Source organism: Maniola hyperantus, chromosome 2 (assembly GCF_902806685.2).
Source record: "Maniola hyperantus chromosome 2, iAphHyp1.2, whole genome shotgun sequence".
Lineage (NCBI taxonomy): Eukaryota > Metazoa > Arthropoda > Insecta > Lepidoptera > Nymphalidae > Maniola > Maniola hyperantus.
Genome location: NC_048537.1, coordinates 3,816,402 through 4,969,834, shown reverse-complemented (window position 1 = coordinate 4,969,834; position 1,153,433 = coordinate 3,816,402). Strand labels below are relative to the sequence as shown.

The 1,153,433-nt window shown below is 36.5% G+C and overlaps 54 protein-coding genes, 4 long non-coding RNA genes and 2 pseudogenes across 108 annotated transcripts; 38 read left to right on the top strand and 22 right to left on the bottom strand.

Moving 5' to 3' along the window:
* Positions 1 to 840: 840 nt before the first annotated feature.
* On the bottom strand, positions 841 to 3,449 carry pr (6-pyruvoyl tetrahydrobiopterin synthase purple). Its single transcript, XM_034979296.2, has 4 exons — positions 3,270 to 3,449; positions 2,978 to 3,057; positions 1,984 to 2,129; positions 841 to 1,630 (listed from the first exon to the last, which is right to left on the bottom strand). The coding sequence occupies exons 1-4, from the start codon at positions 3,335 to 3,337 to the stop codon at positions 1,424 to 1,426; spliced, it is 501 nt and encodes a 166-aa protein (XP_034835187.1). The 5' UTR covers positions 3,338 to 3,449; the 3' UTR covers positions 841 to 1,423.
* Positions 3,450 to 11,315: 7,866 nt separating this feature from the next.
* On the top strand, positions 11,316 to 16,236 carry wal (electron transfer flavoprotein subunit alpha wal). Its single transcript, XM_034979264.2, has 7 exons — positions 11,316 to 11,444; positions 11,515 to 11,655; positions 11,922 to 12,186; positions 14,401 to 14,616; positions 14,951 to 15,102; positions 15,561 to 15,671; positions 16,011 to 16,236. Exons 1-7 carry the CDS (start codon positions 11,403 to 11,405, stop codon positions 16,074 to 16,076), a joined length of 993 nt encoding a protein of 330 aa, XP_034835155.1. The 5' UTR covers positions 11,316 to 11,402; the 3' UTR covers positions 16,077 to 16,236.
* A 22,489-nt stretch (positions 16,237 to 38,725) lies between these two features.
* Positions 38,726 to 40,210, top strand: LOC117991683 (fork head domain-containing protein FD4-like). The gene has a single exon (XM_034979285.2). The coding sequence runs from the start codon at positions 38,790 to 38,792 to the stop codon at positions 39,561 to 39,563; it is 774 nt and encodes a 257-aa protein (XP_034835176.1). The 5' UTR covers positions 38,726 to 38,789; the 3' UTR covers positions 39,564 to 40,210.
* A 38,764-nt stretch (positions 40,211 to 78,974) lies between these two features.
* On the bottom strand, positions 78,975 to 89,347 carry LOC117989800 (fork head domain-containing protein FD4-like). The gene is made up of 3 exons (XM_034977215.2): positions 88,520 to 89,347; positions 80,986 to 81,179; positions 78,975 to 79,780 (listed from the first exon to the last, which is right to left on the bottom strand). The coding sequence occupies exon 1, from the start codon at positions 89,285 to 89,287 to the stop codon at positions 88,523 to 88,525; it is 765 nt and encodes a 254-aa protein (XP_034833106.1). The 5' UTR covers positions 89,288 to 89,347; the 3' UTR covers positions 78,975 to 79,780; positions 80,986 to 81,179; positions 88,520 to 88,522.
* Positions 89,348 to 131,210: 41,863 nt separating this feature from the next.
* On the bottom strand, positions 131,211 to 139,645 carry LOC138403631 (uncharacterized protein PF3D7_1120000-like). Its single transcript, XM_069504936.1, has 2 exons — positions 139,196 to 139,645; positions 131,211 to 131,303 (listed from the first exon to the last, which is right to left on the bottom strand). Exons 1-2 carry the CDS (start codon positions 139,643 to 139,645, stop codon positions 131,211 to 131,213), a joined length of 543 nt encoding a protein of 180 aa, XP_069361037.1.
* Positions 139,646 to 156,096: 16,451 nt separating this feature from the next.
* On the top strand, positions 156,097 to 159,468 carry mRF1 (mitochondrial translation release factor 1). The gene is made up of 4 exons (XM_034982846.2): positions 156,097 to 156,824; positions 157,135 to 157,377; positions 158,145 to 158,281; positions 158,843 to 159,468. Exons 1-4 carry the CDS (start codon positions 156,242 to 156,244, stop codon positions 159,077 to 159,079), a joined length of 1,200 nt encoding a protein of 399 aa, XP_034838737.1. The 5' UTR covers positions 156,097 to 156,241; the 3' UTR covers positions 159,080 to 159,468.
* Positions 159,434 to 175,217, bottom strand: stj (voltage-dependent calcium channel subunit straightjacket). Of its 18 annotated transcripts, none has more exons than XM_069502523.1 (29): positions 174,806 to 175,217; positions 174,228 to 174,309; positions 173,777 to 174,152; positions 173,324 to 173,455; positions 172,461 to 172,720; positions 172,219 to 172,365; positions 172,016 to 172,135; positions 171,141 to 171,323; positions 170,755 to 170,889; positions 170,520 to 170,612; positions 170,071 to 170,126; positions 169,375 to 169,429; positions 168,552 to 168,632; positions 168,176 to 168,250; positions 167,981 to 168,085; positions 167,816 to 167,887; positions 167,352 to 167,557; positions 166,556 to 166,710; positions 166,346 to 166,405; positions 165,817 to 165,910; positions 165,437 to 165,469; positions 164,500 to 164,601; positions 163,914 to 164,181; positions 163,472 to 163,597; positions 163,277 to 163,402; positions 163,080 to 163,191; positions 162,467 to 162,484; positions 161,365 to 161,765; positions 159,434 to 160,716 (listed from the first exon to the last, which is right to left on the bottom strand). In XM_069502523.1, the coding sequence occupies exons 1-29, from the start codon at positions 174,916 to 174,918 to the stop codon at positions 160,624 to 160,626; spliced, it is 3,879 nt and encodes a 1,292-aa protein (XP_069358624.1). In that variant the 5' UTR covers positions 174,919 to 175,217; the 3' UTR covers positions 159,434 to 160,623. The 18 variants fall into 18 exon arrangements, with proteins under 18 accessions (XP_069358624.1, XP_069358631.1, XP_069358642.1 ...); XM_069502530.1 differs by having other exon boundaries at positions 172,022 to 172,135; XM_069502541.1 differs by having other exon boundaries at positions 169,375 to 169,401; positions 170,070 to 170,126; positions 174,806 to 175,216.
* A 541-nt stretch (positions 175,218 to 175,758) lies between these two features.
* On the bottom strand, positions 175,759 to 192,985 carry Ca-Ma2d (Ca[2+] channel Muscle-specific alpha2/delta subunit). Its single transcript, XM_034974694.2, has 19 exons — positions 192,327 to 192,985; positions 191,318 to 191,399; positions 189,683 to 189,793; positions 189,039 to 189,303; positions 188,262 to 188,785; positions 186,243 to 186,468; positions 185,423 to 185,559; positions 183,980 to 184,018; positions 181,975 to 182,121; positions 181,553 to 181,627; positions 181,175 to 181,356; positions 180,468 to 180,671; positions 180,185 to 180,339; positions 179,816 to 180,086; positions 179,436 to 179,730; positions 178,805 to 179,059; positions 177,971 to 178,094; positions 177,378 to 177,805; positions 175,759 to 175,976 (listed from the first exon to the last, which is right to left on the bottom strand). Exons 1-19 carry the CDS (start codon positions 192,404 to 192,406, stop codon positions 175,869 to 175,871), a joined length of 3,708 nt encoding a protein of 1,235 aa, XP_034830585.1. The 5' UTR covers positions 192,407 to 192,985; the 3' UTR covers positions 175,759 to 175,868.
* A 13,481-nt stretch (positions 192,986 to 206,466) lies between these two features.
* On the top strand, positions 206,467 to 228,975 carry LOC117987669 (protein rolling stone-like). Of its 2 annotated transcripts, none has more exons than XM_034974708.2 (6): positions 206,467 to 206,639; positions 216,020 to 216,170; positions 216,484 to 216,695; positions 219,593 to 219,733; positions 220,890 to 221,117; positions 224,343 to 228,975. In XM_034974708.2, the coding sequence occupies exons 1-6, from the start codon at positions 206,594 to 206,596 to the stop codon at positions 224,492 to 224,494; spliced, it is 930 nt and encodes a 309-aa protein (XP_034830599.1). In that variant the 5' UTR covers positions 206,467 to 206,593; the 3' UTR covers positions 224,495 to 228,975. The 2 variants fall into 2 exon arrangements, with proteins under 2 accessions (XP_034830599.1, XP_034830591.1); XM_034974700.2 differs by lacking the exon at positions 206,467 to 206,639 and adding an exon at positions 209,746 to 209,888.
* A 6,893-nt stretch (positions 228,976 to 235,868) lies between these two features.
* On the top strand, positions 235,869 to 252,455 carry LOC117991282 (protein rolling stone-like). 2 transcript variants are annotated; one of them, XM_034978860.2, is made up of 5 exons: positions 235,869 to 236,149; positions 241,063 to 241,472; positions 246,676 to 246,783; positions 247,330 to 247,525; positions 251,351 to 252,455. In XM_034978860.2, exons 2-5 carry the CDS (start codon positions 241,148 to 241,150, stop codon positions 251,544 to 251,546), a joined length of 825 nt encoding a protein of 274 aa, XP_034834751.1. In that variant the 5' UTR covers positions 235,869 to 236,149; positions 241,063 to 241,147; the 3' UTR covers positions 251,547 to 252,455. The 2 variants fall into 2 exon arrangements, with proteins under 2 accessions (XP_034834751.1, XP_034834754.1); XM_034978863.2 differs by lacking the exon at positions 235,869 to 236,149 and adding an exon at positions 240,821 to 240,892.
* Positions 252,456 to 255,778: 3,323 nt separating this feature from the next.
* LOC117991311 (protein rolling stone-like) lies at positions 255,779 to 263,091 on the top strand. Its single transcript, XM_034978876.2, has 4 exons — positions 255,779 to 256,210; positions 257,024 to 257,137; positions 260,492 to 260,678; positions 261,018 to 263,091. The coding sequence occupies exons 1-4, from the start codon at positions 255,898 to 255,900 to the stop codon at positions 261,199 to 261,201; spliced, it is 798 nt and encodes a 265-aa protein (XP_034834767.1). The 5' UTR covers positions 255,779 to 255,897; the 3' UTR covers positions 261,202 to 263,091.
* A 1,313-nt stretch (positions 263,092 to 264,404) lies between these two features.
* Positions 264,405 to 269,150, top strand: LOC117987543 (protein rolling stone-like). Its single transcript, XM_034974571.2, has 4 exons — positions 264,405 to 264,842; positions 265,952 to 266,062; positions 266,644 to 266,833; positions 268,919 to 269,150. The coding sequence occupies exons 1-4, from the start codon at positions 264,527 to 264,529 to the stop codon at positions 269,148 to 269,150; spliced, it is 849 nt and encodes a 282-aa protein (XP_034830462.1). The 5' UTR covers positions 264,405 to 264,526.
* Positions 268,049 to 271,762, bottom strand: LOC138403213 (uncharacterized). The gene is made up of 2 exons (XR_011237490.1): positions 271,710 to 271,762; positions 268,049 to 270,030 (listed from the first exon to the last, which is right to left on the bottom strand). It is a non-coding gene; the product is annotated as an uncharacterized lncRNA (long non-coding RNA).
* A 63-nt stretch (positions 271,763 to 271,825) lies between these two features.
* LOC117987514 (protein rolling stone-like) lies at positions 271,826 to 287,643 on the top strand. Of its 2 annotated transcripts, XR_011237485.1 has the most exons (5): positions 271,826 to 272,296; positions 275,946 to 276,056; positions 280,597 to 280,792; positions 282,550 to 287,013; positions 287,159 to 287,643. XR_011237485.1 is itself a non-coding variant. In XM_034974539.2 (4 exons), exons 1-4 carry the CDS (start codon positions 272,002 to 272,004, stop codon positions 282,767 to 282,769), a joined length of 822 nt encoding a protein of 273 aa, XP_034830430.1. In that variant the 5' UTR covers positions 271,826 to 272,001; the 3' UTR covers positions 282,770 to 287,643. The 2 variants fall into 2 exon arrangements, 1 of the variants encoding a protein (XP_034830430.1); XM_034974539.2 differs by having other exon boundaries at positions 282,550 to 287,643.
* LOC117987484 (uncharacterized) lies at positions 284,779 to 301,081 on the bottom strand. 2 transcript variants are annotated; one of them, XM_034974507.2, is made up of 13 exons: positions 299,854 to 301,081; positions 299,346 to 299,759; positions 298,051 to 298,118; positions 297,857 to 297,971; positions 297,574 to 297,758; positions 296,602 to 296,840; positions 295,880 to 296,075; positions 295,554 to 295,737; positions 294,417 to 294,547; positions 292,083 to 292,370; positions 291,540 to 291,631; positions 290,666 to 290,786; positions 284,779 to 290,001 (listed from the first exon to the last, which is right to left on the bottom strand). In XM_034974507.2, the coding sequence occupies exons 2-13, from the start codon at positions 299,704 to 299,706 to the stop codon at positions 289,930 to 289,932; spliced, it is 2,052 nt and encodes a 683-aa protein (XP_034830398.1). In that variant the 5' UTR covers positions 299,707 to 299,759; positions 299,854 to 301,081; the 3' UTR covers positions 284,779 to 289,929. The 2 variants fall into 2 exon arrangements, with proteins under 2 accessions (XP_034830398.1, XP_069358740.1); XM_069502639.1 differs by having other exon boundaries at positions 299,346 to 299,749.
* A 145-nt stretch (positions 301,082 to 301,226) lies between these two features.
* On the bottom strand, positions 301,227 to 306,640 carry LOC117987523 (THAP domain-containing protein 1-like). Of its 3 annotated transcripts, none has more exons than XM_034974551.2 (4): positions 306,490 to 306,640; positions 303,438 to 303,607; positions 301,894 to 302,019; positions 301,227 to 301,793 (listed from the first exon to the last, which is right to left on the bottom strand). In XM_034974551.2, exons 1-4 carry the CDS (start codon positions 306,549 to 306,551, stop codon positions 301,483 to 301,485), a joined length of 669 nt encoding a protein of 222 aa, XP_034830442.1. In that variant the 5' UTR covers positions 306,552 to 306,640; the 3' UTR covers positions 301,227 to 301,482. The 3 variants fall into 3 exon arrangements, with proteins under 3 accessions (XP_034830442.1, XP_069358846.1, XP_069358849.1); XM_069502745.1 differs by having other exon boundaries at positions 301,894 to 302,004; XM_069502748.1 differs by lacking the exon at positions 301,894 to 302,019.
* Positions 306,641 to 306,976: 336 nt separating this feature from the next.
* LOC117987532 (uncharacterized) lies at positions 306,977 to 310,786 on the top strand. 3 transcript variants are annotated; one of them, XM_034974560.2, is made up of 5 exons: positions 306,982 to 307,209; positions 308,249 to 308,434; positions 308,517 to 308,841; positions 309,193 to 309,457; positions 310,496 to 310,786. In XM_034974560.2, exons 1-5 carry the CDS (start codon positions 307,096 to 307,098, stop codon positions 310,776 to 310,778), a joined length of 1,173 nt encoding a protein of 390 aa, XP_034830451.2. In that variant the 5' UTR covers positions 306,982 to 307,095; the 3' UTR covers positions 310,779 to 310,786. The 3 variants fall into 3 exon arrangements, with proteins under 3 accessions (XP_069358800.1, XP_069358803.1, XP_034830451.2); XM_069502699.1 differs by lacking the exon at positions 310,496 to 310,786 and having other exon boundaries at positions 306,977 to 307,209; positions 308,517 to 308,738; XM_069502702.1 differs by lacking the exon at positions 310,496 to 310,786 and having other exon boundaries at positions 306,978 to 307,209; positions 308,517 to 308,603.
* A 3,610-nt stretch (positions 310,787 to 314,396) lies between these two features.
* Positions 314,397 to 319,896, top strand: LOC117987491 (uncharacterized). Of its 2 annotated transcripts, XM_069502687.1 has the most exons (6): positions 314,459 to 314,597; positions 315,292 to 315,488; positions 315,848 to 316,033; positions 316,111 to 316,435; positions 318,054 to 318,321; positions 319,581 to 319,896. In XM_069502687.1, the coding sequence occupies exons 3-6, from the start codon at positions 315,872 to 315,874 to the stop codon at positions 319,861 to 319,863; spliced, it is 1,038 nt and encodes a 345-aa protein (XP_069358788.1). In that variant the 5' UTR covers positions 314,459 to 314,597; positions 315,292 to 315,488; positions 315,848 to 315,871; the 3' UTR covers positions 319,864 to 319,896. The 2 variants fall into 2 exon arrangements, with proteins under 2 accessions (XP_034830411.2, XP_069358788.1); XM_034974520.2 differs by lacking the exon at positions 315,292 to 315,488 and having other exon boundaries at positions 314,397 to 314,597; positions 319,581 to 319,892.
* Positions 319,897 to 321,137: 1,241 nt separating this feature from the next.
* Positions 321,138 to 322,190, bottom strand: LOC138403211 (uncharacterized). Its single transcript, XR_011237488.1, has 2 exons — positions 321,914 to 322,190; positions 321,138 to 321,244 (listed from the first exon to the last, which is right to left on the bottom strand). It is a non-coding gene; the product is annotated as an uncharacterized lncRNA (long non-coding RNA).
* A 579-nt stretch (positions 322,191 to 322,769) lies between these two features.
* On the top strand, positions 322,770 to 325,533 carry sturkopf (lipid droplet associated hydrolase sturkopf). 2 transcript variants are annotated; one of them, XM_069502717.1, is made up of 3 exons: positions 322,770 to 322,848; positions 323,121 to 323,309; positions 323,972 to 325,533. In XM_069502717.1, exons 2-3 carry the CDS (start codon positions 323,129 to 323,131, stop codon positions 324,664 to 324,666), a joined length of 876 nt encoding a protein of 291 aa, XP_069358818.1. In that variant the 5' UTR covers positions 322,770 to 322,848; positions 323,121 to 323,128; the 3' UTR covers positions 324,667 to 325,533. The 2 variants fall into 2 exon arrangements, with proteins under 2 accessions (XP_069358818.1, XP_034830421.1); XM_034974530.2 differs by lacking the exon at positions 322,770 to 322,848 and having other exon boundaries at positions 322,904 to 323,309.
* Positions 324,909 to 330,761, bottom strand: LOC138403630 (uncharacterized). Its single transcript, XM_069504929.1, has 2 exons — positions 330,729 to 330,761; positions 324,909 to 330,573 (listed from the first exon to the last, which is right to left on the bottom strand). The coding sequence occupies exons 1-2, from the start codon at positions 330,759 to 330,761 to the stop codon at positions 329,737 to 329,739; spliced, it is 870 nt and encodes a 289-aa protein (XP_069361030.1). The 3' UTR covers positions 324,909 to 329,736.
* On the bottom strand, positions 330,451 to 335,848 carry LOC117991566 (alpha/beta hydrolase domain-containing protein 17B). The gene is made up of 5 exons (XM_034979165.2): positions 335,743 to 335,848; positions 335,025 to 335,657; positions 332,466 to 332,598; positions 330,776 to 330,893; positions 330,451 to 330,644 (listed from the first exon to the last, which is right to left on the bottom strand). The coding sequence occupies exons 1-4, from the start codon at positions 335,754 to 335,756 to the stop codon at positions 330,810 to 330,812; spliced, it is 864 nt and encodes a 287-aa protein (XP_034835056.1). The 5' UTR covers positions 335,757 to 335,848; the 3' UTR covers positions 330,451 to 330,644; positions 330,776 to 330,809.
* An 827-nt stretch (positions 335,849 to 336,675) lies between these two features.
* LOC117988293 (F-box/WD repeat-containing protein 9-like) lies at positions 336,676 to 344,284 on the bottom strand. Of its 2 annotated transcripts, XR_011237433.1 has the most exons (7): positions 344,114 to 344,284; positions 343,523 to 343,673; positions 342,309 to 342,620; positions 341,409 to 341,674; positions 340,286 to 340,829; positions 339,266 to 339,441; positions 336,676 to 338,774 (listed from the first exon to the last, which is right to left on the bottom strand). XR_011237433.1 is itself a non-coding variant. In XM_069502444.1 (6 exons), the coding sequence occupies exons 2-6, from the start codon at positions 343,649 to 343,651 to the stop codon at positions 339,346 to 339,348; spliced, it is 1,347 nt and encodes a 448-aa protein (XP_069358545.1). In that variant the 5' UTR covers positions 343,652 to 343,673; positions 344,114 to 344,284; the 3' UTR covers positions 336,676 to 339,345. The 2 variants fall into 2 exon arrangements, 1 of the variants encoding a protein (XP_069358545.1); XM_069502444.1 differs by having other exon boundaries at positions 336,676 to 339,441.
* A 215-nt stretch (positions 344,285 to 344,499) lies between these two features.
* DNAlig4 (DNA ligase 4) lies at positions 344,500 to 357,017 on the top strand. Its single transcript, XM_069502428.1, has 14 exons — positions 344,500 to 344,656; positions 347,405 to 347,590; positions 348,969 to 349,281; positions 350,136 to 350,311; positions 350,773 to 350,940; positions 351,452 to 351,647; positions 351,822 to 352,035; positions 352,630 to 352,756; positions 353,771 to 353,888; positions 354,060 to 354,253; positions 354,628 to 354,765; positions 354,915 to 355,179; positions 355,657 to 355,925; positions 356,522 to 357,017. The coding sequence occupies exons 2-14, from the start codon at positions 347,432 to 347,434 to the stop codon at positions 356,843 to 356,845; spliced, it is 2,661 nt and encodes an 886-aa protein (XP_069358529.1). The 5' UTR covers positions 344,500 to 344,656; positions 347,405 to 347,431; the 3' UTR covers positions 356,846 to 357,017.
* Positions 344,623 to 347,289, top strand: LOC138403144 (general transcription factor 3C polypeptide 3). The gene has a single exon (XM_069502435.1). The coding sequence runs from the start codon at positions 344,830 to 344,832 to the stop codon at positions 347,242 to 347,244; it is 2,415 nt and encodes an 804-aa protein (XP_069358536.1). The 5' UTR covers positions 344,623 to 344,829; the 3' UTR covers positions 347,245 to 347,289.
* Positions 357,018 to 357,193: 176 nt separating the features above from the next.
* On the top strand, positions 357,194 to 364,992 carry dmrt11E (doublesex-Mab related 11E). The gene is made up of 3 exons (XM_034981853.2): positions 357,194 to 359,144; positions 361,111 to 361,258; positions 363,810 to 364,992. Exons 1-3 carry the CDS (start codon positions 358,947 to 358,949, stop codon positions 364,019 to 364,021), a joined length of 558 nt encoding a protein of 185 aa, XP_034837744.1. The 5' UTR covers positions 357,194 to 358,946; the 3' UTR covers positions 364,022 to 364,992.
* Positions 364,993 to 365,867: 875 nt separating this feature from the next.
* On the bottom strand, positions 365,868 to 384,529 carry Tnpo (transportin 1). 2 transcript variants are annotated; one of them, XM_034981823.2, is made up of 15 exons: positions 384,341 to 384,529; positions 383,778 to 384,110; positions 383,446 to 383,661; positions 382,673 to 382,795; positions 382,247 to 382,342; positions 381,435 to 381,618; positions 379,306 to 379,727; positions 378,451 to 378,762; positions 377,760 to 377,867; positions 376,717 to 376,890; positions 375,672 to 375,843; positions 375,367 to 375,462; positions 374,038 to 374,113; positions 371,507 to 371,809; positions 365,868 to 370,876 (listed from the first exon to the last, which is right to left on the bottom strand). In XM_034981823.2, the coding sequence occupies exons 1-14, from the start codon at positions 384,443 to 384,445 to the stop codon at positions 371,527 to 371,529; spliced, it is 2,700 nt and encodes an 899-aa protein (XP_034837714.1). In that variant the 5' UTR covers positions 384,446 to 384,529; the 3' UTR covers positions 365,868 to 370,876; positions 371,507 to 371,526. The 2 variants fall into 2 exon arrangements, with proteins under 2 accessions (XP_034837714.1, XP_069358522.1); XM_069502421.1 differs by lacking the exons at positions 365,868 to 370,876; positions 374,038 to 374,113 and having other exon boundaries at positions 371,604 to 371,809.
* Positions 384,530 to 388,494: 3,965 nt separating this feature from the next.
* LOC117993965 (probable dimethyladenosine transferase) lies at positions 388,495 to 390,369 on the top strand. The gene is made up of 5 exons (XM_034981845.2): positions 388,495 to 388,659; positions 388,736 to 388,922; positions 389,064 to 389,367; positions 389,633 to 389,854; positions 390,220 to 390,369. Exons 1-5 carry the CDS (start codon positions 388,602 to 388,604, stop codon positions 390,367 to 390,369), a joined length of 921 nt encoding a protein of 306 aa, XP_034837736.1. The 5' UTR covers positions 388,495 to 388,601.
* On the bottom strand, positions 390,367 to 392,037 carry ND-B17 (NADH dehydrogenase (ubiquinone) B17 subunit). Its single transcript, XM_034981863.2, has 3 exons — positions 391,641 to 392,037; positions 390,873 to 390,974; positions 390,367 to 390,598 (listed from the first exon to the last, which is right to left on the bottom strand). The coding sequence occupies exons 1-3, from the start codon at positions 391,881 to 391,883 to the stop codon at positions 390,452 to 390,454; spliced, it is 492 nt and encodes a 163-aa protein (XP_034837754.1). The 5' UTR covers positions 391,884 to 392,037; the 3' UTR covers positions 390,367 to 390,451.
* A 535-nt stretch (positions 392,038 to 392,572) lies between these two features.
* On the top strand, positions 392,573 to 405,802 carry LOC117993951 (mitogen-activated protein kinase p38b-like). 2 transcript variants are annotated; one of them, XM_034981837.2, is made up of 9 exons: positions 392,573 to 392,798; positions 393,920 to 394,056; positions 395,257 to 395,450; positions 396,192 to 396,301; positions 397,320 to 397,444; positions 401,591 to 401,670; positions 402,975 to 403,096; positions 403,586 to 403,716; positions 404,153 to 405,802. In XM_034981837.2, the coding sequence occupies exons 1-9, from the start codon at positions 392,695 to 392,697 to the stop codon at positions 404,230 to 404,232; spliced, it is 1,083 nt and encodes a 360-aa protein (XP_034837728.1). In that variant the 5' UTR covers positions 392,573 to 392,694; the 3' UTR covers positions 404,233 to 405,802. The 2 variants fall into 2 exon arrangements, with proteins under 2 accessions (XP_034837728.1, XP_034837723.1); XM_034981832.2 differs by lacking the exon at positions 401,591 to 401,670 and adding an exon at positions 400,332 to 400,411.
* Positions 405,803 to 407,855: 2,053 nt separating this feature from the next.
* Topors (Topoisomerase I-interacting protein) lies at positions 407,856 to 416,490 on the bottom strand. Its single transcript, XM_069502402.1, has 5 exons — positions 416,302 to 416,490; positions 414,170 to 414,398; positions 413,213 to 413,379; positions 410,797 to 411,012; positions 407,856 to 410,726 (listed from the first exon to the last, which is right to left on the bottom strand). Exons 2-5 carry the CDS (start codon positions 414,377 to 414,379, stop codon positions 408,719 to 408,721), a joined length of 2,601 nt encoding a protein of 866 aa, XP_069358503.1. The 5' UTR covers positions 414,380 to 414,398; positions 416,302 to 416,490; the 3' UTR covers positions 407,856 to 408,718.
* An 8,575-nt stretch (positions 416,491 to 425,065) lies between these two features.
* Positions 425,066 to 426,113, top strand: ND-13B (NADH dehydrogenase (ubiquinone) subunit ND-13B). The gene is made up of 3 exons (XM_034983415.2): positions 425,066 to 425,223; positions 425,313 to 425,474; positions 425,670 to 426,113. Exons 1-3 carry the CDS (start codon positions 425,206 to 425,208, stop codon positions 425,844 to 425,846), a joined length of 357 nt encoding a protein of 118 aa, XP_034839306.1. The 5' UTR covers positions 425,066 to 425,205; the 3' UTR covers positions 425,847 to 426,113.
* A 616-nt stretch (positions 426,114 to 426,729) lies between these two features.
* LOC117989300 (tax1-binding protein 3 homolog) lies at positions 426,730 to 428,732 on the bottom strand. The gene is given in 5 exon segments (XM_069504915.1): positions 426,730 to 427,420; positions 427,588 to 427,593; positions 427,595 to 427,716; positions 428,354 to 428,370; positions 428,647 to 428,732. Coding segments are annotated over 5 exon segments (420 nt in total). The 3' UTR covers positions 426,730 to 427,231.
* Positions 428,733 to 429,462: 730 nt separating this feature from the next.
* On the top strand, positions 429,463 to 432,575 carry LOC117995372 (NADH dehydrogenase [ubiquinone] 1 alpha subcomplex assembly factor 2). 2 transcript variants are annotated; one of them, XM_034983390.2, is made up of 4 exons: positions 429,463 to 429,613; positions 429,846 to 429,939; positions 430,072 to 430,222; positions 432,269 to 432,575. In XM_034983390.2, the coding sequence occupies exons 2-4, from the start codon at positions 429,846 to 429,848 to the stop codon at positions 432,468 to 432,470; spliced, it is 447 nt and encodes a 148-aa protein (XP_034839281.1). In that variant the 5' UTR covers positions 429,463 to 429,613; the 3' UTR covers positions 432,471 to 432,575. The 2 variants fall into 2 exon arrangements, with proteins under 2 accessions (XP_034839281.1, XP_069358496.1); XM_069502395.1 differs by lacking the exon at positions 429,463 to 429,613 and adding an exon at positions 429,730 to 429,750.
* Positions 432,576 to 437,330: 4,755 nt separating this feature from the next.
* Oat (Ornithine aminotransferase precursor) lies at positions 437,331 to 449,021 on the top strand. Of its 3 annotated transcripts, none has more exons than XM_069502366.1 (10): positions 437,331 to 437,494; positions 439,297 to 439,407; positions 441,507 to 441,645; positions 442,298 to 442,466; positions 443,025 to 443,165; positions 444,433 to 444,592; positions 445,294 to 445,421; positions 446,176 to 446,253; positions 446,720 to 446,858; positions 447,365 to 449,021. In XM_069502366.1, the coding sequence occupies exons 2-10, from the start codon at positions 439,302 to 439,304 to the stop codon at positions 447,532 to 447,534; spliced, it is 1,230 nt and encodes a 409-aa protein (XP_069358467.1). In that variant the 5' UTR covers positions 437,331 to 437,494; positions 439,297 to 439,301; the 3' UTR covers positions 447,535 to 449,021. The 3 variants fall into 3 exon arrangements, with proteins under 3 accessions (XP_069358467.1, XP_034839177.1, XP_034839185.1); XM_034983286.2 differs by having other exon boundaries at positions 437,427 to 437,443; positions 439,301 to 439,407; XM_034983294.2 differs by having other exon boundaries at positions 437,427 to 437,443.
* A 551-nt stretch (positions 449,022 to 449,572) lies between these two features.
* On the bottom strand, positions 449,573 to 457,737 carry LOC117995321 (trans-1,2-dihydrobenzene-1,2-diol dehydrogenase-like). 5 transcript variants are annotated; one of them, XM_069502383.1, is made up of 7 exons: positions 457,305 to 457,737; positions 457,087 to 457,161; positions 454,695 to 454,902; positions 453,312 to 453,603; positions 452,574 to 452,820; positions 451,202 to 451,352; positions 449,573 to 449,920 (listed from the first exon to the last, which is right to left on the bottom strand). In XM_069502383.1, exons 3-7 carry the CDS (start codon positions 454,900 to 454,902, stop codon positions 449,817 to 449,819), a joined length of 1,002 nt encoding a protein of 333 aa, XP_069358484.1. In that variant the 5' UTR covers positions 457,087 to 457,161; positions 457,305 to 457,737; the 3' UTR covers positions 449,573 to 449,816. The 5 variants fall into 5 exon arrangements, with proteins under 5 accessions (XP_069358484.1, XP_034839217.1, XP_069358482.1 ...); XM_034983326.2 differs by lacking the exon at positions 457,087 to 457,161 and having other exon boundaries at positions 457,305 to 457,400; positions 457,504 to 457,737; XM_069502381.1 differs by lacking the exon at positions 457,087 to 457,161 and having other exon boundaries at positions 457,305 to 457,400; positions 457,562 to 457,737.
* A 385-nt stretch (positions 457,738 to 458,122) lies between these two features.
* LOC138404320 (uncharacterized) lies at positions 458,123 to 460,107 on the bottom strand. The gene is made up of 2 exons (XR_011238325.1): positions 459,200 to 460,107; positions 458,123 to 458,254 (listed from the first exon to the last, which is right to left on the bottom strand). It is a non-coding gene; the product is annotated as an uncharacterized lncRNA (long non-coding RNA).
* A 1,109-nt stretch (positions 460,108 to 461,216) lies between these two features.
* LOC117995225 (FAST kinase domain-containing protein 3, mitochondrial-like) lies at positions 461,217 to 464,207 on the top strand. The gene has a single exon (XM_034983230.2). The coding sequence runs from the start codon at positions 461,408 to 461,410 to the stop codon at positions 463,349 to 463,351; it is 1,944 nt and encodes a 647-aa protein (XP_034839121.1). The 5' UTR covers positions 461,217 to 461,407; the 3' UTR covers positions 463,352 to 464,207.
* Positions 464,208 to 468,103: 3,896 nt separating this feature from the next.
* Positions 468,104 to 802,706, bottom strand: kcc (solute carrier family 12 member kcc). 6 transcript variants are annotated; one of them, XM_069505276.1, is made up of 22 exons: positions 802,350 to 802,706; positions 792,911 to 793,241; positions 503,964 to 504,034; positions 482,256 to 482,516; positions 481,957 to 482,142; positions 481,423 to 481,658; positions 481,046 to 481,199; positions 480,421 to 480,607; positions 480,181 to 480,337; positions 479,306 to 479,518; positions 478,992 to 479,171; positions 478,792 to 478,911; positions 478,511 to 478,704; positions 477,986 to 478,154; positions 477,705 to 477,894; positions 477,377 to 477,592; positions 477,186 to 477,293; positions 476,918 to 476,971; positions 475,997 to 476,140; positions 474,895 to 475,067; positions 474,015 to 474,154; positions 468,104 to 473,375 (listed from the first exon to the last, which is right to left on the bottom strand). In XM_069505276.1, the coding sequence occupies exons 2-22, from the start codon at positions 793,029 to 793,031 to the stop codon at positions 473,284 to 473,286; spliced, it is 3,366 nt and encodes a 1,121-aa protein (XP_069361377.1). In that variant the 5' UTR covers positions 793,032 to 793,241; positions 802,350 to 802,706; the 3' UTR covers positions 468,104 to 473,283. The 6 variants fall into 6 exon arrangements, with proteins under 6 accessions (XP_069361377.1, XP_069361371.1, XP_069361398.1 ...); XM_069505270.1 differs by having other exon boundaries at positions 792,911 to 793,204; XM_069505297.1 differs by having other exon boundaries at positions 474,895 to 474,998; positions 792,911 to 793,204; positions 802,350 to 802,705.
* LOC138403837 (uncharacterized) lies at positions 475,489 to 477,790 on the top strand. Its single transcript, XR_011237996.1, has 2 exons — positions 475,489 to 475,747; positions 476,029 to 477,790. It is a non-coding gene; the product is annotated as an uncharacterized lncRNA (long non-coding RNA).
* On the top strand, positions 494,691 to 501,596 carry LOC138403123 (uncharacterized). The gene is made up of 3 exons (XM_069502358.1): positions 494,691 to 494,705; positions 495,734 to 501,099; positions 501,133 to 501,596. The coding sequence occupies exons 2-3, from the start codon at positions 495,750 to 495,752 to the stop codon at positions 501,351 to 501,353; spliced, it is 5,571 nt and encodes a 1,856-aa protein (XP_069358459.1). The 5' UTR covers positions 494,691 to 494,705; positions 495,734 to 495,749; the 3' UTR covers positions 501,354 to 501,596.
* LOC138403791 (trypsin CFT-1-like) lies at positions 524,115 to 579,039 on the top strand. Of its 3 annotated transcripts, none has more exons than XM_069505649.1 (4): positions 524,115 to 524,203; positions 575,112 to 575,283; positions 575,614 to 575,869; positions 578,676 to 579,039. In XM_069505649.1, the coding sequence occupies exons 1-4, from the start codon at positions 524,185 to 524,187 to the stop codon at positions 578,970 to 578,972; spliced, it is 744 nt and encodes a 247-aa protein (XP_069361750.1). In that variant the 5' UTR covers positions 524,115 to 524,184; the 3' UTR covers positions 578,973 to 579,039. The 3 variants fall into 3 exon arrangements, with proteins under 3 accessions (XP_069361750.1, XP_069361755.1, XP_069361759.1); XM_069505654.1 differs by lacking the exon at positions 524,115 to 524,203 and adding an exon at positions 560,482 to 560,765; XM_069505658.1 differs by lacking the exon at positions 524,115 to 524,203 and adding an exon at positions 562,722 to 562,746 and having other exon boundaries at positions 575,117 to 575,283.
* LOC117995353 (trypsin CFT-1-like) lies at positions 583,868 to 587,807 on the top strand. 2 transcript variants are annotated; one of them, XM_069505639.1, is made up of 4 exons: positions 583,868 to 583,951; positions 585,660 to 585,828; positions 586,494 to 586,749; positions 587,298 to 587,807. In XM_069505639.1, the coding sequence occupies exons 2-4, from the start codon at positions 585,719 to 585,721 to the stop codon at positions 587,592 to 587,594; spliced, it is 663 nt and encodes a 220-aa protein (XP_069361740.1). In that variant the 5' UTR covers positions 583,868 to 583,951; positions 585,660 to 585,718; the 3' UTR covers positions 587,595 to 587,807. The 2 variants fall into 2 exon arrangements, with proteins under 2 accessions (XP_069361740.1, XP_034839259.1); XM_034983368.2 differs by lacking the exon at positions 583,868 to 583,951 and adding an exon at positions 584,078 to 584,141.
* LOC138403118 (trypsin, alkaline A-like) lies at positions 592,372 to 595,329 on the top strand. Its single transcript, XM_069502352.1, has 4 exons — positions 592,372 to 592,426; positions 593,267 to 593,432; positions 594,374 to 594,629; positions 595,016 to 595,329. The coding sequence occupies exons 1-4, from the start codon at positions 592,378 to 592,380 to the stop codon at positions 595,310 to 595,312; spliced, it is 768 nt and encodes a 255-aa protein (XP_069358453.1). The 5' UTR covers positions 592,372 to 592,377; the 3' UTR covers positions 595,313 to 595,329.
* LOC117995404 (trypsin, alkaline A-like) lies at positions 598,825 to 601,468 on the top strand. Its single transcript, XM_034983426.2, has 4 exons — positions 598,825 to 598,933; positions 599,429 to 599,591; positions 600,101 to 600,356; positions 601,109 to 601,468. The coding sequence occupies exons 1-4, from the start codon at positions 598,888 to 598,890 to the stop codon at positions 601,400 to 601,402; spliced, it is 759 nt and encodes a 252-aa protein (XP_034839317.1). The 5' UTR covers positions 598,825 to 598,887; the 3' UTR covers positions 601,403 to 601,468.
* LOC117995346 (trypsin CFT-1-like) lies at positions 603,564 to 607,056 on the top strand. The gene is made up of 4 exons (XM_034983356.2): positions 603,564 to 603,725; positions 604,580 to 604,748; positions 605,243 to 605,498; positions 606,697 to 607,056. Exons 1-4 carry the CDS (start codon positions 603,674 to 603,676, stop codon positions 606,994 to 606,996), a joined length of 777 nt encoding a protein of 258 aa, XP_034839247.1. The 5' UTR covers positions 603,564 to 603,673; the 3' UTR covers positions 606,997 to 607,056.
* On the top strand, positions 646,248 to 654,724 carry LOC117995249 (monocarboxylate transporter 13-like). Its single transcript, XM_034983244.2, has 10 exons — positions 646,248 to 646,390; positions 646,708 to 646,834; positions 647,712 to 647,854; positions 648,375 to 648,477; positions 650,173 to 650,349; positions 650,644 to 650,758; positions 651,533 to 651,680; positions 652,578 to 652,725; positions 653,731 to 653,922; positions 654,515 to 654,724. Exons 1-10 carry the CDS (start codon positions 646,295 to 646,297, stop codon positions 654,667 to 654,669), a joined length of 1,404 nt encoding a protein of 467 aa, XP_034839135.1. The 5' UTR covers positions 646,248 to 646,294; the 3' UTR covers positions 654,670 to 654,724.
* On the top strand, positions 656,210 to 665,868 carry LOC117995312 (monocarboxylate transporter 6-like). Its single transcript, XM_069502338.1, has 10 exons — positions 656,210 to 656,366; positions 657,066 to 657,192; positions 657,841 to 657,975; positions 660,226 to 660,336; positions 661,005 to 661,181; positions 661,450 to 661,612; positions 662,221 to 662,368; positions 662,933 to 663,080; positions 663,944 to 664,135; positions 664,972 to 665,868. The coding sequence occupies exons 1-10, from the start codon at positions 656,271 to 656,273 to the stop codon at positions 665,124 to 665,126; spliced, it is 1,452 nt and encodes a 483-aa protein (XP_069358439.1). The 5' UTR covers positions 656,210 to 656,270; the 3' UTR covers positions 665,127 to 665,868.
* On the top strand, positions 676,445 to 703,314 carry LOC117995239 (monocarboxylate transporter 9-like). The gene is made up of 8 exons (XM_034983232.2): positions 676,445 to 676,614; positions 689,911 to 690,037; positions 691,387 to 691,809; positions 691,992 to 692,337; positions 692,547 to 692,694; positions 698,355 to 698,499; positions 699,620 to 699,811; positions 701,248 to 703,314. The coding sequence occupies exons 1-8, from the start codon at positions 676,495 to 676,497 to the stop codon at positions 701,385 to 701,387; spliced, it is 1,641 nt and encodes a 546-aa protein (XP_034839123.1). The 5' UTR covers positions 676,445 to 676,494; the 3' UTR covers positions 701,388 to 703,314.
* Positions 705,140 to 714,501, top strand: LOC117995260 (monocarboxylate transporter 9-like). Of its 2 annotated transcripts, none has more exons than XM_069502334.1 (8): positions 705,140 to 705,272; positions 707,720 to 707,846; positions 708,287 to 708,691; positions 708,780 to 708,897; positions 709,076 to 709,223; positions 709,771 to 709,915; positions 711,718 to 711,909; positions 714,288 to 714,501. In XM_069502334.1, exons 1-8 carry the CDS (start codon positions 705,183 to 705,185, stop codon positions 714,398 to 714,400), a joined length of 1,338 nt encoding a protein of 445 aa, XP_069358435.1. In that variant the 5' UTR covers positions 705,140 to 705,182; the 3' UTR covers positions 714,401 to 714,501. The 2 variants fall into 2 exon arrangements, with proteins under 2 accessions (XP_069358435.1, XP_034839143.1); XM_034983252.2 differs by having other exon boundaries at positions 708,765 to 708,897.
* A 4,557-nt stretch (positions 802,707 to 807,263) lies between the features above and the next one.
* LOC117995215 (uncharacterized) lies at positions 807,264 to 828,303 on the top strand. Its single transcript, XM_034983220.2, has 13 exons — positions 807,264 to 807,512; positions 812,936 to 813,208; positions 813,773 to 813,924; positions 817,667 to 817,919; positions 818,926 to 819,041; positions 819,690 to 819,822; positions 820,774 to 820,947; positions 821,551 to 821,681; positions 822,409 to 822,583; positions 823,294 to 823,401; positions 823,995 to 824,103; positions 824,709 to 824,863; positions 827,946 to 828,303. The coding sequence occupies exons 1-13, from the start codon at positions 807,264 to 807,266 to the stop codon at positions 828,009 to 828,011; spliced, it is 2,094 nt and encodes a 697-aa protein (XP_034839111.1). The 3' UTR covers positions 828,012 to 828,303.
* A 978-nt stretch (positions 828,304 to 829,281) lies between these two features.
* Positions 829,282 to 834,849, top strand: LOC117995334 (uncharacterized). The gene is made up of 6 exons (XM_069505604.1): positions 829,282 to 829,542; positions 831,308 to 831,430; positions 831,966 to 832,098; positions 832,959 to 833,062; positions 833,707 to 833,837; positions 834,623 to 834,849. The coding sequence occupies exons 1-6, from the start codon at positions 829,282 to 829,284 to the stop codon at positions 834,780 to 834,782; spliced, it is 912 nt and encodes a 303-aa protein (XP_069361705.1). The 3' UTR covers positions 834,783 to 834,849.
* A 1,347-nt stretch (positions 834,850 to 836,196) lies between these two features.
* On the bottom strand, positions 836,197 to 879,116 carry Arf6 (ADP-ribosylation factor 6). The gene is made up of 7 exons (XM_034983378.2): positions 878,960 to 879,116; positions 870,045 to 870,149; positions 845,034 to 845,142; positions 844,169 to 844,324; positions 843,477 to 843,623; positions 842,740 to 842,922; positions 836,197 to 842,130 (listed from the first exon to the last, which is right to left on the bottom strand). Exons 3-6 carry the CDS (start codon positions 845,113 to 845,115, stop codon positions 842,780 to 842,782), a joined length of 528 nt encoding a protein of 175 aa, XP_034839269.1. The 5' UTR covers positions 845,116 to 845,142; positions 870,045 to 870,149; positions 878,960 to 879,116; the 3' UTR covers positions 836,197 to 842,130; positions 842,740 to 842,779.
* A 3,581-nt stretch (positions 879,117 to 882,697) lies between these two features.
* Positions 882,698 to 895,940, top strand: LOC117995203 (leucine-rich PPR motif-containing protein, mitochondrial-like). Its single transcript, XM_034983212.2, has 16 exons — positions 882,698 to 882,942; positions 883,018 to 883,392; positions 883,567 to 883,723; positions 884,425 to 884,534; positions 884,984 to 885,215; positions 885,761 to 885,967; positions 886,964 to 887,177; positions 888,035 to 888,247; positions 889,128 to 889,348; positions 891,626 to 891,802; positions 892,367 to 892,525; positions 892,705 to 892,919; positions 893,383 to 893,556; positions 894,211 to 894,433; positions 894,842 to 895,064; positions 895,451 to 895,940. Exons 1-16 carry the CDS (start codon positions 882,824 to 882,826, stop codon positions 895,636 to 895,638), a joined length of 3,207 nt encoding a protein of 1,068 aa, XP_034839103.1. The 5' UTR covers positions 882,698 to 882,823; the 3' UTR covers positions 895,639 to 895,940.
* Positions 895,941 to 896,488: 548 nt separating this feature from the next.
* LOC117991266 (intraflagellar transport protein 74 homolog) lies at positions 896,489 to 902,950 on the bottom strand. Its single transcript, XM_034978844.2, has 10 exons — positions 902,769 to 902,950; positions 900,928 to 901,054; positions 900,435 to 900,672; positions 899,929 to 900,125; positions 899,262 to 899,438; positions 898,550 to 898,675; positions 898,170 to 898,271; positions 897,289 to 897,709; positions 897,101 to 897,210; positions 896,489 to 896,701 (listed from the first exon to the last, which is right to left on the bottom strand). The coding sequence occupies exons 1-10, from the start codon at positions 902,885 to 902,887 to the stop codon at positions 896,489 to 896,491; spliced, it is 1,830 nt and encodes a 609-aa protein (XP_034834735.1). The 5' UTR covers positions 902,888 to 902,950.
* A 995-nt stretch (positions 902,951 to 903,945) lies between these two features.
* On the top strand, positions 903,946 to 905,303 carry LOC117989279 (putative serine protease K12H4.7; annotated as a pseudogene).
* Positions 905,304 to 905,990: 687 nt separating this feature from the next.
* On the top strand, positions 905,991 to 907,434 carry LOC117989265 (putative serine protease K12H4.7). Its single transcript, XM_034976615.2, has one exon. It carries the CDS (start codon positions 906,013 to 906,015, stop codon positions 907,432 to 907,434), a length of 1,422 nt encoding a protein of 473 aa, XP_034832506.1. The 5' UTR covers positions 905,991 to 906,012.
* Positions 907,435 to 907,754: 320 nt separating this feature from the next.
* On the top strand, positions 907,755 to 909,195 carry LOC117989254 (putative serine protease K12H4.7). Its single transcript, XM_034976606.2, has one exon. The coding sequence runs from the start codon at positions 907,771 to 907,773 to the stop codon at positions 909,193 to 909,195; it is 1,425 nt and encodes a 474-aa protein (XP_034832497.1). The 5' UTR covers positions 907,755 to 907,770.
* Positions 909,196 to 909,573: 378 nt separating this feature from the next.
* On the bottom strand, positions 909,574 to 1,136,192 carry exp (expansion). Of its 5 annotated transcripts, none has more exons than XM_069505431.1 (10): positions 1,136,049 to 1,136,192; positions 1,026,369 to 1,026,516; positions 996,106 to 996,263; positions 960,323 to 960,395; positions 954,399 to 954,566; positions 940,472 to 940,670; positions 922,156 to 922,433; positions 918,604 to 918,691; positions 913,676 to 913,915; positions 909,574 to 911,768 (listed from the first exon to the last, which is right to left on the bottom strand). In XM_069505431.1, the coding sequence occupies exons 1-10, from the start codon at positions 1,136,111 to 1,136,113 to the stop codon at positions 911,653 to 911,655; spliced, it is 1,533 nt and encodes a 510-aa protein (XP_069361532.1). In that variant the 5' UTR covers positions 1,136,114 to 1,136,192; the 3' UTR covers positions 909,574 to 911,652. The 5 variants fall into 5 exon arrangements, with proteins under 5 accessions (XP_069361532.1, XP_034835565.1, XP_069361523.1 ...); XM_034979674.2 differs by lacking the exon at positions 1,136,049 to 1,136,192 and adding an exon at positions 1,083,507 to 1,083,734; XM_069505422.1 differs by lacking the exon at positions 1,136,049 to 1,136,192 and adding an exon at positions 1,053,813 to 1,053,984 and having other exon boundaries at positions 913,517 to 913,915.
* Positions 1,129,142 to 1,131,057, top strand: LOC117989246 (protein wntless-like; annotated as a pseudogene).
* Positions 1,136,193 to 1,153,433: the final 17,241 nt, after the last annotated feature.

Genomic DNA, 1,153,433 nt, shown 5'->3' with positions numbered 1-1,153,433 from the left:
TTTGATTTATTGTACAAAATGTCTAAAAAATAGGACTGTAGCACGGAAACCTCGGTGCTCGGGTCTGACTCGCACTTGGCCGGTTTTTCCTTTTGAGGTACGGAATCTAAAAACGAAATAAACACGTACTTACATGATGTAAGATATAAATTTTGTCTGTGGTATATTCATTCTTAAAATTATTTGTGACAATTATTTCTTAATAAAAATGATACAAACAATAACTATGTGTGGTAGCGAAAACAATTTTTTTTTTGTATTCTAATATGTAACGTAGCTCAGACGACGTACGTAATAAATTAAAATTAAATAATTCCGTGAATAAAGGCTTGAGTAAGAATTTGAAATTTTATTTTTAAAATCCCGCGATATACACGTAACTTGATTTAATATTTTTATTAAAATTACCTACTTCGTGGATATCCTAACGAGCTTCCTGAGGCTCCCTAGTGGCGCAGTGGCTGGTCCAGGTGTTACATGTTAGTGTATTTTTTATGGCTAGTTCCCACCCAACCTGGAGACGTCGCCAAGCGACTTTGCGTCCCGTTACGATGTTATGTAGAAACCGATTAAAATTTAATACGTTTAATAAAACTGCCATACTTACTGCCTTCCAGGTTAGCCCGTATCGATCTTATTCCTATACTTAACAAGTGAGATCAGTAGTCAAGTAATCAAGGGCTAACTTGTCATAGAAAAAAATCTATAGAGTAGATTAGTAACAACTACGAAGTCGTGGTAGAAGGCACTTTCATTCACAAATCATTAAGCCATACACTTGAACACAGCAAATAAAGCTCTATTATTGCAATATTTTTTAATTCGATATTAAAAATCAGATTATGGAAATATTTTTTATTTAGCATGTAACTTACCACAAGCAAAACGTTCACATTTTATGGCAGATACATTCAAGTCTTATCAATAAAAAAAATAGCAGCAGTCTAAAATGGCCTTAAGTTATCTTAAGTACAATCATCAATGTAATCAATACCAGATAGATTTCAGTGGATAAATGGTAAAATTACTCGATAAATCTTAATACATAAAAGGAAAAGGTGACTGACTGACTAATCTATCAACGCACGTCGCACAGCTCAAACTACTGAACGAATCGTGTTGAAATTTGGCATGCAGATAGCTATTATGACGTAGACGTCCGCTAAGAAAGGATTTTTGAAAATTAAACAGGGGTTTGAAATTGCATAGTCAACGCGGACGAAGTCGCGAGCATAAGCTAGATTTGCATTTTTTCTATTTAACTTATTAGTAATCATCATGGGTAAATACCATTTAAAACATATTAATAAACATTAAATATAAAAATGGAATGATGTAGATACAAAAGTAGCAATATGTCATGTAAAAAAATATTTGAATATGTTATTTATCTTAAATTCAAGAAAGATTTATTTGCTATAATTTAATCAGAATCTGAAGAAACATCGTGGTGGTTTGAATGTAGAGCTGCTGAATTAAATTTCTTCCTAGGGTATGTAGAACCACCTCGATACACTACATGGTTCTTTTCAGTTTCTAATATTTTAACTTCATGAAGCAACTGTGGTTTGTCCATGATTTTTTGAAGTTGGTCCCAAATAAATATTGCCAAGTTCTCTGTTGTACTTACCTGAGGACAGTGAAAAAAATCTAAATTTTTTTTCAATACAATAATCAATATAAATATTATAAATGCAAAAGTGTGTCTGTCTGTCTGCTAGCCTTTCATAGTCTGTCAGCTCAACCGACAGAGATAGCTTGCATCTAGGGAAAGGACATAGACTAATTTTTATCCCGGAAAATCCAAGAGTTCCCACAAGATTTTTTAAAACCCTAAATCCACACAACCGAAGTTGCAAGCAACATCTAGTAATAAATTATTTCAATCATTCGAAATTAATTAAAACAATTAATATTTTTCTTAAGTCACTCAAAGATATCGTGGTAAAATAAGTAGGTATATCAAATCTTTTATCAACTTACCACAGTTCTAAAGTATGGCACATCTAGGTCCAAGTTTTTGTGATCAAGGGGGTCCATAATAGCTTGCTGCATGTACTGTTTGAGATCATGTACATTCATCACCATCCCAGTTTGAGGATCTATAGGCCCTTTTACTGTTACCAGAACTAAAAACAATGACATTATTAAACTATTTTTCAAATCCTCATGATGACCATGTCCTTTCATATGATATCCATATTGTTGATATAATAACATCTTGAATCATTAACAATCTTTATATATATGTATTTCTTTATGATGCTTTTCTAGGATGGTGTATAATATGGGCATTGGGCATTTGCTGCCTTTTTACCTAGACTTATCCTATGTATGATGATTGCTTTAGAAAGTCTTTTTCATTTAATATTATACAGAACCATTTTTTAAAATATGAAACAAATTGTAATATCAGATACAATTATGAAATTGTGCCATTTTAAATTAACACTGCTAATAATTTGCCCTTTTCGCTTTGGCAAGAACGGAAGTTTGTGAGTAAATAAAAAAAAAACACCTAGGTGCACCTTTTTTCCTGATTCTGAAAATGGCTAAAAACCTAATCCATACTAATATTATAAATGCGAAAGTGTGTGTGTCTGTCTGTCTGCTAGCTTTTCACAGCTCAACCGTTCAACCGATTTTGACGAAATTTGGTACAGAGGTAGCTTGCAACCCGAGAAAGGACATAGGCTATTTTTTATCCCGGGAAATCAAAAAGTTCCCATTTTTGAAAACCTAGATCCACGCGGACGAAGTCGCGGGCATCATCTAGTATTGCATAAATCAGTATGTATTCTTTCTTTAGTCATCTGTTCTATGGCAGTATTTTACATGAAGAATGAAAGAATTATTGTCATCTGTCCAATCTCCATAGTCAGTCAAAATGTTTAAGTGATTATTTCACCAATGATTGTGAGTATTGAGTGAATAAATATAACCAAAATACATTTAATTAAAAATATTATTTACTTACCAACATAGTTGTGCCCATGCCCATTTGGATTATTGCATTTACCAAATAATTTTTTATTGTCTTCGTCACTAAGAAATGGACTAAATGGGCAAGAAAAAATTATATTAATAATTAGGGACTATTTAACAAAATTGATAACTTTATCATAACATACATTTATCTATTCTAAACAAAAGGTTAGGATCAAGCGAATACATTTTAACACGTTTTATTTTAGTGATAAAATCTTAATGTATTACTGTCCCACATAACCAAATATTAACTGTAAATGTGTACGATTAAAATAATTTACCTATGTAGCCTGTGGCAGGAGCTAAAAGTTTCTCGCCGTGTAATAGACACGATTGGTAACGATGCCATAGTAAAATTTAATAAAAGCTTTTTAAACAGGACTTAAATATTAGTAAAACTTAATTCAAACTACGTAAAATAAAATTAAAGCAAAAATAGTCAGAAAATAACAATTCATTAAAATGACCACAAAATGACAATGACACTGAAAGAAAAGAAAATTATAAACCTGACGTCTGAATTCTGATTTTTCTTTCAGCTGGTTTTTACGGCTCTGGATTCTTGCCTTTTTGAGCCTTCTGAAGACTATGTCTAACCCACTGTCTTACTGTGTTCGTTTGCTTTTTTTGTGCGCATGTGCGTTATTCGTGCATGTGCAGTTGTTTAAACTTGAAGCAAGATACTCTGAAAAGTGACATTTGCTTCAAGAAGTTTATACAACTGCACATGTAGGTATGAATCACGCACATGCGCAAAATGAGAAGCAAACGAACACGCACGACTACTTAAACTCTATGGTCTGACAGCTGTATCACACCATAGACCAATCCGGTCATTACGCTAAATATTCTGCGTTCATTATGGTACTTTACTCTGTGGCTTTTGTGATAACTTTCCGTGGACCATAGGGGTGCAACTCCAGAACATTAAAAAATCGCAAATTGAAATTCGCTTGTGGTGCCATCTAAGCGCGAGTACGGCTAAACAAATAGATAACAGTTAATAAAAGACGTAAATAGATGGCGGGCACATTGTTGTAATTTTAAATTACAAACATTTGGACAGCCACAGTCACCGTCAGTGGTGCCAGATTAGGCGAATTACCGCCATTTAGGCTACCTCGGCGGGCCAATCGGCGCCCAAAAATCCCGATTGGCTACCAGTAACCATTTAGGCTACCAGTAGGGCGATTGTCTAAAACCGGTATCAATCATTATTACAATCTCAATTGTTCTGATTGGCTGAATTTGTGCAATCCTTGTTGCAACAATGCATTGTAGCCAATAGTGAGCGAGCATTAACCAATCAGAGATGATTGTGATCGTAACATTGTAGCTGTCAAACAACCGCGGTAGGGCCCCTGGAAGATAGAAACGGGCGATTTTAGGCTACTCAGCAGGCAAAATCCTAAAACAAATTCCTAAAGGCCGGCAACGCATCGGCGGCTCCTCTGGTGCTGCAAATGTTCATGGGCGGCGGTAATCACTTAACATCAGGTGACCCGCCTGCTCGCTTGCTCGCTATATCTATTAAAAAAAAAAAAAAAAACGGGCGAATTCAATTGGTAAATATCTGGCAACCCTGGTCACCGTTGAAGTTCAAAACTTTTCATGTTTTCGTGTATTGTTGTTTGTGCGGTTCTAAATATTTCTATTTCTGATAAATTTATCTGACCCTGCTTTGTTTACTGGACTCTGTGTTTCCTTTAACCACCTCGATAACTACCTAAGGATTGATTTACGGACTCGATTCATGCCTGAACGATTGACCACGGCTACGGATTACGGACTTGTTTTTGCTTTGTGAAAAGATTTTCTGTCGATAGATTTGTGCAGGGAAAATGCCACGGAGATCTCGATGTGTGTTCGGATGTGAGCAATTCGGTAAGTTTAAAATCAGCTCACTTGTAATCTAACACAAATCTCTTAAACGAGTCAAACTCTATGCTCCATTAGTACATTAGGTATTTTATCATGATACTAAATAATTCCTGCGATTTCGTCCACGTGGATATCATCCAAAAAACCATTTTAGAAATCCCGTGAGAAGTCCAATTTTCCGTGATAAAAGTAGCCTACAACCGTCTCCGATGCAAGCTATCTCTTCACCAAATAGATGATGCCCGCCACTTTGTCTACGTTGGTTTAGCGTTTTAAAGAATCCCATGGGAACTGTTTGATTTTCCGAGGCAAAAGTAGCCTATGTCCTTACCTGGATGCAAGCTTCTCTGTACCTTCTAACTTTTATCATAAACGGTTACACAAATTGACTGTGAAAAGCTAGCAGACAGACAGCCTGACATACTTTTGCATTTATAATATTGGTAAGGATTATTGACTACTAATTCTGTACATTTTTTGTTTTGTAATTAAGTGTAGGTACGTAGGTACAACATTAGATATTATTTTGAACTTTAATGACTATGGTTTTTTTATATTTTACTAGCTGCCCCAGCGAACGTCTTACCGCCTAGTCGATTTCGGGCAATTCCATAAAAACCATCCTCGTACTTCAAGGAATATTATAAAAGAATTAGCGAAATCGGTTCAGCTGTTCTCGAAATTTGCGCTTAGCAACACATTCAGTGATTCATTTTTATATATATATTATAGAGATTAAGTAAATAAGTACAATAAGTATAGATAATACAATAATATATTGCATATTTTATGTTACTACTTTTTCAGATGTTTTGCATCACTTTCCAAAACCTGGCCACTCCTCTTTGAAACGATTTCAACAATGGAAAGAGATAGTAGGACAAGATTTAGAAAGCAAGACTGATGATGAAATATATACGAATTATCGAATTTGCAATCACCACTTTGAAGATCGTTTTTTATACCATCACAGTAAAAGACTAGCAAAGACAGCATTTCCTTCTCTTAACCTTGGTGAGTTTTATTTATTAGTTATTACAGTAGAGAGGATTTTGAGAAATTACATTGATTGACATGTCAATAATAGGTCAAAGCACAGATTGTAGAAGCTTGAAAACACTGGCCAAGTGTGGGTCAGACTTGTGCACAGAGGGTCCCATACTTCAGTCGTATTTTTCGACGTTTTGCACGATAAATCAAGAACTGCTATGTAGAAAATAACTGGCCAAGTGCGAGTTGGACACAGCACATAGGGTTCTGTAATACACAAGAGTAAAACAGATCACTTTTCTTAACAAGCCGCAAAACTGTAGAGGTTTATTGTTAATATCAAAAAAATCGACTTGGCAGCGCTACGGGATACCCCACTTGGTATCAAATGTAATAAGTACAAATGTTTCTATGGAATCTTCAAAACTGAAATCTCCTAATGAAGTTGCAGACAGAAACTAACTATGTATAACTAATAATTATAACATAAACACTTCTTCTAAAACTCTATTTTGCATATTTCAGGTGCCATTGATTCAAGTCTAGATGCTAATACAATAAATCAACCAGAAAGTTCTACACATAATCAATCGGTCGCTCAAAGTACCCCATCTGTGGTTCACAACATCCAAGCAGGATATTCTCAAACTCAGATTCAGAAAAAAATAATTACTAGTAAGTTGTGGCCATAAACAACAAATAATACACATACACACATACACACTGGGAGGTTACCTGGCTGGCACCCCACTAGACCTAGGTCTACTTAATTGTTATTACTTGTTTTTATCTGTATTATAAGTATTTTTTGTGTTCCTTATATGTAATTTAATATGTAATAATATCCAATAAATTTAATTTATTTTAATTAAATAAGAGATAAAAAATCTTTACTGTTTAACAAGATTTTAACAAGAATAGAGTATTGAAAATTGTCTAATAGTTAATGTATACTTAATAAAAACACCTTTTTTTTTTCAGGAAAAGCTGGTCAAAGACATGTGAATCTCAAAGTTCAGAAATTGTTAAGGAAAATAGTTAATTTGAAAAATAAATTATTCGAACAAAGAAACCAAGTAAAGATAGCAAAAAAAATGTCAAAAACAAAATTATTTAACAAGGTTCTAAAATACTTACCTATGCCTGCTCAAACACTTGTAAAAATGCAATTAACACAGCATAACAAAAAAAGCCGTGGAAGAAGATTTAATCATGCAGAAAAATTAATGTCACTCTCGATATATAAGAAAAGTCCAAAAGGCTATAACTTTTTGAGAAAAATGTTAACTTTGCCATCAAAACGAACATTACTGGATGTCCTTAAACAAATAACAATTAAACCAGGCTTAAACCCTGCGATAATTAAACTTTTGAAAAATGCGGCAGACAAATTGGGGATGGAGCAACGATTATGTGTATTAATCTTTGATGAAATGTCTTTGTCTCCATCCCTACATTTCAATACAGCATTCGATCAAGTAATCGGATTTGAAGATTTTGGGGGAAATGAAATTACAGAGAATATTGCTGACCATGTTTTGGTATTCATGATAAAGGGGCTAAAAGCTAAGTTCAAACAGCCAATTTGCTATTTGTTTTGCAAAAGTGCCACAAAGGCAGTAATATTAAAAAGGTGTATTAAAAACATAATTACACAAATTAATCAAACAGGATTGGCTGTCGTCTCAACTGTCTGTGATCAATCTACAATTAACAACAAAGTTATAAATGAGCTGATAAAAGAGACTAAAGTAGATTGTCTTAGATTAGGCAACGAGCCTAGGGATAGTAGTTTTGCTGTAGAAAATAATAATATATTCCCCTTATTTGATCCCCCACATTTGTTAAAAGGAATACGAAACAATTTACTGACAAAAGAATTAAGATTCACACAGGAGGACGAAGTAAAGACTGCTAAATGGATACATTTAAAGCTTCTGTTAGATATTGATGCAGGAGAAGATGACTTACGAATGTGCAACAAGTTAACAGAAGCTCATGTACTCATAGAGAAAATTCCGAAGATGAAAGTAAAACATGCTGCACAAGTTTTTAGTCAGCGTGTATCAGGAGCGCTACGATTTTGTGCAAGTAAGTACTGTTAATGTTCTGAAACTTTTAAAGACCTGATATTTGAAGACCTTCTTCACTTTAGAATTAATTCATCAGACTTTGGTACTACTTGACTAGCAAGGACTAATCTTATTCTCAATAATTATTTATTAGCAACATATATGGCGCTATTTTACATCTGTAATGTGATGATAGTGCAACTTTAAAACATCCACAACTCCATACTAATATTATAAATGGTTGACGCCAGCTCACTATTGGCTACAATGCATTGTTGCAACAAGAATCGCACAAATTCAGCCAATCACAACAACTGAGATTGTAATAATGATTGATGCCGGTTTTATGAAATCGACCCACAGCCCACCCAATTTTGACGTTTGGTATACAAATAACTTCTTAGGGAAGGACACTACTTTTTTCTCTGAAAATCATAGAGTTCATAGATTTTAAGAAACCTAAATCCACGCGGGTGAAGTCGCGAGCATCAGCTACAAATCCATGTAAATGTGGCCTGACATTTATGTATAAAAAAATATATTTAAGTATTTATTTAAGTATTTAATTTTTAATCTTTTTTCTTTTTCAGAAAATAATTTACTACCACAAGAGTGTGCTGACACAGCCGACTTGCTGCTATTATTTGATCGTCTTTTTGACTCCTTTAATGGAGGGTCTTATAAAAAGACCCATAAAATATATAAAAATTGTTTGAAAATGAACTCTGACCATTTTAAATTATGGGATGAAAGTGTGCCAATATTAAAATCAATGCGATTTAAGATGGAAACAAAAAAAAAAGATGGAACAGTAAGTATTCGTTATGAACAGGTTCCATCAATTAAAAATTGGATCCACAATATTAAAGTTATGAAAGAATTGTGGCTATATCTAAATGAAAAACATAATGTAACTAGTTTGTTAACGCGCTGTTTTAACCAAGATCCTGTGGAAAACTTTTTCTCCTCTGTGAGGAGCCACGGGGCTAGAAACACAAACCCTACCTGCCAGCAGTTTGAAAGTATTTACAAAACATTACTTGTAAATAATTTAAATTCAAGTCACTCATTAGGGGCTAACTGTGAGGAAGATCCTAACAAAATGTTACAAAATTTAGATTGTCTTTTGATAGAAAATGACATCAAAGAGCCCCCGATGAGCAATGAGCCAATGGATACAGATCTAAGTATAGAAAATTTGGCAGATAGTAGTTCAGAAATTGGAGACAAATTAATAATCTCTGAAACTAAAAAGTATGTGACAGGGTTTGTCATAAAAAAGCTAAAAAGGAATGTGTGTAAATCTTGTATAAAATGCAATAATGAATTGTGTGACACCACCCCACCTCAAGCAGATGAATACATACATTCTATCGATATCACAAGGAGATCTCTTTACCGACCCTCGCGTAACTTTTCAAATTGTGTGAGAAATATAATAAAAATAGTAAAAAGCATGTTAAAAAATGATCCTGGGAAAAGTGGCAAAAGTCAAATGATAAAATTATTAGTTGATCAGAGTACAAGTTTTGATTTTTTAACATGTGATACACACAAAGTCAATTTGAAAAATTATATAATAAATTTTGTGATCAAATTGATTATTCACAGCTGGTGCAATAATGTAAATAAAATTTTAAAAGGTAAAAATTCAGATACTGAAAATGATAGCATAAAAATTCAGGCGTTGAGATATTATCAAACACATAAAGGTAAATAATCTATTTTATGCAATCTAATGAAATCAGTAGTTGAATTACAGACTTCGTTTGATAAAACTAGCTTATGCTCGCGACTTTGTCCGCGTGGACTTCACAAGTTTCAACCCCCTATTTCACCCCCTTAGGGGTTGAATTTTCAAAAACCCTTTCTTAGCGGATGCCTACTTCAAAATAGCTATCTGCATGCCAAATTTCAGCCCGATCCGTCCAGTAATTTGAGCTGTGCGTTGATGGGTCAGTCAGTCAGTCAGTCACCCTTTCCTTTTATATATTTAGATAAGGGGAATCATTCAAGCTTCTGTCAACTATTGCACATTCGTAAGTCATCTTCTGCATCAATATCTAACAGAAGCTATATCCGTTTGGCAGTCTTTACTAAATTGTTTTCTTTAGTAAATTGTTTTGTATTCCTTTTAACAAATATGGGGGATTAAATTGTTAATTGTAGATTGATCACAGACTCTTGCCAATCCTGTGTGATTAATTTGTGTAATTATGTTTTTAATATTACTGCCTTTGTGGCACTAGTCAAATATAATATAATCTATATATAAAAGGAAAAGGTGACTGACTGACTGACTGACTGACTGATCTATCAACGCACAGCTCAAACTACTGGACGGATCACGCTGAAATTCGGCATGCAGATAGCTATTATAACGTAGGCGTCCGCTAAGAAAGGATTTTTCAAAATTCAACCCCTGAAGGGATAAAATAGGGGTTTGAAGTTTGTATGAAACTCTGTCAGTTTTGAAGTGTCTATAAAGTTTTGTAGTTAATATTTTTGCAATTTGCAGTATGACATATTTTATTAAGCTCATATGTTAAAATCTCATTGTTAAAGATCAACTCTAAGTGTGTGAAACAGGGGTTCAAAATTTGTGTAGTCCACGCGAACGAAATCGCGGGCATAAGCTAGTAAACATAAATTCCCATCAATAAAATCAATCTAGTAGATTGGTTTTATTGATTACTTGATTTAGTATAATTTATGTTTATTATTTTACAGTTTATTTACAGGGAATTTTATTTAATATAATTTATGTTAATTTTTTTTATTTTTAATATTACAATAAAACTTAAAGCTAGCTTTATGTTAATTATCTTTAGCTCATATAACAATTATTTTATTGTTTTCTGACTACACAAATACACCAATTGTGGTAATAATTTGAAAATTATTAAAAGTAAATAACCGAAAATGTTAAATTTGAATAGTAATTATTTCACAATCTTGCGGGTCTTGAATTTGGGTATGTATTTTATAGTGTTTACATACACTTCGTATTGTTTTCTATTCTATTGTATTTTATGTATCTACCTAGTTACGAATTTATGATAATAAATATTTACAAAACCTTAAAACCTTTTTCTTTCTATAATATAGTTATAATTAAGTAGCTCAAAGAGTCATAGTCTTGTAATATATATTTTTAAACATGTTTTAAACAAACGTTAATGGAATTATTAATGTTTATTTAAAACGTGTTCCAAAAATATAAAATATTCTAGTAAAGTACATTTAAATAGCATTTAAATTTTCGCGCTCTCGCACGCCTAGCGCGCTTTTAGTGCCCTCTTGATGTGAGTACACGCGTAACTTTGAAAAAGAAATCTAGAGTCGCACATCTATTTCTAGTATATAGTAGATAATCTATGCCGTGGACTTTGGATGATTTTTAACCTTTTTGAAAAATTATACTGTAAATACATAACTCAAATTGAATTAGTTTTAAGCTAAATTAACACAATGTTTTCGCCTTGTACGAGGAATTTATTATTATCTTCGCAGGTTTGTAAAGCGCTGAAACTGTTATAATTGCCTATCTATTGTGAGATTTAAAACTCTGTCTCCATTCTAGTTACGGCGATTGCAAAGTACATTGGTTATAGCAGAGCACAATAATGCAGCCTTGACGCCAGTAACGCAAAATACTCTCAGTGCGGCGAAGAAAATCGGCGGAGAAGTTTCGGTTCTTGTTGCTGGTACAAAATGTGGGGCAGTGAGTAACTGAACATTCATATTATATTTTTGTAACAACTATTATAACTTGTCTGTCTATGTTGTATATTTTCACGTTTCAACCTCTGAACCCAGCTTGACAAAATTTGATCCAGAGATAGCTAAAGCTAGAAAAACGAAAAGTAAGAAAAAAAAACTAAATTCATGCAAACAACTTCATGGGCATCAGCTAGTTTCAAATAGTTATTAAGCTTTGTAGATCATAGTTCTCCAAATTGTTCCTATAATCTCCTGTTTACTTTTTAGGCTGCAGAAGCTATTTCAAAAGCAGGTGGAGTGTCAAAGGTGCTAGTAGCTGAGAGTGATGCTTTCAAAGGATTCACAGCGGAAGCTCTGACACCTCTAGTGCTAGCGACCCAGAAACAATTCAATTTTACACATATTTTGGCACCTGCAACTGCATTTGGCAAGGCTTTACTTCCTAGAGTGGCGGCCAAGCTTGATGTATCACCAATAACTGACATCATTGGAGTGAAAGATGCTAACACTTTTATCAGAACGATCTACGCAGGTAATGTTATTGATTTGTGGCACGCTTTAAATTAAACTGGCTGACTAAGAGTATGGATCGAGTTAAGATCTTAGGGAGGGAATCTTTTAGTGATAATATTAATAATCCGTTAGCAATAAATTTGATAATCCAAATTTTTCGAACTATATGCTGAGTATGAGCATATTTAAAATATATTTTGTACTCAAATGACTAGAGTAGTTAAGTCACAATCATTTAAGTATTTTTGCAACCAAACTTATATTTTTGGGTTAAGCCAGTATATCATTAAGTATGCATTGTGTTCATCTCTAAATAGTGTAAAGCAAGTCCAATTTCTGTAAAAATGTGTAGTTTCAAAGTTACTCTAGCTTTAAAGATTAATCTTAAAGTGAATCTGTGTCTGTGGTTTCTTTAAAGCCACAGAATATGCATATATTTGTTTCTAGGTCATGTCTACAAAATTCATTGAGATTGATTAGTTAATAGGAAGTTAATATTCAAATGAGAACCAAACAATGTTTGTATAGTACGCAGCAGAAAGTAATGTACATCAGCGTTTAGAATGACATTTCGGCTTTGTAGAGCGTTGTCTCTGTCACTCATACCCGTATGACGTTTTGTCGGTCTCAACGACACAGACTCTACAAATCTGCTATCTCCTTGTAAAGGTTAATATACATTACTTTCTGCCGCGTACTGTATGTAAAGCGCTAGGTAGGGTATTAGGGTTACTTCTCTTAAGGTGATTAAACATCACATTAGGCAGGCTATATCACCACGTTGGCATACAGATCTATAATTCATTACTCGAACTTGAGGTCATAATTTTAGGCTTATCTATTGTTTACAATATAATAATAATAATTATTGTTGGAATTCTTCTTATTGCTTTTATTAGTTAAAAGTTTCATCATTGATTAAACAAATTAAGATGCATACCACAAGATTTTATTTTAATACATATGCCTTTTTTTAGTAGATAATGCAAATGAAATTACAGTGTAATTGGGGTGGTGCCTGTGTTAAAAAAATATTATTTCTTAGTATTTACTAGCTTATGCTCGCGACTTCGTCCGCGTGGACTACACAAATTTGAAACCCCTATTTCAACCACTTAGGGGTTAAATTTTTAAAAATCCCCTCTTAGAGCCCTCGCCCATGGCGACTTTTTGTAGCGATGCTGTCGCGCGTTTACTAAACACACGCCAGCATCACTACTAACGCGTGTTAGAGAACCAAGCATCAGTGCAACATTTTTTTCTCGTTTGCATCGAGACAGAAGCGCGACAGTATCGCGTTTGCATCGCGACTGAATCTAAGACCGTGGGCGAGGGCACACAGCTAGCGACCGCTTCGCGACTGTATCGATGCGGAAGCGCGACAGCATCGCTACTGTATCGCTACAAAAAGTCGCCGTGGGCGAGGGCTCTTAGCGGTTGCATACGTCATAATAGCTATCTGCATGCCAAATTTCAGCCCGATCCATCCAGTAGTTTGAGCTGTGCGTTGATAGATCAGTCAGTCAGTCAGTCAGTCAGTCACCTTTTTCTTTTATATAATTAGATTAAATAGAAAGTCTTCCGAAATTCATGAAATTTATGTTCACTGCTAGTTTTAAGTTTGCTAACCATTTTAAATTATCAATTTACAGTAGAAACTCGATTATCCGGCCCTCGGTTATACGGATTTGCGATTATCCGGACTACCAACCGAAAATTGTTCGGCCAAGTGCGAGTCAGACTCGCACACCGAGGGTTCCATACTCTGGTATTTTTTCCGCCATTTTGTACGATAAATCAAAAATTATTATTCATAAAAATAAATAAAAATCTGTTTTAGAATGTACAGGCGATGCCCTTTCATATGATAACCCACTTGGTATAGTTATCTTACTTTGAAAATTGAAAATACTATTATAGTGAACTACATAAAATGCACAAAACCCGCTTTTCTTCATACATTAGATTATCCGGATTTTCGATTATCCGGATCCCTAACGACAACAATTAGTCCAGTTAATCGAGTTTCCACTGTAACTAAAAATGACTTGTCTACTTTCATCAAATATTTCTGGTGACGTCATTTAGGTATTTCATACAAGCTCCCTTCCTAAGCAAGCGTTTTGATGTTTGATAAAAAGTTGCTGATTTGACTAGTGGGCACCATCCCTATTATAATTATGTAAATTGTATAATCTTAAGTTTGAGTTTATAATATAGCAAAATCTTGCAGGTAATGCAATTCTCACTTTGGAGGCCAAGGATGGTGTTAAAGTAATCACAGTGAGAGGCACTGCATTTGCTCCTGAGCCCCTAGAAGGGGGGTCAGGTGCTGTGGAGAAGGCCCCAGATGGCAACTATAAGACTGACTTAGTGGAGTGGCTATCACAGGAACTCACAAAGTCCGACCGACCAGAGCTTACTAGTGCTAAGAATATTGTCTCTGGAGGTAAGTTTATTTTCATCAAAAATTGTGTTGTGACGAAAGACGAAATTTGTGATACGTATGTTCTCTCAGTCACTGGCAGCAAGCGAAACCGTGGCCGAGTTGGTCAAGGCATCGGGCGCGAACCCAGAAGATGCAGGTTTGATTCCTGCCAGTTACGCAATTTTTGATATGTATTTTAAATTATTTAGTTTCCTCACAATGTTTTCCTTCACTGTATGCTTATTGGCAAAGGCCTCCTCCAAACTCCAGACTCTTTTCTCTTTGTTGCTTGTCTTGCCCAAGGTCTCCCTGTTACTGTCATAGTCTGTTTCATTTAACCTTATTTATTTTGTAGGTCGCGGCCTTAAGTCTGGCGACAACTTCAAACTGTTGTACGATCTAGCGGACAAGCTGAACGCGGCCGTGGGTGCCTCTCGCGCCGCCGTCGATGCGGGCTTCGTGCCCAACGACCTGCAGATCGGCCAGACCGGCAAGATTGTTGCTCCTGTGAGTATCAGCTCCTTAAGTCGGGCGATAACTTCAAGCTGCTGACAAGCTGTGCCTCTTGTGCGTTTGTGGTACTGTTCCTTAGGTATATGCGCAGTGCGAGTGTTCAGTGTATGGTGACTTAACTGGTACGTCAATCCTACTGTGCTGCGCAGTTGCCTCAGGAACTGTCTCAGTTGAGCAGTAGGTCCTACAGTTATGGATTTGTCCGGCGTCCTTAAAGATTCCTCCTGAATACATGATTGTACAATTTCATCCTTAAATTAGTAGCTACATGTTTTGGATTATATAACAAAATTTTATTTTATAATCATAACAGGTCAAATATAGGTAAGAATTCAAGCAAATAAATTATTAGTATTCTTTATCGCTTATATGTTTTTTCTCTTAGGAGTGTGCAATAAAAAGTTAATCTATCTATCTAAACTAGTCAATTTAAACGACTTCTGTTGTTTCAGGACCTATACATTGCCGTGGGCATCAGTGGCGCCATTCAGCATCTGGCGGGCATGAAAGACTCGAAGACGATCGTCGCCATCAACAAGGATCCTGAAGCGCCCATCTTCCAGGTAATCTTCTTAATCCATACTATATAATATTATAAATGCGAAGGTGTGTCTGTCTGTCTGTATGTATGCTAGCTTTTCACGGCCCATCCGTTCAACCGATATTGACGAAATTTGGTACAGAGGTAGCTTGCATTCCGGGGAAGGACATAGGCTTTTTATTCCGGAAAATCAAAGAGTTCCCACGGAATTTTTGAAAACCTAAATCCACCCGGACGAAGTCGTGGGCATCATCTAGTATAATATATCCTGGTAGATATGACGGACATGATAAATCCCGATTCTTTAGCAAATATCACAAAAATACAGAATAGACAAGCCTCTAAAAATGTGTTTTTTCAGGTATCTGATTGGGGTCTGGTCGCGGATCTATTCAAAGCAGTGCCAGAACTTACTTCTAAGCTGTAATTGTTGTAAATATATTTTAGTTGCACAATTTTAGAAACCTTTTGTATCCCATTTTTATGTCTGTGAATGTGAATGTTACATACATTTGTTTTCTTAACAATGGTATCTATGATAATTATGTGTAAGGTTTTAAAAGTTGTAAATAAATTAATATTTTATCTATCATGTCTTTTATTCTGTAGCTTCTAAACCAGCGTTTATGTAAGTTTATAATAATAATAATAATTTAAAATGGTGAGGTAATTCGACTACTTATAAACTAAGATGTAGTAAACTCTTCTTTAAAAGTACAAATTATCCAATTCGATCCATGGATCCAACCGCCAAGATTATCTACTATCTCTATCATCTTGACAATTTATTTACCAAAATTAGTTTTTGGTAACTTGGAAAATAAACATAAAAACAAAAGAAAAACTATTGTTTTAGAGCCTCAATAGCTCAATCGGTAAAGGAGTGGACTGAAAACCGAAAGGTCGACGGTTCAAAACCCGCCCGTTGCACTATTGTGGTACCTACTCAGCACAAGCCTGACGCTTGGTTGGAGAGGAAAGGGGAATATTAGTCATTTAATATGGCTAATATTATTTTTTAAAAACAAAAATCTTAAAACTTATAATGCTACTCGGCACTAGATGGCGTTCTATGTTTTAAAAATACGTTTTTGCATTTGTAGCTCTTCTATTTCTATTTCTGCTCTATTAAATTCGTGTTCACAGTCAAGAAATATAAAATTCAGTATCCAATTTAGAAACTGTAAAATTCGTTTAGACTACTTATTTAAAAGTTTGCCTACGGTACGTGTACCTATGTACCTTTGTAGGTAGGTACCTACCTTCTTATATTATTTTATGAAAGCTGACAGGTCGGTACTTAGGTATAAAACTAACAAGAGGCAAGAGGCGCAAGACCGTAGTCAATCATACCGGTAATGATATGTACTGGAGCAGAGATGCGGTTTGCGCCCAGAGTCGAGCCTCGTTATCATATTAAGTACTTGCCGCAACGAGCGTGGGTGCTGCGGGGCGGAGTCTCCGCGTTTCCCACCCATTCACCACGCCTGCCGACTCGATCGCGATCGCCGATCGTTCAAACTCATTTCGAATCGGTTTTACTCGTAATAGGTAGGTTTCGGCAAGAAAATAATACCTATCTGTTACAGACAGGGTTCCGAACCCTAATAGGATTACCTAATCCGTTTTTGGCCAGTCTAATTGTCTGTCCTTTAAAAGATTACGGCCAGTCGCACGTTTTGACACTCGCAAATAAATCCAAACGCGACAGGTCGAGATGGCAATCGGGGAGGGAACGCCCCATACACCCTCACAGCCCCCGCGCTAATCCAGTGTGGGCGAACGTGGGTGCGTGGACGGTTTCACGGAAAATTCCGAAAACGTGGGTAAATCCTTCAGCTTCCGCTTCTCCAAATATCTCATATGTACCTAACCTATCTACCTACGGACTAAGAGCCCATGAGGGCCAGACCTTGTTAGGCTTTTTATAAAAGAATAAAGTTTCTATGCGCATTGTCCCCAGGGAGGAACGATCAGCTAAGTGTTAATCTATATTTAAAAGGAAAAGCTGACTGACTGACTGACTGTCTGAAAGACTGACTGACTGATCTATCAACGCACTGCTCAAACTACTGGATGGATCGGGCTGTGGCGTGCATACCTAGGTATAGTTATCATGACGTAGACATCCGCTAAGAAAGGATTTTTGAAAATTCAACCCCTAAAGGGGTAAAATAGGAGTTTGAAATTTGTGTAGTCCACGTGCATAAAGTCGCGGGAATAAGCTCGCTAAGATTTTAAAAGCATTCATAAATTACCTACGTAGGTAGGTAGGTACGTATTAGGAGGTACGTTTTATGTAAGTAAGTAGGTACCTACTAACCTTATGTTTAGTCTATAAACAAACCCTCCGTAAAAATCTAGAATTTAAAAAAAAGTAAGTACCTAATGTCTACTAAATCGCCTACAAATCTACATTCTTACTTAGATCCAAAACTTATAATAATAATAATAATACCTAATAGTTTTTATTTTCAGGCATTACCTACACAAAACTTAGGTGAATTTATTTTAATTATTTATCTATATTAGGTGATTTTTTTATTTTAATTTTATTCATACTTACCTACTACTTAGGTACCTATGTAAGTAGACTAGGTATAGGTACCTACTGTTCACTGTACCTACCTATATAGAATTGTCTTATCTACCTATCCTAGTGAGTATTGTAGTTTTATAAGTTTCAAGCACACAACACAATAACACATTGATAACTCACCCCCTCTTAAGAATCAGAAATTGGCACCAGTTTGGGAGCCACTGGCATTTAGAGGGGATGATAACGCAGCAGTGCACCGTAACGTAACGATCGCTCCCCGTTTAGGGGCATTTTTTGTTATTAATGCTCCACGGTTTAAGGTTTTTTGAGCAATTAATATTACTTATTATGGTTGAATTAAGAACGCTTATACCCCCGCCCCGGGCGTAAACACCTTTCAAGAAAAAAATGACTCCTGATGTCAACATTTTATGGTTGATGAGTGATCTCATTGGTGGTAATTGTAGATAGAGCTTTTTGCCACGCGTAATAATTTTAGGTGCATATAGGTATACCTAGTACCTAACCTGAGTGTCTATAAAGTCTAGTTTTTACTAGTACCTACTTAGGTAATTATTTATTGCTATTTCACCTCTACACTAGAGGTAGGTAAAGTTTTACATAACGAAGGTGATGATTTGTTAGGGACATTTCATGCTTTACCTCGCACTGCAATAATTATTATTAGATAGGCTCAATATAGTAATTTACCTACCTAGTATTTTTATGAATGGAAGAAAGTAGGTAGATACCTATTTAAATAAAAATTGACTCCTGGTCAGGAAAATCGCATAATATAGGTAGGTAGGTAGGCTCTGCCCGAGTTTGATCCCGAGCACAATGGGTAGTTGCGGCTGATGACTCAATAACAAATATTGAACACCACCGGCGATCGTTTAGATGGTTTCCAAGAGAACTTAAAATCCTTGAGGCTTAAAAAACCTTATGCAGTGATGACTGTTGCGTCAATATACCTAAGTAATATAGGTATATACCTACCTACCTCCTAAGTACAATTTTTCAAAAAAATCTTAAATGTACCTACTTAGTATCTTTTTAAAAATACAAGCAGGTAAAACAAGTAGTCCAATCTGAAGTTGTAACATTGTGGTCTGCGTAGGTGAATTTTGAAAAAACGGAACGAAGTTCACCAGGGCAGCTAGTATTTAATATAAATATCTATCTATAATATCTCAAAGGTGTGTGAAGTCTCCCAATCCGCACATGGCCAGCGTGGTAGACTATGGCCAAAACCCTTCTCACTCTGAGAGGAGACCCGTGCTCTGTAGTGAGCCGGCGATGGGTAGATCATGATGATGATCTATAATATTAATAAAATTATCATTGAAATAAAAGAGGTACCAATGTACCTCTACCTATAGTCCGCGACAGGTAGAGACTCGAGATGGCCATCGGGGTATAAGGCGGGAGACGCACTATCCCGCACCGGGTTAGCACAGGGGCTGTGCGGGGCGTTACCTCCCAAATTGCCGTCGCTACAGACACACGACAGAAGTAAAACGAACAAGGAAAGCTTTTCAGAACATTTTTTCTACCTACCTACCTACTTACAGCCAAGAACACAAATCCTGCTGGTATTTGTTTTTGTGCACTGCGCAGTCATACCACGCCTCGTCACTATTATAATGTACTAGCTTATGCCCGCGACTTCCTACGCGTGGATTTAGGTTTTTAAAAATCCCGTGAGAACTCTTTGATTTTCCGGGATCCTTCCCTTTCCAGGTCCTAAACTAAGTATACCCATGCAAAAAATCACGTCGATCCGTTGCTCCGTTGCGACGTGATCGAAGGAAAAACCAACAAACCAACAAACAAACACACTTTCACATTTATAACAGGGGTAGTGATAATATGTTGACCTCGTGCCCGATTTAATTAGGTAGCTGTACCTACCTACTTATTTTGTGATCACGTTATCCTGGTCCTGTGGTCCGCTCTATCTTAAATCACAACGGCTTACCAAAACATCTCTTTATTCTGCTGGTGTTTCCTTTATTAGGTAGGTAAGTAGCTACCTATATGAAAAGTTAACGCTCGTCTGCGGTCTGCAGTCTCACCTGATGGTAATTTATTATTAATTTCAGTAAAAATTGAATTTGTGTAATCAGTAAAAAGTGATGAGTCCAATTTTATGATACGCTTTGATGGCAACTTCGTGAAATTAAAAAAAATCGTTCGAGATTATTTACTGTCACCGAACTAACTGTGCTAGGCCGGTTATTTTCTTTTTAGTTTTTATGTTTTCTATTTACCTGAATTCTCCGAAGTGTAAAAGTTGACAACTCAACAGGTAAAAGCTTTGACCAGAAAAAATGTTCTGAAAAGCTTTCCTTGTTCGTTTTACTTCTGTCGTGTGTCTGTAGCGACGGCAATTTGGGAGGTAACGCCCCGCACAGCCCCTGTGCTAACCCGGTGCGGGATAGTGCGTCTCCCGCCTTATACCCCGATGGCCATCTCGAGTCTCTACCTGTCGCGGACTATAGGTAGAGGTACATTGGTACCTCTTTTATTTCAATGATAATTTTATTAATATTATAGATCATCATCATGATCTACCCATCGCCGGCTCACTACAGAGCACGGGTCTCCTCTCAGAGTGAGAAGGGTTTTGGCCATAGTCTACCACGCTGGCCATGTGCGGATTGGGAGACTTCACACACCTTTGAGATATTATAGATAGATATTTATATTAAATACTAGCTGCCCTGGTGAACTTCGTTCCGTTTTTTCAAAATTCATTTTTTTTTAAATTTTTCTCTCACTAAGAACCATCCTCGTACTTCAAGGAATATTAAAAAAAGAATTAGCGAAATCGGTTCAGCTGTTCTCGAGATTTGCGATCACCAACACATTCAGCGATTCATTTGAATATAAGTATAGAGATTTGTATGTAGACCTTACACCTAAAGGCAAGTAGGTTATAGGTACCTACCTACTTTAAGTCAATTGAAAAACTTTATTCCCGCTATTCCCTAAATCCTTTTCATTCTGAGAGCAGACGCATACCAACTCAGTAGTGGGCTGGCGATGGGTAAATGATGTTGATGATGATCTGTGGGAATCCAGCGAAAAGTATCACGAATTAAAATTAAAAAATTGACAAGAAATAAGTTATAGAGATTATTTTATTGTTCGATATAAAAGAAACACGTAGAACACGTTTTATATAGGTAGGTACTAGGCAGGTATATATTTTCTAGTATTGTATTGTAAGTGAGTAAATCGGTTCTCACGGACACGCGCGACGCGCGACGTTGCCCGCGAGGTAAAAAGTAAGAACCTCAAGACGGTAGCGCGTATTAATCAGCTTTGAATGCTGATCTAGGCGTACAGGTGGTCACAGAGGTGTTTGGATTATAAAACTTCCGAAGCACCATCTACTTTCCCATTCAGAACTTATGCTGTAGTTTCAGAACGGTGAAATACTTACCTACTTACCTACTGGTTACCGGTCTAACCACCAAACAAGATTGTGAAGTTTCTGATCAGCCTTCCTGTGAATTTTTGAAGGTTCAAAAGTGTAATTTACTACCTACTTATTTTGCATAATCCATTTGATTTGATTTGATTTCACCTTGTGTGGTGTGATGGCTAGTGGCACGCACCCGGAAAGGCCTCTGATAGCAAATGCAGACGAGCTGATTGGTTGAGGTACTGATGTAGGTACCACTTATACATACATAATATTATAGTGAGGTTCTTGAAGTTAGTAAGTATGTGAGTGTGTTGTGCAGACGACTGTACATCCAGTAGTACCGCTCGGCTCAACGTCCGTGCGTGACGGATCCACTCAGCATCGAATTCACGGCAAGTCAAATGTTTAATTTGCTCTATAAATCACGCTATTAAAAACATTTCAAGGGTGTCATCGCGATCCGATCTCATTGGAAACGTGACCAACGGCGATCTGTGTGGTCGCGGCAAAGGCCGCTCATTGTACAAAGGCTCACAATAAACTTGTACTTACCTAAGTTTTTGGTTTTTCACTCTGGTACAGTTATAGGAAAGAGTACCTACTTACCTAGTCCGATCTGAATTCTGAACACAAAGCGTATGACTGCGCATTGTACAAAACAAGTGTTTCAGCCGGGCTTGTGTAAAGTCTACGACCTGCGCAAACCGACCTGCGAAAAATAAATAAGTATTTAGCGTTATTTAAAATCCTCGTCTACGGCTCTGGTATTAAAATTTGCGCCTCGACCACAGAATGGGTAGATACATAATATTATACTGCATTAATTGTAATTTTAATAGATTATTGCGGTAAAAAAAAGGTTTCACTACTGACTTCATGCAACAACTGCATTCAGCTACAGAACTTAAGGTTTACAATGCTCTGGAATATCTCATCTCTCTGTTGTTTATATGTCCGTAGTTAGATTGTAGAACAAATTCGTTTTAATGCGGAGAAATTGAATTAGTTGTTTTTATGTTTGAAAAAAGAGCTGGTATAAACAGAGTATTATATAGATCTATTTTGATGATGTCGATTAGATACGCTGTTTTTGGTTCGATGAGTTGTGCGTATTTAAGTAGGTAAGGTATACCTACATATATTTATACCTACCATAAACCTACATACTGTGCCATCTCGATGGTCTGAACAGAGTTCGAAGTCAGAATAGGCATTATTTAGGCTGTTAGTTTATGTAAGAATCTACTTACTCGGTGACGCAGTACGCTTGACCGAAATTGGCAGCGCACGTGCATGGTAACCTGTGTGCTTTTCACTAATTGACATTGTATGCGAAAGGTGGTGGCACGATGATTTGCACCTAAATCAAGCACATGAAAAGGGTTTAGGAAAAGTATTTTTGAGAAAAAAATACTAAGTAGGTAAGTAAATGTGTGTTTGCAAAAATAAATTTAGTGTTAAAATAATTATTACCCACCTAGCCTAAGTACCTATTAGGATAAAAATAAAATTAGGTACTTAGTTATTAATTTTCTAGTTACAGTAGATGCAGCTAATGTTGAGTAATTGAAGTAAGTACTTATTAGACATGAATGAAGGCATTCTCTTTACATTTCCCTACAGACCGGCGATAGACGAAAGGCTCTATAATAATCTCTAGCTACATTATCCATTGCGTACCTAAGTACCTTGCGTGACGCGCGTGTCCGGGAGGAACTCCACTCACATCTAATTGATTTCTAAGGACCATTTATGGGCCAAGAGGTAGATAAGTTAACAATTACCTAGTATCTAGGTATAAGGGATGATTTATGCTAGACCGTGCCGGGCCCGAGCCGTGCCACGTTCGACGTACTATATTAGGAATTTGTATGAGGTCACCTCAGACTACAAAATTGCAATCAGTGTATCGTCTGCGCATCAGACGTGCCTTGGTCGAGGCACGGCTCGGGCCCGGCACGGTCTAGACTCTAGCATAAGTCATCCCTAAGTCTTGATTCTTATATAGGTAGGTATCTATCATACAAAAGTCTTTAGCGTGAGAAAGTTTCCACATATTATTTTAATTAATTGATTGATTTATTGAGAACATTCATATAATTTTTAATGCCTGGAACGAATTTGTTGATATGGAAGTATGGGCACGTACCTACCTACCTATGGGTACTCGACTCTACCAATCGACGTTTTTCTCTTTATATTGTTGTAGATAGGCAGCATATACTTAGTTGTAGGCCTTCTAGGTACCTTTTTTACAGATATAACTAACAAACCCATACCTACTAATATGTGAAAGTGTGTCTGTCTGCTTGCTAACTTTTCATAGACCATCCTTTTAACCGACTTTGACGTCAGATAATTGATTGGATTAGGATAGATAGATAGTTATATAGATACAGGGATAGATTGTATCCCAGGAATGGAGTATGGGATGGCTACTTTTTATCCCGGAAAATCAAGAAGTTCCCGCGGGATTTAAAAAAAACGGGCGTCCTGAGTCAGCTAGTATTAAAGTTGAAAGTGTGTGTGTGTGTGTGTGCGCGTGTGTGTGTGCGTGTGCGTTTGTGTGTATATTTGTTACTCTTTCACACAAAAACTACTGGTGGATTTGGCTGAAATTTGGAATGAAAATACATATTGGATTAGCACATAGAACGCGGACGAAGTTGCGGGAATCATCTAGATATAAAATAATACCTATTGTAATGAATGTCTATGGACGAAATCCCTAATACTGCGTAGCTTGCATGTCGTCCGGCCCGGCCGGGAGGAACTCGGCTCAAATTGAATTAAATTAAATTGATTTATCGAGGACCGTCCTCCGCCCTCCGACACCACGCTTCGTTCCGTCTTACTAATTAGTAATTAATGCTATTACACTCTGAAACTAAGTGGAAAAATTCGATTAGGTACTTATCTTTTTTTTTTTAAAGAATATTAGCCATGTTAAATGGCTAATATTCCCCTTTCCTCTCCAACTAAGCGTCAAGCTTGTGCTAGGAGTAGGTACGACACTAGTGCAACGAGCGGGGTTTACCCGTTGAGCTATTGAGGCTCTACAGCACAATTTTGTATCACTAATTCACTATACCATGCGACCCTTTTAGAGTCGTATTTTTGAAAAATTTACTATAGGCAAACGCTTGACCACAATCACACCTAAAGGAAAGTGATGCTGAGGCCTAAGATGGGACGCGTTTACCTACCTAGAAGAGTTTGACTGTAACAAACAGTGGTTTTAAATAGGTAGATAAACTAGGCTCAAGGGTTTAAACGCTGAGATAAACTAGGCTTTGATCAAGCCTAATTTACATGAGCTTAGCACTTGTAGATTAGAAATTGAGACTTTATAAAATAAATCGAATAGTGAGAAACTTTCCTGCGAACGTTCCATAAAATTTTCATAGATGTCTCTGCATATACCTAGGAAAGATAAAAATACCTACTATCTATACTTAGGCAGTTATTAAAATGACATGAAGAGTGAGGGTTGACTGACGCGCACTGCAGTTTTCCGTTCATGTTTTCCCCCCAAAATCCGTTAACTACTTATAATAATATAGAACTACGTAGAAGTGGTGCACTGCGGAATTAATACCTACCGTGCCATACTTATACCTACTTACGCTTATTACTTTTTATCTCGGAATATCAAAAACCTACAGGATTTTTAAAAATCCAAATTAACACAGACGAGCAGACGAGCGAGCGACGCAGAAGTCACCAGCTAGTAAATAATATACCTACCTATACCTAAAACCAATTTTCATTATCATCATCATCACCATTGTCAATCTTATAGACCACCAGGTGAGATCACGGGTTCACTTGTATTAAAAATACATACCTACCTACTTATAGTACAGTATACAGACTAGTTTGTGTATCAAATCTCAATGATGGATGCTTAACAAGCGGCTTCAACTAAAAGGTAAATTAACCTAAATTTAATGTGGCTACTATACGAGCATACAAAAAATCCTATTATTAGGCGGTTGAATGCACCCAAACATTAAACAAAGACGGGCCGGTGTCCATATAAACGCAAGCGCCCGAGCTGGGCTAGCAATAATTACCGTATATTATAAAGGGTGAAATAAAGAGCATTCCAAACAAGCGGATCTGAGCTATGTATCTACGAGGCATTCGGTAGTTCATGTCACAGGTCATGTCTGAACTCATCAATCGTGACTACATTTAATTTTGGAATAGAACACACGCGGCAATTCGAAGGCGGCCCGGGCGGCGCTGCGGCCGGGACTGCGCGTGAATAGACCCCATGCGTAGGGTTGCCCTCTGTAAAATCTATAAAATAGGACAATGAGCTCGAAAACCCCAGATTTTAAGCGTAGCACCCGAACATAATATTATATCAGCTATCTATTATTTTTCACCTCACAAATTAAATTAAATAACTAGGTATAAATAATTGTTATTAGTTAATTATGATAAAGAAAAATAGGTACCTTAAACTTTGATAACAATATCATTTAGAAATTCAACAGTCGTTTTCTCTTACCTATGATTGAATAACTAATAATTGAAACAATTTTCTCAGATAGATGCAAAAAAGCTCTACAATGTTGGATAGGTACTGCAACATGAAAATATCAATCTACCAATAGTCTCAGAACAGTTCTATGTGAATTTTCATCGTTACAGATTTTTATAGGTAAGTATATATACATAAAGTAAGTATGTAAGTAAAAAAATTGACTGAAGAATCTTCGGAAATTAATTTTTAATTTTAAAATGTTTGAAAGTTAAAACTGTAAAGCTATACAAACCGCAGATTTGTCACTTTTTTACCATCATGGCATTGAAACCTGAACAAAACCCCACAAAGCCCTGTCCGTACGCTCTCTGGACGCCCTCTAACCTAGGAACAATCCAGGGAAACCGGACGGATGGCAACCCTACAGGCTACACGTACGAAACAAATGCGCTAGCGTGCACAATGAGCGCCGCGCGAATGGAAAACGAAGCGGATACTCCATTGTGGATCCACAAAAGAAAGGCAATCATTCGACATGAATAAATATCTTTGAATAATGGTGCCCCGCTTCCTATAATAAAATGTTTTATGTATTGGAATTATTCGTGTATAAATCGCTTTACACATTCGTGTGGCCGCCTAAATGTTTTGTACTTCTTCCGCAATTTGTTAACATTAAGTGCGATTGATTTATGGCGTGCCTGTACTTATGTAGGTATTTTTTTTGTGAATTCTTTACCCATAGGTATTATCATACTTTAGAAAGTGTTTATAAATTATTATCGAATAATTTAGAACTATCGATGATGGCGTTTTGTTAGTTAATTAATTTAATAAGCTAATAAGGTGGTACCTTTAGTATTAGGTAGGTTATTCTTAGGTTCAAATTCTGTTCTATTATAAGTACCTAGTGACAGAATATAAATGAACTCTGCACATTTTGTTTTCTAGATGCTGTCCGCAACTTTGTCCGCTTGTAGTGTAGGTACAGTACGCGCCAGAAAGTAATGTACATCGGCCTTTAGAACATTCCGGCTGTTTCTGTCACTCATATCCTATTTGACGTTTTGTCGGTCTCAACGACAGGGACAACGCTTTACTTTGCCATCTCCTAAAGGTCGATATACATTATTTTCGGCCGCGTACTTTACCTCCTGTATAGGTGCTTAGGTTTCTTATCTTGTTGGAATTCTTTGATTTTTCGGGATAAAAATATCGCCCATGTCCGAGGACTCCAGGGTGCAAGCCTATCTCTACTTTACCAAAATTAGTACTTTTCGCCAAAATCGTAAAATGTAACAGTTAGACGACACACTTTCGCAGTTATAATAAAATTAGTTAGTCATCACAAATCAATATCCTGCTGTAAAACTTATTTAAAGTTCGAAATAAGTTAACTTTGTTTTTGTTATTGTCACTACATAATTTCGAGGAACCAAAAGTTACTGTTACAAACAAAACTAGTAATACGACTCAATTGGGGTTATTACAGGCTAATTCGAATGTTTGGTTCCTCGCGTGAAATTGGAGCAAGCTAGTAGTTAGAGGCGCCTTGTAATTTGTGAACCGCCGAACCGCGTGCTTCTTAGAACTAACTATTCGTTCTGAACGCATTTGTTTATACACAAAATAACAGATTATAAGATGCTGCGGATAGACCATAGACTTAAGAATACACGTCTGTTAGTCATAGCAAAATATACCTAGTCAATTTATTTCAACGATATAATAATATAAAGAATAAGATTGACTATTTTTGCAGCAGATGCGTATCGATATCACTATCCCGACAGGTAGGTACTTCGTCTGCGTGGATTTCGGTCTTTTTAAAAATCCCGTGGAAGTTGAAACGGGACAAAAGTAGCATAATATTATGTCCGTCGCATACAAGCTGTCTCTGTGCAAAAGAGCCGTGCAAAGGTAGCATATCTCAAAGGCTTTTGATTGGGTCTGGTTCGACAGTCTTCTCAGTAAAGCTAGCCCGTTCGCGTACCTCGGAATAGCTAAAACCTACCCGCTGGTTTTTGCAACTGGATATCTGATTTCCAGAGTGAGAGATCATTTCGGGTAGTAGTTGACGCCTGCTCATGTGATCTAATGGCTGTCAATGCCGGTGTTCCTCAGGGGGCTGTTACGCCTATGACAGGAGAGCTAACTTCTGCAAAGTTTTATTGCTAGTGCTGGACTTATCACTATGTATAGTCCGCGACAGATCGAGATGGCAATCGGGGTATGAGGGGGGGGGGACGTCCCGCACACCCGCACGTTACCCGCGCTCTCCCGCACCGGTATAGCGGGGGGGGGGGGGGTGTGCGGATGTGTGGGGCGTTCCCTCCCCGATTGAAATTTCGAACTGTTGCGTACTATAAAGATTAAGCTTTCTGAGAATAAAACGTCAAACGCAACTTTCAAATGTTAAAGTGCACGTATAAGATCTGTTTTGTTAGTTTTCGTAGGTCGATAGTAGGTAATCCTCTAATCTGGATTTTTATCTCCGACAGCAAGCCGCCGTTTCCATCGCGGTAATTACAGAGTTTAGAGGCTACAGTGAATTATTACACCCGCCGCGGTATAATCAACGCAATAATTGTTGTTCTACGTCTTGTGTTTGTGGTCACTCGGTCTGACCTGGATAAATTGAATTTCGAACGGTTAGGGAATAACGGTTTGTTTTTGCTGCTTTTTTTAACCGATTACTTACTTATCTATTTGAACTGTAACGGGTCTGTAATAAAATTATTACTTTTTATTACATTATGGCCTACCATTTTAAAAATTGGTAGGTACGTAGGCATTTATTATGTGACATGTACCTAATTTGTTCGAAAATAAAATATCGTGGCAACAGTCAACACGATTTTTAGCTATTTGGTTTACAGTGTCTGAGTCGAAAGGCCGCGACCCACCGAGGAGGCATAAACCTTGATAAGCCTCTTAGTGAAATCCTAAATATGAGTAAATAACCTAGTACTTAAATGACAGCAGGTTTGGAGTTGGAGGCCACCATAACAAATGATGAGTGAAAAGTCTTCACACTCGTTTCTTTTATCAATCTTTGTTAACAAAACTACAATTAATAAAATCAAATTTTTATAATAGTAAATATTGTAACTAACTTAAGAATCTAAATAGTGGTTGGTACTGGTTCTGATCAAAACTAAATTTTAAAGTATTCGGCATCCTTTTCTTACTAATGTTATATGAAAAGGACAGACACAGTTTGACAGTTTTAAATTTAATTTAGAGCTGTCAAAACTCGTGACGAGCGAGTCTATTGTTTAAAGTATGGTGCTGGTGCACTAAAATTTAGAGTCTGTAAATGTACCTAATGTTCCGTCCTTTTTAGCAATATTAAAAAGAAAAAGATGTAGACACTCTAAAAGTCTAGAGAAAGACTACAGAATCGGCACCAGAACTGTCAAAGTGTCTGTCCTTTTCATATTATAGTATTAGTTAGCAAAGGATGTGAATAGTCTAAAATTTAGTTGTACTCAGAATCAGTACCTACTTACCGTTAGTTGCTTACTCAAATATTTTATTATTTAGCGGCTTGTTTGATGTTTAAAATTGCTTTGTTTTGCGCATCTAGACGGGGATTCCCATTAATTAGAGTAATGTGTTGTTTTAAGTTTATTGACTATTCTTTAATGAAATTAGAATTATCTTGTTGGATCTCTCAATCCGCGTGCACAGAAGCAGAACAAGGTTGATTTAATGCGAAAATTTCCAATGCATAGCTCAGATAATTACATAGATACCTACTACACATTTGTTTAATCATACTTTGCATAATTTTAAACTAGATCCTGTTTAGTACAATTTTGAGAGCGTTCTTACAAGTTGTTATGCGATTAGGTAGGTTTAGTTAGGTACAGGCGACTGGCGAGGCTTTACTTTGCGCGACCGTTGAATGAACCTAGCTTATAGCTAAATGTAGCAAGACTACGATTTTGGGCCAGGAAAAAAGGTGGTGCGACGGCGGGGCGTCTATTCCAAAGCGCAATTAGTGCGTTAATCAACCTTTCATCAGGACAATGATATACCTAGTAGTTGTTCTATACTCTTATTTGTATAGCACTGTCAGGAGTCGATTTGCTTACCTACCTTAGGTATACTATAATGATAATATATTCAACTGAGTAAAAATAATATCTATTATGAAGTTTTATTTACATTGCTTGCTACGTTTGAGAATCATTTAAAAAGGAACCTTTTAAGTATTTTTGACACCGTTTTCCTTTTTCCCACTAACCCATTACTAAAGCAAACTAAACCTTTAAAATCAAAACAACAGAACTACAGTACCCGTAGTATAAGATTTTACGTCTCACCAAACGTTGCTAGAATTCGAGAGTCGAAACACAACTACATCAAAGTAAAATGGACCTAAAGAGCCTTGAATTGAAGTCAAATATTCAATGCCACTGATTTTAATTTCGCAATGTTTCCGCTTGGAGCGCTGGCTGTAGAAGTGTAGACAAACTTGTGCTTTAAAACAAGGCCTTTAAGATCCAGTTTACTGTAACGCGGAAGTATTTCGACTCTCGAATTTGGTTTGGTTTGGTGAGACGTAAAATCTTGTACTACGGGTACTGGGCAATTTATTTTCATAGGGCGGCCGCCCTCGCAAATTCATTACTAGCTCAAGCTGGCGCTTCCGTTTCCGACAACCCTCACTCGACCCATGTTTATATTACAGCATGAAGAAATTTTTTCTATAACATACATACATTGCTAGTTATTCCTCTGAAAATGTGTTCAATATAGGACTTAATTACGCAATGTATACTGATCCCGGAAAATTCATCGGGTTTCTAGGCAGCTGCCACCCTGGTGATTGCCACGACCTGACGTGACTTCGTTTGCATAGCGCCTAAAGGAAAACTAACATAAACTTGATGCACTTTGCTCACGATTTTGCGAGCGTTCTTTTGTATTATGGTTTTCTTGGGTTTGATTTGAATCAACTTTGTTAGCACCCGTCGACAATGACTTTCTACGTTGTCGTATGATAGGCATGAAAATAAGACCTATTTATGCGTATTTTTACCAATGGTAGGTAGTAGGTAGGTATATTACAGACTAAGGTTTGGTACCTTCTTATTATAAACACGGGTAGCTGTACTCGAAGTGACTGTCTACAGTATGTAATTTAGAAACCTATAAGTAGGTATTACGTAAAACGGTACTTAATTATTTATTATCTATCTAATGTTGTATTAATAATTATGCGGGTTCCATACAGGTTGCAACTTTTATTGTTGAAATCAGTGAAAATCTCGACTGGTTCCGTCATATTTGGGACCATTTTTGGGAGTGAAATTAGCTCTTAATTCGAACATTTCAAAACTAACGAGATAAAAATACTTCTTACTGTTTCCATAATTCGATGATACGTAATTTAATATCGAAATCTGAAGCTATTTAACGCCGCCGCGCCGCAATCTCTATATTATAATGTAACAAAAGGTCTCACAAAAACCTAAGAATAATTCTTAAGAAAATAATAATAAGGTCTATTTTTGTGTATTTTGTTCTGCAGAGAATGAGATGAAACCTGTAAGATAATAGGGCGGCTAGTTGAGCTTACAAATAACAAGCTGTTATGTGATTCGTCACGTATGAGATCAATGTTTTGTACTTCTTGCGTCTTGTTATCTTGTGCACTTGCATGTGTAGGATTATAGGTAAGTACCTACTTAAAGACAGTATTAGGTATCTACTAGGTATTTGTACCGACTAGAGCTAAGTATATCTTTCATAATAATATGTCCAGACTAGGGAAATTTTCATATAATACGCCTTAGTCCCTTACACATTCTGCCCATTTTCTGACTCTAAAAACGGGTCCGTTTAGGGTACAGTGCTATCATTGTAATCTTTCTTAATTAATTAATTTAATTTAATCGTTTTTGTGATAGGGAATATCACAAAAACAATGATGGCACTGTACCTATAACGGACCCGTTTTTAAAGTCACAAAACAGGCAGAATGTGTAAAAGACCAAGAAAAGAGCTTTAAATTTGGAAATAATATATTATCGATACGATATCGCGGCTATTTCCACGACGAAAATTATAAAAGAGCCTAATAGATTGATTGGAATCTGTATTAAATTCCTTAGAGCGTTTATGTAAGCGTCTGAATTTGTTGGGCATACGTCTGAGACTAAACGTGATCGTCGACCGACGCACACACAGGGTTGTTCCAAATATAAGAAACGAGGAACGCTAAAAGATTTTGTCGCCTCAGAGCAATCTCTTGAGAGACGAGTTAGTAGTTGAGTAGACACGCATACGAACTATAAGAAATATCATTTGCTTGTAGATAATCATTAGGTATACTTACAACTTAAACAGAACTTAAGTAGGTATTTTAGGTAGGTACATATTTTTCATTTTTTTTTCATCTATTAATAAATGTGATTCGTTTTAACTTGACTAGATGTTTAAGTGTGCTATGCCAGAAGATTAGGTTAACCCTTCATTCAGCTTCAACTACTGGACCTTCGTTTCGCTACGTAGGTAGGTACCTAGGTTGCCAGCTTGCTTCGCTCGCCACCTCCCCCTTCGCTCCACTTAACTTCGTGACTCACTTCATTCAGGTTCTCTTTTACAAGCTTCTAATTTTGCGCTTTAGAAAAAGGTAGGTAGGTAGGTACCATTATTATTTCACATATTTTAAGAGTAACTAGTAGTAAATTCTCTTGACATATCGAAAGCAGTTTGTAAAAGTTAGATTAAAAAGTTTCCAATTCTATAACTAGATCGATATTCGCCCGCTGTGCAAGTTTTTTTTACAAGAAACGGACTATACACAATCTACGATCTTGCACCGTTTTTGCTCAGCAGCGCCCTGCAACTTGATTGATGTCTATCTATAGTACTCGACAGGTTGAGATAGCAACCGGGATGGTGACGCCCCGCACGCCCGCACAGGCACCGCGCTAACCCGGTGTGGGATAGCGCGGGTGACGTGCAGGTGTGCGTGGCGTCCTCCCGCCTCATATCCCGATTGTCAGCTCGACCTGTCGCACACTATAGATATGTGGCAACCCTATTTGTATGCGGTGCGAATTCGTCACGGGTGCTTATCAAGCGGGCACTCGATAAAGGCGTGTCGATGTTTCATTATGTTACGGAGAAGCTCACAGTAATCATAGCTGTGTGATATCCGAGCACAGTGCTTGGACTCGTTACTTCACGATATTTATCTTCTAAAAAGAAATTTCAATACAATTTTCTATGTACTTAGCTTTAATGTAGCTTTATCGTTTATAGCTATTTAGGCAGCTTCTAAGGCGTACCTATACCTACGTCCTCAAGAAAAAAATTGTTCACAAAACGAATCTTCAAAATCAAAAAGGACTGAAAATAATTCGAATGAAGGAAGACGACCTACACCTAAGCCAAGTTTTACATGAAAATATTATGTAGGTATGTGATGCAATTTTTAAAATTTAAATGGCATAAAAAGCTAGGTAGGTACTTACGGCCGATTACATTGATACCTACTTACTTACCTTAAAAAAATTACTACCATTGTTACATGTAGGTATTCTAATAAAATAATGGTTTTATGATTTATGCCATCTGGAGTGGGTAGATAATGGGTGGGTACAAATAGGTGATTTAAATGTAAGCTTGGTAAATGTGACTATAAAAAAGTTATACCTTGTAAGTAATTAAATTATCTACCTGAGTATCTCCCTTGTTTTTCCTTCAATTGTAAAAAAAAAACATTATGCAAAAATGTGAGCTATTTTATTGTCAGACGAGCTGACATTGGTTCGCTTTTACCAAAATAAGTAATTAATTCTAAGCACCGCGCCGTCCCAGGCAACTTAAAAAAGCTCTCAAGGCGTCCGTCGTTACTTGCATATTTTTTGTTCAAAGTAGAGCGCATTTTCGCGCCCTAAAGTGCCCTAAGGGTGATTTATGATAAAAGTTATAAGCATTTTTAATATCAACGAGCCTTAAGGCCCTTTGCAGATGCCGCCGGAATGATAACCTAATTAACAAACGTTATATATCATTGGGCGAGCGCAAATACGAGATAATATTTATTAACGGTGGAAAAGGCAGAAAAGGTATAGATACTACGTCGAGGGTTCGCCATATATTCGAGCGGGCTTAATTGCTTCTTTCTTGATCTGCAAATCAGTGGAGTTAAATTTCCGTGGTGTAGGGAACAATGATAGGGGTGCCTAGGTATTTATAGCAACGTGGTTTAGTGAAACTGCTCTCTACGTCGATAGATAAGTAATTTTTTTATCTCCAGAGGAACTACCACGATGCCGGCTTTTGAGGTAGGTAAGTAAGTATAGGTATGTTTATTTACTCTTTGAATGGCCCATATCGTCATTTTGAATGACCAACATCACTTTTGTCAGTTTATCTGTGTAATTCAATGTAGGTACCTACCTACCTAAACATAGCGACTGCTAGTGCTTGCAAGTTGCAAGATGAGTATATCTGTTTATTCTGTATTCTGAGATCTAGGAGTGCATTAGGAAAAGTAAAAATAACATTAATTAAAAAATCTAGAAACTCCCGGAAAGGAAATAATGCTATAAGTAGGTAGGTATATCGACTTTTTCTGGAAAGCTTTAGGTACCTAATTAATATTAATTAACAGCAATCAAATCCTTTTTTCAGTTTATCTGTGTAACTCTCAATGTACCTAACGACTGCTAGTGGAATGAACCATTTGCTATTTTAATTATTGAATGAACAAATCTTAATAACTTCCCACATTCATTTAGGTTAATAATGATTACATTCGTTAATTAATGAAAAGACAATAATTGCACACATACATAACTAGGAACTTAATCTTGGATGATATAAGTTAAATTTTGCCGGAAACATTTGTTGTTCTATTCTAGAGAATAGCTTTCTCACGCATGATGATATAAACTTTCAACATAATAAGTATGTTGATACAATAATGAGCACTGAAGAGTTATCTACCTACTTACAATACCTCTCTACAATCATTTATTTCGGTGATTTAAAAATAATATCTTGTCGATTGTACCTATTATTGCTAATAATACCTAATAGGTAGGTATCCTAGGTCCTTAATATTGAAATGTCTAAATAAATCTTGTTGAGTAGATATTATGGTAGTAAGTATTAGGTACAGGGGTAGGTACTTGTGAGTAGGAATAATAATATAAGGTAAGAGGTTTAAAAAACCCTGAACCTGAAGTAGTTATATACCTAGTATGTATATACACCATAGTTTAGGTCGATTAAGTAAGTATACCTAGGTATAACAACCCGTTAAGTATTGTAATTGAACGGTATTTCAGGTAGGTAGGTAAGTATGTACCTATATTAAAAATTGTGATAGGAACTAACGACTAGATAGGCACCTATCTATTTATCTAACGAAAACATGGCATGCCGCATGGCCATGGCTCATGAAACTGTGTGGGTGGATAAGTCAGTTGGTAACATAGATTTGTCGTTTTTTTTGAGAAATAGGAAAAGATCTGCACCTTCCTTACAATCCAGTTGAGATAAATGACATCGAAGCAATTGTTGAGAAATAAATTAAATTCGACATTTTCCAAGAAATCCGTGAAATAGGTAAGTATACCTAGCAAAGAAAAATGAATTACGAAAACGATGTAGTTTTTATTAAAGTTAAACACCATTGTGTAGTTTACGATTTCTTCCAACCAACGGTTTAGATAAAAAGTCTATTTCGTCGCTTGCTGTATTTTTTTAAAATGTTTTGTACAATTATTGATGGTTTTGTTGTAGAATGGTGCCAATTTAGTATTTGCTTCGATTTTAAATTGAGTTTCGGTAAGTTTTTACGAAATAAAATACATATTACCGTAGGCTATACCTAAATAAGGTACCTATAGGTACTTGCACCCAGTAATGACCACCTTTATCCTAATTAGTAGGTAAATTTATCGACCTATAAAATTGAAGCCAGGGTACTTAAGAGTAAAATTTTGTGATGATCCTATAGGTAGGTAGATAGGTACTTACATGGTGGAAAAAGTAATCCGCTTTCTTTATTAACTGTTTAATAATAGTGTTGCAATTTAAAAAAAGGGTTGTGTTTGCCAAATTAGGCACCCAGGTTCCTAATAAGGACCACAATAAAATTCCTTGAATTTTTAATTATTACTTTTCATGTAAAGTAGTTACTTATTATATAATGACTAAGTAATATCACATTGTATGCAAATATTTACGAATAGTGCAGAAACTTAGATGTGTGCCTTATTAAGTGTACCTACCAGGCTGAAAATTAGGCATAAAACTAATTTTGTTTCAGTGATTGACATTTTTTTATTTTTTTAGTAAATAATAACTCTTACTTTACTATTGTTATATCTTATTTTATTTTATCGTTATATTTATCTACGTACAGTATTTTAGGGTAAATGAATCTTATTTTACTATTCAATACAACGGTGGATCTTATTAGCAATATTTAAATTACTAGGTAATAGTTACGTAGATTTTTATTACTAAATTAGATACTCAGACCTAAACCACACACGGCAAACTGTAACATCAGTACCCTTATTGTTATTATAAATGCGAAAGTGTGTTTGTTTGTTGGTTTGTTGGTTTGTCCTTCAATCACGTCGCAACGGGGCAACGGATTGACGTGATTTTGCATGGGTATAGATAAAGACCTGGAGGCCATAGGCTACTTTTTATCCCGGAAAATCAAAGAATTCCCACTGGATTTTTAAAAAACCTAATTCCACGAGAACGAAGTCGCGGACGTCAGCTAGTATTATAATATTTTAAGAATATAACGTTGTGGAGAAATCGTGTATTATTAAAATCCTTGTCGGACTTGTGTTTTAGGCCAGTGCCCTGTTTATCAAACGTTACAAGTCTTGTATTACAAGCGTTTCTCTTGTAAATTTGTGCATTTTTACAAGAATGCGTTTATCAAAACTACACTTGTAAACTACAAGCTACAAGTAATATCACATGTAATACAAGTGTTTTTCACACTTGTATTTGTGGTTTTGTTCATCAAAAATGCCTTTGTAGCTTGTAGCTTGTAACTTGTAACGAAAAAGTTGGAGAGCCTCCGTTGACTCTTAATTTATTTTACAAGTTGTATGCAAGTATGATAGAATAATTAAATTATCTAGTACCTAGTAGAAATAGGTAAAATAACTATAAAATAATTCAAAGGTGTAATTTTATTAAACTTATCTGTTGCTTTTTTTAAATTTGACCAAAACGTGTCTCATATACATACGAGTATGCTGGCATAATCTTTTTCGGCAGATACAAGTCCAAGCGATTGACATAGCAATAGTATCTCTTTCCACTCTGCTATTTTTTGGTCTTTAGATAATTTATCAGTAAATGGGCCAAATAAAATATCTTTTTTGTCACGAATTATTTAATTGAAGAATAATTGTTACTTTCGCATCAGATTTCGCCATTTTTTGCGGTGTAATTCGAATAGCGAAATTTTTTAAAGTCTAGGTATCTATTTTTCAAACAAAAAGTTTAAATTAAAAATAATGTATTATTTTAAATTTAAACTTTTTGTTTGTTTAGGTACTTCCTGTTGGTGTACCGACATAGAATAAATCAAAGTAGGTAGGTTAATAAAATAAGAAGCAATAGGTTTTACAAATAGGTTTTTTAACACAAAATTAAATTATATGAAAAAAAGTTTTATTTTTAACAATAACTTGACTAGTTATGGTACCGTAATTGCTGTTTTATCGACATTTATTACGGTTAAAAAATTATTTTGCAATTTAGCAAAAATAAAGTGTGTATAAATTAAAAATATACAGTATAAGTTCTACAAGTCTTGTAAAATCCTACAAGTCTTGTGAAATTATTTGATAAACATAATTTACAAGAGTTTGTAAAAAGTTCTTGTAACTTGTAACTTGTGAGCTTGTAGACTTGTAATGTTTGATAAACAGGGCACAGGTCTCCAAATAAGGACCGGCTCTTATTACGAACCCATATCGTGGTCCTTATTACGATAACGACATCGTGGCAAAGAATCACGTTTTGTAGCAAAAATCGTAAGTAAAACAATAATATAGTTCCCTCTGCGTTCTATTTTTTTGCGTTAAGACTGCATGGCCCCATTATGATCTACTTAGAAGGGAAAATTCTGGTCGAATTTAGTTGAATATTAAAATTAACTGAACCGAAGTTCTCATTGGTTGGTATTTAAGCAGGTAGGTAGGTAGATACCTATAGCAAGCATTGCATTTAATTAATAACGGCGAGACTTAATATTATTCATTCGTCGTTGAATTGGTGTATAATTCAAATCTCTTTTTCTGTATCATCGTAATTTACATACGCTAAATAAAAAGCGGTGTCATCACAAAAGATGTTTGGAGGCAATATAAACATAATATCAATTTAAATTCCTTGTTAGTGAAGCGAAAGCCGACATCATACCTGAAATTGGGCTCCCGTCATTGGCCGGAGGGTGTACCAATCGCAGGCTAGAAGAGCGGAGCCCCGCTCGAAGCCCCCGGCCGGGCGGGTGGGCCGACCGGCCAGACAGGCTGGCTGCCGACCTCTCCGCGCCTCAGTTCTTTTTCACACCTCGTATTGAAGTGACGTGATCAGGCTCTGTGTAGTTCCTCAACTTTAAGTCTTGTCTGTTGTTCGGTCGTTGGTGCGAGTGACGATGCCGCGACCGTCGCGCGAGTCTTACGGCGACCAGAAGCCGCCATACTCGTACATATCGCTAACTGCCATGGCGATCTGGAGTTCGCCGGAGCGGATGCTGCCCCTGTCGGAAATATACCGGTTTATAATGGACCGGTTCCCGTATTACCGCCGCAACACTCAACGCTGGCAGAACTCCCTGAGACACAACCTTTCTTTTAACGATTGCTTCGTGAAAGTGCCCCGACGGCCGGACCGGCCCGGAAAAGGCGCCTACTGGACTCTACATCCGCAAGCTTTCGACATGTTCGAAAACGGTTCCCTGCTTCGCCGCCGCAAGAGATTCAAATTGCAGAAAGGAGAAAAAGATAATTTGAATGCGGAACTAGCAGCTCTCGCGAGCTTTAACAGAGCTTTCTTAGCGCGGCAGGCGGGAGCACCTCCGCCGCCGCCTTTGCCCACCGCGAGCTTGTACACGCCGCCCATGTGCCCTCAGTTGAGTCCAGAACCGGCTGAATTACCTGAAGTTGCGTCGATCACTATGCTGCCGCGGGAAAGACCGAGACGAGCGTTTACGATCGATGCACTACTAGAGCCGGAGCCGCCTCGGATGTCGCCTTCGCCGCCGCATTCCTTGCTAAGCATGCAAGCAGTGCAAGCTATGCCGCGGATAGAGTTCTCAATGCCGTCGCCGTACGTGTTGGCTGCGCAGCGGTACCAGGCCGAGCTGCTGCAGGCGGTGCACGCGCTGCGCCCCTGCTACCTGCCGCCGCCGCCGCTGCCGGTCGCGTGACATCATCCCTCTCTCGCAAACTGCTCCAATATTTCGTGCAATGCTAGGTTGTAAGTACAGAATACATTTTATACGACTTAATTCAGCCTCAAGTCTCATAACATCTCGTTTAATAACATTCATTATACCTACTGATTGAAATGAAACAGTCATTAGTTTTATTTAAGGAGTGTTGTATTATTAATAAATATAAGTATAGAAAGGTACATAATATATAAAATGTGGACGGTTGGCAAAGAATTCGCAAAAAAAAGCTTTTGCGATGTAAATAAATAAAAGCGCAGACGCGGCGGGAGGCCTAAATCGCTCGCACCGAGCAAGATCATTGTTACTGCCAGGACATTGTTAATATAAATTTTATTAGGTAGTGATCTCACTTGTAGATATTTATAAATACTTAGGTAGTGAATATTTAATAACATTATTTATTAAATCCAAAATATAAACTTTAAATAGCTACTCACGGTTAATAATGTCATTTTAAGATACGGCATGTAAATAATGTTTTTCATTTAAGTACTTAAATGTTTGTTGTAAATGTTGCATGAAAATCCTCTGAAATAAGAATTGTTATTTATTTTCCCTTTATTGTTATTGGAATAGATCATAATAGCTATCCATTATTGTAAATATTGTTTTCATTGTTATAATTATTCTAGTAGGTAAGTAGGTAGGTAGATAGTTATCTATCTACTTATTAAATGAAATACATACCTAATTCTAATTAAGATTTTTGTTTTATTGTGTAATTGTTGTTCCAAAATACAAATGTAGGTATACCATAACACCATCACACATATAATACATGTACTTAGGTCAAATTATTTACACACTTCTAAAGTTCGTTCAAGTCCTACATATAATTATATCTACCTAAGTACAATAGAAATAATGCTTAAAAGGTACAGAGAAAAACCTCTTACACACTTACCTATCCTATAAAGATGAGAAATTAGGTACATAGGGATGTAGGTAACTAAAACAAAAATACTTAATAAAAATACATTTAAGCTTTTAAATAGCCGTAAGCATAAGCTAGAATAAGTAATTATTAAGAAGCTTTCAAAATATAACATAAGCTGGTATCTTCATCATTATCAGGTATCTACTTAAAGGACAAAGTAAGATTGCATATGATCAGTTTTTACCAAAATGATCTTTTTAGGAGAAGAAAGAAAAAGGTTTTTCTTTATTTATAAAAACACCTAACCTGCCATACCATCTTTTGATCTTTGCATACCAACTATGAGTGTATATCCTATGTTAAAAAATTAGGTAATTATTTTAACCCGATAGGTAGATAGGTAACTACCTATACCTATTATTAGCCTGTATGTTTGACACAGATTTTAGTAGGTATTACACATATATACCTAACAACAGTCGTGTAAGACACTGTTTTATAGTTTTATGGAAACACTTTATCATATCAATTTTGATCGCAACTTTTGGTTCAAAGCTTTACGTAATACCGGATGGTATAAGTCAACCTAATCGAGTTACCACGCTTTTTTATTTAAATTGTCGGACATTTCCAATATGGCCGGTCCATCGTGGGGGGCGTCGGATAAAGGGCACATTTTGTATAGTAAAAAAGTCGTCGCGGAGGTGGTCTTTTTCACGGTCTAACGTACTGTAACGACCGCATTTGTAGACTAATAGATCGTGATATTGCATCCACTTGAACAGTTGCTGAGTCATTGATCCTTTGGCTAAATACGAGTACGTAAAAAGACGCTGTTTCTTTTAATTTTACAAAACTTTTTGTATTTATTTTTACTACACTTACTACTCTCTTGAGTAAACGTTCATGCTTGTCTCTTAGCCCAATAGTTACAAGTGCTTTCTTTTTCTCGGTACCTAAGTAGAAAACTTTATAAAATTGGAGATCTGCTATTTTCCATTTTTGTGTTCCACAGTCTCCACTTCTTATACACACACACCTATTTCGATATATATATATTACTTAACTAGATGATCTCCGTGGCTTCGTTTGCACGAAAAATCTCGTTGAAGCTTTTTGATTTTCCGGTATAAAAAGTAACCAACGCCTGTTTTTCGAATGCAAGCTATCGCTGTACCAAATTTCATCCAAGTCGGTTAAACGGATGATCCGTGAAAAAGTAACAAACAGAAAGACAGATGGACACACAGCAGACAGACAGACACAGTTTCGTATTTATAAAATTTGTATCAAGTAGATACATACAACTCATGCACAACGGGTTGCAAAGCTGAAGTTGCAATGGGCAAGGCACATAGTTCGAACAACCGATAGACGTTAGGACCCCAAGGTTCTAGAATAGCGGCCTCGCACCGGAAAGCGCAGCGTTGGAAGACCCCCTACTAGGTGGACAGACAACATCAAACGAGTTACAGGGAGCCTCTGGATTCATGGGGCCCAAGACCGTGGTATGTGCCTATGTGTGAGTCCCTACAAGGGACCTATGTCCGTAGTGGACGTCTAACGGTTGATAATGATGATGATGATATCATGTACCTACCCAAAAGTTGGTAGACCTAAGACTTCCAACTCCTTTGAGTAATACGATTTAGGTATAAAATAGTTTTATTCAATTCGTCAAATTTCGTAATATCGTCGTATTACTTTTCATATTTTCGGACTATCCTGCGTGCAAAGTGTGGACTCTACATTGGAGAATTAATTTTGATATAGGTAAACGTTTTAATTAAATATAACAGATTTTATTACTAAATTATAAAAGACAGAAATACCTATTGCAGTAATAAAAACTATACCCAAGGTTCAACCTTACATAATAACTATTATCTTTATGCTAATAAAAACTATTAATGTTTGTAAAAAGCAATTTAGTTATCTTTTATTATTAGGTATTCGGCATTAATAAATATGAAGCTTAAGCTGGTCTTTGGTTGTAAACCTTAAGTACTTAGTTAAAATTAGTTACGGAATTTCATTTGAGACCAAATATTAAAAAAAGAAAATGAAGGTAGGTAAATCAGGCATCAGCCTGCAAGTTTGATTAGCATGTCCTACATAAAGATTTAATTAAAAATCGGTCAAGCGCGAGTGAGACTCACACACCCAGGGTTCCGTACCATCGTACAAGATTTTTTTTTCATGTCGGCCATTTTGAAATTTTCATTATTTTGTTGTTATAGCAGCTATAGAAATACACATTCTATAAAAAATTTAACTCTATATATTACGGTTCGCAAGGTAACTACAACCCGTTGACAGACAGACGGACTGACGGACGGACAGCGAAGGCTTAGTACGTAATAGGTTCCCGTTGGCACTTCGGGCACAGAACCCTAAAGATGGTCTTATCTGTATTTTATTATACTTACATTTAATTTAAATTTCATTTTATTACTCGTGCTTTGGTATGATTACCTATACCAATTTTAACTGTAAGAATAATTAAGTAAATAAAGCTGAGGTTGAGATATTACCGGACGGATGGACAGCGGAGGTTTAGTAAAATAATAGGGCACCCACTCCAGGGTATGAAACGCTAAAAACCAGCCAAGTGCAAGTCAGACTCGCGTACCGAGGGTTCCGTACTACAGTGTTATTTTTTCAACATTTTGCACGATAAATCAAAAACTATTGTGCATAAAATATATAAAAATCTGTTTTAGAATGTATGTGCTGGTAAAAAGTCCTTTCACATGATTCACTTGGTAAAGTAATCTTACCTTAAAATTGAAAATGCTTATTATTTTTCATTAACACATTTAATTTTTTTTTTGTAATGTAACCATACAATTGGTTGGATGGTTTTCGGATTTTTCCCCTTACTGCTACAGTGACAGACAGACAACGAAGTGATCCTATAAGGGTTCTTTTTTTCCTTTAGAGGTACGGAACCCTTAAAAGATAAAATAAGGGTAAAAAAATCATTAAAAACAGTAACGCTACATGAATATTTTTATTTCGGTCCCTGCTGACAGGCGTTTTATTAAAAAATGAAATCTATAAATCTGCAACATAGAGCATTAAAAAAATATTAATATTAATAATCACTATTTTAAAACTATGAAGTATTTAATCAGCTTTAAGTAACTATTAAAGTGAGTATCGGGACAATCCCAGAAAAATCAGAATTTATGGTAGGCCTGCATAATTTTATAATGCTCTTGTTTGTACGTTATTTCGCTGGGCTTGTTTAGGCTGTCGGAAATTACTAAACCAGAGCAAATTGAGGATATGTGTAATTATTGTCAGGTAATTTTACCCGCGTAAATTAGAAAATGTGCGGGTACGGCATAACGCGGTAACTATTATCCGGAGATAAACTTATAGGCTTATTTGCTAACTGTAAGTAACTCCGTGGGTTAGTGGTCAAGTGCCTACGCATGTAATTTGATTAATTCTCGGACGTCGTTACTAGAAGGTCTAAAGGGAGTGAGCCAAGTCATTGCCGGCTACTACCACCTATACTATAGCTACTGTGGTACTGTAGGTACCTCTTCCTCTTGTCCTCTATCCCACGCTATGCTGGGTCGGCACAACATGTCCTTCCAGATATGTTGACAACGGCCGCCTGCCTGACGCCAACCCTCCTTGGGAAAGCTTTTGTTTGGTGAATGCATCAGAACCGCCACCATTTGGTTTATCCCTTTAGTCGCCTTTTACGACATCCACGGGAAGATATGGATTCATAAAAACCGGGACCGCACGGTAAATACAAACACCATTAATTATTTTTGATAATCTCACTCCCTTTTTGAGTCGATTTGGTAGTGATAGGCATCTTCACGTTATTAGTGCCGTTTCTCAGGGTCGCCAGTCCAAGCCATTTCCTTATGGCTATAAGTATGGTCAACAGTAGATCGTTAACGTCGTCTTAAGTGTGAGGAATCTACTATCGACGAAACAATTGCAGTATAAATAACACATGTTTACTTGTTGCTAACAAGGGTGTAACAAAGGGTCATAAATGTCGCATTACTAGGCCAAAATAGCGGAATTATTTTAAAGGTTCCACGGATAGTAAATATTGACATTTTATGTGAGGTTATATCGATATTTATTACGAACTGTTGCCATTACAAAAGATTATTTTATATGTGTTGTTGTTACCGCCTTCTTGCATAATATGGTACTTGTCCGAACGCCGACGATTAGCGACAAACGAGTTGAGCTAAAACTAGAATCGAGTTGGTGAGAAATGAGAAATACGAATGTATTGGGACAGTTTTGTGGCTGAGCTACGAGCGAGTGTGAGGGGGCGACGGGCGATTACTCGCGCCGGTCGCTCGGATAGGCGGCCGAGACAAATTATTGTACATTTTAATCCATGCGCAAACTGCGCGAATGTTTTACCGCCAAGAGAGCGTCGCTGAGCGAGTTTTTTCTTTGATAGCTCTTGTCGCTGCGACAAATAGTGGAGGGAGAATCGCGCCGACAACAGTGTGACACGGAATCTTACGTTTACAATTTGACGTTTCTTGGGCGAGAAAATAGTCGACAGCTAGTCGCTTCCTCGACAGCGGTGGGACATGTGCTTAAATATTAGCGGAAAAATCTCGAGAATAACGCCATAACCCTGACACTACATGCTGTCGGATGTTTGTGGGTAGTTTTATGTTATTTTATTCGATGCCATTTATAAATTATCCCTTGACCATAGTTCACGACAGTTAGGGAACTTCTAACAAAACGTCGAGGCATTGACGTCACTGGCAGGCGTCAAATGTTAGTACATTTGACGCACTATAGAGTAGCCCTATCTTTCTTTGATTTCACGTAAGTCGTCACCATAGCTTAATAATTGACATATCGTCGATTCAGGATCAAACCGCGAATTCCCTTACTCTAGTTCACTCTGCCTTGACAGCAGCTGGTCTGGCAGCTTTCCATTAAACCCGTATCCCTATCCTTGTTTTAAGCTGTATCGTACCAGAATGCTAAAATCCTTGGTCTTTCTATCTACTTAGGTACCTACTTATAGTTATCTACTTTCTGGCTAACTATGTAGGTACTATTATTTTTGGTTGGATGACTTACCTAAATACTAAAAGTGTAACAAGCTCCTCTAAATTGAGGGTGAAGGCCTTCTCCAGAGAAGACCATATTACCTATTTTCTTTGCTATTTGAATCCAGTTTATGCCAGAGAACTTTGCCTCTAACCATCTTGGGAATAGCCTACCACTTTTATGTGGCCTACATGATCAGGCCAGGGACGTCAATGTGGAAAAATGTAGTACCTATCATATTTATCTTTAAAATCTATAATCTACACTAATATTATAAAGAGGAAAACTTTGTTTGTTTGTTTGTTTGTTTGTTTGTTTGTTTGTTTGTTTGTTTGTTTGTTTGTACTGAATAGGCTCAAAAACTACTGGACCGATTTTAAAAATTCTTTCACCATTCGAAAGCTACATTATCCACGAGTAACATAGGCTATATTTTATTTTGGAAAAAAATAGGGTTCCGTAAGATATTTGGGTTTTTCGGACACAAGGTGTAAAAAATCAACCAGAAAAGTTACTTATTTTGCGTACGCTGCCTAAACTATAAAAGATAGAACCATAAAATGTTCTAATTAATTGTAGATCTTATAAATATCTACAAAAAAGTCCGCGACACACTATACCCATCTATGTCGAGTGAGGCACAGCAACCATTTTTTTATTTAAAAATCTTGAATTTTTTTTGGACTACATTTAAACGCGTTTATTTTACTCATGCTATTAATCCTTATCAAAATAAATGATTTCATCACTAAGAACAGTTTATGGAGATAATATTTGGTCTTTGAATGATTAAAATTGGACGTTTGGTTTTGAAGTTATGGCGAAATTAAAATATTACGATTTCTGCTGCACGGCCCGTTGTATTATATAAAGAGGTAATGTCGTTAAGTTTGTTTGTAGGGGGTAATCTTTAGAACTACTGAACCGATTTTAAAAATTCTTTCACCAGTAGAAAGCTACATTATTCCTGAGTGACATAGGCTATACGGGATCTTTAAAAACCTAAATCTACGCGGGCGAAGCCGCGGGGATCAGCTAGTGTCAGTATAATACAGTAATACACTTCTGTCTCAATACACAGCATACAAACCAAACAATAAATATTTGTAGAGGCAGATGTTTGTAGAGGATTATTATGGAACCTTAAATAATAATCGGTCTCTTAGCACTTCTGTTGATGTTTTTGCCCGAACACCTTTGAAGGACTATGCAACCTCTAATTTGGAAATTAATATCTAACACATTGTGTATAGGATCAGTCTGTTTTTCTGTGTTTAAAAAAAAAAGCGAAACGTGGTATTATATCGCATTGATATTATAATAAGATGCGGGTAAGAATTATTGTCAATTTTGTTAAACTACAACCCGGCTACGGCTAAGTCATATGAATGTTATGACGTAGGTAGGTACCTACTTTAGGTCTGTAATAAGGCATTGTCGAGCGAGTGGTGTGAAAAAGTATCATTTTAATAAAGTTTTGACAGTAGACAATCTAATCTAATCTAATATAAATCAGCCTGTGCTGTCCCACGTCTGGGCAAAGGCCTCCCTCCGATCCTTCCACCATTTCCTATTTCGTGCCTCTTCAGGCCACGTACCTGTAAAGTTATCTAATTCATCACGCCAACGTCGCCTCGGCCGACCACGCACACAACAGTAGACAAATAACTTAAAAATGTTTAGGTACATGATTATTTGTAATAAAGTATTTCAGTCCTTGTCTTTTTTCATGAGCATAAATCCTATCGTAGACGATCGCATAGGAAACAAAACAGTAGGCCTACAAAAATCGAACCAGGCTCTCGCCGACATCATATTTTAGATAAAGAATAATAAGCTCATTCTTTGTTCTATGAGAAGGATAGACGAAACTAAAGACGAAAAATAATACCCATATCTATATCATATATGCTTTAAATTTAATTCGGATGCGAAATTAATTAATTACTTCTATTATAGTGTAGGCAACACAGAAAACCTGCCATCTGTCACCCGTGAGTGGAGGTGTGACAGTGGTAGCGGCGTCGGACGGACGCAGCGAGAGAAAAAAGATGGACGATATAAAAGTAATTAAGCGAGATATAAGTACTAGGTGATTAATTAAGCTAGATATAAACTAAGTGGATGTTACAAGTGTACCTGAATATAAGACTGTGGACATCGGAACTGCGTTTGATTCATATTAGGGTCATCCCAAGACTAATAAACCCGGATTGGAGGTTAAGTTGTTTATATCAGAAGATTGGATGTGATTCATGCCCAAAAATGCGGGTCTATCCTGGAAGATGTTAAAAGTGCCTGTACAAGACGCATAGCAACATATTTATTAGGTACTTATATCGGAAATTATATGAAGAAACCTACCTGAACGAATAACAAAGTGAATATGAAATATATACAAACTGCAATGGTGCTACACTATTACTTTGGGAGTACTTGAGTAGACCTGTATCGAGTTGGAGGGCTTGTCTCCAACGCAACTACTCAAGAGATTGGTTTGAGGAAAGCACCTTGCACTGTCTGGAACAAGCAGAAGTACGTAGGTCGATGGGTCCAATGCATCCATAGGTTGTATTGAAACGGTGAATCTGTGTACTTACCTTCTTACAGTGGATGTTCATTAAAGCATGGGTGAATATTAAGAGTGCCTAATGTTAGATTACTGCATCAAAATACCTAAGTAGGTATTTGATAAGTTACAATATTACCAATTGATACTTTTAGAACAGAGTAAGTGAAGGCTATAATTATTAATAGTAAGTAGATATCAGCATTATGACTTATTTGAGAGTTCAAAGTAAGGGATTATAGTTTTGTTCTGACCGCTTTAATGGATTAGTATGTAGGGACATACCTAGCCCAAGATTTGATCTATGAAGTTATAAGTAGTATTAGTATTAATTTCAAGACTGGATGCAACGCACCGTAGTACTAACACCTTGTATTTTAAAATCGAAGTAAGGTAATAAGTGATATGAAATACTTTAAACCAAATAGGCACCTACCTATATTAAAGTAGAATCAAGAAAACAATTAGATTATTATGTAGGTAAGTACTTGATACATGAGCTAGTGTAGAAATATAAAAAATAGAGTTTATTTGCTAGAATGTGGTACAATTTGGTCTTAAATCTGTTTTGATCTAACACATTCAACCAATAACTGAGTGTGCAAATTATTACCTATAGTACATTATCATAGCATAATAAAATGTGAAAATTTAGAATGAATATCTACTTAACTTTATCTATCTAGGAAGTAATGTTAACAATATAATTTTATTCAAGTCTTAATTTAAATCATTCAACAATCATTTTAAAAAAAGAAATATGTACATGTGCTTTAGTTAAAAATAGAAATAATAATCTTACAATAACAACGGTCATATCTACATCAATGGGTCAATCAATGGTTTTAGTGCAAAATTTGGGTTATATACAGGGGTCTGATATAATCAAGTAGGTATGTACTTGATACTGGTGTCACTTAAATGAAATATTTCCGAGATTATTCAACTGTTACCATTTTTTTCATGTTTTGACAACTTTTCTGATGATGTCCACGACCCTGTGACCCCGACTTGACGATGAGGTCGACGAATGTGAGATGAACAAGTGGTTTTGGCCTGCATCTGTGGTGGAGAAGTGCAAATAACCTTCAAGTTGTGATTGGAAGCAGTCATGTACCTGCATGGATCGGATAAGAACACAGTAACTCTTGGTGTGAGGCCTGTTGTAATGATACAAAAGAAAAAAAAGCCATCCCGGCCTGCCTCATTATGATGGAGGCTGTAACCTCAAGGTATTGTTATGTAATACAGTAATAAGAAGGTAAGAAACATCTGAATACTACTATGGTTAATTGAGGCAAATCTAGTTTACCTAGTAACTAAAATAAAGTCTTAAAACTTTGAATTGAATAGTCTCAATATGAGTAGTTATTCTTCTTTAATTAAATAATTACATACTTAACTATACACATAGTAATATTTTAGTACAATTTAAGGATAGAATGCCTGAAATATGTGTCAGGTGCATGTGTTTTCATTACCTACCATTTAATGTAAGATTTTTGGATTTGGGTCTATGGTAGGCATGGTATGGTTGTGAGAATGATAGACAGTGATAGGGAGACTAATAGAGTCGATTGCCAGATGCATCCATTGAATACCTATCTACCGACTGAATAGTCTGTATTATGTACTGACAGACATAGATCAACCCGCAGGCCCTGCATAATCAAATATGATTTGAGTTCTCTACTAAGCTACTACTGGACATAAAGAAAAGATTTTGGAAAATTAGACCTGGGGTGGATCAGCTAATAAATAATTAATTGGTCCACTAGATAAAGTAGGTAACATTGAACCTATTTTGAATCTGTAGGTTTACTTATTCGACCAAATTAGAGTTATTAGATTACTTTGAATACCTAGTAAGTATAGGGTATGAAATATCAGGTTTGAATTAATCTAACTATGTACATACCAGAAACAGAAAGACATACAACACTCATGCTCACGAAAGTAGCCATGTGGATGTTGGAATTTTATTTGATTCTTATACCAATAAAATTTATATTAAGTGCTAGTATGTACTTTTGTTCCGTTTGCTCACCCTTGTGGAAATTATAAATTACATTTGCTGCAACCACCATTTAAGGAGAGGTGAGGTTATGAAAGGAAAATGAATTGAATCATTATTATATTAACCTAAAGTGAATTTAACTGATCAGATCAGATGAAAATAAATAAATGGACTTGAATTAAAATATTTATTTATCAGCATAACAGTGGTTCTTTCAAATGTTCTTAGAGTTTTATAATTAAAAAAGGTAAAATTATGTGAGCTATCACATTCATATAAAGTCACTAGTAGCTGACATCCTCTTATACTAATAGATGACATGCATTCGTGATTTTTAGAATTTGGAAAATAAAAATAATAATAAAATAAAAACACGTTTCCACTTCTCATGCTCGTAAGGTTCTATTTTACGCAGGCTATAAGAGGACTAAAGTGCGTTTCATGCTGTTATACACAAGGTATTTAGAGGTAAACAACAGTCTCTCTGAATGACATATGGATGAGAAAGAATTTATGTAATTTCTATGGTGCCAGTGAACTTTTGCACTTGTATTGAGGTTGCGACCTATACCTACCTACAAACTCATTACAGCACCCTCATTTAATCCCTACTCTTTTCGGTCAATCTATAGATATGTACTTATAGTAATATTATATTGTTACATTTCCTCGCAATCGAAGTGAAAATCAGTGTTTATAACTCGGCTCAAGTGGCTTGTTTGGTGCCCTTGTTGTACAATCTGCTTTCATAAATCAAAGCCTTTAGGTACTTACTACCTCGGAAAAACACACACTGAACAACAGGTTAACTACCAAGTACATCATATTTACTGTTGTTATTATTGGATTGGCTTACCAACTTAATAGATGATACTATCTGCTGTAATAATAGAAATTAGAAAGAAATACTAAGTTACGAAGTTCAATTTTTATGTACGAGTAAAGGAAACTTTAAAACATGTGTCTCTAATAACAAAAGAGAGTTACGAAGGTGTTATTAAATGAAGCGGCAATGACTGTGGCAATGTTATGTATAACAGGGTCTGGATTGTTGTATTTCTTTATATAGCCTACTAACACATAATTTTATCATATCGTTGTTTCTCGGGTATAAATAATGCACGAATAATTCGATCTCTGACTTAGGTTTAGATCTGAAATAAGAAATGAAATTGTCAGTATACAGAGAAGTGTAAATCTTAACCTTGCAAGCCCCATCGGATAAATAGTGGAGAAACGGATTCCCTACCTTTACTGCCCAAATTTTGACTAGCTATTTGACTTTGGAAAAAGGAGCTTATGAGATGCATATTTTTACTAAATAAATAAATTATTAATATAATTATTATAAACAAAAGACGGATTTGTCTCTTGTGTGTGTGCCCTTAAATTATATTAAAATTTCAAACGAGTTGCACAATTATTATCACCTGCAGACATTACACGTAGGGCGATTGTCTAAAACCTGCATCAATCATTATTGTTCTGATTGGCTGAATTTGTGCGATTCTTGTTGCAACAATGCATTGTGGCCAATAGTGAGCGAGCATTAACCAATCAGAGATGATTGCGATCGTGACATTGTAGCTGACAAACAACCGCGGTAGAGCCCACGGTGAACTAAAGATGTTTACTACTGTAGATACTCCACAAATAGTTGAGAATATCGATTTGAGTGTTGAGTTCAATAGTCTCGATAACTAGTCTTTCAAATCATTAATCAAATTACTGAAAGCCATAAAGCAAATTAAGAAGAAGATTAATCAAATGAGATATTAAGGGAGCAAACACTTAGCGGGTTTGCCATAAACGTTGACACTATAATATTCATTCTATTGACTGTACACAAATAATCGCTTCTGGTGGCTGTCTTGGGGAAGCTAATAAAAAAAAATGGTGTTTAATATTGTTATGATATAACGTGTCATTGTTATGAATGTGATTATTATTTTTAGACTCTAAACGAACTGACAACCAGTGAATAAGAGAAAAGGATACCGACTTATGTATGGACTTAGTCCTGGTGCGATAAGCGGTGATCCCTGAGAATATTAGAAACGAATACCGACTTATGTATGGACTTACTCCTGGTGCGATAAGCGGTGATTCCTGAGAATATCTGAAAAGAATACCGACTTATGTATGGACTTATTCCTAGTGTGATAAGCGGTGATTCTTGAGAGTATTTTATGATAACCTAACGAGCAAATAAGAGAGAAGAATACCGACTTATGTATGGACTTATTCCTGGTGTGATAAGCGGTGATTCTTGAGAGTATTTTATGATAACCTAACAAGCAAATAAGGGAAACGAATACCGACTTATGTATGGACTTATTCCTGGTGCGATAAGCGGTGATTCCTGAGAATAGTTGAAAAGAATACCGACTTATGTATGGATTTATTCCTGGTGTGATAAGCGGTGATTCTTGAGAGTATTTTATGATAACCTAACGAGCAAATAAGAGAGAAGAATACCGACTTATGTATGGACTTATTCCTGGTGTGATAAGCGGCGATTCTTGAGAGTATTTTATGATAACCTAACAAGCAAATAAGGGAAACGAATACCGACTTATGTATGGACTTATTCCTGGTGCGATAAGCGGTGATTCCTGAGAATAGTTGAAAAGAATACCGACTTATGTATGGATTTATTCCTGGTGTGATAAGCGGTGATTCCTGAGAATATTTTATGATGAACCAACCGGCAAATGAGAGAAAAGAATACCGACTTATGTATGGACTTATTCCTGGTGAGATAAGCGGTGATTCTTGAGAATAGTTTATGATAAGCCAACAAGCAAATAGGGGAAACGAATACCGACTTATGTATGGACTTATTCCTCGTGTGATAAGCGGTGATTCCTGAGAATATTTATGATGAACCAAGTGGCAAATGGGAGAAAAGAATACCGACTTATGTATGGACTTATTCCTGGTGTGATAAGCGGTAATTACTGAGAATAGTTTATGTAATATAACTTGTCCCAATTGTGTCAAAGGTTGTCTATTTTATATGTTCCAAATGAGACATATTGTTATTGGAAAATTTAATTCATGTCCCAATTGTGACATACAGCAAGTGGAAATTTTTGATTTTGTAGCAATCGTGCCAAAGGAGGGCAGCATTGACTATAATATAGACCTAAGAATAAGGAATCAAGAATGACAAATGGAAGGTGGCAATACTGACGTAAACAATGGATCGTATTCCGGTGACAAAAGCTGGTCCTAGTAAGAACCAACAAACGAATTGGAAAACGGCTGACGAAGCGTCTGAAAAATGACGAACAATAATAGTCTGGTAAAACCTGATTCGATAATCCCGATGCGAGTGGACGGTGATCTTCAGTATGAACTTCAGCAACTGATCGGGTCGCGATGGTGACAAGAGGGAGTCTAGTTAATTTGATGGAAAACAAGCAGACTAATTCGGGGTCGGCAAGTGGAAAGGGTGTATCCTTTTTATTAATAATAATAGATTTATCTACAGAATAGAGGTACAGAAGTAGATATCATGGTTGGAAATCACTTTACCTGTTCTAGCAGATACTCACTAATGTTCAAGGGTTACTTAAATTCAAATTAAAGTTCTTATAATTGACGTATTCCGTAATGATATATTAATTATGTCTTGCTGAATTCGGTACGTAGTAGCTAGAAGTTGTATAGACCCTTTAAAGTAGATCTAAAATGACATGCTGATTGTAAATGCTAAATATCGGTTCATGTTAATGTACATTTTCGCAGTCACTCATTGTATTACGTTGATGTTTGGTGGAAACAGCACAGTAAAGAGCAAATTCTTAAATACTATTTCAAGTAACATCTATTCCAATAGACTATATAAGCAGTTCGCGCACGAAGGCTTGCTTACTTCACTCGCTAGGTATTAATGTATGGATCGCTGATATGTTATTAAAGCGTATAAGTACACCAATGTATCACGAAATAATTTCCTACATCTTTGTCATTCATTTGTTACACACTGACACGAGACAAGCAACGGTGACCGATGCGGCAATTCACGGCTCAGCATGACGCTGGGTTGGTGCAGCGTTTGGTGCTGTTTGTCCTCAATCACCGTGTTCAAGTTAACCATATTATCATAAGAGGACGAGGGTCTCTGGCATCGTTCGTCCTTACGCGCTCAAGAATGTACAAGAATGGAAGTTTCCAGAAATCAGATTTTATTGTATGTTACATCAATTAAGTCTATAGTGCCATGAAGGACTCGTTGCTTGCGAGACAATAAAATGGGGCAACAAAACGCCGTCTGTTGCGCTCTCTATCGCACTTACGGGGCTTATGGTAGACACAGTTATGCATGCATCTGCCCCTAGTGCAAGGATGATATGGGGCATCACAGGTAACGAGTTTATAATAATACAATAATACCTTGGCTAACATCATTGTGACTTATTTTGTTATATTAATAATAGTATTTGTTGTGCTACAATCGAGATACAGTCAGAGGCAGTCGTCTCAGTTATTTGAAAATATAGGATTACATTTTACACATTGTAGATCTCATAGTGATCTGTACTGTGTGTATCATTATCAATTAGTGGATTCATGTTTCTTTAAATTTCTGGAATAATATGATTATTGGGGTCTCCTTAGAATACATTGTGGTTTGTTTCGATCTTAGTACTTATTAATAATAACAACTACATTTAACCATATTATTTATCTTGACTTCGTAGACATAGGTTCAATATTCAATAACTCAATTTGATAGGTAATTATCTTTTATTGTTATTCAAGTAGAGTACAAAATATGGTCACATAATATCTGTGCCGACATCTCTGCCTTTCTGGTCTGCAAAATTATTTTACAATCATTATTCATATACTTACCGATATTGCTTAGTATAATACTACATATATGCAATTAAAGATTGGCATATTGTTTTCTTATTATTTGTTTTACGTTACATACTTATATTGTAATATATATATATATTTTTTTTATTTTTTTTTTCAACGGTGTCAATCAGTAGGTACCACTTGAGAATAATTAAATGTCAATTCACGATAATCAAATTGGTAATGCATGAAACACTACAAAGACATTATAATCAAGGTCAACTCATATCAAATATTCATCAATTGTATGAGAACATTGGATTATAAGATATTCTTTTAATTTATTTTTAAGTTTAAAGAAATTATGAAGTCTACAGAAGTAGTTAGGTTCATTAGTATATTGTAAAACTTTGTGATTAATTTTGTATAAAGTGTTAGTAATGGTCAATGGGATCCAACAACTCTTACCATATCTCTTAAAATGTATATACTAGTGAAAATATTGTAATTTGTGTTGCATTAGAGCATTATGTAGGATTAGAATTCATGTCATTACAGTGGTAAGAAGGAAAGGGCAAACAAACTTACTTTAATTGAAAACTGATAGTGACATTGTTTAAAATCATAGAGTACTTAGCACTCAGAATTCAAGTTGGTGATAATTCACTATCCTTCTTTTCTTTCCTCGTTGTTGTTTTGTTTAAGGTTGATTATATTTTATTCGCTTTAAATGCAAATTACCAAAGATGTTTTATAATTCTCATAATTAGTATTGCCACATTTGCCATGCAAATATTTATTCACGTATTACTAAATACAAATACAAACTTGAAGAATATGTAGTTCATAATAATATTTAAAAATAAAATTATTGATTTCACTATAATTTCCTTGTATTAAGTATTAACATAAATTGTGTTGATTTCATTATTTGATTATACTATTGTGAATTGGTTGTATACGTATATCACTAACAATAACTAGATCATACAATTTTCTTAATATCAAGCTTAAATCAGAATGACTTATAGTATTTACTATTTACTTATCTCAGTGTGATTTGTTGTGTATTTATAAGAATTAGACTTAAAGATGTTGATTGCAATGTACATAATGATTATTGATACCAGTATTTTGTAGGTCTCATTGGCACTTGTTTTGTGCACTTGTTAAATCTAACAATGTTAGCTTTGATCTGTTAGAGGAATTATTATACTAATCATATTAATTATAATATAGGACTGTTAAGGTATTCTATGTTGCTCCTATTGAGTTATGGGTATGAGGGCATTACCCTCGGTTGGAAGGCCGAGTGGTCAGATATGAGGACATATCTGGAGCAGGATGGACGACTGTAGGCAACACAGAAAACCTGCCATCTGTCACCCGTGAGTGGAGGTGTGACAGTGGTAGCGGCGTCGGACGGACGCAGCGAGAGAAAAAAGATGGACGATATAAAAGTAATTAAGCGAGATATAAGTACTAGGTGATTAATTAAGCTAGATATAAACTAAGTGGATGTTACAAGTGTACCTGAATATAAGACTGTGGACATCGGAACTGCGTTTGATTCATATTAGGGTCATCCCAAGACTAATAAACCCGGATTGGAGGTTAAGTTGTTTATAATAGTTCACAGATTTTGTGGGGAAGAAACGTAAGGAAAATTGCAGTGCACGCTAGCTCTTACTCTTCATCTACTTATGTCATTGATTGACACGACCTATCATTCATCCAAGACCTAAACATTAAAGCATAGATCATATAGATATAATATAGGTATTATTTTTCCTCTTTCGTGGCGACCTATGTGAAATATTCAAGACACATCTATGAAAGTTTTATTGAACACACACCAATCAAAAGCGGTCGTCCGCGTGAACGCCTGTAAACTCATTGTTCACTAAACAACAACAAATATTTGTTAAAATGATTGCCTTGCTAACAAGTATCAAGGTTGCGACCTATGAAGCAAAAAATGCCGTTCTCATCTCAGTCGTAATAATATAAGTAGTTATAAGGATAATGAACTTGAGTCTCGATTTGCAGCTAAACATCCGGATCGAATTTTATGTACAAAGTAAATAATACCTCTACATATTGAATCAAAAACACATTTAACAAAACATTAGAAACCTCTCGTGTTCACGTGACTTTAGCTAGCTTAACAAAGAAGTAGGTAAGTAGGTATAGTACGCGACAGGTCGAGATGGCAATCAGGGTATGAGGCGGACGGACATCCCGCACTGCACCTGCACGTCACCCGCGCTATCCCGCACCGCGGATGTGCGGACCTGTCGCGTACTATAATAGGGTATAGCCTAGGTTATTTCATATAGGTAGGTAGATACTTTACATAGGTACCTAAGCGGTGGTAGGTAATATAGATGAAATGTTACTATAAAGACGAACAGAAGGTTTATTAATTAACTTGTAGCAAACATGAATAATAAATTATGAACATCGCAATTAGGTAGCGTTTTTCATGAATGTAAATTGATGATTATTTTTTCTAATCTAAAATTGATATTTATTTCGATGGGTTTCGTCTGCGCTGTCATGTCCACTCTTTACACAGCGACAGCTAATACGCTACGTAGCGAGCTCCATACAAACCTAAACCTAGTTTGGCTGTCATTTGAATATAACCAATCAAACTCAATGTGCAGACTTGTTTGTTTCCACAAATATGGGTGCCAGATTTCCGTAAAGATTTACTTATCTCCAAGCTTTTTGTGTAAATTTTTGTACCTATGTGACATTAAAACTTATAGGTATTAACTATACTAACACATTTTATCAGAAATTTGGTAGCAATAAAGGTTTGCATACCTAGAGATCGCTGGAGAGCGTGCTAGCACAGAGGGATGTCTAGATATAGTACGCGACAGAACGAGATGGCAATCGGGGTATGAGGCGAGCCGTTCCAGTGATGTGGTTATCTCCATAACTCTATGAGGCGTTCCCACCCCGATTGCCATCTCAACTTGTCGCGTACCTACTCTTGTGGTGCTAGGGAAACTTCTCTTTAATGCTGTTTGGTTGAATACCTATTTAATAATTTTTATTATGTAATTAGTTTATTATACCTACCAATTTTGATGTGGGACTTGAAACTCAATTGAATGTATCAGCTTTGAGTATACCTAATTTGAATAAGGATGTGCGGTGTGCCGCATTAATATAAGAGTTTAATTCAATGATTTGACCTTTCCCTAAAACATTAACATCGTCTTCAAAGATCCCCGCTCAAGCCTCGATAGAAAAGACCAGGGTATTTACGACATCCCGCGGTGTAGTTCCGGCGATTGTTCTAATCTCATAACCATACACACACATTATCACGATTGAACCTTAAAACGTATAGCATAGAGTTCCCAATGCAACTAAAAATAATTCAAATTATGAAACACTGTACCGCCCCTTGGCCAGATACATTGAAAGGTGACTTACAAATAGATAAAGCATATTGAATAATTAAATGAAATGAATTAATGTTTGGAATAGCCCTTCGTAAGTAATTCGTGTAGACGGGCTGTGGAGACAAAAAGTCTCCTTATGCCTTTTGATAGACAAGCATTTATTATTTACTGAGGTACTTGATTGTGATCGTGGAGATGCACTTCGTCTAGCTCCTACTTATGCTAGGATTTTCGAGCAAGTGAATAAAATTAACATTAGCATTAATCGTGACTCGTGAGGAAAGCTGCATGCCTGAGCATTCTCCATATACCTAATAGTCTCAAAAGTGTGTGAAGTCTGCTACACGTATTTGACCACTGTGGTGGACAGTGGCGTGCACAGGTGGTTAAAGTCAGGGTAGGCATTAGTTAGATAATTAAATATTTACCGTCAGTTCATAATAAATTAGCATTGAGATATTTTAATTAGGGTAAGCAGCGCTTTTACGCTTCCATGAGCTGCACGCCACTGGTGGTGGACTACGGCCAAACCCTTTTCATGAGATGAGATCCGTGCTCAGTAGGTACCTAGTGAGCCGGAGACGGGTTAATGATGATGAATAAAATTAATATATTCCACATAACTTTTTACAATCTTTTCCGTCATCTTTGTGCACTTTTTTTTTATATTTTCGCTGTGTTCCAGTAGCCATCACTGTAGGGGCTGCCGCCGCAGTCAAGCCTTTTTTTTTTCCTCTGACATGGCGGTCGGAGACTGTTCTAGGTCGGTACTAAGATTGGTTTTTTTTTCCATTTGCCTTTCTTATTGCTCTGTTGAAATTGGTGCTACTACACACTAAGTGCAGTGCGTTAGGGATACTACGTTACACTCAGTGGCGTGCACAGGAGTTCAAACCAGGGTATGCATTTAGGTATAAACTTATTTTACGGCAGGTTATAATGAAAAATAAGCATTGATTTACTACAATGAGGGTAAGCAGTGCGTTTATGCCTCTATAAGCTGCACGCCACTGGTTACACTAGGCTTATACTTACACTATGCTAGTTTTTTTTTTTTTTTTAATAATAATATTCTTATTTTTTTGCATCTTTCATAACATGACTCTTTGCCTGACACTGCTCTAAGGGATTAGAAAACGCTACAATAAAAATACTTTTAACTACATTCGGAAATTGGCATATTGGGTACTTATCCATTGTTGATCTAAAATTGCACATAAAAGAGATAAAATCGTTTCATGATAGCCATTAAGCGTTTTTATAAACAACGCGGAAAAATAAAACAAATTGATATTGTTTGTAGTTGTAGGTACAGTAGGTTCATAACTGCTAATTACACCAAACAAAGTTTAAGGAAAATTGTTTCTTCAAACTATCAATAATTGAACTTAGGTACAATGTACGAAAACCAGGTGGAAGAGAAGGTAGTTGAGAACTGGGTAGGTACCTACTCTATACCTAACTCTACAGCTACTACGTAGGCACCGGGGGTGGAGGACTACTTCTGAAATGAAATGATTTTATTTATTTCATGTAGGACAAACTTGTGCCACTTTATGATATTATGTCATGATTCATGATGACTCATGACCACGGAGGAGAAAAATAAGCTCATGACTCTACCAAAATTCGAAAAGCCGGCAATAAACTCAGCAGTTGCTCTTCGTCTTTGAACAACACGTTTTTAGGTAAGTATACTTATAAAACACATATTAGTTCACACAACACATAAGTACCTACTATAGGAATATAAAGGAACTTCAGTGAAGTCTACTGCATTATAATAAGGTACTTAATTATGTGTTGCTAAATGATGTGATGAAAATGATCAATAAATAGATAAGTACCTACAAGCATATTTTGATTGAGCTAATAATATTTTTTGCACAAATAGCACCACATTCCGAAATGTCTATTACGAAATTTTTTCTCATCAGCAACGTCATAAGTCACGATAGCCAAACAGCTATTTTAAACTGAACGCAAAAGACAATAAGGTTCAATGTAGAATTGTAGGTGTAAGTTGTAGTGTGGTAGAGTTTGTGATAGTTGTCATTAGGTCACGTATGGTAGGCCGAGGCTTCATCGTCGGATGATGGTGTGAAATGAGTGTTGCCGGCGCCTTTGTGCTCGCCGCCTGATACCGTTTTGTATGAGGCACTTTTTGTGGACTTCGTTTAGGATGCGTCCTATTTTTTGTAGTTTGTTTGTAATGCCGAGTGTGTGGGACTTGACACGAAGGTAACTATTGTTAATACCTGTTCAATAGTGCATTTGTGACGTAAGCCTAATTCTGTTTGTTAACGCGTCTTGATCTTATTTATAGGAATAAAAAGAGATTATAGGTATTCGACCAATAAAAAAATTAATAAAGCGTCAGGCTTACATTCTATATTTTAATCTATCTAAGTAGGTAGGTACATCTTATATTTGGTAGGTAGATATAGTTTTATAAAATGTAAATATTTAATACCGACAACTCATTTGACTTTTAAATTTAAATTTTTATACGGATTATTAAAAACAATCTGATCCCACGAATTTGTCCGCATAAAAGGTTTTCAAAAATCATGTGGAAACTCTTGGTGAAGTCCCGAGATTGTACACTTAGTACTTACTTGAGAAGCATCAAAATAAGCAAGTACTTAATTACTTATACCTACCTAAGTATTAGTTTGTAAAGTAGTTTTGACGACCTCCCTGGCGCAGTGGTGAGCGCTGTGGTCTTAATAGTGGGAGGTCCCGGGTTCGATTCCTGGCAGAAATTTAGAATTTTATAATTTCTAAATTTCTGGTCTGGTCTGGTGGGAGGCTTCGGCTGTGGCTAGTTACCACCCTACCGGCAAAGCCGTGCCGCCAAGCGATTTAGCGTTCCAGTACGATGCCGTGTAGAAACCAAAGGGGTATGGGTTTAACAAAAACTGCCATACCCCTTCCAGGTTAGCCCGCTATCATCTTAGACTGCATCATCACTTACCACCAGGTGAGATTGCAGTCAAGGGCTAACTTGTATCTGAATAAAAAAAAAAAAAAAAAAGTTAAAACTTGCTCATCGGAAAATGTCATAACGTCCAAGTCTTACTTACCTACCTATATAACGAGAGAAGTAGGTAGGTACCTACGTATGAAATAAAAAATATTTTATAAGTACATTGCATTAATGTTTTAGGTTTTCTATGGAATGCTTAGGTAGGTATTCTATACAAGAACAGAGTATACAGATTACCGGTAACCTATATTTATAGATTTGCGTAAGTCGTAGGTAAGTAGGTACATCCGGTTTTTTACTACTCAGTAAGCCGCTAAGCTACAGTTTACGTAATTTACGCAGATATAGATGAAAATTGTAATTAACTAAACATATTTTAAATCTTCCAGATGGCCGCAATTCTACTAAAGTGTTATGGAATTAAACGGTAGGTATCCATTAAACAAATCGTTACCGCGCGGGTTAGTGACTCATAAAAGATTTATCTAATGTTTGCATGCGAAAAGTTAATAGGTAGTTAGGTAGTTATTGTCTGTTGTCGATACATTTGCACAAAATTGACTACCATTATTTAATTGGTCGGTTATTATGCAAGTTTCTCAAAAATGATAAAAGATAGATTAAGTATCGGGAATTGATCTTTATAACAGTAAATCCTAATATTACGATAATATTTTTAGAAAGTTAAATAGTGGCCTTTATTTATTTTCAACCTAAATTTAATAAAATGTTAACCGAAGCCAATTTAATGGCGATACTTTTGAGAGAATTGCCAAGTAGATTCCTAACTATTTATTTTGATTGAGTTTCATTTTTGTATTTGCGAATTAGTTTTTATTAGTTCAATAGATACATTTATTAACTCGACTGTGATTGGATTTTTTACGTTTTCACGCAGGTTTTGAAAAAAATAAATAACAGACCGTATGCTTTCTGACTAACCCCCCATTCCCACTTGTCGTGAGGAGAATCTATATTATTTGTCCTGGATGGGAAATTAATACATCACATTTATAAAAACTGTTAACTTTGTAAAACTTAATTCTACATAGGTACCTACAAATAAAAGAAATCTCTCCTGAATCTTATTTACCTAGTAAGTACAAATTATTGTTTTACAAACAATAATTTTAGTAACGTTTCCTAGCTATACTTAGTATGCAGCGATAGTTTAACTTGAAACATGTGATGAATGATGATAATCCGAAGATAATTTGCGGCTAATCGGGCGGCGACAGAGCACAGACCTCTCCCTATCTAAGCACACACCTACGTGATTATAGTACCATTTTGTGTAATCAGAACATTTGTCACAAAGAGGGTTAGTCTACAAAACCTTTTGAATTCCTCTATACAATAAATTTAAAAAATTAAAAACATTTTTCTAAGAGTGGACGAATATTATCCAACCTCTGATCGTCCACTGCTTCTCTCGGCGAAAACATAAATCTTCTTTATTTCCCATCCCATCGAAATTGTGAAAAATTCCGTCATTGTCCACATTTAAAAAAAACCTCTGTGCAAAATTTCAGCTTTCTAGGTGCATGGATTTAGGCTGGGTGATGGTGAGTCAGTTCGTAAGTCAGCAATTTTCTTTAGGTATAAATTATTTTTACTGTGGGGTATTAGGCTTTTACTTTAAATGTATTTTCACCGAATTTCAACAAATTTGAGTTATTGATAAATCCATTATATTTTGTTGAAAAAAGTATTGAACAAATAGAATTCTCCTTTGTGTTTTCAATAGATGCGAGAGAATTTGTGTAAAATCTTCTTCTATTAGGTATGGAAAAGAGAAAACACATTAGACAAACTGTTCTACATTTTGTTGCGTAGGTAATCATGGTGTAGCATATATAAATAACCAAGCTATCGTGGAATAACCCTGCCAGGCAATTGGCTGGATCTGCTTACAGGGCCGGTGTTTATTTATACATTTGTAGGCGCCGCATTTATTTGCTCAGTTACTCCTACTGCCTTCATTAAACCATAGTTTATACTTACCAGACTTACCTACCTATAATTTTCCTCAGCGAAACACCTGTCAAAATGTTAAACTTTTTCTTTAAGTATGCTTGACTTAGTTATTATAAGCCACCTGACTGACACTTCTAGTCTTTGCAATAATTTATGCCTATAGGTACCTACCTAATAATACACTTATGATGTAAACATAGTAGGTAAGTATAAGTAAATAGTGTTTTATTTGTACTCAGTTGCAGCAATGAATAACTCAACAAATTACAGTCAATAAATAGGTACTTACTTTGGTACGAAATGACCTCAAAATTATGGACTTCCACATCCATGACTAACATTCAATGAAAATGACAGTAATTCGTAAAGATGAGTGCCATCCATAGGTCGGTGTGCGCTAGCTAGATTTTAAAAATTTTACATTACAATAATATTAAGTAGCTAATTATTTATTTCATACTGAGAAAAAACATTAGGTACTGTGTGTAACTTTTAGAGCGGTTGAAGAAAACTTCTTTGATATTTAAAATAAATAGGTAGGTAGGTAGTAGGTCTTTAAGTCCTGTTAGATAAACCTAGTGGTTTTGAAAATTAGTGATAGTTGAGGTAAAACAATAAAAAAACCGATAAAAGACGGTGGCCTAAAAATAGCTTTTCGTTTTGGAGAGCTTGTTTGGCGACCATTTTAAATACGGAATAAATTTTTTCGGAAAGAAGCAACGTTCGCGTTTCTCATTCGAAAAATTTGTACCTACCTACCTACTCTCGGGGTCACGTCTGAAGAAGTTTGACTTCAAAGAACCGAGAACGGTTTGGCAATACATTATTCTGTTGTTAACTCTTAGCTAGAATAATAGAATAACATGGACATGATATATCTATTAGGTACCTACCTACTGTCATGGGGACCTTCTTCATCAAGCTATTATTAGGCTTAGTTCTAAATAAGTCTATGAATATGGAACCCCCGTGTCAGTACATACCAATGCCTATTAGGTAGATTAAAAAAACATACTAGGTCAAATACCGGGAAAATGTTGGTCGAAAAAGAAGCAAAGAATGTCGGACATTAAGAATTAATTTTTATAAACTTTGCCTCGCCGGCGCGTCTGTCCGAAAACATTTGAATGCTATACGAATAATGCCCGACATTAATAACAGGCTGCGAAACTTTTATATCAAAAGGCATAAAACCCCAAAAGAGCACATTAATATTTCAACCATATTTTAATTCACAACAAAAGAAAAAATAAAGGAGCAACATTAGCTTTGTCGTGTACAGTCGAGAATAGGTTTAGGTGACTCAAATTCTATTTTCCAATTTAAAATTATACTTAACTAGATGATACCCGCGACTACATCCGCGTGGATTTAGGTTTTCAAAAATCCCGTGGGAACTTTTTGATTTTCCGGGATCAAAAGTAACCAATGTGCTTCCCCGGGATGTACCTAAGCTATCTCTGTACCAAGTCTCATCAAAATCGGTTAAACGGATGAGCCGTGATAAGCTAGCAGACAGACAGACATACTCAATCTTAAGTAACGATTAGCGACTCTGAGTACGGCGGTTAGAGTCATTACTGTCAGACATACAGACAGAGGATAGACAGACACACTTTCGCATTTATAATATTAGTACCTACTTAGTAGGTATGGGTTTGGATAGTACCTAAGGATAATTTACTGAGAGCCAGATGTTGATGTAAAGTTTGACTATTCTGTACTATTAATTAACAAACTAGGTATATGATGCGGCCTACAACTACATCCGCGTGGATTTAGGTTTTTAAAAATCCAGCGGGAATGATTTGATTTTTTACAAAGCTCCAAAATAAATTAGCAGGCTTATCATTTTCGGCATTATAATCTGCAGGCAACATACTAAGTATTATACTTACCTACCTAAATGATAGGAAACTCTTAGAAGATCTGTCAATTTACTTAGTTAAGATGTTTGTGTACAACCGAATAAGAACTTCTATCGAAATATATGAACTCGACTGTACACTGGAACCGATTTTACATCATTATGAATACGCAAGATTGATTCCCATACAAAAGCTGTCAACCTCGGCGGATGAATAAAACGCAAAAGCGGGCTTTGTTGTTGTTATAACAAAATGAAGTCGTAATGAGTAGGAGTCGGCGAAATGCCGTGATTGAATAAAAATTGCGGTTGAATGTTAATGTTTGACAAGCGTTGCGGGCGGTTGACGCCTGTCACCGACGACTTGACACAGGAGCTGCAAGCGCAAGGAGTGTAGGTAGGTACATCCGAGGGCGTTTCAAAACTGTAATTTAATAAAAAATTAAAGCTATTCAACTTACCGCCGTACTCAGAGCCGCTTAATCGTTACTTAAGTTTAGTTAAAACGAGACAGAGCTATATCTCTCACATAAATCTGTCTCGAGCGACTCTGAGTGCGGCTGTTAATCACTAAGTATAAATCACTTGTTATTAATCACATTAGTATTAAATCTCGCCAAACGCACGGCCCGTCATGTTTTCAGAATGATTGGGAAGTTAGTAAGAAGGTAAACGCGAGATATGGGGACGTGTAGTTAGCGGCGGATCTTTTGTCTTGTTTGTTAATAATGCACTGGAGGAAATTGTAGCAAGGCTAACAAGAAACTTTTGACCAAGCAATACGTTTTAACACTAATATTATATAAATGCGAAAGTTTGTCTGTTTGTTTGTCTGCTTCCTTTTCACGGCCCACCAGTTTAACCGATTTTTACGAAATTTGGTACAGAGTTAGCTGATGTTCCAGGGAAGGACATAGTCAACAAACAAACACACTTTCGAATTTATAATAAGGGTACTGATGAGCAGACATCATCGATGCTAGACGAAAGTTTTTTTCAAGGATCTCCACAGAACACGGTATTTGCATAACCTACAGACTAACACATCACAAATGTATTCAGACACGCATAATGTAAGCAGCTACGATCTCCCTGGCGCAGTGCTAAGCGCTGTGGTCTTATTAGTAAGAGTCCCGAGTTCGATTCCTGGCAGGGATTTGGAATTTTACAATTTCTAAATTTCTGGTCTGGTCTGGTGGGAGGCTTCGGCCGTGGATAGTTACCACCCTACTGGCAAAGCCGTGCCGCCAAGCTTTAGTGTTCCGGTACGATTCCGTGTAAAAACCAAAGAGGGTTTATTAAAAACTGCCATACCTCTTCCAGGTTAGCCCGCTTCCATCTTAGACTGCATCGTCACTTACCACCAGGTGAGATTACAGTCAAGGGCAAACTTGTATCTGAATTAAAAAAAAAACCTATTAATGGGGCCGATTCTCTTGTACACAATCTCTAAACTAAACTAAATTAACAGGTCTAAATCGGGTGCTATCCTTTCCCGCAAGCAACGTTATGAAAGGGATAGCAATAGATTTAGACGTGCCATTTTAGTTTAGTTTAGAGATTGTGTACAACGGAATTAGCCACATTATTTATTACAGCTACTCAAAATTGTTCAGGCAAATCTTTCTCGTAGCTCCGCCGCGCCGTGTAGCGCATCGAGCCAGGCAGTGTAGCGAGTGATTAGGCGCGTGCAGCCCTGTAATCACCCTGCTGCCCGTGCGTCTGCGATGCGTCCACTCTCGCCTCGCCCCCTGCCCCCCTCACTCCGTCAGCCCTCGGGCGAAACATCACTAGAGGAAAAAACACTCATACAACCAAACGCAACCTTTGCCTTGCTACTATGGTTTCAAATAAAGAAGAAACAACGGTAATATCACTCCGTAAGGGACGGATTCTGCCAATATTATAGATGATCATCTGCATAAATCAATTCCGCTAATCATGAGTGACAAATGATGTTTTTTTTTAAAGAATATTAGCCATTTTAATCATGACTAACATTCCCTTTTTCCCCTTCAAGTGCGTAAAGCTTGTGCTAGGAGTAGGTACGACAATAGTGCATAGGTGGGGTTTGAACCGGTAACCTTTCGGATTTCAGTCCGCTCCTATAACCGTTGAGCTATTGAGGCTTTATGACTGATGGAATAGGGAATGATCCAGATACTTATTTGTCATTTTGTCCTGCAAACATCAAGCATATAGTAGTAGACCGTATATCCGTCACTCGTCGTCGTCAGTTACCTACATCACAACTCAGCAGTGCCTTGGACCTCTTCTGGCTAAGCGTGTTCTGAATTTCTTGTCAGACCTGGCGCATTCAGATCCCTCGTATCTTTAAGTTGACAGTGATAGTAGACTTACGTACCTATACCTACGAATGTCAAACACACTCCACTCCAATTCTAGACTAATTAAGAATTACCTACGTCAAATAAGTAGAACAAAAATAATTATTTTTGTTTTACTTACTTTTCCTAATATTTCCAAAGTAGTTATTCATAACGGACCGAAAGAAATAAAATGAAACGAAAATAGAAGAGTTCTAAGTGCATGCATTCTAACTACGGGACCTCGTGTAAACTTGGGTCTATTTTATCAGTTTAGTAATTTGATTCAGCATTATTTAACAGTGTTGAGTCGCATACTTCCCTGCAATCAGGCTTTGCTGCCCGGACGTCTGCGCCGTCGCATCGCCCCTCTCCTCTCTGCACACGCCCTCAGGGAATATCTCGAGAGTAAAAAACACACACAACCTTCGCTTTGCCGGTATGCCTAACTATTTGGCGCGATTGTAAACCGAAAATCGTTATCGATTACGATAATTTCATTTTCCAAAACATCTTAAAAATTTGTAGGTACCTACTAGATACTTACTTGAATATTTACAGAAATGTAGGATTTTTGTTTTGATGAAATTTGGTACAAGGATAGCTTGGATTGTGGAGAAAAGAATCGGCTACTTTATATCCTGGAAAATCAAAGAGTTCCCTGCACTAACCGGGATGACGACTTTGCAGGTATCATCATAGAGTAAGATGTTTGAGATGTTTATAGAGTAAGGTATTATGAAGCATTGTAGGTAGGTACATAGATATTATTATTTTTCTGGTTAAACTTTCCAAGACATCATACCATTTTATTTTTTTATGAAAATATATTACAATAAAAACAAAACTTAATGCTAGCCTTATCTAATTACTATGCAAATCATGCCCACGCCGAATGGTGCTAAGAATACTGGCTGCATTTCCGCGCTGGACAGACAGGCTGATCCGAAAATGAGCCAGCCCTTCTGTCATTCAGATGAGGTTATATAATAATCGCGGTGAAATGTCCAGTAATTTTTTTAGGGTTTGAATTGGTTTACGTTATTTTGATGTGATAAAGCGAAAAAACGCCGTCGATCGCGATCTGTAAATCACAATTTCTGTCTTCTCGACGCGGTGTGGGAAGATTTAGCGAATTTGAATTTCGATTGCGCCAATGGCCCATCCATCACCTAAATTGATGGATTTGGGACCAAAAGGAGGACTTTCCGAGATGAAAGCGAACCATTTTCGAGCGGTATTAATAAGTGATGCTATTATGAGGTTGTTTTGCGGTTAAAAAGCTAATTAGATGACTGTATGTTGCTAAGGTAGGTAGATATAGTAGAGTTATTTTCATTTTCCGGAATAAAAAGTAGGCTAAAGTAGGGGAAGTCCTTCCCCGGTATTCAAGCTATTTCTGTACCAAATTTCGTCAAAATGGGTTGAACGGATGGGTAGTGAAAGGCTAGCAGACAAACAGACACACTTTCCCATTTATAATATTAGTACGGATTACCTACATTGATTTTAAAAAAAAGTAGAGAGTGAAATTCGAATGATCTAATTCTATCTAGGCAGGGTTGAATTAACCTATTTATGTGACATGGTGCTGTAAATTATAATATCTAGGTTGGTATAATAGAACCAGTAAGTGCAACGAAATAATATCTCACAAAACAAATAATTTTATCAAATGTCATTAGGGTCACGTGCCCACTATTTGCACATTATAATGGCTGATAGGTATAATTCAGTGTGGACAGAATTTTTTACTCACAAAATATTGGCTTTATCCTGATATGATATCGTACTTACCACTTTTGGCATTTAAATGTTTATCCTGATACCAAACCGAATGGATAATTAGGTAGATAGGTAAGTAGGTACCTATTTAGTTACCTAACAAGACATGTTTAACATTCTATAGTTTTTACTTTTGCATCTATATATTCCTGATTGAGATATAGTCCGCGACAGGGTGAAATGACAATCGGGGTATGAGGCGGGGGACGCCCCGCACAGCCGCACGTCACACCCGTGCTCGCCCGCACCGGGTTAGCGCGGGGGCTGTGCGGGTGTGCAGGGCGTTCCCTCCCCGACTGTTATTTCAACCTGTTGCGTACATGGTACAGGTACTCTTGAGCACTGAAATTCAGGCTTCTGCGCAGTCAGGTTTCTTTTTAGGGTTCCGTACCTCAAAAGTAGAAACGGAACCCTTATAGGATCACTTTGTTGTCTTGACAGTCAGACAGACAATAAAGTGATCCCTTATAGGGTTCCTTTTTTCCTTTTGAGGTACGGAACCCTAAAAAAAACATGTTCACGGCTGGTAATACCATCTTCTTCCTACCGTGTCCTCTGTATTAAACAAGAGTCTGCTATTTTATTCTGCATTTATTTGACATTGATTTTTAACCGACTTCAAAAAAAGGAGGAGGTTTGTTGATTGTTTGCCAATGAGGTGCCATTGTGGAGTCTCATAAAAATATGAAGTCTAGACGATTCGCGCAGCTAAAGCTAATTGGCACCGGCACCAAAAAGTATTATTATAGAACTATATTAACTCTTGTATACATAATATATTCGGTAATAAATTAATTATTTTTCAATTTTTAGTGTTTGTGTATCGAAGTCGGTTTTTATTTTTTTTGTAATTTTTTTTAAAACAGAAGCACTACTTTTGACTCCCGGATGTGATTGTTTAATTTCGACAAACAACACTGTAACATGTATGAAATATTGCTTTAGTGACTAATTAATCTGTCTCAATAATGTAGTAAATCATGATATTTAATCATTTACATAATTATTCAAATTTCATCCGATTTAAAATATTAATTATGTATACCTACTAGCTACTCATAAATTTGTCAAAGTCAAATTATGGTAGGACGTATAGTTTATAATTGATATTTTTTTAATTTTAAGAAATCTACCTAAGCTTTGCACATGGCTCCATCCGCCTTTTAGTTTCAGGTAGGTAGATACTAAAGTTCTTCGGTCATGTCTCCTGGCATGAGAGTGACTCCATTGAGTGTCTTGTAGTGCAGGGCAAGGTGGAGGGTACCAGAGGGAGAGGAAGGTCACCTACGCGATGGATCGACCATATAATTCCGCTCTGGATGGCGGCGGTCCCGTGCACGAATGTACCAGACTATCGGCCAGCAGGCTTATAACATTCGCCCCTAAAAAAGTCACTTCGTGATGACCACGGCCCCTCTGCCAAGAGTGTTACGATGCAAAAGAAGAAGAATTAGTTACCTACCTAAATCTTACTTAGGTAATCCTTTAATTTATTGAAGAACTTACTGTAATTTATACCAATTATAAGAGCGTAAAACTGCTAGGCTAAAAATAATTTGGCCAAATGTAATGGACATTTAATTTTCTACTCTCTTAAGGTGCGAAAATATCTATTCGATTGAAAATTAGATTACCCACACTGACTTTAAAAAACCGCCCAAGTGGGAGTCAGGCTCGCGCACCGAGGGTTTCGTATTACAGTTGTATTTTTTCCACATTTTGCACGATAATTCAAAACTATGATACCTACATGAAAATAAATAAAAATCTGTTTTAGAATGCACAGCTTATATAATAACCTACTTACTTGATATAGTTATCTTACTTCGAAAATTGAAAATACTAATTTTTATACTCTCATTTATTTATTCTTCTCATTTTTATCATATTTTAAAAAAAAAACAACAAACAATAAAATAACAGAATCAACAACAAAATATTAAAGTAAAGTAACAGTAAATCATATAACAGGAACAACAAAAAATAAAATAAAATAAAATGAACAACAGAATATAAAGTAACAGAAACAACAAACGATAGAATAACAGAAACAACAGAAATTAAAATAACAAGAACAATAAAAATTAAAGTAACAAGAAAAAAAGAAAAAAAAAAAAGTTATTAAAAATATGATAAAATGGATCCCACTAGCAGCGGGCTATGATCCAAGCTGCCAATAGTCAGGGCCCCAGAGTGAGGAACCTCCTCACAATGCGTGCCGTCTCAAGAACCACTGCCTTCTGTATCTTACCCTTGATCCAACAATTAAGCGATAGTTTCTTAAGATGTTGGTCGAAACTATTCGCAATAAGACCATGGACTGATACAACTATCGGTACAATAATCGTTGAGTCAACACTCCACATGGCGGTAATCTCGTGAGCCAGGTCCAAGTAAAAAATCGGTAAATATTATAAATATATCGGTAAATATCGGTAAATCGGTCGGTTATCACTGACAGGTATATTGTAGCCAATAGACCTGATATAGTGCTAGTTGAATTCCTCATGATGATAACCTAGTGAAAGCAGAAAAGGAAACAATACTAATTATTATTTCATGACCACAATTTTATTTTGTGTGATGTTACCCTAAATTCACGGTTTTCAGATTTTTCTCTGTATGCATGTATGTATGTCTGCTATAAGACCTACCTACTTGCCAAATGTTATGATTCTAAGTCAACGGGAAGTACCCTGTAGGTTTCTTGACAGACTGACAGACAGACAGACAACAAAGTGATACTACAAGGGTTCCGTTTTTCCTTTTGAGGTACGGAACCCTAAAAATTCGAATGAAAATATCTATCCAGTCACACACACACACATTTTACTCATGACACACACATTTTACTCATACAGAAGTCGATAAGTAGCGATTAGTGTACGAGTGTTTTACTAAATGCCAAGTATTTCTTATGCGCATACCTAATAGCTTATACAATTATTTTGTTTGCATAAGTTGATATTTACGACTAATTGCCCAGTTGCATAATGCATTAGCAAATATCATTTTCCCGTATTTTAGGTACCTATGTATAATTGTATATGTATTAATTAATTAGATGCTGGAATGCCGACCTCGCACCTGAAGACGCAGCGTTGGAAGTCGCAGGGAGCCGCTGGATTCAGGCCGAGCAAGACCGTGCCGTGTGGAAGTCCCTTCAAGAGACCTATGTCCAGCAGTGGAGTCTGTTGGTTGATAATGATGATGATGCTATAAGTATTAACGTTGTAGCACGTTTTACAGGTGATCGTACACAACGAGACCTAATCTACAATCCTAATACACAAGCAGTGCTGTACAATACGATGTGTGTCTAAAAAAATGGTTTTTAGAAATCCCGTGGGAACTCTTTGCTTTTCCGGGATCAAAAGTAGCCTATGTCTTTTCCCGGGATGCAAGCTATCTCTATAACAATTTTTTTCAAAATCGGATTCACAGATGGGCCGTGAAAAGCTAGCAGACAGACAGACAGACGGACAGGCAGACAGACGGATAGACATACCTACACACTTTCGCATTTATAATATCAAGTAGGTATGGATGGTTTACCAATACTTAGGTAATGTTTTTTTTCCTCACCTCATGGTAATTTTGATGATGCAGTCTAAGATGGAAGCGAACTAACCTGGGTCCTGGAAGGGGCATGGCAGTTTTTATTAAACACGTCATGCCCCATTTGGTTTCTACACGGCATCATACCGGAACACAAAATCGCTCGGCAGCACAGCTTTGTCGGTAGGATGGCAACTAGCCACGGTCTTAGCCTCCCACCAGACCAGATCAGAAATTTAGAAATTATAAAATTCCAAACCCCTGTCAGGAATCGAACTCTAATAAGACCACAGCGCTAACCACTGCGCCAGGGAGGTCTTGTTTCTAGTACTTGTCTACTTGTACTTCTTTTACTTTGTAACTACATTGAGCTTTTACGGAAGCTTGTCGCTGTTTTGTAGAGGCCCTAAGTCATAAATTTTGGGTTTATTTTTGACGACCGACCGCCTATCATTCCGGATTCGAGACGGAAAGCGAAGTTATAAAATCGTATTAATGCTAAGCTAGCTGACACTGATTTTAATTTGAGTGAATGTATCTTTTTAATTAGTGATTCTAATTAAAATTATTCATATGAAATTGATGTTTAAATATGGTAAGTATGTAATAATTAAGTAAAAAAACATATAAAATACGAAAACTACAGTTATACATTATGTATAACTGTAGTTTTCGTAATTTAACCTGGTATACCAAATCTGGTATACCAGATAACAGGATACATTATATGATGTCTGTGACTTTGTCTAGTCGTTTCAATTGAATAATTATTATCTAGTAGGTACTTAGTAAATATTTATTAAGATAAATATTGACCCAAGATCTAAAAAGTAATCAGTTTTAAGAAGTACATAGATACATATAGGTACTTATATTTTATTTTGTTTTAGATTTAATAATTAATTTTAATTAAATGTTTTTTTAACTTTTAATATAGATTTAAGTTTATTTAATAGAATAGTCTGTTATTATTATACCTTCCAAACTATATAGAATTAAATATACCTACTCTATTATAATTATTTGAGAGTAAGTATTCAATTACTCAATTACTCGCAAGTTATAGTTTTTCTGCGAAGCTTTTCAAAACGCACATACATTATTTTTCATCTTTAAATCCAGCTAGTTGTCCTAGTTTTAGACTTATAGCTACCTAGATATAAATTACGCGACGGAGTGTGATAAACTGTCATTATTTATTTACCTTGAATTATGTGCCGGACGCAACTGCTCGTTTTACGATACATCTGCCGCATTCACGCTTGCCTTTTCCAATTTCCTTTCGCCTCTTTCTTGGTTTGTCATAAAAGTGGTTCTGTAAAAGATTCGCCGGCGTTGTCTATACACTGTCATTGGTCATGCGTCCCGTCTGAGACATAAATGCTTCACTGAGATGCTTCATACATTTCAAAAGATATTGTGTTTTGTTCCTTTTAAAATAAGGTCCATTATGTGATGGTAATAGGGTAATACTTTTTGTCTTATGCAGGTGTCTTGTACGGCAAACCTCGACCCAGTGCGTCACGCGTATTATGCTGTGCACAGTTCTTTAGAGGTGCTTATTAAAATATTTGTTGTTCTGGCGTTATTTATTTGTATATGCCGAGACTCTTTGTGATGCCGGCTGACATTGTCTATGGTGTAGGTTGGTGCCAGTACGCGAGCCCATTGTGTTCGGCTGTGACCAATTTTCGTATGTGAAATAATAACGTTGCAAAATTTACTTTACGTTCTACCCAACAATGAAATACTTACCTAGTGTTTTACTAATAATCTTTTTTCTATTTTTATACGTATCCTCGAATTTAACACTGCGAACCTCGAATTAAACTGATATTTATGATAATCGAGATAGCAATAAATCAGAAAAGTTTGTAAATAAACTATATAGCTTCATTGACTTTTCATCTTTCATCGAGGCATGAAAACCGGATAGGAAAAGCAAGTTAATGATAAAGCACACCCGCCCCGCACGTCACCCGCGCTATCCCGCGGGTCAGTGCGGGTGTGCAGGGCGTCCCACCCCGATTGCCGTCTCGACCTGTTGCAGGGTAGGTACTATCTATAGGTTCACCAGATGCATAGTATCGATAATAAATAAATCAATTAAATAAAATCGATTAAGAAAGCACCCACAACAGACGACTTCTACATCACCGCTTGCATAGAACGAATCGAGGCAATTACTGACGCGGGGAGAAAAATTAAATTGGGCATCTCGGCTCGATGCGCTCAAATGGTGAGACTGTTAAAACATTATGAGCCATACATTTTTATCTCCCCATCTCTAAGGTGCAGTTTACACTTGCTGAACGCTGAATGTAAAAAATCGCGATAGTCTAGTGGTTACGACATCCGGCTCCTATTCTGGAGGTCGGGGGTTCGATAACGGGCACGCACCTCTAACTTTTAGGAAATATATGCGTTTTAAGAAATTAAATATTTCTCGCTGTAATGGTGAAGGAAAATATTGTCGGGAAATGCCCGTTAGTAGATAATTAAGTATAAGGCCCAAATCGTACTTTTCACATGACAATTGACACAGAGCAAATATGGCAAGTTCTTTCCCAAAATTTATGCAATAAAATTACGATGATTTGATGCAATATGTTGAATTGTACCTACTTACTTAACATTTACCTTTTTTGAAAAGAGTACTAAAGCTTGCCTTCTGGACTAGCAATTGTCTTGACATCACATCAGAAGTGTCATAAGTAGATCTACGTAACACATATTATTACCTAGGCCTTGTAGGTAATAAATATATATATTAGGTAATAAATACATGTAATAAATATTTCTGAATTTTGATTTTTTTCTTGGCCCAGCAACTCGCTCAGTGTATACTAAGCCTAAGCCTGCAGTCCGGTCGACGCAGACGGGTCGGCGCGGACGAAGTGGGAATGGGACGAAACACACGAGTCGAAAAAGGAAGACGCATTCGACCGTCAGAGGTCGAATATAAATGTGGAATGTTTATGGTTCTACCGTTTTATTTTATTTCCAGCCGGCAAAGCATTAAATATTGTTTCAATTGAAAGCGGACACATCAGACGGGAGTGTCTAATGAACAATAATAAAAGCTGAAGTTTGATTAAGTTCCATTTGCGAACGTATCACGGCTGTAGAGTAGATGCTCGACGTTGATAACACCCGTGTTACGGCATCAGATATCGATCTATGTATTAGAATCGATTAACTAAAGTGTGCATAAATAAAAATCTAATCGCTTGATGCATCTATACTCGGCTACTATATGCAGTAACATTTTGATGTGTACTGAAAACAAATTGATACAGGTAATCTAAAATAATTTAATGTTTTTTATATACCTGAATAGCGAACAAACGAGTAGGCGGGGTCACCTGATGTTAACTGATTATCACCGCCTATGAACTTTTGCAGCACCAATGCGTTGCCGGCTTTTCAGGAATGTGTTGATCCGTCTCTTGCGAAACAGTATGTTGAAATCTAGCAGGAACACCTCCGAAGAGAACTTTAGAAACAGAATTTATATAAGGTACAATACTTGACAGAGGCATTCGCGGCAATGCCGGCGCGGCGATGGGTTGATCATGATGATGATAATATGATGATATGGGTAGTGATTATGGGTTGAGTTCCACCTCGACGTTATTAGTAGGTATTATTAGTTCCATTGGAACTCTTTGATTTTGCGGGACAAATAGCCCTGAGAAGGACATTCTCAGGGATGCAAGATTTTCCCAACTTTCATTTGCTGTATAATATACTTACCAAGAGCATGCAGGTATGCCCTGTAGCATAACGTACACACAGAGCATTGCTGCAGTACCGGTCCAGCCGCGCCGCCCGCGCACAATGCCATTGTCGCCACCGCTTTCAACTTCATCTGCTTTGTGTCGCGATTCGTCGCGGCGCCGGACGAATGTGTCGCGTGTTGTGAGTGTTGTGACAGCACAACACTAGCGCCGACAGAGACGCCGCTGTTTGCATTGTGCTACGTGCCGTGACATATCGTTTGTGGACGCCGCCTTTTATGGACCTGAGCTTTGTACAGCTACATAAGACATGCCTAATATGCTGTTCTTGTGTGGTGCAGGGATGTGCCTTGAATTAGGTAAGCTGCGTGATGTTGCAAATGTTTGGGTACTATTTGCATTTCGAACGTGTTGTTCCAGACATCTCAAAGTAGGTATACAGAGGTATAGTCCGCGACAGTTTAAGATGGCAATCGGGGTACGAGGCGGGGGGATTCCCCGAACACCCGTGACCGGTATGTCTCCCGCGCTCGCTCGCACCGGTTTAGCGTGGGGGCTGTGCGGGTGTGCGGGGCGTTCCCTCCTCGATTGCCATGTCGATCTGTCGCGTACCATACTGGCCCATGATAAATAGAAACACCGTACCTAGTCATTGCAATGGAACATTTGTAGATATAGCTAGCTATGTACGAGTACGTATATACCTAATGAGATAATGAAAAGGTCATCATCTTTATTAATCCATGTATTCCGAATTCTGATAGAACAAATTTTTCTAATACCTACTTGATAATTAAGTAAGTACCTATGCTATGATTCTTAAGACTTTTGATTGCTTACCTCCTTTGATTCAGCCATCTCATTTTAGTACCTATAAGCTTATCTCTGTAATTAACCTATTAGCCAAGCCATATCCCAGTGTAAGAAGATTTTCACAGATCGATTGGCATCTGACCCCCGTGACCGGCATCGTCTAATTAACCGCCTAGTGTTAATGATCGTTATCACCAGTTGCCAGTGATACCTAATGGGGGCTAATGATAAAGGTTTTTTGTTTTATTACAATAAGACTCTAGAATTGTGACATGAATATAAATTTTCGCCCTGCAGGCACAATGTAGATGCCTATTATTATCAAATTATCAACAGGACATACCTAAACATAATTTATGAACATAGATAAACAAAGTTAAATATAGAATTAAATTACTCTACAAAGGACAATACCGAATTTCGTATGAAAGTTGGGCTAGTCTTGCATCTTGCCTGAATCAGCGGTAAAACGTTGGAAATATTCTCTGGGTTGTGTAAAAAAAAACCGGCCAAGTGCGAGTCAGGCTCGCGCAATGAGGGTTCCGTACTACAGTTGTATTTTTCAACATTTTGCACGATAATTCAAAAACTATGATGCTTAAAAATAAATAAAAAATCTGTTTTAGAATGTACAGGTGAAGACCATTCATATGATACCCCACTTGATATAGTCACTCACTTCGAAAGTTGAAAATACTAATTATTAGTTCATGACCACAATTTAATTTGTTTTGTGTGATCTAACCCTAAATTCACGGTTTTCAGATTTTTTCCCAAATGTCAGCTATAAGATCTACCTACCTGCCAAATTTCATGATTCTAGGTCAACGGGAAGTACCCTGTAGGTTTCTTGACAGACAGACAGACAGACAGACAACAAAGTGATCCTATAAGGGTTCCGTTTTTCCTTTTGAGGTACGGAACCCTAAAAACCATTGAAATATTAACTGGGGGCTTCTATTACCTAATCTGAATCGAAATATTTAAAAGATATTCTGGGTATTTCTGGTTTCGAATACCAAATAGGTAATATGGTGGTTCAGCTTATTTCGCAACAATGTACAGTATCTACTTTTTTGCCATGGGAACCTTTAAGTACATGTTTGCTTCTGTCTACAATAAATTCGCGTGTATTGGATAATTAATATGAGTGAATGACCCAACATAGCCCGGTTTTCGGCATTTCTACAATTTTTTCCTAGAACCAATATTTAGGATCCAATTTATATATTATAAAGATTATTTTATTATAAGGTAAGTACATCAATAAGGAAAATAAATTAAAAGACATGATTGTTTAACATAAATATAATGTATTTCTTTTTGATAAAACTACAATAAATTAGATATTTATTTCCATACTTAGTTTAAAAATTATATCAACTAATTACGTCGCTGTACATATTTACAATCGAATCTAACATAAGTATCACAGTTTCATAAAATAAAATAAGTAATTGTTATTAATTATACCTTAGCTTCTATGGGCCCGAGAGCCCGTAAAAATATTTTAGAGGAGGTATTTTTTTCCTCGGTTTTTTTTTAGGTATCAGATAAGAAAGGATCTAACTCAATTCCCCCCTAAGGGGATGAAAGCGGGGGAGTAAGTGTGAGAAAGCAGTGGGAAAATTTTAGATCTGATGCAACTGCGGCAACTGCAAGTATTTTATAATCGTACAAAAACCTTGAAATTTTGACAACCTCGGATCTAAGAGGCGGGGTAAGCCGGAGCCCGTGGCCCGGGCGGCAAATTCAAGCTTGGTAGATGCAGTGGCGTAACAATGGGTGGCAAGCCGGGCAAAATACCACGGGGCCCACGGACTAAGGAGCCCCGTAGGGACCCTCGAGGGCCGGGAGTCGAAAGGAAAGTTCGTGCTCGTATTATCAAATTGCGAATAAGTAGGTACCTAGATTTGATTTCGTGGGGGTGCCGAAAATAATCCAAATGTGCATCTCCCTCGGGCGATATTGTAAAAAACCTTTGCGCTTTATAGATTGTTGAGTACTTATATTTAACTTCATTTTCTAACAACTTTTTCTAATAAATAATAAAAAATTCGCGCTCGCTTCGCTCGCGCTTCTATTTGCGTGCGTATACATAAGTATATGCTGGTGATTATATATAATTCAGGACAGGTTGAGATGGCAATCGTGGTATTAAGCGGAGGGACGCCCCTCACACTCGCAGCTTTTGGAAATCACCTCCTAAAAATATCCTGTCGGCTCTGGGGCCGTGTCTACTATTAAAATACCTTCGATACAGTTCAAAAAATATACAAATTTTTAAATAATTACAATGATAATAATTTATTAGTTACCTACCTACTTAATCTTCAAAACTTCTGAAATTGGCTTCGTAGAAATTCTCTTTTCCTGGAAAGAAAATATTTTCATTTTTGTTTTATACAATAACTTATTTCGTAGGTTTTTACCTATCGTTTTAGTAGGCATACATACTACTTATAAAACTATAGCCTGCATTTAGCAAACTTTCTCCAAACCAAACCGGACTCCAGACGAAAAACAAGGAGATGATCAAAAATTATATGGACATGCGCCCAAGCATGTGCAGAGATGAAAGAGATTCATTAATACTGAACTTCTATTTTTTCATAGAAATAAGAAAGTTACAGTAGGTAGTAGGTATAGCTTTTAAGAGGTGGATTAAAATTTTGTAAATTATAGATTGTAACTCAACATAATAGGTATGACTATAAAATGTCCATTTTTAGGGTTCCATAGTTAACAAGGAACCCTTATAGTTTCACCATGTCCGTCCGTCTGTCCGTCCGTCCGTCCTCGGTTAATCTCAGAGATTATTAAAAATTGTGATAAATGTTTTTTTATAGGGTTGCTCCCCTACATGTAAAGTGGGGATGATTTTTTTTTTCTCGTCTAATCCAGTGTGGATCGTCGTTCAATAGGTCTTTTAAAAATACTGTGGGTGTGGGAACATCATTTTTCGATTTTTAGATCCGTTTGTAAAATATGATGTTTTAAAGTGCTAATTTTTATTAGAGTCAAGTGCCATTTCAAGAGTCATTTCTAAAACGTGTAGTACAAAATTTCATTAAATTTGATTCAAATGCAAACCAAACTCCCTAGCACAAGTTTTACACTTAGTTGGAGAGGAAAGGGGAATAATTACTCGTAGTCATCATTGGCTACTATTCTTTAAAAAAAACTATGCTTGCATGTAAAGCGCTTGGAAGGGTTACTTCTCTTGAGAAAATATGATGACCACCAAGTTTTAACAAGTAAGTAGCATGGCTACGAAACTATGCCGTATGCATGATATGCTTACGACACGAATTTCAACAGTTTTTTTTAACCTCCGACGCAAACAAAGGGGTGTTAAAAATTTTACGTGTATATTTTTGTGTCTGTCTGTGTGTCTGACGCTCAAACGGATAGCCTGATTTGTATGCGGTTTGTTTTATACTAAAGCCTGTTTAATCGAGATGGTTCTTAGGTAGGTATGTTTGATGAAAATGTATTTAACCGTTTGAAGATTAGGTAACAACTGTTTTCTCAGTATGTAAGTAATGATGTATACTAAAAAGATGAGAAGTGCTTACCTAATCAATTGTAGAAGTTTCTGCAGATAATTTCAACATTTCCCACAAACTTCAAATTGTCATCCGCGCAACTAACATTTACTAATTCACTAAACACAGTCTAATTGAGGCGTAATACATTTTGCCTTTAAAGTTTCTTATAACTAGATTATTCATCATCACGTCTTTTCTTCTTAATCCATGCAAGTAGGTACCTGCAAAGAATGAAAATGGTTTAAAAAATGTATTAAGCCAGTGCACACCTATAGGTACTTACCTATAGACGGAGTTGAGATAGAACCTAGTCTTATCAAATATATAAAACGAAAAGTTGACTGACTGACTGATCTATTAACGCACAGTTCAAAGTACTGGATGGATTAGTCTGAAATTTGGCATGCTGCTATTATGATGTAGACATCCGCTAAGAAAGGATTTTTGAAAATTCAACCCCTTTCGAGATTTTAGTATTTGTAGCAATGATTGATTCAGGTTTTCCGCAGTCAAACAGCTGGCCAGTGAAATTTTACCGTTTAATTTGACAATCTGAGGCCACACGCTGCGTTTCCGGTGCGTTGCGGCGCCGCAATGTTGCGAATTTGAGTATTGGTTGCCACACGGGCACTGCGTTGCCGCTCTGACAAAAAGTATGGTATTGCAACGCACAACCCCGCCCCGTCTCATCTCTCTGGTCCTAGGTCCGTAGCGCCTGCGGTGCGGCGCTGCACGAGACGTCGCTAACGCATCGTGTGGCATGGCACAACCATTTCTATGTAGGATGACGCACCGGCACCGCTCAGTGGCTCAGGCGCCGCACCGCTAACGCAACGCATCGTCTGGTTTTACTTTAAAAAGTTACCTAATGGTGCGTTTACATGGGCAATTTTTAAGCAATTGTCGCTTGGCAACACGTATGGATCAATCTGGAGCAATTAAGTATTTCGCTTAACATTGCTGAAATTTTCAGGTATTGTTGGATATTGCAGTAAATGGCTTCATGTGGTCGTGACGTGCCTGGAATTGCGGAATTTAAATTGCCCGTGTAAGTGTACCTTTACAGAAGAAACAATTTTTTAAATTTTAATACAGAGAAAAGCGAAACGGAAACGAGCTCAGCCATAAAAAATCTGTCTACTTTTAAAGAATAAAATCCATTTTATCCATACCAACATTATAATTTTGCGAAAGTGTGTCCTGTCTTTCGTAGGTAATAGTTTATTGTTAAAAAACCGGCCAAGTGCGAGTCAGGCTCGCGCAATGAGGGTTCCGTACTACAGTCTTATTTTTCGACATTTGACACGATAATTCAAAAACTATGATGCATAAAAATACATAAAAATCTGTTTAAGAATGTACAGGTGAAGACCTTTCATATGATACCCCACTTGATATAGTCACTCACTTCGAAAGTTGAAAATACTAATTATTAGTTCATGACCACAATTTAATTTGTTTTGTGTGATCTAACCCTAAATTCACGGTTTTCAGATTTTTCCCCAAATGTCAGCTATAAGATGTACCTACCTGCCAAATTTCATGATTCTAGGTCCACGGGAAGTACCCTGTAGGTTTCTTGACAGACAGACGGACAGACAGACAGACAGACAGACAGACAGACAGACAGACAGGCAGACAGACAGATAGACAGACAGACAGACAGACAGACAAAAAAGACAGACAGACAGACAGATAGACAGACAGACAGACAGACAACAAAGTGATCCTATAAGGGTTCCGTTTTTCCTTTTGAGGTACGGAACCCTAAAAATAAAAAAAAATAAACTACTATAGACAAGAAATTAAATCTATATCGAAATATCAATTCCGAAATAATAAAATAATCTCACTTAAGTAGGTATAGGTAGGTACAAGTATTACAGAAATAGGGTATAAAGTACGGGTAGATGCCCCACTTTTTGAAAAAGCGTTCTAATTTAAAAAATAATAATACAATTTGAATTCCTGTTAGTAAGTACCTATAGCTAATTTAGTCTTTCATGTAACGTTACGACTATAGTTTTTGTTGACCTAACAATAACTGTTTTTAGAGAAAGTGAGTTTTTGCAGACCCATTTTTTTGGGGATACATGCCTTTTGAAGGGATAGAAATAATTTTATCGTTACAATAATTTTATCGTTAAAAAATGAAAAAAAATAAACCACTAGACAAGAAATTAAATCTAAGTATAAATCTAAATATCAATTCTGAAATAATAAAATAATCTCACTTAGTAGGTACAAGTATTACAAGTATACATAGGTTACTTTATGACAGAAAACAACTTCGCAGCTTGCGATTCAGCATTAAAAATGTATTGTGTTTTCAGGTGCTGTTGTTCAAATTGTTTTCCCTTCAATAGTTTTCAGACAGTTTCGAACCAATAATAAAAATTAATAGATCCTATTCCTATTATGGTAAATTGATAGGTAGGTAGATACCTACCGATTAGAATGAGTAGATAGAATAGAATAGAATATATTTTTATTAAAGTAAACTTTTACAAGCGCTTTTGAATCGTCAAATAAATAATTTAATTTAACAGTGGTTTGGAATGCCGTTCCTACCCAGAAGAAACAGCAAGAAAATCGGCAGTTGCTCTTTTCAAGTGTTCAATCTATATCTTTTCTTATTCTATACTAATAAATAAAATTGAAGTGTATGTCTGTAATTTCGAAATAAATATTCTTATTACTATTGACTTTGAAAAGACTTAGGTATCATCTGCAAATAGTAGGTACAATATCGCAAGTATTTTGGTCGAAATATAGTGAATTGATATTATACCTGGTGGTAAATGGTATTGATACTTATTGATGATTTGGAAATATATACCAAGAACATAAACGGACCTAGGATAGAGCCTTGAAGAACACCCATTGATGAGGCTGTCCGGATGACTTCTATTTTTTTATTTAGGTACACATACGGTTTGTATATACTCATATAAGACGCAGTGAGGCTAAGCGCCGTGTTTTTCACTTAGGATTTAGGTAAACACGAGTAAGCCGTAAGTGCAAAGTTTTAGATAGGTGCAAACCTAAACATAAATCATCTAGGCGTAAAGTTAACCTAAGATAGGTACTGGACTAAGAGCTCATGAGGAAAGGAACCCTTATCGGATCACTTTGTTGTCTGTCTGTCTGTCAAGAAACCTACAGGGTACTTTCCGTTGTACTAGAATCATGAAATTTGGCAGGTAGATAGGTCTTATAGCACACATTAGGGGAAAAAATCTGAAAACCGTGGTCATCCATACTAATACTTACTTATTGTAAATGCGAAAGTGTGTCTGTCTGTCTGTCTACTAGCTTTTCACGGCTCAACCGTTCAACCGATTTTGACGAAATTTGGTACAGAGGTAGCTTGCAACCCGGGAAAGGACATAGGCTACTTTTTATCCCGGAAAATTTTCCCACAGGATTTTTAAAAACCTAAATCCACGCGTACGAAGTCGCAGGCACCTGCCTAATAAGTTCAATTTTCTAAGTAAGATAACTTTATCAAGTAGGGTATCATATTATGAAGGGCTTTAAGTACTTGTGCATTCTAAAACATAAATTTTATGCATCATAGTTTTTGATATACTTATCGTGCAAAATAACGAAAAAATAGGACTGTAGTAGGTACCTACGGAGCCCTCGGTGCGCGAGCTGACTTGCACTTAGCCGGTTTTTTTAGTTTAAGCTTTTTAGTATAAGTAGTTATTGCTCGGTAAGTACCTACAATTCACCAGCAAAACTTTCCAAATCCACACGACTACTATAATACTCAAAGTGCATTTTATCCAATGACAAATGGTAAATAATGCAATGGTTGTATTTTAACGGTTTTAAAAAAGGTACGCCGGTAGAGCTGGTAGAGTAGAAAAACTAATTTTTTGAAACCTTATAGCTGTTATAGACATAATGTTGGGCAAGTGACGTGTAGTGAAAAATTAAATATGGCGGACTCTCCAAGATGGCGCATTACTTTATTTTTATTATCACTTAAATCAATGTGTACGCGACAGGTCGAGATGGCAATCGGGGAGGGAACGCCCCTATCTGCTGCTTACGCTTGCTGTTAGAAAGATTCGGCAGTTAACTGACGTGGAATCCGTAAAGATAGTAGGTAAGGTACCTAGGTATATTTTGCTTATTTTCATAGTAGCTAGGTACTACTTATTATGTCTTATGGAATCTTAACCCTCTTTCTACCCAGATATTAGGTGAATTATTGTATTAAAAAAACTGGCCAAGTGCCGGTTTTAGTCAGGCTCGCGCAATAAGGGTTCCGTACTACAGTCGTATTTTTTCGACATTTTCCAGGATAATTCAAAAACTATGATGCAAAAAAATAAATAAAAATCTGTTTTAGAATGCACAGGTGAAGCCCTTTCATATGATACCCCTCTTGATAGGTATAGTTATCTTACTTCGAAAATTGAAAATACTAATTATTAGTTTATGATAACAATTTTTTTTTGTGTGATGTAACCACAAATTCACGGTTTTCAGATTTTTCCCTTAATGCAAGCTAAGAGGCCCACCTAACTGCCAAATTTCATGATTCTAAGTAGGTCAACGGGAAGTACCCTGTAGGTTTCTTGACAGATCGACAGACAGACAGACAGACAGACAGACAGACAGACAGACAGACAGACAAACAGACAGACAGACAAACAACAAAGTGATCCTATAGGTAAGGGTTCCGTTTATCCTTTTGAGGTACGGAACCCTAAAAATGGCAATACGCGCAATTTACCAATATTATAATACTTATAACTTAAAACAACACGATTTCCTTCGAGAGAAATTTAAGGAAATAGGTATCCTTACAGTATAGCCTCGCAATATACTTACCTATTTACAATAACTTATTTTTTGTAAGACAAAATATTCTTAGTTACAAGAAAATTGGTGATCTACAGTCTACAGTCTACACAATTGGCTAACTAGAAATCGTATTAAACTTGCGACTCCACGCTCCGCCTCAGGAAAGTCCAAAAGTCATTTGTGGGAATAGGTTTAACCTCTTACAACAAAATTTCGGAATCTACTTATTTTGGACTTGCCTTTACACAAGTTTAAAAAATCTATTAAAAGTATGCTCTTGAAAAAAGCATATTACACAATTGAGGATTATCTAAATGATACAAGAGCGTGGATTAGACCTGCAGTTCGTTCCAGCAACGCGCGGGACTGCAAATACTTTTTTATATAGGAATGGCATAATATTGTATATAAGTAGGTATCAAATCTTTGAAAAGAGCAACCGCCGAGTTTTTTTCTACTTCTTCTCGGTAGGAAAGGCATTCCAAACCAGTGGTAAGTACCATTTGATGATTCAAATTACCTACTTGTAAAAGTTTAATTGAATAAAAAAAATATTACTAAGTCTCCACTGTCTGTCTGTCCGTCAGTCAGTCAGGTACCTATCTCGGGAACCGTAATAGGTAAAGTTTTAAAATTTTTAGAGAGTGTGTATTTCTATTGCCGCTACAACAACAAATAGGTACTTAATGAAAATTTCAATATGGCCGCCATGAAAATTTAAATAATTAAAAAGTGTTATTTCCTGTATGAAGAACCCTTTTTGTGCGGATGCGACTCGCACTTGACGGGTTTTTAGGGTTCCGTACCCAAAGGGTACCACGGGAAGGGAAAGCGGAACCATATAGTCTGTCTGCGTGTCACAGGTCTCTAGCTCCTAGACTGAATGAGTTACAAACCTAAAATTTTGGTGGCTGGTGTAGGTAGGTAGCTACCTAGTGTAGAGCGTTGACCCAAAATCAAATATTGAATGAGAAATTCAATTAAATTATTTTTCAGGGGACCTCCTGTAGGTATACATAAAAAAAAAAAATTATTCATGTAAACTTTTTACAAGTGTTTATGAATAGTCAGGTAGTTTTAATTTACCACTGGTTCGGAACGCCGTTCCCACCGAGAAGAACCAGCAAGAAACTCGGCGGTTGCTCTTTTTAATTTTTCAATTTACAATGTTATTATACCGTACTATACTTACAAGCCATTGCAGCCCCGTGCATTGCTGGAGCGAGTCAAATCCAAGCTTTTTTATCGTTTACATAGTCTGCGACTGTATAATATGCTTTTTTTAGGAGCATACTTTTAACACATTTTTTAAACTTGTGTAAAGGCAAGTCTAAAATTGCTTGTGGCATTTTATTATAAAATATTACACTCATTCCCACAAATGACTTTCCCTTCCCACCTTCCAGAGGCGGAGCGCAGGAGTAGCTAGCTTATTTTTGTTTCTAGTTTGCCTATCATGGATATCACTGTTTTTTTGTAACTGTGAATGTTTTGTCGTACAAAAATTATATTATTGTAAATATATTGGGAAGCTACTGTAAGAATACCTATTTCCTTAAATATCTCTCGTAGGGAATCGCGCGGTTTTAAATTATAAATTGCACGTATTGCCCTTTTTTGTAATACGAATATTTTCCCAATATCTGCCGCTTTACCCCATAGCAAGACTCCGTAAGACATAATACTGTGGAAATAGGCAAAATACACAATTTTTGCAGTTTCCACGTCAGTTACCTGTCGAAACCTTCTAACAGCATAAGCAGCAGAGCTGAGTTTACCAGCAAGTGTTGATATATGGGCGTTCCATTGAAGCTTTGCATCTAACGTGATCCCCAGGAACACGGTGGTCTCCTCCACTTTTAACATATCATTTAACATATAAATAAAGGAGCCGAAAGAAAAATTCTTTCTTACCCTAGCATGTGAGTTTTCGTTGTTTAGAACTCATTCAGTACAGTACGAATAGGTAGGTATATACTTATTTTTTTATAAAAATAAGGAAATGAGGGGCGTCAAACTTATTTTTATTTTATTTAGAAATTATTATTGCACATACTACCGAGGTACCGAGGTATATACAGAAAACAAAAGAAAATATAAGTAGGTACAAGAGGTTAAAATTGTCAGTTTTAGAACGTTTTTGTGCCGGGGCGTATGACATAGGTAGTATAAAACATTCATCCAAGTGACGGGGGCTATCTCAAAAATTAAACTAGTTAGGAATATGAAATTTTGGTAGATATATTAGGTATGTACTATATTTAAACAATAAAAACTGAAAACAACGATTTATATAAAATAGTTTGTAAGCTGTGTCAAAAACAAACGTAACGTAGATTTTTGTGCTTTCTTTCACGGTTTATTGCGATGTTCTAGCTCGGAAAAGAAATACCTACTCGTATTTCATACACCAAAAATATGATGTTCATAATTATGTACGGAACCCTAAAAGAGCGAGGCCGACTCGCACTTAACCGGTTTTTTAATTCTCTTTCTCGTCTCGTAGGTTAGACTGTTTTTATGAATTATGTTTGCTGATACCTAATAAGTATGTACTTAAGTAGGTAAGTAGGTACTTACTTACCTACATGTTGAAAAGAAAAACTAAAACCTAATTTATTTATCAAGGAGTTTCTTTCTAGGTGGGTATAGGTTACCTACCTAGAAAATTACCTACCTGCCTACCTACTTTCAAACTTATTATTTTTAGTATGATAGGTTAGGTATAAAAAGCACTTACCATTCATGAATTAAGTGTGTAATGTGAAAATTGGCTTGTATCTCTCCACGTCCAGAGCGGTGGTAAGCATGACTGCTGCAAACCAGCTAGCAACTCGGCATGGTACCGTTGTGCAGCTAAGATATACGGCGGTGGTAGCGGCATAGGACAGTGAGGCTGCTGGTGCGCCGCTTGGGGAGATGGCGTTCTTCGCGGTTCAGGTTCTAATAATGCGTCTATGGTAAAAGCTCGACGTGGTCTGGGACCTGCGGGCAGCAGTGCCGCCGTGTCTGGCGCTTCTGGTTCTGGACTTAACCTCGGACACAACGTGACCGCCGGCGCATATATTCCACCAGACATACTAGGCGTGGTAGTCGCCTGCCGCGCTAAGAAAGCTCTGTTAAAGCTCGCCAGTGCCGCCAACTCCGCGTTTAGACTATCTTTTTCTCCTTTATGCAGCTTAAAGCGCTTTCTACGCCGTAGCAGTGATCCATTTTCAAACATGTCGAAGGCTTGCGGGTGCAACGTCCAGTAGGCTCCTTTGCCAGGCCTGTCAGGGCGACGGGGCACTTTCACGAAGCAATCGTTGAAAGAGAGATTGTGACGTAGCGAGTTCTGCCACCTTTGTGTGTTTCTTCGATAATATGGAAACCGATCCGTGATGAACCTGTAGATCTCCGACAGCGGGAGCATCCGTTCCGGCGAGCTCCAAATCGCCATGGCGGTTAAGGCTATGTAGGAGAAAGGCGGTTTTTGGTCACCGTAGGATTCGCGCGTCGGCCGTGGCATCGCTCGGCACTTTCCCGGTTATAAATGTTCTTTATGTCACTCGGGTAATGATATTTCAGGCAACACGTCTCACACTGGGTAAAATGAGATAAGGACTGGGCGAGCGAGCAAGCCTGCGTCGCAGCCGGGCGGAGCGCCGGCCCGGGCCCGCCCTTCGCCGCCTGCACCAATCGCTCGGCGTTCATTTTGTTTGTTGTTTTTGTCGGCTCTGGACCCGTTACTGAAGAATTCAAATTGTTATCACGTTTACATTATACGAAATTTATTCGACATCGACACTTGAGCTTGTTTCGAAATTGCAATGATTAAAGAAGTGGGTACTTATTGATGTTGTGAGAGGTTGAAATGATTGGATGATCATTATTAATAGGCGTGGGTAGAGAACTTTTATTTGAACCAAATCGGCGGTGATGTTTAGGATGGAGCACCTATGATAATAGCGTCGGAGTGACAGAAATAACCATATGTTAGTTTAACAATAAATAAATAAATTAGTTGTTGTGCTTAGCTTTTACATACAAGGTAGCTTTTTATGAAAAGCTCAAAATTTGAATAAGTAGGTTGAGTGATTTTATTTAAGTAGGTAGGTAGGTACATATAAGTTTAAGCTTCTAAAAAATTGCTTGCTTGCCTTACCAATGTCTGCAAATCCGCACTTGGCCTGCGTGCTGGACTATGATCAGACCCTTCTCATTCTGGGGGAGCCCTATGCTCAGTAAGTAGGTACTTAGTAAGTGGGACAATGATGGGACTCATGTGATGTAGCTACCCAGCGATGTACTTACCTATCTACTTAGCTACAACCAGGGTTGTACCTACCCTTTTCAAGGTAGACTGATGCATCGTCACTGAGGCAGGCAGGAAACTTATACCACTAGATGCGAAAGCACTAGCAGTCAAAAGCTAACATGTCATCCAATAAAAAAATCAATACATATCTAAGTAGGTACAATATATTTTGAATCAGGTCTCGGAGCCTAGTAGGTAAACACAGAGGCGTTGTGACTTATGACACACGTGCGCCATTTGACGCAAACAAGTGAGCTTCATCAGAACACCCCACGCATTCGACATGGCTGATTTGTGCACTGAATGCATCGGAAAATACATACTTACGAATAGGTAGGTAACTATAGTTACAGCCATACCATTGGACAGCACAAAATATCGAAGCTCAGCTAGGGGCTTGGCTCTAAGAGATCTATAATATTTGTTTAACAGTAAAAGCAGTATGACCTTGTGAGTCTTGGCAACCTTTATCCACATGAAATATTTTTGGTGGGATTAGGTTTTCTTTATAACATCTCTCTCTAGAAAAAAAAACCGGCCAAGTGCGAGTCAGGCTCGCGCAATGAGGGTTCCGTACTACAGTCGTATTTTTTCGTCATTCTTCACGATAATTCAATAACTATGATGCATAAAAATAAATAAAAATCTGTTTTAGAATGTAGGTACAGGTGAAGACCCCACTTGATATAGTCACTCACTTCGAAAGTTGAAAATACTAATTATTAGTTCATGACCACAATTTAATTTGTTTTGTGTTAGCGCACTTATAATAATTAATTATCTCTGACAGAAGTCACGTGATGTGTTGCATCACCATCTTGAATCGATTGGTATATTACAAAAAAAATAAAAACCGACTTCGATACACAAACACTAAAAATTGAAAAATAATTTAATTTATTACCGAATATCTTATGTATAGGTACAAGAGTTAATATAGTTCCATAATAATACTTTTTGGTGCCGGTGCCAATTAGCTTTAGCTGCGCGAATCGTCTAGACTTCATATTTTTATGAGACTCCACAATGGCACCTCATTGGCACCGACCCCAAAAAATATTATTATGGAACTATATTAACTCTTGTATACATAAGATATTCGGTAATAAATTAAATTATTTTTCAATTTTTAGTGTTTGTGTATCGAAGTCGGTTTTTATTTTTTTTGTAAAAAAAATTTATTTCACAATTTTTAGTGGCCCCATGGAATTATGCTATGACTGGTTAAAAATCTACTGTTTACTAAGCTTATACACTGATCGCGAGCAATTTACTCTTATCCGTTGAGGAGTTCCAGTATCTATCTTCGAAGATGTTCATCAGATCTTCACCAAATTTAAATGGGACCAACTTTGAAGTATACCCTTTCAAACAAAAAAAAAATTTTCAAAATCGGTCCAGGCGTCTACGAGTAATCGGGGAACATACATAAAAAAAAAAAAAAAAAGATTCCGACGAATTGAGAACCTCCTCCTTTTTTTGAAGTCGGTTAAAAAGCGAGTATTAGATGATTTGTAAGGCAGTCTGTGTTCAACCTCAGACTCATTCGACTATTAAATGCTTTTGTGTTTAGGTCGCATTTCTGATTGAGTGGTTACAATAGCAATTGTGCCCTAATCAAGTTAATATTGCAGTAAGGTTATTATGAAAGGCAAAACTCTCGATAAACCGCTGTGTGTCGTGGTTAATATTTAACTTCACTTCTGGTATGTTTATATTTGTGTGATCTAACCCTAAATTCACGGTTTTCAGATTTTTCCCCAAATGTCAGCTATAAGATCTACCTACCTGCCAAATTTCATGATTCTAGGTCAACGGGAAGTACCCTGTAGGTTTCTTGACAGACAGACGGACAGACAGACAGACAACAAAGTGATCCTATAATGGTTCCGTTTTTCCTTTTGAGGTACGGAACCCTAAAAACTATAATTAACGTTTTCAAACGAGATAATATAAATTCAGTCAATTCCGTCAATAGATAGGTACCTTCCTAGTTACTCCAAGAAGAATGTGTATCTGATAGAATAGAATAGAATAGAATAGAATAATGTTTATTCGAGGTATATAGGTGGTACATGGTGTAGGCAATATCGTCCTGTACAGCAGTGCAACACCTCGAACAGGTAGGCCACTCAGCTTGTGTTGAGACGTACGTGTGATAAGCCATACTTAAAAGTTATCACAACCACAAAACAGATATATATAGGCAATTTCCTCAAAAGACGCCGTTCGACGCAATCATAGCACCTCACATAATGACCCCTTTGAAGACGCCGCCATTACAGATCCACCTCCACCTTGTTATTAAGTGTGAATTCTACAAATTGTTCACAAATATTTGCGTCTACCTGTGTTTTTGTACCACTTGTGATATTTGCCGTGACTGTATCAAGGACTGACGTCGTAAAAGCTACCCGATTAGCCGCGGTGGATTACAAGCATCTACTAGATATCTCCGGCTAATAGATTTACAATGGGAACGAAATAAAAATTAAATTTTGGTGGTTTAATTTCAAATTTTTTCTTTCTTAACGGCTTTGCATGTCTAATCTGATTCAATGCATTTTTCTTTATTTAGAGGTTGATAGGTTACCTACCAGCGCTAGTACCTTTCTATCATAAATAATAATAGGTTAGTATATAATATCTAGGTACTTACTCGTAGATAAATTATTTGTGTTTAGTTCATAACGACTAACGAGTAAGTATGAGTACCAAGTTTTAGGGGTTTGACATGCCTGCAAAATATTGTTATTATTTATTATAGTACTTGACTTGCGTGTCCTGACCTGTTCAAGTCACGCAAGTACAATCCCGTTGTTCACACGTACCGCCTGTACCTATCTTGTCATAGTAATTACCTAACCATAATATTGACCAATGAATAAACTAAAAACCGGCCAAGTGCGGGTCAGACTCGTGCACCGAGGGTTCCGCACTACAGAAGAAAAACGGTAAATTTGTTTTTCTGTAATATACATATAAATATACATAAACATCTGTTGACCAAAATTATTTCAGTTTTTCCGATTGGTAAACTTCTTCGGAGATAAGGGGGTCAAAAGGTTTTTTTTTCGACAGTTTACACGATAAATGAAAAACCATTTTACATTAAAATAAATAAAAATCTGTTTTAACCCGGTGCGGGCGAGCGCGGGTGACGAGTGGATGTGCTGGGCGTTCCCCCGCTTCATAGCCCGATTGCCATATCGACCTGTCGCGGACTATACGTGTTTTGTGTTTCTCGCTCCTTACAGTTATAGCTATCCTGATAGCCCAAGATACGATTTACGGGTTCTTTCTAAAACTCATATACTTAATGTCCTTTTTATTGAGTGTAAATAATTGAGTTTGTATCGAGCCGCCATCTGCTTTCTTAAGTTTTAAAACTCCTTTCGGATTTCCCACTTAACTTTAATACTCCCATAAAATTTTACGTTTTAGTTATCGACAAGCGAAATTGACGCTTACAAATAGCTAGTAAAATTGAAAATTGGTTGACTGCATATAGATATTGTATATTACTATCAAAGGATTTAAGAGATTGTCAGTTTGAGTTTTGGAAGTTGTGAAAGCAATTGCATTCTTATTCAATGAATATTTGAATTCAGTTTGGCTCGTTTTCGTTTAGGCCATATAATTTTAACATGTGTCTCAAGTTGGTTATTACAATATTTGTTGATAGAAGTTATTTATTTGACCATTTGACAGTAAATACAACAGTACCGCCTTGGTCGGCATCGTGTGATCCGTGTGATCGTTAGTGGCACAGATTTCATCATGCCTAGCCTTTTGACGTATTTAGGTATAATCATTTTCATCAGGTAGATAGGTCACGTAAATCCCTAAGTGTATTTATAGTTATTAATCGACTAGTATTAATATTTGGCTATAGTCCTTTGGATTCCTTATATTTAAGTTTCATTTTTCTTCTTAAATCTATGGGGTACAGGCTATTAGGTAGGCTATTATTGAGTCGTAGGTAGCCGCTGAATTCACTGTTAGGCGGTGCAAGACCGTGGCGTGTGAAAGTCCTCCCAAGAGACCTATGTCTAACTGTGGACGTCTATAGGTGGATAATGATGATTGATTCGAGAATCAAACGATGAGACTAATGATATAAATAAACATTGTAGATATACCTATCTATGTATTATTTTTATAGTTGCTGTTTTTTTCATGAACAATTAAATTTGTAGCGTTAACTTCCCCTAAGGGTTTAGTACAAATTAAACATGTTATGTAAGTATATAAATTCGATACAATGTGTAGATCTGATCGCCCCGCAGCAACGGTGGTTATTTTTCATATTAATGTACAATTTGTTCGTCCTGACGGCTAACACATGGCACGGCCCGGGGCGATGTGCTTTTAAGGGAACACCAGTAAATTAAATTAACTCTAAAGCTCAAACCGATAAGGTATATAGGTTATTACTTAGATCAAAAAGAAGACGATTTTTGTAATATTAAACCAAAAAGCCTGGATAGTCCAGAAACTTAGGTAGGTGGTATGTTCTAGGATTAAGAGTAAAGATCGGAATCATGTGCCCGAATCATCAAACTTATAAAGTCTTCTTTCTTAAATATATAAAAGGAAAAGGTGACTGACTGACTGACTGATCTATCAACGCACAGCCCAAACTACTGGACGGATCGGGCTTAAATTTGGCATGCAGATAGCTATTATGACGTAGGCATCCGCTACGAAAGGATTTTTGAAAATTCAACTCCTAAGATGGTGAGATAGCGGTTTGAAATTTGTGTAGTCCACGCGGACGAAGGTGCGAGCATAAGCTATAATTATTTTTCAGTAAATGATGTTAAAGGATATCATATTTATAGAAAACATACATAATCCTCAAATAAATCAAAATAAATAACGGTAGTGAAGTACGGTCTCGGGCACTGGGAACCGGGCAGTAGTAATAATGGCCGGATCCGGTTATTACAATCGTATAAACTGTTCACTATCTTGATCTCGAGATGGTTGCATTATGCCTTACAAAAGTGCGATAATCTCCTAAAAGGTGTTCGTTGTGTTATAGATAATTAATATTTGGAGCCGGCGCGGCGCCCTGCGGCGATGAGGCTCGGCCCGCGCTTTGTGGCGGCCGACGAACACAGCATTTGTCATGTTAGCGCTCACCAAAGGTGTGAATGACTTTTTTCTAACCATTATTAATGACAATGATAGAAAATATTGTTTTTTGTTACAACACTGTTGATTGTTGTCAATTAGTTTTTTGTTGGGTCGAGATTTGAGCGTGGCCGATCGATTTTGATTTGAATTCAATGTTTGGATTAAAATATGGCGGGGTTAATTAAAGCCTTTGATGTGATTGAGTAGGTATATGGCTTTTGTATTTGTCGGCAGCGCCGTCTTTAGTTGTCAACAGATTGCTCATTGACCATCACGTCATCGTCCTCACCGTCGTTGTGAGACTATATAATCGCGTAACAAACATACAAAAAAAAAAATTAAAAAAAAACATACAGTCGAATTGATAACCTCCTCCATTTTTTAAAGTCGGTTAAAAATGGGACGCGCTGTGCGTAGTGATTCATTATTCGTCTAACTCTGGGCAGGGGCACTTCTCAGTAGACACGGGGTGTTATATTGTAGGTTTTATAATTGTTGTTGTAACCTAATGTGGTTTCAGTTGGTCGAGGTTATAGTACTAGTTGTGGTGTGCTAGGTTTGCTGGTTGGTCTGGGGATGAAGGAGCCGGTGTAGATAGGGACCTAGGTAGGGTTGTCTAGTCATAGGAGACGTTGTTGTCATGATTCGTAAATGAGGGTAGTTTGTGTTGTCTCTCGTATAGTGCGAGAATATTGTTAGTGCGCCCATGAAGGCTCGGTTAATCTAATATGTTTTAATCCTGACTTGTCCGGTTAATCATCAATCATCATCATCGTGTTCTAAAGGCAGTTCATGCCGACATAGGTATTGATTTATCAGCGCACCTGAAAAAAACTTCTAAATAACATTTGTAATAATTATTAGAAAATAGTGTACATCTACCATCTGCAGCACCCCGAGTAGGTACAATTAGTGCGACAAGACTTTCTCGTGTAGTATCTACAATTGAGCTTTCTTTGTTACAAACTATCGGTCAAGTGCGAGTCGGATTCGCACACGAAGGGCTCTGTACCATGCCACAAGATATTTTAACATTTTTACGTGTAACACTGCAAGTTAATGACAACAGCACCATCTATATATGATTTAGTTTTATTTCCTGAAGACATTTTTTTTGTGATGTAACCACAAATTCACGGCTTTCGGATTTTTCTCCTTTGGGTACCTACTTGTGCTATAACACATACCTACCTACAAAATTTCATAATTCTAGGCTAACGGGAAGTATCTTAATAGTTTTTCTTGACAGACACGACGGATAGACGGACAGACATACTTACAGACACAGACAACGAAGTGATCCATAAGGATTCCATTTTCCTTTTGAGGTACGGAACCCTAAAAATCCACAATATACAAATTAAAAACTATTTTAATATTTTAAATATTGTTTAATTCTACATTTCTTATGTAGTGATTACATTACAATGTAGACATAATTAATTATATTGAACATACATTATTACGGACTTAGGTACCTAATCATGAACAAAGGTATGCAGAGAGGATATAGGCAATGCAAAGTCATACTTTCAAAGGTAATTATAGATAGAGTAGGTAGGATAGATTTGCCAAGGAAATTATATAAAATTTATTGATACTTTAACAAAAGTTCATTATAAAGAGGTTGCGTGTACGTTGCCATTAAGAGGCACGTGCGGAGAATTTTAAGATTAATTTTCCTCCATTTATTGTTCATTTCAGAATTCTTGTTCCAATGTTATTCTTAAGAGAGCTACTTGTTTTGTTACTTAAAAAATGAGCCGAATCACGGAGCCGGGAAAAGCTCTCAATCCCGCCTCGAGAACAATGAATAATAAGTAGCTACAAACAACGTCTATTTTTCGCCCGCAATAAAAGGAACGGGAAAGAATGCTTTCAATTGAAAATAAAATTTAAATACTTCAAAAAATAAAGAGCTTTTAGAATCCGTCTTTGAACAAATGGTGATACCTACCTATCAGACGATTCATTTTTTGTTCCTTGCTGTCTTTCATTCGCCATCTTTCACTCGAAATGAAACGTCTGAACAAAGAATCAAAATTGATAAACAAAATATTCAGACAAACACTCTAGTAAACATCCACTCCAAAAATAATAGAAGCGTAGTTTTTTTTTCTTTATTTTATTTAGGGGCTTTTGTATTTATATAAGTACCTGCATGTCAGCCACATTATAATCTAAGTACACGGAAGTAGACCGGGAAGCTCCTTTTTGCATAACACCGTTGTAACAATAGAGTAAAAAGTAGGTATGAAAAGTGCCTATAGAATTTTTAGTATAAAAGAAGATTATATCAATCAAATTGTATAGTCGGCGACATGAGGTCGAGATGGCAATCGGGGAGGAAAAGCCCCACCAACCCGGTGCGGGCGAGCGCGGGTGACGTGCCGGTATAAGGGGCTTCCCCCAGCCTCACACTACGATTGCGATCGAAGCCTATTGCGTACTTATACACACACGGACATAAGTACCAAATTGTGTTGTGTTGTGTTCGATCTAATAAATGTTTATAGATATTACGTAAACTACATAGGTAGGTAGTAGATTGTTGTAATACAATAAATCAAGGTAGCATCCTGCGATTATTTTTCGTTTACATTAAAACAATGGCCATTATGTTGTAATGGATTGTTTGTACCATCGCAGTAAACTATAGCTTCCGGCCAATGTGGGTCAATTTCTGTTATTCAGCCCCAACTAATAGAGTAAGATTGATTATTTGTATAATATTTATGACCTGTGTGTGATTCAATGGTAGTATTTACCCATTCATGTTTTATAATAAGGATTTTTAAAATTTTACCGACTGTACAGCGGCGATAGCCTAGTAAAGGAGTTTTCCTAGCGCGCTCCAAATAGTAAATTAACGTAGGTACCTATAGTTCGCAACAGGTCGACATGACTATTGGGGTAGGAGGCGGGGGCCCCGCACACCCGCACGTCACCGCGCTAACGCGGGGGCAGTGCAGGTATGCGATAGGTCCCCAACCCGATTGCCATCTTGACCTGTCGCGAACTATAGTTTGGTACTTATTCATTTAAGTAGGATTAGCCATTCAAATTTTGGAAATTCATTTTAGAAACAAATAGGTAGGTACCCTATTTGTTTCTAGAATGAATTTCCAAAATTGGTATGATTAGGTAGGTGTTTCCAGATTTTTGTAAAAATATGAAGATGTACGCGGATTCAAAGATTTAGGAGGTACCTACACAAATATTTCAACGTTTCCAGTTTTTGTAAAAATGTGAAGTTTTAAAGTTACGCGGATTCAAAGATTTAGAAGAAAGAAGGTAGGTACCTACACAAATATTTCAGCCCGTTCAACGAAAAAGAACTCTATGTTTTTCCTGAAAGTAGCTTAGGTATGTCCATCAATAAGTCCTACCTTAAGTACAACCTACCATCAGAATCGACTAAAAAAGTAAGTAGGTGTACAGACTAACTAAAAATATGGGCCGTGAAAAGGTAACAGACAAACAGACACAGTTTCGGATTAATGATATGTAATTGGATAAGTAATACAGAGAGCAAAGTACGTAGTGGCACGTGAACAATGGAATCCGCTGCGCCCTGCCACGGTAATGTTATCTATAATATTACCGTGGCCTTGCGGTCACCCGGGCGCGTGATGCGGGCGCTTGTCACTTTACAGCCAATTAGGCAGAGGCCGCACCGCACCAGCGATGCGACAGTGACGCGAAAAAACAGGTGGCTGTACTGCAGAGGTTACGCCGCGTAATGACCGGTCGCACTGTTTAGGTTCAGGCGATTGAGTTTCCGTTATTGGTGGCCGCACTATTTGATTTCAAACCCTGTTATAAATTTTTGTTTGTCTGTTAAAAAAGTAGCCTATGTTACTCCTTGGTTAATTCTTTACTTGTCTGTGAAAGTCCCATCAAAATAGGCTCAGCCGTTCTGTAGATTAGCCTCTTCAAACAGACAGACAGATAGACAAAAACGTTTGATTAAGTTATGGTAGGTAGGTATACTTAGTTTTACTTCACTTTTATATACACAGTATACATTTATTATGCAAAATAATTATGTGCGAGCATCAATGTGTATGAGCCTTCCTAATGTTAATTGGCAGTACCATAATGCACGATTTAAAAAAAAACAACGACGAACAACAGTGTAAACATTTTTTCCTAATTTCATCTGCCAGAAATTTTAAATAACGTACTATATCAAAGGATTCATATTAATTTGGTACAATATTACTCCCTATAATTAGGCCCGGCCCGCTGCCGCGCCGAGCCGCCAAATGGTCTACCGGCAATCAATTAAAACAATATTTGAAATAGTGCTTTCAAAAAAATTAAAAGGAAGTGCTTCAGCTATAAACATTTCGTATTATGGCCGAAGGGATGCGCCCGCAGAAATCAGAATATTAATAGAAGTGTGTAATCGATAAAGAATCGAGTGATAAAGAATCGCTGATGCGCGCGCGCCGCTGGCTGTCATTTTCGGTTGTGACGCATCATTGCGCGTTATAGAAAACATTCGTATAACGTTATAGTTTAATCTGCGTTGCCTTCGATGCAGTTTTATATTTTTGTGCGAGTTGCTTACATCGGCGATATGCTGTCCTATTGCCATTAAAGGTATAAAGATATTTACTTACGACTACTAAAGGAAACCGATACCAGTTCTATTGCCTTGTTTAGAATTCTGTGGATGCGCCCTTTTCTTTCTTTTACCTATCGCCATCTCTGTTCCTGCGCCGGCGCGTCTACGCGTACCGTTTTTTGGAGGAAGTTACTCTCTCATGAATTATTAGTGAGGCAACTTACCGACAAAGCCTTGTTTGGAGGCCAAAACTAATTAACCTGGGCTCACTTAAGAGTTTGAGTATAAATGTTCCTAAAGTTTTCGTCATATCATTGAATATTTTATTTTAATAGCTATAGCATATACTAGTAGATAGGTAATCAGCGGCTAGCCCCAACTTTACCTGGGTTGAAAAACATTAAGTATAAGTTATGGTACCTACTTACCTAAACCTACAGCCTACCTATGCCCATCTGGAAAAATGTACCCTTAAACGGTGAAAGTCAAATACTATGCAGGTGCATAAATATATTATACTAATGTAGGTAAATAAATAATGTCTGATAAAAAAATAACCCAATGTTAAATTCTAAACAGACAAACACTTCGCTTTATGACGAGTAGTGAAAAGTTTCATGCGAAAAATGTTTTCAAAAAATATGGTCGAATTAGGTACAAAAGTACCAATAGCTCGTGACAGGTCGAGATGGCAATCGGGGTATGAGGAGGGGGAACGCCCCGCTCACCCGCACTAGGTTAACGCAGGGGTTGTGCGGGTGTGCAAGTGTGCGGGGCGCCCCACCCGATTGCCGATCGAGGATGGAACGCCCTGCACACCCACACAGCCCTAGCGCTAACCCGGTGCGGGGGAGTATGGGTGACGTCCCCCCACCTTATACCCCGATTGCCATCTCAACCTGTCGCGGACTGTACTTACCTATTTTTAATATTTTCTATTAAATAATGTATTTGTATGCAAATAATGCAAAGCTTGTCGTGGAACAGGTCGTGTTTAGATGAACAACTTCTAATAATAACATACCTACTGATAATAGTCGGTTACAACAAAGATTAAGGTCCAAGTTATAAGATAGGTACCTACATAAAATATGTAATTTTTATTTAACCAAATTGTCAAGGAACAGAATGTAGGATATTGCAATAAATATTACTAAAGTATGCAACTTTATATAGGTACGATGTTACAATCAGAGTTACAGAATCGATTGCAATGATTTTTCATCGTGTTATATTTTGACCAAAAAATACTGTAAAGTCTTCCAAGTTTGCGTTCATTCAACACCTAGTCGAATGAACGCAAGCACCAGCAGATTCCAGCAGCGCAGCGCAAGCGGTAGCGCGCACGATCGACGCCAGCCGTCCCGTTCGCTCACGGCCGCTCGCTTGGGGCCACTATGTTTTAGCAAGAACAACGACTCAACACAACAAACTTATAGCTTCGTAATCTATATATATAAAAGGAAAAGGTGACTGACTGACTGACTGACTGACTGATCTATCAACGCACAGCTCAAACTACTGGACGGATCGGGCTAAAATTTGGCATGCAGATAGCTATTATGACGTAGGCATCCGCTAAGAAAGGATTTTTGAAAATTCAACTCCTAAGGGGGTGAAATAGGGTTTTGAAATTTTGTAGTCCACGCGGACGAAGTCGCGAGCATAAGCTAGTTTTTCATAAAATGTTTTTGAAAATTTGTTTATGTTTTTTATGTAAAAATATTCGCAGGCAGAAGGGTTATAAAGATGACTGAAGAGTATAATTGGCCACTTTGCTTGGCGTTTGTGGGTAATGAGAAAGCCTTCGATTCGGTGGAGACTTGGGCTGTGTTGAGGTCTTTACAGAGATGAGTATATCAAAGCGCTGAAGTGTTTGTACGAAAACGCCACCATGTCAGTCCGTATACAGGACCAGACTACGAGACAAATCCAATTGCAGCGGGGAGTTCGACAGGGAGACGTAATGTCCCCGAAGCTCTTTACCGCAGTTTTGGAAGACATCTTTAAGCTGATGCAAAGATTCTGTCATCTAGATTTTAGAGTATAAAGTAAAAATTCGAGACCGTACTTAGGTTGTTTTAGTGCATTAAATAAATTAAACACGTCTCATCCGAAAAACGCTTTTACGCGTTACTTGTACCACACACGATAAAAGCACTCGGGCCACTAATCGAGTTTGTCGGCCGATGTTATCTCTAAGCGCGTTAATAGTACCGACGCCTCCGCCCGCGCGTGTACCTCACCCCACACCCCGCGCCCCACGTCTCAGCGACCCATCGTCCCATAATCCCATCAACTAGAGAGGGACGATTTCATAGGTAGCATGTGAAAAATCAAGTGAAAAGCATTTCCATATCTTACTCAAAGTAGCCTGTGAAAAATCAGCGCTATTATTCATGAAACATATTATAATTCCTACCTCAATTAATGTAGTAAACGACTGTACGTGCCTTTCCGTGAAAATCACCGTGATAAAAAATCACCAAAAGAAAAAGATTTAAAAGTTACAATAATGGATGATTTATGCTACCTTGTCTCTCTCTACCATCAACCCATCACCCTTCACAATGAAAACATGTTTAATTTATCGGAAAATTGGTGTTAGCCTTTTCACGTCTTTATCGGATAGTCTGTTTTTGTTCCGGACTGGCTCTCAATATACATATAATCTCTAGTTTATATATAAACTAGGAACTCAGCCAGAAATAGCATTTACTGACGTTCTCCTATTTATGGCGTATGTGCTACGGCCTACGAGTACTACGAGTGCTACGACGGTAATTAAAAAAATTAAAATTACAAGTAATAAGTACCTAAACATTCAAATTCTGCTATGTTTTTATCAATAGTGTTAACATCTCTAGCTCCATATCCCGTCGTCCTTGAATTAAAGTAGGCACTGATCCATTTCGTGCCAGAATTTTAAAGTTGCTGTTGTATCATTTTGTTCTAACTTCTACGGGTTACGGGTGGACATTGTAGCATACGTGGAAAGCTCGCTTAAAAGATCCATTGAATCCTTAAAAGATCCACGAAAAAAATCATTTTTAAATCTACTATGGATAAATAAGTGGGAATAAAATGTACAGAAATCACTTATTTTGTTTCTACGCTTAGATAAACTATGCCAAAAGTTCTACGAAAAATTATTGTAGTAGCTACGAGTGCTACGAATGTTTGGAACATTAGATTTTCACACGTCTTTTTACCATTGCTTTATTATTTCTTACATTTTTCCGGGTTTTAGCAGTTTTGTGAATTGACTTTGATCGTTAGATTTATCAGGTAACTTTGACACAAACTCAGGAATATTTGATAGTATGTGTAGACTCAGACAGAGTAGCCATCTTGGAGTCAATCTAAGCTTGCTTGGACTGCTTTGACAAAAACTAAAAAATATGGCTCATTAAAATGGCATGTAATTTCCTCAGGCTGTGGCAGCGTCTTCACTTAAGCCTCTAGAAGATAAGAACCTTTACCGGCCAGTCAGCTATATTACCTATTGTTTTCATATTTTATTAACAATAATTTTATTCCTCTCAACCAGTAGGTGTGACATGTTACAGTGCTTTTGAATCGGAGTTTATTGAAACAAACTGCACACAAGGTGGTCTGGCCGTCAATCTTTTATCTAACGTCTTTGTGGTAATGTCACGGGCCGGAACGAGCGTGGAGAATCCATCTCCTCCCCTCTACCATTGTGCTTTACTTGCATTGATCTATGAACATTAGCATTCTAGATAATGTTAAGCGCTATTACATTTTGTAAATCGGCTGAGATGACAACGGTTTGGGCATTTTAATGTCGTATGGTAATTGCTGGGAGCTCTTTTGCGTTTGAATGATTGGCTTAATCTTCATGTAACTTAATGGAGATTTCTTCTGAATGTTTTGTGCAATATAGCTGATAATAACTTTTTGATCGACTGCATATTTTCAATATAGAAACCAGACTATTACCTATCGACATAATATTGTGGCAACTAAAGTAGCATTTGGGCTAACTTACTGTTAGCAGTGGCGTGCTGGTCATAGAGGCATAAATGCACTGCTTACCCCAGTTGTAATAGCTCAATGCATATTTTTCATTATGACCTGCCAGTAAACAGGTTCTCACCTAACTAATGCCTACCCTGGCTTCAAGCCCTGTGCACGCCACTGACTGTTAGGTACTATCAAAAGGACTTTTTTCGACTCTCATCTTTCATAATTCAGGAGCTCCTTGAGTTTTTTTTATTTTTTTAATATGCCTTCGATAATTCGCGAAATTTCAACTCTCAGTTTATTTTTTAAATGCCTTTGACACAAATATAGATAGTTGGCCTGAACGACACTACTAAGGGTTCTTGGTTTTACTACGGATCTCTAAAAACGCACATATTATTACAGCGACGGGATATCTGGAAGGTGCTTGGGTTCACCCAGTTTTATTGCGATAAGAATTAATAAGAAGCACATCACTGCTTCACACACAGCGTGGCCACCCTAGGTGGCCACAGTGGCTTCACACGTCAAATACCTATTTAAAAATCAAACAGACGCACCTTATTACAACTGTTTTCACTTCAAAAGAGACGCATCATTAGAAATTGGACTCAATAATGGACAATCATTATTGCATTATTAATGAATATCCAAGTATAAGCTTAAGTAAGTACCTACCTAGAGACCACACAGAAATACTCATTAGGGTCAAGAGTAAATACCGACGAAATTAGTTAACGATAAAACTGTGAATTCACTACTTAGGAAGAAGATTATCTGCTTTTACTAACTAGCAGCTAGCTAGGTACCTACTTACCTACAATTACCTACCTACTATACTACAGTTCTTGTAATTCACAAAGGCGAGCGACTCATTCTTGTGTTCAGTCTTATCGGTATAAGTGAGGTACACTGATTGTGTGCGTTTGCGAGCGCTTGCTCGCTACTCATTGGTCTGACATGCACGCACACTTACGCAATGCCCGCGTATCCGACGTAACCACAAGTAAAGTCCACTCGCCTTCGTCAATTGAAAGAACTGTATCTATTTAATACTTACCTACGGGACCAGCTATTACTAAGAAGATTCCGCTGTCGACGCTTCCGTCGCTTGATGGTGGCAACTACTTAGCTTTTTTTTTTTTTTTTATTCACATACAAGTTAGCCCTTGACTGCAATCTCACCTGGTGGTAAGTGATGATGCAGTCTAAGATGATAGCGGGCTAACCTGAAAGGGGTATGGCAGTTTTTAGTAAACCCATACCCCTTTGGTTTCTACACGGCATCGTACCGGAACGCTAAATCGCTTGGCGGCACGGCTTTGCCGGTAGGGTGGTAACTAGCCACGGCCGAAGCCTCCCACCAGACCAGACCAGAAATTTAGAAATTATAAAATTCCAAACCCCTGCCAGGAATCGAACCCGGGACCTCCCACTAATAAGACCACAGCGCTCACCACTGCGCCAGGGAGGTCGTCAAAAAGCTACCTATAGTAAAGCGGCAATTTTTGTAGAGTGGCAAGCATAGTCACTTCAATAAAGATCCCATTAGAATATCTTAGATTGTATCAACCGATTTCTGTCAGAGATAGGTGCAGGTACCTAGTGAGATTGCTTATAGCCACGTAAAAGAGACTAATTTGATGTAGCGTTTTCCTTATCTCAAACAAGAAATAAAATAATAATGTATTTATTTAACAGCAAAAAAAAAGGTTTTATCGTAATAAGTACAAAGTTAGGTACTTAGTACCTATGCTAATCTAAAAAAAGCTAGGAATGATCGGATACTACAAGAAGTTGACGAAAAATTCCCACATTCACGCAAGAATCGCTTTCAAAACTAATATAATATAAATACTACTACTATACTATACTACTACTAATATAACTTAGATAATGTTCAGTAAGAAACAAACATCATTCCTCGTTCTTCCATTCCATTCCATCTCATTTCATGCACTATTTGCTTACCATGATTCATTCTATTAAGTGCTGAATAAACTCATTATACTTACGTGAATACGACTACCCGCCGAAAGGCTCCTTTCAAACGATATTATTAAACCGCATTATCCGCGTTTATTCCCTACCTTGATTAGTACCGTATCATTTAGTCCTGTGTTGTAATTATAATACCACAGACAAAAATGAGGGTAGACATGTCCGTGGTAGAGTTCATATTTGCTTGATAAATTTTACCCGCGGCGCCTTTGACCGTGGGAGATGAAAAGCACCGCGCGCGACCATTTATCATTGACAAACACAATTGTATTGGGACACGGCTCGAGAAATTCGACAAACAAACTGGAAATCTGACTTTTGTGGCTATGCAATCAAACTACCTGTCGCTCTATAGGATTAATCGATGTCCCGCAACTTTTTACCAGAAACCATATTCATCCGGACATCAAATCGTGATCGAATCATGTAGGATTTAGTTAAAGTACTTAGTAGATATCTATTTGTTATTTTCTGCAGTAAGCCATTTTTGTGACCACAGGATTAAAATACCTCTGTATTTCACCTTTTGTAGATCAGCCCAATTAGCTGATTTGGGATTTAGGAACGGCTAAAGGCACAAGCACATCTACTGTTCCTATAAGTACGTATTCCGAGCGGAATAATGTTGAGTTTCTTGATCTGAGCTTGGTAGCTATGAATGCATGATGTCGTGTAGGTATAGGTATATAATAGGGTATTTTACCCTTTTTTGAACAGTGTTTTAATTTGATCCCAAAGTGATAAATAATAAGCCACCACAAAATTTACAAAAATTTTATTCGATCGATAAGTGCAATAAAAACGCATCTTGTTTATACATTTTTGGATTTTTTCTTGCTTGGTGTAAAATACCCTATTGGGTGAAAATTTTAAAGTGTGTCAACTTATTAATCAGATATTCGTAAAAAACACTTCCCGCCAGAACTACGTCTTCCTAGCGGCACATTTTCTCCCTAATACCTAGACGTACTTACGAGAAACAAAAAAAAACTGACTTTAATAACCACCAACACTAAAAAGTAAAAAATAATTTAATTTATTACCCAATATATTATGTATACGAGAGTTATTGTAGTTCTATAGTAATATTTTTTGGAGCCGGTGCCAATTAGCCGCACGAACCGTCTATCTACTCTTCATACTTAGTGTTTTGCGACTCCACATTTGCACCGACTCCAAAAAATATTACTATAGAACTACAATAACTCTTGTAAACATAATATATTGGGTAATAAATTAAATTATTTTTTACTTTTTAGTGTTGGTGGTTATTGAAGTCGGTTTTTTTTGAAATTTTTTTATTTTACAATTTTTTGTGGCCCCATCGTACTAAAATATGATATGCCTGGTTAAAAACCTACTGTTTCAAAGAATCATTATAAATCGATTCATATTTGGTTCATTTCGGTCTTTACTCTTATTAATTGAGGAGTTCCGTTCTCCATCTTCGAAGATATTCATCAGATCTTTACTAAATTAAAATGGAACCACCTCGGAAGTATGTCCTACAAAACAAAAAAGAATCATCAAAATCGGTTCATAATTGACGCAGTAATCGCGTAACAAACACAAAAAAAATACAGTCGAATTGGTAACTTCCTCCTTTTTCAAAAGTAAATGTGTGCTAAAAATTGTGTGTCTCACTCTTATGGCATGGATATTCAAGATTCTGCTGTGCTGGCGTTTAGCTATTTTCTAGATCTCTTGAAAGTTCTGGACCGTTGATCTGGGTTAGACGTTTACCTAGTTGTAATTTTTTTACACAGGTTATGAATTTGTGTGTAGGAAATGTTTGTGAAAACAGAATTCGAAACAAAATTACCTTTCTTTGCTACTTTTTCTTAATTTACCAATTCTTTTCTTACTCTTTTTCAGCGTTAACAGTAATTTGCAATATTTGCGAGACAATGACAATATTGAAATATTGAGACTATACAATCTCTATATGCTCTCAGATGCATCGACATAGGAATAGGTACACCACGTAGTACATGGAAGTTCTTTGCTCAGATGTCATCTCGTTTCTAGGAGAGACTAGGAGGAGTGAGCATTGCCCCGCCCTCCGCGACCGGCCAATGGCGGGGTCGAAGCGCTCCCCTGACACTGGGGTTACCATGCCACAATTAGTTTTTATCATTTAAATTTTTATTTGTCACAAAAGAGAAGCGGAGAATTAACTCATGCAGAACGAAATAAATTAAATTAAATGTCTGTGTTCATTTGGCTGACTTGGTAAGTAGATGGACTTTTTTTCTCTCGGATTATATATTAGGTATAGAAAAACCTAATAGAAATCCCGAAACCTCTTAATATGCGCTGCGGGTGGCCACCGAGGGGGCTTTAGTAGATAAAATCCTACATCAATATCTTTGCCAGAATATCAGGTTTCCTATGTTAAGAAGATTTCCTCTCCGTTAGCAATAAAATGTAGATAGGTATTTTTTTAGCTCAGATGTTGGATATACCTAAGCAAGCGTTACTTTGTCTATACTTAATACCTAAGAAATAACAAACTTAATTCGCAATAATTCGCCAAATAGACAAATCTGTGTGGTATCGTGCAGCTGCGACATGCACTGCCTATTTGCGCCTACCCTCCTATTATATTAGACATGCAGCTAAAGCTAGCAACCAAGCAAACAATAGGTAGGTACGCACCACTTTCACACAGAAATCTTCTTAAAACATAGGATAGCTTGCATTAATGCATGGGGAAGGGAATATAAGTAAGTACCTATATAGGCTACTTTTGACATTTTGGTGAAATCCACACTGAAGAAGTTGGGGCATCATTCATTTGGTACAGCGATTGCATCTCAGAGAGGATACCTAGTGCATATAGGCTACTTACTTTTTATGCCGGAAAATCAAAGAATTCCCAAGCGTTTTTGAAAAAACCGGTTTATTAGATATGGGTACGCGGATGAAATCGCGGGCATCATGTAGTAGGTAAGCACCTACCTACATAAGTTTTCCTACTAACTAAAAGTAGACTACTGATACCTACCTACTATAATAAGGACATTGACTTAAAGATGCCTTATGGTAACCCTACATCAACCAGATGCATTTCAAAGATAGTTTGTCTTAAGTTGTCTATAAATTGAAATTCAATTAACAAGTGCATTGTTAGAGACAGGCACGTTCATTTCCTTTCACAATAATATGACATTAATCTCAATACAATGGCATAATAAGTGGGACTTTCATGATAATATAATAGGGACAAGTATACCTACCCTTTGTATAAAGGAACATAATAATATTATATTAGTTATACTTAGGTAATACGAAATTATGCCGAAAAATAAAGTTAATATCTTCTAGAGCGGGCAATCATTATCATCATCATCATAGGTAGATCTCTTGTAGCGACTGCTACACGCCACGGTCTTGCACCGCCTAAATCCAACGGCTTGCTGTGACTTGTTTGATATCGTATGTCCACCTGGCGGTTCTTCGAGCGCTGAGCTTCCCGGTGTGAGGAGATCTGTAGGAGAACCAAAGTAACCGACATAGCTCAACGGGTTGTGGAGCAGAAGTGATAATGATTAGGGCATGTACTTAGTTCGAAAACTGATAAGAAGACGCTAGTGTATCAAGGTGCTAGAATGGCGAGTGGACAATATAGGTAGGTAGGTACTCGTCGTAGGGCAAACCTTAGATATGGTATTAATAACTACATACATCTGACTTAGGTATCCAGAGTCCTTGTCTTCTTCTAAATATATAAAACTAGTAGGGCGCGTGGGTGCGCGGACCACTGAAGTGGTCCGCGAGCATGCAGCGTTGGTTTTTCAAAATGTGGACTTTATTTGCCATACATTTTCTATGGAAAAATAAATTCCGCCATCTTGAATTTTTTTCTATTCATAGAGTAGACCTTTAGATCCTGATCATCTTTTGCGAAAAAAGTGCTCTTCTATCTTTTATACTCTCCGAGATAGACACCGACGAAGTTTGTATGGCGGCTATCTTTTTTTCGCCATTTTGAATTTTTTTCAGCTCATTGGCAATTAGATGACGTTTCGAATGACATTTGCTCGAGCACCTCCCACCTATCTTCAATACCTTAAGCGTGCTCTTCACCCGTGTCCGAAATCCTCAATCATCCGCTCTCTCCTTATTTTTGTTCGGAATGAATTTTTGTCTTCTATACGAAACCATCAGTCTAAAAATTTTTTTTCATACAAAAATGTTCAGGAGAGGTGATCAATGAGTGAGTCAGTCAGTGCGAGCATAAGTACGCGAGAAACCATATTTTATAAGTGTCCCTACCTAGTCAACATCAGTCTCGCATTTCATTTTGTCTGACTGTTCTGTTTCGACTGTAAAAAAATTACCTTCGTAGGTACGTGTTCGGTCAGCCCTATACCTACTCGTATTCTTGAGAAGTTGAAATCTGTTAATTAAAAAAAAAGAAAATATGGCACAATCAAGACGGTGATCCTTAAATGCAGTTTGTTCCATCAAATAATGAGACGGAGGCATATTAGGCAGATCGTTATACCACTGATGAAACTTTATAGCCACTTTAATTGGATTCCTCCAAAATTGGCGTTTGAACTTTTAATAATAAATATTTATACAGGTAGCAGCTGCATTAAAAACCTCGCTCGATACCCAAATAATAATTAGCCTGCCCTTAGCACCTCGGTCGGCGTCCGAGAAAAAAGAACGCGTCCATCCTCGCTCGCGAACCAACACAACCTGTAATTTGGAAATTATTATCTAACACATTGTGCCTTTCTGGTTATCCCGCCGGTCAATTTGCCGTTTTTATGGCTCCCACAGTGCCGCGGCCTCTAATTATCTCCGCCACGATCGCGGCCCGAGGCGATACCGCGTCTCCCTGCGCCGCGCCGAACCGACCCTAACCCGACCGAGTGAAGTTCAAACTCCTCCAAACTTATCTCTAACCTCTCTAAACTCGAGTTAGGAACATGAGAAAATATGTTTAAACTAACGCGTCTGCGCGAAATCTATTTGTTTTACGGCGAACTCTCGTAATGGCTTCACCATAATTATTATCATGAGATAGAAATTCAGCGTTCAAATCACAGCGATTTAATCAGAAATACGGTAGTAGGTAGCATTACTTACTATTATTTATATTAATAAAATAATTATGCCTAATGAATTAGTATTTCATTAGTATCAAAATGAAATACTGTAAGCCGCCAACATGAAAGCGGATGGCCCCCACCTTGTTAGTGGAACTCTTCTATAAACGGTCACCGTTTCCTCTTTCTATGCTTGATGTCGTAAATTTAAATTATAATCGGTAAGTTTTAACGCCCAATTTTTTAAATTAGAGAAACGAATGATCCGAGAAAATAACATAGCGTTTGGAAGCATTTTCGGCACTCGTCGGTCGTATTCTATTAGAAAGGACTACTAACAAAATTAATTTATTTCTCGATTACAACAGTAAAGCGTCTTCAAAAACGAGCCGCGGCTTCGCGTCATTAATCATATTAATTAAGACGAGGCATGAGCGCTTTTGTTCGTGGTACTTTCGTTAAACGAGCGTTCTTTACGCTGTTCCGAATCGCTTTGGAGTCGATGTCGTGCCACAGGCTAATAATATTTTAGGGTTACCTCCGCAAATGATCTAGACTCGGGAAAAGACTTGAAGAATGGTATTTAAAAGCACAAGCGACCAGATAGCCAAAAAAAAGAGCGTCGTAGAGTTCAGCTGATTTCGGTTTGTTGGTTAGTTACAAGCTTTTATTAACTGACCGTATTAGGTAGTACCTATGTCCTATATGGTCAAAACTTTTAACTGAATTTTAGACCAGTTCCAGCCAACCAATTGAGCTATGAACTCATTCATGTGTAACTTTAATGACAAATGACAATGCGATAATATGGTGCAATGGAGGGGGTCTTATGATGAAAGCGGGAATTGACCATAGGCCCATAGGAACTTTTCAACATAAGTAACTCCGTCGTGTTTGGGCTCGTAATATTAGTCTACTATATAAGTACTTATAGGTACGTATAGACTTTACAGTAATTCACTCTTCTTTTATGCTCTGCTGGCATTTTTTGAGAGGTCTGGACTAGTTTGCAGGTTTATTTAATAGCTTGTTTAATAAGCTAGGATAAATTGAGGAGTTCTCGCCTCTCAGATCAGAGTTCTATAGCTGCTGGAATTTTTTTAATAACTTTTGATATTAAATTTGAAAATTTAAAGTAATTGGCTCTTCTTGTATGCTCTGCTGGCAGATTTATTTAATACCTTGTTTAATAATATTAAATACAAAATAAAACCTGTTTTAAAAAAAGTGTTTTTAATTAAGGATATACTTTATTTATACCTATGTTTAATTAATATTCATTTCTTACGTCTTAAATCTTTAATGTACTGAACCCATAGAATAAATAATGTTCTGACTTCAATATCAATGTTTTTTGTTATAATATCTGCGAGGCGACAGAACACGAACGATTCCGTGATTTCGCGGCGTTCGGCGCAAGTTTTCGAGCAATATTGATTGGTCAGAGACAATATTGTTTAATGGTAGATATATATTATGTAGGTACGTGAGCTCGTCTTGCGATTTGCTTGTTATTACAGTGTTATGTGTGTAATCGAATAATTGCATGTAGAAGTTCTTGTATCCACGAGACCGTAGGCTAATTCGAGGAGGTGCTTGATAAAGGTGAAAGTATAAAAGCGTGTGCAAAAGTGTAAGGTATGGAGTTCTTCTTCGTTGTCTGACTATAGCAAACTAGACAAGCCAGCTGGCTTATATTGGGTTCACAACATTTTAATTTTAGGTTGAACTGCTATGTATTTTGGGCCCCCCTATAGTCATCAGCCATTGTAACAAGTATCTAACAATACCATCAGGTTTACCGATTATATAGCCTACAACAGGTGCTATAAAAAGTTGATTTTCTGGCATAATATATACCATCTACCTAAGTGCCTACGTTCCCTGCGGATTATGGAATCATATTCTCCCACTTTGTTTTCTAGTTTTTATATTTACTTTTGTTAAACTGAAATATTTTTAGCAATCATTCTTTTTTTACAATTAAATAAATTGACAGATTGAATTGCGGACTCCGAGTCTTGGGTGAATCTGTCTGTCTGCCTGTCAATCCATCAGGCCGTTTAGCAAAGCCGTCTAACTTCTGAATTAGTGAACATAAACTTTTGAAATAATAAGTGAATTAATAGTCTACCTGAAGCTTAAAATTACATAATAAGTTACGTAAACCTGTACATTATTGAGGGGGGCTCTCAACTTTATCAAGCACCTCATCAAATTTTCCTATGGACTCTTGGCAAAGTGTATCTGCGGCACGCGGTCACGATTTGTTGCGCTCGTGGTTCCGATGCTATTGTTTTAACTAGATTGATGGCTCGAAAGTGCGGTCAAAACACAACGTGACTAACAATAACGGGCCGATATTAATATTTTAATTGAATCCAAATTAAAAACAATTAATAAAATAATTGATTTGACGTGTTGGATACGTAGCAAGGTTTCACGAACAGACACTTTCAATATTTCGAAGGTAGTCCACAGTCTTTTGCTTATTGCTACAGTAAGTTATAACATAGGTAAGTACGTACTACCTACCTACTCACTAATTAATACTTCTCTTTCATAAGTAGTTAATATTCATAAGTGGTAAATAATTTTGACGATCCAAAAGCAATTAAGTACCTAAAAGTTTACTTGAATAAAAATAAGTTTTTACAAAGTGTTTATGAATCGTCAAAAGAATCCACTACTGATCGGATTGGCTTTCCTACCGAGAAGCACCAGTAAAAAACTCCTAGGTTTACAATATATTAAACAATAATATAGAGAGGTATTTATTATATGTATTTAGGTATATGTTTTTAAATATAAATAGATCATAGGACTCATAGGTATACATTGATAATGAAATACACATCAGGAACAAGCCGTTTCGTAACAAATCTATTGAAATGTATCTGGTAAAGTTATTTACTTGAAACTAGGTAACTAATTTGTCAGGTGTATAGGTATACCTATACAATATAATGTAGGTAATTTATACATAGATTAAGTTAGTTCAAAAAAGACGCTAACGTCATGAATCACCTCTATACAAGCTCAACGGTTTATATATAAAAGTTGGGTATGATAAAACCTTTTCTGAAGCATCATTTAATTGAGCCTTTATAAAGTTTTTCTTAGTACCTACCGTGTAATAAATTCACGGGAACTCATTACTTTGCTGCTGCAATTACGTTTTCTTGTTTTTCTTTTATAATAAAACGCTAAAAATAAAGATTTTAATAAAAATATATATAGCAAAATTGCAATTAAGTTACCTGATGAAGTAAATGTTAAAAAATATAAACGTATAGCTTCAAGCTACTTATATTATTATTAATTCAAAAGAACTTGTAGTTCATGACTGGAAATTGTATTTTCATGATAATTGCGCACTGTATAATCCTATAGCTAGCTAAGTATGCCCATTGCCCATACGTCTTGGCTTCGCAGTTCGCACATTTCGGTGAAAAGCCCCTTTTTTAGCGAGCTTTATTCGTAGTGCGCTTTAAACAAATTTAGTTTTGCTCTCATTTGAATACTAACCAATCAAACTCAATGAAAGTAGATATTTACATTGTAGGAACTAATATCTGTGGTTTTCCAGATTTCCATTAAAATTATTAAGACCCCATGTAATAACTATAACTTTAAACTACTTAGTAATTTTTATGGAAATCTGGCAAACCACAGACGTAGATATTAAGTAGTTTCTAGAACATGACTTTTCTACAAAATTACATCGAGTTTGATTAAGTAGTTATTATTCAGATAGGAACAAAATTAAGTATGTTTGTATGGAGCAAGTGATGCATATAAACTTTGAAGAAAACTGTCATACTTAAGTACCTAAGTACTTACATTATACTTAAGTATTTTGGCGGCACTGTAAAATCTCTTCACTAGGTTCTTACCTATTTAGAAATGAGTAGGTAGGTAGGTACCTACCGATCAGAAGTTTCAAAGATAAGTACCAGCTTTAAGCAAATAGGTACGCAAACAAATAACATAAGATTTTTGCTGGTTCATCTCTGTAGGAAAAGGAATCCGAACCAGTGGTAGATGCAGATGAGGATTCAAAAATACTTTACTAAATTTTATTATACGTAACCTACATCATCTATTGATGAGTAGGTTATCAAAAAAATTGTCGTATGAATTGATCGCTGTGGCAAAGAATTATGTCTTCATCGGCTACCAGTTCCCCTTTACCCTGTAATTATAGCGTATTACCAAGTATTACCGATTACACTGAGAAATTACTTTAATATGACATTTGTAACGGTAATTGTCTTGAACAATGGCGATCAAATTAGATGATAAGCGTTTGATTGATTATAATTGCAATTTTTATACAGTTGCACAGAGTTTTTAATAAGCCCCTGATTTTCATGTTTTTAGGTTTCCGTACCTCAAAAGGAAAAAAGGGTTCCTTATAGGATCATTTCGTTGTCTGTCTGTCTTTCCGTCTGTCGTGTATGTCAAGAAAATCTATAGAGTACTTCCCGTTGACCTCGAATCATGAAATTTGGCGGGTAGGTAGGTCTTATAGCATAAGAAAAATCCGAAAACCTGGAATTTGTGGTTACATCACAAGAAAAAAATTTAAATGTGTTCATGAACAAAATAATTAATACTTTCATTTTCAAAGTAAGATAACTATAGGTACCAAGTGGGGTATCTGTTTACCTTTATAAAATTCAAAAACCTGACTGACTACCGATAGGGTGCGCAGTGAGCGATTAACTGTTTATATACCTTTTATTTATCTCTGTTATTGATATCAAATCAAATCAAAATATATTTTATTCAATCAAACTTTTACGAGTACTTTTGAAATATCAAATGCATCGAGAAGAACCAGCAAGAAACTCGGCGGGTGCTCTTTTCAAATATTGATCTGATATGATAGGTAGATATACAATATTATGCCATGTATAAAAGTAATTGAAGTCCCGCGCATTGCTGGAGCGAGCTGCAGGTCAATATATCGATTGCACATTCCTTGAGAGAGAAAATAGTCAATGGCAAGTCACTTCTTCGTCGGCGGTGGGAGAAGTGCCTCAAGCGGCTGGCGACAGACAGATAGACGGGCGGACGCCGCCGGACAGTCGAATAGAGGTGATTCCTTGGAACACTAAAAAGATTGGCTTTTAGCAATAAGTACTTAGGTATATTTTGAGTGTTTTATCTTCCTATAATTTGCCCTAAATGCACGCTTAGAAAACTTTCGATGGAGACAAGAGGAATTAAATGCTATTAACCAACATTGTTTAATACAAATATGTACTCAGATTCGACGCCATTATGAAAAAAGTAGGTACCTGATAAGCATAATTTATCTTTACGAACAAATTTGCAGGTGTTCATTTAAACATCCCCTTTAATAAACATACTTGACGAAGGTTCATTTGTAATTGGCCTTTTCAATTCAGGTAGATGTATGGTAAAGGCTTTTCGAAAGTTATTTGCGATTATTTCCAAATTTCATTATTGCGTTATCATTAGGTTAATCACCGCGCTCTGTCAGTTAAATATAAATCATGTAGCTGCTTGTTTTAGGGTTTATTTTTGAATGATGATTGTTAAGAGTTAAGGAGATGAAAGATGCCGCTACCATTTGTCACTACTTTGGGAACGAGGTGGCGGAGTGGAGTACCGGCCCGCCCTATTTGCACCTCGGCCCCGGGCCGGCTCGGCCGGTCCAGTTTTCTTCGCGACACGATGGAATGCGAATTTAATGGTCTCGCTTTTGGAACCATGGCCAATCTTTTCCGTCATCAAAATTAAGCAAGACCAATGTAGGGGCGCCAGATACGAATGACTTTTTCCAGGAAGCTTTCACAACTGTGATCGTTGTCGTAGTTTTGTCGATGTCGGCGTCGCCATCTTAACCGATAGTCATCCACTGATGGCGAAGGTCTCTTGAAATTTGCTCAAGGTCGTAGCCAGGAATTAATTTCATAGGGGGTTTTATCAAGGTCCCAAATCCTTTCATGAAAAAGGCGACAATTTTAAAATTAATACATAAAAAATGGTTTTAAATATAAAACTAAAACGTAAACAGGCAACTCCATCGCAATTTTACGATTGTAAAGTACCTATAGTACGCGACACGTTGAAGTGACAATCGGGGAGGGAACGCCCCGTACACCCACAAAGCCCCTGCGGTAACCCAGTGCGGGCGAGCGCGGGTGATGTACGGTGTGCGGGGCGTCCCTCCGCCTCATACCCCGATTGCCATCTCAACCAATCACTAAACTACTCTTTCTACACTCACTAAATAAAAGCGCAAGCGCAGCCAGCGCGATATTATTTGATATTTTTACAACAATACAAATTCAACGAATATACTTTATTACCTACTGTATACATTTTGCAAATGATTTCATTTCGTAGCGGGGTTTGAGGTTTCAAACCCCCTTCCAACCCAGCAGCTTCCAAGCTACTGGCTTAAGGTCGTCCGTTCACCTACTACCATGGTTTTCCAACACTTCGCTTTCTGGTCTGAGGCAATTCTAGTACAATAAAATTGACGACCTCTTTGGCGTAGTGGTGAGTGCTGTGGTTTTATAAGTGGGAGGTACCAGGTTCTATTCCCGGCAGGGACAATTTGTGGCTAGTTACCACTCTACCGGCAAAGCCGTGCCGCCAAGTGATTTAGCATTTCGGTACGATGCCGCGTAGAAACCGATCAGGGCCCAGGGGTGTGGGTTCAATGATACTGCTATACCCCTTCCGGAAGGGGTATGGCAGTATCATTGAAGCTTCCAAGTTAGCCCGCTTCAATCTTAGTCTGAATCATCACTTACTTATACCACCAGGCGAGATCGCAGTCAAGGTTTAACTTGTATCGGAATTTTTAAAAAAGCAATTTCGAAAATCCTGGTTCGTGGTGCGTGGACCATGGTCACCTCAGAAGAACCGCGCGGGTGATTTGTACAAAAACGCTAATGTACGCCGTAAAGTGGCAATTGAAATGGGACGTCTTGACTTTAGCGTGCTTGAGGTTTTACCCTTTTTGTTGCAGGCGCGGGTTGGTTCAAGGGACGATTCGTAAAGGTGTCTTTCAGTTTGCTTTGCAATTATTTTTTTAGTTTTTAATTTGTTATTGGATTCCAAATTGGTCTTGTTTATTTGCCTATTCCGATACATACATGGTTTTATTTATCACAAGAACAAACTAGGTCATATTCAATGCAAGTACCTACCTACCTTGGCTTATTAATTATTAAGTAGGTACCTAAAGAAAAAGAATGAGTGCATTTTATAATTTGAAAAATATCAGTGTTACTGTTTTGGTGCCAAATCCTAATCTTTGGTGAAAATATTCAGTTGTGCGGGCTGTCTCCACACCTCATACCTCGATTGCCATTTCGACTTGTCGTGTACTACAGGTACATACCTACTTAGTTAAATAATTCGAACAACGTACGAGCAGATTCGGACATAAATCGAGCCATCTATTAGATGCTTTGTAGGTACATGACTTACTGGAGCTAAAATTCAGTAGGTAGTCTATAAAAACGTTGGAACTTCTAAGAAAATATAGTTCACGAATCACGTGTCATTGTGCTCTGAGCTGAGCAAAGTGCTCTGAGCCTGACAGTCAAGAGAAACCTACAAAACTAGGTACTATTAATGTTTCAGTGCTATTCCAAAAATAGTCTCATGAAAACGAAATCAACTCTTAGTATGTCAATTGAAAGAAATAAAGCTCGACACACAGCAGCTCGCGTGCAAACACGCCACGACCTATAAGGCTATAAATAGTAATTAAATAATTCGAGCACTAATACGCAGATCCGTGCGTGGATCGAGCCGGCCATTACACGCAAAACGCCAAATCATTTACAAGAAAGCGAGAACCCGCCTCGTACTATTTACATAATTTATTCAACTCACTACCCTGCGGTTGTAGCTCGAATCAATTCCGCAGAGTAAGATTTACTTTACTCCATGAGTAAGTACTTAATACAGACAGACGAGTTCAAAATCAATGTAGTTTCAACAGGGATTTATTTTGTAGTTGCTTATTTTAACTCTTAAGTTATTTAAGTGAATCTTTTCCTGAATATAACGAAGAAGTTTTATCCACCTATAGATGTCAATTTGAATTTTAAATGATATCTATGTATCGAATTTAGACATTTCCTAGTTTTTATTAACAGTGTGTCAGTGATACTAATTTCGTTTGTAATTAGGCTTACGAAGGTAGTTGAAGGTATTTAAGTGAATCTTGTCCAGTATAAATCAAATCAATTTTTTATCTAGACACTAATTTGAATTTATTATTTAAAATTTATAATTCTAAATATTTTCGTAATTTACTTGGGTCAATTAAAATAATAATCTACTAGTACAAAAAATCAATATATACAAAATGACGTATCACACATGACGTGATCGTTTAGTTCATACTTTGATTTTAAAGTAGTTTTATTTGTTAATACGAGTTGCAACGTTATGAAAGTCAAGCACCGATACAATCTCCCAAATATTAAACTAATATTTAGGCAACGCTTTGCCCCAAGCCGCCTCATTTGAATAAGGTGCAGTTCCACTCTATACGGTTCTATGCCATGGATTTATTATTCTTCTTCTTCTCTTGTGGTTCTTCACACAACCTTGGACTGTTATTCGCGTGGATTTTCCATAAAACATAGCAGTGCTAATATTTAAGCATTTATGTTGCTGATGTGATACTAAAACCATGTGTTTGATGTAGAACCACAGAATACATACCTTGACTTTATATAAAAACCCTTTCTTACTGGGGTCTACACTTTATAATCAGAGAAAACATAATATTAGGTGCAAAATATAGTTTCTAACACGGATAGGATTACTTACCTAAGTAAAGCTCAGTAAGTTATTGAAGAATGTTTGGTTTATTTACTTAACATGTTAAAAAACTTTTGTTACGTAACACGTCCGCTTTGATAAATTTAAATAAAGTTATTTGTTCAATGTTCAATACAACTGAAATATTTTAAAACATTTTTTAATATTATAAACCCTGAATGCACTTTAGGCACAGAATAGGTAAGTTACGTACTTACTTACTAAGTATTACATAATGCTATTCGATTCCATCTAACCTTAAGTCCGTAACAATGTAAAAATACCTAATAATAAGCCTATAGTCAATATAATCTAGGATCTAATACATTTAGGTACAGAAATAAATTGAATCACAGCAAAGGAACCGGGGCTTAAGTCCGTCGGGTGTAGCTGTAAATATCATAATCATAACCCATTAGTCGGTTAATGCTATGTCTCTGCGGCAACCTTTGAGCACGGTTTATTACGTCGCTATTAATTGAGAACGGCCCAGGAATTAATACCGAAATGATATCGAAATAAAATTTTTCTATCGAGGGCCCACGAGGGCCCTAGGAAAGTTTCAGCTTACTTGTAATAATTATGAGTCAAATGTTTTTCCTAGGTTGTCGACTGTCGTATCTTTCTCAAGACTAGAAACTACTGGGCCAACTTTTTTGGGCTGCTCTACTAGGTACCTACTGCTAAACTTGTACATACATGTCTAAAGTTCCACTCGACGATGTTTTTATGTGCTGCTGAAGTGCATTAAACCGCAACTATCCTCATCTCCTCATCTTCCTCATCTTTAACTTCAACTTATCGTGGGCCCACTAGTTAGAAAGGGTCTAAGTACTTTTAGAATGAGAAAGGCTTAGTCCTATAGGATCTATGCGCGACTTTCTCGCGATAGGTAGGTACGCGAGAGTAGCGATGCATGACTCACGAGTCACGAATTTAAAGAACATAGTTAGTAGCATAGTATTAATTAGACATAGATTTTTTGAAAAAAATCATTGCTCTAGAGAGGCATTATCCACGAAGAAAACAGCAAAATACGTTTGTATGGAAAAAGGTCCACTAGCGTCCATACGCGACTGCAGCAGATTACGGAATATCCAACTCGGTTCACTAAGATAGTTAACGCGACAGAGCTGTGTGAGTGTTTTATGAAATGGCTCAGACATTCACTTGTGGCGTTCTACCGTGCTGCGCGTTGTGCGTCACGCTTGATGCTGTGATGTCTTAAACTCTTAACAAACGTCAATGCCCTTAAAAGTTAAACGAACACGGCTAAGGATAACTACTTAATAACTACTAATTAACGAATATTGGAAAGTAATTAAGTGCATGTCACACTCGCTAAAGAGGTTTTAGTTGATGAGTTTCAGTGCTACGAGAGGCGTCGCGGATGAGTCCGCCCCATTCCACTGAGCCAATCAGCTGGCTCAGAGCTGTCTCCGTAGATCAGCACGAGACCCGCGGCGATGCGAAACGGGGCGATGTAGGGGACAAGCGACGAGGGATAAGCGATGAAGTTGTATGCTCGCCTTGGCGCGGGCACTCCCGTGCTCCCAGGTTGAGGTGTAGGACTCACGGCCGCAATCTGTGATATCTTTTAGTACCTACTTATACTAATGGCCCCGATTCTCTTGTCTCTTTCTCTAAACTAAATTTAGACTATCTGCATCCTTTTCTTTGTACTAATGCTAAAAAAGGAACGGAACATGACTTTCACATTTAAAGACTCTAAATTTTAGTGCACAATACAAAATTAAACAGTAGGTTCGCGAGTGCGTGCTAAAATCACGGGTTTAACCATCTAAAAATTAAATTTAGAAATGTCAAACTGCTTCTGTCCTTTTCATATTACAATAGTAAGAAGAGGGTGCGAATACTCTAAAATTAGGTGATTGACTGACGTTTGGCATTTTTTCATACAGCAGATAAAAATAATCAGTAGACCTACACCTACGCACAAAGTAGTAGAAGAAAGCAGAGGAGCTGTCAGCCTGTTATATATTTACTACTACCTATACTATATATACTAGGCTGCCTGGGCTGTTGGTTTTCCAATCACACAGCGCCCATTTCAATATAGTACCTACTTACCTATCAACATCTTAATTCTTGACATCAAAAACAGTTTTTACCATAGATTCATCAAAATTTATGGTACAAGATGTGAGCTCATCGCGGTATATTATACGGTAAAGGAAAACATCGTGAGAAAACCTGCATGCCTGAAAGTTATGAAGTTCTGCATAATGTTCTCAAAGGTGTGTGAAGTCTACCAAATCCGCACATGGCCAGCGTGGTAAACTATGGCCAAAACTCTACTCTCACTACAGAGCACGGGTCTACTCTCTTCTGAGAGGAGACCCATGCTCTGTAGTGAGACGGCGATGGGTTGATCATGATGATGATGAGTTTAAAGTAACAGATCTGAGATTTGAGACTACGTGCTAGTTTTACCGCCTATCGCTACCACCACAGCCGCAGGAGAGCGTAGGTACCGCTTTCATAATCCAATTAAGAATAATTGTCGATAAACTGACAGCTCGGATATCGATTTATGTGGTGATATTTTAGGATCGTTAATAAATTTATGCTTGTTCTTGCCTTTGCTGTTTGATTGCACGCCATGTTTCCATTAGGTTTATTCGATTCGCATTTCAAATGAATTGACGAATTGACTGCTTATATCACGATAGTAGAGTAATTATTGTTCGATAGCAACATTTATTTTTCATGTTTATTATTGAAAAATTCGATTATTAAAAGTGTGAGTCGACAAGTTTCAATTTGATGATTGTTTATAAATCTAAAACCTACAAAGTTAGTAAAAGGGAAGAGACTGTTTAGTTTAGTCATCGATGGATTAGGTAGTAGGTATATTTCTTTATTCAGATACAAGTTAGCCGTTGACTGCAATCTCACCTGGTGGTGGTATTCCTAGGTCACTTCGCTTTGGTCAGCCTGGTAGTACCTAAATCTTTCTCATTTTGAGAGTAGATCCGTGCTCAGTAGTGATTCAGCGATGGATTGATGATGATAATGATGATGCTAGATTATCTCCATATTAAATGGTATGGTCTCTATGGTACCTAAATGATGTCCACAACTATGTCCACGTGGATTTTGGTTTTCAAAAAACCCGTAGGAACTTCTTAATGTTCCGGGACAAAAAGGAAGGGTATGTTTGTCCCCGAGATGTATCTAAGCTAACTCTCTGCAATTTAGTAAAAATTGGTTAAACGTATGACCCGTGAAAAGCTAGCAGACAGATAGACGCTTTCGCTTTTTGCCCACGACTTCGCGACTCCGCGTGCACTTAGGTTTTTAAAAATGCGAAGGGAATTAAATTCTCGATTTTCCGGGATCAAAAGGGATGTAAGCTATCTCTGCACAAATTTCGTCAAAATCGGTTTGTAAGTATCTACCATCTATGTAAATGGATGAGCCGTAAAAAGCTAGCAGACAGTCTGAAACACTTTAGCATTTAGGAACTATGCTTTTGGAGTTTATTTTACTCAACATCTAGTTATGTTTATAGTGAATGATTAAAATGTCAATAGGCCCTATCTAAAAAGTTGTCCAGTACATATTTCGCAAAGAAATATGTTCCGCCCAGCTCTATTGATTTCGCGGCACACTGAGCTTGAGTTACGAGGCGCGACGTTGCGGTGAGCCCGATTTATTAGTTCCCGCGTCGCATCGGGGCGATCCAATTCCATTACATTTTTATCCCCGTATTTCATTGTGACAAATTCCGGACTTGCAGATGCGGGTATTCTGTATTGCGACATGAAATATTTGTTTTGATTTTTTTCTCGTTTAACCACAATCCATTGTTTACGGCGTCACTTTATTATGCCGGTGCGATAATTTATTGTGTTGTTTGACCAATCCACCGACATACACAGTTGGTTTACGTGGTTTACATTTAGCGGTACTTAGGTAAGTCGTAAAAGTAATGGGTAAATATTTTCTAACATATGTATACTTGCATGCGTGTTACATTTTTTACCGAAAGTCCAAATACCAACTTTCATGGGTATAGTTAAAAAATTATATACGTGGGCACTTTCATACAGACTTTAACCCCCTATTTAACCCATTTAGGAGTGGAATTTCCAAAAATATTTTCTTAGTGAGTGCAGGCTACGCTACCTAATAAAAGGAGCGTAGGTACTGACGAAATTTCAAGTTTTTAGTAGTCCGTCAACCTAGTGTAGCCCGTCCATCTAAGGGTGCTACTGCTACGGCACGAGGTCGCTATTCTGGTACCTTGAGAACTTGAGACCCAATGTTGCGATTAAATTATGGCAAAATACGAGTAGTAGCATCCAGGGTAAATAAGCGATTGTGTATCACCCGGCACAAACACATTTAAGAAGTAATTTCAGTTGTATGACACGGATATTAAACCTATATTTACAACATTGTTGTCTGTAATAAATGTACGTATTTTGTCATGCGGGAAGAGCTGTCACAATAAACGTAATTTCATTTTATTTTATGATTCTATAACGCGCCGTGAAGCGAGTCTGTCGTTTCGGAAAAAGCTTTTGTACAATGACAAAGATTCACAAAGTTTTACCGCTTTAATAAAAGGGTAAATGTCCCTGTATGATCCGCCTAATGTTTCGTTACTAATTGTTTTGGGTTTTTTCTCTTCATTGTACCTATTCGGTACAAAAAGTAGAAAGTATAAATGGTTATTTTCAGGGCATTATGCACCATTGATACGCAAAACGTCACAAATGGTAAGTAAAATGAAATATAGTTTAGATTTTTTTAAAACTAAATAATGCCTCGCGACTTCATCCATGTTGATTTTTGTTTTTTATTTTATTTTTGATAAAAAGTAGCCAATATCAATAAAAAGTAGCTTGAAATCTCGATGATCCGTTGCTCCGCTGCGGTGATGTTTTAGGTTAAACCAAGAAACAAACACACTTTCGCATTTTTAATATTATTATAGCTAACACGTCGCACAGGTGGGCTAATCTATAAATTAAATATCCATAAGTAGGTATCTACCTAAATCTTAGTGAAATGTTCTAAAAGTAGGTACGTGTTAGATAGGATAATGAAAACTGTTTTGATTTTCACTGATATAAGTCTGGAAGTTATAAGGACCCAAACAAAGGTCGATTTCAATTGTTTTTGATACTAAGATAGGTATTCTATAAGATTGATGAAATTCCTATCAACGTATGCATATGTATTAGGTACGTTTCAAACTCGTCTGAATACCTAAATAGGAAGCTGGGTATCGTTTATTCAATAAATAATAATTCAGCCTCTCTTTCTTCTTTTACTAAAACAAATCGTAAATAATAATTCGTGTCTATTACTTTCATATTTTCTGATATTTTAATGTTGTGTGTATAATTTTCCAACGAAAATATACTGTAATAAAAACTCTAAAAAACGTTTTTGGTGAGACTGTAAAATCGATCTAGGAATTTGGAAGACGAACCGTGAACGCATAAACACATTCCGTATCTACCTACTCCCGTCGCATGATAGAAACTAATAAAAACCGTAAATATAAGATGATCCGGAATAACAACAGTATTTAAATTTCCGATTCGACGCGGATTTAAACAAAAACGTTCTATTTAATAGTAGATGTTCGAGGTAGGTACATTTAAGTAGGGTCACCAAGAGTCAAGCCTTTGGAGAATTATAGAATCTCACGGCCGAATACAGAAACGTCTCTTTATGAAAAGCGACTTTAATATTATTAACAAATTGTATTGATTATTATATTTCAACAGGGCTAGCTAACCGCGTTTTTTAGACCTAAGTTAACTTAATGAGGAATGTATGGGTACCTGGTGCTAGATAAGCCATCACGTCATCAAGCCGTTACAAGTATGAAGATTTTTTTCCTATGTAAGTTTTTGGTTAAAAAAATTATATATCTTACTAGCTTATGCTCGCGACTTCGTCCGCGTTGACTACGCAGATTTCAAACCCCTGATTTAGCCCCATAGGGGTTGAATTAGGGGGAGGAAGGGGAATTTTAGTCGTTTAACATTATTACACAAAATTACACTTAACTGAACAATTTGAGGTAAGTAAATAACACAAGCAACTGAAGTACCTATACCTACGTAAGTTTTACATTTGAGTTGATGTAGTTGCTTACTGGGATGGTCCCAATTTCTATGCATTATGTAAAATTGTTTTACTGAAATAAATATTTTTGATTTTTTTAATTTGATTTTGAGTTAATAACACTACCATTCGCGTATGTACCGTACCTACTACTACATCTTTTATCTTAACTAGTATTTATTTATTGCAGAGGCACAGATACCTACTATAGTGTATTCTAATAGAAATGTAGTATTTTAGGAGTGTCCCGTTAAACTGATTAAAATATGGAGTCTCTACATAGTTTGGGGTAAGCTTTTCGAATCGAGACGCGTGCTTGGTCGTACTCGGCGGAACGAGTTCCGGTTAGTTTAGATCGTGTTAGTAATTTCGATCGTTCGATCTAACTCGAACAATCACTCGCGTGCCCAGCGTCCACTTCAGTAATCAACGATTAGGACGGGTATATTCGTGCAAAATTTGAATAGGTAATGTAAGTGACGAGCATTTTCTCCCGAGACGATAACAGTTATTTTCAATTTTCATTTTTCATCGAAGATTTTAAAGAATAAAAATAATTGTTATACTAGTAGATAGATTACTTAGTTTGAAATTGAAATAAAGATTTTAAATTCTAAAAAGTTCGTTCGTTTTTTTATCTTTTTTTTAGTGATAAGTTTGTTTTTTCAGTTCGATCTTATAGAACTGATATAGGTAGATTCCGTTATTATTATATAGTCTGTGGTGAAATATCTTTGCAAATTGCAAGTTACAATTTGTCTTTGTCTTAACTGCAGGCTTCTATCTTGGGATTCTTCAATCCGTTTTTGATTAGGTACTTACTTATAAGTATTTGGCGTAGAATAGCTAAGTACTTAAGTACAATGTACCGGAGAGGTAAGACGTTACGTCGTAGTTTCTAAGTCAACGATTTATTTTTATTATCACCAAAATTGTTATATTTCCTAACAATACATAAAAACTCCAAACCCCCAACAGCACCGGATGTACCTTCTAAGGGGGCGAGCCAAAATAGTACAAAACGTATGGGTGGAGACGTTGGTAATATGATGTTATTATTAATGTTCAACTTATTAATGCTGCTTTTAGGGTCGGTGTGTATGTGTAATATGTGTACCTATAATAATTGATCCTTTACTGTTAGTAGGTACTTATAGGGGTCGATCTTAAAAGAGTGAAACCTTCGTTGAACCATCTCAAGCCAAAGCCTAGAAATCAGAATTATGATAATGCATACCTACCTAAGTCAAAGACAGGCTAAGCATGGAAAACTACTGCTGCAACATAAGTATGCTCCATGGAGAATAAAGAAGGAAACCATGATACGAAGTAATAATGTGAATAAAGTGATGATGATGATGATGAAGTCCAGTGGATAACTTGGAATACCTACGAAATGAATATTCCTAATATTTTGTAGTGAAAAGGTTTTATAATTTGAATTGCCGATTTGTTAGTTACAAATTATAATCGTATTTAGTTTTCGGTTTCCACATAGAAATTCTGCACGGATAAAAAATTGAAAAGCAAAATTGATCGGTTAAACTTATTACGGAGTCCATACAAATACTGAAAATCAATTTTATATAGGTAGGTACTTACCTACCTATTTACACCGCGGCCGTATGTGTTAGGTACAATTATAAATATTTAAAGAGGCTAGCAGGTGTTGTGTTTGGTAGGCACATACTCACCGTTAACATTAAACCAACTAGAATTACGAGCACTTTATTTTACAAAATTGGTCAAGACTTCTTAATTTTTTTGGAATTTGTTCAACGTGTAACAGGAATTTTGATATAAACAAATCCCAAGGGTGCTCTTTGGTTTTCCGGGATTACAAGTAGATATCCTATGTTCGTCTCCTAAATGCTAGCTATCGCTAGAGATGCATCGCGTTTATAATAATACTAGCGACCCGCCCCGGCTTCGCATGGGTGCAATGTAGATACTAATGTGGTGTCATTGAGGTGTCATTTCCTCGGAAACTCAAATGAGAGGATTTTTTCCGACCTAAGTAATTCACATTATTTCAATTTCTCTAGGGATCTCTAATTTTTTGAGAATTAAATTATAGCTATAAACCTTTCCCTTGAATCACTCTATCTATTGGTGCAAACCGCATTAAAATCCGTTGCGTAGTTTAAAAGATCTACGCGTTCATACATACATACATACATACATACATACAGACAGCGGGAATCGACTTTATTTTATACTATGTACAGATTAGCTTATTAGTAATCTATAAAAATAAGTACCTAATTTATAATTTTATTACCTAACTAGCTTATGCTTGCGACTTCGTCCGCGTGGACTACACAAATTTCAAACCCCTATTAGGGATTGAATTTTCAAAAATCTTTACTTAGCCTAGGTCATAAGAGCTATCTGCAATCTGCATGCCACATTTCAGCCCGGTCCGTCCAGTAGTTTGAGCTGTGCGTTGATAATTTCAGTCAGTCAGTTTATAGTCAGTCAGTTAGTCACCTTTTCCTTTTATATATTTAGATTAACAATACCTAAGTTAAGCTTGTAAAAACAACGTTTACATGACTGTAATAATGCTAGGTCGAGACATATGAAATCTTAAGATTAGGTAATCGTAAATTTCAACAACAGATATCAACAAACAAGTCCGAGGCGCGGAACTCTAAAAGTCAATCTCCGCGTTTGGTACAGCAACCCGGCAATTTAAAAATTAATTCCATCACATTTCATCCGACACAGGTTTGTATTTCCACGACACCGCAACAGCTGATTAAGTGTAAAACAATCCTGTGGCTGAGTAAAGCAAATCTTCTACCACTCTATCAAAAACAAATTCAACACCATGGATTCAGCATATCATATTTTCAAAATTGATGACAATCTGCTATTTGAGTATTTGAGAGTGATATCACTACCCATAATATCATACTACGAAAGTGTATTTGTTTGTTAGTTTGTGGCATCGGCGTAACTTTTGCATGGCTAAAGTTAAAGACCTGGCGAGTGACAACTGGTCTTTTTATCCCGGAAAATTTATTCTTGGAATTTGCACAGGACTTTTATAAACCTATTTCCACGCATCATCTAGTTATTCTAGTAGATAGGTATGGAAGTCCCAAACTGCCGAGTGATCCAGCTCTACAAGACAATTTGTGTATTTATACCTTTAGGTCTGGACACAATGAAATATGTGCATATGGAAATATAAGCACTTTAGTAAAAAATACAAAATTGAATTCATGGCCCAAACACTTCGTCTTTTAATTCGGAATGATGCTTAACATTCCCAACCCCGATACCCACTAGCCTCATGCCATTCGCTCTGGTTCCCATTAGGTAACCAATCAGTACAGCGTGCCTAAGAAACTGTTCACGTCGCATTAACACCAGTCGACGTGGTCCGAGGGTCAAGGACATCGCAAAGCACCACTGATGGACTATAAATTACATAATTTTATTGGTTCCAATCAAGTATGGTCTCGATTAAAAAATGTATCGACGCCGAATTCAGATTTTTATTGATTGCTACGCTCGATTTTGTTTTGAGTTGATTTTTTTGGGTTTTGATGCTGTAAATGTGGGTTTTTGTTATGAACAGGTTTGTGATCAAAATATTTAAGACAGAAAAAAACTGTATTCGATATTTTTGCTAATAAGCCTTCAAAATGTTATCCCTGGGGTTTTACAAGGAATACGTCAGTATCTACCCAAGTGAAGACTTAATAGTGCCTTGCATGATGGTACAGCTAATGGATGTCGGAGCTTCTAAATTTGAACTGCATTGCATTTCATGATACCTGCTCAATTGCCTAGATTATAACTAATTAAGTAGGTAAGTATGACAAGATGTAGGTATACCTATGAACGCCACAAAGTATATCCACAATTCCAAGGTTCATCACCCCCACACGCCTAGCATATACCTAAGCTAAATTCAGGATATATATATTAGTCATTGTCTAAAAATGTCCAGTGTATATGTTATTATCTTACAAAAATAAATAAACATTGGCCAAATCAAACATTTAAGCAATAGGTATATTTATCTAAACAAATTACTTTAAATATAAATTAAATTTGACGAAACAAATTGGAAACATCTTAATAAATCAGGTTTTCGAAATTAGCATACAAATTACTTTAATTCGTGTTAGGTTTTTATATTAGTTTCAACCGGAGATGAAATCGTTGTGTTTCACGCCATCTTTACGAGCTAAATTGGGTCATATTTATAAATGAGAAATGAAAATATAAATCATAATAAAAATCGTCGCTACCTACTCATTTCCAAAACCTACTGCTTAATAACTTATACCTACGTTATTATAATTCTTAGTTAAAAAAGTAGTGACAGCCTAGTGGTAATGACGTCCCGGGTTCGATCCCAGGTACGCATATCTAATTTTCGGAATTATGTGCGTTTTGAGCACAGTCTATTTAGGGAGCTTTATGCAATTGAATAGGTATCTCTAGCTTTAACGGTGAAGGAATACATCGTGCGGAAACCTGTATGCCTGAGAGTTCTCGATGTTCTCAAAGATGTGCGAAGTCTGCCAATCCGCACTGGGCCAGCGTGGCAGGCCTTGAACCTTAAAGCTTTCTCAATCTGAGTGGAGACTCATGCCCAGTAAAGGGCCGACGATGGATTGATCATGAATTCTTAATTATTCCACTGCAAATTACTAAGTACTCTTTACTCGTTTTAAAACTAGCAATTCATTAATTTTCAATGTTACGTACGTAAGTAGGTAGCTGCTTACCTACTTACGTTATAATGAAGGTAAAAACAACCTTTTCTAAAGTGATAATTAAAAACAGCTGTTACATTTCAATTACAACCGCAATTATCATGTGCTTTCAATGGCGAAGGTTAGCATCGGATCTAGCAACACATGCAACCGACAATCAACCGTAACAATAGGCCACAACGGAAGCGTTTGAAGTGCTAATTCGAAAAACACAAACCACATAGTAATCAGCAAAAAGACGCTCCTCAGAGCTGGCGATGAAATGACTACGAACCTGCAATTAGTGGCTAAGGCAAAATGGCTGCTTGTAATATCCGCTTGACCACTTTGATGGAACCCCCTAAAACGCGTCCGTCAGCTGAGGAGGCACGTGCAAATAAGGACAATTTGAATATATTAAGGGGTCTTTCGTACTAGTCGTGTACCCACCCCCTCAAGTTACGACGTGCGTGTGTGTTAATTTAATTTTCTACTTGCAGTAATTGCACGGCCGGGACAGGCGGGCTGCTTAAGGTAAGCGCCCACTGTTCCGCATAACACGCATCGGACGCAACAGATTTTAGTATTATTTGTAGAGCAACTGCGTCCATTGATTTACATTGCACGGACCGCACGCATCGGCTTGCCAGTATCTACTTAACACCGACGCAGTTGCACGAAGGGGCAACTAGATGCATGCCGATTACGTCTTATTACGTATTGTCGATCAGTGGGCGCACCCCGCGCACTCGCTTCGCCACGTCAGCTGCCATGTTTTCTTTCTTCTCTTCTTCTTTCGTCGTCTTCTGTCAAAAACAAGCAACTATAACGAATTGTTCTTTGACACTTTCCAAATCCTTTATCATACACACAATTGCACTCGTCCACTCGCTAGTCAAAAAATTGTGTCGACTATCCGATAGCTGATAGTTGCGTCGGCATTTCGATTACTGCGGATACTGGATGTACGTACTACAGACGCATCTGTTCGTGCGATGCCGAACTGTGGACACCTACCTTTACACGGCAATGTAACGAGCTATTTGTACATTAAAAGTACATATTTGCATGAGCTCACTGCTCTGTAAATGTTACCTCGCTATGTGTTCTACTTGCTTAATGCACTCTACAAATTGCAAACTGCGAGTAAACATGAAAGCTTAGCCTTAAATCTTTTTCCGGGAAAGTTTTTAAGGTGGAATATATGCCTACTTCAGTTTTTTCGTTTATTTAAGAAAAACGATGAACGAACGAATTTGACGAAACTCTTTAGTCAACAACTTTAACGTTTTAACTAAGTAACTTTGCATTTTTCATACCTGTAATGTACCTCTATTAGAATCCTTGTTAAATATGAATTACTAGATGATGTCCCTAACGTTGTCCGTGTGGATTTATTTTTTGAAAATTACATGGGAACCGTTTGATTTTCCGAAACAAAAAGCATCTACTTATCTACCAAATACCGATACCTAAGCTATCTCTGTACTTGTCAAAATTGGTGTAACGGATGGGCAGACAGACACATTTTTGCATTTATAATATGAGTATGGATTATATTAATAAATAATTAAAAATGTATTTCTTTTAATTAGGCAAATCAGACCTCTGCTCTGATAGCTAGTAAGTATTAAGTAATAACGGTAAACCATCCGAGGTCGTAAAATGTGGGTACAGGTAATCCATTACCAATCAATAATAAATTAGGAATCGGATTTCAATACAAAACCTTACAATCTTGCTGTTTACCATTGACGCATGTACATAAATCACTTCAAACCTATTCAAAGGTTCAATAACATGAAAGGACGTAAAGCATATTGGTTTTGAAAGCAAATAAAGTAAAACAGCGCATCGAGCGCGGTCCGACAATGGACACAATCGGCCCGAGCCGACATAATCTTTTCCTCATTAATAACCTCTCTTCACACGTTTAGTGTTAACATGACAAATGCGGTCGGTACAAAAGCCGCCGACCGCTGCGGGGCGTCTGAATGAGCACCCGATTTTCATTTTCGTTTTGCCACACAGATAGGCGAATAGCGGCGAATAGTATTGTTGCTCCACCGTTCGTCTAGTTCATAGGAGCAGATGACATAGGATAGGTATCTAACTGCCGTACTCAGAGTCGCTTAATCGTTATTTAAGTTTAGTTAAAACGAGACAGAGCTATATCTCTCACATAAATATGTCTCGTTTTAACTCAATCTTAAGTAACGGTTAGCGACTCTGAGTACGGCTGTAAGTCTACTGACACAGAATATATAATAATACCTACTGACTTTGAAAAAACGGGCTGAATTGAGAACCACCTCCTTTTTGGAAGTCACTTTAAAAGTAAACAAGTAAAGAAGCTTCTCGCTGAAATGCACAAGAGGCGTTACCGGAAACTGACAATGAAATTGTGCCTTTGTTTGCTCGACTTGGCGGGGGCACTACCGTGTCCCCAGATCATGATAGATAGAGTAGGTACAGCACGCGACAAAAAGGAATGTACATCGCGGCCTTTCGAATGACATTTCCGTTTTGTAGAGCGTTGTCTTTGTGACTCATACCTATAATATGACGTTTTGTCGGTCTCAATGACAGGGACAATGCTCTACAAATCTGCTATCTCCTTCTAAATGTCGATGTATACTTTACTTTCGGCCGCGTACTGTACCACAGTTTTACGATATAAGTAAAGTGCCGGGCAAACCGCGTTGTATTGCGTTTCTCCGAGAAGGCTCCTGCGATCTTTTGAGTTTATCTTTTGAGTCAGATGCGGAAAATCAAACTTTAGTAAAGTCTGCTCACTAACGTAGTGTCGCTACCGAACTTGTGTTTATTATTTACCAGCTGATGCCCGCGACTTCGTTCGCACGGATTTAAGTTTTTAAAAATCCCGTGGGAACTCTTTGATTTTCCGGAATGGAAGTAGCTTATGTCACTCTCCAGGCCTTAAACTATACCCATGCAAAAAATCACATGCTCTGTTGCGACGTGATTGAAAGACAAACCAATAAATCAACAAACCAACAAACAAACACACTTTCGCATTTATAATGTTGGTAGTGATTGTTGGTATTTTATTAAAATAACCCTAAGAATAATATATATTGTATAGAACTAGCTATGCTTGCGACTTCGTCCGCGTGGACTACACAAATTTCAAACTCCTATTCCCCCCCTATATATATAGGGGTTAAAATTTCAAAAGGATTTTTGAAATTTTAACCCCTCTTAGGGGTTGAAATTTCAAAAATCCTTTTTTAGCGGATGCCTACGTCATAATAGCGTTCTGCATGCCAAACAGCCCGATCCGTCCAGTAGTTTGAACTGTGCGTTGATAGATCAGTCAGTCAGTCAGTCAGACAGTAAAAATTATAAAATAAGTAAAAGCAAAATGCATGCTGTAGCCGCCTATAATTTGAATTACATAATAGCTTAGCACCTAGGAATAGGATTTGAATAATTTTTTATATGATTCTGTTGGTGGTTCAGTAAATAAATAAAAAAAGTATGCCCGCGGGGGTAGCGACACTATGTTAGTAAACAGACTTTACCTAACTCTCAGAAATTATCTGCCAAAATAATCAGCGACTGTGTGTCTGAGTGAGAATAAATTCTTATTTAAGAATCAAAAATTGAAATCCGGATATTCTAATCTACTTATTACCATTTGAATATGCATAAACTGTAAAACAAATTGTATAATCAATTAAAAAAAAGTGTCACTTAAAATTTGTAGCTAAAATAAAAAATGTAGTTATAACGTTATGAAATACTTACTACGAGTGTGACTTCGAAAGCGGGATGCTCGGAAAAACAGTAGGTAGATAATTATTATGTGGATTCATTTAATTTTTTATGAGAGTTTTTTGACCAATAAACCGCTCGGTTTACGAGGCTTTCATGAAGCAATTACCAGCAGGGGTCTATCTCAGAGCGAGGTGTAATGCTATAAAATCATAAACTGACCCTCGAAGCACAGGTGTGCCGCTAACTTTATCTAAACTGACCGTTAAACGACTAACTTGACCATAATTCAATCCATTGCCGATGTAATGGGAAATCTCTGCTTTGTTTCCCGTTACAAACCAGTCATGTATAATATCTACACTGTTTTTTTATTAGCTCCATTTAGATACCCAGTTAGTTTCTTATACAGTAGTTATGCGGTATCGTTTACAAATTTATTGAACTAAATTCTGGGAACATTGTCTTCACTCATTGAGGTTTGTTGTAAAAGCTTCCAATTATGCAATAAAGTTTTTTTTTTAATTTTGAATGACTCATAAAAGTATATGCGTTCAATAAATAGGTAGGTAGGTATATTCAAAAATCTTAAGATAATTAAATTACTGCATAATATTATAGTATCAACATACCTAATTAAGTAATTATTAATTTTAAAAAATCACATTTATCAATCTAAAAACTTACCTATATTATATTAAACTAGCTTATTCCCGTGACTTCGTCCGCATGGACTTCACAAATTTTAAACCCCTAAGTATTTTACCCTCTTAGGTATTGAATTTTCAAAAATCCTTTCTTGGCGGATGCCTACGTTACAATAGCTAAGTATCTGAATTCTGAATACCAAATATCAGCTTGATCCGTCCACTGGTTTGAGCTGTGCGTTGATAGATCAGTCAGCCAGTCAGGTCAGTCAGCTTTTCCTTAGATTTGTTCGGCTTAATTTTTACTCTTACTCGTCATCCAAGTTTGTATGAGGAGACTAGTAGGTACAAGTTGTCGTTTGCATAGGTTTATTTATTTATTTTATTCTTCGAAACCAGATACTTATACCTACTTCCTTAGGGAGGTAGGATTCAACGCCTACTTACTAGAAATAGAAAGATTTTTATTCAAATAAACTTTTAGAAGTAGGTAGGCCTACTTTTGAATCTGCAAATGCATCTACCATTTTAAAATTAACCTGCTACTTAACAGATCCTGCTCGTTATAAACTACTTAGGTACCTATATCAAAATTCAGAATTACGCCCGCCCTACGACCGTTATTGCCTATTCACGAAGTGGACCGTCGAGCGAAGCCGCGAAGCGTCAAGCTGGGCGCATGGAAAGAAAGTGTAAAGGCGCATTATTGACATTGTACAGCGATGCGAGCAACGGCAGGTTTGTAAAGTCATTTTTTTTTTATTTTTTTTTCATTTATTTGGATCACTAACAGCTAATCATATACATCAAATACAAATTTAACAATACAAAAGTTTTAAGATAATATGACGAGCTAATTAAAAGTAATCACGGCATGCGAATGTGTCAGGTAATTTTACTACTAAAAAAAGTTACTTAATTAAAAAATAATAATAATATAAATAAATAAACTCTAAACTAATAAACAAATGTAGGTAAGCAGTTCACATGGCATCAAGTAAATTACTATGGCAATTCACTTAATGCCATATGAACTGAATTCCGGAATTTAACCAGTGAGTCCGCGTGTATGTCTAGCACATTGAGCTTATTATAAAGTTGACTTATTCTAGGGATTGGCGAGTTAGCACCCATAACTGTTGAGCGTCGAGGAAAAGATAAAGAAGAATTTAAAGGTTTTCTAGGATATTTCGAAGGAACCCTTAATTTAAAGCTATTTGAAAGAGAAGAACAATCTATTTTGTTGTTGAAAATCTTAAATAAAAATATGAGATCGAGTTTTGTTCTACGAGTTTCTAAGGATTCCATATTAAAGAAATTTAGTCTGCTATTATAACTTCTTAGGTTTTTTACTTTTCCAGCCGCAAACGTAAGATGCCAAAAAAAGCGCTTTTGCACTCGCTCAATCCTAAGCATATTATGTGTAGCATAGTGAGGCCGCCAAACAACACTGCAATATTCTAAAGTGCTAAGTACTAACGCCTTATATAGTAATATTTTTGTGCTAATCTTAGTAAATTCTTTCCCATTTCGTATAATGAATCCCAACATTTTAGATGCCCGTTTAATTGTTATATCTATATGAGGTATAAAAGTTAAATTACGATCTATAGTTACTCCCAGATCCCTAACAAGATTAACTTCACAAAGAAAATTATTACCAAACGAATATGTGGACGGTATGACATTAAATTTCCGTGTAAACTTTATATGCATACATTTTTTAATATTCATCTCTAAGTTATTGTCCGTGCACCACTGCACCAGTCTATTAACATCACTTTGCAAAAGCTTCGTATCATCGGGGCTATTTACTATTCTGATAATCTTTAAGTCATCCGCATACAAAAAAGGTGTGGAGTTCAAAAAACAATTAGTGATATCATTAATAAATATGTTAAAAAGAATGGGGCCTAAATGGGAGCCCTGAGGAACCCCTGATTTTATTGATTTATGACCAGATTTATACCCACCCACAACCACAAAAAAAGAACGGTTGACTAAGTAAGATTGAAACCACCGCAGTAGTGAACCACATATGCCATACATTGCTAATTTATGTAACAATATACTGTGAGAAACTGAATCAAATGCCTTACTGAAATCAGTATAAACAGCATCAACCTGTTTATTTTTGTTAATTGCCTCTGATAGTTTTTCTACAAATGTAACTAAATTAGTGGTTGTTGATCTGAATTTAGCAAAGCCGTGTTGGCAATCACTAAGGTATTTCCAAAAATAGCTCTGAAGGTAGGGACACAATAATGCTTCAAACACTTTTGCGAAAGTCGAAAGCAATGATATAGGTCTGTAGTTGGAGATCATTGTGTCGCTTTCATTTTTGAAAATCGGAACCACCTTAGCAACTTTCCATGAAGTAGGAAAGACACCAGTGTCAAGTGATCTATTATATATTACTGTTAGAGGCTTTGCTAAACTACGAGCACACTTAAATATGAACAACGGGGAAACAATATCAGGTCCAGTGCCCTTTGAGGGATTTATATTTTGTAGCATCTTTAGGACATCTTTTTCCCCGACGTTTAAAGTCGAAAAGGAGTCACCATTTATGCTAATTGAGTTAAAATAGTCTTTATTTATAGCACATTGACTTGAGGAATCATAGTTAACTTCATCTTTATACACAGAGAAGAAATAATTGGCAAACATATTACATATCTCTATCCCGTCCGATGTTGTAACGGCTCCGTTAGACATTGTAGCAGGATATGAACTACCTACGCCTCTTTTTCGCTTTATATAGGAAAAGAAGTGAGACGAATTCTTCGCGATTAGATCCTCCATATTAGTTAGATACAATTGGTAACATGTTTTAGTCAAAATTATACTACGTTCCTTTAAAATAAGTAATTCTATTTCATCTCTGGGGTTTTTATACTTCTTAAATTTAATTCTAATTTTATTTTTTTCCTTAAGCATTTTTATAAGACTACGACTATACCAAAACGGAAAACGCCTATTTTTAGGTTTATATAGTGGAACAAATTTTTGTAAAGCATTTTTAAGTATATCATTAAATTCCTTTACCATATCATTTACATCTTCGCACCTGATAAAAGCCTCTCCCCAGTCGACATTGTTAAAGAAATCATTAATTATTTGGTAATTCGCTCTTCGAAAGTCATATTTCTTTAAATTAGGATTATATGGTAACGTTTTAAGATCGCTAATAATAATAGAGATTTCTAGGGGAGGGTGATAATTGTCAATATTGCATAATGGAGTATCTGATTCTAATACTAAGCATTCCGGTATATCAGATAGGACAAGGTCAAGAAACTTTCCTTTGTGATTAGGGATGATATTGCACTGTCGGAGGTGATTTACACATAGAAAGTCACTAAATGCTTGCGCAGGCAAAGAATTACTGTTTCTTACCAATTTGTTCTGAGAATCCCAATCAAGAAAGTTCATATTAAAATCACCGACAATGCAAGTGTATCCGTCTAACCTATCTTTAAAATTGTTATACCTGTCCATAAAAGCCTCCAAACATTTCTTATCAAAAGGTGGAGGTAGATAAATTGCACATAAATTAATATGGATTACAGATTTTTTATTCCTGAATTCTAAAGATACCCAAAGATCTTCCTTATCACTTTCAAATTGCTTGAGCCGCTTAGATTTAATAGATTTTTTAACCGCTACAAGCACACCACCTCCATCTTTTTTAAGACTTCCTGTATCACTTCTATCTCGTCTATAAACTGAATATCTATCATCAAAAAGCTCCGTACTTAAAATGTAGTCCTTAAGCCAAGTTTCAGAAAGTACAATTATATCAAAACTTGAACAACATAAGGCCTTATAAAAATCCAGCGTTTTGGTACGTAATCCTCGGACATTTTGATAATAAATACCTAATGAATCGTATGTTAATGATTTTATGACCAATACATGCTAAAAAATCTTAAAATAACTAAACAATATTATTAAGAGAATCGAAATCCCGTATTAGTCGGTACTCTGAATTGGCATTTTTTCTAACAAATATTCTCCCATTTCGGATCCACGTAAATGTATAACCCTTCTCTTTAGCCTTTATGCGAGCAGCTGCGTGTAGTTCTTTATGAAAGGCTGATAAATGTTCCATTATATATATGGGCTTTTGCTCGCCAGAATAACCGACATGAGAGGAGTTAAGTTTTTCAGACGGTTTCTTAGACTTATTAAATTTTGTCACAGCAGCTAAAACTTTATGACGTGTCAACGGGGAATTGAATTGCACAATAGCAGATCTAGGTCTTGGGTTTTCCCGATTTTTTTTTTGCAATTCGAGTGCAGTGCAATACATGTTCTTCCTTAACATCAATACCAACTACCTTAATTAATTTTTGGACCACTTCTAAGAGATTTTCACTTCTGTTCTCTGGCAAACATTGTATTTCAATGTTGCTAGCTCTCGCATTTTGTTCAAGAATATTTATTTTTTGTGAAATTTCTTTTATAGTTGATTGAGATTTTTCATTTTGCTGCTTCAGTTCCGCAATAGTCTCTGTAGCCAACTTAAATTCTTTAGTGACATCCTCATATTGGCCACTTAAAAATTCTATCGAATCCTTCAGGCATTGCATTTCGCTCTTAATATCTTTCAGCTCACTGTTTATTATATTGTGCATAGTTTTATTCATACGCGACAAACCTTCTTCCATCATAGATTTTAATTCCTCCCGTATTATATCTCGTATTTCATCACCCGTAATCCCTGATTCTACAGGCTGAGGAGGAGAAGATACAGCCATGCGTTTCTTGGATCGACTAGTGAGATTTTTACTTGTATCCGAACGAACAGGAGTGTCATCATTGTATAGCTCATTTGCACACCGTCACTTTTCGTTGAACTTGTAGGTTATGGCAAGTAACTATTTTAGGCCAAAAACCAAGTCTATATTCAAAGTCTTTAGTGTTTAACATAAATATCACAACTTAATCATTTTGAATAGACAATTTAAGCACGTATTTAATCGATTTTGTTTGCAGTCAATCGTGTAATTTGGAAAAATTGTCACCATGGGAGCAACAATGAAAAATGTCATATGCATTATTGTTCCTACCCTCACCTCACCGCTCAGCACTCTTACCGCTCAAAGCAAAAAATTCGTGAACAGGGCATCGCACAATCACAAGTAGGTACTTATAGGTATAGGTAATAATGGACGAGAGACATCGTACCTACTTATGCTTAAAAAATAAACTCTATTATTTAAATTAGTTTAATTAAGTAATTGAGTCAGTCAATGGGCTACTTGACACTTTTTTAAAGTTGGTCTTAAATGGTTAATATTTGTCCTATTATATCAAAAAAATTAACACTATATTTTTTTGCGCCCTAAAAACCATAAAACTTTAATTTAAAAATATATTTTTCTTAGACAGGTGAAAACACTGTCGGCCATGTTTGGCCGATAGATTATCTGTGCTCTGACGTCATGCATTTGTAAACAACAGCATAACCTCCCAAAGTTAATAAACATGACTTCTATTATACTAGTTTACATGAAAAATATAGTAATTATCGTTATTGTATCATCCGAGAATGTAAAAAACGCATCGATAAAGACCACAGGAAAGTTGTGGATTAGAGTGCCCAGTGAAATAAATATACGTAACACGCGAAGACTTGCTTAAAGGGATCCTATATGACTATCGACTTCAACCCAAATTTATTTTTGCAAAGATCACTTTGTTGTAAGTCTTACTTAATAACTTATTCAATTTATAAAGAGAAAACGATATTTTTTTACGTTTACTATGAGTTTTTAGAAATATATAAAAACTAGCTTATGCTCGTGACTTCGCCCGCGTGGACTTCATAAATTTCAAACCTCCATTTAACCCACTCAGAGGTGGAATTTCAAAAAATCCTTTCCTAGTGGATACCTTCTCTTTACCTACAAAGAACACACCCACCAAATTTCATGTATCTAGGATCAGCTGTTTAGATGTTTAGGCTGTGCGTTGATATATAAGTTAGTCACGACTCTAAATTTTATATATATGGATACTACGTTAGTCCCTGCGTCACATCGGGATGACATTTCTTTGTTTACATATTTAATGACGTCACATCATGGCTGACAGCGTTTTCTGCGTTTCAAATAAAAATAAAAACTGTATTTTTTTAAATTGGATTTATATATCCATCCTGCGTTTTTAATAATTGTTATTGATATATTTCGTTGTCTTAAGCAAAATACTATAATAAATAATCATTTATTGGACGAAATTAGATATGAGTCAAGTAGCCTATTAAAGATATAAGAGAATTTGTCCAATGCACATAATAAGTACGCTGTTTTTAATAACTTATACTCGTATCTAAATATTACCTACTACGTACTCATTTATTAAAAACTGAATCATGAAATGCGGACAATTGAAACGTATTAATGCATCGTATAAATACAGAACAGGGTTTGGTGTAAGGGGGCATACAAACGGATCTAGTATTTCGTGATGGGGGCGTGGTTATTGCGTATTAATGCGCCTTGTTTGTAGGGTCCATATGTGTTACGATATTGCTGGACTGATCCTAAATATACCAACTTCTTATGATCGTTACTGACCGTAAATAACTTACAAGTGATTAATCGTCGATTGGATAGTTTAATTTTGCTAGGGACATATCTAAGTATTAACCCTTAACTAAAAATTAAAACAAAACTGTAACCAGAGCGGCTGACGGCGTTGAAATAATGTATTAACATATTCTGAAGTTGCTTTTGAAAACTTGTCTCTCCTCTTTTCCCACATTCACACTAAATATAATTTTTATGATCAGAATATTATTATGTTATGTATTATAACATTAGTTATATCACCATTCAAAAGAGTCTCTTAAATAATTAAAACTAATCAATTTGTATTAAGTCAATTAAACAACGATAATATAATAATTAATAAGGATAAAGAACGAACTTATTTAGGTATGTAAAAACAAAAAAAATGCTTTTATGAAAGGTGTCAGATATATAATTATGGCAATACGCAAAATATGGAGCTTTTAGAAAAATAAAATGATCTCGAGTCGTGGGACTAGGTAGGTGTACAATGATTAGTGGTTACCCTAAATTATGATAAGTATCTACGCTTTGAGTTGTGCCGATGCATTGTGCGCCGCAGCGAGAAAAGTAATTCTTAATAGACAATGAACCGTGCTTAGGCTTTATTTATGTAATGAAGCCTTGCCAAACAGCCATTTTCTGTTGTGGAACTAATAGTTATCCTCCCAAGTTAGAAGTAATTTTTAACCGACTTACAAAAAGGAGGTGTTTCTCAATTCAGACCGTTTTTATATTAATTTGAAATTGCCACGTGTGCACTTTCAATCTCTCAGACTAGCAGAGTACCTATTGAGTCAGTAGATTTCATACTCATAAAACATTAATACCTAAGTAGCTAAAATACTTACATATTATACAAAATGAAACAAAATAATGCCGTAGCTTTAGATGTTTTTTATCCCGTGCGAACTCTTTGATTTCTGGGTTAAAAATATATCCTAAGTATCCATCCCCAGGATTCAAGCTATCTTTGTACCTATCAAAATTATTGATGTAGCAGATGTACCGTGAAAATGTAACAAACAGAGAGACTACTTTCGATTTATATCATAAGTATGGATTATTACGATTTATATAACTCTATAGATCCTGTAATGTAGATGAGTACCTACAGCAAAAAAGCGTTAATTTTATTTATTAAAGTTGTGACCCTTCGCTACTAAAGAAATTGATGGGTGTTGGGTTCACTTTTAAGAGTGCAGTAAGAGGTTTTTAACGTCATCCCAACAATAGCCGGGGTAACAATGACCAACAAAGCTTTATGCGAATCACGATGACTGTGAGCGGCTAACGTTTGCCAAAAGAGACTTTTAAATCGATAACTCGGAATCGATTGTTTAGATCGGCTAATAGTCATTCGTTTCGTAGCACCGCCGAATCGATGTCGATAAATTAGCCGGTGAGTTGCGTTAATCGCACTACAACACAAATATTTAATAACAATCCAAGTTCCTCCGACTCCACTTATCTGGATAGCGGGCACAGCGAAAAATGTAGAGTCGCTTACTTGTTCTTTCCCTTCTTTACTGTATAATTTTATAATGAATGCGTTGATTTTTGGAATTATCTACATAAGCAAGCTGCACTTCTCCGACTTCGCTTCGTATTTCTGAATATTTTTTTCTGTTGATGTAGCTGCAATCAATCGACAGACTATAAGCAGGTTTGTTGTGTTTCTGTGACTTTGCCAGACTGGAGGGCCACTTTCCTCAAGTCTGTATCGAGCACATTTGCCCGCTTCAGTCGCTTTAGTTTTTGTGCAGTTAATAAAGGCTGTATGTCAGTGAATTAGGATGTCTTTGCAGCCGTTCCCGATGTTTGTCTTTGTATTTATTGATTTCTTCAGTCACTGTTGGCATTTTTAGGTATCTCCGCGTTGCCAGCAAACCACGGAGCGTTGACAATGGTCCTGAGCATACTGTTCTGGGCTAGTTGTATGGCCTGTACATTTAATTTCTGAAAATTGTTTCTTATTATTTAACATAGGAATCACAAGTCTAATACTTACTAGAGAAAGTCTATACATACAATAGACCTTGGTTTAAGTTGTACCTATACTTGATATGTCAGTCATTTAGTTTATACTCATACTTATAGGTATACCTAAGTATATTATAGACATTAAAATTTCATAGGCCACAGTATGAAACCAAACCCGTGTATGTACATGAAAATTACATTTTCCCATACGTACTTATTTTAATCTAAAGATAGCACATTTAAATCTACTACTGATTTATTAGTTTGTTTTAATTGACTTTTTAGAGTTTAATAACATTAAAGTTTACCTACTTACCTACTTTATTCTCAGAAATAGGGTCCTTAATAAGTTAATAGTTGTGGCTACAAAATATGTTCAAAAACCAAAGGGTTTAATGATTGCTCATAATTAATTTCTTGATAACATAAATCGTAAAACTTTTAAAAAACCTCCAAACCGACCATCTACCTATCCATAATTTCCCAATTAATTCTTAATTACAATATAAACAAGAACACTCATTAAAAACTTTAACAACAAATGTCTCTATACATTTCTCTATCCAAATTATCGCTGCACGATTGTTAAACATTATTACGTCGGATGTTGTTTAATAGAAACAAAAATATCTGTCGGCGCGCCTCGTGTTTGATCTCGAGGTGTTCGTCCGTCGAACGCGATCAGCCTTCTCTCAACGTATAATCAAAAGAGCCTCGGGCTACCTCTACTATGGAGTCTACAAATTCGACTCACTATGCATCCATTGCTTCTTTAGTTGCGAGTAGCCGTGAGAGCGTTGCAGTCTTCGAAATGCGAATTTGCAAGGAATTTTTTTCAAATAGCAATATGAAATTTTATGCAAGAGTTTGCATTTATTTGTTAGGATTCCGTTCCATACCTCCAAAGGAAAAAAGAAACCCTTATAGGATCACCTCGTTGTCTGTCTGTCTATCAAGACCCTTTTTCTGCGACTCTAGCCTAAATAGTCAGTAGCTAAATGAAACTGACTAATTCTGTTGTAACTGACAATAAAATTATGAAACGAGATACGAGTGAAAAACCTAACTCCAGGAAGGTCTAAAGCGCCGATAAAATCGCGTCGTTTGCGCTGTTCTGCAAGAAGGTTTTTGTTTATTTTGTAAGCAAACTAAGGAAAACTAAAGTAAGTATAACTAGTAGTAAGTATAGTTAGTAACAGAATTAGCCCCGATGTGAGCAATGTACACCGCGCGGAGGGAGCGAACGTCCTTTATCGATCAAAAGGCGGTCAGTTGAATAAAGCGGCCGACACCGGCTGACGAAGCCTCTCATTTGGCCCCCATTTGTCGGCCATTTCGGTACACCGATCATAAATGGATCCCGCTCCAGGTCAGGTTAGCATCTCTGGAAATTTGAAAAATCACACTCAGACGCGTGAAATTGTAAATGTTCCTTTACATATTTTTATGTGTTTGCGAATATAATCTGAATAAGTTCACAGAAAACCGCCTTGTTAACTTGTAGGTGGTAGTTGCGGGTAGGTAGTATATAAAATGCACCAAATCAGGTAGGTAGCAATGGGTTCGTGTACCTGATACCTACTCATAGCCCTTGGGTTGGTATTAGTTGGTCTAGGCACATAGGTACATACATAAGAGGACTCCATCTAATCATCTGCATTACAAATGACAATATAATACATATGTACTATTAAGTAGGTAGTTTAATTAGAAATGTAACACACTTAAATTGTTTATCCATACTAATATTATAAATGCGAAAGTGTGTCTGTCTGTCTGTCTGTCTTTTAGCTTTTCAAGGCCCATAACCGTTCAACCGATTTTGATGAAATTTGGTACAGAGTTAGGTTATATCCCGGGGAAGGACATCCCGGAAAATTGATAAGTTCCCACGGGATTTTTAAAAACCTAAATCCACGCGTACGAAGTCGCGGGCATCAGCTAGTACTTAGATAAAGGTTTCAAATTTCAGTAAAATCTTTAAAAAAATCTCGGTTGATTTTATTCCCACTTTAAAATTATGAGAAAAACTCGATAAAGATCACTTAAAAAGAACGTTAAACGCTAAATAGGTACGCTAAGCTTATTTTATTATTGTTCTTAACACGGGCCGATCAACGTCGCACCGACAACGGGGCATGAAAACCGCCTTTTGTTTCGCCCGCGGCCGGCTGTATATCAAATCTTCTGAAGGGGAATCCTTCAAAAATTACACACTTTGCACTCAAGTTGCGAGCGCGCTCTAGTGGTAATGATTTATATATTTCACTTACAAGGCATCGTAAATACAAGCTAAGCCTTCGTTGTAAGCCGACCGACGCAGGCGAAGATCAATTTATGCGACTAATTATCTTAAACGCCGACTAAAATTCAGTTAGTCCTTTCTAATACATCCGTTGCGCTAAAGCTCGTTCATTCTGCAAAAGCTAATTGTTTTGTGGCTCAGGTAAATCATCGACACCGATTGACATCGATTGAATGGCCATGGTCTACTTGGGACAGTATGCGATTGGATTTAATTCAATGCATTGTAAGAAAAATACATATCTACCTAATCACCTTTTTCTGACGTACTTACCTACCTAAAAAATCATTTCTTGGACAGTAGGTATGCGATTGTTGGTTTACTTACCTTTTTCTGACGTACCGACGTAGATTTCGACGTAGATAGAAATCTAGCGTGTTCTTTGTCGCGGTATGGTTTTCTCTGAATATAACTTTTTGATGATTAGGCGGGCGTTATAACGCTGTCTCAGACTTGTCGGCGCGGACCTAAAACGTAGAGAGGGACAACGCTCTTATGGAGAGAGATAGAGCATCGGATCCAGGGATGGCCGAAATTGGTTTGGTATTGGAGGTGTACCTACCTACCTATCAATACAAAAAAATTGCATAGCTCCTAATAATATTTTCAGACGAAAATGGACAGTTTGAATAAACTACTGGACGGATCGGGCCTATAGTTATTATGACGTAGACATTCACTAAGAAAGGATTTTTGAAAACTCAACCCCTAAGGGCGTAAAATATGAAATTGAAATTTGTGTAGTCCACGCGGACGAAGTCGCGGGCATAAGCTAGAATAAAATATATTATAGAGTCCTGACTCCTGCCTCGAGCCCGAGCTATTAACTCTACGTCGTCGGTCTAATGAAGAACGGATTAACGCGGCTTATGTTAACCTAAACGATGCTTTAGATGGTTATTCCCTCCAAATGAGCTTCTTGTGAATTAACGCTTGCGCTTGACATGATGGATGAGATTTGAAAATTTGTTTGATTAGTTGCGGCAAGGATGGCTGTTATTATTTTTTGAGACGGTAATAGCCTTTTTGCTTTAACTTAAGAGGCTAATACACTATTATAAAACCATAAGACAAGTTTTTATGTCTGTTGAAGGCTTAAAGATCTTCGGAATATTTAAGTAATAGCAGATTTAATAAAAATTCTAATAAAATCTAGCAATTACTGATATAGGTACCTATGTATTTATTTGTGAATCCTATAGATCAGTTATTTGTAAACCTTTTTACAAAAATCCCCTGTAACACTTTTATTTAAGTACAAATCGTTTTCGTTTCGTTACAATTATTGAACAAAACTACTTACTTACCTACCTACTTATAACACTTACAAAATATCAGTCTATGCTAAGAATACAAAACGGTTTTGTAATTTCAGGTGGTGTCTTTTTTCACAGAGTAACTTTACATAGGTAGTCGTAGAAGGTACCTAAAACATAGCTTATAAATCTGTCATTCTTAAAAAATAGTTACAACTTACAGTTAATTTCTTATTTGAAAGACTGTGTCACTTGCTATGTCAATAAACACTGGAATCATCTACTTGATATCTACGAACAAAGTTCTTGACGACCTGCAGATCGCAGATTGTAGAGAGAGAGAGAGCACTTACCTTGTCTTTAAATAAAATAACACTCATGACAAGTACCAATTTACTTCTCCATCTACGAGCAGTTGCATGAGTACCTTGAAATCATATAGGTACACATTACTTAGTAGGATTGATATTTAACTGTCTCTATTATTTCTACATAAATAGATATGCATGCATGATGCATCTGCATACTAATAAATGATAGTCTTTTGGTTTTTGGTTTAAATTCTTTGAAAGATTTCAAGATTTTTTAATATCAAACTAGGTAAGTACTTACCTCCTCTTCAACAAATTAAACGACAATGTAAACGGAGATATACAGAAAACAGAGTTTTCAGCATGTTCTATATAGGTAAATACTTCGTAAGTGCAAACTCAGGGTTACATATAGCTTAGTTAATTTTATGACGATATGCCTATGTTTCGTAACATGGTTGAAAAAGTTAAAAAGCAGGTGATGCATGGTATTGATTGTTCAGAACATTGTAGTACCTAGTATAGGTAGTTAGTAGAATTCAGAATATTTCTTACCGATTATATTTATTAAAAGCAAGCAAACTTCAAAAACAACTTCTATCTACCAATATTATTTTTATACATTATCCATTCACAAAAGAATACAACAATCAACAACGTATAATAATCGTAATTAAAGATGGTAAAAAGTCGCTTTGAAACCATTCACACGGCGAATAAAGAGAAAATTTAATCAAAATCAATTTGCCACGTAGCTATTCACCGGAACCCCTTGTAGCCCCCAAATTGACAATATGCTGAGTCGCGTTACGGAGACTTCTCGCCTCTTTGCGACACCGTAATCGAAGGGGACGTTCTGCGTTTGTCATTCTACCATATATAACAAAATATATCAAGCTTAAACCGACCTTACTTGGCTGAAATAAAGTTTAAATTAATTCGTAGAAGAATTTGCAAGCATCATAAATTTTATGGCACTTTAATACAGCCGTAACAACATAATAATAATAGGGTAAATGTTTTGGTAAGCCATAAATAAATGGAATTGCGTTTCGCTGCGGGAAGACAAATTCGGCGACATGATAGCGTCGCAAAACTTTCGAAGTGATTAAAGTCCTACTTAGGCTATGATTTATCTTTTGGTAAGTAGATAATTCATGATTTCCTATTATAAGCAAGTAAGTATAACGTAGCCTGCGGTTCTGTCGGTTGCTTAGTATACCTATTGTATTTACCTGCTACACTTAATCAAATATCTAAAATTGAATAAGTACCTACATAAAGATTAGGTACCTACTTATGATAAAACACGTTAGTTTTGAAAATAATTATTACATTGATACAGCAAAACTAGCTAATACCCGCGACTTTGTCCGCGTGATTTATGTTTGTTAAAGTTCTCGCGAGATTTTTGATTTTTAGGGTTTGTATCTCCAGAGAAAAAACCGGCCAAGTGCGAGTCAAGCTCGCACACCGAAGGTTCCGTACTACAGTCGTATTTTTTCGACATTTTGCACGATAATTCAAAAACTATGATGCATAAAAATAAATAAAAATCTGTTTTAGAATGCTCAGGTAAAGCCCATTCATATGATACCCCACTTGATATAATTATCTTACTTCGAAAATTCAAAATACTACTTAATTAAGTATTTGTATTGAACACATTTTAATATTATTTTTTGTGATGTAACCACAAATTCACGGTTTTCAGATTTCCCCCCCTACGTCTGCTATAAAACCTACCCACCTGCCAAATTTCATGATTCTAGGTCAACGGGAAGTAGGTACCCTGCAAGTTTCTTGACAGACACGACAGACAGACAACGAAGTGATCCTATAAGGGTTCCTTTTTTCCTTTTAAGGTACGGAACCCTAAAAATTAAGACCAATCGCAGTGGACATAAAATATGTCGGTAGGTTGTTGTTATTATGTCATTTACCTCAGTAATTTGTCTAGTCAAGTTAATGCAGTTTTCTTAAGCACATACATAAATCCAGCGAGACCCTAACAAGCAATAAATTCCTACACAAAGTGTAAAGTAGTGTAAGAGGTAATATTGCGCAAACGTGCGATATTTATTTAAGTGGCAAAGTAAAGCGGAATGGGCTGAGTGCGAACGAGCACTCTGCGGCAATGGTCCACGACTAATGTGCTCCATGGGCCACAACTACATACCACTGAAAATCTGCCTGCGGAATCAACCTGGATTTGTCCTTAGTTTTTAAACTGTAAAGTCGATATTTTACTAATAAAGAACGCAGCTCAATTCGGCTCGCAACTCTAGAATCCATGAGCTGCTCTATGGACGGATGGTTTGACAGTTCGGTTTTGCCGTGCGAGTAAGTAGTTGTAGGTACAATGTCAAAAACGAAATAAAAGGATAGTTCTCCTGAAGTGTTTTATTGTATCTAATAAAACCTATTTAAGTTCCTTGGTTCCTCTATATTTTTGCGTTGGTAGTAAAACGTTGTGACCTAGTTCTATTTGGTAGGTAGATATTAGGTTGGGATCTCTACCTATACCTTAGACCTAAAAGACCTAGTTCCTATTGATAGACATCGAAATAAAGACACCGTAGATTAAAATAATGTATTGATGCTGGTCAACCTCCTGCCAATCCGTACTGAGCCAGTGCTCAGCGTGGCAGACTATGGCCTAAACCCTTGTCATTCTGAGAGGAGATTCGTGCTTAGTAGTGATGATGACGATTCATCAGAGCTGATCACAAAGTCAGAGCTAACTGTTCAAGTTTGGCTTTCTTGGTTCTTGGTTGTGAGTTATGACATACCACCTACTATTAATCATGTGATAGGTAAGTATTCACTGAAACACCTGACGTTTCTTCTGATTTTCATCTTCCAAAAGCGTTTCCTTTCCATATTTCAATGGAAATTTAGCAGATATCCAATTTGGTAACTAATCAATTAAGAAAAAGGTCTGGCTTTTTGAAAGAATGGAGGAAGAAGATGGAGAAAAACAAAATAAATTTTCTCTCAGTGTTAGGTATACTTAATATTATAATCAATCGTTACCAGTAAGTACCCAGCCTTAAGGTACCATCCTGGGTTGGGCTTGGTTCGCAGATCTCTCTTTAATCACTTTTGTCAATAAGTACCTAGTTATTTCTAGAGTTCAGTTTCTCAGCAGGTAACACAAGGTCCTACATAAAATAAATTTTATACGTAAACCCACTTACGCTGTTCGGCCGGTACGAGGAGGAGAGTAAACTAAGCGAGCCAATATTTGCGGGATACGGACGGGTGTTTCCCATTTCTCTCGGGAAATGGTCCGGAACCCTCTACAAGATTAAGGACTCCGGGCACGAATTATTGCATGTGGTCCATTTTTCGCTTTACCAACACTTATTCAATTTGTTTATTAATAGGTCATATTAAGGTCCTATCGTAAAAGTTTTGCTTTTGTCCTATTTTATATTTACTAAGCCTATGAAACATGTTACCTAATCTTATCATCCTTGTCAACAGTCAACACCTATGTAGGTAGGTATATCCACTGTTGGACATACCTAGGCTTCTTTTAAGTAGCGCCAACATTGCCTATCCTTGGCCTTTCGCACTCAATCGATGCCAGCCACTTTTGCCACTCTCTACCTAAATCGAAATTATATTCATCATGATCAACTCATCGCCGGTCCAGAGCTGAGCACGGGTTTCCTCTCAGATTCCTCTGAGAGTTTCCTATCACAAAAGACCTGAGCTAATTTATTTGGAAAACATAATTTCCCAACCAGAAAAGTTTTTGTCTTTAGAAAAATAAATCACTACCCATGATTGCCTACTTGTCAAACGATAACACGGTTCGCTTTCATGTATAAAGACATTTTTAATCGACTCGTAAGCTCTTCCAGACTGACAAGACAAATTTACTCATTAATGTGACGCATGACTGTAACATGCTCGTAAGGTGGATACTAAAGGCACGTCTACACGAGAGACGACGTCTAAGACAATCCCGTCGTACCATTGCTTTGTTGATAAAACTTAAGATTAAAATCATGTTTTGATGCTAGGTATACCTAAAATAAAACTTGCCCTTAGAAATTAGGTTTCTAACTAGGTAGGTATAATACCTACGCACTTAAGAAGAGACATATACACTTGATGGTTAGTTACTTACTTAGAAATGTTTATTTTACCACACGAATTCCTAAATCATAAAAAAATCACTTATGATAATGTAAGTAGGGGTGTCAAATTTGAAAGAAAATTAGCCTTTATTACATTTAAAACTAGATGATGTTAGTAACTTCACCCGCGCAGATTTAGATTGTTTTAATCCTGCGGAAACTCTTTGATTTCGTAAGATAAAAAGTAATAGTATAGGTAGAGTATGGTTTTAAAAAGTTTTTTATCTGTAGTGACATAATTCTATGAAAACTACATTAGTACCTAACTAATAATAGATCGCATACTTTATCTGTCTTCTGAGCTCACCCTTAGCATCCATTCGCTTGTAATTATACTGCATTAGCCGCTATTATAGTGTACAGAGGCTATCAATTTAATTCAATGCCGTTTGAGCAAACGAGCGGACAGACAGCGAAGCTACCGTGTCATTTGCTACTGCATATCATGTAACTAGCTGTGCCCGCTACTTTGGATTTTAAATAAACATTAGGAAGTTATTCAATACCTAGGTAGGTACCGCAAAAGCAATGAAATAATGATAAAAAGAATACCCGGTTGAGTTTGTTGTCGACTTTTCTCAGACCTGGGCGCATTTGGAACCCTCTAAGCTTTAGTTTTAAGTTCGCGTAAAGTTATCACCAACTATATAAGTATCTCATAGGTCTTCTCTCAGAATGAAAGGACACCTGTAAGTACTCAGTAGTGAGAAAGGATTTAAGCCGTAGACAACCATACTGGCCAAGTATGGATTATTAGCAGACTTCCTACACTTTTGAGAACATTATAGAGAACTCTCAGGCATTCATTCAGCTTTCCTCACGATGCTTTCCTTTACCGTAAACAATGCAATATTTTCATTGTTCAAGTTGGAGATGCGTACCCGAGATCAAGCCCTGAAGTTACTTTTTCTCTAACGGAGTCAATAGTCATTTCAAATACTTAGAACACTGTCATGTTTCAGCATCAGCACCCTTAAAATTGTGAGCAAAAATCCACGTCACATTGAGAACACCGTGAATCAGCAAACAGCAGTGTGAAGCAGTGCCAACCAAGTGCAGGCTAATATACTGTATTACTGTAGTATCTGAATTTACCAATTTATATATCAAAACTTTCGCGCCTTCGCGATGCCCGCCCACAACTTTGTCCCTATAGATTTATGTTATCAAAAGTGCCACTAGGAACTCTGTGATTTTACGGAATATAAATCTATGTATGTTTCCGGGATGTAAGCTTTCTAAGATAGGTGGTGGAAATGAACAGATAGGTAGATAGAGACACGCTTTCGCATTTATAATCGAAATCAATTCCTGGCTACGGCCATGCATTAGGTAGGTAATAAGGAATATTGGCAAAACAAACAATGATTTTAGGTATCTTGCTCCATCCAATAAAGGAAAACAGATTAGGACTGTGCTGTCTAATTATTCCTAAGTGTAAGATGCACAAACACATTATTTGATAAGTTTTATTGTAACAGTTACTTACACAGTAATTGAAGTGATGTATCGATTTTGTTACGGTCTCTAAATAGCCCCGGGTTGCGAGCTCGATAACGTCTATCGTCTATGATAAACGACAGCTCTATGTGAAAATCTTTTATGAGAGTTCTTCGCTAAAAATAGATTAAGTAATAATAGATCTACTTTTAATTCATTTATTTAGCTGATATTCACGATTGGTGTGTTTCTATTAGTTACACGTCCCTATAGGTACTTACCTACCTACCTACGTAATAGTTCGCAATAGTTTCGAGACGGCAATCGGGGTATGAGGCGGGGAGACGCCCGCACCGGGTTAGCGCGGGGGGTGTGCGGGGCGTTGATGCCTTATTTTATAGCTTAGTCCCTCAACTTTAGCTTCCTGTCGTTTTATGAGCTTTCCGAGTTCTTGATGAGCTTATAGGACCTTTTTAGGACTCAGTGAGACGGTAGGATTGTCTTTTGAAAAGAGTGTCTATAACTAGCTATCTACTTAGTTTCTTGCCGGCTCTCCGTATCTACCCAAGGGTTCCGACGGACCCTATATTACCTACCTATAACCTTCGCTGTCCCGTGTCCGTCCATCTGTCTGTCAGCGGGCTGTATCGCATGAACCATAGATACTTAGAGCTATTAAGTATATCTTTTGTGCGTAGAGGTAGGGAGAGAGTTGAAATTTTCACAGAGTAGTAGGTAGGTAGTAGGTAGTAGGTACCTATTCCTATTTCTATTGCCGCTATAGCAACAAATAATAAACAAACAAGATGACGAATTTCAAAATGGCTGCCATGCATTTAAAAAAAAGCTGGAAACAACGGGCTCCTTTTAGTTTTTAAATAATTCGATAAATTAATAATCTGCAAATCCGTATTGGGCCAGCGTGGCAGACTATGACCTAAAGGCTAAAACCATTCTCTGAGAGGAGACTCGTGCTCAGTGGTGGGCAGGCAATGGGTTGATCATGATGATGATGATAAATTTTATAATAACCTTAGAATGATAATAACAGTAGGAGACTATGCACAAAACGAAAGGAAGCGATGTGGTCTGAACGATAACAATGGCTATCCGTCTGTCCGTTCGTCATTAGCACTAATAGCACGCGAGAATGTGGCAAACGCACAAATTACGTTCTTGCGGTTTGCCAAGGAACTTTTGTATACTACTTTTATTCCTCCTAATAATTTCATTAACGCAAAACTTTGAAATCTGCTCCATATTGTGTGTATATTGTTATGGGTTGTAACTTGTATTTTCATTGCCTGAAATAAAATTATTTTATTATTTTTTATTATTTGTAGTCGGAGAGCTAGTAGGTACACTAGTCACACACTGATTTGGTTTGGTCACTTCTTCGTCGTAAAACTCTTGGCAGAGTGGCCGTGGTCATCACGAAATGACGTTTTCGAGGGCAGATGTTATATGCCTCACGAGCATTCGCCACTTCTCCCTGCTGGCCGATAGTCTGGTAGGTACATTCGTGCACGGGACGGGACCGCCCACAATTAATTTGGTCAGTCCATCGCGTAGGTGGCAATCCTAGCCCTGTGGGTACCCGAGGACCTTGCCCTGCAAGACGCTCAATGGAGCACGCCGGGAAACATGAGCGAAGAACTTTAGCATGCGACTCTGTTCTGTAGTCGGTACCTACCTATTACCTAACGCCGACACGGGACTTCTGTAGTCGGTACCTACCTATTACCTAACGCCGACGCGGGACATCACACTTTAATATCATAAAGGCGAAAGATTGTGTGTCAGTGTGTATGTACTTATGTATGTTTGTTACTCTTTCACGCAAAAACTACTGGACTCATTTTACGAAAATTTGGAGTGGAGATAGATTAACTTAGGATTAACTTATTATACATAGGCTATCATAAAGGGTTTATTATAATTAATTTAATAAAAATTATAAAATTAATTAATTAAATAATTATTAGCAAGTGAAGTTGCAGTCAAGATTTAACTTGTATTTTCATTTTTTACAGTTACCAGCTAGGTAGGTACTAAGTAGATCTTCTACCAACCTACTCTTGGAAACTTAAAAAATATTTAGGACTTAAAGAAATTATTAGAAGACAAGCAGTTGCCCGCGACTTCGTCCGCGTAAAATTTCTGGTTTCTCATAAGATCAGAAATTTTCCCGCTGCAAAATGCCTCACTTACCAATTCACTCAGTCTCACCTTACAACCTTCGACCCCCCCTTTCACCCCCATTAGGGAGCGAATTTAGTTAGATCCTTTCTTATCTGATACCTACCCCCTAGAAAGAACCTACGTTTCAAATTTCAAGTTAAAATATCAATATTTAAAACTTTTCTATAGAAACTTTTCCCCCTATTTTACCACTCTTAAGGGGGGAATTTCCCAAACTGACATACAGATTTTTATTCCTATTAACCTAAATGTCGATTTTCACGTCTCTAACTTCAAAACCATAGAACTTTCATATAACCTTCCATCCCCCATTTCACCCCCTAAGGGGGGGATGTTCTCAAAACCATTTCTTAGCTGACACCTAAGTACGTTCTAGGAGGAACCTAGGTACCTTCCAAATTCCAAGTTCGAAGGCTTTATACCTAAGTAGTTCCTGAGATTTCGTGATTAGTCAGTGAGTGAGTGGTATTTTGCTTTTATGTAAGTAATTTAGATAAGTATAATAGAATATAATATGAACACTGACAAAGTTCTACGGCCTAGTCGTCACGTGGAAAATTATATTAGATCTTGTTGGGGGAATCTCATAGGCTTAATAAACAAATAGAATCTTAACCAATTGCGCCATCTATTTATCGTAAGATGTACTAAAAAGTAACTCGTTTCACTATTCTATACTAGATGACACTTAAAAAGGAAGACAATACTACTCACTACTAGATGGCGCTGTTACTAAACAAGTCTAAAATTAAATCAGTAGGTAATTTAAACTAGAAAAGAAAGGAAAAACACCATCACAGAAAAAGCGTGAGGCGTACAAAAAAACTTGAAAATTGTTAGACTAAGAAACCAAAGACTATTTATTTTGTGATCACTCTATGGAATTATATATAGTCTGTACCGTGTCAAAGTTATTGTCAGTGTCAACTGTCAATTACGTAATTGACGTTTGTGTTTTGATTGATTTGATGTATTAGTATATTATCTATGGATTTGATTTTGAGTTTTCATAAACAGATTTTCCCGGATTTTCCATTCTGAGGATTTTCCTAAGTTTTCCTAAAGAGAAAAAAAAAACTACAATTCTTGAAATCTCACTATAACCTAAGTATAACTTTAAAATTTCAAATATGTCTTTACCAAGATTTACATTTTTCCGATCGTTGTACAAGTTAGAAAATTTGGCTCTCCGTCGATATTCGGCGCAAAATTCAATCAATTTATCAGATCCGGCTGTGCAAACTTATCTTAATCGTTTGATGCTAGAACATGCCAATTTAGAAACTAAACCACGCCGGAATTTTGAAGAAGCGAGGCGACTTCAGGAAATAAAACCTATAGTACTTGCCCTGGAGCAACGTATAGCTCTTTTCGACAGCATAGACTCTCTGAAAGAGTTGAATAAGCGCGACGGACAAGATGAAGAAATAAAGCAAATGATCAAGGAGGAGGCACATATTTATTTAAAACGAATGAAAGAAGTGGATAGTGAACTGCAGTCAATACTCCTTGAGCCAGTTTTGACCAAAGGTGGTGTACTAGTTGAGGTAACAACTGGAGCGGGCGGACAGGAGGCTATGCTCTTTGCAAGGGAGCTTTTTGAAATGTACCAGTCATATTGTGGATATAAAGATTGGGAGGTTGATATTGCATCTGTAGAGAAATCTGATCTTGGAGGAATAAGGAAGGCTTCTTTTCTGGTGAATGGACTAGGTAAGAGGTTGAATCTATTTCAAACAGAGTATTTTGGCACAGTTGAAGCAAAGAAACTTGCCCAAAATATCATAAGTAAACTGATAAAGCCTACTTACATAACAAACTAAGAAATAATATTACAACTTACATAACAAACCTAGAAATAATATTAATTAATTATATATAAAATATTAAGCCCATAGTATTTGTTTTAAATGGGTTGAGTCAGCCTAGTTGCAATAAATTGTTGTTTCTGTATGTATGTTTCTCTCTAAACTTTATTAACCACTAAATTCACATACATTAATTAATATTATGTATCATACAGGTGCCCCTGAACTAATGAGAATGGAAGCTGGAGTTCACCGTGTTCAAAGAATCCCTGTCACAGAGAAGGGTGGCCGCATTCACACCAGCACAGTCTCTGTGGCCGTCCTACCCCAGCCCTCCGATGTAGAGCTGAATATACCAGAGCGAGAACTGAGCATTGAAACTAAGAGAGCCAGTGGTGCTGGGGGCCAGCATGTGAACACTACGGACAGTGCTGTGCGCATCACCCATATTCCTACAGGTACACTTTATAAAAACATACCAGCATGCCACCAACTTCAGTGGGGTGGGGCAATGCACGCACAACAGACGGAAACGTTTAAGTGCGGAAACCAGCCCAGAGAGAGAAGAAGAAGAAGCCACCAAATGACCAAACATGATCCTCCTCCTTCCTCTTCCATCTTCCTGTAACCGTCTTCTGGTCAATAGCTCAAACAAATGAATTCAGGACAGTTGAGACTATGCACAAAAATTGTGTTAGGGACTTGATGTGTGGGTCTTCTCCGTTTGGTCGGAATGGCCAGACAGGGGTACGGGCCTCGAGGCTTGGCCTCCTTACTCAGGTGTGGCGCAGAGCAACTTTGTGTCCTGGTGTTGCTGTTGTTCTTTAAGCCAGGATTTCACCAGCTAGGGCTCGCTATCTTGGCTAGTGAAAGTTTCTGACATTCCATCAACATACACTAGGTGGCGTGCAAGATGCATTACTATTAGGCATTAGCTATGATATATACCAATGGATATACTGATCAACTGACTTCAACAATTATAGCTCAAGTGGTTGAGGCCAGAAACACAAGATTTTGCAAGTAGGGTTCTCCCTATAATATAGACCTCCCTTAAAAATGGATTTTGTAAATTTCTAAAAGGTTTCTAAATTCTAAAAGGTAAAGAAAAATGTAATATCCTAATTAACTTAGTGGGATTAAAATTCAGATACTCTTACTTAACAGGCTTCATTGGTATTCAATCAAATAATTTATCTATAAAAGTATTTCTATCGTTTTACAGGTACAGCGGTAGAATGTCAGGAGGGTAGATCACAAATTAAAAACAAACAGATTGCTCTGCAGAAGTTACGCACACTCTTGCTACAGAAACAAGAGGAGGAGCAGTCATCTAAAATTAACAGTGAAAGGAAATCACAGGTAATTATAACTCAACTAGGTTATTCGACCGTGTGGACTATACGAATTTCAAACCCCTATTTTACCCCCTTAGCGGTTGAATCTTCAAAAATTCTTTCTTAGCAGATGCCTACGTCATAATAGCAATCTGTATGCCAATTTTGATTCCGATCCTTCCAGTAGTTTGAGATGATAGATCAGTCAGTCAGTCAATCAGCTTTACCTTTTATATGTACATTAAATGTATAAAAGGAAAAGCTGACTGACTTTAGATTTATTAATAACTTCACTTTCAACCTTGATAACACTCAAAACCCTTTAGGCTCCAAAGGGTAGAGCTGTAAAGTCAATAATTAAAATAACTTTTTTGACCTCAATCTAATCCTGTTAAGAGCGCAAAGCCTCGGATAATTTAAGTGTCCTCTACGTGAAAAGTGAAATATTCTATAAGTGACAAGACAAACAAACATATTATCGCATTTAGAATATTATTAGTACGGATTAAAACTATAAACTTACCCTAACATGGGTAAGAATGAAATCCTTCAAGTCATCCTTCTGATTAAACATTATTCCTTTCAGATCGGTCAGGGTAATAGAAATGAAAAGATAAGAACATACAACTACCCGCAGGACAGAGTAACTGAACACAGAGAAGGAGGTGGTACTACACACAGTTTAAAGACCTTCATGCAAGGAAGTGAACCGCTTGAGCAACTGCAAGAGTCTCTACTGAGGCAGCAGAGATACCAGGCTATTATGACCGAGGTTAATGATTTTATTGCCAGGTACAAAGCTGAGACTAGTGGAAAAAGTTAATACTCTAGTAAAAATAGGAATTACTATAAGTACCTACCACTGAAATAAACAAAATTTTAAATATTGGTGAGTTTTAACTTTTAATATAGTTATTTTATGTTTCAATTATTTGTAAAACTCAATACCTAATGTAAAAAAGTTTGCTGATAAATTTTGGATTGTCTTCAAAATGTTCTTAGTAATATGTTTGGCAAAGATATTCTTAATGTAAAAATAATGATTTTGCTTTTTGATTCAAGTTGTTTAAATTAATTCGGAAGTAATGACGTCGAAAATAGAAACACTGATTACCTAGACTGTATATAATTTAGTTGATAAATAATTGTTTTAGTTACTACAAAATAAAACACTATGAAAATACAATAAATATTTATTTTGTACCAAATGAATCACAATTTTTATAAAGGAAAGGGAAACCACTTTCAAAACTTTAAATATTTGCAATTGGTATATTTTAAAAACATTTATATTTTCACTTAACTTATGAGATTCAAAACACTAAACATTGAGAATTGTTTCATCCTTAAACTTTACATTGGTACTGATTCTGAGCACAACTAAATTTTAGAGCATTCGCATCCTCTTCTTACTAATATATTATGAAAAGGACAGACATAGTTTGACAGTTTAAAGTTTAATTTAGAGCCATCAAACCTCGTGACTTTAGCTACCAGTCACGAGCGTATCGTTTAAATTTGTAGCGTGCACTAAAATTTAGAGTCTTTAAATGTAAAATTCATGTTCCGTCCTTTTTTAGCAATATTTAAAAGAAAAGGATGCAGGTACTCTAAATTTAGTTTAGCGAAAAACATCAGAATCAGCGGCATTATACAACCTAAGTAAAGTACAATTTACTACATTACAAATTCTTTTTTAAAACATAACAGAATATGACGGAATCACAAAACACTTCCGATCCCAGTTTAAAAAAATCCAGGATGGAGTGAATCAACAACCAAATCATTTTGTTGAAAAACAGTACCTTCTATAAAATTTAAATAAAAACATTGTAAATATGCAATTTGAAATTTAATATACCTGTATAGATAGATAGATAACATTATGATTGATATGATTTAGGTACGGCGTAACCATGACCATCTTCTAATTAGAATACTATGAAACTACGGATTTTAGCAAACCCTCAACCCACTCAGATAGAATATACACAGCATACACAGAATTTTTTCATCCCGTAGGTATAAAGTTAACCCACAGAACAAGGAATAAGTTATAAGCTTAACATAGCTTGTTAATTCTGTTGGCAAACTTACGTGGTACACTCATCCTTGGGTATGGCTTACTTAACATGGAAGGTTGTAGTAAGTAGGTTTACAACAATATTGATTCTTATAACGTAACTGATATGTGATATGACATGTATATTTTTTCTCTAAAATTATAAACTATGACTACCAAGAAACGAAATTAAATATTTCACCATAAAATTAACTCGTTTCAACTATTGGAATAGCAATAACATTTACTAATTGGAAATAATTTTTTTGGGCACAATAGATGGATTTTTTGGCTAAGTTATTACTTTAAAAGTATCGAATCAGAAAAACTACACTCAGTGGTATCCATGGGAAGTTAGAGCGTAGACTACCGCGACCACACATGTCGATGTTGCTCTCCTGAAAATTTTCCAAATGAGTAGTTATAGTTAAGTATTTTCTTGTCATAAAGTAAACTTGTATGTTTATTTGGAAAAGCTTTACGTCTTACCTTGGTTATCGATACTACATACCATATAAAAGCGAAAGTGTGTCTGTATGCCTGCTAGCTTTTCACAGCTCATGCGTTTAACCATTTTGACGAAATTTGGTACAGGCCGGCATTGACCTTTAGAAAGAGTTTTCGGCTTTGTAGAACGTTGTCTCTGTCAGTCATACCTATGTGACGTTTTGTCGGTCTCAACGATTGAGATAACGCCCTACGAAATCGCTACCTCTTTCTAAAGTTCTACGTACAATATTTCCTGTCGAGTACTGTACTGAGATAGCTTGCATCCCGGGGTACGACATAGGTTACTTTCGGTCCCGGAGTATCAAAGAGTTCCCACGGGTATTTTAAAAATCCTAAATCCACATGGTCAAAGTTGCGGGCGTCATTCTAATCGGCAGGTAAAGGTAGATAGCTTGCATCCTGATGACGGATATAGACTACTTTTATCCCGGAAAATCGAAGAGTTCACACGAGATTTTTAAAAACCTAAATCCATGCGGATGAAGTCGCGGGTATCATCTAGTTTTCAATATAAAAAAAGAGATGTACTCAATTACCTCCGTATGGTTTCGAATGCAAGAATTCGGTTGCTTCCTGTACAATGGATGCATGTGCTTCAAGCATGGCAGGGACTCATTGTACTGAACTTCTGTCGCGTCTATCGGGTATATCGGCACGTCCTGCTTAGCGCACATCGCATCGACCACCACCAGCAACATGTTTGTGTAATTCACCAGCTGCGCGTAGAACGGTCTGTCGCACTCTTTCACCGGCTTGTTCAATTTCTCGTCAAGATTCTTGTATTCCAATTGGTAAAGATACATTTCTCTATCGCACGGTGTTGGTCTTGTTCTATTTATCAGAACAAGTTTCTCGAAGTCCCTTTCGAGCATTCTTGTCGTCGCCGGTTTGATCATCGTCGGGTCGTCGGTTTCGTCGTTTTCGTATTGGTAAGACCCTGCGTATGAAGCATATGTTACTAACATGATATATTAGCACAGTGACCTACATGCAGATGAATAATTGTTTCGTAATAATTTTTTTTTTTTTTTTTCTAATGGACTTTACTGATTCCTAAACAAGGTAAATATGAAAAAAATAGGTGTGAAAAGGGTTGAATAAAATTTTATCGTACCAACTATAAGTAAAAAAATATACATGATAAACAGACAAATATCTTGGAATGACGTAAAGCTTATAGGAGAATATAATTTAGCAGAATTCAAACATTACATGCCATCGTAAATTAAATTAACGATGATAATATGGCAGTTTGAACTGAACATAATGAAAATAATTTTATTATATTTAAGAATCATTACAAAAAACCATTAAGTAATTCTATTTGCGCCTAAGGTGTAGCACATAAATTCGGCAGAAAGCATACCAGATGTTCTTTATCATCATGCATAATAACCACACAAATCACACACCCGCAACTATGAAAATCAATCAATCAATTCTAAAATGTTTTTGTAGATCCACAAATGGCTTCAAATTTGTTTTTGGCAAAATGGGGCAGGTTAATGTATGAAACATGCACATTCCAAATTAGTATCTACGGGTCAACATTGAAATAAAATATAACAAAGAATGTTATTGGAAAAATCCATCTGTGCCAGAGAGCAACACTCTACTGTGTTCGATCTATAAACTCACCAGTGGTTGAAACAAACTCTGAAAATAAGATGGAGTCGTTACTACTGTCATTAAACATTTGGCTACATCCAATTGATGACTCCATGAGAGAATTTTGATGTTGCTATGAACTAAAAGAACCCCGAGTTAAGTATAGACCACTCGCATGCATATTTAATCCTAGTTGTGCGTCAGTGATTTGAAATTATTGTGAGAAGTCAGAAGTTAGCAAAGAAAAAGATTTTAACTATTTTTAAAGCTTCACATTGTTAACTTTGTTTTTTCCTATTTTTTAAATCAAAGATGTAAAAAGAATTGATTTCATGTTACATTTTTGTTTGTGAATCGTTTTAAACAACGCCGCAAATGCAACATTAACCAACAGCGTAATCAACATATTATATTTTTTTACAACAATCACTTAAATAAATACACTGTCTGTTGCAGCGCCCGTTGTCATGCTATTTGTACGTTCATGCTGACAACGCCCAAGAGCAACATCGATTTGCAAATAATTTATTTACTAACTCAAGTCGTCTTTATTTCTATGTAACATATTGGTTATGCAACGAGAATGCAACATACATAATGGAACATTGAGTATGGATAGTGATAAAAGATTTTGGAAACATACCGTAGTCAAACGTATAGCTCGACGCTTGAGCTAAACTGAGTGCAATCGAGTTGTAAAACCAAATCGTCGTGGTGATAAAAAAAGTCATTATCAGACGCAAATTTTCAAGAGGCTGAAATTAATAAATATTTGTGGTAATTAGTAGGGTTTTCAAAAAATCTTATTTACATCATCATTATGGACAACATCAATTTTACCGTCAGGATCACAGATGCAGGATTCGAAATCTTCTTCTCTCTAAAGCAGACAGCTTGATAATCTATAATGTGGACTGTTTTAAAAACTTCTTCTTCCACCAGTTTCATCATTATATCTGGTCGTATCTGCAAGATAAGCAGATAATTAAAATCGTGACCATCTTTATTTAAGACAGGTTTATTGTTTCATCGTACCTTTCCAAAAAATTGCCCCGTCTGAGTGCTATCCTCACTTACGATTATCCAACCATTACTATCCACTAAATAACAGTCCCAGTTGTCTGTGACGTTACACGTTACACATTCCTTGCTGTGTTCGCACTAAAGAGAGAAAAAGGATAAAATATCAATTTTTTTATTGAAAAGACATATCCATAAGCATGCATGCATATAATAAAAATAGGTACAGTACCCGGCAGGAAATATTGTACATCGACCTTTAGAAAGAGATTTCGGCTTCGCAGAGCGTTGTCTCTGTCACTCATACCTATGTGACGTTTTCTCAACGACAGAGACAACGCTCTTCGAAACCGCTATCTCTTTCTAAAGGTCGATGTACAATATTTCCTGCCGGGTACTGTATCGTCATTAACTGCTTTTTTATGGAGCATCATAACTAGTAGACAATTACACGTACGGATGACGTTATATTCTGGAACCACTCGGAAAGACGTTCGTGTTTGAACTGAAACCCGACCACTGCGGCTGGTGTCTTTCGATGGCCATCTCCGTGGAATACTGCGTGAGCAGCAGTCACCATAGCGTTGCTTACGTTGAGAGGGAACTTCTCTGTGCTTAAATCCACGCTGTATACAAAACTGAGGGGATCCACATAGTGCTGCTCGACAGCACGACGGTACCAGACTTCATCTATTGCACGAGGAAATTGCTTGCCGAACTCATTCCTGGAAAAACGAAGTAATAAGATTATACCTACCTACCTACCTCTACCTACCTACCTACCTACCTACTCACTAAATTGATGTACAAGTAGTTATAACTTATAACTTAGGAAACAATATAAACAAGAAAAGAAACAAAATAGGCTAGGTATATAGAAACGGTCTTATTACCAAAACAATCTCTTAAAACAACCTGACGAAGACAACCTGGAGAAAGGAGTTAGTTAACCAGATCGTGGGATTGTGCATAAAAGTACCTAGTTATGTAAAATATGCTGGATGGTTTTTCAATGTAAAATGTTATTGTTTCAAAGGCCTTACCTGTCATCGTGATCCTTAGGAGGATGCGTTTGCCATCTCGTGAGGCCACTGTGAGTTGCGAGGAATGCGGTGATATAGCCAAAACGTTGGATGAACTCCGTCCTACGACCAAACGAGTATATTGAGGAACAGTCAAATTTTTAACTGATGCATTTTATAGACAGGTTCAAATCAACCAGTCATTTGAGGACATTTTTGTTAGAGCTGAACTCAAGGTATCGTATCTTTAATCTATGACTGGGCAAAGGCCTCCTTCCAATTTTTCTGCACCTCCAGATTCTGTGCCTCTTCGGGCCACCTAGCTGTAGAATCTAATTCATCACGCCATCGTCGTTTCGTCCTGCCACGCTGGCGTTGATGATTCTGGCGACTCCAGAAAGAAACAGATTTTGCCCACAAGTCAACTGGCATTCGGCACACATGACCTTATCTTTAACTAAAACAGTTATTTATTTGATTACGATACGAAGTGAAGCTGCCACCGTGGATTATTCAAAAAGTTTTTTCGGCCTTTTTGACATGATGACGATTTCTGTTATCAGTGCGCCCTTGACATTTCCTGGAATGCGTTGTATTAACACGACAGTATACAGACACCTTACGAAATCCAATGGCTGCATTACAAAATAATAGTAACCACCTCAAAACTTACAGTCCTTGTGAGCATGTAAAATGATTAGGATAATACGAAAAACATTTAAATATTTTTATTTGAAAAACAATACCACACCAAAACCTTGTTTTGGTACGTTTCGCACGCTATAATTTTGTTAAACGAAAACATTGTCCTGGCAAGACATTTTTGTAAATGCTAGAAGTCGATTGGGGAGCATCAATTTCGTCTGCATATTATATTTTACTAGCTTATTGCTTTATAAAACTTAAAAAACTATGTTTACATGTATTTGTCCATTATACGAGTATGTATATACTTTACCTCGGCAGCAATCCAATCACTTTTGTCAATGGGCTATCCAGGCAGATAGGTAATAACATAAAATATTTTGCAATATGAGTTTATGATATCATTCAACACATATTTGATGATGAGAATTTAAGAAAACACCTATGTAGGTATACTATTGTAGTTAAGATTTCATATGTGAACTTGAATAAGTACCTAAGTTGTAAAAATATTGTTTGTTTCGATGTACCTAGAGGTAGATTGCAGAATGTGGCACCACATTTTCAAATCTTTGTCCATAATCTCCTCTTGATGACGGTAGATAAGGCATCATTTTGAACTATAAATTGCCGAACTTTCTTTTTCTCTACTTTCAAACTATACAATGCTAGTAATAACTAATGTTCACTTACGCTTTGTCATCCGACGCTGATTCTGATATGCTTTTGTTAAACCACGCCGTGTTCCTGGCGTCGTACACCATTGCCTGCATTAATCCATGATCGCCTACCAAAAATATTTAAATATACCTATCTTATCTGCATCAAAATCTTTAAATTTATAAAAGATGAAACTAGTTGACTGTTAAATATCAAATTAAAACGCTATTTTTAAACATACAAAAATTAAAAAGTCGCGAGCATCACCTTCAAGTGTATCATTAGCAATAACTTATTTTGTTGCCCGATATCAAACTAGTTCATCAATTTTAGCGTTTAAACTACCGTGAGTGATTTCCATTATAAATACTAGTCCCGCGGCGCCCGCGCCGCCGCGGGACGGACTCCCTTGAAAAAGGACCCCGTATGGGTTCGAAACTAGTCGGGCTAACGTCGACTACACACGGGAGTAAGCCGGGACAGATAGTATTTATAATAGTTCATCAATATTAAATAAACTTTTTTAAAGTTGACCTTTTTAATGTTGTACGAAGTAACTTACAATAATATTCATTTCGTGGTGTTACATTAGGCGCCTTGTTTCTTTCCCTCACTTCTGAACCTAAAAGCGAGAATTTTAATTTTAACTCCAAAATATAATCTCCACATTTTAAAGTCAGAACCAATATAGTTCATCTATTATACCTTTAGGTTTAGCAGTTCAACCTAATCATGAGGTAGGTACACTATTATTTGCTGAAAAAAAAATTACCTTCATTGTGTCTCTCGTGACCTTTATTTTTGTGGTGTTCAGGCGGCCTCGGTTTCGCCGGCCAACGCCAACCGGGTTTCGCAACCCTTTCTAGGAAATACGATAGCTCTTCCTCAGGAGATGAGAATGTTCGCTCATAGTGGCGGCAGTATAGCCTAGAAAGGTTATCCAAATATATAAATATTACTAAAAACAGGAACTGCAAATGGTATTTTACCCTTTTTTGAAAAGTGTCTTAATTTGATCCTAAAGTGATTATAAACTACCGAAAAGTTACTAAATTTTTATTCAATCTATAAGTGCAATAAAAATTCATTTAAATTTTGCATTTCAAACGCCGCGAAAACGCTACCCGTTATCTTTTTAGGTTCATGAGCTGTGATGACGTCACACGGATTGATAAGCAACGGTGTTTTCTTAGTGAAATACATCACGATTTCATTCTATGTGACGTCACAGTCGGAATTAACATGGCGCCTACGGTATCATGCGATTTGGATATTTTGTAGAACAGATAGAAAAGTGAAATCATTAGAATTAAAAAATTCATTTTATAATTTTATAAACTGAAATCAACATTTTTTTCGATTGCTCATTGCTAATACTATCTTGCTTATACATTTTTAGATTGTTTCTCGCGTGGTGTATAATACCGTATTATAAGAAGAGTTTCGACTAATTAGGTAAAATGAGAAGCCTTAATTTGGATATATTATAAAATCGATAGCTGTCGTCCTTGGTGATTCGATATTGTGGGTATATGAGGGTATATGGTCAAATAGGTTACTTAAATTACCAATCCGGATGGACGCTCCATTTTTCGTACAAATACTGCCTAGCGGAGATATTTTTCGACGTCAAAGACAGTCGGTGAATATCATCTGTAGGAGGCGGTGTGATCCGATGGCGGCCGTAATTCTCCGGAATGGAAACCACTAGAGTAAACTGTGAATCGCTAATGCCGGTCCAGTAGTAGTGTCTCTTGCCTCGGGACACCCGTTTCTAAAAATTAGTGTATTGAGGTAATTTCATACATATAAGGAATTTTTAATGTTTGGTTAATTTTTCGTTCATTCATTCATCTTGGCATCTCTTTGCGTCATGTTCCTCATTGCTGAGGATCATGACCCCTATCCATTAATCACGTAATAGTAGGAGTTTTCTTGGGTTAATGATTCGTTAGGCTTCCAAATACTTCGGCAAGTTTTCTTACAAAAGTTTTGCTGAATTCGAATAAGTTAAGAAATATTATTGTCTTACCATATCCTCCATATGGTATTTCACATTCATCATTTTGTTCCCAGTTTTCTGATCGATGATCTCTTTTCTGAGCTGAAAAAAAGATTCAGAAAAAGAAAGTACAATAGAAGTTAACTTAGCAGTGTTTTAAGGAGACAGTTGCTTAAATCTGTGGATAGGACTTACCGCTGTCAATTCTTTGCTGAAGTTCCGTGGACTTCGGTCATCATCAAAAAGTTCAACTTCAATCATATCTACGCTGTTGTAACTCGGTTTTAATATCTGCTGAAACTGCGAATATACGACACGGGATCAAAGAAGTGCTCAGTACATATTAAAAAAATCGATACCTTTAGATAACGTATAGAAATAGGTACTTACAACAGGCCTCAGATCTGGGTGTATTAAAATATATCCGTTATTTGTTACCATGAACGCGTAGCCATTTACCCCGACCTGTATCATAGAAAATATCCCATTAAAGACTTTCCTTGTAATCTCAGCAGACAGCATCCTTGAAGACAAGTCGAATATAATCCTTCTATAATTGAGTGTGTTTATTAATTTACTAGCTTATGCTCGCGACTTAGTCCGCGTGGACTACACAAATTTCAAATCCCTATTTTACACCTTTACAGGTTGAATTTTCAATAATCCTTTGTTAGCGGATGTCTATTCAGCCCGATTGGTCCAGTAGTTTTAAGCTGTATGTTGATAGTCAGTCAGTCAGCTTTTCCTTTTATATATATATATTTACCTTGTATGGTGTCATCAATGCTTGGATTTCTGACAGAGGAACATCTGTTCCTGCGACGCCTAATAATCTGGCGATACGCATCTGTAAGCATTTAACAACTGCTCTGTAAAATAATCGGTCAAGTTCATAGGAATTTCTATTAAAATGTGAATGTGTGAATATAGAAACAATCACGAAAAATCCAAGAAAAGTTGCTACACATCCAAAAATGGTATGTTATGGTTATTAGATATTATAAAATATACTTTAATGCATAAATAAAGTTATGACACTACTCAACCGATTTAGGTATTTTTATCATTAATTTCTACTAAATAATCGAAAATATTTAAAAGTTTGCTTATCTCTAGCAAATATTATTTTCGTCTAGCATCTACGCCCCGTTAGTATAAATATGCTTACGAACTACTTGATTTGAAGATGTCTAATAAAATTATTCTTCATTACAGGTTCTAGCATTCTACACAATCAAAAATTACGGTATATATTTCATCAAAAACACTACACTTTAAACTAAAACCCACTACGTTCTAGATGGGCTGGTAGTTGGTAACCTTTCCGGTCCATTGTAAGAATCTGTTGACATTGTAAATTATTAATCATATAATAAATATATGAACTAAGTTTATTATTACTCCTAATGAACTGCGTAACGATTCTCTCATCGATAGTCTTTCTGATATCTGTTGTTTTTGTATATTATATTATATCGCGTTGAAACAAGTGTTCGGTTTTGGTCACAATAAGTACTAATATCATAAGAAGTCTTACATCACCAATCATCCGTCATCAATCAAGCAAGTCTATGAGAGCGTGTGCCTACCTCCTTTTGGCCGTTCTCCTCTACGGACTGCGATTGGTTGTTGACGTACGAATGCAATAAAATTAACAACATATAGGTAAATGCATTGTAACAACCTGCTCTAATCAAATATCTCCTCTATTAATGAGAAAACTTATATTTACACTAAAATATATTTAGTATATCAAAAGTTTTGTCATTCTTAGAAACAGTACTTTTAACTTAATATATACTCAAGTAACAAAAGCCCCATTCGTCTCTCGTGGCGGGCTGCATAAAATTTTAATGAAAAATATTTACATTTACTCTCATAATACAAGTCAATCTTTAAAAATGTCTCTACGAAGACATACTAAAATCAGGCAAAAATACGTTTTATCGATTAGATAGTGTGCGTAATATAGATGATAATTTTTGCACAAAAGTAGTAACCTTAATAACTGATAGAAAAGTTAATTCATAACACCCTATTGGTCTACGCCTACTATCTAGTAGAACTACTATACTACGGTAAGCCAAAAGGGTTAAACAACACATCGTTCGGTCAGTAGCGACCGAGACCGCGGCGCGGTCACATCTATCGAGGACAGATGCATCGCTAACGGGGCCAAATAAGAATTTACCGTTACTGAAATCCAAAAACTAAATTATATAAAATGTCTTGTATCTTGCAAAAACTTTACATTAAAATCGTCAAAACTTTCTAAGTGTAGTACCTCTTTTGTAACTGATACCCAGTAAGCTTCATTTATCAGTACATTCTCTGTGATGTTCTGAGGGGAAACCATCAAACAAAACTGAATATTATTAAAAGGTAGTTGATTATGAAACATACAAATCATGAAGAAGAAATATAAAGATCATAGAAATAGTGTACAACAATAAAGGATAGCTTACGTCCAATTAGAAGAAAACTTATAATTAACCAATCTGTAAAAATCTTCATTATTAAGTCTTTCTCGGTCATGCATAAAAGAATTTGGAAAAATTGGTTTAAATTGTTATAAAGAGACTAACCATTTCTGTAGTCATTTGATTCATAAATTTAATTAATGTTGATCCACTGAAGTTCAATAAAATGAGTAGCCTCTTTTTCAGTATCCAAACCATTTAGAGGGGACAAGTAGAGTAAATAAAAGGCTTTAAAAATGTAAACGGGAACGTACCTCGTTATGTCGCAAATCGTAAACAGGCATCGAAACAGAAGTCATCAATTGATATTTCGAATTCCCAAGCTCACTATACTGACCCTGTTTCATCTGGAATCCAAAACATAATTTTTTGACTTATTATTATATCAACAAACAGTCCACAGGTGTTATAGAGGCATACTAACTTACTTCTAGTTTAAATTACTTCAAATTTATCAGATAGGAATATCTAAATTTAATTTAATTCTACCTGCGTTATTTTCCATCTTCTATTTTGCTCCTGTTCCGAATTGAAGAGTACTTTGTCTCGTCGTTGACTCATAAACCGTTCCTTTTGCTCTGCCCTTTCCCGTTGTTCCCACAAGTAATCTGCCACTTTTGGATCCTAAAAATTACGTAATAATATGAAACACCCTCGTCTTTTACCTAACAAAACTACATCTAGGGGATGATGCTGGACGGCTAAGGTGTCTAACGCTGAGGTTATTGCCCGAATGCAAAAAAAGACATATAACTATCAAGCAGCGTAAAATCTCGTTCCATGGACTATATTTAGCGGCAAGAAAGGTGCCGCCTGCTGCAGAGAAGTAAAGATGAAAATAAGGGGGATGATGATCTAAAATATCAAAATATTACCGTAACATTAGCGTAAACAGGAGTCCATACAACAGGATGCTTCTCTCGCTGCAGTACCAGGGGTCTCGCAAGCACGTTGACATGTTCCAGTACTCTCTCTCGAACTTCTGCCAATGTGCTCAGATGCACATAGAACCCTTTGTTCGCACACGCCATCCACTTCACTTCTCTCACATCCGCCACCTGGTACAACCTCATCAGATATTATGATACTCAAAACATTGTTGTCACAGTGCTCGTCCCCTATATACGAGTGATATGATGACTGATGCAGCCTCGTGAAAAAGCGACAAATAAAAGGCTACAATTTTTCTTTTTTACTAAACGAATATTTCTATTATCTATTTAAGCCATAAAATAAGACTAAACTATTTGAAATAAATCTCCATTATCTATTTGTAGGAAACTAAGGCGCTATCAAACTAAATCATAACATTTTTCTAACCATAAAAATACAATACGTTAATAACTAGTTTTACGGCATCAAAAATAATATAAAAAATAGGTATACTTAACTGCGTCATCAAAATTAGTTTTAAAAATATACACGAGTAATTTTATTATCAAACCACACGTACAAAAACTCAAACAGGATTTGGGAACAAGACAATTAAACATGCGAAGTACAAAAATAGAAAACTACAAAAACAACTACAACTTACAAAATTAAACTACAGTTATCCACTAAAAAAGCTTATAAGAAAAGCGGCACAAATGGAAGATGGTTGTTGGACATGTAACGTGACTTAGACATGGTAGAATAGAAGAAAGAAGAGTACCACATTCAAGGTGTACTGGTAGAAGGTACGATAAGGAAGGCATTATGCAGGTCGCACAATGACTACAACACACAGTAATACCTGGAGTGGTACTACCTTTACCTCGCGACCTATCAGGTACGTGAAAACTCGCACTGGGGTATCATATTTCCAGTTGTACCTCTCGAATAATTCCTTGTAATTGTATGGAACCCCATCAGTGACCAACATTATAGCCTGGCAATTAAAATGATATGATTGAGACAAGTTACAAATGATTTATTCATTATCTCAATTCTGATATTTGCAATATTAAGTACCTGATTACAATTAGCTCCACCGCTATTGTTTCTATAAATTTCAAGAAGTTCGAACGCTTTGGTCAGTGCCGCTGAAAAGTTTGCTATTTCCATGGTTTCAAAATTATCTAAAGACAGTTTTAATTCGCGAAGATTTGCAAGTGTTGCCTAGAAATAAACATGTATTAGTATATGATAGATGCATGTAACAAAATTTAAAGACGATGTATGACTTATCATACTTGAACTAATTAAGTACGTACTTGAACAAGAGAATCTTCAAAACAAGGAACAATTTCTTCTACAGTATCAGCAAATGTCATTACGCTAACAAAATCGTTATTTCCAAGAGTGTCTAAAATGTTCGTGACTACATGCTTTGCTATATCCCTTCTTTGACCAGTCATAGAACCACTCCGGTCGACCAAAATAACTACATCTTTCGGACTCGCCGCAGCTTCCATGTACCAGGCTCTTGTTCGACAGTCGTATATGTCTACAGGATCTGCTCGCCATTTCATTGCTGGACATAAACATTAGATGAGGTTACCAATAATGTATAGGTTTTGTGACTATTGTACTCTGAGCTTCTACTGCGTTACTTGTATTTCATCTATATATACAGGATGTAACCAGAACGCTAGTAAAAACTTAGCGTTATTGTTATACTGTCTAAACACAATCCAATACCAATAAACATTCGCCTCGTTTTGTAGTTTTAGTGATTTAGTATTTTTCAAACCCGCAATGTATAACGTGCAAAACTCAACGCCCTGCCTACGTCGCGGCATTAACCCCGAGTGGCCTACTTACGCAACGTTCGTTGACCTCTAGCGTCAGTCAGATATTTTATTTGCAATATATCATAAACTTTTACAAAATTATAGCATTTTTTTATATTTTTTTCGCTTTTTTTTCGTAGTGTCGTATCAGTAATCATCAGTACAGTACTATCACCTGTCTTCGTTTTTGCCAGCGTTCTGGTTACATACAGGATATATAGAAAGAAAAGCTGACTGACTGACTGACTGACTGGGGGTAAAATAGGGATTTGAAATTTGTGTAGTCCACGCGAACGAAGTCGTGGGAATAAGCTAATTGGATAAATAAAAGTAAGTAATCGCACCAGGATAGTGTCTCATGAATCCCGTCGAGCTTCCAAAATACTGCCACGATAGTGTCGGGTCGCTCTGGTAATTGTTGATGAAATGTGTATCTAAACCTTCTGACCAGTGAATCCCTTTGATGACATCAGGAGCTAAAATAATGTGAATTATATACATATTGTATACATATTGATTGAAAGAAAGAATGAAAAAAAAGTTTATTTACGAAATTGTGCCACACATTACATATTATACCTAAAAGTTGGTTATCCTGACGTTTCCTCCACTTGAGCACTAAACCCAGAATGTCTCAAACACAAAAAGCGCCGAAATAAACTGTCATGTCGCCGAACCCGACAAAAGTTCCAGCTCAGCACAATGCTGTATGCCTTGTACACAAGAGCATACAGCGCTGATTTGCAAAATATGACTCAAAATAATAAATTAATTGATCTCCTATTACTCGTACTAACCCCAGGCGTAAACATTTGTAGGAACGTGCACGCTACTAAAATTAGTGTTGACGGGTATATGAGAAAAGTGGTGGTTCTGATTCAAATGCATGTTCTTTGATGCCGGTCGATTTATCCAGTTCTCCATAGTGAAGTCAGGTTCGGGCGTTGTAGTCAATGACATGTCATCGTACAAGTCTTCCATTTCTTTGCTGTTAAAAAATTGAAAATCTTCTGGGACAGGCTCATTTTGTTTGTCAAAGGCCATGTTTTCAGCCGCTTCCACTATCCTTTTGACGGCACTAATTTTGAGTTCCATCATAGCTCGAATATCGTCTGCCATACTCTGGACCAACTTCTCACCGTCTCTTGACTCGATTTGCGCGGACTTGAAGCTCTAAAAACAAGTTTATGTATATCTTCCTTGACAATAGAAACATGACTAGAATACAATGGATAGAAACATTCTTACATCTTGCACTTCCTTCTTTCTCGTAATAAATTCTCCAAAGTGATAAAGTTCAGTTCCAAGTTTAACTGCCCATGCTTGTACGCTACGGAATGATTTAATATTAGCAGAATGTATTTGTACCATTTAAAACATACTCTCTTAAAGTTTTAATAATGTATCAGGTTAAAATATTTCAAAGAATATTAGCCATTTTAATCATGACTAACATTCCCCTTTGCCCCTCCAACTAAGCATAAAGCTTGTGCGAAGGAGTACATACGACAATAGTGCAACGGATGGGGTTTGAACCGTCGACCTTTCGGATTTCAGTCCGCTCCTATAACCGTTGAGTTATTGAGGCTTGATTGAATATTGAATATATTGATATAATTAAGTGTTAACTAACTTAATTAGCTGATACCTAATAGTAAAATAAAATCGTCTTGGTGTCCTGATACAATAATTTTAAATTAATTATTATAATTTTTTAAGATCTGTAATTTTACAGTAGGTAGATAAAAGTTCTATGAGATAAATTAATTAGTTGATGATAAAATGCATAATCGATCATTTTTCTCAATAAAAATAAAGGTACTTACGTATTAAAGGATATTTTAGTAGGCACGTCATACTGTATACTGGAAGAACAATCTCTGGAGTCCAGGGACAAAAGAAGCAGGATTAAAGTCGAAATCCAAACACGGTAGCACATTAGAAACACCCAATTTTATCACCTACTGTACTGTTTACGTTTAAACCACTTTCATGTTGGTATATCTTAATAGACACGAATTAATGAACTATTTTAGGGGATATTATCACGGATATGTGGAACCTTGTTCTCGTAAGCACTCGACATTGATAACGGCACTGGAGGTGAGTGCGCCGACGCGCAATCGCGTGATTTCGGGCATGCGCCATGTTCCTGTTGCGCGAACCAACTGGTCTATTCTGTATATGATTGCTTTCGATATAAATATGAACAATAGTTGTGTGAATAGGTGCGACCTGTAGTTTTGGTTCAACTGCAGAGCGCATCGATTTCGTACACTTATTTCTCTGGGTCAGTGTGTCAAACGGGCATCAATTAGTAAGTAGCTCAAGGATTAAAATATTTTTGGAGGATTCTTCACCATGAATTGTTATGTAGGGTATTTAGAAAATATGAATATCAAATATTCATATACCTAGATATTTTTCCACTTACAGAAAATATTTGTCTTAATTTAATTTGATAATCAAGGTGCTGGAATGGCGACCTCGCACCAGTAGGCGCAGCGTTGGAAGACCCCCGACTAGGTGGACGGACGACATCAGACGAGTCGCAGTGAGCTGCTGGATTCAGGCGGCGCAAGACCGTGGCGTGTGGAAGTCCCTACTAAACAAGAGACCTGTCTATCGGTTGATGATGATGATGAATTTGATCATAGGTATATTATACCTACGCTTTCATATTATGGTAGGTCGATTTTGAATATCTATACGGCCTTTGCCTATCGAATTGCATTCAAAGAGTAAGATGGATTAGGTAGGTAATAAAATAATGAAAAGCAAGGATAAATATTTTTATTGCGAAAGTAAGAAAGGTACAAATCTATGGGACGAAATATATCATTTGCAATTTTCAATAAATAACTTCTTTTATACCTACATAATAATTTATCATGAATATAATTTTGATACTAACAGCACTAATAGGATCATACATATTTGTGTTAAAATATTAGCTCTCGTAAGGCTTCCTAAACCGCAGTCCGTTATGTTTCTTTCCTGCAAGCAAAAAATAATATTAACAATATGATCTTTACGTAGGTAAACCCATACATATTTTGGAAACGTAACATTTAGTAAGAAGTATTACGTAATAGGGTCTGGGACTGTAGTAATAAAATGACGTGAATGGGTCTAGAATTCATTATTAAAGTGAATATATAAAAAATAGATTTCCCGTTATTTTTAACATAATCAATTATATTAATGTCACGCTGTACGGAAAGCGATTAATGACGTCACAAAGCGTAAACGACAAATATTTTCCCGCAGAAATTACTCCATTTTCATGTCAAAAAATTGAAAAAATGTCGTTTACGGATTGTGACTTCATTATTCACCTTCCGTTGCCTTCCGTACAGAGCGTGATGTTTATGTTAAAAATAAATAAAAATCATGTTTTTTTTAAATTGTTCTCTTTAATAATGAATTCTAACCCTATAAACTACCGCTATAAAAAATCACTTCATTTTATTACTTCAGTCCAAGACTCTATTGTATGACAATTGACAGGCGGTTAAAGTTATGTTATAACTATATTATTTCAAAGTTTGTCCGTTAATGAAAGAAAATGACTTTCACAAATCCGAATTTGGCAACGTTGGACCAAAATTGTAGCTCCAACATTAATCTTGGAAGAATGAATATTTTGCTATTTATTGTTAAAATCTAACGCTAACCATAAATCGTAACTTTACCGCCTGTCATCACTAACCGTAAATACAATGCGCGCTGGCAACGACGCGACGCGTGGCTGAAAAATGTACAACGCGCCCTAAAAGATGTATGAAGCCGTTCATAATGCGTCGCGCTCCACAATGTGACGTGCTTCATACAGCTCCTTTGTAATAAAAGTCGTATAGTCCGTACAAAATGAGAACTGGAGAACTCACTCGCACATTTTAAAGGTGAACTGTACTTTTGACATGCCAGTTGACACATGGAGTTAAAATGGCGAGCGAGATCTCAAAATGTACGTACGCATTAAAGACATTTTCAATATGTCGTTTTGTCGTGCTGCCGCCGTCAAGTTTTGTGTCTAAGCCTTAAAAGACGACGACCTTTTTTGACCACTTCGCTGGCGTAGTAGTGTTGGTGCTGGCGTAGGTTCGACTCCCGGCAGGGAAAATTTGGAAATTTATTGTTTCTAAATTTTCTCTGATCTACTCTGGTCTGGTGGAAGACTTCGGTCATGGCTAGTTACCACCCTACCGGCAAAGCCATGCCGCCAAGCGATTTAGCGTTCCAGTATGATGCCGTGTAGATACCAAAGGGGTATGGATTTAATAAAAACTGCCAAACCCCTTCCAAGTTAACCCGCTTCCATCTTAGACTGCATAATCACTTACCATCAGGTGAGATTGCAGTGAAGAGCTAACTTGTATCTGAATCAAAAAATACCTTGTCGTGATAAGTATAACATCCTTCCAAAGGTCTCCGGGGCAACCGTCCCAAGTCCAGTTTATGGCAAGGTTCGCGACTCTTCACAGATTCCGGGGTTGGTATTGGGTCAATTTTCGGCGGTTCCTTGCAACCTTCATAAGTCCCCGTCCCCTTTTCAACTACCACCAATAGTAAATTAGTTTTTGTAACCAGAGAAGCCCAATATGGTGGGAAGCAATTCCCTCCTTTTTCTTCACTTACTATGGGATACAGCCCCATCGAGTTTAGGAAGTATAACTGATTCAAAATATACAGTGTGATGCTATGATCGCAAGAAAACACTTTTTCCTTTTCGCTCTCTGGAAGCTTAGAATTGTTTTTGAGTGGTGGAACGTTGGTCGTAGTGCTATCGTATGAATCTGTCTCAGTTTCAGGGTCATCGGCCACTGAAACACAATAACGCACTATTATTTATTAAGAAATTATTACAATTAATGAATTATCGCTCTAGCCACATGGATGTATTAAACAACTACAAACAAGGAATGATTACTGAAATCACGAGGAATCGGTAGGTATCTCATATCTGCGGGTACTTCTCAAATACTCACCATAATCGTACATGTCTTGGAAACTCGCTGCGTAGGTATATTCATTCCAATTGAAAATGTTTAGTATTACTAAAAAGGCCTCAACTAACAACCATTTGAAGAAATTCGTTGCAATACGAAACGGCTGAAAGAATACATTCAAATATAGACTTAAAAAAATTGTTAGTACCAAAGAATATTTATTTCATTACTAGATGATGCCCATGACTTCGTCCGCGTGGATTAAGGTTCTTGAAAATCCCGTGGGAACTCTTTGATTTTCTGAAATTAAAAGTGGCCTATGTCCTTCCCCGGGATGCAAGCTATCGCTGTACCAAATTTCGTCAAAATCGGTTGAACGGATGGACCGTGAAAGGCTAGCAGACAGACAGACAGACAGATAGACGGACAGACAGACAGACACACTTTCGCATTTACAATATTAGTATGGATGTTGAGATTTTTAAACATTGTGCCTAGTTGTGAAGGAGTATTTGACTCAAACTCAAATTTGATCCCAGGAGCATAAGTTCAGACGCCTGTTCCATATTTTCCTATTAATTGTTTGTCTTCTTTTTCGTCTTGTCCTTTATCCCACGCTATGTGGGGTCGACACAAATTGTCTTTTTCTTCCAATACTTTCAAACATGTTGTAGGTGATTTGGCATGATGTTTTACAACTGGCGGCCTGCCTGACGCCTGCCCTCATTGGGAATCCAGATCCATCGTCATCTTATCCCTTAGTCGCCTTTTACGACATCCACGGGAAGATATGGAGTGATCACATTCTTAAACTGGGATCGCACGGCCATTTTCTATAACTGTTTGTATTACTATTAAATTAGCTTTACTTACTGTGTCTATAGAGAAAGCGCAATTAGGCTCTGGGAGCAAGCTATCAGGGCACAACGCCTGGTAGTTAAACACCTCCGTATATTCAAACACTTTCTTGTCCACGAAGGATTGCATGACTTGCTGGGTATGCTTCCCGGACCCCACGGATCCGAAGAACTTGCCCACATCCGTACTCTCCCTGCTCATTACTACATACCCTGAGCTATCTATGACGTAACAGTCGTAGTTACTGTACTCATCACATTTCAAATCACCCTGAAAATGTATGTTCATCAGCTTATTTATATGCCAATTCTGAGCAAATGCATGTTTTCTCAAAAAAGGAGAGCTTACGACTACCACTGAAGATAGTAAAAAAAAAATACCCACAAAACAGGTTACTCCACGACGTTTTCCTTCGCCGTAAAGCCTGTGATAAAATACAAATTCAAATTTTACCAGTAAATTTTTTTTAAATTAAGGTGCTTGAATTGTAGCCTGGTAAGGATCTACGTGTTTAAATCAATAGCTTATTTTTATGGAGTGCCATTAAAACCCTCACAAATTTTTATTACAGCTCAACCCTAACTACTAAATAAAAGTGTGAAACGCTTTCTCTAATAGCTGTTTTATTGTTTATGTGTTTTCTCACCTCGGTACTTTCAGTCATTTTAAAAAATATTTCTTGAAAATTAGAAAACATGTATTGGAATCCGACAACCGCCGCTGGAGTCTCCGAGTCACCATCCTTGTAGAAGATTGCATAACTGGCAGTAACAATAATATCACCGTCTGTATTAGTAATCGCTGGTCGTGATTTAATGCTCTTGTCCAGCACAGGCAGATTTGTGGCGATCACTAACGACTCTTTGTCTATCATGTGTTGTAAAACGGCAGCTTTATACCACGTTTCTTCAATCGCATTATAGTAAAAATCGCCGAACACGCTATAATTGTTAAAGTCAAACTTGTATAATAAAGTTTATAACATAGTTTATATCGGTAACAAAATAGACCAGCAATATTACTTACTCTCCAGGATATTCCTTTGTTCTATTGCCTTCTGTATCGACCTTTTCATTTTTCGAATCATCAAAGATATAATGCCACCTTGTCATACCACTAGATGTGGCGATGAAACGCACATTCACGTTGTATTTCTCAGCTAAACTCCGTTCCTCCTCGCTGGCTTCCCATGTTCTGAAGTATGGAGTTGAGAGCTTCGCGTCAAAAACTAATTGTTTTACTAAATCTTCGTTGCAATAGTACTCATCTTTCCCTAAAGGCGTTGTGCTGCAGTGCTCTGTCAACAATTGAATTCATTTGTATTTTTTAATTCGCATCACATAATCAAATGTAATTACTTAGTATTGATTTCTTGCGAGATCTTTTAGTACTTACGGCTTACATTAAATTCAACACTTTGCACTTCTTCTCCGTATTGTTTTTTAGTTATATCTATCTCGTTTCTAGATATATTAACTAAGAATTTGAAAATTTCAATCTCAGAGTTTTGGGACTCGTGTCCTTCTAAATAGTGGTATTTGCAGTATACCCTGTAATATGAACAGCTTGGATTATAATTATTACCCTAAGAAAAATGGATAATATATATAGATATCTATATATAAATAACTATGATATTCTACAATCAAAAGAGAAAAGTTATAAATTATCCGTTTACCAGTCAGGGTGAACTCTGTAAGCGAAATCGAAATATGTGGTGACATTAACACCGACAAGTTCTTGTCCTTGTTTCGCTTCGAGGGGATTATCTTTAAGCATGAGCTCCGTATCTCCGTATCCCATGGGTAACGATATACCCATTGAAAACGGAGTGCCTTCCAATCTGTTGAAGAAATAGTCGTGTTTTACGCGAGCGATCCTCCTGAAAACAGACAAAAGGCTGGTATTAAATCACACAGTACAAAATATGTTATCAACTAAATACTTTTTGGGAAAGGATTTAAGCTAAATTTGACTCGGGAAACAATTCAAGTGTTAGTTCAATATTGTTTGAACTTCGCTGAAAAGACTAATAAAGAATCTAAAATGATACTGCAGTTTAACGTAGAGTTATATTATACTAGCTTATTCCCGCGACTTCGTCCGCGTCGACTACAGTAATTTCAACCCCCTATTTCACCCCTTAGGGGTCTGAATTTTCAAAAATCCTTAGCGCATGCCTACGTCATAATAGCTATCTGCATGCCTTTCAACCCGATCCGGTTTGAGCTGTGCATTGATAGATCAGTCAGTCAGTCAGTCACCTATTCTTTTTATATGCATGGTCTCCTCTATTTGCTCCCTGATGCCGCCAAGGTAAAGAGAACTTCGAGAGAAGGAGGTCGGAGGAAGCAAATTTGACCACAGGTTTGCTTTTCAACTTACCTCATTTTATCATAATGAAAGAGAACCTCCACTTCGGTCATGCTGCCATCACTTGCATTGACCAAGTTTTCCCTTAGCCCTTTGATCTTGTCTCCCAACTCTCTGGGCCCTTTCCCATCGTCCACTTGCTCAACTTCGACGAAATCAACACTATTATAGTTCTTTTGTAGTTCGTCGTTGATCTATAAATAAAATAATTTGAAAGTTAAATAGTTAGTAGCGTGGTTATTGGTCTGAATTGTTTTCTTGTTGATAATTTGATAAGTTACGTTTTTCTTTATGGAAATTTGAAGATCTACTATCGTTTGCCATGTTACTTATATTAACCATAAGAAAGGCGAAATGTTGTTAATGTAATGTTTCCATAATAAAACTAACCGTAGTTATCAGCAATGGGTGTAGGAGCAAGTATCCATTATTGCTCACAATAAACGAGTATCCATTGACACCAAGCTGGAACAAATTATAAAATCAGGATACAGTTACATTCTTTGTCTGTTCTATTTAGAAATAATAGATACCGCTTTTATTTCCTTAAATGCTTGATCCAATCTCAATAATTGGATTCGCACTCACGTAGCGCTACTTTTTCAAATCGTCTTTGATTCCCAGCTATACCTGATTATTATTTTATCTTTTGTTTAAAGGCTTTTACGTTACGTTACTGTATGTCAGCCTGATCTAAATAGTAAATACTATCATAATCTGAACAAATTGCAAACTCCGTCCTCAGAGTTTGGGTTGACTAATAAACTGTGAACTTTCGCCTACATCTTGTTTCTAAAGGAACAAATTAATACCTGATGTGGCTGCGCGAGCTTCGCTATGCTGTCAATAGGAACATCGGTGCCCGCAACTCCCAATAGTAACGCGTTGTTGCGAAATTGGTCGGACTTGTAGTCAAATGCAGGTATCGCCACCGACGTCACCAACTTATCTTCATCCGGCTGAAAATGATTTATTCGATACATAATGTAATATTTTGTCATGCAAATTGTACAACCCTCTTCTCATCTTTGATATGAGATTGTTCAAGTGGTGGATAAATACATTTCTAAGACGGCGGCGGCGGCGCAGTGACTGTTTCTGTTGTAATGCGATTGTCATGCTCCGTTCCTAGCTTTTATTGTTGAATTTATGAAACTAGGAATCAGCTTAGCTTATTATAAGCAATGAGAAAATGACTTATTAACATATCAATGGCTAACAATTCAAATCGGGTCGGGAATTCAAGTCGGGAAATCTGAGATTTTGCATGAAGTTTCTCTATATGACGTAGATTATTATAACTATTATCCACTAAGAAAATAGGGTCTTGAGAAGTACCTCACGAGGGGACCCTGAGCGAATCAGTTAGTTTGAAATATTCAGATAGTAATCGTTGCAGATGGAATGATAACGTCCCTAACCTTCGAAATTATAGGTATCGATCGAGATTAATATAAAAAAAACCGGCCAAGTGCGAGTCAGGCTCGCACACTAAGGGTTCCTTACTACAGTCGTATTTTTTCGACATTTTGCACGATAATTCAAAAACTATGATGCATAAAAATAAATAAAAATCTATTTTCGAATGCACAGAAGAATACCTTTCATATGATACCCCACTTGATATAGTTATCTTACTTCGAATATTGGAAATACTAATTATTAGTTCATGACCACAATTTAATTTTTTTGTGTGATCTTACCCTAAATTCACGGTTTTCAGATTTTTCCCCTAAATCCAGCTATAAGACCCACCTACCTGCCAAACTTCATGATTCTAGGTCAACGGAAAGTACCCTGTAGGTTTCTTGATAGACAGACAGACAGACAGACAACAAAGTGATCCTATAAGGGTTCCGTTTTTCCTTTTGAGGTACGGAACCCTAAAAAGCACTGGCTGTACGAAAAAGTTCAATTCTCACGATCAAAAAGTAGTAGATAGATAAAAACGGAATAAGAATTATGTTAAATAGGCAAGCAGATTTCTTTACATACTTTTCATTTTTATAACGAGAATTGAAACAGAGAAACCTCAAGTCTTTTCAGCTGTCTCTTATTTCAACTGTAATTATGTAAAGCTCGTACCGCGATGGGAGGTTGAGAGCCACTCGGCGCATTTTGCCGTTTTCTTTTTATGAGAAGCACGTGTCTAGAAATAATTGGATTCGCACTCACGTAGCGCTTCTTTTATTGTCGCTCCAATTCATACTTCAAACAAACTACCTACTTTTTAAGAATTCTTTTCAGCTCTTTTCTATTCAAGGGCCAATCGAAATCCCAAAGGTCGTTGGTTATTGTTTTTACCAATAACTTATTCTCCACAATCTTTGAGCTCAGTACTACCCGTGCGCGATAAGTTGAGACTCGCCTGGAATGCAACCTTGCGCCCGCTTCCCCTGTAACTTCCCCTAAAGCTCCCGTGTTGTACTGTAGACAACGCCATTTTTTTAACATCTTAGTCTCGTACTTGCTTACGTCACGCAACGACGACACGCTCCGATTTTTGTCTACAGTACAACCACGCGTCTGTGGCGTCACTGCCCCCCAGGTCTCAACTTATTGCGCACGGGTAGTAGCTCTGAAATTAGTGCTATTGAGGGGGAGAAGAATATCGAATCGACTATCGAAGCGAGAAGAATATCGGCGTTACTAATATTTTAAATTCGAAAGAGTCTTGTTTGTTTGTATAGGATACCTATACTCAACCGATTTTAAGAATGGGATACATTTACCTCAAGAAAATAAAAGATTTCTACAGAAATAAAAAAAAAAATCCACGCTGACGAAGTCGTTGAAAAAGGCTTATCTAGGACATACCTTTTTGACGTCCTTGCTTACACCCCACGATGCAGTTCTCTGTTGAAAAGACATTAAAATATTAATAGGGAATAGGTAGGCATTAATATCTTCATTAGAATAATACCTACAATTTAACCGAGACAATACCATTACTGGGAAAACTATATGGAAGTAAGATAAGTGCATCATTAAGCACAATATACATGCACAGATAGTTTTAAAGTTTTTTTATTCCATTATAAGTTAGCCCTTGATTAATTTCGCCTGGTAAGTGATGATGCAGATGATGAAGATGGAAGCGGGCTAACTTGGATGGTACTTAGGTATATGGCAGTTTTATTAAACCGCCCTTCTCGCTTTCTACACGGCATCGTACCGAAACGCTAAATCGCTTGGCGCCTCGGCTTTGCTGGTAAAGTCGTAGGCTCCCACCAGACCAATTTAGACACATTAGAATTTATATATTTCCAAATTGTCCCTGACGGGAATCGAACCTCACCTCATAGACCTCATAAGACCATACCATAGCGTCAAGCACAATTAAATCACTATTAAGCTTTTCAAACAACTGAGTTCAACTTAAAATATTAAAAAAGCAAAAAATCTTATTTTAAGTTTAAAGTATTGATCCAGTAGGGTACCTACACTACCTACTACCGTCTACCAGGTAGGTAGACACCGTCTACGGCGTAGCATTGCTTATGTGTCACCTTTACAAACTTAATTGTATAGATATAGGTAGAACTAAAAGTTCTTTATTTGCCTTTAATATGTAGTATTTTTAAAATTAAATAAAAATGACCTTGTTAACCACACTAGTTCGGTATCCTTAAAGGCCTGATATAATCAAACTTCCGAACTTTTGGTTACCAAACTGCCAACATAACATACTCGAATACTAGTTACGAAATATAATATTTACCTCTCAAACAAACCTCGATTTGATATTATTACCTAATCATTAAAGCAATAACAATTTGCTATCAATTACGAACCTAAACTACATATTGATCCAGAGTAACCTTGTTTTGAACAAGTTACTAAACTTCGGGTAACGAGCACAAAAGCGTATAAGTAGTACCTACATTTATATATGAAGTAAACCGCAACTACTATTAGTTACGTACAATCAGAATACAATCACTACCCCCTATTATAAATACGAAAATGTGTTTGTTTGTTGGTTTGTTCTTCAATCACGTTGCAATGGAGCAACGGATCGACGTGATTGCATGGATATAGTTTAAGACCTGGAGAGCGACATAGGCTACTTTTTATCCCGGAAAATCAGAGTTCTCTGATTTTCCGGGATAAAAAGTATACCCAAAAGTATAAATGGGAACCCACGCGATTTTTAAATAACCTAATTCCACGCGGACGAAGTCGCGGGCATCAGCTAGTGTGGAATAAATACGACGCACACAGAGAGAAGATTAGAATAGAAGAAAGAAAGAATATTACCGTATGGTCGATGTTAGCGTGAGTCCAGGTGGGGGGCGGGTTATCGCCCTCTAAGATCATGGGGCGAGCGATCACGTTGATGTACTTCAGGACCTGCTGCTGCACCTCCTCCACTGAGTGAATGTGCACGAAGTAACCTACGAAAAATGGGCTGCATATGACCATATAGCTTACTAGCTTTTGGACCCAACTTCGTCCGTGGTACATGTATATTTATAGTCTGAATAATGTACAGCTTATTAATAGTGAACGAACTAATAAAATTGCTTGAGTATTTTCAGAGTTTATCGATTACAAACAAACAAGCAACTATACAAATCCTCTCTCAGATCAGCAGATTACGAAGTCCCGGATCGAGCTAAAAAAGAGAAAAGCCGGGAAAAGCTTTTAGTCAAGAAATTTTCATTCTCAGTAACCGAGATGAAGACATATTACTGTAGGAAAAAATATTAAAAACTAGCTGACCCGGCGAACTTCGTATCGCCTATTGTATGGGAATATAGAAAAGTGTTGTTTTTAGACGTTTTCAGGCAATTTTTAAAATTTTTCTTTCCGTAAGAACCATCTTCGTACTTCAAGGAATATTACAAAAAAAGAATTAGCGAAATCGGTTCAGCTGTTCTCGAGATTTGCGATCAGCAACACATTTAGCGATTCATTTTATATATAGAGATATATTTTCCCCCCTTTCATGTCCTTAAAAGAAAGCCAACTCTTTTTTCCAAAATACCGATCCATATGCCGTTGGTTTTTCCAGCCATAATCAGATTTTAAATGTTACTGCGTAGTTGTAATGTAAAGAATTTATGTAAGTACCCACCTCTATTGAGACAAGCCATCCACTGTATTTCACGTACATTAGTCACCTCTTTTCCTATGAGGTAAGTGAACACCCTCACAGGTATGTACGTCTTGTTATCAATGACCTCTCTGTTATGCTCCTCAAACACCTCTGTGAGGTTCCCTGGTACGTAGTCTGTAATCAGCATCACCAACTGATTACAGCCTAGAGGACTACTCACGTTACACTGCTTCCTTATTCTCTCCTAAGAAAAGACAAAACTTTATTTTTATTTAGATACAAGTTATCTGACTGCAATCTTACCTGGTGGTAAGTGATGATGTAATTTAAGATGGTAGCGGGCTAACTTGGAAAGGGTATGGATGTTTCATTAAACCCATACCCCTTTGGTAACTAGCCACGGCCGAAGCCTCCCACTAGACTAGACCAGAGAAAATTTAGAAATTATGGAATTCCAAATTTCCCCTGCCGGGAATCGAACCCAAAACCTCCTACGAATATATACCACTGCGCCATAGGGAGGTCGTCAAATAACAGCTTAACAGCACCAAGAAATATTTACTTACTATATTATTACAGTATTATTTTAAATTCTGCTTAGTTTTTACAAAGATTTCACTCTGTCAATCATGCATACTCAGAAAAAAGTACTGTAATATAAAATCTTAAATTAAGTGAACTTGCGATTGTACACGAGTAAAGATGTACTTCCTATATTATAATGGATGCTCATGATATTCAAGACAGCTAATTCAAGGAGAGCGTTTTTTTAAATTACATGAACGCATGAATAAACAAAGGAGACGTTCCTTGAGAATTTTGAAGGAAAACTTCTGTAAGCGCGACTTGAGAGAAACTCAAGCCTACTTTATATTTAGGTAGGTACGTTAAAATGGTTGCCAAACAGAATAGTTGTTTTGAGGCCGCTGATCTTTTATCGAAGTGTTTATAAGTACTAAGAAATTAGTTCCATAGATTAAAAGCTCTATTTTTTATTTATTGATATGGTCAAAAATCTTTTACCGCCTCATTTTAAAAAAATGAAATCTCGCGTACGTAGGTACGAGTTTTAACTTAAATAAATCTCGTGTGAAAGTTACATGCCCTAATTTTTTTTTATTGTTAGTCTTTTTACCACTCCTAGCATTCCTAGCAACAGGTACGTCGAAAACTATTTAAATAAAAGTGAAAAAGTGTCTTAATTATCTAGTGATTAGGTATCAACTACTTCCAGTTGGTAAGTAAATGCAATGTAGATACAACGCATATCACTAGGGCGACCTATGCTTGACAGTGGACGTCTGCAGGATGATGAAGTGAGTCCTTAGCTGTGATCTCATCTGATGGTGGGCGACGGTGATTTTTAACACCAGCTACGCATAAGCATAGTAAGTATAACAAGCACCTAATTGTAAAGCTATGTCAGAGGAGAATGTTTGTTTATTTACTTTACTATTCATATTCCTGTCTTGGAATACCACTAGACAGGGATAAAGTGCGAAATCTGATTGAAGAGCGGAATCGCACTTTGCAAGATAATTAAAGCAATTAAGTAAGATAAGCCCTCGATTGAGTACGGCAATTTATAGCCCGAGGAGGAAACTCTTTAGACGCTATCATCTTGTTATTGGCAGGGCCTTTGATTAAAATAAAGTTCGGACTATGTACTTGAAGTTTTGTAAAAAAAAAATATATTATGTGATTCCGTTCTATCTGTGAACTAATAATAATTATTAGTTCACAGATAGAACTAAATCACAGATTTGCAGAATTATACCTATTACATGAAATAACAAGCCTATTTTGAAAATAACCTTGGCCTAGGGGTCTAAAGCGCTCCGGGCACGATACACAGAGAGGTACAATGTCCAAATCCTGCCAGTTTCATAATTTTTGACATGTATTTAAAAAAAATGGTTTAGAAATTTTAAAAAGTGTAGGTAAAACAGTAGGTATAATAAAAAATTATAAAAAGTCTTCTATAGACACAAATTAAAACTTAGATTTAAGACTGATCTCCTAAGTCTCTCTACTCACCTCTTTAAGTGTCTTAAAGGCTTTGATATAGGCCGTCGTTAGGTTAGCATTACCCTCCAGCTTAACTTTTGGTTTTTTCCCATCTTCTAGCGGTTCTAGGGCATCTGTTATTGTCGCCACATTCTCTGGTGTCGCTTGAACGAGACCCTTGAAACAATTCACGACTTCCAAAGTCGTCGCATTGAACTTATATACGTTAACGTAATCGTTATTGGACAAAGTGGCTAAAAGAGCGTCTAATGTTCTCCTCGCCACGTAGTTTTTAAAACCCGTCATAGAGCCAGAGACGTCGAAAAGTACAATCACGTCTTTGGAACACGTAGCCGCTTCTATGTACCAAGATTTTACTCTACAATCATAAGTGTCGACCCCTTCCTTTTTCCATGGCATTCCTGGGTAGAAACGCAAAATACCGTGCGCACTTCCGAAATATTGCCAGACCAGTGATGGATCAGATTTGTAATTATTAATGAAAACTTGATTTAACTTTTTTGACCACAGTATTGCGTTTAGTGCTGCAGCCTCTGGAAATTGTATCATGAAATATATCTGGAAACATTATTAGCCTCACCATTTAGCTGATGAAACCGTGAGAAAAGTGGACATTAATAGCTATCTCTGCAAATAATTTTATTTTATTTTCTGCAATATACCTTAATATATTACTATTATGTATTTTTTTTTAACTTAGTGCAATTTATGTTTTGTACATTTGTGTTTTGCTACAAATAAAGATAATTCTACTCAGTTTTCAGAACACTAATGAAATGATAATACCTTGGTAAAAAATATTTGTAGGTACATGGATACAGCTGGTACTTGTATTTACATTGATATCATAAAAGTGGGAATCCCTTTCCAGCGACACCTCTTTATAGTGCGAATTGTTTGTTGCAAATTTAGGTATAGTATCTCCTCGGTCGATCTTTCCTCCCGTTTCATTATAAAATTGTGAGTATTTAGCGGAGCAATATGTGTAGTCTGTCTTGTTTTTATCGAACTCAAAATTTGCCGCAAGCCGCTCGGCTGTGGCATGAATACACTGCAAATAGGAAAAAGTTAAAAAACTTAAAAAATATTTAAGTTTCATTATTTACTAGATGACACTCGCGCCTTCGTCCGCGTAGATTTAGATTATAAACATCCCGTGGGAACTATTTGATTTTTGGGGTAAAAAGAAGTTTCTCTGATCCAAACACATAACGCCCGCAACCCGCCCGTAGATTTAAGTTTTCAAAAATCCCTTTGGGATTTTGATTTTCCAGAATAAAAAAAAGCTTATACTTATCCTTCCTGGGGATGCAAAATAATATTTCGCCAAAATTTGTTAAACAGATGGCTTCGAAAGCTAGCACACAGACAGACAGGCACATACTTTGGTATTTATAATATTATAGTATGGATTTATGCATTAAAATTACCTTAACGGCATTAATCTTTCTTGTGAGCATCGTACTGACGGAGCGTAATGACGAATCCAGTATTTGCTTACCATCTTTCTTTTTAACACTAGCGTTCATTTGTTTGTATTTCTGTAATTATTGGATATTAATTAAGTACCTGCATATTTATTAATATTATTTTACGTATTAAGTATATAGTATAAAATGTTAGTATTATGCTACCAATCAAATAATAAATCAAGCCTGAAGGCAAGCAGCGATAGGTGACAGGTTTATAATGTAAAAAAAAGTTAAAATTCTGACTAATTATTTTACTATACTAACAACTGTTAGCTTATTGAAGTTAGTTTAATGAATTGGACAATATTTGACTCATCCGATGTCACGCGATCTGTGGCGGGGAGCCATCTTGAATCGATTTGTATAAATACCAGTGTTTGAAGGTTTTTAAGCCAGTCTCGTTCCGACTCGAGACTCGACGACTATTAAATACTTTTGTGTTAAGGTCGATATTTTGATTAAGTGGTTACAATAGCAATTGTGCCCTAATCAAGTTAATATTGCAGTTAGGTTATTATAAAGATTAAATCTCTCAATAAGCCTCTACGCGTTGTGATCTATATTCACGTGCAAGCTTTATATGAGGGAACATTTTAATAACTTATAAAATTAGTTAAATTTAACCTGCTTTTCTGACTATTGCTTTTAGTTCAGAAGTGGGATCTAACTTACGTTGCCTTGATTTTGCTTTGCCATCTACACAGTTATATTTTTGAAAACGCGAGTAATTTAAAGTAACTAAAATTAAAAATATACCCGCAGATATTTTTTTATAAAGTACCCGCAATTTTCTTGTTAAATTTGAACAGTTAGACGCCACCGAGTTTCTTGCTGGTTCTTCTCGCTAGACCGTGGCAATCCGAACCAGTGGTAGAATCGCTTTAGAATCAAGTAATTTAGTACAGTAGATGATGCAGATTTTGTGTACATCGAATGAGAGGTCAAACGTTTAGATTTATTGTTGTGTGATTAAAACTGACAGCGGGCAGTTCAAGGAATGTTTTCATGTTTTGATTGATAATGGGCGAATACCCTCTGTTTTAGTTGTTGTGAACATTACGGGGTCACGCAACAAAACAGTTTAGTTGTTGTGAACATGAAGGGGTCACGCAACGGGTAGTCGGTTATTTCACGAGACGTGAAGAGGATCAGGAAAGGCCGACTGTTAGCTTATTGAAGTTAGTTTAATGAATTGGACAATATTTGACTCATCCGATGTCACGCGATCTGTGGCGGGGAGCCATCTTGAATCGATTTGTATAAATACCAGTGTTTGAAGGTTTTTAAGCCAGTCTCGTTCCAACTCGAGACTCAACGACTATTAAATACTTTTGTGTTTAGGTCGATATTTTGATTAAGTGGTTACAATAGCAATTGTGCCCTAATCAAGTTAATATTGCAGTTAGGTTATTATAAAGATTAAATCTCTCAATAAGCCTCTACGCGTTGTGATCTATATTCACGTGCAAGCTTTATATGAGGGAACATTTTAATAACTTATAAAATTAGTTAAATTTAACCTGCTTTTCTGACTATTGCTTTTACAATACAGCGAATTGTTTGTCCGTGAGTAAAAAATATATATCCACTTACAATCCTGATTTGGTCTGATTTCGTCAATGATTCGCTAAGCCGCCATAGCTCTTCTCCCAAAGTTCTTGCCCATTGTTTTACCCTATTAATAAAATTAAACAAAATATTAATAGGTAAGTACTTACTTCGTCAAAAAAAAAATTTCGACCAAGGTAATAGAAATCAATATAAAAAAACACGCAAGCCGAAAATATAAAACCTAATATTGTATTGGACATGCGCTTAATATTTATCGTAATCCGTAGCAATATTCTTCATATATCCATTATTTTGAGATAAGTATCGTTTTCAATTAATACCTGAAACTAAACACTAAATTAATCCCAATCCAGTATTTTAAACATCGTCGTGATAAATATTGAGCGTCTAGCATACTCTGTCTTAAATTATTATTATTGAAGGTAGGTCTGTACGTCTAATATAACTATACGTATGTGATATGTCTAATATACACTTGAAAGTCGCAGTTTTGCAACACCAAGTTCAAGTTTATTTCTGTGTTAACAACACTGCCCTTTGCCCAATTACTATAGGATTCGCTCTTTTTATGTCTAGTATAAAATTTTAGTAGGTACTAATAACGATTAAAGGAGTGTATTTTTTGGGGTTCATGTATAATATACGTATGTAGGGATGTGAGTTTCTTTATTCCACCATAAGTCATAACTTCTAAACAACAGATTTGCCGAGTGAGACACTGACTATAAATTATTTTGAAAAAAAACGATAAGTATGGCAGAGCAGTCGTGTTTTTTATTTTAATAATTACTATGTACTTAGATGTTTTCTATTTATTTTATGAACTGTAATATTTTACTATACGATGCAGTCTTTTTATCCGGTTTTTAATATTTTTTTACAAAGAAGGATTAAAACATAGGTAGGTAAATACTTAATAATTAAATAGCAGTCTTCGTTATTTGTTATATTTCTTCATTGTTTTTTGATATTATGTAGATAGATGTTTCAGTCTCATTTATTTTATGAACTAAGTGTGAATAAAGCTTACGTGTCAGATCTCCAAGCAGGCGCAGGCTCTGGTAAAAGAAGTAGAGTGAAGAAAATAACAATCTTGTAACACTGCGTCATGCTGGCGGTGACTCAGACGCACGTAAACTTCCGAGTTACAAGTTCGTGAGCGCAGGACGAATCAACAAACGACAATATTACTGAATAAGGCACATCGTTGCGTTTCTTCGTTTAAGCCTATATAATTAATCTATTCACATACTTCTAACCACATCATAACAATTCTATAAATGTAAACTCTACGGACCACAAAACTCGTACAGAAATAGAACAATCACAATTAACTATCGAAAGCGTGACAATAAGCTTCACCGGTGCGAGATAACAAGCAAGGCCACTACGATAGGGAAGCAGATACAAATGTTTACTTTCTAACTCGACGAGGTTATAAATAATGTATTTATTTTTGGAAGAAAACCCGACGTGAGATTTGAAGACTTTTAAATGTATTTTATTTGTGCAGTAAGTTTCACTAGTAAGTTTATCACAACGCGGTTTACGTGAAGTTTTGTCGGGTTGAGCGCGAAGTAGTACTACGATAGACTACGGGTTCTGGCAGCACGTAGCTCGGCTCGGAGCCGGCGGCGGAGTGGACGCGGCCGCGAGCGACGTCGGTCGCGGCGGACGCACGTGCTGCGTCTATTCTGGGCGGGCGGGCGGTCGCATCGAGCGGACTGAAGTAGGTCGCTTACCGTTACACACGGCTACAAAACCGATTAAACACACTGTACTTACAAACATTTCAGTTAACCAATCTTGGTAACTATCTCGACAGCTCTTCATGATATTCATAATATTTTTTTATTAATGGCAAAGCTATTTAAACTAAAACTTTTTTATTTATTTTTATTATTATTTAGTTTTAGCTATTCAAAGAACGGTTAAACTGTATATGAGAATATTAAAATTGTAATATATACATAATATGTTAGTACTACCCTATTATAATAAATTCATAATTAATTAACATTAGCACAAAATATACAAACTAAGTTCCAAAAAATTGCAAAGATTTCCTGTATTTGAAATGAAAATTAATGAAATTTCTATTTCAGTCTCAAAGCTATCTGAGATTAATCTCTTACTGTAAAAACATTTATCTTCCCTTCATTCAAGTTTCCCCAAAATTTATGTTTACCTTCCTCACGGGCGAGAATTCTCTCCATTTAAGTTTGCTAAAAATATTGAAATGAAGCCATAAAGTAAGCTTTTTTTTTCTTTGTTTCGTACAAGTCACGAAATAACAAAAGATTTTTAATTAAATAAAGGTAGCATATTGTATAGTAAAATAATAGCTGATGCCCGCGACTTAGTCGGTGTGTTTTTAGGTTTTTTTAATCTTGTGGAGAACTCTTTGATTTTTCGGGATGAAAAGTAGCCTATGTCACTCTCCGTCTTGCAAACCATCAGGTCAATCTATTGCTCCTTTGCGGTGCGATTGAGGGACAAACCAAGAAACAAATACATATCGCATTTATTATATAGGTAGTGATTATGGGTTAGCCGTAGGGGCTAGAATTGAAATAAATGTAAGTATGTAGAATGTAGATATATAGCGATCGTTGGGGGCGAGGCATAGCGCCCTAATGTGATTGACGTTCCGACATTTACGAACGAAGCTTTTTGCTCCGTTTACGTGTGAAAGTAACAACGTTACAGTGTTGGGTTCCCAAAAATATAAGAATTCTTTTATTTTTTCGTAATACCTCCTAGTATTACCTAAAGAAAGAAAATAATTCTTGATCTTCTGTCTATAATGCCCGCGACTTCGTTCGCGAGAGTTTATTTAAAAAATCTTAACTCTTTGATTCTTCAGGATGCAAGGCTATCTCTCAAAGACCTCTTCAAAATTAGTTTAGTGTTTAGTTATAGACAGCCTAAAAACAGGCAGACAGACAGATACTCTTTTGCATTTATAATAATAGTGTGGATATGGATTTAATTTTTAATACCTATAATATTGTCTAAAGTAGGTTAAGAAAAAAGGAATATCTAAACAAAGATGTCATCATCATCATCATCATCATCATCAACCAATAGACGTCCACAGCTGGACATAGGTCTCTTGTAGGGACTTCCACACGCCACGGTCTTGCGCCGCCTCAATCCAGCGGCTCCCTGCAACTCGTCTGATGTCGTCTGTCTACCTAGTGGAGGGTCTTCCAACACTGCGTCTTCCGGTGCGAGGTCGCCATTCCAGCACCTTGGGACCCCGACGTCTATCGGTTGTACGAACTATGTGCCCTGCCCATTGACACTTCAGCAAACAAAGATGTACCTACTTAATATGAATTTTGCCCCTTGGGAGCTAGGACCGAGCCACACGGCCTTCAGTTCCGTCACGCTTATAGTAATAAACATTTATTAAAAAGAAACTAAATACAGAGTCTAAAGCTACTACGTTATTTTACTATTTCACACTTAGGGATCTACTTAGTATGTCAACTTGCACGTCAATTATTGATCCACAAAACAGTATCTTTTGGTCTTCATTCGATCTATCTCTTACAGCGGCATTTCATTGCGGTAGAAAGTGGTTAGGATGATTTTCTTGCACTTGGCAGTGTATTGGTGATTGATGATCTGTTCTGCAATCATTATATTTGTCTATGATAACAATGATGAAATCAAGAAAGAAAGAAATAAGTTTTATGTATGATCGTAATGTAGGTGTCTAGGTACTTACAACTTGGATGTCAGATAAAGGGTAGGGATTTTTGAGAACTAGTTTAATCTAAGTTTAATTTACATAATATCTAAGCTAGATAATATCCAACTTTATGATTCCTTTTATTGACTTGATCTGTATTCACAAAAATACCAGTATTGAACTATTAGTTCAATTTTAAACGTTCATTCGTTGTTTTCATAAAAACGTGTATAAAATCAGAATCGGAAATTTCGTTGGTAAAAATCCACGTGCAATCGCAAGAACATAAATACAGCGATATTTATTTAAAGAGCTTTTCGTTATCTCTACTTCAATTTGTTTCTCGGAAATTGACTCGTAGCGCTTAACTCATCTTTATTGAAATCCACTTCCGGCTATTTCTCAAAATTTCCGTCAAACGAAGTCAATAAAATTTATTAGGTATGTAAGTGGAAGTATTTTACTGCGTTTACAGTTGTATGTTATTTGACTATCAAATTAGTGCCATAATAGACACGAATGCTTTTAGCATTAACGATCGGGATATTTTGCGATTGCATTGATGCTGCATAGCATTGTGACGACTTTTTGCGTTCGATAGCAGTATTGAAATATATAATCGAGTGGATCGCTACGACTGGAGATTGTATATGTGTGCAAAGTGGAGCGATCGAGCTTCCGAAAAACATCTAATCGTCGATCGCTGATGCTAAAAACATCGTGTCGGCTGTGGCCTTTTAGGAATGACTTACAGTTTGTCAAAAAATATAAATGCAAAAGGTCACTATTAATTTCCTTCTACGTTAGTTACATTGCAATAATTGTTTTCGACTAACTAATTTTATTTTATCGGATTAAGTGCGTACTTGATGGCAAAGCATAGATATCACATCAAACTAATATATTATAGTATAAAGGCGAAAGTTTGTATGTGTGTGTGTGTGTGTGTCTATGTTTGTTCCTCTTTTACGCAAAAACTGCTGGAGAGATTTGGCACAAATTCAGAATAGAGATAGAACATACCCTGGATAGAATATAGCCTATGTGTTAAGGCTACTTTTTATCCCGTAAAATCAAAGATTTCCCACGGGATTTTGAAAAACTTAAATCCACGCGGATGAAATCGCGGGCATCAGCTAGTATCTAAATGCAGATGGCAAGATTCAATATTAAGTTTTTAAAATAAGTCCCAAACATTCAACAACTTAGGAATATATTACATTCCGTTTTCTTTCAACAATTTCTTACTTTAGGAAAGTTTGATGAATACCCCTCGTTGAGAAGGGAGGTAAAAGTATTATAATCCAATAAATCTCGGCAAAACGACGCAGACTACATACGAAAGAAGCCAAGATTTCAAAGAAATTCTATTCACTGTGTGCACACAGTATATAAATAAAACCTACGATTCGTTTAAAATTTATGACCCAAAATTGGAGTTCCAATAAGCTACCCATCCCTTTGACCCTTTTTAAATATTAAGTTAGTTCTAAAACAACTCTGACCGTCGTTGATGAGTGTCATCATGTATTTTATTATTAATCCATAATCTTTAAAATATTGTCAGAAGAAATTCAAGAACTTTTTTCAAAGATTCACATTCAAGTGTAGCTATTTTATAGTGCTAATATATTTTGAGGCGAGGTTTATATAACAGATTTGCCCGCGACTTGGTGCGTGGTACATATATAATTTATAGCACATGTTGATAAAATGGCTTTCTAGTGGTGAAAGAGTTATTAAAATCGGTTTAGCAGTTTTAGAAATATCAATTACAAATAAATAAAAAAGCAAATCTTTATTTTTCTATAGATAGGTACCCATAGAAAAATTAACATAGTATTAATAAACGCTTTATTATGTACATATAAGATTTTTTAAAGTTTATTCTAGTATCTTTATTTACCTAGTAAGCAGTTTATCCGTGCTTACCCACTTATGGAAAAATCCATTTTTCCTAGACAATACCTGTGACCTCGCCTGGTTATCCACAGAGTACTTGAACCTTTCTTACGACCCATTTCTCTCTATAACTCTCTTCACTTAACAAAAGCTCTCACGACAAAATGTACAGCCAATTTTTTTCTTCATATAGGTAATACTTTTCACTTTTATCATATACCACACTTAGGTAGAAATGTACAATATATTTATATGTACGTATATAATAAAATATACCCTAGTTGTGAGTGCATGCAAAGTGCATGCAACTTTATTGAACACAACACAAGTAAACATAATAAAAAACATACAAGGATCTTAATCTAATAGCTGTAGCACAAATGTAGCTGTAAGTTCTAGAACTTCTAGACAAAAATAGTAAGTACTTTCCGTGTACAGACTACAGACATGATAATTATAACGTAATACTTAAATGTAAAAGTAATAGAGTTTTCTCGTCAACAAGAGATTCGAGCTTATAATATAAATTCAGGGACATTCCTATCTATTCCTATATTACATTCTCAGCATGGTGTGAAGGCGGTTAACCATGACAACGATATACGCACGACATAGCTTAGCGTAGATGGCAGTTTTTTCACAAACCAAATTATTGGGAGTACCTATGCACTTAAAGATTCACCCAAGAAATATCCAACTTTTCTGGTATAGCTAAAATGGATGAAAATGCCCGTTTTGAAGAACATTGTTTCCTAATTTGAAACAACTAGGTAGTTTCCTAATTAAAGCAGGCTCAAGACTTTTCGCTATTACGTATTTAGACCGTAGAAATGCAGACCTCTGGCGTCTTAAAAATAATTAAAATTTTACAAAAAACATTACGGATCCAATAAATATTTTTAAGTAAAAATAATAAAATTATATAATGTACAATATACATCTCTTGCTCTTCCTACAATACTTACCAGACGAAAAGTAGCGTCATCATTGACAGAGGCAGGTAGGTACAGCGCCAATTAAGTGAATGGGAAAAAGCACAACTGGTCCTCTCGTTTGCCAGTCTGGATGAGGCATTTTTGCGAAGCTTCATCGCATAGCTCACACACATCATAGCTCAAATTACTGGACGAATCGAACTGAAATTTTGCAAGCAGTAGACATCCGCTAAGAAAGAGTTTTAGGGTTTGAAACTTGGGCAGCCCACGCGGACGAAGTAGTGGGCATAAGCTAGTAAAAATATATTTTAAGGTCTTTACTCATCGCGTAGCTACTTGTGGTATTGCCCCTAAGCTCGTACAAGGACAAGACGGTGGTGGGTCACGGCATGGCGTGGGGGGCGGCGCCGCTTTGGCGGGTCACCCTCTTTATGGCTAGGAACATTCTTGATCGTGACGATATATTAAACCTCGCTCATAGAGCTATAGAACTGTTGTGCCTTGCCCATCGCAAACAGTACTTGAGGACTAGTTACTAGAGGAGGAGTTAGTGCCATACCTAAGTTTTATGTGAAAATAAATAATGTTTATTGTAGATGGTACCTATGAGTAGTTCTCAGAGTCGCGAGTAAAAAAGCTATTAAGAGGTATGATTTGTAGGTTTGCAAGTTGATCATTGTGCATGCAGGTATATTTTATTTTTATCTAAATATATAAAAGAAAAGGTGACTGACTGACTGACTGATCTATCAACGCACAGCTCAAACTACTGTACGGATCGAGCTGAAATTTGGCATGCAGATAGCTATTATGACGTAGACATCCGCTAAGAAAGCATTTTTGAAAATTCAACCTCTGAGGGGGTGAAATAGGGGATTGAAATTTATGTAGTCCACGCGGACGAAGTCGCGAGCATAAGCTAGTTAAATAAATTGTTAGTGATAGTAATTAATTACAAATTACTATCGCTAACAAAAGTTTTGTCCGAAAGATTTTTCTGCAATATGAATAGGCAAATAATCACTACCTATGGCCTTGGCTTTTGCAGGAAGCTATAATGTGCCGTATTTGTAACCGTAATTATAAGTAGATATCTGTTGACGACAAAATTAATATATTTTTTAAACTACATATTATTAATTTTGGGCATAAGACAACATGATTAAAAATTACATTTACATAAGAAGGTATGGCTTGGATAAACAGTTCGAACCTTAACATACAAAATAAATACTGGATCAAATAGATTTTTCTTTTTCAAAATTTTTTGTTGAATGCTAACACTTTCATCATTGCTAGCTAAGCAATCGGAAAACATCGTATTGACTTCGCAATTCAACATGTTTTATGTACGAGTAAGAGGGGAAACTGTTAACCGGGTCAAGTTCGAATACTGTGTTCATGTAAAGAAATAAAAAGAGCTATTGCTCTTTTTATTTCTTTTAATTAAATGTATATAGTTATGTTTCGAATTTTTCTACACTTACGAGAGAACGAACTAAATCATTGACTTTTTACAACCTACTTAGCGCAGTAGTCTTATATGAAAGATGTTACTTCAATGGAAATAAATTGTTAAATTCGCAAGCCTACTTTCACTAAATTAAGTGTCAAAGTTATCTGTAAGTACGTGACAGATCAAGATAGCAATCGGGGTATGAGGCGGGGGCACGTCCCGCACACCCGCACGTCACCCGCGCTCGTCCACAACGGGTTAGCGCGAGGGCTGTGCGGGTGTGCGGGGCGTTCCCTCTCGACTGCTATCTCGACCTGTCGCGTACTATATAATATATCTAAATTAAGTAGCAATCCTTCCTTTCGTAGAGTTAGGGAACTTTTCCTAATAAATAGTAATGGACTTTCAGTTTCAGACAGGCTATTTGTTATAATTTACACTGATTTATCCCGCCCTTGGTGACGCGTCGCATCTGTCTCTACTATTTACTCGACAATAAAGCATATATTCATGTATCGAAATACTTTTTCTTGAAAAGAAATGTTTTTCTTGAAAAGAAATTTTCCGGCAGATAATCTTGGAAGCTTTATAGAGCTAAGAGCTAAGTCAATGTTGCCAGGGCAGGGCGTCTTGCCGCAAAGTGCTGCGTTGCGGCCGAGCTACTTTGTAAGTCCATATAAATAATAATAAAACCGGTCGAGTGTCGAGTCAGGCTCGCGCACAGGGTTCAGTACTACAGTCGTATTTTTCCGACATTTTGCACGATAAATCAAAAACAATTATGCATAAAAATAAATAAGAATTAGAATGTACAGGTAAAGGCCTTTCATATGATACCCCACTTGGTATAGTTACGAGTATCTTACCTTGAAAAAACTAATTCTTTATTCATGAACACATTTTAATTTATTTTTGTGATGTAACCACAAATTCACGGTTTCCGGATTTATTCAAAGGAATATAAACTAAAGACAATAACAAATATCAAGTAAATACTTATGCTATAAGATCTACCTACCTATCAAATTTCATGATTCTCGGTTAACGGGAAGTACCCTATAGGTTTTCTTGACAGACACGACAGTCAGATTGACAGACAAACTGACCGACAACAAAGTGATCCTATAAGGGTTCTTTTTTTCTTTTGAGGTACGGAACCCTAAATACGCGCGATTGCAGTGATATACCCCGCGCTGCGGCACGCCGCAGTTCATCGATCTAAATTATATGGATTTACAAAGCAGCGTGGCCGCAGCGCTGCAGCCGCGCTGCCTCCGCGTGGCTTTGAAGGCGCCCTTAGTCTGCAATGAATATTTGATATTAGTATGCCTATTGACTGCGGCAGAAAATAAATAATACCTAGGTATTACATTTTATTTGATGTAAGGACTAGCTATGAAAAAGAAAGATATTTTGCTAAACAGAGCGCTGATGTTCTCTAGCAAATAATGCATTTTTTCTGGTAGAAGGCTTTGGCCGTGGCCAGTAGATGCAAAGCAGTTCTTTCAAGTGATTTAGCGTTAATATATTGATTTAGCATTAGACGATATCGGAACGAAACCAATTATTTAGGAGTATGATAAAACTACGTTACCCCTTAACCCACTTCCATCCTAAACTGTTCCCCCACCACCAATTGAGATCGCAGGACAAATATCTACTGCTCATCGAATCAAAATAAAAAGCAGCCCATTTAGATATTCATCATCATCATCAGCCTGTGGACGTCCACTGTTGGACATAGGCCTTCCCTAAAGAGCGATTTTGATATTAAGTATAATCAAATATTATATCTACAAGCAGTAAAGGAAATACGAATTGATTTTATTTTCAGCCTACTCATTTGCCTTTAATAACTGGCGCCCGACGTCCGGGCTTTGATACAAACCCATAAAATAGCTTTTGAGCCAGGAGTTTTCCTTTAGCTAGGCAAATACGTAAGTAAAAGTACGATTTTATAGCAATATTTGCCTAAGCAGAAATATTTTCCCAAACTCTCAAAATAAAAAGAGAGTATTTTTGGCAGGCTTGCATCATTATCCTAATCCTAATCCTAATTATAGTATAAATGTGAAAGTGTGGATGTTTGGATGTTTGTTACTCAATCACGCAAAAATGGCTGAACGGATTTGGATGAAATTTGGAATGGAGATAGATTATACCCTGTATTTAACACATAGGCTACTTTTTATTCCGGAAAATCAAAGAGTTGCCGCGGGATTTTGAAAAACGTAAATCCACGCGGACGAAGTCGCGGGCATCAGCTAGTACTTAAATAAAAATCTAAGTAGAACATAAAGGGAAAATGAGTCAAACTATGTAGGTGACTCCTGCCATCGCCTGTATAACCTAAATACCTTCAAAGCAAGAGTGGATAGGCATCTTCTAGGCAAGCGAGCTCAACCTAGACCTTATCATTGCTTTTTTAAGAATGACTGTCGCCAAGCGCAAGCCTATCACAAAATTAAAAAATGAAAATTTGCATGCGAAAATGGCTCAACGAATTTTAATGTAGTTCCCAGACAAACTATGTCCAGATTAACGTATTAGGCGTACGTCCTAATTTATCGAATAGTTAGGTACCTACCTAGTTATAGGTATGCCCCATTACATAGCAGCGGTCTGCTTACATAATTAATGAAATAGGGTAAATTCTGAAATCTCATCGCAACCATCGAAGCAATAAATTATAGTAAGACTCAGCGCTAATTTCCGTTACAGATTCGCCATTATTTCGTAAAAGCCACACAACACCACTCTCTTCTCTCTGCTCACCCGCCACCTTTTTAATTAGCGCGACGTTTCTACACCCTTAATTAAATAGGCACATGTGCATCCCCGTTGACTGATATTAATTTACATTTCAAAGTGATATTGCCCTCGTGGTAATAGAGAGAGAGCCAGCGCGTGCCAGACCTTCCTTATTTTATAAAAGCTGAAAGTTTATCTGCGTATTGTCCCAAACACTGGAAGGAACGTTTGTTTAGATCATGGAGGCTTTGGGAGATAACAGGTGTAAAAAATCTTACGTCCAAAGTATAAAGTCTAATTAGTCTAATCTTCTTCGGAGTAGTATTACAAATCATGTCATTCATTGCCAGACACTAAGTGTTGTGGGAATCCCCGCCAGACACCCTTAAACGTTAATAATTTATTAAACTTTAACCTCGACCTATTATTAATTAGGAACAGACGGTGGAAAAAACGATTATTTTTTTACTAGGCCATTGTGCCACACTATACCTAAGTACTTAATACTAACTACAGACAAAAGACTTCATGAAAGTTAGATAAGTAGCTAGATGTCAATAAGTAAATATTAAATTGTTACTAAATTATACCTACTGTTAAGAAAAGTAATGCGTTTGTTTTAATGAGAAAGATATATTATGTAGTACAAGTAGGTAGATAGGTTTAATTAGGTTCTCGCATCTACTAAATGCGTCTACATATTACATTTTCTTCTACCACACATTTATTGAAGCTAGTAAAGTATATGTTCAAAACGCACATATCACATATCAGATATTCCGAATTCTGTAGGTATCTACTCAGCAAGGCCCTATCTTTCTTTATAGACCAATTTGCGATACGCAACTGCCGTACCTTTTTTTGATTACATTACGGGAGAGGTAAATCTCCTAAAGAAATGTACCTAACCTGTTGCAAGGAGATCTGTTTACGAGCGATTCCAGCCGTGCACATAACTCCCTAATTGACCACCCTAGAAGTAGGGATAGGCATCGGGATTTTCAAGGGACGAAGGCCTTGCACGAATCTCAATTACCTCAATACTCGTAGGCTCCCGCCGCGCCGGGGAAAAATATAAATCATCTTTTTTTTTTTACAAAAGCAATAAACCTAAAATGGCAAGCGTTTATTTCGTTCTATATCAGACTGTTAGTTCGATTGATCTAACAACCCGGAAGAAACTCTGTTCTTTTCGGCTACTCAGAGTTAGACAAGATGTCTGCAAAACGTGTTACGTGCTGTGCGGTGTTGTTGAATGAGTAAACAATCCAAAGAAATAGGTATATGGCGCTCGAAATTGTCACCGTATTTTATAGTGACGTGCGGCGGTGGCTCGTGTAAAAAATCGGTCAAGTGCGAGTCGGACGAGTCTCGATGAAGGATTCCGTACCATCGTACAAGAAGTAACACTTTTCAATTTTTTTTTAAGTATACAGACAGAGAGATTTAATAAAAAACAGCGGCCTTCGGGTACGGACTGTGGAACCTTTGAAAACGCCGTAAGTGTGATTGTCACTTGTGAACTCAGTTTTAGTTCAAAGAAATTCTGAATTGCTAAATATAGGTACATATATTTAGAGAACCATGGGGCCATATAGTACTAAAAATACGAGACATTTCACCGTGGTTAATAGCCTCATCTGGTGACAGAAGGGCTGGCTCGTTTTATGCGCAAAGGATCAGCCTGGCTGTCCTACTCGGAAACGCAGCAAGTATTCTTGGCACCATTCCACGCCGGCATTTTATTTATATAGTAAAAAAATAAAGCTATATTTAGCTTTAAAACTAAAATTAAAATTTTCAAAAAAAAAATTGATGATTCAGTATAACCAGTGAATAAAAAACTCTTTTATATTCCATCGTCCAACGTAATACGAGTATACCGTCTCGTAAGCAAAATGGTCTCCCTCATGAACTATTTAAACCCAGTTACCACGAAGGATGAATTAAGCATCCCGGTAATATTATCACGTCGTTAGTGTTACCACTTTTGCGAGTGTGTCGGGATTTATTTTATTGTTTAAATAATTCGGACTCGCAGTTGCCACTACTGAGCACGGTAGGTTACTTTTGGTCGCAGCAAAACAAAGTTCCCACGGAATTTTCATCATTGGTCTATTTTTTTATTATTCAGATACAAGTTAGCCCTTGACTGCAATCTCACCTGGTAAGTGACGATGCAGTCTAAGATGGACGTGGGCTAAGCTGGAAGGGGTATGGCAGTTTTTATTAAACCCATGCACCTTTTCATTTCTACACGGCATCGTACCGGAAAGCTAAATCGCTTGGCGGCACGGCTTTGCCGGTTTCTCAGCATGATTGTCGTCATGCGCAAGCCTATCTCACTATTTTAAAAAAACTTGGTCACCCTACGGACAGGTAGCGGGTGGCGTGATCCAGGGGTGGGGAGTGGGGACGTGCACCTGGCTCCTCTTTACCTATACATGTCCAACTGTTTGCTAGTGCCTAGTAGTTTCCTCTAGCGATGCTTGTTTTTTAACAAAAATACCTATAATATATATAAAAGAAAAAGGTGACTGACTGACTCATCTAGTAATAGGCATGCAGATAATAATTAGGCACTTTCATGACGTAAACATCCGCGAAGAAAGAATTTTTGCAAATTCGACGCCTAAGGGGTAAAATAGGGGTTTAAAATTTGTGCAAAAAGTCGCGGGCATTAGCTAGTAATTCATAGTTTGTTTACAATATCATAAAAGTGTGTGTGTCTGTCTGTCGATCTACCTCTCTATGTCTGCTAGTTTTTCACGGCCTATCTGTTAAACCGCCGATTTTTATTTTACTTCGTCCGCGTGGATTTAGGTTTTTAAAAATCCCGTGGGAACTTTTTGATTGTCTGGTCTGCTAGGTGATTCTCTAACTCAGTGTGTACCACTAAATGATAGCCACCGAAGTTGCTTAATAGTTCTACATTACTGCTTCACTGGGTGATATTAAAATATTTTTCCGTAGAAAACCTTCAACGGATTAAAAAATTAGCTCCGTGCCTATCATTCAGTGTTAGAAACTGAGTTAGCGAATCAACCTGCTGGTCTGGTGGGAGGCTTCGGCCGTGGCTAGTTTTTCATTTCTGTCGGTAGTCCCCACTTACTGTCTTTTATCTAACAGCCTGTTTGTTCGAAACTGCACCGACTGCCTTATCTTGATCGATTATTATAGCTACAGTTAGTTTCGGTCTCACAATAGTCGTGATAATTTTGTTTATAACTTCATACTATATCACACACCGGCTTTACTCACGTGTTTAGTCGACGTTAGCCTGACTAGTGATTAGATGTATAATGGAAATCACTCACGATAGTTTAAACGCTAAAACTTCATACGACCTATTGAGAAAGAGCCTGTGAGGCCTTCGTTATTTTATAAAAGCTGAAATTTTATTAAAGCTTAAGGCTGCCTCCACCGGCTGGCACGATACTAAGTGTCTGGCAATGCACAACGTGATTTTTAATACTATTCCGAAAAATATAAAAAAAAAATTAGACTGTACAATTTGACGAAAAATTTTATACGTCTTTGTTACCAGTTATCTGCCAAAGCCACCAAGATCCACGACGACCACGACTTCCTAGTCGCTGATCGTTCCTCCCTATATTGGAGATAATGTGCAGAGAAACTTTCAGCTTTTATAAAATAACGAAGGTGTGGCCCTCATGGGCTCTTAGTCCATTATGTAATATCCTAAAATTTTCCAGATTTATCATTGCCATAAAAAGTCGTGATAGCCTAGTGTTTACGACGTCCGCCTCGTATTTGAGTGGTCGGGGGTTCGATCCCGGGCACGTAGGTACCCCTAATTTTTCAAAGTTATGTGCGTTTTAACCGCCTTTCAAAACAGGAGTAGTTGTGTTTCTCTACCTTTATACACCGAAATCTCAGAGATTTCTGAACCGATTTGAGTAATTATTTTTAATCGATAGACAAACTTTGCGATATTGTCCCATAAAAACTTTGGATTCCAACTCCTCAATCCTGATTCTGTAGGTATGTCCCATACCACAATAATTGGTGGGATTTAGAAACTGTCGTTTATAAAGTGACATTGGAGGTACCTACCAAGTAAAGACTTTTTGAACTCGAGCACCCCAGTCCTCCCCTGATGCTGTAAGAAATTGCATTCTTAAATCGTGGTGATGCCACGGGATTTTTAAGGAATCATGCGTTCAAATGTTTTTACGAAATTTGGTGCGGAGATATCCTGCATCACGGGGACGGGCTGCTACGGATAGGTTACTTTATGTCCTGGGAAATCAAACGTTCCCACGGGTTTCTTAAAACCTAAATCCACGCGGGCGAAGCCGCGGGGATCAACTAGTACTTAATATTTCAGCGCACAGGTTGGAAATCACTGGCCTATTATAATGTTCGCGACCGGTACTCGGTAGTCGATCGCAGTGCGGGACCGGCCGTTGCATATGCACGCACGCGCCCGACGCGACGCCCAGCGGGAGGAAACATGTGACATTCTGTAAACTACACGAACGGATATAATTGATTATAAATATCGAGAAAAAACGGATCAAACTTCAAAAATGTGTAAACACTTAGTGCTGGTGCCTTTGGAGACGTCTGATACGGGTAAGTGGTAGATCATAATAGGGGTAGTTTTTATAATAGGTACCTACTACCTACCAATGTTTGATTGCACGTGTGTTTACAGATAATTATTTTTCAATATTTTATCTAGATAATTATTGCCTTTACCTAGTTTAGTATTTTTCAGTATATTATTAATTAAGAAAAAAAACTATGTAGGTATATTTATTTACGTAATCGTGCCACACAATACAATACTTTTAAAGTATGGGTTACCCGTTGTCATAATGTCACACAACCTGAAACGAAAGGAAAGTATTTTTCATATTAATGCGTAGATAATATTTTGGCTAGACCATTTTTTTTAATTTGAAGGTAGATAGATCGGTTATGTAGTATCGCAGCCACAGGAATTAGGTACGAGTAAATATGAAACAGAAAAAACTAATACGTTAGCAAGGTTTAAATTAAAAATCATAATCAAATCGGTGAAGTTAAGCGGTGAGCGTAAGTGTAACTTCATGTTATGTTCACCTACCTACGGCTACAACCTCATTCAAACCTGAAATCTGTACTTTTTTGAAACTTTTCCCAGTCCTCCTACAACATATTTAGAGACATTTTTTAGTTTAACAGTCCTAGAATAATACATTTAGCCTTAAAGTTCATAATAATTAAGAAATAGATCACAAACTTTCGGCTATTGCTCTCCCGCGTAGTTTTGCTTTTCCTAGGAGAACCAAAATAAAAACTAATTTAAAAAAAAATTAAGAATCTTCCATTATCTAGAAAGAAGATGCCTTGACAAATTATTATGTTTTTGTACTTAGTTTCAATAAGTACATTCCAACTCGAGGTATCTACCTGCGAGTTGTCACTGTTCAAATTGGCAAGCTTCTTTGTCCACCTGTAAGACCGTTATATACTATTGTTCATGTCATATAGACCAGGGTCGATAATTTTTAAGGTTAAAAAACCCTAACAGTAGGTATACGAATGGTTTTTGGTAGTGGTTAGGACGTCCGCCTTCTAATCGGAGGTCGGGGGTTCGATCCCGGGCACGCACCTCTAACTTTTCGGAGTTAGGTGCTTTTTAATTAATTAAATATCACTTGCTTTAACGGTGAAGGAAAACATCGTGAGGAAACCTGCATGCCTGAGAGTTCTACATAATGTTCTTAAAGGTGTGTGAAGTCTACCAATCCGCACATGGCCAGCATGGTAGACTATGGCCAAAACTCCTCTCACTCTGAGAGGAGACCCGTACTCTGTAGTGAGCCGGTAATGGGTTGATCATGATGATGATGAAATAAGGAAAAATCGACCAAATTGAGCAAAAGTCCCGGAACGGGGGTGGGGGCGAGTTTAAGGGTGGATTTTCGTTTTTTTGCGATTTGCGGCTGCAAAAAAACAAATGTAAAAAATGTAGATAGTAAAAAAATCTAAAACTTTCTCATTGGAAATTATCGACCATAACTACAAAATTATCGAGAAAAATCCGTCTTTATCGTTTTTAATTTATAACTATCGCAAACAATTTTATATTTTCATGAAAATCGGTGGAAATGGTCTTCTTTGTGTTTAAAACAAGCCGGAATTTTTTCAAAGCAAAATATTTAATTTTCAATGTTTAATGAAGAAAATGTTAAAAAATTAGGTTATTTTCAATTGAAAAAAATTAGCAAATTTTCGATTTTCAAACTGAAGCAGTGCTCATTATTTTCGTTGAAACCACAACTTTAATATAGAGAATTAAAATAATATACTTAATATTATTTATTTGCAAAAATATCTTTAAAAAGGCGGATAACCGAAAACACTCCTTTTTTAATCGATTTTTAAATAAACGTTTACATTAATAAATATTTGTGATTCTCTTACTATGTTATACAAGTAATTGACCAAGCGAAGCGAGAGACTACTAAGCCCAAAACACTGGTGCCCGGCAATTGGCCTGGGCTCCTCAGAATGCCCATTGCCCAATGCCCATACCTTCGGCGTCTGCTTAGCGAATTCTTGGTCCATTCTAATTTCTGTAGTCCAAATTTTATCAATTTATCCAAATTATGCTCTCGAATTAGGCAGACCAGTAGTTATGTGAATAATGATGAAATGTAAATAGGTGGTGAGCTAACGGATTCCAATTCGCGGTGGCGACAATTGTCACAAATCAGAAGACCATTTGTTTTTATTAGAACAAATGCTTATTAATCGATTGTTTGAAAAAATATTCGTCGGAATTGACTGGAGTTGCCGTGCCATGAGACCACTTAGCCATGGAAGAATTAATACCAATCGAGCCGGCTAGGCCATAGAGGGTTATTGTACTCCGAGAGCTAGTGGTGATGTTTGTTTGTTTGTTTGTTTGATGACAAGTCAGCTTGCCTGTGACCTCACCTGGTAGTAAGAAAGGGATATGGCAGTTTTAATAAATCTGTGTCCCTTATCGGTTTCTAATTCAACGCGCCATCGTACTGGAACGCTAAACCGCTTGGCGACACGGCTTTGCCAACAAGATGGTTACTAACCATAGCCAAAATCTCCCAGACCAGACCTGAGACTATTTAGAAATTATGAATTTCCCAATTGCCCTTGCTGAGACTCGAATCTTGGACCATCCATAAATTAAGTTTATGATATTATAAGATAATAAAAAACAGGCATAAGAGAACTTAGGCTGCAAGAGCGAGCAACGCGAGGTCGGGACACGAGGCACTCCGACTTGGATGGGTCTTTAAAGATCTCTTCTAACCTAACCCATCCAACTTAAAATTTTGTAAAATCGTGAATGTGGAAAACGAATTATTTGGTGAAATAAATTTGTATAAACATTTGTTAACAGAATATATTTGTCAAATGTTGTTTTGTAAAACGGTTTGCGGCATACTACGTTCGTGGTTTGATTAGTTCTTGAAACGTTTTTTGTTAATCATTAGTGAACCATATTTTTATACCATGTAGATTTTTCTTTTGTACTTAATGTTTTTTAAAATGTGTAATATTAAATGAATTAAATAAAAAAAAGATTATAGTAACTGCTAGCTCATCGTCTATCTGTAATATTGACATCCCGACACGCGCAGTGAGCTGCGGGCTGCGCGCCTGCGCGCTATGACGATTGACGAATGTATTCCTTCATATAAAACCATTAGAAAAACATTACCCAAAAATACAAATAGGTACTTGTTATTTGCAACAACAGTTGTAAAGTTTTGTTTTGTTACGACGCATTTCCAATGAACTTGCTATTGAATACTGTAATTAGGATGAGGTTGCCGAAATTGGATCTGTGTAAGTTGATCGGTCTGTTGTATTGTGTTTCATGTAGTTTTGACGGGTAAGTGTTTTTGCAGCACATATACACAATAACATTCTTAAGGATATTTTTTAAATCTAAATTTAAGACACGAAGGTCAAAAGGAATGATAAGCGACTTGAAGCCAGCTTACTTGCCTAAGTCTTCATTTTCGGGGCTACATTTTTTAGCAACCGTAAAATTCAGAAAAGTATTAATTTACGAGTACCTATTAGATCATGTTCCAGCATTTTATAATTTTATAGATCTACTAGCTGATGCCTGCGACTTCTTTCACATTCTTGTGAATTTAGGTTTTTAAAAATCCCTTGGGAACTCTTTGGTTTTCCGGCATAAAAAGTAGCCTATGTCATTCTCCAGGTATACCAATGCAAAAAACCACGTCGATTTGTTGCTCCGTGATTGGAGGACATTTAAATTTTCCACGCATTACAATTGAATGAAATGAAATTTCCCTTGTCACAGTTGCACGTGTAAAAAGCCATGCTGATAAATAAAATTTGATAGGCACGTACGTACATTTTTATTTAATTAGGTTGTTGAATGTTTAGTAAAAAAACTAGGACTTGTAAATTAGCGCCAATTTAAAAACTAGATATAATGCGTCCGATCTAACAAAGGGAAAAAACTTGTGCCTTGTTGTGACGTCTAAGCTAGAAATACATTTTGACTAGCTTATGCTCGCGACTTCGTCCGCGTGGACTAAGATTTATTTCAAACCCCTATTTTACCCCCTTAGGGGTTGAATGTAAAAAAAATCCTTTTTAGCGGATGCCTACATCATAACAGCTATCTGCATGCCCAGCTCGATACGTCCAGTGGTTTGAGATGTGCGTTGATAAATCAGTCAGTCAGTCAGTTAATCAGTCAGCTTATACTTTTATATTTAGTCGGTGGCTAATCAACAGATTACTAGTAACCGTTTGACTCTCACCAGTTAATTTCAGCTATTTTCAAGTGACCCTTGATAGATAAAGGACAACATAGCTTATCCTTTGTTCATTTGGATGCATTATATATTTGGTTAATTTTGGATCCCAGACTATAATTTTGGTTGTATCAGAAGGACTATGTGAAAAATGTGCTGGATGATGTTTAAAATAAATTGCTTGAGTATTTTTTCACGCATCAACACATGACGAGGTCAACAATAACACAACAGCTGTCTGTGTTTATAAAAACAAACGTTTATGTCACCTAGAAAGATTCCAATTTTTGCATTTATCATGTATTACAATATCTTTGAAATATGTTTTCGTATAGGTCTACCTAGTCGAAACATTAGATACGATTTGAAAATATTTAAAAATATGTTTAAAAGAAAAAGACAACAATAATTACTTAATCGGAAATTAAAAAGTTGTTCTATGTTGTAAATAATAAACTGGGAATAGGAATTTCTTCTATCTTCATTTCATCTTCAAATGCCACACTTAAAACATTAGGGACTTAGGAAGTATTAATTACTGTGGTAGATATACTTAGCTCAGAACTTTAGTACAAGCTTTAGGTACTTATCAATGTTTAGAATATCTCTAAGTAAATTGCTCGAGACCTACTGATCTCAATCGAATAGGTATAATGATCGTTTTATAAATTACCCTTCATTGTCAATTCTATAACGGAATCCGGAGCAGCTGGCCTTTTACTTGTCTTGCCCTTCCTATCGAGAAGTACCATAAATATTGTTGCAACAAGAATATGTTATTAAATATTAAGAAAAAGAATTTAAATTATTGTAATTGACGTATAATGTGTATTTATAAATAAATGACTATGACTATGTCTATGACTATGTATATATATATCATAAAGAAGAAAGATTTATTTGTTTGTATTCGATAAACTCTAAAACTAATGAACAACTTTAATATTTCTATCACCAATAGAATGTGACTTTATCTAGAAATAACATATAGGCCATCATTATATTATCCAATTTCACCCAAGCGAAACAGGGCGGATCAGCTAGTCTAATATCTAATTCCATTGTTTCTAGGTATAGAAATACAGCCATAGACCAAAATAGATCAATGTTCTTGTAAGTTCTTAAATGTTTAGTTTTTTTTTCAATGTCACTATGATCGTGTTAATAGCCTTTCATTGATGATTCTATTAATGTATTCGCAGCCGGTGGCTAATCAACAGATTCTACTAGCAGAGGACTCTCACCAATTAAAATTGCAATTCCAACATTGTTACTCATTATACTGTCTGGAGTCTGGATTGAAGGGCTGACCGGCGAAGTTTCTTCTTTCTTGTTTTACATCAACGTGATAATATCGATGACAATCGAGTTGTAAGCATCGATAGATATGATCATCATGTAATTAATTTTATCCTTCATTGTCAATTAATCTTGAACCCAGTGGTCAATCGGTAGTAATTCAATCAGTACTAGGCATAATTTTGTTTACATTTTATCGCTCATCAGTTTATGTAGTCATTTCTGTTTGGCCTAGGCCTTAGTCCTGTCGATACCAAAAAATGTTCTAAGGAAAATATGACACAGAGTTCTCAGGATAAACAATCTTTACTTCTTCAAATTTTTGCCATCGAAGGTTTTTTGCCATAGGTTATACCTACCTCATTAACATTCAGATATGATGCATTAACCTTTATTTCCTCGTTTTTGATCTTGACACTAAGAAGTTACGAACGTCTTGACACGAAGAACGAATACACTCCTTGGTTTCCGTACGATTTTCCTACATGGTGCTATGCAGTTATATTCTTTCAAAGTGAGATAAGACATGCTTTCTTGACAAGCATATTCCTTAGATCTCATCATCTTCCCCTTTCATGTTGTATTCTTTACCGGTTCTCCATCGGGCTTGATTTTAGTGAAAAATGTTTCACGATTATCTGATCTGACCTATTGCTCTTTATAAATGACTTTATGAAGTACAGAGCAGGTGGCCAATTGATAGTATCTATCGGCAACCGCTCAACGACAACTATAAGCAATTGACTGCAATTCAAACATTGACATTCACTTGAACCGTCTCGACTAACAATCAGCATGTGATATGCTTTGGGCAACCGTCAAAAAGGATTTATCTACCTATTTAACTGGTTATATCAATTCCTCTGTAAAGTTTTTTCAACAATAATTCAAGAAAAGTTTTAAACACACCACCTACGGTATTTCTGAATGCTGTATTCTCGAAAACTACTAATACATGTATTAGTAGATGTAAATTATTGTCACTGAACTTCATGTTTTAGAAAATATCTTCTTCTTCTTCAAGTGCCATCTCCTACCGGAGGTTGGCAATCATCAAGGCTAACTGGATCTTGTTTACTGCTGCCCTAAACAATGATCTTGTACTCATATTTAACCACTGGCGAAGGTTCTTGCGCCAGGATATTCGTCTACGGCCAGGTCTACGTCTGCCTTTTATATTGCCCTGTATTATAAGCTGCAGTAGATCGTATTTTGGGTTGCGTATAACATGGCCCAGATATTCAAGCTTTCTCCTTTGCACACATTTGAGTAACTCAGTGGACTTCCCCATTCTTTGCAGCACGGTGGTATTGCGTACACAATCTCTCCATGAGATTCGCAACATTCGCCTATAATTTACATTTACATTAGAAAATATAGCTTTCACAAATACCGGTGATGTATTCAAAATGTCTGTGATTTTGTAATAACTACCCCTGTTATTTGCACATTATCCAAACTCGAATTATACATTTTATTTATATTTCAAATATGTCTATCTTTAGTAAATAGTCGCGCTAGCCTTTGAAATTCATAGACATTCATCACGACTCACTTCTTGCGATTTATAACAACTCCATCCATCCGCTCCCCAATGCTAAATCGATTGACGCTCGTATTGTGCACATTGTCATCCATTTACACTTTATTCTTCGACCTATACAACTACTCAATGGAAGAATTAGGTACTGTAGGTATGTTCACATAGATTGAAGCATTGTGTTCGCTTAGTATATCTTCATAACTTTATTATTCACTGTAGGTAATATTTCCGCTTTCTCTGAGTACTAGAAAGGTATTTCTAGTACTTATACTTAGTCATGTTTACAAAATGTTTCTTTATCGAGTATATAATACGAGTAGTCTGATGAATGTAACGCCGTTGTTTTTGTTATCACTGTGACCAAACTACGTTTCCAATAAATCTCTCAATAAAATATGTCTTTATTGGTATGCAAAACTTATCTTTCACCGGAATGCTGATTTATGTTATGAACACGGTTGTTTAATGTCAGCATAGATGTGGAACATCATGGAGAGTTTGCATGGATTTCTGACATAATTATGATTTTCTAATAAAAGGTTTGAAAAATAACCTGTATGTATTCAACAAATGGAACAAGGTCTTATTCATATTACTTTAAGCAATCTACCTATGCAAAATTTTTAACTTTTAAGTAAAAAAAATATTGATACCACGTTTTTAAAACGATCTAAACAGTATATAAAATAATTATTATACATAGCTATGAGAATACTTGTAAGATTTAAAAAGGAAAAAATGGGGCACACGCAATATATAGGTATTATGTCGCAGGGAAATAATAAAAACCGGGATTTTTGTTTTTATTTTATTTTTAAGAATTTTTGGGAATTCCACCCGCTGATTTTTAAAATTCTGCTCGAACTATGACGGGGCCGGTCAGCCAGTCTACATTGTTTTATTTTCAGCCTAACTCTTTATTCGTTTTAAAAATTAAACACTAGAAGCTGCGATGCTAGACAATACGCGTTCTAGTCAAAAAATAAAAACCAGGTCATGCACATTTAAGATTAGCCACAATATATTTTAGTTTCTTAGGCATTCATTGGATGTTTTTAAACAATGATTCTTATAATTATTGCTATCCATACAGTTATGTTATAATATTCTTACAGCTTGCGTGTATAGTCCGATCGGGTATGAGGCGGGGATGCCCCGCGCACCCGCATGTCACCCGCGCTCTCCCGCACCAGATTAGCGCGGGGGATGTGCGGGTGTGCGGGGCGTTCCCTCCCCGATTGTCATCTCGACCACTTCGGGCCATCTTGCGTACTATAGGTATTCTTTGACAGTAAAATTATTTTTCTTGGTAGGTATATTATACAAGTGTAAGTGTTAGTATCCATTGATATTTGATATATATCGCATTACGCCTGCCCCTCGTTTTCACCCACACGATCCCTTTCACATTGTTATAACAATATTGAATATTGCCAGTCTTCACAGTAAAGTAGTTCAGATATTATATCGAATTTATGATGACGTCAATGTTTTGCCCTTTGGTAGTAAATTAGAGATCAATTGATTTTCTTCGGAATGGCCGTTCTATAGATTTAATTTAATGTTGTCTTTTGTAGAACCAATACGTAGATTTATTTCTAAAATTGATTTAACTTAAATATTATAATTAATTTTTAAACACTTGAATGATAAGGGTTTACTTTCATGTCACGTTATCAAAACGATGTGATTTGTATGAAATTTGAAAAAAATAAAAACAAGATTTTTCATTTACATTACCTCGCTAATAATAATCACGGTATTAGTAAAATAATACTTATATTATTAGGTAAGTATGTTTTTAATAATATTGTTAAAATCCCTGAAAGAACAAATACATTATGAATAAAAAACTTTATCTTATCACACATAACATTTAAAAATTACAAAACTGTAAATATACATAAAACAGTAGGTAGGTACATAACACATTTTATAATAATACAAATAGCCATACTTAGTGATTTTTATACTTTTTGCAAACAAATCTGAATATTAGATAACAAATTTTTAAATAAAGTTTATCTTCAAGGAACCAAAAGCTTAATTTGCTATAATCCGCCGAAACAGACAAATCTGTATGGTATAATATACAACCTGTGATATGCACCGCCCACCCTCCTACTGCTTAACATACAGCAAACCAGCCATCAAGCAAGCAAGCAAGTAAGTAAGATCCTCAAAACACACTCGCTGCACGTTTCGCGGCGACACCAGAGCATCCTCAGGAAATGTAGACCTTATAATGCACAATAGCAAAGCCTTTGGTTCCTGGTTTAACATGGGCTTCCACAAAGTAACGCCTGCATCTATACAAAGTTTATCTTATTCCCCAGCAATGAAGAAAACGTGTAAGCCGGCAATGCTGGGCAGGATCTGGCAGGCCAGCAGACGAGCTCTCAACTTGGAGCACTCGCCTCCTCACGTATTCGCCTGTTGCCAGTGGCAAGACGGCACTCGACCGGCTACATTTTACCTCCTATATAGGTAAGTCAAGGATCAAGCCTCTTTAGACATTAACACGTCACACTTAATCGTTAATCCAAGAATCCAAATTACTATTCTAAGACTGAGCTACGCGTTCATCTTTAACAAGCTGTCGAGATCGTAATAAGTATATGGCACTTGCTCTGTATTTGTTACCTTGTTGATGTCTTGTTTTGCCTGTCATCAAGCAGAAAATGGCCAAAATGGCTACCAAAAACTGTGGCGAAGAATATTACGACTAAGCTCTTCACGTAGACAGTAATTTCCCTGTATTCGAAACTGCAAACAAAATCTTCTTTCTGATTGTCAACAGATGGCTACTATTTCTAACTGTACTTTCGATTGGCATCTCAAGTTTTGCCTGTCAACGTCTACCGCGTCTATATGAAGGGCCGAAAGTGCAGTTGAACTACTTCAAATGGTTCATCTATTTCACCAACTGGGGCTACCTGCTCATCGTGCTGCAAGCCGGTCTGGCACTGGCGGTTGTCCATCGTTACAAAAATCAGAAATCTTTCAATTTGCGTAAGTAACTAACTCAAGTAAATACCTACTTACTTTAATACCTACCTAGTCGTAATAATTTAGAATCACAATCAAAATCAATCTACCTACTCTATCTATCGGATGGAATTTCGTGAGCTTTTTAGTCGGTAGGCGAGTCTGACATAAACACTGTGCTCCCCCGTGGCCGGTGGTATCCATGATGGATTTTCCTCACGATAGATTAAAAAAACGTCAACGGAATTGACGTAAAAATCAAGAATTCAAAGTCGTTGCCGCTGTCCCGCAACCTGCATCTTACCCCACGAGCAAAACACGAGCCTCCTCAATCAAGTAGTAGGTACACCTATATAATTATAATGTTTGAGAATGGGATTATGATTTAATCAATGTCAAGGAGCTTTGCGTGATTTCGTCCCTTACCATTTCAAAGAATTTCCGACACTCATTCGGAACAATCAACTTGTATCATTGTGTCGCGTGTCAACACAATCATCAAATGCTTGTTTTGATATTATGGTCACGTGCATTGAGCTGACTATCATAGAGAAGCAATCCTCATACATCAAGTGAAAAGTAGCCCTGTATACTCGTAGAATAATATGTCTCTTTTTTATATTTTTTATTATTATTTAGTTCGCATGACGATGACGGTCAAAACTACTTTAAGCCATAAAAAACTGGCCAATTGCGAGTCAGAGTTGCGCACCGAAGGTTCCGTACTACAGTCGATAAATCAAAAACTAGTATGCCTAAAAATAAATAAAAATCTGTTTTAGAATGTCCAGGTAAAGTCCTTTCATATGATACCCCACTTGGTATACATATCTTACTTTGAAAATTGAAAATACTTATTATTTTGTTCATGAACACATTATAATTTTTTTTGTGAAACCGTGTTTTGTAACCACAAATTCACGGTTTCGGATTTATTCCTTACTTGTGCTATAAGACCTATCTACCTACCAAATTTCATGATTCTAGGTCAACGAGAAGTACCCTATAGGATTTCTTGACAGACACTACGGATAGACGGACAGACATACCGACAACAAAGTGATCATATAAGGGCTCCTTTTTCCTTTTTCGGTACGGAACCCTAAAAAGTAGTTTAAGTACAATAAAATATTTAATGATCTATCTAATAACACAAGTTTTTCAGTATTGCCATTATTATACGTATATTATGGTTGAGATCGAATCAGTTGTCCCAGTGTATTGTTGTATCCGCAGTATATGCAAGTGCGGGCGACAATGAGTTTTACCCAATGTCATGACTACAGACAGAGAGATTATATTATCATATTGCTAGAGAAACCAACCTCATACATCAGGCATATAAATAGCGCCCGCCTCTAGTAGGTATATGGCATGGCACCTCTCTGGCAACAACGTAACACATAAATTTTATTATACTAACCGTTGTCAGAGTAAACTAGAGTGAAGGAACTCTCGGTTTGATCCTGAATCGATGATATATCAAATATGCTATGGTGACATAAAATCATAGAAAAATACGGCTACATTAGGGCTACCTGCGTCAAATGTACTAACATTTGACGCCTGCCAGTGACGTCAAAGCCTCGACGTTTTGTTAGAAGTTCCCTAACTGTCGTGAACTGTGCCGTTGTTCTAAAGTGTTGCCCAGAAAATCACTCGTGATAATAATATGTATACCTATTTACCTAATTTGCCTATAATTATGTTATCACCATCAGTCATTTGTTCAGGAAAATTCTGGTTCCTTTTTACATCGAGCCAAATTATACCTGCTGTTAATTTTTACTTTGTAATTCAAGAGATAGTATTTTTATCTTCATGCATTCTATTAGCCGAGTAGGCTTATACATGGAATCGGCTAAATGGCTAATTGACTACCTATGTGTTTATTAATAGGTGATTAGAGACAGAATTGTCCGAATTTCCGATCTATTTGGTCTATTTTTCCAACCCAAAACAGACCTCATACATCAGGTGTACCTACCTTTACCTACTCGGAAATACCTACATATGTGTCTCTCTATTCATTCAAATTTCTTTATTGCGAATAGGTAAACAGATGGAGATTTCAAACGGGGTTGATTAACAGAATTTGGAAATTATTTGCCCGGTTGGATGGACACACGTTTCCAAGTATACGTACATCCTATATGATGGCTGTTTTAGGGTGGATAAACGAAATAAGCGTTATATTTGGCAGCCCTACTACAGTGCAGTTGATTGATACAATTTCGCGTCAATTAACTCGCAGTCAGCGGCCTCCCGTCACAATTATCCTTATTGGTTCCTCATTCCTGTACTGACGTCCGAACCGATGCCGTAACAAACGATAATTGATGTGGGTGACATTGTTATCCGGTTAGTTGTTACTACGGAAAGTACCTATTTATACAACGAGTAATGACCTTAAATGGCTCTTTACGCACTGCGTCCAATCCAAATCCGATCCGAGTCGGAAGCCGTAAAACAATATTCGGATCTAGTACGCAACCCTCATACAAGCGAAGCGTAGGTTACGGCGAACGGCTACTTGGGATCGAGAATTCTCTTGTCGGATCGATCATCGAGTGCAGTGCGAAAAGAGCCTACGGAAAAGGAACCATATTTTACTATAATCTGCAAGTAACAAAAAATGTCCTTGGGGCTAAAAAGGCCGTATACTGCACCATCCTTCCTTAGCAGTTAGTTTCCTGAACTGAAACAAACTGGTGTGCTCCAATTTTACGACGCCATACAAATGGCTAAAAACAGGATCCGATGGAAGGACATTATTTACTGCAAAAGGTTGACTCGGAAGTCGGAGTTGATCATGATACTCAGTCATGAGGAACCAACTAGAGGGCGAGAGAAATCAGTTAGTTTCACTGTCTTGTCAATTTTAAAAAGGGGTTTTCTATTAAGTTTTTCTGTTTGTTTAGCAAGCGAAGATGAAGGAATCCCAATGCCGCGAAGACAGCGGACGCCCGCGCTGTGCCGCGCCTATTGGCTGGCGCATACCATCGCCACCGACTTGGCTTTCGTCATCACGCTTATTTACTGGACTCTAGTGCATGATCCGAGTAAGTTTATACCTTCAATTCCTACGTGAGGTACCTTACTATGCGTTCCAACGGAGAAGTGCACCGCCATATTTGAAATGTTTTACTCTAAGTCTATATAGTATCAGTAGGACATTTCAAACATGTCCAACTTATTTTAAATTCGACAATTCTTGTTCTGCTTGTTTTTTACGTAAGTACATTGGTTTACTTTAAAAATAATAACACCACGTTTATAATTTTAATCAAGCTATTCTTTTGTTGCTGATGGTTTAAGTTTGATAGGTACGGGAGTTACGAAGTACAGTACTTACTACCGATGTTCTTCTTGATTGAAATGCATAGTAAGTACCTACCTGTTCTTGGAAGAGCTCTTGGAATTTTGAGCAATATCGATCAGATATAGGTAAATATCATATTAGCAATAAACGTGTAGTATGCAAGGAATCTATCAAAAGTATAAATAGGGTGGCATGTTCCATAGAACTCATAGATTCATAGTTAAGCAGTTATATTATTTATCAACATTTATCATGCAACCTTTTACAATCGCTGTCCCACTAATGACTGAGTTACTCAGCCCCCCGGTTGTGTAGGAATAACCATTTCATCGCTATCACAATCGTCAAGACATTCTGCCCTTGGATTAATTGATTCGCTGTTTACATTTTTTCACAGCCAATCAAAGGGCAGAATTTCTTGACGATTGCGATAGCCATGAAATGGTTACCTTCTTACATAATTGGGGGGCAGGTCTCCTCTCAGAATATGAAGGGTATAGGTATAGCGCATAGCTGACTAGGCTCTTGTGGTATTGGGGCCGTGCAGGAGGGCTGACAGTTGTCAGTATCACTAAGCTCTCGCGCAACGTCAGCACCTTCCCGCACCGCTCCACTACCGTAGGAACCTATTTTCCTACTCAGTACTCAGTTGTATGTAATGCCGGTACCAGTGGCGGATTTGCAGCCTAGGTCGCCCTAGGCCGCAGGCCATGTAGTAAGTAGGTACCAGCCGCCCCTTTCTCCATTGCCAAATTTTATCACATAACTTTTATCATAACAGTGAATTTTAATCACGATTGGCCGGCTCTAATATCTGGCCGCCCTAGGCCTGGGCCTACTGGCCCTTATCGTAAATCCGCTATGTATTTAATTGACGCATACTTTTAAACTTTCAGGAATCCATGAGATTAACACGTTAAACCTGCTGGTTCACGGTGGCAATTCGCTAGTAATGCTCCTAGAGCTGGCACTGACGGCGCACCCCGTGCGTGCGGCGCATGCACTGTTCGGCGCAGGCGCGGGCCTGGCGTACGGTGTCTTCAGCGCATTTTACTGGGCGGTTGGCGGTACCGACCGAATTGGTTTACCAGCCATATATCCTGCACTTGATTGGAATAAACCAGGCAAGTTATATACCACTAGCTGATACCCGCAACTTCGTCCGCGTGGTTTTAGCTGTTTTTATAAATACCATGGGAACTCTTCATCAGGTAACTAATACCTAGCCATGCAAAAAATCATGTCGATCCGTTGCGACGTAATTGAAAGACAAACCAGTAAACTAACAAACCAACAAACAAACACACTTTCGCATTTATAATATGTGTAGTGAAGGTAGCTAATGCCTGAAATGTGTTGCAATACGACGCGTGCCATCATCATTTACGTCAACCGCTAGACGTCCTCTGATGGACGTAGGTCTTTTGTAGGGACTTCCCACGCCACGGTCTTGTACTTTGTTTTGTTTTCAAAAAGCTTCACGCAAGTGCCAAAACAACTGTGCAAAGTTTTAAACCAATCGAACAAGCATTGTACGTTCATCTTAAGATTATTTTGACGCGTGTGTAATATTTTGCCACCATTACAAATCACACAACAATAAACTCTAAGATCTAAGGAATAAAGAAACAAAGCAATGGTGCCAATACATATTACTCACGCGTCAAGTCACGTAAAAAATATCTACTTCTGGACAACAATATGCATGCGTTTGACTGCGCATGCATTATGGTATGTACTTAGTATGGTTTTCCTTCAGTTTGATCGGGCAACCAATGTGCGGTAGCAAGACACCCTTCACGTTTTTTTTCCTCCTAACAAATCAGTACCCTTATTATAAATGCGAAAGTGTGTTTGTTTGTTGGTTCGTTGGTTTATTGGTTTGTTGGTTTATTGGTTTGTTGGTTTGTCCTTCAATCACGTCGCAACGGTGCAAGGGATTGACGTGATTTTTTGCATGGGTATAGATAAAGACCTGGAGAGTGAAATAGGCAGTAGGCTACATTTTATCCCGGAAAATCAAAGAGTTCCCACGGGATTTTTAAAAACCTTATTCCACGCGGACGAAGTCGCGGGCATCTGCTAGAAGATCGATAAAGCACACATTGCTCAGGTTTAATATCAGAGGTTTTTTGACGGTATGCTATTACATTTAGGTATGAAAATTCTGAGAAAATTATTCGGTTTTAATGACCACGACCAAGTAGTGATGTCATAAAAAAATCGCGAATTAAATTACAACTGATTAGGTGTTGACTCGTCGTCGTCTTGATCTTGAACTTTATGTTTTGCACCAATTAATTTAATGAACTTAATATGCCGCCGCAGACTAGGAGAATGGATACCTATGTAACCTACTTAGAACACAAAAATACTTGTACAAAAGTACTTGTCTAGTAGTAGTACCTAGTATTATGATAATTTTGCCATATCACGACTGTCTGAACTTTTCAGAAATACTGATAGGTAACTACGGATAGGTAGGTACATGATATTCTTATTTCATTATAAACACCTACCTTCATCCATACTAGGAAATCATAATATCGAGTTTATTTTTCACGATAGATAGCAAATAGTTTGATAATGACGAATGTGATTGTTGCCTACACCGGCGCGTGATGGTATATCAATTAATAAAATATGATGGTAGAATTTAGATCATAATTTCATAACACCAAACAAAATTTATCATCAAAGTATTAATCGATATCTATACTAATATTATAAATGTGAAAGTGTGTCTGTCTGTCTGCTTGTCTCGAAATTTGGTAAATACAGAGATAGCTTGCACCCCGGAGAAGGACATAGGCTACTTTTTATCCCGGAAAATCAAAGAGTTCCCACGGGATTTTAAAAAACCTAATAACACGCGGACGAAGTCGCGGGCAGCAGCTAGTAGGAAATAAAAATAAAATAATTTACAATAATAGTGTTTAGTCTTATATACTTATATCAATATCAATTACTTATAATAAAACTGTAACAGGTCAAATTCTGTACATTGAAGATATTTTGAAATTTTTTTTTCGAGGGCACTCTATAATCGATACTGAACCCAAAACTGTAATTTTTTTTATTTTTGTCTGTCTGTCTGTCTGTCTGTCTATCTGTCTGTCTGTCTGTCTGTCTGTCTGTCTGTCTGTCTGTCTGTCTGTCTGTCTGTCTGTCTGTCTGTCTGTCTGTCTGTCTGTCTGTCTGTATCACGGCCGCGCATCACGCTGAAACTACTGAATGGATTCCAATGAAACTTGGTACGATTTGAGGTCATACTATGAGAAAGAATATAGGATACTTTTTATCCCGAAATTCAGCATGGTTCCCGTAGGAGAGGGAATGAAAGTTAAAATGTATACTGAGTTGTAATTCATTAACGCGTAGTCCGATTTCATTCATTCTTTTTTTGTTAGAAAGGGGATATTTTAAAGATTGTTCCGTAAATATTTCAAGGTCATCGGTTTTTAATCGACTGTCAAAAAGGAGGTGGTTCTTTTTTCTACATCGATTTTTTCGAGGTTTCTGGACCGATTTGCAAATATTTTTTTTAAATCAACAAAAAAAGTTTACGTCGTGGTCACATAAAAAATTCTGGATTCAACTCCTTAATCCTGATGCTGCAGGGTTACTGCCCGCCTGAGTTATCAAGATTCAGGAAGTGTTCATAGTGAATTCATATTGTAGGTACCAAGCAACGACAACAATCCCGAAAAATCAAAGAGTTCCCGCGGGATTTTAAAAAACGTAAATCCACGCGGACGAAGTCGCAGGAATCAGCTAGTATAATAATATAAGTTTTGGATATAGATCCAGAATAACTTACAGACAAGAATTAGATGTATTGTAAAACTACAACTTCTCTTACTTACTTACTTAGGAATTTAGCATATTGGAGATGGTTAGGTGAGGTGTACTTTACATAGGTGTGCCGCGTTCGTAATCTTTATCCTTTATTTCGAGGTCCCTAAAGACGTAATAGTATTTGCAAGTCTGAGGAAACTCCAAGTAACAAGTAGGCTCTAGGAATAGATAATAATAGGTAGGTAAGTACCCCACAAAATCATTGCAAGGTACTAACTAAATACAGGCGTCAATTTAGTAGAGTGCTAAACAAGTAATCCAATCAGAACAAGAGGCTCACCTATAAACACATGAGTAAAGACTCCTTATACTATGTGGTATGACTGCGCATTGTACAGAAACAGATCTCAGCCTGTCCTGTGCACCTATTTAATCATTAGTCTATAAACCTGCGCAAACCCCATGTTGCAACTTCAGATTGGACTACTTCAACCTGTCCAATGCAAAAAACTATGCCATCAACATAAAGTAACAAATCCTTGTATTTCCAGGCTTGGCGTTCGGTTTTGTCGCCTTGTGCGCAGCCGTGATGATGTTCGCGCATGGCGTCGCGACATGCCTTGCCTTCGCACGTAGCAGAATCGCTTCAAGGGTGATGCCTGCTCGATCCTCCGCTGAACGCTTTACGCTGCCAACGCACTGAGCTAGGAGAAAACGGATCTAATTCACTGCCTTTAGAATCCCATTGGAAGCATTTGCACTTTCGTGCCGAACACTGAGCCCAGGCTCCAGCTGCAGTGGATCTACGTGTGTGTATTATGATCCGAGATTTTGAGTTGATACTTTTATGCATAGCTAACGCAATGTTAGCGTTTTGTCATTATTTAGTACCATAGAAGACACGATGCTTATAGCATCAGCGGTCAGCGATTTAGTTGCTTTTCGGAAGTTCGATGTTGCGATTGAATGCTCTATTCCGCACACATACCATCTGCAGTTCCAGCAATCAAATAGATTTTATATATTATTTAAATACAGCGATCTAACGCAGAAAAATGTGGAAACGCGATGTAGCATCGAATCAGTCACTAAAACACGCAGAACGTCGTCTAAGCGCGATGCAACATCAATGCAGTCGCAAAATCACCGATTGCTGATGCTAAAAGCATCGTATCTGCTATGGCTTTTATGGACATGGTTTTACATATCCATTCAACTGTTGCAGGCTAGCATTCAGGGCTGTTGTATATTGAGAAATGATTGAAAATAACAAAAGGATGACCAACACGCGACATAATAATGTTGGAATTTAAATAACTTTGTATTTGAGGTGCGAAGACGCTGGTTGCTCTTTAGTCAAAGAGGGTAAAAGAGCTGATGTTAGTTTTTAGATGGAAGAATGCGGCGTAGGTAATAGGTATTAAAAAACCATATCCCTTGTTATAGATAGAGATGCTTGATCAGAAACTGAGAATATGGCACCAAGCAAATTATTTGCTGAATTGAATTTTTATTAGATATGTGGTGCAAAATATAAGATTACATTCACATTCCTTTCAAGTAAGCTCAAAAAAAGGGATGATCTTTAATTATTATGAGTTAGATCGTATGAATAGAAAATTGGTGTTACGTAATGTTTGAATAATAATAGGTCACTTCTGATTATTCGTATTGAATAAATTGGGTAATGTTGGACTGAAATAGGTTTAAAACTTAAATGAATAGACCTGCAGTGAAAATAGGGTCTTGGACTGTAGTAATAAAATGACGTGATGTTTTGTATAGCGGTAGTTTATGGGACTAGAATTCATTATCAAAGAAAATATATTTTTTTAAATTCAGGTTTTTCGTTATTTTTAACATTAATAATAATTATTAACGTCACGCTGTATGGAGGGAGATTAATGACGTCACAAGGCATAAACGAAATATTTTTAAATTTTTAATATAAAAATATTTTCTCGCAGAAATTACTCTATTTTTATGTTAAAAATCGAAAAATATTTGGCGTTTATGGATTGTGACGTCACTAATCACTTTCAGCGTGACTTTCATGTTACAAATAAATAAAAATCTAAATAAAAATAATAAAAAAAAATTAATAAGTAATGAATTTTAGCCCCAATTAGCTACCGTTATACAAAACATCATATCATTTTATTACTACAGTCCCTGGACCCTATTAGGATAAGGAAGGGGGAGTTATCTAAATCAGTGTTGGTATGTTATGCATTTACATATTTGTAGTTAGGACTGTATACGTTTTTTAGCATAAGATTAAAATATATTTTACTGCAATATTAACGCCAAATGCTTTATGGCCAAAAACTATGCGTATTTTAAATGAAAAATATCGCTTAGCGCGATTTGTGATATTACTTTACTCTTTATAAATAGAGGAAGGGCACAAGAAGTCATCAAAATTGCTATTAAAACCTATTTTTAACCGACTTCAAAAAAGGAGGAGGTTCTCAATTCGTCGGAATATTTTTTTTTTTGTCCCTCTTAAAGCTATTAATGCACCGAAATCTAGGTACCAAAAATTACCGATCTTCTACCTACATCGAAATATTATGGTATTCACTATGGATTTGCCAACGTCTACTAAAATGTACTTGGTGGCTAATATTAGAATACTGAATACCTTTGTATTTGCACATTACCCGTATTTTAGTTTTAAATACAAATACAAGACTTATTGTCCCCTTCCGATAGGCCAGTATTGTTTAGTAAAATATAATGAAAAGGTATTATTTATTATTATTTAGGTAAGCGGTATAATACTCTTATTATGATAAAAAATATATCTACTGCTTGCATCGATATAAAGTAATATATAAGTCAATGACTGCTTGTTTTGTATAATTATAAATGTATAAAATACGCAATTCAAAACGTAACGTGGTAGTTTCTAATATTATCTCATATCTATATCTAATAAAAAATATATGTATAATTATACATAAGAATTGTTTATTGTATGGATGACGGCATATAATGGCGTGACGTAGTTAAGTAGGTATATCATATTCCCTATAATTGATGTGCGTAGTTTTCAAGCTAATCAACGACTTGATTCTACGTAATTATGGGAATAATCCCACTTCTGATTCTAAATTAATATGTCGTCAATTACTTGGACTTGGAGTAGCTAGATACCGCAAGCCGTCCGTCCAGGCTTACCTACCCGAGACCCGAGGGCTTACTTATTTTCATTCCTCTAACAATATCGTTTTCTTCTCTTGGAATACGAAAAATCGATCGTCTCTCCTGTCAAAGTCTGTTAGCTAACTGACACGTGGCGATTAAAACTTGTGATTGCGCTTTGTGATCATGATCTTCATCATGATCATCAACCGATAGACGTCCACTGCTGGACATAGATCTCTTTTAGGGACTTTCACACGCCACGGTCTTGCGCCGCCTGAATCCAGCGGCTCCCTGCGACAGCTCTTCTGATGTCATCCGTCCACTTAATGGGAGGTCTTCCAACGCTTGCCTTCCGGTGCAAGGTCAGAATTCCAGCACCTTAGGACCCCAACGTTTATCGGTTTTCCGAACTATGTGCCCTGCGCGCTGTTATCGTCATTACTAAATGACTCGCGTGACGTCATCGCGGATAAGAAAAAGAGGCACGGTTAAGTTTTCATACAACATATTAAATGAACATGCGACATCTAGCTATTCCAAGTTCGTGCTCGTAACTTATATCCATTTATACGGTAGGTAGGCTATTTTCCGTGTAGGTACCTTACACCTACATAAGGAAAATATTTGCTAATTACCACATAGATCAATTATAGCGATTGTTGTATTATAATAATACAAAAAGTGCTGCTACCAAATACTAAGTAAATTACAAGAATAAGTATTATTATGAATTTTGTATTTTCTCTAAATATTATAATGTACTTTTTATGTAGGTAATACCTAGTGTTTACTGTTTGAGATTTGTATGTAACTTGATTTTTTTTACTAACAAACACTGTATTTTTGAAAATCACATGAAAGAAAAAATGTTGAGAGAACCATACCTACTGCCATCAGCGCCAAAGTGATATATTCAATGTAGCTATACCAGGGCTCAGCAACCTTTTGAGACGGACGAGTCAAAAGTTACGATTTACTCAGCAGTTTTTAAAGAGCCACTATTTTCGTTATACTATAGTATTTGTTTTTAATTTAATAGTATTTGTTTATCCAACGTTTGTTTAAATATACGCAAAACCTGAAAGTAGTTTAAAAGAAACCAAAAGCTTAATTTGCTATAATCCGCTGAAACAGATCAAATCTGTATGGTGCAACATGCAGCATGCGATATGCACCGCCCGTCCTCCCAGTGCTAAACATGCAGGAAAAGCCAGCCAACAAGCAAGCTTAGCATGTTTAGCAGTGGGAGGGCAGGCGAACTAGTTAAGCTTTTGGTTCATTGTATATCAATGATTTCCGCAAAGTAACGTCTGCTTCTATACAATATAATGAAAGTAGTTTGTTCAGAACCAGTAACAATGGATTGCAATCATTTTTACTAGGGGTCATATTTTGACCAAAAATACTTTAAAATCCTGAATAAGAACTATCATGTAGACAACCCTACTAACGGACCGCCATTTTTTTAAGCACGCTTGTAGGCGTCATAAGGTGCGCTTCGCGCCAATATCTATGGTAGTCTATATAGCTACGGGTATGTATGTGTCACACACAATTTGTCTTCACTTTTTATAATACAATTGTATCATTGTATGAGCTTTGCTAAGGTATCTGGTCCTGGAGTTTTATAATATTTTTGCATGTAGACTAGACCTACATTTTTACTGTACCCAGCCAGCACAGTGATTGTTTGTACTCGTATGTGATCTGTATTCTGTAGGCATAATGTGATCGTTCCTAGCCTGAATATAAATATTCTGGCATAACTGTGATGCGGTTTTCACGCAAGTAGTATTTTAAATCGCATATGTTTAGTTTATAAGTTGTGCGAAAAGTAATAAATGAAGGTAAATATCTGTCCACTTGATGAAAAACAGTAGGGGAAAGCAGGTAGGATTCGTACACTTTTTACTCTAGGTCATGTAAAAACAAAACTAATAAATATTTCAAAATAATTTCAACGCTGCTGGATTACCTAGTTATCTGGCTTTAATTATAGTGTAGTTCAGTGTTGATGCAAAGTAAGATGTCAAAGCTATGATGAATTTCCCAAAAAATGGAAATCGTACGAAAGCACCCCACACGCGAGGTAGCTTCGTACATCGACTAGGGTACATTCGTACATACATAGTGGGGAGCCTTCGTACACAGGAATTAAAAAGGCTATTTTATATGAAATTAAACATTTATTGATATTAAAATTAACACAGAATCAACCTTACACATAGTAATAATAAACAATATGGTGTTTACAAACAATTTGTTACAATTTAAGTCATTCATTAATCAACATTCAAATTTACCGTTATAGTAACTCGCATTTCATCTCTTTAGCCTTCTGTTTACTCTCTTGTTCTTCTTTTTTCATCTTTTTTGCTCTTTCCTTTTCTATCAGTCTTTTTTTTTTCGGGATTATATGTTATATCCTTAATTTTTCGAATACTTTTCCTTTCTTTGTGTCTTTTTAGGTTCATTCTCATTCACTTTAGGCTAAGGTTCCATAATTTCTGGCGTCATCATCCCACAGTTGATGTAGATGGTGATGGAGGTGGCAATCTTGATGATAGATCTTGTTGAGTAAGAGTTATTTCTTTGGGAGTTGAATTGGGATAGCGCCTATGTCAAAAATAAACGATTTCTTAGTAATTATTATTAAACAGAGGGTCTTCCAAATTTCGTGAAATCCACGTCCATTGTAAGTTTTAACCATTCTAAACTGATTCTAAATTGTCAATTTAAATATAAAGAGTACGTCAAATGTTTATGACGTCATATCTTTATTACAAGCTGCCATACTAAGCCAGCGTTTTGACGTTTGATAAGAAGTTGCTAATTTGACTTATAGCGCAGCTCACGACAGGTATGAAACTTGTAAAAAAACATCGAGGTTTCACCCACACTGGCAGGCGTCAAATGTCGCCTATATTTGACGCTTGGTAGGCTATGAAACTACTAGGTATTTTTGATTTAACGACACCCCTGGCCTAATATTTAGCAGATGTCGATTTCAGGATCAAATCGAGAGTTTCTTCACTCTAGTTCTACTCTGCTAGTCAAGGCACCACCACTATTTGTTGCATGCTATCATCTGGGAGTGGTTTAGAATTGGAATCCCATAACCCAGTTAGTGCAAAAACGATCTGAACTCACGCGGGGTGCATTCGTAAAGTACGAATCCACCCCACTCCTAACTGCACGAAGGTACCCCAACCAAAAAAATCAAACAATAAATTCGAAATAAAAATAACAGTGAAGGTTATCCCAAAATTAATGTTTACACATGAATCTAAGGCACTTACCAAAGACTATTATATGTTACTTTAACAATTTGAGCCAAGCTTATTACGAATTAATGTAGTCAAAGATGAATCGAAAAATTATTTTCGCGGTGTGAAAACACGTTTTGACTTATTCTAAAAAAACTGACTGTTGTACAGCCACTGCACTTAGCTGTGAGCCTATGAATATGAGCGGGCCTCACATATACAAAAACACAAACGCGTCACCATGTAGCATAGTGTAGATATGACTGTTGTACGAATGCTCCCTCTGTACGAATCCTACCTGCTTTCCCCTAGTAGATGCCCAAAAGCTTAAACTAGACTTACATTATAAAGAACTTGATAATTATGATAATATTGATTAATAGGTATAAATAATGATTAAATAATGCGTTCAAACTAAGAATAGGAAAAATAATAACTTTTGTCAACTATCATTTGAAAATTATTTTTTCGCAATTCGAAAATTGCAAGTCAAATACCTGTGGAAAATACTTTATTATTGCCTCAATAGCTTTGCAAATGGAAAACATGGCGAATATTCTTTTATAAAAAAAAAAACAACTGCAATCTGAACAAGTACACCAATAAACTGTGTGTGTGTATACATTTTAGTAGATTATTAACCAAGGGGATAAAGCAGTGTCTTCTGTCGCGGGTCTTGTATCTGAATAAATAAAAAATAAATAAAAGTTCAGTATTTTCGGTACCTAAGTATTCCAAATTTAAATCACATTCTCTCCCTAGGGGATGAATGAAATTCAGTACAATTTTCTTTCCCTGTTTTTAACAGATTAAAAATGACTATTGTTATGTACGCTTTTTGTGGCATTGAATGTCACTTTTTTGAGCAAGTGGTACGAAAAAAATATTATTTATTTTTTATTTATTCAGAAACAAGATAGCCCTTGACTGCAATCTCACCTAATGGTTAGTGACGATGCAGTCTAAGGTGGGAGCGGGCTTACCTGGAAGGAGTATGTCAGTTTTTATTAAACCCATACACCTTTGGTTTCTACACGGCATCATACCGGAACGCTAAATTGCTTGGCGGCACGGCTTTGCCGGTAGGGTGGTAACTAGCCACGGCCGAGGCCTCCCACCAGACAGACAGACTACATCTGTGTTTACACCATTGAGTTTGTATATGAAGCATTATACACCTTTTTGAAAAAGGAATACGCATTTATTATACAGTTAAATTACGAAAACCGACGAGGCCGTATGAGCTTGATGCCTTTGCTTTTCTGACAAAAAAATATTAGTCTAGGAATTTGTCGCGTTTTTGTTTTCTTCAAATAGGTACATAAACGTTAAGTTTATTTTAATTTATTTTCATAAATAAGTTAATGTTCTAAAAATACGTTTAATAAATGCTTATCTCATATTATTATTGTGTTAATTTTTTCGCAAATGGTACGAAAAGTAGAGTATTTACCTCGGATATAAAGCTGTCTTAGTCTTGGGTGAACTTAAATCCCTCGCTACACTCAGGACTCGTCTTAAATCCCTCGCTTCGCTCGTGATTTAAGTTTTTAACACCCTCGCTACGCTCGGGAGTAAACCTCGAGTCCTTCGTTACGCTCGCGATTTAAATCGTCACCCGCGACAGAAGACACTGCTTTATCCCCTTGGTTAATAATCTACTAATAAACCACACGATGATCAAAGAAAGTGCTTAGTCCATAAAATGATAAAGATTATTATGGGCAATTGGGCATCGTGTCTACTACCTAACCATAAAATTTCCAGTGGTTTCGTAGTATGTTCGAATTTGATTTGAACTCTTAATTTAGACACCTTATAGTGAGGTTAAGTACCTACCTATAAGTATTAATATTATCATGAAAAGCTAAACTTTTGTACATGGTATGATTAGTGGATAGGTAATCAAATGTATACCTTCTATGGTTAGGTACCTACCTATATATCTAAAGTTCACGAATTATGAACTGATAGGTACAAATTACAAAACTGGAATATGATAATAATAATATTATGTAATATTCTGGTCGAATAATAATTACTAATTATTATAGTGATTATTTATCGTGATAATAAAAATAATTTACGTACAATGAAGCGTTTTATTTGTTTCATTTCATGGGTATTTAACAAACAATCAAGCAATCTGATACAAAAATGATTAGCAATAACTCTTATTTAGACCTGCTTGCCGTATAGTGAATTATTACCGAAAGGTATAACACACTTAATCTTAAAGCGATATATAATATGGGGGCTGGGGGGAGTGTTCATCATCATCATCATTATCAACCGATAGACTGCCACTACCGGACAAGTGTCTCTGTTGTTCACGCCTTACATGAAAACAAAGCATGTTTCGAAGAAACATGTTCACTAATCACATTCACAGGCGCTCAACACTAAGCCAATCTATCCTCAGAGTGCTTAGTATGAGATTTCGCATCTCACTAACGACTGCACTAACTCACTAATAACTTATAGTTCAGATGGGCAAAATTGGAACAATTCCGTCAGATGCTATTTCAAAATCCACGAAGTCGCGGAAATCCACTAGTATGTATTTCAATACAATTAATTAAGTTTACTTCAATACAATTAAGTTTGCGGAATCTTCGCTTTTATTCAATACAATTATTTTATTCAATACAATTAAGTTTGCGGAATCTTCGCTGTGTAAAAAGAATTTTAATCCCATTTTTTCTTCGTGAATTTCTTAATGGCGTCGTGTGTCGGTTGCTACCATCGACGCAATGGTAGCAGCCGAAAATGTTGGTAGGTATCGAAGACATCTTCGAGCATATCTCAAACTATATCGACCTGTTACTTTGGTTGTAGGTATATACTTACGAGTATGAACCAATTTAAACGCATTTTCTAAGACAACACTGACTTTATGCTATCTATATTGTTTAGTTCTTGACAGGTTGAGATGGAAATTGGGGTGGGGACACCTCGCACACCCGCACAGCTCCCGAGTCAACCCGGTGCGAGTTAGTGCGGGGCGTCCTCCCGCCTCATACCCCGTTTGCCATCTCGACCTGTTGCGATTCAACCTCAGCCGCTTTATAATCGCAAAACATCCGATCAAATGCTTCAATTCAAGTGATGGTATCCCAAAATAAAAACCTATTGCCAACAGACAGAACAATAAGCCTGTGTCAAAACAAGAGGTTGTGCAAGATTACCCAACAAGTGTGGGAGTAGCATTACCATTACCAACCTCGACAGTGAATGGAGATAATGTGAAGGCGAATTTTTCTTATCCCTAGCGCATACCGCAACGCATTCGCACGTGGTAACACCACTAACCACGTGCGAATAACCACGGACCCCCAAAGACTTCGGACTTTGGGGGTCCGTGGTTTAATCCCGGGTTCAACCCTTTAACTTTTCAAAGTTATGTGCGTTGTAAGTAATTAAATATCACTATTCTTTAGTTACGAGGGTCGTGAGGCCTAGCTGTGACAACGAATATTAATCGATTACGATTGTTAAGCAACGTTGACCCAAGTCGGCAACTGGATGGGTGACCGACTTTGGAGGTCCTTTGGCCTTTTCATTTCTCGGAAAGCACTTTAAGGCGTCGTCGGACCCAGTTATTATTACTAACATCTGATAATGTTCAACCTAAGAATCGAAATCTCGTTCTCTTAGTGAGTTGTATGTCCACCGTATTGTTATCCCAAGAGAACTCCTGCCATTATGTGATTAATGGAAAGGAGTCACGACTCACGACCCTGAATGAGGAATAACGACTATAAAGACAGTCTTGGAAAGATCGTAAGGAAACCTGCATAATTCAGAGTTCTCCACAATGTCCTCAAAAGTGTGGGAAGTCTGCCGATCCGCACTTGACCAGTGTGAAACAAATCTACCTACCTTACATTACCGTACCTATACTCACCTGAAAGGAGGTCCGTGCTCAAGGCCGGCGATAACGTGAGATGATGGTGATGACTGTGACTGTGTTTTCAGGTGAAATTCATTTTGACCGGATTAAAATTTTGACTGTAACATATCATCATCTTCATGATCAACCCATCGCCAGCTCACTACAGAGCACGGGTCTCCTCTCAGAATGAGAAGGGTTTTGGCCATAGTATACCACGCTGGCCATGTGCGGATTGGTAGACTTAACAAACCTTTGAGAACAGTATGGAGAACTCCCAGGCATGCTGGTTTCCTCACGATGTTTTCCTTCACCGTTAAAGCAAGTGATATTTAATTAATTTAAACGTACATAACTCCGAAAAGTTAAATAATGAGGAAGCGTGTGAACGACGAATGGTCCAGGCAAAGGGCAAACGAGGCCTGACCGGACAGCCCCTTTCCTGAAGATTTGCGTATTGCAGTACCGGGGAAGGACGGCCAGCGAAGGGAGGAGGTTTTAGTCCGTAGGTCGCTGAGGAAGCCTCAGCGAAGTCGGGCATGCCAATTGGTATCCATGAGGATTTCCTCCTACCCAATAAAAAAAAAAAAAAAAAAAAAAAAAAAAAAAAAAAAAAAAAAAAAAAAAAAAAAAACTCCGAAAAGTTAGAGGTGCGTGCCCGGTATCGAACCCCCGACCTCCGATTAGAAGGCGGACGTCCTAACCACTAGGCTATCACAGCTGCTGCTGCTGTAACATATACAATAGAGAAATTCAGATTTTTTTCTTATGGCAATAATTAAAGCAAACTAAAAAAAAATCTTTTATTTCAGACTAGTCCATATTTTTACTCGAAATATTATATATTATTTTCCAGAGTTAGTGTGTTAGCAACTATTTCCTTATAATTATGTTAGTACTAAGTGAATAAATAAAATGGCCCACTGCTGTTGTGACTGTAGGAGAGAGGCCATCTTGTAGATGAGCAAAATGAAACAACAGTGAATGAAATATTATAATACGAAAATGTGAGAACAATGAGCCCGTGTCACAACATGAGGTGCGACTTGCGAGATTACTCAACAAGTGTGGGAGTGGCTTTAGCCGGTGTCGGCTTCGGAATGAGTGACGATGCGTGAAGGCGAATTTTTCTCGCAGACCTTGAATCCCACGGTAGGCGCACACGCATGCACCATTTCGCAGGGTTGCTCCACATAATAATGAACCTTACCTTGAACTTGTAAAAATATGTAAAAAAAATCGGCCAAGTGCGAGGCAGACTCGCGCACCGAGGGTTCCGTACTACAGTCGTATTTTTTCGATATTTTGTACGATAAATCAAAAACTATGATGCATAAAAAATATCCAAAAAAATACTCGAGTGCGGAACCCTTGGTCTGACTCGCACTTGGCCGGTTTTTTTTTTTGTAATTCAACCACAGTTTTCAGAGTTTTTCCTTTACTTGTGCAACTTTTTACTTTTCCTTTACTATAAGACATTTACTGTCGGCCTTCATGATGCAGAAAGAAGAAATAAATAATCATTTGATACAAATTTTTTAAACACAAATCACAATAAATTTAATTTTGAATAAGATTTAGGTAGGGTAAGTGCGTCATTTATTCTTTTCACGCACAAGTCTCAAGTTCGCAGCGCTTAAAGTATCAGAGGTTGATCAGAATACATAGTTCTACATCCGGCCCTGATCGACAGCCCTGATCTCGCATCATCTGCTACGAGAAAATCATCGCTCGTACACGCTTTGGTACCTTTGACGTAGTAATGTGTAGTAATCGCAGTCGCACGTTGCATGTGCCGGGCGGCGCGGGCGCATGCTTAATTAATTATTAATTTATAAAAACCTAATTAGTTTTATTTCAACTTAAATTAATTCAATATTGAATATTTATCAAATTAATGTAATAGTTAATTTTTTTTATATAGTTACTGCCGCGCAATTATTTTTTCTAAATTTTTTAAAATACCTATCTATGTAGTTTATAATTGAAAATAAATTGGATTTAACAACAATAGTTCCATTTAGTTGCAGCTTCCGTGTTTAATAAAATGGTAAGAATAAATAAGATAATAATAATATAATTAGTTATTACTAATTAGGTAGGTAGGTATTAACCTAGAAAAACCAGAAAAATATAAAACCTTTGTGGTTTCATTTAATCAGTAGGTACCTTTATTATAAATGCGAAAGTGTGTTTGTTTGTTGGTTTGTCTTTCAATCACGTCGCAACGGATTGACATGATTTTTGCATGGGTATACATAAATACAGGGAGAGTGACATAGGTTACTTTTTATCCCGGAAAATCAAAGAGTTCCCACGGGATTTTTAAAAAACCTAATTCCACGCGGACGAAGTCGCTTGCATCAGCTAGTTTTCTAATAAATTAATACTGATATTTACTATTACTTCTTATTTACATAAATAAATAGAGATTTTTATCTCAGGCATTATTGATACAGGTATGGCCCATACAATCTATTATAGTAAAAATACAATCACTTAATCTATATCTATAGAGAGAGAGAGCCAGCATGTGCCAGACCTTCGTTATTTTATAAAAGCTTAAATTTCTTTGCGTATTGTCCCCAACACGAGGAGGATCAGTGACTATGAAGTTTAGATCATTGTGGCTTTGGGAGATAACAGGTAATAAATGTGTTAAAAATCTTACGTCAAATTTTAATTATTAATTCGGATTCACGCATTGCGCGTCTCATTCATTTGATATAGACAGTTATATATATATACAACATGTAGGTACATACAATTATGTTTATAGTACTAGATAAGGCCCGTAACTTCATCCGCGTGTGTTTAGGTTTTTTTAACTAAGTTCCCCTGGGAATTTTTTGATTGTCCGAGACAAAACGTAGCCTATGCTCATCCTAGGATCTCTACCAAACTTGGTCAAAATCGACAGACAGACAGACAGACACACTTTCGCATTAATAATAAGTATTACCTAGTATGAATGGTAAATATACTTAGGTATCTTTTATTTATTTTTAATCCAATAGGTATACTAATGTAGGTAGGTACGTAATAATACCTGCTAAGTGGCATTTATTTACGTTTTATTGCAATATTAAATATACTTAAATTATAAAAAATTACTTGTATTTTTTCTTGGCATCAAGGTTGGCTGATATTATAGGTACCTACCTAATCGTAAAATGCTCAAGGGCAAAAAGCCGTTTACTTAGTACCTACCCTATTGCGCAAAAATCAATAGGTACTTAATTTAATAAATACGACCTTTCTAGTTACAAGTTACAAAAAAATGCAGGTCTTCGCTCCTTTTTAACTGACTTCCAAAAAGAAAGTGGTTCTCAAATCGGCCCGTTTTTTTTAATGCACCTATGTACACCAAATTTTTCGAGGTTACTGGTCCGATTTGCAATTTTTTTTTAATCAACAAAGGATGTTTTAATCAACAGAAGATCTTCTACTACGTTAATGGAAAAATCACGCATAATTGGGCTTTCATAAACAAGCTTTTTGTTGTTTCACTATTAAAGACTGTTCAGACAACAAAAAGTCTGCCGGCGACTTTATTTAAAAATCCAATCTCGTGGAAATGGGAACTCTTTGATTTTCCGGCATAAACTGGGATGCAAGCTACGAGTATCTCTGTACCAAGTTTTTATGTAAAGAGAAAATAAACAAACAGATAGACTTCGTATCGATGAGGGAGGGATATTACGAAATGTCCAGAATTAAAAGAAACCCTAAATTACGCTCATGCTTAATTATTGACCATTTTAAAAATATTTTCAACCAACGCATGTTACTTAGATGCACTTAGTTTGCTACGAAAACTGTGACAGGATTTCACCAAGTTAGGCTAATGAGTAGGTAGGTACTTAATGATTAACGACCCAAGTATCTAGACAACCTGATGTTGTTTTTAAGTCTAGATAAAAAATAGGTTCTACCTATTATAAATAAGTAATAAAATGTGGAGTATATGTACTTTTCATTACAACTGACATTTCACCTGTATGTTATAAATAATTCCTGGCAAACAGCCGAATCAAACCTACTATCTATTTATGAATTACGTCCCAAAATAGCATTACAATAAATAGGTCCAAAACGATCACGCTTACGTAAGTAGATATGTAATGCAGCTGCTTTGTATACAATAAACAATTGAAAAGATTTGTCGATAACTTTAAAATTCCTACACATGAGATGGAATTTCGCTATTGTACCTACGTACCTAATAGCAGATTTTTAAAGTAATTCCTTCATTTACCTACTTTACTTTCTATGCCTTCCTGTCTTGTCCTTGAGCTAAGGTTTAAGCTTGGTTTAAGCAACTAAACAATGAAAACTTTTTTATAGATATCAAATGCAATATTCATTCCCAGGCTCCAAATAACATACCTACTTACTTAACTAACTTTTCTTAAAGTTTTCTCGAGTAGAATGGCTAACAATAAGATTCAATGATTAATCGGTATTGTACCTACCTATTGTTTTGGAAATTAATGTCAGCAAAGCAAACAAATGGTTCTAGAGCTCCTTTTCACTCCATGGCCGCAAGCAGACGTTCCAATATTATATCGGTTTTGTGTCGCGCTCAGAGAGCTGTTTTGTCCGAATTCCAGACCTATGCGTTTATAACTAGAGGAAACGAACGCTCCGAACGTCAATTCGAGCAGCCTCAGCTTGTCTGCAGTGGAGGCTGCTTGGTCCGTGGCTGCTCGTGCTCAAGATGCGAAGCTTAGAAATTGGTGACTGGTGCAGGTCATTACCAGCAGTCACTTTAACAGCAGTAGCAGCATTAAATAGGGTAGGGCTCGGTCGGCCGACCACAGACTAAAGATGAAAAGCTATGCGTACTTAAGGCTCTTTTCGTTTTTCATTTGTTTCCGAATCTTAAGTAAATATTTATACTAAGTACAAAATTCTCGCATGCTCGCTTCTTTAAGTGAACTTGTTTTCTATGATTACTTACCAACTTTATTATTTAGGTACTTACTTACTTTAGTTTCGAATCTATTTATTCTACAAAACTATGTCCTAAACTTATCAGAAGTCGTGCTCGCTAGTCGCTTCCAATATTTCTCAATATCTAATTTCGTCAATAAATCAATAAGTATCAATATATTTATTAATATCATACGAGTTAATATTTAATGCTACATTTCAGTTTTTTTTCTCAAATTATTCCCAATACATACACTTCAAACTACATAGTCTAAATAAACAAATTGCAGAACATCCTCACACCCTCAAGCCAGTTTTATAACGCATTTCCCTCGATTTCTACTAAGACCGTGAATCAATTACCTAAGTATAAGTAGGTACGGTACACGGTTTATATTTTGCTTCAGCACGCAACTAGTGTTAAATGGGGGAAACGAAATGGAAAACAATTTAAATAAATCTTATCAATGCAATTTTCTTAATCGCTCAACTGATGAACGGATATCCTAAACAACCAAGTAGGAGCCTACCTATAAAGCTTAAAACAATAGCTAAAGTAAGTATAGGTACTTTGCAAGATCGTTTAAATTTAAACCATAAGCGGATGTAAATTATTATACTTAGCACATTAACTAAAAAAATAACTTCAATTGACTATTTAGCTTAGAGTTAAATTATAATTGAAAGGTTTTCGGACATTATCTTTAATTTTATTTACCACTAGTCGTAACCTTTCTATCTTTTCTTATCTGACACTATAAAAGTTATCCAATAAAATACAACGTGTTATATACCGTGTTGATCAAATTGATTGGCGACACGAAGCCTAGCCATCGCATTTCAATGAAAAAATTGGTATGAATTTTACTGTAAAAAGGTAGGTTCGTAGTTAAACTTGAAACTAATGGATTTAATGTTTCCTCGCGTGTTTATATAAATAATTGATCTCTCAGAACAAAAAATTATGAAAATGATATTTTACTCTTGCAAGTTTCATCTGCGCTCTATAATAACATTTAATTAGGAAGCTGTTGATGGGCAGTTTTAAAGAGATGTTGCATCAATGCTACAACTGAGGTCCTCTGTAATCTGTTAAAATCGAACCCAAAACCACAGCGCTCACCACTGCGCCAGGGATATCGTCAAAATATGTGTAGGATAGTATGAATACAAGATTCAGAACCTAAACTCGATTAACCGGACTAATTGATTCGGATAATCGAAAATCCGGATAATCGAATGTACTTAGTTCACTATAAAAATATTATCAATTTTCAAAGTAAGATAACTATACCAAGTGGGATATCATATGAAAGGGCTTTCTTTGCCTGTACATTCTAAAATAGAATTTTATTTATTTTTATGTATAATAGTTTTTGATTTATCGTGCAAAATGGTGGAAAAAATACCTGAATATGGAACTCTCGGTGCGCGAGTCTGACTCGCACTTGGCCGAAGAATTTTCGGTTGGTAGTCCGGATAATCGCAAATCCGTATAACTGCGGGCCGTATAATCGAGTTTCTACGGTAGCTATTTAATATACTTATTAAGTACGATGCAGAATTATTAAACTTTCAAGGATTTAAAAAATATTCTCCCCTAATCCTTCTTATCTGATATGATCAGGTATATTACGGATTTTGGTCACATGTTTGCACTCCAGACAGGAAGAAAAGCTCGTTAAATTGCAGAAATATTTCCACATAAAAAAAAATTTTTGAAGTGCAGACGAAACTGTGGACAAATGCTAGTCTCGTTGCCGGGACTCAGCGAGTCTAGACGTCGCGCGTCGCGACTAGGCGACTTGCTGAGTGGTTAAAATCATTCCTCACGGTCGTTCACACAAAATACATGTAGGTAAATTTTAGCCAAACTAACACAAAAATTTTAGGTTAAGGCTAAATAACTGAATTATTTTGCCATTAAGGCTGCCGTTTGCCGTTAAAATAATTTAAATCGCACGGCTCGGCGCGAATAGTTGCGATTAGAAGATGAGATCTATCTAATGTTACGTAATTTGTTCACAGAGTCATTGTACGCAAGGAAATCTAATTCTACAAGCAAGAGCATAAAAGTGAACAAATCGCTCAAACAAAGTTGATCGATTATTGTATGAAAATGGCAAAACTGCGAGTAGAAAAATGGAAGGAAGAAGCGCCGGCAAATTGCTACGCGTGTTGTACGGCTGCGCTTAAGGAAGAAAACGAAACGCCAGAACTATTCGGAAGATCTTGGCGAGGAAGGTTGTCGCCATTGTTCTGGCGAGTGCCAATATTAGTATGGTCGGTGTTCATCATTTCCTGGTCGACGACGTACTTCTGGGGACCTCGAGAAATGTTCCTGCTGTACATGACTCACTGGGGCCTAGTTCTGATTTTCCTCGAGTCACTTTTCGGCATCATAGTAACTGTTAAGAAACATCGTGGCAGTTTACCTGGTAAGTCTGTTCCAGCAATTAACTTTTTATTTATTGTTCCTATCTAGGCATATATATAAGAGAAAAAATGAGGAGCAAGCTCCTAGTAACAACACTGACAACATACTTGCATCACGTAAATAGCCAATGCTCCCATTCTGCTAACAAAATTAATAGTATTTGGCACATGCTGTCATCAATCCCGGCAGCAACGCGTTGGTACACGAATTAACAGAGGACTCTCCGTCACTCACTTACAAACGTACTTTGGTAAATATAATAAACCTAAACCAGCTGTTTATTTAGTATGCAAAAAATAGTGAAAAAAGCTGTAAATAGGCACTTAAAAATGCTTTAGCGACCATGAAAACCGGTGTTCTTCGGACTCTTACATGTATACGCCGTCTTCATTCAGTCAGCGGCTTGCTTTCCTCACCACTCCACTTTAGATCCACTCGGCATCAATTCATTCAGTATCATCTCCTTCGCAAACTTTTGGTTTTGTGCCACATGTGTAGATATCTCTACACATACACTCTAGGAATAGGCCAAACAAGCACAAGACTGCGCAGAATGAGCAGACCTCCGAAACTATTCATCAATTTTTCACCAAAATCACACTAAACCAACCTTACAGTCTGCTGTACGGGAGCGGTGTGCAGGCTCGACCGTACCAAAGGGGAGATCTCCCACCGAGCGGTTGGTTGTGCTCGGTAGCGCCAGCTGGGCCGACGGTTGTATCTTGAAACTTCTATATATAGTCCAGATTGCAGAAAACTCCGTTAGTGCGATTACTATCGGCGGTACATTTGTTCGGGACTACGTCATCGATTGTACAGCGCCATCTAGTTTCTATTGTGGTAACCGCCACACTGCAAATGCGCACTTATCCAGCTTGATGGACTGTGGCAAAAAGCCTTCTTATTCTGAGAAGAGATCCGTGCTCGGTAGCGGGCCTGCGATGGGTTGATGATGATGATCACCATGAACTTGACAGTAGGTACGGTACAACCTTTGTAAAAAAAGGAATTGTAAAAATCAGTTCAAAGATGGAATTACATATTATCGTCAAAAAATTAATACCTATGGCTTTTAGAGATAAAAACTATCCTTTTTAGGGTTCCGTACCCGAAGGATGAGGTACGAGACCCAATTACTAAGACGCCGCTATCCGTCCGTCTGTTAGCGGCTGTACCTCGTGAACAGTAATAGGTAGAGAGATTAAAAAAAGTGTAGTTGTGTAAAAAAAGTTCTTGTACGGGAACCAGTCGTGTGCGAGTCCGACTCGGACCGATTATTAACCTATGTCCTAGGACCTAGAGTACCTATTACTCACATTATAAATGCAAAAGTGTGTTTATTTCTTGGTTTATTGGTTTGTCCTTCAATTACTTCGCAACGGAGCAACGGATTGATGTGATTTTTTCATAGGTGGGTAGGTAGTGTTTTAAGTTTATGACCTGGAGAGTGATATAGGCTACTTTTTATTCAGGAAAATCCAAGAGTTCCCACAGGATTCTAAAAACCTAAATCCACGCGGATGAAGCCGCGGACATCAGCTAGTTAGATACAAATAAGACAAATACCATTCAAATCCGTTTAGTAGATTTAACGTGATGCGCGAACATACAGACAGAAAAAAAGAAAAAAATACTGTCTGGGTTCTATATCCACAAACCTACCTATTAAAACTTTAAAAATATATAATACAGTTACACAATATTATATCTACTTTAAATGCATAGATAACATCAGGTTGCCCGCCTGCATTGTTTGCTATTTTTATTTAAAAAAATATTTAAAATAATTAATCAGTAAAAGTGCTATTTTCGCAATACTGTAATTAAGGTTGCAGTTATTATTAATACTAACCACATTTATAACTCTGACCGTGACATATTTGAGATTACTTATATAAAAATACTTAAACATGCAAGCAGGTATATTTTAGCTGTTGTCATTTGTAGCAACAGCTCCAACTTCATCTCTCGCAGCACTGTAGTCCCGTAGTGACCACGACCCGCGCATTAGGGTATTTTACCCTTTTTTGAAAAGTGTCTTAATTTGATCCTAAAGTGATAATAAACTACCATAAAATTCACAAAAATTTAATCAATCGATAAGTGCAATAAAAATGCACTTACATTTTGCATTTCAAATTACGCCGTGAAAACGCTACGGCGGCGCGGCGGGTAGAAGAACTGTTTTATGAACCTAAAAAGATGGCGGTCTTTTTAGGTTCATAAAACAATTCTTTAGCGAAATACATTACAACTTCAATCCATGTGACGTCACTGTCGGAATTAACATGACGGCTACGGTATCATGCATTTTGGATATTTGTAGAACAGATAAAAAAGTGAAAATTTTAAAATAAATTTTAAAATTCATTATGAAATTTTGTAAACTGAAAAAAACATTTTTCGATTACTTATTGCTAATACTATCTTGTTTATACATTTTTAGATTTTTGTCGCTACTAAAATACCTACGTATTAAATACGTATTGGGAGGTCTTATTTATACCTAAATAAAATTATGCTTATTATTAACTTATAATAAAATAGTAACAACTAACAATAAATAATAGGTATATGTAAAAGTGAAGTAAAATAAAATATTTTTCAAACACCAAAACCAAAACAATAGAAATATACCAAAGATGTTTTCAAGAACAATGTAATTTTCATTTTCAGAATAAAATACCGACACTGATTCAGTATACAAAGAATAAATATTAATTAAATATTTTACGTTTTTATTACTCGGTTAACCCATAGAAACAATAAAATATTAGGTAGGTATAACAGAAAGTCAGTTGTTTCTACTTATTAATCATCATTTATGGAAAAGGACAAATCAAGCAGGTTTATTTACTCTTTATGTATATTGGAGCACTTCCTAGTTTCTGTGACTGCGGAATGCATCAACACAAAGTCAGATACCTACAAGATACGTCAAAGAAGGTAGGTACGCTTCTTGAATGTTAAGATCGGCCTCGCAGTCGGTAATGTTGCAAGGTCTGTCGAGTCAACGGATCATAGAAACACGCGTTACCATAAAGATAATTAGAATAACGCGAAGGATTATCAAATTAGAGATGGACTATTTCATCTGAAAAATCACGTGAAAAGCCTTTTCGTACTCATCATGTACTCATTTAGGGTTTCGTACCTCAAAAGGATAAGAGAAACTCCTATAGGATCTCTTTGTTGTCTGTCTGTCTTTCGTGTCTATCAAGAAAACCTACAGGGTACTTCCCGTTGTCTTATATCACAAGTAAAGGACAAAATCCGAAAAACGTGAGTTTGTGGTTACATCACAAAAAAAATGTGTTCATGAACAAATAAGTAATTAGTATTTTCAACTTTCAAACTAGATACCAAGATATAAGATACCAAGTGGGGTATCATAATATGAAAAGGTTTTTATCTGTAGATTCTAAAACAGATTTTTATTTATTTTTATGCATTTGTTTTTGATTTATCGTGCAAAATGTCGAAAAAATATGACTACGTACGCTACGGAACCCTCAGTATGCGAGTCTGACTCCCATTTGGCCAGTTTTTTTGTAAAAAAAACAATAAATAAATGAAATGAAGTTCGAATTTGAAAAATTAACTTCCGTGAAAAATCGCTGTGAAGAAAAATAATGATTTCACCAAATGAAAATGATTTATAATTAGCAATCATGCCCATCACTCCCTTTCAGGTCACTTGACCATCATTGTCAGAGAATGTGCATGCACGAGTCTTTAGTGTTCGCAAATGAATTTAATAAAAGATGAAGGCTTAATCTATACTATAGGGGAAAGATTTGTTTGTTTATAATCGAAAAACTCTGACTACTGAACCGATTTTAATAATTATTTCACTATTAGAATGCAAATTGATCTAGTAACATACCTATTACATAATATGTACCGCGGACAAAGTCGCGGGTACAAGCTAGTTTCGTTCTCAAACCTCCTTCCAAATAATTCTTTCTAACAAAAGAATTCTCAACAAAAACTTAAGGGCAAAAGAAAACAATAAATTAAAGCTAACACCGATGGTTCTCAATGTCCCTGACTCTTGGGCTTCGCAACCGTGAAGGTCATCCAGTTCTTTACGATCTCTTATCAATAGTTATTCAAATTTAAATAAACTTTCGGTGCCAATGAATAAAATGATCAAGTGCGTATCACTCGGATCACGCACAAAGTGGGGTTCCGTAGCCATACTTCTAAAACCCGCCTTAGTGTAAATCAAAAAGATAAAACCCGTAGTATGCCTATTTTAATGAGAGTCAAATCTGAAACCATATTATGCGTGCAAAAATCGGAGATTTTATCGCAATATCAATTTTAATGTCATTAAGTTACATTGCAACATCAAAACCAGTAATTATGAGAGTCTAGGTAGGTATCATTTAATACTTAAAGAGACTGGCTGACCGTGAAAATTGTGCCTAAACGGGTCGGCACATTTTTCGGAATACATAATAATCTGATATGATCTGAGCTGATCTTGAATAAGAAATCAATAATTTTTAATTTAACTACGTCTAAAGGTGAATTTGGTATTTTTATCATTGGCTTAACAGGTTTGTGCTCGACAACAACCACGCAATGTACTGTACCTACCTACCTATGTACCTACTTTATACGCTTTTAGCAGAGTGTACTATCTTTTAATGTATGAAATTAAAAAGACAGAGCTAAGAAAATTATTAAAATCATAAAATAAAAGGGTATCAGTATGTTCTGCACTGAAGGTCTTTTTGTAGGGCGCAGGGATTTAGATAGAAAAACTCGTAGAGGACAATTTTAATTCTCAAGGCAATATGTGCACAGTGTTTTTTTAAAATAATAAGTACCTAGCCAATTAATCTTAGAGAGTGATTAAAAATATGTTGCGTAAGCTTCGTATTCCTAATGTATATGTCTACTAACCCCACTAAATACGCTAACACAATATTATAATAGCAACTACCTACCTATTAAAACAACAGTTAAATGCCTTTTTATTTTATTTCTTAATTTGTTTGCTCCAAGTTCACGCGAACAAGGTAAAGACCACCTTGTCCTTGCGCACGCGTAAACTTGAAATGTTTTGGCTCACAAAATGTCGAAACGCATAAATTATTATACGAGTAGCATAATGAAATCCTAGCTCTACTTTTCTCCCGTTTTAGTTAGGTACACTACGATTAAAATTAATATTAATTACCATTGTCTTTCAGATGACAAAGTGCTGCCTTGGTACGTCAGGACCTACTGGGTATTGTACAATATCACCGTGCCCATCGCTTTCCTCGTCACGCTCTTCTACTGGGCTGTCTTGAGAGCTCGTAAGTAAAGCTAGATCTGATTGTGATTTTTAAGACCGCGATCTCATTCTGGCAGTAGATCCATCTCTCCCGTAAAATCAATGTAGCGAAACTTAAGTACATGTTCTGCTTAGGGAAACAACACTGAATTACAAACCAGCAGCGAAACTACCAGTTATGCGGCAGAGATTTTAAGTTCACCTCTTTCTCACGCAATTGAGTTTCGCCAAGCAAAATTTTTATTTTGCGGCGGAGACTAGGACCAGCGTATTTCATCGAAAAGACGTAGGCAAAAAGATCGCGTGGAAAACAGTCAAATCTCTGTGTTAGAGCAGTTGTACTCCATCGTCAGCGGTGAGATGTAACTTTGTAAGGATTTAGGCGGTAGGAGTCCGATATAACCACCGTGCTTCCCGAGGAGCCGGTGGTATTCATGATGGATTTCCACGCGAAAAGAAGTTTCAATTTGAAAACGTAAGTCATCTGACAATGTCACACGAGTAGTGTGGTACTGCTGCCATAGTTTTGCACCGGAAATGTTTAACAAGCGTCTGATACTGTTTTCAGCGGGCAAGAAAATCAACTACGCACCGAATCCGATATTAGACATAATGCTTCACGGAGTAAACTCGGGGCTGATGTTTGTTGAGCTGGTGCTGTCTGCACATCCGAGCCGCCTTCTTCACGTCATGCAGCCACTTTACTTCTCGCTGGCATATCTCCTCTTTACCGTTGCCTATTACATTTCTGGAGGACTAGACCCGTAAGCATAAAAGTTTATAAAATAAGAACACTTGGTTTGTTTACTTGTTTGCGCACCACGCAGAAACTGCTGATATTTGAAACTTTTACGAAAACGACAAAGTTTTTATCATAATTTGGTCGACTAAAAACTAGAACCACGTACGCTAAGCTTTGGCTAAGCCTTTACCCTCTGCTAAAAAAACTTCAGTTGTACGCCAATAGGTCGATAATTTACTCGTATACAAACATTTTCACACTGAAACCTTTGACGACTGAAATAATTAATATCTAGGTATATTGTTGCAAATTAAGTCGCAAAATTTAATGCAACTGCCGCCTAACGAAGCCTAGCCCTGCTGAGCTCACACCATTAAAATTGAACTTATTTAAATATAAATTGTCCATGACTTGAATTTTTCGTATTAAGTAGGTACTTACTTAATTAAAAACAGGTTGCAACGGAGATTTAATCAATTTAAATGTAAGTAGATCGGAAACCGAAATTAGCATGCAAAATTGCATAAGGCTAGTTTCCGAAAGACCTACTACTTAGTTAGATATAGGTACGTCACGGCCTTTCCTAGGCTTATCCATTTTTCTGATTTTTGTTTTAATTTACAAACACTGTAAATCAATGTCAACTTATATAATATAGTCCGTACAAAATGACTCCTCGCACGCCATTTTAACTCTATGGGTTAGTTATCTTGTCAAAAGTACAGTTCGCCTTTACAATAAGGACTAAAATCGTACTTTTGACATAAATTATGACACAAAGAGTAAAAATGGCGCGCGAGGAGTTACATTTTAAGTGTTATATATACTTATTATATTAAAGGCATTCCAAAATATTAATTTGTCAGGGTATGGTGAGGTATAAAATTATTTACCTACAATCTGACACTATGCACATTACACTACATTTTTCTTACCGAAGATTTGGTCCGGTGTGATCCTGCCCCTGGTGCATAAAACTTAAAAACTTTAAAATGACAGGACAGCGGCCGCATGGTTAAAACTTAAATTATTGCAAATGTAACTACTGCTGTCAAGATTCTAAGCTTCTCATATTTCAATAGGTATCGTATACACACATCAAGAGTCTGACATCTACTTGCTAATTATTGTTCGGCAGATTGTGAAAACCATTAAACTACGTAGGTATTTCTAGGTCAAAACATTGTTACTGAGTGCGTTTGAAGACCATGAATTCAAGTTTTGGTAGAAGTTGAACTTATTCTTTAAAAAAATACGCACGTGGTACTTAGTTACGCAATTCAAGTTTGTTTGTGTGTTTATTGAAGACAATATTTCATTTGCGCAGTTTAAAAGTACTCAACTGATTTGTATGCACAATGAAAATCTCGAACCTATGTCTACCACCTGTCCCAATTATATTTTTATGTTCAGCATAAATCTAAGCCATGTCTAAACTAAGGGCCAGTTGCAGGAGTAAAGTTGAAGACCATCAAAACAAACCACTTTGCGTTGCAAGTCTGACTTTATTAACTCTTACGTCTTAACCAAAATTGGACCGTTAATCTAAATTAACGAGTAAGTAAGTGTGAATGACTAGTGCAATCCATTTTCCCTTTTTTGGTGAACTTTAACTTTTAAGGTAACGTTACTTTAATCACGTGATGTCAAACCCTTAAAAAATTGATTAATACCTATTCTATTAGACTTAGGAATTTTTTCTCATTTTATTACAAGACGTACCTAACAGTATGTACGAGAAAAATATTGATTTCGATCATACTGTTAAAAATAAAAATAAGTAGATAAACACCATTAAAATTAATGGATGATTCGTTGCTTATTTTTATGTAAGACTGCAAGTAGATAAGTGTTGTAATTATTTAGTTATAGGTACCAAAATACAAATTCGATAAGCCTTATAGGTGCCATCAGTTATCTTTTCATCCTTCCTTTCTTCAAGGGCACGCTAGCAAAAACGGACACAACGTTTAGTTACAAGCTGTTTACCTAAATAATGTAGTCGTTTTGACAGTGTAAACGAAAACCTTGTCCGTATTTGTACGAATCAAACAGGCAACCATTATATTTACTGATTTTATCGTCATGCCTAACTGTATGACAACTCTGCAATTCATAGTTTACCTATTTTGGATTTTAGTTATATTTTGTAGAGGGTACGTAACAACGTATAGAGGCGCGAGAATACGTAGCGGAATTCTTGAGTAGCCCACCAGTGGGGCATTTCATTTACTTAAATAGCTCATGTTGGCTGTGCGGGCGGGCGACCTAAGCGGGCGAGCGCGGCATCTGCGGTTGCGCACCGTGCGGGGCTTCGCCCGCCTCATATCCCGATTGCCATCTCAACCCGTTAGTACGTACTATAGGTACATATTAAAAGAATATAATTCGTTCCTAATACTGCCTAGGTAGGTATTTAATTAAAATCTATTAGCTTATTACCAAGGAGCTAATTTGCCATTTTTTCATTTCATTTAGTGATCATATTGTTTAGATTTTATGCCGACAATAGCTAACTCCTCCTATGCGTACTCTTGCGGTTGAATTCTCTGAGAAACGAATTAAGTACCTACCTACTTGAATTGGTTGTTCGTACTTCGTAGCAATGACCTTAACCCAAAGATTAAAGGTAGGTATCCGATTAGGTTGCACAACATCGTTGCAAAACCAACATACATTAGATGTACCTATTCATAATAAACATTAATAACTTCTACGTCCCGTTTTTGACCTTTACACAAATATTTTATTATAGGGTTACCGCAACACAATATATTTATCACGGTTATTAGGTATATTATAGGTACCTTTTTTTTAATACATTCGCATTGTGTATTTATTATGATAACCTTTGCTTACGAAATTTTCTAAGAGATTGAAAATTCCATTGATAGTTTACAAGTTATAATTTATAATACAAGCCAATACAAAGACTGACGCGGATTGCGGCTTTGATTTAGTATTAGTGGTATTCTATAGTTTTGAATATTTAGTAAGGTACTTATTGCATTTACTAATACTATTTTAAGTAAATGAGATTGTCTCTCTGTCAGTCTATTACTTTCAGACTCATCCGTTTTGACGAAATTAGGTACAAAGACGCATCCTGGCTACTTTTTATTCCCGAAATCAAAGACTCCATAGGATTTTTGTAAAAGGCGTATGAAATCGTGGGCTCGAGGCATCAGCTAGTCAACAATAAAACTTATTGCAGTATTTTTATCCAAGGGAAAATATAAATATTTTCCTACTTTTTAGAGTTCCGTACCTTAAAAGGAAAAAAAGAAACACTTATAGGATCTGTCACTCTGCCTGTCTGTCTGTCCGTCCGTCGATAGATAGGTAGACCTTAATTCGTGTTAGGAAAGTCATCCATAATAAGTCAAGGCAAAAAAAATAATTTAATTACTATCTACTTGTTGCATACTAATGTAACAAGTCATTGACTGTTCATCAAGGGCAAGATGATAGAGATAATTACAACGATTAACCTATTAACAAACATCTGCTCATCTAAATAAGACACGAGCTGAGAGAATGCTCATCAGAATAATCTGTATCAGGTCTGATGATTTATTTAAATGGGAGGCTTCGATTACGGCAAATGGGATTGAAGTTGTAGACGGGTGCTCTCTGACGCGTTGCGGGCGACCGGGTGCGGTAGTCCGGGCCTCCCGAGCGCAAATTTGTTGCACGTTGTTGTTGTTGATTTCCCACTAATCGGTACGGCACTACCAGCAAAGCTATATCTACTGCCGGTGTTATGTACTGGTGCAGTTCCTTCAGAAGTCGTAGTGAAGTGCAAATCTTTCAACGATAAAATAATAAAAATGTATTTTTATTTCAGATGGGGCAATGCATTTATTTACCCGGTCATCAACTGGGCGAAACCAATACAGACCCTCGTCGTGGTGACCCTGACTGCGCTGTTCCTGGCCTTGATGCATATTCTCACGGTGGGCATCGCCACAGCCCGCGACTTCATCGCCAGAAAATGTCTAATGGACCGAAGTGGAGAGTACAATGATGCTTTTGAAGCTTAGCCACGCTATTTTAATATTATTCCATAGGCCATTCTATGAAATGGTCCAGTACAACGAAGTACTAATTAAGTGCTTAATTTTTGAGATAAATATGGATGCGACGAATAAGAATATCAGAAATCAGAATGGACGTAAAGCTACATGACTGAAACTTTTATGGGTTCATGACATCGTGGGAAATGTAACGTGCTTCAGGATATTGTTCCGAAACTAGTCAACCGTCCTGATAATATTATTAGATATTATTTTCGACAAGAGAAATAGCTTATTGATATAATATTACTACAAGTGTCAGTTCAACCTGGCTGGAGGTGGCCTCGTACAAATTGTGACAAAAAATCTTCTGAAATAAGAGACTGCAGCCGGACCACACAGCACTGACAGAAAAAGCTATACGACGCAATTCATCGAAAAGTTGATAACAACACAAAATTTCACGCATTGATCGATATAGGTATACACTATTCTATAAATGCGTAAAATTTTGTATTGTAATAGTACCTATTCGAATAATGTAAAAATGTTCTCAAATGATTCATCAATTTGCCAAACAGAATCGGTTATTGCGGTAACGCTGGAGGAAAACCAAAACCTACCACATCTTTAAATAAAAACACGTCCTTATAAAATGTAAAAAAAAATTACGAAATGTGACCGACGCATAATCGACAATGAACTTTATATGCGAATAAACAAGTTGTAAAAGTACAACAAATGAACTCATACAGAAATGAGTAGAGTGGGTAGATTCTATCCACTCTTCTCATTTCTGTATCTCTACCCGGTAGAGTCAAAGTGAAACTGTGGTAATGTGCTTGATTTGTTGATAATCGAACACTTCATTTACCTAGTTTGAAAGTGTTTGCTTAAGGCCCAATTTTACCAAGCATTTGACCCCTGTTTAGTTAAACATTGGGGCCGATTCTCTAGTACACAATCTCTAAACTAAACTAAATTAACAGGTCTAAATCTAGTGCTTTCCTTTTCCGCAAGCAACATTATGAAAGGGATAGCAATAGATTTAGACGTGATATTTTAGTTTAGTTTAGAGATTGTGTACAAAGGAATTAGCCACATTGTAATGCTGTCTCTTTTTGGCAGATGAGATACCTACGCGATTTTCAAAACGGACAGATAAAAATTATTATCATTGATGATGATGATTGAACTAAACCATAGTTAATTGCTTGGTGAATTTAGGCATACCTAAGGCTTTTACATTATCGGACGTATAAAAGTACTGTGATCCTAGTGTAGATTTTTAATTTTTGTATCTAATGTGTGTAAGAATTATTTTTAAGATAACTATACTGCTTTCTTTATCAAATTGGGTAAGTATGGGAATTAGGAACTTAGGTAATTTGTATGGAATTTGTGTGGACTTTTTTGGATTATCAGGTAAAATAAACTGTACATAGGCATAATTTTAATTTGAACTGTTCTTAACAATTCAAGTTTTACGACTTTACCAAGGCTTGCCATTTGAGATATGCACTAGAGTCTAGACCTTAATAAAATCACACACTCTTATTTATTAATCAAGTCTAAGATATATATTATAATTATGTTATAGTCCCGCAAATTGCTATTGCGCTGGAACCATGTCTCATTCACATCTAAATGACGTCATTTTGACGTCATCCGAAATAAAAAATATACCATCAGCTCGAAACTTCAGTCTAGTGCTGACGTCACTAAAAAGGCGGCCACGCGCATTAGAAATTCGCGGGACTTATAAAATTTTGTATTGTGATAAAACCTCTTACGGATTAGGTATAGGCCGCGGATACATCTGTAAGTTTTACTCACGTAATTAGCTTACATGATTAACTTATGACAAAACTAATGTAAGTACTCTTATAAGTACATTTACCATAGTAACTTGTTGTCAATTCATTACGTAAGCTACTTACGAGAGTAAAACTTACAGGTATGATCGCCGCCATAAATACAATAAGTATGGATATATTAAATGACTCTTTGAGATGGTAGACCTTATTGCATTTTATTTATCACCCACTGAGCAAGTTGACACTTGACAATCAATCACCACTCAGTTAGCCCAAGGATAATCTCTTACGATGGACATCACAAATCGATTGTCGATTTCGAGTTTGTAGAACTAGACTTGAATTTGAAAACATGTAGTTACCTACACCTCCTCTTTATTGTTATTCTACAGTTGTTTAGTTTCTGTACGTAGTAGGTGCATTAAACAATCGTACCTATATCAAGTCTATATATATCAGCAGCCTTATAATGAGATATACCTACATTATGAGATCTCACTCGCCATTTTAGCTCTGTGTCAACTTTTATGTCAAAAGTATAAACCGTACTTTTGACATGACAGTTGAGACAGAGTTAAAATGGCGAGTGGGATCTCAAAAAATATTTTTTTTGTTTTCATGCTTTTAGACTATTCGCCCAATAAATATCATTTTAACATTATAAAAATTGATGACAAAAATTTAATCATCAAGGTAGAGTTCCAAAAAGGAACTCTACCTTGGAGGAAAGGAAAGGAGGAAGGAAGGAAAGGAAAAGGAAAGGAAGGAAGGAGATAGAAGGATGAATACTTATTCATTGATAATAATGAATAATGGTTAATGAATCACTTGATAAATTCAATACTCATTGGATTTTCATAGAATACGATGTGCCTAATTTTAATCGTACTTATTATTTATCATTAGCCTTCAAAAATTATGAAATTATGATAATTGGGAAAGAAAGCGGTCAAATATATCTGCCTAAATAAATGACTTATGATCTACCAGTGCAATACATAGAAGACTCGTATTCAAACCTTGTAAACAAAGTATCTTGTAACTTTGTATACCTACCTAGGAATTACGAAAAAAATTAAAATGTTGGATAATTATCCATCATCATAATTCATCACCATAATTTTACATAATCTAAAACCTTGCATTATCTACCTACTTACATAATTGCTTCCGAAAATCACAGAGGCTAATCGAATTTTAGAAATGTACATGATCACACTAAGGAAAAATGTTATCACAGCGTTATCAACTACATCTAATTATTATACAATCATGCAATTAAATAGTTTAAAGAATATATTTTTTCAGGAAGTCGTACCCTACCTATCCGATTATGTCACGTTCTTTTGCAATATAATAATGATACGAATATCTGATAATATAATTGATATCTATGTTCAAACAATGAAACATTAGGTTCAACGATAAATAATTGAAATTATTACTTAGAAAATCTTATAAAACAAAATGTTGTCTGGTATGTTTAGAGAAGAAACCATTTAAAGTTGACTTGTTGCGCATTACTGGCGCAATTAAAAGCCAAAATTATTATTAACTTTTTTTTAAAATATTAAGTAAATATCATTGTAATCTTAATATATAAAAGGAAAAGGTGACTGACTGACTGACTGACAGACTGATCTATCAGCGCACAGCTCAACCTACTCGACGGATCGGGCTGAAATTTGGCATGCAGATAGCTATTATGACATAGGCATCCGGCAAGAAAGGATTTTTGAAAATTCTACCCCTAAGGGGGTGAAATAGGGGTTTGAAATTTGTGTAGCCCACGCGGACGAAGTCGCGAGGTTAAGCTAGAAATGACTAACTTTAAAAAAAGCATTTGTAACATCGTTATTTACATGCGTTCAATGCAGAAAACATAGCAAGAAAATTCAAAACGTAATAATTCGTAATCAATGCTATGAAAGATATCTTGTTTGATGCAACCCATGACCTTCTGGGGATCCTTTCGTCTAGCCTTCCTGTAAGAATATAGGTAGATACAATAATTTAGAATGAGTTATTTTATAGTTTAGTTTTAATTTATTTCCATTTGCAGCTGTGGTTATACCTATAATTTAATTTAATATTTTATTTTTAATATTATATTTATAATTTTTATAATCGTCTTTTACATACAATATAGGGAAATAATATAATCTAGTCTTTATAATCTACTTAGTTTTATTTATTTTTATTTTTTGTGCATCATACTAAACATACACACATGATAAACATACATATAAAGTACTTGTTATAATTTAAAATTTCACTGAGATGTGAAAAAGATCTTAATAGATTAAAAATCACATAATTAGCAAAAACTAATCTTCTCGGAAAAGCAATGTTCACAATTTTCGTGCTCAGAGTAGGAAGCAATGAATAGTCAAAGTCCATCGCATCGATCGCAAATCTTATCAGTAGGTAGGTAATGGCAGCAGATATGTTTTGTACATTTTGTGTGTATCAAGTATTTACAAAGGACATGTCCATCCAACCTCAACACGAATAGTTTATAGTGAAGTGTATTGTAATTAAGTCTTGTAAAGATCTAGAAAATGGGTGCAATAAAGAACTACTTTAAACAACAGTTCCAAACTAGAATGTGGACGTTACAATATGAATCAGCATCAGATTTCTATTTAAGTTCTTTCCAAAGAGACTTTTCGCCCTTACCTTCAATTTTCATACGAGGACTTCTATTCTTGGGCGGCTGTGCCATTATAATAGCGTCGATTATACTTACATCAGAATTTGGTGTTGGAGCGTATTGGCCGATTTATTTGACCCATTGGGGTCTTGTGTTTATAACTGTTGCAAGTGGTTTTGGATTTGTTGTAGCTGTCATAGCGTACCTCCAAGGATCCATCGGTAAGTAAATGAGCAATACATATTTAAAAAAGGAATATCATATGAACTGGCTACATGTTTTTCATGCTTGGTTCAGCATATTTTAGTATGTACGATTTAAGTAAAATGGCTCAATTTCGCATTTGAGGTAGTTTTAAACATTTTGTACCTATTTAAGCAGATTTATTTACTTAATTAAATGATGATATAATTTGTTTCAATTATTATCATCATCATTTATCAACATCTTTGTCAAGCAATAGACGTCCACTGGTGAACATAGGTATCTTGTAGGAACTTCCACACGCCACGGTGTTGCACCACTCGAATTCAGGAGCTCCCTGCGATTAATGTCGTCAACCTTTGTTTCGCTGGGGCAAATTTAATTGTGCATCCCGCATAAAAGCAGGTAGGTATGTGGGACTCACTGGCACTGCCAGGATACCCACTAAAAAACCCAGTGGCACAGTCATCCATGAGGATGAGGCATCTCAGGATCCCAGGTATCGGATGCGATTGAGACGTCCCGACGTGGAACCGGCACAGGTTTACACCTAATTTCTAAGGCGGGAGAAGGTTCCTGCGGAGTGTCAGCACTTAAGATCCAGCCCCCGTTCGCTCCGCGATCTCCTTTAGTGTTAATTAGTCATCTGTCCACCTAGTTTAATTATAATAAAGTATTATATAAATCTGCTGCTTTACGTAATATGTATAAAGATATTATAAGAGGCAGGATATATATAAATATAAGAGGTACCGTACCTACTTGTTAAATAATACACTCGCTTTTTAATTGGGGTGTTCTTTATAGCGGTTAAATTATTTATTTTTCAGATGATACTTTTGGACTGCCATGGTATATCAAGGTTTATTGGGCGTCTTATAATATAGCGATCCCACTAGCGATTTTCATCACCATTTTCTACTGGATATTTTTAGCTAATGCCAGTAAGTAATCGGAGTATATTAAATTATTATCAAAGTATGTAGGTGCTAAATTTATATATGAGTACCATAAAAATATGTTAAAAGTTAGTGACAGCACATTGCGATAAAATTTATCCATATATACATTTATCTAAAGTGGATATAAACAGAGAAACTGACCAAGCAATCAATGCAAAGATGAAAAATACAAAGCAGCTCCATAAAAGTTAGTTGTTTTTTTGCCTATTCATGATAAGACCACATCTTTTATAATGTTGCTGAATTTCAAGTCAGTTAGCTACTATCTACCGTATCGATATCCAGAATATTATATTATTATACACCAAACTGGTCAAAGCCTCTAGAATACTTCTAATAATAATGGTTCTTCTAATGGTTCTTCAAATTACTTTTACTACTTAGGTAGGTATATAATTATATTAGAACGTTTAGCAAAAACTTAGCGCTAATGTGGCTAATTCCGTAGTATACAATCTCTAAACTGAACTAAAATGGCACGTCTAAATCTAATACTGTCCCTTTCATAATGTTGCTTGCGGAAAAGGATAGCACTAGATTTAGACCTGTTAATTTAGTTTGGTTTAGAGATTGTGAACAAGAGAATCGCCGCCATTGTCATTCTAGCTGAACGCAACTTACCTATACTAGCGGCACGCTATGATGGCCGGTTTGACGTTTGTCCGCTCATGAAGTTCCGTATTAATTGATAACGACTTTGAAGGAAATAATTGTATTACTTTATTGACGATAGTGATGTGCAGAGATTCATAAATTTTATCGAATGTAGTTTTAGGTTTAGGACTCAAAATTTATTTATTAAATTGATTTCTTAAATGTATACAAGTGTAGAAAAATCAGTTTGCACCATTTAAGGGGTGAATGTACTTGTGAATATGAACAATTTTCACTATGTGGACAAACCTCTGAAATCGCAAAAAAATATCAATAAATTTTTAAAAATGGAATCTAATACGATCGTCACATAGGATCGCTGGCTAGCACAACTACTACCTCCGGCAAACTCGCGTCAATGCTCAATGCAAAACAAAGCAGTTTCGAATTGACGTTGCTTCGAAAAGTATAAACTGTCAGTGCAATGCGATTGTGATATAGTTTTGACCTGGCTTTGGATTTCAAATATTGATACTGCATTACTGTTGACCCTTGCTCGTTAATTTGGACTCTGTTCAAGCCCTTTGTTGTGGATTTCGTCGATATGACCGAACGTACGCAGAGAACTGTTCTAAATAGTCAGACACGTGAGTTCCTAATACGCCTTCGTAACTATTTCGATCGTGAAGCTCAAAATGGAGGGCCAATTTTACCTATAACGTCAGTGGTTGAACGCGTAGCTGATGCGCTTAATATTGGACAACGAACTGTTAGACGGATAACTAAAAAAAAATATGGCGAGACTGGCACAGAAGAAAATAAACTTCACACACCAAAAAAGAGAAAACGAGCAAAACCAGTCGTAGGCATCGATAGCTTTGATGCCGATGCTATCCGAAGACATGTTTACGGCTACTATTTACAGAAGGAGTATCCAACAAGAAAAAAGTTGGTGCATTCACTGAAGGAAGCTGGATTATTCTTCGGTGGGGAAAGTTCTTTAACGAAGATTTTGAAGACCATTGGATTTCGATACAAAAAATGTAACAAACGCAAAATATTGATGGAAAGATTTGATATAGCGATGGCAAGGTATACTTTTTTACGGCAAGTGAAAGAAATCAAAAATTGGCAAAATGTTGTGTTCTTGGATGAAACATGGCTTAATGCTAACCATACTGTAGGCCGTTCTTGGAACGATGACACAGCAGCATCTACTTCCAAAGTTCCTGTAGGAAAAGGATCGCGACTTATAATTTGTCACGCCGGAACCATCAACGGGTTTGTCGAAGGTTCTCTCATGGCTTTTGCGTCAAAAACCACTGGAGACTATCATGAAGACATGAATGGAGAAAAGTTTACTGAATGGTTTACCTCAATGTTGTGTAGCCTCCCTGAACCATCTATTATAATTATGGACAACGCCCCATACCACTCGATGCAAATTGACAAGCCACCTGCCCAATCCCAAAAGAAAGCTGATATCGTCGCATGGCTTCGTAAAAATGGCGTAGATGCAAACATGAATATGTTAAAAGCGGAATTAGTACGTCTTTTAAAAGAAAACAAACCAACCAAGATCCGATACGTCATTGACGAAATAGCATTAGAACATGGGCACAGAGTTATACGGTTACCGCCTTACCATTGTGAGTATAATGCGATTGAGTTGGTGTGGGCTCAAATTAAGGGATATGCTGCAAGACACAATACAGAACCCCCATTTACCACAAAAAAAATGCTAAAATTATTAGAAGAAGCTTGTGAACATGTGACTAAAGGAGACTGGGAAAAGGTTGTGAATAGAACTGTTAAATTAATAAGGGAAGATTATGAAAGAGATGTGAAAATAGATAATATTATAGAAAACGAACATATAATTATTAATGTATGTGATGATAGCAGTGACGACAGTGAAAATAGTAGTATGGACGAATCTGATTAATTATGGCCTTTTGTGGCACCTTTTTCGGTATCTTTTGTATTCATATGTTTCTTGTGTGCATATAAAGTATGTATATTCATTTTCGTTCAAATATTCAGTTCGTTCAAATAAATTAAATAAACATATACATTTTTGTTTTATTAAACCTATTTAATCAGGTACAAAAACAAAACTTAATTGTTTTTTGTTCGAGAATAAATTGACATTCCACATCACTATTGTAATGTGTCAAACCGGCCATCATAGCGTGCCGCTAGTGTAATACCAATAACCATTTGCCTTTTTGGCCGCAATTACACCTGTAAGTTTTACTCAGGTAAGTAGCTTACATAATTATTTGACAGCAAATTGACATCAAATTTAGTTGTTATAAGAGTGTTTACATTAGTTAGTAGTAAGTAAGTTTGTCGTAAGTTAAAATAATGCAAGCTATTTACGTGAGTAAAACTTACAGGTGTAACTTGTAGTTTTAGTGATTTAGTATTTTTCAAACCCGCAATGTAGCGTGCAAAACTCGCGGTTATTGCCCCGTCTACCACGTGGCATTGACGCCATGACACTTATCTGCCCAATGTTCGTTGCCCTCTAGTGTCAGTGAGACGTTTCTTTTGTAATACATTGCGAGTTTTAAGAAAATACAGATTTTTTTTATTTTTTTCCTTTTTTATGGTATCTTATCCGTCAACAGTACTATCACCTTCCTTCGTATTTGCTAGCGTTCTACTTACACCCTATACAACTATATACACTTAAATAATTTAATAGTTCATATTATTAACAATCTTTTTGTACACCAGGTGAAGATTTCGCGGTTAACTTCGTCCTGGACATGTTCATACACGCAGTGAACAGCATCTTGATGCTGATCCTTCTGTTCAGCGCCCGGCAGCCTTCTAACGCGCTGCACTTTTACTTCCTCATCGTGCTTTCCATCATCTACATTATATTCACAGTGATATATTACGCCGCTGGAGGCACTGATCCGTAAGTTATTGTTTCCTCATTGTATGAAAACTACTTATTTTTCAATACATTAATATTAACTAGGTAGGTACATTCATACTAACATTATATAAATGCGAAAGTGTGTCTGTCTGTCTGTCTGCTACGTTTTCACGGTCCATCCAATTACCCAATTTTAACGAAATATAATACAGTGTTAGCTTTCTAAGCTGTATATTTTTTTAATATCATGAAAAAAAATTGTAATGAAAGTAGGTACTGAAAGTTGAAGCACTTTTCAGATTTCTGATGAATAAAATCCTATTCAGCATTTAATTAAAAAATTAAAGAGGAAAATGATGCACTTTTTCTTTTTTCCAGATTCGGAAACCCTTTTATTTACCCTGTATTAAATTGGTCCGATCCAGGAGCTGCAGTACTGATGATCATCATTTCTATTGTTTTGGTCACAATAATTCACTTCATCACGGTATTGCTCAGTCTGGCAAGGGATGCTTTGGGCCGTACCTGTCGAAACGAGAATACATTTGACTTAGTTTATTGAAATTTGAAATACTCTCATAATATTTGATGTGTTCTTGTAAAGTTGTTCTAGGTAATATTTTAAGTACCTACTTATTCAATATAATTTATAACTGTTATATTTGATGATTAGATATTAGGTAAGTAGATACTTATTAACACTAAATCCATACTAATATTATGAATGCAAAAGTGTCTGTCTGTCTGTCTGCCTGCTAGCTTTTCATGGCTCAACCGTTAAACCGATTTTGACGAAATTTGGTACAGAGGTAGCTTGCAACCTGGGGAAGGACATAGGCTACTTTTTGTCCCGGAAAGTTTAAGAGTTCCCACAGGATTTTTAAAAACCTAAATCCACGCGTACGAAGTCGCGGGCATCAGCTAGACTTATATATTATATACTTAATATATATCTAGGTATGTATCTATAAGGTTTGTATGTGGAGTAAACTAACTATAGGTATCTACTTATGATTGTTATATTTTTGTTTTCATAATTCAGGTGACCTTTATATTTTTCTATGTTATTTTATCTAAGACAGATAAATAAACTTATTAGGTATATAAATATGTTAAAACAGTAACTATAATGTATCTTAATCCTATACTATACCTAAGCATTATATCATTGATACATTTGTTAAAATAATAATTGTAATTCTACCTTAGGTGAGTTAGGTCATATCCGTAATATCCCGGCAAGCTGAGGTAAGGACCGATGTGCAAGTAGATGTACCAAAAAAACAATGAAACTCGTAGCGTGGTAGACGTGGGAGACAATATGAGGACTTAAAGATTTTTTTTAAACTAAATTTTACAACCCTGCAAATAGCTGAACACTAAAATGAACTCGTGAAAAACTCGAAGGCCCGTTTGGGTTTGAACGTTTGTCAAGTATCAGAGACAATAAAAGAATCTATATAGCACTAACTATTTGTTACCTACACTACGACATAGGCAGTGATTACTCCTGTAAGTTTTACTCACGTAAGTAGCTTAGATGATTGATTAACTTACGATAAATTTACTAATGTAGGTATACACTCTTATTAAATTTACCTTAGTAAATTTGTGGTCAGTTAACATAAGCTACGGTACGTGAGTAAAACTACATATTTTTTGTTAATGTATTTTTATGATGTCTCATGAGCATTGTGATTATAAAAATTATATTGTATCAGTAGGTATTTTATGTTAATATAAAAATATTTAACGAAAATGCAATAATATGGGAATATTTGTATTCAATGTTTTGAAGTTTGAAGGCTACTTAGAGCATACTAGTTCTGCTCTGAGGAATGCTCTGTACAGTTGTTGGTGGCACATGCGTCTGCAAGTGTCTGACAGTTCATCAATATGTACATACAATATCGCTATGCATGCCGGGCATCGGACTTAAAACTTAAAAAATATTTAGAAGACCTACTCTTTCTAACATTTAAGTACCTACCTACCTATTAAGTAGCTACATAACATCAATTATTGAAAATAATGAGTTTGAATGAAGGAAAGTATTTATAGATATCTCCAAGGTACACCTACTTTTTCCCCCATTCTCATCTCAATCTATTAAAACATCTATAAAGATAATCTCATATTTACAGTAGAGATCCTGTAATCACAGAATCTTGTAGTACCTATAATACCACTGCTCGAACTCTTACGATAACAGAAATCACATTGTAGTATTATGAAGATAAATTTAAATTTAAGATTGTTAGTAGATAGGTACTACCTATTTGGTGTTTTCTAAGGATCTTACATGTCTTGTACTTATATACACCTACCTAATGATTAGGCAGGTAGGTATATACCTAATCAACAACTTTACCTCAACTACCTACGTTCTTAGTGTGAAATGGTTGTAAATAGTATAAACATATGATTTTTTATTATTAAAGTAATACCTACTATATAAATTAAGTTTAATTCTTTGTTACAAAAACGTTTGTCATTGTACGTACCTTTTAAATTTTTAACCCAATTATTATAAAAGTACCTACCGTTGAAATTAGCGAAATAGTACTTATTTCGGTAATTTCAATATTCAAAACTTGATCTCATACCTAAATTGAAATGTAAAAGTAGATATCTAGATAAAAGTTAGATGTTTTGTAGCCTACTGGGAATATCAGTGCCTTCGAACTTTTCGTGTTAATTTAATATTATTATTGTGACAGCAGGAGGCAAAAACTAATTTAAATATAAGTACATATATATTTTTACAAAGCTTAATATGGGTCTGGGCGATGGCCATGGCCTAGTTGCATAGGGCTGCCATACGTCCCGGTACACCGGGACAAGTCTCGGTCAGTAAGTTAGTTGTCCCGGTTTGGCAGTTAGGGCGTTTGTCCACTGCACCGCCACCGTCTACGCGCCGTCAACTAAAAATTTTTGCGCTCGCTTCGCTCGCGCTTTTATTTTGCACTGGTTAATGCCTGTAACTACGTTCACATGGATTTAGTTTTTAAAAAATCACGTTTCCAAGTGAAGACAGACAGACTCACACTTTTGAATTTACAGTATCAGTATGCATATGGGTGGATGTCCCGGTCGTCCTTTCAGCAATTATGGCAGCCCTAATGTACGATTGTGACCAAAGTTAGTAAAGTATGCCACTTCATATGGTGCTTCAAAAATCTTGTTGGTAGAGCTAGCGACAAATGACAAATACTCAGATTACGTAACAATACTAAGATCATGCTAGATCCTAGATCGATAGATAACTAGTTATTTTATTAGATTTCCAGGTTCAATAATTATAGCATAATACACAATCTAAGATTATGTAAATGATATAAAAAGGGTGGATTTGACTTGCAGCTCGCTCCAGCAATGCTTGGGATTGCAATTAGGTACTTTATACTCGTACATCGAACCTTAGACAAGAGCAACAACCTAGTTTCTAACTGATTCTTCTCGGTGGGTAAGGCATTCCGAACCAGTGCAAAAGATACATTTGACAATTCAAAGTATGTAGGTACTTGTAAAAATTTTATTAAATAAAAATATTTCTTATAAATACATATTTCTATAGATACTATGCCTACCTAGGTATTTAGTAATATAGACCATACTAAAAAAACTGGAACCTGCATAAATCTATCTTTAAACTTTAAGACAATGTTGAAGGCAATGTGTGAATAATGCTGCTGTTCTACAAACTCCCCAAAAAAAATCAAAAATACACATAACAGATAAGATTCAGGACTCGAAACTAAGTAGATTAGAATTTGGCATCGATAGCCATATTGAGTCACACGATAATGTTATACGAGACGATACTATATCTGATAACGCCCTATTCAGGCGTTGGTGTTAGTGTGTCATTACATTAGGTAGTAACCATGAGTGCCATAAAAAAATATTTTCAGCAAGAATGCAAGTGGCATATGTTAGGTTTGGAACATTCAAAGCCTTCGCATTTTTATACCAGCGTCTGGCAAAGCACCCGTTCCTCGGTTCCACTTTTATTATGGAGAGCGTTGCTTTTACTAATATCGGTGGCAATAGTAATCACCTCGTTTACTTTTTACATAAAAAGTCAAGTTTCGGTTGGATATTGGTTTATTTTTTTGACACATTGGGGCCTGGTGTTGATGATTGCATCCACTGGATTTGGAGTAGCAACTTCCGCTCGTGTTTATTTCTATGGACCCATCAGTAAGTAATAAATTTAATAAATATTCTATATATTTTCTCTTTAATAACTAATACGAAGTTATGGGGAGTGTTAACGTTTTTACATTTAAACTTATTATTTTCTCCCTTTTCACTTTTTTGTTTGCTCTTTTCTTTACTCATCAAAAATTTTAATAATTCTTTTCTAGAGCAGTACGTATTCATCTGCTTACTTCATAGATCCTAGATATTAGCTTGTGTTTCGTATTTATCGGTGTTTCAGTATCGAAACGCCGATATACGAAAGTCGATATCATTCTTAATTAATTATACCTTACCACTTCCTGTTCTGAGACCGCACTGGATCGCATCTGCATATTCTATGGACTAGAATCTAGATAACTAGAATTAAGAATACATATTATCTAAAATCTTAAATATATGAAAGGAAAAGGTGACTGACTGACTGACTGATCTATCAACGCACAGCTTAAACTACTGTATGGATCGGGCTGAAATTTGGCGTGCAGATAGCTATTATAACGTAGGCATCCGCTAAGAAAGGATTTTTGAAAATTCAACCCCTAAGGGGGTGAAATAGGGTTTCAAATTTGTGTAGTCCACGTGGACGAAGTCGCGAGCATCAACTAATTATAATATATACGACCTATCATCTTTTTAGGGTTCCGTACCTCACTTTGTTGTCTGTCTGTCTGTATGTCTGTCAAGAAACCTATAGGGTAGTTCCCGTTGACCTAGAATCATGAACTTTGGCAGGTAGGTAGGTCTTATAGCTGACATTCGGAGAAAAATTTGAAAACCGTGAATTTGTGGTTAAAAATCGCCATAAAAAAAATTTAATTGTGGTCATGACCTAATAATTAGTATTTTCAATTTTCGAAGTAAGATAACTATATCAAGTGGGGTAAAATGAAAGGTCTTCACCTGTGCATTCTGAAATAGATTTTTGTTTATTTTTATGCATCATAGTTTTTGAATTATCGTGCAAAATTTCGAAAAATACGACTGTAGTGCGGAACCCTCGTAGCGCGAGCCTGACTCGCACTTGGCCGGTTTTTAATATAATTAACGCCTCCGATGTAAATGTACTTTATTTTCAACACAACATCTTAGTATATTTTTTGTAACAGGCGCTGATTTGAACTTGCCGTGGTACGTGAAGACGTTCTGGGTGCTTCATAACGTTGCCGTTCCAGTTGCTTTCCTCATCACTGTGTTCTACTGGACGCTGCTCTTTAGTGGTACAATATAATTTACCTATTAACAATTTAGTTACTCTTAAGTTAAAAGCTAGATCAAGAGACACGGCCAGTGTGTCTGCCAAGTTCTACTTTATTGTAGAGTGCAGATATAAAATCGCAAGCATGAGAAAATTATAAAACTTCTGTAAAATTAAAAACTATAATACTTACAAAAAATCTACTTACGAGATTATCTAAATTGCTACTTACACAGTATAAAACTTCATATTTTAACCAAAAGTAGCCCGACTGCAAAAAATTGGTTTTTGTGCGCAAATTTTGTTCTTTGGAATTTGCGCTGCTGATATTGTTCTAATGTTCTATTATATATTACTAGTTGATGCCCGCGACTTCGTCTGCGTGGATATTGGTTTTTAAAAATCCCGTGGGAACTCTTTGATTTTCTTTTCCGGGATAAAAAAATAGCCTATTGTCTTTCCCCGGGATGAAAGCTATCGCTGTACTAAATTTTGACAAAGTCTGTTGAATGGATGGGCCGTGAAAGGCTAGTAGACAGGCAGAGAGCCAGACAGACGGACAGACACACTGTCGCATTTATAATATTAGTATGGATGTTCCAGTTGATTTCCAAGAGGAGATGGACCGCGGTTTGGACATAGCAGTTCACGCGGTCAACACGGTCACGATGTTGCTACTGCTCATGAGCTCGTCCCATCCCACCCGCTTCCTGCACATGATTCATCCATTCCTCTTCGCCCTCACTTATGTCGTATTCAGCGTCATTTACTACCTCGCTGGTGGAATCAATCCGTAAGTATCTACAACTATATTGTTACAGGTTGTATTTTGTAACCAGAACGCTGGCAAAAACGAAGACAGGTGATAGTACTGAATGATTCCTGAAATGATACCACAAAAAAACGCAAAAAAACTATATTTTTTAAAAGTTTACGATATATAGCAAATAAAACATCCGACTGACGCTAGAGGATTTATTGTGTTTAGGTAGTATAAACACTAAGTTTTTGCTAGCGTTCTGGTTACACCCTGTATTATTAATACAGCGTGTATAGTCGTACATTACATTAGGTATTGTATATGTATATTCGTACTTTTTTCCGCAATTTCACCAGCGTGGATTTTGATTTATTAAAGATCAATTCTAATTCTACGTCTACGTTAAGTATAGAAAAAACGTCTTCGTACATTTTCTCTACGTGCTTATGTAAAAACTCATTTTTCTAAGCCTTTATGTTAATCAGTTTCTCCATTTATATTATAAGCATAGTTTATTTTAATTCTTTTTTTTTTTTTTTTTAAAGAATATTAGCCATGTTAAATGACTAATATTCCCCTTTCCTCTCCAACTAAGCGTAAAGCTTGTGCTAGGAGTAGGTACGACAATAGTGCAACGGGCGGGGTTTGAACCGTCAACCTTTCGGTTTTCAGTCCACTCCTTTACCAGTTGAGCTATTGAGGCTCTATTCTTTGTCCGTTCGTTTTCCCTGACTAATACTAGGTAGGTACTTTATTATAGTCCTTGTCAGTTAAATAAAGAAAGATTTTGAAAAATTAAACATGCCTTGCCTTGCCTATTTATTAATACTCCAAGAAACTTATAATATTATTATTATCTAGGTACTTAGTACCTAGGTATTTTACCCCCTTGAAATTTGATTTGGGACAACCAGTAGGGACGCCAAATTCGTCTTTAATTAGGGCTAAAAATTCATGTAGAAATATTATCATAAAATATCGATATTTTTGATATGCGAACAATAAGTTCCATGTTTAATAGAAAATGAAACAATGCCTTTGTGCTAATCACGACTATCCGCCTCGGTTAGCACGAAATGTTCACATGCAACTTTGCTACATTGCATGTCAATATTTCGCTCCTGTGAACATATTATGAAAATATGCCATAAGAACCTTTTGTAGCCCAGTTACCCTAAATTCAGTTCTTAGTCGAATAGCACAATCTTTTGTCAAGTTTTGTTTGGTCCGTCAAAATCAAAATCAAAATCAAAATCAAAATCTATTTATTTGTTGAAATAGATATATGTAAGGTGTTGGTACAATTTTTATGTCACTCTATTTCATGCCTATGTGAGGCGTACAAATTTTAGCCTTAAAACTATAAAACTATACAATTACGTCGACATAAGTTGCGCTAACAATCAACTACAAAACGCGAGCGAAGCGAGCGTTTTTTTTTTGTTAGGCATTCACAAACGCGAGCGAAGCGAGCGTTTTTTTTTTTAGGCATTTTCACAAAAGCGAGCGAAGCGAGCGTTTTTTTTAGGCATTTAAAAAATAAATATGACTAAATTTTAAAATAGTGCGAGTGTATATTATTATAATTATTATACATCTAATCTATAAGCTAACATTAGTTTTAAATTAATTTTAACTATTACTTTAATATTTACATACTTTAATCTTTACTTATACTAACTTTAACCATTTTGTTGTTTAAAATTTTTATCATTTATGTATTCTGTAACACAGTAGTAACTTTTTTGTTTCAGTATCTTTACAACTTTTTGTTTAAAGTTAGTGTAATTTAATAGTCTTATATTTTCCGGAAGCCTGTTGTATAGATAAATAGCCATATAACATACGTTATTTTTATTTAATGCACATCTTGGGGCAGGAAGGTCTAACTTACATTGTATATTTCTAAGGTTTTTTGTGACCACAGGATGTCTATTAAATATATTTTGATGTTTCTTGACAAATAAGACGCATTCTAATATATATAAACTCGGTAACTCGTCCCTTTTAAACTAATTTGTTTTCCTCAAAAACAATTTTTAATATTTTTTTTACTGCTTAAGTAGGTATCCGGAAATGGTGCCAGATGGTTTTAAAGTTTAAATCCTTCTGTTTCAGACTTGGAGAGCCTTGGATATATCCCGTTGTGAACTGGGCCAAGCCCGGTACTGCAATTTTAGTGGTATTTGTGACAGGCGTGTTGCTCATAGTCCTACACTTCGTCACAGTGGGCCTGGCTGCAGGCCGGGATGCTCTCGCCAACCGCATCATGCGGCCCTCGGTTACTGTCCACGTAGACGAGGATCTGGCCCTACGTACGCACACCGCACAGACAGAAACAAATACGTGATAATGATGAAATATAGAACTCGCCAATTCAACTACTTATAACACTTCAAAGCAAACTTCCACCATATAGTAGTAGTCGCTCTCGTCCGTCCTTAGCATCTTAGCCTATAGGTATATATTTGTATTTTGTACACAACGGTAGAGGAGTTATAGTGCTTAAATCAGTTTGTTCTATTCCGCAACACGCAATTGAAATTAGGGAAATAAATTATATTAAACATACCTAGGTATTTTTCAGAATAGTTTACTCATACGATAAGGGTTTAAATCATGGATTTAAACATGAATGTATAGAAAAGTTCAAACTCCGTACCTTTAGGCGTGAAATTTTCATACGTGAAGTTGCATACGTGGGTAAGATGTGGTTAAATACCTACGTACCCACTTTCCTTTTCATGACTGAAGCCAAAACTTGGTGTTGCCTGGGTGTTAAAAAATTGAAAGCACAGGCAATCAATACGCAATACCGATTTGTCGAGCAATTTACTAGACCATGTTCCTACCTACCTTCCTACCTTCCTCATACGAAAGCAGAAAGCTTTAGATGTTTTTTTCAAAGATCAGTATACTTATTACTTACTACCTAATATTTTAAGTGTAGATAAAATAGAAGTATGATGTAGATTTATTGTATTTTTAAACAAAATAAAACAAACGTTACGACAATTTCAGTCTATTCACTTGAATTTCATTCTCGTCTGCACAGTCTATTTTTTTCCACGTCCTCAGGTCCTCACGTTTCATCGTCACTGTCATATCCAATATCCAGGCCGGGAACATCCGAGAAGCGAAGAGAAATTCTTGCCTATTTTCGGTTCGGAGGCGATCAAAGGTCCTCTCGGTCGAGAAACGACAACGCTTTCCAGAGAAACAAGAACGCCCTGAGAATTTAATATTTCTTTAGCCTATATTATTATTTCTTATCTTTTCTTCTTATCTATTCTCTAAATTAGCTGCTGTCTATATACCGATTGGGAGTTATGGCCACATGGGTGATTTTTACGTCAGCCGAAATAAAAATATACCATCAGCAGTACAAGCAGTTAACAAAATAAATGTCTTGGAATTTAAAAACAGGTTTCTTTGACTTAAGCTAAGAACCATTACCCTAATGTACCTATATAGATTATAGGTAGGTAGGTACGTTATCAACGACGTCACTAAATGGATATCGAAAATGTGAAAAGGGAAGTCCAGGCTCTCAGAATGTACCTATCTAGAGCTTTTTGTGGTTTTACGCCTTTTAAGCGCAGTTAATAAAATACCTACTTGCAGAATTTACTTAATAACATGTTTTTATGTAGGCAAGTAGGTAAGTGAGTGAGTGTGAGTGTGAGTGAGTTTCCAGCAGACTGATTTTTACCTCCTCGACACCAAGTTGCTAAATCCAGGATTTCCTATCTGACAATAATATAAGTAGGTACATCATCATCATCATGATCAACCCATCGCCGGCTCACTACAGAGCACGGGTCTCCTCTCAGAGCGAGAAGGGTTTTGGCCATAGTCTACCACGCTGGCCAAGTGCGGATTGGCTGACTTCACACACCTTTGAGAACATTATGGAGAACTCTCAGGTTTCCTCACGATATTTTTCTTCACAGTTAAAGCAAGTGATATTTTAATTACTTAAAAATTCCGAAAAGTTACAGGTGCGTGCCCGGGATCGAACCCCCGACCTCCGATTGGAAGGCGGATGTCCTAACTCCTAACCACTAGGCTACCACAGTCTCTAATAAGTAGGTACATTGTACAAAAATAAATTAAAATAAACTTACCTACTTAGGTAGGTACAATTTTTTCTTACAGCGTCATAGGTACTTACTAGGTGCATTAGCGTGTATTACAATTATTTTATCATAATATTAACTTTGTACGGCCTTATCTTTAAAATCAACAAACACAAATAATTACTATGCAAATAAGTAGGTACCTACCTACCTACTTAGTTTGTAAAACAATACAATACTTATTGGAAATCATTTGTAGGCCAAATCAATGATTTCAAAGAATGTTTCTTAATATAGGTAGGTAAGCACCAAATTAGATAATTAAATAGACATTTGCGTTATGTTAGACTCCATTACAACATAACATAGGTATATATCGCAAAAATATGTAGGTACCTATATACAAGTTTCGAAAAGTAGTACCTACCTACCACTAAATTAGAAGGCGAACCTTCCTACTCATGAAATTGATAAAGGCAACAGGTAAAACCAACCTTATCACAACCAATCACAACTTTGGAATTCCGCACATAGGTATACTTACCCATTGAGCTTATTTGCTAACGTAATTGCTAAAGCAATATCTTGACATTGAGGCATAGAACCAGTTTGGATCTACAGAGCAGCTGATTACATAAAATAAAACAGCACAGTTTACGCAAGTGCACCGCCGAGTGCGGCTGCGGGCGCAGTCACCGGACTCCTTGTCTTACCGTAATAATTCGCGTTCGTGTTCGTCTTTTGTCTTCAATCATAAACTATATTCGCGACCGCGATATCTAACAAAAACAAAACTATAAAACTTATCAGATTATTCTCTAACTTCTTACCTCGTATTCCACCCTTCCATCGCTCACAATGCGGTCGACTGTGAACAGAAAAGTTTCTGGATTATAATAAGATACCTACATTGTTTATTTACTTAGATGGTTGATCATTGGTTAGAGATAATGATACTTCATCGATAACAAATCTGATTAACTCTCAACAAGATCTCACTTGGTGTGTGTTACGAAATTTTTATCAAAACATAGCCTATCTTACGTTTGTTCGGAATTTATTTAAACCGTTCGCGTTTGAGGAAAAATTCTCGTGTCTGCAAGTGTTTCTTAGTGATAGAAAATGGTGAAATGTTTTAGGAAGAGCATTTCGCTCTCCGATTTGTGGGTGACGTCTCATGAAAGGTTGTCGGACTTTTACCTCACGTCATGGCAGCGTGGAGATTCACCGGTGCCGATGCTGGTGATACGGCTGGTCCTGGCGGTAATCGCAGTGGGCATCTTCGTTTGGTCATTAGTGAACTCACCTACTCCCTATTGGCTCATATACCTGACGAACTGGGGTCTGCTGCTGATCACTCTGTTGACACTCTGTGGCACAACAGTATCCCTATTCGCTGTTTGCAAACGGATACCAGGTTAGTTGATTTTGATTACTTAAGGCCTGGACCTATTATAAGCTATTATAAGCTAAGGAAGAACCTATTATAGCCAAGTTTATTATTTACGAGCTTTTACCCGCGATCTCATCCACCAAACATTAGGTAGGTATCTATGTCTAGATATTACCTTACCACCTATAATTTAGATGAAGCCTGTACCTAACACTTGAAAATAATGTAGATACCTAGCAGCTATTTATAAGTAAAAGAATTTTTAAAATCAGATGAGTAGTTTCGGAGATTATCTCCTACATCAAAACTTAAAAAACTTTAACTACCTCTTTATAATAAGTAGGTGTTACTTAGTAGGTGTAAGTAGATTTGAATAGCTGTTAATGAAAAACAGCTTATTGCAAGAATAAGAAATCTGAAGTTTTTTTGTATTTTAAATCTTATACTTAATAGATAATATTATTAGGTAAGTATTAAAGTATGTTGTTTACCTGTTGCAAATTATATAACTAGGTAGGTATGTGTTGCAAAACATACCTGTACAAGTAAATTATATCGGTAATTTATACGTATTGAAATATACCTGCCTTATAAATTTTCCAAGATAATTGTTAGCATTTTTTATTAAGTATGTTTATTGTAAAAAATAGATACCTAATACCAGCATTTTTCTTCAATGACTAAGAAACTTATCATCGTACTAGATATTCATGTAAATACCAGCTTTGTACAAATTACATTAAACACGTGTACAAATAATACTTATAATTATTATTATAATGGGACCTATTATTTGCACGTTCAATTATCTATTCATCGGTATTTTTATCCGACTGCGGCCAAGCCCAAGGAGGGTTATTAGTAGTAGCACTTAGTATTATACTTAGTATCGAAAAATAAAAATATTCAAATAGGTAGACAACGTAGGTAAAACTAGTTGGAAATAAAACGTTACCAGGATAACGTAACACTTAGGTATTATTAATATGGAGGTGAAAACCATCGAAATTGAGTCGATGTTGAAAATATACAAGGCCTTCGACATCATCATAATCGTGTAAACCCATCGCCCAGCCACTACTCAGGACAGGACTCGTCTCAGAATGACAAGGATGTGGCCATAGTCTGCAACGCCAAGTGCAGATTGGAAGACTTCACATATCTTTGAGAACATTATGTAAAACTCTCAGGCATGCAGGTTTCTTTACGACGTTTTCAATCACCGTTAAAGCAAGTGATATTTTATTGCTTAAAACGCACATAACTCCGAAACATTAGAGGTTCGAACCATCGACCTCCCGAATACGAGGCGGACGTCTTAACCATTAGGCTATCATGGTTTATTAAGGCAGTGCAAGCATACTTTATTTATTTTTTACTAGCTGACGCCCGCGACTTCGTCCGCGTGGAATTAGATTTTTTAAAAATCCCGCGGGAACTCTTTGATTTTCCGGGATAAAAAGTAGCCTATGTCACTCTTCAGATCTTTATCTATACCCATGAAAAAAATCACGTCAATCCGGTGCAACGTTGCGACGGGATTGAAGGACAAACTAACAAACCAACAAACCAATAAACCAACAAACCAACAAACAAACACTTTCGCATTTATAATAAGGGTACTGATTAACACTAATTTTATGAGGTGTCTCACGAAAGCAGGGAATTTCCCATTCACGCAAATTGTAACTGTATCGCAGATTTCACATCGCAAAGCTTTTGGATTTCCCGGAAGCTGTAAATGCATAGTCACCCCACTCACAAAAGCCTGTCTAGACTATAATATAGGTAGTGTCGCCTATACTATAGGTAGTTGTGACAGCGCATATTATTATCAAAGAATTTTTTGGTAACTAAGAATAATATATTTATTTTGTCTTACAAAAATTATATTTTTGTAAATTTAGATTGAGAGGCTACTGAAAGAGCACCTATTTCCTTGAAGCAGAAGCTGGCAGTAGGTATGTTGGTACTACTTGAGGTCACAGCATCAGCACCATTCACGAATCACGTCGTATATACTTACACACGTGCAATATTTGCCATCAAATGTAAACGAAAACATCAATAGATGCAATGTTTACATTCCACTGAATGCTCGCAACGACCTCTGTCTGGAAAAGCTAGCTAATCGTCGTATTATGTACTGTCAACACCGTTTTGTTCTCGTTCTATTCACGCGCCTGTTCGCTCGATTACTATGCAAGCACCACGCGTCGCGTCGATTGCCGTCACACGTTGGCCCACATGCCTCGTATTATGACATAATATTACTATACCGCTTACATAGTAACCGTGTCATATTCGTATTAATGAACGTAGATTTGTCAATAATATGAATTGTAAATAAAAACCGGCCAAGTGCGAGTCAGACTCGCGCACCGAGGGTTCCACACTAGTCGTATTTTTTCGACATTTTGCACGATAGATAAAAAACGATTATGCTTCAAAATAAAAATAAATCTGTTTTAGAATGTACAGTTAAAGCCCTTCATATGACAATTGACACCCCACTTGGTATAGTTATCTTACTCTGAAAATTGAAAATACTAAATTATTTGTTCATGAACACATTTTAATTTTTTTTGTGATGTAACCACTAATTTACGGATTTCAGATTTTCTTGGTCCATGCCAAGTTTCATGATTCTAGGTCAACGGGAAATACCCTACCGTAACCGTGTTACCACCCTACCGGCAAAGCCGTGCCGCCAAGCGATTTAGCGTTCCGGTACGATGCCGTGTAGAAACCAAAGGGGTATGGGTTTAATAAAAACTGCCATAACCCCTTCCAGGTTAGCCCGCTATCATCTTAGACTGCATTATCACTTACCACCAGGTGAGATTGCAGTCAAGGGCTAACTTGTATCTGAATAAAAATAAAAATAAAACCCTATACGTTTTCACGACAGACGGATGGACAGAGATACAGACAGTGATCCTATAAGGGTTCCTTTTTCCTTTTGAGGTACGGAACCCTAAAAAGCGGTGATAGAATAGTGGATAAGAGTTAAGACACCCCCTATTCGTGGTTTTATGCTGGGCACAATGTTTCACTCTGACAGTAGAAAGGGAAACAGCGAGAAGAAATCTGCATGTCGACATGCCTCCATAATGTCCTCAACAGTGTGCGAAGTCTGCCAATCCACACTTGACCAGCGTGGTGAACTATGGCTTAGAGTTAGACCTTTCTCATTCTGAGACGAGACCCGTCCATAGTAGGTCCCATCATATAGTCGCATGAGTAGATATGGCCTACCTATAGTGGACCGACGAAGGATTGAGATGATGATGATGATGATGATGAATTGTTATAGTATTTGAGATATACCTACGATATGCCAAAAAAATAATGGACTAGTTACTCTCTCATTTATGTAATTTTGTAGGTATTCAATTTTAATATGTTTAAACTAGCTTATGCTCGCGACTTCGTCCGCTTGGACTACATTTTCATTAAATATTATAAATGCGAAAGTGTGTCTGTCTTTCTGCTAGCATTTTACAAGCCCAACAGTTTAACCGATTTAGATGAAATTGGTACAGAGTTAGTTTAGAAATAGGCTACTTTTTATCCCGGAAAATCTAAGAGTTCCCGCGGGATTTTGAAAACCTAAATCCACGCGGGCGAAGGCATAGGCATCAGCCAGTAATTAATAAGACTTTGTTTTTAGATGGAGATACTTTGCCATGGTACGTGAGCACGTACTGGCTGCTCTACAACATCGCCACCACCGTCGCCATCGTAATCACCGGCCTCTACTGGATCTTGCTCTACAATCCTGGTGTGTACTTACCTATTTAGTACCAGTCTAGCTTATGCTCGCGACCTCGTCCGCTTGGATTACACAAATTTCAAACCCCTATTTACCCCCCTTAGGGGTTGAATTTTTAAAAATCCTTTCTTAGCGGATGCCTACGTTATAATAGCTATGTGCATGCCAAATAGCCCGATCTGTCCAATAGTTTGAGCTGTGCGTTGATAGATCAGTCAATCACATTTTCCATTTATATATTTAGAAGACTATGCTCGCGACTTCGTCCGCTTGGATTACACAAATTTTAAACCCACAATTTTCACCCCCTTGGGGTTAAATTTTCAAAAATCCTTTCTTAGCGGATGCCTACATCATAATCGCTATCTGCATGCCAAATTTTAGCCCGATCTGTCCAGTAGTTTGAGCTGTGCGTTGATAGATCAGTCAATCACATTTTCCTTTTATATATTTAGAAGACTAATCTGATTTTTAGGGTTCTGTAATAGAACAAGGAACCATTATAGTTTTGTCCAATCCGTCTGTGTGTCAAGCGGTTTTAAAAAGAAAAGGAGCTCTAAAGTTGAATTTAGCAGTTATAGAAACCTATTACCACAACAAGGAATAGTTAAATTAATTTTAAAAAGAAAAAGGTTTTCAAGGTATAATATATCTAGGTTAGTTAGAGTGGCGTGCTTTTTTAAAACCTCAATCCACGCAGATATAGTCGCAGGCATCAGCTATTACATAAGTAGAGCGGAGCGAGACCAATAAAATTAATCTATGTACATAATATACTACCTAATACAACAGCACACATCACTGCACCAGGGACATCGTCAAAAATATCTTCTAAGTAATCTTAAAGAAAAGAAGTTTTATTAGAACCAATAACATGTCATCGTGTGGGGTGTTTTATACCCTCATGTCATTGATATACCTACGATATATTTTTATTTTTTCATATCCCTCCTATGCGGGAAGAATGAAACATTGTGGCTACCGTAAACCGCCTGCAGCTGTGCTATTGGCTAATCAGTAATCACTATAATTCACTAATCAGGCTTTGTCACAACTTAGCTAAAGTAAAGGCCCATACCTAGGTATACTATACCGGTCCGCACCGTTATCTACACTAATATTATAAAGAGGAAAACCTTGTTTGTTTGTTTGTTTGTACTGAATAGGCTCAAAAACTACTGGACCGATTTTAAAAATTCTTTCACCATTCGAAAGCTACATTATCCACGAGTAACATAGGCTATATTTTATTTTGGAAAAAAATAGGGTTCCGTAAGATATTTGGGTTTTTCGGACACAAGGTGTAAAAAATCAACCAGAAAAGTTACTTATTTTGCGTACGCTGCCTAAACTATAAAAGATAGAACCATAAAATGTTCCAATTAATTGTAGATCTTATAAATATCTACAAAAAAGTCCGCGACACACTATACCCATCTATGTCGAGTGAGGCACAGCAACCATTTTTTTATTTAAAAATCTTGAATTTTTTTGGACTACATTTAAACGCGTTTATTTTACTCGTGCTATTAATCCTTATCAAAATAAATGATTTCATCACTAAGAACAGTTTATGGAGATAATATTTGGTCTTTGAATGATTAAAATTTGACGTTTGGTTTTGAAGTTATGGCGAAATTAAAATATTACGATTTCTGCTGCACGGCCCGTTGTCTACATCTACACTAATATTATAAAGAGGAAAACTTTGTTTGTTTGTTTGTTTGTTTGTACTGAATAGGCTCAAAAACTACTGGACCGATTTTAAAAATTCTTTCACCATTCGAAAGCTACATTATCCACGAGTAACATAGGCTATATTTTATTTTCTACACTAATATTATATATTTTTAATTCTACACTAATATTATAAAGAGGAAAACTTTGTTTGTTTGTTTGTTTGTTTGTACTGAATAGGCTCAAAAACTACTGGACCGATTTTAAAAATTCTTTCACCATTCGAAAGCTACATTATCCACGAGTAACATAGGCTATATTTTATTTTGGAAAAAATAGGGTTCCGTAAGATATTTGGGTTTTTCGGACACAAGGTGTAAAAAATCAACCAGAAAAGTTACTTATTTTGCGTACGCTGCCTAAACTATAAAAGATAGAACCATAAAATGTTCCAATTAATTGTAGATCTTATAAATATCTACAAAAAAGTCCGCGACACACTATACCCATCTATGTCGAGTGAGGCACAGCAACCATTTTTTTATTTAAAAATCTTGAATTTTTTTTGGACTACATTTAAACGCGTTTATTTTACTCATGCTATTAATCCTTATCAAAATAAATGATATCATCACTAAGAACAGTTTATGGAGATAATATTTGGTCTTTGAATGATTAAAATTGGACGTTTGGTTTTGAAGTTATGGCGAAATTAAAATATTACGATTTCTGCTGCACGGCCCGTTGTATTATATAAAGAGGTAATGTCGTTAAGTTTGTTTGTAGGGGGTAATCTTTAGAACTACTGAACCGATTTTAAAAATTCTTTCACCAGTAGAAAGCTACATTATTCCTGAGTGACATAGGCTATACGGGATCTTTAAAAACCTAAATCTACGCGGGCGAAGCCGCGGGGATCAGCTAGTACATATTATATAAAACTGTTTCAACTCAAATTTAAAAAGCAAACTATTTTCAGAAACTAAGAAAAACTGATTTTTAATAATTTTCACAACACTCGCTCTAGGACCTGTTAGCTAAGGGTTAAAGTACCTACGTCATAACATTCCTATGACTAAGCCGGGTTGTAATGTTGTACTGAAATCCATTACGCCTTGAGGGATGTAATGTTGTACTGAAATCTAAATTTGAATTTAGAACACCACGCACCCGAAGCAAATTCTGTTCCTTACAAGTAGTTTTTATTCAAGCTGCTACTGCTGTCTCGCTTCAACGTATGATGGCGTCCCTCTCACTTACCATAGCCTCATAGATCTTAAGAAGGGTTTTTGTGTTAAAATAGTTTTGATCTAGGGGTGCGATAAGTACCTATTATACTTATGAATTTGAAGTTGAATCGATCTTCAGTTTTACGGTGGGGATAGCTTGCATCCTGCATCTAGGCTGCATTTATGACAGACAAACTGTACGTCGATGGTACTTAGACACCTACTGTGGAAGCAATAGATATTTTTAAAAAAAGGTTTCCAACGGTTATTGCTCATTAAGTACATTCATTTGCCCTAATTAAACGTAGGTACCTATTTACTTAGTCAACCCTTTCAAAATTCTTGAAAAGCTTAGACGCTATACATAAAACTAAATACCTACTAAGCATGGTCTGTTGTTTTTTTTAAAGAAAATATTACAATAAAGTTTAAAGCTAGCCTTATCTAATTACTACCTATACAAATCATGCTCGTGTGGAATGGTGCCAAGAATACTGGTTGCATTTCCGCGCTGGACAGCCAGACTGATCCGTTGCGCAAATAATAAGCCAGCCATCGAGCCAGCCCTTGAGCCAGCCCTTCTGTTACCAGATGAGGCTATTAATCGTTCAAATTCTGTTGTTGAATATACTGCTTTATAATACCTATCTACTTACCTACTTTTAAACTTAGGTAGGAAAGTAGGTAGGTATAGACTACAGAGTAGGTACATTGAATATAGTGGTATAGACTGTAAACTACACGAACGTGACTAAGACTATTTTCATACCAATCATTCCGTTTATACTGTTGACTAACAGTAGGTACCTACCTTAGATAATAAGTGCCTTTACTAAAATAGGTAAGTAGGTATTTAGTGAATGATTTTCTTTTTAAATCAAATGCTACCTGTTACTTTTCCACGCTATTTGTTGTTACGTTGTTTACGATTACGATTTTTACGATTTTTAGGGTTCCGTACCTCAAAAGGAAAAACGGAACCCTTATAGGATCACTTTGTTGTCTGTCTGTCAAGAAACCTACAGGGTACTTTCCGTTGACCTAGAATCATGAAATTTGGCAGGACGGTTGGTCTTAAAGCTGACATTTGGGGAAAATCTGAAAACCGTGAATTTAGGGTTAGATCACACAAAAAAAAATTAATTGTGGTCATGAACTAATAATTAGTATTTTCAACTTTCGAAGTGAGTGACTATATCAAGTGGGGTATCATATGAAAGGTCTTCACCTGTACATTCTAAAACAGATTTTTATTTATTTTTATGCATCATAGTTTTTGAATTATCGTGCAAAATGTCAAAAAAATACGACTGTAGTATGGAACCCTCATTGCGCGAGCCTGACTCGCACTTGGGCGGTTTTTTAAGTAAAATTAGCTGAAGATTTCAAACCATAGCAACTCTTAACATTTGAATGTCATCTATTTTATATTTCTGTGATAGGGTAGGTATACCACGGTATACCTATCTAATATCGACGGGTAGGAAATAGGTTTAATATACCTACTTATCTCTACTTTCCAGCATTTCCTTAAAGCAAACTGTCAACTGATAGATCGAGACAGCTGTTTTATCTGCCCCCACAATATCTACATCCTACCTGTTTTGAATGTCACTTACCTACCTATAAATGTTATTTTGCAGAACAAAAAGAGCAAGAAGAGGCTTCGCAATTCTGGCTAGACCTGTCGACGCACGGGTTCAACTCGTGCGTTGCGTTCATCGAGATTGTCATGTCGCGGACTCCACTGCGGTTGGTGCACATTTACCAGCCTTTGGGGGTCGCGCTGTGGTATGCAGCCTTCTCCGGAATTTATTACGCAGCCGGCGGCACAGATGCGTACGTTTTACATAGTTATTTATTTGAAAAGTAGCTGATGCCCGCGACTTCGCCTGCGTGGATTTAGTTTTTAAAAATCCCGTGGGAACTCTTTGATATTCCAGGATAAAAAGTAGTTTTTAACTATTCCAACAGGATTTTTAAAAACTAACATATATCCACGCGAAAAAATCACTTCGATCCGTTGCTCCGTTGCGGCGTGATTGAAGGACAAACGCTTTTGTCCTTCTGCGAATTTCCTCGTTCCGGATTTTATCCCTGATGAGAGGGATTTCGAACATAATATATAACTTTCTCAAAATATGTGGTGCAAGCAAAAACTGCGTCATGATGTTTAACAAAGGAAATCGCATTGAAAATCCGAATCGGTCTATCTGTAACAACGACAATATTTCATGCACTAACGTTTAACCAACGATGTAAGTAATACTTAACATAATTTCTAGCTCGACCTGGTGACATATAATTTCAATTTCCGCGTCACATTTTGTCAAGGTGATACAGCGAAAGGCGAGTTAGTATAAGGTACACGAACCACAACAGAATAGTCACAGAAAGCAAAAAACCGGCCAAGTGCGAGTCAGACTCGCGCACCGAGGGTTCCGTACTCCATCCAGCCCCAGCCATCTGGTTTGGAGGTCATCCAACGCATTTCTACTTTCTAGCACCCCCACCTAACCTTACCATACTACCTAAGTACATTTTTAGGGTTCCGTACCTCAAAAGGAAAAATGGAACCCTTATAGGATCACTTTGTTGTCTGTCTGTCCGTCTGTCTGTCAAGAAACCTACAGGGTACTTCCCGTTGACCTAGAATCATGAAATTTGGCAGGTAGGTAGATCTTATAGCTGATATTTGGGGGAAAATCTGAAAACCGTGAATTTAGGGTTAGATCACACAAAAAAAATTAAATTGTGGTCATGAACTAAGAATTAGTATTTTCAATTTTCTAAGTAAGATTATATCATATATATAACTATATCAAGTTGGGTATCATATGAAAGATCTTCACCTGTACATTCTAGAACAGATTTTTATTTATTACTAGCTGATTCCTGCGACTTCGTCCGCGTGGATTTACGTTTTTTAAAATCCCGTGGGAACTCTTTGATTTTTCGGGATTGTTGTCGTTGCTTGGTACCTACAATACCTAACAAAAAAAGAATGAATGAAATCGGACTACGCGTTAATGAACTACAACTCAGTATACATTTTAACTTTCGTCACCTCTCCTACGGGAACCATGCTGAATTTCGGGATAAAAAGTATCCTATATTCTTCCTCATAGTATGACCTCAAATCGTACCAAGTTTCATTGGAATCCATTCAGTAGTTTCAGCGTGATGCGCGGCCGTGATACAGACAGACAGACAGACAGATAGACAGACAGACAGACAAAAATGAAAAAAATTACAGTTTTGGGTTCAGTATCGATTATAGAGTGCCCTCGAAAAAAAAATTTCAAAATATCTTCAATGTACAGAATTTGACCTGTTACAGTTTTATTATAAGTATATTGATGATTATGTGTCATAGTTTTTGAATTATCCTGCAAAATGTCGAAAAAATACGACTGTAGTACGGAATCCTCATTGCGCGAGCCTGACTTTTGATACGCGACACTGTTTTTAATACAGATACAACTTAGTCCTTGACTGCAATCTCATCTGGTGGTAAGTGATGATACAGTCTAAGATGGAAGCGGCCTAATCTGGAAGGGTCGTCATTGTAATAACAAATATTGTAAATATTGCAGCATGGGAAATCGTTTCATCTACGAAATACTGGACTGGGGGCAAGGAGGGCGCGTCGCCATCGTAATCGCAGCGTCAGCCGCCGGTCTCATCCTCCTGTACGCGATACTGTGGAGCGTGGCGCTCGGCAGGGACAAGATATCAATTTCTCTCATTCGCACCACGAGCTTAGAACTTCCCCTCACACCTCCAGACCGACACTCGCCGAGTGGGATGGTGTGAACTGGGACCTCATGACACTGACAACGCGCGATGGCAACTACGCGAACCAGCCGCGCTCAGGTTGAGATGGCAATCGGGGTATGAGGCGGGGAGACGCCCCGCACACCCGCACGTCACCCGCGCTCGGCTGGACCGAGTTAGCACGACTCACGAGGGCTGTGCGGGTATTCCTTTCCCAATTGCCATTTGAACCTGTCGCATACTATAGCACATTCGGTACAAACTAGAAAGCTCGGAGCTCCTACGCACGCTCGGCAGTGTGAATGGTAAACTCACTCGTGTGTTCGCAGTTCCTTGTATTGCAACACTTAGGACACAGCTATAGGAGCCGCTGTACACTTAGTTAGGTACACCGTATAAAATTTGCCTAATGCATTTTTTATTGGTCTAAAACCATCTTCGCATTATTGCCTTTCTAATGAAACCGGTTTGGGGCACATCGGTTGGATGTTTTCAAAGTTTATAACGGACATAGGTATAGAAACATTTTTTGTGTTTTATATGTACATAGATATACTTATATTAGGATTATTATGAAGATAGTTGAATTTGTTATCGTATACCTAAGAGTTGTTTTTATTTTATTAAGTATATTTTATTAGAAAACCCGTAGATACTTGTAGGTACTACTGTTATTTACGAAATCACGAATTTATGTACTTAGTATACAGATACGTAAGCAATTAGGTATTGTATTATTTTTAAGATTTTTAATGGGCAACTGTCTTATCATAGTCACTTAGGTATTATGTATTTTACTGGATGATACTCGCGACTTCGACCACGTGGATTTAGGTTTTAAAAATCCATTGGGAAATCTTCGATTTTCCGGGATAAAAAGTAGTTTTTCTGTCACTCTCCTCTCCAGATCTTTAAGTATATCCATGCAAAATATCAAATCAATCCGTTGCTCTGTTGTGGCGTTATTGAAGTACAAACCAACAAAGAAATATTTTCGCATTTATATAATAATAAAGACAAAATTATAAATTAAGTAAATAACTAATGAATAAGGTACATAACTTCTATACTTCTTAAAAATACTCATAAAACAAAGTAAACTTTTTTCCTTTCAATACTACTCAAATTATTATTATTATACAAATGCTAGTAGATTTGTTACAGTTAAATAAAGCCCATTTTCAGTTCAAACCCCTTTTAACTAGTAATACCAGTTCGGGCTGAAATACTTTTACAAACAGTTTTAAGTATTAAAACTAGTTGGAAAGCCTTTGTTACAACTAATAAAAACTAGAACAAAATCTGGGCACCCAGAGTCCCGACTCCAACGCATGATGCAGTTACAACTAATAAAAACTAGAACAAAATCTGGGTACCCAGAGTCCCAACTCCACGCATGATGCAGTCTTGTATATAATACTACCCCTAGTGTTTTTATAACGCGCCTACTTAAGCCAGAAAATGAGTTCAGAAGGAGTTCTTTGCGCTTGTGTTCGCGCAAAATAGGGATGTGGCGAGCGAAGCGAGCCGGCGACCTCAGCCGCAGAACATAGGTAGAGTCATGCGGGTGCGCTATTTCATTTCTTTGATTTTTGTACATTAACGGCGAAATTAATATCAATCTATCTGTAATCTGCCGATAAGTAATTACTTATTATGAACCTTGTGAGTTTTGACAAATAACGTTGAAGAAACTTATCAAAAGGTTACGGATAGATTGATTTCATTAATTTCGGGCTTAAACCATCGTTCAATTTTCTATTCTATGGAAATTGATAACACGAATGGAAAAAAAATATTGAAACCCCTGTATATTGTACGTATACATTTTAAGTTTCCCCTTGTTATGTTGTTATTCTAAATAAAACCATTAGTGTTCCTTTTTGCTATAAAATATGCGTCAGGTAAATTATTTTTGTTTTATTACCCACAATACTAGAAAGATTTTAAATTCAAATCCTTATAGGTCCATGTTCAAATCTAGGTACCACAGCTAAGTACCCACATCATAAGTTAAAATTAAAAAAGTCAAAATAAAAGATAAATAATTATATTTCAAAACATTTATTCCTATAATAAGTAATATAGCAAAATCTGCATAAACACAAAGCAATCATTTGTAATATAATGATTAACAACTAAATAATGATATGTGACTAATTTAAGGTTGACTTAGCGCGACGTTACTGTGCGATGCAATTAAAACATTAATCCAAAATACATAAACAAAACAGATTATAGCAACAAAATATACGTTCTTTTATATAAATATAATTTAGAATTTCATTGGCAGCTCCCCATTCGCTGTGCCTTTTTCACACTTTAGAAATAACTTGAAAATTTTAATTTATAAATTAATAAAATAAGTAGGTATAATAATATAATGCTGCTGGTGCATGAAGCTTAGTAAATGTTTGTGCTCAAAATTAATTGTTCATATAAAGGCACTTTAGCATTTAGTCTAGACATTTTCATCAACTTTATTATAACAATAATATTTTCATACCAAATATGAAATTATAAAAATAGATTTTACAAGAGTTATTTTGAATTAATTGAGCAAATATATATAATAATATATAAATATGTCTACACACAACCCCCGTTGATTTTCACGTACCTATTTCTAAGATAAAATTTAATACTTAATAGATAATATTTTTTAAGGGACTAAATTAAGACAACCGCAAATAAGGAGCTTTACATAAATTAACTTTAAAAAATTATGATACCTAACAAAAAGTTCATTTTGGACAACAGTCTCAAAAAATAAGCATCTCACCATATTATGTATGTTTAAAATATCCAAAATATATTTTCTTATGTACAATTTATTAAGTAAACCTAACCTAGACGAATACGAAAAATTATAATTATCAAACTTAACCGAACAGAGTTGCTTGGAGCCTATACGTAGGGTGGATTGCCGACCGAGTTGCCCGGCAACTCAGTCGACGGCGAGTGGCGACCTTTTTGTGTTGTTTCGGATTGACTATGCTGCTTAGGTCCTACTGGCCGCTACAGCATCACCGGGGGGTGAGTGGCGACCTTGTGGCGACCGTTAAGAATCTGTAATTTATATGAAAAGTTGCCGTACTTATGCGCACGGAGTTGCGGCAACTCCGTGCGCATAGATAAGGCAACTTCCATATAAATTACAGATTCTGTGGACTGAGTTGCCGAGCAACTACCTACCGTGCGTAATGGTTCTTAAGGTTCTCAAACCTCAGATGTTTCGAATAAATCGTGACATGACAAACTCATGAAACTCATGAATGCCTAATTTTTCATTTATATACATAACTGATGTAGTATTCGAAAGTCTATTCGTTTTAATTAATAAGATAAACGTGTATAACGTAGCACGAACGTATATAAATACATATATAACGTATATAATACATTATAATGTAACATATATAATGCAATAGAAATCTTTGTTTAATTACATGTTTAGTAAAACGGTAGTCATGTCATTTAACCAACCATCATTTCTCTCTAACAACCGTTAGTTGCTTATATACTATACATAAAATTATCTTAGTTTAATTATAACAGTATTTTACACCATTAATAATAAAATCGTTATCACAAACATTAGAAGACAATTGGCACCGATTCTAAGCACAACCTAATTTTAGAGTATTCGCACCCTCTTCTTACTATTGTAATATGAAAAGGACAGAAGCAGTTTGACATTTCTAAATTTAATTTTTAGATGGTAAAACCCGTGATTTTAGCACGCACTCGCGAACCTACTGTTTAAATTTGTATTGTGCACTAAAATTTAGAGTCTTTAAATGTGAAAGTCATGTTCCGTTCCTTTTTTAGCATTAGTAAAAAGAAAAGGATGCAGATACTATAAATTTAGTTTAGAGAGAGACTAGAGAATCGGGGCCTGCTATTAAAACTAACAAAACGTAAAAAATATATTAGAACTTAGAAGGCATGTAGAGATCATAGTTTCTTGGCATCCTCAAGCAAGAAGTGTGATTTTTATAGTAATAAAATTTTAATAATAAATAGTGTTTTTATAAATTTAAAAACTTAAATACTTTTAAACTTATTCAATTTGAAATTGTTTACAGAGTATTGTAGTAAATTTGGAAAACGCTGTGAAAGTTTCAACAGAAAATAAAATCATTAACCACTAATTCTAAGTTTTGTAAACATATTATTTTCATTTTTCACATATCGGCTCTTTAAGTATTGGATATATTATCATTTTATTAATGAAGTCAATATACAGGGTGAGCGGTAAAACATGACGATCCATTTGAGGGGTTGTAAGGCTGAGATCTATAGAGCGTACTTTGACTTTTCTCAGAATTGATTGAGTTGAGTTAAAACGAGACAGATTTTAGCTCTATCTCGTTTTAACTCTATATTAAGTCTTAGCTAAGTCAGAGTGCGCTCTGTAGATCTCAGCCTAATAAGGGTCGTCAAATGCTATCAAATGCCATCAAACACTTTCGGGCGATAATAGCACTTTTTTGGAGTTATTAACCGTTTTATTTTTCAAAAATAACGCATTTGTTTCGTTGAAAATTAATAAAAACCCCAATTGAATCCTTGATCGTTTTTGTTTGAACAATGAGATCTTGACATTTATAGTATAGTAATACTTGCGTTGTTAATATTAAGATGTTAATTGATTGTAATTAGGTTTATACTACTGTAAGATTAATAAAAAGTAAGAGTTTCATAAAGTTATTTATTTGCAGTAGTTGTCGTTGAAACGGAAACAAAGGGTATTTCATTTATAATATTATAATTTATCATATTATGAAAAGTTGTCCTACCAACTAATATTCTAAGATAGTTTTACCTTACACTTGCAAAATTAAAATATTGTATTGCACCGTAAAATTCATAATTCATTATATTCGTAAGTATATTTTATATGCACAGTCCTTTGTACTTTTAATTCGTAATTTCGCTAACTCTACACGATACCCATTTGATTGGCTACTGTTATAGAAAATTATTGGACGCCAAAATCATATAAATTGCGCTGAAACCGAAACTTGAACCATTAGGCATGAGGGCTCAATATTACACGGTCACGTAATGTGAACATTTGGAACTGTAATCCCGGCATACGTGCATTCCGCCAGGGTGATGGAACAATGTCAGAAACCGTCACACAAGTGACAACAACAACTGGACAAAGTTTCAACTCTACAGAATGAACAATGCGTTAACGCACAGGTTACGCAACAGATTAACATTTACATTGTTTTTTTAATAAGTGTATTAAGATCTAAAATTGTTTTTATAAGTAAATCTATAAGGGGCCGGGTACACCTGGGTCACTTCATGTCACATCATTGCATTATTTTTTATGGCCAGTAGGTCGATTCCGAAAAACCTGCATCAATCAATATTACAATCGCAGTACGATATTTTACACCAAGCAAGAAATGTATAAACAAGATAGTATTAGCAATCGAAAAATGTTAATATACGTTTATAAAATTATATAATGAATTTTATAATTCATTTTAAAGATTTCATTTCTTTTTTATCTGTTCTACAAAATATCCAAAACGCATTATACCGTAGCCGCCATGTTAATTCTGACTGTGACGTCACGTGGATTGAAGTTGTAATGTATTTCACTAAGAAAATGTCGTTGTTTATCAATCCGTGTGACGTCATCACAGGTGATGAATCTAAAAAAATGGCGGGCATCGTTTTCGCGTCGAAATTTGAAATGCAAAATTTAAATGCATTTTTATTGCAGTTATCGATCGAATAATTTTTTTGGTAATTTATTATCACTTTAGAATCAAATTAAAACACTTTTCAAAAAGGGTAAAATACCCTATTGTTGCGATTGGCAGAATTTTATGGTATTCTTGTTGCAACAATGCATTGTAGCCAATAGTGAGCGAGCCTCAACCAATCAGAGGTGGTTGCAATCGTGACATTGTAACTGTCATTCTACCGCAATCGAGCCGCAGAAATTCACTACCAAGACCCGACAAGCGTCACGTCGAGTGTTGTGGTAGTCTTTTTCGGACACGAAACAATTTGATTAGGCACAATTAGTGTCGCGTGGTTGCTTGTCATGTGCTTTTACTATTATACTTTGTTTACTTTGGATTAGGATTGGTTAGTATACAAACACTTTGGTACGAGTAATTAGTAATCAATCCTATCTGTGATCTATCGATAAGTTAGCAACATTGTTATTTGTCACACATTGTATGGTATTTTTGACAAATAACAATTTTGCTAAGTAACTTATCGATAGACGGCATATAGATTGACTTTATAAATTTCAGACTGTAAAAATATTATTAATTTCAGCCGCAAGTGCGCAGGCAAATCGAATATTGTGAAGATTTCCTAGCTTTAAAATATTATAAAGCTGCGGTCAGATGGTCGAACAAAGGGAAAAGTATGCGCTTGTATGATGAGGCGACGATATCGGCCACAGAAGATAACCTGTCGCTGGTTTACGCACGATAAAAAACAATAATCGGAGATTTTGTTCACGATTTTATATCACTAAATCTAAACGACTCATATACTAAGCACATAGTCACGTGATTTGTGATACGTTAGACGTAACGCGAACATCTGAATCTTGTGTTAGGCGATCAATTTGGCTTCAAATCGATCTACAGTACGTGGCAGAAAATAATGTACATCGACCTTTAGAAAGGGATAGCGGTTTTGTAGAGCATTGTCTCAGTCGTTGAGACAAAACGTCACATAGGTATGAATGACAGAAACAACACTCTACAAAACCGAAATTTCATTCTAAAGGTCGATGTACATTATTATATTCTGTACGTATAACAGATTGAAAGAAAAATATATCCTTCGCGGTAATACCATCAATCCAAAGGTTGGACTGATGCCAAATCAAATAGTCGCTACTATGGATCAATATAAGAATAGGACACAAGTTCGCGCCGCGACAGATATCGGAGACAGAGATGCGCGACCGCAACCGTTACAGTACTACACTTTTATAAGTCGCAAAATCAAAGTATGTATGTTGTATAGATCTCAGGGTGAGATCTATAGAGCGCACTCTGACTTAGCTTAGACTTAAGACACAGTTAAAACGAGACAGAGCTATATCTCTCACATAAATCTGTCTCGTTTTAACTCAATCTTAAGTCTGAGCAAAGTCAAAGTGCGCTCTATAGATCTCAGCCTCAGAATCAGTGTTAGCGCCACGGCTAGGCGAGCTCCTCGCTCAGCAGCAGCACGCGGAAGGACGACTCGTCCACCGCGTCGGTGTACAGCTCCTCCTGCGAAACAACACGAGTTCAGCCCTAATAAATGATTTTAATAAATGATTCTCATGAAAAAATGTTCGCCTCTCATGAATGGAATAATCGTAACAAGACACACAACGCGCCGTGCATCGACTCGTGTCTCCTTTAACAAGGTCTAACGCTGCCTCCACACGTTGGTCCCAACGGCCAACACTTTTTGCCCAACGTGTGGACAAGTACAGTAAAAGTAAAGTAAAATATGCTTTATTGTACACCAAAACAAAAACAATTGACATATAACAAAGATAGCATGTACAATAGGCGGCCTTATCGCTAAAATAGCGATCTCTTCCAGGCAACCTTAGGGTAGAGGATATTATAAAAATTAAAGAAAGCGGAAGGGGTGTACTAATTAAATAAAGTAAATACACACAAGGTATCGGGAAATCAGCATTGACCCCCATACTCGTGCCAACGTTGGTACTTGGCCATTCTGTTTCGGTTTTCTCAAAGGAATCTGCGCCAACGTTCACGAGTGCGTTTCGATTACTGTGTCGTACATCTTCACGTTGGCTCTGTCGGGACAGAACTAGGATTAATAGCCAACATGTGGACGCCTCACCAAAATAACCAAGCAACGTTGGTACGAGCGTTGGCACCAACGTGGAAACGGCGTAATAATAGTATGTCCACGAACCTGGTCGAGATGCACGGAGGGCGCGTCGAGCAGCAGATCCGCGTCGAGCTCCGCGCTCGCCGCAGCCTCGCCCTCGCTCGCGCCGGCGCTCTCCGACACGCGCGTGCATTCTGCCATCTGCCTACATAATACACACCGATTATTTATTACTAGCTGATGCCCAAGACTTCGTCCGCGTGGATTTAGGCTTTAAAATCCCGTGGAAACTCTTTGATTTTTCGGCATAAAAAGTAGCATATGTCACTCTCCAGTTAAGCTAACATGCGCACCACGAGAAAATTTTGTCTACGCATTTACTCGTCTTTTGTATGAAGAAACACGACATATCCATGCAAAAAATCACGCCGATCCGTTGTTCCGTTGCGACGTGATTAAAGGACAAACCAACAAACTATTAAACCAACAAACAAACATACTTTCGCATTTATAATAAGGGTACTGATATCAATGAGCGACCGCGCGTTACTTGACATTGTGGTAGCTAACCTTGATGTTTGCGGATGAACTGTCTTTAAAGTCGTAATACCTATAGTCCGCGACAGGGTGAGATGACAATCGGGGTTTGAGGCGGGGGGACGCCCCGCACACACGTACGTCACCCGCGCTCGCCCGCACCGGGTTAGCGCGGGTATGCGGGGCGGGGGTCGCGTACTATACATATACCCGAACGTCTGATCAACTACTAAGCAAAATAATTATGTAGTTTGTTCTGTCGTCGATTTCAGCCCCACAGATTTGCGGTCTCCGTCGACTGACTGTATGAAGCATCTCTTTAGATGTTATTAATGGCATATTTTTTGCCATTCCTACAAAAAAATCCTGTTTGAAAATGCATATAAGCATGTCCAAATAAGAGCAACTTCGTGAAACTTACTCGCTATCTTCATTGTGCAACATGTTGCCGTGAAGGAAGAGATCGCTCCTCACGGTGTAAATATTGCTCTCAGACCCTTCAGACTGTTCCACCTGCACAAAATAATGCTCTCGTTTATTATTATACCCTCGGTTAAAGGAGCGGACCGAAAACCGAAAGGTCGCCGGTTCAAACCCCACCCGTTGCACTATTGTCATACCTACTCCTAGCACAAACTTTACACTTAATTGGAGGGGAAAGGGCAATATTAGTCAGCATGATAAACTTGGCTAATATTCTTTCTAAAACATAAAATAAAAATATTATTCAATATTTAGGAACTAAAATAATATACTTAAGTATGTGTAAGTAAATAAATTATGGGCTACAAAATGTATATGTTAGCTACGTACTACCTGCATTTCTTCCTCCAGCAAATACGCGCTCGGCTAGCAGCGCAACGCGCGCTGCGTGTGCTTCCTCCACCCCCTCCACTTTAGCCTCTAGCTTCCCTGCCTTCTCCGCTAGCTCCGCAAGCATGTCGAAGTAGTAGTGGATACGTACTTGGACGTCTTCTTCGAGAAAGTACGCGCTGGGCTGGCGCCAGCGTAGCGCACGAGAAAGCGGCCACGTGCAGTGCGTGCGCGCCGCGTGCGCCGCCGCCACTTCCTCCCCAGCCTCCAACTCCTCCGCCTCCTCTACTTCCTCTAGCTCCACTGCCTCCTCCGCTTCCTCTAACTCCTCTAGCTCCCCTGCTTCCTCTAGTTTCCCCGCTTCCTCTCGCACTACCCAGTCTCCCTCCACTGTAGCGTGCTCGATCTCAGCGCCCTCACTCGGTTCCAATAAACTCACCTACAAAATAAATATTTTATATATAATCACACTAATATTAGTAAGGTGAAAGTTTGCGTGTGCGTGCGTGCGGGCGTGAGTGCGTGCAACCTGCGTGCGTGCGTGTGTATGTGTATGTATTTACTCTTTCACGCAAAAACTACAGGACGGATTTGGCTAAAATTTGGAATGGAGATAGCTTATATCTTAGAATCTTAGATTAACACATGAGCTACTTTTTATTCCGCAAAAATCCATGGTTACCGCGGGATTTCGTAAACATCCACGCGGACGAAGTGGCGGGCATCATCTCCGCTCCGCTAGTAATAAAAACAATGTTAATAAAAACAAAAATATAAACAATTTTGCAAGTAGGTACGTATCAATCAATACTTATAATAAAACTGTAACAGGTCAAATTCTGTACATTGAAGATATTTTGAATTTTTTTTTCGAGGGCACTCTATAATCGATACTGAACATAAAACTGTAATTTTTTTCATTTTTGTCTGTCTGTCTGTCTATCTGTCTGTCTGTCTGTCTGTCTGTCTGTATCACGGCCGCGCATCACGCTGAAACTACTGAATGGATTCCAATGAAACTTGGTACGATTTGAGGTCATACTATGAGGAAGAATATAGGATACTTTTTATCCCGAAATTCAGCATGGTTCCCGTAGGAGAGGGGATGAAAGTTAAAATGTATACTGAGTTGTAATTCATTAACGCGTAGTCTGATTTCATTCATTCTTTTTTTGTTAGAAAGGTACTTATAATAAAACTGTAACAGGTCAAATTCTGTACATTGAAGATATTTTGAATTTTTTTTTTCGAGGGCACTCTATAATCGATACTGAACATAAAACTGTAATTTTTTTCATTTTTGTCTGTCTGTCTGTCTATCTGTCTGTCTGTCTGTCTGTCTGTCTGTATCACGGCCGCGCATCACGCTGAAACTACTGAATGGATTCCAATGAAACTTGGTACGATTTGAGGTCATACTATGAGGAAGAATATAGGATACTTTTTATCCCGAAATTCAGCATGGTTCCCGTAGGAGAGGGGATGAAAGTTAAAATGTATACTGAGTTGTAATTCATTAAAGCATTGTAATTAATTTTTTTTAAATCAACAAAAAAAGTTTTCGTGGTGGTCACATAAAAAATTCTGGATTCAACTCCTTAATCCTGATGCTGCAGGGTTACTGCCCGCCTGAGTTATCAAGATTCAGGAAGTGTTCATAGTGAATTCATATTGTAGGTACCAAGCAACGACTTTATTCTCAGACTTCAAGTCTCAACTCCTCAACCCTGATGATGTAGGGTACAGCACTCCTAAACTATAATGTTTCAGGAACTGCGGATGATGCAAAATTATTTTAGGTACCAAGCATAGGCTACATCATTGAACTTCGGATCCTAACTCCTCAATCCTTATGCTGCAAAGTACTGAAGTCGTAAATCGTGGGGATTTTAGAATTTCTGATAGTGAATTGATATTTAAAAAAAAATTAAAAAATTTGAATCGACTGTTAGGCGGAACGAAGTTCGCAGGGTCAGCTATTTTGTAATAAGTTCGCATTTATATGCGAAACTCGAAAGTGTGTTTGTTTGTTGGTTTGTTGGTTGGTTGTTAAATCCACGCGAACGAAGTCGCGGGCATCAGCTAGTATAAAATATTTGCGGAGTGTGCAAAATAGCTGTTGCCGCATCATCATATTACTACAAAAAAAATACAGTATTATCATCATCATCATGATCAACCCATCGCCGGCTCTCTACAGAGCACGGCTCTCCTCTCAAAGTGAGAAGGGTTTGGCCATAGTCTACCACGCTGGCCAAGTGCGGATTGGCAGACTTCACACACTTTTGAGAACGTTACGGAGAATACCCAGGCATGCAGGTTTCCTCCTTTACCGTAAAATCAAGTGACATTTTAATTACTTAAAAACGCACATAGCTCCGAAATGTTAGAGGTGCGTGCCCAGGAAAGAACCCCCGACCTCCGATTGGAAGGCAGACGTCCTAACCACTAGGCTACCACAGCTTTATAATAATGATATTATTACCACAAACATATTGTCTGCTCTAACTCTTCTCATCTCGCAATCGGCAGCGGGCGCGGCGCTCCGCTCCTCTTTGTGGACCTTCTTCATGTGCAAGTAAAGGGAACTCATGTTCGTGAAACTCTGCTGGCAATCTACCAAATATATTATATAGTTATACACACATTATACAAACATTTACAGTACCCCGCATGAAATATTCTACATCGACCTTAAGAAAGAAATAGCGGTTTCGTAGAGCGTTGTCTCTGTCATCGAGACCGACAAAACGTCAGATAGGTATGAGTGACAGAGGTAATGCTCTATAAATTTAGAGCCTCAATAGCTCAACCGGTAAAGGAGTGGACTGAAAACCGAAAGGTCGACGGTTCAAACCCCGCCCGTTGCACTATTGTCATACCTACTCTTAGCACAAGCTTGACACTTAGTTGGAGAGGTAAAGGGAATATTAGTCATTTAACATGGCTAATATTCTTTTTTTTTTAAAAAACCTGCCGACTAGTGTAAGTACATAAAATAAAGTTGGGCTTGCTTGATCACGTGACCCGAGAAATATAACTACAGCGGCGCACCCCTTCACAACACTTATCTAAATATATAAAAGGATTGACTGACTGACTGATCTATCAACACACAGCTCAAACTACTGGACGGATCGGGCTGAAATTTGGCATGCAGATAGCTATTATGACGTAGGCATCCGCTAAAGGAGTTTTGAAAATTCAACCCCTGAGGGGGTGAAATAGGGGTTTGAATTTTGTGTAGTCCACGCGGACGAAGTCGCGAGCATAAGCTAGTCTCTTATATTGGTTAAACTTGTGTTGCAGTACTATGCAAGCTATTGCACTATACTGTGTCCTTTACCTAAACTTACTTAGTGTGTAAACCTTTTGTACCAGTAAGAACCTATGAAGTATTCTGTGATAGGTAGACTATCTAGTAGGTACCTAGTAGAAGAAAAGATATTCAATCTATTACTACGTAAACAAGCGACAATGTAAGAGTACTTATATCTAGTAGTACTATGTAAAAAGTTGTCCTTTCCCCACGTATAACGCTGTCCTTTGTCAATAGTAAATGATTAAATCTGTTTCATTGTATGACACGGGGAGTGTTAGTAGTGAAGCTTGCAGACAGTACCTGCGTGGGGACAGGCGTGCTTGGCGCGGCGCTGCGGCGCGGCGTGGCGCTGCGCGTGGTCGCGCAGGTGCTCGCGGCGCAGGAAGGCGCGGCCGCACGCACCGCACGCGTGGCGCCGCTCGCCCGTGTGCCGCCGCGCGTGCCGCATTAGCTTGCTCGCCGTGCGGAACGACCAGCCGCAGTTCTACACGCCACATACCCAACTATTTAACTCTACTTCAAATCTATTTATTTACATTGCTGTGAATAAGTTTCTATTGCTCGACGGTTTGAGGGGTGGAGTGAACTCCGAAAGGCAAGAGTATAACATATAGCAGAGTTCTCACCGGGAACCTGCACGGGTAGGGGCGGTCGCCGGTGTGCGCGCGCGAGTGCTCGCGCAGGCGGCAGGGCTGGCGGAACACGCGGCCGCAGCCCGGCCACGGACACGCCAGATCAACGCGGCCCGCGCGCACCACGTGTGCACGGGCGTGCGCGCGCAGCCCCGACGCCCAGAAAAAGCGCCGGCCGCACTCCGTGCAGCTGCACACACAATGTTACCACTACTACATAGAATAATACTGCAAAGGATTGGTCTGAAGTCTGAACATACAAATATAACATAGTCTGTCGTGCAATTGATGTCATGTATACAGTGCGATAAGGCTATCTTGGCGCATGGCGAAAATCGGAACTAGCGTTCCCGTCAAGCGCCCCCCTGTCAATGTCATTCAAGTGCCAAGAGAGCCTTGTCGCACTGTAGGTAGGTTTGGTTAGTTTTGCAATAATTCGTAGAATCTCATAGAAACAATTCTGTATGAGTACAGGATTTCGTTATAAATGTTAGTTGTTCTGCATAATGGCCTAGAGATTTTAAATTTGTAGGTGGGGTTTACTAGTTTATTATGCAAACGTGTGCTTCTTTCGTGTTTCTTTGTGTTTTCGGTAGTTTTGTATAATTGACTTATCATCAAGTGAGATCGCAGTCAAGGGTTAACATGTACCTATAAGAACAAAAAATAAAATAAAAAATAATGCCAAACACTTGCTAATAAGACTATGTCCTTACCTGTACAGTGCTTCATCAATTGTATGCCCTTCATTCAAATGTTTCATAAGTTCATCCCTGGCATGGAATATTCTTCCACACAGCTCTTCCGCACCACTTTCGAGGACCCTCTTAACTGGACACTCCACAGTGATCTGCCTCTGGGGCTTTGCATTCTTATCCTTGTTATGTACACCGGTCATATGTTTGTTTAGTTTCTGTTTACTCGTGAATTCTTTATTACAGTCAGGTATTTCACACTGAAAATTTATTTAATTATTTTGATGATCTAAGTCTCCAGCGGAGTAGTGCAGTAGGAGGCTCCAGTGGCATAGTTAGTTACCACCTGCACCTACTGGGCATTTTAAGCGTTCTAGTATGATGTCGTCGAAATAAACCAATAAAGGCTATACTATTATACATATATCAGTATATCACACACCGGCTTTACCCACATGTTTATTCGACGTAAGCAGTAACGAAGTTCGTAACTAGTTACGAACCCATCCAATGTCCTTTTTCACAGGGACTCAGTTCGCGCACGCATCGCGCGGATGACGTCGACTAAACAAGTGATTAAAGCCGGTGTGTGATATATGTATAATCATATGAAAGGGCTTCACCTTTAGATTCTAAAAAAGATTTTTTTTTATGAATCATAGTTTTTGATTTATCGTACAAAATGTCGAAAAAATACGACTGTACTACAGACCCCTCGGTGCGCGAGCCTGACTCGCACTTGGCCGGTTTGTCAATATAATTATTTATTGATAAATTGATAATGAACTGAAGCACAGCTAAAATTGAGTTCAAAATAGCATGCAAGAGACAATCCACCGCAAATTGTCCTTGTGTTTGTGTATGTGTTTTGAATTCTATTTTAGCTGTGGCCTGTGATTTAGTTCTGTATCAATATATCAATGAATATTGCTCAAGCAGTTTGCCGCTCAATATGCGCTGACCGTTAAAGAATAATATTTCTATTTGATTTACCTTAAATCTGGTGGATATCTTAATTAACTGTTCAATAGATATAGTTTGTGTGCTATTTACTGGAGTGACAGTGTCCCCCTGCAATACTGTAGGCTCCTGCTGTACCGACTGTACAGGGTTTGATATCAAAGGTACATCTGATTTCTGCTCCACATATCCTATTAGCCCCGACTCAGTGTTATCAACTGGAAGACAAGCACATAATGGTATTTCAAATCATAAAACCATAAATATTGGTTAACTTTTTTAAACTAATTAGAGACCCAATAAAAATAACTCTTACTTTGTTTAATTATAATTGTTCCAGGATCTCGAATAAAGTTTATACACCATTTTTGTTTTGTGTGATTTTCTGTATCCGTAATATCCAAAGGATGCTTTTCAAAAAGTGGAACATTCTGCAAAAAATTGTACATTATATTGTTTTGAAACCATTTAATTTTTAAGAATTTTTACAAAACAAAGGTTAAAGAATACCTGATGAATCATGTCACCTATTAAAAATGGTTCAACATTCGCAGTTTCATTTTGACTAAATTGAATATCTGAAATAAAAAGAAACATAATAAATAAGTTTCAAATATTTTGGCGTTTTACACTGGAGCAACAATAGTGACTACAGCATAATACAAAATATGAAAACATGAATTCTGGAGCCTTATTTATCATGCAGCAGTTTATTTTATATTGACTAGGGTTCATTCCCGGCAATTCTCGAGCCGAGAATTCCCAGGAAATCGTTGGGCTTTGTTCCCGGGAAATCAAGCTCGAGAAAACTCGAGAACTCGAGAAATCATATTTGAGTCTATGAAATTATAAAATAAAACGATTTGCGTTTGCCGTTTGTTTTAAATGCAAAAATTTCATTTGATTTTTTTTTCTAATTAACATGCCAAAAATGGTGCTGTGATTGTAATTTAATTATAAGTTAGGATAAGGTTAACGTTTTCATGTTGAAATTTTTGTTTATTGTTTGTTTTGTTTAAAAGAAAGAAGCTAGAAGTTTTAAGTTGATTTTTTTTCTTTTTAATGCTGTGCTTGTGCTGTAATTGTATATATGTATAAGTCACAAATGTCAGAATAGCTTATTTTTTTAGTTTTCTTTAAGAAAAAGAAGCTAATTATGTTGAAGACTGTCAATAAAAGTCTTATAATTATTTTGGTACTTTTATTTGAGAGGAAACCACTGAATTTGTTGATTAATCGCATTATTGGAACCGAAGAATATGCAAATCCATACGTAAATGTAAATTTCTCGACAACCCGAGAAGACCCGAGAAATTAGCCTCGAGAATTCTCGAGACCCGAGAAATTGATAAGCTCGAGAAATCATGAACCCTAATATTGACCTACTGTCATCAATTCTTGCTACCTTTTAAAATATTGTAATATGCAGCCCTGTGACATGCCATAATGTGCTGTGGCATAAATGAAGCTTAAAAGTCCTCGAACTGATCCTGCAATCTTTTGCACACAGCTCTAGTAAAACCTTGTGCAGGGTTCCATTTGAAAATAAGCCAGCAAAAGGTTTTTATCTTATCATAAGTAAATAAAAAATAGAGCTAATTTACGGCTCTTAGCTAACTGGTACTTTAAAACACCTGCTAATAGCCCAGAACAAAAAGTAAACACCCAAGCAGTAGGTACACCAGGAGCAGTACTAGTGTTTTGGTAGCGAACTAGTGGTAAATTATTTTAACTATTCAAATGCACTTGTGAATGTTTATTTGAATAAAAACCTATTCTATTCTAATTAAAAGATAATAACTTACTGTTTTGGTGGATGGTATTAATATAAATTAAGCTATTATGCGCACTCATAATATTTTCTCCCACATCTTGAGTATTGTGTTGGCCTAGTGTCACATTATCTGCTTTCTGAGCTGATTTCTCAAAAGAATAGATATGGTTAGCGTTGTTTAGATTTATAGATTTGTGTCTCTCTAGTTCATTGCTTTCTGGGTCAAGTACAAAAGATGAAGTCGGAAGAGATTGCACATCTTGAGATTCACAAGTTTGGGATTTGCCCAGTTTATGTATTATCATAGATTTATTAAGTACTGGTTTTCTTCGGAGGATGTTGGGTTTTTGAAACTTTTTCTTGTTAGATTTCATATCATGAGAAACAAACATGATTGTTGTACTTCATTTATTCCTTGATGTTAGATTTCATAACCTGAAAATAACTATATAAATAATATTATATGCTTTTTTATTTACATTAATCTTTGCAAAAATAAAAATAAATTATGTTGTACTGTAATAATAATAGGTACCTACCTACTACTATAAAATAGATTTGAAAATCTTTGACCAAACTCCAAAACCATTCCAAAACACAGCAGACCACAACAAAGAAAAACAGAAAATCCGAGTTTTTTTTTAATTTATTTAACAGCCCTGGATATCAGTCCTTTAAGGGAAAAACAGAGTACGTTGAATATACCACAGACCAAAGTCAAAACCGTGGAAAGGCTCTGGCACGTAGACAGAGTAATAAAGGTAGATTGAAGTACTGTGTACCCGCGTATGAGATAGCGATAGCACGACGTAACGATGAATAACACTACAATTATTACCATTGTTCAATAGTCATTGTTTGTATTAACCGATCAACAATATTTGTATTAAACGTTTTTTATGTGAAAACAAGTAACTAATGAGAAATACAATTACGCCACGAATTCTCAGTTTGTTTTGCAACTAAAGTTGCATTCCTTGTATGTATTCTTGAAAAAAAACCAGTTACACCAGTGGTTCCCAACCAGTGGTCCGCAGGAGTCAAAATATGGTTCGCGGACTGCGTACCGATTTACTTATGGAGGATGAAAATTAAGTCGCATGAGAAAGCAAACGTTCCTGTATCTACCTTTATACAATTTTTTTTACTGGCTTTACGGTTCTGGATTCTAGTTTTTTCGAAGCTAAAGACCACAAACTACAAAGTATGAGAGCACCACACAGACCACTGACCTATGAATGCGGTGCAAGTGCAATACATAAATAAATAAAATAAAAATCTTTTTTATTGACAGGGGGTCGCTGTTGGAGTACAAATCCAAGAGTATTTAAATATGATTTAAACTGACAAATCCTTAGAATATTCAAACAAAAAGAAAGGGGACATTTTGTTATCTCATGGCGGCCTGTAAGTTGTATGTAATCGGGGTATGACGCGGGGGGACGCCCCACACTCGAACCGGATTAGCGCAGGGGCTGTGCTGGTGTGCGGGGCGTTTCCTCCTCGATTGACATTTCAACCTGTCGGATACTATATACCCACCTCTATTGTATAGTGTAGATTGGCTTGCCTGCCTGCCACGCGCCATGATAGAGCTTGTCGAACTGTACCTTTAAATCTCATTTAAATACATAAACAGCGCCATCTATGAGGCATTTAAAGAACACATCCTGGTAGTTGCTACAGAATATAAAAAAAATATTGGAAACATTTATTATCGTAGGTATATCGAACAGTCTCGTAGTTCAAACTAGAGCATACAACACCGCAAAGTCTTCAGACTTGCAGACTTCATACACCTTTGAGAACATTATAGAATATAGAGGACACTCAGGCATGCAGGTTTCATCACTGTTTTTCTTCACTGTTAAAGCAAGTGATATTTAATTGCTTAAAATGTGAACCACTAGGCTATAGAACAGAATAGATTTTTATTCAAGTAAACTTTTACAAGTGCTTTTGAATCGTCAACTAGTTTAATTTACCACTATCATGATTTCATCATTATTATTTATTACATTTTGATATTGACATAGTAGTACAGTATTGCATGCTACATAAATATGCTAAATAATAAATAATATCTTAAATCTAGTAAGCCTTGCTAAGGCTAATATTTTGATTATTTAAAATCATGATAATACAATATAATTATTAACTATGTATAGTCATCGACAGTTAATTTGTTTCTTTAAATGAGCATTTACAGTTTTTAAATAAGAAACACTGATCTTCAACCGTTTCACATGTTGTGATAGGACTTTTACACGGGTTTGTGATATTTTTAAAGCTTTTTTAACTCGTTGTAGATCTTTTTTTGAAGTTCTAGGTGAAATTGCATAGCCGTGTTCATACTTGATGTTCTCACAGATTTCAGACGTAGTCCTAGACGCGCGACGTGCTATTTGACCGCGCTCAATATTCTCATAGACAATAGGGACGATCCAAGATTTCTTTTGACTTCCATTCGTGCTTGGCTCTGTAAACATACATAAAACCTTTTAATCTACCTCCATGATCAGAGTATATTTGAAAATCTAACGGTGTTATTACTAGTAGCCATTTATGTGGATATTTACCATTAAGGTTCGGATTATTTTGATCATAATTGATGCTGGTCAGTTCACTTTTTACTTCAACTGTTGTCCCAGATACAGATGGTGTTGGAGTAACCACAATTTCACCTAGTGCTGAAGATATGCTCTCTATAAAAATCAGATTAAAGGGCTTTCTTATAATAAACTAGCTGATGCCCGCGACTTCGTCCGCGTGGAATTAGGTTTTTGAAAATCCCGTGGGAACTCTTTGATTTTCCGGTATAAAAAGTAGCCTATGTCACTCTCCAGGTCTTTATCTATACCCATGCAAAAAATCACGTCAATCCGTTGCACCGTTGCGACGTGATTGAAGGACAAACCAACAAACCAATAAACCAACAAACCAACAAACAAACACACTTTCGCATTTATAATAAGGGTACTGATTACTTGGCTTAGTAATCAGTATTGTTTTACAAAATCGTTTCCAGTTAATAGTGATATGGATGAATTACATAATATTCCGACAGACTCTTGCTTGTCACACGAAAGGTCACATACCATTGTACAAGATTTTTTGTTGTTGTTTCGGATTGACTATGCTGCGTAGGCCCTACTGGCCGCTACAGCGTCACCGGGGGGGTTGGCGAGCGCGAAGCTCCGCCTGGGGGTATTGTACAAGAGTCAAGAAATCTCAAACCAGTATGGTAAAAAATTGTTCCTTTACTGCAAGTTAATGATGGCCACCGCCATCTTGATGTGATTTAGTGAACTAACTATTTGGTCAAATTTTTTGTGATGTAACCACAAATTCACGATTATTTAGATTTCCTTTACTTGTGCTATAAGACATTGCTACCTGCCAAATTTCATGACTCAAGGTCAACGGAAAGTTCCATATACATATAAGTTTTACCAGACAACAAAGTGATCCTACAAGGGTACCTTTTGAGTTTGCACAAAAAAGAAGACCTTAACCCTAAGACAGTTTCTCTGTGCCATCTATGTTTTTGTATTTCCCCATACTGTTTCAGTCAAAAAGACACACTATAGGTGAAATTTTAGTCAGTGGTCAAACTCATCACAAAACACACTGTATAAACATTTAAAAAAAAACCGGCCAAGTGCGAGTCAGGCTCGCACAACGAGGGTTCCGTACAACAGTCGTATTTTTTCGACATTTTGCACGATAATTCAAAAACTATGATGCATAAAAAACTGTTTTAGAATGTACAAGTGAAGACCTTTCATACCCCACTTGATATAGTTATCTTACTTCGAAAATTGAAAATACCAATTATTAGTTTATGACCACAATTTAATTTTTTTTGTGTAATGTTCCACATATTCACGGTATTCAGATTTTTCCCCTAATTCCAGCTATAAGACCTACCTACCTGCCAAATTTCATGATTCTAGGTCTACGGGAAGTACCCTGTAGGTTTCTTGACAGACAGACAGACAGACAACAAAGTGATCCTATAAGGGTTCCGTTTTTGCTTTTAAGGTACGGAACCCTGAAAACACATAACTTTTATCTTCAAGAGATTATTTCCTACAACATGTCCTGAGATTTCAATACTCACCAGAAAAACAAGTAGGTACACTGCCACTTTTTAAAGTGGTACGTGCAGCGTGTTTAATAAAACAGTCATCTGTAAAATGTTTAGAACACAGAAGATCATTTGTTTTTGGACTCCAGTTATCAATTTTCATGTTTTTCAGCCATACATGCTTTGTTGAGTTGGTTGGGAATCTGAAATTTCAAAGTTTTTGTTTCTTCAAAAATATGTAAAAAGCAGGGTTGCAAAACACTTTTTTTAAAAGAACATTTTATTTAAATCTCTCTCTCTTTTTACTTTTAAACCTGACATTCACATTTGCACCATAGTGAAAGTGCTAAGTGTATGTTATGTAACCATAAATTTCTCGATCGCCATAGCCCTAGGGGACTCATTATAAGACATACTTACCTTAATTTTTTATAAATTAATCAAGATCAGTAGACCAACCATTATCTACTATTAAGAGACTTGTATTTCACTACCCATATTATAAATACGAAAGTGTGTTTGTTTGTTAGTTTATTGGTTTGTCCTTCTATCCGTCACAACGGAGCATCGCATCAACATGGTTTTTTGTATGGGTATAGTTTAAGACCTAGAGAGTGGCATAAATAAATAAATAAAATAAAATAAAATAGCCTTTATTCTCTGATACAATAATTATACATCTTATATTACTAACTAACCGTATTACTAATTTCTTATTTCCTATTATTTAATTATCCTATCCTATATAATTTATTCTAAAAATTGGTAACACCAGCAATTTACAGATCAGGTTGTCCTCTTTGGACATAGGCCTCCTCTAGACTTCTCCATTTTTTCCTATCTAACGCCAATCTGCGCCAACCCTTTGGCAGGTCATCCTCCCATCTCCTCTGTGGCCGTCCTCTCGCTCTCTTCCCATCTCTAGGGTACCAGTAAGTGACCTCTTTGGTCCATTTATCCCTTGGAGATCTGATCACATGGCCCGCCCAACGCCATTTAAGTTTCTTGATTCTTTTTGAGACATCTGTCACGCCTGTGATCTTTCTAATTTTAGTCAGTCTCCACTTGTCTTTCAGTTTGATGTGCAGCATGCTTCTCTCTATCCCTTGTTGGCATACCTTTATTTTCTGATTGTGAGCTTTTGTCAGACCCCATGTTTGACAGCCGTAAGTAAGTATTGGTAGGATGCACATGTTAAATACTTTACGTTTAGTTGGCATTGGAATATCTTTGTTTTTAAGTATTTCTTTCAGCGACCAGTAGCGAGCCCAGGTGTTATTAATTCGTCTTTGCAATTCTTTGTCCATCTGTAAGTTTGGTGCAATTACTTGACCTAGATAGACGTATTCATTCACATACTCTATGTCCTGATTATTTATGTTAACTTTTTGTTGATGCCTATTGGTCATAACCTTTGTTTTGGTGGTGCTCATTGTCAAACCTGCTTTTTGACTCTCTGTTGCTAGTTGTTCAAGCATTTCTTGTAGAGTGACTGGGTCCTCGGCAAATAGTACCAGGTCGTCTGCAAACCGCAGGTGTGACAGTTTACATCCATTAATATTTATTCCCCACCCTTCCCAATCTAGATTTCTAAAAATTTCCTCTAACACAGCCAAAAAAAGCTTTGGAGACAGGGGATCACCTTGTCTGACTCCTTTTTGGATCTTAAATTCCTCTCCAAGTTTTTCTAATTGTACTTTTGCAGTACTGCTGCTGTATATATTATTTATAAGTCTGATGTATTTCCTTTCTATTCCCTGGTTGACCAAGGCTTTATATATGTAGTTATGAGAGAGAGAATCAAATGCCTTATTATAGTCTACGAAAGAAATATAGTATGGTTTTCCATACATAGAGAGTGGCATAGGTTACTTTTATCCCAGAAAATCAAAGAGTTCCTCAAGATTTTTAAAAACCTAAATCCATGCGGTCGCAGGCATCAGCTAGTTACAATTAATGTGTTGATTTTACTAAAAACACTACTTATCATTTTTAAAACATATTGAAGGTAGAATCAATATTTATTAACAATAAATAACGTATCTACAAATTTTGATTTTATTTGATTAACTAATGGACTAAGGGTGAGATCTATAGAGCGCACTCTAACTTAGCTTAGACTTAAGACAGAGTTAAAATGAGATAGAGCTATATCTCTCACACTCAGAATAAGGACTGTTAGAAGTAGCCCTATTGTGACACTTACTGTTAGAGCGAGATAGCTAAATGCATTTAAGCACTTGTTAGAACGTGACAAAATGATAATGCTTTGTCCTTATCACCGTGGCCACTTTTTTTTGTTTGTCAAAATGTATTTGTACGTGAGTATTTGACAAACAACGTGAAGTGTAGAAGGAATGACATTTCACAAGTAAGAAAATCTGCTTGAGCGAGAGGGACTGAGGGGGCCACGCTAGTTGCAAATCTGGACATATCTGTGCTCTCACATAAATCTGTCTCGTTTTAACTCAATCTTAAGTCTGAGCAAAGTCAAAGTGCGCTCTATAGATCTCAGCCTAAGAGCCAGCGCATGCCAGACCTTCCTTATTTTATAAAAGCTGAATTCTGCATATTATCCCCAACGTTGGGAGGAACGTTTGTTTGGATCATGGTGGTTTTGAGAGATACCCAGTAATAAAGGTGTAAAAAACCTTAATATGTCAAAGTATAAAGTATACGTACAACAGACAGAAACGTTTAAGTGCGGAAACCAGACCAGAGTGAAGAAGTGAATAAGAAGTATATAAGTCAATTTTTTATATTTTCTTCAGAGTAGTATTAGAAATCACGTCATGCATTGCCAGACACTTAGTACCATGGCAATTGGCAACCTCCTGCCAGATACCCTTACAGTTTAAGGGTTTCTGTCAGCGAGTTGCCACAACACTACCGAAAGCAATAGGTTTTCTTGTTCTTGACAGACACGACAGAGTACAGACAGACAGACAACAAAGTGGTCCTCTTAGATGAATGATTACCTACAAGGGTTCTATTTTCTTTCGGAAAAAAAGTTCATTCCACTGTTCCGTGTTTCTAGTATATAGTAGATAATCTATGGTTCCGTGTATCACGATTCACGTCTTACTTGTGAAACGTTATTCCGCTGCCAGTTTGATAGCGGGTTTTGCAAAACACGCACGCCTTCATATTGCTTGAAGTAGATTAGCCATAACTCATAACCATAAGTTGACCATAGTCCATAAGGTTAAAAATTATATTAAAAGCACTAGGTAGGTACCTACCTATCCGACCAAACTATACACTGTAGTCTGTGCAAACTATGTTCAATTCAAGAATTCAAGGTACTCTGTGACAATTGTATATTTCTATGTCTGTGACTATCACAAACTCTATAGTAAAGTAAGTTCTTTGCACAATAATCACAGTAAAAAGTTGAAAACATGTTATTGGTCTGTGGTGATAATCACAGAGGACATACTACATTGGTTGGTTATAATGTTGGTATTGAAGCATGCATCCCATGCCATAGGTATGGTATACCGCATACCATAGAGTAGTATTATATTAGGGTACCGCATACATCACAGAGTACTTTTTAGTATTTACATAGATATATTTTCGGTTTTGTATGAAAGATAAATACATATTAATCTATGGATAAATGTTACAAAATGGTTACAAACAATAAACATAATGTTATGCTTAAAATATTATTTTGTGCTTTTGAATCATGGAACTAGAAGAACTATTTGAAAATGTTGAAGATATAACAGACCCCTCATTAATGGATAGTATTCTAGCGCGTTTGGAAGAAATTCAATCGGAAGATGAAGAATTTATGGAGGTTAATTTGATTGGTTTACTTATATATTTTATAAACTTGTCTAAGATCAAACACGTGGTAGATGTTGATCAAAGAGTATATAATCACTACGTTTATGTTGATTTTAAAAAAACAATACGTTAATATGCTGACTACAGTCCGCAATATTTATTGTTTTGACTAGGCACAATTCAATGGTATGAGATGCTGCTGAGGAAATTTGGAACTGTCTTATGTTGATTCTACTCATAATCCAAACCCCTAGACCTATTCTCTATCTAAGTGGCTATTAACTTAATTTTTCACGAGGAAAAATGCTCCACCCAGTCCCAACCACTCTCTTCAGGAGGTGGATGAGGAAGGCAGATGTCCAGCAGTAGACGCATGCAGGCTGATGGATTAGAATGGAATGGATAATGAACGCTGCTAGCCATCCGAGAGTTGGTGAAATAATTTATAATTATTCATCCTTAAAAGATTGGCGAGCGATACAACAGTTGGCTAATCTAAATATATAAAACGAAAAGGTGACTGACTGACTGACTGATCTATCAACGCACACCTCAAACTACAGGACGGATCGGGCTGAACTTTGGCATGCAGCCTAGCTATTATGACACAGGCATCCGCTAAGTAAGGATTTTAGGACATTCAACCCCTAAGGGGGTAAAATAGGGGTTCAAAATTTGTGTAGTCCATGCGGACGAAGTCGCGGGCAGAAGCTAGTTAAAAATAAATTCGCCTTCCGTCGGTCGGTCTGCTAGACACTTCCCTAAGATAATAGTAGAATTTAGTAACTCAATATGTTGCTAATTCTTTTGAACACAGTCTTTAAATTGACTGATTATCCAATTCTTTTTCGGATTTACAACAATCATTATAAAAGAGGTAGCAATACGTTTAGATTTATTGCTTTAGAGATTAATGTACAACAGAACTCTGCATTATAAATACATATTACCATATAATCATATGAAGGCAAGCCTACCATTCTTTTCTGACTCCTTAACATTTGTTTGTGATTAACACTTTTGGTTTAGTTTACCTAAATTATTTTTAGATACTATTAAAAAAACAGCATAGAATGGTCATAACATGGCATCAGCCATGGTATCAAAAGACTAACAGCCTCACTAAAGCTATGCCCAAAGAAATTAACCCTGATCAAAAAGACATGTTTCGAACTGATTCTATAACTTATGAAGAAAGTAAAAAAATACATAAAACTTGGAAGAAGTTTCGCAAGGTATTCTAACTATTGTAATGCTGTATTTACTTGATAATAATATTTTTGATTATTGGTTAAAATAATGTAATTTTTGATTTAGAGATTTGGTGTTCCAAATACACCAATATGTCTCGCCAGGTGGAAAAATAAAGACAGATGTCGCAGCCCTTCCACTGCTGAGGAATGTGTAAGAAGATTTGTTATATCCTTTCTAGCACAGGGCTTGGAGAGAAATCTTTATCAAGTGTATAAACATGTTTTGACCCGTTATGGTGGTCCAGTTAAGGGTAAATACAGTAAACATGAAGAAAATATGATGAAGGTGTGTTTTTATCACTATCCCAAGAAAGCAGCTCGATATTTGACAGCAGTTTTAAGTAGAGAGCCCCGAGGCATTTATAAAAGAGTTTCGCAGATGGCACATGGTAAAATTACAAACTTTTAATAATTACAAAACCAACAATTTATTCTTGAGAAAAGCAGGGCAATGTATGTTTTGTAACTCCTTTGGTTACTTTTGCTGGTTTTAAGTTATAATGTACCTACCAATTGTCTACACTTGTTTATATAACACACTAGCTGCCCCGGCGAACTTCGTACAGTCGATTCTCATTCAGAATTTTTTTTAAATTTTTCTTTCTGTAAGAACCATCCCCGTACTTCAAGGAATATTATGAAAAAAGAATTAGCGAAATCGGTTCTGCTGTTCTCGAGATTTGCGATCAGCAACACATTCAGGGATTCATTTTTATATAATAGAGATTATTTTGTTTTAGGAAACCCCGTCAAACAAGTGAAAAAAAAATGGACCTTACCATTGGCAAGCAAATTTTTGAAACTACTCATAGAATACACTGGTGAAACAGTGGTTGACAATTTAAAACAAAGGCGATTTGAGAAATCAATTTGGATAAAGCTGGAAAAGGATATGGAACAATATTACATTTATCTGCAAAGGTTTTGGCATGACAAACTTCATATTCAATTATTTGTTAAGGCAGATGTAAAAACAAAAAGACTAATAAGGAAAATATTTAAAGTGTAAGTATATCATTTATATGTATGCAACATCCATATTAATGTTACAAATCCAAAAGTGTGTCTGTCTGGTAGCTTTTTATGGGCCATCCGATTAACCAATTTGATAAAATTTTGTACAGAGATACATACAGTGCGACAAAGCTCTTTTGGCGCGTGGCCAAAATCGGAACTAACCCTACCATCTTGTGAATTGTCACGCTGTCACCATATATGCAGTGTTAGGGTCTTTTTAGGGTTCCGTACCTCAAAAGGAAAAACGGAACCCTTATAGGATCACTTTGTTGTCTATCTCTGTCTGTCTGTCTGTCGGTATGTCAAGAAACCTACAGGGTACTTCCCGTTGACCTAGAATCATGAAATTTGGCAGGTAGGTAGGTCTTATAGTAGACATTAGGGGGAAAATCTGAAAACCGTGAATTTGTGGTTATATCACACAAAAAAAAAAACTGTGGTCATGAACTAATAATTAGTATTTTCAATTTTCGAAGTAAGATAACTATATCGAGTGGGGCATCATATGAAAGGTCTTCACCTGTGCATTCTAAAACAGATTTTCAAAATGTCGAAAAAATACGACTGTAGTGCGGAACCCTCGTTGCGCGAGCCTGACTCGCACTTGGCCGGTTTTTTTTTTAATATCGGAGCCATTTCATGTACATAACATCAAAATATATTCTGATAATAAATACAGCATAACTTTGTCTGCATCTTATAGCTATATTTAGCACTACGTAAATATAGAATTTACGCAGATAAACATGATAAGTTCAATAACAATCGTTTATTGATCAAAAAACATAGCTACAAGTACATCTGCATTGCAAGTCCATGGCCTATAAATGTTTTTTTTGTCATTCTTTCTTGATTTGGAAACAGGGACTGCTTTTCCAATTTCTCATTCAGTTAAAATTAGATAAAAGTTACTCGATTTTCAACTACATTACTCGATTACATAATTATTATAGTGACCATTCATTATGTATAATAACTATTTAATCACTATGACTGTAACATATTATATTTAGTTTTTTGTTTTAGATTAAAACGATATCCTTACAAGGTGTGGACTGATATTCGATGGAAACAAGTAGCTAAGCATTTTCCAGATGGGTTTAGTCCTACTTTTTTAAATAAAATTTGTTATACTTTTGTCTACAAATCTTTCCCGGGGTTTTTGAAACGACCACTGGAAGATTTAATAAATCATGGAATGGAAAAGTCTAAATTTTTTCGCAACAGAAGATTAAAAACTTTGGTTTTAAATGAAAATCAGGAATTAGAACTTATAAAATACGACAATAAATTGAAATTGATATTTTGATTTGAAAACTGTTTTAACTACCTAACTATTCCCTAACTAATAAAATCATGTATTTTCTAACATTCGTAATATACAGCGTGCTATTTCATTTTGAGTGTTCAGTTAGGTAAACAAGAACCCTTTGTTGAATAAAATTAAAAGTACCTATTAGTTTATGCCACCTTTTTTTAGTTCTAATAAAACTTAATTTAATAAAAACAAAATATATAAGCCTATGTTAAAAGTTGATATAGGTACTATATATATTATATCTTCGAATGAAGTGACTCATATAATAACGATCGAACTTCAAGAAGTTTCATACTAGCTGATACCCGCGACTTTGTTCTCGTGGATTTGATTTTTTAAAAATCCCGTGTGTACTCTTTGATTTTCTGGGATAAAAGTAGCCTATGTCGCTCTCCAGTCTCCAGGGTCTTTAACTATATCCATGCAAAATAATCACGTTTAGCCGTTGCATTGCACATCGAATCCCGTCGACCCTACCCGTCTTCTGCACTCCGCTGGCAAGTATAGGTAAGTAACATACCGCTTTCAAAGCCCAATGCAAAGCAAGCGGCATCGCGTTGGTTTAGCCGTTTCTTTTTCTAACCGACTTTAGTAGGCCAGTTTTTAAATCACCACGATTTAGGAATGCAATTCCTTACAGCATCAAGGTTGAGGAGTTGGGTCTTTGAGTTCAAGGATAGTCTTAACTTGGTAGGTAGTTACCTTCAATATCAATTTATAACCGACAGTTTTGAAACCTAAACTGATGGGAACACCCCCCTGCAGCATCAGGATTGAGGAGTTGGAATCCAATTTTTTATGAAACAATGTCGGAAAGTTTCTCTATCAATTTAAAAAAAAACACGCAAATCGGTTCAGTAATCTCTGAGATTTCTAGGTAGAAAAACACAATTACTTTTCGAAAGTCAGTTTAAAAAGTAGCCTATGTTACCTTTTGGTTAATCCTCTACTTGTCTGTGAAAGTCCCGTCAAAATAGGTTTAGCCGTTCCGAAGATTAGCCCGTTTAAACAGACACACAGACAAAAATTTTAAAAACGTGTGATTTAGTTATGGTACCTACAGTTCAAATAACCATAATATGAGGTAGGTTGTTATTTCGTTAGTAATGATTATGAGTCCCCGTAGTCCGTACAAAAAGACTCCTCACGCGACATTTTAACTATGGGTCAACTGCACCGACATAATTATGTGCGTAGGTTCAATATATTATGTCGGTACTTGGTGTAGGCGGTTAACTATCATGTCAAAAGTAGGTATTTACCCATGATCGTAGATAGAGTAATAAAGGTAGATGCAGGAACGTTTGCTTTCTCATTCGCACTAAAAAGAGCACAGATAAAGTAATGTGATAAACAGAGACGCAGCTAACCTATTTTTTGTCCCTTATCGTGTAACTGGTTTTTTTCAAGAATTTACTTAGTTATTTAGTTTATTTATTTAGTTGCAAAACAAACTTTGTTCCAGCCTTACAAATAAACCCATTATAAAATGTTATACTAAGAATATACATAGAATAAGCGAAATGTCAACAAATAAACTCTGAATAGTCTAAACCTACCATAACGTCGGCGTATCTCTTCATACTAACACTATTCCATCGCTAAACTTAGTCGCACCCTAGTTTAAATTAGGAATAACCTCAAAATCGTGAATTTGCATTACATTCATAGGTGTGTTTTAAAATTTTGAAATCTAATATTTACGATGGCGTTAAGAGCAATAGAACAAGTAGAGCAAGTTAATACGGTTAAATTTTTCCAGGTCATAGAGCGCTCCTTTTTAGCCATTTTTGCGTGTTTTTCCTTACAATTAATTAATGTTTTCGCCAACGGACAACGGAGTCTTTGTAGTGGTTTTGGAAGTCGGTTTTTTTAATTTTTCATTTTTATTTTAAGCTTTTTAGTGGTCATTGCTTGGTACCTAAAATATCAATTCACCAGCAAAACTTTCCAAATCCACACGGCTTAGGAGTTCAGTACCTTGCAACATCAGGATTGAAGAGTTGGGACTTGGAATTCAATAACAAAGTCTATGCTTGGCATTCACAATATTATTTCACCAGGAACAGCTTCTGAATCTCTATAGTTTAAGAGTGCTGTACCATGCATCATCAGGTTTGAGGAATTCAAACTTGGAGTGTAATCATGAAGCCGTTGTACCTAAAATATCAATTCACCATCAAAAGTTCCCGAATCCCCACGGCTTAGGAGTTCAGTACCTTGCAGCATCAGGATTGAGGAGTTGGGATCCGAAGTTTAATGATGTAGTCTATGCTTGGCACTAAAAATAATATTGCATCATCCGCAGTTTCTGAATCATTATAGTTTAGGAGTGCTGTTCATCATCAGGGTTGAGGAGATGGGATTTGGAGTGCAAGCAATAAGTCGTTGCTTGGTACCTACAACATTAATTCACTATGAACACTTCCTGAATCTTGATAACTTAAGCAGGCAGTAACCCTGCAGCATCATGATTAAGGAGTTGGATCCAGAAATTTTTATGGGACCACTACGAAAATAACCCCTGTTGATTAAAAAACAAATTTTGCAAATCGGCCCAGAAACCTCGAAAAAATCGATTTACCTACATAGGTACATAAACAAAAACGGGCCGAGTTGAGATCCACCTCCTCAATTGGAAATCGGTTAAAAATTAAATTAAGTACGAATAATAAACGTCAAAGACGTCAGTCTACGCGTCAAAGTGACGGCTTGTTGACAGAAACACGAATTCCGTAGACAAAATTTTACTTTTTTATAGGCAAAATTTTACTTTTTTATACATCTTGTACAGCATAACCAGTGAATAGATAGTACGAAGCTATACCGAGTATATTTGTAAGAAAATATTACCTGCTTATTACTAGGATATTGGGGCCGATTCTCTTGTGCACAATCTCTAAAATAAACTAAATTAAGACGTCTAAATCTAGTGCTATCCTTTTCGGCAAGCAACATTATGACAGGGATAGCAATAGATTTAGACGTGTCATTTTAGTTTAGTTTAGAGATTGTGTACAAGAGAATCGGCCCCATTCTATGCATAACAATATCTAGTATATGCTCTGAATAAACGTGGTTTAAACATTTTTTATTTGTAAGGCTGTGAATTCGTGGCGTAATTGTATTTCTCATGAGTTTACTTGTTTTCACATAAAAAACGTTTAATACAAATATTGACTACTAAACAATAATAATTTGTAATAATTAAATTGGTAATAATAATTTGTCGTGTTATTCATCGTTACGTCGTGCTATCGCTATCTCATACGCGGTTACATAGTACTTACATCTACCTATTATTCTATCTACGCGTGCTATCGCTATCTCAGACGCGGTTACACAGAACTACAGTCTAGCTTTTTTACTCAGTCTACGGGAAGAACCCAGAGCGTAGACACTAGACAGAGCTACTTGTTTGGTTATGTTGGCAGTACCGTCTTTCTGACAGTGTAGTTTTATAGTGTTGGTATTAAAGCATGCATTCGACTCATACATTTTCGGTTTTGTACATAGAAATATTAAACTAATAGGTACCTACCCTTCTAATACCTATCTCTATGGTTTTGTATGAAAGTTCGGTCTCTTAAAACGTAGGTAGGTACCTACCTAGTGATTCATTATAATCGGTGATTATAATATTATACTCTTTGTTAAATCCGTAAAATATTATTTTGTGGTTTTAAAATTTAAATCATGGAACTAGAAGAACTATTTGAAAATGTTGAAGATATAACAGACCCCTCATTAATGGATAGTATTCTAGCGCGTTTGGAAGAAATTCAATCGGAAGATGAAGAATTTATGGAGGTTAATTTGATTGGTTTACTTATATATTTTATAAACTTGTCTAAGATCAAACACGTGGTAGATGTTGATTGAAAAAAAAAACCGGCCATGTGCGAGTCAGGCTCGCGCAATAAGGGTTCCGTACTATAGTCGTATTTTATCGACATTTCGCACGATAATTCAAAAACTATGATGCATAAAAATAAATAAAAATCTGTTTTAGAATTTAAAGAAAATTATTTACAGGTGAAGACCTTTCATATGATACCCCACTTGATATAGTCACTCACTTCGAAAGTTGAAAATACTAATTATTAGTTCATGACCACAATTTATTTATTTTTTGTGTGATCTAACCCTAAATTCACAGTTTTCAGATTTTTCCCCAAATGTCAGCTATAAGATCTACCTACCTGCCAAATTTCATGATTCTAGGTCAACGGGAAGTACCCTGTAGGTTTCTTGACAGACAGACAGACAGACAACAAAGTGATCCCATAAGGGTTCCGTTTTTCCTTTTGAGGAACGGAACCCTAAAAAAATACGTTAATATGCTGACTACAGTCCGCAATATTCATTGTTTTGACTAGGCACAATTCAATGGTATGAGATGCTGCTGAGGAAATTTGGAACTGTCTTATGTTGATTCTACTCATAATTCAAACCCCTAGACCTATTCCCTATCTAAGTGGCTATTAACTCAATTTTTCACTAGGAAAAGTGCTTTTCTCTTCCACCCGCTCCCCACCACTCTTCAGGAGGTGGATGAAGAAGGCAGATGTCCAGCAGTAGACACAAGCAGGCTGATGGATTGGAATGCAAAAGTGCCTAACGAATAACAAAACTTCTGATTTGGTAATCTAATCTGGGTCACTTTGGTAACCAACCGAGGTATCATCCTTCTAAAACTTGGTAATAAACACTAATAGGTATAGTATGGGCACCAACGAAATTTACGCACACATATCGTATTGTCACATAGCCACTTAGATAAAAAATAGGCTTGCAGAATTCAGTAACTCAATATGTTGCTAATTCTATTGAATACAATCTTAAAATTGAAAGATCTAAATCTAATATTATCCTTTTCTACAAGGATCATTATGAAAGAGATAACAATACATTTAGATTTATTGCTTTAGAGATTAATGTACAACAGAACTAGCTATTATAGATACATATAATAACATAAAGGCAAGCCTAGAAGCATTCTTTTCTGACTTCTTAACATTTGTTTGTGTGTGTGGTTTAGTTTACAAAGTTATTTTTAGATACTATTGAAAAAACAGCATCTAATGGTCATAACATGGCATCAGCCATGGTATCAAAAGTTTAACAGCCTTACTAGAGCTATGACCAAAGAAATGAACCCTGATGTTAAAGACATGTTTCGAACTGATTCTATAAGTTATGAAGAAAGTAAAAAAATACATAAAAATTGGAAGAAGTTTCACAAGGTATTCTAACTAATGTAATGCTGTATTGACTTGATAATATTTAATTATTGGTTAAAACATAAAATTTTTTGATTTAGATGTTTGGTGTTCCAAATAAACCAATATGTCTCGCCAGGTGGAGAAATAAAGACAGATGTCGCAGCCCTTCCACTGCAGAGGAATCTGTAAGAAGATTTGTTATATCCTTTCTAGCACAGGGCTTGGAGAGAAATCTGTGTCAAGTATATAAATATGTTGTGACCCATTATGGTGGTACAGTTAAGGGTAATTACAGTAAACATGAAGAAAATATAATGGAGGTGTGTGTTTATCACTATCCCAAGAATGCAGTTCGATATTTGGCAGCAGTTTTAAGTCGAGAGCCCCGAGGCATTTATAAAAGAGTTTCGCAGATGGCACATGGTAAAATTACAAACTTTTAAATTACAAAATCTACAATTTATTCTTCAGAAAAGCACGCAATGTATGTTGTGTAAGTCGTTTGGTTTCTTTTGCTGGTTTTAAGTCATAAGGTACAAAGAGCAACATAATTAGTTACAGTGCGACAAGGCTATCTTGGCACGTGGCGAAAATCAGAACTAACGTTGCCGTCAAGTGTCCCGTTTGGTCAACAGCGCCCCTCTTTCAATGTCATTCAAGTGCCAAGAGAGCCTTTGTGCACTGTTGATTACCGATACAGCTTAAACACAAGCATGAGTCAGTGGCCTTCGTGAAATGCAAGAACTATAATATGAATCAACATGTTAATCAGAGACTATAATAACATCTGAATTCTAAACCCCTTAGACAATAACATCATTCACACATTTATTGACCCTTCTTCTTAGCGTTCCTTAATATCTAATTGGTGCTCCCTTGCTATTTAATACTTGTAATCGTGAATTCATGCTTCCAATCAGACTCCAACATCTCCCAAGTGGGAGTCATTACATCTTCTAAATTAAACCTGTAGGTCGATTCTGTAAAACTTGCATCAATCATTATTACAATCGCAATTGTTGTGATTGGCTGAATTTATTCTATTCTTGTTGCAACAATGCTTTGTAGCCAACAGTGAGCGAGCGACAACCAATCAAAGGTGATTGCGATCGTGACATTGTAGCTGTCATTCTACCACAATCGGCCGTATTTCACGTATAATAGATCCCAAGTGACCCGATAAACTTTCTACAGGGCTTTTAGAAGGCCTGTAGAAAGTCAATAGCCAATTGATCTTAGAACATTTCTCCTCTGCGAACAAAAATAAAAATCTACATTATAGCAAAATATAACTTTCCTTCATAATTTTACCACCATATAGAATCTCTTTCATTTTCAATCGATATTTTAGCGTTTAAAATATTATCGTGAGTGATTTCCATTATAAGTTGGTACCTATATAATATCTCACACTCGGCGTGTTTAGTCGACGTTAGCCCGACTAGTTTCGAACCCGTCCGGGGTCCTTTTTCAATCGATATTTAATACTATAGGTATACTTTTAATATATGTATTGTTAAAAAAAACAACTAAATATTTCTGCACTCTGCAATATCACTTCTGTAACGTAGAAGAAACATGAAATCATAAAAACAAAATATATCGTAATTTCTCTAAATTGCGCCTTTTCTTTTAGGTGTAATATGCCAGTAGTTAAATAGTTTTTAATTATATTTTTAGACGGTATCATAGGTTATTATTTATTGTAATTGGGGATGGTAGTTAAGTGCTCATAATGAATGAGTCAATTGAATTTAATATCTATATCCAATTGAAATAAATCCATTGGATAAATAATAAATTCAATTGATAAATTTAAACTCCTCTGCCGCCCCCCTCCTCCAAAGTGCGCAGGCGAGACGGATATGAACAGAGACGGATAACTTGTTCCAGTTATATGCGCGTGTGTTTTTAGAATTACGTCATCGATAATATCACAGACTCACACTTTGATGTGTGTTAGTGTGGCCTGTAAATCTATTTCTGCTGCTGTTTCTGCCTATATCCAAACTTGTTTATGTAACGCAATATTTTGTTTAAGGAAACCCTGCTAAACAATTGCCGAAAAAGAAATGGACCTTGCCTTTGGCAAGTAAATTTTTGAAACTACTCATGGAATACACTGGTGAAACAGTGATTGACAATTTAAAACAAAGGCGATTTGAGAAATCAATTTGGTTAAAGCTGGAAAAGGATATGGATCAACATTACATTTATCTGCAAAGCTTTTGGCATGACAAACTTCATATTCAATTATTTGTTAAAGCAGATGTAAAAACAAGAGGACTTAAAAGGAAAATATTTAAAGTGTAAGTATATCCTTTATATGCAACACTGTATGACACTGGATGACAGACGACCCAGTAGATGGGATGTCTTACCACCAAATCCATGCTAATATTACAAATGCAAAAGTGTGTCTGTCTGTTAGCTTATTTTATTGCCCATCCGTTTAACCGATTTGATAAAATTTTATTGCCCCACAAGTCCCACAAGTTGCGGTCGCCATCTACTTACTTGGTAGTTACAGGACAGTCTTAGTAATAGGGTCCTGTTGGCACCCTTTGACTACGGAACCCTAAAAACGTAATTCAAAATGTTTTGTTCTCGTTGAAATGAAGGATACTTAATAATGGTTCAAAAGGTTAGACTTGTTCCTTTCCTTATTTAACTGGATAAAAGTAACTGGAAAAATATACTGTTACTACTTTATTCATTATCATTACCTCCATTACATACCAATATTCATTATCGTTAACATCCATCCATCTCTAAAATTTTGAACATTGGCGCCGATTCTCTTGTACAAAATCTCCAAACTAAACTAAATTAACAGGTCTAAACCTAGTGCTATCCTTTTCCTCAAGCAACATTATGAAAGGGATAGCAATATATTTAGACGTGCCATTTTAGTTTAGTTTAGAGATTGTACAACGGAATTAGCCTCTGTGTCTCCTAAAAAATTATAAATGCGAAAGTGTGTTTGTTTGTTGTGTTGTCCTTCAATTACGTCGAAACGGTGCAACGGGTTGACGTGAGTTAATTCAACGCGGACGAAGTCGCGGGCATTAGCTAGTTACCTACTAATAATAGCCGGTTAAACCTCCCCTCCATCTCCCCTAGCCATCCTAGGCTTTATTGCTCGCAATTAAGGAAGCTAAGCTTTAAGTTTACCTAATTTTATTACTTTGACTAACTTTGACCAGCTATCGGTACGCTTATTATAAATGCGAAAGTGTGTTTGTTTGTTGGTTTGTCCTTCAATGAAGTCGCAACAGACTGACGTGATTTTTTGCATGGGTATAGATAAAGACCTGGAGAGTGACATAGGCTACTTTTTATCCTGGAAAATCAAAGAGTTCGCACGGGATTTATAAAAAACTATATTCACGTGGACGACGTTGCGGGCATCAGCTAATTATAAATAATATCTGGATAAAGTGATTAATTAATCACATACTTTAAGACCATTATTAATAATTACGTAATAATTATATTGACAATTCATTTTATGTACCTATAAACAGCTATTTAATCACTATGACTGTAACATTTTGTTTTGTTTTAGATTAAAACGTTATCCTTACAAGGTGTGGACTGATATTCGATGGAAGCAAGTAGCTAAGCATTTTCCAGATGGGTTTAGTCCTATTTTTTTTAATAAAATTTGTTATGAAATGGTCTGCAAATCTTTCCCGGGGTTTTTGAAACGACCACTGGAAGATGTAATTAATCACGGAATAGAAAAGTCTAAATTTTCTCCCAACAGAAGGCTAAAAACTTTGGTTTTAAATGAAAATCAGGAATTACAACTTATAAAATACGACAATAAATTGAAATTGATATTTTGATTTGACAACTGTTTTATTCCCTAACTAATAAAATCAAGTATTTTCTAATATTTGTAATACGTGTTATTTCATTTTGAGTGTAGGTAAACAAGAACCCTTTGAATAAAATTATATTATAAGTAGGTATTAGTTTTTGCCAGCGTATTTAGTTCCAATAAAATTTAATTTAATAAAAATAAAATATATAAACCTATGATAAAACTTGATATATGTAATATTTCTTTGAATGAAGCGAACCGTATAATAACGATCGAACTTCAACTTCGATTCGTTTGATCATCTAATGTACATATTATAGTCCGTACAAAATACCTCCTCACGCGCCAATTTAACTATGCGTCAAGGCATGGTCAACTGTCATGTCAAAAGTTAGAGTTAGATATAGTATAGTATAGTATGAGTTAGATAACACATTAATTTATTGGTATAATACTTAAGACCTAAATAACAATAAGGTACTTATAAACTAACAAAATTGAACTAAATGTAGGTTATTTTAAACTAAATATACTTAGTAGGTAAAAACAATGATTAATTTTATAGATAAATGTAGGTAGGTAAGAAAATGTTCGTTATTTATATCACAGCGGAGTATTAACACGAGCGTAAGTAAGCGTTTTCACGCATCCAGGGAAGTAATTTAGTAAAGCTCTTAAGTTCATTCAGAGATGAACAGCGAAGTGCGTGAAATAAACTCTGTAATTCTTTGTGCTCAGCGAAGTCAAAGAAGAAAAACAATGAAATTTTTACCTATCTATCCTATCTATTTTAACTAGGTATATTTATCTATTGTAGGTACTTGTTTACTTGCACACTAAATTTTTACTTGCAACTTATTACTAAATTCACTGTTTACATGTATTAAGTGATAAGTCCCTTAAAATGAAGTTTATTACTTGACAACTTAATAGGTACATGTAAACTAGGCATTAACAACTAATGTTTGTAAATTAGGCTTAGGACTAAAATCATACTTTTGACATGGAAACAAAAAGTTGAAATGGCGCGGGAGGCGTTTTTTACGCGCTTAAAATTACCTATTTACAACTAACAAGACAACTTTTAAGAAACAAGTAATTGGTTTGTACATCTTTGTATAATAAAAAATTAATTAACCAAATGAAAGTTGAATCGCCAGTAAGGCCTTCAATAGATTTTATGCAAAATAAATCATGTTTATTTAATACACCCTTTTTCAGAATAGGTTCATGATGCAGCTGACTTAAAGTACTTGGACCTGAGGGCGTTTTGATTTCTTTTGAACTATTAGATACTGTTTTACAAGTCTGTAGATTAGTACTGTTAATCCATTTAAACTGTATTACATCAAAACGGCTCTCCATCTGGTATGCAGGTGTGGTAGGAACCTCGTAATAATCCACTGAAAACATAAAATGATTCTCATGGCAGATTAGGGCGGTTTCAGACTAGCGTATTATACGCGCGTATAAGCTCGTTTTTGGAAGCGCATAAAAGCGCGAGCCGCGAGTGGCCACCAGCACCACCCACCGGGCCACCGCCGCCGCGCCGCGTTCGAGCGAACACGCCGAAATATGCCCGTATACGCGCGTCCGATTTTTTGAAGCGCGTATGTAGCACGCGTGTAAGCGCGTATGCTGAAACGACCGTATACGCGCAAAAGAATACCTACGCTAGGCTGAAACCGCCCTTAGGTAGTTCTAAATCGGCCAAATGCGAGTCGAATTCGCAAACGAAGGGTTCCGTTCGTACAAGAAAATAACTGTTATTACACACATATAACATAATTTAATTTTCATGGCTACTATTTTGAAATTTCATTATTAGTTATAGCAGCATTAGAAATACACATTCTGTGAAAATTTCATCAAGTACAACCCATGACAGACGGACGGACAGCGGAGGCTAAAGTAATAAAGTCCTGATGGCACCCTGAAAATGTAACTGGCAAAGTCTAGTGGATAATGTAAACAAAATGTTAACTCACTGAAATTGACATATTTTAGAATACCTTTCACAAAATATAAAAAATATATTAATTAGGTAAAATACATTATATAGTGAAACTTACTTGGCAGTTCATCGTCACTCTCCAATAACTCTTCTATATTAACTTTGTTCATTATGAAATTTTTTTTAAGGGCCCTCGGATATCAAACTAAACTAATCTCAACAAGGTGGGTAGGAATCTGTAGGACTACAGAGCTAGGTGTAGACAAAGAGTTAAGGAGTATGTAATCATTACGTTTTAGTAGTCTACACTTATTACTTACACGTAGGCACAAAGTAGGTAGGGTATAATGCTCTAATACGGGAATCCCCAAGAGTACCTATGTAAATACATTTTAGACTATTCTCCATGCCACAGGCACGTAGTGATTATATAGGTAGGTACTCTTTGCCACAGGCAGCCAGGCGAATTTTCATATGAAATGGATGACTGAAATAGTCACAGCAGCAACCACAGAACAATAAGTCATAAATTAGGAGTCTATACCTATTGTAGGCACAAAGTAGGTAGGGAAATGCTTTATGAAGGGAATATTAATGTTCTACGGGAATCCCGAAGAGTAGGTATGTTTATTGTACATTTTAAGACAACAAGCAAAATTTTTGTATGAAATGGATGACTGCGACGGACACAGCAGCAACCACAGAACAATAACTCATAAATTAGGTTATTCTCTTTGACTATAGGACTACAGTCTAAATATATAAAAGGAAAAGGTGACTGACTGACTGATCTATCAACGCACAGCTCAAACTACTGGACGTATCGGGCTGAAATTTGGCATGCAGATAGCAACTATCACGTATCAAAGGATTTTTGAAAATTCAACCCCTGAGGGGGTGAAATAGAGGTTTGAAAGTGTGGTCCACGCGGACGAAGTCGCGAGCATAAGCTAGTGTAGTATAAAAATTTACTCTGTGGTTATAAAAGTCAGTCAGAAACAGATATGTCCAGATATGCAACTAGCGTGGCCCTCAGTCCTCGCTCAAGCAGAGGTACTTGTGAAATGTTATTCGTATTCCGTCTATTTTACGTTCGCTTCGACTATTGTAGCCTAGCCTAGTATACTGCAACCCACCATTGCGCAATAACTTCAAAAACAAAAAACAACAAAATAAATAATTTAAAAATACGTAATATTATGAATGTTAACTAGCAAAGTTTTTGTTTATGACCACTTGATCTAAGTATACATATACTCCAGTCGCCAACAGAGTAGGTGAAATCAGTGATATAATATTATTAATACTTACGTGTAAATTTTCAGACTGAAAAATGAACATAGTGTACAAAAATATTAATCATGTTCAAACACCATTGATAATGTGGGGCAATCCATTAACTAACAGTGAGAATGTTATAATGTGCATAACTGGAAATCCTGGGATATCTGAGTTTTATATAGATTTTGCTTCAGAACTATATAGATGTACATCTATACCTGTTTGTATCATTGGTAAGTTCTTAAAATTATTTAATAGAGACATAATTAAGTAAAAATTGGTACCTACACTATGCGACAGCCTCAGGCAACAGCAGAATTGCTTTTGATGTGGTTTGCGGTTCTAGTACATGCACAGTGTAAAATGTAGTCAAACTGTGCAATCGGTTGGTAGCAGCGTAAAGTCAATTGCAGACTGCAATTTTGTAGTTGGCTTGCAGTCTCTATAGATTCAATTGGAATTAGACACTAAGCCTACGGCCCATGTGGAAGTGGGTGTGTCCTATGTGGGGTGGCCAGTGTGTAGAACAAACTTTTGATATTTACAAGAAATTGTAAGAAAGATGAGCGGATGTGTCCTAATCTAGAGCGGTTGCCGAGCGGTATGGCATCACACCCACTGTCCGCACCCGCGCACTTCTGGGCCGCAGGCTAAGAGATGCTTATATCTCTAAATTGCCAAGCTAAGCTGCTGGGCTAATTAAGCACTAGCTCTTTGAGTCATTGGTAGCATGTTGTATCAGTTGGACTAGTAGCCTTTTTTAAACATATGAGGCACTGCTATAAAATAAAATAAATTATATATACGGCACTGCTATAAAATAAATAAATTATATATACTACCTAGGTATTTTGTTAACAAAATATTTTTATCATTAATATTAATAATGTTTCAGGTCATGCAGGTCATGAAGAAAGCCTAGACAAGAATAACAAACATTTATTTAATCTAAATGATCAACTGCTACATAAATTAGATTTAATTGAAAATCATATTGACAAAAATAGTAAAATACATCTTATTGGGCATTCTATTGGTGCCTGGATGATTCTAGAACTACTACAGAAGCACAGCCAGTTGGATGACAGAATATCCTCTGTAAATTTGTTGTTTCCTACCATACAAAAAATGGCAGAATCAAGAAACGGAATATTTGTGAACAATGTGCTAAGGAAAATATATAAGTTTATATTATTTTTAGCTACATTATTGTTTTTACTACCCAAGCATGTGTTGCATTGCCTTATAGGTATGTACTTATGGATAAAATCTTTACCTGCGAAATATAATTCTGCAATTCTAAAAATATTAAATCCTGATGTAGTAGCAAACATCTTCTACTTGGCATTTAATGAAATGGACACAGTTAAATCTTTGAATACTGACAGCATACAAAGAGTCAAGCATTTAACAAATGTAGTGTATGCTAGCAATGATGGCTGGACACCACTTGAATATATGGAACATTTAAAACAATTCACACCACAGCTAAAGATGATAGAACTTCACAATGTGGAACATGCTTTTGTTTTAAAATCCTCTGAGAAAGTAGCAGGTATAGTAGCAGAATTTATTAATACAAAAACATAAGTACCTACAGGTACTGTAGGACCTATGTCTGTAATCTCTAGATAATTATTTAGACCAATAACAGATATAAAGCAATATTAGATAAAATTGTAAGTGGTATTAGTTATTATTGGGCAAAAAGACTATGGATAAACCAACTTGGTAAGGGTAGGTTAAGGTTGAAAAGTTCAGCATTGGAAGTCTATGAAGACGAAATTCATAAAGAATTTAATAATAAGGACTCAAAATTAAAAAATGTTAGATATGTGCACTTAAATTTATTAAAACCATATAAGTAATTAAATTTACTATATTTTATACATTGTTGGAATTGTGTTTACATTGTCAATATAAAGGGGCCTACAAACAATTAAAGCCAAATCCAATCTGCATGAAGATGAGGCTAGGATAGGCTTGTAGATTAGTCTTATACAATGAACTTGTCATGCAGATCAGACAGTAGATTTGAAATTGGGGCCCCTAATACATGTCCATTTGCGAAAACAGCACCTTTACATAACTACACCACATCCATTTATATACAGCTGCAATTAACACAGATGGTATGAATGATTTTGGTATAATAATATTATCTATAACATTTGTATTCAAATTATAATGGATTAACATTTCAAAACATTTAACTAAGTCATTTATATTAATTCATAAAAATTATGATGACGACAAATAAGTACCAAATTATTATAAAGAACAAAATGAGTATCTCAAGCAAACAATGGCACTTATTTAGGAAGAGAAGCAACTGGAGGATATGAACAGCATTTTATTCTATTACCAAGGTGAATAAAAATTACAGTTACAATTAAAGAACAGTAGGTAGGTACATTTCAAAATCTTGTTGATGTTTATTTATATTTTAATGTATTGTAAGACCACATAATAGTGTATGTATATTAATAATAAATATGTCTAAAGCAGTTTAAAAACTAAATTGTAGTATTATGTACCTATTTGCTTTAAAGTTATACAGAGACTGGTAACACGTCGTGCTGCGTGGAGGGGTTGTAGGGGAAACAAATGCTACCAAACAACCCCTAAGTAGGTATCTTGGATTTACTATTTTAGTGCTTAAGTATAAAATATACTAATTTAAATTGGAATTAACTTGTAAGGTACTAGGTAGGTATAGGTACCTACCTACCTAGCCTACCTATTCTAGGGATTCAAAAAAAAGTTGACAATATTATGCATTGAGAGAGCCAATGCATGCCAGACCTTCCTTATTTTATAAATGCTGAAAGTTTCTCTGTCATATTGTCTCCAACACTGGGAGGAACGTTTGTTTGTACTATGGTGGCTTTGTGAGATAACAGGTAATGAAAGGTGTAAAAAATCTTAGGTGTCTGGCAATAAAATGTCTGGTTTTAATTTACAAATGTCTGGTTTTATAAAATATGGAAGGTCTGGCACGCGCGGGCTCTTAGGCCATTAGTTTTTACAGAAACATTGCATTTTTCTGAAAAACACTATAAACGATTAATAACAAAAAAAAAATTGTCCCAATGTATTAGGGGTCATTTGATAGCAATGACCTTCCCTACAACCCCTCAACGGAATCGTGACGTTTTCCTAGCCATCCTGTGTAATATAATATGTATCTATTTTTTTTTATTAAACAATAAATATTGTATTTTATCCCCTTAGTTAGCTAATGCCCGGCATACGTGGCAAAGCGACTGGCGCGCCATCTCTTATTGATGGTACTATGCCAGAAACATTCACGCAACCGTGAACATCAACAAAATAGCTCAATCAGATGAACGATACGCGAACGCATAGGTAACGAACGGAAACAAAAACATTATGAAATGCGTAAATAAAGCGTTTACCATAGACAAGTCACGTGAGGACCCCGTGGCTTTTCGAATATTACTAGTTATTGGAACTTTTGTATTTAGAAAACGATTATAAAATCATTTGCCAAGCGGTACGTTGAGCGCGCGGTCGAGCCCGCGACGTGTCCGTGAAAAAGTATGACGTTAACTACCGTCAATCCATTTACACTTCATACTTGTATATTATAAATGCGAAAGTGTGTTCGTTTGTTTGTTGGATTGATCTTCGATCACGTCGCAACAGATTGACGTGATTTTTTGCATGGATATAGATAAAGACCTGGAGAGTGACAGGTTACTTTTTATCCCGGAAAGTTAAAGAGTTCCCACGGGATTTTCAAAAACCTAAATCCACACGGACGAAGGCGCGGGTATCAGCTAGTAAGTAATAATAATAAAATCAATCTGCCGATTAGTCACTAAACAACTTTATTATTAGTTAAAAATTGTATGGTCTTTTTTGACAAAGCAATGTATAGGCATATTACAGATATATTTAGTATTAATTTCAGCCGTTAGTAGATAGGTAGGTCTACTTGAGATTGATTGTGATCATTTTCTTCTTGTAGGTACCTATTTAAAATTTAATTCATACTGTTTCCCGCATTCTTCTGCAATTTTAATGCAAAGTACAATCTCAATTAATTTCATCTGAATCCCACATTTTGGATTAAGTCTTAAATAAAGCATTCACTAAAATAATAATTAGAAAGTTAAGTAGCACAGATCTTACTATATGTACCTATTTAAATTTATGTAGTACTAAACATAACTCTAAAATTGGTCAGCTATTTACATATTAATATCGAAATAAGTATAGTTCTTTATGAAAATAGTATAACCCAAATTCATCTTGATCGAATATAATATTTTAAGCCCTTAAAACAGTAAAAAAATTAGAAATATTGGAAAACGTAGATAAATATATATCTCGGTTGCGTTAACTTGGCATCTGGCGCTGATGACGTCACATAACGCACTAGTTACAAGCTCACAAGGCGGGCGCGGAAACTGTTAACTCGACCAGTTAGACATCTATCTACCTATATTAAAAAGTACCCTTACGGGCAGTTAGGTCAATTCCCTGACTCTAGTACCAGAATGTGCAATCCAAGAATGACTATTTCCCTGAATGTCTGATTCCCCGAATACGTTTCCTAACTACCAAATTACACTAAAATAGAATGAATTGGACATTCGCGAAATTGAACCTAGCAGGCAGACTAGATATTCTGGGATTGGACGTAACAGACATATTGGAATTCAGGGAATTGGACAATAAGATATAGAGATTATTATAATTTTGAGTCCAATTAACGCTAAATCGAGACTTGAAATTAAATAATAAAATAAATTTAAAATGTTGCTTCATATAAAATAACAGGCTTATGTCCGCGACTTCGTCGGCGTGGACTACATAAATTTCGAAATTTTACCCCCTTAGTGGTTGAATTTTTAAAAATCCTTTCTTAGCGGGTGTTTACGTCATAATAGCTATCTGCATGCAATTTCAGCCCAATCCATCCAGTAGTTTCGAGCTTGTGCGTTAATAGATCGATCAGTCAGTCAGTTAGCTTTTCCATTTATATATTTAGATGCTATCTTTATTTAGCGGAAGAACACAACTGAATTTTATAGATACCAAAGCTAAATTATAATTATTATTTTTGATACACTGTTACTAATGCATCTTTTAACTGGTATTTTGGACAATATTATGGAAAAATTAGACAGGAAATGCTGTTCTCACTCAACTGGTAACACACAAATTCGGGTAGAATTAATCAACGTCTTACATGCAACGATCAGATTTACGAATAGTTCACAAATTCGTAAGTACCCTTCAAATACAATAATTTTCAAATTCCTATGTATCAAAATCTACTTCAACCTTACTTTGCATTACTTCAATAAATTATAAATCAGTCAATCAGTAATACAGGATTACGAAACTTTGCGATACAAGAGCTATCTTTTATTTATATTAGGTAGTAATTTAGTTGAATTCTTGATTTCTTTTCTAGGTATCGAATATATCCGTATATCCCTATTGCAGGACAGTTTTGTCCGAGCAATGAATTTGGCCGCATACTTTACGTAAGACGACAATAGCCTAAAAACTGTCTTTGAGATTAAAATACTGGAGTTTCAACCCGCCCGCATATTGTTAGCTAGTGATAGTTAATTTGTCTTAAAATAATATTAATTTAAATTTTAAACACATTTCAATAATTTACGAATCCATAATTATATTAAAACTGTTATGTACCATTAATGTATTATTATTATTAATCAATATACACTTTACGATTTTAGATTTGAGTGGATTTATTATAACAAGTGCATTTATTTCAATCACAACTTTTAAGGATTACTTTAAAGTAAGGGTTTAGGAATAATATATAATTTAAAAGGTTTCATGTAGTATGTATGTACCTTTTCAGGTACATGCAATATAGTTATCATAAATCTTTCAATGTACCACTGTTTAAGCAAGAATTATTTCATTTAATTGCTTTACCTGCTATATTGTCATGATATTATGTATCATAACATCGCTTTAAAAATAAAACATGGTGAAGTGTTGACCACAAGGGGTCAAAATTTCAATGAAATTAAACTAGCAGAAATTACTAGAAGTTAACTAAAATTTCTCAAATAATTAAGATTATGATTAATTCATATCTAAGTCCACATAAAACATTTATAGAAAATAACTTCATATGGTTCTGACATTTTTTACCAGAGCAAGTTGTATTAAATAAAAGCGATATTAAAAATAAAATATATTTCTCCAGTGCCATTGCCATATTAAAATTAAAAATTAATTTAATAAAACAAGATAGTATTGCAAAAGTTTATGAGTTTTATAGCAATCAGTGAAACTATGCTATTACTATTGGCCAGCGAAAGGGTGTAGTAGGAACTAGCGAGATATCGTTTTATGTTAATCCGTTGTAAGTATTTTTACAGCTACAAATTATGATCAAAATATTTATCATAACAATTAAAATGCAACCGTCGATACACATTCGGCACACTCATATATATGCGCACAACCGCTCATATTTAAAGAATTACAATATTATAAAAACCATACCACTATCATACCGTTACATACCGAAACACTCTATATCCATCGAATATGGTACAATCGTAATTTTGAAATCTTAAAATCTAGAAGGATATAAAAATTCGCACTAATAATACTCGCAAACGACACTGGTCGTCGCGCTCAGCACGTGGTCTCCAGCAGCGGGTCCGGCGCGTCGGGCGCGCGCGGCACCGCCAGCGCGCGCTGCGACGTCGACTTGTACAGGCGCCGCGGCCGGCCTTCGTCGTGCGAGTGCGCGCGCGGCGGACCGCGCGGCTGCAAGCGCGCCGGCGACGCGCGCGGCGAGCACGTGCACGCGCTGCGCCAGCACTCGCACGGCGCGGCGCCGCACGCGTCGCACACGCCGCCCACGCGCTCCAGCCGCCCGCGCCGCACGCGCGCTCCCTCGCCCACGGAGTCACGCGACGCCGCGCGCCGCGCTGGCTTGCGCACCCACGGGTCGAGCGCAGCGCGCGCCTGCCTCCCGGCGCGACCCAGGTCCAGCTCGCTCATCTTGCGCCACGGATCCAGCTCGGGCCGGCCGCGCGCCTCGTCCGTCAGCGCATGCAGCGACGCGTCGGGCGACGAACGCTCGCTGCGCACGACGCGCGGATGCGGCGCGGGTGTCAAGCCGGCGGGCGGGCGGCGCGGAGAGGGCGCGGGCGAAGCGGCGAGCGAGGGCGCAGGGGAGGCGCGCGGCCGCTCAGAGTGCGAGCGCGCGCGCGTGGCGGGCGAGCGCGCGGCGGGCGTCACGTCGCTAAGCGAGCGCAGGTGGATGCGGCGGCGCACGCCGACCGGCGAGTCGGCGTCCGTCACGTTGATGCTGATGTTGTGCGCGAGCGCGCGCGGGCTGCGGGCGTCGCCGGAGCCGCCGGCGTCGTTGGCCGCGCTCGCGTCCGCGTCGTGCTGGCCGGCGACGCCGTCGAGATTAACGCAGTTTTTTTCGGGGCCGGCCCTGCTGGGCCCGGCCCCCGCTAGCTAGAGGAGCCTCTCGGTCGCCGAACTCGAAGTTCCGGAGCTCAGCGTCGACGCGGGATTTTGTTCTTCGCCTAGAACGCCATAGTTTTCAGATGTCATTCTTTGAAGTTTCATATTGAAGATGTATTTTTGAACAGAATTATCGAATATAGTACCGCAATAAAGCAATTGTTTGCGTTAATAAACATAACTTATCAGTCACCTTGAGTCGTCTGGCCTGTGGCCGGCAGTCTTTGTCAGTTGAGCAATTCTACTGAAACAAAACGTTTCAGTCTTTCTAAATATTGATTAAAAAGCTCCACGTCATTATGTCCTGCCCCCTGAAACAAAACATTTAGGTAAATAAAACAGAGCTCCCATTGGCTATAAACAATAACAATTTGGAATAGCTACACCTACCTATGTTGTGGGTAGTGAAATGTAAAAAAGTTTTTTCTTAGATTATATTGTAACTAGCTGATACCCGCGACTTCGTCCGCGTGGGTTTAGGTTTTTAAAAATCCCGTGGGAACTCTTTGATTTTTCGGGATAAAAAGTAGCCTATGTCACTCTGCAGGTTTCAAACTATACCCATGCAAAAAATCACGTCGATCCTTTGCTCCGTTGCGACGTGATTGAAGGACAAACCAACAAACCAACACACTTTCGGATTTATAATAGGGGTAGTGATATACTCAATTATTATGTGGAAAGTATTAATGTTTTATACATAACAAAATGAACTCACGCAAGTGAAACTAGTTTATATGTTTATTTATACCTGATATATTAGATCAAATATATTAAGACAAAAAAATTATCATATCGATTCCTAGCTGATGCCCACTAATTCATCTGGATAGGTATAGATTTTAAAAATCACATAAGATCTCTTTGGTTTTCCATGATAAGTTTCCTCCACGATGCTAAGCATCTCTGTGACCTACAAATCACTTCAAAGATTGAACTATGAAAAGCTAACAGCCACCTTTTGCATTTATGACAAATTATAAAATTAAAACAATAACACCATACTCCCAATGATATCTGACATGACCAGAGAGAGGCCGGGCGTAGGACCCACTGCTTTCTGGGCTAGTATTAACTAATAGAATTTTTGGCCCAACCCAGGAAACAAGGACCACATCATCCTCAGTTGAACATGCTAACGATAAATTAACATTCATATCATCATCATTATCATTTGGTTCATTACTTCCTAACATTTATAGTCTGTAAAAATGACTTCTCACACGCCATTTTAACTTTAACGTCAAAAGTATGGTTTTACCTTTGAAATAAGGACTAAAATCGTACTTTTGCTATGAATTTTAACACAAAAAGTTAATGGCTCATAGAAGTCATTTCTAATATACACAATCTCTAAAATAAATTGTCAGGTCTAAATCTAGTGCTATCTCGAGATTGTGTACACACAATATTACAAAACGGTATTTTACACCAAGTGAAAAATCTAAAGATGTATAAACAAGACAGTATTAGCAATAAGCAATCGAAAAATGATAATTTCAGTTTAAGTATAAAATTATTTCAATGAATTTTATAATTCATTTTAAAGATTTCACTTTTTTATCTGTTCTATATATACCGTAGCCGCCATGTTAATTCCGACTGTGACGTCACATGGATTGAAATTGTAATGTCTAAGAAAACACTTGCTTACCAATCCGTGTGACAGCTGAACCTAAAACCATTGTGGGTAGCATTTCTGCGGCGCTTGAAATGCAACATTTAAATGGATTTTTATTGATCGATAAGTGATCGATCAAATAAAACTTTGGTGATTTTTTGGTAGTTTATTGTCACTTAAGAATCTAATTAAGACACTTTTCAAAAAAGGGTAAAATACCACGCATAGGTACACTATAAAATAAATAACGAAATATGTTTACCTCCACCCATAACGGTTCCACTGCACGTGGGCACCTCTCATATATGGCGAGGCCGTGGGAGAAGTCTATTACCTCATCTTCAGTTCCATGGATTACAAGAACTGGAGAGGTCACTTTGGGAATTTTATCAATGCTGCAAGAGAAAGATGGGTTTTTATAAGTTCGGCCTTATGGATGTAGTTGATCCAAGTAGTATTTTTATAGTATCGATCGATAGTTTGATTCCCGGCAGAGAAAATTTGGAATTTTATAATTTCTAAATTTCCTCTGGTCTGGTCTTAGACTTATTTTACTCAAGACTGTGATAACACTAAGCATCTGACTTGTTTCTTAATGTTTAGTTTATTTTATTTATACCTAGTCGGGTTATAGATTTTTTTTTTCTATTTTTACTTTATTTTATTCTTCTATAAGTATTAGTCTACTTTATTCTTCAATAAGTTTTTTAAATCACAGAAATGTCAAGTTTAGATAAACAGTGAGATGCAGTTTCCTGCAGAATTCAAATTATTATCACTATTTTACTTCACTGTCTATTGGTGATAAAATGATAAACAATAATAACAGAACAATGATTGGTACAGTTAAATCCTTTCTTAGTGGGAATTTTTTATTTTGATTTTAAAATAGCTTATGCTCGTGACTTCGTCCGCGTGGACTACACCAATTTCAAACCCCTATTTCACCCCCTCAGGGGTAAATTTTTTAAAAATCCTTTCTTAGCTTCCTACGTACGTTCCTTCCTACGTCATAATAGCTATCTGCATGCCAAAATTCTGCCTGATCCGTCCTGTAGTTCAAGCTGCGCGTTGATAGATCAGTCAGTCAGTCAGTAAGTCGGTCACCTTTTCCTTTTATATATTTAGATTAGTCAGGAAAAATATTGATTTTCACCATGTACAAATTTCGTGCAAAAGTTGCCAAAATATCTGGTAAAAAAACAAAAACACGCACACACAGGTACTATATTACTTTTCAATGTACTGAGCCCCAAGAAATTACAGCCTAAACTGTGCAGTCACATTCGTTGGTGTAAAAACTGCATTGGGTGATATCTTTCTCTCTCATTCCATCAATTCAAAATGGTTTTCAAAATGGTAATGTAGTTACAGATAGGATTTAAACTGCGTAAACTGAGAAATGAAATAAAAGGAATACTGAATTTTGAGCAATTTAAAAAAATCATATCAATAAAGATATACCTGACAGCCAAAAATAGAAAGCAGACATGAATTCAACACATTTTAATCTTTATATCCATGATACTTTTATTTAATGGAGGATTTTGTTGCAGACCAGAGTTATTGTGGTCCCTACGTTGATATACGCAACAGATTTTTACTTTCAGAAAGATGATTGTTAACAAAGAAAAGTAAAACATTATTGTTAAAATTAAAATTCATTAGGTATTTTCAATAACACTTGATTACTGTATCAATATTAACCTTCAAGTCACACAACTATTTATAAGGTTAGCGAAAGATGAACTTAATTATTGTTTTGTTTAGATTAAACAATCATACTTATATGTATATTATGTATAATATGTATAGCACAATATAATCTGAGTCACTTGTGGTCAAATAATTTATAACAATTTAAATTATCTGTGTTATCAGTTTCCTTTAGGTAGGTACTTATTTGATTTAAAATTTTGATGTTTTAACATATTTTAATAGTTGGCAAGCTATACAAACTCTTTATAATATGAAAGTATTTATTATGTTCAACCTCATAATAAATTTTAGGGAAAAGTGGCACACCACAAATGTACAAAATAATTTAAAGCTAGCTAAATTATTATTTTACTATCGAATCACACTGAACAGTATAAGTTCAGGCAAGAAATAGAGGGCATTAATTACATACTAGTATCCAAAATAATGAATGTTATTGAGATTAAATCAACACTAATCCTAATCTTAATGAATGTGATAAATGACTGTTTATTTTTAGTTGATAAAGCCCTCACAACACCAGTATTTAGTCTCACACAATTCCCCTTTATTATCTTTTTATTTAAAAAACTTATTTTTTTTTAATGTGATTCTATCAAAAATATATCAATATCAGTTCATGTTTTTGATAGAATCACATTAGAAAAAAAGTTTATATTGTGGTTACTGAGATTTATTCCTTACAATAGTTTCAAACCTGACCTTTTAATTCAACTTAATTCCCCAATCAACACTTTTATGCCAACTGGGCACAGAGACCTTTTAATATTGAAATGTGGGCCAAACATCTGTAGTCAATATTACATATTTCAAATGATTTCATCAAATGACTGAGACTGTGTACAAATTGTTAATTTAGGGCCCATTTATCTTATTAAATAACAATAATACAAATATACAATAACTACTGTGTATAATTGTAGCATTCTATTTTTTATTCTTCTCTTTATTCCTACAAGCTATATTTCATCCCATGTTTTCTGTAGTGATATTGCTGACTCAGTATCAATGTTGATACAGAATAATATGAACATACTACTGAATAACTCAATGACTCATCATATTATTGTTGTACTTAGTTCATTTAAGAAATCTGACTCACCTTGGAAAGGCATCAAAGAACCATGTCCTCTTAGTGTTGGGGAAAGCTACACGCATGCCAGACATTAGAGGAGAATGCAGCACTACTGCCCCAACCTCATACCGTGCTGCCAAGTCCACTGTAGGCACTGTGCCGATGCTTTGTCCATACAATATAATGTTCTCTGGGCTGATACCATATCGCGTTCGTAAAGCTTGCCAAGCAGCATCGATGTCTGCATATAGATTTTTCTCCGACGGCTTTCCACCACTTGCACCATAGCCAGAATAGTCATAGCTGAATATGTTACAATTTATCCTAGTCCCTAACCCTAAATAAAAACTACTCATCTGTCCCAGATCTACAGCGTTTCCGTGAGAGAATAATATCGTGAACCGAGCGTTGGGGCTGCAACGAACAAAGAGGCAAGCTATTCTGTTGCCTCTCGACGTTCTCGAATAGAAGCCCTCGATGCTTTCTTTTTCGCGTTCCGAATACTGCCATTCCGCTCTTTCTGTAAGGGCTAACGAGAATTTGGATCCAGTCTCATCAGGTGTGAATGAATACGTGGGTTCGGGGGGCAGGAATGCAAGCTTAGCTGCGATTTTCCCTGGGCATGGCGGACAACAAAACAGGCAACAGAGTTCACTGAAACTTAACCCGTTCATAGTGAAAATTTAATGTTATTCATCGAAATAATCATTCAAACATTATTTATTAATTACAAATCACAACTCACGAATTATAGGTCATTGCGAAAATAAAGAAATTTCACTGTTTCACACAAATCACAAATTTCACTGATTTTGACAGTTAGACAACATTTCAGCCATTTTTTATAAATTAACCACATATCACAGACTAGCAACGCCACAGAATATAGTCACCTCACAAGGAGAGCAACATTAGACTTATAGGACCCGCACACGGTCATGTTTATCAAATTTTACGTTTTTTAACGTTTTGTATGATGATGTCGTCAAACGCAAGAGCACGGTGCAAATACCATTCAAACAGGCTTGTCAGTCAAACACGTTTGTCAAACAAGGCGTCACTTGCGACGCAGAATCAAAGGGATACCATCAATCAAATTTGCCAAACACGTAGTTAATTTGACAAACACGTGAAAAACGACCGCAGACGGTTAAGCACGTTTGTCAAACACGTAAAATTTGACAATCATGCTTGACCGTCTGCGGGGCCTCTTACACTCCAGTAGAAACGGGTAACATCACAAAAAAATTTAAAACTAACAATTTAGCGTGACTTTGGCTAACTTTAAAGTGCCCTGTAAACGGTCAAACACGTTTGTCAAATTATTTGATAGTCTGCGACATGTTATCTGCTAAAGCCAGGTCATGATACCAGCGGCCCGCCCCGGCTTCGCACGGGGAGTTGGAGGGGAAATATTCCACTCTATTTATTTTGAAGACAAAATGCATATAACTAGCCTATGTCACTCAGAAGTAATGTACATATGTAACTTTCTAGTGCCAGTAGGGCCTACGCAGCATAGTCAATCCGAAACAACACAAGGCGACAGTATTTTCAAAAACGGTTCAGTAATTCCAGAGATTACTTCCTGCAAACAAACTTACAAACTTTACCTCTATATTATTAGTATAGATTTTTTATATGAGAATTATGGGAAGTAGAAATACACAAATTCATTTAGAAAGTTCATTATATTTTTTGTTATATACATAGCTATTAAATTAAAAATTCATTTTTTCTCTCATAACTCATACCTATTAAGTGCGCCAGAATTCAGAAATAACATTAACTTCATAGCTTGGTGTTTATAATAATCGACACCTCTAGGACCTAAATAATAATAATAAATTAAGGTATGATTATAATCTCCATAAATATTCCATGTCATGTACCTAAAGAGGTTCCGAGACGGTAACGGCTTGACGTCAAGCAGTAAGCACGTACGTCGTACAGTACGCGGCCGAAAGTGATGAACATCGGCCTTTAGAATGACATTTCATCTTTGTAGAGCGTTGTCTCTGTCACTCATACCCATGTGACGCTTTGTCGGTCTAAACGACAGAGACAGTGCTCTAGCCTCTATGGAGCTATGTTATATTATGTAGTATGCTTGAATTGCTTGATCAAGCCGACGCGAACGTCGCGTCAAGCAAAAAATATAAAATCGCATCAAGCACGATCAAGCATCAAGCAGACATTGTAAACAGTCAATCAAGCAAAAATCTACGTGCTTGACCGTTGACGTCAAGCTGCTTGACCGTCTCGGAAACTATTAAGTATAGAAGATAGACTAGCTTTTGCTAAAAATATTTATTTATATTCTTATAAGGTTTTCATGCCTGATAATAAAAACTATAAAAGTTTTCACATGAAGCACAAAATTATATGTTAAGAAACATTATAGTTAACATTTAAATATAGTCGAATCGGATTTGAGTAAGTCAATTATTTTATTCCTATTTTTACTATGTATAAAAATATAAAACTATTATTAGGTAGCTTAGGTATCATGTTTACTTCTTGTTAGTAATAAGTATCTAAACATAAATTTGCTTGGTCATGCATAGAAAATAGAGTAATCAATAATTGGAAGATTAAATTATTGTTATAAACACAGTGATTCCATTTTTATTCACTCCGCTAATGGTGAACCAATAAAGACAGACATAATATTTGCCAAGCACTGTATGTACGCCTTCCCATAATCGAGTAAGGCGCCATTCACATTGGCAGGGAATCAAAGCATCTTTAATTTTACAAAGCATATTTTAAACCTCTATCTCCTCCACGTAAAGCAGTTTCCACCAAGAAAAAAAATCGCGAGTTTTTTTGCGTGGTCAATAATAAAATCAATATGCTAGATTTGAAATTCTAGAAATTTGCCTTGATTCGCGCCAATATGAATCGATCCTAACAATAATAATTTAATATTCAAATTATTTTTTTCACACCACTCGCTCGACGAATTGCCTACAGACCTGTTATCTGATAGTAGTTTATGAAACGGTTGCATAATAGTAGGACTTTCGAATACCGGATTTTTTCAATAGGTACCAGGATACCGGTATTGGTTTGTGAGAAAATTGAAATTCGAAAAAAAAAGATTTTTGTAGAAGTGTTTCCGAATAAAGTAAGCTTTCCGAACTATTTTTTTTTAACTTTCCATTCCATTAGATCAGCCTGTATGCATCCACTGCTGGACGTAGGCCTTTCCAAGAGCGCGCCACCGAACACGGTCCTCCACCATTCTCATCCATCCGCTTCTTCAAGTAATTGGATCAGCGGGTCCTCCTACACTGCGCTTACTGGTACGTGGTTTCCACTCAAGAACACGTCATTGACAACATGACTTGCTCATTGCCACTTCAGCGCTAATTCTTTGAGCTATGTCGGTCGCTTTTGTTATTCTGCGAATTTCCTTGTTCCGGATTTTATCCCCCTGGAGGGAGATACACAACATAGCTGCTCGCTATGCAACTTTTAATTTGTGGACGAGAAATTTCAGGTAAGGCATACGTCATTACAAGTAGGAATATGGAACCTCATTGAAAAGTTTAGTTTCTAGTTTCTAATAGTTTATAGCTTCTGGCTTCTAGCTTCTAGTTTCTTAGTTCATCAACTATTGCTGTCTCGTTTCAACGTATGACGGCGTCACTCTCACTCACGTGATTTAAATTTTGCTACTTATCTCGCTTTGATGAGTGATGGCGTCCCAGTCACTCGCCAGAACCACAAACCATACAGTTAACATTATTGAAAACTCCTTCGAAAAGTTACCTGCGAAACGTTATATTGTGGTGTTATTGAAATTTATTTAACTTGAAATTAAAATATCGAGTAACGACGATGGTGGTAGTAACTTAGCTTTTTAAATAGATGCTCAAAATGGTATAAACGATTTGTTCCCAGAAACTTTTAAAGACAGATAGGTATTTAAGCATACGAAGATTTTGATCTTACATGTCTCGCGATGTGTGAATATTAGAATAGTATTGAACGTGGGGGGTAATGCTGTCTTCGTCTTAGGCGCCCCTAAACCTCCCGCTTCACTCAGGTTTCTAGGCGCAACACCCTCGCTACGCTCGAGAGTTAGTCTACAATTCCTCGTTGCGCTTGGGATTTATCCCGGCACCCGTGACGTAAGATATTGCATTACCCCTATGTTACCATGTTGAATAATCTACTATTATAGATAGATAAGCTACAAACGGCAAAAATATAGTGTTTGTACTGTAGCTACAACATAATACCTTATACTATTAATATACCTAATATTATGCTTCTTTGATCGTTTCGTTTATTATTTCATAAGCTTCTTTCAATACTCTCACAATGAATTGAGATTCATTCATAAGTTAGGTTTATCAAGTTCTTCATTCGGTATCCAGAATTCGAGAGCAGCATCACATGTACCAACGGCTAAAACTCCATTTAAATATCGCAACTGAAAAACAAAATAGAAAGCTCTCAGTATGCTTGATTTCTCCCGACACCTTGAACATTTATAGTCATATTTCAACAAATGAACACAAAATAATATTAAACTATACATATAATCGTTATAAAAATATTTTCATTTAATTAAACTTTTACAAGAACTTTTGAATCGTCAAAAGCATCTACCTACCACCTATCGTTCCTCTTGATCACTCTACTTATCTATTGATGAAAGCCGCATTAAAATCCGTTGCGTAGTTTAAAATATCTAAGCGATCATAGATACAGACAGCAGGAAGCAACTTTATTTTATAATAATATGTGGAGAAGTCTTCATTCACGTGCATTCTTTCAAATATGTTTGAGAGCGCTAAACACACGCGTTTAGGATCGAAGCCAATTCGACAAAGTGAACGGGACGATACGTGACGCCATTCACGGCAAGCGCCCATCCATACAATACCTACCACTTTTTATAAGACGCATCGGCAAAATTCGTTTGCTAGAACGCCGACCAAAAGCGAATGTACACCAATGAAGTACAGACCTTATTAAAGTACAAGCACAAAGAGTCTCGTACTGTTTCGCTCATAATTCACGCGTACAAAACATGGACTTAGGCGACAACCAATAGCGGACGGACGCGCGCTATGATTGGCGGAGATATTTTCGCGCCATTCTAAAAAAGATTTCTGCGCAGATACATCGGCGTAACTTATAAAAGTGGTAGTACTGTACGTCAATACTCTGATTGTCAATCAGTGGTCAAGCATTTGGATGCGCTCTATAGCTAACATTGACTATGTATTGTAAACTGGGTTGCTCGTTAACAGAAAAAAGAAAGAAAATACCTTTGTCACATCAACTGTATTTGTTTGAATACTATGATATTCTTTAGGCGGACTGCAATTGTATAAAAACTTGATCTCTCCTCTATCAGAGCAGCATATCATTGTCCCCTGGCCTTGGTGACAACCGACTATCTTATTTAATCGTTCAGTCTCTGACTCAGACTCTGGCCAGAGTTTATGTGACCTTACATGTTTATGATTACTAGGACTGAAGAGATGTAGGGATCCTTTTGAATCACTAATATATAAGGCGTAAGTATTCCAACTCAAACACACTGGGTATGCCTTATTGGATGGTATTTTTATGTCGCTCTTCATAATTTTTCCAGCTACTCTGTCAAATATAGCTAAGGTTTTGTCTTCACTAACAGATGCAACTAGATTGCCATAAGTGGTAAGTGCTAATACAGGTCCTCCGTGAGGTTTGTAGGTATTGACCGGCGTAGGCCCATTTCTTACGTCAAACGTCAATATCTTCTTGGAATATAGCCCTGCCATTACATTGTAGCCATAAGCTACCACGGACAGCGCAGACATACCGCACCTAGGGCAATCAAATTTCATTAATTAGAATTAGATATTAACAAAGACATTTAAGTATATTATACAGATTTAAATAAAAATCCATATCCATACTAATATTATAAATGTGAAAGTGTGTCTGTCTGCTACCTTTTCACAGCCTATTTATGTTTGAGTGATTTTTTATGAAATTTAAATAAAGCGTCATTAATAAGACACAGTTATCACTAAAGCTACTGCTAAGCATAGATGTTTCTACTTTCTTTATTCTTCCATAAGTAAGTTAATAGGCATTATCTAGGTAAGTAGATCTCGTCATTGCTATTTATATACGTACTAGCTGATGCCCGCGATCATACGCGTGGATTTAGGTTTTTAAAAATCCCATGGGAACTCTTTAATTTCCTGTGATAAAAAGTAGCCTATGTCACTCCTGCCTCCATGTCTTTAACTGTACCCATGCAAAAAATCACATCAATCCGTTGCGACATGATTGAAGGACAAACCAATAAACAAACACACTTTCTCACTTATAATATGGGTACTGAATACTGATATCTCATTTACTTGCTTTCTAAACTACAAATAAAAAAAAACGTACCGAAATGTCTCTACACATTCAAATTCACTGCTAATATCCCACGCTTTGACGGTATTATCCCATGATGCTGAATAAATATAGTAATCTTGGTCATCACGAGTAGCGAGGTCCCATATCCAACCAGAATGAGCATCGTGCCTTACTTTTGTTGGCTTTAAATCGTTTAGAACAGTGTTATCTTTGCTGCTCTCATCTGGCTTAAAGTCAAGCACATTCCATAATGCTAAGCACCTGTCTCGTCCACCTGATATACATGTCTTACCTTTCTAAAAAAAAAAATTGTATGTGATAAAAAAACCAGCCAAGTGCAAGTCAGGCTCGCGCAGCGAGGGTTCCGTACTCAATCGTATTTTTTCGACATTTTGCACGATAATTCAAAAACTATGATGCTTAAAAATAAATAAAAACCTGTTTTAGAATCAGCAGGTGAAGCACTTTCATAATATGATACCCCACTTGATACAGTTATCTTACTTTGATAATTGAAAATACTAATTATTAGTTCATGACCACAATTTAATTTTTTTTGTGTGATGTAACCACAAATTCACGGTTTTCAGATTTTCCCCTAATGTCAGCTATAAGACCTACCTACCTGCCAAATTTCATGATTCTAGGTCAACAGGAAGTACCCTGTAGGTTTCTTGACAGACAGAGGGACAGATAGACAGACAAAGTGATCCTATAAGGGTTCTGTTTTTCCTTTTGAGGTACGAAACCCTAAAAATGATTTATGGTACCAACTGATTGTCTACATACAGTTCAAATCAAATTGCTTGGTCTAGAAACTTGAAATTCTTAGATTTTTGTTATCAATAGACATCCAGTACGAAAGAATTTTCAGAAAATCTACCTTAGCGAAGCTGGGATGGATCAGCTAGTTATAAATAAAAAACTTACATTAACCAAGATCACTGCATCAACTGATGCATAATGGACATCTTTAATAACAAAGTGGCTCATTGCCTTGTCAACATTACACCATTTGTTCCTCTCACTCTCCATTTCAACACATATTTCAGTCCAGTCCACTTCATCCTCATATGAATGGTCCAAATTGGACAATGGTGGAAATTTCCCATTAACTTTACAGCTCACTCTGTACTTCCATAGACTGACATCAGATAAAATATCGTCAAATCTCCTACATACTTTGCCTAGAACAGTTTTAAGAAATTCTGCATCCAAATATGAGCATATTTTCAATATGATCTGGAAATAATTATAATTTAAATAAATATGCCAATGGTACTGATTCTGATGGCAACTAAATTTTAGCATATTCACACCATTTTCTTACAAGTGTAATAAGAAAAGGGCAAAAGAAACTCAATTTAATTTAAAACTGTCAGACCTTGTGCCTTTAGGTGCCAGCCTTGAGCATAGTGGTTTAAGTAGAGTAGCACTAAAATTTAGACTTTAATTTAAAATCCATTTTCTGTTCTGCTTAAAAAGAAAAAGATGCAGATACTCTTAATAGTTAGTTAATAGAAAAATATCAGAATCACCACTAATGTGGCTAATTCACAACCACTCAATCTCTAAACTAAATTGACACGTCCAATGCTATCTTTTCCTACAGAGAGAAATATGAAAAGGATTTCTAAGCTAGGTCTTATAATGTGTCTACACACATTTTTATTCCTTTCATGAAGCTCTTTGTGGAAAATTATGAGTTTGTACAACAGAATTACACACTAGAATTGTACACTAGGTGGACGGACGACATCAGACGAGTCGCAGGGAGCCGCTGGATCCAGGCGGCGCAAAACCATGGCGTGTGGAAGTCCCTACAAGAGACCTATATCCAGCAGTGGACGTCTATTGGTTGATGATGATGATGATGACAACAGAATTAGCCACAATCACAAACCTTAATAATTGAAATTCATACTTTGTATTCAATTGTTATACCTAAATTGAAGCTTTCTATTCTTAAAAATTTCAGAATTTTTAATAGTATGTAATAAAATCTGCATTATTATACTATCAAAGTAATTTACACATTGAGTATGCAATAAAACTCACAAAAGTTATGATAAAATTCTAAAAGAAAGATTCTCTCACTCGAGACTAATAGTTTTGTAATATATGCCAAAGAACAGTGACCAAACCTCAAGTGGCATGCTTTCTAATGAGGGCTCTGCAGCATTATAGACACCATCAAGCTCTGCATCTGGTTTTACACATTCATTCTCAATATCAGCAATTTCTTCCATAACAGATTGCAATATATCACACATTATGTATTTTTCACCACCTCACCTAAAAAGTAAAAAAAAAATTGGATGGCAGAATCTGTGCTTTGATGACTAATAGTAACACACCTACTGCAAGTAACTTTTTAAGGTAATCAGAATCTTGTTTCAAGGGTAGGTACCATACAAGTCCGCCAACTATTTCGAGCATATTAAATTGATACACAAGGTACCTAAAGTGATTTCACAGCTTTTATAAATTTTTATATGAAACAAGATAATGAAAATAATTACAATTTGGTAGATACTTAATAATAAATTATTGTCATGCTTGTTGAACTCCTTGGGCACTGCCTACGAATAACTATAGTATTATTGTTGTTCGTAGGGCACTGCATTAGGCTAGGCTGTAATTTTCGTCTCAAAGTAAGTTTCCGAAATATTATAAGTTATCTGGTATTTTCAATCACAAAACCAAAACCACAGTAAAAACAATACTGTACTAACTTATATTATAAATAACTTTAGAATGCGACTTTTATATAAAATATAATATTTATCATGCTTCTCTCTTCTTAAAAAAATTATGGATTATCGCTTTCGCGCTATGATTTTCACAAATCGCAATGTTTCGCAAATTCGCAAATCAACAATCGCATAAAACCACAATAAAATTAATCAAAGAGTACGGAGATGGTACGGAGTGTATAATCACCACAGAGTACATTGGGATAGGCGAAGTCAAAGAGTAAAGTAATATTTGGGCGTAGATAGAGTAATAAAAGTAGATACAGGAACGTTTGCTTTCTCATTCGCACTTAAAAGTGAAGCTTCGCCTGCCTCGGGTCACCGGGCACCGCACCGACCAGAAATAAAAGCCTCGGGCTGCTGGCCTGTCTTTGGTGGTCACAACGTCACAACGCACAACAAAAAAAAGGCCTTAATGGACTGATATCCAGGGCCGTATAATAATTTAAAAAAAAAAACAACAAAAGTGTACATCTAATTAGTAATTTCTAATAAAATGTGCTGTATTTTTGAAAAATCAAGGTACCTATATTGTTTATTTTTTTTCACTACAAATCGTACCTAGTGTATAAAATCCCTACTTATAAGTTATTATTACCTAGTTGATAATTTTAAATAATAACAGACCCGTTTTAAATGATTCGACGTTAAGTTTACCCAACATAAATACTTATTGTGAAAAGAAGAAAGGAATCATGGATTCAACAATAGAAAGTACATCACAACCACATCGTGATGAAGAGATGGATGTGGATGAAGAATTGACAAATAAATTTTTGAGTGGAGAAATGTCTTTCGCTGAATATTCTAGTGAATGGTATCGCCCTGAAGACGAAGAAGATTTAGAAGATATAGGACGAAATGGCGAGGAAACCATCAATTCAGTACAAGTAGTCGAGAAAAGCTTACAGAAAAGACGGAGGCGCACCCGCCTTTCTGCAGCATTAGTGGGATTAATGGGTGAGGCAAATATACGATTCGCCCGAGGGGACTTGGACATGGCAGAACGCATGTGCCATGAAATCATAAAGCAACTGCCTACAGCTGCAGAACCTTACCAAACATTAGCTCAAATTTATGAGCATGATGTAGATAAATCCTTACAGTTCTCATTACTAGCTGCACATCTGACTCGATCTGACGCAGAGGAGTGGTGGAGGCTCGCTGCTATATGTAAGCAGAGAGATGACAAGAAACAGGAAATGATTTGCTACACACAGGCCATCAAATCAGAACCACAGAACTTGGATGCCCACATGAAAAGACTCGAATTCATTACAACTTTGGAAGAAATGAAATATCCAGTAAATACTTTAAATGTTACGAGAGTAAAATGTTATCATAAGATTGTTACTTCTTTGCCATCAAGTGAAGGTGAAACAATAATGAAATATGCTAAACTAGCTGTAACCTTGTACCACAACAGTGAAGAAATAGAAAGAGCATGTGAAGTTATGTCTACAGCATATAAACAATGTTCATCAATATTTACTATTGAAGATATAAACATTTATTTAGAGTTGCTCATTTCTTTAAAACAGTATCATACATGTATAGATGTTTTTGTGTCTAGCATAGGTGTTGAAATTGAAGCAGAAATACAAACCATTAAGAATGCTAGTGGGGAAATAGAAGAACACACTAACTATTTGAGTTGCATTATACCCAGCAAAATGGCTATAGATTTAAAAAGCAAATTATTAGTGTGCTTCATTCATTTGGGTTCTTTAAGCCTTGTGGAGACGCTGTTAAATGACTTTTTGAGTAATGATGTAGATAAAGCTGGGGATCTGTATATGGATATAGAAGAAGCGTTCTCTTCAGTGGGTCACTATGAGATGGCTATTAAATTGCTTGAACCTTTAGTGAGAAATACTAACTTTGATTTGGGAGCTGTCTGGTTGAAACATGCAGAATGCCTGTACAAGCTAGGTAGGGTAGATGACGCCATTGACTCTTATTATAAAGTGTTGAGACATGTTCCACAGCATCCTAATGCTCGAAAAAAACTATTCTGCATATTAGAAAAAAAAGGATGCATAGAAGATGCATTAAATATTTTGCAACAAGATTATAAATATGTTGTTAGCGCTAACTTATTGTATGAACAATGTCAGGCCTTAAAAAAGTACAACAAACCATTGAAGTATTTGGAGGTCGGGGAAGCCTTGTTGTCAAGAAATTTGACTAAATACAGGCACAGAGAAGAGCTTAATCTCACTTGTAGAGCTAAGGGTGGAGTTGACCTTATTTTCAATTTCCGGAAGATGAGAGGGGAGAACACTTATCATGAAGATGATATACAATTTGATGATGAAAAAACTTTCAAATTTAATCCCAAGGAAGAATTCGCTCTTTTCAAGGAGTTGATTGAAATTGCCTGCCAACATAGATTGTATCCCACTATGCAAAGAATAACATTTTTAGGTCTGCTTTCAAAGGGACTATCCTCTCATCGCACCGATGTTGGATTTTACTGCCTTCAAGCTTGCCTATTGAATAATGACTTTCAGAATGCCCTTAGATTTGTCAAGGAATATGCTGTTAAGTATCCTAGTCTAAAGACGTACAACTTACTTAGCTATGTTATCAACTCTTTAGATGAAAACACACATGGGAAATTTTTATCAAGGCTCTTTCAAAAGGATTATAATATTGTAAAGCATCTTTTTCTGGGTAACAACTTCTTAATATCGGGCAGATATCTTGTAGCTTTGAAGTACTTCTTGGAATATCACAACCAGTGTAGAGAACCTTTGTCAGCCTTGTTGATAGCTGTCACGATACTGGCGATGGCAGCTCAGAGAACAGTAGATAAACACCACAATCTAATTTTACAAGGATTTGCTTATTTGCTTACATATAAACAGTTAAGAAAGTGTGAACAGGAAGTCAACTATAACATGGGCAGAGCATATCAGATGTTGAACATTAATAATTTAGCCATTGAGTATTATGAGAGAGCATTGGCTTGTGGCCCCATTGCAACTTGTAGTAAGCATGGAGTTATAGATTTAACACAAGAGATTGCTTACAATCTTTATGTAATGTATAAAGATCAGTCACCAGATATTGCTAGGAGATATATGGCAAAATATTTAGTTATATAGGAAAATATGTAAATAAACATTTAAAACTTTAAAATCGTGTTTCAATATGTAGGTACAGAGGCAGACCCAGCTTTTACCCATTTTTAAAAAATATAGCTAGGTACCCAGTATTCAATATTTTTCTGGATTTTAATTAAACTACATAATATATTCTTTCTAGGCTTACTCGGCAAATGATTTAAGCAACATGGTAACCATACCAGCAAATGAAATACTATTCGGAGATTTATGTAATATACTTGAACAAATACACAAAAAGAAGAAGCAAAGGCCAGAGCAAGATAAAATATTAGCGAAATTCGTAAATAATTTTAGTATGATAGTTGCTAATACTGTTGGCGAAAAGGTAAGATTATTATTTAAAAAAACAATTTTCTTTTGTCCAAAAAAAATCATAAACTGAACTGAATAAGTTTGTACCTCTTTAACTTTATAAGCTTAGACCTGTGCCCTGTTTATCAAACGTTACAAGTCTTGTATTACAAGCGTTTCTCTTGTAAATTTGTGCATTTTTACAAGAATGCGTTTATCAAAACTACACTTGTAAACTACAAGCTACGAGTAATATCACTTGTAATACAAGTGTTTTTTCACACTTGTATTTGTGGTTTTGTTCATCAAAAATGCCTTTGTAGTTTGTAGCTTGTAACTTGTAACGAAAAAGTTGGAGAGCCTCCGTTGACTCTTAATTTATTTTACAAGTTGTATGCAAGTATGATATTTGTATAAAAGAATAATTAAATTATCTAGTACCTAGTAGTAAATAGGTAAAATAACTATAAAATAATTCAAAGGTGTAATTTTATTAAACTTATCAATGTTGCTCTTCTTAAATTTGACCAAAACGTGTCTCATGTACATACGAGTATGCTGGCATAATCTTTTTCGGCAGATACAAGTCCAAGCGACTGACATAGCAATAGTATCTCTTTCCACTCTGCTATTTTTGGTCTTTAGATAATTTATCAGTAAATGCGCCAAATAAAATATCTTTTTTGTCACGAATTACTTAATTGAAGAATAATTGTAACTTTCGCATCAGATTTCGCCATTTTTTGCGGTGTAATTCGAATAGCGAAATTTTTTTAAAGTCTATCTATTTTTTCAAATTTTAAGTCTAACCCTAATTCATGAAAAATAATGTATAGTATAGGTACTTCCTGTTGGTGTAGGTATAAATTAAAAATACAAGTTCTACAAGTCTTGTAAAATCCTACAAGTCATGTGAATATTTGATAAACATAATTTACAAGAGTTTGTAAAAAAGTTCTTGTAACTTGTAACTTGTGAGCTTGTAGACTTGTAATGTTTGATAAACAGGGCATAGGTCATTAATTAATCGAAGGACTAGGTTTAGAGAATAAGTTCATAAGGCCACATTAAAATTAAAATAGGTACCTAGGTACTTACTACAACTTAACTTTTTCTAAACTAAATAGGCATTCGCTTGGTTGCTATCTCACCAAACAGGTGATTATGTAGCCTAAGATAGAGCGCGCCTGATTAGAAGGCGCTTTTGAATTATAAACAGCAAAAAACCAGTGAAACTAGATGTGACGTCACCAGTAAATCAATATGGCTGAAATACCAAAAATGCTGACTCAAATCCAGTTGTTATTGTAATAGGTGCCAAATGAAGGGAAATTAAATAGGTAAAATAGGTTCAAAAAGAATAGGTATCACTATTTATTTTGTTTTTCGCTCACCTACCTAAATTTTTTCAGAATTCCACATTTTTCCCTATTCTAAGATTACTGCTGCCCGATTGTGAACGGGAAAGAAGTGCATATAATTTGAAAGAAACAAAGCTCGGTGCTTTATTGGTAAAAGTATTGTCACTGAATAAACAAACACTAGATGCCCAAAAGTTGTTAAACTTTCGCTCCGTCCATTCCTCTTCACACGAAAGTGATTTCGCCAGCATAGCATTTTTCGTTTTGAATACCAGAGCCCAACAAACTACTCCACAGTTAACAGTGGGTGCTGTTAATGAAATTTTAGACAAAATTGCCAAGGATGAAGTTGGAAATAAAGGACGTAAGTATCAATTTACCTAATCAGTACCTAGCAATGGGCTGCAGTGTTAGGTATTTACCTATATACTTAGTATATAAACTTGCAAAAATTCGAATTTGTCAGGGTTCCACACCCGATGGGTGCCAACGGGACCCTATTACTAAGACTCCGCTGTCCGTCCGTCCGTCCATCTGTCAACGGGCTAGGTATCTCGTGGACCGTAATAGGTAGAGAGATGAAATTTTCACAGATTGTGTTTTTATTGCCGCTATAACAAAAAATAGTAAAAATCTCAAAATGGCCGCTACGAAAATCAAAAATAAATCAAACTTTAAAAGGAAACTGCATGCCTGAGAGTTTTCCATAATGTTTCCAAAGGTATGTGAAGACTGCCAATCCGCACTTGGCAGCGTGGTGGACTATGGTCAAACCATTTTCTTTCTGAAAGGAGACCCGTGCTCAGTAGTGGACCCCACTAGGGTCTAGTGGTTAAGACGTCCGCGTCGGAAGAGTCACTAGGTTACCACCGCTTTTTTCATCCACTTACGATAAGGCAAAATTTTATGCTTTTAGTCTAGACCCACCGATTTAAGCATTAAGTCTGTCAGTGCCAAGTTAGTGCCAATAGTTACTTATAGAACTCTAATATAACAATATTAGAGTTCTATAAGTAACTATTTAGATCTGTCGATAAGTTGGCTAGACCTATTTGGCTAGTTGTTTTTATAAAAAAAGATCATACCTACTTGCAATTAAAAAAATAACGACAGATTTAAGACCTACACTGATTGAAGATTACAAATTCCACCGTTAGTTAGGTTATGCCGGTACTTACCTACTGGACTATCTGGTATTAAAGGGAAAGTTTATTCCAGCGACTCTGGACGAGGCATTTAGCTACGCGATTACGAAGTTAACACCTCAAGAGTTTAAATGGTTTCTTCGCATGATTTTAAAGGATTTGAAGCTCGGCATGAGTTCACATCGCATACTGTCGTGCTTTCATCCCGACGCCCCGGAACTCTATCGAAACTGTAGCGATCTTCGTAAGGTAAAATCTAAGGAATACCGTCTACAAGCTTTTTAATTTATCGGTAGGTAAACGAAGCGAAGTGTCTACTTCGTTCTATCGTGTAGGTATCTATTTGACCAACATTTAGTACTTACTGTGATTTAAACGTAAACTAATTGAAAAATCCTATTACAATGTAAAGGATTATTTAAATGATAAGCAAGCTTGGGAATGAGTTGCTTAACGGATTGTGATAGTTCTAATAAGTTTCAATAATTTTGTAAAGTGGTGATAAAAAAAAGAATACCCGGCTGAGTTTGTTGTGGGCTCTTCTCAGACCTGGGTGCGTTTGGAACCCTCGTAGCTTTAGTTTTAAGTTTGCGTAATAATTATCACCACTATATCTTAGAAATCCAACATCTGACCATCAAAAAGAGTTATTAATTACCTATTTTGAATAAATCATTTGACTTTGACTTTGAAACTGTTTGTTCCTCTAGGTTTGCGAAGATCTGGAAGATGGTGATACTCGGCCGCTCGAGCTCGGCGTGCAACTGTTCTTTGCCGTGAGGCCGATGCTGTCCGAGCGAATGGATGTAACGCACATACATCTCTCTCCGAATAAAACCTACCTTGTTGAAGATAAGTTTGATGGGGAACGGTTCCAGGCAAGTTACATATTTTTTTAGTGCCATCCAGCTAACAACCAGCCAACCAACTGGAGGGTAGGTATGCGGGACTCGCCGGCCGAGAGGCGACCGGAATACCCCCTAAAACTCAGCGGCACTCCTGCGCGTCGCCTGGCGACTTAGGCCATCGCTCGGCTGCTTATGTAGGTGCCTGTCTACAAGACAAACTTTGTACAGTACCTACTACTTAGGTACCACTTTTATAAGTTACGCTGAAGTAGGTACCTATCTCCCTGCTCAGAAATCTTATTTTTGAATGCCGCGAAAATATCTCAGCCAATCATAGCGCGCGAGTCTCTGTTGTTCTTAAAATCCTAGTAACAATCAATAAGGTATGCATTTCATTGGTGTAGGTACTTTTCATCGTAAACTAATTTTGCCGATGCGACTTATAAAAGGTAGTAGGTGGTAGGTACACAACCACAAGAGTAGATATTCCTAACACAGCTATAAAATCACCATTTATAACTGTTATTATGTTTTGTAACAGATGCACATGGAAAATAACATTTTTGAATATTATTCGAGGAAGGGTTTCGCTTATTCTAAGAAGTATGGTAAAACATTTGAATCTGGCATACTGACGCCAGATTTGAAGACTTGCTTTTCATCGAATGCTCACAACTTTATACTTGATGGCGAAATGATGGGTTGGCATAAAGAAAACCAATGTTTTGGCTCTAAAGGTAGGTCTGTACCTAAGTACTTATTTTATTCTCATAAAATTTCATACGATTAGGTACATTTCTAATCTAAATATACAAAAAGAAAAGCTGACTGATTGACTGAATGAATGACTGACTTGACGTGACTGAATGATTTTCACCTTCCATGTCTCTCAAAAAGTATGCTTATTTTAGGTATGTCGTACGATATAAAGAAGATAACGGAACATTCGTCATACCGCGCGTGCTACTGCGTGTTCGACATTCTGTATTACAACGGACAGTCGCTGGTCGGGCCGCCGGACAAGGGAGGCCTACCTCTTCACGAGAGACTCAAGATACTGGACACTCTGTTCACGGACGTTCCCGGAGTCATACAGCATAGTAAACGAGAAACAGTCAAAGATGTGTAAGTATTTTTTATTTATTTACTAGCTGATGCCCGCGACTTCATCCGCGTGGAATTAGATTTTTAAAAATCCCGTGGAAACTCTTTGATTTCGGGATAAAAAGTAGCCTATGTCACTCTCCAGGTCTTTGTCTATACCTACTCATGCAAAAAATCACGTCAATCCGTTGCACTGTTGCGACGTGATTGAAGGACAAACTAACAATCAAACACACTTTCGCATTTATAATAAGGGTACTGATAACAAGTGCGTCTAGCAGGTGATGATGCAGCCTAAGATGGAGTGCGCTTGCCTGGATGATGCCTATTCACTCTTGACTTGAAGGTACCTACGTATAATAAAAGGTATACCTATATGTAAAGCGTATTGGAGCAGCCACGAAAGTTAAACCAATGATTAGGCAGGAATCAGGATGGTAGGCACGCATTGATGGCCGATGGAGGGGGCAAGGAATAAATTTTATACATACTTTTTTAGATAACATTTGATCCTCCTTTCCGTTCCCGTCAACTGTGGACCTGTCGAGTGCAGGTTGCGTGAGCGCAGATGATTATAGTCGCAGGCAAGAGTTAGCAGGCAATTTCATATTTTAGTTCGGACGTCGTGAATGCCCTCAACAAGGCTATTGACGACCAGGACGAGGGCATCGTGCTGAAAGACGTCCACTCCTACTACATCCCGGCCCAGCGCAACGCCGGCTGGTTCAAGATTAAACCTGAGGTAAACATAGGCATACCAAATAATCTGTTCCATTCTAGGTGTATGACTGGCTTTCTTTGCACACAGATGAATATGCAAATTCATTGGTGACGTCTTAAAATATAAGTAATTGCGATATGGTAGGCCTTCGAATACACGGACATACTTATAGATATTTTATAGTTGCTCGTAGTATAATTTACAGAAATATATATTAGTCAGAACTTCTGAAGTATACTTATTCAAGTTTCCAATTCTCTCTTTACCATAAAAGCACGTAGGGACTAGCCTAGTGCCCCCGTCCTGATGGGACCCCCGAAATGTCGAACCTCAGAGGCTATGTATTTATTTTTCATCCAGTAAATCAATTTCAAAGCCAGGAGCCAGTTTGAGTTGCAGGGGGCCGCTGGATTCAGGCGGCGCAAGACCGTGGCGTATGGAAGTCCCTACAAGATACCTATGTTCAGCAGTGGATGTCTATCGGTTGATGATGATGAAATCAATTAAAAAACCCATTGGTTTCTTAGTTCAACGTAGGTATCAAAAAAGCATCCAAAACAGTCAGAATTTTCCTTTAATTTGAGAAAAATTGCTGCCAACTTCAGACTTTTAAACTTTTTAATAAACGGACATACCTATAGATTCTAGTGTTTTCATTTTTTGGCTTTCTAAAAGAGCCCTAAAGTCTGTGTGCGCAAGGGCCACTGCTTAGCTTGACGGCCTTAATGTTTCACTTTTTTCACACCATATTTTCTTTCAACGAAAAGTGATGAATTGTTGAATAGTATCTAAGGTTACCTAAGTATTTTAGTATAATGATGGGGCCGATTCTCTTGTACACTATCTTTAAACTAAAATAACACGCCTAAATCTATTGCTATCCCTGTCATAATGTTGCTTGCGGAAAAGGATAGCACTAGATATAGACCTGTTAATTTAGTTTAGTTTAGAGATTGTGTACAAGAGAATCGGCCCCATTGGTAAGGTAGATATACCTACGTACATGAAGATACAGATTAGGTTCGTTCTTTCCAGTACACAGAGGGCACTATGACGGACTTGGATTTAGTGATCATCGGGGCCGAGGAAGCGGAGAACAAGAGACAGGGCCGCGCTAAGAGCTTCTATGTGGCCTGCGCTGATGTCGACTCGGGTATGAAATTAAAAAAAACAGGTGTCTTCTGACGTCCGACAGAAACGAAGCCTGTTCGCATTTTTCGGCGAAAGTATTTTGACTAAACCAGACGGGGTCCAGCCCGATCACCCTCTATTTTTCTTTTTGCGTGTGGTGATAATAAGATAATAAGAAACCACTGTTCAATAGGTGATACACCCCAGCGCTGGGTGTGCGTGGGCCACGTGTCCAGCGGGGTCAGCTACCAGGAGAAGGCGCACCTGTGTGCGCTGCTGGAGCAGCACTGGCGCGCCACGAGGAGCGCGCCGGCGCCGCCCTGCCTGCTCTTCAGCAAGAAGAAACCAGACTTCTGGATACTGCCCGAACATTCCATTGTTTTACAGGTACCTATCTAATCAAATTTCTTTTTAATGTATAAGGTATGCTGTGTACCATACCTTAATTATTACCTCTTAATTCTATTTTTAGGGTTCCGTTCCTCAAAAGGAAAAAAGGAACCCTTTTAGGGTCACTTGGTTGTCTGTTTGTCCGTCTGTCAACGGAACAATAACAAAAATTGCGGAACTGGCAGGATTAAAAGACTCGTCTCTCTTGTGTATCGCGCTCAAAACGACATTGACCACTAATACACTTTGACACTTTGCTTATTCCTTCATTATCTATGCCCGACAACAACAACATAATAAAATGTTTGTTTTTAAGGTTATGACGCTTGAGATATCTCTATTTTGTTGATAACTGGTGGTATGCATGACAGGTGCGCGCCACGGAGCTGGTGCGCAGCGCGGAGTACGGCGCCAGCTACGCGCTGCGCTTCCCGCGCGTCGAGCGCATCCGCGACGACAAGGCCGTCGCCGACGTCATGACGCTGCAGCACTTCAACCAGCTCGTCTCCGTAACTATACACCACTAATTTTTAATTAAGTATTATAAAAATTACTCAACACGTTTATGCAGTTTAAATTGAAATCCTAAACTATCCTCAGATTATTATACCTATAGGTAAATAAATTGTTTCAAACCGAAATCTTTTACATTCTTTAGACGAGAAGCCCAGTCGTTAAACTGAGCACAAAGCGCATTAATAGCGACTCTACAAACGAGCCAAAGGAAAGGAAAGTACAAAGAATATCGAAAGCGCCGCAAGTGTCGGATAAATTCCGCACCAAACTGACCGACGACGTGGAGGTGACTTCTAAAGCGCTTCTGGGGCGAAAACTGTGCATATTGTCTGATGATGATGACTGCAAGAAAGCAGACCTGGTGCGGATCATTCAGTCACACGGAGGGAAACATGTTGAGAATAGTGGTGAGTTTGTGTTTAAATTGCCCAGCCGTATCTAGAAAATCTGAAATCTCCCAATATTCGAAAAGTTGAAGACTTGACACCTAAGATGCCAACCGAATGGTACATTTCTGTAAGCAGAAAACAATATTCAATATAATCATTTTGCAGATATAAGATTATAAGATGCATGACAACTACTTTATAGAGGGCTGATGTTGTCTAGGTATTTATATACTATCACAAAATTGTAATAGTTTCTCTGTTTGTCCATTTAATTGTTCGCGCATGGCGCATCACGTAAAACGACTATAGACCTGCAGCACTGCGGCCTCAGATTAGTCCCTGCTGTTATAAATGAAACTTTTATAGTTTGAAAACATACAATCAAACTACTGTTCCAAGTTTCAATATCGATTAAATCGGTTCACTAAATACTTACCCAGCTACAATAGCTAAAGCTAGTTTTAGATAAAAATACAGGGTACAAGATTTTTTCAGGACCCGATACATGGTGCTGTGTGGCCGGTACTATCACAGTCAAAATCCGCAACCTGATAGCGATGCGAAGTGAAGACATCATCACTACAACTTGGCTTCGCTCTCTACCCGCTTCAGAGACTTTGTGTTCTCTGTCTCCCTTAGATATGCTGTCTATAAAGCACGAGACTAGACTGAACTTATGTATGGAATATGACACATTTGGAGACAGCTACAAGGAGGAAATAGACGAAAACACGCTAAATAAATGTTTCAAAAAAATGGATGCGGTAAGTGATTTTATAACGCCAGACGATATGATAACTAGCTGACCCGGCCGGCCCCCGATTGAATTTTTTGAAATTTGGAGAATGGGTGAAATTTCTAAAAATCCGGAAACACGTACCTAGGTACTTATTTACTTCTTCATTTATGCCCGAAAGTCCAAATACCAATTTTCTGATATAACTTGAAAAATTACGAATTTTCATTTCAACTTTTATCCCATTATACCTATAACTGAAATTTTCGAAAAAGTTTAGAAATTTTGACACAAAAGGATTAGCCACAATTTGGGTGTAAAATCCGACTCTGTTTCTCACCGTCAGATAAACTCGAACTCAAACGAAAAGTGTCATGTGATCATGTCACAAGATCACAATGTTAAAATAATTAATAAATATTTCCGATTATGCGATACCCGATTGATACCTAGTATCTTACCTACTCTTCCTTAGTATGCTACCATCCTAATAAGTTTTGCACGTGTTACGTGTATACCATAAAATTTAGCTACTTAATGATAACGATCGCAATCCCTCGTTGACTAATCGTTATTGCTGCAATAATTACGGATTGAAAAAACCGCAATTTAATTTTGTTCCAGGAACTACCGATATATTTGACGACAAGAGAAATGTTAAAACTAGACAGGCAGTTGTTCGGCGAAAATAACCCGTTCTCTTTCTTACGAGGTTGTTCCATACATGTGGTGGATAATGTCTTGTACGCAACTTTAGCACGAGTGTATGGCGCCAAAGGTGCGGATACACCCCAAGCGGCCACGCATGTGGTCGTCCCAAATAAAACCAAGACAGAAGATTTAGAAGCTTTAAATATAAATTCTAAAGCTAAAATTGTGACTGAAGACTGGTTGAAACAGTGCTTCAAAGATAAAGCAAGGATTTCAGAAACAGAGTATTTACTGTGATATTTAAGATATCTGTAATTTATTAAAGATAATGCTTATTCAGTTTATTACTCACAGACGTGACGTCACAGCGAAATATAAATATTTAGGTAATCAAGTTGGTAGGTATTTAAGTAATTTGATGTATGAAATGAGAACTTAATTAAGTACATATTTTATCAATAAATTGTAAAAATAACTAATTGACTTTGTTACTGCCAAACCAAAAAATTTAGTATTATGAAGTTAAAAGAGAATAAAAAAACTGGCGTTAAAAAAAGGGCGGATCAGACTCGCGCATTTACTTATTTTAATATTTTTTTGTAACGTAACCACAAATTCACGGTTATCGAATTTTTCCCTTGCGTGTGCTATATGACCTACCTATCTACCATTCATGATTGTAGGTCAACGGGAAGTACCTTCTAGGTTTCTTGACAGACACAGACAACGCAGTGATCCTATAATGGTTTCTTTTTCCTTTTGAGGTACGGAACCCTAAAAATAACACAGTGTTGCTCAAAGACGTACTGTTTTATTAAAATGTTAATCACGGTTAAAGTAAGTGGCACGTATATTTTAACCACATCGAGCTTAGTAATTGAGAACGGTTAAATGAAAACGAATAAGGTTGTGAGATCAAACGCGCTCGGCCGCGAAATGAACGAGAATCATGCGCATCAAGCCCAGAACAATGCACGCAGCTGTGGATGAAATTTATTTCAAGCAATATGCACTGCATTCAGTAGATGCGCCATGAACAAACAATTATGCACACAAATGGGATATTGTTCCTTGTGTTCGTCTAACTTTATTTTCTATCAAAGAAACTAATAATTATGTTATCTAAATAATATAAAAGGAAATGCTGACTTACTGACTGATTCGCACACAACCGGTTATCTTTTGTAACGTGAGGCGTGACGATGCGTCAATTTCGGGTTTTACCGTATAAAATAATAAAACAAGGCTTTCAATTTCATAGTTGATTTTCGTAATCTTAGTTACAGGGTAAATTGAAAATGAAATCAAACGCTGGACAGAGGTCAGTGTAACCGGAGATGTAATTGGCAATCGTCACTCGCCACTGGTGATTGGCTATCGCTTACATCGATCCTTGGGATGATACAAAATTATTACTTAGTAAGACGAATCTAACGTCTAGGTATATGGTTCTAGGTATAATAAAAAATAATAAATAATATAATAGAATAATAAAAAATCGGCCAAGTGCAAGTCAGGCTCGCGCACCGAGGGTTTCGCACTACAGTCGTATTTTTTTGACGTTTTGCACGATAAATCAAAAACTATTATGCATAAAAATAAATAAAAATCTGTTTTAAAATTGTACAGGTACAATCCTTTCATATGATACCCCACTTGGTATATTATTAATGTTACTTTGAAAGTTGAAAATACTAATTATTTGTTCATGAACACATTTTAATATTTTTTGTGATGTAACCACAAATTCATGATTTTCGGATTTTTCCCCTTATGTGTGCTATAAGACCTACCTACCAAATTTCATAATTCTAGGTCAACGGAAAGTAGGTACCTACCCTATAGGTTTCTTGACAGACAACAAAGTGATCCTATCAGCCTATAAAGGTTCCTTTTTTCTTTTTGACATACGGAACCCTAAAAATAGACGTAGATATATACCTATTGAAAAGATTGAAACCTACCTTCCATTTAATTGATAAGTAACACAATCGTAATTCTTAAAAGTATCAGTTTTCATAATAAAAACACGTGAGAATTCAGCCGACGCGTAGCGACAAAGCCGCCCGCCCCTTAGGAAACTGACCAATAGAGTAGCTTGTTGGGCGGAGCGCTTTACGGTACTTTAGTTCGAGAGGAAATACACTGAATCTAATCTCTGAAAAGATATTTCAGCGGAAGCACATCACTCGCGGCGCAGTCAATAAAACTTTATTCGAAATAAAAAAGAACTTAAGAACTTTCTCCTCTTAAATTGTATTGAAATATATTACTTAAAACCTTAAAAGTTTTGTGTGAAATGCATCCGCAGCTTTTATATTTTCTGGACACTCACGTTTTTGTTGATGAGTAATTTGCAGTGCAGTGAAACAATTACTGTCCGATAAGACTGGAAGACATGCAAAGTGAAGGCATCAGCAGTGAGGGTGAAAATGGGGGCAGCCGGAAAGCTCTCCGAACACCCAAGTGCGCCCGATGCCGCAACCACGGCGTGATCTCCTGCTTAAAGGGGCACAAGAGGCTGTGTCGGTGGCGCGATTGTCGATGTCCTGGATGTCTGCTGGTGCTTGAGAGACAACGCGTTATGGCCGCTCAGGTACGTCTGGTCAGGTACCTATACCCACACCTAGGTACCTTCTTACTTATCTAATGCAACCGAATTTCATAAAACACAAGATACTCAGTTATCCTCGTTAAGTTATTGGGTTTTGTGACGGTGGAAGACTCCGATCAGTAATTCGTCACCACTCTACCTACCAGGTATGTCCCTAGGTACTAGGTAAATAATTACTTCCATACCTATGAGTAGATCTATAAACCGTTAGTACATATCTAAGTTACTGCTAATTGCCATGAAATCTTTAATTTAATGAACTTCTTTTTCTTTTAATGATTATTCCTTGACAATTAGTTAAGTAGTTTTGGGTAATTAATTTTATAATATTAGACGTTTACCTATTGGTAGAGTTACCTCACAAATAATAATGGTAAGTAAGTATGCCTAAATGTACTTAGGTACCACCTATTATAATAATTAGGCTTAAGTATTATTAGTAAGTAATTACAATTAATTAATTTACCATCCCCTAAAACAAGATAAATAGAGCTATACAACGATAGCGACTTCAAATCTTTAGAGGCTTTTCGCGAGTAACGATCAAAATGAGTAAAAGTGACCAGTGCTTATTTGCTGATCTCAATTCTGCCTATGAAGAAGAAATTGTGAAAATATGTGAGTCAGTAGAAAGGGACTATTTGTGTGATGTAGTTTACGAAAAGGCACTTGAAAGTCGTCTTTTTGATGAAGTTAAAAACAATTCAAAATTGAATTCTAGTCATTTTCCAAATGATTCCTATGACGAAGAACTCTACAATATTTGTGGCAATTTTGAAAAGAACGAGATTCTGAATCGGGTGGAACATCCAAACAGGGGTACTTTATGTGAAACTGGTGGGTCAAATAACATCGGAAGTAGAAGAAAGAAAACAGTAAAAACTCAAAACCGCGGGAAAGACAAAACTTCTCGAAAGACTATCGAAAAAGAGTCACCACACCAAAATCGGTGTCGCTGCAAAGGTCAATGTTGCTTACTTACCTACCTATATCTACTTCTTAGCACACCAGACAAAAACTCAAGGAGTTTGGTGTCACCACCTACCAGTAGGTAGGTATAATATGTTAATATTGTGTTTTTTGTGATTTGGAAAGTCATAGGTAGAATTGGTCAGGTAGGTAGGTAGTAGGTAGTTAGGTAGGTACCTACTTTTAGAGCGACATGCGGAACCAAATCACATGTCTCAGATCAGATCGATAGAAGATTTCGAGATGGCCTCATAAAAAAACATTATTTTGCTTAGTTGAGGATCAGTGTTTCACGTAATAAAACCTGCTCATGCCTTCTTCTTCTCTCTTCTCAGTGTCGTATTCTTCATTGACGAGGCTCGTTACCTCTTTGTATTACTCACATAATGGTTATTACTTATTTGGGATGATAATGCGGTAGACTCTTAGGTTATTACTTACAGTTATTATTGATGTGATATAAGCTGTGATAGCCTAGTGGTTAGGACGTCCGCCTTTTAATCGGAGGTCGGGGGTTCGATCCCGGGCACGTACCTCTAACTTTTCGGTGTTAGGTGGTTTTAAGTAATTAAATGTCACTTGCTTTAACGGTGAAGGAAAACATCGTGAGGAAACCTGCTTGCCTGAAGAATTCTCCATAATGTTCTCAAAGGTGTGTGAAGTCTACCAATCCGCACATGGCCAGCGTGGTAGACTATGGCCAAAACCCTTCTCACTCTGAGAAGAGACCCGTGCTCTGTAGTGAGCCGGCGATAGGTTGATCATGATGATGATGATGATTATTGATGTTAGTGATAATCATTCTCTCCGGGAATGGAGAAACCAAAACGGCAATTCTGGACCTCCAAACTTCCAAAGTTCGACATCCACCCAGTTACCGACTTGGGTCAACGTTGCTTAACAACCGCAATCGATGGATGTGTTGTGACAACTAGGTCACACGCCCTTCTTATGTGCTATATGTGAAGTTTGCTTACAGGTTGCCCTGCGTCGGCAGCAAAGCGCGGGCGGGCGGGCGCGCGACGGCGAGGCGGCCGCGCTTGCTGCGCGCAAGCGTGCCTACCGCGCGCGCCTCCGCAGCGTGCAGAGCTCGCGCCACCATGCGCTCCCTTCTACTACCTCGTATGGTAAGATACCACTTTACCACAATACAAAGAAAGACAGCGGACCGACGCGTTTGATCTCGTCTGGTGAATAGAATAGAATAGAATGTTTTTTATTCATGTAAACTTTTTAAAAGTGCTTATGAATAGTCAGGTAGTTTTAATTTACCACTGGTTCGGAATGCCGTTCCTACCGAGAAGAACCAGCAAGAAACTCGGCGGTTGCTCTTTTTAATTTATGACGTGCTAAATGACGATCCTTCAACATAGGGCCCTAAGTACGTAGGCCAGTTCGGATCGCTCCATCGCCCCGTACTTACCGCACGATTGCTCTGGCTAGACGGCTTTATCGAACTCGTACCTCTGTATGAAACGAAATACCATATTCTTACTCTATGACTACACGATAGTAGACTATAGGCACCTACTTCTATATAATTAGTAAAAATATTAACCACCGGTTGTAATTTTACATACCTACTTCTTCTTCTTTGTCGTATCACTCTTGGCAGAGCGGTGCCCTCAAAGACGTTGCTTCGTGATGACCACGACCGCTCTGCCAAGAGTGATACGACCTACTTAAGTATAGGCATTACTTTCTACGACTAGCCGGGCCCTTCGATGTTGTTACTCGTTATGACCGAGTTTCCTATCTATCTATTACCTGATGATTAAATTCTTATACTTAACTTAATATCTAGATTCAATCTACAATCACTTTTTCCCGTAGAAATCCGTGGTGGTTAGTGCTAAAGTGCTACCTAGTATAAAGTTGTAACCTACCTTGAAAATTAAACTTCACATTTTTGGTTTATCGATAAGATGCAAAGTTAAAACTTAAAACAAGTATTTAGTTACCTTTGTGTTGAAAAAAAAAAAACAAATTTGTAACAGTGAAATCTGTGTACCTACATATTGCCTAAATAAACAAAATGGAAGGATGGCAAAAACCTCGCTACCAGCAAATACCTATTATTTAACAACATTTAGGTAAGAAGAATAGATTAACTGCAATAAATATTAGATAGGTGTGTAGATATTGTTGAAAAGTAGAGTTGGTAGGTCTGCACTGCACGTAAGGTAAAGGTAAAATTTTAATAATCGTTAATGTGATAGTCGGACTCGCACACGAAGTGTTCTATACCATCATATAAGAAATAAGTAACACTTTTTAATTTTGTTTAATTTTCATGGCGACCATTTTAGCATTTTTATTATTTGTTGTTATGACGACAAAACACATTCTATGAAAATTTCAACTCTACCTATTCACGAACCCCTTCCTATTCGGTTCACGAGATGCAGCCCGTTGATGGACTGACGGACAGTGGAGGCTCAGTATAATAGGGTATACCATTGGCAACCTTCGGGTGTGGAACCCTAAAAACTGTTTTAATTTAGTGCCTAAATATGTAGGTAGAGTAGACACCTATATCCTACCTATCAGAGTGTAGTTTAACCTTTTGGATTTCAGGCGTGATATAATTATCGGCTCTTATTTTGCATCTTGAAATAGTAATAAGAAGGTAGGCTTAATAAGCATGTAAACAAAGGTTTTCCTCAAGATGATATTCTAATGACGGATTAGTCGCGCTGCACTCAGCGTTTTGTTGTTGTTGTAAACGAGTAGACGCTGTCGTATGTTCCGTTTCTCTCTCAGAAATGCCTCGTGCGAATTAGCTGAACAAATATTTATTTTGGAACATTTGATATTGAAAAGATGCATTCGTTAGCCCTTAGACATTTAACTCGTTGAAATCTCAAAACAAAGACAATTTCGAAACGTTTTAAAAATAATGTTAGCCACTTTGCGTTTAATGTGCGACTTTAGCTTCAGTCGAAGGAATTGAATTTTATTGCGGCACCGAATTCCATCTACTGTAGGTTAGGTAGGTATATGTGTGATGTTAAAGTGGTAAGATTCTTTAATGTAAAGTGATACTCTTCAAATTGTCTTCAAACAATTAAAAATAGAGCACCACAGTAATAAAGCTCGAACGACGCTTCTAAATGTCCCCGCCTCATTATAGAACAAAAGCTGTCATTTATGACTCGGCAACATTTCACTGTCTATTAAAAAAAGCTGAATATCTTTTGACTATTTTTATGGGCTCTAAAAAATTGGAAGATTGTTTTACAAAAAAACGCCCAGGCGGCTCTTTGTCGGGGTGTCGCGTTACGCGGACTGTTGGCTGTAAACATGTCTTTCCGCCCGGTGAGTGATAGCTCAGCGGGTGCCAAAAGAGATCTTTTCAGCGGGTGTTATTAGACGGTTATATGTTTCAATACACTTGTTTCAATATTTTGTTGATGTTATTAGCGGCTTCTCGACTGAAAGAACTATTAAGTACCTACACATAAGTTTCAAACATAGCTGGAGCAGTCAGAAAAGCTAACCCACAGTTCAGTTAGCTCGCTTAGCTTAGGTCCGTAGTTCGCGGTGTGAAGTTGTGAATAGGTATGCAAACTGTGGAACCATCAACCAACTCCCTTCCCGCTAGATTAACAGGTGACCCACCTGCTCCGTATATTTTTTTTTAAGTTTGGGAAAATGCCGACACTATGTTTTTTTCAGGTAACGTCCGAGACAGCGACCCCGCATGGAGCGAGCGGATGAGGCGACGCAAGGTGTTCGCAGACGCCGCGCTGAGCACGCCCGCACTGCCCGCGCCCGCGCCGGCCGCGCTCTGCCGCCATCTGCTCGCCGCGCTGCTCGCCTATGCACCCGCGCCCGCGCCGCGCCCCAAGATATCATTCTCTATAGAATCAATTATTGGCGTACAATAATAAACGCAGATTTTACTGTACAGACTACAGATATCCATTTTAACACCAGAGTCAACATTGAATTTACATAACTTATAGTCCGCGACAGGTCAAGATGGCAATCGGGGTGAGGCGGGGGGACGCCCCGCACACACGCACCGGATTAACGCGGGGGCTGTGCGCCTGTGTGGGTGTGCTTGGCGTTCCCGCCCTGATTGCCGCCTGCCGTGCACGTACTATACAGCGCTTGCCATCCCTTACGGCAGCTCTGCATAAAGCCGCGATCACAAAACGCAAAAATTCAGGTATCTGCGGGACGTAGTAGCTCTCTATCTATGCGCAAATTGAACTCGTATATTGGTCTGTTGAAATTGCCGCTTGGATCAGAACGGACATAAAGGATAGCGGTTATACCATTGAATTATTATAATGTGCTCAAAGAGACTAATTTTATTTACAGAAACGTTAATAGGCGCAACGTACACTTACAGAGTGGAATGGAGCCGAGACGCAGCGACTTTTTTGTTAACAACTCAGCTTTGAACTACGACACAGTTGATATTGGTAGATATATAGGAACGTAATCAAAAACATCAAACACAAACACAGAACAATGAAAGAGCGCTTTTAGTTTCGGATTGAGTATGCTGCGTAGGCCCTACTGGCCGCTACGGCGTCACCGGTAGCAGACCGCTAGAAGGCTGAGATCTATAGAGCGCACTTTGACTTTGCTCAGACTTAAGATTGAGTTAAAACGAGACAGATTTATGTGAGAGATATAGCTGTCTCGTTTTAACTGTGTCTTAAGGTTAAGTCTTAGCAAAATCAGAGTGCGCTCTGTAGATCTCACCTTGCCGCTCGCTTCTATATTATGCTCCAGTCCAATGAATAAAGCAGAGTTTGAGTTTTTATCAAAAACCATGAGCTCTACTCTGTAGGTGTGGATTGCGCCGAATTCAAATAATTCTACACTTGTTTATAAGACTCTATAAAGCATAGGTATAAATGGAATTATTTAAGTATTTGATTAACTTCATTGTTAACTATTTTGTTTAATATACTATTTACCAAACTATGTTTAATGTTTTATTTGTATTTGCTAAAATATTGCTGGCATAGAATCTGTATCTGGATATAGATTATTGCGGCTCTCCATGCTAGATCAGCGATGTAAATGTTTCACTAGATGCGGCGCGTGTACGCACGCCTGTCAATCGTAATCGTTAAAATCCGTAAATTTGAATTTAAATGTATCAAAATGCGGTGCGGAATTAATTCCACAGTGCGCGCGCTTCAATAGTTCTAGAGCTAACAGATTTTGTGGGGAAAAAACGTACGGAAATTTACTGCGGTGCGCGCTAGCTCTAAGACGCATTCAGTTTTAATTTATCACGTTATCATAATATTAGAATAGGTACCTATAGTATAGATAGCTTTAGCTATAATCTGTTCTTAACTTATAAATGTTCGTAATAACGGACTGAAAACGGGTCGGATGACTGACAGGAGTCTGGAGTGCGGACACCGATGTCCGTCGGAACATGAAACACATTGTTACTATAAGATGCCGCATATAGTGGAACATTTATATAGTTGTCCTCGGTGCTTTAACGGATCTTGTTTATCTTCAATCTTCATTCACCATCGCAATCAAAATTTATCTGACTAGATATGCATAATATATTATTTTGATGAATTAAAGGTTTTTTAGCGTTTAAACTACCGTGAGCGATTTCCATTAAAAATAATATCTGTCCCGGCTGTACTCACGTGTATAGTCGACGTTAGCCCGACTAGTTTCGAACCCATCCGGGGTCGCCGGATTTATAATTATAAAGTGAAGGTTTGTCCAGTAAAATAAAATCCATTTATCGAACAATGAGTGCTTTATTAACGAAATGTATGGTAATGTCTGTGGTGAGGTTATTGTGTTACAACCAGAACTTATAAAATAAGTTACACTTAACAATTCCGCAGTTACTGCAAATTAATTGTAACAGTGACAAATCATGTACAATTTAGTTAAACAGTGAGTACAGATTTGGATGAAACAATATTTTTACAAAACACATTACTTACTTTTTTTGCGGATGCGTCTACGCCTATGATTAGGCCTTGCATAAGAGGTAGTGTTGACTTACCTATAGAGTAATAGATGAATTTATTTACGACATAGTTATCATTAAACTGTACTCACAGAACGAAATGGAAATGTTGGAGTCCAACAGTTTATAAACAAGCATATAATTCATTGAAATTAGGTAATAAAACTAGACTACCACTAGTAGTTATTTTATTTAAAAAAATATCCTGCCACTAGTGGAAGCACAAGAAATAATGAAACTTACGTAAGTTTAGGTTGTGTTTGTTCTCTAAAACTAATTAGGTTTTTTAATTTTCAATAGTTAATATATAGTGTCCAGTATGCCGCTATAGTACTTTAGCTGATTGTTATAAACGCTCGCTCCGTGGTCTCTTCATTCAGCTTCACATACTAGACCTACGTTCGTTTCGCTACAGATGTCGCCTGCTCGCTTCGGTGCAGTCGGCCTCATAGGCTCACTACATGCATAACCTCTTTTGCGAGCTTCTGGTTTTTGCAATTTACAAAAACTAGGGATAGAGAGAAAGACAAGAGGGTAGATCTTATTTCGTTCTGGGCTACTAGTTATTGAGATAATTACACCGGCTCCGAAAGACTGTTAGACACTTCAGTAAAATTAATCCTTATCAGTTAACGAATTTACAAGCTAATAACTTGCGGTAGAAAATAATTATTTCTCCAGCCAGCACTAATAGCAGGATATTGTTTTTAATAAATGACCACTTTTGGCTCTCTATGCACTTAGTTAATCTCACGTCCAATTTTGCCTTGTTAGCCCTTATTTTAATACAAAAATAATTTCATACTTTTAGAAGAAAAAACTATACCAACTGAACAGGTACGGCGTCAATTTGTTTGAAACAGGTAAAACAATAGTAATAAATAATAATAATCGGTACAGAAAATACTTATTTATAAGTTAGTATAATAAATATAACACGAATATCAAAATAGATACGTAAGTACGATCCATATAATTTAGTTTATAGATGGCAAATATATATCGTAAATGATGTAATTAAAGTACAAGGATTATACGTACAATAAATTATATAAAAACAATTTTAGGTAAACTGTGCAATTTTATCTATTTATTATTTTATTACATGGTTACTTTATTATATAACATTTGTACATTCCAATTACATGCACGATTACTACTACTTTTATGTATTGTGAACGGATAGTTTTATTGTGGCGAAACGATTAAATATAATATGTATTATTATATTTGGCGACTTTGTTCCGCGGTGAGCAGATTGAGATGATATTTAAATGAATTAATATTTTATTTTTAAAATATAATTTTCAGTCTTAATATTTATTGATTTTTAATCAGTTCATTATAATATTGTAGGAACATGGTGTTCTTAATCGCCAAATTTATAAAAAAAAATTAAAAGAATTTTGGTCTTAACGCCATTGATGTCTTAACCACAACAAAATTTGTTTACGATAATATTATGATTCACAACACAAAACTACGATATGAATGTATGTGCCGCATGATACGCATTCTACGCAACTCATGCTCGTAACCAAAACAACTAAAATACATAAAAACTATGCCTCGAGGATAGGAATCGTGCCTCACGAACGCCGTCTCGCTCACTCACACAATCACTTAATCAGCTATTATCACGGTTTTTAGGAAAACAATACTACGTTTAATAATGTTGACAAAAATTACTAGCCTTAAAAATAAATTACGAGGACACCCGTATAATATTTAAAACGTGTTTCACTTATACAATAACATTTTAAATTTTTATTAATAGTTTTGAGATAAGAGCTACCAAATATTTTACCCTTCGCGTTCCAAATAAGCACGCATGAATCATGATCAATTTATGATCGACCGATATACTAGTGTGACTGAGGGTTGTCTCTAAAGATTTTATTTGCACGATATCATATAGTTAATATTATATTCATATATCGTGAATTGATGGACGATGGTCGAAAGTGACACTAAATGGTCCACGCGCGCTTGTTGTCAGAATCACAAACCAATCGCTCATCCGCACTGGGCTTCGTTGGCACTTGACAAGGATTGGGACTAGACAGGATTCAGGATGTAGGAACTGACTAGGATTTCAGGATCCGAGGACGCACTTGTGGGGTAAATATATATAGAAACATTACACACAATTTAGTTGTATATAACAATTAATATATAATAGGCTCCCGAATTTTTCTTGAAAATACTATAAAAAAGTAACAAGGGCAAAAATGTACTCCCAAGGAATGTAAAATTTACTGTATCCCCGAAAACCTCTATTATATTCCACTGCACACTTAACCCTACGATTGCAAAATATACTAATGTTCATTCGAACTACTAATTTTCAGATCCCCACATTACACAGGCTCCGATCTAACGCTCTCAATCTGGGGCGGATAAAATCTTTCTCAGCATTTTTTAAAAATTTATAATATCAAAAGAGTAAGTCTTGAAAAATTTTGAATTTATTTTATTTCAATAAAATAAAATAAATCCAAAGTTCTTTATTTACGTAATATAATAATTATGTAATTATATTGTTTTTCAAATTGAGCAAACTTTAGAATGGAGCCTGTTCTGTATCTGAAAAAGAAAAATAAATGTCTCAATAACAAGTGGTTAAAAGTCAGACTTTTTAGCTTTTTTAAAACAAAAAAGTAACAATTTCATTAGCATACAATAATATAATAATATACAACTCAATATGTATTTACATATACATAATATTACTATTATTAAATATACACAAATAATACTTTATATCAATTGTGTAAGTTTCCCCTCGTGGAATAGATTGTTATAAAGTTGGTTGTGAAATTGTCGCTTGCCAATATTAGCTGTAACATTAAGTACATCTTTGTTAGAGGATACCGTTCATAAAAGTGAGTGAGGTTGATTTTAATCACACAATCTGGTCTACAATTCCACTAAGCGAGAGTAAATAATATATTACATTATGTGAAACATAAATCAATATTATATTTCATTGTTCCATGAGGGCAACTTAGACATATAAATCCATTAAAACAAAATACAACGTAAAAATACTATTTGGTATATAATATAGCAGAAATCTAGCTCACATAAAATCTATCAAACCAGTATATCTATTATCTACACCGACACAGACATATTATAATCGTACACATAATAATATATTAGTCAAAATAAACCAGTCGCAAATCACAGTTGATATAAATTCTCGATTTTCACTAAGTCTTGTAATTTATATTTTAAATAGTAGTTAACACATCAATTTTAACTATTTTTAAATATATTTTAATTTAAAAAAAAGTTCAGCAGAGGAGTTAATAAATGCTTTCTGACAAATATAATAACTCTAAGATATTTCATTTACAATCATTTATCGGTATACATTTTCCAAAACTATTACAAACTTTATATGTAACATATAAAAGGTTATAATCGATATAAATATTATTCATTATTGAAGTAAACACAAGCGCACGACGAAGGATAACTAAAATATAAAGGCAGAACATCGGCTCTACCGGAAGCTTTTGTAATAAAACAGGTAAATGACAATCAATAACTGCAGTGAAATAATCAATGTACTGAGACATCGCATCGCTCCGATGCCGTGTGCGACTGTAAACCTAACCCTCAATACAAACGTTAACATTTTAAAATGTTCCACTATGACAATATATTACTGCGACGAATGAGTTACGATTTTCTGGAACATAAGGTAGACATTCATGTCCATTTTAAAACCAATTCAAAAAATATTTAATCATACTCACAGTACGAACTACGGCTATTTTAAGGTTTACGTGAGAATAATGAGCGCACTCATACAGGTGGACCGCACGGCAATACAAACGAATAAAAATTTGTTTTAATCGGTTTTATACATTTATTTTTATTATGAAGTATAAAATACTAGCGAGACAAAATCTGGTACATCGTTGTGGCGATTGCAGCTGTGTTGCTAGTAAAGAAAAATGTATGAAATCAATTCAATCATTTTTTGCGTTGCATTGCGGTCTGCCTATATGGGCACAAAAATTAAGTGTGACCAAATTGTACACGGCAACCGCAAGTAATTTCCATACGAAAAAAAAACTACTTTCTAACATAATTTTAAAGCAATTGAGGCTTGAGACGTGCGACGGTAACGTCCAACGCTCCAAACAGTTGTCATAAAAGGAACTTGTACGAAAGCGTTGACACTGTAGAGCGTCGAGTGCGCGTGTGACGTTCTGGCGCATGGCGTGCAGTCCCGTCGTGTTTTACGTCCAGGCCTAACAGAAATTAACTTGCTGAACTTAAACCTAGGCATACAATTTTCGAATCATAAGCGTCACTAAAAATTGTACTGCCTACATTGTAGTGCCACGTTTGACTCGCGCGGCGCTTCTTGCATTACGACTATTGTCAGCTACATATATCAGTTGTCGCGCAATTTGGTCACACTCCTTATCGACCACGTCTCCGACAACACCGCTATGCGGCGGCGCGTGAACTACAACAGGCGACAACTGCACATGTCCTATAACGTATAAACGGCACGCAAGCACGCAACGCGCGACATTCACGGTTCACGAACACTAACAAGTAAGCCCAGCGCCCCGCGACGCTCTGCGCGCGCCGGCTGCCCTCCACAAGGGTTCCCCGAGCGTTGTCGATACGATACACTTAATGTAAGCGAGTCTGTCGAGTGAGCGGCTCAGGTACTGGAGCGGCGGGCGCGGCGCGAGAGCCGTCGCCGTCAATGTCTTCCCGACCCGTGCTGACATTGGTTCCCCTGCCACACAATAAATATATAAATAATGTGTTTTCTGTTCTTGTATTGTTATTTTCTTTCTTGTGGTGGTACAAATAAGGTGTATAATAATAATATATACAGCATGCGTAAGTTTTATACTGTGACTGTGTCACAATCGATAAAACGGGTATAATTGGTAGCGAGCTAAAAAGATGATTGACTGATTACTGTAAATTGCATTGCTTCTCGCGCAATTCACAGAACATTTAAATTCGGGAATAAAAGTACTTAAGTGCTTTGATATCGCGAATCGCAAAAACCACGGAATCTCAAATCGCAGCGGGTGACATTTCTATGAGGTTAACGGAATTTTGTTTAGGCATCTAAAAATCAAAAGAAATTTTAAAATAAACATTTTAAATTTTCTTTTGCCGAAATAGGCAAATCAGTTCAGAAGTTCAGGAGAGTAAGGAATTCAGTGTTTCGACATAATTGTACCTACATTTTATTGAATAAATTGATTGATTGATCGATCTAAGTGCCGCGCGAACTGCGGAGCGTGCAGCCGTACAACCAGCTCAGCAAAAGCGCGTAGCGTCTGGACGCTCTCGTGCGACGGCTGCACGCTTCGCCTCACTCGGGAGCACAGCGGCCGGCAGTGGCACTCACCATGGTTCCCCCGGAGGCGCCTATATGCCGCACATGGCGGCCAGGCGCGCGCTGAGCTGCACGGGGAACTGGTCGGCGAAGCGGCGCCAGTTCTCGTCGCCCACCTGCGCCTTGAAGCCGTGCAGGATCTTGGTGAACATCTCCTTCAGGTCGTCCTTGGGGTGCGACCACGAGGCCACGGCGTCGCAGAAGAACATGAAGTCGGGCACCACGCCGCCCGGGTTCACCTGGATCATCTGGCACATGCCGCGGAACGCCGAGTCCTTCTCGTCGTTGTCGCGGATGTTGCGCAGCGACGTGCACCTGCGCCCCACACACACTCATGCCTCACGAGTTACGCTCCTCCGATATCTACTCTCAAGTTCTCATCGCTAACATGATTGCTCAGTGTTTCAATTATTTACCTACACTCATACCTTAAAATCATGATTATAAAATCAAAAAGAGTGGCATATTTTATTAACATATACAGCATGAAATTAGCATGAAAAGAAAATGAAATTAAAATATACTATGGCTCACTCAAGGAGGTTTCACGGCTCTGGGTTCTAGCCCCTTTTCGCCGTACTGCATTTGTACATTGTCAGTCATTTTATGTCATACGTGGAGACTGGAGGAGCGATGCCTTCTTGGATTAAGACGCCTTACGTCTTAAATGTAAAATTTTATTTTGGGGAAAAATGTATGTACTGAAAAGAATTGGACTAGATCTGACATTCTGGGATCAAAAACAAAAAAGACGAACAATCTTTACCTTCAATATCAAGATAATATTGCGTAAAATATTACCAAGACGTTACCAAGGTTCTGTGGATTGGATTTTAAGATATGAGTTTAGATAAAGTAGTGTATGAAACTGCATATGTATAAACTAAGTATTAAAATTAAAAACACTTGAGTGATTCTATCAAAAAACTCACCTACAGCTCTATTTTGAAACTAACTCTTGTATTTTAATAACTTCTATTAAGTAACAGTTTCATAAACTATTATCAAAGGCTGTACAGGGAATTCTGAAGCCGAAGAAGATACAGAGAAACTGTTTGAACCTTGAAGTTAGCACACGGACGCATTCGCACGCGGTATGCCTTCATGCCATGGATGGTAGATATAGAGGCGTTAATTGGTACGCTAGGTACTTTGTTTGATGTCTTTGAACTAAATTGTCTTTCATAAGAAAGTGAACATTTTATAATTTTATTCTTTTTGAAAGAAAAATAAAAAACAGCACCACAAAACAGAGAAACATAAAATAGAACGATTTTCGTCCAAAACAATTTTCCTGTAACCCCTTTGGTTGAATTCCCTATACGGCTCCAGTTTAAAGATACACTGAATTTTCATGTTTAGCGTTCGTGCGTAAAAATATTATTATGAGTTTAATTATAATTGATGGACATTACAATCTGCCGACGCGATAACAGGTCTGTCACGACAATGAAGATGCGAGTGAAGGGCATCATCGTCACCAAAAATCCTTTTATTAAAACAGAAACTTTTTGTCGAATCGGCGTTTGTAATATTGGGTATATTATCTAGGGTTAAATTTATACAGCTTTGAGCCTTTTATTTAAACGCGCTTCTATTACATCAACTACAACAAGAATAACTTAAGAAAGAAAAGGAGTATACTAATATGCATCATATTTTGTTTAATCCATTTTAAGATTTTTACATTTTTTCTTTTCTTTTCTTTTAATAACACTAATTTTCTTCCAAAAGTCAAACTGTTGCTCATTGTGATAACTCGTAGAGATTTATGAAATGAAAAATGACGCTGTTAATAAAAAACTTGACCCATATAATAAATGCAGTCTATGAAAGAATAAAAAGAATAAAAGAGCAAATTAATAATTGATCGAATGCAAATCAAAAAATACTGCACACGGTAAATCTAGAAAATAATGGATACAGTTTAATTAACGGGTACTCAGGAAGTATTCTCAAAAAAAGATAAAAGAAATGGAGAGAATAGCCTTATTATTACACTAAATATTATATATCAAAAGATATGTATAATATGGTTAAAGTGTACATAATAGTAACTAAGTGTAAAAGCAAAATAATAATATTACTTATATAGACACCGAATATAAATTACAGTCCAAACTGGAAACAAATACGGATATAAAATATAATAGAAATAATAATAATAATTTGCAAACAAAATCAACGGCAACTTTGATAACATTAAGGACGTATTTGTCTCGCAGTTTGGACAAAATAATCGATATAAAATTAGCGTTATATATATTAAGAAAGCGGATGGTGTTCAACACACATATAGTACAGCACTGAAATTAAGATGATCGAACTGAAACCACCCCTATATCGTGCCCAGTGTGTGGCTCGGGGAGGCGTCACAGTTCATGCCAACTAAACGGTAACAACTAATCGGGTAAAACAATATAATAGCAACAAGCCACGAACGAACACCATCCACGATCGAAATAATACCAACGAACAACTTATTAGATATTAAAACGTAATCGTAAATATAAAGTAATAATAAAAAAAATTTGACTACAGACCACTGGCGTACAAATTGATGTAAAACGGGTGCGACGTCGTGGGGGCACACATAACCTAGCCGACCGATAGTAATCGCTACGCGCCACAACACGACAACCGAGAACAAAACCAAGAAAACAAATCAACAAACCATTCAAAACATATCCAATTACATAATGACAGCAACAAATTAGTGTTACAAAGATAAATAATGTGAAAACAGTTCAAACTAACAGCTAGTCAAATAAATATCGGACCGCGGGCGGCCGGCACCGCCAGCCAGTACTTCCACTTTTAGGCATTTCACCCCATTTTAGAGCTACACGACTGTTAACTCTAGCTACGAATAAGGGCGTTTTTTTTATGTAGACTGAGATTTAGAGCAATTTGGGGTGTAATCGACCTTCAGGTGGTATTTTTTATACCCACCCAATGTAAATTTCTACTTTTTTTTAGATTGATCTAAGAGGATAAGCGCAAAAGGGCTAGAAAGGGCAGAATTAAAAATTTTTCACTATATGCACTGCTGAATAATTGCAATTTTATAGGTACCTATAATAACTAATTAGCTAGGTATTCCTAATCGTAATGTAATTTTTAGATTACAATTATAATAGAAGAAAATTGTAACTAAACACCTTTGTCACAAGATTCAAGATTTAAGGTCCTTGAAATAATGTACAAAACGTGCAAAAATGTTGTTAAATTTAACGTGATATAATTGCTACTGCGCCCTAAATTAGGGTATTTAAAAAAAATTGAGGGTAACACCAAAATTAAGTGGAAACTAAGTGGAAAGACTGTAGTCAGCCGCGCAAGACGTTCCGGTGTCGACCGTCCGCGCTACGCCTCTACGTCGCACGCGATGCGACGTACTCCCCACTACTCAGATGATCATAAGATGCAATGATTCAATTAGTCGTCTGCTTCGCTAGCCGTGTTATTGTAAGTTTCAAGAGCTTGTTCGACTGTTAAGTCTACATACAAGTATATAAAGGATACACATCAAACAATATATTTTCACAAACAATACAACTCAATTATTATTATAATTTGTTATATGTAGTTCAGACAAAATTGTAATCATATAATGTAGGTAATATATATGTATTCGGTTAAAAATTCTGAATTATTTAAATTGTTAACGTATTATTACAAACATAGAGAACAAATATATAATGAAAACAGAAAACCAATGTAAAGCTGTGAAGGGAAAAATATATTAAGAAATATGACTGCCACCAAAAAATCTTTAAAATTTTCTAGCAATAAACATATCATAAGAACATAAGACTGATGTTTAATATGTACTAAACATAATTTTTACTGAACGCTTGTGGTTCACTCACCTGTGTTTTCTAATAATGTTTTAGGAGTGCTTGGCCTGTTGATAATTTCTACTAGATGATTCAGTACTAATGGTATATATTTTGATGTTTCAGGACCTGAAATTGAAGTTTTAGTTTAGTTTCAGTTTCACATAATTTCAAAAACAAAAACCGATCGATGACGAATCTATAAATATCGAGCAATCGAGCAGATTGATAACTGATCGTATCTTTTAGGCAAGCGCGCTCCATCGTAGACTGCATCACCACTTGCCAGCAGGTTTGATTGCAGCCAAGCGATACTTTATAAATTAAAAAAGTCCTACCCAGTTTGATGCTAATCTCGCCGATCGCCCAGGTGGCGTTGTTGCAGACGGAGATGAGCTCGGGGTTGAGGTTCATGCCCAGAATGGGCAGGAACTCGGGGATGTAGGGCAGCACGTGCTGGAAGCACGCCTTCGTCAGGTCGCCCAGAAGTGCGAACGACGACTGCCGCACCTGCCAACGACAAACAAGGGGCATTTAGGGGGTAGAGAATTTAATTTTTATATTTCGACACCTGCAAGGAAAAACATCGTATCTCATTTTTTGTAACTTTACAGGAGAGCGCATCAAAGATTTAAAAAGCTTATTAACTGCTATTAAGCCTAAACGCTATCCAACTTTGAAAATGTTTGTCAACAAGAGAAAATCTACACCTTTGTTTAGTTTATATGTTATTATTATAAGTATTTTACAGTTTTTTGTGAGTTACAATTATTTTCCACAATATATAAACAAAATTTATAAAATGACAATGGTACTGATTCTGAGGCCAACCTAATTTTAGAGTATTCACATGCTCTTCTTACTAATGTAATATAAAAAGGACAGACACAGTTTGACAGTTTTAAATTTAATTTTTAGATGTTAAAACCCGTGATTTTAGCGCGCAGTCGCAAACCTACTGTTTAAATTTGTATTGTGCACTAAAATTTAGAGTCTTTAAATGTGAAAGTCATGTTCCGTTCCTTTTTTAGCATTATTAAAAAGAAAAGGATGCCGATACTCTAAATTTTGTTTAGAGAAAGACAACGGAATCGGTGCCATTGTAAGTCAGACATACAATTCACTGTTGTGCAGGTGCTAATATGTAGTTACAAAAAAACCAATCTATAGGGTATGAAATGTGCACATTTCATATCATTTTTTGGAAAATATCTTTGTTAATATGCCCCCATCTATCGGCCCCACTTCCCCCTACATTATTTTCAGAAATTTGCATGATATTAGAGTTGAGCGCTAAGTGCCGTCCAAGCCCTCCGCCAGTACTCTGAGCAAGTGAAGTGTATATAAAGTTATAAACTAATCAGTCAACTGAGCATAATGTACCTCGGGCATAGGATCCTGCATGCACTGGTACAAGAGTTGCATGAGGTTAGAGTTGAGCACTAAGTGGTTGATGTGTCCATCCAAGCCTTCCGCCAGTCCACTGAGCAAGTCCAGCGCCACTATCATGAAGTCCTTATCCGGCGCCTCGAACTGCTCCGGACTTTGTGTGTTGGCCTGTAACGTAGGACTCATTTATGGTATTACATACAGTGAAACGACACCCTTGACGACTGCGGACGAGCCGGCTACCTGAACAAATAATCTACTACTTAGTAATGTTAATAATGTTCTGCCTATTTCTGCTAGTCGGTATAATTCCTACCCTTTGAGCCCACATAATTACCGTACGCGGCAGAAAGTAATGTACATCGGCCTTTAGAATGACATTTCGGCTTAGTAGAGCGTTGTCTCTGTCACTCATACCTATATGACGTTTTGTCGGTCTCAACGACACAGACAATGCTCTACAAATCTGCCTGCTTCTTCTACATCGAGTACATTACTTTCTGCCGCGTACTGTATTCTATATAGACGTCTCTGTTATCCGAGTGTATGAGTATCTCTTTAGGCGCTCCGCCCACATTATACTTTTTGTAGGCCCGATAATAATCGGGCCGCCGACTTTTAACATAGATTTACTCACAATCAACTAAGAATCGAGATATTATGATATTATTACCAGATCAGTTTTTTTAAATATTTCAATTTTTAACTTTTTTAATTCGAAACCTTTTTCAAAAGTACTTATACCCAGTTGTTACAGACTTTCGAAATATATATTTTTTTAATCTACTGTGTGCATAGCCACACGCAAAAGATAGTTTTAATAGACCTGATTTTTTTACAAACATATAGTATGTCCGTGTAAGTTTCCCATTGCGTTATTTAATCTAATCAGCTGTTAATATAGTCACTTTGATGGTATTGTCTTTTAAGCACCACTCAGAATATTTAATTTTAAGCTTTCTTGTATCTGAAATAGGGTGTGAAATTCGTTATGCTAGTTAATAAAGTGGTGAAACATAATAAGAGAAATGACTCACAATGTTTTGATTTAATGTCTGTTCTATTAGTGATACACATCTCTTGAACACCGGTTCGCAGTATGGCAGGAATCCCGATTGCAATGCTGTTGCCACTGATGATAAGCACTGGAAAAAATTACGAGAGTAGAATCGTGGACCACTCGTTGGCTGTCAAGTAGTGTCATAATTTACAGACTTTTGCATGTCGAAAAGAAAGGCCCTATTTGGCGAATGGTAAAACCTAATGATCCAAGTAACATATTTAACTTTTGAAGAAAATAAGGTATACTCATTAGGACTACCATGGACAATTCGACAGATAAATTATATTTGATCACTATGGTTCTTTCCGTCGTCCTTTTAAGACATTTTTCATGCGAAAAGAATGACACTATTTTAAGACCTTGAGGCTATTGATTTAATTTTCTCCAAAGTTTGTGTATAGGTCGTAAATAGGAAATGGGCAATGCACAATATATTTTATACTAGCTGATGCCCGCGACTTCGTACGCGTGGATTTAGGTTTATACCCATGCCTATTGCCATGCAAAAAATCACGTCAATCCGTTGCGCTGTTGTGACGTGATTGAAGGACAAACCAACAAACACACTTTTGCATTTATAATATGGGTAGTTTTGTCTATTTTGCGGCCATGTACAATCGTTGTAAGACATTAATAACAAACATATAATGTACTGAGAAACTTACCTCTAAAAGTGGGAAAAGGTCTTTGTCCTCGTCTTTCAAAACATTCCATTTGGTTATGAGGGGGGGCATCAGCAGGTTGATGTACTCCTGCTTGTTGAGATGGTGGCCCACGGAATCGGCCAGCGTGCCGATCGCGTCGTACAGTATGAGCAAGTTCTTGTGCTGGTAGCGGCTGAAGGCAGACACGAGTGTCTGCAGGATGTGGCCCAAGTACGGCACCAGCTCCGTGCAAGCCTCTTCCTCCAGCGTGGCAAACGCCGAGCACGCTGCCTCTTGCACGCGCTTGTTGTTGTCTAACACTCGTTTTAACAGCTGTAACAACAAATGGTCGCGTGTATTCTGTGTGATTTGTGAAAGGTGGTTTCGAGTTGTGCACCTAACCAAACAAGCCAATTTGATCCAGATGGACACAATAGCCAAAGAAATTTTAGATTTAAAAATGTATGCAGCTTAAAACGCTAGTTCATATCCACTGTCTTGTTAATTTATTTTGCAATCAGAGAAACATAAAATTCCACTCATGTTTTTTTTAAAAAAGGTCTGTAGGTTACACATTATCATGATTTGAAAATGGACAATAATTTTATTAGCCACCAGTCAGCACCATAAAAGTAGAAACATTCGGCAACAACGGCTTAACGTTTTTCTGGAGCGCCTTATTAGCTTCGTACAAATTCTTTTTACCTTTGCATTCTGCCCCTTCAAGGGCTAGTCATAATTCACGACTGAGATCTCGCTCTTCCTCCGTGGCTTCCTGCTTGGCACCTGTTTGGTTCGAGCCGCTACTTTCCGCCTCTTACGACAAGTGTGCGCGAATCTCCCTAGCCGGTTCACTATTACTACAATGGTACAAACCTCAGCCATGACAGGGCGCAGGTAGAGGTCGTGCGACTGCGACACAATCCAGTGCGAGTAGCGCGACAGAGTCCAGCAGGTGATGGCGCGCACCAGCGCCTTGCGCTCGCCCAGGCAGCACACGAGGTACGGCACCAGGTCTGGCAGCTGCGGCACCATGCCGCCCATGCAGCCGTCCGCCACCGCGCCCAGCGCCAAGATGCCCGACTCCTTGATGACCCAGTCGTCGTGAAACAGCGTCTCCTTGAGGATGGGGAAGAGCACGGGCAGCAGGTCGGCGCCGAACACGTTGGCCAGCACGTCGAGCGCGGCCGCGCTGCACTTGCGCAGGTTCCAGTCCGACAGCGAGCCGTCGTCATCCGCGCCCTCCTCCTCGTCGTCCGACTCGCCGCCGCCCGACATGTTGCTGTCGCCCGCGCCCGCTGCAACGACACCATCTCGTTCTAACACCACGGTGTCGTATGAAATTGCGAACAAGTGCGAACACGTACGAAAAGGTACGAATGATCCTAATCCTATAACTACTAACGCTCACACTGGATGCTGGATACTGGATAACGTGTTCGCACGATCAAATTTCGTACAAAAACGCATGCAAAGTGAGCGCGGCGCAATACACAAATGCATCTCATTTCATAACACAATAGTTATTATGTTACAATTACAAGTTGCAATAGACACACTTTAATACCCAAGCCATGTATTGAAAAGCGCATGTAACACGTCCTAAATAAAAATTAAAGTAATTGCGCCCATTTACTCCAGCCGCACGCCATAAAACAAAATTTAATTGAATTGAACATTAAACTCTCTACGCTTTCTACAATACTCACTGACAAGGAGTATTAAACATTTTTGGGGTGGAACCTGGCATACCTACAAGTTCGCCATTTTGAAAAACCTCATTTCGTCGGCCAGTGGTACAACATGTGCCAATCGACGGGTAAGTGATTAGAATCAGAAAGCATTCGGTGATGAAATGTCTTCTTCTTCTTCTTCGCTCTGGGCTGGTTTCCGCACTTAAACGTTTCCGTCTGTTGTGCGTGCATTGCCCCTCCCCGCTGAAGTTGATGAAATGTCGTAAGCATGTACTTTCTGAGATATTTGAGTTTAAAACTGTAGAAAACTAAGCCATTAAAAATATTTTTCTATGACTTTATATATCTCAAAAAGTATATCACTTACATTTCATTTCTGAACACTTTTTGATTGAAATCTCTTAGTCTATCGATTTACGCATTAATTATATCACTGGTCACTGAAACGAGGTTTTTTCAAAATGGTGGACTTGTGGGTATGATAAAAAGGTTCACTGCCCTTTGTACCTCAAATACAATACTAAACTTTGCGCACTCAGTACATAAATATCTGTTAACCTCAAGTGCAGTAATAATAAACACAACAAAATATGTGTTTACAAATGAGCAAAAGAAAGACACTTATTTAAACATTAAATTTTCCATAATATGTGACATTGTAATATACTTAATGATCTATTTTATAATCTTGCAATAACTTAGATTCCATGTCACGTTGCTATAAAGGTCAAGTACATAAAACAGCTAAAAGATAATGTAATTTAGTTTAATAATAATTGTAACATCTCTAAATAGATTTTATCTATGTACTATGTACCATGATTGATCTTTAAACTGAGACACGTTTTTTATTTTATATTTTAAAAGTACATATTAGGGATAGGGAAGTGAATTTTTGAAATCTTCACTCCTATTGGTCAATCAGCACGTTTCCACAGCATGCACCACTCGTCTACTACACTTATTTTTTCATTTCGCGACCTCGCTATATCTGTTTTGATCGCATGAACATCCGCACTGATTATTGCGGATGCGGATGCAGATGTTCAAATCGATGCGGAAGCTCCGCAATGGCCGATATAAATGCAAATAATAGCAACATCCCAACTCTGTATGTTCAAAGTTTATATGTTCTCGATTTTTTTAATTCTGATACAAGTGAACCCTCTTCCATGTTAGACTGCAACATCACTTACCACGAGGTGAGATAGCAGTCAAAGGCTAACTTGTATCAGAATACAAATAAAATGACAAACCTAAGTCAGTGGGAATGTGGCCCAATGAGTGCAAGGATTTCACAATAAACCTTACCATTATGTTTGATGGTGTGCGAACGTGGCTTATGGAAGCGCGGGCGGATGTCAGACTCGCGGTCGGGCTCCGCGTCGTCGGCGTCGTCGTCGCGGTCGCCGCGAAGCAGGATAACGTCCATCTCCGAGTAGCGCATGCCGCGCACCAGCACCGGCAGCAGCGCGGGCAGGCGCGGGCCCAGCACCTGCCACAACCAACACAGAATAGCCCTCTAGCAAGTAGATGCGCGAGGAATGAGACAAGGAGTCAACCCTCTAACCCCATAGTAATCATCAAGGGCCAATCATTAAAAAACACACAATATTTTGTAATTTTATTTTTTAGGAAACCTCACCTCAAACGGAAAAAGGAACCCTTATAGCAGTCTTTTTGGAGATGCCATCCCTTTACAAGTTAAATATTCTGGGGGGTTTTAACGAAATTTGGTACTATGAGATAGCTTGCATCCCTGATCCCATGAATTATGGCTACTTTTTGATCCTGAAAAACAAAGTGCTCCCACAGGATTTTCAAAAACCTACATCCACATGGATGAAGTTGCAGGCATCATCTAGTTTTTTATTATGAGACCAATATTGATCGAAATGTCAAGAAAATTAAACCCGCGAATAGGAAAGAAAATCATATGGAGTTTCATTCCCAAGATATTGATGTCTTTTGGAGAATAGAGAAGATTGGAGTATCCAGACCGACCAACAGACAGACACAGACAGACAGACAGACAGATGGACAGACAGCAGAGGCTTAGTAATAAGATCCCATTGACATCCATCACCCTCCCTTTATTGTAATTTAGAATTACACATGCTTACCTCTCTGCATACATTTTGTTCTGCAAGGGATAACCAAAATTCACACGCCTCTAATGCTACTCCTTCCTCAGGATCTTGTGTGCGCAGTAACATGTACTGAAAGAAATAATAAACTTGTTTCAAAATCTGTATAGTAAGTATAATCTATAATATTTATATCCCTTATATGATTTTTTAGTTTTTAAAAATTTCTGTCCATCTTTTGACCAGTTAAAAAATAGAGGCTTGTTAATTACTTTCAATGCAATCCACAGTACAGAAATCTTCTAATGTTCTTTGTAGCTTGACTAGTAAAATATAATGTAGCTTACTTCTCAAGATTTGAACATTATAGAGCCGGACTACCCAATAAATATTGGTTTTATTTTAAGGAGGGCAGTGAAGAAATTATAAAAATCAAATAAAATATTTTCAAAATTGAATTACCTCAATAATGCTTGGTAAATGTGGTATGAGTCTATCCAGACGAACTTCTAATAACAATACCAAGGCATGACACACATTTTTCCTGACATCTGGGTCCTCGTCTGCTGCTAAGTGAAATAAGTTCTACAAAAAACCAAAAAAAAACAGTATTATGAGAGTGAAGCTATTAGAACGTGATATACTCGTATGTAAACTCATTACATCTAAAGTGAAGAAAGAATAAAATAGCGTTCTATATTTGTAAGTCTGTCACTTATGAGTTGTCGTTATTGTTGGAAAAAGTGTCTTTCTGTTAAAATAATAAATTATATTTTATGTATTTATCAAGATTGAGTTTATTGGGCGATCCACCTCCTGATCATAAATAGAAGCTTGTTGATTGATAAACATACAAAAGACTTGGTTGAGAGAAATTTCAATTTAACAATTTATAATAGAACTAGCTTATGCTCGCGACATCGTTCGCGTAGACTACACAAATTTCAAACCCCTATTTCACCCCCTTACGGGTTGAATTTTCAAAAATCCTTTCTTAGCAGATGTCTACGTCATAATAGATATCTGCACGCCAAATTTCAGCCTGATCAGTCCAGTAGTTTAAGCTGTGAGTTGATAGATCAGTCAGTCAGTCACCTTTTCCTTTTACATATTTAGATAAAAGAAAAGTAGGATAGGTGTCAGAGTCCTATCCGCTTCAAATTATCCCAAGGTCTGCATTTTATAAAAGTCGTTGTTGTAACCTTAAAAATAAAAGAAGGGTGCCCACTACTTACCTCTATAAACGAATCAATATGTAACATCAGAGCCTGTGTTCGGCCCATAATGAAGTAGTTGACACAAGCAATTGCATGACATCTTATCTTAGGTGACGAGTGCCGAAAGAATTGTAAGAATTTTGGTATTAACACATTTAAAGGTCTATTAAGTGCATCACTGTCCAGTAGCTCAGCTGTATCTTCACAAATTTTCTGTAGTGCTCCAAATGCTCCCTAAAGATAAATTATATAAAACCATAGGTTATTGAGGATTAACACATTATAAATATTAAGTGAGAAGACACAAATAATACTGACTTGTGTACAGAAATTAAACATATATTTCTTACCTCGCACACATTGTAATCCTGAGAATCAAGCATTGAACATAATGCTGGTAGAAGTTCTGGCCAAGATGTTAGCTCTCCTTTACTAGCGATGGTTGTGATAATAATGCCTACTGTTGCCCTGATCAATGGTGAAGGGTCTCCTACGGCGGACAAGCACTCCCGCTTGATAAACTCCGCCACTTCTGGCAAAAAGCTATTGTAACGAGCTTTGACATTGTTCTTCAAAATCAAACCACTCAGTGACCTCGTTGGCTCCTCCTCAGACACCAATTTTGTCAAAACAAAAATTAGGTAATTATTAAAATCAGGATACTTGTTCAATTCTTCCAATTTCTGAGATAACATTGTTATGGAAATCGAAAGCTGTCAATGACTGTCATGTCGGAAAAATCGATTTTATTAGGAGCGTGGATATAACGAATTCCTACTTATCAGTGAAATATATAAATAAACAAAGCTAGTTATTGAAATAAAACAAAGCAATAACATACAAATTTAGCACCAAGCGGGTAAATTACACAAAAAACATCCACGCCGTTAAGTTGAAAATCGTAAAAGGATACTTGTTGAACTGCTCTTTGTGTAGCAGTGTTTGGTGATTGGGACTCCTTAAGAAGTGTAAGTATTTGTCTTAATCCTTCTTGTTCAGGTTTCCACTCCATTTTCATAATAATTCTACGAAAATGCCTATATTTTATTCGGTCTTGTACAGATCAACCATGCCAAAATTTGACGATTTTTGAGTTACCAGTTACACCACTTTACCAACAGTTACCAGTTTAAAAAAGGAAGCAAAATGCTGTAGAGTGCAACAAGGCTATCTTGACGCGTGGCGAAAATCGGAACTAACGTTGCCGTCAAGTGTCTCCTTATTTCTATGAAATATTCTTTCTCGCACTGCACCAAGCAGTATAGCAGCGCTCTCTTTGCTGTCGCACTGTACTGTCGTCACGGGTAACTTTGTAAGCGTGTCAATTTTCAACCCATAGAGATAGTTTCAACCGTATGCGTATTGTGACAATAGGTACCTACCATTTTGTATTCCGTCATCAGTATCGACCATAGGGGTGCAACTCCAGAACATTAAAAAATCTCAAATTGAAATTCGCTTGTGGTGCCATCTAAGCGCGAGCACGGCTAAACAAATAGATAACAGTTTACAAAAGACGTCAACAGATGGCGGGCACATTGCTGTAATTTTAATGACATTAATAAATTATAACCTCTGTGATTATAACCAACTTTTCATGTTTTCGTGTGCTGTAGTAAATATTTATATTTCTGTTAAATTTATCTGACCCTGCTTTAATAACAGGACTCTGTAGTCTGTATTTCCTTTCACCACCTCGATAACTATATTCTAAGGATTGATTTACGGACTCGATTCATGCCTGAACGACTGACCACGGCTACGGATTACGGACTTGTTTTTGCTTTGTGAAAATATGATTTTTCTGTGAATATATTTGTGCAGAAAAATGCCACGGAGATCTCGATGTGTGTCTGGATGTGACTAATTCGGTAAGTATAAAATCAGCTCACTCGTAATCTAACTCAAAATTACTTTAATGAGTCAAACTCTGTGCACCATTAAGGCACCATTAGGACATTAGGTATTTTATCATGATACTAGGTATATAATTCCTGCGATTTCGTCCGCTCGAAAAAACTATTTTAGAAATCCCGTGAGAAGTCCAATTTTCCGGGATAAAAGTGGCCTACAAGTTACAACCGTCTGATGCAAGCTATCTCTGTACCAAACAGATCATCTGTTTGGTACAGAGATAGCCTGACCACCACTTTGTCTACGTGGATTTAGGGTTTTTGAGAATCCCATGGGAACTGTTTGATTTTTCCAAGACAAAAGAAGCCCATGTCCTTACCTGGATGCAAGCTATCTCTGTACTAACTTTCATCATATACGGTTACACAAATTTACTGTAAAAAGCTGGCATACAGACAGGTTGACACACTTATGCATTTATAATATTTCTGTGGATTATTAACTACCTACTAATTCTGTAATTTTTTTGTTTTGTAATTAAGTGTACTTACAACATTTCTTTTGAACTTTATTGACTAAGTTATTTTTATATTATAGGTATCAACTATCAACTAATTAAGTACAATAAGTAAGTATAGACTAATGCATATTTTATGTTACTATTTTTTCAGATGTTTGCATGGCTTTCCAAAACCTGGCTACTCCTCTCTATGAAACCATTTAAACAATGAAAAGAGATAGTAGGACAACATTTAGAAAGCAAGACTGATGATGAAATACACTCGGCGTCAAAAAAATCGCACCTTTCAAAAAATCTACTTCAAACAATTTTAAACCTTATTTGACATCAATAATGAGGGTCATGTTGGGTATCATTTGAAAGGGGATGAAATGGAGAGCACAAAAACAATTCAATTGATTATTTTTCTTTTACTGGAAGAGCACAAAAAAAGAAGAAGAAAACACTTACAATTTTGCTTCTTAAGACAGCCGCTAGTTGCGCTACCTTTTGTAGGTATAAAATGGTCAATACAGGTACAATCGGGGTCATTCGCTATCTAACCGTTGAAGTGGACACACGAGAAGCTCATTCCCAAGAAAAATACCTTTGAAGATGGATACCACTATTGATGAGGCCGCCCAAGTGATTGCACTACTGCAATCAGGCATGCGGCAGTGTGATGTCGCTCGGCAACTCAACTTGAGCCGTTTTTCGGTTCGAAGAGTGTACCAGCGTTTCCTGGAGACCGGTGGCTTCGTCCGAAGACATGGGTCTGGTAGACGTCGCTGCACCTCGGAGAGAGACGACCGATTCATCGTAGTGACGTCTTTGAGAAATCGGTTCTTAAATGCTGTTGAGTTGCGACAGCAGCTCCAGACAACTAACAGAAGAACTGTGAGTGTGTCTACGGTTAGACGAAGACTGAGGGAGAAGAAAATAGCGCCGCGAAAAGCTGCTACGGGTCCCAAATTGACCGCAGAGCATCGGCGAGCCCGCTTGCAATTCGCTCGCGAACACGTCAATTGGACCCTCGAACAATGGAAAGCTGTTCTCTTCTCAGACGAGACGAGAGTGTGCCTTTTCTGCAACGACAGACGCAAAAGAGTGTACAGAAGACAGGGTGAACGATTCGCCCAAGCCTGCATCCAGGAGACGGTGGAATATGGAGGCGGTTCTTGTATGTTCTGGGGCGGCATGTCTGCCGACGGCAAAACCGACCTTGTTTGCGTCTCCCGGGCTCGAGGTGCTCGCGGGCAAGGGTCACTGACTGCTCACCGGTACATCACAGAGATCCTGGAAGAACATGTGGTCCCCTATGCCAGTTTTGTTGGCGAGGGGTTCATGTTGATGCACGACAACGCTCGCGCTCACACTGCAATTATTGTGCGCGAGTACCTTCAAGAGGTTGGGATCTCTGTCATGCACTGGCCAGCAAGAAGTCCAGACCTGAACCCGATTGAGCACCTATGGGACCATTTAAAACGCAAGGTTCGGTCTCGTGATCCCGCTCCTACGACTCTCCAGGAACTTAAAGATACTGTTATTGAGGAATGGAACACTATCCCTCAAGAAGACATTTTAAAATTGATAAGATCCATGAGGGATCGTATGGAAGCCGTCATCAGGGCAAGGGGGGGTAACACTAGATTTTAGATTATTTTTAAGATCATTTTTTGTATTCTTTTTTGTATAATTAATCTGTTTTAAATTAAGGCTTAATTAAGGATTTTTACTGTTTCATAAACTTCTTTTTTTGTGCTGTTCCAATAAAAGAAAAATAATTAATTGAATTGTTTTTGTGCTCTCCATTTCATCCCCTTTCAAATGATACCCAACATGACCCTCATTATTGATGTCAAATAAGGTTTAAAATTGTTTGAAGTAGATGTTTTGAAAGGTGCGATTTTTTTGACGCCGAGTGTATATACCTAGTTACGAATTGTCAAATTTGCAATCACCAGTTTGAAGATCGTTGAAATACACCAGTTGTGGTAGTAATATGAAAGTTACGAAAAGTAAATAACCAAAAATTTTGGATTTGAGCGATACCAATCTCGTGGGTCTTGAATTTGGGTATGTATTTTATGTACCTAGTTACGAATTTATGAAAATAAAATACTTTATAAAACCTTAAAACCTTTTTATTTCTAGGTATAGTGTTTTATAATTTAGTATCTTAAAGAGTCAGTCTTGTATTATATATTTTTAAACATGTTTTAAACAAACGTTAATGGAATTATTGATATTTTTTTAAAACATGTTCAAAAATATAAAATGTGCTAGTAAAGTACTTTTATAAATAGCATTTAAATTTTCGCGCTCTCGCACGCCTAGCGCGCTATTAGTGCCCTCTAGATGTGAGCACACGCGTAACTTTGAAAAATAAATCTTAAGTCGCACATCTATCTCTACTAGTAATATAGTAGATAATCTATGGTATCGACTAATATCTCGTCCACTCGTCGTCCTAACCCTAGATGATTGACATGCATTTGGTATCCATCCAGGAACAGGTACCTGGATTGTAGACTGAGTAACCCTAGAACTAGAACCTAGAGCCGTAAAATGAGTTTTAAAAAATGTACCTAGCCTGTGGTGTCAATTCAAAAAGACTAGAATCCAGAGCCGTAAAGCCAGCTCAAACAAAAATTTGGTGCACAGAGTAAAAGTTTTACATACTTTTTTTTATAATTGGTGTTAACTGTCAGTGTCAACGTCAAGCCAATTTCTTTTTGGTCAAGCGTCAAAAAATAGAAATATTTGTTTTGTTTACCTTGTTTTAAAAATTAATTAATTTGTATTGTAAATTATTACTAAAATGCCAAAAATTAAAGCTGAGAAGAAATCTAGGATTCATAATGAAGTTGCTAAGCAAGGTTTGTAATATCTTTATAGGTTATGAAGGTGGTTGTATTTCTCCAAATTTTATTTTCCCTAATGTATTTATTCTAGGAATCCAGTTTAATAAAGATTTCGGCCAACATATATTGAAGAACCCTCTCATTATAACATCAATGTTAGATAAAGCTGGGTTAAGGCCAACAGATGTTGCTCTTGAGATTGGACCTGGTACTGGTAACATGACAATAAAGATGCTAGACAGAGTTAAGAAAGTCATTGCATGTGAAATTGATACAAGGTAGTTATTTTTAAGCAACTTTTTTTTTGTTATAAGATTGGCTTTGAAATGTTAATTTCATGATATAGGTATACAATACTTTTCCTAGATTATCTCTAACTATAATAAATACCAAGTTTATTTTTCATTGTAATTTTTTAGGTTAGTTGCAGAACTTCAGAAGCGTGTTCAGGGCACACCATATCAAGCAAACCTTCAAATATTGGTTGGAGATGTTTTAAAAATGGAATTGCCATTTTTTGATATCTGTGTTGCCAATATACCATATCAGATCAGCTCTCCTTTAGTTTTCAAGTTGCTACTCCACAGACCATTCTTCCGATGTGCTGTTCTAATGTTTCAACAGGAGTTTGCCCAGAGACTGGTTGCCAAGCCAGGGGATAAGTTGTACTGTAGGTTGTCAATAAACACCCAGCTGCTGGCAAGAGTTGATATGCTAATGAAGGTATGAATGAGAGTTTTACTATGAGCCAATTAATTTTATTTTTTAAGAAAAGAAATGAACCTTGCTTTGCTTAAATCTGAATTGGTCACACAACAGTAGTACCAATGTTATTGTTTATAGCAGACAGTGACAACCATTTTAATTAAGGTTTCCCTACAATGCAGCAGTTTAATAAATAGTAAATACATACTACAGAAAAGTTTGATCAATTTATTAATTTAAAACTGTCTTGCATTTCATATCTTTTATTATATCTTTGGTGCAGGTTGGAAAGAATAATTTTAGACCTCCACCTAAAGTGGAGTCAAGTGTAGTGAGGATAGAGCCCCGGAATCCACCTCCACCAATTAACTTCGTAGAATGGGATGGACTCACAAGGATAGCATTTGTGCGCAAGAACAAAACTTTATCTGCTGCCTTCAAGCAAAACACAACAATGGCTGTCCTTGACAAAAATTATAGAGTTCATTGCTCATTGAATAACAAGGTAGAATCATTCACTTATATCTATGAGTTAATTATTATAAATGATTTAAACCTGGCTATGCTTTGTGAGTCACCACTAAACATAGTGAACACAACTTGTGACTCAGTCTGATATTAGTTATTAGGGAAGCAAATTATTCCTGTTCCTATAGGAACTTTAAGATAAAAAGTATGTATAAATGCTTACGCATACATATGTAGAAATGCAATGTGTGAAAATTCCAAATCAATTGACCGACTACCTACTTTTCGAGTTTTGCAGACAAACAAAAGCTGAATATTATTACAAAAGTATATAAGTATAGGGTTATAATAATTTATTAGTTCAATTACAACTTTATAAGGTCTGTGTAATCTCTTTTCTAGGAAATACCAGAAGATTTTGACATAAAAGAAAAATTACAACAGATTTTGTTGCAAGCTGAGGCTGATCAATTTAGAGCAAGAACAATGGATATTGATGACTTCATGAAATTGTTACATGCATTTAATTCGGAAGGAATACACTTTGCATAACAGAAAATGAGTTTATTTTCAATAAATTCAATTAAATATACAGTGCCAAATTATCTACTTTCTTTATACATAACATTATTATCTACTTTGTAAAGACAGATTTGCTGAAACCCCTGTCAGCATAGTCAGAATCGTTGCTACGCTCAGACTTGAATGGAAAACCAGGTTGTCCAGGTAGCACCATTGGTTTAGTTTTTGTGATTCTCCATCCTCCTTTTTTAGTCCAGTCCTATTAAAATTAATAAAAGTATGATTTATTTAGTCATCTAGACACTAATGTAGTTTCAAGTTAATATTAACTTTTCATAAATCTGTCAATTATAAATGGAAAAACATAGTTTTTATGATTGTTTTAACACCTTAATGTTATATTTTAATATGAAAGTCACTTTTTAACATGAACACTTACACTAAGGACTAAGATATAGTATAGATAGATTGGATTATTTTTCAGCAAAAAGTATAAAATATAATCATTATTCAGGCTAGTCTTTCATACTTACATTTCCTTGATATTTAAAATAGTAATGGATAAACAAAACACCAACACTAAACAAAGCTAGTTTTCCTGCGATGTATCTGTAATCTGCTGCACGCTGCTGTCCCTGTGGCAAAATATTTTTATCATGTAATGATAATACAAAGCAAAAGAGAATGTTTCCTCAGTTATCAATTTGAAAAAAGCTATCAAGAAGAAAGATTATAATATTATCTTGTACCAATGATAATATCATAATGGGGCCAATTCTTTTGTGCACAATCTCTAAACTAAACAAAATTAACAGGTTAAATTTAGTGCTATCCTTTTCCGCAAGCAACATTATGAAAGGAATAGCAATAGATTTAGACATGTCTCTTTAGTTTAGAGATTGTATACAACAGAATTAGCAACATTATTATACTATATAATAATATTCTGTAATAATATTATGTAAATTTGCAATCCAAAAGACTAAACTACTGTGTTTGGGTAACAATTCCTAGATAGCTATCTCTTCTGCTCTTCTGCATTAAGTGTCTTCAGTCTTATCAACATAAACAGATTTATAGTTTACCATAAAAGTACTGTTTTCATACCAGTAAGGTTATTATTGTGGCTAATTCCGTTGTACACAATCTCTAAACTAAACTAAAATGACACGCCTAAATCTATTGCTATCCCTTCATAATGTTGCTTGCGGAAAAGGATAGCACTAGATTTAGACCTGTTAATTTAGTTTAGTTTAGAGATTGTGTACTAGAGAATCGGCCTCATTGTTATGTAATCTTACCAATACAGGAGCAAGCTTGTTGTATAATACATCCAGGGGTTTACGATAGAAACGACGTATAGGATTAGTACGCTCCCTCCAGTATTCTTCAACATGTACAGGCTCATTTGAAGCTAATATTTGGTCTTTTAGCCATTGCTTTCGCCATGCCCTTTCGGCATCAGTCATACCTATACATCTCTCTCTTTCAGATGCCACACGACCAGCAATGGTCATGGGCTTGACCCCTGCTGTTTGAGCCATTTTATTGCCTTTAGCAGTAACTAATATTTATTTTGAAACCCACTTCGCTATTGGAAAAAATATCAATAAGACTTTAAAATAACATGACAAATTGACAATTTGCAGGAATTTGATGTTAAAAGTACTCTGTGAATTTGACCTTAGAATGTAGTTCTTTTAACTGGTTTTACGACTCTGGGTTCTAACTTCTAACCTTAAAAGAGGACAGATCGAGACGATAATCCGACCAAAGAGCATAATAAATTTCACATTAATTTGACAGTTTTTCCATCATTTTTTACTGTTTTTTTGCTTTTTAGCTCTGGACCCTAGTAATTTTAAGCCTTGATTTGACAGTTGAAACTTGAAGGATAAGTACTGTTGACATCACAAACCTCAGCAGAACTGAGTTGGGCATTTATAGAGATTAAAAGAAATAGTAAGAAACCTAGAAACCAGAGCCGTAAAGCCAGTTGGAAAAAAAAGTATATTTGGCGCGATATGGGTGTACTACGTACCTACCTAGTAGTACTTCATGAGTACTACTTCCAACTTCTTTGGATATTATGATATATAGGTACATTAGGCCTTAAAAGACCGGGCCGTTATCCAGGGCCGTAAAAAAAATTAAAATAAATAAATAGGTACATTACGATCTGACAACTTTTTTTAATAGAACCAAGAATAGAACACATTTGAGTATAATGTACTCTGTGATTTGAGTTTTGACAGCGACCTAGCAATATTGTGTTAAATATTTTCATGAAACTTCGTAAATACTAATAATTTGTAGTTTGTAGCATCTAATTGATCGTAAAAGAAAAAGATCGCAATGCCGCGATATCACACAGTAGAAATTAATAAAACAGAATGGATTGTACCTGAGAGATACCAAATGCTTACACCTGTAGGATCTGGGGCTTATGGTCAGGTTTGGTAAGTATTTATTAATTAGAATATATTATAGGCAAATTGCCAGTATTTATTTTTGAATACAATTTTTTATGCATTATAGATCACGTCCGTGTAGCTTATCGAGAAAGTATTGCATGTGAAAATTTAATTGCACAGTCTGTGTGGGTGGAACTGGTTCTCTGTCTTGCCTATCATTCTTAAAATAATTTCATGTATAGTACAATTTCTTGATTTGTAGATTAAAAGTTTAACATTCCTTTCTGAATTTAAAAGTAATTGTTATCTGATAGCCTAGTGGTTAGAACGTCCGCCTCCTATTCGGAAGTCGGGGGTTAGATCCCGGGCACGCACCTCTAACTTTTCGGAGTATTTACTTACTTTAACAGTGAGGGAAAACATCGTGAGGAAACCTGCATGCCTGAGAGTTTTCCATAATGTTCTCAAAGGTGTGTGAAGTCTGCCAATCCACACTTGGCCAGCGTGGCCAAACCCTCTCTCATTCTGAGGGCAGACCTGTGCTCTGTAGTGAGCTGGCGATGGGTTGCTCATGAATTGTCATGACCAAACTTAATAACTACAAAGTTACACACATATTTGTTCAATATACTAGATGATGCCCGCGCCTTCGTCCACATGGATTTAGGTTTTTTAAAATCCTGTGGGATCTCTTTAATTGTCAGGGATTAAAAGTAGCATATGTCCTTCCCTGGGTTGCAAGCTATCCGTGTACAAAATATCATTGAAATCGGTTAAACGGATGGGCCGCGAAAAGCTAGCAGACAGACAAACAGACAGACATACTTTCACATTTATAATATTAGTATGGGTTAAATTACCCTCATAGTAAGTAGTTGTTGGGGGGACTGTACAGGTCCTTGATATCCTGAACCACTGCGACTGTCTCCGATCTATTGTTTAAAGAAGAAGAAGAAGAAGATGAAGAAATAGTTATTACTGTTATCAATTGCTGATTGGTGCAGTTTTTCGCCTTCTGCTAACTTCACTTACAACTTTGTTATGTTACCAATATTATTCCTTTTGTGAGTGAATTTAGCGGGAAGTAGCGAGGTCCAAAACGGACCTTAGTTAGCGATTATGCATATTGTATAGCTTGATGTAGAGTATGTAAATGACTATTGCAGCTCATCAATAGACTCCTTGCATAACATGAAGGTAGCAATAAAGAAATTGGCAAGACCATTTCAGTCGGCCGTGCATGCTAAGCGTACATACAGGGAGTTGAGAATGTTGAAGCACATGAACCATGAAAATGTTATTGGTAAGTACAATAAGCAAAGACTTATTTAAAGTACTGTCTATATGGAAATGCGAGTGATAGAAACAATAGTTTGTATAATAACCATAGATTTAGGCTGTGGAGTTGCCTGAACTGGCTGTGTTTTTAATTGTTTTTGTGGTGGTCAATTAATGTACCCAGTACCACCTTCTAATAGATCCACAATAGTCTTACTCATTTTTTTAGATATTGTTAGATAAAATTGTTTGCTTTCTTTAACCATTCACCACTGCTACTTTGAATATCAATGTCAATACAAAAACAAAAATGTATGAGTAACTTGGGAATAGGTATGAGCACTTGTACAATTCTCAAGGCATTTACTGTATACAATACATGATACAAGTTTATAAAGGAGACATGTACATTGTACATAGTATATTATATAATATAGTATCATTTAGTCATCATGTGTCAATTTAAAAATATGCCTTCAACTTATAGTGGTTAGATAGGAATGCTTCATGGCAAAATTTTGAATTCAAGCTATCCATTCCTAAATATTTTTACTCAGTATCATTTATCTTGCTACAACATACTTCTGTCATACTATTTATGATCTTGGCACTAGCTAATATTGACCTTTCTGTTAAGTTTATAGCAATGTGCAACACTACAGAAGTTTTCAAGCATATTTTAACATAAATTAATACCTATTTATTTAAACTGCATTTGGGGATTCATGTTTTATAATATAGAAAAATAAATTTTTAACACTGTGATCTTGCTTGCTTTATTTGTTTTATTTAAAATAGTATTTATTAATTTTACATTCTAAAAAAATTATGAGATATTTGAACCCAATGAGCAATACCCATGTGGCTTGCAACGGGATTACAGTGCTGTGAGAGATGAAATCGAACTATCCTCGTTTTTTTCGCTGAACATCACAAGCTATCAAATTAATCAAAGTATATATATTACTATCTGATGCCCACGGCTTCGTCCGCGTGGAATTAGGTTTTTAAAAATCCCTTGGAAACTCTTTGATTTTCCGGGATAAAAAGTAGCCTATGTCACTCTACAGGTCTTTATCTATACACATGCAAAAATCACATCAATCTGTTGCACCGTTGCGCCATGATTGAAGGACAAAACAACAAACAAACACACTTTCGCATTTATAATAAGGGTACTGATTTTAGTTACCTAGTTCACCTTCATACAACTAAACAATTCCAGGCCTCCTGGATGTATTCACTCCTGAGAAGAATCTTGAAGAGTTCCAACAGGTTTACTTGGTGACACACCTGATGGGGGCAGACTTGAACAACATCATCCGCACTCAGAAGTTGTCCGACGATCATGTTCAGTTCCTAGTTTATCAGATCCTTAGAGGGCTCAAGTATATTCATTCAGCTGGAATTATTCACAGGGTATGTGCACACTATGTTATTTACTATGCAATTATATCAATTGTTGGCAGCATGCCTACAGGACATCCTTGGTAATAATGACCAAATGATTTGCATTACGCACTACTGACAAGTAGTGTTGTTCTCCAATCTCTACTTACAATACTTGCTTATTGTCTAGAGCTTACAGTACACGGCAGAAAGTAATGTGCATCGGCCTTTAAACTAACAGACGGTTTGTAGAGCGTTGTCTCTGTCACTCATACCTATATGATATTTTGTCGGTCTCAACAACAGGGCCAACGCTCTACAAATTCTAACTCTACATTACTATTGTCTGCATACTGTACTGAAAGTTATTTGCAAAAATATATTGTTAACACTAGATGTGCAGAAGTAAGGTGCCACAATTTACAGACAGACGGTTTGCAGAGCGTTGTCTCTGTCACTCATACCTATAAATGATATTTTGTCAGTCTCAACAACAGGGCCAATGCTCTACAAATACTAACTCTACATAACTATCGGCTGCATACTGTACTGAAAGTTATTTGCAAAACTATAGTGTTAACACTAGATGTGCAAAAGTAAGGTGCCATGATTTAAGTGATCTTGGAAAAATTAAAGAATTCCCATGGGATTTTTAAAATCTAAATCCACGTGCTTGAAGTCGCTGGCATCATCTAGTATGTAATAATTTTGTGGTGTTCAAAAAAAGTATGTTCATTCATTCATTCATTCATTTATTTATTTCATTTTTAGGACCTCAAACCTTCAAACATTGCTGTTAATGAGGATTGTGAACTGAAAATATTAGATTTTGGTTTAGCGAGACCAACTGAAATTGAAATGACAGGATATGTGGCCACGAGGTATGTTTCTTGTAGATAAAGTAAAATAATACATAGTAGAGTAAGTAATCAATTTCATTAATTGTATTTATGCCTTTAAATTTTTTTAAAGGGCCGATTTTTCATTTGCCAAAGAAAATTTAACTGAGGAATAAATTCCATGGTTATTATTATTATATACACTTTATTTGTTCCACCACAAGACGGATTACAGTAAAAGAACAAAAAACACACACAGAAGTAAGATACAAAGGGCAACCTTATCGCTAATTAGCAGTTTTTGTATTAAAAATTTCAAAATTTGAAATTTAAACTTCAGTTATAGTTTATTTGGCGATTGTGAAAAGAGATTGCCCATTTTCTTAGGAGCTTTGGGCCCCCCCTAATATAATTGTTATGTCACCATGGTTTTAATTTTATTTTGTAGACAAATAATTAACTCTTTATATTCTGCAAACGATTTCCATTTATTCACCCTGGTTATAAAGAAATCTTATTTTTTATATTGCTGATATTGAGGTTATATTTAATTAATACTGCTTCAAAATAAATGCATGTTTACGATTCTAACTGTAATTGTGGATATTTTCAATAATAGAGTGAAAAAAAGTCGTTATAAAACATAATCATAAAAAAATAACACATTTTTAAAAATTTAATTTAAGTTTTGACACGACGCCACAAAAGAGGGGGCCCGTTCACGGGCGATCTCCTTTGAACCCTAAAAAAATTTTTTATTAAAAAAAAGATAAAATTAATAAAAAATGCTATAGGTAAATATGATTCCAAGAATATTATATCTTCATATATAATAAGGCTATATTTTCATTAATAATAATACCTATAAATGCGAAAATGTGCCTGGTCTGTCTTTTATACAACATGGGATACAATGTTATCCCAGAAAAGCACATGGCTGCGATTGGATTTTTAAAAACGCGAACGAAGTCGCGGGCATCAGCTAGTCTTCTAAGAAACAGTATGGTTATAGATTATTATAGACTATTTTTTATTTTAAGATTAACAAAATTGATTATAGGTGGTACAGGGCACCAGAGATCATGCTTAATTGGATGCACTATAATCAAACCGTAGATATCTGGTCTGTCGGTTGCATTATGGCTGAACTTCTTACCGGTAGAACACTGTTCCCTGGTACAGACCGTATCCTTTTTAAAGTCATTTACAGTACCTACTACTACTTTTGTAAATCGCATCGGCAAAGTTCGTTTACGCAGAAAAGCGTTACCTAACTCCGACTAAAACTGTATGTACACCAATGAAATACAGACTTTATTGCTTGACGACTGACGTAACGATTGTAAACACAAGAACAACAGAGAACTTGTTATCTCGCTCATAATTTGCGCCTTAGATGAATGATTACCTGGATGGATACTAAGCTCTAAATGCGTGTCAATTCATTTATGTGTGCGTGCGTCATCTTGTCACTGTGTGCACCCATCTACGGTTGGGACGACGAATTTTTTAAGGATATCGATATTACAGCTTAATTAAGCTAGTACTTAGTATAAAAGGAAACACATTTTAATTAATTCAAATCAATTTATTGAGTAAAAAGAAGATAGGCAAACAGTTTGTTGGTTCTACTTCCCACCGCTTCAAATGTAGGTAGATAAGAAATGTGACTTGTTTTAGGATCGTCTTTATACGTGAAACAATCGCACTACAGACGGAAACGTTTAAGTGCGGAAACCAGCCCAGAATGAAGAAAGAAAGAATATACGTGAAACAAATCAGATCTAAGTTGAGATCAGCTGGCATATTATAGCTGCTCGATACTCTCTAGGATAGGATTTCCACACGCCACGGTCTTGCGCCTACATCATCCGACTCCCTGCGACTCTCTTTACAGTCTGTTAAAAAAAACAAGTAATAAAATTAAAAAGCTATAAGACTCACGATGAACTACAGTGGCCCTGGTAAGTTCTATTTTCCTTATTACTGACCAAAAATAGATGCATTTGACGATTCAAAAGTAAGAACTTCTAAAAGTTTATAATTGAATAAAAAATTATCCTCAATAACAGTCTTTACCTAACTACTTACCTACTCTTGCAACGTGACATTGAGGAGTTGGATTCGTGATTAGTTGTTACAAAGTTTATACCTACCTGGCAGCCAGCCTGGGTAGCCTAGTATCTATTCACAATCAGCAGACCCAAGGCTTCTAAGGTAGATAAAGTTCGACTCGTTTTGGTTTCACTATTAGCCAGCTCTTGACGTGGTTTTAGTTTCTTTATAACCTGAAATAAAATTTTATTTGTCATGCTTTTAAACATGCAAAAATCCTTATGATCGTCATAAGGATTTTAGCATTTTTAACAAAAATTAAAAAAAAACTGTAAAACATAAGAAATAATTTACTTCCTCAAACCTGCAAATTAATAGTTGGTCTCTTTTTGTTTAACTATGGTCAAATCAAGAAAATTGCAATGTGCTACTTATCTAGTAGTAGACACCTACCGGCTACCTACATACAGTTTGAAAGTGCTTAGTGTACTGGTTGATAGTACCTAACTATTTAGGATATCCTTCAAATGTACTGGTACTGCATCTAATTTCTTTATTTTAAACCAAAAATATAGTTAACAGGATTTTCGAAATGTTTTGAACATAGGCGAGAATATTTCTTTGGCTCCCAGTTTTTTCGTTTTATGGCCCTGATTATTTAGAAATGTGTGGCATTTCTAATTTCAGGACATTTTGGAAATCTACAAAGGTATGCAAATATTATTAAAACGATAAATTTGATTTTATCGATAAAGTATGTACACACATCACTACAAATGAGGCCTAAAAGAATGCATTAAATTAACATTAAATTACGCTGTGAAACGTGATTTTGTTACTTTGTCACGAGATAATTACACTTATAATATGCAAATCTTTAATTTTCAGCGATTTTCGGAGTAAAAATCGCGGTTGGTAGAGATGAAATAATTATTAAAGACTAACCCGTGAAAATACAATTCTGGAACTTTTACGCCTCCTTTCGTAGATCTGGATGCACAAAATACAGCTTCACACATTTTGTTTCCACTTTTTAGTGTAATTTTGACCCTGATTTATCTGATTTTTAAATATTTGGTAAAAATGTTGCATCAAACCCCAATGTTTTGTCTGCTTAAGGGGGCACCTGTCAACTATACTGGTCACTATTTTCACCGATAGAGCGACGTTGCCAGACTTATATGAGCTATCGCTTTTATACGAATGGAGGTTCCCTGAAAAAGACGGAGATAACAATACCTCTTTGACACATAGATGTACAAGAGCGGCAACATGTTATGGTTACCTCTATGTATACTATCTCTATGATTTGCGCGAACAAAACATGGCGCGTAGGCAACAACCAATAGCGGACGGGCGCGCGCGAGATAATTTCGCGCTATTTAAAAATAAGATTTCTGCATAATAATATGTAAATCGGCGTAACTTATAAAAGTGGTAGAGTACTGTATTTAATTTATTATTCTTATCATAATATATCATACATTTTCTAAATGATGAATTTATTTTAGTTTTTTGGCTTTTAGCGTTAGTCATTGCAAGTGCATTATACTTTTTTATTTTAAGAAAGTTTGAAAAAATCGAAAGGTAAGTTTGCAAATTGCATTTCAGTGTAACTTTTAGATTGCTTTGAATTTGAGTATATTCTTGTTTAGATATTGGAGCCCATTTTCATATAACATTTAATTCGAAAAGTGGAAAAATACCATAGATGAAAATGGGCTACTAAATCATGAGATAGCTTGACCACTAAAAAGCGTCTCTCGTTGTCTTAAATTGTTTCACAAAGTCGATAGAATTTCGGTCATAGAATTTATTATCCGTTCTCAAGGTGGTCATGCTAAGTGTGCTGTTTATCAGTTTGACCAGCAGGCTAGGGACAATATTATAGCTCTATATTTGCGCGAACAAGCTACATAAATGTTGTCCATAGCCTTAAATGCTTTTTGTGATAACATTTTCTGTTAGCTTATTTTGTTACATTCTCTATGCTTTTCAACCTTAATCGAGGAAACAGATATCCATCAGTTAAACTTGATAATGGAAGTACTCGGCACACCCGCTCAGGAATTTATGCAGAAGATATCATCAGAATCTGTGAGTATATTTGCATAAAAAATTTAAATCGTTAGATTTGCTCTCATCTTGCATGCCTATTGTGTCTACAATGATCTCAGGACGGTCGCTAACTTGAGTAACGTTATTCAATATTCCCGTTTCAATATTCAATCTATCCGTAATCTTCCACGCCCTTCTTCCACATTTCTTTTTTTGTCGCATATACAACCAAGTTGTGGTACCAACCTCTTTCGGCGGTATTCCCAATGGATTTCAATATGGGATTATTCATCGGGCGGAACAAATTTCTGAAAACCGGCAAGTGGCAAAGCATTGGCGGTTCCCCTGGTGTTGCAAATGTTTATGGGTGGCGGTAATCACATCAGGTGATCCGCCTGCTTGTTTGTTCAATATTTAAAAAACTTATCATAAGTACGTTGACACAGACACTGTTGTTTGTTAAAAATTGTATGGTCTATATGACAAATAACAATGTTGCTGAGTAATTTATCGACAAATCATAAATAGATTGAATATTGAAACCTGACATTAGCAATTAGGCAGGAGAGAAAGAGTACCTACAAGAGAAACAACACTTATATAATTATGTCAGGTTATGCTGTACGCGCAATATTTTCTCGGTGTCAAGGCATATCTAATGATTTTGATCTTTGATTTGTAAAACATAATGGATTAGAAATTATAAAAATTATTTGGTGGCAAAGTTTTATTTGTTTACTCTACATGTTAAATGTAAATACCCACTGATATTTTTAGTAGTCCTTAAGCAGATGTTATTTTTTTAACCCCATTTTCTGATTCATAGTCGTGTCTTGTTGTTTATAAACGATGTATCACAAATGTTCATAGAATATATTTGAAATATTATATGATAAATAATTAATAATAAAAAAAATATTTCTTATTTTTGTCTCAAAATGTCTGTCCAAATAGTAGTTGTCGCACTCTCTCTGTGAGCGAAATTCTGACAGTCTTTAGTACTTACCTACAAAATGTATGAGCAGTTTTTTCTGATAGGCATTTCAGATATGTTGCCGGCTTTCGGCTGATCTGCTTATGGGCTTTTAATTTATTATATAGGCTATTTATACATGGGCTTTATATTAATATTATTAAAATTCGGCTTTATTAAACTGTTTGTACTGTCACACTATGCTTGTGTAAGTTTGGTGCTTGCCTTAACCTTTACGCGTTCAGATATTGACCATCTCACAAGAATATTGTTTTTGTGCGGAAAACCTGATCAAGAAACTATTGACAAAAAATTAAGTGAAGAGGTAAGCTGACTATAAAGTAGTACTAGGTTACCTTACTACCTAGGTGTAAAGCTTCGGTCTAACTGGATGCAATTGCTTCGACGAACTTGTATATAGACGTGTTCAGATTAGCGCGGGTAGTCGGATCTAAACATTCGCGACGTGCATTCGGTTCAGTTTGACCGAAGCTTAATAGGAACGATATTTTTTCTTTATAAAAATACCGTAAAATATGAGATTTTATTTTTTATGAAAAGTGTATTATGAGCTGATTTTTCAATCGCTAGATAAACTTTAACTGGCGATTGACGTTTTAACATTTTCTGTACAAAATCTGTCAAAACATCAAATTCATTCCTAACAAAAGTTATTTGACGATTGAAATATTGGGGCTACTAAATACTAAAAACTGGACTAAAAAATATTTATAAAAACTAAGTACCTACCTAAGTGGGTAGGTATTGTTTAACATTTTAAGAGATTAGATTGGAGTTTTGGACTCCAAGGGATATCAAAACAAGTACATAATATAGGATGCTATTGCTTAATGCTTTATTACATAATTAATATCCTAACAATTCAGTATAATGTGAATTTTACTATGGAAATTGTACGATAAATTCACTGTTGAAATGACTCGGTTTGTTTAAATTAATACTTACATAATTTACAATTATCGCTTTGTTTTGTTTGTTTTTGTGTTCAGTATTTCTTATTTTGTGAGTTGTGTGACTCATTTTATTTTGTTAAGTGACGTTTTGATCTCAGCTTATTATAAAACGTACAAAATGAGATCTCACTCGCATTTTAACTTTGTGTCAAAAAAGTACGATATTAGTCGTTATTTTAAAGGTGAACCGTACTTTTGACTGACATTTCCTTTTTGCCAGAAATATAGCCTGTTCCTCAGGAATAATGTAGCTTTCTACTGGTGAAAGAATTTTCAAATTGGTTCAGTAGTTCCAGAGATCACCCCCTACAAACTAATTTAATAATTTTATATAGTATATAAAATACACCATCAGAATCGGTTTAGTAGTTTTCGAGGAAAATGTTAACATTACATTGGGGCTGATTCTCTTGTACACAATCTCTAAACTAAATTATCAGGTCTAAATCTAGTGCCATCCTTTTCCGCAAGCAACATTATGAAAGGGATAGCAATAGATTTAGACGTATCATTTTAGTTTAGTTTAGAGATTGTGTACAACGGAATTAGCCACAATAAACTGCGTATACCGTCTAGCGTCTCCGTTGCGTCGTGTGTACAAAGAAGTAGCCATATGGAAGAGAAGTGATGTTTATTCCATCTGCAACGTTTCCAGGCGCGCAACTACATCCAGTCGCTGCCCACGCTGAAGCGGCGCGACTTCCGCGAAGTGTTCCGCGGCGCCAACCCGCTCGCCATCAACCTGCTCGAGCTCATGCTGGAGCTCGATGCTGACAAGTGAGTGACGAGACTAATTAGAAGATCTTTCAACACGAAATCTAATAAAGAATGTTGAGATATGAACTCCCTCTTATGCTTAAAACCTGTGTGCATCTAACTGTTTGACAGGACACAAAGGGTACTAACAAATCAAGAGAGCTTAAAAAATGTTCGGGTATAGCCCATACAAAATGTCTACTCACGCGCCACTTTCACTCTATGGGTCAACTGTCATGTCAAAAACGTGTCAAAACTACTAAAGTTAAAATGGCGTGTGATGAGTTTTTTACGAGTTATGTGTTTTTTGAAGCAACTTTATTTTCGCTATTTTGGGGCTAATAGCAGTAGTGAGCGTCTTGTGAGCGTACTCGGAACTAAATTGTGTTAATGATAAGAATCAAAATAGCGCTAAGGAGAAGACCATTTGACGTAGGTCAGTTTTTTTTTCGGTACGCACGGTGGGGCGCTTCTAATCGGCACAAAAATAACTGTCATTGTTTGTTGCAGACGCGTCACGGCAGAGCAAGCGCTGGCGCACGAGTACCTGGCGCAGTACGCGGACCCCACGGACGAGCCCGTGTCCGCGCCCTACGACCAGAGCTTTGAAGACATGGAGCTGCCCGTCGACAAGTGGAAAGGTGAGCAAACAAAACTATAATACGAAACACAAGCCGTTTGAGCACTCCTTCGATTCGTATTTGGCCGCCAAATCGCGAATCGAATGTGTGCACACGCATACATACGTTTTTCACGGAAACCAACCGAATACGAATTAGTGTACAAATACCCTAAACATCAGAGCATACTTTGACTTTGACAAAACGAGACAAATTCCTCTCATATAGTCTCATTTTAATTAACTCTAAGTATAAAACTAAATAAAAAGGAGAAAAAACTAAGTAAAACTTTGTCCAAATATTTCATTAAACCAATATCAATCGTATGTCAAAGTAAATTAAGCTAAGTTGAAGTTACTGCCTTATATTTTGAGTTCAAGTGATATCCAAGTCTTGTTATTTTGCTTTGTTTTAATAAAAAGCAGTCACTTTATGTGCGTTATTTTGATTCTTGCAGAGCTCGTGTGGCAAGAAGTGGTAGAATTCAAGCCTCATCCTCAACACATGAATACCGTCATCGAAGTCAACCCCTCGTAATTAATTATCGCAAAACGTTATTGCTGTTAGAAAACAAACATTATATCAAAGGCAATATTTTTATATGATTATAACGCCATAGGTCGTTACAAATAAACGAGCTATAAGTTCTAAGAGTCAATTTTCATACGTATTTTACGTACGTGGTAAAAACATAAGTTTTATCGGTCAGTATGTTATGTTACAAAGTTATATAATTAGGGTAAAATTAGGTTTTATTTTCTGTAACAAGAAGCAGCAGTAGTTGTAAGGATAATTTTAGTTATGTTCAACATTTAGGCGCGCTACACATAGGGCGAAAAATGTGGACACATATTACATGTGCCACATGCTCAAGATCTTTTTATGTCTGAAACTCGTTATAGGGGATATTATTATATTAACCCTATCGCTAACTGGCTGGCCAGCGATAGCAGTAATCCCAAAAATACGCCATAAGTGGGCCACTGTCCTAATACACTGGCTCAACGTGTACTACGGTCTTTCAAATATTATGTATGGACATGTTTAGAGTTTATATGACCTCAAATAAAGGTTGTTTATTTTTAGCGCATCTATTATTTTAATATTTGCTTTTTTAATATTAATGTTATTAGAGTATCTAATATACTCTCCTTATGAAGTTATTACTTATGCGGATCAGTAATGAGCTTTATATAAATTAATCTATGTATATTTGTATTTGGATAGATAATCATGCAGGCATATTTTATTGTATACTTCGTTAAAGCAAATCAAAATCTCGTCCAACAGAGCAAGGCAAAAAAAAAAAGCAAGCCATGTCAGCTATAAAAGGTCTCCGATCATCATGTTGGAGGGCAAAAAAGCGGACACAAAAAAAAAGCAAATCAAATGAGATAAGTATGAAAAATATACTTTTCAATGTGATAAAATATGGCCTATTTTAAATAGCTTTAGGTAATAAATTATTTAAAAAACTACGATGCTTTATCTTGCTTTTACATGAAAATATTTGCGTTAGCAAAATGTAGTTTTATAAATAGTAGGTATTTAACATATTTTGAAGATTTAATTTGGCCTTTAACAGAAGAAGTTTACACAAAATATTGTATAGTCAAACCGGCCGGCTAAGGGCTAAAAACCATAAAAGTTTACTAATTAGGTAAAATATTCTAAAAGATCACAAGTTAGTACTGTACAAGTTACACATTCAAAAAGCTAATGTAAGAGTTTGCGGTAAGGTTCAATGTCAAATAATGTCTTGATAATAATTGTAGGAGAGTCGTGACGTCAGCACTAGATTGAAGCACAGAACTGAAGTTTCGAGCTGATGGTATATTTTTATTTCGGCTGACCTCAAAATGACGTCATTTAGATTTTTAATAAGACATGGTTCCAGCGCAATAGCAATTAGCGGGACTATTTATTTTAATTTTCAGTGTTCGGTGGTTACCTACCTAGTTCAAAACCGCGCCATATCCGTATCATTAAGTTAAATCCTTGTCTTATTTTATTACAATATTATTCTATCGTGTTTATACTGGATATATCTATGTATTGTTGTTGCGAGAGTTTTATTCAGTGAATATATTGAGTTTAGGTCATGAAACTTTGTTTTATTTTCATCCGACTACGGCGAGGAGGATTTTAGCAGTCTATGTATGTATGTATTTGTGTGTTCCACCGTAATGAGGTGTCAATCGAACAGTTATTATGGCTGTTTGTGTGGTGTCACTTCTACACTTTATATACTGACTAACCTGTGGTCCTACCTAAGAAAGCCCTGCCCTACCTCACATACAGAACTACCTAAAAATGTTACTCCTAATTTATTTTTAAAGTGGCACGTGCATCATCTAGCAGAAGGATCTTTTGTAATGCTGTACGGGATACCATCAGTTTAGGTAGTCAGGTGACCACCAAAACTGATGGGATTTAGAAATTCTCGGTTATAATATTGAAGATACCTACAAAGTAAAGACTTTTTGAACTCGATGACCCAACTCCTCAGCCCTGATGCTGTAAGAAATTGCATTCTTAATTCGTGGTGATCTCACGGGATTTTAGAAAATCATGCGTTTATATGTTTTACGAAATTTGGTACTGAGTCACCTTGCATCCTGGGGACGGGCTACTACAGATAGGCTACATTTTGTCCTGGAAAATCAAAAGTTCCCACGGGATTTTTAAAAACCTAAATCCACGCGGGCATCAGCTAGTTTATAATAATACTAGATGATGCTCGCGTGGATTTAGGTTTTGTAAAAGTCCCGTGGGAACTGTTTAATTTTCCCGGATAAAAAGTAGCCTATGTCCTTCCCTGGGATGTAGGTAAACTAACTCTGTACCAAATTTCATCAAAATCGGTTAAACTGTTGGGCCGTGAAAAGCTGGCAGACAGACACTTTCGCATTTATAATATTAGTACCTAGGTATAGATTTATAGGATTCAACAGTTGTATCTCCATTATGTAACGTACCTACAGTGTTAAACCATTAAAAACAAGCACTGCGACGCGAGTACGCGTGCATAGGCGAACAGCCGGAGTTCTCCAAGAATTTGATGCCTCGCGCAATTCGCGTCGTTTCGACTCGCCTAGCTGGGAGTCGCCCGCGCCAATGTGATCTTAGCCTAAGTCTGGTTTCAATAAAATTCAGTACTATATGTGATTAGGTAATTGGTAGCAGATAATAAAACTTCCGGCTGATTGTTTGTTTAATTTTATTTCAGCACACTTTGCATACCACTTCTGGAATGGATTTCTGTATTTTCGCACGATAAGTATTAACATCTTTAGGGTAAACGAGGTCCTTCAGATGTGCTAGGGGCATGGTAGCAACTTGGAACTTCAATTTGTAATATGCTATGCGCGAAACGAATTAAGTATCTCTGAACGCTCTGACGATATTGTTATTTGTGGCATTTGGTACAGTAGTCACAAATGTATCCTATTGGAATATTCAATTGTAAATTGAAAACCCCTCTATTTCAAATAAAATTAACACTATCTGTTAAAAACTGTTTAAAAATATAAGTACTATTTTCAAAATGTTTGTAATATTGACAATAATAGGAATTAACAGAATTATACAGAAAATGAAAATACAATTATTGATAGAAGATAATAACGCCGAATAGAGCTATTCTGCAGTGACCAGCTGCCGGGCTCACTTCGTCACGTGACCCGAGACACGGTGATGACTACTAGTCAAATCAGCAACTTTTTATCAAACGTCAAAACGCTCGCTTGACGCTTAGGTACTTATCACGGCCCAACAGTTTAACCGATTTAGATGAAATTTGGTACAGAGTCAGCTTACATCCCGGAGAAGGACATAGGCTACTTTTTTATCCCGGAAAATTAAGGAGTTCCAACGGGATTTAAAAATCTAAATCCACGCGGACGAAGTCGCGGGCATCATCTAGTGACGCAATGAAGTATTATTATTCAGCTCGAACAGCGGTATGGCCTAAATTTAATAAGTGCCTCTCTTTCTATCGCGTAACTCTTATCTCTCTGTCTCTTTCAGAAGGGATAAGATTTACCTGACCGCCGCCGTCAGGAGGCGCGCCGCTGTATTTATATTTCATCGGGTCGTGTATCAAGTGAGCACGGCCTGGTATAACACGTAGATTTTGAACGAAATAAATCAAATAAGAGTTCATCCAAAAAATCTCATTTATTGATATTATAAATTGATAAAACTAATATTTATATGTACAACATGGCATGCTAAACATTAGTGCTTGTATTAATCAATTTAATAACGCGATATTAATGTTATACATGCGAAAGTGCGTCTGTCTGTCTGTTACCTTTTCAGGGCACATCTGTTTAACAGATTTTGACGAAAATTTGTACCTACACAGTTAGCTGGGATCTCGAAGGTGGACATAGACTACTTTTTATTCTAGAAAATCAAAGAGTCCCACAGGATTTTTAAAACCTACATCCACACATGCAAAGTTGCGGGCATCTTCTAATACATAAATCAACCTTCAAGTAATATTTACATTGGAGAACTAGGTATAGTGCATACATATTAAGAACTTATTCACCATTTTTGCTTTGTATCCACTGTTATGTCAAAAGTATGATTTGTTTTTATGGTCCAAACGCATTTGCGTTGCGCTGCGCGAAAACTCATATAAACAATATTTGCTGCGCCGCGCCGCGTCGTGCAGCGCAGCGTAGCGCAAGTGCGTTTGGACGTTTAATCTGAGGATGAACATGGAGTAAACTGTACTTTGGACATGACAGTTGACACATATAATAAAAGTGGCGAGTGAATTCTCAATGCATTATATTAGGTATGACTGATGGCTATTATATAAAATTAAATCATACAGTACAATAATTACAATAAACTACTTTGGATGACCGAATGTATTATACACTCTCAATAGCGCTTTTCAAATTGCTGTGAGATCCGGCTCAATTTTAATTGATAATATTAAGAATTCATAAATAATAATATATAAAATTATCACAACATTCCATTTTATTCCAGGCATATCTAATTACTAACGCGCCCCTCTCACGATGCTGAGGTTGAGCGGCAGATCATCGTCCGAGTCACTCGGCTCGGTGTCGGTGGGCCGGTACTCTGACTCGCTGTCCGTCGTCCGCTCCGCACCCACTGGACTCGATAACTCGGATTTTTTTTGGCTATTTATTACATTTACAACACTTTTAAGTCTTTTACTCTCGCGACGCCGCGTGTTTCTCTCTAGCTTGCGCTTTGAACCGCGTCGTGTGTCGCGCGATACCTCGCTCGTGCCGCGTGATATTCCGCTCGTGTCGCGCGACATCCCGCTCGTGCCCCGCGATATGCCGCTAGAGCCGTGCGACACCTCGCTCGAGCCGCGCGATACCTCGCTCGAGCCGCGCGATACCTCGCTCGTGCCGCGAGATATTCCACTCGTGTCGCGCGACAAACCGCTCGTACCACGTGATATACCGCTAGAGCCGTGCAACACCTCGCACGAGCCGCGCGATACCTCGCTCGTGCTTCGCGACACTTCGCTCGTGTCGCGCGACATGCCGCTCGTGCCACGCGATATGCTGCTAGAGCCGTGTGAAACGTCGCTCGTACGGTGCGATATCTCGCTCGTGGCACGCGATATATCGCTCGTGCCACGCGATGCCTCACTCGTGCCACGCGATATGTCATTTGTACTACTCAACATCTCACTCGTGCCACGCAATATCTGGTTCGTATTGCGCGATATGTCACTCGTGTTGCTCGACATCTCGCTCGTGCCGCGCGACGTACCACTCGTGCCGCGCGACATCTCGCTCGTGCCACGCGACATCTCGCTCGTGCCGCGCGACATCTCATTCGTGCCACGCGACGTATCGCTCGTGCCACGCAACATCTCGCTCGTGTTGCGCGAAATGTCTCTCGTTCCGCCGCGCGATATTCCACTCGTGCCGGGCTGATCTATTGACTGCGCGTGATCTGTGTTTTCAGATTTGATGATGGCGCTTCTGTTCGACGATTTTACACCTTTACCAGAATGAGATTTATGTTTATTTTGCTTCTCTTTGCAGAGTGCTGTATTTGAATCTTTTTTACTTCTACGATGCTTACGTTCAAGCATCTTCGCTCTTCTGTTCCTTTCCCGACTGGCTTGTTGTCGCACGTTCGTCCACTTAGCCTTCGGCCACCGGCCGGTGTCGGGGAGGCTGACCGAAGACATGGAGTTAGTCTCGCCGCTGGAGGAGGAGGAAATGTTGAGCGAGTCGGTGGAGAGGCGTGCGCGCTGGTGGCGGTGGTGGTGACGGTGGCGGTGGCGGCGGCGCGGCGGCGGCGACGCGCTCGGCGTGCGCGCGCTGTCGCTGTCGGAGACGTGCGCGCGCTTGAGCTCGAGCTTCACGAGCGACGCGGGGCGCGCGTCCGCCTCGCGCGGCGTGGGCTCCGCGGGCACGACATCCTGCACGATCACGTCGCTGTCAGAGCCCAGCAAGTCGACGACTTCCGGCGTGCGGTCTTGCGGCGGCTTGATGTAGCCCACGACCATGACCTCCGAGGAGTCGTCGTCCGTGTCGGACTGTGAGATGGTCTCGATGGGCACGACGCCGTCGCCGGCGGTGATGTAGTTCTGCGGGTAGACGGGCGCGGGCGCGGGCGCGGGGCGCGAGGGCCCAGGCGGCGCATCTGTAGGCGCTGAGCTGGAGATCACGACGATGTCGGAGTCCACGCTAGCGTCGGACTCGGAGCTCGACAGCACGTCGTTGACTATCGTCGAGATCGTGTGGTCGGTGGTGTACTGCACGTGACGATCGTACCCGTTCATATCGTACGGCGTTGATGCGAAACAGTATAGTTCGTGCAGGAAATGATCAGTGTTGTCCCCGAAGTAGCGTCGCATCGTATCTCGGAATTCCGTCGAATTGATACTGTATTGTGGCAGTAATTCTAAGATTCTCGCTACGACGTACGCTATGTGGCCGACATTTTCGTTCAGCAAGTAGTGGAGTTCCCTGTTCAGCCAGGGCACCAGGCGATGCATTTGTGAAGGGTTGTGCCTGCAACACGACGGAAGGTTAGAGATCACACGCATTCACGGCTGCCGACGCGCGCAGGAGTGGCGGGTACCTGTAAAAGTCGGGCGAGCAGTCGCGGAAGCGGCGCGTGAAGTCGGGCAGCGGGCGCGCCCACAGGTTGTAGCGGTACACGGTGCGGCGGAACGAGGCGGGCGAGCGGCGGCGCGGCGCTGGCGGGCCGGGGAACAGCTCCGCCACCATGGGGTAGTGGTGCAGCAGCAGCTGCTGGATGGCGATCGTGTTCTGCCGCGGCAGCGTCAGCGTTGTCCTGCAATAGAGCATTCGCTGACTTGCGGCTACTACGAGGCGATGCTGCTGAGGCGAACGCATGAGTATAGCGAGCCGCCATTCGCATTTCGACAAACTTTGTTAAGAAGCTGTCTCTATGACATCATAGTAAACAGAACTTCATTAACTTTCAACTAAAAATACCGGACAGTGCTGATACAAGCTGTTAGCCTGACTACAATCTCACCTGGTGGATACTGTTGAATTTTTATATTTTAGATAATGATTGTCCAAAATACACTTATTTTTACTTCAATCGATCTGTCTCAAAAACTCTAAACATAAACACACAAAATACTCCACTATTACGCCAAATTGTGAGTTATGCTGAATTGAAAAGAGCGCGGCCAGTTTCGCCCATCTGCACTTTATCTCCTCCCTGCTAACCAACCTGCTTGCCAGTGATAGTTGTTTTGGTGAGCTGACTATACAGGGTTACAGGAAAATAGGGCACGATCCCGTTAAAGGGTTATACTTATAGTACAGGACATTAGCTATCAAACAACCCCTAAAGTGCTTATGCGAAAGTGTATCGTTTTCGAGTTATTCATTTTTTAATTTTTTTTCTTGATAAAGGGGTGTTTGCCACTTTGAAAATTAATAAAAAAAAGGAACAATGTATTTCATCAGATTTTTTTTATTTCTTGCTAGTACATATCCTTGTTGATAATAAACAGTTACAAAACAAGAGAAATCTTCAAGGATTTTAAAATTACAGCCCAAAAACTGTACAAGTTTTCGATTTTTAAATTTAATTCTTTGAATAACTTGCATATTTTCTGTAAAAATTACTATGGCACTTATCCTGCGGATTATTTTCGTTTCGTTAGCTGTCCATTGATACAAAAAAAGTTACAAAAAAATCATAAAATCAAGAAAAAAAATTACACAACAAAGAGACCAGGTAGAAAATTCTAACAAATGCTATTGCCAAAGAATTAAATCAGAATCAATGTAAAAACGAGTTTAAAGCCAAATCGTTAAAGATTATTTTTTAATGAGGTCAAAAGGTAATATAAAATCAGTCAAGTGCGAGTCGGGCTCGCACACGAAGGGTTCCGTACCATCGTACAAGAAATAAAACTTTTTTTTTTTTTTATGGCGGCCATTTTGTAATTTTTAGTATTTGTTGTTATAGCGGCCATAAAAAAATACACATTTTGTGAATTGTGTCTTCATTTCATCTTCTTAAGACTCCTTAAAATTGTGGCCCGAACATTTTTTTTACGAAATAACAGTATCTAACCCGGTACGTAGGATATCCGATGCCCTGTAGCTTTCGATAAGTAATCATCCAAAATTATCGGACGTTCGGATAATCTTATTCGATTAAGTTGTTGTGAATAGCGTTTGATAGTCGTAATCGTACGATATCTACGTAAGTTCGATTCGGTTTCGGTTTCGACAACTTTACTGTCGATACGGTTATTCTGAATTGAAAATACATCTTATCGTACGACAACTTACCGAATCGATCGATAATTATGTTATCGAAGTGTTCTGAATCGGCCTGCTGGTCTCTTTGTTTTGTAATTTTTTCTTGATTTTATGATTTTTTTTGTAATTTTTTTGTACCAATGGATAGCTAACGAAACGAAAATGTTTTTAAAAAAATCCGCAGGATAAGTGCCATAGTAATTTTTACAGAAAATTTGCAAGTTATTCAAAGTATTAAATTTAAAAATCGAAAACTTGTACAATTTTTGGGCTGTAATTTTAAAATGCTTGAAGATTTCTCTTGTTTTGTAACTGTTTATTATTAACAAGGATATGTACTAACAAGAAATAAAAAAAATCTGATGAAATACATTGTTCCTTTCTTTAATTAATTTTCAAAGTGGCAAACACCCCTTTATCAAGAAAAAAATAAAAAAATGAATAACTCGAAAACGATACACTTTCGCATAAGCACTTTAGGGGTCGTTTGATAGCTAATGTCCTGTACTATAACCCCCTAACGGGATCGTGTCCTCTTTTCCTGTAACCCTGTATATTATGAGCTATAACACCTTATTTTTATCTCTGAGAGTAATAGTTGGGGAGTAGTTAGGCCTGAACAACCTTTTCATTATGCTTAAAAGATCTGTCATGGTATCTGTATTTCAATGTGACTTTAACAAGATGTTTTAGGTCAAAAACCAGGGACCAAACAGTTACAACATCTTTAAGAGATTGCCTACCTGTATCTGAATCTTCTAGTGGCAGTGAGGTTATCAATATCAATTCTTTCAGACAGTTCCTCAGTGTGGCGCTGTTCCACCATATACTCTTCATACTGATGGTTTGAGCGAACATTGTGAATGATTGACCTAAAATTCTGTTTACACAGTGGACACTCTGCTTTGACCTAAAATTAAAAACAACCATAATCATTTCTTTTATACATATTATTATTCATTCAAAAGACAAATATATCATTTGTATCAAATTGCATTACTTTACTTCTCATTGATTTGATTTAGCAACAGAGTGGACATTTATAAGCTTCACATATTGAAGTGCAGCACCCTCTTGCTTTAATGGTGAAAAAAAATATCGTGAGAAAACCTGGTATAAGAATTTTCCATAATGATCTCAAAGGTGTGTGAAGTCTGTCAATCTGCACTTGGCAAGCGTGGAAAACTATGGCTATAGCCTTTCTCACTCTGAGAGGAGACCCGTGTGATGGGTTGCTCATGATGAAGTAAAGAATATTTATATCAAATCACCTAGGTTTTTTATCTGAAGCTAAAGGAGGATGAGCAGAAATGTATGGACTCCAGCCTACGAAGCAATAACAATAAGCAATATGACATGGGAAAGGTTTTTTTAAATACTACAGAGATTTCGGATTTTCCGCCACACTAAAAGTTGTACTCCACAAAAAAAACTGTTCTGATGACATATTGTTTGTCATTATTGGTCACAAGGCGCCGAGCACCAGCCGAGGCCCTTAATTTAGGCCTCTATCAATGAAAATGATTTATGAAAATCTTGATTATTAGGTAAAAAAATGCAAAGGATTTCTTTTTAGAAAAGCCCATATTTTAGGGACCAATGCCTTCTCAAACAAAGTTGTGTTACATCATTTGATTGCAAATCAATAGCTACAATAATACAATAATTTACATTTGTTTACCTTAGTGACATAAACTTACCTTGCTCCAAGTTAATAGGCATTTGAAACAAAACTGATGAAGGCAAGAGTCAGTGAAGGATTTGTTTCTACATGTGCCAAGGCATATTGCGCAGTTTGGAGGTGGGGATCCTCTGCCGGGGTCATGACGGGGACTGCTGTCATCACTCTTGACGCTATTGGCGGTGGTTCCCGGACTGCCATCTGGTGCTCTTGTTGGCAATGAGTCCATAATGGACAACTTTAGTTACCTGAGCAAGAAATGCAAAATGAATGTACAAGTTCTATTAATGAAGCCTGAGTTGTACACTCACTGTAAACAAACAAGCAGGTGTCTGAAATATTGCACACTAGTTGATGCCCGCAACTTCGTCCGCGTGGATTTACGTTTTTCAAAATCCCGCGGGAACTATTTTATTTTCCGGGATAAAAAGTAGCCTATGTGTTAATCCAGGGTATAATCTATCTCCATTACAAATTTTAACCAAATCTGTCCAGTAGTTTTTGCGTGAAGGAGTAACAAACATATATACACACACACACACATACAAACTTTCGCCTTTATAATATTAGTCGGGACTATACTATAGATTTCTAGATAATCCTGTGGCCCTACCGCGGTTGTTTGACAGCTACAATGTCACGATCGCAATCATCTCTGATTGGTTAATGCCCGCTCACTATTGGCCACAATGCATTGTTGCAAGAAGAAACGCACAAATTCAGCCAATCAGAACAATTGAGATTGTAATAATGATTGATGCAGGTTTTGGACAATCACTCTACTGGTTTTTTATTACCTTAATATAATATCTAATGTTCTAATCTAAATATATAAAGTAAAAAGGTGACTGACTGACTGATCTATTGATACACAGCTGAAAGTACTGGATGGATTGAGCTGAAATTTGGCATGCAGATAGCTATTATGACGTAGGCATCCACTAAGGGATTTTTGAAAATTTAACTCCTAAGGGAGTAAATTAGGGGGTTAAAATTTATGTACTCCACGCGGACGAAGTCACGAGCATAAGCTAGTCCAAATATATAAAAGGAAAGATGACTGACTGACTGACTGACTTACTGATCTATCAGCACACAGCTCTAACTACTGGACTGATCAGGCTGTTTGGCATGCATTTTTGAATAATAAGTTGAAATAAAAATTACTAATACGTTCTGCTTGGTGAAAATTGATATTATATAATATATTATACATACATAAGTAATATAGAGAGTAATATAGAGATGTTACTTCTGGATAAAGTTTTCTAATAGTGAAAGAATTATTTAAATTGCTTCAGTTGTTTCAGAGTTTATCAAGTACAAACAACCAAATCTTTTCCCTTTATAATATTGATATAAATATACATCATAGGCTAAGCAACTTTTGCTGATGGACCTATGTCACTAGTGCTTTGAGTTCTTTATGTAATTGTCTAATCTATTCTTAAATTAAGTAATTTAGTTTGACACCACTACAATATTTTAACATTAATCTGATATAACATATCAAAAAACAACTCTTTGTCTGCAACTAGTTACAGACTGCTCTTCATGTAATGCTGCATGTGGAAATCAGACTCAATCACGTAATATAGAATCAATATGGAGGTACATACCTACCTACTTGTACTATAGTAATTTATAATCAATAAACAAACTTTGTATAATGCTTATGTAGTTGGTTTTATATACAAATTCACACCTTTTTAAGATGTACTACTATTCTAAAAGACCACAGATTAACAGTGTTAATATAATTTATGACTATTCCTAGTTCAAGAACTTGAATGCCAGACTAATAATAATTTTTTTTACTTAGCAGTAAGTGAATCATACATTCAAAATTTATTCAAAATCTTATCCGATTTTCTAGAACGTCTCCTTATATACTCAAATCTCCAACGAATTAAAATTCTGGTAATGTATGCAGTCCATTCTTATTTTGACAAGAGTGCACGTTTGTAGTCGTAACGTTAGCAAAATGAACAACATTAATGAAATACATGCCCGCACGCCTCACGAGTAATCTGCAATTTCAAACGGCTGCATCAAATCTCGTCCTGCTTGTCCTCTCGATTTGTCACCTACCGTGTCATGAACATGAAATCCTGACCAACAAGTATAGATACGCACAAAATCAATGATTACCTTATCATGAGGCCAATAAATTGCAAACTGCGATACTAACAGTTAAAATAGTTTAATGTTTTATCATTTACACGATCTAAAGCAAATGTATTTATATGCAAATCCTATTATTTCTCGTTTCTTTGCGTAAATGTACTTTATAAAGTGTAATGCGTGATATTTTTTGACAACTTTGGTAGTTTGATGGTTTGACAATTACACAAGCAGTGCTGCCAGCATAGAGTAGGCTGTAGGATGTATATAGGGCTGCCAGTGCCAGGGCCCGCGAGCATTGAGCGCACCACGGAAAAGAACAAAGGCGAGCTTCAAACAAAAATTTATCTTGAATGCGTCTATGTAGGAAAAAATATTAATACCACAGGGGGTCCATTACTTAAACATAATCACAAAGATTTTTTCATTTCAGGATTCATCCAAAAAAATATATTAATATTTTTATATTTTGAGATTATGAAAGTAACGTAGTGGTTACATACTCTTATATAAGATGGGGCAGAGTATCAGCAGTGGATTACGAGTACATCAGTGCATTCCATATTATTAAATACAAGAAACCAATTTTATAAATTAATTACGACTTTTTATTTTCGTGACAACCTAATAACATTAGTCAGTAGTCATAGTAACCAAAAGTCTAAATCTACTCATAAATCTATGACCTCTATGACACTCCCCCTCACGATGACCTTGGGGTCTGAGTGACTCCTATCATCTTGAGAAGCTCTAACAACTTTGGTTGTGGTAATGCCTTTGTAAAAAGGTCTGCCTCCATATTTTCTGTGTCCTTGTAACGGATGGTTACTAATTTCTTTTGAACACAATCCCGTATAAAATGTTCCTTTATACTGATATGTTTCGATCTCTTACCAGTCATTAGATTGTTGGCTAACATCTGTGCAGCCAAATTATCATTGTAGATCGGAACAGTTTGTTGAAAAACTCCAATATCTTCCAATAGATATTTCAAGTGTAAAGCTTCCTTAGTTGCTTCTGTCATCGCCATATATTCGGCTTCTGCTGTTGACAAAGCCACTACTCTTTGTTTCTTTGTTGCATAACTGATTAGGCCACCGCCATACTTAAAAATATAACCAGTATATGAACGACGGTCAACGGTACATGCCGCCCAGTCAGCGTCAGCCATGCCTGTTAATGCCATTCCTGATTTTTTATATTTGATGCTTACACTCTTCGTTCCTTTTAAATAACGAATCACCCTTTTTGCAGCTTGCCAATGTGTATTATCAAAACATGTATTGTATTGGCTCAAATAACTAACAGCAAACATTATATCTGGTCTTGTGGCTACAGCGAGGTACATTAGAGATCCAATTAACATTTGGTATGGTATATTCTCCATCTCTGTTTCTCCTTTACCCTTTTCTAATTTCAGACCAGCCTCCATGGGCGTTGACACTGGCTTACATTCAGCCATGTTAAATTTATTTATTAAATTATCAATATAATTCTCCTGTGACAATGTCATTTCTCCCCCTACATGGGTGAATTGTATGCCCAGGCAATGATGGAGTGAACCCATATCTCTTAATTCAAAAGCTTTTTGCAGTTTTGTTTTGACTTCTCGTAACAACATTTCTGATTTATATGCTAGTATTAAGTCATCCACATAAATGTTTGCAAATAGCTTTTCTCCTCCTTTTTCTAATATATACAAGCAAGGATCCGCTGAAGAATTCTTAAATCCAATTTCCAACAATTTCTCATGTAACTTTAAGAACCATTGTCTTCCTGCCTGTTTCAAACCATATATGGCTTTGTTAAGTTGACATATCCCATTATTTTTATATCTATCTATATCTAGCAGCATTTCTTGTGCTTTTCTAATCAACTCTTTGTCTTTTCCGTGTGTAACTATATTTTTTAAATATTTATCCAGATTTTTCGGCTTCTTCATATAAATTTGTTCATCTATATCGCCGTTTAAAAATGCAGTGCACACGTCTAGCTGGGATAATTTCATTTTATTTTCAATTGCATGTGCAATAAGTAGTCTAACAGTACTCATTTTCGCAACAGGTGCAAATGTTTCAGTGTAATCAATTCCTTCTTTCTGATTAAACCCACGCGCCACAAGTCGTGCTTTTCGTCTATTTATTTCTCCCATTGCATTGTACTTATATTTTAAAATCATTTTACTATCTATTAAGTTCTTGCTTTCGTTCCTGTGTACAACTTTCCAAGTATTATTTTTAAGATGAGATTCAATCTCGCTTATTATTGCATCTTCCCATTCATCAATGTTCTCGTCTATTTCACAGAGGAATGATTGTTCAGCATCCATGTCATAATCTTGATGCCATGCTGGTGGGTTTCTCTGTCTTTTATCAGTAGAACTAGTCAGTTCGACTTCATTATCTGTACACATTTCACGATCTATTTCATCTATTTCTGTAGTTGCATCAACAAATATTTCATCATTGTTCAATTCCGGTTCTGATTCATCAATTTCATGTTCTTTCAAACCTTCATTGTTTTGTACATTTTCTTTTTCAGGAAAGAATATAATTTCTATTTCATTTTTATCAACTACATCTTGTTTTCGTTCTTCTTTGTTCTCGTTTTCATAATACATTTTGTCTAGTACTTTGACATCTCTGCTAATCATTACATTGTCTGTTTTTGGGTTGAAAATCCGGTATGCCTTATGATTTTCCGAATATCCTACAAAAATTCCAGGTGTCGCTCTGGCTTCAAATTTTCCGTTTTTCTTTCCTTTTTTAAGTACAAACGCCTTAGTTCCGAATATGTGAAAATGTCTTACAGACGGAACTCTCTTCACCCATTTTTCAAATGGAGTCGCGTTATCAATACTTGTGCAAGGACTACGGTTTGCCAAGTAGTTAGCTGTATTAATAGCTTCAGCCCAAAAAACTTCATTCATATTAGCGTCTATCAACATACATCTAGCTTTATCAAGCAATGTCCTATTTTTTCTTTCTGCTAAGCCATTCTGTTCTGGCGTGTATGGTGCAGAAAGTCTCCTTTTGATGCCATTATCTTTTAAATATTTGTCAAAATTATTGTTAATGTATTCTGTCCCATTGTCACTTTGTAAACATACTATCTTATTTTTTGTAAATCTTTCAGCCTCATTTTTGAATTCCTTAAATTTTGTTAGAGCTTCATCCTTAGTTTTCATTGTATATACTCTTGTATACCTTGAATAATCATCTGTAAATGTGATGAAGTATTTGGAACCCCCCTTCGATAGCTGTCTCATGGGACCACATACATCAGTATGCACAATTTGTAATCTTTCATTTGTTCGTTGCTCATTTTTAGATACATTAAACGGCAGTTTTGTTGCTTTGCCTTTAGCACAGACTTCACAGTCTTTAACTGTGTCACTTATATTGAATTTTAAGCCTTCCATAATTTTCTTATCAAGTGCTATTCGCATTTGTCCTTCACTAAGATGTGCTAACTTTCTATGCCATTGCTGCATATTACTTGCTTCACAGTAATTAGCTTTCTCTTCTAAGTTTTCTTTAACGTAGTATAAACCGTCTGTGTGCCTCTCTGCCTTTAACAGAATTTTATTATTTCGCATCACAGTAGCATTTTTTTGTTTAAATAAGACTGTTCCACCTTTATCAGTTATCTTTCCAACTGACATTAGGTTTGTGGTCAGCGACGGTACGTACAAGGCTTCAGTTAGTTTTAGATCTGGTATTTTATTAATGTAAAGTTTTGCTGGACCACGTCCTTCGATTTTTGCAAGACAGTTTTCTGATGCTAACCTTAACGTTTTGCTATCAGCTTTATCCATATTAATGAATCTTTCTGATTCATGACTCATATGTGACGTACAGCCGCTGTCAAGACACCACTTCTTCATTTTTTCTTTATTATCATACGTATTTAGGCATGTTTCTTCTGAGCAACATAGATTTGCATTATTTTTATTACCTTGGTCCACTTTTGACCAGCATTCATTAGCTTTATGCCCTTTCTTTTTGCATTTGAAACATTTAACAATATGTTTCTTATTTTTGCCACGTTGTCTACTATATAGCGCCTCTTGTTCAGAGTTTTGTTCACTCGTACTAGCTATATTTTTTCTTGCTTCAGCTTCTTCAATTATCTTTATTTTCAAGTTGTCTGGATCTGGTAGATCATCCCTAGATTCTATTGCAATTCTAAAATTTTCAAAAGATTGAGGTAAGCTGTACAGCATCATTATGCTAAGTAGATCTTTGTTAATTGGTATGTCCATATCTGCTAGCTTATCGACGATATCCATAAATTTATTCAAGTGATCGACAATATTATCATCATCTTTCATCTTCCTCAATATTAATTCTTTTAATAGACTTGCTTTTCTTGCAGGACCTTTGCTGTAATATATGCTTTGAAGCGTATTCCAAACATCTTTGCTTGTTTGACAATTTTTTACTTGCTTTAATTCGCTAGGTGATATTATTAGTAGTAGCTCGGCTAAAGCTAATCCTTCTTTTTCTAAATATTTATTTAACTCATCACCGTCTTGGGATGGTTTTACAATTTTATTGGAAACATATCTCCAAAGGCCAAGTTTCGACAATAGCGCTTTTGCATGGATCCTCCATGTATCGTAATTTTCACGTTTCAATGGCTCTATGTGCACGTGATGACTCATTTTTTCTCTTTTTAATCACGTTTATAGGTCCATAACCTCTTATATAAGATGGGGCAGAGTATCAGCAGTGGATTACGAGTACATCAGTGCATTCCATATTATTAAATACAAGAAACCAATTTTATAAATTAATTACGACTTTTTATTTTCGTGACAACCTAATAACATTAGTCAGTAGTCATAGTAACCAAAAGTCTAAATCTACTCATAAATCTATGACCTCTATGACACATACTCTTTGGTTGGTAGTATATGCAAGATTGATGCATTAATATTATCAAGTAAAAACACTTAAGAGTTGTGTGCCCAATTCGTGAGTCAGAGACTCTGACAAGTGACATTTGCAACTGCAAATGCACGAATCACGCGCATGCGCACAAAGAGTAGCAAACGAGCACAGCTAAGATACTTACCTACTAAACAATGGTCCTTTACATGCCATTGGCATTAGCATTGTCTATAAAAGATCTTTTTCAGTATTTAGCATGATGTACTAGTCTGTGATTATAGTTTAGTTGTTATGCACGTAAACAGTTCCGATTTGACAATGGAACCAAGATCCCTATTAATTACGGATAGTTGGTAACTACCTCTTTCTTCTAGAAAGGCAATATGCAACCAATCCGGAGCAAGGCTCTCATATTTTGATAGAGCCAAAACACACGAGATAATCAGAGAGGAAGCTTGTGATTAACTAACGATAAACTAGAAACTGGAAAAAAACTGCGAATACAACTGAAATACAAGTCTTGAAGTTGTTATTTAATTTGTAGGTATTTAAATTCCTTTTAACCCAATTTTTACCATGTTTTATCCTTTAAGGTTTTATCTTATTCAGATGCATATGCTATCTCTATGTTCAGATGACATTCCAATCAATATATATATATATATTATATATTATATACTTATAATAAAACTGTAACAGGTCAAATTCTTTACATTGAAGATATTTTGAATTTTTTTTTTCGAGGGCACTCTATAATTGATACTGAACCCAAAACTGTAATTTTTTCATTTTTGTCTGTCTATCTGTCTGTCTGTCTGTCTGTCTGTCTGTCTGTCTGTATCACGGCCGCGCATCACGCTGAAACTACTGAATGGATTCCAATGAAACTTGGTACGATTTGAGGTCATACTATGAGGAAGAATATAGGATACTTTTTATCCCGAAATTCAGCATGGTTCCCGTAGGAGAGGGGATGAAAGTTAAAATGTATACTGAGTTGTAATTCATTAACGCGTAGTCCGATTTCATTCATTCTTTTTTTGTTAGAAATGGGATGTTTAAAAATTGTTCCGTAAATATTTCAAGGTCATCGGTTTTTAACCGACTGTCAAAAAGGAGGTGGTTCTTTTTTCTACATCGATTTTTTCGAGGTTTCTGGACCGATTTGCAATTTTTTTTTAAATCAACAAAAAAAGTTTTCGTGGTGGTCACATAAAAAAATCTGGATTCAACTCCTTAATCCTGATGCTGCAGGGTTACTGCCCGCCTGAGTTATCAAGATTCAGGAAGTGTTCATAGTGAATTCATATTGTAGGTACCAAGCAACGACTTTATTCTCAGACTTCAAGTCCCAACTCCTCAACCCTGATGATGTAGGGTACAGCACTCCTAAACTATAATGTTTCAGTAACTGCGGATGATGCAAAATTAATTTAGGTACCAAGCATAGGCTACATCATTGAACTTCGGATCCTAACTCCCTAATCCTGATGCTGCAAAGTACTAAAGTCCTAAATCGTGGGGATTTTAGAATTTCTGATAGTGAATTGATATTTTAGGTATCAAGCAACGGCTTCACGATGACACTCCCAGTCCGAAATACTCCACCCGAGCGAAGCCGGGGCGGGTCAGCTAGTAATCTATTAAAAATCAAAAGTTTTTATTCTTCTATTAAAAATCAGATATAAAACCTTTTTCATTTATTCTGTTTTTAATATAAACCCTCATTTAAAACAACAGCGATTATAAATACTTGTCAAGACTTTGTCAAGATGGCAATGGCAATAAGTGTTGCCATTAATTTTATTTTAATTACGACTTACAATATATAAGTTGTTTAATAGCTATTGGATAATGCTCTATAAGTATAAAGAAAAAAAAAATATTCAACTTTTTAGACGTCCAGTAAACTCAACACTAATATACAGTACCTACGCGGCAGAAAATAATGTACATCGACCTTTAGAAAGAGGTAGCGGTTTTGTAGAGCATCGCCTCTGTCGTTAAGACTGACAAAACATCACATAGGTATGAGTGATAGAAACAACGCTCTACAAAACCGAAATCTCATTCTAAAGGTTGATGTACATTATTTTCTGCAGCGTACCTACTGTAAATAAGCGCGGATGTAAGTGCGATGGTTTGGTATCTAACAAGTCTAGGTATGCACTATAGTTTTGTATCGGACATTGTGTAGAGATGTTCTGGTAAAATTAAGTATTATAATGCATTTACGGAATATACCTAACCATAATATTATAAATGCGAAACGGAACTACGGATTGATGTAATTTTTTGCATGAGTATATACATATGTAATACACTGGAGCCTAGAGCCGTAAAGCAAGTTTAAGCGCAGACAAATAAACTGTTCCCATTAACCAACCATTACAAACCAACTATTACATTAAAAATTGTTGTAACAAACCCTCAATAATTATTCTTTCCTTGAGCCACGTGGGGGCGAAGCTGCGGGGTAATAGTTAGCACAATAATAATTAATATAGTTTGTAAGCATTGATTTATAAACAGTTTTATTTATTACATAATAACTACGAAATACCTATTTTAAAGGTAACTTTTTCTAGAGTGGCAACTCTGGTAATGTTTTGTCATTATAACCAACACCGGATATGAATTTAATCAAATAATAATTTATTAATTTAATCTACGATAAAGTCTTACAAAACTAATCTATATATATAAAAGGAAAAGGTGACTGACTGACTGACTGACTGATCTATCAACGCACAGCTCAAACTACTGGACGGATCGGGCTGAAATTTGGCATGCAGATAGCTATTATGACGTAGGCATCCGCTAAGAAAGGATTTTTGAAAATTCAACTCCTAAGGGGGTGAAATAGGGTTTTGAAATTTTGTAGTCTACGCGGACGAAGTCGCGAGCATAAGCTAGTTTTGTATAAAAACTAACAAATTAAATTACTAAGTTTTGCATAGGTCACATTTCTAGACGCTTCCTAAAACATTCAGGTAATCCCACGCCGATGTTCTTTCCGTAACTACGTTTTTTTCTGCAAAATCTGAGAACTATAGAAAAGTGTACGCACTGCGGAATTAATTCCGCACCGTAGTGGATTTTAAAACTCAACGCACCGTGGTGCGCGCAAGCTCTTAGATAATAATTATTATACGCCCAATACACGATATTCGGATCCAACCACCAACGTGATGTAAGCCACCTTGGTTGAAAATCAACCGTGTAGCATTTTTCCAAAATTAATACAAATACCTACTGGCCACGGTGATAAGGACAAAATATACAACACATTCCAAAAGGGGCTTAAATGCATAAAGCTATCTCGTTGTCTAGGGCTAGGGCTCCTTCTGCAGAATTATATTGTTATAGAAGTGAGTTGAAGTGTTTTGATTGTAACTTCTGTTTATAACTACTTCCAGCTTCCAATACTTAGGTACCATGTGCAACAAGGCTATGTTGGCGCGTGGCGAAAATTGGAACTAACGTTGCCGTCAAGTGTTTCTCTTTGTTCTTGTTTGAATATTTGTGGAATATAAGGTCAGACTAAGGAGACTTGTCAAACGCGTATACCCGAAAGGGACAAAACAACAAACACACCTTCAATACTAATTTTAAAACAGAAAACCAAATAAAAACTCGTAATATTCGCAATAAATTACTATCACAGGGGTTTGTTGGGCACAAACTACAACGAGCCCAACAAAAAAAAGCTAAACTATGACAAAGACAAAAAACTGTGTTTACGTCTCTATCACTCTTCAAATCTTTTCTATATTCTCTAGCTTGCTCTAACAAGGTATTATTATTTTAATGCCAAGTCTCCTTAATACTTAGTCTGAGATAATAAGCTATGATCTCTGGCTATGATGAAGTGTCAAACACAGATCAATAACATAAAAACTCAAAAGCTTTTATGCTCAAAAGTCTAATGTCATTAAAAAATCGCTTTATTTTTCTTTTTGCATTTTCGTATGAAATAAATATTCAATCAAATAATAATTAACAAATTGACTGAGAAACCTCTGTTTAATTAAAAATGGGATTAGTCAAAAAGGTTATTCAAGTGTAATAATATATGTCTTGCAATGTACATTTATATTAGTTGAGTTTCGTGATTATATAACTTAATTTTTTTTATTTAAGACTACGGGACTTGTTGGCGTAGCAGTGGCTGCTAATCCGCATTATACTTTAGGAACGCTGTATGGAAAAATTCTGAGAACTCTACAAAAGATGCCTGAAGCTTCCGTGTACAGGCGTTACACTGAACAAATTGTGAAAGAAAGAGCTGCTGTGTTGAAACAGGTATTAATGTACTTACTCTAATAATTTCTGCTAGTGTGACTTATTTATTCTATCGATGCATTGCCATTAATCTTTTTGCTTTGCATTCAGCTGCCTACAAGATAGAAACAATATTGTCTTTCCTTTATAGGATCCAAGGTAAAAGGCATGGATAATATCATTTTGTTTAAATGTAGAGCAATCAATTTTTTACAGACAAAGGATACTTATGAAATTGAATCTACAATCAACTGTGGTCAAGCAGAAGAGCTTATAATTCAAGCTGAAAATGAATTGAACCTAGCACGTAAAATGCTTAATTGGAAACCATGGGAGCCTCTTGCTTCTAAGCCACCAAAGGGCCAATGGGACTGGCCTCCAACTAAAGCTTAGTCTCATCATTTTATGATTTTTATTAATAGCTTTTAATTTAGTTATAATTTCAAAATTGGGTTAATTATTATAAAAACTTTTATTTATTGCCTGTTAAACTATTATACTTCTTAATAATTACATTTGTAACAAGTTTAAGTGTTCCACATAGGTGATGTAAATCATTAGATACCTACACAATTATTATTTTAATATTATTTAAACAGCAGATTACTGCTGTTAGGAAGAATAGTTTTAATCTCTTGCAAATAAATAGCCAATTTTAAACAACATTTATTTTATTTTTGTGAACAAACTCTTACAGAACTAAAGGTTCCCCTTACCCCAATATTTTATAAGCAATAAAAAATGAGTATTAATGTGGTTTTGGAAATGTTCAATAAACTTAAATAAAATTATAGTCAAAATGTTTTTTTTATATTTTTGTGTTTAATTTAAACACAAGTAGCCGATAGATAATATAAAGTTTAGTTAATATCTTGAAGAGTATGAACCTAGAATCTAAATGTTGAATATTTGGAACCTTTTATACATAAAAAATACAAATAATGCTAGGCCTTACTTTTACTAACAAATAAATAAGGTAATAGAGAATGAGCCTGTGAGGGCCAGACCTTTGTTATTTTACAAAAGCTGAAACTTTAATAGAATAGCGAAGGTCTGGCTCTCGGCCGGGCTTTTAGTCCATAACAGTGTGGAGAGATGTAAAACTACAGTTAAAAAAAAACTAAAATTGTAATAATAGATTTTCCATAAATTTTTGTCAATACTTCTGCGATATTAACAGTGGTTTGTCAAAAATGGTGTTTTCATAATAGAAACCTCCTATACCTCTTTATTAAGCAGTAATATTATGCAAAAGAAGTGAATATTTGGCACAGTGCATGTTTCAAGGAATGTATTCAATATTTATTATGAATAATTCAAAATCAATAACAACATTATAGTAATTGACAAAAATATCATAAAACTTATCTTTACATATTAAATTCATCACACTTTTAACATTTATAAATATGTCAAATAATTTTAAATATTCTGAAAAAGTTTAGCCCATTACAATATCAGGGTACTTGCAAGGCAAATCTTACCCTTAAAGTCAAGAAGCTAAACAGCCATCTTTTAATATATTCTGTACTTTAACTATCAATGGTAACTAAGAATAATGTATCTTTTCAGCATAAGTTGGTGCTGTTACCAAGTCAATAATGATTAGCTATTAGTAAAAAATATTTTACCAAATTCTTCATTTCATTAATATATGATACAAACTAAAATCACTTATCATTACTAAAGAATAAATAACTGTATAAAAATCACTTGTTTTACAATACTCCATTTGAACTTTAACTTAAAAAAACTTAAAAATTAAATGTGTCTTTGCATTATGTGGATGTCACACCTTTTCTAGCTACCAGAAGATTTAGTACAGGATGCTTCTTGATATAGCTTACTGCCTTTTTATGTGTGACCATAGTGAAGTCATAACCATTGCATTGCAGGATCTTGTCATGCATTCTCAAACCTGATTTTGCAGCAGGACTGCCTTCATGAACTTCCGTTACATAAATTCCCTAAAAATAAACAAGTACCTATGTATTGTATCATTTATAATAGGTATTTAATAAGTACATCACCAGAACAGGCTTTACAGTTTACACTCTGGATGGCTAGGCCAATATTCTAGCAAGATTTCTATCTTTTTTTGACTAATTTTAAAAGAATTATCTGTTCTACGTACGTTGTCTGGTAGAGCCCTGGGGGCTTTTACGGAAGTCTTGGTCAATTCCACCACCTATTTTGAAGCCACATTTCATAACTTATCTACCCTCTGCATCTACACCTGCTTCTTTTTGAAGCGTATTGGAATCTGAAAGCAAACGAGTTTATTTATTGAAGAAATGAGTGTTATTAGGAGAGCCAAAACAAAAAAATTGGGAGTGGTCTCCGAACTTTACACTTAGACATTCCATAGCCGTGCCGGCTTGATGCTGAATGCATCTTCGCCATGATTGCTAATAATGTTGTTTTATGCCTGTTTAATAGAATATTACTAAATATTCAATTAAGAAATAACAATTTCTGTGAAAACAACAATCAAACAATGAACTCCACAAACTGTCCACAACTTTCAGATATATGGTGGTTTATATACTTTACTCTATGTCCACAACAATTGATCAAAGAGTATATAATTAACCACCACCGACCATCCGGAGCTCAGAATACGGACTATTAGAAGTAGCCCTATTGTGACACTTACTGTTAGAGCGAGTAGCTAAATGCATTTAAGCTCTTATTAGAACGTGACAAATGATTATGTTTTGTCCTTATCACCGTGGCCACATTTTTTTGTTTGCCAAAATATATTTTGTACGTGAGATTTTGGCACACAACGTGAAGTGAGGTTATGTTGACTCAAGTATCAGTACCCTTATTATAAATGCGAAGAAGTGTGTTGTTTGTTGGTTTGTTGGTTTATGGTTTGTGGTTTGTCCGTCACTCACGTCGCCACGGCTGCAACCTGATAAACGTGATTTTTTCTGTATTCGTATAGATAAAGACTGGCAGAGTGGCATAGGCTACTTTTTATCCGGAAAATAAAGGAGTTCCCACGGGATTTTTAAAAAACCTAATTCCACGCAGACGAAGTGGCGGGCATCAGCTAGTTGTAAATAAATTATTGATTCGTTTTGTTGTTTTTTGTTTTTGAAGTTATTGTGCAATGGTGGGTTGCAGTGTACTAGGCTACAATAGCCAAAGCGAACGTAAAATAGACGTAATAACATTTCACAAGTACCTCTGCTTGAGCGAGAGGAACTGAGGGGGCCACGCTAGTTGCATATCTGGACATATCTGTGATCCGGAGCTCAGACCTATATCCATAGTCAAAATATATACATTATACACGTAATCCGGAGAATGCGCAAATGCGCAACACATGTAGTAGGTACCAAAAAACTTGCTTAAAAAATTCTTTGCGCTGAACACAACAAGGAGCATTTTTTTCAACTGGCTTTACAAATCTGGGTTCTAGCCCTTTTGAGACTGATCACAATAAGAGCACACTTGACACAACCATAGGCCGGTTCACGGCTCGGACTCAACAACCAGAAAATTAAGCAAAATTAACATTTATTGATGTGATTGGCTGGCAAATGGCGGGTGCACGCGATTCGTTGATCAGTCGGTGCGAGTGCACGCGATTGGTTGATACGTCGACTTTCACTTCCCGGTCCCGGATTTGCCAACTTTCTCCCACTACGCTGCAGCATGCTCAAGTTGTTTGCCGGGACTTATAGTGTTGCAGACGCTCGTTAGCGAAACATGCTACTGAATAGCTGCAAATAAAAAAACATATGTCGATTTCATTCGTTCATTTTCTAGGTTATGTATCTGTGGTATGTTCAAAAAGCTAGAATCCAGGACCGTAAAATAATTTTAGAAAACTACTTGTCAAAATCTCTGGTCTGTGGTTAATGAACTAGATGAATGTTATTGGTCTGTGGATGTCACTATATGTTATTGGTCTGTGGATGTCACTATATGTTATTGGTCTGTGGATGTCACTATATGTTATTGATCTGTGGTCACTGTCATTTGCAGTCACTTTGAGGCCTTAAAGGACTGTTATCCAGGGCCGTAAAATAAATTAAAAAAAAAGCAGTCACCAAGTCACGTGCAAGTCACTTTGGATTTGGCTCTATGCTCGGCGTGTCAAAATATTTTGATTTGCAATATTTTTAATTTTTTGAATTAAATGTAAGGTAAATATAAATAATTAACTTGAGTGAGACATGGGTCCAAGGTTCTTAACCCTTTCGGTTCCTTATATATTTTTAAGGGCTTTTGGCCTTGAGAATTTTCCTGTTCCATGTTCGAATATATTTTTGTAGTTTAGAGGGTAGAAATTTTAGAATATAATTATTATGAGTCCTACTCAAATCTTTTAAATGAATCATGCGGATACCTTTTTTAAATCTAAATTTTTTATTTCAGATGGCCAATGGTGAATATAGACATGTTTGGAGGATAGTATTCAGGAATTTTATTAATTCCTTTAAGCCGAGGCAAATTCGAGGGAATCACATAGGTGAAATTTAGGATGGATAATTTGAATGGTGAAATCATTATAGTTTTGTCTGTACAGCAACAACGACACACCTTAAATCAAATAATGAGTGTGATACACTTTAGTTTTTATTCAACTGATTTTTGTTTACAGGGAAAGATTACATAGGAAATATGTACTATGAAATACCGGCAAATTCTAGTATGGGTAAGAGAAAGGCATCACGTTGGTATGATCCACCAAAGGGTCTAGATTTTCAGGATCCCATACCAGCTGAGTGGGAATCTTGGCTAAGAATGCGAAGGTATTGAATACATTAAATATTGACTAACTTAAGAATGCCCTTGATAATATTATGAAGTATTAAATTAGTGCCTACTAGCTTATGCTCGCGACTTCGTCCACGTGGACTACAGAAAATTCAAACCTCTGTTTCACCCCCTTAGGGGTTGAATTTTCAAAAATCCTTTCTTAGTGGATGCCTATGTCATAATAGCTATCTGCATGCCAAATTTCAGCCCGATCCGTCCAGTAGTTTGAGCTGTGCGTTGATAGATCAGTCAGTCAGTCACCTTTTCCTTTTATATATTTAGACTAGCTTATGCTCGCGACTTCGTCCGCGTGGACTACAGAAAATTCAAACCTCTGTTTCACCCCCTTAGGGGTTGAATTTTCAAAAATCCTTTCTTAGTGGATGCCTACGTCATAATAGCTATCTGCATGCCAAATTTCAGCCCGATCCGTCCAGTAGTTTGAGCTGTGCGTTGATAGATCAGTCAGTCAGTCACCTTTTCCTTTTATATATTTAGATTCTGTTGTACACAATCTCCGAACTAAGTTGACATCTAAAATCTATTCAATTCAATTCTATTCCCAATTATTGGCTTTTAGGTGTGCCAGCTGGGCACAAAGTGTTTCGCCAGTGTCACGTTTATGGAGAAGGCTCTAAAATCTATAGAAGAATTTTTTAAACAAAGTGTTTTGACAGGAGCTAATGTCAAATTGTAAAATAATAATGATGCCATAATATTGGTGTGATCTTGGGTTCAGTTCTGTCATTATAAAGGGTCTATGAACCAGTTCTGATTTCTCTATTGTAGGCTGACATGTACCATCCATACTTTTTAAATAATTGTATTTAAAAATAAATTTACATTGAAAAGTAACACCCAGACTCTATAGACTGTATTCATCACAAAGAATTGTACAGGGTGGGAGTTGAACCCATGGGCTTGAAGTTAGGTTTTAACCATTAGATTAACAAGCCATTCTATGATTTTTAGGGTTCTGTACCTCAAAAAGAAAAACGGAACCCTTATAGGATCACTTTGTTGTCTGTCTGTCAAGAAATCTACAAGGTACTTCCCGTTGACCTAGAATATAGACCTGGGTCTTATAGCTGGCTTTAGGGGAAAAATCTGAAAACCGTGAATTTAGGGTTAGATCACACAATTAAATTATGGTCATGAACTAATAATTGGTATTTTCAATATTCGAAGTAAGATAACTATGTCAAGTGGGGTATCATATGAAAGGGCTTTACCTGTGCATTCTAAAACAGGTTTTGATTTATTTTTATGCTTAATAGTATTTGATTTACCGTGCAAACTGTCGAAAAAATATGGCTGTAGTACGGAACCCTCGGTGCGCGAGTCTGACTCGCACTTGGCCGGTTTTTATATTACCTTATCTGTAGAGCCTCATTGCACCGGGGTCAGTCATTCATATCAGTCCTCTTTTTGTTCCAACACTATTTTTCAGAAATACTGGTAGGCCAGGAAACATCAATTTGCTTTGTTTAATAAAATTAATATTGCTAAGCTTTCCCACAAGGAGCATTGTGAAAAGGATATAAATTAGAAGTACCTATATTAAGTTAAGGCTGTTTGTCATTTGAATTTAGATATTGTGTAACAATTAGCACCATATTGTGGCTAATTCCGTTGTACACAATCTCTAAAACTAAACCTAAATGGCACGGTCTCTAAATCTATTGCTCTCCCTTTTATAATGTTACTTGCGGAAAAGTCAATAATAGCACTAAATTTAGACCTTTTAATTTAGTTTAGTTTAGAAATTATGTACAAGAGAATCGGCTTGTTGGTTTATCATGTCTCACTCAAAATATTTTTTTATTGGCAATCAAATATAGTAATTTTTAGAATTAATTAAAGTAAAAATTATTAATAAATTATTACTTACATTATTTATTAAATAGTTTAATAATTCAGGGGCTGCTGAACAAAATGGTGTGATTTCACTTTTAACCAAAATACCTTTTTTTACCTTTAATCAAAATCTTTTTGGCCATCTGAATAGAACACTCTTCAATTATACTATTTTCTTTCAGAGTAGAGCCTCCAACGCAGGAAGAAATTGAGAAAAACCTGGCTGTAGCAGAGTTAAAGAAGATAAATGCAGCTAAACTTGAACAGCAGAGACTGGCAGAGGGCGGATCCCTTCCTGCAGCAGTGGAAAGGGGTGCTCAGTCGTTCCCAAAATACCCAGAATATCATGGAGGCGATCCCGAAAATAAATATAAAAATACATAATTTAATTAGACTTTATTAGGTACTTAAAATGTTAGTAGGTAGGTACCATAAGTACCGATTTAGTTGTGCTACTTATCAATATTATAATATATTCTTAGTTACAAAAAAGTTTTCTTTATTGCTTGGTGTCCTTTTCTCAGGCTGTAACAATTGCAGTAAGCTGTTATCTTGTTAGTCACGTTAACGAAGTATTTTACTTCGTTCTGGTTGATGGGGTTTTTTAGATTTCTTTAAATGTTCTATAGTATCTAGTTTGAGTAACTACCTGCGTAATATAATCTCTAAAACAACGTATGTAAAATGCACGCAAAACATATTGTCCAATTTGAACACGAGGTGATATGACTGGGCGCAAACCGCCAGTTACAACTTCGATTGGAACTAGGTACTTTTGCGATCACTGTACCATGGGCATTTTTCAAAAAAGTTGTCGGTGCGTAATAGGAATTCCACATAAATTTAAATTTGTTTTGCCTTAAGTGTAATTATATTGTAAATATATATTAAACTATATAAATAGTAAATTTTATTAAAAAATAATGTAATAATTGGAAATATTTTCATTTTTAACTTGATACCACCCAATTGAAGTTCCATTACGTCACTGACTTGTTATTAGATTTCCAGGGAAATAAAACAAGTTATACATTAATTATCTTTAATGTCGAAAAATTAACCAATCAGCCTTCTAAAAATAATTACAACTAAACATATAACATTCAAATTGACTGAAGTTTTAACAAAAATGTTCCTTTAACGCTACTTTTGGATGTTTTGTACTAAAGAATTTTGATAAAGAACTGACTATTTTCTTATAAATCTTTTAATATTAAATTGTGACAAATACTAATATTTAATAACATTTTAAACATTAAAATATTTATATATCTCTGACTTTATAGCCATTTCTCTAAAATAAACCTTTATCAAAAATGGAACATAGTTGACGTATAGTGGAATACAAAATCGCGTTTAGGAAACTAAGCATCGTGCATAATTGGTCAAAAAAGACAAAAAAATAGCATTACAAATCAATATTATTATGTAGCTAATCATCACAGTAATATTATAAACGAGAAGTTTCGTTTGTTACAACCTGCAGTCAAAACTGCTGACCGATTGACATCTCTTGATCCCGAATATCCCGCAGGAAAGAAATCTTTGCAAGTGAAATAGTGTAAGCTGGCTATCTAAGACTTAAATTAAATAATTATTATAACATATATTTATAAAGTTTTTAAATTATAAAATTTAAAGAATATAATATACTGGCTGGTTCATATGAGTGGGTCAGTAAGGAGAGGTCCTGGAACGGCTGTAGCTAGAGAAAACGTTTTTAGGAGACCATTCCGTTATTTTTGAAATATTAACATCCGCAATATTTTTACAGCGTTTATATCGCCAAACACCAGAATACATCATAGGTTAAAAACTTACCTCTATCTGTTTTATGTTTGGTTTAAATGATGATGATGAGACAATCCAACTTACTATGAAAAGCACCTTTATTGTTCCATACGTTACTTTTTCAATTCCATTCACGCGACTGTGGTTCACGGTAGCGTAATGGCGGTGACGTATACAACCCCTTAAAAATTCAAAATCAATATACATATTAATAATCAAAGGTTAGACTGATTTAATTTTACTTTCCAATAAAGAATAACAAATCTCTTAATAACATACAAACACAAATGCGCAATCAAACCTTACCTATTAAAATCAGTTCGTTGGTGGAACAAATTTTTTGAACCAAGTCGAGGCAACCACTTCTGTTGCGTTTTTCTGGCGACTGCTTTTGTAAAAATACAACATGGCGATTACCATTAGACTAATATGGTTGCCAGTATTCCGAAAATATTTGCAATGGTGCAATTTTCATTCGAAGACCTCGAAAGGCCGGTTAGCGTAAGCGGAAATTCCACTAACACCAATTTCACGGGACAGCAAATAAATTGTATGTTTTAAATAAAATCTATCGTAATGTCTTTTGTTTTAGGGCTTTAATTTGAAATTAGTATCATACTTAACTACCCCAGTGTTCAAATATTCATGAAATATTTTTGGACGGTATAATTTTTGACTCTAAACTTGACAAGGTGTTAGTGGGACATATGTCAAGGTACTATTCCTCTCTTTTATTTTTGGTATTTTATGTTTTAAAACTCTTAAAAATGAATTAACATATTAAATTATAAAGATTAAATATTAAACAATATTGGTAAGCATAGACAATGACTTGTTTTTTTCATAAAGTTTGATCAATTACCATCAAAGTGGCCGGACAACGACTTTTATAATGGACAGACTTGTTTGAAAAACGCCCACCTTACCTATATATAGGTACTAGAAGCTTCAGTGGTATACCGTATACAAGGCGACAGATAGATGATAGCTTTAAAGAGTTAGGTTTTTTTAATTATTCATTTAAAAGTTAGGCCTTGACTGCAATCTCACCTAGAGGTAAGTGATGATGCAGTCTAAGATGGAAGCGGGCTAACCTGGAAGGGGTATGGCGTTAAACCCACACCCCTTTGGTTTCTACACGGCATCGTACCGGAACGTTAAATCGTTTGGCGGCACGGCTATGCTGGTAGGGTTGGTACTAGCCAGGGCTGAATCCTCCCACCAGACCAGACCAGAAATTTGAAAATTAAAAATTCTAAACCTCTGCCGGAATCGAACTCCGGGACCCTCCCACTAACAAGACCACAGAGGTAGGTAAGTAATTGTAGGTACTTTTCCCCACAGACTACCTAATGGAATATTATTAGCGGGTCGACTCCTCGTTCTCTTGTAGTTTTCCACGCACTACATTGATAGAATCTGATTGTCGCTTAAACTTCTTTCTGTAATACTTACGTTACGTACTGATATGGTAGGTAGTGACTGTTGGTGTGAGGAAACTATTCTATAAAATCTTAGTGATCTGTTTGTTATTATTTCAAATACATACCTTTAAGAAAATTAAATATTGTTGGAATCTACTTATACAGGTAACTATAACAATTATATTAACTAAGCGTTACCACCCACAAAGAAATATTTTTAGTGTTCCGTACGTAGCGAAAACCAATATTATCTATACAATATTATAAAGAGGTAATGTCGTTAAGTTGTTTGTAGGGGGTAATCTTTGGAACTACTGAACCGATTTTAAAAATTCTTTCACCAGTAGAAAGCTACATAATTCCTGAGTGACATAGGCTATACGGGATCTTTAAAAACCTAAATCCACGCGGGCGAAACCGCGGGGATCAGCTAGTAGACTATAAAAGGAAGGATATACTTGCCAAGGAAAAATTTTCAATACCTACTTGGGCTGACTCCTCCAATTTTCCGGAGTTATGTGCGTTTTAATTTAAGTAAATAAATTAGGCAAAGGCCTAACTTGCCTTAACGGTAAATTAAAAACATCGTAAAGAATCCTGCATGCCCAATAATAATAAATAATCTATTCAAGTCTGCCAATCCGCACTTGGCTAGCGTGGTTTACCTACTAGTACTAGCCTACTATGTGGTTTACGAACCCCACTCATTCTAAGAGGAGATCCGGGTCCTGTGGTGGGCTGGCGATTTGAGGCGGTGATGATGATGATTTTTCAATTAGGTACCTACCTACGTAACACTGATTATTTAAGAATATATTTTACGCTTGACCGATTTTTTATCAGTTGACCCGTGGTGTAGTAGGTAAGTAACATAATGCCCTTCTTTCGTTCGTAGCACTCAGAGCCTCATTGATAACGAAGAGTAACTAAATAACATACCTACTTGCTGTAATCTTTATTATATGTTGGGACAGTCTAGTAATAACTAGCTATTTTTATAATTGTTTTTAAATTAAAATTTTATATGTTTTGTTACTGGGTTGAACTTGATAAAAGTTACACGGGCCTACTTAAAGTAAGGTAGATATATACGGTTCGGTGCGGTTTGTACCATTTCTGCATAGCCTGTCTGGAGATTTATAATATCTTTAGTATCAGTTAAGATTATTATACTTACTTACGCATAAGGGATGTAATATTTAAATCGAAAGTACCGGGTATTTATCGAAATCTTTCTACCGATTAGCTATTGCATAATGTTACAGGACAGGTACCTACATATCTACCGAATCTAAAAAAATTAAGAACATTTTTCTACCCGTACCCATTCAACTACTAAAGAACAATGATTAAGTACCTACCCTCTAAACTAAGTACAGGTAGGTACCTCTAATACCTACTTAGGTAAGTCTACCCTACAAGGTAGGACGAGCGGAAACCTATCCTAGGCCTAACCGCTGACTCTGTTACTTAATGTAGGTATTTTTCTAAATAAATAAATATTATTAAACTCCTTGGTACCTTTTTTCATACAATTTTATGATTCTAGGTTCAACGTATACCCTTGAGGTGAGGTTTTGATTCCCCTTGCGAGTGCGGGTAGATACAGGTAAACAGCCGTGTCTTATTGATTGAGATAGCTCCAACTTCCAAGGGAGTGTAGACCTGAGTAGGTATTCATAATACACGCGTTCATGAGAAAAAGAGTCTTGACTCTTGACAGACAGACAACGAAGTGATCCTATTAGAGTTATTTAATGTTACAAATATCTTTCATTTTCAGAAATAAGTTCGGATTTTCAAGATCAGACGATCCTGAAAAGAGATTTGATTTTGGAAAGAGCCTTTTATTATAGCTAAGTCTGCAGAGCTACCTATATTATGTTTCGTATCTACTTTCTGGTAGAGATCGATGATTTATTATTTAGATAAGTAGGGACTTGTACCACAGCTATAGTAATACGGAAAAATACGGAGTGAAAAATTGAACTCAGGCCTCAGTAAATTAAACTCCCTCTAAACCTGCAATAACTCTTATCAATGAAAGTATGCAAGCAGTCACTATATAAGAGACTTTACAAGGCTCTACCGTGCACTGATAAGCGTAACTTTTGTGACTTACAGAAGTGAATACTTTCCTACGTCGTTTAAAAAAGTTATTAAATAATAATTTAAAAAAATAAATTAAAAAAGGTAAATTAATTTTACAAAAGTGTTTTTTTGTAGATAATAATTTTCAATTACGTGAACGTATTTTTGTCATTATTGGATTTATCATTAAAATTGGTAGGTACTAGCTGATGTCCGCGACTTCGTCCGCGTAGATTTAGGTTTATAAAAATCCCGTGGGCACTCTTTTTAACCGACTTCAAAAAAAGGAGGAGGTTCTCAATTCGTCGGAATCTTTTTTTTTTTTTATGTATGTTCCCCGATTACTCGAAAACGCCTGGACCGATTTTGAAAATTCTTTTTTTGTTTGAAAGGGTATACTTCAAAGTTGGTCCCATTTCAATTTGGTGAAGATCTGATGAACATCTTCGAAGATAGATACTGGAACTCCTCAACGAATAAGAATAAATTGCTCGCGATCAGTGTAATAGCTTAGTAAACAGTAGATTTTAACCAGTCATAGCATAATTCCATGGGGCCACTAAAAATTGTGAAATAAAATTTTTTTACAAAAAAAATAAAAACCGACTTCGTTACACAAACACTAAAAATGAAAAATAATTTAATTTATTACCGAATATATTATGTATACAAGAGTTAATATAGTTCCATAATAATATTTTTTGGGGTCGGTGCCAATGAGGTGCCATTGTGGAGTCCCATAAAAATATGAAGTCTAGACGATTCGCGCAGCTAAAGCTAATTGGCACCGGCACCAAAAAGTATTATTATGGAACTATATTAACTCTTGTATACATAATATATTCGGTAATAAATTAAATTATTTTTAAATTTTTTAGTGTTTGTGTAACGAAGTCGGTTTTTATTTTTTTTGTAAAAAAAATTTTACAGGGATAAAATTAGCCTATGTCACCCTCCAGGTCTTTAATTAGGTACTAAATCAATTCAAAAAATCACGTCGAACCGTTGCATCCCCGCGCCTCTCCACTCCTGTCCCACTGTAACATACCGATTTCAAAGCCCAATGCAAATAAGAAATGTTAGCAGGATTTGGAAGCAAGAGGCAGCATCGCGTCATTTTAGCCGTTCCTTTTTTATAATCGACTTTAGTAGGCCAGTTTCTAAATCACCACGATTTAGGAATGCATTTCCTTACAGCATCAGGGTTTAGGAGTTAGGTCCTCGAGTTTAACGATAAAGCCTTTACTTGGTAGGTAGTAGGGTAGCTCTAATATCAATTTATGACCGACAGTTTCTTGATCCTATCAGTTTTGGTGGTCCGGTCCCCTGCAGCATTAGGATTGAGGAATTGGGATCAAATTAAAAAAGAGATAATTTTTTTTTTACGCAAATCGGTTCTAAAATTTCAGTGTACCTATTTAGGTAGAAAAACACAAAAGTTTTTTTTGAAAGTCGGTTAAAAAGTAGCCTATGTTACTCCTTAGATAATCTTCTACTTGTCTGCGAAAGTCCCGTAAAAATAGATTCAGCCGTTCCGAAGATTATAGTCCGTTCAAACAGACAGACGGACAAAAATTTTATAAACGTTTGATTCTGTTATGGTACAGTTAAAATAACCATAATATGAGCTTAATATAAGGGGTAGTTATTTCGAAATTACATACATACACTTCAATTTTATTTATTAGTATAGATTAACACGCTAGTGACGTATAGATTGGATTATAAACAATTATTCTTCGGCAAAATATAATGCGAAAGACGAGTTCAATTCCGTTCATTGTCTAGTAAGTAAATCTATTTTGATCTTGCATCACGCGTGTTTGAAATATTGTAAGTATTTAGGAGATACGCGAACTTTTTCAACGCAACAGAGTTTTTAGTGAATTTCATTCTAAATGTAGGTAGCATGGCCGAGCAAAAGCAGCTTTCATCGAAAGAGATCTTTGCCCTAGAAGACCAGTACGGGTGCCGCAACTATGCACCACTGCCTGTCGCCTTGAGTCGGGGTGAAGGTAAGCGATTTAATATAAATTACCCTCATTTTTAGGGTTCCGTACTTCAAAAGGAAAAACGGAACCCTTATAGGATCACTTTGTTGTCTGTCTGTCTGTCTGTCAAGAAACCTACAGGGTACTTCCCGTTGACCTAGAATCATGAAATTTGGCAGTTAGGTAGATCTTATAGCTGACATTTGGGGAAAAATCTGAAAACCGTGAATTTAGGGTTAGATCACACAAAAAAAATTAAATTGTGGTCATGAACTAATAATTAGTATTTTCAACTTTCTAAGTGAGTGACTATATCAAGTGGGGTATCATATGAAAGGTCTTCACCTGTACATTCTAAAACAGATTTTTATTTATTTTTATGCATCATAGTTTTTGAATTATCGTGCAAAATGTCGAAAAAATACGACTGTAGTACGGAACCCTCATTGCGCGAGCCTGACTCGCACTTGGCCGGTTTTTTATATAATTTTATATAAATTCCAATTAAGTAATACTTAGCTACCTAGTTTTGCAGTAAACATGAAAGAGATAGGTATTTATTTTGACAAACGATAGAAAAGATGTTGCTAAGTAAAATATTTTATTGATTTAGTACTAGTTGGATCCAGTTGTAATTGTTGGAAAATATTAAGTACCTACCTTTTTTTAATCGCTGGGTAACGCGTTTACGCATCCCCTACCTAGGTACCTACATAAGTCCTAAGACGTGTGATGACAACAAAATCTAACTTTATGATTCTCTGATAACAAAGTGAATTGCTCTAGCTAGTAGGCAATTTTATTATTTCTTATCTAGGTACATAGTTAAGAAATAATAGAATTGCTTACTAAAGCAATCATAGGAATAAGTATATAATATACTTATTACAATAATATAACCGTAGGTACGTTAGTACTATTATATTATTCTGTGCTGTAGGTATCTACCTATTTTAGCCTCGTAAAGAACAAGTCCTATCTAGCTAAGTAATCTCCAAGTCTCATTAATTAGGTACAAAAATGGGGCTAATTCTAGGGTTGCCATCTGTAAAATCTATAAACTAGTACAAGGAGTTCGAAAACCGCGGATTTTTGAGTAAAACCCGAACATATTCAAATTGCAACTAAAATAAGTGTAAGTATACAATTATTGTTATATAATTCATATATTTACTTTAGTTATAAAGCAAAATATTTTATTTTTTTGTAAAAATATCATCATAAAGTTAAACAGTCTATTATCAATATCATCCATCATTATTCAAGAACCAGGTCATCATCATCATCGTCGACCAAGAGACATCCACAGCTGGACATAGGTCTCTTGTAGGAATTTCCACATGCACCGTCTTGCGCCGCCCGAATCCAGCGCAGATTTGTATACCTACTAAAATAGATAAAGACCTCAAATTATTTATATTATGTTTTACCAGTATTTCCAATAACTTTCAGAATGTATTTTTTACCTAAAATTAGAAACCCTGATAATATTAAAAACCCCGCTCAGACAGCCCCCAACTAAACAAATCCGGGAAACCCCAACGGATGGCAACCCTAGCTAAATGTTACGTCGTCGGCGTGGCGCCGCCGCGCCGGCCGGCGTGTACCCAGTTTTATTCCATGAGTTTCAGTGTAGTCTGTAGATATGTACCTACTTGTACTGAGTATATTATAAAAAAATAACTATATATATTTTTGATGGCGCAATGTAAGTGACGCTTATAAGTGGAAGATCCTGGGTTGCCTTCTGGGCAGCGGCAGTTTAGGAATTGAGTTTCATTTCTAAATAATTGTACCTACCTAGTCTGGTGAGAGGCTTAGGCCGTGGCTAGTTTCCACGACAAGCAAAGACGTGGCTAGTTTCCACGACAAGCAAAGACGTGCCGATTTAAAGGTTATCTGGTCATCGAATAGACAAAAGTACAGCTGTATTAGGTATCTAAAGAACTCAAGCCGCTCAAGATACTTATAGGTACCCAGTACCCACAGTGAACAAATCTACATCAGTTATTTATACGACTTTTAAAGACTAGTTGAACTACCACTAGATCAACAAAGGTTCTAAGACCCTTAGGGAGCACTGAGGAGTGGTTAAATAGTGTCTTTTAATAATAATTTTTCAGGAATATTCGTTTGGGATGTAGAAGGCAAGAAGTATTTCGATTTCTTGAGTGCTTACTCAGCTGTGAACCAGGGTCACTGCCATCCGAGGATTGTGAAGGCTCTCAAGGAACAGGCTGACAAATTAACACTAGTCTCAAGGTATAAGATTCTGTCCTTGTATAGTCCGCGCCAATCAAACAGTCGTTCTTGAAGTTAACCGCAAGACGCGTTGCAATAGTATTTCTAGGCGTCAGTGGGGCGACCGACGCAAGGGAGCGGAATCGAAAAGTTCGCCATCTGCTTTAGTGTGAGTGCTACATTCGTACACAGTAGGTAGGTACACGAGCGCGTCGGACAACTGCATGAGGTCGCACTTGCATCGAAGTAGGTCAGACGCGACTCTTTCATTGTCGAGAACTATACCTACCTATCTATTTGTTTTGGTTCGGTACTGAGCTGTTGTGACACTTTAAGATTTGAACAAATATCATAAAGTTAAGTAAGGTATTAAGGATGCTATTATCTTTTAATTATTCTTGACCTTGAAATGAAGGCAAATATTATACAGGAGTGGTTTTTAAATGTAACTAAGAATGTTTTAATTTAAGGGTCGAAACGCACTCATGGTAACCGGCGCGAGTCAAATATCGAGTGTGAACACAATCTACAATTTGTCGTATAAGTGGTTACCCCCATGAGTTTCAACCTTAGATAGCTCCTAACCCGCTACAACGTAGTATTGTATAATGCAGCATGAAAACTTCCACAAACTACAAACAGATTTTGACGAGATTTATTTTATATTATTCAGAGCATTTTACTCGGATCAGCTTGGCAGATACGAAAAATTCATGACAGAACTGTTCGGCTACGACCGGCTGTTACCCATGAACACAGGAGTAGAGGGCGGGGAGAGCGCTTGCAAGATAGCGCGCAAGTGGGGCTACGATGTTAAGAAGATACCGAAGGATCAGGCTAAGGTGAGGAGGAAATTAGGAGTTTTTGAAGGTTCGAGATCTCTCTGTGCATCGTATTTCCTCATTACTTTTCTATTAATACATAATGGTAGGATTTTTTTGAGATAATAATGCGGTGGATTGCCAGATTTTTTCACATACTACTTGACTTACGAGATTTTGACTGATAGGTTTTTACAGCTGCTATTGTCAGATGTTAGTGATAATTACCGAGACCTACGGCCTAACGTGCTCTACGAGGCACAGAGGACATGAAAAGGCCATGTTTGGACCTCCAAAGTGGGTCACCCATCCAGTCCCTCTCAACGATACTATCACACAGTTCTTTTCTTACACAAACTTACGCTTTTTTTACCAATGTATTAAGGTTCCCACCCCAAGTGCAAAAAGAAGACGTTTTGGTGAAGAAACATTGAGTTTGATTGGACGCACTTTTGCCTTGATCAGGGTTAAAAAAACATTTTTTGTTTGAAACGCCTGTTTTAGGTAGGACACAGGTAGGTTTTACCCATTGATGCAGGGTTTTACCTAACCTGTCCTGATTCTCTATTTTTTTTGCAGATAATCTTTGCAGAAGGCAACTTCTGGGGTCGAACGCTGTCCGCGGTGTCGTCATCATCAGACCCTACGTGCTACAACGGCTTTGGACCCTATATGCCTTGTTTCGAGCTCATTCCATATAATGACATTCCAGCTTTGGAGGTAAATTCTTTTTTTAATACTTTTGAGGATTCGCAGGAAGCAGAGTTTTTATTGCCTATTCCAAGTTTTCGGGTATAAGTTTAAGATAGAACATCACCTGGGATTGGTTAATATCAAAATTCAAAGGGTCTTCTGGCTCGCTTCTTGTTACATATATCTAACTTTTCTCGTAATGTTTTCATTTAGTTTTTGTTGAATTTTTTGCTAAAGCGGTTCAGCCACCGAACCGATTTTGACGATAGACATAAAGGCAGCATCCTGGAGACACAGGATACTTTTCAGGCAGGGGGAAAAGGCTAACGAACGTTTTAACGAACGATAAGGACTCATGCTCTGACTAGTGACCACTAGTCTATCACGGCTCGAAAACCTTAATTCTCAATCGTGCGTTCTTAACAGAGTGGTTGTGGCTGCTGGGATGAGTAAGAAGGTACCCTTCAGTCGTCATTATAGGCCTCCTTGTTTTTGCGTCGCAGCACTTCCCGTGCGATAGTAGTCCGGGGTTTCGGGAACACTCCATAATGACAGTTTTCTGGGTCACTGTTTCATCGATTAGATGAACGTCTTCTGGCTCGTTTATATAACGTTCGGAATACATTATTGACAAATTGACTGCCTTGTTGGTCTAGGCGTCTAGCATGCTCGATTACGGATGTCGTAGGAGGCAGCACCGCGTTTCACTGGTTTAGTTTGATTTCCGGGTCGGGCTAAACATTTTCTGTCATGAAATTCTAAGTAGGTAGTAGTTAGGTATTATAATCTAACCACGGAAAGAAGTTAGTATAGCGCTCTCTCTGTGACGTCATCCCATACAAAAGACAGACAAAAATCTGTGGGCGTTACCCATTTTGATACACCAACCACTCACATTACCTACCTACATGTTTTCAAAAACATTTCGAATTCAATTCGAAAATGTTTTAAATAAAAATTCGAAATTTAACTCTACAACATAGTTTCGTTTGTGACTCAAAACGTCCACTGAGATTATTACCTCTGTCATTTGTATAGGATTACGTAACAAAGAGACCACTATACTAACTTCTTTCCGTGGATAAAGTATGCCCGGAGATGGGCAGTTGGTTTTATTTCACCCCATACTTCAGAAAGCAGGTACAGCTATCGGCCCTGCGCCTGGTCTCTCTCCAGTCATATATCATATTATTTATCGTCCCATCGGATTATGAGAGTAAGGTTATGTAGGTAGAGACTTAGAGAGGGAGGTACATTATTATCATTAACATTAATAATCTTTAAAACATTCCAGAAAGCCCTCCAAGACCCCAACGTAGCTGCATTCATGGTGGAGCCTATCCAGGGAGAGGCTGGTGTGATCATCCCCGACGACGGTTACTTGGTGAAAGTGCGGGAGCTGTGCACAAAGTACAACGTTCTATGGATAGCGGACGAAGTGCAAACGGGATTAGGTAACCACTAGCTGATGCCCGCGGCTTCGCCCACGTGGATTTAGATTTATGAAAATCCTGTGGACCTGTTTTTAACTGTACAATTCTTTACGTACCGCCGGATCTAGCAAGCACTAAAACGTGCTGGATCCAGCTGGATTGCAGAATCCAGCATTGCAATCTCTCCAAGATTCAAATAAAACCTCCAAATAAAACAGATAATATATAGTACGCGTCAGGTCAAAATGGCAATCGGGGAGGGAACGCCCCGCACACCATCATAAATCAAAAAAATCAAAAACCTATCAGGCATATGAAACAGTGGGAATCAGGCATCAGTCAGTACCTATTGGATAAAACTAGGAGACTTATCAAAAGAAATCGCATAATTAGTTACCTACCAATTTATTCATTCAAATTGGGCACCATTGTAGGTACACTTTTTGATTGTCAATTGTGGAATTAGTAAGTATTAACCATATTAAATGACTAATATTCCCCTTTCCTCTCTAAGCGTCAGGCTTGTGCTAGGAGTAGGTACGACAATAGTGCAACGGGCGGGGTTTGAACCGTCGACCTTTCGGTTTTCAGTCCACTCCTTTACCGGTTGATATGATGTATCTAATGGTGATAATTAATTACGTAAACTTAAAACGGAAGCTACGAGGGTTCCACAATCCACATGCGTCCTGGTTTGAGAAATGCTTTTATGTCGCTTGCAGGTCGCACGGGTAAGCTTCTGGCGGTGCAGCACTCGGGCGTGAAGCCAGACCTGGTCATACTGGGCAAGGCGCTCAGCGGCGGCGTCGTGCCCGTCTCCGCCGTATTAGCTAATAACGACGTCATGGGCGTGAGTATTACCAGGCCAGGCTCATGTGACCAGAAAAATATGTACCTACTTACCTACATTACAGTCCAGGTCCGAAATATTGGATGGCCGAGGCGAAGCCGAGGACTTCTAAAGTGATTTAATTTAACGAAGTCAGTAGTGGCTATTTCGGCCGAGACCTGTATAGTGCTACTCGCATTTGCGAGGAAACAATAACATGCAAAGTTCGCAAAACATACAGCCTGAAACACGCCAATTAGAACATGGCGGTCTGTACTCTGTACACACACCACAGCTCTTCTCAGCTCGGCTTAGTTGAAGACCGGCCTATTAAAACCATACGTCCAATACTCGGCGCCGTCGGACGAATATTTCAGGCGCCTACACATAGACGTGTTACATTACAACGCTTGTGCCGTGTGCGCACGTTCATTTTATATCGCGCCACTCTGCCATCAAGCACTGTGTATGTTAAGAGCTTCCGAGACGGTCAAGTGGCTTGACGTCAAGCGCGGAGATTATTGCTTGAGGCAAGCATTTTGAACGTTTACATACTTACTTATTTTGCTTGATGCTTGAGTCAAGCATTCACGTGGTTGACGGTATGCGATTTTATATTTTTGCTTGACGCGATGTTCGGACAGTGTTCGAGATATGAGAAAAGTGCCGTTGATCGAGCTGCTTGATGCGACCGTCAAGCATAACGAAACTCCGTGCTTGTTGACGTCAAGCGCTTTTGGTATTTATTTTGACTCTATTGTGATGTCCTCTGTAGGTCATAACGCCGGGCACTCACGGTTCGACGTACGGCGGCAACCCGCTCGCGTGCGCGGTCGCTACCGAGGCCATAAAGGTAAATATTTTTGTTTGACCGAGTATTTTCAGCTGCGATAAACATTCAAAATTAGCAACAAATATTTATGCGGCGCAGTGCGCATAGCACATTAAAGCCTGAACAGACAGACGTGGTAGAATGATTTTACATTAAACTTTACCTAAAAGTTTCCCGGGTTCGATTCTCGGCAAAGACAATTTGAAAATTTATAATTTCTTAATTGGCTCTGATTCAGTCTAGTGGAAGACTTCGGCCGTGGTTACCGCTGCCGGCAAATACGAAGCACCAAGCGGTTTAGCTAGTTTAGCGGTTTTGGTACATATGTCGTGTAAAAAGGGGATGTCGATTAAGGGTAGGTACCTATGGCTCTTAATAAAACTGCCATGCCCCTTTCAGGTTAGAAGTACCTAGAGAAGATATATCTTCTTATCTATTTAAAAGGAGTACTTACGTTTGTATAATTTCTTTTATATTTTTCCTACAGGTATTATTGGAGGAGAAATTGGCCGAGAATGCGGATAAGCTATGCTCGGTATTTCGCCAGGAGTTGGAGAAGATTCCCAAGTCTAAGATAGTGACTATTCGCGGCCGAGGACTCATGTTCGCCATTGATGTTCACGACAGTAAGTTTGTTTATACCTTCCAAACAGCTTTGCCAGATGATAATTATTATGTTGCCAGTGCCACATAAAAAATTATGTGGCACTGGCAAATCCTACGAACAAACACCACAAAGTACGAAGGCTTTGAAAAAGTACGACGCTAATAATGCGTCAAATGCGAGTCGGACTCGCACAAAAAGGGTTCCGTACCATCGTACAAGACATACCTAACTCTTTTAGGTAGAACACTGCAAGTTAATAACAGACTGCGCCATATGTGATTTAGTAAATTAATTTGTTGTGCTTTACTTGTGCTATAAGACCCACCTACTTACCCAATTTCATGATTCTAGGTCAATGGAAAGAATCCTATAGGGTTTCTTGACACACGACAGACAGCGGGACAGACATACATACAGACAACAACGTGATCCTATAAGGGTTCCGTTTTCCCATTTTCAGGTACGGTACCCTAAAAACTGGTCAAGTGTGGGTATAGCTTTAAACTTTATTTTGTTATTATACAGGTATTAATGCATACGATGTATGCCATCGGCTGAAGGCAGCCGGCCTTCTCGCCAAAACGACACACGGTCAAACCATCCGCCTGGCTCCACCGCTGGTCATAACCGAAGCTCAGCTGAGGGAGGGCGCTCGGATCATACAGAACGTATTCCAGAGTTACGACAATAATTAAGTCATCTAAAAAAAACCAGCCAAGTGCGAGTCAGGCTCGCACACTGAGGGTTCCGTACTATAGTCGTATTTTTTCGACATTTTGCACGATAATTCAAAAACTATGATGCATAAAAATAAATTAAAACCTGTTTTAGAATGCACAGGTAAAGCCCTTTCATATGATACCCCACTTGACATAGTTATCTTACTTCGACTATTGAAAATACCAATTATTAGTTCATGACCATAATTTAATTTTTATTGTGTGATCTAACCCTAAATTCACGGTTTTCAGATTTTTCCCCTTAAGCCAGCTATAAGACCCAGGTCTATATTCTAGGTCAACGGGAAGTACCTTGTAGGTTTCTTGACAGACAGACAGACAGACAACAAAGTGATCCTATAAGGGTTCCGTTTTTCCTTTTGAGGTACGGAACCCTAAAAATACTATAGGTAAAGCGTATAAGTGAGTAGGTTTCTGCGGTAGTGGAGCGGTGCGGGAGGGTGACAGAGTCACAAGTTGACGAATGACTGGGCTCTCGCGTCACATTACACCCCTCCCGTACCGCAGGAACTATGGAGTGTAGAGGTAAGGAGCACGATTATGGGGGAAAAGTTGAAAGTGTCCAGCTATAAACTATAAATAATAGTTCAAAAATCCTCCGCGTCGGCAAAGGTAGCGGTATAAATGTAGCAGTATGCCGAGTTAGAAAAACGGATTTAGAAAATTTAATACCTATGTATTTTTAGTGGCTATCGAGTAGTTCGTGACAGTTATTATACCATACCTCAACAAATTACGTATGTATAGTTTCTTTCTCAATTTTAAATTTACCGCCCTTTTTAAAATTTACTCTTTGGCTACTGCAGCGCAACTTTATTTGGCAAAGAGAAACGCCCATTCGTCATAGGGTTTTTGGCCAAAGTGCATCCATCAATGAAATTAACTAAATGCATTAGGACTGAGATCACAGATCAAGAAAGAAGAACTATTTTGGACATAGAACTCGGTCCTCCGAGTTTATAAACCTGATTGTTTATTTGTTTTCTCAGTAAGAATTATTGCAATACCTACATTATCACTATTTGATTATCATTACGAGCGGAATTAGTTGAGTGTCTTTTAATTACGCCGGAGTGTTACCCATGACAAACCGTTACGAGCATTCAGTCATTAAATAAGTGTTTACAGCCGGGACAGATATTATTTAAATAAGTTTTTTTAGAATTCATAACATTAATGGATGTATTTTGGTCATAAATGGTCGTTTCCCTTTTAACGGACAGTTTTTGTACACGGAGTTTGCGCTCCTTACCTGTACACTCCATAGCACGACCCTACACAGTCATGCGTTATGCTTGTAGTTCAAGTTATTTTGTTTTTGAATTCGAATAATATTTATTATTTAAAGAAAAATATATGTACTATTATTTAGAACATTAAAATTAAGTGCCTAGGTAGTCATAAAGTTGTAATTAAAGACCTTGCATAAAAGTTAATGTATTTCATTGAAAATCTAAATGCAATACAATCTGAATCAAAATTGCCTATTAGATATGTTACATTGTTTGATAATTTATTGTTTCCGTCATATAATTCACCTATTTATTTTCTGTCAGTGAGGGATTTGTTTCACCGCCGACAAGGAAGCGACTGGCTATTGGTACAGACTACAGAGGTAGCTTGCATCCCGGAGATAGACAAGTGACCACTTTTATCCCGGAAAAATAAAGTTCTTACGGGATTTTTAAAAACCTAATTCCACGAGGACGAATTCGCGGGCATCGTCTAGCAATACTACCTATTTGTATACTTTAGCAAGTAGAACAGTTTATTTTACGTGTATAAAGTACGCGATAGGTGATGGCAATCGGGGAGGGCACACCCGCACATCTCCGCGCTAACCCGGTGCGGGGCGCCCCCCAGCCTCAAACCCCGATTGATATTTTAACCTGTCGCGAAATATAGGTACCTAATTCCAAACACGCACCTCCACTAATCAGCAAGAGTTATAAATAGCACAAGCCAATGAGTAAAGTTAATAAAACAACGTTCGTGGGTACAATAAATTAGCGTATATATATTTTTAAAATGTATAATAATTTACAATACGTGTCACAACATACTTTCATCACAGTTGGTTGAGGTAAATACTATAAGTTTTGTACGGAAAAAATATTGTTGGATCCAAAAATATTATGCAGACATTTTGTTCGTGTATTGTAATTTGTATCTACTTAGCCTAGACTAATACTATACTGGCTTATTAAATTTTGAACTCTATATCCGGTGGGTAAAACTTAAATTACATTATCGAGTACACCTAGTTGCGCTCTCATGGTATCACTGAGCTTCGACAGGAGAACGCTTTCGTCTAAGCTCATTTTCGGACTTTCCAATAATCCTGAAAGAAGAAAATTTTATTTAAATGGAGGTAATTTTCAAGTGAATAAAGTATTTCCTGATTTATTAATACTTTACAATCCTTTGTTACGCTGCTGCTGCGATGTCGTGAGCATAGTATCTGCTAATTATATTAGACCCCGTTTACGGGTTTACAAGCTACCTACTACCTAGTAATATGAACTGCTTTACATTATTATTATTATTAACTAGCTGCCTCGGCGAACTTCGTACCGCCTAACAGTCGATTCAAATTTTTCTCTCCGTAAGAACCATCCTCGTACTTCAAGGAATATTATAAAAAAGAATTAGCGAAATCGGTTCAGCTGTTTTCGAGATTTGTGATCAGCAACATATTTAGCGATTCATTTTTATATATAGAGATACGATATGCTTAGCTTCTTCGTCAGCGTAAGCAAAAGCAATAAAACAACATATTCAAAATCTATCCTACCTACCTACCTAAAGCTACTATCTACTATTTACAGCATCACCTACCCAAGGAACCTAACATGTACCAACTACTTTATAACGGGAACACCTACCAAGTAAATTGCATGCGACAAAACTTCCAACCCGCGTCTTCAGTCTTCACCCATTGCATCCGATCCGAAACCGAGAATTGTCGGTAGGAAGTCGTAACTAGTCTTCGCTTAAGTCATTGGACCTAATAGTTCGTAACCGGAAACGCTTTGTAGACTTAAGTAATTTAGAAATTAAAATAGAGGAAAATGAGTCAAATTAGATAGTATTGTTAAGGAACTTCTAACAAAACGTCGAGGCTTGAAAGTCATTGGTAGGCGTCAAAGGACATTTGACGCTAGGTAGCCCTATTTTTGTTTGATTTTAATAATTATTTGACATATTATCGTCGATTAAGGATATTTTCCTCACTCTAGTTCACTATGACTAAACTCCAAAAGGTCGAATGGCTAGGTAATACGAGTAGACTTAAAAAAGTCAAGGAACTCTAAAGTCGAAGGCTAGGTGATACGAATTTTTCCGAATCATTTTGCAACAGGTAAATGTGTATTAAAGTAAAATTAGTTACAAGGCGGATCGGCTTTAAGCCCGATTGGGCCAACGACCTGAAGAAGGTTACGGGAAGTTGATGCATGATTACGGACCCGGTATGGTGGTGCGCTTTCGATAGAGATGTCCAGCAGACTGATAATGATAAAGTCTCTCACACTGAAGACATTCAAGAATTCTAGATTGCCCCTTCCGCCGTGCGACTTAGATTGCCCCTGCGGCAGATGTGTGAGTAGCCTGCTTTACTTACCCTGATTAATACAGTCCCAGCACTCCTGTATCTCATAGCTCAGTCCTGCGCTGTTGTGGAAATGGAACTTATATTTGCCATTCGGGAGCGTCCACTCCGTGCTGTTGGCAGCCGATATGTGTAACACTGTTGGACACCAAAAATAGTCCATCTACAAACAAAAAATAATAATTAAAATCTACCCACATAAGTTATTTCTTCAATTAAAGTAACACTCCTTCGATTTGTAAATTCTACAAATCCTTTTAAGTTTTTATTACAAGACCAACCTTAACGATGACTCAGTTGAAATTTACGGAGATTATATTATTTATTTCTTTTTACCAGACTACGTTATAATAACGCTATTGTTGTAAAATATCTGGATAGGTAGTAATGACTCAATTAAACAGCTTACGAGCGTGCTAAACGTGTTTTAGTTTAAATGAGGTACTTATAATATGTAATTTGATTGCTCTACAGTAAATTTATTTCATTAAAAATAGATCCCTGTATTATTTAGTCATGTTTTTAAATAAAAGTATACATGCTTATAATAATAAGTAAATATGACGAGTAATATGTAAAATAATAATAGGAATCGAGGATACAGTTTGAGCTTTAAAACGAACATGTACAATTTATAGACTGGTTTTCCTTAAGATAAATTAGGCGATAAATTACGTTGATGTGAACTGCTTATTGCATAAATGGTAACAATCAGTAAATGCGTTTATCCTACAATAGGTAATTTTAGCTGTTTATGGTGTAAATGTTCTTAGCGTCGCGTCGTTCGATTTCGCTGTATTTTTTCTCTCTCTTTATTACGAAGTTTTACAGCGTTATAGTTTTTATGACTGATCCAATGTGATCCCCTGATGGTTTCTAATTAGTCCGTAATTTTCAGTGCACTCCATGCAACAGGTCAGTGCATAAAAATAGTTATTGACATCATTGGGAATGAAGAGGACTATGGGAATTTGCCAAGAACCCTTGAATTTTGGCTCCAAAATAAGGCATTGGATATTAGAACCACATAATAATTTACAGATAGGTATAGCTAAAGTTCACTCCGCAATGCCGTTTAAATATAACGACTTTTATTACGTCGCAATGAAGTGCAATTCAGCTTGCATAGCGTTGCAGCTTAAAATTTAATAAACTTTCTTTCTATCGCGTAAACTATTATGTCTCTCGTAAGATATAGATAAGTGTCGTGAAGGGGTGCGCCGCCGTATAGGTTTCTCGTATATTTCTCGGATATCGTGACCAACTGGGTCCGGCCGATGACAAGTTACAACTGCAATGTAATTCTTGGACTAAACAAAGTAATAGCCCAAGATTCTTACGATAAAATGTCAATAAAGGTTTGAAGTTCGAATGCATAACTTACCAAAACTGTGCCTTTGGTCCCAGTTATTTCTGCCTTATTAGGCATAGTTGCTCGCGTGTGCGCAGCGATGGTGGCCGTCCTGCCGTCTTTATACTTCAGCGCACACGACACTGACTCGTCCACGCCAGTCTTGCTCAAGTGCCCCGTGCACATGATGTCAGTCGGCGGCTCCTTGTATACAAATTGGAGGAGTTGCAACATATAAATGCCTAAGTCTAGTACTGCGCCGCCGCCCAAATCTTTCATTCTGCAATTTTAGTTTATGAAAACACCATCTTATACAAATATCTACCTTGCTTGAGAACAATGTAACACAAACAATATTATGATCATTATAAATATTTCGATCGATATATTCAAGTCAGTAGGTAATTAAGTAGAACGTACGTACAGTCCCTTTTCTAAAAAGCGGCTAACTGCAAAAAGTAGTTTTTGAGTTATCGCCAAAAACACGGGAATAGAAAAGTTTGCTACGTAGTATCAGACTAAAAACTTTGGTACTACTTTCTGCTTTAGAAACATCAGTTTTTGAAAATTCTTATTTTTTGGAGATATCTCAAAATATTTTTTTTGCAGTTAGTCGCTTTTAGAAATAGAACGTCAGGCACGAACAGAGAACTTATGTACAATATCTTAGATAGATATATAATTATAATGAAATTAAGCATGAGAAAAGGAAAGAAAAGCCCAAAAGAATGTTAAAATGAATCAGTAAGAAAGAAAATAAAAATATCTTACAAGTTTCTCTCTATGTCATTAATTTCCACCCCGAATTGTATGTTTATATGATAAATGTCGCCAAGCCCACCACTCGCAATATGCTTGTCTAAAGCGTCGTAAGCGGGAAAGAATCTCGACCACATCCCCTCAAGGAGAAAGAGCCTCTTTTCGCGAGCCAAATCCACGAGAGATTTTGTCTGTTTATACGTCATGCCCATTGGCTTTTCACATAGCACGTGTTTACCATTTTCTAACATTATTTTAGTTATTTCGAAATGCTGTAAGTTAAGTACGCTGACGAAAACAATGTCTGAAAAAAATCAATGTGTGAAAATTAACCCAAAAAAAATATGACGAAAGAAGAAGATAGAGACAGGCAAAAGCAAAGGCATTTTTAAATTATATATTGGGGCGGATCTGTGTGTACTTCGACCATCCGTTGTGCCAGATCATTTTTTCCACGCAACTCTCTTCGGCGGTGTTCCCACTGGATTTCGACATGGGGTTATTCAAGGGGCGTATCAACGATTTCCTGAAAAGCCGGCAACGATTGGCGGTTCCTCTGGTGTTGCGAATGTTCATGGGCTGCGATAAGCATTTAACATCAGGGGATGTTCAGCCTGTTCATTTGCTCGCAATTTATATACATACAAAAAAGCAAAAAGGCAAAACTGAGACCACTAATGTTAATACCACAATTAGTTTAATAATAGACAATTCAGAATTAGTGGGTAATACGGCAAATATGTAGTCCATCCATATCTACATAGTTAGTAACGATCGATAAAACATTGTCTTTTATTTAATTTGCTTTTGTAATAAAATTGAGAAGTCATTTATATTCAAGTGCAAAACTTTTTAAGACGGAAAATTCGTCAGTTTTCGTGGTCATGGGCTCATGGCCTTATGATCAAGGTAAGGCGAATGTTGTTAGAATTTGATGACTAAGGCGCAACGCACACCTGAAGAGTGAAGTGAAGCTGAGGCACAGCGTTTCTTATAATAGCTCAAACTAAGCTTTATCTATTTTGGAACTGGAAGCGCGCTCGGCCGCAACAAGCATCTTTTGAGTTTTGAGCCTGCTCCTTGTTTTGTTTTATGTTACCAATTTCGACCGTATTTAAATTACATTGTACAAAAATTGGCTGTGACAGATGGACATTGGAGAACCCTCCACCTCCCATGGCCCCACCAACCTCTCGGTCATAGACCCCGAATAACAGAAGAAACCCCGGTACTTGCTCTTGGCGTGTTTCCTGTGGGCGCCTTCTTGACTCCCTACTCTTGTTAGTTTTTCATCTGGACGTACGGAACCAAAAAAAAGGACGCTGCGCCTCGGTTTAAGCCAATATACAGACTATAATTTTATCGTGTAGGTGAATTACCTACTCGAGAACTTACCTACGTTGGCATCGTTAGCGATCGAATCATAGCCTTCATAGGCTGTGCTTACGTTGTGGAGCGTGGCTAATCTGTGAACACGATCTAGGTCTTTGCCAGCGATGGCGACGACCTTGTGCTGCTCCGCCGGCAGAGAAGCCATCGCCGTCAAGAAATCATGTGCGATCATACCGACTCCGGCTATTCCCCATTTCAGTTGTTTACCCATCTAAAAGTACAAATAATAATATCACCACTGACTTTCGAGTTTTATATGACTTTTTAGATGTCGCATATTCATTAAATAGTGGTGGCGCAGTGGCGAGTGTTGAGGTCTTAAAAGTAGGAAATCTCTGATTCGATACAAGCAGCGGCAATTTGGGAATTTATAATTTATTCGGCTTCGATTGTTTCGGTACGATGCCGCGTAGAAACCGGAAAATTTTCAACCGTTTAATGAAACTGCCTTACTTTTCCAAGTTAACCCACTTGATGCTTCCATCTAGACTGCATCGTCACTTTATAACCAGACAGTAGTCAAGGTTTAACCTGTATTGAAATAAAAAAAATAAATGAAACCAACTATGCCTATTTTTTTACTTACAATCACGTCACGCGGGACCACAACGCGTGCAATCACAAGTTTTAATCACTACACTTAAGGAAGCCAACAGACTTCGACAGGAGAGAGGATCGATTTTTCGTATTTGGAAAGAGGAATGATAGTATTGACAGGGCGAATGAAAATTAAATAGACACTAAATTTCGGGCATGCCGACTGACCGATGCAGTATCTAGCTACTCCAAGTTTGTGGATGTCACAGGCTATACTACTTGGTCAAACACAAAAAGGTGTGCATACTTTTTTATCAAAGTTAGATAAGTGTTGTTAAATGATAACACAAGCTATTGTAAATCTGAATACCACTTTATACATAATACATAGATACCTCAGATTATTGTAAGCAAATAGGACATGTAAGCACTGTTTGAGCTGATAATGCATTATGGGTCCAATGCACAGCATTTGTGCTACATTGTGAAATTTGATGTCCACTTTACATTACCTTTAATAATAAACACTGCTTCATATTATTTGCAGAATTATAAACCTTTTTTTAGATAATAATAGATAAACGTGTGTTATCAAGTCTATAAAAGATAATGAAACAAAAATCTTAGCAGATAAGCCCCTGAAATGTTTGTTGTATAGTGTGTCAGTGATTACTGATTTGCACTATAGCTATGGAATGAGTATTATATTTGAGGCCTTGCATTTAATTGCCGTTTGACTGTAATTGCTGTTAATAAAAGACAGCATTTCTATTGGTCAACTAGTTGTTTCGTGTTTGTTTACTTTGTATGTATACATGTTATACATAACATTGTTGTACAAGTGCTGTAACAATGTTTATAAATTATAACATTTATGAGCTCACATGATGTTAATAGATCTGTAATGAATGACTGAGCAGTGACAGGCCATAGAGGCATAAAAACACTCGGTACTCTTGTTGAAATACCTCAATGCTTATTTTTCATTATTACTAACTAAATGCTGTAATGAGTGACTTTATATAAATTGTTGTAAAGTTACAGAGCTACATTTTATATTTATGATGTGAATTAATACCTTATTTTACATTATTTTAACAAAATTCTTTGATAAAGATATTTATTTAATATAATACACCTTTATTAAAAAACTCATACCACAACAAACTAAAGTAAGTAGTCCTACTTATTATAATTATTCTAAAAAAGTTTTCTTTATTTATAAATCTATTAGGTATGTGACTTTATCACAAATATCTTTCAAATATCTCTACAGAATACTTGTGATGAATGATAGTCTTATTTTCTGGCATTTTTAAAAAAATTATTTATTATAATGCACACGTAATATAACAATTTAGAGCAAATTAGAGCCTCAATAGCTCAATCGGTAAAGAAGTGGACTGAAAACCGAAAGGTTGACGGTTCAAACCTCGCCCGTTGCACTATTGTCGTACCTACTCTTGCACAAGCACAAGCTTGACGCTTAGTTGGAGAGGAAAGGGGAATATTAGTCTTTTAACATGGCTAATATTCTTTAAAAAAAAAAAAAAAACTATCTCGCCAAACTGCACATCAGTTTATCGGCGAGTTTGTGCTCATAATGGATTAACTATTAGTTTTTATAAGTACAGTGAAGTTAATATACCTAGTATATTAACTTCGCTGTATTCAGTTGGCGAAGGAGTCCTTAATAAAAACTTCTTTAAAAGTTTCTTCTTAAGGACTCCTTCGCTAACCTTTTGCTCTATTCTTAACCATTTTACACTATTGAATATCTTAGGCATAGAGGCATAGGTACTTAGTGGCTATAGCTATCTTATTTAAAACCTGCTACTAGACACTACAGTCTACACACCTGTATTTAGCACTAGTGGCTTTATTTTATATTTTACTACGAGATGAGTATTGGAAATTAAGTTCAAGATCTGCCCTGGGAAAACAAAAAGCTTGGTTAGTCTAGTTTTACACCTGTTGTAGATTACTTCAAATCACTATTCGATAAGCACCTACACAATATGAATACCTTGATAATGAACTTTTAATTGTGAAAATGTATGAAATATGAATACTCACTGTTACTGTGTGTTCAGGCATACTTGTAATTCGGGTTTACCGGAAACTATGAAAGGGTTTATGTTTACTCAATTTTTTTTGCCCGGCGTAATTTCCCTGTGAGAAAGATAGTTATCAAGTCTACACAATGGCCTTTTTTTATAAGAAAATGATGATTTAAGTACATATGGGTAAATTAATTACGCTCAAAGGTAAATACCCTTTCAAACTTAAAAGTATTCGATCCAATCTAGTAAACTTTTTTGTTTTTAACTTACAATAAGTTAAGTATTTAGGTAATTGTAATATTTAAAAAAAAATACGTGGTTAGTAATAGAAAGTTATGTTATTTTTTCGCTGAGCACTTCACTGGCGTAATTTATAAATTTATTTTAAAAGAATCGAAATTCAAAACTATAACCACACAAGAGATCACGAGCACGAACTAGAACTAGACCACCACAGACCAATAACATATAGGATACAGACCACCAACTCCATAGACGATGTTTGTTTCAGTAGTAAGGGGAAGTGGGAGGCAAGGAATTTATATAACAAATTGTCATTGTTGTAGTGATCGTCTGTCTCACATTTTATTGGTTTTTACTATGAGAATCCACAGGACCATCTCTTTCTAACTTTATATAATATATAGCAATTATATGCCCGGATTGTCGTAAATTAGGGATGGCGTGACAGCAGGAAAACCGTAACTTTTTAGTGATGTCCTTTTTACAGATTTTAACGGTTTTGCTATAAATTACCGATTTTCAGTATTTATCGGTAATCCTACTAATAATTTATTAAGAAATTTAGTTTTTCAAAAAAAAACAATCAAATTTATCAAAATATAAAAACTTTATTTAGAATAGACAATAACCATGTTCCAGTTGTAATTGACGATAAGTGTTCATCTGTATTCTTAAGCTGTGGGCCACATCTCTGCTGAAGACTTGCGCAGCAAGTTTCACCTGTAATGCATGGTTATTTTTTTATAGATAATTATGTTAATAAACTAAATTTGATAATGCAATTTAGATTTAAAGTAGACATTGGGTTTAAAATATAATTAAAGAATTTAAATGAGTAGTTTGGAAATTCATTAGGATTCAAATTTTTATTCAAAAAATTATCTTTTATGCTCATAATTATACTATCCTAAACCTAATTATCCTAATCCTAATGTTAATATTATAAACTAGCCGATGCCCGCGACTTCGTACGCGTGGATTTAGGTGTTTAAGAATCCTGTGGAAACTCTTCAATTTTCCGGGATAAAAAGTAGCCTATGTCCTTCCCCGGGATGCAAGCTATCTCTGTACCAAATTTCGTCAAATCGGTTGAACGGTTGAGCCGTGAAAAGCTAGCAGACAGACAGACAAACACACTTTCACATTTATAATATTAGTATGGATGTGAAAGTGTGGATGTTTGGATGTTTGTTACTCAATCACACAAAAACAGCTGAACGGATTTGGATGAAATTTGGAATGGAGATAGATTATACCCTGAATAAACATATAGGCTGCTTTTTATCCCGGAAAATCAAAGAGTTCCCGCGGGATTTTGAAAAATGAAAATCCACGCAGTCGCTGGCATCACCTAGTATGCTCATAATTATCTTCGTCACTATTGGGCGCCGACCCTGGTTATTGGTACTTCTTGTTTTTATGGTGTCTATGTGATCACGTGATGAGATTTTTGTACGCTGAAACTTAAAATTGACCAACAACAAGGTCTACAACCCATAGTTTCAGAGACAGTGCTTTCAAAAACGTGATAACATAGACACCACGAAAACAAGAAGTTTTAGTACCAATAACTAAGGTCTGCGCACCATAGTTTTATTGGATTTTTTCCAAGGCAAGGACATTATCACAAAGCTATTGTTACAAAACAAATGTTCAGTTACTTGCCTTCAACTTGTCATATCAATTTGGTTTCACATGCTTGTCTGTTAATTTGGTAGACCATCCAACACCTGCCACACCATCAACAGCAAACAGCTTCTCGATGTAGTCCCACTGAGCACGCTGACTCCCGATGAGCAAGTCCTTCTTCTGAAAATTATTGTGGAAACATTTGAGTAAATGTGGGACATCATATATATGATATATTTATGACTCAGTGGTTGAGAGTAATGAGTAATAGAAGTTGTTGGCTCTAAAATAGAGTGCTGAATTAAATCTGGTGACTTCTGTTTGTCAGGAATCGGGATATTTGGCAAGGGATTTACTAAATCTATAGGACTTGAAATAACAGAAGCTTGCTCATTCCTACTTTGTTTGTCTGTTTGTGAAGTCGATGGGATATCGACTATGTTAACATCGAGGGGTTTACCAGTCTGTAAAGGGGATATCTCTAGAAATTTGTCAATTTTAAAATGTACTATACCAGGGTTTTTAGAAGACTGTGTAATATGCAAATTCAGCGTGGGAATTGAATCTTTTGTCAATCTATTATTTACGATATACCGAGGTAAGAAATGGGATTCGCAAATCCTGACCATTTTTTAATTGCCTAAGGGAGTACTTACGCAAATACATATGTACAGTTAATCAACCATGCTTTCCATCTAGTTGTGTCGGTAAAAAGTACGGCGTGTAAATGTAGGGTGCTTTTACACTTAGGTACACTACACTGCCTCATATCAGATAAAAAGGATACTAGGTATTTAGAAACACTAACAATTATTACTAAGCCTAAATTAGGCAGGCAAGTTTAAAGAGCACATCCACTATATCTCTCAATTAAAACAAAAACATAAAAAACTGAAAATAGAAATATAAAACGAATATCCTGTTATAACTGCAGCACACTTCAAGGTTTAAACTCACAGACTACAGTGTATATAGGGAGATTTAAACTCTCGCAATGGAAGAAAAATTGAGTTTTTTAGGTTAGGTTATAAAATCTCTCAAAACCGATGTTTTTATTTCGAAATTCTATGTAATGAAAGCCGATTGGATCTAATCACCGACCAATAAGATTTGAGCAAAAAATATCATAGTGTGCTGTATGTACATGTGCCTTTAATACTGTGTGAGTGGAGCGAGATAGTCCTGTGGATTTCGAAAGAGGAATAGAAAGTGCGAAAGAAATGGACTGATGCATCTTTTATGGCCCTCAGTTGACAGGGCCTGTAGACCACGAACTAGACCAAACTAGACTATAAGTAAAACCTTACCAACTAAAACAACTGACGCAACCATAGACGAAGAGTCGCAACTGACATTATTGATAACTTGACGAATGAACGTAGATAGAGTAATAAACGTAGATACAGGAACGTTTGCTTTCTCATTCACACTAAAAAGAGAGCACAGATAAAGTTACTAATGTGATAAACAGAGACGCAGCTAACCTATTTTTTGTCCCTTATCGTGTAACTGGTTTTTTTCAAGAATACATACAACTTACATACAAAGTATGCAACTTTTGTTGCGAAACAAACTTTGAGAATTCATGGCGTAATTGTATTTCTCACGAGTTATTTACTTGTTTTCACATAAGAAACATTTAATACAAATATTGTTGATCAGTTAATACAAATATTGACTACTAAACAATGGTAATAATTGTCGTGTTATTCATCGTTACGTCGTGTCATCGCTATCTCATACCTACGCGGTTACACAGTACTTAAATTTACCTATTATTCTATCTACGCGAATGAATGAATAACATATGAATAATGAACGAGTTAATATGGCTACCAACATTGGAAAAACCGAGGTTTGTCGTTTGTCGGGATCATTGATCCTATTCTCCATAGTCTAAGGAGTTTTCCCAGAGTTTTCAGACTTTACTCTATGTTTTCAGACCTCGGACCATAGTTTGATGCTCAGTTTTTGTCACCGGTTTTTTGATGCATGATGTGCGCAGTGCGCATGAGGCGCATATAGTGATCAGTGGTGCGCACTGCGGACTTTGAAGTTTGACAAATTGACATTGACTTTGACGTGCTAAACACCAAAATAAATATTAAACATCTTAAACAAAATAATTGAAAAAGAAAATGATAGAAAATTCAATTCAAGTCTGAACAGCCTAAAATTTTTTTGAAATCTTTTCCTTTTCTCATATTTTATTGTGTAAATATTTTGCTCTGTATTGAATAAGTCATGACGTTAATTTTGTGGAGGTCGTATACAAAAGCTCGTAATAATGTACTGTGTGCGAATAACAGCTGCAGCTCAGTATCTTCGTTGTACAATTTTATCACTCGTTCGCTTAGTGACGACAAGTTTTCTTCACCAGAATTTAGCAATAGTACGATCTTAATCGAAAACGGATTCAATGTGCACGAACTGCCAGTTGTGGTGAGAAAACTGAAGGATATAAAGGCATTGGACGACCCTTCTTCAGTAGAAGTTCCGCGAACAGCAAATGACTCTTTTAATTATCATCTCATACAAGAGGAGTTTAAACAATGTATGGATTTACGTGACGTATTTTCGTTGATAACAAAATGTACTAAGATAACACCAAATATTGCATTAGGTGCAATCGAAAGAATTTACGATTTAGAAAAAGATCCACATTTAGATAATAATATGTCCAACGATCAAACAGTTCACGTTAATTTCGCAAAAGGCGCTATCTTAGAGAAACTGCTAAAAGTTGTTATGAAGACTGAAGATACCCAGACAATATTAAATGTTATTAAGACATCGTCTACAGTTATGGAACCACACAAGTACAAGTTTTGTGATGAGCTACTGATCAGAGTTATTGACAATAAACTGACTGTGGATCAATTGTGTGATTTTGCAATGTTTCTGAATAGACATAGCAGTGATCAAAAATATGCTGATACTATTGATAGACTATGGGTTGGCTTTATTGACAAAGAGAAAGATATAAATGAAATTAATATTGTTCAAATCTTTTCAATTTTGCCTGGCTTGAGAGTGAGTAAAAAAACTGTAACATCTCTGTTAGAGCAGAAACTATTTGAGTTATGGTCTAAAATAAAAGTTACAACTATGCAAGATATCCTTGATATTTTCTTAGTAGAGAAATATTTTTCTATGCAGTCTTACGCCATTTTAGGACACTGGTTTTACACTAATATTCATGCTTTGGATGATGATGAATTGCTGGGTGTAATTACAAAATTTACGCGCCTCAAGTTCACCGATAAGCAAATTGATGCTGCTATTGAAAAGTTTTTAAAGTATAAATCTTCCAAGATTAAGTCACAGGTTTTAGTTATAGGTATTTTGAATTACTGCATGCAGTTCAAATTGCGTAATAAACAGATACTAGAAATATGCAGTCAATATTTTATTGCCAAACGAAAAAATGTGCCATCCAGTTTTTTAAAGTCCTTTATATATCCATATGGATATATGTATACGGAGCCGTCTAATATAGAGTTTTGGATGTTAGTTGAAGATGTTCTACTTGAGAATTATTTAAGAATGAGTATTGATGATCTTTGCTCGATAATGTCATCGTACATCTACTGTGGCCACTATCCTTTGAAATTAGTATCTAAAATATTTAGTGCAGAGTATATGGCTAAAATAAATAACTGTGACATCTTGAAGAAGTTACATTTGATAGATACAGCATTATCTCTGGAGTGTGAGGGGTATAGTGGCCCTTTGTTACCTAAAGACCAATGGTTTAAACCTGTCATACAAGACAGTAGAATTAAAAATGTTATAGAGAAAACTAAGGATAGCTTTGTGTCAGTGATTGGAGGTGCAAACAAAATGTCAACTGCTGTTGTTTTACCAAACTTTTGTTCGGATGAGACATATCTGATTGATGTGTTGCTACATCCATCCGATATAAGCAGTAGCACATTTAATTGGAAATGTAACACTCTCAAAAATGAGAGTATAGCAATACTTATCCATTTGCCAGACCACTATTGTTCTGATAACAAGCAGCTTATAGGCCCACAGGTTATGAAAAAGAGGCATTTGAATATCCTCGGTTTTAAAGTTGTGAGTCTGAGGTATGCTTTACTCAGTCAATTCTACATATCTTATAATACTGTTGCTCTCAAGAAATATTTGTCTGATAGTATTGACAATGCTGAGCCCAGTTTATAATGCCACTATAATTTAAAATGTGACCTTTAAACTTAAAATAACTGTTTTTAGGGTTCAAAAAATGAAACACGTGTAGGATCACTTTGTTGTCCGTCAAGGTAATCAAAACTTATAGGGGTACTTCCCAATGATCGTGCCAATGACCTAGAATCCATAGAATCATGAAATTTGGCAGGTAGCTACTAGCTATCAATGGGGTCGATTCTCTTGTACACAATCTCTCAACTAAACTAAAATGACACATCTAAATCTATTGCTATCCCTTTCATAATGTTGCTTGCGGAAAAGGATAGCAATAGATTTAGACCTGTTAATTTAGTTTAGTTTAGAGATTGTGTACAAGAGAATCAGCCCCATTGTCTTATACTACAGATTACAGATAAAGGAAAAAATCTTCTTTGTGGTTACATCACAATAAATTAAAAAGTGTTATTTCTTGTATGATGGTATGGAATCCTTCGACTTATACTTGACCAGTTTTTTTTGGATTTCCTTTCCTGTGGTTCCAAATTTGTACAGATTTTTTTAAACTAGGTACTTAAATTAAAAAAGGAAATAATGCCAAGGTAGGTACAATAGGCTACTTGACTCATATCTAATTTCGTCCAATAAATGATTATTTATTATAGTATTTTGCTTAAGACAACGAAATATATCAATAACAATTATTAAAAACGCAGGATGGATATATAAATCCAATTTAAAAAAATACAGTTTTTATTTTTATTTGAAACGCAGAAAACGCTGTCAGCCATGATGTGACGTCATTAAATATGTAAACAAAGAAATGTCATCCCTATGTCACGCGGGGACTAACGCAGTATCCATATATATAAAATTTTAAGTCCTGACTAACTTATATATCAACGCACAGCCTAAACATCTAAACAGCTGGTCCTAGATAGGTACTTGAAATTTGGTGGGTGTGTTCTTTGTAGGTAAAGAGAAGGTATCCACTAGGAAAGGATTTTATGAAATTCCACCCCTGAGTGGGTTGAATGGGGGTTTGAAATTTATGAAGTCCACGCGTGCGAAGTCACGAGCATAAGCTAGTTTTTATATATTTCTAAAAACTCATAGTAAACGTAAAAAAATATCGTTTTCTCTTTATAAATTGAATAAGTTATTAAGTAAGACTTACAACAAAGTGATCTTTGCAAAAATAAATTTGGGTTGAAGTCGTTAGTCATATAGGATCCCTTTAAGCAAGTCTTCGCGTGTTACGTATATTTATTTCACTGGGCACTCTAATCCACAACTTTCCTGTGGTCTTTATCGATGCGTTTTTTACATTTTCGGATGATACAATAACGATAATTACTATATTTTTCATGTAAACTAGGTAGTATAGAAGTCATGTTTATTAAACTTTGGGAGGTTTTGCTGTTGTTTACAAATGCATGACGTCAGAGCACAGATAATCTATCGGCCAAACATGGCCGACAGTGTTTTCACCTGTCTAAGAAAAATATATTTTTAAATTAAAGTTTTACGGTTTTTAGGGCGCAAAAAAATATAGTGTTAATTTTTTTGATCTAATAGGACAAATAGTAACCATTTAAGACCTACTTAAAAAAAGTGTCAACTAGCCTATTATGTTTAAGTTAATGTGGCTAATTTCATTGTACACAATTTCTAAACTAAACTAAAATGTCACGCCTAAATCTATTGCTATCCCTTTCATAATGTTGCTTGCGGAAAAGGATGGCACTAGATTTAGACCTGTTAATTTAGTTTAGTTTAGAGATTGTGTACAAGAGAATCGGCCCCATTGTTTAGTTATATTAATATCATTATTTAAAAAGTTGAAAAAATAAAAGAATAATGGAAATTAGTGGTCATAGTATCAAACTTATCAACATTATGATAGTCTTCAGCATTATTATTAATTGTAAATAGAAATTTTCATAATAAACAATTTTATTATTGTGCCTAATATCATCCGTACACGTAAGTTAAACAAAATAATTATTTAGTTATAGTGAGGAGGTACAATCAGATAGCTGTTTTATTATGTAGGTAGGTACTAGGTGCCTATGTACCAAATTATCAAAATTATTTTATTGTTCTTACCTAAATTGTATTTTTTCGAGCATATTATACCTATTATACTATGTAAAATAAGCGGAATTTCGGGAACACTCTAAACTCCGACAAACGTACTACGTTCATTGAGATTATTCAAAGTACAGGTGTATCCCTGTCTTAGGGCGCCTGTCCACTAAAGCGGAGCGGTGCGGAGATGTCTATAGTTGACCAATCATAGTTTTGTCAGATGACGGAATATAATTATCACGTTATTTACCGACAATCTGATTGGTGTGCTCAACACATCTCCGCTCCGCTCCGCTTCAGTGGACAGGAACATATTTTATTGTTCATGATTAGTATTATGCAAAGACGTTTAAGTATAATAGTAGTGTTAGTATTAGAATGTATTTTGCATGATCTATGAAACATATAGGCTAATTTTGTGATATTTGTAAAATTAAGCAAACTACCATCTAATGGGTAAAATATATAGAATCTATTTTTCTAGTCTGATTTTAAGTCGCAAATACATTTATTTACCAAGTTTATCAATAAATACATCTTTTATTACTAGACCTTACACCTATTAAGTTTAGGAATTAAAAAACATATATATGTACATTTTCCATCACTGCTCATTATTATAATAGCGAAAGTGTGTTTGTTTGTTTGTTCTTCAATCACGTTGCAATGGAGCAACGGATCGACGCGATGTTTTGCATCGGTATAGTTAATTAAAGACCGTCGCGTTCGGGCATAACGCTGGACAAGCAGGCAGTGCCAGTGTGTGGAGCGTTCGCCAGGTCAAAGGGTGACTAGGAATATGAGCACAATGTCGTAGACCGAAGCTGTGGACAGAAACAAGATTTTTTCAGGAGAGGTGACATAGGCTACTTTTTAAACCTCAAAATCAAAGGTACGGGCTTTTTAAAAACTGAAATCGACGCGGATGTAGTCATGGGCGTCATCATTATCATCATGATCAACCCATCACCGGGTCACTACAGAGTACGGGTCTCCTCTCAGAGTGAGAAGGGTTTTGGCCATAGTCTACCACGCTGCCCATGTGCGGATTGGTAGACTTCACACGCCTTTGAGAACATTATGGAGAAGTCGCAGGCATGCAGGTTTCCTCACGATGTTTTCCTTACCGTTAAAGCAAGTGATATTTAATTAATTAAAACGCACATAACTCCGAAAAGTTAGAGGTGCGTGCCCGGGATCGAACCCCCTACCTCCGATTAGTAGGCGGACGTCCTAACCACTAGGCTATCACAGTCATGGGCATCAGTTAGTACGATTCAAAAATAAGAGTAAGAGTAATATGATTCAAAAAGCGGTGATAACGGTGTGGCTATAGACTTCGGCCTCTGATTCGGATCCGGGTTCGATCCCGGGCAAGAACCGTCGCACGTCTAACTTTTTGGAGTTAGGTATTGCCTTAACGATGAAGAATAACATCGCGAGGGAACCTGCATGTCTTGTCTTTTTGTCTTTTGTCGACCTCCCTGGCGCAGTGGTAAGCGCTGTTGTCTTATTAGTGGGAGGTCCTGGGCTCGATTCTCGGCAGGGGTTTGGAATTTTATAATTTCTAAATTTCTGGTCTGGTCTGGTGGAAGGCTTCAGCCGTGGCTAGTTACCACCCTACCGGCAAAGCCGTGCCGCTAAGCGATTAGTATGGGGTATGGGTTAAATAAAAACTGCCATACTCCTTCCAGGTTATGCCGCTTCCATCTTAGACTGCATCATCACTTACCAACAGGTGAAATTGCAGTCAAGGGCTAACTTGTATCTGAATAAAAATTAAAATAAATACTTAATTTCTTACGTCGAAGTACAAAGTGTGATTTTTTATATTTTTTCGGCATAGTATTGAAATCACGTCATGGATTATGCAAAGCTCGACACTAGTATTGTAGCAACCCCCTGCCAGACACCAAGAGTTTATTAATTGTTAAATTATAAACGTCGAGGCGAAGTTTTAATTTGTACGGAATTCAAAAAATTTAAAATACTAACCGTCAACCTTGTGATGATTGGATATAGAATATCTACTTAGTCATTGGAATAACTGGACTGGATGTGATTAGGCCTCGCGGTCCTTTTCTCGTATATTCAGCTGCCTAGATTCTATTGCCGGGCTATTTCGATTTATCGCGAACAACATATTATTTGGGCTGTACACAATCAATATTATCACGCGATATCGCGATCCTGTATCGGGGAAAAATATTGATGGTAGGTATTAACAGTAGGTACCTACCTATGGTAACTTTACTCATCATGTGGCATAGGTACCAATGTATTCGGACGTTCTTGAAGTTTTGCGAATACCAGAATCGCGATACATATTATAGTGTGTGTGGATAGTTATCACCCAACATCCATACTAGGTACTTAATGCTAATATTATAAATGCGAAAGTGTGTCTGTCTGGCTGTCTGTCTTTCCGTCTGTCTGTCTGCCTGTCTGTCTGTCTGTTTGCTGTCTGCTAGCCTTTCACGGCTCATCCGTTCAACCGATTTTGACGAAATTTTGTATAGTGATAGCTTGCATCCCGGGAAAAGACACAGGTTTTTATCCTGGAAAATCAAAGAATTCCCACGGGATTTTTGGGAACCTAAATCCACGCGACCGAAGCCGCGGGCATCATCTATTTAAACATAAATTGGGGGTAGGTTGCAATTGTTCTTGCCCGGAGCGTAAAATAAAAGTCATTGATGAATTATTATAATTTAGTTTTATTATTTTACTCATAACATCTTTTCACTTAAAATACTCAGTTTGCTAATTCGCTAAAATTGTTATTTGAATAATTAGTTATTAATTTATAGTGATTTATCTGTAACTTTCACAATTATTAAAACTCTTATTTAGGTGTAGGTATTAAATGATAAAAATAAAACGTTGTCTAAATCATCAAAACACTGGTAAATAAATATTATTTTACTTTTGTCGATTTGATTTGTGTATTGTTCCTATTTGTAACGAAACAAAAAGTGGAATCGATTTATGTAATTAAAAGGTGCTTTCACACCTCACTGAAATCACAGTTTACAATATGGCTTTTTGTAGTTACTCCACTTGCTCTAAGCCACAGCCGGTTAAAAAAATTATCTATATTTTATAACCGAATGATGTATCACAGCAACTCTAGCCTGAAATATTAAATTTTAATGAATTTGTTTACGCTGGCTCACAGCCTAAAATCTAAAATAGACATTTCATTATTAAATTACAAGACACTCGATAGAGTTAGGTACATTACATAATATTATAAATTACGTTTACTTTTCAAGTTACATTCTAAGTAGTTTCTTTTTATTTATGAAGATTGAAAATACGAACACGAGTTTATACTATGAAGTCCAGAGGTACCTAACGGTGCATTTTCATGTTTTCTAACTATGTGACACCTCTACCATGAAATAGTCCAAGTGCAGTATCTGCTGTACCTAGGTACCAAAGATTTAATTACAGTCACTGAAACTAAAACTGTTTTTAACATATTTTTTGGTAACTCTACTTAGTAGATTACCTACATGGTATACAACCAACAAATATGAATTACTTTTGGCACAAGTACTTGTAGTTTCCACATCATTAAAATATCATCACTCTGATTTTGTTTTAGGCGTTCTTTTCATGCTGATTCTTATTGCAATTTTAGTTTATATACTCATAGTTTAGCGTCATATTTTGAAGTTTATGTAAATAATTTATCTCATTAAATAATATTATAATCTACAACGTAATTTATTTTATAAAAAATAGACGTACGTAAGAGATAAGCTTAAATAAAAGTAGGTACCTAGGTACCTAGTTAAATAAATATTAACTTATTTAAGCATATCTCTTATACCAGCTAGGTAAATGAATTCTTTATATATATAAGTTAAGAATTATTATTTTCACTGCCTATTGATAGACATAAATATATGTAGTAGTTCTATACATTACTCATAAATACATTTCAATTTTATGGCTATGTTTAAATGAAGATATGTCATCTATTTTAATGATTCTGCAATTTCATATAACTATGTGATGAATAACACATAAACAAATAAGTACCTATTTAGGTGCTTTATATTTTTTGGAATAGTTTTACATGTCGGAATTTTTTATAAAGTACCTACTTAATTATATTAAGTGAAATCTGTTTACTCAAACCTCAAGTACCCTTCAATTATGAAGATCACACAACGTATCACGTGTTAATTAATTAATAACGATACAAATATCTACATACATACAAATGCAAACGACAATAATTTCCTATCATTCATACTTTGAAACAATTCTAAGTACAAATTGGATTGCGCAATTGACTTACCTACCTATACTGCTATACCTTCAAAACAAAAAGGTCAATCACAGTCATTTGATCTCTAAGATACTTTCCTATTCACACTTTCGACAAATCACGCAACCCATAACATAAAAGTATAAACTTCATATCTAGGGCAGTAATTTACAGATTTCAGATAATTCATAAACTCGTAAGTACCGATGTATTGTATATGCGAATGTGTATTGCGTAGTGCGTACCTATCGATTATCGATTGATTAAGCTGATTTTGCTGTCTGTTGCATTCACCCACCAGTACGATTACGACGAACATGGGTGTTTTAATAATTCTGCTTTAATATTTTGTCGTTAGTGAAAATTTTCCATAGTTTACACTTTACAAGATTGTTTAGGTAGGTACCAATTAAAAATGATTGAATTCCAGTAATGCCGACGATATTATATTATTAGGTAAGCGATCGTGGTCGTGAATTTAACGGAGTTTGTATAAGTATAACTTTTCTTCCGATTTTCTTTCTCGACTATGTAGAACTGATATCCTACCTATCTAGATAAGATTCGTCAAAGATATTCACTAAATTACTATTCTTTGAATTTATTCGCAAAACGTCACAGATCTATACATTTTTGGAATTCATTTCTGGAACTAATCTGAAGTTAATCAAATAAATACCAGTTGGGATGCTTGAATTAAAAGTATCTATATAGTTACTTTAGTAGGTACTTATAATAGTAGTTAGTCTCTTGGACCAGTGGTGTCTATATGTGTCTATAATATAGTCGCGGGAGAATATCAGATGACAAATAATATAAGTACAAATGCCGTCAATCCACCCAGTCCGGGGTGGATAGACGGATACTCATTTCGGAGTATGCTAGGGTGGCTTTCTTAGGGTGGATAAACGGAATAAACTATCGTGCATAGTTAGAAAAATGATCAATTATTGCAAAAGGCAACAGAATACAGAATATAGTCCTAGTTATTCGCTCTAACAGGGATTTTGGGTCGGCCTTCTTTTTCCATATTACCACATGTTTTCGTCATGTAATGCGTGTCTCAGATTTCGTTTTATAAGCATTTATATTATGCTCGTATTATTTTACACACGCCTATGCTTTCTTATGATGTAGGTAAGTAGTTACCTAATCGCTTAAATTCGGTTGGTGTGCGTAAATTAAATAAGTAGGTATGATGAGTTTTTCAAATATAAGTAATAAGCGATCGCATATAATTCTTTGTTGTTACCTTCTTTCATTGTTCATTGTTTGTAAATGGTCGGTTTTTAAGCCGGAAATCGTGTATCATCTTTCACCGGATGCGATGAGTTTGTTGTAAATTGTGCTTTTTAACAATATTATAATAACTATAGCCAATGTATTTCTTTGGTGTCAAATCCGTTTACCTATACATAGGAGCATATAATATTTCAACCGATGATATCAGTACATATAAATATATGGCTTTTGCATAGAAACATGAGATATTCAAGCGCACAGTTTCTTTGGATTTAGATAACGCGCGAGTTGAGGGAACGCCATAGTAGGTAGTGTGATTGTGACCTAATTAGTAGAAAAGAAGATAGATTATTGAAAAATTATCCACACTGAATTAACAATCTCCTAGCTGAAATAATAACAAAACTCAAGCCCATCGGGGCCCCGTATAGGTATAGGTAATTATTATGTTTAACTCGCGCGTCAAGCGTAGGAATATTATTGGAACTTGAATTTGCGAAAATATTATTTCCGCGATAAATATCCATGTGCCTTACCATTATCTAGAGTAGATTTTTGAACTATATAGAGATATCAATCTTAATCGCGTTATCATCATAATGACAGGATTTAATAATTACTATTCTATTTTACGTTTAGAATCGAGGAATCGTAAAAGTGATTTCATGCACTAGACTTAAAATCTATTTTTCAACCGATCTAATTACCTAGTATTATGTAAATTCCGAATGAAATATTTTAGAACTAGGTACCTAATCGCTTAGGGACTAGGAAATTACAACATCGAATTTCTACTTGGCAGTAAACTAACACTCTTTACATGTAAGCAGAATTTACTCGTAGTTCCTTCATATGAATTTCAAAATAAATTTAGAAAAACAAGAAATATACCTACTTCTTCAAATAATATAGGTGCCTAGTTAATGTGAAAAAAAAAATTAAATAAAAATAGGAGGAAACTAATTTGCAGAACATAACATATTAAATGTTAAGTACAAACAGGTATACAAATAGGTGGAGTTAAAGCAACCTGTTATTATTGACCACGATGAGAGTTTCTCTACATTTTAATTATTAATCTATATTAAGATATACGAATATCTTATACTTAGGTCTTAAAGCTAAAATCTTGACAAGGAATGTGAAGTTTAGTCCTCACCATAAATTATTAGGTAGATATATATACGAAGACTTATAATTTTCTTACGAATAAATCACCCGTACCTAAGTCGACGGTGTATATTAAGTAGTAAATATTATAGATAACATAATATTTATATTTATTTATAATGATCACAGTAAAAAATCAGCTAACTACGCGAATGTGCGCAATAATTTCCTAGTTTAGAAGTTGAATCTAACAGGAAAAGCCAAATAAACCTTTATTTGCTTAATTAAAGTTAGGTAATTATATACGTCAAGTAAGTAAAAAAAATACTATTAAAAATAATGTTAGGTATGATGATATCTACCTAAATGATTTAACTAAAGTTTACATAGAAAAGTAAAAGTGATTACATTTTTTTTTGGATTTTTATAAATTTCGGGAAATGACTAGACTAGTCTCTAAGTATAATGATTTCAGAAGTAAAAATTTATTTAGGTGTTCACCAATGTTCAGTCCATGGTATATTTAAGTTGAGCAGACGCAATATTCTTAGAACAAAATAACTATTTACAAAGTTGATTTTAGTAATTTAGATAAAACCTTCCATGATTGTAAACGGTTGTAAATTGTCTACAATTTTCAACATTTATATAAAAAAAGTAAAATCGAAGATTCGCAGTAAATCGTTACAGCGTGTCGGTAACATTAGAATATAATTCACACTTACATAGCTAATCTAAATAATAACAACAAAATTCGGAGCTAACCTACGTTAAGGCTCGTAAGGTTTACCTACACAAATTTTTAAACATAGGTAGGTATGGATGTAGATATCTATACAACAGCGAATAAATTTTTAAAAATCATCAGTTAAGCGTCAAATATAAGATTTTTTAATCAAATCTAACAATATGTAGAACACAAACGAAGAGTAACTGTAAGAAAATATAATAGGTAGGTACCTATATTACAAACGAACTATTAAATAATAACAGTCAACATGGCGACTCTGAGTCGTGAATAGTACGCGATTTGATTATTATACTTAGGTACATACAAAACGATCAACCAGACATGGACTCGAAATCCTCGAACGTTCAAACTTCAAACAGAGTACGAAATTACGAACAAATCACACAGACTTTTGTAAAGAGCGCGCAACGCGAGCATTTTCACTGAGAGTCTAATAAAGATACTTTGAACAAATGTAGCAATATTGCTGAGGCAAGGTGGCTTCGAGCACGTTCACGAGTAGATGGTGATCACCTCGCGGCCGCCGCCGCGCACCATCAGCACCTTCTCTAGACCTTCGGTAAGGACTTCCAGGAACTCCATATCTGAAAGTCATTAATTACAGTCAGTTAAAGTTTTTCTGCCTAGGTACAATCTTACAAGCAAAATTGTTCTTTCTTTGCTCGTAAGTCCTTTAAGCTTGAATTAGGTAGCTATAATATCCCGCTGCCACGTAGGTACTTATTATTGTTCGAGTGGGCGTGATTTTTTAAACGACTATACTGGCTGCCCACAAAAGTGGTTCATGTACCTATGTATGCATGTGTGTGATTTTTTATTCCACCATAACACTTCCAAATATAACATTAATAAATACCGACAACAGAAGGTTTTAAATCGATTATTGAAATATTCCTGCATAGGCAATAATTATATCTTCAGGTGTATCTGTTGCATTCCATTAAGTAATTTAGGTTACGATGGGGCTCGCGTTTCCGTGACAGACAAAAGTCCCATAAAGATTAAGAAAAAACTTGCAAATGCTAAAGAGATTTGGATGTATGATGGATATCGTTATCTTACATCATCCCGAGTGGCTATAATTTTTTTTATGTTAAAGTTTCCATTGGAATTTCTCAAAATTATTTTTAGGATCTTATGAAAAACCAAAAATTTTACGAGGACGAAGTCGCGGGCAACTGCTAGTTTATAATATAAGTATATTGTACAGCATAGTTACGTACAATTGGATTCCCTTTCGAGTTTCGTGTCTCGCGGCGGCCCCGGCAGATTCAGTATGACTAATTGTGCGTCGTGTGAGCGTGACACTATCACCTCATTCAACTTCACGGCAGTATGCATCCGTCGCACTGTGCCTTCGTCACTGAATTTATGAAAGATAATAAAAATTATTAAAAGTCCTAAGGTGACATGGGACAAACGGAACAAGATTGTGTAAAAAATCACGTCGAAAATCGTTCACTCATTTAAGGGCAACTACACAGGCTGCCTAGCCAATGAGGTGAGGTGAGGTCACCGCGTTCGGTCGTTTCTTTTTCGTGAGTTATTAGGCCCCATCCTAATCATCGAAAGAAACTTCGCTTCCAAAACTTTGAGGTAATAAATTTAAAGTGGGTTAACAATGAGGTCGTCAAACATATTAATTAATTTTATCATTTAATCTCCAAGCATATTTTACCTCGATACCTTATAGAAACATGAAATTCATATGTCCAAAAGTCAAACTTCGACAACAGCATCACTTCTTAAAATCTCTCTATACATTAAGCTCCATTAGCAATAAAACTTGCAGAAGTCGCTGTAATTGTCCTATTAATGTTACTTTCTACAAGTTTTAATAGCTAAAACGGCAACCGTTGCGAATGTTTAAGTAGGTAAACGGTGCATGTAACGTGCACAGTGCGAGTGTTTGTTAATTTTTGCTTCTGCAAGTTTTGTAACTAGTGGACATATATTAATTTAAATTTATGTATTATTAAGTTTGATAAACAAATTGTATAATACAATAGGTATGGTCTTTAGAACCTACTCGGGTAGGTGCTGAAGACCATACCAACTGTATAATTATTATATGTGTACGGAATAATGGAACGGCGCACTTACGGGGTAATGGTGGGCGCGGTGGCGTTGGGCTTGGGGCTGAGCACGTCGCCGTTGGCGTTGGGCTCCTTGTGGTCGGCGTTCTTGGGCGCAGAGGGCGACTCACACTGCGAGCGTTCATCGGGCGAGTCCCACATTGAATCGATTATGTGCAACAAACTACTTCGAAAGTCGTCCTAATTTTTATCGTTACCCCAATTTTTCATTGGTCCATTGCAAAATTTCGTTTCGCGAACCGAGCGTTGCACATGACGGATTCAAGGCGAATAAAACACGGGATGTCATATATTATTTAAATTGTTTAACAGTCACTGACTACGGACATTCAAAAATCCACTCATAGCTAATGTAGTATGGAGAACTAAAGTGAATAAATTAATGTGAATGAAATCATTGCCAAACATATGACCACCGTGTGTAAATTCGCTAGGACTCGTTATGGTTAACTATAACGATGTGAAACTTAAAAAAAAACATAAAAGTGAACAAAATAGCAGTGCAGTTCGCTGTAATCTTAATAGAGTTATTGGAAAAATCGGGTAAATTGATTAAGTACAAGTTTAACAAAATGAATGAAACAAACTTGTTTGTGAAACAATTCATTGACATTCATTCATTAATTAACAGACAGTAAATTTCATGTTATATTGGGTCTATTAATATCCATAATAATGTGTAGCTATTTATTTCAAAGAAAGGCGACAAAATGTGCTCTAGCTTGATGTAAACAAAATAAAATGAACAATACCAAACCAATCAATGAGAACTCGTGTGGAACAACAAAATATAGAGATTGATAAAGGCACATGAAGATGACAGTAATCTGTTAAACATTCAGAGCTTTTATTCATCAACAGTAAGTATCTTGCACCTATCTCATAAACTAATTAAGATAAGGTAAAGTGATTTGACAGTCAACAATAAACTTAATTTCTTTTATTGACTTAAAAATAAAGATTATAACTTTTGAAGGAAAACGTTAAATCAGTAATATTCGTTGAATTCATTCAACTCATCCATCAAATTTTAATCCTAACGACAACCTTTTCAATCTCTTTTTAATTAAACTAGCTTTACTGCTACTTTGGATAGATTTAATATTCACCTTATCATCTTTGTCTTTTTCGTCGATTTCAGCTAGAGGCGGCGATGGTGCATCTTCAGGGAGAGGGTCAGAGCCAGGTTCTGCGAATCGAACTTTGCTGGCAGTTTTCACATCCGCATGGTGGTGATCCACTATTGCTTGCACCTGTGTGTTTGTTTTTGACACATTCGGATTATTGGACTAACGCATGAGCAAAATTTAATTAATGTGTTAGAGTTTGTTATTTTAAATTATTGGAAGTATAAAAATTGCTGAAATAATTTTTCAATTTACGCAGCACCTTAAAAACAAAGCTAATGTGGGTGCTCATTAAGTTAACAATAATATTTTTTTGCTTAGTTTAATCAGCTTTATTAGTCAGAAAAGCAAGGAAATTAACATCGAATTCGATTTTACTGAGGATTGTTGCTTTAAGCTTGTCATAATTATTAAAAACATTTAACAAATACACGTAAAGTAGTAATAACATCAATTTTCTAATAAAAAGTGTGTGCACAATTATTAGCGACAAGGGCTGTGATAGATAATATATAAAATAAGTGAGACAAAAGTACATCGAAAGCCAACACCATGAAATATAACTTAACTTATAAATGATAAAGTTAATGCTTATGATAGTAGAGAATAGAATAGAAATACACGAATGATTGTACATGTATGATGGTATTATATACACATTGACACAGAAGGCGACAATTAACTAAACTAGTGGTACGACTATATTGAATCTGAGGCAAATGCTGTATGCATTTTGCAAGTCCTCAAATGTTTAAAGCACACGGTTCAACACGGTGAAAGCAAAAGGCAGAATGGGAATGACACTTATCAAAAATGCGAGAACTAATTTAACAGTAGGAAGAAATAAAGTTCTAAAATGCATATCAAATGTGGACTCGATCGAGGGTAATGTATCCATTTTACCAGAGGTAACTTCTCCTCAGCATTTTGTTCATGATAGTCCACCAAATTTTGCATCTGTGTTGGCAGCGATAGACAAACGCACATTAGTAATTTAAAATATCATAATACATAATTATTACGATACTGAACAAGCCACGCTTCTTTTTACAAATATATAGCACACAGAACATTGCTAGTGTGAAGAATATAGCTTTATATCCACCATGAATTTCGTGATAATAATATAAATATAAAAGTGAGCAGATAATATTTTTAGAGGCTTGCTTACCATTCCAAGAGATTCCTTCTTGTTAAGCCTGAGTTCACGTAACATTTGATTGCGTTGCTCCATCATCAAGGTACGTTCGTAAGTGTAAGCGGAGATATCGCTATCAGTCTAAAAAATCAAGATCGAGATTGTTGCAACGAATGGGTAAATCTTCAACATTTTGACTTAAGATTTGGAAATAATCTAGTTACCATTTCAACGACTTCAACTTCTGCTTCCAAACGTAGCTGATAGAGGAACATCTTCAGGTCTTTCTTCATTTGGATAGAATTGTCTTCAATTTGTGCCACGGTAAAAATACGCATTTTACAGTTCTTCCACGAGCGGTGTTGTTTCAGAAGGAACGGTAATAACATCAACATTCCGCCATCATGCACAATCCACCATATATCTATGTTACCAGAAATCTACAACATGATATTTTATAAAAGGTACTGCAGTGTAGGCTAACATAATAACGCATAATATAGGAGAAAAGATTCTCATAGACAATTAATGACATGTTTACGAGTAATTTACCTTCTCAGAAGAATCAGGGAAGAAGTTGATTCCTTTGGGTACAAGCATCGCCATTCTGGCGGCGGTTACCGCGCGTACAGTGTGTAGGAACACATGCCACGTACGATCATCCTCCGATTGCCGCCACCCGTAAGGCCATCCCACTATCACTGTATTCGGTTTCAACCCACCTAGACCAGTTGTTTGAACGCTGATGGATAGAATAATTTTTTAGCATATTTAATATTATGACGTGATTTTTTGATTTTTTTATATGGTTACACCAAAAAATCAGTACTCACAAATGACTTAAACCATCAGCAATGCTATGAGATACTAGGACATCTACAAATCCTTTGACTTTTTCTTCATCCATGCATTTACGTAAGTTTTGTCTAGCTGTATTGGCCTCTCCCGCTCGCCGTGTGAAATCGCCACCCAATACCGACACGCATACTGTTAGACCTTTTCCTATAAAGAGAAATAAACCGGTCAAGTGCGAGTCGGACTCACACACGAAGTTGCTGTACCATCATCGTACAAGAAATAACACCTTTTTGTGATCTAATCACAAATTCACGGTTTTAGGCTTTTTCCCTTTACTTGTACTAAGACATTGCTACCTGCCAAATCTCATGATTTTAGGTCAACGGGAAGTACGCTATAGCTTTGTATTTCCTTGATGGGTCTTGATAGACACGACAGACAGACAACGAAGTGATCCTATAGGATCATAAGGGTTCTTTTTTCTCTGGAGTCACGGAACACGGAAAAATGATTTCAGTGTTGTTGCCTACAGTTCTAAAATTATAAGAAAAAAATCTTACCAGCTTTAAGTTGACTGGCAAAAGATAACATTTTGCGGTATTTTAGATTTAGATCATCGTTAAGCTTAGCAAGCACGAGAACTTGTGGTCGCCAATTCTTTGTATGTGGCGGCCCCTGTTCAAGGCGCAACAGGGAGTAGCGAGCTGCCGAAAGCGCTAAACCTCTAAGACCATCACCCCACTCTTTCTCAGCACTGCAAAGTATTTAATCAGTTATTAGGTACAACGACCTTCAATTGATTCTTTTGGTTACGTTATAAAAAAGTGCTGAATTATCATACCCTCGATATTCGATGTATTTGTAAATGAGGCCAGCCATGCCCATAGCAATGAGCGCATAAAACCATGACGTCATAAACATTATAGAGATGCATAAGACTAGCCCAGCAAGTGATAGAGACCTGCAATAGTATAAAAATTAATGAGTATATTATATCAAAATAGAACCTTTAAGATAAACCAAATATTACAAAGGTCTTACCAATGGTAATACCGGAACCTTGGTCGCCAGTTAGGAGTTTTCAAAAGGGTTTGTAGAGCACATGCCAGGTTGACGAAACCGTAGCACATAAGGAAAAACATTGACAGAAGTGGGGCCAGGATATCAACATTGCCAAGGAGAATACCACATTGGCAAATACACATAGTTAACAGTAAGGCTCTGTTGAAAAAAAATCATTATTATTAAAAGTAAAAGTTACAAGTAGATAATAAGAATATAGTACTTAGAACAAAGAACGAAGTTTTCGTTAACCTATGCGCATTTTATAAAAACTGCTGCGTAAGTAAAAATACCTTGTAGGTTCTCCTCGACTAGAAGAAACAGCAAAAGGTGCAAGGAACGGTATAATTTCATCTTTAGCAATCGCCTGAAGTAAACGTGGCGCACCCGTTAGTGACTGCAACCCTGCCCCAAGTGTTGACAGAAACGATCCAATGAGAATGACCCACTGATTGGGCCATGCCATGTTTGCTACAACAAGCTTACCACCAATAGACTGCCCAAATCTAAAACAAATTAATTATATTTCAATTTTGTTTTGTTTAAATCTAGTAGGTTTAGTAATCTCAAACTCTCACAAAAATATGTTAAAATAAATTATCCAAGGTTTCTAAAAAATATAAACAGGTAATATTTACAACAAAAAAAAACACAAAATGGCTGAAAAAATAGATAATGAATGTAAACTAGAAACCGTATTCAAAGAGTACGCAAAATTTGGAAATACGCAGGGTGATGGTAAGCAAATAACCTTAACGAATATTGATAAGTGGTTAAAAGAGGCAGGAATCATTGACGGAAAGAAAGTTTCTACGACGGATACGGCTATTCTTTTTCAACGTTGGAAAACCAAAACTATAGATTTTAAGCAATTTATGCAATTTATTGAGAATTTAGCAAAGGAAAATAAATTGAATCCAGATATAGTGAAAAATAAACTTCTTTAGTCTGAAGCACCCAGCACTTCTCGAGCAACAAATGTTGTAAACAGATTGACTGATACTTCAAAATATACAGGCACACATAAAGAGCGTTTCTCAAAAGATGGAAAAGGTAAAGGAAAGTCGGGTAGAGAAGATTTAAGTGAAAACGCTGGGTACGTTCAAGGATACAAACATAAGGATACCTATGAAAAAAAAACTAAGTAACTCCTTATTAACTCTCTTACTTGTCACGAAGCAACAAGTTGTCTACAGTTCCAGCAAAGAGTAGCACACAAGACAAGTAAACAGTGGAAGTCGTAAGGATGGCACAAATGGTTCCGATAGGAATACTCTTTTGTGCGTCAGCCAAATCTCCAGAACGATTAGATCCGGCCATAATACCTGTAAACAGTAAAATATGTTATGTACTTCAATACAAACCTAAAAGCAGTTTACTTGTTTTATAATTTAAAAATTAAAATCACCTGTTACAGATGGGAAAAATATTCCAATCAGAATAGTAAATGTAGTCGTAAGATCAGCGTAAATTTGATTGTATGTAGGCCTTTCCATTTGTTCTATATCATCCGGTTCCTTGCCATATGCTAAATATTGGCCAAATTCAAGAAATGAATCTTGTAAGTTATCAAAAAACACTCCGCTTGCTAAGCCCTGTAATATAAAAGGCCATGTTTAGTTTAGTGATACACTTAACTCCGTCAAAGTCGGTTAAGGTCTTATAATATGTTGAACGTTAAAGGGGAATGTGACGAGCAGTACCCAAATAAGTTGAAAAGGCTTGTGAGTAATCTTAATAAGAACCCCAGAATAAGTAACTGTATCAATAATATAAAACCCATACTAATATTATAAATGCGAAAGGGTGTCTGTCTTTTCGCGTCCCGACAGTTTACCAGATTTTGATGAAATTTGGTACAGAGTTAGCTTACATCCCGGGGGACTTAAGAGAAGAACATACAAGCCCTGTAATATAAAAGGTCATGTTTAGGTTACTCATACACTTAACTCCGTCAAAGTTAAATCCTCTTATACATAACCCGAAAATTAATTTAATAGTAGAAGATTTGACTAATTCAACATATTTCATACCTTGATTCCTTGCACCACGCTAACTTCATGTGCTAGATAATAGGGGTCGCAAGTATTGTTAGGGCAAAATACTTGATGTAATTCACCTTTAACATCTTTAGTGCAATTGTTTATATTTATATCTTTTAATAAGCGTTTTCCAAGTACACACATCCTGAAAAAAATAACAGTATAATTAATATAATAATGGATTTACTGCCAAACTGAGACTTTAATATCAAAATAATTAAATCATTTGATTTGTATTCAATTCCTTTGAGCGACGCAGTTTAGACATACTCTAATTTGAAAATTATGATTTAGTGGACCTAACTTAAAAACGGTATGACTAAAATAATTAAGCTATACAAAATATAAGTATATTCAATAAATCTTACTGAAGTTTATCATTTCCATTCCAGTTCACAAAGATACCAACGTAGACAGCAGTTATAGAAAGTATCACGCAGGCGAGTGCTAATGTCGCGAATTTGTTAACGAATTTAACTCCAACAAACACAACCATGCCCATAACTAATAGTAAGCCAGTTCCATAAACTCGAAAATTGTTAAACATGGCCTCTGGATCCTTTGTGAAATCACCGAAGATGGACATCCACGGAGCCATATACGTCTAAAAAGTAAAAAAATGTAGTAACCGCAAAAACTTAAGATTATCTATGAGCTTATAAATGTATTGATAAAAATTCGGATCTATAAAGAAATTTTTTATTTGCGATCTCGTGATCGAGAAGTAAGGTTTTTTATGCTGTCATAAAAATGGATATTTTTAGCTATTTTGTGAGGTCAGAGTTGATATGTATTTTGTTTTTATGGTTATTGATTTTCAATATTAATTTAGTTTATTCGTGTAGGCCGTATAATATCGAGTCTTCTTCGAGCTATATAGTTAGCACGTATGCGGTTCTTACCAGTACAATTTCTACAGCTCCGACGATGTACATGGCTGCGGCGAGAGTAGTTCCTGTATAGAAGAGCATACCAACTGCGCCGCCACATTCAGGACCTAATGACCGACCGATCATGAAGTAGGACCCGCCCGCGGGTACCACGCCGTTCGTTGCAATCGCCGACATTGATATTGCTGTTAACATTGTCTGAAAAAAAGATAGACCATATTATGATAAAGATTCTCAAAATCTCAAATACTGGACAAATTTAGTATACCAAGGTCGCATTCACAAAATAATTATAAAAAATATCTATTTACCGTACAACAGCAAGTAAGCACAATCAAGAAGCCCTGGATAGCGCCAGCAGTTCCAACTACCCACGTGAGACGGATGAAGAGGATTACGCCGAAGATGTTTTGTATGCAGGGGAGGTATACGCCAATGAGCGTGCCCATGCGGGCCGGGGGAGCTGGCTTGGGTGCATCTGGATCTGCCGCAGATGCAGTGGGGATTGTGTTTGAATAGTCTGCCAGAGAACTCAGGAATGTTGCCGCTCGGGGTCTGTCTTCGATTTCCTCCTGTAATGAGAATGATCAGAATTAGTACGAGACCGTATGCGAATATATGTGATACTGAGAGGAATCTCGTAACAAAGACTCGAGGGAAAAAGGGGTACATTTACGTACTCTATAACTGACTGACACTAACCAAACCACTGGGTCTAGAAACTTCAGATATTGCATGTAGGTTTTCTTTATAACGTGGACCCCTATTTTAGAAAAAAATTCAGTAATCCTACCGGGTAAAGTCGGGGCGATACAGCCACACAAAACATACAATTTAACATGAGATTCAAAGAACATGGATATATTCAAGTACAATAAGCGTTAGTTTTGATTCCGTAACAAGATAAGGAGATTCAACGAAGCCCGTCTCCAAAGTGCTCGTATTTTATTCACGGGCCATTTGCATCGCTCGTTGTGCCGCGTGAGATGTACGGACAGCGTTCATCGGTAAATGTCATCTTTTGCTATAAATATTTTTAATTTTTTTTATCACGCAAAACGACAGAACCTGAGAATTGAGGTCACGTGAGTGCCGTTGTAGGCAACTGTAGCTAAGAGCTGTAACTTTATTTTTATTGTCTAACTAGTTGATCCCTGCGACTTCGTTCGCATGGATCTAGGTTTTTACAATTCTCGTGGGAACTCTTTTATTTTTCGGGATAAAAAGTACCTTTTTTTTTGTTTTATTCGTTATAGGCCCACGCTTGGCTTGATGTGGCCCAAGATGGGACGCGTTTGCCTAGAAGGTGCCTATTCACTCTTGTTTTAAAGATACCCTTCTTGTTTTAAGAAAAATATAATTGACAGGTTCTCCAGGTTTTTAACTATACCCATGCAAAAAATCACGTCAATACGATGCGACGTGATTGAAGGACAGTTCAACAAACCAATAAACCAACAAACACACATTATCTCATTTATAATATGGCTAGTGATGGGTAGTGATAAGATGGCATACCTACCTGCCGTAACCTCGTATAGATCTGATACCATCTCTAAATACTACTTACAAGACTACCATTAAATAAAATAGATTTTAAATCTAGATTGCATTACATTTTACATCGACTTTTCGAGATCTACCCAGCTTAAAGTGCTCTCCGTGAATGCAGCGAGGATTACGGATAGGTTATAGGTGAGCTCTCATCGAATCTTGTCGATTTAGTTCGTGAATTGAAATTTCAGACACATAATATTGGAATCATGTGCCAAGTTTTCTCTTAATAGATTAAACTTGTCCAACCTTCTATTTTTGCGGTGGGTAGGTATATTTCTTAATTAAATTATAAAAATACCTTATTTAGTTTAATTATTCAATTTAGTTTTTTTATTTTATTTTATGTTGGTTAGTTGCATCTTTATTTTCAACGTTGATCTTTAGTTCTGTCCAAGTAATGTTGAGCATCCGTTTCCCGCACTGGTTGAATATTAGCGAAATAATAGATATATTAAATGGGTAGGCAAGTTATTGGCGAAGTTGCAAACCTACAAACCATGAAACGTTTTAGCCGTCGACGTTTTCTAACCATCGTAAATTTTCACTTGCAATAAAGTGAGCCGCAACACAGACCATTTATTACTGAGCTTTTTCCTATTTGTTTCCATTTGTCCTGTCGCCATTACGCGCCACTTTATTTAAAGTGTGGATCTCTTTGGGATTACGAATGTAATCAAGGCTTTTGTTCAACCCTCATTTATTACAAGTATACTGAAATAGCAACCCAATACGAACGGCCTCTATAAAACATTGTTAAAATAAAAAATGAAAACATTTGATCACTAATTTTATAAATGCGAAAGTGTATCTGTCTGTCTATTCTTTTCACGAGCCTTTTAACTGATTTGACCTTAGATGAATATACTATCTTTATGATTTTGACGAATTTTGATACAAAGATTTTGCCTATTTTTTATCTCATCGCGGAAAATCAAAAAGTCCCACGTGGTTCTTTTAAATCCACTTGGATAAAGTCGTAGGCAAAGAGAATAATGAAAAAAAAATTTTAACAAAACAGTTTACTCAATTTTAACATTGTTGTCATTTTTACGTTTGCGTTGGCATCTTGTTTTTAGTACAGAGAACCCAGAGACAGACATAAGTAAAGTAATTGAATATTATATTTTATACCCAATCCCAATGCGTACGCACGTAGGTACTATTAGTTTTGATATTACCTTCGAGATTGATGCATTGTAACTGATAGGTGCAGTACTGTTACACTAGCTACTAATTTCCATACCTACACTATTCGAAGCCAATAGGAATATCTAGGAATATTCAGGAAATTCAATATGCTCACCTAACGGAAATTTTGCTCAGAGGGGAAATTGACAGTGGATACCGTGGAAGTAGTGAGATTGTAAAAGAGTCTGCAACATAATTACCTCAGGTAAATAGTATCAATTTCTATAAAATTTTGTACAATATAAATATATTTTGGCTAAATACCACCCTACCGGCAAAGCCGTGTCGATGCCGAGTAGAAACCAAAGGGGTATGGGTTTAATTAAAACTGAGATACCCCTTCTAGGTTAGCCCACTTCCATCATAGACCGCATTATCACTTACCACCAGGCGAGATTGCAGCCAAGGGCTAACTTGTATCTGAATTTAAAAAATATATAGTTCAAGTTTAATAGTTAATCTATATATATAAAAGGAAAAGGTGACTGACTGACTGACTGACTGATCTATCAACGTACAGCTCAAACTACTGGACGCATCGGGCTGAAATTTGGCATGCAGATAGCTATTATGACGTAGGCATCCGCTAAGAAAGGATTTTTGAAAATTCAACTACTAAGAGGGTGAAATAGGGGTTTTGGAATTTGTGTAGTCCACGCGGACGAAGTCGCGAGCATAAGCTAGTATCTAAATATTTGGACTGTTTTAACTTTAAACTCCCAGGATTATTAGGCTTTCGAGGAAAGTGGTGGTAAGCGATGTAAACCTCGCATATGCAAACATAATATACACAACAGTGTTGATATTACCCAAAAGCCTACAGGCCTGAACTACAGAACTTTGAAGTGAATATTATATTCAAGGGAAGGGTAATATATCAAGCAAGTTTGTAGGCCCGTGAAAAGGATTTGGGATTATTATAATGATTTTTGGCATAACACGATTTTCGGCATTAGCTGTAGGTAGTTTCTAGAAATATTTTATCGATTCAAAAACGAACAGAAAATAAACGCGAATATAGGAGCCCAATTTTTATTTTTATTTTATAAAATTGAACCTACTAGATCAATTTAGACAAAATTTTCACATCTTGGTCTCCAAATCAGATCTGGTTTTTATTTAACGCATTCCACACACCAATTTTAATATGGGTACCTTCAAGTCAATAGTGAATAGGCATCTTCTAGGCAAGCGCGCTCTATCTTAGGCTGCATCATCACTTGCCAGCAGGTCTGATTGTAACCAAGCGCTAGTTTATAAATTAAAAAAAGCCTGATAAATTCAACAAAGTAGAAGGGACCTGAGAACACTCTCAGTAAATTATTCGCAAAGCGTAAGTGGAAGATGCTTGACCTCAGACTGGGACAGAGCACTATTTCATTTCTTTTGGTATTGATGGCTCTTAGCTTCGGGGCGGCCTCCGCTCGAGAACTCCACAGATAATCTCCGAAGGCCGGCCCAATATCCCTCTTAAACTTAGCTTTTGTATTTTACAAATACGATCTATAAACGTGCCTACTTGAGTGAGCATGTCTTTGAAAATTAGTGTACGAAAGTACACTAAAATGCCCTCGTTGAAAATTACTTCAATTGAAAACTGTAACCTAAGTTCGTACTTTTTACTTATTTATCATATTTATTCGTGGTACCTTTTTAAAAATTTCTCGTAACTATGATGATTTGAAGTAATTTCCTTAGATCCATACTAATAATATTTAAAATACTATGTAGTTGTAGGTGTGTCAAAAGTAGGTACCTATCTGTCTGTCTTTTACTTTTTCAGGGCTCAACCGCTAAACCGACCTTGACGAAAGACACAGAGATCCTGGAGATGCTTATAAGAAATCAAAGAGTTCCCACGCGATTTGTAAAAAACTTCAACCATCGTGGAGGAAGTCACTAGCCAGTAACGCCTTTTTTATACACAGGAAATACCTGACGAATACCCCTCTGTCAGGGAAACGGAGGGGTTAGCCTTACGCTTGCAACCACTAAACCTGTGTTCGTCCCTCAACAGACTGGCGGTTGCGCGGGTATCACTTAGAAGTATTGCTACCACGCTCCCACCAGATTTTGACCCGCCACGAACTGCAAGGCGGGTCCCATCGCTAGCCTGGCTGCTAACAAATCTGTCTCGGAAGCGCTTCCGGAACACGACGCGTAACTCCTGACCTGTTTTTATTTCGGTTGAAGGACGCCCCATAAGCCCGTCAACCGCAGCCAGTAACACCTAGTTATTTTTTTTTGAAACTACATAATTTTAGCGTTTAAACTACCGTGAGTGATTTCCATTATAAATAATATCTGTCCCGGCTGTACTCACGTGTCTAGTCGACGTTAGCCCGACTAGTTTCGAACCCATCCAGGGTCCTTTTTCAAGGGAGTCAGTTCGAGCAGCGGGCTTTACGGGCGGCGGCACGCACGGCGCGCAGTCACAGCCGCGGCGCGTGCGTGAACTGACTCCCTTGAAAAAGGACCCCGGATGGGTTCGAAACTAGTCGGGCTAACGTCGACACGTGAGTACAGCCGGGACAGATAATAATATCTAAAAATTATAATTATAACTACATAATTCTTAATAACTATGCAACGAATACATTTTATCAGCAACTCCACAATTAGGCCACGATATAGTTTTTATAAAGTTACTAGCTAGTATAAAATTGAAAAATATTATATTTTGAATATCGAGGAATATTTTCAGCGGCAAATGGCTTGGTAAAATTACGTCGGCTTCCGTATCGACGGTTCGGCAAATATTCAATTATTTTCTCGTTTCAGCGCACTGTTGTATCAATTTTGTCCTGTCCTGTTGGTAATTTACCGGACGTCATACTTTTCTACATTTACTTACTTCGAACATTTCATTATGATAGCGCCTTTGATCTGATCTTGAACGATATTTACGTTGTATAGTTTATTTCAACAAAATTATGTGCTCGTTGTATTCATAAATATTATGTTACGACTAAAATAAGGTATTGCACACAGCACAAGGTATTTAGTTTATATTTCACCAACCTATATCTACTTAGGTATAGGTCAGAGTTATTATAATATTATTGAAGATTGGAGGCATTGATGTCTAAAAAAATTACCACTTTGGCGTATAAGTATGTCGGTCCTACTACGTAGTTGTCTTACGTAATGTTATTTAATCAACACATTACCGGCCCTCTACTGAGCACGCGTCTCCTCTCAGAGTAAGAAGAGTATAGGCCATAGTCTACCACGCTGGCCCAATGCGGATTGGCAAACTTCACATACCTTTGAGAACTCTCAGGTATGCAGGTTTCCTCACGATGTTTTTCTTTACCGTTAAACCAAGTAATATTCAATTGTTTTAAAAACGTAAGTAAAAACGTGAGCAAAATCTCTAAGAATGCTTATTTTTGTAAACAAAAACATGTATCCCTACCCATATTAAAAATGCGAAAGTGTGTTTGTTTGCCTGATTTTTTACATTTATATAGTTAAAGACCAGGAAAGTGACATAGGCTACTTTTTATCCCAGAAAATCAGAATTCCCATAGGACTTTTGAAAATCTAAATCCACGCGGACTAAGTTGGGGGCATCAGCTAGTCTAGCAAGAAAACTTGCACAACTTTGCTTTGGCAAGTCAAAGGACAAGCACTGTATAAACATTTAACTTCCACAAGTATTGTTTTCTAAAACTTGCAGACATTGACACTGATAATGACAATAAGCTGACTTCTGCAAGTTTTATTGTTCGTGGACACTTATTAAGTTAAGGACGTTTTTTGATTGTATTACTGGGTCGCAAGTTTGCGACTCCAGCAATATATCACATCTCTGGTATAAATACATTTTTCGTCGTATTTGTGAAAATTCTTATCTGAATTCAGTAAAAAAGCCAGCTACGGCAAATGTCATGCGTCTCGCAAATGGGGCATGAATTATATAGGAGACTGGAGCCGCGGGCTTAATGTCTATAGCGCAGGTGTGTAAGATATTTACTCAAATGTACTACCTACTCTTTTTACTCGACTACGGACTACGATAAAGTAAAAGAAGAGTAGCTCGTCCACGTGGATTAAGGCTTTTTGAAATAGGTCTGTAAGGACCATTTGTTTTCTTAGTATAAACTGAGATAGTCCTTTACCTGTCTGCGCAAGTCTCATCAAAATTGGTGTAGCCGCTTCGAAAATTAGCCCGAACAAAATACACTGATAGACACAAATAAATATATGTGTTTGTTGCGGGTAATTTACCATATTATAATAAGTTAAAGGTAACTATTTCTAAATCACAAACAGACACATCAATTTTATTTTTTTGTAAAGATTTGACGGTGAAGAAAAACATTGTGAACATACCTGTACCCGTAGTACAAGATTTTACGTCTCACCAAACCAAACCAAATTCGAGAGTCGAAATACTTCCGCGTTACAGTAAACTGGATCTTAAATGCCTTGTTTTAAAGCTCAAGTTTGTCTACACTTCTACAGCCAGCGCTCCAAGCGGAAACATTGCGAAATTAAAATCAGTGGCATTGAATATTTAACTTCAATTCAAGGCTGTTAAGGGGGCTCAGGACGGTGCTTTCTTCATACAAACGTAGGAGGGTAATTACTACATTATTTGATACTGTACGCTCAAAACTAAGTATTATATCGATTAATCTCGTCATTATCTAGGTTTATTGATATATGAAACATTGAAAAAAATATTGATTTTATAGTTACGAGCCTCAAAAGATTCCTATTTTAACACAAAATTTATGACAACTTTGAGCGTAAATAAATAAGATTAGGGGTATGAAAATCCTAAAGAAATTTAACATCGGACATAGTTTATTTATTCATTAGTTGAAATAACTATACTTTGCAAACATAAACACAGCAGTTTTTTTTCAAAAATACTTTTCCTAAACCCTTGATTTCGGTGAAAATCATCGTGCCTCTCACCTTTCTCATACAATGTCAAGTGAAAAGCAAACAGGTTCGGTCGAGCGTACTGCGTCACCCCATTTTACTGTAACGCGGAAGTATTTCGACTCTCGAATTTGGTTTCGTTTGGTGAGACGTAAAATCTTGTACTACGGGTACTGCATGCTTGAGAGATCTCCCTCATATTTTCGAAGGTGTGTTAAGTCTGTAAATCTGCACTTGGGCAGCTTAGTAGGTACTATGCTTAGCTTTTGTTCTATGGCCTAAGTCCTTCACATTCTGAAAGGAGACCCGTCCTCAGTCCGGTGAAGGGTTGAGATATGGTGTTGGTGTAAAGATTATGAATATCGTGTAGATATCGTATCGGCATCGTAGGATATAAAAGGCCGCGTTACGCTTGCAAATTCCAATTTCGATTACATTGTACTGCCATATTATGACGGCTCTAACGCGGATTTTCGGGGATGCCAACTTCAATCTTCCTTTTATTACTTTTCTTAGTGATAAAAAGCATCTAATGGAGGTTTTTTCGTCGTCATAATACCCATTGGCAATTCAAAGTATGTTTATGTTACATACGTCAATTCATATAACCATGGAAATAGGTAGTGAAAAAACGTTATCTAGGTGAAAGATTACTGTTGAGTTATTTAGGCCATACCATGTTCGGGTGGGTCATGGTGGGAAGAATTATTAGAATATATTGTCAGAAGTTATACATACTAGAAGTGGGGGAAGGTTATTTCCCTACGGTTTGCGACATTATACTTAGCGTGGTAGTACTACCGACTACCACGCTAGCCAAGTGTGGATTGGCAGACTTCACACACCTTTGAGAACATTATGGAGAACTCTCAGGCATGCAGGTTTCCTCACGAGGTTTTCCTTTGTTTTCGTTAAAGCAAGTGATATTTAATTGCTTAAAACACACATAACTCCGAAAGGTCAAAGGTGCGTGCCCGGGGTCGAGCCTCCTACCTCCCGATTAGGTGGCGGACGTCTTAAACATAAGGCTATCAGGAAATTCAATATTGCATATTATTATGAGAAATTTCAATGATCGAAGGAAAATTGAAATCTTATAAGCGCGGAGAAGTCACGAGACGGTGAGATCGGAGTTATTCATGTAAGAAATTGGGACGCGGCTCTACGCTGCTACGAGCGACGCTTCGGGCTACGAACGAGCTACGCGCTACGGTAGATGTGGTTTAGGAGTTCAGTTTTGTAGTTCTGTTTTCCACAGTGGTGGAGATGTAGAACAATTTAAATACTTATGTATTGTACATACAAGTTTGTGCTAATACTTTCATGTTCAACTACGGACGATGAGGTCCTGGGTTCGATTCCCGGGTTTGGGCCAATTACATGGATTTTTCTCAAATATTTCGTAATAGCCCAGAGTTAGGAAGTTGATGATCCTCCTCCCCATTTAACCGAACACGTAAAATCATTAGTCCTGCGCCTGATCTATCTCCGATCGAGTCGGTTTACAGTCCAATCGGACTATGAGAGTAAGAAGAGAGAGTGTACATGTGTTTGCCCACATACCTACTACTCGTGCACTATAATGTATCTCGTGCCAATGCAATGGCTAATCTCTGTGGAGTATGGCCCTCGCGGTTGAAACTCGGTCGGGAGAAAATTATTATACGAGACTAACTTATGGTCGCGACTTCTTCCGCGTCGACTACACAAATTTGAAACCCCTATTTCACCCCCATGGGGGTTGAATTTTCAAAAATCTTTTCTTAGCGGATGCCTACGTCATAATAGCTATCTGCATGCCAAATTTCAGCACGATCCGTCTAGTAGGTTCAGCTGTGCGTTGATAGATCAGTCAGTCAGTCACTTTTTCCTTTCATATTGTTAAACAAGAATATGAGATAAGATAATAGGTATATGACACGAGCAAAGAAAAAAAACTATACAAAAAGGTGCAAACATTGCAAAGGCCGTCTTATTGCAAAGAGTACTAATCTCTAACAGACAACCTTCGGCGAAGATGTCTAGTTTGGAAGCATTTTACTTTGTATTCTGGAGAAAGATATCTTGAAATCTTTCCACAAAAGCTTCTCTTGACGACTCCCGACTCACCTCTACATCATCTCTTAACAAAACAAAATAGGTACAGCTGAGTTTGTATAATATTCGAGATTGTTGAGCACGTTTTATCTGCAATGTAGATTAATATCGTCGTTACACGGATAAATCTCTCGTGTAATCGCGAGAGCCTTGCGCGAGACGGGCATTACGTTTAATAATGTTTGCTGCCTAAACACGGAGAAGCTAAAGCGCAAACTACACCGAACAGAATGATATCGCATGAAAGACTTCTATATAGATTACAAAATCTTTTGGTTTCAATGTTTTTTGTGTACGGATAAAGCTAAAGTTTTTAACTTATTATCTAAATATATAAAAAGACTGACTGACTGATTGATTGACTGATCTATTAAACATAGTATAGCTCAAACTACTGGAAGGATCGAGCTGTTTGGCATGCAGATAACTATTATGACGCATCTGCTAAGAAAGGATTTTTGAAAATACAATCCCTAAAGGGGTAAAACAGGGGGTTATTTTTGTGTTGGCCACGCGGATGAAGTCGCGAGCATAAGCTAGTCTGAATATATAAAAAGACTGACTGATCTATCAACGTATAGCTCAAACTACTGGACGAAAAAGTTCTTCGCCTCAGCATAATGCTCAAGTATTTTACTACTGCAGCACCATAAGTGGTTTTTGTGGCACTGAATGTAGCAGGAATAATATGTAATTTGATACGTTTAATAAAGGTAAATATAGTTCTTAAAGGCATTTCATCAGGTTAGTACTATTTAGCAAAAACCCGTTTAAATTTGTGTTTTTAGGAAGAAGTTAAATAATAATATAACAAAATACAAATGAGTTAATGTAACTCATGGCCTCTGTCGCGACTTCCGCGAATGTAAATATTGTACATAGCAACACTGATACTCTATGGTGAGTATTCTAGTCTAGAGTAGTTTTTGGTCTCTCTTTGAGCATAGAGAATTCAAGTTTAGACATGTATGTAATATGGCCGCCAAACGCGCCTAATATCTCAAATTTCATATCGTAGTTCATTGTTAGTGGTAATATACGTGAGTGATACGTGCTGGACTGGGTCAACGGGCAGTGACATCCAAGCAGTGTGAATCAGCTAAGTGTCTCAGGTTTACATAGTATTGCCTAAGCTTCTATAAAGTATAATAATGAGACATAGGAACGGCACTGCTGTAGTGCAGTGCCGTGTGAGCGGATCATGACTTCCCAGCCGCAACAGGCGTGGGCATGTCCAACCAAACGTTTTGGACAACTGCCGGCAGTTAGGGTGCCTCAGGCGGTGCGGTTAACCCCGTACCGCGAGGGCGGTATTTGACCTGTAAGGTAGCAAAGCCGTGGTGGCTCACACACTAAGCCCTGGAGTCAGTGACATGACAGGTGGGTCCAGACTGACGTCTGGACACCGGTCATTGAGACAAAAGCAATAAAGATCGCTCGTCCACTCCTCAGAGTGGACCAATTGTACCTATGACAGTAAAGTAAACAAGGCAAAGCAATAGTGCTTTCTACATGTATAAACTTTAGGCACTTAACGGATTCAGTGTGAATCATAGCTGAAATTAAATATTACAGATGGTGACGCATAGCACAATCTACAGTTGAGGACAGTGGCCTCAGCTGATAGCTCACAGGTCACCCACAAGTGACAGGATATAAGGTGAGAGTAACATATTGCAATAATGGATTCATTAATATTAATATAGAACACGGGCAATATTGCATCGCCGTCTGAAGACTCAGCTGTCAGTCTTCATCCCCTACGGAGATGGCGACATGGTGGAGATGCTGGGATAATTACAAATCAAATATTTGCCAATTTTAAGAATCCAAATTATTATAATTTATTGAAAAATTGCAAGTTGTTACTCTCAACGCCATCTATCATTCACTGACGAAATTAATATCGTCAAGTTATAACTGTTTCATAGTAAAATGAGCTATTTTCGTTTAAAATTGAGATTGGTCACGTAATAATATTATGATGGGAATATTTTATACGGGTAATTATGAATGCAAAATCATTTTAATGCAATTTTTAGATAAATGAAAGTTGATTGATTGAGCTATCAATTGGTTGAACCGGACGTGAAATTTAGAAAATGGCGTCTTAGGTAGGTCTAAGAATGTTTGATGTACGCTAAGCTTTATTCATAGAACATGGACTACTAATTAATCTATGTAATTAATATAGTGATCTATGGTCATAGAGTACACCAATATATAGCGATCAGTAGAGTATAGTGACGATAGGCTTTTTAGCATCTTTTTAGTTATTACATTTACTAATTAATGTGGAAAACCGTTTAAATATATAAGTTATTTAGTTTAATAAAAAGGATTAATTATAAGACTAATTTTAAGATAACTTTCGGGATCCGTACTTAAAGATAAAAGGGTTAAGTATCAGGTTTCAAACTTGCCGCGTAAATACACTATTTCAAGTTCAACTCCGTCTCCGTGCCTGATATCGGCCATTTTTTATTTTTACTTATTAACTAAACGACGCAAGTTCTTTAGTAAAACCATAAAACGCTGAATAAGTGTGGAATAAAGATAAATAAACAGGTAAGCACTTTCGTTTTGTACTTCGTAAGAGGACCATTATATTTCTATCGTTTGATAATGTGAATACGCTATTCGTTTCGAGTTTTGTGACGAAAAGTTTATTTGCACGGTCAAATCAAAGAGTTAAACTACTTAAGAAAATTTTCATACAAGATCATTAGTACATGAGTTGCTTTGATATTTAACAGAAATTTAATTACTTAATGAAGAAACCTACTGTTGAGTGTTAATAGACCTTAACTCATTTCAATCGTTGACTAGATTCGAGCAAGTTAGCGAGATGATCGGTTACATATTTGAATTCGGACACACCGGAATTTTCTTTGTAAGACACGCCACAAATTTCCAAGTCACCTTATTAGTGTAATTAAATGTGAACATATACTTGTTTTAGGCAACCACAGGAGGACACGATCAGTATTTTACTCCTAAGTACTTACCAAAATTAGTATAAGGTATGTTTTGGATATATTATAATTATAGGAACAGTAGTACTTTCAAACGAGAATTCCAAGTACATATACTCTAGCGTAGTAGGCTATCTGTGCTAAACCTAATTATCCATGTGTAAGATAATATCCAGAATTATAACTTGATCCACAATACTGGAAGAATAATTGTTTGTATGTAGGTGTATACATACTTTATTTACCAAAGTTAGATAATTCCAAAATTTTATTATCTTTATGAGATGTTTCCAAGAACAATTTTACCTGATTTGAAAAATAGTTTCAAGTTAACTTGTAGAATTTATTTGATGTTTTATGTTTATAACTTTATAGACACAATGTTCATGAATGATTTTAAATACTAAACAATGACAAATATTGTTTATTATTATTGCTCTCAGATTCCATGCAACAAGTAAATCAATATTTCAAAAGTAACATTTTCCAAAATGATTTAAAATAAAGTTTAATGCTATATGGTGTACAGTTGGCATGAATTATTAATAGCAAATTCTTAAAATAATTCTACATTTTGTTTTTCATTGTTTTGATTATAATTTGATGGTGATGATACATACCTACATGAATGGTACTTATAGATCTTAAATGTTGTGACAAAAAATAATGTACTTGTTGTTTTAACCTTCGATAATAATATGGAAATAACTTAATTCTTTATTAATAAATTAAGTTAATAGTAACAACTACTATAATTAAAGTTTTAAACTATCTTACCTGACAAGGTACTTTGCCATTGACAAAGAGTAGAATTTTGTGTAGCTTATGTAAGAGAAATATTTTTACTTTTCAAAGTACTTGTGCCGTTGGCATAAGGTTGAATGTCGTGTGGCTTATATGAGTGTCTTATTCCAGTTAGTGTAAGTGGCACTGCCGTTCTAATTAGATATAAAATAAATAAAAAATATAAAATATGACTTATTTAAAATGTGAGTAAGTGGATATACCTGATGATAGGTTATTATATACCTATAGTTATTGTAGGTTGTCATACCTAGTCTAAATTGTATTTCCAGAATATTTAACCTCAAAATGGAAGAAATACTTTTAAGTCGTTTGTCTACATTTGTCAAAGAAGTGAAATCTCTCTCGGATCAAGCTCTCAATTTATGTCAGACTCTTCATGAAAATGATGAAAACTTAGAATCAGCAAGGATTGTGAGGTCTAAATTGAAAGCAATTTTGTCCCGATTCACCACGGAATTATATAATTATTTCAAAATCTGTAACGATCCCAATCCAGACGAGATATCAGATTTGACTAACGACCAACTTCGAGGTGAAGAAAATTTAGCAGAGTTAGAGGCAAGATTAGCCATGAGGAGTGAGAAGCCAGCGATGGTACCTCAGCAAAGTGACTATTCATCATACAGCAAACTACCAGATTTGCATTTACCAGAATTTAGTGGTAATTTGCTCGAATGGCACCAATTTTGGGACCAGTTCACATCAAACATGAACCGGAGAAAACTGAACGATGTCGACAAGCTGCTTTATCTCAAGAGTTCTCTCAAAGGAGATGCTGCTCGACTTATAGATGGACTCGATACAACAAACCGAAATTATCAGATAGCGGTCGATACTTTAAAAGCCAGATATGGTAAAGAAAATGAAATTATATACGCGCATCATAACGCTTTAAAGAAAGTTAAGCGAGCTGAAAAGATGGAAGATTGCAAAGGAACTTTGGATGATATAGAACGACATCTCCGAGTACTACAATCTATGGGAGAAAATACAAATTCCAATCAAATGCGATTTCTCATTATGGAAAAGTTTCCAACGGAGATTATCTACGAGATGAAAATAAGATTGGACTCTGACCGGACAGAGTCAGTCGAAGATATATTGAAACAACTCTCAAGAGTGATCTCGGTTAAAGAGGAAGCACGGATGATAACTCAAGAAAATACCATGGAAGGTGCTCCACAATATACTGTGGAAACTTTACACGTAAAAGAAACGACTCTTCAAAATAAAGGACATTCTTCTAAAATGAATAATACTAATGAATTTAAATATAATAAAGGCCATTGGAACAATTTTAAACCTAGATGGAACAATAGGAATCAGAGGGAAAAAACCTTACCAACTAAAAGAAGATTTGAACCAGAGAGAAATGGTTATGGCAAATTTAATAAAGAAAAAAGAAGAAGATGGTCATGTATTTTCTGTGGGGAACACCATAACAATAAAGATTGTACCAAAGCAAGGACCATTGAAGAAAGGAAAGCGAAACTGAGAGGTAGATGTTTTATTTGTTTTAAAATAGGACACATAATGCGTACATGCCCAGTAAAAAGAAGGAAATGTGAATTCTGTGAGAAACAAGGATCTCATCACCGATCGTTATGTCCTAGTAAATTTCAACAAAACCAGGAACAGAAGGGATCAACCAGCACTAGTGTAATGCACATAAGCAGAAAGGGATCTACTTTATTGCAGACTGCTGTAGTTGAAGTCCAAGGATATGGTAATAATACAAGGATCTGTCGAATTCTAATGGATTGTGGTAGTCAAAGGAGCTATATCACTGAAAGGATTGCCAAGGATTTAAATCTTCAAGCTGAAGAACAAAACAATCTTTCAATATTTACGTTTGGAGCACAGAAGCCCAAGGAAATAGAAAGTCCACTAGTTAAAATAAAGTTAGTTACACAGAATAAAGCGATTAGGACTGTATGTGCTAACGTAGTACCTTCAATATCTCATGGAGTTCCACATCCAGATAAAGAACTACTTGACTGCAAGATCAAGGAAGATTACATCTTAGCAGACGATGGAACATTGTCAGACAGAGTAGACATTTTACTAGGAAATGATTACTATTACACGATTATGTCAACGAAGAAAGTTCGTATTGGAGAAGACTTATACCTCGTCGAATCGGAATTCGGATGGATGCTCTCGGGTAAAATTTCAGACAATAACAACACAGTTGAACAACTGTCAGTATTGACATATTGTCAATCTTCATGTGAAGTCAGACTGAATCAACCAGATCCACCACTAGATAATGGAGACTTGAAACGTTTGTGGGATTTAGAGTCTATAGGAATCACTGATTCACCAAAATTAAGTCGCGATGAAGAAGCTATCAAGCACTTCAATGACACAACTGAGTACAGAAATAATAGATATTATATTAGTTGGCCATGGAACGACTATCCAACAGACTTACCATCTAACTTTGGATTAGCGTTCGGACGTCTAGTAAGTTTAATTAAAAGATCAGACTCTGATACTCTAACAATATATGATCAAACATTAAGAGAACAACTGGAAAATGAAATCATTGAAGAAGTCCCAAACACAGAGGAAAAGGATCATCCAATACACTATATACCATTTCATGGAGTTTTGACACCTGGAAAACCGTTAAGAATCGTATACGACGCGTCAGCAAAGACCAAAGATAACAAAAGTTTAAATCAATATCTTTATTGTGGACCACTGTTATTAGAAGATTTAACGGGGTTACTAATTAAATTTAGATGTTATAATGTGGGAATAACAGCTGATGTTGAAAAAGCATTTCTACAAATTGGACTTAAAGAACAGGACAGAGATGTCACAAGATTTCTATGGTTAAAAGATACTAAGAAACCGGTAACAGAAGATAATCTTCTGTACCTCAGATTTACTCGTGTTCCATTTGGAATAATATCAAGCCCATTTATATTAAATGCTACAGTCAAACATCATCTGATGAACGCTAAAAATAAAAGTGTTAGAAAACTAGCAAATGACATTTATGTAGACAACGTCGTGACTGGAGCCAATACGGCAAAGGAAGTCGAAGATTTATATAGAAACTCAAAGGAGACATTCCGAGAAATTTCAATGAATTTGAGACAATGGAGTTCAAATTCCACAGACTTCATGCAACAAATTCCAGATGGTTGTCCAGAAGAGATAGTAAAAGTATTGGGTCTAGACTGGCACATAAAGGATGATACATTACAATTGAGGACAAACAAAATCACGAACAATACTAACACCAAAAGAGGTATTCTGAAAAGCGTTGCGTCTTATTTCGATCCATGTGGAATTATAGTCCCGACTCTGTTAGCTGCAAAAATCTTACTGCAGGACCTGTGGAAGATGAAAATGAAATGGGATTCACCATTACCCAAGAATATCGTTGAAAAATGGAAGGATATTCAAGAAGACTTAGAAGGAGTCAAGGAAATAAGTTTAGCTAGATGCTATATGAAGAATTCCCAGTGTAATAACTTTGAAATTCATTGTTTCACGGACTCATCAACAAGAGCCTACGCAGCAGTAGTCTATATCGTTGGAAATGATCAGAAAAGTTTTGTTATTGGAAAATCGAGGCTGGTACCGATAAAAGATCAAGAAAATCTAAAAATTCCTCGTTTAGAGCTGTTGGGTGTATTAATTGGAAGCCGATTAATACAATATGTTCTTAAATTCATTAATTTTAATATAACTAAACAAATATTATGGACAGACAGTCAGATTGTTATTGATTGGATTAACTCAACTAAATTACTAACACCATTTGTTGCCAGAAGGATCAATGAGATCAAACAAAATAAAAACTTAGTCGTCAGATACGTACCGTCAGAGCTGAATCCTGCTGATGTTGCTACCAGACCAACAAGCGCGAAGGAAGATCAGGAGAGATGGTTGAATGGACCAAACTTTTTGCTTCAGAAACCTGATAGTTGGTCAGGGAGATTCAGTGTCAATACCTTTTTAGTTGGGGAGGATCTAACGAAGACTAGTGATACGCAAGGTTGTCCACAAACGGATTTAGAAGATCAGATGAACACCAATGAGGTTCAAGAACAGTTTCCAGAGGTAATGGAATTGGAAGATTTTATAGATGACAATATTCAAGACAACACATCTACAGAACAAGAAGTAGAGAGTGAATGTCTGGATAACACCATAAATGAAATTAAGAAAATACAAACTGAATACTTCAAAGAAGAAGTAAATGGTAAAGAAACAAGTCTCAGTCGTAATTTGGGATTATTCAAGGATGTTGATGGAATTTTACGATGTAAGGGTAGACTTCAATATGCGGAATGGTCTTTCGACAAAAGGTACCCCATACTTATACCCAGAGGATGTGATTTCACTAATAAAATTATCACAAAAACACATGAAAAGAACTATCATGTGGGCGTCAATCATACTCTGAGCCTGATTCGTCAGAAGTACTGGATACCTCAAGGTAAACGTGAAGTTCGAAAGAAGTTGGAAAAATGTCCACGTTGTGTGAAACATGGAGGTGGACCATTCAAAGCACCAACCACACCTGCACTACCACATGAAAGAGTAAATTATAGCAAACCATTTACATTTACTGGAATTGACTATCTCGGACCAGTGTTAGTTAAAACAGAAAGAGGAACGAGCAAAAGATGGATATGCTTATTAACATGTTTGGCAGTTAGAGCGGTACACTTAGAAGTTGTTGAAGATTTGTCAGCTGAAGAGGGTTTACTCGCTTTGAGGCGAATGATTGCGACCAGAGGAATACCAACCTTAATTACATCAGATAACGCATTACATTTCAAACTAATAGCGGATATAGTTTCCAACGCATACTGTATTGAAAATAAAATAAAATGGCGATTCATACCTGAACTCGCACCTTGGTTTGGAGGGTTCTATGAAAGGCTCGTAGGACTCGTAAAACATTGCATGCGAAGATCACTTCAAAAACATCTTTTAAAGGATAATCAACTCGCAACAATAGTTAAGGAAATAGAAGCAATAATAAACACAAGACCATTGACATCTGTAGATTCAGAATTAGAACATGTTCTGACACCTGCGGATTTTCTACAAATGGACAGATGTATCAGTGTGGAAACAGCACAAGATAACATTCCATTGCAAGGTACATCGACAAAGACCAATTTAGTCAAGGGCTGGAGAAGAGCTCGTATACTGCTAGAAGAATTTAAAGAAATGTTTCGTAATCGCTACTTACCGAGTTTACGCGAGAGATATAGTCACTCGCTCAAACAACCACGTATGACTTCAAAGCTGACTCCAAAAGAAGGCCAGTTGGTTCAGATGAAAGGAGATAAGAATCGTGAAGGCTGGAAAGTAGGAAAAATAGTTTCTTTAGTTAAGAGTGCTGATGGTTTAACGAGAGTGGCTCAAGTGAAAGTAGGAGACACTATATTTACTCGTTCTATTGCGCACTTATACCCGCTTGAAGTAGAAGACGGTGTCCAATGGGAACCGATACCTCAAGATGCAAAACAATATTCTGAAATTCAAAAATTATCTGATGAAGCTTCTAAGGAGTTAGTAATTTCACCAGATGCCGTTACAATAGAAACGGAGAACATGCAAAAGGAAACATTAAATGATAATGACATTGCAATGAGACAAGGTGAAAACATAGATGAGACAGAAAATGCGATAGATGTTACAAATAATGAAGCAAACATAGAGACTGAGAGCATTGAAAAGGATAGAGTTGTAAATGAGCTGAGAGATGATTCTGATGTTAGGGACAAATATTTGATGACAACGAATGACGATACACAGGAACGATCCGAAGAAACTAGACATAAGCGAGTTGCAGCGGTCCGAGCCCTTGAGAAGATAAGGGAATGGACGCGCAATTTGCTTACCTTGTTGTAAGCAATCATTCCCGGCGGGAGTGTCGCGACTTCCGCGAATGTAAATATTGTACATAGCAACACTGATACTCTATGGTGAGTATTCTAGTCTAGAGTAGTTTTTGGTCTCTCTTTGAGCATAGAGAATTCAAGTTTAGACATGTATGTAATATGGCCGCCAAACGCGCCTAATATCTCAAATTTCATATCGTAGTTCATTGTTAGTGGTAATATACGTGAGTGATACGTGCTGGACTGGGTCAACGGGCAGTGACATCCAAGCAGTGTGAATCAGCTAAGTGTCTCAGGTTTACATAGTATTGCCTAAGCTTCTATAAAGTATAATAATGAGACATAGGAACGGCACTGCTGTAGTGCAGTGCCGTGTGAGCGGATCATGACTTCCCAGCCGCAACAGGCGTGGGCATGTCCAACCAAACGTTTTGGACAACTGCCGGCAGTTAGGGTGCCTCAGGCGGTGCGGTTAACCCCGTACCGCGAGGGCGGTATTTGACCTGTAAGGTAGCAAAGCCGTGGTGGCTCACACACTAAGCCCTGGAGTCAGTGACATGACAGGTGGGTCCAGACTGACGTCTGGACACCGGTCATTGAGACAAAAGCAATAAAGATCGCTCGTCCACTCCTCAGAGTGGACCAATTGTACCTATGACAGTAAAGTAAACAAGGCAAAGCAATAGTGCTTTCTACATGTATAAACTTTAGGCACTTAACGGATTCAGTGTGAATCATAGCTGAAATTAAATATTACAGATGGTGACGCATAGCACAATCTACAGTTGAGGACAGTGGCCTCAGCTGATAGCTCACAGGTCACCCACAAGTGACAGGATATAAGGTGAGAGTAACATATTGCAATAATGGATTCATTAATATTAATATAGAACACGGGCAATATTGCATCGCCGTCTGAAGACTCAGCTGTCAGTCTTCATCCCCTACGGAGATGGCGACAGCCTCACTACCTTCATATTTCACGTATATTACGTAGATGAATTTTCATATAGGTAACTCTGGATGATGAAGCCTTTTTCCCTGGGGAAAATGTAGATGTAATTGGAATTCAATAAGGTCCATAGGTACATGTGTATATCTAGACGGATTTTCGAAATATGCTAATCGAATTTTATGCTTAAAATAAGTACTATTTACAGAGATAAAACCAATTTAAATTATTATTGAGTACGAAAAAGTTTAATACAAAAAATTTCAAATGAAATAATAACTCATGGCCTTGCTAACTTCATATTACAATGTAGATGAGTTGTCATACAACTCTGCATAATAAAGACTTTTCTCTGGGAAAAATGACGATGTAATGGGAACTCAATAAGATCCATATTACATGTGTATATCTACGGATTTTCGAAATAATATATTGCGGCCCGATGCAATTCGCATGAGCTTAGACCGGGATTTAAGCTACGTCGAATGACGAAATACGACGAACATTCTCCTTTATGCCTCTTCTACTTTAATACGCCAGCGTGTTACTGATGTTTCCTTCTGAACGATAAATCATACGTTTCCTTCCCTATCTTGGATATTGCTTTGGTAAAAGTTTAATATTATATTCCACGTTCGACGTGCTCTGTTTCTACTAAAATGTTACGAACAAAGGCTACGTTACAATTAAATAATTTACTTTCATTTTGGTAATAAGAAAAGTTTCCCTAGCACGCTCCCCAGCGCTCTGCATACAAACGTAGTTTACATAATGTTTATGATAGTGTTTTAGTCCTGACTTAGACGTGGATTACATAAATAGGGTCTTGTAGTAATAAAATGATGTGATGTTTTGTATAGCGGTTGTTAATGTGGCATTAATTCATTAGAAAAGAGAATAATTAAAAAAAAACCCGGCCAAGTGCGAGTCAGGCTCGCGCAACGAGGGTTCCGTACTACAGTCGTATTTCTTCGACATTTTGCACGATAATTCAAAAACTATGTGGCATAAAAATAAATAAAAAATGCATCTGTTTTAGAATGCACAGGAAAAAACCTTTCATATGATACCCCACTTGATATAGTTATCTTACTACGAAAATTGAAAATACTAATTATTAGTTCATGACCACAATTTAATTTTTTTTGTGTGATCTAACTACAAATTCAGGGTTTTCAGATTTATCCCCGAATGTCTGCTATAAGACCTACCTACCTGCCAAATTTCATGATTCTATGTCAACGGGAAGTACCCTGTAGATTTCTTGACAGACCTACACACAGACAGACAACAAAGTGATCCTATAAGGGTTCCGTTTTTCCTTTGAGGTACGGAACCCTAAAAATCACGATTTTTATTTATTTTTAACATGAACGTCACGCCGCTGCACGGACCCTTTTTGAAACCCCCGTTTAACCCACTTAAGGGGGATATTTCGAAAAATCCTGTCTTAGTGAATACCTACTTACTCTTTACAACGAACTCACCCGCTAGATTTCATGTCTCTAAGACCAGCGGTGTAGGCTGTGCGTTGATATATAAGTCAGTCAGTCAGAGCTTTAAATTTTATATATGTATGTGCATCGATTTCACTTTGTTTCACTTAATTTAGTTGGCTGTTTTAAATAGTTCTTATTTTATATTATTTGAAAAAAAGTAGGTACTGACCTGGTATAGATACAGAGTGGTGTCGCAGCCCTTGTCCTTATCCTTGGGCAGGCCATGTTCGTCGGTGTCACCTGGAACGATTTGAAAAAAATATATATTAAAAAAATTTACTCGTTAAGGTATATGTACCTAGACCAGAATCTCATGAAAAATACGGAAATGAAATTTCAAAGTTAACTACACTGAACTATGTGAATATCCTATGTACATGTACGTTTTTCCTTTTGAGGTACGCAACCCTAAAAATGTACGGAAATTTACCGTGGTGCGCGCTAGCTCTGTCTTAGTTTAGCTATTGGTCTAGTTGCAATGTAAGCAAAGATGCCTTTCGACCGCCCGCGCCTGTGCAAATTGCATTAGTCGTGGTACAAAGTTTACCTTACACTTAAAGCTGCTCGCTCATTTTCATTGGGCGACGGGAAACGCATTCGGGGTACAAGCGATTTGAATACATTTTCATTTTCAAAAAAGAGATAATTCTATAAAGCTAGTAATTTCTATCAACTGGTGAATTTTATTGATCGTAACAGCACCTTGTCCTGCTCAATTAACTTCGGTCAAACTTTAGCATGCTTAGCGTTCGGCTCTACCAGCCACCCACACAAATCGTGTGCGGACAGGTTGGTGTTTCGGTAGTAGTAATAGGTACCTCACCACCTGGGTTTCTGGAGCACTTAGACCACCCGTTGTGTATCTTTTTTTCCACGCACATGCAAACTGTGGAATCAACTCCCATCGGCGATGTTCCCATTAGGTTACAACATGGGGTTATTCAAGGGTCGGACCAACAAATTCCGGAAAGGCCGGCAACGCATTGGTGGTTCCTCTGGTACTGCAAATGTTCATGGGTGGCGGTAATCACTTAACATCACGTGACCCGCCTGCCCGTTTGCTCACCATTTTTATTAAAAAAAAAAGTAATTAGATCAGTTCGCTTGTATAGTGTCAGGGACTGCTTTAGGTAACAAATTTTTATCATTTGTAAATTTTCCGAAAATCAGAACATCAAAACAGATTTCTATTTCTAATGTCCACAATATCTCGTAACACAATCAAAGTTAATTCAATATGGGCGCTTCGCAGCAGAATGTCAAGCGGTGACCTTTCGTGCCATAATTTGATGACAGCGAATGGTTCATACTGGAAAGGACGAGTATTTTTGGTACATGTTTAATCATATCATCTGTACCGCAGCCAGCTGAAACTAAATTATTTACACGAGTTATAAAGTTAAAGGTTAACGTTTATTTTAGACGTGTCTAGGAACTGTCAATAAACCTAGATATCGCGTTTAGGCACTTGTCCCACCGCTGACGAAGAAGCGACTAGCTATCGACTATTTTCTCGCTCAAGAACCGTACAGTCGATGTGTGATGACGTGTCAATTAAAAAAGATAAATATTTTAATAGCTGACCGCTGACAGTGAACGCTGTTGGCGAGAACTCTTTATCCAGTTGTTTCTCACAGCGACAAGAGCTATCAAAGAAAAAACTCGCTCAGCGACGCTCTCTTAGTGGTCAAAATACTCGCGCAGTTTGCGAAGCGATTAAAATATGTACCTATGTCTCGGCCACCTATCCGAGCGACCGGCGCTAGTTTATTGCCCATAGCACTCTCTCATAGCTTGTAATAAAACTACGCCCTCGCTTCTCGTTGCTACCACCTCGTTTCTAGTTTCTCGCTTATCGCTGGCGGTGGAACAAGATCATTTATATCTGTTTGCATGGACGCGGACGGTGTGTAAAGGAGTCTATAAATTCTACGCTCTACTACTGAGCCTTTATGATTTGCAAACATTGTGGCTAATTCCATTGTACACAATCTCTAAACTAAACTAAAATGACACGTCTAAATCTATTGCTATCCCTTTCATAATGTTGCTTGCGGAAAAGGATGGCACTAAATTTAGACCTGTTAATTTAGTTTAGTTTAGAGGTTGTGTACAAGAGAATCGGCCCCAATGTTCTATTTTTAGTAGAACTATAATGTAAAGATATTTTATTGTGATGATAGTAACCTTCTGTTATTGACTGTGCTAACTGAAAATGGAGAAATAATAAAAACGATAATAATCATCAAACTCCCACCATAACTACGTCCTATAACTTTTATTACAGTGTAAGAGTAGTCATGCTTCGACTTATAAAGGCTATTCAAACTACGTGTTCCAAAGACCTCCCAAGTTTATTAATGGCTACTGAATTACGTGAACGATGGTAGATACGTGCTTTTACATCCTATGATAATATAAGTCCCGCAAATTGCTATTGCGCTGGAACCATGTCTCATTAACATCGAAATAACGTAATTTTGACGTCAGCCGAAATAAAAATATACCATCAGCTCGAAACTACAGTCTAGTGCTGACGTCACTAAAATGGCGGCCACGCGCATTAGCAATTTGCGGGACTTATACAACAAAGTAGTTACAGCGATCGAGTACACACGTATTCAGATAACTTATTTAATCTTAGTGCTAAATAAATCTTAGAAGATGGTTTGCGCATAATTACCAGTAATAAATTAGTAATCATTTTATACAAGAATGTTTTCATATATAGTTCTATAGATTCACTCATTATAGTCGTATTTATATCGAATCGTACTGAAATCGTGAACGTAGGCCTCAAAGAGGGCTATGTTTGATTTCTTAGTGAAGCTACTATGTACCAAACGAGGGTCTAATAATTAAACTGTACCCGAAACTTTCTGTCAACGACTTGACTTATGCGTTTGCTTGTTGGCTGTTTTCCCGTCCTCCCAATAATTGAGATACTGTGTGCTGCGTTACGACTTACAAGAGTACTTATCTATCAACCCTACATTATTAATTATGCAGGGCTAGAAATATTTTTGCTAAGAGCTTGAGAGGTAAGTGGGTAAGTATTTACCTTTGGTGGGTAGAGTCATTTGCACTTAACATGCAAAAAATGGCTTAGGTTTTGTAAAGTCTGTATTAGCATGTTAATCCAGTAATAGGTATTTGATTGGTATTAATTATAGTTTCAGTTAGTAGGTTCACGTCATCATTATTCATTCATTTATTGGATGTCGGAACATTGTTGTCAGTTTTAATTTGTTTGAGCGGAATAAATTGAATTGTTGAATCTTAATTGTATTCGGCCTCAATATACCGCTGAAATAATGATTTTTTTATATTTGTTTTTAAACCCAATATCCATTTTATATTGTTGATGTTAAATAAGTTAGTTTTTCCGACAACTGCAAAGATTTCTTATTTGATAGAGAATAAGTCAAAAACCTTGATGAGCAAAGTAGCCGAGAAGAGACGCATAGGCCACTAGGGAAAATTTTGGTTGCGGAATAAGATTAGAGAGTGCCGTGAATGCCGCCCAATCGTTTAGTGACCACAAACTTCGAAGATGTACCTATACTTGCCACATCTTGTTGCATATTTTAACATATATTATGACATCTACCTACTTTGTTTCCTTACTTGGGACGTCAAGTGGCCGTGGCTACGTTTAAATTAGGTGCGAATCGGTAGGTTTAACAAATAAATTAACACAACGTCGCAGGAAGGACTATTTTGTTAAAATATTTTCTGAAATAGTCGTACTTTCTATTTTATAATGTACACCAATATTTTCTCCTTATTTTCTCCTAAATCTCGAATCTGATTTTCGGTTGATGCCGATTCGATTCGATTTGGTGGTTTAATTTTACATTGTAAAATGTATTTTAGAATAAAATTTGATGTAATTCCCCACCTAAACTAACTAGTGAATATGCTATATTTTATGATACTACGTACAATGACGTTATACATATTAGGTACATTCATATTAACATGACGTAAATAATAAATTCGTGCTTTTTTTTCTTGTTACTCATTCGTGCTAGATTATGAGTAAAAAACAAGATACAAAACGTACCTACAAGAGTAGAGGAGATACCGCTCTACAAATATGACCCAAGTGTCATACTAAGGCTTCTATTTAGATACATATGAAACGGATCTGCTTCTTTCATACTTATATGACATCTAGACTAGATGATGCCCGCGACTTCGTCCGAGTGGATTTAAGTTTTCAAAAATCCCGTGGGAACTCTGATTTTTCAGGATAAAAAGTAGCCTATGTCCTTCTTCGGGATGCAAGCTATCTATGTACCAAATTTCTTCAAAATCAGTGGGACGGATGGGGCTTGAACTTCTAGCAGACAGACAGACAGACACACTTTCGCATTTATAATATTAGTATAGATCAATTGTCTATTTATTTATAAATATCAAACATTTTTAAATGTCGATGGTCAAGTCAATAGCTTTAAAAATAACATTCTGAAATTTTATTCCAAGTGAGATGAATTCCTCTACTAGGTGTAAAAATATGAAAATAAGTTGAATAAGACCGTAAAAAGCTCACACATTTTATATCGAAAATGTCGGGTTTCGAAAAGCAAAACGAATTCTTCCGTATCAAAAAGTTAATACGTTTCAGCTAGGGCCGGTCAAAAGTTTGTTTTTCACAAAGGAAAAATGCACTGAATGTTCTGTCTGAAATCAAATATGTGCGAGGTTTTTATATGAGTTGGTTTTATAGCCATATCGAGTTTCTCGAAATTGGTGGTGTCATCGTAATATAACTTTTAATAGGTATCCAAATAACATTCTGAATTTGTATGTATATCTTTTAGTCTACTTATTTGTTACCTTTTCACGATTCAACCGCTAAACCAATCTTGCTGAAATTTAGCATGCAAATAGCTTGCATCCTAGGAACGGACAAAGAATATTTTTATTCCAAAAAATTAATGAGTTGTTAGCTAGTTTTTTATAAATAAAATATGTATCTCTAACGTGTATCTAATAAAGAGATACAAACAGTACTTACATGGTCTGGTCTATTTTCTCTGAAAGGAAATAGTATTTCCTAATAATATCAGCCTTTATCAAAATAATTAACTGTGTTGAGGATAATTTTTTATGCAACAATAGGGATGCCGCATAAGTCTTTCAGATGTTATTAGCTCCAACTTTCGGAGCCCAAGTACGATTTCACAGTCCATTGCATCAGCTAGACTGAAACTAGCCCCCACTCGAGGCCCCGTTAGGCTACCTTTCTACCATGTAGCTAAGCAGTGGGCGAGGTTACAGCTAAGCTACGAAACTATGTGTCTATACTCTATTTCCACTAAAGCTAAGTGGTGTAGCGGAGCGGGTAATATGTGATGCGCTTTGCCTGAGGTAGCTAAGGTAGGTACTACAAGGAAAATGCACGACGCGACATTGGGTGTGCTCCATACAAACATCTCTACTTAGTTCAAATCCTTAGCTCATACCCTGAGCTCATATTATGCTTCGCTTTAACTAGTAGGTGTGTAAAAGACTTAAGTGAGTTGAACCCCTTTCCACTATAACTGAGCTAGCCTATGTTATGCAAATCAAGCGATCCTTTAGTGGCTCTGACGTACGTATCCGTAGCTTAGCATCGTAGCACATTTGGTGGAAAAGCAGCCTTAGGGAGGTCGTAATCCTAAATTGGCAACTGAAGCCAATCAAGTCCATATATAACAAACACGCTTACTGCCTGCGGTGAAACTGTTAAAGTCAATACTTGAACTGCAAATGGACAGTATAGTACGCGACAGGTCGAGATTGCAATCGGGGAGTGAACACCCCGCACACCTGCACTGGCTGTGCGGGTGAGCGCGGGTTACGTGCGGGTGTATAGCGCGTCCCCCCCGCCGTATATTCCGATTGCCATCTCGACCTGTCGCGTACTATACAAATAGAGGAAATTAGTTAAATTACAACGTACACGCTCCGTATAAATTACTTTTGTTAAAATTTTACTTATACGGGTGGAATTTCTATTGCGCATGGAATGTGAAAATATGTCTTGTTAGGTAGACACGGCATTTGTAATGTAGGTAAATGTAAATTCACAAAGGGGCAGAATTAAGGTTGAAATGGACATTGTGTGTGTAGTTAAGTTTTTATATCATTTGAAGTGTGGTAGTAGCAGTTAGACTAAAGTTATAAAGCGCTTACATAATGTTCTCGACGTTCGTGGTTTGGCGTACATACCTACTGTGCGGCAATCCGTTTAGTAGGTATTTTTTAGGGTTCCGTGCCTCAAAAGGAAAAACGGAACCCTTATAGGATCACTTTGTTGTCTGTCTGTCTGTCTGTCTGTCTGTTTGTCTGTCTGTCAAGAAACCTACAGGGTACTTCCCGTTGACCTAGAATCATGAAATTTGGCAGGTAGGTAGATCTTATAGCTGACATTTGGGGAAAAATCTGAAAACCGTGAATTTAGGGTTAGATCACACAAAAAAAATTAAATTGTGGTCATGAACTAATAATTAGTATTTTCAACTTTCGAAGTGAGTGACTATATCAAGTGGGGTATCATATGAAAGGTCTTCACCTGTACATTCTAAAACAGATTTTTATTTAATTTTATGCATCATAGTTTTTGAATTATCGTGCAAAATGTCAAAAAATACGACTGTAGTACGGAACCCTCATTGCGCGAGCCTGACTCGCACTTGGTCGGATTTTTTTATAATATGTATATTACTGCAGAATATTTTTTTCCACCAAATACAAATACAAAATACAATACAACAACAAAAAGGCCTCCTATTCGGGAGCAATTGAATACATACATATATAGGTGCCTATAATTGCTTTGACGGTGAAAGACATTATCGTAAGGAAACCTGCATTCTCCATAATGTTCTAAGAAGTGTGTAAGGTCTGGTAATACGCACTTGGCCTGCGAACTTTGCTTGTGGACTAAATTTTTCTCAGTCTAAAAGAATACCCGTGCTCAGGAGTGGGCGGGCGATGGGTTGACATGATGAAGTAGGAGGGAATTTACTCTGTGAAGTTCTTATTACTGATCACTGTATGTAGCTAAAAACTCAGATTTTCCGGAATAAAAAGTGTCATAATAATGTCCATCTCTAGGTTGCAAGTAGGTATGGGTAGGTACCAGAACCAGAACGCTGGAAAAAACAGAGACAGGTGATAGTACTGATGATTACTGATACCACAAAAGAAAAACGCGATAAAATAAAAAAACCAATATTTTGTTGAAGTTCACGATATATTGCAAATAAAACCTCTGACTGACTTTAGAGGTCAACGAGCGTTGCGTAAGTAGGCCACTCGGAGTCACTGCCGTGTCGTCGGTGGGTCATTGACCAGAGTTTGCACGATATACATTAGCGGGTTTGAAAAATACTAAATCACTAAAACTACAAAGTGACGCAAATGGTTATTGATATTGGATTGTGTTTAGGTAGTATATAAGTCCCGCACATTGCTAATGCGCGTGATTGCCATTTTAGTGACGTCAGCACTAGACTGAAGTTTTGAGCTGATGGTATATTTTCATTGCGGCTGACGTCAAAATGACGTCATTTCGATGTTAATGAGACATGGTTCCAGCGCAATAGCAATTTGCGGGACTTACAACAAAAACGCTATTTTTGCTAGCATTACGGTTACAGCCTGTATGTGTATTAACAATGTACGAGGCACGACATCATTTCAATTATAAAAGCGGTTTTAAGTGGGTTTCATTTTATCGTCTATGCCTTATTTACTTAAACAAAGAGCTTGAGGCGAGGAATAATAATTATATAACATCATATCTCAAAAATGTATAACATACTTACCTACAAATTAAAAAATGAGGAATCTATCAACGCACAGCTCAAACTATTGGACGGATCGGTCTGTTTGGCATGCAAATAACTATTATGACGTAGACATCCGCAAAAAAGGAACCTTATTAATTCAACCCCTAAGGGAGTAAAATCGGGGTTTAAAATTTGTATGGTCCACGAGGACGAAATCGCGGGTAGGTATAAGCTAGTAATTATAAGATGGAATTCGGCTTAGTTAAGGATATCTGTAGTATTTAACCTAAATTGCTTTGAACAATGCATAGTGCGAAACTTATACAATAAACGGCTTATTTCAGCCTAAGGCTGCGGGTGGCTTATGGCGCAGACAAAGTTTGTACAACAAATTCTCAAGAGGCAACTTGGTCGTGGTCTCTGACGTTGATAGCGTACAGTTAAATCTAGTTACGATGACCCTCCGTCAAACTATTGACAAGTGTAATCATTCAGCTTATGAAGAATCTATACTATTAAATAAAATTGAAGTGTCTGTCTGTAATTTCGAAATAACTACCTCAAATTAAGCTCATATGGTTATTTGAACTGTATCATAACTGAATCACAGGTTTTTAAATTTTTTGTCAGTCTGTCTGTCTGTTTGAACGGGCTAATCTTCGGAACGGCTAAACCTATTTTGCCGGGACTTTCACAGACAAGTAGAGGATTAACCAGGGGGTAACATAGACGAAGTCGCTGGCATCAGCTAGTTGGTAAATAAGGGGCACAGGTGCGGCACGATCTATATATACTCATCTATACATATATATCGATGATATACATATATGCATCATCGATATATATGTATAGATAGGTCAATTTCTATTTAACGCGTCCACAAAATTCTGAAACAAATCAGTTCCTTAAGATATGTTATACCTTATTATGATTTCTTTAGACTCTTTTTTCCTCCCGAACGTTTTTTCCCAGAATTGAGAGATTTTTATGCATGACAAGGCATTGATATCAACCAGAACCAGAAACACAAATACAATTTGGGCCACAATATGTTTGTCGGCTAATTTTATGTAATTTTCAAAATGAGATCGATTTATTAGTGCGGTTTTCTATCTATGAGAGCTTATCTATATACTATATCGATGTCTAGCATGAGTTAGAACTCTGCATTTGCATTTACGTGCCTTTGCAATAAAGGAACAATACAACAAACATTACACAACAAATCGCGACACATTACATGAACATCATAAAAAATTAAAAAAATAAGTTTTTATTTTTATTTAATTAAAATTTTACAAGTACTTTTGAATTGTCAAATACATCTACCATTAGTTCGGAATGCCTTTCCTACTGAGAAGAACCAGCAAGAAACTCGGCGGTTGCTCTTTTCAAAGATTTGATATACAATATTATGACATGTATAAAAAAAGTATTTGCAGTCCCGCGCGTTGTTGGAACGAGCTGCAGATCAAATCCACGTTCTTTTATCATTGAGATAATCATACCAATACGTTAGTGTGTTGGTATAACTTCTAGGGCCGCAATGGATACATGAAACTATGTGCGTCGATTCAGCTTTTAAGATCTGCATGTACCTACGTGAAGATTTATGAAAATGCAATTTTATTACCACTTATGCTATTTTTGTAGCATATTCAATACCTACTTACGTATACAATTTTATTCCTAAACAAAAAGAAAAGAAGTACATTACTCCGAACAACTTGAATAGCAACGTGAGCTTTTAATTTAGTTTTAATCCGTTGACTGGAAACAAAGGACGGTGGAAACTCAATGCATGGCGCGTTTTAAAAGATTTAGTTGCAAGCCGACTCAACGGTCTTACAGAGCAAAAGTATCTTGAACATGAAAAGGGCGGTATTCGGTTCGCGTAATCTTCTTACGTTTTCCGTTCAAGTGCACTCGTAGTGGGTCTGCCGTAGACAGATTTCTAGACTCAACTTGAAAACTATGTTTTACATACATAGCCTTTTCCACGATTTCTTACGTTTAGAATTAAGTTTTTTACCAGACTACTGCAAGCCAAAAGTTTTGGCTGAAGAGTTATGATTTTAGCACGTCTATGTATGAAATTAAATGAATTGAAATAAGACACATAAAGTTAAAATGGCCCGTGATTGAATGAAAGTCATTTTGTACCCATAAAACAATTAATTTAATGTGTTAGTGTGTGTAATGGTGTAGATAACTACACCATTACACACACTAACACATTAAATAATATAACATTAGATAATATTTATGGTCGATTCTCTCTTTTGACAATAATCAAGTAGAGCCATAATTTATATAAACAACAGTTGAGGTCACATAGTCACATCATTCCATTTCCACTAGATTTGTTCCCAAACCCAATGTGCAAAGAAAGGGCTGGCGAGTTGCCAAATGTCGTTAGGCTATCCCTTGTTGGAATTTTTACCACAATTTATTGAGGCCCTTAAAAAATAATCGCCTAAATTCTCCGATGTCTCCGAAGGGTTTGAAATATCCGTTGGTCGTTGTAATTTTTCAATTTTAACAAATTACATAGATAATTTGTTTTAATTGTATGTTTTATGTCTCTATGCAATATGAAAATCGAGTGTACCTATAGTTTTTTCACAAACACAAAATATTAGAACAAAAAGCGCTGTTTTCCCGAAATTATCTTTTTTGACTTGATTACCACGGCAACATAGTGGAGCCAAGATAACTCGCGTTGGCCAAACCAATGGCTAACTGAAGTGAGAGACGTTATGCTTTTTGCAAGAAAAGGTGGCTGTAGGAGCTGAAAAGTTATAGTGGAAACCACATGTAAGTCTAGCGTCGTAACCTCCAGCTCATTAGACCGATGAAACAAAGAGAATGCAGCGAAATGACTTGATGAGGAAAGCGGAGGATTGGATGTGAGGGAGGTGGAGTGAACAATGGACCTCAACATGTTGATGCGATATATTTTAATGAAGATAACGGGTACATACCACGATTAATTTGATGTTTTTATCGGTCGATATTTCAACCTAATTGCATGGGTCGTGGTCACGACGGGACTGTGGTGATACGAGAGATGAAGTTCGAGCTGTCAAGGCCAGTAGCGAACTACCCTCTTTCTTGTACTTTTCGCTGGAACTTCACGAGCTGTCCGGCAAAATACACTCACAACGTCACTTTTAACTTTCGTTAATAATGACGTTGTGAGTGTATTTTACCCTTGGCATGGTATGTACCCGTTATCTACATTAAAATATGTCGTCAAACCACGAAATACGCTTAAAATAATTAGTTTATGTTGATGCGATGATGATCGGTCTTGTCTACCTATTTTACGTCATCAGCTTTATTAGCGTGTCAGTGTGAGGAAAGTTCTCTGTGGGATGCTGAAAGCGATTCGCTAATGCCGATTGCATAAACGAAATCAGTAAGTAGCATAAAATTCGCGTTAGCGTTCCGCATTTTGCGCAGAGTGCAGAAGTCACTTCAGCCAGCCCAAAGACCAACTCTAGCTTAATACCAGTTACCACAATAATGTAATGGTAGCGCATTGGTATGTGCGAACGAAGTGCACAACTGTTATAAAAAGCACTCAGGCCTATTTAACAATTAGCAAGTTTTTTGCAAGTAAAAAATAAATTCTGCGCTGAAAAATGGAAAGTATTTTTCAAAAATAAACTACTATGTAGAGTGATACTCCTCCGTAAATATCTTGCCTCTGTTGCAGACAGGTTGGAATAGGAGGATGGGTAGTAATTCATTTCGAGCATCTGGTGACATTTAAAAAAACGTGATTTTAGTTACTTATTTCTATGGACGTTTTATGTAATACCTAACTACGTACTTATACCTATTCAATTTTTATTTAGACGTCGCGCAAAATTTACCTACTTTGTGTAGGTACCACCTACTTTGGTACGCAGTTCTGAAAATATAAGTTTCCGAACAGTACAGTATGCCAACATACAGCTTGTAGCATGATGGTTACGGTTTTAATGCCTTTAAAATCAATATTTTAAAATGATGCTTTAAAAGAAAAAAAACAATTTTTCAAACTTTTACACAACTATGAAATTCAAGTAAGTATAACAGTGAATGATACAGTGACCCCCTTTTAAAACCAGACAACGATTCCACAGTGTTTTTAACCTTTTGCGTAATTGGAACCGGAAATTGTCCAGCGAATTCTCTCAACAAAGAGATAAAATTAAAATCAGAAGGTATTCTATCGAAGCAGTCATGTGTAATTGAAATGAAGATTAAAGCTCGAGGCACACTTCCGACAGAGTAGAAGCGACGCGAAGCATTGCGATGCGATGTTGCACCAACGACCCGCCCTGCGGAGTGATTCGCTCACATAGTGATTACTGATTAGCAACCAAACTCATTTGGCATTATTGATTGGTTCTACATTGCTGCTTTACTGGGTGTAATATTAATTTTATTTTGTAGAAACCTTCAATGGATTAAAAATAAATGTCTGATGGCTATCATTCAGTGTTGAAGACTGAGTTAGCGAATACTTGAGACCGGCCAAGTGCATTGTGCTGGTCTGGCACAACAAAAAACCACCAAACAAGAAAAGAAGAAGAGTTAGCGAATCACTCCCCAGTCCCCAGTCGCGAATTTTATTTGCGCTATAGAAATTGGTACATTTAGTAGTGGTGTCAAAGTTCAATTTACTTTAAAATATAAAAGAAAATACGCGATGCGTCGCGTGCTTCAACACTACCGCAGTACAACTAGATCCTTAATCCATTCCTGTACGTGTAAATCGCAGTATTTCGCATGTTGAACTTTTTTTTGTTACGTACCTATTATAAAAATTTAAAATACTTTCTTGTGCATATTTTTTTCGATATAATTTAAAGTAAATGACAACTGCATTGTGCATCTGCAAGTACTTTGTTTTGAACAAGTAGAACATTTAAATGAAAACACTGAGGCATTATCTCTAAAAAGTTTTATCTCTCAGACGACAATAGAGAACGACTATAATAAATTCAATTCTTTGAAAAATTAAGATACAGTAGAATTGCTGCATTCTCTTTATTTGCTGTAAGTACTTAAAAGTTTTTCTTATATTGTTGAGGAAAAAACTTTCAGACAATATAAGTAGAGAGATCCAGACGAAGAAAAGCGGATAAAACTCGGTCAATGGAAAAAATAGGATAAGAAAATAAGGATGACTAATATTGTTGTTGTGTATGAGATTGTAATAAAAGTTGATCGAAATGCTCAGTAATGTGGCGCGTTATTTATGGTAATTGTTATTTTACACGAATACTATGGATTTCTAAGCATGTAGGTAGTGAAGTATAGTCGTAGAGATGCTGAAATGGTGTTGTTATGAATATTATGTTTGCCTCGGACGAGATGCGTTCGTGTTGCCCGCATTGGGGATGAGATCTTATTATGGTAGACATAATACCTACTGTAGAATTTTCATCATCATCATCATGATTAACCCATCGCCAGGTCACTACAGAGCACGGGTCTCCTCTCAGAATAAAAAGGGTTTAGGCCATAGCTGGCCAAGTGCGGATTGGCAGACTTCACACACCTTTGAGAACATTATGGAGAACTCTCAGGCACGCAGGTTTCCTCACGATGTTTTCCTTCACCGTAAAAGCAACTGATTTAATAACTTAAAACGCACATAAACCCGAAAAGTCAAAAGTGCGTGCCCAGGATCAAACCCCCGATTAGGAGGCGGACGTCCTTACTATCACAGCTTTTAGCACCTTACTAACACTTAATTAGCTTAACTATTCACAAATAAATGAATTTGATGTCGTCCTAGTATATTTCCTGTGTAACATAATATTATTACGACCTTAGAAATTCCGACTAAACGAAAAGTTAAGTGCTTTTCGTTTAGTAGCAGGTAATCAAATGGTTCACTTCTGTTTATTGGTAGAGGCAAAGGTCGAGCGTATTTAATTTTAAATGCTTTCCTTCAGTCACGAGTGTACGTACTCAGACATTCCTGTAACATGAGGCATCAACTTCGTTGAATGCACAGTCAGTTCTATTATAATAAACTAAATAATTACTCCTATTTAGAACAAAGTTTCGAGAGCCTGTATATTATTTATGTAAATGAGCAATTCAGGTGTAGGTCTACTACACTTCTCAATACATTAATACCAATGTATATTATATTCTTTGAACTTTTGTGTTTGCTATAGCTGACCCGCCTAGGCATACATATTACCATCGAAATAATGTCAGTCAGTCAGCTTTTTCTTTCATATATATATTATAGATTAAAAGAAAGGACAACGGTATTCTTCCCATCGAATTACGTTTATTTCCATTCCTATGATCCCCACAGGTATTTTGTTACGGTCTGCGGATCCCAGGCTCGGGGCCGTCTTCATTACTTATGTTTTCTTATCTGTAATCCCGGCAGGGACTCTGAATGGAGTTAATATACCATTCCACCATTAATTCAGGCTGATACTTATCCATTTGTAAGTAATGTGACGGCTGCGGTGTATTATTTAAAAATCTACTTTTATGTAGGTACTGATGTATTCTAAATACAAATGCTAAATGAAATGCTTTGACTCACTGAACATGAATGCTCATCCCAAATTCTTGGAAAGAAATATTGTACATACCTTTAGAAGGAGAGTAGTTTCGTAGAGCGTTGTCTCTGTCGTTGAAAACGAAAAAAATGTCACAAAAAACATAAACATGTTCAACGCTCTACAAAGCCGCAATGGGTCGATGTACAATATTTTCTTGTCGGCTACTGTATTTTATAAGCATGTGTGTCAGTGCTAAACAACATCACGGGACAAGGGATTACTACGTCATCCCCGAAAGGAAAGTGTCAAATCAATCACTACGGGTGAATGGGTTATATGTGCCAACCAGCCACAATAGCCCGACATAATATGCTAATGGAGGGCTTTTAATTCATCAAATTACTATTTTACTTACGACATAAGAGATTCCGACGAATTGAGTACCTCCATTTTAGGGTACCGTACCTCAAAAGGACAAAAGGAACCCTTGATAACTTCGTTGTGGTGTCTGTATGTCTGTCTGTCAAGAAACCTATAGGGTACTTTCCGTTGACCTAGAATCATGAAATTTGGTAGGTTTTGAAACTAGGTGTCGAGATACACCTCACGATCACGCACAACGAAACGTTTAAGTGCGGAAACTAGCCTAGAGAGAGAAGAAGATACCTCACGACTTCACCTTGTTTCAATTTTATTCCATTCACTAATCCATACTAATAGTATTAAAAAAGCAAACGTGCATCTGTCTGTCTATTACATTTTTGCAGGCCGATTTTCGTTTACCGATTTTGACGAAATTTGGTACAGCGGAAGTTCCCGGAGACGGACACAGGCTACTTTTTATCCCGGAAAATAAAGGAGTTCCCACGGATTTTTAAAACGAAATAGCTTGCATCTAGGATATAGATAATGGATATTGGTTACTTTTACTCGTACAAACTGAGTTCCTGCGGGTTTTAAAAATCTAAATCCACGTGGTTGAAGTCACAGCTATCATCTAGTCCATAATATAAAAATGAATCACTAAATGTGTTGCTGACCGCAAATCTTGAGAACCGCTGAACCGATTTCGCTAATTCTTTTTTTATAATATTCCTTGAAGTACGAGGATGGTTCTTACGGAAAGAAATATTTAATTCAACCTCCCCCTCAATTTTCTAAACTCCACCCGAGCGAAGCCGGGGCGTGTCAGCTAGTACATTATGAAACAAAATCGTAATCCGCGTTTGTCTATGTTTTTGCTTCTGGATTTCAATGCGGTTTTTACCATCACTAGAAAATTTCAGTCATGCTCTCAAACTCAGGATTTAAGTTTAGCTAAGGCTGATTTTGGTAATTATTTATGTTCATAGACGTTGCGTGTAGGTAATATGTGTTGCTGTATCACTTATTGATACATATAACTTATAACTATAGTATTTGATTTGTAAATCACTATTTAAATTAACACTAATATGTGTATTAGCGTTAACTAAAATGGCACGAGCCTAACTACGAACTTATTAAATTTTATTTACCCGTCGTGCACGATTTAGTTTGTCTACTTATGAGATTTTGAATACCTATAGTCTGCGACAGTACAACGGTACAATGTTGACCAAATAATGATTTATAACATCCATTTCGGAATATGGCAGCTAACGATGGAAAGAGCTGATTGAAATCTAAATATTATAAAAGGAAATGGTGACTGACTGACTGATCTATCAACGCACAGCTCAAACTACTGGCCGGATCGCGCTAAAATTTGGCATGCACATAGCTATTATATTATTAGCTAATAACTTTTTTTTCGAAAATTCAACCCCTAAGGGGGTGAAATAGGGGTTTAAAATTTGTGTAGTCCACGCGGACAAAGTCGCGGGCATAAGCTAGTTTCTCTATATATGACCACATCAAAAGTAGCTAAATGTGGAGATCAATAGTACTTAGAGAAACAACAGCAAGTAGCTAAGCGGGAGAAGCAATGGACGGTCTCATAGTATGACAGGGTTGGGAAGACCACTGGATGTTGGGATTACAACGAGATCTAATAGCGACCCCACACCTTAAAGTTTGGTAGATAGACTGCTGTACACAAGCGCCAAGACTAAAGTGTGGAAAGCAGATCTATTTTATGTTCATAAGTAAACATCCAATAATAAGACTTCCTTCCTACCTTTTTGTGACGACCAGTAGGTTTTAATCCATACTAATATAATAAATGCAAAAGCGACGTGTCAGTCTGCCTGTTTGCTAGCTTTTCACTGCATAATTTAATATGTTTAGCCGATTTTTACGAAATTTAGAAAAGAGAAAGTTTGCATTCCATGGACGGACATAGGCTACTTTTTAACCCGGAAAATCAGAGTTGCACAACATTTTTAAAAACCCATATCTAAGTAGGGAGTTCGCAGACATCATCTGGTTGGTACAGAAATAATTTGCACCTGGGAGACGGATATAGGATATACTGTTAATCCAGGAAATTCAAAGTTCCTACAGGATCTCTTAGTTAAAATTAAAAAAATAATTCAATTTCTATAAAAAATCGATTATAAATCTAAATCCACGCGAATGACGTTTTCGTTTCGTTTCGTTTCGATTTCGAAGACAATTATCCCAATTCAATATTATATTACTTCATTAGACATTAATGATAATAAAGGAAACATAAACAGTCGAAAGCAATCACTTAATTTTTATTAAACAACAATGTTACACTTAGGTATATCGGCTCTGATTTAAAGTATTTAAGCAATTAAGTGTAATTACATACGCCGTCGCGAAGCGAATATGTTATCGCCGTCATTAAAATACCGCTAATTAATTATCCGCTTAATTGCCTCTGTGTCACAAGCGGGCTACCTCGGTTTTTGCGTCAGCGCAGAATTGCAGCCTTAATAAGAAAAGTTTCCCAAACGCGCTCCCCGGCGCTATTCATACTAACGTAATTTGGCTCTTGTCAGTGAAATGTGGTAAACACGTTCTAGAAACTAATATCACACTCGTTTTTGGCGAAGTAAATTGTGCCACAACAAAAAAACACTAAAACAAACAAGAACAACAGCAACAACAACTAATATCACAGATATTATGTTGACCTCGTGTAATTTTGAAACTAAATAATTTAACGGAAATTTGGAAAATCACAAACCAAAAAAAAAAAAAAAAAAAAAAAGTTTCTAGAACGTATCTACGAAATTTCATTAACTTTGATTGGTTAGTAAGACACTAATATTCAAATGAGAGCAAAAGTAAGTAGGTAGGTTTGATTGTAACGCGCTACGAAAGCTACATAAGGTCAGTCGCAAAAGCTTGCTGTGATGTTTGTCTATGAATTTTAGCCTATGAGGAAAAATAATCAGCAAAAAGAATTGGGGTTAACACAAAGTTTAATAGGAATTGCAGAAGATGCAATGATTCTTACGAATATTGCATTAAAATTTTAAAGGATTCCAAAAAAAATTGAATTTAAAGTTAAAATCAAGAAGCTATACGAGATAGCTCTAGCAATCTAGCTTCGCTTTCTTTTAATATTAAATACAAAAAAGGAACACTGGAGAAACTTGGAGTTGGCGGAATATTCGGATTCAATTTGAAAAGTTTCAAAAGAATATAAGCTATAAAGTAAAAATATGATTTTGTATTGCCAACGGACTCGTTTAACTTTTGTTTAACTCTCCAAGTAAATGAGGGCAAAATCGTGAAGTTAATTTATAAGCAATAAGTACCTACAAAGCTCCGGACGTTGAGGCACTTAGTTATTAAAAAATTATTTAAGTACTTTATAGGATTGTCCACCGTAGTTCCTATTTTAAAATATACATTTTTTTAACTTTCGTTTATCTTTTTTAAGTTTTGTCGGTCTCTTTCCTACCCTTACGGGGTAATAAAAAGGAAATGATTAAAAAATCTTATTTTACTTTCAATTTCTTGTCTTATAACTTTTTTATTGGTGGAGATGCAAGTTGCAACGAATATAAATATTCTGCCACTATTTGGTAATGAAGTTGCCTATACGCTCATTATTTTTGATATTCGTTATTCAGCCGAATAAACCCTACTCAACCGCAACTGCCAAATACCGATCATGAAAAATCCAAAATTATTAATGATTTTATTAATCACAATTTTTTATTACTAAAACATACCTACTTCGTACTCAAATTTATCAGTAATTTCTGGTGGTTAAAATAAGTATTTCCGAATTTGTAGACACAATACCAGCCTCAGAAAATAATCTCTACCTCCTGTGTACAGTCGAAAGCTGGGAAATTACAATTGATTTGAGTATTTCTATTATGTAACCGTTCTATTAATAGTGTTAAAGCCACGTTAAACCTGATAACATTCATCAGTTATTACGTTAAACGGATTCATGGCAATGCGGGCGGCCGCGGAGCTAAGAAGCCTCTCAAAAGACAACTCAAACATGATGGTTTATTTCGGTAACGCTTTGTGGCCTCACCTTAACCTTGCTCTAAGTTTTCTTTTTAAAATTGTGTCTTAGCAAAAATAAGATAATTGTTATTCTATGACGCGAGGCTGCAACGAATTTACATGGAACTTTTCAAACTGAGTTTGAAAAAAACAAGCTCCTCAGCTTGTCTTTACAAACTGCATTGGAATTACAATCTCTTTCTTTATTTATATTCACGACTTTATACATTTTCATTAGAAAGTAAGTAGTCTCTGATGAACTAAAATAAAAAATATTAAGTCCAAGATCAGAGTTCACTAAATTAAAAAGTGTTAAAAATAGATTAGGTAGTACACAAAATTTTTAAGTTCTTTAAGTTAGATAGAGTATTAGGTAGAATATTAGGTATGTAAAATTTGATTTTGTTAATAATTGTTAATTAAGTTAGACTATGTTATAAGGGTATAGGGTTGCCATACACATATTGTATACAAGCCCTGTAAAAAAATAAATATAGAAAACTATGCGAAACTGAGTATAATTAGCGTAAATCTAGCAAATCTCGGCAGAAATACTTCTATACGCTAGAAATCGCCAGTAGCAGATATTAGCCTTGCAGCAGCAGTCGCTTGGGACTGGGTAGGTCTCAAGGGTGTGGGAGATGACTTATGGGTAAAAAATTGGCTCCTTTTTAACCGACTTCAAAAAAAGGAGGAGGTTCTCAATTCGTCGGAATCTTTTTTTTTTTTTTTTTTTTTTTTTTTTTTTTTTGTTCCCCGATTACGCGAAAACGCCTGGACCGATTTTGAAAATTCTTTTTTTGTTTGAAAGGGTATACTTCAAAGTTGGTCCCATTTCAATTTGGTGAAGATCTGATGAACATCTTCGAAGATAGATACTGGAACTCCTCAACGGATAAGAGTAAATTGCTCGCGATCAGTGTAATAGCTTAGTAAACAGTAGATTTTTAACCAGTCATAGCATAATTCCATGGAGCCACTAAAAATTGTGACATAAAATTTTTTTACAAAAAAAATAAAAACCGACTTCGTTACACAAACACTAAAAATTGAAAAATAATTTAATTTATTACCGAATATATTATGTATACAAGAGTTAATATAGTTCCATAATAATATTTTTTGGGGTCGGTGCCAATGAGGTGCCATTGTGGAGTCCCATAAAAATATGAAGTCTAGACGATTCGCGCAGCTAAAGCTAATTGGCACCGGCACCAAAAAGTATTATAATGGAACTATATTAACTCTTGTATACATAATATATTCGGTAATAAATTAAATTATTTTTCAATTTTTAGTGTTTGTGTAACGAAGTCGGTTTTTATTTTTTTTGTAAAAATTTTTTTTGGACTCCTCAAAAGCATAAGCGATCTAACAAACCAAAACGACATTAGCGGAATATACCCATTCGATTTTATCATTTAAGTAGGCCAAAGATGTACAAAATGGGAGTTGTGGCGACATAGGATGCTGTCACTGTCCAATGTCCAGGTATAGGACATTGGACACAGGAATTTAAATTTTACTATGTTGAAAAGGCAACCTTACTGGTAGAGATAATCATATGTACCTTTCTTTCCAGGCGATGTCCAGTACTATTTTTTGAGGGCGACTTGATTATTGCTCACGCCCTCGGACTGTACTAGGCAAGATGTTACATGGGTTTACAGGTACGATATACAGACTACTCTTTTTTAAGGGCGACATGATTTCCATGCTCAGCCCTCGGATTGTATTAGTCAATCTATTTAACTTTGTGTGAAAGGCGATCTTATGGTTACTGATTTGTAGAGATAAGCCTAGGTATGTACCTTTCTTTCCAGGCGAAGTGCAGTTACTCTTGTTTGAGGGTGACTTGGTTTCAGCAGCTGCCATCTTCTCCTTCTCGGACGACATGCTCACGCCCGGGGACCGACCACGACCACGTCCGAGTTACGCGACGATCGCGCCGGCGATCATTACTGTTTACGGTTTCAAAAAACCACGTTTAAGCTAAAGATTCAGTGGATTTTAATTTTTACCACAATGACAATTTGGCACTAGTTTTCGTATCTGATATATCTACATGCAGTTTGTCGAATATGTAGCTTGTAGATTTACAGTTTACCTACCTACCTGTTGAGAATTTTGCAATGCACTACTCGATGGATTTCTTTTAACTATATATGTAGGATTGCGCTTGACTGCAATCATTTCAAGGAGTACCTAATTAATGATAGTCTAAGGTGTTTATAAAAGCGTGCCTGCCTAGAAGGTGCCTATTCCCCTTTCTTTTGAATGTACCGATATAACTGGCGGGGAAATTCGAAGCTGGTTTGATATATTAATGTGCCTGCAGGCTGTAACTCGATTTTATTAGGTTTTTAATCTAATCTAACGATTGAAATAAGCACACTTTGTCATTTTACTGGAATAACTTCAGTTAGAGTTAGGTAGGTACAATAAATTTAAATAGAATTGTTTCGAAACAATGACGATTTTGTAACAAAACCAATCTTCAAGTTATTTTGGAGCTGATATAATAATGCTTAGTTCATCCAAATGTTGAAGTGCTAATCGAGACTTAATACCGGATTTAGTTTGATACTTCACACGACTCTAGACTAAAATAGTGACCATATGTCATCGTGATAAAACACTAATGTAACTCAAGTTTTACACTATCACCGACCACTCCCGTCAACTGTTCGCACTATTTTGGGTGATAATGAATGATGAGTGATTTCTATATGACTAATAATATTGGCAAATAGCCAATACTTTATTGACATAAAAACTATTTAAAAAAACATGGATTTCATGGTAAATAAGGATGTGAAACTACATATTTGCTTTCGATAGATTAAGTGTACTTTAAAGTTTCGATCCTTGTATACGTTCTTAGAATTTTTTAGTGCTGTGGTTTATTTTATGATTAATAGGTATTCCTACCTATGTTTTATGTATTAGAATAATACTCAAAGCAAACACAAAAAATGTTGGCTATTAAGATGATGTTAAAAATAATCAAACAGTGGTTAAGTGCTAGTTTAAGGCCACTAGACACAACCAAACAATCCTTTTCAGAAGATCATTATTAACCTGGCAAATGTCAGTTTAATAATAATAGTCACTCCCCATATTAAAACGAAAATGCGAAAGTGTGCCTTTGTTATCGCGGCCCATCCTGTTAACCATTTTTGACCAAATTTGGTTCGGAAATAGCATGCATCCCGAAGTTAGACATAGCCTACCCGGGAAATCGAAAACTTCTCAAGGTATTTTTAAAAACCTAATGAATAAATCATCATAATCGTTTTTGTCTTATTATTGATACGTAAATATGAGGGGGGGGAGGGGTACATAGTAGTAAGGGTTTCATTTTTACCATTAAGGTAACCCTAATAAAATGGACTGTGTAAGAACTCAGTATCCGAAGGAAATGGGAAAATCTGGAAATGAGTTTAGATTAATTTCATACTCGTTTAATTTCCCCTTGCACCTTCCACGAAATCAGATATCTCTACCTTCTTTCTTTTTTTTTCTTTTTTTCAATGCATTAATATTTTCTTATTTATTTTTATCTATTATTTATTAGAAAACAATTCCATGAATTTGGTGTTAAGTTTTCTTATCAAGCATTAGATGATGCCCGCGATTTCATCCGCGATTTAAGTTTTGGAAATGCTGTGGGTTTCCGCTCTCCAGGTGTTTAACGTTTAACTATATCCATGCAAAAATATTACGTCGATTCGTTTATCCGTTGCGGCGTGATTGAAGGACACACTAACAAACAAATACACTTTAGCATTTAAAAGATATTATAACAATTATGTAATATTTTTCTTACGTCCATTTGTATTTCTTCAAGGTATCAGTTGGATAGATTCCTATCCTATTTTCTTGTAAATCTAAATTGAAGTACTTAACATAGTTTAGAAAAATCGCAATCACTATTAAATCCATGAAAACAATTATTTGTAACTCTATCATTATAAAATACCTCTTCCTTGAGTGGATAACCTTTATTGCTGCTAAAATAGAGTCTAATTTGCAAAATTTTAGGAGCCTGCGTACATTTTATCTGTTGAGAAGGGTCGGGCTCTGCGGTATGGCGCGTAAAAATACATGATTGTGTCAATCATGGCCCTAATTTTGAGGATTATCTTGTCTGAGCCTTAATGTGAGAAATGTAGTAATGTTTAACAAATATTTTCTGCAACTTGGACAAAAATTTCACTTTTGTAGATTTCTATTCTTCATACTAAGTAGATAATAAAGTTTTATAGTGAATAAAGTTATGTTGGTAGGCATTAGGTAATCATTATAAAATAATGGTGAGGATTTCTAAAATGATGAAATAAGAAATAGAAGATGCATTTACGACAATGCGTTGTGATATTGATTTATAAGAGAAAAGAAGAAAAACAATGTTGTGGTAAATAATTTAATGAAAACAGCATGGAAGATGAATTAACAAAATATACAATGATTATGTAAATGACAAGTTTAATTTGGCGCAGCTAGGTGTAGATACGAACTTCTCTGAAGGCGCGAAAGGTTGGCTATGTGTGAGTTACGTTGTTAGAGCTTGAGCTGCTAAATGATATCCGTATTACGTACGTTAAGTGAAAATCAAACGTTAAACATTAATTCAAAGTAGTTTAAAACCAAAAGCTTTACTTTACAATCACGACAAAACTCGAGTCGGAGATGTCACGCCACTCAGCACATAACCTGTCAATACGCACGAATTTCGTTACGTAAGCGAGCACGTTAACTGCACCTGCACTGGGCAGCCGAGCGGGCGGGAAGCGGTCGGTGGCGAGAGCGGGCGCGGGCGCTCGGGCGCGTCGTGCGGGGCGCGATGAGCGCGCGGTGCTGGCGCGGTCCGGACCGGCTCGCCGAGCTGTCCCGGGCGGGATCGATGCGGGCGGCGGGCGGCGGCGGAGTGCTGCACCGGGAGGCTGCGCCGCCCCGCACCCCGCACGGCCCCGCGCCCCGCACGGCCCCGCGCACGCGCACCCAGCTCGCACCCGCCGCCCGCCCGACGCCACCGCCAGACCGACGTTTCAATTCCCTCTCCGTACTGATTTACGATACTCTCGCTTATATCTCCGCTTTTTTTTATCTTACGGCATTTGTAGGCACGCGAACCGTACCGTACGATTCACTTGGCACACATATTTTATAAAGTTCACATAGAAAGCATGTCTACTTAAAATTACAGCTGAAATTTATAATAATAGATAATCCATCTATCTGTGTCGATAAGTTCGCAACGTTGTTATTTATCAAAGTCTCTTTTAATAAATAACAATGTTGCTTAGTAACTTATCGACAAAGATTATCAATTTTAACAGTTGGAGCTATTTTAAGTTTTATGCAACAGGAACAATGAAGACTCTTTCATTGATAGTTAAGTCCACGAACATGGTTGTATATACATTTCAATTGAATTCAGTAAGAGGACGAATTGCTGAGAAATTTTGCATTTTGCCAAATTGTGGAATAACTTACCAACCCGCTGTCCCGCTTTTCCTCTTCATTAAGGGAAATTGCAAATGTGTTTAACAACGTTGTCGATTCATTTAATTTACTTTCCGGCGTCCGATATTACTGTTTCGCAGAGCTCCATAATGTCCTTATTACAGTTTTAATTTAGCAGGAAAAACTAGTTTGTTTTGTTTCCTTTGGATATAATATAATTAGGTCAGAGTGAGGGTACAGAAAACATTGTTAGAAGCATTATGTTGTCTACTATCTGGCCTATATTATCCTATCAGCTCTTATGTACGCCAGTCCTTGTTATTTGTTCAGTGGTTTAAGAATGGACGTATTGTTTTATGCCATCCAATATCTGCTTTGTGTTACACTGGCTTAAAGTTTTTTTTTCCTAATTGTTGATTGCCAATTAGCTACTCAATTATATTACGATCTAGTCTAATGTATGACTAATAAGAAATTTTATTTTAACCTAAACTCATAAATTATCTTATAAGTATACTAAGAAATTTTCCACTGACGCATCTTAGTCTCTCTTGGTGACATGCAAGAAAAACGGGTCAAGTGCGAGTCGGACTCACACACGAAAGGTTTCGCATCTTCGTAAAATAAATCTTAAATCAGTATAGTAATAATTTGCAAGTTAAAGACGGACAGTGCTATTTTGGTGTGATTTAGTAAACTTTTGGTCGGGAAAACAATTCTTTATTTTTTTGTGATGTAACCACAAATTGACGGTTTTCGGATTTTTCCCTTTACTTGTGCTAAAAGACATTGCTTCCTGCCAAATTTCATGAATCTAGGTCAACAGGAAGTACCTACCCTATAGGTTTTCTTGACAGACACGACAGGCAGACAGACAGAAAGACAACGAAGTGATCTTATAAGGGTTCCTTTTTCATTTTGAGATACGGAACCCTTAAAATTAAGTTTGCTTTCGGTAGATACAGATGCCCTACCTAACTTTAACATGCATCGGGCGCACGTTGAAGCACTTGCATGCAAGTTGTGTGCACGAGCGTGACAGGTTTCATGGGTATGAAAACCTTCTTTACATTTACAGTTCCTTTTCAGTACCTACATATTTTAAGCTGTGATAGCCTAGTGGTTAGGACGTCCGCCTTCTAATCGGAGTTCGGGGTTCGATCCCGGGCACGCACCTCTAACTTTTCGGAGTTATATGCGTTTTAATTAATCAGTTGCTTTAACGGTGAAGGAAAACATCGGGAGGAAGCCTGCCTGCCTGAGAGTTCCCCATAATGTACTCAAATGTGTGTGAAGTCTACCAAACGCACATGGCCAGCGTGGTAGGCTATGGCCAAAAACCCTTCTCACTCTGAGAGGAGACCCGTGCTCTGTAGTGAGCCGGCGATTGGTTGATCATGATGATGATGATGGCCTACATAATATTCTACCGGTACAGATAAAGCGCAACGTACACTGGCAGAGTTAAGGCGCAGCGGTTTTCTGATTACAACACAAATTGGATTAGCTTTATTTATAAGCCCAGACGCGCAGACTGGCGCGCGTGTTACGTTTTTTGTTTCAGTATATTAATTTTAACCGTATATACCTACTTATATAAAGTACATAAAGCGGAGTTTAAGTAGTTTCACAGAGTACGTGCATAAAGTAAGACCGAAATAAGTATACATATACTAGCTGATGCCTGCGACTTCGCCGGTGTGAATTTAGGTTTTTAAAAATCCCGGAGGCACTCTTTGATTTTCTGGGATGAAAAGCAGCTAATGTTCCAGATCTTTAGCTATACTAATAGAAAAGGATGTGATTAAAGGATACACCTATAAACTAACAAATAAACACACTTTCGCATTGATATTATGGGTGATTTAAGAAGGTTTAGTAATTAGTGTTCTACCTTTTAAATTAACATAAGCCTTAAGTAAAAGCTTAAGTTTATCCGTATTGAATTATATGGAGTTTTGGAATTAGACTTATAATTACGCGTTCTGGGCTCAAATCGCATTAAAATAAACATTGCTTTGAACAGGCGCGAGCCATAGATCTTCGCGCACCGAACACTGTGACCGGGAGAACAAAGGGACGGTGTAATAAGTGAAATAACACAATCGTATTTTTGGTTCAGCATAAATTTTATGTTTCATATAATTTTAAGGACAAACTAAACAAGCTTTTCCATCGGCTTTGGTCGAATGAAAGTCGCACTGCATGCAGCTGTAAAGATAAGATAAGATAAAAACTGTAGTTCTGGCAGTGTGAAGTACCTACCTACCTAGTTTATCGTAACAGCATATGGTGGCAAGGTGCTGGAATGGCGACCCGCACCGGAAGACGCAGTGTTGGAAGACCCCCCACTAGGTTGACGGACCACATCAGACGAGTCGCAGGGAGCCGCTGGATTCAGGCGGCGGCGCAAGACCGTGGCGTGTGTATGCCCCTACAAGAGACCTATGTCCAGCAGTGGACGTCTATCGGTTGATGATGATGATATAGTGGCACACCCTTTTTTGCCGGAATAAAAATATTCTATGTTATTTTCTTTATGCCAGAAGTAAAATTTGGTTAACATGAGTAGCTGAGGCGAAAAGAAGTAGCAACACTTTCGTTTTCTCTTTTTATGTAGATCAAATCACGTAAAGTTCTAATTTTACATTCAACGCGCGTGAATCAAAGCATAAATATTTTATATTCGCTTTATATTGTGACCTAAAGGTGCAGACATACTACCGTGTTGTGGTCCGTTGTGACTTGTGAATGTGATGCGACAGAAGACGATCGGAGTCAGAGTGCACGCTACACTATCATGGCGTTTGGTCAAACTCTTCCCAAATCTCACACATAAAGATAAATAACTTTTACAATGTAAAAACTCGTTCTTGAATTTTCCAACTGTTTTTCTTTGAAAATATCAACAAATTTCATTTCACTGTGCTCGCACTTTTAATTAGTATTTGGTATTATGATAGTTTTCGCATAACTGCTTACTTAAAAACCATAAATATATTTTGTTATGGCTATATTATGGTCATGTCGCTTTAAATTTTTAGACCATTTTTTCGAAAAATTTACTGCATTTAATTTTTAAACAATTTTTATAACTTTACTACGTAACAAGAACCCCGTCAAGTCGAGCCAAAAATTTTTTTCTAATGAAAGGGTCCAAAAACATTTGATTCTGATAAAATCCACCGCCCCGTAAATCAATTCCTGGCTACGGCCTTGTCTGTGATGATATAGGAACGAGAGTACGACTCATAATAATAATAGGTATCGAACGTAGAAATAGGGCTTTATTTTTTACATCAGTATCAGGGGAAATTACGAGGACACGCCGGATGGGGAGGCTATCGAATCTTCAGTACGACTTTCGCCTCGCTGCTCAAGTATCAAGTTAAGAGTTTCTCATATAAAATATCTACCGTCCTATTAACTTTATTCAGGTCGAGATAATATTTCATATCACTTATGATTATGATAAGTGGGGTATACAACCCCTTTGGATTGTATGCCACACTTAATAATACCAATATCATACCTATTGCTTTTTTTTATGCCCGCGACTTCGTCCGCGTAGATTACTCAAATTGCGAACCCTTATTTTACCCCCTTTGGGGTTGAATTTTCAAAAATCCTTTCTTAGCGGATGTCTACATCATAATAGCTATCTGCATGCCAGATTTCAGCCCAATCTGTCCAGTAGTTTGAGCTGTGCGTTGATAGATCATTCAGTCAGTCAGTCAGTCAGTCAGATATTTAGATTACAGAGCCGAGAGAAACGCTGTCTACTTATGTAACTTTGTTTGTTTGCCTGAATTATAGGTATGCTAGATATACGTCCTCGCTTCGCTCGTGCGATTCAACTATTTCACGTATAAAATAGGTGACGGCTCACCTCTCGGTTTCAAATATATTATTGGTTTTTTGTAGCGTGTTGATGTGATAAGTGCGTAGCCTGAGTATTTAGAGAATAATGCGTGGGTGTGGTAGATACCGTGTTGTTTGTCTTTTCTGTAGGTGGGTTTCTGAAGCCTGAAATACACACATTGTGCGACGGGAACAGTACAATAGGACGTGCGTGCGTAACCGAGTAAGATTTGTAACACGTGTCAGGTACTAATTATGCATAGATACACTTATCCTAAGGATATTTTGGCTACAGTTCATTTCAAACATATAACTATGATGGATATATAATGAACAACCCGTAGATCTACAAATCAGATACCGAAAATGGAACTAGATTACACTTTGTGTCGTGCACCCAACCACATACTGGCAGCCGTTAAATTGAAAGCCACAAGGCCAAAGAAAGCGTGGACAGCCACAATAAACGCAGTGTGTACTGTTTTAGATGAGGTAAAAAAGAGCGGCCTCTTCTGGGGAGAGTTGAACAAGGCTGCCGAAAGATCAGCTTGGAGCAGAGTAGTGATTGCCCTCTGCCCTGAAGAGGGGAACATATTAAGGTGTAATGATGAATGGTAACGTAAAGCATATAAATGTACCTAGTATGTAATGCAGACGACGCGCGACGCACGACTGCAGCACCGGAGCACTTACGCGCGCTTCGCAATGTGAACATCATCATACAGTTCCTTGTATTTCAACTTCTAAAAGTCGCGTTGGCTTTTTTTGCCATTGGACCATAGCTCGATGACGTTGCGTGTTTTTTCCGCTCAATGAAAAGAAAGACAAAGTCCCATCTGTAATACTTTATCCGGCCTTTCATGAATAACAGATTTCCTTTGGCATACCTACCTTATTGGTCTAATAGCTTAACTGATGTAGGTATCCAGATCACACAATTAAAACGTAGACTGCATCTTTTACACATAACCTAACTACTTAAAATGTATTATATTCTAGACGGAAAATTGGATAGACGATATTTTGGTGATTGTGTACCTTTGAAGATTGAAATACTGACATACGAGTACCTATTTGGAAAAACAGAGGAATATAGGTCATGAATATACCTAGGCGCTGACTTAGGGTTGACCTAGTTCGTGCAAAATAAAGTCTATAGATAAAAGGGCGATTTGAACTTTTGTTTTCGAAAACTTTTGAGAGATTGCCCGAGGAGGGAAATAAAGGCGTCAGTTTGCTCTGAAATATTAAATACAAGATGATGCCCGCGAGTTAGATAGCTATTTATGAGGTCTTTGGCAGTTTTTGGAAAAAGAAATGATGACCAATATTTTTTACCAACTAGCAATGCTACGGAAGTCGAAACCCACCTGATGCATGTTTTTTGACTTTTGAGGCCAGTGTTTTATATAACATATTATTTACATTAAAACCAAAGATATTATAAAACTCCAAATAGACAAAGCTCATACATTCGTATTCCAGAAGATGAAGACAAATTCGTAGCTTTATGCGTATAACACATAAGCGGAAGCGGTACCTACAGACTGCAGACTAGGTACCTACTGGCGCGGTGTCTACATACTCTTGGTGTTGACGACATCTCCGAGCAAGCTTCAAAATTTTGAAGCATGCTTGGTCCGTCTCCTTAGTAGGTTAAAACATAGTCAAAATCACAAGATCACCTCACTATAGTCCCCAATCGCAATCGATATAGAGATCGCAATCGGCGGGGTATGACGCGGGGGCACGCCCTGCACACCCGCACGTCGCCCGCGCTCGCCCGCAGCGGGTTAGTGCAGAGGCTTGGCAGGTGTGCAGGGCATTCTCTCCCTGATTGCCATCTCTACCTGTCGCTGACTATTCATTTACATACGACATAATTAAAAAACCGGCCAAGTGCGAGTCAGGCTCGCGCAATGAGGGTTCCGTACTACAGTCGTATTTTTTTAACATAAAAATAAATAAAAATCTGATTTAGAATGTACAGTTGAAGACCTTTCATATGATAACCCCACTTAATAATTATAGTTATCTTACTTAGAAATTCACAAATTCACGGTTTTCAGATTTTTCCCTAAATGTCAGCTATAAGATCTGCCAAATTTCATGATTCTATTTCTAGGTCAACGGGAAGTACCCTGTAGAATTCTTGACAGACAGACGGACAGACAGACAGACAGACAACAAAGTGATCCTATAAGAGTTCCGTTTTTCCTTTTGAGGTACGGAACCCTAAAAAACAATAAAAAAATTCATTAACTAGGGCTTGCTTTATGAATCACTGTTTTGCTATAAAAATAATAGATTATTACATGAATACGAAATGTTAGATAAGTAGGTATTTCCTTGAGAAATAATCGGCTCCGACAAAATCACGATTAGGTACTCAGTCTCAGCCGGCTTAGAAGCCATTGTACGCAGAAGAATACTTACATAAAGACCGTCGTAATAGCCAGTTACTTGCTTATTGTTGAATTGTTTATTGCATATAATGAGACTAGAGACATTTCTTTCATAACTAATGAACAGCGCAATGAATGAATAGTCTAGTCTAAATAGCACGCTTTATTCAGTTAATATAATAATAATTTCAGTATGAAATAAGAATGAAAAGTAGTACAATTTTATTTAAAATATCACACCCCTAGATCAAAACATTCAAAATTCTTGCCTTGTATGTGTATTTTTTTATATAATACTTATTTGAGAGTTTCGAGATGTAAAGCTGTAAAATGTAAAATTTATTTTAATGTAATTATAGTATTTAAATAAAAATTCAGCAGACATGAAATAATAATATTACTTACTACTTATAATGTTTTTTAGGGTTCCGTACCTCAAAAGGAAAAACGGAACCCTTATAGGATCACTTTGTTGTCTGTCTGTCTGGTTTTTTTGGAGTTTAATGAGTCAACATAGTTTTTCCGTAGCGAATAGTTCACTCTGATTATGTCAACTCTTCAAAAATTATTCAATGAGCAAAACTAAAGAACCGCTCTATCAAGCAAGATCGGATGACAGTGGGATTTACAAGAGGGTTGAGAAGTCTACCATTTTATTGCTATTTTTACATAATTTTTATGTAGGCATTTTTTTCACAGTTATATTTCACAGGCAATTTATCACGAAAGTGATTTTTAAATTTTCGCACTTACATAAACGATTGATTAATTTAACTAGGTATTATAATCAAGATCAATAGCCCTGATATTTCATAGGCAGTTTTTCACGGAAAATGAATTTTCGCACTTCGTTAGGTACGTTAAATCAAAGAAGGGTTTTCCCCCTTTCTCTTTAGCGTTTTAGCTCGGCTAAATAGTCACCCGCGAAAATTTGTAAAAGGAAAGCCGGATTAAATGTAATAAATCTTCGTGATTTTGCATGTAACGCATGCATGCTGCGGTAACTACATGTTACATATGTACTGTTACTTATGAAAAGGCTTTTCACGTGATTTTTCACATGCTACCTGCGAAATTATCCATCTCTAGTGAGAAGCTTTTGAAATCATGCCGTCTGACATTTGGGTCACAACGGGTGCCGGGTGGACGTAGCTCTCTCAGGGCTCGCGAAGTAGGCACCGTCATTTACATTTTGATACGGTAGTGCAATTGATGGCGATTATGATGATTTCAAAGGAAACGTTTTAAATAAATCTTTTTAAATTAAAGTAGATATTATTATGGAGTTGTTTGCAAAGATGTGTAAAGTCTGACAATTTGCCCTTGGCCAGCGTGGTAGATAGACTATGGCCAAATCCCTTCTCTTTCTGAGAGTAGACAAGTGCTCAGAAGTGAGTTGAGACAACATCAAGATGTACTTAATTATGGATGAAAACTCTTATGTTAAATATAATATAGTAAGAACTCACAAAGATTAGTACCCAGATTTCACGTTTCGAATATAAAATTACGATTACGTAAAATGTTTTTCTCTATTTTACTTTAAGAAATGGCATTCATTTAGTACCTACTTACACTACTTGAGCACAGCGGTGCTTCTACAAAACTCGACTCGTTACCCATTCGTCATAATACCTGAAATAAGTGAAATCGTATTATTAATATGTATATTGTATAAAGCATTCAAACATAACATATTATTATTCGCTGTACCAAAGATAGGTACAAATTAGTAGGTAGTAATTACACATTGACGCTGTGACCTATAAAGGTTAGGCAATCATTAAACACCCGAACGATCAGAGTGTTTGTAGGTAAATATTATTAAGCCTCCCGAGCTGGATATACTGCCTACATATTAGGTACCTACTGTTTACGTTACATTTAATTAACATTTATTTCTACGAATTCGCATTGCCTCTAACAATCAGGTCACAAAATGAAAATCTTTATTTATTTCATGCAGGTCACCTAGTGTCTCTTATGCTACGTTCCTGACTCTACCTGCACCGATTTGGAAAACAGATTCACTCAAAGGATTTCTGTGCTTTTGCTCTTTACTGTACAGGTCAGAGTACATAATGCATATTATCTAGTCTATCTTTTGAAATAAGACATTTCTCTTCTTCGTCGGAAACTTGGAAAAAGTAATCGTCTCATTTACGTAAAGTAAGATGAAGACGGAGTCCTTTCCTTTTAAGACCCGATTGCACATGACGATGTCTTTGACTTTCCCCATTTTTTCTTAGAATAAGTAAGGTCTTGTTTCCAGTAATTCCCAGCGATTTGCTCGAGATCGACTGTCCACAAAACGGGGGTTACTCAATATGTTGCGGTTTTCGGTGTGTGGTCACCATTTTCAGCAGTTTGAAATCACATCTAATAGTGTTGGTTTAAGCTATGTACCTGAACCTTTACAATTTCAGCTTCATGACTCGATACTCGTATGTACCGATTTCCTCGTATGTCGGTTTTCGTTCGGATCTCTGGATTCCCTATTCGGATCAGGTAGATAGAGATCTCCATGGATCGCCTATCTAAGATTTTTGTCAGGCACATAGCCGATAAAAGTATTATGTACATAATATAGTAAATCAAACAGACCTATATTATTTCATAATCTAGTGAAGCATTCTTCTCTCGGCGCGTTTTCACCGCAATAAACCTGGCGATTACTGCTCTAATCACGTCCGCTCGAGCCGGGGCAAGTTCGGGAACGATAAAATTCTCTCGCCTGCACCTACACGGGAGAAATAAATAAAAACCCCGTATCCTCGTATCCCTATTTCATTATGGTACGTTTTATTATATTTTGTACATATTATTGTATTTTTGGAACATAATGCCATGTTTTATTTGATGATTTGGTGGCCATTTAAAATATGTTTTACAACATACTGATTTATATTTCATAGGTTTGCCCTTGATTGAAGCTTGAAGCATACAACGCGCAACTCCAAATAGTTGTATCTACGTGTAATAATTATGCGTTTAGAGTTCGAAAAAAACTGGCAATCTAGGAAAACAATTTTGTGCTTGGCGACATTTTTGTCACTATGGTGTTATAGTGGCATGTCTGAAAGAAAAGGTAGAAGAAATATTTATGTAGAAATAGCTTATGCCCGTGATTTCGTCCACTTTGTATTTTTTCAAACCCTTATTTTTCCCCCCTTAGGATTAAATATTCGAAAATCATTTTGTGGCGGATGTCTATGTTATGATAATTATCTGCATGCCAAGTTTCAGCCTGATCCGTCCATTGTTTTGAGCTGTGCGTCGTCGTGTTGATAGATCAATCAGTCAGTCGGTCAGTCACTTCTCCTTTTATATCTTCTTCTTCTTATTATTTCGAAAATAAATAAAATTAGTTCGGTCATCAATAAGATCTATCCAATGCTGTCAGCATCTTGTCTCGCTGCGGTGACTTCGATGAGGTTTCAGATTTAATTTAGTTTTTATTTAATTATTTAGTTTTAATTTAGATTAGTTTTATTTATCACTCAGAGTATATCTTAAGTAAATAAGAGTACTAGCATATTAAAAATCGTAGGAGATAAAAAAATAAGGCTAAAGCTTCCATCAGACATACTTAACAATTTGTCTCCCACTTGACCGAATTTCATTTTAAAAAGTAGTAAGTATTATACTTGCTAAAAGTGGTAAGATCAATCGATCTCTTTTATCGAAGAGTACAACAGCTTTTCATAGCAAATATCAAACAAAAGGGAAATCTCAAGCTTCTCACTCCCGGAGCTTAATAACATCATCTCGGGGAAAGTGCGCTGCTTATCGCTACACGTCTAGCAAATATATTGCTAACGTTACCGTAGTAGCGAGATTTGTAGGAGTTCGTGTTCGTTTCTATACGAGTCGTAAAAAAACAGCTAAGTGAGAGTCAGGCTCGCGCACCGAGGGTTCTGTGCTACAGTCGTATTTTTTTGACATTTTGCTCGCTAATTCAAAAACTATGATGCATAAAACTAAATAAAAATCTGATTTAGAGTACACAGGTGAAGCCCTTTCATATGATACCCCACTTGATATAGTTATCTTACTTTAAAATTGAAAATACTAGTTATTAGTTCATGACCACAATTTTTTTTTGTGTGATGTAACCAGAATTCACGGTTTTTAGATTCTTTCCTTTATATCTGTCATAAGACCTATCTACCTGCCAAATTTCATGATTCTAGGTCAACGGGATGTACCCTGTAGGTTTCTTGACAGACAGGCAGACAGTCAGACAGACAGGCAGACAGTCAGACAGACAGAGAACAAAGTGTTTTCTTTCTTATTTTCTAAATTACATCTATCTAAGAGTTAATGGATGAGCGAAACTTCAGACCATTTTTTTTGCAAATACTTAGTATTTTTTTTAGAGAAATTGTAGGACACCTCATAATGATATTTTGGAAACGCCATTTCATCTAATACTCGCCCACGCAGAAGTCAGAACCAGTTACAGGATACTATTCGAAAGGATAGGACATATCGAAGGATACGACAAGACAAAATTGTTCGAAAGTTTAGATTTCCACTTTTTTCTTTTGGACACTAAAAATGCATTTACAATTACTTTGCCATTTACTCATAGCCAGAGTTGGTATTGTTTTAAACAAATGACAAATGTTTTGTTTTTGATTCTATTTTAAACAGAATGTTATTTTCCAAACATGCTTACCCAATTTATATCGCCCAGCGAGCTATGAGGGGGGCTAAGATAGGAGTTTCTTTGAAGAACAAGATTGAAGCGAGTAAAATTGAATCGAATAAGATTGAATCGAAATGAAGAGATCCGCTGGAGAGCCGAGGTTATTGACATAGCCCAAACCATCGACAACGATGGTCGTTGGAGAAGGAAAGTTTTAGGGTGGAGCCCGCGAACAAGTAAGGGTAGTGTGGGGCGCCCTCCAGCATGATGAATCGACGATGTAAAGAGGGTGGCGGGAAGATGCTAGATGAGGAAGGCTGAGGACCGGGTGTGGTGGGAAACTCTTTGGGAAAGGGGACAGTTCAGCAGTGGACGTCCTCAGGTCGAAATGATGATGATGATAAAATATGGCTTTGGGTACTTATTTTCTTATAGGTAGGTATTTATTCAGACTTGTGATTATCTAACTTATCTTTATATCTGTCCAAAACGAGAGCTACCTATGCCAATTCTTATATAACAACATATAAGTGCCCTTACACTTTTGTAAACGACATCATATACATAAGACGTCAGCCAGTGCCAACAGAAACTGCTAAGAGGATAAAAAAAGAATCTTCCTCGCTGTACCAACACTTAGGAAAGTTTTCTGATATACTTTTCCTGGGAGTAGTGTATTTGTGTTTCTTTTAGGGTTGCGTACGCTATAGTACAAAACGAGATCCTTATAGACTCACTTTCACTTAAATGACTCCGTTTGTCAAGGTCCGTGAGGTATTGGCCCGTGTGTCAAGGCCCAGAAATAGCATGAGGTACTTAGGTATAAGTATTAAGTATATAATTAAAATAATACAAAATCGTGCGGTCTGTAATGTAACTGTTTTTAAAGATTCTTGTTTCTTGACCAAAAAATTTGCACCCTGCAAATGAAGGAATAGAGCCGAAAAAAAAAACATTTGGGTATTTCTTATTCTGTTTGAAATTTTCAAAGTTCATAGAAAAAAAGGTTTTCCTCTTAAAACACAACTGGGATTTCTCTTTGAGTTGCTGGTTGTCTAACGTTATGCAGCACCTACGGAATCCTTTCAGGGCAGAGTCAAACTCGCACTTGACGTTTTTCTAAGTAAAGTCAATAAAACTGTTGGTAAATAAATATATTTGTGAGGAGTAGGTAAATAATGATAGTGCTAGTAGATAAAAAATACAAACATATAATTCCCGATGTCAGTAACTGCCCCCCAATTGTGTAAGAATAACCATTTCATGGCTATCGCAATCGTCAAGAATTCTGCCCTTTGATTGGCTGTGAAAAAATGTAAACAGCGAATCAACCAATCAAAGGGCAGAATTTCTTGACGATTGCGATAGCCATGAAATGGTTATTCTTACACAATTGGGGGGCAGATTGCATAGAGACAAAGGTACCCTACGGGCTACTAGAATGAGCAATTTCTACTAGAATATTCGTTACTAGCCTAGTTAGCTATGATCTGTCCTGCCCGTGGAGATCTGCATTATAAAGCAAACCTACACGTAAAATCTCAAGTTTCTTACCTTGATACTTACTTTAAAAAAATGACTACCATTGTCACCAGCTGTATTCTAGCAAAATATACTTGACTTGCAGTCGAGGCGCAAACAACTTGAAGCTATGCTATTGTATGATCTGTGTCATAATAAATATGATTGTATTCCTTTGACTCGTAAACTTTGTTATAGAATTCCTGCCAGAAGTCATGTACGCAGCACTCTAACACACAAACTTTTTGCTACTTCAAGATGCCGTACAAATTCTGGTGAGAGATCACCACTATACAGAATGACACAGTCATACAATGCATGCTTCGGAAATATTGACATTTTTTCCTCTCGAGTGGGCTCTTTCAAGAAGCTGGTCATGAATTATCTTAGGAATAATATTGCTATATTACACTAAGCCTGTAGGATAATTAGAATTTAGATAGATGGTATGGTACTAATATATTCTTTATTTATATTTTATACTACATTTATATATTTTTACACATGTAAGTATATTAATTAATAATAATAATTATGTGGTTGACGTAGTGGGTAGCACGTATATTATTACTAAGTTATTTTATTACTGTTTTTTATCCAAGCACTGCGTGCTACTGTTTGTTGATCCGAATAAATAAAAAAAAATAAAAAATAAAATAAAATAAAAAAATAAAGGATTTATGATTTATGAATCTACGTTATACGTTGGTGTGCCACTCATTCAATTTATCTTTTTATATATAGGTGCTAGATCAAAGGATATTACAAGATACAAGATGTTATAGTTTCGAGCATTCCCAGCGACGCAAAAGACTTGTAATACATACGCCTCGGGATAAGGACAAGGTTGTCGGTTAGAATATGTTTCCATCGCTTTTACATCTATACTTATAATAAAACGGTAACTGGACAATTTCTGTATATCCATACTAATATTTTAAATGCGAAAGTGTCTGTCTGTGTGCTAGCTTAAATTTGGTATAGAGATAGCTTGCATCCCGGGGAAGGACATATTATGTAGGCTACTTATTATCCCGGAAAATAAAAGAGTTCCCACGGGACTTTAAGAACCTTAAAATTCAACGGGCGAAGCCGTGCGCTTCACCTAGTTTAATATATTATTTTGAAAATTTTAATCTGATAGAACATTACTATCGATATAGACCCCAAAACAGTTTTTTTGGACTTTTTGTTGAACTAGTGGAAAGATAAAAATAAAATGATATCGTAAGTTTTCTTACTACACTTGTTCCATACAAATAAATAATACTTACTTTAGTTGCTTTTGAAGGATTGTATACAAATTAGGTGTACTTACCTGTTGTTAGTTTCAGATTGCTGATCAAATGTTTTTCATGTTATGTCATATCAGTTAGGTAAGTAGCATTTTTGTGTTAGACTTAGTAGGTATAGGTTTGAAGTCAAAGATTTGTACCGAAATCCGTATTCATGCTTTATATTTTATAAAATATGCGAAAGTGCCATGAAAAGCTAGATTCATGGCCCGTCTGCTTAACTGATTTGAAGGGTACAGAGTCAGTTAACATCCCGGGGGCGGACATGCGCTACTTTTTGTCCCGGAAAATCACAAAGTTCCCACGGGATTTCTAAAAACCTATATCCACGCGGACGAAGACGCGGGCGATTGCAAAATATAACTAGCATTTTCAGACAAATCAGATTTTGCATTTTTTAATATTATTTATTTTTTAGACGTTTTACTCTCGTACTACTTTTCATTCAGCTCACGCTTCAAGAAAGTCTCAGAACCTGCTCAAAATATAACCTGATTTGCATAATGACACGTCAAAGGCTAATTTAGTACGCTTTCCCGAGGCTTTGGCTTATAAGCAGTTATTTTGATTAAGGCTGAATTTTCAACAGCTAAGCAAATTATGTTAAGCTAATAGAGTAGGTATACCTACGCTTAATTTACTACAAATGTATTAAATTCCCTGGAGTATGAAATCGTTTTGAGCAAAATAATACCACGCCGAATTATAACGTACTTACTAGGTAATATTTTTGTGAATAGAGAGAGAACCAGCGCGTGCTAGACTTACGTTACTTTATAAAAGCTGAAAGTTTCTCTGAGTATTGTCCTTAACACTGGGAAACAAACGTTTGGTTGGATCCTGGTGGCTTTGGGAGATAGCAGGTAAAAAAGGTGTAAAAAATCTTACGTCAATGTAGGTATATAAAGCCTAATTTTTTTATATTTTCTTCGAAATAGTATTAGAAATCACGTCATGCATTGCCAGACACAGCGTCGTGGCAAACCCCTGCCAGACGCCCTTAAAGTTAAAAAAAAATCTTTTATATTTAAGAGTGCTGTTATGTAGGTACTTATAGCATACTATATATATACTTATACGTAGCATTGGCGGTTCAAGCCACAAATTTAAATAATTTGATTTTATTAGACATGCCACGCTCAAAGAACGAAAACAACTTATTGTGCGAAAAAAATAGCTAATAACGCTTTTCAAAATATCGACAATGCGAAATTCGTGTTATGGCACTTTGATGTTGCTTTGTAGCAAATACACACGGCCGCTTAGTTTTTTAAAATTCAGATGCAAGTTAGCCGTTGACTGCAATCTCACCTGGTGGTAACTAATGATGCAGTCTAAGATGATAGTGGGCTAAACTGGAACGGGTATGGCAGTTTTTAATAAACCCTTTGGTTTCTACACGGCATCGTACTGGAACGCTAAATCGCTTGGTGATACGGCTTTGCTAGCGTGGTAACTAGAAACGGCCGTAGCCTCCCGCCTGACATCAAGCAACGGATCCACGTGATTTTTCACATGGATATAGTTAGACACGGAAAGTGACAAAAAGTATTTTTTATCTAGGAAAATCAAAGAGTTGCCACGGAATTTCTATAAATCTAAATCGAAAAACCTAACTTCACGCGGATGAAGTCACGGGCATCAGCTAGTTCCTAGGTATTAAGCTAATCCATGTAATTAGTGCCATCCATGAGAATGATGAATTAATATTATATTTGTGCTCGAGTTTTAATTTGAAATATAAAACGCATTGCTTTAATATTCTATGCAAACGAGGTGTCGATTAAATATGCAGTGAGGACGGTCGGCTCTACTTAAGGCCTCGCTCACAAGCGATCATTGTGCGTAAATGACGTAAACGTATTTCTTTGATGTTTTTTCATTACTTCGATTAAGTATGCCATTTTTGTGAAAAGATACGTACTTAGTCAGAATGACATACAAAATCTGACATTTGTTTTCAGCAGAACCAAAAAAAAAACCCTTTTCAGAAAATTTTACCTATAAATTATATAAATCACCTAAATGACAAATATATCAATCGATAGTGGCTGGGGACAGTTGATCTAAAAAAGGTATAGATACTTTTATCTCGGAAAAACAAAAGGTTTTTGCGAAATTTCTAAAAATATTCATTTACTAAAACTTGCCTTGCCTTGGTTATAGAGTTCTGAGTTGATTTCGCTATAACTTCAAAACTCTGGTACTGTAAGAACTTCGCCTTACACCTATTTCCAGATGCCTTCTGAAGAAGTTAAGGCAAACTTTTTACTGCTGATTTTATTATGATGGTAAAGTTTTAACTAACCAAGCCGCAAACGAATCATTTTATTGCAATTAATTTTAATATATTCCAGCATTAAGGTAATGAAAAAATCCACATTACTTAGGCGAGCGCGGAAAACTAGATAGAAATTTTCTCGTTTTAATAATATGTTGTGTCTTACGTAGCTAAAGGATATATAAACAGCTTAAGGTGATTGTAGCTTTTACTGAGAATACTTCGTACTCAAATAACAATATGAGTACTAAATGAGGCCCGCGACTTCGTCCTCTTGCGAATCTCGTGGGAACTTTTTGATTTTCCCCTATAAAATGTAGCCCTAATAAGGGTTTGAAATTTGTGTAGTCCACGCGGAAAAACGGAACCCTAAAAATGGCTTAAATTTTTAGATACGCGGTAATCTCCGAAGAATTTAATTAAGTTATAAATACAAAATATAGGCCGTTAGATGAGCCGTTTGGGCTAAGATTTAACGGAAATTATTTTACTGCCATCTGGCGCTTCCTTCTTGGCATGAAGACGTGGCAGAAAATAATGATTATTATAGTAAAACTTTGATTCCTGGATGTTAAGGTATAAAATAAGCCACTTTTATTTTATTCTTGTCTTTTGCTTTTCTATTTTACCTAGTTATCTCGTAACAGTTAGCGTCTGAGTCTAGATTAAAACTAGCTAACTCAGCGGGCTTGACTTAGACTAAATGTGAATGTGTATTTAATATGAACCTACCTCGCAATCTCACCTTGTTGTCACGTGACTCGTGAGTAAGAAGTATTGATGTTGATTACGTATAGCGTTGTCCTTATCCCGCTCAACTGGCTTGGCGTAGATAGGCCGGTAGTAGTAATAAGTAATTAAATCAGTTCACTGGTACGGACTGTTGTGAATGTGCTATAATTGAGATTAGAGAAAAAAATTCTAATAGAAGCCAAAATTGTTCTTTTAAAAATAATTAATAAGAACATAAATGACACAAAAAATAGGGCAAAGTCGACATAAAACTTGAATAAATAGTCTCATTTTCATCTTTATCTCCCGGCAACCCTTACAATTTAGCATTAAAACAAAATATAAGGATACTGGTGGTGGTCTTATATTTGAATACTCGAGAAATATACTTACATACTTACCTAATCATTTCTTTGTTTTTGTCCAAAAAATTACAGATGGATATCACCTGTAATTTTTTAGCCTTTTTGTTAGTTTTTATTTAATAAAATGTAACACCGAGTACCTAACGTTAATCGGCCAAACTTTATGGAAATATCAAATGAAAAGATCAAACAAAAAGTGCAAAATACGGCGTTTTCTGAACAAGATATTTCCTTTAGTATCCTTATTGATCCTTATTACCCAAGAAGCGGAGCCGTCAAGATTTTTGATGTGAAGGGATGGTCTGGTTTGTGATCTTGGAACCATAGGTTTGGCTCCAAGAAATATAAATTACGTTTTACGCCAGAATATGAAATTTACAGTTGACGTAAAGCACTTACCCACACCGTCGCGTAGTCGTGACTCAAACCCATATTCACAATCATTACTACATGAGGTCTCACAGTGCGCTCCATGTCAGTTCCACTAATCAGATTAACAGATCACGTCAGTTTTCAATGATCTGATTGGTGAAATCTACACTGAGCGTTCAAGCGCACTGTGACTTGTGATACCTCACAGGAATGATTGTGAATATGAGTGCCAATGAAGATCTTTAATTACAATGTAACACCAGGAGCTTGGCATTCATGCTTGCCTTGCGCCAAACTGCGCCAATTGGCTCTTCCGAGAGTTGTCAGCGATCATAATTTAGGGTCCATCATGATCAACCCATCGCCGGCTCACTACAGAGAACGGATATACTCTCAGAATGAGAAGGGTTTTGGCCATAGTCTACCATGCTTGCCATGTGCGGATTGGCAGACTTCACACACCTTTGAGAACAATATGGAAAACTCTCAGGCATGCAGGTCTCCTCAAGGTGTTTTTCTTCACCGTTAACACATAACTCCAAAAAGTTAGAGGTGCGTGCCCGGGATCGAATCCCTGACCTCCGATTAGAAGGCGGACATCCTAACCACTACGCTTACGTCCTAACAGCTTATCAATTATACTAATTTAGGGTTATTAGCATGTTTATCTATTGTGGACTCATATTATGTTTTTCTCACAACACAATATAAATATTTCTGTAGATAATCTCAATCTCAACCAAACTCATCAAGTTTACCTACTGGTACGATTTGTATCAACAGGTCGATCGCTGTCAAAATATCACAAGATATAAAAAGCCATGATTGGATTAATTTTGGTACAGCTTTGCGTTATTATATTACAGCAAATTGACACCACGCGAGATTTTAATTTAGCGCTGCAATGAAATTTTAATCTATCGAATTTCCCAATTTGTAAGGCCAATATTCACGGAAATCGTGTCGATATTAATTTCGTGTGCTAGAGCTGAGGTCGTCAGCTCGGTCGCATGAACTTAAGCATGTTAACCGTTGACATTTCAGGGTTGACATATAGTATATATCGTGATATCTATCTAGTAGATAGATTAGGGGGATCTTTTTGAATCTATTATATCTATAGATATAAAACGAAAATGTGACTAACTGATTGATTGTATGACTGACTGACTGACAGACTAACTGATATATCAACGCACAGCTCAAACTACTGGACGGATCGGGCTGATATTTGGCATGCAGATAGATATTATGACGTAGACATCCGCTAAGAAAGGATTTTTTAAAATTCAACTCTAAGGGGGTAAAATTGGGGGTCGAAACTTGTGCAGTCCACGCGGACAAAGTCGTATGCCCACGACTTCTAGCTAATTAAAAAATATTTTTGTTAAAAAGCATTACTTTTGAGATAGTTCTAAGGTGAAATATAGCTTTTCCATCAAGCACGTGCACACCACGAACTAAACTAACTTAGTTTTACTCGAATAATCTAAGCTACGTAGCTAAAAATACAACTTTTAAGCTAGACACTGTTTGGTACTTAGACACCTCGATAAATAATGGCGGCCTCAACCAGTTGTTCTGTTTTAAAGCCATTTTAATACGGGCGAAGGTGTCGTTCGCTAAAAATACTTAGGTACCTAAATACCTATATGAAAATATACTCATTACCGGTAAAATGTTGTCAAAGCTCATGTAGGCTGCGCCTTGGGAAATAACGTTCACCTCCCAACCGGAGATCATTATCAGATTGCAACAAAATTAGGTACTTATTAACAAACTGGAAAAATAACATCTATATTAATATTATAAATACAACAGTGTGTCTGTCTGTGTGTCAGCTTTTCACGGCCTAGTCGTTTAACCGATTTTGACAAAATTTAACACATCGAAAGCTTACAGCCCGGGGAAGGACATATAGGCTAGTTTTTGTCCCGGAAAATCAAAGAGTTAAAAAAAAACCTAAATCCACACCTAAAAAGTAGCGAGCATTTGTTTCAGTGTTCACTTATGGCCCACTTAACGTTCTACTTTACGTTTTTGTACAAAATGTACGCAAGCTATTGAAAAATTACAATTCATCGCGCGTTCTTCGGCGAATATAAGAGCTTGAGAAAATATACATCTCTGTTATAACTTTACGGTAGATCCTACATTTTTGCGTTACGTAATAGTTGGATAATTAATATATTTCGGTCAGAGTGAACTAGAGTGACGATATGTCAAATATTGGGCTATGGTGACGTGAAATCAAAGAAAATAGAGCTATACTACCATTGATGTTGGAAGGCCAGCCCACCCCCTCTGCTACTATGACAAATGTAACGTTTATCAGGACCCTTATTATATCAGTACCCTTATTATTAATGCGAAAGTGCGTTTCTTTGTTGGTTTGTTGGTTTGTCCTTCAATCACGTCGCAACGTTGCAACGGTGCAACGGATTAACGTAATTTTTGGCATGGGTATAGATAAAGACCTGGAAAGTGACATAGGCTACTTTTCATCCACGCAAATCAAAGAGTTCCTACGCTATTTAAAAAAAAAACCTGATCCACGCGGGCGAAGTCGCGGGCATCATCTAGTAGACTATAATTAAAGTAGGTACCTATATTTTTATATTATTTTACTCGTTCTTATCTGCATGTGAAATAATGTGAGCAAGTCTTCGTGAAGTTTGGGAACAATAAAATTGCCTCGTCTGCCGTTACACAGGGGAAATATGCGCAAATATATTATGCATAATTGAGTTTCTTCGTCTTCCTTTGCGCTACATTTTTTTGATCCGATTCCGGAATGGAAAATTGTGTAAATATTTACAGACCGTCTCTCCAAAGGGGAAAATATTACGTGCCCTTGAAATTGCTTTTCTAATTTTATTCTTAGCGCGCCATCTTCACGGAGGTCGACAATCATTAGAGCAAAAAACTTTCAAGACCCCTGCTTTAAACAAAGATTTTTTTCTCTTCCCAAACCATTGGCGTAAGTTTCTAAAACATAATAAGTATCCATCAGCAGCTATGCATGCTCTTCCTTGCATGATAGGTAAGCAGTTGAGTCGCGCCGCGTCGCGACCAGAAGCCCTTTAAAAAACCAGCCAAGTGAGACTATCAATCTTTTTTGCTATCACTATCACCTGAGAATCGAGAACCTAAACTATTCTTTTTTTTTTTTCAATCTAAAGGTTTTAATGAAAATATTCTTGCAGTTTGTTAAACATCTTTTCTGCAGCTAGAATTATCCAAATACTAGCTGCAGAAAAGTAGCAGCTAGTATTTGGAAACTAGCTGCCAAGTAGTTATGCCTGCGATTTCTTCCGCGTCGACTACACAAATTTCAAACCCCTATTTGTCCCCTTATAGAGGTTGAATTTCCAAAAATCCTTTCTTAGCGGATGTCTACGTCATAATAGCTATCTGCATGCCATATTCAGCCCAATCCTCCAGTAGTTTGAGCTGTCCGTTGATAAATCTGGCAGTCAGCTTTCCTTTTATATACCTACTTACTTATTATTTACTTAGATATTAAATCTCAAAACGACTCTGCCTAGCTACCGATCTGGGTCAACGTCGGTTAACCAACAGAATCATTTAATATTCCTCGTTGTAAATAGGTCATGACTAGGTAGCCAAAATCGGGATATTTTATTCCAGCAATGACCCGTAACTTTAACCGCTACGTTTATTTAACCACTTCCACGGGCCACTTCTGTTGGCACACACTTTTGTTTGACTTGAGCTTTTACCTGTTGTGAGCAGGCTTACCTACCCATTAGGCTTCGTAGACTTCAATTTGATGTGTCTAAACATGAACAGTAGAATGCGTCTTACTGTACATACTGGTAGCTATAATGAATCTATGTGTCTAAATCTTCGTAGAGTGCTGGATTACTCCTATTTTATTGTGCGCTAAACCCATCGATGTCCTATACGTCTATGTAAGTACGTATAATTTAGCTAGAAATTAAGTTAGTACTTAATTCGTTTAAAAGTCTGATATAAAGTCCCAAAAGTGGTTCTCATTTTGTCACTAGTACACATTTGAAATTGTTTGGCTTAATTAAGGTAAGGCTCTATAGGAGGGTTTTTATTTTTTGTAGGACACTTCAAAGAGTCAGGTAGGTATATATACCAGCTAATTAAAGTCCCTTTCAAATAAGCCGTTAGAGAGTACTTTGTTACCAGGGCAAAGTTCGTTGGACGCGTAAATAAAGTGATGAAAAATCTTAATTTAGATCGCAGTTTCTACTTTGAGTGCAAATTCTGTCGTTTTTAACAAAAAGGCCGATTGTCAAAAAAAGGAGTATTAATGTGTTCAGAGGTCATTTGATGTTTATCTACTAACCTATGGTTATCATCACCGGTGTTCTTCTGGGGTCTGTTCTCTCCGCAACACATTTCCTGCTGCAATTCAACGATCATTCGGTTGAGATCCGGTATCTTTGCGTTCGCTGATGACAGCACTGTTACGGATACACATCCAGTTCTCGAGCCGATGCTACTGAGATCCTTCAGCAAAGAGATGAGGCATTGGTGGATCGCATTAACTTGACTCTTAAGGAACTGTCCGATCGGAGCGCGACGCCAAGTTAGTCAAGTTGACACCGCAAAAAGGAGCCTGTTCACCTTGGCGCCGACTTTGCAAAATATATCCATCCTGATAGTGACCACATTGAGCTCTTGGGTGGACATCTCACCTAACTTCAACTTCAAAAAATGCATCGAGTCAAAAGCCAAACTAGCTGCCAAGAAACTTGTTGATCTAATTCTTTGATCCAAGTTTTTCGAACTGAATTTTCTCGGATTCGGATCAGATGCAGTGCGTAAAGAGCCTTATTGCGGGGGAAAGTTTTCAACTGGTAACGTTTCTAAGGCTGTGGTTAGGTGTAGGTAGTGATGTAATAAGCGGAAGGTTCCGGTTAATTTCAAAATGGTCTGGCCTGGTTGGAGGCTTTAGCCATGGCTACCACCCAAATTCTATAATTTTTTATATAAATATCAAGAAAACGAGCAAGCAGGTCACCTAGTGTTAATCGATTACCGTCATAAACATTTGCAGCACCGGAGGAACCGCTAATGCGTTTCCGGCTTTCAAGGACTTTGGCAGAAATTTATCATGCAGAAATTGAAATAAAACTCTAAAGCGATAAATAATTCCTGCATTACTCTTCCTCTTTACCTATACCTACCTATTAGGTAGATAGTTAGACACCAGCAATCTGCAAAATAAAATCCGCTCAGAACCAAATTTCATACAAATGAGCTCTCATATGGTAGGTATAAGGTACCTACATCAAGGCTGAGTAAAATGCAAACCCTCGCCTCTCTAACATGGTAATATAAAAAAAGGTTTTCCACATTTTGACGCATGTAACACTATTTATTTCCTGCGACTTTATCCGTGTAAATTTAGGTTGATTATCAATCCCATGGGGATTTTTGCTGTACAAATGAGGCGTTCGTCGAGTTTTCTGAGAAAACAGAGAGCAATTTTCGTCAAACCCATAATAAGAATAATGACTCAGGAAAATAGAGCGAGGCCGAAGTAGGGTTGAGATAAATAGCCTCATCTCAGTCTTATTCATTGTGAAGCACGCGGTGCCCTTTATAATTTCACATTAAACCATAACGATAAGGTCTTATCAGCAGAAATAGCGGTGCTGAAGGCAGGGCTGGTAAAGCACTTGATTTGCATTTTAAATTGAAACTAAAAACATCGTTTTCTGAAATTATTTTAAGAAGATTTCCTTTTAGAGAATAAAGTAAGTTTATAAGGCAATTTCTTCTGTTCACTTCATCCATTTATTTGGGATATCTTAAGCTATAAGACCGCCTTCTTAATTAAGGTGCGTAGCAAAAAATAAAATCTGCAAAACAAGTTGGTATACCTTGGTTAAATACGCCAAAATGGCTGGCAAAAAATATTGTTAATAGCTCTGTTGATTAGCTGGACGGTAAATATTTTCTGTTATAAATAAAAACCGTCAGATTGACAAGGACTTTTCCTTCTAAAGCCGTCGAGCCTTAATTAATTGTCCACTCGCGAAACAAAGGGGGTCATTAGTCAGTTTGTTTGGTTTTTCAGGATTCTAATTGTTCAGAAATAACATTCTCTTGAAAACAAGAGTGAAGCCATTACAGTGCGTCTTTCAACAAAGCTCTTTGTTCAGCTCTTTTGCTGGATTTTTTAGGGTTCCGGAGTAAACAAGGAATCCTTATAGTCCGTCTGTCTGTACGTCTGTCCGTCATCATGAGCAATTGATCGCTGACGGTTTAGGCCATAGTCTGCCACTCTGGCCCTGTGCGGATTAACAGACTTCACACATCTTTGAGAATATTATGGACAACCTCTCAGGCATGCAGCTATCCTCACGATGTTTTTTCACTGTTGAAGCAAGTGATATTTAATTTTTACTTAAAACCCGGACCTCCTAAATAGAAGGTCGACCGCTTTATTTAGATTTAGACTAACTTAAGTCTGAGTCTGACTGACAATAAGTAACGAACGAGAGGTAAACGCACTATTGCTTGTAATAAATGCACTCACACACGTGGATGGAAAGAGTTACGTCGTGACGTCACGGGAAAATAGGACGGTTGATTCAATTATCTAGCGGAAAGAGTGAGATGGAATATAGGCCAAGCGACCTACCTCTCAAACAGTGGCCTGTCCCACCTACGTCAACTACGAACTCATAATAAGGTCGCCATTGATGTCGCCCGCGAAAGACAAAACCTTCAAACTATCCCACAGCGCAGTTAATACGTATTATCTGAGAGCAGACCCATGTTAGCCGCCCATGGGTTTATCATAATGAAGATGATGATGAATATTTTCGCATTTCATCAAAACTTACAAAAATAATTTTACGAATCCTAGGATAGATGTTTAGTTTGGCCTGTTTATATTATTTGTGTTGTTTAAAAACCCCGAAGGTAGCGTACGAAATTATTTATAACCTACTGGTATTATGTTTCCCTTGGAATGCCTATACATAAATAACTCTAAGGGTCATGTTTCGTTAGCCGGCACTTTACTACAATTGACAGACGGTATTTACCCAGCTTCGTTGGTTTAAACAAGCTGAAAAGTTGTGGTGCATTCTTTAGCACTATAGTCGACGCATTTTAAACTGAGGTTTCGGGTCATAAATCATATTTATCTGTCTGTGTAAGATTACTATACCAAGTGGGGTATCATAATTGAAAGGGCCTTTACATGTACATTCAAAAAGGATTTTCATTTATTTTTATGCATAATAATTTATGATTTATCGTGCAAAATGTCGAAAAATTACTGTAGTACGGAACCCTCAGTGCGCGAGTGTGACTCGCACTTGGCCAGTTTTTGTAAACTACTGCATCAATCAATCAATCAATCAGCCTGTTTGCGTCCACTGCTGAACATAGGCCTTCCCTAGAGCGCGCCACCACACACGATCCTCTGCCTTCCTCATCCACCCACTTCCCGCTACTTTCTTAAGGTCGTCAGTCCAGCGGGTTGGAGGTCGTCCCACTCCAGAACACGTCTGCCCCAGCGGCCATCGGTTCTGCGGCAGACGTGGCCTGCCCACTGCCACTTCAGCTGGCTAATTCGTTGAGCTATGTCAGTCACTTTGGTTCTCCGACGGATTTCCTCTATGGATAAAAAAACTACCCTTAACCATTGAAACCTTATCAAAATATTTATTTCATGTAGGGCAGCTAAGTAGGTAGTCTCTCTTATTCTACATCCAGACGTCTTTTTTTCTGATACAAGTTAGCCCTTGAATGCAATCTCACCTGGTGGTAAGTGATGATGCAGTCTAAGATGGAAGCGGGCTAACCTAGAAGGGGTACATGGCAGTTTTTTACCCTTTGGTTTTTACACGGCATCGTACCGGAACGCTAAATCGCTTGGCGGCACGGCTTTGCCGGTAGGGTGGTAACTAGCCACGGCCGAAGCCTCCCACCAGGACTCTACCACCGGTTCGGAATGCAGATAACATAGACCCTGAAGGTCTTGTCTGTAAAAAAGAACGGAAAAAGACATTTCCAGAATACCTATTGCCACAGAGGATATTAGAAAAATAATGTTATAGAGAGACAGGCTTCTTCAGATGCACTTGCCATCAGATTTATGCAGCTTAGCCGAAGAAAAATAAAAAGAGAAGTAGGCTTTAAAAAAAAGCTAAATGAAAAAAACTATGTAGGTAGGAATATAATGTGTCTACGTAGTTTTGCCATGCAGCGAGTCAAATATGATATTCTAGATCACATTTAAAACAAATATTTACCTAAGTAGTAACTACCCTTGTAAAACTTATTCAACTATTTACCTACACTTTAACTTTTGGCTGCAATAAACTTTAAAGGAAACGTGGAAAGGTGGTGTAAAGCGTGTAGTAGGTACAAGGAAAATTGCCTTTGTTGGCGTCCGCTCGTCACGTGCTTGGTTTGTTTGTGCTTTGTTCACGAATTTGAAAACAATTGTTTCGCCTGTAACGGCAAGTTTTATGGAGTTACAGCTAGTGAAACGCCCTCGTGCAGTGACCTACCTGTAGTTAAAATACTGAAATGTAAAAATAATACTGAAATGTAAAAATACGTGTAGGTACTAGGTATAGATAATTTTTGTATAGTTTTGTAAACTCTTAAAATCTTTATTTCAGTTTGGCCGCAATCAAGACGTGTCTAGCAGCTTTTCGTAAGATTAAATTAAATAAAAGAAGTAATTGAAATCAAAATAATTTTCGTTTTGTGATAATGGTTTTACCAATAGATGGCTCCTTTATCCAGAATAGGCTATACATTATGTGTATATACGAGTAGGTACCTATATCAAATATTTTTACCCGAGCGAAGCCGGTTGGATCAGCTAGTAATAAATAATTATAAAATTACTACTATGTCTGATGAACAAAACTAATTTAATAAAGCAATTATTAAGCTCGATAAAGTAACATCAAAGCTTCGAACTTTTATTAAAAATCCGTTATAATACCTATAACCTACTTTCCCACATAAAAGGGATTTGTTTTATAGTTTTAAGTAGTTAACCGTCGGGGATCTAGCTTCAGAGTTAACTAGTACGAAGTCTTTAGACTTTGAACAGCGTATGAAACGCTATTTCCAGTATTAGGGTCTGTTTGATTTTCCTTCCTTTGAATCTAAAGTTGCGTAGTTTAAGTCAATGGTTTTTATTTTATATTTGGCGATGTCCATTCCCCGTGCACAGTAAATAAAATTGTAGTTTGCACAATTATTGTATTGGTATAGTTCACAATTAATTTGCAATAATTAAGTAAATAATGGAACACTTTTACCAATCTACTGATTGTTTAGTAACTTTTAGATATTTATAAGCGTAACTTTGCGTGCTTGCATGTAGTGAGATTCTCTAGGGCTTGCTAAACTAAATATAGATCAATATTGCGATCTGTTTTGATTGCCAAATAAGTACCTAGATAAATAAATTGAACGGTGGCGGGCAGCGGCATAACTCGACCCGTGTTGGTAGCGTAATTTATCTTAAGCTTTTGCCTGTGACTTCGTCCGCCGTACATATATTATAATTTATAGCTTGTTACTTCTGGATGAATTAGGTAGCTTTCTAATAGTGAAAGAATCATTTAAATCGGTTTAGTAGGTTCAGAATTTCCTTTTTATAAATTAGAAAAAAATTGTTTATGTTAATTAGATCTATGATATTCTTTCTTCTGAATGTTTAAAAGGGAAATGTCCTGACTGACTGACGGACTGATCTTTCAACGCACAGTTTAAACTACTGGACGGATCGGGCTGAAATTTGGCATGCAACTATTATGACGTAAACATCCGCTAAGGGGGTGAAATACGGGTTTGAAATTTGTGTAGTCGACGTGGCTAAAGTCATGGGCAAGTTCTGAATGACGACGTGCAATTTAACTGAAGAGCAGCTCTACCAACTTTTACATAAGTAAGGGTATTTTTATAACGATTGCCCGAACCTTTATTATACGCACCGGATTCCACGCAGAGTTTTACAAACACTTTATTGCAAATATTTTTAATTTAGCAGTTCCCAACAATTTAATTATGTTGATAAAGCGCCAGTTTTACAGCTGAACCAATTCAATTAGACCGGTCAGAGCGGGAACGTTTAATTTATCGTGCGATCATTCGTTATTTTTTTTAACGTAAACAAAATATTTGGTTCAATTTTTTTGAGGTTTTGTTTATTGTAAATAATCCTTGCTGATATTTATACATACCAATATACTAATTGCGAAAATGTGAGTTGACTTTTTGATGTGTTTTTAACGGCACCACGCGATTTTTGTATGGATACATTCAGAATAGAAGAGAATAGCAAGATTTTTTACTTAAAATATAAACTTTTACAAGGGCTTTTGAATCGCGAAAAGAATCTACCACCAGTTCGAAATGCTATTTCTACCGAAAGGAACCAGCAAGAAACTTAGCTAGCTTTTCACCGCTCAACAGTTTACCCGATTTTGGTTAAATTTGGTACAGAGTTAGCTTAAATCACGGGACATAGGCTACTGTATTTTAGCCCGTAAAATGAAAACTTAAATCCACGCGGACCAAGTCGCGGGTATCATCTAGCACGGTAAAAAAGATATGTTGTACGCGTAGTAATTGTCAATGTAGTAGATCTATATTGACAATGGCAATCTATGATCGTACAATTGAATTAATTACTGAAATGTTAATGATACTGACTCTGTACAAATGAACGAATACCACGGCACACAGAGGGGTTAAACAGTGACGTCACGGAGGAAATGAAACGGAGAATGCAGTTATCTATCAGCGAGAGCGAGAGGCTATATAGGACAAGCACCCGACCTACCTTCTGATACAGTGGCCCGTCAAGCCCCTACGTCAGCTACGTAGTGACAATAAGGCCGTCCTCCACCAACGATAAAAAATCCGTTTTAAACCGGCATTTTTAATTAGGTTTCGTTGCAATCATTAAAGTATTAAAATATTTATTCATGAAAATTTTAAGTAAGGTAACTGATACAAATAAGGCCTACCTTATTTAAATAGTTGATTACAAAATAAATATAGGTGTGTATCAAAAAAACTTCAATAAATTAGTATTAGATGTTTATTAATATCAAATTAATGGAGTAAAACATTAGCAATATCTAATAAAATGAAGACAAAATCAACAATACAAAAACCTTAGCTAGTGGCCATAATAAATTACATCTACCAAATAAGGCCTGTAAACTTTAAACTCATAAAATCTTGTTAAAAATCTATTTATTTAAAAAAATACTATTTTACAGCCTTTATTTACCTTTTATCTTTTGATAACTAAGCTTTTTATTACAGTAATTAAACATTTATAAACACAGATGGCTTGTCAGACTTAAGCTCTCATATTAACAATAATATGAATAAATTATTTAAAAAAATATTGTCACTCGTAATTAAATAAATAAAGCACACATTCTGTAAAAAAAACCGAATTTTTTACCAAAAAAAATAAAAAAATATAGGCCTTATTAAATTGCACTGCTGTGTACAAGGCACTAAACTGCCGCTGCAGGCTGCTAAGCTTTCTTCCGACCAAGTAGCACGTTTAGGAGTCTTTTTAGATTTAGTTATTCGTAGTACTTTGAGAGCTAGACATCAAAATGCGTATTAAAATGCGGGATTTATATTAAGGCCTAGGGTTACAATTAAGGCCTAGGGCCTTATTCGGTACCGTACCAGATAAAATATAAAGTTCCATAATTCGTTCCATTATTCAAAATGATGAAAATGAAAGCAATAATTATCTAATATAATGGCTAAGGTATTGTAACTACTTATTAGTTTATATAAAATGTCAATATAAAACCTAATAACTTGCCTTGTTATTACGAAAATTTTATAGTGCGCCGCGGAAAACCCGACTTCCACAAAGAAGGTGTCGCAACAAGCTCAGGGAATAGGCGCAGGGCGCCTGAGCAGTTCGTACCTAATCATAGTAGTATGTATGTGCGTGAAGAATCTTTTATGTTACATTTATTTAACCGGGTTTTCTGGAGAGTAGGCCTTTTCCGAGCATAGGCCTTATTTGTATCAAGTACCTTATTTGCCTCCGAGAATAATTTGGTTCAGTCAGCTTTAAAATTATTATTTAATGCACTTAAAATATTCCACAAAGTCCATCACCATAGTATCTTTTCTCTATAGTCTAGACAAAGTCGCAATTGTTTGTCTGTCTGTGTCTTCGTTTATAACATCTAACCTTCTCTTTTTTTGTAATTGTTTTCGTAATGGTGTTACAATAAAACTTCTTTATAAAATATTACCAAGCGACTTCGTCCGCAGGAATATAGGTTTTTTAAAAGTCCCGCGGGTATCTTTGATATTATGACGTTTTTATCATCATTTAGAAAATTTTAAAAGGAAAGCGATTGTATGACCCTTGCGCAATATCAAAATATTTTCACGACATAGATATACGTTTCCCTGCTATAAAAACAGCACGCAAGAAAAATCGCATTTCTAGCGGTTCGTTAAAACTTTCTAAAGTATACTTAAAATTGTACTTGAACTGAGGAAAGTCTCTGAAAGCAATCAATTTATCAGTAAGTACGTGACGTAAAATTCCGTTTCTAACAAGTCGGGCCCAAGCCAAAGTATTGTGAAATTGATAAACCACCATTTTTTTTGTACGATAATTAAGAAAGTAACTTTGGAAAACTTTGTACTGGTTTTTTTCCGCTTTTCAGGCGAAAGATTCCTTTCTTTCTTCTTCAAAAAACTAAAATCTCCTATACCTACTTTGAAAATGCTAATCTGCACTTGGCCAGCGTGGTAGACTACGGCCAAAACCTTTCTCACTCTGAGAGGAGACCCATGCTCTGCAGTGAGCTGGCGATGGGTTGATCATGATGATCATGATGACTTTGAAAATATTCTTTGTGTTATATGGTAATGGTAGTTTTTCCGAGACTACTTCGTGCGGACTTTTTAAAAGCAAGTTGATAGAACCCACATGTACTAAAATACCCATTAAACTCTTATTTTTTTTATGGAGCGTCTTCACAATGGGTGCAGGAAACATCTATCATAAAAAAGTCCATAAAATAAACCATCCCAGAATCTGACCTAAAAATTTTACAGTTAAAACGAGTTGTACGAGAAATAACGGTTAAGTTTTGTTAAAAGTAGGAATAAACTAATAAGATATAGGTAATATGAATATGACGGAGTTATTGTAGCAATTACTCCGACGTTCTCTCCAAAATAAAAATAAGGGCTGACGCATACAGACGGAGTGGAATGGAGTCGACTTTTTGGATAGGTATTAAACTCAGTATTATTGACTTTTAAATATATACAGTTGAAATTGGTACACTGAAAACAAAATACGGAGCAAGTGCGGCGCGATTGGGCATGCTGCGTGTCTGAGCTCGACACGCGCCTTCCTATGCCAATGTAAATAAAACTCGGTTTGAAGTAACCATTCAAGGTTATCAAGAAAGACGCTACAGCTTAGGTCTGCTTGAAAGTTTGCACCTGAAAAAAGCATATTACACAGTCGAAGATGATGTAAAGGATAAAAGAGCACAGCTTTGGCTCGCAGCTCGCTCCAGTATTGCGCGGGACTGCAATTAATACAACATGCCATATTATTGTAAATCGCATTCTTAAAAAGAGTGACCGCCGAGTTTCTAGCTGGTTCTTTTTGTTAGGAAAGGCATTCCGAAATAGTGGTAGATGCATTTGACGATTCAAAAGTACCTAGGTACCTAATTGTTATTAAAACAAAAAATCTTTCTCCATCTATTTCTATTACTGCCGGTATGCATTGGGCCTAAGTCTTACATTACCCTGCAGCTTATATTATAATAGTAAAACTTTACGTGCTACGTGAATGTAGTGTAACATCGCCATTAATTTGGGCAAACATCAACGTAGCCCTGCCGTAAAGGCTCTGTTATTAGCCACTATTCTCTATAGTAAAAGGGCTCGCACCCTGTTTATTTACGACACGGGTAAATTGAAGGGTTATCTATTTATAGGTAGGTATAACGCACAGGTAACTGAGGAGCTTACAGCGGTAGTGGATCGGTGCGGGAGCGAATCGGAAAACTACGATTTATTTAATAATAATAATTTCTCCCTTTCTGGTCTCTTCTACCTGTACCTACTTACCGTGTTTTAGCATTTAAGATTTAAAAAACCGAAGTTATGATGGCCCTGAACATCATCTAGGTCTACACTCTACAGTGCTCCTCAAGACAAAGTCAGCAGGCTCAAACATGATGGAGTTATGTTGAGAAGTTGAGGAGTTCCTATGGAGTATGAGGAGTTCCTATACCATGGAGATGGTCACATAACAGGACCACCTCCGTGGTACCATATCGTTGCAGTTAATCAAAGTTTCATATTAGGTATAATATGTTCCACAGCTCAATCGGATGGGAGAAACTGGTCTAAAATTCAGTTGCAAGATTTGACCAGATACTAAGACGGCAATTAGTAAAATAAAAGCTTTTATTTATGTGCTCATTATGTTGATAACTGGGTTATAATTTGTAACGGTAGATTGATATAATTGGCACATCAAAACTTTCACTTCTAAGACTAATTTATGCCAGCGTGTTTACTTTGAGTTTCATTTAAGTTATAGCTTACATAAATAAGTGAAACATGGCATTAAGTAATCGAATTAAGGGTGTAACTTTCCAGTGCTTAGTTCTAAATAGTTAAACAAAAAAGATGTAGTTGTGGCCAAGTAAACGGACAAAACAGTACCTACGTTATATTATTAAGTTTAGAGCAACGACCTGTAACTAGGTTCGCACAAAACTCTGAAACTGCACTCTTTTATGGAAATCTCATAAACAACAAACTGACCTTTGTCAATGAAATTGTAAACACGTTCTAGAAAGAACGTGTTTACAAAATTTCATTGATTTTGATTGTAATATTCAATAGGGTAGGATTTGCCTATGTCAAAAATAATACGTAAAATCAGCGTCCTTCGTTTTTAAATTATCGATTAAACTAAAAAAGTAGGTCAAATCATTGTGTCGTCACATGTCAGTATTTCATAGAAGCTTGCATACTAAGCGCGTGTTTTGACGTTTGATAAAAAGATACTGATTTGACTACTTGTCAAATACCGAATTGCGAAGCAAACTACATATTTTGTACGAAAAGCGCTGGGGAGCGCACTAGTGTTACAAAGGGTTATAAAATACTAAATAGGTGTATGGAAATTGAGAAGTATTCATTTGTGAGGATTTCTCTTATTTTAAGAAGTATGAGATATTTCAAATTAATCGTGGTATGTACCCGTTTTATACATTAAAATATATTTCAAAGAATTCTAGAGGCTATTTTTATAACAGTATAAGTAAGGTCACTGACCTCTCATGAGAGCCGCTTCCGAGGCACCGCCATCTTGATCCTGACCTGACAACAACCTCATCGCAAATGAAGACACATGAAATACTTAAACTATAACTTCAATAAGAAACTGTTTGTGTCGGCTATAATGAGTCTTATTTATACGAGAATAAGTAGGTTATCCTTTGGTTATCGCCGCGCATGTGACTGATAGCCCGGCGGCGGTGAACAAAAGATCTTAATCATTGGTTAAGTGCAGTGTTAAGTTTAGTTGTTTACCATATTTTGAAATAGCCATTTCGTCGACATTAGATAATAAATACAAGCGGGAGAAACAGGAAACCGATCGCATAACTATGCCAAGAAATGTGATTAGTCTCATAGCTAAGGGTCACAGCCTTTATGCAGAGAGAGAGTATTCACTCTTGTTTCTCAGTTATCGGGGCTGTGATTGGTAGGAAGATCGCGTAAGAGTATTCCAAACCTTAGCCAAGCGTATAAGGATTTAAGGAATGATGACGCAAAACGTTTCGTGCACGTATTATGGGTGTTAATTCGCTCAACTTCTTGTGATTGTGAGAAAAGGGAGACTTTAGGTCGCCTGCACAATGATTATTATCAGACCATGTGGCAGCAGACCTCATACAACAGACAGTTAGAAAAGCGCCTACACCTAATAATAAGCATATTTTTATTTGGGCACATACTTAGGATTTCATCATAACATAGCATCATGATATTATTATATCAAAAGGTTTATCAACAAAACAACGTTTGGATATATTTCATAACAACTGATTAAAATTGACCTTACCTGTTGCCACTGACTTGTAACTATTATCGCTGCACGAACTCTCACCTCTATATTTCATATTAAATTCGTCCAAATTAAAACTTAGGTATCTTTATACCTATCATTTCTTGTTAATATCTTTTTTGGTATAATTAACTAAACACATATTATATATTATTAATTAAAGTTTGCATGTAATAACGTGTCAATTTTACCGGACACTATTTTCACCGAGAAATAAAAGAAGACTGGTTGGTGAATATTAATATCTTTGTTATTAAGTTCTATGTACTTCAGTGTATTACGTTATCAGTTATTTTGCAACAGTCCAGCCAAGGATCACACGAGACGTTGACGCCGAAGAGAGTATTGTAATATTAGTTCACGTCAATCATACTTGTGCGTTATCATGCATTTTTGTCAAGTGAAACATTCCTTTCACTGTACAAATGCACATATTATACGCGAAAGGTCGAGAGGGCAATCGGGGAGGGAACGCCCCGCACAGACCCCGCGTTATCCCGGTACGGGCGAGCGCGGATGACGTGCGGCTGTGTGGGGCATCCCCTCGCCTCATACCCCGATTTCCATCACAACCTGTCGCGGACCCAGTAGAAGAAAAGCGGCCAAGTACGAGTTGGACTCGCACACGAATGGTTCCGTACCATCGTACAAGAAATAACACTTTTTAATTTTGTTCATGGCGGCCATTTTGAAATTTTTAATTTTTATTGCTGTAACAGTATAACAGTATTCTGTGAAAATTTTAACTCTGTATCTTTACGGTTCACGAGATACAGGCGGGACGGATAGCAGAGGCTTAGTAATAGGGTCCCGTTGGCACCATTCGGGTACGGAAATTTATAAAAGGCAAAAGATTCACCTCACATCTCTAAGCAGAGACGAAGTAGGTTTATTTGTACTAAATATTAGAAACACACATACGAGAGCTGATATACTTAATGATTCTTGATTAATTACTTACATATTATTATGTGAGTTGAAAACCACCTTAAACTGATGATGGTGACAATACGGTATTTGACAACTAGTCAAATCAGTAACTTTGTATCAAACGTCAACACGCGCGCTTTGCGACATTCTATGAAATACCCACGAAATACCGGTGTGTGACGTCACAATCATTTGACGTGTTTTTTTAGTTTAATCAGAGATAATATATTAAACAAGTTTAATATATTATCTCTGGTTTAATCGATAATTTAAAATGGTTATTACACAAAGGAATTGGATTTTACGTAAGTATTTTGGAAGACCCTCAATTTAATAATCACTAAGAAATAATTTATTTGTGATGTAGTCAAATACCCAATTGTCAAAACTTGAAAAGAGTTCAAGAGGAAATCATCAAAAATAATATATATTAATTATTCCACAGCTGTTTGCTATAGACAGTTCCTTCGTTAAATATCTTATCCATATTTATATTGGAGGATTAAGAGATAACAAAATTTAATCCTATATTACTATGGATTAAAAAAATTGGTAATAAGTAGGTGCTACTGAATGAATAAAATGTTAACGTTGTAAGATAACGTTGTAACTTTGTGTGCATTCCACTTATCTTTGTTGCCGATTCCAATAAAGATAGCTCACATTGAGTGAACTGATATAATCAAAAATAATCATGCTTATACGTACTCTACTCGTACATATCAGCAGTTTAAATATATATAGAAGGATAAGGTGACTAACTGTCTGACTGACTGACTGATCTATCAACGCACAGCTCAAATTACTGAACGGATCGGGCAGATAGCTATTATGACGTAAGCATTCGCTAAGAAAGGATTTTTGAAAATCCAACCCCTAAGGAGGTGAAATAGGGGTTTGAAATTTGTGTAGTCCACGCGGACGATGTCGCGAGCATAAGCTAGTTTTCAATAAACTCTTTGACCGCGTTTCATATCGGTTCACATGATTTAAGTCGCACATATTGATAAAATCTAAAAGAAATTACGCGTATATTCATTTCTTTACCTAGTTCCAATGTACTATAAGAACCTAGCTGACCAGCTCCGGCTTCGAACGGCGGGGTGATTACGTAAAACGTTGCATTAGCGACAGCAATAGCAATCCGACAGTTCATTTGCTGTCTCTCTTCTTCTTCTACTTATTTTGCTTTGTGGCTTTAACGGATTATCTACCTACATGAAAATGGGATTATACTAATTGCAGAAAATAATATTTTTATAAGTTAATACGTATAAGAGTTGTTTACACACATTGTTTGTCTATCGTTATCATAAAAGGTTGGCTCATTTTATTAAGATAGGAACAAAATTATTATTGCACGTATTTAAGCAATCGCTGTGCAGATGCTATCAAAACAGGATATTCTTCGATACACTTCACAAGATTATAAATTGCTTTGATCCATCAGATTAAAGAATATCACGCCTTCTATGTACTGTGTCATACGTGCTATTTTTCTGATCAAGATTTATATAGATCGTCGATGTAACCTATTTAAATAGGTCTATCTAATTATAAAAGTGTCTACAATTTTTTGTCACTAATACTTCTCTAGTGAAACGTCCTTTTGAACGCTTTTCCTAACGTTAATAATTTAGATGTCCAGATAGGTGCTATAGTTAAAATAAGCATGCGTTCCCCGTTAACCAAGCTCTTTCGCTCGCACACTCTTCACTGAGAAATCAGATAAGTCGTGCGAAAGAACGTAGAACTAACAGCTTATGAAAGAAACACAAAGGTAATTAAAAAAACAAAAAATGTTTAGGGTAAGAAAACATACAAACACACAATTCACATACAACTCGGTAGGAACGGCATTCCGAACCAGTGGTAAATTAAAACTACCTGACTAAAATAAATAAATATTTCATAAGCACTTTTAAAAAGTTTACATGAATAAAAAAACATTCTATTCTATTCTATTCTAACCATAAATGACAACCATTTGGGAGTCAAGTGATTTAGACTAAGATCTCGACTAGTTCTGAAAATGGTTAGTTTTGTTGATATATTGTGTAAAATATGTTTGGCAATCGAATAAGTGCGTTAGGTAAAATGGAGAGATAGGTACATGGGAGATTAAATCGCTTTAAATCAACTAATATTAATAAGCGAATCCTCTAAGCGATAAAAGTATTATTTAAGGGAAATATAATCTCTATATTGTCTGCTATAAGCAACTGGATACTATATAAACACTCCGAAGCACTAGCTATAGCCACTGTTATTGTTGATAGGATGCGTGTCACTTTGCTACTGTGGGCTTTTACGTTGGCTGTAGTTACAGGTAGAATTGTTAGTTATATTTGAATCGTAGTTTCTACTCCACGGACTGGTATGGTCTACTCTTATAGTGTCCTTACGTAAAGTGTGTTTTTCCATCGAAATCTAAATATTTAAATGTATAAGGTGACTGACTGACTAATCTATCAACGCACAGCTCAAACTACAGGACGGATCGGGCTGAAATTTGGCATGCAGATAGCTATTATCAATTATGACGTCGATATCCGCTCACAAAGGATTTTTGAAAGTACAACCCCTGAGGGGGTAAAGTAGGGGTTTGGAATTTGTGTAGTCCACGAGGACGAAGTCGCGGCAATAACTAGCTTATTCCCGCGACTACGTCCGCGTGGACTAGATGTATAGAATTGCTCATCCGAACGCAGAATTTGTACAATGCGCGGGCCGAGTGTTTAGTCTTCACTTCACTCACATACCTTCCTAACATGGCTACCTTTATAATGCCTGATGAAAGCAAGGAATTAACTTTTATTTGGTAGTGTTACGATGTTGTTATCTAAAATTAACTAAATTATATTTTATTATGAATAATATGAGTATTTATTGTATTTTAAATTCACTTATTTCAAATTATATAAATTGTATTTTAAATTACTTATTACTTCAATTTTAATTTTATATATTTATCTATTTGTAATCAACAGCGGTACAGATAATATAGTTTTAATGGTTTACTCATTTTTAAAGCGCGGCTCTGTACTTCGCATATGCCATAGCCAGACTAAAAAAGAATCTGTGCGATCCGTAGTGTGGGCAACACAGAAAAACCGGCCAGCTGTCACCCGCGAGTCGAGGTGCGACAGCGCGCGGGAGTAAAAAAGGAACGATATAAAAGTAATTAAGCGAGATATAAGTACTAGGTGATTAATTAAGCTAGATATAAACTAAGTGGATGTGACAAGTGTACCTGAATATAAGACTGTGGACATTGGAACTGCGTTTGATTCATACTAGGGTCATCCCAAGACTAATAAACCCGGATTGGAGGTTAAGTTGTTTATATCAGAAGATTGGATGTGATTCATGCCCAAAAATGCGGGGTCTATCCTGGAAGATGTTAAAAGTGCCTGTACAAGACGCATAGCAACATATTTATTAGGTACTTATATCGGAAATTATATGAAGAAATCTACCTGAACGAATAACAAAGTGAATATGAAATACATACAAACTGCAATGGTGCTACACTATTACTTTGGGAGTACTTGAGTAGACCTGTGTCGAGTTGGAGGACTTGTCTCCAACGCAACTACTCAAGAGATTGGTTGGAGGAAAGCACCTTATACTGTCTGGAACAAGCAGAAGTACGTAGGTCGATGGGTCCAATGCATCCATAGGTTGTATTGAAAGCGGTGAATCTGTGTACTTACCTTCTTACAGTGGATGTTCATTAAAGCATGGGTGAATATTAAGAGTGCCTAATGTAAGATTACTGCATCAAAATACCTAAGTAGGTATTTGATAAGTCACAATATTACCAATTGATACTTTTAGAACAGAGTAAGTGAAGGCTATAATTATTAATAGTAAGTAGATATCAGCATTATGACTTATTTGAGAGTTCAAAGTAAGGGATTATAGTTTTATTCTGACCGCTTTAATGGATTATTATGTAGGGACATACCTAGCCCAAGATTTGATCTATGAAGTTATAAGTAGTATTAGTATTGATTTCAAGACTGGATGCAACGCACCGTAGTACTAACACCTTGTATTTTAAAATCGAAATAAGGTAATAAGTGATATGAAATACTTTAAACCAAATAGGCACCTACCTATATTAAAGTAGAATCAAGAAAACAATTAGATTATTATGTAGGTAAGTACTTGATACATGAGCTAGTGTAGAAATAAAAAAGTAGAGTTTATTTGCTAGAATGTGGTACAATTTGGTCTTAAATCTGTTTTGATCTAACACATTCAACCAATAACTGAGTGTGCAAATTATTACCTATAGTACATTATCATAGCATAATAAAATGTGAAAATTTAGAATGAATAATATCTACTTAACTCATTTATATATAACTTTATCTATCTAGGAAGTAATGTTGACAATATAATTTTATTCAAGTCTTAATTTAAATCATTCAACAATCATTTTAAAAAAAGAAATATGTACATGTGCTTTAGTTAAAAATAGAAATAATAATCTTACAATAACAACGGTCATATCTACATCAATGGGTCAATCAATGGTTTTAGTGCAAAATTTGGGTTATATACAGACAGGGGTCTGATATAATCAAGTAGGTATGTACTTGATACTGGTGTCGCTTAAATGCAATATTTCCGAGATTATTCAACTGTTACCATTTTTTTCATGTTCGACAACTTTTCTGATGATGTACACAACCCTGTGACCCCGACTTGACGATGAGGTCGACGAATGTGAGATGAACAAGTGGTTTTGGCCGGCATCTGTGGTGGAGAAGTGCACATAACCTTCAAGTTGTGATTAGAAGCAGTCATGTACCTGCATGGATCGGATAAGAACACAGTAACTCTTGGTGTGAGGCCTGTTATAATGATACAAAAGAAAAAAAGCCATCCCGGGCTGCCTCATTATGATAGAGGGTGTAACCTCAAGGTATTGTTATGTAATACAGTAATAAGAAGGTAAGAAACATCTGAATACTACTATGGTTAATTGAAGCAAATCTAGTTTACCTAGTAACTAAAATAAAGTCTTAAAACTTTGAATTGAATAGTCTCAATATGAGTAGTTATTCTTGTTTAATTAAATAATTACATACTTAACTATACACATAGTAATATTTTAGTACAATTTAAGGATAGAATGCCTGAAATATGTGTCAGGTGCATGTGTTTTCATTACCTACCATTTAATGTAAGATTTTTGGATTTGGGTCTATGGTAGGCATGGTATGGTTGTGAGAATGATAGACAGTGATAGGGAGACTAATAGAGTCGATTGCTAGATGCACCCATTTAATACCTATCTACCGACTGAATAGTCTGTATTATGTACTGACAGACATAGATCAACCCGCAGGCCCTGCATAATCAAATATGATTTGAGTTCCCTACTAAGCTACTACTGGACACAAAGAAAAGATTTTGGAAAATTCTACCTGGGGTGGATCAGCTAATAAATAATTAATTGGTCCACTAGATAAAGTAGGTAACATTGAACCTATTTTGAATCTGTAGGTTTACTTATTCGACCAAATTAGAGTTATTAGATTACTTTGAATACCTAGTAGGTATAGGGTATGAAATATCAGGTTTGAATTAATCTAACTATGTACATACCAGAAACAGAAAGACATACAACACTTATGCTCACGAAGTAGCCATGTGGATGTTGGAATTTTATTTGATTCTTATACCAATAAAATTTATATTAAGTGCTAGTATGTACTTTTGTTCCGTTTGCTCACCCTTGTGAAAATTATAAATTACATTGGCTGCAACTACCATTTAAGGAGAGGTGAGGTTATGAAAGGAAAATGAATTGAATCATTATTATATTAACCTAAAGTGAATTTAACTGATCAGATCAGATGAAAATAAATAAATGGAATTGAATTAAAATATTTATTTATCAGCATAACAGTGGTTCTTTCAAATGTTCTTAGAGTTTTATAATTAAAAAGGTAAAATTATATGAGCTATCACATTCATATAAAGTCACTAGTAGCTGACATCCTCTTATACTAATAGATGACATGCATTCGTGATTTTTAGAATTCGGAAAATAAAAATAATAATAAAATAAAAATACGTTTCCACTTCTCATGCTCGTAAGGTTCTATTTTACGCTGGCTATAAGAGGACTAAAGTGCGTTTCATGCTGTTATGCACAAGGTATTTATAGGTAAACAACAGTCTCTCTGAATGACATATGGATGAGAAAGAGTGTATGTAATTTCTATGGTGCCAGTGAACTTTTGCACTTGTATTGAGGTTGCGACCTATACCTACAAACTCATTACAGCACCCTCATTTAATCCCTACTCTTTTCGGACAATCTATAGATATGTACTTATAGTAATATTATTGTTACATTTCCTCGCAATCGAAGTGAAAAGCAGTGTTTATAACTCGGCTCAAGTGGCTTGTTTGGTGCCCTTGTTGTACAATCTGCTACCATAAATCAAAGCCTTTAGGTACTTACTACCTCAGAAAAACACGCACTGAACAACAGGTTAACTACCAAGTACATAATAAATTATTTACTGTTGTTATTATTGGATTGGCTTACCAACTTAATAGATGATACTATCTGCTGTAATAATAGAAATTAGAAAGAAATACTAAGTTACGAAGTTCAATTTTTATGTACGAGTAAAGGAAACTTTGAAACATGTGTCTCTAATAACAAAAGAGAGTTACGAAGGTGTTATTAAATGAAGTGGCAATGACTGTGGCAATGTTATGTATTACAGGGTCTGGATTGTTGTATTTCTTTATATAGCCTACTAACACATAATTTTATCATATCGTTGTTTCTCGGGTATAAATAATGCACGAATAATTCGATCTCTGACTTAGGTTTAGGTTTTGAAATAAGAAATGAAATTGTCAGTATACAGAGAAGTGTAAATCTTAACCTTGCAAGCCCCATCGGATAAATAGTGGAGAAACGGATTCCCTACTTTTACTGCCCAAATTTTGACTAGCTATTTGACTTTGGAAAAAGGAGCTTATGAGATGCATATTTTTACTAAATAAATAAATTATTAATATAATTATTATAAACAAAAGACGGATTGCTCTCTTGTGTGTGTGCCCTTAAATTACATTAAAATTTCAAACGAGTTGCACAATTATTATCACTTGCAGACATTACACGTAGGGCGATTGTCTAAAACCTGCATCAATCATTATTGTTCTGATTGGCTGAATTTGTGCGATTCTTGTTGCAACAATGCATTGTGGCCAATAGTGAGCGAGCATTAACCAATCAGAGATGATTGCGATCGTGACATTGTAGCTGTCAAACAACCGCGGTAGAGCCCACGGTGACCTAAAGATGTTTACTACTGTAGATACCCCACAAATAGTTAAGAATATCGATTTGAGTATTGAGTTCAGTAGTCTCGATAACTAGTCTTTCAAATCATTAATCAAATTACTAAAAGCCATAAAGCAAATTAAGAAGAAGATTAATCAAATGAGGTATTAAGGGAGCAAACACTTAGCGGGTTTGCCATAACCGTTGACACTATAATATTCATTCTATTGACTGTACACAAATAATCGCTTCTGGTGGCTGTCTTGAGGAAGCGAATTAAAAAAAAAAAATGGTGTTTAATATTGTTATGATATAACGTGTCATTGTTATGAATGTGATTATTATTTTTAGACTCTAAACAAACTGACAACTAGTGAATGAGAGAAAAGGATACCGACTTATGTATGGACTGAGTCCTGGTGTGATAAGCGGTGATCCCTGAGAATATTAGAAACGAATACCGACTTATGTATGGACTTATTCCTGGTGCGATAAGCGGTGATTCCTGAGTATAGTTGAAAAGAATACCGACTTATGTATGGATTTATTCCTGGTGTGATAAGCGGTGATTCTTGAGAGTATTTTATGATAACCTAAGGAGCAAATAAGAGAGAAGAATACCGACTTATGTATGGACTTATTCCTGGTGTGATAAGCGGTGATTCTTGAGAGTATTTTATGATAACCTAACAAGCAAATAAGTGAAACGAATACCGACTTATGTATGGACTTATTCCTGGTGCGATAAGCGGTGATTCCTGAGTATAGTTGAAAAGAATACCGACTTATGTATGGATTTATTCCTGGTGTGATAAGCGGTGATTCTTGAGAGTATTTTATGATAACCTAACAAGCAAATCAGGGAAACGAATACCGACTTATGTATGGACTTATTCCTGGTGCGATAAGCGGTGATTCCTGAGAATAGTTGAAAAGAATACCGACTTATGTATGGATTTATTCCTGGTGTGATGAGCGGTGATTCCTGAGAATATTTTATGATGAACCAACCGGCAAATGAGAGAAAAGAATACCGACTTATGTATGGACTTATTCCTGGTGAGATAAGCGGTGATTCTTGAGAATATTTTATGATAACCCAACAAGCAAATAAGGGAAACGAATACCGACTTATGTATGGACTTATTCCTGGTGTGATAAGCGGTGATTCCTGAGAATATTTTATGATGAACCAAGTGGCAAATGGGAGAAAAGAATACCGACTTATGTATGGACTTATTCCTGGTGTGATAAGCGGTAATTGCTGAGAATAGTTTATGTAATATACCTTGTCCCAATTGTGTCAAAGGTTGTCTATTTTATATGTTCCAAATGAGACATATTGTTATTGGAAAATTTAATTCATGTCCCAATTGTGACATACAGCAAGTGGAAATTTTTGATTTTGTAGCAATCGTGCCAAAGGAGGGTAGCATTGATTATAATATAAACCTAAGAATAAGGAATCAAGAATGACAAATGGAAGGTGGCAATACTGACGTAAACAATGGATCGTATTCCGGTGACAAAAGCTGGTCCTAGTAAGAACCAACAAACGAATTGGAAAACGACTGACGAAGCGTCTGAAAAATGACGAAAAATAATAGTCTGGTAAAACCTGATTCGATAATCCCGATGCGAGTGGACGGTGATCTTCAGTATGAACTTCAGCAACTGATCGGGTCGCGATGGTGACAAGAGGGAGTCCAGTTAATTTGATGGAAAACAAGCAGACTAAATCGGGGTCGGCAAGTGGAAAGGGTGTATCCTTTTTATTAATAATAATAGATTTATCTACAGAATAGGGGTACAGAAGTAGATATCATGGTTGGAAATCACTTTACCTGTTCTAGCAGATACTTACTAATGTTCAAGGGTTACTTAAATTCAAATTAAAGTTCTTATAATGGACGTATTCAGTAATAATATATTAATTATGTCTTGCTGAATTCGGTACGTAGTAGAAGTTGTATAGACCCTTTAAAGTAGATCTAAAATGACATGCTGATTGTAAATGCTAAATATCGGTTCATGTTAATGCACATCTTCGCAGTCACTCATTGTATTACGTTGATGTTTGGTGGAAACAGCACAGTAAAGAGCAAATTCTTAAATACTATTTCAAGTAACATCTATTCCAATAGACTATATAAGCAGTTCGCGCACGAAGGCTTGCTTACTTCACTCGCTAGGTATTAATGTATGGATCGCTGACATGTTATCAAAGCGTATAAGTACACCAATGTATCACGAAATAATTTCCTACATCTTTGTCATTCATTTGTCACACACTGACACGAGACAAGCAACGGTGACCGATGCAGCAATTCACGGCTCAGCATGACGCTGGGTTGGTGCAGCGTTGGGTGCTGTCTGTCCTCAATCACCGTGTTCAAGTTAACCATATTATCATAAGAGGACGAGGGTCTCTGGCATCGTTCGTCCTTACGCGCTCAAGAATGTACAAGAATGGAAGTTTCCAGAAATCAGATTTTATTGTATGTTACATCAATTAAGTCTATAGTGCCATCAAGGACTCGTTGCTTGCGAGACAATAAAATGGGGCAACAAAACGCCGTCTGTTGCGCTCTCTATCGCACTTACGGGGCTTATGGTAGACACAGTTATGCATGCATCTACCCCTAGTGCAAGGATGATATGGGGCACCACGGGTAACGAGTTTATAATAATACAATAATACCTTGGCTAACATCATTGTGACTTATTTTGTTATATTAATAATAGTATTTGTTGTACTACAATCGAGATACAGTCAGAGGCAGTCGTCTCAGTTATTTGAAAATATAGGATTACATTGTGCACATTGTAGATCTCATAGTGATCTGTACTGTGTATCATTATCAATTAGTGGATTCATGTTTCTTTAAATTTCTGAAATAATATGATTATTGGGTTCTCCTTAGAATACATTGTGGTTTGTTTCGATCTTAGTACTTATTAATAATAACAACTACATTTAACCATATTATTTATCTTGATTTCGTAGACATCAAGAATATTGGTTCAATATTCAATAATTCAATTTGATAGGTAATTATCTTTTATTGTTATTCAAGTAGAGTACAAAATATGGTCACATAATATCTGTGCCGACATCTCTGCCTTTCTGGTCTGCAAAAATATTTTACAATCATTATTCATATACTTACCGATATTGCTTAGTATAATACTACATATATGCAATTAAAGATTGGCATATTGTTTTCTTATTATTTGTTTTACGTTACATACTTATATTGTAATATTATTATTTTTTTTCAACGGTGTCAATCAGTAGGTACCACTTGAGAATAATTAAATGTCAATTCACGATAGTCAAATTGATAATTCATGAAACACTACAAAGACATTATAATCAAGGTCAACTCATATCAAATATTCATCAATTGTATGAGAACATTGGATTATAAGATATTCTTTTAATTTATTTTTAAGTTTAAAGAAATTATGAAGTCTACAGAAGTAGTTAGGTACATTGGTATATTGTAGAACTTTGTGATTAATTTTATATAAAGTGTTAGTAATGGTCAATGGGATCCAACCACTCTTACCATATCTCTTAAAATGTTTATACTAGTGAAAATATTGTATTTGTGTTGCATTAGAGCATTATGTAGGATTAGAATTCATGTCATTACAGTGGTAAGAAGGAAAGGGCAAACAAACTTACTTTAATTGAAAACGGATAGTGACATGGTTTAAAATCATAGAGTACTTAGCACTCAGAATTCAAGTTGGTGATAATTCACTATCCTTCTTTTCTTTCCTCGTTGTTGTTTTGTTTAAGTTTGATTATATTTTATTCGCTTTAAATGCAATTTACCAAAGATGTTTTATAATTCTCATAATTAGTATTGCCACATTTGCCATGCAAATATTTATTCACGTATTACTAAATACAAATACAAACTTGAAGAATATGTAGTTCATAATAATATTTAAAAATTAAATTATTGATTTCACTATAATTTCCTTGTATTAAGTATTAACATAAATTGTGTTGATTTCAATATTTGATTATACTATTGTGAATTGGTTGTATACGTATATCACTAACAATAACTAGATTATAGAATTTTCTTAATATCAAGCTTAAATCAGAATGACTTATAGTATTTACTATTTACTTATCTCAGTGTGATTTGTTGTGTATTTATAAGAATTAGACTTACAGATGTTGATTGCAATGTACATAATGATTATTGATACCAGTATTTTGTAGGTCTCGTTGGCACTTGTTTTGTGCACTTGTTAAATCTAACAATGTTAGCTTTGATCTGTTAGAGGAATTATTATACTAATCATATTAATTATAATATAGGACTGTTAAGGTATTCTATGTTGCTCCTATTGAGTTATGGGTATGAGGGCATTACCCTCGGTTGGAAGGCCGAGTGGTCAGATATGGGGACATATCTGGAGCAGGATGGACGACTGTGGGCAACACAGAAAAACCGGCCAGCTGTCACCCGCGAGTCGAGGTGCGACAGCGCGCGGGAGTAAAAAAGGAACGATATAAAAGTAATTAAGCGAGATATAAGTACTAGGTGATTAATTAAGCTAGATATAAACTAAGTGGATGTGACAAGTGTACCTGAATATAAGACTGTGGACATTGGAACTGCGTTTGATTCATACTAGGGTCATCCCAAGACTAATAAACCCGGATTGGAGGTTAAGTTGTTTATAGTAGGCATACCTACTTTTAAATTGAACACAGCGAATGTTTGGGACGCGTAATCTAACACGAAAGTACATTATAAAAACACTGGTTTTTAGGGTTCCGTACCTGAAGGGTGCCAAAGGGACCCTATTACTAAGACTCCGCTGTCAGTCCGTCCGTCCATCCGTCCGTCCGTCTGTCTGTCAGCAGGCTGTATCTCGTGAACCATAATAATATGTAGACACCTGAAATTTTATATTGCCGCTATAACAACAAAATACTAAACATTTCAAAATAACCGCCATAAAAATTAAAAAAATTAAAAAGTGTTATTTCTTGTACGGTGATACGGGACCCTTCCTGTGCAAATCCGACTCGCACGTGACCGTTTTTTCTTAGTTTTTGTCTGCTATCATAGGTTGTTCACGATAAGAAGGTCGCGTATAACGTGTCGTTTATGAATTTCTTACTACGATACGTTTACTATACAAAATAAAGATGTTATTAAAGTATATTTTATTTTCAGCTAAGCCCCCGCCCCTAGGTGGGAGGATAGTGGGGGGCACGGTGACCAGCATTGACCGATGGCCCATGGCTGTTGTGATGATGTATTCCAGAACTGGACTTCTTTATTTGCAGGCCTGTGGGGGCTCGATACTCAACAATAGAGCTGTCCTTTCTGCAGCTCATTGCTTTGTGTAATGTCATTTTTGTTTTTCAAAATCATGCTATTTGTATACTAATGGGAATAGTAGCCGTCAAGAAATATTGTTCATCGACCTTTAGAATTAGATTTCGGCTTTGTAGAGCGTTGTCTCGGTTACTGATACCTATGTGACGTTTTGTCGGTCTCAATGACAGAGACAATGCTCTACGAAACCGCTATCCCTTTTTAAATGTCGATGTACATTATTTTCTGCCGTACTGTACTAGCTTTTATTTGACTTGCCGAGTAAAATTTTTTGTACACCAAGGAACAAATACACAGACAGCTATTGAAGGCTATCAATTGGTTGTTTATGTTGCAGAGGTGACCAACCAAGACATTGGCGTATGCGTATGGGTTCTACTACAGCCAGTAGTGGCGGCGTCATCCACAACACCGCTAGGATCATCCTCCACCCCAGCTTCAACTCTCGCACAACAGATAATGACGTGGCTATCCTTCGCACCTCCAACACTATATCGTTCAACAATAACGTTCGAGCGGCATCATTCGCTGCAGCCAACCTCAATCTGCCTGATGGCACGGCAGTGTGGGCTATAGGATGGGGAGCGATTTCTGTAAGTTTTTCATTTTCATTACCTACCTATTATAACGTAAATAGCGGGTCCATATACCACGACTAATACAATGATTTTGAGTTATCGATATTTTGACCCAGTTAATTGGGTATATTCCTACTTTTGAATTTGATAAATACTTTATTATAAACTAGGATAGAAATAATGACGTACGCTGAAAAATATTATATATTAAAATCCAGCAAAGATTTACAAAGTTACAGGCATTTTAATTTTGGAGTGGGAGGGTCTTCTATCCCTTTCTCGCAAAACGAAAATTTGTATGAAACCGCACGAAGCTACTATGGCATTAGTGAGGTGTGACGTCAAAATGCTATATCGCTATCTCTGTCTAATCAGAATTCAATTCAGAATTCAAAACCTAGTGCAATTTAACCCATCTAAAACATTCAATTCAGAATTCAAAACCTAGTGCAATTTAACCCATCTAAAACACAGGTTTGCGCGTTTTCCGCCAAAAAGTCCCCTTTTACATTACCTCTTCTCTTTCAGAGCACTCCCCTCACACCTTCCAACAGCATTGGGATCCTTGGAGTCCACATTTCGAGCGAGGTTCAATTCCGCGATCATTTGGAAAGCAAGGCCAAATTAGCCTCCAAAAAGCTTGGGGTGCTCAACAGAGCAAAGCGGTACTTCGCGCCTGAGCATAGGCTCCTACTCTATAAGGCGCAAGTCCGCCCTCACATGGAGTACTGCTCCCACCTTTGGGCTGGAGCACCCCAGTACCAACTCCTTCCATTTGATCGGATCCAAAGGCGGGCTGTTCGACTTGTGGACGATCCCAAACTTACCGGCTCGTTGGAAAGCCTGGAGCACCGCAGAGACGTTAGCTCTCTATGCGTGTTCTATCGCCTGTATAATGGGGAGTGCTCTGAAGAGCTTTTTGACCTCATTCCACCCTCTTTTTTCTACAACCGCACCGCGCGCCACCGTAAGGAATTCCACCCTCACCATCTGGGTGTCTGGTGCACTTCGACCGTCCGTTGCGCCAGATCCTTCTTTCCACGCACGTGCAAACTGTGGAACCAACTCCCATCGGCGGTGTTCCCACTAGATTATAACATGGGGTTATTCAAGGGGCGGACCAACAAATTCCTAAAAGGCCGGCAACGCACCGGCGGCTCCTCTGTTGCTGCAAATGTTCATGGGCGGCGGTAATCACTTAACATCAGGTGACCCGCCTGCTCGTTTGCTCGCTATATCTATTAAAAAAAAGAAAAAAAAAAAGAATTATTTAAATGCTTATAACTTTTTTGTTATTTGATCGATTTAATTAGTTTTTTCAGTTTACGTACGTCATTATTTTTATCCTAGTTTATAATAAAGTAATAAAAAAATTGGAGTCAAATACCCAATTGAGTCATGGTAACGCAACGAGATTGCAGTGCTGTGAGAGGTGCAGTTCTAAATAAACCTTTTATTTTTCTTCGGAGGAGGGAAAAACCCCTACGGACTCCTGCCTGCTGGCAGGGTATGTCCGACTCGCACGGACTAAAATAACCTCCCCATGTCTACCAAGGTGAGCACGGAACTGCATAAGCATTACTTCGTGCTGACCTCCTAAATTTCTCCTCCTAATCTTCTTCTTTTTCCCTCTCTTCTCTTCTTATCATTATAGCCCTCCGCATTTGGCTATATATTTGCCAGGCGTCTTCGCTCGTTCTAAATAAACCTGAAAACACAGTACTTACCTAAATATTTTTTTAACAACTGATGTCGATTTGATAGCCAACAGGATACAAGTTTTTACACGAAGCGCTTTCAAATGCCGATTCATGATACCTAATAGCCGGCGGGCGGGCTTTTCAAAGCATGAAGTAAAGGTAAAGGCAATATTCGGGCTCAAAACAAAATCCAAGTTAATCGCCGATCCGTTAGCATCGCTACCGACCTGCTTAACCGGTGTGATCGACTTTATACGCGCTGAAGCTACTAATAAGTAGCACCACCCTTGGCCGTTGATGGCAATTTGAATAAACCTACGAAAATGAAATGAATGGTAGTTATAATTCATTATTATTTATTGTTCGGTCATTTGAACGTACCTATTTGCGTAATTACATCGAACTTTTTGTCTCTGATCATAAGTGCGAAGTTTATAACAGTTTCAATAAAGTAATATAAGTAAAAAAATAAAAAAATTGAAATTTGGCATGCAGATAACTATTATAAAGTAGGCATCGGCTACGATGTAACGACAACTTCTCAAAACCCGCCGCCAGCATAAATATCTTAAACGAATCCTTGAATTTTTGCCACTGCTGCCAGCACGTATCCAAATCTTCCAGATCTATTCCTCGCGGCATCTTAAATTCGACACCACACATGTCGCCTTGCATCGTAGTCGTTGCCCCGTCAGCCATTGTCTTTGTTCAGTCCAAACTTGTAATCCGTTTTAATCTGATGTTTTGTTCGAAAACGGCTGCGCCATGTAACGTTGTATTAAATAAAATAATGTTTCTTTAAATTATCTGGCTTTATTTTAATATTTACACTTGGATTATCTTAGTAATTAATATTAATACAATGAGCTTAGTGTGCACGGCTCTGGCCAACTCTTACAAGTGAAAGTCTATCAATTGACGTTGACACATGACAGGTGACACCTACGTACGACATTGACAATTGGTCACTTGTCTATGAGTTGTCTCTGCTACATACGAAAGGATTTTTAAGATCAAAGGGGGTGAAATAGGCGTTTGAAATTTGTGTAGTCGACGCGGATGAGGTTGTGCCAGCCATAAGCTAGTAATTAATACTTCTCATAAAGTTCCTCTCATTTCAGTCTGGAGGATTACCATCGGAACGCCTTCGCCAGGTACAAATTTGGACTGTGAACCAGGCAATCTGCAGGGAACGCTACGGTGCTAGAGGCCGCACCATCACTGACAACATGTTGTGCTCGGGCTGGATCGACGTCGGTGGCCGGGACCAGTGCCAAGGCGACTCCGGGGGGCCTCTCCTCCATAACAACGTGATCGTCGGTGTTTGCTCCTTCGGCCGCGGGTGCGCACAGCCGCGTTATCCTGGCGTCAATGCTCGCGTGTCCCGGTTCAGTAACTGGATACGGACTAATATGTAATTCTAAACTATTGGATTCTAACTTGAACAACATTGATGGAGGCCTAGAAAGTTAATAAATATTTACATATTTAAGCTTTTTTTAATTTATTCCACAAAAATGATTGCAATTATTGTATGATAACAAGGTAGTAGATACATATACAGAACTATATATATTACAATTTCTATATTGGGTAGGTATAATTATGTGCTACTATATTTATTTTTATACTTATGCCTGGCATGCGAGGAATTGCGCAATATGCGCCACCTCTGATGGAGTAAGTATAAGTCTGACAACTAACGGCGAAGGAAAACATCGTGAGGGAACCTACATGCATTCTCATGCATGTAGGTTCTCCATAATGTAAGTACTTATTTCTTGTGGAATGGTAGTACGGAACCATTCATGTGCGTATTCGACTCGCACTTGACCAGTTTTTGTGTTGCAATTTTGCTATGCTGTAGAGGCGCAAGAGCTAACCGCCCACGCTGGCCTATCGACTCTGCCCAGTGTCCCGTACCCTCGCCATAATGCCGCTTACCAAACTTGAACACCCTAAGCGATTGCCACGCAAAGATACGGCCAAAGCCTCCCAACAGACCAGAATTACTAATTTCGAAATTATAAATTCCCTAATTTTATCTGGCGGGATATCCGTCGTCAAAGTTCTAATCCTGAACAAATTAGTAATCATGCTCTTCGATTTTTTTTCGAATACGTACAGAAACATGGAGATGAAGTTACTGTACAGATCAAACGATACAAGCGGAGAGAAAGATAAGCTGTTTCTGACAAAGAGGATTTTCGGATTTGCATTTTATTCATGTTCTGCAGCTTCGTTCTGGATTATATAAGCTACAAGATTAAACGATAACAATAAAAAACTACTTATTAAATTATATTCTGTTATAAGTGTTCAAACTTTTTCTTTTTTCTTTATATTTACAAGGATTTCTCAAATCATCATCATCATCATTATGATCAACCCATCGCCGGCCCACTACCTACTGAGCACGGGTCTCCTCTTAGAATAAGAAGAGTTTAGTTCATAGTTTGCCATGCTGGCCCAGCGCGGATTGGCATACTTAACACTTTTCTATGATGTAACCATAAATTCACAGTTTTCGGATATTTCCCTTTGACAGACAACGAAATGATCCTATAAGCTTCGTTTTTTCTCTGGAGATACGGAACCCTAAAATGGAAAACAATTATTTTATAGCATTATTTTCCTAACAAAACAGTGTTATAATGATTATTTAAAAATTATTATACCATAGATGTACATATTATGTGAATAAAGTAGGTCAATATGTGACACATTTTGATTTCATAGTCAGAATTTTAAGATATGTGCGAAGATAAAGTAAATAAGCTCGATCAATTTATCCATTTGAGCTTAATATTGTTTAAGAAGTGTCTTATATACTCGAATGTACCTATTTATATCGATTTATAGATATAAATTGCCTATGAAGATAACAAATAATGATACCTAATACTACACACAAGGGTAGATACTGGTTCTTTAATATAATAAAATTTATATCCAAGATAAAATATATTGCTCAAGGATTGTTCAGTAGCTATACCAGGTGTATGCCAAGATTATTATAGTTCAATGAGAGATAAAAACCAGGGGCAAAGATAAAAGAAAATAAAGATCGGCCATCTAACGCCTCAGCACCAGATCATCACTGGAACAGCATATTATTTCCAAAGATCAAAATTAAGTATCTACTAGGAAAGAAAACAATATAAATAAAGAAGAACCGTACACCCATTCACATTGCTTTTCACCAAAGTCTTCATAAAAATACTAGCTTCCGCGTGGATTTCGGTTTTCAAAAAAAAAAATCCTTATTCAAATCCTAGGTGCTAAGTTCAAATTATATGTGGCTACAGCATGCACATTTAGACAGATAAGTCGAGCGTAAGAACTGAACTAATAGTTTATGAAAGAAACACAATGGTAAGAAAAAAATATTTAAATTATATTATAGTCCGGTCAAAATAGACATTCAAGGTTACTATAATTCGCATAGGGCTAAAAATGGGTACGAATGTTGGGAGCACGAATATATTAACTACTAGCTGATCCCCGCGGCTTCGCCCGCATGGACACGCCACGGAAGCTCACAGATGAGACGACTTTTTTTCAATTTATTGCAATTTTCGAAGGAATCTCTAATTTTTTAAAAAATTAAATATAGCCTATGTCACTCAGGAATAATGTAGCTTTCTACTGGTGAAAGAGTTTTTAAAATCGGTTCAGTATTTTCAAAGATTACCCCTTACAAACAAACTTAACGACATTACCTCTTTATAATATTAGTATAGATATAAATGAATTAAGAAAAGTCCCCATCGGTTTATATTGATGTTGCTAACATTCGTACCAATTTTTAGCTCTGTGCGAATTAATGTAACCTTGAATGTCTATTTTGACCAGACTGAAATTTCATTTAGATATATCTCGTAGTATGAAATGAGCTTTATGCTTGCCTAAATTATTCAAACTGACACATACTTATGTCTGTTTTTGTATAGTATAATAAGTGACTATTTTGCAAGCCAATGAAACTTATTTAGTAGGTACCTACTAAGATATTTACTGAGCTGGCTCAGTGACCCAAAGAGGATCATCATTATCCTCTTTCAATAAGAGCTACCCCTGCTTACGAAAATACCCGTCTTGCGGGCGTATCTAAATATATAAAAGCAAAAGGTGACTGACTGACTGACTGATTGATCTATCAACGCACAGCTCAAAATATTGGACGGATCGGGCTGAAATTTGGCATGCGGATAGCTATTATGACGTAGGCATCCGCTAAGAAAGGATTTTTGAAAATTCAACCCCTAAGGGGGTGAAATAGGGGTTTGAAATTTGTGTAGTCCACGCGGACGATGTCGCGAGCATAAGCTAGTTACATAATGTATTCGGTAATAAATGATGTTTTTTAATTTTTAGTGTTTGTGGTTATTGAAGTCGGTTTTTATTTCTTTATCTTTAGAAAACAAACGTTTCCTGCGGAATGGCATGCAATTTTTCATGCATTTTTGTCTTTTAATTACAAAACAACGACTCAAGAGCGAGGTCTGACTTGAACTTAGCCGATTAAGCTTTTTTAATTTATACTTCCAAGTTGGTTTAATTTAGGATATTATTTTCAATAGTTACGCACTTTATATTACGATAGAGAACTTCATAATATAAAATATGAACCAAAAAATCTATAAAAATTTAATATCTCTGGCTTTAATCTTTTTACAACTTATTTCGATAGCACAATATATCTATACAATAGGAAATACCCAAAGTACCATGTCAACTAAGATTATGAGTTTAATTTTTTTATTTGATAATTTAGATGTAACTAGTTGACTCGCCCCGGCTTCGGATGGGTGGGTTTACGTCATACGCACCTATTCCATAGACAAATAATTAAGCATTGATATCCGTTAAGCGTGATGTGCGCTGAAACAGAAAAACAAAGAAATACTGTTCTGGGCCCTATTTCGACAGCAAAATGACTTTTCGCACTCATCGCAGTAAAATTGCTTCCTCTAAGTAAAATCTATTCTATCTATAAAATATAAAAATAAATGGTGACTGACTGACTGACTAATCAATCAATGCACAGCTAAAAACGGATCGGGCTGAAATTTGGCATGCAGATAGTTATTATGACATAGACATCTGCTAAGAAAGGATTTTTGAAGATTCAATCCCTAAAGGGGTAAAACAGGGGTTTGAAATATGTGTAGTCCACGCGGACGAAGTCACGGGCATAAGTTGCTAGTTTTCAAAATATAGCTGATGCCCACGACATTATCCACGTGGATTTAGTAAAAATCCGGTGGGTACTCTTTGATATTTCTATCCAAATCTTTAACTATAGGTACATATATCCATGTAAAAAAATGACATTGATCCGATGCTCCGTCGCGACATGATTAAAGGACTAACCAACAGGCAAACACACATTCGGATTTATAATATGGGTAGTGATCATTGAAATCGTTCGGCTGTACCTAGTTTCTTTATCAGGATTATACCAATCAGTAATTTAAACCTAGTATAGAGCTGCTATTTTTTGAAACTGACTCTGGGTCATACCTATTATGTCATACAACTAGGGTTCCCATCTGTAAAATTTATAAACTTGGACAAGGAGCTCGAAAACGTCACGTGTCGAACGTAACGGCGGTTACGCACTCATCTCACCCGAGTCCGTAGAAATACGTTCCTTTTTGTTTTGTATGAGCTTATGACATAATATGTCGCTAATAATCGCTGGTATTCTCACGAATGACGGATAGAACTCGGAAGTGCAGTGCGTAATCGCCGTAACACGCGGTCCATTTTTTAATCTTTACAAATTAAATTAATAAATTGTAATTTATTTATTTTATAAAGAAAAATACCTTTGGGATTGCGTGTTGTTTAAAAATAAAACACACACACGTACGAGGAGCTGTACAACGCTACCGACCGAGCAATCGCGGTAGCGGCTTTTTGGGCTGCCCGTGTTTGAGGTGACCGTCGACTCGAAAAGAAGAAGAAGAAGCGTTTAAACTATCGTGAGTGATTTCCATTGTGTATAATATCTGACGTCGACTAAACACGTGAATAAAGCCGGGACAGATATTATATATAAAGTCATTTTCTCTTATAATTCAAGAAACAAAAACAATTTTCTTAAACTTCTCATACTATATACTTTTTTTTTAGTATTTCAGCGCGTGAAAATTTGAAATCTACACAATACGGCCTAACCCCGCCCGGACGCTTCCCGGACAAACAACTAGGACAAATCCGGGGAAACCCGGACGGATGGCAACTTTGTGTACAAGGCCGTACAAAGAACAAGTTGTTAATGGATTATCCTGGCTACTCGATGTGCGAATAATCATTGTTAGCATAACATCACCGTTAGCAAGCTGATAATAATATTATTATCAACACACTACAGGATTTCGAGAAGTAGGTACGATATAAATAGATAATTTAATGATTTACTACAGGATTAATAATCTACGATTAAAAAATACTAGTTCTAGTTTGGGAATATATAAAACCACTGATCAATATATGATCATCATCACTCTTGCTCGCAAAGTAGGTAAAGATGGGTGCCACTTCTCTTCTACTGGCCTTAGGGTTAGCTGCAGTAGCAGGTATGTTAATTTTTACTATCCCTTTCTTTGTCTTTTTGTAGGTACTTTTCCTATCAAAAAATTTAAGGATTAAAAATTCGTTACTGTGAGTAAAAATATAAGTATACTAGCGACCCGCCCCGGCTTTGCATGGGTGCAACGTAGATACTAATGTGGTGTCATTGAGGTGTCATTGCCTCGGAAACTCTCAAATGAGAGGATTTTTTCCCGACCTAATTCACATTATTTCAATTTCTCTAGGGATCTCTAATTTTTTGAGAATTAAACTATAGCTATAAACCTTCCTCTTGAATCACTCTATCTATTGGTGAAACCCGCATTAAAATCCGTTGCGTAGTTTAAAAGATCTACGCGTTAATACATACATGATACAGACGCGGGAAGCGACTTTATTTTATAGTATGTAAAGATAAAGATATAGTACACGATAGGTGCAGGAGATGGCAATCGAGAAGAAAATGCACACCTGCACAGCCCCCGCGCTAATCCGATGCGGGCGAGCGCGGGTGATGTGCGGGTGTGCGGGGCATACCCCGATTTCCATCTCAACCTGTCGTGGACTATACTTATGGGCAGATTACACCTACCGAGTACAGTGGCGAGTCAGTGTCCTCGGCCGAGTACTCGGTTGGTATAAACACTTAACGAGTGCAATTTCGCCGCAATTTCTCAGCCACAGCACTGTCTCGGGCGAGTGACAGTTTACTGTCTCGCTTCACTACTCGGTAGGTGTAATCTGCTCATAACTTGAATGTGCAGAAATTGGAGTTGTCAAAGCACAACGTCATATAGTCCAAGAACAATCAGTGTGGGAACTCTTCACATTGAGACTTTTTCATTGACAAAGTTTTGTATGAACCGCAATAGAGGTGAGCCGTACTGACACAGTAGGTACTGATTATGCTCAATCATTGCGCATGTTGATGATTTGACATTTCTATACTTTACTTACACGTTTTTATATAGTACAACTTACAAGCCTTTAACTTACCGTGCTAGTAGGTATGTGGTTAAATATAGCAAGTGATAGATCATCATCATTATCAACCCATCGCCGTCTCACTTCAGAGCACAGGTCTCCTCTCAGAGTGAGAAAGGTTTCGCCATATTATTCTATCACGCTGGCCATGTGCAGATTGGTAGACTAGCACTATATTAATAAAATAGCTTCGCTGACAATGCAATAATATAGTACCATGGAGATGGTCTAATGATGGAGCCAGGAGATGGCATCAATTATCTAGTTTATCTATTAATATTAATCTTAATATATAAAAGGAAAAGGTGACTGACTGACTGATCTATCAACGTATAGCTCAAACTACTGGACGGATCGGGCTGAAATTTGGCATCCAGATAGCTATTCAGGCTTTTATACGTAGGCATCCGCTAAGAAAGGTTTTTTGAAAATTCGACCCCTAAGGGGTTGAAATAGGGGTTTGAAATTTGTGTAATCCACGCCGACAAAGTCGCGAGCATAAGCTAGTTTTATATACCTAAATGTATTCTGTTTCACAGCGTCTCCCACACCCGAAAGGATTGTTGGAGGCTCGATCACAACCATCGGTAACTATCCTATGGGCGTCGCCTTGTTGTACTCCTGGTCTCCAACGGGAACATTCAGACAGGCCTGCGGTGGCGCCATCATTAACAACAGAGCTATCCTTACTGCTGCTCACTGCACCATGTAATATAATATCTAAATTACAATTTATATCATGATGTTATTGTGAATATACAGTAGATTACCAAATGAACGATAATAGTCTAAATATATAAAAGGAAAAGGACTGACTGACTGACTGATCTATCAACGCACAGCACGGATCGGGCTGAAATTTGGCATGCAGATAGCTATTATGACGTAGGAGTCCGCTAAGAAAGAATTTTTGTAAATTGTTAAAGAAATTTTGTAAATTTTTGTAAATTTGTAAATTGTGACCCTAAGAGGGTAAAATAGGAGTTTGAAATTTGTGTAGTCCACGCTGACGTAGTCGCGAGCATAAGCTAGTATTCAAATAATTTCGTACCACAACCGAAATAACCGAATCGAGCCGAAAGTACTTCGGCGAGTGAACTGTGTCTTCGGTTTAACAAAATATGTCAACGTAGAGAATGTCAACTATTTGATATTTAAGTTCGTATTTGTTTCGAATGATTTCTGTTTACTTTTGTTATATTAGATTAGATTCATAAAGGCCAATATCCATAACTGAAACTGCCTATCGGATATATGAAATAATTTCATATCCGTATCTATAGCCGGTAATATAATAATAACCCATCCAATCCATATCGACTTACCAAATCTAATATCCCTAAAAGCCCTAACGTGAACTAAATCGTTTTCAGCGGTGACCCAGCCAACCGCTGGAGAGGTCGTGTAGGCTCCAGCAGAGCTAACAGTGGTGGTGTGGTCCACACCCTTAGCAGGATCATCAACCATCCTAACTACAATTCTCGCACCACCGATAACGACGTTGCAGTACTTCATGTGTCGAGTGCTTTCTCCATGAACAACAATGTACGCGCAGGCAGTATTGCTGGTGCCAACTACAACTTAGCTGATAACCAACCTGTCTGGGCTATTGGATGGGGACGCACTAGTGTAAGTTAAGTTTAATACCACCCTTTTATGATTACACTAGTTGATGCCCGCGACATCCTCCGCGTAAGTTTTAGTTTTTAATAAACCCGTGGCAACTTTTTAATTTTCCGGGATAAAAAGTAGCCTATATCCGCAATTTTATCGGCGTGTATTTAGTTTTTTAAATACTCTGTTGGGATAAAATATGTAAATATATTAACCATAATGCAGCTGTTTTGCGAAATAACTGCTGGTTTTGTAAAACAGCTGATTATATTACTCAAGTGCGACATATATGCTATCCAGGCTGAGCCCTGGCCATGCTGATTGGATATTGTGACGGGGTAGGCCGTCATAGGTAGATAAATGAAAGACCAGGTCGTGGATCGTCGAAGTTTTAATTCAACTTTCCCACCGCACCACACTGCAGTACTGAGCTTTATATGGAATAGGGCACTGGCCTGAACGCAATAGAAGGGGGTCCGCAGGCACTCCAGGGTCCCGGCGGCAGGTGTTCGTGGTAATATTTTAGCAGGTATTAGAGAACACTTTTATTTTAAATGTTTCAGTTCGGTGGCGCAGCATCTGAAGATCTTCGCCACGTTCAAATCTGGGTCGTGAATCAGGCAGTATGCAGGCAAAGATACAATGAGTTACGTCTCACTATCACCGACAACATGTTGTGCTCTGGCTGGCTTGATGTCGGAGGTCGCGACCAGTGCCAAGGAGACTCTGGCGGCCCTCTGTTCCACAACAGAGTCATCGTCGGTGTTTGCTCCTGGGGCCACGAATGTGCACGTCCTCGCTTCCCTGGCGTTAACGCTCGCGTTTCCCGCTTCTCCAACTGGATCCGTAATAATCAATAAACTACCAATAATAGATGTTAAAAATAAGCTACAGGCGATGATTAATAGATTTTTTTTACAATAAAATAATTCAAAGGACATATCATTTTTAATTTACTAATTTATTTATTTCTACCCATTTTGCAGATAAATCATAAAGATAAAAGACAAAGGTAGTTTTTTTTAAATGATTTAAATATTATATATTTAAAAAAAATTACAGTTAATGGGGACTGCCAACAATCAATGTAAAATATGAGTATTTTTTTTGGCTTTTCAAATAAGTATTAATTGTAGAATCACTAACATGAGTTTAGTTTTTACATCTATCGGTACTGCGAGCACTATTAACATTAGCATGTTGAAAATAAGCCAAAGGCGTTGGTCGGTTTTTTTATTTCAAAAGTATTTAATAGTAGATTATTAACCAAGGGGATAAAGCAGTGTATTCTGTCGCTGGTGACGATTTAAATCGCGAGCGTAACGAAGCACTGGATGCTTACTCCCGAGCGTAGCGAGGGTGTCAAAAACTTAAATCACGAGCGAAGCAAGGGATTTAAGTTCACCCAAGCCTAAGACAGCTTTATCACCGAGGAAAATACTCTACTTTTCGTACCATTTGTGAAAAAATTAACACAATAATAATATGAGATAAGCATTTATCAAACGTATTTTTATAACATTAACTTATTTATAAAAATAAATTAAAATAAACTTAACCCCGCCATCCCCTTCGTGGTTATTTCTTTTTAAACCACCCAGAAAAAGGAGCCCCGCAAAGCGCCCGGCTCCGTCGACCTGGCCTCTGTCGTGGTAGTGTTCATCACTTTTGCAAAGTAAAACATTTGTTAATAGAATGTTTGTCAATTTTTTTTTGTAAAATGATATGTTTGCGGAATACGACGTTTGTGATTTGATTAGTTTTTGAAACCTTTTTGGGAATTAATTATCAAGCTATCTCAAACATGACTTATTACATGGACCACGGGCCGTCGGGCATTATTAATAATCAAAGTGATAAATTAATCACTTTGCCCATCACTCTTGGGCATTATTAATAATGACCGGTCCTTATTAATAATGCCCAGTTAATCAAGTAGCCCGTAACATATATTAAATTCAGAGTCCTGACTGACTGACTGAGTGACTGATCTATCTACGCACAGCTGAGACTACTGGACGGATTGGGCTGAAATTTGGCATGCAGATAGCTATTATGACGTAGGCATCCGCTAAGAAGGGATTTTTGAAAATTCAACCCCTAAGGCAGTAAAATGGGGAGTTGAAATTTATGTTGACTAAGTCGCGCGCATAAGCTACTTCATTATAATAGTATTGCATGAGAATTACTGCTATTTATGAATTCAATTACGTTTATTTAAAAATCGATTATTAAAAAGTAGTTTTTTCGGTTATCCGTTTTTAAAGATATTTTTGTTTCTAAATAATATTATGTTTTAATTCTATATTAAAGTTCAGGTTTTAACGAAAAAATTAGGCACTGGTAAAGTTCAAGTATCGAAAATTTCGATATTTGAACTTTACTAGCTAGCTAACGATATTCATGTTTCTAAATAATATTATGTTTTAATTCTATATTAAAGTTAAGGTTTTAACGAAAAAATTGAGCACTGTAAACTTTACCAGCTAACTAAATTATTCGATTGAAAATGACCTAATTTTATTAAAATTTTCTTCATAAAACGTTGAAAATTAAATATACTGCTTTAAAAAAATTTAAGATTCTTTTAAATACAAAAGACAAGCATTTTCGCCGATTTTCATGAAATTATAAAATTGCTAGCGATAGTTATAAATTGAAAACAAAAAAGACGGGTTTTTGCATTTTTCACGATAATTTTGAGGTTATTGTCGATAATGTACGTAATAGCTCTAAACTAAAAATACACAGTACAGGTCCGAACTCCATGTGCTCGAAAATTTATAATAAAATACCAGACCATATCAAAAAATTTGAGAATAATATAGCGTTCATCGATGCATTAAAACAATTCCTAACCAAACAAAATTAATGACTATTTACTTGACGATTAATAAACGCCGTCACCTACAAAAATTGCTGTGCCCCAACGGGGTTAATAATATAAATAATGTTTTAAATTTAGAATTTTTTATTATCTATTACTCTTGCATTTTTTTTTCGATAGGATGCATAGTTTAGCCGAAAATCGCAAAAAATCACCTTCCGGGACTTTTACTCAGTCGCAGGTCGATTTTTCCTTAATAACTTACACTATTAACTACATTTTCCGAACATTCGTATACTGTTAAGAATTTATCGCCTATTCGCCTAAAATGGTAGGTAGCTGCCCTGATCTAATACCTGATACAGTGTTTTGACTTTAAATCAATCAAATCTTCCTATTATTGTCAGTATAATATTGATAGGTACTCTAAAAATTAATTGATTAATATTTAAGAAAGAATAGGTCATTTAATATTTTAACTTACAATATTATTTTTTGATAAACTTACCTGTAAGTACACATACAAGATATTCTGGCATTAATTAATGTAGTAAAACAATAATAGGTCAACCGTCAATACATGTTGCAAATAATATTATTTAAGCAATGATAAGAAATATTATATTAAAATATTAAAAAATTAAAAGTTAATTAATTAATAATTTAAACTAAAACTAAAACCTTAAAAAATATAATATTATAACTAAAATATATTATTAAAAGGAGTCCCTTTAGGCAAGGTTCCGAAAATACTGCAGCGTTCCCCCTTTGAATAGCTAGGATAACTTACCTTGACTTTAGCACATTGAACTTCAGCTGCATTCAACCAAATACCATTTTTAAGACAATCCGCTATCATAAATATATCCACATCAGGTAAGTATAGGTAGGTATATTGTCGGAATTAGCGTTTATAAATCCTTTATAACACATGACTAAATAAAATTAGCTACAATATAAATACTAAGCTGTGTGCAATAATATAATTTGTGATAGCCTAGTGGTTAGGACGTCCGCCTCGTAATCGGAGGTCGGGGGTTCGACCCCGGGCACGCACCTCTAACTGTTCGGAGTTATGTGCGTCTTATGTATATAGATGTTTTGAAAAAAGATTGATAATTTAAAAAAAATACCCAATTGTCAAACTCGGTTAAGATTTAATGGACTTATGCAGTAAGTAACATCGACAAAAATTTTCGTACCGTATTCCGAACGAACCCTATTGTTCTTTGGGATAAGAACTATATTAGCTATACGAATGTCAATATGCGTTTAAATCCATGCATTAGTTTCAGTGTGAAGCATGCTCAGACAGACAGGCAGGCAGACAATTTTAAAAAAAATATTGATCAAGGAATATCGATAGTAATGCTTCCTCCTATTAAAATTTTCAAATTATGTAATGTACAGAAATCGTATCGTGGTTTTATTTTAAGTATATATATAGTACGCGACAGGTCGAGATGGCAATCGGGTAGGATACACCCCGCACACTCGCACAGCCCCCGCGCTAACCGGGTGCGGGCGAGCGCGGGTGCATCTCAACATGTCGCGGACCAAAGATTGCTTAAACCACACTATGGTAGGGGAGTCCAAGCGGGGATTTTGGAATTTACTCGAGCGCGTCAGATTAAGGCAAGATTATTTAGATACAGAAAAATGTGCATTTCAATAATGTGACGATTTGAGCGTGACATTAAGGAAGAGAGTAACAAAGTTTCAAGCATCGGCCATGACTTTTGGTTTCGTCCAAATCGTCAGTCTTTTATATAAGAGCTACTCGAGGATTCACTTAACATCCCTTCTTAATATCTGACCGGCTCGATAAATATTTACGGTTCTATTTTTTTTCTCTTTTCCTTAAATTTAAAGACTCACGCTTGACTGCAATTAGACCTGGTGGTAAGTGATGATGCAGCCTAAGAGTGAGCGCCCCCTTCTATCCCTTCGTACGGCCACTTCCACCATGCAAAACGGCAGATTAATATTTTTCCGATAACAGAAACACAAGGAGCGCATACACTAGTAAATATTCGAAGCGCTCGAGTATTTCTTTGTGACAATTTTTTTTACATTTTTGTAAACATGTACCTACACGCTCTCCCCACCAGTGAAAGGGTATACATCATATAACCTTTTTGTCTTCTTAGCACCTAATCTTCACAACCCAATAGGTCCCCACGACGCTCGAGTAAATCCCTATTTAGCCTCTTGGGCTCCCCTACTACTAGGTATAACTCCGAAAAGTTGTAGGTAGTTGCTTGTCCAGGTTCAAACTTTGAACCCCGGACTTTAGACCAAGACCGTATGTTGATGAATTATATAATAAACTAGATGATGCCCGCGACTTCGACCGCGTAGATTTAGGTTTTTACAAATCCCGTGGGAACTCGATTTTCCGGGATAAAAAGCATATGTCCTTCCCCGGCATGCAAGCTATCGCTGTACAAAATTTCGTCAAAATCGGTTGAACGGATGGGCCGTGAAAGGCTAGCAGACAGACAGACAGACAGACGGACAGACAGACAGACAGACAGACACACTTTCGCATTTATAATATTAGTATGGATATTAGTATGGATTATATAATATTCTGGCTATTTGAAAGTGTATGTGCATTATCGTTAGCAAGATGATAATGTTATCATTATACCACCGGATAAGTATGATACAAGTGGATAATTGAATGATTTACTATACGAGGATTAATTATCTAAGGTGCAAAATAAAAATAATCTGTTTCAAGTTCGAGAATAAGTATATAAAACCACTGATCAATATAACGATCATCACTCTTGCTCGCAAAGTAGGTAAAGATGGGTGCCACTTCTCTTCTACTGGCCTTAGGGTTAGCTGCAGTAGCAGGTATGTTAATTTTTTCAAACTTTTTGGAGTTTTATTATTAAAAATTAGATTATAGATTATGTCTTTTTAGTTTTTACTTTTTACTTATCTCACACACGGCTTGACTCACGTGTTTAGTTCCGTGGGAACTCTTTGAGTTTCTGGGATAAAAAGTACCGTATTATGTCTTTTCCCGGGACCCAAACCGGGTACCAAATTTCGTACAAATCGGTTGAATGGATGGGCCGTGAAAAGCGAGCAGATAGACAGACACACTTTCGATCTATAATACTACAAGTATGGACTAGTATGGAATGATAAGTATATTTGGGATGAAAAGTCGTTTCTTTCTCTCTCTCTGCGTTGTATTCCTCATTGCTGCCGGTCGTGACCACATATTCCATTAACCACATAGGTACCTAATATTAGAAGATTTTTTTAATTATGATACAGTGGGTTCCCAGATCCTTCCGTATACAAGTCAACTAAAAGAACGAAATTCTACATAAGGGTCTGAGGTTCTTAAGAAAAATTCATATTTATGTAATTGCAAAATGAAATGTTTTACGTAAAAGTGACACCAAGTTCCGATTCTGCAAAGAACAGAATTGTCAAATTCACAACATCGTGCGGCCCAAGCACAATGAAATCATCAAGCACGGTTTACCAGTTGAAACCTTAACAGTCATTATTTATTTATTTATTTTTATTATTCATGTACCAAAAATTGTAGTTACAAAGTAATAATAAATTAAGTTACATTGGAAATGCTGAGAGTTGAAAAGTAACACTATGGCCAGAGAACTGATCCTGTCTATGTCATTTTATTTTTTATAATTATACAAGTGTATTTTGTTTAAGCGTCTCCCACACCTGAAAGAATTGTTGGAGGTTCGGTCACAACCATCGGTAACTATCCTATGGGTGTCGCCTTGCTGTTCTCCAGAACTGGGGCAAATCACAGACAGGCCTGCGGTGGAGCCATCTTAAACAACAGAAGTGTCCTTACTGCTGCTCATTGCACCATGTAATATAACATCTACAGTCCGTTCACTATAACTTTTCCCCTGCCGTCATGTTGGCACCATTGCATTGTTTGCTTTATTCTTTAGAGCTTAGGGTTTATTATTGTGCGATTTGCAATGGTGCCAATATAACGTCAGGGGAAAAGTTATAGTGAACGGACTGTAAATCAAAATTTATTTCACGATATTACTGTTAGGCTATATCCGGGAAATTCTCAAGTTTTTAGACCCAGCAGTGGTTTAGCTGTACATCCGTATACACATACTGAGTTGTCCAATTTGTCAGTCAGTCTGATGTAAACTAAAGATCTTGTGATCCATAATCGCAACCCAACTATTGAATATCCCAAAAAATACATAACCGAACATAACCGAATCCATTATAATTTTATTGCTTCGAATGAACACTGCTTGCATTTTGGTTTGATAGATTTTGTTCATAAAGTCCAATATCTAAGACTTAAACTATCCGAAACTATCGGATATTTGAAACACTTCATTTCGTATCTGTATCAATTGATTCACACTCTCAAAACGGCATGGATATCCAATCTAATTATGACATCTAAGATACCTAAAAATTCTAATTTAAACTAAATCATTCTTTCCTCGCACGTGCGAACTGTGGAACCAACTCCCATCGGCGGTGTTCCCACTAGATTATAACATGGGGTAATTCAAGGGGCGGACCAACAAATTCCTAAAAGGCCGGCAACGCATCGGCGGCTCCTTTGGTGCTGCAAATGTTCATGGGCGGCGGTAATCACTTAACATCAGGTGACCCGCCTGCTCGTTTGCTCGCTATATCTATTAAAAAAAAATCATTAATATAATAATAAATCGGTAAAAAAAATCGGTAATATAATAATAACCCATCCAATCCATATCGACTTACCAAATCTAATATCCCTAAAAGCCCTAACGTGAACTAAATCGTTTTCAGCGGTGACCCAGCCAACCGCTGGCGAGTTCGTGCCGGCTCCAGTCAAGCCAACAGTGGTGGTGTGGTCCACGACCTTAGTAGGATCATCAATCATCCACAGTACAATTCTCGCACCACCGATAACGACATTGCAGTACTTCATGTGTCGAGAGCTTTTTCCATGAACAACAATGTACGCGCAGGCAGTATTGCTGGTGCCAACTACCACCTAGCTGATAACCAACCTGTCTGGGCTATTGGATGGGGGCGCACTAGCGTAAGTTAAGTTTAGGTACTAAGTTACGCTTTTTTATAATATATATTTTCCGGGATATAAAGTAGCCTGTATCCGTTCCCGGGATGCAAGCCATCTCTATTTATGCCCGCAATTCAAACGGCGTGTATATATTTAGTTTTTAAGCATCCCGTGAGGATACAATCCTGCGTGTAAAAGTTCAGTAATTAAGTACTTAACTTATATACTTAAATATATTTATCATAATGCAGCTGTATTGCAAATAACTGCTGGTTTTGTAAAACAGCTGCTAAATACTATTCAACTGCAATATAAAATATGTTACGGACTGACAGAAGCCAGGCTGATTAGATGTTTGATGTTTTAGCAGGTATTAGAGAACTGCACTTTTATCTAAAATGTTTCAGTTCAATGGCCCAGCATCTGAAAGTCTTCGCCATGTTCAAATCTGGGTCGTCAATCAGGCAGTATGCAGGCAAAGATATAATGAGTTACGTCTCACTATCACCGACAACATGTTGTGCTCTGGATGGCTTGATGTCGGAGGTCGCGACCAGTGCCAAGGAGACTCTGGTGGTCCCCTGTTCCACAACAGAGTCATCGTCGGTGTTTGCTCCTGGGGCCACGAATGTGCACGTCCTCGCTTCCCTGGCGTCAACGCTCGCGTTTCCCGCTTCAGCAACTGGATCATTAATAATCAATAAACTACCAACAATGGATGTTAACAATAAGCTACAGGCGATGAGTAACAGATTTTTTTTACAATAAAGTTATTCAAAGGACATATCATTTTTACTGATTTACAAGTATTTCCTAATCAAAGAAGCAAAGCATATATTTTTTGTGTGTGATCCCTAATAATAGGATCACTTGAATTTCAAAGCTCAAACTAGGCTACCCATTTTGCAGACCAATCGTAAAGATAAAAGATATAGGTAGTTTTATTTAATAGATGTAATTTTTTTAAATGACAGTTAATGGGGACTGCGGGGACTGCCAACAATCAATGTAAAATATGAGTAGTTTTTTTGGCTTTTCAAATAAGTAGGTATTCACTGTAGAACCAGTAACATGAGTTTAGTTTTTACATCTATCAGTACTGCGAGCACTATATTAGCATGTCAATGACGCAACCTTGAAGTTTTCACCCATCCCAAAATCGCTCAACATGCCTAACGGAAGTTTTCACTTCAAAAATCACGACGCGCTGCCCATTAAAGACCAGCCAAAATCCTTGGCAAATCTAGAAAGCTGCACAGAGGTTCCTTTTTAATGTAGACAACCTTGTCGTCCAGTCTAAGAGGAAACCTCTCGCTGTCGAACAAGATTGACGTAATGATCGATAGTGAGATGAGTTGGAGCGTAATGGCTTCCTTAATTCTGTGAATCTGTCATAACACTGAAGGAGGCCGCGGAGTGGGAGCGAGAGCTGGACGCTGACGCCCACCCGCTCTGCAGAAGACGATGGGGGAGAAGAAGGAGACATTACGCATACGCATCTGATACCCGGGATCCTGAGACGCCTTATACTTGACGCGGACGGTATCGCTGGATTTTTTTTGTGGGTGTGCCAGAGTCTTACTCCAATGAGTCCCCACATACTCGCTCTTGTCACGGGATGCGTAATTGAATTTTTACTAGCGGAAAAAAGGTTGCTAAGGGGGAAGGGAAGGCAAAGGTAGGAAATGAAGTTATGGGCGGTCGATAGTTTTTATGTACACCTAAAAATTAAAAACATCGATGTCGGAGCAATCTACTCCTTAAACTAAAACTAAGTATTGATTGATTGTTATTTTGTATTAGTGTGTGAGTTAGTCTTAGTGTTTAACGCCTGCTCTTCGAGTATAACGTTTTATATTTCACAACCTTTTGCTATTTATTTGTTTGTGTTATGTATCGATCGTGGAATTATAACACGTATGTACCTAATGATGAGTCAAGCCTAATTTCATACATTTTAACTGTTAAAAGTAACGCCTCTGAAGGCGTATTTTGCGAGTCATGCCGCGTGCGGTCAGATCGCTGCTGTAAAAATTATGTAGTTTGGACGCTAATGATGCCAGTTAGGACTCAGAACATGTAATGACAGACATTGTACGTCCTGCCAATAGGGTCTTGGACTGTAGCTGTAGTAATAAAATGAAGTGATTTTTTGTATAGCGGTAGTTTATAGGGCCTAGAATTCATTATTAAAGAGAATTATTAAAAAAAATCATGATTTTTATTTATTTTCAACATGAACGTCACGATGTATCGAAGTAGTGTAGTGAATAATGATGTCACAATCCGTAAACGACAATTTTTTTAAAAGTTTTTTAACATAATAATATACTATTTTCTGCGGGAAAATATTTTTATGTTAAAAAATTGAAAAACATTTGTCGTTTATGCCATGTGCAATGACATTCTAATTAGAATGTCATTGGCCATGTGACGTCATTAATCGATTTGCGTACAATGTGACGTTAATAAAAATCATGTTTTTTTAAATTATTCTCTTTACCAAAGAATTCTAGCCCCATAAACTACCGCTATACAAAAAACACGTCATCGTCATTTTATTACTACAGTACAATACCCTATTGTAATACAATGACAATAATAGTTGTATGGCAACATAATATAATACATCCGGCGCAATAAGTTACAGTTCTTCAGAATCCGAATTCATGACGTCCACAAACAATTAAGGTACCTACGCTTTGCTACGTCCGTAGAAGCCTACGCCTGGCGAATATAGAAAATCAAAAATCATCATCAAAATTTATTTATTTTATGTTAAGACAACTTGTGCTACGTCTTACTTTACCACCGGTTCGGCATGCACACTCTACTGAGAAGAGTAAGCAAGAAACTCAATAGTTGCTCTTTTCAAATTGTAAAAAGTTACAATAACAATACAGCTATACCATCTTGTGGGTAACTGAAAGCTCAGCTGGTTGCTTCCACGTCATTTATGAATTCTCGGCCGAAATTAGCGATTACCAACCTCGTTTAGTTTAAAATCACATCGGAAGTCCTCGGCTTCGCCTCGGCCTTCCGATATAGTGCTCGGCCAGTAATCGCTATATTTCAGGCCTGGAATGTAATGTACTATTACACCATGGTAACAAACTATTGCTTTTCGGTAATTATTTTCCTGTAAGTATATTTTTTTGGAACCTTTATAAGATTAGATAAATTAATTATTGGAAATGTTTGTAATATTTTTTGTTTCCAGTGAGGATTAAAAGATTAATAATCGATGTTATACGAAACCAAATTATTGTAAAAGTTTGTTCATAACGTCTGTCCGAGGGGAAAAAAGTTATTTTAACACAACTAACATTAGGTATTAGGTACGATTCTGGGAACTTAGGTATAAGATTAGAATTAACTAGCGACCCATCTCGGCTTCGCACGGGTGCTCAAAATATAAAATAACCATTGTAGCTTTCTTTTGATGAAAGAATTTTCAAAATCGCTTCAGTAGTTCCAGAGATTACTTCCTACAAATAAAGTTACAAACTTTACCTCTTTTTATAACTAATATTGTAATAATACAATTATGTGATCATCCTCATGATCAACCCATCACCGGCTCACTACAGAGCGCGGGTCTCCTCTCAGAGTGAAAAGGGTTTTGACCATAGTCTACCACGCTGGCCATGTGCGGATTGGTAGACTTCACACACCTTTGAGTACATTATGGAGAACTCACAGGCATGTAGGTTTCCTCACGATGTTTTCCTTCAACGTAAAAACAAGTCATATTTAATTAATTAAAACGCACATAACTCCGAAAAGTTAGAGGTGCGTGCCCGGGATCGAACCCCCAACCTCCGATTAGAAGGCGGACGTCCTAACCACTAGGCTATCACAGCTTAATAATACAATTATGTAGATTAGTAAAATTATGGATTTATGAGTTCAAAAAACTCCTGCCATTACATAATTAATTAAAGGAGTCATGACTTACAGCAATGAAGAATATAACTACGCAGATAGAAATCTGATGTTGATAAAATTTGGAACAGTGAATCTACGATCTACGGTAAAACATTCATCAGTCTACTTGAAATCATGTTAAGTACATTTACCTAGCTAACAGTATACACGAAAACGATTTAATAAATTATCTCAATAGAAATTGTGACTCGCAAGCAAAGATACAGGACAAAACATTTGTTTCATTATCGACTCTATCACTAATTCTAATCTTTTAAATCCTACTTATGGATGTAATATAAATGTTTCGTTATATTCGTTCAGTGAAACAGAAGGAATCTAGTGATACAAAATGCGTGTGCTCTTGGTGTTACTTTTGGGCGTAGCTGTTGCAACAGGTAACTTTTTTGGTTATTAACCTATGAAATTTTTTTTTACACTAATTTGTGGGTAGGTATCCTCGGTACAAACACATAATAAGTATTAGGTTTCGACTATCAAAGTACGAAACTGAAACCGTACCTATTGCCAAGGACCTTAGATGCCGCTTGGCCACTTTTTGAGTTTCTGTACCATTTTGGTAAATAGCTCTTGATAACTTAGCCGTCCAAGATAACAAGTATTGTATCATGAACAGATGTTTATATAGTCCGTACAAAATGAGAACATTCGCCATTTCAACTCTGTGTCAACTGTCATCTCAAAAGTACGGTTCACCATGGGGTGAACCCCATGGTGAACCGTACCCCCATTTCAATTAAGGACTAAAATCGTACTTTTGACATGACAGTAGACACATACAGTAAAATGGCGAGTGAGATAAAAATAAAACTTTGATCCACCTTAACGTTGGCGGGTGAAGAAAGTATAATAATATACAGAGCTTGTTTCAGCTGCATCCACAAGGATAATAGGCGGAACAACTGTTGACATCCGACAATACCCATTCGCTGCTGCTCTTATACACTCCAGAACAGGCTCAGGCACTTTTTACCCGTCATGTGTTGGATCGATCATCAGTAACAGGGCTATGTTGACTGCAGCACATTGTGTCGAGTAAGTTTTAATGATTACAATTTATTTATCTTTCACTTGTTCGGAAATTGTATAAAAAACCAGCAATTATATTATCTTCGGAATAGCATTAGAAATCACGTCATGCATTGCCAGACACTTAATATCGTAGCAATCCCCTGCCAGGCACCCTTAAACTTTGCCTTACAACCCTTAAGTATTGCCAGTATCTGGTAATGCATGACGTGATTTGTAATGCTATTCCGAAGATATCATAAAAAATTGGACTTTATACTTTGACGTAAGATTTATTACATCTTTATTTACCTGTTATCTCCCAAAGCCACTATGATTCAAACTTCATAGTAGCTGATCGGTCCTCCCTGTGTTGGGTACAAAACGCAGATAAACTTTCAGCTTTTTACAAAATAACGAAGGTCTGGCACGCGTTAGCTTAGTCCACTATGTCACCAAGTTTGCGTTCGGTTTGGTTGAAATCTAAGGTTATATTTGACAGTAAGTAAATATTAATTATGCTATATTTGTTTCAGTGGTAACAGTGCTAACCAGTGGCGCGCGAGAGTAGGTTCCAACAGATCTAGTACCGGCGGCCGCTTATACCAGTTCAACAGAATTATTGTTCACCCCTCTTTCAATGGTATTACCCATGACTGCGATGTTGCAGTCCTCCAACCTACAACTATCATAGCTATTGGCGGCAACGTTCAACTGGGACCCATTGCTGGGGAGAACTATAACCTTTTCGATTATAGCCCACTGTGGGCGGTTGGATGGGGAGTCGTCAGTGTGAGTTTTACAATCTTACTTAATTTATTTCACTTTATTGACGACCTCCCTGGCGCAGTGGTAAGCACTGTGGTCTTGTTAGTGGGAGGTTCCGAGCTCGATTCCCGGCAGGAGTTCGGAATGTAATAATTTCCTTTCTGGTCTGCACTGGTGCGAGGCTTCGGCCGTTGCTAGTTACCACCCTACTGATATGAGGAAGCGTGTTCGTCTGTCTATTTGTTTTTCACGGCCCATCCATAAAGCCGATTTTGACGAAATTTGGTACAGAGATAGATTGTTTATCCGGAAAGGATATTTTTGATTATATTGATTTAAAAAATGTTAAATATAATGTTGCGGGCATCTACGTGGTGCAGAGATAGTTTTCATCCTGGGAACGGATATAGACTACTTTTTATCACGGAAAATCAAAAAGTTTCAATGGGATCATTAAAACCTTAAATCCACCATCTAAGTAGTTTTTAATATTTTAGTAAAGAAAGGTCTGCTCAGCTTGATCTGGTTCAGACCAGACCAAGTGGAATAATAAGTTTTTCCCCAAATATTAGCTAGGTAGGTACTAAATGCGAAACGTAGGTAATGCAAAGAGTTCTCTGCTATCAATTTTAAGATAATTATATGCATTTAGATATGAAATGAAACAAAAATTTGAAATAGGTATTCATTTCATTTCAATTAGATATATTATAATTATTATTCCTTTAGTTAGCTTTTTTAGTTTTTATTATAAAATTTGTTTTAAATGTTTTCAGTGGGGCGGGCAACACTCCGATCTCCTTCGTCACGTTCAGATTTCTTCCATTAACCAGAATGTCTGCAGGCAACGCTACGCAGGTATGCGGAATGTTACGGACAACATGTTGTGCTCTGGGGTGCTAGATATCGGCGGTAGGGACACATGCACAGGAGACAACGGTGGACCCGTCATTCACAATGGTGTCATCGTGGGTATTGCCTCCTGGGCGTATCAGTGTGGCCATCCACGGTACCCCCGCGTCAACACACGCGTACCACGTTTCACTAGATGGATTGTGTCATATGCTTAGTGCCTAACTAACATTCTAGGTAAGATTAAGTTATTGTTCCATAAAATAAATCGTTGTATTTTTCAATAGTCTTTCATTTCAATTGTGATGATGGTGTGTGTGTTTTTCCAAGGTAAATTGGTTTGTGTTGGCATAACAAATAATGAAGTCACTAATGAAGAACGAGTCATTGAGAAACTAGATGATGCACGCAACTTTATCCCGTGGGAACTCTTTGATCTTCCGGGATAAAAAGTAGTATTCGTCTCCGGGATGCATGTTATCTCTGATGCTATCTCTGTAAAATTCTAATTGTTATATCTAAATATATAAAAGGAAAAGGTTACTGACTGACTGACTGACTGACTGACTGACTGACTGACTGACTGATCTATCAACGCACAGCTCAAACTACTGGACCGATCAGGCTGAAATTTGGCATGCAGATATAGCTACTATGACGTAGGCATCCGCTAAGAATTGATTTTTGAAAATTCAACTCTAAAGGGAGTAAAATAGAAAGAAAAGAAAGAAAGAAAAAAAAGCGTTTATTTGGTGCCACAGAAAGGACACATAAAAAAAAATTAAAAAATAATCACTCAAGATAAGATGCGTGGTGTGTGGAACCAAAATGGACTCCACGCAGCATTTGCTGCGCCTGTGGCGAAAACACAGGCACTGCGCTGGTCTTCCGTGGAATAGGGGGTTAAAAATTTTGAAGTCCACGCGGACGAAGTCGCGAGCATAAGCTAGTTATGAAAATAAGCGCGCTATAGCAGCTCCTCGCGCGGTGCGGACCGCGGCGGCGGCGGTGCTTGTTGTAACAGCGCGATGCCACAGAAGTAGACGGTGCGCTCAAGTGGCAACTGGCATCAGCGTGGCGCACTCTTACCTGTATTTTAACCGTGCCCTAGACATGCTGCGACTCTACCACATGGGTCTCTCCACTCTATTTGCCTTGTCTGAACTCTACTTGCCGTACTCAGTCCGCGCTGACTTAATGTATGAAGAACATCCAATATAAATGACAAGATAATATGGTCAAGCGAACAAAATTTTTCACGGTTTTGGAACCAAATAAATCAGCGCCACCTCTTAGATACTAATGAACGACCCGTTTGAAATCCAGACGTCACTGAGGTTGCATTGGTGATATAAAGCACCACTGAGTCGGTGCCATTTTGTTTGTTCAATAGCACTGTCCATACGAAGTAATATATAAGTCAATGATGAAGGAATGATGTATAGAAGCTACGTTACTTGCCAATTTCTTCGGACTATCGTTATCAATATTATATTAAATTTCCTCGAAGTCAATGTTATCGTTTAGTCGTTCTTAGAGATTAATTTTCAAGTAGGTATTTTTACTCTTAAGATTATACAATTTATAAGAATCAAATTAATGTTATCAAGTAAAAAGTTGTTTCTTACGTTGCTAGCTCGTTACCAAAATTTTCAAGCGAATATTATTTCTTTATACACTAAGGTTGTATTTTCTTGATTGGTTTGCAAAGTGGTGACTGCACCCAACCTGAGCAGTTTAGCCCTCAATTTAATTTTTTTGTGTGATGTAACCACAAATTCACGGTTTTCAGATTTTACCCCAAATGTCTGCTATAAGACCTACCTACCTGCCAAATTTCATGATTCTAGGTCAACGGGAAGTACCCTGTAGGTTTCTTGACAGACCGACAGACAGACAGACAGACAACAAAGTGATCCTAAGGTGATGAGAAGGGTTCCATTTTTCCTTTTGAGGTACGGAACCCTAAAAAACAACAAACAACAATAACAATGATGAATAAAAAAACCAGTAGATTTAGGATTGGTAAAATAAATCATCCCAGCACCGCTTTGCAATTAAGGAAAACGTTCTTCGAGGGCGTCACTTACAAACAAAGCTTATACGGGCTAATCTTTGAGCCCTTGTAATTTTGAAACTGCATATTTTTACAGATATCTGACAAACCAAAAAGTTTACAAAATTTCATATCGAGTTTGATCGCTTAGTAACCAAATTAGCAAAATTTCGTTTGTATGGTGCGCGCTCGAAGGACACTCCTCGTGACAAGATAGGTGCTTTGAAAAGGGGGATGATTAGACCCGTGTAAGTACTCAAAAACTATACGTAACGGTTTATTTCCGTTATCTAGTAAACACTTAAGAAATGAGATTGATATGTAGTATAAATGGAAGTGCACCTAGAAAACTGTAATAGCTAGTTAGTTTCTACCTGGAGTGGGTAAACATAAATTAATTTGCCATAACTTGGTGCCTTAGTGACTATTCAAAATGCAAAAGTTTTCTTTAATAGCGTTATTGATGCTGGCCGGTAGTTTAAATGGTAAGTAGGTATTTTTTTAAATTTTATCTCATTTCTAGCTGACCCTAGCCTAGACGTCTGCCTCCTACTCGAGAAGTCGGGGGTTTAATCCCGGGCACGCACCTCTTAACTTTTCAGAGATATCAAGCATTTCAATTTAACATCATTCGCTTTAACGGTGAAGGAAAACGTTGTGAAACATGCATGTCTGAGAGCATGGCCTGAGAGTTCTCCATAATGTTCTCAAAGGTGTGTGAAGTCTGCCAATCCGCACTTGGCCAGCGTGGTGGACTATATAATTTTTTATCTACCCATTTTAAATCTTCCTAAAACGTTCTCATTTTCTTTTACCTATTCAAAGAAAGATTTAAAATATACCTGACTAATTCATCATTCAAACAAATCCATATCGTCATTATGTTTCGGGTAAAAAGCTAAAACCGAAAGCACCCAAAAGACAATTTATAAACCATACAAAAACCCTTTCTCATTCTGAGAGGAGGCCTGTTCTCGGTATTAGCACTAACCCAACGGGTTGATGATGATGATGAAATTCTCGAATAGCCCATGCTAGAATCGAATTCTGTGGCCCTACCGCGGTTGTTTGACAGCTATAATGTCACGATCGCAATCATCTCTGATTGGTTAATGCTCGCTCACTATTGGCCACAATGCATTGTTGCTCATTGTTGCAACAAGAATCGCACAAATTCAGCCAATCAGAACAATTGAGATTGTAATAATGATTGATGCAGGTTTTAGACAATCGCCCCGCAGGGCCTCCCAGTTAAAAGACCATAGCGCCACATCAGGAAGGTCATCAAATTGAATAAAGAAAAGTTTTTAGCATATTTTTACTTTGTATTTATTTCCAGCCGCATCACCGCCAGTTATGAGGATAATGGGCGGTGTAATCACTACCATAGATTCTTACCCTTTTATGACGTCACTGCTGCATTCGTCGGACTTCGTCAACTATGTTCAGTCATGTGCCGGTTCAATTCTTACTAATAAAGCCATACTTTCAGCAGCTCATTGCTTTGCGTAAGTTTGATTGTCCATCTGTATCTATATATTTATGTCGCAGGTATATTGTCAAAGCCGTGATATTACAATTTCATTAGTGATATTATAATTAAATGAGGAGATCCGTACGAGAACTAGAGTAACCGACATAGCTCAACGGGTTGCGTAGCTGAAGTGGCAATGGGCAGGGCACATAGTTCGTACAACCGATAGACGTTGGGGTCCCAAGGTGCTGGAATGGCGACCTCGCACCGGAAGACGCAGCGTTGGAAGACCCCCCACTAGGTAGACGGACGACATCAGACGAGTCGCAGGGAGCAGGGAGTGGATCCAGGCGGCTCAAGACCGTGGCGTGTGGACTGTGGAAGTCCCTACAAGAGGCCTATGTCCAGCAGTGGACGTCTATTGGTTGATGATGATGATGATTATAATTACACGGTAGATTGTCAATTGTATCTAATAATAGAATAATTTGGTCATCAACTAATTTGCAAAAATAAATGTATTTACAGAGGTGAGCAACCAAGTAGATGGCGGATTCGCACGGGATCCTCTTGGGCCAACAGCAGAGGCACCGTTTACTCTATCAGTCAAATCATTATCCACCCTAATTACAATTCCCGAACCTACGACAGTGATATTGCTATTCTGAAGCCTGTCTCAAACATCGCTTTAGTTGGATTCGTAGCCGTTGGTTCCATTGCTGGAGCTAATTATAAACTGGCTGATAACCAGCCAGTGTGGGCTGTTGGATGGGGAGCAACTTATGTGAGTATCTTAGTAAATAATTTCACAACCTTGATCCGCCTTCACCGTTATATCACATGTGGTAGATATCAAATCAACTCGTGCGAAACATTTTTGCTCTACGTTTATGATACGAAATTCGGCGTGGAACCAGTACTATTATATATTCTGTGGTGGAACTTATAAGTTGAATATCTTCAAGGCAAGAGCGCACAGGCAATTTTTAGGGAAGCGCGCTCCAGTATTTGACCACGGGTACAACTACTGGGACGGTCTTACACAAAGCTACCCTTACAATTTTATAATAACTAGCTTATGCCCGCGACTTCGTCCGCGTGGACTACACAAATTTCAAACCCCTATTTCACCCCCTTAGGGGTTGAATTTTCAAAAACCTTTCTTAGCGGATGCCTACATCATAATAGCTATCTGCATGCCAAATTTCAGCCCGATCCGTCGAGTAGTTTCAGCTGTGCGTTGATAGATCAGTCAGTCAGTCAATCCTTTTATATATTTAGATAGCCTAGCTTATACCTACCGCTTGGACTACACTAATTTCAAACCCCTATTTTACCCCCTTTGGAGTTCAATTTTGTAAAAAAAAACTTAGAAGATTTCTACGTCATAGTAGCTTACCAAATTTCTGCCCGGTGTGTCCAGTAGGTTCAGCTGAGCGTCAATAGATCAGTCAGTAAGTCACTTTTTCCTTTTATATATTTAGAAGATATCATAATTTCCTCAAAGAACTTATTATAGCCAAGTATTTTTTTACATGATAACAATTTTTTATATAAGTAGGTTAAGCTTATATCTTCAGGCATTAAAATATTACAAAACCGATAAAAAATTCGTAGACTGAAGTTGTTATCAGCCACTGACTTTGTTAAATCAACTGTTTCAATAAACGATTAATTACTATTGTACCATGGTTGTACCCAGTGATATGATTATTATAATAAGTCTATGGTTGTACCAGGTACCAATCTAATTGTACAGTTTTTGCTGTGCATTGTTTTTAGGGTTCCGTAGTAAGCAAGGAACCCTTATAGTTTCGCCATGTCCGTCCGTCTGTGCGTCCGTCCGTCCGTCCTCGGTTAATCTCAGAGACTATTAGTGCTAGAAATCTGTAATTTGGCATGGGTATAAATATTAATCACGCCGACTAAGTGACATCAGTTTAAAATAGATAGATAGTATAATGTCTTGTATTTTGTTTCAGTATGGTGGCCCAAAATCTGAACAGCTTCGTCGCGTCCAAATCTGGTCTATAAACCAAAATATCTGCCGTAGTCGCTACGCTGAATTGGGACGCACAGTAACCAACAACATGCTTTGTTCTGGATGGATAGACGTAGGGGGTCGTGATCAATGTCAAGATGACGCTGGGGGTCCCCTCATTCACAATAACGTCATCGTCGGAGTAGCTTCGTGGGGTCACCAGTGTGGACTTGCCCGATATCCTGGCGTCAACACTCGCGTTTCCAATTTTACTAACTGGATTGTAAGTAATGCTGCATAACCCTGTTTCCCAATGTTATGACTAGAAGTTGGTTAATAAAATAATAAATTATTGCAACACTGACTTCGTTTCCTTATATTATACCTTTTGTTTTTAGGGATCCGTATCTGTAGAGAAATAAAGGAACCCTTGTTGGGTCACTTCGTTGTCTGTCTGTCTGTCAAGACCCGTCAAAGGAATCAAAATCTGTAGAGTACTTCCGGTTGACCTAGAATTAAAAATTTTGGCAGGTAGCAATGCCACATTTATAGCACAAGTAAAGGGAACAATCCGAAAATCCTGCATTAATTGTGGTTAGGTACAGCACAAAAAAAAATGCAAAATGTTATTCCTTGTACGACGCGATGGTAAGTCATTTTTTTTAAACAGTCCGTCAAAATGATTATTTTTGTAATTTTTATGAAATAATAACTGCTTGAAAATCAACAAAGCCATGCAAAAGAAAATCCTTATTTATTATCTGAACAATCGAATATAATTAATATTAGATATACGAGTATTAATTAATGTGGAAGGGAAGAAATGGAAGCAAAATCTATAATTAATAATGATGTAAGTACCTATTGATTAATAACGTAAGTACTTGATTACGTAGATAGCTGACTATGAATAATCGATATGAGTTTCGATAAGAACTTACTGGAATATGGGTTTGTTATTACTAAAAATATCTACCTATCCTATCGAGAGCATAATTCTTTTTGATTAGACGTTAGTAATTTAACAGTAGCTCCCATCCAACATAGTTCAGTTTTCTTTGTAGATATAAGTAGATATACGAAGTACTTAGATCCAATATTTTGTGACTAGAGTTATTAAGTGTTAGGTATATATAGAATACTCCACAAGGATTGATTTTATTGTCTGGATTTTAATTGTTATTTGGGTTATTTAACTTTTTAATCAAACTTATATTTTATAATGGGACACTGCAATTTTAATTTTATTGTCTACATAAGATATTTCTTTACATCCATCCTAATTATAAATTCGAAAGTGTGTCTGCCCACTGTCTGTCTGTCTGCTAGTCGCTAGTCTGCTGTCGGACGAAGTCGCGGGCATCATCTAGTTACCTATATACTGATGCAATCTTACCACACTTTTATAATGCTTAATTTCTTAAATATCAAGATGCCTTGTTAGTTGATGCTAGACATTCACTATGTTCCCATATTGCTGAATAAATTTTTCTAAAACCTTACATTGCTGTTTTGTGTAGTCCCATTTTTATTCATATCCTTTCACACTCATCAATGGACAGGGTAAAGTTAGATACTTGTTCTATGTTTTACCTACATTTTAAGTGAAAATTTGGATGTGTGCCAACATTGCTTGTTAGTTAGACATCTCGCGGTCTACTTTTTGGATATAGTTTAAGAACTCTTGGTAGGTAGGCACATAGTTTTAGCAGTACATGTATATTGTATAATTATAGGAGGTGAATAAAATATAATTAATACTAGCTGATGCCCGCGACTTCGTCCGCGTGGAATTAGATTTTTTAAAATCGCGTGGGAACTCTTTCATTTCCCGGGATAAAAAGTAGAATATGTCACTCTTCAGGTGTTTATCTATACCCATGCAAAAAATCACGTCAATCCGTTGCACCGTTGCGACGTGATTGAAGGACAAACCAACAAACTAATAAACCAATAAACCAATAAACCAAAAGACCAACAAACAAACACAGTTTCGCATTTATCATAAGGGTACTGAGGTACTGATTAAGTCCTATAAGTACATAAAAAACTTTTGAGCTTTAATAGTTTAGCTTACTAGTTCCGTCTTCATGGAACATGTGGAATTATTAATTCCTGGAGCATCAGTATTGTGAAATTGGAACTCGTAGTTCAATGGGAAAGTTTAGAGTTTGGTTCGTAGTTCGTATCTATAGTAACAATTATTCAGAATAGACAGATCATCTTTGCGGCTTGCTTGCATTATACCTATTAAGAGATTGGGTTCGAAGTCATGTATTTTCATGGAAATTTCAATAGATCGAAAATTCTAAAAATTAAAAGAAAAACGTATAAAGAGGTCCATAAGGGCGTTTGTGCACTTATCCGTAAAATCACGGATTCCGTAAGAATAAGAATTGAATGAGTACGTATTTGTGTAACGGCCACTTCTAAGAATCACGGATACGGCCCGAATACGGATGAGTACACAAACACCCTAAGACTTGGTTCAGTAGAAGTAATTGAAAAATCCGTGGTAAGATTTGAAACTTTACCAAAATGAAGCTAACTAAAACTGATTAAAAACCAAAAACACACCCACCCTCATTTTCATAAAATCTTTAGGCTTGACGCATATTATCCGAAAATATCCGTTAAAATCTGACGTACACCTTGATCACCACACACTGTCTGCTCACCCACGAATCGTGGTAAGTGTTATGTTACATCAATCAATGGCGAGCTTCACAAGCTGACGACCGACACTCACAGAGTGCACTCTGCAGGTCAATACAAAATGTAGAGACTTGCGTCAGAATTTTTTCAGATAGACAATCCCCATATTGATATTATAAAATAAATGCGAAATATGTCTGTCTTCCAGCTTATCACGGCCCATCCGTTTAACCAAAATTTAGTACAGACATAGTTTGTATCCTGGGATTAGTGTTTACTGTTCATGATGGATATTACCCTTTCCTATACCCAACCAAATTTCTGTTAGCTTGCTTAGGTTTCAACTCCCTGGAGGTCAGACGCATTTGCGACCAACTGAAAACTGTGTCAAATTTTGCGAGGAGATGTTAATGCTCCAGAACTTCATGACCAACTGTGTCGCATACATGTCCCTGAATACAACAGTAAACTTTTCGTGGTCCCACATCATCGCACTGTTGCTAGATCTATGTCACCTATACCCCGTTCATTAGCATCATTCAACGCGCTTTTGGACAATAATGTTCAATGGGACCCATTTAATGATGGGTCTATAATACTGGTTCGGGAGTTACTGAAGTACGCTGAGAGCATTGCATGAATATGTCATTCAATGTTCTCAGCGTACATATTCAAAATTCTTTGATCTTTTATCGTTATGTATTTTATGTCATTTTTCTTGTACCTTTATTCGTATTTAAATTTATTATTAATCATCTAGTTAGTGTAAGTGGCACTGCCGTTCTAATTAGATATAAAATAAATAAAATAAATAAATAAAATAGCCTCCTTTGTGTTCCGAAAAATCAAAGAGTTCCAATGGAATATAAAATACCTAAATCCATGCGCACAAAGTTGCGGGCATTGCCTATCCATACTAATATTATAAATGCGAAAGTGTGTCTGTCTGTATGTATGTCTGTCTGTCTGCTAGCTTTTCCCGGCTCAACGGTTTAACCGATTTTGATGAAATTTTTTACGGAGGTAGCTTACATCCCGGGGAAGGACATAGGCTACTTTTTATCCCGCAAAATTAAAGAATTCCCACGGGATTTTAAAAACCTAAATCCACGCGGACGAAGTCGCGGGCATCATCTAGATACTAATAATATACAGCTACTCCGTCAGAATTCTGCCGGATCGGACGAACGCTCTTTATACTCGCTGTGTGAATGCGACAAAATTTTCTGACATACAACTTCTGATTATTTATGCGGCCAGCCTTAAGTAACTACCTCAGTCACTAAACGAACTCTCGCGTTCTTACTTACCAAACCCTTCGTACCATTAAACTTCATCGTCTAATCTTACCAAGTGACAGTGTGACGTGGCAATTTCCTTGCTTCCAAAAGCCATCTACATACCTGAAAGAAAGGAAAGATCAATTACTTTTAAAGTTATTTGGGAAGCGTCCATGGTAGGGCGAGAATTTTGCAACATCACGGGGCAAGATAAAGAGTTTTGGTATACGGACGTACATAAGTATCTTTTCTAAAAATTGTGTCTTTTTAAAGGTCTTCCTTAAAAGGAAAGGGTTGTCAACTCAGCCCTTTTTTTAAATGCATGTACACCGATCTCTCCGAGATTTCTGTACCAATTTGCATTTTTTTTATACAACAGAGGAAGTTCACGAAGTGGTCCCATAAGTATCTATCAGTGCAATATGTAATCGTAGGGGTTTCCTTCTAATAATAATTTTTGAGGTATTGAAAAATGTTCGAGTTTTCCCTGAAAACGATACGCGAATAAAAAAGGCCGGCGGAAAAATATATAATCAAAATACTATAAAAATTACTTATAATTACTTTATCATCAACTAACAGACATGTAAAAAAATTAATGTGGTCCTATATTCTTTCAAGGAAATAAAAAATGTTAAAAGTACTTGGAATGTCAAAAGAATTTCAACTTAGCAACGTAAAAGTTTCTAAGTAATTGTACCAGAATCGCAAGTTATTCTGATTGGATTCGAGATCGCCCCCGATGGAGAGATTGAAAATACCTTTCATTTGCTCGCTAACTATCCGGGTGTGCTCGGAGACCCACATTTCCGCCCAACAATTTAATTTGCTACATATTGGGTGAAGTCTTTGTGTGCTACTTTTCTTTAAGGACTTGAAATGAGATCCCACGGCCGCAAAACTGACGCTAGTGTGTAAAGACAAAGCGTCACAATTTAAGTTGCGGTGATTTGTCTTTATACCTAGGGCATAAATAAATGTACAATATGCGACAGAAAATAATGTACATCGACCTTTAGAATGAGGTTTCGGCTTTGCAGAGCGTTGTCTCTGTCACTCATACCTATGTGACGTTTTGTCGGTCTCAACGACAGAGACAACGCTCTACAAATCCGCTACCTCTTTCTAAAGGTCGATGTACATTATTTTCGCTGCGTACATTTCATGACCTACATGATTTCTTTTTTAATCCCTGAAAATTACTAAGTGTACCAAATACCAAGTCGATTTGATGGGAATGAACGAAATATTATGATATATCAATTTTATGACTGAAATCACTGGACTGACTGGATAATTTAACAGAGCTTAAAATCCTCAATCAGGTAATAGCTATTAAATTATAAGCAAAAGTAACTTGCAGTCTTGTGGGTCGTTTCATCCACAATCACTTAAAAACAGAAAATTCCTCCTAGTCAACATAGCTATCACTCTACCTTGCAGGTGTGCGTTGCGCTTTACTACCGATGCAACCACAAATTCACGGTTTTCAGATTTTTCCCCGAATGTCTGCTATAAGACCTACCTACCTGCCAAATTCCATGATTCTAGGTCAACGGGAAGTACCCTGTAGGTTTCTTGACAGACAAACAGACAGACAGATCCTATAAGGGTTCCGTTTTTCCTTTTGAGGTACGGAGCCTCAAAAAACGAACATCAGTCATTTAATTGCACGTCGTTCAAACTGAGTGCGAGTCAGGCTCGCGCACTGAGGGTTCCGTACTACAATCGTATTTTATAGACATTTTGCACGATAAATCAAAAACTATTTAAATGCCTAAGAATAAATAAAAATCTGTTTTAGACTATACAAGTAAAGCCCTTTCATATGATACCTCACTTGGTATAGCAATCTTACTTTGAAAGTTGAAAATAGCAATATTTGTTCATGACCACAATTTAATTTTTTTTGTGTGATGTAACCACAAATTCACGGTTTTCAGATTTTTCCCCGAATGTCTGCTCTAAGACCTACCTATACCTTCCAAATTTCATGATTCTAGGTCAATGGGAAGTACCCTGTAGGTTTCTTGACAGACAGACAGACAAAAAAGTGATCCTATTAAGGGTTCCGTTTTTCCTTTTGAGGTACGGAGCCTTAAAAAACGAAAAAACGAACATCAGTCATTTAATTGCACGTCGTTCAAACTGAGAGAAAAATATTCTCTATCACAATTAATAAACAGATGACGCTATATATATTTCTTCTTAGACCATTGATGTAAGAGCCCACAACACACAGCCGGGTATTCTTTTTATTATCACTATAATCACTTAAACTTATTAGAACTATCAAAGATAGCAACTCATTCTCGAGCTTTCTTATCTGTATAAAAATAAAATAACTGTGTATTTCTGTTACAAAACTTTATTAAAGAACATAAAAAATTCTGTAAGGAATTATTTAACTGAGCCATTGCGCCCACTGATTGTGGTGACTGTTGGCACTGGCGGAAACAACCGAGAGGGCGCGGTGGTGCCCGAACACCTGGATCGATTTTCTACTTGAACTTGCCTCGGTCGCGTATGCCTCGGCATTGAGCAGTTTATAGCACTTATTAAGTACGGTCACGGCTACCCTCAAGGCTATTCTATTTGAATTCGAAACAAAGGGGTTATTTAAATATCTACGTGTTCGAAAATTTAGTTCATTCTTTATTTAAATTCGAAAGCAGCGGTTACATTCCTAACTACTCGGAACTCACGGAAGTGTTTTCAATTACAGTGTGAGGTCAGGTTTCTTTCAGGGTATTAGTATTTAAACACCTAGTGTAAGACGGCTTTTCCACCAAAGATGTGCTACACACCTATGCTGTAAGTCACTATGAATAACCATTTCCACTAACGTTAAGCGGTGTAGCGGAGCGGAATGTGCTATTAAGATAGTAGTTGCGCGAGCTAAGCATTGCTCTCCATACCGTAGACCTCGCGACGGCAAGGAGACCATGGGGCTACACCGCGCATCCGTAGTTGTCATACATAGCATTCATCCATACATATAAAAACATAGCTTATTGAACCTGTTTCCACCAATGCTAGGCTATGTGGAAGCAGTAAATATGATTGGTGAATATCACACACATAACGTATAACATAGATTCTCTGATGAAAAAGCAGAATAAGTATCTGAAAGAATGACTCAACAGCAAACTATAGAAGCTTTTGCATTCTTCTCTTGTCGTTACGCTCTTGACAAAGAGTTCGTGGTGGTCATTCCAGTGCTGTGGTACGCTCAACTATACGTCTTCATTCCACTCGGACAGGTGCCTTCCTTGTGCACAAGGTATACAAATTTGACGGAGCTACGAATATAGTCTGGTGGGAGACTTCGGCCGTGGCTAGTTACCACCCTACCGGCAAAGCCGTGCCGGCAAGCGATTTAGCATTCCGGTACGATGCCGTGTAAAAACCAAAGGGTTTAATAAAAACTGCCATACCCATTTACATTTACTGCCATTACAATCATGGGCTAACTTTTATCTGAATTTAAAAAAAATCTAATGAGGATAAAGGAAAGATATATCTATACGGCTACATCTTGATCATTCAAGCAGGTATTTAAGCAATGAGACTATCACGGCTCTTTTCTATAATACCTAGATATACAGTAGATACTTATAAAACAGCTAAGTTGTATAATAAATGAGGGTATAGCGTAGGGATTGGAAAATGGCGGATTGAACCCGAGTCTGGACCGCGAAGGGTACAAAATTGGACCTTTCTATCTAAATGGACGTACATTTATTCAATTTTAAAATTTGTCAAGCATATTCAATCTATCGATTTTACAATCAAATCAATATTAGGTACTTGAGGGTTATCGATACCTATTTAGAAGAAATTCTAAGCGTTGGTTCTTCTAGAATAAACTATTAAATAACTAGCTCAGGGCGAGAATAGCCATTTTCCGCTGTTTTTTTGGAATCGCGATGAAAACTGTTTAACCCGGCCTTCACTCGAAATTAATTGCTGACCTAGATTACAGTATTGGTCACTACTGGAAAAATAGAAAAATAGTGCTGTACTATAGTTATGTTGTATAACTTAATAGTCATTAGGTATGTTGTAAGTATTATGCAAATATAATATCATAAAACTCCTTATAGGCAAAGCTCATGTACCTACAATAAAATTCGGTATTTAACCACTAGTCAAATCAGTAACTTTTTATCAAACGTCAAAACGCGCACTTAGTATGCGAGCTACTATGAAATATTGAAATGTGACGTCACAATCATTAGACGTGCTTTTTTTAGTTTAATCGATAATTTAAAATGATTATTTTACTTAAAACCAACAAAGGGCATGGATTTTACATATTTTGGAAGAACCTCTACTGAGAAATAATTTATTTTGACACAGGCAAGTACCCAATTGTACCTATTTTAAAAAGTCGAGACAAAAATCGTAAGCTTGTGTGCGTGACACACGTACCAACACAAATTACATAATATAATATTGGCGCGGGATTTACACACCTTTTGACACCTTCGACCATGCTTTAAAATTGGCGGCCCATGACCAGGGTTGGTTGTATGTTGTATGGTTGTTTTATATTGAAAAATACTTCAGGACCTTGAAAATCTCATTTGACATTGGCGTGTTGATATTACATTTACTTTGATTATTTTTCCGACCCAAATGTCGACCAATAGAATTGCACCATTCGACGTCACGTGGTACAACCTACATGGTATTATACTGATAATTTTTTGAAAATTTTCTCTGGTAGTTGCTATATATAAAAAACAAAACATGATCCAGTCAAATTAACCACACGTCAAACTGACAGGTTGAATTCAATTGTGAAAATTGGAGATTTTGGCCGACATTTGGGACGGAAAAATAATCCCCCGAATACCACACGAGCTTCAAAATTATCTGGCATTTCCCTCAAGGTTCCCTGCAAACAAATAAAGTCGTCAAAACTTGACTCCTTCATTTGTTTACAACGAACCTATCGGGAAATACCCGATAATTTTGAAGCTCTTGTGGTATTATAAGTGATAATATTGTGGTGCCCTTGATAGATAATGTATTGATTGGGCTTGAAGTTTAGCCTTGCTTACAGAAAAATAGTACCTATAGTATGCGACAGGTTGAAATAGGAATCGGGGAGCGAACACCCCGCACACCCTATAGCCCCTGCGTTTACCCGGTGCGGCGAGCGCGGGTGACGTGCGGGTGTAAGGGGCGTCCCCCCACCTCACACCCCGATTGCCATCTCAACCTGTCGCGGACTATACTTTGTAAAGCTTTACAAAGAAAATTCAGCAACCCATGGCCAGCTCACTACTCAGCACAGGTCTCCTCTCAGAAGGCAGACTTCTCCCACTTTTAAGAATAGCTATTATGGAGAAATCTTAGGCATGCAGGTTTCCTTCCGATGTTTTCCTTCACCGTAAAGGCAAGTGATATATTGGTTAAAACGCATACCTAATTCCGAAAAATTCAGAAAAGTGCGTGCCGGGGATCGAACCTCTGGACCCTTAACCAGGCTATCACCGCTTTTTGAATACAATCCTAATAAATAATTATCTATCCCAGCATTAATCAATCATTCTAGCAAGATTGGGGAAATGATAAGCTGCCAAATTGAGACATCATTAAAAGTGGGACTTAATCTCGAAATCTATAAATAGAGATAGGACAAAACATCATTAAAATGTAATACGTAATAGACATCGGCCTCGGCACTAGACTTTGTCAATGGCGCTCAATATTCTTGATGACGGGCCGCCCTTCACTTATTTTACCCTGAACTGCCCTTGTGCCTTGGAGCTACACTCCAAATTGTTAAATATTTACGCTGACTTTGAAATAGGGACGTAATAGGATTGACGTCATAATACGTCCTTGATTATGAACATAATAATTAGGGCCTCAATAGCTCAACTGGCAAAGGAGTGGACTGAAAACCGAAAAGGTCGACGGTTCAAACCCCGCCCGTTGTACTATTTAATTGACGTACCTACTCCTAACACAAGCTTGACGCTTAGTTGGAGAGGAAAGGGGATTATTAGTCATTTAACAGGGCTAATAATATTCTTTAAAAAAAATGGGTTCTAGCTTACCGACAATAATTTTATAAATACCCAGATGGAAAGTATGTTTGTTGGTTTTCCTTCAATCACGCCACAGCGGAGCAATGTGTTTTTTTTGCATGGATATCATAATTAAAAACGCAGAGAGTGACATAGGCGTTTTATCTCGGAAAATTTAACCAATACAATCATTAACGATTCTGGTTAATTAAAGAGGTTACCTAGAGCGCTGTCTCTGTTAAGTATCCCATACAAATTATAGAGTCAAAATTTTTATCAATAATAGTCGAAAATCTAATCTTAGTGAGCGTTAACCATTTTGAGACACCAACCAATCACAAACATGTTTTTAAAAACATTCGAAGTTCAATTCAAAAATGTTTTAAAAAACCATTAGAAATTTAATTAGAAAACATAGTTTCGTTTCTGTTTGGTTAGTGACTCAAAATGGTTAGCGCCGCACTGTGGCTTTTGGCTCTATCATTTGTATGGGATTACGTAACAGGGAGAGCGCTATACTATAACCTCTTTCCGTTTGGTGGATAGTGTATAGATTAGGTACAATCTATATCTATAATAATATAATGATGAATCACTAAATGTGTTGTTGATCGCAAATCTCGAGAACAGCTGAACCGATTTCGCTTATTCTTTTTTCATAATATTCCTTGAAGTACGAGGATGGTTCTTAAGGAGAGATTTTATTTAAAAAACCTGAAGAAGAATCGACTGTTCGGCGGTACGAAGTTCGCCGGGGCAGCTAGTTTCAAATAAAAGATGGTGCCAGCCGTCATTGTCAAATAATCATTAATCAAGGTTTATCAGTCCACAATTATTGCAATGATGATCAATCAAACGGCGACTGCTGTGGCCGGAGTAATTAACACTGTGACAATAATGTATGGATCTGATAATTATATTGGTTACTAAGTCTGACCCGGCTTTGTTGGGTGAATTTTTTTAATGGAAGGTTTTTTACTAAGAAGAAAAACTAAATGCAAAATTATGTTTTCTAGACCCACCGGTTAGGGCTTTAAGTTGATATTTCAGTCACTCAGTTTTTCCTTGTAAAATGTAGTGTATCTTCTTGATGTAGATAGATAGTATTTTCATTTAGTGTAATGGCGCTAGGCCATTCAGCGAAGCAAAAGTGTCACTGTATTGGGCAATAATGAATGAATGATATGCCCATTAATGAAGACTTGGATGGTGTATATTTTTTGTAAATATTGATTTTTAGTGGTAAGCTATTTAGGTATGGTCAAAAAATACTGTTTAACGATGGGCCTGGCATATAAGGTCACCTATAAAACCTTGTAAAACTTTCAGATAAGAGAAAATAAGTTCGATTACCTCCTTAGCAAGATTGTGATTGCTGCAATCACAATTTTGAAAATTGAATTCATTATTGAAATAATTGAAAATTATTACTATAAAACTAAAAGTTAGCCTTATCTAACTACTATACAAATCATGCCCGCGTGGAATAGTGCCAAGAATACTGGCTGTATTTCCGCGCTGGACAGCCAGGCTGATCCGTTGCGTAAAAATGAGCCAGCCCTTCTGTCACCAGATGAGGCTATTAATCGCGGTGAAATTATTGTTATTGCAACTATGCATTAGCATGTTTAGCCAATACTGAGAAAGTGTTAACATTGAGACTGCGATAGTTACAAACTAACACTGTAGCTGTTAAACTATGTACTTGCAATTGTAGACCTGATGGAAGATGCTTTCATTTGAACAGTTGCTTCAACCGTTGTAAAAGCGAAGCAACAACAATAATAATTCACTGTAAAAAATAAATCACGTTACTTGAAAAATATCGTCCAAAATCAGCTGAACACAATATTTCAACAAAAAAACATAATAAAAATATGAATGAAAGTGGTACTAAATAAAGCAACTGCGTAATGGATGTACGAATTAATCTCACTCCACACTGTGCGGACGTTTTCAGCATTAATTATTCTTTTAGCGAGCTCTTCGCGTAACAGTATTGTCCTTCAGATTAATGAAAAAAGATAGCTTCATTTTCCTTTCTGTAATTTTAAAACTTCCAGATAAGTATTTATTATTTGGATTCTTGTCCATCAAAAAGATTATAGCTTAAACTCGGTAGGTACGTAGCGTTGGTACCTACTTATACTTTAGTTTTGTGTGATATTTTTACAATTAATTGATTTTAGTAATGTTTGTTACAACAATTAGGTTCCTAAAATTTTGGCGAAGCTTTCAGGATCAGAGGCGCATTTATAGTAGGTAAAATCCTATATTACTAATCCCCGTGGTAATAGAATGAATGCTAGATCCCTTTTTGAAGAACGAAGCAGGTACTATCAATTATTCCCTATGAGATGGATATTGGATGTTGCAAAAAGAGTTTCGAGAGTGCTTAATAATCCGGTTGTCGGACGGCGATCTAGTTGTTCTGGTAGGAGGCTCTAAGGGAGGGAAATGTAGCCCTGGAATTAAAACAACTACGAGTATTTGCGAAGTCGTAACTTTAAAGTTCAATAATTGATGTTTGGCCTAGTTGTGCGGCAGATAAAATATAGGTAGAAAATATACTAATTTGCAACGCTTTAACGGGTGGTAGAGCGGTGATAGACTGGCTAAAGATGTCTGCTTCCTATTCGAGGGTTCGGGTTTCGATCCTGGGCATGCACTTCTATCTTTTTGAAGTTATGGGCGATTTTAAATGATAAAAATATATCACTTCCTTTAAAAGTGAAGGAAACCATCGTGAGGAAACCTTCTAATTTTGAGAGGAGACCCGTACTCAGTAGTGAACCAGTGTTAGGTTCAACATGATGATGATGATGCTGAATCTCTGAAAAAATCTGATAGGTAAGTAGTTTCACATTTCACTCATTTACGGAATTTTCGTAGCTTCCTACTCCTAGTAACTACAAGCTTTTTCGCTTAGTAGGTAGGTAGGCTTACCCTCCTGAATTAATTGACCGAGTGAAGCGAGGTATACTTGGGTGAATTTGCATTTGTCCGTCCGTCAATCGGTCCCTCCGTCGGTCCGTCCGTCTGTTAGAGTTTTGTAACTTCTCAATTAATGCACATATTATAACTCCTTCAAATTCCCAAATAATTAGTCAAGTATCAAATGAAAACCCTGAAAAAACTTTTTACCTACAATTACTACAATTACTACAGTTACGACTTGTGGTGTCACGGACAAGTTAGTTAGTTTAGATATAGAGCTATATGAATGAGTCCCCTCGCTTTCCTCGGGTGGAATTTCCCAAAATTTATTTCTCTTCTTATGACATTTTTTCCTTTTATTGATTGATTAAATTATTGATAGATATTGAAGCCCGGGATACATTGCACATTTCAATGCTACTAGTGAGCCACCCACCAGTATCATGCAAGTGTCAAAAACAACTGTACAAAGTTTCAAATCAACTTGATTAACGATCCGCGAACGAATACTTAGGTATCGTATGACCTAACTAAACGAACATAATAGAGTACTTGCGAAGATCTAACAAATAAAAAAAAAGTGAGAAAAAAGAGTGTTGTCAAAAGCTTTTAAGTAAGTACTTAAGCGTTGTATTAAATTATATTTTAATTATAACGCTACGGTTAGGCAAAGTTGACCTCATATTAATATTGGCTTGGAGCTAATATTGGTCATTTACCGACTTTACCTCCGGGTCTCCGAGAGCGGTTCATGCCGTCTGTATCGGTTATTATCATTAACATCTCCGTAACCGTCAACTGTAGTAGTAATGGAAAACTTTAATCTATTTTAGCAGCGTTTAAACTATCGTGAGTGATTTCCATTGTAAATGTAGAAGAACCGGCTTTACTCACGTATTTAGTCGACGTTAGCCCGACTACCACACGTTTGCTAACTGAACCCCTGTGAAAGAGGACCCCGATGGGTTCAAAACTAGTCGGGTTAACATCGTAGGTACAGTGTTTCATTTGACCAAAAAAATCCCTCATCTGTTTACAACTTTACAGTACTAATCTGTAAACAGAAGAGGCGCGACGCTCGACTAAATACCTACGTGAGTAAAGCCACTTTCTTCTATATCTAAATATATATAAAAGGAAAAGGTGACTGACTGACTGACTGACTGACTGACTGAATGACTGACTGACTGACTGACTGATCTATCAACGCACAGCTCAAACTACTGGACGGATCGGGCTGAAATTTGGCATGCAGATAGCTATTATGACGTAGGCATCCGCTAAGAAAGGATTTTTGAAAATTCAACTCCTAAGGGGGTGAAATAGGGTTTTGAAATTTGTTTAGTCCACGCGGACGAAATCACGAGCATAAGCTAGTTTATAATAACTTTAATCTTACGAAATTGGTTTTTGTACTTTAATTAATTGAGTATGTACCTACAGTCTACACACCTACCTTGTGAAATGCTGCTGTAGCCATCCGGAGTCATAAGAGGCGTGTCTCCACTGCTGAACATTGCGGCACTTTCATTAAAAACTACTTTATGCACACACTATCATATTTGGAGTCAATTTTCTCCACAATAACTTTTAAATGTTTCAGATTTTTGATCACCTGAAATTTACTTGGTAGTGGAACCGACAGATAATAATTCATACACTAAGTCACTATGTGCACCTTCCTTAATCTAAAGTGCATACATATTTGGCAGCACTTTCACTAAAAACTACTTTATGCACGCGCTATCGTATTTGGAGTCAATTTTCTCGACAGTAACTTTTAAATGTTTCAGATTTTTGATCACCTGAAATTTAATTGATAGTAGAAACTACAGACAATAATTCATACGCTAAGTCACTATGTTCACCTTCCTTAATCTAAAGTGTATACATATTTGACACGTTTTCATGGACGTAAGTTTAGTAATGTTTTAGTTGTTTTAAGTTCATTTTACTGAGTTGACCCAAAGTTAAGCGTTACTTTTAAAGTTGGTCTTTGAACATGCATCAGTGTGAACACCCAGCTTTAGCTTTATTTAAGCAACGAAAATAATAATTGTATTAGATATCTACGATTTTAAGTACTCTCTAAGTATGTTTTTAAGTACTTACATATTATTATGTACGAATGTGTATCTACTTATTTATATATTAAGATAGTTCTATGCATTTATTTAGCTATGTAATCTAAATATGTAAAAGGAAAATGTGACTGACAGACTGACTGTCTGGTCTATCAACGCACAGCTCAAACTACTGGACGGATCGGCTTGAAATTTGGCAGGCAGATAGCTATTACGACGTAGGCATCCGTTAAGAAAGGATTTTTAAAAATTTAACCCCTAAGGTGGTGAAATAGGGGTTTGAAATTAGTGTAGTCCACATGGACATTGTCGCGAGCATAAGCTAGTTTGTAACAAAATTCATAACGTGGACGGATTCTACTTGTAAGTGTGATAAATAATATTTCAACCCCGTTTAAGTATGAAGTAAGCACGAACCAAAATAATAATAAATCATTCAAATAGATTATCCTGTTAATTTTGCCGGTGTTCGGTTGTTGCTCTAAATAATTCGACCGCCGTAAAACCTTCGCCATAATTCAGGCTAAGGGAACCCTTCAGAGTTAAATATTTACCTCCTCAAAACATATTTACTTTTGTCGGTATAGGTACTTAAGCTATTATTAAAATACGGACGAAAAGAATCAATCCATATTGATTTATTTATAAGGCTCTAGGCACATTGCAGCAGCGCTAAAGTGTAGCGGCGCCGCGGCGGCGTATCCTTTTTAAGAATACAAAGTTCGAAACTTTAGTCAGGCTTACGTCGACCAATCCAATTACCGACTAGGGACAACGTTACTTAATCACAATTGATTGATATGGATTTTCATAAATAGTCAATTAAAGAACATTTATGTAAAAAAAGTAAAAAGTGATAAAACGCGCGCGTTTATTAATAGTCCAGTCATTATAGTAAGTTCACCTCGGAATTCGAGATACCCAGCTGTAAGTCTTTAAATACTTGTATATTGACACCCTAAAAGTTGTCTCCTACATATGGTAAGGTGTACGCGACTATTAAATTTCAAGGTCAAAGGTCACAAAAATCGGTATTTTGCGCTTTTTTGTAAATAGCTCATTTCCTATGGGTAAAAGTTTTTAATTTTTTAACATTTTGAAAAAATACGCGTTGCTGCGCTTGGTTTCTACTCACCGCAATGTGCCTTGATACTAACTGTTTGTACAAATAATATAGGTATTATTTGCAATTTCAGTGGTGGTTATACATTATTCTATTTTTATATTTAGTAAGTAGTATAAGTAAGCTCTTATACGAAAATTTTCAAGAGAATTATAATAACTCACAGTTTGAAAATGCGGAGAAAACGTATGTGCGGGTCTCTCGAAATTATCCATTTGCATCGAGTGCAAATTTAATGTTTTACATAATTAGCGAGCACGGCAACAAATTGCAAATTCAGCTCTGAATAGTTTAAAATTTTAATGAGTTTACTCCACTACCGACATTATGGAAGAAATTTAAAAAAATAGGAAGGAATTTGTGCCCAGGTTTTTTAGCTTTTTGGGCCATAAAATATTATGTCACACCACTAGACCAAAGCTGTTTCAACTCAAAAAACAGTATAATTATATATATGTGTATATACGTGTATAATATATATGTGTATAATACGAGGAAAGATTTTACCTTTTAAATACCTATTATTAGCAACCCAGGGAAGGACATAGGCTATTTTTGTCCTGAAAAATATAAATAGCTTAAATCCACGTGGATAAGTAGCAAGCATCATCTATTTAGCTTGCATCGAACGAAGTCAGGAGCATCATCTAGTAAATGTATAAATGTATTAATTTAATCCGAATCAACGTACTCAGCCTTGGTATTAAGTTTAAAGCCACTTCGCAAACAGTTTGACAGTTTAAATCCGCTTTGAGAACAAGACTGATTAAATTCTAGGATTAAACAACTGGGATTACAGCTTTTGTGTGGAAATTCACCTGTACTGCGAAATTGGATACGATATTTTTATCACAATAATAAGCTCAAGATTTTGCTTTTACTCAAATCGTGCATATTACTTACATTAGACTTTAAATGAAGTGAAGGTACAAACAAGTACCAATACCTGTTTCCATTAACCTACCGGTATTTTAGCGTTTACCTACCGGTACTTTCACTAAAATATATGAGATTACCTATACTCTATAGTAAGGACGTGTAAAATTATAGTTCATACATTCCTATAGTAGGTAGTTCCTATATTTCTTGAGACGGCACGCACTCTGAGGAGGTTCCTCACTCCGTCTGAAGCTGTGCCTACCAACAGCTTGGGTCCTACCTCGCTTCTAGTGGGACCCATGCAATCATTCATTTTTAGGAATGTTTCTGTAATTTTATTTTTTGTAAACATTAAATAAAAATATGATTGTAGTGCAATGAATGATGTATTTGAATGAAAGCGAAATAGCTTTTATTAGGAAAATCAAATTAATAAAAATTGAAAAATAATTTAATTTATTACCGAATATATTATGTATACAAGAGTTAATATACTTCCATAATAATATTTTTTGGTGCCGGTGCCAATTAGCTTTAGCTGCGCGAATCGTCTAGACTTCATATTTTTATGGGACTCCACAATGGCACCTCATTGGCACCGACCCCAAAAAATATTATTATGGAACTATATTAACTCTTGTATACATAATATATTCGGTAATAAATTAAATTATTTTTCAATTTTTAGTGTTTATGTAACGAAGTCGGTTTTTATTTTTTTTGTAATTTTTTTTTATTTCACAATTTTTAGTGGCCCCATGAAATTATGCTATGACTGGTTAAAAATCTACTGTTTACTAAGCTATTACACTGATCGCGAGCAATTTACTCTTATCCGTTGAGGAGTTCCAGTATCTATCTTCGAAGATGTTCATCAGATCTTCACCAAATTGAAATGTCCCATTTCAACTTTGAAGTATACCCTTTCAAACAAAAAAAGAATTTTCAAAATCGGTCCAGGCGTTTTTGGGTAATCGGGGAACATACATTAAAAAAAAAAAAAAAAAAGATTCCGACGAATTGAGAACCTCCTCCTTTTTTTGAAGTCGGTTAAAAAGTAAATTGATGTATTTTTGTCTGTTTTTGTGACAACTCCAAAAGCTTATTTGAATTTGTATTTCGTATGTAAGGTAGCCTAGGTAGGTATTTGAAGTAATCAGTGTGATATGAAGAACTATAAAGTGCACACCGGTTGTAACCTCAACAAACTTTGTATACACATATCACATATCATCTGCTTGCAAACACTTATTTATTCTTAATTAGCTGACCCGGCGAACTTCGTACCGCCTAACAGTGGATTCTTACATTTTTTAATTTTTATAATACCTACTTACAATTTTTTAAATTTTTCTCTCCGTAAGAACCATCCTCGTACTTCAAGGAATATTATAAAAAAAGAATTAGCGAAATCAGTTCAGCTGTTCTCGAGATATTCAATTCACTAATGTAACTGTTAATTAAGACTGCTGAGCATCACTAATTTTGTGGATCAGCTAAACACGATATAACTTTGCATATTACCTACGTAGACTTACCTAATCATTCATACCTAATACTACTCAAACTGCAAGTCGTGAGGAATCACAGATTTAAAGAACAGTTTTTGCATGTTTCATTGCATATTATCGTCGTTGGTTGGGATTCATTTACGGAATCTCTCCAAAATCAAGTGTTTTTGAGTTAACTACGCAAAATGGTTGGAAATCGAATATTCTTTCCGAAACACTAACAGCACAAGTCAAATTTTGGTTCCAATCGACAGGAACGACTTACTCCGGTAAAGGATCAATTTGAATTTGAATTTGACTTTTTCTTCCTCTTTTTCTGCCATTAACTTGCAAATTACTTACTAAATAAAAAAATACTCATGTAATGAACTTTATGCCACAGCTTTAATCCAAATAAACTGATTTTCCAAAATTTCCATAAACTTGTTCCTCAATCACTCAAAACAGCATATTATTTTGAAATGTTCCATTACAGTTTTCGACTGACGGACTATTACGTAAAGACGGCTTTGTTCGTCAATAATATACTCCGAAGTTGTTTTTCGCGAAAGCTCGACGCACGTCGGAGCGGGCTTGGTGGTGCGCCACCACTGTGCCACCACCTACCCCATAAAACGACTAATAACAACGTACACGTAGACTTGGAAACGGTTTTTATTCGATCAACAAGGCTAGATACGTCATTTGAATTTCAAAAAGATATGCAGTGTATTTTCTTAAATTAATTTGTCTGTTGTTACTTATGTGCTAGCGCATCACTCATCCGATTAGGTTAAGATTTTGTACAGTTGTTGTTGGAACTTATGAAAAGGTTTCTGACATACTTAGTCCCTAACTCCCTACTAAGTAAATCAGAAACCTTCTCATAAGACGAGAAGACGTTGATAGGGATCAACGTCTTCTCGTTCAATATTTCTCAGTGCTCAAAACTACTCTTCGAATAGCGCGTGTTGCCAGTCATGCCATATGGATCCAAACCATGGTCGCTATTGTGGGGCTCATAAGAAAGCTTAGAGTCACTCTACGGACGACGGAGAGAGCTTCTTAAGTTGGCGCAAGTTGCGTTACAACTCTGTACTAATGATAAATGCTATTTTTTAGTAAGTTTTGTGTTACAGATCTAAAAATAATAGTTACCTTGTTTTTTAATTAATCTCTTATACGTAGAGCTTTCATACAACGGAGTCTGTTTTTGACGTGTTCCTTTATCACGTTTTGACGTGATACTTAGATCACAGCATAAGTACATTATCTCTTTCTAATCATTATCATTATCTTTTTCTAGGTGCACTGACTCAAATCTAACTTCTTTATGGACTAAGACAGATCTAAGCTTACCTACAGAAATGCTACTGACTGCTGACTGCTTAAAAATGTTCAAATATGCTTACTAAACACTGGGAATAAAATACTTTAATATTTGGTTTTTCAAGCAGTCTCAAGACGAGGTTACTTTGCAATGAAAAAAGTATAATGTACAAGCTGATGCCCGCGACCTCTTCTGCGTGGACTTAGGTTTTTACAAGTCCCGTGGGAACTCTTTGATTTTCCGGGCTAAAAAGTAGTAGTATCAGTCTCCACCAGGTCTTTAACTATACCCATGCAAAAAATCACGTCGATTCGTTGCTCCGTTACGGCGTGATTGAAGGACAAACCAACAAACAATCACACTTTCAATTTATAATATGGGTAGTGATACAAAGGCTGAGATCTACATATAGAGCGCACTTTGACTTTGCTCAGACTTTAAAATGAGCTCTGTCGCGTTTTAACTCTGTCTTTAGTCTAAGCTAAGTCAGAGTGCACTCTCACCCTAAGTAACAGTTTCAACGTTTTAACGTAGTAAAAACGTTATACGTTGTTGACGTCATTGCGATATGGCGTGGCCAGCGCGGCGCATAGACCGCGCCCATTGTGCAAACGTTTTCACTGCACCTACTCGTATGTTTTAATAATTGCATTTAATATCGCTTACTTATGGTGGCAGACTGCGTAGTAAGTAATCTCATCATCATTATTATGCACCCCAGTACCAACTGCTTCCATTTGAACGGATCCAAAGGCGAGCTGTTCGACTTGTGGACGATCCCAAGCTAACCGGCTCGTTGGAAAGCCTGGAGCACCGCAGAGACGTAAGTTGTCTTTGCGTGTTGTGTTCTATTGAATTTATAATGGAGAGTGCTCTGAAGAGTTGTTTGACCTCATTCCATCCTCCTTTTTCTACAACCGCACCGCATGCCACTGCAAGCAATTTCACCCTCATCACCTGGGTATCTGGTGCACTTCGACCGTCCGTTGTGCCAGATCCTTCTTTCGAACGTACATCCAAACTGTGGAATCAACTCCCTTCGACGGTGTTCCCATTAGATTACAATATGGGGTTATTCAAGGGGCGGACCAACAAATTCCTGAAAGGCCGGCAACGCATTGGTGGTTCCCCTGATGCTGCAAAATATGTTCATGGGCGGCGGTAATCACTTAACATCAGGTGACCCACTTGCTCGTTGGCTCGCTAATTTTATTTAAAAAACATCAACTGATAGACATCCACTGCTGGACATAGGTCTCTAGTAGGGACTTCCACACACCACGGTCTTGGTCTTGCACCGCCAGAATTCAGCGGCTCCCTGCGACTCATTTGATGTCATCTATCCACCTAATGGGAGTCTTCTAACGCTGCGCTTTCTGGTGCGAGAACTTTTTGCTTTTCCGGGATAAAAAGTAGCCTTTGTCCGTCCCCGGGATGTAAGCTATCTCTGTACCAGAAGTCATCAAAATCGTTTAAACTGTTGGGTCGTGAAAAGAAGCAGACAGACAGACACACTTTCGCATTTATAATATTATTAAGTATAGATTTCCGCTTCTGTGCGCCTTGAGCTACAGCAGTAAATGTTATTATGTTTTAAAATATAATTTCCTTAGTAAAATTGCCATACCTTTTCCAACAGGCGGCTATGAAAACTAAAATGTCGGTAATTTCATTTTAAGTATCCAGTACCCTAAATTTAAATTATTTGGTACAAGCGCTTTATTAGTAACTAGCTGATGCCTGCGACTTCATTCGCAAGGACTAATTTCTAAAATCCAGTGAGAACTTTTTGATTTTAAGCCTCAATAGCTCAACGGTTAAAAAAGTCGGCGGTTCAAGCCCCACCCGTTAAACGATTGCCGTACCTGCCTACTTCTAGCATAAGCTTTACGCTTAGTTGGAGGGTAAAGGGGAATTTATTCATGATAAATATGGCTAATATTTAAAAAAAAAACTGGGATAATATGTAGCTTATGTCACTCTCTAGGTCTTAACTTTAACTATATCCATGCAATAAATCACGCCGATCAGTTGCTCTCTTGTAGCGTGATTGAAGAACAAACCAATAAACCAAACGCACCTTAGCATTTAAGTATAAGTTATGGCTAGGTGTGGGTAGATACTAGATAGTGATAGGTCTGATTTTACCCTTTTGTGACAGAACCCTAAAATTCATTAGCTCTCTACTTTTGTTGCGTGCTACTGATTATAGTCGACGCATTTTAAACTGAGTCGTCGAGTTATCTCTCTGTTTCGCACGCACTTACAGGTCGTAGGTGCCAGCGATCTGTAAGTGCGAGCGAAACAGACAGATAACTCGACGACTCAGATAAAAATGCGTCGACTATAGTAGTAAAGCCAAAGCACATGAGTCTAGGTATATCTACTCGTGTGGCAAAAGTGTAGCGTTTTGTTGTTCAGACTACCATTTCAAAAAACTTATTAAACTTTGTAATAGCCTTTATAGCACAAAAAATGTACAGAAAGCAAAATTACTTCTGCAACTAATTAAATAACGCTGGTCGGCAAACCAAACTAAACGCAGCTAACTCAATCTTAGTTATTAACTTGGAACACAAAGTTTGTCGGACTTCATTAAGCTGTGCCGTTTTATGACTGTTCGTATTACGTTGATATTGGGGCTAATTCTGAGCACAACCTAATTTTAGAGTATTCGCATGCTCTTCTTACTAATGTAATATGAAAAGGACAGACACAGTTTGACAGTTTTAAATTTAATTTTTAGATGGTAAAACCCGTGATTTTAGCGCACAGTCGCGAACCTACTGTTTAAATTTGTATTGTTCACTAAAATTTAGAGTCTTTAAATGTGAAAGTCATGTTCCGTTCTAAATTTTAGTGCACAATACAAATTTAAACAGTAGGTTCGCGAGTGCGTGCTAAAATCACGGGTTTTACCATCTAAAAATTAAATTTAGAAATGTCAAACTGCTTCTGTTCTTTTCATATTACAATAGTAAGAAGAGGGTGCGAATACTCTAAAATTAGGTTGTGCTTAGAATCGGTGCCAATATTAGACTAAGTGCCAGACCTTCGCTATTTTGTAAAAGCTGAAAGTTTCTCTGCGTATTGTCCCCAACACAGGTAGGAACCATCAGCGACTATGAAGTTGAGATCATGGTGGTTTTGGGGGATAACAGGTAACTAAAGGTGTATAAAATCACTCCCTACTTACGTCAAAGTATAAAATGTAATTTATTTTATATTTTCTTCAGAATAGTATTAGAAATTACGTCATGCATTGCCAGACACTTAGTGTCGTGGCAACCCCCTGTCAAAGTTTAAAATTAAAAGTTTAAGGGTGTCTAGCAGGGAGTTACACCGATGCAAACCTGCATGCCTGAGAGTTACCCAAAATGTTCTCGCAGGTGTGTGAAGTCTGCCAATCCGCACTTTGCTAGCGAGGTAGACTATACCAAAACCCTTCTCACTCTGAGGGGAGGCCCGTGCTAGTGAGCCGGCGATGGGTTGATCATGATGATGATGATGATTACGATTCTTAGGCCTGGTATCCACCTAAGCGGAGAGGAGAGGAGATGCGTTCAATCGACCAATAAGATTCAACGACGTGCAAAAATTATCACGTCATTTTTTAAAAATCTGATTGGCTTACTGTACACATCTCCTCTCCGCTCCGCTTAGGTGGATACCTGGCCTAATTTAGTGCGGTGATAGCCTAGTGATTAAAAGGTCAGCCTTCTACCCAGGGTTTAATCTTGGGCCTTTAAATTTTTAAAGTTCTGCTGAGCTTTAAAGCTTTGTGTGCTTTAAAGCTTCTCTTAAAAATATTGATGTTCCTTTTTTTCTCTAGACTTGTGCTGGAAGTAACAATGTCAATACTAACTGTCGGAATAAACTTAGACAAAATTATAACCTTTCGGATTATGTTATAGTAACGTAAAGTAGATATTACTTATTACTTAAAAACGGAGCGCCATTGAAACTTCAAAGATTTCAAACTTCCAAACAAGCAGATTTGTTCATATTTGTACCTATTCATGCCCACCCACAGAACACCATGCCCACCCCTTCCGAATATACGTGAGCCTTGTAATATTAAAAGGCTCACGTATATTCGGATGGGAATGGAAAGTATTCTTTTGAAAGTCTCTTTCGAATAATGTTACAAGACGGTATGTCTTGTGGAATTTTACTTTATACATATTGTAATAGAAATATGTTATTCGTAAAATACAGCGTATCTTATGAGTTATAAAACATTTCAACAAAATGTCTACTCGTAATATAGAGAGAGAGAGCCAGCGCGTGCCAGACATTCGTTATTTTATAAAAGTGAAAGTTTCTCTGCGTACTGTCCCCAACACTGGGAGGAATGATCAGCGACTATGAAGTTTGGATCGTAGTGGCGTTCTGGCGACATGTTTAAAAACCGGCCAAGTGCGTGGCGGGTCACGCGCAGTGTAGGGTTCCGTAGTCACAATTAACCTCGAAAAGCAGACATAATTCCTTAACCTGTGAACCCTACTTAGCCATGATAGTTTTCCTTTAAAATTGATTATATATACTACTGCTGTGAATTTTTTCACGTTCCTATATACTACCTCGCTTATGCTCGCGACTTCGCCCGCGTGGACTACACAATTTTCAATTTTCTTTTTCACCCCGGTTAAATTGTCAAAAATCCTTTCTTAGCGGATCCCTACGTCATAATAGCTACCTGCATGCCAAATTTTAGCCCGATCCGTCCAGTAGTTTGAGCTGTACGTTGATAGATCAGTCAGTCAGTCAGTCAGTAAGTCAGTCACCTATTCCTTTTATATATTTAAAGATTTGGCTGATAGAGGTGGGGGGGGGGGGGGGGTCTGCTATAAGACCAATACCTACCCACCTGCCAAATTTTATGATTCTAGGTCAACGGGAAGTAGGTTTCTTGACAGACAGACAGACCGACAACAAAATGATCCTATAAGTACAAGGGTTCTGTTTTTCCTATCGAGGTACAAAACCATAAAAATAAGAGAATGTTTCCTTTAAGTAATCTAACTTAAGGATTGAATGTAGTTCCCCTGGAGGGCCCATATTTTTTTTCCAGCCTGTAGATTTACCCTAAGCCATTTCTCTTTATCAACAATACTGAAGTTTCATTGTTCAACGTTGCTCGCTATCTACAAGTTTACAAGTGGGCGGCCGTGACCGTGCCATGGCCGATGCTGTTGCTATGTTCCATTTATCGATCAGGTACAGGGAGGACGAAATATCTGATAAGTTCGATAACTTGTATCTAATCTAATTTAACCCTGCCTACCTTGCTGCCTACGCATGAAGGCAGTAATATTATAAATCAGTTTAGCTACTTATTTAGAGCTTTTAGGGTTCCTTCCTCAAACGGAAAATAAGAAAGGATTGCAGACGAGAAAGCTCTAGTGCAGGGTTTCTTAAAGTGGTCGGTATCATGTGTACTCGGGGTCCGCAGCAGCTAAGTAAACCCTTGTGTGGTAAACTGCACTGCCTCGCCTCGTCCCACGCGCCGCCCGCGCCGCAGATGATATCAGCGATGAAGATCTTATTAAAGACGATTTAATTGACATGAGATCTAAAGAAGTGTTGAAAACTGAGTTTCAAGTCAAATGTCTTTTCGAATTCTTGTGTTCGTCTTCTTGTGAAGCGGGCTATGACCTGTCTGTTCTCGTACCATTTGCCACCACATAATATCTTTCTGAAGCAGGGTTTTCGGTGCTAGTTTCTATAAAAAACAAAAATCGCAATCAATTGCACATCGCAGATGACATGCGGCTTGCGTTGTCAAAAACAATTCCACAATATAACATGCTCATTGGGGCCAAACAACAGCATCCTTCTCATTAACTTAAGTTAGTGAGTTATCATCTGCGGCGTGAAATCGATTATCATTTTTTTCTTTGTATGTGTCAGTTATAGTAAATAGAGGAAACTACCAATATAACTGATTTCTAAAATTCACGGTTTGTTTGACAGGGGTCCATAAAATTTTAAAATTTTGACAGTGGTCCGTGGCTGCCAAACGTTTAAAAAACCCTGCTCTAGTAGGTCGATTCCGAAAAACCTGCATCAATCATCATTACAATCTCAACTGTTGTGATTGGCTGAACTTATACTATTCTTGTTGCAACAACGCATTGTAGCCAATAGTGAGCAAGTGTCAACCAATCAGAGGTGACTGCGATCGTCACACTATAGCTGTCATTCTACCTCAATCGCGGTACAGTGGCCCAACCGCGGTTGTTTGACAGCTACAATGTCACGATTGCAATCATCTCTGATTGGTTAATGCTCGCTCACTATTGGCCACAATGCATTGTTGCAACAAGAATCGCACAAATTCAGCCAATCAGAACAATTGAGATTTTAATAATGATTGATGCAGGTTTTAGACAATCGCCCTACAGGTCAATTGACAGTTGAGACTTCATTCATCAAAATCTGCTCAGGCGCTACGGTGGATGGAACATACTATTTTGTCTGTGTATATCACGTACGAATCTTTAGAGATATATATACATATATAATACAAAGACAGCTAAAATCGAAGTGCGATTGCGTAAGTTTTAACCATCATGGCAAATCTAAGCGATTGGTCATAAATGGTAAAACCGAATTCGAATTGCGTAAATTGTATCATCATATGAAGACCTACTGGTGACCGGTGACTTAAAAATTTTTCATTAGAATCGCGTTTTATTATACAAATAGCATTAGTGAAAGTCAATATTTTTTGTTTTTAAGAATTATGTCGGACACAAAAACAATGCAACTTAAAAGTTAACTTATTAATTTCATCATAAAAATTACCTTTCATACTTAAAACATTGAATTCTAACGTTATTATTATATAATGCATTTGCAATAACTAAACGCTTTGAACGAATGAATAGTCGAGTTTACTGCTATTCGACAATAGGTGGCGTTAGTGGACTTATTTTTTCCTATGTTTTTCCTCTTAGATTATGCTTTTTCCTGTAAGTCTACGTTTCAAGTGTCAATTAAGTGACAAGTGACAGTGGTGTCAATGTCAGTAATGACAAATTACGAATTTTACGAGAACAAATTACAATAACAAATTAGACAAAATTCTCAGTTCGATATCTATTCCATAATTTCCATACGTTAATAAAATTAAGAAGTCTCCGGCAGAGAAATGCCTATAAGCACTCTGGCCTACTAGAAGCCAACGAGGGGAACGTGGGGGCACAAAGTTATGAGAAGCAACGCCTTGAAATTGCTTGGATATCAAATGGAGATTGCAGAACAGGCACTGAAGAAGTTGTAAAGGCATTATCCTTAACCCTAGAACCCTACTTGGTTTACTATGAACAGCCCAGAGTGTTATCGGAGCCTCAATAACTCAACGGTTCGAGGAGCGGACTGAAATCCGAAAGGTCGCCGGTTCAAACCCCACCCATTGCACTATTGTCGTACCTACTCCTAGCACAAGCTTTACGCTTAGTTGGAAAGAAAAGGGGATTATTAGTCACCATAATAAACTTGCTAACATTCTTTATAAAAATAAATCAAAAATCAAATGTTAAGTTTTCTCACATTAAGACTTTGAGTTATTTATAGCATATAAGTAGGCAAATAATTTATTATTTACTATGTGTTCATAATTAGTAATCTTTGATCAAGAGCGGTGATAGTGTAGTGGTTAAGATGTCTGCCTCCAATGTGATAAACCAGTGATGAGTTGATGATGATGAGTTGTGTGCCGTGTTAAAATTGACTGTGATTCACATTCAACATTTTAGCATATTATAAGTAGGTAAAATTTTCCTATGTTTATCATAAGTAAACAGATAAACCCAACTAAAACCCAAAGAAATACCTAATAATACCAAACGGGTGGGGCTGAGTAGCTAGTAGGTTCCTAATCATCTGTCGCTTATCCTATATTTTTATTATTTGTAATAGTTGTAGACAATAAAGATGTTTAATATCGTAATTTACATACTTTTTATTTTATGAACAGAATTTTCTCCTCTTTCATTTGATATCCTACTTACCTACTCATTACCATAGCAAAAAAATTTTCAGAGACCTACTATTTAGGGTTCCAAAAGAAAAAAACCGGCCAAGTTCGAGTCAGGCTCGCGCACCGAGGGTTTTGTACTAGTATTTTTTCGACATTTTGCACGATAAATGAAAAACTGATGCATAAAAATCTGTTTTAGAATGCACCAGTGAAGCCCTTTCATATGATACCCCACTTGATATAGTTATCTTACTTTGAAAATTGTTAACACTAATTACCTATTTGTTCATGACCACAATTTTTTTGTGTGATGTAACCACAAATTCACGGTTTTCAGATTGTTCCCCTTATGTTTGCTATAAGACCTATCTACCTGCCAAATTTTATGATTCTAATAGGTCAACGGGAAGTACCCTGTAAGTTTCTTGACAGACAGACAACAAAGTAATCCTATAAGGATTCTGTTTTTCCTTTTGAGGTACAGAACCTTAAAAAGGAACCCTTACAGGATCACTTCATTGTATGTCTGTTGTGTCTATCAAGAAAAGGGAATCAAAACCTACAGGGTACTTCCCGTTGACCTAGAATCATAACCACAAATTTCATGGTTTCTGGATTTTTTCCTTTACTTGTAGTATAAGACCTACCTACCTGCCAAATTTCATGATTTTAGGTCAACGGGAAGTACCCTATACTTAGGTTTTCTTGGCAGACATGACTATTCTATCCTAATTTTTCTTATTTTCATCAATACGTACCTACCTACTATAATATAAGACCAATATTTTAGCGTTTAGTTAGTACAGCCGGGACAGATAGTATTTATAATAAGACCAATACTTTGAACTCTGTAGAGATACGTGTAGATCTCTGCCTTGACTGCAAGTATGGGTGTGAGTTCGTCGACAAGTTGCTGGAACAGTGGCAAAGATAGCCTGTAATTGTCCACAAATTCCCCTTCTGGGATGTGGCAGGGGCTTTCGGCAGCTGGGAACTCCTCATTCCCATTCTCAGCATGTATGGGTGAGCTATTTTCACAATTACAATTAGGTAGGTACTTAACAAGATAAAGTAAAAAGTTAAACAGCTAGGTACCTACTCTTAAGAAATAGGTAAGTAGATAGGTACCTAAATATAGCTACCCTGGGGTCTAATCAACTAAGTAAAACTCTCTCCAATGTATGAAATGAATAGATTTAATTGCAAAAAACACTCACCAAATATTTACACGGTTTAAACCTATGATGAAACAGAAAACTTACTTACTAAAACATAGCAATTAATTAAATAAAACTGTAACTAGGTTCCTACCTAACTGATTAAACTGGCATGGCCAAATAAACAGAATTAATTGCATAGGTACCTACTTAATATTGTACTAACGAATCGATTGAGACCACATTTATCAAAATCGGCTCAGTAGTTTAGGAACATAAGTACTTAAATACAAACATCTAGGTACAAAGACTGCTAAAATCATATCCTTACCTTTTTGCTTTGCCGTAATAATAATAATATTAAAGCCCTTTATTTACTGAACTTAAACATACTTAATAGAGTTTTAATAAGTACCTAGGTATCGTTCCTACCTACCTAGGTAGTAGATAGGTATAACTAGTACAGTACATTCATTAATAACATAAATAAAAAATGCTTTATCATTATTATTGGTAGGTACTTAATAACATTGCCCTTGAAACCTGTTACATTACTATTTCCTAAATATTTTAACATAAATGTACCTACCTACTTTTACTTATTAGTAAGTATATTTTTGCTATTATATGTAGTAATAATGCATACTTCTTTTTCTCGTTTATTTTATCTTCAGTATTTCTATATAAAAAATATAAGTACCTATTAGGTAGCTACTTTCCTTTAAGTATAACATTCTAGAATTTTAGTCTTTGACAATGTTTTTTCTTAAATGATAGTAGATAGTTGGGTAGGTCCTTATAACATTCTATTAAATAATAAAAGATGTAAGTAGCTATTTTCATTCTTTTTGACTGGAATATGGAAACCAAGGTAAATTAAATTGTTGAATAAATGATCAAATTAAAAGTTGTAAATAATATTCATTCTTATGTAGGTACTTGTCTAGTGTAGTGTAGAATGCAAATAAACAATTCATTTTTACTAACTTATATTATTGATATTGTATCCAAGGAAGTAGGTTCTTTTAATAATAAAATGTAGGTATGTAAGGTTGTGTCTGCCAATCCGCAGTTGGCCAGCGTAGTGGACTATGGCCAGACTCTTCTCATACTGAGAGGAAACCTGTGCTCCGTGGTGAGCCGGCTATGAGTTGATCATGATGATGTTTTAAGTAGGTAGTTAGGTATAGTTAGGTATAGTATACAAAATGACTCCTCACGCACCATTTTAACTCTATGAGTCAACTTTCACCTCAAAGTATGGTACCTTTGACATGAAATTTGACACATAAAGTTAAAATGGCGCGTAAGGAGTTAAATTTTATACCATTAAACCATTTAATGTTTATAATAAAGTAAGCTATTTTACATAACATAAAATACTACATTAAATAAACAAACAAAAATTTAATTACCTACAAAACTCACCTATTAGATTTGAGTAGGTAGGTACATACATAAGTACCTACAACATAATTATACCTAAGCCAATTTAAACTTAAAACAATCTGTCTGTAATCAGTCGAGTTCTTTTCTAAGGTAATCAGTGAACAAATTACTTAAATGCTAATTTGTTTCCAGTAGATACCTAGGTAGATACCGTTTAGCTGTGCAGTACACCCTAGGCCCTAGGGTGTGAGGCCTCCTTCAGGTGTTTTCTGTGTCCATTTAACATACGGTACCTACCTAGTCAATCAAAACACCTATGAACTGTATTTACACTGAAGGTTATTGGTCTAACCTCTCAGGGTGACCAGCCGGATTGAGAGGCGTCGATACCTAGTGGTTTTCTAGCATCTAGCATCACTAAATTATTATCACTAGTTGTAGTTTAGCTAGGTACTTATGTATGCAATGAATTATTAAGTACCTTTTATTGCAATAATAACGTCAATTTTTGTTTAAAACACTTTTTGATAAAGAGCTGTGTTAATTTGTGCACTGTTGAGCCTTCGGCTTTGCCGTAGTCGAGTAAAAAGGTACAAAATTTACCGCGGTGAAGTAGGAATTGGCTTAAAAAAGTTAGATAATTATATTTAAAACCTATATTATGACCTATATTAAGACCATTGTCATAGGTCTCGAGTCACAGTTATTATTTGACATAAGCAATGGCCTCAAAATAGTTACACAATCGAAATTAGCTGTCAAATCTTATCAAATCATTCACTCAATGGTCTAAAAACCAATCTCATAACCATGTAATGACTAAACAATCATGAACACCTTACACAATTCGAAATTGTCGTTTGACAACTGAAATCGTCTGTTTACGCCATGAAATGAATACCATTTCCATGGTAACTTTTTACACAATCGCACCTCTTAACCCTTCCCTTTGGCCATAGTCGGGTAAAAATCTGAGAGGGAATCTCCAAGGCACGATTATATAATAATTATGTACTCCAAGTTCGATCATCCGTTCATATACTAAGTTGGGTCGACGTGGTCTAATTTACGAAATAATTTGCTATTCACAGGTACGCCACTCGGAATGGAATCCGCCCGGGTATTTCTGTTACTAATGGGTTGTTCAAGTTTTATTCAATGTTTAGTGCTGGAAAATAACCGCCGTATTTTCAACGAACATACCTACTCCTTGACTGCGTAGGTACTCTATAATATCATGAGAGTATTTATCATTCTTATTTTATACTAGCTGATGCCCGCGATTTCGTCCGCGTTAAAGTTACGAACTCGAGTCTGGTCTGGTGGAAGGCTTCGGCCACAGCTAGTTACCACTCTACCGGTAAAGACGTAACGCCAAGCGATTGAGCGTTCCCGGTAAGATGCCGTGTGGAAACCGATTAGGAGTATACCTACCGGATAGCTTCCACCTGACTGCCGTGTAGGCGTGACGGTGCGGCGCGCCGCGCGGTTATGAGTCTTTTCCACAAACGTTTTATTTAGGTAACTCTCGGACAGACCGCGGAACCCCTGTGACCCTTCCACGGAACCTCAGAGTTCTGCGGACCACCAATTGGGAATCGCTGCTCTATATCATGAGAGTATTTGTCATTATTTTTTTATGTTTTAATCTATCAAGTATCTAGCTTTTAACCGCGATTTTGTCTGTGTGTATTCACACGTACGAATCTTTAAAGATATAATAATACTAATATATATTTTATTTTTGACGAAATTGCACCAGCAGCTATAGCTTTCTTCTCGGAGACGGTTATACTTAGGCTACTTTTTAACCCAAAAAACCGAAGATCCCACGTCTTTAAATAACTCCCCGCAATTATATGAGAAAAAATGTCTTCCTTTAATATTGTAATATACCTACTATTAGGAGAAAAGCCAACCACTTTATTAAACTATCTTATGATTTCCTTCAAAGAGTAAATCCTCTTTGTGCGAGGTTGTATTGAAATCCTAATTACGGAGCTTCTCGTCGTTATTGAGTTAGCGGCGAAATCCTCCGCTGGGGAACCAGCTTTGTTATGCTCCCAATTATGCTAAATACCCGAGAACTGTAATGTATGCACCGACTCTATTATAAAAATTAACATCTTGGCAGTGCCCTGACCATTTAGTTTAAGAATTTGATAAGTATTTCATTTTTGTATAATATAATTTTTTATACACCTAAAAGGTATAGAGAGTTATGTTCTGACTGAATGATCAATCAGTCAACTGATCTAAACATTGAGTAAACATAGCATTAAGTTGAAAAAACCGGTCAAGTGCGAGTCAGACTCGCGCACCGAGGGTTCCGTATTACAGTCGTTTTTTTTCGACATTTTGCACGATAAATCAAAAACTATTAAGTATGCATAAAAATAAATAATAATCTGTTTTGGATCAATCTTGGCCGCCATTTTTAACCGACTTCAAAAAAAGGAGGAGGTTCGTCGGAATCTTTTTTTTATTTTTTATTTTTATTTTTTATGTATGTTCCCCGATTACTCGAAGACGCCTGAACCGATTTTGAAAATTCTTTTTTTGTTTGAAAGGGTATACTTCAAAGTTGGTCCCATTTAAATTTGGTGAAGATCTGATGAACATCTTCGAAGATAGATACTGGAACTCCTCAACGGATAAGAGTAAATTGCTCGCGATCAGTGTAATAGCTTAGTAAACAGTAGATTTTTAACCAGTCATATCATAATTCCATGGGGCCACTAAAAATTGTGAAATAAAAATTTTTTACAAAAAAAAAAAACCGACTTCGATACACAAACACTAAAAATTGAAAAATAATTTAATTTATTACCGAATATATTATGTATACAAGAGTTAATATAGTTCCATAATAATATTTTTTGGGGTCGGTGCCAATGAGGTGCCATTGTGGAGTCTCACAAAAATATGTAGTCTAGACGATTCGCGCAGCTAAAGCTAATTGGCACCGGCACCAAAAAGTATTATTATGGAACCACCACTACGAACGTACGAATTTCACTTGAGCTTTGCCTATCTGGAGTTTCTTTGATTTAGATTTAAAATAAAATTTACAGTACCATTAAATGTTATCCCATAATGATGTAAAAAGTTTAAATTATAGTTACAGTAGAATTGCTGATAGCACGGTCGTACAACATTACATCGAAAGTTGGCAACCACTGTAGCAAAGTTGGCAAACACGGACACACCTACTTCCTGTGGCTACATTATCGATATCGGTACCTAATGTGATAACAAAATGGACTTGATATAAAGTTGAATGACAATAAAACATCTGTATTATATAAAATTCAAAGTCCTGACTGACTGGCTGACTGACCTCCCCCCTTAAGGGTGGTAAAGTAGGGGGTGAAAGTTAAGAAGGGAAAGTTTTAATTATTGTTATTGTTAATTTGAAGTTTGAAAGATGATTTCTCTTTAGACCTAGAGGGTAGGTGTCAGTTAAAAAAATTATTGACTTAAATTTGACCAATTTCTGCTGTCCTGATTTTATTATTTCTATAAACTGATCCTTCCTACATAAAATTGAGTCAATCGGCATTTAAAAAAATTTTGGTCAGTTTCATTGATTTTTATGAACAACTCACACTTGATCAAAAATAACTATGCCAAAATTGTTTAGACAAAAAGGACAAAGGTTTCTACTAAGATAGTGTCTATAATATCTTCTATGTTGTGCAAGTCTTCTGAAGTCATTAGCGAAACTCATCATTTTCTAAATAACTTTTTTAATCTTAAATAACGTGTAACGTCGTTTACTACAGTGCCTAATTTTTTGCTATAAAATGCTGGCGTGTTTTTCGCTAGAAAATTTTCAGCAAGGTTATGATGTGTTATGTAAGTAGGTACATAGTGTAGTAAGCTAACATTCTAAGGAGGAGTCACGCACGATAGAATCCGTCTTACTTCACCCTTTATGTTTGATCAAAATGGACGCAGACAAACTTACAAACGAACAAACACAATATGGTTGTATCCGTTCTGTAGATTTCACCTAGCTACGGGACTGTCGCCTATGTTTATTTATTCGTAGTTGTATTTAAAACATTAAAAATATTTTCAAGTCATTAGCGAAACGCTCCATTTTCCAAATAACTTTTTTAACATTATTTAAAGTTAAAAAAGTAATTACGTGCAACGTTTCCTACAGCTCTTAATTTTTTGCCATGACATTCTTTCGTGTTTTTCGCTAGAAAAGTTTCAGCAAGGTTATGACACAGTATACAGTACCAATATCATGCTTAGGGCGTTTGTGCACTCATCCGTATTCGGTTCATATCCGTGATTGTTCGAAGTGGCCGTCATACAAATACGTACTTATTCGATTCGTATTTTTACGGATTCCGTGATTTCACGGATGAGTGCACAAACGCCTTTAATCTGTGGTTATGATGTGTTATGTGCGTAGCAAGTACATAATGTAAGCTAACATTATAGTGAATTGTTAAGGGTCACGCACGATATAATCTTTGTCACGTCACCATTTATGTTTGATCAAAATGGACGTAGGCAAACGTACAAACAGATACAACTATAAATATACACATAGTCGTATCAGTTGCGTAGGTTTCTCCTAACTACGGGACTGTTACGCCTTAAATGTCTTTGTTCATAGTTGTGTTCAAAACACTAAAAATATTCTCCAGTCATTAGCGAAACATTCCATTTTCTAAATAATTTTTTTAACTTTAAATAACGTGCAAAGTTTCCTACAGCTCTTAATTTTTTGCCATGAAATTCTTTCATGTTTTTCGCCAGAAAAATTTCAGTAAGGTTATGATATGTTGTACTAGTAGGTGTTTATTGTAGTAAGCTAATATTGTTATGAATTGTTGTGTGGAAGGGTCACGCACGATATAATCTGTCTCACGTCCCCCTTTATGTTTGCTCAAAATGGACGCTTTACATAATAGATATTTGTTTGCGTAAGCGACTGGTTTACTTTAAGGTTATAATAAGTTCGCTTAAAGAATAGCGTGCGATAAAAAAGCTTTCCACTTAGCGTTCATGGGATGTTTATGTTAATAACTGGGACCGAAACAGTTTCGCTGTTTTATACAGAATACTCCGATATTTATGCAGCCGGAATCTTACATCTATATGTATTACCTGGCACCGGAAAACTCAGCGTTGACAAATGCCGCATGAATTGGGTATTTTCCTACTTTTAAAATATTATTACTTTATTATAAACTAGGATAAAAATAATGACGCACGCTTAAAAAAATATTAAAATCCAACAAAGATTTACAAAGTTACAGGCATTTTAATTTTGGAGTGGGTGGGTCTTCTATTTCTTTCTTGCAAAACGAAAATTTGTATGAAACCGCACGAAGCTACTATGGCATTAGTAAGGTGTGACGTCAAAATGCTATATCACTATCTCTGTCTAATCAAAAATATTTAAATTCTTATAACTTTTTTGTTATTTGATCGATTTAATTAGTTTTTCAGTTTACGTCATTATTTTTATCCCAGTTAATAATAAAGTAATAAAAAAATTGGAGTCAAATACCCAATTCAGGCAGCACAAGAGTTTTGCAAAAGCGTGAAGCAGTTGCATTCGGAAGTCCTCGCAAGAGACCAAAATCTAATTATTTGTTCAAGTTGGGTACCTATTTGTACACTTTTTGATTGTCAAATTGTGGAATTTGTAAGATAATAATGTAATGAGGATAATTTGATTACGTAAGCTTAAAACTAAAGCTATGACTGCTATGAGCTACGACTTATGTTCAGCTGTAGATGCCTATTGACTGATGACGATTATGACAGTACAGAATAGTGTAAACACTGCTATGTTGCGAAGTCTGTATAAGAGAGCCTTGCAGCCTTACGCCACCATGTTCTGTATAATATTATTAAAATCACCTATGCACCCTTGTGTATAGTTTCTTTTCTTTCTTTTTTGTGTTACGTTATGTTGTTTTCTTGGATAATTAGGTATGTGCATTGTGCAATGAAGAATTATTTAATCCAATCAGTATAAATCGTACTTATCGAGTTCCAAGAGGCGATGGAAAAAAGTACACGATATTTAGTAGCTACTCGTAAGTCCAATTGCCCATTCAGCTGCAGTTGCTGTAAATTTTGCTTAAATGTGCCGACAGCTAATGTAGCCTTAACACTTTTTATATATGGCTTCGAGTGCTATACATTAGTTTTCCTTAGCTGACTTCAAAGATAAGCAAATCCCAGAAACCATCTCGGAGAGATGCATAAGTGATACAATTATGTCCAGCACTTGACCTTTTGGAGTTAGTTTTAATCGTAACATGATTTCAGTAACAAGCTCCTACGGTGCGTCTCTTACGCCTTTCAGTGAAGCTCCTTACAGTACGCGGCTGAAAGTAATGTACATCGGCCTTTAGAATGGCATTTCAGCTTTGTAGAGCGTTGTCTCTGTCACTCATACCTATATGACATTTTGTGAGTCTCAACGATAGGGACAGAGCTCTACAAATCTGCTATCTCCTTCTAAAGGTCGATGTTCATTCCTTTCGGCCGCGTACTCTATTTTTGTGATAAGTCAGGTAAGGAAAAATAGATTACATTTTACAAAGGGTTCGGCACATCAACGCTATAAATTAGGTATAACTATTGTAAGAGGAAAATTGAAAATTCACTTTCCGTAAAAATTCGCCTTTCAAATCACTGAAAAAAATTTCCAATGATAATTTAAAATTAGCAATCATGCACATCTCTACAAGTTAGACCCGATCTCCACCTAAGCGGAGAGTAGAGGAGATACGTTCAATCGACCAATCAGATTCAAAATAGATGACGTGAAACAATTATTACGTCATCTTTTGAAAATCGGATTGGTTGACTGTACACATCTCCTCTCCGCTCCGCGGCCTTACAACACTGTCGTATCGTGTCATCAGTGTCTTGGTCATACTAAAGTGCTGGTTCAGGCAATTTTTCTTGCTGTATGTAGATAAGCAAGAGATAACAAAACAAGTGTACTTATGTGTAATGTGTATGGACTTTTTTATTACGTAAGTCAGCAAGCATTCTTGTAAATTGGGCCAGGGCAAGGCCGCGAGGGGACGCACGCGATAATCTGTCTCACGGCGCCCTTTAGCTTGGCTAAAATAAACGTTTTACATTATGGATCTTGTTTGTATACGCAGTGAGCTTACGAAAATTGGAAAATTTTCGCACTTGGTAACAACTAAAATTCTCTATATAATATGATTTTTGTAATATTTTTACTTACTTATCATAAATCGTGCCCGCGTGTGGAATGGTATCAAGAATACTGGCTGCATTTCATTGCTAGACTGCCAGGCTGATCCTTTGCGCAAAAAATGAGCCATCCCTTCTACTACCAGATGAGGCTATTAATCGCGGTGAAATGTCTCGTAAAAATTAGCACTAAGAGTCCATCGCCCAGGGTCTCCACGACAAACAGAACAAAAATTGCACCGATTACCGGTTTCAACCCCTTCTTAGATTATTACCTACATATTTGTTTCGTTCTCACTGAAAACATTTACCGAAGAGCCGACGTTAAAACTTAAGTAATTAACGAAACAAGGTAGTTATCACTAAGCAGTCACCTTACTTACGAAAATTTAAAAGTTTTCATAGAATCCCACTAAACTTATTACCTACCTAAGCAGTTTTTAAGATATGGTTTTGCATAAAATAAGACTCCTGTTATGTTGTTTTTCTTTATAAACAATTAAACAAATTGTAATTTAAGGAAGAACCCACGTCAAAACTTAAGTAATTAACTAAACTAAACAGAGCGAATAGAAATTTCGTTCCTCTTATTTATTTAATGTGCAAAGTTTTATAAGTTGCGTTTAATAGAAACGAACCGCTGTACGTTTGGGCCTGAATACCTAAAAATTCGATATTTCTTGGTTTGGAGTTTGATTATCTTTGTATGTCACTCTTACGAGGGAAATTAGTAATAACCAATCTATCTGTAATCTAACGTAAAGTTATAGCCAGCACATGCCAGACCTTCGTACTTTATAAAAGCTGAATGTTCCTTTGCGTATTGTCCCCAACAAAGGGAGGAAATGATCAGTTTGGATCATGGTGGCTTTGGAAGATAACAGGTAATAAAGGTGTACTTAAAAAACGTTACGTCAAATTATAAAGTCTAATATTTTTACACCTTTAATACCTGTTATCGCCAAAGCCACCATGATCTAAATTTCATAGTCGCTGATCGTTCCTCCCTGTGTTTGGGGCAATAAGCAGAAAAAGTTTCAGCTTTTATGAAATAACGAAGGTCTTCAAAGGATTCCGTACCTTCCAAGGCACGGAATCCTAGGTGTACTAAGTAGTCTGTTTTGTACTTGGTTTGTTTCCGCAAATAACTATGAATGTAGTGATTACACGGTAAGTAATGATAAGAGTAAATAAGACTTAAGATCGTTAGCGAGTAATACCTATTATCTCATCGGTATCATTTATTTGTTTCTACCATGTTTTTACCGAAGAAGCAACAAGCGCTAGTCATGATGAGAGTACGCAATGTATATCACTTAAATTTTTTTAGAGGATTTGTTTTTTTTGGAGGATACATTGTTTTCGTGTAACTTTAACTATTTACGCTGCGCACGCCACGGACACTCTCAGATGGGATTATTTTTTAACGACTTAATTCAAAATTATCATTATAGTGGTAGTTTATTTTCGCAAAATTTTTATGAGTGTAATCTTCTTTGATAATTAATAATTCCTCTTTCCATTGGTGAAAACCGTATGAAAGTCCGTACAATAGTTTCTGAGATTAGCCCGAACAAACACGAACTCATTGTGGTAGGGACTTTAATTTATAGCAGTGATAGTGATTCGCAAGATGCGGAAATAAAACTAATTAACCACAAGCTTATGCTCGCGACTTCGTCCACGTGGACTACACAAATTTCAAACCCCTATTTCACCCCTTTATGAGTTAAATTTTTGAAAATCCTTTCTTACTGGATGCCTTCGTCATAACAGCTATCTGCATGCCAAAACTCAGCCCGATCCGTCCAGTCGTTTGAGCTGTGCGTTGATAGATCAGTCAGTCAGTCAATCAGTCACTTTGTCCTTTTGTATATTTAGATGACGTGCATGTCAAGTACAATATTTACCCTATTTATACTATTTACCTGCCAAAGATAAAGAAGGTACGTCCTGGATGATAATAATCATTGATTCAGATTCCATTTAGTTGTTAAAAAGCCTATCTCGTAAAACATCTACTTATGTAACAATGAGTGTCAAACAGATGAAAAGTAGGAAATATGAATTGGTCGCACCAGATGGAGGATGGGGTTACATGGTTGGTTTAGGAGTTATTATTAATTTGGTAAGTATTTTTGACACTAGCTCATTTTTACAGAGATGCAAACTCATACTCCTCACTTTTTTAAAAATTAATTTTTAGTTTAAAATTTGTTTAGCAGAGGTGAAGGGAAATACCTATTATGAGCGTGAGTGGGTGGTTGGGGTTTGATGTCAATTATTTGAGTAAAATTTCGCTCACTCATATTTGCGACTCACAGTGGTATTTATCTTAACGACGTTTGTCTTTTTTAGGGATTATGTAAGTTTTAATTAATTAAGATAAAATTAATCAAAGCAATAATGAAACATATTGTAATAACTTTTTAAACATTGTTACAGGCAACTCTGACTGCATTTCTTAATTGTTTTGGAATGCTATTTAAGGACTTATTTATTGAAATTAACATGGATTCTACTGGTGTAACGCTTTTCACTGGTTTCTCGGCTTTTAGCGTTGCAATGTCAGGTAACTCGGATCAGCTGCATAGCAGATAGTTAGAGAAAATTTACCTACGGTTAATTTATTGTTGATCATCCAAAAAAACATAATATGTAAATAATAACATAATCGCTTGTTTGGGATGCAACTTGTGTAGACACTTTAGCTGCATCCCACATTCAGGCGACCTCCTCTATGGCGGGTGCAGCGGCCATCAGCGCCGAACAGGCCAAAAGGCGCAAATATGAAAACCTCGATGGGAGCTTCGTATTCGTGCCTTTTGGTGTGGAGACCTTGGGGCCGTGGGGCCCGGGGGCTCGAGCTCTTTTTGAAGAAATTGCGAAAAGAGTTATCGAGTCAACCGGGGACCCGAGAGCTGGCAGCTACCTTGGCCAAAGAATTAGTTTGGCCATCCAAAGGGTTACGTAATGCTGCCAGCATCTTGGGTACAATGCCTCGCTGCGGTGGTCTCGATGAGGTTTTAGATTTAATTTAATTTATTTTAGTTTTAATTTAATATTGTTTTCTTTTTTTTTAGATTTAAGTTTATTAATAGTTTATTTTTTTCCATCTTCAAGTAATTATTAAATAATAAAAATATGTAAATAGCAAAATCAATATATTTGGACCTTCATGGTAAAGAACAAATTATTATGTTTTAAACTACAGTGATTTTTTGTTGGTATACTCATATTTTATTTTATTTTTATTTTATTTTATTTATTTGGTTAACTTTCGGCTACTTACACTAATACATTAAAAATAGTTATTTTGAACATATAACTTACTGTATGTAGTCGCCATTTACAAGTTAACACAACATTTACAAAAATATGTTACAAAATATTAAAAATAAAATTAGTAATTACACTTTCACCTTCTAGTCTGTTACGTTATTTTTCAGGATTTATAGCACGTCCTTTACTGAAATTCATGTCACTCCGGCAACTGGGACTAGCAGCTGCGTTTATGTTCAACTTGGGTGCTTTCTGCACTGTGTTTGTGAAATCGAAGTTGCTGTTTATGATATTTCAAGGCATTGTTCAGGTAATAAATTAGAGCCTCAATAGGTCAACGGGTAAAGGAGTGGACTGAAAGCCGAAAGGTTGACGGTTCAAACCCTGCCCGTTGCACTATTGTCGTACCTACTCCTAGCACAAGCTTGACGCTTAGTTGGAGAGGAAAGGAGAATATTAGTCATTTAACATGGCTCATATTCTTAAAAAAAAACATCACCAGCGCCAGCTCATTACCTACTGAGTACGGGTCGAGGGGCTTAGGCCATAGTCTGCCAGTGGGCCCAGTGCGGATTAGCAGACTTGTCACACATTTGAGAATTATTATGGAGAACTCTCAGGCATGCTGGTTTCCTCACGATGTTTTCCTTCACCGCTAAAGCAAGTGATATTTAATTAATTAAAACGCACATAACTCCGAAAAGTTAGAGGTGCGTGCCCGGGATCGAACCCCCGACCTTAGATTAGAAGGCGGACGTCCTAACCACTAGGCTATCACAGCTTCTTAAATGCCTAGATCAAATTATAATGGTCGAGGTAAACTGTTTCAGGGTTTGGGCACAGGATTGTTGTACAACTTCTCGTGCACTATGCTAAACAACTATTTTGTGAAAAGAAGACTGCTCGCTTTCAGCTTTACGCAGACTATCGCGGGTAATTAATAATAATAATTTAATAATTAATAATAATTTATTTATTCTTCAAATTCACATAGGAACATAAACGATAGGGAAACGGTAATAGCTGTGTTAGTAAAAAAAACTGTTTGATTAATAAAAAAAATTGATTAATCCATATCCATACTAATATCCATACTAATATTATAAATGAGAAAGTGTGTCTGTCTGTCCGTCTGTCTGTCTGCTAGCCTTTCACGGCCCATCCGTTCCACCGATTTTGACGAAATTTGGTACATTGATAGATTGCATTCCGGGGAAGGACATAGGCTACTTTTTATACCGAAAAATAAAAGAGTTCCCACGGGATTTTTAAAAACCTAAATCCAGGCGGACGTAGTCGCGGGCATCAGCTAGTAATATTTAAATTGATTTGTTCCCAGTGATGACATATGAATCCGAGACATGGTCGCTGACTATGAGCCTCATAAGAAAGCTCAGAGTCACTCAGCGTCCGATGGAGAGAGCTATGCTCGGAGTTTCTCTACTTGATCAAATCAGAAATGAGCAGATCCGTAGGAGATTAGAGTAACCGACATAGATGAACGGGTTGCGAAGCTGAAGTGCCAATGGGCACGGCACATAGTTGGAAAACCGATAGACGTTGGGGTCTCAATGTGCTGGAATGGCGACCTCGCACCGGAAAGCGCAGCGTTGGAAGACCTCTCACTAGGTGGACGGGCGACATCAGCCGAGTCTCTATCGGCAGATGATGATGATGATGATGATGATAATTAATTACTAGCCTCCGGCGATTCAATAACCAGTAGGTGAACCACATGAGTAGATATCGGTGAACCGTCGCGCTGCATACGGCTATGTGAATAAGTGCGCGCACAATCGGCATTTTGACGTACTATTACTAGTAAATAGAGGTGGCTACTGGCTATCGATAGCCTGCGCCGCGCCGTGCCGGTCATTTATCAGCTTGTATGTTTCGACCCTAAGATCAAATATTTTTTAAAGGTACATGATGTTGACAAGGAGCATTCGTTTAAAATGTAACAGCTCGGACAAGCATTACACTGGAGCAATACTTTGCTCACTTTTGTAATGGTAATTTATAAGGGCGATTGCGCACTGCATTCGATCCGAATCCGTGAAAATACGTTCCGAACTAGTCATAGAACTATTTGTATGGTAGCTTACGCACTAGCTCCGACTTCCGTCATCCGAGTTCTTTCCGTCATCCGTGAGAATATTTCGGATGTGCCTCGGATTCAAATCGGACGTATGACGTAGATACGTCAAAAAAGTCCACTGAATAGCTTGGATTTGGATCAGAGATCGGATTAGTGCGTAAGCAATATCCGAGCTCGGTCCGAGTTTTATATCCGTATTTTCACGGACCAGGATCGGACGAGTGCGTAACCTCTCTTATGGTAGAACGTCGAACATTGCTGTAGTGAATGAGTGTTACAAAAACGAATATACTTCCAATCATTACTGCACCATTGTTATTGAATATGCTCAAAATTGAATTTCAAATTGTTACATTGCTGGTCTGTTCCCACCTTTATAAAAGTCAATGTTCTTCCAGTCAGTACTGAACCATATAAATCAAATCCCAAATTTTTACATTATAATTTACATGTAAATGACCGGCATTTACAGGAGAGACACGCATGATGTTATGAACAAGCACAACAAAGGACTTTTGCTTTAATTTCAGCTGTATTTAATTTACTTTCGCCTCAGTTTGTGAAGTGGTCGATCGAAAAGTATGGATCTCAAGGAACCCTTCTGCTAGTTTCCGCTATTTCAATGCACAATATTTTTGGAATGACTCTTATGCAACCCGTGGCGTGGCATATGACAAAAGTTGAAGTACATAAAGATAAGGAGATGGGTATGAAAATAATTTTCGTTTATTCTGTGTATCACGCAAACTTAAAATCTATATAATATAAAAGGTGATTGACGGACTGATCTATCAACGCACAGCTCAAACTACTGGACGGATCGGGCTGAAGTTTGGCATGCAGATAGCTATTAAGACGTAGGCGATGAACGCAGATGATCTCCGTATCATGTCCAGAGATGAAACCACCAAGTTTGCCCTAGACTTCCCCACTGATAAATTATAAATACCTTTCAAAAGTTTTTGCCGCAAATATTAAAATACACCTCTTAATTCTTACAGAAATGAAGTTACTTCTGGCAGATCCTAAAGAATTGGATGCAAATAATAGTTTAACACATTCCCACAAATCGGGTAGATCTGAATATGCTGACAAAAAACATGATAGCAAGATTAAGTATGACTTTTTATTTATCCATGCTAATAATATAAATGCGAAAGTGTGTCTGTCTATCTGTATGCTAGCTTTTCACGGCTCAACGGTTTAACCGATTTTGATGAAATTTGGTACATAGTTAGCTTACATCCCGGGAAGGACATAGGCAGGCAGGACATACTTTTTATACTCTGTGCTTTTTATCCCAGAAAATTTAAGAGCTCCCACGGTATTTTTAAAAAACCTGAAGCCACGCGGACGTAGTCGCAGGCATCATCTATAATATAATTAAAACAAAAAGTAAATGAAACAATAGCAGGAAGACTGCTCTTTAAATTGAACGAATCTAGAGTTTGTCTAATATCTTTTTGAATTTTTCGGTTCGGAAAATTAATAATTAGTATTTAATTGCACATGCACACACTCCGAAAAGTTGGAGGTGCGTGCCTGGGATCGAACTCTCGACCGGGATCGATACGCTGATGTCACCACTAGGCTATCACTTGCTTTACCGTTGAAGGAAACCATCAATCGTGAGGAAACCTGCATGCCTGAGAGTTCTCCATAATGTTCTCAAATGTGTATGAAGTCTGCCAATCCGCACCTGGCCAGCGTGATAGACTATGACCAAACCCTTTTCATTCTGAGAGTCCCGTCTCAGTAGAGAGCCGGTAATGAGTAGATGATGATGATGAATACTACTAAGTAGTAGCCAGTTTGTTTTTAACGATTACAACGTCTCTTCAAAAACTCTTTTTGCGTGGTAGGTATAGTATTTATATTTTATTTTTTCAGAATGTTTTTTTCTCGGTTTATAGATTTTTCATTATTCAAACCCTTTGTATTATCTAACGCCTGTATAGGAGTTGCTTTTAGTGGTTTTTTGGATGTAGCGTTCATAATGTTGCTTCCACAAGCTTTATACGCTATAGGATGGAATGAAGTAAGTAAATTGGGCATTAGATTTTTCAAGCTAGCATTTACTAAGGCGCCGTCCTATTGTCATCGCTCGTGCGATGATGCGTGCATCCGACGAAAATGATCGAGCGTCCCGTGCGTTCAAACAAACTGTGTTCTACTGAATGTCCTATTGAAGATCGTGTGATCATTCGATGCGTTCATATTGTATTTCATGCCACGATGAAATCGTATGGCATCATCGCACGAGCGATGACAATAGGACGGCGCCTCAGGATGTTGCCAACAAATCAAACATTTGTTAAACCTCAAAATTATGGGAGCTTGTATGGAATAGTACAATGTGACGTCCAAAATATATTTAAAGGAAAAGGTGACTGACTATCTGACTGATCTATCAACACACATCTCAAACTACTGGACGGATCGGGCTGGGCATGAAGATAGCTATTATGACTTAGACATCCGCTAAGAAAGGGAAAGGGGTAAAAAAGGGTTAGTTATAAAGTGATTTTTACTTAGACATCCGCTAAGAAAGGGAAAGGGGTAAAAAAGGGGTTAGTTATAAAGTGATTTTTACTTTAAGCAGTATTTTGAAAGGAAAATCATACTTAAAACAAAACTAAAAGAAAAGGCCGATTTCATATATTGGAAGACCCTCTGTTTAAATATCCTAAAAATAGTCAATTTATTTTTGATACAGGTAACATTCTTAGACTTCGGAGCCGTGTTCGTTTGCTTTTGTTTGTAGGTACATGATTTGCACATGCGCAGTTAATAGAATTAGTTTTGCGCGTGCGTCCCTATCTGTGACAAGTGACATTCGCTTCAAGAGTAATCGCACATGCACGATCGCGCACTTTGCAAAGAAGCAAACGAACACGGCAATTTTTTATTCATTACAACTTTTTCTTGTTTTCAGAGTGAAGTAGCGAAGGCATTGTCATTGAGTGCCTTAGGAGATTTGGTAACGAGAATTGTAGTTATATTAATGAGCAATGTATTGAAGAAAATCGGGAGTCATGAAACTTTTGTTGCTGGTATCGTCGTCGCTTTTGTAGCGAGAATTGGTATACCATATTATCTACAATTAACTCTGGTTTATTACTAATCTCTACTTTTTTATTGGATCCGTGACATGGTCGCTATAACTATTGGCCTCATAAGAAAGTTCAGTGTCAGAAGAAGCGAGTGCGATGTTTGAATTTACTCCACGTGATTAAATCAGAAATGAGGAGAACCATAGGAGAAGCAGAGTAACTGACATAGCTCAGCAGGTGGCGAAGCTGAAGTGGCAATGAGCAGGGCACATAGTTCGAAAATAGACATTGAGGTCCCAAGGTGCTGGAATGGCAAGCTCGCACCGGCAAGTTCTGCATTGGAAGACCTCCCACTAGGTAGACGGATGATATCAGGCGAGTCGCAGGAGCCGCTGAATTCAGGCAGCGCAAGACCGGGGCGTGTGGAAGTCCCTACAAGAGACCCATGTCCAGCAGTGGACGTCTATCGGTTGATGATAATGATGACTCTTTCATTACTACTCTCACTCACTGCGCCGTAATTCTTATTAAGGATAGTGACTAAAAGTTCTGCAGTCATTATTGAAACATTAGAATTTGTCGGCTTTCCAGTTTCCAGTAGGTACTCATACCTAAATCTTAATAATAGGGGATTTCTCAGGCTATTGATAACGTGGGCTCCCAAATCCTTCTGCATAATATTATGGCCTGACCAAGAGTTTTTTTCAAAATGAAAATATTACAATAAAACTCACAGCTAGCCTTATCTAATTACCATACAAATCATGCCCGCATGGAATGGTGCCAAGAATACTGGCTGCTTTTCCGCGCTGGACAGCCAGCCTGATCCGTTGCGCAAAAAATGAGCCAGCCCTTCTGTCACCAGATGAGGCTATTAATCGCGGTAAAATGTCTCGTATTTTTTTTTGTAAATATGAAAAATAAAGTTCTAGAAAAACGCGTCCCTTCTTAGCCTACATCATCACTTCCCAATTCTTATCAATTGTGATTGTGGTCAAGCGTCTGTGTAAACCTAATTTTCTCGTAATGTTTTAGGTATGCTTTGGTCCGACAATCAAGCATCAGTTTTAACATTCTTGACGATCATTGGAGTATCCCGTTGTACCATAACTCTGTTTACACCTGTTGTCGTATCTGATTCCGTCGGACAGGAGAAGTTTACTTCCGCTATGGGTCTGGAACTATGTTTATTTGGACTCTTCCATTGCACTGCGGGGCCTGCTATTGGTAAGCTTTTTACCGTCAAGGCATACTTGCCAAGTGAAGTCTAAGCGGAACTTAACTTAATAGTACTTAGTTAATTTTAATAGTATTTTATGAAATGTATAGGGTATTAAATAAGAAAAAATGAAAAAACCGTGTATGATTCAAAAACACTGTATTGACTGTTTGAAAGTAGTTTCGATAACTGCAAAGTGTCGCTACTAGATGGCGTCAGCAGTCGCTTCAGTACTGACTGAACATACATATCACAAATTTCTTTACTGGCAGCAAGCGAACCGTGGCTTAGTAGTCAGAGCGTCGGGCGCGATCCCAGAAGACGCAGGTTCGAATCCTGCCTATTCCGCAATTTTTGATATGTATTTAAAAATTATTTAGAAATTTCCTTGAAGTGTAGGTAAAAACACTATCATAATAATAAGTCTTAAGCGCTTAGTGGAACGCAGGAAAACATACCTAGGCGAAAATGTATTGACAAACAAACAAGGTTCCACTACTAAAAAATTTTAACCAAATTTTGATGATAAACGTTACCCAAGTATCCCTATTATGTTAAATTAATTGTTGTGACAGATGTTTTAATTATTTTATTTTGCAGGTGCCATTCGAGACTTGACTGGTAGTTATTCTACTGCATTCTACGTTTTAACTTCTGGCTTTGGTATTGTTATACTGTCTTGGTCAATAGAATTACTTTATAAGAAAAAAATGCGTGACAAAATATTGAACACGGACGCTTCATTCAAGTCATGACATATAAGATAATACTCAATTTAAAATATACTAATTAAGTAAATCCAAATTGAAAAGTGTTTTTTATTTACCCCTTAAGCCATTCCCTTTAGATGATAGGTACTTTAAGTTGTTGATCAATCTATACTTCTACACTAATAAATAAAATTGAAGTGTCTGTCTGTATAATTTCGAAATAACTACCTCATATTAAGCTCATATGGTTATTTGAATTGTAACATAACTGAAACAAAAGTTTTTAAAATATTTGTCTATCCGTCTGTTTGAAGTTTGAACGGTCTAATCTTCGGAACAGCTAATCCGATTTTGACGGGACTTTCACAGCCAAGTATTAGCCAAGGAGTAACATAAGGAATTCGCAAAGATTTTTATAAAATTCCAGACAGGCAAAGCTTATAGGTACTTATATTCGTATTTTACAAAGTGAAAATATTTACTTTAAAAAATACGAATGTTTATTTATTTATTCGTACGCTTGTGTTTATGAAGTATGCACCTAGTAGCATATACTAGGTAGATAAATACAGGCGCGTTGTTTACGCACGTTTGGGTAAAATGATACTTTCGAGCATGCTTCAGAACACGGCGGTTGGCCCGCTGTCTATCTATAGAAGTTTGATGGAAGTGGTTGGTGGTGTTACCATTTAATACCTAACTGCTGTTGTTTCAGAAACGACAATACTTAATAACTTTCCAAAAAAATCTTGGTAAAGATGCAAATCAATATACCTTATACACCTAAACTACAAAACTTACAACGATAAAAACACTTTACGTAATTATTATACAATAAATTTAAAAAGTTTAGTTTTAATTATATTGTTATCAACACACAATATAATATAAGCCTACTCAAAAAATTTAAAAGTAAAATAACGCACATAATACTTAGGTAAGTACATACATTTTGTACGACATAAGCACAAAAATTGCAGAAAACAGCACATTTAGGTATTTAGTAAATATAAAACAAGAATACAAGGACAATGTTATTTAATGATAATACTATTAAAAAAAATGGTCAAGTGCGGTTAAAAATAGCACTCGAAGGGTTCCGTACCATCGCGCATCGTACAAGATGTAACTGATTTTAATTTTTTATTTGTGATGTAACCACAAATTCACGATTTAAGGATTTTTCTCTTTATCTACTTGTATGTATGTATGTGTTCCAGACAACCTTTATACTTGTCTTTATAATACAATGCTACCTGCCAAATTTTATGATTCTACGTCAACGGGAAGTACCCTTAAAGGTTTTGATTCCCCTGATGGGTCTTGAGTCTTGACAGACATGACAGGCAGACCACGAAGTGATCCTATAAGGGTCCTTTTTTCTCTCGAGTTACGGAACTCTAAAAACTGATAAGCTTTCAGACTTTACAATAAATCACCTTTTCTTTGTTTTTACTCAAAAGTAATTATTTTAGATACATTCAAACACGTGGGAACATGGATTTAATTTTGATAACACTAGTACCTGCGTCAATTAGACAGGTATATTTGCACAAGATAAAGAACTGAGTCGAGTTGACATCTCTGATTCAAGATTAATGTGTTATTAGAATCTCAATTTGGTTGACGGAATATCCAAAGTAAAAATGAGTATGAATAAAACGAAAAATAAAAAATATGAAATGGTGGCACCAGATGGTGGATGGGGTTATATGATATGTCTGGCTGTAATTCTTAATTTGGTGAGTTTTCATTTATAGATGTAACATTTTTTATTTCACTTTTCTAAACTTCCGCTTTGAATGAGGCAATCACCGTTTGATTCTTCGATTAATTATTTATTAAATCTATATAATTTAAAAGGAAAATGTGACTGACTGACTAACTGATCAACGCACAGCTCAAACTACTGGACGGATCAGGCTGAAATTTGGCAAGCCTATTGCTATTATGACGTAGGTAGGTACATCAGCTAACAAAGGATTTTTTAAAATTCAACCCCTAAGGGAGTAAAATAGTCCAACTAAGCGAAAAGCTTGTGCAAGGAGTAGGTACGGCAATAGTGCAACGGGCGGGGTTTGAACCGGCAACCTTCCGGAATTCAGTCCGCTTATTAAGACTCATTATATGATATGTCTGGTTAAAACCTACTATTTACTAAGCTATTACACTGATCGCGATCAATTTACTCTTATCCATCCGGATTTTATTTCTCCATCTCCGAAGGTATTCACCAGATCTTCATCAAAAATGGGACTACCTCTAAAGTATGGCCTACCTAATAAAAAAGAATTATCCAAATCGGTTCATAGTTGGCGGAGAAATCGCGTAACAAACATACAACAAAAAATACAGTCGAATTGAGAACCTCCTCCTTTTTTTAAAAGTCGGTTGAAAATGATTTTATATATCAAACTTGTACTCTGTTTTTGCCATAACAGCTGACGATATCCGGATTCATGAACTGCTTTGGAATAATATTCAAAGAATTGTTTATTGAATTAAGGATGGACTCTACGAGTATCACGCTATTTAATGGAATTAATTTTTTTGCAATAGCTATATCAGGTGCGTTATTTTTTCCTTGTTACTGAATGATTCACTAAATACTTACCCATATTATTATAAATGCAAAAGTGTCTGCTGGTTGATTTGTCTTTCAATCACGCCGCAACGGAGCAACGGATCGACATATTTTTTTGCATGGATAGTTGGATATAAAAGTAAAGACCTGGACCTTTTATCCCAGAAAATCAAAGAGTTCCCAACTTCCCACAGTATTTTGAAAACCTAAATCTACGCGGACAAAGTAGCTGGCATCTTTAAAAAATTGTTAAATTACTTTACTCTCAAAATGGGAGATGTCAAGCATTAATTTAAAGTTGAATTTATGTTTTCTTACAATGTTATTTTATATACACTTATATGTAGGTAATCTTTTATGTATTATATCACACAATATACACTTTTATGTTATCTTTTTCCTTTTTTTTCTTACCTTTGCCTTTCTTTCTAAGTTCTTCCACTCGACTTATCCGTCTAAATTTGCATGCTGTATCGCCTATAATTTGAATTAATTATACCTAATATTATAATAACTTAGCACCTGGGATTTGATTAGTGTATTTTTTTGTATGATTCTGCTGGTGGTTCAGTTAAAAAAAACTTACATAACAGTTGATTAGCGTTTCGTAATACAATTTGTTTTTTTTTCAGGGTTCATGACCAGTTTTTTATTGAAATACATGTCAATCCGCCAATTGGGACTAATTTCTGCGTTTGTCTTAAATGTTGGCGTACTTGGCACAGTATTTGTTAAAACACAGTTTCAATTTTTCTTTTGTCAGGGGTTTTTCAGGTAAATTATTATTATAATCCATACTAATATTATAAAGACTACACACTAATATTAAAAATGTGTCTGTCTGTTTGTCATATTCCGGAAAATCAAAGAGTTCCTACGGGATTTTAAATAAAAAAAATTTACAAAAAAAATAAAAACCGACTTCGTTACATAAACACTAAAAATTGAAAAATAATTTAATTTATTACCGAATATATTATGTATACAAGAGTTAATATAGTTCCATAATAATACTTTTTGGTGCCGGTGCCAATTAGCTTTAGCTGCGCGAATCGTCTAGACTTCATATTTTTATGGGACTCCACACTGGCACCTCATTGGCACCGACCCCAAAAAATATTATTATGGAACTATATTAACTCTTGTATACATAATATATTCGGTAATAAATTAAATTATTTTTCAATTTTTAGTGTTTATGTAACGAAGTCGGTTTTTATTTTTTTTGTAAAAAATTTTTATTTCACAATTTTTAGTGGCCCCATGGAATTATGCTATGACTGGTTAAAAATCTACTGTTTACTAAGCTATTACACTGATCGCGAGCAATTTACTCTTATCCGTTGAGGAGTTCCAGTATCTATCTTCGAAGATGTTCATCAGATCTTCACCAAATTGAAATGGGACCAACTTTGAAGTATACCCTTTCAAACAAAAAAAGAATTTTCAAAATCAGTCCAGGCATTTTCGAGTAATCGGGGAACATACATAAAAAATAAAAAAAAAATAAAAAAAAAAAGATTCCGACGAATTGAGAACCTCCTCCTTTTTTTGAAGTCGGTTAAAAATCTGAAACTTATGCCCGATGTAGTGCCGGGCCTCATCTTGTACCTAATATATTAGGTATATTATAGAATCTTGAGTCATTTATTTAAGGATTTTTCTCGTTATAAGTCCCGCAAATTGCTATTGCGCTGGAACCATGTCTCATTAACATCGAAATGACGTCATTTTGAAAACTATCAACTCGAAACTTCAGTCTAGTGCTGACGTCACTAAAATGGCGGCCACACGCATTAGCAATTTTCGAGACTTATACCAGTGGCCCTACCGCGGTTGTTTGACAGCTACAATGTCACGATCGCAATCATCTCTGATTGGTTAATGCTCGCTCACTATTGGCCACAATGCATTGTTGCAACAAGAATCGCACAAATTCAGCCAATCAGAACAATTGAGATTTTAATAATGATTGATGCAGGTTTTAGACAATCGCCCTACAGTTTATTTAAACATGACAATCTGTCAACTGGTTTTGGGTGTACTTTGCGCTTGGCACAGAATTTACCTACAACTCAAATCAGTTTAAATTTTTCTATTGTCAGGTGTTTTTGCAGGTAAATTGTAATTATGGTAGGTAATAGGTATGCATATTTATTATTTGTAGATGAAATCTTGAGTTGTTTATCTAAAGATTTTTCTTGTTACCGGTTAATTTATTTTACAACATAAAATAATCACTGTGACTACATATTATGAAACATACCTAATTATTCCTCCACGCTCTAGTCTGTCTGTGTGCACTAATTATAGAAACCACTGTAAGGATTTTCCCGCGGTTTTCGCTAAAGGAACGACGGATTCCTCAGTAACATATTTTATTGTATTCATTTGTGTATTTATAAAAGTTTAGTGTAAATTGGCCAAACTATACACTTCCGAGATCAGTGTTTCCTGTCAATTTATAATCCGGGTATCTTTACAACAAGACTGAATAGGCACCTTCTAGGCAAACGCGTTCCATCTTAGGCCACATCATCACTTTCCATCAGGTGTGATCGTGGTCAAGCGTGCGCCTATAATGAATAAAAAAAAACTATTTTGTGCAGCCAGGTGCCTGCAGTAAATATTGCACATCGAACTTTGGATTGAGATTTCTGCTTCGTAGAGCGTCGTCTCTGTCACTCATAGCTATATGACATATCGTCGCTCTCAACGACAGAGACAACGCTCTACAAAGCCGTTATCTCTTTTTTTCTTAAGTTCGATGTGCAATATTTCCTGCCGGATACTGTATGTGTGGTTGTCGAATAAGTCAACAAAAATCACGCTACCAGTGGGAGGCCAGGACGGGCCACTAGTATTTAGATACATAGTACAACTAGCTCAACTAAATATTTACTACAGTAAACTTTACATTTTTTAAAATATTAATTTTTTTCGCAAGTTGTTTTCTTAGGATTTATTTTATTTCATATAGGTGCACTTCCCTGAAAAGCTGACTTTTAATACCTCTATGTTTCAGAGCATTGGACACGGGGTTATATTTAATGTAAGCTTGACTATGCTCAATAACTATTTTGTAAAAAGAAGATTGCTTGCTAACAGCTTCACGCAAACAGTTGTGGGTCAGTTTTAGTATATTATGTACATTGTTATTGTACTATATTATTATCTTTTTTTTATTTTTTTATTCAGATACAAGTTAGCCCTTAACTGCAATCTCACCTGATGGTAAGTGACGATGCAGTCTAAGGTGGGAGCGGGCTAACCTGGAAGGAGTATGGCAGTTTTTATTAAACCCATATATACCTTTGGTTTACACGGCATCCATCGTACCGGAACGCTAAATTGCTTGGTGGCACGGCTTTGCTGGTAAGGTGGTAACTAGCCACGGCCGAGGCCTCCCACCAGACCAGATCAGAAATTTAGAAATTATAAAATTCCAAGTCCCTGCCAGGAATCGAACCCGGCACGTGAACGATAGTATAGTATGAAGTATGGATTTAATTTTGAATTATTGTCTCCTTAGGTTAAAGTTAATTATAGGTAATTTTACTAGTTAATTCACTTTTATATTTTCATATTATTATATTGTAAAGCTTGCTTAAATTATATGGTCTCTTCAAACGTAGGTACTGTTGTAAATTTATAATTAATAACTATTTAAGTAATTTGTAAAACAAAATTGTAATCCTATTTGGCCTTATTTTCAGTCTGTTATTATGTAAAATTATATTGTATGTGTCGCTGTTGATTGCAAATAAACGAATAAAATAAAATAAAATAATTTTAGCTGCTTGTGCCTTTGTAACGCCCCAATTCGTGAAGTGGACAACGGAAATGTATGGGAATCGAGGCACATTTCTGTTGATATCTGCTATATCCATGCACAGCTTTTTCGCAATGGCCGTAATGCAACCCGTGTCGTGGCATATGAAAAGAGTCGAAGTACCTGAGGACAAAGAAAATGGTTTGTTAATATTTTTTGTCATTTCCATTAGGAGAGTGAAAATTATAATTCAATAATATGCTTCTTCAATAACTTTTACAGGGTGTAACTAAACACAATCTAATCTTCATCTGTACATTCTAAAACAGATTTTTATAAATTTTTATACATCATAGTTTTTTAATTATTGTGCAAAATGTCGAAAAAATACGATTGTAGTACGGAACGCTCGTTGCGCGAACCTGACTCACGCTTGGCCGGTTTTTTAAAGCAACATTTTATGTTTTAGAAACTAAATTACTACTGGTCAAGGATAAGAAATATGTGACCAAGAAGGAAGATTTAAGCGCGTCGATAAAATCATATAACAAATCAGAAAATATTGCGAAAGAGACTGACGAGAATATTAAAACTGTTGGCGATAAGGCAAGGGACCATAACAGCCGACTAAAGTACGTGATTTATAATTTTTAATCTTTTATAATGTCATCTCTATATATAAAAATGAATCACTAAATGTTGCTCATCGCAAATCTCGAGAACAGCTGAACCGATTTCGCTATTTTTTTTTTATAATATTCCTTGAAGTACGAGGATGGTTCTTACGGATATAAAAATTTAAAAAAATGCCTGAAAAAGAATCGACTGTTAGGCGGTACGAAGTTCGCCGGGTCAGTCTAGTGATTAATAAAACAATGTTTTAAAATTAACTGTACATTATGATAGTTCACTACTTACGTTTAAAAAAATACATAAATCCCATGTTTATAGTTCAGTTATACTTAGGATGGATTTGATATCAAGGGTATTTCATGTAGATTTTAAATCCAGTTGAACATAGAATTTTCACTGACTCGTAAAAACTCGTACCTATTGTTTAGTATTTTTGGAAAATATCGCTATATGACATGTTTCATACTTATGCAAGAAATCACATAAGAAAATAAATAAATTACAATATGATAGAACCTTTCAGAAGACCGTAAAAGCGGTCTTATTCTTTAGCTATTGTCGAATTATAATGCTGAATAATTAATAGTTCCTATAATGTTGGTTTCAGGAAATTTATACACCACATCATAGATGTGTCGCTGTTCAGAACCTTTTTTTTGTCCAACGCATGTGTCGGAGCTGCTCTAAGTCTTTTCACCGAAATGACTTACACCCTTATGGTTCCTCAAGCTTTATATTTTATGGGATGGAATGAAGTAAGTGTACTGTTCTACCACACGAGTAGCTTCTACTCTCGACTTCACATACTTTTTCCGTACCTCAAAAGGAAAAACAGAACCCTTATAGGATACAGATCACTTTGTTGTCTGTCTGTCTGTGGTTTGGATATAGTGGTGGACTATATCCAAACCCTTTTCATTCTGAAAGTGACCCGTGCTCAGTAGTGCCGGCGATGGGTTGATCAAAAATAAAATTAAAATAATATGAGAATATAGAAAATAGTTTCATATTTGTGCCTTTTGGGGTGGAGACCATGGATTCGTGGGGCGAGGATGCTAGATCCTTTTTTAAGGACCTTTCATCCCGTCTCGCGGAATCCACGGGGGAGCGGAGGGCTGGCAGCTACCTTGGTCAGCATATTAGTCTGGCCATTCAACGAGGTAACGCTGCCAGCGTTCTGGGCACCCTGCCTCGTTGCGGTGGTTTAAATGATATTCTCGATCTGTAATTTTTATTTACAATTGTTTACACACAGACATTATTAAAAATAGTATTGTCTTTCGTGTTGGAATTTTCATGCGCTATACAAATGCTTTCAGAACCAAGTGGCTTGGGCTGTGTCACTGAATGCGTTAGGAGATTTAGTGACGAGATTCTTGTTAATATTCATGAGCAGTGTGCTGGCGAAATTTGGGAGCCACGAGATTTATGTGGCTGGACTGGCCATTGCTTTTGGGTCTAGAATCGGTAAGTATTAAATAGGCACATTTAAGCCAAAATGTACCTACCAAATCATATTATATTACACTGATTTCGAGAAAATGTTATTTAAAAGTTTTACTTATGATTACTCACGGTTCAACTAATTAAATGCAATTTGTGCCCGTTAATTTGTGCTCTTTTCTTCGTAGCTTTGAGATACTTCCGTTACTTAAATATTAATTCAGGATTTTATAGTAATTGAAACTTCATTAACTCCTTTTTAGGGTTCCGTACCTCAAAAGGAATAAAGGAATTCTTATAAGATCACTTCATTGTCTGTCTGTCTGTCTGCCCGTCTGTCCGTCTGTGCGTCTGTCCATCTGTCGTGTTTGACAATTTGTGTGTTGGTACATACTCGTTTTGGGATAAGTGGCTCCAAATATAACTACTTATTTAAAAAATCTAGAATATTTTTGCAAAGCGCGAAGCCCGAATCTCGCAAAAGACATGAATGAAACGAGCCTATGAGGATAAGTGGAGTGAAGGGGGTAGGTCGATTGCTGTCGATATCCGACCGGCATTGCCGAAGGTAGAGTCGGTGAAGCTGGAGGAAGGGATGACGAACCGAGCCTTCTGGAGTAGCCCACTTTAGTCGAGTGCAACCAATACACCTAAGTTTAACCAACTGCCACTTAGTTAAGAGGAAATGCGGTTGGTCTTTTCTCCATATAAACATTCTCGTCTGTTTTCTTTCTGGTTTATGAACCAGCAAATTTTTACAGTAAAATAAATATCAACTGTCAGTCAGTCAGTCAGTCATCTGTCACCTTTTCTTTTTATATATTTAGATTAACGTTTAGGTATATGTTTTTATTTATTTCGACTAAATTGTTCATGTCTGTTTTAAGGGATGCTCTGGTCGGACAACCGACTTGCCATAACGACCTTCATGACAATAATGGGAATTTCACGCTGTATCATCATGGTGCTTACGCCCGTTGTGGTTGCGGACGCTGTCGTTATAGAACAATTTTCTGCTGCCATGGGATTACTGTTTTTGATATTTGGCCTCTTTAATTTGTTCGTTGGACCTGTTATTGGTACGTTTCATATTTATAAAACAAAGTCCACCCGCCCAGTTTGTCGGTCTGTGTGCGCTTATCTTAGAAACTACTGCTCACGACTTCGTCCGCGTGGATTTAGATTTTTAAGAATCCCGTGGGAACTCTTTGATTTTCCGGGATAAAAACTAGCCTATGATACTCTCCGTCCTTTCAAATATCTCTATGCTAAAATCAAGTCGATTGGTTGCTTAGTTAGGGCGTGACGGAAGGACAAAACATCAAACACACATTCGCATATTTATAATATTACTAGCTGATGCCCGCGACTTCGTTCACGTGGATTTAGGTTTTTAAAAATCCCGTGGGAACTATTTGATTTTCCGGGATAAAAAGTAGCTTATGTCACTTTTCAGATACTTAACTATATATCCATGCACAAAATCACGTCAATCGGTTGCTGCCTTGCGACGTGATTGCAAGACAAACCAACAAACCAACAAACAAATACACTTTCGCATTTATAATAGGGGACTGATAGATACAAAATCTTATTGCAGAATCCGTATAAAAATCCCTGCAATAGTTTAGCAGCTTGTAAATTTATAAAGGCTAGGCGTGTAGGTAGTCTTGGTCGAACTATGATAATATTTTTTTAATATAGTCGACAAATATCAAGCCCGAGAATTTTTCTGATAAAGAGAAAGATAATACATAGAAGATGAGAGATGATGAGACGTCATAATGATAGAATTGTTATTTTTTATAATAACCACTTTATTAGTAGGTATGTCATGTGGTAAATGTAGAATACGTATATTGTAACTATTCCTTATTATTACCTAAATAAAATATAAAAAAAATATTTTTTGCAGGTGCTGTCCGAGATTTGACCGATAGCTACACAACAGCTTTTTACATACTAACTTCATTTTATGCAATTGTGTTCATTTTCTGGTCGATAGAATTGCTCTATAAAAAGACAAAGCATAGGAGACGACCAAAAACAGACATCACATCAAACCCATGACAAGATCTATAAGAAATTTGAACAGGACTTTAATTACCTAACTTAATACTGGTTATATAATATTAACTTCATTTACCCCAGAGCAACTTAATGCGACATTGCGGCATGCCTAATGGCTGTATGTATAGTTCCCGGCAATTAAATAGTCGCGTCTCACCTACGATGCGAGTACCTACTGTGTACAGATGTAGCACTCACACTAATACAGATGACGAACGAGTGTTGATGTGAAATGGTGGTGGTGTGTTCCGCTCCCTCCTGTCGCGCGCCCCACTGACGCCCAAAATGCTATTGCGACGCGTCTGGCGGTTAACTTCAAGAACGACTATTTAATTGGCACGGACTATACAATAATTTAAAATGTAGCAAAAATCGTTGGCAGATTGTTGTACCGTAATATTCCAACTGTACAGCACGTTGTCACACTATTTTGTCTCGGCATAAAAATATAGAAATATGCTGCATGCTGCATGATAAGTCAGCAAAATGTTTTCATTAAGAGCATTAATCGTTGCTTCGGCGTAAAACAGCTTTTAGGAAGTAATATTTTGATATCAAGCCTACAGAATTCAGAATATGTATAGTGTAGTGATAAAGGAGCGTGAGCTTGTAGTGTAGCCACGTAGTTATTTAGTGAAACATGAATGCGCGTTATTAAAATAGTTGTACAAAGTTCATCAAATTTCTACACGTTTATGTGTTAATTCAGCAAAACTCAGACAGAAATAAAATAGAAGCTAAACCGGCTATTTTTTCACAATTTTACCAAAAGCAGTCAAGATAGCGAACCGTAGTAGTTGGCCTGTATGGATCTGAAATAAATATTTTTTCTTAATGTTATTTTATTTTACATGAAAGTACCTAAACTAATATAAGTAAACTACTTATGCTCGTGAGTTCATCCGCGTAGGCTACACAAACGTCGAAGAGGTTAAATTTTTAAATATCCTTTACAGTTTTTAGGAATCCTTACCTCAACAGGTAAAACGGAACCTTTATAATTAAGATCACATCGTTGTCCGCATAGAGGCATCAAGTTTAAATTTGAAATTTAAATTTTTAAATTTTGTATTTGTAAATGCAAAATTGTGTCTTTCTGTCTGTCTGTCTGCCTGCTAGCTTTTCACGGCCCAACAGTTCATCCCGGGAAAGGACATAGGCCACTTTTTATCCCGGAACATTAAAGAGTCCCCACGGGATTTTTAAAAAAGCTAAATCCACGCGGACGAAGTCACGGGCATCGTCTAGAATTAAATAAGGCCTGCAGCTGTGCCTGCAGTCCCTTGGAGCTATAAAGACATCAAACTTCAGAGAAGTTAACGCAATCAAAACCTATAGGGTTGACCAAGAAGCAAGGTTCACAGCACAAATAAAGGAAAATACTGTTAATTTGTAAAATATCAGATAAAAAATATTGTACAAACTTACATTTTGTAGTTGGATATATAAGTTAAGCAACAAAATAATTAATTACACGTATTTTTCCAAAGTACGGAACCCTCCTCGGCGCGCGAGTCCGCCTTGGCTGGTTTTTATTTTATTCAATATAAACGGTTTGACTATAAAAGGCAAATGTGAAGTTTATGAGGGCCCGCGTGTAAAGGATCGAGGGACGGAGCATTTCAGCCTGAATGGATCACATCTTTAAACGAGATCGTGGAACTAAACAACCCATATCCCACAGCCATGGATTAACCCAAACTGAAACTTCAGACGAGTGTCGTTATAAGTTATATAAATGGAAAAGCTGACTGACTGACTGATCTATCAACTCACAGCTCAAAATACTGAATGGACCGGGCTGAAATTTGGAATGCAGATAGCTATTATGACGTAGACATCCGCTAAGAAAGGTTTTATGAAAATTAAACCCGTAAGGGGGTAAAATAGGGGTTTGAAATTTGTGTAGTACATGCGGACAAAGTCGCGAGCATAAGCTAGTTAGTTATATAACTGCATAACACACATACTTTATTTAGATTTGGCTCTCATTTATACCTACCAACTGTACTAGTAGGATTTTGTACTAGTAGGTACATGACTAAAGCAAGTTCTGTATCGTATTCGACATTTTACTGAGGGTTGTGTCCCCTTCCATCACTACCCATATTATAAATGCGAAAGTGTGTTGTTTATTGAACTGTCCTTCAATCACGACGCAACGGAGCAACGAATCGACATGATTTTTTTGAATGGGTTTAGTTAAAATCCCGAAAAATAACATACCTAGACTACATTTATCCCGAAAAATCAAAGAGTTCCCACGGGATTTTTTAATCCTATAAATCCACGCGGACGAAGGCGTCAGTAAGTTATTTATATATTAGGTAGTAGGAGCTTTCTTGAGATAAAAGTGCGTAATAAAGGAAATTTATCAATAAGTATTAGTCGACAGTAACAAAACATAAAATAAGTTTTACGTAATTAATAAAGGAAGTTAATCAATAAGTATTAGTTAAGCACACCACAGTAGTCAAAAATAAAGTAAGTTTACCTTATATAACACATTTATTAGTGTTTCTAGAAATCGGACTAAGGAATAAATAATTATAATTATAAAATTATGTAACAATATCATGGTAAGTAGGTCTGTAACATAGAGATGAAACTTCGTGAAATACAAAGCTCAACTTAAACCGACAATTAAGTTATTTTGTTGAATAATTATTTTCTACATGAAACCTTTAGATAATAATCGTGCAATGTAAATTATATTAGTGTTAGAAATCATATTATAAATATTAGTAATGAGTTAAATGCTATGGCCATAATTAATAGAGCGCATAAAATATAATATGAAGAAAACATTTGATTGAATGAAGCATATTCCACTAAACCTTATGTGATTCATTCAATCAAATGTTGTTGACAATACACATCCCTAAATTGCATATCTATTTAAAGTAACTTCCTGATTAAGCTTGCTAATCGTTAAAATTACTAAAATTATTTATCAAAGTAGTATTACATTTGATTGTTAACATACATTATTGACTTTAATTAAGATACTTCGAAGGTAACTTCACGTGATAGTTGAGTTCATTCATGATAAACGATATAAAAAGCCGTGTGGCCTAATAGGCAAGTAGTTCTGTACCCGTAGTACAAGATTTTACGTCTCACCAAACCAAACCAAATTCGAGAGTCGAAATACTTCCGCGTTACAGTAAACTGGATCTTAAATGCCTTGTTTTAAAGCTCAAGTTTGTCTACACTTCTACAGCCAGCGCTCCAAGCGGAAACATTGCGAAATTAAAATCAGTGGCATTGAATATTTGACTTCAATTCAAGGCTGTTTAGGTCCATTTTACTGTAACGCGGAAATATTTCGACTCTCGAATTTGGTTTCGTTTGGTGAGACGTAAAATCTTGTACTACGGGTACTGTAATGAAAATCGACAAATAAACTTGTGAAATCGTCTTCGAGTTATTTTTCCTTCGTGGGCACCTTACATTAGTAATTTTTAAATAAAAATACTTAATAATGAAACAATTTTCTTGTTATTTTAAATCTTTTAGGTATACAGTCAGGATCATGAGCAAAATACCAAGATTGGTGATGTACAGTACGCGGCAGAAAGTAATGTACATCGGCTATTAAAAAGACATTTCGGCTTTGTAAAGCGTTGTCTCTGTCACTCATGCCTATATGACATTTTGTCGGTCTCAACGACAGAGACAAAGCTCTATAAATCTGTTATCTCCTTCTAAAGGTCGATGGACATTACTTACTGCCGCGTACTGTAGCTGCTTAGTCGTACGTGCTAGTCTAAAATGCTGCTCTATTTTAGCTTAAGTCTGAAATTCACCAAAACGGAGATGAGCGGAGACGTGTTTAGCACACGAGTGTCTGTCCACTGAAGTGGAGTGACGCAGAAATAGTAGCAGTATAGTTGACCAATCAGAGTTTTATCAGATGACGGAATAAAATTATCACGTTATTTACCGACATTCTGATTGGTCTGCTCAGCACACCTCCACTCCGATCCGCTTCAGTGGACAGGCACCCTAATCAGATCACACAGAGATGACGCAAAATTTTTCTTACCACGATCAGTCCATTGCTGGCCCACCACTGAGCACGGGTCTGCTCTCAGAATGAGAGGGGTTTGGGCCATACTTAGTCTGCCACACTGACCCAGTGCGGATTGGCTAACTTCACACACCTTTAAGAACATGAAAGTTTATATCATGAAAGTCCGACATATTATAAATTTATATCCATGAAAATTAGTATTTGCGCTGTCAGTTAAAATGAAAAAATATGTATTTTACAATTTTTGGAAATTTCACCATCAAGTCCAGTTCCGTTTATAAAGAAATGTGAAAATATTTGGTCAAAAATAAAGATATAAGTATAAGAGTATTGTTTCAGATTTTTTTTAATTCGACCCTTCACCGATTTTCAAATATTTGAGCGAAACCGAGGCGGGTTAGCTAATTTATCATAACTTGAGACCGGATTATATGCAACATAAAAAGCTTGTTATATGCATGCAAATATGCATGAAAAATGCTTGAAATATGCACAAAAATTGGCAGAATATGCGAAATTAAATTATAAATTATAGAATCCTAAAAAAGAGAAAAGTAAGTATTAGTTTTTTTATTTCAAAATCAGCATACAATTAGTAAATAATTTTTGATAGGCGATAATAGGTACAGTAACATTATATGACATTAAAATTATTTAAAATTTTTGTAAACGTAAGCAATCAAATATTTTTCAAAATTTTCAGTGGTATCTAGGGCTAATGGCTATTGCTATCTCTCTCTAGCCGGACGTTTGACAGCAATGATCGCGAGATTTACGCCTGTCGCGAGATACGTAATCACCCCGCCGTACTTTGTAGTGAGCCGGCGATATGCTGCTATATATTGCTCATGATGATGATGATGAATTATGTACCTACCAAGTTAAAACAGATAATTGTCAACATAATAAATTCGTATGAATCCGTTCATGGAATTTACCACAACACCTACTTAATGCTTATAAAACTATTTACATATAAATTATCTTACATAACGAAAACATGCCATAAAACATACATTACACAAGCACAGTTATTAATAAATTTTTGCATATTAAATTGAGCAGAATCCTAAAAGTGAAAACTAAGTAATTTTGTACTTTATGGGAGCTTATGACATATTATATCGTAGATAATCGCTGGTATTCTCACGGATGATGGATAGAACTCGGATGACGGAGGTGCAGTGCGTAATCGCCGTTACAGTTTTAGGTTCCGTAATCGAGTCCGTCCGTTTGTCTGCCGCGGACTATCTCATAGACCACAATAGGTAGAGAGTTGTAGAGGTATAGAGTGTGTATTTCTGTTGCCGCTATAACAAATAATAAAAAACCGGCAAGTAAGTGGCGGGCCACGCGCAATGTAGGGGTCCGTAGTTACAATCTTCGAAAAACAGATATAACTCCTTAACCTGTGAACCCTACTTAGCCATGATAGTTTTCCTTTAAAATTGATTATATATACCTACTACTGCTGTGAATTTTTTCACGTTCCTATATACTACCATTTGGCTGATAGAGGGGGGGGGGGGGGGGTAAGGGACACTTGAAATCGACAATCGACACACCCACAGTATTTGTAAAAGGCCTATTCAACGATACCACACACTAAGGGGTAAAAAAAAAATTCATCCCCACTGCATGTAGGGGAGCTACCTTAAAAATAATATTTATCACAATTTTATTTCACCACATTGTCGGCGTGATTAATATTTATTCCCATGCCAAATTACAGATTTCTAGCAGTACTAGTCTCTGAGATTAAATTAACACGCCGCAACGGAACAACGGCTCGAGGTGATTTTTTTGCATGGTTATAGCTGGTACTCGTAGTGGAAGATATGAAGAATGACATAGGCTGCTCTGTATCTAGGTTAAAGTAAAGAGTTCCCTGGATATTTTAAAATCTAAATTCACTCGGACGAAGTCGCGGGCATCTGCTAGTAAGTAAATATTCAAACGTGAACAAGATAAATAATGCGACTAGAAACTGAAGCTAATGCCAACTATATTTTTTTTCTCATTGAATATTTTATATTGCAATAAAACTGGATATATTATAAATAGAATCTTATCTTTCAAATAAGTTCTATTTAGTGTTTGTAATAAAATAAATTTACGTAATCTATCTATACTAATCTATACTTTCATACTTCTATACTATCTATACTATATAATATAATATAATATATAATATAAAGAGGTAATGTTGTTAAGTTAGTATTTAGGGGGTAATCTTTGGAACTACTGAACCGATTTTGAAAATTCTTTGGCCAAAAGAAAGCTACATTATTCTTGAGTACTATAGGGCTATATTTTATTTTCAAAAAAATTAGAGTTCCCTTCGAAAATTGCAATAAAGTGAAAAAAGTCGTGTCATCTGTGAGCTTCCGTGGCGTACGCTGCCTAAATAGTTAAAGTTACACGAAAACAATGTTCGGTGGAATTGTTCCTCTTAAACAGTTCTAGATAAAAGTCCGCAATAGCATTTATTTATCTTTTACGGTAGGCTCACAATAATCATTTTTATGGTTTGAAATGTGGTCTAAAACAAAGCTTTACTTTCGGAGGTTTTTTTTACTATCATAGTATTAATCCTTATCAAAATCAAATTGTTTGTCATCTCAAGTATTTAATTTAGACCAAAATTGCCCTGTATATCATTTCATTTAGAATAATGTCTTAGGAGATATCACGAAATTAACAAAAATGGCGACGGCCGCGGCAGTCTGACAGGGACAGTCGAGTGTAGAAAACGGGTAGTGGTGCGTGGGGCGCAACGGATCTACTACTACTACTACTAGGCTACTTTTATACTGGAAAATCAAAGAGTACCTACCTACGGGGTTTTTAAAAATCTAAATCTACGCGGACGAAGTCGCGGGTATCAGCTAGTCATAAGTATAAAATAAAAATGTTTTTATTCATTACATAGATAGATTTTCTTCATATTTTAGAATTAAGCCTAATTTAATTGCGGCTTAGCCAACTTCCACTATATTATATTAGTGCAATAATAATAAGAGTAGGTAGGTATTTCCCACCAAATATAACACCCATTAAGAACCTGCTAGTATCAAAAAGAGATATAAAACGGTCAAGTCTTATCGTAATGTCTAAAGCACTAAATTCTACAAGGATTTTATAGCAAATGCTATCTACATAATATTTGATCAAATAGGTATATAAGTTATTTAATATGAAGGTATGCATAGGGGTGTGCCTATTGTATATTTAAATTAGTATCCGCGACTTCGTCCACGTGGATTTAGTTATCTTAGGGTTCCGTACCTCAGAAGGAAAAAAGGAACCCTTATAGGATCACTTCGTTGTCCGTCTGTCTGTCTGTGTCGTGTCTGTCAAGAAAACCTATAGGGTACTTCCCATTGACCAAAAATCATGAAATTTGGCAACTAGGTAGATCTTATAGCACAAGTAAATGTAAAATTCCGAAACCATGAATTTGTGGTTACATCACAAAAAAATATATGTTCATGAACAAATAATTAGTATCTAAGTATTTTAAGATATGAAAGGGCTTTCCTGTAAATTCTATAACAGATTTTATTTCTTTTTATGCATACTTAATAGTTCTTGATTGATCGTGCAAAATATCGAATAAAATACCCGAGTACGGAACCCTCGTCGGTGCGCGAGTCTGACTCGCACTCGAACTGTTTGAATTTTATTTTACCATACTTTTTTGACCTTGTGGCCAGGCCGGTGTGGTTGTGCACAAAATTAATTTAAGATTAAATACTTATTTTAAGTACATGCGATATTATCTAAACATCTAAAGTAACGGTAATAATATATTTAGAAATTCAAATACGATATGTACGATAAAATATACGATAGACATCTTTGTAATTAATTAAGTAACGATGACGAACTTTTTAAATTAGTATCCCAAGCAAGTAGTAAAAACTTAGCTTAATAAATTAATCTCAGATTTTTATTAGGTGTCTATGGCCACTAAGAAAGCAATTATTGATTGGAAAATAATAATTTTGTAGTTATTTGACACAGGTATGTGTATTTTTTTAGTACCCAAATGTGTTCGATAGTCCAATAAACTTGAAAAAAGGACAAAAAATGTATATTTTTTTTTCACATGCTGTTTAAAACGATTGACGTTGATTAGTTTTGTGGCCCAACAACTCTGAATTTACTTTAATAAACTTTAGGTATGACTATGACTTTTATTTGAATGCTATTTTAAATCATTGGACCGTTCGACCGGTCTGAAATGAGTAAATATAAAGTGTACAAATTCAATGTTTTGTGACTGGGGTATTTGACTAAGCACATCAAAAATAAATTATTTCTTAGTGATTATTAAATAGAGTGTCTTCCAAAATACGTAAAATCCACGTCCCTTGTTTGTTTTAGGTGTAATAACAACTGCCACACCCGTTCCAAGTTAGTACACTACCATCTTAGACCGCATCACCACTTACCACCAGGTGAGATTGCAGTCAAGGGCTAACTTGTAATGAAATTTAAAAAAAAAAACCGAAATCGTATGGAAATATCAAATCGGGAAACGTCGTAATTTGACACCAGTTTTTTAATCTGAAAACTTACTCTCAGGCAAAGTTCATGACCCATAGGTAATTAAGAAAAACCACGCCACAAACACGGCATGGATTTAGTGCAAGATAAGCTATAAATCTCCATAATTACGCATATTATTTTATGTTCCTACTTAAACTCCTATACTTACTAGCTTATGCTCGCTAAAGCCCTGTAGGGATTGAATTTTCGAAAATCCTTTCTTAGCAGATTTAGCAGAGCAGTTGACGTCATAATGGTTATCTGCATGCCAGATTTCAGCCCGATCAGTCCAGTAGTTTGAGCTGTGCCTTGATAGATCAGTCAGTCAGTCAATTAGCTTTTCCTTTTATATATGTATATACAGAAGATGAGATGAAGATCAGGATCTAGTTTAGTGTCTTTTTTATTTAAATAATTATATGTTTTAGCTTCTTATACATATTCGTAATTAGGGCCTCAATAGCTCAACCGGTAAAGGTGTGGACTGAAAACCGAAAGGTCGACGGTTCAAACCCCGCCCGTTGCACTATTGTCGTTCCTACTCCTAGCACAAGCTTCACGCTTAGCTGGAGAGGAAAGGGGAATATTAGTCATTTAACATGGCTAATATTTAAAAAAAAAATTAGGTCAATCTACTAGATACCATGACATAGTTTTCTATATATTGTTGCATGTTTTCATAAGCCAATCAATTCAGGAAGGCATTTATTATGCCTTTAATAAGATGGTTGCAGAAATAAAATAATTTATAGTATTGAATACAAAGCAATAATTAAACCAATTGCTAATAATAAATTTAATAGGTACCTACTTAGAACCGCCGCTTAGAAACAAGATATATAAATGATATGCTTATGGCGCCTGTAAGACAATTATCTTTACTTATGTACAATCATCCTTTTAAGAAAATTATTTTTATGTAATAATAAGTATATTTACAATAAATAGTTAAACAACTTATTACTTACTTAATCACAATATAATCCTTACTCTGTAACTTAATCTAAATATATAAAAGGAAAAGGTGACTGACTGACTGACTGACTGACTGACTGAGCTATCAACGCACAGCTCAAACTACTGGACGGATCGGGCTGAAATTTGGCATGCAGATAGGGTTGCCAGGTCGCTTAACCTAATAGCCGGACAGACTAGCCAGTTTGGCAGGACATTTGGGTAGAAAGGCACGACACCCTACATTATTGAGGATTTTGTGTCTTAGTATTAATAGGTACGACAATTTTTTTTAATGTAAAATCAAGCTTTTTGTATTATTGTCATAAATCTTGTTGTCAGGCGGCACTGCCGCCTGCGGCAGCGACCGGCAGTCGACTCGCCTGCGCTCGGCCAAGCTCGTTTGCGAAATGTAAAAAGCCTAACAAAACCCGGACAAGCCGGACACCGTTTATTTTGGCCGGACACGCAATTAAAAGCCTACCTATGTCCGGCTTTATCCGGACGCCTGGCAACTCTACATGCAGATAGCTTTTATGACGTAGGCATCCGCTAAGAAAGGAATTTTGAAAATTCAACCCCTAAGGGGGTGAAATAGGGGTTTGAAATTTGTGTAGTCCAGGCGGACGAAGTCGCTAGCATAAGCTAGTTACTTATATTATGATTAGTCTTATCAGGGTTTTCCATTTTCCATACATTTATCCCATAAATCAAGTAAATAAATTCATATTATATTATTATTATAAATGCGAAAGTGTGTCGGTTTGACTGCTTGCGGCCTATTTTTCACGGCCAATCTATCGAATCTATAATAAATCGAATTTGCCTTATACAAAGAGAGCTTGCATCCTGGAGACGGACCATAGGCTGTATTATTTTTATCCCGGAAAATTTTATATTGTGGCGGTTATCATCTAGTATTTCATAAATCACATATTATTTATTGACAGTATCGAGCTATAAAATCCTCAGATAAAATCAGAACAAGAAAACTAAGTCGAAAGCTAAGATATTATAAAACTCCAAATAGGCAAATTCAAAAAGTGAAGAAAAACTCGTACGTTGGCGTGAGTGACACATATCTACGTGTACAGACTACATAAATTATATAGTACGCGACAGGTCGAGGTGGCACTCGGGGAGGGAACGCCCCGCACACCCGCACAGCCCCGCGCTAACCTGGTGCAGGTGAGTGCGGGTGACGTGCGGGCGTCCCTCCGCCTCATAACCCGATTGTCATCTCAATCTGTCGCGGACTATAGATATTCGCGCGAGGTTTACGCACCTTTTTAAACCCTACGAGCGTGATTCAAAAAATGGCAGGTCGTTCGAAAGTATGATAATAATAAAATCATAAAACGATAAATAAAAACATTTCGTTAACTAAAAATGAGCTAATTAAATCTTTCGTCAAAAAATTGAAAAAAAAGGATCACTAATGTGATCGAAATAATTACGTCACCGCACCGATCGCGTACGATTCAAACGACGGTTTCTCATCAAATATGAAATTCCTCAATGAAGCAAACTTCTCATGTTACAAATGAAAATGCTTAGTTTGTTTAGTTCTCCGTAAGTCATCGCACGGTGGCGCGCCAATGAAATACTGGCACTATATCACATATTTGCTGGTTTACGTTTGGAAAATCCGATAGTTTGTTTGCGAACTGTTTCTGCGCGCATCTTTAATTGGGGTGATAAACTAAAGCCTTAAGCTAACATATCCACGGCTTATGTGTGGAACCCCCCAAGGTGTGTTATAAAAGAAAGGTTGTTGGTGATAGATTGTTAGGCTCGAATGAATCGTTGCGAGGGCAGAATATAATGAGTTCGCAAGGTAAAAACAGCCTCGGAAGCTGTGATAGTGACGACAAGAAATATGAGTTGGTGCCTCCTGAAGGTGGATGGGGGTACGCGGTGTGCGTTGGACTTTCCGTTATTTTTGTAAGTAACGTTTTTTTAAATTATTTTAAATACACATCAAAAATTGCGAACCGGCAGGAATCGAACCCGCGTCTCCTGGGATCGCGCCCGACACCTACACTTGTAACGTGTGTTACAAGTGTAGGTGAAACACTATAAAAATTATAAAAATAAAAAAACGTTTTTTTTTGTTATATATTATCTATTGAATGCATACTTTTAATGCGGTACCTGTTATCTTTGAACAATTTCGTCAAATATTTAATAGTTGATTTGAGTTCTTTTAAAAAATACACTCTTGTTAAATAAATTATTAAAACATTAATTTTTGGACAATATCGGGCAATATATTATACTAATTAATCTAAATTTTTAATATTATAAATCAGAAAGTGTGCCTGTCGATCTGTCTGTCTGCTAGCTTTTCACGGCCCATTTGTTTCACTGATATTGAAGAAATTTGTTACAGTGATAGCTTGCATTCCTGGGACAGACATGGGCTGAATAAAATAGAGTTTTTCTTTTTCGGGATAGTAACCTATCCTAGTAAGTCTTCAAGAAGCGAGCTATTTCTGTACCAAAATTTGTTAAAATTGATTGGCTGTGAATAGGTGACAGACAGGTAGACACACTTAGGCATTTATAATATTAGTATGGATTATTTAAACTTAAATTACCTAATTTATTATAAATTTTATTATAAGTATTGATAATCAACTCATTTGAATGTACAGAATTATATTTTCTCAATTAGAATTTAATATACGACATGTCACTAAAACTTTTTTCAGATTAGTTTAATTAAGAGGGAATAAATTAAAAATTGTATCTGAGGAAATTATATTAGAATTAAAATTCACATAACGACAAAAAATATGCGCACGTTTTACCACACGTACGATTTTTTTGGTACGTTACAATTTTCGTGCGAACTGTAATATTGTTTCTTATGGGTTTTGCAATATGAACTATTTTAAAAAACATGTCAACAATAAGTAGGTATAACATAAATTATAAATACTACAGTTAGACATAGTGATGCTTCAGCAAGTGTTACGTGAGATTGTGAATTTTGTGACATAATTAAATTATAACAATTGACTTTTTTGATAAATTCTTGACAAATTAAGTACCTATTTAGTTTTGGATTCCGATAACCAGAAAGCTAAATTATGCGACTAGGCGAGGTATTAGGCCATTATGATTTGCTTGCTGAGTTTGCCTCACATTTGAAATATCGGGCGTAGCTAATTACGTTTTAGTTCCAACTTCAGCACTTGACCACTCATAGTTAAAACAACAAACAAAAACTTGATGCAAATTTTTAATGCCGGTTTTAATAATTGGTATCACGCACATGTTTTTTATAACTGGCTTTACGACTCTACTTAGGTCCTAGCCCTGTTGACTTTGATTCTGTCACCACGCACACCTATCATGCGTAAGATCACAATATATAAAACGAAAAGGTGACTGTCTGACTGATCTATCAACCCACAGCTCAAACTACTGGACGGATCGGGCTGAAATTTGGCATGTAGATAGCTACTATGACGTAGGCATCCGCTAAGAAATTATTGTTGAAAATTCAACCCCTAAGGGAATAAATTATTTATTATTAATTTATTCGTGAATCCTGACAAAAAATATTTAGATTTAGTCATCCTGATTTGAATTGAATTTATTTAACTTTGCTCAAAACGGTTCAACAACTGCCGTCATGCAAATGATGGCAACGCTATAAAATTAACCTCAAATTTTGACGTTACGTTATCAAACACCGATGTTAAACTAAATTAGGTGGGTACCTTATGGGTGCGTAGTACATAGGTAGAGGTCATTGAACACCACTCTCTAAGAAACCCAAACCGAGGAAACCATTCCATTTTGTCCCTACAGATAATGTTTCAGTGACGTTAATCGACGCTAACATTACAGCAACTATGTTGCGGCCCCGCTGTTCTATGATTTATAGGGTTCCGTACCCGAAGGATGCCAACGGGACCCTAGTCCGTGACCCTGCCCGTACGTCCGTAGGTCCGTCCGCCCGTCGATCCGTCCGTCCGTCCGTCTGTGTGGCAGCAAGCTGTACTGTATCTCGCGAACCGTAATAGGTAAAGAGTTGAAATTTTCATAGAAGATGTATTTCTATTGCCGCTGTAATTCCTTTTGTTTAGAACCGCATAATTTAATTTGTAAATATTTATTATTGTTGCATATAAATAATATACCTATTATGCTAGTTAGAGTTTTCCAATCTAATAATCCCCACTTTCAAATTTTGACTCCGCATTTTAGCCCCTTTTACAACGAAAAAAATAATAATTAAATTAATTTATTTGCCGTAAAGTTGGGTAAGCTTTATTTAAAACTGCTGCGCAATTGTGGTATAATACCATACAGTAGTGATTGCGATCGTGACATTGTAATGTTACGATCGCAATCACTTCTGTTTGGTTGACGCTCGCTCACCTACAAATTGTAGCGGCTACTATTCATTGTTGCAACGAGAATACCATAAATTCAGCCAATCACAACAATTGCGATTGTAATAATGATTGATACAGGTCTTACGGAATCGACTAGCTGATCCAAATTTCAAGTCTATAGCGAACGAAATAGACGGATTGTCAGCGTCGCACCATAAGGGTTCTTTTGTACCATTTTGGTACAGAACCCTAAAAAGATAAAATTATTGTATAATTTGATATTGTATGATTACAGTATGATGAAATTTGATTTAATTACACGTAAGGGAGCCGACGGTGATCATTACAAATTCCTCAGGTACGAGTTTCCTTATGTTTTCTGCAAGGCAAGGCAAATGATGGTTTTTTGTTAGGATTACCTATGTGAGTAGGTACGTAGGTACATTCCGTAAAACTAAAACTTACCCGGTAACCTGTTTTTGTGTAAAAATCTTAATGCAGTTCACAGAATACAATATCTACTTGCCAAGTTTCAACAGTATAACTCTCATAGTTTCGGCAAAAAGTGGCTGTGAAATACGGATGGACAGACGGACAGACAGACATGACGAATCTATAAGGGTTCCGTTTTTTGCCATTCGGCTACGGAACCCTAAAAGGAACCTTGTAGAATCACTTCGTTGTCTGTCTGTCTTGTCATCAAGAAACCTACAGGGTACTTCCCGTTGACCTAGAATCATGAAATTTGGCAGGTACGTAGGTCTTATACTTATACAGACGTAAGGAGAAAAATCTAAAAACCGTGAATTTGTGGTTACATCACAGAAAAAAGATTAAATGTGTTCATAGCAGATAATTAGTATTTTCAAAGTTTAAACGTAACGTTTTCAACGTAAGTTAACTATGCCAAGTGGGATATCACATGAATGGGCTTTACCTGTAGGTACCTACATTATAAAACAGATTTTTATTTATTTTTATGCATAAAAGTTTTTGATTTATCGTGCAATATGTTGAATAAATACGACTGTAGTACGGAACTCTCGTTGCGCGAGCTTGACTCGCACTTGGCCGGTTTTTTATAGATGTGGTCCAATCGTATGACAGGTGGTTAAAGTTAACGTTACGGAAACCGTTAAACTTTGACAACCAATTAAGAAGCAAAGTGGGTTACAAATCAGCACCTATTCATACCTCTATTATTACAGTAAAATGGTAAAATTATAATCCAAAATTAAAAACCCTGACTTGCACAACCCATTTTTATTTTACTGACTGTCTAAGTTGACCGTAACGTAACTGGCTCTAAACAACTAGACCTTATTAATTGTAGGTACTTTAACTTATTAGCTGTTTGTAACAAACTAAAGTGATTAAATTAGTAGACACATTAAAAAATTTGATAATACTGTTATCTAATTTTAATGTTTATAATTATCAAAACATAAACATGATATGTTTAAGTCTTGGCTGTCGCAACGATGCCCTTAGCAGTGAACTGTAAACGAAAAAGGCAAAAAAAGCCATTCATAGTACCGACCTACAAAAGTCTCCGACCGCCATGTTGGAGGAAAAAAGGAAGGAACACATTAAAAAAAACTGTACCAAAAGTTAACTTGTACTGTGTATCACAAAGTTAACTTTGAATTATTCTTGTTACTTGTTAGGATAGTTGATGCAGTCAAAGTTAAAATTCGTCATCATTATTATAGAATTCAATAAATCAATAGACCTTGATATCTTAATAAAATTTGAACATTGGATTTGAACGTTCTGATTCTGATTCGATCTAAATATTATTTGACGAAGAATAAATTAATAATCCATGTCCTATACTACTAAATACATAAATTATAAATGCGAAAGTAAGTCGTTCAGGTGAACTTGAAAAAATACTACCACGGACGAACAGTTCATATTTTAATATGTAAGTACGAGTGTATAAAAAAATACTCTCGGAATCTTTATTTGATTCTCAACTCGATATACTTATTTATCTTATTTGTTTTTTCATGACGTAAGTATTCTATATTTACACTAGCCGTGTATCTTAGGTATGGGATTTCCCATTGGGAACATCTCAGGTAACATTCAATCATTATTCTAAAATTCACTCCTTATTTTACCCTCAATGAATTTCCAAAAATACTGATACAACTGTCTTTTATTTATAAACAGAAGTTATAAATGCCTAATTCCATATTTCTAACGGCGTATTCCGTTTATCCATAGTAAAAAAACTATCCAAGGGTGCAGTATACCTAACTGGAAACATATAAGTAAGTAGGTATAATATAATTTTGTTCAACTATCCACATCCCGGACTAAAAAATCAATAATTTACCCATACTAATGTTATAAATGCGAAAGTGTGTCTGTCTTTCTGTCTGCTAGCATTTCGGTACAACAGTTTGGCAGATTTTGATGAAATTTGGTACAGAGGCTGTCAGGGGTCAATAGAACGTCCCAGTTTACACTCTAGGGTACTTAGCTGTTTTAGGGTAGATAAGCAGAGTAAGCCTTTTTAGCATTGACATAGGATCAAAACTGACGAGCTGCTATACAAAATTGTAGAGTGACTTTAATTTGCACAAAATTGTATATAATATGTAGGTGAAAAAGAACTACTATTAACATAAAATACTTTGACAACAACTATACCAAAAAAACTTAGAAGTTCTGCTTCTAAGTTTTTTTTGTATAGTTCTTATATTATTTTAATATTACATCATTAATCGAAGCGTAAAACAACCTTGCAATCTTATCTATGCAAATCAGGAAATAAAATTATGAATGTATGCAGATAACCAATTAAGTTTATCTAGCGTTGAAATCAAAATCTAATGCAGTCTATTAATTAATTACTATTTATAAGCAAAAAAACAGATACCGGAAGATTCCAAGACGATACAACGAACTTTCTATTCTTAATTGACTCATTTGTATTATTCCTCTCATTTATTTGCGTTCATGTACATTGTAGAATAATATGATAGTCTTATGCCTAAAGGCTTTGGCAGGGTATTGTGAATATTTCAGCTGACGCGGACATTTTTGGGGAAATTTGCATTAATAATTATATTCTACTAGCTGACCCGGTGAACTTCGTACCGCCGAACAGTCGATTCTTTAATTTTTTTTTAATACTTTAAATTTTTCTCTTCGCAAGAACCATCTTCGTACTTCAACAAATATTATAAAAAAAGAATTAGCGAAATCGGTTCAACTGTTCTCGAGATTTGCGATCAGCAACACATTCAGGGATTCATTTTTATATATATTATATTATAGATTATAGATATAGCATTCATAAGCTATATAAGCTGTGGTAGCCCAATGGTTAGGACGTCCGCCTTCTAATCGGAAGTCGGTGGTTCGATCCCGGGCACACACCTCTAACTTTTCAGAGTTATGTGCCTTTTATTTAATTAAATATCACTTGCTTTAACGGTGAAGGACAACATCGTGAGGAAACCTTCATGCCTGAGAGTTCTCCATAATGTTCTCAAAGGTGTGTGAAGTCTACTAATCCGCACATGGCCAGCGTGGTAGACCATGGCCAAACCCTTCTCACTCTGAAAGGAGACCCGTGCTCTGTAGTGAGCCGGCTATGGGTTGATCATGATGATGATGATAAAGCATTCCTCTAATATGATAAGCCAGTAAGCTACGGGTGCGTATAAATGTTGAATTGCCATAGTGCTCTCTCCTCATCATCATCAACCAATAGACGTCCACTGATGGACAAAGGTCTCTTGTAGGCTCTCTCCTAGCTTAGTGCATTTCCGTCTAAATCTGTGTTTAATGTTTGCTCGGCTCCCTAGTGAAAACGTGGCTTTAGGCTGAAATGAAATTATTATAAGTTCAAAATTGATTTTATAAATTAAAAAACCGGCCAAGAGCGAGTCGGGCTCCCGCACTGAGGGTTCCGTACTACAGGAGAAATAAAACGGTAATGAACCGCAAAACTACTTGGTTTGTAGAGGAATAACTATTATGCATAAAAATAAATAAAAATCTGTTTTAGAATATACAGGTAAAGCTGTTTTATATGATACCCCACTTGGTCTAGTTATCTTAATTTGAAAATTGAAAATTCATTAAAAAAATTTTTTGGCCATGAAACCACAAATTCACGGTTTTCAGATTTTTTCCTTTACTTGTCCTACAAGACCTACCTACCTGCCCTTGATTCTAGGTCAACAGGAAAGAAGTACCTATAGATTTTCTTGACAGACACAACAGACGTACAGACAGACAGCGAGACGGACAGACAGACACACAGACAGAGTCAGACTGACAGACAGACAGATAAGGTACGGTTTTGAGGTACGGAACCCTAAAAAACAATACAAATAACATTTATTGGTACGAAAACACATAAAAATTTAAAAACGTGCATGAATTCTTGAACATACTTAATATTATTATGTTTGCTATGCTTGAACAGTAATTAGCTTAGTAGTAGTATTAGTTATGGCACATACAGTGAATATAATTGCTTTTATAGTGAAAATTTCTATTAAGTACATCTACTAGCCTATTGACTATTCCCACGACTTCGTCCGCGTTGACTACACAAACATACCCCTATTCAACTCCCTTAAGGGTTGAATTTTCAAATAATATATTTTTAAAGATTCCACTGGAGTTACTAGTATTTTGTAGGGGTCTACTTATTAAAAAAAAACACTAGACCGGCTTCTAGTTCGATTTAAGGTTTCCGTTGATATTCGGATCAATCAGTAAAAATAAATAGATTTATGTCGACCTTGTTCGTAAACTAAAATATCCTTTGGAAAAGGGTTGAAAAAAGTAGATGGGTATTGTAAACGAAATACTGTTTATATATCATTATTTATAATAAATATTAATTATTATTATAAATGTTAATTTGTATAGCCAAATATATTTTTATAATTTAGTCACTCGGCAGGATATATTATTTTTGTGTTTTGTGCAATTTATCGCCGATTATGATTTATGATGGTACCTTAACGAATTAATTATGAACTATTATATATAAATATAATAGTTCATAATTTATTGCCACTACTAAAATATAAATAAATTAATATGATGAGTAATAATAATAATTAAATCATCGTTAAAAGATTTGTCAAATACTAATGGAGTTGATTGCAAAAAAAATTAAATCATTAGCTCACGTGCCAGAAGGTGATAATATTAGTCATATAAGTGAAGCCTTTTTAAATTAACGGCTTCTATAGACTATCGTCATCATGTTTTGAAGCATTCTCATAGGTGTCGTTTTACTTAAAGGTGCGTAAACATCGCGCCAGTATTGATTTTTAGTCTGTGCATCGTACATAGAAGCATACGTATTTGTCTTCACTTCACAAAATAAGATTGTACATGAGCGTATGAGCTTTATCTATCTGAAAAGTTATAATGTCTTCTTCCATATGTAAACTTTGCCTTAATTGCCTGAGAGCCCAAAGCAAATTCCAGGGAGAATGCTTTAATTTTTATTTTATTGTAATTTTATTTCATTTTAGTTTTATTATTATAATTTTATTGTTTTTAAATAATTGTACATTTGGATTTAGATTTATGTTTCAAATGGGTTCAAATTGCCTGAAAGACTGTTGATTATAATACGTTGGCAGAGTATGGCAAAATAGACCTGCCAGCTGGTCCAAATCTTGCTCTCACTCAAAATATTTTACTATAAATGATTAGTTTTTAAGTAAATTACTAGGGAAATAATATTTATTGTTTTTACGGCTTCATGTGTAGGTTAAAAGCTTCTCAAAAACGTGGACGGCTTGATTAAATAATATTGCGTATTGGGTACCTGAATAAACCAGTTATTATCAACTGGGTCAATGTGGCATAGTAATCATTGTTGTAGTTTACTTTTATTAAAAAAAACATTATTATCAATGTTCATTTTTATTTATTTGCCGGTATTTTATTTATCATATTTATCCTTAAAATAAAGGTATGCTTAATATACCTAACTAATATTAAGCATACCTTATAAGCCTATGTCGATACATAGGCTTATAAGGTCGTCTCACGTCTTTTAGTTAAGGATCTTTTCTTACGATCCGAATCCGAGAATTCTCAATTCCAAGCAGCCGTACTATTGCCGTCCGATTGGAAAGTGTGTCTGTCTGGGTGTCTGTCTATCTTTACTAGTAGTACTATCTTTTCATGGCCAGTCCGTTTAGCCAATTTTTACTAAATTTGGTCGCGTAATAAGTTGCATCCCGGAGATGATTGTATACTTAGTCTATTTTTTATTCCGGAAACCAAAGAGATTCCATGGAAATTTCAAAAAAAAAATTAAGCTGATGAACTCGCGGACATTTAGAATTATGATATTTGTAAGATTATTTGACCCGCCACGGGTTGTAGAGTGTCATCGACAAAGTCAAAGTCAAATGAGTCATTCAAAATAGGTACCTAATAAATTACTCTTTTCGATTGTCAGTTGTTGGACAAAAAATATATCATTCCTGTTCCGCACGATCCTGCTTGTTTTTCGGGATAAAAACTTTTCTATAATATTGACTTGGCGTATTTAACTATATGTATACAATGTATATATTTAACTATATGTACCTATAAGTATGCCAAGTTTCGTTCAGTAGTTTCACGTGAAACGTACACAGACGTACAAAAATAAAAAAATAAAATACTTTCTCCGATATAATTTTCAAAATATCAGAAATCGAAAATATGTTTGATGTGCAGAAATCGTCCTATTGCCGTTTTATTGAAAGTACTTACTAAAAGATAACTTTACTAAATACATTGCACGTAGGTACATGCATATCAAGTTTATTGACATCGTTAGAATAGTCAATGACCCAGCAGACCTGTAGACTATACACCATTATAGAGTGAGAGCCAGCGCGTGCCATACCCTCGTTATTTTATAAAAGCGGATTGTATTGTCCCCAACACTGGGAGGAACGTTTATTTGGATGTTTGTTTGGATCATGGTGATCAAGGGTGTCTGGCAGGAGGTTGCCATGATACTTAGTGTCTGGCAATGCATGACGTGATTTCTAATACTATTCTGAAGTCAATATAAAAAAATTAGAATTTATACTTTGACGTAAGATTTTTTACACCTTTATTACCTGTTATCTCCCAAAGCCACCGTAATCCAAACAAACGTTCCTTCTTGTGTTTAGAACAATACCCAGATAAATTTAGCTTTTATATAATAACGAAGGTCTGGCAAGCACTGGCTCTTAGTCCATAAAAAGATAGCTACTAGTGATTTATTTGGGTTAGGTAGTAGGTACTCGTAGATAGCAATAAGTATGTCTGTTGTGTCACTTTGTGTGTATTCCGTGTCTCGTGATCTTCAATTTTAGAGTATCGTACTTAGATAACTTTAGTGATCCTCATTAATTTATGATAACCTCTTATTTCATAATTTTATTATTGGCTACTATTTCCACATTAATTAAATAAAACTTATCGCTGAGTAGTGTAGGCACAAGTCACGTTCTCGTGGCATGGTGCCTATTTGGTTCGGCTGTACGTCCACGCTGAACAGCCAGGCTGATTCTGCGAGCACAAAAGGAGCCAGCCCCTAAATTTTTTTCCACAAATCCATACCTACTTATAAATATCGAAATTAAATCTGTCTGCTTGACTGTTGCCTTTTCACACGTACTGCAACGATTTCGATAAAATTGGGCACATTGAATGCACGAATTAGGAAAATAATTTTTATCTCGGGAAATCAAAAATTTCCCACGGGTTTCAAAAACCGGAATCCATTCAGACAAAGTTGCAGCCATTGTCTTTATACAATACTTACGCGGTAGACAATAATGAACATCGACCTTTAGAAAGAGATAGCTGTTTTGTAGATCATTGTCTCTGTCATTGAGACAGACAAAACGTCACATAGGTATGAGTGACAGAGACAACGCTCTACAAAGCCGAAATCTCATTCTAAAGGTCGATGGTCGAGGTTATTTTCTGCCGCGTACTGTATTAGTGCTTATCATGAGTCTAAATCCGTTATAATAATAAATTAATAGCGACGATGCCTAATAGTCAGATCAGCAACTTTTTATTAAACGTTAAAACACTCGCTTAATATGGGAGCATGAATGAAATACATAGATGTGACGTCATATGACGTACTTATCAACAATTTAAAATGGTTAGCTAACTTAAAACTAGCAGCGAACGAGGATGGATTTTACGAGTTTTGGAAGACCCTCTATTTACTAGCTTACCAAAAATGTATACCAAATTTGTGTCGGATCCGTTTAGTGTTTTGAGCTGTGCGTCGATAGATCAGTCAGTCAGTCAGCTTTTTCTTTTATGTGTATAAGATTACCAAGTAATATTTTCTTGCCATCCTCTTTGCAACATCCTCTTTGGACTTTATATTGATAATGATATTTTTTTTAAAATTGTAATCACTGTAAGTAGGTAAATATATTATAACCGGTTACCTAAGACTTATATAGAAACTAGATAAATAGAAGTTATCTTCGCTATCTACTAGAGTTCATTTCCGATCAATGATAGCCGTCCAGTGACGACTCGTATGGATCTGCTTTTGACATTTTGCTCTATTATTATATTAGGTACAAAGTCTTTTTAACCGACTTCTAAAAAAGGAGGAGGGTATCTGGAGTGGGAGAGTATCTGGAGTGAATTTGCATAAATACGGGTGTTTTGAAGGTTTTTATTTCCGTCTCCTTATGAGATTGGGATCGATTATTATATTGTATAATATATTCAGTGTTTAGATCGTGAACTGGATAATTACATGTTGTGATAGCAATCACGCTCTAATTAAATTATTTATTTTGCCATTAAGTAGTTTTGTTTAGATGAAAACTCTTGGATTACCTCAACGCGTTGAACCTGTGTTCTTCACGTAGGTTTTGGGAGGACATACCAATTATTCATTGAACATGTTACAAAAATACCTGATTTTCTGAGTGACTCTTATGGTAATTACAATTTTTACAACTATGTAGGTACTAAATGTCATTTCGTGATTAATATAAACATTGATTGATCGAGTACAAGTTCAAATACTTTCGTTTATTGAGGCGAATGGTCTTCATTGATGTTGATCTGAGATAAATAAACACGTATGGAATTTTTATACATATTCATTGAGTAGTTTGTGGAAACGTTTTTTAAAAAATCAGGTGAAGGCGACACATCCGCAGTGGTTGTAAACAAAAATACTATAAATATCTAGGTCAGAATATCATTTGAATTGTATAGTTTGTTAGTTTATATAAAAATTGGCTTCTTTCTCTCTTTATCATAATGTCTGACATTTTGAATCTCATCACCATTTTGTAATAATATGTTAATGTAACATAAAATTTAATTATTTAAAACATTTATCAATTCAGTAGGTATAATATAGTCATAGTTTTGAATGTTTTAATATTAAAGAATGGTAATTTTTAGCTCGGAAAAGGAGCAGTTTACGCAAAATTTAACAAACAAATTAATTAAAAACTAATTTAACCAATTTATTTTAAATAATAACCTTGCTATTGGTTTAACGGAACTAACAAATTCTAATAATGTGCGTATTGGTATTGAAGGTTTAATTATAGGTTACATTCTATATTTCTATATCAAGATCTTCTATCAGTCTTAAAATATTTTATCTAGACTCTATCACTTTTCTTGTTTACATTGTATTAAAATTGGTTGTAATCTATCTATATATCATGAAAGGTAGGTTATATTTAGGAGATATTGCAGCATTCTTCTATAATTGGAAAAGTAATTATGATGCCGTTTGTTAAGAGAACTTTTAAATATTACGTAATATTGTGTAATGTACCAAATGTATAGGTACCTAATGCAACATATTTGCAATTTAAATTAAAGAAAAGTATTTAAAATAACAGTAACTAAACAAAAGAAACTAAATATTAATTGATTCATAAAGATTTTTAAAATTCCTGTCCTCCTGTCAACATTAAAAAAAAGTAACCTCGGAATAGTATGTAACACGTCAGACTTTTTGCACTATAGATTTCGTGCAGTAGTACAAGCCCAAGATGACTGGCCACATTAGACCAGGTGATGGTCTATGAATCTATTCATTCTGTAGCGCACTTGGTCGCTTAGTCCATGACGTCTAGTTTGCGTCCAATGGTCTTGGACTTGGACTACTAGTGCGAGAGATTCCTAAGATTCCAAGGCCATAGGGCCTGTAGAGTAAACAAGCCAAATATTTATGTAATTTATGAGAGTGGCATACTTGCGCCGCTTACCGAATTCATATATTTCAATAAGCAGTCTCTGCTTTTGAAGCCGTCTTCTTGATTATAATAGAGCAAACTAAAACTAATGTCGTCAATGCACGTTAGATCTGAAACAGCCTGTGCCGTTTCTAAGAAACCAGTGTCAAAAACGATATTATTACGATGTGTTAGCTAATGTTTAAGTCTATTTCATACTACGGGATATACTTAAATTATACGGACTATATCTGGTCAATATTTGCGTTCCCAACATTCCTACCAATTTTAGAGTAAAAGTAGAGTAGAGTAAGAATAGAGTATAAGTAATTTATATCCCGTAGTTTGAAATAAGATTTAGTATGCGGTGATAAACGTGATAGCTTCGTGGTTAAGACGTTGGATTCCGATTCAGGAACGCACATCTAATTTTTCAGAGCTATATACGTTTTTTAGCAATTAAAATACTTACATCACTTATTTTGCTTATAATGGAAAACATTACGAGGAAACCTGCATGCCTGAGATTTCTCCATAATATTCTTGAAATTGTATGAAGTCTGCCAATCGACAATTTTACTGGCCCACGTTTCTCATTCTCAATGGAGACCTGTGTTGTTCATTGTTGATGATGATGAATCTGTCATATCTGTTTGTTACAGATTGCCGGAACTGCACATCAGCCCGTTTTCGGATTTATTTATAATGATTTTTTGGACGAACTTGGCGTTGGTACTGGCGCAGTCACCGTCGTTTATGGAGTATTTCAAGTCACTCTTGCTATAGCTGGTAAGTTCAAGCAACTACCTACTTGCAAGTGTCTGCTTTTTGTGTAGGTTCCTTTTAGTTATTATGAAGCAATTCCAATAGAGTCGTAGGAATTAGAAACTACACTATAAAGACCTAGTTTATTAAAATACCAGTCGACGCTGTTTTACTTTGTAACATAACTATATATTACGGAGACGATTAGTTGACACGCAAACTGTCTTATTTTCGTTCCAATATTAAATCAGGCGCCATACTGAATTAGGTACCCATATATTTTGTCTAATAACAGACAAACAGTTCACTCTAACCAACTTTTTATGTCTCAATCTGTATCAGATTCTAATAATAATGTTTTGAGCACAGGACTGAGAGTTTCCTTTGACCTAACTTTCAATCTTAGCCAAATATAGAAAAACTTTATTCCAAAGCCTCTCAAAGTTAGTATGTTGTGTCAAGTTTTTAATGGAATTTGTGTGTCCATGTTGACATTGTCTACAAACTCAGCTGATTATCCAAACTTGCCTTGTTTGCTTACGACTTAAGTTGCCGAACCATACTTGTCTACTCAGTCTAGAAATTGTATTTGTTTAGAACTAGTGACGTTGACATTAATATTACGACATGGTTTACTAAAAGGCGTTTTTTGCTGACAAAAATATCTTAATATATAAAAGGAAAAGGTGACTAACTGACTGACTGACTGACTGACTGATCTATCAACGCACAGCTGAAACTACTGGACGGATTGGGCTGAAATTTGGCATGCAGATAGCTATTATGACGTAGGCATCCGCTAAGAAAGGATTTTTGAAAATTCAACCCCTATGGGAGTAAAATAGGGGGTTAAAATTTATGTAGCCCACGCGGACGAAGTCGCGAGCATAAGCTAGTCATTTTGTATGCATAATTCCAGAAACCTCAACCTATTTTTTTTTATTAATTGAAAATGTTTCAAAGTACCTATTCATCTATTGATACATATTATATTACTAGAATTTACATAAATTAGCAAAAACAAAATTTAAAACATAAGTCGCGAATTTTTGTAATGCATTTTTAATGTAAATAAAATATATTTCTATCTTGGATAATTGATTTTCATCTAGTCAAATCAATGTTTTAGAGATTTCATCTTTTTAATATACAAAAAATAATAATATAATGCATTTTGTGTATAGATAAGGATAATAATTTACTGTGGGAGAATAATATAATTCTGTTGTATCAGTAGATATTTGAATAATAATTTATAATGACACCTAATATTTTTGAACATAATCAAATATATTTTAGTAATTATGACTTGCGATTGTTATCTTATACCTGACCTTTAAAATGTAATGCAAAGTAAATATTTTTTGTTTCAGGTTTCTCATCGAATATAGTTTTAAAAAAACTTTCACTACGACAAGTAGGTTTGATCGGCGCATTTATTTATACGCTAGCATCATTCCTTGCTATATTTGTCACAACTACTACACAGTTGATCATCACTAATGGGTTCCTACAAGGTTTGGGAATGGGATTACTCATTCCCGTATCCTACACGAGTTTCAACAGTTACTTTACAAGGAAAAAAGTGCTTTATCTGAGTTTGTGTAAGGCTTCAATTGGAATGATCACGATGGTGTACCCATTGTTCATCAAGTTTACTATTACGGAGTATGGGTTCAGAGGGACGTTAGCGATACTTTGCGCTATTTCTGCTCATAGTATATTCGGTGCTCTTGTAATGCACCCAGTGCAATGGCACATGGTGAAGCGAATGAAGTCCTGTGAAAAGATTGTTCGTGAGTAAAAAGTTTATCTCAACATCTTACAATATTTTATTTTCTTGTTAAAACTTTCTACTACGATCTGCTTAACTTTGTAAAAGTTCTAAAGTTCTTATAATAACAAATTTGCTAGAATAAAGTTTTAAAACTAATTTTAGTTCGTAAATTAAAAAAAATAAAAAAATTTAATGTTCCAGTTATCCCTCCAACGCCAGCATGTGATGAAGATAACGACAAATTTGACTTTTTGAAAAGCAATATTACAAAGCAGGAAACAAAATCAGTTCAAAATCTGTACACGAAAAACTGTACAGGTTGCCATAAAGAATCTGGCCTTCTATTTATTCCGAAGCTCACTGATTCAAGAAGACTGAGTATTCCGGTTGTGTTAATACCAAGTGAAAATAGCAGTAGTAAATTCAATTCTCACGACAATGTGTACATGGAGAACTTGTATAAAGCAGCTTCAGTGTCCAGTTTAGGAAATTTTGGCAGTATCGCTGCGGAACCGATGCCTATTATCAAGAATAAGGAAGGCAAATGGTAATAAATCAATACAGTTCTTTTTAAAAATTCGTAGCAATTTTGTGGTAGAACCTACAGAATATTATCATTTGAGTTTCGAAATGACGATGTCAAACTTCAAGAGGCATAAGAAAGGCGTACTTACTTGAATTTCAATCTCTTTGATTTATAATTTTTATAAAATCATGGCAAAAATCATAATCGAAATACACTTCGTCTTGTTTCAGGCAAACAGTAGCTGAATATTTAGATTTAACTCTGCTGAAGGACTTGATATACGACAATATTATATTTGGAATGGCAATGACCTTTTTCGCTGACCTCACATTTTTCACTTTGGAGCCATTGTTTCTGGATAAAAATCATCTCAGTAAGGTAAATATTAAAAAAAAATTATAATGTAATTAGGTACCTATCTTCACTAGCTGATTCCGTGGATTTAGATTTTTAAAGATCGCTGTCAAAATCACATGTCTATAGTCTACGTTACAAGTTACATATTTCATTTTTCTAAGTTCACCAGTTTAGACTGTGCGTTGTCTATCAGTCAGAAACGGTATAATTTTTAAAAAACAACAGTTGTACACCATAGCTAGTAGTAACTAGAATCCCTTTCAATAATTAAGTAGTTTGTTTTTATTGGATCTACAATATGTTGGAGTAATCTTAATATTACTATCTACTTAATTTTTAGACTTAACTTGTCTCCTTACTACTCTGCCTGGTTTAACTCAGGTCAACTAGCTTAAAAAACTCGTTTCACACGCGCTATTCATATAATAAGACCATTAATCTTTTATGTAAATACTCAGTTGTATTATACCTAGCTATTGCACAATATTATATGAGTCTGCGGCCATACACTACACAAATCTAATATCATTTCAAATATGGATTACAGTTTCGATCTATGGAAAACAATAAGAATTTAGACGATTTTAGTGTGATAGTGGAATGGTTATTTAATTATAATAAAATAAAATTACAATATATATTCTGAATTCATTACATTTCAAGTTTTTATAGAGATGTTCTGTTGTCAGTTAGAAATCCAGATATTTCCGCTTAATCAGGACCACTTTTTTCGGATGTATTTGAATGTTTAGATCTATACTTTAGATAATCCCAAAGCTATGTAATACAAATTTTATTGTGGGTTTCGGTCATAAATATCAAATCTATTTAAACAAAGTGATATAAGAATAAAATAGGTTGGATATAAAATTCCTTATTAATGTGTCTGAAACCTGATTAAGTATATTGAATTTATTATTTCACTATGAATCCCAATCCAGTTTGAACCAGTATGCAGCCATTAACCCAAGCATTTGTTTAGCATTTTGTGTCAAATGTATAAAATACATTTATTACCTACTCATGCGTGTGTGTCTATCTATCTGTCTGTTGTTTTTTCACGCCCTATCCGCTAAAAGCGATTATTGTATGGTACAGAGATAGCTGGAGCTTGCATCAAGTATTATTTCTACTAAACTTTTTCTTTCGGGAAATCAAAATGTTCTCAGAAGTTCTATTTTTAACCGACTTCCAAAAAGGAGGTGGTTCTCAATTCGACCGGTTTTTTTTAAATGTAGGTATGTACATCGATTTTTTCGAGGTTTCTAGACCGATTGGCAAGGTTTTTTTAGCTAACAGAGGAAGTTTCTGAGGTGGTCCCATTAAAATTTTTGGATCCAACTCCTCAATCCTGATGCTGCAGGGTACTGAACTCCTAAGCCATGGGGATTCAGGAATTTCTGATGCTGAATTGATATTTTAGGTATCAAGCAACGGCTTCATGATTACACTCCAAGTCCCAACTCCTCAATCCTGATGATGCAGTACCCAGCACTCCTAACCCATAGAGATTCAGAAAATGTTCCTGGTGAAATAATAAATTGTGAATGCATAGCATACACTTTGTTATTGAATTACAAGCCCCAACTCTTCGATCCTGATGCTGCAAGGTACTGAACTCTTAAGCCGTGTGGATTTGGAAAGTTTTGCTGGTAAACTGATATTTTAGGTACCAAGCAATGACTGACTACTTACACTAAAAAGATTAAAATAAAAAAAAAAATTAAAAAGCCGACTTCCCAAACCACTACAAAGTAATAAATAATTTTTATTTCTACACGTGTATGTAGGTAGAAGTAGGTATGTATGAAGTCGGGCGAGCATAATAAAAGAAACTAGAAATTAAAACGTGAAGCTCGCCCGATTTCAACATACATACACGTGTAGAAATAAAAATTATTTATTACTTTGTAGTGGTTTTAGAAGTCGGTTTTTTTTTTCAAACCTTAATCCACGCAGATGAAGACGCTGGTAATATCTACTTGTTCATTTAAATTTCTTGAATCACTACTTTTATTTACGTTTTTTTGGTTGGTTGGTCCTTCAATCACGCCGCAATGGAGCAACGGAAACGCGTGATTTTTATATAGTTAAAGACTTGGAGAGTGTTATAAGCTACTTTTCATCCCGGGAAGTGGGCATGGGAAACGGCTCCCTGCGACTCGTCTGATGTCGTCCGTCCACCTAGTGGGGGGGTCTTCCAACACTGTGTCTTCCGGTGCAAGGTCGCCATTCTAGCACCTTGGGACCCCAACGTCTATCGGTTTTACGAACTATGTGCCCTGCCCATTGCTACTTCAGCTTTGCAACCCGTTGAGCTATATCGGTTACTCTAGTTCTCCTACGGATATCCTCATTTCGGATTTGATCACGTAGAGAAACTCCAAGCAACCAAACAGGGTTTCAACGCTAAATAAAACGCTCCAGCTTTCGTGACAGATTCCAATCAGCACCTCGAGATTGCACATAAGTCAAGCAAAAATAAAATGCGATTGGCTTTTATGCGCTACCTAATGATTGTTTTTGAGTTTTCCTTAATGAAGCTTATTGATAATAAATTCCAGAATATTAATAACATAATGAGGCTATAAAAAATCCACATGGACTATTTAAATCATAATTTATTCCATTATGTGATCGTTGTACAATTATAGTCCGCGACATGTTAAGATGGCAATCGGGGTATAAGGCGGGGGACGCCTCGCACACCCGCATGTCACACATGCTCGTCCACACTGGATTAGCGCGGGGGCTGTGCGGATGTGCGGGGCGTCCCTTCCCCGATTGCCATCTTAACCTGTCTCGTACTATACTTAGAGGTCGATTTAGTTTTTGTGAGTGCATTCAGTGAACTCGTACGGTATGGAATTTGACCCATCAAATTCTTATTAAAGAAAACTAGCTTAAGCTCTTGACTTCGTCCGCGTGGACTACACAAATTTCAAATCTCTTTACTCCCTTTGGGGATCAATTTTCAAAAATCCTTTCTTAGCGGATGTCTACGTCATAATAGCTATCTGCATGCCAAATTTCGGCCCGATCCGTCCAGTAATTTAAACTGTGCGTCGATATATCAGTCAGTCAGTCAGTCACCTTTTCTTTTTTTTTATTTAGATATATTCTGACTTATTTTCTATCTCTAGGTATCTGTTACCTAATTTACATTATGATATATAATTTGAATCTCTTTATATTTTATTGGGATGTAACGCGCTATTTTAATATTAATAAAATTTAATGTACCATGATATATTGATAACCGTCTGCTATCGTGAGAAAAAGTTTAATTTTTTTATCATTTTAATGATACATTCTAACTAAGTTAACATACTTAACTATTTTTACTCTACGTACCTAATTTAAATAAATTACAAATAAAATACAAAAACCGGCCAAGTGCGAGTCAGGCTCGCGCAATGAGAGTTCCGTACCTACTACAGTCGTATTTTTTCGACATTTTACAGGATAATTCAAAAACTATGATACATAAAAAAAACTGTTTTAGAATGCACAGGTGAAAACCTTTCATATGATACCCTACTCTTGATATAGTTATCTTACTTAGAAAATTGAAAATACTAATTGACCACAATTTTTTTGTGTGATCTAACCCGAAATTCACGGTTTTCAGATTTTTCCCCAAATGTCAGCTATAAGATTTACCTACCTGCCAAATTTCGTGATTCTAGGTCAACGGGAAGTACCCTGTAGGTTTCTTGACAGACAGACAATAAAGTGATCCTATAAGGGTTCCGTTTTTCCTTTTGAGGTACGGAACCCTAAATAATATAACAATGTTGGAATTTTAGCTGGATTCGTCCATTATTTAAATATAATATCTTATTTCATGAGCATTGACCGTGACCCTGTAGACTGTAGCTATTATACATATAGATAGAGCTGATTAGATATTATATAACGTTTTATTATTAGATATTATATAGTCGGTACATATATACCTTATATCGTGATAGCATGTTTATCACGAGTTTGAGGACTACTTTTTTGAAAAAATAAAACCGGCCAAGTTAGAGTCAGGCTCGCGCACCAAGGGTTCCGTACTACAGTCGTATTTTTTTGACATTTTGACCGATAATTCAAAAACTATGATGCATAAAAATAAATAAAAACTGTTTTAGAATGCACACGTAAAATCCTTTCATATGATACCCCACTTCATATAGTTATCTTATACCTCGAAAATTGAAAATACTAAGTGGGTTCATGACCACACTTTTTTTTTGTATGATGTAACCCTAAGTTCACGGTTTTCAGATTTTTCCCCTTATGTCTGCTAAAAGACCTACCTACCTGCCAAATTTCATGATTCTAAGTCAACGGGAAGTACCCTATGGGTTTCTTGACAAACCGACAGACAGACAGACTACATTGTCTCCAAAAGGGCTACTTACGCAACATCCGTCGACCTCTAGCGCCCGTCAGATGTTTTATTTGCAACATATCATGAACTTTCACAAAATATAGGATTTTTTAGATTTTTCGAGTTTTTATTTTATCATATCAAATCATCGGTATGTCTTCGTTTTTCCTAGCGTTTTGGTTACACCCTGTATAGGTACCTAATCTTGTGTTTGAACTTCTTTGGACGGGAAAGACTATAAAATAACAGCGACACAAAACAACTATTAAGTAAAATATTGTTTGTATTCTACACAGTTGTTCCTCTTGTAAGACAAGTACTTCCTACGAATAGACTAGGAGTCGCTCAAATTATATTTTCTTTTGGTAAGATACACTTATGTAAATACTTCTCACAAAAATCTAAGCATGCTTTTGTGACTATTACAGAGTGTAAAAAATTAATAATGTTAATTCATTTACTAAAGAATTTGGTAGGACAAAATCATGTGTAACTTAAATAATAAATAGGTACGTATTCGTAAATAATAATTTAATAAATAAATAAATATCTTACCTACCTCTGGTACTTATTTAAGTTTAGTAATTATTTATTAGTTTTATAATGCTTCCTTTTTAATCTGCTTGTGTGAGCTCAAATTAAAATAGAGAAGCGGGAACTGGTTCATTGCCTCATTTACATGATACAACTGAACCACATACATCACTATTATCCTAAATATGGTATAATTATTTTACGATTTGACATTAGCTAATGTCAAAACGTGTTGTTTAATGAGGGGTCATCTCCGTTTGGCCGGAGCGGCCAGACGGGGGTAGGGGCCTCGAGGCTTTGCCTCCTTACCCGGGAGGAAGTTTCCAGGCAACGTTCGATAAAATTTTCATAGATGGCGCTAAATACTACCACCACTAATGATGAAAAATAATACCTATATTTATAATATGATCTATGCTTTAAATCTTAAAATATAAATCTAATGCGAAATCAATTAATTACTTCTATTAGCTTCTATTATAGTTCACAGATTTTGTGGGGAAGAAATGTAAGGAAAATTGCAGTGCACGCTAGCTCTTACTCTTCATCTGTGTCATTGATTGACACGACCTAAACATTAAAGCATAGATCATATAGATATAGGTATTATTTTTCATCTTTAGTGGTGGTAGTATTCAGCGCCATCTATGAAAATTTTATCGAATGTTGCCTGGAAACATCCTCATTAAAAATTCGAGTATAGACCAGCTCTTGGCCTAGAGCAGTTGCTCTTAAATGAGTCGTTTCTTTTATGTTTTGTTCTCAGGCGGAGATAGCGAACATTATAGCTGTGGGGGGCGCTACAGACATGTCGGCGAGGCTGCTGTTGGGCGTGTCGGGGCAATTCTTCCGAATGAACAGCCGCTACATGTTCTACGCGGGCGCTCTATTTGCTGCTGTATTTAGACTAGGTAAGACGTACTTTCTCTCTCCGGTCGTTCCTTCATTTTTAGGGTTCCGTATCTCAACCCGGACCCCTTACCTGCCAAATTTCATGATTCTAGGTCAACGGGAAGTACCCTGTAGGTTTCTTAACAGACAGACGGACAGACAGACAGACAGACAACAAAGTGATCCTATTAGGGTTCCGTTTTTCCTTTTGAGGTACGGAACCCTAAAAACAATAACAAAGAAACTTGATACGAGTAAGTTAGAGTGGCATGAAATATAATAATCGATTAGGTCAAGTACGTATTCGTCATATTAATTACCTATATTATGATTCCGTAATCATATCGACTTATACCTACTATATTTAAGGTTAAGCCTTCACATTTCCTTTTATATTTCAATTCAAGTCCCCTCAATATCCTACTTTTTCCTTTTATAACGTAGTTTGCAAGGTGATCAAATGTAATCAATTTATATATCCTGAGGAAAACTAGGAGTTTTTCATCAAGGCTCTTTGAAATAGGAGTCACGAAAAACAAGAGCTTAATTACATCACGCACAACCCTGGTGCCTAAAATTCCTCAGCTATTGCGTTCCGAATACAAATATAGCGATATATTGGCTTTTCTTTTAATTATTATACCGTTTTTGCTAACTCTACATTAAAAGAATTTAGGTGTTTGGAAATGCCGTGCCTTCCATGTCTTTAACTCTTGCAAAAATCACGTTGGTCCGTTGGCAGCGATTGAAGGATAAACTAGCAAAACAACAAACAAACACACTTTCGCATTTATATACTCTATCCACTGAAAGAAACTAGTATAGCTCTCTGTCTGTTACGTAATCCCATACAAATGACTGAGACAAGAATCTCAGTAGGCAGTAGGTAGGTAGTCTATAGTCTCCATAATCAATCAATCATAAGGAAACTATGTTTTCGAATTGAATTTCAAATGTTTTTTGAAATCAGTTTGATTGGTTGTTGACTCAAAATGGATAACGCCCACAGAGATTTTTGTCTTAGTAATTTTTATGGGATTACTTAAAAGAGAGAGTGATACTAACTGCTTTCCGAGGATAGACTATATGCAAAAAAGTTATTGTATCTCTTCGTTTAATATATCAATCTCTTCTTTTCAGTCTTCATCCAATTTACAACGTACATCCCTCTACTGATTTTGACGGGAATCCTTGGAGCGTTACGTTCCTTAGTACACATAGCACAGCCGATAGTAATGGCCGACCATGTTCCCATCGAGCGGTACCCGCCCGCATATGGCTTGTACATGTTACTGGCCGGAGCACTTAGCTTGAGTGTCGGACCTATGATTGGTAAGCATCAGTAATTAATTTAATTAATCCTCAATAGCTCAACGGTTTAGGAACAACGGTAAACTCAAATGTGAAAATTCGTACATTAGAATTCCAGCCGTTAGGATTTTGCCGTGCAACTGTGTGTTACTATAAGCAAAAATTATAAGGCTAATTATTTGAAGGGAAAATTTTAGTTTTGGACATAAAAGTGCGGAGGAAACAAATTATAAGCAAATACTTTTATTAATTTACTAGCTGCCCCGGCGAACTTCGTACCGCCTAACAGACGATTTTTTAATTTTTTTTTTGATGCTTACAATTTTTTTTAATTTTTCTCTCCGTAAGAACTATCATCGTACTTCAAGGAATATTAAAAAAAAGAATTAGCGAAATCGGTTCAGCCATTCTCGAGATTTGCGATGAGCAACACATTTAGCGATTCATTTTTATATATAGACATTGAGAAAAGCTGAACAAATTTTTCACCCTCCGTTTATGAAACCGGAAAATTGCTTTCATGAACTCATTTAAAAAAAAGTAGTTCATAATATACATATAAAATTTACTCAAAACTTAAATAAGGCTTCACACGTAGGTACCCTTATCAAAATTATTATGATAAAAGTTTTATAAGTATAGGTACCGTAGCTTTATTCAGAAGCTGTGTACAGAAAGTTGTAAGACTTTGGGCCAACTTCTCGATTAATATTAAAGAGCTCTCCAAACACACTTTCTTGTTCTGAAGTATAAGCAAAATTTAGAACTGTTGGAAATTCAGTTTCAGTACTTGTTGAATAGCAAGATTTCTTGCATTTAACTTGCTATTCAACTTTCAATTTGATTGGTAATTAATGTATTTATCAAAATTAAAATATCTACCTACTTATTTGATTTCATTTTGATATTGATTGAATGCTAAACTTAAGGGACTTAAATTTAGCATTCAATCAATATCAAAACATTAATTAAATTACTGGATCTAACGGTTTGCTCTTACTTTCCAGAGTTTTCTTTAATTAAAACAAGAAACCAATGACTTGTCATTCAGTTCCACCCTATTTCTAGCTTATAAGGAAGTTAGTTTATAATCGATTGCAAGATTTGTATTGAACACACAAACAAACAGACTGACAAGAAAGCGAGATACTAAAAACGTTAAATTAGGTGTCCTACAACTGTAGGATGTAAAATATTTCATTAATTATATTTATTCCGAAAAGAAGGTTTTCTTAGGTAGATTTTGAATATATTATGTTTTTATTTAGAGTTTTATTAAATAAAAATAGGTGTCCTACATTTACCTGCAAAATATTTATTTTTCACTAAGTATACTTTAAATACTGCATTAATCAACTTCATCCCGAAATGGATTATTTTAGTATTAGCTGATGTCGAGGATTTTATCTCTAATACATAATTATTTAAGAACAACTTTTTCTTTGTTATCTTTTCAGGTTTCATTCGAGACTACACAGGCAGCTATGCAATCGCGTTTGTAATGTTGGCGATCTGCAACTTCTGCTGTGTGGTTCCGTGGACTTTCGAAGCGATTATACTATTTATAAAGCGTAGACAGCGGAGCCCACAAACGTGATATTTTTGTTTTGTTTTAAGAGACAAATCAAGGCTGAACTTTTGATAGGTCTTAACGCGCATAAGTAGAGATCGATTTCATTGAAATCATCCAAAGATAAGAAATATGACTTATACATATCCATAATATGTCTGTCTGTATGTGGGTGCCAATGGTTTGCTAATCATCATTATGATCAACCCATCGTCGGCTCGCTACAGAGGACGGGTCTCCTCTCAGAATGAGAAGGGTTTGGTCATAGTCCACTACACTGGCCAAGTGTGGATTGGCACACTTCACACACCTTTGAGAATAATAAGGAGAACTCTCTGGCTTGCAGGTTTGCTCGCGATATTTTTCTTCACCGTCAAAGCTAGTGATATTTTATTGTTTGAAATGCACATAACTTCGAAAAGCCAGAGGTGCGAGCCCGGGATCGAATCCCCGAATTTTTTTCAAATTCAAAAGCTCTTTTACTCTTCTTTACACACGATCGCACTTAGCCTGCATGGCGTTTCCAATTTGAACTCATAAAAAGTGCTGAAACTTCGCCAGTTAAAACTTCTCTAGAAGTTATACTTATAAAGAAAGCGAAAAAAATTATAATTGCAGCATAATTGATTCGCATTTAGATGTGTTTCGACTTTCGTACATTAAATAAAGACGCCTTATTTTAGTTAAATGCAATATATCTAACATGTGAATTTCACATGTTAGATATATTGCATTTAACTAAAATAAGGCGTCTATTGTGAATGCGCGATTAAGGCACAGTAAGGTGCAATAATATATTATACCTACTATTAAATAAAACGGATTTCTGATTTGCTATTCTCTGAGGTGATGTTGTATTTGCAATCGAAACAATATCTATGTTCAATTAAATTCTATTTCAACTGTTTTATGTTCTATACATAGACTAATTAAATTAAAAAAATTATAACTTCGTCAACGGTAAAACGATAATACGTTTAGAATCGTCATATTTTCAACTGCTGACGTCAACGGCTAAATATAGGTCATTCCCAAAGAGCGCCTCTACACCCGGTCCTCAGCCTTCTTCCTCCAGCTACTTCCAGCTACCCTCTTCATCTTCAGTCCAAAGTGCAGCACACTACGCTTACCTACTTGTTCGTGGTCTCCACTCTAGAATTTTCCCGCCCCAGCGGCCTTCACTCCTATGACAAGCATGGTACAACCACTGCCACTTTAACCTGCCGATGGTTTGGACTATATCTTGTCAGTGATCTTGTTTCTCCGGCCGGATCTTTTCTTTTCGAATCTTATCCTTCAGAGAAACTCCTAAGTTCCAAAGTAGCCCTCTCCATAGCTCGCTGAGCGAATGTGGTGGATACAACCCTTTGTCCACGTGTTAGCGCTAAAAATAAGGCGGGTGTAGAGAATAGCATTGCTGAATTAAATGTTCTTTTGAATTAGCCTAAAAATGCAAGCTACAATGCTAACCGTTAGGAAATAGAAATAATATTATTATTGTGTTCATTTCCGTATTAAGATTTTATTATTAATGAATTGTTGTGTTCTTTACGTTTAGTTATTCATTTAAGATTAGATTTAATTTATTTTAGTGATGTACATAAATATTTAGACATAAGAAGGATGTTTCAATTAATGTTTGGACAGATTAATGTCATTAAAAAAAATGTTAAATAACTAGGTATGCCTAAAGGAAATTAATTAACATTTTCATTTTATGGTTTTTGTAGAAATTATTATTGTTTTTGTTATTTTACATAGTAAAACTATTGTAATACTCAATTACCTACTACTTGCTGGTTTATAATATTGTCAGTTTTGATGTTCTACGATAATTTTATTATCACTAAGATAACGATCTCTCGATATAATAAGACATGATATGATATAATATGATATGATATAATATATAATATGATATTTGAAGTAATAAACCAGTACAATATATATGTAACTATTTCTATTATTTTCATCCCGTTAATCAATTCCTGAAATGATATTTGCGTTAGGTACCGAAACACAATTTCAAATCGACGCTTTTTATAAAATACTATCTTTTGCCCTCGATTTTATCCGCGTGATATACGAGTACCTAATTAATATTTATAATTTTATAGCCTACAGCATTCGCTGATAATAGCGTAGCTATTATAACAGTGCAATATAGATTTAAGGAGTTGAATAAATAAATTAAAAAAAAATTAAAAAAATTAAAATATTTTTTCAGAATCGAATCATTACTTTCGGAAATTACCCCTTACATCCAAACTTACATATTATTGCCCTTATGAATTGGTCTAAATAAACTGCGTTAAAATTCCCTATGATCAAGTAAAGCGAGGGGGTCAATAGACTGCCCTGAACTACTTATGAAGTTAGAATTATTTGTACCCACACGTTTATTAATACGTGCATCCAGACATAATTTTTTTACATATACCAGTGTCTAAAACGAACAATAGATCAAAATTCCTTCATTGCTCGCTCTTTTCGCAATCTAAATTCAATCTATATAACGAATCTAGCATAGACTTGTTCTTTGGTAAAGTAAACAGAGCACGCCAAAGTTTAACAAAGTCGTTTGCTAGCATAACATAATTACAAATTATTTATATCTAGTTATAGTTTGTTTTGTCACTGTGTTCTTCTTACTGTTTAACTTTGTATCTAACTGTGAATTTTTTATAATACCTATTATTATCTCCTAGTTAGGTACCTAATTTTAAGATTATTAAAAACAATTTAAGCTGTCGGTTTTCCAAATAAAATCAAATAAAAATTAATAAAATAAAAGTAGTTAGAAAGTAGTATTCTTTTGTTTATTATCAGACATAAACAAGAGAATACCTACATATTCCGCATCGCGTGTTCACACGAGCAAAGAGGTGTTATCGCAGTAGGTACCTACTTAATAAACAATCTGTAGTATGTACCTATATCATGTGCCATATTATGTGCCTCGGTTTGATGACCATGTTACAGTCAAAATTAATTATCTAGTCAAAACTACAAACTACTTTTAACTGACAAAAAAGGCTCTCTGAAACTGCTGGACAGTTTTTTTTCAGTTTCATAAGTTGACAATAAACTGACAAATAATGTATAGTATAAGATTAGCGCGAATGTGGCCCGTAATAAAAACGGACACCTCGACTCCACTCAGTCTTGGCTGTTCTCATTCCTTCACTTATCTGTGTTCTTATCCCTAGTGTTATTGAGTGCTAAGCCAGACGTTTGGGAAGGAGACCCTAAATGAAGCGAGCCAACAAGCGAAGGTGAGGTAGCAAGCGAAGCCGGTAGCGAAGGTACTGTACGCGACAGACCGAGACGGCAAACGCGAAGCGAACGTCCCGTTAAACCCACACAGCCCCCGCGCTAACGCAGTGCGGGCGAGCGCGGGTGACGTGCGGGTAGGATAGATAAGACTGGGTGAAGCCGAGTGACTCAAAACTACGTTTATCTTTAAATATATAAAAGGAAAAGGTGACATGACTGATCTATCAACGCACGGGCTGAAATCGATCGGGCTGAAATTTGGCATGCAGACTTAGCTGTTATGACGTAGACATCCGCTTAGAAAGGATTTTTGATAATTTAATCCCTAAAGGCGTAAAACAGGGGTTTGAAATTTGTGTGGTCCACGCGGACGAAGTCGCGGACATATATTTAGTCAAAGTTGTTTTTTTCCAGTTAAAATTTCTTTTGACTCGATAAGAGTTTTAACTGTAACGACAATTAGTCCTTTATCTCATGTATCCGCTAGTTTAGTGCGACTTTAGTCGACCCGTGGTGTGCTGCGTTACCGAACATAAAACTGTGAAAATGAATCCGGAAAATTCAAAAGTGACTCCAAAAGATACCGTTACTGATAAATGGGGATACGTTGTATGTTTTGGCATCATTATCATTTTTGTAAGTACCAATACACTTGCTTTTGTCTATACAATCTACCTATTTGACTAGAAGTATGTATATAGGTACATCTCTCCTACTTATTTATAATGTTATGCTTTTTATTTCTTACTAGCTGATGCCCGCGACTTCGTCCGCGTGGAATTAGGTTTTTTAATAATCCCGTGGGAACTCTTTTATTTTCCAGGATAAAAAGCCTGCCACTCTCCAAGTCTTTATCTACCCATGCAAAAAATCACGCCAATCCGTTGCACTGTTGCACGTGATTGGAGTACAAACCAATAAAACAACAAACAAACACACTTTCACATTTATAATAAGAGTACTGATATCATCTCTTGATAGTTTTTCTCTGCTGCAATCGTCACTTAATTTATTTCCTCTGATCCGAATTGTTTGCACTGAACAGTGAACGCCGTATTGATTTCGTAGGTATCAAATAATATTAAGTATGTAAGGTCATTTATTTTCGACACCAATTACCACACGTAATAGGAACGTATTTCTAACGACGTGTAATATGAATTTATAGTTTCCGGTGTCCGGTAACACGGAAAAATACAATCAAATTACCAAACAAATATTTTTTTCAAGATTTAAAATTAGCTGTTTGAAAAGTATTTCGCAATAGGTAGGTATACTATTGATAGATACTTTAGGTAAAGTCCGTAAAAATGGCTCCTCGAGCGCCATTTTATGAGTCAACTATCACGTCAAAAGTAAGATTCACCTTTGAAATAAGGATTAATTAAGGACTAAAACCATACTAAAACAAAGATTAATTATTGGTTTCGCTATGGGCTAAAATTATACTTTTGATAATATGTAATTCAACACAAAAAGTTAAAATGGCGCGTGAGAAGTTAAATTTTACGCGTTATACCTAGACGTTTTCATTTAAGTATTTTGACTATAAATATTTATGTAAGTATCCGTTAACTGTCTCCCAAAGGTTGTAAGTATATACCTAAGCGATTATCATTCGAAAATTTACTTTAACTTGGGTTTTTTTTATCCTACAGGAATTAATTTTCCACGAATAAAAAGTAGGTTCCTACAACCTATACCTATGCTTTTTCAGGAAGCTTTAGATAGTAGTGAGGCTTAAAGAAATTAACTCAATACATAATACATATATCACACGCCGGCTTTACTCACGTATTTAGTCGACGTTAGCCCGACTAGCTTCGAACCCATCCGGGGTCCTTTTTAGCACACAGTCCTTTTTAGGACTCAGGGACTAGTCGGGCTAACGTCGACTAAACACGTATAATGAAAAATCACTCAAGATAGTTTAAAAAACTAGAGATATCAAATTTTTCCTACAGAAGTTACATAATGTATATTGTTTGACAATAATATTATAATAGAAGCATAACTCAATGTTAATATGCTAAGTCAATCGTCAAACACAGTGTACACAATTATTCCAACACTATTACCAAAGATAACAAATAATGCAAATTCGTTGATTAATATTCATTAAAGTTATTACGTGCTACACGCGCAGTACACATTGAAAGCTTCATCGCTATTTATTATATTTATGTACCTGACAACATAACGCTCTCGAAAATAGTATAAATTGTCTATCCTGTGGCAATTTCAAAAAATCCGACATTATTCCGTGTCTGTATCCACGCCAGATCGCTAGCAAAAAACTTAGCGTTACTATAATTATACTACCTAAACACAATCCAATACCAATAACCATTTGTCTGATTTTGTAGTTTTAGTGATTTAGTGTTTTTTAAACCCGCAATGTATAGCGTGCAAAACTCGGGCCAATGCCCCGTCTACGACGCGGCATTGACTCCAAGCGTCAGTCAGATGTTTTTTTTGCAATATATTATCGTAAACTTATACAAAATTATAGGATTTATTTTTCGCGTTTTTTTATGGTATTAATATCAGTAATCACCAGTCTTCGTTTTTGCAAGCCTTCTAGTTACATCCTGTATATACATAGAAAAACTCACTGACTGACAGATCTATCAACGCACAGTTCAAACTACTGGATGGATCGGGCTGAAATTTGGCATGCAGATAGCTGTTGACGCAGACATCCGCTAAAAAAATTTGATTTTTGATAATTTAATCCCTAAAGGGGTAAAACAGGGGTTTAAATTTGTGTAGTACACTGTACACGCGGGAATAAACTAGTTAAGTATAAAAGGAACCTCAGTGCTAAACATTAGGTTCAAGTGTTTGGACTGTAAGTCAAAAAAAAATTCTCTGTAGGTACATAGTCGACAGAAAATGTAAAGAAAAATAACATAAGTACAAATTCCAGTCATGTACAAATTCTATTCTGTCCGTGGTGACACACGTTTTCGAGTAGGTATACAATCTAGAGTGGCTGTTTCCAGGGTAGATAAACGGAAACGCACAGTTCCCGTTAACTATTGTCATATTTTGTAGATCCTGTTTTTTTACAATATTTTCAGATCGCGGGCATCGGCCACGTGAACTCATTCGGTTTAATATACAAAGATTTTATCGCCGACACAGATTCCAGTGCCAAATCTCTCACAACGGCGCATGGAGTTTTCTCAATCATGTTAGCCGTTGGAGGTCTGTATTTTGTAACTTTGCTTATAACTAGAGGAATAAGGATCAACCACATTACAAAATTCTTGATAGAAAATAAAAGCAACAGAAACACTAAAAATTTCAACTCATTACGGTTGATGAGACCCAGTCCAATGACAGATAGACAGACAGACGGATGGACATACGGACGGACAGCGGAGGCTAAGGCTGAAATCTATAGAGCGCACTTTGACTTCAACGATACAGATTTATGCCGTTTATATAACGCTGTCTCGTTTTAACAGTGTGTTAAGTCTGAGCAAAGTCAAAGTGCGCTCTATAGATTTCAGATTTAGTAATAGGGTCCCGTTGGCACACTGCAGGTACGGAACCCTAAAAAACTACGCTTCGCTAAGACTTAAGTACTCGAATATGAAAAAAATACTCTCAATATTTTATTATAAGAAACTTTTCTTTTACAGGCTTAACTCTCAACGTGATAGGAAAAAGATGCTCTTTGAGATTAGGGGGCTTTATAGGAGCCGTAATAATGTCGACTGGTTCCTTTGTAACGGTTTTTATATCAAGCACGAACCAACTGCCCTTCACGTTTGGAGTGCTGCAAGGAGTTGGTTTTGGGATGATTGTTCCCGTTTGTTATTCCACTTTTAATCACTACTTTGTAAGAAAAAGAACTCAAGTGATGAGCTTTATAAAAGCGACCCAAGGAGTAATACTAATTTTTTATCCACAACTCCTAAAAGTGTTATTGTCACGTTACGGATTTAGGTCAACACTGCTTCTAATAAGCGGAATTTCACTACACACCTTATCCGGCATGGCCGCTATGAAAACTTACACGAAGACTATTAAAAATAGAACAGCAAGTATTTTTATCTCATAAAAATGTTATATAATGTGGTGTTGATAAAGTATTTTAAAATCTTGGTTCTATTGTAGATGTTTTGTTATTAGAAAATGGAGCAAAACATCAGGAAAATATTGATTTACTTGACGAGCACAAAAATAGTAAGGAATCAAAAATAGATGTAACAACAACGAATAGACATATTATGTCACTGACCATTTTTGGGTAAGACTTCATTTTAACTTATGTTGTCTTTTTGTCTATCACAAATATATATTTTACAAGATCAATTTGACTATTCAAAAGTGCTTGTAAAAGTTTAATTGAATAAAAAATATTTTTATTTATTTATTTATACAATGTGTGTAGGTACACCTTGTTAGAATTTATTTCTATTTTACAGGCACGACATATTAGAAATGTTAAATGTTCAGATCCTAAAGGATCCAGTGTTCTGTAACATTTGTATCGGACAGAGCTTCGTCAATTTTTCAGATGTGATGTTCTTTGTTCTGCAACCGATGCTTTTCTATCAATATGGACTGAACACAGTAAGTTTTTTACCTACTCAACAAATAAGATATGTTTTTTAGGGTTCCGTAGTAAACAAGGAACCCTTAATCACTATTTAAAAAAATATTAAAAAAGAAAATAGTTTCGCCATGTCCGTCCGTCCGTCCGTCCACGGTTAATCTCAGAGACTCTTAGTGCTAGAAATCTGTAATTTGGCATGGGTATAAATATTAATCACGCCGACAAAGTGGTGAAATAAAACTGTGATAAATATTTTTTTAGGGTAGCTCCCCTGCATGTAAAATGGGGATGATTTTTTTTTTCTCGTCTACTCCATAGTGTGGGGTATCGTTGAATAGGTCTTTTAAAAATGCTGTGGGTGTGGAAACATCATTTTTCGATTTCTAGATCCGTTTGTAAAATATGACGTTTTAAAGTGCTAATTTTTATGAGAGTCAAATGTCCCCCCCTCCCCCCTTTTATCGGCCAAATTGTAGCAGTAGTATATATAATCAATTTAAATCATCAGTACTATCACCTGTCTTCGTTTTTGCAAGCGTTCTGGTTACACCCTGTATGTTTCAGAATCAAGTGGCAGCGTGTATTTCTATAAGCGCCGGCGCAGACGTTGCTGGCCGTTTTGGACTTGCATTTATAAGTAGCATTGTTTCTATAAATACAAGATTTCTATTCTACGTGGCAACAGTTTTCACTCTAGCAGCGAGAATAGGTATCTATCTATCAGTAATATTATATCAAGTACTTACTTTGTTCTACAAGTTCTTCAAGGTAGGTCTGTATTATGATCATTAAATAAATGTAGGTGATATTTTTAATTAAACATTGTGTACTTGTGTACAAAGTAACAAAAGTATATCTCATCGCACGAACGTCAGAGCAATAAATTACAAAGCACTTAGCAATTTAAATCATATTTAGATACCATTGTTGTCTAGAATGATGATTTATCTCCTACAAACAATATATGTGTACTTACATAATATTATCTAAATACATCAATAGATAACCTGGGTAAATCAAAAGGTCAAACTAGTAAAACCGTCACTGATACTAGATAATTAGACTTATGTAGAACAACATCACAGATTTAGAGATCACTGCTAAATTATAGAGAAAAAACTGATTTATTATATTCATGAGCGGCTGTATTCACTTAAGTATTGCAGTAAACCTTGCTCATCAATATTATCGACGGGAAAGGCTACGGAAAAGTAAAGTTTCAACTCTTACACGATATCCATACTAATATTATAGATGCGAAAGTGTGTCTGTCTGTCTGTCTGCTAGCTTTTCACGGCCCATTTCTGTTCAACCGATTTTGATGACATTTAGTACAAAGACAGTTTGCATCCCGGGGAAGGAAATAAAATACTTTTTATCCCAGAAAATCAAAGAGTTCCCACAGGATTTTAAAAACCTAAATCAACGCGGACGAAGTCGCGGGCATCATCTAGTACTTAAATGAATTAACTGATAGATATTAGTGAAGTACGGATTCCCTTAATTTCGACTTTCGCAATTTTTATCACAAATTATTTTTCTTTTTGGCCTTTATTCAAGTGTATTTCGTTATTATCATTTTTATCACCTAAGAAATAGGAATATAATAAATTCTCGTAGTACCTTACTGTGCGGCCTTGGGGTGTATTTCACTGTAATAGCCGCAGTGGGAGGTCTCTTATTTAGGCGCAACGCATAACTACAGAGTGGAGACTCCACTCTCCACTTCTTTCTGCAGGAAAAAGACTTATCAACTCAAACTCAGCTTTATTTACTTGAGCATAACGGCGGGAGACACGGCCACACTCGCAGTCGCATTCCTTAGCATAGATTAAAAAAAGTTTACTTTTTAGGCTGAGATCTATAGAGGGCGCTTTTACTTTGCTCAGTTAAAATGAGACAGATTTATGTGTGAGATATACCAACCTCTATCTCGTTTTAACTCTGTCTTAAGTCTCAGCAAAGTGAGAGTGCGTCCTACAGATCTCAGCCCTGCCCTGCTCTGCTTTGTTTTCACTAAACCAATTTTAACCGTATGTCAAAGAACATTAGGCAGAATTTTAGTTGTTATAGTTCTTGCATTTCACGAAGACAAGTAGCTCATGCTTGTGTTTAAAGTCGTATCGGTATAAGTAAGGTACACTGTTGGAGATGTGCGTTTGCGAGCGCTTTGCTCACGACTGCTGCCTATGTAAATGAGGTAACCACAAGTAAGGTTCAGTCATCTTCTTGAATTGCAAGAACTGTATCATAAAAAGATGCGTTCTGACTCTACTCCACCGGTAGGAGTGCGTTTTGCCTTACAATCTGTACAGACGAGGGATTATTATCCGCGGAGGACATAAATGGATGAGAACGCGTAACGTAGGTTCTTAAACGATGGACTAATTTAGTACCTAAAAGGTTAGTAAAAGATAAATGACTTTTGTCCTCGGTGGACAACAGTCCCTCGTATGCGCAGGCCTGTGTTCACTCAAATCATAGATTCACAACAGTCTGTATATGTTTCAGTGATTCTCCAAATCCGTCAGTTTATATGGCTGGCTGTGGTGACGAGTCTGCTTGGAGTCCTTCGAGCGTGGTTGCACGTCGCCAGCCCCCTCGTCATTTCTCATCACGTCACACATGATGACTTTACAGGCGCTTACGCTTTGTTTATGCTCTCTACTGGTCTAGTCAATGTCATATTTTCTCCTATTATAGGTATGTTATATAGAATTTTTAAAAATCCTTTCTTAGGGGATGTCTATGTCATAATAGCTGCTATCTGCATGTCAAATTCCGTCCAGTAGTTTGAGCTCAGTCAGTCAGTCAGTCACCTTTTCCTTTTATAAACTTAGAAGATATCCGTACGTTTTAAAGATTCTTTTATCATTAAGATGATAATTGGTCATTAAACAAAAGTGATCTTATATTTTTTTCATCTTATTGTTTTTTTGGCCTCAATATTTATCTGGCATACACTTTGCAATGATTCACAACAGTAAGCTAGATTTTTAATCTCGGTCAGCTCTGCAGAGAGAAAATTAAATGTCAGGTCCGCGGCACAAGTGCTTAACCTAAAATTTAAGCTGAACGTAAAAACTTTTCAAATTAAAATCCTTGCGACACATAAAGCTTCCGCTGTCAGAATATTACTTCGAATCATTTTTACGAGCGTTATATTTTGAAGCCTGGTTGGTTGCAACTTGTTCACATACATTCAGACACTAGTTTTATTGCCACAGTGTAATCCACATCTGCACTAATCTGCACTGATATTTTTTTTAAAATACAAATAGCAAGCAAACGTGCAGGCAGGTCACGCCCATGAATATTTGCAGCACCATAGGAACTACCGATGTAAGCTAACTCTGTACCAAATTTCATCAAAATCGGTTAAGCTGTTGGGCCGTGAAAAGCTAGCAGACAGACAGACAGACAGTTAGACACACTTTCGCATTTGTAAATACATATTAGTATGAAAGTATGGATTTTAATTCTATTAAACATTTATTTAGTAAGTTTTAGGTACTGTACACTAACATTGAAACAAATTGCTATTTCTGGACTACTGCTATCCATACTAATATTATAAATGCGAAAGTGTGTCTGTCTGTTTGTCTGCTAGCTTTTCACGGCCCAACAGTTTAACCGATTTTGATGAAATTCGGTAGGTACAGAGTTAGCTTACATCCCGAGGAAGGACATATTATGATACTTTTTATCCTGGAAAATCATCCCACGGGATTTTTAAAAATCTAAATCCACGCAGATGAAGTCGCGGGAATCATCTAGTTTCTAATAGTTTGTTTGTAGCCGATTGTTTTAATCAAAAACTTTCATTCCATTTCGTGTTTGTCTATACTTACAAGGCAAATATGAAGTGAAATTCGCACAGGAAGGATTTGCATGATTGCAAAACTCTCGCTACTTATCGTAGATTGAAAACTTGCATAGCGAAACACATTCGCGCGTTTTCCTAGCATATAGAACCAATTTTCCAGCGCATATTGCTTCTTGGGATATATTTTTAGATTGAAGTGTTTATTCACGCTGAAGTGGAACGATGCTAGACGTTTTAGGTCTGCTGACATCTGAATAGATTCATGCGGTGAATGGACTTATTTTTATTGAACAAAATTGGTTCATATAACTGTACAATTGAATGACGGACAAACTAGGATACCATTTTATACATACTACTAGCTTATGCCCGCGACCTCGTCCGCATGGACTAAACAAATTTTAAACCCCTATTTCACACCCTTTAGGGTTGATCTTTAACAATGAGATTTTAACATATGAGCTTATTAAAATATGTCACTAACTTCAAAACTGACAGACTTTGATACAAACTTCAAACTCCTATTTTACCCCTTTAGGGGTTGAATTTTGAAAAATCCTTTCTTAACGGATGCCTACGTCATGATAGCTATCTGCATGCCGAATTTCAGCGTTATCCGTCCCGTAGTTTGAGCTGTGCGTTGATAGATCAGTCAGTCAGTCAGTCACCTTTTCCTTTTATATATTTAGATTCCTTGTGACCCTTCATCCATACTAATATTATAAATGTGAAAACGTATCTGTCTGCTAGCTAGCAGAGCTTATCAGGGACCAAGAGTTTAAACGATCTTGATAAATTTGGTTCAGAGTTAGATTGTATCCCGGGGAAGGACATAGGGCTATCCCGGAAAATCGAAAGAGTTCCCACGGGATTTTTAGTGAACCAAATCCACGCGGACAAAATCGCGGGCATCAACAGTGATTAAACGTTTTCTAGTTCTGTAATAGAAATAGAAATTTTTTCTTTTTTAATTTTTTATTCAATTTTTTTTGCGAGATGCTCATGCTTGCACTTGGCGACAAAAAGCAATGATGAGGTCTAGGTTGAAGCGCATTTTTCTAGAAGATGCCCAATCACTCTTGATTTGAAGGAGTCTTCACACCTTTTAAACCTTTATGTTTCATATTGGGTTTTCAAATTGTCAAATGAATTTACCACTGCACCAGTTCGGAATGCCCTTTTTAGAACCAGCAAGAAAATCGGTGGTTGCTCTTCAAATATTTAATTTATAATTAAATTTTTCGTTTGGTCGCAGGTTTGATGAAAGACGTATACCAAGACTATGTTCCAGCTTTCTACGCACTGACTGCATGTTGTTTACCCTGCCTGCTGCTGTGGCCAGCGGAGTATTATATCAAAACTAACTAAAAACAGTAGATTAACAAAATCTTTGTATTAATATTCAATATTTAATATTATTCATTTATACTAAGGAAGCACCAAAACTCTAATTAAAGTATTTTTAATGACTTCCTATTTTGACTTGCCCTTTAACTTTGACATCTTTAGAGTAGATTCTGGATAATCCATACTGCGATAATATTATAAAACGAAAGTATGTCTGCCTGTATGTCTGTTACCAGTGGCGTGCAGCTCATAGAGGCATGAAAGCATTGCTTACCCCAGTTGTAATAGCTCAATGCATATTTTTCATTATAACTTGCCAGTAAACAGGTTCTACCACACTGGTGCCTACCCTGGCTTCAAACCCTGTGCACGCCACTGTCTGTTACCTTTTCACGGTCCATCCGTATAACGAATTTTGATGAATACAGAGATAATTTGCATACCGGGGACAGACAAAGCCTACTTTGGTCCCAAAAAGTTCCCACGGTATTTTAAAACAACCTAAACCCATGTGTACCAAGTCGCGACGCGACCATCATCTATGGTTTACAGAGGTAGCTTGTAATTATAGCAAATGACTTGCATCCTCGGGATGGACATAGGCTTCTTTTTAACCGACTTCAAAAAAAGGAGGAGGTTCTCAATTCGTCGGAATCTTTTTTTTATTCCGGAAAATCAAAGAGTTCCCACGGGATTTTTCAAAACCTAAAGAAGAAGAAGTAGGTTACTTTGTAAGATTTTAGTATGAATTTGTACTAAGAAACAAAATACAATTAATCCACGCGGCCAACGTCGTGGATATCAGCTGATACATTATTACCTAAATTTTAACAATATATGCCCTTTACAATGTTACGTAGTGATTAGTTACTAAGGACATATGAATGGGCCGCGTGACAACCCCTGTACTAGTGTATACTGGTGGGAGGCTTCGGCCGTGGCTAGTTACAACCCTAACGGCAAAGCCGTACCGCCAAGCGATTCAGCGTTCCGGTACGATGCCGTGTAGAAACCAAAGGGGCATGGGCTCATTAAAAACTGCCATACCCGTTCCAGGTTAGCCCGCTACCATCTTCGACTGCATCGTTACTTACCACCAGGTGAGATTGCAGTCAAGGGCTAACCTGTATCTGAATAAAAAAAAAAATACTATCTCTATGTAGTGAATACTGTATTGCAGTTGTTTTGTTATATTTCAAAAAATAGAAAGAAGATTACTTAGTACACGTGGTACTTACACTTAGTAGTTCCTGAAAGGCCAGCAACGCATTAGCGGTTTGTCTGGTGCTGCAAATGTTCATGAGTGGCAGTAATCACTTAACATCAGGTGACACGCCTGCTCGTTTGCTCGCTATTTTTATTTAAAAACAAAACAAATTGTTGAATACGCAGAGAACACAAGAGTTCCCATCATAAATCACAAGCTTTGCTAAAATTCGATAAAGAAGTGTTGACTCCTAATTATACTCAAGCTTGTCACGAACAGTGCTCCAGGTCAAGTCGCCACTTAACCTGGCGGCAAGTTATACTCATATTATACGCCTGCTTTTGTTACTGTTATGTAGGTACTACTGAAGCTTAGTACATAACTACATAGTACAAAACCTAATAAGTAGGTATCGCACGCGGATGGCGTCACGGGCCAAAGTTAATGCATAATAATGTATTAGTTATATACTTAGTTTATATCTTATCTTACCTTAAATAAATAGTGTTCCTATAATGTGGATAGGTAGGTTTTAATTGTGCAAACCGTTATCTTGTTTAAATACTATCGCGCAATAGTTATAAAAATATGTAGGTACAGGCAATAGGACGTAACTAGATACCTTTTACGACTTAATTATGCCTATTATAACCAAAACAAGTTTCGTTATTTTCCATAGGAATGTATCTATAATATTCATAATTTGATTGTAGGGCATGATATGTTTAATACCTACTAATGTTTACGATATTATTATGTTTAAACAAATTTCATTTAAATTAAAAACTAATTTGTGTCATGTTTTAGATAGTTCATTTTTAATTTATGAGGATTCCATCGAATGAATAATTAATTAATTACCTTGGATCATTAGAAACAAGATTAATTATTGTTTTAAACCAAGCCTCCTCTTTCGACTGGCTCCTCTCAATAGAAACTCCTTTCGTCGGAATAAACTGTGTCATGTGTGGCATAACCCGAAAAAAAGTTCCAGCTCAGTTACTAATTAAATAAAAAACCCGGCCAAGTGCGAGTCAGACTGCCCACTGAGGGTTTCGTATACTACAATCGTATTTTATCGACAATTTATACGATAAATCAAAAACTATTACTTATGTATAAAAATAAATAAAAATCTGTTTTAGAATGTACAGGTAAAGCCCTTTCATATAGCCCCACTTGATATAGCAATCTTACGTCGAATGTCGAAAATAGCAATTTTGATCGAAACACATTTTAAATTTTTTCTTGTGATGTGACCACAAATTCACGGTTTTCAGATTTTGTCGCTCATGTCTGATATAAGACCTACCTATCTGCCAAATTTCACGATTCTAGGTCAACGGGAAGTACCCTGTAGGTTTCTTGACAGACAGACAGACAGACAACAAAGTGATCCCATAAGGGTTCCGTTTTTCCTTTTGAGGTACGGAACCCTAAAAATATTTACCTACGTTAATCGCAGTGAAACCTAAACTATTATTACGTCGTTCACTGGTGAACTTGTTATAAATTGGCCTTTAAAGAGGAAACTGTGGTCGCTTTAACTCCGTTAAGTGGTTCTATTATTAAACTATTAATGAAACCCGTAATAGTTAAACGTTTAGTTACATTACAAGTCAAGGGAAAATAATATTGCTGTACTGGCATACTGACTTACTCTTTTATAGTTAAAAATAGAAACCTATAGTAATAATGTATTGCAATTTTCTTAGTTTAATAGTCATGTAATTTCATACCTATTGCATGAAGTAGGTACAAGTAATAGTAGGTATAGGATAAGATATAGATTCGGCGTTAACCAATCTGTCAACCGAATGAAACTATTTTTTTTTAATAATCAGGATAATATATTATAAACCAATAGACCTACCTACCTTGAATGGGTTGCGTAGTGGAATCGGGTCAAGGAACGAAGGGTAAAAAAACCGGCCAAGTGCGAGTCAGGCTCGCGCAACGAGGGTTCCATACTACAGTCTATAATAACTATGATAGATAATTCAAAACTATGGTGCATTCAAATAAATTAAAAATCTGTTTTAGAATGCACAGGTGAAGACCTTTCTCATATGATATAGTTATCTTACTTCGAAAATTGAAAACACTAATTATTAGTTCACCACAATTTAGTTTTTTTTGTGGGATTTAACCACAAATTCACGTTTTTCAGATTTTTCCCCGGATGTCTGCTACAAGGTAGGTCACCTATCTGCCCATGCCTCATGACCGACAGACAGACAACAAAGTGATCCTATAAGGGTTCCATTTTTCCTTTTTAGGTACGGAACCCTAAAAAGATCACCAACCATTTGCCCATGGAACCACTCTCTTCTGAAATAATCAAATTTTAAAGAACATTTTTCTAGTGCGGTGCAATAGAAACGCAATGCAAGCAACCTCTCAAATTCAGCCTCAATACATATTTTAAAAATATTATATGGAATATAAAATGCTTAGACAAATCTAGCTCGGAGTTTACGAAGCGAAAGCGGTCGATACAGCTTACCCGGGCCAGACTATTGTGGGGTGCTACCAAGGTTTTGCACAATGAATGACTTCGGTGAATACTTTCCGAATATTATGACTGTAATGTTACCTACAGATAGAGCACGGTCGAATCTAGCTCACCCATAAGGCTTATGTTCCTACGCTATCTATAATGCTATATCTACTGCTTTGTAAACGCATCTCTACTGCACGGTAATAGTACATTGTGATTAAAGGGTGGAAAGTAGGTTATTGCTTGGGTATAGTTAAAGAGCTGAAGTGGCAGTGGGCAGGCTACGTCTGCCGCAGAACCGATGGCCGATGGGGTAGACGTGTTCTGGAGTAGAGACCGCGTATCAGCAAGCGCAGTGTGGGACGACCTCCAACCCGCTGAACTGACGACCTTAAGAAGATAGCGGGAAGTGGGTGGATGAGGAAGGCGGAGGATCGTGTGTGGTGGCGTGCTCTTGGGAAGGCCTATGTCCAGCAGTGGCTGATTGGTTGATAGTTAAAGAACTGGAGAGTGACAAAGGCTACTTTTTATCCCGGAAAATCAAAAGTCGCCTTGGGAACTGTTGCCTTGGGAACTGTTTGCAGTTCCCACGGGATTTAAAAACCTAAATTCACGCGAACAAGTCCCGGTCATAGTAAGTCGCAACATATACTACGAAAGATTATGGAATTATGTAGCATGTAGCTTTTCCACTTGCTACAACTGCCGTGTAGACTGTTCGCAGATTTTTCGCAGAGGAACACTAGGTTAAGAGCGGTCGATAGAGCGAAGCGGCCCGGGTGAGGCCAGTCGTTGTGTCGTTCGACGGGCACAATGAATGCGATTTGTAAATTTGTAAATTTTTTATTTTTATTCTGATACAAGATAGCCCTTAACTGCGATCTCACCTGATTGTAAGTGAAGATGCAGTCTAAGATGGAAGCTGGCTAACTCGGAAGGAGTATGGTTAGTCGAATAAACTAATGCATACAAAACTGTATCCAAGAACATGAGCTCATGGAGAGCTACCGCTGCAACACAATTCCACGAAATAATTAAAGGACTTAATCATCATCATCAGCATGTAGAGGTGAGTGTATGAACTGTCAGATGGAAGCCTCTCGTATAGAAAACTTTTAAATCCGAATGTAAAGACAAAATCTCCATAAACATGAAAAACTAATAGCAATCCATGAAATCTATGAATAAAATTTATCCGAACATCCTCCTCTCTGATGCAATGCAAATATTTGAAATTTGAAATAAGCTGATTTCTACCGTCGTATATTTCCATATCGCAATATTTGTATGTTCTTTTAGTACCTATACCTATTTACGATATATTATTATGCAATGAAATCAGCACACACATTGCATATTTAGACTACCCAAAAATGTGTGTAGGTACCTAATATTTTATCCCAACGTGAAACCTATAGGTTTCTTGACAGACACGTCGACAGACAGACAAACAACGAAGAGATCCTAAAAGGGTTCCTTTTTTCCTTTTGAGGTATGGAACCCTAAAAACTAAATGTCAAGTAGGTAAATAGGATATCGTCGAATAGGTCTTCAAACTTGTTTTGTGGGAAAGAAATAACTCCCATAAAAAGGTTTTTATTTTATTTGGGAACTAGAGACCATAAAAATATGTAAACTGAGGAGCTGGCAAATGAGAAGTGTTGTTACATTTTCGATCAAAATAGTTTTCCTTTCATCCGAACTAGCCAACTGAATACAAATCCATTCCATTTTCATTTCCTAGCAAAACGAACTGAAATTCAGTACAAAGTTCATGATTTCGATCACTGAATGCAAACTTGAACTCATTTTCAAGTAAAACGGCCTAAAACTGTGCTGACATCAATGTCATGATTTTGTCCAATTTCAACAGCTTTCATTCTGTTTTTACTATTCCTAGAAAATTTTATTTCGTGTAATTGCACTGTTTTTTTTCTGTGTTTTTTGGCTAGTAAAGATAATATATTATATTTTTCAACTAGCTGATGCCCGGGACTTGTCCGTATGTATTTAGGGTTTTCAAACCCCCCCCCCCTCCCCCCGCCCCTTATTTTACCCACTTTGGGGTTGAATATTCAAAAATCCTTTCTTAGCGGATGACTGCGTCATAATATCTGCATGCCAAATTTCAGCCCAATCTGTCCAGTAGTTTCAGCTGCGCGTTGATAGATCAGTCAGTCAGTAACCTTTTTGTTTTACATAATATTTAGATTTTAATACTAGTAGGTAATAGGTATGAATTATTTAATATAGTTATTTACCTACCTTTCTATTGAATTCTCAGTTTATATAAACAGAAAAGATTTATCCGAAAATAGAACACCGGAACGTTCTTTGATCTCTGTTTGTCTATACAGTAAACCCAGAATAGGTATCGGTTCGAGATTTTGGGATGGAAATCCGGTCTTTGATTATATCGAGCACCAATATTAAATTGGCTTAGTCCATTGAATACAAGGCTTGCACGCTGCAGAGCGCATACAAAGTGGCGTCAGTCGATAGGTACGGAGAGCTATCCAATCTAGGGCGTATGCTAATTTACCAATACAAGTAGAATAAGTGCTGTGCTTCCTGAATTTAGTAGATTATTCTTCGCGGTGATAGTCTAGTCACTAGTGATTAAGACGTCGGCCTCTTGTACGGGGGTCGGGAGCTCGATCCCTGGTACGCACCTCTAATTTTTACGTGCGTTTTACTTTTAAGCAATAATTAAATATTTGATTTAATGGCGAACGAAAGCATCGTGAGAAAACCTGCATTTATCCCGGGAAATCAAAGAGTACCCACGGGCTTTTTAAAACCCTAAATCCACGCGGACGAAGTCGCGGGTATCATCTAGTGTCACTATAACTACACATTTCAAATTCTCACGCCACGCTTATTTTCATAATAAGGCTCTAGGCTCCCATTTCATTTCGTGAATCTTCTGTGAATTTGTAGCAATAAATTTACGTAGAGAAAAATTTAACGCTTCGCTACAGGATAATAATAATATTATGATATTATCCTGTCCCATCTTAAGAATTTATTATAAAATGTTAAATCTGTATTCTTAAACATATAAAAGGATTGACTGACTGACTGATCTATCAACGCACAGCTCAAACTACTGGACGGATCGGGCTGAAATTTGGCATGCAGATAGCAATTATGACGTATAGGCAGCCGCTAAGAAAGGATTTTTGAAAATTCAACCCCATAAGGGAGTAAAATAGGGGTATTAAATTTGTGTAGTCCACACGGACGAAGTCGCGAGCATAAGCTAGTAATATATAAAATTCAAAGTTCTGCTGGTACCTACATGAAATTTGGAGGGTGTGTTCTTTGTAAAGACTAGGTATCCAGTAAGAAAGGATTTTTCAGAATTCCACCTGTAAGTGGGTCTGATGGGGGTTTGAAATTTATGTAGTCCACACGGGCGAAGTCGCGAGCATAAGCTAGTAAAAATATAGCGAGCTGTGATAACCTAGTGGTTAAATGTTGGCCTCGACGTCGGAACTTAAGTTTAAGGGTTTGCTTGATGGTTCTATCTATAACAAAGACAGTGGGGGGTTTGTTACAGGTCTATCTGTAAAAAAATCTCCCACGAAATAATTTTGATAAATTCCTACGTGATTTCCCAAAACCTAAATCCACGTGGACTAATTTGCGGGAGAAAGCCCGTAAGTAATAAATTGGTATACAAATGTCCCACGAGAATACGTTAACCTTTATAAAGCTTGTAAAATGTGTATTTAAATGTCCAACTAAGGAAATATTTATATAAATCATAGATATCGATCTAAATCAATTCGACGCGACATGTGATTCAAATGATAATTATGCTAATAAATGTCTCAGGATTTATGTAACTTTTTTTAGACAAGATTAAATCATTGTACAAATTTACTAGGGTTCCGTACCCGAAAAGTGCCAATGGGATCCTATTAATAAGCCTCCGCTGTCCGTCCGTCTGTCTACTGTACAGGATGTAACCAGAACGCTAGCAAAAACGAAGACAGGAGATACCACTGATGATTACTGATATAACTCAAAAAAAAAAAAAGCGCGAAAAATCTAAAAAAAAATCCTATTTATTTTGTGTAAAAGTTTACGATATATTGCAAATAAAACATCTGACTGAAGCTAGAGGTCAACAAACGTTGCGTAAGTAGGCCATAGTGAGTCAATGCCACGTCGTAGTCGGGGTATTGATCTGAGTTATGCACGGTATACATTGCGGGTTTGGAAAATACTAAATCACAAAAACTACATAATGAGGCAAATGGTTATTGTTACTGGATTGTGTTTAGGTAGTAGGTATAACAATAACGCTAAGTTTTTGCTAGCGTTCTGGTTAGTGGTTACACCCTTATCCTGGAAAATCAAAAAGTTCCCACGGGATTGAGAAGAAACATTTAGTTACCTATACCTACTTATTGAAATTACAAGTATCAAGGCTGAACAGACTAATGAGTAGGTAGTCAATTATTATTTAGCCCTAACTGCGAGTAGTTCCGGAGCGAGGCAAGACGCTGATTACCGAGTTGGTAACGGAGTTGCCAAGTTACATTACAGCTTTCATACAACGATATCGTTTCAACCGTCTCGCAAGACTTATTATTACACTTACACTCGGAACGCGGAACTTTTTAATTGCATTGTGAATAACATAAATACTTTGTTATTGCTAAGCAAGTTTCAGTAGCTTTTTGTATAATACATACATACTAATTAATATTATAAATGCCCAAGTGTGTCTATCTGTCTGTCTGCTAGCTTTTCACTGCCCATTTTTTGATTGTTTTTATCAAAGTTTGATACAGAAATAGCTCGCAACCCAGGGAAGGACATAGGCTACTTTTATCTAGTAAAATCAATGGGTTCCCACGGGATTGTTAAAAAACCTAAATCAACGCGGACGAATACGTGGCTTCATCTACCTATTAACCTATAGCTACTTGCTGAACTGACTAATAGTCGTAATTATTTAGCCCTAACTACGAGTAGTTCCGGAGCGAGACAAGACGCTGATTACCAAGTTGGTAACGGAGTTCCCAACTTACATTAAAGCATCCATACAACGATATCGTTCCAACCGTCTCGCAAGACTTGTAGCTTATTATTACACTTACACTTGGAACGCGGAACTTTTTAATTGCATTCTGAATAACATAATGTAGGTACTGTTATTGCTCAGAATGAAACAATAGTTCTTTGAATAATTATGTATATAAAATTTAATGTTTGTCTGTCTGTCTGTTTGTTACCCTATGCGGTCAAGTACAATTTTTTTTACAGTTATTGCTGGGACTTGGGGGAAGGTCATTATGCAACACATGCAACCGTATAGGTACCTACAGCTCAAAACGCTTAGTTTAGAAACTTGAAATTTTGCATGTATGTTTTTTTTAAATAATGTAAAACTAAGAAAAGATATTAAGAAATTCCATCCAAACGAAACCAGGCAGATCACAGCTAGTTAAAAAATATTTTATTTATGAAAATGATTAAATTTCGATAAGAAACTGTAAATAGATAATTATTTACTTTAACTAGGTAAATCATGCCTCAAAATATGCTCAAGATTCGAATAATGTCTAAGGGGAAAGAAAATAATACAAATAAAGACTTTATTAAAAGGAGTTCATTCGCAAGGCAGTCCATACAATCGTATCTATATACCTACCTAGTTTGGGTCTCATTTGAATAATAACTAATCAGCCCAGTGAAATTTTGTAGACACGTTCTAGAAACTAGGATGACTGTGTCTATGGTTTATCAGTTTTCTGTAAAAATGTGTAGTATATTCTAATAATAATTGTTGAAATTACACAGACTTAAAGATTTACATTCGAATTTTTGATCCCGTGTTACTTTGAAACTATAATTTTTTACAGAAATCTAAAAAACCACAGATATATTATATATTTGCTAGAACGTAGGTAACAACAAACATTAAGTTGATTGATTAATAATATGTAAGGCAGAACCAAACTACGTTTTATGGGGAGCGTGCTAGGGTTCTCTAAAGTCTTAAGTATTACTACAAAATATAGCGAGGCAAACAGTCATATTATCATAATAATAAGGAATATGATAGGCGTAAATAAAATTTATGAGAGCGGAAAGTTGTAAAGTAAACAGTAGCAGAATACAAAACGTAATAACGTGGATATGACGTAATGTAGGTACTTACTATGTATGGAATGAATATAACAAGTCTTGCCTTTAATCAGTAAAAATTTGCTGATTTTGTTAAATTGCATGCAGTTTTAAAGAAAATGAACCTACTATGTGATTACTCTAACCATCCCAGTACCTAGGTACCTAATTATTTCGAGATAAAAGAAACGAAATCGAGAAAAACGGATGGGATCAGGGATACAATCACGCGTACCTACCTATTTCAAAGGAGCCATTCTAACAGACGACGGCGGTAACTCTATTTTATGGCCGATATAAATTGTGAACTTAACATTTTCAGCGATAAACACTTTCAGTGTACCACCCTAAATAGTGAAGGGTAGGAAGAAATTTTGATGAATCCGCTTGCCATTGAGCTGGCGCCTTGCCAAGTAGTGGTTTCTTACATTAACTTTGTTTGTTTTTGTTTAGCAAGGCGTGATCTAATAAACAGAGTTGTAAGGGCGCGACGTAGGTATTTGCCTACCGAAAATAATTGGTTGGCGGTGAGAATAAATAGAATTTACTTGGCTGAGTTTGTGTGAGCTTCTTCAAAATGCGAAATACGAGTAGAAATAGAGAATAAAAATACGTGTGGCTCAAGATTATTTTTAATGTGTTTTAATTTTAATACCTAATTATTAATACTGGCAAACAGAACACTTCCCAATTCCCACCTACCTAAAAGTACAAGGGGTTGGGAAAATTTGATGCTTCCGCTTGGAAAATTGCCAAGTTACCTACTGCTCTTCGACATTGTGTCGTGTTTGTATTACATCGCCCGCAGCTGCTTTCGTTTGTTTGTTAATAAGTCGTAGGTATATATAATATTATCTGTACCTCCTACGCCTCATTTAAACAAGAAATTGCTAATAAAAGCACCTAAATTTCTGGTAGGTAACTAGCTATTTATTTACGGATTGAACAAACATTGGTTTCTTAAACTTATTTTTTGTTGCTACATGAAAAGAAAAGTTATTGCAATACTGAAAATGACATGCTGAAAATTATCACCTAAGAACGTCCAACGCCATCTAGTAGTTATTTCACAGACTAAACTGTCAACGCCATCTCACGGGGTTGTTTTTAACTTCTTTGAATGTTACTTAGATTCAAACCAATACTAGTGGGTTTCGGTAACTAATAAAAGATGGCGCTTATTTATTTTTCTCTGAAGATTTTTCGACATCTAGTGGAAACTCAGAAAACTTTGTTGCTGAAAATTAACAACCCACAACCCTTGCGAAACTTGAAAATTATACTTTGAATAACAATAATTAATTTTAATAGATGACGTCGTGTATGTAGCTCCTCGTGAGCTTCTTTTTATTTAAAATATTACTTTTAAATAATTATGGTCTAAGATCCGGTATTAGGAATAATATTATATTATCCTCATCTGATATTATTTTGATGATGATAGAGAATATAATATTACCTACTATGCTAGATAACGCGTAATTAGATTGATACATCGCAAATAGGTTGTAAAGCTAAATAACGTGCCATGGTGCCGATTATGTAAAACAATTTTAAAAAAATTTGATTCTTCGAACTTCTCTGATTAGTTATATTTTATGAAAGTCGAGCATTAGCTGAGGGAATATACCCTAAGGAGTGGAAAAATTTAATTTGCCTACTTTCCCTTCTGCGCAACTATGGGGTTGCATTGCCAGGTATAAACAGCCCACAGCCAACAGTAAGTACCTACGTGTTATTAATATACCTAACCTCATCTGTTATTTAAACAAATTGTACATCAAATGAAGGATTATATTACTTCCAACCTACGAATATGTCAATATCGGTGGAGTGCTGAAAAACCCTCGATCAGAGATGAACTTACAAGGTCTCGATCAGTCGAAACAGTATGATTGATTGCAGCTGATTCAATCAGTACCCTTATTATAAATGCGAAAGTGTGTTTGTTCATTGGTTTGTCCTTCAATCACGTTGCAACGGAGCAACGGATTAACGTGGACCTGGAAAGTGACATAGGCTACTTTTTATCCCGGAAAATCAAAGAGTTCCCCAGGGATTTCAAAAACCTAAATCCACGCGAACAAAGTCGCGGGCATCAGCTAATAGGCAATAAAACAAAAGAAACATAATATTATACCTAATGCACAAATTGTATCTATTTTTGAGTCAATTTCTGGAGTTTTAAAGTTACACAGGCTAAAAGATTTAAATACAAATCTTACAGCCGCTCTCTCCGACAAAATGTGTCATGTGTATATTATATTTTAAATAATAGGTACCCAGTAGGTACCTATCAGCTGTTGTGCTTTTGAATGGTTACTCGTGTACCTACCTAAGGTACTTGATACAAATAAGGCCTATGCTCGAAAAAGGCCTACTCTCCCGAAAACCCGGTTAAATAAATGTAACATTGTAAAAGATTCTTCACGCACATACATACTACGGCCCTATGATTAGGTACGAACTGCTCAGGCGCCCTGCGCCTATTCCCTGAGCTTGTTGCGATACCTTCTTTGTGGAAGTCGGGTGTTCCGCGGCGCACTATAAAATTTTCGTAATAACAAGGCAAGTTATTAGGTTTTATATTGACATTTTATATAAACTAATAAGTAGTTATAATACCTTAGCCATTATATTAGATAATTATTGCTTTCATTTTCATCATTTTGAATAATGGTACGAATTATGGAACTTTATATTTTATCTGGTACGGTACCGAATAAGGCCCTAGGCCTTAATTGTAACCCTAGGCCTTAATATAAATCCCGCATTTTAATACGCATTTTAATGTCTAGCTCTCAAAGTACTACGAATAACTAAATCTAAAAAGGCTCCTAAACGTGCTACTTGGTCGGAAGAAAGCTTAGCAGCCTGCAGCGGCAGTTTAGTGCCTTGTATACAGCAGTGCAATTTAATAAGGCCTATATTTTTTTTATTTTTTTGGTAAAAAAATCGTTTTTTTTACAGAATGTGTGCTTTATTTATTTAATTACGAGTGACAATATTTTTTTAAATAGTTTATTAAGTCTGACAAGCCATCTGTGTTTATAAATGTTTAATTACTGTAGTAAAAAGCTTAGTTATCAAAAGATAAAAGGTAAATAAAGGCTGTAAAATAGTATTTTTTAAATAAATAGATTTTTAACAAGATTTTATGAGTTTAAAGTTTACAGGCCTTATTTGGTAGATGTAACTTATTATGGCCACTAGCTAAGGTTTTTGTATTGTTGATTTTGTCTTCATTTTATTAGATATTGCTAATGTTTTACTCCATTAATTTGATATTAATAAACATCTAATACTAATTTATTGAATTTGTTTTTTTGATACACACCTATATTTATTTTGTAATCAACTATTTAAATAAGGTAGGCCTTATTTGTATCAGTTACCTTACATTGCAATATCAAGCATGAAATTGCTTTTGAATTTCGTGTGCATTTCATAAATTTCGCTTGTAACAAGGCAGTCCGCGACAGGTTTAGATGGCAATCAGAGTATGAGGCGGGGGGACGCCTCGCACACCCGCACATCACCCGCGCTCGCCCGCAGTGGGTTAGCGCGGGGGCTGTGAGGGTGTGCGGGGCGTTCCCTCCCCGATTGCCATTTCAACCTGTCCTGTACCTATTCCTCATTTATAGAGTAAGATCTTCCATCTCATTTCCAAGAAGCTTTCATATAGAAAGCTTAATTATTTCCTCGTCGTAGCAATTTTATTGAAAGCATTTTTTCATAATATATCTTTATACATTGATGCTTTCAATCACGGAACAGAAAAAACAGTTCTTTCTGTTCCGTACTTTCAATGCATTGACATCTATATCAGTAGGTATAGTTTTACTTTGATTTCATTTAGGTAGAGACTTGTAGTACGTTTCTATATGTACAATAATACTATAAATATTAACTTATTCTGAGAATATAGTAAACTAGATGATGCCCGCGCCTTCGTCCGCGTCGATTTAGGTTTTTAAAAATCCCGTGGGAACTCTTTCATTTTCCGGGATAAAAAATAGCCTATGTCCTTACCCGGGATGCAAGCTATATTAATCAAATTTCGTCAAAATCGGTTGAACAGATGGGCCGTGAAAGGCTAGCAGACAGACAGACAGACAGACAGACAGACACACTTTCGCATTTATAATATTAGTATGGATTGAAAAGAAACGAAATACAGGTAACTAAATAAACGAAATAAAAGTTTGTTGCGTATACCTATAATAGGTTTTGCAATTTTCCAGCGCGCTAGCTATGTGATTTTATTTTCACATGCTGGCCCAGGAATTCTTATACCTATCCATACTAATATTATAAATGCGAAAGTGCAGTCTGTCTGTCTGCTATCTTTTCATGGCCCATCCGTTCAAATTCGGAACTGGGATATCTTGCATCCCGGAGAAGGAAGGCTACTTCTTATCCCAAAAAATCAAAATAAGAGTTTCCACGGGATTATAAAAAACCTTAACCCACGCGAGCGAAGCCGCGGGCATCATCTAGTACTTAACAAGAAAGGTAAAAAAATGTTAGTCTATTTTTCATAAGCTAGCTAATAGATAAACGTAACGGGAGTGTGTGCGGCCAAACTTTAATAATTATAGGTACTGTACAGTTTCCCAGTTCATAGCTCACAGTCCAATAAATGAATTAACCGGCTAAGCAGTCCAGCTGTGGTAGCTTAGTTATTATCATTCGCCTGCAGAGAGGCTAGTTAAGTTTGTTACTTAGAATCTATAGTTGAAGACAGCTTCCTTCACTTGAAAGCTAAAGTTTACTGGTTTGAGGTTTGAGGTTTTCCTAAGAACTTTATCAATGCTACGTCTAGCTACGTACCTTACTCGTTGGTCTAGTGGTATGGAAGTCCGACTGCGGCTGACGAGATTCTGGGTTTGATTCCTGAGTTGGGTCAAAAATAGTTTGTTAATGGGTCTATCTGCCAAGAAACACTCGTTATGGTTTGTTACCCCCGTACCTCAGACAGCACATAAAGTCGTCAGTCTTGCCCCTGATCTTTCTCCGGTCGTGTCAGATCTGCGGTCCCCTCGGAGAATGATAGGCAGGAAATAGAGAGTGAACTTGTGTCTACAAAATCTCTCGCGTGCGATTTTTATAAAGAGTAGGTCTACTAAGAAAAGATTTTTCGAAATTTGACCCTAAGTGGGTTAAATGGGGGTTTGAAATTTATGTAGTCCACGCGGACAAAGTCGCAGGAATAAGCTAGTAATTAAATAATTTTCGAATCTGATCTTCCTTTATTCGTTAGATAAAGTTTATCTGGCAATTGTGAAACAGGCCATAAATATCTGAAATTTATTTCTCTGATACAATAAGCTTTCAAAGCAAAAAAATCTTTAGTTTTTTGTGAAACTCAATGCCTATTTTTCATATTTCCACTCAACCTTTTTCGTTTTCCATTACACGCGTGATTTGTTCACAACAAATCTGTTCGACCGTCCACTGCTGTACCTATTTACTTAAGAGGAGTTCATTAGTAGTGCGATCCAAACAATCGTAGTTTGGCTCCCATTTGAATATTAATAACCGTTCAAAATCACTAAAAATTTGTAGACACGTTTTAGAAACTATTAAATATAGTCAGCGACAGGTTGAGATGGCAATCGGGGTATGACGCACTGCGTTAGCGCGGAGGCTGTGTGGGTATGCGGAGCGTTACCTCCCCGATTGTCATGTCGACCTGTCGCGTAATATACCTATCTATACCATACAATATTTAGCTTCAAAGTTACACGGGCTCAAAAACAACAGATGTGAGCGGGACTCGCTTCCGTGCTATCGTACAAGAAATAACACTTTTTAATTTTACATAGCGGCCATTTTTGAAATTTTTATTATTTATTGTTAAAAATACACATTCTGTGAAAATTTCATCTCTTCACCTATTACGATTCACGAGATACAGCCCGCTGACAGACAGACGCACAGACAGCGGAGACTTAGTAATAGGGTCTCGCTGGCACCCTTCGGCTACGGAACTCTAAAAATTACATACAAATCTTTTACTTACCTCAAGCACTTAACTCTAAAACTAGGTTACGAAAATCTAAAAAATTTCATTGAGTTTCATCATCATCATGATCAACTCATGGCCGGCTCACTAAAGGGCACGGGTCTCCTCTCAGAGTGAGAAGGGTTTTTGGCCATAGTCTACCACGATGGCTATGTGCGGATTGGTAGACTTCACACACCTTTGAGAACATTATGGAGAACTTGCAGGCATGCAGTTTTCCTAACGATGTTTTCTTTCACCGCTAAAGCAAGTGATATTTAATTTCTTAAAACGCACATAACTCCGATAAGTTAGAGGTGCGTGCCCGGGATCGATCCCCCGACCTCCGATTAGAATGCGGACGTCCTAACTACTAGGTTATCACAGCATAAATGTGACTTAACGACAGCTCATTGAGTTTGATAGGTTAATATTCAATATATCTCTCTTTCACTCGCTCCATACAAACGCAGTTTGGCTGTAGCGAGTGAAAGAGAGACCGCTGTTAATAACCCGTCTATCCCATTACCGTCATCCGTCGTATGGGACGAGGTATGCTTGATTTAGTTTATCCCGTGGGATTGCTGAATTACCGGTTTACCTGTAACAACAGAGAGAATATAATATTTAACATTGCTAACATAATTTATGAACCATTTAGACAAAACGAACTGTTATGTACTGTTTCGTATTTCCTATAGGTACGCCCCCATTCCCGACTGTCGAAGTTTCGATTGCAGTACCGACTGGCCTGCCAAAAAACGAACTAGAAAGTAAAAATTGTCACATTTGAAAATGGCGCTATATGGGCGCTACAAAGAAATTTTATTACTACCTACTACGTAGGCTATATAGCCGCCATATTGTTATTTTTTTTTAAATTATAGCCAGTGTCACTTGAGATAATGTACAAGGATTCTAACCATTGATGTTGGAATCCCATTCTAGGATTCTAACGATGTCTCATACATCTAAATCTGTATAGACATTTAGAAGTTATAGTGGAATGAAAAATATCACATACATGAACCCTGAAAACATTTCTTTTTTTGGGCAGTTGTGTAAAAAGCATGCTTTACTAAAATAGCATTGTGAGATAGCGATCCTCAAAAGAACATGTTTGCACCTCTCGTAGCTATCTCGTAGCTCGTAGCCTTTTAAATGAGAGCGACAAAGCGACAGTTCCTAGTTCTTAACGGACCTTTATTTTTGCAAAAGGTTCGTTTTAGTAGCCTCTGACTCAAGCCTTTAATAAATGCGCAAAATCAATTTTTCCAAACTTATAAAGATACTTACTTAATATGAAACTTAGCACTTAGCACTTGCTCTGCGGACTGAATATATTTTACGCCTCAATAAATACAAAGTGAAATAGTATTGTGCACGAATACGAATAACATAATATCATACTCGAGTGCGTAGGCCATAGGTACATAAGTGATTAATATATCCGCAAATAAATTAAAACATATAATGTAATTCATTAAAATTCGTCCGGGACCTCGTTGAGTAGGTACTCTTTAACTTAATTATATTTTGTCTTTAATTTTGAAAGCATAATTATTTAGATGTGAAGGTACCTCGTATGGATTTTATTACACACTAGCTGATGCCCGCGACTTCGTCCGCGTGGAATTAGGTTTTTAAAAATCCCGTTTGAACTCTTTGATTTTCCGTTTTTGCGTAATTGAGTAACAAACATCCAAACATCCAAACATCTAAACATCCACACTTTCATATTTATAATATTAGTAGGGGTAGGATTTTGATGTCACACTTTTTCTTTTAATTTTTCCTAAGTTTTCCATTTGGATACTTCCTGGATATTTCTGTTCAAATTCATTCATTCATAAGACTCATTTTGGTGCCTGCCTACCAATTTCCCTAAGTTTAAATCATTTAAAGTGATGATTTGAAAAATGATAACGAAAAATATGATAAAAAAAGTGTCGTTTAAATTTTAAACGACACTTTTTTTATCATTTTTGGGAATCTGAAACCGCCCTCCCGTTTACGGGGCTCCTATTTGAAACTTTTCAGATAGATTTTCAGTAATCTCCTGTCAACCCCCATTTATAGTACGCAACAGATCGAGATGGCAATCGGGGTGGGCCCGTACAGCCCGGTAACAGCGGGGGAGAACGAACGTTGTGCGGGTGTGTGGGGCGTTCCCCCGCCACATACCCCGATTGTCATCTCGACCTGTCGCGTACTGAAACAATATAGCTATTAGTTTCTTGCAATGATTATCACGTGGTCCAAATCCTCTGGCTCCTATAACAATTGGATGTGCCCCGTTGAGAGTATTTTAAATGACTTGTGCGATTTAAGAATGACGATTCCAATTTCGGTATCCATTCTTCGGTACTTAAGGAGCGAAAAATTGCGTTGCTCTGGCAGGTGATAAGATCGCTTTCGATAATTGAATTAGATTACTCCTCTAGGTATGTATCTACCTAAGCGTTTTTGCCTGGAGCTAAGGTAGATAATTTCTTAGCTTTTTAATATTTATAAGCATTGTGCTTGTGATTTAGATTTTTGATAATAAATATGTACTTAAGCGTTTTTGCCTGGAGCTAAGGTAGATAATTTCTTAGCTTTTTAATATTTATAAGTGCTTGTGATTTAGATTTTTGATAATAAATATGAGGACGTTTCTTTCTTCCACCTAACCTTAGCCTGATTATCACTGGAACTAGGTAACATTTCGGAATTCCATCAGACTGGGCCCTAGATTTACTGCCTTACTAGCTGAATTGCTGGACTTACTGGTCTTACTGAATCCATACTTCCATACTAATCCATACTAATATTATAAATGCGAAAGTGTCTGTCTGTCTGCTAGCTTTTCACGGCCCAACCGTTCAACCGATTTTGATGAAATTTGGTACAGAGTTAGAGTACATCCCGGGGACTGACAAAGGGTACTTTATATCCCGAAAAGTTCCTACGGGTTTTTATAAACCTAAATCCACGCGGATGAAGCGGGCATAACTTTAGTATTTGTGTTAGCAACAATATTTCAACCTAAACTCTATTGACGGAGAAAAGTTTATATAGGGCTCTATCAGTTACGTAAACTATACAAATGAAAAAGGCAAAAAAGCGGGCTTTAACCATTTTGAGTGATCACAAACGAGCCTAAGTTTTCCGTATTACTCTTTCCACGGAAACAAGTCAGTACGGAAATCATTGGCTCGTTTCTGATTGGTTGGTCACTCGAAATAGTTACCGCCCATTGACTTTTTTGTCTTCGAGTTTGTCATTTTGTATAGGTTACATAACAGAGAGAGCCCTATATTAATTTCTCTCCGTGGATAGAGATAGATCGCAATTACGAACACATTAGCTATACTACCCCATCTTGTCTAAAAAGATTACTCCTTTCACGACGTTAAGGGCAGAGATAAAGAATAAAGTGTCCCAGATAATTAAGATCTACGCCTGCGGATAGGACGTTGACTCCACTTCGTTTATTACTACCAGGGTTCACGTGACAGTTAAAAATAATTGAACGTAGAAGTATTATCTTATTTTCATTTACTTACTAGTTTATGCTCTTTTACCTCTCGCGCTAAACGCGTCATTCAGAACAAAAAAATTGCGGACTACAACTCATTTTGTTTAAAAATATAACTACGATCAGTACCTACCCATAATATAAATGTGAAAGTGTGTTTGTTTGTTGGTTTATTGGTTTGTTGGTTTGTCCTTCAATCACGTCCCAACAGAGCAACGCGAACAGCTCGACGTGATTTTTGCATGGGTATAGTAAAGACCTGGAAAGTGACATAGGCACACGGAATTTTTAAAAATCTAAATCTACGCGTACGAAGTCGCGGGCATCAGCTAGTTGTATGATAAATGGAAGTGGGAACGAATCTCAGCAATGAGGTAAAGACGCAAAAAGAATGCAATACAAAAGCTCTGCAGTGTCGTACATATTTTCATGGCTCTCAGCCCGCATCCTGCTTGGAATGGACCCACTGATCGAATGATTGATTAACTCGCCGGCACTCTATAGGCTTGGTTTAGTACGACTTTGAACAACAACCAGAGTGAGCTCGGTTCATCGCGTGACCCGAGAAATATCGTAGAGATATCTCATAGAGATAAGTGCTTCCCCGTCGACTTTCACTCTCTTTTTCTCTTTATTCTAAATGTTTAAAAAAAATTGAAATAATAATAAACCTATGGCGGCGGTGCCACCTTTAACGGTACCTACGTAACTTTTAATCTTATGAAATACTAGCTTATGCTCGCGACTTTGTCCGCGTGGACTACACAAATTTCAAACCCCTATTTCACACCTTTAGGGGTTGAATTTTCAAAAATCCTTTCTTAGCGGATGCCTACGTCATAATAGCTATCTGTATGCCAAATTTCAGCCCGATCCGTCCAGTAGTTTGAGCTGTGCGTTGATAGATCAGTCAGTCTGTCAATCCTTTTATATATTTAGATAATGACAGAGAGAGAGAGAGAGAGAGAGTTTAGAGATAAGAATTTAGCAACAAAAAGAGAGGAATTTAATAGATTTTAGGCTGCATGGCTCTGTGTGATGAATTGGACTTTATTGCGGCATAACAAGAATCTCTATTTATTTTTGTACTATTGATATTTCTGTTCCTGGAAGATAGTATTATGTATTCTGTGATGAACATCGAACATTGAAACGTAAAGTAAGTTGGATCTGAAATGTAATTAGTTTAAAAAAAACACTGCCGATTATATTTTACAATATGCGCTAGCACTAGCAGGTTATATTATAGGTATAGACAAATTCGATCCACAAAACAATCACTAATAATTTAATTTTAATCCGACTACAGTGTTTCGATATTCGATGCTCCATCAACGTTGACGAGTTTTCAAAGTCGTACTAACCCTACTGTTGTATAGATTGGCTATTTGACCGGTGATAGGCAGTTGGAATACTCGCTTTAATGTATTGGAAAGCTGTGGCAAAGTAATAGCTTGTTAAAACTGCTATTTATACTCGTATTTTAACGTGATTTAACGCTTATTATGAAACGGACACAGCGTGGATTTATTAAAAAAGTTTTATATAAGCTTATGCTTTTATAAATGTATATTTAATTATATGATTTATTTTGAGAGCAATGTTGTTTATGCGGATCTTTTGAACTTGCTTTTATTAAATATAATTTGTGAACATTTAATTTGGAATACCTCTACAAATTCTCAAATTCCCGTGCACTCTTTTCGCGTAGTGCTTACTTATTTCACGTGTAAAAACTGTACAGTAGTCAAAAGTTAGTTAACGCGTAGAAACCAAGTAGTCCTTTGACTTTGACTTTACACAAGTCTAGCTGAGATCAGTTTTTGTATAATACGTGGTCTTAGTCATTTAACATGGCTAATATTCTCATTAAAAAAATTTAAAAAAAAAAAAACGCCTTGTATTCAGATTGAACTTGTTTTGTATACACTATAACAATGCACATTCGTGCACTATACGCAGAGTGCGGGACAACCCCAACACCATTCTGCAGATGATTGCAGCCCGACTCGACTGTCCTTATCTTCGGCATTGCTGTGAAAGACATGTTCCAGTACCAATGCCGGAGAGAAGGTACTAGATATTTAATTTTACTTTTATTTATTAATTATTTTATGTATTGGTATTTTATTTTTATTAATTTTAAAGTTGTTATTAGGGGTATGTTAACCTGAAATAAATCAATTTTATTTATTTATAATGCATTCCTAGAAAAATTACGTGTATGCGTGAAGGTACTTCATGGAAGTTTTCATTATAAGGGACTACTAGCTTATGCTGGCGACTTCGCCCGCGTGGACTAAATAAATTACAAACCCCCATTTCTTAGGGGTGGAATTTTGTTAAATACTTTCTTAGTGGATACCTGCTCTTTACAACAAACAGACCCTCCAAATTTCATGTCTCTAGGACCAGCGGTTTAAGCTGTGCGTTGATATATAGGTCAGTCAGTCAGTCAGTCAGTCAGGACTTTGAATTATATATATATATATATATACAGATTATAGAAATTTACTTTTACAAACTATAATCATTACCGTGTGTTCAATAGGGAATGATATACCGAGCACTTACCCTTTGCGCCAGCTGCAGCATAACACCCTGGGCCCAGGTCTTCTGTGTCGATAGCACCCTATTTTTCACATATATATTGTCTTGAAAAGAAAGTGGTCACTGGTTTCAGTTAAATCACAATCACAACACATCGATTGAGTCCAGATTCCAGAAATTAATTTGTTTTGCACTGGAACGCGTGCTTATCGATTATTGCAGTCGATCTGAGAGATATGATGGCGCCGAATCGCCAATCAGAAGGACGCATTGGCATGCGTTGCATCGGCGCTAGGGGGCGCTCGACAAACCAACCCAATGAACAATTACGAAAATAAATATGAGATAAATTTGCTAGAAAAAATCCTCCAAATTATGTTGACCTTAAAATATATTCTGTTCCAGTACGGAACATGCCGCTCGCCTTAAAAGAACGTAGATCTTTTAACTAACTTTATGACTAAACTTAACAAAACTAAAGAACTTAATAATTAAAAAAATAATGGTTAAAGCTAAATATATTATGTTTTAAAATTTAACTTTAGAATAATTTTGGGAAAATTGAATTATTGCTCAGGTAGAGGGCAAATTTTAACTACAGGACGTTTGAAAAGGGGCTTGCCATATTTCAACGTCACAACTCGCGTTACACCGTCCGATCCAGGATGAAGGGCGTGAACTCTAGCCAGGCACCATTGCAAAGGAGGCAAGTTATCGTCACATACGACGACAAAAATACCTTCACAAATAGGAGGGCCGTTATTACGAAACCACTTGATACGCTGTTGAATATCATGCAAGTATTCGCGGCTCCAACGGTTCCAGAAATGTTGGACAGCTTGCTGTATCCAACGCCATCGCGTAAGTCTGTTAGGTGGGGCATCTATCAGTGAAACATCAGGAACGGCTGTAAGAGGTTCCCAGATACAGTAATCAACGAAAGTTTTAAGAAACGGACGTTTGGATCTCATACGTGAGGCGGGCAATATCCCCATGGAAGACTGAGTTCGCACAGGGCTCGCACACAAATATTTGACGCGTTTATGTATTCGTTTGTGAATCGCGTCTCTGCCGAATAGTGTCCAATTTTGATATAAGAAATACTGCATCGTTTTAAAACTGGCATGCACTAGCATGTCATCAATTAATGAATTGATAAATGCGTGTTTCTTTGGTAGAATTAACTGATGTTTCGAGTTGTAAGTGAGTAAAGTTTTATGTAATCGTTCGCCAACACGTAAGCATTCATTGTCGTCTAAGAAAAGATTTAAATGTTTTAATATATTGGAAGGACAATGTCCCTCGGAAATATTGATAATTTCATCACCGGAAGTGGTCATTTGAACAATTTTAATTAGTCGGTTTATAGCAAAGTTAAACTCCTGGATAGATACATGATTGGAACACGAACTTTTATTTTTCTTATATTTAAGGTAAAATCGGAACACAAGTGCCAACTTTTCAAAAGAGGAAAATCTCGAAAAGAAATCATAATTATCAGACTGTGTGATTGTCAGTCGTAGCTTTAAGGAAGCGACTTGCGTTTTGCCGAGTAACAGAAAGATTGAAACTTTAACGAGTTCATTATTGTGACGCCAATAAACACACGCCAGGTATGTTCTTTCAGTGGCATCGGAAAAGTCATTTAAATGAATAACATTATTCGTGCCAGTAAAAACATATCGTGGGATAGACACGATTTCAGGCCGCTCGCCATGAGTGTCGGCAGGCTGGACAGCGGCCATTACGGCTGGTGTGTTGCTATGCCATTGGCGTAATTCAAAACTGGCTAACTTACAAAGTTGAATTGATTTGGATTGTAACTTAAGAGCCCTTTCGGCGGTGCTCTCACTTGACACAACATTGTTAATAAACACGTAATTATTTAAAAACTTTGAACCAATATAAAAAAGGTCTGCTTCGTCACTTGCGAGATGCTTTATCGTACGCAAAGCAAGATGCGGCGTGACGGTACATAGGTGAGATTCACATATTTTAGGCTGTTCGGGACTGAATCGCAGCACGACTCTGGTTCGCGTGGTGCTGAAGTCTTTAGTTACGCAGTGATACGAAAGCTTTAATTGTGGATTGCATTCTACATCTTCCCAAATAGTTTCTTCCCGTGTCATGGACCGCTGCTCAGGGAAGGATTTAAGCTCCCGAAACTGTTGCAAATAATTGTCATTAGCAAAGGAGCTCCAGTATGCATGAGTGTCATTTGAGCATGAGTTAACAAACGCACGTGGGGGGAACGAATCGAAGGAAAGCTTACCTGACAACAAGTAACCGAATACACTATTTATAGCTATCGGCGTGCCAGGTGGACCAGAGATAGTGTTGTTTAGTAAAATTTCCGATAGTACATCTGCACCCAAGATTACCTCCACTGGTTGTGGGATATGAAAGTTAGGGTCTGCCAAGCTTAGGTTTTTGATATGTGCCCACTCAGTACGAGGTAAAGGCGCACTAGGCATTTGTGAAATAAGTTTAGGAAATATCATTGCATCAATTGGTATGACTGGTTTGTTTTGATTTCTAGGGGTGATATTGAACGAGACTATCCCCCGTGGATAAACAGGTTGGTCATCTCCAATACCGAATACCGGTACGTTTATTGTTCGTCGCGATAGACCCAACCGCTGCGCGCCAGCTTCAGTGATAAACGTCCCCTGACTACCCGTGTCGAGCATACAGCGAACGGTCCCGCGGTCGATGCCGTCAACACACACGTTAACGAGTGCAGTTGATAGCAATACGATATGAGAGCGACCCTTAGAAGCCGTGGAGCAAGCATTAATATCGCCGATATTATTGTCATAATATTTAGAATCACAATTAGCGGCAACCGGGAGCGAGGAGCCGGTATTGCATTCCTCCTTAGAAGCACTATTATCGTCGCGTGTAACACCGACAGCTGTCAAAACAGTGGGTTTTTTTTTGAGATAAACAAATCGCACTGTTGTGACGATTAAAACAGTACTTACAAACAAAGCTACTCCTACAGTTTTTCCTTTCGTGTTCCAGGGATAGGCAATTTTCACAGACGTTTTTTCCTTGTACAAATGCATATCGATCTTGTGGAGAAAGATCTAAAAACCTTTTACATTTAGATAGGTGATGAAAGTCACCGCAACAAATACAGACCTTATTATTATGGGCATAAGGTTGCGATTGGCTAGCGGACTCATTAACGTTAGCGGGATACGAACCGCGCGCGATGCGACTCGTGTGAGTCACAGGCGCGGTGGGACGGCCAGCGGAGGCGACGGCGGCGGCGGCATTAGCATTACCGCGCGTTTGTGAGCTACCTACTAGGTTATCGATAAATTTTGATTGACCCGTAATTTCACACGCAGCGAGTTCGCGTTCAAGAAATTGAATGAGAATATAAATGTTTGGAATTTCAGATGGACTAGCCAACGAAAGTTCAAAACGTTTTCGCACGGAATGCGGAATTTTTCGTAATAATAAATTAAGCAATATAAAACTCCAATGTTTTACGGGAAATTGCATCGTCTCTAATGCCTTTATATTTTCTTGATAGATATTTAACAATTCCCGAAGGCAAGATATTTTTTCTGAACATGGTTTCAAATCCAGAATTTTATTTATGTGTTTTGATGCGATAACTCGTTTATTGTCGTAACGAGACACCAAAGTATCAACGGCAATTGTATAATTATCTTCCGTTATAGGAATAGATTTTATTAAGTTATACGGTTCACCCTTTAAAGTAAGTAATAGGTAACGGAATTTTTCTACCTCCGTGTAGGCAAGGTTGTCGTGTATTAAGGAACAATAAAGATCGTAGTAAGACTGCCAATCGGTTGATTCACCCGAAAATGACGGCAGGGGAAGTTTTGGTAGTTTGTCAAAATGGGCGCTAGAAAATGATGGGCGTTGTAAATAGATGCTAGATCGTCTACGCTCTTCATCCGTTTTTTTCAATTTATTTGAGTGTTTTAAAATTTCAAAGTAACAGTCATTAAATTCATTCCGAATGTCTAGTTGTTCCTCTTTATCAAAACACTTTGCCTTCATTAAAGTTCTCTCGATTTTAGTTTGAATTTTTATAAATTTCCGATGTTGAGCGGTTAAGTCTGGTAATCGCGCACGAAACTGTTCTTCATCGGAAACTAGATCTAGTGTCCTTCGTAGCTCCGAAATAATTATTTCTCTTTCGTAAATATCAAACGCTGCGGCGTCGGCCATATTGCGTAGGTAACAAAATGCACCGAATTCGAACGCGTGGGGATTGATAATTTACGTAAAGAACACAAAGTATCTCTAGAAAACACAACCTGGAGGTTTATAATGCGGTTCGAGGCACCAAAAAATATATGTTCAATAGGGAATGATATACCGAGCACTTACCCTTTGCGCCAGCTGCAGCATAACACCCTGGGCCCAGGTCTTCTGTGTCGATAGCACCCTATTTTTCACATATATATTGTCTTGAAAAGAAAGTGGTCACTGGTTTCAGTTAAATCACAATCACAACACATCGATTGAGTCCAGATTCCAGAAATTAATTTGTTTTGCACTGGAACGCGTGCTTATCGATTATTGCAGTCGATCTGAGAGATATGATGGCGCCGAATCGCCAATCAGAAGGACGCATTGGCATGCGTTGCATCGGCGCTAGGGGGCGCTCGACAAACCAACCCAATGAACAATTACGAAAATAAATATGAGATAAATTTGCTAGAAAAAATCCTCCAAATTATGTTGACCTTAAAATATATTCTGTTCCAGTACGGAACACCGTGTATTGCACCGTTACACCCACGGGTTACACCGTACACGTAAGAATGAAAAGAAGGTGTGTATGAAGTATATCTTCTTTTCACTCTTTTCACCATGTAGTTTGCCTGGTAGAAATTGCTTTGTAAGCAATGAGCCTTTGCATACGTAGTATTAAATTTTCTATCTCGTGGCAATAAAGTCTATCTATTTTTCACATAGACTTATGAGATAACCACATCACTGATTTTTCATCTAATAATACGACCAGTTCCGTTATTCTATAGAAACTATTGGGGCTTCCCAGGCGTAAATTACAAACATATAAGCATGGTTTTAAACTTTGTCTCATATCTTCCGTCGCAGTTTGAGTTACTGTATAATTTAATAAGCAGTAGGGGGCGGTGGGAGTGCACTTAATCGGAGAGCGGACCAAGGTTCCTACCGAGAACTACGTCTCGACTGCTCTAGGAAATTAAATCACTTGCTGCTCTGATTGGTTTTGCTAATTCTGTTGTTAGAGTTTCAGAATACGTAATACTAGATCTAATACTTACCTCTTTATTTACCTACCTAGCAGTTTTTCAGATTTAAAATTAGATCCTATTTGACAAGCTGTAGGAATCTTACGGTTCTATGGTTCTACCTTGCACCACCATAGTCAGTGGGCTTTTTAGGGTTTCGTACCTCAAAAGGAAAAACGGAATCCTTATAGGATTACTGAAAACCTGAAAACCGTGAATTTAGGGTTAGATCACACAAAAAAAAATTGTGGTCATGAACTATAACATAATTAGTATTTTCAATTTTCTAAGTAAGATAACTATATCAAGTGGGGTATCATATGAAAGGTCTTCACGTGTGCATTCTAAAACAGATTTTTATTTATTTTTATGTATCATAGTTTTTGAATTATTCTGCAAAATGTCGAAAAAATACGACTGTAGTACCCTAGGAACCCTCATTGCGCGAGCCTGACTCGCACTTGGCCGGTTTTTTGGTTAAAAAACCTCTCTTTATGAAACGATAAACATTTGACACTTACTACTTAGTGGTAGAGCTACAGAAGTTTCTTGTTTTAACCAGCTTCAACAAAGCAATTTATTACGGACCAGCTGAGCTTGAATGCAATCTAAAGTCGACGCATTTTAAACTGAGTCGTCGAGTTATATGTCTGTTTCGCTCGCTCTTACAGGTCGTAGGTGCCAGCGAGCGAAACAGACAGATAACTCGACGACTCAGTTTAAAATGCGTCGACTATAGTAAGTGAAGATGCAGCCTATAAGGTGGAGCACCCTCCCTATTAGATGACGTACCTACTCGCACCTATGTTCACGTGGAAGCTGGAAACAAATCGCTTCATACTTGTACGTGGTACAGTGGTATAACTACGTACCTACTCGACATATCATATAGATACGTTCCGTGTACGTTTTACCCAACATATTCAATTTTAGTCGGAAGAGCCCATCATTAAGTAAATGTAAGCCTATTTAAGCACGTTATAATGAATTAAGAACATGGATCTCGCATTAGGGCTTTCCATTGTTACCTTACGGTTATTACAAATAATACAGACATTTACTTAACCACCGAGGTAGATTATATCTTATTGTTGCTGGGTTTTACTTAATGTTATATTCGGGAGTAAGAATTTCGTATTACACACGATAATTTTCACTCTCCTTTACTCACATTCGATTTGCAGTAAGACGAAAATCACGTGTAATGCTCATGTCAGACCCCACTCAGTAACCCTTGAAAGTTCTGCACTCGAAATTCTAAACGAATATGTATACCTGGGACACTAAGTCCAGCTATAGGTAGGTACTATTTCGAGAAAGAGGTTAGCCGCCGAACTCCAACTCGGCATGGCAGCGATCGGTAATATTCGAGATGACTTGCCGTTCAATATTATTCAGTGCTTGAAGACCAAAGTCTTCAAACATTGCGTGTTAACACATGACAGTGATGACATATAGATCCGAGACATGGTTGCAAACTATGGTCACATGAGAAAGCTCAGAGTCACTCAGTGGGCGCTGGCGATAGCTATGCTTTTGATTTTGATTTTATTGTCTTGCGAGGTGTGAAAAGTAGAGTATTGACCTTGGGGGGTAATTCTTAGTCTAAGTTTGGCGCCCCTAAACCCCGCACTGCACTCAGGATTCTAGATGCAACATATCCTCGCTACGCTCGGGAGCTACTCTAACATCCTTCGTTACGCTTGGGATTTATCTCGGTCCCCTGACGACATTACATTACATGTTTCATAATTTACGATTACAAGTATCGAAGTAAGTATAATATTTTATAATTGAGATTTCGAGACGATCACGAGTTCTCTCGATTGACCGATTGTACTAGGATACCAGCTGGTATAATCATAATATTATGTAGACAGGTATGTGCAGTTGCGAAGCACTAATGTGCAAAGAATGCAGATGTTCTTTGCCATCCTATCTGCGAATCTCTAGCAGAACGACCACGACAATGATAATTTTCCAATATAAGTAGCGAAAAGTTCTCGAAATAGAATCTGAGCAGATATTTTATGTCAAAATTCCGTATAATAGGTATTACTACTATTTCATATATAGTTAAATTCCCTGAAATTGTCATGGACATATTTCAGCAGTTTCAATTCAGTTTAATCTAGGTACAATGGTGCCGAGAGTCAATTATATTACTCGGGGTTGGATGGATTAAAATTATTTTAGATCGCTAACGGCTTTTGTCGTGAAATATTGGATCTCCTTGATCCAGAAATATACAGCACACTACTTAGATAATACTATCACTATCATCAAAACATTTGAGATCAAAGAACATAGCTCGGGACCTTTTGTAACGTGCAACTAAAGTCTGGCTAACGAAAGGTGAGACTGGAAAAGCGCGGCAAATTTAAAAAAATATCAGTATGGCAGCTCTGAAATTAGTATGACAGACGTGGAATGACCTAATTTGATAAAACAGAAGTATAAATAAGTAAATAATAGTATCAAATTAGGTTATTCCAGGTCTATACTAATTTCAGAGCTGCCATATCAATTTTTGTTTAATTTGTCGCGCTTTTCCAGTCTCATCTTTCGTTAGCCAGACTCTAATATTCATGCCGCAAAACCATTCAAGGTCTCTTGATAAGTTTTAACCCGCATTTAAGTCGGTTATAGTTTCACCTTTGATCTTTGTAAATATTGTCTTCATGACAAAATGAACAATGAATTGTTGTTAGGAGAACGGAACCCTTATAGGATCACTTTGTTGTCTGTCTGTCTGTCTGTCTGTCTGTCTGTCTGTCAAGAAACCTACAGGGTACTTCCCGTTGACCTAGAATCATGAAATTTGGCAGGTAGGTAGCTCTTATAGCTGACATTTGGGGAAAAATCTAAAAACCGTGAATTTAGGGTTAGATCACACAATAAAAATTAAATTGTGGTCATGTACTACTAGTAGCAATTAGTATTTTCAACTTTCGAAGTGAGTGACTATATCAAGTGGGGTATCATATTATGAAAGGTCTTACCTGTACATTCTAAAACAGATTTTTATTTATTTTTATGCATCATAGTTTTTGAATTATCGTGCAAAATGTCGAGAAAATACGACTGTAGTACGGAACCCTCATTGTGCGAGCCTGACTCGCACTTGGCCGGTTTTTTTATACCTATGCCTTACAACTCTCTATCTATTACGGTTCATGAGATGCAGCCCGCTGACAGACGGACGGACAAACGGACGGACAGCGGAGCCTTAGTAATAGGGTCTCATTGGCACCCTTCGGGTATGGAACCCTGAAAAGAGTCGAAATCACGCTCACTTACTGATCAAAACATATTGATAAATTACAGGTTGATCATTATTTTGGCCGTAAAAAATTATATTATCTACTAAGCGTATCGTAACGAAATTATCTCGTGGAAAAATCGCTACGGTGAAAATGAGAGTGACGGAATAACAAAGAAATTTAGCACAAAAGCCTGCTTTGTGGCATAAATGGATTAACGTGGCAGAATTTCTTTTAACTCTTTCAAATTGTATTTTACCCCGGGATGTACAGCGTCAGACGCGCAGGTGACCTACTACACAATAAGGTTTAAAAGTGCTTTCACAACAAAACGGGTCGACCCACCAACTATCTTTTGTCTTGTGACCCCACGGTTTTGTTTTTCTCTGCTACACATAAAATCCATGCTAATATTATAAATGCGAAAGTGTGTCTGCTCGTATGTCTGTCTGCTAGCTTTTCACGGCCCATCCTTTTAACCGATTTTGACGAGATTTGGTACAGGGATGGCTTGCATCCCGGGGAAAAACATAGGCTACTTTTAATCCCGCAAAATCAAAGAGTTCCAAAACTGAAAACTTAAAAACAAAAACATTGAAAGGACATACACAATTCTAAATAATATCTGTCCCGGCTGTACTCACGTGTGTAGTCGACGTTAGCCCGACTAGTTTCGAACCCATACGGTGTCCTTTTTCAAGGGAGTCCTTTCGCGCACGCGCCGCGGTTTTGACTGCATATGGGTTCGAAACTAGTCGGGCTAACGTCGACTACACACGTGAGTACAGCCGGGACAGATATTATTTAGAATGGAAATCACTCACGGTAGTTTAAATGCTAAGACATACACAATGTGTATAATCCATGTATAAAATCAAATTATTAAACAAGATATAGCATCCTGTAGGGAACTGTTCATAGCACTATTCCTGGAATACAATTTCCATCTCGCTAATTGACGGGACAAAGTGCTGTAAGTACCTACTCGTTGCCCGTATCTTGAAACGTATCATCATCATCATGATCAACCCATCGCCGGCTCACTACAGAGCACGGGTCTCCTCTCCGAGTGAGAAGGGTTTGGCCTTAGTCTATCACGCTGGCCATGTGCGGATTGGTATACTTCAACACCTTTGAGAACATTATGGTGAACTCTCAGGCATGCAGGTTTCCTCACGACGTTTTCCTTCAAAAGCAAGTGATATTTAATTACTTAAAACGCACGTAACTCTGAAAAGTTGGAGGTTCATGCCCGGGATCGAACCCCCGACCTCCGATTAGAAGGCGGACGTCCTAACCATTAGGCTATCACAGCTTCTTACTCACATTATTTTCCATTATTTTCTGGTTTTTTTCCATTTGATACAATTATACGATAAAATACGGTACAAAGCTGCTTATCGAAATGATTGTTATCATTTATATTTGTACTTATATTAAAAGGCGATGAAGCGAAATATTTTCTAATTTTATGGCAATTAGATGAGAAATTCTAAAGGCTCTTAACATTTGGAAGATATAATTGTTAGGGTTCCGTACCTCAAAAGGAAAAAAGGAACCCTTACTCTTACTTCGTTGTCTGTCCGTCCATCCATCCGTCCGTCTGTCTTTCTGTCTGTCTGTCTGTCGTGTCTGTCTAGAAACCTATAGGGTACTTTCCGTTGACCTAGAATCATGAAATTAGGCAGGTAGGTAGGTCTTATAGTACACTTAAGGAGCAAAGTCTGAAAATCGTGATATTGTAGTCAAATCACAAAAAAAAATCAAATGTGTTCATGAACAAATAATTAGTATTTCAACTTTCAAAGTAAGGTTAATTTACCAAGTGGGGTATCATATGAATGGCCTCTACTTGTACTTCTAAAACAGAATTTTATTCATTTTTATGCACAATAGTTTTTGATTTATCGTGCAAAGTTTCAAAAATACGACTGTAGTACGGAACCCTCGGTGCGCGAGTCTGACTCGCACTTAACACTGACAAAAGCGAAGAACGAGCACGAAGGGTCTATAACAGGATGTAACGCAAGTAATGACGGGAATTTCGCAGTCTGAACATCTCTACAACATACAATGTACATAATCTCTGTCACTTATGACGTTTTACTATGACGTTTTGTCGGTCTCAATGACAGGGATAGCGCTCTACAAATCTGCTATCTCCTTCTAAATGTCGATGTACATTACTTTCGGCCGCGTACTGTAATACAGTATACACTGTACAAAATACAGAATGATTTATTTGAGCTTAATCCATATCCATACTAATATTATAAATGCAAAAGTGTGTCTGTCTGTCCGTCTGCTAGCTTTTCACGGCTCACACGTTTAACCGATTTCGATGAAATTTGAAAAAGCGATAGCTTGCATCCCGGGGAAGGACATAGACCACTTTTAATCCCTGAAAATCTGTTTTCCCGCAGACGGGAAATATAATTTTGCCGTTGTGCTAGGGGTGCTGGGGGATTATCACTTTAGGTACGGTAATCGCAATTATTATAAAGGACTGAATTTATGGTGCTCTTGCTGCATCGGTGCATTTTAGCCAATAGTGAGAGTCAGTCAATCAGGTGAATGACTGCGATCATGATACTATGTCTATATATTTTTTTTATTAATACAATAAAACTTAAAGCTAGCCTTATCTAATTACTATATAAATCATGACCGCGTGGAATGGTGCCAAGAATACTGGCTGCATTTCCGCGCTGGACAGCCAGGCTGATCCGCTGCGCAAAAAATGAGCCAGCCCTTCTGTCACCAGTTGAGGCTATTAATCGCGGTGAAATGTCTCGTAAAAAATTTTTAGCACTAAGACTCCATGGCCCCAGGGTCTCCACGGCAAACGGCACAAAAATGTAACTCTCTATAAGAGAGGCATACTTTTTTTTTGGAACACATACAATACATAAATTTTACATATACTACGTCACTTATATACAAACACAGGCTTATAAATGTATCAATAAAATGTTTATTATTCCCCATCTAAATATATAAAAGGAAAAGGTGACTGACTGATCTATAAACGCACAGCTCAAACTACTGGACGGATTAAGCTGAAATCTGACATGCAGATAGCAATTATGTCGGAGGCATCCGCTAAGAAAGGATTTTTGAAAATTCAACCCCTAAGAGGCTGAAATAGGGGTTTGAAATTTGTGTAGTCCACACGGACAAAGTCGAAAGCATAAGCTAATACAAAATAAAACTCTCTATAAGATTTGCTTACACTGCTTTAAAATGCTAACATTTATTTCAGGAATGGTTTGAAATGGAAGTCTGCTTTACTTACTTTGAACATAGTAGGTAACGTAAAAGTAGATTAGGTAGGTATTCATTCGTTCAGCTATCTTACAAATGTTTCAGGATGCTATATTAAATTCCATTTGTCTTACTGTAGATATTCTTGAAGCACGAACCTACTCGTACATATCTAAACATTCTTATCGAAGTACCTAGGTACCTATTAAGTAGTCAAGCGCATCACGCGTGCAATATTTTTAGTGCCGTTGTAAACAAGGAACCCTTATAGTTTCGCCATGTCCGTCCGTCTGTCCGTCCGTCCGTCCGTCCGTCCGTCCTCGGTTAATCTCAGAGATTATTATAGTCTGTGCTATTAGTGCTAGAAATCTGTAATTTGGCATATGAATCACGCCGACAAAGTGGTGAAATAAAATTGTGATAAATATTTTTTTAGGGTAGCTACCCTACATGTAAAGTGGGGATGATTTTTTTTCTCGCCTACCCCATAGTGTGGGGTATCGTTGAATATGTCTTAAAAATACGGTGGGTGTGGGAACATCATTTTTGATTTCTAGATCAGTTTGTAAAATAAGTGTTAATTTTTATAACAGTCAAGTGTGTCCCCCCCCCCCCCATCCTCTATCAGCCAAATGGTTGTATATAGGAACGTGAAAAATTCACAGCAGTATCAACTATCATGGCTAATTAGGGTTCACAGGTTAAGGAGTTATATCTGTTTTTCGAGGATTGTGACTACGGAACCCTACACCACGCACTTGGCCGGTTTTTTAAACTAGCAGACCCAGTGGCGGTTTCAGCTGTTTGTTAGTAAAATAATATGTCAGTCAGTTTATCTGTAGAGCATGTGTAGATAGTAAACACAATATATCCAGCTGAATGTCAAACATTTATTTGGAGATGCTACGAGTAAGTAAATATATTAAATTACATTTGTCGTTCGCTGTTTGTTCATAAAGAATAGCTGTACCTTTTGTCACTCACGTCATTCACTTGCAAATGTTCGTAGTTCCATTCAGATTTTTTTATTTACGGAAGTAAAAGTGTTTTGAACCCTCTTTCTTTCTTTCTTTCAGCAATGAGTACAACGCAGAAAGAGAGAAAAAGGGTTCAAAACATTTTTTCTCAAAAATGATAAGAAATGTGCACATTTCATACCTTATGGATTGGTTCGAAAATTAAATTTTCCAGACAGTATTACAACTGTCCAGAAAAGTAACTAATAACTATAATAAGTTTGAATTTGGAAGAATCTTTCTTCCTATTTTTTTTTTATTTGGTTTATAAACAGTTGAATTCGGAACTCTACCGAATTGCGCTTTCTACTGGTGATTCAAAATCCATTCAGCAGTTCCAGAGATTACCTACTTCCTACAAATAAACTTACAAAGATATTAGTATAGACTTGACTAACTGGCTGGCGACGAAATACTGAAAAGCCATTTCAGAGAGGAAATAATGTCATCGAAGATTTAAGATGATTTTCGATCCATTCGTATAAAAGCGGATGTTTGACTGTTTTAAGGCAGTCTTGTTCCGACTCGAGACTCGACGACTATTAAATACTTTTTGTGTTTAGGTCGCTATCTCAACCAAGTGGTTGCAATAGCATTTATTCCCCAATCAAGTTAATATTTCAGTTAGGTTAGTTTAAAGACTAAAACTCTCGATAAGCCTCTACGCGTTGTGATCCATATCCGCGCGCAAGTTTAATATGAGAGGACATTTTAAGCTCATCTAAAAATACCCAATAATTCGCCTGCTTTTCTGACTGATTCTTATACATGTGTTTAAAGAGTTCCAGTAGAAAACTTATCAAAATAATATCCTGCACATACCTACATAATAACCTGTTATCACTTAGGAAATAACTTTAGTACATTCACGATACAAAGTGACACAAGACAGATTTATTGCAAGCCCCAGGACACCAGGGCATGTAAGTGTATTAACATACTTTGTTAAGTTGCTGCCAAGTTACAGTTAAGTATGCCTTGACTTAAGAACAAAATTTAGGTTAGGTATTTGTAAAATGACAGTGCAGTCTTGACTTATGGTGAGATACAAAATAACTGCCCCACTTAATTAATTTCTTCTCTAAGTTCAATGAAAAAAGAGCTAATAAAAAGTAAAGAACGACTATATATTTTCGATGAGCCGTAAAAATAAAATAGGTATACGGCCGTCGTACCCATCACGTGTAAGCATATAAAAGGAATCTATAAACGGTTCATTGACTTAGACTTATGGCCAAAGATAAAGATAAAATGTCACAAGTCATGAATTTTAGAAGTATTTTAGTACGTTTACTTAGTAAGCACCACGATGCGGTGTGTTGCGGTGCGTTTTAAAATCCGCAAATTTGAATTTTAAACTCTCAAAATCCGGGGCGCAAACAATTCCGCTGTGCGCAGACTTCTATGTAGTTCTATACTTCTATAGTTCACAGATTTTGCGGTAAAAAGTCGTACGGAAATTTACCGTGGTGCGCGCTAGCTCTCTAAGTAAACGTACTAGAATACTTCTAAAATTCATGACTTGTGACATTCGATCCATAAGTCCCATCTTTCTCTAGAAATTACAGGGTATTTCAGGGTATTGACATTTCAGCGTAGCCTAATTAGTAGTTGGTATGAGGTATCTTTGTCATATTTTAGCTTTTTAGTTAGGTACCTACCTACACAAAACGGGACCCTATCATCTCCGATGTCTATTCGTCCGTCAATAGCTGCAGGGGTCTATAGTGCGCAGCAGGTCGAGATGGCAATCGGGGTATGAGGCGCAGGGACGCTAGATTCTAAATAGATTTTTATTTATTTTTGATTTATCGTGCAAAATGTTTAAACTGTAGTACGGAACCCTCGGTGCGCGAGTCTGACGCGCACTTGGCCGGTTTTTTAGTGTTCCGTACCTCAAAAGGAAAATTATAATATCAGTATGGATGGGTACCTAACCTTGGCAAGTCTAGCAGAAAATATTTCTAATATCATTGAAATGCATTAAAGCGGGGTAATCCCGTCCAATAACCAATCTATCGCAGCATGTCGGCGGCTAGTTAATCAATCATTCGATTAGGGTGTCGATCCACGGCAGGATGCGGGTACTAAGTGCTATGAAAAGTAAGAAACGCTGAGAAATGGATAATATTATTACACTAGCTGATGCCCGCGGATTTGCCCGCGTGGATTTAGGTTGTAAGAAATCCCGTGTGAACTTTTGATTTTCCAGGACAAAAAGTAGCCTATCCGTGATTATAAGAAGCGTGATTCTTTAAAAATCTCGTGGGATCACCACGATTTAGGAATGCAATTTCTTACAGCATCGGGGCTGGGGAGTTGGTCTTCGAGTTCAAAAAATCTTAGTAGGTACTTCCAATATCAATTTATAACCGAGACAGTTTCTAAATCCCAACAGTTTTGGTGGTCAGGTCCCGTACTGCATCAGGATTGAGGAGTTGGAATCCAAATATATCTACTCAAATTGGTTCAGAAATCTCTGAGATTTCGGTCTATGTAGGTAGAAAAACACAACTCCTCCTTTCGAAAGTTGGTTAAAAAGTAGACTATGTTACTCCTTGGTTAATCCTCTACTTATCTGTGAAAGCCCCGTCAAAATAGGTTCAGCCGTTCCGAAGAGCTAGCTCGTTCAAACAGACAGACACATAGACAAACAAATTTAAAACGTGTGATTCAGTTATGGTACAGTTCAAATAACCATATGAGCTTAATATGAGGTAGTTATTTCGAAATTACAGACAGACACTTCAATTTTATTTATTAGTATTAATATAGAATATAGTACCTATAGATTAGTACTTATAGATTGTACTTAGGAACTTTTAGTAGAACCATTCTTTTACTGGATATTAGAAGAAGAGAAGAAGAAGACGTCTGCCCCAGCAGCCATCGGTTCAGCGGCAGACGTGACCTGCCCACTGCCACTTCAGCTGGCTAATTCGTTTAGCCAGCTGAAAGTGGCAGTCGATTTACCATAGCTGCATTTTGGTTGCATTATATTAATCTCTGAATTCACTTTGAAAATTGACAAGTTTTTTTAATGATTTCTATAGATTTGTAGGTTTCAAGTCCATTAAAATATCCCGTGTATGAAGTAAAACTAGTTTTTATCCGTAATTTAAGCCCTACTTACCGAACTATTCTAAATAAGGGAAAAGTAATTAAAGCATACCTATTAATCGAGATGCATAACCTACCGCTGCTCCAGTAATTAACAGTTTAATTAAAACTTAGTGACCTGGACCGACCGAATACCTCTCTACACTATGACTATAAGTATCCGTGGTCATTACCGTAGATAATGATATTAAGTATATCATTATCAATACTCGAAAATGATGCCTGCGACATCGTCCGCGTGCATCAAAAGGAAAAACTGGCCAAGTGCGAGTCAGGCTCGCGCAATGAGGGTTCCGTACTACAGTAGTATGTTTTCGACATTTTGCACGATAATTCAAAAACTTTGATGCATAAAAATAAATCAAAATCTGTTTTGGAATGTACAGGTGAAGACCTTTCATAATATGATACCCTACTTGATATAGTCACTCACTTCGAAAGTTGAAAATACTAATTATTAGTTCATGACCACAAGTTTTTTTTTTGTGTGATCAAACCCTAAATTCACGGTTTTCAGATTTTTCCCCAAATGTCAGCTATAAGATCTACCTACTTGCCAAATTTCAGGATTCTAGGTCAACGGGAAGTACCCTGTAGGTTTCTTGACAGACAGACAGACAGACAGACAGACAACAAAGTGATCCTATAAGGGTTCCGTTTTTCCTTTTGAGGTACGGAACCCTAAAAACGAACCCTTATACTTATAGGATCACATTGTTGTCTGTCTGTCTGTTTGTCCATCTGTCAAGAAACGTATAGGGTACTTCCCGTTGACCTAGATCATGAAATTTGGTAGGTAGGTAGGTTTTATAACACAATAGTAAAGGAGTAAATCCGAAAACCGTGAATTTGTGGTAACAACACAAAAAAAATTCAAATGTGTTCATGAACAAATAATTGGTATTTTCAATTTTCAAAATAAGATAACTATAACAAGTGGGGTATTATATGAAAGGGCTTTATTTTTACATTCTAAAAAAGATTTATTTTTATTTTTATGCATAATATTTTTTGATTTATCTTGCTAAATGTCGAAAAATACCCGAGTACGGAACCCTCGGTGCGCAAGTCTGACTCGCGATTAGCCGGTTTTTTAAAAACCCCGTGGGATGTCTTTGATTTTTCCATATAAAAAGTAGCCTATGCCTCCAGGTCATTAAAATATATAGGTATCTATGCAAAAAATCATGTCAATCTGTTTTTCCGCGTGGATTTAAGTCTTTATTACATCGGGTGGGACCTTTTTGATTTTCCAGGATAAAAAGTAGCCTATTGTCCAAGTTTTAACTACCTATACCCATCCAAAAAATCATTCCGTTGCAGCGTGATTGAAGAACAAAATAACACGTTTTCGTATTTATAATATAGGTAATGTAAGTAGAGATTGACCTCTATATATCACCATAATGAGGAAGGAAATTGGACTTCTCCGGAAGCTCGTAAGATTACTCCTCCAAATTGAATTAGCGACATCCCTTCCTGTGTAGATGGGTCTCTGCTAAAATTGTAGGGCCGCAAAAATGATATCAATATCACTGACTACGAGAGTAGGTACTATAATAGCTCACTATAGTAATAGATTTGTTATCTAATAAAAGAAAAAAACCGGAAAAGTGCGTGGCGGGCCACGCGCAGTGTAGGGTTCCATAATCACAACTTAGCTATGATTTGTTTTCCTTTAAAATTGATTATATATACTACTGCTGTGAATTTTTTCGTTCCTATATACTACCATTTGGCTGATAAAGGGGAGGGGGGATGACACTTTACAACATCATATTTTACAAACGGATCTAGAAATCGAAAAATGATGTTTCCACACCCACAGTACTTTTAAAAGACCTATTCAACGATACCCCACACTATGGGGTAGACGAGAAAAAAAAATCATCCCCACTTTACATACAGGGGAGCTACCTTAAAAAAATATTTATCACAATTTTATTTCACCACTTTGTCGGCGTGATTAATATTTATACCCATGTCAAATTACAGATTTCTAGCACTAATAGTCTGTGAGATTAACCGAGGACGGACGGACAGACGGCCGGACATGGCGAAACTATGAGGGTTCCTTGTTTACTACGGAACCCTAAAAAACTGACTGACTGACTGATCTATCAACCTATACTAATCAAACTACTTGACGGATCGGGCTGAAATTTGGTATGCATGACGTAGAGAACCGCTAAGATAGGATTTTCGAACAATCAACCTCTAAGGTGGTAAAATAGGGGTTTAAAATTTGCGTTGTTCACGCAGACAAATTCGGAGATTGTTAGGTATAATTTTTTAACGAATAAAAAATAAAAGCTTAGACAATTTCAGAGGTACCTACCTCTGAAATTGAAGATGAAAGGTACAGCAAACTCTTGAGATACCTACGTGGTTACCTAACAATTTAATGTTGTTTCTAGAGTACCGAATAATTAAGGTATCTAAGACGACTATGTAAATTAGAAATTTTACGGGTCGTAAGTCAAATTAAATGTGGATCTCAACACTGTAATCTTCGTGTACGCCGCTCAAATAGTTGCCATAAAGGCCCGAGTGCCTCAAATATTACAGCGTCGAGGTCAAGCACCTCTCTCATAATGATAAATTTACTGGAATAAAATGATACGCCAAAATTTGAAAGCACGAGTTCTACCTTACGAAGCCTTGGAAACTTCAATGAAATTGAAGACTAGTGAACACTTCAAAAGTTCATCCGCCCCAACTTTTGAAGTGTGTATGTAAGATAAGGGCCAACACAGACCGAGCGCGCCGAGTGAGGCAAGTGGAGTCGAGGTGCGGCGACTGTACCCGTAGTACAAGATTTTACGTCTCACCAAACGAAACCAAATTCGAGAGTCGAAATATTTCCGCGTTACAGTAAAATAGACCTAAACAGCCTTGAATTGAAGTCAAATATACAATGCCACTGATTTTAATTTCGCAATGTTTCCGCTTGGAGCGCTGGCTGTAGAAGTGTAGACAAACTTGAGCTTTAAAACAAGGCAGGTTAAGATCCAGTTTACTGTGGCTAGACGATAGTAGAGTCGTTAAGATTTCTGTAGATGCAACGCAGTAAGTGGTGACGAATATAAGCGCCGCCGCGCGTTGAGCGACAGCTGATGCACGGTTTTTGTATTATATAGGCATGGGCGAACATAGATCAGTCACGACCTCTGCCACCCACCTAGCACACCACGCGAAGAGCCGCTACGGTGCGCTCATATTAATTTTAATAATTTCAACCATAAATCAAAGGACATGAATTGAGTTTAGGTTCAAATAAAAGAAGCAACGCTTCAGCGGAAGCGTCATTCCACTCCGTCTATGAGCGTTGCGCCTAAGAAGCACGTGGCGGAAACTTCACGCACGGTGCGGCTCCTACGCACTATTCGACAGTGTAAAGGTTGTGTACTCCTTCATAATATTATACTACAACATTTAGGTTTAGTATTGCCATCCCTGTGCGGTATTCAGGTTGTCTAAAGTGGTGTTTCAACTCCACTTTGAGCAAAAGTTCGCCTATCACAAATACCTACATGTATCACCAATATTGATACTAAACGACCTACAAAAGTTGATCCTTCATACCCAGGACATAAGTCTATGTCTCGGTTTTCTAGTATGGGAGAATATTTTTACTGCACTATACATTTTTAGTGAACAGTGAACATATGGCATGATCTTCATGATTTTTCTCCGTAAGCATTGGTGTATTATTTCAATACCGCACTGTAGCTATCGTAGCTTAATTCGTCGTAGCTATTGATTCGTAGAAAGGCTCGGTTGTTTCGAACTATGATATTATTGTTGCATACATTCGTTAAAATGGTTTTCGTTGACATTTTGTTCATGCCATGTTTAACGGTTACGAGTCAGTTAAAATTTGCTGAAGCAACCGTGCCTAAGTAAATCTTTCTTTTTGTCTAAACTATCGGCAACATTTCCTTATTTTTAATATCATTATAGTACAACTTAGACTTTGAATTCCATTCCTGACCGAGAAAAGCCTTGTTGGAAGTACAGGCGAAGGATAGCAAAGCAGGCATGCCAACTTTGACTGTTTTAGGCCAAGTTCTTCTTTTAGTCACTGAGCCACCCTAAATATAAAATTCCAGAGATTCCCAATAAGTACAAAAACCATTTATTAACGACACAAAGGAAATCCGTTGACCAATAACGCGATTGTAATTTTTTTACAATAGACATTTGTGTTTTATTTTTTATCCAGGCCCTTTGTTATAATATTCATCTGTAAAAGAAATAGGGTTTATCTGATGTACCTTCTTACTTGTGATGGAGTAGAAATATGATGGTTCACTGATTTGAAGTCATGAATCTTATAGCAATACAACAAATAATCGATAGTTTTTATTTTAATTTTAATTTAGACTAATTAGTGACATGCTGGCAAGTGATGATGTAGCTTAAGATGGAGCGCGCTTGCTTATAAAATGCCAAGCGCTGGATTACGCTAGTTTGAAGAGCAAGGGGAAAAATTTCATATTCAATTAAAGTAGCTTGATGCTACGCATAAGCCGCAATGCAGACCATTACTAAAATCCGCCTGTGGTTTAATACGTTTTCAAACATAAAATAGTGTAAGCTTTAGACTAATACAGCTTGTATAAACAGGTCTTTTGAATTATGAGCTAGTTTTACTTCCCGAATATCGGTATTAAGTCCGAATTTCTTCAAGTTGTCTGGATTTTCTTATTTCCTAATGTAACATTATTGCTATAGTGGCTGGGATGAAGATGAGAAAGGCTTAAGATTGAATTCACTGGCGCTTTTCGATAAAGTTTTAATTAGAAGAGTGGATGTGAGTAAATGACAAAGAAAATTCAAATAAAATAAAAGCTACTTACCTACTTGCACGGTGAAGCATAAACTGCTTCATATAACCGTGCGACGTCCGTGCATGGACACGGCACGGTGAAGCATGAACTGCTTCATATAACCGTGTGACGTCCGTGCATGGACACGGCACGGTGAAGCATGAACTGCTTCATATAACCGTGTGACGTCCGTGCATGGACACGGCACGGTGAAGCATGAACTGCTTCATATAACCGTGTGACGTCCGTGCATGGACACGGCACGGTGAAGCATGAACTGCTTCATATAACCGTGTGACGTCCGTGCATGGACACGGCACGCTGAAGCATGAACTGCTTCATATAACCGTGTGACGTCCGTGCATGGACACGGCACGGTGAAGCATGAACTGCTTCATATAACCGTGTGAGGTCCGTGCATGGACACGGCACGGTGAAGCATGAACTGCTTCATATAACCGTGTGACGTCCGTGCATGGACACGGCACGCTGAAGCATGAACTGCTTCATATAACCGTGTGACGTCCGTGCATGGACACGGCACGGTGAAGCATGAACTGCTTCATATAACCGTGTGACGTCCGTGCATAGACACGGCACGGTGAAGCATGAACTGCTTCATATAACCGTGTGACGTCCGTGCATGGACACGGCACGGTGAAGCATGAACTGCTTCATATAACCGTGTGACGTCCGTGCATGGACACGGCACGCTGAAGCATGAACTGCTTCATATAACCGTGTGACGTCCGTGCATGGACACGGCACGGTGAAGCATGAACTGCTTCATATAACCGTGTGACGTCCGTGCATGGACACGGCACGGTGAAGCATGAACTGGTTCATATAACCGTGTGACGTCCGTGCATGGACACGGCACGGTGAAGCATGAACTGGTTCATATAAGATGTTCGTGATGTTTTTAACCCGCGCCTCGTAGGTACGTGGCCGGTGGCACGGCCCGCGCCTGCCACGTGTTGGCATAAATCATTCCTTAATCGTGGTATGTACCCGTTATCTACAATATGATAATATGTCGTTAAACCACGAAATAAGCATAAATCATTAGGTATAATGTTGCTTTTTACCTACACGTTGTGCACATTATGCCATCTCAATTACTTTTATTTCCCGCATAAATTCCTACAACCTAACGTGTAATGTGTCGTATTTTTTTTAAAATTGAGCGAGATATAAATGATGCCATTTGGTGGCACAGTAATCGCTCCCATTTTGTGGATATTTCGAGCTTCTCCCCTGACATGAAAGATGGATTATCGTGAGAAAATACGCTTGCGTTATAAATGGTACCTACTAATGGCATCGCGTAACTATAAGTCCCGCAAATTGCTAACGCGCGTGGCTGCCATTTTAGTGATGTCAGCACTAGACTGAAGTTTCGAGCTGATAGTATATTTTTATTTCGGCTGATGACGTCAAAATGACGTCTTTCGATGTTTTTACAAGATAGTTCTTCAATTGCACCGATTATTGAAACCTCTTCATATTCCTCGAAACTCTAAACACCAACTGCTTTCATTTACATATACACCTAAGTGACATAATATCAACGGTAAGCTTTTGCAGATTCTCGATCTTCTATTAAGTAGACGGTTGAGACCTAAGACAGAATTTTTTATACATAAAAACTTATAAAAAATATATAAAAAAACAAACTGACTTGATTTATGAATTCTGATATATAATTTCATAAATTAACAATATCCATGTCGAAACGCTCAAACGGCTTAATAATTTTACATGAAGGCTCTCCTGTAGACCTCTATATTTTCCGGGAATTGTACCCAAGCAAAGCTGGGCGCAGTTAGTAATATTGTATAGGTACCTACGTTACAAAATTGTTCGACTGTATTATAGCGCTAATGAAAACATGGTTGTTGGGTTCGCATGTTTAATTCATAACGCAATCGAGTGGCAGACGTTTCATTACCTAGCTTGGTTTCCGATCTCCACGCAAAGGGAGCTAGAATCGTATAATCGGTTTACAGGCTTATGATATTACTTATGTATGATAAATGATACCTACCTACTATGTATTTTTGTACTACTGTACCTACTGGATTTCGGTTGGTTGGATATATCGTACAGGTTTTTTCAAAATAAACAAAGCAAACAAAAGAGCAGGCGCGGCGGGTCACCTCGCCGCCCATGAACATTTGCAGCACCATAGGAACCGCCAATGCGTTGCCGGCCTTTCAGGAATTTGTTGATCCGCCCCTTGAATAACCGTATGTTGAACTCTAGTCACTAGCTAGTGGGAACACCGCCATAGGACGTTGGTTCTACAGTTTGCAGTGCGTGGAAAAAAAGATCCGGTACAACGAGCGGTTTTCATCATCATCAACCCATCACCAAGGCACTACTCAGTACGGGCCTCTTCTCAAACTGAGAAGGGTTTAGGCCATAGTCTACCACGCCGGCCAAGTGCGAATTTCAACGTAGTCGCACTGCAACTTACGCCGGGCATTAGCAAAAAAAAACATTTAGGCAACCCTTTCCCTCTATCTGACTGTTGTAGAGTACGGGCCTCTTCTCAAAATGAAAAGGGATGAGGCCATAGTCTACCACGCTGGTCAAGTGCGAATTTCAACATAGTCACACTGCAACGTACGCCGAGAATTAGCAAAAAAAACACCCTAAAAAAGTAACCCTTTCCCTCTATCTATCTCCCGTAAAAATAACCGTAATAATACTTATAAAAGTTAGAAAAAACAGTAGGGTCACGAGACAATAGCCAGCAGGCGGCTCGTTTTGTTAGCAAAAGCGCTTTAAGCCTTATTGTAGTAGGTGACCACCTAGACGCCTGTACTGTGTACATCCCTCGTTGAATACAATTTCACAGTGATGAAAGAAATCTGCTACGTTATTCCAATACCTAACAAAGGGTATTAATATGGCCTATAAAATACAATATGAAAATATTAAGCGTTCCTTTTCTTCTCAAAATTCAAACCCCTTAGGGGTTGAAATTTCAAAAATCCTTTCTTGGCGGATGCCTACGTCATAATAGCTTAACAGCCCGATGCGTCCAGAGGTTTGACATGTGGTCTTGTTCTTAGTTTCATCCAATGCAATGGTTCCAACTTCTCCATCCTACCTACTTCAGCTAGTTTTGCCTAAGTAAATTTATTAGCAAAGTCACCAAGCTGATTTTATATTTGCTCTTCGACGTTTCGAACCAAATTGTTGGTTTTATTAGTTGATATTAAAGCCAAGAAGCTCGCGAAGGAGTTCCTGAATGAATCGAGCCTACTCGACCTTCGTTTCGCTTCGAAGATCGCCGCCGGCTCGCTTCGTTCGCAACTTTTCTCCTTCGCTCCACTAGGCCTCTCCTCATTCAGAAAATCCACAGATTAGAGAAAGAAAATCCTTCGCGAGCTTCTGGTGCTGTAGTAATAACTGTTTAAAGTATGATTCCGAACCACGCTGCACGCAGCAGCGCTGCCGCAACAGTGCTGTCACCAGCTGTCACAGTCCTGTCGCGGCACTACTGATCCCCATACAATCTCTATAAGCTTATATGACATTACATTCCGAGCTAGGCAGCAATGTCGCGGCAGCAATGTAGCGGAACATCAATTTTCAAATCGCAAAAAACAAACGTTCCCTTATCATGTATTTTCCTATTCCTAAGAACCTAATACCAAAGCTCTAAACTTTATTCTAGGACCTAGGCTGATCATACTTACGTATTACCTGTTGAATAATTTTCACAAAGAAGCAATACTCAGGAACCCCAACAATACGCATTATTATCGCATCTGTATTCCGTTGCTCATTCTATATCATGTAGATTTTGATGGAAAAGTTGTTCTTGTGAGAAATTTCCATAGTGCGCATCCCGGCGCTCTTCATACAAACGTAGGTACAACAATGTATGTACAATAACTTAGTTTGGTTCACATACATACACATAACGACTTATCCCTGTTTTGTAAAATATAAATACCATTTTTAAAATGTGCATGCTAAAAGGCTAAAAAGTTTTATAAATTGGAAAAAAATACATTGTCTATGGTACGCAAGGAATAAAATGGCGCTCTACATAATATGTTTTGAATAAGTGATTTATTTTTATTTTTGTTTATTAAACTTCTTTTAAGTTTAATAAAGGTAAGTAGGTACATATATTATCCAAAAACTTTGTAGTCACGTTGTAGTAACTAATATCTGTGTCTGTGATTTGTCAGGTTTCCTTAAAAATGTGTAGTTTCAAAATTACACGGGCGCAAAAATTCGAATCTAAATCTTTCAGCTCGTGTAACTTTGCAACTTCAAAATTTCATTGGATTGGTTGATATTCAAATGAGAACCAAACTACTTGGAGTGCACCACGAATAATTTTCTTTTTAACTTATTTTTTTTCTATCGAGAAAAGTTTGTCCAATCAAGTTTTCATAGGATATAATGAAAAATATTATTAACTAATTTCAAATATTTAGGCCCACGCGTTACTAACTTATTTTAGATTTAGTATCGACGAAAATGATTCGCGTTATCAATGGCTATAAAATTACCATTTTAACACTGTCTCTGTTGATGAGGCCGTAGTTGAAACTTGAGACAGCAATTTTTAGTTTATATTACATAATGTTGTTTCAACGTCGAATGTTCAGTAAAATTGCAGATAGGCCAAACAGTGTTTTACAATGTTCAGATATAGGTAAGTATCTACCTATACTTTTTGTATTAATTCTCGATATCACTCAATAATTCTCTATATATCTATTTCACTATATCATCTCACAAATCCAACAATCGACCATCAAAAAGTGTAATTAATTACCTATTTTGAATATAATATTTGACTTTGACTTTGCCTTTGAATTCTACAAAAAGTAATGTCCGCAGTTTCGTAGGGATCATTTCGATGGAAGGTGTTATATGGCAAATAAGTTACAATTAGCATTTTGATTCGGATGCCTAGTAGACTTAAGCTTAAGTTTAGTAGGGTTGAATAGGTCAAGGTGCAACAAGTTTTTCAACAAAAATTCTGTCAAGCTATGTTTAATTATTGTTCCAAAAGTAACTTTTCACTTAGCGAAATAACGTGTTATGACGTTGAAACGAGTAAATAAACAGCAACGTAAGTGGTGTTACGTAACAAGATTACAATTTACAACACACGACAAGGTGAAGTGCGGTTCAATAGTTTGAGATAAAGCAAATGGCTCCTCTCAACCGTAAGAGGGATTTGGCACTTAAAACCTGAACACTCAGGCTATGCTAGTTAAATGGGTCAGGGATTACTTACTTACGGGGGATAAAAAAATTAGTCGCTGCTATGATAAAACCAACCCTAGCCTTGTTTTAGACCAGGGTCTGGATCAAGGTACTCTTGCGTGGACCACGATTTATTTTTCTCGATGCCAATTCTACTCCTTCTTTTCTTTACAATATAGTATAGTATTTTAGTGTAGTAATTTATAGCATAGTAATTTGTAATGATATAGAGAGGCATATTCGCCAAGCGAATAATCTCTTCAAATAAAGATTATAAAAAAAAGTTTCACATCGAAGGCTCACTACTGAGCACTGGTTTTCTGCCCAAAGTCCACCACGCTGGCCAAGTGCGGATTGGCTGACTTTACAGACCTTTGAGAACACTATGGAGAACTCTTAGGCATGCAGGTTTCCTCACGCTGTTTTTCTTCACTATTATAACAGCAAGTAATATTTAATTGCTTAAAACGCGCATGACTGAAAAGTTAGAGGTTCATGCCCGTGATTGAACCCTGGACCCCTCTAATGAGGTCAACGTCTTAACCACTAGCTAGGCTATCTATAACACAAAAGAATGGTAAAGGTCAAATATGGATCTCTAAAATCTCATTACCAACTTGGGTAAAAAATCGACTGAAGTTCGCGCACCAGTTCTCCTTGCATATCTGTAAATAGTGTGACTTCAAAAGTTCATCTGAACAAGTAACGTTGTAGTGGATAGTGTGTAACATTGATATCGATTCGGTTTCATCTATGCTCTGACGCAACGAGGCCATGAAACCTTCAAACGCCTCGCTGAAAAGGTATTTAAACAAAATCTCCAGTTTCCAATTTTCATCCTCTCGAATTCCACTCGAATTGAAAAAAAAGAGCCAATTGTTCGCATGTTTCGATTGACGGTGCCTCCGTTATCAACGGATCCGAGTTTATTGAAACTGATATCAATAGCTTTAACTTTATCCAACGGGAACCAAATTGCCTATTGAACAAATATTACGGCGCTGCTCATTTAGACGCGAAGAAAGGAAGGATTATCGGCATATTGATAGCTTGTAAATGCTTTGCTATGCTCCTTATGCTTATTTGGAAAGGATTAGGTATTCGTATCTAATCCATCCTTAATAATATCACATAATATTTTCTGCTCAAGTTCTTTTTCCTTTAACAAAGACATAGTCATGACCATGTAAAGAAATCCCTTATCACGAAAATTGTGATTACTCCTAGTTGACTGTGCCATCACTACAATCTATCGATGTTACGTATAGGTAAGGTTAGAGGTTAGGTTGATCTGATTATGTTGCGCTGATGGTTTTCCCTGTGCGATACGTGAGAGTTACAATGATTCTAATTGAGGAAATTTCATGTAATTTGATATCACAAGAATATCGTTAGTATTACCTCCCTGGCGCAGATGTAATAAGCGCTGTTTCGAAAAATCGAAACAGCGCTTAGCGCTTAGATTTCGTTAAATCGAACCTGGGACCTACCACTAATAAGATTAGTGGTAGGTCCCAGGTTCGATTCCTGGCAGGGATTTGGAATTTTATAATTTCTAAATTTCTGGTCTGGTCTGGTGGGAGGCTTCGGCCGTGGCTAGTTACCGTACCCTACCGGCAAAGCCGTGCCGCCAAGTGATTTAGCGTTCCGGTACGATGCCGTGTAGAAACCAAAGGGGCATGGGTTTATTAAAAACTGCCATAACATCTTAGACTGCATCGTCACTTACCATCAGGTGAGATTGCAGTCAAGGGCTAACTTAAGAACAAAGAAAAAAAAAGCATATGCGGCCTGGCTCATTTTGAGAAAGTATAAATCTAGACTTATCTGATAGGTTGTAAAGAACATCAATTATAGTACCTACTGTTGAATTACTGCATTTTGATGTCGGCTAAAGGTTTATCGGTCATCCTCCTTCCTCCCCTTTCTACGTGCCAATAAGAGCCTCCTCTTCTCCTCTAGGAAGGAGGAATAGAATATACTCCTATGCAGTTCATCCAAGATACGCAGGACCTTATAGGTAAGTCTATGACTGCCATTGCAATTATTGTTGTAGGTAATTGGTTGATTCTATGGTATTATTGTTGCAAATGGTGCAATTTAGTATGCATTTCATAGTGTCAGCTAATCGGAGGTGAACATCGCGGCAAGCCTCCAGGTCTCGACGAAATATGGCACAGAGATAGGTAGCATTCTATACGGTTATAGTTTATAACAGCGTAAGTTCTGAAATAGTCCGATAGTTTTGCCTTTGTTCAAAGTTTTAAACCTTGACGACAATATCCATTCAGCAAGCGATCAAGTTTCCGATGAATAAAATGATAGAGTATTAAAAAATATGTACAGTCCTTGATAACTTATATTTCATATCGATCGCCGTGCAGAAAAAGGCATCGACAACCCAAGGCTACTTAATGCAAAACGACAAAGCTTAGAACAAGGTTGCCTGTCTATTCTACAGGATAATATTATATTAATTCGGAGAGTGTACCTATTCAACAATCTTTCAACCAAAATGCTCCCTAACCTTTTCACTATGTAAACGCTCAGTTTCCTCATTCCTGATTCGCATCGCTAAGATTTGAAATGCCATTCTGGCTTCCATTTTCCAGGTCACCTCAGGTACTTTGAAATCAAGAGTGACGTGTATAAGTAGGTTGGTTGCAGCCAAGCGCAAGTGTACTTTTTGTTGTAATTTTTTAAAGAAAATTAAATATTCGCGGGCTATTGTGATTTTATTAAGCTATTTCTTATATCTACTACAAGTACATTCCATGAAAGAATGAGAAGAAAGAGTTACTTTACAGGTTACGAGACTGGATCAGTCGAGTAGAGGAAGGGGAAAGGCAATTTCTCAAACCCATACCACAAATTAACCGTCCGCGTCTAATGTTTCTCAATCAATTAGGTAGTTACCACACCTTACCAAACCTTTTAATCAGGAGGGCAGCAATTAACTACGAACGCGATCCAATAACTTTTTTTATTCCGTTACAAGTTAGCCCTTGACTGTAAATTGACCTGGTGGTAAGTGATGATGCAATCTAAGATGGAAGCGGGCTAACTTAGAGGGGGTATGACAGTTTTATTGGACCCTTACCCCTTATCGTTTACTACGCAACATCGTACCCAAACGCTTAATCACCATGTACTTGTACGGCTTTGTCGGTAGGGTGGTATCTAGCCACGACCGTAGCCTCTTACCAGACCAGACCGAGACCATTTAAAATATAACTTCCAAAATTGCGCTTCCCGGGAATCGAATCCGAGACCTCCTACTTATAAGATCACAGCTCTCAGCCAGGGAGGTCATCAACCTATAGAGAAGAGTTTCTTAAATAAATGAGAGCGGATATCAATCTTTTGATGGCGTAGAGGATTTCCGTGCAAGTCGCGAGCCTCAAAGCTAATGATGCGCCTGTTTTGGCTTACTAGGTCATTAGGCAACTTACTTCTACTAACCTTTCGATTTCTAGGTCTAGTTTTCGGTCTAGCATTGAACCTAAAGCGGCAAGAGCGATCGAAGAGGCCATGATCCCGTGACCTTAGTATGGTATTCGGTGAATGTTACGTCAAAACAGCTGTAGGTACGATTGCGGTAATTTCACCCTTTACAATTAGCCTTGTATTAAAAAAAATTGTGTTTTGCAATAGTGATTTTTTATACCACATAAACCTTTTTAATAGGTATTTTAGTAGGTTTGAAGGTAATTATGGAAGCAAAAATAATAAGGGGTACAACAGGTACCTACATAATAATCTGGAGTTACCTAACTACTATAGTTCTATCTAGCCAATAAAGTTGTACCCGGCAGGAAATATTGTACATCGACCTTTAGAAGGAGATAGCGATTTCGTAGAGCGTCGTCTCTGGCGTTGAGATCGACAAAACGTCACGTATGAGTGACAAAGACAGCGGTCTACGAAGCCGAAACCTCTTTCTAAAGGTCGATGTACAATATTTCTTGTTGGCTACTGTTGGTAAGTAATAAAATAATATCTATCCTGGCTTTGCTCTGGTGAAATTTCTTAATATACCTACTTTGAATTATTAACGCCCGCTACTTCGTTCGCGTGGATTTAGGTTTTTGAAAATCCCATGGGAACTTTTTGATTTTTCGAGATAAATGTCACTTTAACTCTACTCATGCAAAAAATCACGTCGTTCCATTGCTCCGTTGCGACGTGATTGAAGGACAAACTAACAAACCAATAAACCAACAAACAAACAGGCTTTCTCATTTATAATGGGTACCTACTTAGAGATGGGTAGGGATAGTGCGTGATATGCAAAAACTTTAAGTTTCTAGACCCAGTGTTTTGAGATATACTACGTTGAGATATACTACGTTGATGTTTCACTCAATTTTTATTTTTATTATATTTATAGACTACTAGCGACCCGCCCCGGCTTCGCATGGGTGCAACGTATATACTAATGTGGTGTTATTGAGGTGTCATTGCCTCGGAAACTCTCAAATGAGAGTTTTTTTTTCTGACCTAATTCACATTACTTCAATTTCTCTAGGGATCTCTAATTTTTTGAGAATTAAACTATAGCTATAAACCTTCCTCTTGAATCACTCTATCTATTGGTGAAAACCGCATTAAAATCCGTTGCGTAGTTTAAAAGATCTACGCGTTCATACATACATACAGACGCGGGAAGCGACTTTATTTTATACTATGTAGAGATTTTATTCTCGCGACTTCGCGTAGACTAATTTCAAACCTCTATTTCACCCGCTTAGGGGTTGAATTATCAAAAATTCTTCCTTAGCGGATGCCTACATCATAATAGCTATCTGCATGCCAATTAATTTCAGCCGTAAAGTAAGTCAGTCAGTCAGTCAGTCAGTAAGTCACCTTTTCCTTTTATATATTTAGATAGGAAACTAAAATATATAGTTAAGTATGTTAGGTATCTAAGTACTACCTATTGACAACATAATTGCATTTTTGCAATTAAATTAAGTCAAGTATCGGCTATTAAGCTGACCAGTTGTGTTGTGCATAAAATAAATATTATTATGGTCTAAGAAATCAAAATAAGTATAGAAGTGTTAAAGAAGTATGAAGCATGAAATTGACTCCGCGGATATGGTCAGTAACCCATTATTGCACGTTGTACGCTACGGGATTTGCATAGCGTACAAGTTTGTGTTGCTTTGGGTGCTAGAAACGCATCGAGTGTGTTTTGAGATTTGTGTGGTGCTGCGTAGTGGTGGTACGTATTGCTTGCCTGGTGGCTGCTTTTTCCTGCATGTTTAGCAGTGGGAGGGCGGGCGGTGCATTTCGCATGCTGCATGTTGCACCATATACAGATTCCAACTGTTTCAGCGGATTATAGCAAATTAAGCTTTTGGTTCGTTGTATTTGAAATTACTCTCATTGAGTGTGATTGGTTAATATTCAAATGCGAACCAATACGTTGATTGGCTGTTGTTGGAGAGTTACGAATAGGTATACTCCTCTTAAAGACAACATAATTCAATTCTATTACCTTATTTAGTGTTCTGCGGGTACGACTATATCAGCTGTTTAGCAAACACATTTGTGATACAGGTTAACATGACAAGGCTCGGTCGTAAATGCGTATGAGACTGCTGGTGACATCATTTTGTATATAGAGGTTTGAAACTTCGCACTTTATCAAACGAATTGGGTATTTTTCTACTTTTGAATTTGATAAATATTAAAACTTTATTATAAACTAGGATAAAAATAATGACGTACGCTGAAAAAAATATTAAAATCCAACAAAGATTTACAAAGTCACAGGCATTTTAGTTTTGGAGTGGGAGGGTCTTCTATCCCTTTCTCGAAAAATGAAAATTTGTATGAAACCGCATGAAGCTAAGGCATTAGTAAGGTGTGACGTCAAAATGCTATATCGCTATCTCTGTCTAATCAGAAATGTTTAAATGCTTGTAACTTTTTTTGTTATTTGATCGATTTAATTAGTTTTTTCAGTTTACGTCATGATTTTTATCCTAGTCTAAATATATAAAAGGAAAAGGTGACTGACTGACTGACTGACTAACTGACTGATCTATCAAAGCACAGCTTAAACTACTGGACGGATCGGGCTGAAATTTGGTATGCAGATAGCTATTATGACGTAGGCATCCGCTAAGAAAGGATTTTTGAAAATTCATCCCCTAAGGGGGTGAAATAGGGGTTTGAAATGTGTGTAGTCCACGCGGACGAAGTCGCGAGCATAAGCTAGTTTATAATAAAGTAATAAAAAAATCGGAGTCAAATACCTACCCAATTGCTGGGAGCCGCTGCAGTCAAGACTGTGGAAGGTAGAAATCTCTTCAAGAATGCTATCTGCATTAATCACGTTAATCATGACTACTTAATATTAGTTTTTCCTCTTCAACTAAGCGTCAAGCTTGTACTAGAAGTGGGTACGACAATAGTGCAACGGGTGGAGCTTTACCACCGAGCGTTTGGATTTCAGTCCGCTCCTAAACCGTTAAGTTACCTACTATAGTCCGCGACTGGTTGAGATGGCAATCGGGGTATGAGGTGGTGAGACGGGTTAGCGCAGAGGCTGTGCGGGTGTGCATGGCGTTCCCTCCCCGATTGCTATCTCGGCCTGTCGCGTACTATACGTAGGTACTAGGTAGGTATACATTGGTTTAGCCGACGATGACGATCGACGACAAATTCTTGATAGGTATTATGATATGGTTGAAGTCTTTGAAACTGCACGCACTATGTCATAATAACTCATGGATACCCATCTACTATTATAAATGCGATAGTGTCTGTTTAGTGGTTTGTCCTTCAATCACGTCGCAACGGAGCAACGGTTCGACATGTTTTTTCGAATGGGTATAGTTATAAGGACCTGGAGAGTGACAGTGACTACTCTTTAAAAGAAGTTGGCGTCACCTGTACGTACATGCTTACTGAAATATTTTTGTAAATTGAGCTCCCAGATTCGAGTCGCACTACCCCGGACAACTTTTTCAGAAGGCGCTATAAGTAAGAGCGAAATCGCTTCAAATAAGTAAATCCAAAATACAGTTTACATTGACGTGACATCGGCAAGTACGCCAAACTGTGATCAAAAGCAAGTTGACCCATTTCGTGAGGAAGCCATACTGCATCGGTCCGGATTAGGCGATAATTCTCTTAGGTCATACCGCGATCTGAATTTGCTTTGCTTTGCGTTTTTTTTAATGAGCGTTAATGTATCGTACTAAGCGAATAATTAATATACCTATACGCGTATAGGCAAGGGTATGTTATCGCACTCGTATTTGCCGCCTTTTGAATAGAAGTCACGTGATCTATTTGTATAAATACGGGTTTTTGAGGACTCTTAGACAGTAGACTAGTCTCGTTCTGACGCGGGACTCGAACGACTATTAAATGCTTTTTGAATTTAGGTCGCCATTTTGATTGAGTGGTTTCAATAGCAATTGTGCCCTAATCAAGTTAATATTGCAGTAAGGTTATTATGAAAGGTAACACTCTCGATAAGCCGCTGCGTATCGTGGTTAATATTTAACTTCACTTCTGGTATGTTTATATGCCAGCGTCTTCGTCCGCGTGGATTTCAGTTTTTCAAAATTCCGTGGTAACTCTTTGATTTTCAGGGATAAAAATTAGCCTATGTCACTCTCCGGTCATAAGCTATACCCATGCTATCACGTCGATACATTGCTCCGTTGCGACATGAAGGACAAACCAACAAACCATCAAACAAACACACTTTCGCATTTATAATATTGGTACCTATAGTGATAATATTAGGTAAGACACTTCAGAAAATCCTGCCGATTTGAAAACGTCAACGCTCAAACTGCCTGCATATGAAATAACTGTGATAGGAACTTCGTCTGAACTGAAAGTAGGGCAGAAATTAAGCAAAGCCACATTAGCAAGAGGGTATTGGGGTAACATCTGGCTTTATCTCGCTCCTGGCGTGGTTCCAAGGCCGCCTGCAAATACCTGCTCGTACTTAAATCAACAGGTCATAGATATTCGTAGACTCCATTATATTATACTAGCGAACCGCCCCGGCTTCTATGCCTAGTATGTAGTTTTCTAATGGTGAAAGAATTTTTGAAATCGGTCCAGTAGTTTTTGAGTTTATTCGTTACAAACATACAAAAATACAAATCTCTACTCTTTATAATATTAGTGTAGTGTAGAATGTAGATAGGTAACTACTAGATGTACGTATATCTTTTTGTAGTTCAGTTTCTACTTTCACCGGCATCTCAGAGAAGTCTGAAAGCATAAATACTGCATGGTTTGACGACTGCTTAGTAGTCTCTCTTTTTGCGTCTATGGATTCTTATTACTATGGATGATTTTTATTCAAAAAACTTTTACAGGTGCTTTTGAATCTTCAAATGTATCTATCGGGTTCAGAATGTTTTCCTACACAGAAAAGAGCCAGCAAGAATCTCAGTGTTGGCTTTTTTCATAGGCGTTCCAATAAAAAGTTTACGTACAAAATTAATTAAAATATTTGTACCTAACGAAAATCTAGCTAAAGATCTAAAAACGGAATTTAATTTTGCGACTGGTTCTAGCAACGGGGTTAATGAGAGGTAGCAGCAACTTGCTGTTATGATTGCGTGGCCTTTGAGAGATATTTTGCTCTTGTTCAAAATTTATGTTTAGTTCGACGAAATGCTGCACAAAATAATTTCTTCAATTATGTAGTGCGACCACAGAATTCTCAATGACTTCACAGAAATAATGTCTGTCGTCTTTAATACTGGGACAAGCAGGAGGACAAGTCATCAATTTTAAGCAACTCACTCATTACAAAAATAATTCTAAACTTCTAACACCTCTAGCATCCAAAGCAGCGTAAATTAAATTATAAGGTTTTAAAATAGGTATGTCTGACGTTTCATTTGTTGCTCGCGACTCCATCCGCGTGGATGCAGGTTTTATAAAAATCCCGCGGGAACGTTCAGATTTACCGGGATAAAAATTAGCTATGTGTTCATTCAGGGTTTAAGTTAAGCTATCTCCATTACATCGAGTTTGTAACAGTTTATTTCTAAATTATTCGTAAGTAGATAAAAATCCACTATTCTAAACTTAGTCAGTAAACGTAGTCACATAAAACACCTGACGAAAAAAAATTATTTGATTTGATATCATACAGCAAATCCAAACAAAATATAAGTACTTAATATAAACTAAATAAGTGTCTAAATTTGCATTATAAAACTGTGGCGGTTACCACAATAGAAACTAGATGGCGCTGTTTAATCGATGACGTAGTCCCGAACAAATGTACCGCCGATAGTAATCGCACTAACGGAGTTTTCTGCAATCTGGACTATATATAGAAGTTTCAAGACATAACCGTCGGCCCAGCTGGCGCTACCGAGCACAACCAACCGCTCGGTGGGAGATCTCCCCTTTGGTACGGTCGAGCCTGCACACCGCTCCCGTACATTGGTGACCCCGACGTGATCAAGAACGGTCGCACACCTCAACAACCGACGAAATCAAGAATGGTCGCACACTACAACAGCCGACGTCATCGAAGATCAACCGCACACCGCCGCACTCCGCACTGCGCACACAACGTGATAAAGGGTGATCGCATACACCGCAACACCTTTGGATCACACACTGCAAGCCCGACGTCTCCTCCAACTCCAAGTCCACAGCAACAGCAATCACATCCGAGGCCTGTAAGACGGATGTAGCACAGCTTCGGGGCACAATGGGGCCGATTCTTTTGTACACAATCTCTAAACTAAACTAAATTAACAGGTCTAAATCTAGTGCTATCCTTTTCCGCAAGCAACATTATGAGAGGGATAACAATAGATTTAGACGTGTCATTTTAGTTTAGTTTAGAGATTGTGTACAAGAGAATCGGCTCCAATGGCTCTGCACTCCATCACCAGCTACAAGCGTCCTGGTCTACCGCTTCTCTGGATGGTTACCAGCCATTGCCCTTCACACGCCTTCACGCTACAACGCCACCTCTCTTCACTGCTTCACACTACGCGTTCGTCTCGGAGGGGAGTGATGTGGCGGTTACCACAATAGAAACTAGATGGCGCTGTTTAATCGATGACGTAGTCCCGAACAAATGTACCGCCGATAGTAATCGCACTAACGGAGTTTTCTGCAATCTGGACTATTTATAGAAGTTTCAAGACATAACCGTCGGCCCAGCTGGCGCTACCGAGCACAACCAACCGCTCGGTGGGAGATCTCCCCTTTGGTACGGTCGAGCCTGCACACCGCTCCCGTACAAAACTTACGTTACTATGATAAAGTATGAATGGCCTAAACTACAAATAGTAGGTACCTACCTATACGCCCAATCGGGGTTGAGCTGATATACCTTCACGGACACTTTTTGAAGTCCATAAGCTCCTTCTGTAAAATTAATTCATCCCAGATTCAAAACAAACACAATACATTTTAGTATTTGAATTATTCATATTTAGAGATTTCATTACAGCGATTGAAGCGGCGAATCAAAATTAGAGCTGGTTTGGATTAAATCTTCCCAGCATTTGATCGGAGGGATTAGGTAGGATTCAGATCGCTATACCGATTGTAGCTTTTATTAAATATTTTATGATATTTATATTATTTTTTTTACTTTTATTTTTAAAGATACTTTAACACTTTACAGAATGAAGAAGGAACGTTTAAAAAAGAACAGTTAATTATGAAAGTGTCAAAGTTCAAAAACCAACTCAAATGTCACTGCACACGTAGGTATTTAAAAGATTTTTAGAAGAAAAAAAACATTTATTTGAACTCAACGTTCGTTTTGTGTTTAAAAAAGCTTTATCTCTCAAAAACTTTTCAATAGAGCCTTACGAAATACAAAAGAAAATAAGAATTGATTTTGTAAATTGACTGAAAAACAGCTATTTATTAGTCTGTCGGTGCACGTGCTAGTAATTCTTTCTCATCCTACCGTTTTCATAAGGTATATGAAAACAGTTTTAGAGAGAGAGCCAGTGCGTGCCAGACCTTCGTTATTTTATAATTTAAGCTAAAACCTTTGGCAGTTAACAGGTAATAAAGGTGTAAAAATCTTACGTCAAAGTATAAAGTCTAATTTTTTTTACATTTTCTTCGGAGTAGTAGGTATTAGAAATCACGTCATGCATTGCCAGACACAGTGGCGTGGCAACCCCCTGCCAGACACCCTTAAAAAGGGTGTCTGGCAGGGGGTTGCCACGACACCACTAAGGGCAATGCGTGACGTGATTTCTAATACCTACTACTCCGAAGAAAATGTAAAAAAAATTAGACTTTATACTTTGACGTTAGATTTTTACACCTTTAATGGGGACGATTCTCTTGTACATCATTTCTAAACTAAATTAAATTAACAGGTCTAAATCTAGTGCTATCCTTTTCCGCAAGCAATATTTTTAAAAGGGATAGCAATAGATTTAGACGTGTCATTTTAGTTCAGTTTAGAGATTGCGTACAATGGAATTAGCCACATTATTTGTTATCTCCTAAAGCCACCATGATCCAGACAAACGTTCCTCCCAGTGTTGAGAACAATACGTAAAGAAACTTTCAGCTTTTATAAAATAACGACGGTCTGTCACGCGCTGGCTCTTAGTCCATTTTATGAAAGTACAATCATAAAGTTAATCACAAAGTTTTCAGTCCCTATAGGCTATAACATTGCGTTTATGTGGAGTATCGGCTCGAGATTGGATAGGAATGAACTTACTTTTAAAGGTAGACAATAAAAGCTGTTTTCATCGGAAGTTGTATTTTTGTTTTTCCCGTTTGTTTTATCAAAGTACAAAGAAAACTTTTTAGCAGTATTGGATGGACGATAATAATTATTTTCGAACTAGATGATGCTCACGACTTCGTCCGCCTAACTACCGCTGGAAGTGTTTGATATTTTTTTGGGATAAAAGTAGCCTATGTGTCAATTCAAGTAGTGATAGGCCTCTTATTCTGATAGGTATTACTTTTGCGTGAAAAGTATAAGTTCTATGGAATAAGAGATTAAGTTGTCTAAGGGCAAAATAAACATGAATGGAGTGGAGTGAAGCAGAGTCTTTTTGTTAACAGCTTAAAGTTAGCTTCCGAGTACTTTGAAGTTTGGAATAAAGCTGAGTTTAAATTGTTGAAGGAATCGCTATACTGAAAACGAATCCAAAGGACGCGCAAGCGCCTAAGCGTGTCGTGCACCATTAGGTTATATAGCAAAGTAAATAAAGCTTAGTTAAAATTGGTATCAAGAAAGATTGCTGCTCTACTTTATGGTATGCATTGCGCCTAAGAAAGGGGAAAGAATCTTTACCCTTTCTTACGCGCAATGCAAAAGAAGCTGTAGACGGAACAGGTAAGACTGAGGCCACACGATGCGTTTCCGGTGCGTTGCGGCGCTGCCCGCCGCACCGCTGTGGTATTAGGCACCACAAGGGCACCGCACCACGCACTCCTTCCCGCCTCGTCTCTCTGGTCTTGCGCGTGCAGTGCGGCGCCGCACGACGATGTAACGCATCGTGTAGCATAATATTATAGCGATTTATATGTAGGATAGCTTATGCCCGCGACTTCGTCCGCGTTGACTACTCAAATTTCGAAATTCCATTCCTAGCTGATGTCTACGTCATAATAGCACGCCAAATTTCAGCCCTATCCATCCAGTAGTTTGAGCTGTGCGTTGATAGATCAGTTAGTCAGTCAGTCACCTTAGCGGTACCGCTGCTCAGGCGCCGCACCGCCAACGCAACGCTCGTGTGGCTTCACTCTAAGGCCTAAGGTATAAAAGTTTACTGAAATCTCTCCATTCTGAATTTCAAAGCACAGCGCCTTGCACTAGCCCGATTTTTTGAAAAGCAGTAAAAACTGAGATAGATTTGTAAGGGCAAGTGTTTTGAAACTTCGTTCCTACAGCTCTGCATTCCTTCGTTTTTTGAACATAAATAATTTTACGTAAAAGACTTTGAGAAAAGCAGGCAACCTTAACAGTAAATTGCTTTCTTTTGCTTATTAACCCCTTTAGAGCACGTTTCAGAATAAATTCCGTTTCAATTTTAACCCTATTAAAATACAAGGTAATTTCCATTCCCTCTTTTCGAAAGAATATTTTCAGCTTTAACTTTGTAGGTGAACGTCTTTAGCCTTCAGATTGAATTTATAATTGAGTTTATTAAAAAAACAGTCCAGCACGCCTTCGTCATGAACTTTCGTTGTACGATCGTGAACTCTCCCTAATACTTACTCGTTGAAAACTGTTATAATAGAGTGTTTTTAGGGTTCCGTACCGTATAAAAAAACGGCTCCCTTATAGGGTCACTCGTGTCACGTCTGTCTGTCTGTCGCAACACACAGCCAATTTGTTCAATTAACAAATCATTCGTTGCCACTAGTACCATTAACAGTTCCATGATGGAACTATTGATGATGCTTTATAATCACTAGTTCCATTTTAAAAGGAAACTGAAAATAATGGAACTAATGTTGAATTTTCCATCACTAGTTCTACTTACATTATTATTTTTGATAGATAGCTACAACTACATTATCCACGAGCGCTATGATTGAAATTATAAAAAAGGTAAAAATTGTTAGTTATGAATTTGTTTTGGAAACCAAGTCGAAGACAAAAGCTAGTAAATTATGATTTCCTAAACTGACCCAACCAGAAATCAAACCCGGAACCTCCCACTTACAAAACCACAGTGCTCACTACTGCGCCAGAGAGGTTGTCAGTAGTTTATGTGAAAAGCTCTCTACTTTTATTTTTAAAATCGAGCTTTGCGTTCAAAGTTAAATTTTGCTCGGGGAACTCCTTCATTTCCCGAGTAAAAAAGAAGTTTATGATCGCTTTTTATACAAAACATTGTAGAAAATTTGGTACGCTTTCATTGGTTTTTAGTTTGTTAGCTAGTACCGCTAGTACCTCCCAGCTAAAGCCTTCTATCAAAATATTTACACCTCAATAAAATTAGAAAACAAGAGTGCAGACAAAGCACGATTGAAAAATGAACGTATGTATAGTTCGCGACAGATCGACGTCACGAGCGGGGGTTGTGCGCACGTGCGGGGCGTCCCCACCCTGATTGCCATCTCGATCTGTCGCGTATTGTAAGACGAAATTCATGCTCTTCATTCTAGTATACAGATTGCGTCTGTGCCTGTGCCGAGTCCGTTCGATCTCCACCACGAATGTATCCTTGATAATTACGTATGATCTCAACGGAGATTAGCCAACTACGCAGGGGATATTATATAAGTAGATTAGTGCTCTCTGTCCCCTCACTCTCATAGTGAATGGGACGGCAATCCAGCATGACCGGAGAGAGATCGACGCAGAACCAAGGGCTTTACGTATACTCTCCGAGGCACAGGGGCGTTACACCACCAGGTACCGAACTCCTGGCTGCTATAGATAATTTCCAGAAAAACTATCTTTTTGAGCAAGCCTTGGACTCCCGGGACTCCTTTACTAGCCACTAGACTGACCATGGAACTAGGAATCAGCTTAGTTTATTATTGCAGCAGCAGTTACTGTGTGGACTAATTTAAACGACTCGTAATCGTCATGGAAAAAAAATTCTTGTTCATTCTTCTTGGTAAGAAAGACATTCCGAACCAGCGATGATTCAAAAGCACTTGTAAAAGTTTATTTGAACAAAAAATCTGTTTCTAAATAATGTGTTAGGTACCTACTAGTATTGTGTCGAACAAACAAACTTTGGTCCTAGATTAATTCTCTTACCAATATTGATAAATGGGAGTTTGATATTTTGTAATCTCTACCCGACATTCGGCGCATCTGTGATCTATGGGACTTTGAGCTTCGTTCGAAAATATTTGTTTTGTTTTGTTTGTTAGTTATGCCGACGGTAGTTTACACTACTTTGATGCTAAACTTTATAATAACGTGAATTCCAATGCGTAGGGTTATGTCGAAAATGAAGTATAATAATATGACTTCAAATATTACCTAACTAGCTTATGCCATTGGCCGTAACTTCGTCCACGTGGACTACACAAATTTTAAACCCATATTTTACCCCCTTGGGGGTTGAATTTTCAAAAATCCTTTCTTACCGTATGTCTACGTCATAGCATGCTAAATTACAGACTGATCCGTCCAGGTGTTTCAGCTCTGCCGCAGTTCGCGACAGTTAGGGAACTTCTAATAAAACGTCGAGGCGTCGACGTCATGCTACGTCGGAATGTTAAAGGAATGTTAGTACATTTGACGCTAGGGGCTTAGCCCTATTTTTCTTTAATTTCACGTCACCATAGCTTAATATCTCTATCTGCTCTGGTGCTGCAAATGTTCATGGGCGGCGGTAATCACTTAATATCAGGTGACCCGCCTGCTTGTTTGCTCGCTATCTCTATTAAAAATAAAATATATAATTTGACATATCGTCGATTCAAGATCAAACCGAAGTCCCTCACTCTCGTTCACTCTGGCTTTGCATTGATAGATCAGTCAGTCAATCACCTTTTCCTTTTACTATACAATATGTATTTAGATGTGCATATTATTATTATAAAGTATGCCACCCGGATAAATAATGCAAAATAAAACTCTACGGACACAGGGCATTGACATAAAAAAATCTAAAGACATTTTATGTTTTTGTAGAGTAAGGAACTGAATAATAGAAAATACAGTAGTAACAAAGTAGATACGCGATTTTCACGTGTTTTAATACAAACTTACAGAACTTAATTGATTATGAATATTTTATTTGCATTTCGGATTGACCTTATAAGGTTGAGCTTAATTTAGTCACAGTCATATGATTTCGACAACTGGTTTCAGTATGTAAGTCATTTACCTCATTATTATGACGAAATTCGTAAGTAACATGTGGGCAGGTGCCAAGTATCTTCTAGGTAAACGCGTCCCATCTTAGGCCACATCATCACTTCCCATCAGGTGTGATTGTGGTCAATAATGAATAAAAAAAAAAAAAAAAAAAAAGATCTTATGGTCTGGTTAGGTGACGTTTTATTAGGTAAACTAGCTTATGCTCGCGACTTCGTCCGCGTGGACTCGATATAGCTATCTGCATGCCAAATTTCAGCCTGATCCGTCCCGTAGTTTGAGCTGTGCGTTGATAGATCAGTCAGACAGTCAGTAAGTCACCTTTCATTTTATTTATTTAGATTCCTTTTTAGGCGTTCCGTACCGAAGGATGCCAACGGGACCCTACGCATCCGCTGTCCGTCCGTCAGTCTGTCTGTCAGCGGGCTGTATCTCATGAACCGTAATGGGTAGAGAAATGAAAAGTAGGATTTTATTAAAGTGGTTACTTAATAAAACTTGAAGTAATTTTTTTTTAAAATCGTTTTTAATGTAAAAGTTTTTCATTCAAGGAGAGAAAAGGGGAGGGTGATTAATCTAAGAAATAATTTTAATAAAAATAAATGTCACCCGTCGACGTAGGATGATTAAACTAAGTGCGGAACTTGGTACAAAGTTAGCTAATACTTCTTCAACTTGTTATTACTTTGACATCACTCGTTTGTTTATATTTCATTTTCTTTTCTTGAGCCTTGTTTTTCTTTAATCAAACTCCTCAAACAATGGATAGCTGAAAACTTCAGACCCTGTACCAAGTTACCACTTCTCCCATTTGATAGGATACTATTGCAACTCAGTTCAGAAGGGTTTTTGAATAAAACATCATGGTCGATTTTCAGATATATTTCCTTCCTTGATACCTATCGTTATCTATCCATTTAATTAAGTAATGCCATCTTGTACCTAAGCCTTTATTTTACATCATTGTGGTTTTACAATTAATTATAATTTTTTTTTTTTTTTTTTTTATTCAGATACAAGTTAGCCCTTGACTGCAATCTCACCTGATGGTAAGTGATGATGCAGTCTAAGATGATAGCGGGCTAACCTGGAAGGGGTATGGCAGTTTTTATTAAACCCATACCCCTTTGGTTTCTACACGGCATCGTACCGGAACGCTAAATCGCTTGGCGGCACGGCTTTGCCGGTAGGGTGGTAACTAGCCACGGCCGAAGCCTCCCACCAGACCAGACCAGAAATTTAGAAATTATAAAATTCCAAACCCCTGCCAGGAATCGAACCCGGGACCTCCCACTAATAAGACCACAGCGCTCACCACTGCGCCAGGGAGGTCGTCAAACCGACGAAAAATTACCGACTAAACAATATATAAATAATTTAACTACATATTGCTCTACTGTTCAAAATTCATATATTTGACCAGAAGCCTAGAATTACTTTATTTGGATGTCTACATGAGAATGCGTTCGCGGCGGGCCCGTGCCTTTAATCCAGAGCTGTTTACAATAATAACATTAAAGAATAAGGAACAATGTAATGGGTACCTGAAAGACTAGTTAGTAGGCTAGACCATAGAGTAGGATGTATATAGGGTAGGCTAGACTAAGTAGGCTAACGATACGAAGCAGAATTTTCAACTTCTAACGTCTATCCGTGGTGTTCTAAGGACTTCAAGTAGTCCTTCAAGGATCATCTCTAGTTTTGTTATTTTTTCGGCTCTATAGTCTGATTATACGTAATGCTACTTACTGTCTTTTTTCTAAAAAGCGGCTAATTCCAAAAAGCATTGTTTGTGTCATCGCTAAGAAACGTGTTATATTTTCAGAAACGGATAAGTATTTCTAAAAAAGAATGCTTCGTAGAACCAAAGTAATTTGATCCCACGTAGCGTGTGTAGAGTGCGTTATAGTTTTAAGAAACATATCCATGATCAACCCATGGCCGATGCTTTTTATCTCGGGAAAACAAAGAGTTCCCCCGGGATTATTAGAAAACTGGTTAGACGCGAAGTTGCTGGCATCAGCTAGTATATAGTATTAAATTAATTACAGTGTTTCAATACTGACTAACTGTACTAATACCTAATCACTAGTTGCGATAATATTATTTTGTTATTCAATAGTTCGCCGAGGTCACGACCTATCGTCCGACTCTCATATTGTGGTACCGCGTTACTCATATTAATTAGGGTTCCCAGTGCCTACAACACAAAAACCGGACTTGCCGTTACTAGGACCTACATTTTGCCACAAAAGTCGGACGTAGGATATCTTTTTAAAGCCGAACATAACGTTTTAAAAGCTAGTTTAAATTTAACTCGGCACGTATTTGAGTTGTTTAATAAGTACAAATGAATCACACAGTTTTGTTACCAAATTAAACAGTATCTTAATAATAACAACAACCCAAATCAGTACAAGCTGTGATAGCCTAGTGGTTAGGATGTCCGCCTTCTAATCGGAGGTCGGGGGTTCGATCCCGGGCTCGCACCTCTAACTTTTCGGAGTTATGTGCGTTTTAGTTAATTAAATATCATTTGCTTTGACGGTGAAGGAGAACATCGTGAGGAAACCTGCATGCATGAGAGTTCTCCATAATGTTCTCAAAGGTGTGTGAAGTCTACCAATCCGCACATGGCCAGCGTGGTAGATTATGGCCAAAAACCCTTTTCACTCTGAGAGGAGACCCGCGCTCTGTAGTGAGCCGGTGATGGGTTGATCATGATGATGATGAAGTCAGTACTAGCCCGCGACTACGTAAAATACCTATGCTTTTCAAAATCCCGCAGAAACTCTTTGACTTTCCGGATAAAAAATAGCCTATGTCCGTCTTCAAGGTATGAGCTGCCTCTGTACCAAATAGATGACGCCCGTGACTTTCTCCACGTAAATTTAGGTTTATTTTTAAATCTTTGACTTTCAGGGACACTTTCAGGGGAACTCTTAGACTTTCAGGGATAAAAAGTAGCCTACTTATATCCGTCCCCGGGATGCATAAATATAATATAATATTAAATATAAAAAATAAATTATCAAATCTCTGTATAAGTACCAAATTTCGTCAAAATTTGTTAAGCGGTTGGGCCGCGAAAAGCTTGCAGACAGACAGACACACTAGCGCATTTATAATAGTTGTATAGATTTTCCTATAATGTTAACGAAGTGAAAAATGTTTACTCTTCAGTAAGTACTTCTGACAAAGAGTGCAACAAAAGCAAGACTGAACGGACAAGTAAATATTATCCGGACATAATGCGTAAAAAACTAAACATATCTAGTTAAAGCCAGATGATTGGGAATCCTACTCGTACTGATAAGCGATAAAGAGTTTTATCCCCAAACGTGGTGACTGGAGTGCAATTTATTTTAAATAAGTATGTGCGCGTTTTGTTTAACTAAACTGACGCGATGCCGCTTGCTTCCAAATCTTGCTAACTAACATTCCTATTTGCATTGGGCTTTGAGATCGGTATGTAACTTGCCAGCGGGCCAGGAGTGCAGAAGACAGAAGAGCGGATCGACGTGAATTTTTGTATACTTTTGTTCCGGAAAATTAAAAAGTACCTACGGGATTTTTAAAAACCTAACGCGGACGAAGTCGCGGGCATCAGCTAGTAAATAATAAAAGCGAAAAAAATTTTTACAAAAAAAATAAAAACCGACTTCGTTACACAAACACTAAAAATTGAAAAATAATTTAATTTATTACCGAATATATTATGTATACAAGAGTTAATATAGTTCCATAATAATACTTTTTGGTGCCGGTGCCAATTAGCTTTAGCTGCGCGAATCGTCTAGACTTCATATTTTTATGGGACTCCACAATGGCACCTCATTGGCACCGACCCCAAAAAATATTATTATGGAACTATATTAACTCTTGTATACATAATATATTCGGTAATAAATTAAATTATTTTTCAATTTTTAGTGTTTGTGTAACGAAGTCGGTTTTTATTTTTTTTGTAAAAAATTTTTATTTCACAATTTTTAGTGGCCCCATGGAATTATGCTATGACTGGTTAAAAATCTATTGTTTACTAAGCTATTACACTGATCGCGAGCAATTTACTCTTATCCGTTGAGGAGTTCCAGTATCTATCTTCGAAGATGTTCATCAGATCTTCACCAAATTGAAATGGGACCAACTTTGAAGTATACCCTTTCAAACAAAAAAAGAATTTTCAAAATCAGTTCAGGCGTTTTCGAATAATCGGGGAACATACATAAAAAAAAAAAAAAAAAAAAGATTCCGACGAATTGAGAACCTCCTCCTTTTTTTGAAGTCGGTTAAAAAAAAAAAGATTCCGACGAATTGAGAACCTCCTCCTTTTTTTGAAGTCGGTTAAAAATGAACGGATCTCTGCTATATACACGGGCATCATGTCTGCTACGTAGTCCATTTTTACGGCTCATCCGTTTAATCGATTTTGACGAAAGGTGCAGAGTTTGCTCACATCCTAGGAGAATACAGTAATCTTTTAAATGTTAGTGGGTGAGTAGGTACGTAATTAACAAATTAATGACTAAATAAAAAACCTTGGATTTAAATGCGGTCAGTTGCCGCCGAGGGTCGGCTGACCCCGGACATCACTAGTAGGGTTTCTATTGTATAGGATAGCGTGTGTGAAAAAAAAAATATTTTTGATCTCCCTATCTGCTTGTCTCTTTCATGCATCAACGTTAGAGTTTATTTAGACAGAGATAGCATTAACCCTCTAATGCCCCCTTGGATTTTACTTCATACAACTGGATTGTTTTGTTTAAGTTTTTTATGTCACGGTTATTGTCAAGTTAGCACTTCGTTTCTAGCACAGAGCTCAATGTGGTTTCTAGGTATTTAGAGTTTAGATAACGTAATAGAAAATACCTATACCAACTTTATCTTAGTGTAGGAGGTAAAAGGTACTTAATATATTATATTAGGTACTATTAGGACACTATCTCATTAGAATACTATAGACTACTGGCCCGTGTATAAAAACGGATGGGTCATAATATGAACCTATATACTAGTGGTGACGCAACCACTCGCGCTACCAATAGGGAGCTACTAAAATCTGTATCATGCGTACAAAATGACTTTTCACGCGCCAATTTAACTTTATGTGTCAATTTTCATGTCAAAGTACGATTTTTGTCTTAATTTTTAGTCCTTATTTTAAAGGTGAACCGTATTTTTGAATGACAGTTGACCCATAGAGTATAATTGCGCGTGAGAAGTCATTTTGTAGGTACCTTTGTTTACCTCATTTACAATTCTGTGGGTGAGTAATAAATATATTTTGTAATGCTCAAGAAATTACATACATGTCTCACGTGACTGGAAATCTGTAAATTAACAAGTTAATTATTTTGTACAAGCAGACTAATTACAATTTCAAATCTTAATACATCTTTAGGTATGATGGCAACAATCTCTTATACAGGGTTATCCAGTTGCATGACAGGCGGTTAACCGATAACTGGTTTACAGGTAACCGTAACATAACTTTAAAGTTGCCTGTAAACTTTGACCGTCAATAACCCAAATGGCTTAAAAAAGCTTAAACAGGGTCAGGGTTTGCCAACTTTTGACCAAAATTATGATGTGTGCTGACTTGTGCACTGTGCAATCCACTTTGCTTTTTATTGGTGGTCAAAGTTTAACCGTAATCGCAACGTACTTAACTTTAACCGCCAGTCACGCAACTGGACATCAGCTGTTTATAGTGTGCGATTTCTGTAAGAGCATTTTCTTAAAGTCCTATTTACATAATGATATTTAACATTTCATGATAATGGCATGGAACGAATTTTGTTTGCATTCTGATAATAAACCTTACCTCGAGGGACTTGGCTATTCAGCGCTCGGGCTATAATGACATCTGAATCGTTAGCGCCGTTAACGAACCAAGTGAATCAATTAAATGATCTTTCCTTAATACAGGTTAAACAAATTGTGTACATTTTCGTGAAAAGAGCTTTTCTTATTCTATCTAAGTACATTATGTAAAAGTGAATGTAATTATATCCTTGTTTGTCCCTTATACGTTCTTATACCATCGATCCGATTGCAATGAAGTTCTTGTTTTGTTGTAGTTGGGACTTGCGAGGAAGTTTCTGACATAGTACCTACCACAAATGTACAATTATTGTTATTAAGAAATTCATCAATAAAATTGTATTATTAAATTACACAATGTTTAAAGTGTAATAGCATAATTATTATCTAAAAATTCTAAAGATTCCGTCATGTATACTCTATCTATGCCAACATTCTGCCTACCTTGGTGCATAATATTATGGCTGATATTTTCTTGCCCTAATGGATTTTCGTTTTCCTATTCAATTTATAGTACTCAAGCTTCAATTGTTCGATCGCTATATCGCTAACGAGGGTAGAGCCTGGGGCGGCAATTAATTAATGATCTCACCTGAATGTGAATGAAAGTCTTCGAACACATTATTTTCGTAAATTAAAGTCAGGTTATAAAACCAGATATTTTAATTAGTCAGTTCTTCGATCAATTTTAAGATAACTTATTGATTTACGTCAGGTCTAAACGTGAAATTTCGAACGACTAATTTTAATACTAGCTTAAAAATAAGTCTTTACTAGCTAATGCCAGCGACTTCATGCACGCGATTTAGGTTTTTAAAAATGCCACGAGAACTCTTTGATTTAACGGGGGTTGAACTCGACACGTTCCCCTTATACTTAAATCATCAGCTATCACCACTGCGCCAACGAGGCAGATTTATACCACGGTTTAAAGTATGCATAGTAAGTATAATATTATCATCAACCCATCGCCGGCCCACTACTGCGCTCAGGTAACCTCTCAGAATGGAAAGGTGCGTGCTCGGGATCGAACCCCAACCCACCGAATGGGAGGCTGGTGTCTTTAACTACTAGGTCATCACCGCTTAGTAAGGTATTAAGTACGGTCAAATATACGAAAGTGAGGTACTAAGTACTTACTCGTAAAAGCATAATAGGTATCCTTGACCGTCTTATACCTTTAATTATATCTGAGTTGATTATGCGGGTTAAGTGGGTATGTGGCTTAAGTAGTAAAAGTTCTGGACTTGCCCTTTACATTTTAAGTTCAAAATTAAATTAACTAGAAACAATTAAAGCCTGACATGTATGGCATAAGTTTGGATTAACTAAGGACCAGTTGGCTTTAGTAGATTAAAGTAAGGTTACCGTTAAAGTTTTTGTAAGAACCCAATTTGGAGTCCACTAACTTGATCCCTCAGTCTACCAACATAGAGGTACGAATACACTGATTTGCGCCACACTTTGTGTATTTTGGTGGGCAAGTTTAACGGTAACATTAATTTAACCCAAATGTGTAACTGACCCTTGGAAGCTAACTTTAGTTTGGTTTTAACAAATGGTTAATTAATGTAGAGAATGATTTAGTATCAACCAAGAAGTAACTATCAATAATAATAATAGAGCTTGTGAGTTTAGTTTGCCATAGATTATTATGCTAAACTAAATTACCGAACTGTCAACCTTAGTTTACGTGTCACTGCATTATTTCGCTTTGCTGACGTCGCGCTTACTTCCCTGTTTTCCTTGCAAAACTTAGGTATAAATCAACTCTTTTTTTTAAATCTTTATATAAAGTTTCCAAAAACCAATATGGTCTCTTTTAAAATTAAATTACTCATAAATATAATATCATGCGAAATAAAATAATAGCAATAATCAATCCAACAAAATGAAAGCGCGCAGTACGCTACTTTCCATGTCATCGCATAATTTCATCTCGCTACGTTGATTATATTACCTCGTTCGCTTTTAACTTTAACTAACTTTAAAAAGAATATAATTAATAATGTACTAGTACTTTTATAATAATGTACTACCACTTTTATAAGTCGCGCTGATGTACCTGTGCAGAAATCTTATTTTTGAACGGCGCGAAAATATCTCAGCCAATAATTGTAGGGTGCGTCCGTGCGCTATTGGTTGTTGCCTACGCGCCATGTTTTGTACGCGCGAATTATGAGCGAGATAGCTAGATAGCTCGAGATGTTCTTGTGTTTAAAATCTTAACGTCAAGAAATAAGGTCTGAATTTCATTGGTGTACTGTACTTTCAGTTAGGTTGTGCTTTTCTGCGCAAATAAATTTTGGCGATGCGACTTATAAAAGCTTCCGCTCTTTTTCTAAAAAATAGTTATCTGCAAAAAATAGTTTAAAAAAGTAGACTGTATAGTTACCTACTAGTGACCCGCCCCGGCTTTCACGGGTAATATTTGTGCAGCGCATGCCACGTAAGCTATCAAATGGGTAATGGATACATACACCGGTATGTAGCTTATTTTGCCAAAATTTTCATAAATTTTATCCTATAGGTAACCTTCTTAGGTGATTCCTCTTTCTACTGATGGTATTTTCGTACGGCGTACTGTATGAAAATCCGTACAGTAGTTTCTGACTAGACTTTAATTTGTGATAGACGTGTGTACGTGTGTAATGAAGTGGTATGGTTAGCCTTAATTAATTACTATAAACTTATCTTGATAGTGAGTAATCACAAACTAATTGAATAGGAGTGTTAACCTGCCGGAGTACTTAACTGCTAACGAAAAACAAACTTTAATTATAATGGAACACAGTTTACTATGCTAAATAAGCGCGCTCTCGTTTCCATGAAAAAGGATAGGCTGAAATAGGTCACAACTCACACACCAGAGTCGAGAACTACTACATTTGAAAAGCACATTTCAAAGTGTCAAAGGAAACTTAATTATACTAAGATGGAGCTGCAGTGGGATAAAGTACGAAACACTAGCTGATGCCCGTGACTTCGTCCGCGTGGATTTACATTTTTCAAAATCCCGCGGGAACTCTTTGATTTTCTGGGATAAAAAGTAGCCTATGTGTTAATCCAGGGTATAATCTATCTCCATTACAAATTTCATCCAAATCCGTCCAGTAGTTTTTGCGTGATTGAGTAACAAACATTCAAACATCCAAACATCCACCCATTCACATTTATAATATTAGTAGGATTAGGATGAATGCTCTTGTAAAATGGGCGAATAATGTTCAGTATAATACAGTGTTTATAAAAAACACGTTCCTTGTTCCTTGGCTTTGCTAGTTACCAGTGGCGAAATGTCTATATAACACGATTCCCATCGGCTTCCCTTTCAGAATTGGCATAATATAGCGTAGACTTTACTAAACACTTTGAAGTAATTATTTCGTAAACGATAGTTTTTATTCTAAAAACTGTCTAAGACACTCTATAATGATTTGGAAATACCTATTCAACTATATTATATACCTATCACTCGACAGTGTAAAGCAATTTTTTGCTTGGTCGTTTCAACTTTTCATGTTGACTCAAGAGCTAGCCTGAATTTTTTTTTTCAAAATTTAAATAGGTAGTAGGTACCTCCGTATAGTGGAAACAAGTTTGTCTATGCTGTGCTTTTCAAATCTGTGTCTTCAACCTGTAGCTCTTATAATTTATTTTAAAATGGTGAAATGTGATACACATACAGACAGATCGACTGACACTGGACGGAGCTATAAGGGTTCCTTGTTCTAACTTCTAATACGGGACTATAAAAAGGTTGGCTTTTGTACCCGACTAAGGGAGTTTAGCAGTTATGACTGAATGATTGTCGATTCATCAATGCTCGTATAACTGCCAAACTATACTCATTAGATTTTAATATAAAAGGTTTCTTTTGGCTTTGTATTATCGTTCCAAATGTCATAGGCACAGCAAATCCTGTGTTGCAGATATATAGACATTAGACAAACTAAAATACTACATAATATACTAAAACTAACATATACGTACTAGGCAGTCCTATAAAAAAGTGTACAAAATACAGAAATATACTCATACTAGCTTATGCTCGCGACTTCGTCCGCGTGGACTACACAAATTTCAAACCCCCATTTCACCCCCTTAGGGGTTGAATTTTAAAAAATCCTTTCTTAGCGGATGCCTACGTCATAATAGCTACCTGCATGCCAAATTTCAGCCCGATTTGTCCAGTAGTTTGAGCTGTGCGTTGATAGATCAGTCAGTCTGTCAGTCAGTCAATCAGTCAGTCAGTCAGTCAGTCACCTATTCCTTTTATATATTTAGATTAGAAGATTTATCATCTCTTTTTAGATTGAAGTGAATTCATTATAATAATCCTGTGTTTGTAGCGCCTAAGCCGCTTTATCCTGGTAAGCTCTATAGCTCCCTGGGGGTAACAATAACAAAAAGCAGCACCGATCATAATAAGAAGGAAAATCAGTCAAGAACGAGTCGGGCTCGCAGACGCAGGGTTCCGTACCGTCGCACAAGAATAAACACTTTTTTAGGGTTCCGTACCTCAAAAGGAAAAACTGAACCCTTATAGGATCACTTTGTTGTCTGTCTGTCTATCTGTCTGTCAAAAAACCTACAGGGTACTTCCCGTTGACCTAGAATCATGAACTTTGGCAGTTAGGTAGATCTTATAGCTGACATTTGGGGAAAATCTGAAAATCGTGAATTTAGGGTTAGATCACACAAAAAAAATTAAATTGTGGTCATGAACTAATAATTAGTATTTTCAACTTTCGAAGTGAGTGACTATATCAAGTGGGATATCATATGAAAGGTCTTCACATGTACATTCTAAAATAGATTTTTATTTTTATGCATCATAGTTTTTGAATTATCGTGCAAAATGTCGAAAAATTACGACTGTAGTACGGAACCCTCATTGCGCGAGCCTGACTCGCACTTGGCCGGATTTTTTTTTCAGGGCGGCCATTCTGGAATGTTGTTGTAGCGGCATTAGAAATACACATTGTGCAAAAATACGTATTGACAATAATTGCTCTCTCCAACTCTTTATTCCGCCCACCATTGACGGGAACATGCATAGTTATACCTAACCGTTTTTTAGGGTTCCGTACCTCAAAAGGAAAAACGGAACCCTTATAGGATCACTTTGTTGCCTGTCTGTCTGTCTGTGTCTGTCTGTCGGTCTGTCAAGAAACCTAAAGGGTGCGAGGGTATCCTGCAAAATGTCGATAAAATACGACTGTAGTACGGAACCCTCATTGCGCGAGCCTGACTCGCACTTGGTCGCTTTTTTTCTTTCTTTCACTTCCAAGCGACATTTTTATCGCTGTGGTGTGGTTGCGGTGTCATTCATTAGTCTGAATAGAATCTTAGAGCAAATAACAGCACTCCAAGAATCTATCGAAGTCAATCAAATCACAAACGATGTTTGCTCTCCATGCTCGGCGCTACGCGAAACCATTCGACTCTTATTAGTTTCTAACTTACCTAATTAATTATTGCGAAGTAATTATGTTTTAAGTATGTACCTACTTATGTAGGTATACGAAGTCTTTTGATCACGAATATCGATGTTACAGTCTTTCTTTCTTTTATCCATTAAAAACTAGGTTGAAATGGCAATCGAGAAGGATACGCGGTATGCCCCGCACAGCCGCACAGCCCCCGCGCAAACCCGGTGCGGGCGAGCGTGGGTGACGTGTGGGTATGCGGGGCGTCCCCCCGGGCCCCACCTTATATCCCGATTGCCATCTCAATATGTCGCGGACTTATACTTTTAACTGTCACTGTTCACTTGACCGCTGTTCACTGACTGGACTTACACTTTTGACAAGAAACAGTCAAACGTGCTTTTTACTAAAAATACGGTTTAATAGTGCCTTTGACTCAAAAATAGCTCGCGGGTAAGCGCGGGGGCTGTGCATGCGGGGCCTCCCTAGTCCCTACCCCATAGTCTTATTAGAGATAATGTCCCATACCCCAATTGCGAACTCGACCTGTCGCGAACTATAGATATCAATAGAGTTTTACTTTACTCTTTCACTCACTCACTTGCTGGCGACAAGTTAGAATTTCTATAGGTACTATACCTATGGAAAATTATCATTTTAATTACAAATTTTAATAAGTACATATATAAAATATAACAATTTACGTAGGTAGGTAGGAGCTTACTGAATTATGTATGACCGACGATTCCACTTCACTATTCACAATTAATCGGTCACATTCAAGCTTAGTGTTTAAGTCGGTAGATACTAATTTCAATTATTAAAACACTAAAATATAAATAACTAGCTTATGTCCGCGACTTCGTCCGCGTGGGCTACACAAATTTCAAACCCCTATATCACCCCCTTAGGGGTTGAATTTTCAAAAATCCTTTCTTACCGGATGCCTACGTGATAATAGCTATCTGCATGCCAAATTTCAGCCCGGTCCGTCCAGTAGTTTGAGCTGTGCGTTGATAGATCAGTCAGTCAGTCAGTCAGTCACCTTTTTCTTTTATATATTTAGATTTACATCCACCGTACACACTCCGTTATATGTTATAGGTACTAGCTGATGCCCGCGACTTCGTCCGCGTGGATTTAGGTTTTTAAGAATGCCGTGAAAACCCTTTGTTCCTGGGATAAGAAGTAGCCTTAGTATGTACCTACCTACGTCTCCGAGATGCAAGCTATCTTTAGCCTTTTGTCAATATCGACTAAACGGATTAATCGAAAAGGTAATAGACAAGAAGACGGACACACTTTTGTATTTAAAATTTAGTATGGATTATTATCAATGCGTTCCTCAACTAGGTGGACGGACTTAATTCGCTCTGCAACATACCCGCCTGTCTTCGTGTGTGCACATAATGCGACCAACAGAAGTCGCTGGAGGGAGATTGCACGAGCAGCAGTGAAGAATTCATAGCCACGGCCCACGACCACTCTGTCAAGAGTGATCGATTGAGAAGAAGAATTATGGATGCAACTTAGATTATGTGGATGTTCTACAATAGTACAATATGATCGACATGATCACTAAACTAGGTAGGTATGTAATCCACTTCGAGCGTACTCAACTTTGATTAATATTTGCGATCGTCAAATAACAATCACTCGTCACATAATATGTAGTGAAACTAGTGAAGTGTAATTAATAGTTTATCGACAAGTAGGTACCTACTTACGTCATAATCTATCCATTACATTACTGTCACTACAATTTATAAAACAAAGTCCAGTTTACCTACGCGCTTATCTCAGAAACTAGTGTAAGGATTCCAGAGTTTTTCAGTTTCCACCAACAGATAGCCAGATTCTGCAATAAGGTTTAGGTATACCTAATAGGTATACCTTCTTTTTTGTAAAAATCTTAACATTAAGGGTGAGATCTATACAGCGCATTCTGACTTAGCTTAGACTTAAGACAGAGTTAAAACGAGACAGAGCTACATCTCTCACATAAATCTGTCTCGTTTTAACTCGATCTTAAGTCTGAGCAAAGTCAAAGTGCACTCTATAGATCTCAGCCTAACACTAACGACAACCCACAGCTTAGGCCCGTGAGTCTTATCATCATCATCATCATCATCAAGATTAACCCATCTGACTGGCATTCTTCTTTCTGGGCAGGTACGACGCCGTGTAGATACCGATTATTATGATGATTGCAATGGCGTTAATAAAAACTGCCCTTTCAGGCTGGTCCACTACTATCTTTAACTGCATCATCACTTACCACAAGGTGAGATTGCAACCAAGGGCTAGCTTGTCATTGAATTTTAAAAAATCTTTTCGTGCCAGCTGAATACCACTGAATACGGACTGAATAGCTAACATAATATTATCTAGGCTCTACCTACCTAAGTACCTATATTTTTATGCTAATTCGTCACGACCATGGAAGTCATTATTTTTCCGTTACTTATTAATTTTAGACGCCATTTATTTGTTTACTGGAAATACTATGTAGAGAATTTTATCAAATAATAATAATTATCATGCTTAAATTTTATAATTAACCCACACAAAATAAAAATAAAATATTGTAAAAATTATTACGGAAAATATAACGCTTGTTAAAAACAATAAATATACTCACTTAGCAAAATTATATTTATTTTGAAAACTTCGCAACAAGCCAAATGAGCCAACTTCGTGATGCGTAAGCAAACCATGTAAGAAGCTACAACATTTTAAAATTTTAATTGGCTTTAAGGCAAAAATTTCATCATCATGATCAACCCATCGCCGGCTCACTAAATAGCACGGGTCTCCTAGAGTGAGAAGGGTTTTGGCCATAGTCTACAACGCTGGCCATGTGCGGATTAGTAGACTTCACACACCTTTGAGAACATTATGGAGAACTCTCAGGCATACAGGTTTCCTCACGATCTTTTCCTTCACCGGTAAAACAAGTGATATTTAATTAATTAAAACACACATAACTCCGAAAAGTTAGAGGTGCGTGCCCGGGATCGAACCCCCGACCTCCGAGTAGAAGGCGGACGTCCTAACCACTAGGCTATCACAGCTTCCTAACCACTAGGCTATCACAGCTTAGAATAGAGAATATAACGCTTGTTAAAAACAATAAATATACTCACTTAGTAAAATTATATTTATTTTGAAAACTTCGCAACAAGCCAAATGAGCCAACTTCGTGATGCGTAAGTAAACCATGTAAGAAGCTTCAACATTTCAAAACTATTGGCTTTAAGGCAAAATTTACTTAATAATAATTTCAAATGTCTTTGGTTATTAAAAAAAAATTAATTAATTTGCAAAAAATGAACTTAATTGGTAATACCAAACGTTGATACGCGTTCCTCACTCATCTCGCTCTTGAGTACGCCCCGCCCGTACCTAAATGTTTTTGCAATAGCATGCTCTCACGTTTGACTTAAAACAAGCATGGGCCATGGAGAGTACACCGGTAAAAACATATTCGATATAACCGGAATATGTGGATAAGTGAACAAAAGTGAAATGAAGTGAACATACCTGAATCCGGCAGCAGCTTTCCTTTCAGCTCCACGTCATTTTCAGCTGACGTAGCACCGTAGTTCTTGAAAGTTTTGCCCGAAGGCTCATCGAATTTAGTCACCTTGAAGCGTTCCGACATTTTCACTTTCTTATAACACTTACACTTATGTATAACTTACCGTTATATAATCCGATAAAGAGATTAAACACTGATATGGTATGTTTATATTTTGGATATGTTTATTGTCTACATAAAGATATGTTAAAGATATGATAGTTTTAAAGATTTTCACAGTTATAATGTCATAGTCACTATAGCATTAATGTAAGAGGATGTTAGTTCGCTAAGCTGTTTTTAAAATATAACGTTAGTCATACTTACCAAATAGTCTCAGGTTTTGAAATATTTGCATAAGAAACTAGGTATTTGATCAGTGCCATGCCGTGACGAGGTGGTCTACATAGGTACGAATAGACTGTTATTTTATGGCCAAATTACTAACTACAGTAAATTTTCATAATAATACCACTATTATTTATGATTGTAAAAAAATTAACGACCATAAACCAATTCCACGTTACAACTATGCCTATTCTAATGTGTTTGTTAGGGTTCCGTACCTCAAAAGGAAAAAAGGAATCCTTATAGGATCAACTCGTTGTCTGTCTCTCTGTTTGTCCATCTGTCTGTCTGTCGTGGCTGTCAAGAAAACCTATAGCAACCTATATAATTTGGCAGGTAAGTAGGTTTTATAGCACAAATAAAGGAAAAAAATCCGAAAACCTTCTGTCTTCGGTAGATTGATGGAGTGGCATGAGGGTTTTAGGGGTTCGGAACTGGAAAAAAGACGGAGAAGTTTGCTTGACCAAGCCAAGGTCCACCCATGATGAAACAATTAGCAATGAAATATACCTACTCAAGACCAAAACCTGTAGTAGGTATACTAAGTAGGTTTAAAACTTTACAAAAGTACCTATAAGTAATTTGGATTTGTTTTATTCTGAAGTTAGACATTTTGTAGAGGAAGTAAGGATAGTAAAAGTGATAATTTAAAAAGTGTAACAAAATTACTTACTTAAAAGTAGGTATATTTTACTGAAACAAACTCAACAAACTGTGTAAAATAAATTTTAATGTGTCATGAAAAATCATGATTCCTTATCGTGGCCAATAACTACCTAATAGGTACTCTGTAGAGATTAGTTTTCAATACGTTATAAAATATATAAATTTATTATTTTGTTCTATTCTAGGTACTAAATAATAATATGCAATTAATATTTATGGTAGTATCCTAATTGATGATATTTTCAAAGAACAATGTGTTTACTCAGCTATAAAATGGTGTACATATCACTATTTATAATGTTAAATGTGTTATTGTGTTGTCAATTCAACGCATGCATATGGCTGTTTTCCGTCGAAGCGACAACATGCGACAATGCGGCATGCTACAAGTGGAAATTTACTGACGATTCTTGCTACTTTTTAATTTATTATATTACTAGCTGATGCCCGCGATTTCGTCCGCGTGGAATTAGGTTATTAAAAATCCCGTGGGAACTCTTTGATTTTCCGGGATAAAAAGTAGCCTATGTCACTCTCCAGGTTTTTATCTATACCCATGCAAAACATCACGTCAATCCGTTGCATCGTTGCGACGTGATTGAAGGACAAACCAACAATCACACTTTCGCATTTATAATAAAGGTACTGATCTACATGCGATCTTGTAGAGGCCTTGTGGCATGTTACTATGCCGTACTATATTATTTGGCTTAAGGGAATTATGAAGCTTTAGTAACTAGTGACGTGCTCCGGCTTCACGTGCCTGGTATTAAAATGTTTAGTATAGAATCATTTCGATTCATTTCATTGTTAGAAAGATTCTATTGATGAAAGTTTGAATAAAATTCGTTTAGCACTTTTCGAGATCAGCGAGCGCGGTCAAAGTCAAACAAACCGAATGACGCAGTGAGGTTTTCCTTCGTTAGCATAATTATTGGAGTACGGACTATGTAGAGCTAGGTGTAACGCACACCGGCAGAGCCGTGACGCGGCAAGTTCAATTAATGATTTTATTTTATTTCTATCTTCCTTCCTCTTCATTAAAGAAAAAAATGACAGTTTTAAAGTCGTTTAATGAAATGAAAACTTTCGAATACAGCAGAATAAGTCATAATAAGTATTAAAAAAGACAATTCTCGAAATCTTCGTGAAAAATCCTAAACTTATTTTATTCCGTGAAGTATCTGAGAGGAATTCGATTCTTCACTCAAAGGGACCTTGGATATTTTCAGACTGCTAGGCCTTTGAATAAATCAACACGGTCGGTTATCGACTGATTTATTTTTAAATATTTTCTGTAGGTATAATATATTTTTCATCTTAACATTTTTCGGATATCAATGCGAGTTATATTTATTATTGTAATCTAAATTCTATAAGCTCACAAGTTTGTGTTTGTTTACGCAAAAATTCACTCTATAAGTCCCGCAAATTGCAAATGCGCGAGACCGCCATTTTAGTGACTTCAGCACTAGACTGAAGTTTCGAGCTGATGGTATATTTTTATTTCGGCTGACGTCAAAAACGTCATTTCAATGTTAATGAGACATGGTTCCAGCGCAATAGCAATTTGCGGGACTTATATACGTACTGGCTTGGGAAAATTACCATGATAATAATAAAACGGGAAAAAGTTGATAGATACTAATTCGGCTGCACACATTCTGTGAACTAAAAGTAATTTAAAAGTCCAAAAATGGTCCAAAAATAATACTATCCTTTTTCGTAGGCAACAGTATAGAATACAGTTAGTACAACACAAGAACGCGCGCGCTAAATATGACCCCCTATCGTTCAGTTTTCATCGTCACTGTGACACACTTTTTAAGGGGTTTGTTTGTATTAAACGATAAGTATTTTACCTACAAATGTTGAGTACATTGATAGATATAATTTAACAACCTGGATTAGCTGTTATCATGTCCAATATAATCCTATGGATATCCTGATAACTGTACAAAGTGTACTACAGTGAAGCCTTATGTTAACAGATAAAAATGATACTATCACTGAGGTATTTTTCCTGGCTTTGTGGTTATGTTGCGTTGTATTCGCAGCCTTTATCGAGTTTCGAGCTGTACCCGTAGTACAAGATTTTACGTCTCACCAAACCAAACCAAATTCGAGAGTCGAAATATTTCCGCGTTACAGTAAAATGGACCTAAACAGCCTTGAATTGAAGTCAAATATTCAATGCCACTGATTTTAATTTCGCAATGTTTCCACTTGGAGCGCTGGCTGTAGAAGTGTAGACAAACTTGAGCTTTAAAACAATGCATTTAAGATCCAGTTTACTGTAACGCGGAAGTATTTCGACTCTCGAATTTGGTTTGGTTTGGTGAGACGTAAAATCTTGTACTACGGGTACTGATTGTATATTTTTATTTCGGCTGACATCAAAATGACGTCATTTCAAAGTTAATGAGACATGGTTTCAGCGCAATAGCAATTTGCGGGACTTATAGGTATACAAACGCCAGATGACGATCAATTGATATGTATTGGAAACCGGGGTTAATTAACTGTTGATGAAACTTAGTAATTGTATGCGCACTGTGAATCGACACTAGATAACATTGATTGCAACGTCAGTAATGCAACTTGTTTCGCCGAAAATTATATCAGTACCCTTACCTAGCCTTACCCTAATTATAAATGCGAAAGTGTATTTGTTTGTTGGTTTGTCCTTCAATCAGGTCGTAACGGAGCGACGGATTGATTGCATGGGTATAGTCAAAGACCTGGAGATTGACATACTAGGCTAGGCTACTTTTTGCACATGCCTAACAAATAGATTGGAGCTACCTACCAGGTATCATGTTTGCATAATTGGAATTGTGTTTGCATAGGTGTTTTATGCCAGGTCACGATTTGATATTATGACTCTATCATTCTACTAGGTATGCTATGCTTCATTTACAATATAGAGTGCATCTTTGCGATAATATTCAATGAATAAAAAAGATCCAGCACAATAAAAATACTTTTGAAGTGGTTTAAATAGTATAGGTACTTACCTTATAAAATACCTACCTACTTACTTAAAATTATATACATTCTCCGAAATGTAAAAAAAAAATAACACATAAACCGAGTAGTACAATATTTACTCGAAAATCCTCTATTGACGAATTTGGGGAAATCCCATTGAATATTGATTTTTTGCAGAAACTAGCTTTTACCGTCTGGTTTTTTTGCTAAGAACCTTCTTGTAGCGACTTAGTTACTGTAACAACCTACTTTCTTAAAACATTTTAACCAGCAGGATCTTAAGCAGAATTAAAACCAGGGAGAAAGACAAAATCAGATTAATTAGTTAGTTAGTTAAATGGACGAGTTTAGAAAATTCTATGCATACGTATCCAGACAACTTACATATACTAATGACGTTTTTAGGTTCATTCATACAAAAAGGAAACTCTAGGTTTCTAAGTTTTACTTATGAAGATTACCTACTCTTCGAACATGTCATAGTATCTGCATGCAGCCCTTGCTAGTCCTTTGAGTGTGTAAGTACATGCTCGATGTTTTCATTCTACAAGTCCCGCAAATTGCTAATGCGCGTGTTCGCCATTTTCGTGACGTCAGCACTAGACTGAAGTCTCGAGCTGATGGTAGGTATATTTTTATTTCAGTTGACGCCAAAATGACGTCATTTCGATGTTAACGAGACAAGGTTCCGGCGCAGTAGCAATTTGCGGGACTTATAAACAAATCCGAATGCGTTGGCGCAATACATCTATATTTGTTGATTGTGACTTTTTTCCAAAATTGTGCTTTGAGTGTAAGTTAAAAATCATGACCCTGAAGTTATTTTAATCAGCCAATATCGACGTCTATTAATTTACGCGCTGGATTTTTGGATTGCCTTACGTTTATGAAGCAACTTGATTTTCGCCATTTTGGTGCCGATAGCAGCAGTGAGCGTCACGTGAGCGTACTCGGAACTAAATGTTAGTGACGAGACATAGTATCAATTATTATTCTCAACATGAATGCATACGACACAAAGTGTAAATTTTAATTCCCGGTACGCTCGGTGGGGCGTTTTAAATCAGTACAAAAAATAGCTGTGTGTGTTGTATATGGCACACATCTTCCAGCGTACCTATAAGCCCATTTCAGGGGCTAAAATTAAGATCAATTAATAACGACGTAATCCATACTAAATGACAGATTTACGCCAACACACATAATAGGTTCGATAGCGTCGTCAATGAACTCTGCTAAGTGAGAGTAAGCGGGAAAAACACTGCCTTTTGAATTAATTAAGTTACTTGACCATTTCGAGATTCACCGAGGATGATAACAGGAGTCACCAAGAAGGTCATTTTTCTTTCGAGGTCAAGGCTAAAACAAAAAATAATCACAGACAGACATAATTCAATGATAATTCATTACAATGTAGGTGCTAGTTAACTAGATATTTGACTTAGCTAAGAGCACCTAAATAAACATAATATAATGTGCTTTGCATAGCAAAAGTCAATATTTTCACATAATTTAATATTCATGTTTTTAAGAAGTTCGTTAAATCTGATATTGCAATAATCTCCGTTTGAGTCAGAGTTTGCCAAATGGATTTTGCCTAAGTAGGTAATCCTTTTACTAAACCCCTCAACTTTTATTTTCGAAAAACACTTTAAATTACCTAATTGTTTTGTCCTAATCACATCACATCACACTAATATTATAAAGGTGATATTTTGTATGTGTGTGTGTGTGCGTGTGTGTGCGTGAGAGAGCGTGTGTATGTGTATGTTTGTTACACTTTCACACAAAAACTACTTATGGATTTGGCTTTGGCATGACTTCGAAATGGAGATAGATTATTATTTATTATCCTACTCTAAATTACCACATAAGCTACTTTTTATACCGGAAAATGAATGGGATTTCGAAAAACCTAAATCCACGCGGACGGTGTTTCGGTTTCGAATAAAATGAAAATGTTCAGTCCCATCAAAGTTCTTAAAAGAACTTTTATGGGAGTGAAAAAAAAAGTGTAATCTCTTTTATAAGTGTGTTAGATTGAATTTATAACCGACTTTAAGAATGAAGGTTTACTTTAAACTACTTTAACTTTAACTTAAAACTTAGTTTTGTGTGAACGATTTTTGATAGGTGACATGTTAAGAAGATTTTAAGAACTTAAGCAGTTTTACTTTTTAGAATAAACTAAAAAAACAAGATACCAGACATGAAATTACCTGCGAATATATTAGGTCTTCAATCCACTGAACCGTACCAACGCGGTCCCAGTGACACATCGTATTTGTCACTTCGTTGCACTATGTAGTAGAAGGTGAGTGCCTAGTACCTACATCGTTTGAGTGGCTTGAACACTATTGAGATACCTAGATTGCTAGACTTATTGAACGTGTTCTAAGTATGTTTTTGGGTATGTAAAGAGAGATAAATCAGCATCATCATCATCATGATCAACCCATCACCGGCTCGGCTCACTACAGAGCGCAGGTCTCCTCTCTGAGTGAGAAGGGTTTTTGGCCATAGCCTACCACGCTGGCCATGTGCGGATTGGTAGACTTCACACACCTTTGAGAACATTATGGAGAACTCTCAGGCATGCAGGTTTCCTCACGATGTTTTCCTTCACCGTTAAAGCAAGTGATATTTAATTAATTAAAACGCACATAGCTCCGAAAAGTTAGAGGTGCGTGCCCGGGATCGAACCCCCGACCTCCGATTAGAAGGCAGACGTCCTATCCACTAGGCTAAATATATCATAAATGGACCTAATAAGAAAAATTATATAATTTACTAAATAAAGACGCTAAATAAATAGATCATTTCATGGAAATTCCTGTCAAAATTACCCCAAGTCAGCTTACCTATCAATTTTGTCCAAGACTTCTTCCGCGTGGATATAGGCTATTTAAAAATCCTCCACGTCTCTACATAATATAAAATAAAGTCGCTTCCCGCGTCCGTATGTATGTATGAACGCGTAGATCTTTTAAACTACGCAACGGATTTTAATGCGGTTTCACCAATAGATAGAGTGATTCAAGAGGAATGTTTATAGCTATAGTTTAATTCTCCAAAAATTAGAGATCCCTAGAGAAATTGAAATAATGTGAATTTGGTCGGAAAAAAATACCCTCATTTGAGAGTTTCCGAGGCAATGACACCACATTAGTATCTACATTGCACCCATGCGAAGCCGGGGCGGGTCGCTAGTTTATAATATTAACTAGTAGGATTTTATTCTGTTTAGTGTGTATAAACCTTTAAATTTTAAAGGTTGAGTCATAATGACGTCACATTACACGTTACATTCGTAATTTTCATTTGAGCTAATAAATTCCTTCCGGTAGTGAGTTACCTAACACTCACTCATATTATAAACGAACAATGTACTTATCTATTCTATCAAAATAATGTTTGTATGACGTAGTACTATACTTAATTGTCAAAAAGTATTGTATAAATATTATGTCTGTCGAAATGGATAGGTGCCTAATAGTGATTGTGATAACGTCGCGCCTTCCTGTGTTTATTAAAAACAATATTATGTTATCAAATAACCAGGCAATGGTTAAAATTAGACCAGAGAAAGTAGGTATATTGTGTTCTAACTTTAAATATTGGAGGTGACTAGATGGCCACAAGCGATCGTTCGATAGTAAAAAATATACGCCAACAAGTTTTTTATTAGCGCATTTTTTAATGGAAGTGTCAAATATAATTTTGGAATATGTAGTAGGTACCTACTAACCTAAGTAGCTTAGATCGAAATCTAATCACCCTGACTCCACGCAGTTTTGTCTATCTTATCCCTAAAATGTTTTCGTAAAGCACGAGGCCCTTCTGCTCGCGAACGAAGGGGCGACGAAGGGAGTCTTCTGGCGAACACATGTAAAAAAACCGGCCAAGTGCGAGTCAGACTCGCGCACCGAGGGTTCCGTACTACAATCGTATTTTGTCGACATTTTGCACGATAGATCAAAACTATGCCTAAAAATAAATAATAATCTGTTTTAGAATGTACCTACAGGTAAAGTCCTTTCATATGAGACCCCACGTATAGTAGGTAATTTTAGTTTGAAAGTTGAAAATAGTAATATTTGTTCATGAACACATTTTACAGACAGACAGACAGACAGAGGTACGGAACCCAAAAAAAATGTAGGTACATACCTAAAAACTATTAAAGTAGGTATGTACATAATAGGTAGGTAATAGGTATGTACCTACTGTATGTAACATAAGTGCTAAATATATTCAGCAAATATTTTTTTACTATAGTTTTGTTAGGGCATAAGAATATGAAACCAACGCCAGTCATCATTATTCTGCACACTAGGTCGTATTATGCCATACCGGCAACGCATAATAATTCATTGTTGATTTCACCTTGAACTACACAGTCGTTCCGTTCGAAATCTCGTAAACGTAGGAATTTCATGCAATTTCGAATGAAATCTTACTAAGTAGGTAGGTAGTAGGTACCTACCTATATTTTTTAGCCCGAACAAAATGGGAACTCACTCGCCATCTTACCTTCACGGTTTACCTTTAAAATAAGGAATAAAATCGTACTTTTGACAGACTTTAGACAACGAAGTGATCCTATAAGGGTTCCTTTTTTTCCTTTTGAGGTAGGGAACCGTAAAAAAGAAATTATACTATCCATCCATATCAAGTATTGAACATTCTACTTAATATTATAAAATGTGAAAGTGTGTTTGTTTGTTGATTTGTCTTTCAATCATGCTGCAACGGATCGAAGTAATTTTTGCATGAGAATATTGTTAAGTAGTATCTATATAAAGAACTGGATATAGTTAGGCTACTTTTTATCGGAAAAATCAAAAATCAAAATTCCTTATCATCAAATTTTTAATCATCATAGACTATATACCTACTATGTACCTACCTATATGAGTATAAGTATATCGATTTTATCTGTGCGTGAAAGCCCTAATCTCAAAAAGTGCTAAACGGAATTACTTAGCATAAGTTTTCACTAATATCTGAATAGAGATCTCTGGAAAAGGTTTCTTACACATAGGTATAAACACGAAGGTAAGGCCGTGCAAAGCCGGGGTAAGATCGATTAATTTTAATTAGATACACCGTTAAAGCTGAATAAACATCAATATTATATTTCATGTGACATCGGTCTTCTTATTAAAACAGATTATATTACTCACGTGCCTAAATTGAAGCTCTGAAAATTGTATATTATATACCTAGGTCATGTCCAGTGAAATCACAGCTGAGTGACAACCCTAACACCCTATGATGATTAACGAGATAACACTGCATTCAGCACTGACCAAGTACCACGGTCCTTATACGGAATGAATGAAACATTTTCGGCGCCAGCGGCAGCGTCCACTATTTACATCTCGCGTCCTTTACCTGTATGATTACAGCTTAGCGTATCTAATCTAGTTAGCTAGTGGACTCCTCACATCACCGCGAAGCCGACGTGTGCGAAAAAAGTTCAACAAACTTAACCTTAAACGTCAACATCGATCGTCAATCGAAACGCATTCGATTATTTGTTTACATAAAACGCACTCCGTTGCATGTGAAATGTATCAAGTAACATTTTCAACTGTTTTGGGCAGTTGGCACCCCTATTTGGTGTTAGTATACTTAAGAACTACACATGTTTAGGTTGACAGCAAGTTGATAGTTTGGTGTACTTTTTCAGCGTATTTAGCGCGAGTTTACAGGCCGTACAGAGCAGCCAGGGGACGCGTGCGACGCGCGACGGTCCGTACTCGTCTGGCTATCGTCTATCGCGCCGACTCTCCGCGCAATTCTACACTGTACACTTGTGTATGTACTGTACTTTAACATGTTGCTCTATAACAGTGTGCTAAAGTATCGCAGGAGCTGATGTTGCGACTTGTGGCAGTGTGATTGTTTACAGCGACCTATTTTGCAGTAAAAAGGGGCAATTATGTATGCAAACGTTTGCAGGGACTCAGTCAAGCGTCCTCACTAGGGAAACTAGGTGAAACGAACTTTATTGCAGCGATCCTGAAAATATCCAGTCCGTTGCAATAAAGTCTAGTATAAGCTTCAATTAAGCTCAACCGTAAAAGGAGTAAACTGAAATCTGAAAGGTCGGCGGTTCGGAACCCCACCCGTTGCACTATAATTGTCGTACCTACTCCTACCACGCATGGTGCAAGGTCCTACTGCCGCCAGAAGTTCCTTATTTTCTGAAAAACAAAATGTGTGGGATAGAGTAGTGCTAGTGTGGTACTTTTAATGTAGGATCTTGCTCTATTCAGCTTTATAAAGTCACATCGTTTTCAGTTACTTCCGATTCATATGCGGCTCCTACATACCTAACCATTATCTACATTATCGTGCTTTCTACCTATTTTCATAACTTCTCGCGAGTTTTATAAGTATAGATTGTTACGACTATACTTACTCTCGTATTAAGACGACGCAAGCCCGACTAGTTTCGAACCCATCCGGGGGGGTTTCCACAGGGTTTAACTTAGAGGATTTCAGAGGCTTTTACCTCACGACAGTTTAAACACTCGCGAGTTTAAAATACTTGCAAGTATTTTAGTGTAGTGCAAATACTTGCAACTCGCGAGTATTTCAGTGTTTAAACTATCGTGAGGTAAAAAACCTCTGAAATCCTCTGAGTTTTGAAGTGATCTTGTTTACCGGTAGGTACCTACATATAGAAAAAATACATAATATTATTTTGACTACTTATTTAATGTGTGGCATTAGGATACACCTTACAAAATGAAAGATATAGATAGATATACTTAGGTAAACAACATGACTTCAAAAATGAAAAAAAATGAAAATTATTATAGACTTATTGTCATTTAAAGTACCGTATGTAGAGCAATGATAGTGGCTTTTTATTTTCTTCTACGAGACAAAGACCTTCTGTTCTATTCATGATGCTAATTTCGTCCGGTCGTTTTATTCAGCATTCAGCAGCCGTAGAATTTTTTTCTTAAATGAACAATACATAAATAAAAATGTCTTTAGAAGATATACCTACCTACTTTACTTCCACATTACTGAGTCGACCATTCCTGTAGAAAGAGATTTTTTTTTCAACAAAATAAATAATTAATTAAGTTTTTTTTAAAGAATATTAGCCATGTTAAATGACTAATATTCCCCTTTCCTCTCCAACTAAGCGTCAAGCTTGTGCTAGGAGTAGGTACGACAGTACGACAATAGTGCAACGGGTGGGGTGTGAAACGTCGACCTTTCGGATTTCAGTCCACTCCTTTACCCGTAGAGCTATTGAGGCTCTACTCTACATCAAATAAGGATAAAATTACGTAAACTTTACAGTATTTTAATAATGTAACGAAGATGGTTAATTCGATACGTTAACTTGAAACCACAACCTTAGAAACATTATTCTTTCAATGTCACGGTTTAATTATACTCCTCTTGTGGCTTCTCTGCTAGATACTCGCATGTTCATTATTTTTAGCAAAAAATAACATTACATTTACAACTTACTTAACTCTGTTTCGTGTCAGATGATGTTACGTAGCCTAGTATTTTTACTATAATGTGTTCTGTGGTAATAGTATTCTTTGCCGCGGTTTAGGAATATTATGTCGATCAACATAAACGAGGAATTCTCGTAAAATATGTAACAATAGCTCAGTGCCTCAATTAGTCAAGGAGCACTAACGGTTCTAATCCGACACAAACTCAATGGGTACCATCAAACTACCCCTTGAGTCTGTGGATTCAGGATCCTTTCCAGACCTTATGAAATGTAGTAAATTGACATACCTCTTTTCAAATCTGGTTGCAAAAGTGACCCAAATAATTACAGGCCAATTTCAATCTACTCGCAGTAAGATATTTGAGAAAATCATGCTCAACCAATTGCTTCGGCATTTTAATCTAAATAGCTACTCCATTTTGAGCAGTATAATTTCACTAAAGGTCGATCAATAAACGGCATAAAGAACACTAACTATTACCACACAACACATTATAGTAAAAAAATACCATTTTCATCAAAACTGAGGAGAAGGAAGGTACGTCGGTTACTGACAACAAATGTTAAGTAAATAAGACTAATTTCAAACATTATAAGACATGTTTAAAGGGCTAAAAGCGTAATTCGCAAACGAATTACGTTTACATAATTTCTAAAGTTTCGCTAACGCTAAGGCTTATTTAGGTATTGTATAAGATTAGGTTTAGGCACGTGAGGTTGTCACGACTAGCAACGAATATCGGTCGATGCCCTTTTGTTAGAAAAATTGTTTTGTTGCGAATGTTATATAAGTGTTTTATTCTCTCGATATAGAATGTTCCGGTGAATTTTATACCATACTGTTGTCTAAGTTATGTGGAATAGTCTGTTTTGTCGGTGTATGCCCGACTTTCAAAGGAGTTTCGAACATTTCCATGGTTCCACGCATCTAAAGTGCGTTTGACTTTGCTTCGATCTTACTTAGGGACTTATAAAGTTAAAACGAGATAACTGTAACTAGATAACTATTTTAGCTAAGTATGTCCTAAGTCTAAGCAAAGTCAAAGTATTTAAGAGTAGCAGCCTGAGTACAGAATATAATTAGGGCCTTAGTCATAAGCTCACACGCACGACGCGTCCTGATGCTAAACTATTCGGGCATACAATATAACGTCAAAACTTATAATGGCTATAACCGTTTTCTGTTGACAAAATTGTGAACAGAAAAATTAAATAGATACATATTATTTTAGTTGATTCCCTAGTGGCAAACTCAACTTTGTCTTATTGCTTTGTGTTTGATTTCTCTTGAGATCTTAAAATAAATTTCTTCTATTTTTCTGATATTATGTAGTTACTTTATACGCTATATAATTTTTAAAATCTTGTTTACTGAAGCTACGAAATCCATTGACTTAGTAATATAGTATAACATATATCACTGACGAAGTCTAGAACTTTTTAAGGATTGAGTCATCTTTAATCATATTGTATAGAAATTATTAGCATTGTTCACACGTGTCTAAAGTTCCCCTAAATAGAAACCCTCATAGAGGTACGTGTGGCTTAGTTGCCACGCACATCAATCGATTTCGATTGTTAAGCAACGTTGACTCAATATCCCGAAGAGAAATTATTAGCCATGTTACCGGATTGCACCGGCCCGAATACTGCTCTTCCCCTCGGACGTATCCAAAAGGGACCAGCAGCACCCAGGCACACTAAGAGGTTTCCTACCACACAGATATACTTCCTAGTAAGAAATAATCAACTATATCAATAGGATAATGATTAAGGCTTATTACATCAACCATTCGGATTTCAGGGCATATTTTGCTATGAGGGTAGAGCCGCTGTATAATTCTTTATAGGGTTCCGTAGCTCCAGAGAAAAAAGGAACACTTCGTTGTCTGTCTCTGTCTGTCAAGACCGTCAAGGGAATCAAACCCTATAGGTACAGGGTACTTCCCGTTGATCTAGAATCATGAAAAACAGGGAAAAATCCGAAAACCGTGAATTTGTGGTTACACCACCAAAAAAAAATGTTATTTCTTGCCTTCGTGTGTAACCACGACCCGACTCACATTTTAACCCGCGGACTTTTAAATAACGAGATTTTGCTTATCCTGTAGTGCAGTACAGTCGTTATTATATCTGTAATGTACAATTATTTTGCACAAAGAGATTATTTGAATGATACAAAGCAGAAAGAAAATGTAGATATGTTTCGGGAAATGCGAAGGGAAACGTTTATCATTCACGTACAACGGGACCTCATTAAATTGGTATAGGTATGGAATTGTGAATGCACGTGACATTTTATCATAATACTAGAGGATGCCCGCGACTTCATCCGCGTGGATTTAGGTTTTTAAAAATCCCGTGGGAACTCTTTGATTTTCCGGGATAAAAAGTAGCCTATGTCCTTCCCCGGGATGCAAGCTATCGCTGTACCAAGTTTCGTCAAAATCGGTTGAACGGATGGGCTGTGAAAGGCTAGCAGACAGACAGACACACTTTCGCATATTTATAATATTAGTATGGATGAGTGTACGTCTGTACGAGTACTATAAGAGAAAAGCTGTAAAAGCCTAGTGGTTAAGACGTCCACCTCCTAATCAGAGGTCGAGTCGATCCCGGGCACGCACCTCTAAAATTCTGTTTGATGGTACAGGCTGCAAAAACCCCAAATTAAAACACAATCCGACGTTTCAAAACCGAAAGTCAAAAAATATGACAAATTCAAGCCAAATTTTAGTGAATCGGGGAAGCCAGCTGACCACGGTTATTTTTCATTATTTTTATTTAGTTTACAATAAATTTACACAAATATCATGTCGTCAGCTAAAACCAGAAGCTTGGAATCGGAGCTCGGCAGCATAGCAGATATAGATATAACTCTACTGACTCTACGTAAACCGACAGATTTGAAGAAAGTCATAGATTCCGTACCGAAACCAATACGGGCTGTGCCAAAAAATGGGCTTCCATTGTGGTACAGACTTGGGCTTGAAAGCAAACTACCAGTTCCTAAGATGCCAGAGGGGAAAATTGTGTTCTCACGCGGCAAGATTGGAGAAGACGTAAGTACGATACTTCGTTCTAACCAAGTTCTAGCAAAGAATACTTAGTAGTACTTAGTTATCTTTGGTACGCCTATTTATACATCGATGGCCCCTACATATTGTCTGTCAATGTCAGACGCTAATGCATAAACGTAGTCTACACCTAGGGAAACACATACTGTACCCGGAGGAGGCGATAATCATCTCGCCCAAGAAGCTGCTGCTGTTCCTAGCGGCAATCAGTATTGGACAAGAACTGTAAAATGGGGGCGAGCCATTGACTTATATGGGGCGATCACAATAGATCTGCAACGGTCAACGTGATACAGGGTCTGGAAAGCCCTGCACAGCCGCCTAATAACAGAAGAAGAAGAAGAGGTATCTTTGGTGGTTCTAGCATTAAACCTGTTCAAGCTAGAACCACCAAATTGCTATTTGGCAATCAGCTATGCTATTTTCTTGGGTCCGAAGCACCAACGCTTGTTATGTTATGTGTGGCACAACTTTTTTCAATCAACACTTAATAAAATAATACCTACACTTTTCTATTTAAGATTTATTTGTCTAGTTAGATATAGGACTCATAACTAAGTTTATTTATTTGTTTGTCCCTGTATGATTCCAATTACCAACCCAACATAGGTATTTTATACGTGGTATCCTGTATCAGAACATTGGTTTCCTTTCGATTTACGTCAATATATTTTCAATGGTGAGAATTGGAATACAAAGGACATCAAAGGCCAAAGCGTCACATAAAAGTGTCTTTCATGTCCCTTTTTTACGTAATTTATACGTTCTTAGTTCAAGGAAACACCAATGTTGTTCTTGGCAATATATTACGGGATTGAGAAGATTGTCTTCGAAGGTTCTAATCAAAATCTTAAGCTATCTAAATATATTGTGTTAAAAATAAAACAATCCGAGTTCTTTGTAATAAATAGCTTGGCACCTCTTGCACACACAAAACTAAGTAGCGTGGCGTAAACCGTGGCGGTCAATTAAGCAATGATTTAAAATACCTTTATCGTTGATTGTGAACTTGAAATGCAGAACTATAAACTCTGAACTAGATCGTTGGCTGTGGGACCAGGGCCTAATGCTGAGCGCCCAGGAATCCCATGAGGTAAAGCTGTTCCTATAAGCCTATACGCAATGCCAATGGTTCGGTCATAAATTAAATAAATAAAAGTGCACATTGGTAAAAACAAACCTATATTTTCGTCATTCCATATAGGCACGTATCTGAAGTTGCCTTACAAATATTTTATACTATAACACTAAGTATAGACTTCCCACAAAAAGTCGGCGTTAAATCAGATAGTTTGTGGTACTCCCGTAGTACCTACAATCTACATCTTTGGATAAAAACTATCTGATACAAAAATCGTCTATGTGCGTTTGCTCTTGAAGGTACGATTTAAAATAGGTAGGTAAAAAGTCTGAGTCAGTGAAGCTACTTACGTAGCAATAAATACTTCAAAAGATCCTTTCTCATATTCGAACGCTAAATAAATATATAAATGGCGCTCGTTTCAGAGTGTTTGAAATGCAAATCAGTTTCTGCTCTTGTAAAGACACCTGAAGGTAGAGATTATCATAAATCAGTCTTTATTCAAGCGTTGTGCTTAGATACCTTATAAAGATTCATTAATGATAACCATGAGACCTTCGTCATGTTTTTGGAAATTAATTTCTTACCACATTTTCGCTTTATAAAGTTGTTTTTCATGAAAAATTTGCTCTTGTATGCGACGGCGATTTAATTCTAAAATCAATTGTGTGTCTTCAATGACTACTCAACATAATATTCTACAGAGAAGTTCAAAATCACACACGGACGGAGTGGAGTGGAGGTGAATCTTTTTAGCTTTATGTACAAATTAGTATAATTACGAGTACCTAATGAAAACAAAAAAAACGCAGAATACTCAAATAAAGCGCGGTCTGTGTGCACTGTGAGTTGTTATTTTATATTATACAAAAGTAACTAAGCTTAGTTTGAACTGTTATCACGAAAGACGCTGTGCCTCGGTGCCTTTGCCGGCGTGCGTTACGGTTTACTCTTCGCTTTTGACCTGTTGCATTCAATGGGAACTAGCCCACTGCCCATAGTATCAGCATTCCTCTAGAAAATTTCAAAAATATTTAATGAAAATTACGAAGTTATAAGCTTGTTGTGTTGAGTCGTTGTCATCGCAAAAACATGGTCACCCCAAGCGTGTGGCTGTGAGTGAACGAGACGGCTGGCGTCGATCGTGCACACTCCCGCTTGCACGGCTCAAATCAGCTGGTGCATACGGTCATTCAACTAGGTGTCTAAACTTGCAAGATTTTAAAGTATTTTTTCAATATAACACATTGTAAAAATGATTGCAATCGATTCTGATTCTGATCTGATTCTGAACAAATTGCCTTCAGGTTTTGCGTATACTAAAACTAACGTTGTATAAAGCCATGCTATTAATAACTATTTTCTGTTTATAATACGAAACTCTATCTTGTCTATGTGTATCTGTGATCATGTTATTTGAATATTCCCTCATCTGTGAATTGCAGAGTAGTCGCTCAAAAGCCGGTGTCGGTTTCCGAGGCATCTGTAAATGTCTATAAGCTTCATAACGTTTAACAGGCACACGTTTGGCTCATGCCCAAGCCTCCTTGGGGTTAAACGTTAAGCCCAATTTAACATTGAAATTGGCTGATGACTTATGAGTACCTACCGACGTTAGAGCTACGTACAAAATTAGGTAAGCCTCTATCACCAACTTGAACTTGTGTGACGCATATTATGCAAATAATGGCGCTGATTCTATTGTTGTTCGCTAAAATAAATTTAGAGTAACTGCATCCTCTTCTTTTTAATATTTCTAAAAAAGGACGGCACATGAATTTTACATTTAAAGGCTCTAAATTTTAGTAAACGATACGCTCGCTACTGGTAGCTGAAGTCACGAGGTCTGACAGCTCTAAATTAAACTTAAAACTGTCAATCTATGTCTGTTCTTTTCATATTATATTAGTAAGAAGAGGATTCGAATGCTCTAAAATTTAGTTGTGCTCAGAATCAGTACCAATATAATTTTTCGTAAAGCATAATATAGGGATAAGAACGTGTTTACGCTAAATTCGCGGGGCAGTATCGTGGCGAGTGCAACTATTTTTATTTTATCATGTACCTAGGTACTTAATTTTAAAAAAATGTTAAATTCTTGTGATGTGAATAATTACTTTATCTGGCCTGGCTGGCTTTACATGACCCGAAACCAGCATTGAAGACAATTGGGTTAGGGTAACAGAAGTCTAGTGACATTTCGGCGGAAGTCTACTAATAGCAACGACGAGGTAAAGTCGATAGCATCCGGAAACTTTGTCATTTTTGACTAAGTAAAATTTTCCGTACCTACGTAAATGCAACCATACAGGTTACGTGGTTCCTACGCTTGTGTGTGTGACATGCGTGCGCGTAGGGTAGACTACATTCATACCTACAGTACCTACGCGGCAGAATATAATGTAAGGTGCCTTGGGGTAATTTTGACAGAAATTTGTATGAGATGATCAGTAATGTCTTTATTTCGGTTAATTATATAAACAATTTTTCTAATTAGGTCCATTTATGATTTACCTCTCTTTACATACTGAAAGATATTTTGAGAAACTTTATATGAGATACTCATAAAGTGGCTAGTTTTTTTTAAATTTTATAATTTAATAAATTGGGTTAGGTATTATGTCTTGGAATTGAGGTAGTTGCGATCTGTCTTGGGGTGTTTCCGAATTTTATCAAAACTGTTTTTTATGGCACTCTAACCGAAGGTTTACGTTTCTTATTCGATGGTTTTTATGCCTGAAACAAAATATTATCACTTTTGCTAGTAGTTTCGCTAAACTATTCTTTTACAGCTTTGTAATTCGGAATTACCCCAGATCTTATTTATTATGAAGACAATATTGATGCATCTGAATTACCCCAGATTGTTTATGAATACCTAGAATGCAAAAACAGAAAGTTGTGACTTGTGACCCTTTACCGAATGCATAAAAACCGATTATCTATCGTTAAAATTAAACATTCGTTCAATTTTCTTACCGTACAAGAAATAACACACAAATTTATTTTATTTTTAATTTTCATGGTGGCTATTTTGAAACTTTTTTATTTGTTTTTATACCTAGATAACGGCATGCAGCGCCGAGCCACTAAATAGAATTAACGTTCAATTAAGTTAGTACGATATCAGCAACAGTAACTAACAGTCGCACTCAGAGTCGCTAACGTTACTTAAGATTGAGTTAAAACGAGACATTTATGTGAGAGATATAGCTCTGTCTCGTTTTAACTAAACTTAAGTAACGATTAAGCGACTCTGAGTGCGGCTGTAAATCACACAGTTTGCAAATAAAGTAATTAACAAAGTTTATTCGTAATTACCTACCAACATTAGTTTCATTTATAACGTTCTAAAAGTGATTTATTATATTATTATGAAAAGAACGTAAGGCGAAGATTGAAAAGGTACAGCCTTCCAAGGTTTAGATTGAACGTTGCGGGTATGTACCTACCTACTTAAGTATTATTAAGGTTCATAAATAAAGAGATCCGTAGGAGAACCAGAGTAACCGACATAGCTCGGCGGGTTGCGAAGTTGAAGTGGCAATGATAAAGCAGCTTTCTATTAAACTGTAACAACCGCTGAAACTTTGCTACCACTGTGACCTAGATGTGAAAAGGTGGGTTTTCTAAAAAACATGTTTAGCTCCTATCTGAGTTATTTTGCAAACTTTAAAATTTTCCAGCGCTAAGCTCGCTTCGTGCTATTTTCTGGAATAAACTTGTATTTCAACTTTCAACATGGTGGTAAACATAAAAGTAATCCATACTAATATTAAGTATAAATGCGAAAGTGTGTCTGTCTGTCTGCTAGCTTTTCACGTCTCAACCGTTCAACCGATTTTAACGAAATTTGGTACAGAGATAGTTTGCATCCCGGGGAAGGACATAGGCTACTTTTATCCCGGAAAATTGAAGAGTTCCCACAGGATTTTCAAAAACCTAAATCCACGCGGACGAAGTCGCGGGCATCAGCTAGTGTTGAAATAAACGCGAAAGCGTGTCTGTCTGTCTGCTAGATTTTTACGACCTATCCATTTAACCGATTTTGATGTTGATATATAGCTTGCATCCCGAGGAAGGATAAGTATACTTTTTGTCCCGGAAAAACAAACCTAAGTCCATGCCGGAAAACTCACGGGCACCATCTATTTGGTAATAATATAGAGCTAGCTTTGATTGACTGTACTTTTTATCTTGAATTCTCAAAGAGTTTCCACAGGATTTTAAAAACTGGGCTTTATTCACGGAAATCCTTGCTTGTAATAGTACGACAAACGAAACAAATTTTTGATTATTTATTTCTTGTGATTTCTTTTAATTTTAGGTTCGTCGTGTCGGACTCGGAAGCGACGCTCCAGCTCCGACATTCGACTTAACGGACCCATACTGCAACAACGTTTCATACGACTATGTGGCCTTGCACGACCCACACTTGGCCCACCACTTTGCCCAGAAACTTGCGAGAAAGAGGATGAAACTCCTGGGCTATTGCACGAAGGACGGCCGAGCGGTGTGCTCTCTGAAAGAATTCAATCAATACAGAAAGTACCTTTACAATCAGTTCATGGATAGAGTTCACATGGAGATGAAGAAAATAGTGAGTTCTGAAACTTGGGAGTAAGAGTCCTTTCACAATACTTGCGGTGCGACGTATTCTACGACAACGCACGACGCATCGTGGGATTTTTTTTAACTTACAACGTAGTTCTTGCGATGCGACGTCGCCTACCGCTAGTATTGTGAAAGGGCCCATAAACTCAAACCGTGATGAGATTAATTTTTGTAACGCGTAGGATCGCACTGTGCAATTTCGCGTCGCAGAGCATCTAAGTTATCTATATTTATTTCTATTTTATGGTATCGCTGTCAGTATAAACCTTTTTGTAACATGAATCACATCGCGACTTCTTGAGTAGCTTGTGTAACGAGCTTGCGGTTTTTATTATGCTACTATGAAAATATAAATCCTCTTTATTCCCTATCCCATGGGAATTTATACGGCCTTCTTCATTGTCTACATTATAAAGGGAACCTCTGTACAAAATACACATTAGCTTTCTGAAATCGAAAGATTTGGTCTGGGTGTTAATAATAGTCTGTCAGCGAGTCAGAAATTTAATGTATTGATGGAGCTTAATTTTTTGCTTTTGAATGAATCGAGGATGAGCGGGCCCGTGACGACCTGACGCTTAAGAAAGTGGAGGTCGACGTATTCCGACGACAGCAGATCTTCGTCAAAGCGGAACGTGCAAGAGAACACATGGAAAAGGTGACGAAGGAGCATGCTGACGAATGGGCCGAGAAAAAGAGATTGTAAGTACCTACAACAAGTATTTTTTTTTTAAAGAATTTTAGCCATGTTAAATAACTAATATTCCCCTTCCCTCTCCAACTAAGCGTCAAGCTTGTGCTAGGAGTAAGTACGACAATAGTGCAACGGGTGGGGTTTGAAGTTTGAACCATCGACCTTTAGGTTTTCAGTCCACTCCTTTAGCCATTGAGCTATTGAGGCTCATAAATATAAATTTAAATTAACCCGTTCAAGTTAAATGTATAGACTGAGAGAGCTGATCATCTTTAAACGGCTGAATAGATTTCTATCAAACATCTAGGAACCAACTTGATAACGTGCGCTTTCGAATACAAATAACGGGTCCCTTTAAGTGTATCGGAAGTCAGAATACGCATCAACTAAAGTTCCGTAGCTATGGTTTTTTTTTAAGAGTACCAACTGTTTTTATATTTCGCTGACATTCAGTAGGTACTTACTAGGTAGGAACTTAGAGCAAAACAAAGTAATCTTGAACGAAACAATATAACAAATCCGCCCTGTAGGGTAGTAGGTTCCTACTTAAGTAGGTACCGTCTATTGAAACTACTTTGTAACGGGATGGTAACAAGTCTTCAGTATATAGATTACATTTTTGCACAAAAAATTCGGACTACATTCTATAAAAAGAGATTTTCTTTCGATTTTTTAAAGATAAAAACAACTTTTTTCTTGCAACTGCACTATTTTATTTTGCCACACACTTTCAGTTGAGCTGGCATAGAGCCAGGCGTTTACATCGCACTGGCAACAAAGACGACATAAATTTATACCCTTGATAATAGTTTTGCACAATATTAAATACTTAGAATCGTTTCAGTGGATAGTAAATGCTTTATTCTCCGTTAAGGTGCGAATCCCATAGAATAAAATATAGAGGTATAGAGACGTTTCAATCACAAAGAATAGATATCCGTTGGTTTTATTAGTTTAATTAACTATTACTTATGTTATATTTTGTAAGTGCAGCATATATTTGAAGTCCGACTTCAAAAAAGAGGGAGGCCCTTTTTTGAAGTCGGTTAATTAAAAAGGGTGTCAGTCAAGGAAAACAGCCTGAATAAATATTACTAAGGAACCAAAATATTACAAAACAGCCTCTAAGTACGTGGGTTGTTACCCTGCACTGAAATGATTAATTGCCCCCGTTTTATTATTCCGAAGAATGGATACAATGTTTTATTTTACGCGGTGCTAACTTTTTGCCAGAGTTATACGTATAATTGTATAATTATTCTGTCACTCAACTTTTAAAATAATATGACATTATTATAAATATGAATAGAAATGTAATAATAATATGATCTGCCTACTATTGTATTTTTCTGATTGCTTTAGGAGCTTTTTTGATGTAACAGTCGCAGACTATGTAAACGATAAAAAAGCCTGGATTTGACTCGCTCCAGCAATGCACGGGGCTGCAATGGCTTGTATAGTACGGTATAATAACATTGTAAATTGAAAAATTAGAAAGAGCAACCGCTGAGTTTCTTGCTGGTTCTTCTCGGTAGGAACGGCATTCTGAACCAGTAGTAAATTAAAACTACCTGACTATTCATAAGTATTTGTAAAAAGTTTACATGAATAAAAAAACATTCTATTCTATTCTATTCTAACCATCGGCGGTTTAAAAAAGCATTGTACTTATTTATTTATGTATAGGTAGATAGGTAGAAATATCGCAATTCACAAAACATAAAATAAATAACAATAATTAAAATAGGTAGGTATACAAATTGTGTTTTGAAATCAGGTTGGAGCAAACGAAAACTAGGTAAATTGGATGCATAAATTCAGTTATTTCATTTTCTACTGAAAAGGATGAAAAGTACCAGGAAACGGCGAAACACTCCATAGTCAAAAGGAATATCTGCAGGATCTGCAGGAATATCTGAATTCACACAAAGGCGAAAACGAAAGAAAGATCTGGTTCAAGTGCGTGTTGATTCATTCATAATGATTTTGAAGTACCTTTTCAACTAGGTATCATATCAGGAGGTCCTACTCTATTTTTTTTTCAAAATTGAAATATTTAATTTTCACACACCGCTCAAAGAAATTTGTATTTATAGGTACTTAGGTATCGTTAAAAGTTATACATACTTATATCAATATTTCACAAGTAAAATCCAGGTACATTTCCCCGGAGTTTTCTTTCAGATAACTGTTCTCAATTGTTACAGACGTCCTTTGTACGTTTTGAAAAAAAAAGCTCATTATTTTGATTGCCTTTTGGATTCAATTTAAAGCATTTTATTGCTGTTTTGTACAAATTGATCCAGAACATTATTTAAAACACTTTGTAAACCAATTTCGAGGAATTTTAGCCGACTATTTGTTAGGAAAATAGAACATGCGTTGTAAATTGCAGTAATTGTAAAATGTAGATATTATACGAATATTATACTGTACTTACCTATTACTAAATCCAAATGTTTATGGGCGGTGGTAATCACTTAACATCAGGTGACCCGCCTGCTCGTTTGCTCGCTATCTCTATTTTAAAAAAAGACAATAACCTTATAAATAAATCAACAAATTAATAAATAAATACCTAAATGTTTTATTTACAAAATTGTGGGCATAACAAGTTAACAATAACACAACAGTCCCTTACACAATCAACTGTCACCGACAGTGTGCAAATATTTAGGTTGAAATTAATATTAACATTTATAAATAAAATCGGAAACTTTAGTCACTTAATTATACTCGTATATAATGTCAAACAGTACAATTTCAAATTACGCAGTCAAATTATACAATTAACCTTAACTTAACAATTAAAATTAATATTATATAAGACTAGGTATATACTTGCTTGCACTATAAATAAAGCAATCTCGATTTTCACTCGACGTTCATAACTCAATTGGTCATCCGATAGCCATCTCCCGTCTCCGATAACATGCTCGTAACTAACTGAAATTAATTTGCTTCCACTTGTATATAACTGCATTTTCCTTTAACGAAATTAACATTTCAATGTATTCAAATCCTAACCCGTCTTGCGCAATCTAGCTTTCATCAAGCTGGTAAACTTGGTTTACATTTGCATAACCCATTTAGGCGAACCATTCGTCAAGCCGTCCACGCTCCACGCTGTAGGTAGCTACAATCCAATATAAGCACAAGTAGATTTTAGATCCATCAAGCGAAACCTAAAAGCCTACACCAGTAGTTCTGGCACCTACATGAATACTTACCTAATAATCCTATTAATATTATACACTACAGCTGCCCCGGCGAACTACGTACCGCCTACATTTTTTAAATTTTTCTCTTCGTAAGAATTGTCATCGTACTTCGAGGAATATTATAAAAAAAGAATGAATGAAATAAAAATGAAAAAGTGGTGCATACGAAACAGATCGTAAAATATTTTTGACTGTACGTAAAAGTCCAAACAATGTCAATACGCAACTAGTAGTTTGTGACAAACTGTACCTAACTTTAAATGCTTGTGGTGAATACATAACTGTCCACCACCAGCACAAAGCATAGCCAGTTCAAAGCCGAGACAAAAGAGAAGGGCTTATTGTTGAGCTTGACATGACATGACCAAATCGACTAGTTATGAATTCTGACACAGAAGTAATTGCCGCGACCCAAAAGCGGCGTTGAGATACATTTAGAATGTCCGTTCAAAATGAATATTTCTGCGCAGGTAATTTATAAAATTTGTAATACTGTAGGTATCTTAAATGTTAAATATTAATTTTGCAGGGCAAAAGAACAAGAGAAGAAAATCCAAGAGAGGATGAAGTATCTGGCCGAATTCAACGCGAAGCAGCGCAAAGAGCGGGCATCCAAAGCGCGGGAGAAGCAAAACCGTATCAAACAGAGGGTGCAGGCTGCGGCCGAGATGGAACTGCGGCGGAAAATCACCATGATACGACAGTGGAGGACCAATGAAAGGAAACGGTTAAATCGTTTGAAGCAGGACAGGGAAGCGAAACAGAAGTGGAAAGAAGACGACGTACGTAATATTACCCATTATGCAACCAATTTGAGCTGTGATAACCTAGTGGTTAGGACGTCCGCCTTCTCGGATCGGAGGATTGGAGGTCGGGGGTTCGATCCCGGGCACGCACCTCTAACTTTTCGGAGTTATGTGCGTTTTAAGTAATTAAATATCACTTGCTTTAACGGTGAAGGAAAAACATCGTGAGGAAACCTGCATGCCTGAGAGTTCTCCATAATGTTCTCAAAGGTATAATGAAGTCTACCAACGCGCACATGGCCAGCGTGGTAGACTATGGCCAAACCCTTCTCACTCTGAGAGAAGACCCGTGCTCTGTAGTGAGCCGACGATGGGTTGCTCATGATGATGATGATGAACCAATTTGAGATTATTATTTTAGCCTGCGGACATAGGCCTTTTCCATCGAGGGCCACTCGGTCCTCAGCCTTCCTTATACAGCTAATTCCCGTCACCTTTTTCTTGACATCGGTTATTTTTAGCGTTTAAACTATCGTGACTGATTTTCACTATAAATTCAACTTCATCGGTCCTTCTTGATAGAGGACGTCTCACACTAAATACGGTGCGCATATTTGCACAATTAAGAATTTTCCGACTCCAACTGCCATCTCTTTTACGACAATCATTTGGGATTTAATTTATTTCTATACATAAAATAACGCATTGGCGGTTCCTCTGGTGCTGCAAATGTTCATGGGCGACAGTAATTACTTAACATTTGTTCGCTATTTTTATTTAAAAAAAAAGAACTATTGCCGGTATATGAGCTTTCTATTGTGGGAAATGACACAGCAAACTTTTGGACACTATCTTATTAGGACAACCAGTCGCGCTACCAACAAATTGTATACGGCTCTTTGGAGGGTACCTTTCCTGGTGTGAGGTGTCCGCTTGGTTGCGCCACCACTGGTGTTTTAATGAGACATTTCCCTAACGGTGAAAAATGATAAGTATAAATATTTGTTATACCTTTACTTATTAAAAGTGATTGGTTGTTTAGGCAAATAATAAATGGAAGGCCCGTGTGGATGCTCAGAACCAAAAAATACAGGAAGAAGCTATTTTATTGAAATTATACACGGATGACATGAATGCGGCTGCTATGAGAAGAGCGAAGTAAGTTCTCTAAGATTCCTTTATTATTTTAAGGTAAGATTAGCTATAATTAGCTAAGCTATTAGCTATTTCTAAATTAGGATGGTAAATAATATCTTTACGAGCAGGTAGTAAGTAATATGATAATAATTGACGTCCTCATCTTTTTCTGTATATATAAAATTCAAAGTCCTGACTGACTGACTGACATATATATCAACGCAAAGCCTAAGCCGCTGGTCTTAGAAACATGAAATTTTGAGGGTGTGTTCTTTGTAAAGAGTAGGTATCCACTAAGAAAGGATTTTTCGAAATTCTACCCCTAAGTGGGTTAAATAGGGGATGAAAGTTTGTACGAAAGTACGTCATTTTTCAAGTTATTTGCATGAAAATTGGTATTCGGGTTTTCGGTCACAAATGACGAAATACGTGTTCCAAGATTTTCGGAAATTCAACCCCCACCTCTATTTTCTAAATTCCACCGGAGCGAAGCCGGGGCGGGTCAGCTAGTTTTATCATAATCTAGTTGATCTGCTGAATAAATCTCCGCTCCGCTCTGCTTCAGTGGACCCTTATCGCTACATTTCGCTGCACACCTAAATTATCAAAATCCATCTATGTGTTAAAAAAGTAAAAATGTAAGTAGTAAATACTATTCTCAATTTTCAGGAGAGCAGAAATCTGCGCATACAACACCGATTTAGAGCTTCAACGTATAAGACTGGCGAATTTCAAACTAATGCACGGGGGCGATTTGAAGGCTGCAAAACTTGTGCGAAAAATGGGAGTTGAGTTCGAAAAAGTAAGTGCACAAAACTTTTTCCGAAAATATTGTTATGCAACATCCTTTTCAAGGGTACGCTCCGCTGTCCGTCCGTCCGTCCGTCTGTCTTACAGCGGGCTTCGTGAACCGTACCTAGAAAGTTGAATTTACCACAGAATGTATTGCATTACAGTAATGCCGCTATAGCAACAAATAATAAAAACCTTCAAAATGGCTGTCATGAAAATTAAAGAAAAATTAAGAAGTCTTATTTCTTGTACGTTGGTACGAAAGCCTAGGTGTGCGAGTTCGACTCGCACTTGGCTGATTTTTAAACATAGCTGTTTGGATGTACCTATTAGAATAACGCAACGGTGCTGTTGTTATTTCCGAAATTCTTATTCCTGTCTCAGACAGAAAGTTAATCCGTCATTCCGTCATTGTTCTTCCGGAGATTCAGAGGTGATAATGACAAATTGCTCTTTGTCAAACTTTTTTCAATTTTTCATAAATTAGTTCTAATGGGAAGAAAACTAGGTATAGATGAAAAATAACGAGCGTTAGGGTTAACAAAAGTTTTTTACACACACGGAAAATCTGTTCAACTTAACAATTTTATTTGAAATTCTGATTCTTTGGGTGGGTTTTCTTACTCCACCCGAATTGATTAGTTTGGGATGTATAGGTATTTGACGCACAACAGGGCACAGGGGTTTATTAGAATTAAATTATTCTCAGTACAATCTGCTTTTCAACTTTTGGTACTAGAGTCTTAAATTATTTATTCTACGTGACATAGGCTGTCCTACAAGAAATAAATAAATTTGAAATAAGTACATAATTTCAAATATTTCAATTATATCTAAACTAAAATCTAACAACAAACAATAGGTCGCAAACTCAGCATGGCCGAGCATTGATAATAATGCTCAGCGCTGGTTTATTAATAAATGGTATTTTATTTTATTTATGTTCTGAGTTTGGTTTTAGTATAAGCGAGGCGCAAAAGGCATGTCTAAGGAGCTAGCGCAACGATTGGCGTCAGAAGCTATGACGATGGCGGTGTCAACGCAGGGGGATGCGCTGATGACCCTCGGGCAGGCTCGCACTAGGATGGACATTGAGACCCTACTGCCCAGTGCACCATTGAAATTGCTGGATGAGGTACTAAGACGATTATACTCCCGATCTAGACCATTGTTTTGCTATTTGACTATTTTCTCGCCCAAGAAAGTTAATGTCAATCGATGTATGATTCCGTGTTAAGAGAGAGATAAATAGGTATACTTAGATAGGCATAGCTGATCGCGCTGACTACAACACTGCCTGCAGAGATAATTTGAGTATTACAAGTATAGATTAATCAGTTCTTCTTAAACAGTGTACTATCTAGATGGTGTAACTTGGCTGGTATGAATTGCCTTGTAATAAATTATCTCTGCTGTCGGCGAGAACTCTATCTCTACTAGTTCATCGCAACAAAAAGACTCTCTCTTCGCGGTCAAAATACTTGCATAAGTAGTTTGCGTAGAAATTTGTTAATAATATATTTCCGGCAGAGGCAATGTAGGAATTTATAATTTCTAAATTGCCTCTGATCTGGTCTGGTGGGAGGGTTCGGCTGTGGATAGTTACGACCCTAGCTAGCGGCAAAGCTGTGCCACCAAGCGAGGGTTCTGGCAGGTACTTTGCCGCGTAGAAACCGGGGTTATGGCTTTAATAAAACAGCCACGTCCCTTCCAAGCTAGCCCTAGTTTATCATTGCAGATACTCGAGTCATCAATTAGGGAGTTTGCTCGAAGGCGGGTACATTTACTGCTGCGTGATATTCAACGAATGGTGCGATTAAGGGCTGCAGTTGTCTTCTTTGGGAACATACGACCGGCTCCTAAGAAACGGTAAAAATCTTAACACTAGATCATGCCCGCGACTTTATCCAATTTCGTTTTTTTTTACTTTTTCCGGGATAAAAAGTAGTTTGCGTCTCCAGAATGTAAGCTATCTGTGTACCAAATCAATGACGCCCGCAGTTTTGTAATTTTATTTGGTGGATGTCTAGGTTTCTTAAAATCCCATGGGAACTCTTTGATTTTCCGGGAATAAAGTAGCCTGTGTCTTTTCCCGGAATGCAAACTATCTCTGAACCGAATTACGTCAAAATAAATTAAACAGGTGGGATTAAACAGACAGACATATTTTCACATCACTACCCATATTATAAATGCAAGAGTGTGTTTATTTGTGTTGGTCCTTCAATCTACGTCGCAACTGATCAAGAAATTGACGTGATTTTTGCAGATATTATATTCAACTAGCTGCCCTGGCGAACTTCGTACCGCCTAACAGTTGATTCAAACTTTTTAAATTTTTCTCTCCGCAAGAACCATCCTCGTACTTCAAGGAATATTATAAAAAAAAGAATTAGCGAAATCGGTTCAGCGGTTCTCGAGATTTGCGATGAGCAACACATTTAGTGATTCATTTTTATATATTATAGATGACATGTAGAGAGGCACAGGCTACTTTATATGCCGGAAAATCAAAGAGTTTCCACGGGATAAAAAAAACTAAATCGACACGGACGAAGTTGCAGGCATTTAATTTATAATATTAATATGTTACAAGGGAACTAAAGCAGCCGCGGCGGGTTCACCAGATAGCGTCTGAGCTGAGTGGACACATCGGTGGGGCTGGTGGACGCAGTGGCTCCATCGCCTTCGGTGAAGTAGAGAATATTCCGCCCGTCACCATCTTCGATACGGAGATGAAGAGTATTAAGGATAGGCCGCCTACACCTGTGGTACGCTTTAAAAATAAAATTCCCGCCCACAACAGGCGGGTAAGTCCCATTTGTTCTATAGTACTTGACGTCATTGGACAAAGTGAGACAATTTAATCCTAATTAGTTCCTTAGAACAATTGAGATTTCTCTTTCTTTAATTGTTCTATAGAACAAAGTAAAAATGATCCTGGTGACATTTCGCCACGAAAAAAGTTTGTTATGACGTCAAAGAAAAGCAAGTTCGAGGTGAAATGCTAGTATGTAGTTCTATGCAACAAGTTAGGATGATTGTCTCATTTTGTCCGATGACGTCAAGTCCTATGAAACAAATGGGACTTACCCCCAACAGGCAATAGCCTTGTGGTTAAGACGTCGGAGGAGACCCGTGTTCAGTAGTGACCCAGCGATGGGTTGATGATGATGCCCGCAATTTGCACACGCAAATTTCGGTTCTTTTAAATCCTGTGGGAACTCTTTGATTTTCCGAGATGAAAAGTAGTATCCAGCAAGCTATCTCCGTACCAAATACGCGATAATACGTGCGAATTCATTGGTGTGGATTTACTTTTAAAAATCCCGTGGAAATATTTCGAGAAAAAGTACCTACGTCCGTCCTAAGCTACCTACCAAATAAGATACTACAATATCGATAAAATCGTTTAAAAACGGATGAGCCGTAAAAAGCTAAAACACTTTCGAATTTATTAGTGTGGATGCTTCTATTCCAGCCATCTAAAACCAAATTGGCAGAGGTGACATTCATAGATCGTCTTGAAGATTTACCAGACCCAATCGCTCATCCCAGCTACTTACCTGAGAGAAAGAAACTGCTTGAGGTACCTAATGTTACCCAAATTCATAGATATTACTATTAAGTATTTTAAAGAATGCCTATCTATGGTGGCCCATCACTCAAATAATGTTTAGAATTTGAGCATCTATGAAACTTCTGAAAGTACATAAGTATTAGGATTCCGTACCCGAACCCTCCGTTGTCCGTCCATCCATCCGTCCGTCTGTCTGTCAGCGGGCTTATATCTTGTGAACTGTAATAGGTAGAGAGTTGCAATTTTCACACAATGTGTATTTCTATTGCCGCTGTAACAAATAATAAAAAATTGAAAATGAACTGCAACGAAAATAAAAATATTTTAAAAGTGTTATTTATGCATATACGGGTACACGTATGTACGGGAAGAGTTTCGTACCATCGTTCGGAAATAAGGCTTTTAATTTTTTTCAATTTGGTACTTTTTCAAAATGTTTTTTTAATCAACAGAGGATGTTTCCGTGATGGTCCCATAAAATTTCTGGATCCAACTCCTCAATCCTGATGCTGCAGGGTTACTGCCCGCCTAAGTTATCAAGATTTTGGAAGTGTTCATAGTGAATTAATGTTGAAGAAAGAATTAATATTATTAATCATCAGATGGTGAATGCTGCAGCGAGACAGATCTCACGTATGGTCAACCAGCGGGTGCACGATGGTATGGACGTTACGATTGGCACCGTGACTCTACCACATATGAGGCACCCTAGTAAGAGTCTTTCAGTTAGTTTTACAGTTTAATATTTGGACCACCTCTGGTCTAGGTATGACTGTCCAAAAATTTTGCACTCAATACACCTCATAGCAACGAACCATTTTGTTTCATCATAATCGACCCATCTTCGGCCTACTGCTGAGCACATGTCAGAATGAGAAGTTTTTAGGTAATAATCCGTACCTCTAAAGGAAAAACGGAACCTTTATAGGATTTGTTGTCTGTCTGTCTGTCTGTCTGTCAAGAAACCTAATATAGGGTGCTTCCAGTAATTGACCATAGAATCAATCAAATTTGGCAGGTAGATAGGTCTTATAGCACACGTGAGGGGAAAAGTCCAAAAACCGTGAATTTGTGGTTACATCACAAAAAAAAATGACGTTCATGAACAAATAATTAGTATTTTCAACATTCAAAGTAAGATTAATATACCAAGTTGGGTATCATATGAAATAACTTCACCTGTAGGTATATTCTAAAACAGATTTTTATTTTTTAATGCATTATAATTTTTAATTTATCGAAATATAAAAAATACGACTGTAGTACGGAACCCTCGGTGCACGAGTCTGACTCGCGCTTGGCCGGTTTTTTTCCAGTGGAATGGGGCGAAGCAGTGGAGGCGCTGGCTTCAGCCGTGGTTGATAACAGAGTGAATAAAGATAATGCAGAGATACGACGTGTAAGCGAGTTCCTAGTGCACCGGATACTGAGGTCGTTGCTAATGGAAATGAAGGAGGAGAAAATGAAGATGGTACGACTTCTGTTTAATTTTCTTGTTGCTATTTAAGAGACTAGAACTAGAAGAGATGAAAATGAGTTATCAGTACCCTTATTATAAATGCAAAAGTGTGTTTGTTTGTTGGTTTGTCCTTCAATCACGTCGCAACGGAGCAACGGATCGACGTGATTTTTTGCATGGATTAAAGACCTGGAGAGTTACATACTAGGTTACTTTTTATCCCGGGAAATTAAAGAGTTCCCACGGGATTTCTAAAAACCTAAATCCACGCGTACGAAGTCGCGGGCATCAGCTATTTGGTAAATAAAGGAATTTTAGAAGATAGTAGGAAAATTCTAGGAAAAAAAGTTTTAAATTTTAGCTCTTTAAATTCTAGCTTATGCCCGCAACTTCGTCCGCGTGCATGACATTAATTTCAAACCCCTATTTTACACCCTTATGGGTTAGCTTTTCAAAAATCCTTAGTGGATGTCTACGTCATAATAGCTATCAGCATGTCAAACAACCTGATCCGTACCTTCAGTATTTAGAACTATGCGTTGATAGATCAGTGAGTCAGTCATCTTTTCCCTGATATACAATTTTAGATTTAGATTGGGTATAAGTTAATGTGGTGCCTGGTAGACTGGCCAAAACCCTACTCACTCTGAGAGGAGACCCGTGCTCTGTAGTGAGCCGGCGACGGGTTGATCATGATGATGATGATTGTTAAGTTTGTTGAATTTTACAACACACAAATAAAACAAAACTAGCTGGAAGGTATGTGGTATATAGAGGGCATGTAGATGTGACATGATGAAAAGTTTAAAGTCATATACACAAATTCAAGACCATGAAAAATGCGAATTTGCAATAGATATGCAAATGATTTTTGTTTTTATTTTTGTTTTTGGTCTAACTGAATAACAATTATTTAGTCACAGTGGGTATAGTACGAGTCGATACATCTAGACAATGTTTTTATATTCTGAGTAGGTATCTGTCGAAACACGTGTAACGATAACGATAAATACGTGTAAACTCTACACATATAGCGGAATTGAAAGGACCGGGTGTTTTATTGCGTTATAAAGAGTTTTCGTTAAACGAAGATTAAGAGGAAACGATATATTTTTACGAATAATAGAAATAAGACGACAGTAGTAGAGTACAGTTAAGTAAACAAATAAGGCATTCACAACAAACAAATGAACACATTTACAAGGACTTCAGTGTGTGTACGAAATATTTACGACTTTAGGTATATGAATATACCTACTTAGTGTTTGAAAGTCAGTGAAATTAATGTTTCTTGGTCTTAATAATGACGTATTGTTTCGCTATTGAGAGTGATTGCTACGCTATATAGAGTGTTTCGATATAAGGGTAAAAATGTTAACCAAACGAACCTAAGCAATTTCTACATTTTAAGGAGTTTTTCATTAAATTGAAGTTCGCAATATAGAGTTTACAATGTAATCTGAAAAGTGTGTTTGTCTCTCTGCCTATACCCGCTTTTGGCGAAATTTATTTACAGAGATAGTGTGCAGTCTGGAAACGGACATAGGATATTTTTATCTCGCAAAATCAAAGCGTTCCCAAAGAACTTTAAAAATTTCTTGATCTACGCAGTCATGTCACAAAAATCAGAAAGTTAGCAAAAAATAAATTTCTACACTCGGAATCTATCAACGTTGTCGAGAAGTGTAAACTCCTACTAAGCCTACTGAAAAACAAAACAAAAGGAGGCGACGTAAATACGTTTTGTATTCTAATTACCTACCTGTTCGCTTCTTAATAATAGCTGAGTGGTTCTGAAACAGACTGCTATTGGTACAATAGATTTGTTATAGTGTGTTAGATACCTATCTATTGTAAATATTAAATAGGTATTACCATAAATATTACATTTTGATAGAAAGCGAAAGCTTATCTAATATACTGAATATAGTTGGACGAATTTGGGTTCTGGTAAAACATAATATTTTTGTGATATCATGCAGCATGCTGGTTACCGACCTAGCAGATAAAATATACTATTTAATAGATAGTCGTACCAATTAACCTAATAGGCAGACGGCAGACGTAGAAAAACTTAATTTACACTAATGATTTTACATCGATAGATGTACCTAGATGCCTACATCTCTTTTACACACAAAGTAGGGATCATAGGACCTTTAAAATGGAAATACCTATCAATGTTTTACATTGCTCATCTGGGCACACAAACGCCTGCTTTGGTACTAAAATACTAAACCAGAAAAGTCGACTAAATAATGTCCTCGTTTGAAACTTTAAAAGGGAAAATTTGCACACATTTCTACGAATTCGTTAGCAAATTATGTACAGGCGGGTTTAATAAAAGTTTCAGTAGGTAATACCCACAACTCGTATCTTGAAGTTAGAACAAAAGTTTGCTGAACAAATTGTGTTTTCGTCACGTCTGCCATTCAAAATTTCCATTCCGATTAATAGAATCTGTATAAAATGTATTTTACTTAGCTAATGAACCTTGTATTATAATGCCTAGGTACTCAGTTATTTTATAACGGTCTTAGGTACCACAGAATAATATAATAGTACTAGTCTTACTTAGATTACGCAACTTAAGGTGACGCAGGACGCTCGACCGAAATTGGCAGCGCACGTGGGTAACATGTTTGCTTTTCACTGAGAGGTACGATGATTTACGAAAAAGGTTTAGGAAAAGTATTTTTGAGAAAAAACTGCTGAATTTATGTTTGCAAAGTAAAGTTATTTCAACTAATGAATAAATAAACTACGTCTAATGATAAATTGTTTTAGAATTTTCATATCCCTAATCTTATTTATTTACGCCCAAAGTTGTAATTAATTTAGTGTTAAAATAGAAATCTTTTGAGCCTCGTAACTTTTAAATTTAATGTTTTATGTATCAATAAACCTAGATAATGACGAGATAAATCGATATAATTACGTAGTAGTTTTGTGCGTACAATATCGAATATTGTTGTAATTTCCTTCCTACGTTTGTATGAAGAAAGCACTGAACTGAGTCCCCTTAAGCTGGATGTATGGAAAAAATAATTTTGTTAAGAGAATTTTGTTTTACACTTTTTGTTTTATTTCACAGAAGCAGAGGGCTTCATCTGAAGAGCAAAAAGATTTCTACGTTCCCAGTAATGTTACTGCTGGCTAATTTTTCACTTTTCAATAATCTACCTAATTAGTTGAATTTTTGTACGGCTATCAAGCCTAAAGTGTTCTATAATGACGTTCTAAAATGTCGTTTTTATACTGTTGTAAATATTTATCAATTTACTTTGATATTCTTTGTAACTTTTACTTTCGATTTTATCGAAAATTTTTTGAAAAGAGAGGAGTACTTACCTTTTCAAAGTTTTTCGCGTTACTTGTTAAACTTTTGTAGTGTAGGTAGGTACTTATATATTTACTTTTTCTTCTACAAAATTGTTTCATTTGTGAATAAAGCATACTAAACAAAAACATGGTATTAATTTAAATAGGTAAGTACGAAGTTTTATATGATTATTTATTTTCCTTGATCCATAAAATTGGGAAAAGAAGATCACATTTGCATTTAGTAAAAAAACATGTTTTGTAAGTAAGTCATATCAGGACTAAATTAGGTATTTACCTACTGTGCGTAGATATTTACCTACAGTTTTAACTTAGTACAAAAATCGCTTGAATAAAGCTCCAGACTTAACATTAGCACGTGTTCCATCCTTCACAGTAAAAGCCTGTAATAAGCAGGCACTCAGCCAGGCTGAAAGTACCACGAGTGGCTGGCTGAAGTGTCGCTACGTGATCAGCATTCGATACCCGCCTGTAACTACATTATAAAGGCAACGAGGTACCTACCTACCCTTTATGATGGACCGCGTCGTCGTTATGAGGAGACGAGAATAGGCTATAGCTGTAGGCTAGGTACCAACTATTTTACTTTACACTCTACGCCTACGGCGTAGGCAGGCGGGTCTACGTTACAATATTAGGTATAATACGAACAAAATGAGTTCTCATGCGCCAGTTTAACTGTCACGTGAAAAGTACGATTTTCTTATTTTGTTTTATGGCTTGAAAGTACGATTTTAGTCCTTATTTTAAAGGTGAACCCTATGAACCGTACGTTTGACATGAGAGTTGACACATAAAGTTAAAACTTCGAGTAAGAACTCATTTCGTACGGACTGTGCCTACCTGGATATTTCTACTACGTACTATACTATGCTGAGTATATATAAAAATAGATCATTTTTGCGTTGAAACCTTCTTGAAATAGGGAGCTATTCAATAAAACCTACTCAAGTCGCAAAAAAAAATAAAAAAAAAACAATCAATCAATCATTCGAAAATCGAAATGGTCGAGTCAGTGTTAAAATTTCCAGTAAAATGTAAGCCCAGAAAAAATTAACAACACTCTAGCTCAGAATACAAAATACAAAATGCAGCTACTTCACGATCTTTCCCCTATTGTTAACGTTAAAGATTATAAGATTAACAACATTGGAAACATGAACGCGAACATCCGAGCCCCCTCGTCACATAACATTAACGAGAAGAAATCTTCAAACGCGTCCCTCTTCTTGATGAATCCGGTAGCCAGTGGTGATAATATTATGCTGAATGACTTGAATAACGGGCAGAAGTTGAAAGAAGAACCGACTCCACAGCTTGTGCCGTGTTGTGAAGGGAAGGAGCTGCAGGTAGGTACATGATTTTTTCTGTACAAAATTAAATACTTACCAGTAGACTCATGAAGTCATCATTTTTAAGCGAGATGTAGAGGAATAATTATAGGTAGGAGGTCTATCTTCAATTGCCGGCTGGCTCGATATCTTATTTCTAAAACGCTAGTCTCTGCAGCGTTCGAGTGCTTAGCACAATTCCAGGATGGAGAAAAAGTGCCCCATCACTTAATACAGAATCCATTTCTCGTAAAGTTATATAATTCTATTTCAAATAAATTTGTGTCTAAATTGTTTTCAGAAATTAGGCAAGTAGGTACTACAAGTATTTAGACCTCAAATTACTTAAAAGTGCGGGCGAAGATTCGTCTGTGCCGACTCTAATATTTTCAGTACTTTATCGAAAGTTACTTTATAGCTTGAATGTCCTATTCACATGTCAAACGCACGTATACAAGGGGACTAAAGGCGGCTGGCTTTAATGTGTGTTCGGTTTTTATTAACGGTTTTGTCGAAGTCCCTTTATCATGACCCTTCGATCAAAGCCGAAAAGGGTCCAGAGACTTCGCGATATCGTAAACTCGATTTTTTGTGAATTCAGCTGACGTTTGACCTACTATAACATCTTTCTAAGCTCGATAACTTCTTTTAGTACGCAACAGGTCGAGATAGCAATCAGGGAGAGAACGCCCCTCACACCAGCATAGCCCCCGCGCTAACCCGGTGCGGGGGCTGCACCCGGTGACGTGCGTGTGTGCGGGGGCGTCCCTCCGCCGCATACCCTGATTGCAATCTCAACCTGTCGCGCACTATAATTTACTTAATGTCCTTTTACGCAGAGCCAAGTTCTTGGAGCAAAGTTGATTAGATCCTTACTTACCTGTAAATGCGAAAGTGTTTGTTTTTTGGTTAGTCCTTCAATCACGCCGACAATCGACGTGGTTTTTTTGTATGGGTTTTTTTTGTTGAGGATCTGACGAAGGACGTAGGCACTTTATATTCCGGAAAATCAAAGAGTTCCCCGGAAATTTTGAAAAATTTGAAAAATAGTCACGATCGTATTTTCATCAGCGCATCAGCTATTAAATAAAATTGACTTTAAAACTAAGTACATGGACTAAATTTGGATGCAGTTTAAGACTTTTAAGATCTAACTGCGGTTAACTTTAAAAAGTATACTTAAGGTAGGTACTTTAGTTTAAATTAAAACTACCTTCATTTTCCTTTTGAAAAATACGGAATCTAAGTAGATCATAGATCCAAATTATGCTATCGTGTGGTTAAACCTATCGCTTGACAGATTCTTGCGCAAAAAAAAAGATCAAGTCAAAGCGGTTCTCAGTGGGTAGTGTTTTTGACAGACTTTGATAAATGCTTTTCTTTGGTAACTAAGAAAATAGGTATTTTCAAGCCATAAGCAGGTAAAAAGAAAGGAAACCGTGATAAATGATCGTCTATCTTAAAAAGTTAACTTTTGGTAGCAACTCGTACTTACTACATTATATATCTATTAAGTTTTACCTACCTACCTATATCTTTATAGTACCTGATGCCCGCGACTTCGTCCGCCTGGACGGCCTGGAGTTTTCACGGTTTGAAAATGTGGAAACTCTTTCGTTTTCCGGAATAAAAAGTAGCCCGTCACTCTCCAGGTCTTTAACTATTGATACCCATGCAAAAACTCACGTCACTACCCGCTGGATCCGTTTGCGCCGTTGTGACGTGTTTGAAGGACAAACCAACGTAGTGATACTTACTCTGGTAAATTCCATTTACTCCGAAGATCAATGAAGACCTGGTGCGCAGCGGTCTGTCGGCCATATCGGTGAAACACGACAGCGTCATTCATTGTATGAGCATGTCCAGCGCTTGCGAGAAGATGCAAATTCCACCTGGGCTTGTCAAGGTAACCGTTCCCCAACTACCTCGTCGCTCTAGTGGTCAGAAAGCTCGACTGCAGATGATGAGGTCCTAATAAAATGTACGGCTATAACTTATAGCCGTCAAGTAGAAGACACCGAGAGATGGTGAGGTCCTGGGTTCGATTCCTGCGTCGGACCGATAAATAGTTAAGTACTTGACTTTTGTGTTAAGAAATTCTCAGTAGATAGGTATACTAGCTTGTAATTAGACAGTTTAAAATAAAATGAAAAAAAAAGGTTTGTTAGAATGGCAATGAGTTGTAGAAGACCCCCCGAAGTTATCGCTACTCGATAGTTCAATTCTGGACCTGGACCAAATACCTACTGTGTTATTAGGTATAATTTATATTATTCTTTGACCAGGGTAGTGCCACCTGCCACCAGATGAGAATGAGAGAATGTACTCGTAACTCTCTACTTAGGTATTTTTATTTTTAGCCATCTATTCAAATTAGGTGTTTTGTACTTATCTAAACTAAAGGTACCTTTTTTTAAATCCATAAGTTTAACTGCCAACAGCACCGTAATTCGTTCCGCTCGCTGCATCGTCCTGACTTGAAGCGGGTTCCGTACCTTCGTCGCATGAAGCCTGAGGAGCTGGAGACACTTTTTCGAGGATATGCAGACGTACCGATGCATTTCAAGAAAAATGGTTAGGAACATTAAGGCTCGTCCACATTGTAGCCGCAAAATTACACTATGCGAGCGGCCCGTCTCTAGTGAGGGATCATCATCATCATCATCATCAATCCATCGCTTGCTCACTACTCAGCATGGGTCTCCTCTCAGAATCAACTATGGTCATAGTCCACCACGCTGGCCAAGTACGATCTGGCAGACTTTTGAGAACATCATGGAGAACTCTCAGGTGTGCAGGGTTTTCTAACGATGTTTTCTTTCACCGTTAAAGTAACTGATACTTGATAGCTCCAGGAGCGTGCCCGGAATCGTAACTTTGACCTCCCGAATAAAAGGCAGACGTCTTGTCTTAACCACTATATAGGCTTCCCTTATCTGTGACTATATACCTATAGGCTCTTAGCTCTTACCGCACTGTAGTGAGCGATGGCGCATACAAAATCTACAGTACGCAAATTTAGAGATAGCAAATTTGTAGAGCACCTGTCTCTGTCGTCGAGACCGACAAAATGTCAAATAGGTATGAGTGACAGAGACAACGCTCTACAAAGCCGAAATGTCATTCTAAAGGCCGATGTACATTATTTTCGGCCGCGAATGTAAGTTTATTAACCTAGATAATATGAAAGTGATGCTGGAGAATTTTACAATGCATTGCGGTGCGACCCACCCAAGGTGTGTGAAGTCTGTCAATCCGCACTTGGCCAGCGTGAAGCTCTTCCCATTAGGAGATTCATACCCAGAATCATCCATGGCCGAATCACGGGGATAGAGATGATGCTAATGATTTTCTCTTAAGACTATTGAATTACAAATCTAAGTATCTCAGTGCTTATTTCACAGATATCTCAGTGCTTATTAAAAAATTCACAGATAATCAAAAAGTGACAACGCATCCTGTGTTACCTCCAGATGAGAATATTGGGTCAAGAAGTGTACGAGAGAAAATGACTATCAATTTAAATGAGTGTATGTATCTAAATATATAAAAGGAAAAGGTAACTGACTGATCTATCAACGCACAGCTCAAACTATTGGACGGATCGGGCTGAAATTTGGCACGCAGATAGCTATTATGCCGAAGGCATCCGCTAAGAAAGGATTTTTGAAAATTCAACCCCTAAGAGGGTGAAATAGGGGTTTGAAATTTGTGTAGTCCACGCGGACGAAGTCGCGAGCATAAGCTAGTTCAAATCTAAATAAGTATTTAAGAGGAACCGGTGTCTGACTGACTGATCTATCAACGCACACCTCACACTAATACTGGATGGATCCGGCTGAAATTTGACGCATACATCCGCTAAGAAAAGATTTTTAAAGCCAGTCTATGGTCGTTACATGATCCTTCAATCCGGATCTAAAATCGCCAAAAATTGGTTTGATTGCTTACAAGCCAGGTTAGGTACTCTTTCCATCCTTTTTGCAATTTTTAACAAACTCTTGCCTGGGACTTTGTCCGTGTGTATAATTAAGTCATAGTATAAAATCTAACAGTGAAAGAAGTTTCAGAATCGGATCATTAGTTCTGGAGATTATCCCTACATACAAATTCACAAGTAGTTAGGTACAATATTAGTTTAGATCAATATCTTTTAGAGAGTAATGCCCCTTTCCAGGTGACGGTCTGTTACATCCAATTCCAGAGACTAGGTCAGGTGCAGAGGATGTGCCAGCAGGTATGAGGCTGCATGGCGCGCGTGCTCGCCTCTATACTTCCGTCCTAGCTGGAGCTAAGACGGGTGATCAGTTGGAGTAAGTACTTTCATAAAAGATTGCTTTGACATCAAATTCCAGAAACAAGGTCGGGTGCAGAGGACGAGCCGGCAGGTATGAGGCTGCATGGCGCGCGTGCTCGCTTCTTCCGTCCTAGAGGATCTAAGACTGGCGATCAGTTGGAGTAAGTACATAAAACATTGTTTTTAAGTATAGTTGGTTGGTTGGTTTCATTGATAAAGGTTCCTTTTGAAGTGCGAAAAATAAGTCAGCTGAAGCAGCAGCTGCTAAGGAGCTTAGATTTCCATTGGTTCGCTTCAAGCCTCAGCATTTCCTAGCTGGTGTTAAAAAAATTAAGCTATTTGGAACGTGTAATCCAAAGTGCGTCCGCCCTAAAAACACGAAAACCTACTGTCCAGTTTCATCTTTCGTGACCGCAGCTGTAGGTCTTCTATTATTCTAGGCTAAGATTTTAAGTAGGTAGCGTGATTGGATTTGACTTTTTATAGGCACTCACTTGACCACAATCGCACCTAATGCAAAGTGATGATGTGGCCTAGGATGGTGGTGGCGTTTAACTAGAAGATGCCTATTCACACTTGTTTAAAAGATACGAAGGTACCCGGATTGTAATTGGTAGTGGTATGTGACACAGATCGCGGAAGAGTAATTCAAACTATGACTATTCATAAGCACTTTTAAAAAGTTTACATGAATAAAAAAACATTCTATTCTATTCTATTCTATTCAAACCGTAGCCATGCGTGAGTAATGATGACGCAACTGTTATACTTATATGGTTTTAACTGTCTTAATATTTACAGAAATGTATCGGCAAATGAAGAGTACGACTCGAGAGTACCAGAGGACATAATCCCCGAAGACGAGATCCAGCTTAACGAGGAACTACAAATTATTCTACCTCCACGCTGCGATGACACTGCGGGCTCTTCCATCATTAGTTCAAATACTACAACTGCTTAGCTATCATCACTAGTTCGGAAACAACTGCTTAGCTATCATCACCAGTTCGGAAACAACAGCTTAGCTATAAACACCAGTTCGGAAACAACTGCTTAGCCATAATCACCAGTTCTTCGGAAACAACTGCTTAGCTATAATCACCAGTTCTTCGGAAACAACTGCTTAGCTATAAACACCAGTTCGGAAACAACTGCTTAGCTATCATCACCAGTTCGCAAACAACTGCTGAAAGAAAGACCCCCCTTATAATGAAAAACAAGTATAAGAAAGAACTATGTTAAAATTACAGCATCCACGCTGTGATGACACTGCTTAGTCTTTCATCACCAGTTCAGAAACATCAACTGCTTATTTTCTGAAAGAAAAACCGAAAAGAAGCGAAGGAGTATTTCGCTATTCGCCGTAATGACTGTCAATGTTCGAATACGAACTGTATAAAAAAAAAAGATTCCGACGAATTGAGAACCTCCTCCTTTTTTTGAAGTCGGTTAAAAACAGAGATGCCATATAATATTATTATTATTCTTTAAACTAAACAATGCAAGAGTACGATTATTACTATTCTTCTTCGCTCATCTCGCTCACTCGAAGTCACTGCAGATTACCATCATCAGTTCGGAAATTGTAATGCACTAAACTTGAATTTTATCACCTGTTTAGAACTTTCTTGGTAACTAAATATTTAGCGAATGAAGATATTCCTAAAACGTGTAAAACCAAGTCGATGGGTGACGAAGCTTATAGGGAAATCAAGGAAAAGAATTGGTAAGATAATCATGTATTTGCATTGGATGATTAGTGATTTCTTTGATTCAAACTTTAAGTGATCCGTCGACATATTTATTTTAAAATCTACCTACTATATCTTTATTAAATGTTATCATTAGTAGTAATAAAATTAACTATAACTACAATACTAGTTTGTTTACTGAAGTACATTGCAGTACGTTGAAGTACATCTATCTCGAACTCTGTCTAATCACAGGTTATCGAGTACAAATGATTTTATATTATATCAGATCCGCCATCTTGAAAATTTAGATTATGTTCTTTTTTATAAGCTTGCGGGCTTGCCAGCAGTAGACAAGCAACTCTTTCACTAAGGGTACCTATTCACTGAAGCGAAACGGAGCGGAGAGGTGTTTACCAGCTCAATCAGATAACTTATAGATAGGTAACTTTTTAATAAATCTATTTACGTCATCTCTGTGCAATTTGGTTTGTCTTTTGAACACATCTTCACTCCGCTTTGCTTCTGTGGACTGACAAACTGAAGCTCTTCGGCGCTATCCTAGGAATAGCGGCTTCTATATGACGGCACAACTTTACCAAGACAACACGAACTACCCCCAGTTTCCAAAAAAAAACAACAACAGGAGAAATCTTTCGTTGAGGATATGAATAAAAACTCGCATTATAAGTGTGAATTTATATTGAATAACTTTCTACAAATATTATACAGCAGACTGCAACTCAACCACACGCCGTTCGATATAATTTACAACCAGCCGAAAAACGATTCAAAATCATAAATCATACATTTTCATACCTCCAGTGTTCAAAACATTGCACTTTTATTAATTACCTAATCAAATATAACTAAATACATAATTTCATTATTTTTTGTGAACTCAATTCCTAGGACCTGCCCAGACTGACATGTAAACTACTCTACTACGGGTCTTTGCAGTGTCGGTTATTAGTGATGCCTCCAGTACACGTTAGATCAACGTATTCGGCGAGTGCTAGCCAATGTGTAAGCCGGCAAGGCAATGGAAAAAATATACGCAGTGATTCTGTACAGCATGGCTAATTACAATAAACTAAACTAAAATCTAATGCTATCGTTTTCCACAGAGAGTAGAGATAGCGATACATTTAGACATGTGATTTTAGTTTAGAGATGTGTACAGCAGAATTAGCCACACTGCCCACCAACGATCTCTTTTCTGATGATAGTTGTAGCTTTTACTGTGTTGTATAACAGCTTGTAGCTAGTATCATGTTTCGTTTAGCTTCTTTGTGGAATACGATTTTTGTTCGAACAGCCGTTCTTTATATTAAGTTCAATGTTGCCCACGTTCGCCAAATATAGTGGCCGAACGCGTCGGTCCAATGTGTACTAGCTTGTTTCGTAGGAACGTTTAGCACATATAAATCATTTCTACGGTTTAGCTAATCGTCAGTCAGTCTGGACGAGACGTTACTTTTGTAGGGACCCCGTAAACCACAAACTTCTGATCCAATAGTTTAGTCCATTGTATATAACTACTATTCCCTATCCGCGAAATGAAGTTAGTATAGCGTTCTCTATTACGTCATCCCATACAAATTATAGACAAAAATCTGTGGGCGTTAACTATTTTGAGACACCACCCAATCACAAACATATTTTCAAAAAACCTTCGAAATTCAATTCGAAAATGTTTTCATAAACATTCGAAATTCAATTAGAAAACAGTTTCGTTTGTGATTGGTTGGTGTTTCGAAATGGTTAGCGCCCACTGAGATTTTTCTCTCTATCATTTGTATGGGATTACGTAACAGAGAGAGCGCTGTAGTAGTGTGTAGTAGTAGTGTAGGAGACGGCATTTCAAGAAGAAGTCTATTTGACTGCTTGATGATCACTACGATAACCTTTAGCGGAAAAGGCGATTGTTGAATCATCAGTAGGTATGTAGTTTACGGAAGCCCTTAACTATCACGCCATAAAAGTATATTAACATTGAAAATAATTTTTTTTAACATACAAAATATACATAATATGAATATAATATACTGAATTTCTTCAGGTTTTTTTTTAATTGGACGACTTTGATGTTAATAATGGTGTTAATATATTGAATCTATAAATAAATTACAAAAATAAAAGAAATTAGTCGTGTAACACAGTCAATAATAAAGCTTTTACAAAAGAAACTTGCTTTGTGGAAAGTGTAGTTTCATATGTAATATATTATCTATCCCTATTCGCGGCAAGAAGTTGGTATAGCATTCTCTCTGTTACATAATCTACAAATTATAGAGGCAAAACTCTCAGTGGGTGTTAACCATTTTGAGTAACCAACCAATCGCAAACATGTTTTCAAAAAACATTCGAAATCCAATTCGGAAATGTTTTCATAAACATTCGAAATTCAATTCGGAAATGTTTTCATAAACATTCGAAATTCAATTAGAAAACATAGTTTTGTTTGTGATCGGCTGGTATTTCAAAATGGTTAGCGCCCACTGAGATTATTGCTTCTATCATTTGTATGGTATTACGTAACAGAGAGAGAGCTATACTAACTTCTTTCCGCGGCTAGGGTATAGGTACGTCAAATGTTTTATTTCGATTTTTGCGTTCAGCACTTACATTGACCATTGGAGCATACAAAAATAAAATATTTGAAGAAAATAAATTACATAGCACAAAAGTATTCAACATTACATAAATTTTATTACATAACAATAAAAAATGTTCACGAAACCACGGACTTGGGAGTAGCTAGATGCGACATGTTCATTCAATGGTATGAAAACCAAACGTGTGCTATTTTTACCTCGTTGTGTAGAGGAAAAAATACGTTAAATTGCGGTACCTATAGTTACTCTAAAGTCCGTGGTCCGAACAATGTAAAAAACCTACAATATCAAAGTATTAAAAAATTCTACAAGAATTGGGATCTGAGGTGGAAACCCTATCGTAACTTTTCAAGTTAACTAACGTGACAGATGTCAAAACGCGACATCGACATCCCATTTAGGAGATCCCACGAGTGTATATAGTACGCGACAGGTCGAGATGGCAATCGGAGAGGGAACGCTTCGCACAGCCCCCGCGCTAACCCGCGAGCGAGCGCGGGTGACGTGTGGGTGTGTGTCCTCGCCTCTTACCCCGATTGCCATCTCAACCTATCCCGGACTATATATGGTGGATCAAGCGCTCCTCATACCTACTTAAAGCAAATACCAACTTATAACTATCCCACTTTAACTAATAAAGTAGAGTGAGACTTCAGACCACTAGTGTCTGACCTGACACTCTAATTTGCTAGTGTTGTGTATCACTGAAATGGGATAGCGATATGTTGGTATTTGCTTCAAGTATTCGGAGTGTTCTATCCATAGGAGTATATAGATTAATGGGAGATCCATACAATTTTGATAGAATTACTTAAATTTGCGTCACGTTTTTTAACTTGTAAAATTACAAGACCCTTTAAAAAACGTTTAGGGTCATGTTGAAAACCATAGATCCAGGTGGTCCCGTGTATCTCTAGTTTACTCAAAATCACACCAAAAAGCTAAGTAAAGCAAATCAAGCGTTTTTAGCATACTTTATAAAAACTGAAGTAACGATTTGCAAAGCAAAATCGAAATTTACAATGATTTGGAAATTAAATCATACTCACATCGCATTCAAACTTTCATTAATACTTACAGATTTTGAGGCTATTTTTTTGTAACAGCTTAGAACCAGATTCAGCAGGCCTAACATTAAAGTATAGTTCTTGCAATTCACGAAGGCGAGTGGCTCATGCTTGTAAGTCGTATCAGTAGCGAGCGCTTGCTCGCTACTGATTGGTCCGACATGCACGCACCCTTACGCAATGCCCGTGTATACGACGTAACCACAAGTAAAGTTCACTCGCCTTCGTGAATTGCAAGAACTGTACCTACAATGTGACGATTGAAATCACCTGTTTGGCGGCACCCTCATTTATTGGCTATAATGCACATTTGCAGCAAGGACGCCATCAATTCAGCCAATCACAATAATTGCGATTATCACAATGTGACAGTCATAATTTCCGTGTTAGCCCCCCCAGGTGAATATTCCTGATCATAGGATCCAAATTTTCTAAGCAGCTGGGTTATCAGTTTGTTTGGGGTAATCAACGCATTTGTGCCTTTATTCCTGTGGCGGAAAGAATTCCGCGTATGAATGCGCCAGTGTGCTAAAGTGAAAAAATGAAATATTCATGTCCAAAAATGTGATCCTATATCGGAAATGTCACCTATGGTTTTTCTAGATTATTTCCAATTAAACTTTTTGTTCCTATTAAATAAATCAAAGTAAAACTATTTTCTAATAGGATTTACATGCAAAATACTCTAGTTTTCTTAGTTTGCTTCAAAGATAAACAAATTGTGGATACCTTCTCGGAGAAACGCATAAGTGACGCGTTTTTTCCTGGCGCTTTAGACCTGTAGTTAGGTTTTCCGTTGTATCATTGTCACTGTCAGTTTGCGTTATAAGGTGGTATGGGCCGTGGGCCTCCGAGATGCTACCTGTTTACCATAGTAGCGTAAGTAGCTTACATGATTAATTTACTACAAAGTTTACTATTGTAAACACTCTTATAATTAATGTCATTTCCCTAAGTAAATTTTTTATCAATTAATTACGTAAGCTACTTACGTGGGTAAAGCTTACAAGTGTAATCGCGGCCCTACACATTTCAGCGAGAAGCTACGTGTTTACCTTTTAAGCAAACTAAAGAGTTTACCGTTTAAGCAAACTAAAGAAAACTAAAGTATACCATTAAATTGTAATACACCAAAAGTTCAGTCTGGCTCGAGTCAAAATCTACTGTATATTTGCATACCAATTCAGATAAGCTACTGTACAATATTATACTAGGTATATTTACGCAGGCGTGCTTTCGTTATTGCTTTATAAATACTCGTATTGAACCTTCCATTCGCCACCAACCATATCGATTATATTCATAACTTATTAAGAGTGGTGTTTGACAATAGAAATGTAAGAAATATTGTTAAAAAAGCTCTGAGAGCCTAGTGCTTAAGACGTTCTTAGGGGGTTCGGATTGCGATTTCAGGCACGCACGCACCACTAAATTTTTGGAGTTATGTGCTTTTGAAGCAATTAAATAATACTTGCTAGTTATGAAGGAAAACATCGTGAAGGAATTTGCATACCTGAGTCTGAGTTTTCCAATTATGGAAACTAGAACATTGGTTCTAAACCTAACACCTTTTAGAACATGAGTTCCAATCCACCCTTGATCACTTGGACTATGGGCCTGAACCATTCTCATTCTGATAGACCATACTTTGTAGTGGGCCAGTCATCGTCAGACGTCATCCTAAAGATCGCAATTTGTCAAATACCACTCTTTATAAAACTCTGTACTGCCAAACCTACTATCGTACAAAAAATTGGAGGTAAACATTAAACTAATAAGAAAAATCATTTTTACTCTATGTAATCATTTCCTTTTTTTATTAATTTATAAGTAAGTAAATAACATAAAAAAATAATAATCAAATATTTCGATACAACAAAGCTCTAATTTTTTTTCTTCATTTAAATAATGGAATAATTGATTTCTTATTTGTGTGACAATATTAGTGTATAACTCTTGCCAGAAAAAAAAACAAATCGAAAATGGCAATGTTGATCATTCTCTCTCACTTACATAGTATACCCGTGTATACTGTGCGAGTGAGAGGGAAAGACTAGCGCCGCCATTTTCGATTCCTTTATTGATTGGCACGAGTTATAGAAACAAATTACGCAACACGCCTTCCACTCGTGTATAATGTGAATAAAATGCGTTCTAACGCGCCATTTCATCTTTGTCACGTCAAAAATACGATTTGAGTCCTTATTTTAAAGGTGAACCGTACTTTTGACATGACTGTTGACACAGATTAAAAATGGCGCGTGTGAAGTCATTTTGTACGGACTATACTGTGCACATTTGCAAACACCTTGCCCACGCTATGCCAGAAATTTTTAAATGAGAGACGCGTGACGTCGGGTGTTGTATAAAAACAACACCTGGTGTCGTTCACTTCAGTGTAAGTCCTGTATTTCTGAGCATACTATACTCTTTCCACAGAAATAAGTTAGTATAGGGCTATCTCTATTATGTAATCCCATATAAATGACAGAGACAAAAAACTCAGTGGACGTTAACCATTTTGAGTCACCAACCAATCATATTTTGAAATTGAAACATTTTCGAATTGAATTTCGAATGTTTTTGAAAACATGTTTGTATTGGTTGGTGACTCAAAATAGTTAACACCAACTGAGATTTTTGTCTCTGTCATTTGTATGGGATTATGCAACAAAGTGCTATACTTCTTATCGAGGATAGGGTATATATGATTGTGTGGCGTCGGGTGGGGTAGGGTTGTGTTGTGTTGTTTCTGCCAATAGTTCACTTGTTAGACTAACTATGCAATGTCTTTAGGTTCACTGCGCGAATGTCTGTGCACCTCACTAGGTCCATCGACAGCCGACACTGATGGCTCACTGGTTACTCCTACATCGCGGACCCGACAAGCACGGACGCAGCATACTTATAATAAATGGCATCGAAATCGTCACCTGGAACAGAAACAAATCTAATTCAGATAAAACAAAGTTGTTTTTATTTTTATTTTTTCACGATAAAAAGTAACCTATGACTGTCTCCGGTTTAGCTGTTGAACAGTGAAAACTGTGTCTTGTGTCACTGGCTAGTCTTTGTGTTGTGTTTGGCTAGTCTTCGTCTTGTCTTTGGTTTTTCTTTGGCAAGTCTTTTCTACTGTTTGTCTGGGCTTTGTCATGTCTTTAGCTTTCTTTGGTTAGTTTTTGGTTTTATGGTTTATCTTTGTGCAGTCTTTGTCTTGTCTAGTCTAGGTCGTGCTTTGATCTTTGTCTTGTCTCGGTTGTGTCTTGGTCTTTGTCTTGTCTCGGTTGTGTCTTGATCTTGTCTTAGCAGTGTCTTGGACTTGTCTGGGTATGACTTGGTCTTGTCTTGGTAGGATCTCGTCTTTGTCTTGGTTTAATCTTGTCTTGTTGTTGTCCCGGTCGGGACTTGGTGTAGACAAGAGCAAGAAGCGACCAGGACAAGACAAAGTCAAGACCAAGACACGACGAGTAAATTGAGTGAGCTATGTGCGATCTGTTGACATATCAGGTCAGCTAAGGATAAAATGTATTACAGATCCTCACCGTGCATGCTGGAGGCGGCTGGCACCGCCTACTCCGCAGCTCATAACTTGTGGTTGGTCGTGAGCCACGTGAGCCCCTCGTACAGCCCATCGCCCGACGTCGCGCACGACGGCTGCACGTACCAGTTGCGGTCCCGTATGCGCGTCAAGCCTAACTTCTCTTGAATCTCGTGTGGTTTCATTGCTGGAATCCAAAACTTTCTTATTAGTCTTATAAAAATTAAGGCTTAGATTTACTGGAAATCCATGTACCCCGAAACAGGCTAAGTAGTTATTTCGGTGACCGATCAATTCACAAAAAATAAATAACGAGAGTTAGATCCGAGGCCTCATAAGAAAACTCAGGGTCATTCAGGGGGCGATGGTGAGAGCTATGCTCGAAGTTTCTTTACGTGATCAACTCAGAAATAAGGAGATCCGTAGCAGAACTAGGAGAGTAACATAGACGTAGCTCAACGGGTTGCGAAGCTGAAGTGGCAATAGGCAGGGCACGTATTTCAGAAAACCGATAGACGTTGGGGGTCTCAAGGTGCTAGAATGGCTACCTCCGTTGAAGACGCAGCGTTGGTAGACCCCCCACTAAGTGGACGGACGACACCAGACAAGTCGTAGAGATCCGCTGGATTCAGGCGGCGCAAGACAGTGACGTGTGGAAGTCCCTACACGAGACCTATGTCCAGCTGTGGACGTCTATCAGTTGATGATGGTAATGATTATGTGAATGTGGTGGCATATTACCGTCAGGCAAGTCCTGCTTATTGGCGAAGATGAGTATAATGGCGTCGCGCATCTCGCGGTCGTTGATGATCCGGTGCAACTCCTGCCGCGCCTCGTCGATGCGGTCCCGGTCGGCGCAGTCCACTACGAATATCAGACCTTGAGTGCCTGGAATCGTAAACAATAATTTGATCACGACAACTAATTGAAGATGAGTTTTAAAAAGTCTATATAATATAATTTGAGCGTAACTTAGAAAGATAGATTATATAGTGATTTGAGCAATATCGGAGTAAACTTTACGAGAGTTGTTATCGTTTCAACAGATTTTCGTATCGTCAGATTTTTGTTTCGTCCGATTTTTATTTCGACAGCTCGTCGTCTCAAAAGTTCAGGTACGTGCACAATTAAAGGCAGGTAAAGAAATAAATTCGAAAACCAAGAATTAGTGGTTACATCACAAAAAAAATTAAAATGTATTTTCAATTTTCAAAGATAACTATACCAAGTCGGGTATCATATGAAAGGGCTTTACTTGCACATTCTAAAACAGATTTATATTTATTTTTATGCATAATAGTTTTTGGTTTACAGTGCAAAATGTCGAAAAAAATACCTGAGTACGGAACCCTCGGTGCGCGAGTCTGACTCGCACTTTTTTTTGGTGACTAGATCATTAAGTTATTTAAGTAAGTAATTAGTACAATATTTGCCTGTATAATAATGCCTCCAAAGCGGTCGTATTTTGTCCTGCCCTCCGACGTCCCATACGTTGAATTTGACATTCTTATACGTTACAGTTTCTACATTGAAACCGACTGTAGGTATCGTTGTGACTGACTGACCTAATTTTAATTTATATAAAATAGCTGACACACTTTGTTAAGGTAAATTTTATTCAACAAATTCAACTTCAATAGAATTTTTTAATCGTGTTACTCAAATTTTTAAATGGCTTTTTTGAAATCCTAGCCTAGAGCATTGCTAGAGAATTTTTTTTACACGAAAATAATACGATGTCAAAAAATACTCTCTAGAAGCAGAAGCAATCATGTTAGCCTAGATAACTACCCATGTGTGTTATTTGGTAATTGGTTTGTCCTTCTATCACCAGAGTTCCCACGGGGTTTTCAAAACCTAAATCCACGCCGACGAAGTCACGGGCATCTAAGCTGATGAAACTAAATAAAGTTTCAATAACATCATTTGACGCCATGTGGAACTATGAATCAGCTTAGCTTGTTACGAAGCACGTTATATATACTGATCACTATGTGATGGTACTGCTATCCTAGTAAAATAGAGTTTAAGGTATCTTTCGAAATTTCTCGTGTATCACGGTTACTTTTAAGTGTCATTCCCGGGTTCAAATTCAGGTAGATCTTTTGAAATTTGGTATATTATTTTATGCGTTGGTTCAGGATGAGTTTGCCACAGAAGCCAAAAAATTATAAATCTGGTAGGTGGTATAGAACCGTGTCTCCAAAGTCGAAAAGTATGTGATATATTGTGTCTACTCGAAATGCTCGGAGTAAGTTTGTAGTAATTGTTAAAAATACAGTAGTTGTCAAAGGATACTAGTCTTTCCAGCAGCGTCCAGTCCCAACATCAGTATCCGCATCTCCTTGTTGCCAAATATTTTCGACAGCAGCTTCCCCATCGTGCTGAGCTCGCCTCAACTGCGCAACTGTAACATTTATTTTCAATATAAATTTCATAATATCAAAAATTGCGGAACCGGCAGGATTCGAAACTGTGTCTCCCTGGGATTTATTTTCAGTTGTTATCACAGAACATAAATGCCATCAATACTAACTATACAAGTACTATTAGATAGGCAAGAGACAGTATAGATATGTAACCTACTGTCTCTTGACTGCCTCATTGGTCTAGTGGTTAGCATGTTCAACTAGCTGTGGAACCTTGTAGTTGAGGACCTGATAACTAAACTAAATAAAAGTGAGTTTAACACCATTGGTTATGCAGATGAACTTACCATCCTAATCAGTGGTAAACTAGAAACACACTATATGAAGCCATACAACGAGCTTCACAATCCATACTGATATTATAAATGCGAAAGTGTGTCTGTCTGTCTGCTAGCTTTTCACGGCCCATCCGTTCAACCGATTTTGATGAAATTTCGTACAGAGATAGCTTGCATCCCCGGGAAGAAAATAGGCTACTCTTTATCCCAGAAAATCAAAGAGTTCCCACGGGATTTTCAAAAACCGAAATCCACACGGACGAAGTCGCGGGCATCATCTAGTATGATATAAAATAAGCGAGATTTTTTTTTGTCATTTATTCTATGAACTCAGTTTTCACGTAGGTACCTGAAATACGACTAAAGAATTTTTTGTTATCACACAAACATAATTATTTACAACCACTATAAATAACTCACAAAATTCATCATAGTACATCAACATCAAAAAATAACCTTTTTAAATTGAAGGCTTAGGCCACGCTTCAATCATACGCCTTTAACTTTCAAGCCACCTAGTTTTCCAGTTTCGCTTACTTTCTATTTTCTAGTAAGTAAGTAATTCGTACGGTTAACTATAAAATATTCGTGTTCGTTAAGTATAAAGTATTCTACGCTCACTTTTGTTAACGAACAAAACGAGCGTTGTTGTATTTCTGTTCAAAGTCTTAAAAAGAAATAGCGCATTAAAAAAAACTGAATTTTAAACACAGTATGGTAGTGGTAAGTTTCTGTGGTAATGAAAATTAGAAGACCCCTCACTAGGTACACTGATGAAATCAAACGAGTCGCATGGAGCCGCTGGATTCAGGCGACGCAAGACCGTGGCGTGTGGAAGTCAGAGACCGTGGACGTCTATCGGTTGATTGATGATTTAGAAAAATACATACCAGATATTAAAAAGTTATATTTACTATATGGAATATTTACTATTTGGAATAGTTCTACGAGACTAGGCTGTGGGAATCTGAGACAAGTGTGATCATGTAGAAGTTAGAGCATATTAACGGCTTTTTCATAGTCGTAAAGCGACCACGACATTTGGCACCCTATAAACTCACCCTTGCCCTTTCTTACGCTCTACTGGTTCGCTGAATATGCTGAGCAGTGCTTTAGCATTATTGCAAACTAGCAGCAGACAACTTTTACTATCAGAAACGATTGACTAGTTGTCCGCAACTTTGTCCGCGTGATTTAGGTTGTCAAAATCTCCGTGGGAGCTCTTTGCTTTTCCGGGATAAAAGTAGCCCATGTCACTCTGTAGGTCTTCAACTACAAACACTTAAGGGCTTTGTCCTTCAATCATGTCGCAACGGTGCAACGGATTGACATGGTTTTTTGCATGGGTATAGATAAAGACCTAACCACAGGCTACTTTCTATCCCGGAAAATCAAAGCGTTCCCATGGGATTTTAAAAATCTAATTCCACGCGGACGAAGTCGCGAGCATCAGCTAGTTTTAATAAAACTAGTCCTAATTCACAGTTTCCTTAGATCTCCATCTAAACTGTGGATTAGGATAGGTACTATTAGTTAGATGGATGTAAGGAATGCATCACCGTATAATTCTTTAAATTATACGATATTGCCAGTCTGAATATTTAATTATACATATTATACTTAAGTACTTACTTAATTGAATATTCCGTTCCCAAATCCTAAGCAAAGTTCTAAAATATCTTCTAAACCTTAAACCTAATTTCAAGTGGACGAAGACGCAAAAATAATCTTATTCATACGGAGATCGCTTGCATTCCTTTGATATGCCTATTGGCAATTTATTAGCCAGGAAAATCGAAAAGTTGCCTTGGGATTTCCAAAAAACTAAATCTACACGGACTAAGTCGCGGGCATCATCTACCTATTTATATTTAGTATTGTGTGTTTTGTGTCATAGGTGAATTATAAACGGACAAAAGGCAGTGAATACTGCAATCTTCAGGGACACAGCTTCGTCGGCATTTCACAAGAAACCTTCCGTCGCCTTAGATTGTAGAACCGAGCTAAACGCTAAATATAGGAGACAAGAGCCCTCAGTATGAAATCTTTTACTATGTCGCTCAATACAAAGGCAAATACGATGCAATTGTGTCATATACCAAAATAGTTTTAAAGATAACCTTTTATCATACAAGAGATAAAAAAATGATAGGTTTGGCTAAACATAGATATGACCTTGAACTAGTTAGATAAAGCCAAGAGTTTGAGAAATCTAAACATATAAAAGGAAAAACTGACTGACTGATCTATCAACGCACAGCTCAAACTACTGGATGGATCAGGCTGAAATTTGGCTTGCATATAGCTATAATGACGTAGACATCCACTACGAAAGGATTTTTGAAAGTTGAACTCCTAAGGGGGTAAATAGGGGTTTGAAATTTGTTTAGTTTATGCGGACGTAGTTGGGAGCATAAGCTAGTTGTTACAATAAAAGTTAAAGTTAAATGGTGCCCAGAAGTAGGCTGCATTTCTGCGCTGAAGTCAGGCTGATCATTCGCGCAAAAATTAAATGCAAAAAAATTCAAGTATTGGAATTAGATGAATACCTAGACAAAACCGAAATGTAAATTCTTTGAAAAGAGTAGTGAAGAAAGTATGAGAATTACCTACTTAATTAATTTACAATTGCAAACATATCTTAGATATTTTCACACATGTGAGCGCAACTTCACGTGTTCATAATGTAAAAGAAAACGAATGCAACAATTGAAATATTTCTTAAAGATAAGTAGATAATAATAGTTAGCAATCCGAACCAGTGACGATTCAAAAATACTTGTAAAGGTTTAATTGAATAAAAAGAATTTTTATTTTTATTTTATAATGACAAGATATTTTATGGTGTGAAGTTTGCTGAACTAAATCCGATGGGTAAACAGTTTTTTTTACTAGCAGTTATATATATAAATTATTATAAGTACAGATTATGTAGTTTGAAAAAGAGTATAGAGATAATGCATGAATATCATTCCAAAACAGTTCTTCTAGTCGGAAATGGTCTTCCAAGACACAATATAAACCCCGAACGGCGTTCGCACCTAAATGGATCATTGTCGTGGAAAAAGAAAGATCGATGACGCAATAAAACATTAAACTGAAACGATGTTGGGTCGATTAACGTTTGGAACTGAACATTCCATGTGCCGTAAAAACCGAGACGACGCGACGGTCAACAATTTATACACGAAACCCAAATTGTGTTTAACGAATTTCAGGAAGGACAGTATATATTATATTGGTCGTCGCAAACACGTAAACAGGAGTAAAATTAAAATATTGGATAAAAAAATATCTCTTCCGATATTTTCAGATGAGATCGAAAACTTCCAGCGTATTTTAATAGATAATCAAGAAAGATGAATGACGCAATATAAAATACATTTAAAACTGAAACGATGTTGGGTTGATTAACGTTTGGAACTGAACATGCCATGTGCCGTAAAAGCCGAGACTATGCTTAACAATTTATACACGAAACGCAAATTGGGTCTAACGAAACATCGCAGAATCAAGTACCTAAACAGAATTTCAGAAAGAACAGGATATATTGCCCGTTGCAATCTCGTAAACAGAAAATATACGTATATATAGTAGGTACTCAAGTAGGTATTAAGATGAAAAAATAGTCCATGGATTCAATTTTTTTTTCGTGTATGATCTGCGATTAGTCGAAACTCGAAGGATGGTCGACAGACTGTAAGCAAGTTTTGTTCTATATATGGCTTATGGGGTCTTAGAGCCAGAGCAGTGTCCTTAGATCTTTAGCACATTATCAACCACATTTGCACGCTTAAGATGCTTAATTATCTCTATTGTTAACAGGCTCTGTGCCAGTTTATTTGGATGCCACAGCAAGCGTTCCCGATATTTAATATTGTACTATTGATTTCCTCAATGTCTGTTCTGTTGGTATACTATAAATGGAATTGAACATGCCATGTGCCATAAAACCGAAACGAAACGTGATTTGAAATAGCTTTTTTGCTCTTAGATATTGCGACTTAGAAATAAAACCAGGACTATACATGTAATGCGGTCAATGAAAATACAATTCATAAGAAGCAGAGTTTAAACATTTACAATTTGATGAGGCCAAGAAACTGCTATTTGATCTCGCGTAGCAACCGTTGATAAAGCAAACATTAGCGGAGCAACGGGTGACGTAACCGCCTATTGGAGTCTAATGTGACTTCACAACGAGGAAGCGGCCCTCGCACAATTAGGGAATTTGTGTAGGTACTCCAATAACGAAGTAATGCGCGAATTGAGACATTTCTAGGCCCGACCTTCCCGTTGAAATTGGAATTAATTTCAGATTAGAGCGGCAGCTCTACCCTCTAAAATGTTATGAGGTAACAAAATGACTTTTGTTTCAAGGCTTTGGGTTGAATTTTTTATAATATCTCTATTGTGTGAGTCTTTCTCCTATTTACCCGTCTATTGATTTCTACAAGATAGCTTAACTAGTACGAATCAGGTAGTAGGTAAAACACTTGACGACTCTGAAGCAAAATAATTAAGTAGTTAATAGTCATCATATTGTCATGATCAGCCCATCGCCGGCTCACTGCAGAGCACGGGTCTCCTCTCAGAGTGAGAAGGGTTTGGCCATAGTCTACCACGATGATCAAGTGTGGATTGGTAGACCTCACACACCTTTGAGAACATTATGGAGAACTTTATGGAATGAAGTATAGATCAGTACTTTATTTTAAAAAGGGCCGTTTATAAAATAAATAAAATTTTATAAATAGTTAAAGTTTATAAAATTACCTAATTAGATTTAGGTCTTGTAATTATGTCACCATATTGATTTACCGACATCTACTCAGTTCTATAACCAAGTCATGGAAGAAATGCTAAACATTAATTTTATTTCGTGAACCCCAAATTATAGATCAATGATGAACCCCTTTTATTTACGATAGACTGGCCAAGTAGAGGGCGTTACCCGATTTCCACGTCATTTCCTTCAACTGGCCAATTTACATTTGAAGATAGATTGAAACTTTTAGCCATAACAGCTTCAAACATGATTGACGAAACATATTGGATAATTATCGATATTATGTTAACATCTTATGTACAATGTTTCTTGGAAATAAATAATTTCATTCATTTCATTTCATTTTACTTAAATGGGTCTGAATTTGATAACTAAGATAGAAGCTAATGACCTAAATTAATTTAAGTTTGAGAAATATCAAGTTACAGTTTTGCAGTTTCAATATTATCTATACATAAATGTTGAACTTTGCTACAGGGATAATGATAAAATTCCAATTAACCAACATTGAAACTATGCCAAATGAGACTTTCAACTACGTTTTTAAACGGCCTACAATTTGTACTTGATAAAATATTTCACAGTAAGCGAATCCAAATTATCGTTGAAGCGCATCCCAAAATAGATTTTTCAAATGAAAATGACAATTTTTTTGGGCAAAGCTTAGGTAATATGATCATGATCAACCCATAGCTGGCTCACTACAGAGCACGAGTCTCCTCTCAGTATGAGAAGGATTTTGACATAATAATTTCTATGGAGATTGGCCGCCGCGCTGTGGTCGAAATTCGGTCGGGAGGACATTCATCATCATCATGCTCAAACCATCGCCGGCTCACTTCGGGTCTCCTCCCAGAGTGAGAAGGGTTTGGCCATAGTCTACCACGCTGGCCATGTGCGGATTGGTAGACCTCACTCCCCTTTGAGAACATTATAAAGAACTCTCAGGCATGCAGGTTTTCTCACGATGTTTTCCTTCACCGTTTAAGTGAGTGATATTTAATTTTTTTAAATGCGCATAACTCCGAAAAGTTAGAGATTCGTGCCAAGGATCGAACTCCCGACCTCCCGAATAGGAGGCGGACGTCGTAACTACTAGGCTATCTCCGCTTATATAATACTAGATGATGATGATTTAAAATCCCGAGGGAACTCTTTGATTTTCTGGGATAAAAAGTAGCCTATATCCTTTGCCGGGATGTAAGCTAACTCTGTGCCAAATTTCATCAAAATCGATTAAACTGTTGATTAGTGAAAAGCTAGCAGACAGACAGACAGACAGACACACTATCGCATTTATAATATTAATGTATGGAAGTATGGATAATCTGATCTTTTGAATGATAGTCTTGACTCTTGTGGGAACTAAAGATGGGAGAGACCATAAGCAGATGAAATTCAATATTTCCAGTAATAAAATACAACCTGATGGGATACCAGCTCTTAGTGGGTTAGTAAAAAAGACGTTTCGCAGCCGTGACCACAGACGACGTACGGGCCAGTCTTTTAACGGTATTGAGACTTGCTTTATACAACTGCAGAGATAATTGATAGGTATACGTAAGTATATATATATGTAGAAAGAACAATAGATAATGACCAGAATTCAGATTTACATTGATAGACCAATTAAACACAACCAAGTCAAACTGCTTACTACTAGATAAATGACAAGTTCTTAATAAGGTATAAAACACGAAAATAGTTTCTACCTATGTCCGTTATAGACTTTGAAACCACCCAACCGATGTCGCCCAAACTAGTTCTATTAGAAAGGCAATAGTGCGAAAATGGTTCGAGACCACTAAAACAATGCATTAGGCTAGGCACATAATTTTTATAACGTAGTAGCACACGCCGAGTATCCGCTAGAGAATATCATTAAAATAAATTCAGACGCAATTTATATCCAAGTGGCGAGTGTCGATGTAGGTACATACTTGTTGATTGTTAGTGTGTAGGTGTAGGTTAAAGTATGAACACAGCAAGTGCAAACAGCAGTCAGCAGATACCGCAGCTTGCAATATTCCCCTGAATTGCTGCGGAAGTGGGAAATGCAGGGACGATTGTACGCTCGTTAGTTATTCCACAGGAATCCATACCGTCAGTGACTCATTTGTTAAAACTTAAAAGGGCAGGCTACAATATCGCTTAAACATCATTTCCATATTAAGTACTAGGTGATGCCCGCGACTTCGTCCGCGTTTTTTTAGGTTTATAAAAATCACGTAAGGAACTTTTTAATTTTCTTAATAAACAGTAGCCGGGATGTAAGCTAACTCCGTAACAAATTTCATCAAAATCGGTTAAACTGTTGGGCCGTAAAACGCTAGCAGACAGACAGATAAGACACACTTTCGCATTTATAATATTAGTATGGATTTGCCTGAAGAATATAATACTGGAGTAAGCACTAAAGTTGAACTAAGAAGACCGGTAATTACTATACAAAGTTGTCCTTCTATAACTCTTCTGCCTTCCATATCATTCTAAAGTTCTATATAGTCAACAACACTTTAAAGAATCTGGTAAAACGGTCGGACGTAGTCACCGAGCAGACGCTTGGAAGAATGAAAATCGGTATCTCTAGTGTAACCCGTGCATTCGTACAGTCATTGAATGGTCCAGGAGCGGATTCTTATTTATATTTATTCAGATACAAGTTAGCCTTTGAGTGGAATCTCAGCTGGTGGTAAGTGATGATGCAGTCTAAGATGGAAGCGGGCTAACCTGGAAGGGGTATGGCAGTTGTTTATTAAACCCATGCCCCTTTAGTTTCTATGCGGTACTTATCGTACCGGAGCGCTTAATCGCTTGGCGGCACGGCTTTGTCGATAGGGACCACCCTATAACTATCCGTATCCACGGCCGAAGTTTCCCACTACACTAGACCAGAAATTTAAATTCCAAACCCCTGCCAGGAATCGAACCTAGGACCTCCCACAAATACGACCACTGCGCCAGGGAGGTCATCAAAAATATGAGAAAAATAAAATTTAAAACCTTGACTCTACCCTCGTCGAGAATATAATATTATAATATGTTGTATTATATGATTACTAGCTGATGCCCGCGACTTCGTACGCGTGGAATTAGGTTTTTAAAAATCCCGTGGGAACTCATTGATTTTCCGGGATAAAAAGTAGCCTATGTCACTCTCCAGGTTTTTATCTATACTCATGCAAAAAATCACGTCAATCGGTTGCACCGTTGCGACGTGATTGAAGGACAAACCAACAAACCAATAAACCAACAAACAAACACACTTTCGCATTTATAATAAGGGTACTGATTACTAGAGCAACTATTTATAGATTCGCTCTATATTTATTTGTCACGCTTTCAAAATAATTGGATCAGAATGTTCTTTGAGTGGTAGTAGACTGTCTACGCAATACAGTTATCAGCATAAACCATCAAAGATAATCACATCGAACATATTATACCGTGCCTAACAATAGCTAAACATTAACATGTAATATCCGTTAGCGTTTAAAACAATTTGTCGACAACACAACGAGTTCAAATAGCTAGTTAGGCAAAGTTTTCTTACATTTAATCTTTTTTATTTCTTACCTTTGTGTTTCTTTCATAAGCTGTTTGTTCTAAGTAAGTTCGCACGGCTTATTCGTCTAAATTTGCATGCTCTGTGCTTTAGTCGCCTATAATTAGAATTATATAATAACTTAGCACCTAGGATTTGAATAGTGTAATTTTCTTGTATGAGTCTGTTGGTGGTTCAATAAAAAAATAAAATAAAAAGTACTTACTTATAACTAAATATTCAAAGACGCTTTATCAAAATAAATTATGATTACTTACTAAGTTATGTTATCGTGACAACTTATTTGGCCTTGTTTCTGCTATTGTTAGCATAGCGAAACATTTCTAGGAAAATTTTATGTCACAACCCTTCACATTGCGTAGAAAGTCGTTAAATATTAAAGGGACAAACAATTACTGTACCTACATTTGAGTTGTTTCCAGACCTGACTATACAAATTTTTAATTATGATAAAAACGTTGAAAAAAAATTAAGAATATTTCTACATCTATGAACTAAAAATGAACCTAACTATTAGGTGATTTTGGTATTCTGTACTGGCCACTGGGTCATGGTTAATTCAAATCGACATCTATTTAAATAAAAAAAACAATTGAATAGTTACTCGTATCAATCGATTTAATGATTTATCCAGCATATGGTACTGATTCTGAGCTCTCAATTTTAAAGTATTCGCATCCTTTTCTTATTTAATGAAATATGAAAAGGACAGACACAGTTTGACAGTTTAAAATTTAATTTAAATCGTCAAACCTAGTGACTTTAGCTGCCAGTCGCGAGCCTATTGTTTAAATTTGTAGCGTGCACTAAAATTTAGAGTCTTTAAATCCGTCCTTTTTTAGCAATATTAAAAAGAAAAAGAAGCAGATACTCTAAATTTAGTTTAGAGATAGACAACAGAATCGGCGCCCATATTTTTCCAAAAACGGTAACAAAGTTCACAAAGCCAATAAACATTTTTGAAATGCATGAAGAAGTAAAAGCGTGCAATGTTTCAGTTATGGTTTACGCTACATAAGCACTAATGCTATCTTTGGACGAATGGCTTTTATGGTTTCGTTTCCCCTTCGCGACGCGACGTCCCAAACCCAATAGCTGGTGCGATTTATGTGACAAGGGAAAACTTTGGGGGAGCGCGTATCTCTGGTATTAATGAAAATCCAACACAAAAAACTGAGAACAGTTAAGTTAATTTCTTGAATCTAGTAAAAATGAAGCATATTTGGGGATATCTTTCAGATTAATAAAAATTTATCCTGTACTGTCCCCGACACGGCCACGACTGAGCAAACGTCTCCCTTCGATTTATCTACAACTCCCTATTCTGTTGTTGTATTCTGTGCTTCTTCGGGCAACCAAACTGAAATCTGATTCATCACGCCATCGCCACCTCGGCCTGCCACGTTGGCGTTGGATTTTTGAGGATTTTCAGTTCCAGTTTAATTTGCATATTCATGATGATCGATTGGCAGCATTTCAATTAACGAAATATTATGCTGTTCACTTTCTACTGCTCTATATAGTATCATAAAAGACCTTTGCCTCAAGTTACTCTCAAGAAAAGGTGGGTGAAAACTACTATACTTGGTTCGCAATTTACATATTCATGAATCATGACATATAATAATAAATCATCGATCAACAGCGACTTTTGTTGTTCATTCCGTGTATTTAAATAGTCCCATCTGAGAGACCTACGCTATTATGTGAATTGATAACTAAAATCGGAACTAAACGTGTAAACATTAACTGCACTTTCTAATGAAGTTAATGAAAAACAAATACTTAGCACAGATAATGGCAGTGAAAGGAAGTGTGAAACTAAACTCGGAATTATAAACAAGCAAGTAAATATAAACATATAAAGCGATGTTCTTATTGCACCCGGAGACATCTCACACGGTCCCCTTCGCCGCTTAGCTTAGCTGAAACGCTCGAGAATTGAGCGAAATTTTCACTCAAACTTTATATAAGTACAAAAATAGGAGCGGGTGAATAAATAAGTAACTGTGGCGAACTAGAGAGAACGTACATTTAAACACTGTGATTGTGAAGTACTGTTCTGAGATCTCAATGTTTCTAGTTAAAAAACGCGACACCAGAGTAAAGTAAATGCCAAAATTGTGTGTAGACTGTAGAGGCTGTACACCGTGCATAAATCTGTCATTTAGTATGGCCAGAAAGGGGACGAAAACTTATTCTTATCCATCCCTTTTGTCCATACTTTCGTTGACATTCGTTAGATTTACGCACAGTTTATGTTAAAAATTACAGTAGGGCTTCTGATATCAAATCACGGCATTTCCACAGTTAGTTCAATCTTATATTACGAAATGACAAATTTTTGCCAACTCTGATGTCACGTTACTAACTCGTAAACCTACAAGTAGATTCGCACGAAGAATGTAGCCAGGTTTTTTATAACAATTTTACCTCAGCTTACACTGATAAATATGGCTGCAATTGATATAATGAAAATAAAACACGGAGGAGACTCAAAAAACGGGAGCCGTTATACCAAGGAAATAAGACTTAATTAGATTTTTAAAGTGTGTGTGTGTCGGTGTGTGTTGTATCTTAAATTTTCTAAAACTTAATTAGGCTAATAAATAGTCAAATCGTAGAATATGGAAACTTACTCTAAGTTTATAGCAATAGAACGTAAGTCTCCCTACTGCACTTTGCGATAAGCTTTCAACGATTCCGATTGCGTAATAACCAAGCAAGCCCACTCGAAAATCCGCCACGTACGTGTTTAAATTTTCATCGAGCCGTAAATGCGAAATCGTTGAGCAAGATGGAGTAAATAACGCTACGAAGTTTAGTATAACATAGTAAAGAGTCATTGTACTTATTCATCAAGAATTACAAGAGAAAGAAGATAAAGAAAAACTTTTGCTATTTAGAACTTTTGAATCTTTAGCTTTGATTCGATGATCATAAAGGTACGGACAGACGTGCTCATTACTAGCACGAAAGCATGCTTTTATTGAGCAAGTGCTCATTAGTAGCACGTGTGTCATGTAATGAGCATGCTCAAAAATCAACCGACGTTTGATTTTCGAGCATGCTACCTGAGGCGCGGGTAGAAGGGGGCGTGCTCCGAGCGCGTCTGAACAGGGTTTGCTTATTAGCATGTACTCAGTACAACATACAACATATAACTCTACAGTTTATTTAAGCATGCTTATTGCTGGCAAATGTGAACAGTTGCATGAGCATACTAACATTAAGCTAGCATAAAAGCACGCTTTTTTTGAGCACGTCTGTCCGTACCTTTAATCATGGAATTCATGAATCAATGTGAAAGCGAATGTGCTTGGCTTGTATTTTTGGAACATCACTAGTTTTTATTGCTAGGTGTAGTTAATGTAAGGGTTTTCCATATATGGGCTGCCAGCCAGGTAACCTACCCGTGTGCCTAGGTGCTGCTGGTCCCTTTTGGATGCGTCCGAGGGGAAGAGCAGTATTCGGGCCGGTGCACCCCGGTAACTTGGCTAATAATTTATCTTCGGGGATATTGTTGGCTATGGCTAATGACCTGGCAGGAGGGGGAGGTTTCTCCGCGTGTTACTAACAGAGACCACAGTGGAAGAAGCGGAGGATGAGACGCGGGCGACGTGCGCGCCGCGCGGGGTCTGCAGTGTCACCCGTTGGGTTCCCGGGTTGGGAGGCGCACACACTTCGTCGGTGCGGTGGGGGACCTCGAGAGTGGGGTCCCCAGTGGAGGGTCCGTTCGTAAACGCATTTCCCAGCGTTAAAAAAAAGGTCTTCCATATTTATCATTCATTTCACCGTCTCTCGCCGACAGTGAAATGTTAATTATAGTATAAAAACCGTGTCGTATAAAACTTCGCGGTCAAGTACGCCGACCTGGTGAGCTGAAAAATGAGGCTTATGGAAATTCCAATTTCTTTAATTAATTGTATTGCAATTTTCATTATTTAATTATGAAAATGAAAAAAATGTTACAAATATTAATAGTTAAGCGATTGCATTTTATCTACACCTTCTCAGTCCAAAATTACAAGGTTATTATAATTTTGGATTGAGTTATTATTATGTATTTTCGTATCAGCAGTGATAAGCTGATAAGAGTACTTGTCAGCGTCTGACGGCCTTGCCAAAGCCGCAAAAATAATTTTCCCACAGCGGATATTCCTTGTTGATTCACAGGTTTGCCAAGAAGTCTGCGCCTACACGTTCCCTAAATAATGATAATTGATAGTTTATAAAGTCGATGCCGGGGACATACAGCATACTGACTTGCCAACTAACGACGTTCTAGCCACTAATTGTAAATAAAATTTTGTCAACCAAGACATGCCCAATAATAGATATGGTCATTGGTCAAGGCCTTTTTTCTTCTTCGGGGGTGGAATTCTGTTATTGACAGGGCGTGTCCAACTTGCGCGGGCTAAAACAACCTCCTCCTTGTCCTCTACATCACGGCAACTCTGAGTTGGCGAGAAAAGAAGCTTCTTCTTTCTTTTTTCTTTCTCCACATTATAATTATTGCCCTTAGGAGGTGTTTTTGCCACTCGATTCTCTTTCTAGCATGCGAGTCACAGGGTTTCGGGCGTCCGCCCCATCGCTCGCACCGGCGCAAATCCAATCCGACCCTATCTCAAGTCAGCACAAGCAGGCCATTCAAATAGTCTAGTCAGGCTATTCAAATAATAGTGTCTGGGGGTGTCTTCCTCTCTCCTCCTTCCAGGAACTACAAAACATAGGTAACTACCAAAAGTTGGACTTGAAAGTTGGCATGTATGTAAATGCTATTGCCTACACTAATGTGGAAGACGTACGGAGTCGTTGGCGTCAACTATGACCACCTCAACACGGGCGTCTCCCTAGTATAATATACCTGCTTTTTCTAGAGTCAAGACCATAAGGCCAGGACTCCCAAATGTACAGGATGTTGATTTTATTTAAAGTAATCAACGGACTGGTTCTTATTGTTTATGACAAGATCATGTTGCGTGTTCCTAAAAGTCGGGAGTACATGTTCAATGTATCAAGTAGTGTTTTAGTATGTGTTGGTGTTTTTATAAATAGTATGATCAATTAGTGACATCAGTAATTTTGCAACACAAAATTCTTAAACTTTTCTCACTATAAATACTATTAAATTATTCCTTTACTCGTGTTTATTTAATCGACTTTGACGATACCAAATATTTATGGTTGTTATAAGAAATTAGAAACAATATTAGATCAAGATTGCATGCAGCGGAAAATAAATATATAGGTACATAATATACAGTATATGCTATTCGCCATTTTAACTATAACGTTCGCCAACACAAATCGATATTCTGTGTGCGAACTATTTGCCAAGTACTTAAGTACTTGAGAACAAGAAGTTGTGATATAATTTTGTCGGCCATGTTTTATCAATTAGGATTGTTGCCCTGCCAACATATTAGGTACATATTATAATTATAGTAAAATTGAACAAGTATACATATAACAGCTGAATTCTAAAGTCATATTCGCAACTCCTATGTAGTAAGAGACGATGAAGTAGGTTCGTTCAAAGAAAATGTATCATTGATAATTCTGAAGAAAACACTTAAGTACTTAAAGCATCATAGCTAAGTGCTTTTTTACGTTTGGAAATTTGCTATAATGTGAATATTGTGCCGAATTTGACAAGGGTTGAGTTGAAACCTTGAAAGCATCTTGAAAACGATATTGAGTATAATCTTGCGGTTGATATTAATTACATGTTGTACGACAGCGTATAATCTATCGACATAGTTCAAAATTAATGTGTTTTGATATACCTATTAGTTAGAAACTTATTCACTTGAACGGAAACAGTTTCAAACGTTTTGGAGACGTGGAAGTCATCCGCAAACATCGCCAAGTTATCGCAGTTATATACAATTGTGATATATGTGTCTTGGCAAGCTAGAGATGTTGCCATGAAGTCAGCAAGTAATTGATACTGCTGCAAATACATACGTAAGCATTAGAATTAAAGTTTATACTTAACAAGGCATATTTCGCCTTCTCAGTATACCGTCATCAGTGGCCCTACCGCGGTTGTTTGACAGCTACAATGTCACGATCGCAATCATCTCTGATTGGTTAATGCTCGCTCACTATTGGCCACAATGCATTGTTGCAACAAGAATCGCACAAATTCAACCAATCAGAACAATTGAGATTGTAATAATGATTGATGCAGGTTTTAGACAATCGCCCTACAGGTTTTAAATCGATTATTAAAATATTATGCAGACATATTTTATGCAGGCAGTGATATTTCTTCTGTTGCATTCCATTATGTAATTTATATGATGTAATTGTCATTTAGTTGATTTACTTAATTGATTGTAATTTAGGCTACGATTGGGCTGGCGTGTCCGTGTCGTACAAAAGTCTCATAAAAATTAACATAATAAAAAAAGCATCTTTCTTCACGAGTTTTCTTCAAACTAACCTGAATGAGATGAAGATGAGAATAACTATAATCTAATGTGTACGCCGGTAGAAGTACTCTTCTCACTCTGAGACGATAAGGAATTGAGAGTATGAGAGGAATGGGCTCTGAGTTGAGATGGTGGAATAGCGTAAGTAGAATTGAGACAAATTTAAAATAAACAGATAATGAAGGTAAAATAACAATAACTAATTAAGTACCGCATGAGAATAAGGATTTAAATGAAATAGATATACTAAGGTTAAACATTATGATATTTAGATGTTAGGACTTAGGGTGGATATAAAAGGATGGTCGTGACTCGTGATTAATTAAATAGTTAAAGTTACAACGCTAAAACACATGGAGCACCACAGAATATTTTGTTATCTATAATTCGCTTGAGACCATCCGTTATTGATGATAAGCTGAAAAACGACAAAGTTAATGTTTGATGTCAATTTACAAAAAGCGAGGCGGGCCGAAATTCGCATTTATTTTTATTATCGACATCAGCGCGCGTCTGCCGGCTACCCTTTATAAGGTAAAAGCTAATTGCTTCCAAAAGGTCCGTGTTACAAGTACAATAAAATGCGTAGAAGTACATCCTTATAATATAAAAAATATGAACAACGAAATGGGTTCCTCTTTTAAGAGTGTCAAGTGCCGTTGAATACAAGAATTATTCGCAGTTTTTTCAGAATACCTAACTACTTAATATAACTGAGAAACCTAATGAACCGGAATAAATGCAAGGAGATATTCATCAATAAGCTCAACGGAGTAATTTGCAAAGGACTTGAGAATCATTTGAATCTCTGATTTAATGGTTGAAACCGACAGTCGTTGTAAGTATGTAAGCAACTCAATTCATTAATATTGTCACACATTTTTATGGAGATAGTGATTGCTAGTTGGAAATTATTAAAATTTATGAGAGTTTGAAGGTAATCAGGTAAGTAATTCAATGTAGATCGACGAGACGAGCTAAGGTGGATTGAACCACGATTTATCTCCATTTATTCCATACACAGGTAGTTCAGTCAGTCAGTTATCTGTCAAATATTTCATAAAATTTATTTTCAGTCAGTAACTTAATACAGTGATTTGAAAACAATAGAAGCTTAATACATATCTCACACCCGGCTTTACTCACATGTTTAGCTGACGTGGGTTCGAAACTAGTCGGGCTAGCGTCGACTAAACACGTGAGTAAAGCCGGCTGTGAGACATGTTATTATGGAAATCATTCACGATAGTTTAAACAATAAAAACTTAATAAATACCGCATGCCTAAAATTCTAGGTCAATTATTAAGTAAGTAGGTACTTCCAATTTCCATTCATATCCCACGACTTCAATTGATAGACTTAAATCACCTTGATTTAGTACCGATTGTCCGACTCGGATCGGTCACCGAACTTTATATAGATAAGTAGTTTCTTGACGATAAATAGTAATAATATTAATAAAACTGTTGATATAATTATGTTAAATACAACATTTGCAAATTAAATGCTTATTATGTTAACAAAGTAACAATCAGTACAGTGAAGCCTGATAAATGTATAATAATTACTTACTATCCGCAATAGCAAGTTATAACAGTTCTTATAACTAGGTTTTTAAATTTATTTGAGCTAAAAGAGAAATCGGACTTTTTACGGAACGCGTTCTATGATAATACCAGCTTATAAAAAATAAAAAATATTAACTACTTATATATGTCATTCCTTTGAATGACTTAACTTCCAACTAATAAATGCGGTTAATCTATTCCTTTATCCGTGTCTTATTTCATATCATGATATCCGTCCTTTTATACAGAATTCCACGTAACCTTTGTTGAGTTATTATCGCATGCCTCGCCTACGACCTCCTTCCAAGATGGTGCGCTCAAAACAAAACCTGTCTAGATCTGCGATGTCAAGTAATTAATGTCAAAGTAAGCTAGTTCCCTGTACCAGATATAGGACGGTCGCTATAGAGGCTACACAATATTGCCCTACTTTAAAAATATCGTTATATTCTTCTTTCATTAGTAAAAAATCAAACTGGTCGTGCGATCGATTTCCAGTAAGTCAAACAACGCGGTACGTTATTATTTATTAATTTATATGTGGGTAAGTTTGCTAAGGTTATTTTGGAACGAAGTACTACAAATATTGGCAATCAACTGGTATTTACCAGAATATTTCTAGCCACTTAAACTAGGGTTTCTGATTAAACATATTTTCTTTGGGATAGGTTGATTGATATTTTGCAAGAAAGTAGGCGTGAATCATGATAAGCAAAGAAAAATAATTCTGTAAATAAAATTAGAGCGCCACCAATTTTTTAATTATCGCCAGAGAAAGCTCAAAAAGTTTGGTGCTTGTAAAATGAAATTACTGGCCATTGTAAATTGCTGGAGCAATTAACGTTAAACGTCTACGCAAGTCTGCGTTTAGGTGACCTATTTAATTTTGCTCATTAATCACTTGCAGCTTACCATTTTGGTTCGTGGCATAAAGGGACATCTCCTATATGTAAGTATAATTTTTCTAGTTGATAAAATCTAAAATGAAGAGATGAAAAGAGCCAAAATAACAAATAAAATTAGCACTGCGCGGGGCACATAGTTCGAACCACCGATAGACGTTGCGGTCAAAATGTGCTGGAATGACATCCTTACAACAGAAAGCGCAACACCAGTACCCGTAGTACAAGATTTTACGTCTCACCAAACCAAACCAAATTCGAGAGTCGAAATACTTCCGCGTTACAGTAAACTGGATCTTAAACGCCTTGTTTTAAAGCTCAAGTTTGTCTACACTTCTACAGCCAGTGCTCCAAGCGGAAACATTGCGAAATTAAAATCAGTGGCATTGAATATTTGACTTCAATTCAAGGCTGTTTAGGTCCATTTTACTGTAACGCGGAAATACTTCGACTCTCGAATTTGGTTTCGTTTGGTGAGACGTAAAATCTTGTACTACGGGTACTGATCCTCACTAGGTGGACAGACGACATCAAACGAGTCGACGGGAGCCGATGGATCCAGACGGCGCAAGACCGCGGCGTGTGGAAATTACAAGAGACTTTTGTCCAGCAGCGAATTGAAGACGACCATAATAATATAAATGATAAGTCTAGCAGTAAGTACTTGTAAATTGAGTAGACAATTACTCGATAACACAGATGTGTCTAATGTCTTTAAAAACACGCGGTGAATAAACGGTGAAGTTGTAAAAAGCGTAAAAAATCTGAAGATTTAGTGTAAGACAACACTAAGACGTCCGCACTTAGGAAACCATATAATGATCGAAAGTACACCGCCGTACTAAGCCACTGAAAGGAAACTATGGAATTTATGTCACAACCGCACTGAAATGCCGGACCGCAAAAGTGTATTGCTACTTCGGAGCAATTTGATCGTTATGAACGGGAAACTTTAAAACGTTACTAAATTAACAAACACGATAGATACTTTTGTTATAATCGAAAAAGCAAAAGAAACTGAAAAAAATAAAAACAAATAAGAAAACAAATAAGGGATTTGAAGATTTGACTACTTCAATAATACCGTATCAAGAAACTTGTGAAGAATAATAGTACAGTGAAAGAGGCACTTTACTTGAAAACCGATACTAGGTATTGAACCTTACAAAGGGCAGCATATTGTGTTTTACGTTGAATATGTGTTAGATATACTTAGAGAACACAAAGCTTTTCTTGGTAAGTAGGTAATGTACTACATTTATTAAAAATAAATATGAATGAATAGCTCAACCGGTAAAGAAGTGGACTGAAAACCGAAAGGTCCAACGGTTCAAACCCCGCCCGTTGCACTATTGTCGTACCTACTCCTAGCACAAGCCTGACGCTTAGAGAGGAAAGGGGAAGAAGGGGTAGTCATTTAACATGCCTAATATTCTATTTTAAAAAAACTTAAGAATTCAAATTATTGCAAATACAAGATACCTTTTATTTGTGAAGAATATTAGTTCAATAAGTAATAACAGCGAACATACCAGATAAACAATTTTTGTGACTTCAATAAGTGAAATGTTTTGAGGCAATGAGGTTCTCCAAACATTATGCTCCAATTCAATGCAATGGCAACGTATCGTGCTAAGCCACGATGCAATTTCGTTTAGCTCTAACTTAATCCAATATATTATCAAGAACTAAAAACATTGAAGTGAAAGGTAAATACTAAAGTTGCGGCCGTTAGCACTAATATAGACCCTTTTCCCATTACACTAAAGATCTAATAAATACTGTGGATAGTGCACTTCGTTTGGCCTGTGTAACTGTAAGGTGAACAAACTTAAAAGTAAACGTCCCCCGAAGCTCATTCAGCTGATCTAAACATCACTTCACTTGTCCGTGTAACAGGGTTGACGTTTTACGATAGATTATTTTTAGATAAGCGTAACATCGTAGCGTGAAAGTCACTATCTATGGTTTATAGACGCAACAACATTAACGAGTACGATAATGCTCAGAACGCCTACGCTTTCGTGACGTTGAAAGACATATTTTTTGCCCAGGCCCCAGATTAATCGTTTATATCTTTGCAAATTAATTATCATTATAAATTACCGAATATTCGAACGTTCTGCGAAATGATTAACGGTAATATAAAGAACGTCTGTCTAACAAATTGTTACATCAGACACATCAGACATTAATTGATAGAAAAATTCACGGTCCAATGCTAATGAAGCAGAATAACGGACGGAATATAGGCTGTTGTTGTTCAGATCAGATATAATTCAATACTACATTTACAACATAACAAACAAACTTATATATTAAATTTACCTGCCGCACAATCGCTTAAAATCTGTGCCATCAAGCATCACTGAAGATGAATGTTCAGTGTAGTCCTAAACCCCAGGTTTCCTCAGTGAATTCCACGTATCAATTTTGAAAAAATATGTTTTTGGAACATCATCATGATCAACCCATTACCGGCTCACTACAGAGCACGGGTCTCCCTCTCTGAGAGGGGTTTTGGCCATAACTTTTCTTAATCGTATACCGACGGAATACGGACAGTAATCAAGAATCTATCTTTGGGATAATAAGTGTTGAGATATTAAAGCTCCTGGATTAAGTGTGGATCAGCAGCGAGATTATGAGTAGCGAGACTTTGTTCACACTGTGGATCAAAGATTAGGTATAACAGCTAAACTTGTTTATAGTACCATTTAATGCGCAAGGTGTAACTTTGTTGGGATAACGTAATAACTACCTAAGATCCGATAAAAAATCTTTTACTGGTAACTATGTAGCGCATATTCATATTACTATGAATATAAGTCTGTCTGTTCTTTTCTTTGGCCAATATGGCGACGTATCTTGCACCCTGGACAAGGACATAAAACACTTTTTATCCCCCAGGAACCTTTTCGTGATTTAAAAACTTAATCCAAGCTTATGAAGAAGCGGGCATCATCAAAGTAGGCTATATTTCTTGCAAAAGGGTGTTTAAAATTTTGTTAGAAATGACCAGTGATGACATGACACGATTTGGTCACAGTTCGCGACAGTTAGGGAACTTCTAACAAAACTTCGCGGCGTTGACGTCACTGGCAGGCATGAAATGTTAGTACCTTTGACGCCCTAGTGTAGCGATATTTTTCTATGATTTCACGTCCCTATAGCCTATTTTTTTTTTTCATATCGTCGATTCAGAATCAAACCGAGAGTTCTCTCACTCTGATGACATTTGACTGATGACTTGATGACAAAACTCAGTGGTAAAATGGTCTTATAGATTTTTAAATCCCGGTTGTTTGATATAGAATTGATGTTTGTCCAGTTATGGTCAAAGTCATGGTCTTATTCAAGTTAACATCCAGAGCAAACTGACATAATGGCTTGTCACACGCACTGTCGTAATGGGATACTAATCGTACCTCATATTGAAAAGACAATGGATGTAATTATGCTATCATGATACGCGTGTAGTTTGATAAGGATCGTAGCTTTCCTAACGAGGGTTTCGTTCTCATTTACTTACATTTAAAAAGTTTCTGAGATACATTCGCATGATTTTAGAATGGAACATTTTTATAGTTTATACGACTGATATACCATAAGGTTGAGAATTGAGATCTATAAAGCATACTTTGAGTTTTTTCAAACTCAAGACGGAGTTAGTAATAGAGAGCAATGGAAGAACATCGTAACAAAAATCGCGTTAAAGGGGAGCCACGAACCTCAAAATTGATGGAGCGACGCAGGGAGAAGAAGGGAGTTAAGTAGTAGACAGATTTTCTTACATCTCTAGACATAAATCTTGTCTCGTTTTAAGTCCGAGCAAAGTTGAAGAGCCCTCCGTAGATCGATACAAAAAAAAATGCAAGCCAATAAGGAAAGCTAAGAACGCGTTCAACCTGCAATTTTGCAGAACATTTGCTATCTGAATGCATACCGTCTGCATCGACCCTTACACGTCAATATTTTTATGGTCAAGGCTAACATGGAAACGTTTGTAGAACTAAGAACATTGTTACCACACCTCGTGCAGAAGCGCGCGATGAATACAAATCAGATTTAACGGATTTTGAGAAATATTAGAAGTTCCAACTTAGAGGTACCTACTTACGCCAAATTAAAAGTGTAGATATGGTTTCCCTTTTTTTAGATTATAAGCCTTTATTACCAACAGATTATATGATACATATATATACTTTCCTTGAGTTATTTGGTTTTGGTTTTTAGATCCCTGAGAGGCTGTTGGCCTTCTTCAAGATCTCCCAAGGCTTTTAGCCTAGTGCCTTGTTGGCCCACTTCAGACCCGTTGTCGCCTCGATGTCGTTTGCCTAGCGTTTGAGCAGTCGATCTGCACAAAACGTTTTCCAAATTTCGGCCCTCTCCACTGAGTAGCGATCTTACTTATGTGCCGTAGCTTTCATCTGCCATACGCATCTAATAACCTGCTCATCGCCGTTTAGCTCATGCCTGATACCACAGTTTTGGGATACTACCACATGTACTCAGATGAATCCTTAGGTGAACTAGCGAGTCCGCAATATAGTCAGTATGTGTTTTAAGCTCCGCCTTGCGAGCCCAGAAATTTTATTTAGGTTGTAGGACCAGATTTATTGCGGTCAGACGTCAATAAAACTATTCGGTTACCGTAACTTTGTCTAATCTTAGCGAAACGAGAAAAGCACGCTCGGTCATGATTCAAATATAATTTCTTGATCTCGATACGCTGCTAAAACAACATCCGTTCCGCTTTTTGTAGATGTTAAAATGTCTCCGTTGATATAATTTATTGGTCGAATCTAGTTGCTGGATCGAGTAAGTTTATTTCAGCCTTTGACTGGAATGAATTGCGTTGTGGTTATTCCAAATTCCAATGCAGAAACTTCTACGTTAAAGAAAGAAAGTCTACGTTATTCCAATTCAGTATTTTTACGGTCTGAAGTGCTTGCAGTTTCGACTATGCACGGTTCACTGACATAGCACTCATATGAGCGACCAGTCCCAATACTGCTGGATTAAAGATAAGACTATGCTTGGAGTTACGTGGAGAAGATCCGTGGGAGGATCAGAGTGACCGACATATCTCAACGGGTGGCAAAGCTGAAGTGGCAATGGGCAGGGCACATTGGGGTCCTAAGGTGCTGGAATGGCGACCTCACACCGGAAAGCGCAGCACTGGAAGACCCCCCCCCCCCCCCCACTAAGTGGACGGACGACATCAGGCGAGGGAGACGCTGGATTCAGGCGGCGCAAGACAGTGGCGTGTGGTCCCTACGAGAAACATATGCACAGCAGTGGACGTCTATAGATGATGACGAAGAAAGATTAGAATGCCTAGTCTACTTACTTCAGCAGCATTGCTTACAGGATTTAGTACATAATATTTTGTCTAGTACTTAGTGCTTGATATGGTGATGGCAAGCGTCTGAATGTCCTAGGAAGGCTGCAAACTAGGTGTGTAGAGGATCAATGGAAAATGAACTCAGGAGTAGCAGACTTAAATGACTGAATTATACAGTAATGGATTGGATATCTGGATTGAAATAACCAAACGAGCCGTTGTACAGCTCCTATACGAATAGCGCATTGAAATATTAAGATTCGTAGTGAAGAGGAAGCAATAATCATTCAGATGATTGCAATTGTCGAAATAAAGCGTTCCGGACTGTTGGCATCTGTTTTGGTCGATAGGATGCCCATATTCGTTAATCAATCGTGGTTTCGATCGAGTTTTACTCTTTTTAGGGCGTTTTGCGTGGTTAGGGCGGTTACGCAGTCACCCGATCCGAGTTCGAGAAAATACGTTCCGAAGTAGTAATCGAACTATTTAGATGGTAGCTAGACGTATGTAGATATTTTTTATATCCGTATTTTTACGGATTCGGATCGGATGAGTGCGTGATAGCTCTTAGGGCGTTTGTGCACTCATCCGTATTCGATTCGTGTTCGTGTTTTAAGTAAGCGAAAAAACAGCTGTCCGTTTTTTTGCTTAGGTACATGAAAAACGCGTAAACGAACTGATTACGGGTGAGTGCACAAACGCCCTTAGAGTGTATTTTTGTTTTGTTCTGCGTAGTTTCAGTAAATCTAAGCAGTAGTAGTTACTGCCAAAAGAGTGGTTCATTGACCTAAAAGTAATGAACAAAACGTTCTTAAAAACTTGTTATCGGCAAAAAATTGTAAGTTGTAGGTACTTACTTAATAAATAACTAATGTTAATGCGAAAGTGCGATTGTCTGTCTATCTGTCTCTTACCTATTCACGGCACAACCGCTTAACCGTTTGGACCGTGATTTGTCATATAATGGCTATTCAAGGAAATCAGTAGGTAATTATACTAGTACGTATCATAGAAACCGGTTTTGGTTCACACAATAAGAATATTATATAAATGTAGATACCTACATATTTTATGCATATAATGTTACCTACTTACATAATCTTATTGCCAGAGCGCATCGCACTAACGAAATCTTGATTTCTAGATAACGATCAATCCATACTAATATTATAAATGCGAAAGTGTGTCTGTCTGTCTGTCTGTCTGCTAGCTTTTCACGGCTCATCCGTTTAACCGATTTTGATGAAATTTAGTAGAGATATAGCTTGCATCCCGAGGAAGGACATGGGCTACTTTTGATCCCGGAAAATCAAAGACTTTCCACGGGATTTTTAAGAAACCTAATTTCACGCGAGCGAAGTCGCGGGCGAAGTAGCTAGGTATACTTACCTACCACCCGACAAACTATTTCTACTCCTAAGTAGGTACTAACAGTAGTGCTTGGTGCAAAGACGGACTTCTGGCCTGATGGGAAAGAGTCGTCGCTATAGGGAAGATAGAAAAATTCTTGCCAAGTGTTTAGTTATTTTTAGTACCTCACATAAAATGCAGTGTGTTTTTTTTTTAAACTTGGAACAATATTAAGAAATCTAAAACCATAGGAGATACGGGGAAACTGTGCGAACTATAAGGCGCAACACCCACAGACAGAGTGCTGTGTCGTCGAGGCGAGACTTTTTTTAATCATACAATTGAAAATTTTATAATGATGTTGAGCGCTCTAGCGGCTCCTCGCGTAGCGCGCGCCGCGCGGATTGCAGTCTGCGAGTAGATAGCCGAGGCGATGCTCGCTCACAATATTTTAATTTTTAACCGTGCATTCCACTCCACGCCTCTACTCGTCGCCACTTGGCGCGCTACGACTCTATAGTCTATTCACCGCACCGCCACTCGTCTCCATTCGCCGTCACTCAGCGCGCTCGGTGTGCACTGGCTCTTAGTTATACAGAGTTATACAATTTGTTAAACAGTACTCCGACTAGTTACTTACATCGACAAGACACCGCCAACACACCGGAACCATTCCACACTGTTTGAATTGTTTCAGCAATACCACAGCACTACCGTTGCTTATCTAACGATACACGCACGTAACCTGGAACAACAGAAAGTAACATTGAAATTAACGCGTAAAACATTAAAAAGCTACACATATACAACATTAGGCTGAGCTATAGAGCGCACTTTGACGTTGCTCAGACTTAAGATTGAGTTAAAACGAGACAGATTTATATGAGCGATCTAGCTTTTTTAACTCTGTCTTAAGTCTAAGCAAAGTCAGAGTGCGCTCTATAGATCCTACCCTTAAATACCTCAATCAATACCAGCTAAACCTCCCCTCCCCATAAAAATATTATAAAGAACTACGAAAAAATCTAGCGATAAGTGCGCGAAAAAAGTCTTTTCAGCTATTTGCCCACGCAATTAAACGTATCGCGCGTCCCTAGTATAATTTTAATAAATAATATAACGTTACATTAATAATTGCAATTAGTGGAATTTTGAGAGCGATTTTCCGCTTGATAAATAGCTTGAAATAACTGCTTACTGCTCAAACTTTGGTCCACTATATTAAACCAAAGTAATACAAAATATTGTTTAATTCCTAATGTATTGTTTATTCATATTATGTCTACCGTCTTTAGCCCGTCAACACTTTCTTAGTTCCTATGCCTCTTCTAACGAAGGATGAGTAGCTAATTTAAATGTCGTTTTAGATTAATAGTTACACACAGTCTCTGGACAATGGATGCGTTTTTGAACCACTGACATAGGTTTTTGGCCATGATATTTCTTCACTTTCCCACATCCCTTTTGCCTTGTGTCTTAGATACAGTAATTTAGCGATAATAAAATCAGGGACACTATTTGAGGCGCCAAGGCGCCAGGATGCGACATATTGCATTCCTATATTTTATTTTTACTAGCGAAATGTCGCTTGGCAACATATTGTAGTTGTAACATGTGTAGTAATGGGTTTTCAGCATTTTATCGCACGAGATAAGATATATCAAACAATAAATCCTCATTTATTGTCAGGCGGCAATGCAAGAACGTGATTTTGGCAATTTTTATGTTTGTCAAAGAATACACTAACTGTCTAAACAATACCAAAAAATTACACCAATTACAACAAATGCGATTGTAATAATTGATTGATTGATACAGGGGCCCTACCGCGGTTGTTAGACAGCTACAATGTCATGATCGCAATCATCTCTGATTGGTTAATGCTCGCTCACTATTGGCCACAATGCATTGTTGCAAAAAGAATCGCACAAATTCAGCCAATCAGAACAATTGAGATTGTAATAATGATTGATGCAGGTTTTAGACAATCGCCCTCCAGGTTTCCCGGAGTCGACCTACAGACTAACGACTAACTATGCGAGATCGCACGAAAAATGGTACACGAAACTGAAATTCAGTAACTATAAATGAGTGATTGCGATGACCCCCGAACGTATTATGGAGCCAAGGTCGTACCTACTCTGTACTCATCAACTTGTGCCTCTACTTAGCGAATAGCTAAGTAGGTTAGTGTGACATTAAATGTGTACTATTTAGCGACATTCAAATATTAATTTATCATTTCGTGTTTGTGTGTGAAATATTATAATAGGCTTAAAATTAGTATGATTAGAAACCCAAGTAAGTAGAAGACAATAATTTTCACAAACCTAATAGGAAATGAACCAAAAGTACCTAATAGTGATTATAACCACTCTATTATAGATATGGACTAACTGCCTATTGTTACTGATTTTGCATACTTATTGTACTTATATGGTATACTTACTTATTGGCACAGATCTCTGTGCCATTGACCTTTACAAGAAAAACAAAAACATGTCAGGCATGACACGGTATGTAACTAAAGGACAAAAATTTTACCTTTCATCAATATATATAGGATAGATAGGATATAGGTATGAATACCGACTTGTGTATTACCCCTATTATAAATTAATGTGAAAGTGTGTTTGTTTGTTGGTTTGTCCTTCAATCACGTCGCAACGGAGCAACGGATCGACGTGATTTTTTGCGTGGGTATAGTTTAAGACCTGGAGAGGGACATAGGCTACTTTTTATTCCGGAAAATCAAAGAGTTCCCACGGCATTTTTAAAAACCTAAATCCACGCGTACCTACTAAGTCGCGGGCATCAGCTAGTAACGCATAAATTTTCAGAACGCGCTTGCCATATTATTTGCTCGATGTGTCAAAGTACGGTTTCCCCTTAGATTAAGGACGAAAATCGTAGGTACTTTTTACTTACACAGAGTAAATATGGCATTCTCAAAATGCACTATAACCCACTTTGCTTTTTATTGGTGGTCAAAGTTTAACCGCCTAGCCTGCCACGCAACTGAACCTTAGCTAATAATAATATAAGCAACATTGTGGCTAATTCCATTGTACACAATCTCTAAACTAAACTAAAATGGCACGTCTAAATCTATTGCTATCCCTTTCATAATGTTGCTTGCGGAAAAGGATAGCATTAGATTTAGACCTGTTAATTTAGTTTAGTTTAAAGATTGTGTACTAGAGAATCGGCCCCATTGCGTGGGTATATTTTTACCGGCTGACGACAAATTCCATGAATCAGTTGCCATCCGCTGTAGGCACCGTCCGCGTCGCGCATGACAAGTAATCTACCGCACACACGGCAACCCTATGGCTATGTTACTACAACATCACTAGCGATCCATCTATGTATACTAAATTATTATAAAGATGTTGTAAGTTTGTTTGTAAGGGCTAATCTCTAGAACTACTAACCAATTTTGAAAATTCTTTCACCAGTTGAAAGCTACATTATTCCTAAGTGACATTGGCTATATTTTATTTCAAAAAATTAGACATTAATTACCCGTGCGAAGCCGGGGCGGATCGCTAGTAGTATTAAAAATGCGAAAGTGTGTTTGTTAGTCCTTCAATCAGCGGTATCAGAGCAACGGATCCACGTAATTTTTTGCATGGATATAGTTAAAGACCTGGACAGTGGTATTGGCTGCTCTGATCCGGGAAAAACAATGAGTTCCCACGGGATTTTTAAAAACTAAATCCACGCGGACGAAGTCGCGGGCATCCTCCAGTATTATATAAAAGGAAAAGGTGACTGACTGACTGATCTATCAATGCACAGTTCAAACCACTGGACGGATCGGACTGCAATTTGGCAATAGTCTACCACGCTGGCCATGTGAGGATTGGTAGACTTCACACACCTTTCTGAACATTATGGAGAAGTCTTAGGCATGCAGGTTTCCTCACGATGTTTTCCTTCACCGTTAAAGCAAGTGATATTTAATTACTTAAAACGCACATAACTACGAAAAGTTAGAGGTCCGTGCCCGGGATCGAACCCCCGACCTCCGATTAAAAGGCGGACGTCCTAATCACTAGGCTATCACAGCTTTTTTTAGAGATTGTGTATTTAACAAGAAAATTAACCACAGCAAGGGTCAACTAGGATGTAATAGCAATCGTCACACTGTGTACTGACAAATTATGGCGCTAGCCTGTTAGGATACAAAAGATGACTTATGGTAAAACATAGGCATGACCTTTCTTTGTACTTAGACCTACATACTTATTTCCACGCGTGCAGTCTCGCGCCGCTGGTTCTAATATATTTAACAAACAGAATCAAACCAGAAAAGCGGGTTTACGAGTTACGACCCATTCAGAGTGAAATCTCACGCCGTTTATGAGAGGGAAAGTAAAATTGGTCCTGAATTCTAAAAATATTTGATAACTAGATGATGCCCGCGACTTCGTCCGCGTGGATTTAGGTTTTTAAAAATCCCGTGGGAACTCTTTGATTTTCCGCGATAAAAAGTAGCTTATGTCCTTCTCCGGGATGCAAGCTATCTCTGTACCAAATTTCATCAAAATCGGTTGAACGGATGGGCCGTGAAAGGCTAGCAAACAGACAGACAGACACACTTTCGCATTTATAATATTAGTATGGATCATTAACTAAGGTGTCAAGAAAAGCGGTGATAACATAGTGGCTAAGAATAATATTGAGGTAAGGTTTGTAAGTTGTAAGGATGTAGGGGGGTGATCTCTGAAACTAATGATCTGATTTTCAGATACTTTCACTGATAGATACCTAATTAAGTAAGTAGCTACAGTATCCCCACGTGCTTATATATTATAACTACCTACAGGTAGTTATAATATCACACAGATGAAGTCACGGGAAACATCTAACAATTTATAACAGTCCTACCAAGGTTTGTACCTTAGTGGTTAGAATTAATCAATTTGTTTATAGTTTTTTCTATATTGTGAGTCATTGCTCAGACTAATTACTTACTCAATACAAATTATTAATAACCTTGACAGTCCGTTTTGAGTATTCCTATGTATAAACGAAACGAACACGCATTAATTAGCGAAATTCTTAGCGTGTACGTATTTAAGCGTCCACATAAATTTGGCTGATGGCAAATAAAATAGAGGCATGAAAGGAAAACAACCAATAAAACCCAGAACAAACTGGTTACTCACGTGCAGATAAAATGATGTTTTTCCTGAATCCAGAAATATTAGAGATGATGACTCACTTCAATGGAAAAAAATATTTTAACCAATTACTTAACCACATTCTTCAATAAGACTTCAATGAGGTGCCTAATAACCTGGCTACTAGAATAAATTGGTCAAATGATTGCAGAGTCAATCTTCATATTATGTACCTAGTTGGTCACAAATGCCAATTTGAATAAAATTGCATTTTGTCGTTAGCTTGCAGAACAAATGCAGCCTTGTTTTTGTTCTTCAAACTATTCATGTAATTTGTTGTTTTAAAGAGCAACTGCTGAGTTTCTTATTGGTTTTTCTTCATAGGAGAGGCATGCTGAATCAGTAGAAAATTTTCTCTTCTAAAGTTCAGTGTAATCTTTCCTGCTGGGTACTGTATAACAGTATAAGATATATTTGGACGCACCACACAATGAATTTTCAACTAAATATTTAGTAAATTTCAATTAATAATAATTCAGGTACATACACTTTTTTAATCAAAATTAAGTAATAACTACTCAATGATTGTACTGGAATTTCATGACTACGTTATTATTAATCCAATTGTTTCAATTTTCATTTTTGCTTTACTGTTTGCTATTTAAGTCTGCTCATTAATTTAGTCAGTTACACAGTGATTGTAGTAATTAATTGGTTCTATATAAATATAACTACAGACTGGATTGTATTTGCTTTCTTTTAGATAATTCATATTTACAGCCTACCTACCTATAATGTTTTAAGCCATACCTACAAGACATACTATATGGAATCTTTACTTTAATTGTTATCCCCTTTGTAACCCTGGTATCTGAACGGAATTTTCATGCAGTGTTTACTTTTAAAATGATTTAACATAGTTGTGCATGATAAAAAAATCCATTTATTTATTATAGTTATTAAGTTTTATGTTAAAATCACTAGTAAACCATTCAATAAAAAAAAGTATAGAAATAAAAACATTTTTCAATCAATTAAACTTTTACAAGTGCTTTTGAATCATCAAAATAATTTTAGTACCACTGGTTCGGAATGCCAGAAGCTACTCTAATTCGAGCCAGGAAAGTGCTGATGTGACTGATAGCCACAAGACTAGTATTGTCACGGAACTTAAAATTAGTGGCAATCACAATATATCAGAAATGGTCATAATAATCATAATCATAATCATAATAATTTATTTATTTTGCTCAGATATGGTAGGTACATGTAAATTATTTACATGGGGTCTTAAAAGTTAGGTAATCAGTTACATATCCTGCCAAGCATGGTCGAAGTGATACAGAGAATTCAAGGACCTACAGAAGATTTTTTTTATTCAGATACAAGTTAGCCGTTGACTGCAATCTCACCCGGTGGTAAGTGATGATGCAGTCTAAGATGGAAGCAGGCTAACCTGGAAGGGATATAGTAGTTTTTATTAAACCCATCTGGATTCTACAAGGCATCATATTGGAATGCTAAATCACTTGGTGGCACTGCTTTTGCCGGTAGGGTGGTAACTACTCACGGCCGAAGCCTCCCACTAGAAAGTTGGTTCTCATTTAAGTATAGATCATAAACACACTTATGAGTACCTACTGCAATATACTATATTAGTTACAGACTGCATTACATTACAACAGCTAAACAAAACCATATCAACATCCTCTGGGAACACACTGTTTGGACACAGTGTAATTTTTCTTATCTCATGTAGTGTATGAGTAGTTTATTATAATAATTACTTACACCTACCAAAATCTTTAGCTCATGAGAGAAAAAGTCAATGACCCCAAGAAGTTCATAGTTTTTGGTCATAATTTAATAAGTACTTAAATGCAAATTATATTGCAGAAAGAATTGATATTAAAGGTACCTACACAAAATTTATAGCAATAAAAAGATAAGTTTACTTAAATTAAAATACAAAGATGACCAAAAGGAATAAAAGGTTTAAATACGAAGTTATTTTGTATCAAATTAACTTGTGCCATTGGATTTTTCAAAACAGTAAACGTCATGAATCATCGGCGCGAAGGCACTAAATTGACCAATTTCACTATTCAAGTTTGAGAATATGGGGTTGCTATAGAGTACAATACCATCCATTGGGATAGAGGGCAGTAAAGGGGGTGCTCCTGAAACTCTAAGTTAAAATTTCAGAGCTCGAAAATCATTTTTTTAAATAAAATTAATCACTTTAATCACAATTAGCATTTTTAGAATAAACTCAACAAACACAATACAAAATCGCAAAATACGATAGATACTGTCATAGGTTACCATCGTTAACACCTGTAATACTTTTTTTTTTACTGGTTTTTACGGCTCTGGGTTCTAATCTATAATACTTTTGCTGCTGCTGTACAGACCAGTAATGATCACAGAAAGATTTTTATAAAATAGCGGGAATACTTTTTATTTAATTTTTTTTAATTTTTTACGGCTCTGGATACCAGTTCCTTAAGCTCTCTCTAAAAATATAAAATTGCCATGTAAATTAATTACAATTTTTATAAAATAGCGGGAATGCGGGAATACTATATATTTTTTAATTTTTGTACGGCTCTGGATACCAATTCCTTAAGCTCTCTAAAAATATAAAATTGCCATGTAAATTAATTACATATTTTATTACAGCTCTTTTAGGTTTGAACTTTGAATCCAAGAGTATCTAAGAGCGTCGGTCAAATTGATAAATTAACTAGTTTGACCGACCCATATTAATAATACTCAGCGGCCCACATAATGACGTCACACATTAAAAAAATTAAAGTTTGAAATACCTAGCTTGGACCGGGCAATATAAAAACTTCCCTACGTCTAGCCGGATAAAATACTTACTTCAAAGTCGCTAATTACCCAAATAGATAGAAAGACGGGGAGAAAGGGGAAACGGCCTACAATTCGGTTCTGGCACTTCGCCAGCCGCTGCCGCGGCACGCTCGCTGCGCTCGCTCGGCTCGTGCGTTGTCTTAACTGTTCTAACCTAACCTAACCAATCATTAAGTTTCTTAATACGGGCTACGCCAGAAGTAGCTCTTCTCGCTTCGCGCTTCACTAAAACACTAAGGGTAGATTTTTAAGGGTTGAAAAGATAACCCCTCCCCCACTCCTTCCCTCACTTGTAAATGGCGAGGAAAGGAGAGGGGGAAACGCCTACAATTCGGTTCTGGCACTTCGCCGGCCGCTGCCGCGGCACGCTCGCTGCGCTCGCTCGGCTCGTGCGTTGTCTTAACTGTTCTAACCTAACCTAACCAATCATTATTTTTTTAATACGGGCTACGCCAGAAGTAGCTCTTCTCGCTTCGCGCTTCACTAAAACACAAGGGGTAAATTTTTAAGGGTTGAAAAGATAACCCCTCCCCCACTCCTTTCCTCACTTGTAAATGGCGAGGAAAGGAGAGGGGGGAAACGCCTACAATTCGGTTCTGGCACTTCGCCGGCCGCTGCCGCGGCACGCTCGCTGCGCTCGCTCGGCTCGTGCGTTGTCTTTACTGTTCTAACCTAACCTAACCAATCATTAAGTTTTTTAAAACGGGCTACGCTAGAAGACTCGCTTTAAAATCATTTAGAATAAAAAAGTATCTTGCTAAGTTTACTTTATTGGTCTTTGGTTCCCAGCAAGATTATTATAGATTAGAACCCAGAGCCGTAAAACCAGTTAAAAAAAAGTATTTTAGGTTTATGTTATGGTAATCTTTATATGAGTTCGTAGTTCATACTTTGCGGTTTTGTGTTTCTAAAAATGCTAGGGACCTAATTAATTTTATTTTATTTACATAAATCTGTATAAAATACGCGATTACGTGTCTTGAAATTAAGAAATTACGTAAAGATCAGTGCAAATTAATCTCTTTCTAGTGAATATTAACGAAATCTATGTAGTAATCGTGTTTTCTATTTATAATGTTAATCATTTTAAAAATTTATAAATGTCTATAAATACGTGTCTCCGAAACTTGAAATTACAGATATGTAAAGTGCAAATGAACCTCTTTACACTGAATATTACCGCTATACCTATATAATATAATATTCGTGAATAAATAGTGGTGAACCTATCTATAGTGGAGCCGAGAATATTCAGACAGCACTATGCATCTGATGAAGTAAATGTTTGTAACTAATTTACTCAACTAGGTAATGGCCATGTTTTTTAGAACTTTGAAATGAAGAATCATACAAATATAATATATAATATGAGAAGCTGTCATTTCAAATGGAAAGGCGGAGCCGCAAGTCGTCAGCAGCAGGCTTGGTTGGGCGATGGCGGTCAAGAAACGGCCGGGCAAACCAACAAACGAACACTTATCTAAACTAAAATAACCACCGAATAAAATAAAATGTGCTATAATATCTCAAGGAAGTAATTTAAACTCACCGCATGACAAACTATATTACAACAGTTTCCTTTAGCTAGCACTTATTCACAACACAAAACATTCCACATCCACGATTGACAATCACAGTCACACTAGGACGGAGAGAACACTAGCGCCACGTGTTTCCAAACATCTCGAAAAGAAATCACTACTGAACTGAAGTTCGTCCGGTTTACAGTACATCCAACATAATGATTCTAATGTTGGTCGGATACCTTAACTACCAATTTCAGTTTGACGATTTTTCAATTTTTCGGTTTTTTTTTCAACTTTATCTTTATTCACATAACTACACTAGCGGCACGCTATGATGGCCGGTTTGACACATTACAATAGTGATGTGGAATGTCAATTTATTCTCGAACAAAAAACAATTAAGTTTTGTTTTTGTACCTGATTAAATAGGTTTAATAAAACAAAAATGTATATGTTTATTTAATTTATTTGAACGAACTGAATATTTGAACGAAAATGAATATACATACTTTATATGCACACAAGAAACATATGAATACAAAAGATACCGAAAAAGGTGCCACAAAAGGCCATAATTAATCAGATTCGTCCATACTACTATTTTCACTGTCGTCACTGCTATCATCACATACATTAATAATTATATGTTCGTTTTCTATAATATTATCTATTTTCACATCTCTTTCATAATCTTCCCTTATTAATTTAACAGTTCTATTCACAACCTTTTCCCAGTCTCCTTTAGTCACATGTTCACAAGCTTCTTCTAATAATTTTAGCATTTTTTTTGTGGTAAATGGGGGTTCTGTATTGTGTCTTGCAGCATATCCCTTAATTTGAGCCCACACCAACTCAATCGCATTATACTCACAATGGTAAGGCGGTAACCGTATAACTCTGTGCCCATGTTCTAATGCTATTTCGTCAATGACGTATCGGATCTTGGTTGGTTTGTTTTCTTTTAAAAGACGTACTAATTCCGCTTTTAACATATTCATGTTTGCATCTACGCCATTTTTACGAAGCCATGCGACGATATCAGCTTTCTTTTGGGATTGGGCAGGTGGCTTGTCAATTTGCATCGAGTGGTATGGGGCGTTGTCCATAATTATAATAGATGGTTCAGGGAGGCTACACAACATTGAGGTAAACCATTCAGTAAACTTTTCTCCATTCATGTCTTCATGATAGTCTCCAGTGGTTTTTGACGCAAAAGCCATGAGAGAACCTTCGACAAACCCGTTGATGGTTCCGGCGTGACAAATTATAAGTCGCGATCCTTTTCCTACAGGAACTTTGGAAGTAGATGCTGCTGTGTCATCGTTCCAAGAACGGCCTACAGTATGGTTAGCATTAAGCCATGTTTCATCCAAGAACACAACATTTTGCCAATTTTGATTTCTTTCACTTGCCGTAAAAAAGTATACCTTGCCATCGCTATATCAAATCTTTCCATCAATATTTTGCGTTTGTTACATTTTTTGTATCGAAATCCAATGGTCTTCAAAATCTTCGTTAAAGAACTTTCCCCACCGAAGAATAATCCAGCTTCCTTCAGTGAATGCACCAACTTTTTTCTTGTTGGATACTCCTTCTGTAAATAGTAGCCGTAAACATGTCTTCGGATAGCATCGGCATCAAAGCTATCGATGCCTACGACTGGTTTTGCTCGTTTTCTCTTTTTTGGTGTGTGAAGTTTATTTTCTTCTGTGCCAGTCTCGCCATATTTTTTTTAGTTATCCGTCTAACAGTTCGTTGTCCAATATTAAGCGCATCAGCTACGCGTTCAACCACTGACGTTATAGGTAAAATTGGCCCTCCATTTTGAGCTTCACGATCGAAATAGTTACGAAGGCGTATTAGGAACTCACGTGTCTGACTATTTAGAACAGTTCTCTGCGTACGTTCGGTCATATCGACGAAATCCACAACAAAGGGCTTGAACAGAGTCCAAATTAACGAGCAAGGGTCAACAGTAATGCAGTATCAATATTTGAAATCCAAAGCCAGGTCAAAACTATATCACAATCGCATTGCACTGACAGTTTATACTTTTCGAAGCAACGTCAATTCGAAACTGCTTTGTTTTGCATTGAGCATTGACGCGAGTTTGCCGGAGGTAGTAGTTGTGCTAGCCAGCGATCCTATGTGACGATCGTATTAGATTCCATTTTTAAAAATTTATTGATATTTTTTTGCGATTTCAGAGGTTTGTCCACATAGTGAAAATTGTTCATATTCACAAGTACATTCACCCCTTAAATGGTGCAAACTGATTTTTCTACACTTGTATACATTTAAGAAATCAATTTAATAAATAAATTTTGAGTCCTAAACCTAAAACTACATTCGATAAAATTTATGAATCTCTGCACATCACTATCGTCAATAAAGTAATACAATTATTTCCTTCAAAGTCGTTATCAATTAATACGGAACTTCATGAGCGGACAAACGTCAAACCGGCCATCATAGCGTGCCGCTAGTTTAATCTCAATACATATTAACTTTTCGGCTGAAACATTATGCTGGGACACTATGAAAGGAGGAAGTTTTAGAATAATTATTGAATTCATCAAAATAGCCGTACTGAAAACAAATATTTTTAATATAACTAACTATAGTTACCTAACTACGATCAATGAAGAAGCAAGTTAACTATTAGTTACGTGGCGAGTGACACTTTTGGTGTATTTAAAGCTGGTTGCAGATTAAAATAGCCAAACGAGGCCTTTATATGGCCTGGAAAATCCTATAAATAAATTATTGAAACTCTTCACTAAAAATATTTGAAAACAATATTATTATAATAAAAATGAAATTATTACCGATGAAGTTGTAGTTGTTAGCCGGTAACTAATAACCATCTATTGAAAACAAAACATAAATTATTTTTTACAGTACGACTATTTAGAGCTAAAATTAAATATTTTGAACTAAATTTTTTTTGGATTTAGCAACCCAAAATTTAATGTCAGTGGTGGTGCTATCAAAGAGTACCTACTAGGGATGAGACATACTTGCTAAATTCAATACCAGGGCTTCCAAGTAAGAGTACGTAAAAATACCAGGGTCTAAAACCAGGTTTTAAAATACTTTAAAGTATTAAAAGCATAGAAAATCGGACCGTGTTTTCATATGTATTAGGTGCACAATCCTATTTGTGATGAAAGACTTGCAAGTTCGAAGCCCCGTCCCTTCTCATAACCCTTACTTTTGGCTTTGCCGTAGTCAGGTAAAAAATACGTTGAAGGTCGAAGTCTTTTTATGGCATATGAAATCGATCCGTGTTGTCATACATATAAAGTCCACAATCCTATTTGTGAGAAATACTTGCAAGTTCGAAGTTTTTTTACTGCATAGAAAATTGGACCGTGTTTTCATAAGTTTAAGGTGCACAATCCTATTTGTGAAGAAAGACTTGCAAGTTCGAAGCCCCGGCCGTTCTCATAACCCTTACTTTTGGCGTTGCCGTAGTCAGGTAAAAAATACGTTGAAGGTCGAAATCTTTTTATGACATATGAAATCAATCCGTGTTGTCATACATATAAAGTCCACATTCCTATTTGTGGAAAATACTTGCAAAAATACTTGCATAGAAATTCGGTCCGTGTTTTCATATGTATAAGGAGCACAATCCTATTTGTGAAGAATTACTTGCAAGTAAATTCCACCCGCACCAGGGCGCCCTACTTCCAAGCAAAGCCCTGGTTTTAAAACCTGGTAGCGTAAATACGTCTCATCCCTAGTACCTACCTATATCACCGACCAAATAAAAGGAGTAGGTACCTATAATGTTGTTTTGAACAATGAACACAGATCATTCTTGAAAACAGAAATTAACTAATAATTTAAGAAACACCGAAAATAAAATAACTATCTTGACTATGTTAACTCGGCAGTGTATAAAATTATCAAGTTCTGCACGGGGATTATTTTACAAAAGGATACTAAAAAATGGAAACGCTACAGGAATATTTTGTTACCACAGGGGTTTACAACTTAGGTTATAAATTATAATTATTTTGATTATTGTTTGTGATTTACTGAAGTTCAATTTAAGTAGTTTCCTGTAAAACAGTTGCAGGATTTTGGTATCAAATAAAGTTACGAAAGTTCCGGATAAAGGGAATAACGTAAATAACTTACGTTTGTCAGCTGGTCCTACACAAGATTCTTCTGGTTCTGTGGAACACCGCACGTATCGGACCAAAGGAAAGAATTTATCCTCTGAACAGTTGCTCGAAAAACTCATAGCTAGCTTATCTACAGACATCCATCAAAAAAATAGAGTATATAAAAATGACTTTGTTAGAGTGTTAAGCAAAGTTAAAGAGTTGAACTTATCATCTAAAAAGCAAGGGTTGCTCTTAATTAAATGTTGTACGGAACTGCTTCCCGATGAGACACCCAGTTCTAGAGTGGCTCTAGTAGAACAAGTATGGAACACACTCAGGTATGGTTATGAAAATGCCTCTATCTAGAAATAAGAATATAGAGTAGAAAACTACATACATAGTAGAAAACCAGCACAGTCGTTAAGATTTAAACTTTAGACTTTTAGTTAATTAATACTTTAAATAATAAGAAATACACTTGAATGTAAAGTTAATACTATTTTTATTTACAGACCTCACACAACATTTGATGTAGATCATTATAATGAGCTCTTGCGAGTATACATAGCCAATGGTAGGACACTCAAGGCTGATGTCTTCCTGACCCAGATGGGATCAGTCAAACCCAACTTGACCACATATGAACTAATACTAAGGTCCCTTGGAGAGGTATATTGTTACTTGAATAAGTTTTTAATTTCAGTTACGGCGGTTACACACTCATACTCCAATATGTGAAAATATGTTCCTTTTTGTTTTGTATGGGAGCTTATGACATACATGTTGTAGATAATAATCGCTGGTATTCTCACGGATGACGGATAGAACTCTGATGACGGAAGTGCAGTGCGTAATCACAGTTACATTGAAAGGATTCCTAAATGTATTCAATCTCTAGACTTTAGACTGCATCTTGTCCAGTAGCAAGCTTATTCTGCTGCAAATCATGAGGTCCCAGATTCAAGTGTTGGGTTAGGCCCAAAAAGTTACTAGGCCAAAAAAAACAAGTTGTTAGTGTTACATCCCTGTTCCTTGAAGCCCCAATGTGTTTATCCTGAGTTATCTCATTCCAGCCATTTGGGATTGCCATTCCATCTTTTTTTAAATTATCAACATAGAGAATATTTAACAATTAGTCCATTTTAGACAGCAAAAAAACCACAAAGGTTTAAATGAAGTGTGTCATTCCGTCTACTTATCAATACATAATCTGATCATGATCTCATAATTATATCTGATTATGAGATTGGGGGAATAGAGAGTGCATCTGTGTTTGCACATACTTGTGCACTATAGTTCTCTTACAAATTCGACCAAGAGAATGTTGTTATTCTCTTTACAATTAAGTAAAATAAAAATATATATTTTAGGCAGGTGACATAAACCAATGCACAGAGGTGATCTCAAATATGAAGGCTCTAGGTTTGCCAGCTACGGAAAATGTGTTTGTTTCCTTGATCATTTGTCAAGGAAAAGCTGGGTAAGTTTAATTAGATTATATGATATGTATAATTGGATTTATATACTTACTATGTAGAATAAACCTTTTTTTCTTAGCTACATACTTTATAAGAAAACTAGCTTATGGCGACGTCGTCTGTATGGACTACACAAATTTCAAACACCTATTTTCTATATACAACATAATAGCTATCTGCATGCCAAACAGCCTGATATGCCCAGTAGTTTGAGCTGTGTGTTCACAGATCAGTCAGTCATCTTTTCCTTTTATATACTTAGATTAAAATTGTTTTAGAATTGAATTGTAAAAGAATTTCAATTGGTCTTTTACCCTGCCAATTTATTAAAATATGTGCGTAAAAAAATTACTGCTTTTTGAAGAAAACCAACAGATAAAAACAATTATTCCAAATTTAATTATCTTCAATGTGAATAAAACATGTTTTCTTACATACATATTCATTATAGCAAGCTAGACAACATACAAGAAATACTAACAATGATGAAGTCTTTGCAAGTAAAACCCTCGGTTAACACCTACACAGCTACCGCCCGAGCATTTGCATGGAACAAGAAGAATAATCTATTCCTAGAAGAGTTAGAAAAGGCGGAGAAGAATGGTATAATGTTTGGAGAGGTTCATATTATGGAGATTATAAAAACTTTAGCAGCTGTCGGCGAATATGGACCAGTGCCAAAAGTATGATAATTTTTTTGGCAATTTATTAGTCTAGGATAAATAAGCATAGATCATAGTTCAATTTGTATTTATGTAATACATAATTATGATACACATCACTGATGTAATACGAGATGTTGACCGTGACTTCGTACGCGTGGATTTAGGTTTTTAAAAATCACGTGGGAACTCTTTGATTTTCCGGGATAAAAGCCTATGTCCTTCCCCGGGATGTAAGCTAACTTTGTACCAAATTTCATCAAAATTGTTGAGCCGTGAAATGCTAGCAGACAGACACTTAATATTAGCATGGATATGTTAATCCATACCAACATTATAAATGTGAAAATGTGTCTGTCTGTATGTCTGTCTGCTAGCCTTTCTCGGGCCATCTGTTCAACCGATTTGGACGAAATTTGGAACAGAGATAGCTTGCATCCCGGGAAGGACATAGGTTACTTTTAATCCCGGAAAATCAAAGAGTTTCCACAGGGTATCTCACAACTTAAGTCCACGCGGACCAAGTCGCGGGCATCATCTAGTATGTAAAATTTTATGATTTTTAGGTGTTAAAATATTTGCCTGAAGAGATACTAACCAAACCTGATATAACACCATACATGCAGAGTGTGGCCACACTACTTGTTTTCCAAAACCATCCCATGGTAGCTCTAGAGATTTACAAGTGCTTGCCTCTGCCTTCCTTTGGACCGAAAGATGACACTGGGTTACATGGACGGAGTTTAGTACGAGATTGTGTTAAAGCTTCTATGGTATGTATGTTCTTCTTCTTCTTCTTCTTTATGTTTGGCGGCTGTGCAGGGCTCTTCAAACCCTGTATCACGTTGACCGTTGCCGATCTATTGCGATCGCCCCCATTTTACAGTTCTTGTCCAATACTGATTGGTATGTATGTTTTTTAAAATCCTATGAATTTCCGGCTGCTGGAAACTTACTGATTAGAGGGCTAAAATCTTACATGTTGAGCTAATAAGATTAACTAGAAATAAGTGACTGAAATATGGTTGGGAGGCCATTAATAAATATGTTCAAAAATTTAAAAAATTTAAATGTAAATATGTGCATGTGTTGTATGCAAATGAGTTTTGTATTACTTAGCAAATATTTCTTAATGTAGGTTTTTTTTTTATTGATCACGTAAATTTCAATAATACATTTTAAAATAAACAGTTCGCCATCCTCTAGAAACTGTTGAAGTTTATGTGAGGATGGCGAGTTCGCGTTATACAAAATTAATAAAATATAGGTAAAAAACTGTTATATAAATAAAAGCTGTTAATTAATGCATATTTGTACATATAAATATCGTTACATGAAACACTTCAGGTATGGCTCTTGATTTATAAACGCAATCTAAGATAGTATAAGACTCCTATTTCCGCAGTCTACCAATTCGCATTTGGCCACGGCGTATACTATGGCCATACTCATACTAACGGGAGACTCCTGCTCAGTAGTTAGTCGGCGATGAGTTGATGATGATTATATTTTCCACAGACGATATTTCTGACTGACTGACTGCGGATCTATCAACGTACAGCTCAAACTACTAGATGGATCGGGCTAGTTGGCACGCAGATAGCTATGATGTAGGCATTCGCTAAGAAAGGATTTTTGAAAATTCAACCCCTAAGGGGGTAAAATAGGGGTTTGAAATTTGTGTAGTCCACGCGGACTAAGTCGCGAGCATAAGCTCGTTAGTTATATTTTTCAAATAGGTATTAACAGAAATAAATACTCTTTTCCAGCCTTCTAGTGTAATAGCCCTTATAGCCCAAGAGTTAATGGCATCAGGTCGCAACCCGATCGCCTTACAAAACGCGGCTGAAGCGTCCCTACAACTGGCCAAAGTACCGCTAGCTTTGGACTTGTTCACACGCATGAAACAGTTGGGCATGCCCGTAAGACCGCATTACTTCTGGCCCATATTGCTGCATACTTCCAAATCTTATGGAGAAAAAGGTATATACCAAATAGTAGTGAAGCTAAAAAGCTACTCGCCTAAAATAACCGCCAAGAATATGTTTCTCAATAGAGTTCTCTCCATTCAAAGTCAATTTTATATTTTATTTGAAAGTTTTCTACAAAACTTTTCACTGTACAAGACATACCCGCAGAGAGTAGCATCAAGATTCAAGAAGAAAAACATTTCCATCTAACAGCCAAGCTTATTATTTGCGCAATAAATGTGCTAGCCAGTCTGACTCAATAAATTAGAGACAAAATACTCAAAGTTACTCAATTACTACGTCGTTTAAAGTTTGTCGACCGCACCTTTATTTGTATTTAATTTTTCCTGCGACTATGTTTGCGTGGATTCAGGTTTTTATAAATCCCATTAGAATTTCTCAAAACATTCCTAGTGAAAATCTAGTAATAAGTATAAAGATAACCTTAATTCGAAATTCTAATATTCTATACCCAGTAGTTTGACCAGTAGGTCGATTTCGTAAAAACTGCATCAATCATTATTACAATCTCAATTGTTGTGATTGGCTGAATTTGTGCGTTTCTTGTTGCAACAATGCATTGTAGCCAATAGTGAGCGAGCGTCAACCAATCAGAGGTGATTGCGATCGTGACATTCTAGCCGTCATACTACCGCAGTTGGACGATTGCGTTATAAATTATAGCTACAGTGCAACAATCTGATCGGCCGACTCTTTTTAATTACTATTGGTTGAAATGCCTTGTTGCAGCAAAAGTACACACCATACATTCAGTCAATCATAACAATTAAGATTGTAGTAATGATTGGTGCATCTTTTCCGGCTGTGCGTTGACATTTCAGTCAGTTAGTATCTCTTACATCATATCAGGTATAATGAACACCATCTCAACAATGGTCACGATGGATATTAAGCCAGATTACGAAACAATAATGGAGTACACCCTCCCATATGTGAGTTTTACTTCGCCACAGAATCTAATGAAGAAGTTCCTTGAAACTGGGTTGACTGTGAACACTGTACTCACGCCCATGATGGTGACTCTGCTGAATACAGGACAAGTTAGGGCGGCGAGTGAGCTTTGTAAGTATATTTCTAAAATACCACATGATTAATTCATTGGTTTTAATTTCAACAACTTCTATATACAACGTTAGTTTTAGTATACGCAAAAACACGTGTCGAATATTTTTACATAAATAATAAATATACAAAATTTCAAAAATATATAATAAAAACTTACGAAGTTATAAGCTTTTTGTATTGAGTCGTTGTCCCGCAAAAACATGGTCACCCCAAGCAAGCGACTGTGAGCGAACGGGACGGCTAACATCGATCGTGCGCGCTCCCGCTCGCGCGAGTCGAATGAGCTGGTGCATGCGGTCATTTAACTAGGTGTTCAAACTAGCAGGATTTTAAAGTATTTTTTGGTCAAAATATAGCTGTAGTAAAACTGATTGCAATCGATTGTATATCTTCGAACAAACTATTTTTAGGATTTGCGTAGAAACTATAAACGTTGTATAAACGGGGCATTCCAACAATCATTTTTGTGAGCTGCAACTTGTTTTTGATTTCATCTTGATGTCCATGTCATACTCATTTTGGCCGCTTCATTTCTATAAAGGGCCAAGATGTTTTTTTTTTGAGCTAGATACGCACATTGCAAAATATAATTTCTTAAAATTCTATTGAAGTAAAAATATCACAGATAAAAAACTTTTGGTTTTGTGACCACATCTTTTTCAGTAGGCTCTGATGCTGTGTAAAGCTGGTACAGTACGCGAGCGAAAGTAATGTACATCGACCTTTAGAAGGAGATAGCGAATTTGTAGAGCACTGTCTCTGTCAATAAATTAAATCTAATCCTCGTGGAGACCAACCGCATCGAGGCATTGTACCTAAGATACTGGCAGCATTACCCCTTTAGCTATAGAAATGATTTGTATGTGTGTATCAACAGGTGAATTGTTCCAAGGGAAAGTAGACACTGAAGCAGTCCTACAGCCCTTAATAAGAGGCTACCTCATCAGTAATGACGTGAAATCAACCGTTTACATACTGGAGGATATGTCCGCTAAAGCGACGGATAGAAACAAGGATTGGGTTGGAAGGTTTTTCTGTGCGTTCATGAGACATAAGAGAATTAAGGAGGACTTGACTGATGTACTGAGTGTTGCTAAGGTAATCTGAAATACAAGAATTAATGTTTGTGTGTTTGTTTGTTATCGTTCGCGACAGGTTGAGATGCAAACGGGGTAAACGCACCGCACACCCGCACATCACCCGGGCCGGGTTAGTGGGCTGTGTGGTTGTGCGGGGTATCCCCACCGCGTTTGCCATCTTAATCTGTGGCGTACTATACCTATGCGTTCGCGAATCGTTCATACGTATATATTTGGCAGGAAACACGGACGCCGGAAGGGCATTCCACACCTTAGCGGTTCGTATCAGAAACGTAGAGCACAAACGTTTCGTGCGAGTAGATTGAACGTCGACCACATATCTTATGCCAACATGGTGGACTAGAGCTTGAACCAATGATTGTTTGACGACATTATTGTATTGTAGGTATAAAACGGGTACATAGTACATACCATGATTAATTGGGCGATTTTTATCTGCCGATTTCGACTCAGTTGCATGAGTCGTAGTCACGACGGGACTGCAGTGCTGCGAGAGGTGAAGTACGAGCTGTCATGACCAAGACTCTTGCAACTGAGTCGAAATATCGGCAGTTAAAAATCGCCTAATTAATCGTGATATGTAGGGTAGGGCGGGGCTTAAAGGTCCGCGGGTATAAAGGTCCACCATAAGTATCTAAAAAACTAGCGGTATATCTTGCGTTCTAACTATGTACGCGGAAAGAAGAGAGCGCGGGAGGCGTAACGGGGCATCGCCGGCAGTCGAGCAGCGTCGCTAGCCGGAGATATACGACTACATCTAAAAATTTTAACGTAAGTAAATTTTTTCATCATTTTACTTTTTAGTTTCGAGCAGTGGTTTTTCGTTTATCACACCTAAACATAATTTATTAGTATAAGTGATTTATTTGTTTTTCACGATTTATTATTAGTTTTAGGCTCGGTTTAACGGTTATTTCGTTATAACCTCTAAAAATATTTACACGTGGTTGGGGCAAAAAGGTCCAATGTGGACCTTTTAGCCCCTCATTAATATGAGGGTTAATAAAGACTTTTTTGTTTCAGTATGCGCAACTATAAAAGAAAATCGGATCGTGGTACTAAATCTGTTGAGTTGATGCAACGGGCAGCAGATTTAGTTATCAATCAAAATAAAATTAAAATAATATAGAGATACCAAGACATGTTGATTATGTTAATTTGTTGAAGTTAATAATTAAAGAAGAGTTTAATTTTTGTGTTACGGTTAAAGAAGTATATTTTGTTTTATAAAAAATTGTTTGTTAAAAGTTTTTAAAAGATTATGTAAGATTAGTTATAAGATTTTAAATTCAGGCTATGTCAACATTCATAATGAATAGTGCTGTCTTGTTTAATTGTATTCTTCAATAGAGACTGATTAGTGATTAAACTATTATAAGCTCAACAAAGTTAGAAATTATTAGTTCGACTGTTACTGTTGTAATACATTTAGAAAAAAATAAATTTTGTTTGGTAAAATTATATTTTCTTTTAGAATAGAGACTTCTTAAATAATATGTATCTTGGAATTATAATAAAGTTTTTGGTTTGTTTAAAAATTAAAATATTTTTAACTTTTTGTTTTTGGAATAAAAATAAACGACTGAATTTTATTGAACCAAATATTGTTTTAGTTCCATAAAATCGATTTTAAATAAAAATTAAATACTGGACCTTTTTGCCTCCTGCCTGTCCCTTTGTACCACCCCTACTATGGGGCAAAAAGGGACAGACGACAAGGTCTAAAAAAGTTGTAGAAACACATATTTCTATTATAATAATTCAACTGAAAATTGAGTCAAACATACTCAGATAACTGTTTGTTTGATTAGTGTTATTTATTTTGATATAGTAGAGTCAGTTTTCACAGTATTATTCGAAATAGTCAAATTGGACCTTTAAGCCCCGCCCTACCTACCTACGTTTTATACAATTCAATAGAGCTTGAACCATTCTTGCTCTCGCTGAATAATAACAAATAATATATATTACTGGCTTATTCCCACGACTTCGTCCGCGTGGACTACACAAATTTCAAACCCCTATTTCACCGCCTTAGGGGTTGAATTTTCAAAAATCCTTTCTTAGCGGATGCCTACGTCATAATAGCTATCTGTATGCCAAATTTCAGCCCGATCCGTCCAGTAGTTTTAGCTGTGTGTTGATTGATCAGTCAGTCAGTCAATCAGTTAGTCAGTCAGTCACCTTTTACTTTTATATATTTAGATAATAATAACAGTAATATATATTTTTTTAAACAAAAAAAATTATGATTAAACTCGTCTGTCCATTTAAGGAATTACAACCAACCAAAATCAAGATATCAACAGCTGCGTTAGACTACTGCCTGTCTAGGATCCCGAAGCATCACAATGAGAAGGCCATTGAGAGCGTCAAGGAGGCGCTGGTAGACATTACCGATGAGGGACTGGTCGACGACGGAGAATTGTTTGTACAACAAATGCCGCATCCTGTAAGTGCTTTTGACTACTATATAGGTCTACAGTACGCGGCAGAGAGTAATGTACATCGGCCTTTAGAATGACATTTCGGCTTTTTAGAGCGTTGTCTTTGTCACTCATACCTATAGGACATTTTGTCGGTCTCAACAACAGAGACAATGCTCTACAGATCCGCTATCTCATTCTAAAGATTGATGTACATTAATTTCTACCGCGTATTGTACCTGCGTCAAATTTACTAAAATTTGGCGCCTGCCAGTGACGTCGATGCCTCGACGTTTTATTAGAAGTTCGCTAACTGTCTTGAACTGTAACGGGACTCTATTGGTACCTAAGCCTTCGCTGTCCGTCCGTCCGTCTGTCTGTCTATCAGCGGGCTGTATCTTGTGAACTATAGTAGAGAGTTGAAGTTTTCACAGTGTGTTCTTGCCGCTATTACAAATAATAACAATTTCAAAATGGCTGCCATGAAATTAAAAAAAAAATCTTATATGATAGTATGGAACCCTTCCGTCAGACTCGCACACGATTTTTTATTTAACCAGTAGTCCTGAACTGAACTTTTTGCTGAACAGAAACAAATGAATGAGGCGTCCCTAAAAGCCCACTTAGCGGAGTTGGAAGCTAAGGGCATGAACACACGCGGCGTGCTACGGAAGCTGCTGCAGGAGTATTGCAAGGATGGCAACTTGGCCGCTGCGAGGGAGATCGTGGAGAAATGCGAGAAAGAAGGCGTAAGTAGACCCCTATTTGTCGACAGTATTTCTTACTTAGGATGAAATCTATGGAGTGCTCTCTGACTTTGCTTACACTTAAGTCTGAGTTAAAACGAGACAAATCTGTCTCGTTTCAACTCAAACTTAAGTCTGAGCAACTGAAAAACTGTCATCTTATTTCTAAAGATGTTTTTCAGATATTCCTATCTGCGGGTATGAAGGCCTCTATATTCGACCTGCATGTAAAAATGGGAGAGTTAGACCTAGCTGAATTGGCTCTCGCAGACCTGAACAAATCCTCACCTAACTTCACGCTAGACGAGTTCAAGGTTATCGACTTCGCAACTCTGATGGTTTACAGGAAAAAGATCGGGAAGGCCTTTGATTTAATTAACGAGCAGTCGAAAAAGAGGTACCTATGCATTACATAAAGCCTAATAAATAGGTATTTTTTGCCCGAATGTGAATTCTGTTGTCCACAATCTCTAAAAGACTATGTATCTATTTTGATGTTTTTATCTAAACTAACTATTAGAGTATGGAAAGGGGAATATTAGTCAGCAACTTAGGCTAATATTCTTTTTTAAAAGGAAAAAAAAACGAAAGGTCGCCGGTTCAAATCTCACCCGTTGCACTATTGGCGTACCTACTCCGAGCACAAGCTTTACGCTTAATTGGAGAGGAAAGGGGAATATTAGTCGGCTATTATCTTGGCTAATATTCTTTTTTAAAAAGAAAAGAAAACGAAACGTCGTCGGTTCAAATACCACCCGTTGCACTATTGTCGTACCTACTCCTAGCACAAGTTTTGCGCTTAATTTGAGAGGAAATTAACTTGGCTAATATTCTTTTAAACAAAAAAATTAAATTTACAGACGGGTGACGGGCGGTCGAGCAATATCCATGAACTGCTGGCGTCTTCTAGACGCGGTGGCGGCGCAGGGCTCCCATTCGGACACCAAGCGTATGTTCGAGTTGCTGACAACCCTTAGGTATTGCAAACCCTCCAATACCATACTGGGACCTTTAGTACGCACACATTTGAAAAAGTAAGTGTTTTATGTCACCACTAGCTGATGCCCGCGACTTCGTCTGCGTGAAATTAGATTTTTTTGAATCCCGTGGGAACTCTTTGATTTTCCGGGATAAAAAGTAGCCTATGTTACTCTCCAGGTCTTTATCTATACCTATGCAAAAAGTCACGTCAATCCGTTGCACCGTTGCGACGTGATTGAAGGACAAACCAACAAACAAACACACTTTCACATTTATAATAAGGGTACTGATTCACAATCACCATTCATATCTCACCAACCCTATCGGCAAAGCCGAAAGAATTAGTGTTCTGGTGCTGCAGTACGCGGCAGAAAATAGTGTACATCAACCTTTAGAAAGAAATAGTGATTTCGTAGAGCGTTGTCTCTGTCGCTGAAACCGACAAAACGTCACATAGATATGAGTGACAGAGACCACGCTCTACAAAGCCGAAATCTCATTCTAAAGGTCGATGTACAAAATTTCTTGCCAGCCTCCTACGAGACCAGATCAGAGACAATTTAGAAATTATAAATTCGCAAATTGCCCCTGCCGGAAATCGAATCCGGGACTTCCCACTTGTAAGACGCCTCACAATGGTGAGCGCCAGGAGGTTGGCAAATTCACAAAAATTTACAACCAGTTTTAATATTTATTTAATATTTCAGCGGCAATTTTGAAAACGCAGTTCAAGAATTCGTTCGTTTAGCAGAAAAATATAACAAGACTCCATTAAAACATGAACTATTAAGTAAAATATTAAAAGCCATGAGTGACGGCAAATATGAAGAAACTTTCATAGTGAACGAGAGGACCAACGGGCGGTTGAACAAACTGGTCCATACTATACTGAATGTCGATAAACAAGTGCATGGGGCTAGTGATGTACATGTAAGTGATTTTTAGGGCACAGTATATCTCGAGAAAAAAAAGGAACCCTTACAGAATCACTGCGTCTGTCTGTCTGTCAAAACCCGTCAAGGGAATCAAAACCTATAGGGTACATCCCGTTGACATAGAATCATGAAATTTGGAAGGTAACCAATGTTTTATAGCAGTGTTTCAGAGCCTCGATAGCTCGACGGTTAAAGGAGCGGACTGAAATCAGGAAGGTCGCCAGACCTTTCTGATTTCGCAGGCTATAGTATAAGTGCACCTCATACAATGTGAAAACCATTTTAAAAACATAACAAGTCTATGAACTTTTTTAATGGTTAATGCGCCTTACTAAGGTTTTGAAAGAACCTTATCTTTAAATTATCCTAATAATCTTTATTATACTAATTTATTTATTTTTAGCTTACCCTCATAGCAGCGTTAGCAGATGTAGGCTACAAGAAAACGCTACGCAAACTACTTTTAGACCCCACGGTCAAGTTTCACCCTGACGCGTTAATGCGGCACTGCGAAAGGTTCGCAGACGAAAAGAAAATTCACGCTTTGGAAGCGATCGCTGAATGTGCGAAGAACTTGAGGAATTTTGACGTTGAGGAGATTTATAATATGATACTGGAAGTATACCGTAAGTATAAAAAACTTTAAAACTTTCAAGGGTGTCTGGCAGGGGGTTGCCATGATAACCATGTAGCCAGATCGAACACTTGTCTCAGACACTTTTTGAGTTAGGTTAGAATCTGGCAGGTCAAAAGGATTAAAAGTCACCTTTTAAAATGGCTTTCTTATAAATCTAAATATTTATAAAAGGAGAAGGTGACTGACTGACTGACTGATCTATCAACGCACATCTCAAACTACTGGACGAATCGATGACGTAGGCATCCGCTAAGAAAGAACGTTTGAAAATTGAACCCCTAAGGGGGTGAAATAAGGGTTTGAAATTTGTGTAGTCCACGCGGACGAAGTCGCAAGCTAGTTATAACATAAGACAACCTCAAAATTTTGTTTCAGAACGCGATGACAACTGCCAAGAAGCTCTATCCCTCTGGTACAAGATGCAAGAAAACGAGATCGCTCCATCCCAGAAGTTTATACGCAACCTTTGTGCGCTTTGTAAGGCCAACAATAAACAAGTACCCTCAGATGTTGCCATACTGCTCGATAAACAAACCAAAATCGTCGCTAAGAAAGCATCATAAAGACTTTTGGCTGGAGAAAATTTGTGAGTGAAATTTTTGATTACTGGGGATGATAAATTTGAAATTGCAATATGGTTTAAAACTGGATTGATTTTAATGATTGATGTCATAGGAATTTCCTAATTTTGTTTCAAAGTGTATTATTTCTTATGAGTGTTAAAACAACTGGGTTAAAAATGCATAAGGTATTATGATTGTGTTTGTAAGATTTTAGTGACAGTGTTCTATGTAATAGTGTGGATATAAATTGTTAGTGATATCTGTGATATTATTTTATGAGTACACGTTTGTTTATAAATGATTTTTCTCGTTTTATTTTCATTGATAAAGTATCACCCATAAGGAATTTAACAAGCATAAAGGTTTCTGTCCATTGAAACGAAGCGGAGCGGATGTTAAGCAGACCAATAAGATTGTCGGTAAAAAACGTGATAATTTTATTCTGTCATCTGAAAAAACTCTGGTCAACTATGCACATCTCCGCTCCGCATTAGTGGACAGGCACCCTTAATGTCGTAGTTTATGAGCTACAGTGTGACGACCGCAATCATCTCTGATTGGGTGACAATCTCTCATTGGCTAAAATGCATAATTGCAGCAAGAATACCATAAATTCAGCCAATAATAAGAGTTGGGATTGTTTAAGTCGTGTCAATAAAGAAATCACCCAATAATAAACCCTAAGTTCTAAGGAATAAAGAAATAAAGGAAAGGTGCCAACTCACGCGTCAAGTTACGATGAACAGACAATAGGAGGGATTATGATTGTATTCGTTATTGGCACGACATACAATTACAACAGGGGGCAGGATACTAGTAAAACAACTTAATATAAAAGATCAATGTTTTATTAATAAGCCTTATTGCTATTAAGATCTTCAATTATCTTCTTGTTTAATGCTGCAAGTTCCTGCATAGCTTCCTTCTTTATAGGTTCGTAATCAGCTTTCAATGTTATTGATGCTATATCCTCTTCAAGTATTGTCTTTCGATTCTCCAACTGCGCAAGTTGTTCTTCCAGGCTGTTCAGCTTTCCATACATTTCGTTGCCATCGAGGCTTTCCTGTAAGACAAAAATAATAATATCATTCAAACAAGTTTTTGTAAAGACTGAAATCCTTCTACTTTGATGACGCGTAGTTTGGTTGTGCGGACGATTCTTAAGACTCGAACGTTTTCAGCGTCGTAGTGTGGCTATTTTAAAGTAAACTAAAATAGCTAATGCCCGCGTCTTCGTTTGCGTGGATTTAGGCTTTTAAAAATCCCGTGGGAACTCTTTGATTTTCCGGGATAAAAGTAGCCTATGTCACTCTCCAGGTCTTAAACTATACCCATGCAAAACATCACGTCGATCCGTTGCTCCGTTGTGACGTGATGGAAGGACAAACCAATAAACCAACAAACAAACAAACAAACAAACATACTTTCGAATTTATAACATGGGTAGTGATGTTTTTCTTACCTGCAGTCTCCTTAGTTTATTAGTTGCTTCCACGACGGCACTTTCTGTTGGTGCCAGTTTTTCTTTCAGCAACCGCAATTCGCTCTCTAAATTATTTTTCTGTTCTTCACCTAAAGAAATTCAGACCGTTAGTGCTTTAAAATTAAAAACGAAATTCTTTTTACTTGGAGCCGTATTCCACCGTTTACCTTCATCCCTCAATTTTTCCAAGTCCGATAATGTAATCAGTTCTTCTTTCATGACTCCAGTTTTTTCTGGAAGTGTTTGAAGCTCTGTGGCTAAGCGTTCGCGAGTTGCTTCAGCCTTTTTCAAGTTAGCCTGAAATCTTTCGTAATCCTTAGTCAACGTTTCCACCGATTTCTTGCTATCATCGTAAACAGACGAATACCCATCTCTTTGCTTTAATGAATCAATTTCACTTAAATCCAGATCTATATTAGAACTGCTATGTTCTAGTGCAAAGACAATATCCTTCTCCAATTGTTCAATTTTCTCTTGTTCCTTTTTAAGGTTCTCTTCATAAGTGGACATAAATGTATCCATGGTTTCCTCGCGCTTCTTTAGTTCTCTGTATTTTTGGTGGCGTTCAGAATTGCCTTCTTCAAGATCCTACAATAATTATTTTTCATCAGCCTCGTTTTTACCTAACTCTTATTAGAAACAAAATAATCTAATTAATAATAAATAACGAGTCTAATTCGGTTATATTGAAGGGGACACTTATGGCGAAAGTTACAACCAACAAAAAGTTTTTTTTTTTTAATATTATGCTATTGTGTTTAGCTGGGAATTGTTTTTGGTCATTATAACCGATACTTCATTCTGAAGAATGTTATTTTAATTATTTTTTTACTATATCCAGATTCCAGCTATAACTAAAATAAAAGAAAGTGTTTTTTTTGTACTCCCCGACAGGTCGAGATGGCAATCGGGGTATGAGGCGGGAGGACGCCCCGCACACCTGCACGTCACCCGCACTCGCCCGCACCGGGTTATCTCGGGGGCTGTGCGGGTGTGCGGGGCGTTCCCTCACCGATTGCCATTTCGACCTGTCCCGTACTGTTCGTACCTGTTCGGCTTGCTCGATTAACTCTTGAACCATACGAATTTGTTCCTTTATATTGTTGGCGTTGCTATCGAGAGATGCGATTGCTGCATTATCTTCGCGAACCTAAAAATTGAAATTCTTAACTTTGTCACAGGAAATTCAGCTTTATAATGTGGTCATTAAAAATCTCTACAACCAGTATGGGTACAAGTCCCGCAAATTGCTAATGCGCGTGGCCGCCATTTTAGTAACGTCAGCACTAGACTGAAGTTTCGAGCTGATGGTATATTTTTACTTAAATATACGTCAAAAGACGTCATTTCGATGTTAATGAGACATGGTTCCAGCGCAATAGCAATTTGCGGGACTTAAAAGGTACTATTTTATGTGAGATATTTTACCTGTAATAATAACTTTTCTCTTTCCTCTTGTGGATCCAACCTGTTATTTATTTCGTCCTTTAAATTATCTCGCTTCTCTTCTGCAGCTACAAGTTTCCTATGTAACTCCAGTAGATGCATTTTTATCTAAAACAAAAATATGGTATTTACAGTTTCAGAAAATACAAATAATGAGTTTTTCATTTTCTTTATTTCCCAAACTTTCAATGACCTAGTTTTACATTTAAAAATATATCTAACCTTCACTGTTATCACAAAAAAATTATAATTCAATGATTGTCTTAGGTACCTACTTTAATATAATGAACATAATTATTTTATTTTACTATCTAAGTTTCCGGCAACCAATGACTTTTGTCTCAATATAAATAACTAAGTATAGTATATAATATATATAGTAAAGACTGTTTGTGCTGTTCAAAAATTAAGGTCAAGCATTTTTCAATAAAAGGAAACTGGACAAGACCCAGACATTTTAGAGACAATATTGTAATTTATCTGTTAAATACGACCAGCTGCAGCTTGTAATATAGTGCAAGATAAAAGGCAAACGTAGACCTGGCCGTAGACGAACATCCTGGCTTAAGAACCTTTGCCGGTGGTTTAACATGAGTACAAGGGCACTGTTTAGGGCAGCGGTGAACAAAACCCTGTTAACCGTAATGATTGCCAACCTCCGGTAGGAGATGGCACTAGAAGAAGGAGAACTTACCTGTGAACCAGATATCTCTTTACCAAATTCTTCTTTCTCTCTAGTGAGGTGATCAATTTGTATTCTGGCTTGCTCTACTTCTTCGCGAAGAGCTGCAGCGTTTGATTCAAGCTCGCTGTATTGCTCCTTTTGTTCCGGTGTCATTTCCGATAGTATTTTGGAAATTGATGATTGTTCCTGGTAGACATACACATAATAGACTTATTATTTTCCTAGCTGACCCGGCCCTGTTTCGCTCGGATACAGTAAATCCTTTTTTAGACTTTTAACCTAGACCCCCAAATCTAAGTTATCCTAGAGAGAACCTACAAGCAAAATCTGAAGTTTTTAGGTCTAAAGGATTTAGCGGCGTGAGTCAGTCATTTTATCATATAGATGAGCTGATGATATAGAGATTTCCTAATACAAAAAAACCTAGCATTGTTATTTTTGGGTGTCTTGCCATGGTGATCAATATTTCATACCATTAAAAAACAGTACAGCCCTAGAACTTTTATTTTACTTGCGTAAAACAAGGTTAAAAACTTTGGACGGTTTACCATTTCGTTTGACAGATGGAACTTACAGGTTTGAGGGACTTGATCATATTTTAAAATGTTTAAAAACTATATATATATACTGTATGGTAGCGAAATTGGTATAGTTTCAACTTCAAGGTTATTGTCACCTTCTCCATTTGTTCTCTAAGTTGACGTAACTGATTCTCCTTTCTCTGTTTTTCCAAGAACACTAGTTCGACTTCCTCTTGCAACTTCTTATTATTTATCTCAAGTTCTCTGGTTTGCTCTTCAACTGATTGTTTCGTAGCCTCACCATTGGCGATGCGAATAGCTGTGTTGTAATCTGCTAAACGTCCTTGAAGATCTGCAGAAAGGAAAAATATGATTGCCGTATTAGAACTAATACTGTTAACTTTAATGAGAGGTAATATGAATCTATCCTTGTAAACAATTTCGTCAAGTCTTGATCCTAACACTACACAATAATTCCTCGGATCATCAGATTCAACACGGAAGACTTTGCTTTAGCAAATTTCTCAGATTAATTTTTTTTGGACCCCGAAATTTTTTATTTGACCCATATCGTCGAAACATTGACTGATTTAACTTTTCCTATTCGAAGTGAATCTTATTATTTCTAGACATAAACTTTGCATTATAGAAAATAACCTACCAGTCAATTCCTGTGCCAATTCTCTAACTCGCTTCTCATAATGTTTCTTCGCAGACTTTTCCCTTTCTCCGGCATCAGCTTGGTCCGTCAGTCTCGCAATTTCAGCCTTCATCTCTCGTACCTTAACTTGCATCTGTTCCTCCCAATACCGTTTGTCTTGTAGTTGTCGTGTTCGGAATCCTCGTACGGTGCTTGTGCGAAGGCCAGATATACCTTGCTGAGTTATTGGTCTGTCGATCTAAGAGAAATTTCTTTGTTAGAAACGTCTTGGCGCTACTTCAGAGACTTTCAGACTCGATTCTGGTAGAACATGGCAAGACCCTAAATGAAAATTCGTAGACAAAAAGTTGGAAATCAGATTTTCATTCAAAATATTTTAAATGACAAATGAAATTTTGATTGATTAGGTACAAAGTAAGAAAAACAGTTTTTATGTAGTACCTTTTCCTATAGGAGCAATTGTTATTTCGGTAGCTTTGATACTTTTACAAACCATAGAGAATCCAGTTACAGCAGTAGATTGGCGGCTCGCAGTGGGGGGTGCTGGACCAAATCCTGCAGTCGATAGCCGAGAGGCAGTACTCCCTCTATAAGCTGATGTGGGTCTCATTGTGGCACTTCTACAGACACCAAAATATTTTGTTAAGACCATGGGAATGTTTTTATTTTTCTATTCCGGGACCTACAGTTTTTATCATTAAAAGCGTTATTCCTTTAGGTTTTCCGCCGTCGCGTCCGTTCCGACTCCCTCATATTGCATATGGTTTCGAAGATTTATTTTGATTTCTGAGTCTGTTGCCTCTCATATTGGTAGTCACTAGTCATATGTCTAGAAAATTCTTGGATGATATGGATGTTCCAATGACTTATATATCCTACACACTAGACTAGACAGTCATTCCGACTAAAAATATTGCGCACTGCAACTCGCTTTTGCTTATAACTTGATGACCAGTCATACCTACTCATTTTAACAGCTTCATAGAACACGATTATTGTTCTGGATGCATGTGGGATCATTGTTTAGAGCTCACTGAGTAGAGTACGAAAATATTTTTTATTTTTTTACCTTAAAAAATAAGGAAATGGAGAACGGTCAAAGTTGTCAGTTTTAGACCATTTTTGTGACGGGACCTATCTAAAAAACTACTAAACTAGTTAATGGTATATTAATATGTACCATAAACTGTATTTAAACAACAAATTCTGAATACAACGATTTGTAAAATAGTTTGTAAGCTGTGACTAAAACAAATTTTATTGCTATAGAATATCTAGCCCGGAAAAGAAATATTTCACACATCCCAAACATGATGTTCATAATTATGTACGGAACCCTAAAAGAGCGAGGCCTAACTCGCACTTGACCGGTTTTAAAATTTATTTGTACCTATCTAGAGACTATTGAGCTTGGATATTTCCTGATAAGAGGTGCATAATGGTAAATTAAAGTAGGTAACAATGTAACAATTAGAGGCCACGCTGATAAAATAGAGGTGTTTTACTCTTCAATGACAAATTTTGAATTCCAATGGAAATAGGTCAATATTAATAGTGACTACTAATATAGGTAAAGTTGAAGTAGGTAGGTATTTAGTAATGAACATTGAACCCTTGTCTATAAAATAATAATAAATATATAAAAATCGGACTCGCACACGAAGGGTTCCGTACCAAAGTACAATAACTAACTTTTTTAGAATATTAATGGCGACTATTTTGAAATTTTTATTATTTGTTGTTATAGAGGCAACTGAGAAAATTTCAACTCTCTACCTGTTACGGTTCTCGAGATACAGCCCGCTGACAGACAGACGGTTGGACGGAAACGGAGACTTAGTAATAGGGTCCCATTGGCACCCTTCGGGTATGGAACCCGGAACAGAAAAGTCCCTGACGCACTAAGTGACTCATCAAGGCTCAGTCCAGGACCTAGAAAGCTGAAGTTTCGCACTTAAGTCCCCTTTATAATGTAGACAAGGAACAAGGCCAGATTTTTCGAAATAAGTGAATCCGCGGACGGTTGCCTAGTATTTTACTTATTAATATTCAAAGATCGTAAAATATTTAAATTAGGATATCAGGGAGTTTATAGGGAGTTAAAAAAACTGTAGGATGTAGGTACAGTTCTTGCAATTCACGAAGGCGAGTGAACTTTACTTGTGGTTACGTCGTATACACGGACACTGCGTAACTGTACGTGCATGTCGGACAAATCAGTCGCGAGCAAGCGCTCGCAAACGCACACATTTACTGTATCTTACTTATACCGATACGACTTACATACAAGCATGAGCCACTCGCCTTCGTGAAAGACAACAACTATAATAATACCTTGATACAGCAGAGCCACTATTGGTATATTCGCGAAAACCTCTCCTAGACACTGGGCGTTGTCCATCCACACGTCGGCCCGTGCTTCCACGCTCTACGCTACTCTCAGAAAAATCCATATTCACTTTAATCTGATTAACTTTTTGTTGACCTACAAATGGACACAAAACAGTTACGTAGTGGACTAGTTCAGGCGCAATAAGTTTGTTGTTGCTGACGTTGTCATGACAACTTGGCTGTAGGAGCTATATTTTTTAATTGCGTGGATTGTGGATTGGAAACTTGTTTTGTTAACTTTTAGTTTCTAAAGGTGCTTACATAGAGAAGAGGTCGGTCCAACTCTGCGCGTGTAAATAGCCTTAGTAGGTATATTCTCTTTTGAGAGACTTCATATCTCTTTATGTGAGACTTCATATTGTAATATGGGGCTAATTTATCCGCACTGATCGATACCGAAAACCTGGTTCTTTATGCTAGCACTCTAAAGCGCAACGCACACTGGCAAAGTCAAGGTGCGGCGTCTTACTTAATTACAATAACTAAGCTTTATTTACTTCGGCATAGCGGCGCACAGCAAACCTATGCTCGCACAAGCGAAGCACGCATCCTCCATTTTTATGTTTTTAGTATACCAATTTCAGCAAGCGCAGCATTGAAAGACCTCCCACAAGGTGGACAGACCACATCAAACGAGTGGCAGGGAGCTACAAGATTCAGGCGTCGGTAAGACCGTGGCTGGTGGAAGTTCCTACAAGAGACCTGTAGGAACGGTAAGTAAGTAGGTACCTAAGTAGTTATTGACTCCACTCAGTATTTTTATGCTAGTAACAATACATCATTGTCAGTCAAGTCGTACTTTAAGTTTTCGATTTGGAAAGAATCAATACGATTCTAGGTTCAACTATTAGTTAAACCATATTATCGCCATTAAATGTTGCATTGCCTTTATTCAAGGCGGCAGTTATACATAGAATAAGTATGTCTACTGGAATTTCGTAAGATTCTTCAACGACTACTTTTGTTCAATAAATAGTCTACGTCATAAAATCTTTAACTAAAAGTTTGAGTAACGTTTCAAAAATACGACGTTAGTTTGCAGAAGGAAATGTATTTAAAATATTGTTTGTTAATTTTAGCGCTACATCAACATTTTTCTGATTGTTTTGATCCGTTAGCAATGATGAATGTGTTTGAATATATTAATAGAGACCTAGACTTACTAACGATTAGAGAGGGCAAGGTACGAACACGTTGGATAAAGCAAGAACTGGACCACTTTGATTCGAAAGAAACACGCAAGTGGAAAATGAGATACTTTGAAAGACTCGATTACTGGAAGTCTAATGGTCCAATTTACCTATTAATAGGTGGCGAATCTAAAGCATCACCAAATTGGACTTGTACGGGAATAATGCGTGACCTGGCTAAAGATACTCATGGCGCCATGTATGTATCAGAACACAGATACTACGGTGAAAGCATACCATTAAAAGTGATTTCTACAGATAACTTCAAATTTTTAAGTTCTAAACAGGCAATAGCTGATATAGCAAAATTGATAAAAACTCTTAAATCCTTACCGCAATACAAAATGTCAAAAGTAGTAGTTATTGGCGACTCCTATGCCGGTAATTTAGCTACATGGTTGAAATCGCTATATCCAGAACTAGTTGATGTAGCACTAGCAAGCAGTGCTCCCTTATTAGCGAAAAAGACTTTTTTGAATACCTTAAAAAAGTTAGTGATAATTATAACCGGTACGGCACGAAAGGTTGTATAGAGAGAATTAGAGAAATATTTCTTGGATACGATAAATTATTTCAAACTTCCAAAGGAAGAGATCAACTAAAAAAAGAAAATAACATTTGTGAGGAAACGGATTTATCTTTACCTGAAAATAAACAACTCTTCTTTTCAACTAAAGTTTCACCGTTTGCGTTTTCCTCTCAATATGGAACGACAGGCGATATTAAAGATCACTGTAAGAACTTGACAAAGAATATAGTATCACAGCAATTGGGCTTTCGAAAAGAACCTGAAGGAACAACGGTTGAAACATGTCAAACTAACAATTTTATTTTAAATGAGAGATTAATTCGTCTTAATTATACTTATTCTATACTACCGTCGTGGGAATATCAAACTTGTACAGAGTTTGGCTATTTTCAAACGTCTTCTGGTGTGCAACCGTTCACAAATAATTCACCTATTGAGTTTTTTATTAAAAGGTGCACCGAACTATTCGGACCAAAATTCAATGAACATAGGGTTGATAATGGGGTTGAACAATCGAATAACTTATATGGTGGACTACACCCGAATGTAACCAAGGTGATATTTACAAACGGGGAAATAGACCCATGGAGTACTCTTAGTATTTCAGAGGACATATCCTTTGATAATCCCTCAGTGATTTTACCCAAAGCATCACATTGCAGGGACCTGTTTCCTAGAAAAGATGATACCGAAGAAATAAAACAAGCTAGAGAATATATTAAATCGGTAATAAATAAATGGATAGATTCAAGTGAATAGGTACCATAATAATATGACGTAGGTAACCTTAAATTCTAATTTACGACTGCAACTTTGAAAAATACTGCAATGTAAAATTAAACACTAAGAAACTTTCAAATACTTTGACTTTGTTTTATTGGTATCAGTAGGTATACATGTACCTAATCCTTGTGATATATTGACTTTCGAATGCAAGAATCAATAACGTCTTTATCTTGTTCAAAATAAAAACAACAAATAAATATATTTTAATGCTATCACTTACACCAGTAAAATCTGTATTTCAGTACGTATATTGAATCAATCATACAAGAAAAAATAAACCTCTTAAATTTTCCTACACACAATACATTTTTGCTTTATTATGTTTAAGACACGAAATCGTTTTGATGGCTGTATAGATTCTTTTACTTGCTTTATTTATTTTAATTAAGTTGTAAGTTGTAGTTAAGTTAAGTTCATCCTATAAAACTTTTGAATACCTATGCCTATATTTAAAATTCATCATGTAAGTATGTACAAATAAGTATATATACTGCGAAAGCAATTCTGCGCAAAAGAGTTAGTTATAATGACAAAAATAAGTAACGCACCACCATATTCGATAAAATTCAGGTACGTAGTCACTTATCTTAAGTGTGCTAAATAAATAATCCATTAAGTGTAACTAACATTGACTTCAATTGGTATAAAAATGTGTTAAAAGGCCACTTCTCTAACAAACGCAATGCTAATTAAGTATTATCCATTTATTTTACTTTTAAACCCATGTGTTTCGGGTGGTACTGATCTGTTCTGTATAAAAAATGGATTCAAATATCTCAACGATGAAATAAGTTCAGAACCACATCTGGAAGAAACCATAACACAAACGAAATGGCTCAAACAAAAATTAGACCATTTCAACACAACGGACCAGAGAGTCTGGAAAATGAGGTATTTTAAAAGATTGAGTTTTTGGAAACTCAATGGTCCAATTTACTTATTTTTGGGAGGAGAAAGTCCCGCTTCTGCGCGATGGGCGGAAACAGGGATAATGTACGAGTTGGCTAAAGAAACAAATGGTGCCTTGTATGTTTCCGAGCACAGGTATTATGGTGAAAGCAAACCACTGAACGGCACAGATGCGGAAGCTTTGAAATATTTGAGTGCCAGACAGGCCTTAGCAGATAATGCGTATTTGTTGAAATATCTTAAACGTTGTTCTATTTACAAAAAGTCTAAGGTTGTTGTCGTCGGAGGATCATACTCTGGCAACTTAGCGGCGTGGATGAAATTATTATATCCTGATTTAGTTGACGCCGGCATTGCGAGTAGCCCACCTGTTTTAGCGAAAACGAATTTCTATGAATACCTTGAAAAAGTCAGTGACAATTATGAACAGTATGGTACAAACAAATGTTTAGGAACGATCAAAAAAATATTTATGAGATACGATAAGTTAATGCAAAGTTCTAAGGGGATTAAACTATTAAAGAAAGAAGAGAATATTTGTGAACAGTGTGATATGACTGTGCGAGAAAATCAGTACCTGTTTTTCAGTTATAAAGTAGGCGAATTTATGAGTGTCTCCCAATATGGTACTACTGAACAAATAAAAAATCATTGTAAAACTTTACAAAATGAAACAATACCTAGGATACCTCAGGAAGATTCTACACGGAATAACTGCACTTGCTATGATTTCGATGAAATGATCGAAGGTTTTTATATCGAGGGAAATGAATGGATTATTTCGTGGATTTATCAAACTTGTAATGAGTTGGGTTTCTTCGCAACTACGTCATCAGATGAGCAACCTTTCACAAACAATATGCCTCTTAAGTTCAATATTAAAATGTGTCTTAAAATGTTTGGCCCAGACTTTGATGAAGAGAGAGTGAATAGTGGTGTTACAGCAGTTAATGATTTATATGGAGCATTAAACCCGAATGTTACTAATGTAGTTTTTTCAAATGGTGACTTAGATCCGTGGAGCGCTATTAGCATTCTGGAAGACCTCTCACACGATGCTCCAGCGGTAGTAATTCCTAGAGCTTCGCATTGTCGGGACTTGTATTCTAACAAAGACGGCGATTCTGAGGAATTGAAAGAGGCTAGGAAAAATATAAAAAAAATAATTAAAAAATGGATAGGAGCGGAATATTAACTCGTGATAATATTTGTAGTTTTTACAAAACATAGTCGCCAAGACTTCCAATTTAAATTAAATATTGACTTTTAAAAAAACGAATGCATATTATTTTCATAATTTATTTGGCAAAATCTTCACAATATTTATGAAGTGCATTTTGACACATACGCACCTACGTACGCAATTCTGGGCAGCAAGGTGTATACAATGAATAATGTGCCACCATAATTTTAAGTATTCAATAAAATTCAGGTACACAGCACTTATCTTGAGTGTGCTGAATAAATAATACATTGACTAGAACTGATAGGTATAAAAATGTGTTGTTAGGCCGCTTCTCTGACAAACACAATGCTGATTAAGTATTATCCATTTATTTTGCTGTTAAACCAATATGTGTCTGGTAGTGGTGTTGAGCTGTTCTGTGTGAAAAATGGATTCAAATACCTCAACGATGAAATTAATTTAGAACCGCATTTGGAAGAATTCATAACACAAACAAAATGGCTCAAACAAAAATTAGACCATTTCAACGCGACAGACCAGAGAGACTGGAAAATGAGATATTTTAAAAGATTGAGTTTTTGGAAACTAAATGGTCCAATTTACCTATTTTTGGGAGGAGAAGGTCCCGTTTCTCCGCGATGGGCGGACACAGGGATAATGTACGAGTTGGCTAAAGAAACAAACGGTGCCTTGTATGTTTCCGAGCACAGGTATTATGGTGAAAGCAAACCACTGAACGGCACTGATGCGGAAGCTTTGAAGTATTTGAGTGCTAGGCAGGCCTTAGCAGATAACGCGTATTTGTTGAAATATCTTAAGCATTTTTATATTTACAAAAAGTCTAAGGTTGTTGTCGTTGGAGGGTCATACTCAGGCAACCTAGCAGCGTGGATGAAATTATTATATCCCGATTTAGTTGACGCGGCCATTGCGAGTAGTGGACCTGTTTTAGCGAAAATGGATTTCTATGAATACCTTGAAAAAGTCAGTGACAATTATGAACTGTATGGTACAAAAAAATGTTTAGGTACAATTAAAAAAATATTTAAGAGATATGATAAGTTAATACAAACGGCTGATGGGATTAAATTGTTAAAGGAAGAAGAGAATATTTGTGAAAAATGCAATTTATCTGCGCCAGAAAATCAGCAAATTTTTTTCGGTGTCAAAGTTGGCGAATTCATGCGTATCTCCCAATATGGCACAACAGAACAAATAAAAGGTCATTGTCAAAGCTTACAAAATGAATCAATTCCTAGGACACCACCGGAAGAATCTACAAGGAATAACTGTACTTGCTATGATTTCGATGAAACTATTAAAGGGTATTATTCGAAGGAAAATGAATGGATAATATCCTGGCTTTATCAAACTTGTACTGAGTTTGGTTACTTTCAAACCACGTCATCAGATGATCACCCTTTCACAAATAATATGCCTCTTAATTTTTATATTAGAATGTGTCATAAATTGTTTGGTCCGGACTTTGATGAAGAGAGAGTAATTAAAGGGGTAGCAGCGGTTAATGATTTATATGGAGCACTACATCTGAACGTTACTAATGTAGTTTTTTCAAATGGTAACCTGGATCCGTGGAGCACTCTTAGCGTTTTGGAAGCCCTGTCATACAATGCACCAGCGGTAGTAATTCCTAGAGCTTCACATTGTAGAGACTTGTTTTCTAATAGAGACGGCGATATTGAGGAATTAAAAGAGGCTAGGAAGGACATAAAAAATTTAGTTAAAAAATGGATAGGAGCCGAATGTTAACTCGTATATTATTTAAAGCTTATAAAACCATTAGGTATCATCTATATTTTGTCCTTAGCCGACTATGTATCTACCTAGCTTCTCGCTGAAATGCGTTAGAGACGCACTATACGGGCTCATAATATTGTGACCTTGTTACAGCGAACTGATAATGAAATGAGTGAAAGCCTAACTCCAGAAGGTCTAAAGCGCCGTGCAAATCACATCGCTTCCGCGTTTTTCGGCGACTTGTTCTAGTTCATGTCTTATTCGAGCTAAGGAAAACAAAAGTACCTAAATACCCGTTAAAATTTTGCATCAAGCATAAGTATCTTAACTTAATCCTTACTATCTGTAGTTTATTTACTGTTGTGAAAGGGTAAAAGTGAAAGACAAAAGTTTATTAAAATAATTTTATATTTGATTTATACAGATTGTCCTTAAATTAGGTTACTATTTTACCAACACCCTTATACGATGGATGTTGATGCTATACGTAACTATAACAAAGTACAGTCGCCAAGACAGTTCCAATATAAATTAAATATTGACTTTGACAAAATATATGAATATACCTACTTAGTTTCAAACTATACAATTTATTGAATAGTCTTGGCGAATTAACTGATATCAAAAATACAAATTATTTTTACGGAGATTCGACCTGTATCAAAATCGATATATAGGTACATCATACTTTAATCGATCGTTCTTATGTATCATTTATGTATGAATGTTATCGAGTTTTACGAGAAAAAAGTAATTACAATTTTCTTTTTATGAAGGTATTTTTGTTTATGATATTATATGCAATTATAAGTAGCTACATAGCTAAAAGTCTTCTGAACTGCCAATACGGTAATGAAATGTTATATTAATCTAATTTATGTAAATTTATTTAAAAATATAATATATAGTATGGTAACCTGTTTAGCACCTCCGATATTCGAATTTCTCATCTAGGTATACTTTAAAACAATTACGTTACATAATAATATTATCTCAACAAGGGCCACCATTATAATTTTTAGAAAATATATTGCGTATCTAAATTAGTTATATAATAAAAATGACTTAACTAAAAAGACTTAAGATAATTATATAAAATTGTCGACAATATTAGAGAAATCAAAAATTGACAACGCTATTATACAGAATATTAAAACTAGAATTAAAATAATTGAGTATTGATTTAAAAAAAATATTCATACAAATTAATAATTATAATAGAATACCTAAGTATACTATAATCGTTACATTAAATTATTTTTTATTTTAATATTACGAGCTAAACTATTGTATCGAAATAAGTAAAAAATATTTATTTACAAAAAAACGATAGGATTACAAACGCCTAACACAAAAAGAATATATTTATAAAAACACATTCAACACTTTTCCGTTTCAAAAAAAAAAAAAATCGGATTGGTGTGTTATGTAGCAGGTGAATTTACGGTAAAATTCATATCATTTTAATGTCAATTTGCGCAGTTAAAATTAAAAGTTAATGCAGCCAAAACTTTGAATTATACATAAGTTGTAAAAATAATTCACATAATTATTTTGATTTATTTTTATTTTCCAACCCTGTATTGACTAGGATTGACACCTTAAATTAGGAAATATTAACATAATTTTTAAAGTAATAAGTATATATTTTGATCCAAAATACGCTGATAATAAAACCAAAGACGTGATAATTATCTACTATAATATAAAAATGAATCATAAAATGTGTTGCTCATCGCAAATCTCGAGAACAGCTGAACCGATTTCGCTAATTCTTTTTTTATAATATTCCTTGAAGTACGAAAATGGTTCTTACAGAGAGAAAAATTTAATTCAACCTCCCCCTCAATATTCTAAACTCCACCCGAGCGAAGCCGGGGCAGGTCAGCTAGTATAAAATAAATAGGTAGGTAATCGAAATCAGTCGCCCAATTATTAATATTTTAATTTGAGAAAACCTTTCAAAGATCGTTTTGTATCTGTAAAGTAGGTAACTACTTAGGATTTAAAGAAATCAAAGGAAAATATTTCTTAAATATACTATTGGAATGATGTTGAATATACAGACGAATAATTCTACAAGTCAAATCGGCGTGTAGTAGCCAGAAATATATGTTTAAATAAAGGTAGGTATTTATTGGCAGCGATTATTGAACGTAAAGCACGTAATTTAGTTGTAAACGTTAACTTCATATCTAAAGTAAATCGAGTACCTAGCTCAGGGACATTCTTTATACAGAAATATCCAAAATACAAAATCCATATAAATTGGCATATTATTTAGTCAACGTGTAAACTTTGTAATCGAACATTATATGGTAAATTATAGTGAGCATAATTTACAATATCGTATATTTACAATAATTGATACAATCACTTCAAGTTCACGTAACAAAAACCTCGCAGTTGGCATCGAAGTGATGTTATCAATACAAGCTAATATGGTCCTTAACAATCAGAATAAGGTGGTTAATCCCATTCTCCGATGAACATGTGGCGCGCGTTGGGTGCGGGTGGCGGTGGAAAGCCGCGTCCAGGCATGGGCAAGCGGCCGTACAGTGCGTAGGGGTCGTAGTGTTCTCCATCTGTGAAATAATCCAAATTACTTCCTTAGTGATTGACTTTAATGTAGATACAGTTGGTTTCAGGTGAAAAGAGCTCTGATCAACAGTAGAAGGGATATGTTCAAGGGACTTGATGTACCAGGGGCCCAGTCGCGCGGATGTGGCGCTGTGAAGATAGAAACTGACTAAAGATCTGAAAGGTCGCCGGTTCAAACCCTACCGTTGTACTATTGTTCTGCTATTACCACAAGCCTTACGCTTAGTTGAAGGGGAAAGGGGAAGCTCGTACTTACTAGTAATGGTTAACATGGCTAATTATATTTTTAAAAAAAATCTATAGAACTAAACAAACAATGACCCGATGCATGCCCGTTTTGTTAATTAGAGCGCCATTTGCCTTCACGTCGTCTCATCCGCGCGCCCGGGGCGCTTGATATTGAACACCCTACGCATAGCTTCTTTCATAATGCGCGGGAAACAAAAGGTTGACTGACGAACCAATAGAGTGACAAAGTAGATACCCCGGCCGTTGCGCCTCACTTCGTACTTACCACGAAAAAGATCGATAAATCATCAATTGAACAGATTTAAAGTCAGTGCTTTTTCCGTGATAATATGAAAGTTAAATTTTTCTAATAGTTTTTAATAGTTCCTAATAACCAATCTTTTTTTAATTTGTTAAAAACTATAAACTTAACAAGAAGCTAAAGCTGTCAAAGCTCGTTTTATAAAACGATAGGGAAAACTCTATCCTACTTACTTATCATCTTTATACTGTTGTAGAAAAAAAAAAACTAATTTACGTTCCTACGTCTGTTTTCTTTGAACATAGAAAATGCTAGGTACTAGCCGTCGTAGTTAGCAACGTATAATTCTAGGCTTGTTCGAACTATTGAGCAAAACAACTAACATGTTGTTTGTGGCATACATGATCACGACCGCATGTATTCCTCTTAACAACCTGCATGTGCTAAAGGTTTATGTCGACGTATGGGGAAAGTAATTTTATTTTAGGAGTCGTGTTTACACTACAGTCATGATCCAGCAAGCAAGTTCAACACTTTCGTACAATTCGGATTGAATTTACCACGAGACTGAATTTAGTCCCAGAATGTATGTACCTAAGTCCTGAATAAAATTGTGATACCTAGTGACTTGGTGCATGTAATTAGTTGTGGACTAATTTTTATTAATCTTACAGCCGCCTACTTATATCAACTATGGATGAAAGCAAAGCTTCAAATGGACAAGGTCAACGACGGTCGTAGGTCGCTGTGGTGTGGTATGGGTGGCATGAGAAACGAAGGTAGAAAACAGAACAGAAAAGGTGAGTTTAAAGGTGATCGTTTACCATTAGACGGCTCACAAAAGGCGCAAGAGAAGCAACACATTTTTTAATACTGAAAATGCGTGTGGATTCAGCAGCAAGAGTTGTCAACATCGGTTCAATCAATCAATCAATTGAACCGATGTTGATTGTCAATTGTCAACATCGGTTGCATTGAAGAAATGCTAGTGACACCAGATAAGATCGGTGCTGATGTGAGATCACGCATTTCTAAGGAGCTACTGATGCTACACGCTCGCGCTGCTACTAGATATGCTGTCACTCGCAAGTTTAGTACTGAAACATGCGATTCTCGCAGGTCTTGTGGTCGTCTACGGTGGAAATGAATTAGAAAACACTCAAGTGTAGAAATCGGAGTTTCCGTCAAGCATCAGGCGTTGTGCTACCAAGCTAAGCGAATTTTAAGAGAAAGGGTAAATACCAAGATTGGAGCGAAGAGGTCCGCGATAATAAAGTGCGAGGTTAGTGTACTAGCGAGGCTGCTGGATCATCAGGGGCACAACGGGGCGCAGCCTTCGCTCCTTGTCAGGATAGAATTGGTACATGAGCTTTTCTTTTCTCGGGGGACGGTCGTACGCACCGATTCCGCTCTCGTAGGAGCGTGCGTGCCAGAGTGCTGATTGGGGCATGGGGGCGTGGGCGAAAGGCGGCATGTGGCCAGGGAAGGGGCCGGGATGTGCATGGGCCACGCTGTAGCGCTTGCTGGGGACCGGCGTCTCCTTGAGGGTCAGGCGTTCGGTCATGGCTGGCAGAACGTGCTTGCCGTTGGCTTTCACGAAGTTGGGCACGCGCGCACGCAGGCCGCAGTAGTACGGGTCATCTGGAAATAAATAATTCATGGGTTAGTCAACATTTTTTAGGTTAGTTAGTATGTTGGTAATAAAAAAAAAAACTTAATACTTTTTTATACATGGCATAATCTTGTACCTATATCAAATATTTGAAAAGAGCAACCGCCGAATTTCTTGCTGGTTCTTCTCGGTAGGAAAGGCATTCCGAACCAGTGGTAGATGCACCCGACTATTCGAAAGTACTTGTAAAAGTTTATTTGAATAAAAAAGATTTATTTTTATTTTTATTTTAGATCCATATTACCAAACGTCCGTCATCAAATTCTTAAATAATCAATAATAGATAATCAAATCTTTGATTCAAAATAACTAGGAAGAAAAATAATTCTTTTTTATTCTAGAATTCTTTGTTATAAATTTTAGTGCTCTGACTTGACCACATACTTGTCCCCCTCCTATCTGATACCTAATCATATAATATAATTAAGCCATAAAACTTTATGTTCCCTCAAGAATTAGGTCAACGATTTTCTTATTAAAATACCGTATCGGATAGAGGCAACATTTAAAGTTTAGGTCGGTGCCTGCCTTTGCTTCTCACGAATTGGTTGAACTAAATGTTAAAGTTGACAGCCTAGACGTTATAAAGCTCTTCGACCTATTGTAAAGTATCGTCTCGCACGTAATTAATTTTCGAATTCTTTGTACTTAGGTCATGATTATTATTTTTGTATGAAATCCTATACAAAGGCACGCTACATTTCTTCAAAACAAAGTCGTTTTTCATACAAATGATTCAAACCAAGTTGCTTATAATATAAGATGTGTAATCTGTTTTATAGGCATCGTGCCGAAACTAAGACTTTCTAAGTCTTGCAATAACGGACCATACCTATACTTTGACTTTACTCAGATGTAACTATAGGAAGTAATGTCTGAACAAAGTAAAACCGCTCTATTGATCTTAGCTTATTGTCGCTTGACGGTAAGGCAGGGTTGCGGTCAAAGCTTTTCGCCAAACTTGACCAAATCCCATTTACAAATTATAAATTCTCATATACCCCTGTGCCTCAAAAACGCAGATTTTATTATAATTTTTATCTTAATAAAGTTATTGAGGCTTACAACAAAAAAAATTAAAACACGCATGCTCTTCGTGTTCCGCATCCTACGCCCGCAGCTCAAATACCGTCAATTCAAATATCAAGGATATGCCCAAATGTCAGTCCTATGTTGCAACAGTATTGTCTAGGTAACCTCTGCACCGACTGAGCTCTGAATAGGATAACGACATTTGCGAGGCATGAGCATACCGCCATAATACAAGCATGCGTAATATAAATTGTGTGGAATATTGATACAGTTTCAATAGCCAGTCTCTTTGTAGGAAAGGTCATGCTGTTTATCAGAACACGAATTTTAGTAGATAGGTAGGCACATTACTGACTAGGCACTTACCTACCTAAATTTTATTAACTAGATGCTATACAGCTTTGAAAAATACTAAAATTTATTAGAAATACTCTGGGTGTCTTCTTAGTAGGAAGGCCAACTAATAGTAGATTCGGTTGAAGAGACAAAGCACTTTGAAAGTTTGAAGTAGGTATAATGTTAAAAAAACGTCAGCTATAAGATCTACCTACCTGCCAAATTTCATGATTCTAGGTCAACGGGAAGTAGGCTGTAGGTTTCTTGACAGACAGACAGACAGACAGACAACTAAGTGATCCTATAAGGGTTCCGTTTTTCCTTTTGAGGTACGGAACCCTAAAAAAACCAGCCAAGTGCGAGTCAAAGTCGAGGTTCCGTACTCGGGTATTTTTTTCGACATTTTGCACGATAAATCAAAAACTATGATGCATAAAAATCTGTTTTAGAATGTACCTACAGGTAAATCCCTTTCAATATGATACTCCACTTGGTATAGTTATCTTACTTCAAAATACTAATTATTAGTTAAGACCACAATTTTTTTTTCTGAATTTTCTCTTTTTTCTTCTTCGTTTTCTCTTATTTCTAATCAGAAGCTGATTAAGTAAATATATATAGGTATAGTACCAAATTAATAAAATATTAATTAATTTAAGATCACCAATCACCATTGGTAATTTCTCTCGCTGTCAAACGACGGTAATCCCGATGAGATCACAGGTGGGAATCTAGTAAATATGTTATCCACAGTGACATGATTTGATTACCAAGTAACTACAGTGTCTACTTAACATTCTAACACGTTTTGTCCAAAGTTTATAACATGTTACATTGATTTTAAACAATACCTATTATAGGTAACCTACCTATGTACATATAAAATTCAAGTTAGGTTAGGTACCTCCCAAGATAAGTCAAACCTTAGTCAGTTTTAAAAAGACCGGCTAAGTGTGAGTCAAACTCGCGCACCGAGGGTTCCGTACTGCAGTCGTATTTTATCGACATTTCGCACGATAAATTGAAAACTATTATGCATAAAAATAAATAAAAATCTGTTTTAGAATGTACAAGTAAAGCCCTTTCATATGATACCCATATTTGTATCTTACTTTGAAAATTGTAAATACTAATTATTTGTTCATGAACACATTTTAATTTTTTTTGTGATGTAACCACAAATTCAGTTTTCGGATTTATATCTTTACTTGTGCTTATAGCACCTACCTACCAAATTTTATGATTCTAGGTCAACGGGAAGTACCCTGCACGACAGAGAGACGGGCATACAACAAAGTGATCATAATATAAGGGTCCTTATTTCCTTTTGAAGTTAACCCTAAAAAAACTTATTTTTTCAAAAAATTACCTATCCAGGAAAAAAAACTTCGAACCACTTACTTATCAGACCACAACCGTGTTGTTGTGGAGAGTGTTTAATCATCATAGGATATATCGCTGTTACTACGGTAGGTATAATATTATTATTGATGGTAAGATATCATGTCTACATAACGATACCTTTTGACAACCGTGAGTTATAAATGATGATCCGTATACCCACAAAATTGATATGGACGTTTACACTTGCAACATCGCATTGTAAATTACATGCTCTGAACATAAATCCCGAATGTCACACCGGAGTCGCGGCATTAAATCATAAACGTGTCGCAAATACTGTGGTAGGTACGAGGAGGTACTAGTCGAAATATACGGAAACATCTGGCTAAAGTAGGTACCTCATACATCTGGCAGGTTGTTTGGAATGCACACATTCCTAAATGTATTGAAGTTACCTATAGAATTTTCAACTCTACCCTATGAAAACCTAGGTAGGTAATTGTATATCTACGGAATGTTCTTGCTAAGCAAGACGTACCTATCTAAATACTTTTAAATACATATTAAAAAATTGCGGACCGGCAGGAATCAAACCCGCGTCTCCTGGGATTGCGCCCGACGCTCTGACCACTAAGCTACGGCACGCTTGCTGCCAGTGACAAAATTTGTGATATGTACGTTCACTCAGTGCTCAAGCGACTGTTACCTATCTACTTTTAGAGTTTTTTTTTTTTTTTGTTCTGGCTTTACACAGATTTTAGAGTTTGTTATGATCTACTAATTTAATCCGACATGTCGGGTTTGGGTTCGTAATTCCAAATTCTCTTTGCAGTGAATGCCCTACTTACCCATACTGCTCGACTTAATATCTCTCACGTATCTCTAAGACGCAGTGTACGGTGTCCCTAACCAATTAGATGTGTGGGTCAGTACGCACTACCCTTTACAAAACTCGAAAGTTGAAAAGTCATCTTTCGTATAACTATATGCTATGTGGTAAAAGCCCTTATCTGCAATGGTATGTCTGGTATTCAATTAGCACGCTTACACAGTTCATAGTTCCTAGTTCCTAAACGATTTCATAATATATTTATCTTCATCATTGTTTTGGGCTTCGTACCTTGGACGTCCTACCTCGTCCTAACGAAACGGTCCGATCGCATCGGGCTGTTTCAGATTTTATTAATTTGTCATCAAGACCAAGCCTTTCAAAATAAAAAAGATCCAAAAAACAAGCACGCTGGCATCGTGCTTTTGTTTCAAACAATTTATTACTTTGAAATAATTAAACAGAAGGATTGTACTTTTTCGAATCCACGTTTAATTAAAGCTACAATCAGTCTACAGTGGCCTGTGGGTTAAGCTCTTTCTTTGTTTCCCTAATTTAATGGGTAGAGTGCGTATTTTAATTAGCGCCTACGCATCGTATCACACAATGCGTAAATCCTAGAATCGTCTTTAAAAGCTTTTATCGAGATTGAATTGAAAATAGGCATCAATTGAATCTGAAATCTACGTACTCAATGGTGAAATCGTCACTAGAAGACCTAGCAAGAGTCATTAGGTAGAAGTCTTCAGAGCTCTGAAATCCGACGCATAGTTGAATGGAGCAGAGTCTTCTTTTATAAAAATTTATAATTTTGCTTTTTCAAATTTATAATTTTAACAATTTTTGTAAGTATTTTTATGTTAGTTTTTACTCGTAGTTTTATTAGTGTAATTGGCTTTATGGCCGTTCTAATTAAATAATAAATAAATAAATAATAATAATAATAATAATAACAACTTAAAACCAGCTTTATGCACTTGGACATGCGGTTGAAGATTGAAATTGGTTTAGTAAATACAAAACACGAAGGTGTTCAATCTTCATTAATTCAATCTCTAATTACTTATGTATGTATTAAAATTATCTCTAGATTTAAATGAAGAAAGAGTTACTCACCATATTTCTTATTGTCTTTTCCTTTGTCAGATTTTCCTCTCGGGAACTGTGTAGGAACGCGATCGCCCTCAATATCATCGTAGTCCGGCTGTAAAAGAAACAAAAATATCGATAACTTTACAAAATGCTCTCAACACTGGTTTCCTTAACTCAACCACTTTGTTGTAATCTAGATCACTTAATAAACCAGGCTTTAAACAAGTCATGCAATCTGCGTACAATTGAAATGTTTAAAGGGATATATAAACATATAAAGCGTGTCAATACGATTACACTATCGGAACACACAGGATTGTATTAAAAACCTGACTTTACTAAATCCAAAACGACAAAAAGCATTAACAGCAAAGAAATAAACGCGTGGGGTACTTGACTATCCTTATCTTCTTACAAGGTGAAACCAGATCAATGAACAACTAATGGTGATACGACGCTCATATTGTAGAAGAGACTTATCTGAAAAAGAAATACTCGCCAGTTGCCACCCTGATTTAAATTCGCGTTTAAATAAATCAACGTCGTATTATGTAGTTGAAATAGTCATTGATTTGAATCGAGGTATTTTTGATATACTTGACTAGTATACTTAGACAGACACTATAGAATTGTATACTGAACAACAACGCGAGATTTGTGACTATAAGTACCTACTATTATTATAAATGTTATGATACGAAATGAAATGAAGTGAATGATCCGAGACAATTAACTGTGTCACTGTAAACTTAATTATTGATAAATGATAAAGAAGCAGTAAGAAGAAGAAGGTACAAAATACTGTTCAACTATTGGGATAACGCAATTAACAACATTCAACAGGTTTCTTTAATTCTTCAGAACTAATTGGTTAGTTCCAAAAGTACAAAATGTGCTATAGCTTGGGTGACCTTAAACTCAGAAAGTTTATATATTCAACCTTCTACAAATACCTTCAGTAGGTAAATCGAGACGATGCAAAGTACATAAAAATATTCTTCGAACAAAAGTATTTTAATCCCACGATAGACTCGACGATAAAAGTTCTCGCAAAGACATGCTCAAGTCAATCTCAGTAGTAAGTTAATAAAGGGCAACAAAAGCACAATATAATTGATTGCATCTTGAAGATCCTTATCAGCTTATAAAGTGTCAAATAAATGCACGAGAGTGTTGGATCAATGCAAAAAGAAACTTCGCAAAAGGGACAAAAGACATTCCTCATCTTTGTAATGTCATAGCAAAAGCGAGCTATTTGGATAAACCAATAAAAAGATAGTCAAGGTTGCCACACGTACATTTATCTTTGGCGGCAATGATTTCTTTGATATGTCATCGATAAAGACTCCATCATTGTTCACTTGGCTTCGCTTAATATGCGAAGTTTAATTTTAATGTATTCTTCATCGACTAGTGACTTTTATTATGAAGATAAAGATTTGATAGATGCCATTACAAGCTCTTATGATCCTGTCAGATCTACTGATAGGACAAGTTCAGAGTTCCTTGAATTAATAAAATATGTGAAGTAATCAAAATTAAGTAGGAGAACTAGAGTAATCGACAGCTCAACGGGTTGCGAAGCTGAAGTGGCAATGGGTAGGGCATATTAGTTCGTAAAACCGATAGACGTTGGGGTCTCAAGGTGCTGGCGACCTAGCACCGGAAGACGCAGTGTTGGAAGACCCCCCACTAGGTGGACGGACGACATCAGACGAGTTGCAGGGAGCCGCTGGATTCAGGCGGCGCAAGCCCGTGGCGTGTGGAAGTCCGTACAAGAGACCTATGTTCAGCAGTGGACGTCTATCGGTTGATGATGATGATTATGATGATGATGATGAATCAAAATTTTGGCGATAATGGCGAAGTATGAAATTATGAAATTTAAAAGTCCGTTAACTAAAATAAAGAATGAGCAACCCAGTGAGTAAACATTTAAATATTATGGCCGATAAAATTGCATTAGTTGGAAATATTTATCAATCTGTTGCAAATTGAAGAAATACACCATTATTCTTGGCAAGGTGCATCTCGAAATCACTTTGCGTAAATCGGACCTTTATCAAGAAACGCATTAAATGTCCCTTGTGTTATAAAAAAAATTGCAATCTTCGGTCAAGGTTTTGATTTCCATTAAGAGCCCGTTGTGATTCATGAGTCTCAATTTATTTTGAATTGTATCCTCTTTTACATTAAGATTAAGGATTTAGAAGCCTTTTACATATGACAAGTAGTTGATAACTCATTTTAAGAGCCAATACATCTTAATAAATTTGGTAAAAATGTCTGTAAGTGAAAATAAACTCCCGAAATTAATGAAGGTAGTTAGGTACTATCAAGTTTAATAAGCTAATAAGGTATATAATTAACGTTCAATGAAAATAAACAACTATGATTTGAAACTACTTAAGTAACTATACTAAAAGAAATGTGGTCATGAATAATGTTTCACCAAGTGGCTCTGTACTTCATAAAAACACTTGTAAATGGAGTTCGTAATAAAGTCTACGCATGAAAAACGTATAAAAATTACGTGTAAATTGATTTTAAAAATAGCACGTTATAGCACCACAGCCTTAACTGTTGTAATGCGATTGCAGCAAAGATAATGCAATTTTCACCTGCGATAAAATTATATGGCGATTTATTTACTACATCTAATGTATAACAAATTGGATGTTATTTTGTTGGTCAGTCATAATTTAAACGGAATGGTTGGAGCGAATTGAGCTTCATTAATAAAATTTCAATCTTGATTTCAATCAATTTGAAGGGCGAGTCATCTCATTAGTTTGAAGAAAAATCTACTTAGATCATCATAATATTAATTCACTTATATTTCATCTTTTGTTTGTTTTCATCACTTCATTTTTCACTAACAACATTTTCGCTCTCTTCATTTTATCACCCATTTCTTAAATTGCGCATGCGATTAAAACAATTTATCATTATTTTTACATCATTATTCATATTTAATACAATTTTATTTGAGTGAGATACGTGTAGAAATGCTTTTAACGTTATATATGACGTGATCCTTTTTAAATTGTGTGCTGCTTCGTTACTCAATTCCGTTTATTCTTTCTGCACGTATCTAGATATGTGTGCTGGTCTAATTTGTTATAATACTTACCTTATTCTAAGTTGAAATGTTAAAACTTTATTTTGCTAATGTGCATATTTTTGTCAGTTCAATTTTCGTCTAGACTTTCACTTCAGTGACTTTTAAAGGTAACTGGACGGGTAAGATTATATAGCCGGAAGAATTTCCATTTTAGGGTAAGTCGACTTGGCAATTTTAACGTATTGAACTTTAAAAAATTATCTATAATAATCTATGAATTATTATCTGTTTACGAGCAATGCATGCTTATTTGGAAGCATTTCAACTCTTTTGGGTCTGCTGGGCTCTGCTGCGTTATTATGCATGCCTCGAAATTTCTTCCAAGATATCACGATATTTGGCTTTATTAAAAAAATTCACATAAAAGTTTTGTCGAATACTTTTAAAGAGTATGAGAATAGCATTAGCATTAGGCCTTAACGGATCTTTTCATATTTTAGCTATTCACTCACCTTGGGAATATCAGCTGGTCCATAACCATTTTCCCTAGGGGGCAGTTTCGGGGGTTTGTCGCCTCTTCTCTGTCCCATCTGCATCATGAGTTGTTCCCTCGTCGCCGCTACAACCCCGTGGATATTGTGACCGTTGTGACCATTGTGTCCGTTTTGGCCATATCCCCCAGAACTGCCGCTGGAACCTGAGCCGTTTGCGTTTGAACTGGCGATGCTGTAAGGATCTTCATCGGGTATCGGGATGCGAGGTCTGTTCTTGATGTCCATTGGTCTTTGAACTGTTGACAAGAAAATAATGATCAGATTGCTTACTTATTAATAATGGTCCTTATTAATATTCCTGAAATAATTTTCAACTACCTTCCTGGCGCAGTGGTGTGCTCTGTGGTCTTATCGGTGTAAGTTACTGGGTTCGATTCTCAGCAGGGGTAGTTGAAGAATTTATAATTTCTAAATTAGGGCTTTGGCCGTGGCTAGTTACCACCCTAACGGCAAAAGCCGTGCCGCCAAGCGATTTGGCGTTCCGGTACGATGCCATGTAGGAACCAAAGGGATATGGGTTTAATAAAAACTTCCATACACTTCCAGGTTAGCCCGCATCCATCTTAGATTGTATCATCACTTACCGCCAGGTGAGATTGCAGTCAAGGGCTAACTTGTATGTGAATAAAAAAATATAGTAATAAGTGGAAACCGATCGAACCGAAGGTAGGTATGGAATTAATGAAACTGCTATACCCCTTCCTCCGATGGAAGCCCGCTTTCATCTTACACTGCATCATCACTTAACACCAGGTGAGATCGCAGTCAAGGGCTAACTTGTATCGGAATAAAAAATTAAAGAAAATAAACATGTTTACACATATTTTCCAAGTAATCTCTTTGTTATAAAACAGATTTAATAAAATATTATGATAATCGCTAAATTGACTTAAGTATAATCTTGACTGAGACTGCATTGCAATGAACCTTTGCTCTTTAGGTTGCAGTCGGTTACAAATGAGCCAATTTAGCTCGAAATAATATCAGATTCGGAATTAAAGCCTGTGACTTTGATGTGGGATGCATAATCTGAGTTATTTACAATTTGATTGGAGGTTGACCCAGTTATAAAATTGAGATTGATTAATATTTTATTCAATACAAAATTATAATTTTTTATATGGACCATTATTATTGTTACATAATAGATCTTGACTGGTTTTTACTTGATTAAGAATTTTTCTAGTTAAAATTGTTTTAAAAATACTATTAAGTAATTTTTTTTTAATAACTTGTTAGTTTGTGAATAATTAAATGGCAAAGCAATGAATTGATTGATATAATTTTATTGGTTAATTTTTAACTTTTTATAAAAGTTTCAAAATAAATGATACCTATTAGGTATCTACATTTAACTAGGTGTAAGAATTTCCGTGAATAGTTAGTTGGTGGAATCATGCAGATGAACAGTAAGGGCCAGCGCAGACCTAGCGCATAGAGCGCGAGACACAGCGAATAGAGTCGAATCGCGGCGAGTGGCAGTGTCAAGACGCGGCGCGCCGAATGGCGGGCGGCGGCTAATGCATGGTGGGCGAAAGTGCTGCCTTATCACGCGGCGCATCTCTGTGACTCGGGCACCGCACAAGGAGCCGCTCGAGCACGCTCATTTTCATTACGTTCCCACTTATGACAATTTCAACTGTTTATCAAAGTAAATAAGCTAAGTTTAAGAAAAAATAGAAGGCGCTCCTCGCCGCCTCACCAATCCGTCTGTGAGTCTTGCACCTTAGCTCATGTATAATTTTCATAGCCACGATTTTAACTTTTACCAATTATTAGTTACCAATTCTCTGAAATGGACGAACTGGTGGTAGCGTCACAGATTAGGTACAGTAGGGCCCTGCATGAAATATTTTTTTTATTTTTTGCAACTTGCAATACACGGGACTAGTAGGTATAGAAAATCTACCTACATTTTTTACTTTTACCTGATAGGTAGGTACTTAAAACGTACTTAAAACTGAAATTAAGAGAAAGTTTCTTGTAAGGATCTAGTCCGGTTTACCACAAGGTCATCGCAGCGCGTCTAGGTTTTACATGGATATCTACCTACGTATCTATAATAATCTATGTAATATAAGTAGACGGCAACCTTTATGCCGTCGCATAATAATCATAGATCCTCGTGTCTAGTGATTGCCATCCGATCTCTGGATCACGACATTGGATTGCAAAATGTTACTGTGCATAGAGCGTGTTAGATAATAATAAATAAAATCGTTCAGATGATTATGTATATTAATTTTACTGTTCCATAATAATCTTAGGTAACTAGGTAACCTAATTCGGCTATACACAAAACAACTAATTATAATGCAGGATTTAGTATTCCCAGATGAGCATAGTAAAGTATTTTATAACTAAAAAACTACCTATCATAAATTCAGATAGGTCCAATATCTGATGGGCCATCATTGAAGTTGCGATTGTGTTGAAAACTTGAAAATTCTATACTTTAAGCGAATCATTCGGGGGTCGTCTCTATGTACCTACATACTCGTGTGTACCTATAGTACGCGACAGGTCGAGATAGCAATCGGGGTGCAGACGCCCCGCACAGCTCCCGCGTTAACTTGGTGCGGTGTGCGGGCGTCCCTCCGCCTCATACCCCGATTGCCATCTTGACCAGTCGCATATTATACTTAATTAAGATCTATAGAGCGACTTTGACTTTGCTCAGGCTTTACTTAGGTAAAAATTAGACAAATTTATGCTAGAGACATAACTCAGTCTCGTTTTAACTCTAAGTTCAAATAGCGTATAGGTATGACTCCCGCAGATTGCTATTGCGCTGGAACCATGTCTCATTAACATTGCAATGACGTCTGTTTGACGTCAACCGATATAAAAATATGCCATCAGCTCGAAACTTCAGTCCAGTGCTGACGTCACTAAAATGGCGGCCACGCGTATTAGCAATGTGCGGGACTTATATACCTTCGTAAAAGAGCCACTATGCACTGTCGACTAGTCGCCCGGCCGACTAGTCGACAGTGCGTAATGGCTCTCATAGTAACAATTATTAATTATTATAAAAACTAGTTTTGACCATCGTAATTTCAACGCCTGCCTATAATAAATAGCAAAGATACACTCAAGTTACTTGTTGGACATTGCAGTAACACATTACTACACAGACAATTAAATAGAAACCCGATGCCTTTAACGACGTAAATCGCTATTTTAATGACTATAGTAACTCTCACGCTGTTAACACTAGAAGGGTATGGAAATAGCAGTCAAGTCCATTCAATACATTTCTTTTAATATCTGGCTAAGTATCAATTCTCATTTCTCAGGAGATAACTTGAATCTGATACCCACTTAATTCGATATGGCCATTTTATATAGCACTCCGTTTCTTCTAAAAATATATTTTTAATGATGATTGCTTATTAGTAGATAGATAATAAAATAAAAAAATAAAAATAAACATTTAATTACAACTAAATACTACTACTAACAATAGCCGAGTGGTTCAGCCTCCTAGTCAGGGGATGGTTTCGATCCCGGGCACGTACTTCTAACTTTTCGGAGTTGGTAGGTACCTAATGTGCGTTTAAGAAACTTTATATCACTTAAACATCGTGAGAAAACCTGCATGCCTGAGTTCTCCATAATGTTCTCAAATGTGTATGATATCTGCCAATCCACACTTGGCCAGCGCGGTAGACTATGGCCCAACTCTATTTATTCGGAGAGGGCGGCGAAGGGTTGATCATGATGAAATAACTCCGGTGTAAAATTACTTTGCAATGTCTTTTACGATTTACAAGAGAGTCGGTTTAGTGAAAGCCAATTTCAGGATTTTTATTTTGTCTAACAGAAATATTGTCTACTTCTGTTAGTGGTGTCTGTAGATCCCTGTTGCTTAAATATTAACATAATATTTACTTACTGATAACAAAAATTGTACTACTTTAATGATACAGGTCACACATTATTTTGTGACATTCCAACTTAATTCATCACCGCAGACGGCCGTTTTGTTGTGATACTCGCTATTTACTCGTTCACGAATAACGGCGTGAAAGACCATGAACGCTGTGAACAACTGTGTGGATAGGTGTTTCCCGCCGTTCACGGATAGTTGACGGACTAAACTATTACTACGATTCGCGTGCGAGTGAAGAGCGGGCATAATATTTATTTTTATTTCAAAAGTATATTAGGGCTATTATAGCTAGATCTCTTAAGACGGTGTCCATCTTACGGAATCTCAATGCACATCCAATGTGTTCAATATAAGCTGCCCTGCTCCGACAAAAATCTTTACCGACATTCCCATCTTTTTTACAGACAAAATAGGATCGCGTGGACGGCGAGAGTTGGTTACACTTGCCATAATTTAATTTTTTGCTGGAGTGTTTATGTCTTGCGACGCTTGTGTGAATGTATTTGTGTAATGTTCTATTTTATCCAGATTTTGCTATTGACTATTGTGGGTAGTGTGCGGAAGACTTTAGCGCTTAACCTGTTGCGTTAGTACTGTCATATTAAATTAAATCGAATGACCCAGCGGAAACATGAAAGCGAGCACAGTAGGCAATAATTAATTCTTAATAAGCTGGCCCTTGGTGGGTAGTGACTCGTAGAATCGTCTGCCCTCAAGGCAATTATTATGTAGTGTACCCACCTATCTGTAAATTACTTTCGTGTAATTTAGACAAACTAATTTTGTGGTGATTAAGCACGCTGAACTTTCTACATATAATTTATAAACTCTACCTAGGCAAACCCATACATGTGATTTGACGTTCCGGGACCAAATCTCGAAAAAATGGGCCAAGTGCGAGTCAGACTCGCGCACCGAGGGCTCCGTACTATAGTCGTAAATTTCATGATTCTAGGTCAACGGGAAGTACCCTCTATGTTTCTTGACAGACACGACAGACAAAACCGCCGAGTTTCTTGCTGGTTCTTCTCGGTAGGAAAGGCATTCCGAACCAGTGGTAGATGCATCCGACTATTCGAAAGTACCTACTTGTAAAAGTTTATTCGAATAAAAAAGATTTTTATTTATTTATACAGACAGACAGACGGACGGACAGACATACAGACATACAGACAGACAGACAACGAAGTGATCCTATAAGGGTTCCTTTTTTCCTTTTGAGGTACGGAACCCTAAAAACCGATCAAAGATCTTACAACCACATTATGGAATGCAGATGGAAGTAGCTTAGCATATTTCCATCACAGCTTGCATCGTCAATCGACACTTGCTATACAGCAAGATCGCAATTCAACAGTTGTCACCGATAAAAAACTTCAAAGAAATAAAACAAAGGCTTTTAAAAAGACATTATTTTTTTCTTAGATTCTAGATAAAGATGTACAGGGACATGATAAGCTCATGTAGATACAAAATCGTGTGGACCACCACGTAGGTATGCCAGAACGGGGCTAGAATCCAGATTAGTAGGTATAGTCAATGTCCTGAATTCTAAAATGGCACGCGGTTTTCAAAGGCCATATGCAGGAAATTACCCTCATAAAATAAGAGATTAAAGCATTTTGGATGATAAGAACTTCAAACAGTTACCGAAGCAAACGATATAATATAAGGTTACAAAATGTATGTAGCTACAGAAAATTTATGTAGATACCTACTTACTTAAAAAAAAAAAAAAATTATTCATGTAAACTTTTTACAAGTGTTTATGAATAGTCAGGTAGTTTTAATTTACCACTACCTACCACACACATTTTGTAGGTAGTATTTCGAATATCTAGTTTTTCCTCTCTCTCAACTTGGGACTTCCCACTTATGAGACCAAAGCGTTCATGACTGCGCCAGGGAGATTGTCAATAGGTTTTTCGACTGTGATTCGTCTCATCGTACGTATGAAGTATACGATCACCTTTACAGCTGAGCGGTATTTGCAACATCCCATTATGCATTTAGATCACTTTTGTTTTTCAATCGCAAAACACTTCCTTTACACGACGATTTGAACTACTTCGCATAAAATCAGTCACGACCGTTGTTTGACCAACATTTTAAACGCTTCAAATGCTAATCTAAGATTCATAATGTGCACTCTAATGAGCTAGGGTCATAGCAGACACGATGACTTTGACATCAGCGATCGGCAATTTTGCGACTGCATTGATGCTGCATAACCTTTTGGCGACTTTCTGCGTTTGATATGTTAAATCTTTTTCATTTAAACAATCATTGATTCATTAGAAAAGGGCAATCAGTTTTTCGGGTACAACGAAAATCTTGCCATTTAATAATTAGTTTTGTGAAAATTATATTTTTATATTCCTATTATTCAATTAAAATACTATAATTATGAATAGACCTTTTTTAACCGCGGGTCCGCTGATAACAGATCGCTGTATAAAAACGCGCGATTTAGCTATTATTTCGATGCAGAATCGCGTTTTGACGACTTTCAGCGTTCGATCGCTGTATTGAATAAATAAAATCGACTCGGTCGCTGCGACTGGCGATGTATGCAGAATAGAACGTTCATCGAGCTTCCGAAAAGCAACTGAGTCACCGAACGCTGATGCTAAAAGTATCATGTCTGCTATGGCCCTAAATGGTTCCATTCCGACGATCTAGTTATGCCACAGCCAGTCACGAGCAAGATCGACCTTCATGTTGAAATCGAAATTTGTCGGTCCGCAGAACATGTCCATGTTAACAAAGCAACCGATACTGTTACAGAAACAGACATTGAAAACAATGCGAAAGACCGAAACCATTAGACATTATGTTAAGATGTTATCACGGTGTTCTAGTTATTAAGCTTTTTAATCAATCTTCTCTAAATGTCAGTCAGAGAAATGAAAAGCTTTGTAACAATATACGTAGGTATTGTATCACAGATATCTATTCCATTGTTGTGACAGCGAATATTAATCTTGCTGCTTAAGCAATGTTAACCCCGGTCAGTAAATTAAAAAAAATATTAGCCATGTTAATCATGACTAAAATTCCCCTTTCCCCTCCAACTAAACGTAAAGCTTGTGCTAGGAGTCTGTACAAAGGGTGGGGTTTAATTAAACCTTTCGGTTTTCAGTCCGCTCCTATACCTAACCGCTGAGCTATTGAGGAATTTAACTGGATGGATGGTCAATTTTGGAAGTTCAAATTTGGCTTTTTCGTTTCCTGATTTCCTCTATGACTCGGAGACGACGTTAATCTGTTGGTCTCGGTTATTATAACTAACATACTAAGAGTCGGAATTTCGTCTTACTTCAAATCATAATATTCGGAAAGATCTGGAAAGTGGGAACCCACCGAATTATTATTCCAAAAAAACTTTCCATTATGTGAATAAGGGAAAATGATCATGGACCTTAGCAATGAAGAATAAGGTGCAGAGAGAGAAAAAGAGTGTGTTTGGTACACATAATTCAACAAGGATGAAGTCGCAGGTATCAGATAGTGGCATAAACGAAAGTAATAAATACTGAGCTAATATTAAATCTAGATCGTACATAACTTTTGATTTAAGAGAACAGATCTAAAATCAATAAATTTATTTGAGCTCTGCATCCGATAAACAGGCTCGACCGCGAAACCGCTGCAGGAAATCTAGAAACGTATCTTATCCAGGCTGGGAAATCACGGGATCTCACTGTGCGGTTTCTTTCCCATAAATACTGTATGATTTGAACAAAACCAATATCGGATTTAGAATAGGTACCTAACTACTTGCTAAGTCAGCATTATGGCGATTCCTTAGAGCGACGGGGTGGCTGAGACCAGCCAGGCCCGACGAATTATAGATATGTGCCTACACTAGCCGATGCCGATTTAAGTTTTTAAAATAGCTTATGTAGCTTATTAAAAGTAACTTATGTCACTCTGCAGGTCTTTAACCAAGTATATCCATGCAAAACCACGCTGATCCATTGCTCCGTTGCGGTGTAAGTCAAGGACAAACCTAAACAAGGAGGAGCTATCCCATGCTATGCTGTGGAGGCATAGCAGGGATAGCTCCTCCATTCTACGCATTGGTTAGCCGATCCAATGCGTATACTGTGCCATAGTTGCTAATATAATTCACCAGATTTGATTCATTGTCAAACTGCAGATAAAATATATCAATGTATGCGTGCATTGTAGATGAATTGTTATCCTATTTACTTTTCTATGTAAAATAATTTGGCATAGTGACTGCGAAATATAATTTTTTTGATAGTTATTATAGTACGCGGTAGAAAGTAATGTACATCGGCTTTTAGAATGACATTTCGGCTCTGTAGAGCGTTGTCTCTGTCACTCATACCTATATGACGTTTTGTCGGTCTCAACGATAAAGACAATACAAAGCTCTAGGTACAAATCCACTATCTCCTTCTAAAGGTCGATGTAGGTACGATAGAGACAATGCTCTACAAATCCACTATCTCCTTCTAAAGGTCGATGTACATACATTATTTTCTGCCGCGTACTCTATATGATTATTATGGGTGACGGAACCTCAAAAGACAGAATTTTATTTTTCGTACCTATAAGTAGTGCGTCAAATGCTTGATGGCGCCTTTGGGTGGGTTGAATCGCCTTTAGTATTTGAAGGTTAAGTTTTGCTAAGTTAGAAAATTTGCCGTAAAGTTGAGTGAAATGAGGTGCAATACATCATAAGATCGAGTCAGATTGCATTGTTGCACAACAATAAGCGAGCTACTAAAGAAGCGCATAGCTGGTGCGGTTACGTGCTATGAGAACTAAATCAGACGAGCAATTTGTTATAAGATTACTCGAAATGAAAATATTTGTTTTGATATTAGATTGGAGTACGTAGGTAAAGCGTGATAGCCTAGTGGTTAAGACGTCCGCCTTTTATTGATGGTGGCGGTTCGACCACGGGCACGCACCTCTTCGTAGCTACGTAGGTATGTGCGTTTAAACATCGTGAGAAAACCTGTATGCTAGAAAGTTCTCCATAATGTTCTCAAAGGTGTGTTCCAAATTTTGTCAAAGATTTTGTCAAAATTTGGTACAGAGATAGCTTGGATCTCGGGGAAGGACATAGGCTACATTTTATCCTGGAAAATCAAAGAGTTCCCATGGGATTATTAAAAACCTAAATCTACGCGGACGAAGTCGCGAGCATCATCTAGTATTTTATAAGTACTTAATCTTTTTTTGTGTAAAATATTGAATTGTAACAAATAATAATGCTTGTACTGTACTTAATTATTAAAATTGTATCAATTGAAATCAATGCTTTGGGAATAAAGACTTATGTTTCTCATTAATTATCAATGACTCCATCGTTCCGGAAGTAAAAGCCGATATACTAGCAATATACCTACCCGCTCTTATAATGTGAGGCTGATCACCTTGCCGATGCACGAACCAGTTCATTTTTGAAACGATTTGTTTGAAAATGTTAGTTAATTAAAATCTCTTTAAAAACTCGCCGCCTATAGGTCTTGTGAGTCGCGATGTATATGTGTTCAACTTAAATAGGAGTGTCTTTAAAGCGCGCTACATACAAACTAAGTTTAATTCTTATTTAAAAATTAACAAATCAAACTCAGTAAAATTTTGCAAGCACGCTCTAACAACTGATATAGTATTCTGTGGTATTTATATTATATCTAAAATAATGTCAGTAAAAATATATGGTTTCAAAGTTACACGAGCTCAAAGATTTTCATTTAAATATGAAGTAGAATATTCCAGAACCAACACTTTGTGAAAGTTCTGAACTTTAGTTTAGAAACTCGAATCATCTATGCATATCTAAATTAAAATTGAATTTTCTCTAGTTACGAAAACTTTACTTTACCAGCCAAGGCCGTAGCGAGCGACGTTGTTCAAAATGTACATTTACAGTTTGGCGTGAGAACGTTGCATTATAAAAATTAAATTTTGTTCGTTAGCCGTTTCTTAATGATAAGTGTTGAGGTCGGTTCATTGTTGTGTTGCAAAGCTGGGTTGTGGTCTCTGGAGGTCTCAGACAAGGTAATAATCACAGAACTCTAAATAAAGCAATAGAAATACCCATGGGAGCACGTGTCACTGATATTGAAAAAATTTTCTTCCAAATTAGGGCCTGCTCAGACGACGGACTATTGTCCTCGGAGGACGAAAATTGAATACTCAAGAACTGCATAGCATAACGCACACGATTGATTAATAGTATAGCGAAATACTGAAGTAAACGACAACGGACTTTTGTCCTCCGCAGACAAAAGTTTAGCTAGACTGTTTAAACAATAGCAGACAACATGTATCTCTAGAATCCAAAACAACAAAAATTGAAGTATAACGCTATGCAAATACGACTTTTTTTACAATAACGCGCAATGATGAGTCACTGGCGCACAATCAATACAATCTTACGCTTTTTTAACACTTCTATACTAAATCTGATTTCGGTGGTAACAACATTGAACAGCTCAATCACGGTCATATTATCTCATACATGCACGTTTTCTCCTCAAAAGTCATCATCATCATCATCAACCAATAGACGTCCACGGCTGGACATAGGTCTCTTGTAAGGACTTCCACACGCCACGGTCTTGCGCCGCCTGGATCCAGCGGCTCCCTGCGACTCGTCTGATGTCGTCCGTCCACCTAGTGGGGGATCTTCCAACGCTGCGTCTTCCGGTGCGAGGTCGCCATTCCAGCACCTTGGGACCCCAACGTCTATCGGTTGTACGAACTAGGTATGTGCCCTGCCTATTGCCACTTCGGCTTCGCAACCCGTTGAGCTATGTCGGTTACTCTAGTTCCCCTAGTTCCGCAAAATGTATTCAATCAATCAATCAATCAGCCTGCAGCGTCCACTGCTGGACATAGGCCTTCCTTCCTCATCCACCCACTTCCCGCTATCTTCTTAAGGTCGTCAGTCCAGCGGGTTGGAGGTCGTCCCACACTGCGCTTGCTAATATGCGGTCTCCACTCCAGAACACGTCTGCCCCATCGCCCATCGATTCTGCGGTGACGTGGCCACTGCCACTTCAGCTGGCTAATTCGTTGGGCTATGTCGGTCACTCTGGTTCTCCAAAATGTATTAAATAGTAATTAATCAGTGGATATATCGATGACGCGTGACTGATGTTCTAGAGTATCCTTGTAATGTTACTACAATGGACTTCTAATAAATAAACATATTGCGTTGAAGCGGCGCTTATCTTCTGAGCATGAATAGTAAAAAAATAAATCGTAATCCATATTAGTCTGTGTATCAGCTTGACTTCATAATTAATTGCTTCTTGACAATTCATCGCGATTGACTACTTTCATGAGTGTAAGAATCCAAGCAATCCCAGAGTTAAGGTAGGTATAACTTACTATGACCGTATAAGTCCCGCAAATTGCTAATGCGCGTGGCCGCCATTTTAGTGACGTCAGCACTAGACTGAAGTTTCGAGCTGATGGTATATTTTTAGTTAAATATACGTCAAATGACGTCATTTCGATGTTAATGAGACATGGTTCCAGCGCAATAGCAATTTGCGCGACTATTACGTCAAATTTTATTCTATATTCAAACTCTAGAGTCTTAGAGACGGTCGATTGTGGAATAGACGCCAAGTAAGACTCCAATTGATGTAAATAATTTGAGAATTGTTATTCAGTGTACATCACTTGAATGGAATTCTTATTCTACTTAATAATAAACTAAACTATGGCACCATCTTCGAAACAGTGTGTCTCTGTCAACTTTGAAGCAATTTATTTTCTATAATTTGTATTGTAGAGATCTTTTATTTGCAATTTTTCTTGGGCCTGCTCCTTGGTTCTACCAGAAGGAGATCTGTCCTTTATGTCGTTTTTAATGGTGAGCGCACGTTATTACATTCAAGTAGCTATTTTCTAGATGAAACATTATTTATATAGCCCTGTACAATGAGTTTATCCATTATGGATTTAAATTACTTTTTACTCGACTACGGAAGGCAGTGCCGGACCGAGGCTACTTTTAAAATGAAGCGAGATCCTATATGGCATTTGTCCCTAATATATGTATTTCATACTGGATGATGCCAGCCACATAATTTGACACATAGATAGCTTGCATCCTGGGAACGGATATAGGCTACTTTTTATTCCGGAAAATCAAATATTTGGTGCGGGATTTTAAAAAAACGGGGTGAATTCGCGCGCGGGCTTTATCTAGATTATATAAGTATTTTGCAGTGGCGAAATGTCCATATAACACGATTCCCATCGGCTTCCCTTTCAGAATTGGCATATAGCGTAAGTACTTAGGTACTACTAGTACTTAGTGACATAAATGTAGGCCAAAGCCCAAATGCATGCTACGTACTGTGTACGAAATTTATTTGCCTAAAAATTTATAATAACATCAAATAAAATCTATGCTATGCATCAAGTCATAGTTATAAACAAGCTAATATAATAGTATAGTAAACTCGCAAACAACCCGGTAAACATCGGGTTATGCCTTAGCGCTTTCTTAGCATTCCATCTCTTTCATTTCCCTAGGAAGCGAACAACGTCTGTCTTGCTTTACGGACGAGAACCACCAATTTAATTTGGCCCGGTAGCAAATACGAATTTGTAGCTCTGACAGGTCAGACAAATTTGACACGAATAAGCCGCTGCATGCCGGGTTACTGTATTACACCTCCAAATTAAAAATTGTATTCACAGTACTGTTTCAACAGGTACATACTACTATTTTGTATTTTGTAGGGCGCTTTGATACATATTTTGTTTACGTGAAGGTGAAGCATCATGCGCGCTTGATTTTAAAGTTTGTGATTATGTTATTTTGATATACTTAAGTATAATAAATTGGGGTTAGTGATTAATAATTCTAATAAGTGTAAGTTAATATTGATTTAGTTTCAGTTTGGTAATTCAACATAAGAAATGGCATTAAATTCACATAATTAAGTAGATGTTTAGATTTTAGCTCATTTCGTAAAAAAGAACAGGCATATTCCTTTCGAATACAAATGACTGTTCTGGCCTTGTTTTCTATTTATTACATTTGTTTTAATGTGTTAGCGATTGTGTTGGAATCTCTTTGATGATTATCTTTTAATTTGACTGAAACTAAAGACTAAAATGGTTAGGTATACTTAGTTTTTGATTTGGTTTGGGTTAAGTGTGTATTTAATAAAGCAAGCAAGCACAGATGTGTCTCACAGCAACATAAAAAGGCTTTTTTCAAAGTCACAAAGATTTTGAAAATACCAGTGCTTTTACAAAATAAATGGTGAATCGGTGACGGTGGTGTGGAGCTGATATTTTTTTAGGTAAGAACTTTTTTTTGTTGCGCCGGCTTCCCTTTTTCAGATTTTCACCCCTCGCCACTGGTATTTTGTAAGATAGGTAATAATATATAATAATTAATTTATTCTGTGGTAGTATAAATCCCTCAAATTGCTAATGCGCGTGGCCGCCATATTAGTGCCGTCAGCACAAGACTTAAGTTTCGATTTGATGGTATATTTTTATTTCAGACGTCATTTTGATGTTAATGAGACATGGTTCCAGCGCAATAGCAATTTGCGGGACTTATACGAGCGCCTACTTTTGTTCGTGTTTTTGACATAATTACTTTTTAGAATGCGGAAGCATCTACACGCTCGTGGTCCAGCTTTTAATTTAAACGTCATAAGTACTGAACGGCCCAAGGTAATACAAAAAAAATATGGTGCTATTGTGGAGTCTCATAAAAATATGAAGTCTAGACGATTCGCGCAGCTAAAGCTAATTGGCACCGGCACCAAAAAGTATTATTATGGAACTATATTAACTCTTGTATACATAATATATTCGGTAATAAATTAAATTATTTTTAAATTTTTAGTGTTTGTGTATCGAAGTCGGTTATTATTTTATTTGTAAAAAAAATTTATTTCACAATTTTTAGTGGCCCCATGGAATTATGCTATGACTGGTTAAAAATCTACTGTTTACTAGTACACTGATCGCGAGCAATTTACTCTTATCCGTTGAGGAGTTCCAGTATCTATCTTCGAAGATGTTGATCAGATCTTCACCAAATTTAAATGGGACCAACTTTGAAGTATACCCTTTCAAACAAAAAAAGAATTTTCAAAATCGGTCCAGGCGTCTTCGAGTAATCGGGGAACATACATAAAAAAAAAAAAAAAAAGATTCCGACGAATTGAGAACCTCCTCTTTTTTTTGAAGTCGGTTAAAAATGGGTTGGACGAAACGATTTCTTGTTTCTTTTTTCAGTTTTTTGTTGAGCTATTATACTGTGACTTTGCGGTCAGTGCGCATTCGTTAGTAGTACGTAATACGTATAAAGGTAGGTACGTAAAGGTTACGCATCATGTTAAAAACAAGTTAATTCAATGATAAAACGGCATCAGATCACATACTACTACACCTACAGAAGGCTCATTCAGCAAAGACGTTTGAAAGGAGAAACTGACTGGCTTGCTTAACAATTAATATTCACTATTCAGCTCTGAAAAACTAGTTAGGGATAATATGGGATTTTGCATGATGTTTTCTCTATGATGTAGACCCTTACTAAAAAACTAAAATCTAAGCGGACGAAGTCGCGAGAAAAGTACCTACTAAAATATACTTATTATTAAACGAGTAGGTATTTCAAAACGAACCCACAAACGATTTCACGTCACGTAATTTACGACTAATATGAATAATTAATAATGTAAGCATTTTGCCAACAAATTAATTAGTTAATTTCGAGTTCAGATATTTATCTAACTAAAGAATTCATCGCACGAGTGTTACAAAACTAATAGCATTTTGTTACAAATGTTAAAGGAATTTTTATACGAAGCGAAGGATGTCGGGGCATAGCTTCATAATTTGTACAAAAAAGTTACTACCGCATAAAAAAGTTGTTTAAAAATATTCGACTTCTTAATTATGTGTGACGTGTTTTATTTTAACTATTTTATGTTTAGTAGCAGGACGAATCAATAAACGTTTTTGCGACTTTTCATGATGCTTATTTTTTTGTATAATCTACGTAGCTTAGGCAGGATTACATTTTAGAGTTTATTATTTTGAGTTTTTTTTTTTAATTAGTGTGTCGGTTCAAATTATCGTAGTTGTCGCTTGTTGTTGCGTTTGATGTGTTTATTTGTGTCTCTTACATCAGTCATTTTCTTCAAATCCACTACTTTGTAGTCGTATTCCTCATTGCTGATGGTCGTGACTCCTTACCAGTAATAAAACAATGGCAGGAGTTATCTATAGATAATAATGCAGTGGGTTCCCACTTCCCAGGTCCTTCCGCATACAACTCACTAAGAGAACGTAGACTCTTAGGTTTACAGTTAATATTAGATGCTATACTTAGTGATAATATTCTCCAACGCACGGAGGAAATGAAAAGCCTAAATTCAGACTTCCGAAGTCGGTCACCCATCCATTTACCGCAATATATTGATATGCATTGTCACAAATACACGTCCCTATTCAAAAATACTCAACCGTTTTTTATTTTGATTCTTGTAAAACTTAATTACCAATCACATTTGTTACTTCTTCGATATATTTTACGCTACTTATCACCTTTTTTCGCGCTTTACGCCACATTATATTTTATGAAAATTGTAAATTTTTCCAACGTTCTAGCATCTTTAATGCACTTACATGCCCGTAGGCCTACTGAACTCGATGGGAAACAATAAGTAACTTTATAACCTTGAAACAAAGCGTCCTACAGTCATTATAGATTAAAGCGAAAACAGTTCTTTTACAAAAAATGCAATAATCACTTTATGATGAATCTGATGGTACTTACCTAGCCATTTACTCCTTGCTTGATTACTACGACTATAGTAATGACTAGCTCGCGACTTCGTCCGCGTGGACTACACAAATTTCAAACCCCTATTTCACCCCCCTTATGAGTTGAATTTTCAAAAATCCGTTCTTAGCGGATGCCTACGTCATAATAGCTATCTGCATGCCAAATTTCAGCCCGATCCGTCCAGTAGTTTGAGCTGTACGTTGATAGATCAGTCAGTCAGTCACCTTTTCCTTTTATATATATTTAGATTTATTAAAATAAAATTGGAGAAGTACCTAACCCTAGCATGCTCCCAAATTTTCTCCACATAAACATAGTTTACTTCTCATTTGAATATTAGCCAATCAAACTGAACGGAATTTTGTAGACACGTTCTAAAAACTAAGATCTGTGTCAGTTGTTTTGCCAGATTTCCGTAAAAATGACTAGTTTTATTGTACATGGATTTGAAGAAATGTACGAATATCTTTAAGGCCGTAAAACTGAAACTAAATATTTTAACACACTGGCACAGATGTATATTGTGTTATGTATTAGACGTAATTTCATTGATTTTGATCGGTTAGTATTCAAATGAGAGCCCAAACAACGTTTGTTTGGAGCGCAGTACGAATGAACTCCTCCTGAAGTTTTTTTTAATTAAAACTTTATATCCAAACAGTCCAGTTCAAACAACCACTCTTGCTGTTGATGGGGAATAGCGAAAGTGGTCATTTCTTCTAAAATGGTAAGTAGGTAAAATCTATGTGGGTGATATTATAAAATTCGATAGAGATCAGCAATAGATTATTAAATATCAAGGTGACGGATGTGCAAATGTATTTGAGGATTAGAATATTAAGTTATTTTCAAGGTGAAAATCTTTCGAAAAACAAACCATTAGATAATCTATCTTAAATAAGATTTAATTTTAAAAAATTACAACAATTAATGTAATGCGCAATGATTAAAAAATAATGTGTGTAGATATTTTATGTAATTTTCTTTTAATATAATTGCAAAATCTTTACTTGTAAACTTACTTACTTACAACGACGAAATCTATGTACATGCAGAATATAGCCTCAATAGCTCAACAGGTAAAGGAGTGGACTGAAAACCGAAAGGTCGACGGTTCAAACCCCGCCCGTTGCACTATTGTCGTACCTACTCCTATAGCACAAGCCTGACGCTTAGTTGGCGAGGAAAGGGTAATATTACTCATTTAACATGGCTAATATTCTTTATAGAAAAACAAAACAAATAAAAAAATATGCAATTGCACAGCCACAGAATTTTGTAGGTAGATAGAATAATGCCATAACTTTTACAGTCTATTTAGTGCAGGTCAGGCAATAAAGAGTCATGTAGGTAATACCTGAGTACATAGAAGAGAAAAAAAGTATCTCACGAAGGTCACTAAACGTAAGAGACCCGGACATAGTCGTATGTAGTTCCTGTACAACAAAAATGGAACTTGTGTCTAAAAACTAGCAAAGGTTAGTATTTTGTTCCGTACCTACCTACTAAGTAAAAGGTGAACAAACCTACCTACCTATATTATTATTTTATGGTCATGTTATAGCATTAACTCAGTAACATGATTGTCTATTTAAAGATATTAATGTCACTTTATAAACTATGTTGCTCTGTGAGCAAAATTGTTTTCGTCTTTGAACTCTTTCTCAACTTAACTAAATTAATATAGGCAGACTACGAAAACTTGAAAAATGTACCTACATAAAAAAATACAGGCGAGTTGAGAACCTCCTCGTTGTTTTGAAGTCGGTTAAAAATTAGTCTGCATAGGTACGAATTACGAGTAACGTTGTTGGATTTAAAATTAAATTTTATTGTACTTAGTACGTTGTTGTACTTAGTCAAAAAAAACTATTTCATGTGAATCCCCAGAACCGATTCCAATGAAAAAGGAAGTGATGCAAACCAGTTGGCATGACAAATCGGTACTTTTGCGAAGTAATAATATTATGCTTCAGGTAGTTTTATTCGTGGCAGTGTCATAAATAGGGATTTTTATTGCTTAGTAGAATTAATTTAATATTAAGAAATAGCTAATTCAACCCTCCCAGTATCGGTCATAGGTACCTACCTAATAAGAATCCAAAGACAATATTCGGCGAGAAAACCTGAGAAAACTTATTATGGTTTGACGTTGAGAATATAACCGCGTTTTTTATTTTGTACTAGTTGATGCCTGCGACTTCGTCCGCGTGAAATTAGATTTTTTAAAAATCCCGTGGGAACTCTTTGATTTCCCGAAATAAAAAGTAGCCTATGTCACTCTTCAGGACTTTATCTATATCCATGCAAAAAATCACGTCAATCCGTCGCATCGTTGCGACGTGATTGAAGGACAAACCAACAAACAAACACACTTTCGCATTATAATAAGGGTAGATACTGATAATTTGAAAAAGGAATATCAATTGCAAAAATTAGATCTGGGGCTACCATTTACCAAATTACATATTATAAACCTTTTAGTAGTATGTGCTTAAGATGGCAAGCTCTCTTGTAGTTTAGATGGTAATTTTATGAGTTATCTGACTTACCCGGAGGCAGCTTCGATTTCAGCATGTCCATGGCAACAACATTGATGATTAGAACCCAGATAGGGCACTCTAGCAGTTCATTGTCGGCCTTGACAAAGGAGATTGCACTCAAGCACTGCGTCTCAAGTCTTCTGCGGTCCGGATACGCGCGCCGTAGCTCCCGGTTCACGTTGGATTGGAATTTCTTCATGTCGAATAGCTGGTAAACAAAGAAAAAGTAATGTTTAATAATAATCATTAACATCATTATCTCAACTCATCGCCAGCCCACTACCTGAGTGAACTAGAGTGACTCTCGGTTTTAGCCTGGATCGACGAGGTGTCAAATATTATATTAGGCTATGGACTAAGGCTGAGATCTATAGAACACACTTTGACTTTGCTCAGACTTAAGATTGAGTTAAAACGAGACAGATTTATGTGAGAGATATAGCTTTGTCTCGTTTTAACTCTAAGCAAAGTCAGAGTGCGCTCAATAGATCTCAGCCAACGCGTTCAAAAAATTTTTAAGCAAAAATCGTCTATATCTTCTTAACAGTAGGGTTGATTTTGAAGTGCCATTCAAGTATTGTATTGACAGGTATGATAAAAATTTGACCAATAAATATTTTCAGTAGAGGGGGCTTCCAAGTTCCAACATCAATGGATGCAACCATGGACCTACGAAGGCGTGCTATTGTTGTTACGAGTTCATTATAATTTATGCTCATAATAATTCAGAATTTTTGAAGATGCTACGTTCTATTTTATTTGCTAACAGAAACGAATAATCAAGGATACGTTTTATTAAAACCTTGGCGGCAACTTATTAAGAATTCAATTAGAACCGCGCTGAGCGATAAATTTTAATGAAGAAATCCGTAATAAATAATATGTGTTCTTATAATTACAATAATATCTAATTTTAACTGTTTTTGTAAACGTAAATAGCTATCTTCTATTTTAAAACAAATTCGACGATAACAAAAATAAAAGGTCATGGTTTTAGAGGCGTCATAGAATCGTTATAAATAGATGAAGTCAGATGATTTAATACACTCGAAGATGTTATCAGATTAATATTACAAAACGAAGAATAGGTCGGTAATGAGAAAACAAACGCATAGGTAGACGGCGCTCACTGCTTGTGCTTGTTACCTCATCGTCAGATCATCTTTGATATAATTATCTACATTTTCGGATTTTTCTAAATTCAATGAACGCGTAATTTTTATGCTGATTATTTATATTGGAAAAAAAAATATTTATATCAATAATATCTAAGACAAAAACAAATCTGTAACGACAAAAAATTACCGCAGAATATTTTTTCAGCGTCTTGTCCGCTAATTATCAAGTAATTTTAATAATTTCACATAATTTTTCTGCGTGGATTTTAGCTAGATAAATGTTCGTAAAATCCGCTGTGACACTATTAAACCGAAAATTATTCTGCCCAAACGGGGTTCCAATATCGCTATTTATAGTTAGTAGTATTTTATTTCTGAATACCAATACAGAATAAAAATTTACATAAAATTAACTCTTAGGCGCAATGTACCTACACCAGTAAAGCGCGAGGCGCGGCGTGCTGCGTGAGATGTCTCTCTTGATAACAACTCAAAAATATATTGTCATCATCGCTATTATGTAATCAGTGGTTGTAAGTGAAATGCAAACTTGCATCAATTTTAAGATCCTCTTAACCTAAACCTAACTATTCCTTGAACCGTCAAATAACAAAAGTAGGTAATTTTTTTCTTCCAGTCAAAATGTCTACCAATCAATCACCACCACCACCAACGAACCAGAACTTTGAATCTTCCAAACAAGTATTTTTCTAAAACGAATTGGATTAAATTAACCATTCAATTTCGAGATCAACGATAAAATAGCTGCGTAAGTTGCATTAATGAAATTGTATCTGGCCTATTGGGTTACCCAACGATTGCTACAGGTCGGTAGGTACAACTGCTATGGCCCATGTAACTTGCTTCCCAAAATTGGTTTGACAGAGCCCGGGAACAGAGACGTTGATCCTATCTTTACAAAGCTGACCGCGTACGTCATATAGACGTAGAGACTTACCTACGTAAGTCATGGGTCAAATAACCTCAAATATCAGTTTTCCTTATAGTGAATACCTAAGCTATGTAGTGAATCAATAAAATGCAATGAATATAAGAGGTATTACCTACTTTGACCGAGACTGTTTTTACCCATTATCTAGCGACATTAGGGTCCCAAGGTGCTGGAATAGCGACCTCACAGTTGGCAGCCACAACCCATAGGAAACACTGGTTCAAGCAAAATAAAACCGTGGCATGTGGAAGTCCCTACAAGAAAGCTGTGTTCAGAGTGGACGTCTCTAAGTTGATGACAATGACGACACCTACTTTAAAAATAATATGATGATGGTTGGAAGTTTCGATTGCCCTGACTTATATCAGTATCAATCTGAAAGTCCGAAAATATAGGTACTTCTATAAAAGTCAGTGGTACTGGATTTGCAGGTGGTCAAGCTCGGATTTGCTTTCTCACGGAAATCGTATAGTCCTTAACTCTAAACAAAATAAGTGAGGCAATGACCATTCTTTTCCTGAATGGTGCTATCTTTTGCATTGTTCTCACTATTACATAAACGGTAGTTAATGGTGTATGAATTACTAATGAACGTTTTGCATTCGACTAGGAAGTGAATTCTCTATTGTTTGAATTGACCCAATTAGTAAACTAGTATGTTGCAGATGGGTTTTATTGAGCAAACCAATTTTGCAATAAAGAGATCTAAAGAAAATAGAAGGATTTTGAAATTCCTGCTAAATGGCTAAGTTATCAGAGTTTTGCGTTTCGCTGTCGCAATTTTCCAAACTATAAATACACAAAAAGTTGCGTTTTTGCTCATCGTGGATTACTAGAACGTGCGTGAAGAGATTCGAGCCATCGCTAAGATTATACAGTGAACGCTGAATGCTAAACTCTGAACTCAGAAATGTAGACATTCGGCTGGTGGATTAATGTCTAAGAACAGGCACTTATACGCAAAGCAAAAAGAAACAAAAGTAGCAGGAAAAATAATAAAGAAAACATAAGGGCACCACGACTAAAACAAATGGTACGTCATAATCATCAAGAACGTATTAAGAAAGTGAATCGTGAAATTTCGTAAGACAATCAAGAAAAATTATGAGGCAATGTCATAGCCAAGAGTCGTGCATGGCCCAATCGTGATGCACTTGAGATGACCACTGCAGTACGTAATAATAATGACATGGTTTTAGATGCTGGTGATTTTATTACCGTATCATTAGTGGTTTATTATAGCGCTACAGTTTCTTTTTTTTTTTCATATTATTGGCCTGTATTTTGTGACGTTGTAAATTTTGAACTACTAACTGGCGTCTCGCTTTTAATTAAAATCTATTTTGTTCAAAGTATGTTGGTGCCACCTAGCATCAAGGTGCAGAACTACGCGTGGGTCGATGTTCAGAGTTCATTCGAGCCACAATAGATGGCGTTTGCTTCGTTGTCAATTGTCGTAAAAATAAAACAAAATAATTAAATAAAACCATAATATCATTTGTTTATTGTTAAGTCATTAACAAAACGGTTCTTATAATATATCCTTAGGTTCCGCAAATATTCAAAAATGAATTGGCTTTATGATCAAACTAAATGAGAGCGGCCACACTCGGGTTGCGTCAGGCAACACCGATTGGTGAGATTTAGAATTTTTCTGGAGTCAACATGTGAAGACGAATTTTTTTCGTTCCAGGAAAATCTCATTCTTTTTCGCCCATGGCTTCGCCTGGGAAAATACAATAGTCATAAATTTTAGTCATCCTAACGTATTTTCAATGTTTCATCAGTTATGGTGAGTGAAAAATCAAGTAATGTGGATTCGACAAAATGGCGGTTTGGTTAGAGAAAATCCTAATCTCATGATTTCTTTCAGTTCCAGTTATTTTAACTTCCCAAATAAATGAGGATAATGGGTTGTGGGTGGACTTCTGAAAACCATTGGTGGCCAGGAGTTCAATAGGTGAGTTGTGTTTGATCGGGAAAATTCCACGTGTCGAAATTTTCACACAGCACAAATTATAATCTTGTTTTTCTTTGTTACAGGGTTTACGTTTACGTTTACGTTTTTAATTTTACGTTTACGTTTTAAGTTTAGATTCAGTTTTCCGTTTTAGTTTTCGGTTTTCGTATTTATTTCTTTTGCACATTCACGTTGACAACTTAATTGCTATGGATAAGACTTGGTGAAAATCTTTGTAATGAAACATTTCGGTTGTGAAGAATCAAATAAATTGAGTTTTGGATCTTGGCCGATGCCGTCCAGCTACCTTGCAGTCTTCGCACCTACAAGTAAGCAAATGTTTGTATCCTGCAACAGTTTAGTGAACCTTCTTAGTGTATGTGTACAGTAAGAACCCTGTCTTTACTACTGAGCTTTTATTTTGAAACAATTTTATGAATTTTATTGTGTCATTGTCTATTCCATGCCAATGGCATCTTAAATTTAAAACATAGATCTTATGTACTATCTACCTAAGTCATTCTAATGTATCTAAATTAAGTCTTGGCATTAAGCTAGAATAACTAAGCATTATTAGCCATCATTCTGTATTAAGCGACCCCGGTAAAAGTTACATTAAAAAACAATTTTGCCTAACATCTAGCAAATTTCATTTATAACACCTCATATGCATTACAAGGGAGTCGACGGCTAGCTTCTATTCTTTACTAGGTAGATAGATCAAGTAAAGTAAATTAAAAATATTTTTTTTCCTCTAATCTTTGTAAGGTGGTAGATTATTCCGTATCCGGGTATATTTCTATTCCGCCCAATTTATCACCCTTACAAATGGCGCCCGAACGTTTTTTTATATAGTTATTTCAGTATATTTTGAGAAATTTTGTGAATTTTATGAAATGTACTCCGCTGATTGTACAATTTTCTAAGTAGTGACACATTGCAAAGAGCACTAAGCTGTTTTTTTATGGTTAACTAACTAAATAATAACTAATAGTTAGAAATTTTGTTTGATAGTTTAAGTAATTTTCTGAGTATAGTCCAACATTGGTTTTTTTTTCTTATTTAATTAACACATTATAAATGGTGCTTATGCCGTTCAATTATGTTATTTGACTTACCTTGGAGGTGTATAAGTGAATGTTTGCCTTCAGTTTAGTAATAAACATTGCTTAACTGAGTTGTTGTTGGGTATTGCTTTCAATAGTAAGTACATCTTATGTTTGAAAATTCCGGTAACTTAGTATAATTAAAGTTTTGAAACGCTATGTCCTGTTAACTAGTTACACACATACATTTATAAATACTAAGAGTTACAACTTGTGAAACTAAATATATAAACTATATTCAGAGATTACATTAAGTTCAAGTAGGGAGTTATGAACAATTTTTTTTCAGTGACTTGATACTTCATTATTTTGTTGAAATTTTGTTTAGAGCTGTGTTAAGGTTATGATAAAAGCTACTTCACACACAAAACATGTTAAGTTTAATTGAATGCTGGTAGTTTAAAGTGACATTTAGAAACAGATTTTGTTGTATTTTAGGTTATGTGTTAAAAGTGTAAAGTAACAGTCATCAAACCATTGCACAATCTCTTTGTTTTTTTTTTGAAAGATAATATGCTAGTCAGAGTTCATTGCAACTTTGTTGCCTGTTTACTTTTGTAATTGTAAAGGTTGTAACACACTGTGTACTCATAAAGGTGATACTGCACCTTACAATCATTTATTCAATTTTGGGAAGTTTTATTTTGTTATATTTTGTTTACTATAGTAATAATATGTGCTTGTATTATTAACAATATTTTGGAATAGGAACATAATTGATAAAATAGTTAGGATAGACTTAAGAATATTGTTTTTGTTGTGTATTTTGCTTGTGTATATTTAATAGTTTAAATAACTTCTTTTGTGTTTGTGTTTAACCAATTTGTATAAGGCTAAACATAGACAGTTACACAAGCTCGATATTTTGTTAAATGTGTTTTGACTTAACACAATGGAACAGACTTTTGCCCAGTTTCATTCACTTTTGAAGGACGAATTGTGTTATGAGGTATCCATTCGTTCCGAAACTCCAGCACCTACAGTGCTAGGTTTAAAGAAACAGTTAAAACAATTAATTCAGGAAATTCCTTCTGAATCAATTTTAGAGACAGATTTCTCTTCTGAAAGTGAGTTAGGGGTTATTACTAAAAAACTTCAAGACTTAGAAGATTTATTAAAAAAGTGTTCTGACACTAAAGATAGACATGCCCTCTGTAGGTCTAAAGCTTTAGCTTCACATTTGTACTTTAGAATTTTAAGAATACAGTGTTCCGAACTCAGCTTAATAAGTAGGAAGAGTGAATTACATACAAAGTTGCAGAGTTTGATTTCCAGATTAGATGCTGACAATGAGTCGTCTCACGACGAATCACTGGATTCCGAGAGTACCGCCGTTGACTGCACTGGTGATAAAAATGTTGCCAAGTGGAAGTTACATTTCAACGGACAGGGTGATCCGCGCAGTTTCATCGAACGCGTTGAGGAATATAAAAGATCTTATGGCGTTTCAGATGGAAAATTATTTGTTTCTGCATTTCATCTTTTTACAGGCCGAGCATTGTTATGGTACAGAGGCAACAAATGTCAAGTTTCGTCTTGGTCAGAATTGAAAACTTTATTTTTAGAGGAATTTGATGCAGTAGATTATGACTACAGGTTGCTAGGTGAAATTCGAGCAAGAACACAAGGCTCTGAAGAACCTGTGTCTATCTATTTCGCTGTAATGTTTGGCATGTTTTCAAGGTTGTCAACACCACTTTCCGAAGAACAAAAGTTACAAATTTTATTACATAATATTCGCCCTTTTTACTCAGAACAATTAGCTCTTGTTGACATTAAGTCTGTCGCAATGTTGAAGGAAAAGTGTCGCAAACTAGAGGCTGCGAGGCAGCGTTCCGCCTTATTTTCTGAGCCTACTAACAGTAAGGCAACTTTAAGTTCAGAGTTTGCTTACAAACAAGTGACAAAACAGATAAACACACTTTCAGTCACACCTGCACCTAAGGTTGATACAAGTAAAGGCACTGATTTTACGAAAACAAATAAACAACTATGTTACAAGTGCGGCAAGGGTAACCATTCCTTTAAATTTTGCAGGACAGTTCCGAAATTTATTAGATGTTTTTCGTGTGGACGTCAGAACTTTACAGTAAAGACATGTCCAAGTTGTAGTAAAAAGGCGATTAGTAAACCCGCTCCGGACAAAAATTCAAAAAACTAATTAGTAAGAACTGTGCAGAGACACAAGTAAAGAACTTGGTCATTAACAACAAAACATCCCTTTTACCTGACACAGTTCTGTATTCAGTGGATAAACGAGACTTTAGGCCACATTTAAAGGTTTTTGTTGACGGTTTTGAGATTACAGGTTTACTAGATTCCGGTGCTTGCGCGTCAATTTTGGGTAACCAGGCGCACAAGGTTTTTTTGAGATTCGGTTATAAATTGCATAGCAGTATTGATACCACATTTTCAGTGGCAAATGGAGACAAACTTGATTGCATGGGTTATATGTTTATTCCGATTACTTATAATTCCGTAACTCACATAATAAAATTTTTGTAGTACCCTCTATAATAGCGGATGTTATTTTTGGCTGTGACTTTTGGAAAACATTTCAGTTAGCCCCTGGCATTTTTGATAATTTAGAATTAATTAAGGCACCTTCTCAATTTTACAATATTTGTGCGATTGATAATAAACAAATTCATACCATCACTTCTTTTGAAAACTTATCATCTCAACAGAAAGAATTAGCCCAGTCTGTAGTAAATAAATTTTTAGATATTTCTTCAGAGAAAATTGGATTGGGTAGAACAAAATTAATTGAACATGTTATTGACACCGGTGATGCCTTGCCAATAAAAATAAAACAATATCCACTTTCTCCCGAAAAGAAGGAAGCCTTAAGTAAAGAGTTAGATAGGATGCTGGAAATGGACGTAGTTACTCCGAGTGAAAGCCCTTGGAATAACCCAGCAATTTTAGTGAAAAAGGCAAATGGAGACTGGAGATTTTGCCTAGATTGCAGGAAATTAAATTCAGTGACAAAGGGGGATTCATACTCAATACCGTACATTCCACAAATTCTAGATAGCTTGAAAGAGGCAAGGTTTTTATCATCGATTGATTTAAGTTCAAGTTTCTGGCAAATTCCGTTAGCTAACGACTCTCAGGAAAAAAACCAGTTTTACAGTTCCTGGTAGAGGGTTATTCAAATTTAAAGTCATGCCGTTTGGCCTATGCGGTGCACCAGCACGACAGCAGAGGTTAATGGACCAGTTATTTAATCAAAAATTTTGTAGTGATATTGAAAATGGAATAGTATTTTGTTATATAGATGATATTGTTATTTGTTCTGCTGATTTTGAAACCCATTTAATTTTATTAAACAGAGTTCTGGATAAACTAAAAATGGCTCAACTATCCATAAATTTTGATAAATGTAATTTTTTTCGAAACTCTTTGAAATATTTAGGGTATATAGTGGATGAATTTGGTTTACGCACAGATCCTGGAAAAGTTGCCGCAGTTTGAACTTTCCGACCCCAAAAACTGCACAGGAGGTAAAGATTTTCCTAGGCACTTGTTCTTGGTACAGGCGCTTTATTAGGAATTTTTCAACCATCGCTGCACCACTCAATAGACTAACGAGTAAAGGAAAGAACGCACCTAAATTTGAGTGGAGCGAACAGGCAGAGGTAGCATTTAATACATTGAAGAATGCGTTGGTAACCGCACCTGTTCTTGCGGTACCGAATTTTGAAAAACCATTCAAAATACATTGTGATGCTTCTGCATATGGTGTTGGCGGTATGCTGACGCAAGAAACCGATGGTTGCGATCATCCCATTGCGTATGTCAGTAGGAGCCTAAATAAAAACGAAAGGAATTACAGCGCGACGGAACGCGAGGCTCTAGCTGTGATTTTTGCAGTGGAGAAATTTCAGGCTTATTTTGGTTCCAAGCCAGTCACAATTATCACAGACCATGCATCCCTAAAGTGGTTCTTAAATTTAGAAAATCCCTCAGGACGACTCGCCAGATGGGGTTGTAGATTATCACAGTATAATTTTGTTATCGAACATAGGAAGGGTTGTGATAATGTAGTTCCGGATACCTTGTCGAGACTCATACACGTAGATGTAGTTGGTGATCGTAATGATAACTCTAGTCAACAAGTTTTGGTAGATGACTGGTATGACAAAACATTTAATGGCTGTAAAATCAATCCAGCAAATTTTCCGAATTTTTGTATTTTGAACGATAAACTATATCGTTACAGTAAATGTAAATACCAGCTTCTCAGTGAGTTCGACTGGAAAGAGGTAGTCCACAAGAACGACATCCTTAGAATTATGCAACAAAACCATGCAGATGCAACTGCAGGTCATTTTGGTGTGTTCAAAACTCATCGCAGATTATCCCTCAGATATTTTTGGCGTGGTATGTATAAGGACGTGGTTGAGTACGTTAAGAATTGTGATACTTGCTCTGCGTATAAACACACGACATCAGCCACTCCAGGTCTGCTAGGGAAGCCTAAAGTCTGCGAGAGACCTTTTCAGGTCATTTCGGCTGATTTAGTCGGACCTTTGCCTAGGTCTAAATCAGGATTTACATTTCTTTTTGTGGTGACGTGTTGTTTTTCGAAATATACAATGTTGTTTCCGTTACGGCGTGCCACAGGTGCCGCTGTTGTTAAAGCGCTAGAGAATTTTGTATTTTTGAACCATAGTGTTCCAGAGACTGTGATTGTGGACAATGGGTCCCAATTTACAGGATCTGAATTCCGTAATCTCATTAAGCGTTATAATATTCCGAAATTACACTACACACCACTGTACACTCCGCAAGTTAACCTTGTTGAGAGGTACAATAAGGTTGTTATGACTGCTGTAGCCGCTTTTGTGAAAGATAACCACAGGTCCTGGGACGAAAACCTGTACAAGGTCCAGTTCGCCATAAACAGTGCGGTTAATGAATCCACTGGATTCTCCCCGTTCTTCCTTGTCCACGCTAGAGAACCGGTCTTAAATGGTTCCTTCTATAAGGACACGGATAAGGAGTACGAGGCCGGAATTCCAAGGGAGGAATACGCAGGAAAGTTTGGAACTTTGGAGGACATATTTGGTCAGGTTAGGAGAAATTTGTTTCAGGCTCATGCAGAGTATGCAACGCATTACAACTTAAGGCGTAGGTCTGCAAGCTATTCTGTTGGGGATATAGTGTGGAAAAAGACCTATCCACAAAGCGACGCTACAAATTTTTTCGCAGCTAAGCTGGCACCTAAGTATGAAAGTGCAGGGTTGTCAAGGTTTTGTCACCTTTGGTTTACGAACTAGTTAGAGTAGCTGACAACCACCCAATAGGCACTTGGCATATTAAGGATATTAAGAAGTAGATATTTGCCATTACTTAGTTTGGTCTAAACTGTTTGAATATTTAAGTTATCAATATTCAATTAGGAATTTGTATGAGTGTAGTGATGTTCTGAGTTAACAGTTACATTACCATGGTTCAGTTGAGGAGGAATGTAGTGGATGTATGTAGGGATGAATATGTGATGATTGGAATGCTTGTGGTAGACCAACCGGTTGAGAAAGTAAAAATGCAAATATCGTACTTTGGGGATAACGAAAAGGGGGGGGGTTTGTGTTTTGTTTTCGTTTTCCTTCTAGATAATGGATCATTTCTGTTATTTTTCCGATTCTGTTCCGAGATCTATTTTCTAGGAGAGTTATTTCGTTTTTTTTTCTCATATTCCGATTTTGATTCGGTTTTATTTTTCCGAATGGGATAGAGAACGGTTGCCATATCAGATGGACCCGTTCACAACCAGATTTTCCGTATTTGTTGAGTAACAAATATTACGATGGTAGTTTAAAAGAGTGAACCACCGTAGGCCTAGACGCATTCTATCAGTCAGCTGAAGAATGATGCCAAGATGTTTCCACTCAAGTGTCTTAGACACCATGAAGTTTTTTTTGTATATATTCTTTTTAGAAGTTAGGGTTGTGTAGTTAAGTATAATGTATAAAACCTTACACTGTTTTCAGTATATTTATTTTGTTAGACAATTTTCCTTGTTAGTAGTAGATGTGCGTTCACGCGTAACTTCTGTGTTTTTTTTGTTTGTTTGTTTCAGGCAAATTGTTAGTAGTTGTTGGATGACGCTGAGGGCAGCGCGGTTCAACCTGTTGAACCTTTTCGTAGGAGGGGAAGTATTGTGACGTTGTAAATTTTGAACTACTAACTGGCGTCTCGCTTTTAATTAAAATCTATTTTGTTCAAAGTATGTTGGTGCCACCTAGCATCAAGGTGCAGAACTACGCGTGGGTCGATGTTCAGAGTTCATTCGAGCCACAATAGATGGCGTTTGCTTCGTTGTCAATTGTCGTAAAAATAAAACAAAATAATTAAATAAAACCATAATATCATTTGTTTATTGTTAAGTCATTAACAAAACGGTTCTTATAATATATCCTTAGGTTCCGCAAATATTCAAAAATGAATTGGCTTTATGATCAAACTAAATGAGAGCGGCCACACTCGGGTTGCGTCAGGCAACACCGATTGGTGAGATTTAGAATTTTTCTGGAGTCAACATGTGAAGACGAATTTTTTTCGTTCCAGGAAAATCTCATTCTTTTTCGCCCATGGCTTCGCCTGGGAAAATACAATAGTCATAAATTTTAGTCATCCTAACGTATTTTCAATGTTTCATCAGTTATGGTGAGTGAAAAATCAAGTAATGTGGATTCGACAAAATGGCGGTTTGGTTAGAGAAAATCCTAATCTCATGATTTCTTTCAGTTCCAGTTATTTTAACTTCCCAAATAAATGAGGATAATGGGTTGTGGGTGGACTTCTGAAAACCATTGGTGGCCAGGAGTTCAATAGGTGAGTTGTGTTTGATCGGGAAAATTCCACGTGTCGAAATTTTCACACAGCACAAATTATAATCTTGTTTTTCTTTGTTACAGGGTTTACGTTTACGTTTACGTTTTTAATTTTACGTTTACGTTTTAAGTTTAGATTCAGTTTTCCGTTTTAGTTTTCGGTTTTCGTATTTATTTCTTTTGCACATTCACGTTGACAACTTAATTGCTATGGATAAGACTTGGTGAAAATCTTTGTAATGAAACATTTCGGTTGTGAAGAATCAAATAAATTGAGTTTTGGATCTTGGCCGATGCCGTCCAGCTACCTTGCAGTCTTCGCACCTACAAGTAAGCAAATGTTTGTATCCTGCAACAGTTTAGTGAACCTTCTTAGTGTATGTGTACAGTAAGAACCCTGTCTTTACTACTGAGCTTTTATTTTGAAACAATTTTATGAATTTTATTGTGTCATTGTCTATTCCATGCCAATGGCATCTTAAATTTAAAACATAGATCTTATGTACTATCTACCTAAGTCATTCTAATGTATCTAAATTAAGTCTTGGCATTAAGCTAGAATAACTAAGCATTATTAGCCATCATTCTGTATTAAGCGACCCCGGTAAAAGTTACATTAAAAAACAATTTTGCCTAACATCTAGCAAATTTCATTTATAACACCTCATATGCATTACAAGGGAGTCGACGGCTAGCTTCTATTCTTTACTAGGTAGATAGATCAAGTAAAGTAAATTAAAAATATTTTTTTTCCTCTAATCTTTGTAAGGTGGTAGATTATTCCGTATCCGGGTATATTTCTATTCCGCCCAATTTATCACCCTTACAATTTTTAATACCTAATTCTAGATAGTTTTCAAAATTTTCAATAGTCGGCTTCTATTTAATTTTAACGGTACCTAGAACTATGTAAAAATCAATAAAATGATTAAAGCAGAAATATTTATGGAGCATAACAGCCAAATACTAAAGTTAGCAGGGCAAAACTCAAAAGTTATTTTAGGTAAAGCCTTATTAGTGAATAATAAAAAGCCACCGGTATCTGAGGACTGAAGAGGCCTACATCCAACGGTATACAAAAAGGTCTAATAAAGGCAGAGATTAAAAATTAAATGTAGAAAGACAATTTACTCAGTTTCACGTAAGCATAATCCGTATAAATCAAGAAAATATTATAAACATATTAAATTTAGAACAGCAACTGCGAAAGCGGAATGTCAAATAGGTGTATTTGTTTGTTAATAAAATCGTAACGCCTCCCTAGAATTATCATAGCTAGCAAGCATGCCAGACAATTATGCGGGCAACCGTGAAATTAATAGTCCAAGTTTCGAAATTTCACTGCATAAAGGCATTCATCTTGACGGAAATGATTATACGTATACACCCATTTCGTATACATGGACAAAGCAAAGTGGTAAGTTTACATTAACTTCATTATGTCGTCATTATTCTGTACGCAGTAAAGGCGAAAATTGTTTAAAATTATATACATTACGACACTGCATTGTTGTAAATTGTAGGTAATAATTGCTAGAATTTCATTGCTATGGGCGATTATTGAAATTTCGTAAATTATCATTTTTTTAGGTAGTCATTTGCTAAATACTGTTTCATAGTTAATTTGGATGACATCAAGTGTGACTAATTTTATATTCGACAAAGGCTTTAACCAGAAAATTGAGTTTCATACTTCGCTTGTTTATCACAAATCTTCATAAAACTACAATTCTATGGGTGGACAACAGCAGACAACGTCTTATTATCGGCGCATTCCAATTGAATTAATGATAGGTATCTTTAAAATTTTGTATGGAAGCTACATTATTTAAAACTTATGTCGATCGAATCGTTAGTAGGTAGAAGGTAAAAGTTTTTGAATTATTTTCTGGCATATTATCGTGTTCTACTAGAGATTGTTCACCATTATTTGTAAAAGTAGGTCAATGAAAACTCACCTTAAATATTTTCTCTTGTTCGAGCGCGTATCCCGGTAGTTTGACGATGTCTTGTCCTATCGCCGTCTCGTCATTGCTGGTAGCTGCTGTACTCTTCACAATCACGTTACTCTTGGAGTAGCGCCTGATGAGTATGTTGCCGGCATCGTCCATTTTTATTTTGACGCCCTGTTGAAGAATAAAAACAAGAATGAGTTATAAGCGAAACTAAGAACAAGTTTAAAGGAAAGCAAGTTCTTCGCTTTCTCCTCAATATTTAGTAGGTACTTAATGATATCCGTCACTTCACCCACATGGTTAGGTCTTTTTTAAATCCCGTGGGAACTCTTTAATTTTCCGGGATATAGGTAAAAAGCTTATGTAAGTCTCCAGGTCTTAAACTACATCAATGCGAAAAAACCCCGCCAATTGATCCGTTGTGGCGTGATTGAAGGACAAACCAATAAACAAACACACTTTCGCATATAATTATAGCATTATGTCTTCCCAAGTGTATTGAATTATTGGGGCAAAATATTTTGAAACAAAAAACTTGCCATAATGTTTTTGTTTTACTATATAGAAGGATGGATTAAAACCAGTAAGCCATTTATAGCCTGTTTACGGACCACTTAATTTTTCACATAATAACTCGCTCCAAAATATTTTCTTAATGGACCCGTAAGCGCCTTAACCTTGCGTAAAAAGTTAATGCCTAATTGGTAGACTTTCGGTGACTACCAATTTGGGATTAAATGTTTATAAACACGGACAAAAAAGGTGCTACCGAAATTGAATTTTTGGTTCCCAAGGGATTTTAAGAAGGTTAGAAATTGATAACAGATCACTGCGCTTATTGGATTGTCAACTTATAGGCTTCCGAGTGCATTCAGGTATTAGTTTTGAGAGCGTGTTTAAAATATCAATTAAATTAATTAATTATTTAATTGGTTAGTATAAAGATACAAATACAAATCTAACACCATACCAGACCATCAATAAGAGTAATGTATTACCTATTTTGAATAAATCATTTGACTTTGACTTTGACTTTGATAAAGGGTTGCATAGTACGCTCGAAGAGCATTCGAAGGTAGCTTCTCATAAATGGTACCGAATGTTTCGCTATTTTACAAAACCAGTATGGAGGCTAAAGATCTCCCAAAAACTAATTTGTCTTATTACTCTTATTAATCTGCATACTTTGATATCTACCGATATATTAAATTATGAACGAGCTGACAAGAATTCAAAAATAAATTAAAAAAAAGCTAGAGATAACATACTCAGCTCAAAAACTCAGCTCAAAAAAGACAAATAGAAAAGAGAGTCATGTGAAACAATTAATCGACAAAAGTCTTAGCTAAAGAGATTCAAGTTTTATCCATATCACAATATCATCCAAAATTACTGAAGGGAACATAAAGAGCATCAACATAAAATAAAAGACACATAAAATGTAGGTACGGCCATAATTCAAGCAGCACAATAATTCGACCCATTGCCTTCCATTCTAAATATATTTTATACAGTGTCCTTCGGTTTACAGGAGATGTGGGACACGACAGATCAAGTTACAGGGTGATTCACCTTTGCCCGAATAAGAAACGGTAATTGTCCTTACAGGATCCGTTAGCCATGACGTCACTGTCCTTGAACAAGTACAGAATGTGTGTTAAGGAGTTAAACCATGGTATAATTTATGATAATATGGTATTCAATAAGTCAAATAAAATATTGGTTTCTGGTTTTCAAATAGCTAATAGGTAATATCTATGATATCAGATATTTGTGTTTAAATAATTTTTTCGCTAAGCGCTTTGCCATTTATTTTAGTTGCTTTGTCAACACAATCCACTTCAGTTAATAATATGTTAAACTAACTAGGTATAATGTTTTTAAATTGATAAAAACTATTACGAAAATCCAATAAATACTTATTATATTATGTTTACTACAGTATAATAGTATTAAAATAATTTAAAAATTATAGTGTTAATAGCATTTAGATGCAAAACGTGATTCAATTATTTGTTAATAGTTTCCAAGGGTGTCCACTAGGGCCAAATTATCTTTTCAATGTTAGAAGACACGACCGAGACTGTTAAAATGAAAAAAAAAAGATTCCAAAAGCTCGAATCTCATTATAAATATTGGTAGCAAGTGTTAACACTAAAATAACACAACCACTCTGTCAAGAGTTAACAATTGAGAAGAAAATAATACAGACAACACTGTATGACTAGACGTGAAACAACATTAACGAAACGTGGTTAATTGTCGCTCAGGCCTTCTCCATAAACGTGACACTGGCGAAACACTCTGTGCCCAGCTGGCACACCTAAAAGCCAATAATTGGGAATTGAATTGAATTGAATTGTCGCTCAGAATACCATCGCGGCATCGTCGGGCCGTGCATAACGAAATATAACTGACACCAATCAAACTGGAGTCACGTAACTTATTTGTAAACAACCATCAACGTATTGAAAATAAAGTGTATGTTTAAATTTACTGTGTCCCTTATTTTAAGATTCAAGATCATATTAACCCAAGCTTTAGTTTTAGGTTTACTTAGTTAATTATTAGGTACCATTACATCGTCTGAAAAAATGCTTTGAGTTTCATGTTTACTCGATGTTTTTTCTTTGATAGCTATACAAAATTAAACTAAACATTGAATTATTTTAAGTGTTTCCCTATTTCGCTATCTAAAAAAACAATTTTTTGTGGTTTTTCAAGTGGAGAAGAAATATGGGTGGTCTTCTAGATTACGCAGATACGATTAAAGCATCAAATCACATTAGTTCCAAATGATTAGTCAAAAAGAGAACAGGTTACTTTAAATAGGCCTTAATCTTTTTGGGTATTTGGCTAGCTACTGACCAGAGTAGATAATAGACACGGTTAATATAAATTCGATTATTACTATCATTAATTTTTTTATGAATATGATGTACTTTCGTATGACTATAACCAAGAATATTAAACTTTAATTAATATTTTTATTATTTAAGATTAATATTTTGATTGAAATATATAGGAAGTTAACTAAAAAATTAAAGCATTTTTTTTGTTATAATATGTATATAGGTATAATAAGTAAATGAATAAAATATATTTTAATCTGATACATATTGATTGCAAACACGTTATTTACGAAATAATCAAATCGCTGAACCATAAATCATTCTAAAATCAATCGTAAACAAAAAATACTTGCCTATTTAAATACCATGAAAACAAAGGCACAGTCACAAATCAAAACATCGATATTGATCTTGGATCTTCTAATATTCAAATGATTTATAGGTTATTCTAATTATCTAGACCGTTTAAAAGATGAAGAGACCTTGGGAATGACAGCTCGTTAGCTCATCGGCTACGTGTCAGATTATTTTGACCCTTTTGTTTGGTTCGTTTGTTTACTTCACAGTCACACGTTTTTATCAAACTTCATAACAATATGATCCATCGCTTCCTATACTCACTAATTCTTTACCAACATTTTTCATGGTAGTTGGAATTCTCTTTATTACAAAGAAAGATGTATAAACTCTAATATAAGTAATTTTTATGGTACATTTAACGCTAATAAATCTTTTTTTACCACCTAAGCACTTGCTTGGCTTATGGTGGTAAGTCATAGGTAATTCATGGATGGACGGTTAAAAGTATTCAGATCTATCCAAACCAGAAACAATCATTTTAAAATCCTAGTGTCAAATAAAAATGAATTATGAAACGTTGCTTATTTTACTCAACAACATGCGTATAAGTTACTTAATTCATAATCCACATAATAGGCACTTATTCATCATTATTTATATTGATTTGATGAGTGCTTGTCAAAACTTTTTGTTTGAATATTGTTCAACTCTAAGTACCTACATAAACGATTACATCATTGATTCAAATAATGAGATGTGCAAAAATTAACCATTTATTTGCGTAGGAATTATAAATAAATCATGTTTATAAACTAAAACAGGAAGTAGTGTTTTCCCATAATTTTATTTTTATTGACCAGATAATTAATTAACTTTGTAAATTAGATTTAGTTTTTAACTGTTAGATTTCCATAAATGGTAATTTTCTAAAACAATAATTGAAACATGGCTATTATTGAAATATTTCTCTAAACAAAATCATTTGTGCCCAGAAATAAGATGTTCTTGAATTTCCTTCGCCTTGAACCTTTTACAAGATCATTTTGAAATTCGTTCCCAAAATTAATAACTGTAGACATCTCGCACATACAAATTTATCAAGCACAAACTAATTCATCATTATGTTCGTATTTCGTATAGTAATGATTTTTTTAATGTGTGGGCGTCTCCTTAACTTGAGTGTTTGAAGCTGAACCATCGATCAGGTCATCTTCATCCGGAACATTACGTCATACTTTGCTTGATTTAGGGGCCTCACGAGTTTTAAGTGCAAGTTTAATAGTCTACTACTGGTACGCATTTTACTACTTTTGATGGATTCGAATTATTTCTAAATCTGTTTTGTGTGCTATTAATTTATTTGTTACGTTGTCCTATCACACGTACACGTCGTTTTTTCGACTCGACATACTAATTGAAAATCTATTTATTAACTGCTTTTTCATCGTTAGGTGGTTTTGCACATGACATTTTTTGTTCTAATTAGGTATTTTGTATCCATTTTTATAATTTTGATAATACTTTTAATTTTAAAATCATACACATTATCGCTAATATTACATACTCATGCGAAGTTCCTAATTACAGCAAAATCTAATTAACTATTAAGGCCTTAATAGCAAAGGCAATTAAAGAAGCATCTATTGCCCCAACTCATAACATTACCTTTTACAGATAAGAGGAGAGGATACAACTTCTAGGGTTGGATTCTCGGTCACCACCGTGTTTGGAGTTGGTAGCATCAATTTATGTGAACACTCTAAATATTTATGTAGAAATTGGACATGTTTCTAGATCAAGGATAGTTAGATGATATTTTTTTAGCTAACGTGCAATGTGATACGGTTCTTGATTCGGATTTTAAGAATCATCAATCAAAAATTTTTGATGTGAGAATTTTCTTTGTGGAAACTTTCCTGTATGGTGCAGTCTTAAGGCGAATCCATATCATGCGAAAGTGTGTTTGTTGGTTGGTTTGTTGGCTTGTCATTCAATCACATTGCAACGGTGCAACGGATTGACGTGATTTTTTGCATGGGTATAGATAAAGACCTGGAAAGTGACATAGGCTACTTTTTATCCCGGAAAATCAAAGAGTTCCCACGGGATTTAAAAAAACCTAATTCCACGTGGACGAAGTCGCGGGCATCAGCTAGTACTAAATAAAAATTTGCGTTAGGTGTTCGATTAAAACTATTGTGTCAAAGAATTTTCGCCAGTCTTTACCTACGTGAAATAGTTTTTGAATTGTGTCGAATAATTTGTATTTACGTCGCAAGCAGCGTTCAATAAACAATCCTAACTTCTAGGGTTCTCTAGTCAACTAGGAAGCCTTATAGTCTCACCATGTCTATCTTGGCCGGTTTTTAATGATTTTAATGATATAGCTATGCGGCATAAGACGAAAATGTCAGCTGTATCTGCTCATGTGGTAGTATTATATCAGTACCTAGTATTTACTAAAAATTTCCGCGGGTGATACTGTTTAGCCGGTAGAATGGTAACTACAGTAGCCTCAATAGCTCAACTGTTAAAGGAGCGGACTGAATTCTGAAAGGTTGCTGGTTTAAATTCCACCCCTTGCCCTGTTGTCGTACTTTCTTCTAGCACAAGCTTTACGCTTAGTTGGAGGGGAAAAGGGAATATTAGTCCTCAATCATCATAGCCTTGCCTAAGAATATTAGCCAAAAAAAAGTGATCCAACACATATCATTAGACCTCTTCGTAGTAGGTAAGTAATATTACATCTATTACATTAGTAATAGTAGACCTTACCTGTCCTATGTGTTTTTTCAGTTCTTCTGTTTTTTGATCTCTGTGTGGGTTGTCGAATCCGCAAAGGCCAATCCTGCAAAGATAGAAACAGAATGTCAGCAAATAGATGCAGATTCATTCTAAACACGTTGCGCATATATTTTTATGTGATGATTTCTGCATAGTCTGGAGAGTAGCCAAACGTTAGAAATACCTCGATTTATGGAAAAACCCTATTTGTATAAAAAATAAAATATTAAAAGCTTGGGCTCACGTAAAGGCGCTACGGAACTACTTGGAAAGATGTCCCATAGAACGCGCGTGTACACGTGTACGAATGGTAACACAAAACTAAACGAAGCACACTGCAGAACTTGACGGCGCTGTAGACTTAGGCGCGTGTTTCATAGTGAACGTCTTTATCACTAGGTACATCTTCTATAATATGAAAATGAATCACCAGATGTGTTGGTCATCGCAAATCTCGAGAACCGCTGAACCGATTTCGCTAATTCTTTTTTTATAATATTCCTTGAAGTACGAAGAAGGTTCTTACGGAGAGAAAAAAATAATTCAACCTCCCCCTCAATTTTCTAAACTCCACCCGAGCGAAGCCGGGGTGGTTCAGCTAGTAGGTAATAATTATTATAAGTGAGAAAGCGTGTGCTGGTTTGTTTTGTAATCACGGAGCAACGGATCGACGTGATTTTTTAAAAACTTAAATGGACGAAGTCGCGGGCATCATCTAACAAATGATTTCTTTGAATGATTACTAGATATACAACTTTAAGGTGCCGCATTGGACACATTTCCGTCGCGGATTGGGTAAGTCCGATTCTTAATGGTGATAAAAACACCACAGAATTCCTCAGAGTAATTCACTTTGTTCCGATGCAGCGCATAATTTCACCTGTCATATAAACGTGAACGTTTACAGATATTTACATCCATCGTTACGCTCGGAGATACCGCATTATAGTGATTTATTAGATAGGTATGACTCAAAGAATAACTAAAGAAGCCTGTACTGTATACATACAAATATTGAAAATGCAAAAATGTGTCTGTCTGTCTGTCTAAAAAATTAAATAAAATGAGTTCCACTAACGAAGAGTCAACGTCGAAAAATATAAAATAAGCGCCACTAAACGAAAGTCATTAACAAAAACTTACGATATTCTTCGGACAATAACTTTTGTTAATGAAACTTATGGTGTTCTTTGGGCACAGTAACTTTTGTTAATGATATAACAAAACTTTCGACATTCTTTGAATACAATTACTTTTGTTATTTATTTGTTTATTTAAGAAAGCTCTGCTTTTACAGGTGTAGATTATACTGATTGATTTTACAGGTGTAACATTTGTTATACTTACATATAGTGTGTTTTGCTCGTATTTATGACAGTATGGGAAATTGTAAGCTAAAGACTAAAGTGGATATGGATATTATACATATTATTTTACACCCGGCTATACTCACGTGTTTAGTCGACGTTAGCCCGACTAGTTTCGAACCGCTGCTGCTCGAACTGACTCCTTGATAAAGGACCGCGGATGGGTTCGAAACTAGTCGGCCTAACGTCGACTAAACACGTGAGTACACCCGTATGGAAATTACTCACGATAGTTTAAACGCTAAAGTATGGATATTAAGTAAAAAAGTTCCCGTTTCCTTTTGCTGGATATACAACGTGTAGATAAACGAGTCTGCAATCTGCTTCTCATGTAACAAACTGAGGAATGACAACAGAGGAATTTGTAAGCATCAAAAGTTCCGTCACGTACAGTATCGGAATATTGTTTTCTTAAAACTGTTCCCCGTTCGCCCTGAGAAATAACATTTGAGGCCATAGATCAACACGGTCATAGAAGTAGAGTAGTTATGGCGCTACCATTCTTTACAAAAACCGCCCAAGTGCGAGTCAGACTCGCGCAGCGACGGTTTCGACCTACACCTACAGTCGTATTTTATCGAGATTTGGCGCGATAAATCGAAGACTATCATGCATGAAAATAAATAAAAATCTGTTTTAGAATGTACAGGTAAAGAGCTTTCATATGATGTTATCATATGAGGTAAAACCTGTGAGGTAAAACCTTTGCTTGTATGGCTAGTTCAACATAATATTATGGATGTTATAATGAAACTTCGATAAGTTATGCCCATTCAACGATATGGAAAAAGTAGACCACATTTACGCAGATTAGGGTTGCCTTGAGCAACAGCTGATGATAGGTATTTTTTTTCTGATTTTACGACTATGGGTTCTAGCCCTTTTGAGCCTAAAGATTTTGGTACTTTAAAATCGATTATTGAATAGATTCATTTGACGTTAATCGTTTGTAACCATGCGGGCTGGTACTTTGACGGAAAGGAACGATGTCGATGGCGACTCCCAATCGAAGGAGAGGCCGCATTGCTTGATGTTTGAGACTGATCATTATTCCACAAGCGCCGTAGCTCCGAGCGGCGCTTACTGATAGAAAATTTTCTATTTGACTATCGTGTAGTTCAAGTACAAGGCTTTTGTTATTCGATAAGCGATACGTCGATTTTAACTGTTTAAACGATTAGTTAAGTATCGAAAGTTGTTCGTGAATGTTTAACAATACATACCAAGATACATACATACCTACGAGTACGACGCGTAGTAAAGAAAACTAATGACGGAAACAATGTAAAGAATAGAGACCATGACATATTATTTCTTTCGATCTATCTACCATTATAAGACACTGGTACTAACTGACTGACCTAGAAGGTAAAGTAGGTATTATAGGTAGTAAAGGTAAGTTGATGAAATTAACAATTTTGACTTTGATTTAAAGTTTTGAAAGGTTTTTTTTCCACGACCTCTTTCAAGCTCTGTCCTTCCCTGGGATGCAAGCTATCTTTGTACTAAATTTCGTCCCAATCGGTTGAACGGGTGGGCCGTGAAAAGCTTGCAGACAGACAAACAGACACACTTTCGCAGTATGGATCACAACAAATCACTTAGATAAGACAACCTACCAAGTACCTAAACTAAGTAGCTGTACCTGCCTAAGTACTAGGAATAGATAGTGTTTGAATGAAACCCAATCTAATTAACCTATAGGTACACATCAATAGTTCGTCGAACCAGTCCTGAGACAGCGAGTGAGCGGCAAAATGGCCTTGGTGCTAGCGACAACTACTGTGGCGTGTGGTGCGCGTGAAACACTTCACTTGCCGTTTATATCTACTTATTTACTTATTTGCCAATCGGTTGTAACTTATAGATTGGTAAGGCTGGTCGCAGAACAGCTTGACTGCCACTAAAAGAACCGCTACTTGTGCTAGTTGAGGTGTAGGTATCTACACAATTAAAAACTACTTTACCTTTTTCAGAAATAAAAACATTGTGAAAAAAGCACGTAATTTTTTTAAATAAATAAATAAATAAAAATATTTTTTAATCAATTAAACTTTTACAAGTATTTTTGAATCGTCAAAATGCATCTACCACTGGTTCGGAATGCCTTTCCTACCGGCAAGAAATTCGGCGGGCCGCTTGAAAATAATGACAGAAGTACCTAGAGATTAGCACTCTATACGTTGTATGCAGTTGCTACTTCTTCAATGTAAGCTGAAACTTACTTATCATCAGGTTTGATCGAAGGTCAAGAGTAAAGGCATAAAAAACCGTAAATCTTGACCCACATTCCTTACCAACTAACACATAATCATAAATACCAAACCTCTTTATATTCCTTACAATAAACTAAGCCGTCTTGCGTGCGTCCCACCTTTGTGTCATTTTGCTTTATCGCCTTGAACTTTTCTTTATATCATCTTACAATTCCGTTAAATTGACACACAAATTCGATTTGACCTGAAAAGGTCATTCCGAGAACCTTACAGGAACGACCGAAACCAAACGTTTCGGTACTTTAAAGTATAATACAAAACACCTACAAGTCTGTACTGTAGGTACGACCACGGAACTTATGTTACAAATTGTGAACATGAAATACCTTCTTACATCAAAATAACCTTGATAAACAGTATTGTTAAACTGTCAAAGTTCAATAAGTATTGTATGAACATAAAGATGCTGATGAACATATTCAGTACTGTGCTGACTTTTTGAGGATCACAGAATTTTTTTGCTCAACAAGCTACTAAAGTTTTGTTTTAAAAGTTAATGTTAAAAGTTTAGGTAACTTTTTTTTTACAACCGTTTCTTTTCTACGAACGTTTATAATAGGTACAGAGAGTATTAGAAGATATTCATGAAGGTATATAATAAATTTTTGCAATAAATGATAAGGTCATGTATGGCACGAAAAATTAGAACAAGCATTGCTTGAAAGATAATGTCGATTCATTGAAACACCGGATGGTTATCATAATAATACCTATATACTACTTGATTGATCTAACCTAATAGTCAACATGTTTATCTATAAACAACGTCAAAGGTCAGCTACTAATCAATTTGATCAACATTTTCGCGTTGCATCACAAGATAAAGCCCGATAATATTATAATAATCATCATAGTCAACCGATAGACGTCCAATGCTGGCCACAGATCTCATAACATTATAGGGCCCACCACAAGCCAGGGTCTTGTGGCTTGTCCCGTCTTATACGTAGGTACTTATTATAACATTCTCTTATATATATTATGTATAATACACATCTTTTAATTCTATATCCGTGATAAATGATAATTTATAATATAGATTGGTGTATCATAAATTTGAGTTTTTACGATGCTATATTGTTAAGTTTATGCTATATATATTTTAATTCGATATGCAATGTTGCATTAACTGGGATAATAAACACTCTTAGTTATTGTAATAACTTATTTATCTACATAAAATCTTATCTAAATACACTTTATAATCGCCATTTATAATATTTATGAGAAAATTTAATAATTTGTCATACATTTTTCATGCGTTCCTATATCTATAATGAAGTCACGTTCAATGATTGTAATGCAAGAAAATTACATTCCTAACATTTTATCCATGAAAATATCTTGAAGCCTAAGTTATGTTATTTAGGTACTATAGCTGATGCCTGCGTCTTCATTCACATGGACTTTCAATCGCGTAAGAACTTTCAATTTTTCGGATAAAACGTATTTTATGTTCTTCTCCAGGATTCAAGGCATCTCCCCATATCTATGTCTTTTATCCAAGGTTGATTTACGTAGCTTATGTAACCTATCTTATTTAGCTTATGTACCTACATAGAGAAATTTCTCGTGAAATATTCTAAATTATAATTCAAACCGCATTGAATTAGATTAAGAAAGAAGTAATACGCTAATAATATCTAGAAAAATGCAGTTTGCGACATTTATTTTTAACTATAAAAGCTTAAAGATATAAAAAGAAGAGAATAGTAAGCATACAAATTATATTAAAACACTAGCTTATGCTCACGACTTTGTCCGCGTGGACTACATAAATTTTAAATCCCTGTTTCACCCCCTTAGGGGTTGATTTTTCAAAAATCCTTTCCTAGCGGATGCCTACGTCGTAATAGCTATTATCTGCATGTCAAATTTGATCCGTCCAGTATTTTGAGCTGTGCGTTGAAAGATCAGTCAGTCAGTCAGTCAGTCACCTTTTCCTTTTATATATTTAGAAGATAATAACAGCTGTCCACAGCTGATATCAGACGCAAAATCATAATAATGTTGTAGGACTGACCGTGGAAATCCGTGACTTATCCAAGGTTGTCACTATGAAATGTGCTAATTTGAAACAATGAAATTAAAATTACGCGGGCACGGTAATAAATATAACGGTACAAAAACATTGAAGTTAATGTCGAATTTGAAATAGGTTCAATAAGTATTGTAAAGCAATGATAGCCTAGTGATTAAAATGTCGGTCTCCTATTCGGGGACTGAGGGCTTCAATCCCGAGCACGCACCTCTAACTTTCCGAAGTCAAGTACGTTTTAAGTCATCATCATGATCAACCGATAGACATCCATTGCTGGACATAGATCTCTAGTTTTACCTAAGTAATTAATAAATTTTGGTCACGTTTTAAGTATAATTAAATTAATTATAACTTTCATTGGAGGTGAACATTCGCCTATAAGCACTTGCTTATCGGCGAATAACTCAAGTTAGAGGTGCATACCTCGTATTGTACCCCAGATCTCTGTACCCGTAGTACAAGATTTTACGTCTCACCAAACCAAACCAAATTCGAGAGTCGAAATACTTCCGCGTTACAGTAAACTGGATCTTAACTGCCTTGTTTTAAAGCTCAAGTTTGTCTACACTTCTACAGCCAGCGCTCCAAGCGGAAACATTGCGAAATTAAAATCAGTGGCATTCAATATTTGACTTCAATTCAAGACTGTTTAGGTCCATTTTACTGTAACGCGGAAGTATTTCGACTCTCGAATTTGGTTTGGTTTGGTGAGACGTAAAGTCTTGTACTACGGGTACTGAATAGGACGTCTAAAGTCTTAACCACGAGGCTTTCACGCTATATTTTCAGTACTTAAAAGTACTGAAAAATACAGTTAAGGGCTAACTTGTAAAAAAATGCTTGTCATGTCCTTTAAAACTCAGTATTGCCATACCATTAACGGAGGCCTAGATTGATTTTATGCTATTATAAAAAGACTAGCTTCTGCTCGCAACTTCGTCCGCGTGGACTACACAAATTTCAAACCCCTATTTCACCCCCTTAGGGGTTGAATTTTCAAAAACCCTTTCTTAGCGGATGCCTACGTCATAATAGCTATCGGCATGCCAAATTTCAGCCCGATCCGTCTAGTAGTTTGAGCTGTACGATGATAGATCAGTCAGTCAGTCAGTCAGTCAACCTTTTCCTTTTATATATTTAGATGAATACACAAAATTATAGACAAGTTGCACTCGCATCTATGAATGAACTGTCCAAAGATAATGTCAGGTGCACAGTTGATGCGAAATCACATGCATCAGGTCCGACCATGGACACGCGTGACTTACTCAAGGCTCCCATAATGAAATGGTGTCCATAACGAGCACTTATTCGTTACCGTTCCGTTATCTAACACAATAACGTGTTATTTCGTTATTAATTTTTCAGTCACGAACGTGGACGAAATTGTAGCTCTGGTATGCAGATTATGTATAAAGATTGGTGATATGATCTGTGTAACATAGCATTGTTAAAAACAGCATTGAAATTGACATTATTATCTGAAAGAAATATCTTACGTCCATATAAAATTTTAAATAGCCATGTACAGTATAAGTTTTCTTTATTTATTCAGATATAAGTTAGCCCTTGACTGCAATCTGTGCTGTGCTAATGCAGTGATAAAAAATATCACAAAATTAGCACGTTGCATGCGGTCGATTCATTTTGTTCATTTTTTGAGTTTTTTTTTGCAAAATTTGTTATTTGTACAATTTTTCTTCGCTAATTTATGATGCAGTAAGTATTTTTTTGCCCAATTTTTTGCGCACAGTTGTTCAGCCCATTTTGTTGCCGCACTTTGTTGCCTGTTTTACGCACTTTTTGACTTGACCGCTTATGCCGGTCGCACATACATAATTATATGATTATGATACGAATATGATTTAATGCCTTCGTGAGCGCAAGAAAATATGAATTAAAATTAGTACTGTTAGTAGGTAGGTACTTCTCATTGCTTATTTATGTCGTCGCCTTGAAATCGAGATCGAATGCTCTATTAAACCAGAATGAGGTATCGATTACTTTCGATAATAAATTACCAATAGGTTTTGCCAAATGTACTAGGGTCATTTAATAAGTAAAGAGACAAATGGCTATAGCTCAAGTAGTAGGTACCTACTTACGACTTATTTTTAGAAAACATTAACGACAGTCGTAGGTATTGTACCTATCTATCTACGCGCTTAAAGTAATTAATATTTAAAGAGCAAAACATAATCAAAAAGTCCATAAAATATTTGCTTTATTTAATAAACATTTCAGAAACAATATGACTTATAAAACTAGTTTAAAATGTCACCTCATTATTTTTTGGGACGGGTTTTGCGGCCGCCTAAAACCCATGGCGCCACTTTTTTGGACCGAACCCGTAGCTCGTAGGTACAAAAACATAATCACCTACCTATAAATTTTATCGGAGCGTCATCAATTTATTCTCCTGAATCCAGGCGACAGAAGTCACGGACAATTGCTAGTCTCCAGTTTATTTTATGTCCTAAGTTGGTTGGTACACTTTGCTCTTGTCTACCCCAAGTTGTCACCGAAACCTTATTATGGCTGATGGTCCCAATCTGGATTGATTAAGAGGTACTTTTTGCACTTTGGGATGGTTGGCAGACGACATTAAACAAACTGCAGGGAGTCGCTGGATTCAGGCGGCGTAATACCGCGACGTGAGGAAATCCCTACAAAAGACCTCTGTCCAACAGTGACACGTCCATCGGTTGATGACGACGACACGACCGCGATGCGTGACCTGTGGCGTGACAGTGACACACGACACTTGGAAAGCGTCACTTTGTGATATACAGTGATGTGGTTATCTCTATACTAATATCGTAAAGACGTAAAGTTTGTAAGTTTGACTGGAAGAAGTAATCTCCGAAACTACTCATCCGATTACAAAAATTCTTTTACTGATAGATAGATGCCTAGATTATATCACGGAAGACTAGTATTAACAGCGTAACGTCCTAGGAACAGAATGTAATGACACGCTTCGGATATTACTTATGGCGAACCGAGGAAGTAGTCGACATGCAATTATTCACCTCACATTTTGAGGACAATCGTTTTTTTCTCGGATACAGAAATATAACTGTCTATTTTATTTCCGTGTTATGTACAAATTTAATTACCTACAGTTCTATTTAAAGACTAAGAATTATTTTTTGTAGCAATTTACTAGGGTTCCGTACCTCAAAAGGAAAAAAGGAACCCTTATAGGATCACTTTGTTGTCTGTATGTCAGTCTGTCTGTACCTATGTCTATGTATCTTTCTGGCAGTCGTGTCTGTCAAGAAACCTACAGGGTACTTCCCGTTGACCTAGAATCATGAAATTTGGTAAGTAAGTAGAGGTGTAGGTCTTTATAGCACAAGTAATTTTAAAGAAATATTACTATACCAAGTGGGGTATCATATGAAAGGGCTTTATCTGTACATTCTTAAACATAATTTTATTTATTTTTGTGCATAATTGGTTTTGATTTATCGTGCAAAATGTCGAAAAATACGACTGTAGTGCGGAACCCTCTTCTTCTTCTAACTTGCTCTCCGAGGCATGGAGGAAAATAAAAGACCAAATTAGGACATCCAAGTCGGGTACCCATCTGACCGGACCTTGACTTGACCTTTTACATTTTAATTGAATCCAGTGGCTCCAGCAAGAAAAACACAGTCATATTTTCTGAGACATTATAGATCCAGTTTCACAAAGCATTTAACCCCCGTTTACTTAAACTTTGTAATGCTATCCCTTTTTGGCAGATGACATACGCGATTTTCAAAAAGGAGAGATACAAAGAATGTTAACTAAACCATGATTAATTTTCTTGGTGAAATTAGGCATAAGTCTCTGAGACACAAAGATTACCGGTTACCTACTTATACCGAACATTACACACCCTCGAAATGTCACTTATAGTTTAACAATGAAAACAATAGAAAAAGTTCGCCATGGTATACCTTTGTCAAGTTCAAGGTACCTAGAAGAACGGATATACGCTTGAATGCATGGCGAATTTGCGACATTCACCCATTGTTTCAGCTAACAGTAATGAAAATTGTTTTCCATTTCTTCGTAAGATTAATCACACCTTCGAAAAAACTACCTAAATGTAGGTGCAACTTTTTGCAATGTTGAGATCAGGAGAGCCAACTATAAAATTTTGCAAATCAACCAAAAACGATTCGAAGAAACGAACTGTCATAGTTCACTAGGGACAATTGCTGGTAAGGTACTTGAGCGGTTGTTGCAGCCTGAACTGATGAAGAATGTACACATTAGTGATGCTCAGTTTGGTTTTCGCCCCGGTCTCTCTACAGACTCGGCTATTCTGTCTCTGAAGCATGCCGTAAATTACTATAAAAGTCGTGAAACATCGGTCTATGCGTGTTTCCTGGATCTGAGTCGCGCATTTGATCTTGTTAATTATAATATATTATGGAGAAAAATGCGCGACTCAAACGTCCATAGCGGTATTGTCGAGCTGATGAGATACTGGTACGAGAATCAAACGAACATTGTGCGTTGGGGCGACACAGCTTCTAGTGAGTTTAGACTAGAGTGCGGTGTACGTCAGGGGGGGCTAACCTCTCCGGACCTGTTCAATCTTTACGTTGATGACCTGATTGGGGAGCTAAGTGGTACTGGCATCGGTTGTCATATTGACGGAGTTTGTTTTAACAACTTAAGCTACGCCGATGACATGGTGCTACTTAGCCCCTCAATAAATGGTCTCCGTAAATTGGTATCGATTTGCGAAAGTTACGCCTTGAGACATGGATTAAAATACAATGTACGCAAATCAGAAATGTTGATTTTTAGAGCTGGTAAAGGTCCGGAGAGGATACCACCAGTCTTATTAGATGGGACACCAGTTCGGGTTGTGCAACAGTTCAGGAATCTCGGACATATGTTGACGGGGTCCCTGAGTGACGACTTTGACATAGAACGAGAGCGAAGGTCACTGGCAATACGGTGCAACATGCTCGCTCGCCGATTTGCTCGGTGCTCTGAGGATGTTAAAGTTACGTTGTTTAAAGCTTATTGTATGAGTTTTTATACTTCACAATTATGGATCAACTACACCAAAAGATCCTTTAACATCCTCAGGGTACAATATAATGATGCCCTTCGCATTTTATTAAAAATGCCGAGGTATTGTAGCGCCTCGGGCATGTTCGCCGACGCTGGAGTCCCGGACTACTACGCCGTTATACGAAATAGAATTGCGGGTTTCTGGGAAACCGTCCGTAATTCTAATAATAAAATGATCAAAGTCGTCGCTCAGGCATCCCCTGACAATGTGTTCTATAAACACTGGCTAAGGGTACACCAGATCCCGAACGCAAAATTACTATTCATTTTTTTAAATGATTTTTAAACCATTTTAACTAAATATTTTTATACGCATTTTAATTTTTAATTATAACATGTTTTTATATGGGTCCCAAACCTGAAATAAAATTATTTTATTTTATTTATTTATTTATTTATAGTACAATGTAGTAACTACCATCTCCTATAGGGTGCGTTTCTGTTGAAGCGGAGCGGAGACGTGTTCAATAGGCCAATCATGGTTATTGTTAGATGACGTGATAGATTTAGCAACTCATCTCTCAATAATCTGATTGGTCGAAAACACACGTCTCCACTCCGCTCCGCTTCAGTGGAAACTAACAAAATGCTGATTAAAACTTTTTAAAGAGAATAGTCAGCAAGGTATATCTAATATAGGTATGTATGAGTCAAACTACATTATTATCTTTACTAACATATCTTAAAATATGTTTGAATTGTTAGTAAATAAGCAATTTAAAATAAACAAATGTTTAACATAAGAACGAGCCTGAAATTATTGAATTATCAACATTTTTCATTTTTCATCAGCTAAATAATTATTTTTTCTAGTATTTAATTTTAATCTTCCTTACGCATGTTGTTTATAATTAAAGAAAGTTGTTAGTGCCGTTGTGACGCGATATTAGTGCAGTGAGTAAAAATTATCGATAGGTTGATTAGAATTATAATTAGCTTATGCCCACGACTTCACACGACTACACAAATTTCATACCCCTATTTTACCAAAAATCCTTTCTTAGCGGACGTCTACGTCATGATAGCTATTTGCTTGCCAAATTGCAGCCCGATCCGTCCAGTAGTTTTAGCTGTGCGTTGATAAAGTAGTCAGTAAGTCAGTCTGTAATTTTTCCTTTTATATATGTATATAAAGGTACAGAAGAACAAGCATTATTTCTAAATTAAATAAATATCTACTTAAGTGAGATCACAAGCATCGACCATTTTTGTTGAAGCGTTACTTATTCTATTTTTAACAGCCTTACCTAATAGGATCGATCAAAACAATATAATAGCCTTCTTAATTATAAATACCTCATAAATTTTTTAACAATAAATTTAAACATGAACAATTACCTAATAGGTATAAGTTCTAATGCTATTTTGGAAAAATATGCATATTCATGGTCAACGTGATAATTTCAATGATGTTATCTAAATAAATGGCACACTTTTTTATTGAAATCTATGCCGCTTAAACTTACAGTAGATAATAAAGATCCAAATGTGGAGTTTTTTAGTAAATTAAGTATATAAATGGGACATTCAGTGCGGCCTATTCGGTTGTACAGTGTACACTGATCTCCAGACTGAACTTACAGGCTTTAAACTAGTTACTTAGGACCTTTTATCCCTTTTTGTACGGAACACTATATAAACGATAGCATTATGAAGATATCATTAAAGGATAATCAATTTAGTTGAGAGATTTGTGTAAGTGAATTTGAGCCATTGCATATTTTGCAAATAGATACCTACCTACTTAAATAATACCCGTAGCGTTATAAATAATCGACCAAAACGTATCATTTAAGTACGAAAGTGTGTTTGTTTGTTGGTTTGTCATTCAATCATGCCGCAGTGGAGTAGGTGGTAGATCGATGTAATTTTTTGAATGAATGTATGTTTTAAAGACGTAGCTTATAAATAACATAGGCTACTTTTTATCCTGGAGAATCAAAGAGTTCCCACGGGATTTTTAAAAACTTAAATCCACGCCTACAAAGTCGTGGGTATCACTTATCAGAGTATCACTCGGTGATAATATAATTTTATCGATAAATATAATCGATTAGACGTCGGAAAGCACTTTCGTTCGCGGAAGCGTTCGACGAAAGTAAAAGCCGATTGGTCGGTAGTCGGCACTGGATTTAATCGAACGATTCATACAATCACGTGAAGGAAACGGTTTACAGATCGTTGACACGTGATATTATTGTTTCCTTGGACTGTTTGATTGATTGCGAGTGTGGATGATAGTGTCAGTAATTAACACTCGACTATTTGTACGTCGAAAGGCTCCAACGTAAAACCGACTTCCGATAGACCGATAGTTTATTTACATAAAATATTTTTTGCAGTTCGGGCATCGATATAAATATGCCTAAATACATTCCATACCGTGCAAGAGGTTAAAGGTTTGTCAAGTTTTTGTGTAAACTCGATAGTAATAAAAAGATTACGTTCATACACACTCGTACATATAGGTACTTTTGAACAGTTATTTAACTAAAGATAATGGTATTTTGTCCTTGTAAGAGCGGCTCATGATTTAACACCAATTAACGGATTACAATACACTATAAATAACTAGCATTTTGTATAGGCGGATTGTTGGACAAACCTAAAGTTCAGCTTAGGTCATTCTTTGTGATAGGCCTACCGCCTAGCTAATGAATCCTCAAGGTTTCCATACGACGCGACGGACATATTTTATTTCATTATCTATTATAGTCAGATTTTTTATATTGTTTAATTGTAAAAAATGATCTTTCTATACATATATTGAATATTACGTTTAGAGATATTATTTTCATTTTTTTAAGTAAAATTTAACAGATTTTATAAATTCATGCGAATTTGTTGAGTCGTGGTAAAGATGTGATTATATGAACACAGAAAATTTCAATTAAATAAAGAAGCTCCTTAACATGGATTAAAGGGTAATATTTTTGGATGGGTTACTCTTGGTATATTTAAACCTAAAATAAAAATAATTATGTTTACCTATCTAAAATTATTTCAATCAAATAAGGGGAACGTCTGAATGGAATAAATTAATATCAATCTTTGTGTGTTTAAACGTCTTTAATAGACACATTTTCCTAAGATTGATGAATTAATTAAGCTAATTAGCAAGCCGACTCTCTCTCAATAATTGACTTATTAATGCCCAGCATCACTCTTGGACCTAAAAAGCTGAAATTTTGCACAGACGGTCCCTTACAAGCAATCAGGCCAGATTTTTAAAATTTCCACGGATGATTAGTTATGTTAGTTGATAAATAAAATATCGAAACACTTTATACGTGGATAAATACCAATCTCCATAAGTACCCTTGATTTTCCACCATAGTGCATCTAAAACAAACGGTAACTTGTAGGTCGATAAGACAATAGGGCTAGTGATGTGATCCATGACGTCGATATTTTGTGCCAAGGCTTGTGACTGTCGGATGCGCCGCTGTCACCTTGCCTTAGAAATTGGGTCGATTGAAGATCAAAGAGCGTCTAAAGTGTTCTATTGTTTTGGGATTTGTAAGAACTTTTATCGATATTCGTAAACTTCAAGCCTCGAGGCGAATTTTTGTAACTATCGAAACGTTATTATTCAAATTAGGGATTTAGCATCCACCAATGCATTTTAGTGCCTTCTGTTGATGTGAAGTCAATATCACTACCTATGTATATTACAAATGCAAAAGTGTGTTTGTTTGTTGGTTTGTCCTTCAATCATGTCACAACGGACTAATGGAACCCCGGGATTTTTTGGACCTGGAGAGTGACATTATGCTATTTCTATAAATACTAATTCTATAAGATAAACTTAAAAAAACAAATAGGTAACATAATTCAAATTTTATAACAGCTTTACTAACATTTACCTAATAAAATTGATACTTGATATTTTGATCGATGCTCGATAATAAATTGATTTTTACCGGCATAAAATCGATTTAGCGCGCATCACTGTTCACTTTCTTTTCTTTTCATTATTCCCGTGTATTTGTTATTACGAACGCTCTACTTGGCTTCTGTGTCAATATCACGTTAAAATACTGCCTTTCTTTTTACCTTTTACTGTAAACCCATTTTAAATTGATATTTTAGCATTTCAAATGGTGTTATTATTAAAATAAAATAACTGACTAGTTTGACTTTAAATATTAATTTAAATTAAATTGACCTTGTTCAAGATAAATATTAGCGGAAACTTTAATGAAATCCGTTATTTCTTTTAAGGTGAACGTTTTTAAAGATACCAAAGCGGCTGATTTGGCTGCATAATTATTTCTCTTGCAATATTGTGTAAATCTTATATTAGTGGGTAGGACAATAGTCAAACGGATAAACATGGGACGCTATACAAAGCGAAAATGTCTTAAGTCTACGGAAAAACTGAAATTGCACGCGGACAAAGTCACGGGCAAAAACTAGTAACTATACAATTGTTGCACTGAATGACATTGCCTGAGCATTTTGAATTCTTTGTATAAAAAAAGATATTTGCTTATAGCTTTTTTCCAGTCTGTAACTAGATTCTAGTATCCATATAGGTATTGCTATATATTGTAAATTGCTAGTTTTTATAATGTGCAACTACTATAAATGCCCTCTGCAATTCGTCAAGGGTGTATTAGGAAAAAACACCAGGTCACGTTAATTAATCAACTTTATAAATGATAATATATTTCAAATATCAAATCGATTTGTTCATTCTTCTGATAATATTATGAAAGCAAACATAATACATAATATAATATTTTATTGTTAGCAATAAATAAGATAACGTGTGGAATATTGAGAGTTTGGTATTTTTAGGGTTCCGTACCTCAAAAGGAAAAACGGAACCCTTATAGGATCACTTTGTCTGTCTGTCTGTCTGTCTGTCTGTCTGTCTGTCAAGAAACCTACAGGGTACTTCCCGTTGACCTAGAGTCATGAAATTTGGCAGTAAATTAACTAGGTATATCAAGTGGGGTATCATATGAAAGGGGTACTTATACATTGTAAAACAGTTTATTTTTTATTTTTAGGTATAATTATAGGTTTTTGATTTATCATGCAAAATGTCGATAAAATACGATTGTAATACGGAACCTTCAGTGCGCGAGTCTGACTCGCACTTGGCCGGTTTTTTATTTGACTGTTAATGAACCACAATTACCATATTTTTGTTGTAACTTTTAATATTAATAGGTACCTGTGATAGGTACCTATATATGTAGGTAGTTAGCCTATAGTACCTAATTTATTTTTTTGTTGACGGGGGGAGATCTTCACAAGATACCCGACTTCTTTGAGGAGAGATCGGGTTATGTGGAATTTCTACCCACTAAAACCCCCTCGGCGGCCATCCTTAGAGGCTCCGGGAACTCTTACGAACGTGCGCCGGAGCCTCTCTTGCGCGACGCCTATTGGGCTCATCCTGAAGGATGCACTCCCTTAGCTTCAGGCACGACAGCACGCACGCAAAGCTCAATCTACTGGACGGATCGGGCTGAAATTTGGCATGCAGATAGCTATTATGACGTATGCATCCGCTAAGAAAGGAATTTTGAAAATTCAACCCTTAAGAGGGTGAAATAGGGGTTTGAAATTTGTGTAGTCCACGCGGATGAAGTCGCGAGCATAAGCTAGTCTCAACTATGAATACAATAGTAGTCTATTTTAAACAGCGCTTAAAATCGAATAGTATTATATTCATAACAATACTCTACATTTAATATGTAAAAAGTAACAATAGAGAATAATTTATTTTAATCTAAATATTCAATTTTAACTCTCGATCCTAGATATGCGTGAGTTGCCATCGGAATGATGTATTGCAGTCATTCATTCGAGAATCTGACATAAGTAAGCCATTCGCGGGGGCCGTACCACTCCTGCCTGTCTCATATACAGGATGAGTTCAAAATAATCAGTGAGGTCAAAAAAAAACAAGTAAACAAAACCTTGTTATCAAAATGTTTAAAACAATTAGCGTTTAAAACTTATGTTTATTAAAAACAGTTTTAAACAGGTTTTAAACGAAGCAAATATTTAGTTGAATGTATTCGATTTTCAACATTTCATTAATTTAATTAAACGGAAATCGGAAACCAAACCCTTTATTTCGAAAACAAGATTTCTTGACAGGATTTAAGACTAGGTAAGTATATGGTCACTATTAAATTTAAAAACATACACTGGAAAAATATGAGATTGATTTCTATACTTTTTTTTAGATCTAAATACCCTAACTTTAAATATTTCGCTCCTCAAATCTCACCCTGTAGGAGTAGGTACCACTCATTGCCCATATCTCACGCAACGACAATGGACCACACAAACAGTGCTAATGTGCAAGTGTAAATCCACCTTTACATCACACGAGTGACATGTAAATGTACTGGGATCTTAGATTACACTAGTTCATGCCCGTGAATTCGTTCACGTCTTCAAAATAATGTGATTGTAAAAACTTTAGATGGCAATCGGGGTATGAGGCTGGGGGACGCCCGTGCTATCCCGCAGGGGGCTGTGCAGGTGTGCGGGGTGTCTCCAACCTGATTGCTATCTCGACCTGTTGCGTAGGTATTATAGGTAGTTGATAGTGTGATTTACTGTAATACTTTAGGATGTTGCAACTTCAGATGGAGCGTGGAGCCTGCCTGGAAGATTATTCAATCTCAATCTTCTATTTGTACTGATTAAGTTTCATGACACCTATAGTAACCAGCCCCCCAATTGTGTAAGAATAACCATTTCATGGCTATCGCAATCGTCAAGAAATTCTGCCCTTTGATTGGTTGATTCGCTGTTTATATTTTTTCACAGCCAATCAAAGGGTAGAATTCTTGACGATTGCGATAGCCATGAAATGGTTATTCTTACACAATTGGGGGGCTGGGCATACAACTTTATATGTACAAATATTTACCAATTGAGTTCCCTAGGGGAAGATTTTTCAATAATCATATGTTTTAGAAGGAACTTTAAATACATTATATTTTTTCCTCTTACTCGTACCTAGGCCTTTTTATTTAGTTTGTACCTACTTCGTAAAATTTCATATTTTTTAAAGATGTAATGCCTTATTTTTTAAAATTCAGAGTTAAGTGAGTAGTACTGGACACACTAAATTAAGGATAACATTTCGCTTTCTTTTGTTAAGGTATGTGTATTGAATTAACACCTTTTAAAATACCTACTAAAGTGTTTGTTAACATAAGAATTTCTTACTTTCGCTTTAGAGAAAGTGAAAACCTAATCCTCGATACGATTTAACTAAAATATAGCTTTTTTATCTATACTGTTATTTAAATAAGAGTAGATGTATCTATTAGTTAACTCTAATTCTTTAAGTAGTGAATCGAACTAAAATGTTAATATTTTACTAAAATAAAAAACACGTAAAAAAATAAGAGCAACAAAAATTACTGTGTTAAAGTCAAGAATGTCAATGTCATAAAAAATATTATTAACGTTATTTTAATTGAATTTCAACATTTAAAACAATACATCCAGCAGAAAAACAATAAATTTGCATTTCTAATACATTCGAGATGAATATCTATGTTTTTCTATTTATTGCTATCAAATGATTAAAAAATGAATAAAAAACCGGCCAAGTGCGAGTCAGACTCGCGCACTGAGGGTTCCGTACTACAATCGTATTTTATCGACATTTTGCACGATAAATCAAAAACTATTATGCCTAAAAACAAATAAAAATCTGTTTTAGAATATACATGTAAAGCCCTTCCATATGATACCCCACTTGATATAGTTATCTTACTTAGAAAATTAAAAATACCTACTAATTATTAGTTCATGACCACAATTTAATTTTTTTGTGTGGTGTAACCACAAATTCACGGTTTTCAGAATTTTCCCCAAATGTCAGCTATAAAATCTACCTCCCTGCCAAATTTCATGATTTTAGATCAACGGGAAGTACCCTGTAAGTTTCTTGACAGACCGACAGACAGACAGACAACAAAGTGATCCTCTAAGGATTCCGTTTTTCCTTTTGAGGTACGGAATCCTAATTTTTAGGGTTCCGTACTTCCTAATTTAGTAGAACTTCAATTACTGCCCTGCCATACTGTTTTTTTTCGTCACGCGCATTTTAATTTTCTTAACGATATCTCAGACATCTAAATCTGTACAGGCATATATAAATTATGTATGGCGGAATTAAGAAACTCATACTACATGCATAAACCTTTAAAACACTACACTTTTTTTGGGCGCTCGTGTTAAAAAAAGACTATCTGCATTTCAAAATACAGACAGACAGTTCTACACTTTTATTAACTGTATACATTATGTGTCGCCATTAAGCCATTTGTTTAATTCAATTCCGAGTGAACAATGCGTCTGTGTTCGCGCAGAATCGAACCCGGCGACCTTCGCCACACCCACTGAACCATTGATATACGCTCGAGAACAGGATGCGCTCGTCACGACATTTTTGTCATATTAACATTCTTTTGTGCGATACTATCTACACAAACAAATAAAACTGGAGCTTCCGTAATTTCAGAGCTGTGATAGCCTAGTGGTTAGGACGTCCGCCTTCTAATCGGAGGTCGGGGGTTCGATCCCGGGCACGCAGCCGAAGCCTGCCACTAGATCAGACCAAAGCGAATAAAAAATAAAAACTTGTTGGTAATCGAACCCAGGACCTTCCACTCCAAACCACAAATCACAGTGCTCACCACTTTGCTAACGAGGTCATCTACTTTATCCTACATCAAATTTAATCAATTAATTATATGATAATTATTTTAATGTGTGTAATTTTTTATTTGCACTGAAATAAAAGATGAAGACATTCATTGTATTTTTACGAGTTATGGGATAGGCAAAAGTCAAGGACTTATTTTTTTAGAGAGTTCAAAGGTAAGCAACTAATTTGAATAATGGCCATTATTTAGCTATTTTTAACCGACTTCTTATATACAATGTTGTTTATAATAATTTGTCTCTGTGTAATCTGATGAAGACATCTCCACTCTATTCCGCTTCAGCGCACAGCCACCCTTAGATCGAAAACAGTTTCCGTATCAGTAATTACGCTCCCCAGCACTCTCCATACAAAAGTAATTTGGTTTTCATTTGAATATTAACCAACCAAACTCTTAATTATATTAACCAATCAAAATCTTAGATTTTTACTGTAAATGTTTGCGTCCATCATCATCATCGTGATCAAGCCATCGCCCGGCTCACTACAGAGCACGGGTCTCCTAACCTTCTCGCTTCGTTCCGCTACTTAGCTCCGCGTCTATGGACAGGATACAGTCCGCAACTCCGCTCCGCATCACTTTCTCGCTCCGCTCCGCTACCTAGCTCCCCACCAGTGGACAGGCAGCCTACAGCTAAGCGCAATTCAGACATGTATAAAAAAATAATCTAATTAAGTTGTCAAGATAGCACTTAGAACCTAATGATGATAATGTTTATGATTGGTCTATTGACGTTTTTGTCCAATTATCTCCGAATTAGATCTGATTCGTCTTGTGTAGGTATCTTACATAGCCGATCTTCCGAGCAATTCAAATGATAACATCTTTTGTTTTTAGTAACTGGTATGTAATTGAGTCATTTTAGAATCATAATAATATAATTCGGGAGCCATGTTTTGTTTGTATGGTAATCAACTATTTTTTAGATCCATTGAACTAAACTATTGTACGTGATAGGTCGAGATAGCAATAGAATAGAATATATTTTATTCAAGTAGACTTAATACAAGTGCTTTTGAATCGTTAACTAGTTTAAATTTACCACTGATTCGGAATGCTGTTCCTACCGAGAAGAACCAGCAAGAAAGCGGTGGTTGATATATATCGGGATATGAAGCGGGGCGTCCTCACCCCGATTGCCATCAAGACCTGTCGCGTACTTATAGTACCTGTAAACGAGCTATTTCAACAAACAGTATTTTACGAAGCTGTAAGTTGTGAGTGAGCAAAAATGAGTTGCAGCTCGTAATTTTTTTATAAGTACGAAATGACTCGTCTTGTGCGTATAAGTACGATACTAAATACAAATTATTGATTTGATACTTTTAGTTCAAATTAGTGACGGTTTAACTATACACTATGGTGGCAAGTAATATTGTCTTATATAGACATTTTATTAAGGTAAGTAGGTACATAGTTTTAAAAAAATTGTCTTCCTTAGAAAAACTCGTCCACAAAGTTTTCCTATTCCGAAATAACAGTGCAACAGCTTAAGTAAATTATTAGCAAAACAATCACGGTAGTAAAAACTTGCTGTTAAAGAAATTAATCTCAAAGATGCGCCAACCCTTAAAAAAACAAGTTGTAGAGACCCACTCATTTAATGTTACGAAAGCTCTATTTGTTTTGTTTGGCAATTTATTATCGCAAGGTTGGTAGTTGTTAAGATAATTAAGGTTAACGAGCCATTAAACGATTATTTCATAGCGGTATCACAACAGTATAAACTATAATCACGCGAATTCCAGTTTTGTGAATGGAATGTTCTCTAACCTGATTGGCTCTATTGTCTTTTACATAAATTTTATAGAATCCATGATAATATTAATATTGTACATGCGAGAGTGTGTCTGTTTGTCTTTTACCTTTTCATGGACCATTTAACCAATTTAGATGAAAGGTCGGTAAGTATATTTAGTTTAGGAAAAAAAACAATTGCGTCTAATATCCATTTTTAAATCTAATCAGTGTTCCCTACTCAAAAGTATAAAAAAACAAATTTCACAGCCCATCCGTTTAACCGATTTTGACGAAATTTAGTACAGATGTAGCATGCATCCCGGGGAAGGACATAGGCTACTTTTTATCCCAGAAAATCAAAGAGTTCCTACGGGATTTTTAAAAACCTAAATCTACGCGGACGAAGTCGCGGGCATCATCTAGTACAAGAAAATGGCCGTGACTTTTCCGAGCATCATCTAGTACTAAATACATAATTATAATAATAGATAATTCAAAGCTAATAATATCTAAAATTTATAAACAATGCTAAAAGCTAAAATAAACTGGAATAATAATTGCCTTTGAATTTCGTCGACGTCTAATTTATTTGACTTCCTTGTATTTTACTCACCTGCTGCTTGTTAATTTATTCGTTTCTATTATTAAAAGTATTGTTCTATTTTGATATTTAATTGATTTGCTATTTGCTTAATGGCCAAAAATTCTTTTTTAGTAAAAAGAAATGTTAAAATTCCAGGTGAAACCACACATGGTTTACTAACATGTATAGATTTGCAAAATTCGATGTAAAGTTTAACCTTTTAAGTACCTAACAGCTTATCTAAATAATATTGCAATAACATTATAGGGACAAATTAAAACAAGCGACCTTCTGATCTTGCTAAAGACTTTTGCAGACGAGCAAAAGGTTACTTGGCCAATTTAAGGTATTAACTTGACTGCGTTTCGACATAAGATGTATGGTGCAGGCAAGATATTGACCGTTAAGTATTATACCAAAATTGCTTGAGGTAAAATTACCTACAGTACGCGGCCGAAAGTAATGTACATCGCCCTTTAGAAGGAGATAGCAGATTTGTAGAGCGTTGTCCTTGTCGTTGAGACCGACAAAACGTCATATAGGAATGAGTGACAGAGACAACGCTCTACAAAGCCGAATTGGCATTCTAAAGGCCGATGTACCTACATTACTTTTGGATTGATATCATTTAGAATCATATGAAATGTTGAACCAGAATCAAATAAATGATTTAATATATTTTTTAAATTTTATAAAGACCAAGAGGATGCCCGCGACTTCGTCCGCGTGGATTTAGGTTTTTAAAAATCCCGTGGGAACTCTTTGATTTTCTGGGATAAAAAGTAGCCTGTGTCCTTCCCCGGGATGCAAGCTATCTATGTACCAAGTTTCGTCAAAATCGGTTGAACGGATGGGCTGTGAAAGGCTAGCAGACAGACAGACAGACACACTTTCGCATTTATAATATTAGTATGGATGTTTCTAAACAAATTCCATTTAAAAATATGTTATACCTACTGTAGTGTGGCCTTAACGACTTGAAAATGTAGTAAAAGTCTTTTATACTATGAAATGTAAAATATTTTATTGATAATTTGTTTTAATTTTAGAAAGAAGCGGCCAATATTAATACTCAATGAACGAGTGGTTTCAAATCAAAAAATCATAAAATGTTGCCGCCCGCCGTAGTAATATTAAAATTTAATGTTCCCTAAATCCGAAATATGAAAATACTCGTAAATATTGTCTATATATTATAGTTTAGTGAAAACGGAAATCCATTCCAAAACATGCTTTATGGACCCAATGCCTATTACTCGTAAGAATGACCGTAAAATTAGGAGTTATGACCTCTATCGTAGGTAGTTAATGGTACCAGTGCAGTGGTTTCATTTGACTATTATTCAAAAGCTCATTGTAAAAGTTTTTATTTAAAAAAAAAAAAGTTTATATTCTAATCCATAATTTTATATTAGGTGAATTAAAAGTTTGATCTCTTGCGTTAAAGGCAGGAAATAATGTTCACTGTATCTAGGAAAAGCAATTGAAATATTATTTATGGACTATAAAATGTAATCATTAAAAAAGTAAAAGTATGCATTATTTTCTTACCAATTTGAGCCTAATTTGACCTAAGTACTAATTAGTAGACGTATACATAAGAAAAGTATAGTATTCTTTGTTGAGTTGTTTTAATTATTATTATCTATGTAGTACTTAATCTGATTGTCGTCTAACATTGAAGCATAATATATTTTTTGCGGAAATAAATTGAAATTGATTTGAACTAAAACTTCACACATTTAACTGCCGTAAGTCGTAACTCTATGTTCGCATACACACATCTAATCTTTATTACCTCATACATTGCTTTCCCTAACCACGATTACACAAAGGTCGCCGAAGTGCGTAACAGTTAACACAATATCGCCATAGGGCCTACCTAAAGATGAACATCAACAATATAAACACGACTATTCAACATCGAGCAAATTTAAACTCTGACTACAACACAAAAGATCTGTTTCCGTTTAAATCACGTTTAACCTTGTCAGGTTACCCTAAAATAACACCCACAGGTGGTTTTGCTATGCCAATTGCAGCTATTAAGTCAGCTGTGACTCTAATTGTCGTCTAACGAAACCTTTTTTGGCTTGCGCAAAGTCTATCACGTTCTTTGTAAAGTGAATGAAATGATATTGATCAAGTCAGTCCTTAAGATTAAGCCTACCTTGAACTTAAACCACTTAAAATTCTTTAAGCATGAACACTAAATTTAAAAGTACTGCTATATATGGTTTATTGTATAAGTTATTTAAACGCGTGCGCGCGATCACTCAACGGTAGCTCATGAGAGTCGTGAAAACATAAAAAACTAAGTGAAAACATTATAATAATTCTATTAGCAAATAAAACTAGCAGTTTTTATCAAATATTACTAGGTGCTACACTAATACCACGACTTACACTTTCTGGTTATGCCATAGACAAAAATATTTCCAAACAATATGTACTTACCAAGGGTACGTATGTGGAAATACTTTTATCTTTACGAAACAAATGAATTCAGTGCAGTACCTACCTTTGATTGATTGCAATTTTAAACAATAAACTCGACAATCGTTAAAAGAACAAGCGATATCGATAATAATCATCGATATTGAATCGATATATCATGCAACAATGACACAAACTGACTTCGATTGTAGGTCAGCATGCTAATTTATTTTAGGTAATAAGTGTAATAAAGCTATTGTTTTTTTTTTCGTTTTGTAATTAACTGATTTGTTATCTTATTGCAGTCACGGAAGTAGCCATTGAAATCTGAGAAGGTTTTCTCGTGACTGTGCGTACGGGTCAGTGAATTTTAAAAGATAGAAGAAGCAATTAGCAACTTGGCTACTATCCCTTCATCATCATCAACCCATCGCCGGCTCACTACAGAGCACGGGTCTCTTCTCAGATTGAGAAGAGTTTTAGCCATAGTCTACCACGTTCGCCATGGAGTTATTCAAGGGGCGCGGGCGGACCAACAAATTCCTAAAAGGCAACGCATCGGCAGTTCCTCTTGAGCTGCGTTCATGGGCGGCGGTAATCAATTAACATCATGTGCTTAGCGAGCAAACGAGAATTTGCTCCTGCTCGTTTGCTCGCTATCTCTATTAAAAAAGTCATACTTTAGTCTCAAGTTTTGTTTGACCCAAGACACCCTCGAGTCTCCGATAAAATCCCAAAGACTGGAATATAATAACTAACACGTCGTGTTTTAGTCAATTTACCGTCGAAACGTGCCAAACATATCGCCTCGAAATATTGACACGACTATGTAAATTACACCAGCATTCACATGTCAGTACTAGGTTCAAACAAAGTAACAGATCATTAGTGTATGCGAAAGGCGATAGGCGTGGCGTGCAAAATTAGAGTATGACAAGCCTCTAATGCAGGAACAACTGTGAACACGAACCCAGCCGTGGGCAGAATCGCCACAAGAGATCAGTAATAAAACACGGCAGCTACCTTAACTAGCCCACGTGCGCTCGACCATCAGATTGTACACATTTGCATAATATATTGACAGCTTCAGACTAGGAGAGGACGGCTAATGTATAGAAGCCCTGTTAGTTCGCTAAAGTTCCTGATACAGAAGGTACAAAAAGCTTTTTATTAGCCGCAATAGCTCAACGGGTACGGGAGTTGACTGAAAACTGAAATGTCGACGGTTCAAACCCCGCCCGTTGCACTATTGTCGTACCTACTCCTAGCACACGCTTTACGCTTAGTTGGAGAGGAAAGGGGAATATTAGTCATTTAACATGGCTAATATTCTTTAAAAAAAAAAATCCTATACAAGATTGAAAGGATTCAACGGTATCGGAGTGAAATGTACGTAGATTATGTTTTGGAGTCTAGTGCATGTTGATGGTGTGTTATTAGTTACTTGCTTTTACTGTCTGTGTATAGTTTCGAGTGGCTGAGTGGTGCATACTGCATAGTACGTTTTACACGTTGTAATAAAAGATTTGTTTGATAAATTTACTTATTGTTTTTTGTCTGTCATGAATTTCTTTATATCCTTCTACTTCTAACTAACTTCTATTTAAATCTTAACACAACATAAAAATGTAATAGAACATATTTTACTGTACGATATGTATTACAAACTGTTAACTTGCAAATAAAGAAAATTATCAATATCATTCAGAGTAAAATTGACAATGACTACGTTTTTCAAGATCAAGATAGATGCAGAAAAGAAAATCCGTAAAGAAGTACCTAAGTTTGCTCATTCACAAATCTTTTAATTATTGTAATCTGTTAATCTACTACTATTTACTGAACGTTAAGATTTATCACGGGTCAAACCACCCTTTTTACGTCTATTCTAAGCCAATTTGTAGCGTTATTGTCGTTTCAGTAAGCTTTAGAATTCGATTGAAATTATTGTCTCTCATACTAGAATATAGTCAGAGAGACAAATAACCAAAAGTTAGTAACTCACCACTTTACCAATGCGTCCATACAATAATGAGCACTATGTTACCCGGCTAAGACGTATTGTTCTATCTTGTAAAATACATATAAACTTGTTATCTCAGCAGCATTAAACGTCGCATGCGCAAATTGCATTAAATCTTAATTGAATTCCTACGAGTTGTAAGAAGTCGAATTGGCCATTTTAAAAATTAGATCTAGCACGCAACTATTCTAAACTAAGTGTCAGTGGTTGATTTATCTAGACCAAGATTAAAAGGGCCAAAGAAAGTGGGCTCGAATTGCGTGGCAAAACAGATTTTCTCTTAGGAAATAGGCAAGAAATCTAAATTGTGGTTAGGAACCCGTGAGAGCTGATATAATGGTATTTGCAAAGAAAATTTCTATGTTGTTCTTCAATTGATTTCTACCACAAGCTTCTTGTATAATCATTTTGTATTTTATCAACAGTTTAGCAATTTTGTAAACATTCAATCAATCAATTTATTTGTTACCTAAATTCGGGTTACTTTGTTGGTGGATTCTTAGAACTAATGTTACTAGTATACAATGTACCTTTATGGTAAAATTTAGAAATAGTTTTTTTAGGTGCAAAATGAATTTTATAAGAGGAGCAAAAACCGTTGAAATTTTGTTATAATTGTACCGTTTTGATCGATAATATCACAAGCTTTGGACTCAATATTAGCCCAATTTAAGGCGTTTTTCATGGAAATAAGTGCAGATTAATTATTATATACGAAAACTAAAAACCGTCTGGATTAAAAAAAAAGTATTTTGATCGCAAGCGTAATTAAAATATATCTGCCGCTTTGTTCACCAGTTCCTTATTTATTACGACAAAAGTTTTGAGATATCTAATTATGTATCAATTTATTTAAATTATGACCTACATTTTTAATAATAAAATTAGGAGCACGCTCAAATTGTGTAGGCGTAGAGTCTCGTAAAATATGATATACGAGTTCATAACACACACGTTGCTTGAATTATTATACTCTTAGTATATTTCATTGTAATATTTAATATTACAAAGTGGCTTGCATAAGATCTGAAACAAATTCGTTGACACTGACCAACAAGTTCGCTTGCAAAAGCCTACCTCAATGTCGTCCTACTTTCCAATCGTAACCACAGTATAATCAAGTGGACTATAGAAATAATTTTATTATGTCACACAACCTTTTATTTAATCGGCACGAAATGAACCATATGATGTATAATAATAAAGATCAAAGTTGAATAAAAGACCGGAAATAGGAATGGCTTGTAATCGTAATCGACGGACAATAGAAATCAAGTATGTCCACTTTGTTAACTCTAAGGCAGTCTAAGGTAATATATTATTATTGGTATTATAGATCCAGATGGATCCAATGAGAATTGAAACGTGATACTAAGTATATAGAGTTTATATTCGATTGTATAGATGATAGAGCAGGATCTGACTGGCGCCAGATAGTAGCCAAAAATTACTATGGCGCCTAAGAAATGTCTACGTAGGAGTCAAATCTTAAATTTAGATTAATGGCGTTGGTACCAGCTGTGGAGAATTGTTAATTTTGTATTATTAGAGGATTTATGTATGGAGACTTAATATGCAGCAAAGTGGCCAAGGATTGTGATTGCAATAGACGGTGTGAGTTATGTAAATAAAACCTGTACATAATGTATTTGATAAAGTCCTCAATATAATAATATATAGATAGTACACAGCAATAAAACGGGCTAAAATTGGCTGCCTGAGAATTGAGGAATGTGATGGTGGATTTTACTTCCTACTAATATTATAAATGCGAAAGTGTGTTTGTTGGTTGCTCCTTTAATCATGCTGCAACAAAGAAACGGATAAACGTGATTTTTTGCATGGATATAGATAAGGACTTACAGAAAGAGACATAATATGCTACTTTTTACACGGAAAAAAGTTAACCTAGAAAAAACCTAAATTCATGCGATGGTAGGTATATATTTGTGAAATAAATTTATGCTACAAAAAAATCACGATAATAACCAAAAAAGAACTAACTTGATTGACCTGTTAACATTGTCACCAATACAAAATCTAAATTTTGCTCTAATGCCCAGGGAGGGTAAAGAAGATGTAAAAGATCATATTATTCAAATGAATGAACACACAGAATTCCCATAATGAACAAGAAACAACATTAGCATAATGTTCAATACAACCAATCAATGATAATCTCAGGTGGCTACCATATTACGCTTAATTCCACAAAAACCAAGGCCCTCTATTGTGCGACGGTACTCAGTCTCGTACACACAGCGAGTTCGGCGCGAGGTAACAAAGCCAAGATATCGATAAGAACACAATAAACAATAACATTCAGCTAATGTTGCAACACATAATAGTTATGCGACTGCGACCGTGGATTGAGGATACATTATAATACGCGTATATTTTGATGTTGACGATCATCATCATCATCATCAGCCTGCGAACGTCCACTGTTCGACATAGGCCTTCCCTAAAGAGCGTCACCACACCCAGTGCTCAGCCCTCCTCATCCAGCCACTTCCCGCCAGCCTCTTTATATCGCCGGTCCATCGTGCTGGAGTGCCACAATACGCTTGCTTAAACGCGGTCTCCACTCAAGGACTTTCCGGGTCTAACGCCTCTACGACAGGCATGACCTGCCCACTGCCACTTCAGCTTGCTAATAGTTTGGGCTATGCCAGTAACGATCGCTTTTATTTATTTATTATCAACATAAATAATGATTAACAAGTCCGCTTTAGACACAGCAAAAATTTTTTGATGAAGTGTGTCATTCCGTCTACTTATCAATACATTATAGTGTTTCTATAAACTTAGAATACCAAATTAAAATAGAAACTGAAATTATTACACTTGAGCGAATCCGGGGTGAGTCTACTAGTTCAGAATACATTAAAATAAGCGTACAAAAGAAGGAGGAGTTGTATTGCTTTTTCTGTTTCACACAGATTTTTTTTGTTGATAAAAATGCCTTAAAAATGGTCACACTAATATCTAATTTACTCCGGTTCAATATATTATTTGCCAGCTGCAGTAGGTAATGCAAACGCGTGGTTTACGCGCGAACAAAACACAGCAGTGTAAAACAAGTTACTTTCAAAAAACGCACGGATCAGTCAGTGGAGAAAGAGACGAAACTCGGGTTCTAAAAAATAGAACAGAGAGCAGAAATAATAATATAATCATTTTACACTTATCAGAATCGTGTAATGTAAAAGGATTTAGACGCGTGCCGACTTGAAATGTCGTGTGGGTAGACTGTAGAGACATTATCGACGGGGTTGGGCTTAACAACTAGGGCTGCACCTGGTGCTGGCGGCGTTAGGCGTTCTTGGGCAATTTGTTAAGCTGTGAATATATTTTGCACGGCTTATGCAGTTTAGTTTGCGAAACAGTTGCCCAGTTGCCAAATCATAACACTTAAGCACAATTTCCACGGAAAAATCTCAAATTTTATAGACCAGCTGCATATAAAGTAAGTACCTATCGGAAAATGTTGGTCAGAAAGCTTTCTATCACATTCACTCTGGCAGCATTCGATGCTTCTGATGCTTATAGAGTGAATGTGTAAAGCTTTACGTCCAATCCAGAATAATTCTGGCAGTCTGCTGGATAATGCCGGTCTTAATTTAAGTACATGTCATTTTTCGGTTCAAAACAGGCCTAGAAATACACTAATGATAATTGGTTAGTCATTACTTCAGATTTTTTTGTATTACAAAGTAGGTAACATAACTTGCGTTTTAAAATTGAATAGGTGTATGTACCGATAGTAAGTTAGGAACTAACATGGAAATAATCAGTGGCCCTACCGCGGTTGTTTGACAGCTACAATGTCACGATCGCAATCATCTCTGATTGGTTAATGCTCGCTCACTATTGGCCACAATGCATTGTTGCAAGAAGAATCGCACAAATTCAGCCAATCAGAACAATTGAGATTGTAATAATGATTGATGCAGGTTTTAGACAATCGCCCTGCTGACTTGAATAAATGTCTATAGTTGTCCAATCTATAATGTATTTTGAAAGTTATTTATGCTAGCATACCTTAAAATAAACGATTATGTCATGTAATAGGAGACAGAAGGGCCCGTATTTAATATTATTTTAGTACCAACAAACGCCAGAGCATTATACATAGTTTCACAAACGGAAGCCCAAGGACTGTGGTAGAACAAAACTTTAACAGAAAACCGTACTATGATAAAAGGTGCATTCAATTCGTAGTCACACATAAATAACCGTCTACCCTGCATCAGATATATAAGTTATCCTTGCTTCCCTAAACGGGTCATTTTGCACTGTTTTGCACCATTTTTGTTGGCGTGACAATGTGGTTCTCTTGCGATTGTTCACCTAAGACCAAAGAAGGCTTTATTTATTGCCTAGTATAGCGCGTGTAGATACTGCGATACAAAGCGTTTTGGCAGATATAGTATACACTTTTGCAAGTGGCAAGTGGCAACACTTGTAAGGAAATGTACATAAGATGCAGAGTTCTTACTAAGATGGCATCGGTACACTTAAAACTTGAAACATACAGGCCAATGCCAGTTAAAGTTTAAACATTGAAGTTTACAACTTACAACTGAAACTAGCTTATGCACGCGACTTCGTCTGAATGACTACACAAATTTCAACCTCCAGATAAAATTTAACTAACGTTCAACATATTTTAATAATCTAGATACGTATTATAATTTATTGATCTAAATTAGCTGTTGCTCTTCTTAGCGTAAATACATTTAAGTACATAAATATCTACCAATAGGTACTATTTATCGTGCAATAAGAAGCGTAGCTTACCTACTTGCTAAGAAGTAAGATTATGAACTGTCAAACTTGATAGAAAGTCACAGAGTTATCTGTGGCAACACTTGCGCGTGCATTTTACGATAAATGGTTTTGGTTATAGCTGGTTGCCACATATTTAAAGCGCAGGCTACATGAAATAAACTAACATAGCTTAGCTTTTAACCAACTATGCAAGTTAATGCTAAGCTACGCGAGCTACGTTTTTCGCCATCGTAAAGGATAGTAAGTTTAAATCTAAAATGGCAACGGCATTCCGAAACAGTTGTAAATTATTTTGACGATGCAAAAGCACCTTGTATTAAAATAAATTGACAGGTCTAAAAGCTGTTTTTTTTTCAACAGGGAGCGTTGTAAACGGGATAACTTAAATTTTGTTTAGAGATAAACCACGAACAGAATAACTAGCCATATTTTTGATTTTACTGACAAAACTGATAGTAAGTAATTCCATTATCTAAAACGACATATTAGGCGAGAAAAGGCTTTAGGAATCACATTTTTTTTTAAATATCACTGTCATATCTACCGCGTGCGAACGCATTGGTGTGCTAAAGGCGTAACTTGTTCCCAGGTATCATATATTGTGGTTGCGTTAAAATTTCGCATGTTACCTCTCAGTTAGATTTTGAGTGATTGATTGGGGGTTTTAGTTGTGGGCTAACTTTCTAATACATGTGGTTATACTGGTTGAGTTTATTGGCTTTGGGCTTTTTGTGTTCATTACTTAGGTTAGTGAGCTGTGATAGCCTAGTTGTTAGAACGTCCGCCTCTTAATCGGAGGTCGCGGGTTCGATCCCGGGCACGCACCTCTAATTTTTCGGAGTTACGTGCGTTTTAAGCAATTAACTATCACGTCTTGCTTTAACGGTAAAGGAAAACATCGTGAGGAAACCTGCATGCCTGAGAGTTCTCCATAATGTTCTCGAAGGTGTGTGATGTCTGCCAATCCGCACTCGACCAGCGTGGTAGACTATGGTTCTGAGAAGGGACACGTGCTCTGTAGTGAGCCAGCGATGGGTTGATCATGATGATGATAACTTAGGTAGGTAATTATTTGGATTATATTATACCGTTTGTTATTAGTTCAAACTATTGATAGATCGACCGTGATTATAAATTTATGAAATTGGTGTTTTTGATTTGCCAGAATTATACCTAATAATTATAATTATACTCTAATGGATTAATAACAATTACAATTAAGTTAAATATTTCATTTATGAGGTCAAGACAAGAATATATGTATTAAGTAAAATTTAGAAACTAACTGACCCAGACCCAGTGGCTTACGTTGATATGCCAGTCAGTCAGTTAATCCTTTTATAAGTAAATATCTAAGCGAACATGAGTTCAATATAAAAAGACTTTCCAATTAAATTTGCATATTTTAGAACTCTACTAGAAATAAACAGCTACCTATTGGCGGCATTTGATTAAAGAAATCAAAAACAAACGATAAACTATCTACTAAGTTAAAATACACTCAAGATAAAAAGTCTTTAAAATATTTCGAATTAAATTTCAATTATTCAATTAGAAGTTAGCAGCAGCATCGGATAGTCAATTCGATGTCATCTCTCAAGTCGCACATGGCACTCGAGAGGCAAGTAATGACACGGCAACTCGGCATTAGATCATTGTGGTAGGTTCGTGTTGGAGGTTTCTGTTTATTTTTGTTACTAACTGATGATAAGTATGTCGCTGCTGGCTCAGTATTAGTAGATATATTTTATTTAAGTGTTAGTTTTTATTTTATTTTACACTTACAGGTAAAATGGTTAAAACGTTGTTTAAAAATTTAATTGTTATTTTTAAGAATTTTAAGTTTTTAGCAAATTAACTTCTTGTTTTTATTTACTACAAGCATGAAATGTTGTTATAGGCTGTAGCCGCTTTTTCAATCGCCGAATAATAATTTTGACATTTTCACAGCCCTTGTATTGAAAATCCGTCAAAACATCTGTTGAAGTTTATTCGGTGATTGAAAAGTCAACGTTCAATAAATAATACAGGCTATGGCTACGTAGGTACATAAATGTTTTAATTTCACTATGCAAAGATAGTAGATCTTTAGTGATATTATATTTTAGTGATTCTTCAAAAACCCAATAAAAGATATCCTACATCTTTTATTGGGTTTTTAATCTAGGATTCTAATAGAAGCACCTAAGTCTGAAATTCAGATCTCCAGTTATCAATCAAAAGCATCGCATGCTTTTCAATAAGCTCGGAATGACCAATTTTTAAATTAAAATATAATAAAAACCTTTTCTCGTAAGTATAACTTTTTTATCCGACGGTACAAAACTAGGAAGTGTCGCGCACGTCTCCCTATCTGATGCACTCACACGAATTTAGTTCTAATGAAACCCTTACACACTGATTTAATTAGCCAGATCTAATGTATGTAGCCGGGAGCTCGCAAAGTCGCAAACAATAAAGATCGAACATTCCCTCTAATAATTAGGACTGGTTTAAGGAATACGGATGTCTGATAGGAAAACGGTCCCTCCAGAGTTAATTTTATTTGAATTAATGGACTCCGGTTTATAGGAAGTGGAGTTACTGGTATTGTTTTTGCTTCGGCGGCACGCGATTTATTTACTTTAAGCATTAAATTCTCTTCTTTAGAAGGAATATGTAAAGTTGTGTATACCTACCTATTATGTTACAGGTACATGAAAACATTTGCCATTCCTTTTATCAGGATATTCCTCTTCAACGCAGTACCTATACATACGTTGTTTTGAAGTTAAGTAACTTACCATAGACGACTGAATAGATAGAAATTGGTGTAGGTATATAATTCGTGCCCGCTGCTCAATAAGACAGAAGATAAAAACGCACAAGAGTAGAAGAGATAGCGCTCTAGAAATGACTCAAATATCGTAGTTTTAAGATTTCTTCTGTCACTTTAGTACGCATTATAATAATTATGTATTTTTTGCCATAATCATAAAAGATCAAAAGTTCACTTTTTTACACATCTGCCTTCCGTGTGCCCAGAAATCGTCAATTATTAAAAAAAAGTCTAGACGATACCGGAAGAGCGTGAATCTGGTTTGGTCTCAATTCACTATGCTTCAACAATTATCGCATCGGTGTTGCGCAATTATTGCTAACAAGCTCTATTAACAATACTATTACGAAGCGATTCATTTGAACTAGATTGTCGATTTTTTTTAACGACAACAGGTTAGGTTGATCACGACTTTAACTGTTAGCCAGTGATGATTTTATAAAGCTGGAATATCGTCATCATAGAGTCAGATCCACACAGATACGCGACATTGTGCCGAAAGGTTCAATCTAAAGATAATATACGAATTTATAATTTATAGCTAAGATGAGATATCGAAGAATACCTTGAAAATGAAGCCATCAGTGGCTAGTTATCTTAACTAAACATCTGACATGATGTCTAGTGGGGTGACAGTTTGAATATTTTGTGAGCAATGTCGGCCTATTGAGCAATCATTACTTTAGTAGCTGTGTCCATACCAAGCACACAAGCTTGCGCGGTATGCCCCGAGTCAAATGTTTGATCGGTGTTTACATGCCTCGTAGTTATTTAAGCTCACACTAATGCATTAAAAAAGTGGCTGTCAAAAATGAATTTTATTCAGTTGATGAGTTCTTAGAACTTAAGCAGAAGAATTAGAATGAATTCGATTATGTTATTGTATTATTGACTGACATTTATATCATTTACACAATATTGTATACCTATCTATAAATGCACTACCTACTTTGTCAAAAAATTTGTATGTCAGGGTTTCCTGACTAGATATTATGCTGGCTTAACTCTCTATTCTTATCACCTTGTCTTCCCATATTCATACAAATAAACTATTACTATATACTACATTCCATTTCTTTTCATTTCATTTCATTTAAAACGAACCATGCGCCCTGTGTGTGCCCTGCCCATTGCCACTTCAGCTTCGCAACCCATTAAGCTATGTCGGTTACTCTGGTTCTCCTACGGATCTCCTTATATTTCTGATTTGATCACGTAGAGAAACTCCAAGCATAGTTCTCTCCATCGCCCGCTGAGTGACTCTGAGCTTCTTTATGAGGCCCATAGGTAGCAACCATGTCTCGGATTCATAATAGTGTGTCAAAGCGCACTAGTTGAAGACTTTGGTCTTCAAGCACTGAGGAATTTTATGTCTAATCACTTTGTGTGGTCACAGCCAATAAGACTAGAATGAATAAATCATTGTAATCGCTTAAAATGTAGTCTAGCAGCTGTAAGCCCTTGGCAAGTTATCTAGCCTTGTTTGAATCTAGGTTCCTGTATATTTTACAAGCTTGCTTTAATTGGACTCAGTTGATTGTTGATTTATTCGACTGAGTAGAATTAGGGGCATGTTTTTAACGTTTGAAAGCTTAAGTACGTAGATAATATATAAAACTTAGGTTTTAAATCTATTTTATATGTTACATTGTTGAACCCAAACCATGTCTAATAAAACATTAAAACCCATACGAAATAACGAAAACCTTAAAAACCTAGAAACATTAAAAGGTAGATTACGTAGATACATGCTCGACGAGCAACATGCATAGAGGGTAAAGATTGCTAGAAGGTGATTGCACAAATTGAGTGAGTCAAAATCAAAAAACCAACGCACTTTAATGCACCTTCATGTGCAATGATATTTTAGAAATCTAGATCTTTAAAATAATCCTACCTCATTCCGTCGAATCCGTCGTCCGAACCGTTGATAGTGAGCACGGGCGCTCGCGCGTATGCTTTCGCCACCCGTCGATTCTTTTCGAAAACTATCACCTTCGCCCAGATCTCGTCGTCGATCTGTGTCCATTTGTCCAGCACTTCCTGTATGTGTTCCTGTTGACAAAGAAAGCAAAATCGTTAGTTTAGGGTGTCAATTTCATTATTCGCGATTAGTTTATTTTTATCAAACTAGATGGCGCCACATGGCTATAACGTTGCGGTTTAGTTTCACTTGTTCAAGAAGTATATAGGACTTCAATTGTGTTTCGACGCCAAACATCGTGAGGAAATTTGTATTATTTTTGACATCGTTTGTCCGCTTAAAGGTAACAACGATTATTATCACCCGTAATCACTTTCATCGATCTGTTAAACTTATTACTTATGAATGGTGTAAGTACTAATGAAACATGAAACGAAACATCGTACAGCACAGGAGGCCGGAGGGGTTGCTATTTGCTAATAGAATCAGTTCAAACTTCATTCAAGGTTGCTGCCTTGCTGTAGGGATTTTTGTGAATTGCTAGTGTTCAGTCCAGTATTGAAATAATGATAACATCAATATGTCAAACTAGGAATTTGGTGACCAATAATTGGAGAAAATAATTGAACTGGTAAATACTTCAATAAACGACAGTACTTTAGTGACAATTTCGTAGGGAACTCAATAGAGAAAGCTGTCTAAATCCGCAAGTAGGTACAAATCTATTCCTTAAAAGTCGACGTACGACACAGACACAAACAATTTTTTAAAACGTCCTAAATCAGAACAAAAGTACACAAATCCCAAAACGCATTTTTGCCAAGTTATCTTTTTAATCACGCAATTTAAAAGGACTTTGCTCGGTTACAAAATGGCGCACTCCAAAAACAACCTTGCTTTGTGGCGAAGTGTTTTTAATGTTTTTATGGAAGATTACCACAGTTTAGACATAATCCCGATGTGGCAAGTTGCCAGTTGCAGACGACATACTGGCGTAACGTCATGCTCTAGTAATTCCGCCAACATTGATCATAAAAACTTCAAGGCATTTAATCAACATGGCCTCTTACACTATAGTACGTATTAAAATAAACATTTTTCTAAGCTATATACCTAGTTAAGTTAGGTTAGGTTTTGTCTGGTAGAATGCTTCGGCCATGGCTAGTTACGACCCTAGATCAGCAACCGTAAGTTTTTTTTAAATAAAAATGGCGAGCAAACGATCAGGTGGGTCACCTGATGTTAAGTGATTACCGCCGTCCATGAACATTTGCAGTACCAGAGGAACCACCAATTCGTTGCCGGCCTTTCAGGAATTTGTTGGTCCGCCCCGCGTCCGAGTAGATCTTTTTATTAAATCTGGTATTAATAACAAAATATACGCCCCTCCCAAGTCTGGACGCGAATTGTTCTTGTCCAATCGGCCAACAATGCATGACGTAGTCGATAGATATCCTAAGAACCTTCACATAGGTAAGCTCCTCAGATTCTAAGGGTAAGCTCGTTTCCGGCAGTTACCACCAAGTGAGATTACAGCCATGGGCCAGTTCCAGTTTATCAACGAATAAAAAATTATAAGTACTAACCTACTTGATGAAAAGTTATATATTTATGATACAACTATTTTTTTATGTTTAGGCACGGTAATATTACGTGGATTAGGTATACTTAAAAAAGGATAAGAATCTCTCTCAACTCTTTGAGGAAAAACTCAAAAGCTTCTTTGAGTGACAACATCGTAATTTTACTTAGGTAGTAAAACTCAGCTGGGTTTTACGTTGACCCATTCAGGCATAGCTACTGAAAGACTTTAAAATGAAAAGCAGTCGGAAGTAGCTGGTAGCTGAAAAATAGGAACAAATCAAACTAAAAAAGAATATTAGCCAATGATGACTAATATTCTCCTTTCCCCTCAGCGTTAAGCTTGTGCAACGGGTGGGGGTTTGATTGAACCGGTGAACTTTCGGATTTCAGTCTGCTTCTCTAACCGTTGAGCTATTGTAGTACTAGCTGATGCCCGCGACTTCGTCCGCGTGGCATTAGGTTTTTAAAAATCCCGTGGGAACTCTTTGATTTTCCGGGATAAAAAGTAGCCTATGTCACTCTCCAGGTCTTTATCTATACCCATGCAAAAAATCACGTCAATCCGTTACACCGTTGCGACGTGATTGAAGGACAAACCAACAAACCAACAAACAAACACACTTTCGCAACTATAATAAGGGTACTGATAATAAGGGTACCTACTGATTTCAATTGAAACGTCTCTATAGTCTATACCGAACTTAGCATTGTTGCAATTACCAATTTTTTTAGTTGAATTCATTGAACGCGGCAATGAATAATTATGTAAATGAGCAAACCGTTTATTCAATTGTTTTGTAGTAATTACTCAAACGGTTGTTATTTGCGTGGTTTTCGTTCGCAGACAGACGGCGAGCTTCACTTTCAATTTCATATACAGCTATCAAACAGCTGTCGGTAACATGAAAGTGGCTTATGATTGCTGTTATTATTTGTGCTAACAAAAAATACGCTTCTCGACGGCTTCTAGCTGTTTCTTGTTTCGTATTTGTGTACCCGGTATTTTGTTTTGAAGTTTTTCTTGAGATTTATTAGAGTTTATTTGTTTAATCTTAGATTATAAAGGTGACCTTTTTGTGACGACCTATTGTTTTAATTTTTTAGATGTTCTTTTTATAATAATGACTGGTAAACTTGGACGTATTATTAATTTATGGTTTATTATTAGTAGATCCAGCGGCTCCCTGCGACTCGTCTGATGTCGTCCGCCCAGCTAGTGGGGGGTCTTCCAAACCATGCTGCTAAGTACAAATGGCACTCCTACATCACTGACACAACTAATCGAAGACACTTTCTCTCTATCATTGGCTGAATCGACTTCATTAGGTACTATCACCGGACTCCGGAGTGAACGGATATCGCATTTCAGCCATCTCATTTTGACATCTATATTGTATTTTCTATATAATAATAATAACAGGTCCGTCTGTCTGTTGAAAATCTCTTCTAAATAAATTTCTTGAAGGAAAAGGTGACTGACTGACTGATCTATCCCTAGATCTATCAATGTACAGCTTAAACTACTGAACAGATCGGGCTGAATTTGCTATGTAGATTGTTATTATGACGTGACGTAGACATCCGCTAAGAAAGGATTTTTGAAAGTTCAACCTCTAAGGAGGTAAAATAGAGGTTTTAAATTTGTATAGTCCACGGACTGCACAAAACACCAAACGTTTCAATAAACACCAAGCGTCTCAATAGTCGTCCAGTTGACAAATACAGGTCCAACAAATAACCCTCATTTGGGCTTCGCCACAGTTAGGTAAAAAGCGATATTGCTAGTACGCAATAGGAGCTTAGCCTAGCTTAGGACGAAAAACGGCGCAACATTGTGAAGAAGTTGATATCTCGAGGGAGCCACGATCCTCAAAATTGAGGAACCGACGCGAGAAGAAGAAAAATCTAGTGGGAGCAATGCCGAAGGAAGTTGGTTCAGTTTGCATGTGCGTAGAAAAAATATCTGGCACAACGGGCGGTTGAAGGGTACACGACACCCAGGTTAGCTACGACAATGTTCATCAATTAAAGCTAGCAAAAACAAATGAAAATCTTATATTTAAATTTTGCAAGGTTATCAATATTCATGACAAGATCCAATTTACACTTCTGAAAGAACAATTTTTTGAAAACTGAAAAAAGAAATTGAAAAAAAAAATACAGACGCGCAAAGTTACGCAAAGTTTTGTATTAAATGTAATGTAATAAGTGCTTCTATAAACAATCTAAATTGTTTATAGAAGCACTATTATTATGTATTAATAAGTAGATGGAATGACACACTTTTTTGCTGTGTCTAAATTGGATTTGTTAAACATACTCTATGTTGGTAATTTAAAAAAAAAATTCATCACATACGCAAAGTAGTGGTCATAAGATGATAGTTCATAAACATTTTCGCTAATGTGACTGGCTATCTACAATCTAGAGCATTGTGATGGAGTCGCCATCTGTACTCCACTTTGTGAATAAGGCTCGTTAGTGTCAGAGCTGAGGTTTTCTATTTATTCGTACTGAATCAGTCATGCTTGATCATTGGCCTGATTTATGGGTATCGCTTTTTATGCGAGCCCTACATAGGGTCTTAATAAGCTGTTTCTGCTATTGACTGATGTCTATAGGCTTTGAATGTAAGCCATTGCGACAGATTTTTACTCGTAAACACTTTATATGATTACTAGAGCTAGATGATACCAGCGACTTCGTCCGCGTAGATTTAAGTTTCTGAAAAACTAAGGATTTTCAGAAATTCATATTCCATTCGATTGAAGCCAGTACCCGTAGTATAAGATTTTACGTCTCACCAAACGTTGCCGTCGAAACACTTCCGCGTTATAGTAAACTGGATCTTAAACGCCTTGTTTTAAAGCTCAAGTTTGTCTACACATCTACAGCCAGCGCTCCAAGCGGAAACGTTGCGAAATTAAAATCAGTGGCATTGAATTATTGACTTCAATTCAAGGCTCTTTAGGTCCATTTTACTTTGATGTTATTTTGTTTCGATTCTCGAATTCTAGCAACGTTTGGTAAGACGTAAAATCTTATACTACGGGTACAGATAGGATGAGCCAATGCATTTTTACAAAATTAAACCCAGAAAATTAGATCTTTAAAACAGATGTTTTTTTCACAAAAATAAATTTATCATGCGACGATACAAAATAATAATAATAATATAGTCTTTGGCTTTTTATAGTACATAAGCAACATAAGAACATACATCCTATAAAAATCGATTCATCATTTTATTTTCATCTAATAGGTATGTTTAGAAAAAACCAGCAGTCAGTCACGTAATGTAGGATAAATGATTGACTATAAAAACACAAGGCCTACCACAACCTAGTAACGCTTCGATTTGTTAATAATTCATAATATTATGATCAATTCAATCAACTAGGCTTTATTGATTTATGTAATACTGAATGAAACCCGCACCTTGCAACTTCGATATTCCTGCGCTCATTGAGCCAGCAGGGATTAGTCGGGATGATGGCAAGAGACCTGATAGATTGACGCTGGTTCCCTGCGAACGGGGACGGGCGCTAATGTGGGACGCAACTTGCGTTGACACATTGGCCCCGTGTCATATCAGGGAGACAGCATCAAGACCGGGAGCCACAGCAGAAACAGCTGAAAACGGTAAGCGGCGCAAGTATGCCTCTCTTATATCGAGAGTTACATTTTTGTTCCGTTTGCCGTGGAGACCCTGGGGCCATGGAGTCTTAGTGCTAAAAATTTTTTACGAGACATTTCACCGTGATTAATAGCCTCATCTCGTGAAAGAAGGGCTGGCTCATTTTTTGCACAACGGATCAGCCTGGCTGCATGGAAATGCAGCCAGTATTCTTGGCACCATTCCACGCGGGCATGATTTGTATAGTAATTAGATAAGGCTAGCTTTAAGTTTTATTTTACTTCGATCGATATATTTATCTAAATATTGAATTTCAGCGCGTTTTTTACCTCTGAAAGGATGACGTATAAGAACGCGGCAGAAAGTAATGTACATAGGCCTTTAGAATGGCATTTCGGCTTTGTAGAGCGTTGTCACTGTCACAGGTCACTCATACCTATATGACGTTTTGCCGGTCTCAACGACAGAGACAATGCTCTAAAAATCTGCTATCTCCTTCTAAAGGTCGGTGTACATTACTTTCTGCCGCATACTGTACCTATCTAGTGAAATGTAATATTTAAATATTTTTAAATTAAGAATGTATGTAGATAACTACTTCAAACCAATTTATTATAAACCGATGAACAAAAAAATCAAATTATAACTTATATCTAGTGTATTATAACTACCTAGGTACATAATAATATGGGAGCGGAACTCCATATTTTTTTTTTACACAGTACCTGGCTATATAAAATTTAAATAAGATATCATAATATATATCCGCTATTGTATCATACTACATCCAATATAAGTCACGGAGTGAAAAACATTCTTGCAATCTTAGATAACGCACTTAACGCCTATATTTCGTAATAGGAGATAATAATAATTACTATAACACATAATTATTTCATAATAGCGCTTATGTAGGAAGTTACAACAGTAACATACAACTAGGCATTGTACTTATATCTGGGTGCAATCTTATTTTCCCTAATCTGTGGGTTCAATATTTGTATAATATGTACTAGGTAAATAATACCCGTCTATTGCATGTAAAACGTATCTGAGTCGTAATTTTTCGGAACGTCGTTCTGTAAACGAGGACTATAAAGCTGACCGCATACTGGTACCAGCGCGTCTCGCATGGAAAAAGGCGTAGCTAACGTGTGATCTTACGGTTACACGGTTTGAGGTATTTACATGATTTGCGGCTCTAGCACTTCTTGCCGGTCTATTTTGTAAAAGGTATATATTGGCTCATTGGACAAAAGTCACAATGCGTAAACGACGAATTTTTTTTAATTTTTAACATAAAAATAGAGTGATTTCTGCTGGAAAATATTTTTTATGGTAAAAAATTGAAAAATATTTGTCGTTTACGTATTGTAACGTCAATAAACAAAAATCATGATCATTTTAATTATCCTCTTCAATAATGAATTTTAGCCCAATAAACTACCACTATACAAAAAATCACATCGTTTTATTACTACAGTCCAAGTCCCTATTGATAAATTATTGCGTAGGTACCTACCAAAGTGCATTTTTCGAAACACCGTTTTTTATGACATTAGTATTGGTCCCAAAACGACAAAAACAACGTTTGAATATAGCACAGGACATTGGTATCTGTTTAAAAGGACATCTAAATTCTAAATGGATTTTAAAGTAAAAAATATTATGTAAATATTTATTGTATGGTATTTTATCACAATAGTGGTATTAGGGGAGTGTGTCAATGTAGAGAATAATTATGATGAAAAACCATTCACATAAAATAATTTTTACTTTTCTACCTCAACAGCCAGTGGAGTGGCCACGAGTGGCGCTGAGGCGCGACCCGCTTTTAGGGGTTCCGTTTCTCCAGAGAAATAAGGAGCCCCCATAGGATCGTAACTTCGTTGTCGGTCTGTCCGTCAATACCCGTCAAGGGAAACAAAACCTATATGGTACTACCTATAAGCAGGTATATAGTATATAGGCAGGACATATGGTTTAAATCTTCTATGACTGACTGATCTATCAATGCACAGCTCAAACTACTGGACGGATCGGGCTGAAATTTTGCATGCAGATAGTCATTATAACGTAAAATTATTATATGAGTTTGAAATTTGTGTGGTCCACGCGGATGAATTCGTGGGGATAGGATAGTTGTAATAATAAAAACAAGCTTATGCTCGCGACTTCGTTCACGTGGACCACACAAATTTTAAACCCCTATTTCACCCCCTTAGGGGTTGAATTTTCAAAAATCCTTTCTTAGCGGATGCCTAGTGCCTACGTTATAATAGTAATGCACGCCAAATTTCAGCCCAATCCATCCAGTACTTTGAGCTGTGCGTTGATAGATCAGTCAATCAGTCAGTCACCTTTTCATTTCATATATTAAGATGAGCGCGCTCAATGCAACTTAATTACGTAGAAGATTATAGAGGCAGAGCCTAGTCCTCCATTCGGCTATTGACGAATGGATGGACGACACAAGCTATCGTTATACCTAAGTTCTAAGTTCACAAAGTGCAACGGCTCTAGCAATTAATAATGATGTGAGACACACATGACATTAAGAGAATAAAATAAAACATGTTCCATATAAGGCAAGGCCGTTAGAGGCGATTTATATAATTAAATACCTAAGATTAAGTAAGCTTTTGGCATGCGGACTTTGTTTTGTAATCGAAATTATATACCTAGTTGAAAGGTTTCGCTTGTACCTATACTTTAAATACGTTTATTTTTTGTTAAATTATACCTAAGTAATGAAACATAAGTTAAGAATAAATAAAATTAGCATAATATAGTAATGGAATTCGATTCTAGTGAAAGATTCGATTAATAATTATACATTTTTAAATAATATGTATATAAAAAGAAAAAAAGGTGACTGATCATCAACGCAATTCTCAAACTATTGGACGGATCGGGTTGAAATTTGCCATGCAGATAGCTATTTTGACGACGTTGAAAATTCCCTGAGGGGGTGAAATAGGGGTTTGAAATTTGTGGAGTCCACGCACTTGGTACGGTCGTACTATAAATGTGTCCGTCCTCTGCAGTGGACCAGAGCCGAAATGACGCATTCAACAGACCAACCAAATCTCCACTCTATTCTACTTCAGTTGTCATGCCAATAACTTACTTATCAGGGAAATAAACCTTTACTTTGAGTAACTTTATAATAAAAAAATGTTTATATTGACTCAGGTCTCTTTTTAATTGATCGCAAATTAGCTCAAGGGCCGTAAAATTAATACAAAATGTAATTTTCAATACTCATTGCAAATGACACTCCGAACACTACTGATTTCCGCATCGCATTTTTAGTGCTGACAAAATGCATTGCTAGCGAATCTTGCATATTATCGTGTTGCTTGTTTCACAGTGTGCGATCATTTTAATCGTATGTTGTTCAAACGACCTTCACTCTCAATTTTGCAGCTGAAGTCATCGCCATATAAGTAATAATTTATTGGGAGTAAAAAATTCATAATTTATCCGTAATTCATAAAAAGCTCAAGTTGGTAGCTGAAGTAAGAATAGAAAACTTATTATGTACATATGTTTCTACCACCTGTTAGTACCTTCCGCATTCTCATAATGCACTATTTTCATCGTTCGATTATAAACCTTACACAAAAGCGATAAGGTAGTATATTGTGTAAAGGAAGTTTCGAATGTTGCTCTACATAAACAAACGGTTAAATGAAGGCCTTGCGGTCAAGTTTCCGTAATGTTCTTGTATTAGACTGGTCCTGATGAAGAATGTAGGCTGTTAACTTGGATGAGTTACTTGAGTTTATGTTTTCAACCTTATGTCTCAAGTAATAAAGACGGCCATATCGCGAAACATCTCTATAGAAATAAGTAATACTTATATTTCCCAAAAAAAAAAATTACTTTTAACGGTTATTTTTAAGAGAACTTGCAATATATTTTATTGCAAATATTTCGTTTCTTGTACTTGTTAAATTAAATTTGAAAGCAAACTACTTACTACATAATAATATAGATGTATTTATCTATAATTTAAAAAAAAAAGATAGATAGGTACCAACCACATCTTATCTTTCTCAACCTCACGATCTGTTAGGCTGAAAACAGCATCTTCATCTTAACCCATCACAGATCTCCTCTTTAAATGAGAAGCTACCCATGAGCTGATTGGCAGAATTGACACATTTTTGAGAGCATTATAGAGATCTTATAGGTATTATGATATTTAAATGCTAAAAACAGCGGTAACTCCGAAAAGTTAGAAGTGCGTGCCTGGGGTCGAATCTGGGACTTCCCGAATGGCGATCGATGTCTTATCCACTATAGGCTATACAAACAACATAATAGCATTAAAAAGCCTTAAAAATATAATTATTTATACACTTAAGTATAAAGGTTCTACTAATAAAAAAGGTGATAAAATATTAACAACTTCCACAGATTTGAAACACCTTTACACGAAATACAATCTCAACATAATTATAAATGTATGCTATTATAGTAAAATGTGAATAATAAATAGAAATTTGAATAGGTATTTGTCATACCTATATCGCCAACCGGATCTTAGCCCAACGTGAACGATTGGCTCATCCCATCGACGGAATTTACCTACACCGCCTTAAAAAATGTGTTTTTATACCTGCCATCATCGAAGTATAATCAAGGAAGAGGTTACCTTCTGAACATTATAAATAAAAATTGGCATATCCGATTGAGTGGGATATTTTTGAAAAAGTATTTTAAAATCATTACGTTACAACATTTTTTTGGAAAACCTACCTTTTACGAAATAATGAGCCCCAAAGTGGTTCTACGTGACTAATTTCCAACCGCTAACTCCTAAACTACCACCTATATTAAAAAATCTAAAATATTTGCACATATTTTTACGGAAATCTTTGTGTATATACAGACACACATATTAGTTTCTAGAGTTGGTTTGTAGACACAGTCTAAGAACTAAGTAATTTTTTATTGACTTATTGTGGCTAATTCTGTTGTACACAAACTCTAAACTAAACTAAAATGACACATCTAAATCTATTGCTATCCCTTTCATAATGTTGCTTGCAGAAAAGAATAGCACTAGATTTAGACCCGTCCATTTAGTTTAGTTTAGAGATTGTGTACAAGAGAATCAGCCCCATTGGTTGTTTAAAAATTAGAATTCAATTTAATTTGTACCCTTGGAAAACTCTTCTTAAATAGTTGGATTTCTATTAGGTCAGATGGCAGTCAAGCGCAAACCTGTCAAATAATATTGTGAACAAACTTAGGTAGGTAACTGGTAGTCTACCTAAACAAAAGTTTTGGGCAGATAGTTTAAAAGAATTAGTGATGCGTAATATCCATATTAACAAACAAATCGGATAATGTTTCAAATGTTAAAAGTTCAAGGATAGGACGAAAACATAAATTTATGTTATAAAATCTTTTTGTTGAAATCTGAAGACAGGTTGTAAAATATTCTATATCATTGAATAAAATGCAGTATTTTTTATTCAAGTTTTAATTGCATTGTGTATTTTTCGCAAGATTGACTTCAACAATTTGATGTTTATCACTTTGATAGTGTGTGAAAATTAATTTGTAAAATACATAAAAATAAATTAATAAAAATCTTTTACAAGACGAATTTATATGGGTATACTTAAGGTACGGAAAGATAGAACTTGATTAAAAATTGGGGAATTGGGAAATTGGGGACTTTCTAATGTTCCCCTATTTAATACGCTAGAGACACAATAGGTATTATCAGGAAGCTAAAAAATATTACTAAAATAGTTATATTGGAGAGGTCTTTTCAATCGCCAAACTTTGTGTTTTTCGAAAGGATAACTACTATTATACATTATCTACATTAATACATGATGTAACCTCACAGTATGAAATGGCTATTATTATTTTACTAAAATAAAATTTTAAAATTCAAATTAATGAAATAAAATACAACCTATAATAACTTAAGCTTTGCAAAAACTTGATAGTTTGGTTTGTGATTTTGGTTGATTTTTACATAATTTAGTCAAAACATGAATCAAAGATGATAATGTGACATTATTAATGTGAATGAAACTATGTTAAAAATTGATGAATGAATAAACATTAAAACTAGTAAGTTAAATAATAATTTATAATAATGTCATGGAAATGCCATAGTGTGACGTCTTCAATTTAATTAAATAATATTAAATTACGCACTTATATGAAATAGTAAATGTTCATTTAACTTTTGTTGCAGGGCATAAAACTGCTTCTGTCTTCAACAACGTAAAAAGCTGAATGAATACTACGAGACAACCCGAAAGAGACGTAAGAGGTGTACTTTCCTGTACTGAAAACACGATTGGCGACTGAAAAACGAATCAGTGACTGGTCGTTCTGAAGAAATGCCAAATATGTCAGCGCGACCTATGCAGCCATATCGTTTGTCTTACTTGTACTTGTACTTTTGTACTCTTACGGATGTGTGCGATCACCTTAAAGCATCTAAATACATTTGCTTTGTCAATTATACTCTAGAGTCTAGGTGAAATAAAAAACTGTCACTTTAATACCTTGTATGGTACAATTTCTAATAGAACTACAATCATTAAGAGAAACCCCTTTCTTGAATAATACATGCGTATTGTTAACAACATGCCGTCGTACACTTGTTCTGAACTAGTTTTTCTTATCAATCTCTTCTTATTGACATGACGCGATACTATCGCCGAGAGTGAAAGTGGACTCGCTGTGTTATTGTAAACTATAAGAAAGCGTATTTATTATACCAGAATATGCCTCTGGCGACTCAGGTATAATATGTAGTTGTTTACTGTTAAGGTGATCGCACTCTGCCGCAAAAGTACGTGTGTGGAGCATTGCGTGCGGCTCTAACGCCTCATTCGTTTATCTTTAATTTCCTAGTTTAGAACTGCCAACCAATTTGCTATAAGCCGATATACAAAAATCAAACTTATCTAGCTAGATAGTTTTTGATGTTGGCGCCAATATCGATACTTACTACTTACTATTTTTCCTGACACTGACAGTTGGCCTCGTCCACAAACTAAAAGTCGCCTAGCGCGCTATGGAGCGAACTATGTTGGATATCACTCTCAGGGATAAAATCGGAATGAGGAAATTCGCAGAAGAACAAAAGCGACCGACATAGCTCAAAGGATTAGCGGGCTGAAGTGGTAATGGGCAGGTCATGTCTGTCGCAGAACCAACGGCCGATGGGGCGAACGTGTTCTGGAGTGAAGACCGCGTACCGGTAAGCGCAGTGTGGGACGATCTCCAGACCGCTGGACCGATGACCTGAAGAAGGTGGTGGTGAGCGGGTGGATGAGAAAGGCGGAGGGCCGTGTTTAGTGGCGCGCTCTTCGAAAGGTCTATGTCCAGTAGTGGACGCAAACAGGCTGATGGATTGGATACCTAATCCAAAATACTCATAGATTCACGAAAATCTTCGAAGGCTATATACATTTTCAACATCTAGCTGATATTTTATAATTTTATTAAAGTGTTTTAACCTAAATTTGAAGATCGTATTAAAGGCACTCAAAAGCGAAAACCAAGGAGGTTCAATGCTGGTTTTGCAGTTTTTGATATAATTTGTTTTACATATATATCTAGCTAATATAATATTGTTTTCTTTCTTTTAACTGGTTGAGTCGCATAATCTCTAACAGTTCATGATATTATGACAAGCACCGAAATAAGACATCCAAAAACCAAGAGTCTTAACTCATTAATAATATCTCTTTCCTAACTCATTTGAAAATGACCGACATCTATTCACTAGCATTCCAACATTAGACGTGAACAGGTGTCGTGTCTTGAAAAGCGTCTCAGTGAACTGACACCATCATTTAGTATTCTAATCAGCAAGCAATTTTAACCCTTAGTTCAAAGGAAATTAAACTTAAATCAGTTTACAAGTCCTACAAGCTAAGCTTAAAAAAGGTAAAACATGAGTGACACAGTGTAACGGAGATATAAAAGAAACAAAAGACACGTGCTACTATTTGATTGATGAGGTTGTTAGAAAGGAGATGGTTCTTTTGATCTACAACAGTTAGATGGACTTGTTGTGTTTTGTGAAGTTAAAAGGTAATTAGGGACTGATGATAATGTTTTATGCATTAGCTTCTAAGGTTCATAATAAACGAGAGAAAGCCTAATTTAAGAAATAAACTTGACACAATTTTCACTAGATTTTATTTTCATTCACGCAGCTATTTTGAAGCTATTTATAACGTTATTTCAGTTCTTAATTCTTTATGTATAAAATAGATATAGACATAATTACATTGTGCTTTACATTGTGCTTGGTTAATATTTCAACTAGAATAGGAATAGAAAGATTTGTATTCAAATGAAAATTGTTTGCATCACTAAATGAATCTCCTGCTGAATACCCTTCCTACCGAGAAGAACCAGCGAGAATTGGGTATTTGACTACATCAAAAATAAATTATTTTTCAGTGATTATTATATAGAAGGTCTTCCAAAATACGTAAATCCACGTTCTTTGTTAGTTTTAGGTGTAATACCCATTTTAAATTATCGATTAAACTAAAAAAGTACGTTATTATGATGTGACGTCACATTCCAGTATTTCATAGAATAACGCATACTAAGTGCGCGTTTTGGCGTTTGTTAAAAAGTTACTGATTTGACTAGTTGTCAAATACCGTATTTCGGCAACAACGAAATGAATCATAAGTAAAAGTATGAAGTACCTATGATAATAATATGAAAACAAGATAAGTCATTAAACGACTAAAGTCAATAATAGGTAAGACGGTGTTCACTCCTGACAAAAGTCCATCAAATTATATCGTAGGTATAAACCACGTTGTTTACGTAGAACAATAAACAACAGCATCATTACCTTCTATTGTCACAGTCGCGAAGGTATCTGATTCACTGACATAACAGTGCCATTATGAGGGAAATGTGTCAGTTCTTCTTAATATTATGAGATTATGAGCATATGACCCGCCATATCGTGTGAAAATCAACCGGCACGCACTGCACGCACGGTCGTGAAAGCCTCGGGGTTGTTGCGTAAACGCCGGAGTGCGTTTAGCACTGCTGTGGCACCGTGATTTAGTGTTGTTCAAATTACCTACTTAGCTAATTTGTGCTAATACCTGCTTGTGTATTTTGAATTAGCTACTGTTGACCGTAGATGTTCTCAAAGGAGTCTGAAGTCTGCGAACCAACACTTGGCTCGTGGCATTCTGGACTAGGGCCTAAACCCTTCTCATTCCGAGAGGAAACTTATGCTCAGTAGTAGTTCCGCAATAGGATGGTCATGATGATGATATGACTGTTACTGGCAATTCCATATCTAGGTACTTTTGCCTGTTGACCATACTGTTGACTATTTGAACTCTTCTCATTCTGAGAGGAGACCCGTCCTCAATAGTTTTTTTAACTATATAACAAAGAGATTTGAGCTTGACTGCAATCACACTAAACAGTAGGTGATGATGCAGCCTAAGGTGGAACGCACCTACTGAAAGGTCTGTGCCTGTTCACTCTTTCTTCTTTTGAAGGTACCGATATTATAATTTAGCGAGGAAAACGGAAGACTAAAAGGCATACCATATCGCCGGTTGAGACGACGATAACGACGATTGTTGCAATGAAAGTGTCTGGCGAACACTATGCTTATACCTATCTGGTTTAGAATAAAGAAGGAAGAAATTTTAATATCTTCATGAACTCTGAGCACAGATAAGTTTTATTGAGGTCGCTCATGAGGCAGGCAGGCAAGTATTGACGTGATTTGGTGAAACTCATCTGATGTATCTGTGTTAGGTACTTAAGCATTTAGCAAAGCACCAGTATGCAACAAATTTCCAAGTTAAGTCAATACAAATGTTTACACATACACAACTGAACAAAAAAGTCTCAAGCGATGTAAAGTATCCGCTCTTTTTGCGTGCATAGCTAGATCAACTGCCGGTCAACGGAAAAGAAACCTTAAATAGATATCATCATAGCATATTATCGATTGACGGTTTACTAGTTATAATAAAGCTGCAGAACGAGACAGGTGCGCAAAATAGAAAGTTGTTCGCTTCCTGGTCACCAGTTCGCCTCGTCGCATGGCGTGTGGCTTCGGCTTTATGCAAGGACACGGCCTATAACTTAGTAACTGACCAATCGTTAAGGTAGATACCTATTGCCAATATTTTAAAATTTAAATCAATCTGTAGCGAGAACTGTTGTCGGAAAACGTATTTGTCCAAATTGGGTTTGAGTTAGGACACTATTGCGCTAGCTTCATTTGAATAATGCTGCAATATTTTTGACAAGATATTTTTATTATCTTATATGTAAACTAGATTATGCTCGCGACTTCGTCCGCGTGGACTACTCAAATTTCAAACCCCTATTTCACCCCCTTAGGGGTTGAATTTTCAAAAATCCTTTCTTAGCGGATGCCTACGTTATAATAGCTATCTGCATGCCAAATTTCAGCCTGATCCGTCCAGTAGTTTGAGCTGTGCGTTGATAGATCAGTCAGTCAGTCAGTCAGTCAGTCAGTCAGTCAGTCACCGTTTCCTTTTATATGTTTAGATTATTGAATTATTACGGGGCCGAAACTAATGTAGGTACACCGGCCTTTAGAATGACATTTCGGCTTTGCAGAGCGTTGTCTCTGTCACTTATACCTGTTCGACATTTTGTCGGTTTCAACGACAGAGACAGTGCTCTACAAATTTACTATATCCTTCTAAAAGTCGATGCACATTGCTTTCGGCCGCGTACTGTAAAAAAAATTTAAGAGCGATTCACGAATACCGCCACTAAACACACCAGAATATGATAGTACACCAAACAAATATTGATTTTTTACCTTAGAATCTAAATTTAATTTAATTTTATATTTGACCTCTGTAATAATATGGGCACAATTTGCCTGAAATAAATAACATTATTATTATTATTATAAAAATTTGAATTGATTACCTAGTCAATTGCCTAGTATGGTAGTAGTTATTGCTAACTTTTTACTTGTAGAAGAATGTATCAATTCTTATAGCGTCGTTATTTGTTTTCAAACATAATATTTAAGCCTATGATTAGTGTCAGATAGAATGTAATAGAAAGTTATACCTACTACCAAAGTAGATCAAGTCCTAGGGCATTGTACTACTTTTCCCTCTAGTGCCAATAAGCCTCTCTTTGTCATTAACTATTTTGTGACACTATTGCAAACTCTATCGATTAATATGGGCTCGTTATTTTTTAAAGCTGAGTCAAAACAATAATAATAATATAATGTATCCCGCAAATTACTAATGCGCGTGGCCGCCATTTTAGTGACGTCAGCACTAAACTGAAGTTTCGAGCTGAAGCTGATGGTGTATTTTTATTTCGGCTGACGTAAAAATGACGTCATTTTGATGTTAATGAGACATATAGTTTCAGCGCAATAGCAATTTGCGGGACTTATACCAGAATATGGATTCCAAGGAAAATAATTCTTACTGGCGGCTTCGTGGATGTTATGAAAAATGATAATGAATAAATTAGTGTTCTATAACACTTGTGTAAACTTCAGCACAATTACGTTTGAATAATTTTGCAGAATGCAAATTATTTCCTCTTTAAGTTGAGCAAGCATAAATATTGAGTCTATGCTATGTTTACACCAGCGAAAAAATTTCAATAAAATATGAAAAAACGTAAAATGATAAACGTGTAGGTACTGTCATTATTTCAACACATTATGTTTCACTCTTGTGTCAACAGATAGTACAGCTAAACTAAAATTTGAACACAACTTGTTTATGGAGCAAATAAAAATGGCAACTGCAATGGCACTGCCTACTAAAGATATTAATGTAAAATCATGTTTTAAACCTTGTTGTAAAATGATATAAAACAAAATGTTTGGTTTACCTATATGGATTTGATTACAGATGAGTAAAATGGACTGATTGAAACTAAATATGTACAACATGAATCTAATCGTAAATTAATTAAGATAATTAGCGTGATTTAAATTAACTACAGTAGATTAAAAGTTCAAAAACATTGGATACCATAATATTTAAAATTTAATTTTAAAAGTACGTCTTATACTCTGCTTTTTTAAGTTTTTGTTCACACATTCTAGGGCTTCTGGTAGAACTCTTTTAAAGAGATAATTTGTCGTTGAGCATGCCCTTTTATTGTTTATGTTTCACTTTGAAGTTTTGGCACAAAATAAATAAAATTTTAACTTAATTACATAAAATAACAAGCAGGCATTAAACAGACGACATTCATTTACGTGATACAATGTAATTCCAAAAAGATTTTTCACTTAATTAAAGTTGTACCTGTTTTTGTCTTTACGATTTTGGATAATTTTACGATTTTATTATACAGCATTCGAGACGAAAGGAAGAGTTGGGAGCCGAGATAAACGACTTTCACTGCAGACGCTAAAAAGTGAAACTGGAATGAGCGGGCGCAACTCAAATTATGGCTAAATGGCAAATTTCGGATTTCGCAGGAATTGACAAAACCTTCCAAGTGAACAAGATGTATTGACTGACAACTTAATTCCGGAGAGTGCAAGAAGCGTGTATTATGTAATTTAGCTAATCACATGGATATGATGTTTTACTATTTTCCCCAACAAAGCGCGAATTTAATTATAGCTTCTTAGGCACGCTCTATTAATAATACTATTCTGAAAATTGCCTTTCTTACTTCCTTCATCATTCTTATAATCAATCCATTGCCAACTCACTAAACTACGCACGGGTTTCCTCTCAGAATGAGAAGGGCTTATAGGCTATAGTCTGTGATGCTGTCCCTGTGCAAATTAGCAGACTTTACACACTTTTGAGAAAATTATGGAGAACTCTAAGTTATGCAGGTTTCTTCACGATGTTTTCCTTCGCCGTGAAATTAAGTGCTATTGGTGGATACACACGTTAGGTACCTTCTACTTATTTTTATGCTGTAACTCGCAGCTTTTTATGTTTAGTTTCAATTTCTAGATTCTTAATCTGTTTTGGCTTTTGACTAAAGTTTTATTTAATTTATTCAGCCCATTAAATTTCACACAAACTTCAAATAAATAGTACCTATAGTAAAAACAATTTGTTAGCGAACTTTACGAATAATAAGATGGCATCATAAAAAAGGACGGAATAAAAAACGGAAAGGTGAAACAACTGTCACAGACGAACAGCAGGTAGGTAATTTGACTTGAAGGTCGCAAAGGTAATAATATAATGTAGAAGCGTAACAATGAAAGGACAGATATATATGCAAACCCTATAATATGTTAATATAATAACGCAAAAGATATGAAACATGAACATCATAATTTGAATACTTCAAAACCAGATTTAACACAAGTCGTAACTAAAAAAATTAAAAACATGACTATCCTGCCAAAAACCGAACTAAAAAGGAAAATTCATCACATGTCATCAGATTCCGCCATATTGAATTTTTTCGATAAAATACTAATGATTTAAGAATTCTACCCCATGTTATATCTCTTCAGGCATTTAGAAGTTATGGTAGATTAAAGAAGCTCAATTACTTGAACCTTGGCCTTTCAGCAAATAAACTTTGGCGTATGTGGTTTCAACTGGAGTCAACAATTTCATGTAAACAAATTGTATTTTTGTAACTTTTAATAAAAATTACACTCATTTTTTGGGCAGTCGTGTAACAAGCTTAAAATGGAGAAACGAAGAAAATCTGTATTGCAAATCATCCAGATAAAAGACACCACGTAATTGTATGCTTAGCGTCTATACCAATTTGGGTAAATTTGAGCGTTTAAGAGCACGATCAAGACTTTTGCTTGCTGTAATGTACCATTCAGAAACTATAACGATTGTTGTAAGCATTTATGAGTTTCACGAATTCCGAATAAAGCAATTTTAATTGGCAATCGATAAAAGCTTCAAAGTGGACTGAAATGTCAATAAGCATTCAATTTAGATCGATGATTTGACTAATAAACTTAAACAATTTAAAAGTAATCGTTGTTCTTGTATTTAAGTGTTTAAAATTAAATCGCTCAACCTTGATAAGAGGCTAAAGCGCCGTTTCAAAATATTAAACAGTCATGATTTCAGAGAAATCAAAGAAGTTTGGATCACTAAGTGCACGTATATTGTGCTGATTTTTTAATTCGGTGATGACCCTTGTCAAGATCATTTCGATCATGATTGCATTATTGCCGATATCAATTCAAAAAATATTTTGCATCATTTATTAATCGGGGCGAAACAAAGCAATGTTAACATGTAACTTTAGAGTATGTAATTTTTAAAGTTCTTTGACACTTGTTGTTATTTCTAACAAACTTTAATGGTGTTTATTATTGATTCATAGCAAAAAGTAAATGACTTATTTGAACTAAATGCAGAAGCATTATGTTTCAATTTGTTAAATGTTTCTTTAGTTTAAACACTATTATTAAGTTAAAATTAAGTTGTAACTAAAACACAAGGACCATCAAAAGTATTTTTGCCCGGATGTGGGAAGGTCCGCAGTTATTCGTGCAAGGACAGACATGCCCCTAGTTCCCACATTATTAAGGTCATCAGTACAAGGATGGGCGATTTTAAACACTAGTCTGCACGATTCGCTTTGGGTATTTCAGTAGAATATTTTATTTTTATGGTTCCGTACCTCAAAAGTACCGTCATCAACTTGCAGTGTTCTACGTAAAAGTGTTAGGTATATCTTTTACGATGGTACAGAATCCTTTGTGTGCGAGTCCGACTCGCACTTGACCGGGTTTTTTTATTCTTAACGGATCTTAGAAGGATGGTCTTTTTGGTAGATACCTACTATAATTTTACAAATTTAATTTTTGATTGCTATTACTAATTCCTTTTGATTAAATTATTACAACATTTGATTGAGCTACAACTTTATTGCAGGAAAATTCTTTTGTCTTTACAATCCTCTATAAGACTCAATTTTTTATTCTGGTCCTAAAATTTGATGTACAAAAACAGGTAAAGGCGTTATCTACCTGTTTTTAGGTACCCATAAATATTGATATGTTTACAATCCCATCGCTACAGCATCATTAATATCCAATACCTTTTCCATCTTGTGATTTTGAACATGCACCTAAACATCAATAGTGCGATTAAGTGACAGCACGGTGGCAACTTACTTCTTTCGCAACTAAGTTGGTAGTGAGGTTACTTACTAGCAACATTAAAATATAAGCTATATTAGTAATTAGTACCTACCCTTATTATAAATGCAAAAGTGTGTTTGTTGCAAGGGTGCAACGGATTGACGCGATTTTTTGCATGGGTGTGGATAAAGACCTGGAGAGTGACATAGGCTATTTATCACTGAAAATCAAAGAATTCCCGCAGGATTTTGAAAAACGTAAATCCACGCGGATGAAGTCGCGGGCATCAGCTAGTATCTTATATTTAAAATGTTGTTGACTTTAAGTTTTGTTCAAATAATATGAAATATTGTACCTACCTAAGTAATTTGAAACATACCAACTTACTTAATTTAAGTAAGTGATTGAATGTTTTCAATTTATGATTATAATTCAAAGATCTGACATTTAAAAGATGCCAAATAAAATCAATAGCCATTAGCAGTTCTTAATCGATATCTGATTTGTAACAGCTTTATCTACTTAGTTATGCACTTACAACCAAAAGAGATTTAAAGGTTTCAGTAATTTGGCCATCATTACAAGTCATTAAAAATGATGATCTATCAATGATCCATGTAATCGTGTGGCGATGCAATAATCGTCTAATACTAGCTGGCGGCATTTCTCTGAGATTAAATGTCAAATATTGACCTATGATGCTTTGCCACTTCTCTTGCATTATTTTAACTCATATGGAGAAGCGGTATGTGTAAATGTAGAAATTGCAGAATCATGTGATATTTAAGTATTTTGTACTTAAATAAGCAAATGCAGGAATAGGCAATACGTACTATAAATATAATATCTAGCTATATTCTCATCATGATCGGTTCACTACTGAGCACGGGTCACCTCTTAGAACGAGAAGGGTTTGGTCGCAGTCTACCACGCTAACCAAGTGCGGATTGGCAGAAATTTACACACCTGTGAGAACATTATCAAGAACTCTCAGGCATGCAGGTTTTTTTACGATGTTTTCCTTCATCGTTAAAGCAAGTGGTATTAAATTTCTTAAAGCGCACATCCGAAAAGTCAGAGGTGCATGCCCAGGATCGAACCTCGGACCTCCGGCTTAGAGGCCGATGTCTTAACCACTAGGCTATCATCGCATCCTATAATTATCTATATTCTATTGAATAGAAAAGCAGCTGATCATTTGGCATGCAGATAGCTATTATGACGTAGGCGTCCACTAAAAAGAATTTTTGAAAATTCGCGTCCACGTAGTCATGTAGTCCACGCGGACAAAGTCGCGAGCATAAGCTAGTCTAAATATATAAAAGGAAAAGGTGACTGACTGGCTGACTGATCTATCAACGCACTGCACAAACTAATGGACGGATTGTGCTGAAATTTGGCATGCAGATAGCTATTATGACGTAGGCATCCACTAAGAAAGGATTTTTGAAAATTCAATCCCTAAGGCGGTGAAATAGGTGTTTGAAATTTCTGTAGTCCACGCGGACGAATTTGCGAGCATAAGCTAGTTAAGGATAAAGCCGGTAAAGGATCAAACAAAGTGGAAATGATCTAACAACATATTGTGCATCTTAATGATAGACTATCCTTTTGCAGATGGAAAATGACGCAATTCACCTACACAACAAGTTACAACATGGCCATATTGATTTTGATGAATGTTCTACGATCAACTACATTATGCATACGCAATAAGAAAGTCATACAATTGCATGAGTCTTAAAGGCTTAGATTAGTTCATTTGTTATAAGGATTATAGGATTAAACTTATTGTTCAGATTATTAATTAGTCATGCAAATAAAATCTACAAGTTCGCTACAGGGTTATGTACCCTATCCAAGCATTAGGTATTATTTTGACGGCCTCCCTGGCTCAGTGGTAAGCACTGTTCCTGGCAGGGGTTTGGAATTTCTAAATTTCTGATCTGGTCTGGTGGGAGACTTCACCACCCTACTGGCAAAGCCGTGGCGCCAAGCGATTAAGCGTTCCGGTACGATGCAGTATAGAAACCAATGGGGGCATGGGTTTAGTAAAACAACTGCCATACCCCTTCCAGGTTAGCCCGCTTTCATCTTAGACTGCATCATCACTTACCACTGGGTGAGGTCAAGGGCTAATTTGTATCTGAATAAAATAAAATAAAATGTATTTTCAAATAAATTAGTTTAATTAACTGACTGTAATTTGTCAGCTTTCTATAACTATGTGTAATTATAAAGTTACGCCGGCTATAAATCTTTGAGCTTATAAAACTTTAAACTAGACATATTTACAGAAATCTGAAAACTACAGACACAGATATTAGTTTCTAGAACGTGCCATGCATGGCACGAACAACCCATCGTCAGCTCACTGCAGAGCACGGGTCTCCTCTCAGAATGAGAAGGGTTTGGCCATAGTCTACCACGCTGGCCAAGTCCGGATTGACTTTGACTGGTTGATATTCAAATGAGAATTAAACTGCGTTTGCATGTAAAGTAGCTGCTAGGTAGCACGCTAGAAATTGCACTCGTTAAAGTGTTTATACCAACCGAGTACTCGGCCGAGGACACTGACTCGCCACTGTACTCGTTAGGTGTAATCGTACCATAAGGGTGCAAACTTCTCTTAAGGCCCAAGACACGGGTTTGCCCGCGAAATTCAAATTTAATTTGAATTTCGCCAAACTCATTAAATTCAAATTTAATGAGTTTGACGTGAGCTACTCACAAATTAGTCATTATTTTGACTAATTTCTGAAACTGCACACTTTCAAGTAAAGATTTTTATATAAACCTACGAAGATGATATTGCTAGGGGCGAAATTTGAATGCCGTAAGTCTACTTTGTCGCATTCGTTTACTAATTGTGAAAAACCAAATTAAAGAATTTCGCGGTCCGACCGTGTCTTCCACCTTAAGTACGTAATTGTTTCATAATACAAAGCACGTAAAATGTTAGCGGCACGTTAATTGCTTTGACTTACAAGTTAAACGTCATAGCAGAGATTTAACAAGTGTACGTAAAACCAAGTTTCACTTTCGGCACGCATCACGCATTGGAGGTCGTTGGTATCTAAGACCGTAGAAAATTTTGCCTGAGCAATTTCGACTGTATTTTGAATTTGTTTAGCTTGAAAGTCTCTTGGCGAGAGAAGTCGTGATTTCTGTACAATTAAACTATCTGTAGCCATCACAAACTGGCGGAGATGAGAAATGGAGGTAGTGTTATGTAAAGCGAATTCGGAATTTATATAATCTGGTTTGGTTTTTGTTGACCCATTCAAGTACTGCTATGTTGCGATTTGGAATTGCTATTGTAAATCTAGCATTATTACAGTTACCAGCTAACCTGGCTTCGCTCGATTGGAATTTTTGAAAATCGGTGCACAGGTGAAATTTCTAAAAATCACGTCACGTAGATTTTTAATCGAAATCCTTACAACAATTTTCGTAGAACTGTCTGTCGTAGAAATGTCATGAAAAATTTCATTCCTTATTTAGGCCCCGCCCCGGGTAGAATTTACAAAAATCGTGAAACTCGTATATTCATTTTTAACTGAATGCCCGAATACCAATTTTGAAAAAAAATGTTGGATTTTCATACAATTTTACGTAGGTAGCTACTATTCACCCTCTAGGAGTGGAATTTCCAAAAATCCTTTCTTAGTGAGTCTTAAAAAAACCTCCGTTTAAGTGTGTGCAATAAAGAGTTTATCTATCTCAAGAGATATTTCTTACAATTCTTAGTTTAGAAGTAAACAATAAATACGAATTTACACACTATACGTCACGTCTCTTTATAAGACAAATCTATCATCAAATCGTCATTACGCCCATTGGCTTACGACCAAATGGGTACAAACTATACTGCAAATATGTGAATTAGACAAATGTAATACAAAAACTAGTACATTCATTGAATTACCAGTCGACAGACAGGTATTGGGCAACGACTTGCGACACGTGAGAATGGTGACCAGTGCCAATCGTGTAATAAGGACATGGTTGTATAATTTACGTTCGCTGAGACTACTTGGAACCTTGTCTAAATAAGTCAGTAAGAATATAATATTATAACAAGGGCATTGGACAGTGAACAAACGTAGCAAATCAATTGGATAACAGTTAATCCCTACTATTAATATTATAAATGCGAAAGTGTGTCTTTCTGTCTGTCTGTCTGTCTGCTAGCCTTTCACGGCTCAACCGTTCAACCGATTTTGACGAAATTTGGTACAGAGATAGCTTGCATCCCGGGAAAGGACATAGGCGACTTTTTGTCCCGGAAAATGGATGAGTTCCCACGGGATTTTCAAAAACCTAAATCTACGCGAACGAAGTCGCGGGCCTCGTCTAGTATTTAATAAGTAGAAGTTAAATAAAAGCAATTTGATTTTTGGTCAGTTTAAATTTAACGAATGAAATTAAGTACCTAAGTACATTGGGGCCGATTCTCTTGTACACAATCGCTAAACGAAACTAAATTACCACGTCTAAATCTAGTGCTATTCTTTTCCGCAAGTAACATTATGACGGGGATAGCAATAGACTTAGACGTGTCATTTTAGTTTAGAGATTGTGCACAAGAGAATCGGCCCCATTATTGTAACTGCAAGTCAACTAAAACATTCGAAACCGTTAGTGATAATAAAAATGATGTAACTGACAGTTGTTAATTGTAAGTTTTGACATGTAAAGGGACTTGAACCGGTAATGATTTGAGGAATCATGACTTTGGAAAAGTTAATTTTAACGCAAGTATTAAGCTCTCTTTGAAACAACCGACTCAAATTCAATATACTTATATTAATGCGAATGTGTATGTATAATGTATACGCCTGTCTGTTACTATCTGTCTTGGTTCATCTGATAAACCAATTTGACGAATTTAGTACAGCTTGCATCTCAGAGAAACACATAATATTAAGCTACTTTTATTCAAGAATTTGCAACGGAATTTTAAAATACCTAAATCCATGCACATAAAGTCACGGACATAATCTAATATGTTATAATTTTAGTGATTTCTAAAAGCATAGTATATATAGCACCGTACCAACGTTATTGTAATCAACAAAATATTTAAAACTAGATGATTCTTAAAAATCCCGTGGGAACTCTTTAATTTTCCGGGATAAAAATTAGCCTATGTCCTTCCCTGGGATGTAGGCTAACTCTGTACCAAATTTCATCAAAATCGGTTTGACTGTTGGGGCGTGAAAAGCTAGCAGACAGACAAACAGACAGACAGACGGACAGACAGACACTTTCGCATTTATAATATTAGTATGGATATGTGTATTAAATTAAAACCGCATTAATTAATATAGACTCAGAAGGGCTTTAAGATAAATATTTTGTATGGTGCCAACTGCCGGTTAACTTGATATCTCAACTCTTTCCTCGTCGATTTCTAAAATTTATATTGTACTAGCGACCCGCCCCGGCTTCGCATGGGTGCAATGTAGATACTAATGTGGTGTCATTGAGGTGTCATTGCCTCGGAAACTCTCAAATGAGAGGATTTTTTTCCGACCTAATTCATATTATTTCAATTTCTCTAGGGATCTCTAACTTTTTGAAAATTACACTATAACTATAAACCTTCCTCTTGAATCACTCTATCTGTTGGTGAAAACCGCATTAAAATCCGTTGCGCAGTTTCAAAGATCTACGCGTACTTCTTAACTGATTTTTGCTCAAATCTTGCTTATCATGACGAAGGGGGTATGTATTCAAACATGATTATACGGAAATTCATTTTAAAAAATGCAGCATAATGTAACGACGGTGAACGCACTTTTAATGGTCGTTAAGAAATTAAACATTTAAACTGAATTGGACCATAATAATATAATGTTTTTATTTTGGCTCACATGAATAAAAAAATAGTTTTTACCCTAACACCGACAATCAAAATATAGTATTAACAGTTTTAGAAACGACAAAGTTATGCAATGAGATTTCGCTCAAAGCAAGGAAATAGTTTTATGAGGCTTGACATTGTATGGTAAGTAAGGTCAAACAGAGAAACCCCGTGCTTTCCGGATGATTTGCAGTGCGGTAATACACCATTGTTGTTTAGATCGGTCACGATCTCGATCAATGGGTCAGAGTTGACCCGCTTGTCAAAAGTGGCAGTTGGTCACGAAATTAGCGAGCTGGTTTCCTGTTACATTTCCTTAAAATATATGTCCTGATCTCTGATTTTTTATTCGACTACGGCAAGGCCAAAAGGAAGGGTTATGATTTTAGCAATCTATGTATGTATGTATGTATGTATATATGTATGTTTGTAACTATTTTGTGTATTCCACTGTAGCGGCTAAACTACTGGACCAATTTCAATGAATGAGGCCGATTCGTTATTATAGTACAGGTGATATATTATACGCTGATATATAAGAGGCTATTAATCGTAAAAAAAAATAGCACTAAGACTCCATGGCCCCATGGTCTGCACGGCAAACGGAAAAAAAAGTAACTACAATGAACCAGAAGCTTAATTTGCTATAATCCGCGGAAACAGGTCGAATCTGTATGGTGCAACATGCAGCATGCGAAATGCACCGCTGTTTCGACCTGTTTCAGCGGATTATAGCAAATTAAGCTTTTGGTTCATTGTATATCATGGACTTCCGCAAAGTAACGCCTGCTTGATGCTTCTATACAACATTTAAAAATGTAACTCTCGGTAAGAGAGGCATACATACCTAATAATTATGATTGATGTTAACGATATTTATTTTGGAAATGTTAATAAGCCTATTCACTAAAATGTGATTATAAAAACATCAGTTATGAAGGTTAACAAAGGACCTAAACATCATAATCATGTATTTTGCAGGATGGCTATTGTAAATTCGTTACAGCGAAGTTGTTGTCACCATGACTTTAAATATGCGACTTTATCTGACCATCTTGCATATCTGTTGAGTAGTAAATAAAGGAATCTATACAATATGTATATAATGAAAGAAGGTATAATATTTTAAGTCCACGAACTTAAATACCATCTTTGCAAGTAAGAGATAAACAGGACTTAGTAAGTGAGGGAGAAATCTCCGTGTATAAATTATTGCAAAAGCAAAGATTGTGGCTAATTCCGTTGTACCCAATCTCTACACTAAACTAAAATGACACGTCTAAATCTATTGCTATCCCTTTCATAATGTTGCTTGCGGAAAAGGATAGCACTAGATTTAGACCTGTTAATTTAGTTTAGTTTAGAGATTGTGTACCTACAAGAGAATCGATATCAATGTTTTTTGAAAACATTAAAAATGTATTGCTTTACTAAAAACGCACTTTAGCATTAAAGCGTGTGTATTGTTAATGAAAATAAAATTAATATTGGTATTGGTTCCAATGAATGTGGTGAAGCCAAATGAGGTATGGTGCACCTTCAAACTGCATTGTAAGGCACGAAGCATTCTCACGTCCTTAATAACTGTGAGTCGGAAATGGTAACAAAAACGCAACCATAGACAAAGGAAATAGACACATATTATGTACGCGGAACAACAGCTATGGGACACTGGCAGAGTGGATTAGAGTGAGGGAACTCTCAGGAATCGACAATATTATCTAAATAAATAAAAGGAAAAGCTGACTGACTGACTAACTGACTGACTGATCTATCAACGCACAGCTCAAACTATTGGACGGATCGGGCTGAAATTTGGCTGCAGATAGCTATTATGACGTAGGCATCCGCTAAGGACGTTTAAAAATTCAAACCCTAAGGGGGTGAAATAAGAGTTTGAAAGTCCACGCGGACGAAGTCGCGAACATAAACTAGTGTCAAATATTAGGCTATGGTGACGTAAAATCAAAGAAAAATAAGGCTACTGTAGGGCTACCTGCTGCCAGTGACGTCGGAGCCTCGACGTTTTGTTAAAAGTTCCCTGTCGTGAACTGTGGCACAGCAGCTCGATTGCGAATCGCCTGCATCAATCATTTTAATGACTGCATCGATATCAAAATATGGTTTTCGGTATGCATCAATCATTATTACAATCTCAATTGTTGTGATTGGCTGAATATGTGCTATTCTTGTTGCAACAATGCATTGTAGCCAATAGTGAGCGAGCGTCAACCAATCAGAGGTGATTGCGATTGTGACATTGTAGCTGTCATTATACCGCAATCGCGCAGCGAGTTTTGTAGCACGGTTCATTGAGACAGTCAATAAAGAATCGATGTGGACAAAAAAGCGTTTTGACAGCTAGTGTTTATTTAATTAGGCAAGCAATAAGCAATTATGTTAGACCATACGTATTGTGTAAGTCTTCGCAATAGGTAGTAAGTAGCCTTACGAGTTAGCACATTCCACGTTAAAATACTACAAAGTACCAACTAATTTGCATCCTAATTAGTTATTTATTCAAACTTAAGTAATAGGTTTCATCGTCTGTCTTAATGTAATGATGAAGGTAACTTGAAAATCGGAGTGTACAAGTTATTCTTGCACAATCATGCTCCGTAATGCAAAATTACATACAGTGAACCAAAATTAAAAATTTCCGAGCAATGTAATTTTTGTGGTCAATATTTATTTCTCAGTTTAGAGTTCAGTATTGAGGAACTACGTTATGTTTTGGTCGAGAATTACTAGATTAACCCTCGATAAACTTGATAGTTTTATTTTGTTGAACATTCCAACAATTGAGATATCTGTTGTCGTTGTCTGTCTGTTTGTCTATCCGTCTGTCTTTCTTTCCGTCGTCATGTCGTGTCTGTCAAGAAAACCTATACCAGCACCACAAATTCACTGTTTTCGGATTCATTCCTTTACTTGTGCTATAAGACCTACCTACCCACCAAATTTCATGATTTGGTGTACCCTATAGGTTTTCATGACAGACACGACGGACAGACGGACAACAGAATGATCCTATAAGGGTTCTGTTTTTCCTTTTGAGGTACGGAACCCAAAAAAAGTTCGTCCTAATTTCGAAATTACTATTTTGTACGCTTCTATACATTGGGGGTGCCTATTATAGACCAATTGATTTCTTCTAAGCCTGTTATTTGTACCTACTACCTACCACTGTTATTACAATATCGGTGTGAACTCAGCCGGAACGTTACTAACACCGGCTCGACGACCTCGTGATTGATGTGTAGAAAGTAACAAACTGATTAGGTGTTATCGAACATAAAAATATTATCTGTCGCGCTTTTTACTGTTTTATCCTTTTTTTAAATAACATTGGGGCCGATTCCCTTGTACACAATCTCTAAACTAAACTAAACTAACAGGTCTAAATCTAATGCTATCCTTTTCTGCAGGCAAAATTATGAAATGGATAGCAATAGATTTAGACGTATCATTTTAGTTTAGTTAAGAGATGTACAACGGAATCAGCCACAAAGTATTCTAATGTTTAAATCACAAAAACGGCCCAGTAGGCCCGGGCCTAGGGCGGTAAGATTTTAGGGGCAGCCAATCGTGATGAAAAATCACTGATGTTATGATAAAGTTGGCAATAAAGTAAATTCATTATGTAATGAGTAGTCTATTATATGATGGGTGCCGAGAAAGGGGCGGCTGATACGTATTTACTTACGAGGTAAAGGGGCCTAGGGCGGCCAATCCGCCAATGCAAACGGGCCATCATGCATTTGCTCTGTCTAAGCGTCTCCACGTCTCTTTAGGCTGAGGCTCGATTGCGCTATAATGACAGCTATAATATCACGATCGCAATCCCGTTTGATTGGTTGACGCTCGCTCACTATTGGCTACAATGCGATGTTGTAACAAGAATACTATAAATTCAGCCAATCACAACAATTGCGATTTTAATAATGATTGATGCAGGTTTTCCGTAATTGACCTACAGTGCTAGACTGGCTCAAGACTTTTCCTGAGTTCTTTCTATTATATGCAATCTGTCCTACCTTATAGAGTTTGTCTTTCTGGTACCAGACGTCTTCTTCCTCCTCAATCTGGGTGGATATGGCCTGTGTGAGGTCATCGCGAGACCGCGAGAGTATACGCCGCCGTGACACCATCTCTCCCCCCGTCACCGTTTCGAATGGACCTAAGCTGAAACAAAAAGAAAAAAATATATAATGATGATAGGTAATATAGGTATCAAGTTCACAGCGCGTCATCTAATGACACAAGTGTATAATTTAGTGTCCATTCTGTAAAATAGTCCTTAACTCATCGGAATTTATAGGTCAAGTGACAATCTATATATATATAATTCAAAGTCCTGACTGACTGACTGACATATATATCAACGCACAGCCTAAACCGCTGGTCCTAAAGACATTTGGAGGGTCTATTTTTTGTAAAGCGCAGGTATCCAGTAAGAAAAGATTTTTCGAAATTATACCCCTAAGTGGGTTAAATGGGGGATGGAAGTTTGTATGAAAGTCCGTCATTTTTCAAATTATTTGCATGAAAATTGGTATTTGGGTTCTCGGTCACAAATGAAGATTTACGTGTTTCAGGATTTTTGGAAAATTCGCCCATAAGGGTGGTAAAATAGGGGATGAAAGTTTGTATGGGAATGTTTTAATTATTGCTATTATTAATTTGAAATTTGGAAAGTAGGTTTTTTCTTGAGATTAGGTGTCAGTTAAGAAACGACTATGAGAAAATCCCCCCCTAAAGGGTTGAAATGGAGGTTGGAAGGTTATAATATGTGTTATTCGGTGCTGTTCAGGGTGCGCGTCCTGATGTTATAATGTTTGTTTCTGAAAAAAAAAAGCCATTTGTTTCCTGTAGGCCTCGCGGGCGAAGCCGCGAGCAGAAGCTAGTCGTCGATAAAATAAAATCTGGCTGGCTGGTGAAATTTTAAGTTTCATGCTTTATCCCATGAGCGTACAAAATACAGAGGTACCTACTTAGTAGACATTAATAAATAAGAAATTGAATCTAGGTTTCGGAATAAACTCCAAGACATGGCCAACGAAATGCACCAAATATTATTGTAGTATTCTACTTATGAACTGAGAAGAATTGCAGTTGCACCCAGTGAATAACAACTGACAGTTTATTTATTTTAAGGAGAGTGCTATCGCCTAAAACACAGGTTTTACACAGCTAGCTTAGGGACTGTCAGTGTTTCTGTATACCTACTTAAATAAAATCTAAGGATAAAAATATTATAATGAACGTATTGTACATTTAATTATGCAGACGTACCTACTTGTATCTATGTTTTTCGATCAATAAACAATTAATTTATTTAAATTTATTTATAGTAGTATTTAATGTTGAGAAGTACTTATTTAAAGATAGATTTAAGATGTAATTACACTCTATGTAATAAACGCTTTGTTGAGACGGAACTAGTGATTACTCTCCCATCATCAGATGAAACAATTGTCAAACTTTCTATGCGGGATTAACGTGATACGTAACAGTATTATCAAGCGAAACAATGCGATCGTGAATGCGAGGCGTTTTATTGTATTTTGTATCGTTTATAGCCCTGGCCGCGTCATCTCTCTCATCAGATCTCTCTATTCACGTAATGGTTCAATTGATGATAACCTATTTGTCACCATGATATACGGTCGAATATAACTGCAACGTCTACTTTTATTCATACACAAAAATTCATTTAATATTAATTATACTATCACTTTATATTTAATTAGCTTACTAGCTACACAATTTTCAAACTTCTGTTTTACCCCTTAATTGAATTTTCAAAAATCCTTTCTTAGCAGATGCCTACGTCATAATAGCTATCTGCATGCAGCCCGATCCGTCCAGTAGTTTGAGCTGTGTGTTGATAGATCAGTCAGTCAGTTAGTCAGTCAGCCAGTCAGTCAATCAGTCAGTCACCTTTTCTTTTTATATATTACCTAAGAGCTTCCTAACTACACAATTTTCTAACTTCTGTTTTAGCCCTTTAGGGAGCATGCCAAATTTCAGCCCGATCCGTCCAGTAGTTTGAGCTGTGCGTTGATAGATCAGTCAGTCAGGTAGTCGGTCACCTTTTCCTTTTATATATTTAGACAAGCTTTGAAGTACTTAAGTAGATAATAATATTGTTGCAATATTCGGCCATTACTGTGGCAAGTCTATCTAAAAATCCTTCATTTTGAGTACCTAGTTAGGTATTTTACAAATGGTGAAACTCTGGTACGTTTTATTTATTTAGGCTCATTTATCAGTATTTATACCTATAGCTTATCTCTGCTTACATCATCGCATCATCACTCTCATCAGATCTCGCTATTCATGTAATGGTGATATTGATGCGAGCTTATTTGTTAATTCAGGACTATAATACGATGTGTGTATTCATCATTTTGAGCGGTTTTATATTATCAATAAAAATTATGGGACTCTTGTCTAGTTCTTTTCTATTTCGACATGGCTATTCATTCATCTTCTATTATCTATCGACTTACTAATTACATTTTATTTGTCTTCAAAGTAAACACTTCATTGTACTTAATTCTCAATGTTGTTTTCGTAATAACATCTTTAAAAGAATTATCACCACTATGAGAATTATTTGTCAATGTTTTTAGGGTTCCCGTACCTCAAAAGGGAAAAAGAAACCCTTGTAGGATCACGTCGTTGTTTGTCTGTCCATCTGTCGTGTCTGTAAGGAAAACCTATAGGGTACTTCCCGTTGCCCTAAAATCATGAAGTTAGGCAGGTAGGTGGATTTTGTAGCACAAGTAAAGGAAAAAATCCGAAAACCGTGAATTTGTGATTACATCACAAAAAAAAATGTGTTTATGGACAAATAATGATTAGTATTTTCAATTTTCAAAGTCAGATAACTTTACCAAACGGGATATCACATGAAACGGCTTTATCCGTACATACTAAAACATATTTTTATTTATTTTTACGCATAACAGTTTTCGATTTGTCGTGAAAAATGACGAAAAAATATGTACCTGAGTACGGAACCCTTGGTGCGCCAGTCTGACTCGCAATTGGCCGGTTTTGATTACTGCTATAGCTACTGATGCTGTTTGTTCTGCAATAAGGTGTGGAATATAAGCCTATAGATATTCACTGTCGAACATAGACATTCCCTCATCCAGCTTCTCGTCACCCTCTTTATATAGATGTCCACTGCTGGAGTAGGACTCTTTTAGATACTTCCACACGCACTGAGTCTTTTAGAATTTTTCCGAACGCTGCTCAGCTGAGCTGGAGTTGGATTCGACAGCTAACTTCTTTCTCGAAATTGAACCTACCTAGCTGGATTGTGACCCTCTTTAGAGCTGTATCATCAGTTTTTGGTGCCGACTCCATTTATTTAACGTTACATAAAAATAACCTCTTGATACGCCAACGACACCGTCTCATCACTAGCATCTTTAAACCAGGGCTAACAAAGCATTATACGCTTCCTTCCGACTCGAACAATATGTGGCATTGGATTCGGCATTGGCATTATCTAATGATCGTACAGTTCCTCCCATTCATTGTACTTTGTTTGTATCTTAGATGCTGGTAATGTAACAATGGGTAGTGTTGTCAGAGAAAGTATCGATAAGGTAGTGTTGAACGATGTTGTTGACACTGTTGGAATGGCGTTAAGTGTTGAGTGAAATATAGCTGCCGGGCTTATATTACGTAATTATTTTTAGGGTTCCGTACCTCAAAAGGAAAAACGGAACCCTTATAGGATCACTTTGTTGTCTGTCTGTCTGTCTGTCTGTCAAGAAACCTACAGGGTACTTCCCGTTGACCTAGAATCATGAAATTTGGTAGGTAGGTAGATCTTATAGCTGACATTTGGGGAAAAATCTGAAAACCGTGAATTTAGGGTTAGATCACACGAAAAACAAAATTGTGGTCATGAACTAATAATTAGTATTTTCAACTTTCGAAGTGAGTGACTATATCAAGTGGGGTATCATATGAAAGGTCTTCACCTGTGCATTCTAACACAGATTTTTATTTATTTTTATGTATCATAGTTTTTGAATTATCGTGCAAAATGTCGAAAAAATACGACTGTAGTGCGGAACCCTCATTGCGCGAGCCTGACTCGCACTTGGTCGGTTTTTTAACTTCAGCAACCTAAATGACACATTTCGCTTGCATCTTCAAAACCGCATCGTCAATGAAAGAGTATCGAGATGGCTGTGGCCTGTGACAAAACTGTATCGCGCTGATTGTGCTTGGGCCATTGGGCGGCAGATTTGAGTTGATTGGGTTTGCCTGTTAAAAGAATCCGTTATTATGGAATAATAACAGTAGTTAGTAGAATAGAGCTACTGAATTGGAACTTGTAAAACATCACCAGTGAATTCAAAAATATTTGGAAGGAACACAATAATTAGGATTAAAAAAATTTACCCATGACTTACCAAACAGAAAATCTGTCGAATTAGCGGAAAGTTAGCCGAAGTGAAAATAAACAAGCTTAAACTCATCTAAAAAAGCTTAATGTATTTTATTCGATCGAGATTTAATGTTGAAGAGACCGGCTGAGCTCTCCGTTGCACACGCTATTGAATTGTTAATTTAATAAAATTGTAACTTTTTATGATTTGAAAAAGAGCAACTGCCTGCCGGCTTTTCTCAGTACAACCTGCTTTCTTATTTTCACTTAAAATGGTATGATTAATATTACCGCAACATACCACCACACCGTAATAATGGTGTTTGGATATAAAATTCCTCGAAGATGCGAAACACTGACATTAGACAATAGATATTTTTATTTCTCACTAGTGTCACTTTCACAGCCGGCTTAATTCTAGTTCTAGCTAGACTCGTTGCGAAGCGGCGATCTGTTACCGGTTACCGCATTGATCTGATAGCTTTGTCTCCGCACAGTCCGTCCGTCCGATGTGACCGATATCCAATGAGATGAGCAACTAAGTATGTTGATGCGCGTGGTTTTGTTTTGTGTGATTTTACCTATCATATCTTTGCGACTTCGTCCACGTGGACTACACAAATTTCAAACCCCTTTTTTGTTGAATTTTCGAAAACGCTTTCTTAGTGGATGTCTACGTCATAATAGCTATATGTATGCTAAACATTTAAGCTATGGGTTGATAGGTCAGTCAGGCAGTCAGTCAGGTTTTCCTTATATAAGTACCCTTATTATAAATGCGAAAGTGTGTTAGTTTGTTGGTTTGTTCTTCAATTACGTCGCAACTGACGTGATTTTTGCATGGCTATAGATAAAGACCTGGAGAGTGACATGGGCTACTTTTTATCCCGGAAAATAAAAGAGTTCCCCGGGATTTTTAAAAACCTAATTCCACGCGGACGATGTCGCGTGCATCAACTAGTTTGCTATATGAACCAAACCCATCCTTTTTAATACATAGGTACCTACCTAATATCAGTTATGAACTTATTACAGCGTCAAAACGCACACATTAGTTTAGACGTTAGGTTCATAGGACCTGTGACACTCGCGACCCGTTATCTCATGACGATCGAGATAGCTTTGTTACGACTGCCCGCCTATGTGATTTGCATAATATTCTGTGAGATTGTTGCTAGCTACTTGTGTGAGTTGTGCTTTTATTAATATACCTACCTGCCTAGTTGAATAAAAACTTTAAGTGTTTCGTTTGTGCTTAGCAGTACCAATAAATGCCCGCGATTTTGTCTACGTTAATACATACTTATTGTAAATGCGAAAATGTGTTTATTTATTTTGTTGGCTTGTTCTTCAATCACGCAGCAACGGAGCAACGGATCGATGTGATTTTTTGCAAAAACCTCCTAATTAGATGATTCACCAACTCAGTGTTCAACGATGAATGATAGCCACCGAGCTCATTTGACAATAGTTGGATCTATATTGCTGCTTCAGTGAGTTATATTAAAATAACTTTTCGAAAAAAAAATTGATTAAAAATAATTGTCAAATGGGCTTAGTGGCTATCATTCATCGCTGACCAGTGACCACCGAGTTAGCGAATCAGCCCGCTGGAGAGAGACAAAGGCTACTTATTACCACGGGAAATTACGAGATTTTGAAAATCCTAAATCCATACGGACATTCGCAGACATCATCTAGAGTCATAAAGGTACCTAAATCATATGCGGCTTATGGCTTTTTACACAACCATTAAGAAATAAAACTATTGAAGGTAAATATTATATTGAGCTTGTGAATTAAATGCCCACGTGTACTATTTTCTTCTTTATATATCTTCATTAAACTTAACTTGCCTTCGTAGGTAGGTAAGTACTTAAATGCATTGATTCATAAACTCAAGGAGCAAACAAGTTGTTTGAAAAAATACATACTTACCTAATTATTCATTTTGGTAAGACTCTATTTACTTTGCTATACCTACGTAATGTTCAAAACAAATACAAAATGCTGTATAGACATAATAATATTATACCTACGTTATATCAATTACTAGCTGATGCCCGCGACCTCGTCCGCGTGGAATTAGGTTTTTAAAAATTCCGTGGGAACTTGGCAATTTTTTTAATTTTTTTGTCCGTAAGAACCATCCTGGTACTTCAAGGAATATTATAGAAAAATAATTAGCGAAATCAGTTCAGCTGTTCTCGAGATTTGCGATCAGCAACACATTCAGCGATTCATTTTTATATATAGGGAGCCGCAGCAGAAACAGCTGAAAACGGCAAGCGGCGCAAGTATGCCTCTCTTATAGAGAGTTACATTTTTGTGCCGTTTGCCGTGGAGACCCTGGGGCCATGGAGTCTTAGTGCTAAAAATTTTTTACGAGACATTTCACCGCGATTAATAGCCTCATCTGGTGACAGAAGGGCTGGCTCATTTTTTGCGCAACGGATCAGCCTGGCTGTCCAGCGCGGAAATGCAGCCAGTATTCTTGGCACCATTCCACGCGGTCATGATTTATATAGTAATTAGATAAGGCTAGCTTTAAGTTTTATTGTAATATTATACATGTAATAATTAAAAAAAAAAAATAGTATATAGAGAAGATATCCTTAGACAAATACCTAAAATGCGAATAGCAGAATGGTTGAAAGTCACAGCACGCGCGCTGACTTGCGGAGACCGGAGTGTTGATCGAGCGTGTTTCGCGAATTCTACAATTTGCTGAATACTTCAACTATACGACTACAAGAATAACATAAGCGTCTACGCTAAGAGAACACGTGACAAAAATGATTACAGCTTTACAAATAAAAGCCGACTCGCCTCGATTTTGCACGGGTGGTCTCTTCCTTATTCTAGGCTAGTTTAAATAATGGTAAAAACCCATTTATGTCTCAATCTAAATTTGAAAGCAACTAGGTACATAGACAAACGCGGATAGCAACTATTTTTACCTATTTTGAAATAGGCAAGAGAATATACCTACCTAGTAAAGAAAAGGTGAAAAGAAAGAAAAAGTAAGAAAAAATAAAGGGTGGACGATGAGACTGCGGCAGACCCGCGTACCTAGCTAAAATTGAAGCATACCTACCTACCTACTTTATCAGTCCTGCAAATTGCTAATTCGCGTGGCCGCCATTTTAGTGACGTCAGCACTAGACTGAAGTTTCGAGCTGTATGGCATATTTTTATTTTGGCTGAAGTCAAAATGACGTCATTTCGATGTTAATGAGCTTGGTTCCAGCGCAATAGCAATTTGCGGGACTTATATACCATTGAATAATTATGTACCTACCTACTACTTACGGTATAATATTACCTCAAAGCGTTATCAAGTTGAACCTGTCTGTGATGAGACGGAAATAGCCTTTTAACATTCGAGAGAGTCTGTCCGTCTTTGAATTAAACTCCTTCCAGCAAAATTTCACTAATATACATACCTAACATCAAAGTTTCACATTGCTTATGGAAACAAATCAACTACACTGTAGCTATTACTAAATAATAACTAAGTGGGTGCTATAGTAATAGGCTCGTCTACAGTAATTACGTCGGCGAACCTGTTTGCAACTCACTGACCTATATAGCAGGCAAGCTTGGGAGTTAGCCGAGAGTAAGCGATAGAAGGTTTCGAAAGGGTCGATAACGTGTGCTAACGTATGGCTTTAATATTGATGCGTAAAAAATCTACTTCAGAAAAAATTGTAATTTGTAACCAATCAATTATGTCCCATTTCAATACAATGGTTTTACTACAGGTTTTACCTTAGATTAAGAAACTATGCTTTAAGAGCTAGCGCGCACCACGGTCCCTTCCTTTTTCCCTCGCAAAATCCGTGAACTATGGAACTATATAGAAGCGCGCGTACTTCGAAATTAATTCCGCACCGAATTTTCATAGATTTTCAAATTTACGGATTTTAAAACGCACCGCAACTCACCGCACTGTGGTGCGCGTTAGCTCTTACTCTTTTAATGCTCTTTAACTGTGTCAAACTGTGGAATTTTCCTGGAATTTTCTTACCACTGACATATTACGTCAGTCAAAATCCTTGAACACTTGAACATGATTGGAACACCTTCAAAAATCGTTTGAAAAACTATGTATTATAAAATCAATACTTACCTTAAACAATGTTACACAAGATATAATATGCAAACGAACCTGTGATATTACAAGTTTTACATGGCATCAGGTGGCATAGTAAAAATAAACAAGTCGATCGCTATCAAAGTTAGTTTTCGCTTTCGTCTAAGCACATCGCATTCCAGTTAAGCCTACAATCGAAGATTATGTAAATGATAAAAAAATGTGGATTTGACTCACTTCAGCAATGTGCGGAACAGCAGTTATTCACACAATATGGCATAATATTATTGTATTTGAGAAGAGCAACCACCGACTTTCTTGTGTTTTTCGGCAGGAAAGACATTCTGAACATGAACGAAAAAAAATTCTTTCTCTATTTTCATGTATATCTATAGCATATAAGGTTCAAAACAATACCTTAAACAACGTCAGGTACATGTGTTAGAGTATGCAGACGAACCTGTTATATTACATTTTACACGTCATAATAAAAATAAACAAGTCGATCGCTATCAAAGTTAGCTTTCGCTATCGTCTTAGCGCATCGCCTTCCCGTTAAGCCTAGACGGGCAGTCATTACAGGAACCTAGCGGAACCAGTCGGACTCTTGGTTTCTTTTTATCGCTCCATGCAATTACGTACGGTATACGCAAAGACTATACAGAACAAATATAGACATAGTTCTTTACCGAGTTCATAAAAGTGAAGACAGCCAGCATGCCTCGCAGATAGCGTGCGTTACGTAAGCGTTATGATGTACCGGAATTGGCTTCTCTAAAACTGTACTTTTATAAATTATCTCGACTATTAAATTGACATCCCTTTGCATTCATGCTACAATATAACAGCAATATATAACTTAACTGCATGCAGCAGTCTAAGGCAAAGTTTTAAAAATAAATGCATAATGATATTCAGTTATTATTGAATTGAAAGAGTTTCAAATTAGGTATATATTTTTTTAAATAGGTAAACAATATATAAAGGTAATAATAACAGATATTTTGCCAGCTTTTTTTACAAGAGATTCTGTACTCTAAAACTGTAATAAAGTCTCAAAAAAACAAAACGAATTACAAAAGATACGATTATTACAAAATAACTGAGAAAACAAAATTATTAAAGAAGATGAAAACCAGCTTTTATCCGCGACTTCTCCCGTGCAATGTAATTTATAGCTTAAGCACTATCAGAATCGGATCATTAGTTTCAGAGATTGCCAAACTTACAAACTTTACCTCTTTTTAAATAAGTGTAGTGAGTGCAAATACTTAATGAATGATTTATTCTTAATCTGTATTGTTATTTAATTTCACATCATGGGCACCTGTTTATCTTTTCCTATAGTCTGAGGGTATAGGATGGCCACGTGGTCTGATGTAATCATTTCACCGTGTAGAGGATGACGCGTGGATTGGAAGCGGTTTTCTATACAGTAAACATGATGGGACGGAATGTTTTTTTGGGGTACTTGATCGACATTGTAATCTGATTATTTAACGATTTCAAATTAGAAAATGTCTGGTTAGATAATCTTTAGAGTACAGGTAATTACGTAAAGGCATCTTACTGCTATTGACGCGTGGCTGGAGTTTTACATTTTATATTACTATTTTATACTCGCGACTTTGTCCGCGTGGACTACACAAATTTCAAACCCCTATTTTACCCCCTTAGGAGTTAAATTTTCAAAAATCCATTCTTAGCGGATGTCTACGTCATAATAGCTATCTGCATGCTAAATTTCAGCCCAATCCATCCAGTGGATTAAGCTGTGTGTTCATAGATCAGTCAGTCAGTCAATCAGCTTTCCCTTTTATATATAGATATAGATTTCAATCAAGATATAAATAAATCCTACTAAATACGAAAGTGTGTTTGTTTGTTGGTTTGTCTTTCAACTACACGGCGACAGAGTAAATCAATGAGATTTTTGCATGGACTTATAGTTAAAGACCTGGAAAGTGAAATAGGCTTATTTTATCAAAGATTTCCCACGAGATTTTAGACAGAATCTACGCGGACGAAGTGGCGTGCATCATCTAGTATGATTTTAGACGATAGGTCAATAAGTCACCACTTCTTTGTGACACATCTTATACTAAAAGATCACCAGTTGTGATGTGCATAAAACATTAAAAAGGCAAAGGTTGCCTGGTGGAGATCGCTCTGAGCAATAAGGCCACCTTTGAATACAATTGTTTTTTAGTTTTTAGTTTCTTTGTTTCTGTCTTGTTTATCTCATGTTTTGTATGCAATAAAGTATGTATTTCTATCTATCTATCTATTAAAAGTTTGGTATTTTCCAAATATGGTTAACTTAGACTTTTTACTAGTACTTCTTCTTCTTCTTTCTTCTTTGGGGCTATACAGGTCCTTGCTATCCCTGAATCACTGCGACCGTCTCCGATCTATTGTGTTTGCCTCCACTTCACACTTCCTTATCAAATCCTGTGGCCGCCAGATACAGCAGCACCTTCTTGACTGGAATTGAAGTAACATCCTCCGGATAAATGATATGTCTCCCTAGGTGGACGCTACGTTTGTACATCAGAGCAGGGCAGAAGCAGATAATGTGCATCGGAGTCTCGGGAGACTCTTGGCACAGTCTGCAGATGTCCGAGCCCTGGAGCTTAAGGTTATACATGTGCCTTTTCAGGCCACAGTGACCCGTTAAAGCTCAGGATGCACATATTACTTCTGTTAAGCGCCAGCACCTCAGATGCTACCTTCTTGTTGAAGGATTTAACCAGCGCTTTCGAGTGGTTTAACCCTGGCAAGTTTCTCCAGCGGTTGAGTACTAGTACTTAAAACAATTACCGTTACACGTACCCGGTACCTACAACATTACTACACTCGAAAATTAACTAAAAATAAATAGTCCGACTGCATTCTTCAGTTCTGCTTTCCAAGTCAAATGGCAACGTGCTTGAGATCCTAATTACAAGTCTATTATGTTTTACAACTTTTTCTTACATGCGATATTAGACTATTATCCATTTAGAATACGGGTTATTATCGCATGGATGAGGATCGTTCATGGATGAGGTACATAACTAAACTATAAGCAAAAAAACGGACAAGTGCCAGTTGAACTCACGTGGAGTGGGTTCCGTACGAAGAATATGTAAATTTGATCGTAATATTGAGAATTTTACGTTATTTTGAGACCATAACATCTTATAGGTTTTCCTGTAATCTAGGTAAAAATAAAGAACTGTATTAAAAAAATCTATGTTCAGTAGTTTCGGAGATAATGAGGTCAATTTTCATCTATTATCATAAAAATAAACTTAAAGCTATTTATTTTGAAATTAATAATACAAAAATTGAGACCCTACAGTTTTCAAATTATTATTTTTAAATTTCTAATTTGCACCCCAAAAGTGACCCCCATATTCAAAATTCATTTATTTACGTAACACGTCCGTGTTTGGGTCACAGAAACTCATACGTGTACTAAATTTCAACTTAATCGGTCCAGCAGATTCAAATGATCCTGTAAAGGGTTCTGTTATTTCGTTTGTATGTATGGAACCCTAAAAATGTCTGCACATTTCTTTCAAGGATTGGTCGCGTTCTATTTCCATACAGAGCACGATTGTTCAATTTTTTTTTCGCAATTCGTGTTTTTAAGAAAATCTACATCTTTGACAATAAACTATACTAATACACAACCGAGTTAAGCAATGAAGTCATAGTAATAAGTTCACGGCCGCATTTCAACACGATATTTACATTTTTAGGGTTCCGTACCTCAAAAAGAAAAACGGAACCCTTATAGGATCACTTTGTTGTCTGTCTATCTGTCTGTCAGTCAAGAAACCTACAGGGTACTTCCCGTTGACCTAGAATCATGAAATCTGGCAGGTAGGTAAGTCTTATAGCTGGCATTAGGGTAAAAATCTTTTTTTTTTTTTTTTTTTTTTTTTTGTCGTAAAGCACTGTCACCAGTACTTTACTACCATTACAATCTAGCCTATGAAAGAGGCTAATAAGCAATATTATATTAACCTAAACTTATAAACGTACTTATACCTAAGAATCTGTCCATTGACTTAGCTTAGTTTATAGTTAAGATACCTTATTGGAAGACACTTTGTTCTTGTGTTCTTTAAATTGCACTAGCACTATGCTTTCACTTTGTTCGTGTGATCTTTGATTTGCACTAGCACTACACTTTCACTATAACTACACTAGCTCAAAAGGCTTAGTCCTCTTAAGTCTACGTATTAGGTCTGTGTTGTCGAGGAGCTGGATAGCCTCGACGTTAACATGTTCATGGAGCCTACGTTCGTGGGATTTAGCGTGTTTGCTAATAGCTGTGTCCACGAAGCCCATTTGGAGATCGCGATGAATGTCTACATTCCTGACGTACCAGGGTGCATTGACGATACCCCTAAGCACTTTATTTTGGAATCGCTGAATTATTAGTAAATTGGTCTTTCTGGTACAGCCCCACAACTGGATACCATAAGTCCACACTGGCATTAGGACTTGTTTGTATAATAGTATCTTATTTTTAGTTGACAGTGATGAGTTTCTGCCTATGAGCCAGTACAATTTTTTGTACCGTAACTCTAGCTCTTCTTTTTTCTTCTTGACATGTGCTTTCCAGCGTAGCTTACTGTCAAGAGTCATTCCAAGATATTTTGCCGTGTTAGCATAGGGTATCTTTTGTTGGTCAATATAAATGGGATAATATTTTGGTATTTTATTAGTAAAATCAATATGGGCAGACTTGGAATCGTTAAGTCTTATTCTCCATTTTTTCGTCCATTTATGTAGTTCATTTAGAGCTATTTGAACTTTTCCCGATGCCTCCTGGTGAGTATTACCCACAGCTATGATAGCAGTATCATCGGCAAAAGTAGCGATGGTATTGTGATCGGGTTGTGGAAGATCACACGTGTACAGGAGATAAAGGACAGGTCCCAGAACGCTTCCTTGAGGTACTCCAGCTTTGATCACCTTGAGTTTGGAGTAAGCTTCCTCTTGCCTCACTCGAAATACTCTATCAGATATATATGATTCTAATATGTTTGCAAATGGTTGAGGAAGTAATACTTTAAGTTTCTGAACAAGACCTTCATGCCAGACTTTATCAAAGGCTTGTGCTACATCAAGAAATACGGTTGAACAGACTTTCTTTTCTTCTAGTGTTCTTTCAATTATATTTGTTATTCTGTGTACTTGATCGATTGTCGAGTGCTTTTCCCTGAATCCAAACTGATGGTCAGGAATCAGATTTTTCTCATCTAATATAGGTTTCAATCTGCTGAGCAGTAGCTTCTCAAAAAGTTTTGAGATAATTGGTAGCAGAGAAATTGGTCTGTATGATGTAACCTCATTTGGTGGTTTGCCTGGTTTGGCAATCATAATTACTTCTGCAACTTTCCACAAATCAGGGACGTGCTTAATTCTAAATGCTGCATTAATCAGCGTCGTTAATTTTACGATTCCTTTTTTTGGAAGGTTTCGCAGGATTTCTGTAGTAATAGGATCATATCCTGGAGTTTTTTTTAAGTTCAGTTTATTAATCATACTGAGTATTTCCTTAGGCGTTACTAGTTTAATGGGAGAGTTTTCTTGATTTGTTTCCATCGTAGAAAAATCAATGTGCTCTCCTTCGTTTGGATGAAATATTTTTTCGAGATGTTCTGCAAATCTTTTAGCTTTTTGCTCACTATTTCTTGCCCACATTCCATTTTCTTCTTTAATTGGAGGAATATGCATACATGGTCTTTTTAAATTCCTAGTTGCTTTCCAAAGTGAATAGTCGGTACTCCTTTCACTCGTGAGGCTTTGGAGATAACTGTAGGTTGACGAATCATTAAAGTTTTTGATTTGTTTCTTTAGTGCCTTAGTCAAGTAATTCAGCAACCTTTTATCAAGTGGAGATCTCGAATGATGCCACTTTTTTCTTTGCCTTCTCTTTTCAATGATGAGTTCAAGGATATTTTTGGGATAAGCAACCACTCCTTGGGGCTTTTTCCTAAGCTTTGGTGTATTATTCCAAGCAGCCAGCTGAATATCTAATACAAATTTTCTTACTTCTTCGTTCAGTTGTTCCGAGTTTTTAAGCGGCACATTTAAGTTAATATTGTTAGTCAAATCCATTTTGAAGCTGTCCCAGTCTGTATTTTTGTTTACAAGACCAGGATAGGTTTCTTTATATATGATTGTGTCACTTAGCGTTAAGAGAATAGGAGAATGATCTGAATTCATGTCGAACATTTCATCAATGTCTAGATATTTTGTTGATATGTTTTTATAAATAAAAAAGTCAATTAGGTCTGGTATTTTCATCGTATCTGTAGGCCAGTAGGTAGGCTTACCTGTACTTATTACATCGCATTTTAAATCTTTAATGGCACTTAAGAGTTCTCTACCTTTTGTAGTAGTCAATCTGGAGCCCCAAAAGGTATTTTTCGCGTTAAAGTCACCTCCAATAATAAATCTATGTCCAATTTTCTCGAGGAAGTTCACATAATATTCTTTTGAAATTGAATGCCTTGGGGGACTATATATAGCTACTACCGAAAATTCGTATTTTGTAGTTTTGACCTTCACAGCTACTGCCTGAATTTCCTGTTCCTCATATTGGAATTCTTGATAATGGTACAAATTTTCTTTAATTAAGATGGCACTGCCGCCTCTCGCTGTATTATTTGGGTGTATGGCATGGTACACTTTATAACTGTTAAATTTAATAAACGATTGCTTAGTAAAATGTGTCTCAGATATTAGACAAATATCAATCTTTAGTGTATCAAGGACTACTTGTAGCTCTTGTTGATGTTGTAGTAGTCCGTTTGAGTTCCATGCAAATATTTTAAGCTTATTATTCATTTTTTCGGCTTATTGGTAGCCTTATTAGCGCCACTTTCAAGTTTTTGCAATCTTTCGTCAAACGAGGACATGTATTTGAGAATTTCATCTAGTTTGCTCTCCATATTTCCCTGGGGCAGTTTTGTGCTTGGCAAATTTCTAGAGACTTTTTGAGCATAAGTTTGATGTTCACTTTTGTTCGTGTCTTCATTAGTTTTAATTATATGGGAATTAGTAGATTTCTCAGGTTTCGATGAACGCTGAGGATAAGATGAGGATGATTTTGATGATTTTTTAAGATTCTTATTTTTTAGGATCTGCATTTCTTTGGCAACCATGCAACCCCGATAGTTAGCAGGGTGCGCTTCACCGCAGTGTAAGCATTTGGGTTTTTCTTCTGCTGGCTTAGTGCAGTCTCGAGTCAGATGTTTTCCTGTACATTTTACACACCTGGCCTCTCTGGCACAGTATTTCTGCGTGTGACCATATGCTTGGCATTTTTTACACTGAGGTACCAGTTTTGATGTTTTGATAGGGTGAATTTCAACTTTACACCCTAGAATGTGTTTAATGTCATAAATTTTATTTATATCTTCTACATTATTAAATGTTAGAGTAAACATATTAAGCGGCTCTTTATTCTGCCATCTTAGTTTGTTCACTGCATTTTCTATTTTATAACCCTTGCTTTGAAGGTCTTCAATTATTCTTTTGGGCTGGCATGAGGCAGGCAATTTTTTAGCCATAACACGAATAGGTCTTTCTTGTTTATTCTCATAGGAATGCCACAGAAATTGATTTTGAGTTAAGATTTTCGTCAAGGATCGGTAGGTGTCCTCATTGGTAACGTTTATTTTGACATTCTTTGCGTTCATCATTTTTAATGTAAAATCTGATGAGGCTTCGGGAAGATTTCCTGACAGTAAGTCAAAAAATGTTTGATAGTTTTCCACACCGGACACCATTATAGGCGGGGGTAGTGGTACTTTCTTAGTTTTCTTTTTTTCATTTTTACGCGTTTCTGTGTTTGACGTTTCGAATTCTCTACTCTGTGACAGAATGGGTGACGTGCTTAGTTTCCTTTTTTTCCTACTCTTCACTCTTATCCATTCTGTTTCTTGCGCAAGTTCCTCTTCGTCCGTATGATATTCAGCAGATGGACCCGAACTTTCTTTGTATCCGGACGTATCCATTGGGTTGTTATCCTTATTAGAAAGGAGCTTAATTTGTTTTTGGAGCTCCAAAATTTGCTGCTCCATTTTTTTAGTTATAAGCTGGAGTTTTTCATTTTCAGCTTTTTTTTCTGTAAATGCGTTAAAAAGCAAGCGCTCATTTTCCGTTTTTAATTCTATTTTTATATCGGCCATAGTTGCAGGAACCAAGTAGTATAGCGATGATTATTTATTTTATAATAAACCTGACGCGACGAAACGCGGAACTAGGTCATTTTGGCTCACGCACGGCCGCGACGACGGTCGGATCGCGGCGTCAGCAGTTTTCGCTGTTATTGCGGTAAAGACACGGTCGGTTCAAATGAAAACCAAACACTGACTGAGTAAAAATCTGAAAACCGTGAATTTGTGGTTATATCACACAAAAAAAGTTAAATTGTGGTCATGAACTAATAATTAGTATTTTCAATTTTGAAGTAAGATAACTATATCAAGTGGGGTATCATATGAAAGAGCTTCACTTGTGCATTCTAAAACAGATTTTTATTTATTTTTATGCATCATAGTTTTTGAATTATCGTGCAAAATGTCGAAAAAATACGAGTGTAATACGGAACCCTCGTTGCGCGAGCCTGACTCGCACTTGGCCGGTTTTTTTATTTATACTACACTTAGCACATTCGCACATTTTATGCGGCCTTGAAGAATACACGGTCTAATCGTTTGTATCGTTTTTATTAATTTTGGGTGCGTCTTCTAAACCGATCAGATTAATTTAATTATTATACAGCCCAGCAGAAAAATTAATGTGGAGTTTTTATTAATAACACGTTTATTCTTGACCATGACTATACTTGATCATCGTATTGCAGCCAGAAATTAGCCGGGACCCAAAATGCCAACAGAGTAAACTAGGATGAGGGTTTGACGATATGTCAAATATAACTTAGGCTATGGTGACATAAAGTCATAGAAAAATAGGGCTACATGCAGCCAGAAAATAACTGGGACCAGAAATGCCAACAGACTGAGCTAGAGTGAGGGTTTGAAGATACGTCAAATATTACTTAGGCTATGGTGACATAAAGTCATAGAAAAATAGGACTAATGCCAGGCTTTGTTTTGGCAGCGTTGCCAAGCTATTAGATGATGTAGAGAAAAAGTAGGATAAACTCATTAATATCTACATTGCACCCATATGCGAAGCCGGGGCGGTTCGCTAGTAAGGTATAAATCATTAAGACTGAAGTGGTCGTGTCGAAATCGATTCTCGTCTTCGTCAAAGTTTTATTTTTATTTTCTAGACGTAAGTATAAAGATTCCAACAAAATTAAGGTTTATAGGTCTTATATGAATAATAACGGCCATAAAATAGGCGTAGTTCGGTTCGATTATCCTATAACTTCAGTCTAACAAAAACTTTTGGGTGTATTTTTGGTGGATAGCGTACAAAAACTTCAAGGTTTTATTTTACACAGACTTGACTCTACCACTGTCCACTGCTAAATATTGTGGTGTCATTGTAAAATTTTACGTTACTATATATTTAGATTACAACTTAGGTACAGTAGCCGACAAGAAATATTGTACATCGACCTTTAGAATGAGATTTCGGCTTTGTAGAACTATGTAACGTTTTGTCGTGTTCAACGCTCTACGAAACCACTATCTCTTTCTAAAGGTCTCGATGTACAATATTTTCTGCCGCGTACTGGACCTACTAGTACCTATTATTCTTATTCAATAGCTTGGAAATTGGAATTGTTGGTTGTTGGGGGTCCTCTCAGAATGAAAAAGATTCAGGCCATAGTCAGTCACGCTGGCTGACTATAGCCTGAACATTATGGAAACATTTTGGCATCAAATATAGTTGAAAATTCATGCTAAACCGTACACCAACTTACAATTACGTACAGCCCGTTTTAAAACCTCTAAAAATGAGTTAAATTAAAACCGCAATGAAACCAGTAAAATTAGAACTAGTTCAAATTTAGTTATACTGAGTAGGTGTATAAAAATCCGCCAAAACTTGTCTAACCATACGTGTAGGCGATAACCCGAAGTTGGGGGACGAGATCAAAGCTGTCTGGCCGAAAACGGTTTACTATAATCTCCGATCGTGTCTTCTTTTTGACCTTTGTTTACGAAATTTTAGCCGCTGCTTTGTCTGCGCAAATTTTATTTCTCACATGTTTGACCATCATCCTAAATCCGATTGTTCTACAGTTCTAGAGCACACAATTATAGCATAACTATAGCAGATTGTGCTCTACATTTATAAAATATAGTCGTGCATGTGCCTTTAAAGTGTTCTTTTGATAGTTTATTAATGAAGTTTAATTTACAGATGGTTTAGAGATAGTAGGGTATAGTCCGCGACAGGCCGAGATGGCAATCGGGGTATGAGTCGGGGGGACGCCCAACACACCTGCATGTCACCCACGCTCGCCTCGCTCGCTGTGCGGGTGTGCGGGGCCTTCCCTCCCCGATTGCCATCTCGACCTGTCGCGTACAATGTGCAAACCTAACCTATCTGTGTCGATGTGAGAGTCTAAAATATAATGTACTTGAAAAGTGTTTTTTTAATGTCAATAAATAGATTCCACAGCACAATTGCATGTGGCATGCATATAAAGTTTTTTAGTAAACTTTATAGTAATTCTAGTTATCTGCAGTTCCAAGGCCAATTGGCAAGCAACGCTTACTGTAACGGGCTAGGCTTTCAAGGAAATCTAGACTGGTTATCAGTTGGCCACAGTTCAAGACATAAACGGACAATGTCAGAAAGTTAGTTGTGATGTTTTAACCTATGTTTTGGACAAGTTTTAGGAGTTGTAAGTTCTTTAAATTTATTTTGTTTGTTTGTTTGTTTGTCATACTTAGGTACTAATTATTTTCACAGATTTATAAAACACGTTTTTTGTTTGAAATAGCCATTGTATAGGTAGTAATTTAGTTCAATGTTGGAAATAAAACTGAACGAATTTCTTCATTTGTAACTTGGTTGAAACACGAAAGTTGTGCTTGGTACTTAAGTAAATGAAACATTTAAATTTATCAAAAGTACTTTTTAAATGTTTAGAATTTTATCTAGAATCTTTTGCTTACAAACCAATAACATAATATCATAGTCGTGCGTCTTATGTTTGGTATAAAACAAAATTTCTCTAAAATATTATATGCAGTTAAAAAAGAGGCGTGTGTATGTCTGTGTGTTATAATATATGTAAAAGAAAGGCTTACTGTTGTTTAAATGTAAAAGCTACTGTGTTATCGTATAAAAATTCAACAATACATATAAGGAAAATATGTTTATTATCTGATACATTGTTTATTTATCCACGAATTAACCTCTCGAAGTGAATAACGATGTACTGTGCTGTGGCAAGAGTTGTCATATTACTAGAGGAGTAAAACTCTCTGGCAGACTCTGTGGCATGATAAATTTTTGAGCCAGTTTTGCGGTCTTAGCACTTACATAATATCTGAACGACTATTTTACTATAAAACAAAATAATTCATAAAAAAATTGTTGACATTAGCTGCCGGTTGGTATAACTATTCTATGTACTACGCACTAGATGAGTTATTCTAAGCAAAAAAAATTGCAGGCTCGCTTTTGCTTATAACTTGATAGCTAGTGTCATATAATATGTAATTTTCACAGCTTCATGAAAGACGATTTTTGTTTGGAGTGATCCATCTAGTGCGTAGGATATAAAGGTCATAACGCCTCGTGTATGAGATCTGTTGCTCTATGGTCTATCTCAATATGGAGGACTGTGGAGTCGACGCAAACCGCTATAAACTCTTGCGTTATGCTATCAGCCGTTACAATCAGGTGACATTTCGTGGTTTGCGACTTCTCCCACTGATTTGGAATTCTTTGCACTTCGTGATAACAGGTAGCCGGTTATGACCTCCATGTGGGTCAGTCTGACTTTTTTGATGCGCTTAGAAGATAAAAACGCTTTTTCTTTTTTTAACGATAATATATTTTTCAATGGTATTTTCCCTGTTTTGAGAGAACGATGCATTTAAAAAAAAACTATATGCTGTTGCTTGGCTGCAATCAGACCTGCTGTCAAGTGATGATGCAACTCATTTACTCGTCCATTTATATTTCACTTAGTCGACTTTGTACGTATAGATTTAGATTTTCGAAAATCCCGTGTGTTAAGTGATACTCAGTATTTAACATCAAAGACTAACATTATATCTAGGTACCTAAAGAGCTGCGTAAGGAATTACAAGTTAGGCAAAAAAATCTCATAATTTAATTTGCTGATTACTCCTCAGATAACATTTGTTAAGGCTAATCATGACCTATTAGGTCAAATAGAACATTTATTTGTTTAACAAGTTTGTTTTTTACAACGTTAGTCTTCGTTTTTAAGCAGTACGTTTCCAAAATAATAAGCAGTAGGATTTTCCTGCATGATTTGATCAAGTACTGCGAACAACAAAAAATTTCAACATATTGTTTTGAATTCGAGTAACCTTTTGTCAGATAGGTACCTAATCATTTTATATTTTATTATTGCTGAATCGAAATGTTTTATGGCGCCAAGCTATATACTTATTTAATTGAAACAAAATAATAATCTTTTGACGTCTATGCTTCTTATGCAATAGGGGTAATGAGGTGGGGGGACGCCCCGCACACCCGCAAATCACCCGCGCTATCACCAGTGGCGTAGCTAGGTAACCAAGGGCCCTGGGGCAAATCAAAAATGGGCCCCACTGCTATCTAAACTGGTTAGGTTTTATCAAGTAAAAATATTAAATATACAAATACATTCACAGAAAGAATTTAGGGGAATTCCCTAGTAACTTTCGAATTATAATATTTATTTTGAAAATGGGAGAAATTTTCAAAACTTTAGTTCGATCAAGAATTTCTGGTAAGGATTCGAGGGCCCCCAGAGCTTTAGAGCCCCGGAGCACTGCCCTGCCTAGCCCTTAGGTAGCTACGCCACTGGCTATCATGCATCGGGTTAGCGCGGGGGCTGTGCGGGTGTGCGCCGTCCCCACTGATTGCTATCTTGACTGTCACGTACTACCTATATTATGTGCTTGAGTTTGGGCAATCATCGATCAATTCAAAAGAAAACGACCTTTAATTAAGAACAAGTACTTATATAGCAATAAGTTAATAAGTAGGTACACACAGTTAAAAGGAATCCGCTCCCAAACAGTTTATATAAAATTAACTTTAAATCGAAGTCAAGGCACACTTTTTCTCACCCGAGTGTTAAAAACATTAACAGAAAATATGTACAACAATTTAATTTATTTCCTCTAACACCAAAAATAGTTACCTATTACTGCCTAATAGGTAACAGGATATTAATGTACGGCAATATGTAATAACTTACTTATTGTATATCCGTTAAAGCTAAGCTCTATTAAATAATTGATGTTCAAATTGCAATCTAAAAGTTAAGAGTGTTTATTTTTCTTAAATTAAAAACAGATAAGTTAAAGATAAGTGGTAACAGCCTAGTGGTCAAGACGTGGAACTCCTGGTCGGGGATTCTAGGGTTCGATTCCGGTTACGCACCTCTAACTTTTCGGAGTCATGTGTGTTTAAAAATTAAATAATATCACTTTATAATCTGTATGTATAAAATTCGAAGTCCTGACTGACTGACTTATATATCAACGCATAGCCTAAACCACTGATCCTGGAACCATGAAAGGAGGGTGTGTTCTTTGTAAAGAGAAGGTTGATACAGTTTATTTATTTATTATTATATCAACATACAAAAATTTTAAAAAAACTTAGAAAGGATTTTTCGGAATTCCACCCCTAAGTGGGTTAAATGGGGGTTTGAAATTTATGTAGTCCACGCGAACGAGGTCGCGAGCATACACTAGTGTTACATATAAATGAAAACATCAAGAGGAAACCTGGATGCCTGAGAGTTCTTCATAATACTTATTATAATGTTCTCAAAGTTGTGTGAAGTCTGCCAATCTGCACATGGCCAGCGCGCGCGTAGTGAATTAGGCCAAAAATTTCTCATTCTGAGGGGAGAGAGAGGATTCATTCGGAGAGACCCATGCTCAGTAGTGACCCAGCGATGGGTTGATGATGATAATATCAACAAGAGCTAATGAATAAGACTACCTATATTATAAAAATTCCTGTAATAACGAAATATTATTAGCGTTACTAGTAGGCTTTTAAAGTGGATACCATGCAGCGCAATTAATTGTTTTTCGTTTTCTTTTTTCTTGTTTTCTTTTTTTTTAAAGAATATTAGCCATGTTAAATGACTAATATTCCCCTTTCCTCTCCAACTAAGCGTCAGGCTTGTGCTAGGAGTAGGCACGACAATAGTGCAACGGGCGGGGTTTGAACCGTCGTCGAACTTTCGATTTTCAGTCCACTCCTTTACCGGTTGCGCTATTGGGCTTTAGAACTTTCATAACAATCTCTTTTAGAAGACGACTGCATGACAAATAGTTAAGTAACCGACAAGTTAGCAAAATCATAAATATCCTATAAATAGCCTAAAATCATGCTAAAAAGTAGGTACTTCTTTACGGTTGTCAAAGTGTCAAGTTCGCAACCAACCAAGACAAATATCTAGCACATGAACTGATTCTCAATGAATTTTGAATTCATTTCTAAAGCAATTTTATTGTATCTTTAATATGAATTTTATTACAATGTCAAAGAGTCTAAAATAGACTGTTATAGTTCAGGTCTATATTAAGACTGCAAGTGGCATCTGCCAAAAAAGGCATTAACTGCTGTGGTCTGAAATATTTTTACGTGTATGGTCGTGAGAAAATTGTGCTCAAGGTAAGCACATAAGTCTGATTTTGCTTATCAATCTAGGCTATTGTTATTGTATCTCACATAATAATACATATTATTGCATGTGTTGTAACTTGTAAAGCAAAGGTACTTATACTTTTTTAATAACGACTTGATCATGTGACCCGAGCAATTTACCTACAGCGGCGTGCCCCTTCGACGGCACTCGCGTAAATATTATCTCTTACGAGAAAGAGAGAGAGAGAGAGAGAGAGAGAGAGAGAGAGAGAGACAGAGAGAGAGAGACAGAGAGAGAGAGAGATAAGAGTATAGGCACAGAATATATAATAGTACTACGGTATAGGTGATAGAAAGAGAGGCGTGGCGCTGTAGGAGCCGAATAGCACTTTATTGCGTCGTAACAACAACTCAAACTTTTGTTTTTATGCTTTATTTATCTGAATCTAAACATATAAAGAAAAGTGACTGACTGACTGACTGACTGATCTATCAACGCACAATTCAAAATACTGGACGGATCGGGCTAAAATTTGGCATGCAGATAACTATTATGACGTAGACATCAGCTAAAAAGGGATTTTTGAAAATTCAACCCCTAAAGGTGTAAAATAGGGGTTCGAATTTTGTGTAGTCTCGGGGACGAATTCGCATAAACTAGTTTTGACATAATTTCATCGTTTAGCTAAGTACTTAAAGCTGAGTTTATTTTTTATCAAAAAGACTCGGGTCGAGTCCACTCTGTCTGTACGCGTTATGCCTTTAAGAGAACAACTATTTTACTACATTTTATCACGAAGATTTTTTCAAAATCATAATCGTGGATATTTTCGTAATACATATTTTTAAATACCGTTTTATTTTATAATTTATAATAATTGTGAAAAATTACACACCGTTGTATAATCGGCACCAACTTACGAAATATAATCCGAATTAATTCAGTGTAATATCGGTCAATGACTTTCACCCAAAGTAAGTAGGTAATGTCTTAAAAGTGCAATTTGAGTGTTGTTCTGGTTTTTAGTTCATTAACGATGCTAATGTTTACCTTTGACTTGCGCAATACTATACGCTTGACTTAAAAACCAGACATGTGCAAGTTGAACTCGCGTGGAGAGGGTTCCGTACGATGAATGTGTTAGGTACACATTCATCGTACGGAACCCTCTCCAAAAGTACGCACAATATTGAGAGATTTACGCTTTAGCGAGGTTGCTCAAAGTCTTAGTATTTTTAAGTCTTACAGCCGTACTCAGAGTCGCTTAATCGTTACTTAAATTTAGTTAAAACGAGACAGAGCTATATCTCTCACATAAATCTGTCTCATTTTAACTCAATCTTAAGTAACGATTAGCGGCTCTGAGTACGGCTGTTAGGTTTCTAAAACTTTTTCCTCAGGATGATGATAGATAAGTAGATAGAAAACTTTATTGTATACAAAACCAGAAAAAAAAATAAGAGCTCTAGAAACAAAACAAAGAGCTTTTCAAAATGATGTCAGAGTTTTTGTGCTTGCTGATTAGCTTGCCAAATTACTATCAAGGCCGTTTTACTTGTCAAAAATGGTTAAAGTAGACGATGAACGATGTATTATAAAAAGTTATAAGCTCACGCTCCTAGGTGGACTCATATTACTATCTAGCTTGACTTTGACAATTGATTTTTGTGTTTTGCGAGTGTGTTATTAATAAATCATCCGAATCATGTCCGAATCTCTCTCCAACGTCGCAAAAACATAAGTAAAGGTTTTATCTTTCGTAACATCTTCTCATATTATTATCATAGAAGTTCCGGTTGTTGCAAGTATTTCTTAGCATTGTTATTTGTAAAACCAAAATCATTGACCAACTGCAAAGTGGATACGTAAGATTTTACGATGTCTGTCAGATGACCAGGGTCAATTTTTCATTTAAAAAAAAATTGTTACACATAATAGTTACACATACCTACCTAGAATATTAGACTAAATATTATCTACAGAGGAATGTGCAGTGCTCAGACAAGCCGCCAAGTGCTTACGAGCACGAAGAAACCAATATTGTAAGAGTTTTTTTTCTTTTTGTGTGGAAATAAATAAAAAAAATAAAAAATAAAAAAAAAACGAAGGCAAGCCGTGATGGTAGAGTAAATTGTGTTTAGGGTTCATTTGAATCGTGTTAGTTTAAGTAAAAATCGGTCATTCGTTTGGCGTAGCTGTAGACCCTTAAAATGTGTTCTACAGAACGGTGCGGCGTAGCGTCCATCGTAGCACCATGTCTGGATTTGGGGGTAATGCTTCTTCTTAATTTAATACGTTTTTCATATTAAAAGTTTTGTTGGATGTGCGCCATGAGTATAAGTCCCCCAAATTGCTATTGCGTTGTCATTTTGTCGTCAGCCGAAATAAAAATATACCATCAGCACGAAACTTCAGTCTAGTGCTGACGTCACTAAAATGGCGGCCATTAGCAATTTGCGTGACTTATATATTCCTGATGTCTAATAAAATATGCTAAGTACTTTAATAGTTACAGTAAAATACATATTTCCGCTACCTCGCATTATAAGTAAGTTGGTATAGCAAGGATGTTCTAATCATCCCATCTTATTGATAAATCGGTATGGGTATTATGTATATTATTATTATAATTTATTGTAATAACCCATGTGCGGTAATCACGTTACCCTCATTACGTGAGGAAAGAAAAAGTATTTGCATAAATCCATCCATACTAATATTATAAATGCGAAAGTGTGTCTGTCTGTCTGTCTGCTAGCTTTTCACGGCTCAACCGTTCAACCGATTTTGACGAAATTTGGTACAGAGGTAGCTTGCAACCCGGGGAAGGACATAGGCTACTTTTTATCCCGGAAAATTTAAGAGTTCCCACAGAATTTTTAAAAACCTAAATCCACGCGTACGAAGTCGCGGGCATCAGCTAGTTACTGATAAACGTGATCTTTGATATTTGTTGAATAGATATTTTATTGGAATAAGTAATGCACAAATCATAAATTATTTAAATATATATCTTTTTTAATACGTAACTAATAATAACACTATAACTGATGAAACTAAACACTAATACTTAGTTTCATCAAGTACTATTCATCTCGGTAGGAAAGGCATTCCGAACCAGTGGTAGATGCATCCGACTATTCGTAAGTACTTGTAAAAGTTTATACGAATAAATATTTTTTTTTTTTTTTTTTTTATTAAGTACCTAATTAAGTAGTTACTTTTATAGTGTTATTGGATGATGCCCACGACTTTATCCGTGTGGATATAGGATTTTCGAAATCATACGGAAACTCTTTGATCTTCCGGGATGAAGAGTAGTCTATGTATTAATTCAGATATAAGCTATCTTCTTTCCAAAATGGTTCAGCCAAATTGGTTTTATCATTGTTGCGTCAAGGAATAACAAACTTCCAAACCTTCACATTTATACGCCATTTATAATATTATAATATTAGGATTCATGTTGTGAAGTTTCTAAATATTTGGATTGGATAATTGGGTATTTTCCTACTTTTGAATTTGATAAATATTATTACTTTATTACAAACTAGGATAAAAATAGTGACGTACGCGGAAAAAAATATTAAAATCCAACAAAGATTTACAAAGTTACAGGCATTTTAATTTTGGAGTGGGAGGGTCTTCTATCCCTTTCTCGCAAAACGAAAATTTGTATGAAAGCGCACGAGGCTACTATGGCATTAGTAAGGTGTGACGTCAAAATGTTATATCGCTATCTCTGTCTAATCACAAATATTTAAATGCTTATAACTTTTTTGTCATTTGATCGATTTAATTAGTTTTTTTAGTTTACGTCATTATTTTTATCCTAGTTTATAATAAAGTAATAAAAAATTGGAGTCAAATACCCAATTTAAACAACTAACTAAACTAATTTTCCTGTTACTTTCACCCTTTCACCGTATACAATGTAGGTATACTCTACTAAAGCGGTAATATACTGACCCCTAATAATAGCAAAATTCTTGCAGCCGCAAAAGTCGATTCAAATGATTCGAAGTTTGAACACGCCACTCTTGTTCAGACGTCCTTGCCTCTTACAATTAACCCCCCACCAAAGTCTTAGAAAACACACTAAGAACCTAAAGCCTTATATAAAATTCGTGAACCGTGAATACACTCGCGAAAACCAAACTTTCTCCCTCACATACCTCGGCGTAGATATCGACGACGATCGAGACAGATTCGTCTTATTCCTCAGCCGGAACAGCTTGTGATTCCGCAAATCCATGTTTACAACAAACAACAATTGCAACAAACAACAAAACAACACCACACACGACCACACACAACGCGCGACCACACTTAACTAATGAAACTAATTAGAACAGCACATCGCAATCTTATTAACATAAAAATTTCAAGTTAGTTTTAGCCTTATATCCAGTCATTAGATCCAAGTACATTGTTACAATGTTGGGAAATCCCGCTCTAGCCGACGAGCAAACTGATATGAGGGAAAGAGAAAGGTGCATTCATGCTTGCATTGACGAAACGATTGTTGAAATTTGTGAATGCTCATAAAGTAAATTTTCGTAGACGAGCCGATTTGAAATCACGAAAGTGAAAAAATTCTTTGATGTTATCAAACGCATTTGGGTAAACGTTACACAATGGTTTCATTAATTAATTTAAAAAAATATTACCATAAACAAGGTTAAAGCTATTTCAGAATGTCGAGGAAAACGGTACCTAGAGAGCTTTTAATAAGAATAAATTTTAATCTTAAATGTGTAAGAAAATTAGTTAGAGTATCTACAAAAATTTAACTTAAGATCCAAGACAAATAGTTAGGGATCCAAGAGATAGCATATTATAGCTATATGGCAAACATAGATGCACAGGTTCTAAGAGATCCAATCGCACATTGAAAACAAAAATGGCACTATCCAAAATCTAAATCTTTCATTTTAAGGCCATTTGGAGATTTGCGTTTAGCAATAATACAACAACAAAGTATAAAATGACACTACTAAATTGACCTTGCGAAAATAAATCCTATCAACCGAAAATGAACGATATTTTCAAAAGCTTGACCGCGAACTTTTTTATAGACATTTTATAAATAAAGAATTGCGCAACTTCTGTTACTGTTTATTTGAGTAGTTGCGTTAATTGTGAACTAGGAAGTCTGCTTAGACATACAGATATACAAATTTTTGCGATGCACGTACAGATAACATTACATGCGGCGCTTTTGTATGTGCACATTTGAAAACAATTAGATAGAACCTTAGTAATAATAATTAATTGATGAAATATAAGTCGAAGATGAAGTCGTCATCCTCATCTCAACCCATCACCTATTACTCCGCAAGAGTACAGTCTTCTTTCAGATTGGGATGGGTTCAGGACTAGGTCATAGTTCATCACACTGTCTAAGATACATACTAGATATTCTAAACTTAGGTGAGACAACGCACCTTTCAATCAAATAAGGTAGATACTTATGTTAGCAAAATTATTTACTATTGTTATTCAAATGTATAAACTAGTCTTTTTCTATAACAAATACCACAAACAAATATGTAAATTCATATAAATAATTATAAGATTCCATAATTCGCCAGTGTTTTGGGCACAATGCCCATAAATGACCATTTGGATGGCGTATATTTTTGTAAATATAAAATTTTTAGTGATAAGTTTTTTTTAGTTTTTTCTGTATGTATATACTATATATAAAAAAATACCTTATATTAAATAAATATTTATGATCTTTAAAAAATATATATATATAATTATATAAGATCAAAGAGATCATGGAGTCAAAAAACTGAAGTAAAATCAGTCACGACAGTTTAAACGCTAAAAATAAAAATTTATATTTTTAGTTACTGGTTAGTTATAGTAATATATTCTAATAGTAGATAATACAGCCAGTTCGTTCACATTAAAATTATTATATAACCACCATTAGGAATGATACCAACGGTCCTGTTTAGTATCACCGTTACAGCACGCCCCTCGAATATAAAGTGTGGTATAGAACATATTTCGCACTTACACAGACACTACCGAAGTAACTGTTTTGAATTTTTGTACCATGACATAAATCCTTATGATTGGTTTGCTTTACAAAATACAAAGTATTGATTAAACTTATATTAATTAAGAATAATTGATCTGAGTGATTAAATTACAGATACTAGCGCCAGGTTTCCTGTTTCACTACCGCCATACTTAGTTATAACTAGTTTATTCCGCGTGGACTACACAAATTTACAAACCCCTATTTTACTTAGGTAATGTTAATTTTATTTCCTAACTTGTAGGAACAAAAATCGAAAAAGAAAACAAGGGAAGTCTCGCGAAGTTTTTTAATAACTTTATGAGAATCCGGATCAGTCACGTTAACTTTTCTGTAGAACTACGAAAGCTTGGAATAAATTAAGGCCAGTTGTAGGTGTCACAAGCAGTTACCATTAAGAAAAATAAAACACTTTTGGTTTATTTGGTTTGGTTATTTTATTATTATTTAAATATCCAACCCGGATTGTGAGCTTAGATCCTTGTTTTCGTGTATAACCAAAACTACGGAAATCTCATACACCTGATAGTTATATTTAAATGGGTTAAATGGGTGAGTTTGTCGACTGAACATAAAAATGACGTGCTCGTAACAAGATTCCAATCAGTACAGCATGTGAAAAAAACTGCATTGAAGTCTCAAGGGACTGTACAGAGTTGACTAATAGAACAAAATGATGACTGTTTTCACAGTTATTTACGACGGGAACTAAGAACTATGTTAGCTATGACACGTGTCTACATGCTCAGTTCACAACAGATGAGCTGTATTATGCTATTAATAAAATAGACTTTAACTCCACACTTTTAAGAGCTATAATAAATATGGTGTGCTCTTTTATTAATCGTATACCCGGTTACAATAGATGACTTGTTGCATTAGTAGCATGGGAAAATTGTGTAATTGTTGTAGGGTTGGAAATAGCATTTTAATTAATTTGTAGACCACAACATATAAATAGGTGATGTAATGCGTCTCGATGCATTTATTGTTCGCTGACCAGGAAGCTCAGACGCGAAGGTATTGAAAATAATTTAGTATTGTTTTATTTTCCGATTAGCTTTTAATATTTATTGTCACTTTTTAAATATTTTACCTACTAACATCACACCTCAGCACAAAATCTTTTTATAGCGCACTATATTTCAATCCAATAGTTAAAAAGAGTAAAAACCAAGTAAAGTGTAGAACAGTCTCCCTCTTCGACAACCATATCGGAAAACCTACACCTAGGAAAAACGAACGCATTTTTTTTTAATGTATCACATGCAATTGTAAAGGTATTAAGATTAAGATTTTTTTTGTTGATTTGTTCTTTCTTAGACTTACCGCCGTACTTAGTAGAGTCGCTAATCATTACTTAAGGTTTAGTTAAAACGAGACAGATTTATGTGAGAGATATAGCTCGGTCTCGTTTTAACTAAACTTAAGTAACGATTAAGCGACTCTGAGTACGGCTGTTAGGTAGGTAGTTGATCAGATGATTAAATTTTATTATATTCTAATCAGCTGCTAATTTTCATTTTTTTCTGTTAATTGTTAATTTTCTGTTAATACTCATCATTAGCAAACTAATCTTACGTGGTAGGTGAATAATATGTAACGACCACAGATCGTGATTATAATATTCATCCCTGATTAGCTCTGAGGTCGTTCGCCTTGGTTGGATCCAGGTAAGCTAATTTGAAATGACCTACTCTTCGAACTTAATTACATATTTTGCCAATCAACAAAAACAAAACTTGTTTTTAAGATGAACATAAGATCTTTGTGTATTCTTAACTAGATGATGCCCGTGATTTCGTCCGCGTAGATATTGTAGGTTTTTAAAAACCCTGTGTGAATTCTCTTCGATTCCTCGGAATAAAAAATTATCCTAAGTCACTCTTCACGTCCTTAACTATCTATGCAAAAAATCACGTCAATCCGTTGCTCGATTGTAACGTGATTGAAGGACAAATCAACAAAGACAATCGCATTTGTAAATAAGAAATTACTTAGTAGTGATATTTGAATAAAAAAATATCTTAGTCTTTGTCTATTCAAAGCTGTTTAACTACGTTGTAATCATTGTGTTAGCTAATAAGTTACTTTTAATTGACTAAAGTGTAGAATTACCTAATAATGAAAATACTGTTTAAACATCTGTAGTAATATATGCTTATTTATTCTTTTTTCTAATAATTAGTAAACATAAGTTTGATATTTGGTATCTGCGTTAGTATAAAAACTGGCCACAATTAATTAATCAAGTATCTATAGAAATAGAATACAAAACAAAGTTATCTATTTGTTATTTGCTGTAGAATGAAAAATCTAATGTAGAGCAAATAATAATTATTTGCCTTGATAAAATGAATAAATAAAGACATTAAAGAATAAATGTATTCTTTAAAGTTCCATTAAAAATAGTTGATGTCATTCAGAGTTAATTACTTACCTACATTATTTATTGTGTTAGGCATAGTGAGTGATTAACAAAAAGTGGATAGAAATACTAGCTTCTGTGAACTATTTATTCTTTGCTCTAGGTTAAATGATCGACTAAATCAGTCGATCAGTCTTAATTCAGTGTTAATTGTTTTGTATCAGAGAAAGTGGGTAGATCGATCGTATCTGAATTGATCACGCAAACACAAATGTAATTAAGTGTCCTTTTAATTATCTATCTATTCGCTTTTTTTGTTACTTATTTTTATGAATTAAAATATTTGATGAAATAAATGATGTTTCTCTTGGTTTTATTAGGGTTCCGTACCTCAAAAGAAAAAACGGAACCCTTATAGGATCATTTTGTTGTCTGCCTGTCTATCTGCCTGTCTGTCTGTCTGTCTGTCTGTCGGTCGGTCTGTCAAGAAAACTACAGGGTACTTCCCGTTGACCTAGAATCATGAAATTTAGCAGGCAGGTAGGTCTTATAGCAGACTTTAGGGGAAAAATCTGAAAACCGTGAATTTGTGGTTAAATCACACAAAAAAATTAAGTTGTGGTTATGAACTAAAATTAGTATTTTCAATATTTGAAGTAAGATAACTATATCAAGTGATGTATCATATGAAAGGGCTTTATCTGTGGATTCTAAACCAGATTTTTATTTATTTTTAAGCATCATAGTTTTTGAATTATCGTGCAAAATGTTGAAAAAATAGGACTTTTGTACGGAACCCTCGTTGCGCGAGCCTGACTCGCACTTGGCTGGTTTTTTATTTAAGCTAAAAAGGAGGAAAACATTTATTTATGATCGTGAAAAAACCAGTGGCTCCTTTGTAGCATGTAAAGCCAGCGATCCAAGCCACGCGGCGGCGTTAGTATTGTAATCTGAAGTCTCCTTTATAAGAATAATTTTCAAGGGCTGATACTTTTTGCAGTCACTTTGAATAAGATATTTCGATGTCAGTAGCTGCTTTTAAATCTTGACTAAAATATATGAGTAGCGAATACGAATTTATTTAACAAAAAAAAACTAGCTAGGAGTATATTGTTAACATACGCAACGATGTTCAGGCTCTACGTCGCCTATTCAAATCGATATGAAGTAAAAAACGAATCAAAACCTTTTAAACGTCCGTGGCTTTAACATTCACTTCCATTTATACGTGGGCATTGAGATAAAAATATCTTATACCGGTGTTTATAAAAGAAACGCGAGCTGACGCGTGCCTACGACACGCGACTGCAATCTGTTCGATCTAGCTACACAATGGGCATTCAGTGATCACGACGACGACACGTTACCGACATGCACGTCGAAACGACATGCCATTTACGTCATGAGTAAGATTAAATACTGAACATATCGATATTTATGCGAAAATACGTAAAAGTAAAAAGTCTCAAAGTCGCGGTCTGCTGTAAGTAACTAAACAACTAGAGATATCTATATATCTACCTACCTTAACATAAATACCAATAATTTGAAAGATTGTCAGCGATATCTTAATCAGCCAGTTGTTTATTATCGATTGACTTGCCAGAAAATGTAATTTATGGACACAAGACACAAAGACATCTAAAGTTTTTCTCTCTCATTTCAGAACAGCCACATGTATAAATTAATGTATATACATATGTATATATATACGTATAATATGATTGAAGCTTAGATGACTTAGGGACTGGGCTGTAGACAAAATATTATTGGCAAAAAAAGGGTTCTGTACTAAAATTGTGGCGCCGATGCCATCGTTTATTGTAAACATAGTCACAGAAATTAAGCCAGTGGGTCGACTGTCGATGAAAATGACATGAGTATTTTTATTCTCGATTTCTTTTACTGTATAATTTTATAACAAACGATATTATAGTATATTTTCAATCTCGGTATATAACTAAACAAAGATAAGAATTATTACTACATATTACTACATATATCTTTTTATTTTTTATTTTGGGCATTGATGATGCCACTATATCTTTTATGTTTAAATATCGGGTATTGTATCATATTAGATACTTATTATTACACTCTTTTTAAAGATTACGTAGAAACATTTATATATTAGTTTAGGTAGATAAATTATATATTACGGCAATATAACCTCCTGCGTATTAATCAATTCTATATATTTAACAATAAAATAAATATGTATATAGATAATTATATCAAATTAACGGCAATATAATATATTTTAATAATATAATATGATATCAGATTATGCCGGATGTTCTAGTTTTTTAACCTTTGAACTTTAAAAACATATTCGTCACACAAATGTTACAATAATAATTAATATATTAATTTAGCCATCACTCAATCGATCAGATATTTCCTATGTGAATATAAATTTGATTTTAATAAATTGACCTTATTTTAATGTTTTAATTATAAACGCATCTAGGTCATCCTCCTGATGGGATCTCGTTAGTGAAGTGTTAATTATAAATCTACATAAAACACTTCTTTATATTTACCTAATTTATTTATTTAAATCATTTAGTATGTAGTACGCATCAGATCAGACCAAAAAAGGTCGAGGTGTCAGTCTCCTACTTATGCATAAATTTTAAGAATGCACTCGCCATATTTGCTCTGTGTGTATTTTAAAAATAGAAATATATTATTTTAAATCTATTGAATAAACCATCATATTAAAATATATCGTAAATAGGTGGTTGTGGTTAAATTACTCAATTAAAACAACAATTACAGAATGTTCTGGGCAAAATTTTACTTACTATATTCACATATAAATTTCACTCGATTTGTATGCAGAACTGTCAGTTATTTCGTATGGTTTATGCCCATCACGTCACAGCCGCACCGAGGACGCGTTATGACGTCACCTTTTAAGTAGTATTCCATAGGAATGCAATTAGGTAAAAGTTATTCAAACTAAAAAGGTAGCGTGACGTTAATGTTAAAAATAAATAAAAATCATGTTTTTTTTTTAATTTTCTCTTTCAAATGATGATGAATTCTAGCCCCATAAACTACCGCAATACAAATAGAATAGAATAGAATAGAATAGAATGTTTTTTTATTCATGTACACTTTTTAAAAGTGCTTATGAATAGTCAGGTAGTTTTAATTTACCACTGGTTCGGAATGCCGTTCCTACCGAGAAGAACCAGCAAGAAACTCGGCGGTTGCTCTTTTTAATTTTTCAACCTAATTTTTCAAAAAATCACATCATTTTATCACTAAAGTCCATGACCCTGTTGGTTTTCTTCATACCTATACAGAAGTAACAATAAATTCAAAAAAAGAAATAACAATAAGTTAATTTACTTAATAAATGATTGGTAATATTAATTTTTTTTGCTCTAACTACTTACCTTCCACCTCAATATTCGTTTATGTATCATGATTAATAAAATATACGTTTGATTTGGTTATCAGATGGATAAAGGACAATCCGTACCTACTATCCGTATCATTCTAGCGCCACCTACACATCGGACAAAATACTTTAAGAATTCCTTCACGGTCACTGCTATCTGTTTATGGAACGAGCTTCCCTCGCAAATCCATCGTGCTGAATCCCTTAACAAATTTAAAATTGACGTCAAAGATCATTACCTATCTCTTTGCTATCATCAGTAACGGCATAGTTTATTATTTAAATCTATATGTGTATATATATCTATGTAGTCTTATGTATGTCTATTATACTTTATTTGTATGTATTAGTGTATTAACAATATGTATTTTATATTCTTATTATATGGTTTAGTTTATTTAGCTATTGGTATTTAGGTTTATTTTACACCACCTCCCATTGTCCATTTGTTCGTTTTTTCCCTAGCGTTAAGGTTGTCTGGAAGAGATCGCTATTTAGCGATAAGACCGCCTTTTTGTACCTACTTATTAAGATTTCTTTTTGTAACCTGTCATTTGTGTTTCTGTGGTGCAATAAAGTATATACATACATACATACATACTATAAATAAATAAAAAGACTTAGATGCAATGACATTTTTTATTTATTTATAGACTAAATCTAGTCTATCTGTAAAGCATTAAAATGTTCCATGAATGTTATATAGTTAATCATCGATGCATTGGCAATTTTAGTAAGCTTGTTATTTATTATTTTGTACCCCTTTACAATGTAAGAATTGATGGATTTGTAAGTCGTTTCGTACAAAAGCTTTCAACTGTGTGACTTTACACATTTTTATGAACAAAGATTTTGAATAACGACATGGCCCGGTCGCTGATGCAATGCAATGGTGAATTTTTTTCGCAAATCATGCTTCGATATTAGGCTTTGCATATATTATGTAGTTAAATCTGATTTACAATTATATAACAATAAATCAGTATAAATCAGGGCATTCGTATATTATGCTTGTCATACCTACCGATACAAAATCCGAAAATATCAAACCTTAGGTTCTGCAGTTTAAGATGGCTCCTTATTGTTTTTATTTTTCAGATTTCATCAACTACAATAGACACTTACCTGTAACAAAATAAATTAAAAGTTAATACAAAATATACCTACTCCCTTATTCATCTTTTAAAAGACTAAGTGATGATAGTGCATACATAACTCTTCTATAAAACATTAGGAGCGTGAATTGTAACATCTTGCCTCGTTGCTGCCTTGTTGTATCTTACCAAGGCTTTACATACTAGTACTTTCGTCACATATGTACAACAGTCGCTAAGTACATCTACGTACTGATTAACGTATAGCCTAACATAAATAATTTCAAATCAACGACCCGTAGTAGCGTATCCAATCGGTAAGAAAATAGATTGCATTCGTATAACTAAATTACTTATCTATAAATTATAACATAACCAATAACCGTCCACAGTATGATCGGATTTGTATGCATACAAATCGATTACTTTCACCGTAACATCACGCTCGATTCAACATCATTATAAAACATGCGATCGGGAACTACTATAAGCAGAGAGGTGTCATTAACAAGAGGCACTGATGTCCCGAAAACTAACCTGACCGCCGAATAGAAAATAGAAATATTTTTTATTCAAATAAATTAAAAGAATAAAAACTTTTTTGCACCAGAGCAAAAATATGCAACAATGAAGCATACTTCATGGCTTTTAGTCCAATAGCAAACCATAGTTTGCTATTGGACTAAAAGCCAGCGCGTGCCAGACCTTCGTTATTGTATTAAAGCTGAAAGTTTATCTGCGTATTTTCCCCTTCACTGGATGGAACTTTTGTTTGCATGTTTGTTTGAAAGATGGTGGCTTTGGGAGATAACAGGTAATAAAGGTGTAAAAAACCTTACGTCAAAGTATAAAGTCTATTTTTTTATATATTTTCTTCAGAGTAGTATTAGAAATCACGTCATGCATTGCCAGACACTTATTTTCATGGCAACTCCCTTAAACTTTACAACTTTAAGGGTGCCTGGTAGGGTGTTGCCACAAATAACAAATTATCAGCAAAAACCAAAATTTAGAATTCAAAGTTTAAAGATAATTATGTTAGTAAATTTTGGTATACCTAATAATGTGGAGACGTGTTAACAATGCTGGGTGCATATGATGAGCTTCTCTATGGTTTATAACTCAAGGACTAGAAGATTGTGGGTGTAATTTCGAAAACCAGGAAAGGAAAACTTAAAATGAGCATTCCGACCCTAACTAACCCTTCACTTTCACTTATGTTTATTAAGGCAAAATATACGTCGCGTCTGGTTGATGTTTAAATTATACAGCCCAAGAACAAAATGCGACAACGCTTTCTCGCAATTTTGTAATATTGCCAATACTTTATCAATGCAAAAGTCATGTGAAAAAGTATATCGCACTGATTGTGCTTGTGCTGTAAAGCTTCATTTACGCCATGGTCGCATAGTGTGACATTGCTGCATGGCATGCAGAAGCGCAGTGTACAATAACACATGTGGTCGCACATTGAAGTAAACGTATCGTATCGTTCGTATATGTCAATAATTATACAGCTCGCTGTTAATTTGGCGTAAAATAGACTTCTTTTTAGAGCGTTGTCTCTGTCACTCATACCCATATGACGCAGATTTGTAGAGACAGTGCTCTACAAATCTGCTGTCTCCTTCTAAAGATCGATGTTCATCACTTTTGGCCACGTACTGTAGATATTTTTATATCCGTATTTTCACAATTCGGATCGGATGAGTGCGTAATCGCTCTCATTTGCATTTTCAGTCTGAAAAAGTCCTCTTGCGCACCTCTAACGGATCTATGATTTTTAGGGCATGTTTACATTGAAATTCCAATGTGATAGAACCTTAAGCGAGACAGATATAAACCATTTCCTATTAGATTGACGCCCATTACTCGCACGTCACGCGTCGCGTCGGTAAAAATGATTTATTGTGCCAGTCAACGATCTTTAATGGCTTTTTAGATAAGTTACGATAATACGAGTTAACTGTAGTTTCGAGATAAGATAATATGTTAAATTAATATGTTTATAAATAGCCCTACCTACTATTATTGATAGTTCTTGTACTCGATTACTTCTTCTAAGTACTGATTTTCTTGTCCAATGCATCGATTTCTTCTCAACTACAATCTGTATTTGAGCAGGAATTGATGAAACACGAAACTTCTCTTCATTTGTCTCACGGTTTCATTGTCATACGTCCCGCAAATTTCTAATGCGCATGGCCGCCATTTTAGTGACGTCAGCACTAGACTGAAGTTTCTAGCTGATGGTATATTTTTATTTCGGCTGACGTCAAAATGACTTCATTTCAATATTAATGAGACATGGTTCCAGCGCAATAGTTGCGGGACTTATAGTCAACAATATGGACGCCCTATTCGCTTTGCATGTCGTGTCGCTAACGCAGTTTTGCGAAAGGCTTCTTAATCACCTTTTAAGTAAGAAAAAATAAATTGCATGTGTCGCTTCATTGGATCCCTCATAATTATTGTCAAACTAAGTAATGAAATATCGATTCACTCGCTCTATATAGAATTAGCTGATGCCCGCTACGGGTGAATTTAGATTTTTAAAAATCCTGTGGGAACTCTTTGATTTCCCGGGATAAAAATAGGCTATGTCACTCTCAGTCTTTAACTATACCCATTCAAAATCCGATGCTCTATTGCGACGTAATTGAAGGGCAAACCAACAAACAACCACACTCTCACATTTACAATATGGGTACTGATTTTGGTGAAGCGTAAAAACATTATTAAAAGCACAAAATGTCAAATTGAAAAGCTTGAATGGTCACTAAATACTGTATCGTCTGTTCGTACAATAGCATACAATCGATTTGTATGGTGGACCAATACGGTCACGGAAAACCATGACTGGCGTTTGGTTCCGGTGACTATGATATTATGCTCTCGTATCCTGTTACCTCATAACTGTAGCATAGACACGGAACTTTTATCATAAATTATTTATCTATTTGAAAAAGTCCATAAAGCTTGGACAGTAAATAATCCATATTATCTATACTAATGACTAATTTGACAACAATAACAACTAATTTGAGCCTCAATAGCTCAACCGGTATAGGAGTGGATTGAAAACCGAAAGGTCGACGGTTCAAATCCCGCCCGTTGCACTATTGTCGTACCTACTCCTAGCACAAGCCTGACGCTTAATTGGAGAGGAAAGGGGAATATTAGTCATTTAATAAGTATGGCTAATATTCTTTAAAAAAAATAAAAAAAAATATAAATGCGAAAGTGTGTATGTCTATCTGTCTGCCTGTCTGCTATCTTTTCACGGCCTAACAGTTTAACCGATTTCGATAAAATTTAGTACAGAGTTAGCTTTCATCCCGGGGAAGGACATACGGCTACTTTTTATCCCGGAAAATCAAAGAATTCCCTCGGGATTTTTAAAAACCTAAATCCATGCGTACGAAGTCGCGGGCATCATCTAGTTTAATATAATTGACACAAATCTCCTCCTTGAGATGCTTGTCATTCGTTACATATATTTATCAAGCGACTTTAACAGTAATTTTAACACGGTTCTATCAAGTTTTTTACTCGTTCCTGATTACATTTAGTAATCTGTTAACAGCTATAGATTTTTTCTTATCTTTGATCGGCTTAACAGGACCGAACAAAGCATCTCAGAGAGATTATTCGTCTACTTATCTTGCGTCAGGAAATGACGGCAGCTGACTTTTGACTAATGGTCTTGTAACAAGCAGCTCGTGTATAAAAACAACTTGAAATATTTTTTATATCTTTTATTTTTGATCAATTAAAAGATGGAGTTACGCAAGGTAGCATTTGAAGTCCGGTCTTATACCTAATCTACGTTTATGACATCCATTTGGATATTGGAAAATCTTGCGAAGTTTTTACAGAAACGATTGTCAGATTTTCTAAATGATAGATTTTATAACACTCTTGTTTAATAAAATATTTCGTACTTTGAAATGTTTAGTAAGTATATAATTTAAAAATAATATAAATCCTTCATACGAAGCAGAGATATGCATTATGAACGCTTTTAGTAGCAATTAAAGTTGCTACCTTATGGCCGGTTTGTGTATAGTACGCGATAGGTCAAGATACTCGTAGCTTTTGGGGAGGGAACGCCCGCCGACCCGCACAGCTCCCGCACTTACCCGGTGCGGGCAAGCGCGGGTGACTCCCCGGTTCCCCCCGAATCATACCCCGGTCACCATCTCAGCCTGTCGCGGACTATAGGTAGATTCGGTATGAGTATAGTAAGTTTGTACATATAGTAGACGAGAAAAGGAATTTCACGAAGCGTAAAATAATCTTTTTACTTAACATTAATTTGCTTGTGGATTAGCCTTACGGAAAATAATCAGAGTAACAGTTTAAAATGTCCTTAGTAATTGTAGCTGTACTGTACAACTATATTTGGCTCAAGGTTACCTCACCGACCGTATCTTACTGAAGCCTGCGGCCTGTCACTCGATAGTCGATACCAACATTTGCACATTAACATTATTATTTTCATTGTGATATCATTAATCATATTATGTTAATTTTTAATTTATTTTTCAAAACTTACTTTTCTATTTGACTTTTTACTACAGACGTTAGCTGGAGTAAATAGTTTTCATGCATTGTTCCTGTTAAACATATCCTACCATTGCAATCATTAAAAAGTATTTTGAAATAAATCTATTAAATGCATTTTTATATCTACTTACTGTGTGTCTGGGCCGGTGTGATTGAACCTACCTGGGCCCGTATCATTAATTTTGCCGTCCAAATGTGTTATACTTACCTAGAGTGAATTCCACGGCAACTGACCACGGCTCGATATACTTAAATATTAGGTCATCGGTCTTGTCAATATTTTTAGGATCAGTCATTAATTCAGTATTATTCCAGCTAGGTCAGAGAAGGTTATTTTATTCTAAAGTACTATGTAGTAGCTCCATATATGTAGATACCTACTATTTTGGTCCAGTTGCATTGCAGAGTCCTGATATTTTGGCGGAGGGCACTTTAGTTCGGTAAAACATCATCTCGATCGATCATCATCAACCGATAGACGTCCACAGCTGGACATAGGTCTCTTGTAGGGACTTCCACACACCGCGGCCTTGCGCCGCCTGAATCCAGCGATTCCCTGCGACTAGCTTGATCTCGTCCGTCCACCTAGTGGTCGGTCTTTCAACGCTGTGCTTTCCGGTGTGAGGTCATCTCAAAGGATAGGGCTACGTATAGTCCGCGACAGGTTGAGATGGCAATCAGGGTATGAGGTGGGGGATGCCCCGCATACCCGCACGTCACCCACGCTCGCCCTGCACTGGGTGCGGGTGCACGGGGCGTTTCCTCCTCGATTGCCATCTTGACCTGTCACGTACTATAACTACGTAACCCTTTTATTTAAGGGGAAACAAAGTTTAAGAGTCATGTTTAAACCATTTTCACTTTACCACATTATGCAATTTCACCACTATCTACAGTACAATAAGGAATCAAGAATTTACAGAGTTATTCTCAAAAACGTGCTCAGAGCAGATTCCGCCATAGTTTAGAAAGAATCGTGACGGGCGGTGACACTTTGTGCAATTTTTTGTCGGTCATCAGTTCATGAGGTCGCTTAGTCTGTGGTTAGCTGAATGAAGTGGTTGGAAGTGTCTATTATTTAGAAAATAATTATTTAAAGAAAATTAAATTTTAAATAGGACTAGCTTACTCGCCCCGGCTACGCGCGGATGTCTATCCTTTCCTATGCGAAAATATGAAATTGCATCAGTCTGTTACCAAAAGACACAGAAATATAGCTTGCATCCTGGAAACAGACATAGGATGCTTTTTATCCCGGAAAAATCAAAGGGTTCCCTCGAGATTTTTAAAAACTTAAATCCCCTACGATGTCGCGAACCAGACTCAAAAAAAATTCTACATGATAGTGAAAATCGCATTGAAATCTACTAAGAAATTTAGAAGTTATAAGCCTATAGACAAACATAGGTGAATTGATTTATTTTGTATTATAAGTTAATTTATTTTTAACTAGCTGCCTCGGCGAACTTCGCACCGCCTAACAGTCGATTCTTTTTCAGGCACCTTTTTATTTTTTTCTCTCCGTAAGAACCATCCCCGTACTTCAAGGAATATTATAAAAAAAGAATTAGCGAAATCGGTTCAGTTTTTCTCGAGATTTACGATCAGCAACACATTTAGCGATTCATTTTTATAGATAGAGATTTAGTCATATATTTAGGCATTTAAAAAAGAAAGTTGTACCTATGGTTTCTTTCGTTCCAATTTTCTAAGAGGACATGAACTTTAACTTCAGCCTGGCTGTCCAGCGCGGAAATGCAGCCAGTATTCTTGGCACCATTCCACGCGGTCATGATTTATATAGTAATTAGATAAGGCTAGCTTTAAGTTTTATTGTATTAAAAAAACTTTAACTATAATATCAAATGTCTGTGATAATATCAAATGGTTTCCTAAGAAAAAGTGATATTTTTACAATCGTGAGTTAATAACTTCTATCGTAGTTTACTAATGACACAAAAAAGTGTAAATGATATTTTAAGTTATAGTATGAACATGTTCCGCCTTATAAACAGCGCGTGCTGCATAGGAACGCGAATCTCTCCGCATTTCTCCTGCTTTCCTCCGGTTGAATAACCCACTCCACGCGTTAAATATTACGTCAAATCTAATAAGAATGTATGTAAAATCTGCGCTACATAAATCTTGAACTGAAATTATAATATTTTGCTTATTGTCGTCTACATAAATATATACCACTACTTTTTTCAGGATGGATATATACCTACATATATAATTATACACGAGTACTTTTTGTGTAATTAAAAAGTTTATTTTATTTTATTTCATATCAATGGTTAACAAATAAACTATTAATAAACTTAAATCTAAAAAAAAACAACATTAAATTAAAACTAAAATAAATTAAATTAAATCTAAAACCTCGTCGAGACCACCGCAGCGAGGCATTGTACCCAAGATGCTGGCAGCATTACCCCTTTGGATGGCCAAACTAATTCTTTGACCAAGGTAAAAAGTAATATATATTTATGTATAGTTATAGTATGTGTATTGTATATATATGTTATACCTATATTATATTTAATAGAGTCATTATTATACAATCATAGTTAAGAGACACTTGCTATTTGTTAAAACCGTGCACATGAAAGTCTGTGTATAATTAATGAGGTGCAATTATAGAACCCGGCTGAAAGAATTGCTTTAAACTACAATAAACACCAATCAAAAGTTTCTTTGTCAGTTTGTCTATACAACCATACGTAATTAATGAGGTATTGTTAGCTGTGACGCTTTGTTCCGGACTCAGCCGAAGGCAAAAACTATAATGATGAATGAAAGTCTTATTAGTACTTAGGTATTTATTATTTATGTGTGTTATGGCTCGCGGCAGCCACATTTTTTATCATGTCAAAAAAATAAATGAAACTAACTAATTAGTCTAATTACCTATAAGCTTATTTAAATGCATAAGAAAAAGAACGATGTAATGTAGGTAGAGATATAGAGTACAAAAGACCCTATACAAAGGTTTGTAGAGTCGTACGAAAGACCTAACACAAACGTTTGGCTCACGAAACATGAACGAAACATCTTTCTTCATCAACCACCACCCACCATTATCATACTGAGTACGGGTATGTGTCAGAATGAGACAGATTTTGGTAATAGTCTACCACGCTGGCCAAGTGCGGATCGGCAGACTTCACATACCTTTGAGAACATTATAGAGAAATCTCACGCATGCAGGTTTCCTTACGACGTTTTCCTTCAGCGTTAAAGCAAGTGATACTTAATTGCTTAAAACAGACACAACTCCAAAAAGTTAGGGATGCTTGCCTGGGATCGAACCCCTGACCTCCCACTAAGAGGCTTACACTTAGCCACTTAGGCTATCACTGCGGTGTTTTGCCAAACGGATGTGCGATTTTTAATAAGTACAAGAAAGTAATAAGTATTGCACACTGGATGTGAATAGGTGATGCCGCAAGACTACAGCAGAGCGGATTGATACTGTTTTACCCTGAAGGATGGTCTAGCTAGGTCTTATATACGAAGCTAGCATACTATAATTATACTGAATTCAAATTTTTATTATTTTCTTTATATTAAATAACAAGTTTTGTCCATTTAGTATGGACAGGATGAAAGGGTTTACATTTATGGGGCGTTATTTTGCATATAGAGCGCGGGAAACTGTCACTTGCTAGCTCATGCAGGTATGCAATATCACCAGACTTAATACAAGCTTACAATTTGCACATAACATCGTATCAATGGATGGTAAAATAATGATGTATCGATAGTGGAAACACAAAGTGACTGGTGTTTGTTCAGTTGACTGATATATGGAGAGATCAGTAAAAATAAAGTTAATAAACATAGTAGCCATGTTGGTTTTGTAATAATTTCTCTTATTGGGACTTCAACACACCGTAGTTTTGTGCCTGCTGGATCCAACGGTTTCCTGCGACTCACTTTTATGTTATCCGTCTCTGCTGCCCACCTAGTGGCGGGTTTGCCAACGCTGCGCTTTGCAGTGCGAGGTCGCCATTCCAGCACGTTGAGACCCCAACATTTATCTCGAGTGACCTTTTGTGTTTTATGACTTTGTGTTGAGTCAAAAACAATTAATATAATTTGAGTCAAATCCATACTTCCATACAATATTACAATTAACGTGAAAGTTTGTCTGTCTGCTAGCTTTTCACGGCCCTTCCATTTGACCGATTTTTTATGTAGTTATTTCTCAGTTTTTGTATACCTATAGGTAATCCATTTTGTCTTGTGATTTATTGACTCAATAAATATAATAATTTCTCTTGGCTAAACAAACTGACTAACAATCAGAAAGTCTGAAAGCTAGAAGACCTGAGCCGTATAAACTAATCACTCAAACACAACTATGTTAGAAAGTTAACATAAACATTATTAAAGTGAAGAGTTTCACTAAGAACGGACACGAAGAATGCCTCTAAGTACCAGTTATTTAATTTAATTGTATCTTCATAACACATAGACGACGTAAGTATTTTATTAAAAATAAAAAATCTGGTAAGGAGAATTGTATTAAGTAAATTATAGTTATTTTTTCCAGTACCAATATACCTACCAAAATGTTTTTCGATAGGTATATGCATTGTTTTCTTTTCACGCACTTTTGGATTTAGATTTAAAAACTCCAGGGGAACTCTTTTTTTTTCGAGATAAAATTAAAAAGTAACCAATGCCCGTCTCCGAGGTGAAAGCTATCTTTGTAGCTTCAAAATTAGTAAAATGCATGGGATGTAAAAAAATAACAGATGGACAGATAGACAGACACACTTTCGTACTTATTATAATTACTAGCTGATGCCCGCGACTACGTTCGCGTGGACTTTAAAATCCCGGGGGAACTCTTTGATTTTCCGGGATAAAATCTAGCCTATGTCACTCTCCAGGTCTTTGACTACATGCAAAATCAATCCGTTGCTCCGTTGCGACGTGATTGAAGGAGAAACCAACAAACCAACAAACAAACACACTTTCGCATTTATAATAAGGGTACACTGATTGGTTATTACTTTAGTAGATAATATTATATGGTTTGATAAAGGACCCCGGATGGGTTCGAAACTAGTCGGGCTAACGTCTACTGAATACGTGAGTATAGCCCTAGAAACATAATATATGGTTTGTATTTAATATAAATACAGAACACTCTTAAATTAATACGTTCGCGGCAATCACTGCTTTATAATGAAGGTGACTGTAGGCAGTAAGGACGTCTGGTTTTACACGATAGGTATAACGAGTTTTCCAAAATGTCACACAATCGCAACATTCGATTTTATACTAAGGCCTCGTATACGGAGACGCGGGGCGTCGCGCGTTGTGATGGGCGGCGCGGCCCGCACTGAATTTAAACATATGGCATTGTATGAGTGCGTTTACGGAGAAGCAATTTTATTCGCGTTTGTTTGAGATGGAGCGTCCCACGCGGCGTTCATCGTGGCGGCGCACGCTGCGGCAATTCTCGATGAAGCGATGCCCGAAGCAGAATCTTCTGACACTCTTTATTTGGAAATCGCATAACGCAGACGCGCCCGCCGCGTGCAACGCCGCGAGCGCAGCGGCGGGCACCGCCACTCTTCCCGCCTCGCATCTCTACGAACAACATCGTATATTGCCATATGTTTGTGATTACGCGTGCGATGCTAAGTGCCGCTTCACACGCATGACGCCACGCCACACGTGACGCGCGACGCCCCGCGTCTCCGTAAGCGAGGCCTTACAGAGCCGTATCGATCCGTGCCACTTGGTAACTGAGCGGATCTAAAGAGTGATGTTTATTTGAACATATTTATTTAAATTTTTAGCCCAAAATGTTAAAAAGTAAACAAAATAAACCCATCGCCGCCGCCGCCCCGCTCATGAGAACGAAACTCCGCTAAGTATGAGAAGGATTCAGATATTAGACTACATACTCCACTACACTGGTCAAGTTCGGATTGACAGACTTCGCACACCTTTCTGAGAACATTATGGAGAACTCGTATGAAGAGCCATTGCTATCATGCCATGCCGAATCCATCATGAATCCGAATTTGGCCAGCGTGGTGTATGGCCTAAACCCTTCACAAAGAGGAGATCTGTGATCAGTAGTGGACCGGTAATAGGTTGGGATGATGATGAAACTTTTCCTTGTCAAATGTCAATCATTATAAATTAATAACTGCAATTCTCAATAGGTAGGTTCGCTTGATTCCAAAATATAAAAAAAACATACAAATTAGATAAAAAATTAATCGATACAAAAATAAAATCACGTGGCGAGTTCGTGATATAACATGTTATGGACGTGACATACTATATGCATATTTATGTATATTTATTCAACTAAGATGTCCGAAAATTTTATTAAAGAGATTTTTTTAAGTAGAACTATGTTTATTTAGATATAAAGTTTTATGTAATAGCCTTATCTATGTTAAGACTCTGCCACGGGTTGGAGGTTTCTACTGCCTTCTATCTTTACTAATATTATAAACGTGTCTGTCTGTTTGCTAGATTTTTATAAATCGATTTTTTTTGACTATACTAACACACAATACACAGAATATAGCTCGCACCTGGAATAAAACATACCTGGACTACGTTATATACCAAAGAAATGAGTTCACACGGGATTTTGAAAAATCTAAATCCACACAGACAAAGTCATGGGCATCATCGAGTTTTATTATACTTAATTACAATTTTTTTTCCAACAAATTAGATTTACAAATCGAGAAAAATATTATTTATCTCTGTTTATACTGCTTTTCATTACTGAGGGTTGTGCTCGTTCCTACCCTTCCATTAATTAGACCTTCCATTAATTAGATAATGGTGAGGATATTCTTAGAATAATATGGTGAAGGTGCAAAAAAATGTACGGGTAATCGATGTCATTCAGCCGTACTCAGAGTCGCTAATCGTTACTTCAGATCAAGTTAAAACGAGACAGATTTATGTGAGAGATATAGCTCTGTCTCGTTTTAGCTAAACTTAAGTAACGATTAAGCGACTCCAGCGACTCTGAGTACGGCTGTTTGAAATGTCAAAGTCAAAACCAGTAGGTAGGTAGGTACCTACATATCAAATATCAGCTCATTCACCTTTTTTATTTTTTTTTATTTTACGTCCTAAGCGTCCTAAATAAATGACATCATTTTCACAATTAATTATTTTATTTATAATAATATTATCTATTTGATACTAAAATTGTTTTAAAACACGATTAGAATCTAGTTGGTATAGGATCCGGTTCAGTGGTACCCTTGCTCGAGATCCTCTTCGTTATAATTTATATCTCCTTGTTTCATTGTTAATCTTTTTAATGTATTTTAAATAGGATATTACCATATATCACTCTATAACGTTGCCGCTTTTAATAGTCTGAATCTAATCAAAGGTTTTTTTTTTCAAATTACTTTTTGGCTCTATTTAGTACTTAGACCTACCTATGCAACACCGTTTATTTTGTTAAAAAATTTACAGGATGACTACTTTTTAATTACCATAAAAATAAGAACAAAATACAGGAGAGCTTTATCGTTTTAAATGTGCAAACGATTTTTTTTCACTTTTTGCATTATTTTAGAAAAATGTGAATAAAAGGGTGGACACATTATACGCTACGAATAATGAAACGGCATGACAACGCCGCGTGTCTCAATATGTACGCTAACAATATTATGACATTATGTTTTATAAATAAACGAAAATCGTTTTTTTTACTGCATTTAAAACGTGATAAGTATCGGATTCGGACTAAGCAGATTTTACTATGGTATGGTAATGGTTTAAAAATTAGTGTGTATAATTCGAATTTGTCCGCGAATTCGTCATTGACTTTTAAGTTTTAATTATTTATCGTGAAAAAATTAGATCGATTGACTTATTTATATATTATATAATCGTAGTCGTAGTAGACACAAATAACTACACACTCATGCACACACACACATATAAACACACACACACACACACACACACACACACACACACACACACACGCACACACACACACACACACAAATGTCAGAGTGCTGTACAACCATGCATACAATTTCAATGATCATGAGTAGGTACTGTTAACTAAACACGTAGCATCAATGCAATCGTTTTTCGATTATTAATAAACGTAAAGTTTTTATGCACACATTGTATAACCCGTCCTCAATTTGTTTGTTCAACTAACGGTATTGGCAAGTGTCAAGTGCCAAATTGATTGTGATTTCACTTTTTACACGATTGGGTAAAATAAGGAATGCCGACGTTTTATTCAATGTAAGTAATACATCTACGATAAGTACACACTATCTAAACAAATAGTTGCAATTGTGTTTTCATGTATCCAATCCATTCCATCAGCTTGTATGTGTCCACTGCTGGACATAGGCATGTTCAAGAGCACGCCACCAAACACGGTCCTTCGCCATCCCCATCCACCCGCTTCTCGCTACCTCCATCGAGGTAGGAGGTCGTCCTACACTGCGCTTGCCGGCATGACATGTCCACTCCAGAACCCGTCTGCTCCATTGGCCGTCGGTTCTACGACAGACATGATCTGCCCATTGCCACTTCAGGTTGCTTTCATGTCAATTCTAAATTAATAGCTATAATTAATATTGCTTAGGATTTGATGTCGCATTCAACATTAGTATCGACTTTTAAGTAGATTTTCTAGCCTTGAAAACCCTCTTATGGGCGATTACTGAACCGTATCTTAATACTTAAGAGCATCTTAATCGCTAAGTGGCTGCTATTGACATTTATTTTGATGTATGGACAAAATGCCAAAAAACAACACTGAACAGGTACTGAAACATTGCAAAAAGAAAAAGAATTACCTATATTAGGACCTTATTATCAGTACCCTTATTATAAATGCAAAAGTGTGTTTGTTTGTTGGTTTGTCCTTCAATCACGTCGCAACGGTGCAACGGATTGACGTGATTTTTTGCATGGGTATAGATAAAGACCTGGTCTACCTGGGATACCTGGAGAGTGATATAGACTTTTTATCCCGGAAAATCAAAGAGTTCCCACGGGATTGTTGAAAAACCTAATTCCACGCGGACGAAGTCGCGGGCATCAGCTAGTCAAAAATAATAAAATCGCTTTCAGTCCTCGGTACGTACCTACCGACCTATGATAAATAAACTGATTTATCCGAAACAGTATCGAAATCCATTAGGGTCTATTTTTTAAATCAATAGGTACCTATAGTATTTTTTGATTGTTCAAGATAAGAAGTGAGAACATCATATTCTATTATCTTTTAGAACTAAAACTTATCAACACCTGTATAATATAATAAGCTCTTCACAAAAAATCGAGCTATTATTTGCCAAAGCGTTAGAACAAAAAGAAATACATTTGCATAGAACATTTCAATAAAAATCCAAACTTATTGCAATCGCATATGACTGCAAGAGGCGTAAAAGCCGCAACGAGTTATTCAGTATTAAAAACGCTAATTACTAGAACGAGTTGAAGGTATCATAATATGCGAATCGAGTATCGAATAAATGCGACTTAAATAAATACAATTTAGCCCTCGACTGTGATTACGAAACCAGGCTATCCTGGAAGGACTATCTATTATGTCTTGTGTTTCGGTGCACAATCTTGTCGGAATGCTTATCGCTTGGTGAAGTTTCGTTGTCGGTAGGATGGTAACCAACCATTGTTGTAGACTTGCACTAGTCAGAAGGTAGTCAATTTAGAAATTATTTTCAGAACTTCCTCTACCGCGAACCACACCTGAAATCGATCGCTTATAAGACCACATCTCTCACCACTATGCCTATGGTCTCAGTAGTGGTGAAAAACTATCTTGCGGCTCTTACAGTTTTTCGGCAATTGCGCTCTTTACGGCCCTCGCAGTAATGTGCGATGAACTTAAAACATTTGAACAAAACATTGGCATATAACTTTGTAATCAAATATTTATAAAAATCGTTACTTATAACCGAGATGTGACCTTATCAAGCCAATCAAACATGTTTTATCAACAGGAATAAAGCACCTACATGATTATACGGAAAACAACGTGACTATTTAAAATTCAAATATATTATGAGACGGACCAGTTCTTTCGGTCCTTTTCAGATTGAAATCGCTTCAACTTTTCAACATTCTTATATCACCTAATTAATGCTTACAAATTAAATACGTAATTAGAAATCTAGAGCTGTAGAAGTTGGAACTCTACAGAAATACATAAAATTAACGTGTCTGTCTTTAATTTCTAAATAACTTTTTTTTTATAAAAATGGCAAGCAAACGAGCACACGGGTCACTTAAGTCCTTTACACATTATCTACAAATACCCATTATTTAAAAAATTGGATGTCTGTTTGTTCGACTTAATCGGGGTAATCTTCAAAACGAATGGTAAATTAAAAAAATTAAAAATCCACGTGGATGAAATTACGGACAAAAGCTAGCTACTTATAAGTAAAAAAAGGAAAGTCAGTCCACCACGTTCGTCTCAAGAGTATACTGAACAGATTGTGTATTCAAGTTTTCACCAAACAATAGGTACGATTAGTGTCTCTCAGAGCAAGTTCTATTACTGATATGGTGCCTAAAAAGGGGATGATGGGATTTCCCATCATTGGGTTGATTCACGTTGGCAGCGGATCAAAGCATTTTAAAATTATGGCATATTAAAATACCAAGACAACTCTTCTACCTTTTACTTTTTTACTGAGAAAAAGCATTTTATCTCTGTATAATTTTAGGTTTACGCTTCGATTTTGACAAGGTCGAATATGGTGTCGAATCGACACTTAGAGAATGCATTTTCAAAAATCCGTATAAAGATAAAGACCCACCGGTAGTTTCTCTTTGTTTGTCAGGTAGTTGACGAATTTTGTTAGACAGGCACTGTGTAAAGCCAGAAGAAATGTCTAGTAACAATGTTATATATCTTCTCAGTAAAAAGTCTCCTAAAGATTTCAAACAGATTTTTTTTGTGATAAAATAAAATAAAATGTTATGTTGTCTAAGAAATTAAGCGTCTGCTATTTAAACCCAAAGATTTATTAACAGGACAGACACATAAAAATTTAATGTGTTGTAGGTGCGAATAAATAAACTAAAGTTCACATTTTAATGGGTTTTCTTTGAAGATCTAATCCTACCAAAATTCAAAATAAATTCTATAAGAAATGGTGTATGAGATCATTAATAATTTTAATGACAGAAAAATTCACGTATGCCGATTTATATATACTTACCTTATGATGATATCAAATTTATTTTCAGTTTTGCGTGATTTAATCAGTTTAAAACTAGTCTAATTATATCATCAATTCTCATCACTGATGCACAACCGTCCATTTATTGCTACTAATGAATAATTATTCAATTTTTAACCGACTTCAAAAAAAGGAGGAGGTTCTCAATTCGTCGGAATCTTTTTATTTATTTTTATTTTTTATGTATGTTCCCCGATTACTCGAAGACGCCTGGACCGATTTTGAAAATTCTTTTTTTGTTTCAAAGTTGGTCCCATTTAAATTTGGTGAAGATCTGATGAACATCTTCGAAGATAGATACTGGAACTCCTCAACGGATAAGAGTAAATTGCTCGCGGTCAGTGTAATAGCATAGTAAACAGTAGATTTTTAATCAGTCATAGCATAATTCCATGGGGCCACTAAAAATTGAGAAATAAAAAATTTTTACAAAAAAAATAAAAACCGACTTATATACACAAACACTAAAAATTGAAAAATAATTTAATTTATTACCGAATATATTATGTATACAAGAGTTAATATAGTTCCATAATAATATTTTTTGGGGTCGGTGCCATTGTGGAGTCTCATAAAAATATGAAGTCTAGACGATTCGCGCAGCTAAAGCTAATTGGCACCGGCACCAAAAAGTATTATTATGGAACTATATTAACTCTTGTATACATAATATATTCGGTAATAAATTAAATTATTTTTCAATTTTTAGTGTTTGTGTATCGAAGTCGGTTTTTATTTTTTTTGTAAAAATTTTTACTGAATAATTACATAAATAAATTACTACTTTTTATTTCCATACCTATTGTGATAGTAAACACCTAGACAAACTGATAAAATTTGGCCATGCTTATATAAAATTAATTGAATAAACAATCAATCAAAAATCACGAAACACGCAAAATAAACGTGCACACAATAAGTGCATACCAGCTGCGTTTTAAGGATAATTTGGAAAATCGACTGAAAGTACCGGATATGCTCACAAGAGTTTACAACCAAACTTTAACCTTAATGCTCATACATTTAAAGTACAATGTAAGTTGGCAATGCATATTCGACCACCGTTTCACGAATCGGAAAATAGATAATAGTGCTGTTGTAAAATATACCTATTAAATCATGTTCTTCCGATGGCCTTAAGACTCGGAAATGTGAGTAAAACAATGCTATATTATGCGTCTCTATGCGTACGTAATATGTAAATCGTTTAGTGTACGTTTAACAGAGATGATGGATATAGCTAACAGGAAAATACTTACTGAATTTGGTGAGATTAGTAACAATTTGGTACTATAAGTCCCGAAAATTGCTAGTGCGCTGGAACCATGTCTAACTTTTTTTTTTTTTAACATCGAAATGACGTCATTTTGACGTCAGCCGAAATAAAAATATACCATCAGCTCTCAGAAACTTCAGTCTAGTGCTGACGTCACTAAAATGTCGGCCACGCGCATTAGCAATTTGCGGGACTCATACATTAATTGAATTTTGTTGAAAGCGTTGCATTGATAAAATCATAGTAATAATGTTTCTTATAATAAACAACTGAGCACGAGTCTCTTCTTAGGATGAGTAGAATTTAAGACATAGTCCACCACGCTGGCCAATTGCAGCTTGGCAGATTCCACACACTTTTGAGAACATTTTGGAGAACTATCAGGTATGCAGGTTTCCTTCACTATAAAATCAAGTGACATTAAATTGCTCAAAACGCACATAACTCCGAAAAGTCAGAGGTGCGTGCCCGAAATCGAACCCGGGACCTCTCGACTACTGGGAGGCCGACACTAGGCTATCACCACTCAGTGAAATTACCGCTCACAAGCAGTGAGCAGCCTCAGTTTCAAACCAAATCAAAGCTGTTCGGCCTGAGGCTCAATACTGATACCTAAATACGGAGCTTTTATACGAAGAGCGAACTACAAGTTTGGATCAACCTGTACCCCAATTTTATTATTGACATAAACATTCATTGAACGATTCCGAAAGTCCCACGCTCCACGCCCCTCCATAGAATTTCATCACGTCGCCTTTGTACTAAAGAATAGAAATTAACATAAAAACAAGCCCGCCTAGTAGCTATCTATAGCCACTTAATACAACGCCGAAGAGTCCAAATTTCCATGTTTTACCTACGTTACAATTTGATATAATATATGACAAAGGAAAGCTAATGGTCCGTTTAGCCGAATAACATTTGGTATTGTGACCGTCGTTGACAATAATATGTTTGCAGGTTGTTTGGCAATGTATGAAGCATGTGGAATAACTTATGGCATTAACATATTGTGGAACTACTATACAGATTGCCGCATTGTTTTACGTTCTTCAATATTTAGTACACTCTTCAGAAAAAAAAAAATAATCTGATTGTACCTACTTAATTGAACCACGCCTATGCTGGACCTAATAGGTACCTGAAAGGAAACTTTAGCAGGAATTAAATTCTCTTTTTCACTCTCTCTCTCTTTTTCAAAATAGTGATCCATTGTCAGAAAAAACTAATAATAAAAAGCTTTTAAAAAGATATGGGTGGTGGTGGATTTTTTAAAAAGTAGCTGGTAATATAAATAGGTAAAGTATACATTAATAACCAAAATTATTATAGTATAGGTAAATTGCTCTTTTATATTTACAAATTAACTATATTGCATATGCTATTACAGGCTATTAAATATAATTAGTTGTAGAGAGCGTAGGCTCGTGATGTATCTACTTTGTATGCCTATTACTCAATGTCATAGTTACTATAATATAGTTGTATATAAAAACAATGTACTTTGTTCTTATTAGATTTCTATTAAAATAATAAATAATGGCGAATCAGGGGAGTAAAAGTTATCTGTAAGAAGGTATTCAGAATTTAAACTTAGAATTTTACATTTAGGTTTTCTCTATGACGTAAAGGCCCAATGAAATGGATTTTCGTCAGTTAGAAAGCAAATCAGGGTGGGTCAGCTAGTTATTTATATTGTAAAATTCGTATCTTAACAAAATAAAAATTAAAACAACACTTAGTACCTACTTACTTAAAATAATATACCTATTATATCTAGTATACGTAAGGCCAAGTGATATATCAAAGTGGTAACACTACAGGCATTTAGGTGCCAGCCTAACATGTTTATTATCTTTATGCCTTTATATAGCACAATATTTATTTATCTTCAAGACCGCAACAGCAGATAACCAGAGTAAACAAATTCAAGGAAACGCTTTTTACGTGAAATACTCCTAACTACGAATTAGAAAAGCGGATGAAAGAAAGCTTATCAGTACGATGTATGAGCGTATTTTTTCACCCGAAAAAGTTTACTCTCAAGCAATCTCTTAAGTTAATATGTCTAAAAAATTTACTTCAAAAATTCAATACTTAACAGTATTCAAAATTGAAGTACAAGTATGCTAATTCTACGAACAGCATAATACCCAGGCGGCTGTAATGTCTTTAAAAGGAGGAAGGTAAATAGACGCCTCGAAGGAAAGTAGTCATAACGGCTTTTGCTTATAAATGTGACGTAACTAGTTAAGTCATCCTGTGACCTAAGATGCTGTGCTGTGCCTTACTTGATGCCAAGTCTCCGTTTATTATAAAATGTAACAAAAGTTGCAAAAGTAAGCTTATCTACTGTATGTGAATGTGTCTAAAAGTGAATTACATAAAAGCATAAGCCTTTCCCGTGAAATATTCTAGATGTTTTAGAAACTTTATTTTGTAGGTAGGTACTATTTAGAGAAGATTGAGTACTATATGCTTTGTTATAATTATATTTCACAAAAGCAATGTCTCAATAAAAATAGAAATGCATATTTACTATCTATAAAATATATAAAATATCTACAAATATAAATGGTACAGTAAAAGTTCAGATCTTGAAGTCTCGTAGACCCTACATTTGATTGAAATTATAATTATTCAATAAAATAGATAGACTTTTCTTATTTGACAATAACATAATAACAAGGTAGGTATGTTATTTTATTATGTAAGAATTTTATTACCCTCCTAAACTGGTCATATGTTTTTGCAAGTTTTTATACGGCTGTTCCAAGGTCGCTAGAAATCCATTATATTTAATGTATTTAATTTGCACTTCAGTTACGAATACCTATTCATTTAAAAATAATGTTTATTGATTTAAAAAGTCATTGGTTACGCAACTACTAAACGAACATGTTTAATTAAAAAATAATTAAGACTTAAGTGGATAAAGATCGACCAAATATTTATTTTTTAACAACAATTTTGACGTTTTAGGTCTGCTGGACCAAGAAGGTAGACATAAGTTTTTCTTTATGTATGGCTTTCGCATTGTATACATTTTTAGTATTAAGTTATCTTTGCATAAGTAAATAAATAAAATAATGTACAAGTCTGTCACAATTTAAAAAAAACCATCTTATATTGTATTTTTTTTTAACTGAAATTGAATTAGTTGTAAAATACTTAGTTAAAGGTCATTTAAGTATAGCGCTTAGTAATCTATACACATAAAATACTTGTCTAATATAAATCAACTACTTACAATATATTGTACAAAAGTAGGTCGCATAGCGAGTTCACAGCAATCAAAATATTTGCCTCTTTTCTATCGCAATCGTAGCGCCTTGTAAAGACATCAACGCGCTCCTGTCGTTGAAATCTTTCGTATCTACGTAGCGCATAACTTCCACATATCTTCATTATTAAACAACTATTTAAAATTCAAAAAATTACAGTGCTATCTTATTTTTATTTTTTATTTTATTTTATTCGTTTATTTGCAATCAACAGCGATACATACAATATATTTTTACATAATAACAGACTGAAAATAAGGCCAAATAGGATTACAATTTTTTTTACAGATTACTTAAATAGTTAATACTATCTTAAACTATATCTTATACTATTTTAAATTTATTTCGATGTATCTACGCAATAATTAACATGCGATTTTCAAATTAAACGTTTTTACAAATCCAGTTCCGTATCAGCTTGTGTATTACGCACGTACGTCTTTAAATGCAATAACTTCTATAGAAAAACTAAAAATTTGCATCTCACTGGTTTTCTGTCACCGCTTCCGTAATTGACATTGCATAAGAGATCGATTAAAAATAAGCTAAAACTTACCGCTTGCAGAAAATCTGAAGTGAAAGTCGAATAGGCAGCTATTCGCAAGCGTGGAACGTCACTATTTAAAATACACAACACTATTGCACTATTGATGGCAGATGACACTGAGTTCTATTTTTGAATTTTTTTTGTGGAAATAGGGCGGTTTCGGGAAGCGCGCTTCAGTAAGGCGCGCGCGTTTGCGTCGGGCGCACGGGGCGGATGGCGGCGAGAGACTGCGCGCGCGGCTCCCACCATCCGCGCCCGAAATACTAATCACCTTGCTATCGAGTGTGATTGGAACTCAAGTTAAAAGATTCGGCGGGTTGCTAAAATATATTTTTACTTCTAACTTCTCTGATTTTAATTATCCTCATTCCAAATAAATATTTGAAACTAGACGATGCCGAGGACATCATCAGCGTGAATTTAGGTGTTTTAAAAAAATACCGTCAGAACTCTTTGATTTTCCGGGATAAAAGGGTATATGTCCGTATCTTGGATGCAAACTATGTATCTCTATACTTGTATGGATGCAAACTAATGAAGGGGCCATGAAAATATAACAGACAGACAGAGAGAAAGACACATTTTTGCATTCATAATATTAGAATACTTATAGTCTCTCTATTCTACTCTACTTGTTGACTTTAATCTCAAACTTCATCTCAAAGTATAATCTCTACCATTATTTTCTCAAAAGAATTAGGTGTGTCTAAACATGGCCAATAGTCACCTTATTCTTACAGTAAGCGTTAGTCGAATGGGTGGGATTTAATCCTACAAACTTTCGGATTAAACCCTTGAGCTATTGAAACTTAGAAAACTTGACATTCCCATTCATGTAGAATATTGGTAAGATTACAATGACAGTGATATCAGCAGAGTTATTATTTTTTAATATTATTAATTCGCTAAAACATATCACTTGAACCACAAGCATGCAGGTAAAACACGGATCTAAATGACGATTGTCATTTCTCCCACATTATGGGTAAGGTCACAGAGACGCCCCATCTCTGCTCTGACGTGGAATGACGTGACTATAATATACTCATACAGGTCATTGTCAACTTTGACCAGATCTTTTCCGCCGCGGTGACCTTGGAATTCTTTATTAATTATTTCGGTGAAATGAAATCAGACTGGGCCTTGATTTAACATTACATTTGACCATGATTGAAATCGGACGTTTGCGTGAAATGCATAATGTGACACATGGAACGACAAGCTTAATCTAAATATATAAAAAGAAAATCCGACTGACTGACTGATCTATCAACGTGCAGATCAAACTACTGGACGAATCGGGCTGAAATTTGGCATGACGTAGACATCCGCTAAGAAATGATTTTTGAAAATTCAACCCATAAGGGGGTAAAATAGGGGTTTGAAATTTGTGCCCACGCGGTCGAAGTCGCGAGCATAAGCTAGTTTGCTATAATCCGTCATAATCCTCTGGTGATGTAGAGTTATACGCTGTTGTTGACGAGATGATAAAGTACATTCAATTATCTTAATTATTAAGTAATAAAGAAAATTATTAAGAATAATAAATTTTATCACACTAATTTTAAATTTAATTTTAAGATAACATCCTTATCAAAATTGTTCAACGATTTCAACTAAGTATCTATAATAGGTATCTATTATAGTTTATCAACTTCATTATCTCTCACCATGATTACTTATCTATTCTATTATCAAAAATCATCTCTTAGGATGTTTTTTTAAATTGTAAAATTAACTAAAGTAATATTAAAAGCATTTTTATTATTCATATTTAAATTAAATATCTGAGCCCATACTTACCTTAAAATATAATAATTGAGAAAGTTACGATATTTTACGGTAAGTGCTATTAAACTTTCAACATCTTCCGATCGCCGGTCTACTACTGAAATTGGGCGTCCTATGAGAATGATAAAGGCTTAGCCCATAATCCATCACACAGTGCTGATGGGCAGAATTTCGACACAACCTTTGAGAACACTATGAAAAACTCTCAGGCATGCAAGTTTCCTCACGGTGTTTTCCTTCACTTCACCTTAATCTCAAAGTTATTTATGTTTTTCTTTATTTACATACGACATTATTTTCGTGACTTTAGATTAGATGTGGAAAGCAGGTGGATTTATATATTTTTGGCTTTTAAAAATATTGTCTACGTAGAGATAAATTCTAAATATCATGTTCCTATGACCCAGCGGTTTGAGCTGTAGATTAAAATCAGTCAGTTTCTCCATATATTACGGACTAGCTGCTGCCGGAACTTCATCCACGTGGATTTAGGTTTTTAAAAAACCCCTGGGAATTCTTTGATTTTCCGAGATAAAAAGTAGCATGTCATTTGCCGGGTCTTTAACTTGACCCATGCAAAGTTTGTAGGTTGCGACGTGATTGAAGGACAAGCCAATAAATTTAAAAAAAATGTAATATGGGTAATGATTTATTTTCTTTCATCATGATCAGCCCATCGCCGCGCCGGCTCACTACAGAGCACGGGTCTCCTCTCAGACTGAGAAGGGTTTTGGCCATAGTCTACCACGCTGGCCATGTGCGGATTGGTAGACTTCACACACCTTTGAGAACATTATGGAGAACTCTCAGGCATGCAGGTTTACTCACGATGTTTTCCTTCACCGGTAAAGCCAGTGATATTTAATTAAATAAAATGCACATAACTCCGAAAAGTTAGAGGTGCGTGCCTGGGATCGAACCCCCGACCTCCAATTAGAAGGCGAACGTCCTAACCACTAAGCTATCACAGCTTCTTTTATTTTCTTTATCAGCTGTACTGTAATTGCATACACAAATTCCCCATATGAGTAATGTTCGTAGTCTTAATTATTTCCTGGCGCTTAAAATCTTCCATATAGACAACATTATTTCGTTAATCTAATATATTATAATGTTACGTGATCGACATTTAATATTCATTATTCATAATTATTATATTATGATACCTAAATAAAAAGATTCAACGCGGAAATGCATCTAATGGCACTCTTTAAACCAGCTCAATTTGTATAATTATATAATCCAATGGAAATAAAAATAAGTCTTCATGTCAGATTTATTATACTAACAAACCGCCCCGGCCTTGTACGGGAGCTTTTTAATTTTTTTTAAATAATATATATTTTTAAGATAAATAATAAATTAATATCCTATGTTACTCAGGAATAATGTACCTTCTACTGGTGCATTAATTTTCAAATTCAGTTCAGTAGTTCTAGAGACTACCCCCTACAAACTTACAAACTTTACCTCTTTATAATAGTAGTATAGATAGTATAGACTATTTAAAGAGCACTAATAGGTTAAAACTTCGGTCTCCTATCTGGGATATGCTTCCACGTTTCTAATTCCAACCGCTATGTTATGGAACGCGTTCTGGCATCAGTTTTGTTTGTTACAGGAATCTTCAAGTCAAAATACCTGCTCACTTTTTATACGCATCTTCCAAAAAAGCGCGCTCCATCTTAGGCTGCATCATACCTTGCCAACAGGTTCGATTGCAGCAACACTAGTCTATATAAATTTTAAAAAAACTTGGCTTTTTCCCTGGCACCCAACGTCTAACTTTTTAAGTGCTGCAATGTAACATCACTTTCTTTAACATTTGAGAGTTCTCCATAATGTTCTAAAAAGTTTTTGAAGTCTGCTAATCCTTACTTAGTGGATTATGGTCTAATCCTTTTCATTCTGATAGGAGACCCGTGTTCAGTAGTGGCACAGTTCACGATAGTTTAGGGATTTCTTACAAAACGTCGAGGCTTCGACGTCACTGGCGGGTAGCCCTATTTTTTATGATTTTACGTCACCATAGCTCAAAATTCTAAGTAAACGTGTCCTATCCTAGGCCACATTATCACTTTCCATCAGGTGTGATTGTGGGCAAGCGTTTGCCTATAATGAACTAAAAAATATGATATATAGTCGATTCAGGATCAAACAGAGAGTTCCCTCACACTAGTTCACTCTGGTAGAGGGTCCATGATGGGATGAAATGATTTTTAAACAAGTTAATATGTTTTATACAAAGTAGGTAGTCAGCACCCGCACGTACAAACGACTATGGAGTATGGACGGGTGCAAACCTAGTGTTAAGAATAAAAGCTAGTGGACGATCAGGGTTATGAATGTAGTCACTTACTGGACCGAGGGAACGCGCTCCGGTGTTGGGGGCCCCTCAAGATGCGCTGGTAAGGTCTAGGGTAGCTGATTCTGGTCCCAGGTGGTAGAATTTTGCGTCTATAAGTATTGCGTTTTGTGCCGAGAGCCGTTAGAGGCTTGCTTGCGTATGCGTTGCAGTTCGCCGAGTGTATGTGTCAAATTCGAATGACAACTGTTAACAGCTCTAAGGGTGAGATCTATAGAGCGCACTCTGACTTAGCTAAGACTTAAGACAGAGTTAAAACGCGACAGATGTATATCTCTCAAATAAATCTGTCTCGTTTTAACTCAATCTTAAGTCTGAGCAAAGTCAAAGTGCGCTCTATAGATCTCAGCCAACGTGTTGCCGCTTTTAGCGAGCGGCCACATTGTTAAACCCCGACCGATTGTAATGATTAAATACTTATACTAAAAATTTGGAAAATAAAAGGGAAGCTGTTTTGTGCTAGACTTATGAAAAATATCAAAAGTACGGAACGCTTAGCTTTGTTGCTGACAGTACATAACAGCTAATATTTGTTTGATTACAAAATGATTCATCGTTTACAGCCTAAGACAAGTAATAAACAATTAAACATACACGATCATTTACACTTAAACGTATACCTACTGCAGTAGGATGTGTCTTCAGGCGTCAGATGTTCATAAGGCTGGTTAAAGACCAACGACCTTTTGTACTAAGCTAAACAAATGTAAAGTTCTTTATCAAAGTTTCACAGCTGAATATAGCCAAATGGTGAAGAACCAACATTATAATATTACAATTTCCAATGACAGTTAACTAATCTAGAAAAAGCAAAAAGTCTAATCTCGTTCAAAAAGCCTATCTTTCATTATAGGATTTAGGTTTTCAAAAATCCCGTGAAAACTGTTTGATTTTCCGGGATAAAATGTAACCTGTCTGTTTTCCGGATGCAAGCTATCTCAATACCAAATTTTGTCTAAATTTGTTTAAAACGGGTGGGTAGTGTAAATGTAAGAGACAGATAAACACACCTCCGCATTTATAATTATTTTAGTGTGGATTAATATTGATGGATGATAAAATTTGCAAACTAGAAAGCAAAGGGGTTATGGCTGCTGGACCTGACATGTTCTGGAATAGAGCAGCGTAAGACGACCTCTCGATTTTTGAAAATCAATGCTTAAAGATGTAAAACAGAGGTTTGAAATATGTGTAGTTCACGCGGACGAATTTGCGGGCATAAGCTAGGTTTAGATAAATACAGACTTGTGATGATTAGCAAGTCTAATGACTTACCTAAAAATCACATTCACATCCTAGAGTTTTATCACTGTAACGTTCGTTGCGACCTTTAATTCAAAGATACAAGAAGAATTCCGGCCTTTACGCTCACAAAGTGACATGATTTGGTACCTGCTCAGTGACGCAAATTATATGCATTTCAATCCATATCCGAATTCCGAATGCAGACGGCCTTATTCTGTATCATCGCTGTGACATTCGGCATTGGCCTAGATGTAGCTGATTCGATATTCGGTTGCGCCACGCAGGTCGCGCGGCGGTGTAACCTGCGTGTGAAGACGTTTTCATTATGATTCCATCATAATATTCATTGAAATTTGTATAATATTCCTAACAATACTAAAATTTCAATCAAATAATGATTCATCTCTAACGAAGTCTATAAATATAAAAAAACTATCATGCATTTTATATGACAGTTGTCATACTAGCTTATGCTCGCGACTTCGTCCGCGTGGACTACATAAATTTTAAACCCCTATTTCACCCCCTTAGGTTTTTCAAAAACCCTTTCTTAGCGGATGCCTAAGTCATAATAGCTATCTGCATGCCAAATTTTAGCCCGATCCGTCCAGTAGTTTGAGCTGTGCGTTGATAGATCATTCTGTCAGTCAGTCAACTTTTCCTTTTATATATTTAGACTAGCTTATGCTCGCGACTTTGTCCGCGTGGACTACACAAATTTCAAACCCCTATTTCACTCCTTTAGGGTTTAAATTTCAAAATCCTTTCTTAGCGGATGCCTACGTCATAATGGCTATCTGCATGCCGAATTTCAGCCCGATTCGTCCAGTAGTTTGAGCTGTGCTTTGATAGATCAGTCAGTCAGTCAGTCAATAGTCAGTCAGTCAGTAGTCAGTCAGTCAGTAGTCAGTCAGTCAGTCAACTTTTCCTTTTATATATTTAGAAGATTTGTCTATAGTGTACTTAGGTTGTTATTCTTCGTTTTGACAGCTCTATTTGGAATGATTATCTTCTCAAGAAGAGCTTCGGCCCATTAAAGCAAAGGTAATTAGACAATTAGTGTAATTACAGTTTATTCTTGAACCGCGTCAAATTTTTTTGGGAGACCTGTTTGACTTGATTGTGATATTACATTCTAATTATGACGTATTAACACGAAATAGATTGGTATAAGTATATTTTGAAAGTAGATACGACAGGAATTCAGTTGAAGGATAGATAAGGCTAGATTTTTAGAAGGCATTTAAGATCTAGGTAACTATTGCAATAGTATTCGAATTTATTAAACCTAGCTTTTACCTAGAATCTGCCTGTATAAACTTCGAGTCAAGCTAACCTAAGTTTGTCTGTAGTCTGAACCGATTTTGATAGAGGAGTTTGAAACTGCAAAAATCTCTATTAATTTGGTCCAGGAGTTTGGTGCGATACGCATATAATCAAAAAGCTAAGCAAAGATAGAGAAAAAACGGTTGAGATAGAGAAGTGGTTGGATGTTGCAAAGAAAAATATTTTTAATATAATTACCTACTACAACTATCTCAGTAATTTCAATGAACAACAAAGATTATTCATAGGAATATTTTACAAATATTATCTACTATTACTAATATTTCTTGTAATTGTTGTTAATAGTTAAATCACTTTCCTTAAGAGTTGATACGAAGAAAAACGTTAGCTACTTGTGAAAAACTTATACAGACATACTTAATACGGTAGCATTGTTGTCGTCGCAAGTGATTAACTTCCTAGGGCACAGGTGTTTTGTAGAGATTTCCACACTTCAAGATCTTCTGCCGCTTGTGTCCAGTGACTTCTTTTGACTCATTTGCTGTCGCCTGTTCACATAATGCAGCGTCTATAAGTCTCAAAAATTGCTAATGAGCGTGGCCGCCATTTTAGTGACGTCAGCACTAGACTGAAGTTTAGAGCTGATGGTATATTTTTATTTCGCCTGACGTCAAAATGACGTCATTTCGATGTTAATGAGATATGGTTCCAGCGCTATAGCAATTTGCAGGACTTATACCATCGCTACGCTTTTCGATGCGATGCGCGGTGTTACCATACCGTATTTAGAATTAGAATATCTGCCATAGCTCAGCAAGTTGTAGATAGTAGTAAATAGATAACAGCATACCTAACTGTTATTTATTTCTAGGATCTTACTGCACTTTTCTATCACTCAGTCTGTGCTATAATCATACAATTTTGTACGGTTAAGCGGATAAGCGTTACGCGGATTTAGATCACATGAGCTATAAAAGGATACCTACTCGTCAGCAAGTCTGTGTCTATTATTGCACGGAGTGTAACTCACGTCCTGCAATAATGGACTACTTAAGTCACATGCATCGTAATGTACTAGTATTGTATAAAAACACCTTAAATGTTTTTCAACCAATTAACATTGCCAGTATCTGTTTTTTGCACTCTTGCAATAAATAGGTAAAATATGGGTTTAATAACTTATTTAGCTAACTAATAATACTATGTGAAAAATACGTATAACACAGGTTTAAAATATTATCAAACCTGCTAACCTTCACAGTTCATTCCCACCTAACACCGATGTCACAGGTTTTTATACCTACATCTATGCCTACATTAAAAGCTTAGGTAATACCTATGTAAATTTTATGGACTTAGGCGAAACTAGATTTTATGCTACATCAATTAGTGTGAAATTGGTACTAAGGTAGGTAAATTAAATTTTATTATTATAGGTACTATATTCTCATGTGTAAATAAAATAAGATGTAGAACTTCCGGTTACTAATTGTTTCAAATCGACAAGTCAATATTTTAATACGTGTTTTATTGACGCTTAAGTTAAATTCCATTCATCATCATCATCAACCAATAGACGTCCACTGCTGAACATAGGTCTCATAGACTTCCACACGCCACGGTCTAGCGCCGCCTGGATCCATCCAGAAATTCCATTGGGTCTCAGTTTTATTTTATTAATTCGTCTTCGTCCGCGTGGATTTCACAAATTTCAAACACCTATTCTACCCCATTAGAGGTTGAATTTTCAAAAATCCTTTCTTAGTGGATGTCTCCGTCATAATAGCTACCTGCATGCCAAATTTCAGCCCGATACATCCAGTTATTTGAGCTGCGCGTTGATAGATCAGTCAGTCAGTCCAGTCAGATTTTCTTTTTATATATTTACCCTGGCTTTGCTCGAATGGAATGAAAATGTTGTCGGACTCCTAGTGGTTTTCAAAGCGACTTCCGTGGTGCCATTAAAGCGCTTTAGGATCCCAGTGACTAAGTATTGTTTCTTCAAACTATGTGCCTAGCCCATTGCCATTTCAGCTTCACAACCCGTTAAGCAATATCGGCTATTTTGGTTCTCCTCCTGATTTGATCATGTAGAGAAAGAAGCTCCAAGCGAAATGCAAAAAATCATGTGGATCTGTAGGTCTGTTACTGCTTTACAAAAAATTAAAAAATTACATAGAATCCTGCAGGAACCATAATATGTTTTCCTGGAAAAAGTAACCTTTGTCAACCCACAGGAACTATTTATTTTTCTGAAAAAGAAGCCTAAGTCACTTTCCAGGTCTTTTATCTCGTCTGGATTCTTCGTCTGGATATACATCCAGACAAAGAATCATGTTTATCCGTTGCTCTGTTGCAACGTAATTGAAGAAAAACCCATCAAACCAAAAATAAACACATTTTCGCATTCATACTTAATATTAGTAGAGTTAAGAATGGAATCAGCAAAGAGGTAAACAAATACTGGCTAATAATAAGCTAATGCAACACCTGATATCTTAGTTTGAATAATTAATCGCCAATTATCTCCTTATCTTCTAACTAGGACACAATCTCCTAGCGCATTCCTCAAGATTGCACTCATCTCGCGTACAAATTAAGATATACGTCATCGTGTTGGAACGCTTAATTTATTTTAAACTAGATCATGCCCGCGACTTCGTCCGCGTGGATTTAGGTTTTATAAAAATCCCGTGGAAACTCTTTGGTTTTCCGAGATCAAAAGTAGCCTATGTCCTTCCCCGGGATGCAAGCTATCTCTGTACCAAATTTCATCAAAATCAGTTGAAGGGATGGGCCGTGAAAAGCTAGCAGACAGACAGACACACTTTCACATTTATAACATTAGTATGGATAGAGGCAGAGGGATCACTGTAGCCTACCCTCGCATTCCAAACCTAAGCTAATTAAAAAATATCCTTCCATAAATTTACCGAACCAGGATTCGTGCCGAAAAGGTTTCTACGTAGCACAAGTGATTTATATAGGAACCGGTCGACTGCAACGTTTATCTAAGACTAAGACGACGCTAACAGAATCATACCTTAATGCCAACGATCTGCGTAAGAAAAAAACAGTCTCGAAGTATCTACCCTCGTCCCTCGCACCTCCTATTTAAACTACGCCTAGAACATACACATGATATGATGCATTAAAAAGGGTTTTTAATTATTATTCACAGCTGATGAATTTCGAATCTACCAAATGATCTAAGGTAAATTTGTATACCTACGCAGGACATGTCTACGTCATAATAGCTTATGCCTGGGCAAAACCCAACGAGATGAAATTGATGACGTGTCCCTACAGTTACAATTTCTTAACATCTCTATATCTTATTATACCTACTTATTGCAAAGACATAAGAGTCATTTTTGCTTGCCAATCGTGGGAAGGTGTGTTGACCTTGGGTATATAATAATGAGGACGTACTTTTTAAAGATCAGTCATAGTTTGGGTTAAAATATATCAACGTCATTATTATAGCGTCATTAAAAAATATATATGTTAATATGTTGCTTTTATAATTAAGTATATGACGATGCTTATGACGTTATTTGAATGAGTGTTAGGGTGGTGATAACCTAGTGGTTAAGACGTCAGCATCCTATTCGGGAGGTTAGGGTTCGATCCCGAGCAGGCACTTCTTAATTTTTGGGAGTTATGTGAGTTTTAAGCAATTAAATTATGACTTGCTTTAACGGTGATGAAAAACGTCGTGAGGAAACCTGCATGTCTGAAAGTTCTCCTTAATGTTCCCAAAGGTGTGTGAAGTCTGCCAATCCCACTGGGCCAGGACAGCGAAATGTGACCTAAAACTACTAACTCTGAGAGGCGACCCGTGCTCAGTAGTCGGTAGATGGGTTGAGATGATGATGATGAAAATGCTATGCGCCTTCAAAGTTAGTCCATTCCAATTTCCATTTACTTAGATCAAGTATTTACTTAAAGTACGTTAAGGGATTTTGTTATAAAATTTTAAATAACCATAAGTTTGATAGGAGTTAGGTCATGGTGACATCACAAGCTCTCGCAAGGTAATATCTAAGCGAGTTCAATGCTCCTCAGTATCCGCCTTAAAAGGGACCCAACATTTGCAGAACAGAATGACTTGAGGAAATTAAACATATGCCAAAAATGTCGCCCGCGGACGTGTTTGTACAACTGTTGTTAGAAGATGGAAAAACAAAGACTGTCTTTCTCAAAAATTTGCAAATTTGTGACCTAAATCCATACTAATATTATAAATGCGAAAGTGTTACTGTAGTGTACGTCTGTCTGCTAGCTTTTCAAGGCCCAACAGTTTAACCGATTTTGATGAAATTTAGTATAGAGTTAGCATACACCCCGGGGAAGAAACATAGGCCCGGAAAAATCAAAGAATTCCCACGGGATTTTAAAAAATCTAAATTCACGCGGACGAAGTCGCGTGTATCATCTAAAACTTAGGTTTTCAACTCTCCAATTTATTTAAAACATAATATTTTAAAGATAATTCATTTTCTTATTATAAATAAAGCAACTGGTACAATTCAAATTGTTATGCAAACATTTTAATTGCGATTAAGTTTTTAAACGCACGCACAGTACCTAATGATAAAAATATTCAAATATTGGCAATTTATACGCTCTGTTTCGACATTTGATGATGTATCACGTGGACCAGGGCACATTTAAAAGCCTATTACTCTTAACACGGTATCCGAATAATAATTTAAAAAAAACTGGTTAAGTGCGTGCCAGAACACGCATAAGATAGGGTTCCGTAGTTATGCTTGATGCTCTACGAATAAGTTGTTTGTAACTTTGGCGGTCATTCCTTTTTAAACGGTAGGTAGTATTTTTCCAAAAAAATATCTAAAAAGCTCCTTTAATGAATTTAAAATAATATGTATTTAACAAGATATCTATCACTTAAGTGGGTAAACAAAAATTTGGGTCGTGTGTGCGAAGGTATAATGTGCGAAGACCTTTACTGTACTAAATTTCAACATTACAGCTTTTATAGTTTATTTTTAAATTAGTTGTGACCCACATAAAGACAGATTCACAAGCGAACAGACGAAGAGATGGATTGTACGAAACTATAAGGTTTCCTTGTTTTACTATGAAACCCTGAAGAACATAAATCGATTAAACTGCTTATTCGATTACAAATAAAAATCTCACTCCCGCCCGATTGTGATGAATCGATATTTCGTTATAATTAAAATTTGCTGCACTGATACATGAATTGTTAATTGGTAAATTTGTTTTCTTATAAATGGTTTTTGCCTTATTTTTTTTTATTTTTTTTTTTTAATTCAGATACAAGTTAGCCCTTGACTGCAATCAGATCTGGTGGTAAGTGATGATGCAGTCTAAGATGATAGCGGGCTAACCTGGAAGGGGTATGGCAGTTTTTATTAAACCCATACCCCTTTGGTTTCTACACGGCATCGTACCGGAACGCTAAATCACTTGGCGGCACGGCTTTGCCGGTAGGGTGGTAACTAGCCACGGCCGAAGCCTCCCACCAGACCAGACCAGAAATTTAGAAATTATAAAATTCCAAACCCCTGCCAGGAATCGAACCCGGGACCTCCCACTATTAAGACCACAGCGCTCACCCCTGGGCCAGGGAGGATTTACTATAGTAAAAGCTGCATGTACATATTTTAAGCAAGCGTTATTATACGCAAGTCAAAAAATACTTAAAAAGGTAAGCACAATATTGCTATGATCCGCTGAACTAGACTATAGGTATGCACGACAGGAAAATCAAGCAAGCAATATGTCCCACCAACTTGTTTTTTTTTTTAAATAGATATAGCGAGCAAACGAGCAGGCGGGTCACCTGATGTTAAGTGATTACCGCCGCCCATGAACATTTGCAGCACCAGAGGAACCGCCGATGCGTTGCCGGCCTTAGAGGAATTTGTTGGCCCGCCCTTTGAATAACCCCATGTTATAATCTAGCGGGAACACCGCCGATGGGAGTTGGTTCCACAGTTTGCACGTGCGTGGAAAGAAGGATCCGGCGCAGCGGACGGTTGAAGTGCACCAGACACCCAGGTGGTGAGGGTGAAATTCCTTACGGTGGCGCGCGGTGCGGTTGTAGAAAAAAGAGGGTGGAATGAGGTCAAAAAGCTCTTCAGAGCACTCCCCATTATACATGCGATAGAATACGCATAGAGAGCTAACGTCTCTGCAGTGCTCCAGGCTTTCCGAACAGTTAAATTCCGAAAAATTAAATTCCGAACAGAATTTAATTTATACAATTGAAAATGTTAAAGTGAAATTTTAAGGCTACCTTCATCGAATTAAGTAGTAAATAGTGGTATAGTACCAAGAATACTGACCGCATCTTCGTGCTGAATGTCATATGACCAGATAAAGCAATTTACCGCAGAGAAATAGTTGTTGTAAACAGAAGTTGACTCTACATTAGCAAATTGCAAAAAGGCGCATTTTTTAAATAAAACGTGCCCCGAAAGTTGAAATTAGTAACTACCTGATGAAAATAATATAAGAAATTGGTTTTGAATAACATTAAAATCCCATCGATACAGTAAATCTTCTTTGACCAACCACATTTTTTCGTAGAATTAATTAAAAATGGATATAAAATGAAATCGTTTCATAATATTTGTATTGCCCCGAGCGCATGCGATGAGATAAATAAATCAATTGCAGAGCAAACATACTTCCGTGCACTATCTGGCTCCTTCCCTGAATTATATCAGGGCTGTCAACAATGATACAGTCCGTACAAAATGAGAACTCTCTCGCCATTTTAGCTCTGTGTCAACAGTCATGTCAAAAGTACGACTCACCTTCATAATAAGGACTAAAATCGACTACTTTTGACATGGCAGTTAACACACGCAAGCTATTTTTTATCCCGGAAAATCAAAGAGTTCCCACGAGAAGCCGCAAACATCATCTAGTAAAAAAATGAAAAAATGAGTTTTGCGATGGTTCTGCGAGTAGAATTCATAAATTCTACTCGCAGAACCATCGCAAAACTTATTTTTTTATTTTTTGTACTTACGTTTTGCAGGTACCTTTTGATTTTATATTTTTTTAGGAAACTAAGCCTCCTCAACCTCATTTAAATCATTTATTGAAATCTCGTTCTGCAATAATTATGTTTAGAATTTTGTTTAGCGATTATGAGGCAAGCGACGAACAAACAAACGGAGTCAAATATACTACTGAACTAAACTCCACATAGTCGGATAAAAATGACAAGTTTCCAGCCCTTACATAAATTTGGAAGACAAATTACAATCAGGTTCGTAGAAATTGGAAATGTTGCCGAAAAGAAAGTCCCTCCAATAAATATATCAACATAATATTCAGCGATTATTTATTAACAACAATCCTGATTTATTAGATGGAGACTTCTTTAAGTTTACAAGATAATTATGAGATTTATTACAAAGATAATGTTACATTTGTATTCATATATTTTAAAAAACAAGAGTGATTCATGCAAATTCTCTACCCACATGACCCACTTTTTTATTGATAGATTATTTTACCTTAAAACTTCGGATATGACTAACTCAATGTAAGTAATAACCCAAATATAACCCAATCGAGATATTTTTTCAAGCCGTTATCAACTCACGCACCTGGACCACCTACTCTACGGAAAAACTTGGGAAATCCCCACTACCTAAACTTACTTATTCAAAAATGTCAATTGACACTATAAACTTGTACCTATTACAAACACTTTTTATCGTCTTTTTATCCTGTGGCAAAAAAATATACTAAGTAATATTCAAACTAGGTACGTCGTAAGAATAGGCAGGTAGGTACTTATTTAAATCTTAGTTTTTGTTTTCGGGTTCAAAAAACTTTAGAAAAATACTGTACGTAGTAGGTACTCCTCCAAAAAACGTGTTTTGCTGAAATTGATAAGGGAGCATATTTTAAAAGATACCTAAGTACTAAAAGTTTTAAAAATTCAATTGAAAATTGAAAATACTACGGAATTCAATCAAGAATTTTTCATTTCAATCTGATTAAAAAGTAATGGATTTAATTGAAAACCGTAGTTTATTGTCAAAAATAACGATAACATCCTGTCTGCGTATTGGTTACGCAAAAGGGGACTTCATTTTCATTGTATGCTTAACGGTTATATTGTTCGCCGGTTAGCGCACGACAAATAACTCTTTTTGGCGGCAAAACGTGGGAGGCGCGTTTCTGTCGTTGACCAAAACGATCTAATCCTAGAACGTAAATTTTCGAGACGTGAGCGAAACCATAGAAAAATAGTTTTTGAAAAAAAAATTGCAGTCGATCAGGACTGTTGACAGAAGTAAAAATTTAAAACATGAAAAAACAGTGATTTTTTTTGGATTTTAAAATTAAGTAATTGTAGTAACAACTCAAAAATTAAACTTACATAATATGTCGTCAATTAAAACCATTAAGGTTAAACATTCTAACATTTTCAATGATTGTGGAAGAATCACTTTTAATTAATGTGGCTCGGCCAAGTCTTAAACAATAATAATAAGTGCTTATATTACGTTTATTTTAGACAGTTTTTATTGTTGTACTGTTGCTGTGCGTGGTCGTAGCTGCGCTGGGGATCGTGATTTACAAAATAAATAAGCTAGTTGTGGTGTTCTACAAAGTGACGTTGCCTTAAATGAAGCTTTAGTACCTTCCTTCCTTTTTTTTAATTTAGCATGTTTTTTCACCTACAATGAATGTTTCAATGAGTTCCCTATAAAACATTCAATATATAGAAAAATATTTAGATAAGAAAAAATACCTTCCCAAGACTGAAACAGAGAATTTTCAGCTCTATAAAATGGTTTCAAAAACTCAAAAACAAACAAATTGGACTTAGCTGCATTTTAGTGAACGTACCGCAGTATTTTTGAACCGCAACTTTTCCTAGCATATCAAAGCCGACTCTATCACAAGGTGTTAGAGACTAATTTCTGATGCTACAGGTCCAAGATAACGTGGTAGGTTACGCTTAAATTTGTATATTTTATACGGAATTTTGGCATTCGGTTACATGTTACACCGCAAGCTACGATTCTCGTATATATTATGTATTTCACGTACCGTTATTTAGCGCCGTGTGGTGTAGTGAGGTGAAGCTACTACTGCTACTGTATTAAACCACAGTTAAACCACGATGTTCAATGATGCAACTCTCAGGTTAGCTACTGGTTAAGTGGCTAAGTGACCGTGACTCGTATCTTGTAATAAATGTCATTATCAGTTTCAGTTTTCAGCATTAATAAGTGTACAATCTGAATACATAAAATTCAAAGTCCTGCCTTACTGACTGACTAATATATCAACGCACAACCTAAACCGCTCCGCTAAAGTCCTAGCGACATGAAATTTGGAGGGTGTGTTCTTTGTAAAGAGTATGTATTTAGTAAGTAAGGATTTTTTGAAATTCCACCCCTAAGTGGGTTAAGTGGAGGTTTGAAATTTCACGCGGGCGAAGTCGCGAGCTTAAGCTAGTCTATATATTATATAAAAGGAAAAGCTGACTGATTGACTTACTGATCTATCAACGCACAGTTCAAACTACTGGACAGATCGGGCTGAAAGCCATGCAGTTAGCTTAATATGACCTATACGCATCCGCTACGAAAGGGTTTTGAAGATTCAATCCCTAAAGGGGTTACGGGGTTTGAAATTTGTGTAGTCCACGTGGACGTAGTCGCAGAATTAAGCTAGTCTTTTATATAATTCCGTAATCAATTTTAAACTTGCCATTACACAAATTTAAAAATCCATCCTCTACCGCTGCTACTGAAAAAATCGTATTACACAATCGAAGATTATGTAAATGATAAAGGAGCATGAATTTGACTTGCAGCTCGCTCCAGCTTTACGATGTACTGCAGTTCATCATCATCATCATCATCATCATCTATATATCGATAGACGTCGACTGCGATAGGACTGGACATAGGTCTCTTGTAAGAAGTTCCACACGCCACGGTCTAGCGCCGCCTGAATCCAGCGACTCCCTGCGACTCGTCTGATGTCGCCCATGTCGTCCGTCCACCTAGTGAGAGGGTAGAAAAAAGGACGACGTCTTTACCACTAGAACTCGTTATAGGGTAGTACAAACGCAGCTATATCCATGACCAATCGACAGGTAAAAAACTTTAAGATTAACATTAACTCTGATAGCCAAGCTGCTCTTAAAGCCTTGGCTAGATTCTCGACGACCTCCCAACTTATACAAGACTGCCACAAGGCTCTGCAAACTCTCGCCATGTCAAACGACATCACCCTAAGGTGGGTCAAAGGACATGATGGAGACCAGGGGAACGAGGCGGCAGACGCACTAGCACGAAAGGCTACGACACTGAAGGTGACAGGGCCAGAACCTATCGTACCCATACCCTTCAGTGAGTATAAAACCTGGTTGCATGAACTAACACTAAAAGAACATTCTAAACTATGGGCGAACACAACAGACTGCAGGCAAGCCAAAGAGGCTTTCCCCAACATAGACAAACGACAAACTAACATACTACTCCGCCTGGACAGAGGTAAACTTAGGAAGGTGGTGGGACTCATAACAGGGCACAGCCCACTAAACAAACACCTTTTCGTTATAGGTGTCACCGACAGTCCTCTGTGCAGGGCCTGCATGGAGGTTGATGAAACACCGACGCACGTACTCCTAGAGTGCACGGGCGTAGCAGATCAACGCGAGCGCCATTTAGGTTCCCCGACCTCACTCCATGAAGCCCTCGGCAACCTGGGCGGTCTGTTTGGCTTCTGGAGCGAGCTTGGATGGCTGGAGTGAAGACTTCGGCGGGGAGGGGCGATGCACGCACAACAGACGGAAACGTTTAAGTGCGGAAACCAGCCCAGAGCGAAGAAGAAGAAGGGTAGTACAAAATCCCGTAATACCTCACTCGTCCCGCATCACGGCTCGCTGGTCCCGTAACGCGATGTCAGTCAAAGAGGAACTGTGCCATCCCACCCGCGGCCCGATATACGATCCCGTCGACGACTAAGCACTCGTAAATTCTTATACATCGTAAAGGACGTGTTCTAGTGCTACCTAGCTACTCTATAGTGTTGATGTACAACAAATATAGGGTAGTACAAAATCCCGTAATACCTCACTCGTCCCGCATCACGGCTCGCTGGTCCCGTAACGCGATGTCGGTCAAAGAGGAACTGTGCCATCCCACCCGCGGCTCGATATACGATCCCGTCGACGACTACTCGTAAATTCTTGTACATTGTAAAGTCTACTTTCCAGTAAGAAGTTGAAGCTATGCGCTGATAATGCTGCTATTTTGCCGACAATTTCTGTAAAATAGCACTAGTATAACATATTTGATTCTTTTCCTATACTATTATCAAATATTTAAATTGTGCTTCTATTTCTAGGCTTATAATTTTTTCACACAATTTCAATCCTGCAGCATTTTCATTAGAATACAACAACCACCGTTTTACAACTTTGTTGACCAACGGTATTCAAGCAATTATTGCTAATATCTTCTACAGTCATTTAAAATTAAACAATTACATATTTCACTAAAAAACATTACTGTATACTTAGTTTCTTTTTTGGGAAATATGTGTCTCTTGGTAAATTTTTAAGAAACACACATTTTCCATTAAACTCAAAATATAATAAACTAGCTAATGCTCGCGACTTCGTCCGCGTGGACTACACAAATTTCAAACCCCTGTTTCACCCCTTTAGGGGTTGAATTTTCAAAAATCCTTTCTTAGCGGATGCCTACGTCATAATAGCTATCTGCATGCCAAATTTCAGCCCGATCCGTCCAGTAGTTTGAGCTGTGCGTTGATAGATCAGTCAGTCAGTCAGTCATTCAGTCAGTCAGTCAGTCACCTTTTCCTTTTATATATTTAGATATTTCATGTAAGTTATGGCTGGTCAAGACGCCTCTACAACTCTTTAAATTGTTACTATGTTTTTTTTTTAATTCAGATATAAGTAAGCCCATGATTGCAATCTCACCTGGTGATAAGTGACGATGCAATCTAAGATGGATGCGGACTAACCCCTTTGGTTTCTACACGGAATCATACCAGAACGCTTAATATTTTGGCGGTATGGCTTTGCCGGTAGGGTGGTAACCAGCCACGGCCGAAGCCTCCCACCAATCTAGACCAGAAATTTGGTTTAGAAATGTAATAAAAATCATTTATTTATAAATTTTTTGCCTTTCATAAGTTTAAAAATGCATGATCTAAGTACATTGATGAAATGCTTAGCTATGCTTACTTTGCAGAAAATATCGCCGAATATAAGTGGACTGCCAGCCTAAAGTTAACGAATAATGTCGAGGACGGACAATGGCACCCGGAACAGCGCCCTTATTCTGAAATACTTAACAAGGACGGGTTTTACGATATTGTAGAAGAAAATATCGGAAATCAATATCCTGCAAAGATCAATTTTTTTATTAGTAACTCACAACGATGTACCTACTTCAATGAAGTGCATCAAAAGAGTATTTTTATAAAATCTATTATATTTATTATTCTCTATAAATTTTACTGTGACATTTATCTACAATAAAAAATAGCTAATACTGTAAAAAAACAGTTACATACAGGAACAGTATAAAAATATTGTGTGTACCTAATCTACTACCTAGGTACCTGTACCTACTGTAGTTTTTCTTTTTTTTGCTAATAATTTAGATTACTGAATGATACTGCGATTTTCGATTTAGGTTTTAAAAACTCCCATGAAACCCTTTTATTCTGGGTAACCTATGTTCATCTCCGGGATGCAAGCTATCTTTGTACCCAAACACTTTTTCGCATTTATAGTATTAATAGTTTGGACATATAGTCCGCGACAGGTTGAGATGGCAATCGGGGTATGAGGCGGGGGGATGCCCCGCACACTCGCATGTCACCCGCGCTCGCAAGCACCGGGTTAGCGCGAGCGTGTGCGGTGTACTAGGTACCTACACACCAATTTTTTTGTGAGCTTAAAGCGCCAACAAAGAAAATTAAACTCTTTTGGAACTTTACGGCTCTTTTATTTACTAAAGGAAAATACTTAAGAATAATTTATTCAGCAACACACCATCTCTCATACATCGATCGAATCAACACCTTACAAGTTATAAAAATATTTCTAGACTTACTTCTAAGCTATTTCTGCTTAAAAGGCTAATGTTGCCAGAGAAATGACCTAACACGTTAATCCTACTAGCCTCGAATCTGCTCTATTAGGTAATGCAAGTGACAGTAAGACACAGCAAGGCGTGAAAGAAAAAACAAGGCAATTCTAGATACAACTATGTAAATGTTAATTAGAATTAACTTAATGCTTTGAACTTATAAAGGTATTGGTATGCTATGCCCGATCATCTTTTTATTAAAATTCGTGTCTTTATATTATAGCGATTTCCTTTTATACTCCTAATGGCGCTAATTCTGTTGTACTCTAACCTAAACCTAAACTAAATTTTAGATTCTTTAATTTTAGGATTTCTATTTCTAAACTGCATTCGCTTTTTTGCTTCAACTAAATTTAAACATCCTAAATGGCCGTCTAAAATGACGTTTGAATTGAATAGTAAGTGTTGCTATTTAAGATAACAAGAACTGCACTAAATTTGTGTTTGATTTTCCCCTTTAATCTTAAAACTATTTTTTGCGAAAAATATCGAACGATGTTACTTGAAATACAAAAATAATAACTTTACTTGATTTATTTAGGTCGAATCACAATAAAAGTGTCGAAAATTGAAGTTTTGTTCATTTTATCGTGTGAAGTAGGCTTAAGTCTTTGATCAAAAGTGCTAGAACCCAGAGCCGTAAAACTAGTTAAAAAAACAGATCTATTATTTTTGTTGCAAATATAATTTCTAACCTAATTTCTTTGTGTTTTGTGGTTAAAGAATCTTAGTTTTTGTTACAAAACTTTGTGAAAATAGTGGTTATGTGCATAAAATAGATAAAAGCAAAGAATTTTGCTTGGAATCTTACCTACCTACCTTACCTTGAAATCACCGAGGTACCTAATTGTCAAACTCTTGCTAGGAAATCAATGCAAACAGATGAAAAGCAATCATCCTAAATAACTGACTGCCACAGAGTACATTGAATATACAGGTAAAGGAATATACAGCGAGGAAGTTCTGAAACTTGGCGGTATACTTACAAATCTGGCGTGCAAGGACGTGGAACGAGGTATCCATGAATTCTGCTATGAATTTAACAAACTAAGGCGGTAATGTGATTTAAGCCATGAAAGTACCTACAAGATCAAGATTGAATGTATATACCTACGTGTATAATAATAATAATAACAGGTAACAGCTGGTATCATCATAATGATCAACTCATTGCCAGCTCACCTCTCAAAATGTAGTTTGGCCATAGTCCACCACTCTGTCCAAGTGCAGATTGACAGACTTCACACACCTTTGAGAACACTATGGAGAACTCTCAGGCATGTAGGTTTCCTCACAATGTTTTCCTTCACGGTTAAAGAAAGTGATACTTAATTGCTTATTAAACAGCTAGTACATATTATAATATAGCAAAAAATGGAAGTGTAGCATACCTATATAAAAATAATAATTACAGGCAACAGTTAGTATCATCACACGATCAACTCATTGCCGGCTGACTACTGAGCAGGGGACTCCTCTCAAAACGGGAAGAGTTTGGCCATTGTCCACCACTCTGGCCGAGTGCACATTGACAGATTTCACACACCTTTGAGAACACTATGGAGAACTCTCAGGCATTTAGGTTTCCTCACAATGGTTTGGTTCACCGTTAAAGAAAGTGATGCTTAATTGCATAGTAAACAGCTAGTATGCATAGCAAAAAATTGAAGTGTAGGATACATTACACCTTTCAACACATCATCATAACAAACTTTCAACGTTGATAATTTTTATTTCAGCCCATTTCATGAAACCAAGTATATGGAGTCTGCGAGTTAAAAAGATGTTCCGTCACTCATCTACCAAAAATGAACAGTTGTTTCCTAAACTTAATTTTTATTTAAATGTTATTGAAATAAATATTAATTATGTACAGTACAGAATGAAACATATGTATATATTTTATTATTTTATTTAATAAAAGTAATTGTTAATTAAGTATCTGATTGAAGTTTTCTTGCTTTTGTTAGGAAATTCTTGCCTTCATCATACTGAGCAGCTGTAGTATGACTTAGTTGTACTAGTACTACCTGAAAAATGAAATTTATAATCTATAGGTATAAATAAATAGTTCAAAATTAGTTTTCAGTCCCTATTTATATCAATTTCAATGCAGTCTTCACCATAACAATTATAAAATCATTTTTTGAGGTTTGCATATTCTTTGGCTAAAATCTATAGAGTACTTATACTTTGAATTAGCTCAGACTAGACATAGTTAAAACATAATACTTTAAGCACAGATATGTATAGAGAGCATACTTTGACTTTGCTCTGACGTAAGTTTCAGTTAAAACGAGACAGATTTATGCCAATGATATAACTCTGTCTCTTTTATCAGTATCTTAAGTCTATGCAAAGTCAGAGATCTATAGATTTCAAACTAAATAAAGGTTGAGTCTATAGATTTCTGTATTAATTTGTAAAATTATAGGAATGTGTAGAAAACTTTAGTCCGTTTTCAATAAAATAGATCTAGAAAAGATAAAAGAAATCAAATTATTTTTTGACGTTATTTCTCTTCTAACTATGGGTTCCATACCTCAAAAGGAACCATTATAGGATCACTTTAGGTACTAGAAGTACCCTATATACTTCTTGTGACCTAAAGGCAGGTAGCTAGGTCAGTACATCATCATCATCATCATCATTATCAATCCATCGCCGGGTCACTACTACTGAGCACGGGTCACCTCTCCGAATAAGGTGTTTTGGCCATAATCTACCACACTGACCAAGTGCGGATTGGCAGACTTCACACATTTTTGAGGATGTTATGGAGAAGTCCTAGCTTTTCTCTCTCTCTTCTGTACATATTATGTAAATGTAAAAATATAAACTGACTGACTGACATCAGCATATAAGCTGCTGACTCCTGAGTCTAGTAATTTATTAAGCTGCTGAGTTTAAAAACTTGAGAATTTGCATGTAAGGAACGTTTACTTTAAGTACCTATATAGACCACTACGACATAATTTTCAGATACTTATATAGGTACTTATTCCACCCGAACAAAGCTGGGGCAGGTACAACTCAGGCAGGTCAGCTAGTTAACCTGAAATGTGATACCCATATGGGTATGGGTATACCTATATAGGTATACCCATATGGGTATGGGTATACCTATATAGGTAAACTCAACAAGATCCTATCATGATATGTTTAGGAATTACAAGATGTATCTACTAGGTACTTCTCAACTAAAACTTATCAGATGATTAAAGTGAACCCAGGCTATGTCAGTTAGTTGTAGTTATCTATACTGTACTGTAGCTAGTATAAGTACCTACTTATGCATGTAATAGGTAGTCTTTCAAGCAGGTATCTACTGAGTTGAAAATAAAGAAGTAACTGGGTACTACTCAAGTACTTAGTTCAATACTAGGGGTATGTAAGTATAAGACATAACTAAATGTAAAATCTGTTAATTTAGCCTATAAATAAACCTTTAGGTGAACTCATTAAGATTTTAGAACTTAAACTTTATTATAAGTACCTACTCTACCACCACACTTATTCTGCTTTATTTTTGATATGTTTAGCAATAAGTAGTAGGTAGTAGGAATTAATCTCATTGATAATGATAACAAGGCATCAAGTTTTACCTTGGCATACCTAATTGGCAAAGATTTATATTTAGGTAGCTACCTATGCAAGTTTTTGTCTCTGGGTATGTTCCTTTATGCATCTAACCTAGTTGGGCACAGAGATTTTTCACAAGGACACATACTAGTGAAGGATATACTTATAGGCTACTTTTATTAGGTAGGTAGGTAAGCTAAGTACCTACAGAAAAGTATCCTAGTCCCACAGGATTTTCGAACAGCTGCCACTTGCTAGTTAAGAAATAAGGAGACTTAAGGATCTTAGGTTTGCCTTGCTGAAGCCGCCAGGATGTCTGTGGAGGTGTCTGATACTCTTAGACAACAAAGTAGATAACCAACCTAATTATTTTTTGTGAATTAACGACGAGCCAGAGAAACCACGTATATTTCCATTTTATAAAGTTTAAATTAAATTAAAACACTTAAAAGATACTTTTTTTATCTTAAATATAACAATTCTAAACTCAAATAAAAATATTTCTTTCAAAACACGTCCATTTTGCCATTTAAGCAGACTCTTTAAATTTAGTGGGCACCTCGCGAGGTCCACTCTAATTTTAGAAAATTTTAGGTTGACGTTTCTTAATTTAGGCATTTAGTTCGTGCAACAGAATAACTTTTGCTCTTTAAAATCTAAATTGAATAGTTTAGTGCTGTCAAATTCAATTTTAGGTTAGACCTGTCATTTAAGTGGGTTTTCAGAATAACACACCTTTCTAAGTCTAATATTAGACATTTTAAAATTAGAAAACCGCCTAGAGAATCGGCCCCATTGTCTTGATAACCTTAAATTATGGTTACTAAACGAGTAAGCTTAATCAAAAAACCCTAAGCAATTTGATGCTCTGTAGATTACCTTGTATCTTTATCCTTTTAAAGGGAAACTTATAACTTACCACCACTGAAAAGAGAATGATAACTAAGAATTTATCTGTAGGTGTTTTCGATAAAGGCCAAATCGATCGAAAAACCGTAATAAGCTAAGCTGATTCATAGCTTCATGGAAAACTTATCGAAAACACATTTTATCAGTCAACGATTATTTTGACATTAAAATAATCATCTGCCTCGAAAAAGCATTACACTAACCGCGATTACGCACTGCACTTCTGTCATCCGAGTCATATCCGTCATCCGTGAGAATAACAGCGATTATCTACGCTATCTACATAATATTTCATAAGCTACCATACAAAATAAAAAGGAACGTATTTTCACGGACTCTGATCGGATGCAGTGTCGCTTTATACTATAGGTACCTATCTTAGCTCAAAATCTTCACAACCTGCGATGCCCACAGCCAATTTATCAAATAAGAGCCTACACTCATCCTTCTTCCTACATTCTTCTTGTTCTTTGACACTACAGTCTTGGCAAATTGGTCGTGGTCGTCTTCAGCTGTGGCTCGCTTGACAATTTCACTCATCTTCATGCCTCCTTGACGATGGTCTTTCGTGCATATTCTTGTACTTAATAGGATTTTTGGTGCCGTCTTTCTCATGGGCGATCTGCCATGTGCTTTGGTGACTTCGACTTGCCTTTGTACTACCAGTTGTTCTATGGACAAATCCTCACGCCTAGATATGCGTTTCAATATAGCCAACGTTAAAGTATATCAACCGTAATAACAACTTTAGATAATAGCAACGAAAGCATGCCTTATCAATGAAGGAGGCCACAGAGCGGCAACGAGGAGAGCTGGACGCTGACGCCCACCCGCACCGCAGAAGAAGACAGGAGAGAAGAATGAGACGTTATGCTCACTTTCACCCGCCTTAGGAAACAGATGCAAACCTGTGCCGGTTCAACTTTGGGACGTCTCAGTTGCATTCAATACCCGGGATCCTGAGACGAGAGAGAACCAGCGTCTGGGTTTTAGTGGGTATCCTGTGGCAATGCCAGTGAGTCCCAAATACCCGCTTTTGTGCCGGATGCGTATTTTCCACACGAAACAAAAAACTATAGCATGCCTTCTTCAAATACCTTTACATTATTCTGCCCTATATCCCAAATGAGCCTCAAAGTACCGTTTAACAGATACACCTCCCCCAGTATCAATATCGGCGCCCAGTGATGCAATAATGAGATTACGGTATCTTAAGTATTTATTACTGACGCAGCTCCACTATAAATAACTTGCTCTTAATTCACTCAATGCGGGCTCACTGGCTATCCATTGATTTATTTGGCAGATTGAACTTTACAAGTGAAAAAAATGGCACGACCGACGCTGCGCTTACTTCCTTGATTGCGATTTTTTATACCTACACGTTTTCTACTACATCTATTCTAGTTATTTCAGATGTATGACCTTACATTCCTTTTTTATCACGACTCTAGCTTCTAGGTCCGATTTTACAAAGTCTCTCTTAGTAAGTACTAAGTTAAATTCAAGTGTGATTTTTTTAGATGCCAAAGTCATTTCTTTCACAGAACCAATGGCTGCTAAGATGTGTGCCAGTATGGATACCATGTAAGTACAAAGTAGGATGTAGGATGACCTCTAGTCCGATGGACCAATGACCTAAAGAAGATGGTAGTAAGTGGTTGGAATCAAAGTACAGAGGTCCTTGTGTGATGGCACGTACTCTAAAAGGTTTTCATCACAAAAAGTTTGTAAGTTATAATATTTAGCTGTCACTAAATTGATGATAAAACTTTAAAATACATAAAGACTCTTAGTGCTTATAAAATTGATCCGTAGCCTCTGCATTGATGCAAGTCGTCTGCACACAACATTTTTTTCTCTACTGTATGATTGTTAAACTGTGGCTGTACAAGATCTGCGAAACGCAAGTGGCGAATTGAGTAACGATTTCATGGAATGCGTGTGAGTTTATTTGTGCGTAATTTATTTGAATTGCTCTTCGGGCGTTTATGTCAAGAAGCGAAATGCGTATTTCTTACGGGTGGCTACTTAGTTGGTTTAAGATCTTTAACCAAATATAGGTTGAAGTATGAAATATTTAATTCGATCAACTGACCATTATTATTTTTTATTCATTTTACAAAAATTACGTGCTTAACAATCTAATTAATTAATATTAAGTGTGAATTCTTATTTAATTAATTAGTTTGATGACAGCGACATCATCCACGTGGTTTTTTTTTTTAATTTCTGGGAATTTTTTTAAATTATGAGAGCTTTCTTGGTTATCTATCTACTCCTTTAAATCATCCTAATCTCCTCATAATCCTATCGAGCTATAATAATGCTAAAATTATAAAATAAACTGAACATTTTGGAAATCGAATATACCTATTACTACAGAAAAATGTTTTACTTTTTAATTTGTCGACCAAAAATAAGATCAACTTGAATATTATGTTAACTATACATGGGGTTACTCGTAGACTACAATCTTGCTGTAATGTTTTCTTATTATCTGAATATTGAGATATCCTATCATTTTCTAAGCCGTCGATCGAGATCTATGTATTCCATTGTACCGAGATAGAGTGTCGTCCACATATTGTTATTTATTACATTATAAAGGGTATCACAGATCGAGCGTTTCGGACGCCCCATGAACGCGCGATGACGTATCAAATTTATGGTGTATGACCATTGTCTCGTAGGTCGTGATGTATGGTAGCTACGTATGATGCATTTCGGGATAGATTCGTCCACATACCACACAATCTACAAGGGAACTTCGCCTTTATAATAATAGGAAGAAAGTCAAAAATGCTGTAAGCTTTTCCTCTGATAGTATTTACATATGTTCCACTGTGGGTGTCAACGCAAATAAATAGTGTAATATTCGTGTAAAAGCTTTGTTAAACATGAGTACATGGACCCTCACCTAGCTTTTGTTGTGATGTCCCGATAACTATTTAGGTGGGTACTTTAAAAGTCGGATAAAGTGAATTCTTTTGAATTGTTACTTGTTATTTATAGGTAGAAATCATCTGATATAAATTGTATTGTTTTAAAATATTTTTGCAGCATTTCCAATATCGATGTTTTTAATCGTGGCACAGACCTCTGCTATTTTTTTTATAATGTAAATATAATTTAGGTACCTACCTGTATTACATTCTGATAGGTACAAAAAGAATGTCAACCTATACGTACTATAATAAATTAATATATCTGGTCATCAAACATTCTTGTCGTCAACTTCTAGACGCAAAAAACGTGATAACTTCAGAAAAGGTGCAAATCTGAAATTCTTAGCTGTTATCCGAACAGGGGCGGGTGAGAATACTTAGGCAACTCAATTATTATATTATATTCTGTGACTTAGGTACGGACTAATCCCGTACCTAATTATTCAGACTACATTTAATAGATATAGTCAGTAGTAGTGAAATTATCAAATCTCATAAACGCATGTTCAATAAGAACAAATCTTAGAATCTTTCACCGTTACTGAGATAATTCATGTCGTCTCTATCGGAAGAATACTCGTATAACAATCAATAATCGTCACAAATCTTCTTGAGTGTTATTTATGTTACATGATAAACCTGCAAAGTAACAGTCCAACCACAATCAGTGCAACAAAAATTTCTTGCAGTTTCTCCTCTCTTCTTTTAAAAGGTTGTATGTAATGTAAAAGATACTGAGTTTATTATTCATTTGCAAATTGCAAGCTTTTCAATTGCCTACTATTTTACATCAAACGGCTTGCGGCTATGTCAAAAGCATATCCGTAGTGGGAAGAAGAGTGCACTCGAGGCACATCCTTTTAGTGCTTTATTCCGATGCAATAAATACAGGTACAATATTTAGCATGAACCATTAGACTGTTAACACGAGCCACGCTGTCCATACATCCTCTATGAGAAGATGACTCTACAAGGAAGGTCTCTTACCCATTCGAATAAAGCCTACTAAGTAAATAATTTTCGCTTGATTTCAATACACCATCATAAGTTTCTCTGTTTTATTCAGCGGCACATGAGCGGTACTGTTTTAGTTTTTAAACTGTCGTTAGTAAAATCACTTTGAAAGTGTTCGGTTTGTTGATTTATCCTTCAATCACGTCATAACGAAGCAACGCGCGGATCGATATGATTTTTCCATGAATATAATTAAAGACCTGAAGAGTGACGTAGATTATTTTTATCCTAGAAAATTAAAGAGTTCCCACGGGGACTGAAGTTGGGGCAGTACAGTGGTATAGCTTACTTGGTTGTAGTGGTTGTGTCATTATATTTGTCATGGTCGTATTTATACTGAACTGATTGTAATCAATTAAACATACTTAGATACACTTAGTTTCTTGTGCACGCATGGAGGAGCACTGGACATCGGTCAGTACATTCGTGAGCCCTCGTCTATACCTAGTATTATAAGTCAATGTTTTTTTTGTGTTTTTTTTTTAATTTAATAGTTGAATGCGTCCAAAACCTCTAAACACTGCGCATCCGCCGGCGGCAGCTGAATACTTGGCGCATACAATGCGTGCGCATCGCATTGCGTTGTCACTTGCGTGCGCATAACTATTCATACTCGGATGCGTCTCGTATGCCCTTCCCCTGATAGACAATGGATCCTGAGTTTTTGTAACGGAGACAAACTGGGAACAAATCGTTACAATATGGTTTTCATCTTCATCTTAATATATAAAATATATAAGAGATAAGCATATCTCTGTTAAGAGATAAGCATTTCCAATGTAATTTAATTTATTACTACTATGTAACTACAATTTCGGTACATGAAAAATAAAAATAAAATAAATCAGTACCCTTATTATAAATGCGAAAGTGTGTTTGTTTGTTGGTTTATTGGTTTGTTGGTTTGTCCTTCAATCACGTCGCAACGGTGCAACGGATTGACGTGATTTTTGCATGGGTATAGATAAAGACCTGCAGAGTGACATAGGCTACTTTTTATCCCGGAAAATAAAAGAGTTCCCATGGGATTTTTAAAAACCTAATTCCACGCAGACGAAGTCGCGGGCATCAGATAGTAAATAAATAAAAGGAAAAGCTGACCGACTTCATATCAACGCACATCTCAAATTACTGGAGGAATCAGCTGGGCCTGCAAATAGCTATTATGGCGAAGACATCCGCTAAGAAAGGATTTTTGAAAATTCAACGCCTGAACGGGTAAAACATTTGTGTAGTCCACGCGGACGAAGACGCGGGCACAAGCTAGTAATTTATATTCATAATGAAGCAAATCATTTGCTCGCCTGTGCGGATGTGCGGGGCGTTCCTTCCCCGATTGCCATTTTGACCTGTTGCGTTCTATAGGTATAGAAGCAAAAAAGACTGCTATCAAGAATTTTAACTGGGTTCTGATTTTCTTAAACTTTTCATCGTTGACAAAGTAGCCCTTGACTCAAATTCCAACAGATGGGAAAAAGTAATGTAGCGTAACACGGTGCCGGGTGCGCTTGCCTAGAGTAGAGAATAATGTGCATCATGCCTAATTTAACTTTGCAACACACTCGTAAGTTTCACGTCTTACCCACTTACAAAGTACATATTCTGTAACTATCACAATAAATCACAATACTTCATGTAGACCAAGCGCTGGTGAACGATTATGCCAAAGTGATGTGCAAAGGTAACTGTATTCGTAACGTGTGGCGGACGGGTCGGGAGGGAGGATTTATTGGACTGCTATTGGATAACTAGAGCGTCCCATCCCATCCATTTTCTTCATTATCCAATTATAGCAATGATCTCAAATTGTATATGAAAAAATGGTCAGATAGTGCTTTACCAGATATACCCAAATCTATCATTACATTTGAACTACTTCTGAACTAACATTATTATGAACAATTTCAGTATCCCAATTTGCACGTCAAATTTTTTAAATACTATCAGTACAGCAACCGTGACAAGTAGGTATTTTGAAGCAACTATTAAGTACCTACAACCAGAAAAGGAGTACCGCTGAATAATAATAATAACTAGCTGATGCCCGCGACTTCGTCCGCGTGGATTTAGGTTTTTGAAATCCCGTGAGAACTCTTCAATTTTCCGGGATAAAAAGTAGCCAATGTCCTTCCCCGGGATATAAGCTAACCCTGTACCAAATTTCATCAAAATCGGTTGAACGGTTGGACCATGAAAAGCTAGCAGACAGACAGACAGACAGACTGACAGAAAAACAGACAGACACACTTTCGCATTTATAATATTAGTATGGATTAATCAAAATCAAATGCTTCACATACTTACTTAGATAAAGAAAACCACCAACTCCTGGTACACTAGTAAAACACATCGCAAACAAAAGTAAAATATCGTCTACAGACATCCTATCCTCTATATTTGGAAATTATTTGACATCGGTAAAGTGAAGCGGAGGTTCCTTTTGCATCGAGACTCTATTATTCCGTCAATTCGGGACCTCCGCGCTTCGTATACAATTACAAGATGTGTTCATCGTCCTGCAATCTGTCAGCCAGTCAGGGTTAGCTGCGGCCTATCTGTTGAGTAAAGCCCTAGTCAGACTGCGCGACGGCAGCGATGCGTCACACTGAATGGTTAACCGCAGCAACCGCAGCACCCGAAGGGCCGAAACCCTACAACTTATAATATGGAGGTCACTTTGTGGAGCCCTGCTCCTGCCGTTATGTGTACAACGTAACGTCCTGCTGTGATGTACGACAGCAATGACAACGCATCACGAGTCACGACTGCCCGGCCCCGTTACTTAACTCATTTAAAATGGCTCTATTATTTCGTCATTTCTGGACCTTTGCGCTTTATAGTTTGTCTATGAATGTAAGTTTCTGGTCAGACAGTGCGTGACGGCAGTGGCGCCTCACACTGAATACGTTTCGGTAGCGGCTTGCACATCACGTTGCGCAGCCGCACATTAATAATTATGTTTCATACAATGACAGTACCTCATATTACAGTTTCAAAGAACTGCAGCACTTTGTGATGTCTTCTTATAATAATATTATGTTGTTCTCGTTGCCGCTGCTACCTACGTCAGGAGGTACTGTTCATGCCGAATATAGGAGTCTGCTGCTGTGCGTCTGAGCGAATTTTGCAGAGGGACTCCCCCACGGTTGGTGTCCGGATGTTCCTATGGATAACTGTAGCTGCAGTAGCATGCAGTCAAGTGTGACGATGTCGTGTTGCTGCGGTCGCGCGTTTAGTCTGGCAATGCCCTTAAGAGGATTTATTCACATTTACTGGCTCGATTTATTACTATTTTGGATACAATGTTCCCTTGATACTCTATCAGTTTTACTTACTCCCATGTTCAGGCGAATTGTATTAAAATTAAAGCATTGTGAATGGTACTTATCTATACTTGCGATAATGTTTATTGACGTTGTTGCACGTCACAATATTATATCTTTACTAGCTGATGCCCGCGACTTCGTACCTGTGGATTTAGGTTTCAAACAATCAAAGAGTTCCCGCGGGAAAATCCCATGGTTTTTAAAATAAAATTCTTTGAATTTCAGGTATAAAATGTAGCCTATGTCCCTCCCCAGGTCTGTAACTACACCCATGCAAAAATCACGTCGATCCGTTGCTCGTCGACAAACCAACAAACAAACACACTTTCGCGTTTATAATATGGGTACTGATAGGTAACTCTATCTTTGTAATCTGTCGAAAAGGCGGCAAATTCTCCTCTTAGAACTGAGGAATTTCTCTTGCCCCTTATGTACTTAATTTTATTTTCTATAGCCTTAATATACTCTGTGTTCTTAATATCATCATCATCATCATCATCATAAACAGCCCATCGTCAGCTCACTACTGAGCACGGGTCTCCTCTCCGAAATAGAAGGGCTTGGGCATAGTCCACCACGCTGGCTAAGTGCAGGTTGACAGATAAATTATACCTACTTAATGAAAAAAACAGTCAAGTGCGAGCGGACTCGCGCTCGAAGGGTTCCGTACCATTATCTATAAAAACGAGCAAAAAAATCACCAAAGAACCCCGTTAATTATTTATTTTTATTCTCCTTTTTAGTATTTGTTGTTATAGCAGCAACAAAAATACATCATCTGTGAAAATTTCAACTAATTATCACGGTTCATGAGATACAGCCTGGTGACAGATGGACAGACAGACACGGACAGCGGAGTCTTGGTAACAGGCCGGGACCTTAAAAATTAGGCATGAAACAGTAAGGTAGCTAGTATTAAGTATTCTGTGATGTAACTTAACTTAAAGCTATACCAACTTCGTTGTTAGTGCAGAACTTTACACAATGATTAATGGGTTTAGGAGTGATTTGGTCATCAAAAACTACTAGGTAACAAATTGAGGGGTGGTGCTGTGTCGCAAGCGCCTTGGGCGCCGCACGCGAACTATAATGAAATCATAAGTCACGATCTAGCAGGCTCAAATGCTATTATCACCTTATCAGTAAACCAAGACAAAAACAACTCTATGCTGTTACAATACGATTCAAAATTGTGTACAAATGTTTGCTGATTAGGGGCTTATACAGAGAGAAAGAATGTGCTTCAAAAGTTTAGTCAAGGTGCTCTTTATCTTAAAATTATTGTATTCAGAAGGTATTAAGCGAGAAATGTTGCGTAATTTTATTATTCGAGCATGAATGACTGTCATCTGTGTACTTGACCTTTAAATCTCGCCCAACTTGCGCTTAAGCAGGTACCTATGTTATACAAAAATACTATAATCCATAGTTCCATACTTAATATAATAAATGCGAAAGTGTGTCTGTCTGCTAGCCTTTCACAGCCCAACCGTTCAACCTATTTTGACGAAATTTAATACAGCGATTGCTTGTATCCCGGGGAAGGACATAGGCTACTTTTTATTCCGGAAAGTCAAAGAGTTCCCACGGGATTTTTAAAAACCTAAATCCACGCGGACGAAGTTCCGAGCATCATCTAGTCATTAATATTTGGTTTGAATATTTAGTATATAGGTATATTTACATTTTATACCTAGGTACGTACCTATTTACTAGGTAGGTATTAATTTTATATTCAAACAGTTGTGATTAAAATCTGTCAAAGACGTTGCAAAATGCAATCACACCTAAGTTCTAAGTCCTAACATAATAAAGGATCATCAATCTTCCATACAAAAGTCACAATAAATACACAATATAATAATGCCGGTTGCAATCGTGTCATACATTTACTTTCATTTTATCAAATTATGTGTTTTATCAATCTAAGCCAGCAATTTTGTCTATTATGCTATTGGAATTACCACAGAATAAATAGCCAAGTTAATAGTGGGCAATCATCAAGCTACTGATAAATAAACCATTAATTATATTTTACTAGAAGATGCCCGAGACTTCGTCCACCTGGATTTATTTTTTTAAAAATCATTGATTTTTTGAGTATAAAAAGTATGTAAATCAATCTTTGGGGTGAAAGCTATCTTTGTGGGAAATTTCGTAAAAATCGGTTCAGCGATTGAGCCGTGAAAGGGTTACAGACAGGGTAAACAGACAATTTTGCTGATGATAAGCCGAGCTTAATCAGACAAATCATTTAAATCTTATTGTGAATGCGTAAATTCACCTTAACCACATGATTCTCCCATCGCTGGCCCACATCCCGGAAAATCAAAAAGTTTCCACGGGATATTTTTAAAACCTTTAACCATAATATAAATAATATTGTAATTATTATTTTATAGTTCTGTTGGCGCTGATTTCTTTGTTTTTCGCTAACTAAATTTAGAGTATCTGCATCTTTTTCTTTTTAATATTGCTAAAAAAGGACGGAACATGAATTTTACATTTAAGGTGACGCAGGACGCTCGACCGAAATTGGCAGCGCACGTGGGTAACGTGTTTGCTTTTCACTTGACATTGTATGAGAAAGTTGAGAGGCACGATGATTATCACTGAAATCAAGCGCGCGAAAAAGGTTTAGGAAAAGTATTCTTGAGAAAAAACTGAATTTATGTTTGCAAAGTAAAGTTATTTCAACTGATGAATAAATAAACTACGTCTAATGATAAATTGTTTTACAATTTTCATATCCCTAATCTTATTTATTTACGCCCAAAGTTGTCATAAATTTAGTGTTAAAATAGGAATCTTTTGAGGCTCGTAACTTTTAAATCAATATTTTTTTCAATGTTTTAGATATCATTGAACCTAGATAATGACAAGATAAATCAATATAATTCTTAGTTTTGTGCGTACAATATCGAATAATGTTGTATTTTCCCTCCTACGTTTGTATGGACAAAGCACCGAACTGAGTCCCCTTAAAGACTAAATTTTAGAGCACGCTACTTTAACGCGACTGGCAGCTAAAGTGACGCTCGCGGGGTTTGAGGCCTCTAAATTAAACTCAAAACTGTCAAACTATGTCTGTCCTTTTCATATTATATTTGTAAGAAGAGGATGCGAATGCTCTAAGTTGTGCTCAGATTGTGTTAAAGTTGTGCTTTGGCAATCGTATTTATTTAGAACAGGCCATGAACAGCCCTGTTTACGAGATGCAACATTACAGCGAGTTATCACATCATTACACGTTTTACGAGCGATTGAGAAGATAAAAAGCGCAACGTTCAACGTTTTGATGCACATTTGCACTTCATTTATGATCCTTCGTGTGAAATTCATATCATACTTGTATCAAAGTGAACCAGAAGTGACCTAAATCAAAAATTAAAAATTCTTGTAAACAGTTTTGATGATCGTGATTATTATAGTAGATAATAATTATCTTTTACATTCTTTGTCATAAAGTTTCTCGTTTTGGTGGTAACTTTGTTAAAGTGATAAACTGATAAGTGGCTTTGGATAACTGCATATCTGGACACAGTCCAATCATTTGTTGAAAGCATAAGTTTCAGACTTATGCTTTCAATAAATAATTGTCGAGCATTGCATGTAGAGCATCCTGAGTTCATTAAAAATCGAGACTAAAAATTTAAGTACAGCGTTTTGTATATGATAGTTATTTTATCATTATTTTGAGTCTTCAATTACTGAGGTTAAGTTTTAAAGTTTTTAGTCGTTAATTACTCAGGCCAATTTTTGTACACAATCTCTGAACTTAATTTAAATGATGGACATAAAATATGTATTGCAAAGCTGCTCGCGGAAAAGGATAGTTTTAGAATTAAATCACTAGATTTAGGTCCGTCAATTAATAGATTTTTTACGAAAGAATTAGCTGATCCAAGTTAATCTATTTTCTATTTTTTTTACCTTACATCACTTGTTTTGAACTTGCTGAAAAATATACTTTTTTAGGAATAGCGAGTTGATCTTACTTTCAAACATAAAACGAGAAAGGTACGAAGTATAAAATTATATTTTTTAAATGTTTCCTTAAAGTAATAACCATTGCAACCGTTTGCTACAAGCTAACTTTACATTTCACATATCCAGAAAGCTCGTTTAGTCCATAATGACATAATCTTATGTTAAACTTTGTAATATAAACAGTTTAAAATAGTCTCAGCACGGCTTTGCCGGTAGGATGGTAACTAGCCACGGCAGAAGCCTTCCACTAAACCAAACCAGAGATAATTTACAAATTATAACTTCCCAAATCAAACCTGGGCCCTCCCATTATAAGACCACAGCGCACTGTGTCATTAGGTCGTCAGATGATGTGATTGTAGCCAAGCGCAAGTTTATTGTATAAAAAAAATCATTTTCTTAAAGGCTCTATCATCCATGTAACTTGTTGAGACGTAAACGTGCTAACATGTGCATTCAACCGCATTGTACACCAACATTACGGTACTTATCTTCCTTACTGTTACTTAAGTATTATAATATTATATTCCGGTATGAAACGTAACCTAAATTCGTGTCCGGGATGCAAGCTATCTCTGTAACAAATAGATGATGCCCACAACTTCGTCCACGGGGAATTAAGTTTATTTTAAGTCTTGTGTGAACTCTTTGATTTTCCGGAACAAAAAGTAACCTGAAAAGAAGAAGAAGAAAAGTCTGTCCCCGGGATAAAAGCTGTGCCTGTACCTTAAAATCCGTTAAACGGATGGGCTGTGAAAAGCTAGCAGACAGGCTGACAGACAGATACACATTTGCATTTAAAATATTGGTATGGATAAATGAATGAATGAAAAAACCCGGCCAAGTGCGAGCCAGGCTCGCGCAACGAGTGTCCCGTACTACAGTCGTATTTTTTCGACATTTTGCACGGTAATTCAAAAACTATGATGCATAAAAATAAATATGAATCTGTTTCAGAATGCACAAGTGAAGCCCTTTCACATGATACCCCACTTGATATAGTTATCTTACTTTGAAAATTGAAAATACTAATTATTACTTCTTGACCACAATTTAAATTTTTTTGTGTGATCTGACCGTGATCTGAATTCACAGTTTTCAGATTTTTCCCCAAATGTCAGCTATAAGATCTACCTACCTGCCAAATTTCATGATTCTAGGTCAACGGGAAGTACCCTGTAGGTTTCTTGACAGACCGACAGACAGATAGACAGACAACAAAGTGATCCTATAAGGGTTCCGTTTTTCCTTTTGAGGTACGGAACTCTAAAAATAAAGAAAACGAGTACTGTACGGCTGTAAAAATTATCATCAAAAACATTATATTTTTTAAAGCACTATCCTTAAAAAAAATCCAAGTAATGTTGAAGGATAAAACTAAAATTGCTAACATGCAAACAACCGCATCTTCAACACCAATACCGTACTTATCCTCGTTACTTTTACTTACTTAATAATAAATATTATAATGTATTTAATGATGAAAATAAAATATGAAACATTCAATTAGAGTCAGCCTAATATTGTAAACGTTGCGCCAAGTTATTACCGGTAAATTAAACAGGCAATGAAAAAACAAAGAAAAATTAAACTCCTGCAAAACTTCTTAAGGCGATGACACACAATTTAAGAAATATAATTTTTTCAGAACACTTTTTAATTTAATTTAATTTAAAACAACTTTATTGTTACTAGATTTACAAAGAGTAAGAATACAGGATACACTTAAAAAACAAAACAAAGGGCGACCTTATCACTAAAGTGATCTCTTCCAGGCAACTCATACTTACGAACTTATAGAACTGTAAGACGGGGAGTCGCAATGTAGCTATAAATATATATTTCTGGTGGGAGGCTTCGGCCGTGGCTAGTTACCACCCTACCGGCAAAGCCGTGCCGCCAAGCGATTTAGCGTCCCGGTACGATGCCGTGTAGAAACCAAAGGGGTATGGGTTTAATAAAAACTGCCATACCCCTTCCAGGTTAGCCCGCTATCATCTTAGACTGCATCATCACTTACCACCAGGTGAGATTGCAGTCAAGGGCTAACTTGTATCTGAATTTAAAAAAAATATATATATATATATATATATATACGTTTTTTTTGACTTATTAGGGTAGTTCACAGAACAAATGAAAGCTTAACTGATGTCTGCTTTCATGGTATTATTATTTGCTTTAAAACTGATTTTTAACACCAAATAGAGACATCAACTGGGGAATAAATTTGATGTTCTGACAATGTCGTTATTTATTTTTTATAGCGATAAAGTTTATTCGTTAGTTAAAGTTTATTTAGCGATTCAAAATCAGCTCTTAGTGAATTATACTAAATTATACATAAAAATTACACTATTTTCCTACAGTTATCCTTATGCCTCCACACTTTTAAAGTTGGGGGCACAAGTTTAAATTAGAATGTCTCAACTAAATAACTAAAAATAACTGATGCATTGATTACTTGCAAGTTGTAATCCGTTGAACCGGATGTATATATGACAGGTGTATTTACGATTGGAGATATTTATTCGGATAATATAATGCCTGCCTGTTAATTTTGGATTGCAGCATGTCTAATCGCCTTAATACGAAATGTTGCGCGCTAATCGGTTACGCGTAAATATCGCAACTCCGAAATAATATATTTTGAGATCTGTCGGCCTTTTGACAGGCAAGATGTAAATACTCATGCCTTTTAAAAGCTTATTGGGATAGCTTTCGCCTTAAGAAAGAGGGTAAACTGTTTTTATAAACGTATCCTCTACTTTTTAGAAATAAAACAGCTCTAGTCATTTAAGGTAAGAATATTAGAGGTAAGAACTTAGATTCAATTGGAGAAAAAAAGAAATTCTTTTCTTTATGTAATTTTTTCCAATTCTTTTCGCATGAAGCTTGATTTGAATTTACTTTTTCATGTTTTAAGCTGCGTTCACACCAATAAAATTTTCCGTGGTGGCTCATGTCTGGCCTAAAAATATTTTGTCGAAGCAAAAGCATCCACGACACAATAATTTTAGACGAATGTCACCTTTGGTTAAACTTTTGACAGGTAAAAATATTCAGTTCAGTTCAAATATTTAAGTAGTTGTTATACAAGAAAATCAAAAATCATGAAAAAACAGCCTAACCTATATAATATAACCGTACTACTAAAAACTGAACCATCATACATAATCAATTTATTAGAACACTTCAAAATACAATAAAAATTTAATCCAATCAACATTAGGTATAATACATTTAAAAGCTACTCACTATGTGAGAAAAAAAAAAAAAAATTTTTGACTTCACTTTTTTACGACATCAAAAAACGTTGCCAAATGAACAGAAGCATTCGAAAAGCGCACTGAACTTTTAAATTATCAAGATGTACTATAAATAATAAGTTGCTTAAAAACAATGGAATTTAATATTAAAGAATGCTTGGAATCCGTGTAGCGATTGATATCTTTGTCATGTTTCAGAATTTCAATGTAGAGGAAAAAATAAAATTGTACAGTCGTTATAAATGTGGATTGATTTTTACAACCTACCTTAATAATCTAGAACAATTCACGCAGAAGCTTTTAATACTAGATAATGCCCGCGACTTCGTTCTCGTAAGTGTTTAATTTTTAATGGCAGGGCATGGCAACTTTTGATTTTCCGGTACAAAAAGTCTATAATCCTTCTCCGAGATGCAAGCTATCTCTTTACCCGACAAAGTAGGCTTGAACGGCCGTGAAAAGCTAGTAGAAACAGATATGCTTTCGCATTTGTAATATTTCTATGGACTAAGTAAATATGATAAACGCACTTACTAAGTATTATGCATTAATTATCTAGAAGATTGTAACTTCAATTCAAATAATATTCTGAAGTAGTTTACGAGTTAATTCAAATTAATTTACCTCTATTTTGTTAGTGCTCGTGTGACTACCATTAATCATGAATTGTCTTTTAATTTAAAATTCTAGTTAAAAGAAATTTACATACTTGAAATATTCTATCGGGAATGAGAGCGGATTTTAGTTAAAGCATGTTTTAATGTAATTAAGGATTCCTAAGGTGATATTGTCCACACATTTTTATATGCAACCAGCGTTTACAAAACGAGCAAGCGCGAGCATCATCAATTCAACACAACACCGCCGCCTGCTTGCCCCGTTTGTGTGGTTTATTTATTACTAGAACAAATTTTAATTGGTACGGCCTTATCATTGAGATAAGCTAACAATGCAATAGAGATAATGGATCGTGAGTGAGAATTTATGTTTTAATACGAGATGCCTTTTTGTGTCTCTAAAAATTCTTCGCGAGCTGCATATAAAGTGTACCAGGAATAGGTCTTTGCAGCTAGGATGACTACGGTATTTGCTCCTTGGCTCTTATGCTTACTTTTCTTTCTTGAAATTTCCAACCTATGCAAAGTGTTTATTGAAAGGGTTAGTTTTTTACAAGAAGAAACAGAGTAAATTAAGGGACATTGAACTTGTAGTAGGCGGTAGGTAGGTACAATCTTAAAATAAAATTCATAATAATCCATATCCATTTTATATGCGTACGTGTGTCTATCTATCTGCTAGTTTATCACGACCTACCCATTTACTTAACTGATTTTGATGAAATTTGGTACAGAGACATTCAAAACATCCTAGGTATAGAATAGGCTATTTTTTATATCGGAAAATCTGAGAGAATCTAAAATTTTAGATTGGAATTTTCAGCAAAATAAAGAAGGTAGCCCACAACTAAACAGCGGAACATTAGAAAATCTTTTTTTTTTTGTAACTTCACGTACCTACCTACTATCTAAAATACACTGAATTTAATGATTACTCATAAACCAAGTACATACGTACAAGCGTATTAACACCCACTATTGTGCAAAACAGTTGTTACATGGAGTTAAATTGTCGATAAATAACTTTGATTATATCTAGAACACGTCAATTCGAATCGAACGCGACTTACTCCGACTTTAACTCAAACTGACCCGTATGTCCGTTTTATTTGTATAGTTAATAGGTATATTACACTAGTCTCTATTTGTATATAGTACGGGACAGGTTGAGATGGCAATTGGGGAGGGAACTCCCCGCACACTACACAGCCCCGCCTTACCCGGTGTGGGCGAGAGCGGGTGACATGCGGGTGTACGGAGCATGGCCACCGCCTCATACATAATGATTCGCTTAAGTAGGTACCTACTTTTTTTTTTATAGAGGTAGCGAGCAAACGAGCAGGCGGATCACCTGATGTTAAGTGATTACCGCCGCCCATGAACATTTGCATCACCAGAGGAACCGCCGATGCGTTGCCGGCCTTTTAGGAATTTGTTGGTCCGCCCCTTGAATAACCCCATGCTGTAATCTAGTGGGAACACCGCCGATGGGAGTTGGTTCCACAGTTTGCATGTGCGTGGAAAGAAGGATCTGGCACAGCGGACGGTCGAAGTGCACCAGACACCCAGGTGGTGAGGGTGAAATTCCTTACGGTGGCGCGCGGTGCGGTTGTAGAAAAATGAGGGTGGAATGAGGTCAAAAAGCTCTTCAGAGCACTCCCCATTATAAAGGCGATAGAACACGCATAGAGAGCTAACGTCTCTGCGGTGCTCCAGGCTTTCTAACGAGCCTACTATTGGCTACAATGCATTTTTGAAACAAAAATACCATAAATTCAGCCAATCACAACCATTGAGATTGCAATAACGATTGATGCAGCTTTTTTTCGGAATCGACCAGCAAGTGCTTATATGTAGTTCTACTTTGTTTGTTTACTCCAACTTGAGAGTTGTGAAACCTAATGAAGTACAGTGTGACAAAGCTCTCTTAGCACTTGAATGACAACAGGGGGGCGCTGTTGGAGAACAAAGGCTTAGAATATTCAAACAACAAAGGGGGACACTTGACGGCAACGTTAGTTCCGATTTTCACCACGCGCCAAGATAGCCTTGTCGCACTATACACAACACTGCAACAAGTAGGTAGCACAATAGTAGGTAGGTTTATTGCAAAATTTCAGTCATAAAACTCTATTCATACACTCCAATGATCAATGCAGTGACTTGAAACGCGAGGGAACATGAAATAAACACTTAGCCTATATCTGAACTCCTACGCAGACATGACACTTAAGTGTTATAAAAGATCCTTTACGTAATGTATACCTATATCAAGTGATACAATCAGTACATTATATATCAAATGGTATTATGAAATTTGTTGACTGTTCTATTTCTTTTAGATCTTTGGCGATAAAAATGGTTCAAATTATTTGTAATGTGCGCTGGCTGTGGTCTTATTAGTGGGAGGTCCCGGGTTCGATTCCTGGCAGGGGTTTGGAATTTTATAATTTCTAAATTTCTGGTCTGGTCTGGTGGGAGGCTTCGGCCGTGGCTAGTTACCACCCTACCGGCAAAGCCGTGCCACCAAGCGATTAAGCGTTCCGGTACGATGCCGTGTAGAAACCAAAGGGGTACGGGTTTAATAAAAACTGTCATACCCCTTCCAGGTTAGCCCGCTATCATCTTAGACTGCATCATCACTTACCATCAGGTGAGATTGCAATCAAGGGCTAACTTGTATCTGAATAAATAAAAAAAATGCGATTTTATTAACGGACTTCAAAAAGGAGATGGTTCCCTTTTCGGCCTGCTTTTTTAATGTATGTACACTGCTTTTTCGAGGTTTCTGGACCGATTTGCATTTATTTTTTTAATTTAAGATATTACTTACTAGCTGATTCTCGCAACTTCATTCGTGTGGATATAGGTTTTAAAAATCTCATGGGAACTCTTTAATTTTCCAGAATATAAAGTAGGTAGCATATTTCGAGGTCTTTAGTTATATCCATGCAAGAAACCACGTCGATCCCTTGCTACCTTGGACAAAGTAAAAAATCACCACATTTTCGCATCCCGAACCATATTATAAATGAAAAAGTGTGTTAGTTTGTTGGTTTGTCTTTCAATCACGTTATAACGGGGCGATTGATTCACGTATTTTGTTGTTATACTTAGTTGAAGACCTGGAGAATGACATGGGCTTCTTTTTATCCCGGGAAAACAAACAGCTCCTGCGGGACGGTATGCCATTTTTGCCACTTTGCCCTTCAATTGCGCAGCAACAGATCAACGGATCTACGTCATTTTTAGACGAAGTTAGGTAGAAAGTGACAGAGTATTTTTGTTCCAAAAAAATAAAGAGTTCCCACAAGTTTTTAAGAAGACTAAAGCCACGCAAACGAAGTCGCGGGCATCAGCTAATCCTTCGTAATATGTTTAGGGAAATATTTTCAGAATAAACTGAAGGGTTTAAAAATAACTGCCATACTCCTTCCAGGTTAGCCCGCTTCCATCTTAGACGGCATCATCACTTACTACCAGGTGAGATTGCAGTTAAGGCCTAACTTGTATCTGAATAAAAAAATATAAAAAAATAAAATCTGTCAGACTGTTTTGTAAGCAACCGAATTAGTACCTACTGTAGATATTAGTAAATATTTTGTACTAGAAAAATATCCGGTCTGCATTATTAAGGTTACCTATTTTTATTTTTATTTTATTTTTATTTATTATTTAATTAGAACGGCCATAAAGCCAATTACACTAATTAAACTACGAGTACAAACTAACATAAACATACATACAAAAATTGTTAAAATTATAAATTTTAAAAAGCAAAATTATAAATTTTCACAAAAGTGCAAAATCTGACCCATGAGGTCAGCCCATTTGTCAGCAAATATGTCACAGCGAGGGGACTATGGTATACCTATAGCCAGGTAGGTACAATTTCACACCTAGGCAGGGTGGCAGATATCTTGACCTCTGAGCCAGACGGTCTTCAACAAATTAAGTTAAATGCTGACACATAAATCATCGCTTCAATTTAAGCAAATAAAACGAACATCATCAACCTTGACCTTTTACAGCAATCTTAAAATTGACTCAATGTATAATTATAACTGTTTTTATAATCACTAGTAATAAATGTTATGAAAAACTAAAAAATATAAAAATAGATATCCACTGATAACTATTTAGTACTCGCTGCCCCGGCGAACTTCGTACCGCCTAACAGTCGATTCTTTTTCAGGATTTTTTTAAAAAAATTCTCTCCGTAAGAACCATCACCGTACTTCAAGGAATATTATGAAAAAAGAATTAGCGAAATCGGTTCAGCTGTTCTCGCGATTTGCGATCAGCAACACATTCAGCGATTCATTTTTATTACATATAGAGATTTCTCTAAGTAGCAATAATGCCGTATCAGTTGCAAAGATAAATATTAAGTAAAGACAGAAATTATTTCAATACCTTTCCAAATTTTTTGAAAATTATAATATTGAAAAAAAAATCCAAATTAACCAATTTCACGTTTCGCGTTTAATGAAATATAAAACCTTTATAAACTTAAAACGCTTATTACTCATATTGGAAAAAAACTAAAGTGAATAAAAAAATATCATCTACCTACCTAAACCAATACAATATGTAACTAGGCAAGGTGCCCAAAAAGCTGGCTGCGTTACCTTTAAAAGAGGAGAAGGTATTGTTATAAAATTAAATATAAAAAAAATTGAGAAATAAAACAAAAGATAGTACCTAAGTACAGTTTATTATAAGATCAATTGATAAGTATTACGAAATAAAGTTAACCGTTAAATATTTTTTACATCTAACTTCAAATATACCAGAATACGTAAAAAGAAAGAACTTTCAAAATCGGTCCAAGCATCTTCGAGTAATCGGGGAACATACATTAAAAAAAAGATTCCGATGAATTGAGAACCTCCTCCTTTTTTGAAGTCGGTTATAAAGAATCCATATCTGCCTGCTGAACAAGAACATAAAAGATCAGTCGTTCAACATCACTTTTGAGTTATATTGTTTTGATATTTGTATAAAAAATAGACAAAGCTATTATATCAAATCATCGACCACTTCCACCCGATAACGTCGGTTGAAGTCATCAACTTAATTACGAAATACATAGATTTAATTACTCAATTATGTTTTTGTGTGAACCGTTTTTGATTCGTTCATCTTTATTGTTATCGATGAGGTCAAAGTCTTGCTGATTGGGAACTTAAGTCGGGATACCTACCTATAGTACGCGACAGGTCGAGATGGCAATTGTGGTATGAGACAGGGGAACGCCCCGCACACCCGCACGTCACTTGCGCTCACCCGCACCTTGTTGGCGCGGAGGCTGTGCGAGTGTGCGAGACGTCTCACCCCGATTGCCATCTCGACCTGTCGCGTACTATATACATATAATATGACTGAAGCTTAGATCAAGGACTAGGCTTAAAACTTTGATGGAACTTACCTATACCTAATTCGATGGCTAGGTACTAATCAATACCTACTAAAGTTATTTAAAGTGTGTCTATCTGCTAACTTTTCACGGGCCATCCATTTAGCCGATTTTGACGAAAGCAACAGAGATAAGCTATCTCTGTACCTTTCGTATGAAAATTATTTACCTAATTCGTTTTTTTCCTATCATAAAGCACCATTATACAATGACAGCTTGGTTTCTACTACCTACTATCTAGGCTATGGGCTGATAAGTAGATAATATTATTCTAGCTTAAACTTCTACTTATGATTAATTTCTAAATCTAATATACCGTCCAATAACTTTACAGTCTTTAGTTTATTCTAATAGTTACTTACGCCGTACGTATTTATAGTTCACTATGTTATTGTGACCTACTTAAAAATAAAGTAGCACAAGCACTATTACACAAACACTAGTTCGAATGGCTTGGTTTTTTTGAGCCTCTTTTGATGTCCATGTTATCTATCCAAATTAACATGATGGCGAAGCCGATGTTGGTGAGCTTCGGCGTAAATTATGGGTATATTTCGTAAAATAAAAATAACTCATTCACATTTTCTTAACGTTATAAGTTGTAACGTTATTTGTAAAGGTTTTGTGTTGGCAACATCGCATTCTGCGCGTGCGCATATCTAATGTCATGTTATCCGTCAATTTCAACTCTGGCGTCGGTCTCGACTCTCGACAACAGTGCTATATAGTGCAGTTCGATCCATTTCAGTGCCGATTATTATTAATTATAATAAGTATTAGTATAAGTAACTACCATTTTATTCATTGATAAACCGTAAAATGGAGGGGACAATAATCGAAAACTTAAGCGGAAAAAAGCTTCCTGTGCTAGTGACATTTCTTTTATTGTGTCAAATAATATGTTTCCTGGTCGGTGGGTTGGTCGCACCCGTGCCTGCAAATGCACAAACTATCCTCGGAACTGTATGCAAAGATACGTCTGAAATGGAAAATGATACAACACAGTGGTTCTACAATCGCGGTGCCGGGAAGTGTGAGTCTGTCGACCTTGACATTGTTCATCACGATGTATCCGAACGTGATATCGTTTTTACATTTCAAATGCCGGTGCCTCGAGATTTTGAGACTTACTACTATTCCAGATGGCAACAGTACTTAATAGGTGTTTTGCAAGTGGACATTAGCTACCACTCTCAAATGGAAGTGACACCGCGCAGTACAATAATAATAGATGCGCGGTTGGCTTACCGAAACAAAGGCGATCCGGATGATGCTTGGAAATTATACGCACAATCGATAGAAAGGAGGGATTGTGATATTGATATCATATCTGAGAAATACTTGTATGACTGCTCGCCTGTGCCATTATTTGAACTCGGGTCTTTGTATCATGATTATTATTTGTTAAATTTACGATTACCTGTTAACACGCGCGACATGAATGCACAAATTGGCCACATAAAAGATACGTGGGTTACGTTAATCAACCAGAATGGAGATTTTACTAAAGTGTGGCTGTCTTTAAAAACAGCATTCTTATTTCTTCCCGTGTATCATTGCAACACTTGTTTGGTTCTGGCGTAGAGTTTATATTTTAGAAAGAAAGCCTGTTCTACTGGAAAAGATGATGTTGAGCTTAGGGATAGCATTGTGCTTTTTAAATGCACCTATAGAATATCTGACATTACAATTTGATTTGCCATTTATGCTAGTATTGGAGGACATTAGACAAGTAATATTTTATGCAATGCTGTTTTCGTTCTGGCTTGTCTTTGCTGGGGAACACATGGTCATAACTGCCCAGAGCTCTCTCAAATACTATTGGCGTCACTTGACTGCTGTAGCTATGGGTTGTATCTCACTGTTAATATTTGACATGTGCGAGAGAGGCGTTCACTTGCGTAACCCATTTTACATCTGGGTGGCAGATTTGGGCACAAAAGCTTTGATATTCATAATATTGGCTATAGTTTATTTTTTGTTCCTGTGCTACATGTTCCGGCAAGTTTTTTTGAATATATATCACAAGCATCAAAGTTTACCAAGCATGTGCTCAGTCCGCGGATTGCATGCAGGTGTTATTAATTACCGATTCATATTTATGATGTTAGCCACATTGGTATGCGCAGCCCTAACTGTGATTGGTTTTATTTTGGGGCAAATGGCTGATGGCCTGTGGAAATGGGATGTAGATAATATACAATTTAAGCATACTTCTGCATTATTCACTGGAGTATATGGAATGTGGAATATATATATCATTTCCTTATTAGTACTTTATGCACCGAGTCACAAGTGCTGGCCAGATATGACCCAGGGAAGAAGCGAGATACTCAAAAGCACGAGTGCAAATAAATTTGCAACCGTGCAAAACTCACAACTTTTCACGTCACTACAGCAAGGAAAACGCTAAATACAAGAAAAATTTGAAAAAAAAATTTTTCGGGTGCGTTCTGAATTCAAATTTAAAATTCTTAAAACAAAAATCAATTTTATATAAGTAATATTCTTAATGTATTTTTGTAATTTAACAAACTTGACTATATTATTTATTCAATAAAGAAACGGAGTAGTTAAGTATTATATTCAATTCAATGGTAGGTAATTGATATTAAATAGTTTATTTTGTCGCGAGAGTTTTTATTGAATTCCGAGCCAGTGAAGGATTCTAAAGTTTCGAATCCTGAGCGTAGCGAGAAATTCAAAGGCTCGAGCGCAAATAAATTTGCAGCCGTGCGAAACACACAACTTTTCATCTCACTACAGCGAGGAAAACGCTAGATGCTTGATACAAGAGGCGCCAGTACCGTGGAGGTTTCAATAAAAGTTTCTATATTAATAGGGCACAACCAAAAGTCGGGCAGTGAAGGAGGTTCTCATTCAAGAAGATTCTATATACGAATTAAGTATTTTTCGGGTGCGTTTAGAATTCAAATTTAAAATTCTTAGAATAAAAAAACTCATTTTCATAATTCAACGTACTTCATTATAATATTGTTTACTAAATAAAGCTGAAACGGAGTAGGTAGGTATTATGTTTAATTTAATTAAATAAAAATAAATGTTCCTACTTGTCACTTAATTCTTAGTAAAAAATAATAAATAGTAAAGACAGTAAGGACGAACCGCGTTTCTGAACGTTTCATGATCACGTGGTATTTTTAATAGAAATAAAAAAGTAAGTAGGTACGCAACCATAGACCACAGTTCGTCACGTTAGAAATTCAACTCGTACTTTGCACGCTAGCGAGCAAAATTATCACTTTCCACTCCACTCAGATTTCAAAGGGCAAAAGGATAGTTTCCGAGCGAGTGAGATGAAAAATAAAGTGTTCCAACGGGTCACTAATGATAATGACTGTAAAGACGAACCGCGTTTCTGAACATTTCACAATGTGGTATTTTTCTAAAGAGCTTCCGACACGGTCAAGCGGCTTGACGTCAAGCACGTAGATTTGTTTTGCTTGATCAAGCTGCCTGATGCGCCCGTTAAGCGGCTTGATCAAGCAAACGTCACTTTTCTCATACATGGAACACTGTCTGTCTGAACGTCGCGTCAAGCAAAAATATAAAATCGCATCAATCACGCGTCAAGCACAAAAATGCTTGACTCAAGCATCAAGCAACCTTTGTAAACGGTCAAAATGCTTGACTCAAGCAAAAACTATGTGCTTGACGTCAAGCCGCTTGACCGTCTCGGTATTTTTTAATAGAAAGGAAAAGTTTACGGCTTATGGCACTCGTTAGACCATAGTTCATCACGTTTTCGAATTTCGAATATCGAATAATAATTTCGAAATAGACTTTTCCACACAGATTTCAAACGACAAAAGTCTTTCCGAGCTAGTGAGATGATAAAATACTCGTAATTATTGATGTTGTAGGTAATTGTTTACTTTAATGGTTTTTTCTTAAATATAGGCTCAGGATTCAGGATACATAATATTATGTATTATGTATGTGAATTTTCAGTCTTGTATGAAAGCTTAGTTTCATTGAAAGCCAAAAAAAAGTAATTTTAACATTATTATTGGTAGAAGCACCTACCTAGGTATCATAAAAAAAAATTGACTAGCATGCATTTCTGTTAATATAGTTTTCATAAAACGTAAACTTATTGAAAAATCCTATTACAATGTAAAGGATTATTTAAATGATAAGAAAGCTTGGGAATGAGTTGCTTAGCTGCTTTATAGTTCTAATAAGTGTAAGTGGTTTTGTATAGTGGTGATAATAAAAAAAAATACCCGGCTGAGTTTGTTGTGGGCTCTTCTCAGACCTGGGCGCGTTTGGAACCCTCGTAGCTTTAGTTTTAAGTTCGCGTAAAAATTATCACCTCTATATATCTTACAAATCCAACAACTGACAATCAAAAAGAGTAATTTATTAACTATTTTGAATAAATTATTTGATTTCGATTTCATTTGGAATAATGCATAATATGCCAGCTAGCGCCATCTAGCAGCATAACTGCTAACTATGTATTAGAGATCCAGTGAGCATACATTCACTCTATCATTGACTCTATACATTCATGTGAAACGTTTCCACATACGGCCACTGGCAGTAAGAGGCGCTCATGAATTTTCAGACCAACTTCTTGTTATTTATGTAAAGTTGTGTCCCCCTCTCCAACATCAGTGGCTGCGAGTGGTGACGTACTAAAATTTACCAAAACTGATTTTGTGGATTTTTGGGAAACTATAATAGTTATTTATGTCTAGAAATTAGTAAAAAATAGCAAATACAAGAGGTACCTAGGTACATTTTCGCCGAATAAGTGTACTTATTACGCTATAGTTATATATTTTTTTAATTTTACGAGATTCGCTATATAAAATATTACCTATAGCTGTATTATTAAATAAAATAATGTAGGTATATACTTAACTACGGACAGTAAATTTTTTTTATACCAACTTCCATGATTTCTCAACTAGGTATTCCATAAGATCCTATCCTTCTAATTATTTTCCAAGCCTTTTCCCTGTTCATAAGAAAACATAAGCAATAAAAATACTTACGAGCTTTTAAAAAGCAAATTACTTACAAGTAGGTAGGTAGTTTTTTTTTTTTTTTTTGGAAAGCAAATTGGAATTTTGCCTTAGGAAACATGACAAAATATGCCGAACTTATCACTACAAGAGCAAATTATACACTGCCATACCTCAGAATACATAATAGTACCTACCTACCTACAGTTAAGTATATTTCTTTCATTAGGAAAATTTTCATTTGGTATGGAGGTTTAATCTGCTGACTAACAGGCAGTCGAAAAATGTATGTCACTATAGTATAGATAAGGGGCTACAGATTTAGTATCAAAAGTAAGTTCAGATAACATTCCTTAACCAGTTTAGCGGCCTGCAATTATCTACATGGTAGTCTAATCTTGCGAAAGCTTGTCCCTTTCTGTGTAGAATTTATAAGCTCTAGATTAGGTACCTACAGAAAGTGGGTTAAATGACTAAGAGCCGGTTAATAGGCTAACAATAATTTATTAATATGTAAACTAGTAGGTACTGAAAGCGAGTTATCAAAGGGAAAACTAGAGCTTAGCTTTTGTTTTTAGGAGTACTACTATTTAACTACCTAGGTCCTAGAGAAACTTTTTTTTTTTAAAGCATATATTGGCCATATTAAATGACTTATATTCCCCTTTCCTCTCCAATTAAGCGTCAGGCTTGTGCTAGGAGTAGGTACGACAATAGTGCAACGGGCGGGATTTGAACCGTCGACCTTTCGGTTTTCAGTCCACTCCTATACCGGTTGAGCTATTGAGGCTCTAAAAACTTCAAAAACAACGAACAAAACGATTGTTATAAATTATTCTTATGTTCCAACACACTTCAGTAGTAAGTGCCATAAACTTTTAATAGCACTTTATGCAATTTCTAATAATACTTCATAATGCGCGGTGCGCGTCGTTGGTGCGCAGAGTGCGGGACAGCCCCAACACCATTCTGCAGATGATTGCAGCCCGACTCGACTGTCCTTATCTTCGGCATTGCTGTGAAAGACATGTTCCAGTACCAATGCCGGAGAGAAGGTACTAGATATTTAATTTTACTTTTATTTATTAATTATTTTATGTATTGGTAATTTATTTTAATAATTTTAAAGTTGTTATTATGGGTACATGTTGACCTGAAATAAATCAAATTTATTTATTATTATTTATAATATTACATACTTATTATTAGTATGTAGGATTGTTAAGTAAATAAGTACATGTATAATGTGTTTTGTTTAATCCATACTTCCATACTAATATTATAAATGCGAAAGTGTGTCTGTCTGTCTGTCTGTCTGCTAGCCTTTTACGGCTTTCATTATAAAATAGGTAGGTAATAGCTATCACAAGTTACGAGTAGATAATATAATAATGATTTGAGGAATTCCACTTCATACAAGGAATAACTAAGTAGCTTTTTTAGTTTAATTAAACTGATTGTAATCATATAATGACTTACATAAGTAATACAAATATATAATGACTAAGGTATAATTACAACTGCAACTAAAATTAACTGAGATAAAATTTTTGTTCCATAATTTGTCTTAGCTGTGATAGCCTAGTGGCTAGGACGTCCGCCTTCTAATCGGAGGTCGGGGGTTCGATCCCGGGCATGCACCTCTAACTTTTCGGAGTTATGTGCGTTTTAATTAATTAAATATCACTTGCTTTAACGGTGAAGGAAAACATCGTGAGAAAACCTGTATGCCTGAGAGTTCTCCATAATGTTCTCAAAGGTGTGTGAAATCTACCAATCCGCACATGGCCAGCGTGGTAGACTACGGTCAAAACCCTTCTCACTCTGAGAGGAGACCCGTGCTCTGTAGTGAGCTGGTGATCATGATGAATTTGTCTTTTGAATGAGCCTAAAAAACTAAAGTCTGGTTCTGATGATGGGTCAGATTTTGGCCAGATGCATTTACACATTCTTTGGTCACATTACATCTACACGCGACGATCTCTCCATTGAACGTCTAGTAGGTACCTACTTAGTTCAAGGAAGAGTAGCGGGCGCCACTGCCAGCCGCCAAAGCACGTGGTAGATTGCCCATGAGATGGACAGACCTGCGACCAGGTAAGGCCTGCGACCAGGTAAGGCCTGCGATGGACGTCCCCTAACATGACTGCACAATGAAGGCAGCCAACAGAGAGAAATGGAGACGCTGTGAAGCGTACCACGGTACTCAAGAGACGACCATGATGCAAAAATTTCAAAGGAGATGGCCCAAAATTGCTCCAGAGTCGTTTCAAGTTTGTATAGTGAAAAATACCAAGTAACCTAACTATATAAATCTAATAAAATTCCTTTACAAATAGTATTTTGAAAGACATATGTACCTAATGATTGTACTTTGTGTTCGTTAAATTAAATTATCTGTAGCAGAATATTTCTGTTACTTACACAACCTTTTAGGTAGGCAAGTATTTTTATTGGAAAGTTAGGGCACTCAACACGCAATAACCCCACTATCTAGGGTCAAAAATACTATTTATTATTAATTTACACAGAAAAACTAACCCAAACATTGATGTGGGGCAAACAATGTATTGAGGAGTGACCATCACCTTATCACAAGACCATTTGGACATTAAAAAAAAATTACCTTCTTTCCCGCCGTTTTCTCTTCGTAGTGCTGGTCCCTTTGATGGTTCTGTACAGGGTCATCATTTTGAAAAAAATCACTAATCACTTCCACTGGCACTAATATTAATTATACACAACTATAATTTATACTAGCTTAGAGAGATAGAGGACACTATAAACATTTTTTTTTCGAAAATAAACTTTCTTTCTTTTCTTTTTTTTGACTTAAACTTTCACACTCGAAACTCGATTTTCAGGACCTGAAATAAAGAAAAATATTTGAATACAACATAGTATGTACCTAATATCATCATCGTCATCATCGTCATCATGGTCAATCCGTCGCCGGCTCACTACAGAGCAGGGGTCTCCTCTCAGAGTGTGAAGGGTTTTAGGCGTAGTCTACCACGCTGGCCAAATGTGGATTGCCCACTAGGCTATCACAGCTTTATGCAAATAATTGGGTGTAATTGGGCAGCTTTTGGGTTGATTTTTAAGGCAATAAGCGACAAATTAATAATGTTTAAAGTCCCATGATGCACTGAAATTTTGACATTTTTATTTTAATGAAATTTTATAGATTTTTTGTACTGGCAAAGGCCTATTATTTCATAGTAAAGTGCGGCAATTAAAAATTTCGTTTCCCACGCCATCGGAAAACAAAAAGATATTGAAGTTTCTATTATCCATCGACTATAATTAGTAAGTAGGCGATAGTGACCGGTTCATTGACCCACTAACCGAATGCCTAAGCCGGAAAGATTTACGATGTTTTCCGGTATGTACATATAACATAGTTCCTACATTAGATTGCTGGCCATGACAAAAATAATTTTCTGCAAATACCTACTTATAAAATTCAATCATCTTCTAAATATATAAAAGGAAAAGGTGACTGACTGACTGACTGATCTATCAACGCACAGCTCGCGAGCATAAACTAGTTGATACAATCGGTATTCTTAATTCTATCGTTACTTATTTTTAACGTCAACATACCGATACTTTAATAACGCTATAAAAAAATAACGGTGATTCGGTCCCTGATCCTAAACAATTTAGGTACTAAAAATCAGTCAGGTGCGAGACAGATTGGCACACGAAGAGTTCCGTAGGATATTATCATTATTATTGTATTCCTAAAATCGTACAAGAAATACCACTGAGTATATATTTTATTTTTTATTTTCATGGCGGATATTTTGAAATTTTATAATTTGTCGTTTTAGCGGCAACAGAAATACACGTCATTCTGTGAAAAGTTCAACTTTCTACCCAATACGGTTCAGAAGATTCAGCCCGCTGACAGACAGACAGACGGACGGACAGCGGAGGCTTAGTAATGGTGCGCTTACATGGGCAAATTTTCAAGCAATTCTAGCTCGAAAACACATATGGGTCAATCTGGGGCAATAAGTGGGGCAACCTGGAGCAATTATTTCGCATAACATTGCTAAAATTTTCAGGTATTGCTGGAGATTGCAGTAAATTGTTTCATGTGGTCGTGACGTCTTAATTGACTAAATTTGATGGAATTGCAGAATTTCAATTATCCGGGTACCTTTATAGGGCATATCCTACTGGCAGTCTTCGGGTACGGAACCATTAAAATGCTTTGCGGCTTTTGTGCTTTTTCTGGATCGTTTTGTATAGTCCAAGTTAAGGTCCAGCTTTATTCGTTCCATTAATATCTCGGAGTCTATCACTTTATTAGATAAGTACAGTACGCGGCCGAAAGTAATGTACATCGATCTTTAGAAGGAGATAGCAAACTTGTAGAGCATTGTCTCTGTCGTTGAGACTGACAAAACGTCATATAGGTATGAGTGACAGAGACCACGCTCTACAAAGCCGAAATGTCATTCTAAAGGCCGATGTACATTACTTTCGGCCGGGTACTGTACTTGATTTTCAACTCCATTAACTCTATGACCCCTAGAGAAAATATATCTACTTCGCGCTTTCATCGGCATACATTTTTTGTCGCCTCGAGCAATCATTTCTCTCTTACCTTATTGTAAGCATCAACAATATAATTGTTTTGATGATTATAATGCTTATGGAAGCGACCGTTAACGACTCGATTAAAGTAGTAAAAAACACTTTCATCCTTACCATCAGCAGCTCAATCCATCACCAGTACAGTACACGGCAGAAAGTAATGTGCATCGGCCTTTAGAATGACATTTCGGCTTTATATAGCGTTGTCTCTGTCACTCATACCTATCTATATGACGTTTTGTCGGTCTCATCGACAAAGACAGTGCTCTATATATCTGCTATCTCCTTCTAAAGATCGATGTACATTACTTTCGGCCGCGTACTGTTCACTACTGAGCACGGATCTCCTCTCAGAATGAGAAGGGTTTAGCCACCAGCACCACGCTGCATAGGCAGATTTCACACACTTTTGAGAACATTATGGAAAATTCTCAGCCATGCAAGTGTCCATACGATGTTTTGCTTCACCGTTAAAATAACTGATAATACATTTATTGTAATTGCTTAAAATGCACATAACTCCGAAAAGTTAGGCCCGGACTCCACCAGAGCGGAGACTAGAGGAGATGTGATGTTAGCATCCCCTAGGAATGAATGAACTTACCGAGTGAACAACTTTTCTTAGCAACAAGATATTGTGTCAACAGAAACCGAACAGACAAAACAAAGGTACCACTTAAAGAGAAATTCCATTGATTGTTATTTGTATTTAGCATTTTTCTCATGCAGATGCTGTTGTCGCTTTTCCATTTCCTACGTATGAGGGCATGTTCATACAGTACTAGATATCATCCTTTCTTTTGCACAATTTTTTTTTGGTACATAATCACTACCCATATTATAAATGCGAAAGTGTGTTTGTTTGTTTATTGGTTTGTTTGTTTATTGAACGCAACACCGAAACGCAATCAACGGATTGACCTGATTTTTTTACATGGATATAGTTAAAGATTTGAAGAGTGACATACTATGCTACTTTTTATCTCGGAAAATCAACGAGTTCCCGCGGTATTTTTTAAAAAATAAATCCACATGGATGAACTTGCGGACATCAGCTAGTATTGCAATAAAACACTTAAAGCTATCAAGCAGAATGTTCATGCTTAGTTGGCCAGCAATATTTAAATTTTTTTTTAAATACTTCTAGGTACGTTTTCCGACTAAGAAAATATTATCTCTTACTACACACAGTACCAGATCCGTCCGCTTTTCTCTCATAAAATATGTATGTTTGTACTGTCGTGTAACGATTAGCTATACCGAGCATCGCGATTAGAATAAATACCAGTGCGAACGTCTGTTCGTAACATGATGTCAGACAGAAAGTTCTTATTGCTAAAGAATAGGTACTCATATACAGCAAATGAAGTATGCCCATGAACAGTACTCTCACAAGAAGCATTGTACCTTAATTTTGTAATTAAGCTAAATAAAAACATAATTTCTTAATATGTTTCATGAATATTTTTTACTTTCTAGCTGAACCTAACCTCATAATATTGTAAATTTTTATGGTTAATAGTCCAGAAATGCGGAAACCGTTTTCGGTAATTTTTTCTACAAATATTCTGATGATGTCATTGAACAGATAGAATTTGATTTGATGGTGATCCAAAAATCTTGAAGACAGTTCATTTGTTCATACTTGAATGGGTATTGTCTTTTCATTTCATTTCATTTCAATAGAGATGGTACATACTTACTTCCTTTACTAAAACTGCGTGAGCGCTGATATTACTATTGGACTAAGCGCCCGAAAGGACCAGACCTTCATTATTTTATAAAAGCTGAAAGTTTCTATGCGTATTGTCCCCAACACAGAGAGGAACGTTCAGCGACTATAAAGTTTGGATCATGGTGGCTTTGGGAGATATCAGGTAACAAAGGTGTAAAAATTCTTACGTCAAAATATAAAGTCTATTTTTTTTATATTTCTTTGGATTAGTATTAGAAATCACGTCATGCGTTGCCAGTGCAGAACTCAGTGTCGTGGCAACCCCCTACCAGATACCCTTGAAGTTTAATAAATAGGCTAGTTGACACTTTTTTTAAGTAGGTCTTAAATGGTTAATATTTGTCCTATTAGATCAAAAAAATTAACACTATATTTTTTTGCGCCCTAAAAACCGTAAAACTTTAATTTAAAAATATATTTTTCTTAGACAGGTGAAAACACTGTCGGCCATGTTTGGCCGATAGATTATCTGTGCTCTGACGTCATGCATTTGTAAACAACAGCATAACCTCCCAAAGTTTAATAAACATGACTTCTATACTAGTTTACATGAAAAATATAGTAATTATCGTTATTGAATCATCCGAGAATGTAAAAAACGCATCGATAAAGACCACAGGAAAGTTGTGGACTAGAGTGCCCAGTGAAATAAATATACGTAACACGCGAAGACTTGCTTAAAGGGATCCTATATGACTAACGACTTCAACCCAAATTTATTTTTGCAAAGATCACTTTGTTGTAAGTCTTACTTAATAACTTATTCAGTTTATAAAGAGAAAACGATATTTTTTTACGTTTACTATGAGTTTTTAGAAATATATAAAAACTAGCTTATAATCGTGACTTCGTCCGCGTGGACTTCATAAATTTCAAACCCCCATTTAACTCACTCAGGGGTGGAATTTCAAAAAATCCTTTCCTAGTGGATAGCTTCTCTTTACCTACAAAGAACACACAGACCAAATTTCATGTATCTAGGACCAGTTGTTTAGATGTTTAGGCTGTGCGTTGATATATAAGTTAGTCAGGACTTTAAATTTTATATATATGGATACTACGTTAGTCCCCGCGTGACATAGGGATGACATTTCTTTGTTTACATATTTAATGACGTCACATCATGGCTGACAGCGTTTTCTGCGTTTCAAATAAAAATAAAAACTGTATTTTTTTAAATTGGATTTATATATCCATCCTGCGTTTTTAATAATTGTTATTGATATATTTCGTTGTCTTAAGCAAAATACTATAATAAATAATCATTTATTGGACGAAATTAGATATGAGTCAAGTAGCCCATTGTTAAAGTACCTACTTACCCACCTATTTAACTATAAAACAGTAAAAAAATTACTTACTTTGCAATCAGTTTATAAAATCTTTTCACACATTTTTTATACTTACTTAATTAAAAAAATATTTTGAACAATGAAAATAATATTTTTTTCCGAAACGTCTACTTTTAAAGGAGTTTAAAAGTTTTCACAAGCCTTACTTATTTATTTTTGCATCTCTATCATGATAAGTATAAGCTCAACTTACTTACTCATGCCTAATATCTTTATTAATTAGGTAGGTACTAGGTATCTATACATAAACGTCGCACCATGAAATTCGGCAGCAATTTTGGGCATTTTGCACAACAATTACCAAAGTTGCGCTTGTCTTAAACACGCAACTGGGGTGGTGAGTAACAATTTATTTCGAAATCGAAAGTCCCCGAGAGTGTTTCGGCTGACTCAGTTTATTGTTTCTTTTACTTTGGTCATGGTGTTACATATAATTTCTAGATAAGCACTTAATTGATTTATTACGTAAACTCTACGAACTAGAAGAAATCTTTCATTTTTAGGGTTCCGTACCCAAAGAGAACCAACGGGACTGCAAATTACTAAGCTTCCGTCCATCTGTCTGTCAGCGGGGCGAAATTTTCACAGAATGACGTGTGTTTATATTGCCTCTGTAACAAAAACAGAAGAACTGCCACTCAGTACACTCATTCAAATACAGAGTGAAGCAGTATTACTTATCATTAATATAGAGTATTTTATATATTATATGTATTTATATTTTTCATATATTATGTATATAATTATGTATGATAAGTATTATTATTGTATATAAGTTGATTTGGGTATTTATTATAAGATATTTATGTAGTTTATTAGATTCTAGTACCGTAGACCTATTCCACTTCTTGATACGCCTCACTCACAACCTTGAATGGGAAGCTGGAAGAAATCTCTGTTTAGAGATAAGCATTTCCGATGTAACTTAATTTATTATTACTTTGTAACTACAATTTTTGGTACATGAATAATAAAAATAAAAATAAATAAAAAATATCTACTTAATAAATATTTCAAAATGGCTGCCATGAAAATTAAAAAAAGTGTTCTTTCTTGTATGACGGTACGGAACCCTTCATGTACGAGTCTGACTCGCACTTGACCGCTTTTTCTTTACAATCTCTATTGCATAGTCACCTACCGATAGCTGGTGGATCGAAGAAGATCGCTATTTCATACAACTGACCTAATATATCATTTTTTTTTATATAGTAACTACTACACTTTTTGCAAAAAAGTGCTACCTATATACAAATAAACTGTACCTACCTACCTACGAATCCCTACCATGAGAAGTGATTCCTTCAGATCACAGTGATCACAGTGTGATCACAGAGCATTCCGTTGGTCTTCGTAGCACCAGCCGTCAGTCCTCGCTACATAACGAAACCAGAGCTTCATCAGAGAAAGTACGCTATTCCAGTTCGCTTGTGTCCAGGATGCACAATTTCTTCCAAATCTCAAACGGGTAATTTGGGGCCTTAGCTGGCCATCGATAGATCGGCCAGCATAGTATTTTATTTCAACCAGAATATTAATTACCTAGTTAAATGTCTTTGGTAGCACACCCAGACGCTAACTAACTAATTTCGTGAACTAGGGCCAATGACCATCAAAAGTTAGAGCCTATTATGTATGCGATGTCCTGTGTACATAATTCTACGTACTTGTAGTCGTGCTGGCGCGCTGCAAGGCAATAAAGGCCAAGTTAGTGTGCCACACTTTACATGCACTATGCGTGGCCGTATCCTGAATCCATGATTGGAATATTAGCGATCGACCAAGTTAATGTGACCTGCGAACTCCTGTCGGTAACTCGTCAAAGGGTTTTATTGGTTTTGGGCGTGTAGAGCTATATTAGTTTAAGAGCTGATAAACGCTTATGACGAAGTGTTTGTGCGAGTCGTTTTGCACCAAGCAACGTAGCTACACTCACAGCCAAACAAACAAATCGACAATCAAGATCAACTCGGACGAACTTTAAATATTATAAGTACATTATAGGACTAGCTCCGGGTTCGATTCCGTGGAAAATTCGGAAAAACTAACTTTATTCCTTGTCTCTGTTATAAAGGGAACATGATTATATGCAAAACTTCGGCTTTCTAGGTCTGAGGGTTTGGACTGGGCGTTCCTGTATCTGTCAGTGTTTTTATTTGGATATAACGTCCTACACACAGGTTTGTCTACTAAATACGTGGAATTGGCTTTTTAAAATTGGTACGGCAAACTTTTTTTTTTCACGGTTAATAAGTATTTTATACGTGGCTTGCACTCCCTTGAAAAGGCTCATGGTTCCGAGTGCAAACGTCGGTTCCATGTTGAAATCAATTGGCGTATAATCACTTTAATAATAATTATAATGAATATGGAAATATGAATTTTGACCGGTGCATACGTTTAACCGTTAGCTAACTCTCTGACTACGTTGCATCACATGCAACTGCATCGCTGGCGACAGACACAGAAGTTTAATTGAATTATGACCCTTACAGGTATCGAGTTAGAGACTAACCGTGGTAACATCTTTTGAGGACTGTATAAAGGAAATGAAGGTTGAAATTTTAAATGCAAGCCTAGGATGTAACGAGGTCCGATCGCCGCGAGTTACGCAAACGATTTATTAGGTTAATCTGTATCCTTTGGGGAAACTAGTTTCTTGTGTTATTATTAATAATTATAATTTATATAATTGCTGAAATTAACTAATTGGTTGCGTATGTCTGCAGCCAATAAATTCCCAACGCTTCGGCGTCAATCATTATTTTTAGTGTGTTCTGTAAAGTTAATTGATTGGGTAACTATTAACTAAGAGTTGAGCCTCTCAACTTGCGTAAGTACGAGTATATTTGTTGTCTTCTTAGCTATAACTCTCTAGAATTACTAGAACTATTAGATACCTAGGTATACTCAGATTATAAAATCTACTTACATACAGATCTTGGAGAATTTAACAGAATTTGATTAAATCTATTAGACTTTTTTTTAACCTTCTAACGTTATATTAACCCATGGTGCCAGAGTTACCATTTTATCATCATCATAATCATCAGTCTATATTAATAATTATTATGTACTAGCTGTTGCCCGCGACTTCGTCCGCGTGGAATTAGATTTTTAAAAATCCCGTGGGAAGTCTTTGATTTTCCGGGATAAAAAGTAGCCTATGTCACTCTCCAGGTCTTTATCTATACCCATGCAAAAAATCACGTCAATCCGTTGCACCGTTGCGACGCGATTGAAGGACAAACCAACAAACCAACAAACCAATAAACCAATAAACCAACAAACCAACAAACAAATACACTTTCGCATTTATAATAAGGGTACTAATTCACTCTTGGAAAGCGTCAACGTTTCCTACTGTCTACTACTCGTACCTATCTGTTCATGTAATCTAACGTCCTACTGGGGGAGCTTTCAAAGTTAAGTATGAAATTTTCATCAAAATACTATCCATACTTAATATTATAATTTTGATGATATTCGGTACAGAGTTAGCTTACATCTCGGGAAAGGTCATAGGCTACTTTTTATCCCGGAAAATCAAAGAGTTCCCACGGGATTTATAAAAAATCTAAATTCACGCGGACAAAGTCGCGGGCATCATTTAGTTAGATATAATTGTACAGTGAACGGGTCGGAAGGCTTTTTAATTACTTAACTTTTACTAAACCATCCTAGACTGCATCTTAGACTTCATCGTCACTTACCACCACGTGAGATTGCAGTCAAGGGCTAACCTGTATCTGAATAAAAATAAAAAATAAAAACTTTTCATGGGTAGGACTCACGACGTAATAGTGATTGTAAAACAAAGCTCTAAAAAGTCCCTAAATCCATTTAAGTACCTATAAGAATATTTTTTCAAAAGTAACCGTCTCAACACTTGACTCATCTTTTGTTAATGAACGTCAAGATTTCTCACGAATGGAATTTGCGGTTTGATAGTTCGTTTAGCAAAATCTATCTACGTGTGTACGGCCTTGCAAGCCCTGCTCGAAACTTTTTAAGTAATTTTCCTTGAGCCCGAAAGCCCGATAATGACGCGTTTTTTTGCAAGTTTCACACAGTCGCGCATTTTTGCATTAAGTTTAAGGCTTGGCTAAGTGGTGTGGCTGTTTATATCCATACTTAATCCATATCCATACTTTTTTTAATTTAAACTATCGTGAGTGATTTCAATTATACATATATATAGGTATATACCTATATTTATATATAATTGAAACTATACTCACGTGGTTAGGAAGTCGACGTAAGCCCCGACTAGTTATACAAATGCATACTAATATTATAGATGCAAAAATGTGTCTGTCTGTCTCTAGTTTTTTACAACACATTACATACCACATACCGATTTTGACATTTGGTATAGAGATAACTTCCATCCTAGGAATATATTATACCTATACTTAGGCTACTTTAGGAAAATCAGAGGGTTCCAACGGGAGTTTAAAAAACCTAAATCAACCTGGTTGAAGTTGCAGGCATCATCTGTGCAGATTCTACTGAAAAGAGCCGGTAAGAAACTCAGCTGCTGCTCGAACATGCGAACATAGACATCTATTTCCACATTCGAATAAAAACAAAAGACGATCGATTAATATTTGCCTACTTACCAGTTATTTACCAATACTCCCATGACGACAGGATTGATCTAGTTGTAAACCAATTGTTTTGATTGTAGGTACCATTATGGCGTAGGTATGTTTTCTATTTCAACACCCGCTACGGATAATGTGTACAGATGGCAAACAAATCGCTCCTCTTAGAAATTACGATTTCGTTTGCACCATTAGGTATAGCTATGTAGTAGTACCGTTCGCATGTCCATTTATAGAGAAACGGCTTTAAAGAATTGGCACGCAGTCCAATAGTACGATGATCTTTACTTTTAAAAATAATATTTCTGATCTTACTTTTACGTAAAGCATACTTAGTACCTAAACAAAAGTTTTTGAAAAACGAAATCTCTGACGAAACGAAATCTGTTTAGTACTATAGATCTTGCATATATCCCAAAGACGAATATAGGCTACTTTTTATCCACGAAAATCAAAGAGTACCCACGAATTTTGTTTAAACCGAAACTTACGCGGACCAAGTAGCGGGCTTCACCTAACTAATAAATTATCATACATAGTATCATGACTTATAGGTAAGGGTTTCATTGAAATATTAATGCGATCTCTTGTGGGTCCACATACCACGGTCTTGCGCTGCCTGAATACAGTGGCTCCCTGATTAGCTATCGACTATTTTCTCGCTCGAGAAATGGACAATCGATTTATGATTCCAAGACAATAAAAATGATGAATATAACATTAACAGTTGATCGCTGGCTGTGCGCACTGCCGACGAAAACTCTCTCTCTCTCTCTCTCTCTTTCCATTAGTTTGTCGCAGCGACAAGACAAGACAAGACAAGACAAGAGCTATCAAAGATAAACTCGCTCAGTGACGCTCTCTTGGCAGTAAAAACACTAGCGCAGTTTGCGCAGAGACTAAATTAATGTAGGACAAGCGATTATCCCATCGACAAAATTATCCCAAATAAATACTTACTCGCTTCTCGTTGCTCTCCAACTCTTTTCTAGTTTGTAGCTCCACTCACTTCTCGCTAATCATCGGGGGTGGCACAACTGCCTTCATTTCATTCCTAATATCTAATCGATCATTAAAAAATTATGCATAATCGATATTTTATTGATTACTTATTATTAAATTCGTTATCTATAAAAATAGATTTTATGCTGTTTTTATTTTAAAATCTTAAATTTAATGATTATGGCCAATGATCTCTGACTGTGGCCAAATCTATGATTGTAATATTGAGGCTAACTGTTAAAACTACGATCTGGAGAGCCTTCAAAAAGTGTGATAAGCAAACAATTTGTACGTTACAACATACAGACGGTTATAAATTAAATATTCTTACACAAAGCTACGAGCATATTTACAAATCTTTTTTATTTAAGTTGAGACTTGTATAGCATCTACTTAGTACCTAGTTTAAAAATTTTGTTTTTAGATTGTCAATTTACAACATACAATGATAATTACAAGTTCAGAGTATCGTAGTTTGACTTCCAGAATTGTATTGTTTTATTTTTATTTTATTAGGAAAACCAACAGCTATAATCTTAAAATTAAGTAACTACAAGCTAATAATAGGTTCTCACAGTTAATTTAATTACCAAATTACTGAATAATAGGGACCTACTTAGTGTTTTTGAAAAAAATGGTTCCTAGGTACTATTTTTTTAACCCATGTGGCTAAATATCAAAAGTTGTTGGAATTGTAGAACTCTTCCATTTTCCAAGATTTTTTAATTATTCGGTGTCGCTCAGGTATGAGGAATATGACGAAGAGAAAAGAAAGAAGGAATGAACTTGCACTACCTAAACTGACATCTATTTATATAAAGTCCATTTATCATCAATCAACATTATCGTCGTAACATTTGAGGGCAAACGGCCGGTAGTAAACGTAAACATAGTAGGTAGGTACTTACTTAATAATATTATATTAAGTAGGTAACTATATAATAATACTAGATGATGCCCGCGACTTCTTCCGCGTGAATTTAGGTTTTTCATAAGTCCCGTGGGATCTCTTTAATTTTCCGGGATAAAAGTCGCCATCCCCGAGATGTCAGCTAACTCTGTACCAAATTTCATCAAAATCGGTTATACTGTTGGGCCGTGAAAAGCTAGCAGACAGACAAACAGTCAGACAGACAGACAGACAGACACACTTTCACATTTATAATATTAGTACGGTGTATGTTCATAAGCTGACGCTACCTACGCGAGATGGGACCCGTTGGTCACTTTCGATGCCCTTACGCAAGAAATACCACTATACGAGTACAAGGCAAGTGCGATTTCATTCATCATCGGCAAACATTCTTGATTATTGTTGATTTGACGACCTCCCTTGCAGTCATGAGCGCTGTGGTCTTATAGTGTAAACTCCCAGGTTCGATTTCTGGCAAGGAGTACCTACTTAAGAATTTTTGCCTAGCTAGTGCCTACCTACTCGTAATATTTATATTAAGTTAGTATTTAATTGTTTTATTAATGTTTTGGACCGGATTTGAAACTCCTTTTATAATAATTATTTTTTCTGATATTAATTCTTAAAAGACTGCACGTATGGGTTAAAAAACCCTTAAAGTTTAGGAACACCTTGCTCGGCCGTATATCCAAATATTTCAATTTTAGCATTTAGCGTTTTTCACGTTATGCTTGTGTAGTATTTTGCGTTAACGTAAGTAATCTTTCATTATCGCAAAACAATACATTCAAAATTATTATAGAAATAAATGTTCCAAGATCCCACTGCCGCCAGACATTCCTTATTTTCTGAGAACAAAATGTGTAGGATAGAGTAGTGCTAGTATGCACTTTCAATGTACGTATATTTGCTAGTTTGTACCTTGCCAATTTAAATATAATATCAGTCGCTAAAGGCACGTAAAAACATTATGTACCTTTCTTAATGTCGAAGTGCTGATTTTTATGTATATTTCCAGAGGATCATAATATAAAAATTACGACTCAGACTAATAAGTAAGACAAACTATGTTATTTTCTTAAAGCTTCAAAGCAAGCTTTAATTAAAGTTTCTGACGGCAATTGCCGCTGACAGGAAGTGTCTGGCAGTATTGAATAGTAATTATAAACAATATTCTGTAAAACATACATGAAAATCAGCGGTCAAACTTAAAGAAAAGTGAGTAATTTTTTTAAATAGGTACTTTCACTGGCTTGATACATATAAATTGGCTCCCGGCACAAGTTAGCAAAATATGCGCACATTAATAGTACACACTAAATTACTATTGGATATAGTAGAATTGGTATAGTTTGTTTCTCAGAAAACAAGAAGTGTCTGGCGGCACTGGGATCTTGCTCTACAACTACGAATAGTTATAGTTAGTCTTTATAGGCGAGTTTAAAATTAATGATACAAAGATAAATCTGTACTATACCTGCTTTATATCTTTGTAATTATGTTTAATCGGTTTGATTTCTCTATGCTTATGCAAGTCAGATTCTTAATGTGGATTGTGGAACACGTAAACTAATTTGTATAGTAATTAGTTACATCTATACTGATACAAAGTAGAGCACCATTGAAAACCAAGTCTCTACTATAATATTATAAACGCGAAAATGTGTTTGTTTGTCCTTCAATCACACTGCAACGGATCAACGGATTCTTAAAAAATTTAAGAGGAGTCTCTTTCGCGCGCTCCCCGTACAAATGTAGTTTGATTCTTATTAAGATCCTTATTAAAAATTTGGAAGACACGCTTAGACTACTACGTAACTAATATCTGTATCTATATGGTTTATCTGTACAGTGTGATCTGTGGTGTGATGGTGTGGTGATCGTGGGATTTACATGTAAATCTTTGAGCCCGTACCAATTTGAAACTCCATGCTTTCGGAAATAGTTTTAGAGCACGTCTACTCGTTAATACACATTGCTGAGTTGATTTTTATGATATAAAAAGAATCAGCTCAACTAATTATTATTTCACTGTTATTATTTCTTTTAGCAAATATTGCCCAACTTAGAAAATAAGTAATTTGAATCTTGGTAAAGCAACACGGAAGTGTACATAAATATGAATTTGTCAATAAAATTTATATCTGTAAATGCGTTACAAAATTACCATTTCTGCTCACTTAACCTTTGATATCTTCACTTTAATCCGTGTTATCGTTTCCCAACCTAGGGGTCGCAAGCACGACCCCTAGGGAGCTAGCAATATAAGATCTTAAAAACTATTCGATTTCGTATTATAAAATTTGCAATTTGTTTTTCTAATTTTAGTAACATTTTAAAATTTTGCCCGCTAGTTCATCCGCAGCAATTTATGCTTTTTTTACCGTTTGAAAATCCTTTGTTTTCCCAGAATCGAAGTCCGTTTCCTTGTTTTCCCAGAATTAAAATCGGTTCAACGCTTGAGCCGTGGAAAGTTAACACACACATACATAATCGGACTTACTTTTGAATTCATAGTAATGTTAATAAATATTAAGTAAGTTTTGACGACTTCCCTGACACAATGGTGAGCGCTGTGGTTTTATTAGTGGGAGGTCCCGAGTTCGATTCCCGGCAGGGGAAATTTGAAATTGTATAATTTTCTCTTGTCCGGTTTGGTGGGGAGCTTTGGCCCTGGCTAGTTACCACCCAACTGGTAAGGCCATGCCTCCAAGCGATTTAGCGTCCGATACGAGGCCGTGTAGAAACCAAAGGGGTTTAATAAAAACTGCCATAGGTTAGCCCGCTTCTATTTAAGGCTGCATCAGCACTTAACACCAGGTGAGATATACAGTTAATCTGAATATATACAAAAATAAGTTAGGTATGTGGTGTAAAGGCGGTGATAACCTAGTGATTAAGACTTCAGCCTCTTATTAGCGGGGCCGGAGTTCGATCCCGGATCACAAGGCACTAACTATTCGTAGTTTCGTGCATAAGCAGTTAAAAATATCACTTGTTTTACGGTGAAGGAAAACATCGTAAGGAAACCTGCCTGCCTGAGAGGTTCTCCATAACGTTTCAAAGGTCTGTGAAGTGTGCCAATCAGCACTTGGCCCATGAACTATGGCTTAAGCCCTTCTTATTCTGAAAGGAGATCCATGTTCAGTTGTGGGCTGACGATGGGTTGAGAATTGAGATGATTATGAGATATTAAGTGTAAGTAACTATGGATAAATGACAACAAAGCCTTTTGATGGCAGATAAATAAATAATAGCAAAGATAATATTATCTTTGGGTGATTTAATAATAACTCAATAAAACTTTTTTTTAAATGGTCGTACATGTTAATAACTTATTTATAAATGATTAGTCACGATATTTTAGTTTTTGTGGCACCTAACATTTTTTAATTTCAAGTATTCAAGTTTAAAACGTCGGAATGGTGATGTAACCTTAAATCGTGTGCATATTTATAACCAAATACATATTTTTTGTTATTCGTTATGTATGTTAAAGTATGCGTTATCTCAGGATGCGGTCACGACAAAGTAAAAATGGCTAAAACATGCGAGCATGGAAAGTAACAACCTCGTTACATTAATTAGGTACTTGCTTATTTGTTTTAGGCTTTCACCACTTACATTTTGTAATGCTATGTTATGACTTAAATAACTGATATTATGCGGACTCACGAGGAGTAAAACCTCATAAAAAATATGCAAGAAATCATCAAAACAGTATTTGTTACCTATAAAGAGAAGACTTCGGCCGTAGCTACTTACTACCACTCTGGCCAAGCGATTTAACTTTTTGGTATGATGACATGTAGGAAGGATGGAGGATATGGGTTTAATAAGATAGGTCAATAAAATGTAGGTAATGTTTTTTCACGTTTTCGCTTCTCTAGATAACATTATTACTTCTGTACTTCGTAGTGGATTTCTGTTTTTACCATAATTTAGATAGGCATTTGACGAGGAATGGTTTATACTTATGACACGTCGTCGATTGAATACTTATGACACGTCGATTAAGTAGGATCCAACCGTACGAAGCCGGGGAGAGTTAGCTAATAAAAGTTAAAAATATTAGATACATTTGCTCATTTATCGGTTAATGGGTGCACTGAAATCCAAAAGTTAGATCAAATCTTGGCAGTAATGATTGAAGAATTTTATTTATTCTACAAATGGCATTGCAACCATTTTAAATGTAGCTAACAATGTGTTAATTGAAAACAATTTTCTTGCTTTTATTCTAATTAATCAACTTTGTCATTTCTTAATTACCATTTCCTGTAGTGATACCACTTTTTTCTATAGAGATAAATTGTCAACGTTGAAATATCTTTTACCATAATTAGAACCATTAATATAATCGGTTCCATACGGAACTCTACGTAGACTTAAGTTTTATTGATTTATTTGTGTAGGACTAGGAAGCTTAAAAAAGCCTAGGAAGGAATTTTAAAGCTAACTGTGCAGTTTAAAGTGATCGCATATCTACCATTAAAAAGCCCGCAAGAAACTGTAGGTACGCATTTTTCATTTTTGAAAATATGAATGTACTTGTAATTAATTAAAAACCGTTGCCACCGGTCTCCATGCCAAAATCTTCATGATCGTGTTTGACGGTGTGTGTTTATTATTGTTAGGTCAAAAAAAGGGGAACGATTCTATGGATGAGAGAAAATGGGAGAACTATTTGTTGAAAAGGAGGACTTGTCCTCCATAATTTTTGGATACCATAATATGGCGATTGGCAGCCCTAACCTTAATCAAGTTGTATGGAAATGAACTGGTTTTTCTGAGCAAATCCTCAATCACTGACAGCATCTCTCACTAATATGGCGTGAACATCATAGGCAAACGACTTTTATATAACAAGTCCATGTTAAGGAGGCACAATCTCTTCCTGAAGATTGTTTTCTATACGTAATAGATTCACAGAGTGTCGAACATGGGTTATGTGTGAACGTAAAAACGTTAATACGTGTATCATTCAAATCTATCATTGTTAGTTACGACCTTTCTAGTAGGTACTAGCGATTTGTCTCGCAATAATCCCGGCTTCAGTTACCGCCTGGTTTAATTTTTTAATGTAAATTAGATAACAATTAACAACCTTTGACCATACCGTTGAAACTGAAAACAAAAGACGGAAAACGCACGCCGGGCTTTTCCTCGTTCGCGCTGGGATTGCTAAAGTAAATAAAGCTCAATTTGAAATGTTAGCAAGAAAGATGCCGCGGGCTGCTATGGTACATTTTCGTTTCGAAAACTGGAATTTCCTTACGTCACCTAGAAAATAAATAAATATCAATGTAGTAGTTATTAAAAATGATTTATTGTCCCGTTCTAAATTATTCTACTTTGTGCGGAAACTTCATACACCGTTTAAAACTCTTTTTACTTTTTATTAGGTAATGATTAGAATGTTTATATCAGCAATCAAATTTTAAGTGCGGAAGTGATTGCGAATAGGTAATTATTAGATATTACTTTTCCGCAAGCATTCGAATGCCTATTCACATAGGAACTCCAGAAATATTCATTTGGTGTAAAAACTGCACAAACCCTTCCCTTTTTGCCACTAAGCGTGTATTAAATTTATAATCATCATCCTTTCAGTCCATCACCGGCCCACTACTGAGCATGGGTCTCTTCACAGAATGAGAGGGGTTTAGGTCATAGTCCAAAATGCTGACCAAGACGTGTAGATTGGAACTTTGAGAACATTACGGAGAATTCTCTGGCGTTTAAGTTGCCTCACATATTTTCCTTCCCCGTTAAAGCAAATGATATCATGACT

Coding starts and splice junctions, on each gene's coding strand:
- LOC117989800 (XM_034977215.2), bottom strand. CDS start 89,287: ATGCCACGGCCGACGCGCGAATCCTACGGTGACCAAAAACCGCCTTTC.
- LOC117987523 (XM_034974551.2), bottom strand. CDS start 306,551: ATGAAGGCGTGCGTGTTTTGCAAAACCCGCTATCAAACTGGCAGCGGA. Junction 303,608..306,489: donor AGCGGAATAACGTTTCACAA/GTAAGACGTGAA, acceptor TTGAAATTTCAG/ATTCCCAACCAACTCAACAA. Junction 301,794..301,893: donor AAATAATCCGAACCTTAATG/GTAAATATCCAC, acceptor GTATGTTTACAG/AGCCAAGCACGAATGGAAGT.
- stj (XM_069502523.1), bottom strand. CDS start 174,918: ATGTGCTACCGTGTTTGGATTTCGACTTTAATCCTGCTTCTTTTGTCC. Junction 164,602..165,436: donor GTGATTGGATTGCTGCCGAG/GTAAAGTATATA, acceptor GTTTGGTCGTAG/GACGGAGTTCATCCAACGTT. Junction 163,598..163,913: donor TCCAGAATATAACGTCATCC/GTACGTGTAATT, acceptor TTCTCTCTTTAG/TGCGAACACAGCAAGGAATG.
- LOC117995239 (XM_034983232.2), top strand. CDS start 676,495: ATGAGTTCGCAAGGTAAAAACAGCCTCGGAAGCTGTGATAGTGACGAC. Junction 691,810..691,991: donor GTCCTGTGAAAAGATTGTTC/GTGAGTAAAAAG, acceptor TTAATGTTCCAG/TTATCCCTCCAACGCCAGCA. Junction 698,500..699,619: donor TGCTGCTGTATTTAGACTAG/GTAAGACGTACT, acceptor TCTTCTTTTCAG/TCTTCATCCAATTTACAACG.
- ND-B17 (XM_034981863.2), bottom strand. CDS start 391,883: ATGGCTCAAACAGCAGGGGTCAAGCCCATGACCATTGCTGGTCGTGTG. Junction 390,975..391,640: donor ACAAGCTTGCTCCTGTATTG/GTAAGATTACAT, acceptor ATTTTGCCACAG/GGACAGCAGCGTGCAGCAGA. Junction 390,599..390,872: donor ATTTTAAATATCAAGGAAAT/GTAAGTATGAAA, acceptor TAATTTTAATAG/GACTGGACTAAAAAAGGAGG.
- LOC117989254 (XM_034976606.2), top strand. CDS start 907,771: ATGCTGATTAAGTATTATCCATTTATTTTGCTGTTAAACCAATATGTG.
- LOC138403144 (XM_069502435.1), top strand. CDS start 344,830: ATGGATTCAACAATAGAAAGTACATCACAACCACATCGTGATGAAGAG.
- LOC138403118 (XM_069502352.1), top strand. CDS start 592,378: ATGGGTGCCACTTCTCTTCTACTGGCCTTAGGGTTAGCTGCAGTAGCA. Junction 592,427..593,266: donor AGGGTTAGCTGCAGTAGCAG/GTATGTTAATTT, acceptor ATTTTGTTTAAG/CGTCTCCCACACCTGAAAGA. Junction 593,433..594,373: donor ACTGCTGCTCATTGCACCAT/GTAATATAACAT, acceptor AATCGTTTTCAG/CGGTGACCCAGCCAACCGCT.
- DNAlig4 (XM_069502428.1), top strand. CDS start 347,432: ATGGTAACCATACCAGCAAATGAAATACTATTCGGAGATTTATGTAAT. Junction 349,282..350,135: donor TGAAGTTGGAAATAAAGGAC/GTAAGTATCAAT, acceptor AGTTTATTCCAG/CGACTCTGGACGAGGCATTT. Junction 354,766..354,914: donor ACTTCAACCAGCTCGTCTCC/GTAACTATACAC, acceptor TACATTCTTTAG/ACGAGAAGCCCAGTCGTTAA.
- LOC117987532 (XM_034974560.2), top strand. CDS start 307,096: ATGGAACTAGAAGAACTATTTGAAAATGTTGAAGATATAACAGACCCC. Junction 307,210..308,248: donor AAGATGAAGAATTTATGGAG/GTTAATTTGATT, acceptor AATTATTTTTAG/ATACTATTAAAAAAACAGCA. Junction 308,435..308,516: donor CTTGGAAGAAGTTTCGCAAG/GTATTCTAACTA, acceptor TTTTTGATTTAG/AGATTTGGTGTTCCAAATAC.
- LOC138403123 (XM_069502358.1), top strand. CDS start 495,750: ATGGAAGAAATACTTTTAAGTCGTTTGTCTACATTTGTCAAAGAAGTG. Junction 501,100..501,132: donor TGACATTGCAATGAGACAAG/GTGAAAACATAG, acceptor AAAATGCGATAG/ATGTTACAAATAATGAAGCA.
- LOC117991683 (XM_034979285.2), top strand. CDS start 38,790: ATGCCGCGACCGTCGCGCGAGTCTTACGGCGACCAGAAGCCGCCATAC.
- kcc (XM_069505276.1), bottom strand. CDS start 793,031: ATGTCGGAACGCTTCAAGGTGACTAAATTCGATGAGCCTTCGGGCAAA. Junction 479,519..480,180: donor AACTTGTTGCTTCGTGACAA/GTAAGAGAGTTA, acceptor AATTTGTTTTAG/ATTTGGGCAGTCTATTGGTG. Junction 478,912..478,991: donor AGGTTCCGGTATTACCATTG/GTAAGACCTTTG, acceptor ATACTATTGCAG/GTCTCTATCACTTGCTGGGC.
- LOC117995404 (XM_034983426.2), top strand. CDS start 598,888: ATGCGTGTGCTCTTGGTGTTACTTTTGGGCGTAGCTGTTGCAACAG. Junction 598,934..599,428: donor GGGCGTAGCTGTTGCAACAG/GTAACTTTTTTG, acceptor AGCTTGTTTCAG/CTGCATCCACAAGGATAATA. Junction 600,357..601,108: donor TTGGATGGGGAGTCGTCAGT/GTGAGTTTTACA, acceptor AAATGTTTTCAG/TGGGGCGGGCAACACTCCGA.
- LOC117995249 (XM_034983244.2), top strand. CDS start 646,295: ATGAGTGTCAAACAGATGAAAAGTAGGAAATATGAATTGGTCGCACCA. Junction 650,759..651,532: donor AAACATGATAGCAAGATTAA/GTATGACTTTTT, acceptor TTATTTTTTCAG/AATGTTTTTTTCTCGGTTTA. Junction 653,923..654,514: donor CACTGCGGGGCCTGCTATTG/GTAAGCTTTTTA, acceptor TTTATTTTGCAG/GTGCCATTCGAGACTTGACT.
- mRF1 (XM_034982846.2), top strand. CDS start 156,242: ATGTCTTTACCAAGATTTACATTTTTCCGATCGTTGTACAAGTTAGAA. Junction 157,378..158,144: donor CATCACCCATATTCCTACAG/GTACACTTTATA, acceptor ATCGTTTTACAG/GTACAGCGGTAGAATGTCAG. Junction 158,282..158,842: donor ACAGTGAAAGGAAATCACAG/GTAATTATAACT, acceptor TATTCCTTTCAG/ATCGGTCAGGGTAATAGAAA.
- exp (XM_034979666.2), bottom strand. CDS start 1,053,892: ATGGATTTGCGGAATCACAAGCTGTTCCGGCTGAGGAATAAGACGAAT. Junction 996,264..1,026,368: donor AGAAAGACAAACTCTATAAG/GTAGGACAGATT, acceptor CTTTGTCAACAG/GAACACATACAGGAAGTGCT. Junction 913,916..918,603: donor AAAAGACAATAAGAAATATG/GTGAGTAACTCT, acceptor ATTTATTTCCAG/ATGACCCGTACTACTGCGGC.
- LOC117991282 (XM_034978860.2), top strand. CDS start 241,148: ATGAAAATGGCAAAACTGCGAGTAGAAAAATGGAAGGAAGAAGCGCCG. Junction 246,784..247,329: donor CTGGGCTGTCTTGAGAGCTC/GTAAGTAAAGCT, acceptor TACTGTTTTCAG/CGGGCAAGAAAATCAACTAC. Junction 247,526..251,350: donor ATTTCTGGAGGACTAGACCC/GTAAGCATAAAA, acceptor TTTTTATTTCAG/ATGGGGCAATGCATTTATTT.
- LOC117991311 (XM_034978876.2), top strand. CDS start 255,898: ATGGGTGCAATAAAGAACTACTTTAAACAACAGTTCCAAACTAGAATG. Junction 257,138..260,491: donor GATATTTTTAGCTAATGCCA/GTAAGTAATCGG, acceptor TTTGTACACCAG/GTGAAGATTTCGCGGTTAAC. Junction 260,679..261,017: donor GCCGCTGGAGGCACTGATCC/GTAAGTTATTGT, acceptor TCTTTTTTCCAG/ATTCGGAAACCCTTTTATTT.
- LOC138403631 (XM_069504936.1), bottom strand. CDS start 139,645: ATGGCTGTATCTTCTCCTCCTCAGCCTGTAGAATCAGGGATTACGGGT. Junction 131,304..139,195: donor TTGATGTTAAGGAAGAACAT/GTATTGCACTGC, acceptor TGTTTTTGACAG/AAGACGACGAAAGAAGAAGA.
- LOC117995312 (XM_069502338.1), top strand. CDS start 656,271: ATGAGTATGAATAAAACGAAAAATAAAAAATATGAAATGGTGGCACCA. Junction 661,613..662,220: donor GACCATAACAGCCGACTAAA/GTACGTGATTTA, acceptor TGTTGGTTTCAG/GAAATTTATACACCACATCA. Junction 664,136..664,971: donor GTTCGTTGGACCTGTTATTG/GTACGTTTCATA, acceptor TATTTTTTGCAG/GTGCTGTCCGAGATTTGACC.
- LOC138403630 (XM_069504929.1), bottom strand. CDS start 330,761: ATGTTTATTAACGCAAACAATTGCTTTATTGCG. Junction 330,574..330,728: donor CAAACAATTGCTTTATTGCG/GTACTATATTCG, acceptor AGGCTCCTCTAG/CTAGCGGGGGCCGGGCCCAG.
- LOC117988293 (XM_069502444.1), bottom strand. CDS start 343,651: ATGTGTGATATATTGCAATCTGTTATGGAAGAAATTGCTGATATTGAG. Junction 340,830..341,408: donor GAATGTGTAGAGACATTTCG/GTACGTTTTTTT, acceptor TGATTGCCCTAG/GTGCGGTATGTCTGCGCTGT. Junction 339,442..340,285: donor ATACAGTTGATGTGACAAAG/GTATTTTCTTTC, acceptor TTTGTTTTTCAG/TTGCGATATTTAAATGGAGT.
- sturkopf (XM_069502717.1), top strand. CDS start 323,129: ATGAACATAGTGTACAAAAATATTAATCATGTTCAAACACCATTGATA. Junction 323,310..323,971: donor TATACCTGTTTGTATCATTG/GTAAGTTCTTAA, acceptor ATAATGTTTCAG/GTCATGCAGGTCATGAAGAA.
- LOC117989265 (XM_034976615.2), top strand. CDS start 906,013: ATGCTAATTAAGTATTATCCATTTATTTTACTTTTAAACCCATGTGTT.
- LOC117987491 (XM_034974520.2), top strand. CDS start 314,484: ATGGAACTAGAAGAACTATTTGAAAATGTTGAAGATATAACAGACCCC. Junction 314,598..315,847: donor AAGATGAAGAATTTATGGAG/GTTAATTTGATT, acceptor AGTTATTTTTAG/ATACTATTGAAAAAACAGCA. Junction 316,034..316,110: donor ATTGGAAGAAGTTTCACAAG/GTATTCTAACTA, acceptor TTTTTGATTTAG/ATGTTTGGTGTTCCAAATAA.
- Oat (XM_069502366.1), top strand. CDS start 439,302: ATGGCCGAGCAAAAGCAGCTTTCATCGAAAGAGATCTTTGCCCTAGAA. Junction 445,422..446,175: donor CTAATAACGACGTCATGGGC/GTGAGTATTACC, acceptor TGTCCTCTGTAG/GTCATAACGCCGGGCACTCA. Junction 446,859..447,364: donor CGCCATTGATGTTCACGACA/GTAAGTTTGTTT, acceptor GTTATTATACAG/GTATTAATGCATACGATGTA.
- Ca-Ma2d (XM_034974694.2), bottom strand. CDS start 192,406: ATGACGCAGTGTTACAAGATTGTTATTTTCTTCACTCTACTTCTTTTA. Junction 188,786..189,038: donor TACAAATATTTTTTACCAAG/GTATTATCATTT, acceptor TACAATTTCCAG/AGGCTGCAGCACTAAACGCA. Junction 180,087..180,184: donor TGTTGAATTTAATGTAAGCC/GTAAGTACTAAA, acceptor AATTGTTGACAG/AGCACTGCAGCACAACGCCT.
- LOC138403791 (XM_069505649.1), top strand. Junction 575,284..575,613: donor TCTGCAGCTCATTGCTTTGT/GTAATGTCATTT, acceptor TTTATGTTGCAG/AGGTGACCAACCAAGACATT. Junction 575,870..578,675: donor TAGGATGGGGAGCGATTTCT/GTAAGTTTTTCA, acceptor CTCTCATTTCAG/TCTGGAGGATTACCATCGGA.
- LOC117995321 (XM_069502377.1), bottom strand. CDS start 455,764: ATGAAGCAGTGTTTATTATTAAAG. Junction 454,903..455,740: donor AGCAGTGTTTATTATTAAAG/GTAATGTAAAGT, acceptor TTGTACTTTTAG/ATGGGTAAACAACTGAAATG. Junction 451,353..452,573: donor GGACCAAAGGCACAGTTTTG/GTAAGTTATGCA, acceptor TTTTGTTTGTAG/ATGGACTATTTTTGGTGTCC.
- LOC117995372 (XM_034983390.2), top strand. CDS start 429,846: ATGGCCAATGGTGAATATAGACATGTTTGGAGGATAGTATTCAGGAAT. Junction 429,940..430,071: donor AATTCGAGGGAATCACATAG/GTGAAATTTAGG, acceptor TTTTGTTTACAG/GGAAAGATTACATAGGAAAT. Junction 430,223..432,268: donor TCTTGGCTAAGAATGCGAAG/GTATTGAATACA, acceptor ATTTTCTTTCAG/AGTAGAGCCTCCAACGCAGG.
- LOC117995225 (XM_034983230.2), top strand. CDS start 461,408: ATGACGTTAATTTTGTGGAGGTCGTATACAAAAGCTCGTAATAATGTA.
- Arf6 (XM_034983378.2), bottom strand. CDS start 845,115: ATGGGGAAGCTGCTGTCGAAAATATTTGGCAACAAGGAGATGCGGATA. Junction 844,325..845,033: donor GGACGCTGCTGGAAAGACTA/GTATCCTTTGAC, acceptor AAAGTGTGTCAG/CTATTTTATATAAATTAAAA. Junction 842,923..843,476: donor TAAGCAGGACTTGCCTGACG/GTAATATGCCAC, acceptor TTTGGATTCCAG/CAATGAAACCACACGAGATT.
- LOC117995334 (XM_069505604.1), top strand. CDS start 829,282: ATGCAGCTACTTCACGATCTTTCCCCTATTGTTAACGTTAAAGATTAT. Junction 833,063..833,706: donor ATTTAAATGAGTGTATGTAT/CTAAATATATAA, acceptor TTTCCAGGTGAC/GGTCTGTTACATCCAATTCC. Junction 833,838..834,622: donor AAGACGGGTGATCAGTTGGA/GTAAGTACTTTC, acceptor TAATATTTACAG/AAATGTATCGGCAAATGAAG.
- Topors (XM_069502402.1), bottom strand. CDS start 414,379: ATGGACTCATTGCCAACAAGAGCACCAGATGGCAGTCCGGGAACCACC. Junction 413,380..414,169: donor GCCTATTAACTTGGAGCAAG/GTAAGTTTATGT, acceptor TTTTAATTTTAG/GTCAAAGCAGAGTGTCCACT. Junction 410,727..410,796: donor TGCTCGCCCGACTTTTACAG/GTACCCGCCACT, acceptor GTCGTGTTGCAG/GCACAACCCTTCACAAATGC.
- LOC117995203 (XM_034983212.2), top strand. CDS start 882,824: ATGTTAACTCGGCAGTGTATAAAATTATCAAGTTCTGCACGGGGATTA. Junction 883,724..884,424: donor TACTAAGGTCCCTTGGAGAG/GTATATTGTTAC, acceptor TATATATTTTAG/GCAGGTGACATAAACCAATG. Junction 885,968..886,963: donor ATTGTGTTAAAGCTTCTATG/GTATGTATGTTC, acceptor ACTCTTTTCCAG/CCTTCTAGTGTAATAGCCCT.
- wal (XM_034979264.2), top strand. CDS start 11,403: ATGTTTTCGCCTTGTACGAGGAATTTATTATTATCTTCGCAG. Junction 12,187..14,400: donor TATCAGAACGATCTACGCAG/GTAATGTTATTG, acceptor AAAATCTTGCAG/GTAATGCAATTCTCACTTTG. Junction 14,617..14,950: donor TAAGAATATTGTCTCTGGAG/GTAAGTTTATTT, acceptor TTTATTTTGTAG/GTCGCGGCCTTAAGTCTGGC.
- dmrt11E (XM_034981853.2), top strand. CDS start 358,947: ATGCAAAGTGAAGGCATCAGCAGTGAGGGTGAAAATGGGGGCAGCCGG. Junction 359,145..361,110: donor AACGCGTTATGGCCGCTCAG/GTACGTCTGGTC, acceptor GTTTGCTTACAG/GTTGCCCTGCGTCGGCAGCA. Junction 361,259..363,809: donor CCCTTCTACTACCTCGTATG/GTAAGATACCAC, acceptor TGTTTTTTTCAG/GTAACGTCCGAGACAGCGAC.
- LOC117995346 (XM_034983356.2), top strand. CDS start 603,674: ATGCAAAAGTTTTCTTTAATAGCGTTATTGATGCTGGCCGGTAGTTTA. Junction 603,726..604,579: donor GCTGGCCGGTAGTTTAAATG/GTAAGTAGGTAT, acceptor ATTTATTTCCAG/CCGCATCACCGCCAGTTATG. Junction 604,749..605,242: donor TCAGCAGCTCATTGCTTTGC/GTAAGTTTGATT, acceptor ATGTATTTACAG/AGGTGAGCAACCAAGTAGAT.
- LOC117993951 (XM_034981837.2), top strand. CDS start 392,695: ATGCCGCGATATCACACAGTAGAAATTAATAAAACAGAATGGATTGTA. Junction 397,445..401,590: donor ACTGTTCCCTGGTACAGACC/GTATCCTTTTTA, acceptor TTACGCGTTCAG/ATATTGACCATCTCACAAGA. Junction 403,717..404,152: donor GCCCGTCGACAAGTGGAAAG/GTGAGCAAACAA, acceptor TGATTCTTGCAG/AGCTCGTGTGGCAAGAAGTG.
- LOC117991566 (XM_034979165.2), bottom strand. Junction 332,599..335,024: donor TTCTTTGATGCCTTTCCAAG/GTGAGTCAGATT, acceptor TTTCTCTTGCAG/CATTGATAAAATTCCCAAAG. Junction 330,894..332,465: donor TGGAACCGTTATGGGTGGAG/GTAAACATATTT, acceptor GTTTTGTTTCAG/GGGGCAGGACATAATGACGT.
- LOC117987669 (XM_034974700.2), top strand. CDS start 209,834: ATGAACTTGCTATTGAATACTGTAATTAGGATGAGGTTGCCGAAATTG. Junction 209,889..216,019: donor GTTGCCGAAATTGGATCTGT/GTAAGTTGATCG, acceptor CTTATTCCCCAG/CAATGAAGAAAACGTGTAAG. Junction 221,118..224,342: donor ACTTGATTGGAATAAACCAG/GCAAGTTATATA, acceptor TTGTATTTCCAG/GCTTGGCGTTCGGTTTTGTC.
- LOC117987543 (XM_034974571.2), top strand. CDS start 264,527: ATGAGTGCCATAAAAAAATATTTTCAGCAAGAATGCAAGTGGCATATG. Junction 264,843..265,951: donor TTATTTCTATGGACCCATCA/GTAAGTAATAAA, acceptor TTTTTGTAACAG/GCGCTGATTTGAACTTGCCG. Junction 266,834..268,918: donor CTCGCTGGTGGAATCAATCC/GTAAGTATCTAC, acceptor CTTCTGTTTCAG/ACTTGGAGAGCCTTGGATAT.
- LOC117991266 (XM_034978844.2), bottom strand. CDS start 902,887: ATGGATTTTTCTGAGAGTAGCGTAGAGCGTGGAAGCACGGGCCGACGT. Junction 898,676..899,261: donor AAGAGATATCTGGTTCACAG/GTAAGTTCTCCT, acceptor TTTTTGTTTTAG/ATAAAAATGCATCTACTGGA. Junction 896,702..897,100: donor ATAAACTAAGGAGACTGCAG/GTAAGAAAAACA, acceptor TTTGTCTTACAG/GAAAGCCTCGATGGCAACGA.
- LOC117995353 (XM_034983368.2), top strand. CDS start 584,093: ATGGGTGCCACTTCTCTTCTACTGGCCTTAGGGTTAGCTGCAGTAGCA. Junction 585,829..586,493: donor ACTGCTGCTCACTGCACCAT/GTAATATAATAT, acceptor AATCGTTTTCAG/CGGTGACCCAGCCAACCGCT. Junction 586,750..587,297: donor TTGGATGGGGACGCACTAGT/GTAAGTTAAGTT, acceptor TAAATGTTTCAG/TTCGGTGGCGCAGCATCTGA.
- LOC117987514 (XM_034974539.2), top strand. CDS start 272,002: ATGGTGAAATGTTTTAGGAAGAGCATTTCGCTCTCCGATTTGTGGGTG. Junction 272,297..275,945: donor TGTTTGCAAACGGATACCAG/GTTAGTTGATTT, acceptor CTTTGTTTTTAG/ATGGAGATACTTTGCCATGG. Junction 276,057..280,596: donor GATCTTGCTCTACAATCCTG/GTGTGTACTTAC, acceptor GTTATTTTGCAG/AACAAAAAGAGCAAGAAGAG.
- LOC117995260 (XM_034983252.2), top strand. CDS start 705,183: ATGAATCCGGAAAATTCAAAAGTGACTCCAAAAGATACCGTTACTGAT. Junction 707,847..708,286: donor AATCATGTTAGCCGTTGGAG/GTCTGTATTTTG, acceptor TTTCTTTTACAG/GCTTAACTCTCAACGTGATA. Junction 711,910..714,287: donor CATATTTTCTCCTATTATAG/GTATGTTATATA, acceptor GTTTGGTCGCAG/GTTTGATGAAAGACGTATAC.
- Tnpo (XM_034981823.2), bottom strand. CDS start 384,445: ATGAAAATGGAGTGGAAACCTGAACAAGAAGGATTAAGACAAATACTT. Junction 381,619..382,246: donor AACAAAATGTATGCAGAGAG/GTAAGCATGTGT, acceptor TGGTTGTGGCAG/GTGCTGGGCCCGCGCCTGCC. Junction 377,868..378,450: donor ACCTTTTCCCACTTTTAGAG/GTAAGTTTCTCA, acceptor AATTTTTTCCAG/TGCTTATCATCAGTGGCAAC.
- pr (XM_034979296.2), bottom strand. CDS start 3,337: ATGGCATCGTTACCAATCGTGTCTATTACACGGCGAGAAACTTTTAGC. Junction 3,058..3,269: donor TCCTGCCACAGGCTACATAG/GTAAATTATTTT, acceptor TTGCCCATTTAG/TCCATTTCTTAGTGACGAAG. Junction 2,130..2,977: donor GCATGGGCACAACTATGTTG/GTAAGTAAATAA, acceptor CATTGTTTTTAG/TTCTGGTAACAGTAAAAGGG.
- ND-13B (XM_034983415.2), top strand. Junction 425,475..425,669: donor GAGCTGCTGTGTTGAAACAG/GTATTAATGTAC, acceptor AATTTTTTACAG/ACAAAGGATACTTATGAAAT.
- LOC117987484 (XM_034974507.2), bottom strand. CDS start 299,706: ATGTTTGTTTCTCATGATATGAAATCTAACAAGAAAAAGTTTCAAAAA. Junction 296,841..297,573: donor AGATATCCACCAGATTTAAG/GTAAATCAAATA, acceptor ATAAATTTTCAG/TGTGAAATACCTGACTGTAA. Junction 290,787..291,539: donor TTGCACAATGAAGATAGCGA/GTAAGTTTCACG, acceptor TGTATTATGTAG/GCAGATGGCAGAATGCACGC.
- LOC117993965 (XM_034981845.2), top strand. CDS start 388,602: ATGCCAAAAATTAAAGCTGAGAAGAAATCTAGGATTCATAATGAAGTT. Junction 388,923..389,063: donor GCATGTGAAATTGATACAAG/GTAGTTATTTTT, acceptor GTAATTTTTTAG/GTTAGTTGCAGAACTTCAGA. Junction 389,368..389,632: donor GAGTTGATATGCTAATGAAG/GTATGAATGAGA, acceptor TCTTTGGTGCAG/GTTGGAAAGAATAATTTTAG.
- LOC117995215 (XM_034983220.2), top strand. CDS start 807,264: ATGTCGTCAGCTAAAACCAGAAGCTTGGAATCGGAGCTCGGCAGCATA. Junction 820,948..821,550: donor CATTGAAATTGCTGGATGAG/GTACTAAGACGA, acceptor TTATCATTGCAG/ATACTCGAGTCATCAATTAG. Junction 821,682..822,408: donor CGACCGGCTCCTAAGAAACG/GTAAAAATCTTA, acceptor ATATGTTACAAG/GGAACTAAAGCAGCCGCGGC.